Below are 1,153,433 nucleotides of genomic sequence, written 5' to 3'. Positions count from 1 at the left end.
GGGAGTGGGTATCTGTTATTCCCGCAGGTCCGAGGCTTGCTTAAAATGTTCTAAGCTCGGTAAATTCATGAATTCATAAATTCAAATATAGTAGAGGATTTAAAATATCATATGTGTGTGAATTGTGTTAAATTACTCCAGACCATAACACAAGCAAGATTATATTACAAACTCACAGAATATAAAACAGAAATTCAAGCAAGAAAAATACTTCAGTGTATACATGATCACAGAGGAATACCTAATAGTGGTCCATACATATTAAGACAAGCTAGATGACGTATTCAAAGTCACATGCTCTGCTATATTGCTTGGCTTTCTTGGCTGAGTTTGCTGCCTCATAATTCCTTTTACAGTATCGGAAATAAAAGATAAATATTTGACATTGAGGGGGCTATAGCCCCTTCCCCCACTTCTAGGTGTGCCACTGTTTACGCTGGTAAATCCAGCAGACAGTAGAATTATTGTTTGGATATTGTGAAATTATTATGCAACTAATACTGAGACTTCAAGAGAGTGACTCACCAGAAGAGTTCTGTTTATGTGAGACCACAAAATTTCATTCAATGAACCTTTCCAAGCAAGACATCAGCATAAGTCAATCGAGGCTAATTTTATTTTATTCAGGCTTATTAGGTATCACAGGCATATTCAATAGGTTGGGCATGTAGGTGGTTCAGATAAATGGAGAACAGTAATCTGATTCACGGATGTAAACTCACCATTCCTACCAGTGTCTCCATTGTACTGATCGAACAGCTCGAATAGTATGATGAACCAATGTGTGAACCTGAGGAATGGCAAGATGACAAAGAAAATTATACAACTCCCCAGCTACTCCCCATCAATATTCACTCAGTGAAGCAACTTCCCTATGTGACGTGTCGTGAAGACGCCTGCTCACAGCCAACTTAGGGGCAGAAAATACATTCAAATATCGGGATCGGTAATCTTTCTACTATGATAAAAATTTACGAGGCATGAAAGATTAGAATTTACTATTTCTCCTCTCTTTGTCATAAGAATTCTTCAGTGAAATTAACATTAACAACAGTAGGACACAGAAAAGCCTCTGTGGCTCAGGCAGCAGCATGCCGGCCTCTCACTGCTGGATACCGTGGTTCAAATCCTGGCACTCCATGCGAGATTTGTGCTGAACAAAGTGGAGATAGGACAGGTTTTTCTCTGGGTACTCCGGTTTTCCCTGTCATCTTTCATTCCAGCAACACTCTCCATTAATATCTCATTTCATTTGTCAGTCATTTATCATTGTCCCAGGGGAGTGTGACAGGCTTCGGCAGCTGGCACATTTCCTATCCTCGTCGCTAGATGGGGGCTTCATTTATTCCGTTCCTGACCTGGTCCAATGACTGGAAACAGGCTGTGGATTTTCATTTCAACAGTAGGACACAGGGAATAAATTATAAAATCATAAATAATTCCCTTATTATTCACTGTAGGATTAATTTGAACAGTGCATAAAATCAAAAATAAATATTTTCTACAACTTTTTTATGTAGCATTTATCAATAGGGCCGGTATTAACATAGATATTTGAGAATTAAATTTTAGACTTTCCCTTAAACTACAATTTAAACCAGCGTGAATAAAATTGTTTATATCCTAAATTGTAGTGCATTCTCTTCTGACCTTAAAGACCAATTTTCATTAAATTCTATTCAGCTGTTTTCTTGTGACAAATATACATTCTATACCAACAGACATGACAGAAATTTAAAATTTATTTTCCTTGTTATTTTGGACATGATCAGCAGACACAAATTTCATTTTTAAATTCTGACAAAATTACATTACATATTTTATTTTTATATAGATTTATCATATGGCAGTCCCCAGCATTGGTGTACCTGTCCGTCAAGTGAGTCAAGTCATCAGTCTGGGGGCTCAGATAATAACACTGAAGGTTATGTAGTTATATGGAAACTTCAAAAACTGATGGCAACACTATAATGAGGTGTACTTTTTTCTTCCTTCAATTTGCTTTACGTCGCACCGACATAGATAGGTCTTATGGCGATGATGGGACAGGAAAGGGCTAGGAGTGGGAAGGAATTGGCCATGGCCTTAATTAAGGTACAGCCTCAGCATTTGCCAGGTGTGAAAATGGGAAACCACGGAACACCATCTTCAGGGCTGCCAACAGTGGGGCTCGAACCCATTATCTCCCGGATGCAAGCTCACAGCTGCGTGCCCCTAACTGCATAGCCAGCTCCCCTGGTAATGAGGTGTACTAGACAAGATGAAGAGTTAGGTAGTTTGCCATTGCTTTCCTCACTAAGCTGGAAAAATGCTCTTGCAACACAACAGACCCTGTAAGAAGCAACGTTCACAGCATTCAGAAGGACTAGATGGGCTCTTAATGTCTCTTTCCTTTGAATTGTAAAGTATTATATACCAAAAGGAAGATAAAAACATACAATTTCTTGTTCATATATCAAATTTAATGATATTTTGAATATATCATCTTAGCCTGTGATAATGCCGCTTGGTAATTGGATACTTCTTGTGGTTCCCTTAGTTTTTTGATATGCATCACTTGATTACAACAAAATTGTCATCTAGTGATTTGACTTGACTTTTAAAAAAATCAGTGCATTGTAGAATATGGCACCTTTTAACACATTTTACTGCTGATCTAAGTACAAGATTATATTCTTTCAAAAACCATGTCGCGTGTTATATTGATTTTATTAATCTTCTTTCACAAATGAATACAATTTTCCATTTAAGTAGAACAATAGCTTTTAAACATTGGGAATACACCATAAATTGCTCATATAAAAAGTTCCAAAACAATATTCTACATAATAACAGCATTCAACATGAAATAACGTAATTCAGGCTAAGAAATTGTGGTTAGTTGTTACTTAGAATTACAACTAAAAGACCCGTATTAAAATTAGTTCATGCATGAAAATTCATTGTATAATGAAAATTATGGGTATATGTCTTCACTTTTTCAGACTCACAGTACTTACTTCTTTGGATATCCTGTAATAAGTGTTAACATAAGCAGCTCCCCCGAGAGTCCCTTCCCATAGGACTATAACAAACACCACCCAGATAGATGGTATGTAGAAGTATAGTACCTCAAAGACGAAAAGCAGCACATTAACAAACTGAAAGAAAAGAAACAAACACTCAAAAGGTACAAATGTCTATGAAACTCAACACAAAGTAAGAGTGGTAACTGCACATGCATCTACACAGTACAAGTAACACAGACGGTAGAAAAGGAAGTAAGTTGAACTCCTAAAATTGGTATTGATAAAAATGTGCAAAAAGCACATTAAAACAGAATGATAAGACATTCAAAACAGAAAATTGAGCACGGTGATATTTTCATGTCTTAAAATATGGAATTATAATCATTATAAAATATCAAAGCCATTTCTTAGTAACAGTGCTGATGTACTTATTTTTTATTATTATTATTATTATTATTATTATTATTATTATTATTATTGTACCGGGAGGTACACCCCAACGCCACGCATTTAAAGCTTGTGCCTAAAAGAACTCCTCTACAGGAGAAACAGTGAATTTGAAACTAGACCTACTTAAACCTTTACTCAGAAGATGTCACTACAGTAATTTGACGTAATGCTGGTATTGTAAAGTTTCCAGTACTGTGTGAATTTCTACTTGTTTTGTTTGCCCTTCATCAAGAAGTTTGGACTTTCTTCAACAGATATCACTACAAAAACTATGATCATGCACCCTGGTGCGAAGTGGATGGACTTTGATTTAAAGAAGTTTTGTATTCATAAGTTTTTTTAACTAATTAATGTTCCTTATTTTTGGGTTGGCAATATTTACCTTTTCTTTCTGCCAGTTTTGAATTTAGCCAATCATGAATTTCTGTAATTAATTTTCCGCCTATCACAGTCTTCTTCCTCAATTTTGAGTGTAACTTTTAAATTCACCAAATAAGGGACAGGGCGTGGCTGGTTTATTCATGAAAGGTCTCGAACTTTCCCCGAGGGTTTATAAACCGCGGATTTTCACGTCTCTTGGCCAACTGATCGTCGTCTGAACTAGCGTGTGTGTCAAGCAGGAGGCACCTCTTTCATCAGGCAGCAGTACACCGACAAGGTAATGGCCAATTAACATCTTTATTTCTTGCTAGCTCTGCAGTTTAACCCGAGGGAGAGGTCCAAAACTTTCACTATGTAACCTACTTCTCTGAAAATGTAACTTCTGCCGGCTTATGTAATAACTTCGTAAAATCTTTAACTGTGAATCTGGGATAGAGAGTGATGTACCCTCTCGAGCTCCCCTTCATATTGGTTTGAGGTGACTACGTTTTGTAACTGGTTTACTTCCTTTCCGTAAAGTCTTAATTTATTCTTATATGAGTCACCTCCATAGTTTGGGAATAGCCCCTGTTTCATCGGCCTAGTGCCCTTTAGGTTTTAAGAATTCACATCTAGGAGCGCAAGCATTCGCCTCCTTTCATTTTGTGTTCGGGCCATTTATCTAACTGCTATTTCTTTTTACACGAAGGCCCTACAGGTTGGGTACGAGATACCCCTGTTTCAATTGTAGGCTGGGCCATGGAAGGCCAAAAGATGTAAGATATTTCTGGTGTTGCCTTGAGTAGGCTTGAAAACTGAGAGCCTGTTAGCTCTTTTTCAAAGTAAGATTACTGAATGCCTTTTGAAGGCTGGATATTATATGTTGGGAGCAAGTGCTCCAGGTATTGAGGGATTTCTGCCCTTGTGTAAATTTGTGTCTTTTGTAAATTTGAGCTAGGAGCTCAGGAATTGTAAAGTGACGGCTTGAAGCCCAAGATCTGTTTATAACACCAATCTTGTATTTCCTAGACTTATTTATTGCTACTGGTACCTGTTACATTGTTATTTGTTGATTTTTGTAATTCTCAAAAAATATAACCTTTGTTAAAGTTTTAAATCATTTCGTGACACTGTAGTTAGACCCATTCACCCCAGCACCTTCTTTCACCTCTGCTGGTCCACGGGTAACTCAGTAACAAGTGGTAGCAGAGCATGGTTGAATGGGTATCAATTAAACCCCTTTTGACGGCTAAACATTGCATTCGGATCGAACTCTAAGTATTTTCTCAGTCGCTGGAAATTTTTTTTTCTCTTTTCCAAATTTATAAATTTCTGTCATCATGTCCGGCCCTCGCAAAGTCCTCCATCCCGGCTACTTGCGCAAGGAGGAATTGATTTACAAATGATCTATTAGAGATGTTCAATCTGGAGGCACAGTTGCAGCAGATACAACCAAACTGAAAAAGTCATTAGAGTTACCAATTGGTATCCCAACCTTGGGAGAGAAGGAAATTGATGAGGCTCTATCCACTATCACAGACAACACCACTGAGCTAGCATCCGTAGTTAGTTTTTTTGAAGTGAGTGATCCTTTTGCTAACCAACTTAAGAGAGTACAGGCAAGATTGTTCCACTTCTATAACAGTGTGAGCGATCTATTGTCTCCAAAATTAAAGGAAGATCATGCGAAGGAGGCGAGTAATTTAATTGATCATCTATCAAAAATGTCCAATAAAGTTAGCCAATTGTTAACTGGGGCAGCTGCTCCCAAAACTGACCAGTCCCCTGTGGTAAACATCGTAAGTGAGAGGATTCTTCCTAGGGTGAAGAAGGTAGAAAATCGGTAGCTACTCAACAAACTTCTGCCCCATCAGGAAATTAACCAGACCATCGTAAATCCATTCCCCCATTCTTTTTAAATAATGCTGTGTCTGAAGCTTCTTCACCTAGGCCGTTACCTACTATGTCACCTGGGTTTAGTAGTTTGCCTCACCCTTTGGCTATGTTGCTTAGGGGAATTTCTAAGTTTTCTATCAATTCTACTAATGATGTCATTTCATTTTTAAGATTTTTAGTTGAATTTCAAGATCACGCTCTAGTGTTTTCTCTTTCCCCTTCTCAAATTCTTCAGATTATTTACCCTTACTCCATTGGTGTCCTCTCGGACTAGATAGTCAGAGCAATAGCTGAACAATCGTCTATAGAAGACTTCCACGCCCATCTGCTAGCTAATTTCATCCCGGCTCGAGCCATGTCTTCCCTAATTCAAAGGTATTATTACAGAGTACAGCGACTGGATGAGAATCTCGCCGACTTCATCCAGGACATTAAGTTTTATACAAGGGTATTTGCTCTTCATTTCCCAGAGGATCAAATTGTTCAGACCATTGTGGAAGGCATTTCCCCACCCTACAGGTCATACTTGTTTTTCGCGTCACGTCCTCAAACTTTTGCTGAAATAGAGGCTATGGCTGTCTCAGCCGAAGGAGTCGCTAAGGAGCCCCTCCGTCTTCGAGTAACTTTCGGCCTCAACCTCGCCGAACCTTCACCACCTGTAAATGCTATGCGTGTGGGTCGACGGAACATCTCCATAACAAGTGCCCTTTGATTAAATCCAATGGGACAAAGAATGGAGCAGGGTCATCACAAGGATGTTTCAAGTGTGGCTCATTTAATCACCTCACCAAGAACTGCCCTAATGCCAATAGCACCCCCTCCTGTTCAACTTCTGGTGCAACCCCCACCAATTCCAATGATAGGAAATGACTAGTATTTCCGGCTGAGTAAGTGTGTTCATCTTTTCAAGTCTCAGCCCCTATTAAACCGTCCGAAAGCTCAGGCTCGGAACAAGGTAGAAGTTCTTCTAACTCCGCACTTGAATGCCCCAAAGAATGCCTTAGGATTGCGGCGGAGACCCCCACACTTGTACCTTTTCTGAAAGTGGAATTGAATAATGAACCCGTTACCACTCTATTAGACTCAGGGAGTGTTTGTGTCATTATTTCGGCTGAATGGTGTTCTAAATTAAAGTCGGTCTGTAAATTTTCTGGCTATCGTTCATCTTTGGTCCAATGCATTTCAGCCAATTCCTCTCCTTTAGAAATTTTAGGTTTTATCTTTGCCAAAATATGAATTTCTAAATTTACTTGGAAAGTAAAATTGTTTGTGGCTAAGAACTTGTCTTGCCCGGTAATATTGGGAGCAGATTTCATGTCTCATACTGGTCTAGTGCTCGACCTTCAGCATGTCATGCACCTTCAAATTTGCTAGTAACTGTAAAATTCCCTTGCTTAAATGTAATTCTGCATCATGTTCATCTGTTTCGCCTACCCAGGATGAGATGTTGTTAGACCTTAGACATCTACCTGTGGAGCAGGCTGATAGTATTCGTCAATTGTGTCAGTCATTTCCAGATGTATTTTCCAATACTCTTGGTGTTACTAACTTTACTGAATACAAGATTGAGGTTACAGATACGATCCCGTTAGGTTTCCACCTTATAGGCTATCTTCTCCTAAAGTGAAGGCTCTCAAGGAGATCATCGATCAAATGCTAAAGGATGGTATTATTCGACCCTCTAAGTCGGCGTATTCATCGCCTATTTTCCTGGTTCCGAAACCCCAAGGTAGCTTCAGGCCTGTGATTGACTATAGAGCTTTAAATCGGAAGGTGGTGTTACAATCTGTGCCTCTTCCCGACCTACACTCTTGTTTTTCATGGTTTCGGAAAGCTAAGTTCTTCACCATCTTAGACCTTAATCAAGCGTATAATCAGATCCCTCTAGCCGAGGAATCAAAACATCTAACAGCTTTTGCCACGGATTGGAACTTGTATGAGTACAACCATGTGCCTTTCTGGCTCCACACGGGGGCAGCTGTGCTCACCAGACTGCTAGATAGGGTCTTCTCTGACATCAGGTTTGAATACTTATACCATTATCTTGATGATGTCGTATTTTCTGAGACCTTTGAAGAACACCTTGTTCATCTGAAAGAGGTCCTTAATAGCCTTCGTAAGGCAGGGTTAACTGTGAAGTTATATAAGGTAGCTTTCGCTAAGCCTTCCATGTCATTTCTAGGACATATCGTGTTGCCCGATGGTGTTTCGATTGATCATTCTAGAACACAGGCCATCCATGATTTCAAACCTCCTAAGGACATCAAAGGTATTGCCAGATTCATCGGCATGGTGAATTTCTTCAGGAAATTTATTCCCAACTTCGCTAACAGAGCAGCGCCCTTGAACTTACTACATAGGAAAGGCGTCAAATTCGAGTGGGGACCGTCTCAACAAGCCGCTTTTGAAGACCTGAAATTGGCTTTTTGTAACGCCCCCATCCTTGCTATGCCTGATTTCTCGAAGAAATTCATCGTTCAAATCAACGCCTCGTCATCGGCGGTGGCTGCTGTGCTTCTTCAAGAAACTGAACTCGGAAGGCATCTAGGACACTATCGGCTCAAGAAGCCAAGTACTCCATCTATGAACTTGAGGGTTTGGCAGTCTTATTTGCATTAGAGAAGTTCCGCCTCTATCTGGAACATGTTAAGTTCAACCTAGAAACTGATAACCAAGCCTTAAGTTGGGTCTTAGCTAGGCCGCGTCGTACGGGTCGTATAGCCCGATGGGCCATCAGGATTTCTGCCTTCCAGTTTGACGTTAGGCATATAAGAGGATCTGAAAATGTTGTGGCGGATGGACTACGCCGTATGTTCGCTCATGATGTAGAGACCTCCGAACTGGAAGATCGTTCTTCCCTCCCCACACCATACCTTCGGGCATTAATGCCATTCTAACTGATGCCCCCATGTTATTTAGAGATATTGAAAAATATCAACATGAAGATCCTGCGCTGGTGCCTATTATGGAAACCCCTTCTTCTGGGGAACATTTCGTCCCTTATGTGTTGAGGAATGGGGTTTTATGTTGCCCGTCGAGGCACGATCAAAAAATGAAAGTTGTGGTTCCAGCTGTTCTTGTACCTATGATCTTCAAGTACTACCATGAGACCCCATTAGGGGGGCATTAGAAATCTTCAAAACTCGAGAGAAAAGATCCGAGAGATGTTTATCTGGAAAGGTATGGACGGTGAAATTCAAGAATTAGTAAAAGCTTGTAAATCTTGCTTGCTTAGTACACCCACCTTGTCCAATAAGCTAGGTCTATTATCCTCTCATCAAGCATCGCGCCCCATGGAACGCCTCTATATCGACTGCGTAGGACCCTTCCCCCAATCAAAGGGGAATGCCAACAAATTCATTCTTGTGTGTGTAGATGGTTTCACAAGATTTTCCTGGTTATTTCCGACTAAGCTGGCTACCGCTCAGTCCACCATTTCTTGTTTAAATTCCATCTTTGCTTCGTTTGGTCCGTGTCAATATTTAGTTTCTAATAATGCTAAAGCCTTTACCTCCAATCTCTTCCATAAATTCTGTTTTGATCTGTCCATCTCTCATGTAACTACTTCAGCATATTATCCTCAACCAACTCTGGCTGAGCGGGTCAATCGTAATCTGGGATCGGCACTTATCACCTTTCATCATGAAGATCATTCCAGGTGGGATATGTCCCTGCATTGATTGGCCTTTGCTTTGAATTCGGCAGTTCACGAGTCTCATAAGTTCACTCCTACTCCTCTGATGTTTAAATTTGTGCCTAACACACCGCTCTCTAACCTTTGGTCACTTAATGATATTCTACCAGAGACAATAGATCCTGATAATATTAGAAATCTATGGAAGAAAGCTAACGCCAATCTTAAAGCTTCTCATGAAAAGGTTAGGGAAAGGTATGATTGTGGACGGAGGCCCACCAATTTAAAAGTAGGAGACCAAGTCATGGTTAGAAACTTTGTTCCCGCAGGCAAGCTTGCCCCCAGATTTCATGGGCCATGCATCATCTTGGATTTTCTGACCCCCCATTATTGGTGAGCAATCCGCCACGGAGAGGATCTTTAGAGTGCACCTCTCACAAGCAAACCTGTTTAATGGCAGTACTTTGTTGCCACTAAAATTTAGCAGGAGCTTAAAGGTTATATATTTTTTTATTTAAGGCCTTCTGCCCTATGGTTTCATTTCCTTATGTGTATGATTTGGATGTACGATCTTCCCCTCTGGTTTTTCTGCTGTCAATTCCTGAGTGGCCATTACCAAGCCCCCGCCTCCTACATATCCACACCATTGGCAAAAGCCTTCCACGCTGCATGCCCCTCAGCATCACCAATAAAGATCGTACCCTCTATTCTCAAGTCACCAACAACACTTTTCTGTTGCTGGGATCTTACTGTTTCAGTGCCCCCGCAGCCGTTCGTACGGGTATGGGCCCACTCCACTCCCGTGATGTCTACCTGTGTACTGCGCGCCGGAGTCCATCTCCCGTCAAACGCTGAAGTGCGGTGCCCCTCCCGCCAATTCATCTGGGGACTGGAGATATAATTCTAATCTGCGGCGTCCTTCACCATGACTACATCTCTAATAGTAGCGGGAGAGGTGTACCTGAGGGTACTCGAGGGGTCCGAGCAACCTCAATTGGATATCGGCAGCAGTGGCAGTACTTGCCGTCAAAATTATCAACATGTTTTCACATTCTACGGCAACAAAGACACTCTAAAGCTGGAGTTAACCTACCTCCCACCTTTCTACTTAAAAAAAAACTTAGAAAATTTTCTGCAATGGAAAATATATTTTTTCTAAATTCTTCTGTATCACCCCTTGGAAGGACATTTGTGGGGGGAGGTCTGTACCGAGAGGTACACCCCAACGCCGCGCATTTAAATCTTGTGCCTAAAAGAACTCCTCTACAGGAGAAACAGTGAACTTGAAACTAGACCTACTTAAACCTTTACTCAGAAGATGTCACTACAGTAATTTTACGTAAATCTGGTATTGTGAAGTTTCCAGTACTGTGTGAATTTCTACTTGTTTTGTTTTCCCTTCATCAAGAAGTATGGACTTTCTTCAACAGATGTCACTACCCTGGTGCGAAGTGGATGGACTTTGATTTAAAGAAGTTTTGTATTCATAAGTTTTTTTAAAACTAATTAATGTGACTAACTTAGGAATTATTATGACTGAGACCCTAAGTTGGACTCAACAGGTGATAAGCACATGTAATAAAGTACACAAATGCTTATATCCTCTGAAGCGATTCTGCAATGCATTCTCGGTTCGACTTAAAGTACAACTAATTCACTCTCTTATACTACCTATACTTGACTATTGTAACACTGTGTTGACTGAAATTACCTGCGACAGTAACAAGAAACTCGACCGGAGCCTCAACAGCTACGTAAGATATATATTCAATCTGCGATATGATGCTCACATATCACCATATTATAAGGAATTGTCGTGGCTTCGAGTGCACCAGCGCCGTGAATTTCACATGTTATCACTTCTGCACAAAATACTTTCCACTAATACTCCCAACTATCTTTCTTCACCTTTTTCTTACCTCTCTTCATATCATGACCACAATACGAGATCTGGCTCCTCTCTTACCATACCTGTAAACCGCACTGCTGCTTACAACCGCTCCTTTATAATCTCTGCGTCCAGGGCATGGAATTTGCTACCTGCGAACATTAGGGACAATCCCTCTCATCGCAAGTTTAAAGTGGCGTGCCGCGAGTATTTGTTGAGTAGATCCTGCTGACTTGCTTGATAATTGTTGAGTGATTGAAAGAATGAATGGGATGAATGAACGGATTATTGCAGTGGATTTTACTTTGTGTATTTTAAAATTAAGGATTCTTTTGTTGTCATTTTTAATATTATTACTATTGTTTTTGCTATTAATATTATTTGTTTTATTTGTATTTGTAAGTACTGTATAAGTTATGTACATGTATACTCGTCTAGTGGTTAAGTGTAAGAGAGGGCCTTGAGCCCTAACTTCGCCACCAATAAAGGCATTATCTATCTATCTATCTATCTATCTTATTTCTGGGTTGGCAATATTACCTTTTCTTTCCGCCAGTTTTGAATTTAGCCAATCACGAATTTCTGTAATTAATTTTCCGCCTATCACAGTCTTCTTCCTCGATTTTGAGTACAATTTTTAAATTCATCAATTAAGGGAGAGGGCCTGGCTAGTTTATTCATGAAAGGTCTCAAACTTTTCCTGAGGGTTTATAAACTGCGGATTTTCACGTCTCTTGGCCAACTGATCGTCGTCTGAACTAGTGTGTGTGTCAAGCAGGAGGCGGGAGGCACCTCTTTCATCAGGCAGCAGTACACAGACAAGGTAATGGCCAATTAACATCTTTATTTCTTGCTAGCTCTGCAGTTTAACCTGAGGGAGAGTTCCGAAACTTTCACTATGTAACCTACTTCTCTGAAAATGTAACTTCTGCCAGCTTATGTAATAACTTCATAAAATCTTTAACTGTGCATCTGGGATAGAGAGTGATGTACCCTCTCGAGCTCCCCTTCATATTGGTTTGAGGTGACTACGTTTTGTAACTGGTTTTCTTCCTTTCCGTAAAGTCTTAATTTATTCTTATACGAGTCACCTCCATAGTTTTGGAATAGCCCCTGTTTCATCGACCTAGTGCCCTTTAGGTTTAAAGAATTCATATCTAGGAGTGCAAGCATTCGCCTCCTTTCATTTTGTGTTCGGGCCATTTATCTAACTGCTATTTCTTTTTACACGAAGGCCCTACAGGTTGGGTACGAGATACCCCTGTTTCAATTTGTAAGCCGGGCCATGGAAGGCCAAAAGATGTAAGATATTTTTGGTGTTGCCTTGAGTAGGCTTGAAAACTGAGAGCCTGTTAGCTCTTTTTCAAAGTAAGATTACTGAATGCCTTTTGAAGGCTGGATATTATATGTTGGGAGCAAGCGCTCCAGGTATTGAGGGATTTCTGCCCTTGTGTAAATTTGTGTTTTTTGTAAATTTGAGCTAGGAGCTCAGGAACTGTAAAGTGATGGCTTGAAGCCCAAGATCTGTTTATACCACCAATCTTGTATTTCCTAGACTTGTTTATTGCTACTGGTACCTGTTAAAGTTGTTAAAGTTTTAAAACAATTCGTGACATTGTAGTTAGACCCATTCACCCCGGCATTTTCTTTCACCTTTGCTGGTCCACGGGTAACTCCGTAACAATTATTATTATTATTATTATTATTATTATTATTATTATTATTATTATTATTAATCATATAAAGTCATATCGGCACACTATTTTTCAATTTTCAAATATGGATGCAATATGGTAGCACTCGCATAGTAAAACTAGCCTTGTGAATGTCTTGTAGTCAGTAGGATCAACATCTTTTTGAGTTGTAACCTGTTTTATGTGTTTTCAGATCTATGAAAAAAAAAAACCACAGCTGCTGAATTCTCTTCCACTGAGCAGATTTTCAAAATATTCCTTTGAATCATCCAGCATTTCCGTTAGATCTTCCATGAATTCACCTGACAAAACCATCATGCTGTTCATTTCCTCTTGTCTGTTATGTGTGTCACCATTCACATTATGAGTCTCTTTGAACGAATCACAAACTTTCATGATACAATACTTGCAGCTAGCATCATATATCCATCTGCCTCTACACACTTCTTTCTAAGAATTAGAGATAGAGTGTATTTCAGGGGCAGGTTTCCACCTGATTTTACAACACAATATTTTTGCTTTTATTTCTTTCTGTCCATCTTCACTTCTAACACTCTCCCTTTCCTTATCTTCTGAGAAATTTCACTTCTGCACCATGTGTGTGTTGGGTTATCTTTGTTCCATAGTAACATGTAACACAATGAGCAAAATATTATGCCACTGAGGGAAGAGAGAGCAATGGAAAGAGACAAGGACAAACGTGAAAACATAAAAGGACGATGACAATCTCACACCCTTCTATCTTCATACAAATACGCTTTCTCTCCATCAATCCCAGTTCTGCATTCATCCCTTCAAAGCCCTAGATGAGCTCATTTCATTTCTGCTTTCCAGCTTCATCAGGAAGAAAGGCATCAATGTTTATTGTGGGGGCTTCCTTGACAGATCTTCAGTCTTGATGCAGGGAAGTGTAGGATAAGAAAAAAAGGTTGACGAAAACAGGAAAATGGAAGAAACATAAGGTATAGATGAATACAGGTGGTAAATGGATTAGGGTCATAGGACAAACACAAAAGGAAAAATGGACCCAATCAGGATACTTACATTATCCCATTGTGATCCATTTCTCCAAAAAGTTTTTTTTTTTTTTTTTTTACAGGTATGTTATAGTAAGTGTTATATTTCATGTTTTGACAGACTGGAAAATCGTAAAAGTAATATTAACTGAGTCAACACTGAAAAGGATTGTCTTCCTTTTTAACAAACTGCACTAATTAAGACAAATACTAATTATGATCACACATCACATACAATGTGAACAATTTATTGCGATCCAATATGTGAAGTACAGATGCCTGGCTACTGTTCAGATCATGTGCTGTGGCTCAGCTGGTGTGTGGGTTGTTCTCAGTTTCATTATGCACAGCTTCTTTGTATCATCATATGTCACTGGCCCATCCCAAACAGGTCCCTTCCAAACCAAACTGTTTCACACAGCTGTCTTTAACCCCTTTGAAATGTATCCAAAGCTGGCAGTCTTCAACCAGAAAATTGTTCTTCATACAAGAATCATGTTTCTCATGCATTAAGTCTTGCTTATCCTTAAAGAAATATCATATTCACGCACTCATCATCTTACACACAGAAGTTGCATGCACAAGAACGATATGTACTATCCTATCCCATCCTTCCATCGCCGAAAACCTTTGATGTGTAAGTGAGACATTAAACCACTAGCAAAAATAAAATAAAATGTATAGACAGATTTGCCTCGTTGCGACATGTTAAGTCCTGATAGTGGTAACCATTCCCAATGCTTGCTTGATGCTTGTTGTTTTAAGGGGCCTAACATCGAAGGTTATCGGCCCCCATTCCCAATGAGTGGAGTATATACTTACTGAATGTGCCCAACATAATACTGACAGTGGTATAAACAATGTGTTTGTCCATAGTTTGTGTTTAGGTTGCATATGGATTATGTCTATTTCATTTATTACAATTTTGTTTTACTGATATCTAACACTTCAGTAATATCAAATCTTTATAAATGATGCCTATCCTGGTACAAAATGAAAATGAAAAAGTCACAAATAAAGGAGAATTCGAACCCTCACTACTCTGAGAAGCTATGTTCATCTTATAATAATGTTATTGGTTTTACATCCCATTAACTAATTTTATGGTTTTCAGAGATGCAGATGTGCCAGAATTTTGTCCCATAGGAGTTCTTTCACACATCAGTAAATCTATCAACATGAGGCTGGTGTATTTAAGCACCTGTAAATACCAATGGACTGAGCCAGGATCGAACCTGCCAACTTGGAGTCAGAAGGCCAGCACTCTACCATCTGAGCTATTCAGCCTGGTCTAGGTATCATCCGCAAAACTTTTAGTGATACTTTGTTTTATGGGGATGAGGCGTAAGGAGGGAGTTACCCGGTTCTGGTAATACTGCCAACTGAATGGAAAATGAAATCTGAATGGAATCGATAGTATGATCGATCGATATGAATTTCCCAAACCTTTATTATCTTAAGCCAACAACTCTGTCACATACACACACATTATATAATATTTTCTCGATGCAAATCTTGTTCCTAGCATGATTTCTCAGAAATATCACTTTCACAATCGTCACTGCTATCTGCAGAACTATTAATTACAATTTCGTCCATGGCTATTTCCATGACACCGTCATGCCTCCAGTATTCCTCTTCTGGTTCTTTCACCTTTCTGCAATACCCCTCCCAATCTGTGGCAGTTACTGAATGGAATGCCTCGATTGTCAGTCGTCGTAAGTTAGCTGCTCACATGTCTCCCATAAAATTTCCCTCACTCATGTTCAATCCTAACCTATATTTTGGCTTTGCTGTGTTAACAACAACAGTACATAAAGTGTTACAATTATACCACCAGATGTCTCACAGTAATGCATAATCGATTCATAGTTTTTGTGTCAAAGGCTGCAAATACGAATCTCGAAGATAACCAAGGTCTACCGATTTAGCACTAGGGAGCCGAAATATCACTAAACGTTTTGCGGATAATATACAGGTTCTCTCATATAAACTAAGATCATCGAACTGGCATTTTTAATCTCCCATATGTAAGCTCCAGTATCGAAGGCACGCACATAGTTCTTGAACTTGCAAGTAGCCTGCACGTGTTCGACCTGGCAAACATCAGTCGCCGGTCTGAATCTCAGCTGTTAACATGGCGGGACAGTTATCATTGAAACACCGTACTTTCGTATGTAAGAGTTCTGATTTCATCTTAATGGTCGTGTGAACAGTCATATTTCTCACTAATGGTGTGCAGAAAATCCTAACGGTGTTTATGAAGTCCCTCATTATGACAGGAACATGTTTGGTGTGCTTGAGCCTATTGAGCCTATTTTTTTTTTCGAGATGATAGTAAATGCAGAGAGGTAACAAGATGACATTTTGACACTATTCTTCCATCAGTTAACGGAAGAAGAAAAACTGCATGGGTGGTTTCAACAAGATTCAGGCCCTGCTCATACAGCAGAAGATTCTGTTCTTACAATCTCAGAAGTGTTTGCAGATGGAGTGATCAGCGCTGGTCTATTTTCCCCTCATTGTCTAGCTCTAACAGTGTCTGATTTTTACATGTGGGGTAAACTGAAAGAAAAAGTGTATCGAACAAATCCTCACACATTGAAGGAACTGAACGAAAATATTACGAATGAAATAAGGAACATTACAGTGGCAAAACTCACTCGCGCCAGCCAGAATGTGGTTACCAGATACAAGCCTGTATAACCCAGGAAGGACGACACTTCCAGCATCTTTTATACGGTAATATTTCAAATAACATTGTATACATGCTTAAAGCAGGGCAGCCGTGTGCAACATAAGTTCAACTGAGGTAACTGCTGTAGCGCAGAGTACAAACACCGTGCGTTCGGTCCTAGTTTATATGAGAAACCCTGTATCTACCATGCATAATTCCACAAAGCTATTTAAAGCATGCAGGTTTATGCATCATAACCCTGTATTCATTAGGTGACTGGAATTTTCCACTTTGAAAAAACTGCTAATGTGTTACAGCATTATGGCCCTGTTTTAAGCCTTTATTGATTGCTTTAACGGTAGTAATTACATTGCATAAGCTATCACGTCTGTTGTATACCACTTACATTCATGAGTTTATACCATAATTTGGAAAAAACAACCTACTTTTCTATAAATTGCAGTGAGGCAAGTGTCCAGTATGGTAGTGAATAGGCATGTCTAAAATTGAAGTTTATTATATGCAGTATCAGAAATTAGTCGCAACTTATCACGTCTTTTATGATACGGTTCTGCCATTTCCTTTCAAAAATAGAAATAGCTGCTTGGGCCAATCAGATATGCAATTCTCCAGCAACATCTACAGGTATGGATATAGTTTGTACAGTACAAAGACATTTCATAAATATGATTAGAGAAGTGGAATCCACTCTACATAAAAGGATTCAGTGTTTTTATGCTGGGCTTCACTTACTGCCTCTTGTAAAGTTTGTGCATTGTAAAGGGATGCCTACATCAGGCTATACGTACACAAAATTGCTGAGAGATGTTGTGCAAGATATGATTAAGATAGATTAAATACAGTGGACTTTTTTTTTATTCGAACTCCAAAGTGAGTCTCAAAAAAAAATTATTAACCAAAATTCGAATTAACCAAGAATGACTATTTTAATGAAAATATAATACAATAGAGTATAAATGCATAAAATAAATTAATTGTTGTGAATAATTATTAGAGTATTATGCATTCTACTGTACCTTAATAGCTGCATGTTGTACTGCACTGTAGATGAAAATTTTCACAGGAAAATATACTGTTTCAACACTAGTGAATAAAGTGAGTAACAGTTTAGCAGACATAACAGTACACTATTCCACTGCTCACTTAAAAAAGTTAGTGATTTTTTTGGGGGGAGGGGGGGGGGGGGGTTGTTTAGTTTTACAGGATATACAAAATCTTCAATTTCATTTAAAGTTTGTAACATGTTGTTATAAACATTCGACTGAGCTTGAAAAAATCTTAAACTTTCTACCATTTTTGAAAGCTTCAGACATTGTCGGTACAGGCTCTTCCATGAAATCATGAATGCTCTCCTCTTCATCATCGGATGAATTGGAAATTTGTAGCACTTCTTGCAGAATCTCGTCTCCTGTCAGATCTCCATGTATTGCAACTTCGGTATCAACGGCTAAATACTCGTCATAATTGACATCAGTAACTACTTCTTGCCATCGCTCAGGTTCCACGTGCATTTCTAGTTCTTCTGGAACAATTTCTACGTTGGTTTCTTTATTTTTGAAACCTGCTTTATGGAAACAGTTTGCAAATGCTTGCTCCATGATTTGCTTCCAAGCTTTGCTTAACATTTGAGTAGCATATAACAGATCTATTTTAGTTTGTTTGTGTCATTGTCCAGGATTTTAATAATAACCTGCCGTTGATAAAAATGTTTTAAATTATGTATTACTCTTTGATCCATCAGCTGCACAACTGACATCATATTGGGAGGAAAGTAGACTATCCTAATGCTCTTGAGTTTAGGAATCTTGTTATGAGATGTGCAGTTATCAATAAAGAACAACATTTTTCAGTTAGCCCCATATATTTTTTTATCTAGTGCTACAAGCCAATTTTCAAAAAGTTCTCTAGTCATCCAGGCTTTTTCATTAGCTTTGTACTGTAATGGAAAACTTTTAACAGCTTTAGAACATCTTGGTTTTGCTGATTTCCCTATCATTAGCAATGGTAAATTTTCAGAGCCATCCATATTTTTCCCAATTAGAACTGTTACTCCTTCCTGTTTTCCCCACCACTACATTTTTCTTCTTTACATGTAAATGTTCTACCTGGCATGCACTTCATAAAAGGAACTATTTCATCCACGTTGAAGATGCCTTTCAGTTCATAATCTGCGATGAGTTCAGACAATCCATTTAACCACTTGTTGGCCATTTCTTCATTAACCAAAGATCTTTCACCACATACATTCTTTAAAAAAGCCATTTTTTTCTTTAAACCCAGTAAACCAATCTGAGCTTTCTAAATTTTAGGCAAATTTTTCTGCCTTAACATGCAGTAATGCACCACTTAATGGAACATTATGATCACGGGACAGTCTGAACCACTTTAAAACACACTCGTCAATATCAGAAAATTCATCACCTCTCATTCTTTTTCTCTTTTCTCCATTTTGTAAAACCTACCTTTCCATGATTTTGTCTTTTTTTTTTAAATGTACACAAATGTTAATAATAAAAAAATAATAAAAAATAAAAATAAAAACACCTTGAAAGACTAGAGATAGGAAGTTCATATTCACATAACATGTTCATTATTATGTTCTGCAGAAATGATTAGCATTTCAGTCACCTAGTTTCAGCATGTGTCCTATTGTCTAGCAGGCACTGGGTCCTCCATGGGCACTGATAGCTTGTTCCATGTGTGATGGCATGGACGTGTATAAGGCACGAATGGCATCCTGGGGTATAGCCATCCATGCTGCATTCACCTGGTTCCACAGTTCATCTTTGGAGGTTGGCAGTGTGTCACAGCGCTGCACCCGTCGTTTCACCATATCCCACACGTTTTCGATTTGCGACAAGTCCAGTGATCGGGCGGGTCAGGGTAACAGTCTGACATCCTGTGACAACAAAAAGGCACGTGTTCATGCAGCAACATGTGGTCGTGCCTTGTCCTGTTGAAATAAGGTGTCTGGCGTGTCGTGCAGAAAGGGTATGGCTACGGGTAATAGGATGTCATTCACGTAGGTCAAATTGGTTACAGTACCCTGGACACGCACCAACTGTGATTTGTGGTTGTACCCAATAGCACCCCACACCATAAGGCTTTGAGTTGGTGCTGTACGTCTTGTGCGAATGCAGTCAATGTGATGCCTTTCCCCCTATCTGCGGTGAACCAAAAAGCGCCCATCATTTTCAAACAAACAGGACCTGGATTTGTCAAAAAACACTATCTGCTAGCATCCTGTCCCCAGTGATGTCGTTCCATACACCACTGCAATCTGGCATGTTCATAAACGTTAGTCAAAGGTAGGCAGAGAAGTGGACAACGCGCCGGTAACCCAGACCATAATAAACAGTGACGGACTGTCACTCCTGGTAGTGTACGATGTGTTACACTGTTACACTGTTCCAGTGTTGCGCCAAAGCCGAGGAGGACGCAGATCTGTCCTGCATGCCATTCGGATGAGGTGTCGATCTTCTCAGGAGGTGGTCTGGGTGGTGCGACCAGACCCATCTCGCCGTGTTTTACGGCCTCCTGTGAACCATTCTGTACACACCTGTTGCACTGCCGACACACTTCGTCCCACACGAGCAGCAATTTCCCGGATGGATGCATCACGTTCTCTCATGCCAATAATGCGCCCTCTTTCAAACTCACTCATTTGACGGCATGGTTCTCACATGTCTGCGAGGTATCCTGCACATCTGCTCAAGTTACACTGATCCATTACCTTCGGTTTATAGCGACAACGAGAATCGCAGACACATTTTACCAGTCGATGATGCACCGAGATATTGATGCGAACCTTGAACCTGAGGGCCGACGTGGTTCAAATGCTAATCATTTCTTCAGAACATACTAATGCACACGTCTTGTGAATATGAACTTCCTACCTCTAATCTTTCAAGGTGTTCTGGTTTTTATGAACATGAGTATATGTTGAAAACATGTTATGCAAGATTCCGTACTCTTTGGTGATTCCAGTCTTCTTTACTTCTCTTTCCACTTCTCTTAGCACTTCAATGGGTTTTTTTTTTATACAAGTGTTGAACTACTGTACTGTATGCATCATGATTTGACCTTTTGAACACACTGAGAGATCAAAGGTTCACATTCTATGGGATGGAGGAAGGGGAAGATTACCGGTGGCCAACTGCAGATGCCCGCAGACACGGGATGGTCAAGGCCATGCCGATCCTACACTCATTGACAGTCGCAGAGATAAGGGTTACGTCTGTTAACAATAGTGACTAGCTGACCATAACTAGGAAGCTAGAATAAAAATAGAGAATTCTTGGGAATTGTTCGAAGGCTTCAATTCGTGGAACCAGTATGAAATTAATTTGTGATAAAATCCTGACTTCGAATTATCCAAATTTAAGGTTTGAAAATTCAAATTAATTAAGATTTTTTGCATTGATTAGTATAGGAATTTGAAGGGGAATTAACTTTTATTCGAATCATGCATTTTTTTTTTATTATCCAGTGCTGAATTGACCACAGTCCACTGTACATAGCTAGTTGCATATTGACAGCTTACTTCAAAAACCCCATATGTCACAATGCTCTTCCTATCCATGATTCTCCTCAAGACTGGTCACATCCATCAGAAGAATTTTCTTTCTTTTTTTTTCCCCTTTTATTTTTACAAGTTGCTTTACGTTGCACCGACACAGATACTATAGGTCTTATGGCGATGATGGGGCAGGAAAGGGCTAGGAGTGGGACGGAAGCGGCCATGGCCTTAATTAAGGTACAGCCTCAGCATTTGCCTGGTGTGAAAATGGGAAACCAGGGCTGCCGACAATGGGGTTCATACCCACTATCTCCTGAATACTGGATACTGGCTAACACCTCGACCGATGACGTGACGTTACTAAGGTCGACCGATGTTGAGTTAAGGAATATAATGGGTAGGAGGAGCATTGTGACATATGAGGTTTTAGAAGTAAGCCATCGATATGTTGAAGAAAAAATAGGCGCAGGTGTTTCACCCGGTATATGGTTTGATATGACACTTGTTTTTTCCTTTCCAATACTCTGCTCCATAGTGTATTACATAGCCTATTATTGAAAAGACTTTTGAGCTGAATCCTCCAACCAATTTCTACATCCAGTCTTGAATTTTCCTTTAAATTACTTTCCTTCCCAAATATTAGATGTTTGCAACCACTTTGACATCTTTGCCCCCACTTATTATTACTTGTTCAGACTATATTTTACACTTGTTTATCCTTTTCCAGTACTCTGTTTCATAATATATTCCATACTCTGTCACTGAAAAGACTTCCAAGTTAATTAGTGTGATTAGGATAGGAATTCATAGTATACCGGGCGAGTTGGCCATGTGGTTAGGAGCGCGCAGCTGTGAGCTTGCATCCAGGAGATAGTGGGTTCGAATCCCACTGTTGGCAGCCCTGAAGATGATTTTCCATGGTTTCCCATTTTCACACCAGGCTGTACCTTAATTAAGGCCACGGCCACTTCCTTCCCATTCCTAGGCCTTCCCTGTCCTATCATCGCCATAAGACCTATCTGTGTCGGTGCGACGTAAAGCAAATAGCAAAAAAATAATCATAGTATGAAAAACGAATACAAGGGCGTTAACTGAACGTGGGAGTCTCAATCGAGCAATACAGGTGTACTACAGGCAGGTGCAGTACAGGTAGAAAATTAAATTCATACAAACGGTGAAAAATAGATTTAATATTAAGCAAATGGCATTAACATCAGTTGTGACAATGGTGCTATTGGAGATTGGTGTCGCTGAGCTCAAACCGTGGCCCTGGTTTGTCTTGGGAAGATATGGAGATGCTCAAGGAGGTTATGAAAATAATGTCAAGTGGATAAGACTAGGGAAATATTAATGGACCAAAAATAAAAGGTATTTAATGATTTGAAGACCTTCTTACAAAGAGAACTCTATGACATCCAGGACAGCCCATTGCAGAATAAGCTCGAGTTGGATGAAATGAAGAATAAATTCCTGGATTTTGAAGAAAAGCTAAGGAAAATCACGCTAAAGGAAGGGACACAAAAGAAGGAAGATAGGAAGAGAAACATAATAATCTATGAATTGGTAGTTTCAAAGAGAATTTTAATGATATGTTGGACAGAGAACTTTCCTTAATCAGGGAGAAACTAAATGGTGAGTGTAATGAGAGTAACATTGATTGTGCCTATAGAATAGGGAACTCCAACTGATTTCTACATACAGTCTTGAATTTGCCATTTATTTACTCTCCTTCATAAATATTACATGTTTGTCACTACTTTGAAATCCTTGATCCCAACTTGGCAGGTTCGATCCTGGCTCAGTCCGGTGGTATTTGAAGGTGCTCAAATACGTCAGCCTCGTGTCGATATACAGCATTTACTGGCACATAAAAGAACTCCTGTGGGACTAAATTCCGGCACCTCGCCGTCTCCGAAAGCCATAAAAGTAGTTAGTGGGACTTAAAGCAAATAACATTATTATTATTATTATTATTATTATTATTATTATTATTATTATTATTATTATTATTATTATTATTATTATTATTATTATTATTATCTTTGAGACCTTTGTCCCCACTTATTAGTACTTGTTATTCTCTCTTTCCTCCTGTCATCATTATGCTTTTCACTCATAGTTTTCCCAAACCATAATGATATCAGCAAAGAGCATTTTTTCATCCTTGTACATCCATATGCTACTTCTGTTGCCCTCATATCAGCCATAACAAGTGAAGGCATCCATATACTTCTCTGCCTTGGTTCATTTTCAGAGCATCCCATTTTGCCTAGTAGTCATGACACAACTGCGGTATTTAATATACATTCTTATTATCGGTATTTACTTTTGAACACCTTTCTGTAACAGACCTCCCAAACTAACGCTCTGGGAAAATGCAAAAACTCTCATAGGTCTTTTCCTAATCAATAAATTTAATTATCATATCCTTCCCACATTCGCAATGATATTGTATATTTTATCTCAGTTGCAATGCAGCCAGCAAGGTGAAAAGATGTAGAGTGCTGAAAAAGTGATAAGTGTATGATATATGAATACGAGGGCATTAACTGAACGTGGGAGTCTCAATCGAGCAATACAGGTGTACTATAGGCAGGTGCAGTACAGGCAGAAAATTAAATTCATACAAACGGTGAAAAATATATTTAGTATTATGCAAATGGCATTAACATCAGTTGTAACAATGGTGCTATTGGTGATTGGTGTTGCTGAGTTCAAACCCAGGTCCTGGACTGTCTTGGGAAGATATGGAGAAGCTCAAGGAGGTTAGGAAAATAATGTCAAGTGGATACGACTAGGGAAATATTAATGGACCAAAAATAAAAGGTATTTAATGATTTGAAGACCTTCTTACAAAGAGAACTCTATGACATCCAGGACAGCCCATTACAGAATAAGCTTGAGTTGGATGAAATGAAGAATAAAGTCCTAGATTTTGAAGAAAAGCTAAGGAAAATCAAGCTTAAGGAAGGGAAACAAGAAAAGGAAGATAGGAAGAGAAACATAATAATTTATGGATTGGTTGATTCAAAGACAATTTTAATGATATGTTGGACAGAGAACTTTCCTTACTCAGGGAGAAACTGAATGGTGAGTGTAATGAGAGTGACATTCATAGTGCCTGTAGAATAGGGAAAAATATGGGAAGAAGACCTGAGAAAGTATGTATGGTATCAAGATTGAAGGTGTGAAAATTTTTGAATAGTGCAGAGAAGCTGAAAGGAGCAAAAATATGGATTTAGAAAGAACTAGATCAAGAAGAAATGGAAAATATGAGAATATTACATTTTCATCAAGGTAAAGCTTGTCATTCGGGCTTAAAACATTTATCCATGGAAACAGACTCATGGTAGCAAGCGATTCATGGAGTAAGCAGTAGACTGGTAACCACATACGGGAGATGGAGCAATGCCCTGATGTGTCAGCTATGCGGAAGGTCAGCAGCATGGCGAGTGACCACGGTAGAGCTGAGTCACTGGCAGTGTGTGTAACTCAACAAAGCGTTACTAGAGGCCATAATGACTATGCGATGAATTTGAGACATTCCACTCCAGTCAAGCAGCTCAAGAAGAAGAGGTGGTTCAGGAGGGAAGACGGAACAGAGAAAAAAGGAAAAAGGAAACGCAAGCCAGCATTAAATTTGAAGGATATTTGGGCTAAGAAAAGGATTAATGAGGACTGATGAAGCCAGATGTTTGGAAGAGGAAATAATTAGTTTCCAAAGTGGATCTATTGTACATTTAGGAAAATCATGAAGTAAAGTACACGGAGTACGGCTATGCCTTCAGTAGATATATGCACAAACAAATAACTAGACTGGGTCATGGAGGGTATTTTGAGTAAACTGTGAAACGATGAAGTCAGGGATTTAATGCAGGGTAATGAGATTATGGGGATGGTCAAAACACTGTTGTCTGCAGGATATGAATTACAATTACCAGATTATAAGGTTTGGAGTAAAACAAAAGATAAAAAGAGCCCGAAAGGGTGCTACCCGGGAGGGATATCAGAGATTATGGAAAATGAAATATATAATCAGTTAGAGCTATGGGAACAGGAATTGATGAAATGATTTGGGTGAAAATAGCTAAATGAAGTCAGAGAGAGAGAGATAAATTTTCATAGGTTTTTGCTACAACCATCCATCGGAGTTTCTTTTTGAGAAAAACAAAACGTCTTTGATGATCTTATTGAATTAGTAAATCAGATTAAATTAAAGAATGAAGAAGCAGGAATATTTATAATGGGGGATTTCAATGCATGTGTGGATGAAAAGAATCCAATGTACGATACAGAAATTTATGAAATATCAATAGAATGAAGGAGAAGTAAAGATGAAGAATGCAACAAGAATGGAGAGGAATTATTGGTAATGTATGCAGTAGAAGAATTATACATTTTGAATGGTGGGTGTTTAACGTACATAGTCAATTCAGGAGGGAATACAATAGATTTAGCGTTAGCATCTTGGGAGGCTCTGACTTATATCAAAGACATTCAGATAATGAACTGTGCAGCTTCTCACCATTTCCTAGTTGCTATTTGATTGCTGAGAGGTGAACGAAAATCAAAAAGAAAAACGAAATATTAACTGTGTACAGAGGAAATTGGTAAGGTATAGATGGAGTGAGGAAGATAGAGATGGATTTAGGGATTATTACAGGGGGAAAACTTTTGAAATTATGAAGTTAGGTATTGAGAATATGATAGAGAATAATAACATAGATGAAGAAAAAAGAATGACTGAAAGATCAATAGCAATAGCTGGGTTGTAAGAAAGAGAAGGGAAAATAAACAAAACTTGTGGTATAATGAGTGTATGAAAAAGAAAAATGAAGTGATAAAGGCATTAAAAGTGTACAGAAATGAGGGATCTCAGGACTTACAGTAAAAAGATTTATAGAGTGAAGATAAAAAGAACTGGCAGCCAAGAAGTACAATTATTAAATAGGTATTGTAAAAAAAACAGAACTAAGAAAGTACAGAATAGAATAAGTATAATCTGTAAAGAATTAAAAACTGTAAACAAGCAAGTATAACCAATGAGTAGTGGCTAGTGTATTTCAAGGGGTTGCTAGAGAGGTAAAGATACACTGGAAATGAATAAAACTGAGACTGGCATACTTAGAGATGTAGAGATCACTCTGCCTGTACTAGATGATCCAATAACTATGGATAAAGTATTAGATGGAATGGAGAAAGGTAAGGGGGAAATCTGGTGCTGTCGGTGGAATTATGTATGAAATCTGGAAAAAGTTTGGAAATAACAGTCAGATGTTCGAAATAATATATATATATATATATATATATATATATATATAATTTTTAACAAAATATTTAATGATAGGAAAATCCCAAGTTTTGGCAAGGAGTAATATGTCTGATATACAAAAAGAAGGGGGAAGATCAAATTCAAATAATTATAGGGGTACTACCTTGTTGGATACACTCAGTAAGATTTATAGCAGGATTTTGGCAAAAAGAATTATAAAATGGGCGGAAGACTACTCCACACTTTCAGTGTACCAGTAAATGAAATGGCGTATGGCTTTTAGTGCCGGGATGTGTCCGAGGACTTCGGCTCGCCAGGTGCAGGTATTTTGATCTGTCGCCCGTAGGCAACCTGTGCGTCGTGATGAGGATGAAATGATGAGGAAGACGAAACATACACCCAGTCCCCGTGCCAGGGGAATTAACCAATTATGGTTAAAATTCCTGACCCTGTCGGGAATCGAACCTGGGACACCTGTAACCAAAGGCCAGCACGCTAACCATTTAGCCATGGAGCCGGACAGTGTACCAGTCACGATTAGGATAGGAATGAAAACCACAGATAATATATATTGAAACTGTACAGTGCCCTGTACATATCACTGACACCATCTGCATCTTTCCATCCCATTAAAATCATTTCAGAAAAATCACGTTATTTGGAGCACGTTGGGCAAAAGGAACATCCCAGTTTTCAATCGGCATGTGGTCAGAACCAGACCCGCGAAATATAGCCCAGCAAGCAATGGAAAGGTGTGGCTGAAACCAAGCCCCGCGAGAAAAGTGCTCTCAAGTGTAAGACAAAGTAGAAGATAAGACGCGACGTAACAAACAGTCTAACACGCTCAGAGGTGTGGCCTATTTACAGGGCTCCACACTAACAGAAGAAACTTCCTGCTTTTCCTGCATGTTTCACATGTGCTGACATCAAATTTTGGTGCGCAAAATTATGTGATATTCTGAACCAGACATAGGAAAAATATGTGGGCCACCTCAATGAATAGAGCTGAATTTTCTGTGTATCCCAGACTGGAAATATGGAATTCTTTATTTACAGGGTAAGTTGAGGTCACCAGATGTCCATCAGTAATGTATTGTGAACACGTGTGAATATACCGCTTCCCCCAAGCCGCGAATTGCGACCACATTTAACTCCTCCCATGAAGGGATACGACTGCCCTAATTAGAGGTGGGAGCTTGATTACTTAAAAACTGCCAATTGAATTGTGATCGCACTTGGCTCGAATGAAAAAGGGAATTGAGGTCTACAATACGTACTCTTTAAATGTCATGAATTCCAGTTATTAACAGAGACGATTTCCTTAATTCAGCGTGAAGGAGTCTCCCACCCCAAGGACCAGCGAGTTGTCAATATAAGGCCAGTCCCGGCCCTCGCTGAGCAGAGTCTCTTGACCACTTACAAAAGACGAAGTTATTGTGCCTGTCACAACCGTAAACTTTATAACCCGGGAGAGCATTTTGTGAACTCTGTATTAGGGACCTGAACAATAGCCAATAGAGCCTAGCCAAGTGTCTCAGTGCTGTGCATAAATTAAGTAGGCCACTAGGGAAATTTGTATAAATGAATAGGGGGAGTTGGCTATAAACAATGCCAGCATAAATTAGTTATCGCTGTCAGTCAATTAGTGGTATACAATTCAGAGCAGTAAAATTCAGCAGTAGAATAGCGTCACAATCCACTATTCGGAGTAGGGGTTTCTCAAGCATTATGAGTCACCCTACTCACTGTGTTAATGCGTGCCACCATTGACTAGAGTGACCTGCCTCCATAAGGGAAACTCTTGCCTAAATTCTGTGTATGTGTCGTTGTAGACAAAGGGAACGTGTGACAAGTGCTGGAGCTCATACCAATTGGATTACTTCAAGATTTGTAGCAGTTGAATGAGGCGATCAGGATGATGGACTGTTGCAGACCAGGTTCGAAGGCCGATACTGTCGTCTACAGCGCCAAGAGGATGAACGAGTAGAACTCTACCATGGGTTTCCCATGGAAGGAGAAACGACCACCAAACAGATGAGTTGGTAATTTTATTTCTTAGCATGATAAAGTATAATCGGGATGATATAATGTAGGGTTTTCTTTTGTTTAACTCTTTCCCGCGGGTTGTGTAGTAAAGCGTACTGGAGTCGCACACTGTCTCCTGCGAGTTGCGTAGTAGAGCGTACTCGACTTTCAAACCGACTTCCTCTGACATCTGACTGCTAAACATATAACTTCTTGGAACCAGAGAATTCCCTACGCTTCCAAGATACAACTCACATGCACGGAATGCTAAAATGAAGTGTTTTTTAATACGCTTACTTAGGTAGAAAAGACAGCTGACTGAATGTAAGCACAATGCAATAACATGGATGCACATAACCAGTTGAGTAAAGAGGATATTTGTTACAAATTAAATTAATATGTTGACGGATGCAATGGTAGTGAGTTTGAAGTTGTAGGTATAATAACAAAAATGGTGTGGGAAGCAGTTGGGACAGAAGATGAACCTGAGGGAAATTGAAATATGGTATATTGCACAGGACAGGAAATGCTCATTCAGGTACCATCACCTGTTAAAACATTAGGCCTACTTGAACAAAATATAATTATCAATTTTAATCATCCAGTTAATTCTGTTTCAGACTATGGGCCTCTACATAATTACATAATATTCCAACTAATGTCAATTTATCTTCCAATCCAATTCAATGAAAAATAATGAATAATGTATATGTCCGAGAGGCTATCTAAATATCTTTATCCAACAAATCCCGGAAATGAAATAAATTGGGGGATTCAGGGAGGAGACCTGCGTTATCTCCACTACCAAGAAAGTAAGAGCACCATCAGGCCGAGCAATTCAAACTGACTTTAAGAACAAGCAATTTAACATTAACTTGCACCATGTTGGGTGCTTCTTGATGTATCGTTCTGAACTCGGAGGTTCCTGCATGTCATTAGGTGATCTCATTGTATCATTTTAGAATTAGTATTTGTGTTTTCCTTTGAAACTGATATCTTAAGTGTTTTTTACAGAACAAATTTTTTAGTGAAGGTACTCCATAACTATACATGACAAGCAAATTATCACTCTAGCTTTCGCCAGACAGTGAGTCAAAGATAGTCCGTGGGAAAGGGTTAATACATAAATGCTGTAAATAATGCATGCCCTAATATGGAATTTGAGTTTTCCTTTCTCATGTTAGTGTAAAATTAAGAAAGCTAAACTTTCCGGACAAACCACATTTTTCTTTCTGATAAGTATTTTTGTGAGGAGTAGTTTGTTGTTAGTAGTAATATGCTAGTGAGTATGGGAAACAAAGATAGAATAGCATTCTGAGTTACCCTAAAACAGATGGAAACAGTAGGGAGTGATGAATGAGGGATACCATGTCCAAGAACTTGCTATTAATGTTCAATATGGTTGTCGTAGAGATATAGCCGGGGAGCTCACGGGTCATTCAGACAATGAATGCCTAGCTGATATGTACTTTAAGGTATCACATCAAAAGTGAAGAGTTCTGACTGAGATAGATACAACATTGTATTATTTAGGTAGATAATGTTAGGGACAATATACAAATTTCCCTTGATTTTTGGTGTTTACTGGAATCTGTCTGGAGTGTTCTTTTTTGTGCGAAACCAGTGTAAAGTGCTGTGGTACTGGATGCTTGAGAGAGGGGTCAGAATGTTTACGGTGAGCGAAGCGAAATATGAAGGGTTGAGAAAGGAATAATGATAGCCCTAGGCCCAAGGAACTAGGATACGCGACATGAGAAGTAATGAGAAGGCCGAACGCCCACAAGAGTCTCCGATGAGATATGAAAGGAGGAATTTGAAATGTTACAATTCCCCAAGATAACAGATGAGGATAATGAGAGAACAGAGAGTAAAGGAATAGTATTTCTTGGGAACTCTGCGGTGATATGAAATAAATGGAATAAATACATGAATTGCGGCGATAATAAGTGTATCCTAGGAAGGGAAATTGTGGCTGTAATTAGAAGGTTATGGTCCGTCTTGGCCCGTGAATGGAAAGGGTGATGAGTGACCATTATCCCGGCGTGACAAAGGAGCATTTTTTTGCTCCGGTCCCCTTCACGCAGACTTGCTGTGTATTGAAGTTAAAAGCTATGGACCCTTGGATTTCAGAGTGTGTTTTCTTTCAATAGTTCAGTTTAAGAACACTTGTATTAAATGATAATATAATGATAATTTAGATGGTAATTAATATATTGTAATGGTTATAGCGTCCACCACGCTAACTGGCAGCGGGCCGAGCTCGTCACCCATCGCCCCACCCCCCTTACGCTCGACAGCACCAATCGCGAGCAACGGTAAAGTGTTGGGCCGGCCCTTCTCTCTTCTATCTGTGGTCGCGCCGCAGAGGACTACGGAAATGACTGGAAGATTAATCTGGAGTCTTCTATTTTGCGAGGTTCCTGGATCCATCGAACATCCGGACTATTTCAGAAGGGCTGGCGCAGATATATAAGAGCAGTTACTTGCCTGCAGTCAGTCAGTCAGTCAGTCAGTCAGTCAGTCAGTCAGTCAGTCAGTCAGTCAGTCAGTCAGTCAGTCAGTGAGAGTTAGACGGAGTTAGTGAGTAAGAGTGAGTGAGAGCGAGATCGAGTTCGCTGGAGCGCAGTCAGTGATGGCCTGGGAGAGTGCAGCCTGATGAATTATCTACCTGTTGGAGCCGATGACTCGTTCCTGTTCCCCTGATGTTGTGTGTGTGTGCGCGTCCCTTGTGGCTGGCTGCTGGAGAAGAACCTTGGGTGTTCTGGAGCGGCGAAGAAGGGAACACTGTGTGACGACGTGTGTAGACTGCGAACGGGGTTCGATGGATTGAGTGAACAGCGGATACTATCCCGACCTGCGAGACTGACGTGTAGGCTGTGGACCGTAACAGCGCAAACGAGTGTGACTGAGTGAGTGTAGTGTACATAATCGATGCCTCTGTGCGTGTGTGTGTGTGTGTGTGTGTCATTGTAGATGGAACATAAGAGAAACTAAGAGAGAGAGTGCGAACCGTGTGAGTGTACTTGCGTAAGTTGGAATCTCGGCTATCGTCTGTGTGTGTGTGTGTGTGTGTGTGTGTGTGTGTGTGTGTGTAAACCTGTAATTGTAGTGCTAAGTTAATAAATCTTAGAAATTGGTTGCTATCAGGTTCTGTACTCATTTATTCATTTATTTACTCCACCAACACGTTAACAACTGGTGTCAGAAGTGGGATGGACAAGTGTGATAAACTCTGACATAAAAACTGGTGTCAGAATCGAGTACCTGGTAGCTTATTTTGTAGACGGCAGAAATTTCTTCGAGTGAAATGAATTCCGAACAGCTCCAGATTTTCTAAGTAAGTTTAGTGAACTTGAAAATAAAATTTTATCTGGTTATTGCGAACTCATTAGTGAACTGTGATCTGAGCGGAGGTCAAACCGGACTAGTTGAAAACAGACTCAAGTGAACGGAAGAGCGAACAGTTAAAGTCGAAAAATGAAGTGCGCTCTCTCGAAAAAGAGGTCGACAATGACGATGTGCGGGACGACAATGAACTCGACGAGAAGCGGTCCAAAGAGATGCTCACGGCTGTGGAGTCCGGAGTTCGAGGCCCAGAGGTGGAAGTAAGTGCCCTGCGTGCGGAAACGATGGCTGTGGAGACGTGAATTAATCCTGCTAGCAGCGATAGCAGCTCGACCATCGTGAAGTTGGAAACCCTACGGGACGACGGGATTACTCCCAAGAGAACATGCCGGACACAGTTCGAGACCCGATAGACGTCGAGGAGTGCCGAATATCCGATCGCCGGACTACGTGTACAGAGGATGACAGTACAATGCAGCCCCCAGCCAAGTTTGACATACTAGGAGGTTGTGGGAGTGCTCGACGTGCGCTGCAGTGTCCAGCAACCGAGAGCTACCTACCGAGTCCAGCTGCAGGAGAGGACTCAGTGCACCACTATAACGCCATGGGAATTTGACGCCGAGATCGAATGACCAGGAGACGTGATTATGGAAGAGTTATCCCGATGTGAAACCAAACCCGAGGCGGCTGACGCATGTGATCAACTACGTGGCATTGAGATCCATCCAGGGAGGGCCATCGTCAGGAAACAAAACTACGAAGAAGCTCTGACGATGGCCCATGAGACAGAGGCAGCGATTGCAATGGCATGGCTGGAGGGACCCCTAATAGGTGATGGAGCAGCAATGGAAGATGAACCGATGACCAACGAACGAGGATGCCATCTGACCAGGAGACTTGTTCCGGCACAAAGCTGCGTGCTGGTACGAGCATCAAATTTCGCACCCCAGAAGAAAAGGAAATTCAGCAGGGCTAAATCTGGGACGAGCAAACCAGTCCCGGTCATCACACCAGAGGACTACGAAGGCGCTCAAGCCCTGAAAGTGGACGCGGGTGTGGAGGAAAGGAAAACCACCGAAGTTCCTGCTGCCACGTGAAGACTTGCTGATCGTTTTCAATGGGAACGAGGACACCGTCGACCGAACCCAGCGGATCCCCCATGGGAAGGTGGTGGCCAACTGAACAAACCGTCTTGCAGAGTGTCATGGAGCAGCTCGGGACGAGCAGCCTTAAGGAGGGGGCAATGTAATGGTTATAGCGTCCACCATGCTAACTGGCAGCGGGCCGAGCTCGTCACCCATCGCCCCACCCCCCTTACGCTCGAGAGCACCAATCGCGAGCAACGTTTAAGTGTTGGGCCGGCCCTTCTCTCTTCTATCTGTGGTCGCGCCACAGAGGACTTCTATTTCGCGAAGTTCCAGGATCCATCGAACATCCGGTCTATTCCAGAAGGGCTGGTGCAGGCATATAAGAGCAGTTACTTGCCTGCAGTCAGTCAGTCAGTGAGAGTTAGACGGAGTTAGTCAGTAAGAGTGAGTGAGAGCGAGATTGAGTTCGCTGGAGCGCAGTCAGTGATGGCCTGGGAGAGTGCAGCCTGATGAATTATCTGCCTGTTGGAGCCGAGGACTCGTTCCTGTTCCCCCGACGTCGTGTGTGTGTGCGTGTCCCTTGTGGCTGGCTGCTGGAGTAGAACCTTAGGTGTTCTGGAGCGGCGAAGAAGGGAACACTGTGTGACGACGTGTGTAGACTGCGAACAGGGTTCGATGGATTGAGTGAACAGCGGATACTATCCCGACCTGCGAGACTGACGTGTAGGCTGTGGAGCATGACAGCGCTAACAAGTGTGACTGAGTGAGTGTAGTGTACATAATCGATGACTCGGTGTGTGTGTGTGTGTGTGTGTCATTGTAGATGGAACATAAGAGAAACTAAGAGAGAGAGCACGAACCGTGTGAATGTACTTGCGTAAGTTGAAAGTGAGAGAGAGAGAGAGAGAGAGAGAGAGAGCGTGTGTGTGTGTGTGTGCGTGCGCGCGCGCGCGCGCGTGTGTGTGTGTAATTGTGGTGCTAAGTTAATAAATCTTAGAAATTGGTTGCTACCAGGTTCTGTACTCATTTATTCATTTATTTACCCCGCCAACACATTACAATATATAAATATATATATGTACAGTAGTACGACGCAACATATAGCTAGGGAGTTTCAGCTGTGTATCTCTGTCAGAAAGAGTCCGAACCCAGATGACAGCCAGGATGAGCCGGCATGCGCAAACTTGCATCAAGCTGTCGCTGGGGGCAGAAGAAAGTGATATCCATGTTTTTCTTACAGGAAGGGCCCCATTTGTACATAAAGTGTACATATGATTTTGTTCAGTGTATTGTTTTATTTCTTCATCGTTGTTTGTCTTGGTGTCAGGGTTTTATGGGGAGTCCGGGGAATTTCGCTCATTGTTGTGTGTTTCCTTAATGTAAATATTTTTCTTATGTGTTAACTATGTAGTGTAGGGACTGCTTAATTACGTGCTAAGAATAGAGTGTATTATGTAGGGGATTTCTTCTCACGGTGATTGACTGAAAGAAATAACATAAAGATAGATGATGTTTAATTGCCAGACTTCGATTATACTTCATTGCCAAATGAAGCCTGTGCTGAGTGAGATTATTGAACGCCCTTCAGGGGAGTCAATTTAACTCACGCACTGTTTTTTCCTTTCCTCCTTGTGTGCAGATTTTATTGTGATAGTGTTTTTTCCTTCCTTATGTCACAATTCAGGAATAAATTGATATTCATGACCCCATTATATGATTCTTGTCATTTCTAGCAGTGCTAAGCCGTATCCAGTAAACTGTTCAACCCAGAAATCCTACTTTCACATTAGATAAGTCTCCATCTTATGTATTCTTTTGTCATTTACTTTTTTCCCGAATGTTACCATCCCCCAAGTGCTCGAGTATCCCGAGGTTAGCACAGAAAGTAGGAGGAGGGCGGTTTGAAGCCTTTGTTGGCAACGTAAGATAGGAAACTTAAAAGGGTCCACCTTTTCAATACAAATAAATGTTATAGTTTATTTACAACATATATTTACACTTGGAACTAGTTTCGACGCTCTTTGGCATCATCTTCAGCCAAAATGTGGCAAATAGGCATAAGCATGCAGACATTTATATTATACAAGATGTTAAATCAGTGTGATTAAATGAGAGACATCAAATCGTGAAGTACAATGTCAGTTTCAAAATGGTCATGAAGGGTGAGTCAAAACTGTATAAACAAGAGATAGGGCTCAAAAACATAATCACTTAAAAAACATATAAAATGTAACAAAACCACACGGAAGTTCGAGATGATTGGTATTGGAGATTCAAATTATTTCAGACACTCTTCCATTGAATGTTGCCTGCCGCGAGTGTAGTACAAAACATAGGTTAGATTTCAATAAACACAATCGTCTCAAAAATGCACATAACATTTTAAAATTTTTTTTGGGTTGAGATGAAATTTGGCAGTTAGGGATTGAAATCACTTATTCACTAAGCATCAATTCAAAACCAGCTGTGAAGGGTGAGACAAAATTGCACAAGCGTGAGTTTGGACTCGATAAATGCAAATGCAACACACTCGAAACTGTAGGTTCGTCATGGATTTGGCACATAAAGGTCTGCGTTCACTCATTCATTGAATGGCACTGGTGCGAGTGTAGTTCAAGTATGAGTTAGGATTTAACAGAATCAAGCCTCTTAGAATTGCACGTGACATCTGAACTCATGGTGCGAGATGAACTTGGCAGTAAAGGTTCGAATTTGTAGATATTCAGTAATGCCACTTCAAAACAGTCCATGAAGGGTGAAACAAAAGCTATAACTCACACGAGTTAGGACTCATTAAATACTACTTCCAAATACAAATAACATATTCAAATTTTTCGTAGTACAAGGTGAAATTGGCAGTTAAAGAATTAAAATTTGTAGACACTTCTTTGTCAGATGCGATATAGGTCAAGCGCAGCATAAGTAAGAGACAGGGCTCAATGTATCCAAACTTGTACAAATGCATATAACATATCTAAATCCAAGTGTGAGATGAACATGGTAGTTAAAGAATCACATTTGTTGAGGGTGTAGTAAACATATTCAGCTCGAAAAGAATACAAAATTCGAATTGAGGAAGACGTTCCTCTGAGAGCTTAGAAGTTGACTGTGCTAATATTTGTGGTCTATTGTTGCAACATTACGTGTAGGGTGGGAGCAGTTTCTATGATGTTTATTGTGGGACTTAAGGCGGTAAAGCAATGGCGCGAGATGAAGAGGAACAGAGCACGGTGGATAGTTTAGGTCTGGGGAACGGCCATTGTTGGATTAGGAGGGGAGAGGGAAGGAGCGGTAGGGGTGGAGGAGTGGAAGGGGGGGTGGGGGAATCTGGAGGGTGATGCGGTGAAAGTGTGTGGCGTGACAAAGTATTATGCATAATGTGAAAGACAGATCGGTTTTTCGGAATATTAATATTTTTGAAAAATTCCATGAGAAAGTCGAATAGGATCTTTGGTTTCTCTGAGATATCATTTAAGTTTAGGTTTGGATTGAAATATTGATCTAAATGAATATAGAGGTTTTTAGTGACGTCTAGTAAAGAACCTTTGTTTAGAATTTCTAATACCTCAAGATCTTGATTTATTTCAGTAAAGTTGTGCTTAAATTCTTTTATATGTAGGCCGACCATGGAAAAACGATTGTGTTTTATGGCATTGACATGTTCTGCATATCTGATTTTAAAACTGCGTCCTGTTTGCCCTAGGTAAGAGCTTTTGCAATCTTGGCAAAAAACCTATATACACCTGATTTTGAAAAAGGACTACTTTTATTTATTAATGAAGAGTTATGCAGGATCTCTGTGCTTCTATTGTTAGTACAAAAGGCTATTTTAACGTTGTGTTTTTTAAAAACGTTAGTGACGTTGTAAATTTCTTTATTAAAGGTAAATGTAGAAAACGTGGCAGTGCTAGTATTGTCTTTTCTTAGCGTGGTTTTTGGGCGGTGTCTGAATTTATTGATTATTCTTTCAATAAAGGTTTCACTATATCCATTAAATTTTGGTATAGAGCGAATGGTGTTCAGTTCTTTATTTAAGTTTTTTCTAGACATCGGAATCTTGAATGCTCGATCTACTAAGCTATTATATGTAGCCGCTTTATGTGTTTGGGGATGTAGTGAATCATTTCTTATAGTATTGGCCGTTTGAGTGGGCTTTCTATAAATACTATATGTGAACAAAGAGGGGTGCCTATTGATTGTTAGGTCTAGAAAGTTGATGGAGTTGTTTATCTCTGATTCTAAGGTAAATTTAATGTCATGATCAATGTTATTAAGGTTTTTGAGTGTGGATGGCGCGTCTATGGAGCATTCATCTAGGATTATAAATGTGTCATCCACATACCTAGCCCAGAATTGGATATTAGCAAATTTGGTGTTATTGTCGATGGCGGTGTGCTCTAGGAAATCAAGGTAGAACTCTGGTAAAATTCCTGAGGCTGGTGAACCCATTGCCAAACCATCTTGTTTGTAAATGATCTTATCAAATGTGAAATAATTATTGTTAATTAGTAATCTTAATATAGTCAATCAATCAATCAATCAATACTGATCTGCATTTAGGGCAGTCGCCCAGGTGGCAGATTCCCTATCTGTTGCTTTCCTAGCCTTTTCCTAAATGATTTCAAAGAAATTGGAAATTTATTGAACATCTCCCTTAGTAAGTTATTCCAATCCCTGACTCCCCTTCCTATAAATGAATATTTGCCCCAGTTTGTCCTCTTGAATTCCAACTTTATCTTCATATTGTGATCTTTCCTACTTTTATAAATGCCATTCAAACTTATTCGTCTACTAATGTCATTCCACGCCAACTCTCCGCTGACAGCTCGGAACATACCACTTAGTCGAGCAGCTCTTCTTCTTTCTCTCAATTCTTCCCAACCCAAACATTGCAACATTTTTGTAATGCTACTCTTTTGTCAGAAATCACCCAGAACAAATCAAGCCGCTTTTGGGATTTTTTCCAGTTCTTGAATCAGGTAATCCTGGTGAGGGTCCCATATACTGGAACCATACTCTAGTTGGGGTCTTACCAGAGACTTATATGCTCTCTCCTTTACATCCTTACTACAACCCCTAAAAACCCTCATAACCATGTGCAGAGATCTGTACCCTTTATTTACAATCCCATTTATGTGATTACCCCAATGAAGATCTGTCTTATATTAACACCTAGATACTTACAATGATCCCCAAAAGGAACTTTCACCCCATCAACGCAGTAATTAAAACTAAGAGGTCTCTTCCTATTTGTGAAACTCACAACCTGACTTTTAACCCCGTTAATCATCATACCAATGCCTGCTGTCCATCTCACAACATTTTCGAGGTCATGCTGCAGTTGCTCACAATCTTGTAACTTATTTATCACTCTATAGAGAATAACATCATCCGCAAAAAGCCTTACCTCCGATTCCACTCCTTTACTCATATCATTTATATATATAAGAAAACATAAAGGTCCGATAATACTGCCTTGAGAAATTCCCCTCTTAATTACTACAGGGTCAGATAAAGCTTCACCTACTCTAATTCTCTGAGATCTATTTTCTAGAAATATAGCAAACCATTCAGTCACTCTTTTGTCTAGTCCAATTGCACTCATTTTTGCCAGTAGTCTCCCATGATCCACCCTATCAAATGCTTTAGACAGGTCAATCACGATACAGTCCATTTGACCTCCAGAATCCAAGATATCTGCTATATCTTGCTGGAATCCTACAAGTTGAGCTTCAGTGGAATAACCTTTCCTAAAACCGAATTGCCTTCTATCGAACCAGTTATTAATTTCGCAAACATGTCTAATATAATCAGAAAGAATGCCTTCCCAAAGCTTACATACAATGCATGTCAAACTTACTGGCCTGTAATTTTCAGCTTTATGTCTATCACCCCTTCCTTTATACACAGGGGCTACGATAGCAACTCTCCATTCATCTGGTATAGCTCCTCCGACCAAACAATAATCAAATAAGTACTTCAGATATGGTACTATATCCCAACCCATTGTCTTTAGTAAATCCCCAGAAATCTGATCAATTCCAGCCGCTTTTCTATTTTCAACTTTTGTATCTTATTGTAAATGTCATTGTTATCATATGTAAATTTTATTACTTCTTTGGCCTTAGTCTCCTCCTCTATCTCGACATTTTCTTTGTAACCAACAATCTTTACATACTGCTGGCTGAATACTTCTGCCTTTTGAAGATCCTCACAAACACACTCCCCTTGTTCATTAATTATTCCTGGAATGTCCTTCTTGGAACCTGTTTCTGCCTTAAAATACCTATACATACCCTTCCATTTTTCACTAAAATTCGTATGACTGCCAATTATGCTTGCCATCATGTTATCCTTAGCTGCCTTCTTTGCTAGATTCAATTTTCTAGTAAGTTCCTTCAATTTCTCCTTACTTCCACAGCCATTTCTAACTCTTATTTCTTTCCAGTCTGCACCTCCTTCTTAGTCTCTTTATTTCTCTATTATAATAAGGTGGGTCTTTAGCATTCCTTACCACCCTTAATGGTACAAACCTGTTTTCGCATTCCTCAACAATTTCTTTAAACCCATCCCAGAGCCTGTTTACATTTTTATTTACCGTTTTCCACCGATCATAATTACTTTTTAGAAACTGCCTTGAACTTCTTGAACTTCAAGTTTACTTAATTGGTTGTTAGCAAGTAAGTTCTTTTCGATGATCGGGAATAATGAGTTGGTTTTTATACTGGGATACATGTTGCCTATATCAAAGGAGTGCATTGAATGATATGGTTGAAGATTGAAACTGTTTAGTTTGTTCACTAGTTCTACAGTGTTCCTGATGGATTTATTCGATGAGAATTTATAATGTTTATTAAGAAATTGTTGGATAAATTGAGATAATTTATAGAAGGGGCTTGGTCTGTAGTTTATTCTGGGTCAAATAGGGACACCCGTTTTGTGGATTTTGGGTAGTGCTTTAGCTGTTGGTAGACCTGGGTTCATAGTGACTAACTTTTGTTTTTCTTGCTCAGTGAGGAGAAAAGATGTGTTTTTAAAAATTTGTTTCAATTGCCTTTGAATTGATTGTGTTGGGACCTTCTTAACTATCGAAAAGGAGTCATTGTCTAAGAAATTTTTGGTTTTTTGAATGTAATCTGTTTTATCCATAACGACTGTTGTATTGCCTTTGTTGGCCTTTGTAATAATGAGTTGGTTGTCTTTGACTTCATTTTTAAGGTTGAGAATTTGTTTTCTTTCAGTAAGGGAATCTTTGTTGATTTTGGGTCGCGGTGCAATTTTTTGAGAAAAAACTTTTGTTTAATTGTTTTTTTACGTCCATTCTGAGTTCGTCTTATAGGTCATATGGCATTTTGCTGATAGCAACTTCTGATTCAACTACGAGTTTGGAGGTTGTAAGGGCCGAGTTGAAGCAAGGCCAGTTGTGCTTTGGACCTTTCGAAAGAATTCTTATATCGTCCTCAATCAATACTGATCTGCATTTAGGGCAGTCGCCCAGGTGGCAGATTCCCTATCTGTTGCTTTCAAAGAAATTGGAAATTTATTGAACGTCTCCCTATCTAAGTTGGTGGTGGAAAGATTAATTACTGGTGGGTGGAATTGTTGTAAAGTATCATTAGTGAGTTTAGGCTTGCTGTTAGGTTTTGGAGGGGAATTACTGTGATTTGCTTTATTTTTAACTGCTTCAAGTTTTCTCTCTAGTGTTATCTGTTTTTTGGACAAAATATTGAACAACTTGATCTGGACTTCGTCTTGAAAAAGATTCCACTGAGCTCTTGTGAGTAAGGTGGCTGCCTCTAGGTGAGTTTCATATAAGCGATGATTTAAAAATGACTTTTTCTTATAGAGAAATTTTAGCTCATTTTCTAACCAAAGTTTATTTGTCCTAACCAGAACATCATGTTGATGGGGAGGAACAAAACGTTGTTTCGTGACGCTTTTCAAAAAATTAGGGGTTAAGTTCTGTGTAATGCACTGTTTGATAAATGCTATATCCTTGCCTATTTTCCCAATTTTGATTTTTAAGCCCAAGTAATGATAGGCTACCGATTTTGCCTGGTTGGCTGCTTCATTTAAATCTAAGAATTTCATTTTTTGTCCGTATTGAACTGAGAATGTAAGATAGTGTACCCAATGCATTTCTTGGACGTGTTCCAAAATGGCGCCTACGGAAGGTAGAGACCATCCAAGACACAGGAATATATAGCAAGATATCGACATTCAAGCATATTAGAAGGCCATGGCTGATTCGGAACTACGATGTTACGCAGGCAATGCGCGACAGAGTAGAATCGACTGAATTGTTTTTTAATAAAATAAGAAGAATCGAAGGGATTATTAGAAAAACTGACTTGAAAATTTAATCTCGCAAGGACAAGAGGTGATTGATAGTGCTCTGAAGAATTGAGAAGATTGAACAATTTCTAACGCGGATATTAAGCTGAAGCGACATTAATATCGAAGAGCGTATTAATATATAAAATACAGTGAGGAGGATAAGAACCCGGCGAATTTTGAAAACTTCGTTCCGATATATATGCTGATCATCTGAAAGCATAAGATCTGGTGATACACGAGAGCAGAAACTGGAACTGCAACTGGAGAAAATAATAGCGGAGATATTATAAATAGAGAAACAATCATTCCCAAAATCAAATAAGCTAACTCCGTATATTTCAAAGAGACGAAGCGATTTACCATATACGCAGACCTCAAGAATTAAGAAATTATTCTACAGAAGAAAGCTAGAATATATAGATATCAACCGAAATTTTAAGATATCAGAAATCCAAAATTAATATGTATTTTTCAGAAATATTCGATATTGTCTACAGTACTTCTGAGGAAATGATGGCTTACTAAACCGTCATGGACCAACCTGGAGAGAGATGTCATCCTGGCAGTTAAGACAGCCCGACACGAGAGATGGAGGTCACGGAACCAGAGCCACTTGAGATGAAGGATCCGACCACTCGTCGAACCATGACCTAAGATCCAGCCATGGAGCAGACGAAGAGGAGCAACTAAGGCCCGAGATGTCGAATGACGAGCTAAGTGGTAGTAATAAGTAGAATAGTTCTTTATTTAACGTATTCATGGTATGTGCTGTAGAACTGAATAGCCCAAGCATGAAATAATTAAGTGTGCAAATGATATAAGGAAGTGAAGTGCGATATACACTGACTGACAGAGCAAATGCAACACCAAGAAGGAGTGGTTCGAAAGGGATGAAAGTTGGGGAAAAAATAGAGACGGCACGGACGAATAATTGATGTTTATTTCAAACCGATATGCAGGTTACACAATGCGCACGGCATCGACTCAGTAGGATGTAGGACCACCGCGAGCGGCGATGCACGCAGAAACACGTCGAGGTACAGAGTCAATAAGAGTGCGGATGGTGTCCTGAGGGATGGTTCTCCATTCTCTGTCAACCATTTGCCACAGTTGGTCGTCCGTACGAGGCTGGGGTAGAGTTTGCAAACGGCGTCCAATGAGATCCCACACGTGTTCGATTGGTGAGAGATCCGGAGAGTACGCTGGCCACGGAAGCATCTGTACACCTCGTAGAGCCTGTTGGGAGATGCGAGCAGTGTGTGGGCGGGCATTATCCTGCTGAAACAGAGCGTTGGGCAGCCCCTGAAGGTACGGGAGTGCCACCGGCCGCAGCACATGCTGCACGTAGCGGTGGGCATTTAACGTGCCTTGAATACGCACTAGAGGTGACGTGGAATCATACGCAATAGCGCCCCAAACCATGATGCCGCGTTGTCTAGCGGTAGGGCGCTCCACAGTTACTGCCGGATTTGACCTTTCCCCACGCCGACGCCACACTCGTCTGCGGTGACTATCACTGACAGAACAGAAGCGTGACTCATCGGAGAACACGACGTTCCGCCATTCCCTCATCCAAGTCGCTCTAGCCCGGCACCATGCCAGGCGTGCACGTCTATGCTGTGGAGTCAATGGTAGTCTTCTGAGCGGACGCCGGGAGTGCAGGCCTCCTTCAACCAATCGACGGGAAATTGTTCTGGTCGATATTGGAACAGCCAGGGTGTCTTGCACATGCTGAAGAATGGCGGTTGACGTGGCGTGCGGGGCTGCCACCGCTTGGCGGCGGATGCGCCGATCCTCGCGTGCTGACGTCACTCGGGCTGCGCCTGGACCCCTCGCACGTGCCACATGTCCCTGCGCCAACCATCTTCGCCACAGGCGCTGCACCGTGGACACATCCCTATGGGTATCGGCTGCGATTTGACGAAGCGACCAACCTGCCCTTCTCAGCCCGATCACCATACCCCTCGTAAAGTCGTCTGTCTGCTGGAAATGCCTCCGTTGACGGCGGCCTGGCATTCTTAGCTATACACGTGTCCTGTGGCACACGACAACACGTTCTACAATGACTGTCGGCTGAGAAATCACGGTACGAAGTGGGCCATTCGCCAACGCCGTGTCCCATTTATCGTTCGCTACGTGCGCAGCACAGCGGCGCATTTCACATCATGAGCATACCTCAGTGATGTCAGTCTACCCTGCAATTGACATAAAGTTCTGACCACTCCTTCTTGGTGTTGCATTTGCTCTCTCAGTCAGTGTATTTAAGATGAAATGAAATGTCGTATGGCTTTTAATGCCGGGATATCCCAGGATGGGTTCGGCTCGCCAGGTGCAGGTCCTTCTATTTGACCCCGTAGGCGACTTGCGCGTCGTGATGAGGATGAAATGATGATGAAGACAGCACATACACCCAGCCCCCGGGCCATTGGAATTCACCAATTGAGGTTAAAATCTCCGACCCGGCCGGGAATCGAACCCGGGACCCTCTGAACCGGAGGCCAGTACGCTGACCGTTTCTGCCAACGAGTCGGACATATTTAAGATGCTATTAATATATTAAGTCAATGTGGAATTAAGACGATATCTCATGATATACTGGATAAGTATTATGATATAATTTCAATCAATGAGTGAGCATACGATTAAAAAGGGACATAGTAAAACAGCTGATTTCAAAGAGTGCCAGTTAGTTTAAAAGATCTATGAATGACATGGTGCTATCCAAACCTAGATTACGTCATAGTAGGACACGTATTTGGAAGTGTAGTCAACATATCCTTTGCTGTATGGTAATGTATGAAAAATAGATACCGTATGTGGGGTTATGAGTCGTATTTACGATAAGTTGAGTATTAAGAAAGGAATTCTGCGTGAAATGAACGTGATGTCTCAATGTATTAGATGATTATTGGAGGCTATATGCATTATATATGAATGTTAAGTGAGTTGAATATGAGTTGAAATGAAAGTTATTGAGGATGATATGGAAGTGTTTGTTATGATTTAATTGAAATATTGCGCAGAATGGTAAGTAATGAGACATGTGTGAAATGAATAATACGAGATATATGGATGGAAACAAAGCAATTACTGAAAGGAAACATACCCCAGGGAAAACTTATAGCAAGGTATGGATGGTTCAGTTATATGTATTTAGCTGAGTATTCAGAATGATTTGGCAGTAGTAATAACTGGTAATGGATAGATTTATGTGTGTTGTGTCGTATTCTCCATGAATAGAGATCGTGTAAAAGTCAAGATTATTATATAACCAGAGTGATAATACAATATTGAGATATCATACGGCAGGTACTTGCACACATGTTTATATGGCGGAAGCTAATCGGCTATGTGCACATTGAACTGTGTTACATTAAAAAAGGAGTTATATAGCTAGAATAGGGAAATAATATGATAATAATATTATATATATATATATATATATTGTACCATTACGTTACATTAGCGGCCGTATATGTCATGGAAACAGTGGACAAATATGGCGCACAGTAGCTTCAGGTGCAAGTACACAGAGTAGAGATCTAATAAATCGATATCGGCCGGCCGCAAGGAAAAAGAATCTCAAGAATTAAATAATGATGGACTAGAAAAATTTGAATGAGAACGATTCTTGTCTACCTTGAGAAGAAAGAGTTACAAGTTGAAGGGAAGCAGCACGGCTTACAGAAAGATTTAAAAAGGATCAACGCAACGTTAAATACGAAAGTATTAATATATTAACAGCAGAGAAGACTATATCTGCAAGAACATAAGGCAGAAAAGGAGTAAATTTGAAGGAAATACTCGTTACTGTAACACTTAGACTCAGAAACGAAAGGAAACTTCAGCCGAGTTATACATTGCCGAAATTAGTACCATAGCAGCATAATTAATTGTTTCCAGGAGGGAGACAATATCTGTTTAAGCGAAAGATATAGCAAGAAGTAGGCCGAATTAGAGAAATTTATAAATTTAAAGGAAAGAATATTCTCGTCCAATACGAGTTTCCGAAAACAAATATTACGAATTGAATAGCCTATTATTCACCAGTACACTATGAATTCTACCCTGGTGACAAGATGGACTCAGCTTAAACAGATGGAAATGTTCGCTCAAGACTAAATAGCTCAAGCCAAGACCCCAGCCGGAGCCGCAGATGACGTAATCTTCGGATCGCAGTGGTTGCCTACTCCAAGATGCCGTAGTCCAGCAGAGATCCAGCAGCAAAATCCCGTTACGAGATAAGTATTATGAGTTGCATCGTAATGAATTTCAAATCAATTGATGAAAAATATTTATAGGTGTACAGGAGTGCTAGATGTAAGAGATGAAGTGCCCATGAAAGGATATATGATAAATGCCAATTATTAGCCGATGAAATGTGCCATTTTATGCTATATAAGTACAGTGCGAATGTGATAATTTTAAGGTTATTGGAAACTAGATCTGATTGAGTATTTGTGCATGTTTAGTGCCAATCCATTCGTGTAGACCGTGAAGCGTTTAACCAGTTGTGGTAGTAGAAAATATAAGCGAGATATAAGATGTAACCTAAAACTTCAGGTCAATATGTGTACCAATCATGGCCAGTACGATAATAGCATTGCAAGGAAGTGTTTGTAATATTACGAAGTTGCAGTGTATTAGAGAATAATCAGGTTATTAAGTATTGCTACCGTAACACAGAGGTTATTTTAGTGGAGTTGAATGATAATATTTTTAAATATGGAGGTATATATATATATGAAGGAAATGGAATGTTAATATGGCAAGTTGTAATGAGAGTGAAGAGATATGTTTCTGTTCGTTGTTTAAGAATGGGATAGATGATTGAATTGCGAATTCCTGTGTTACATATTATATTTATATTTGGATTACCGCTGCAAGTAAAGGATATAGGCCATGTTGAGTTGAATGTATGTCTCGAATCAAGCATAATGTGTCTCGTTGTAACTTTCTGCGGAAGATATGGAGAGGTTACGTATTTGTTACACATTACGTAATATATATATATTTAGGAATAGAATGGAGTCTCGCACATTTACGTATTTGAAGGTCAGCACGTTAACGCTTATATGAAGTACGGTTTACGTTAACAAAACTATGGCACAGCGAAGAAATATTTGAGAATATGTAAATATATTGGCACATGACTAGGACTGCATGGCACCAATCTTCGCAGGTTAGATTGACGTACTATCAAATCTATGGCACTCTGTACTAAAATTATTTGGTTTATTTTGTACATATGGTGATGTACTGATTTAATTTATTCATTTTGGGTTATGATAGGAATATTAATATCGGCATGGGTGTTTTGAACCCATATTTAAACATGGAAATGCTTATCTCGTAACGTGGTGAGTCACAAACAAGAATCCAAACAACAATCCAAACATGTATCCAAGTAAAGTTTGGTCAAACGGACCGAAAAGCAAAATGAAACTTAAGTGATGCCCCAAAGAAAATCCCAAACAAGATTAAATGAAAGATATTCCACTCCTCCTTGGTTTAATAAAGTTGTGGTCTCTATTTTTCCCCTTGTATCAATTTAAACATGGAAGATATGGTATATTTTGATACTTAACGAGAATGTAAGCAAATATGTTGATGATTTAAAGATCTTTCAAATATGTTTATCTCGGAAACCAAGCATTTTGAGAATGATATTTGTAATTTCATGATTTTCCTTTCTTTATTGCCAATGAAAGCATATTATTCAATTTTATTATACATTAGCATGCTAATAAATTAGATATAGATTTGATTTCGCATTTCAATTCCTTAAGTAACGTGTAGTATATAGTAGTATGATAATATACGGATCTACTGAGTTAGTTTACGCTAAATATTAGGTGATGATCAGATAATTTCCTTGACATAAGGATATGGTATGACTGTTTCAACGGACGGATACTCTTCAACGGAATCCGCGATTTATTTAAAGCATATGGGAACAATGACGCGAATTTTACCCTGAGAAGCGATTATGCACCATGTTGTTGGAGCTCATGTTCATAAATTATATTCCAGTTTAGAGTCTAGGTATGACTTTCGACCCGATGCTTTAAATTTTGTAGCCGGAACAATATTTAAACACATGTATGTTCAGTAAATGCTCCAACGCGGCGTAATAGTTGGAGATGCCGCGGGAACATTTATAAACGAAAGGTGCAATATATATATTGTCCCCTTCAAAAGCGGTAAAAATCATTTACTGGAGAATATTTTATTTCTACTGTAAATTGGAACATTATTTCGTGAACCAGGAAGGGAGTTTTAGCACGTCGAGTCGACTAGAACCAGTCACCAGGTGTACGGAAATCCCAGCCAAGGGCGAGCAAGAGGGAGCGAGCAGATACCGCTAGCCAAGTAACCTTCAAATCAGCCGTGAATACCACGTGATCAGGCGAAATGTGTGTCAAGTGCTCGATCGATATTAGTAAAGGTATATGACGTCTGACTATGGCAGCCAATCAAGTGATCAATTTGGTGTGAAGTTAATGAAGTGACCAATCGCTTATAATGAAAAGACGCACCCCTGTCTTAAGCCGGTGAATTATGGATTTTCCTAAGGAAACTTTACTCTAGAATTTTCTACCTCTGAACGCGACGAGTGGGGAATTATTCTGACTTCAACTACAGACGTGAGAAGACGCACATTGCTTACTGGGGAACTTCGTCTTATTTAGAGCTTCCAACTTGTCGCAGATAGCAGTTCAGACATTCACGGATTCTACTTACAATTCACTGAAGATATTAAAAGATAAGTTGCTTTTCCATCTCGTCAAACAGCGGTGTGTGTTTTGGGTTTGTCTCAGACTTAATTTTCAGTTTCAGCTTTCGCAAGAATTTCTACAGAGGAGATTATTGGTTCGAGTGCAAGTCAGGATGCCTGTCTTCCTACGAGATGAATGGTATGGGTTCCAGCGCGCCAGCATGTCCTCAATGAACGAGTAGAACGTAAAGCAGCTCAGACGGGCGAGACCAGGATCGATGGTGCGTAACGTGGTAATGCACTAGGTCATCAGCCCGAGTTCTACGATCGACAGTCACCACCAAGTAATATTTAAACATTGTTATTCCTTCTTCCTATATGTAAATGTAAAGTGTAATGATATAGCCTCTACTTATTTGCTTAGAAGAATTTCTATTAGTTAGAATTTTTTCCACCTCTTCTTTCTTGGTGAAGGTAGTTTGGGAATGAGTGTGTGTATTTTGAACCTATTAGCTTGTTTGAGTGAATGTCATCGAGAAATGTTTCAACTGTTCCGAGTTCATTGTGGCAGGAGAAATAAAAGTAATACGACCTCAACGTTAAACTAGGACTATTTGAATAATTTTTATACTTGGATTGAGATCAAATGGGACAGTAATTTCGTGGATTCCATTATATCAGAGTTCATTCCTCGATTATACGACGTATGGTTGGTTTCCGAGTGCGATAGAGTCATCTGAGATATTGTTGTGCAGTAGCTTCCGCATGTATGATATTGCGCGGCCAGGGATAATAATAATAATAATAATAATAATAATAATAATAATAATAATAATAATAAAAATAAATCGACCTAATTATCGCGTAAAGGAACACCTAAGGTCATGAGCATAATAATAATTATTATTGAATAAGGTTGATGTGCGCTCATTTATATTAATTTAGGCCTGGGAAATGGCAGTATCTGACCGATACATTTATATATATTTTTGCTGTGCTATTATAATTAGTTGACTGGTAGATGGATATTATTGAATTTAGCAGATAAGTTGTGCATCCATTATTGAGTCAATTTAAGAAGAAAATATGTTACCTGACGTAATTTCTTCGTTGTGAGCGCAGATTAATTGAGAGCCACAATTATGGTGGAGAGGTAAAAATAAATATCGCAGCTCATGAACCGCGTGCGCGGAATGTTAATTCTGACCTGTGTTTAAGCAATTTTGTCGATGATTTCGGATGATTTTTGCTCGTAAATTTTTCCTGAACATCGTCGTATGACTGAGTTCTTCAATAAAGTGATAATCATTGCTCTATCACATCTCAAGTTGATGAGAGGAAGTCCCCACGATATTGTCATCATGAGAATATTTTCCCTGACTTTGACTAAACATGAAAATAATAATCAAGGGCTAGCATTCGTGTAAATATGTATATAATATTTCCGTGTATCTTTGTGTGAATGTAGTGTGTGTGTGTGATTTATCTGTATTTTGCTTATTGTAATTTTACAGTCCATATTTGTGATGATGCTCTTCGCTGTTTCGTGGATTTTTGGTCAATTTTATGCCAGCTTTAGTGGTTCACTATTTGACAGAATTTAAACCTTTAGTGAATTTTATTCGTTTTTAAGGAAGAATAGGGTCTTAACTAGCGAATACATATAAATAAGTATAGGCCATGTCAGTGGATTGAACTCACAAAATCAAAGTTGTAAGCGTAATATAACTAATTATTTTCAATCAATGGGTAAATGTAGGTTGACATGATGTCAAATTCCAAATTATTGTGTGAAGATCAACTACTGAATAATTATGAAAGAGAATTTATTAACTAATTTAAAGGTCAAGGAAGACGATTCAACCATAATTTCATGGGAGAAATGTTTTTATTTAATTTTCAGAAAGGAGTGAAAATGATCATTTTCAAACTCGATTTAAGTTAAGTCCATTGAGGAAGGAAATTTTATTTTCAAATCATTTAATTATTAATGGAAGAGATAATCTCAAATTAATTATTATTAATCATTTAATTAATTTTCGACTAAAAATCTAAATATTATATTTACAGATTCAGGCATTTGCTGTTCCATTTATCGATGGAGTGTCCATGTTGGTAACGACATAAAAGAAGACAAGTCATATGAAAATTCCTAGATTTTGTAAATTATTGTAGAATTTGAGAAGAGCAGTAGTTGTAATAAATGTGTGAAACCTATTTAGCTTTCTCTCATTTGCCACTAGTTCATCATCTATCCCTGCACTTTAAAATTTTCGCACAGCCGATAAGCGAACGATCTACCCCCTGGAGATCCTCGCTCGCCGGCCGAGCTGAGCCCGGCATGACGGGTGCAATATATATATATATATATATATATATATATATATATATATATATATATATATGAAATATCGTTTATATTTTTCTTAAATTGAAACACTATAAAAGTGAATAATAAGCTAGGAGTCGTAATTTGAATGGCAGTAGGACCAAGTAACTCAGCACGTCAGTCGATTTCTTGTTTTCTTTATTTTATCCGATACCAACGAATTCAGATCACTATTATCAGAACTCAGATAATACAGACTATGCAGATTGTTTTTGATTTAGGTCATTTTTATTATAATTCAAGTCATTATTATTATAATATGATTACTGTTATCGTTGTGATTATTATGACAGTGAATTTTTGACGTCGCAAATGATATAACTACTTGGTAAAACCATGAACTTTGACAATAATCAGATAATTAAGCTATATTTGTGCACGCAAGTAGCACGGTTTAATTTTTGCATGGGAGATTTAGAAAACTTTGATTTCACTTCAGAAATATCCAGTTAAAAATGTTGTAATAAGCAAACATAAGCTATATATAAGCCAGCGCTGACTTAAAGAATTAATTCACGTATGAGAATCTTTGTTTTTGAGATATTAATGGGAAGTTCATGAACATATTTAGGTACTTTACCATTTCTATCGCGATTTTATTAATTTAGTAAATAAGCTTCTTAATAATTTTTATAATTCAGTGAGTTATTATTCGTAGTATTTGATTATAGTCATACTTAGCATATAAGATCCTTTCTGAGCGGATTTGCGTTGGAAGTCGTTGATCGAAGTTTGTATTTGCGGACTTTGCGATTTGATAAAAATACATACGAATTTCAGAACGGCATTTTGGAACTAGTATCTTTCTCTGAACTTACGTAAAATTGAACTTATAGAAAAATTAAACTTTTTTCTTAAAATATGGATACCCTGAGACGAAATCTGACTAGCTGGAGAAATAACTGTAGTTCACCTTAACCCGAAGGATGCAGTTATTTATTGCCGCTCCAACGTGGGATGATTAAAGAGAAAGATACCGGAGAAAGGAAAGTAAAGGACCGCCAATAAGCCAGTTATTAATTGCCATTCCAAAGTGAGACCCGAAGAGAAAGATACCGGAGGTAGAAAAGAGAAAACGGACTCCCAGTATAGTTATTTTTGATCATTCCAACCTGGAGCCCGAAGAGATAGATACCGTGGAAACACCAGAAGCTTGTTGAGGAGAGAGATGTCGGAGACAGAAAAATATGGACCTCCGATAAGCCAGTTATTTTTTATATTCTAACCTGAGGTCAGAAGAGAGAGACATCCCGGAACATTGAGAAACAGAGCCCAGCATCAAATTGGAGGAAGCAGACACCTGGAGGCTTATCAGGAAAAGAGATTAGGCTCGAGTGAGAAATTAATATTTAAATATATATATAAAAAATGATGGTGTTTGAAAATGGCTATGGTTCGGAAGTTGATTTTCAGATAACTTTGTTAGGAGGATATTTTTTTTCTTGAAATAAGTTAGGATATTTCCTTTTTCATTCTTTATTTTAAGGTATTACTGAATTTATTCTTGATATTAGGATTAATGATTAGCATATAAGTGAATGATGAATACCATATAAATAATAATTACTTATTTTTGGAGAATTCATTCTGAAGTGAACTCAAAAAAAATAATCTGAATTCGTTGGTACGTTGCTCGTAGTCTGACTGGTAGGATGATGTCGATCTTCAGGAAATTCCATACATTAACCCATTTGAAAAACCAAGTTAATATTTAGTATATAAGATTTAAATACTAATTTTAACATATTTTACATATTTATTGATGTTTTGTGACATTAGAGGACTTTGAAAATTAGAGTTTGGCAGGAAATTAGAGAAACTATTACAAATATAACTGAATTTGACGAAATCATGGCAACTCAAGGTAGAGCACAGACTAAGAAGGAACAGGAGGAGGAATTTAAGAGGGTAGATGAGAGATCTAGGAATAATGAGGAAGTGATTAAGTCAATGAAAGAGATATTCCTGGAATTTATGAGAAAACAGGAAGAAGAGAGACAGAAAAAAGAACGTGAAGAAAAGGAGAAGAAGCAGGAAGAAGGAAGACAGAAGGAGAAAAAACGAGAAGAAAAGGAGAAGAAACAGGAAGAAGAGAGACAGAAAGGAAAAAAGAACGTGAAGAAAAGGAGAAGAAGCAGGAAGAAGAAAGACAGAAGGAGAAAAAAGAACGTGAAGAAAAAGAGAAGAAGCAGGAAGAAGAGAAAAAGAAAGAGAAAGAAGAGAAGGATAAGAGACGAGCAGAAAAAGAACAGAAACAACAAGAGTTCTTAAAGGAATTCAGTAAGGAACAAGAAAAGAAACAGGAAGAGTGGCAACAGAAGCAACGCGAGGAAACGAAAAAAGGAACACCAAGAATTGTTGCAAGAGTTGGATAGAAAGCAAGAGGATAAACAGAAAGTACTAACTGAAGAACTTAAAAAGAAACAAGAGGAATGGCAACAGAAACAGCAAGAATTGTTGCAGGAGTTGGATAGGAAGCAAAAGGATAAACAGGAAGAGATAAAGGAAGACAATGCGAAAACTCGATCGGAAATATCGGGAATTAAGAGCGAAATACAGAGTATGCGGGCTGAAATGACCGAAAAAATGGAAACTAAGAACAAGGAGATACATGAAGAAATTGACAAGCTAAAAGAGCAAGTAGCAGAAAGTCGAAGTCTAATTCAGAATCAAATGGATGAAGAAATTAGTAAACTGACCAGCAATTTGCAAGAATTAAAGGTCAGTAATGAGAAGAAATGGGAGGAAATAAATAAAATGAATGAAAAAGTAACGGAAAGCCAGGAAATCGTCAAGAAATTAAAGGATGAGGAGATGAGTGAAATAACAAACGACATGGAAGGATTGAATATCAGACATCAAGAGTTGGAGGAGAAATTCAATCAGGCTGCAGACCAGGTGGCCGGTAAAATTAACGAATTAAAGGAGAACATTGAGAGCGATAAAAATGAAACAGACCAGAATATGGAGAAGACGGAAAAAGAATTAAGACAGATTAGGAAGGAGATGCAAGAAATCAATATGGAAAATCAGACGACAAAATCTGTCATTTCGAACTATAGCGAAAGGCAAAAAGCGGTAGAAATTCAAATTAATGAAAGGGAAACTACACCATCAGGAACAGTGGATCCAAATAGGCAGAGCATCGATTTAATAAACGGAAGTAATCAAAGTGATAGTCCAACTATAATAAACGTTATAAAAACTTATGACGATCGTCCGAAGCATTTCGACAACACATCCAGAATAGAACCTAAGCAATTTCTTAGACATATTGAGGAGCATTTTCGGGAAAATAGGGTGCAAGAGGATAAGAAGCTGCGCGTGATAGAAAAACATTCAGACGAAAATCCGAATATCTGGTTCCAAGCTTTTAAATATAGTTTCCACAGTTACGAGGAGTTTAAGGCAGCATTCTTCAGAAACTTTTGGAGCCCGGAAATTCAGCAACAGTTAAGAATCGAGCTCTACTCAAGAAAACTTGCGTCAACAGGCCAGACAAGATATAGCGACTATTTCTCATATCAGTTTCACAGATTTCAGGACTTAGACTCAGCACCAAGCGAGCTAGAGGCCATAAAAACTATTCAAAGGCAATTTCCGCCAGAGGTGCAGAGGTTATTAGCAGCCTCAGATGTAGAAACTGCAATCGGCATGGAGAAAAAGCTGAGGCAAATTGATATGACATCGTCATGTCCATTGAATAGGAATCTACGGAATACAACCCAAGAGGAAGCGATAAACACCATTGTTCCCGAGCAAAACAAACTATAGAGAGAACAACAAGTCAAGGAATAGGCGAGAGAATAATGATGGACAAAAAGAAAGGGGTAAAAAGAGATGTTGTCAATGCAGTGGGAAATCTAATGAAGGATATGAGCAGAATATCAGTGGACACGATCCATATTATAGGAATAATCCACGATTCAGAGGAAATAGGAACCAGCAATGTTACAGAAACAGGACATGGTTTAACAACAGAAAAGGACAGAATAATTATCAAAGGAATGATATATTCAACAATTACGAGAAGAGAGGCGAAATAAAAGCCGATGGGAGGAGGCAATAAGAGAAAGACATTAACGGAGATATCGAGGGAGCAGAGAGCCTCGAATTGCAGTCTTACAAGCGAAGAAAATCAGAAGAGGGAAGATTGAACCCAGATACTCCGGAATTTGCAGGAAATTCGGAGCCGCCTGAAAGAAAAAAACGCCAATCTCGAACTGAGGAACGAAGAGATGTTGAATAGCGAAAGGAATGATAAAGTTGACAAAATTCGTAGTTGGATAGTCGCGCAAGTAGACCACTGGGATATTCAACCCGATGATCTGCTTGAGGAAAATATTTATGGCAAAGAAAGAGCAAAATTCAGGTTACCCGTAAATATAGTAACAGTGGCCGAGATAAAGTTGCATTGCTTGGTGGATTCCGGAGCCAGTATCAGTGTGATGGCATCAGTGCTTTTCCAAAAGCTCAGAAAGAGAGTACATATACCAACAATACCCGTATCAGGAGTTAAAATAAGGGGAATAATCCAAGATAAATCTGTTGGCTGCAAAATGCAAGTATATGTTACGATCATGATAGGAAGGCATTAGTTTGAGCATCCATTCATGATTATGAAGAAAATAAAATACAATGTCATTTTTGGAATAGACTTCATGCTAACATCCTGGATGACCATTGATATGGAGAAACGAGAAGTTCGGTTTCCAATAACAGAAAGTAGTGGAATACAGTCTATAGAAACAATACAACTGAGTAACGATACAGATGAAAATGAACACTTGAAGATTATGGTGGAGAAAATTGATGCCGGAATCGAGGAAAACCAAGATTAAAATAGGGATGAGTGTGATCAAGAAATAGATTTGGAACTAATTGAAAGGATTGAGGGAATATTAACTATCGAAGAGGAGGAAGAAGAGAAAACAGAAATTTGGAAAACTATGGTCGAATCCACAATATCATCTACGGAAAAACGGAAGTTATATAAAGTTTTAAGAAATATATTGAGGTTTTCGATAATAAACCAGGACAAATACCCAACTTTAAATATAAAGTGGTAGTCAACGACTGGACACCATATAAGGGAAAGATATACGATGTACCAGAGAAGTATTCCGCAGAAGTAAAGAAAATTATTCATGAAATGGTAGCTGATGGGATAATAATGAAAACAGTAACACCTTATTTAATTCCCCTCGTAATCGTAAAGAAAAGTAATGGGAAACTGAGGCCGTGTTTGGATGCCAGGGGGCTCAATGAGGAGCTTGTCCCAGAATACAATCAAGTACCCAGAATTAAAGACATAATAAAGAAATTTAGAGACCTGCGATATTCTCGAGCTTGGACTGTACCTCATCGTTCCATCATATCGTACTGGAAGAAAAATGGAGGTTACCGACAGGGTTTATGTTTGATAATCAAACGTACGCCTACTGCAGATTACCCTTTGGTTTGAAGAACAGTTGTGCTGTTTTGATAAGGGCCTTAGATAGGAACTTAACGGATGAAGTAAAGGGATTTGTCAACTGTTATGTCGATGACCTGGTATTTGGCAGTGTGACTTTCGAGGAACACTGTGAAAAATTGGAAAAATTGTTGAGTAACCTGCAGAGAACCGGATTTAAAATTAACCTAGCAAAATCAAAATTATGCCAAAATCAAGTGCTGTTCCTTGGACATATAATAGACGGCGAAGGAGTCAAGCCAAACCCAGTGAAAATAAAAGCAATTTGTGAATTCCCACGTCCTTCTAAAATAAAGCATGTAAGACAATTCCTAGGTATGACTGGATTCTTTTCCAACCATTGTAGGGGTTATACCGAAATAGCTCCACCGCTACAGGAACTATTGAAGGCAAATAATCGCTGGAAATGGAACGAAGAGACTGAAAATGCATTTATAAAAATGAAAGAATTGCTAAGGCAAAGCATCAAGTTAGGGTACCCTGATTACGAGAAAGAGTTCATCATCCAGGCGGATGCGTCGAATATTGGCGTAGGAACATGTTTATACCAGGAGGCAGAGGAAGATAAGAAGCGAACGTACTTAGCATTCACAAGCAGAAAGTTGCGAAAACACCAGCTACATTACACAACAACTGAGCTCGAACTCCTTGCCATCGTACATGTACTACAGCAATGGAGACAGATTATTTATGGATACCCGGTGATCATCAGAACGGATCATACAGCGCTAACTTTTGGGTTAAAAGCAATGATGGTTAGTGAAAGGGTAACTAGATGGATGTTTTTCACACAGCAATTCAACATCAAGATTGAACATTGCAGCGGGAAAGAAAATGTATTAGCAGATGCATTAAGTAGAAATCCAGCAAACCATGAAGAAAATGTTTTGCAAATAACATTAGATAATCAAGATGAGGAACTATTAAGAAAGTTGGAAAACCTTGGAGAATATCAGAAAATGGATGAAAAATTAAAGGTCATCATTGATAAGTTAATGGCTGATGAGGAAGAATCATTGCTAAAAAAATAAATACAAAATACTGAATGGTACATTAACAAACCATATATAACCATATATAAGAAGAGGATAATCATACCACGAGCGCTACAACGTGAATTAATTTGGCATGTGCATAAAGTGACAGGACATGCAGGAATTGATAAAGTCATAGGAACACTGTCAGAGAAATTCACATGGACAGGTCTAAGGAGATCAGTCAGAAACACTGTTAGAACATGTGACATATGCCAGCGCGTTAAACATAACAATTTCAATACTAGTAACCAGCCTATCACCATAATACCAGCTAAGTCAGAGAAATCTATGCGATCGATATTTTCAGAAAGCTACCGACAGCCAAAAAGGGAAAGAAATATATATTGGTGGTAATCGACGTCTTTTCAAAGTATATCTTCACTACAGCCGATTCAACGAGCAAATCCGAAGCAAGTCTTACACAGCTTAGTGAAAAAGGTGTTTCCTCAAATGGGCAAGCCCGAAAGAATATTATCAGACAGGGGAACTCAATTTACTTCTATGTTATTCCGAGAACAGATGAAAAGTATGGGCATAAAACACGTATTGTGCTCAGTATGACATCCATCGGCAAATCCAGCAGAAAGATATATGAAAGAGATCGCAAAATTCTGTAGGATCTACTGTAATCATTGTCACTGGAAATGGATTGACGTAATAGAAATCATAGAGGAATGCCTAAATAATACCATCAACGAATCAATTGCTCAGATCCCAAATCTAGTACATCATAATAAACAATCACGCAGAACATGGGACAATATAATAAACATGCCACTTGAACAGAAACCAGACATCCAAGAGGTTATTAAAATGGTCCAGGGAAGGTTAAAACAACAGTCTGAGAAGAGACTTAAAAAGACTACGGAATAAAAGATTTCGCGCACCATTCAAGGAAAACGACCTCGTGTTAATTAAAAAGGCACCAGTAACAAATGTACCAGCTAAGATGTGTGCTAAGTTTAACCATTTATATGAGGGACCATACAGAATTGAACAACATTTAATGGAAGAGTGTCTGAAATAATTTGAATCTCCAATACCAATCATCTTGAACTTCCGTGTGGTTTTGTTACAGTTTTTATGTTTTTTAAGTGATTATGTTTTTGAGCCCTATCTCATGTTTATACAATTTTGACTCACCCTTCATGACCATTTTGAAACTGACATTGTACTTCACTATTTCATGTCTCTCATTTAATCACACTGATTTAACATCTTGTATAATATAAATGTCTGCATGCTTACGCCTATGCCTATTTCCCACATTTTGGCTGAAGATGACGCCAAACAGCGTCGAAACTAGTTCCAAGTGTAAATATATGTTGTAAATAAACTATAACATTTATTTGTATTGAAAAGGTGGACCCTTTTAAGTTTCCTATCTTACGTTCTCAGTTCAATACGGACAAAAAATGAAATTCTTAGATTTAAACTTTGTTGGCAATTCGGGCCGCTCTTCGATATAGTCTCATCTGTGGTTGTTCGCCAGGTTACACGGACGCTTTATTATGCTTGGGTCTCCTAGTCAAGCCCAGGAAGGGTGTAACATATATAATTAAAACAATAATAGATAAATACTAAAAGAGAAAAGGTGGTTGATTATATATTGCGGCTATAGACCTTCAAAAAGCTCTTAATTTGGTGAGCAGGCAGGCTGTTGTTGTGAAGCTGGCTAGAATAGGGATGTCAAATAAAATGATTAAGGCCATACAAGAACTATATGCAGAAGTAATATGCTCCATTAAAGTAAAGGAAGACTTAATGGTAGGAAAGAATACATTCAAATATTGGAATTAAGCAGGAATGTAAATTATCAGCAATATTGTTCATACTTTTATCAACAATGTAATGGATTGTCACGGTAAATAGGATACGATAAAGCCCATGTTTGAACAATAAAGAAATTCCTGACCAGATTTTTGCAGACATCATCATTCTGCTCTCTCTAACATCAGTCGGTATGCAAAGCAGTCTAAAAAAAACTGCTGAATATTGCAGAGTATCAAATTTGAAAATTAATATCAGGAAAACAAAAGAAATGATATGTAATAGAAGAAATACATTAAAGGGGGGGAAAAGTGCTGGTTGTTAGAAGGTGTAGAACTAGAAGTTGTCAATAAAATAGAATATTTTGAAATTATAACATCGAATGGGATGTGGACTGAGCAAATAAGATATGCTTAAATTAAAGAGTTGGCCATTTTGTCAAGCTTAAGGTCTTTAGAGAGGATGATGCCAAATACTGAGTACAAGTTACATAAAAATATTTTAAATGTGTTAGTGATATCAAGAGTATAGTATGGAGCGGAAATATGGGGTATTGAAATAGACAGAAAAGAATCGGATGCAATAAGAAATAAATTATGTAAAATAATAATAATGGGTCTTCCAGAATGTACAGCAAATAGCGGAGTAAGAAGTCTATGTGAAGATATCAGAATTCAAGCAGATATACATAGCTAGGAAAGTAGTTAAATACTGGTTAGGATTCAGAAGGGGAGACAGGAAAGGAATATTGAATTTAGCATACCAACACCAGATTAAACATTTAAATGATGATTATTGGCTAACGAAAGTGAGAAGCATGCTTGACAGAATAGGAATGGAAGACTACTGGGATAGAGAGATTCAGAACAATGACAAGAAATTCAGCAAGAAAGTATCTATTAGTGAAGGATATTGAGAAGCAGATGATTTTGACAGAATTTAAGACTAAAAGAACATTATTGGAATTTTGTGAAATTATCCAAAATATCTCAATAAGGAAGGAAAGGCTTTCAAATACAGAATGGCTAATGGGGATATATAAAAATAAGGGTCTGAGAAACATAATGAATATCATTGTTTATTTTTTGGAGAAATAATGGAGGAGTCGCATCTGTTGAGAGTATGTAGGGGAACTGACAAACTTAGAGTTAAATATTTGGGTGATGAACAAAAATAAAAAGAGAGAAAGAATTCTATATAATTGTTACATTATTAAACAAAGAATGGATTACACTGGAAGAATGGCAAAATTTTTTGTATTAAAAAAAATATGGCAAAAGGAAATGAAAAAGAAAAGCACCAACTAAAAGAATCAAAGGTAGGATTCATGTTTGTCCTTGAATATGTAGAATTGTATTACATCTAGGACGAAAAGAAAGCTAAAAGAAAAGAAAAAATGGATGATAATCTGTGGAATGGATATAAACATTATTAGCTTTAAAAAAAATATTTAATGTAGTAATAATCAAATAATTGTAAGAAGGTTAATTTAATGCCTGTATCAAATAAATGAATGCTCTCTCTTCCCAAATTCAGGTAATCCGGAACTAGGGGATGGGAGCATTCTATTCTATATTTTATTTCACTGTTAAACAACAACAACGCTAAAAGTAAAATTCAAAGTAGCCATTGACATAAATGGAGCATGATGTAACAGAATAGTAAGGAGAGAGGATGCACTACTGGAGAACTTCACGTTCTAACTTTCAAGTATTAAAGGGTATAAACATAATTTAAACATAAAAGTTTCTATATTTCTAAACCATTTTCATCAGTTTTTAAAAAAAGTGTGATTTGATAGAATCTGATGATGTTTTCCCAAGAACAAAACATGTCATTCTTTGTTTAACAGTGTGTTTTTTTACAAGTATGTTATACTGCTACAGGATATAACTGGTGTTCGACAGACTGAAAAGCTTTAAAGTTACAGTTCCACCTCTGCCAAAACAATCTGTTCCAAATTCTCATATTTGTTAGGTATTCTCCTTTGTTTTATTACTGCATGTTCTTAAATTTAACTAATCATGAAAATATTCTTCTCTTTGCTTGTAATATCTGTTGATGTTGAGCAGATTACTCACTGCTTAGCCTTTAGAAATCTAGTGTTAAGACCCACCCACCTTCCCTCCTTCCTTCCCTCCTTCCTTCCTTCCTTCTCACTAATCTGTGATCACTATCATAAATTTTCAGTGTCACTGCTGTAACATTCATCAGTTCTCTACAACTTGTTTCTTCCATCTGTGTGTAGTTAATCAAAATCATAGTTTTTCTGTCCACCCATCCACATTTGGTCATATTATATTATTCTTCCTATATCATCTGTTCAATATAATCAGCTGTTTCCTCTGGCAAAAATCAATTAACAAGACATCTTCTTGGTTCTCACTTCCATATTCATTAAGCCTCCTGATCTCTTCAAGCTTGCCATTTCAGTTTTTAAACTCCTGATTTGGCAAAAAGGTCTTTTTGCATTTGCTAATATTGTTTGATCTAAAGGCCAAAAAATGTCATTTTCATACCAAATACAAAAAAACAAATAAATGTAGTTGGATGCAATCAGCATTTAGCCTTCAGAGAGCATGTATATAACACACACCATTACATAGACATCAACACATATCTAAAAATTGTATATATCAAAAAATAAAAGGAAATCATTAAACATTTAGGAAGCAATAGAAATTTACATCACAAGAAAAGCTAAACAAACCAACCTTAACAATCACACACGTTTGAAGAATTTCCCCTCTTTGCACTACTAAATTCATTTTTGGAATAATATTTCACAAGTTTTCATCAGCACTGACGGGAGGCTACTCTTATGCTAAACGTCTGGAATGTGGGTTATGATATTCTTATCTGTACTAAATTCTATGGATATAGACAGCTTTTTTGCCACTCTAGACATTTTATTAGGTTATTATTTATCACTAAAAAGAATATCATATAAGTTACCCCTTTTCACTACTACATTTTTATTTAACTCAAAGTCATTATAATGCATTCACACACTACCACACATCAAAACAAAAATATATAATATAACCACATAACACTGCCTCTCCCCTCTTCACCGAACAAAGTTAATACTTTCTACCATCCCCTCAGCCCTACATAGCAAACCAAGGCCATGACAATATTTCACACTATTTATCTTTAGCACTTAATGAATCCCAAAGGAGGCTACCATGATGCTACACATCTAGAATGTGGGTTAGGTTATTTTTATCTGTATTAAATTCCTTGAATTTAGGCAGCATTTTAATAGGTTACTAATTATCACTAAAAATAATCTCTTACTAGGTACCCCATAAATTCCTTTTTTTTTTTTTGCTTTTTTTTTCTTTTCATTTTTCTTCAAAAATCACTTTCATAATAAAATATAACCCAATAATATAGCAAAGCAGCACTTCCCCTCCCCTCTCCGCCGAACAGAGTTACTGTCTACTGCCTTTAACTCACCCTACTACATTGCAAACGTCGACTGGAGCAGCCACTACCGGATGAGTTGGCCATGCGGTTAGGGCTGCGCAGCTGTGAGCTTGCATCCAGGAGATAGTGGGTTCGAACCTTACTGTTGTCAGCCTTGAAGATGGTTTTCCATGGTTTCCCATTTTCATACCAGGCAAGTTGCTTTACGTCGCACTGACTCAGAGAGATCTTACGGCGATGGAGGGATAGGAAAGGGCTAGGACTGGGAAGGAAATGGCCGTCGGTGCAACGTAAAGCAAATTGAAAAAACAAAAACAAAAAAAACATAGCCACTGGAGGTAACAGACATAAACTTATCATCAATCAATCAATCAATCAATCAATCAATCAATCAATCAATCAATCAATCAATCAATCAATCAATCAATAGTGATCTGCATTTAGGGCAGTCGCCTAGGTGGCATATTCCGTATCTGTTGTTTTCCTAGCCTTTTCTTAAATGATTTCAAAGAAATTGGAAATTTATTGAACACCTTCTTTGGTAAGTTATTCCAATCCCTAACTCCCCTTCCTATAAATGAACATTTGCCTCAATTTGTCCTCTTGAATTCCAATTGTATCTTCATATTGTGATCTTTCCTACTTTTAAAGACGGCACTCAAACTTCATCGTCTACTAATGTTATTCCACGCCATCTCTCCGCTGACAGCTCGGAACGTACCACTTATCTCACTTAGTTTACAACAGGAGTATATTTATTACCCCACCTATTCAATACAATTAGTACCACGTTACGTGGTTAATTAAACATAGAAAATCTAAATATTATGGGGACATGTTTCGCCCTTCTTTTATTGGGCATCATCAGCCATATTAATTTAATCTTAAAACAAACATTGATTAGAGGACAATGACATTTATAATTTGTAAAAATTGAACTGTTATTTCTTATGATATTAACATTACAGAATAGTACTTATAAAATATGATGTTGGGACATGACCTATAAAACACATGTTAAAATCATTATAAACAAATTTAAAATCTTGTCCAAAAGAAAATTTGTGTCATATAAAATTCTAAAAACGGCACATTGAAAACTTATGTTGACAACTGCCCCAGCAAGTATATGCTGAATTTTCTTACGAAGAGGATCCACTTCAGTACCAGACACGTGCCCTTCATAATTTGTCTCACTTGCACTTAACTTCACCAGTTCATAATCACTGACATGTTTATGCAACATAAACAATAATGTACATATATTCAAATGGTTAAAAGTGATCTGGTAGAATCTGAAGATGTTCTTGTAGGAAAAAACATCATTCTTTGTTTATTAGTGTGTTATTTTTTACAAGTATATCATAGTGTTATATGTTAACAATGTTTTGACAGACTGAAAAGTATATTGTAGTGTAGTTATTTTACTAGAAATTAGCATGTTTATTTTATTATTTCAAAATATTTGTGTAGTAGGAGAAATATCTCTCTAGAGACTTAGCTCTTACTAGAATTCTATTGTTGAATTGAGGATAGGATTAACTGCAGTTTAGAATAGTGCAATTCTTGTGTATTCCTTTCAATACTCAGCAATTAATGGCAATTTTCATTCTGTTAGGATATTTTAGGATAAAAATGTAATTATATAATAAGACTAAGTAGTATTTTAGTATAGTTAGTATATTAACTACCTTATTGTCATTGGATCTTTGTGTACTATCCTAGACAAATAATTCTTTCCTTTGATTTTTTCTTTTTTGCAAAGTATAAGTTATTTTATCTTTGCTCATTTTTCATTATTACATAAAGAAGAGTAAAGATTGGCTAAGGAATGCAGGCATAGGAGCTGTGGGTGTGGCCAGGCATTAAGGAGTATGAGGCAGGAATTGAAGAGCTTGAGGGAGATAATTAGGATTACCTCAGAGGACAGGAAGGAAGGTAGGCCTCCCTCAAACAAGAGGGATGGGAAGGAAAGGGAAGAGTTAGGAGACAGGTGGTCTAATGTTTCAAGGGGAAGGAAATTGCACGCTAAGGGCTCTATTTTGGAGTAGAATTAAAGACAGGTGTTGTTGAAAAATTAGTATAAGTCACTGCAGGTAGAACAGCAGAGGGAAAATGAGGAAAAGAGAAATGTAGCAGAGTAGAGGATAGGGAAAGAAAGGTAGAACAGAGTGATGGGAGGGAGAAAAGGGAGAAGGCAGTCATTTCTGCAGCCTTCAGGAACAAGGAGACCTGGATGGGAGGGAATCAAATGAGGTGGGTAGTCTTGAGGCTCTGGTCATGGGGCATTCCACTGTTAGGCATGAGGGGAAGTGTGTGGAAGAAAGGGAACCAGGGTAGAGTGTTATCCAGGAATTAGGTAAGGCACATGTTGAGGAAAAAAGAAGAGGAGGAAGGAAAGGAGAAGGTGGTAGATTTCATGCTGGTACCAACAACGTAAGGCATGCGGGTAGAAGTACGAACATAGCTGGGGTTGTATGGGATCTGTGGGTGAAGTTTAAGGAAGCAGACATTGTTATCAGTGGAATACTGTGTAGGAGGGATACTGACCAGAAGGTGATTGGGGTTTTAAATGAGTTTATGGAGTGGGTATGTGGGAAACTGGGGTGAGATTGCTAGATCCTAATAGGGGGTAGGAGATAGGGATCTGTACTCAAATGGCCTTCACTTGAAGATAGCAAGTTCATTTAGAAAGGTTACAGGGAGGTACATTCATGAAAATGGGGTGGTCTAGGGAGCGGTGATAAGGGTAGAGGGATCTGGAAGTCAAGTAGGGATGACTAGGGAGAGCTTTTTTTTTTCCTATTGGCTTAACGTCGCACCGACACAGATATGTCTTATGGCGACGATGGGAGAAGAAAGGGCTAGGACTGGGAAGGAAATGGCCGTGGCCTTAATTAAGGTACAGCCCCAGCATCTGCCTGGTGTGAAAATGGGAAACCATGGAAAACCATCTTCAGGGCTGCCAACAGTGGGGTTCGAACCTACTATCTCCCGAATACTGGATACTGGCTGCACTTAAGTGACTGCAGCTATCGAGCTCGGTGGAGAGTTTGCCAGATATTGTAATAAGAGTTAAATCATGGCTGAGAAATGATATAATGGATGCAGAAATCTTCCCACAGAACTGGAGTGTGTATCGTAGAGATAGGATGGGAATGGTAGGAGGGGGAGTATTCATTCTGGTGAGAGAAGAATTTGTAAGCTACGAAAAAAGTTAAAGATGACAAACATGAAATTCTAGGTGAAAGGCTCATCTCTAAAGATAATAGGTAACTTGATGTCTTTGGAATGTACAGACCGGGAAAGGGTAGCACTGACGCTGATTCAAAATTATTTTATAAGATAACCAGCTATGTGGGAAACGTTATGGAAAGGAATGTGATTGTAGCGGGAGATCTCAATTTACCAAATGTCAATTGGGAAGGTAATGAGAACGACAGGAAACATTAGCAACAAATGGCAAATGAGTTAATCTAGGAAGGACAGCCGACTGAGAAAGTGATGGAACCAACTAGTGGGACGAATATTCTGGACATGGTGCTGATAAAACCAGATGAGCTCTATAGAGAAACTGAAGTAATAGATGGTATTATTGATCACGTAGCTGTTTTCATCATAGTTAAAAATAAACCGGATAAAAAGGAAAGATATAAATGTAGGACTATTAGGTGGCACCATATGACTGGTAAGACAGGCATGAGAGACTTTAAAAGAAAATTAATTATGATCTGTGGAAAATAAACAGAGAAATAAAGAGACTAAGAATGATGTGCAGATTGGGAAAAAGTAGAGTTAGAAATGGCTGTGGAAGTAAGGAGAAATTGAAGGAACTTACTAGGAAATTGAATCTAGCAAAGAAGTCAGCTAAGGATAACATGATGGCAAGCATAATTGGCAGTCATACAAATTTTTGTGAGTTCGAATCCCACTATCGACAGCCCTGAAAATGGTTTTCCGTGGTTTCCCATTTTCACACCAGGCAAATGCTGGGGCTGTACCTTAATTAAGGCCACAGCCGCTTCCTTCCAACTCCTAAGCCTTTCCTATCCCATCGTCGCCATAAGACCTATCTGTGTCGGTGCGACGTAAAGCCCCTAGCAAAAAAAAAAAAAAAAAATTGTGAAAAATGGAAGGGTATGTATAGGTACTTTAAGGCAGAAACAGGTTCTAAGAAGGACATTTCAGGAATCATTAATGAACAAGGGGAGTGTGCATGTAAGGTTCTACAGAAGACAGAGGTGTTCAGTCAGCAGTACATAAAGATTTTTGGTTACAAGCGTAACATCCAGATAGAGGAGGTGACTAATACTAACAAAGTATTGAAATTTACCTAGAATAAAAAAAGATATTTACAATAAGACACAAAATTTGAAATCTAGAAAAGCAGTTAGAACCAATAAGATTTCTGGGGATATACTGAAGACATGCCTTTGCTGGCGAGATGGAGTGTTTAGAGTGCACTATGTCTTCTGGTATGGGCTATATCAAATTTGTTACTTTCATTGACCTGTCTCAGTCTCATCCTTGGCTTTGACAATATGAAAGTGACTGAGGTATGAGTGATGCTAGTAATACCATTCCTTATGCAGCCAGTCCCTGTTAAGAATGGTGTGAAAATATCGCTCATAGGGTCGGTTGGTGCATGCATTTCAGTGGGCTTGGCAGACTGTTATGTAATAGCAACGGCTGGCTTGGCGAGGAAAGCAACGGGAAACTACCTCACTCCTCATTTCCCTAGTACGTCTCTTCAGTGATGCCTAGGCTATTTATGACAGCTGTTGGTGGAGCTGCAGAGGATCAAACCAGCCTTCGGGCTGAATACCCAACAAACATACATCTATATATATAAAATAAGAGTTTTGTCTGTACATTGCTCAGAATTTGAAAAGAATGGTATTTCTGTATCGGTCATGTCCACAGTAACAAGAAAATGCATAATTTACTTTTCCGTAATTTCTGTCTGTCTGTCTGTCTGTATGTATGTATGTACACGCATCACAAGAAAATGGCTGAAGAGAATTTAATGAAAATCGGAATGTAAAGTCGGGTGATGAACCGCTACAATCCAGGCTATAAATTATTTTAATCACGCTGAGTGAAATGGTAGTTTCGGGGAAGGCCTGAAAGTTAATTCTCAAATATTTATGTTATTAGTGGTCGTGTCTTAATGAAAATCGCTAGACAAAGATGGGAAATAAGTCGCTACAATATAGGCTATACAGGCTGAGAAAAATGGTAGTTTAGGGGAAGGCCTAAAATTTAATTGTCAAATATTTATTTTATTAGTGGTCGTGTCTTAATGAAAATCGCTAGACAAAGATGGGAAATAAGTCGCTACAATATAGACTATACAGGCTGAGAAAAATGGTAGTTTAGGGGAAGGCCTAAAATTTAATTGTCAAATATTTATTTCATTAGTGGTCATATCTTCATGAAAATTGGTATCCAAAGTCGGAGAATAGATCGCTATAATATAGGCTATCAATAATGTTATTCACACTGAATGAAATGGTAGTTTAGGGAAAGGACTGAAATGTAATCTATATATAAAATAAGTGTTTTGCCTGTACATTGCTCAGAATTTGAAATGAATGGTATTTCTGTATCGGCCATGTCCACAGTAACAAGGAAATGCATTTTTTACTTTTCCGTAATTTCTGTCTGTCTGTCTGTCTGTCTGTCTGTCTGTCTGTCTGTGTGATTGTACACGCATCAATAGAAAACGGCTGAAGAGAATTTAATGAAAATCGGTATGTAATGTCGGGTGATGAACCACTACAAGCTCGGCTATAAATTATTTTATTCACGCTGAGTGAAATGGTAGTTTAGGGGAAGGCCTGAAATGTAATTCTCAAATAAGTTATTTATGTTATTAGTGGTCGTATCGATAAATCTATATATATATAATAAGAGTTTTGTCTGTACATTACTCAGAATTGGAAAAGAATGGTATTTCTGTATCGGTCATGTCCACAGTAACAACGAAATGCATAATTTACTTTTCCGTAATTTCTGTCTGTCTGTCTGTCTGTCTGTCTGTCTGTCTGTCTGTATGTATGTATGTACACGCATCACAAGAAAATGGCTGAAGAGAATTTAATGAAAATCGGAATGTAAAGTCGGGTGATGAACCGCTACAATCCAGGCTATAAATTATTTTAATCACGCTGAGTGAAATGGTAGTTTAGGGGAAGGCCTGAAAGTTAATTCTCAAATATTTATGTTATTAGTGGTCGTGTCTTAATGAAAATCGCTAGACAAAGATGGGAAATAAGTTGCTACAATATAGGCTATACAGGCTGAGAAAAATGGTAGTTTAGGGGAAGGCCTAAAATTTAATTGTCAAATATTTATTTTATTAGTGGTCATGTCTTAATGAAAATCGCTAGACAAAGATGGGAAATAAGTCGCTACAATATAGACTATACAGGCTGAGAAAAATGGTAGTTTAGGGGAAGGCCTAAAATTTAATTGTCAAATATTTATTTCATTAGTGGTCATATCTTCATGAAAATTGGTATCCAAAGTCGGAGAATAGGTCGCTATAATATAGGCTATCAATAATGTTATTCACACTGAATGAAATGGTAGTTTAGGGAAAGGACTGAAATGTAATCTATATATAAAATAAGTGTTTTGCCTGTACATTGCTCAGAATTTGAAATGAATGGTATTTCTGTATCGGCCATGTCCACAGTAACAAGGAAATGCATTTTTTACTTTTCCGTAATTTCTGTCTGTCTGTCTGTCTGTCTGTCTGTCTGTCTGTCTGTCTGTCTGTCTGTCTGTCTGTCTGTCTGTCTGTCTGTCTGTCTGTCTGTCTGTGTGTATGTATGATTGTACACGCATCAATAGAAAACGGCTGAAGAGAATTTAATGAAAATCGGTATGTAATGTCGGGTGATGAACCACTACAAGCTCGGCTATAAATTATTTTATTCACGCTGAGTGAAATGGTAGTTTAGGGGAAGGCCTGAAATGTAATTCTCAAATAAGTTATTTATGTTATTAGTGGTCGTATCGATAAATCTATATATATATATATATAATAAGAGTTTCGTCTGTATATTACTCAGAATTGGAAAAGAATGGTATTTCTGTATCGGTCATGTCCACAGTAACAACGAAATGCATAATTTACTTTTCCGTAATTTCTGTCTGTCTGTCTGTCTGTCTGTCTGTCTGTCTGTCTGTATGTATGTATGTACACGCATCACAAGAAAATGGCTGAAGAGAATTTAATGAAAATCGGAATGTAAAGTCGGGTGATGAACCGCTACAATCCAGGCTATAAATTATTTTAATCACGCTGAGTGAAATGGTAGTTTCGGGGAAGGCCTGAAAGTTAATTCTCAAATATTTATGTTATTAGTGGTCGTGTCTTAATGAAAATCGCTAGACAAAGATGGGAAATAAGTCGCTACAATATAGGCTATACAGGCTGAGAAAAATGGTAGTTTAGGGGAAGGCCTAAAATTTAATTGTCAAATATTTATTTTATTAGTGGTTGTGTCTTAATGAAAATCGCTAGACAAAGATGGGAAATAAGTCGCTACAATATAGACTATACAGGCTGAGAAAAATGGTAGTTTAGGGGAAGGCCTAAAATTTAATTGTCAAATATTTATTTCATTAGTGGTCATATCTTCATGAAAATTGGTATCCAAAGTCGGAGAATAGGTCGCTATAATATAGGCTATCAATAATGTTATTCACACTGAATGAAATGGTAGTTTAGGGAAAGGACTGAAATGTAATCTATATATAAAATAAGTGTTTTGCCTGTACATTGCTCAGAATTTGAAATGAATGGTATTTCTGTATCGGCCATGTCCACAGTAACAAGGAAATGCATTTTTTACTTTTCCGTAATTTCTGTCTGTCTGTCTGTCTGTCTGTCTGTCTGTCTGTCTGTCTGTCTGTCTGTATGATTGTACACGCATCAATAGAAAACGGCTGAAGAGAATTTAATGAAAATCGGTATGTAATGTCGGGTGATGAACCACTACAAGCTCGGCTATAAATTATTTTATTCACACTGAGTGAAATGGTAGTTTAGGGGAAGGCCTGAAATGTAATTCTCAAATAAGTTATTTATGTTATTAGTGGTCGTATCGATAAATCTATATATATATATATATATATATATATATATAATAAGAGTTTTGTCTGTACATTATTCAGAATTGGAAAAGAATGGTATTTCTGTATCGGTCATGTCCACAGTAACAACGAAATGCATAATTTACTTTTCCGTAATTTCTGTCTGTCTGTCTGTCTGTCTGTCTGTCTGTCTGTATGTATGTATGTATGTATGTATGTATGTATGTATGTATGTATGTATGTATGTATGTATGTATGTATGTATGTATGTACACGCATCACGATACAACGGCTGAAGAGAATTTGATGAAAATCGGTATGTAATGTCAGGTGATGAACCACTGCAATCTAGGCTATAAATTATTTTAATCACGCTGAGTGAAATGGTAGTTTAGGGGAAGGTCTGAAATGTAATTCTCAAATAAGTTATTTATGTTATTAGTGGTCGTATCGATACTACATAACTAACATGACTTTAGTTATGTCGTAAGTTAGTAGTAGTTATGTAAGAAGTTATTAAATTTCTGATCACTAATGTCTTAAACATTGTTACGTGTCGCATATAATCGGAGATATTCATGAATTTGGATTTTTGTTACTAAGTCCAAATCAGCGCCGAGTCATGAGAAAATGGGTAAACAGAATTTAGTGAAAATCGGTATGTAAAGTCTGAGAATAAGGAACTACAGTCTACGATATAAATAATTTTGTAAGACACCCTAATATCACAGAGTCGAAAGAAAACTAATGTGAAGGCCTGCAATATAGAAAGCTCATAAACTTTATCAACAATAACATTACATTGACCATTGTTTGTTGTGATGTGCTTTTTGTCTTCTGTTTCCTCTCATCCCCGATAGATATGATTACTGCAGCGTACCGAGGTTTTTTAAAAATTTTTTGACGTCGCAACGACACAGGTAGGTCTGATGGCGACGATGGGATAGGAAATGAATAGTGGTGTGAAGGAAGCGGCCTTGGCTTTAAGGTACAGCCTGGTGTGACTGGTGTGAAAATGGGAAACCTCGGAATAACATTTTTTTTCTTTGCTTAACGTCGCACCGACACAGATATGTCTTATGGCGACGATGGGATAGGATAGGATAGGTCTAGGAAGTGGAAGGCAGCGGCCGTGGCTTTAATTAAGGTACAGTCCCGGCATTTGCCCGGTGTGAAAACTGGAAACCACGGAAAACCATCGTCAGGGCTATCGACAGTGGGGCTCGAAGCCACTATCTTCCAAATACCGTCTTCAGGGTTGCCGGCAGTGGGGTTCGAATCCACTATCTCCCGGATGCAAGCTCACAGCTGCGCGCCCCTAACCACACGGCCAACTCGCCTGGTCATACCGACTGTAATAGCCTGCCTGTATATTGGTGGGAAGTAGCTGGGGTGTAAGATAACTTTCTTCTTTAGCATGCCATTCCTCTGGTTCATACATTTTCTGATATATCTGGTACGTAACACACTGGTTCATCATAGTATTCGAGCTATACAATCCCTACTCTGAGCCACTGATTGGAATGAGTAGTGTGCATATTTAACGGAATAATGACAAAGGAGTGTTCACGGCAGTCTGCGACCTGGTGGTTATTCTAGCTCTGGAACTTTGGATTTTTAGATCGGCACCGTAGTACTGTTCGTTGAAAGTGAGAAAGTGTGCGGGTTTTTTTTTTTCCATTTGAACGAGTATTTTATATGATAACATTCCTTTCAATCGCTACATTCCTACTGACGTTTTTGTAATGACCTATGTTGAATTCAGTTAGGAAAACCACCAAGTCAATCTTTCTGAGAATCCCGTTGCGAAGCACGGGTACATCAGCTAGTATATACTGAAGACATGCCTTTGCTGGCGAGATGTAGTGTTTACAGTGTGTTGAACGCTATGTGTATGTTTTTCCATCAGAGGGCAGCACTAATCAGACAGCTACATCCCCCGTGGAAGGGGAGACTGGGTGACGCAACTCACCGGCGTCAGGGAGTTACGAGACTTGAACTACCATGGGTAGATGTGTTGAGTTTGGTGTGCTACATCATGGACCACAACGTCCTGTGTGCATGTTTTGAACAGTGTAATTAGTAAATTAATTAGGTATGTAATGTACATTATGTTGGCCTTTCCTTTGCACTTAATGATGATAATGAAATACATTTCGTGGACTGTGGAAAGGGCTAGGTCTCGTTCGACGTGAGTGATCCACTTGAACACGAGAACAAACACAGTGCACTATGTCTTCTCGTATGGACTACAATATATTTACTTTCATTGACCTGTCTCAGTCTCATCCTTGGCTTTAACAATATGAAAGTGACTGAGGTATGAGTGATGCTAGTAATACCATTCCTTATGCAGCCAGTCCCTGTTACGAATGGTGTAAAAATATCGCTCATAGGGTCATTTTGTGCATGCATTTCAGTGGGCTTGGCAGACTGATATGTAATAGCAACTTCTGGCTTGGTGAGGAAAGCAACGGGAAACTACCTCACTCCTCATTTCCCTAGTACGCCTTTTCAATGATGCCTAGGCTATTTATGACAGCTGTTGGCAGAGTTGTGGAGGATCAAACCAGCCTTCGGGCTGAATACCGAATGTACGTACATACATACATACATACATACATACATACATACATACTAAAAAACAATGGGTTGATATATATTACCATATCTGAAGTACTTATTTGATTACTGTTTGCATGAAGGAGCTATACCAAATGAATGGAGAGTTGCTATAGTAGCCTCTGTATATACAGGAAAGGGTGGTAAACATAAAACCAGAAATTACAGGCTAGTCAATTTGACATGTGTTGCATGTAAGCTTTGGGAAAGCATTCTTTCTGATTATGTTAGACATAATATAACTGGTTTGAAAGAAGGCAGTTTGAGTTTAGGAAAGGTTATTCAACTAAAGCTCAACTTGTAGGATTCCAGCAAGATACAGCAGATATCTTACATTCAGGACATCAAATGGACTGTATTGCGATTGACCTATCTAAAGAATTCAATAGGATAGATCATGGGAAACTACTGGCAAAAATGAATGCAACTGCACTAGACAAAAGAGTGACTCAAAGGGTGGCTATATTTCTAGAAAACAGAACGCAGAGAATTAGATTACGCAAAACATTATCTGACCCTGTAATCATTAAGGCGGGGATTTCCTCAAGAAAGGATTTTTGGACCTTTATGTTTTTTTATATACTGTATATAAGTGTTGGAACTTGAAAATAGGTGCAATGAGTATGGTATGAAAATTAGCCTCTCGAAGACTAAATTGATGTCAGTAGGTAAGAAATCCAACAGAATTGAATGTCAGATTGGTGATACAAAGCTAGAACAGGTCGATAATTTCAAGTATTTAGGTTGTGTGTTTTCCCAGGATGGTAATATAGTAAGTGAGATTGAATCACGGTGTAGTAAAGCTAATGCAGTGAGCTCGCAGTTGCGATCAGCAGTATTCTGTAAGAAGGAAGTCAGCTCCCAGACGAAACTGTCTTTACATCGGTCTGTTTTCAGACCAACTTTGCTTTATGGGAGCGAAAGCTGGGTGGACTCAGGATATCTTATTCAGAAGTTAGAAGTAACAGACATGAAAGTAGCAAGAATGATTGCTGGTACAAACAGGTGGGAACAATGGCAGGAGGGAACTCGGAATGAGGAGATAAAGGCTAATTTAGGAATGAACTCGATGGATGAAGCTGTACGCATAAACCGGCTTCGGTGGTGGGGTCATGTGAGGCGAATGGAGGAGGATAGGTTACCTAGGAGAATAATGGACTCTGTTATGGAGGGTAAGAGAAGTAGAGGGAGACCAAGACGACGATGGTTAGACTCTGTTTCTAACGATTTAAAGATGAGAGGTATAGAACTAAATGAGGCCACAACACTAGTTGCAAATCGAGGATTGTGGCGACGTTTAGTAAATTCTCAGAGGCTTGCAGACTGAACGCTGAAAGGCATAACAGTCTATAATGATAATGTATGTATGTATGTATATAAGTGATATGAATATAGAACTGGAATCGGAGACAAGGCTTTTTGCAAATGATGTTATACTGTACAGAGTAATAAATAAATTTTAAGATTGTGAGTGACTGCAAACAAACCTCAACAATGTTGTGAGATGGACAGCAGGCAACGGTATGAAGATAAACAGAGTGAAAAGTAAGGTTGATATTTTCACAAATAGAAGTCCTCTCAGTTTTAACTACTGCATTGGTGGGTTTAAATTTCTTAATGGGGATCACTGTAAATACCTAGGAACAGTAGCAGTCCATTATAGCGAAAATTCACAATGGCGCAAAATTTACTCGCTATAACGGATTGTGGTTACATCCAATTTTTCGTAAGTCGGAGGAAAACCCATCCACATTAAACTCCATATGAAACTGCAGTCAGTTTGTTCAAAACTTGCTTACTCGTTTGTTATTTTTCAAAATCCGATATTTCGTGAAAGTGTATGTTTCATTTTGTTCTGAAAAAATTATAGTATCACTCCACAGGCCTTCAGTTTTCTTCTTCAAACAGCGTCACCTAACCTAACCGTATATGCATCATGAAAACATATTTGAAGCGCACGTGAAGAAATTATAACCACCTTGCTAGGAATTTACATGGAAATATTCCGAATTTTAACTAGATGCGAGAAAATATAAACTATCCTCTGAAATCAGTGATGTACCCTGCCTTGAAGTGAATCACATTCTTACTTACTTTCAGTATATAACATTAAAATTAAGCGATCGCTTGCTTCAGGCTTTATTTCTAACGAGTTAACAACTGCTATCTCCCATGTCATTTACACATTTACTACAAAATCGTGTTATCCTCTTTCATTTTGAATTTCCTGTTAGAGAATGGCAGTCGACGAGTATTACCAATAGACTCCAACATCACTTTCGAATGTCAGCAAGAGAGCTTGCAAGTGTACATAGCGAGAAAACGATACTGCTCGATGATCGATTACATTTTAGATAAAGAATAGATAGACGCATACACCCAGCGTCAGTGGGTAGGGTCCGACACATCCCACTCTGACGAGTCTAGTGTCAGACCTAAGACGAAACACTGGTTAATAGAGCAAGCGCCTGAAAAGCCTTATATCTGATATGTTTTTGACAAGCTCTATTGGTGAAAAATATCTAATTTCCTCCATGGGAATATAGAATTTTCCATTCGGAATTGCTAGGCGGGCAATAATTCCATTGTGGAGATTTATCTCCCGTATGCAGTTATCAGACTGTGCCTCATATATAGGCTTCTGATAAGCTCACCTACATACACCCAGCATCAGTGGGTAGGGTCTGACACATCCCACTCTGACGAGTCTAGTTTCAGACCTAAGACGAAACGCTGGTTAATAGAGCAAGCGCCTGAAAAGCCTTACATCTGATATGTTTTAGATGACATCTCACTACAAATTTACATCGGAATAGCAGCTCCGAAATTTAACCAGACGCAAGAAAATATAAACTAACCTCTGAAATCAGTGATATGCACTGCCATGTCTTGAAGTGTATTGCATTCTTACTTAATTTCAGTGCAGAGTATTAAAATTAAGCAATAGTTTACTTAGTCTTTATTTCAAATGAGTTAACAACTGCTATCAACCACGTTATCTACGTATTTGTTACAAAAACCCATTCTCCTCTTTCATTTCTAATTTCTTTTATGGAACAGCAGGCAACGAGTATTACTAATCGACCCTGACATCACTTTCGAATGCTGATGGGAGAGCTCGTGAGTGCACATAGGGAGGAAACGATACCAAAGGTCGCAACTTGAGGCAAACGCTTCAGATTTCTTATCAAACAGCATCAGCTAACCTAACCTAACCACGTATGTACCATGAAAACATATATCAAGCGCCAGTAGAAAAGTGATAACCTTCTCGCTATAAATTTACATAGGAATAGTCTTACCGAAATTTAATCAGATGCGAGAAGATATAAACTAACCTCTGAAATCAGTGATGCGCTCTGCCATATCTTGAGGTGGATCGCATTCTTACTTAATTTCAGTGTAGAGTATTGAAATTAAGCGATCGTTTACTTAGCCTTTATTTCTAATGAGTTAACAATTGCTATCAAGGGTTATGAATAGGTGGAAACCTTTACTGTGTTACTATTCATATGTTAACAATTGCTATCGACCACATTATTCATGTATTTATTATAAAAACATGTTGTCCTCTTTCATTTCTGATTTTCTTTATGGAACGGCACTTGACGGATATTACTAATTGACTCCAACATGGCCTTCGAATGTTGATGAGAGACCTCGCAAGTGCACACAGTGAGAAACCGACACCGTACCGAAGATGATCAATCGCATTTTGTTGTGAACACTTCAGTTTTCTTATTCAAACAGCGTCGCCTGACCTAACTTAACTGTACTACATGTATCATGAAAACATATTTCGAGTGCCAGTAGAGAAATGATAACTTTCTTGCTATAAGTTTACATGATAATAGCCTTTCCGATATTTAACCTGATGTTAGAAAATACAAACTAACTTCTGAAATCAATGATGCACTCTGTCATACCTCGAGGTGTATCCCATTCTTACTTAATTGCAGTATTTAGCATTAAAATTGAGCGACCGTTTACTTCAGTATTTTTATCGATTTAACAACTGCTTTCAGACACGTTATTTATGCACTTATTACGAAAACATGTTCTTCCCTTTCATTTCCATTTTTCTTTACAGAACAGCAGTCGACGGGTATTACTGACTGACTCCGACATCGCCTTTGAATGTCGACGAGAGAGCTCCCTAGTGGACATAGCGGGGAAATGATACAGAAGATGATTGATCGCATGCAATATAATGGCTGGGTGCATAAATATTGGTACCAGAAAAAATTGTGCATGCTTAATTGCTCGTAATAACGGATGCGTCAGTTACAGGACTCTCACTGTAACCAAAGGATAATACACAGCTTAATATAGGAATTTTGAAGGGACAGAAACTATCTGGCATTATAATGGGATTCTCACTATATGTCGTACTCGTTATAGCAGACTTCAACTGTACTAATGTCAGAGAAGATCTTCATTGGAATAATCACATAAACAGGATTGTAAATAAAGGTTACAGAACTCTTCACATGGTTATGAGGGTATTTAGGAGTTGTAGTAAGGATGTAAAGCAGAGGGCATACAAGTCTCTGTTAAGACCCCAACTAGATTATGGTTCCAGTGTATGGGACCCTCACCAGGATTACTTGATTCAAGAACTGGAAAAAATCCAAAGAAAAGCAGCTTGATTCGTTCTGAGAGATTTTTGACTAAAATGTTGCTAAGTTTGGGCTGGGAAGACTTCGGAGTAGCAAGACTAAGTAGTATATTACAGGTCATTATCCTCATGGTTAATCGGCATTGAATAAATACTGTACTGTTATTAACAACAATTATAACAGTAAATAATTTATTTTCCACCCATTCAATACTATCCATCTTTAGGTGTTTACAGTTTCATACAATTATATCTCTTTATGGGACATATTTTGCTCACTTAATGAGCATCCTCAGCCTTAACTTAATCTTAAAATGATGACCTTGAAAAATGGTGAACATGTTAAAAAATCAAATGTCAGTATTAAAATTACATCATAGTCTCTAAAACTAATTTACCTTACATCTAAAAGACAGCACTAAAGACTTCTAAAAATTGTGATAACTTGACTGATTAAAATTATCAGATTGTCAATCCAAAGCCTTGTGTCTGCAACTAATAATACATGTTTAACTTATAGACAGTAGTAAGCTTTTTATAATCTCAAACAGCTCCAAGGTAAATTCCAATCTTATGGAAATGAAACTGAATACAAAACTTATATGACGTAGTGTATCTGAGATATGTGTATTAAAATAGAGTGCAATCATGATGAATTGTGAGTACACTAAAATTCATACTGCCTTAAGAGATAACAGGCAGAACGTGAAGTATGTGCGGAAGCCAAAAGTAGGACCCAGTTGAAGTTGTTGTAAAATTTATTTTCAATGTAGATAATAGGTTGTGTTATGCAGTTTACGAAGTACAAAGCTTCGTGTTTGACCTTCGACTAAGTTAAACGGATTGTGGGATCTGTAATGAAAAAAGAAAACTTAATGTTGTGGATACGTGTGAGTTCTCCTAACTGACCAAATTTTAATAGGTACTTACTTGTTATTCCAGATGTTAGGTACGTCCTACCGGTCCGAAGTTGTTAAAGTGTCTGCCAGTGTGGCTCCTAGTATTGTATCTGTGTGGCAGAGGTGGTGGGGAATCTGGAGGGAAGAGGAGGTAGGCGGAACCTTTTGCGTCATTGCCAGTAAAGAAGGGGCATTCTTACAAATGACAGGAGTATGCTTAACGTTTGGAGGAGAGGCGGAAGCCTTTGTACCTAACAACTTTCTGACCTGATTTAACTGCATTTAATAATTCGGGTGTTAATTCATGTAATGGACTTCTGAATTCCGTAACATCATTGAGGTTTTGATTCTTATTATAATTCTGGTCTAAAAATATGTACAGGCTTTCTAGTTCGTTCAAAAGCTTACCTTTCCCCATACTCCTAATTATCGTCAAATCTTTTTCTATGGAAGTAAAATGGTGTCCTGTCTCCCTCATGTGTACACTCATTGCTGAGTATTTATGCTTTTCTGCATTAAAGTGCTCCATATTCCTCGTAACAAGGCTTCTCCCAGTTTGCCATATATATGAAATTCTGCATTCTGAGCATGTTAATCAATAAACTCCTGATCCCGAGTAACGATGGTTTCCCTGATTAACTTTACCATGATTAAAAAATATACTTTGGTTCGTATTAGTTGTTCTAAAGGCTATGTTCATATCATGTTTTTTTGAAAATATTTGTAATTTGGTGAATCATCGGATTATTATACGTAAATGTGGCACATTTGGTTTTTGTGGTTCTGCCTGGTTTTAGATTTGTAGACAACTTATTTCTGATTTTGTTAATTAGTCGGTTGACCATCTCAACTTTAAATCCATTCAATTTGGCTAGACCCTTTATGTAGTTTAATTCTGCCTTCAATTTACTAGGGGAGAGCGGAATTCTCAAAGTTCTATGAATCAAACTATGGAAAGGAAAGATGCCTGTTTTTATGAAGTGGGGTGCAATGAGGAATTGTCTATGGTTATTGGAGCCTGTGTGGGTTTCCTGTATATTTGAAATTCAAAAGTGTTATTTAATCTTGTAACCATTATGTCTAAAACATTCAAAGACTTATTAGATTTGTCTTCTTTAGTAAATTTCGAGTTGGGTCAATCCTGTTTAAACTTTCTAATCTCTCATTACTATTAGTGATGTTTTTTATCAATAACAATGAACGTGTCATCTACATATCTGAACCATAAATCTATGCCTCTAATATTATCCTTTATCTTTGTGTGCTTGATCATGTCCATGTATATGTCCGCCATGATGCCAGATATAGGGTCTCCCATTGCCAGTCCTCTTTGTTGGAAAATTTTACCGTTAAGCGGAATAAAGTTGTTATTCAATACGAATTCTAATATCTTCATAAATCGTCCACCTCCAACCTGCTGAGTCTGCTGTGTTTGGAAATATTATTGTAAATGATTTCAACAATTTCTTTTAAGGGATTTTTTTTTTTGCTAGGGGCTTTACGTCGCACCAACACAGATAGGTCTTATGGCGACGATGGGACAGGAAAGGCCTAGGAGTTGGAAGGAAGCGGCCATGGCCTTAATTAAGGTACAGCCCCAGCATTTGCCTGGTGTGAAAATGGGAAACCACGGAAAACCATCTTCAGGGCTGCCGATAGTGGGATTCGAACCTACTATCTCCCGGATGCAAGCTAACAGCCGCGCGCCTCTACGCGCACGGCCAACTCGCCCGATTACGGGAATATTAGGGTATATATTGACTATATCGAATGAGCACATTACTTGACTGGGTTTCAGGCAAACTTATTTAGGATGTCGCAAAAATTGATAGAGTTCTTCAAAGATTGTTTTTTATTATTAAAAACGTAGTGTTTTCCTTAGGAAATTGTGGATATATTTAGATACCTTATAAATTGGACTATTACAAAAATTAACAATAGGGCAGATTGGGATATCTTTTTTATGTTCTTTGGGCAAGGCCCTCGCTAAGGTATGTTAGGATTCATATTGATGAGTTTTGCTGGTCCTGTTCATTAAATAAAAACGTTGATGTCTTAATTAAAGACTTTAAATTCCATTGTACTCTTATTCATTGTTCTTTTGTAACTACTGTGTAATTGTTAACATTGAAGAACTCTTTTGTTTTTTTGACGGATATATCTTTGTCCATTAATACTACAGAACCGCCTTTATCAGCCTTTGTAACCAAAATATTGTTATTTTCTATTTTTGTTTTTGTGTTCTGTATTAATTTTTGTTGATTAGAATCAAATTTAGTGTCAAGTTCCTTTGTTAGCCTATTGAATTTTTTCTTTATTTCTGATCGGATGTCATTGTGTATTTCATATGGGAGTTTAGCGATGTTCGCCTCCACCCCTGCCACTGTGTTAACAATATCTATTTCCTTCTTCTTATTAGGCCAGCTGTGTTTTGGGCCTTTATTATGGAGCTCCATTTCCCTATCTGTAAACTGTACATTAGTCAAATTTATTATCGTAGGATAGCTGGTTAGCGTTGGAGTCTTGTTAGATGTATTTGTATCCTGATCCAAGGAGCGTGATTGGGAGTTTTTAGTTGTCCTAGGTTTTTTAACTCTAAAGTCACCTGTTTTATATCTAATATCCCTATTAATTTATATACCGGGCGAGTTGGCCGTGCGCGTAGAGGCGCGCGGCTGTGAGCTTGCATCCGGGAGATAGTAGGTTCGAATCCCACTATTGGCAGCCCTGAAAATGGTTTTCCGTGGTTTCCCATTTTCACACCAGGCAAATGCTGGGGCTGTACCTTAATTAAGGCCACGGCCACTTCCTTCCAACTCCTAGGCTTTTCCTATCCCATCGTCGCCATAAGACCTATCTGTGTCGGTGCGACATAAAGCCCGTAGCAAAAAAAAAAAAATTAATTTATAGTCCATATATTGTTGGAACGAATACCATTCCAATGGGGTCAGAAATTGTCCCACTTTTAAATGGGACTTTTAAAGTTGTAAATTCAACTTTTTTTTTAATAAACCTTTTACTTCAATTCTCAACCAAATTTCATTCACCTTGTTTTGGGTTTTAATCTGATTAGAATTACTTAAATTCTTTCTTTGTGTCGACTTTAGAAATTTAGGAATTAGTTTTAGTTTGAAACCCAATCAAATAATGTGCTCATTCGATGTAGTCAATATGTACCCTAATGAAAACCTACAACCTGTTTTCCAGTTATTTACCGGGTCAGGGATGTAATGAATGAATCATATATAAGCTGTTAGTATGATGGGATCGCCACTCCCAAAGTGATTTATTAATGACTGATAGATGCTATGAAATGAGAATGGAGAGTATTGCTGGAATGAAAGATGACAGGGAAAACTGGAGTACCCGGAGAAAAACCTGTCCTGCCTCTGCTTTGTCCAGCACAAAACTCACATGGAGTGACCGGGATTTGAACCACGGTATCCAGTGGTGAGAGGCTGATGCGCTGCCGTCTGAGCCATGGAGGCTTTTATATACCCTAATATTCCCGTAAAAGAAACTGTCAAAACCATTTACAATAATATTTCCAAACATAGCGGCCTCAGCAGGTTGGAGGTGGATGAATTCATGAAGATATTATAATTTGTATTGAATAACAACTTTTTTTGTTTAACGGTAAAATTTTCCAACAAGAAGGACTGGCAATGGGAGACCCTATATCTGGCTTCATGGCTAGCATTGACGCAAGTGCGATAACAGGTATACATTGAAAACAATATTCTCTCACCCATGGGTAACTAATGTAGATATCGAGCTTGAATATTATTATTATTATTATTATTATTATTATTATTATTATTATTATTATTATTATTATTATTATTATTATTACTTGTATGTATGGCTGTGAAGTGTTACATCATGTTAGTATTTGTATTATTATTACAATACGATCGCATTGTGTGTGAGGTTATGTCATTAAGTATTAGTGTTATTATTATTTACATAGTCGAATGATTGTATTGTGTATGAGGTTATGAAACATGTATTGAACATAGACATTAATATCAGTTCCATTAATGTAAATACCTGTAAATTAATATTATAATTTATTCTTACCTGTATATATAAACTGTAATCCATAATTGTGAAACACACTGTAACTTCCAGAATGGTATAGGCACAAGAACAATTCAGAATATTTTGTACTGAAGTTAGTCATTGGTAGTTGTTGGAAGAGAGTTGTTGGTTTGACATGCCGTAAACGCAGTCTCCATATTGAAGTGACAGGCTTGTACGCAGTCATCTGTTTTATTTGTGTTCCAAGGTTGTAACCTCTATGTGCCGTGTTATACAGTTGTTTTTAATAATCCAAGCTCGATAGCTGCAGTCGCTTAAGTGCGGCCAGTATCCAGTAATCGGAAGATCGTGGGTTCAAGCCCCACTGTCGGCAGCCCTGAAGATAGTTTTCCGAGGTTTCCCATTTTCACACCAGGCAAATGCTGGGGCTGTACCTTAATTAAGGCCACGGCCGCTTCCTTCCGCTTCCTAGGCCTTTCCTATCCCATCGTCGCCATAAGACATATCTGTGTCGGTGCGACGTAAAGCAAAAAAAAAAAAAAAGTTTTAATAATGGCGGCTTGTTGATATTCTCGAAGTGAAGTGCTTGTTGTGATACTGTGATTAAGGTTATATGTGTGTGTAATTTGTAAATACGTGTAAATAAAAATAACTGTACCAACTGACAGCATCTTGTGTGCGTCTGTGTGGATTCGTTAACATATACATGGACACAATCGAGCACACAAAGATAAAGGATAATATCATCATCAGGTCTTCACATGAATTCTCCACGCTGTTCTGTCTTCAGCCATTCTCTTTGTCTCCCAATAGCTTCTATTTACCTTTACACTGTCCACTAACTGATACCTCTTCCTTCCCCTCTTCAGTTTCCCTTGTATCTTCCCTTCCAATGCTTCGGTTATTAAACAATTTCGTCGCAAGCAGTGGCCTAACCAATTTTTCTTCCGTCTTTGAATGCATTCCAATATCGTTCTCCTTCCTTAAACCACTCATTTTAATATTCCTCATTCCTTACTTTTTCCTGCCAGCTGATTTTCTCCATCTTCCACCAGATCCACATTTCAAATGCTTCTAGTCTTCTTTCTTCCTCTTTTCTCAACGTCCAAGTCTCAGCCCCAAAAAGCACTAACCTCTTCTTAAGGTCCCTATTTAGAGACCCACTAAACAGTGTCCTTTGTTTCATAAATGCTTCCTTGGCCATTGCAGTTCTAGTATTCACTTCATCCAAACAATAAAGATCACTTCTGATTATGCATCCCAAATATTTGAATTTAGACACTTTTTCTATCTACTCCCCCGAAAGTATTATTTTAGCTGTTGAGTCCTTCTTTGACCCCATGATCATTGTCTTGGTCTTTTTCCTATTAATTTTCATGCTTAACCTCTTACAGGATCTGTTCAATTTTTCCAACATAGCATTCAACATTTTCTCAGTTTCTGCTAGAACCACCCAGTCATCTGCAAATCGAATACATTCAATTCTTTTTCCTCCAACTGCCACACCTTTTTTTCCTTGAAAGCAATTTGCAATTAATTCCACCGGGTATATATTAAATAGCATTAGTGAAAGACAACAGCCTTGCCTCATCCCTCTGCCAATTCTGCTCCCTTCTGACAGATCATATCCTATTCTGATTTGGACAGTTTGGTTTATGTAAAGGTTCTTAATTAGCATTCTTTCCAGTCTACTCCATTCTTCTTCAGTATGCCCATCAATTTCTCCCATTGAACTCTGTCAAAAGCCTTTTCCAGGTCAATAAAAGTCACAAATACCAGTCTTCCTTTTTCAATGTATCTTTCTCCAATAGTTCTTAGTATCCCAATAACTTCTCTTGTACCTTTTCCCTTTCTAAATCCATACTGCTCTTCCTTAATCGATTCATCTCATTTTTTATATAACCTTCGATTCAGGACTCTCAATAGTACTTTTGCTGCATGGAAAATCAGACTTATGGTCCTGTGATCTTCAAACTTACATGCATCCTTCTTCTTTGCTATAGGGATCATTACTGTGGTTAGAAAATCTCCAGGCCACTGGCCTGTCTCATATATTCTGTTACAAAGTGATGTTAAAATTTGCGTACCCTTATTTCGTAACCCTTTTACAATTTCTATTGGTAGGTCATCAATTCCACATGCTTTTCCTCATCTCATTTCTTTAATAGCAAGTGCAAATTCATCCTCAAGTACAGAGCATCCCTTTTCATCTTCAGGCACTTTACTTTCCTCTTCTATTTGGATGTCTAGTGGCCTATCTTCAGTCATATACAAAGACTCTACATATCCTTTCCATTGTGTTAAATAAAAACTCTCATTTGAATCAGAGATTATTCCACCACTTCCTTCAATTGTTCCTCCTGTGCTACAACTTTTCCTTTAAAATGCCATCCTCTTTGCTTCTTGATACATCTGTTCATATTTCCCTTCTTTCCAAACTCACATTTCTCATTTAACCACTTTTCTCTAGTTCTGTCAATTTCTCACCTTAACTCATTATTTAGCTTTCTGCACTGCTTTTTGCCTTCTTGTGTTTTAATTGCTTTCCACTTTCTTCTTTCATCCATTTACTCCAACATCTCCTTTGTTACCCACTCTTTTCTGTTTCTTCATCCTTCTCTTATGCCAAGTGCTTGTTTTGCAGCCTCTTTCATTCCATCTCCAATTGCTATCCAGTCTTTATTTATGTTTCCTGTATCTACAGTGGTTTCCATCATTTCGGTAAAAATCCTCTCCATCTCATCATGGTTTCCTTTTTCCTTAAGCTTTTCTAGATTTAGCCTCTCTCTAACTACAGCTTTAGTGGTTTTGTTTAGTTTTACTTCCACCTCAGCTACCACTAGGTTGTGATCTAAGTTTATATCTGCTCCCAGATAAGACTTTTCATTTTTCATCCCATTTCTGTATCTCTTTTGTATTGAGCCGTACCCTAGCGGCCCATAAGAGACAATCAGATATATATTTACCATATCAAATAATTATATCGTGGTGGATTTCAGTCAGGCATTGGAAAAGTAGCAGATTACAGAACAGAACAGTTGAGACTGGAAGTCCATGGAGACGTAAAGTCACTGTATGTTGCACAAAGCTTGCTTGGAACCGTGGGAAATGTTCAGCTTTACTAGGAGTTAGCACATCTCAGCACGTGTAGAATTTGTTAGCCATGAGGAGTGTTCAGCCAATTAGGAAGCGAGGGTGTGGCCAATATGAATTCTGGACCGCGCAGAATTAAAATCCCAGGTTGACCAACATGGATATCTGTGTGATGTAGAGAAGTCAGTTCTGTTAGTTGATGGGTTTCCACAGGTCTGAGAGTGAGAAATAATAAGGAATACATTATAGCAATTATCTGAGTCGTTATTAAGTCATCAGGAGTGTGTTTGATGTTAATTTTAATAAATATCAAAGTCATTGTGGGTAACAAGCACGCTGATTGGTTGGATATTTGAATGTAATGGGGAATCCCCTAGCTACCACAGCATTGGCTATGTTACTTAAGCATCCCACTCACCGGGAGCATCCTTCTTATTGTGTGAGTTGCCGTGAAGTGAACATCGTTCCACACTGCTCTTTTATCTGTGCGCGAATGCTGCCACGTAGGCAGAAATCTAACATTGTAAGGTCTTATCGACCAAAAACAGTCCATTTATTTGTGAAGAGTGCTAAGTAAACTGGGTGCAGTGATAAATTGCCAATTGCACTATGTTGCAAATTCTTATTCTACAGAAATAGACGGTAATGTCAGCCGCAGACTGATGATTGAGTGAGAGACGCTCATCCGCATTGTATTTTCGGGTCGGTCGTGTATCACGAAGAACTTTCGTATCGAACCGTGAGCTGTTCTAAATGACTGTATTTAAACCCTAAACATTGTGTATAGTGAATATTACATGTATTTGTGCTGTTATATTAACGTTGGCATAGATTAAAGCTGACAAAGGGGGTTATTCGGCACGTACATGGAGAGCGGTGAAGAGGTATTTATTAGAAGTCTTGTGTGTTGCAGTGTACAGGAACTTACATCAAGAAGATGGCACCGCCTTTAGAAGAAAGAAGATTGTTTCCATGTGTTGAAAACATGTTGAAGATGGAGTAGAACACCACCGTAACACGGATGTGAACTGCTACCGATGTCCAGGGAGTTGCCAAGATAAGGTGCATGTTTTAATTAAATGGCATGTTATATGAATTACGATTAACACTAGTGAGGCTTAGTGTAGGGATTTTCTTTAATGTAATTTTTGGCCGGACGGCATATGTTTGTTTTACGTTTGTGATGCTGTAAATATGGATAGGAGAGGATCGTATGATTTCTCTATATTTCTTTTACTTTATGATTAGTTAGATGGGATATTGAGGCAGATGTTAGGATTTATTTTGCTTTATTGGTGTCAAGTATGCATGTTACCTAGCTTAAGGTTATTCCTATGTTTTCATATGATAGAGATAGAAGGATTAGATTGCCAAAATCATCCACTTTCCGAGTTACACACTTGCGGCATTGAGACTAAATTTAATTTTTCCATTTAGAAAGATTAGTAACAGATAGGATGCATGACGCATGAATTTCAGGAGCTGTGACACGTGTGAAGCTGTATATGCAACGTTGACTAGGAAAGATTCTTCTAATGTGGGTTGGAAACTGTTTTGTACAATGATTTGAGAGGGAATCGAACCCTGATTTATAATGAGAAAGGCTGATGAGATTATAAGATATACAAGAGAATTTAATGCATGCTGAAATATGAAGTACCGGGCGAGTTGGCCGTGCGCGTAGAGGCGCGCGTCTGTGAGCTTGCATTAGATCAACAATTAGAAGTATGGCTTTTCAGGCGTTTGCTCTATTAACCAGCGTTTCATCTTAGGTCTGACACTAGACTCTTCAGAGTGGGATGTGTTAGACCCTACCCACTGACGCTGGGTGTACGCACGTGAACTTATCAGAAGCCTATTTATGAGGCAACGAAGTTTTATCTCCTGTATGCAGTTATCAGACTGTGCCTCATGAATAGGCTTCTGATAAGTTCACCTGCATACACCCAGCGTCAGTGGGTAGGGTCTGACACATCCCACTCTGAAGAGTCTAGTGTCAGACCTAAGATGAAACGCTGGTTAATAGAGCAAACGCCTGAAAAGCCATACTTCTAATTGTTGATCTAATTTTTGATATGCTCTATTGGTGGAAAAATATCTCATTTCCTCCATGGGAACTTAGAATTTCCATTGTGAGCTTGCATCCGGGAGATAGTAGGTTCGAATCCCACTATCAGCAGCCCTGAAAATGGTTTTCTGTGGTTTCCCATTTTCACACCAGGCAAATGCTGGGGCTGTACCTTAATTAAGGCCACAGCCGCTTCCTTCCAACTCCTAGGCCTTTCTTATCCCATCGTCGCCATAAGACCTATCTGTGTCGGTGCGACGTAAAGACCCTAGCAAAAAAAAAAAAAAATGAAGTTGATTATGCAGGCAAATGGCATGTCTGATGATCTTATAAGAATTGTGTGCAGCGAGAATAGGCCTACGATTCTATTCTGAGAGATTATTGAGAATCAGAATTGAGGTGAAATTAATGTCAGGCCAGTGAATATGATGTGTGTGTGTTGAATTCAGTAGCATGCTGGCAACAAGTACGATTGTGTATGTGAATCTCCGAGTCGTTGTAGAGATACGAGCTCGCCTTACAAGTTAGCTTATCAGCCGTGGTTATACAGACAGTGCAAAGGGAGATGTTGTTTCCATAATACAATCTTGTCGAAACAGTGACCAAGACCTCAGAGCAGTATTGAGTTGTAACATTTCTTTTTAGCCCACTGCAAAGCAGGAAATATGTGACAGATGAATGGCACTATCCAGTGGGCAAATGCAGCAGAGGAACGCAATGTTGCCCATTGCTTTCCACGTGTTTATTAAAGTATATTATTTGTTTTCTCTTACAGGATGGTGTTTTGTGTAATTTCATGTTGTTTTATTGTTACATTGGGGAATAGCCCGAGTGCTGAGTGAATGTTTGTGATCAATCTAGTTCTTACTAGATCCTTTGGTGAACCGCGTTTCACGTCAAGTCAGTGTAGTATATAAGATTTCCCCTACCTAACCCAACGTAAATATTTGAGATATTTTAATTATGTTGTGATTATTGTGAATATAGCGTAGGGAAATGCCACTAGTATTTTTCATAGTTCATATCATGTCCCATTGCGTCTTAATTCTCGTTTAAAGATAACTGTTGTGGCAACTTCCCTGAATTTCAATCCATATTATGGTGATACTTAAAATCCTGCTACTCCATACGAATATGAACATGAACATGAACATGAACAATAATGTGAAGTTATTTTGAAGCTCACAAATATTTTAATGTTGTGATTTTGAACTTTCATTTTATCATTTATTTGTTCTGCGTACTTAACAATTGTGGACCATATTCATTTCAATTTTATTTCAATGCTAATATCATACTCGATTTATTATTTGGATTTTTATTTGTTATAATATTATCCGGGGTTATTTTATGGAATAAACTCATCTTACTCCATATCAACGTTTATCATTCGAGATAAAGCTCCATTATTCCTGTCATATACTTAGAGTTAAGCGATAAACTTCGACATTTAGACTTACCCTCGACAATCAACCCACTTCTCTGCCCAACCCTGAGTTAGTTGGATCTTTAATCGGGAAATAGAGGCATCGTCCTAGAGGGTTACTACCCCTGGGTACAGTACAGTATAATGATATAGTCGATCTGTTATCTTTGATCGTTCAGTGGAGATGTCCAAATATATCAGCATCTTTTGTGGTGTTCAAATAATGTATTTCCTATCGCTAACTGGTTCTCTTTACAGAAGTCAATTAGGGTCTGTCCTCTATTGTTCCTTTCTCCAAGTCCATATTTTCCAACAATTCCCTCTTCCTCACCTTCTCCAACTACAACATTTCAATCCCCCATAATAATAACACAAGGACCCTTTTGCTCCTTCTCAATTGTGTCTTCTATCATTTCATAATATTTTTCCACCTCATCTTCGGGGTGTTGACTGGTTGGCATATACACCTGTTTTAGCACCAAATCTTTTCCTTGTCCCTTTAATCTCATCATTATTATCCTGCCATCAATTGCATCTACCTTAATAACTTTCCCTCTGAGGTCGTTTTTCAGTAGAAATCCTACTACATTGCTTACATTTTCCTCTTCACCTGAGTAGTAAAAATGGTAATCACTACTTGTAACTTCACCAATTCCACCCCAACGCACCTCAGACATACCAAGGATATCCAGACGGATCTTAATCATTTCTTGCTTGGGATTTTCAAGTTTTCTACTTTGCAATAGTGTTTGTACATTCCACATTCCTATCCTGAGTCTGTTTCCTACCTTACTTTTCCTCTTCAGAACAACATGTTGCTTTACTTCCTGGTCAAGAGTTTCTCTCATTGTAGTCCTCTTACAGAGATCCGACAAGAGGATGCTTTACCTCCGGAACCTTTTACAGCGAGAATCATTTCATGCACTACCAAGGAAAAATAAATAAATGCGGTAGTTTCCTGTTTCTACCTAACATAACAAAAGACATGTAAGAAAGTTAATCTCACTAAATGTTTCAACTATCAAAAATCTGCACCACAAAAAAAACAAAAAATATAAAAACTATATACACTTCTAGTCCTTTCATATAAAGGATGTATTCCACAAGCAAAAACTGTAAAAATATGTAAGTTAAAGTAATAAATATATTTCTTAATCATTATCTCCATAAAACTGGGTCACGTTATATACCTTGCGCCAGCTTTGAGTGAAATGCAGATTATATCCTATGCAACACCATGCGAAGCGTGAAGGTTGGCCTTTTTAAAGATGGCTGTCTTAGTTAATGTCAAATGTAGTAAACAAACAATGTATACTCTGTGACCTAGGCAAGAACATGGAGAGAGTATAGAAATTCCGTCTTCATCGTGATTTCCATGAGAGCGATGGTAAATTGAAATACGATTTTGGGCACTTAGGGCAAGATTGTAAATGAATAAATCAAGTACCCTTCTTCTTAGTAATATCAGTGGACAATTATAGTCAAAATAAGATGGTTCCACATAGGGCACAAACATTTATAACAAAATATGATCCCAATATTGATTAAAAATCCATAGATTCAACAAACAATACTAACACGTAATTATAATCCAAAACAATGTCAGAACCACTTCCCTGAAAGTATAAATGAAGCGTAATTTTTCCAAACAGATCTATTTTTTTGCGCACCAAATCTACACAAGAACTTATTGCATAGTTAAAATATGTAGATGACACATTTGTTGTTATTGATAAAAACATCACTATTAGTAATGAGATATTACAAAATTTTAATAGGATTGACCTAAATTTGAAATTTACTAAAGAAGACGAATCTAATAAATCCTTAAATATTTTAGACATAACGGTTATGGGATTAAATAACACTTTTGAATTTCAAATATACAGGAAACCTATACAGACTCCATTAACTATAAACAATTCGTCACTGCACCCCACTTCACAAAAACAGGCATCTTTCCTTTCCATAGTTTGATTCATACAGCTTTGAGAATTCCGCTCTCCCCTAGTAAGTTGAAGATAGAATTAAACTACATAAGGGTCTAGACAAATTGAATGGATTTAAAGTTGAGATGGTCAACTGACTAATTAACAAAATCAGAAATAGGTTGTCTACAAATCTGACACCAGGCAGAACCACAAAAACCAAATATGCCACATTTACGTATAATAATTCAATGATTCACCAAATTACGAATATTTTCAAAGAAACATGATGTGAACATAGCCTATAGAACAACTAATATGAACCAAAGTATATTTTTTAATCATGGTAAAGTTAATCTGGGAAAACATTGTTACTCTGGGTCAGGAGTTTATTGATTAACATGCTCAGAATGCAGATGTTCATACATTGGTCAAACTGGGAGAAGCCTTTTTATGAGGTATATGGAGCACTTTAACATAGAAAAGCATAATAAACACTCAGCAATGAGTATACACATGAGGGAGACAGGACACCATTTTACTTCCATAGAAAAAGATTTGATGATAATTAGGAGTATGGGGAAAGGTAAGCTTTTGAACGATCTAGAAAGCCCGTACATATTTTAGACCAGAATTATAATAAAAATCAAAACCTCAATGACGTTATGGAAGTCAGAAGTCCATTACATGAATTAACACCCGAATTATTAAATGCAGTTAAATCAGGTCAGAAAGGAATCCAACAGATGTTTAAGTTGTTAGGTACAAACTACCGCCCCTCCTCAAAACGTTAAGCATACTCTTTGCAAGTTATGAATCTCATTCCGTATTGACGGTTGTCAGTTTACAAAAGAAAATATTTATAAAATCCTCCTATCAATACAAGTCAAGTCATCTGTAGATGAAGCAAAGTCTATACATGTTTCAGCCTAATCTCAAGGCCATCTTCAGTAGTAAAACATCGTCGCCATAAGACATGTCTGTGTCGGTGCGACGTAAAGCAACTAGCAAAAAAAAAAAAAAAAAGTAGTAAAACAATGATTACATAATATACAAACAAATTAAAAATCGTAACGATGTGAAGTGACAGTGATCATGATTAGTGAGTTAAAAACACATTGAGGTACAAAGTCCTCTCGTCTAATAGATCTTGCTGACTGTTAAATAAAAACACTATGCTGAGGAGTGTAGTGAGACCGTCAATACTACGTATAAAACGTGTATAACATCTGTAATGAGAAAAAAAAAGGAATATATGAGTGGATGAAGAACAAGTTAAAATGATGTACAAAAAGAAAACTCATATGACTTACTTGTAACTAAAAGTTGTCGTCTCGAATGGAGATGACCTTGTCGGTCTCAAGTCACATTGACAACTAAGCCTGTGTGTGGCTTACTGTGTATCTGTGTCGATGTGGTTGGGGGGGGGTAATGGAGGGGGAGGGGCAGGGAGGGAAGGACGTTGTGATTCGCAGAAGGAGGGTGTTGATGGAAGGGCGGGTCTTGTTCTAGAATGTCGGTAGTGAAACTCTTTTTTATTAATGAACTGTTCGCAGATGAGCGGGACAAAGGTTTCCAATAAAATATTTTTCTTTTCGTTGATTTCATTTAAGTTATAGACGGGATTGTTATATTGGTCGATATCTATATATATATTCTCTAATATATTAAGTAAGGGACCTTTCTGTTCATAATGCAGGATCTTTAAGTCTTGATCAATTGTTGTGTATTTATGATTTTTCTCTCTACAATGTTCGCTCATGGCTGAGTAGCGATTATACTTTAGGGCATTAAGATGTTCGGAATATATTACATTGAAACTGCGGCCTGTTTGCCCAATATACGTTGAAAGACATGATTGGCATTTTAATTTGTATATTCCAGAGTTAGAAAATTTTTTGCTGTTGACAGTATGAGAATTAAAAAACATTTTTGTATTGGTGTGAACGGTCTTGAAAGCTACTTTTAACTTGTGCTTTTTAAAGATGTTTGAAACAGGATATATATTATTATTATTAAAGGTAAATGTGGTGAACTTCTCTTTGTGGGAAGATTGTTTTTCTAAGGTGGTCTTGGATTTATTTCTAAATTTATTGAGAATTTTATTCACGAAAGCTTTACTGAAAACATTACCTTCGGCTATTGCATAAATGGTGTTGATTTCCTTTCTAAAATTCTTACGGGATAAAGGAACATTAAGAGCTCTGAAAATCATACTATTGTAAGCTGTCTTCTTCTGTGTCCCTGGGTGTAGAGAAGTTTGGTGGATTGTTTTTATTGTGTGAGTCGGCTTCCTGTAAATATTAAAAGAAATGGCTTTATTCTGATTGCGAGTAATAGTTAAATCGAGATAATTAAGGGAATTGTTGTTCTCGGATTCTATCGTAAACTTTATGTGTGGATCCAGGTTATTAAGTAATTCAAGAACGGTGTTGCTGTCAGTAATGTGAGAATCCAGGATAATAAAAGTATCATCCACATACCGAGTCCAATGTTTGATCCCATTAATTTTACCTATAATGTGAGTGTATTCGAGGAAATCTACGTAAATATCAGCGAGGATTCCCGAGGCCGGTGACCCCATAGGAAGCCCCTTCTGTTGGTATATGATGTTATTAAAAGTAAAGAAGCCATTATTTAATGTAAACTTTAGAATCTGAATAAACTCTTCTATCTCCCCTATGGTCAATTTACTGAATTTGGAAAGATTGTTTTTTACTATTTCGATGGTTTTGTTGACAGGTACATTCGCGTACATATTTACTATGTCAAAGGAGTGAAGGGTGTAATGTTTCGGTAATGTGAGATTTCTTATTCTATTGCAGAATTCCAGGGAATTTTTAACTGACGTGTTAGCTTGAAAGGAATAATGTGTTTTAAGAAAATTGTGAATAAATTGGGATATTTTGTACGTCGGACTACTTCTGAAGTTAATAACGGGCCTTATGGGTACATCCGCCTTGAGACTGACAAGGTCATCTCCATTCGAGACGACAACTTTTAGTTACAAGTAAGTCATATGAGTTTTCTTTTTGTACATCATTTTAACTTGTTCTTCATCCACTCATATATTCCTTTTTTTCTCATTACAGATGTTATACACGTTTTATTCGTAGTATTGACTACACTCCTCAGCATAGTGTTTTTATTTAACAGTCAGCAAGATCTATTAGACGAGAGGACTTTGTACCTCAATGTGTTTTTAACTCACTAATCATGATCACTGTCACTTCACATCGTTACGATTTTTAATTTGTTTGTATATTATGTAATCATGCCTTTGCTGGCGAGATGTAGTGTTTATAGTGCACTATGTCTTCTGGTATGGGCTATATCAAATTTGTTACTTTCATTGACCTGTCTCAGTCTCATCCTTGGCTTTGACAATGTGAAAGTGACTGAGGTATGAGTGATGCTAGTAATACCATTCCTTGTGCAGCCAGTCCCTGTTATGAATGGTGTGAAAATATCGCTCATAGGATTGGTTGGTGCATGCATTTCAGTGGGCTTGGCAGACTGATATGTAATAGCAACGGCTGGCTCAGTGAGGAAAGCAACGGGAAACTACCTCACTCCTCATTTCCCTAGTACCCCTCTTCAGTGACGCCTAGGCTATTTATGACAGCTCTTGGCGGAGCTGCAGAGGATCAAACCAGCCTTTGGGCTGAATACCCAACATACATACATTATGTAATCATTGTTTTACTACTGAAGATGGCCTTGAGATTAGGCTAAAACATGTATAGACTTTGCTTCATCTAACAGATGACTTGACTTGTATTGATAGGAGGATTTTATAAATATTTTCTTTTGTAAAGTAAAGCATACTCCTGTCATTCGTAAGAATGCCCCTCCTATTCTGGCAATGACACAAACAAGTCCACCTAGCTCCTCTCCCCCTCCAGATTCCCCACCACCTCTGCCACACAGATACAATACTAGAAGCCACACTGGCAAACACGTTAACAACTCCGGACCGGTAGGACGTACCTAACATCTTGAATAACAAGTAAGTACCTATTAAAATTTGGTCAGTTAGGAGAACTCAAACGTATCCACAACATTAAGTTTTCTTTTTTCATTACAGATCCACAATCCGTTTAATTTAGGCGAAGGTCAAACACAAAGCTTTATACATTGTAAACTGCACCTTTTTTTTTTTTTTTTTTTGCCAGTAGCTTTACATCGCGAAAATAAATTTGACAGCAACTTCAACCGGGTCCTACTTTTAGCTTCCGCACATATTCCACGTTCTGCCTGTTGTCTCTTAAGGCAGTATGAATTCTAGTGTATACACAATTCATCATAATTACACTCTATTTTAATACACATATCTCAGATACACTACGTCATATAAGTTTTGTATTCAGTTTCGTTTCTGTAAGATTGGAGTTTACCTTGGAGCTGTTTGAGATTATAAAAAGCTTACTACTCTCTATAACTTGAACATCTATTATGAGTTACAGACAGAAGGCTATGGACTGACAATGTGATAATTTTAATCACCCAAGTTATCACATTTTTAAGAAGTGTTTAGTGCTGTCCTTTAGATGTAATGTAAATTAGTTTTAGAGACGATGATGTAATTTTAATACTGAGAATTGATTTCTTAATATGTTCACTATTTTTCAGGGACATCATTTTAAGATTAAGTTAAGGCTGAGGATGCTCATGAAGTGAGCGAAACATGTCCCACAAAGAGATTATTGAATAGGTGGACAATAAATAATTTCTTATTATAACTGTTGTTAAGTAGTATGTTCCGAGCTGTCAGTGGAGGAATGATGATGATGATGATGATGATGATGAAGAAGATGATGATGATGATGATGATGATGATGATGATGATGATGATGATGTTTGTTGTTTTAAGGAGCCTAACATCGAAGGTCATCGGCCCCTAGTGGAGGGATGGCATGGAACAACATTAGTAGATGAATAAGTTTGAGTGGTGTTTTTAAAAGTAGGAAAAATCAGAATATGAAGATAAAATTGGAATTCAAGAGGACAAATTGGGGCAAATATTAGGAAGGGGTGTTAGGGACTGGAATAACTTACCAAGGGAGATGTTCAATAAATTTCCAATTTCTTTAAAATCATTTAAGAAAAGGCTAGGGAAACAACAGACAGGGAATCTGCCATCTGATCAACTTCCCTAAATGCAGATCAGTAGTGATTAAAAATGAACTGAAACTGAACCTAGCCTGAGAAAAGATTAGTGCTGTTGTATGGATTTGAAACAATCGGACCTACTGTATTTCACAGACAAAGGGTTTGAAATCCCAATTTTTAAGGAACTATTCTCTTCAGGCAACTTTTTTAGCAATTGAAATATATTCTATATGAGAGGAAATTAATTTATTATTTTACTATAGTCTGAAAACTAAACAAGCTGGCACAATGTTTTCCAAACTTTGAATAATTCCATAAATATGTACAAAAATGTTACATTCTTCACACAGTATGAAAAATATATAATATTACTAAAAATATGTAAAATGAAACATAGGTATAACCCTATCAGAACCACAATTCGTCAAACATTTCTCATTTTCAGTTGTCTACAAGTAAAGGAATGGAATATATAATCACATAAGAATCCACGCACTCTTAACAAACTGTGTTCTATTAGAGTAAAACTGAGCTTATATAATAGTTCTGCATTCTGTGTATTATTACTGATTATTATCTGGCATAAGGGTATTGAAGGAGAGGAAAATCAATGACATTCTGTTTACTCACAGGTTACAGAGGGAACCCGTACATTCCTAATAGATTTCCTGAATTCTAAGTCGGTTAAGATATAGTCTATTGTGGATCTGGTACCCCTGCCCTCCCATGTGTAGTGGTGAATAGCCTTATGGTTGAAGAATGTATTCTTAACTGCTAAACCCATACTAGCTCAGAAGTCCAGCAAACGCTTCCCATTCATATTAGCTTCCATATCTTCCTCACATTTACAATTACCCTTTCATATCCTTCAGTTCTATTTCCAACTCTTGCATTGAAATCACCCATTAGCACTATCCTATCCTTGCTGTTGACCCTGACTACGATGTCACTCAATGCTTCATAAAACTTGTCAACTTCATCCTCATCTGCAACCTCACATAGTGAATACACTGAGAAAATTCTCGTCCTAATTCCTCCAACTGCCAAATCTACCCACATCATTTGCTCATTTACGTGCCTAACAGAAACAATGTTGTGTGCAATAGTATTCCTGATGAACAGCCCTACCCCAGACTCTGCCCTTTCCTGTTTAACACCTGTCAAGAACGCTTTGTAATCTCCTATCTCTTCCTCGTTATCTCCCCTTACTGGAATATCACTTACTCCTAGCACATCAAGATGCATCCTCTTTGCTGACTCAGCCAGTTCTACTTTCTTTGTTCCATAAGCCCCATTAATATTGATAGCTCCCCATCGAATTCCATTTGTTTCACCAAGTTGTTTCCAAGAAGTCCCTCGCCTGTGAAATGGGAGTGGGACTCCGTTACTCCCATAGGTCCGAGGCTTGCTTAAAATGTTCTGAGCACGGTAAATTCATGAAGCAGGATGCTGCCCTACTTACACACAGTCCAAGTGAGAATCTCTCCTCTAACGGGTTAGAGACCTGCGGTGGATTGTTTAGCCCTAGCCGCCTGAGCACACGGATGCCATTTTCAGAATCAGCAGTGCCAAAATACCCAGAATCAGGTGAAAAATTCCAGGCATCACCAAAAAAAGAAAACCATTTTTGTTCCCTAGTATAATCAATCAGAAACCTATTCTGCAGTTTAAGTAAGGGGAATTAACTCCAAAAGCAGGTAAAAATGTTTTAGGCTCAACATTTTATACAAACAAAAGTTTTACATAATACAAGAAAACATACCTGAAGAAGCGCCAACAACCATATCTTCTGAATTGTAATAAAACTAGCAGAAGAGCGAGAAATGAACACTCCAATTTGATAATCCAGTTGAAGCCAACGATACTGTTCCTTGTGATCTATCCAAATGTTTGGGTAATAAACCAACTCAAACTGAAAACAAATTTGAACAGTAAATCATTATTAGAATAGAGCAACATTTCCTAACAGCTGAAGAAAGAAGTTCCTTAACTTTTCATTAGCTAAAATGTGGCAGTGGAAAAGACCCCCAGTTCTTGAACACCTGGTCAAAATCCATATTGAGCCAATGTACTGCACCAATCACATAAGTAAATGGGAAGGTGACATAAAGAACAAAAGAAATAGGAGCATCATTTATATTGTTTATTTAGATACTAATGTGGCAGGAGTGAACAGTGAAAGTTATATTGTTTATTTCTATCAAGTAAAACGGCCGTAGCCGTGTTGAAACACCGGATCCCGTGAGATCTCCGAAGTTAAGCAACGTTGGGCGTGGTCAGGAGTTGGATGGGTTGCCACGCGCTGTTGGTGGGGGGTAAGGGAATGGAGGAGCAGAAAGAAACTGGCCACCCTACCGCACGTAAACTCCGGCTCAGGATCACCTCTGTGGAGGTTCGGACCTGCCTTCGGGCAGAATAACCCTTACCTTACTATCAAGTAAAATAGGATGGAGCAGATGAATTACATGGTTTCCTTAAATAACAGTCTGGCAAGGCTATTATTATTACTTGACAGTCCGACTCGTTGGCTGAACGGTCAGCGTACTGGACTTTGGTTCAGAGGGTCCCAAGTTCGATTCCCGGCCGGGTCGGGGATTTTAACCTTAATTGGTTCATTCCAATGGCACGGGGGCTGGGTGTATGTGTTGTCATCATCATCATTTCATCCTCATCACGACACGCAGGTCACCTACGGGCATCAAATAGAAAGACCTGCACCTGGCGAGCCGAACCCATCCTGGGATATCCCGGCAATAAAAGCCATACGACATTTCATTACTTGCCAAACTGTTGTGTGTTAAAGGCGCCGTGCATGGATTTGAAAATAGTACTCCTGGTGCCGCACTGTGCCTCTATTTCCAACTAACTGCATTCATTCATCAGTTATGTGTGACATAAAAAGTACCTATGACTTCCTGCCAGTAAAGCTTGTAATATTAATGGATTTATTGTAATGGATTAATAACAGGACAAAATCTGAGTGTTAGTGAACACTGCATAACCAAAACAAAAAATTAGCCATTCTAGATGTGAGCAACATCAAAATTTTAGTAAAATGTGTGAAACTGTTATACGATGCACACACAAAATCACTCTTATTGCAGAGTTTGGTGAACTATTTTCAATTTGATTTAAAATATGGACAAATGATTTTCTTTCCTTATCTTGCTATATGACTGCTTCAATAGGAAGCAATTTTAAGAATGAACTGAAAATCAAAAATATCACTCCTGTTTAATGTCATAGTTTTGTCTCATCTGCCTTGATTTCGTTAACAATTTCATCTATAGACATGATAATAAGCTTTTGGGCTTTTGCCGTGTCAGACCAATGGTAAAGCATTCTTAAATTCATAGGTGCACTTACATCTCTCTGTGTAGTTACTTAATTCTTTGTAAATCATACGCCTATCACTTGCTGAAACATAGCTGCCCACTTTTAGAAATCAAAAATAGGAAGATTTTTTAATTCTTGGATTTCATCACGTATATTGTGCCATGGTCTAAGTGAAAAAAAGGACAGGATAAAAGGCACACATATCTACAATTACAATGTGAACTGACCTTTAAATTTAAAATCTTAAACTAAAAAAACAACATAAAATGGTTACAAGAAAATGGACCTAATGACTCTCATTTATGACACATACATACGAAGAATAATACAGCCGAACCTCGATATCTCGAACCTTCATTACTCAAATTTTCAGTATCTCGAAGCAACTTCAAATTTCCGGTCATTTGTCCTATTCTTCACGTGTATTTATTTCTCTATTACTAGAAATTCATTTACACAAATTTCTCGATTTCTCAAAGCAAACATTTCCTCCCTTGAAGCAAAAAATTCTCTGTAACTCGAATTATGTGTAACATTAACTGTGCAATGCGGCATTTGTGGTTTGTGAGGAACAGTTAACAAGTAAAGAAAGGGTTACAGTGAAGCTGGGAACTAAAATGACGGGAACTGAAAAACTCAAACTTCTAGTGATCGGAAAATCGGCAAAGCCTCGTTTCTCGGGTGTCAGTTACTTACCGGTCACGCATGAAAACAAGCCCAGAAGTCGTGGATGACAAGCTACATTTACGAAACTCGGGTGCGTGGTATTGAAGAGAAGTTTCAACATGAAGGGAGGATAGGTTAACCGCAGCAAACAGAAGAGACTAATGGATTTTTTTTCCAAAGGTGTTAACGGAGCTATATTTCTTGTCTCACTACTGTATGTACTGTATCCTATCTTCTAAAAATTTACTATAATAAGTGTTATAATTAAAGTGATGGCATAAAATAGAGTATTCTCTATATCTCGAAATTTTGATAACTCAAAATAAAATTTATCTCCCGAGGTGATTCGAGATATTGAGGTTTCACTGTATTTATACCACACCAACACATGCAAAAAAATGCATCAGTTTCCTTTATTACACTGTAAAATGAACGGAAATTTAATTTTATAGTTACCTATCTCTGAACACTTGGAAATAACGTTTCTTATGTTTTTTGGCCATAACGTGAAGAGAATATAGCAGAAAATGTCACCGACACAACTCCCTGAAATTCATTCAACTCATTAAAATTATGAAGTAAGAATGAACAAAATGCACTGAAATACGCGAAACCACAAAATACCAAACAGATCAGTATGTCTCATACATTATTAACATACGACTTTGACACGGGGAAAAGCACAGAAACGCTAGGAAAAACACGTGGCCTACAACTCCAATGGAATTACGCACAGAAACGATGTTAATGGTGTGCGAACCACACATTACGAAACTTATTCTTTCGTCCCAATTAACCGAGTCGCTAGCGCACGCTAGTCTCTCTTGCTTGTAGGACGATTGCCGTCCCGAATCCCCAGCCGCAAAGCACACATGCTGCTGTAGCAAGCAGGAAACACGATACACGAAGGTGACGGACAATACACTCGTGAAATAAAGCATCGAATAAATACGCTTGAAAATGAGGTTGGGTAAATTACACAAGCACATACGAATTTATCCTTTATCCTAGGGAAAGATTATTGACCATACTGGAGGTTATATTGGTCAAAAACAGGAAGAATTAAAAATAAATCAGAAAATTGGAAGGCTTGGCAGGTATGCTGAAGATTCACCCTGCATCAAACCTTTATCTTCACTTATTTTCTTAGAAAGCACCAATCTTAATTTCATCTGGTCGACAGCTCTTCTCTCTCTTCTTGCATGATTTCAGTTTGACATGTAATGTGTAAACAATTTATACCCACTAATTGTGTAAGAAAAAATGAAATCATGGGTGCATTTACATCTCTCTGTGTAGTGACTTACTTCTTTGTAAAACGTAGGCCTATCACTTGCTGAAGGTTCACCCTGCATCAAACTTTTATTTTCACTTTTTTTTTTCTTTTATAGGTTATTCAGCTTTCTCTGAATAGTTGGGGTGAAGCAGTTATCTGGAAAAATTTTGCACTTCTTTGTCTTCTTGTTCTTCTTCTTCTTCTTACTGAGCAAGTTGGTCATGCGGTCATGGTTGTGCAGCTGTGAGCTTGCATTCGGGAGATAATGGGTTCAAACCCCACTGTCGGCAGCCCTGAAAATGGTTTTCCATGGTTTCCCATTTTCACACCAGGCAAATGTTGGGGCTGTACTTTAATTAAGTCCACGGCTGCTGCTTTCCTACTCCTAGCCCTTTCCTGACTCTTCGTCACCATGGGACCTATCTGTGTTGGTGTGACTTAAAGCAAATTGTAAAAAAAACTTTAAAAATAAAAAAATTCCTGGCCTTTTCCCCTCTTTATTTTGGGGTCGGCATTTGGCATGGATTTTGGCACAGCTTTATGGTTGGATATCCTTCCTGATGCCATCCCTATGTGGAGGCATGCATTCACTATTCTGTGTTTCTTTGTGGTTGGTAGTGTGGTGTATTGTTTGTATATGAATGGAATTGTATTAAAACGAACATAACTACCCAGTCCCAAAGCTAGAGGAATTAACCATATGCAGCAAAAATTGTCGGCCCGGCCGGAAATTGAACACAGGGCCCTCTGAGCCGATGGCCAGGATGCAGACCCATTCAGCGTAGGAGCTGGTTTGTTCCCTATTAAATGAACAGTACGAACTCTTGATGTGGGTACTGGCTGAACTCTCAGGACTGAATATCGAAGCAATGTGTACTGATACTAGTACCCTTCTAAAGCAGACCTTTTTAGTGTTCTAATTGTGAAACCCTAAAAATTAGAGTGAAATAACAGAATCCTGTCTCATTCAAGAATTTAAAGAACACACCAATATGTAGCATATTTTCACTGGTAAATATAACTCAGGCTATCGATAAGGGAGAGCTGCATCAAACCAGTTTATAGACTGATGACCCGAACAACATCAAATTTTCATTCATACATTAATCTTTCTAATATGTCCAATAACGGAACATTTATATTGGTATTATAAATTTACTCATTCGGGACAAATATTTCAGATTCCCTATGGGAATCAACATCTATATCATCTGATGGCCAAGCAGGCATCAATTTTTGGTAGTGAGACAAAGACTCTCATAGTGCTTTGGCACTGCTGGAGGCTTCAAGTAGCTTACGCAGTGGCCTCCACGGTACGCACTAGCCATGCGTCTTGGTGGGTGTGCTAGGTACCAGCTGATGAGCCCAACCTAGCACGTGGGGGCGAAATGCTGGCAACCAGGAATGAGTTAACTCGAAAATTTATAATGTCCAATAACGGACCATTTATATTGGTATTATAAATTTACTCATTCAGGACAAATATTTCAGATTCCCAATGGAAATCAACATCTATATCATCTGATGGCCAAGCAGGCATCAATTTTTGGTAGTGAGACAAAGACTCTCATAGTGCTTTGGCACTGCTGGAGGCTTCAAGTAGCTTAAGCAGTGGCCTCCACGGTATGCACTAGCCATGCGTCTTGGTGGGTGTGCTAGGTACCAGCTGATGAGCCCAACCTAGCACGTGGGGGCGAAATGCTGGCAACCAGGAATGAGTTAACTCGAAAATTTATAATGTCCAATAACGGGCCTTTTATATTGGATCCAGATATCTCGGTAGAACCACCAACACAAGAGAGTGCACAAGCAGTGAAACAAATGAAGAGTGGCAAAGCACCAAGTGTAGATAACATTATCCCAAAAGCCCTAAAGGTAGGTCCAGATTTAACAGCGGAAATCATGGAGCCACTTCTAACACTAATATGGAACGAGACCTTTCTGAGGAGTGGAAAAAGGGTGTCCTCATCAAAATACCGAAGAAAGGTGACCTGTCAGATTGCAATAACTGGAGGGGAATAACGTTGCTCTCTTATGCTGGAAAGGTGATGTCAAGAGTCATACTGAACAGAATAAGCATAGCCGTTGACAGGAGACTACATCAAGAACAGGCAGGTTTCAGAGAAGGTCGGTCTACTGTGGATCGGATTAACACTAATCATTGAACAATTTGCTGAGTATCAGACATCTCTGTATACACTTTTCATTGATTTTGAAAAGGCCTTTGACCCTGACAACTGGAAGAAAATGTCGAATGCTATGGAAAAGTTTGGAATTCCACAAGAGATAGTCCGTTTTACGCAGGTGATGGATATACTTGTCAAGTAGAACATAAAGGGAAGCTGCCTGAACCTTTTGCTGTAAAATCTGGAGTAAGACAAGGATGTCTACTGTCGCCAATCTTCTTTATCATGACACTGGATTGTATGCTGAGAGAGGCAACGAACAGAAAGCGTGGGATTCAGTGGGGACTGAATAACCGATTGGAAGAACTGGATTATGCGGATGATCTCTGTCTTCTTGAAGAATGTTTTCGGGACATGGAAATCAAACTGAATGACTTTTAAAAAAATGGCATATGGCTTTTTTTAGTGCCGGAAGATCCCAGGATGGGTTTGGCTCGCCAGGTGCAGGTCTTTTGATTTGACACCCGTAGGCGACCTGCGGGTTGTGATGAGGATGATATGATGATGAAGACAACACATACACCCAGCCCCCGTGCCAGGGAAATTAACCAATGATGGTTAAAATTTCAGACCCTACCGGGAATCGAACCCAGGACCCCTGTGACCAAAGGCCAGAATGCTAACCATTTAGCCTTGGAGCCAGACATGACTTAAAAACAGAAGCTAAAGAAGTAGGCTTAAAGATTAATAACAAAAAGACTAAGGAAATGCGCATAAACCATCGTAACAATTGTAGCTTGACTCTAGATGGAATGGATATAGAAAGGGTAGAGGAATTTTGCTACTTAGGAAGCATGGTAAGCCAGGATTGAGGTGCTTTTAGAGATATGGTGAGTCGTATCAATAAAGCCAAAGGAGCTTTTGCACAGTTACGACCAATATGGAGATCCCCTCACATTCGTATAAAAACAAAGCTAAGGATATTCAACTCAAATGTTAAATCTGTGTTACATTATGGAAGTGAGACCTGGAAAGTGACCAAAGACATTACCACAAGGTTACAGACTTTTATAAATCGGTGTTTGAGGTACATTATGAGAATATGGTGGCCAAAGACCATCTCAAACAAAGACCTTTGGGAGGCCACAAGTCAAAGTCCCATACAGGAACAGATAATGAGAAGAAAATGGAGATGGATTGGGCACACCCTGAGAAGACCACAAGAAAGTATCACAAGGCAGGCATTGAGTTGGAATCCACAAGGCAGTCGCAGGCAAGGCAGACCGAGGATTACCTGGAAGAGAACCATAGACAAGGAGATTGCTGGAGCAAACTAGACATGGAGGGAGGTGAAAGCATTGGCGGCAGATAGAGCAAGTTGAAGAAATTTCGTCAAGGCCCTATGTTCCACCTGGAATTAAAGGAAATAAGTCAACCCTTTATTGGTATGTTGGTGTACATGTTGGTTATGTCAAAAGATATCCTCATAGTGCTGTCTGTTACTTTCAGTTTATTTAATTTTTCCTTAGTTCTATATTTTTTACCGACCTATCATTTTTAATTTTTATCTTTTCTTTTAACAATTTGCTGAGAAATTTATTTACATTGTAATATGCTCTGTTTTGGAAATTTTCTATTCGTGTGATGGGACATATGTCACTGTGTATGTTGGGGAGTGCTCTTAGTGTTGGGATTGGGGTTCGTAATTATAATTTTTTCTTTTTTCTCCTTTGGTGAGGAGTAAGTCTGTTTTCTTGAATGCTTGTTTTGGGTCGCGTCTGATCTCTTGTCTTTACTGCTGATGAATTTGTTAGCTTTTTAGAAAAATATCTACAGGAAAGCAATTCAAGATGAGAAACAGAAGAAATAATCAATCTGTTAAAAATAACATTACACCAAAACACGTTCATGTTTAACAATGAAATGTATTCACAAAACGAAAGATTAGCCATAGGTTCACCATTAGCGGGAATAATACAGAATGTATTCTTAAATAGCAGTGAGAACAAATGGGAAGATCACCTTTCTGGACATCATGATCAGTAGAAGTAAAGATAAACTATCTTACAAGATATACAGGAAACCAACTCAAACATCACACACAAAAGACAACGATTCTAACCACACTACCTCTCACAAGTTAGCAGGACTGAACACAATGATAAACAGAGCAATAACTATACCAATGTGAAAAAATGATATTTACAACGAAATACAAATAATAAAACAAATCGCGGTAGAAAACAACCATATTCCCAACACAGTAGACCCTGCTTAATTTCTGAACAAAAATTCTACACCTTTTGCATTGGTGCTTAATGAATCTCACTGAAGGTTACTTGATTTACAATGGAAAAACATAAATAAACCCCTACCCGATTATGATAAATATGTGATTCTTAATTTCATGAATAAAAATATGTACAAAATAGCTAACATATTCAAAAAGAAAGGATTTAAAATAGCATTCAGAAGAAACAACACATTACAGAAATAAATTGGTAAATGCAATCTGAATAAAGAAAACATTTTTCTAAATGCCAAGAATCAAATTATAATGCCATGTACATTGGCCAGACAAAACATAAATTGCACACCAGGTACGAAGAATATAAAAACACAATTAGATACAATGGACACTCAGTATTTGGTGAACACATATATGACAGCTTATACCACCTCACAAACATCAACACAGATCCAAAAATTTTACACATCAATAATAAAAGCAAATCAATGAATGTTAAAGAAGGTATCAAAATTTACATTGCAAGGAAAGATAAACAAGCCAACCTGAAGTAGCCACACATTTAAAAAATTCACCCTGCTTAATTTATGAACAAAATTCCACACCTTTTGCATTAGTGCTTAATGAATCCCACTGAAGGTTACTCGATTTAAAATTCTGGAATGTGGGTTAGGATATTCTTATCTGTGTTAAATTCTCTGAATTTATGCATCATCTTGGCCACTCCAGATGTTTTAGTGGGTTATCATTTATCAATAAAAATAAAAATAAAAATAACATTTTCACACCAGGCAAATGCTGGGACTGTACCTTAATTAAGGCCATGGCCACTTCCTTTCCACCCCTAGCCTTTTCCTATCCCATCGTCTCCATAAGACCTATATGTGTTGGTGCGATGTAAAACAGATTCTAAAAATAAAATGATGGCTTACAAGATACAGATTTCAAGAAAAAAACATTGAATCCAGCAAAGTCACGTCTCGTTCAAGGATACTACGCGATGTACAAATATATGCTGAAAGCAGTAGAGCTCTTCCACAAGCAGATAGTACCTCTTGTCAAACCATTTGATCCAGATTAAGTTATCAATAACAACCAAACGGGCTGCAAATACTCTGTCCCATAAGGCTGCAAAAGAAACCATTGTTGTGGTCGGTAATATTAATAAAGTGACACATTCTTACACGGTGCAATATTATCTAACACTTTCTAGGAAATTGCTACCGAATTTTTTTATACCTACAGGGACATAGGTACCAACAAATTTGGAGTGAGAGTGGCACAATAAGTAAATCATCTCACAGAAATGTGTAAAGACCATGTTCAAAATCCGGTAAATTGACAGCCGGCATTCACAAGTTGTACCTGCAACATGTTTTGAAAATCTGTCATGGAAAAAAAAAAATTTGCTTGTTACTGGTTTCATGGGGTGGACAAACTGGTATGGCTGTATATGATTCTACATCCGTGGATGACGAAAGCCGGCCAACTTGCACGATGAAAGTTATTCTGGTGAAGTGCACACCCATGTGCCAACCATGTGATATTTATTTCTTTCGCCAGTTAAGAACTCTATTGGAAAGCTCCAAAACTGTGACACACTCTTTGAAACATACCGAGAACTTCATCATCAAGCTGATGCTGTAAAGATTCATAGCCTTGTACATAATCAGCTGTCGGTACCATTATTACAGACAATGATATCATAAACGTGGTATGTGTCGAAATTAACCGCGGATAGACGTGTCTTCATGAACATAAACCAGGTTTGCTTTCAGGAGAATACTGGCCGGGAGAAATGTGCATGCAATAAGATGGCTTTCATCCAGTGTGCTTGGTGCACAGGATTTCTTTGCTTTTGCAGATGATATTGTGGTCTGGAGAACGAACAGCAAAGAAGTACAAGAACAATCTGATGCAGTGAATGAGAAAATTGAAAAATATCGTACGAATGAAAATCAGCGCACAGAAAAGCAATATCATAGTGATATCAAGAGGAGAAAGACACGGGAAAGGCATTGTGAAAACTGGTGGTCAAAGCCCTGAAATTTTTGGCAAATTCAAATACTTAGGGAGTTAATTAATGCAGAATATAAGGCTGGACACGGAGATTAATTAGAGAGTGTAACAGGGCAATGCATTCTACCAGAGTGTAAGAAACCTTATCCGGGATAAGTGTAAAGATATAATGTACAAAATTTATTCTGCACCCACACTGGCCTATCTGGCTGAGACCTCAACACCAACAAGTGGGGAGGAGAGTAGAATTCAAGTTGTTACAATTAAATACCTAAGAAGTATGATAGGAAAGACAGACTGAGACTGAGAAACAAAGATGTGGAATGGGAAACCCAAATGAAAGAATTGATAGGAGTAAACTAAGATGGTTTGGACATGCAAAGAGGATGAAGCAAAAAGGAATACCAAAATAATGATGGAGATTAAATTTGAGGGAGACGTAGAACAAGGTACATGGATTCAATATAGAGGAGTGCAAGAAAAAGAAACTTGGACTGGGCAAAATAATGGAAGAGGAATGGTGGAAGGAGAGTGGAAGGTGGAGAGGTGTCTTAAATACCCTGAACAGCAAAAGGGGAAAGGAGGATGATGACAAATTTTATCCAAAATTCCAACTATTATCATTATTTTCTGATGTTTCAGTTAATCGAGGTGTGATGCACACTATCTAGGATAATATTAGGGTAGTACAGCAGTACAGTAGTTTTTGAGACTTTGGACATCTTTGGTCATCAGTCACAAATCTCAGATAGTCTGGTCTCTCAGAGCCAAGTTTACACACAGCTTTTTATTACATATTGAAGATGTTACTCACAGCAAAATACCTTCTTAATACTGATGGTACTATTCTATTTACACTGACTGACAGAGCAAATGCAACACCAAGAAGGAGTGGTCAGAACTTTATGCCAATTGCAGGCTAGACTGACGTCACTGAGGTATGCTCATGATGTGAAATGCGCCGCTGTGCTGCGCACGTAGCGAACGATAAATGGGACACGGCGTTGGCGAATGGCCCACTTCGTACCGTGATTTCTCAGCCGACAGTCATTGTAGAACGTGTTGTCGTGTGCCACAGGACACGTGTATAGCTAAGAATACCAGGCCGCCGTCAACGGAGGCATTTCCAGCAGACAGACGACTTTACGAGGGGTATGGTGATCGGGCTGAGAAGGGCAGGTTGGTCGCTTCGTCAAATCGCAGCCGATACCCATAGGGATGTGTCCACGGTGCAGCGCCTGTGGCGAAGATGGTTGGCGCAGGGACATGTGGCACGTGCGAGGGGTCCAGGCGCAGCCCGAGTGACGTCAGCACGCGAGGATCGGCGCATCCGCCGCCAAGCGGTGGCAGCCCCGCACGCCACGTCAACCGCCATTCTTCAGCATGTGCAAGACACCCTGGCTGTTGCAATATCGACCAGAACAATTTCCCGTCGATTGGTTGAAGGAGGCCTGCACTCCCGGCGTCCGCTCAGAAGACTACCATTGACTCCACAGCATAGACGTGCACGCCTGGCATGGTGCCGGGCTAGAGTGACTTGGATGAGGGAATGGCGGAACGTCGTGTTCTCCGATGAGTCACGCTTCTGTTCTGTCAGTGATAGTCACCGCAGACGAGTGTGGCGTCGGTGTGGAGAAAGGTCAAATCCGGCAGTAACTGTGGAGCGCCCTACCGCTAGACAACGCGGCATCATGGTTTGGGGCGCTATTGCGTATGATTCCACGTCACCTCTAGTGCATATTCAAGGCACGTTAAATGGCCACCGCTACGTGCAGCATGTGCTGCGGCCAGTGGCACTCCCGTACCTTCAGGGGCTACCCAATGCTCTGTTTCAGCAGGATAATGCCCGCCCACACACTGCTCGCATCTCCCAACAGGCTCTACGAGGTGTACAGATGCTTCCGTGGCCAGCGTACTCTCCGGATCTCTCACCAATCGAACACGTGTGGGATCTCATTGGACGCTGTTTGCAAACTCTGCCCCAGCCTCGTACGGACGACCAACTGTGGCAAATGGTTGACAGAGAATGGAGAACCATCCCTCAGGACACCATCCGCACTCTTATTGACTCTGTACCTCGACGTGTTTCTGCGTGCATCGCCGCTCGCGGTGGTCCTACATCCTACTGAGTCGATGCCGTGCGCATTGTGTAACCTGCATATCGGTTTGAAACAAACATCAATTACTCATCCGTGCCGTCTCTGTTTTTTCCCCAACTTTCATCCCTTTCGAACCACTCCTTCTTGGTGTTGCATTTGCTCTGTCAGTCAGTGTATGCAATTAATGTTATTCCTGACTATTAGCTCTGTACTTTTTCAGATTAGTAACAGAACCAGTATATCCTATATCGGATAATTCACTTCAGTATCGGAGTATTTTCTCCACTTATCCTACATATGGCATTACAGAGAAAATTATGCAATATTTACTTACCAGGCCTTGGTTGATGAAGTACTCAAACAAGTATACAGCAGTTAAGGGTATCATATATTTAAGAAGAGGAGGAATATCACACAATTTCTCCCAAAGTATCCTAGTATATTTAATTTCACTTGAATTAGCCCCATCCTCACCACCTGTTTCATCTCTAGTCTCCACTGAAACTTCAGCTTCACACCAAAGCAATAATGTCTGGTTAGGATGTTGAAGAATACACCAAAATCTGAAATTGAATGATCGGAAGTGTTTGGAAATTAGGGGATTGTGTCTGTCAAGTAGGAAAGAGCAACAAAAGTGAGATACTTACGACACTCCCATAACGACAGGTACAACTAACATTATAAGAAGTGACTGTGATGGAGAAAGACCAAGAGCAGTGAGTCCAGCATATGAACCAGCACCAAAGATCCCAGCTCCACCTGTACCTGATGACCACATGGAAATAGCTTCCCTGAAAGCAGAATCAGAAAACGGCATTAATTTCTTTGTCATGTCACTATGAATAATTTTTCACTTTACAGAAAATGTTAACAACTTTTGAAAGTCTTTCACAGAAAGTTATTAAGCCCATTCCTCCATTAACCTAGGTATGAGATTAAAATAATAAAATCTACTGTAACTAATACACAACTAACATATTTTATATCACTTGAGATAAAGACTGAGTTTAATGTTTAGATGAATATACTATATTAGGGTACACTGTTCGGATAAGTATATGTAAACACCTTGAATATGACAGCCTTTTAGGAGAAGTGAAGAGCTACTGAAGTCACCACCACCACTAATTTTAGGTATACTCCCTTTGTTCAAAGACTCATTAATATATCAGGAGTCCATTCAAATGTAAAGCAAGCTTTGCCAATCAGTAAACCATTCTCACTGTAACACAAACTTGTACATAACTCCTCAATAGAACTTTACAGCCCTATTCCTTCACATCAGCAGGAGCCATTTATGGGTTGAATCCTGACATGACAATAAGGGAATGTATATTATGCATTCTAAATAAAAGTTATCAGATAATACCACAAACCATCACAAGAACTCCCCAGGCATTATAATGCCAACCTCTGGTGAAACACAGATATTTTGTTTTAAGAGAACTGATCTGGGAGACTGTAATAATTACTCCCTACATTCATCAAGGGTCCTTTGCAGAAGCACCAGTAGGTACTTCATGTTACAGGATGGCACAAGGTTGTCACATTTAAGTACTCTTAAAATGCCATCAAAATACCTACAGCTTGACTAGCAAACTGTAAACTATCTGAAAAATTCCAAATGATAGTCGTCAACTACCACACATTCAGATGATATTTCCATAACCAACAAAGACTCCACAATATAACCAGTCTAGGGACAATGCCTACTGTCAAAGGGTACCTACAGGCTTGTGCACAGTAAGAACTATAGACTATTTTGTGAATTAAAAAATGTTCACACCTTGTTCTTCACACCAATATTTTACGAGTAACAGATTCACATGCACACTACATTGATCTTATCAAAAACAGACTAAAAATGCAATAAACAAGCATTTGGGATTACATTTTATGATACAAGGTTCTTATTCATCAAGAAACCAAAACCACACAAACTTGAAACTTTTCATACCTATGATCCTTTCAACATTCACAACAGCTCCTTCTCTTAATTGCAGCTCAGAAGTGCAAGTAAGGAGACTGTCCACAGTACAACCACTATGTACTGGATTTAGGAGTAAGCACTTGCAGGCTTATCCTGGAACCACCATGGATTTCAATGCTCTATGGAAAATATTACAGGCATATAAATTTTGAATACCAGTGGGCTGCCAGTAGAGGCAGAAATATCCATTGCGTGTAAATAACTCACAACATATAAGGGGATAATTATATGAAATAAGCTTCTATAAATTCATATTTCCAAAGCTTAGTTGGATTGAAAATAATGTAAAATAACTTTTAATTAAACCATGAAGTTGCTGAAGTTCCAAAATATATAATATCTATCATATATAATATAACGAGTATCTTAACTGTTTACCTTTCTAGTTCTACACCTTAAACATGCAGTGGTCTACCTACTTCTAGAATATATGTTCTAGATGAATACAAAGAACTATATGCTTGTACCTAAGTAAAGTACATAGCTTGGGAGTCTAATCTCCAGACTAATACCCTGTCATTACTGAGCTTAAATAATAATAATAATAATAATAATAATAATAATAATAATAATAATAATAATAATAATAATAATAATAATAATAATAATAATAATAATAACGATGATGATGATGATGATGATGATGATGATGATGATGATGATGATGATGATGATGATGATGATGATGATGTACCCAGAGAGACTGATGCACAAATTACTCACTTTCCAAGAAAAGTGAAAATCACATCCCTGCCGGCTGAAGGAGGTCCACAAAGACATGCAGGTAAATGATGTAAGACCAGAAGACATAATGGAAAGGATCAACTTTAGAAAATATGTTGCAGAGTTGAGGAATGATCCAGAGAATGAACCTGCTAAACCACAGAACATCTCAGCAAAAGAACGGATGAAAAGGAGTGTGAGTTTGAAAAACCTTTGGTTACAATGTAAACAACGAGGTGTAAGCCTAAGAAAGAGAGGCAGGTAACTTGTGTAACCGTAGTCCACAGTTGGTCGTATCGATGTAAACGAATGAACGAACGATGTTAACATTGATGCTTTCACGGCCCGTACTTGTAGACATGATATGGGCTTTTGGGCTTATGCCGTGTCAAGTAAACAAGGTGAAATTCTTTATGTTTTGCAGATAAATTTGCTCCGTGTCTTTAGAAGAAAATCTTGACTGTTCACGAGGAAGACTTCCACAATAATGAGGGTCTGAATTTAAGAATGATTTACTGTTAGAGCTGTAGTGGTATACTCGTTCGTCACCAGGTGGCTCGCTGTATGCTGGCACAGCGCTCCAAGCGGGAGCTGATGACAATTAAGCTCCAATTAAGATTTTCTATCACATCGTGTGTGCGTGTGTATGATTCAATGCAGTGTATCAATTCATTCAAGTGTTCGAGTGAATCAATTCACAGGAACGGCAAGCTCATGGCACAAGATTCAACTGACTCGCAGCAGACAGTGATAAGTGGCGCACTCACGGATCAGTGAGACACAATACATACCCGGCTCACTACCGAGACACTGGACATTGGCAGTGAGCCGAACTTCCGCTGCAGCGAAACGTACAGAGCCATAGCACACTGAAAGAATCGGACAGAGTCACGGATCAGTGGGACACAACACACACATGGTTCATTATCGGTACACTGGACATATTCACAACTAGGTATTTTTTATTTTCCACCTTGTCGATACACTAAATTGTTTAAGACGATATATATAGAGCTATGGCACACTGAAAGAATCGTACACCATAACGGAGTCTCATGCTCAGCTCATTTGAAAATAATACCCACATGTATTCACTGTTCTCTTCTTACAGGGAGGTTTAAATAATAGACGGATTTATTTGCAGTGTTAAAAAGGTAGTCAAAACATAATTCCAAAGTAACTAGCTTGTAAGTAGGTAGGCTATTAGGTTATTCTATTTACCATATTTGTTTAATCAATCAGTATTTTTATAACTAGTTGCGCTGGCCTTCTGACCCCAAACTGGCAGGTTCAATCCTGGCTCAGTCCGATGGTATTTGAAGGTGCTCAAATATTAGCCTCGTGTCGATAGATTTACTGGCACGTAAAAGAACCCCTACGGGACTACTGTAAATTCCGGCATCTCGGCGTCTCCGAAAACCGTAAAAATAGTTAGTGGGACGTAAAGCCAATAACATTATTATTATCTAGCCTACCCTATAAGTCATGCTCATGGCCACTCAAAATTGTCTATTTTATATTGGGAAGAACTACTCGGTTTTCTCTCAGTTCGTATGTCGCATCATTGCACAATATTTCAATAATCCATTCACGAGATCACCAGTGTACATGGACAGCGAGTAAGTCAGTGGACTGATGCAATAGCTTAAATAAAAAGATGTTAATCAGAAAACCAGCGGGCATTACATGTTGGGTAGCCTATACAAAATATGACGATTTAAGAAAATCCTCTGCTGATAGAAAAAGACATTTTCAAAGATGACCAAGCTAGATGGCCATACATTTAGGGTTGCGTAACTATGAGCTTGCATTCAAAGGATGGTGGGTTCGAATCCTACCATCGTCAACTGTTAAGATGGTTTTCTGTGGTTTCCCGTTTTCACACCAGGCAAATGCTGGTGCTGCACCTTAATTAAGGCCACAGCCGCTTCCTTCCCACTTCTAGCCCTTTCCTATCTCATTGTCACCATAAGACCAATCTGTGTCGGTGCAACGTCAAGCCGTAAAGCAAATTATTTCATTTATATTTAATATGTAGGCTACTTATTGTGCACACAGGTATGTTTAAATCTAATTCTGTATAAATAATAGAGTTGTGACTTTCAGAGAACTGTAGAAAATGATAAGGTAGTGTATAACATTTGAGTTGTTTTATTATTATTATTATTATTATTATTATTATTATTATTATTATTATTATTATTATTATTATTATTATTATTAACTACATAAGTTTTGTGCTGTAATAAGCATGTATAGTACTGTACAAGTACCTATTTTTCCTGCATTTTGATTTTTAAGATATGTATTTTGTATCATGTACTTACCAAGAATATAATGAAATTTCCAAGTCCTTTGAAATCAATTAAGAAAAGACTAGGCAAACAATTGATAGGGAATCGTCTACCTGTGTGACAGCTCTTGTGCGTACAAATATTTTTCATCTAACTCTATATACTTAGTTAATGGAGTTGTCACTGTGGGCGAAAGGCTTAGTAACATCAAAACTTGATGTGAAGAAGTGGCTACAGGAGAAACATGAATCTGAAAGCTAGATGATGCATAGAAAAGCAGTTCATAGAATGAAGACAATATGGCAGTAGCAAGCGATGAATGTTGTTGCTGCTGTCTTATCAGTACACAGATGCAATAGGGTCTAATGAGCCATGATTTGTCTCACTGTATTGATTCACTAACGTGAATGGAATCAAATGAATCATGTCAGTAACATAAATCGAATATCCCATCACTTGTTAGAAATGACAGAGAGGACATCAGATGAATCAGGTATGAATGTGGTAAAAGAAATTAATAGAAACGAATAACCATTGTATATACACTGACTGACAGAGCAAATGCAACACCAAGAAGGAGTGGTCAGAACTTTATGCCAATTGCAGGGTAGACTGACGTCACTGAGGTATGCTCATGATGTGAAATGCGCCGCTGTGCTGCGCACGTAGCGAACGATAAATGTGACACGGCGTTGGCGAATGGCCCACTTCGTACCGTGATTTCTCAGCCGACAGTCATTGTAGAACGTGTTGTCGTGTGCCACAGGACACGTGTATAGCTAAGAATGCCAGGCCGCCGTCAACGGAGGCATTTCCAGCAGACAGACGACTTTACGAGGGGTATGGTGATCGGGCTGAGAAGGGCAGGTTGGTCGCTTCGTCAAATCGCAGCCGATACCCATAGGGATGTGTCCACGGTGCAGCGCCTGTGGCGAAGATGGTTGGCGCAGGGACATGTGGCACATGCGAGGGGTCCAGGTGCAGCCCGAGTGATGTCAGCACGCGAGGATCGGCGCATCCGCCGCCAAGCGGTGGCAGCTCCGCACGCCACGTCAACCGCCATTCTTCAGCATGTGCAAGACACCCTGGCTGTTCCAATATCGACCAGAACAATTTCCCGTCGATTGGTTGAAGGAGGCCTGCACTCCCGGCGTCCGCTCAGAAGACTACCATTGACTCCACAGCATAGACGTGCACGCCTGGCATGGTGGCAGGCTAGAGCGACTTGGATGAGGGAATGGTGAAACGTCGTGTTCTCCGATGAGTCACGCTTCTGTTCTGTCAGTGATAGTCACCGCAGACGAGTGTGGCGTCGGCGTGGAGAGGTCAAATCCGGCAGTAACTGTGGAGCGCCCTACCGCTAGACAACGCGGCATCATGGTTTGGGGCGCTATTGCGTATGATTCCACGTCACCTCTAGTGCGTATTCAAGGCACGTTAAATGGCCACCGTTACGTGCAGCATGTTCTGCGGCCGGTGGCACTCCCGTACCTTCAGGGGCTGCCCAATGCTCTGTTTCACCAGGATAATGCCCGCCCACACACTGCTCGCATCTCCCAACAGGCTCTACGAGGTGTACAGATGCTTCCGTGGCCAGTGTACTCTCCGGATCTCTCACCAATTGAACACGTGTGGGATCTCATTGGACGCCGTTTGCAAACTCTGCCCCAGCCTCGTACGGACGACCAACTGTGGCAAATGGTTGACCGAGAATGGAGAACCATCCCTCAGGACACCATCTGCACTCTTATTGACTCTGTACCTCGACGTGTTTCTGCGTGCATCGCCGCTCGCGGTGGTCCTACATCCTACTGAGTCGATGCCGTGCGCATTGTGTAACCTGCATATCGGTTTGAAATAAACATCAATTATTCGTCCGTGCCGTCTCTGTTTTTTCCCCAACTTTCATCCCTTTCGAACCACTCCTTCTTGGTGTTGCATTTGCTCTGTCAGTCAGTGTACGTTATGAAAGTATGACACATAACACATAGCTTGGAATGAACCATCTGGTGATGATGAATGTATGAATTTTGAAAATACCAAAACGAAATAACAATATAGAAAGGGCAGGGAAGAGAACTATCTACGTAAATGCTTAATGGCTGGCAACCACGTATTACTTAATCAATAGTCACTGTCCCTGTTGAAACTCTTAGGATTTATTTGTATTTCCACAGCCTCCTGTATAATCCTAGACCTGTAGTGTTTAGTGTGGGTATGAGCTCGAACGTCTTGGAACATAACATCATGACCAGATAGCTATTGCTGACTTGTCTGGCTGGTTGAGATGCATATTTCTTTGATGTCCCTTGATGCAAGTCCCAACGGACCAGCATGTTTGGCCAATTTATACCTTGCCGCAAGTACAGGGAATTTTGCACACCCAAGGGTATAATTGTGGGGACAATTTGTCCTTGCTTTTACCTAAACTGTGAGCAATTTTAGTGACGGTGCCAAACACGGTTTTTATGTTGCGCTTGTGAGATCTTTGGCAATTCGGTCTGTGGTATTGTGAATGTAAGGCAGGTAGGCAGTTCCCTTCACTACTTCTTTCTGTGAGCTTTGCTTAGTTGTCCCTCCGGGATGCAGGTCTCTATAAATCTGTACATCATTGTAACCATTAACCTTGAACGTGACCGTGTGTACCCATCTCCTCCTGGATATTTGATGGTTCACAAATTCCTGTCGCTCTCATGGTGAGTGTCGTGAGAATGTACTGTTTTTGCACTGGATGATGTGAGAATCTGCATGGAGATAGCGATTTGTGTGGATAGGCTTACGATAGACTGTATGTCCTAAGGAGCCGTCCGGTTTCTTTCTTACCAGGACGTCCAAGAAAGGAAGGCATCCTTCCGACTCCATCTCCACAGTGAATTTAATTGAAGGATGTTGCTGGTTTAAGTGGTTTAAATAATACATGAAGTTTCTCAGGACCTTCTGTCCATACCACAAATGTGTCATCAACATACCTCCACCAAATCATAGGTTTGATGGGCGCCAAAGCAATAGCTTCCTTCTCAAAATGCTCCATAAAGAAATTATCCACTACCAGTGAGAGTTGGACTTCCCATAGCCACCCCATCCGTCTGTTTGTAAAATTGCCCACCCCACACAAAATAGCTTGAAGTCATGCACTGGTGAAATATCTTAGCAATGTCCTCAGGGAAAATATGTTCAATGAGAGACATGACCGAGTCAATCGGCACTTTAGTGAACAAGGACTTACCATCAAAGCTCACCAGAAGTGCATTGAGTTATGGTTGACAACTTGTTGACAAAATACAGAGAGTCCCTAACGTATGATTCAGTATGTCCTATATGTGGCTGAAGCAACTTGCTTAGGTATTTAGCCAGAGCATATGTAGGAAAACCTATTGCACTAACATTTAGTCTGAGGGGAATGTCTTCTTTATGGATTTTAAGAAGTCCATATAATCTAGGTGGCACTGCATCCCCCGGAGTCAGGTATTTAGCCTCCTCTTTCAAAACTGAGGATTGCCTTAAGAGCTTCACAGTGCTGTTGGACACGAGTGGTAGTGTCATGTGAGCTCAGTCTGTAAACAGGCTCTGACAACATAGCCGAGACCTTGTTCTTATACACGTCCGTGTCCATTACCACCATAGCATTACCTTTATCAGCTGAGGGAACGGTCAGTTCAGGGTCATTACAAGTAATGAAAATCATTTTCTCCGTATTGAAAGAATCTTAATATAATAAAAGAAAATTTATTTTAACTTCAACCTATTCAATACAGTACAAGATGTTAATGTATTAGTTAAACATCGTTACCATAGTTGAGACATGTTTCGCCCCTTCTGTGGGGCATCATCAGTCATATCAATACCTCAATACCTGTACATATGACGGCCTTGTTTTAAGTGAAAATTAACCAACGTGTTCACTAGTGTAACATTTTTTAACCAATTTGATATTTTGTTAATGATAAGACCTTGTAAATATTTTTTAATGTATTCACTCATGCAACATATTTTTACAATTTTCAACCAGACGTCTGGTAGAATTTTGAGGTATTGATGTGACTGATGATGCCCCACAGAAGGGGCGAAACATGTCTCAACTATTTTAACGATGTTTAACTAATACGTTAACATCTTGTACTGTATTGAATAGGTTGAAGTTAAAATAAATTTTCTTTTATTATATTCAGTTCAGGGTCTCCTTAAAGTTCCTTCAGAGCTCTTCTCTCGCCTCTTGTTAAATTAGGCGTGGGTACAGCAGCAGCCCTTATCAGTCTCACACATTTCTGTCGTACTTCCTCAGCCTCATCCATAGGTAGTTTGTGGATGGCTGCCTCAATGGAATTAATTACCTCCTCAGTGGGAATTTTAGAGGGAGCGACAGTGAAATTAAGTCCCTTAGCTAGAACTGCTGTTTGGTTCTTGTCCAAGGATTACTTGGAAAGATTGACGACAATTTTGCTAGCATCTGGGTTAGTGCGAGAGACTGCCTGTTTTTGAGTCAATCAGAGGAACTTAGATTTCTGTCTGAATGACACCTGATTCAATTTTCGTTCAGCCTGTATAGCAATAATGCGATCGACAGATAACCATAACCAGATAACCAGATAACCAGATAACAAGAGCCTTGCCAGTATGCTGAGTTTTACCTTGATTTCTTGACACAGCATAAGCCCAAAAGCCCATATCAGGTCGGTAATAATAATTTTGTATGACTATTTCTAGCCTGCTGCAGCCCTTGTAAGGTAGACCACCAGACGAGGGTGCGCGACATCTGCAATGTTAGGAAACTATATGTTATTGTGGTGGAGGATAGTGTCGTGTGTGGTGTATGAGTTGCAGGGATGTTGCGGACATCACCACCCAGTTCCCAGGCCAAGGGAATTAATTATTTAAGATTAAATTCCTTGACCCAGGCAGGAATCTAACCCAGGGCCCTTCGAACCAAAGACCTGCGCTGACTGTTCAACCAAGGAGCAGATCAATCACCTGGAGAGATTAATCACACTCTGTAATGACTTAGTTTTCAATAGAAGATTAATGATCTGGAAGGCTGAATGACAATCCACCACTTCGAGTAATGTAAGTAGATTCTGCCTTGGAGTTAGAAAAGCAAGCAAGCTTGTAGTTCTACATGACCATTGATATTGTGATCGTAGCCAAGGGACAACCAGTTTTATGTGGAATCAGAACCACTGGGACATAGTTTTACATTCTTTTAAACCCCACATGCCTTGGCCAGGATTCGAACTGCAGCCACCTTGGTGAGAAGCCAGTGTCTGCTACTAAGCTATCATGCCCCTCTTGGAGTAAGCAATAGCCATTTACACACTCACCAAGTTACAATTTCCATTCATCAGAGAATATTAACCTACACCAAGTATTTCCAGATTATCATGCAACCCATTCTTCTGTCATTGATACAGGAGATGTTAATCACACGCTTTCAACAAACTCTTCAAAGTATATTTTAATTTCAGTTGATTTTTAGCACACACACATTAAGCCTGCATGACAGAGGATTAGAACACACAAATGTCATTACATCTCTGAAACTAACAACAACTTTGAATCAACTGAATTATCAGAAGAAATGTACATGAAACTATTTTGGTAAAGATGACAATGATTATATTTCTCTCGCTATAAAGTCATTCTAAGGGAATGCATAGCCGCAGATAATCATCATCTAAATGACAACAATAGTGACAGTGTAAAAATTATGAAACATAATAGATCAATAAAAATATAAGGTGCTTTTATTAATTCTCATTGTTGTCCAATAGTGAGCACCAGTTGTGCGATGTCGACTGGGCCAAAAGTGACTCATGCTGCGCATGTAAGTACTGTCAGTAGGCTGTAAGAGGTGACACGTGATTGATGATGATGATGCTGGTTGTATAAAGGGGCCTAACATCTAGGTCATCAGCCCCTAATGGTACAAAATGAGACAAAATGTAATGACAATTTAAAAGTGCAAAATCATCCACTGACAGGAATTCAAAACGTGATGAAGATTGAATGGATAAATATGGATTTAAAACAATCAGTGGATCTGACCCGCAATGCCACACGTTCCCAGAAACTAGCATTAAACAATAGTAGTACTGATCAAGGGAATGCTTCTATAGCACAATACTGAATCGATGATGCTTGTAGTCTAAAGGGGTCCAAAATCCAGGCCATCGCCCCTCATAATGGTACTTATCGCTAGTAAAGTAGAACCATGGTATTTGTCATGTTGCGGTACTATTCAAAAGTAGCGTAGACTCATGGTATTCCACACATTATGGTACTACTCACAAGTAAGGTAATACGCACATTTAGCACAGAACTATGGTGTTTCTCGCATTGCGGCACCATTTACAGGCAACGCAAACCTATGGTGTTCCTCACGTAAGTGTACTAATCACAGGGACTCGTACCACCCATGGTGCTCCTCACATAGTGGGTACTAATCACAGGCAAGGCAAACCAATGGTGTCGCTCACCCATGGTGTTGCTCATATAGTGTTACTAACCACAGGTACTGTAAAACCCACCCTGATTCTCACACTGTCGCTACTAATCACAAACCTATTGTGTACCTAACATAGTGGTACTATGCGCAAGTAAAGGCGACCCATGGTGATCCCCGCTTGGTGGTACTAATTACAAGTAGTCTCATGGTTCAAATTCGATCATCCCTTGGTCTCCCCTTTTAGTCGCCTCTTAAGGCAGGCAGGGAATACCGTGGGTGTATTCTTTGCCTGCATCCCCCACCCACAGGCGGTTGTGTGTTTGGTCCGCAAGAGCTATTTTATTTCACTCAAGTCCGCCGGCAAGCTGGTTAAGACCCCACTATCCGCCACCTGGGACACGCCACGTGGGAGTATCACCTCTCCCCCTGCTACGCCAGCACAGTAGGTTTGTGTACATGTGATTGGAATGCAAACAACATGACGATGACAGGACTGCCCCATAATAACCTGTATTTTTATACTGTAGAATCCATATTTTACCTGAACAGTTGAAAAAGGTTGTAGCTTCCAAATCTCTCTATATTGGATGATGCATCATGTATCATTCTTTTGCAATAAAGCTTTTATCACACTGAAAATGCTGGGTTTCAATACCAAATAATGATCATTTGAGGGAAGCATCACTGCTCTGCATTCATCTCAAGAAATCTGCTGCTGGAAGTCATTGTTTGCTAGTAGAGGTCTATGGAGAGAATGCTCTGTTGGAAACAACTTACAGAGATTGGGTTTTGATGCTTCAAAGAAAACTATTTTGACATAAAGGGCAAAGAGAGCCCTGGGCAGTCACTACTGGAAGATGATTCATGCCAGAGACTCAAAGAGTTGTTAGAAACACTACATGTCAACAAGCCAACTGTTATCAAATCTTTGAAAGCAGTGGGAATGATCCCAAAGCTCAGAAAATGGGTTCCTTTCTTTTTTTCTTTTGCTTTATATCATACCGACACAGATAGGTCTACATAAAATTAGCTTCATGGTCCGTATCGCACTTCAATAGATTCACAACTTATTTATTTATTTTCCACCTAGTCGATACAATGATTGGCTAAGGCAGTTTAATGGTTAAAAGTGGTACATGTTTCATATATTATCAACATGTTCAGTCACATAACACTGTTTAGATGAAAAATACATACATTGACAAAGTAATGCTTTAGAGGAAGTGTCCTTAAAATTAACATAAGATTGACAACATTAAAACAAACAAACATCTCAAGAGATTAAAACAAACAAAAATCTCAAGAGATTTCTGTTTGTTTTAATGTTGTCAATCTTATGTTAATTTTAAGGACACTTCCTCTAAAGCATTACTTTGTCAGTTTATGTATTTTTCATCTAAACAGTGTTATGTGGCTGAAGATGTTGATAATATATGAAACATGTACCACTTTTAACCATTAAATTGCCTTAGGCAATCATTGTATCGACTAGGTGGAAAATAAATAAATACTTAGTTGTGAATCAACAGATAGGTCTTACGGTGATGGTGGGATAAGAAAGGGCTACGAGTTGGAAGGAAGCAGCCACAGCCTTAAGGTACAGCCACAGCATTTGCCTGGTGTGAAAATGGAACACAATCTTCAGGGGTGCCGACAGTGGGACTTGAACCCACTATCTCCTGAATGTGAAAATAGGTTCCAACTTAAGGAAAGAGACCTTGTAATAGATTATTATTATTTTTTGCATGGAATAGTAAATGACGATGAAAACAGGATTACTTACGAATATCACAAGTGCAAGAAATCATGGTGCGTCTTGGTGAACCATCAACCTCAACCCAAAGTTGGTGTGAGATAATATGAGCTGCTGCAACCAGGTAAAACCAACAATGCCGAACAGTATCAATGGCAATTACTCAAGCTGAAACATGTATTCACCGACAAATGCCTGCAATATGCCACAAGATATGAAAAGGTCACCCATCTCCAGGATAACACCACACTGCATTATCGCCAACCCAGTGAAAGAAATCTCGAGGACATTCAGATGAGATGTAAAACACCCATCCTATTCTCTGGACATTGCTCCATCAGTTTACCATTTGTTTCAGTTGCTACTACATGGCCTTTCCGAGTAGCACTACCGTACTTTTGCGGATATCAAAAAAAAAATTGCTCAATGACTGGATTACTTCATAAGAACCTCTATTTTTCTACTGCAGAATCCATATTTTACCTGACAGTGGGATAGGGGTGTAGTTTCCAAAGCACACTATTTCAAATAACATATCATGTACCATACTTTTGGAATAAACATGAATTTAGGTGGCAAAAATCAGCCATTATTATTTCATGCACCCTTTGAGCTATTGTAAGCTACAAAGTACAATGAAATCTTAATATTATACAAAATATTTTAAACATTTCTCAGCATAAGATTTATCACCAAGTCTATATGAATTATATCAAAATTATCCTTAAAAACTGAATTATGATATTTAAGATCTGTAATAAATGTATTTAGCAGCAAAATATTGTGAAAGAAACAACATTTATGTGATCTTGCATAATGCAGGCAGCAGTCACTTTTATGAGATAATACTGCAAGTAGAAGAGGAGGAGGGAAAGGAGAAGGTGGTAGTGTTTCACGTTGGTACCAACAACGTAAGGCAAGCAGATATAAGAACCAATGTAGTTAGGGATGTGTGGGATCTGGTAAATGCAGCACGGCTGAAGCTTAAGGAAGCAGAGATTGTTATCAGTGGAATACTGTGTAGGAGGGATACTGACTGCAAGGTGATAAGAGATTTAAATGAGACTATGGAGTGGGTATATGGGAAAAACTGGGAGTGAGATTTCAAGATCCTAATGAGTGGATAGGAGATAGGGATCTGCGTTCAGATGGCCTTCACTTAAATCGCAGTGGTCCGTATAAGTTAGGAAATATGTTTAGAAGGATTATAGGGAGGTACATTCAGGGAACGGGGTGGTCTAGGGGGCAGTGATAAGGGTACAGGAATCTGGAAGTCAAGTAGGAATGACATGAAAATGTTAGTGTTGAACTGTAAAGTACTGTAAAGAAAGAAATAGAATTAATTTAAGAGATATATACTTACCAGATATTGTAATAGGAGAAATGACATAATGTAATGAATGCAGAAATTTTCTCACGGAACTGGAGTGTTTATCATAGAGATAGAATAGGAATGGTAGGAGGCGAGTACTAATTCTGGTGAAAGAAGAATTTGTAAGCTACGAAAAAGTTAAAGACGACAAACATTAAATTCTAAGTGTAAGGCTCATCTCCAAGCAGCTTGATGTCTTTGGAGTGTACAGACTTCGAAAGGGTAGCGCTGATGCTGATTCAGAATTATTTGATGAGATAATCAGCTATGTGGGAAACGATACGGAAAGGAACGTGATTGAAGCGGGTGATCTCAATTTACCAAATGACAATTGGGAAGGTAATGCCAATGACAGGAAGCATGACCAAAAAATGGCAAATAAGTTAATATGGGAAGGAGAGCTGATTCAGAAAGTTATGGAACCAACAAGAGGGAAGAATATTCTGGACAGGGTGCTGGTAAAACCAGATGAGCTCTATAGGGAAAGAAGTAATAGATGGTATTAGTGATCACGAAGCTGTTTTTGTCACAGTTGAAAATAAATGTGATAGAAAGGAAGGTCTTAAATGTAGGACTATTAGACAGTACCATATGGCTGATAAAACAGGCATGAAGTAGTTTCTAAAAAGTAACTATGTTGAGTGGAATACGGTAAATAAAAATGTAAACATACTCTGGGATGGGTTTAAAGCAAACGTTGAGGAATATGAAAACAAGTTTGTATCTAGTAAAGATTGGTAAAGACCCACTACATTATAACAGAGATGTAAAGAGACTAAGAAGGAGGTGCAGGTTGGAAAGAAACAGAGTTAAAAATTACTGTAGAAGTAAAGAGAAACTGAAGGAACTTGCTAGGAAATTGAATCTAGCAAAAAATGTCAGTTAAGAATAATATGATGGCAAGCATAATTGGCAGTCATACAAAGTTTAGTGAAAAATGGAAGGGTATGTATAGGTACTTTAAGGCGGAAAAGTTCCAAGAAGGACATCCAGGAATCATTAATGAATAGGGGGGTGGGTGTATGTGAGGATCTTCAAAAGATAGAAGTATTCAGTCAGCAATATGTAAAGATTGTTTGTTACAGGGATAATGTCCAAAGAGAGGAAGTGACTATATACACTGGTGGGAAAAAATATCCAAACGCCAAGAAGGGGCTGTGTTGGATTAATGAACATTGGTAGGCATGTTTATACATCTGAAAGATGAAGTTGATTCAAATTTCCCACAAATTGTATTAGCGTGGTGCTAGCAGCGGTCCCATTATGTTGCTCATCAGGCTTGTTTTAAATGGGGGCTGTACTGTGTGAGAGAGTTAGTTACCTGTGAGATTGGATGAAGTGACTGTGAGTGTGTCAAGAATGCCTTTACGATGATGAAGGGGCCAGAATCAACAACTCACTGCTGTTGAACGAGGCTGTATAATAGGGCTACGTGAAGGTGAACTTATCTTCCATGTTATTGCAGAACGACTTGGCAGGAATGTCTCCACTGTGCATGCGTGCTGGCAGCAGTGGTCACGAGAAGCGACGCTCGCAAGGAGACCAGGTTCCGGACGTCCCCATAGCACCACCGAGAAGGACCGCCGTATTCGGCATGTGGCTGTGATGAAGTGCAGCAGCAATTCGAGTAGCAGTTGGCACCACAGTGATGCAAGCAACTGTTCAAAATCAGTTACTTGCAGGACAGCTCTGAGCCACACATCCTGCGGCATGCAGTCCATTTACCCCAAACCACTGCCGTCAACAACTTCAGCGGTGTCAAGCGAGAGCTCACTGAAGTATGGAATGGAGGTGCTTTGTGTTTTCCCGATGAAAGCTGGTTCTGCCTTGTGCCAGTGATGGCCGTGTGTTGGTTAGGAGGAGGCTAGGTGAGTGCCTGAATTCCACCAGTCTGCGGCATCGACACATTGGACTTACACCAGGAGTTCTCGTCTGGGAGCAATTTCCTATGACAGCAGGAGCATTCTCGGAGTTATCTCATGCACCCTGACTGCAGATGTGTACATCCGTCTGGTGATTCAACCTGTTGTGCTGCCATTCATGAACAGCATTCCTGGGGGTTTTCCCAACAGGATAATGCACTCCTTCATGCAGCTGTTGTAACCCAACGTGCTCTACAGAATGTTGACATGTTGGCTTGGCCTTCTTGATCCCCCAATCTGTCCCCAACCAAGCACGTACGGGATATCATTGCACGACAATTCCAGCGGCATCCACAACCGGCATTAACCGTCCCTTTATAAACCGACCAAGTGCAACAGGCATGGAACTCCATGCAAAAGCTGACACCCGGCACCTGTACGACACAGTGCATGGATGTTTGCATACTTGCAGTCAATAGTCAGGCGATTACACCGGTTATTAATATTTGTGATGGCTTTTCTCGCATGGATATTAACCTGTTGTTTTGTACCTTTAATCAATTAAATATGTTACGTTGACAAATATATTGCCAAAATTTCCTTATTCTACATTCCTTATTTCATAGTGTTTGGATATTTTTTTTTGCCAGTGTACTAAAGAAGTATTAAAATTTACCTAGGATAACAACGATATTTACAATAAATACAAAAATAGAAAACTAGAAAACCAGCTGGAATTGATAAGATATCTGGGGATGTACTAAGGACAATGGGTTGGGATATAGTACCATATCTGAAGTACTTATTTGATTATTGTTTGTATAAAGGAGCTATACCAATGGAACTGAAAGTTGTTATAGTAGCCCCTGTGCATAAAGGAAAGGATAACAGACATACAGCTGAAAATTACAGGCCAGTCAGTTTGACATGAATTGCACGTAAGCTTTGGGAAAACATTCTTTGTGATTATATTACACATGTTTGCAAAATTAATAACTGGTTTGAAAGAAGGCAGTTTGGGTTTATAAAAGATTATTCCATTGAAGCTCAACTTGTAGGATTCCAGCAAGATATAGCAGATATCTTGGATTCAGGAGCTCAAGTGGACTCTATTACGATTGGCCTATTTAAGGCATTTGATAGGGTAGATCATGGGAGATTACTGGCAAAAATGAGTACAATTGGACTAGACAAAAGAGTAACTGAAAGGGTGGCTATGTTTCTAGAAAATAGACCTCAGAAAATTGATGATGATGATGATGATGATGATGCTTGTAGTTTTAAGGGGCCTAACATCTAGGTCACTGGCCCCTAATGGTATGAAATAAGATGAAATGTAATGACAATTTAAAAGTCCAAAATCCTCCACTGACCACAATTCAAAACGTGAGGACGAAGAATGAATGGGTGGATATGAATTTAAAACAATCAGTGGATCCGACCCGCAATGCCCACATTCCCAGAACCTAGCGTTAAATAATAGTACTACTGACTAACGGACTGCTTGTAGAGCACAATACTGAACTGATGGTACTTGTAGTCTATAGGGGTCCAAAATCCAGGTCATCGGCCCCTTATAATGATACTTATTGCTAGGAAAGTAGAACCATGGTATTTGTCATGTTGCGGTACTAATCAAAAGTAATGTAGATGCACAGTATTACACACTTTATGGTACTACTCACAGGTAATGTAATGCACACATGTAACCAGACCTATGGTGTTTCTCACATTGTGGCGCCACCTACAGGCAACTCAAACCTATGGTGTTCTGCACATAAGTGTACTAACCACAGGGACTCGTACTATCCTGTGGTGTTCCTCACATAGTGGGTACTAATCATAGGCAAGGCAGACCCATTGTGTCGCTCACCCATGGTGTCGCTTACCCATGGTGTCGTTCATATAGTGGTACTAATCACAGGTACTGTAAAACCCAGCCGGAAGCACACACTGTTGCTACTAATCTCAAACCTATTGTGTACCTAACATAGTGGTACTACACGCAAATATAAGTGACCCATGGTGTTCCCTGATGATGGTACTAATTACAAGTAGTCTCATGGTTGTAATTCGATCATCCCTTGGTTGCCCCTTTTAGTTGCGTCTTACGACAGGCAGGGGATACCGTAGGTGCATTCTTTGTCTGCGTTCCCCACCCACAGCGGGTTGTGTGTTTGGTCCGTGAGAGCTATTTTATTTCGCTCAAGTCCACCGGCACGTCGGTTAGGATGCCCCTATCCGCCACCTGGGATGCGACACGTGGAGTATCACCTCTCCCCCTGCTACGCCAGCGTAGTAGGTTTGTGGAACTCAGAGAATTTTTTTTTTCTTCTACAATTGGCTTTACGTTGCACCAACACAGATAGGTCTTGTGGAGATAAAGGGATAGGAAAGGTCTAGGAGTGGGGAGGAAGCAGCCGTGGCTTAATTAAGGTAAAGCCCCAGCATTTGCCTGGTGTGAAAATGGGAAACCACAGAAAACTATCTTCAGTGCTACCCCGGTAGGGTTCGAACCCACTATCTCCCGGGTGCAAGCTCATAGCCGTGGGCCCCTAACCGCACGGCCAACTTGCGCGGTACTCAGAGAATTAGAGTAGGAGAAGGTTTATCTGATCCTGTAATCATTAAGAGGGGAATTCCTCAAGGCAGTATTATTAAACCTTTATGTTTTCTTATACATATATAAATGATGTGAGTAAAGAATTGGAATCAGAGATAAGGCTTTTTGCGGATGATGTTATTCTGCATAGAGTAATAAATAACTTACAAGATTGTGAGCAACTGTAAAATGACCTCGATAATGTTGTGGGATGGACAGTAGGTAATGGTATGATGATAAAAGGGGTTAAAAGTCAGGTTGTGAGTTTCACAAATAGGAAAAGTCCTTTCAGTTTTAATGACTGTATTGATGGGATGAAAATTCCTTTTGGGGATCATTGTAAGTATCTAGGTGTTAATATAAGGAAAGATCTTCAATGGGGTAATCACATAAATGGAATTGTAAATAAAGGGTACAGATCTCTGCACATGGTTATGAGGGTATTTAGGGGTTGCAGTAAGGATGTAAAGGAGAGGGCATATAAGCCTCTGGTAAGACTCCAACTAGAATATGGTTCCAGTGTATGGGATTCTCACCAGGTTTACTTGATTCAAGAAATGGAATAATCCAGAGTAAAGCAGCTCAATTTGTTTTGGTTGATTTCTGAGAAAAGAGTGGCGTTACAAATATATTGCAAAGTTTGAGCTGGAAAGACTTGGGAAGAGCGTCAGTGGTGAGATGGCATGGAATGATATTAGTAGACAAAATAAGTTTGAGTGGTGTATTTAAAAGTAGGAAAGATCACAATATGAAGATAAAGTTGAAATTCAAGAGGCCAAATTGGGGCAAATGTTCGTTTAGAGGAGGGCTAGTTCGGGATTGGAATAACTTACCAAAGGAGATGTTCAATACATTTCCTATTTCTTTGCAATCATTTATTTATTATGAAAAGGCTAGGAAAACAACAGATAGGGAATCCGCCACCTAAGCGACTGCGTTAAATGCAGATCAGTATTGACATTGATTTGTATATCTCAAATTCTCTCTCCCTTGAATGTATCATGGTTACTGTACATCTATTTTGATAGCTGGGCTGAGTGACTCAGATGGTTGAGCCTTCTTATCCCAACTTGGCAGGTTCGATGGTAGTATCTGAAGGTGTTCAGATACCTCAGCTTCGTGTCGGTAGATTTACTGGCACGTAACAGAACTCCTGTGGGACTGAATTCCAGCAACTCAGCATCTCCGAAAACCGTAAAGGTAGTCAGTGGGACATAAAGCCAAGAGCATTATTATTATTGTCTATTTTGATAACATTGTGGATAACAGTTGACTCAGGGTCTCTCACATTACCAGTGTCAAAGGGATTCTAAAATCCATAACAATGCTTCTCTCCACAACATCAAATTAGTTCCCAGGGAAAAAAAAAAAAAAAAAAAAATTGGAAATGACCATACAAATGAAAACTGCTGAAAGTTACCACTCACCTTGAAGGACAGCGATGTACTATGCACAAATGTACTGTCAAGATATATCTCTGAGGTTAAAAATGTGATCAATTAGATAATCTCTTCCTATATATATATGCCCTGGGATAATGATTAACTGAGTGACCAAAATGGTGTGTAGTAACAATTAATATATTATATCTGTAGGAAACTGCAGCAAAAATTTGGCAGATGGATAATACTATACAGAGACCTATAAAATGATCCATCAGATTTTAAATCTCCATACATATTGAGTTAGAAATGCTAGAGTGAGAGATACAAGATAAGAGATAACTCATAAAATTCCTAATCATACTTTATATACACCAGTAAATGGTCTATGTGATCTCTACTGTATTAGTAACCAAAACAACATTTCCTTCCACACACTGACCAACATGTGGGTTGTCACAAGGTGGGTTAATTTGATACATACACAGCATTTTTAACATAACCCTGACAGGCCAATGATAAAGCACTAATTCATGGAGCACTAACGCCTCATCTTGTTGCAAAATGTATTTATAGGCATTGTTATTCAGCTGGAGATATAACCAGTTATGTAACACACATACCAGTAACTGCATATTCCATGAAGAAGAAAAAGAGCAAGTTTGCAGTTTAGTCATGTGATCATAATTCTTGGGACCTACACATTGTGAGGTGACCAAAGAGGTAACCTTTCCTTTAAAAAATCTATCATTCACCAAGTTTTAACCCTTCATAAAGAAAACAAGGGCTATATACCTTTATGTCAGAAATTTTACAGAAAATGGCAAACACAGGCAAGTCACACTCGTGGTCATTGCTGAATATAGATTTTCCATAGATGAATATAGTGCTGATTCACATAAGCACATAAATGAAATACCGCTTAAGGAAAGTTGTCATCCAAGCTATCAGATGTCTCATTTTGTGCGGTCAAGGGCATGCGACTGTGAGCTTGCATTCGGGAGATAGTGGGTTCGAATCTCACTGTCGGCAGCCCTGAAGATGGTTTTTCGTGGTTTCCCATTTTCAAACCAGGCAAATGCTGGGTCTGTACCTTAATTAAGGCCACGGCCGCTTCCTTCCAACTCCTAGGCCTTTCCTATCCCATTGTCGCCATAAGACCTATCTGTATTGGTGCGACATAGAGCAACTAGCAAAAACAAAAGGTGTCTCATTTTGACAAGTATCAATGTTTTACCTTCAATGGAGGCTTATAGATTCTGGAAACTTGATACCATGACCGAGAAACTTTTCTTTTTCAAGTACCGAGAGCTGAGGTGCCTCCGTGGCTCAGGTGGCAACGTGCCGGCATCTCACCGCTGGGTTCCGTGGTCCAAATCCTGGTCACTCCATGTGAGATTTGTGCTGGACAAAGTGGAGGCGGGGCAGGTTTTTCTCCAGGTACTCTGGTTTATCCTGTTATCTTTCATTCCAGCAACACTCTCCAATATCATTTCATTCCATCTGTCATTCATTAATCATTGCCCCTGAGGAGTCCGACAGGCTTCAGCAGCCAGCGCAATTCCTATCCTTCGTCGCCATAAGACCTATCTGTGTCGGTGCGACGTAAAGCCCATAGCAAAAAAAAATTCCTATCCTTGCCGCTAGATGGGGGCTTCATCAGCTAAACTTGGTAATAAAGAAAGTGTGCTCGACTGTTAAATCAGTGAAATTGTTTTTCATCAATATATCAGGCTTTTCATAATTTTTTCTGTTTCTTCCAAGCGCACCAATTTATTAAGAACTGTCTGTGGTAGTGCATTTCCAAAAACTATAGAAACGCACTGGAATTTTCATAGCAGAGATGTTAATACTGTGTCCAACAATAAGGATGCTCTTCTTGAGTGTATTGACACCATTCAAAATGACGATGGTTGGGATGACATTGCAGTTAGAGAGGCAAGAGGACTACCTAAACTTCTGAATGATGAGGAATTCCTATATTTTCTCTCAATTTTTAATTTCGTTCTAATACACGTTGACATTCTGTATAACACACTGCAGAAAACACCAACCAATACCCTAAATGTTCGTACTGCAATTCAGCATTTTGAAACTGCAATAAATGACATCAGAAGGAATTTACCTGAATTGAACAAAATTCTGAACACCCAACAAAATGTGCGCGGAAAGAAGTGAACGTAAGTGCCGATAACAAAGAAGCGTGTGACATATATTGTGATAAAACACCGTTCCGAAGAAGCGCAGCACACACAATGCTTTTCTTTAACTGATCCACAATTTTTCATAGAACATAAAGTTGCTTTTCCTAGGGTACTTGTAACCAGTGCAATGAAATATTATCCCATGCTTAGGAAGGATAAGTTAGAAAGTGAAATAACTGTGCTTTATAGGAGTGTTTATTTGTGAGTGTAACAAGTTTACTTTCTCTTTGGACCATAATGAAGGAAAGCAATCTGGAAACAGCCTTATTAGAAGTACACAAACTAACAGAAATAGTACAGTACTTACAAACCCAATTTCAACCGTGGAATCAGAACTTTGTTTCAGTACTCTAAAACGAGTTAAAACTTATTTAAGGAACTCAATGGGACAAGAACTTTTAAAAGCATTAGCTGTGCTTAGTATTCATAAGGATGTCATTGCAGAGATTCCGGAATTCAGCCGAAAAGTGATTGATTTGTTTGCATCGCAGAAGAATTGACAAGCGCGGTTCCTTTATAAATGAGGTAACTTTTAAAGTATTTTACTAACGAAGAATTGTCTACAGTCTGTATAAAAATCAGTCTGCAGTGATAAGAATCGAGGGCTTTGAAAAAGAAGCAGCAGTCCAGAAAGGAATGAGGCAAGGCTGCAGTTGTCCCCCTTCCTTTTCAATGTTTACATTGAACAGGCAGTAAAGGAAATCAAAGAGGAATTTGGAAAGGGAATCACAGTCCAAGGAGAGAAAATCAAAACCTTGAGATTTGCTGATGATATTGTTATTTTATCTGAGACTGCAGAAGATCTCAAGAGGCTGCTGAATGGTATTGACGAAGTCTTGGGTAAGGAGTACAAGATGAAAATAAATAAGTCCAAAACAAAAGTAATGGAGTGCAGTCGAACGAAGGCAGGTGATGGAGGAAATATTAAATTAGGAAATGAAGTCTTAAAGGAAGTAGATGAACATTGTTACTTGGGTAGTAAAATAACTAACGATGGCAGAAGTAAGGAGGACATAAAATGCAGATTAGCTCAAGCAAGGAAGAGCTTTCTTAAGAAAAAAAATTTGCTTACTTCAAACATTGATATAGGAATTAGAAAGATGTTTCTGAAGATATTCGTGTGGAGCGTGGCATTGTATGGAAGTGAAACATGGACGATAACTAGCTCAGAAAGAAAGAGAATAGAAGCTTTTGAAATATGGTGTTACAGAAGAATGCTGAAGGTGAGATGGATAGATTGAATCATAAATGAAGAGATACTGAGTCGAATTGGTGAGAGGAGATCGATTTGGCTAAATTTGACGAGAAGAAGAGATAGAATGATAGGACACATCTTAAGACACCCAGGACTTGTTCAGTTGGTTTTTGAAGGAAGTGTAGGTGGTAAGAACGGTAGGGGTAGACCAAGGTATGAATATGACAAGCAGAATAGAGCAGATGTAGGATGCGGTAGTTACGTAGAAATGAAAAGGTTAGCACAGGATAGGGTGGCATGGAGGTCTGCATCAAACCAGTCTATGGACTGATGACTCAAACAACAACAACAACAACACACTATTAGCATGAATTAGAATAAAGCATGCTTAACTGTACAGCAGATACTGCCAATAAAAATGTACTGACAACGTTTAATATGCGAGTATAAACCACAGCAGAAGCAAAAAAAAAAAAAATAAATAATAATAATAATAATGTCCGCCTCTGTGGTGTAGTGGTTAGCATGATTAGCTGCCACCCCCGGGGGCCTGGGTTCGATTCCTAGCTATGCCACAAAATTTGAAAAAGTGTACGAGGGCTGGAACGGGCTCAAATCAACTGAGTAGAGGTGGGTTCGATTCCCACCTCAGCCATCCTTGAAGTGGTTTTCTGAGGTTTCCCCACTTCTCGTCCAGGCAAATGCCAGGATGGTACCCAACTTAAGGCTATGGCCGCTTCCTTCCCTCTTCCTTGTCTATCCCTTCCAATATCCCCCCCCCCCCCCCACACACAAGGCCCCTGTTCAGCATAGCAGGTGAGGCCGCCTGGGCGAGGTACTGGTCCTCATTCCCAGTTGTATCCCCGACCCAAAGTCTCAGGCTCCAGGGCACTGGAGGTGGTAGAGGTGGGATCCTTCACTGAGTCCGAGGGAAAACCTAACCCTGGAGGATAAACAGATTAAGAAAGAAAGAAATAATAATAATAATAATAATAATAATAATAATAATAATAATAATAATAATAATAATAATAATAATTGCACCGAAGGTACACTTACTCCGTAGATTCAAACTGAGCACCTTTTAGAAGGCCATCTGTTATTCAATCAGTGAAATGTCTAGCTGAAGATGTTTCAAACTTTATCTTCAAGTGTCTCTACTATCGACTTATGGTCCCCCCCTCTGGTGGGAGGATGAACAATTAATTTTCAAGAGAATGTTGGTATTTATAAGTTTTCTAAACTGATTTTGGGTATTTATTAAATTGACCAATAAGAAGTGTGGGTGTGTACAGAGAGTTCTGGAACCTCCCTCTCCACTATAAAAGCTGGGACCTTTTGGGCCATGTTGTCTTTCCATCGCTCCAGTCAAGAGGATTAGAGTGTGTTGAGGACGCAGGGGGCAAGCCTTTCCCATCCTCAGAAGGCCCACTAGCTCAAGGTAATGGCAGACATCTTTTAATCATGTAACAGTTTCAGAAAGTTAACTTGAGGGGAAGGTTTCAAAATTCTTTCTTAATGTAAAACTCAATCTTTCAATGTAAATTTTCAAACAAGTCTAAAGACCTTATTCCAACTTAGGGAATAAAGAGTGTGAACCCTCTTTTATTCCCATTCAAATTAGTATTGGGGTGACTATGATTTTGTAAACTTTAAAATTTATCTCCTCTTTTTGGAATTAAAATTTTTCTCTCCATCTAGTCACCTCTGTAGTATAGGATTAGCCTCTGTAATTTTGAGCCATAAGCCCACATAGGGTTTTTAAGAATTTTCAAGTGAATTTAAAAGGAGTGCAAGTGTTCGCCGCCCAACATTTTGGTTTACAACCAATATATTAAATTTCCTTTTTCACTAAGGCCATGTAGAACGGGCACTTGTTGCCCCTGTTAAAGTTTAACTTTCCTATTTAAATGTAACTTAGGCTGTCGAGGGTATAAGACAGTGAAAACTGTTTATATTTAATCTCGTGTAAAAATTTAGATTGCGCCTTCGAGAGGCTTGATTGTAGTAAGTTTTGGAGAGTAATCTCCTAGAGAGTTAATTGTGTGGAGCAAAGATGCTCTTTTGAAAATTTGTAATTTGTAATTTGAAAATTTGTAATTTGTAATTTGGGAGATTCAAGCTCATTCTGTACCTGATTGTTCTAGGGTTTTCTAATACTGTTACTAGAGCTGACAAGCTAACCTTTATCTATCCAATTATTTTTTGGTGTTGTTCATCAACGTCAACTCAGAAAAATAAAAGGAAATCAATAACATTTCAAATTGTAGAGTTTTAAATTACACTTTGATATTTTCTCTGTCTACCCATTCATGCCCACATCTTCTTATACCTCTGTAAACCACGGATAGTATGTAACAACAACAACAATAATAATAATTAATAATAATACCCACATCAGCCCCACCTGCCATTTGAACCACGAGCTGCTACTGAGTAGTTCGATTTCCTCTGCACGGGTCTTAGCTTAGGTGGAGGAGTAATGCTCCTTCATATAATCATAAATTATGCAGCAAAATCAATATTCTCAGGCTCCTGCATGAAACAGTAAAAGTTTGCTATTTTGCTATTTGTTTTACGTCGCACCGACACAGATAGGTCTTATGGCGACGATGGGATAGGAAAGGCCTAGGAATTGGAAGGAAGCGGCCGTGGCCTTAATTAAGGTACAGCCCGGCATTTGCCTGGTGTGAAAATGGGAAACCACAGAAAACCATCTTCAGGGCTGCCGATTGCTGGATGCTGGCCGCACTTAACACAATGCTGTCCGCTCACGTATCAATACGTGTTTGCAAGCATGGTGCTCTGCAGCCGATCACGTATGAATACGTGTTGGTGCAAGTCTGTCTTCTGGTGCCATCTAACGGTTATTGAGGAACTATTTCGAGATTATCGTTGATGTACCTAAATGGTAGAAAATCTCCGCTTCTTTTAGTACTGGTTTTGCCCGTTTTAGTCCGTCAGTGGCATTTGTTTTTGCCTTCGAATATCTTCCGTGTATCCATCAATGCTAGTAAACAAAAGTGGCAGTGCCGGTAAACAAAACCAATGGACTGACTCCTGGGGATATTATACATGAATTATACCCTGATAATTTGTCATATGTTTCCCGTGATTGTGAGAAGAGTGAATATGAATTGTCTAATGATAATTCTAGTGCCAGAGAACGTGATGTGGTGAATGACACGTTTCTTGCACCATGTGAACAATGACCTGTTCCTTCAGATTGCAGAGATGGTCTAGATATAAATACTATTGATAATATTCTCCCTATTTCTGGCAGTGAGTGGCCTAACGGGATATTATACTGTTTTTGTAGTCTTTCTCGTGGACGCCTGGCGTTAAAATTTCACCGAGTGAACCTGAAAATATAGCTAGGTTATGATGTCAAGTTGTTCATTTGTAATGATTTATTGGCGTATATGGTGGAGGAATCAAACAGATATCATTACCAGAATGAACCGAAATATAAAATCTCACCAAAAACATTAAAGTCGACAGATATAACTGTAAATGAACCCAAAATTATTAAATTATGATACCCTGCAATAACTCCATGTCTCTGCCAAAACCTTCCGGCCACAGGGGCCAGTTATACGTCAGATGGGCCGGACAGCAATGTGTTAAGTGACTGCAGCTTCCTTGCTTTATCTCATACTGTGTTCTCAACACATGGAAATCATCCAGTATTTGAAACTTCATAAGCAAGCTTGGTGGTGATTATTGTTTTAGGGCGAAGTATAACTAGGTCCCCTCTTAACTCCAATCAAGAGAAAACAGAAGGGGTCTGACCTTTAAAAGAATGAAGGTACTGGCAAAAGAAAGACAAGGACCACAAATCAAGTAGAAATGGAAGACTCCCTAGGCTTTGCAAACTTAATACCAGCAGAACTGGAAGGGAGCAACAAGGTCAGACTGGAAATATGAAATTACTGAGCGAAGTAGAAAAAATTCTGGTCTCAGGCAGAGCCCTGTGCTTGTCAACTTACATTCCCCAAATGAGAGACCTGGGGGGCACCTCTTTTAGTTACCTGTATTCCATGTCCTCATCACAGAATACAATGAATTGTTGTCTAGGACTTTTCCAGTTGGTGATACACATAGTAGGTTGATTTACACACAAACGTTGAAAACAAACCGTGATCCTTCCATCATCATCCTTTGACATGGCTGTTCATCCTGTTTTTTACACAAGCATCCTGAAGTTTCAAATAGTTCCATATAATAGACTAAATTCTCTCTGAATTGTTATCACCATTCATTGTTAGAAAACTGGTTCACACAGAATAACTTGAGATATCTGGTTGTCATTTACCTTTACAATGTATGCAGGTAGAGTATGCTGCAGCTGTGAGTACAGCATCAGTGGTGACTGGCATCCTATATGAAATTTTATGAGTCATCATTTACTATAATTGCCACTCACGAGTTGGCCGTGCGCGTAGAGGCGCGCGGCTGTGAGCTTGCATCCGGGAGATAGTAGGTTCGAATCCCACTATCGGCAGCCCTGAAGATGGTTTTCCGTGGTTTCCCATTTTCACACCAGGCAAATGCTGGGGCTGTACCTTAATTAAGGCCACGGCCGCTTCCTTCCAACTCCTAGACCTTTCCTATCCCATCGTCGCCATAAGACCTATCTGTGTCGGTGCGACGTAAAGCCCCTAGCAAAAAAAAAAAAAAAAAAAAAAAATTGCCACTCAGACGCTATGTGACAATTCAAAATGGTATTATATTATATTATATTATATTATATTATATTATATTATATTATATTATATTATATTATATTATATGAATCGTGTAGTTTCAAAACCCCCTATCTCCAATTTTCACGAAAATGGAGATAAAGATTGATTTGATTTTGCTCTGGGCATGTCCACCGCTGTATACTATTAGTACGCATCAAAACCCGCTCTAACAGTTCGAAATTCAGTGTCAAAGTACGGGGTTATTTTCATATTCCGCCATCTCCAACGCCTTGCGCTCGGCGATAGATAACATAACCCGCCATCTCCTCCGGCCAATAGGAAGGCAATACGTAACCATGTGTTACGCGCGTGAGGAGCTCTTGGCGCGACAGTGAGGAAGCATTTGTGTTGACACAGTGTTGTGTATTGTCTATTACTAATGGATTCACCTCATAAATGTATTGAGAAGTGTAGCCCTGGCAAGGGCAGGAAGAAATTACGGAACGAACAGCAGTGGAAATGCAAGGAAGCAAAAATATCAAGGTATATTTTCTTATAGTAACATTATGTTATTACGTTCCTCTCTTGTGAGCATAATTGTAGAACTGTATCAGAAACTGCACTTTTAGAATAAGCTTTAGAAAACATGTATTGCTGCATGAAGTCGGCGCGCGGTGTTGTGCCGGATCGGTCGTTCTCCTGTCACAAAAATGGCCGCAGTTCGAATCTCGGCCAGTGCACGTTCGATTCCTGAAAGCCCGTACCATTGTGGCTTTGTGCAGCTTCTGATATTACATTCTATGGTCACGTTGAGAAGCGAACTTCCCTTTCATTTTCGATGCAGGCCATTCATAAATACCTGTGATATTTGAGTAAACATACATATTCTCGTAAGTGAAAAGGGTGTTTATTACACAGGTACTCGTCGGCTGGACCTCCTGTCACACCAATGTGCGGCCATAAATCCAAGGCCTACCAGTGCGGAGATATTTCTTTGTTGGATGTGAAGAAGTTTCATTCGGTATTCTACCCTACAGCATCAAAACTGCAGCAGGATAGTTTCATTATCAGGCATGTTTCTTGAAAACCAGTGGCGAGACGCAAGCCGGGTAACAGTATCAGGTCCGGAAAAGCTCACACATTCAAGTACACTATTCGGAAACGGGATGGAACGATGGCACCAGTTTGCCGAGAAGCATTTATGGGAGCTCTCCTATTGAAGAAGGACAGAATTCAAGGGGTACTAAAGCGTCATTTTGAATCTGGGGGAATGCCTGTGGAGAGAAGAGGGGGAGACAGAAGAAACTATGCCAGTAAACCAAAACGTGAGCCCATCTGTAAATTTATTGAATCGTTTCGTGCTAAAGAGCCGCACTACTGCCGTACCAAGTCAGCGGCACGTATGTACCTGGCATGTGAACTAAATATCAAAGAAATGTTGAGACAATAAAATACCACTGTTGAACCTGAATTGCAGGCAAACACGCCTTCTTCAGGAAGATCTTGAATCATAACTATAATATTGGTTTCGGAAGTCCGAAGACTGATGTTTGCTCAACTTGCTCACAACTAGACGAGGAACTAAAAAATTGCACAACAGAACATGCAAAAGTGAAGGATGTGTGCAGATTGGTTGACAAACATTATGGGGCTAGATGGAGGGAGCTTGCAGATCTCCAGTTTTATGTTTCGCTGGAAACACGACAGGCTGAACATCGTTGCAGTATGACAGAAGAGCAAGAGGAAGAAGAATACTGTGAACCAAGAGATGATTCCGTATCCTTGTTGTATTAGATTGCAATAATATGATTATGTTTTTATTCTTCAGAGACAAAACCATTCCATCTCAATGAACATTTAAACATTTAAACATTTTAAACTGTATTTCATGTTTTCAATTCGTTTTCCATCTCAGTGTGCTACATAGATGTTAGTAAGTGAAGTAAACAAAGTTTCTTTGAGCATTAGACAGTAAGGGTATGTTTGCAATATCCATGTTTACTTTCAAACCCCGCCATGTCCACCTGTGACTTTCAAAACCCCCTATGTTCTAGATAAATATTGCCCTAGTACAAAAATGTAGAGATGAAATTGCATACATTTTGTGTATTTTGTTCAATATGAGCTAATTAAAGCAAAAGTAAAGAAAATGTTAAAAAGGAGTGTAAAATGCAGTCATGGCAGTTTTTTGCCCTTCCTGAAAAATTTATTTTCTTGGAGATAGGGGTTTTTGAAACTACACGACTCATATTATACAAATATGAAATATTATAATTAGTTATCCTTATCAGGAGAGTATGTTTCTTCTGTTTACTGTATTGGATTATTGTTTATATTTACTGAATTTTAATAATACATTTCCGATGAAAACAATATTTGTAAATAAACAGTTTTACTTTTTTTGTGTAAGATGATTTTGTGCCTCTAGAGACATTATTTTGCTCGTGTTTAACTTTTGTAAATTCTGTGACTTCATTCTTGCAATCTCTTTTATTTGCATTATCTTCTCCTATACCAACTGTCAAATACAACAGGATGTTTTACTCCCTTTTTTTGTCTTTATCTTTTATTTCCTTTATCAGTTTCTGTCTAATTACATCTTTTCAACTACTGGCCATATTTTCCAAATCTTTTGATAACATCTTCATCCAAGCTTTCAAAAAGTCCTTATCATTGAAGCAAATACTATGCAGCACTTGAGATATGATAGCTGTAGCTATCAATGACTGAAGAGCCATAATAGCATTTCAGTTGTGCTATTTTGCTGTCCCAGGTATAAAACTCAATCAAGTTGAGATGAAAGCGATTACCGGTAACAAAATTAAACACAATGTGTAAATTCAATAAAATTTCAAGGAGATATGGTATAATGTGACGTCGAAATGGTCAAGATCATAACAGCAGTGGCAAAGACAAAATATGAAGTCGAATTGTTAAAGCTAGATATACATCTTAAAACTATTGAAATAAAAATGAGTCTATGAAAGAAAGAAGACTTATAGCATTTATTTATCAAATAATGCATAAAATATAATAATAATTTAATATATGCATTATATAAATTGAAAACTGCAAGAATTGATTAACAAAAAATTGAAGACGGCAAAGACAAGGCTTTGACCCTAAGAGAAAGAATTCAATATAACAAAACATCAACATATTAAGTCATTAAACAATCCTGTATGACATAAAAAGCTAATAGCAGACATATTGGGAATATGATAAAGATTGGAACGATACAAAGCAATCTAAAATTGATTCTCATTGATAAAATTATGTTAGAAGGCTTTGATAGCAACAAAATGTTACAGCTGATTTCATATAAGTACTGTATTTTTATCTTTTAATTGCACAAGACAAGACTGCTATGGACTTCTAAGAAGACCTTGGGGCAGACTATCCGGATGATACCGAGCTGAGATGACGGCAGAGAGGAACCACAATCCCAGATGACATTTTGATGCCCAGCAGAGTAGGATGATCATCAACCAGAGCTGCAGATGACGAACGAAAGATAATATAATCCCGGAAGCAGAAGGAAAAAGATCAGTTTTGTAAATATATATATATACACAGTATATACAATTGCTAAATAAAATGAAATGTAGACCATTTGTAGTTGAAAAGTAGATGTTAGGTCGCCACTATCTTCAAAATATCTTAAGTTGTGTTCGATTCTCGCCGAGTGATTTATTTATTGTGTCAATACGTATGAGGAGATAGGTAGTCTTCCTAAGAAACAAGATTAACTCCAGTTAGGGAATGTGAGATAATAGTGTGGCAATATCATTTCAATAAAACCAAAGAATCCCAACAGATTATGCCATGTAATGTGTGAAGTGCTTAGGAGTAGAATATTTTAGGATCTTTGATAAAATACTGAATAATGTGTTATTATATGCAGGTTATACGTTGCCATAAGAAATCAGAATAAGGTTAGATATGGATATAACGGCGAACGGAAGACATGTTGATGTTAACTATGAAGATATTGATCCAATGACATGAATAATTGAGAATGAAGTTATTTTTACGTCAGACTAAGTTATAATTGAAGAAGATTTGAAAGAATTGGAAGAGATATGATACGAAATGGGAAGTGAAGAAAATGTTACGATGTTATATGAAAGTAATGAGGAATGAATTGAAAGAATATATATATTGCTACGATGATATAACAGAAGTAAATAGTATATTTGAAGAGTAAGATGATAGTACTGACGCAGGCTAGAATCAAATATGTTTATGATACAGTGACATTGTTTCTTTAATCGAGAATCCATATCCTAGGATACCGACAACGTATTGCAACATTTATAAAATGTTATTGCAGGATTAGATCATCAAAATGAATCCTTATGAGGAGAGTTGTTTGTTCATTTTTAACTTAGTATTTCTAGTGTAAAGTCATATTTCTTAAATGTTAATTATGGCATACGTTAGTTGACATGGATAGACATTACTATTTTCTACAGATAATTTCAAATGAATAGATGAATAGCTGTCACATAATATCTTAAAGAATGATGTTCCCTACATATTTAATTAAATCACACGAGGTCACATAGTGAATTTCAGACACATTTGCAAATCTAGTTGGTTGTTTACATTTTAAGATTGATTTAGGTTGGAAATTAACTTATCATATGATATAATGTTGGTTGATATTATGATTTAAAATGAATTTGAGGTGTTATTTATAATTTCAATAGTAACATAAGGCAAATTAGAATTAAGGTGTTAGATAATTGATATTCTTGCACCCCAACGATATGCCAGATGGAGACGTCCATCATTATTAATGACAGATAAGATATTTATTAGCGTATCGTCATTACCTTGGATCCCACATTTAAAAAAAATATATTAACAAACCTGAGAAACTGGTCAGATTTCTTTTGTGTGGCCCATCCTGGATGCAGGAAGGGCATACAATTAATGATACTTTCTTAACACCAAGAAGCAAATCTAATAGAATCAATTCCTTCTAAAAATCTTGTGTATAACTTCTTCCTCAACTAAGTGATGGAGAGGTAATGAAGAACAGGATGGTAGACATTCCAAGTATAATCCGGATTCAACAACATTATAAATTTGTCTTGAGTTCTAATGTTCTTTTCTATTTCTGCAGCTTATATGTCAGTACAAAGTTTTTGCCATGAGCTGCAATATTTCCCTTATCCTATATTTTTAATTGTATAAGAAGCTGAATTATGTTACCAAATCCCCTTGCATGTTTAGTGCAATGTCAAAAATATTTGTCCTTGTTCAGCACATATTGAATGTGTTACCTTGTTAGTTTCTGGTGAAATTGCTGCAACATGGCCTTACTTAGGCTATCATAATTTTATGTTCTTCTTGACTTTCTGGCTGTTAAATTATCACATTTAGTGAAAAACTTAATAAGTAGTGGAAAAACACAAATTCTAAAATTCTTGAATTGGTCCACCAGTTCGAATTTTATATATTCTACTTGTGATCATTCTTCTTAGATTTCTTCCCAACCAAGATTAGTAGGCTACACTCTTACAGGAATCCTGACTTTCACATCATACTCGCAGCATTTCTTTCCAAGTTTCAAGATATAGTCAAACCTCAATTTCTCCAAATGTTAGGGCACATTACAACTTATCGAAAATTTGCACATCATAATGCTCATACAATATATAGGCCTGCAGTACATACATGTTCTATTTTCTAAATATATAAAATATGTAAAATGAAAAGTGAATGTTCTCACTAATGAAACATGTATTATGATATGTAGCCTAAAATGAATACTGTACTATTTTACTTTATTGTTACAAAGTCTTATTTTGAAAAGTTTGTCACCTTCCTCTCTCTCATTCCTTGTACTTGAGATTCACTCAAAAATTTCTCATTGATGTGAACACAGGCTCATTGTCCTAAAATGTACATACTCAGAACTTTCAAGGCCTTCAATGTCCGATACGATGACGGTGGCACAGTTGCAATGTCTTCGGCATTTTTCACTTTGTCACTCAAACTTAACATGTTTCATTTTCTTTTTTGTTTCTCAATCTTACAACAAACTGACATTGCAGAATAAACTCACACTACTGAACATACAATGAACAATAGTTACCATGGAAGGAAATTGCTGCTCTGTCGAAAAATGTGACATATACAATGAAGTCATGTCAATGTTACTGACAAGGAAGAAACAAATTAGGCTACGCTGCAACTAAATTTTACTGGCAAAATTAAGCTGTTAGTAATATTGCTTCATATAAAACTGAGCACACTATTCCAGATATAGAATAAATTTAGTAACTAGGGACATAAATTTATCGTGGTCTAGAAAGCCAAGAATATGGCCAAGAGAAAACATCATACTAACCACATGGCACCTCATAATCTGCAGGCCTTTGGGCTAAGCAGTGGTCACCTAGTAGGCCAAGGCCCTTCAGGGCTGTTGCGCCATGGGGTTTGGTTTGGTTTGGTTTGGTTTGAACAAAATTCACACTTTGTGATACAAAAAAAGTTAAAGTGATACAGATTCAATTTTGCAGCGACAGATACATATAAAAAGAGGAAGGTTGTTCAGAAAATAAAAATTACACTCAGTTAACGAAGATTTGAATAACAGTGGTTCGACTAATTGAGGCTCTACCATAATATAAAGAAATCTGGTCATTTTTTTTTATATGTTCAAACCTCCAAGTAATGCATATACTGGCTGGTTCACCAGCCCCTTATTTTTCCAGAGATAGGCAACCCAAATAATGCGTATACCGAAAGATCCTTATAATTCAGTTTTATGAACACCAAATAACCTGAATTTTCTCCTTATAGTCAATAGGGCTCTCTGCTACCTGTGTGTCATCACTGTAAATTGATCCATGGACCTATTATAATCTATCAGTTTCATGTCCGTATTGATACTTGGTACTCACAATCACAAAGAATGGGTACCGTCCATCTAATCAATACTTTATTATGTCTTGTTACTATGCAGTATCGGTTTCGACCTTCACAGAGGTCATCCTCAGCTGGTCATGAGATCTAAAGTTAACTTAATATATCATTTTAAAACATTACTAAATCTAATGAAGAATGTCACATGATATGAGTGATAATATTAAAATATACAATATATATAATATACATTGATATGATGTGTCTTCTGGTTTAAAAAACAAGCGTCGGTATTCTATGACATGTATATTTTACATAAAATTCTGGTGTACTGTTCGTGAGTAATATACAATTTGGTGAAATACAATTTCTACACTTAAAATGTTTATAGCCTTCTTGAGGTACACTTTGAAGCTTAGTTCATATTGGTGAATCGTTGCATACGTTCATTGGTATGTTTGTACTAAGCATTCTAGAACATTCTAGGATATGGATGTGATGAAAACTAATAACATATAATACATTAAAATACGATAAAATGTTCACTGTATTCTTGCGGTATGCTTTGAAATTATATTAATTTTGGTAAAGCATTATGTACGTTCACAGGTATGTTTGTACCAAGCGTTCTGGAATGTTCAACGACGTGCTCCCTAACTGTAAACAGTCGACCAGTCAACAGTACTATGCATGTCCAACAACAAAACTACAAAGAGGGAACATCTGCACCTACTCAATATCTTTTAACGAGATTAGTACCAAGGAAATGTAAATCATCCAACATTCTTAACTATATGAACTTACAAGATAAACAATACACATCGTTGAACATTCTTTTTTTTTTTTTTTTGCTAGGGGCTTTACGTCGCACCGACACAGATAGGTCTTATGGCGACGATGGGATAGGAAAGGCCTAGGAGTTGGAAGGAAGCGGCCGTGGCCTTAATTAAGGTATAGCCCCAGCATTTGCCTGGTGTGAAAATGGGAAACCACGGAAAACCATCTTCAGGGCTGCCGATAGTGGGATTCGAACCTACTATCTCCCGGATGCAAGCTCACAGCCGCGCGCCTCTACGCGCACGGCCAACTCGCCCGGTGTTGAACATTCTAGAATGCTTGGTACAAACATGCCTGTGAACGTACATAATGCTTTACCAACATTAATATAACTTCAAAGCATACTGCAAGAATACAGTGAACATCTTATCATATTTTAATGTATTATATGTTATTAGTTTTTATCACATCCATATCCTAGAATGTTCTAGAATGCTTAGTACAAACATTCCACCGAGCTCGATACCTGCAGTCGCTTAAGTGCGGCCAGTATCCAGTAATCGGAAGATAGTGGGTTCGAACCCCACTGTCAGCAGCCCTGAAGATGGTTCCGTGGTTTCCCATTTTCGCACCAGGCAAATGCTGGGGCTGTACCTTAATAAGGCCATGGCCGATTCCTTCCCATTCCTAGGCCTTTCCTATCCCATAGTCGCCATAAGACATAACTGTGTCGGTGTGACGTAAAGCAAATAGCAAAAAAAAAAAAACATACCAATGAACGTATGCAACGATTCACAAATATGAACTAAACTTCAAAGTGTACCTCAAGAATGCTATAAACATTTTAAGCGTAGAAATTGTATTTCACCAAATTATCTATTACTCACGAACAGTACACCAGAATTTTAAGTAACATATACATGTCATAGAATACCGACGCTTGTTTTTTAAACCAGAAGACACATCATAAAAATGTATATTTTATATATTGTATATTTTAATATTATCACTCATATCATGTGACATTCTTCATTAGATTTAGTAATGTTTTAAAATTATATATTAAGTTAACTTTAGATCTCATGGCCAGCTGAGGATGACCTCTGTGAAGGTCGAAACCGGTACTGCATAGTAACAAGACATAACAAAGAATTGATTAGGTGGACAGTACCCATTCTTTATGATTGTGAAATCCATGGACCTAGCAAAGGAAAAACTGCCGTGCACAATTCCGCCAAATACTAAGGACCATTCTGCAAACATGTGATTTATTGCGCCTTGAAATAAAAAAGATACCTGTAATACGATCGAATTAATATGTTATGTCACGTGTTCTGTAATGTAAAGAAGTTAAATGAACACTGTAAAACATCACTGAAGACTTTGACATGGATATTAACTTTCGAGGTGGAATGGCTACACTTAAGTACTAAACCTCTAGCAAGTATGTTTGACTTCGTGACCAAATCGGATAAGGGCTGGAGCATAAGGTGTGTAAGTATCAGCAGCGTAGTGGTTTAAATCAAGCATAAAGAAAATTTTTTGAATGACAGAGGTTCACCATTTTACCATTTTAGCGGGAATACAGTAATCTTTTTTTTCCCTATTGGTTTTAAGGTATGCCCTCTAATTTCACGTCTTTCCCTTAAGGATGGGTGGGGGAAGGATTAGGAAGGAAATCAGTCTTGGTATTTTACTAAGGTACTGCCCCACCATTTGCCTGGTGGTGAAAATGGGAAACCGAGGAAAACCATTTTCAGGATGGCCACCATGGGATTCGTATCCGCACAAATAATAATCCACACCTACGAGGTCACATCACAGCACTTATTCATTTCCTCGTGGTGTATTCCTTTGAAGAGTATGTTGAGATGTTACTAATTTATGGAGAAAGTACAGTCAAATTAATATGTATGCCATGTGCCCCGTAATGGTATAAAGGTAAATGAACAGTCTACACTAAAGCATTATTGAAGGCTTTGACATGGATATTAACTTTTGATGTCGAACGGCCATACTTAAGTAAAAATCCTTGTATTCTGTATTTGTAGCTGAGTCAGTTAAAGGCCGGTGACACAAGGTGTCTGAATACTGGTAATGCAATGGTTCAATCCCAACCTTATGCATATTTTGTTTATTTTTGACTGACAGATCGTGCCCCATTTTAACAGACACACAATGTTTATGCACACTTACCAGGTCTCATCACAGCATGTATTAATTCACTCACAATGTATTCCAGTGACGAGTACATTGATATGTTGCTCATTTATAGGGAAGCAAGGCAGTCCAGTCGCAATGTCTCTATCACAAGCGTTTTTCTTACAGAAGACTACTGACTACCAATATGTCCCAAAACCTTGAACGAAGATTGCGGTCAACTGGGATGCATGGAAGGGTAACTTCTGTTAGAGACGCTCCTATAACTTCTGGTACAAATGAAGAGGCCATTTTGGATGCTGTCCACAATAACCCTCATGTTAGTACTCGGACACTTGCAAAACAGACTAGCATCTGCCAGTCATCAGTCATGCATATACTGCATAACAATAAATTTCATCCATACCATCTGCAGTTATACCAGCAGCTCCACGGACGTGATTTCAATGCTAGAGTAACATTTTGTAATGGGCATTATGCAGGTTGACCAATACTGCATGCCACAAATGAATCAATGAGAGCTTTTCTGCAAATTTTTGTTGTGCACAAATGCATGAAATTAAAAAATGTGTGACAATGATCAGTTTATTCCATTTTGCGGTATAAGTTAAAACATTCTGAAGAAAATTAGTAAGTAACCAACAATTTTGTTCAAAGGGGCCTAATTTCTAAGGTCATCGGCCCGCTTGTATCACCCGTGTTCTCTGACTACGGGGTCCAACTCTCGACTGACTTGCTGCCGCAGTCGAGACGCAAGACTCCGTAACACTAAAATCAGACAGTTCAACTTCAATAATGCTTTTGTATATCAACCCATGTTGGAACACAACAATTAAGCCAACAGTATACAGGTACCAGTTGAACCACACCACAGGACAACAAAAGCATTGAAACAGAGAGACCTCCAGCTCAAGACTGTTTTAACAATCAACATTTCACAGTTTTTAATCTTTCATCATGCTTTTTCAAAAACATTTAAACTAACATTTCATTTTGTGTGTTTCCTGTTTTTAATTCATCATACATGTCTTTCTGAGGATGACCCAAAGCCGGGTCGAAACATGTCTATTTATGTGTGAAGTTTCGTCGTAATTGGATGTAAAATATATAGCACTGACTAGGAGGATTAAAATAGCTTTTGTGCAATTTTGTAAGAAGTAACTAGCGTCTGGTCATAGTGCCAGAAGAGAAGAGAAGAGAAGAGAAGAGAAGAGAAGAGAAGAGAAGAGAAGAGAAGAGAAGAGAAGAGAAGAGAAGAGAAGAGAAGAGAAGAGAAGAGAAGAGTGTCAAATATCTATGACAAGGAAAGAGTGGGAAAAGATTGGAATGATTTTAAATATGCCAGGTAAATTAAACTATAAATCAACCATGGTTATGAACATAAACAATATTGCCTTTAATACAAATTACTATTTTTGCTGTACATCCTATTATTGTGGTTGAATTAAGATTATTATCCTTCGTAACATTTTGCCGAGATGAAAACTTGTGTTCGGCATTACATCTGACCTTTATGAAAGTACTTAAATCATTTATGAAATTTACATTTTAATACCAGAACAATATTCTTATACAGGACACAACCATCTCCAAAGTACTTCACCTAACTTGGAAATTTCTTCACTTTACCAGTCATTAACCACACAGCAGAATGAGAGTTTTCCATTCTAAGCAGAGTAAAAATACTAAAAGAAGTCCTTCGGGATGGTGAAATGAATGCACTAGTGTTAAGTTCTCGGAGGTTACCAACAGACTTGCTCAGGCTACAACAAGGTGTAAATTTGGTGTAAATTGTAAGTGTCTGAGTTCATGAGCTTGCACAGAATGACAGCTAAGTTCACAATTAGAGAATCTAATGTGTGTGTCGGAGCCTGAGTGAGATTGGGGATGTGTAGAGTACAGCATCGGGGCTCGACTGGAATGAAGGAATGGGAAATTGGAGCAGTGACCTGAGGTGAAACCTCATACTACCAGAATTCAGTCCACCTGGTCGAGACACATTTTTAAGGGGAGTAGCCTCCGTGTTCGACGTACAGTGTATTCTGGAGCAGGGCACTGGGGAGAATCCTGGAGAATCCTGGTGAGTGACAGACAGGGAGCTCCTTTTATACTGCACTCGACGTTACAGGCACATGCACTGAAGACTGCGCGTCGAGTCTCGAAATATCCATGCTTGCGTGCGTGCGGCTGGCTGGCGCTGAGCAGAGAGAGCGGAGGACATACAACAGTTTTAGTCCTCTTCCCAGATATGGCCTCAAAAGGTAAGGTTTTAGAGGGTAGGCTTCATCTCCACCAGGTACCAGTGGCACTTTGACATCCGAGTTCATTAGTTCCAAAAACAGTGAGGATAATACAGGACAGTCTGAGAGATATCGAGGGACTGCGTTTTGAGCTCCATCTAGTGGTGTGACCTGGAGGTACCTACCTTGTCATAAGAGTGTTTGCATTAGCTGGTGAAGTTTTTGCTTTTATTTAAATGTGTTTGGAGTAAGTTAAATTTAGTAGTACATAAAATTGTGGGTGCCATTCATTTATATCTCCTTCCAACATGAGTGGAAAGATATGTGCTGGGTTCGGCTGCAACAATTATATAGTAGAGAAGAATTCTAGGTCTTTCTTCTGTTTCCCTCATGATAAGAATGTGGACATAGATATTGTGTTTGCATATATTCTTACAGTGACAATGATACGTTTGTAGTACTTTTTAAACTTTGAGCTATGCAACTCATATTTTAACTGGCTTAAAACATAATATGCTTGTTTTATTTTATAGTACAACAATTAAACTTCAATAGCGATGTGGTGTTTGAGTAGGTGTGATCTGTGGGTTCTGAAATTTCAGAAAAATGACTTGGGCAAGAAAGTGTACAAGAAAGAAAAAACATTACGCTTATCTTATGAACTATATGGTATGTTCAGATCATTTCAAAGTCAGTGACTTCAGAAATCCTCGATTGTACAGAAAATGTGTTTTCTGTAATTCAAAGTGAAATGAAAATCCACAGCCTGTTTCCAGTCATTCGACCAGATCAGGAATGGAATGAATGAAGCCCCCATTCAGCGGCGAGGATAGGAATTGTGCTGGATGCCGAAGCCTGTCGCACTCCTCTAGGGCAATGATTAAGGATTGACAGATGAAATGAAATGATATTGGAGAGTGTTGCTGGAATGAAAGATGACAGGGAAAACCGGAGTACCCGGAGAAAAACCTGTCCCGCCTCCGCTTTGTCCAGCACAAATTTCACATGGAGTGACCAGGACAAATGTGACAAATGTGTTCATTCAAAGGTGGTTATGATCACCTATGTTGTAAGTACACAACTACAAAACCGGAACCGTGCTGTAATGTCGATCTTGTTGGGCTTGGATATCCCATTAGGAAGAAGCGTGGTTGGATGGTATTATTTTCAAGGTTGAAAACGTGTATGTTGGAACATGTTGTCAATATCATTCATTAGTCAGGTGCTCATCTGATAAAATTTTTCTTGGAATTTTGTGCCATTCTTGTCGGATTAATGTTCCCGTTGGTACATTGTTCTACCCTTGGGACTAACATCTGACTGGACAATTACAGACAATACTCAAAAATCCTCCCACTACGACACGGTAGTATTTTTAAATGGAGACCTCATTACTCACGAAACATTTCTGGGTTGTTTGAATTTGCTTGACAGCAACATTAAAATCACTATGGAGAAAGAAATCGATAAAAAGTTAAATTTCTTGGAACTCGCATTAACAAAAACCAACAATAGGATAGATTTTGATATTTTTAGGAAACCCACACAGGCCATCACCACCATCAATAAAAATTACAACCACCCAGGAACTCACAAACAAGCAGCTTACAACAGCTATATTAATAGATTATTAAAACTTCCCCTGAGTAATGAAAACAAACTGAAAGAAATTAGAATAATAAAACAAATTGATAAAGCAAATGGCTACAACCCAGAAATGATAGACAATATTATACGTAAGAAAGAAAACGGAGAAAAAAAGGAAAACCATGAGAAAAGAAAGAAAATCCATGAACGTAATCAATTAGTAACATTTACATATTTTGGAAGTCAAGTTTTTAAAATTGCAAATATATTTAAGAAATTTCAACTTAAAACAGCTTTTCAAACCAGAAATAAAATATCAGAACATATACAGAGTGGCCCACTTAAACTTTTCACCGCAGATATATCTAGAACAACAAAAGATATTGAAAAATGACTTTCACAGTCACGAAGGCACAGAAGGGGCTAATTAAAGTAAATACTATGGGCCAGTCAAAAACGTAGAAAATTGTACTTTCAACATCAACTTCTATTTTTTTAATGGACACCCTGTATTATTTCATGCGCAATCGTTAACATGAAAAATCACATAATTAATGGCGTTTGTTTCATCGCAATAGGTCAATTAAATCCCGAGATATTGCAACTTGAAGTTGACGCTTGAGATAAACGAAACGCGCAGCAGTTGCACATCCCGAGATTCCAGCGCGAACCTCACAGTCCTCTTACTCGCGATATGATTGCTGTACTACGATGCAACAGGCGCTGTACGTAATGTTATTTGCACTGTTATTAAGAGGGATGAAAATAAGAGAAGGGTTTCCTGCCACAGCAAAAGGATATGTAAATAACGGTTTATCTCTTGCGTGTTTTATTTACCTACACAGTACAGTGCAGTACTCTGTCTTGCACTACTTCAGAATGTACAGAATTCGTACAGCAAAGTTACTGTAACGAAATTCTCTTATTATCATCCCTCTTGATAGCAGTGCAAATAGCATTAAGTACAGCGCCTGTCGCATCGTAGTACGGCAATCATATCGCGAGTAAGAGGACTGTAAGGTTCGCACTGGAATCTCGGGATGTGCAACTGCTGCGCGTTTCGTTTATCTCAAGCGTCAAATTCACGTTGCAATATCTCGGGATGTAATCGACCTATTGCGATGAAACAAACGCCATTACTTATGTGATTTTTCATGTTAATGATTGCGCACAAAATAATACAGTGTTCATTTAAAAAAACGTAAGTTGATGTTGAAAATACTATTTTCCTACGTTTTTGACTGGCTCATAGTATTTACTTTAATTAGCCCCTTCCCTGCCTTCATGCCCATGAAAGTCATTTTTCAATATCTCTTGTTGTTCCAGATATATCTGCGGTGAAAGGTTTAAGTGGGCCACCCTGTATATAATGCACATAGTGTCAATAAAAAAGATATATATACCAATTCAGGAGTATACAGGCTCACTTGTAATGACTGTAAAATGTTTTATATAGGAAGAACTGGGCGAACCTTAAATCAAAGATATCAAGAACATTTCAAAGCAGTAAAGTACAACAGATATTCAGCTTTTGCGGAACACATTTACAACAATAACCACTGCTTTTTAGGGATCAAAAAGGACATGAAGTTAATCTTTAAGGGTAATTATGGATTTGAATTAAATACACGTGAAAACACTGAGATATTTTTGGCGCAGACAAGGGAATCAGATAAAATTTTAAATGAAACAGTCGCAAGCAACATTTTGTTTACAATCTTGAGTTGACGTAACATCAGGTGCTTCCAACGAAACCTTGAGGTGACGTAACATCATGTGATTGCAGCGCGGTTCCGTACTTAAAGCTGAACGTTTGTCAGTACTCGACCAACAGCCTGAGCACGAGGAAAAGCCAGCCCTTCCTATGGTATATCCATACCTTGTACAACAACATTGTAAATTTAAATGTATTATTTTCATATTTTTACTTTTTTTTTCTTATTTTACAGTTGATGTCAACAGGGCTACATTTTAAACTCATTTTAACCAATTTTGACGACACACTTATGTGAAATTAAATTTAAATTTTAACACTGATGATGGACCTTAGTGTTCGAAAACCGGTTATATTTTAATAAAGTGTGTGCTGATACGACTGTATATAATTAATAATAATAATAATAATTTTAAAAAAACATAGGTGATCATAACCACCTTTGAATTTGATTCACCCATACAGTTGGAGAAGTTCCAATTTATGCTTTGGTCAATTTCTAGTCAATGTGAACACATTTGTATACACTATCAACCTAATGATTCATCCATACAGTTGGAGAAGTTCCAATTTACGCTTTGGACAATTTCTAGTCATTGTATGATAATTTTAATTGCTTCCTTGTCATAAATTCTGGGTTTTAATTAATGTACACATTTTAAATCTATGTAAATATCACCTAAAGCACAACTTTTTGTAAAAAAAAAAATTTAAGCATAAGACCATTGTATTTAGTTTTAAGTTCTAATGTTTAATTGGTTTAAGGACTTGACCTTAAGATTATTACTAGGCTGAAGATGCCCAAAATTAGGGCGAAACATGTAGCAAATTAGTATATGTAATTCATGTAGGATTTAATCACTACAGAATATAATTGGATTGAATAGGTGGACACAGTAAATTTTATTCTTGAAAGAATTTTACTTAATGTTATCTTCAATACGGAACAAATATGAGATTAATTACTTGTAACAGTATCCGGTATTCAGGAGATAGTGGGTTCGAACCCCACTGTTGGCAGCCCTGAAGATGGTTTTCCATAGTTTCCCATTTTCATACCAGGCAAATGCTGGGGCTGTACCTTAACTAAGGCCACGGCCGCTTCCTTCCAATTCCTAACCCTTTCCTGTCCCATCATCGCCACAAGACCTATCTGTGTCAGTGCGACGTAAAGCAACTTGCAAAAAAATTATATAATTTATGTATCTATTTCTGTATATGAATTTCCATTGATATTCGAATTAGGCACGAGTTTCCAGGTCACACCACTACAAGGGCCACTTGCGAATTGTCTCCCATTTTAACATGGTAAAATCAGGAAGTGTCCTGTATCGTCTATACTGTATTTGTTAGTTCATTATCACTAGTCACATTGAAATTATTTGTTTCCAAAAAATTGAAAAGAGTAGAAGTTGTGAAAATACGTCCATCACTCTGTTTTCCTCTTGAACCCACTTCAATATTAAAAATGCAAATTTGTGTCCTCATCCCGAGGTGGTGCAGCTCTTTCCAGGCACACCCCCAATGGAGGTTAGCTGCATGTACCATTCAACCATATACCAGCCCTCCTGCCATTCTTAAATTTCTAAAAGTACCAGGAATCGAACCCAGGCCCTGAGGACGGCAACTAATAACACTAACCATTACGCTCTGGAGGTGGACACTTCAATAGTTAAAACTCTTTTGTCTGCATCGGCAATACCTTGTATTAGTACGGAGAAATATTTGAGATAATTAAAATAGCCAGAGATGGAATTAAAGAGAGTACTTCGTCTGACAGTCTTCCAGTCAATTGCACCAAAGCAATTAGGAAATAATCAGCGTTCATAGAGTCAGTGGCTACTTTGTTTAGTTTTTCTTCAGTTGGTTGTAACATGAATTCTTCAAACAGTTCATTCCAGATGTCCTCACAGGTTTCTCTACTACCACACTGACCATAGATTTTCCTACCCTGAAGGAAAATGCCAGTGACCGAAATGATACCTCTGTCGCTAGAAACCTAGAAAATAGAAACAGTGTTAGAAATTCTCTTAGAGTATTTATTATTTTAAGCCATTAGAGCTAATATCAGATTACATTAATTACCACGTAGAGTATTTATTGAATATTTATTATTGTATTCTACCTCAGGAGACGTGGCAAAAAACAAGTGGAAGAACTTGAAAGACAAGTTTTTTGGAAGGAACTCCAGAAGCTTCCAAAGACAAACAGCAGTTCTGAAGCAAAAACTGTAATATCATCTTGGATATTTTTCGACGCCATGATGTCGACGTCATTCTTCCTGACAGAAATGAGTAAAACCCTCTACCTACAAGAGCTGCCATCGACATCAAGCACCCCTCACATGGGCGGAATTGAAAATAATATTGGTAGCGATGATGAGGTTTCACAGCAGACAAATGCATCCTCGGATACTACAACCCCAAAGACAAGAGCCCAGAAGTGTAAACTTAATCCATTCGATGAGAAGATGTTGGAACTCGAGAAGAAAAAGGTGGACATACTGTTAAAAGAACAGCAGCAGAGAGAGGATTTCAGTGATCCCAATTACCGTTTTTTAATGTCTCTTCTGCTGCATATGAAGAATTTAAGCATGGTGGAAAAATTAACATTGCAAAGTACACTCTTGCTTGAAGCTTTAAATGCAGTAGAAAGGCATGAAGCAAGTGAAAAAAGACTGAAACCCTTGTAATGTTCTAATTTTCTAATATTGAAAAATAAATTTTAGGTATAGTCTAAATTGCATTTTTCTTTCTTTTTATTGCCATGTAGGATGTAGCTCTCGTATTTATATTGAATGAATGCAACTTAATTTCTTCCACACAAATTTACAGAGATATAGAACTAATCAATTTAATTTATATATAAAATCACACAATTACTTATAGAATGTAAGAACTTGTACTTTAAATTTTAAAATGTCCTTACCTCATTAAAGTGATTAGTCTTTCTGCAGGACTGATGGGTCTCTGGAAGTTGGTGACTTGCTTCTATAGTTGAGTCTTAAGTCTGTTTAGTAAGAAGTCAAAAGTTTGAATAGACATACGAGTATATTCGAAAAATCTATACGGAAATCTCCTTAGTTCTTCATATAAATAATGAAAATCTCCATACAGTTCACGTTGTTTATTAACTGGGTGAACACCAAGTTCTCTCCTAATCCCACTTCAAACTCTTTTTAGACAAACATTTTCTAAAAGCAAAGACAAATGAGAAAACTTTGAAACAACCATTAATCTAATCACCACGTGCCAGGGACATGCCACGCCTCTTAGTGACTTTCACTAGATGTCCACACCAACACACTCTCCTCCCCACTCCTCAAATTTTTTATAGTGGCAACACTCTGCTCACCGCCTGCACTTAAGTACTGGAAATCATCTGAAAATGTCACTACTGAGAATGTCATTGATCAGTATGTTTATGCTATAATTTATGGTTTACTTTAATACTGTTCCAAATTTGATCACATACTTTCTCTATTACAGTTTAAGTGATCTTCAAAAGTTCTAAAGCATTGTCCTTAAGCCCCGGAATAGCCAGTGTTACAAATATTATAATTCTCTAGCATCAGAATATCAATGTGGTGCTGTCAAAAGTAACACGTTTCACATAAACAAAATAATAATTAAAGTAATTAGCTAAACAAATAGTAAAATAAAAATACTGTACATTCAGTAATCTTGAACTAAATCTAGAATGAAAATCACAGGTTCTACACACCTATCAAATCCACTTGAGTAGGCCAGAATTGTTAACTCTCCGAGTCCTGATGCTATTGAAGTAGCAACTACACCAAGAATTGTTATCCATTCTACTGTAGAAAGGGCTACCAAGAGAAACCCACAACATGACAACAAGATTACAGCCAATAGCCGAAAGCTGAAAGAAAGAGAATAGTGTAAATATATCTTCTATTTACGATTCAGAGCAATTGGAATTAACAATCAGTTCAAGCATCAAAGTAATGACTTTTTATATTCTAATTGAAATAAAACTATGAGTGTGGACAGTTATTTGTTTATGTGATACAGCCAATATTTTTTTAAATTTATTAAATGTGTTTTTGCAATATGAATAAGTAACTTATTCTACTTTCTACACTTGAACGATAGACGATATATTTTACACATATGTTAGAAGAGAACAGAACCAAATATAGTTCCTCTCTTTGGTTTAAAACTTCAGCAGTGGTGAAAAGTTTAATTCCTCTTAGACAGTCATAATCAGAAGTCAAGATGATGTCCAGTGTGTTGTTATGAATTTTTTATTTTAATATTCAGAGGCAGTGGATATATTCTTGGTTGGGGTGAGATTAACTCAGTGGCTTAGGTGCTGGCTTCCAATCCAGAAGGCCGAGGTCTGAATCCTGGTCGATCCTGGTTGAGATTTTTCATTGAAAAAATCACGTGGCGCCTGGAATAGCATCTGGCCTTAAACCCTTGGCTAAAACTAAAATGAACCAGGGTGGCTCCAGCGACTCCAGAAATAGCTGGGATAAGCAGAAGAATAAATCTGGCCACAAGGAAGATCAAACACGCTATAAATTACTGCAGCTATGACGGAAGTGAAAAGCATCTGCCAAGAGCCATGTGTACGTAAAAGTGTGTTGCAAGAAACAAAACTGCAGTGCAGTACCGGTATCTATAGGATTGGGCTCACAATTTGCTCTGTAATAATACATTTTCTCTCTCTTGGAAAGGATATGGGAGAAACCAATGAGGTTCCTGTTGCTTTTGTTTTGTCTATATTACACAGTCCAGGGACAGTCATTCTTTCTACAGCAATGGGCAAGTGATCAAAAAGGGAGAGATTTGTTAACTCAGTGAGGCAAGAAGCTTATCTGATTCAGAAGCAGACCAAATTTATGGTATTCTACAAAACAAAGCAATATACTGTAACATTGTCGACTCACCTTCGCCGCATTCATCATTTTCCAAAGTTTTGACATCTGCACAAGGCCACAGCTACGGAACTACTGTCAGCCGATTATGCGCGGCAAACCTGCATGATATCATAGACTCTATACTCGTCACAGACGTTCTTGGCATTTCTCATACCATGTGTCATAATTTCCCCTGTACCTCTCCTCTCCAACTGGCCCTATATAAGCAGCCCTCTTTGTCTGCTACCTCGAGGCACTCTTCGGCTGTTGGAGAGAGGCCAACATTTTTGTGTTACGCTGATGTAAATTTTCACACCTGAATGGGACTTATTCTTTGACCATGAGGTATTCTGAACTTCGCATGACTATCTTCTCGAGTGGTTGTACTCGATTATGTATCCATAAGGGAGCAGCTGGATGTCTAATTCCTTCATTTGGAATATTTTAAGTTATGTGACTATGAACTCTCTGTGTGTCCAATACTCTCAAAAATTTCTGGTACTTCAAATTAGTTTACATTCTTCTACTATGTATGTCTTGCCTAGAACTTGTTTACATTTATCCTGTTGGGCTAAATGCATCAGTGTTTTCTAGAACTCGATATTGAAATAGCACACTACTTTCTACTCAGGTAAATTGTTCTAGTATGCCCAGATACTGTAATTTTAAAATGCTGATTTTTAATTCATTCACCTATTTTTATTGTCTTTCCTATCTTCCCTCTCTTAATAGTCTTTGTACAATTGGTTGGGAAACATCTGTTCTGTTTAAAGAATGTAATTGTATATGTTATTCAGATGGTATTCACTGAGCTTTGCAATATTTCCTTTGTGGCTTGTTGTGAAAAGTGTTCTAATCTTTCAATATTTTGGTGCTGTACTATTCATAACTTGTTGTGTCTTGTGTGTTTCAATACATCTATTTATTGTTCATCTGAACTTGCCAATTCTTGTTTATCCCCTAGTGTCCTTGTATTTTCCTGTCTGCTTGTGAATTGCTATTTTCCCTCTTTGTACCATCCACAGTTCATCCTCTCTTTGCCCAGCACTTGAATATGTCACTTCCACAATCCCTTTTTAATCTTTCGTAAATCCTAATAATATAATAGTAATAGTAACCACCATATCTACCCACCTGCCACAATACTGGATTAGTTAGTTAAAGAAAATGAAAGATGTAACTCGTTGCATGACTAGAGTTCATATAATAGAGTGTTGTCCACTGATGAAGATGAATGTTTGGTTCCCATGGTTCATTTGATACCTTTAAAGAAGGCCATGCAACTATAGAAGGCCACATTTTTTTTTCTGTCAGCCTTAGAAAGTACCCAAGTGTCTAAATTAGGCAGGTTTGAAATCTCGGCATGCTGCTAAGAAATGAAGGCTCACTGTTGAGCAACAAGTATATCAACTTGCATTTGATGAGGATAATGTGAACCATGATTGGTCAGATGTTATCTTTTCCACTGAGTGTAAATTTTCCTCAGTAAATGATGGGTCGTCCGCCTCTGTGGTGCAGTGGTTAGTGTGATTAGCTGCCACCCCCGGAGGCCCGGGTTCGATTCCCGGCTCTGCCACAAAATTTTTGAAAAGTGGTATGAGGGCTGGAACGGGGTCCACTCAGCCTCAGGAGGTCAACTGAGTAGAGGTGGGTTCGATTCCCACCTCAGCCATCCTGGAAGTGGCTTTCCGTGGTTTCCCACTTCTCCTCCAGGCGAATGCCGGGATGGTACCTAACATAAGGCCACGGCCGCTTCCTTCCCTCTTCCTTGCCTATCCCTTCCAATCTTCCCATCCCTCCACAAGGCCCCTGTTCAGCATAGCAGGTGAGGCCGCCTGGGCGAGGTACTGGTCATTCTCCCCAGTTGTATCCCCGACCAAGAGTCTGAAGCTCCAGGACACTGCCCTTGAGGCGGTAGAGGTGGGATCCCTCGCTGTGTCCGAGGGAAAAACCGACCCTGGAGGGTAAACAGATGATGATGATGATGAAATGATGGGTCAATATGCGTATTTCAATCTTCTAACAATAGCCACTATCAGGAATATGTGACTGAAAGTTGGTTCTCCAGTTGTACAGCATCTGTTCCTTGTTGAGAAAACATGGGAAGGAAATGTTGCACAGAATCAAACAAGATCCACATGGATTCACTTTGTACATATACTACTAAACACTATGGTTGCCTCCATTGTGGGATTTGATAACTGAGTGACAATGTCATTGGCTTGTCACCAAAGCAGTACAAATCCTTATATCAACAATCACGTAAAGCAGCATGTTTGCTCTTTTTTTTTCTCATTTCTATCACAACAGTGTTATTCATTTCCAGTAACACCAGTCTCCCTAATCCACAAGTCCCAGTTAGTTCAAGAATGGTTCGTAAGGTACAACCAAGTCAAGCTTCTTGTGGTGCACCATTATGGGGCAGACTTAAACCTGACTGAGGATGTTTGGGCAGAAGCAAAATGGACAGTGTGCAAGAATTGGCCCCTCTTGCGCCTCCAAAAGGCCCCACGGGTCGTCAACATATAGAATGACTGGGATAAGATGGCAAGTGGTGAATGTTATACCTCTGCTCTTGTCTGATCTCAATTCTAATATCTGCTCCACCAATTGATGGATCAAAATGGCCCTTCTCAAAGACAAGCACATTTAATAAGTACACAATAAAAAAAATTAAATCATGCTACTAAAATTTAAAGTCAAAGTAAAACTACATATAAGCTACTAGGCAAGACACAAACTTCAGATATCACAGCAAGTCTCATGATCCATGATAGGCTAATCCACCCAATGTGGAAGTTGGGACTAGCAAAGGCAATTCATCTACACTATGTGATGAAATGTATCCGGACACCTGGCTGAACATGACGTACAAGTTCGTGGTGCCCTTCATCGGTAATGATGGAATTCAGTATGGTGTTGGCCTACCCTTAGCATTGATGACAGCTTCCACTCTCGCACGCATATGTTCAATCAGGTGGTAGAAGGTTGCTTGGGGAATGGCAGCCCATTTTTCATGGAGCGCTGCACTGAGGAGAGGTAGCAATGTCGGTCGGTGAGGCCTGGCACGAAGTCGGCGTTCCAAAACATCCCAAAGGTGTTCTATAGGATTCAGGTCAGGACTCTGTGCAGCCCAGGCCATTACAGGGATGTTATTTTCTTGTAACCACTCCGCCATAGGTACTCGATCATGTTGAAAGATGCAATCGCCATCCCTGAAGTGCTCTTTAACAGTGGGAAGCAAGAAGGTGCTTAAAACATCAAGGTAGGTCTGTGCTGTGATAGTGCCACGTAAAACAATAAGGGGTGCAAGCACCCTCCATGAAAAGCACGACCACACCATAACACCACCGCCTCTGAATTTTACTGTTGGCACTACACAAGCTGGCAGATGACGTTCACCGGGCATTCGCCAAACCCACACCCTGCCATCGGATCACCACACTGTGTACTGTGATTCGTCACTCCACACAATGTTTTTCCACTGTTCAATCGTCCAATGTTTACGCTCCTTACACCAAGCGAGGCGTCGTTTGGCATTGACCTGCGCGATGTGTGGCTTATGGGCAGCCGCTCAACCATGAAATCCAAGTTTTCTCACCTCCCGCCGAACTGTCATAGTACATGGAGTGGATCCTGATGCAGTTTGGAATACCTGTGTGATGGTCTGGATAGATGCCTACCTATTACACTTGATGACCCTCATCAACTGTAGGCGGTCTCTGTCAGTCACAGACGAGGTCGGCCTGTACGCTTTCGTGCTGTACGTGTCCCTTCATGTTTCCACTTCACTATCACATCAGAAACAGTGGACCTAGGGATGTTTAGGAGTGTGGAAATCTCGCATACAGACTGCTGACACAAGTGACACCCAATCACCTGACCACGTTCGAAGTCCCTGAGTTCCACGAAGCGCCCCATTCTGCTCTCTCACAATGTTGAATGACCACTGAGGTCGCTGCTATGGAGTACCTGGCAGTAGGTGGTAGCTCAATGCACCTAAGATGAAAAACATATGTTTTTGGGGGTGTCCGGATACTTTTGATCACATCTATATATATATAAAATAACTTGTCCTGACTGACTGATTCATCATCGCTGAGCCAAAACTACTAAACTAGACATAAAGAAATGAAATTTCGGGTATACATTCATATTAACATGTAGGTGCTCGCTACCAGAGGATTTTTTGGATATTCCTTCGCTAAGGGGACGAAAAGGGGGGTTAATTTTTAAAATGAGGATATCTATATCTCAAAAACCTAAAAGTTTATAGACGTAAAAATAAGTATTTGGAATCTCCTTTAAAATTAAAGAAACATGTATTTTTTTGTTGTGGGAAAATCCCATTAAGGGGAGTGAAAAAAGGGGGGAAAACTGGTTGAACACTTTTTATGAAGAGACTTATATCTCAAAAACTGAAGACATCACAGGCATGAAAATCGAAATTTGGAATCTCCTTTGAAAATAAAGAAACACGTATTTTTGCACTTTTGGATAATCTGATGAATAGGGGGTGAACAGGAGTGACAAATGGGGTGAATTTAAAAAAAGACTATCTGCAAATTATCTCCAACACGTAACATATTACAGATTTGAAAACTGGTATTTGGAATTTCCTGTAAAAATAAAGAAACATAATTTTTTTTTTTCTTTCGGAAAATCCAGTTAAGGGGAACTGAAAAAGAAGGTGAATTTTTAAAATTAGCATATGTACAGTATATCTCAGAAACTTAACATTTTGCAGACGTGAACATTGGTATTTGGAATCTCCTTTAAAAATAAGGAAACACAGATTCTTTGGTTTTCTGAAAATACCCTTAATGGGGGGCAGGAATTGAAAAATTAGTTGAAATATTTGTATGAGAATGTATATATAGGCCTACACCAAGAAAATCTAAAGGTGTTACAAACATGAAAACTGGTATTTGGAATCTCCTTTAACAATTTAAAAAACATGCATCTGGTTCGGGAATCAACTTGGCAGGGGAGGGATGAAAATGGAGTTGAATTCCTTTTACGAGGATATATATCTCTCAAAAACTGAAGATGTTACAGTCGTGATAATTGATATTTGGAAGCTCTTTTAAAGAAATGGTTACTGTTTGTTTTTGGAAAATTCACTTGAGTGGGGAGTGTGAAAGGAAGTAAAAAAATTGAATTCTTTTCTTTTTCTGGAGAAACTTATATCTCAAAAATGAATGTTACAGATATGGAAATTGTTATTTGGAATCTAGTTTAAAGATAAAGAAACACACATATTTTGGGTGGGGTTAAAGATGTGGGAATGGGTATTTGGAATCTCCTATAAAAATAAAGATACATGTATTTATTTTTTCGACTTGAGAGAAGACATGTACAGTTCTATGTCGCATGGTCGTCTTAGCCTCAAAAGGTAATACCACAAACATGGTTTAAAAAGAATTTCTGGGGTAAATGTAACTCAATTTTTTGGTGAGTTTTTATACTTAAGGAATTTTCAGATAATGTCTTAGTACAATGCCGAGGAACAATTACTTTGATCAAATTATGAAATCCACACGAGCGAAGCCGTGGATAATAGCTAGTAGTGTATATACAGTATATAAAATAACATGTTCTGACCGACCGACTGACTGACAGATTCATCACCGCCAAGCCAAAACTACTGGACATAAAGAAATTAAATTTTGGTGAAACATTTATATTAGGATGTAGGTGCTCACTAACGGAGGATTTTTTATATTTTGGCACTACGAAGGTGAAAAGGGGGGTGAAGTTTTAAAATGAGGATGTCTATATCTCTAAAACTTAAAAGTTTACAGATGTAAAAAATGGTATTTGGAATCTCCTTTAAAAATAAAGACGTATTTTTTAATTTTTGGAAAATCCCATCAAGGGGGCCGAAAAATGGGGGAAAAGTGGTTGAACACCATTTATGAGGAGACTTACATCTCAAAAACTGAAGATGTTACAGACATGAAAATTGGTATTTGGAATCTCCTTTGAAAATAAAGAAACACGTATTTTTGTGTTTTTGGATAATCTGATGAATAGGGGGTGTACAGGAGTGACAAAAGGGGTGAATTTTAAAAAAGATTACATCTGCAAATTATCTCAGACAGGTAACATTTTACAGATTTGAAAACTGGTATTTGGATTTTCCTGTAAAAGTTAAGAAACATAAAAATATTTTTCAGAAAATCCACTTAAGGGGAACTGAAAAGGGGGTGAATTTTTATAATTAGCATATCTACAGTATATCTCAAAAACTTGACATCTTGCAGACGTGAAAAATTGGTATTTGGAATCTCCTTTAAAAATAAGGAAACACGTATTCTTTTGTTTTGGGGAAAACCCTTCATGGGGAGGGGGGAAGCGGGTTGAAAAAAATGAAAAAACTGAAAAAATTAGTTGAATTATTTGCATGAATATATGTACCAAAAATTCTAAAGATGTTACAAACGTGAAAACTGGTATTTGGAATCTCCTTTAAAAATAATGAAAACGGAGATGAATTCCTTTTAGGAGGATACATATATCTCAAAAACTGAAGATGTTACAGTCGTGATCATTTGTATTTGGAAGCTCTTTTAAAGAAACAGGTACTGTTTATTTTTAGAAAATTCACATAAGTGGGGAGTAGGAAAGGAAGTGAAAAAATTGAATTCTTTTTTGGAGAAACTTATATATCAAAACTGAAGGTTACAGACGTGGAAATTGGTATTTGGAATCTCCTTGAAAAATGAAGAAACGCGCTTTTTTTTTTTTTTTTTTTTTTTTTTTAGGAGGGATGAAACCAACTTAACGGGCAGGGGTGGAGTGAAAGAGTTGAATTCTTTTCATGAGGATACTTATATCTCTGAAACTGAAGATGTTACAGACATGAAAATTTGAATTTGGAATTTTCTTTCAAAGTAAAGAAACACGTGTTCTTTTGTCTTAGGAAAATCCACTAAAGGGGGGTGAATGAATTGAAAGATTAGTTGAATTCTTTGCATGAGGATACTTATATCTCAAAAAGTATAGATGTTAAAGACGTGAAAACTGATATTTGGAATCTCCTTTAAAAATAAAGAAACACACTTTTGGGAAGGGGGAATCAACTTAACGGGTAGGAATGGGGGGGGTGGGTGAAAATCGAGTTGAATTACATTTGTGAGGATACTTATATCTCAAACAATGAAGATGTTCCAGACGTGAAAATTAGTATTTGGAATCTTCTTTAAAAATAAAGAAACACGCATTTGTTTCTTGGGAAAATCAATGTAAGGGGTGTGGGGTTGAAAATAAGTAAATAAGGAGTTGAAATATGTTTATGAGGATACTTTATCTTAAAAACTGAATCTGTTACAGACGTGAAAGCTGGTATTCTGAATCTCCTTTCAAAATAAAGAAACATGTATTTTTTTTTGTTGGAAAGGCCACTTAAGGCGGGAGAAGGGTGGAAAGAAGAAGGAGAAGAGGAAGAAGAATAAGAATAAGAAGAAGTTGAATTATTTTTTACGAGTATACATTTATCTCAAAAACTGAAGGTGTTACAGACGTACAGACATGAAAACTGGTATTTGGAATCTCCTTTAAAAATAATGAAACACGTATTTTTTGTTTCCGGAAAATCCAGTTAAGGGGCTGAAAGGAATTGGAAAAGCGGGTGAATTTTTAAATAAGTACTGGTATATCTACATTATATATGTCAGAAACTTAACATGTTAGAGACAAGAAACTTGGTACCTTTTTCGTTTTCGGAGAAGGCACTTAATGGGGGGGGGTGAAAAGAAGTGAAAAATAGTTTAATTATTTTTTATGAGGATACTTATATCTTAAAAACTGAAGATGTTACAGATATGGAAATTGGTATTTGGAATCTCCTTTAAAAATAAAGAAACGTGTATTTTTGTTTTAGGAAAATACACTTAAATGGGGGTGGGTGTGGGAAGGACTGATCAAGGGGTTGAATTCTTTTTATGGGGGATACTTATGTATATCTCAAAAACTGAAGATGTTACAGATGTGGAAATGGGTGTTTGGAATCTCCTCTAAAAATAAAGAAACATGTATTTATTTTTCGACTTGAGAGAAAACTGTTTCTCACATGTACAGTTCTATGTCGCATGGTCGTCTTAGCCGCAAAAGTACTATGCAGTGAAATATGTTGTCAGCCTTTTAGAGGGCACATTAAGGCTGTGTTGAGAAGAGTACATTGCTGGTCTAGTGCATTGCCCACAGAAAATGTTAACCTCCATAGCAAAGTACCAATAATATACAATTTAACATCAATGAGACATTAAATTACTATAGGCCACGGCCGCCAACCCCCTCACCTTCCCCGAGCATCTCCTTCACCGTAACAAATCTCCTGGCCTGAGAGATGGCGTCACCATCTAAGAGGCCCACCTCCCTCTTTAGGGGAGGAATGAAAACATTTTGGTAGTAGTAGTATTAAATTACTACACAGTGGGGTAGGTCATAACAATAGCTCATTGAATTCAGAGTAATAAACATTAAATTACTTTTTTCAGATCTTCTCAATTCAACACTTATGTTGAAACTCTAATCAATATGATTGAATATGTATAACTAGGTGCTTCCAGGTGCTCCTGGAAAAGAAAACATGTGACAGTCTGGTTTAAATATTCCCTATCAGGGAAGCTTTATATTTCAGTTATCTTCATGCTTCTGACACTGCAGGGAGTTAGTATAATTCTCATTATTATTTCAAAATATATTTCATTTAATATTCTAGTCTCCAAAACATAAGACAAGTTTGCTAATTACATTGAAGAAGTCCACTTACATATCCAATAGAAAGATTTACAATAATGTAAAAATTTAGAAAGTATGAAAACTGATAATATCATGAATATTTGGAAAGGATATTATCATTTATGAACTTGTCTGGTTGGTTACCCAGCTATGGTAATGAGTAGACCATTCAGCCAACATCTCAACTTCTAGTGTCAGGCAGTGGTAAATAACATGATACCCTAAAATGACCAATGGTTTTGGACAGATGAGTTTCCTTAGATGGGGTGATGATCCCCTCAGTGTAGGAAATGGCACTGAAACCCATCGAGTAACATCTAACCCCAGCTTAGGGGTGGCTGCAAAAGGCATCTGTACTCCATGTTACGAGCAGCCTGATCACTTGCTGGCAGCAGCTCCAAAATGCCTTTGGGAAATGCACCCCGTTGTAATAACAGCCTAAAATGAAAAAGGCACTTCTAAATCAGCCTTGGAACAGACTACATAGTTCCCTGGAAGTGCTGTACAGTTCTAATGTTGGTGGAACTGTGAGAAGTGGGCGACCGGTAGAGAACATTATGAAGGTGGTAATAATCAACCTCATGTCACTGACCTGAAAGTCGAAAGAGGTGATTGATTTCATGAAGAAGGAGAATATAGCTATGATGGGATGGAGTGATCTTAAGTGGAGAGGAAAAGGAAAGCAGTTGAGGAAGGCACATTCTACTGGAGTGGAGGACGTAAGGCAAAGAATGGTGTAGGGGATAATAATCAACAAGTTCTTAGATGAGTATGTAAATAACATAAGTGACAGAAAACTAAAGTTTCAGTTAAGCACTTTTGGGCTAAATTTGTCATTTTTAATTTTTAACTCCATATGCAAGCCTGAACTTTGTACTTTCAGGAAATGTATGGTTCATATGGCTAGGGTGACTAGAAATGCATTTAAATTGGTTTTAGATGGAGCAGTGCATGCCTCTTTATGACAAGGAGAGGGCATGGCCTCAGTTCATACTAGTTTACTGATTCCCGTATTGCAGACAACTGGTTTATAGTATAAAATGTCATTCACAGATGGCTGTGTTATTACAGAAATAGTATGTTTTAGAATAGTGATGTGTTCTCAGTCTTTTATTCATTAAATTTGGTAAACAATAAATGCAGTTTCCTTGGAAACTTGATTGGGTGAAATATATCGCTTTATTTCGTGTTTGTGGGAGTGATTCATTTGATCATGGGTAGCAATAACAGTCTCTTGATACTGGTAAAGTGCTTGACATTGAAACCATGTAAAAGAACTGTATAGATTGCATGAAGCACTCACATGATGATAAAGAATCTGCATCTTATTTAGCAAAACATGGAGCCATATAGTGCACCCGCTCACCTCCTGGGTCCCAGACTAGCCTTAATCTCAGGGGAGATCAGTTCGTAAAAGATGTTAAAAATTTTAATCAATAACAAAAAGAATATATATAGGCGCACCAAATGAACACAGGGATGAACGGGGCATGCAAATTAAGGTAAAGGGGGACGGCTCATTCATAGATACTAATTATAAACTCCACAATAGGACTGGGAAGTGTCAACTTAGATTTCATGAGCATACTGGACTAACTACAATAAAAAGATATGAAAACTGTTTCCTATTGAAATTGCAATAAGGAGCAATTTATTGACTTATTTTGCGAACTGCACATGATGACAATTATTACATTTAGAAATTTCCTTCCTGAAAAAGAATACATACATTTGAATTTACCTCACTACTCTGGTAGTGTGAAATATTTGGTGAATTCGCCCCATGGGTTACTGGGGATTGAATCCACATCCATATGAGTGGATGTTTCACCGCTGGAGATCTTCTTTTGGAGACATGGGCATGAGAGTAACTATTTACTGTCATCTCCACGTTCTGTTGGACATGAGTCACTTCCGGTATGTACATTCTAGTAGGCCGGATCCCCACCGTGGAAATTTTATCGTATCTAAAACGGGAATTTATTGTATGGACAAACTCTAGCCTATATTTCCAGATTCACAAACATGCCAGATGTAGCTCGTTAACTCAAAGCTTATCTCAATATTTATATTTGTCAATACGACAAGACGTACGGAAAGGTTCATTACTATGCTCGCACAATGAAGACATGTTCCGTCCGTGGGTTATTCCGCACATACCGCCAACAATCTCCCACGTGGAAAACCAACATCTGGTTCTGACCAATTCGACACATGACGACAGTCCCTATCATATCTCCCTATGATTATTAAATAATTATCATTATCATTCTTTATCTGATCATTATCATATTTTGTGATTACCATCAATTATTTTATTATTATCATTAATTTCAATTATCATCCTATATTTGATTATTATCATTAATCATCCGGGATGATTATATGATAACCTTTGCCAACGTTTCAAATGAAGGGTCGTTTTTCCTCGTAATTCATCCACACAAATTAATGATCAGTTTCATAATGAATTATTATTATTATTATTATTATTATTATTATTATTATTATTAGAGATTATCATTCGTAACACTGAATCATCGTCCATTAAATATTATAATTTCCTTTCATCATCATTATTGTTATTTTCAAAATTAATACTGCAAGTTTTCTTCTTCTTCTTCAAATTATTATTATTATTATTATTATTATTATTATTATTAAAGATTATCATATTCGTATCACTTATTTATCGTGGACTTAATAACATTGATCTCACCATAATTATTCTCTAATTAATCTAACAAATTCTTCCTTTATTCCTCCTCAAATTATTATAATTATAACTTAATTTTACATGATACACTACCGTTAGCGATATTTATGGTTAATGCATAAGCTTTTACAATTTCGGTCTAGTTTGTACTAAGCAATTGATTTAAGATAAGATTCACTCGGATTATTATTATTATTATTATTATTATCATTATTATTAAAACGGAAAGTTTTATATTTTTATTTCCACTCTCTAGAATTTAGTCAGATATGTTGAATCCCATTAGGAACCACCAAGATCCGATTTACATCGATCGGGACACCACGGTATTCGGAACCGCAACCTTCATTTCCGTACTGCCGTTAATTTTATGGGGACACCATGTCCTCCCAAGACACATCTCAAATCCCATGGCACATCACGACTGGGCAACTTCATCCAATGCCTGCGATTGCTAACTTATTCCTTCCTTTTCATTTAAAGTCCATTTATTCCACTAGAACTCTTCAAACATGTAATTTAATAATTTATCCTCGGTGCAATATTATTATTATTATTATTATTATTATTATTATTATTATTATTATTATTATTATTATTATTATTATTATCATTATTATTATATGACCTTCTGTACGCAAACAAAAATTTTACACACCCTGGCACTTTCATAATCTGGTTGTCTGGTAACAAATATGCCTAAGGGACAAATAATCACCATGGTGATTGAAAAATTTAAAAAAACTGGGTTAGCATAAAAGAAAAATCTAACACTTGAAATGAATTTAAATCCAAGTATTCACAAACAGCATGCATTAATTGAAAGAAATATCCCATATTTACATTATATACAACAAACAAATATTCAATTAGTCTAACCCATAATTATGTTAATGTAAATTAGTTTGTCTGTCTATCTTAAATAAATCATGGATTCGGGAAGTGATCCATGTGTTACGTTAAGTAACCATGATTAATTTACCCTGAGTCCCGTTTTATCGCGATAACATCCCCAAATATATCAAATTTGTGTACTCATGCCTGTGTAGAATTCCATTGTCTCGTGGCAAAGGAGAAGCCTCATGGCCCCATATTTGTTTACTCGTGCATCATGTCGCACTTTATAATATTAACAAAACAAAACACTTCTGGGCGATTACCCATTATTAACACCTTACTAAAGAATTTACAATGATTTATACAAAAACAACACTTATAGGTGCCTAAAGGCCCATTACACTTTCACCATTACATTTTTCACTTGAGCCCGAACCACAAGTCATGACACTTATGACGATGTGTCTTTTTATTCGACCCAGCGCGTATCGCGTTAGTCAACTGGCACCTCCTGACGTATTTCTAGGCCATCTTGTGATCGCTTCGCTCCTACAGTTCCCTGCTCGGATAATTATTCACCGTCTATCTTGAAATATTTACTTCAGGCTCCGCACACTGACTTCAAAAAGTACTATCGGCGTTCCGTTGATCATTAAATTTCAATCACATGAAATTTTATAAATGTATTAATTTCACCATACTGATATATTGATTATTAACACTCCGTACTATGAATAATCTCACTGTTCATCTTCACTTTCATAACACTCACGTACTTTCAGCTCTAACTGACTTCGAATGCGTCCCGAGGTACTGACTTACAGAGTCAACGTGTCAGAGTCTCAACTACTTCATACGACTGATACGACTGGTACCACTGGTGCGACTGGTGTGACTGACACGACTGGTGCGACTAGTTATTTATGGACGATATGGTTTCCCGTCTGGGTCATCCACGGTCATACCAGAGGGAGGGGGGTTAGTTATCCTAAATCGGCACTTGCAGGTGGATTTGGATCTCTGAATTTATCCCACTGAATAAACTGGCGATACACATTCACATGTATTCTAATCTCATATCGTTCGGCGATCACGGAGATATTACTTGATTCCTGTCCTCCACTTTTCGCGCGCTAAGTCGGTGTCTATGCTGGTGCGATATCACTGACCAATAGGAATACAGCGTGGGCCTTTTCCTAGAATTCTTTATTTTAATTCATGAAGATTACAATTAATCAACACGGGAATGATATCACAAAAGTCCCATCTGTTCAATTCGGTGGTTGAAATATTTTTTTAATTATTATTATTATTATTATTACTGGAGACAACTGCAATTCATATTGACTTTGGTTATGTTGGCGCATCTGCGAGTCCTTTACTAATTTTGTCATTGGCTAACAATGCAGCGATTCGTTTAAATATCTCCCTCTGAAAACTTAACAACAAGATGCCTCGAGGCGTGGGAAACTCTATTGTGACATATTCTCTATATTTGTGACACACTGGCTGCACCTTGTTCAGAAATAAACACTCTCTCACTTCCTTGTTGCAATTAGGACTGTTGTTCTGAGTTCTCGATTTAATCCTCTTAGCCTTTGACAAGGAAATTTACTATCTATTATGACAAGCTTAACACTTGGCGACTGATTGTCGGGAGCACGCCTGACAATGTTGAAATCTCGTGGTCTACACCATAATGACAATGTGTATATTTCAAAACTCTCATATGCCTTAATATATTTTATAATATCTAATCATGATACCTATGGGCTATCTCATCCGGGTACAATAGAGCTAAACAAATTTTTGCTTGTTCACAGGAAACCAGAGGGATAGACTATGCTGATTTCTATGGAGATGGGGACTCCAAAAGCTACAAGTGTGTAGTTGAATCTGATCCATATAATGGAAAAACAATAAATAAGCTGGAATGTGTTGAGCACTATAAAAAGTGTTTAGGCACAACCCTCTGTAAACTAGCTCAGAAAAAGAAATTGGGAGGGAAAGGGAAACTCACTCGAGCCCTGATTGATAACTGTCAAAACTACTTTGGCATAGACCTGTGTTCTGCTACAAGCAACATACAAGAGATGAGGAATGCCACATGGGCAACACTTTATAATTTGACAGCCACTAAAGAGAGGCCAGCACATCACAGGGGTCCCCAAGGGAAGGACAGGTGGTGTTAATACCAGCGAACCAAAGGCAATAATCAGCTTGACAACTACAAATATAAACCTGGTATACCATTAGAAGTTCTCCATGCTGTGAAACCCATATATGGAGACTTTGTGGCCCAAACATTCTGTCCAAACGTCTCTATGGTTCGACACAAAACAACAACGAATCATTCAATGGATCGATATGGCGATCATGTATAACCCTTTCAGACCGTGTACGCACAATTGTGCGGGTTCGTATTTTAGTTATCCCTGACCGTATTTGATGTTTTTTCGGCGCTAGACCGGACTGCAGTGATTGTGCGGGACACGTGGCGTGTATTTCAATTGCTTTTAGTATGCGCTTGACCGCCAGGGCGAAGGAAGAAGAGTTTAAAAAGCACAGTTGATCGGCGAGATGGCGGGAAGCAGTAGTGCCAGAAGTAAGTATTTATTTATTGCGTTTATATTAATCTAGAAGCTTTACTGAATACCGGAATATATTCAATGAAGTGTGTACATTGGTTAGTGAACGTAAATTTTGAAGATACGTCATCGTATGTGATACAACAAGGCTTTGAATTTTGATACACACAATTGTGTGGGTCCTGTTTTTCGGATGTTAGTTTTTATTTTGTAAAATAAACTATCAATATGTGTATTGAGGAGAATTTTAGTCAGTTTTTGACAAACAAACAAAAATTCACACCTCCAGTTTTCTTTCAGGTCTGAAAGGGATAAAGGAGACATGTCGGGCTTGCTACACTGAAATTAGGCATTATAGAAGCTGTTTTGCACTTCAACTGTAGCAACAAAGTAGAACTAGAGGTCCTGAAAAGAATAAATATTGCACCTAGAAAATATACTGTGAGCAGATGAGCTCCGTCTACATAGGAGTAAAACCAGACTACACCCGAACAAAAACAGCGCAGAAGGTACCTAAGGGGAAGGAGAAAGTTTCAAGAGGATAAAAAACTTGAAAAGGAGGGCCTAACCTATAGAGTACGGGAATTCTAAGATTTAAAGTTGAACAGGGACTTAACAATCTTATTACCAACTTTCAACCCTTGTTTTCCCAGATTAAAGAAATTAATGCAACTTCCTACATTTAAAATCAAATAACGGCAGCATAAATTGAGCTAGGAAGTCCGTTTGTGTGTGAAATGAAACATCATAATCTAGGGCATGTTGTGAATCTTCGTTGTTGAAATGTATGTTAAAAACAGAGAAGGTAGAAGTGATTGAAAAATACACTGACTGACAGAGCAAATGCAACACCAAGAAGGAGTGGTTTGAAAGGGATGAAAGTTGGGGAAAAAACAGAGACGGCACGGACGAATAATTGATGTTTATTTCAAACCGATATGCAGGTTACACAATGCGCACGGCATCGACTCAGTAGGATGTAGGACCACCGCGAGCGGCGATGCACGCAGAAACACGTCGAGGTACAGAGTCAATAAGAGTGCGGATGGTGTCCTGAGGGATGGTTCTCCATTCTCTGTCAACCATTTGCCACAGTTGGTCGTCCGTACGAGGCTGGGGTAGAGTTTGCAAACGGCGTCCAATGAGATCCCACACGTGTTCGATTGGTGAGAGATCCGGAGAGTACGCTGGCCACGGAAGCATCTGTACACCTCGTAGAGCCTGTTGGGAGATGCGAGCAGTGTGTGGGCGGGCATTATCCTGCTGAAACAGAGCATTGGGCAGCCCCTGAAGGTACGGGAGTGCCACCGGCCGCAGCACATACTGCACGTAGCGGTGGGCATTTAACGTGCCTTGAATACGCACTAGAGGTGACGTGGAATCATACGCAATAGTGCCCCAAACCATGATGCCGCGTTGTCTAGCGGTAGGGCGCTCCACAGTTACTGCCGGATTTGACCTTTCTCCACGCCGACGCCACACTCGTCTGCGGTGACTATCACTGACAGAACAGAAGCGTGACTCATCGGAGAACGTGACGTTCCGCCATTCCCTCATCCAAGTCGCTCTAGCCCGGCACCATGCCAGGTGTGCACGTCTATGCAGTGGAGTCAATGGTAGTCTTCTGAGCGGACGCCGGGAGTCCAGGCCTCCTTCAACCAATCGACGGGAAACTGTTCTGGTCGATATTGGAACAGCCAGGGTGTCTTGCACATGCTGAAGAATGGCGGTTGACGTGGCGTGCGGGGCTGCCACCGCTTGGCGGCAGATGCGCCGATCCTCGCATGCTGACGTCACTCGGGCTGCGCCTGGACCCCTCGCACGTGCCACATGTCCCTGCGCCAACCATCTTCGCCACAGGCGCTGCACCGTGGACACATCCCTATGGGTATCGGCTGCGATTTGACGAAGCGACCAACCTGCCTTTCTCAGCCCGATCACCATACCCCTCGTAAAGTCGTCTGTCTGCTGGAAATGCCTCCGTTGACGGCGGCCTGGCATTCTTAGCTATACACGTGTCCTGTGGCACACGACAACACGTTCTACAATGACTGTCGGCTGAGAAATCACGGTACGAAATGGGCCATTCGCCAACGCCGTGTCACATTTATCGTTCGCTACGTGCGCAGCACAGCGGCGCATTTCACATCATGAGCACACCTCAGTGACATCAGTCTACCCTGCAATTGGCATAAAGTTCTGACCACTCCTTCTTGGTGTTGCATTTGCTCTGTCAGTCAGTGTAATATACTGTAAAAAATGTACTTCTTTTTTGGGAAACCTTAGCTCAGTTACTTCAAAAAAGTAAGTAAGAAGAACGATTCTGCTCCATAACGTTATGTACAGAAGTATTGACAAACTGCTGCAGGAATCATCAAAATCCATTAATATTTGAGACTTCTAGGAGGTTTAAAAATTGTATGCATTTTTACATTTTAAAGAATATTCTACAAGTGTGTAAACATAAATTGAGGAATTTACAACTGTTAATCCTTTAGTACAATAGTATCAGAACTGTGGAAAAAACTTCAGCTACTCAGGCTCAAAACTGTGGATTTTTTTATCTAAACATATATAGAATGGTGTGGGAATAATAACCAACAAGGTCTTAGATGAGTATATAAATAACATAAGTGTAGAAAAACTAAAGATACAGTTAAGAACAGAGAAATGGTAAAGTGTATACATTCCAGACTGGATGCAAAGAAGAAGATATGGATAAATTCCTGGAGACACTGGAGGGAGAAATAAAAGATGGGGAAGTAACTGTCTTGGGAGACATTAATGCAATGGTGGGATGTGACTGAAAAGGAAATGAAGAAGTAATTCACCCTTTGGATATGGAAAGAGGAATGGAAATGTAGAAAAGTTGGTGGAATTTTGTGTGAGAAATGGATTAAATGCAGGCAATATGTAGTTCAGGAAGAAGAATAGAAGTAAGATTACAAGATACAGATCAGGAAGCAGGACAAAGACAGTAATTGATTATTTCTTGGTGGAAAGGGCACATTTTAGACAGTGTTAGATGTAAGAGCATTGCCAGAGTAGCCTTTGATGGAGACATTAGCATAGGTAGTAACGTATATAAAACTAGGGTAAATAGTGAAAATGGAAGAAACAAGAGAGAGGAAAATAAAAGTATGGAAATTAAATTAACAGATGTGGAAGTAAAAGAAAAATTGGAATATAAATTTAAACAACATATACCCAGAACTAGCATTGTCAAACTTTGGAAAACAAATGTTGGAAAAATTCTTGATCACAACATTTTTACAGCAAAATTAGGGTAAATTAACTGAGGAAGCAAAGACATAATACCAGAAGAAAGTAAAAGCATAGTAGATACTATAAATCCTTTACTAAATTTTCACACATCATGCAACATTAATGATCTGCACACAGATTTTACTTCTTTCAGGAACATTTTGTTATTCTGAATATGCATAAAAAATTCTTTGCTATTCATATTGAAGTTAACTGTGATGTGACACACTGCACAGACACACACTGGACCTATTTCTGCAATCTGTCCACTTTACAGTCAACATGGGCATTGGAGCCTGGAATGCTAAATAAAAAAGTTACCAACTTTGAACTGTTTATAATTTCCTGTGGTTTTGCAAGTTCAATTAGTACCACACGGTGATTACCAGCATTGAGTTCCGCTTTTAAATTTGTGCCCTCCTGAGTAAGAAAATGTTTCAGAGTGAAAAATTCCTAAATTTTATCTAAATTTAAGATGATGTCTATTTTAAACACCTCAGCAGCATATTTAAGGTCTTCATACTGCAATGATGATGACTGGAGACTAAGTTTAGGCACCCCATTTAGATCATCTTAATTAAAATCAATACACTTGTCAAGATAATGTAATGTATTTTTGTAGAAGCTCAGAAATTCATTGAGCATATTGCATTATTTCTCAGCAGGCTGCAACGGCTTGCTCAAAATGCTGCTTGTCCTTAAACCAACAAATTCATCCTCAATCCTTTGCTTGAGATTTGAACACAGACTTTTAGGCTATAAGCATGTATCACAGATAATGAGACTTTGAGATTGACTGTAGCAGACTGTCAATATACTCAACAAGAAAAGACAAAAGCTAGATATGGCAAAGTAATTCACTCGCTTTCTGAATCATCAATAATTTTGAATATGGATCAAATCCTTGAGGAGATCCGGCGTGGTGTCGTCTTGGGTACCTTGGCGGTACTGAACCCGCGGCCAGACTGCAATCGTAGTCATTATCCGGCCAGGACCCATTTCCAGCACGGTCCGCACATTTTGACGACGGTCCAGACAATTAACATTATTATTATTATTATCGATGTTCTGGACCCCACAGCAAGATGCAAGACTGCTACTTGGCGGTAAATTACATCTGCTGCCATTCTCATTGCTGACAATGTGACCAGCACCATCGTCGTGCGTAGGCAAGTGCGCGAGATTTCTGGTGACACAAATGATATACTTCCGTGCATTATTGACCTTATTATAGAGGTGAACAATTGCACGGTCAATATAATTTCTATCGTTTATTTCAAATGTGTTTAAATTTTTATTTAAATGCCAGGAGAATCTACTGTAATCTAACTTTATGTTCTACAAAGGAAAAGATGGCTCTTGAAAACGAACCCAGGAAAGATTAAAAATGATCATTTTACGATCAGAATAAGTACATTATGAACAGTAAAATGAATTGGTTTCAACTGCTTTTTTACCCCACCACCATTAAGTTGATTTACCCCCTCCCCAAAAAAAGAAGGCGTGTTTCTTTATGTTTAGAGGAGATTCCAAATACCAATGTTCAAGTCTGTTACCTTCAGTTCTGAGATATAAGTATCCCCATATAGAGAATTAACTTTTTTTCCCTTTCTTTCACCCCCCCCCCCCTACATGAATTTTCTGGCAAAAAATACTTGTTTCTTTAATAGTAAAGGATCTCCTAAATAACAATTATCATGATTCTAACATCTTCAGTTTTTGAGATATGTATCCTCATAAAAGGAATTCAACTCCTTTTCACCCCCGGTCCCCAAGATGATTTCCCCCCAAAAACGCTTTTTTCTTTTGTTTTTAAAGGAGATCCAAATACCAATTTTCACGTCTGTAACAACTTTAGTTTTTATTAGATGTAAGTATCCTCATACAATTAATTCAATTCATTTTTCAATTCCTTCACCTCCATTCAATGGATTTTCCAAGAATACGTGTTTCTTTAATTTTAAAGCAGATTCCATACAACAATTTTCACGTCTGAGATAATAGTATCCTCATACAAATAATTCAACTAATTTTTCAATTTCCCCCCCCCCCCTTAGGTGGATTTCCAAAAAAAAAAAATACATATCTCTTTATTTTTAAAGGAAATTCCAAATACCAGATTTCACGTCTGTAACATCTTCAGCTTTTGAGATATCAGTATCCCAATTAAAAGAATTCATCACCATTTTCCGTCACTTTTACCCCTCCACCCAAGTGGTTTTTCAGAAAACAAAAAAATACATGTTTCTTTCTTTAATAGAGATACAAAAATACTATTTTTCTCTTCGGTAACATGTTAAGTTTTTGAGATATACTGTAGAAATGCTCATTTTAAAATTTCACCCCCTTCTTAGTGCCCCTTAAGTGGAGTTACCAAAAACAAATCACCTATGTTTGTTTACTTTTACAGGAGATTCCAAACACCAATTTTTACGTCTGTAACATTCAATGTTTCTGAGATATACTGTAGATATAGTCTTTCTAAAAATTCACCCCAATTTGTCATTTCTGTTTAACCCCCATTAATTGGATTTTCCAAAAACAAAAACAAAAAAAATGTTTTTCTTTATTTTCAAAGAAGATCCCAAATACCAATTTTCAGGTCTGTAATATATTACTTTTCTGTTTATAAGTATCCTCATTTAAGGCATTCAACCCCTTTTTCGCCCTTTTTCACCCCCTCCTATTGGGATTTTCCAAAAACAAAAAAATATACGTTTCTTTATTTTTAAAGGGGATTCTAAATACCAATTTTTACATCTGCAAACTTTAAAAGTTTTGAGATATTGAACCCATGTCCTTTGTGCCCTAAGAATTTTAAGTATGAAAGTTACTACATGAGGCCCCATGTCAATTGTGATGAGGAGCTTGAACATTTTGAATGTGGCAAGGAGGTAGCTACTTTCCGTCCCACGCTCTGAGATGTGACATCACCCGCACGTGTCGGCAGTGGAAGGATGCGGAAGAAAGTTTATGTTGGATAAATATAATTAAATGAAAGAATTAGTGGTGAATGCAATATAATGAGGGTCCTGTATTTATCTATAGGACAATTGGTCTTTAGTAAGACAGATTTGAGACTGCTAAGCCATTTCTGTGTATTATTTCAGATGGACGCGCGTGTCTAGCTTACCCACGCTAAGTTGAGAAAAAAATAGTGCCTATCAAATGAGGTCATTTAACCAGTTAATTTAATAGGAATAAATTTTAAATGCCCAGGAACACTACTGTTAGCAATGTAGCAAGTATGTGGTTACATCAAAAACTCTTTTAAATACAGTTCATTTAAGTCGAAAAAGTTACGCAAATTTTCTTGGCGGCATAGGGAAAATGCCTGGAGAGAGAGGTTACTGTCTATAAATATAGAACGGACGCCATGTTGAAACCCCTGCATTTTGTATCGTGATGCTGAAGACAGAGGGTTGAACTGCTCTGTAAAGCGATCGACAAGTAGACTAAGTCCAACCAACAGATTTTAGCCGATGCGGCTGGGGTCTTGACTCCATGTGGAGACAGTTTTTCTTTGAGCAGAAGTAACTGTATAAAAAGGACGGTGAAGATACCGAAGAATTATTTATAAATTTGTGTGTGGTAAGGAAAGTAATTTGTGTGCGGGTAATAAATACTTTCAGTCGAGTGCGATCAACAAGATCAACAAGTGAAGGGCATTTCTTTTTTTTTTTAATGCTTTATTTCCAGGAAAAGGAAGAAAAATGCAATGTACAGCCAAAAATGTAAAAATGGCTAAATAAATGAAAAAGGGTCGCAGGTGAGAACAAAGATGAACGCTGGCGTGACTTAAGGTAGGTGACATGCCATCTTAATGCCTACTATATCTTGTTTCATGATGTCAAACTTATATGTATTTGAAGTGGGTATTTATGACGCAGTTGGTCACTCATATTGTTTCTTTGAGAATGTCAGAATATGACGAAAAAGGTCATCTGTTTTGTTTTCTGCTTGGATAAATTTTTAAAGTATTGCGAGTGCCGTGTAATGTTGTATAAGTTACTAATGAGGGTTTCAAAGTGATATCACGTCCAAAGTAGACCGTCATTTTCCTGTATTTTATTGCTCATATTTTGTGATGTCAAATTAAGATGTTTATTCGACGTAAAATTTTCAGTTGGAATTTTGATGGAATTGGTGCAAAAGGAATCTGTGGTTACCCATTTTCAATCGGATGGAAGCGCTGTACGTAGTGTTGAGTAATGCCGATCGGTGAATTTGTCACGAAGTGTAACGTATTCTATGTCCGTTCAAACCGTGTCTGAGTGACAATAATAACAGTAAATTTGTCAGTCATTTTCATGAAAATCCAGTTTTAAAATATATCATTTTATGCGAAGTTGTTCATTATTAAAGTATTGTGAGTTATTAGGTGTCGTGGATTCTAGTAAGGATTTTTAAAATTCCTGTCCTTTTGTCAGTGAAAGTCGTCGAGTTTGAGAAACAGATGTTAGATTTATCATATGAGTTGAGATAGGATTTGCGAATCAGGTGATTGGAAACCTGTAGATGATGCCGGGACTTGTGGGAGCCCAAGGAAGATTTTATAATGTTTGGGATGGAAAGATGAGTACGAGAATCTGCGCCGGTATTAATTTACGATGTGTACAATTATTGTGGGACATTTAAAAGTAAATCTATCTGCATATTTATCATATTTTGTTCTATTTTGCGAAATCAAAGGGGTTCATTCTTTGAAGCCAGACATGTATGACGGCAGATGTATGTTTCATGTCGAAACTGACAGCGAGGGTGGTTTGTGTCCAGGGCCACCCGATGATCGGAGTTCACCGCTCGAAGTAACGGGGATGGGCGCGTGCTACGTGTTAAAAATGAAATTGCATTCTTGGAGACGGAGATAAATAACTACGGAATCTAGTTGAAATTTTCATCCGGGAATAACGTGTAGGTTGTTGTGAATTTGTTTAATTGAGATTGTAATGTATATCTGAAACCCTAAAGTTAGAGTATAATGAGCGAGGTTAGCCGATTTCAGGGTTGTCCAAAATATAGAGTGGTGGTAGTGATGGTTGTTTTGTTTGTGAGGGTGCACAAACTTTATGATATGTTATGACAAGATATGACATCGTAATCGGCTTACATTATACGGCAAGTTACTTTTGGTTTGTACTAGATTATTAGGGTTATCCAAGTATTAATAATGGCTAGGCTTAGGTTAGATTTAAAGTGTGATGTCATGAAACAAGATAAAATACTGGAAATGAATGTTGTAAATTTTTTCCAGCTGCAACATAATGCCAGATGATAAACATTAAACATGAATTGAATATAACTGTGTCAAACGTTGAGTAGGGACTTGTGAAAGAAACCATTCGTCTGTGGAGATAGAATTTGTCGGTCGGTCGGTACATGTTATTTTATATATATAGATTAGTGACCATATTGTCCGACTCATTGGCTGAAAGGTCAGCGTACTGGCCTTCGGTTCAGAGTCGGTAGGTCGTTCGGTCGGTACATGTTATTTTATATATATAGATTAGTGACCATATTGTCCGACTCATTGGCTGAATGGTCAGCGTACTGGCGTTTGGTTCAGAGTGTCCCGGGTTCGATTCCTGGCCGGGTCAGAGATTTTAACCCTCATTGGTTAATTCCACTGGCCTGGGGCCTGGGTGTTTGTGGTGTCTCCAACATCCCTGCAACTCACACACCATACACAACACTATCCTCCACCGCAATAACATGCAGTTACCTACACATGGCAGATGCCGTCCACCCTCATCGGAAGGTCTGCCTTACAAGGGCTGCACTCGGCTAGAAATAGCCACACGAAATTATTATTATTATTATCAGAGAAAGGTAGGAAAGATCAGCTAGGCAAAGTGAAAATTTATTGAATGAAAGTCAATTCATCGTAAAGGATTATGCTTCACTCTCGTTAAAAGTTTTCACGGTGAAATATTCTTATTTCATATCAACATTATAACATAGTTATTAGAAGATTAGTTTACTAACACCGGAGTACTAAATATCAATACTGAATAGTAAAACTGTATAAGTCTTTAGTGTGATATAAATCCAATAATATACAGGTAATTATTATGTAAATATCATTTTTGTTTCTATAAATGAGCACAAGCTTTGCATTAAGAAAGCCCAGTGAAGGGAATGTATAATGGAATGAAGGACTTCACTATCCAACCTTATATAAAATATCAAGTTTCAGAATTCATATAAAATATACTACTCTTATAAATGACAGTGAATGTTAATGCAAATCTATCAGTTTGAGAAAATGCCTTAAATTGGTATTGATAATATTATTGTACAGTTAAAGTGAAAATTTAATACAATTATAAAAATAAAGGAAATGATATGGAGTATGGGAGGGTATTGCCTCCTACCCTAAGCAGGCTGACACACTCAGGCTGCAGCTGAAAGTTTTGGATTTGTGTGTCTCTATCTTCATGTGCTTACATGGTAAGTCGCTGCTCTCCATCTGTTTGCTGTGCGTATATATTTTGCTCTTGTTAGCTTACCTACTTGGGCATTAATACTCTTAATAAATCCGTCATGATATTGATTTGAACAAAAAAAAATATTTCAATGAGAGCAAACCAGTGTTTGATAGCCATTATGTGATGAACAAATAATTACTCAATACAGTTTCCTTTGAAATAAATCCTGAAATTTAACAGAGTAAACCGAAACTTGAATTAATTTTTAAGGAAGAGAATAGTCTTTTCAAAAATGGATAAGAGTTCATCACTGTATCTCAACCACTCAACAATACCATTCCATTTACAAATTAAATGACACAATAAATAGGAACTTGAAGTTTTAGAATTGCTCAGTCTGCTAACAGTTTCAAGGAAAGACTTTGCTTAACTACTCTGATTTTAAGAAAATCAATGAAATGAGTAATTTGGATGGAAATTCCTAAATTTGAAATCCAGAGCAAATGCAGCAGAAGAAATATTAAAATATATATATATGAGTAACAAAATGATGTCCTTCATTTTTCACCACTATATATGAGATTTTTACATATTTTGATATTACTGGAAATATAAAATTCATTTTTAATGCGTAGGGATTTCGAAATCTGCACCTTTTGTAATGTCTAAAAATGCCTAGTTCATAGGTTAGTAGATATTTCCATGGCAAAGCACATTTGTAAATTTATAAGCACGGTATCTACCGGGCGAGTTGGCCGTGCGGTTAGGAGCGCGCAGCTGTGAGCTTGCATCTGGGAGATAGTGGGTTTGAACCCCACTGTTGGCAGCCCTGAAGATGGTTTTCCGTGGTTTCCCATCTTCACACCAGGCAAATGCTGGGGCTGTACCTTAATTAACGCCACAGTCGCTTCCTTCCTATTCCTAGGCCCTTCCTATCCATCGTCGCCGTAAGACCAATCTGTGTCAGAGCGACGTAAAACAAATAGAAAAAGTACGGTATCTATAATTTGAAACACATATTCAACAATAGTGAAATTTAACAGAAGAAACTGAAACTTGAATTCATTCTCAGAGAAGACAGTTAGATTTTGAAAAACACGTAAAAGTGTACTGTAGCACTTTTGCTGTTAGCTCATGTTCTGAAAAAATACACCGTGTTTACAGCAAGTTATTGGCCAACTCAAGATTAATCAAAATGCAAAAGGAATAGTTTCTGGCAACTGTTTTTAAGATTTTTTCCTTAATTAATTTTTAATTCTCAATCAACGTAACTTGAGAAAACAGGGTGTTCAGTGTTTTCAAAAAAAAAAATTTGCTTTACATCGCACTGACTCAGATAGGTCTTATTGTAGAATAGGCTATAAAATTCATGCTGATTGGTCCGTACTGAACTTTGATCACAATGATATTTAAATAAATTATTAACAGTTCCACCTTTTCAATACAATGTTTTATGCAATGTGAGTAACATTACTAGTTACTTTTAAAAATGGTACTAGTTTCGACCAAGGTCAAGGTCATCATCAGCCAATAACTCAAACTATACAAAAGCATCAAATAGTCCAAAAAACAATGTACAAATGTACAATGTACTGTACCAGAAATGCTGGTCCAAAACACAGTTCTCGATGTTTAAAGTCAAGTTCCGCGCCATCCGCCAACACCCATTCAGCTACAAGCACGTCAGGTGCGAGCAGCGTAGAGCGTGTGACGTCACGTCTTGCATCTCAGTCAAGGCCAAGTTACGTCAGCTGGGAGAACATTCTAAATGTTATATCATTAATAACTCTTTTTTTTTTTTTTGATTAGAGTATGATTCAATGAACAATGTCATGGTGTCGACCAAATTTTCGCCATCATCGTCCTTAAGTTTGAAGGAAATCCAACGGTTTAAGGGAGGTATTTAATAAGATAGAATAGCCTCAATTCTCTAGAATCTTGTATAAAAGGGGAACATATTTGCATGTCAAGTTAGTCAACTATGTGCCACAGTCGAGACCGGACGGTCGGCTGGTGGTTATACACCGCCGTGATGTGAGTTACGAGTTTGATTCTCGTTGAGTGTTTGAAAAGTCTGCGTGATAAAAACTTTAACTTTACGTCGCTTGTATCAGACTTAGAAATTTCAACACCGAGCCGTGTGATACAGAAGTTCCACTGCGAATTAAGACATGTTAATTTTACGTGTATTCCAAGTGATTAACTATTTAGTGACCAACTCAAGTATAATGAAAACTTGTATTTATTTCTCTCACGAGTGCAACATTTTCCCAAGTGACTGAATATAACTCAGTGTACAAATCCAAAGGTGATAGGAATTTTTCTGACAGTAAATTTCAAACTGTTCATCTATTTCTTTTCCAAGTGATTGACATGTTTACCCGAGTGAAAATTTACGATCGAACTTACAATTTCTCAAGTGACTAGCATTCTAAGTAGGACTTTGTCACGACTTGTGATTCCTTAAACTCGTGTTTTACGTACCGGTAACATAGACATTTTTCGCATTCTTAAGATAGAACTTGTAGATCAAGGATTGTTCTCGAACAGACTATGCTTGCATTAACCATTTCTGTTTATAATCAAGTAAAGTGAACGGGACTAAATCCACGACTTGTGTTTTACGCACAAAAGATATTTCTCGCATTCTTGTACCTGTAAATAGATCGAACCAAGGACTGTTCTCGAATAGACTATGCTTGCATTACAATATTTCCGTTTATAATCAAGTGAAGTGAACGGGACTAAATTCACAAGATGAAAGCTTTATTTACAATTTATTACAGTGATTAATTCCAATTACAAACTGTGTAAACTTACAAATAATCACGAGGGGAGTACTTTATTTTACGTTATTCTTCAGTCGATTTTGAAAACTCTTGATAGTGAAAAGTGACATACTTTCTGTTCTTTCCTAAGTGGCTGATTGCATCACAAGTTGAATTCTATTTTGCATTACGAGTTCAATCACATTACACATTTGATGAAATGCATTTGTGTGTCCAACTTTAATAACTTTTTTTTTTTTTTTTGCTATTTTGCTTCATGCCGCACCGACACAGATAGGTCTTATGGCGACGATGGGACGGGAAAGGTGTAGGAATGGGAAGGAAGCGGCCGTGGCCTTAATTAAGGTACAGCCCCAGCATTTGCTTGGTGTGAAAATGGAAAACCACGGAAAACCATCTTCAGGGCTGCCGACAGTGGGGTTCTCCTGGATGCAAGCTCACAGCTGCGCGCTCCTAACTGCATGGCCAACTCGCCCGGTAACTTTAATAACATTTACTCTAAAAGTTTTTAAGTGCGATCAGATTTTAGTGACATTCTGTTGTAGCTAGTGATTTATTCTGAAACCATTACTACTGATAACTATGTCTGTGCAGAGGTCAAACGAGTACATTTCGGGCATAAGTGCATTGCCGTGTTCTATTTCCCCATCTACAAGAGCTTCTGGACCTTCTAGAATTTCAAGAACTTCAAGATCTTCTAGAATTTTGAGAACTTCCAGACCTCCATCCGAAGGTGATGCAGGGGTGAACGAGCAATATCAGAACTGCAGTGTACAGTATCAGCCCAGACCAAAGAGGACACTCACAAAAGCTTCTGTACTGAGGTGATGTGGAATTTAACATTTATTTTGTGAACAAACTCTTCAGCCATTTAAAGAGATTCCATTATACTTATTTCATGCCAACCTCTCCGCTCTGTAATGCTTCAGATAGGAACCGGACACACCCTGTGTCAGTCTTATGCCTAGCTAGCCGACTTGAACAATATTTCCGGTTACAGTACATATGAATGGATGAAAACCATAACAGTATAAGTAGCATTTTGGCCATTCAGAGTAAAAGGCATTTAAACATCGTCACCACTCATATAAAGCATGCTATTTGTAGTTATACCACCCATCACTAGAGCACAGAATATTACCGCTATCATTTGTATCTCCTTGCTGGTGAAAGGATACATCCTCCTGGAGTTACATCCTGCACTTAACTCATTTTTTTTTTTTTTAAATGTCGCTTATACCGTTATGGTTTTCATCCATTCGTATGTACAAATGTACAAATATCTGATGCTTTAGTATGATTTGAGTTATTGGATGATGATGATCTAGACCTAGGTCGAAACTAGTATCATTTTTAAAAGTAACTTGTAATGTAACTAACATTGCATAAAATGTTGATAGGTCTTATGGCAACGATGGGATAGGAAATGTCTAGGAATGGGAAGGAAGAGGCTGTGGCCTTAATTTAGGTACAGCCCCAACATTTGCCTGGTGTGAACATGGGAAAATGGGAAATCACAGAAAACCATCTTCAGAGCTACCTACAGTGGGGTTCGAACCCACTATCTCCCAGATGCAAGCTCACAGCTGCGTGCCCCTAACCGCATGGCCAACTCGCCTGGTGTGTTTTGTGATTAATTTGCAATAAAAGAGGACATCCTTCTTATGTATAATAAATAGTACATAGGCCTACATAGGCTCTTTAAGAAAAATGTATACCTCAGCCTAGTACAGGAAATAATGTACTATATTATAAAATATTGTCTCTAATATTCATTAAAAATACACGTCCGACTCGTTGGCTGAATGGTCAGCGTACTGGCCTTCGGTTCAGAGGGTCCTGGGTTCGATTGCTGGCCGGGTCGGGGATTTTAACCTTCATTTGTTAATTCCAATGGCCCGGGGGCTGGGTGTTCGTGCTGTCCCCAACATCCCTGCAACTCACACACCACACATAACACTATCCTCCACCACAATAACACGCAGTGCCCTACAAATGGCAGATGCCGCCCACCCTCATCGAAGGGTCTGCCTTACAAGGGCTGCACTCAGCTAGAAATAGCCACACAAATTTTTTAAAAAAATTAAAAATACACCAGCAATCTGAACACAAACCACATGCAGTATAAAATCCTTAAAAGAAGGAGGACAACACCATACCGGATAAGTAGATGTTAGTGCCATACTCACTGAACAAAAAGTGGAAGGAATGGTGCAACTAGTTTAACAAGCAGAGATGGCAGAATATCAGCAAGTAAAATAGCTCCTGTAGACAGTGGATTGCAATCACGTGTGGAATTCTTCACTGTATGAGTAGTATTTTGCCCCTCTGTCTGAAATACAATAGACAAGATGAGGATTAACAGCTAGTTCAAATTCAGTTGAGGAATTGAATCATGTGGAAAAACTTGAAAAATGAAATTTAAATTCATAAAAAAAAAAAAAAAAAAAAAAATAAAGAACAAATTGAATTTTCACTTTTCATATTAAGATTTCAATGTAGCTTAGGCATAAAAGAAAACTGCAGATAGCTAAAGTATGGAATATATGTTGTGGTGGTAGTAATTAGAGCATTAAGTGAAATTTCTACAGTTTACATACTCTGTTACAACACTACAGCACAAAAAGGAATATCAAACTGAAGCTGGGAAATATAAATACTCCCAGAAACCCATCAATTATGCGGTACTCACAAAAAAAATCTGAGGGACACTAACTATATCAATTTATCTCGTAAATTATCTCTGCACCAAGCTTGATAGCTGCAGTCGCTTAACTGCGGCCAGTATCCAGTATTTAGGAGATAGTAGGTTCAAACCCCACTGTCAGCAGCCCTGAAGATGGTTTTCCGTGGTTTCCCATTTTCACACCAGGCAAATGTTGGGGCTGTGCCTTAATTAAGGCCACGGCCGCTTCCTTCACACTCCTGGTCCTTTCCTGTCCCATCGTCACCATGAGACCGATCTGTGTCGGTGCGACGTAAAGCAACTTACAAAAAAATTATCTCTGCACAAGGGAAACTTGGTACTTCACAAGTAACAAAGAATGAGACCACAATAATTCTCATTAAATAATTTTAGTACTTTAATTTCCATACACAAGTGTGAAAATGTCAATATTTTATTCCTTTATACTAGGTATTCTCCAGTTACAAGGCTGTCTTATATGCCTAGTGTTAAACTGAGAAAACATATCCAGGGCCAGTGGTAGGGCTTGAATCACAATCATTAAATACACGCTTATTATGCAACACATACTATGTGGCCAACTCCATCACTGCTACATGCTCCAGTAGACAGGAATGTGTTATTGTCTGTTCCACATGAAACACTCAGGTACCTGATAACAAAATTTGTTGTTATACAGTAGTAATTTTCATCAGATTTACCTGTTTCCATTTATGTTCTCAAGTAATTCTCATGCTTCTACACTAACAGAGACCTGTCCTTCACTCCCAATTTAGTGGAAATATACACTAATTTCAATTATATTTGATGTGAAAGTCCTTCATTTCATGTTATTCATACCAAATTTACAGCACTATTTTAATATTTCAAACACGTACAACATACCTAGTGAAAATTAGTATATATTTTGAATTGTCCAGTTCATAATTCAATCAAAGACTGTAGGCTTCAGCAACCAAATTTTAGATTGATTATGTGTTAGATCATTTCACACATCCGAACATGTGAGAACCCAGTATGTCCAGTATACATGTTTCAAAACCTGTGTCACACTCTACTAAATGCCACCAACTGATGGTGGCTGTGTGAACTGGTAACTAATTTACAACACACCAAAAAGTTAGTGTGGTACTGGTTGTGCTCTGAGATGGATATGTAAGTAAAGCAGAACAGCAGCCATACGCAAAAGCTGCAGTTCTCTGCGGCAGAAATGCACACCAGCATCAAGCAGAGCTAAAAGAAGCACTGGGTAATAGTGCTTTTGCCATATCAAACTGATGAGGCCTTCAAACATAGACAGATAGCAACTATTGAACTGTCACAGTGTGGATGCCCCATATCTGCTCACACAGAGGGACCCGTGGTTGTTTCAAAATGTGCTTATCACCGGGCGAGTTGGCCGTGCAGTTAGGGGTGCACAGCTGTGAGCTTGCATTCTGGAGATAGTGGGTTCGAGTCCCAGTGTCAGCAACCCTGAAGATGGTTTTCCATGGTTACCCATTTTCACACCAAGCAAATGCTGGGGGGCTGTACCTTAATTAAGGCCATGGTCGCTTCCTTCCCACTCATAGGGCTTTCATATCCCATCGTCGCCATAAGACCTACTTGTGTCGGTTCAACGTAAAACAAATTGTAAAAAAAAAAAAATATAAAAAAATGTGCTTATCAGAAGACAGGCATTGGACTCAGCACAAATTTTGTACACAAAACCGGATGTGTTGATAGTGTTCCAAATTTTACAACACAACTTGCAGATGAACAAAATTTTTATATACTTATCTTTCGTTTGTCACTTACCATTAGCTTCTCAGCCCAAACTCAATCTGGTGCTAGCATTAACAAGGACATTTCAGTGACCTTCAAATGCATACAGTGGATTTATATTACTGCTGCCTTACTGCTGCTTTATTGGAAGATATGAAATGACCCTCAAATACAACTCTTATGCAGGTTTACAGTATTTCATTCCAAACTTTCCATAAGTTACAAGATATTAAGCTTATTCTACTAGCACCTCAAAAAATGACTTACATAATTTGTTTCTGTACTAAGGACATCATGAGCTGCACTCAGCATAACAACATAGCCATAATTGTTACATAGGCCCAACAACCAAAATGCTATTAAGTTTCGCCAGCACCTTTGTCCACCAACATCACGCAACGAAGAATGCTCGGTGAGTTCAGGAGACAATGGAGACATACTATTCATAGCAAATTCTGAAAATGAAAAGATCATACAAAATATTAACAACAAGAGATCAAAGTAAAATGTTTCCAAGTAAACTATAAAAATAAAAAATGCTACAATTATTACTGATAGCTTTAACCTAAATTATGATAACTTAATTTCAATTTAACTTTCTTTTATTATATAATTTGTGTGTAGTAATATCTTATACAATTATCTTTTGACATTCCTACGGTTGGAGAGAATAGAAGAACAATGTAGTGACTTTTTAATTAGGATGACAAAAGTGTCTTCATGGAGGTGGTGTAAATGTTTGGTGATAGGCGAGCTAAAGGTATGCTGATAATCTGTGTAAACATTTGCATTACTGAAGCATATTTTGGGATCTATGTTACTGACTATGATACGATATGGTAATATGGACAGGATTTGAAAGTGTAAATGAATCATCATAAAGTGGACCATTTACCCGTGAACACTGAAGGTTTATGATGATTCATTACAAACTAAGGACCAGTTTTCTCTAAAGATGACTTTCATGACCAAATGGCAGGTATCAGTATCTGATGGTATTAGTAGGAAAATGTACGGACCATAATATGGACCATAATGAAATTTATAACTTATGATTCATAACTTAAGACTGAACTGTGTACAAACAATCCTGTATCCTTTATCAAATTTTCACACACCAAATACTCTCCTCTATCTTCAGTCATTAAAAAAAAAAAAAAAAAAAAAAAAAGACTACAAGAGGCTCTACATATTGCATGTCCTACCACCTGAACCTTTCTACAGCTTTTCACATACAGTACTTCAGTTAATTGGATTATTATACCAATCTTTCTCCACACAACACATCCGACAACACATCCAAAATTTAAACTTAATAAATGTTTTAAATTCAGATTTTAAATTGAGACATATCAGATTTAAGGTTCTGAAGGTGATTGGGATCAGATACCAAGAATGAAGAATCATCTATAATCTGTAAAAAAATCAGTCTGCAGTGATAAGAATTGAGGGCTTTGAAAAAGAAGCAGCAATCCAGAAAGGAGTGAGGCAAGGCTGCAGTTTGCCCCTCCCTCCTTTTTAATGTTTACATAGAACAGGCAGTAAAGGAAATCAAATAGGAATTTGGAAAAGGTATCACAATCCAAGGAGAGGAAATCAAAACCTTGAGATTTGCCAATGATATTGTTATTTTATCTGAGACTGCAGAAGATCTCGAGAAGCTGCTGAATGGTATGGACGAAGTCTTGGGTAAGGAGTACAAGATGAAAATAAATAAGTCCAAAACAAAAGTAAAGGAGTGCAGTTGAACGAAGGCAGGTGATGCAGGAAATATTAGATTAGGAAATGAAGTCTTAAGGTAGTAAAATAACTAACGATGGCAGAAGTGAGGAGGACATAAAATGCAGACTAGCACAAGCAAGGAAGAGCTTTCTTAAGAAAATAAATTTGCTCACTTCAAACATTGATACAGGAATTAGAATGATGTTTTTGAAGACTTTTGTGTGGAGCGTGGCATTGTATGGAAGTGAAATGTAGACAGTAACTAGCTCAGAAAGAAAGAAAATAGAAGCTTTTGAAATGTGGTGTTACAGAAGGATAGATTGAATCACGAATGAAGAGATACTGAATCGAATTGGTGAGAGGAGATCGATTTGGCTAAATTTTACACGTAACTAATCTCATGATTAGGCCCGTATTGAAATTTGCTATAAATGCTTACAATATAGTAACTATTTCAATCCACCTATTCAATACAAATAGGTTTTATGTTGCTAGTTTATAATTCATGTTGTAATATTATAAACTAGCAACATAAAACCTATTTGTATTGAATAGGTGGATTGAAATAGTTACTATATTATAAGCATTTGGCTAAATTTGACAAGAAGAAGAGATAGAATGATAGGACACATCTTAAAACACCCAGGACTTGTTCAGTTTGTTTTTGAAGGAAGTGTAGATGGTAAGAACGGTAGGGGTGGACCTAGGTATGAATATGACAAGCAGATTAGAGCAGATGTAGGATGCAATAGTTACGTAGAAATGAAAAGGTTAGCACAGAATATGGTGGCATGGAGAGCTACATCAAACCAGTCTATGGACTGATGACTCAAACAACAACACCAGAATTTTTTTTTTTTATTATTGGTTGTACATGAGCATATGTTTCCCAACAGGATCATGGCTGAAGATGACCCAATGTATGTGGGGTCGAAACTAATTCCAGTTATGTAGGACACTACAAGCTAATGGTATTGAATAGGTGGACCCTTCTCTACCCTTTGATAGCAGATACAGTACAGTCAGTTTTATTATTGTATATACAGGTGGACTGGGGATGGCTAGGGTTAGGATTTGATGAACTAAAAAGGTGGCGATAAAAATGACAGCAGAGATATAATGTCTTGCTATGGAGGGTAGCATAGATATGCTGGTATGAAATTCAAGGTAAGGAAATAGTGTGAGGGCATCTGAGGTGGTTTGATTAGGGGGAGATGCAGGCACAGTACATCTTATGCATTCTCAGGTTCACTGAACCCCCTGTTTGTTCCTTTCTAATACTTATATGAACCCCTTATAAAATTTTCCAAATTGGTACCAACAACGTAAGGCAAGCAGAAATAAGTAGTAATATAGTCAGGGGTGTGTGGCATCTGTTTACGGCAGCACTGGAGAAGTTACATGTAATTAATCTCATAATAGAACCGTATTGAGGACAATATATTAAAATTATAAAATCCTTTTAATAACAACCACCTACTCAATACGTTATATTACTCATTGAATTATAAAATAATCATGAGGTGTCTTAAATAAAGGAACATGTTTCGTTCGACATAGCGAACATCATCAGCCTTAATTTACAAAGATTAGGTCAGGGCCCTGAACTGAATGATAAAAATTGTTAAAAGAGTGACAAAGCCATAATAAAAAGTAAAATGATAACATTAGACATGAAATTATAACAATATGTACAGATTAACAGCAAGTATGTAGAGGAATACTTTGAACGATGGTAGTCTATAAAGTTAAAACAAACATGAGGTTGTTAAAGTAAAAAGATATAGATATAGTGCATCTTAAAATATATGTCAATGCGTGAAGCGTGGATTAATTATTGACTATGGAGTTCTTAAATTGAGCAAAACAAAAATTGAAATAGAGTTTATTGAATAGTACGAGTCAAACTGAGTCAGTTAAAAGGCGCATGGCGACGAAACTAAGGTTAAAATGACGTGAACTTCAGTAGTTAGGAATTCTGTAGGAGAGCCAACACAATGCCAGAAGGAAATACCAGTTGAACTAGTCCGTATTTACACGCTAGCAGTAGAATTAATCTTATACAACGTAGGACGTATTTCCTTCTGGCATTGTGTTGGCTCTCCTACAGAATTCCTTACTACTGAAGTTCACGTCATTTTAACCTTAGTTTCGTCGCCATGCGCCTTTTAACTGACTCAGTTTGACTCGTACTATTCAATAAACTCTATTTCAACTTTTGTTTTGCTCAATTTAAGAACTCCATAGTCAATAATTAATCCACGCTTCACGCATTGACATATATTTTAAGATGCACTATATCTATATCTTTTTACTTTAACAACCTCATGTTTGTTTTAACTTTATAGACTACCATCGTTCAAAGTATTCCTCTACATACTTGCTGTTAATCTGTACATATTGTTATAATTTCATGTCTAATGTTATCATTTTACTTTTTATTATGGCTTTGTCACTCTTTTAACAATTTTTATCATTCAGTTCAGGGCCCTGACCTAATCTTTGTAAATTAAGGCTGATGATGTTCGCTATGTCGAACGAAACATGTTCCTTTATTTAAGACACCTCATGATTATTTTATAATTCAATGAGTAATATAATGTATTGAGTAGGTGGTTGTTATTAAAAGGATTTTATAATTTTAATAAGCACTGGAGAAGTTTAAGGAAGCTGTGACTGTAGGGTGATTGGGAATTTAAATGAGAATATCCAGTGGGTATGTGGGAAATATGGAGTGAGATTTGTAGATCCCAATGGGTAGGTAGGAGATCGGATCTATGTTCGAATGTCCTTCACATGAACCACAATAATACATATAAGCAATTCAATCAATCAGTGGTAGAGTGTCAGTCTCCGGATCCCAAAATAGCGGGTTCAAACCTGGCAGAAGTAGTTGGAGTTTTGAATGGCAGGAAAAAGTCTATTCGACACTCCGTGACGTACGATGTCGGCATGTAAAAGATCTCTGGTTACATATTTGGTGTTTACCTGACAAAATTAATTAAATCTCAGCCATAGATGCCCAAGAGAGTTTCAGTTTACCCGGTCTGCCATCTAGTAGGCCTAGAGTGAAACGGAACGTCAAAATTGACGAGCAAACAGCCAGATTGCATCTAATCGAAATATCTGCACAGGGTAGCTGAGGCCATATTATTATTATTATTATTATTATTATTATTATTATTATTATTATTATTATTATTATTATTATTATTATTATTATTATTTCAAGCTGTGGTTATTTTTGTTCACCATTCTTGAATATTCCTACCTGTTCAGTTACTATCTATCATTTTATTTTTGTACTTTAATTTACAACTTACTTAATACCTATACAGAGTGCTGTAAGGTTTTCTTGTTAGTTGCTTTTTGTAGTACACCAACCATCATACTTAACACACAGTGAAAATATACCAGGTGATCCACCAGCCCTTTAGTCCTGGGTTTGTTCCTTGGTATCAATCAATCAATACTGATCTGCATTTAGGGCAGTCGCCCAGGTGGCAGATTCCCTATTTGTTGTTTTCCTCGCCTTTTTCTAAATGATTTCAAAGAAATTGGAAATTCATTGAACGTCTCCCTTGGTAAGTTATTCCAATCCCTAACTCCCCTTCCTATAAATGAATATTTGCCCCAGTTTGTCCTCTTGAATTCCAACTTTATCTTCATATTGTGATCTTTCCTACTTTTATAAACGCCACTCAAACTTATTCGTCTACTAATGTCATTCCACGCCATCTCTTCTCTGGTGACAGCTTGGAACATACCACTTATAATACCAATATAAATGGTCCGTTATTGGACATTATAAATTTTCCAGCTAACTCACTCCTGGCTGCCAGCGTTTCGCCCCCATGTGCTAGGCTGGGCTCATCTGTTGGTACCTAGCACACCTACCAAGACGCTGGATAGTGCATACCGTGGAGGCCACTGCGTAGGCTAATTGTAGCCACCGGCAGTGCCAATGCACTATGAGAGACATGGTCTCATTATAAAAAATTGATGCCTGCTTGGCCATCAGATGATGTAGATATTGATTCCCATAGGGAATCAGAAATAATTGTTCCGAATGAGTAAATTTATAATACCAATACAAATGGTCCGTTATAAATTTATAATGTCCAATAACGGACCATTTATATTGGTATTATAAATTTACTCATTCGGAACAATTATTTCTGATTCCCTATGGGAATCAATATCTACATCATCTGATGGCCAAGCAGGCATCAATTTTTTATAATGAGACCATGTCTCTCATAGTGCATTGGCACTGCCGGTGGCTACAATTAGCCTACGCAGTGGCCTCCACGGTATGCACTACCCAGCGTCTTGGTAGGTGTGCTAGGTACCAACTGATGAGCCCAGCCTAGCACACGGGGGCGAAACGCTGGCAGCCAGGAGTGAGTTAGCTGGAAAATTTATAATGTCCAATAACGGACCATTTATATTGGTATTATAAATTTACTCATTCGGAACAATTATTTCTGATTCCCTATGGGAATCAACATCTACAACATACCACTTAGTCAAGCAGCTCTTCTTCTTTCTCTCAATTCTTCCCAACCCAAACGTTGCAACATTTTTGTAACGCTACTCTTTTGTTGGAAATCACCCAGAACAAATCGAGCTGCTTTTCTTTGGATTTTTTCCAGTTCTTGAATCAGGTAATCCTGGTGAGGGTCCCATACACTGGAACCATACTCTAGTTGGGGTCTTACCAGAGACTTATATGCACTCTCCTTTACATCCTTACTAAAACCCCTAAAGACCCTGATAACCATGTGCAGAGATCTGTACCCTTTATTTACAATCCCATTTATGTGATTACCCCCATGAAGGTCTTTCCTTATATTAACACCTAGATACTTACAATGATCCCCAACAGGAACTTTCACCCCCATCAATGCAGTAATTAAAACTGAGAGGACTTTTTCTATTTGTGAAACTCACAACCTGACTTTTAACCCCGTTTATCAACATACCATTGCCTGCTGTCCATCTCACAACATTATCGAGGTCACGTTGCAGTTGCTCAGAATCATGTAAATTATTTATTACTCTATACAGAATAACATCATCCGCAAAAAGCCTTACCTCCGATTCCACTCCTATACTCATATCATTTATATATATAAGAAAACATAAAGGTCCGATAATACTGCCTTGAGGAATTCCCCTCTTAATTATTACAGGGTCAGATAAAGCTTCACCTACTCTAATTCTCAGAGATCTATTTTCTAGATATATAGCAACCCATTCAGTCACTCATTTATCTAATCCAATTGCACTCATTTTTGCCAGTAATCTCCTATGATCCACCCTATCAAATGCTTTAGACAGGTCAATCGCGATACAGTCCATTTGACCTCCAGAATCCAAGATATCTGCTATATCTTGCTGGAATCCTACAAGTTGAGCTTCAGTGGAATAACCTTTCCTAAAACCGAATTGTCTTCTATCGAACCAGTTATTAATTTCACAAATATGGCTAATATAATCAGAAAGAATGCCTTCCCAAAGCTTACATACAATGCATGTCAAACTTACTGGCCTGTAATTTTCAGCTTTATGTCTATCACCCTTTCCTTTATACACAGGGGCTACAATAGCAACTCTCCATTCATCTGGTATAGCTCCTCCGACCAAACAATAATCAAATAAGTACCTCAGATATGGTACTACATCCCAACCCATTATCTTTAGTATATCCCCAGAAATCTGATCAATTCCAGCTGCTTTTCTAGTTTTCAACTTTTGTATCTTATTGTAAATGTCATTGTTATCATATGTAAATTTTAATACTTCACTGGCCTTAGTCTCCTCCTCTATCTCGACATTATCCTTGTAACCAACAATCTTTACATACTGCTGACTGGATACTTCTGCCTTTTGAAGATCCTCACATACACACTCCCCTTGTTCATTAATTATTCCTGGAATGTCCTTTTTGGAACCGGTTTCTGCCTTAAAATACCTATACATACCCTTCCATTTTTCACTAAAATTCGTATGACTGCGAATTATGCTTGTCATCATGTTATCCTTAGCTGCCTTCTTTGCTAGATTCAATTTTCTAGTAAGTTCCTTCAATTTCTCCTTACTTCCACAGCCATTTCTAACTCTATTTCTTTCCAGTCTGCACCTCCTTCTTAGTCTCTCTATTTCTCTATTATAATAAGGTGGGTCTTAGTTTCCCTAGAGCTCATCTGGTTTTATCAGCACCACATCCAGGATATTTTTCCCTCTGGTTGGAGTCTGATTAGAAGAGTTATAGGGAAGTACATTTGGAGAACAGGGGTGGAATATGGAGCGGTGATCACAGTATAGGAAGCAAGAAGTCAAGTAAGGATGACATAAAATTGTTAGTGTTTAACTGTGGAAGTGTTATAAAAAATAGAATTAATTAATTGTTGTATATTTACCAGATATTGTAATAGGTATTGAATCATGGCTGAGAACTGATATAATGGATGCAGAAATTTTCTCACAGAACTGGAATATTTATCATAGAGACAAGTTAAGAAAGATAGGAGGGGAAATATTCATACTGTGCTAACTGTATCCAGCTTAGTGCACAACTATATTACCATACCACCATTTGTACCCGTTCTTTGCACGGAAATTTGCAGTGAATTACACGTTTCCTCCAGGAATTTATGTGAAGTAACATGGCTCTATTCACACATTTAATGCGACATATTAAAATATATTCGTATGAAAGTGCATGGCATTAACGTGAAATATGATGAATCTGAACAAAGTCGAGAGAGAATGATGACAATTTCCTAATTTATTGTACGGTACTGTTCCTGGTCCGAAGTTATATAAAATTGTCTATGATTCCCAGGTTGCATATTGTATCTCTCACCACTGGCGTGGCGCTCTGACAATGATGATACCTCCCTTAATCTCTGTCCTACTGAAAAGAGTAAAATGCCTCTTTAGTTTCTTCCCACTGCCCACCTTAAAGTGACATGCACGACATGTCTCATGGGACTTGGACTAAAAATACAATTTTTTGTAATCATCTGCATTATTATCTGTCGTACGATGGAAACATACCTGACATAAAGGAACTGAAACAACATACTCTTAAACGTTCATTGTATATAGTCTTTTGATAGACCTAATGTTAACGAAAATATTTGCTATAAATACCCACTCCCCGTGATTACCTTGACATCATATGCACCTGATAACACAATCCTGAGTGAGTAGAATTCAAATACGTAGTTTGGTTGAAATAAGTCCAGTAGTTTTCCACTTTTAGGAATATACAGACAGGTAGATAACCAGACAGACAGACACCAAACGGAAAAGTTCTACCTCATGTTACCTCGGTGTTCAGATACATTAGGTGAGGGTAATTTTAAAGCCGAGAGAAATATGATGGATCCATTGATTTTCTCCTGTTATGGAACCTTCAAATAACTGTAGGTCTGTGACGGTGTTTGTCTTACTGGCTGCAAAGCATGAAGCCTGCAGAAAATAGTAATTTACTCAGTCATTTCAAAAGTAAGCAAAATTATGTACCTAAGAAAAATTATTTAAAATGAAGAGATGTTTCACATATAGTCTACAGATTTTACACATCATCAATAATGTAAGAAATTGAAAAAAACTCTTCTAGTCAGTGATTTTTAAACGATATGCATATTGAAACATGCTCCTGGATGAGTAGACTCTAAATATGAAGTTTGGTCAAGATGTAATCAACAGTGTAAGAGAAAATGGGAAAAAAATCTCTGCTGGTCTTCGTATAAACCCCAGTCTATACAGTGATTTTTAAATGATATGCATATAGAAACCTTCTCCTGGATGAGTTGATTCTAAATATGAAGTTTGGTGGAGATATAGTCAATAGTGTCAGAGAAAAAGGAAAAAAAAGAACCTTATCTTGTCTTTGTATAAACCCCCAGTCTATTCAGCGATTTTTAAATTATATGCGAAATCTGCTCCTGGATGAGTAGACTCTTAATATGAAGTTTGGTGGAGATATAATCAACAGTGTCACAGAAAAGGAAAAAACTTGTCTGGTCTTCATATAAACCCCAGTCCATTCAGTGATTTTTAAATGACATGCATATCGTCAAAACCTGCACTTGGATGAGTAGACTCTAAATATGCAGTTTGGTCAAGAGATAATCAACAGTGTAAAAGAAAAACGGAAGAAAAAACACTTTCCTACTATAGGCCACAATCACCAACCCCCTCACCTTCTCAGAACATCTCCTTCACTGAAATAAATCTCCATGGCCTAAGAGAGGTGTTACCATCTAGGAGGCCCACTGTTCGCTTCCGGGACAGATTGAAAATATTTGTAGTAATAGTAGAGAAGTGACATCCTCAGTCATCAGTGCAGTGTATGAACGACGAATAATCTATCGGTGATCTACAATTCATCTTAACAAGGAATTCTGCAGGAAACTATGAACCGGGCGAGTTGGCTGTGCAGTTAGGAGCGCTCAGCTCTGAGCTCGCATCCGGGAGATAGTGGGTTCGAACCCCACTGTCGGCAGCCCTGAAGATGGTTTTCCGTGGTTTCCCATTTTCACACCAGGCAAATGGTGGGACTGTACCTTAATTAAGGCCACGGCCGCTTTCTTCCCATTCCTAACCCTTTCCTGTCCCATTGTCGCCATAAGACCTATCTGTGTAGGTGCGGCGTAAAACAAATAGCAATAAATAATAGGAAACTACAACATCATCAGCGAGTCTTTTCAAACACTGGTGTTGTCTGCTAAAAGGAATCAATAATAAATTCCTAAATTGTAAAATTCCTATGTATTGAATAGGTGACAAAACAAACCTTTTAGCATCCTACATCAGTATCTTCAATACGGATAACAATGATTTTCATCACTTGCAACCGGTGTTGTCACCAATTCGATCTCCCAACAGGTCGTCAACACCTAATGTGGACATGGAATATGAGCAATTGAAGCAAATTAGGTGGCGCACTGTTTCTGAGTCATCCAGGCTTGATGGGGGACGAAAGGATCAACTATCTGATGCAACAACAGGCTCCACTTACACCTCGCCTAACTCCATTCTTGAATAGCCAGTATCATCTGTACTACTTCACAAGGGATTGGAATATCTCTGCTTGGTGACTTTACTGCATTTCAACTTCGACAGCCAATTCCGTACATGCCAGTGAATGAGCGGAGCTATGCTCAAGCGGCCTTGAATCTGGCGATCCCACCAAACATTCGACAGAGGAACATCACAGGCATGTCATACCACACCACATCACAGCCTACATTTTATCTCATCAAACTAACCAACATTGACCCAGCTAAGGCAAACATACAGACCATGTACCAGCTTATAACACGATTCACACCTAGCTTGAGGTCCAGAAAACTAAAGCCATTCTATCATCATTTCAGAAATAATTTTGGAGCACATAAACTGGGGCCTCATGCTAGAGCCACCAACGTCAACAATCAACACCCAGCTAGACGACCCGAACCATCCACCCACCCAGCACCCATCTTATTGGTGGTCGCCTAGGGAGTGGACCAAGAGTACACCGATAACAAAGTGGCCACCCAACTTCAGCTGGAAGGCCACCAAATCTACCGGGACATTCATACTCGGAATGCCCAAGGACCAAATTCTCTCGTCCGTATCCTGTCGTGGGATGAAACGACCCTGGATGCTCTGCTGAGAGATGGCACCATGATCTATGCCTGGCACTACAGGGTGGAACCACCCTAGTCTTCTCCACCGCAGAAGATTCAGTGTCCAAGGTGCCAGAGTTTTGATCACCATCCAGGAGCAGCATGTATACAATTTGAGGTATGTGGCATATGTTCAAAGCCAGGAACATCCTACTCAGGTGTGCCCAAATGAAACCTTCCCAAATGTGTTAACCCAATTGCATCATTTGACGACCCTAGCTCATCATAATTACTCGTGGCATATGAATCAAATGACGTGCTCTGCTCACGGCGATGCACAGCTGTACATCAATCCATATAGTTCAGTCACTAACCCACAGATGCCACTTCTATGCATTCTGAGCTGAAGTTTACACATGTGGCTTTGGTTTTTTCTCTTTCACCAGGTTCTCGCACACTTCCAGAACAAGAGATAAGAGAATCTTTATTCACATAATTTCGCTCTTGTCAGCTGCCATCATGGCGTCAAGCAGATATGCTGGTGTTGATGAAGAAGGAATACGGAAGCTAATAGATAGTGTTCTGGAGAGTGATATTGAAGGCAGTGATGTTTGTGACGACGAAATAGACCCTGAAGTCCTTAGTTCGAGTACTAGCGATGCGTATAGTAGTTCTGATGACACGGAAAGTGAAGCAAATAACGACGGTGTGCCGAGTCTTTCGAAACGAGCTCGTACCTCGGCACAGACTAACTTGACTGACTGGAACTGGACAAAAAGTGACAATAAACCTGTTGTACATAAGTTTAGTGAATACAGTGGGGTTAGCGAAAATTTATTGAAAAAGTTTGATACGCAGCCACTATCTGAACTCTCAGTTTTTTGTGAATACATGAACCCTTTGTTTGACAAAATATCTGCCGAGACAAATTCATATGCAGCAAAACAGTTGAGCAATCCTGACAGAAAAAAGTTGAAAGACGATGACAAATGGTTTGAGACTACACCCGACGAAATTAGGGCATATTTTGCATTAGTTATACTAATGTCACAAGTGCGAAAGTCAAGAATACAGTTATACTGGAGTAAAAACAGGTGTATAAACACTCCTATTTTTTGTGAAACCATGAGCAGGGTAAGATTTATTATTATTTCACGATTTTTACATTTTGTTGACGATGAACAAGTCGATAGTAGTGACAAACTCAGAAAGATTAGGCCTATAATACAACATTTCTGCTCCAAATTTTCAGAATTATATTTACCTTCACAAGACATTGCTCTAGATGAAAGTCTAATGAAATTCAGAGGCCGCCTTTCATATGTCCAGTGTAATAGGTCTAAACATTCTAGGTTTGGAATAAAAATTTACAAAATTTGTGAATCAAGTTATGTAGGTGATGATGTAACGGATCGAAATCTGCCAGCAAGTACAAACGTTGTTCTCAACATGTGTGAACACTTGTTAGGCCGAGGACATACATTGTTTTTAGATAACTGGTATTCTTCCCCAGATTTATTCAAAAGGCTACACGACAAGCAGATGAATGTAATTGGAATTGTTAGACAGAACCGAAAAGACATGCCTCGCGATATCAGTAAGACTAAAACGTGGAGAGTATGAGACGTGGGCTGCCAACAAATGTTGTGTGTGAAGTGGAAAGATAACAAGGATGTTTGCTTTCTCACCACTAAACACAAATCAGCTGACATGACAGGGACAGGCAAACTCAGACGAAAGAGAGGACAAACCCCAAGGGAAGAAGTGATAAAGCCCAAGTGTGGCCTTGAATATCAGAAGGGGATGGGTGGTGTTGACCTTCCGGATCAGGTTACAGCTCTGCTCCCCGTCATGCGACGCACAGTGAAAGGATATAGGAAAATATTCTTTTACCTCCTGGATATGTGTATTTTCAATTCCTTCACTGTGTATCACAAGATCGCTGCTAACAGAAAGACGAGCTACACGGACTTCCGAACTAGCATTGCGCAGCAGCTACTAGAGACGGTTCAGTTGCCGGAGTACTCGGTTCGAGGTCGACCTTCAGCGAGCACCACCCCAACCAGATTACAAGCTAAATCACGGGCCCACTTTCCCATGCGTATTTCCCCTACAGAGAAGAAATCAAAAGTCACAAGAAGGTGTGTTGTGTGCTACAGCCGGGGTAAAAGAAGCGAAAGTTGCTGGCAGTGCAAAAAGTGTGGCGTAGCTCTTCACTTAGAAGAATGTTTTGAGGTGTACCACACCAAGCAGACGTACTAAAATAGCGGCATTGGTAAGTTCATTACTTCTTTATTATGCATGCAAATTTTCAGAAAGGAATATTTACTGGTTGGTTTTGTATGATTTTCTAAATAATCGTGTGATGACGACGGCCGTAGAGCGGTATTTAAATGTGATTTCTTAGTGAACTCCTATGGTATTTAAATGTGAGGCGAATGGGTTAATTGCAACCTGAACCATCCTGTATTTAACTATAAATTCAAATCCAAACTTATACCCAAACCTAACAAACCAGAAACAGTAATCCCAATCCAGTCTCAAGACCTCCCCACCTCTGACTCTTCCTCCTCCCTCCCAATACCAAATTCTGGGAACTACATTGGTTTTATTATGGTGGTGTTGCAGAAAATCCTCCCATTTCATCACCCTTAAATCCTTTCCCAGATCCAGTTTGCAGTCCGATTAGTACTAAACACTCACACTGATACTGCGTTCTTTCCCCTAAGTACTGCAAACCTTATGCGTTAAAATGTCTAAGATTATTATATAAATATCAGATTTGTGTATGTCAATCAGTCAAATCTGGAAACTTCCCTCCCACAGAATGACCCAGACATTTTTGTACTAAATGAGACCTTTCTGATCGCCCCAATCAAGGTCAAGGCAGTGTTGCCATAGGCTCAGAAAAGACCTCACAGTCATTCAACATCAATATCCAAATAATTTATGGAATATCTCATTTAAGAAATTATTAAACCTTTCAAAATAATCACCATAGCAATGCTTTATTTATCTTCAAGGAAACTAGTCCCATAAGTTTATTGACTCTAAAATTGTCTGACTATATCCTATTAGCTGATATAAATATAATTTCATACTATGAGAATCAACTCTCAGAATTTAATGATCTACGTGAGAATCTCCTGGGCATACACTATCCCTTCCCTTTCTACACCTTACCATCAATCCACCTGATATCCATATCCCTATAACCCTCCCTAGCAACTTACCCGATCTTCCAAATGTTTGTTTCTATAGGTAATGGCCAGACCCCTGCGCTTATCACCATCCCTGGAATACTTCCCCAGAAAAGACAACACTCCTACAGACATCCTCCCACCTGATGTTTCTCCTAGACTAATTGGAATAAGTACAGGAATACCATAAGAGAACTGCTCCATATTCAACTCCTACATCCATACCTACCCTTTTTTCTGAAATAACTAAAATAGAGCGAGCTATCCTTCATATTCCCCGCTTCTCCTATCACCTAATGAAACCCCCAATCCCTCGTAAAGCATTACGACTACTTCAGCTAGCACATGACTATTACTAAGCATATAAATGTACAAAAGGCCCTACCAACCTACAACAACAGAGATGAACATGTCGTGATGCCCGTTCATATATAAAACTCATTAAACACAAACTTTGGACAGACAAATGTAATAACCTAGTTGATTACCTAGAAAATTCTGGACAACTTTACAACAACTAACTAAAACCAACAAAACCTTCCCTACATAAACTATGTTGAATACCCCCAATCATCCCTGCAAAGGCAAAGCCGACCTATTTGCAGACTGTTACAGACTGTTTTGCCCATCTTGATATACCACCCTGACATACCTGAACTCCAATCTTCTTTTCTCCATTTTGCTAATGTAGACTACTCCCACCCTCTAAACATCCCCATCACACACAATTCTTGAAACATAGGAAAAGCACCTTCCCCGGCTCCAATCATATCTCAAACCGACACATACAAGAAGCACTACCAGTCCTTATAGATCTCCTTAGTTTCATTTAGATATCAATCCTTTACAATGGCACTTTTCCTGATCACTGGGGTAAGGCCAACATTCTGGTACTCCCAAAACCACATAAATTACCATATGATATTAGATATTATATAGACCAATTTCCTTGTTCCTCGTCTGGCTCCATGGCTAAATAGTTAGCGTGCTGGCCTTTGGTCGCAGGGGACCCGTGTTCGATTCCCGGCAGGGTCGGGAATTTTAACCATAATTGGTTAATTTCGCTGGCACGGGGGCAGGGTGTATGTGTTGTCTTCATCATCATTTCATCCTCATCACGACGCGCAGGCCGCCTACGGGTGTCAAATCAAAAGACCTGCATCTGGCGAGCTGAACATGTCCTCAGACACTCCCGGCACTAAAAGCCATATGCCATTTCATTTTCCTTGTTCCTCGTCCTATCCAAGATCCTAGAAGGAATTTTGAGTAGGAGGATGTCCTAAAACCTCAACTGCCTAGGTCTCATTCCACCATTCTGAGCAGGCATCCATCCCCATCATTCCACTCACAACCACTTATTCCACATCTCAGCATCTCTCAATTCCTACCTTTGTCCTAGAAAAGCCACTGCCTTAGTGTACCTGAATGTGGACAGGGCTTTTGACTCTGTCTGGTATCCAGGACTACTATTTTATCTTCGTCATCTTCCCCTCCTCATCACTACCATCAACATATTTTTTAACTCTCTCAAACACCACACAACACAAAAAAATAATCCACAGAACCTGCTCTTAGCCCTTCCACATGACTGCAGGCAAAGTCCAAGGCTCATCTCTTTCTCCCATTTTATATATTTTATACAGCCTCTTCAGTGATGCCTAGGCCATCTATGACAGCTGATGATGGAACTGTTGAGGATCCAACCAGCCTTCGGGCTGAGGACTATACATACATACATACATACATACATACATACATACATACATACATACATACATACATACATACATACATACATACATACATACATACATACATGCATGCATGCATGCATGCATGCATACATACATACATACATACATACATACATACATACATACATACATACATACATACATACATACATACATACATACATACATACATACATACATACATACATACATACACACACACCCAAGATATTCTTCACCCTGACTCCCCACTTCAACTATATCAATATGCACATGATGTAGCCGTTCTTGCATTAGTTCCTACCACTATTAAATTAACCAGAAACCTTCAGAACTATCTCTCCATCCTAGAAACATGGCTAAATTCCCGGCATACCGCCATCAACCCATCTAAAACGCGATTCATTGTCTTTTGTAGGAATCCCACCTTTTTAAACCTAGAAACCCTGTTCCCGTAGCTATGTATAACACCTCTCATTAACAGAAACTAACGTACTTACTTACCTTGGAATTAAATTCCAAAATAACGTACAGTGAAACCATCACCTCACCCAAGAGCCATTCAACTCTACTGAGCCCTGCATATGCTTATGGGCATCTCAAAACCTTCTCAAGTCCTCAATGTGTACAAATCCTTCATCGTCCAATCGTAGCCTATAGTTCACTGACCTGGTTAACAGCTAACAGCCACTCACAACTGCTCAAACTGGACAGGCATGCTATGCGTATTGCATATCACCTTCGCCTTGACACCCCATCTGCTGATTTCCAATCTATCTACTCCTTCCCTAGTTTTTTAAATATATTTTTTTACTATTTGCTTTATATCGCACTGACAAAGATAGTCTTATGGCGGCGATGGGATAGGAGTGGAAAAGAAGTGGCCGTGGCCTTAATTAAAGTGCAACCTGGTGTGAAAATGGAAAACCATGGAAAACTGTCTTCAGGGCTGCCGAGAGTGAGGTTCAAACCCGCTATCTCCCAAATGCATGCTCACAGCTGCGCGGCCTACTCGCTCGGTCCTTCCCTAGTATCCTAATGCATACCTAAAACCTCCATTTATAATATCATAAACCGGACAAGGTAACAACAACCACACACTCGCCCTCTCCCACACTGGTACATTCATCCTTAATAACGATCGTCCACAGGAACCTTCCATCTCTTTCCTCCACCAATCATGGAGCTTCCCTTTCCTGCCATCACTGCTCCCATATAAATTGAAAACTATGGAATCTTTCCAATATCATGATGTTTGTGGCTGCAATGATGCAGAAAGCTGTATATCAGAGTTTTCTGAGCATCAGCTGTGCCATCACCGTCCATCATCATTTACTACAATTCTCATTGTAACCTCATACACTTTTTTCTCATAATAATTCATTTTAAGTTACTCATCATCAAGAAATTATTCCCCAAGTTAACTTCACAGATATTTACTTATCAATACCCTAATTTATCATTATCATTATTATTTTGTAAGTATTAATGTTGTTATTATTGTTAACAGTGTCTGGCTCCATGGCTAAATGGTTAGCATGCTGGCCTTTGGTTACAGGGGTCCCGCGTTCGATTCCCGGCAGGGTCGGAAATTTTAACCTTCATTGGTTAATTTCCCTGGCATGGGTGCTGGGTGTATGTGTTGTCTTCATCATCATTTCATCCTTTCATCATGACGCGCAGGTCGCCTACGGGAGTCAAATCAAAAGACCTGCATCTGGCGAGCCGAACATGTCCTGGGATCTCCCGACACTAAAAGCCATACACCATTTCATTGTTAACAGTAGTAGTAGTAAATTTGCTAATGGATTGTTTTAGGTATCACAAGTGCCCAGATTACTTGCTACATACAGCATTTACCTATATATTTCTTGTATTGTATTCAAGCTTACGTCATCAATCTTGGTATCTACTTATTTTAAGTGCTGAAATGTTGGCTAGCAAATGTTACGTTCAAGACTCTATGTGGATATCTGATGAGACATATTGCTGTTACATCAATTTATTTTTATATTTATTATCACCATTAGTACTGCTAAAATGTTATCATATATTGTAATAGTGTCAAGAGAAAATGGTACTGATAAGTTCTTTACAGTATTTTCAAACACCTATTTTAACCAAGCAAATGTTTGATTCTGACTGTAATATTTTATTTATGCTTGTTTCATATGTATATTATTATTAATATTCTTATTATTATTACTATTAGTGCAATATTTTTCATTTCATTCCTCAATATCGCTGAGGATCAGGTGCAAGAACAATTTATTTTGCCACATATTCAACAATGAAGCAATGTTATTAAGTACTTTATAAATGTGAATAAGGGCATACAATTTAATGTGTCAAAGAACGGCAAGTGTAAGGACTCATAACGTAAAACAAATATCTGTAAAATGTATATATCTTACTATTGCTGAAAATTAAAAGGGGATAGTAGGGTTGACACTTGCGGGTGTGGTGTACGCTCACTCTGAGGTCCGCAGTGTATGGTATCCTCTGTGCAAATGGGATGGATTTTGTACTCATAGAAGTACAAAACATACCCCTATAATTAAAAATACTAAATAAATATTCATTTTCACATGGCTCAAGAGCTATGTGTTTGGCTGATGGCCCACCTGCCCTCCAAAGAGGGATAGGAATGAAATAACTCCTTGGTTGTTTGTTTGTGTTTGTTTTTGTTTTTGTTTGGAGAAGTGAATCATCAAGAATTCAGTTTTTTATAAATAGCATACCTCATGGGTATATGTACAGTCCTCATGTTGGTATTGTAAAGTCCGGAATTTGTGAGGAGAATTATACCATGCCACTGCTCGTCTCTCTCCAACGGTTGAAGCACGTCACAATTATAAGCTGGAATAAGCCAGTTTATATAGACATGCTTGGAGAGAGAAAGAGAGAGAGAGGAAGATGGGTGGTGAAAACGCACTTCCAACAAACCAATGACCTGCAAATCGAACACACAAGAACACTCGAGGCTACAGTGAAAAGGTAGTAAACGATGATCTCAGCCAGAACTTGACATACAGAGTCCACTGTTCAGTTCAGATGCTGCCAGCGAGGAATGCAGTTCATAGTCATTGTCAATAATGATGAAAAATGATGTGGTGATGTACTACGGTGGTTGGTGGATAATTACTGAGTCCATAACATTACAACATCTGGCAGCTCCTGGAAAAAAAATATTCCAACAGATTTTCCTCTTTTGTAGTCCAGAACATATGAGGGTGATAAGTTGAAAGAGGCATCAGAGAGGAACTGGAGCCCAAAAGGCTTGCAGATTTCAAGGTGTCAAGTGGTCAGCACAATGAAATTAATAGTAATATTTAGTCAAAATATACATTATGCTGTAGGTGTTATGCGTCTGTCAGTTAAGCGCCAGACAAGGGCGTTTACACTTGATGCTTATTACTTTAGCATATTTTGATATGCATAATGCAGCTAAGCACCATCTGAGCATTCAGGCCTACTTTGCATTATTAATATTTTACAGGGATCCTATCTGATACAGCATTTGACAAAGATAAGCATCTTACATGCAATAAAAGCTTTTTCAAAAATAACATATTTAATAGCACATAAATATAACACAAAACAATTTGTACTCATATAATACTACAAAGGATTTACAAAATCAAACTTAAAACAAGTTAACTTTTGTTCTTTCATTTTGAAGTATAATTCCATCATTGCTGTTGAAGGATGTAACTGCCCAGGGTTTATTCCTATTGAGCTCAATTTCCTGGGTTTTGAGCCAACTTACAGAGTTTCTGTTAGTATCTATTTTTCTGTTAGTAATTTTCTTTTCCAGACTATCTGTACCTACAAAATCATCTTTTTCCATCATGACAACAGTCAATTTATCTTTTGTGTGGCATTTTTCATTACTTTAATGTAGTCTTGATGGGTATACACTCTTGACTGCAGCTTTAATGTATGTTCAATGCCTCTGAAATCATCATCGTTTGGCAGAAAACTATGACCAGGAACAAGAAACTTCATTTGTATTGTTGCTAGGATGTGATTTCAATATGGCTTTCAACATTAGGGCCTGGCCTCCATGAGAATCCTACCATAATATTAAATGTTTTTTCCAACCTCAATATTTTCATCTATGTGCCGCAGGAGACAAGTGCCTACTTCCAGTGTACCATGACCTGCCTGACCTACCTTCAACCCATAAATGACAGAATGCTTTATTTGAGCCACCATCATGGATTCTGCAGTTGTAAAGCCATAACAGACACATACAAAATATAACATTGGTAGGGATATGCAGAAGAGATAGAGTTCTTCGCATATCAAAGGACATACCTGCTAAAACCACTTCCTGACTTGCACGGCACATGTCCCTTCTCATTTCACTGCAAGCCCTTTCTGCTTCTTTTTGGTGTGTAACTAATGAAATGACTGGTCCTGAATCAGTTCAGTTCAGGAGAGAAATTTCTGGATTTATTTTGAAACTAAGACAATTCTATAATGTAAAATTTAAATACTGTTCACTAGTTCTCCCTGGCTCTGCCCTTTGCTGATTCTCATTTCTAATCTGAGAATATTTAGAACTAATGGTTGTGAAAAAGGAATGCATTCATATAATATAGTTACATACCTGCAATGAGTGCGAAATTTCCTTTTCAGTAGAAGTCCTGTTTCCTAAAGACTGATTTATGATCATGTCTATAACTTTTGGGCTCTGCTTGTCATTCTGAATAAGATGTTTGTATAGAAAACACACAAGTAACAATATAATGCTTTGACACAATATTGGATACACAATTTAGATCACAGTGTTAAGCAGCAACTGCAATGAAATTCCTGAAAATAATAGCCTTTTCTTTGATTGCAAGCTAAGCATACACAATATACGAGTGGAAATATGTCACCCATTTGATGCAGAACTAAGCTTGGTGTTTACAAAGATCTATGCTCATAGCCATTTGATGCAAAATACAAATCTTGGAATCAGACAATGATGCTTATGTTATTCTACATTACTAAAGCTATTATTAATGAAAATGCACCCAAATCTCATTTCTTTTAAATTGGCACTTAGCTGGTTGATGCAAAACATGTCCAGGTAAAGACTTTATTAGCCCAAGCCCACATTTTACAATTACCCGTTTCTCACTACCATTCGAAGTACACATGGATGCTACTGTTGCTGGAGTTTTAATTCGAGTTAAAGATGGTATGGTATGTACCATTGCATATTTCAGTCAACTTCTATTTCCTACTCGACGCAATTATCCTACATTTGAACGGGAAGCTTCAGCTCTCCTACTCACTTTAGAACACTTTTCTGAATATCTGGAATATAAGGAATTCACAGTGAAAACCAATAATCAGGCCTTATTATGGCTACTTCATAATGCACCTAAGAGTGGTCCTACAGGACGGTGGCTTCTTCGATTGTCCAGATTTAAATTTGCTCTTTCTCTTGTTTCTGGTAATGATAATCTGGTTGCTCAGGCTTTATCAAGATTGATCGATCTATCCTTTTCTTCTAATATGTCTTAGATTGACTCTTCATCTCCCATAACTTCCAATATCCAACATTAATGCAATTTCTTCTTTGGTCAAATTCCCTTTATCTTTCACCTCTTTCCGGAGTAATCAATATGCTGACCCCTATTGTAAAAGTATTATTCAATCCTTCTCTGATACCAGCTACAAGGTTCTGTTTAAAATTAACTAAAAAATCTTTCGATATATATAAGCCAAGGTCAAAGTCCACTCCTAAGGGTGTATTACCTAAAATACTTCGTCCTATGATACTACATACTATCATAGCTCCTCCACTGTAGGCCATTTGGGTATTTCTAAAACATATGCTACGATATTTTCTCAATTTTACTAGCCAAAAATTGTGCCAACATATCTATCATGTTAAGAATTGTGAATCCTATCAAAAAACTAAGCGTAGTAATACTCTTCCACCTGGTATTTATACTGCTTTGCATCCCACCGAAGATCGATGTTGTAGGTCCCATTACCCATTCATCTTGTGGTAATACCTACATTTTCATGATATTACATGGTTTCTCAAAATTTCTAATTCTTCATCCATTATGGAAATTAACTTTCAATATTACTGTCAATCTCTCACATTTCCAAATATTTCAGTGTGATTTGATAGAATCTGATAATGTTCTTTCAAGAACAAAACATGTCATTCTATTTTAATTAAAATGTTTTTTTTTTTTTTTTTTTTTTCAAATACAAAACTGTTACATTATCCCTTTACATTTCATAGGAACTTCTCTTTTCCACAGCAGGCTCCTTACATTCTGGTAGAATGTATTTCGTATTTCCCACTTGTACCCTTTTGGTAATCTCCTTATCCAACCTTGCATCTTGCATTATTTCACTTCCCAAATATCTGAAGTATTCAACAACCTCAACATTTTGTCCCCTGATACTAACAATTAATTTTCCTTCTCTTTCTCCTCTTGTCATCAACTTTGCTCTTCTCCACACTGATTCTCATACCATATTTCTCAATATTTTCATTTAAAGCCTGTAGTTGGATTTGCACTTCTGTATTGTTATACATTCAAAGTCCCGATTCACATCGTATGAAATCTATAAAAAATGTAACTCACTTATAGAGTGACAAACGGGGTGGAATTTGAAAAAAATATATCTAGATCTACAATATATCTCAGACACTTAACATGTTACAGAGTTGAAAACTGGTACTTGGAATCTCCTGTAAAGGTAAAGAAACACTGATAATTTGTTTTTGGAAAATCCACTTAACTCTCTTGGTGCCAGGCGGTAGTGCGAGCATCCGCCCTTTAAATTGCCAGAGCCGATCTGGTCAGCCGTTAACAATCCAGTCGAAAGTTGCCAGAGCCGATTACATCGGCCGGCTTAAAATTCTATGATATACGTAATTTTGAGGCAACCTATAGTGACGTGCATACTTTTGTTACAACTTGTAGTAAAGGGGCTGCACGTTATTGTGTGCCTGGCCTTGCTTTGGCAGTTCTAAGAGGGTGTTATACCTTTCACAAGAGTCGTTTCCTGTGTTTACAAATACCGCTAACCGGTCAGTAATAGATTGCTCCTTGCAGTGAGTGGATTTGTGACAGGAAAATGACATGTTGTTCAAGTGATAATTTTTCAGCAGGTATTGATGACAATAAATTAATGCAGTATTTAGAACAGTGCGAAGTTAACGCTGATGATTTATCGGATAGCGATAGGGAATTTAGTTCAGAGAGTAGCGACAAAATTATACCGGACACGTCCGTGGAATCACCGCAGCTAAAGAAGAGACGTTTAATTGTGTCTAACGGCACTAAAGCTACTCTGAATATGGTGATAGATGAAACTAGTGATAACGAATATGATGATGATATCTCTGGAGAACATTTTGTGAAAATTTGTCCCAATGAACCCGACAACATTCCTCAACCTCCTGTCTCCTTGAATGACTTAAACATGCCCTACCGTCTGATGCTCCGCCCATATCACACTTCAATTTACTTTTCACTTACTCTCTGCTAAACCTTATAGTCACATATAGTCCTCTATCATTACCTAAATGCCGGTCTCCACGGGCCAAGTGTAGCGTGCCTGCCTCTCACCCGGAGGTCATGGGTTCGATTCCCGCCCAGGTCAAGAATTTTCGCCTGGTCCTGAGGGTTGGTTCGAGGTTCACTCAATCTAAGTGACCCTAAGTGATTGCAATTGAGGAGATATCTGAGGGTGAGAGGGCGACTCTGGTCTGGAAAACCAAGAATAATTACTGAGAGGATCTGTCTCACTGACCGTGATTCACCTCGTAAACTGCAGGTACCAAACTGAGCAGCGGGGCTTAGTAGGACAAAGCGAATCACGGCTTTAGTGCCATACATTTCTTAATTTTGTAAATTCTGTTGTATTGTAAAATTATTTTTCTAATATATACTACAACCGAAAACGAGAAACTACTTTTTCTGAAAACAAAAACTATAATATCAACTACTATTTTCTACTTATTTAATAATTCGGCATTATTTTAATACTGTGTTGTCCGCACTTAGAAAATTTGTTGTCAGTATTTGCCAAACATCGATACATACACTCGAATTTTATCGGTGAGTAAAATTGTCTTTATTAGTGACATATGTTTGAGTTTTTATTTTTTATGTTTTTATTTTTCTCGTTCAAATTAGTTATTCTATAGAATTGTATTTAGAAATACATTATACATAATTATGTATATTCTTTTATATCGTAAATTATCTTTTCAAAGTAGATATTGAGAGAGAAAGTGAGAAAATATTTTTCTCTTCCTAAAAATAAACGTTTTCGACAACTATAAATTAACAATAAAATGATTTTGACTCTTTACAGCTCTCCAAACTAGTTTCTTATTCTACGTAGTCGATATGTAGAAAATTTCATGCCGGTATTTGCTATACACCGGTAGATATACGCGAATTTTAAAATACATGTATTTCCACTGAAAACGGCCTGGCACCTTACAGTAGTAGAGTGGAGGCGGAACTCTGGCCTCTTCCAGCTGATGGGGAGCGGCCGACTAGATCGGCTCTTGGCTCCAAGAGGGTTAAGGGAAACTGAAAAACGGGGTGAATTTTTAAAATGGGTATATCTAAGGACATCTCAAAAACTTAACATGTTAAAGATGTGAAAATTGGTATTTTTAATCTTTTAAAAATAAAGAAACATGTATTTTTTGTTTTCGGAAGAAACCACATAGGGGGTGGGGGTAAAAAGGACTGAAAAGGGCGTGAACTTTTTATTAGGATAGTGATATCTCAAAAACTGAAGATGTTACAGACGTGAAAAATTGGTAGGTATTTGGAGTCTTCATTAAAAATAAAGAAATACGTATTTCTTTTTCTCGGAAAATCCACTTAAAGGGGGTGAAGGAATTGAAAAATGAGTTGAATTCTTTGTATGAGGATGCTTATATCTCAAAAACTAAAGATGTTGTAGAAGTGAAAATTGGTATTTGGAAGATCCTTTAAAAATAAACACGGATTCTTTTGTTTTCGGAAAATCTACTTAAGGGGGTGAAAGAATTGAAAAATTAATTGAATTATTTGTATGAGGATACTTACATCTAAAAAATCTAACCCTCTACTGCATGAATTATTTTTCATTTCCGTTTGGTGAAGAAAATTTCAAGCTTTAATGTTCAACATACGCTCAGTGTTTTAGATATACCAGCAATTCTTAAATGGGCCTAATAGCTTAACACTCGTATGTGATGTGGATTGCCATATTGGAATATATATACGATTTTTCACGATTTTACGCTAAGCTTTTAACATTCAAAGACCAAACATTACTGCCTACTGGCCATGGGTACGTATTGCAAGGCGCAAGTATACTTGCACGATGTTAGAGTTGTGATAAATGGTATTTGGAAGATCCTTTATAAATAAAAAAACACGTAGTTTTTATTTTCGGAAAATTCACTTAAGGGAGAAATGAGAAAGGAAGTGAAAAACGTGGAATTCCTTTTATGGAGAAACTTATATCTCAAAAACTGAAGGTTACAGATGTGAAAATTGCTATTTGGAATCTCCTTTAAAAATAAAGGTCGGTAATGTCTTTGAGGTTGAGCCAGAGGTACTCCTGAAGCCTGTGGTAATGTGATGGGGAGGGCCCACGTAAAATAAACGGTGGTTGGTTCGCGTGGATGTTGACGGGGTGGAAGGAGTACCTTTGGCTATAGGGCTGTTTTGTCTCATGTTATGTAAAAAAAAAGAAAAAAAAGGCATCACTGGGATATGTGTTTAATTGACTGTACAGTTGAAGGTGTGCTGTAAAACTACCTCTGTCTATAATATTTATCCATTTACACAGCTGAAAAGTTATTTGTTGCCTAATGGCAACAGTATGCAGTAGAGGGCTAAAGATATTGCTGACGTTAAAACAGGTAAGTTGAATATCTTTTAAAAGTAAAGACATGAAAAATTGGTAGGTATTTGGAGTCTTTGTTAAAAATAAAGGAATACGTATTTCTTTTTCTCGGAAAATCCACTTAAAGGGGGCGAAGGAATTGAAAAGTGAGTTGAATTCTTTGTATGAGGATGCTTATATCTCAAAAACTAAAGATGTTGTAGAAGTGATAAATGGTATTTGGAAGATCCTTTATAAATAAAGAAACGTGTAGTTTTTGTTTTCGGAAAATTCACTTAAGGGGGAAATGAGAAAGGAAGTGAAAAACGTGGAATTCCTTTAATGGATAAACTTATATCTCAAAAACTGAAGGTTACAGATGTGAAAATTGCTATTTGGAATCTCCTTTAAAAATAAAGAAACACGTATTTTTGGGGGTGGGGTGAAAAATGAATTGTATTCTTTTTACAAGGATACTTATATCTTAAAAACTAAAGATGTTATAGACGTGAAAACTGGTATTTGGAATCTTCTTTAAAAATAAAGAAGTACCTATTATTTTGTCTTTGGAAAAACCACTTACGGGAGAGGGCGTGAATGAATTGAAACATTAGTTGATTTCTTTGTATGAGGATAATTATATCTCAAAACTAACAATGTTACAGATGTGAACAATGGTTTTGGAATCTCTTTTTAAAAATAAAGAAACATTTTTGTTTTTGTTTTTGGAAAATCGACTTAAGGGAATTTGAAAATAAGTAAAGAAGGCGTTGAATTCCATGCATGAGGATACTTATATCTTAAAAACTGAAGCAGTCACAGACGTGATATTTGGTATTTTGTATTTCCTTTCAAAATAAAGAAACATGTACTTTTTGTTTTTGGAAAGTCCACTTAAGGGGGGAGAGGGGTGGAAAGAAGTGAAGACAAATTTGAATTCTTTTTATGAGAATACTTATATCTCAAAAATTGAACGTGTTATAACACAATAACATGACATACAACAACAACAAAGTGTAGGAGGTCCCTATCTCCCATAGCGACAGTCCCATTCAGGGAGTGATATCCCTGCCCTCGGCAGTCCCAGGTCCCTCCGGCGTGGAGGTTAGCACCTTGAAAGGGCGGGGCAGATAGGGCTCCTTAGCCATAGAAAATGCAACTGTCTTCGGGAAGGAAAACCCTGAAATGAAACCACCTTTGCAGTGTCTGACCCACAGCAGGTGGCTGCAAACAGCATCTGTACCCCATGTAAGGGGCAGCTGAAATATCAGCCCTGGCTGTAGGTATAAGAAGCATACCCATCAAAGATGGAGACAGGAAGTAGTAAAGTTTACTGCCTGGAGAGCACATCTGTAGCAGGAGCTAGATGTGACAGCAGGCGAGCCATTGGTGGTCAAGAGCTGAACAGGCAGGCCTTGATCGGGTAAAATTCTGAAAAACCTACAGCCCTCATGAGTCTGAGCAGTCCTCCCGCAACTGCACAGACTGCACCAGCTACACGTTTCATTTACGGTTGTTAGTTGTTGTTCTTTTCTGGTTGACCAGGTATTGTTCTGTCACAATTTTGCAAAGATGGGAATACAGTCTAGTGAACAACAGACAAAATCTTTTACTTCCACATTGGTAGACCGAGAGAAACAATGCATTAAATGTTCATTAATTTTTCTAGTTCACTTGCTGGGCTGAGTAGCTCAGACAGTAGAGCACTGGCCTTCTGACTCCAAGTTGGCAGGTTAGAATCTGGCTCAGTCCTGTAGTATTTGAAAATGCTCAAATACTGTACACCAGCCTTGTATCTTTGGATTTACCAGCACGTAAAAGAATCCAGTGGGACAAAATTCTGGCACATTGGCATCCCTGAAAACCATAAAAGTAGCTTGTGGGATGTGAAAGCAATAACATTATTACAAACAGTCCACTTTATGCATGCCTTACATTACCTGTATGAGTGGTCAAAATACTCACCAGCATGATGAGGTAGCAAAAATTGAGTGCCAAGAGCTAGGAATCAAGTCCAGAATTATGGATGAGAAAATATATATTGCCCCCCATTATTGCCAAGCTAAGCCCAGCCAGTGAGCGAGAGATCCCGGGGTGGACCGTTCGTTACTGGCTTTCTATTTTTTAGAGGCATTTAAGGGAAAAGGGGTGACGACCAAGCAAAAAAAGAAATTAAAAAAACAACACAAAGCATCAAAAAAACAAAAATATTCTTCCTGGGATTTAATTACAATGAGCTTTCATAATGTCTGGTCTTCCTGTAGCAATTAACACCCAAAATGCAATCCTCATCCTCCAGTTTTACTGTTCTGGAATGAAAATTAACAAAAGATTAGGCCTTCACTGCCTTCAAAAATTACAATATTTAAATGAAAGTATCCTGAGGTTTCAATGAGAATTTACACAAAATTAGTAGGCAGCTATCTCGCTTATTATTCCATAATAAAATTAACTTAATGCTCCATTATTCTACTGCAATCTCAACACGTGGTCCATGTTAAATTCTAATGAATTTCTATAACTAAAGTGTATAACGTCCATTAATAACACTAACAGAAATTCTGATGAAAAATCAAAATTGAATCCAGGATTTATAATTGATTTATTATTATTATTATTATTATTATTATTATTATTATTATTATTATTATTATTATTATTATTATTATTATTATTATTATTATTATTATTAATCTCTAACCTTATCTGTGTAGCATTTTACTTTTATCATCACACGATCGTGTTTACAAATTAGTGTATTTTACTAAATAATTCTCATGGTAATTATAACACACATGTTCCTAATTAATTAGCCTTCCAATTAATTATGATTATCATTACTCGTTAGCACCTAAATTCAAGCTGATTATGCCGTTTGTGAACATTAAATTTATACTTGCATGGCATTTAGAGTTTCAAGTCAGTTTGAAAATATTTTGGAATTTCAATATAAATGCATTGAAAATTTTCTCATATCCACGTGTGAGTTAGTTAAATATTAATTTATAAATCGCTCGCCTTTGCTGAAAAATAACAAGACAATCTTTCGTCTAAATCTTTGGTAAGTGCAAATTTAATCCTAGCCTGGTCTTACTCGACACTAATTTCATCAAATTGTTCCTCAAGGTGTGCTAAACAAGTCATCATGGTGGCAAAACAACATTGAACACAATCCGTGCCATTGCGATAAACGCACGACCAGATTAAATTACACTAACAATCGAAAACATGGAAATATTCATAATTACAACACACACACACCACATTCACACAAGGTAGCTCATACCTTTTATATATACAATGTTTACAACGAATCCTGCCATTATAAATTAATTCATTATTTTTTGCATGGTCACGTCAGTAATATCCGGAGGATGAATTCGTGTCTGGAAATATTCTCACTCCAATAGTGGCTAGTGATCAAAATTCGTGGTATCACTTGAAATGAAATGCTCATTAAACAGCAACGGAGATTCATCTAAATTTCTGAAATTAATTTGAAGATCCTAACAGAATTCCATAATCATCACCATCACATGGGTAACAAGTCACAAATGTAGCATTCGTGAGCCTTAATCACATTATGTATTCAACGTGTGCTCCACTTATAATAAATCACATTGTGCTCCCAAAGACACAAGCAACAAGTCATTCACTAATAAATTATCCAATTAATAAATTATTCAAATAATATCCTGCAGGACTGCCATTATTCCAGGCGCATTATGAACTGAGCACATTAAATCTCACATATAAGGAATCTAAGGTAAATTATAGCTCACGACCGTTTAATTCCATTCTTAACCCAATCTTTATTTAAATTTATTATTATTTTAAGTGATTATTAGATCTGTCAGTCCTCCTGAAATGACATGAAATTAGATGACTCGAACCTAAAGAATGCAAGTGATCTTAAAATGACACTAAATTCGACCCTATCTCACAAATTTTACACGTAACTCCAATCCAGATTATTTCCAATATCACAGGTAAACAAATGAGGTTTATCGCATGGTCAGTGATTTTTAAATCTGTCTAAATCCTACATATGAGAACTCATTCAAAGACAGACTACACAGCTAATCTCATAGATTTCATATTTCAGTCACACACACGTAACTTGACTACCATGACACCTCAAGAAATGGAAAATGAAGTAACTAAATCTACAACAAGAACTAATAGAGCTACGATTTAGAGAAGAAAGATCCTCTAGTTTTACAAAGATGAGAAAGAAAATCAATAGTTAAAATGGTACTCAAATTTAGCTGAGGTTCAATTCCAGGTTGAAGTCTGTCATTCCGGCATTTTCCCGTCAGTCACCCTCTCCGACCAGAAGTGCCTTACATGTTTAGAAGGTCATGGAGACATGGCAGTAGATGTCCCACGATGAAATTAAGATGCACATTGTAGAGGAAGAATCCATCTTGACGTACACGGTGATTCACTGGGATGAATTCCGCCACGTTCCAGAAGTGTAAGCTGTAACTAATGCAACAAATATTTTTTTTTTTTGCTAGGGGCTTTACGTCGCACCGACACAGATAGGTCTTATGGCGACGATGGGATAGGAAAGGCCTAGGAGTTGGAAGGAAGCGGCCATGGCCTGAATTAAGGTACAGCCCCAGCATTTGCCTGGTGTGAAAATGGGAAACCACGGAAAACCATTTTCAGGGCTGCCGATAGTGGGATTCGAACCTACTATCTCCCGGATGCAAGCTCACAGCCGCGCGCCTCTACACGCACGGCCAACTCTCCCGGTGCAACAAATATTAGAATGTGTACACACACTCTGGAATACTTTATGTTCTCACACAGTCACACACACGTAACTCGACTACCATGACTACCATGACAAGTTCGTGGCGCCCTCCATCGGTAATGCTGGAATTCATGGTGTTAGCCCACCCTTAGCCTTGATGACAGCTTCCACTCTCGCACGCATACGTTCAATCAGGTGCTGGAAGGTTGCTTGGGGAATGGCAGCCCATTCTTGGAGCACTGCACTGAGGAGAGGTAGCGATGTCAGTCGGTGAGGCCTGGCACGAAGTCGGGATTCCAAAACATTCCAAAAGGCTAGGAAAACAACAGATAGGGAATCTGCCACCTGGGCGACTGCCCTAAATGCAGATCAGTAGTAGTGATTCTCGTGGAGAAATAAACTTAACTTGGATCACTAATGTTGAGGTTCACTCTATAAGATTTTATAGTAAACTGCACTAATTTTAGCAGAGCGGTTGTCTGCTTGCACGGCTGAATTTTTCTCCCACGTGGTTCCGATAAAGGAGTGGCATTGACCAGAGTAGATTAGAGCAGCAGCTGAGCAGAGTAGAGTAGAGAGTGATTTACTGCGAATATGACGTTTTATAGTCTTTGCTCGGGAGGTGTGCGCTTTTTAGAGATGATCATTGGTTCACGGGGTCTCTTGTAATTGGTTGTGACTGTTTCTAGAAGCTTGCCTGCTCGCAGCGCAGGTTGTCGGGCGCGTGCCTCGCCTGGGAACACTGGCTTGTCACGTGATCTACCCTGCATTCAGTCGAACACAGATCAATACATTGTCTCTCTGAACGACAGAAAAAAACCAGTTTGTTGCTCACACACAGCTTTCCAAATGATGAATACAACTCCCAGTGAACAATAAAACTTTTAATGTCGACCTGTCGTAAATAATCTAATGATAGCCAAATTTGAAGGGGACAATATTATGAGTACAGACCATCTGATGTTGCCAAAAGTGAAAGGTACAAGCTGTTCTCGAATCGGAATGGATCTCTGCACACAGACAGGACCGTAAGATCAAACAAGCCCGATACTGTCCTTATTGATAAACATCTCAGGAAGACTGATCTGCTAAATGTGACAGTCCCTTCAGATAACACTGTCCACCATGCTTATGTCCAGAAGATTGAAAAGTAAGTACAATGACCTCGCAGCAGAAGTTTGAAAAATGTGGGAAATGGACCTAACAACAGTGAGGCCTTTAGTGACCTCTGCCACACGACTTGTGCACAATAAGCTGCCACAACACCTGCAGGATCTGGACATACACTTCCACAAATCCAGAAGGCTGTCATTCTGAACACCTGCCATATGACAAGAACCTTCTTACCACATTAGTAGAGGTCAGGAGAACTTAACAACAGTCCGTGTCTAGATCAGCAAACCGCCACGGCAAGAGAAATGTGAATAATAATGTCTGAAGTAGTATTTACAATAAACCTATTATTATTTTGGAGGTATAAGAAAGTAATTTACAAAATAGGGGCAGAGAGATTTTTTAATTTCTTTTATGATACACCAGCACACATACACTATGTGATCAAAAGTATCCGGACACCTGGCTGAACATGACGTACAAGTTCGTGGCGCCCTCCATCGGTAATGCTGGAATTCATGGTGTTGCCCACCCTTAGCCTTGATGACAGCTTCCACTCTCGAACGCATGCATTCAATCAGGTGCTGGAAGGTTGCTTGGGGAATGGCAGCCCATTCTTGGAGCGCTGCACTGAGGAGAGGTAGCGATGTTAGTTGGTGAGGCCTGGCACGAAGTCGGCATTCCAAAACATCCCAAAGGTGTTCTATAGGATTCAGGTTGGGACTCTGTGCAGGTCAGTTCATGACAGGGATGTTATTTTCATGTAACCACTCCTCCACAGGCCGTGCGTTATGAACAGGTGCTCGATCGTGTTGAAAGATGCAATCGCCATCCCTGAAGTGCTCTTCAACAGTGGGAAGCAAGAAGGTGCTTAAAACATCAATGTAGGCCTGTGCTGTGATTGTGCCACTACACATGCTGGCAGATCACGTTCACCGGGCATTCACCATACCCACACCCTGTCATCGGATCGCCACACTGTGTACCGTGATTCATCACTCCACACAACGTTTTTCCACTGTTCAATCGTCCAGTGTTTACGCTCTTTACACCAAGCGAGGCGTCGTTTGGCATTGACCTGCATGATGTGTGGCTTATGGACAGCCGCTCGACCATGAAATCCAAGTTTTCTCACCTCCTGCTGAACTGTCATAGTACTTGGAGTGGATCCTGATGCAGTTTGGAATTCATGTGTGATGGTCTGGATAGATGCCTGCCTATTACACTTTACGACCCTCTTCAACTGTCGGCGGCCTCTATCAGTTAACAGACGAGGTTGGCCTGTATGCTTTCATGCTGTACGTGTCCCTTCACGTTTCCACTTCACTATCGCATCAGAAACAGTGGACTCAGGGATGTTTAGGAGTGTGGAAATCTCGAGTACAGACTTCTGACACAAGTGACACTCAATCACCTCACCACGTTCAAAGTCCGTGAGTCCCGCGGAGCACTCCATTCTGCTCTCTCACGATGTCTAATGACTACTGAGGTTGCTGCTATGGAGTACCTAGCAGTAGGTGGCAGCACAATGCACCTAAGATGAAAAACGTATGGTTTTGGGGGTGTCCGGATACTTTTGATCACATAGTGTAGGTATTGTGGTGGCAATGGGATAAGAAAGTGGTATGGCTGGGAAGGAAGTGACCGTGGTCTTAAGGTACAGGTGCGAAAATGGGAAACCACGGAAAAACGTCTTCAGGACTGCCGATAATGGGATTCGAACCCAACATCTTCCGAATGCAAGCTTAGAGCCACATGACTCAAACCAGACAGGTAACTTGCTTGGTAAAGCAGCGAAAGAATGAAAGAGAATCACCATACCACACAAAACTTCAACACCAATAAATATGATCTTAGGGAAAGAAGAAATAAAGTTTACTAATAATTTAGTTTTTAGTAAGCTCTATTTATAAATTTGTAGGTAAGCTAGAAAGTGCATCAGAATGATTTACAAGCTGAAGCCTTCAATAGCAGTACATAGTGAGTCAGGAAGAAAACTCGCACCTAGCAAATACTCCCATATTGGCACCAACAATGACAGAAAATATCATGCACCAAGAACCACACAAAAAATAAGAAAAAAATCCTTAAGGCCAAAAACAGTGAGTTAGACCAAAATGCCAAAATACAGAAAGAGAACAGGACCCTCAACCTGAAACTGAGAACTATAGAAGCATATATAAAGAAGTAGCTTGATTGCAGAATATTACAGTAGACACCACATCTTGTATAAATATAATCTGACTTACGAACGGAATGCTCCTCCGGCATTTCTGTGCTGTTACTCATCTAAAACAAAAACCAAGTCACTTTCCCACTTACTGGAACAAATCTCACTAGACAAGTGATAGTGCACTGATAACAGATAACATACTGAAAAGAAACAAAACATAGGTTTCTCCAGAATCTCACAGTGCTAAAGTGATAACTAAGTAAAATAATAAACAAACTATTACCAACAGCTACAGAGATAAGTAGGACCATTACCACAAATAAAATTTCACAATTCTATTGTAACACATGCAGTCATAACAGGGCAGTTTCCACACAAGTTTAATAGTAATTTCCTTTAAAATGGACTGTGACTGAATGGGTGGCTACATTTCTAGCAAATAGAACTCAGAGAATTAGAGTAGGCGAAGCTTTATCTGAACCTATAATAATTAAGAGGGGAATTCCTCAAGGCAGTATTATTGGACATTTATGTTTTCTTATACATATCAATGAAAGAAGTAAAGAAGTGGAATCTGAGATAAGGCTTTTTGCAGATGATGTTATTCTGTACAGCGTAATAAATAAGTTACAAGATTGAGAGGAACTGCAAAATGACCTCGATAATGTTGTGAGATGGACAGTAGACTATGGTATGATGATAAACAGGGTTACAAGTCAGGTTGTGAGTTTCACAAATAGGAAAAGGCCTCTCAGTTTCAATTACTGCATTGATGGGGTGAACGTTCCCTTTGGGGATCAATGTAAATACCTAGGTCTTGTATGTATGTTGGGTATTCAGTCCAAAGGCTGGTTTGATCCTCTGCAACTCCGCCAACAGCTGTCATAAATAGCCTAGGCGTCACTGAAGAGGCATACTAGGGAAATGCAGAGTGAGGTAGTTTCCCGTTGCTTTCCTCACCAAGCCAGCTGTTGCTATTACATATCAGTCTGCCAAGCCCACTGAAATGCATACACCAACCAACCCTATGAGCGATATTTTCACACCATTCATAACAGGGACTGGCTGCATAAGGAATGGCATTACTAGAATCACTCATACCTCAGTCACTTTCATACTGTCAAAGCCAAGGATGAGACTGAGACAGGTCAATGAAAGTAACAAATTTGATATAGCCCATACTAGAAGACATAGTGCACTGTAAACACTACATCTCGCCAGCAAAGGCATACCTAGGTCTTAATATAAGGAAAGATCTTCATTGGGGTAATCACATAAATATGATTGTAAATAAAGGGTACAGATATCTGCACATGATTATGAGAGTATTTAGGAATTGTAGTAAGGATGTAAAGGAGAGGGCATATAAGTCTTTGGTAAGACCCCAAATAGAGTATCGTTCCAGTGTATGGGACCCTCACCAGGATTACTTGATTGAGGAACTGAACAAAATCCAAAGAAAAGCAGCTCGATTTGTTCTGGGTGATTTCTGACAAAAGAGTAACGTTAAAAAAATGTTGCAAAATTTGGGCTGGGAAGACTTGGGAGAAAGAAGACGAGCTGCTCGACTAAGTGGTATGTAATACCAATATACTTGGTCCCTTATTGGACATCATAAATTTTCCAGCTAACTGATTCCTGGCTGCCAGCATTTCGCCCCAGTGCGCTAAGTTGGGCTCATCAGTTGGCAAATGGCACACCGAGCAATGCAATACTTCATTTCAACTGATATGAAATATATTATACAGTATGGATCTTTCACTCTAACAAACATGAAAAAAAAACCAAGTTCTATCACATTCATTCCACTACTTAAAATATCTGCTGTCAGCTAAACATTTTCACTAACTATTTTAACAACTGAGAAGTTGAGAAAAATAGTGGTGTAAGTCAGCAAAACTGAAAAATTGACTTATGGTATGATTTGGCATTAGAACAACGCTTTGTTTAGATTCATAGCAAAGTAAGCCCAGATACCATCAATTACCACTATTGATTGTCAAGGAAACTGATTAATTTGCAGAATCATAGTGGCATAAGTCACAGTTAAGCCACTATGATTGTTACGCATTGCATGGAAAGATTTTTGTAGGTTTGTCTTCGTGCTAACTATTTGCAGCATGGTATCGTTAAGTATAAACGTGAATAAATTGCTGGAACTACCAAGCTTCTGATCATACCGACAGTGCATCTGAAGGATCAGGTAAGTAAATAACTCGTTGCTGCCAATGTGCTTCCTTACTTTACTGTTATTAAAAATTTAATGTATGTTTAATTAGGAAATTTGATACAGAGACATGCAGCATAGTAGGTACTGGTACTAAGTTTTCAAGCAACTTTAATAAAAATTATCTAGCTGTATAAAGCTTTTCATTTGTGCAGGTCAATAGGTACTGTTCTTATAACTTATTACAATATTATTTGGCCTATTATTTAGATAAAAGTGTTCTGTTAGGTGTGCTATTATATTTCCTTAATGAATACATTCCTACAATACACGGTACTCAGTCTTGCTTTTAGGAGCATTGAAAGGTGTCTTATCAACTAAAGAGAAGGAAATCCATATGGCAACAATAAAAGCCATCATGGAAACCAAGAAAGTAATCACAGGTGTAACCAGGCTAAATCCCCCAAAACATGGAATAGAAAAAGGCACCCATCAAAACGATATATTGCAAAGAGCCTATATAATTTGGGTAAGGCATATGTAAACATAAAAGGAACTCTGGCAGAGGAAAGAACTTTCCAAAACACCAACTGCGGCTTTCAAAAAGATGTGTTGAATCGTTATCTGGAGATGAAAGAAGAAAACTCTTTGAAAGATTCCACAAGGTAGAATGCTTAGCTGTGTGGATTAGTATACCAGATAGCAATTAAACAAAGGTGGCCTGTAGATGGCAGTATGAGTAATTCCAGACAAGCCACGAACGTGTATCGTCTAAAAAAAAAAATTGACTTGTACAAGTACACATAAAGTTTATTTCTACAGACATTTCTAATGTCTGAGGGAAGGGTTGATAAAGTTATAGCAAAGGAATGAGAAGGAAAGTTTCCTGGTGAGGATCCATGGGGCAAACATAAGGCTGCCCAGAAAAATTATGACGAGCAAAAACTCTGGTGCAAGGAACAATGCTGTTTCCAGCATTTCAGGGCCACTACTCCCGAAGCGACAATGCTGAGAGAAAGTATCTCAATCCCGATTTAAACTTGAGGCAGATGTATGCCCTATATTGGGAATGGTGCAGACAGTGAGGCCATGAACCTGTTAAGGAGTAATTGTAACACTACTCTATTGTCAGAAATCACCCAGAACAAATCATGCTGCTTTCCTTTGGATTTTTCCCAGTTCTCGAATCAGGTAATCCTAGTGAGGGTCCCATACGAATCACATAATCCTAATGAGGGTCCCATACAATAGAACCATATCCAAATTGGTGTCTTATCAGCGACTTACAGTATATGCGCTCTAATTTACATTCTTACTACAACCCCTAAATAACCTCATAACCATATGAAGAGATTTAACCTCATTAATGTGAATATCCCAGTAAGGATCTTTCCTTATATTAACACCTAGGTACTTACACCAGTCCCCATGCAGTACATTCATTCCATCAAAACTGAGGAGACTATTCCGCTTGGTGAAACTTACAACCTGACTTTTCACCCCGTTTATCAGCATACCATTGCGTGCTGTCCATCACACAATTTCATCAAGGTCTTTTTGCAGTTGTTCCCAATCCTGTAACTTATTTATTACTCTATCCAGGATACATCATCCACCAAAAGGCTTACATGTAATTACAGTTCTTTACTCATATAATTTACATATACAAAAGAACATACAAGGCCAATAATACTGTCTTGTGAAATGATCCACTTAATCATTACAGTATGAGAAAATGTTTCACCTACTATAATTCTCTGAGTCCCATTTTCTAGAAATGTAGCTACCCATTCAGTCAGTCTTTTGTCTAGTCCCATAGCCCTCTTTTTAGTCAGCAGTCTCCCATTATTTATCCTATCACAAGCCTTGCAGAGGTCAATAGAGTTACAGCACACTTGACCTCCTGGATCTTAAATATCTGCTATAAGTTGCTGAAATCTCACAAGTTGACCATCACTAGAATAGCCTTTCCTAAAAATGATCTGCTGTCTGTCAAACCAGTTGGTATTTTTGCGAACATGTCTAAAATAACACTAGCAACATGATTTTGCGGTAAAATAGAAAATATGTAATTCTTATGGAAATCGCTGCCCTGATTCCGAAAATGATGCTATTTTTTTCTATCATGTCCAGTTCTGACGCAATTTGGTTTTTTAGTATCTGCATGAATTCGGAAGATGTAATGTTGAGAGATGTTCTCGCGCAACTTTTTTTAGAATACAATTATGTGATTTGATTTGTTATTGTTTGCATTTTATTATAGGTTTATTGCTGTCTAAATTTTCATTCTGTAGTTGGGGGTTTCCTGGTAAATTCATAACAAACCCCCCCAGATACGCAATAGACCGCAAGGTATGTAGGATTGAAGGTAAGACAGTTGAGTGTTTGTCTTCCATCTTAGACCACTTGAATAAACAGACGTGTTAAAAGCCCCAGCCCTTATGCAATGTTTACGATGGACTGATAAAGCAGTTTCCTTTCAAAGATAACAGTCCGAAAGTATTATACTCAAGAAGAAGAACTTGTATTTTGTACGGATGTTTCAAATCTTCTATGTCAATAGGGAGAAAAAGAGTATGATCCTAGTTACTGGCGTGTTTTTATTGACTCTTCCAAAAGACGTTTAAAGGCTGTTTTGCTTCATAATACAAATGTTCTGGCATCCGTACCACTTGCACACTCCACAAAAATGTCTGAAACATACGAAACCTTAAAGTTGGTGCTTGAAAAAATTAAATATCACGAGCATGGGTGGCAAATTTGCAGTGATTTGAAGATCACTGGATTGTTGCTGGGACAACAAAAAGACTATACAAAATTTCCCTGTTTCCTATGCGAATGGGATAGCAGGGCACAGGATAAACATTGGGATACAGTGAATTGGCCAGAAAGGAAACAACTACAACCAGGATCTAAAAGTGTCTTGAATGCAAGTCTTACTGACCGTGAAAAAATTCTACTTCCACCCTTGCACATCAAATTAGGATTGATGAAACAGTATGTCAAGGCATTAGATAAAAGTAGCCTATGCTTCCAATATTTATCCACTAAATTTCCCTCAATATCAGATGCAAAAATCAAAGAAGGCATATTTGATGGACCACAGATTCGTAAACTGATGAAGGATAAAAATTTCAGACATGATGACCAAAATTGAGAAAGAGGCATGGAACGCATTCAAAGATGTAGTGACCAAATTCCTTGGCAACATTAAGGACCCTCAATACAAAGAAATTGTAAGGAAAATGTTGGTAAAGTTTAAGGAACTCGGTTGTAATATAAGCCTTAAGCTTCATTTCTTAGCTTCGCATCTGGATTATTTCCCTCCAAATTTAGGAGCTGTCAGTGAAGAACAAGGTGAAAGGTTTCACCAGGATCTCAAAGATGCAGAAAGACGCTATCAGGGACGTTGGGATGTGAATATGATGGCCGATTACTGTTGGTCGATTGTACAAGATGACCCTTCTAGAGATCATTCAAGAACTTACAAAACCCGGAAAGTCCACGGAAAACAGGAAAAGACAGAGGTGTGAATCTAACCTGCACATAATGTAAGTAACAAAACTATGTATGTTTAACCATGTAATTTTTATTCAAGGTATGGTTATATTAATTTAAAAGCAACTGTACAGCTGAAACTAAATAGGCGCTTTATGCTTCAGTTTCACAAATTTCAATATACATTAAAAATATAATACAAACCATCTACTTGCTTACAAAGCAGCATTTACGTGTATTTAATGCATGCAAAATATGATTATGTTTTGCAAGCTGAAATTTACATTAATACATCAAATTTAATCAATACTAAGTATCAACAATTTTACGTAAGAACAAAATAACATTTTGTAAAATTGCCACTAAACCAGACATGATACGCCAAAACTAATTTTTTTCTCGAATTCAGCATTAAGAAATTCATAAAACCCACCTATTTTCGTTTTTACCGCACAAAAAAAAGTTTTATTTTTGCAGGCTAGTGTAATCAGAAAAAATTGTTTTTCGTGGCTTACATGCAACACATATCAAGCTGATTGGCCTGTAATTGTCTGCTTTATGTTTATAACCCTTTCCTTTGTACACTGGGGATACTATAGGAACTCACAATTCATTTCCTATAGCTTCTTCATGCGAACATATTACAAATAAGTACGGTACTTCAGATATCATACTATACCCAACACATTGCATTTAGCAGGCCTATATCCCCAGAAATCTTATCAATGCCAGCTACCTTTTTAGCTTTTAACTTCTGTATCATTTTGTTAACATTATAATAAGGTAATGGTTCATTATATGGGTTATTGTAGTCATGTCCTAGTTCATGAACCATGGGCCACAGCTCAGTGGCCTAGTAAGTGGTCTTGAGAATCAGAACACCAGTTGCTGTGGTATAGGAGTGGACATCTCGGGACACAATCTGAGTGTTGGCTCTCCTTGTGCTCAGGCAGCTAGGACTATTCAATCCACTGATGGTCCCTAAACCATTAGAGGAGAAATCGTCACTGGGACTGTGTATAAGTACATTAGAATCCTGTTTCACAGAATTTCTGAGCTCAGAATATTTTAAGCAAGCCTCGAGCCCATGGGAGTAACGGAGTCCCACTTACATTTGACAGACAAGGGTCTCCTTGGAAACAAATAGGAAAACAAAATGGAATCTGATGGGGAGATATCAATATTGATGATGATGATGATGATGATGATGATGATGGTGATGATGATGATGATGATGATGATTGGTGTTTAAAGGGGCTTAACATCTAAATCATCAGCCCCACTATCAATATTAATGGGGCTTATGGAAGAAATATCGTACTGGCTGAGTCTGCAAAAGGATGTGTTTGGATGTGCTACGAATTAATGATATTTGGGCAAAAGGAGATAACGAAGAAGAGATTAGAGAGTATCCTTAACAGGTGTTGTAAAGGGACGGGCAGAATGTTGGGTAGGACTCCTCATCAGGACTACTATTGCACGCAATATAGTTTCTGTTAGGCACGTAAATGAGTGAATGATGTGGGCAGATTTAGCCGATGGAGGAATTAGGATGAGAATTGACTCACTTTACTCACCATGTGAGGGTGCAGATGAGGACGAAGTTGACAATATTTATGAAGCACTGAATGACTTTGTAGTCAGGGCCACCAGAAAGGAGAGGATAATGATAATTGGGGATTTCAATGTGAGAACTAGAAATAGAACTGAAGGATGATAAAAGACGATGGGTAAATGTTGGGAAGATATGGAACCTAATAGGAATAGTTTACTAGACGTCTGTGCTAGGATGAGATTAGCAGTTACGAATACATTCTTCAAGCATAAGACTATTCATCACTACATACAGGAGGGTAGGGGTGTCATGACCGTGGGTCATGACGCACACTTCCTTCTTTTCTTATGGAGAGAACCGACTTCAGTGAGTGTCGAATCCGCAAACTCCAAGAGAGAGGGATATTGAAAAAATGTATTAAAATTTAAGAGAATGACCAGCGTCAAGAAGTAACAGTGCTTTGAATGTTAAGTAATACAAGCAAGTGAGTGATAATTCTATTTGTGTGTAACTCACATACTGATGCAAAAAATTCAGTATAAAAGTAAAGCATACAGTAGTGAAAACAGAAGAGAGTGGAATGCGGTGTAATATTGTGTCAGCGCCTAGCTGTCGCCAAACTTTAGGCAGGGCCGTGTACGTCACATATAAACAGCAAAGGTAAAAACGCAGCACTATGATGCGATAGAAAAATATATTGTTCCACTAACTTCCAGAGGCCTCGCATAGACAACACCCTTAAAGTGGTAGGAGGGTCATGAGAGCCAATCAGCTCACAACACATCAGGGTTATGAAGTAGTAGGGATTGATATTTGGGAAGAATGCTGGTAACTTAGTGAAAGTAGACATTAAGATATTGTCAAAGGGAACTGAAAGACATTTAAATTCAATCATTAAAATTGTGGATAGGAAGTTCCAGAAACAAGCAGAAAAAAAAAACACATTTTTGTATATTTTGTACATAAGATTTATCAATACATAACATTTTTGGTGATAGGTATTGGTGTTGTGTATTGCTCCTAGAATTGAACCCAAGTCCCCAGCCTGTTCAGTCCTTAGGATCACGACACGTGGATTTACAATTTTTGGTGTCAGATTAAGGGGTTCAAGTATACGTGAGGTGTGATTATTTCACTTAAGATCACTGAAGTACACCACTTGGTGATGTAGTGTATTATGCTGATGACTGATTACTCTAAATTGTTGTTGCAGGAAAATGAGTCGTAATTCGAGAATTGTACAGAAGGTGATGGGAAAGGAAGAAATTTATCACTATTACTAAGAGGCAAGCTCCAGTCGAGCAGTATTGCTGAATTGGGCCCAGTTCCAGAGTCCGGTGTTCATCAGATAGGGTCAGTTGAATCTAAGTTCATTATGGAAGGTTCATCTAAGGTCCAATAGCCCAGTTCCTAGTCATGTTGAGAAGCATGGTAAAATAATGCATACAGATCATTATTTATCTGTGACAGAGGCTCTTAGATGGGTTGAGTATTCAGAAATATCATAAGAAGGCTGATGTGCGTGTGATACGTTATAATTGTAACCACGAGGGACATGTATCTCATGATTGTAGCGCTATGAAGGCTCGCAAAAAGAAACCTCTGTTATGGAGACACTGTAATAAAACAAGTCATACTGAAAATGAATGTAGGATCAAACACAGAGAAAAAGCAAAAGATAGGTCCTGTGAGGTTAGATTCTGTGTTATACTCCCATGTTACAACTGTAACAGGATACGGCACAAACAATCCGAATGTTGGGAAGGACAAAAACAGATTGGAGAAAGAAAGTGTTCGGTCTGCAGCCGTAAGGGCCACCTACAGGGAACCTGTTGGTTCAATAAGAAGGGAAGCACAAATGAGTAATTACTGAGACCATAGGAAGAAGGTTCCACAAACTAATAAGCAAAGACAAGACCAGAGAGGAAAGAAAACACCTAATAAAAGGTTAAACGAAATAAGGACCGTCAAGTTGGACCAGAAAGCGAGTCCCATGAAACAAACGGCTCACATGAAAGTGCAACTCAAAGGGAAATGGGAAAGTTGCACTTTACGCTGCAACGGCACGATGATAATAATAATAATAATTATGAGCAATCAGAGAAGAACAGATATCAATCGCAGAAAGAGCATGACCGAACTGGTTCAATCATGGTGCACACTAAAGAACGAAGCAAACCTTATAATTTTTTTATTGAGACAGGGGCTGATGTAAGTCTCATACAAGAAAAAAGTATGCCTAAGAGGAAGATTTATTATCGTAAACCAATATTATAACTCTCAGGGGTAACGAGACAAACTTCCTGCAGCAGGGGATGTGTCACCCTGCATGTAGGAGATTCCTTCTCCAAATTCATGTCGTAGAGGACGAGTTCAGATTGTTGGTAGATGGCCTTATAGGGAGAGACCTTTCACAAGAGAGCATAATTAATTACAGAGATGACTATGTGGAAATTTTTGGGCAGAGATTCTCAGCGAGATTGAATGTTCGGGAAGCGTGTAGGATAAACGTCACCAATAGAGATTACTCAAGTGAATTAGAGGGTACAGTAGAAATCGGGATGCGAGGTCAGAAGAACCCACTTTGATTTCTGCTGGGTCCCAGAAGTGAAGAATCCTTCTTAAGAAGACAGTTGGTGTCACATGAGGCAATGATTATTTGGGAACCTACCCCAAAATTGAGGGATATAGGTTCAGAGAAAACTGAAATTAGAGGCACGGTAAGGCTCCCAATTGGAGGATTGAACTCTGATTTTCACATAGCGGGCAAAGATATACAGCTCAATTATGATAGGATCATAAGAAGAAATATCCTCAAGGATAGCATATTAAATGTTAAAGAGGGTTATGCCATACTAAAAGGGGAACAACATTATATGACTATGAGGACAGCTAGCGTCCACAGAATCCATCTCAAACCAAGGACAGAGACGATTGTCAAGGTGAGAACGGACAAGGGAGTAGCAGAAGGTGTGATTGAGAAGAAAGGAGATTCAGCCATGAGTATATGTAGCAAGTTGTTTAACAAAAGCACGTGATCATAAGGCAGAAGTGAGCGTGCTTAACACAAGAGATACTGAAGTAGAATTTGAAACCCCACTACTCAGTATTCAAGAAGTAGAACCTGTAATGTTCCCTGGACAAACAGACCTAAACGTTGTAAATCAAGTAACTCGAGCAGAAAAACAAAGGTAACATCCCTCTCCAGCCCAAATCTGCCTCACTACACTCCACATGCTACCACGTTAGTCCGCACCTCCGTTTCACAGGTCAAACATCTCAGCACGCTGTCCAAGGTGAGTCACATACACCATTAGCTTGTCCAGGCCCACTTTAAAACTTATTCCTCTTTTGCTTTGGTTTCTCTTCAGACTTCTTTAAATCTTCCCGATTGGACTGAGAAATTTTAGATCACCTATATTATGCCCAAAGAGAAGAATGGAAGGACAAACTATTACCGTATTTAGACGACACCATTTTATACTAAACAATATTATATATATGTCTCAGTGTAAATTTTAAAAAGTGTAACAAGCCTTTCAAAGACAACGTGCTTTATGAGATATACAAACATATAGTCCCACAAGGTCCATCACACGAGCAATGTGTTATCGACTAAATTTCTGTTCTTACTTGGACGACATTTGAATAACAAATGGTTTTAATGAATTGACAAATAATCACTAAAGATTTTAATAGCAGTTGCAAAATGACATTGTGATGATTTGGGTATTTGTATGTATACAGATCAGTAAGATCAGATTGTTATGTATTTGCTATGAATGTATCACTTTAGTCTTAACACACAGTAAAAAGAAACTTCTAAAGACTTTCACACATTCAGAGCGTAAAAATAAAAAGGTTGAAGGTACAGCTAAGCATGTTAAAACTTTTAATCAGTGTATTTATTTGGTGAAAAATAATGTATGAAGGTGTGTATCCCTATATGTCACCACGGCAATTTTAATTAATATGTACTTGCTCAATTTGTGTGATTTGTGTGATTTAGGCTGATGATGACATTTGTATATGTCGAAACCGGTACCACTATTGAATAAATGTTGTAGATAACATTTTATACAACTTGTAATTTGTATTGAAAAGATTGAACCTTACTAAAACTTATCTCTGTAATCTCAGTTTAATATGGAAAAGCAACGAAGTTTACATCTTTGAATGTCTAATCGCTCGTAAAAATCAAATTCAGAACGGTGTGGTATTAAAACAAAGTGCACGAAAATTGTGATGTTCTGAACAAGGTATAACTGTGTGTGTCTGTTTCCCACTAACCAGAATTCAGAACACGTAAGACTCGACACTGTAAATCAACGGTGGAGCGTCCAGATGCTGAATCAAGACTACGAGATCCAACGCCGGAGAAATTCAGTGCTAAACTCATCACGATGAACTCCCCGGACCTAGAATGGAGACTTGGGATAGGCTGAATACCTAATTTACTTATTACTACATGGTCATGTCACATGAGGATTTTAATCATGTAAATATTAAATGATAGGACTAGATTTTAAAGGTGCCTGGAAATTATGACATCGTAGTAATGTTAGAGCGGACTGAATAGTTATATTTTCTTAATTCAATGTAAATATACATGCATATTTTGTTTTTTGGAATATAAATGATTATTTTTCTTTGAGGTAGATTTTTATCTGTAATTTAATTATGTTACGTGTGGTTTTATTATTGTGAATGCCTGCAGTTTGTAGGAAAGATTGAATGTAGTCATGTTAGTATTAGTATCGTATGATTGTAACTGGGAGGTGACACTGATATTGTTGTATTTATGGGAGTGTCGTTTGTTAGGGCATATTTGTGTTTTTCTTGCAATCTGGGAATTAGAATCGACATTCGAGTTTGAAGTACCGTATAATTAACATGTGCATGTTGTGTCGTAATAATAAGTCTACAAGTAAGCACGACAGGAAGAACAGAAGATGACAACGAGGTCTGACAAAGGTCCCCATTTAGTTAGGTGAGAGACAAAAATAATGTGTTCAAATCATTCATAAGATTAAGGGCTGTAAGTTGGGAATGTGATAAATTTATTTCAACACCCGTGAATATTCATTTGTAAATGAAGTAAAGTTTAAATGCTGAGGATAATGTTTGGAAGACAGGACTCCAGTGTGGAGAGATTGAGTGCATGCTATGTCGCGAAATATGAGGTGAAATGACTCATGAATTACGTGAATCTATGGACTGAATTTAAGTATCCGATGGAGGATGAACTAAAAGCCGCGAAGTTAGAACAAGAAGTTATTGAGATAAATACATTTGAGCCATATGTGGCCAAGATGTTAGCAGCTCCAAGAAGAGGCAGGGTGATTCATTGTGACAGGTCACACCCATGAGCCGGGATAGTCTCCAGACAGTTAGGCAGTGAATGTGTTTATTGTGTGTGCATTTTGGCGAGACATAGCAGATGATTATTTACAAGGAGACTGACTTCCAAACAAATTACCTTGGTAAATTATTCCAATCATTAACTCCTCTTCTTATAAAAGAACATTTGCCCCAATTTGTTGTCTCGAATTCCAACTTTATCTTCATCTTCATACTGTGATCTTTTCTTACTTTTAAAAACAAAACTCCAACTCATTATTCTACTAATGACATTCCATGCCATCTCTCCAATGACAGCTCGGAATATACCACACAGTCGAGCAGCTTGTCTCCTTTCCCCAAGTTTTCCAGCCCAAACTTTGCAACATTTTCGTAACGCTTTTTTTTCGCTCGAAATCACCAGCCAAATCAAGCTGCTTTCCTTAGGATTTTTTCCAGTTATCGAATCACGTAATCTTGGTGGAGTCCCATACACTGGAACCATACTCTAGTTGGGGTTTTACCAGAGACTTATATGCCCTCTCCTTTACATCCTTACATCAACCACTAAATACTCTCATAACCATGTGCAGTGATTTGTACCCATTATTTTACAGTCCTGCTTATGTGATTATTCCAATGAAGGTACTTACAGGGATCACCATAAGGAACTTTCACCCCATGAATACAGTAACTGAAACTGAGGACTTTTCCTATTAGTGAAACTCAAAACCTGACATTCAACCCCGTTTATTATCATACCATTGCCTGCTGTCCATCTCACAACATTGTCGAGGTCCTTTTGCAGTTGCTTACAATCTTGTAACTTATTTATGCCCTGCTAAGTAAGTTAAACCTGTTCGGTTTCTCGAAACAACTGTTGCATTTTTTCAGTTCATATCTGGGTGATAGGAAGCAGTTCGTTTCTTTCCAGAGACATTCTTCTAGGGAATATCCTGTAAATTCAGGAATAATTCAAGGGTCAAATTTAGGCCCTTTAGTTTTTCTCGCATTCATCAATGACTTGCCTGAACAAGTGAAATATTCCAGCTGTCTGCTATACTCCGACGATTTCAAAGTGTTCAAAACCATTGAAAACATGAACGACTGTAAACAGCTTCAACTAGACTTGAAAAGTGTATTGGAGTAGGCGACTGAAAATAAACTGTACTTAAATGCAGAAAAATGTGTATCGATGTCGTTCACCAGACTCCCGTCCACTACATGTACAAGCTAGGTGACAGTGATTTACGATCGGTTTGTGAGATGAAAGACCTCGGGGTTTTATTCGACCGCGAGCTTACATTCAATTCGCATATACTGAAAGTGGTAGCTGAATCGTACAAGACCCTGGGATTCATTATCAGGAATATAAAACCCTTCAAAAACCCACAAACTTGCATTAATCTGTTCAATAGCATAGTAAGACCAAAAGTAGAATATGCCAGCATCGTTTGGAGCCCTAGGTGTCAATCATATGTCGGCATGTAAAAGATCTCTGGAGACACGTTTGGTGTTCACCCAACTAATATTCATTAAATCTCAGCCATAGACACCCAAGAGAGTTTCGGTTTACTCGGTCTGCCATCTAGTGGGCCTAGAGTAAAACGGAACGTCGAAATTGACGAGCAGGTAGCCAGATGGCATCAAATTGAAATGTCTGCACACGGTAGCTGAAGCCATATTATTATTATTATTATTATTATTAGGAATAACATTAGTTAGGTTATTTATTTCAAGACATACTATATATCTATTTGGTAAGATACATTTACACTGTTGTATTTTTATCACAGAACGTAAATATCTATGTCCTCACTCATGATGAAACTCCTCTCCATTATCATTGGATGCCTGATAAGTTTTAAATACTACCTTCAGAAATTCAGTCAACAGAGAAAGTCACATAACACTACAACGCTGTGCAAAATCAAGCAGTAAACTTGTTGGATTATGTAAATATACTACATTTTACTGAATGAATAACAGGAATTTTACTCCAAGGAAATGTAAATCGTACCTTGTACACTTAAAAACTGTACCTTTGTAAACTGTAACACAAAAATAATGTATCAGTTTTTTAATGTATAAATATAAGAAAATAAAATTGACTCTTTATATCGAGCGCAGTATAAATATCTTGTGATAGGTCAATTTTCTTGCGATTATAGCATTTTTTTAAAATACTGTACACCAATCAACAATCCCTGAGTAGTGGAGAAGAGCTTCACAGTCACAATTGAACATCCTTGTTTCACTTTCCTGCAGTGTGTATTCGCTCTCTAGCTTCACTGTGACATATGCTTGCTACATAAGCTGACCGCACTTACTTCAGGCCGCACTGGGCTAGCCTCGAAGGGCGCCCAGCTGAGCACCTCTGCTCTATACAGTATAATATCATCCAGGGAAAGTCTTATCTCTTACTCATATCATTTATATATATGAAAACACTAGCAAGATACCCGTGCTTTGCTACGGTATTATAATGAAATTTATAATTGAATGCTTAACATTTTATATATAATCTGCCGAAATTCGCGATCTGACTCGTTTTCTGAGAGAATCCGCCAAAATTTGTGATTTGACTCGTTTTCTGAGAGATTACAGCAATGTTCCTCCAATTTTTCAATCTTTCTTTCCAGCAATCGATTTCGTACTTCCCGGGCTAGGTCCAGTTATTCCACCCAGTCAGGTGGGTCCCTAAATCTTTGCCATCTTTTCCTATAAGCATTTTTAATTTGGATTAAATCCTTGAGGAGATCCGGCGTGGTGTCATCTTGGGTGCCTTGGAGGTACTGAACCCGCGGCCGGACTGCAATCGTAGTCATTACCCGGACAGGACCCATTTCCAGTGTGGTCCGCACATTTTGACGACGATCCAGAATATTATTATTATTGATGTTCTGGATCCCACAGCAAGATGCAAGACAGCTACTTGGCGGCAAATCACATCTGCTGCCATTGTCATTGCTGACAATTTGACCAGTACCATCATCGCGCGTAGGCAAGTGCGCAAGATTTCTGGCGACACGAATGATATACTTTCATGCATTATTTATTTATTATTATGCCTTTGTAGGTGACGAAGTTAGGGCTCTTGGCCCTCTCTTACACTTAACCACTGTAGTGATACATCATTGAGAACAGAGTTTGAGTACATAATATTATATAGTAAATAATAATCCACACAAAAATACATTACACTTTTCTAACTCACATTCATTCAATCTTCCAGTCACACAAGTTAGTCAGCTGCATTCAGCAGGTAGTCTCGGCAAGCAGTCTTAAATTTAAGTAATGAGGTGGAATTTCTGACACTCACAGGCAGGGAATTCCAAAGTCTAGAACCTGCCACACAAAGGAATTGTTGTACATAGAGGATCAGTGAACAGGAATAGAAAGGGAGGAACCAGAGCGGGTATTACTGCTGTGAAAGGAGGAAAAATACTTAAGCTGGGATGAAATGTATAATGGTCTGTCTTCAGAGAGCAGTCTGTATATCTGTATAAGTATGTGATACGTTCGTCGTTTGTCAGGTTTCAGCCATGAAATAGTGTGTTAGTATGAGGTGACATGTGTATCATAACTCAGACTGTATATAAATCTAAGGCAACAATTAAGTGCTCGCTGAAGTTTCGAAGTCTGCTCTTTTGTTGCGTCTACCAGAATGATGTCACAGTAGTCGAAGACGGGAAGCACTAGCGTTTGTATGAGTTTGACTCTCACATTACAAGGTAAAATATCGCTGTTTTTTTTAACTGAATGAAGTATCGAAAATATTTTTCCACACATTCTTAATATATTCAGACCAATTTAAAGTTTCGTTCATTGTCACTCCAAGATTTCTCACAGTTTGGCTGAATGGAATAACTCTACCATTCAGTATACCTGGAGGAATATTTTTGTATCTTAGTGTGGCCAACAATTTTTGAGAGCCAATAATGATTGCTTGTGTCTTGGAGGGGTTAAGAAAGAGGGAATTTTTCTAGAAGTAAGCATTAAGTTACTGAAGGTCAGCATTGATGCCTGTTATGGCATGAGGCAAATCCAAGGTCTTACAGTGACAGTAAATTTGTAAATCGTCCGCATAAAGATGGTAGCTACAATTCTTTAAATTAGATGAAATGTCGTTTATATTCAAGATAAAGAGCAATGGGCCTGAAACACTACCCTGTGGTGTGCCTTCCTTCCTGGTTAGCCAGTGAGAGGTTTCATCACAGGTTATAAATTGTTCCGCACGATTTTTGAGGTACGATGAAAAGAAATTAATAGTTCGTTGATCGAAGTAGTAAGATTGCATCTTGTTTAATAGAGTCTGGATGTTTATAGTGTCAAATGCGCTACTGAAATCGAGGAGAGTAAGTATTGTCACCAGTTCTTGGTCTATTGCATGCCGTATGTCATCAGTCACTTTGAGCAGGGCAGTTGCTGTGCTGTGTCCCTTCTTGAAGCCAGATTGCAATGGGTCTAGGAGAGAATGGTTGTTTAAGTATTCCAACACCTGCTCATGAACCACTGAATCGCTGGTAAGATAGAAATTAGTCTGTAGTTGGATGGTAGGGAGGGGTCAGGTTTCTTAGGCACAGGAACAACATTAGCTAGTTTCCATAGTGAAGGAAAGGTTCCGTTTTTAAGGCAGTAGTTGAAAATGTGGGTAATAATTGGTAAAACAGCACCAGTAATGTTGTGTCAGAAAGTTATAGGGATATCATCCACTCCTCTGGCTTTTGATTTGATAGAATATAATACTTTTTTAACTTTATTAGCAGTAACAGGGTGGAATGTAAAATGTTGTTGGTCAGGTAAAAGGTTAATAACAGAGTTGGGAACTGAGTTTGGGGAATTTAGTACATTAGGTGGTGTTCTTTCTTCAGTAAAAAACTCATTTAACTTATCGAGTGGTACGTCTGGCACATGAGTTGTTGCCGAGGTTTCCCTATGCCTAAGGAATGAAGCGTGTTCCAAGCACTGCTCGAATTCATGTTTGCAGTCACGTGTTGCAAGTAAGTAAATTCACGGTTTCTAACGAGCTGTTTAACTCTATTTCTAAGGACCCGATAATTTTCGAAGTCACTTTGGTCACAAGTTTGTTTAAAGCGTCGGTAAAGTGTATCGTGGTGGGCCATCATGTTTTTAATTTCATTATTTAGCCAGGGACAAGATGGGCGAGTAACTTTTATTTGTCGCTTAGGGGCGTGTTTATCGTACAGAGTGATTACAAGGGAGTTAAACTTGTCTACTTTCGCATCTATATCGTCCAATGGGAGTATATCATTCCAGGGTAGATTGTAAGCATCATGTCTTAACTCGTCCATATCCATGCCTGTTGTGTTTCTGGAAATAACATACCTAGGTTTATATTTTGGCATTCGGAGGGAGTAGGATAGGTAGATAAGGTCAAGAGTGGAGATGGCTGGGACTGGAATCTGGGAGGTGAACAATTGCACAGTCAATTATAATTCCTACCGTTTATTTCAAATGTGTTTATATTTTTATTTATATGCCAGGAGAATCTACTGTAATCTAACTTAATGTTCTACAAAGGAAAAGATGGCTCTTGAAAACGAACCCAGGAAAGATTAAAAATGATCATTTTATGATCAGAATAAGTACATTATGAACAGTAAAATCAATTGGTCTCAACTCATTTTTTACCCTACCGCCGTTAAGTTGATTTACGCGCCCCCCTCCTGACCCCAAAAAAAAAGAAGGTGTGTTTCTTTATGCTTAGAGGAGATTCCAAATACCAATGTTCATGTCTGTTACCTTCAGTTCTGAGATATAAGTATCCCCATAAAAAGAATTAACTTTTTTCACTTCCTTTCAAACTCCCCCGCCCCTTAAGAGAATTTTCCAGCAAAAAATCCTTGTTTCTTTAATAGTAAAGGATATTTTAAATACCAATCATCATGACTCTAACATCTTCAGTTTTTGAGATATGTGTCCTCATGAAAGGAATTCAACTCCTTTTCAGCCCCGTCCCCCAAGATGATTTCCCCCCAAAAACGCTTTTTTCTTCGTTTTTAAAGGAGATCCAAATACCAATTTTTGCGTCTGTAACAACTTTAGTTTTTATTAGATGTAAGTATCCTCATACAATTAATTCAATTTATTTTTCAATTCTTTCACCTCCCCACCCCTTCAATGGATTTTCTGAGAGTACATGTTTCTTTGATTTTAAAGCAGAATTCATATACCAATTTTCACGTCTGAGATAATAGTATCCTCATACAAATAACTCAAATAATTTTTCAATTCCCCCCCTAGGTGGATTTTCAAAAACAAATAACACGTATTTCTTTATTTTTAAAGGAGATTCCAAATACCAAATTTCACGTCTGTAACATCTTCAGCTTTTGAGATATCAGTATCCTAATTAAAATAATTCAACCCCATTTTCAGTCACTTTTACCCCTCCACCCAAGTGGTTTTCCAGAAAACAAAAAGTACATGTTTCTTTATTTTTAATAGAGATAAAAAATACTATTTTTCACTTCGGTAACATGTTAAGTTTTTGAGATATACTGTAGAAATGCTAATTTTAAAATTTCACCCCCTTTTTTATTCTCCTTAAGTGGAGTTTCCAAAAACAAATCACCTATGTTTCTTTACATTTACAGGAGATTCCAAATGCCAATTTTTTACGTCTGTAACATTTTATGTTTCTGAGATATACTGCAGATATAGTCTTTCTAAAAATTCACTACAATTTGTCACTTCTGTTTAACCCCCATTAATTGGATTTTCCAAAAACAAAAACAAAAAGTGTTTCTTTATTTTCAAAGAAGATCCCAAATACCAATTTTCAGGTCTGTAATATCTTCTGCTTCTGAGATATAAGTATAGTCATTAAGGCATTCAACCCCTTTTTCACTCTTGTTCACCCCCCCTATTAGAATTTTCCAAAATCAAAAAAATATGTTTCTTTAATTTTAAAGGGGATTCTAAATACCAACTTTTACATCTGTAAACATTAAAAGATTTGAGATATAGATACACTCATTTTAAAAATTCACCCCCCTTTTCACCCCCCCCCCCCCCATTAATTGGATTTTCCAAAAACAAAAAATGCATGTTTCTTTATTTTTAAGGAGATCCCAAATACCAATTTTCAGGTCTGTAATATCTTCAGTTTCTGAGATATAAGTATCCTCATTTAAGGCATTCAACCCCCTTTTCACTCTTTTTCACCCCTCCTATTGGGATTTTCCAAAAACAAAAAAGTATGTTTTGCTTTATTTTTAAAGGAGATTCTAAATACCAATTTTTACATCTGCAAACTTTTAAAGTTTTGAGATATAGATACATTCATTTTAAAAATTCACCCCCCCTTTTCACCCTCCCATTAAATGGATTTTCCAAAAACAAAAAAATACGTGTTTTTTTATTTTCAAAGAAGATCCCAAATACCAATTTTCAGGTCTGTAATATCTTCTGTTTCTGAGATATAAGTATCCTCATTTAGCATTCAACCCCTTTTTCACCCCTCCTATTGGAATATTCCGAAAACAAAAAAAATATGTTTATTTTTAAAGGGGATTCTAAATACCAATTTTTACATCTGTAAACTTTAAAAGTTTTGAGATATAAATACACTCATTTTAAAATTGAATCATGCCCGGAAAAAGGGGTTAACACACTAAATTAAAATATTTGAGTTATGCACTACCATCTATTGTTGGATACGAGAGCTATCATTTGTAATATAGGGCTATTCTCCAGGGATCATATTAGGTTAAATACAAAAGGCGAATGTTCTTGCGTTTCTGGATTTGCTCTATCTGTAATGTCAAGAACGGGCTAACCCACTGTTGCAACTGACAACTTCGGTATATGCAGTGGGCAAATGTCTCGAGTAATTCAACAGAAAAAAAATACGATTATCCTGAGGTAAGCTTGCATGTTTTACTTTTATTATGTACCATTAGGTAAAGCAGTAAATTTACATTAATGAAAATTTTGTAGTGTTTTACAATACAACCCAAGTTTTTTATTAAATACCACATTTTACTTAATAAAGGTGGACAAAAGAGGACGCCTCAACAATCGCCCAAGTAAATGCAGCGATGAAGACCTGGAATTTGCTCGAGCTCACACCAACAGTTTTCTTGTTCAGTCCAGTCATTATTTGGTACCCAGACATACGTTTTTACCATGTGATTTTTTTAAGAATTTCTTTTATGTCGCACCAACACAGATAGGTCTTATGGTGACGATGGGATAGGAAAGGGCTAAGAGTGGGAAGGAAACGGCCATGGCCTTAATTAAGGTACAGCCCCAGCATTTGCTTGGGCAACCACAGGAAACCATGTTCAGGCCTGCCGACAGTGGGGTTTGAACCTAATATCTCCCGGATGCAAGCTCACAGCTGTGCATCCCTAACTGCACTGCCAACTTGCCCGGTTTTACCATGTGACCGGGATTTCGGTCTTATTGAGAAAAAAGAGGCAAGTGTTTTATATTTATCTTCCTGATCAATTGATTGAGCTAGATAAGAAAACTTAGAGTTAAAAATATTTTCAGTGTTGTCAACAGGTATGTTTATCACAGCAATACCTCTTCTCGATAAAGTCCAGATAAAAATAGTGTCAGAATCTGTCAGAAGATTACTTTGTTTGAAAGTAACTAATAACCAATCTTCTAAGTTCTTTTTTAAGTATAGCTATGGTGAAACTGAGAGTTATGATTCTGTGGACGTTAGAAAAAAAAACATTACCTGATAGACCATCACTTAGTTGTGAGATATTTCACCTCAAATACCATGGTCCAAGAGCTATAAATCCTGTAAAACTGAAATATTCACAGGAACTGATGGAATATATTCCACCAGTTTATCATGAATACTACCAAAACCTTAAATCTGTTCCAGAATCTGAGACTATTTCTGATGAACCATTTTTGACCATAGTACTGATCATTGTTAAATAACATCTTTAATCATAAATTTTTGGGATAAGATACTGTTATACTATTTTGGAAATGCAATTAGACAAAGTATAACATGTTAAAAAGAGGGTAAATGAAAGATGTAATGATTACTTTCGAGATATTAAAAAATATATCTATTTTCAATACCATCTGTGATAGGTATGTAAAGGATTGAAGAAGTTTAATGTAAAGTTTCTCTTTGTTTACTGACAATATAAATACTGTTAAATAACACCTTTAACCATAAATTTCCGGGATAAGATACTGTTATACTATTTTGGAAATGCAATAGACAAAGTAGGCCTATAACATGTTAAAAAGGGGGTAAATGAAAGATGTAATGATTACTTTCGAGATATTAAAAATATATATCTATTTTGAATACCATCTGTGATAGGTATGTAAAGGATTGAAGAAGGTTAATGTAAAGTTTCTCTTTGTTTATTGACAATGTCTTGTTTTGGGTAGTACAATATGAAAAATTTTACTGTCTGTTTGGACCTTACGTTTACAAAAATGAATGAAGATAATGTCTTATATTTTTTTCAGCCTCATTCACAAACCTCAAAAGTTTCTCCATTTCAAATAAGTGTGGGTTAACCTGTTTTTCCGGGCATGTCTTCAATTTCACCCTCCCATTAATTGGATTTTCCAAAAACAAAAAAAAATACGTGTTTCTTTATTTTTAAAGAAGATTCGCATACCAATTTTCAGGTCTGTAATATCTTCTGTTTCTGAGATATAAGTATCCTCATTAAAGGCATTCGACCCCTTTTTCACCCCTCCTATTGGGATTTTTCGAAAACGAAAAAATATATTTTCCTTATTTTTAAAGGAGATTCTAAATAACTTACCAATGTTCACATATGTAAACTTTTAAAGTTTTGAGATATAGATACACTCATTTTAAATTTTCACCCCCCTAGTGATGGAATATCCAAAAATCCTCCCTTAGCAAGTCAGTCAGTCAGTCAGTCAGTCAGTCAGGACATGTTATTTTATATATATACATTAACCAACCAAAAATACTGCCTTGAGAAATTTCCTTCATTATGATTACAGGATCAGACAATGCTTCACCTACTCTTCATTCACTGCATTCCATTTTCTAGAAACATAGCCAACCATTCAGTCACCCTTTTGTCTAGTCCAACTGCACTCATTTTTGCCAGTAGTCTCCCATGATCCATCCTATCAAATGCCTTAGATAGGTCAATCGCAATAAGTCCATTTGACCTTCTGAATCTAAGATATCTGCTATATATTGCTAGAACCCTACAAGCTGAGCTTCAGTGGAATAACCATTCTTAAACACAAACTGCCTTCTGTCAACCCATTTATTAATTTTGCAAACATGTCTATATAATAAGAAATAATGCTCTTTGAAAAGCTTACATGCAACATACGTCAAAGTCACTGGCCCAAAATTTTCAGCTTTATGTTTATCACCCTTTCTTTTATGCACAAGGGCTGCTATTTATCAAACAGATTTAAAGGCTTTAATTGCTTATTCTTCGGTTTCTCATAGTAACTCTTTATTTATATGGTATAGCTCCTTCATTCAAAAAGTAATCAAATAAGTACTTCAGATATGGTACTATATCCCAACTCGTTGTCTTTAGCATATCCCCAGAAATCTCATCAGTTTCAGCTGTTTTTCTAATTTTCAAATTTTGTATCTTGTAAATGTCTTTGTTATCACAGGTAAATTTCAATACTTCTTCAGTCACCTCCTCTATCTGAGCATTATCCTTGTAACCAACAATAGTTATATAATGCTGACTGAATACTTCTGCCCTCTGTATAACCTCACATACACACTCCCCTTGTTCATAAATGATTCCTGGAATGTCTTTCTTGGAAAATGTTTCTGCCTTAAAGTACATATATACCCTTCCATTTTTCACTTAAATTTGTATCACTGCCAATTATGCTTGCCATCATGTTATCCTTGGCTGAATTCACTTGATTCCATTTCCTAGTAAGTTCCTTCAATTTTTCCTTACTTCCACAACCATTTCTAACTCTGCTTCTTTCCAAATTGCACCTCCTTCTTAGTCTCTTTACTCCTCTGTATAATACAGCGGATCTTTACCATTCCGTACCACCTTTAAAGTTATGTACCTGTTATCACATTCCTCAGCAATCGCTTTAAACCCATCCCACAGTCTGTTTACATTTTTATTTACCATTTTCCACCTATCATAATTACCTCTTAATTACACCCTCATGCTTCTCTTATCAGTAGAGACGGGAATTTGCCTATTTTATTCCTGTGTTCAAAAACGAAGGCTTTTGAGATATAAATCCGTTTTAGGGTCCTTTAAGCTAGATCTCGTTGGTTTTATTGTGCCTATAAATGCCTATTTCAGAGGTTTGTGCCTATTTGGAGTATAATTGCCTATTTGATGCCTTTTGAATCTATTTTCAAGAAGCCGATTTTCTTCCAGTGCATTATATTGTAACTGATGTGCTCGACAGTATTACCTTCTCATTTCTCAAGACCTGTTTACCCTACGAACAAAAATGGGAATTCTCGGAAATCACCAGAAATAGTTCTTGCGAAATTTCCGTCAGGAGAAACAAGGAACAATTTGACCTAGAAGCCTTCAACCCCTCCAACCTTATATGACATATGCGAGAACTAATCAACATCGAACTACATTGAACAACCCATATCCCTTATACCTCTTTCTCGATGTGAACTGTTGTACGCGTACGCTTTATCTTCAGGACGTGTTGTGATTTATTGTGAAGAAGAAGTGTGTCTGTGGCAATGCCCAAAGAAAAATTACTGGGCGAGTTGGCTGTGCGCTTAGGGGCGTGCAGCTATGAGCTTGCATCCAGGAGATAGAGGGTTCGAGCCTCACTGTCGGCAGCCCTGAAGATGGTTTACCGTGGTTTCCCATTTTCACACCAGGCAAATGCTAGCGCTGTACCCTAATTAAGGCCGTGGTTGCTTCCTTCCTACCTTCCTACTCCTAAGCCTTTTCCATCGCATCGTCACCATAAGGCCTATTTGTGTCGACGTGACGTAAAAAAAATTGTAATTGCAAAGAAAAATCATCGTCAAACTGGCTGACGCGGATGGAAGCAGGGGATCCCAGTTTCACTACGGATGGAAGGGTAGTCTTCTGCCAAGCTTGCTGTAAGGAGATAAGTTTGTTTGTTCCTTTTATCTTTTTTTTTTTTGACTGAAGCACGATCGCAAATCATTGTAGCACATATAGGCCTATTAATTTACGTATCGTGGAAAGTTGTTTTGTTGCAATGCTGTATTAGACGTGAACTTTCAATAATTTTATTGCTAAAATGTAAATAATCATTTAATTACTGAATGAGGAGTTAGATCGCCGGTGGTCTCTTGTCACAGAGTGGATGATAATTTAAAATTTGGTATTTTGAACTCTGATTCATTTCCTGTGAAAATAGAGATTTACACCTGAAATATTTTCTTTTTTTCTTTCTTTCTTAATCTGTTTACTCCTCGGGGTAGGTTTTTCCCTCGGACTCAGCGAAGGATCCCTCCTCCACCGTCTCAAGGGCAGTGTCCTGGACTTTGGATATACAACTGGGGAGGAGGACCAGTACCTCGCCGAGACAGCGTCGCCTTCTATGCTGAAAAGGGGCCTTGTGAAGGCATGGGAAGGTTGCAAGGAACAGGTAAAGCAGAGGGAAGGAAGTGGCCACATCCGTAAGTTAGGTACCATCCTGGCATTTTGCTGGAGGAGAAATGGAAAACCACAGAAAAACACTTTGAGGATGGCTGAGGTGGGAATCGAACCCACCTCTACTCTGTTGACCTCCCAAGGCTGAGTGGACCCCGTTCCAACCCTCGCGCCACTTTTCAAATTTAAGGCAGAGCCGGGAATCGAACCCGGGCCTCTGTGGGTGGCAGCTAATTACGCTAACTACTACACCACAGAAGCGGACTACAGCTGAAATGTTAATTTTAAAAAATCGTGAGTAACTTTCACCAGCGCTACGTGTAGGCTCTAGTGAACTCTATTACGCTTCCGCTAAGACTTCGCGAAACATAGGTTGAAGATCAAATGTGGTGCAGCTAGGACGATGTCACAACTCGTTTTGCAAGGCTGCAAAGACTACAAGACCAGGTCAGTTAAAAGACCGTTTGTCTGGATTGGTGAGGTCCGGTTAGTAACCGTTGTGCTTGAGGGGGGGGGGGGGGGGGGGTCAAGCAAAGAGTCTGGCTGGGGTCGTAAGCTCTAGCATCCATCTAGAATCTTGCTAAATTGTAACAAAAGGCAAGGTTATGGGTGCATGTCACAACAATTTCAAATCACGCGGTTTTCTAATTTTCAACGAAGGTGGCAGCCTAGAGGACACACATGATGCAGGATCTACTGCAGGCAACAGAAAATAGTTTTCATGACAGCTGACCTGGCAGACCAACGCCTGTGAATAGTAACATATGAAACGTTCACAAATCTGAGATTTATAGTGCCACCATTTTAAATCTTCTAAATAAGTAGGAATACTGCTAGTGGGGAGCTTGGCGAGTCCCTGGCAAGAATATAGGAAAGATCTCTCCTCTACGCTACTCAGGTATCGTTTCACGTAATTTTTTTTTTTTTTTTCACCCGGTGAACTTGACAGGAAACTGCCAGATTACAACTGAACATTTTTGAGGACATATTTCCATGTAAATTACGAATTCTCTTGTTCCTACTTTAAAGTTTTGTACTTCTAGGAACATCACCTCTAATAGTCTTGTTTTTTTTATGAAACAAATGCACGTTATATAATAAGCAGTATTGCCAATTAACCCAGCTGTAGAAATTTAAGATATAGGAACACTGTAATTTAAGTAAATTTTATTATTTTTCCAATCAAATGTGAAAAGATACCATATAGATCAACATAGAAATACCGCGATGCATTTGACACAAGTAGAGAAAGCATTGTCATCGCAGCTTTTCTACCAGTCCACTGTGAACAGCAACCAACAACAATTTTCTATAGACCTGTGTACTGCAATGGTGGGAGCTAATATCCCCCTGCATAAACCGGAGCATGTTCAAACTTCAACAAGCTGCCGGGAGCAATCACCGAGTTGGATAAGAGTGGCTTTCCCTGGTGGAGTCATTTAGGGTTGTGGAAGAAGTCAGGAGAAGTTTTGACCAAACCTCTGGGAAGGTAGCCGCTGTCAGCAAAAAGTTGCATAAGAGTGCTGGAGCAGAACCCACTATGAAAAGCGACGGTAAAAGTAGCCAGGTTGCTACGAGGTGAGGTAGATGAAGCAGTTGAACTAAAACCAGATGAAGTGGCTTCATTGAAGTTTTGTGCAATCACTTTCTGTGATGTTGAGAGATCTTTCTCTATGTACAAAACATTCTGCCCGATAGGAGAACAAGATTATTATCGGAAAACACTGAAAAGTTGCTTGTTGTAAATTCCTCAGTGTGTTATTAAATTATAAGTATTTTTTAAATGCCTATTTTGTTGCCTATTTTAAACATTAGTGCCTATTTACATGCCTATTTTGGCTAATTTAAGACCTTCCTTTCTATCACAATTATTTTAAACTACAACAAAAACAGCTTTGTGATCACTAATACTATCTATTACTTTAGTTTCTCTATAGAGCTCATCTGGTTTTACCAGCACCACATCCAGAATATTCTTCCCTCTAGTTGGTTCCATCACTTTCCGATTCAGATGTTCTTCCTAGATTAACTTATTAGCCATCTTTTGACCATGCTTCCAGACATTTGCATTACCTTCCCAATTGACATTTGGTAAACTGAGATGACCTGCTACAATGATGTTCCTTTCAGTATCATTTCCCACATAGCTGATTATTTTAACAAATAATCCTGAATCAGCATCTGCGTCACACTTTCCGGGTCTATACACTCCAAAAACATCAAATTGCCCATGAAATGAAATGAAATGTCGTATGGCTTTTAGTGCCGGGATATCCCAGGACGGGTTCGGCTCGCCAGGTGCAGGTCTTTCTATTTGACACCCGTAGGTGACCTGCGCATCGTGATGAGGATGAAATGATGATGAAGACTACACATACACCCAGCCCCCATGCCATTGTAATTAACCAATTAAGGTTAAAATCCCCGACCCGGCCGGGAATCGAACCCGGGACCCTCTGAACCGAAGGCCAGTACGCTGACCATTCAGCCAACGAGTCAGACAAATTGCCCATTATCTTTAGAGATTACGAGTACACCTAGAATTTCATGTTTGTCATCTTTAACTTTTTCATAGCTTACAAATTCTTCTTTCACCAGAATGAATACTCCCCCTCCTAGCATTCCTATCCTGTCTCTATACTAAATACTCCAGTTCTGTAAGAAAATGTCTGCATCCATTATATATATCTCACCCATGATTCAACTCCTATTACAATATCTGGTAAATACATACCGTATTTTTTCACATAATTAATGCCCTTGCATAATTTACACATCCCAATATTTTTGGGTCCAAAGTGGAGAAAAAGAAAGGTTCACGTATTTGACGCACCCACTTCTTCAAATATCCATCACGCAGCTCCGGATGCGTTTCGAAGCAAAGATGTCAACTACTCAAGTAGCAGCCTTCATATTGCAAAATTCGGCATTCCAAATACTGGGCAACGTGCTGTTATCAGTCGATAGTAAATACCACTGCACTAATTCATTGAGAGAATCAGTGTAGAAGTGACTACTGACACTATATTTCAGTCTGGTACAAACATATTTTACGAGTGTTTCGGGTACAGGACATGGGTTTTCTGTCATCTCAAATTTGTTTGTTAGTCCACAGTGAGCAAGAAGTTGAGTAATACTGCATGATATAAACTCGCGGTGATCAGTTACACCGAAACATACGGGAACAGGGCAGTGAGCGGCAAGTATTCAATGTCTGAATGCAACGTGCGCTACCGCGGTAACAGAGAAGTGCACTTCAAGCGACCAACAAGTCTCGCAAAGCATTTCACGGGAAAAAAAAGTGGCACGTTTGCGCAAATAGAGGAGGATCTGCTTAAATATATGATTTCATTACGCAACGTTGGATATGCCCTTTCTTGCAAATTGCTGTATTTTAAAGGACGAGAAATAGCTGCTGCACATGGAGTCAGTGTCTAGGATTTGAAGGTTAGCCATGGCTGGATGATTAATTTTATGAGAAGAGATGGACTTTCTCTTCGACGAAGAACAATATTATGCCAAAAAATGCCGAATGATTTCAAACCAAAAAGTAATTGATTTTCATCACTTTGTGATTGAGAAGCGTAAAGTAAGAGTTTGATCTCCCAAATAGGAACCGCAGGTGAGACGCCTATCAGTTTCCACATGCCACAAAGTCGAACAATCAATAAGAAAGGGACATCGAGTGTTATCGTACACGCTAACGGAAGCGAAAAATAACAATGTACAGCAATGCTTGCTGTCACGGCTGAAGTGAAAGAAATTACAAGTGTTAAATTAAAGTGATTTATTTCACAATAAGGAGAAAATATTTTTTCCACTGATGTGAAAATATTATTCTGCATGGTCTGTAATTTTCAGTGGGAGCCTCTTAATGACGGGCTCTGGGATGGATCCCTCGCGATGTCTGGATGTGCACCACACAGAAAATAAGAGAATTTTTTTTTTGCTAGTTTTACGTCGCACCGACACAGATAGGTCTTACGGCGACGATGGGACAGGAAAGGGCTAGGAGTGGGAAGGAAGCGGCCGTGGCCTTAATTAAGGTACAGCCCCAGCATTTGCCTGGTGTGAAAATGGGAAACCACGGAAAACCATTTTCAGGGCTGCCGACAGTGGGGTTCGAACCTACTATCTCCCAAATACTGGATACTGGCCGCACTTAAGCGACTGCAGCTATCGAGCTCGGTAGAGAGAATTAATTTAGTGATGGTTCACATATATATAAGGAGTGCCCAAATTAATCTGAGACTTTGGTACGAGTTCCATTATTCGAAGAAACAGAACACTGCACATGCGTCTGTGGATGGTTACTATGTCTGGAAGAAATCTGGTATCGTCGGAAAGCATTAGTGTGCTATTTGTACACATGGAAGCAAAATGACTAGGTATGGTTTTGCCATGAATTAGTACAGATTTGTTTTATCATTTTTAGGGACAGATCATTCTTTGGCAATTTAAGGTCATTTTGAACATTTTTTGTAGTTTTCCGGATGGCAATGGCATTTTTATTGAGATATAATATTTAACATTTCAACTTGTTCTACCGGGCAAGTTGGCCGTGCGCGTAGAGGTGCGCGGCTGTGAAGCTTGCATCCGGGAGATAGTAGGTTCGAATCCCACTATCGGCAGCCCTGAAAATGGTTTTCCGTGGTTTCCCATTTTAACACCAGGCAAATGCTGGGGCTGTACCTTAATTAAGGCCACGGCCGCTTCCTTCCAACTCCTAGGCCTTTCCTATCCCATCGTCGCCATAAGACCTATCTGTGTCGGTGCGACGTAAAGCCCATAGCAAATAAATAAAATCAACTTGTTCTGCTTGCCCTCATACAAGCCAACACATTTTTCAGGAAATAAGTAGACCTACAGCAACAACACCAACACCTATGTTTCAAGGAATGTGCATAATAAGCTCTCCTACACTTGGCACTCAATAGGAGAAACATGACCGAGACTGCTATTGTGTGACTCTGCATTTGGTTTATGGTAACAGATGGTATCAGCAGACCAATACTTACAATTGTGTGAAGGATGAATTAGGGAATGTGTGTGTATCATGCTGTATAATGTTCATATTGTCCCTTAAGAATGAATACTGTGTAACTGACATTTCTGGTGAAAATGACCTTTTGGTACTGTTGGCATCCTTAATGAGTCCCTCATCTGTTTCATCAGTGGGAATTTCCAAGTTACGCATTGTTGTCCAAAAATCTGCGGTGAAACAATACCATGTAAATACAGCGACTCATATATTTTTGAAACACCGTGTAACTGCACTGTTAGGAAAAACTTAAAACGGTCCACCTTTTCAATACAAAATGTTATATTTATTTATAACATGTATTTGCACTTGGAACTAGTTTCGACGCTGTGTTTGCGTCATCATCAGCCAAAATGTGGGAAATAGGCAAGATGTAGGCATTTATATTACACAAAGCGTTACATTAAACAATACACATCTTATAAGGAGATAAAAACAGGGACGAATATAGAAACAAATGAATCGTTGAGAAAACAAAAATTATACATATTAAAAATAACCTTAACCACATATCTTGCAGTGTGAAAGTGTTCTTCTTGAATGATTCCTGAATATAAAAAAACACACGCGCACACATTTCTGGAGAGCCAGCAGGCAGGACGAAGTAAAGTGAAACCTTAAGAGTTCTTCTGAGAAGAGTTCCTCATTTTTTCGTTCCGACTAACTAATGAAGTCTCCCTTGAGTTCCTGATAAACATACATAACAGGAAATTTTTTTTATATTCAGGAATCATTCAAGAAGAACACTTTCGCACTGCAAGATATGTGGTTAAGGTTATTTTTAATATGTATAATTTTTGTTTTCTCAACGATTCATTTGTTTCTATATTCGTCCCTGTTTTTATCTCCTTATAAGATGTGTATTGTTTAATGTAACGCCTTGTGTAATATAAATGCCTACATCTTGCCTATTTCCCACATTTTGGCTGATGATGACGCAAACACAGCGTCGAAACTAGTTCCAAGTGCAAATACATGTTATAAATAAATATAACATTTTTGTATTGAAAAGGTGGACCGTTTTAAGTTTTTCCTAACATCCTTTCTCAGTTCAATACGGACAAAATGAAATTCCTATGTTTAAATAACTGCGCTGTCTCGTTTGGCGGGGTTTTGTGAATCAAGAGGATTTCCCTCGCATTTTTATAACTCCCGCTAATCGATGCATAGTGAATTGAAAGTAGCACAGTATTGTTGCCGACAGCCAACACTGCGACTGTCAACCAGTAGCCTAGGTCTAAAATAATCGCACTTCGATGAGAGAAGTTTGTCTCAAGTTCCTTACAGTATTTGTGTTAAAGCAATAATAATGCTTGTTTTAAAGTAATTGTGGCTGTTATTATCCAGAAAAATCAGAATTTAAGCCACTACTTTACATGGCTTCAGAAGGAAAACAGGAAAATTACTGTCCCACTCTCAGTTATGAGATGTGTTTCGCTGACGAGGACATATTACTTGAGAACTCCAACGATGTTGATGATAAAACATTCTCGGAATATGAAATAATAGCACAACTTGGATTCTTGTTTACAAATACTTCAATTCCCAAAAGAAATGGAAAATCAAGTACGTTTGTTTTCAGCACATAAATTATTACATAATGTAGTTTTGAAAGAAATACTGATTTATTAGTAGGTCTGTTCGTTATGTAAATTTATCGCTTTATGTGATATTATAACAGAGACTAAATATTTTTATTAACATTCTAGATCCCACTACTCTGCAGTTATCTACCCCTGTAACTACAGATGCAATTTCCAAATCATATGATTAACGTAAGTCAGTATTTGTTATTTCACACACAAACTCTAAATTACGCTTACAGGGCCGATGACCTAGATGTTATACCCCTTTAAACAGCAAGCATCATCATCAATTAAGTTTACGACTGTATACCATAAAACGTTCTCTTTCTTTACATTTTGCTTTAATTGCCTATTTTAATAGGTATTCGTGATGGAAGCTGTGAGAATGGTGCTCCGAAATTCCAGCCAAATAAGAAATCTACACCTAGGTCTTCAAGCATCTTTATGGACAATGAAAGTATGCATGTTGCATTGCACTGCTTTTCAGTAACTTACAGGATTATCTAATTGCATGCTAATACTCTCATAATATTACTTCAACATTTTATAGATGTATAATATTTTGCTTTTTAGGTCCACCCATCCTTCCTCCTGCCAACAAAGAATCCAAAGAGAATTATTCTGATTATACCCCTGAAACATTGGCTGAGCTACTCAGTGCACCAGATGGTGAAGTAGTTTGTGACTGAGATGAAGAATTCTTTGGAAATTTAAGTGAATCAAGAAAAAGGAAGTAGGAAAGTATGAAAGATACACGGAAATAACACAAAAATGAGAAATTAAGAATAAAAGGCAAACCATACCTAGGTTACAGAAGGACAAAAGAAGGGAAATTAATACTAGATGTCAAGAGTAATGAAAGAAAGCAGGAACCCTACATGAACTTCAATTATGTGTGAGAAGTCCAAATTGAGGGAGTGTAACAACTTTAAAGACGAAGAAAGAAAAGATGTATTTCAGGAATTTTGAAAGACCATATCTTGGGAGCAGCGTAAACTGTACATTACTTGGCTCATGGATTTCATCCCCAGAAAACTACCATGTACAGGGGAATCAAGACACAGTGGTACATTGGTCTATTACATTCTAATCAACCACCAGAAGAAACAAGTATCCAAAAAAATGTTTTTAAACACATTTGGAATTAATAAGTGGACTGGTAGATACTGGAAAGGTCAAGCTTCGGAGAGTGGAAGCATTCCTCGTGCAATCATCCAACTACTACAGGAGAAAGTCAACACAAGTATACCTGAGCCTGTAATTCAGTCAGTAAGTCATCTGTACGAACTGTACAAAGAGAGTTGCAAAGGAACGAATAATGAGACCACGAGTAGATATACCTTTGATACTATTCTCTCTGACTTAAACATAGGATTGTTCAGACCAAGAAAAGATGAATGTGATCTGTGTGTTGGCTACAGAGATGGCAATATAAATGAGTATGAGTATATAAAACATATCACCATGGACCTTCAGGCAGCAAATACATTACAATACAAAGCTTGCAGTACATAACTTTACTGCATATAACTTAGAAACCCAAGATGTAACATGCTATTGCTTCGATGAAAGTCAAACTGAGCTGGTAGCTTCAGTCTTTGCCTCTTAAGTAATCAATACAATAAGCAAACAGTTGGAAAATCCTGAGTTCCTATCACCTTGTATTCTGACGGGTGTACCTATTAAAATCCGAACGTAGTGATATCCAATTCTTTGTTGAAGCTAGCCAAGAAACCTGGAGTTGCAATTTTCCAGAAATTCCTAGAAGAGAGTCACACCCAAATGGAAAGTGACTTAGTCAACAGTGCAATTGAATGCAAGTTAACGAAACATGAAGTCACGCTTCTCAGCCAATATGCATAAGTTTTGAAAGAAGCACAAGGAAAACCCTAAAACCCCAACCATACAATGCTGTTTATATCAAGTACTCACTCTTTACCAATTATGCTGTAAAAGATTAATGGATTTAGGACTCCATTCGTCCCATACGAAAAGCTTATGACCCAAATGTTACGGACCTTAAAGTTATAAAATATGATCCAACAGCAGTCACTTTCTACAAATTAGATTTTGAGGATGATTTTGTGCAGATGCCCAGGAGACCTAGACCAGTAGGTGAACAAGAGCTTCCAAACCTTTACCAAGAGCGCTTAAAGATCTAGAATACAAAATGGGATCATCTTCAGCAACTTAAAAGTGTAATTTCTAAAGACTGTCTGTCCTACTACAACAACATTCCACACCTGTTTTTTTTTTTTTTTTTTTGCTAGTTGCTTTACGTCGCAGAGATATGTCTTATGGCGACGATATTCCACACCTGTAAGAAAGAATACAACCCATTAATTCTGTATCATGATCATAGTTGATGACTCATTTTATGAGGCCTAATTTGGGTGCTATAAAAAAAAAATCCAAGGATGTTGGACTATTGCCTTTTAAGGTTATATTTTAAATTTAATGTTAAATCTTCTCTATCAGTAAAAATTGGAGTAAAAATAATGTAAACAGATTTTATCACTATTAGTATGGAATCCAATACCGAGTAACTCAAGGTTTTCTGAAAATTTAACCGATTCAATACTGCGTAACTGACGCCACGGATTAAAAAAGAAAATAATAATTTACCTTGCCTAACAATTGCTAACAGAGACATTGTTAGAAAAGAATAATCACAGGCAAGGAAGGAAGACATGAAACACAGTACACACGTAACAGAGGTGGAGTGGTATATTGATAATGGAAAATGATACAAAGTTCACCTCCTGGGAAAGCAGGGTAACAGACATGAAGAAATCAATAAATAATGTTCCTGTTTAAAACACTTCAGATTCACAAAAGAAAGGTCGATATCAGTCTCTCAGTAAGGAATATGCTCTCCTCGGACACTAATGCAACATTTTTCACCTGTTATTCATGCTGTCTACTAAACTGTTGAGGAGTCCTTGGGGAAAATTGTTCCACTCCTCTCTAAAGGCGGCTTTCAGTTCCTACTCGGTTTGTGGAGGGGGAGTTTGTTGAGAAACACATCTGCCAAGAGCATCCCAGGTGCGCTCTATAGGATTTAAGTCCGGGGAGTACGCAGGTCATTCCGTATGTTCAATATTTTTCACTTTCCAGCGTGTCCGATACAGCAGTGGTGCTGTGTGTGCGGGCATTGTCGTCCATAAACACAAAGTCGGGACCTACTGCACCCCTAGAAAGATGAACATGGTCCAGAATAATCTCTCTGCAATATCACTGTGCAGTAACGATACCTTGCTCTCAGATATGCAGCGGTGTTCGGCCACTATGCATAATACCTGCCCACACCATAACCCCTAGGCCATACCGATGACGCTCATGAACATTCTGTGATGTGGAACGTGTTTCCCTCTCTCTCCACACTAACTGGTGGCCAGAATCACTTGTCGCAGTGAAGCAAGATTTGTCGGAGAACATCACTCTGGACCACTGTTGCCGAACCCAACCAATATGTTTCTTACACCAACAAACTCTTTCTCGATAATGGCATGGTTGAAGTGGGCTGCATTTAGCAGGCTTCCAAGAACACAAACCAGCCTGATTTAATCACCACAAAATGGTTCTGGCAGATACACGTGTACGGTAGCAGTTGCAAGGTCTGCAGCTATCTGACGAGAGTGAGATGTCTGTTCCTTTTCGCCACTAAGGCTACATATTGATCCTCTTGCGGTGTGGTAGTCCTTCTACGATCACAGACATGCTTTCGCGTACCATTTCCACCTTCAGTGGCCTTTTTTAATGGCAAGATGACACTTTTGAATACACCCATTACTCTGGCCACAGTAGTGACACTTTGACCGACTTTGAGCCATCCAACTGCTCGTCCACAATCGTATGCAGTGAAATTACGTCTTGCAACCATTCCCTTTGCAGTTAATGCACCTGTTTCCGTACCGTATGGACTTTCGCACAAATATGTTTAACAACCACCTTCGTCAAACACCATATTGCATGAACTGTTGAATGAATACAGAGCTTTTGAGCACTGACTTTGCTGCAGATAACACGACCCGCCCTCTCCATTGCCTTTCAGTCTCAATGGTCGGTTGTTCCTGAGCAATTGTCAGTTGTTCCTTAGCAATTGTCAAGCTGTGTAATAGCACTATCTGAGTATCTAGTGAGGCGTTTACATCACAATATAAAAAATAACTAAATTACCTCATATTATTTTGAAAATACTGTAGATTGTTTTTTCTCTCTCCTGTAAACTTTGAGTTTTGTCAATTACACAGTATTAATTCCTAAGGGACAATATGGTGTTGGGAATTTCATAATCGATGAGTAAGGACGTGCAAAAGCCACGTCAGGCACAGGAGAAAATGCGAGAGAAATTGAAATATGCCGGTTCTCAAGCAATGGTAAGCCCAAGACCCCATTGAAGAATAGTTCCGCTGTCAACAATGGATGTTGCTCACTTGGGGTATCCTTCAACAAGTGGACTGCTGGACACTTGTTTGAACAAACAAGGCGACTATATTTAGGCCGATATATTACCCATAAATCAGTCATTTACATATTCCAAAAAATAAACCATTACAGAAAACAGCAAAAATCTCAGTTTTGCTTGAATAGCCCTTACAAAATTTATCAGTGCATAGCTGAGTAGGATAATATGAGTAATATGAATATTATTCCATTGAGATCCTCTTCTTCTTTTGTGTTTGTCCTGTCTTCCTAATCTTTTACCACCTGACTTAACTTTGCTTATTTATATTTCTTCCATTTTCCTGTACTTAAGAAGCGGCTTTCTTCTTATCCCTACATTTCCCGCATCAAGACTGAAGATTTGTCAAGATGTCCCCTCAATTAGTGCTGATGGTCTGCCCTCCTAATGAAGCAGGGAAGCAGAAACAAGCTTGTCGGAAGTTGAGAAGAGATGAGTGTTGAAGAACTGGGTTTGATGAGGAGAGAGCCTATTTCTTTGTTTGAAGATATAGAGATTGCCCTTGTCCTTTTATGTTTTCTTGTGTGTCCCTGTCTGCAATTTCTTTTTTTTCCTTTTTCACAAGTTGCTTTATGTCGCACTGACACAAATAGGTCTTATGGCAATGATGGGATAGGAAAGGGCAATTAGTGGCAAGGAAGCAGCCGTGGCCTTAACTAAGTTACAGCCCCAGCATTTGCCTGGTGTGAAAATAGGAAAACAACAGAAAACCATTTTCAGGGCTGCCAACAGTGGAGTTCGAACCAACTATCTCCAGGATGCAAGCCCCTAACCGCATGGCCAACTCACTCAGTCTCTCCTCTTTCAGTTGTTCCCCCTTCACACACTGACCTGTCTTTATATTTGTTCTATTTTGTGTTCCTTTTTTGTTCCGCCTATCTATTTGTCTATATATATATGACTTGAGTAGTATAATAGTTACGTATATCACCTTTTATAGTCGGCTTTTGACAATTCCTATTCATAACAATGGTTGCTGAATAAAAATATTCCCACATCCCCACTGGTAATCGTAGACTCTATTTCACTCTCTTCTCTTTCTCGTATTACTAACTTCTGTGAAGTCCTATGTAGATGTCAGCTGCATCACACTAGACAGTGTTTAGGGCTCCGAGCATAAAGCCTGTAAATAAAATCTCCCATGTTTGTTGTCTGTGGGGAGCGAATGTTTGGGTGAAAGTAGTCTGTTAACTTCAGGTGGTTATACAGGTGAAAGGGAATTTGAGCAGAGCCCATGGATGTGATGTCCATAGTACAACAATGTATCCCCGATTTTGCAGTGATAAATAGAGCTTATTACTACTAATTCCTAGATTTAATTGCTGTGAAGTAATAGAATATACCGGGTGGTCCACCAGCCCCTTGCAATCCAGTTTTATGCATGCCTTCACATCTACTACAATTCTGAAAGACATTGGTCCCTCTCCCTGAACCAGGGTATTATAACAAGATGTATGTTTATGGGCTAGAAGACAGCAAGAATCGTGAGCGCCACTATTAATTCATTATGGGTACTTCGAATGAACCCGTAAAACGAGTACAGATACAGAAAACACGAACTTTAAAACAGGAGGTGGATGCACAGGCCGGGAGCACGGTACTGTAGGCTGGGAAGTGGGCGCCATAGGTCAAGTGTCGCAGTAGCTCACATGGCAAGCGGACGGGGAGATATGTGATAGTGGACAGTGCTCGAAGTAGGAGGTTCGAATCACACATAAGAAAATTTTTTTAACAGCCAGTTGCCTGGGATGTGGTAAGGTTGCAGACTTGATAGCTTATAAGGACTGATTTGTTTGTTTGACCCTGTAAAAAACCATATGCATTGTTGCATTGGGTATGGTGATGGGTCGGATGAGGATGAGGAGATGAAGGTCTGTGGCCAGTTAGACACGTCGTACATGTTTCAAGCTTCATAAACCACAGGTAGGGCAAAGTATACACCATTGGAACAATAACGACATGCGATGACAAGTAAGTACGTAGCTGCGCAAACTCCCCTCTGTTGTATGTCCTCCGCTCTCTTCGCTCAGCGCTAGCCAGCCGCAGCACGCAAGCGTGGATCATTTGAGACTCGATGCGCAGTCTTCAGTGCGCGTGTCTGTTACGTCGTGTGCAGTATATAAGGAGCTCCCTGTCTGTCACTCATGAGGATTCTCCCCAGTGTCCTGTTCCAGAATACACTGAACGTCGAACACGGAGGCTACTCCTCTTAAAAATGTGTCTCGACCAGGTGGACGGAATTCGGGTAGTATAAGGTTTCACCTCAGGTCACTACTCCACTTTCCCCTTCCTTCATCCATGTCGAGCCCCGGTGTTGTATGCCACACATCCCCAAGCTCACTCAAGCTCCGACACACACATTAGATTCTCTAATTGTGAACATAGCTTTCATTTAGTACAAGCTTATGAACTCAGACACTTCAAGTTAGAAGGAACTCTCTTAGCTAATCTATGCTAGTGCAAATGATAGTTTTCAACTATCATGAACTATATCTTTCCCAAGAACTATCTTTTCAAGATAGCAGTGAGTGTAAATACATTCAGAGTATACATAGTGTATAGAAACAGAAACTCTCTCAAGATTAATCATCTACTTTGCTTCAAGACAATTTTATGTTTTATTCCTGTACATATTATAGAATTCTGTGTGAAGCAAATAAATAAGTTGTATTCTTGTAAACCTTATCTTGTTTACAACACAACTCATTGGCGACGAGGTAAAAAAAAAAAAAAAAAAAACTACGTGCAATCTGCCACCAACACATTGGCGACGAAGTCAAACAGTGGTCAGCGTGTCGCCCACTCAATCGAAACGAGGTACAAAACTGATTACATTCTGTCGTCCACTCATTTGTGACAGGGCAACAAACTCTTACAGGATATCGTCCACTCATTGGCACAGTGACACTATACTCCGTAACTATCACCACTCCACATTGGAACCTGTACGGCTTCTACCAGCAGTTAGCCTTTTCTACAGTGCAACTATTAGCCTCCTTCGAACTACGGACAGTCAGCCGACATTCCAAGGCTCTCTCTCGCTCGCAGCATCTGTTCGGCACGCTTCAGCTTGCTTGCTTTCTCACACACTCCCAGCTGCTCCGGTGAAGGTCTCGCCTACAGCCAGCTTAGTACATGCTGCTAGCCAAGTTCTTTTCTCTCACGCATCTCAACATGGCTACAGCAGAGCAGCTAGCTGCCGTATTGCAAGCTCTACAGCACCAACAACAGCAATTCATGCAGCAACAACAAGCGGCATTGCTCACAGCTATGCAAACTCTTTCTGTTTCTACACAGCCCTCAGCAATTCCTCCATTCTCTGCTTTTGATCCGGCTAAGGAAGAATGGTCAGTCTATTTCGCCCGCCTACAGCAACATTTCATATGCCATTCCGTCACGGATGACAAGCGCCAACGTGCACTATTTCTCAGTTCGGTTGGCAATGCTACGTGCGAATTACTACAAAAATTAAGTCCAGAGGAGCAACTCTCTGGCGTGCCGTTTGCACAGCTCTTGGCCCGTATCACTGAACACTATGCTAAAGCCCCGCACATAGTGGCCGCTCACTACAAATTTTTTCAGAGCAGGAAACAACTGCATCAGACTCATGCTGAATGGATAGCGGAATTGCGAGGTCTAGCTAAACCCTGCCAGTTTATATGTTCCAAGGACGGTTGTGGTACGCCCTATACCGATTCCCTCATTCGGGATATGGTCATTCTGCATACTCCTGAGGACAAAGTTCGTTTTGACGCTGTCAAGAAGAGTAACCCTTCTTTAGAAGACGTCCAGCGTATTGCTACGGTATATGAACTTACTACCAAGACTGCGGCAGAAATAGCTTCTAAACACGAAGTCGCTCAAGTCTCTACTCCAGCCCGCCAGTCCTCTGCTACCTTGAACCGCGCAGCCAAGTCGCTCTCTGCCAAGCATTCTCGCCCAGTTCCCTCTCGTTCTTCTCCAAGGAAGCCCACTTCTAAGAGCAAGTCGCAACTCCTGCCTTCCTGCAGAGGATGTTTCAAACATCATGAACGTCGTGCCTGTCGTTTTTTCAAAGCCACTTGTGAACGATGTAATAAAGTAGGACACATCAAGACTGTATGTCAGAGTTCGCTCCGCCCTGCTAAGACTCCTGCAGCGCGCCCGAAGCATATACAGCCCCGACAGGACATGGAAGTTGATCAGATAATTCTTATTCTTCCCACCAAGAATTCTCACAAGATCATCGTTCCTCTATCATTCTCTGATCGCTCTGTCGATTTTCAGTTAGACACTGGATCACCTGTCTCTATCATTAACCTGGCTACATATCACAACTCAGGTTCACCTTCATGCTCTCCAGCTGACATCCAGCTTGTTACATTTAACAAACGGAAGATTGACATTAAAGGCCAAATCACGCTTCCCGCCAGTTATAAAGGAATTCGGAAGGTCATTCCACTACTCGTAGTCAACAACTACACCGCATCGAACATTATGGGCATGGATCTCTTTAATTTATTCGGCTTCCAGATTCATGACAACATCAACGTAGTATCTACGTTGCAACCTACTTCTGATATTGCGGCTCTCCTCGAGCAGTTTCCTGAAGTCTTCGACTCTACGCTCTGAACCGCCAAAAACTATACAGCTCACATACAGCTGAAATCGGGAGCTAAGCCGCGCTTTTTCAAAGCACGTCCAGTACCCTTGGCACTTCAAGACCAGGTCACTAAGGAGTTAGAAAGATGGGTAGAAGCTGGAATAGTGGTACCAGTCAATTCCAGTCAGTGGGCCACTCCACTAGTTGTAATCAAGAAACCTGATGGCAATGTACGACTTTGTGGTGATTTCCGATCTACGATCAACGCACAAATCGACACAGATATATTTCCAATTCCCCGTCCAGAGGACTTATTCCATCGTCTAGCTGGCGGACAATTCTTCTCTAGAGTGGATCTTAAAGAAGCCTATCTACAGCTACTTTTAGACGAAGAATCCAAGCAATTTCTCACACTCAACATTCCTATCGGACTGCTCCAGCTCCAGCGTCTCCCGTTCGGCGTCTCTTCCTCAGCTGCTATTTTTCAGCGCTATTTAGCTCAACTCACCGCCTCCATTCCCGGTTGTGCCAACTACCTTGATGATATTATTGTGACCGGCGCAGATCATCAAGAACATCTCCATAATCTGCGCCTCCTTCTCATGAAGTTGAAAGACAATGGCCTACGAGCGAATCTCGCTAAATGCAGTTTCTTTCAGCCGCAAGTTCACTACCTGGGACACATCCTCGATAAAAACGGCATTCAACCTAGTGAACGGAATGTCTCGGCAATTGTAAACATGCCTGTACCACAGAACATCAAGCAGCTCCAATCCTTTCTAGGCAAAGCGAACTACTATAACAAGTTCATTCCCCGCTTCGCTTCAGTTGCAGCTCCATTAAATGCCTTACGCAAAAAAGGTGTTAAATTTCAGTGGTCTCTGCAATGCCAACAGGCCTGGCAAACGATCAACAAAGCCCTTGTTCAAGCTGTTAAACTCACTCATTTTCAGCCTGGCAAGCTCATCACGCTAGCTACTGACGCATCAGATTACGGCGTCGGCGCCGGTCTCTCCCAGAAGGATCGTCACGGACAAGAACGCCCCATCGCCTTTGCTTCGAAGACACTTAATGAGCATCAACGTCGGTACTCCCAGATAGAAAAAGAAGCTTTAGCAATCATCTTTGGTATTCGCCGTTTCAATGAATATCTCTATGGCAACCATTTCCTGATCATTACTGATCACAAGCCTCTAGTACACTTATTCCATCCTGGTAATAAGATCCCTGAGCATTCCCTCAGAAAGCTTCAAAGATGGTCCATGTTCCTTTCCTATTATTCCTATCAGATCGCCTATCGTGCCACATCGCAGCATTGTAATGCTGATGCCCTCTCTCGCTTACCAGTCTGTCCTGATACCGCCTTCGATTCTCAAGAATCCGAATGTCTTCAGTTAGACATAGAACTCGAAGACACCGTATCCACCTTTCCTATTGACGCTACCTGCATTGCTAAAGCTACGGATAAGGACAGTACACTGGCTACGGTATGTACTTACATCCGCAATGGTTGGCCCCTTCAGAACAAACTTCCTGCCCACCTTGCGCCTTATCATCGTATTCAGCATCGTCTTACGACTCGTGCCGGAGTTATACTCCTCGAAACCAGCACCACCTTCCGAGTGGTTATCCCACCTAGTCTACAGACACAAGTTCTCGACTTGTTACACCAAAGTCATTGGGGTATCTCCCGCACTAAGCAACTGGCACGTCAACACTGCTACTGGCCTGGTATTGATGCCACCATCGAAAAGCTCATCCGCCATTGTGAACAATGTCAAATTAATCAGAACGCCCCGTCTTCTGATCTAGCTTCATGGCCTCCTGCTACTTCTCCATGGGAACGAGTTCACATCGATTTCGCAGATCCTTTCCTCAATTCCATGTGGCTCATCGTCATAGATTCTCTATCGAACTTTCCCTATGTAGTGGATATGCATTCGACTATTACTACAGAAGCTACCATTCATGCTCTTCAGAAAATATTTACAACTGAAGGCTTACCTCAAGTCCTAATTTCTGACAATGGACCGCAATTTACAGCTACTGCTTTTAAGAACTTCTGTACATATAATGGCATTCGCCATATCCTAGCACCGCCTTTTCACCCTCAATCTAATGGTGAAGCTGAACGCTTTGTACAAACTTTTAAGAAATGTATGAAAAAAGCTGTCTCTTCAGGCTTAACTAAAGACCAAGCATTGTTACAACTCTTAAGCAACTACAGAACTCTGCCCGGCGCTGATAATGTCACTCCCGCACAAAAGCTCCATGGACGACCTCACAGAACTTTACTTTCTCTGTTGCAGCCTCTTCCGGCCCAGCCTAAGACCTCGCCAACAAAGTTCACGTCAATGACAGGGTCTACATAAGGACATTCAAGTCAAACCCGCTCTGGTTACCTGGTGTCATCCGCAGATCTTTGGGCCATCGTCTCTACGAGATTCAGACTGCTGAGAAACGCATTTGCCGCCACCAGGACCAGATACTCCTGCGCTATCGTCCATATCCGGCTATTGATTCTCTTGTTAAGCCAGATAAATCTATTGCTGAACGAGCTTTAGACCATTTAATAACCATGGGTTCCTTTCAGGACGATGCAGCGCCACTCCGCCCAGTCACAGCTCCGGACAATACAACAGAGACGTCAGAAGCTCCTGCCCAGCATCGTAGCCGCTGCTTCACGCCGTGTCAGCGTATTTAGGAGGGGAGGGTGTTGTATGTCCTCCGCTCTCTTCGCTCAGCGCCAGCCAGCCGCACGCACGCAAGCGTGGATCATTCGAGACTCGATGCGCAGTCTTCAGTGCGCGTGTCTGTTACGTCGTGTGCAGTATATAAGGAGCTCCCTGTCTGTCACTCATGAGGATTCTCCCCAGTGTCCTGCTCCAGAATACACTGAACGTCGAACACGGAGGCTACTCCTCTTAAAAATGTGTCTCGACCAGGTGGACGGAATTCTGGTAGTATGAGGTTTCACCTCAGGTCACTACTCCACTTTCCCGTTCCTTCATCCATGTCGAGCCCCGATGTTGTATGCGACACATCCCCAAGCTCACTCAAGCTCCGACACACACATTAGATTCTCTAATTGTGAACATAGCTTTCATTTAGTACAAGCTTATGAACTCAGACACTTCAAGTTAGAAGGAACTCTCTTAGCTAATCTATGCTAGTGCAAATGATAGTTTTCAACTATCACAAACTATATCTTTCCCAAGAACTATCTTTTCAAGATAGCAGTGAGTGTAATTACATCCAGAGTATACATAGTGTATAGAAACAGAAACTCTCTCAAGATTAATCATCTACTTTGCTTCAAGACAATTTTATGTTTTATTCCTGTACATACTGTAGAATTCTGTGTGAAGCAAATAAATAAGTTGTGTTCTTGTAAACCTTATCTTGTTTACAACACCCTCCTTCGAAGCAATTCACAACACAAAGTTTATTCACTGCCTCGAGATGTATTCCAGCAATGAGTATGTGGATATGTTACTTATCTATGGAGAAGCTAGACAGAGTGCATACCAGGCACAACGCCTGTACCAAGAATGCTATCTGGATAGACGACCAACCGACGGGCATGACATTTTGGAGTGTGGAAAGACACCTGCGGGGTACTGCATCCCTGGGAAGGACACAGCCTGTTCGAGATCATCCCAGGACATCTGCTAACAATGAAGCGGTCGTGTTTGATGCTATCCGGCGTAACCCTCATACTAGCAAATGCACAGGAGACGAACATCAGCCGAGCATCTGTTATGCGAATATTGCATTCCAACTGGTTTCACCCATAACATCTCCACTTACACCAGTAGCTCCATCGTCATGATTTCGATGCCCGGGTGGCATTCTGTCAATGGATCCTACAGCATGTGGACACCGATCCTGCTTTTCTAGTGACTCTCTTATTTACGGAACTACCACCGTTTTTGGAACATGCTCCACTCCTTGACCTCTGCAGGATGGGGTTTCAACATGACGGAGCTCCACCGCACGTGGCAGTGGTCATCAAGAACCATGTCCATGCAACGTATCCTGATAAATCGATAGGAAGGGGAGGACCTGTCCCCTGGTCTGCCAGATCGCCTGATCTTATGCTCCTGGATTTTTTTCTGTGGGGCCATGTAAAACAACTGGTGTATGCACAGGAGCCAGCCAGTCCTTGTCACCTTAGACAGTTCATCACCGAGGCATGCCGATCCGTTTCGCCGGAGATGTTGCAACAGGCCAGACAGTCCTTACAACATTACGTGCAGCTCTGTATCAACCACGAAGATCATCAGTTCGAGCAAGTGCTGTGTTAAATGACGTGGATAACTGAAATCCTGTCACATGTTCCCCAGCCTCTATCAACCCAGCTCCATACCAAAGGCCCTTTTTCAGGGCCAAATAAATAAAATCAGTCAGTGAAAAATACCAGTATTAAGCATACAACCTTGCCACATCCCAGGCAACTGGCTTTAAAAAAATACTTGAACCTTCTAACCCTGAAGCACTGTCAAATATCACACATCCTACTGCATGCTAGCCATATGAGCTACTGCGACACTTGACCGACGGCGCTCACTTCCCAGCCTATACGGGCCACAGGCCATCATCTCCATATCCTCGTCCAACCCAGCACCATACCCGCTGCAACGATACGTATGGTCTTTCACAGGGTCAAATATACGAATCAATCCGTGGAAGCTATCAAGTATGCAACCTTACCACATCCCAGGCAACTGGCTGTTTAAAAAAAGTCTTATGTGTGATTCGAACCTCCTACCTTGAGCACACTCCACTATCACATATCTCCCCGCTCGCTTGCCTTGTGAGCTACTGCGACACTTGACCTATGGCGGCCACTTACCAGCCTATACAGTACAAGTACCGTGCTCCCGGGCTGTGCGTCCACCTCCTGTTTTAAAGTATGTGTTCTGCATATCTGTACTCGTTTTACGGGTTCATTCGAGATACCCATTATGATACCAATATAAATGGTTCGTTATTGGACATTATAAATTTTCCACCTAACTCATTCCTGGCTGACAGCGTTTCGCCCCCATGTACTAGGCTGGGCTCATCAGTTGGTACCTAGCACACCTACCAAGATGCATGGCCAGTGCATACTGTGGAGGCCACTGCGTAGGCTAATTGTAGCCACCGGCAGTGCCAATGCACTATGAGAGACTTTGTCTCATTACCAAAACTTGGTGCCTGCTTGGCCATCAGATGATACAGATGTTGATTCCCATAGGGAATCCGAAATATTTGTTCCGAATGAGTAAATTTATAATACCAATATAAATGGTCCGTTATTAAACGTTATAAATTTTCCAGCTAACTCATTCCTGGCTGCCAGCGTTTTGCCCCCATCATGAATTAAGGGTGGCGCTCACGATTCCTGCTGTCTTCTAGCCTGTAAATACAAACCTCATTATATTACCCCGGTTTACATAGAAGGACCAATCTCTTTCAGAATTGTATTAAATGTGAAAGGATGCATAAAACTGGATCACAAGGGGCAGGTGGACCACCCAGTATTGTGGAAGGCAAAGTGTATACCTTAGGACACAGCTGCTCCCTTCCCACCCTTCTTCATACCTCAACGCACTGCAACACAACTCCTGGCCTGAGAGAGGGCATCACCCTCTAGGAGGACTGTCGTATCCCATCAGGGAATGGAATGAAAACTAAAATAAATAAAAATAAATAACTTCAAGTAACAGAGAGAATCAGACTTTTCAAAGTAGATCAGAAATGAACAGGCTGTCACCTCCATGACCCAATTTAAACATGACTCAAGAACAAAAAATGGGTACACAAAAAACTTTAACCCTTCCCTTTATAAGTATGCTGATTGGTTATATGGGTGTGATATAAGGAAGACATTATTTTGCTACCCATATTTTGTAATACTAGTCAGCCTGCATTTACTCTGGACAGCATTTCAGAAGTAAAGCACCCCAGTGAGAAAGTTTAAAAAACATAGTGCGAGTGAAAGGCACATAAATAGTGATACAGCAATGAATTTGTAAATATTGTAAAAGTGGATGCAAGGTATCAGATTCTGCATACAGACTTAGAATAAGAGAACTGAATGAGGAAGTGACAAAAAATTGCTGCATTTTAGTAAACCGATGGACATTATGAAGTTTTGCAAGAAACTGAACTTGTGCTCAGGGGGCACGAAACAGAGATATTGGAAATCCAGAGATATTTTGTGGTTTAATTAACTCAGGCTATCTTATTCATAAGTTAGATGTAATAGCCATGAGTGCAGCAAGAATGATTGCTGGTACAAACAGGTGGGAACAAGGCAGGAGTGTTCTCAAAATGAGGATAGATGAATAAGCTGGGAATTAACTTGATGGATGAAGCTGTATGTATGAAGCGGCTTCATTGGTTGGGTGTCTGACTCGTTGGCTGAATGGTCAGTACTGAACTTTGGTTCAGAGAGTCCCGGGTTCGATTCCCAGCCGGATCGAGGATTTTAACCTTAATTGGTTAATTCCAGTGGTCCGGGGGCTGGCTGTCTGTGCTGTCCCCAAAATCCCTGCAACTCACACACCACACATAACACTATCCTCCACCACAATAACATGCAGTTACCTACACATGGCAGATGCCACCCACCCTCATCGGAGGGTCTGCCTTACAAGGGCTGCACTCGGCTAGAAATAGCCACACGAAATTATTATTGGTTGGGTCACATGAGATGAATGGAGGAGGATAGGTAACCTAAGAAAATAATGGACACAGGCTTGGAGGGTAACAGAAGTAGAGGGAGACCAATGCGACAATGTTTGGACTTAGTTTTGAATGATTTCTTAATAAGGAAAATGTGTGTAAATACTGTAAATCCAGTTCCCACTGCCTAAACATGTGTGTGTATTGTGTTTTTAATTTGTGTTTTGTTTCCCAATAGGGAAAATGTATATAAATATTGCAAACCTATGTCCCACATTCTGTACCGATTTTGCTTATAATAAGGCCATTTACACTTAATGCCGTTCAGTACAATCCCATTTATAAGCAAATAGATCATTGGAATGATAAAGATAATGATGATGTATGAATGAACTAAATGAGCCCACAAAGCTAGTTACAAAAAGAGGATTGTGGAGCTGTTTAGTTAATTCACAGAGGCTTGCAAGTTGAACGCTGGAAGGCATATCAGTCTATAATGACTTCTAAAACAATACAAATGACTTGTTAAAGTAACTATTGTCCTCTTCTAACTTCAATGAATTTGTAATCTACCACTTCCCAGAACAGCATAAGAGAATGGACTTCATCTACAAACAAATATATTAAGATTTTTGTAATGAATATAAATTTATTCCTCTCATCTTATTTTTTATTATTTGTTATTTTGTTGTTATTTAACTGTCAGTTCTTCATTGGATAAACATGACAGATGAGGTAGAGGTTAATAGTGTTTAAAGCCCCCTCCAATCAGAGAATGCAACAGTGAGTGGTGCTGAAAAAAATGTTTAAGGTAGAACAACATATTTGGCAAGAAAAACATAAACATACTCTGCAGCAATCTCAAGATAAAGCTAACAGCAGATGATTCTGGGGGGTAATTCATTCAATATTTTCACCATTTTGCAAGAAATCATGCGCTGCTTTCCCTCCAAAACAAATTGAATCTTCCCAAGCTGCACAGTTTCTGAGAAAAGGAGACTGGGAAATTAATTCCAGGTCCATGAACACTGACCACAAGATATAAATTTCATGGTTTCTGTATTGACAGCTATGCTTAGTTGTATAACAATTTATTACATAGTTTTTCTCCTATTCAATACAGTAAAAGTGTAAAATTTAAAAACTATACCATTTCATCCCCAATTTGGGCCATCTTCAGTCAAAATTATTATTAAAACATAGTAATGATTAAAATGAATTAGGCAGGCGGAGTGACTCACACAGTTGAGGCGCTGGCCTTCGGACCCCAACTTGGCAGGTTTGATCCTGACTTAGTCCGGTGGTATTTGAAGGTGTTCAAATACGACAGCCTCATGTCGGTAGACTTTCTGGCACGTAAAAGAACTCCTGCGGGACTAAACTCCGGCATCTCAGTGTCTCCAAAGACCGTAAAAAATGTAGTTAGTGGGATGGAAAGTAAATAATATTATATATTCTATAACATTACTATTTATTATTAAAATCAATTAAAATTATGTTGATGGATGGTATGTGTGTCTAGAACATAACACACTATTTTTATCTTGAAGATAGACTTCATGGTCCAAGTGGATGATAATAAGATACAAAAGTTTCAATTTATCAAGTTCACCCTAGTGAAAACATAATGAACTTGATAAATTGAAACTTTCCATCTTTTTTTCAAAGATGACAAAGAAGTCTATCTTCAAGACAAAAACAGTGTATTATAAGCCAGTCACACATATCACCCATCAATATTATTTTAACTGATTTTAATTATTGCTATGTTTTAATAATAATTCTACTGAAGATGGTCCAAATTAGGGCTAAAACAAGTATAGACTTTAAATTTTTCGTGTCAAAGACACTTTTACTGTATACTGAATAGGAGAAAAACTTGGTAACAAATACAGAGTTGAAACTACGTTGGCTCGTGCTGTTACAAAACCTTGCAAGAAATAAGGAAAAGAGTTGGAAAAAAAATATATAGGTTTCTAGTTTTCCACAGATGAGACAACAGATGTTATTGTTGAAATTCTGGAAGCAAAGAGTGCTGTAGAACAATTCCTACTACATTATGAACAGTTGGACAAATTTAACCACTCAATGATCAGCAGAGTTTTTTACCAATCATTGATAACTTTGTGGCCCGACACAGTCGGAATGATAATACATTACTGCTAATAACAGGTGTAGCAACCTACATAGTGAAAGCTGCTAATTCTTTAAGAGCAGTCCATACAAAATTGATGCATGTGACATGCATAGCACTCTTACACTGAACTGTGGAAAAGTTTTGTGTTAATTTTATAAAAGTTCACATCTTAATTGGATGCATAAAGAAAGTATTCTTGAAAGACCCTCCTGAATGCTAGCATTCAAAACAGAAGCTCCAAAAATCCAATTAAACTTTTCACCTGTTTTGACAAGAAGGGAAACATGGATCAAGTCTTGCAGTTAATGCCAGAATGTTGATGTAGTGAAGAGGTAATTGAATCTTTGACGTCAGCATAAATCAAAAGTGTGCAAGAACTGTTGGTCAATAAACAAAATGCAGGTACACTTTCCAATATTATGACTAATTTTTGTGTCATTCCTGATGCTGTAACAGTTCTGGAAAAATCCCAAGTGCCACTACTAGAGCAGCTACAAGTTGTGGCAAAGCAGCAAATAATCTTAGCTGTGTGTGTAGTCAAGTTAGTATAATATATAATTTCGTGCGGCTATTTCTAGCCGGGTGCAGCCTTTGTAAGGCAGATCCTGCGAAGAGGGTGGACGCCATCTGCCATGTGTAAGTAACTGCGTGTTATTGTGGTGGGGGATAGTGTTATGTGTGGTGTGTGAGTTGCAGGGATGTTGGGGACAGCACAAACACCCAGCCCCCGGACCACTGGAATTAACCAATGAAAGTTAAAATCCCCGACCCAGCCGGGAATCGAACCTGGGACCCGCTGAACCAAAGGCCAGTATGCTGAACATTCAGACAACAAGTCAGACAGTCAAGTTAGTGAAGCAGTATCAGTGAAAATGTAGGTGTTAGATTAGAACAGTGGCTAAAAATCATTGTGTTTCACTGACAAAGCTTTGTCAGATGAAATGAAATTCAGGAGATATAGCTTGCTTTCAGTATGCACCAATAGTTTCAATTGGCAAAACGTTGATTGAATGGATTTTTTATTTATTTTACACTTTATATTACGTTGCATCGACACAGATAGGTCTTGTGGAGACGATGGGATAGGAAAGGCTTAGGAGTGGGAAGGAAGCAGCCGTGTACAGCCCCAGCATTAGCCTGGTGTGAAAATGGGAAACCACGGAAAACCATCTTCAGGCCTGCTGACAGTGGAGCTCGAACCCACTATCTCCTGGATGCAAGCTCACAGCTGCGCGCCTCTAACCGCACGGCCAACTCGCCCGGTCGGATACTGTGTAGGAGGTATACTGACAGGAGGGTGATCGGGGACTTATACGAGACTACGGAGTGGATATGTGGGATATTGAAATGAGATTTGTGGATCCTAAGGAGAAAGGGGAAGGTGATAGGGATCTACGCTCAGAGGGCCTTCACTTACAACGCAATGGTACATATGTTAGAGGGTCTATTTTGAAGACTTACACGGAAGTACATTTAGGAAAATGGGGAGGACTAGGGAGCAGTAATCAGACTATAGAGAGCTGGATGTCAAGTAAGGATGACATCAAGTTGTTAGTGTTAAATTTAGGAGTACTGTAAAGAAAGGAACTGAATTAAGAACTTTCACAGACACATATTTACCAGAAGTGATATTATCGATGCGGAGGTTTTTTCATGGAACTGGAGTGTTTATCGAACAGGCAGGAAAAGAACAGCATGAGGGGGAGTATTCCTTCTGGTAAAAGAAGTTGTAAGCTACAAAAAAGGATGAGAAACATGAAATTCTAGGTATAAGGCTCAACAATAAAGATAATAAGCAAGTTGATATTTTTGGGGTGTAAAGACTTGGAAAGAGTGGCGCTGATGCAGAATTATTTTATAAGTTAATCAGCCATGTAGGAAAAAACATAGAAAGGAGCATTATTTTAGCGAGTGATCTTAATTTATAAATGTTACTGGGAAGGTAATGCGAATGACAGAAAGCATAAACAACAAATGGTAAATAAGTAAATCTGGGAAGGACAGCTGAATTACAAATTGGTGAAACTAACTAGAAGGAAGGCTTTTGCTGGAGGGACCTAGTGTTTACAGTGCACTATTTCTTCTGGTATAGGCTAGAGCAATTTTGATACTTTCATGGACTTGTCTCAGTCTTATCCTTGGCTTTGACAATGTGAAAGTGACTGAGGTATGAGCGATGCTAGTAATGCCATTCCTTATGCAGCCAGTCCCTGCTATGAATGGTGTGAAAATGTTGCTCATAGGGTCGGTTGATGCATGCATTTCGACTGATATGTAATAGCAACTTCTGGCTCGGTGAGATAAGCAACGGGCAACTACCTCACTCCTTATTTCCCTACTACACCTCTTCAGTGGTGCTTAGGCCATCTATGACAGCTGATGGCAGAGCTGTTGAGGATCCAACCAGCCTTAGCCCTGAGGATTGAACATACATACAACTACAAAGAAAAATATTCTAAATGTAGTGCTGATAAAACCAGATTAGCTGTATAGAGAAACTGAAGTGATTACAAAGCTGTTTCTGTCATCGTTAAAAATAAATACAATAGGAGGGAAGGTTGTATAAGAAAGACTATTATACAATACCATATAAAAGAGGCATAGGGGAGATTTAAAAAAAGTACACTCATGTTCATAAAAACCAGAACACCTTGAAAGACTAGAGATAGGAAGTTCATATTCACAGGACATATGCATGATTATGTTCTGAAGAAATGATTAGCATTTGAACCATGTCGGCCCTCAGGTTCAAGGTCCACATCGATATCTCGGTGCACCACCATCGACTGGTAAAATGTGCCTGCGGCTCTTGTTGTCACTATAAACCAAAGGTAATGGATCAGTCTGACTTGAGCAGACATGCTAGATGCCTCGCAGATGTATGCGAGAACCGTACTGCCAAATGAGTGAGTTTGAAAGAGGGCGCATTATTGGCATGAGAGGACGTGATGCATCCATCCGGGAAATTGCTGCTCGTGTGGGACGAAGTGTGTCAGCAGTGCAACGGGTGTGTACAGAATGGTTCACAGAAGGCCGTAGAACACGACGAGATGGGTCTGGTTGCACCACCCAGACCACCCCCTGAGAAGATCGACACCTCATCTGAATGGCATTGCAGGACAGATCTGCGTCCTCCTTGGCTCTGGCGCAACAATGGAACAGTGTAACACATCGTACACCATCAGGAGTGACAGTCCGTCACCATTTATTATGGTCTGGGTTACTGGCGCGTCATCCACTTCTCTGCCTACCTTTGACTAATCTGCATAAACATGCTAGACTGCAACGGTGTATAGAATGACATCACTGGGGGCAGGAATGGCAGCAGATACTGTTTTCGGACGAATCCAGGTTCTGTTTGTTTGAAAATGATGGCCGCATTTTGGTTCAGCGCAGACAGAGGGAGAGGCTACACACTGACTGCATTCGCAGCCAACTCAAGGCCTTAAGGTGTGGGGTGCTATTGGGTACAACCACAAATCACAGTTGATACGTGTCCAGGGCACTCTGACCAGTTTGAACTACGTGAATGACATCCTGTGACCCGTAGCCATACCCTTTCTGCACGACACACCAGACACCATATTTCAACAGGAGAATGCACATCACATGTTGCTGCAAGAACACGTGCCTTTTTGTTGTCACAGGATGTCAGACTGTTGCCCTGACCCGCCCGATAACTGGACTTGTCGCAAATCGAAAACGTGTGCGATAAGGTGAGACGACGGGCGCGGCGCTGTGACACAATGCCAACCACCAAAGATGAACTGTGGAACCAGGTTAATGCAGCATGGATGGCTATACCCAGGATGTCATTCGCGCCTTATACGCGCCAATGCCATCACGCATGGAACAAGTTATCAGTGTCCATTGAGGACTCAAGACAGCTATTTTGCGCTTGAGTTAGAAAGAGAATAAATAGTATAACACATCGCAGTCCAACAGTAAATCTTTCTTCAGCTTATCCCAGATATTTCAGAGGTCACTGGAGTCATTCGAGCTCATTTTGGATTCTGGATGGGGGTTCCCGACAACACACGATTGTATTAGTGAAAATTCCAACCTGTGATTAACTGAAGATTGAATCTCGGCCACCAGGTGAAAGAACAGCCAGTAACTATGCCACTGCATAAATCATGTCCTCAACACTTTTCTGCAGTGATAGGAAAAATAAAGCCAAGTTTATTTGAAGCTAACTCGTAATTGAATTACTACCCCTGCAGTGTAGATGTAGTGTGCCTGTCTTTTACTTGGCTTTCTCGACTAGGTCTTCTGCACCGTGTTGGTATCATGAGGCTGAAGATATCATCGCACTGAACACGTGGCACTCTAGTACTTCCAGAACATTTGATTGGGTAGCGACTGTCTTGGCAGGCCAATGCTCTAATGGGGTTTTGCACCACAGGGTTTTTCATTCTACAGAACAGTAGTTCAAATAGGAACCATCAGCTGTACCCATTAAGTTATTTGCCATTAATATACAAAAGTGCTCCTATGGCCAGTCATGAATGTGAGTAATGGGTTATGTTCAAACACTCCGTGAAATTCAGCCCCCTGATCCCCTGATGTAGGTCTCTGGTGTTTTGTTTTGTATGCTGATGAAGTTTTTCAGAAGTGGAATATGAAAAATAAAAATTTCATAAGATAAGAAATGAGAAGGTTAAAGAAGCAGTGCAAGTGGAACCATTACAGGATAGGACAGAGGAATCAAGACTTAGACAGTATGGACATGCGAAGAGAATGAAGAAGAAGGAGAAGAATAGGATAGCCAGGGAGATGCATGAGATGGGAGTGGAAGGCAGGAGACCACGGGATATACGGCTGAAAGGAGAGAGATGCAGGTAAAAAAAATAAGGGATCACTGAATCAAAGTGATGATAGAGATGGTGGGATGACAGAAGACAGCCAGTGTCCATTAGGAAATGTGAAAATTAACGCTCCACGTTTCTGACCTCCCAGTACTGTATCATGTCTCAACCCTTATGGGTCTTCAGAAAGAGAGGCATCCTCCAGTGAATGTTTTCACAATTAAATCGGCCAGAAGGCACCTGGCAATTTAAGCAAGTAAGTGGAATTCCCTGCATCTCCTGAGGACTGAACTTTAAGACTATTTGCTCATACATTGACCTGTTGGTCAATGTTGCCATAAAATATGTAGTTAATTCAATATTATGTCAGTATTCATTTTAAAAATTATATCTTTTAAAAAATATTTAGCATTTGGCTGTTAGTGGCGGGAATGCACACTAGTGTACAAAAGTTAAGCATAAGTTATGAGTAAGCAGGGCAACAGGAAATAAATCACCTTGGGAGTGGCGACCCGATTGTAATAACAGCCAATATATGTTTCATTCATTACATCCCTGACCCGGTCAATGACTGGAAAACAGGTTGTAGATTTTCATTTTCAGTAATGGGAAGTGGCCATGCCATTTAGAAAGGTACCATACCGGCACTAACCTGGAGTTGATATGAGGAAACCATAGAAAACCATTTTTGGCATGGCCAACGGGGGATTCCAACTCACCTGTTTGAAAGCTAGCAGCCGCAATTGGCTTTGTCGCAATGCACTGAGTTAACCTGTCTGGTCTTGATGATTATGACGTTTGTTGTTTAAAGGGGCCTAACATCTAAGGTCATCGGCCTCTGTCTGGTATTATTCATTAAAAAAACAACTATAAATATATTCACAAATATAACCTACTTCAGTGAAAAGTGAATTTGGAGGTAATTCATTGAATCATTGTATATTATTTATGAGAATACTATAACAGTAGAAAATTGCATAGGAAATGTATATCTCTTCATTTGCAGCAACCCACCTGAACTTCTAATGAGATTTCTCATAAATCTATCATCACTTTTAACTAAAAATTATGGGACACTCCCAGGATTCTTAGTTCTAACATTTCTTACATGTTGCCATGAAATGATAAATAACTATTAGGCTATTGAGCTTGGAGAATAATGTCATTTACATTCAATTATCCTGTCTTTCCTCGTCTGGAATACTAGATATAACTGTTCCTTTTCATACTTTTCAACATTATAGAACAAGCAAATGTTGGAAAAGTTGAACCACTGATCAATCGCTTTTTGTTATTTCCTAGTATGGTGGGGACTTCAATTCTTGTGATGTTTTGCCACCCTTAAGGGCACCCAATGTAGGACTGGGTATTAGCACAATGTTCCTGAAGTTTCTTTTTCTTTGCTATTGGCTTTACGTCGCACCAACACATGTCTTAATTACTTCACAGTGTTGTAGTATTGAATAGGTGGAAACAATTACCCTCACTCCTTAATGTAAATCTGGATTCAATACGGACCAAGAATGAAGTTTTTGACATTAAACATATGTCTTATGGCGATGATGGGACATGAAAGGGCTAGGGATGGGAAGGAAGCGGCCGTGGCCTTAATTAAGGTACAGCCTCAGCATTTGCCTGGTGTGAAAATGGGAAACCACGGAAAACCATGTTCAGGGCTGCCAACAGTGGGGTTCGAACCCAATATCTCCCGAATACTGGCCGCACTTAAGTGACTGCAGCTATCGAGCTCAGTACTGAAGTTTCAGAAGCACGTTAAGTTGTCCTTTGTGTAAAGTATTCTGTACAGTACCACCTGCAAAATTGATTGTATCATATCCGTCAATACTGACTCACTCCATGGTGCTAAGGTCCCTTAAGGACATTGCCCTCCTTTAAGGAACTTAGAATATTCAATAGATAGGCCATTCTGAGCATGTATGCTTCCATTGGTCAGCGGATTGTGACGTCATTGGGAAGAACACATCTGCGGTCTGCAACATTCTCTTGCATTAAATGCTGAATGCAAAGTAATACTTACTGTTCCTTTTACGCTTTCAAGCTAAAAAGTTTTTCTTTGGTGACTTGGAACATATTTTTAAATCATATACATGTTTAATGAATAAGAGAAAAATATCGTAGTGCAAATTATAGTGCATAATGTTTGTGCCAGCCTCGTTAGCCTTACTTAGGCATGTTTTATTAATTAATAATCATATCACTATGGATAAGTTTTTCTTAAAATTATTTTAACATGTGGATGTCGCAAGGCTATCATTCCACTATTTGTAGGCTATCACGTCTTGGCAGGCTACGGCACTCAGTGTGCTGTATTTGCTACGGTATATTTGAAATATTCTTCAAAGGATGAAGTTAGCGATACTGTCACCGGCTAAAGCTTAATTTATGATGTTAAGGCAGAAAATGTAATCCATGGCTGTTAAGGAGATGCAAGCAAGAACAGGTTCTTCATTGCCTCCCATTTGGTCTTTTATTGAAATGCTGATGTGAATGAAAGTCCTTGTCCTTACATACAAGGCAATGATTTTCCCATCAATTTCAGGAAATTTCGAGTGTATATTTTATGTTAATGTTTCCATTGCTTTGAAGCACTTTGAAATACAATGTCCATGGAAGGAAGCAAAAATAACTTCAAAACTCCATTATCGTAGACAACCATGCAGGGGGAGATGAAGTGAGGCCACCTTTAGAAATAATCGAGATCCAGTCTTGTTCAGAGGATAGTTTCAGATCAAAACGACATATATCCGTTTGTGTTCCCAACAAACTGTTGATGCTTTTACTCTTGTAGACGGCGTAACCTGCCAAGTATTTTAAAGCATCGTCTGTTGCATCTTCATTAAGAATCGTTAAATTGCTCAGGTCAGTATCAAGTAGCAAGTTTTCTTCACTTGCATCACAACTTAAACCATCGGACAGGTTGTCAGTCACTTTGATGCAAAGTTCGCTGGAAAAGAAATTTTGGAATTCTACCTCAGTTTCCTTGTCAGGTGTCAGGGGGTCAGAAAATGTAGAAGGTTGACTTCTGTCCTCAGCTACATAGGCTGTGTGAGATAGAGGTATATTGTTCGCGTTCCCAGTTAGTATTAAGAGGTGCATTCTGTTCTTCACTTCGAAAAGTGTGGGTTTGTTATAAAATATACCAAGACCTCGAAGTGTAGAAAAATAAATTTCCACACAGTCTAGATTCAGTCTGGAAGTAAAATGTACTTTGCCCCAATGGTTTTCACATCTCCTCAGCTAGTATATATATATATATATTCTCGAAACATGCACTAGACGTAATGTTGAGGTGAAAGGTAAATAAAAATCAATATATAGTATTGACTAGGCGGATCATTTACCTATATATTTATTTGTAATGTTCATTTCATCAAAGCTTAGAACAGCCATTGCCTCAAATGTTTTGAACATTTGTGACCTAGCTTTGATTAAATATAACATTTCTTTAAGAATGCCCAGCCAGCATTTAAACTCTTTTGTCCACCTTTGAAGAGTTGACCGGCAGGTAAAGGGAATTTCCTTTTCCTCCGATAAGCAAACGCTTTAGGGGAAAGAGCTCTTAAAGTGAGTGCATTTGCAATATCTTCAGGGCTCCATCTGACATGTTGTTTCTTTTCCAGCAAACATCGTATTTGACCTGGTGTAAAAGACTGAGACAAAATAGCCATTATTTCTTTACTTACAGTTTCACGTCTCATTTTGTACGGCATAGGTGTTTTGGCTGATATCACGTGTTTCTTAGATTTAACTTTCCTCAGAGCAGCAATATTTTACTCCAGGAGATTCGCTTACAATGAGCTACCTATGTATTATGGAGTGCCTCATTCTTTGGGAATCGATGGTAAACTATGTCGTGAGTTTTGTAACCAATATTATTACACAGAGCAACAGCAGAGATCTATTTTTACTTAATAAGTACTTGGAACACTAAAGAAACCCATTGCCTGTTAAATGAAAACAAAGTGCTTACACCAGTAAATTAGATTTAAGAAAACACACCTCACTATTTATCACCCATAAACTCAACACAACCCAGACTTCGAAGCAAGTGGCGCGTTCAGAGCTCGCCGTATCTTCCCAGTGATGTCACGTTAGACTTGACTTGTTGGCCACCAAATGCGCAGGAAGCAGGAATACACCCCCCTGGCCCTCCTTTGTCACAGACTTCTAGTCGACTTGATCTTACGCAAGTCTACACCATCTCCTCACTCCAACAGCACTCAGGTTGGTCTCAAAACCATCCAGCTATTTCACATGTGGCCAGCTTCTCAGTCTTCTCCCACCAGGACGTCCTTTAGGTATCTTTCTCCTTCCATCAGTTGCACAAGCGCTAACCATCTTATTCTTCCCATTTTGACAGAGGTTACTATGTCAGGTTCTTTATATAAGGCTCTTATTTCTTTGTTCAAATCCTCCATGACTCTTCTTCCTTCATTGGGCCAAATATCTTCTCAACACTTTGCTTTCTTAGACATTCAGTTTCTTCTCTATAGCCTCAGTCAGTACCCATGCCTCACGGCTGTACATCAGGATTGGTTCGATCTTTCTTTTATAGAGAGTAATTTCTTGTTTAGATTTTTCCAGTCTAGAAAGCCAAGAATAACAGCCGAGAGGATTTGTCGTGCTTTTCTTTTCTTGAATGATTAAATGATTGCAAAGAAATTGGAAATTTATTGAACATCTACCTGAGTAAGTTATTCCAATCCCTAACTCACCTTCCTATAAACAAATATTTGCCCCAATTTGTCCTCTTGAATTCCAGCTTTATCTTTATATTGTGATCTTTCCTACTTATAAAGACACCACACAAACGTATTCATCTACAGATGTCATTCCACGCCATCTCTCCACTGACAGCTCGGAACATACCACTTATTACATGTTATAAATCTCATATTTGGTCCGTATTGAAAAGTTATAGTTCAAAAACAATAAATACATTAATGTATTGAATAGGTGGATTAAAGATCACCTTTATTGTTTTTGAACATACCACTTAGTCGAGCAGCTCTTCCCCTTTCTCCCAAGTCTTCCCAGCCCAAACTTTGCAACATTTTTGTAACGCTACTCTTTTGTCGGAAATCACCCAGAGCAAATCGAGCTGCTTTTCTCTGAATTTTTTCCAGTTCTTGAATGAACACGACCGCTTCCTTCCCATCCTAGGCCGTTCCTATCCCATCGTCGCCATAAGACACATCTGTGCTGGTGCGACATAAAGCAAAATAGAAGAAAAAAATAGTTGGGGACTTACCAGAGACTTATATATCCTCTCCTTTACATTCTTGCTACAACTCCACAATACCATCATAACCATGTGCAGAGATTTGTACCCTTTATTTACAATCATATTTATGTGATTACCCCAATGAAGATCTTTCTTTATATTAACACCTAGGTACTTACAATGATCTCCAAAAGGAACTTTCATGCCATCAACACAGTCATTAAAACAGAGAACATTTCCTATATTCATGTCTTCTCTAGTATCATATATACCTTGAAGATATGATCAGCAGTAGACTTTCCAGACCTGAAACCAGCCTGATACTCTCTCTGCTCTTCTACTTACTTTCTTAGTTATAGCAGCAGAGTGTATTTTGTACATAATATCCACCGATATATGCCTCTGTAGTTTTTGCACTGAAAACATGACCTCTTCTTAAGCATGGGGCAGATGGTAGCTAGAGTCAAATCAAAAGGGAAATGTGGAGCAGTGGATAGGAAAACAGGTGGAACAGGGTCATGGGAGGGAGAATAGGGAGGAGGAAGTAGATTCTGCAGCTGTCACGAAAGACAGGACTGTCCAGGAGGGGAGGGGATGAATGAAATGAGGTGGGTAGTGTTGAGGCTCTTGTCATGGGGGATTCTATTGTTAGAAATGTGGGGAAAGTGTGTGGAGGAAAGGGAACCAGAGTAGAGTGTTATCCAGAAATTAGGTTGAGGCAGATGTTGAGGAAAGTAGAAGAGAAGGAAGAGGGAAAGGAGAAGGTGGTAGTGTTTCACGTTGGTACTAACAACGTAAGACAAGCAGGTATAAGTACCAACATAGTTGAGGATGTGTGGACCTGGTAAATGCAGCACGGGTGAAGTATAAGGAAGCGGAGATTGTTATCAGTGGAATACTGTGTAGTAGGGATACTGACTGGAAGGTGATTGGGGATTTAAATGAGACTATCAGTGGAATACTGTGTAGTAGGGATACTGACTGGAAGGTGATTGGGGATTTAAATGAGACTATGGAGTGGGTATGTGGAAACTAGGAGTGAGATTTCTAGATCCTAGTGGATGGGTAGGAGATAGAGATCTGCATTCAGATGGCCTTCACTTAAACTGAAGTGGTACAAATAAGTTAGGAAAATTGTTTAGAAGGGTTATAGGGAGGTACATTCAGGGAAGCCGGGTGGCCTAGGGAGCGGTGATAAGGGTATAGGGAAATGGAACTCAAGTAGGGATGACATAAAAATGTTAGTGCTCAACTGAAGATGTATTGTAAAGAAAGGAATTAAATTAATTTAATAGATATATACTTACCACATATTGTAATAGGAGTTGAATCCTGGCTGGGAAATTATGTAATGGATGCGGAAATTTTCTCAAGGAACTGGAGTGTGTATCGTAGAGATAGGATAGCAATGGTAGGAGGGGGAGTTTTCATTCTGGTGAATTCGTAAGCTACGAAAAAGTTAAAGATGACAAACATGAAATTCTAGGTGTAAGGCACATCTCTAAAGATAATAGGCAACTTGATGTCTTTGGAGTGTACAGACCGGGAAAGGGTAGCGCTGACGAGAATTATTTGATAAGATAATCATCTATGTTTGAAATGATATGGAAAGGAATGTGACAGTAGCAGGTGATCTCAATTTACCAAGTGTTGATTGGGAAGGTAATACAAACAACAGGAAGCATGAACAACAAATGGCAAATAAATAAATATGGGAAGGGCAGCTGATTCAGAAAGTGATGTAACCAACTTGAGGGAAGAATATTCTGGATGTGGTGCTGGTAAAAACAGATGAGCTCTATAGAGAAACCAAAGTAATAGATGGTATTAGAGATCAGAAAGCAGTTTTTGTCATAGTTAAAAATAAATGTGAATGTGAAAGAAAGGAAGGTATTAAAATTAGGACTATTAGGCAGTACCATATGGCTGATAAAACACGCATGAGGGAGTTTTTAAAAAGTATTCAGTCAGCAGTATGTAAAGATTGTTGGTTACTTTTTTTTTTTTTTTTTGCTATTTGTTTTACGTCGCACCAACACAAACAGGTCTTATGGCGACGATGATTGTTGGTTACAAGGATAATGTCCAGATAGAGGAAGTAACTAATACTAAAGAAGTATTAAAATTTATTTATTTATTTATTTATTTATTTATTTATTTATTTATTTATTTATTTATGATAACAATGACATTTACAGAAAGATACAAATTTTTAAAACTAGAAAAGCGGCTGGAATTGATAAGATTTTTGGGGATATACTAAAGGCAATGGGTTGGGATATAGTACCATATCTGAAGTACTTATTTGATTATTGTTTGCATTAAGGAGCTATACCAAATTAATGGAGAGTTGTTATAGTATACCCTGTGTATAAAGGAAAGGGTGATAGACATAAAGATGACAATTACAGGCCAGTCACTTTGACATGCATTGCATGTAAGCTTTGGGTAAGCATTTTTTCTGATTATATTAGACATCTATGCAAAATTAATAACTGGTTTGACAGAAGGCAGTTTGGGTTTAGGAAAGGTTATTCCACTGAAGCTCAACTCGTAGGATTCCAGCAAGATATAGCAGATATCCTGGATTCTGGAGATCAAATGGACTATATTGCGATTTACCTTTCCAAGACATTTGATAGGGTAGATCATGGGAAACTACTGGCAAAAATGTGTAAAATTTGACTAGGAAAAAGGGTGACTGAATGGGTGGCTATATTTCTAGAAAATAGAACTCAGAGAATTACAGTAGGCGAAGCTTTATCCGACCCTGTAATAATTAAGAGGGGAATTCCTCAGGGCAGTATTATTGGACTTTTATTTTTTCTTATATATATCAATGATATGTGTAAAGAAGTGGAATCAGAGATATGGCTTTTTGCAGATGATGTTATTCTATACAGAGTAATAAATAAGTTACAAGATTGTGAGCAACTGCAAAATGACCTCGATAATGTTGTGAGATGGTCAGTAAGCAATGGTATGGTGATAAACGGGGTTAAAAATCAGGTTGTGAGTTTCACAAATAGGAAAAGTCCTCTCAGTTTTAATTACTGCGTTGATGGGGTGAAAGTTCCTTTTGGGGATCACTGTAAGTACCTAAGTGTTAATATAAGGAAAGATCTTCATTGGGGTGATCACATAAATGGGATTGTAAATAAAGGGTACAGATCTCTGCACATGGTTATGGGGGTGTTTAGCGGTTGTATTAAGGATATAAAGGAGAGGGCATATAAGTCTCTAGTAAGATCACAACTAGAGTATCGTTCCAGTGTATGGGGCCCTCTCCAGGATTACTCGATTCAAGAACAGGAAAAAATCCAAAGAAAAGCAGCTCAATTTGTTCTGGGTGATTTCCGACAAAAGAGAAGCGTTACAAAAATGTTGCAAAGTTTCGGCTGGGAAGACTTGGGAGAAAGGAGACGAGCTGCTCAATTGAGTGGTATGTTACATGTTACAAATCTCATGTTACGTGCATATTGAAATGTACTTAAATTCAATCTCGCACATTTTCCTTTCGACTTTAAATACAAGAAGCTACAACCACGTCTATTATTATTTGACTTTAAGTGGTATGTGATATAGACATTGATTCCCATAGGGAACTTGAAATATTTGTCCCGAATGAGTAAATTTATGATACCAATATAAATGGTCTGTTATTGGACATTATAAATTTTCCAGCTCACTCATTCCTGGTTGCCAGCGTTTCACCCCCGTGTGCTAAGTTGTGCTCATCAGTTGGTACATAGCACACCCACCAAGATGCATGGCTAGTGCATACCGTGGAGGCCACTGAGTAGGCTACTTGGAGCCTCCGGCAGTGCCAATGCACTATGAGGGACTTTGTCTCATTACCAAAAATTGATGCCTGCTTGGCTATCAGATGATATTAGATGTTGATTCCCATAGGGAACCTGAAATATTTGTCCCAAATGAGTAAATTTATAATACCAATATAAATGGTCCATTATTGGACATTTTTAATTTTCCAGCTAACTCATTCCTGGTTGGCAGCATTTCACCCCCGTGTGCTAATGTCCAATAACGGACCATGGCCTTCTGACCCGAAATTGGCAGGTTCAATCCTGGCTCAGTCCGGTGGAATTTGAAAGTGCTCAAATACGTCAGCCTCATGTGGGTAGATTTACCGGCATGTAAAAGAACCTCTGCGGGACTAAATTTCAGCACCTCTGTATCTCTGAAAACCAACAAAGTAGTTGGTGGGACGTAAAAACAATATCATCACTATTATTCTTTCCCTCTGTTGATCAACATACCATATTCATTCGCGTGTAATTTCCCCCTCGAGATTTTAGGACATATCGCTCATTAAATGCAATATCATAACTCAAAAACAGTTAACTTTTCAGAAGGAGCATTTGAAAGATTTAAAGGGCTGCCATTTCAAGACAAATATATTTACAAACATCATGTTTGAATATGTGACAAAATAAATGATTGCAGTAATTATGAGTGTACCAAATTTATTTTAACTGTTACCAAAAGGACAGTATGAGACTCAGAGTAGACCCCATGAACACTTATGTCATTGTTTCAACAAACATGAAGCTTAAAGTAAGACATAAATCAAAATGTGACATTCTTGACAGAAATTAGAATCAATATTGGCAATAGTTATATCACCAGCATCTCATAACATACTGAAATAGCACCATGCAGTACAACAAAACATAGGCATCTGCTGAGGGTCATCAGAAGTGAACTGAAGATGATGTCAGTGCTTTTGTATTATCACTCAGATTACCAAGACATATGAAAGTCTGTTTAAGACTTTGGGATGAACTACTTTGTCAGTAAATCTTGAAGGTCTTCTTTCTTCTTAGGAGATAGGCCTGGTTTGCAAAGAAATGCTGGTTTTAGGGGAAAGTCTTCAATTATCTTCCTTTTCTTAATTACACTTCTTGAAAATCCTCACTGTAGGACTTATTCACAAATACAGAATATGGAAAATCACTCTTAACTTTGACAACTTTCACATCTGTCAGTTTCACTGCGGTCAGATTAAGAGGACTGACCATAGAAGCAATGTGTTTCACATCAGAAAAATCCTCATGGCACAATTTGGCATTTGATCTGTTTCTCAATCAGGGAATGAGCCGAGTCTCCTTCATTCTGAGTGTGTCCTTTTATGAGATACTTGTGGGTTATGGACTTTATTCCAAGACAACGAATGGCATAAAAATACAGGCCCAACATTTTTTCTGTTTTGCTGGCCGGCACAGTTATCCGAGTATCATCAGTTGAGTTAGCTTTCTGCTTTAAATACATTAATACGCATGAATCTAATGCATTCACTCCCCGATTACCGTTTGACTCATCCCACACATAGCAATCACATGAATTTGTCTTGTGATCATAAACAGTCAAGTTTAAGACATTCCATTTTGATTTATAATAAAATGTGGAAAAATCACCTTTTGGTAACTGCATAACAGCCTGAAGGTCATATACTGCTACTATACCATTGAGGTTGTCTTTGTCATATTTCTTTGCTGCTCTAGACAAATTTTTCTCAACCAAATATTCATCACATCTCGCTTTCAGATGTTCCTTTTCTTGATAATCAGAGTTTTTGTAGGCAATGCATGTTGCACATAAATCCTTCTTAGGCATAAAAAAGATAAATTGTATTCTTGCGTGAACACAAGATGAAACACTGCATACTTTGCAGGAGGTTCAATTTTTGCTTCACAAGTATCAGCAAGTGACCTGCTTCCATCTATAAATTGCCTTGAAGTGTTAGCCCGGGTGTAATGGCTTTCAATTTTAGGTATACCTTCAATAATACCTGCATGTATACATGGATCCAGTGTTTTCTGTTTGCCATGTAGAGTCAAGTGACTTGCTTCAAGCAGAATCTCCATGACTTTATTACCTTTCGCTAGAACTGTTCTGATTTGTCGGTCCTTAATATCTAGGGTGTTCTTAAAAAAAGTTTTACAAACAAGAACTTCTTCACCATTCAGGCAAAAATAAAATGCATTATTATGTCGTCGTGGAGGTCTGCTGCCTCCAACACGAGTATAGCGATGCCTAGGAACAATAGACTTCAATGAACTGGCAATGAATTGCCGCTGAAGATCTATATCACCTAATGACTAGTAAGCCGAAAACAGTTGCAGTCAATGCTCATAATTGAACTGAACTTTAATGAGCATTGAAGCTTGCAGTTTTCCTTATATCCTGCCTTCATCTGCCTCTGGGATCATACATTTTTACTTCGTGTATGAGTTTCATATGCCTGTCCAGTATTTCTTGCTTTCTTCAAAAGGTTCCTCTTCCACTTCACAACATTTCTCTGCTGTTTAACACCTTTCATTGAAGGAGTCACTAATATGGTGGTCGATGTTTCCAGCATGCCAGCTGTTGAACCATTGTTCTTGTCAGTGGAAGAGGATGTAGTGTTTGTTACTGGAGATATTTCAGCAGGAGTATTGGTTCTTCCAGGGATTTCAGGCACACCAGAAATAGCAGTATCAGAACTCCCCTCACTATCATGTCCACCATCATCCTTGGGAGAATTTGTTTTGTCATTAAACACGTCAATGCAATCCTCAGAAGATGTGCTACTTGATGCATTTAATGATGAAGTACAGAAAGTTGAAGATCTGTTACGAGAACTTGACTACCTTGTCGAAACTTCAGATGCAGGAATTGGGCAACTCGAAGTTCCTGGATCAAAACAGAGAAAGGAATAACTGTACTACTAATTACTTTAAAAGTTTAATAATTAATAACTCTACAAGATACGAACACTACACTATAACTATGAAGATGATGCTTTTTAAGAGCAATGTATACCTGTTTCCACTAAGGACGTTGAAACGACAGGCTCATTATACATTAAACACTGCTTTGTCCCATCCGGTCCCTTCGCAAATCGGGTTGTTTTTGAGTTATAACGTTGTTGTATTTAATGAGCGATCTTATTATTCTAGCATTTTTCATGTGCCATATAATTTCCACTAGCATCTTTGGTAAGAAACTGGACACCCCTTGCACCTAAAAAGCCTGTTTCTGAATTCCGAGCATCAATAAATAACCCTGCAAATGGAAAATCCAAGGCCATTGACCATCTCTTCCTACTACAAGTTTCTCTGGCCTGCCTCCGGGCGGAACCAAAGAGATGGAAATAAATAGCTGCATTCAATCTTTTATAGCCGGGCTGAGTGGCTCAGACGGTTGAGGCGCTGGCCTTCTGACCCCAACTTGGCAGGTTCGATCCTGGCTCAGTCCGGTGGTATTTGAAGGTGCTCAAATACGTCAGCCTCATGTCGGTAGATTTTCTGGCACGTAAAAGAACTCCTGCGGGACTAAATTCCGGCACCTCGGCATCTCCGAAAACCGTAAAAGTAGTTAGTGGGACGTAAAACAAATAGCATTATTATCAATCTTTTATAGCAGCAAGACGAAGGAGATGTAAAGTGACGTGCAAAATGGGACGAAAGAAAAGTAGTTATACCGCGCACTTTAAACTTACAGTTGTTTATTTTGCAGAAGATAATGGAATCAAGTCCACGGGAAGAGTTTGGTATAGGACCAAAATTAATTCACTACTGGCAGGCTAAGAAAGCAAAATGAAAGAAAGCTAAACCCATGTATTGATCGTTTCGTGGCCCAAAGTGCAGAAAATTTCACTAGGTTGAGAAAGAATTGCTTGAATGTGTAGTGGAACTGAGAAATGACGTCACTGTTGTATCATATGAAATTATGCAGATGAAAGTGAAAGACGTAGTGAAAAAACCTGGCATTACAAGTGTACAATTTAAGGCGAGCAATCAATTAAGAAAAGGCTAGGAAACAACAGATAGTGAACCTGCCACCTGTGCGACTGCCCTACATGCAGATCAGTAGTGACTGAACGTTATCTGAACTCCCATTTAGTTTAATTTTCCAAGAAGTACAACAGTGCATACAAAGGGTACATCCAGTGTATTAATTAAAACAACAGGCGTAGAGAAATTACAGTGTACCATCATGTTAGCAGTTAGAGAAGATGGTAGAAAGCTACCACCCTTCATCAATTTCAAAAGAAAAGCTCTAATGAAGTTCAATCTTCCAGCTGGCATTGTCGTTCGAGTGCAGGAACAAGGATGGATATCAGCTGATGTAACGGAAGAATGGCTGAGAGTTGTGTGGGGTCAACACTCTGGAGCTTTACTTCATAAAATCCGTGCTTGTTCTGGACAGTTTCCATGACCATTTAGCGGAATCCATTAAAAATGAGATGTCCCATCTCAACACTGTTCCCGTCATGGGGAACTGATGGCATCTGGGTCCTTCAAACTGACAAAAAGGGGCAGCATTAAGAGACCTGGCAATGAACAGTTGTGCTCTTGGATTCTTCGAGCCTGGAATCCGATCACGGAAGACATAGCCGCAAAGAATTTCAAGAAGATCAGGATATCTAACGCGATGGATGATTTGCAGGATGATGTCATGTGGGATGATGCAATGGATACCAACAACTTCCCTGATGTCTACCCGTACGTCCTCTGAAGAAAGCTGTGGAGAGCAAAGGACGGGTATGTTGATTTTATTTACGAATTTTGATTCATGCACTTTTTATGCCTGATAATTATTATGCAATGTTTGTGCTGTCAGGGTTGATCCCAAGATCAAGTCCACCTGTATTGCCGTGCCACTTCTGAACTTGAACACGGCGTGATGTTTGAAGAAAATTCTCACAACTCTTCAAATTTTGTTTTATTTTAGTTATTTGCTTTTAAATAATAATTTGATAAATTAAGTTTTCGAAGTTGTAGATCCTATTTTTTTGGTAGTCATCATGTAATATCCATGTATCCCCCCCCCCCCACTCACAATTTCTTCCCTCTAAATTTTAAGAAAGAAAAGAGGGAAATTATGCAAGTAAATATGATAATAATGTTGTAGTTCTACCACCTCTGTTTCCTTCCACCTTATCAAATACAGTAGAGACAATACGTGACACTCAGCGAGATATTGAGGGACAGCTATTAGAGCTCTCTCTAGCGGATTGACCTGAGAACTACTGATTCTGTCATAAGAGCACGTGTATTTGTGTGTGAAGGTTTTGGTGTTATTTATGTGTTTTCAGTGAGTTGACATAATTAAATAGTAGCGTGTGTCATTCGTTGATATCTCCTCTCAACATGAGGGGAAAGGTATGTGCTGTGTTTGGCTTCAGTAACTATGAAGTAGAGAAGAATGCGTGGTCGTTCTTCCGTTACCTCGTGACAAGAAAATGTAGGTAATATTGTGTTTGCATATATGTTCTTCCAGTGACAAAGAGATTTTTATAGTACTTCATAACCTTCTGACCTGCTCGACCCATATTTTAACTGGCTTAAAATATAATACACATATTTTATTGTATAGTGCAGCAGTTAACCTTCAATACCAATGTGTTGTTGTAGGAGTGATCTGTGGGTTTGATTTAATTCAGGAAAATACATATGCATATGAGTGTGGCTGGTTGTGTTCCAAGTTAACCCATTTGGAATGCTGTAATGCGCTGTCAAGCACTGAAGAAAATATGGGTGATTTAAGAAATGTACATATTTTGTTGAAACAATATGTTAATGCAAATCTGCTTTACCCTAATGTAATGAATGGCATTATGGCAAGTATTGCTTATAGAGAAAGTTTGAATGTTTTTGAGACTAAATTTATAGATTTTCTTTCTGTTAGTAGTTGAAAGGAAAATTGTCCAGCTCTTAAATGTAAATTAATTGAATCATGTGTGTAAGGAATGTGCTGATATTTTTATTGACAAGTGTTTTAATATGATGATACAATGCTTTTAAATGAGAAAAAAGAAAAATCTAGCCGTGAACGTTCAGGCAGGAATTCTAAAGCTAAAAATGTAATGCATAAATGAAAGATCAAGCCCTTTTACAGCAGTCCATTTCACATGTTGATTATATGTCTAATTTCAGTCTTTAAATAATCACCTGTTAAATAATTCTTCATTCATTTATCCAGAATTGCTTTAGCAACTTTGAAGTTAATATCTTAGTAACACTTTCTTTCTAGATGTAATTTATTTATCCATTTCCGTATATACATTTATTTCTATTAATATTTGAATTTAGTGCGAATTTTCAGGTCAAGCCACTAGGAGCGCCACTTGCGACTTGTCTCCCATTTTAACAAGGCTAACTCCGGAAGAGTCGTGTATTGTCTCTACTGTATTTGACCTTATCGCCTTCAGTGCTACTAACTCCAATATGTACTTCACCTGCTCTTCCTCCAATTTTATGCTGGCTCAAAGCTAGAAGATACTTGTCAAATTCCATATTTTCCAATAACAAAATCTTTGCCACTTAGCACGCACAAGCTGTCGCAGGTTTAAGACAGTCTGGTTCTCTCTGTGATTAGTTTTCTGAACAATATGCTTTTCATGGGGGGAGGGGAGTACCTAAGCTACCGCTGGCATAGCTCTCAGGATCATTTGAACACGCCAGCATCACCAGCATGGCAAAGTAAGGACACCAACTGGGGGAGAGAGGCATATGTCTTAACACACATCATAAAACTCCGCTCAAGACTATAGATATGGCCTTCTGGTAATTGTATTTCATATTAATAAAGAATGAAATGTATAACACTATAATTACGTGCTGTATTATAGGTGGTTGCAGTATAGATTTACATCCATTTAGTGTAGTTAAAATATCTTCCTAAATAAGCAATGCATTAGAAACCACCCACTTTTCTTCAATTTATCCACATTTACAACATACATAATGAAATTACTGACAATTGGATATATATATTATCATATTTGGCATACATTTTAAAAATAATAGTTCCGTCCTATAATGTTGACATGCAACACGTAGAGATAATTTTACAGAACAAGAATGACTTCACCACTGTCTGATAACGGTAAATGAATAGTAGCTTCGTGGAAGTGCATTCAGCCACTTTCCGCACGAATGTTGCCAGCAACTGACTGCCGGGACAGGAACTCTTGATCTTGTGTCCGTCACTATCATTGCTGCTAGGAAGACAGCTGAACACAATGTGGCTGTATGGTACATATGATTTGAATTTGTTCACTGAGAATGTCTATACTTACAGTATAGATATAGTATATTATTATGCTTTAGAGTCCTATGAGTGTCGTGAATACAAAGATATAAACCACAAGCTGGAAAATTGCTACATCAGCCTTAAAAAAAACACACACTATCTCCATAGCACAAATATTTTCAATGAACTGCCACAGTTCAAATCACATTCACTATACAACCTCATTATACAAGACTGTCCTCCTAACCACAATGTTGACAAGAGATCAATTGTTCCTGACCTAGGATCATTTGCCGAGGAAAACCAAGTAGAAAGCGGTTAAGAGCATTCCAGTTAGGTAATACATTTAGTTCCATAATGATTTGTTGCATCTTACTTTTAGTGTAGTTAAAATATCTTCCTAAATAAGCAATACATTAGCAATCACCTACTTTTCTTCAATTTATCAACATTTACTACATACATAATGAAATTACTGACAATTGCATATATATTACATACAAAATATTTTACAATATTTCTTTACACCTTTGTATTCTTCAAACAAGTTTTCTTAGGATTACTGGATTTCTTGAATGTTATTCTATCAGCATTGCTTCTTGCAGTTTGCAGATGTTTGTCACTTTAATACTGGGCATTGGAGCCCTTGTTATTTACTGACTCTATTATTCTGAAAAGTGCAGTAACTAATAGGTGTCATAGAAAAAAACAGTCAGGTTAAAAAACCAATTATTAATTTCTGTTCCTGGAGCTCAGAATGGTAGGTGAATTGACAATAAGCTCATCATTCCTAAGCGTTTAGAGAAACAAATGGACTAAATGGGGTATATACACTTGAAGAAATGTCTGCAGCATCCGCAGTTAAACTTTTAGGTGCACTAGGGCTGTACCTCAACTAAGGCCACAACTGTTACCTTCCCAATCCTAGCCCTTTCCCATCATTCAATTGCCAAAAACCCTCTATGTGTTAGTGCGATAAACTATGAAGGAAAAAAAAAAAAAAAGAAAAGAAACATTTCTGGTGTAGAATTATCTTTGTGCAGTGGTTTCCTAACTAAAAGGGAGAGGCAGCAGCTGATAGATTTTCAAGGGAGGTACAGACAACTTACTCAAAAGAAAAAAGAAACACATGGGCTGATAAATAGAGAAACTGATATACATACCAAACTGAAACTTGTGAGAGAGAGTTATGTTGCTCTGTAGAGTTGGCAACGATTGCCTTGGAGCAGTCGCATCATCATATTCTTGCCCACTCCTGCGCAATACATCGGCCTGTGTTTACCCTTGAGCGGCTAATGTTAGGGTATTTTATGTTCGAGTATACTGTATTAGTTTTGACTTTCAAGCTGTGTTGTACTCATAGAATATTTTAGTAATTCAATTGTATTTTGTGTGAAAATGTCTGCTAAAAGAAGATTTTATAATGAAGAGTATATTAAATATAGATTCAACTTTATTGAAATAAATGGTGCCATAACATACTGAAGACAGACTCTTTGCCTTCCGTACACCTGGAGAGACATTCAACAGCACACACAATACTTAAGAACAAAGTTACGAGCTTTTTTATTGGGAAAAGAAATTATTAAATTATATGAAAGTGGACTCTATTGGGGATTACCAGCAGGAGAATGAAAAGGTACCTGAAGTTTCATATGAAATTTCTCTCTTAACAGCATGCCAATACTTAGAATTTGAAGCAGCAGCTTGATATTGACACTTTGTTGACATAGGATTATTTTAAAATACAATAGAAGTCCGCTACAGCGAGTACTCTGTTATAATGACAGCCTTTTCTGTCCCTTGAAAATTCCTATACTAAGCAGTGAGAACTCTATCACTGATGCATCCGTTATTACAATGATTAAGCGAGCATACTTTTTCCATTATCAATATTTATGCACTCTAGCGAATATATTGAATATGATCAATCATCTTCGGTATAGATTTTTCGCGATGTGCACTAGCGAACACTCTCTTCGACAATCGAACTCGAAGGCGATAGCGGAGTCGATTGGTGTTCAATAAGCAAAATTCAAAATGAAAGAACATGTTTCTGTAATAAATCCGTAAATAACATGGCCGATAGCAGTAGTTAACTCGTTAGAAATAAGGGCTGAATAAACAATCGCTTAATTTTAAAACTATGTACTGAAATTAAGCAAGAATGTGATACACCTCAAAATACGCTGCAGAGTAGATGATTGATTTTGGAGGTTAGTTTATTCAAAAACCTCGTTAGGCATTTCTGCAGGGGACAAAGAAAGATAATGTGTTAAGCGAGAAAACGTACTATTGAATACACGAATATGTAAACAATTGATATGTTTTTTTCCCAACATGCGTGCATTTTACATCATGTATGCATGGGTACAGTGAAAGATATAGCCTACCTATCTATCATTTCTAAAGATGCGATGAGAGTATTAAAAGGCGTGAATCTCAATATTATACGTTCGATAGCTAGATTAAATCTCAATATTATACGTTCAATAGCTAGAGTCAATGGCTATAATGAAACTTTCATCGATCGCATAATCAGTAAGTTCAGACATCGATCAAAATCAAATTTGAAAAAAGATAAATCTAAACCCAAGTTATTTTTGACTATCACTTTTAATAAAAACATTTACAGTGTCACTAATATATTTAAGAAGCACGTCACTCTTTCCGCACTAACAACAGTAAGACGGATATTCTTCACAATTCTAACTTAGTCAACAAATCTAACCCGTTTACAAAGTCAGGTGTGTTTACAGGTTCTGGTGCAACGACTCTAACAGTTCGTATATTGGGCAAACTGGTAGGAATTATAAGATTAGGTATGCAAAACATCTTAATGCAATCAGGTATAATAGGTTTTCTGCAGCAAGTCAGTACATTCATGACTATAAACACACGTTTAACGGAATAGGTCAGGACTTAACGATATTGGACACGTTGAGTAAGGGCCCCTTGCTTGATACCACGGAAGTCGGCTACATACATTTAGACCAATATTTCAAAATGAATTTAAACTTCAATGACATTTCCGAAAAGCCCAGAATCTTATTTGGTGTCCTTATTTCAGTTTTCAACGGTGTTAAACTTCCCAAAAACGGTTCGTTCTTTCGGATTATTAGTAACACGTTGTTGCATTATCCTTCCCTACCACGCCCGTCTGACTCCGCCCCATGCATTACCCCTCTTCCCCTCCCTCCTGACCCACCCCTTCTCCTCCTTTAACCTTGCTCCATGCTTCTAGCAAGCCCAGCACTCACTTCCTCTCTAGACTCCGTATTCACAACAGGCCGCTCGAGGTGAGTCCCCTACTAAAGCTTTTAATTTCTTACTCCCTTTTCTATCGTCTTATTCTAATTTAAAAGCTTTTCCTTTTCACACTTCAGGTCCCGCATTGGATCGAGAACTTTCTGGTTTTATAACGACTTTAATATCCATGTCTGTATCGAGATCCACTGGCTTAATTACATCACGGCTTAGTGTTTCACCTTATGAAAACTGATGCTACAAGTCACTACTAAGTTTACATATTTTGTCTTATTGTCAATGTTCTACAGAGGAACAACATTTTATGTCAGTTTTTAGAAGACAACATTCAAAATCTACAGAGGAACAACATTTTACGTCAGTTTTTAGAAGACAACATTCAAAATTATTTCCATGGTTAACAACGCCGCACTTAAGACTCAAAACTTTCAAAAGTGATCAAGACTTATTCAAATATTTGTTAATATTTTTCACCTTTGTTTTACAACTTGACCAACAAGTTTTTAACTTGTAAATATTTTAGGAATGATTTTCTCTTTAAGCACCATCACATTTTGTATTTTATCTGACCACAGTTCCACAGTTTGTACTTCAACGTGTGTATATCTTTGTTGATTTGTTCTATTTTGGCTGATGATGGTGTCCAAGGCATCGAAAACAGTACCAAATAAATAATGTTGTGATTTTGAATTAGCAACATACTTTGTATTGAAAAAGGTGGATCAATTGCACTCTTCTTTATTGTATGGCTGCGTCACTCAACAAGAATAAACTTCCAGAAAGGAATGCGAAATACTAACTCACACAGGCTTATTCGGTTATTCAGCAATATCAATGAAAACTGGAAAGCAAAACTGAACTTTCCTGAGGCTTCCTGGCTTGCTTGCTGCTGAAACTATAATTTACTAGTGAAGTAACGACAATGTGGATTTGTTTAAGTTTGTATTATAGTGTATTATTATTGAGTGTGAATGTGATTGAGTGCATGAGAAGTCGGTGCGATATCAGAGAAGATACGGAGGTAACAAGCATGTATTCTTTGTTTTCTGCTTTGTGTGCTGTGTTATGTTGCTAAACGAATCTATCCCTTATGTCAACGACCCACATTCCTTGCCTCCTCTCTTAACTCAACCCTCACCCCTCCCATACCCTGAGGCAACGGGATCCATTCTGAGGCAACAGCTGATGAATCAACAGAGAGCTCTCTCCTGTTGCCACCTAAATTCACTATCCATTGCAGCTCACCTGGAAGAACTACAGGCGATTTTCGAAAATAATAAGGTGCATTGTATTGGCATATCAGAAAGCTGGTTACCTGGAGATTTGCTGTCTTGTGCTGTAAATCTCGACGGATACTTGCTCTTACGACATGACCGCACTGACAGACGAGGTGGTGGAGTAGCCTTTCACAACAAGAATGATTTAAAATGCAAGATCATCTGCACCTCAGACCCAAGCCTTCCCCTGCGACCTGAGTATATGTTTGTTGAACTCGACTGCAATAAGAAAATATTAATAGGAATTGCATATAAACCACCTAATATTAGACAAATGGAGGACTTCGAAGCAGATTTAACTGATCTTATCTCGGTCTACGAAGATGTCCTAGTCATAGGCGACTTTAATACTGACTTGTTAAAACAAACCAGTGAATCAGATAAGTTGCGTCTTATATTCCATGCTCTGAACTGAACATGGAAATCCTACCACTTAACATTACGAACCACATCTACTACCCTGACCACTCGACTCACACATTAATTGACCTTACAATTGCAAATCAACCCCAGAAAGTCATTAAGCATGGACAGATCCCAGCTCCTGGGATTTCAACTCACGACTTATTGTACTTATCATATGTTATATTGTACTTATGTTACTCTATCCGTGGACCAAAGTGTAAAGCACGCTACGTTATTTTAAGAGACATAAAACATATTGAATTAGATGACCTACGCCCCCTTCCCCTTGGCTGATGACTGAGATAAGATCTGCTATGGCAGCCATGACCGTTGGCACAGACAATTCAGATGAACATGTGACAAAGATGACTTTCAACATAACAGGAAACTGAGAAACAAAGTTAAACAACTAATTAGAAACAGCAAATGCCACTACTTCCAACAGTTAGCAGGAAATAATAATTGAAACCAAACATGGAAGAATCTACAATCTTTGAGCGTAGGCAAAGCCGTAGAAGAGCACATTCTCACCATCTCTACATACCTTAAATGATTACTTTTCTCAACCTAAAGTAGGACCAGTTCCATTACCGGCTAATCCCACAAACTCAGCATGCCGTTCCGAGTGCGACCAGTTCTCTTTCCACACCGTTAGTGCAAATGATGTTGAATGTGTGATGTACTCTATCACTTCCGATGCGACAGGTAACGACAGTATCTCAATAAAATTAAAAACCTCATCTGGGCTGTAGTGCCAATACTGACTCACATATTCAACTACTGCCTGACCAATGGAGTATTACCTAATGTTTGGAAAGATGCACTAATAAAGCCAATCCCGAAAAACGCTACCTTATATTCTCCATCAGATTACCGCCCTGTGTCCATCCTACCACCCCTCGCAAAAGGCACTTGAACGTCTGATTCATGCACAAATCACTGTATACCTGACCCAGAATTTCCTCCTTGACCCTTTTCAATCCGGCTTTAAAAAAGGACATAGTACCGCGGCAGCATTACTGCAGGTTACGGACGATGTCAGACATGCAATAGACCAATGATATGTGACTGTAGCAACACTACTAGACCTAAGCAGGACTTTTGACACAGTTAGCCCCGGGTTACTACTGCTAAAACTCCGTAGTCTCAACTTTAATTTTTTTTTTGCTAGGGGCTTTACGTCGCACCGACACAGATAGGTCTTATGGCGACAATGGGATAGGAAAGGCCTGGGAGTTGGAAGGAAGCGGCCGTGGCCTTAATTAAGGTACAGCCCCAGCATTTGCCTGGTGTGAAAATGGGAAACCACGGAAAACCATCTTCAGGGCTGCCGATAGTGGGATTCGAACCTACTATCTCCCGGATGCAAGCTCACAGCCGCGCGCCTCTACGCGCACGGCCAACTCGCCCGGTCTCAACTTTAATGAGACATCTCTTAAATTGTTTTAAACTCCTACCTTACTGACCGTCGGTGATGAGTATCAGTGGGAACAATGTACTCAGGATGGCATAACAAGTCAATAGGTGTCCCGCAGGGGTCGGTTTTGGGCCCACTTTATTTGTTGATAATGTGAACGACATAGAGGACGCATTGAAATATAGCAAGTACCATATCTATGCAGATGATCTTCAGATTTATTATCATTCATACCCATAAGACATAGATGTAGCCATTGACAGAGTAAATTTTGACTTACGATGACTGAATGGCTATGCAAAAAATAACAGCTTGTTAATAAATCCTAACAAAACTCAGACTATTATATTTGGTACCAAAAGAAACCTCAATTTGTTAAAAAGTAGACATGTACCCCCAATTATTTTAAATAATACCGTCGTGCCCTATTGTACGTCAGTAAGAAACTTCGGTGTTACAATGACTGAGACACTAAATTGGACCGAACAAGAGACAAATACATGCCGTAAAGTGCAGAAATCTCTTTTTCCTCTCAAATGCTACACTACCATATTTCCAAAATATCTTAAAATACAACTGGTAAAATCCCTAATCTTACCAATTCTAGACTACTGCAACACTGTACTTACGGACATAACTCAAGACAGTAACAAGATGCTCGAACAGAGTTTAAACACCTGTATTCAATTTATATTTAAGCTGTGATATGATTCTCACATTTCACCTTATTATAGGGAGTTGTCATGGCTCCGTGTTCATGAGCGTCGAAGTCTCCACATGTTGTCCCTTCTGCATGGAGTTCTAAACTCAGGTGTACCAAATTATCTCTCATCAAACTTTAATTACCTTTCCTCCTATCATAACCACGATACGCAATCTGGCTCCTGTTTAACAATCTCTCTCAGTCACTCCAGAACTTACATCCGCTCCTTTGTAGTCACTGCCGCTAGGCTGTAGAATACCCTCCCTGCTACCATTCAGGATTTACGTTCTCGTAGGGGATTTAAGATCGATTGCCGAAATCACTTGCTGAATACCTCTAGCTGACTTGTTCGATGTGCGTAGTGTGAATGAGTGCGTGAATGAGCTTATTTTCATATATATTAAAATTGTATTTGCTAGTTATAGGTTTTTACGGTGTTTCTTTCTTTTATTATTTCTAGTGTTAGTTTTGAAATTATCATCATGTTCATTTATATTGTCATGTTGTACATTCTATAATTATTTCTTTTATTACTATCTCCATATTTGCTATACTATATTATTTAAAGAAAAAGATTTGTTGTATTTAAAATATATATATATGTTAATTAATTTAAATGTTGTGGTTAAGTGTAAAAGAGGGCCTTGAGCCCTAACTTCACCATGAATAAAGACGAATTACTTACTTACTCTCTAAATTGCTAGAATTGAAGGCTATTTCCCTCTTTCGCATAACTTTCCCCAACCTGCCTCTTGTGACGAGAGCTCTAATCTGTGTTGGAAATCATGTTCATTTCACAAGGGATGATAAAGAATAATTTCAGATCTGGGAAAAATGTGATCACACTGAGAGGTAATAATGAAAATTTGTGACGCGATAGATTTAATACGACGTGAATAGGGACTTTGAATTTATGACAAGCTAAGCGAGAAATCGTCTTACCGAGGAACGCACTACGAGGTTTCACTGTATTTTCTCGTGCCTGGTTAAATTTCAGAAAGGCTATTCCCGAGTAATTTATATAAAAAAGGTTACCATCACGCTACTGGTACTTGAAATGTTTTCATGATACATATGAGGTTAAGTTAAGTTAGGTGACTGTTTGAATAACAAAACTGAAACGTTTACCACAGAAGCCACTGGAGTGATACTACTCTAATTTTTCAGAATGAAATTGAACATACGCATTCACGTTGTCTCAGAAGTAGAAAAATAACTTACGAGTAAGCCGTTGTATGGAAATCTGCAAAACACAAGTTTTGAACAAACGGATTGCCATTACATACCGATTTTAAAGTGAGTGGGTTTTTCCCCAACTTTTACAAAAATCAGATATAACGACAATCTGCTATAGCAAGAAATTTTTCGCTGTTATGAATTCTTGCTATAATGGACTTCTATTGTATTTCAATTTACCACGGCAGCCATAATTCAGGTCCCAGTCAATATCAGTGAGATTTTCAAAATGAAATGTTACACCACAGCGGATCATATGTCATATGAAACTGGAGGTCCTTCAGCTTACGACTTTAAATTAATGATCTATAGTAGTTTGGTTCTTCAGTGAGTAAAATCTAATTTATGATAAAATCAATTTTATAGAAAATACCAGAAAACATTCCACAACAAATCATATCTGACAAAGAATCAAAATACTTTGTCAGGTATAATCTGTTGGGGAATGTTTTCTTTTTCAGATATTTTCTAAAAAATGTTTTTGACCATACTTTAGTTTGGACAGACTGAAGAATCTAACAGTTATAGATTGGCTGAGCCAAAACTGACAAGAAATGGCTTCAACTTTAATAAATGAAATTAACAGTCACATAAAATTCCAGGTTTACTTTTTATTTTCTTTGTATGAATTAATACATCCCTTGGCATTAACTGTTTAACATAGTTCAGATTCTAAGTAAGATTTTATCGTGGAACATCCTTAGAGTTTGAAGGACTTTTCTCTTTATTCTTGATATACCTCAGAAAATATTAATTATACTTATGATTATGGTGCTTTTGCTACTCTATGGTACAGTACCAACTTAACCGCTCAAAGAATTAAATGTATTATATAGAACAGGTGTAAAGGAAATCGAAGAGTTATTTGGAAAGAGAATCATTATATAAGGAGAGGAAATCAAAACTCTGAGATTTGATGGTGATATTGTAATTTTTTCGGAGTCAGCAGAAGTTCTGGAGGAATTGTTGAATGGTATGGGCACAGTCTTGAGGAAAGAGTACAAGTACAAGAGTACAAATCAAAACTGAAGTAGTGGAGTGCAGTCTAATGAAGTCAAGTGACGCAGGAAATACTACATTACGAAATGAAGTCTTAAATGAAGTAGATAAATAATGTTGCTTGAACATACGAGAACATTTTAAATCCAATATCACATTAGAAAGTGTTTCATCAACAAGTTTGTTCACGAACAATATTATCCTATTGACAATATAAAATTAATGCCAATACATTTGTATAAATTTTACTCCAGCAACGAGAACAAGTCAAATGTCCATAACATAGACAATTATCAACTGCAGAAAATTGCCAATATAGTTTATGAAGTTTTAACGACAATCATACAAGTTAAGCAACATGAATCTATACAATTAGCCAGATCTCAAAAGTTTTTTATTTTTTATTTTTTAAACAATTTAAAAGAAGTTCACCAGATGAGTTTCATCAATAAAATGTTAGACTGACTTAGATTTTAGACAAAAAGTTTTAACTTAAAGACATAATTTTATTGTTATATGACTTGTAAAATATTATAAGATTTGTCAATTAGTTTTATAGGAATAATCTTAACCCAAAAGAATTGTTTCATGATCTTATACAACCTTAAGTGAATAATACTTGGCTGATGATGCTCACGAAAAAGGAGCGAAACCTGTACCACATAAACATCTTAATAAATATGTAAGTTTGTACTACGTTTTTATTGTATTGAATAGGTGGTAATTAACAAAATTACAAGAATTTGTATCACATACCACTTAGTCGAGCAGCTCTTCTTCTTTCTCTCAATTCTTCCCAACCCGAACTTTGCAACATTTTTGTAACGCTACTCTTTTGTCGGAAATCACCCAGAACAAATCGAGCTGCTTTTCTTTGGATTTTTTCCAGTTCTTGAATCAGGTAATCCTGGTGAGGGTCCCATACACTGGAACCATACTCTAGTTGGGGTCTTACCAGAGACTTATATGCCCTCTCCTTTACATCCTTACTACAACCCCTAAACACCCTCATAACCATGTGCAGAGATCTGTACCCTTTATTTACAATCATATTTATGTGATTACCCCAATGAAGATCTTTCCTTATATTAACACCTAGATACTTACAATGATTCCCAAAAGGAACTTTCACCCCATCAACGCAGTAATTAAAACTGAGAGGACTTTTCCTATTTGTGAAACTCACAACCTGACTTTTAACCCCGTTTATCAACATACCATTGCCTGCTGTCCATCTCACAACATTTTCGAGGTCACATTGTAGTTGCTCACAATCTTGTAACTTATTTATCACTCCATAGAGAATAACATCATCCGCAAAAAGCCTTACCTCCGATTCGACTTCTTTACTCATATCATTTATATATATAAGAAAACATAAAGGTCTGATAATACTGCGTTGAGGAATTCCCCTCTTAATTATTACAGGGTCAGATAAAGCTTCACCTACTCTAATTCTCCGAGATCTATTTTCTAGAAATATAGCAAACCATTCAGTCACTCTTTTGTCTAGTCCAATTGCACTCATTTTTGCCGGTAGTCTCCCATGATCCACCCTATCAAATGCTTTAGACAGGTCAATCGCAACACAGTCCATCTGACCTCCAGAATCCAAGATATCTGCTATATCTTGCTGGAATCCTACAAGTTGAGCTTCAGTGGAATAACCTTTCCTAAAACCGAATTGCCTTCTATCGAACCAGTTATTAATTTCACAAACATGTCTAATATAATCTGAAAGAATGCCTTCCCAAAGCTTACATACAATGCATGTCAAACTTACTGGCCTGTAATTTTCAGCTTTATGTCTATTACCCTTTCCTTTATACACAGGGGCTACTATAGCAACTCTCTATTCATCTGGTATAGCTCCTCCGACCAAACAATAATCAAATAAGTACTTCAGATATGGTACTATATCCCAACCCATTGTCTTTAGTATATCCCCAGAAATCTTATCAATTCCAGCCGCTTTTCTAGTTTTCAACTTTTGTAACTTATTGTAAATGTCATTGCTGTCATAGGTAAATTTTAATACTTCTTTAAGATTAGTCACCTCCTTTATCTGGACATTATCCTTGTAACAAACAATCTTTACATACTGCTGACTGAATACTTCTGCCTTTTGAAGATCCTCACATACACACTCCCCTTGTTCATTAATTATTCCTGGAATGTCCTTCTTGGAACCTGTTTCTGCCTTAAAATACCTATACATACCCTTCCATTTTTCACTAAAATTTGTATGACTGCCAATTATGCTTGCCATCATGTTATCCTTAGCTGCCTTCTTTGCTAGATTCAATTTTCTAGTAAGTTCCTTCAATTTCTCCTTACTTCCACAGCCATTTCTAACTCTATTTCTTTGCAGTCTGCACCTCCTTCTTAGTCTCTTTATTTCTCTATTATAATAAGGTGGGTCTTTACCATTCCTTACCACCCTTAAAGGTACAAACCTGTTTTTGCATTCCTCAACAATTTCTTTAAACCCATCCCAGAGTCTGTATACATTTTTATTTACCATTTTCCACCGATCATAGTTACTTTTTAGAAACTGCCTCATGCCTACTTTATCAGCCATATGGTACTGCCTAATAGTCCTACTTTTAAGACCTTCCTTTCTATCACATTTATTTTTAACTATGACAAAAACAGCTTCATGATCACTAATACCATCTATTACATCAGTTTCCCTATAGAGCTCATCTGGTTTTATCAGCACCACATCCAGAATATTTTTCCCTCTGGTTGGTTCCATCACTTTCTGAATCAGCTGTCCTTCCCATATTAACTTATTTGCCATTTCAGTTGGATTGCTACTCTTTTCCAACTAGTGCACTGTTGAGACACCACTGCAAGCCTCCTATATAGGACAATATAGTGACAGTGCACTAGGGGATGCAAGTACCTCCACTTGGCGCACGAGCCGCCAGCGTCTTGGAAAGGTGTAGCAAATCCAACTGATGAGCCCACTGCTACATTGGGGCAAAACGCTGGTAATTTCATAAAAGACCTAAAGAGCTTAAATGTTTTTAAAATTTGCAATCGATGAAATTGAATTATGGTTTCCTTCTGGGAACTTAATTTTTGATGTGTATGTATGTATGTATGTATGTTGGGTATTCAGCCCGAAGGCTGGTTGGATCCTCAACAGGTTCACCATTGATAAGAATAGAAATGCTACAACTTCAAAGAACTATGATCCAGGAACACAAATTTTGTCCATTAAACACTTATTTACACAGGATTTTACTGGTCAGTCTCACTTAACAGTATTTTCATGGGATAAGAAAAAAAACACTGAGTTTGTCACACCAACAATATTATCAGAAACACAGTTGTTATAACAGATGCAATAATGTTGAAGAAATCGTTCTCTACAGGATGGGATATGTAATAAATGAAATATATTTTGATAGTTCTGTTTATTTTATATTACAACCAGTGATAATTTGGTGAGGATACATACAAGGTACAAGTTTTACAGATTCCTCAACACAAAAGATGTTTTCTTGAACCAAAAAGTCTCTGGAGAATACATCATTTCTAACACGACAGTAAAACAATCACTGTTATTTTAACCTCCCCTACGTATCGCTGATGCAATCTGATATACAATGATTTATGTTAGCAGATGTAGACATTTCATTCACTATTCACCATGGATGGGGGTCAAAAGGTAGTATGTGGTCCTATGGGTTCACTTCTTGCTGGTGGAAGTGTACTAATAAAGCACAGGAAATGCCATTTATTCCTACCAAGTCCGATACTTGCACGTCCACGCCGTGGCCCCTGGGTAATGGGTACACTGCTTGTACACAGCTAAGTCGTGTAAGGGCGAAAAAGCGAGTTCCCGATGCTTCAGAATGGGGACCCACCAGCTAAGGGAGACAACCCCAAAAGAAAACATCGGCCCTCCAAAATTGCTGGGGGTTGGCGTTGGGCTGACAACCCAATCTGTAAAAAACTCTCGTTACGAAATCTGAAGAAGAAATAGCTGGCCTGACCTTTTTACGACAACCTCGCAAACGTGTAAAGGACTTGAGAATTGGTTCGTGGAATGTTTTAAGTCTTTACCAAGCTGGAAAGCTAAGAAAGTTGCTAGATTAGCTGGATGAGTATCGACTAGATATTACTGCTATTCAAGAAGTGAGATGGATTGGTGAAGGAATGATACAGAGAAAAAAATCACATGGTATTCTATAGTTGCCCCACAAAGGATCACATGCTTGGTATGGGTTTTATTGTCAATAAGCAGATAAAACATCTTATCATGGATTTTCAGGAAAAATCGCATAGATTGTGCAGACTTAGAATTAGAGGGAAGTTCTTCAATTACAGTCTTATCTGTGCAGATGTCCGACTCGTTGGCTAAATGGTCAGCATACTGGCCTTCAGTTTAGAGGGTCCCAGGTTCAATTCCCGGCCGGGTCAGGGATTTTAACCTTCATTGGTTAATCCCCATGGCCTGGGGGCTGGGTGTTTGTACTGTCCCCAACATCCCTGCAACTCACACACCACACATAACACTATCCTCCACCACAATAACACGCAGTTACATACTCATGGCAGATGCCGCCCACCCTCATCGGAGGGTCTGCCTTATAAGGGCTGCACTAGGCTAGAAATAGCCATACGAAATTAATCTGTGCAGATGCTCCAACTGAAGAGAAGAGCGACAAAGATTAAAATTCATTTTACAATGAATTGGGAGAAATTTATAATGAGTGCCCAAGAGCAGACTGTAAAATCATCTTTGGGGATTTGAATGCGAAGATAGGAAAGGAAGACAAATATGACCTTGTATTGGAAAATACAGCTTGCATGATATTTCTAATGATAATGGAATCAGGCTTACACATTCTGCATCCTCAAGAAAGTTTCAATCACAAAGACATATATAAAATGACAAGGAAGTCTCCAGATGGAAGTACTTTTAACCAAACTGACCACCTCCTAATAGATGCAAGACACTTCTCTAACTTGATGGATGTTAGAAGTTATAGGGGGGACAATATTGACTCTGACCACTACCTTGTAGTAGCAACTATCAGAAGCCGAATATCTAATGCAAGGAAGTTCAACAGTGCTCAGCTGAAGGAGCCTGAAACTGCTTTCAGATATGCTAGCTTGCTTAATAAGACCCTGACTGATTTGCCTAATAGTGAGAGTATTGATGAAATCTGGAAGAATCTTACAGACGCACTATTAAAAACTGCAAATGAAGTTTTAGGAAGGGAAGAGAAAGTCTGGAAAAACAATTGGTTTGATGAAGAGTGTGCGCAAGCAACAACCTTAAAAAATGAAGCATACAAGAGAATGCAACAGAGGAACCACACCCGAAAAGCAGTGGAAGAGTATAGAACTTCCAGAAGAGAAGAAAAGACATTGCACAAGATGAAAAAGAGATAGTATGAGAGGAAAGAATTAGAAGAAATGGAACGGTTGCAAGGGATGAATGATGTGAGTGCTTTCTATCAGAAGTTAAATAAAAGTTGTAAGGATTTCCAGCCTAGAACAAGTTTGTATAGAGATAAAAATGGCATAATACTGGGCAGTGAGGAGGCAATACTAGAAAGATGAGCCCAATATTTTGATGAACTGTTAAATGAAAGTCCAGATGATGACCAAGAAACCTTACCTCCTGTAAATACAAAAGAATCAGACATAGACATACCGATACCTACTACTGAGGAAGTTGAGCTTGCCATTAAGAAGTTAAAGAATAACAAAGCCCTGGGAATGGATTTAATACAATCAGCGCTTGTGAAAAATGCTGGAAAAGAATTTGTTAAACACTTTCACAAACTAGTGGCCAAGATATGGGTAGCTGAAATAGTCCCTGATGAATGGAACGTAGGTATCATCTGCCCGGTACATAAGAAAGGTGATATCATGATGTGTTCTAACTATAGAAGTATCTGCTTATTATCCATTGCTATTAAATTTTTTCCTTTATTCTCTTTAGCAGATTGGTACCTTACATGGAAAATGCGGTTGGTGACTATCAATGCGGTTTTCGCCACCAAGGAAGATCTACTATTGATCAGATCTTCACAATCTGCCAGATACTTGAAAAATGTAAAGAATTTGGAAATGATACACATCATCTCTTCATTGACTTCAAATCAGCCTATGACAGCATTGATAGAAGTAATCTCTATGTAGCAATGGAAAAGTTTGAGATCCCTAAGAAATTGATCGCCCTTGTGAAAGCTACTATGGAAAATACTCTGAATCAAATTACGATCCAGAATATGTTATGAAGTGCTGTAATGACCAAGAACGGAGTTAGGCAAAGAGATTCATTATCATGCCTTTTGTTCAATATAGCTTTGGAGAAAGTTTTTAGAGATGCTAGTATCAACACAAGGGGAACCACCTTATATAAATCAGTTCAAATTTTGGCATATACAGATGATATTGATTTAATTGCAAGAACACCAAGAGCATTGAAAGGAGCTTTCACAAACCTCAAAAAAGCAGCAAGAAAGACAAATTTACAGATTAATGAAGGAAAAACTAAGTACATACTCATAACCAAGAAAGACTACCATAGAAATTGGCTCATATAAGTTTGATGTTGTGCGTAGCTTTACCTACCTTGGATCAGAAGTTAATTCAAAGAACAATGTTAGTTCTGAAATCCAAAAATGTATACTGTCTGCCAACAAGTGCTATCATAGCCTCAGAAAGCATCTGAAGTCTAAGCTGCTGTTCAGGAAAACTAAGTCCTGATGTACAAAGTTTTAGTGAAGCCTGTATTAACATATGTAGCTGAGACCTGGACACTTTCAAAAATCTGATGAAAGACAGCTTGGTATATTTGAAAGAAGGATTTTGAGGCAAATTCTGGGCTATTGAAAGAAAATGGTGTCTGGAGAAGAAGATATAATCATGAATTGTATAATTAATATAACAAACCAAACATTGTTAACTGTATAAAGTTCGGAAGGTTGGAGTGGGCAGGACATGTGCTGCATGTGCGGAATGCTAATGACAGAATGATAAAGAATATATTTAATGCAGTGCCAGAAGGAAACAGGAAAGTTGGCAGACCAAAGTTAAGGTGGGTAGAAGGGGTGAGAAAGTATGTAAAGATAATTGGAATCAAGAACTGGAGGAGCTCTGCACTTAACAGGAAAGAATGGGGAATACTTCTTCAAAAGGCCAAGGCCCACAAAAGGCTGTCACATCAGTGATGATGATGATGATGATTCACCATGGATGAAGTCAAAATACAGGGAGTAATTTAGGTAAGGATGGTCCTGAGTATGGGCAGTATACAGAATGACCCGAAGGTCCGTTAACATTTGACGAGGCAATACTTCGTGGAATACTGGAGGTAGAGAGGTAATAACTGACACACATGATTGAAATGACATGGGGTTTTATTGACACCAAAATAAAGTACACAAAATGACCAACAGATGGCACTGGACAGCAACACATCAGGTACAAATGGCCACACATAGGGTTTTACTGACACCAACAACAAGTGCACAGACAGGGCAACAGATGTCGCTGGACAACAACAACATGTCAGTAATGCCGAATAAGACCCATGTACAGTATAAAAAGAGCTATCATGAGAGAGGGTGTCAGATGCGCCTGCAATCGTGGCATGTTGTACTTGGCTTCCCCGGTCCCCCGACCTCAATTTGCGTAATTATTGGCTGAGGGGTTACCTGAAGTCGCAAGTCTACCACGATCGTCTGACCTCATTACGGATGCTAAAAGACAACAAAAGACAATTTCTATGGATATGCTGTACAGTGCTGTTCACAACTTTGTCCCTTGACTACAGGTATTATTGACAAATGACAGATGACATGCTGAGCATGTGTTATAAAAAACACCGTTTTTGCTAAACCTCAACTGTTATGCTAATTATTGCTTGTGTACCATACAAAGTGCCATCTGTTGGTCACTTTGTGTACTTTATTTTGGTGTCAATAAAATCCCATGTAGTACCAATCACGTGTGTCAATTATTACATCTTTACCTCCAATATTCCGTGAATTATTGCCTCACGAAATGTTAACAGACTTTTGGGTCACCCTGTATATCTGGTTTACATTGGAGCACTGCTTGTGGACTACTGATATATTGTGACCTGATCATTTCCAACCTTTTCACATGCCTATTCATTAGTTCAATGAACTTAACTTAATTGATTTTAGCAACACCTTGTCTAACAGACATCAAAAGTGACATATTTTAGACCATGCAAATTTTTGTACATATAAATCACGACAAGCTAAGAGTCATGTTTTTACTGTACAGTACCACTATGTACACTGTTTACCAAGTGAGTTGGGTGTGCGGTTAGGGTCGTGCAGCTGTCAGCTTGCATTTGGGCGATAGTGGTTTCAAATCCCAGTGTCGGCAGCCCTGAAGATGGTTTCCCTTTGTCCCATTTTCACACTAGGCTGAACCTTAATTAATGCCATGGCCGCTACTTTCCCAATCCTAGCCCTTTCCCATCCCTCCATCTGTGAAAACCTTTGATGTGTTAGTGCGACGTTAAACAAACAGCAATAATAATAATAATAATAATAATAATAATAATAATAATAATAATAATAATAATAATAATAATAATAATAATAATAATAATATCCACACTGGTTTGTCACCACGTCTCAGAAAAAGTTACTAGGACCAGCTCATCTGTTATAGAGACATTTTTCTTTTTTACAATTTTCGTTACATCACACTGACACAGATAGGTCTTATGGCAACAATGGCATAGGAAAGAACTAGGAGTGAGAAGAAAGTGGCCGTGGCCTTATTTAAGGTACAGCCCCAGCATGTGTCTGGTGTGAAAATGAGAAAACACGGAAAGCCTTTTTCAGGGCTGCCGAAAAGAACACATTATTTCCCAAATGCAAGCTGACATCTATGTGGATCAAACCGTGCAGCCACTCGCTCGGTGATAGAAAGAAAGAAATACATCATTCAGTGGTACATTCAAACATAAACCAAGAACAAATTTAGTTTCCTGAAGATACACTGCATATAAACAGTTGAATAACATTATTATGACAACCTGTTAGCATCCACAGTAACTGCCCTTTGCAGCATGGACAGCAGCTAGACATGTTGGCAGTGACTCAGTCAGGTGCTAATAGGTCTCCATGGGTATCTGCAACCACGCTGTCTGCAGTGCGACCCACAACTGTCGACGGGTGCATGGCGGAGGAGAGAGACAGCAAACATGATGACTGAGGTGGTCCCACAGATGTTGAATTGGATTGAGACTGGGGCTATCTGGGGGCCAGGGAAACAGTTCGAAGTCTTGATCATGCTCTTCCAACTACATACAGACACTTCCTTCTGAGGAAAGACAATCATCATGTACGTGGATGTGATAGCCGAGGATAGATTCATAACCAAATTGATCTCGAGTGCTTTCCACATGGATGATAGGACCTAGACAATACCACAAGAATATTCCCTAGGCCAAAACACTGCTCCCACCACCTTTTTGTTTGTCCAGCAATGGTTAGAGGTTGTTGGTTCTCTGGCGTTTCTCACCGGATATGCTAACGTCTATCCATTCTATGCAGCTGAAAGAGTGATTTGTCAGAGGAGACTATCTGTTACCAATCAGCAGCGGTCCAGTTGCCATACTGTCGAGCAAATTTCAGTAGTTTTTTCGATGCACCTGTGTTAGCATTGGTGCAATCAACCACCATCTACTACAGAACCCCATTTGCATAAGAGTTTGCTGTACTGTTACAGCAGAAACATGTCTGGACATCTCCTGGTTCATTTCAACGGTGAGCTGTTCCATTGTAGCCTGTCGGCTGGCCTTCAAGCACCGCTGTAGTCGACATTCACTTGGAAATCAATGCCGCATGAAGCTCTGGAATTTTCACAATGGTTACTCCCAATGGTGCCATTCTTCCACTCATGATAAACCTTTACCACACAGGCACGTTAACAGTTCACAAACATTGTTGTTTCCGAAATGCTGACACCAATGGTCCGAGCCGAATATCATCCCTTTTTTCAACTTAGTTAAATCGCTTCTCTTACCTATGACATCAGGAAGTGCAATGTGTACAGCCAGCCTGATGGTCACATTATACAGTGTGATTCAGCAGTCCCTTTCAATATCGTTTGCTGCAGCCCAACTAACATCCACATGGTTATAGAGATGCTATTCCCCTGCAGGCGTACTGTATGGTACTAATGTTCAGTGAGCACATTTTGCACACGATTCTGAACCCTAGCGAAATGTTATATCATCCATTCGTAAAACATGACGCCTTGGAATTGTGTAGCAACGTCCTTTTACCACGTAACTATGTTAACGTGTCGTGCCTCGTGATCGGGTCTAACGAAGAAGAGAATCAATTCATAAAACTAGGTAACAGTCAGTAATTAATGTCTTAAACACCGAACCAGATGGTGAATGTACTCTGCTCTCATCGTACTACCAGTACGTTTTCAGCAGTGTAGAGTAGCAGATGTGGTTAGGCGTTTGCCTAGCAATCAACAGAATGTGCCAGCGGCAGTTCGAATCCTGCATCGTTCAAATATTTTTGCAAAAGTATGATGTTTGAATACGTAAACACAGGCCCACTTTTGCCACATTCAAACAGTAGAATGACACTTATTCATCTTGTGCCCTGTGCATACTCCGCTGGTTAGGGCCTGAATGTACTGTAATCTCTGCTGTCACTCGGCATGTTTTCCACAGAGGAATACGTTGACATGCTCCTCATTTATGGGGAAGTAAGACAAAACGCATGCGAGGCACTATGTCCGTACCAGGAACGGTATCCTGTCAGGCGACACCCAGCTGTTAAGGCATTTCGCCGTGTTGAAAAACGCCTAAGGACAACAGGCGTGATTTCCAACCAGCCACCAGTCCGCGATAGGCCCGTTACATCAGGTGAAACAGAAGAGGCTGTTCTGGAGGCAGCTCGTAATAATCCACACATCAGTATAAGGGTGATTGCACGATTGGAGAACACCAGCCAGCTGTCCGTATGATGAATACTGCATGAACATAAATTTCACCCATACCATCTTGAGTGACACCAAGAGCTCCATGGGCGGGATTTCAAAGCTCAAATGGAGTTCTGTCAGTGGCTATTAGGCAGGCTGGACAATGATGCAGCATTCGTATCGCATATCTTGTTCTCGGACGAATCACGCTTCCACAATAATGGGAACGTCAATCGCCACAATGTGCACTATTGGAGTCGGGACAATCCTCACTGGGTGCGACAGGCGGCCCATCAAGTACGATGGGGAGAATGTTTGGTGTGGAATCTTGGGGGATCGCCTGATTGGACCTTATTTCTTTGAGGGCCATTGTACGTGCACAGGCTACTGCATTTTCTGCATCAGGAACTCCCACTGCTGCTGGAGGATGTGCCCTTGCACAATCGTTTGACAATGTGGTTGCAATAGGATGGAGCTCCACCACATTCGACTTTGCTCGTTCATAACCATCTGAACGAGAAACTGCCGGGGAAATGGATAGGATGAGGAGGCCCTGTTTCTTGGCCCACCAGATCACCCACCAGATTTAACGCCGTTAGACTTTTTCTTGTGGGGACATTTGAAGAACGTCGTTTACACTCAAGCACCAGAAAACCCTGAACAGCTCCGGTAACTCATCATGGACACCTGCCGAGGAATTGCAGCTGGAATGCTTCAGCGTGCAGGACGATCTATTGGACACCGGGCCCGAATGTACGTAAACCAAAATGGTCATCACATCGAGCATTTGCTGCAATAAAACATTGTCAGGGCAGTTGTGTTCCTATTATTTCCGGTCTGTATGTGTCTGGTCTGCTAACTAATCGGCCCTTCTTAGGGCCAAAAACACATTCATTCACACACAATTTGCATGAAAGCGGATACTGAACTTACAATGCGTGTGGTACGTATTAAATAAATATTTCAAAAATTTGCAATCTTTGCCCCACATTTGAACCTCCCACTTGACATGCAAGCCCGCTCCGCCACGCCTTTACCAACTACACCATGGTTCCATAATGCACACTGGGCAGCTTATAGCAAGTATTAGGTTTACTGCAGTCACAATATCTATTTATTGTTTAGCTGGCATGTCAGGTTCATATGATCTAGAAGGCACACGTATGTCTTCCAGTGTTTAATACGAGTATAGCATTACGGTGTCCTATCATGGTGAGGCGGTAAATACCAAGATATCCCGTTGTGTTGTCTGAGTATACGACAGGGCAGATGTTTTCAGGACAGAATGAATATTGTGGGTTACATAAAACTACACTGGAAGGGGTGGCTGAATCACGCTGTATATCCGCTTAACCAGCCCATGACACTGGCCATACATCATGAGCTACGCGCAGATAGCTCTCCTAGCAGGTGGTCATAATAATGTGATTCGACTGTGTATATACAAGGGCAAATGTTAATTCTTTGGAATGTCAATAAATCTCTCTAACCCACTTATGCCCAAGAAGGACCCCTTTGATCCAATGTTAAACTTCCTTTCTCTCAAACTTCTGTGTTGATAGCATCATTTAAATAGCATTCCTTGGATGACAAGACATCAACTGACATCATTAACAGACAATATGTTCCACCAGGTGGATTGATTAAGAGTAGTGCGAAAAATAATTATCATACCACAAACATCATGGCAACGAGAAATGTAAGTGCCTGAATTATAGTTTCATTTAATCACTTATCACTGTAATTGTCTAGTAAGATACTACAGTAGAGGTAATGCATATATTTGTATAGAAACGTGCCCTAGTTTCCGCATGAATAACCTTCACATTCTATGTAGTCTGAAAGCAGTCCATTAATCACTTGATTGAGAAAAGTTCGGCACACGCCGATTTTATTTCAGCAAACAATTTTTAGGCTTTACAGTGCAAATGTATAAGTACAATATTAATATAAAGGGCTATCATTACCAGTGTCTCAGACTCAAAGGTCTTACAGAAGCACAAATCTTCGAGGAACTTGAATTTTTTGACCCTCTGAGAATTCCAAATATCAAATTATTCATCTGATGATAATGGTGCAGAAACTAAAGGTGATTCAGAAGAATACTGCAGAAACCCTGATTTTCTGTTTTGCACCCACCTACATACACAGAACTACTGAGGAGCTGGAGTAACCGGACCCGATTGTCGACGCCAGTACAGTGATTTTGGAAAATTAGAGAAGCATATATGCTAATCCAGTAGTCTCCACTGTAGGCATGCACTACAGTAGTGAGTAGTGTAAGGTAGAAGTGCAGTTTGGACCAACGTAGCTCCAGCAGTTCAAAAATAATCTGTAATAACGATCGGACTGAAGGTGCACACTCCCTAGATTTCCTCCAACCTTTCCTGGGTGAAGAAAGAGGTCTTCAATGGTAGAATAGTCTACGACACAGGAAGTGAACGTCCCCTGGCAGGTATGGTTGGCCGCTACAATATAGGACCGAGGATAGGATTTGCAACATGGCCTTGCTGAGTTACATTCTATTTTGTTGTCATTATACAGTAGCAAGACATGGCTTGCTACGTCTCTGGGACAAGATATATCCGTCCAGTGGCCACGGTAGATGTAATGTACGCACTATGTTTTGTCCAGCAGTGGTGTTATAGTTTTGTAAAGTGCCTCCAAACACGCAAACGCAGTTAGCCAAGGTGGTAGTCATGCGTGCTAAATTGTGAGTTCTACAGCTCGCCTCTGGTGTCAAAAGTTCGAGTCTCGGTAGAGCAGAATTCCCACACTGACCTATATGGTGAGTCACATAACTTTGTGCTTTATCATGACATTAATGACAGTGAGTGGGCTTATTTTTGGCCCTGAAAGGGGGCATTGGGTGGTCACCACCGTTGTGCAAAACCTCTTCCACGCGCATGGCCACAGAATGTATTAGGGCAGAAGCATTCATATTGTCATCGTCTGCCACCTCGTCCCAAGCTGCCCTGACATCATCCCAGAGATCATTGCTCATATTTGGCATGGGATTGGGCCACATTTCCACACCATTACTTCATCTCAGCCCACGTCTGTGGGTCTTACGTCTGTCCCACAAGAAGGCCAGTCAGTAAGCTTGACTTGACCTTGCCATACAAACTAATCAGGACATGTGGATCGCAAACAGGTCCTGCTAAAATTGTACAACATTGGCAGGATGAAGCACCTATATGGAAGGGACCACAGCTTTCTCTAAAATGTGCGCATACTGCCCGGCAGTGAGACGTTGCTCGATTCTGTTTAACATTCCTACCTTGTGAGAGCTCATCCAACCCTAACATGCAACAATTTTTTTTTTTACAATCTGCTTTATGTCCAACAAAAAGAACTCCCAATGGGAGCTTAAGGTTCTGGCATTCTTGCCGAAATTTATACGGACCATTTAGAAAAACACAACATATTAAATAATGCTAAAGGAATTGTGCTCTGGCTGAGATATGTAGAGGACATCTTTGTAATAATAGATGACCAAATTAACCCTCGAGCACTCGCGCTGGTGCACTGAGTGCGCCATGTTTAAATAAACAGGTGTCCACTGCCGCACCAACAATCTGCTGACCTGTGTTGTTAGGTATTCCTACAGTACAATTTTAGCTATCTGTGTGAAAAGTCAAATATATTTTTCCAACAGAAGCGAATTAAACTGCGTTTTAAGTTCACCGTGTCACAACTGGCGCACTCAGTGCGCCACGTGCGTCATCATGTAAGTATATTTTTATTTACAAATTACTTCTGTATTCACTAGAATTGTCTTGCATTAGTTTTCTGTGGACTGTTTGTTGATTTCTACGTGTCTCCAATAATCGTTCCGTTTATTTAGGGCTGCATGATATATGTCAAGTCCACAGCTGAACTGGTTATTGAACGATGATCCTGATTTCGACAAAGCAGATGACTGTGAAAATGAGGAAGACAATTCTGAAATTGAAAATGAGGAAATAATTTTCAGTGAGCATAACTCAGAAAGTGAACAGGATTATGACTCGGGGACAAGTGATGAAAGTTCTGGTGAAGTTGTGTTAGCCAAAAGTAATTGATTCATAGGAAGAGACAAAGTTTGTGTATGGAAGAAACAATGTTCTATTGGATCCTCTAAGACTAAAGAAAAAAATATTGTCAAAATATTTCCAGGACCAAAGGGTGAAGCTCGGGGTGTAACAAGTGAACTGTCTCCTTACGTAAATATGAATGACAATATTGTAAACTTCACGAATTTGTACATAGCTACCAGGTTGGGATAACAATATTATATTGTAATGTAATTAGGGAGGTAAAATAAAGACTAATATTATGAAAAATATTTCAAGAATTAATTGATGAACGATAACATATAGAAAATATTTACTTAACTTCGATGAAAACATGAACATACTTAATGGAGCACTCAGTGCGCCACGCGAGTGCTCAAGTGATGAAAAAGAACGCGAGCGCTCGAGGGTTAACATTAGTACCAATTTGCTAGAACAAATTAATAATTTAGACACATACATTAAATTTACACTGGAAAATCAAAATGTCAGAGAACTCAATTTTTTAGATTAAAAATAGAAAGAAATATAAACTCTATCCTACACAATATTTAGAAAGCCAAACCAAACCTTAAATATAATACAGGAGATGATTTCCACCATCCCAAAGTGCACAATAAAAGTTCACTTTTGAGCATGATCAACAATATGCCATTATCACATAACAATAATGCATTGTCAAATAAAGATTTACAAGAAAAAAATTAACTGGATATGAATCAAACATTCGAAATAAGAGAAAAGTCCATTACACACAATTTTTCAGGAATAAAGATAAACTGTATAAAGTGATTCATTCTAATTCCTGTACATTCAAAACTAACTGAAACTGTAAAGGGTTGATTAGGCATTACGTCATACATAAACATATTAGTATTAAAAAATTATGATGACTCCAGTCGTTAAAATATATTACGGACTTGTCATGTTTTCCAAATGATACATTACTTTTAAATGATATTATCAAACAGATTGATTAAATAACCGTAAATATAATTCAGAACGATTTATTCAGGTTCAGATACAATATATTGTACAACTATTAAATTGTTTTCTGATTTTCATTCATTAATTGCTTTCTTCTTCTCCCTCAGTGGTTGGCCATACCAATATTTCTTCGAAGAAACCCAAATAGTCAAAAGGAATGTTTTTTTATAACTTTTCTGATGTCTTCCAATTTCTTTTTATTTAATGGTACTTGACCACAAGGATGTGTTGCAATTAAGTTCATTCTGGGGTGTGGAATGGCATGTGCTAGGAGATGAAATGTATGGTTTACAAGCCCATCTCTCTTTTCACATGCTGTGACTACACCTTTCAGAGATGACTTGTATTGAAAATGATGAAAGGAAGCAATACTGAATGCAACTTGCTTGTCTCTGGAGTATTTCTAGATGTATTTTAGTCAACGGCTTTAAAACTGCTTGTGATCGCTTTGGTCTTGCCATTAATGCGAAAAAAAACGAAGATACTTGCACAACCTGCCCCAGGATTAACTCTTCCTGAATTCAGTATCTCCATCTTAGACACAACACTGGACCTTTTCATATCTTGGAAGTATCTTGTCTAAACGATGTACCTGCGAACAAGACGTTGATAAAAGAACTGGGGTTGTTCATGCAGCATTCGGATGGTTAATGCACAGAGTCTTCATGAATAATGACATAAAACTGAATACCAAACTTGTGGTGTACAAAGCTGTTGTCATTTCCAAGCTGCTGTATGGCTGTGAAACTTGACACTCTATCGCCGTGATATCAAAAAACTTGAGCGTTTCCACCAACAGAAAATCTTGAATATTAAGTGGGAGGACTATGTGACCAACACAGCAGTTCTCGACAAAGCACAGCTAAATAGCATTGAGGCAACAATCATTGCTCATCAACTGAGATGGTTAGGCCATGTTCACCGCATGGGTGATACCAGGCTCCCCGCCAAATTCTTTAAGGTGAACTTTGCTCCGGCAGTAGACCTCATGGAGCACCTCTTAAGCGTTTTAAGGACCAGCTGAAACACATCATGAAGACAACTGGTATAGATTTACAGACATGGGAAGAAAGTGCTGTGGACCGTTTACTGTGGCGGAACACTACATCCACCGCTGTCAACTTGTTTGAAAGAGAACACTGCAGACATCAAGAGGCCAAGCGACAAGCAAGAAAACTCCATCAATTACAACCCCACCCTCCTCCATCCATTCGGTGTGATTTGTGTGGACGTATGTTTTATGCCAGGATTGGTCTGTTTAGTCATCGCAAATACATCCATAAACTGAGTTGAACTGGTCAATGTATGCAGGAAAAAGTTATATATACTCAGATCGAGTTACAGCCGACGACAATTTCTAGATGCTGTCTCTAGAGATAAACATGTTCTTTTATAGGAAGTTGTGGCCACCAACTCATGAAATCTAGAATTTTAGCTCCACCTACAAGAGTAACAGTAAAACAGCCTTGCGACTATCATTTCTACATACTCTCGAGTTGTGTATGTCCTGTCCCTCTTCCGCACTACTCGCTTAAAGAGTCCAGAATGTCTATCTGAGGGAAGAAATGAGTGCCCTCTTATTGGAAAGTAGTGGAATAATTTCTGGAGCCTTCCACTATCTGTTAATGACAAAAGGAATCTTACAATTGTGTGGTTATAGTTCTAACCAGGACAGGAATCAGAAAACAAATGCAGTTTCGTTACTGAAGACTATATTTTTTCTTCAATGTACTGATGCAGCAAAGTACATACTTCATTCCAACCTTTCTGCACTTGTCCTTCATGACAAAGAAACGTGAATGTCCTGTTCTCATGTTATATACATTAAGGACATTTACTCATAGCTGCCTACTGTAAAACATCACTTGTACAGGTATCATCAGGAGTGGAAGATTCTGCAAAAAGTCAAAACTTAGGGCAGCTACTTGTGCATGATCTTTGCATTTCTTTTCTAGTTCATTAACTTTTTTATAAAATTTCTAACTTGTTTTCTTACGAATTAGTAGTTTAGCATAAAATGGGTAAGTTACTTTGGTGTCTGGAAGAGGGAGTGCATTATCCTAACAGAAAGTCTTGCATATAGATAGGCGATTTCTTTCCTCCATAATGTTTCTTTTAAAGGGAAAGAGATAATATGATGTGTGGTTTTACAAGTTCCTCCCCTGGTGTAGCACGATGATTCGGAGCTTTCCCTCTCTTGTCCACAGGAGATATTCCTGCCTATTGCAGCTTGCATAGTCGTTCAACATGTTTCTCCGTCACACCATGAAAAATGATAAATGCTGCCTTATATACCTGTGTGCGTTTACCATTAAGCATGACACGGTAAATGTATGTTGCTGATCTCTGGTTGCCTCCCTTTCGAATGTGCTGCCGTTTAATTGGTAGGCATTCAATGAGGCTTTGAAGGTACACATCTTGAGCATTTTTTGATTCAAGGCTGTCTATGTAGCATAATATGCCTGCCTGTGTTATTTCACACACTCCTTCAAAGCATTTCTGGTGACAACTGTGACATGAAAGTACTATGGTACAGCATATGAATGTATATTACTATGTCATATTAGGCAATGTATTAAAAAAAAATAATAAACCTAATAGGGATATAGGAATGTGAAAATAGGTAAGGAATGGTAAAGATCCACTATATTATAACAGAAATGTAAAGTGACTAAGAAGGAGGTGCAAGTTGGAAAGAAATAGAGTAAGAAATGACTGTGGAAGTAAGGCGAAATTGAAGGAACTTACCAGGAAATTGAATCTAGCAAAGAAGTCAGCTAAGGATAACATGATGGCAAGCATAATTGGTGGTCATACAAATTTTAATGAAAAATGGAAGAGTATGTATAGGTACTTTAAGGCAGAAACAGGTTCCAAGAAGGATATTCCAGGAATCATTAATGAACAAGGGGAGTAAGTGTGCCGTGTATTTTCTTCTTCCTCTTATTATCTCCCGCCTCTTGTAGCGGTCTGCTGATATCCATATTTTGGTGCCATATTCGGTATATTTAAGACATGTAATTGAGCTGTGTTTATTAATATATTGCTTGTTAATTATGTGTGGAATATCTCTCCCACATCCCCTATGAAAGCGATTTGAACGAGATAGTTGTTTTAAATTGTGGCCTTTTGGTGCGCTTGTTTATTCTACTTGCCTCCATGGTAAAGTGCCATGCCCCTTTTATTGGCCTATTGTCGGCCGTTTCCCCCTCCCTTGAAGCCCGGCTCTCCTCGCCTTGCGGAGCGCTAGTCATGAAGGAGCTTTGACCTGACAACAGCGAGCTGGCTGGTTGCTAGCGTTTTGTACGAGCTGGCCGGACCTGCTCGGGCCTGGAACTTTCCGTACGCCCATGGAGGTAAGGTGTTCAAAGGGATAGCTTTTCACTTAGCTAGGGAATGATGGGAGAATTTTAAATACTTCCTGGTGAAGTGGATTGTACTATCTTTTAAATTACTTCAAATTAATCGTTACCTTTGATAGGTAAAAGGGAAAATGTAATTGTAATATGGCCCTATTACTGTTGATCTGGCCTTTCGCCAAGTGGGTCTTATGTACTCTGTAATCTTATATGATCGCAGTTTCACGACATCTGGGTGTTAAAATGGACTTGTATATAAAACTACTATCCTGTTTATTGATGTAAGTGTTGCCAGGTGTTAGGTCAAGCTTGCCCTAGCTCTCATAGTTAAAACTCTAGCATTATTCTGGGCTTATCTTGGTCAAAATTGAAATTTTGTATGGTTTGGGCCTTCTTGGGGCCAAGGTTATTGATCTCGCTAGTCATTACGGGATCATGCTTTGTGTTATGAATCATACGCAAGTAAGGATATCCTCAAGAATTGAATTGTAACCTTGTCCAAAATCAACTGGTGGTGGATCATGTTATTGAAATGTTAGAGGTGCATCTCATGAAATGCAAATTATTATTATTAACCTCAATGTAAAGTTTTATGCTGGTTTCGCTTGGGCACAAGCCCTTGGTTTATGTAACCTTTTTCTTACTGCTGAAGGCTGTTGAAGGTTTTGTAGAATGTTCTCTTCACCAAAATTGTATATCCTATAAAGAGAAAGAAAACCCAAGGAGGAATTCAGAGTTTGAAGAAGTATGTTATATCTCTTTGAATATGTGCTCTCATTGACCAGGTCCGGGGCCGTACGCTTTTCTTCGTCGTCCAGTTAGGTAGCGGTGCATAAGTTGGTACCTATTGGTGCAAAGTGGTAGCAGAGCATGGTTGTACGGGACTGGTCGGAGCACTTTTCGGCTTTAGGCTGTTGGGCAGGTTGGTACTCTCTGAATTCTTTTGTTTTGTTCTGCTCACAATTTAGCCATATTATGGCGACTCGAGATGTCCCTTATCCAGGGTCCCTACGAAAAGAGGAGCTGATATATGAACTGCTTATCAGGAATTTGAAACCTAAAGGAACAGTTAAGTGTGATGAAAATCTACTCAGATCTTACCTAGATAAACCTATTTCGGTCCCGGCATATACTGACAGCGAGGTCGGTGGGGTGACGTCCTTGATTCAGACAAATCTAACAGAGATTTTCTCGGTCATGGATTTTTTGGAAACCAATATTGCTTCAGTTCATCAATTAAAGAGGGTTCAAGGTCGTCTGAAACATTACCTACAAAGAATAGAAGATTTGCGCTCCTTAGAACTTAAAGATGACCTTAAGGGTCAGGTTGAGGCCTTGCAAATGGAAGCATCCGCATTATTCGAGAAGGTTGATCCATGGTTGATGACAGTTTCTGCTAAATCTAAGAACACCGTTCTTTCTCCCATTCCTGCGGAAGGTGAGTTGGATAAGGCAATTGATGGAGCCGGGCTAAACAGGCAGACTGCCCCTGTGGTTACTCCTCCATTAGGAGATAGTGATGGACCTTCACGCCAGCTTCAGCAGCCTACTTTGGTGCCTTAGAACACCGGATTTTCTAGTCTCCCTCATCCCCTGAGTCTTCTGCTAAGAAAGGCTTCTTCCTATTCGGTTAGTTCGGCTGACAAGGTTGTTTCGTTTCTTTGGTTTTTGGTCAAATACCAGGACCATGCGATAGTTTTTGGAATGTTGCATGTGCAGATCCTCCAAATAATTTATCCCTATGCTACTGATGTATTAGCTGATAAAATCGTTGCTGCTATAGCGGCTCAAACTTCCTTGCCAGAATTCCATGCGAACCTGTTAACGTATTTCATTCCGGCATGAGCTCTTAACCCTTTATTTTTGAGTGCAGCGCTTGGATGAAGGGCTGCCTGATTATATTTCTGACATTAAATTTTATGCTCGGGTGTTTGCACTTGGTTTTTCTGAAGAGCAAATGGTGTCCACGATCGTGGAGGGCATCTCCCCTATTTATCGGTCCTACTTGTGCTTTAGTGAACTTGAGGCTGTGGTTGTATCTGCCGAGGGAGTTCGGCATGCCGACTCTCTCCACGAGTCGAATGAATTGTTGTCTAACCATCTAAGTCAGACAGTTTCGTCTGGGAAACCGCTTCCTGTCAGGAAATGTTATGCTTGTGGTGCAGCTGATCATTTGCCTCGCCTATACTGAGAGTCAACTCAAGACCTTAGCGGTCCCTTTGATGTTAGTCAGACTTCTGGTCGGTGAAAAGGCTTCCGCAGCGCCAAATAGTTCCCTAGGTTTGTTACTTGTTCCTGAAGTCAGGAGCTTTCTTCAGTTTGGTTAGATATTCTGGTGAACAGACTTGACGAATTGAAAACTTTTGCCCTGTATAAAAATAGAAAATTTATCAAAAGTTGTATGTTATTCGGGTTCGTTACCAACTCTTATATTTCATATGTAGATGGCTATGAATAGTTATTGTTCTCAGTGGTGTATGTAGAAAAATAATAATTATTTAATATGATATTGATATGTTATTGCACTGTGTACTTAGTAAGCTTTGCTCGAGTTCATTCCATTGCTGATAAGTTCGCATAATATGTGCGACGTTGAAGATGGATCCAAGAAAACTGTTGGCAATACTGGCTGCAACAGCGTGTTCAGTATTCATAATGGCTGCCAGCTGTGAGCAAGACGTGTGTGATACTGTGACGCTTGAGTCTCCTGTGAAATACTTTAAAGCTAACAGAAGTGGAGAAAAATTAAGTAGGAAATCTAAACCAAATTGTTTTAAACGTTTACAGTAGCCTACGAGATTAGAATCCACTGTGGACTGTGGAAGATGTGAAAAAGACCGCGCAGCTGACCGGCATGTCTGTGTGCAGTGTTTAAGCCGCTCGCTTGGAATTTAAACTCCACGGAAAATCCAAGTCTCCAGCGAAAGGTCGATGTGTCAGCTCAGTTCAAACTATGCACTCACCGTAAATAAAACAGGAAGGGCCATAACACGGTATGGGAATAGGATCATTGGCGTATTTGATGATGATAATAATAATAATAATAATAATAATAATAATAATTTATACTTTACTTTATATTCGTAACCGCCCTCTACCTGCAGAAATGTTGTCATGAAGGGGAACATGAGTTTTTTTACCTTCCGAATGATGAGACTACAATATTTACAACATTCCTGGAAACATTACATTTTGCAATCCCACTCATGGGTGGGTTTTTCAGCTTTTTGAACTGTGAGAAACTGCCACTGACAGTCATTGCACGAGAGCAGAATCGTATACTTATGTTGTAAGTCTCCATGTGCCTCACACAAATTGCATTATGAAATAGAAATAAACCTTGCTTCTCTTGCCTCGGTATTCGTCAGTAATCTGTAGGTTTTACATAGTCAATAAAGGAATAAATAGGTATGGTACGTAATCAAAGTAGAGCTATGTGAAAGGAAGTGATTTCGTGTGATGCTTCACTATTTCACAATGAAGTACTTGTCAGACAGACGCACGGCGTTAATGATAAGCTGGTTGTGGCGGGGATGGAGAACGGAGACGGGAAGGGGGAACAGAGGACGTGCTCACATGCGGAAGGATACTTTTCCTAAGCTCTTGAGTTGAATTTCAGTATAGTGCCGGGGATGGTGAAAGGAATGAAATGGGGTTATCCGACATAGTTTGTTTCTGATGTGGATTAAGAAGACACACGGTGAAGCTGTGCCCTAAACAATCTGTAGACAGCTGACTAGGTCAGAGGTCGGCCTCTGTTCCAGCCGGCCGTTCTTCTTTTCATGTTGAGAGATGGCATTCTCATCTCCCTTTCCATTCGGTGTTGAATTGTCCGCCTGAGTGCTTGAAAATATCAAGCAATGTTATGGGCAGGAACTGGAAGGAAGGAACGGTGTTCTTAGATTTAGCAGAAACCCTCACCAATCACAGATCAGCCTTCTCTAATAATGCGGATGCTTCCGTTTGCAAGGCCTCAACCTGACCCTTAAGGTCATCTTTAAGTTCTAAGGAGCGCAAATCTTCGATTCTTTGTAGGTAATGTTTCAGACAACCTTGAACCCTCTTTAATTGATGGGCCTTCATTCCCCTTGAATTAAATAACGAACCTGTCCAAGCTTTCCTGGATTCGGGGAGTGTTTCTTCTTTTGTGAGCAAATCTTGGGTTATTTCACATAAAGCTGTCTGTAAAATTGCTGATATCCAGCCTGTCTCTTTTTCATGTATTTCGGCCAGTCTCTTGAAACTTGAGGTAATTGGTTTGGTTAAATGTAAGATTCGCATTTCCAAATTTACATAGAGGTATTCTTTTTATATGGCTAAGAATTTATCGTATCCTGTGGTTCTGAAGGCTAATTTTTTTGCTGGTGTTAGGCATTCAAAATAGTATTTGTTGGTTCAAGTTTGCTGAACAAGAAAAGATTGCCTTTTCTGTGCGTAATTCTGCTTCAGTTTCGTGTGTGGCGCCCCCTCAAGGTGAAATAGTCTCCGACCTTAGCCATTTGCCTGAGGATAAGGCTTGGTGCATTAGGGAGATATGTGATGCATTTCCTGATGTTTTTACAGAAAAATTGGGAGTTACTAACATACTTGAATACAAGATCGATGTGACTGATTCGGTTCCTGTTACGATTCCGCCTTATCGGCTTTCCCCGCCTCAGATGCAGGCGTTGAAGCACATTATTAACAAGATGCTAATAACTGTATCATTCGACCTTCCACCTCGGCATACTCTTCTCCTATTTTTCTAGTTTCCAACCCCCCAGGGGGGTTTAGGCCCATTCTCGACTACAGGGTGTTAAATAAGAAGATCGTATTAAAATCTGTTCCTCTCCCAGATTTGCACTCATGTTTTTCATGGTTCAAACGGGCAAAGTATTTTACTGTCTTGGATTGGAACCAAGTTTATTATCAGATCCCTTTGGCCGAGGAATCTCGCCATCTGACAGCCTTCACGACCGATTGGAACTTGTACGAGTTTTTCCGCGTTCCCTTCAGCATTTCCACGGGGCCTGCTGTGTTGACTAGGCTCCTCGATCACTTGTTTTCGGATATTAAATTCAGTTATTTGTATCATTATTTGGATGACGTGGTCATGTATTCCAAAACTTTTGAAGATTTTCTTAAACATCTTAAGTAAGTGCTGTCTCGCTTACGCCAAGCAGGGTTGATGGTCAAGCTGTCTAAGGTCTCCTTTGCTATGCACCAGATGTCCTTTCTTGGTCATATTGTTTCCCCTAGTGGAGTATCGGTTGACCAATCTTGCACTAAGGCCATTCATCAGTTCCGACCCCCTTCGGACGTTAAAGGTGTTGCTCGGTTTGTCGGGATGCTCAACTTCTTTCGTAAGTTCATACTTAATTTTGCTAGCCGTGCTGCCCCCCTGTAACTCGCTTCGTCGTAAGGGAGTTAAGTTTGAATGGGGTTCTTCCCAGCAGGCAGCCTTTGAGGATTTGAAAATGGCTATTTCCAATGCTCCGGTGTTGGCTATGCCAGATTTTAGTAAGCCCTTCATGGTTCAGACCGACGCCTCCTCGTCCGCTGTTACAGCGGTTTTGTTGCAGGACTTGGGGTTGGGTAGGCGCCCCATCGCCTATGCCTCTAGGACACTGTCCCCGCTCGAGTCAAAGTATTCGGTCTATGAGCCTGAGGGTTTAGTGGTTTTATTCGCCCTAGAGAAGTTCAGGATGTATTTGGAACATGTTAAGTTCCAGCTTGAAACTGATAATCAGGCGCTTAGTTGAGTTCTTGGTAAGCCTAGAAGGATGGGTCGCTTAGCTAGGTGGGCTATTCACATCTCCGCCTTCCAATTCGACGTCCGCCATATTCGATGGATGGAAAACGTTATTGCCGTTTCCTTAAGTCGAATGTTCTCTGGCTGCGATGAAAGTTGCTCTGATTCCGCTGATCCTGAACCTGTTCTTTCATTACCCCTTTTCGGTGGTATCCTATCGGACACACCTTTGCTGTTTCATCAATTGCTAAGGTTCAGAGTGAGGATCCGGTGTTGGGCCCTATTATTCGCAATCTTAAAACGGGCAGAATATTGCCCCTTATGTCCTGAGAAACAATGTTCTGTGTTGCCCATCCCGATTCAATAAGAAAATGAAAGTGGTTATCCCCTCGGTCTTGGTTCCAGTGATTTTTAAATATTATCACGAAACTCCCTTAGCTGGTCATTTAGAAGTGTTCCAGACTAGGGAGAAGATTCAGGAGGACTTGATCTGGAAAAGCTTGAATGGGGAAGTTCAGGAAATGGTTAAGGCCTGTAAGGTCTGTGCTCTTAGCAAGCCGGTTGTGAATTTGAGAGTGAGTCTTTTGTCGTCCCACCAAGCTATGCGACCTAAGGAGCGGATGTACATTGATTACGTGGGCCTCCTTCCCCATTCAAAGGGCGATGGGAACAGATTTATTCTGGTGTGTGTGGACGGGTTTACTCGTTTTCCTTGTTTTCTTCCCACCAAACTTGCTACCGCCGAAACTACTTTTAGGAGTCTCAAGTCCATTTTTTCATCCTTTGGGCCATGTCAATTTTTGGTATCCGACAATGCTAATGCATTTACCTAGAATTTGTTTCGAAGTTTTTGTTTCAATCTTCTGTTTCCCATGTGACCATTTCCCCATATTACCCCCCAGCCATCGTACGCTGAAAGGGTCAACCTTCATTTGGCCCTTAATGCCTTTCACCATCAGGACGTTTCGAGATAGGATACCTCCCTTTCTTGGCTCGCCTTCGCTTTTAACTTGGCGGTCCATGAAGCTCACAATTTTTTCTGGTTTCTTTAATGTTTTCCTTTGTCCCAAATTCTCCCATTTCTAACTTATGGAACATTAACGTGTTGCTTCCGGAGAAAACTCATTCTCCTAAACTTAGGGAGATTTGGAAGAAGGCCAAACATAACCTTAAGGTATCATATGAGCAGAAGCGGGTCTGGTACGATAAGGGCCGCCGACCCACTGATTTGTTTGTTGGTGATAAGGTATTTATTACAAAATTTGTACCGCCTGGGAAATTAACTTCTCGTTTCAGGGGCCACTGTACTATCCTTGATTTCCTCACCCCTGTCACCTTGCTGTCAGTGACCCAGACACCGAGAGAGTTTTGAGAGTCTACCTTTCCCAGGTTAAACTTGCTTAACTCTCGGCTTTTGCGATTCTTTCCTTTCGCCTTTATTTCTATTCGTTCTATCTTGTTGGGTTTTCTTTTCTCTTTTCATGGGTAGGAGTATTACTGGTGTAAATTTTCGATTAGAGTTCTTTGTAAATCCTCCTGCAATCCCCCTTTACCCCTCCACCCTTGCCTCCATGGCGTCGGTTCTACCCCTCTGGCCCCTCACTGATTCATCGCCTTGTTATCATCTCTTTCCTGTCTACGTTTGGTTGGTTGACTTGGTGCTGGCTTTCTGCTTTATTTTGCAGTTCTGAGAAGATTTCTGCCTCCGCCCTGAGCTTCGTGGGAGGGCCCCCCACTGGAGCTGCTTCTCAGCTATTCTAGTCTCCTGGAGCTGAGTCTCAACGGCTTGTTTCTGCCAATGGCCATTCAGCGGTTGTCTAGCGCCTGCTTCGTCGGCTGGGAACTATGGTGCTTGATGGAATTTCTTCCCACTCGCTGGCTGAGGCTTACCATCGTGCTGATATGCCGGCCGTTGCTAACCAGTCTTGTCCATGTTATCTTACTGGACATCATCATTCATCGTTTCGCCTTTTCTCGCCTTGTCCCGGGATACGTGTCATCGTGCATTCACTCAACTTAACATTCTCTCAAGTGTATCAAGATGTATTCACCTTGTGTATCTAGAATGATGTGTGTTAAACCTAAGAAAAAAATAATAAACAAGGGCTCTTCCCTTCCCTCGGCACAGGACAAGTTTATATTCCCCTTGGTAAGGGCTTTGGGGGCAGGGGAGATCTGTGCCATGTATTTTCTCCTTCCCCCGATTATCTCCAGCCTCTTGTAGCGGTCTGCTGATATCCATATTTTGGTGCCATATTCGGTATATTTAAGACATGTAATTTAGCTGTGTTTATTAATATATTGCTTGTTAATTATGCAGGGAATCTCTCTCCCACATCCCCTATGAAAGCGATTTAAATGAGATAGTTGTTTTAAATTGCGGCCTTTTGCTGGGCTTGTTTATTCTCCTTGCCTCCATGGTAATGTGCCACGCCCCTTTTCTTGGCCTATTGTCGGACGTTTCCCCCACCTTTGACTTGACTTGGGAACAGCGAGCTGGCTGGTTGCTAGCGTTTTGTATGAGCGGGCTGGACCTGCTCGGGCCTTGAACTTTCCGTACACCCATGGAGATTAAGGTGTTCAAAGGGATGGCTTTTCACTTAGTTAGCGGATGATGGGAGGATTTTAAATACTTCTTGGTGAAGTGGATTGTACTATCTTTTAAATTACTTCAAATTAATCGTTACCTTTGATAGGTAAAAGGGAAAATGTAATTGTAATACGGCCCTCTTACTGTTGATCTGGCCTTTCGCCAAGTGGGTCTTATGTATTCTGTAATCTTATATGATTGCAGTTTTGCAACATCTGGGTGTTAAAATGGATTTGTATATAAAACTACTATCCTGTTTATTGATGTAAGTGTTGCCAGGTGTTAGGTCAAGCTTGTCCTAGCTCTCATAGTTAAAACTCCAGCATTATTCTGGGCTTATCTTGGTCGAAATTGAAATTTTGTATGGTTTGGGCCTTCTTGGGGCCAAGGTTATTGATCTCGCTAGTCATTACGGGATCATGCTTTGTGTTATGAATCATACACAAGCAAGGATATTTTTATGAATTGAATTGTAACCTTGTCCATGATCATGTTATTGAAATGTTAGGGGAGAGGCGCAACTCATGAAATGCAAATTATGTAAAGTTTTATGCTGGTTTCCCTTGGGCACAAGCCCTTGGTTTATGTAACCTTTTTCTTACTGCTGAAGGCTGTTGAAGGTTTTGTAGAATGTTCTCTCCATCAAAATTGTATATCCTATAAAGAGAAAGAAACCCCAAGGAGGGATTCAGAGTTTGAATAAATATGTTATATCTCTTTGAATATGTGCTCTCATTGACCAGGTCCGGGGCTGTACGCTTTTCTTCCTCGTCCAGTTGTGTAGCGGGGCATAAGTTGGTACCTAATGGTGCAGTATGTATGCGAGGATCTTCAAAAGGCAGAAGTATTCACTCACCAGTATGTAAAGATTGTTGGTTACAAGGATGATGTCCAGGTAGAGGAAGTGATTAATACTAAAGAAATATTAAAGTTTACCTATGACAATGACATTTACAGTAAGATACAAAATTTGAAAACTAGAAAAGCAGCTGGAATTTATAAGGTTTCGGGGGATATACTAAAGACAATGGGTTGGGATATAGTACCATATCTGAAGTACTTATTTGATTATTGTTTGCATGAAGAAGCTATACCAAATTAATGGAGAGTTGCTATAGTAGCCCCTGTGTATAAAGGAAGGGGTGATAGACATAAAGCTGAGAATTACAGGCCAGTCAGTTTGACATGCATTGCATGTAAGCTTCGGGAGAGCATTCTTTCTGATTATATTAGACATGTTTGCAAAATTAATAACTGGTTTGATAGTAGGCAGTTTGACTTTAGGAAAGGTTATTCCACTGAAGCTCAACTTGTAGGATTCCAGCAAGATATAGGAGATATCCTGGATTCTGGAGGTCAATTGGACTGTATCACAATTGACCTACCTAAGGCATTTGATAGGGTAGAATATGGGAGACTACTGGCAAAAATGAGTGCAATTGGACTTGACAAAAGAGTGACTGAATGGGTGACTATGTTTCTAGAAAATAGAACTCAGAGAATTAGAGTAGGCGAAGCTTTACCTGTCCCTGTAATAATGAAAAGGGGAATTCCTCAAGGCAGTATTATTGGACCTTTGTTTTCTTTCAATGAAATGTGTAAAGAAGTTGAATCAGAGATAAGACTTTTTGCAGATGATGTTATTCTGTACAGATTAATAAATAAGTTACAAGATTGTGAGCAACTGCAAAATGACTCCGATAATGTTGAGAGATGGACAGTAGGCAAATGTTATGAATATTAACGGGATGAAAAGTCAGGTTGTGAGTTTCACAAATAGGAAAAGTACTCTCGGTTTTAATTACTGCATTGATGGGGTGAAAGTTCCTTTTGGGGATCATTGTAAGTACCTAGATCTTAATATAAATGTTGATCAGTAGTGATTGATTGATTGAAATATTCATCAAATTATAACATAATTTAAACAATTTCAAATCACCTAATGGTTTGTTGTCTGTGTAAGTTTTTTTATTGCACGCTTCTTTAGCTGAAGATGTCCCACATACTGGGATGAAACATGTACTAATTAGAGGTTAAGCTGAGTACAAAATTAAATGATAAGCTAACTTTATGTAATCATAGATTAGCCATTAAAAAGCATTGGAAACTGGAAACCATCTCTTAAAACCAAAGCTGAGTTTACTGCCAATATGGAACCCCACAAAGAAATTTATAAATTGTAATTTGTATCTTCTGTATTTCAAGAAATTGTAACTGTCCTCAAGTACATGCCTAGTACGTTATCACCTCAGGGCCTATCTCTCAGATTAATCACAACAGATTACTTCCTTTCCTTCTTATTCCATATCGCAGGCACCCTGCTAACAAGGAACAATCATGAAGTGCCAAACTCATAACAATATAAAATCAAACATAATGAAAAGGTCAGCTGTAATCAATGTTTACTGTAAAAAATTCCCTGCCCATAGCAGTACATTTTACGAACCTAGACAGATATTGGTTTAATCATGCATATGACACGAAACTCAGCTATAAAAAAATGATTAGTTTACTCATTTTAGCTGTCCTTATGTGTGGGTCTTGATGTAGAAATATGTGAAGCACGAATGTACACGACAATGAGCACACTGGATGAATGATACATGTGCAGCTGGGAGTTAAGCAACTCGAATCTTCAGTGTCCCAAATAACATTGTAAAAAGCATCAAAGGCATCCCATTCAACTGAAAATGTAGCTTTCTTCCAGGCATGCTTAATCTTTAACTGATTATGGATAAGCACATGAAGGTTGATGACAGCATTACGACTCAACAGGTCAATATCAATGTCGTTGAATAAAACTCACCCACAGAAACGTTTGGCGAGCTTCTTCCATCGATGAGAAAAGTATAAATCCAAAGGACTGAACATTGGAAGCTGCACCAGGTGAGATGGTTGTTACCTGTGAGTATTTATGTGGAATTATGACAAATTTTGTTGATGGAGTGAAATTGAGTCTAGAACCGGACATTTAATTATTTAGTTGATTGTAGAATGAAACATGTCATCCTTTGTGTAATAGTGTGTATTTTTTACAGGTATGTTTATAGTGTTATGATTTTTATTGAAATTTTCAGTGTTTGACAGACTGGAAAGCTTTTATGTCCTATTAGAAATTACTTTGTCCCATTGAAATCACTCTTGATAGTTCCAAGGCCCACAGTCGTAGATCTTCATTGCAAACATTCTGCTTCAACCTTCTTGGTTCTGCAAAGCGAGAAAATATTTTATACATCAATTTCCTGTGTTAAATGGGACTTACTGACATAGATTCTAATTGGTTCTTCTACAGCACAGCTGTTGTAGTGACGTCACATTATGATAAATTTTTTGAACACTGGTTAATGAAATCAGCTTTTTACTCCCATTATTTAACCATAAATTTACAGCTTTCCATTTGTAAGTAAGATCTACAGTGTGTTGCACTTTTTTCTGTGAACTGGAAGCATAGCTTGAACTGGTAGATTTGTCAGGTGACTGCGGTGTCGCTTCACTGGATTGACGGAAATCAGACCCTGGGCTCAAACTCGGATCCGTTACACCACTCATATCAAGTAATTGTGTGTTGCCTTCTCTTTCAGATAATGCATTTGAGGTGTCACTGCTTCCATTACCACTTTTACTATCACGATCTCTCTAGACACAACTCCGAAGAAAATGTTGGCACCCAGAGGATTATTTTCAATTAGTTCTATCACATCACCCCGTCTCCATTTCTTCCTTAGGAGAAACCTCCTTCACGGAAATAACATAATGCATACTCCAGAATACTGGCTGGATTCATGATTGCTCTCTCAGAGGAACATGTGTTAACTGCCTGGCTCAGAAAGCTCAAGGTAATACACTCGCTTCACCTGGTTACCAGGGTTGTCCACATCCAGCTGTATGCTAATGTGTGCAATGTTATTAGACATTTTCTTGTCAATTTCAGGAGCTTACAGCTTGAAATGGCAGCTAAATTTTGTACATAGCTTTCTGATGGTCTCCTCATCCTCTCTCCGAAATTTCAATGTCGGTTTCAACATGCACTTATCAAAAGTTCCTTTGTAAGCTACTAATGGACCAATACTATCGTATATACTGCTATACAAAAATTTGAAATGAAACTAGGAAATTATGATGAGTGTTCCCTGTTAATATTTTTAGTGTATTCAAAAAAGTGACTATGCCTTTCAGCGTTCAGTCTGCAAGCCTCTGTGAGTTTACTAAACGTCGCCACAAACCTCGATTTGCAACTAGTGTTGTGGCCTCATTTAGTTCTATACCTCTTATCTTTAAATCATTAGAAACTGAGTCTAACCATTGTCGTCTTGGTCTACCTCTACTTCTCTTACCCTCCATAACAGAGTCCATTATTCTCCTAGATAACCTATCCTCCTCCATCCGCCTCACATGACCACACCACCAAAGCCGATTTATGCGTACAGCTTCATCCATCAAGTTCATTCCTAAATTAGCCTTTATCTCCTCAATCCGAGTACCCTCCTGTCATTGTTCCCACCTGTTTGTACCAGCAATCATTATTGCTACTTTCATGTCTGCTACTTCTAACTTATGAATAAGATATCTTGAGTCCACCCAGCTTTCGCTCCTGTAAAGCAAAGTTGGTCTGAAAACAGACCGATGTAAAGATAGTTTCCTCCGGGAGCTGACTTCCTTCTTACAGAATACTGCTGATCGCAACTGCGAGCTCACTGCATTAGCTTTACTACACCTTGATTCAATCTCACTTACTATATTACCATCCTGGGAGAACACACAACCTAAATACTTGAAATTATCGACCTGTTCTAGCTTTGTATCACCAATCTGACATTCAATTCTGTTGAATTTCTTACCTACTGATATCAATTTAGTCTTCGAGAGGCTAATTTTCATACCATACTCATTGCACCTATTTTAAAGTTCCAAGATATTAGACTGCAGGCTTTCGGCACAATTTGCCTTTAAGACCAAGTCGTCAGCATAGGCCAAACTGCTTACTACATTTCCACCTAACTGAATCCCTCCCTGCCATTTTATACCTTTCAGCAGATGTAAAGTACAAACAGCAAAGGTGAAAGATTACAGCCTTGTCTAACCCCTGTAAGTACCCTGAACCAAGAACTCATTCTACCATCAATTCTCACTGAAGCCCAATTGTCAACATAGATGCCTTTGATTGATTTTAATAATCTACCTTTAATTCCAAAGTCCCCCAGTATAGTGAACATCTTTTCCCTCGGTACCCTGTCATACGCTTTCTTTAGATCTACAAAACATAAACACATATGCCTATTCCTCTCGTAGCATTTTTCAATTACCTGGCGCATACTGAAAATCTGATCCTGACAGCCTCTCTGTGGTCTGAAACCACACTGGTTTTCATCCAACTTCCTCTCAACCACTGATCGCACCCTCCCTTCCAAGATGCCAGTGAATACTTTGCTTGGTATACTAATCAATGAGATACCTCGATAGTTGTTGCACTCCTTCCTGTTCCCTTGCTTATAGATAGGTGCAATTACTGTTGTCCAATCTGAAGGTACCTTACCAACACTCCATGCTAATCTTACTACTCTATGAAGCCATTTCATCCCTGCCTTCCCACAATACTTCACCATTTCAGGTCTGATTTCATCTATTCCTGCTGCTTTATGACAATGGAGTTTATTTACCATCCTTTCCACTTCCTCAAGCGTAATTTTACCAACATTATTTTCCTCCTCCCCATGAGCTTGGCTGTTCGCAACACCACCAGGATGATTTCCTTTTACATTGAGAAGATGTTCAAAATATTCCCTCCACCTCTCCAGTGATTCCCTGGGATCTATTATGAGTTCACCTGAATTACTCAAAACAATGTTCATTTCCTTTTTCCCTCCCTTCCTAAGATTCTTTATTACGGTCCAGAAAGGTTTCCCTGCTGCTTGACCTAGCCTTTCCAGGTTATTACCAAAATCTTCCCACGACTTCTTTTTGGATTCAACAACTATTTGTTTCGCTCTGTTTCTTTCATCTACGTACAAATCCCTGTCTGCTTCAGCCCTTGTTTGGAGCCATTTCTGATAAGCCTTCTTTTTACGTTTACAAGCTGCTCTCACTTCATCGTTCCACCAAGATATTCGCCTTTTCCCATCTTTACACACAGTCGTTCCTAGGCATTCCCTTGCTGTTTCTAATACACCATCCCTGTATGCCACCCATTCTCTTTCTATATCCTGAGCCTGCTTACTGTCCACTGTTCGAAATTTCTCACTAATCATATCCATGTACTTCTGTCTAATTTCCTCATCCTGGAGATTTTCTACCCTTATTCGTTTTCAGACAGATTTCACTTTCTCTACCCTAGGCCTAGAGATACTTAGTTCACTACAGATCAGATAGTGGTCTGTATCATCGAAAAATCCCCAGAAAACTTGTACATTCCTAACAGATTTCCTGAATTCGAAGTCAGTTAAGATATAGTCTATTATGGATCTGGTACCCCTAGCCTCCCATGTGTAGCGGTGAATAGCCTTATGCTTGAAGAATGTATTCGTAACTGCTAATCCCATACTAGCACAGAAGTCCAGCAAGTGCTTCCCATTCCCATTAGCTTCCATATCTTCCCCACATTTACCAATCGCCCTTTCGTATCCTTCAGTTCTATTCCCAACTCTTGCATTGAAATCGCCCATTAGCACTATTCTATCCTTGCTGTTGACCCTGACCACGATGTCACTCAATGCTTCATAAAACTTATCAACTTCATCCTCATCTGCACCTTCACATGGTGAATACACGGAGACAATTCTAGTCCTAATTCCTCCAACTGACAAATCTACCCACATCATTCGCTCAATCACATGCCTAACAGAAACTATGTTGCGTGCAATGGTATTCCTGATAAAGAGCCCTACACCAGACTCTGCCCTTCCCTTTCTAACACCCGTCAAGTACACTTTATAATCTCCTCTCTCTTCCTCGTTATCTCCCCTTACCCGAATATCACTTACTCCTAGCACATCCAGATGAATCCTCTTTCCTGACTCAGCCAGTTCTACTTTCCTTCTTCCATAAGCCCCATTAATATTGATAGCTCCCCATCGAATTCCATTTCGTTCGCCAAGTTGTTTCCAAGGAGTCCTTCGCCTGTCAAATGGGAGTGAGACTCAGTTACTCCCATAGGTCCGAGGCTTGCTTAAAATGTTCTGAGCTCGGTAAATTCATGAAGCAGGACGCTACCCTACTTGCACATAGTCCAAGTGAGGATCTCTCCTCTAACGGGTTATGGACCACCGGTGAATTGTATAGTCCTAGCCGCCTGAGCACAAGGAGGGCCATGACTCAGAATATGTCTGAGATGCCCACTCCCATTCCATAGCAACTGGTATCCCGACTCTCAGGACCACTTACGAAGCCACTCAGCCGTTGCCCATGGTTCACGAACTAGGACGTGACTACAGTAACCCACACCATGAACCATAAATTTGAAAAAGAAAAAAAAAGGATAGCGAGCCCTGGGTAGATTTGAACTCCTACAAGTTATACCCTACTGCCCATATATCAAACCACAGAAACTTTAAATGTGTGTGCTCAAAATATCTCTAAGGGATGAACTCATAGTATAACAGTAGGACATTGTCTTCTTTTCATTTTCAGTACTGGTTAAATGCAAGACAGGGACAAGACACGTCCCTAACTTTGCTAGGCAAAATAAACCTATCTATAGCACCTCTATCAACTAAGCTACAACATCTCACTGTTGGAACAGGTCGCATAACCTCCAGTTAGCGAAGAGGTATGTTACTAATGGGTTTATTGGAAAGACAGCTGCTCTTTTACATACTAAAAACTATTTCCTGCGCTATTTGTTGTTTATGTGTTTATGCATCGGTCTAGAAATAGGATCTCAGTGATGTCCACAAGCCAGATACTATGTATGCTTCCATTTCATGGCCAGTACTGTACAGGTTTACCCTGATTGGTGGATCTCTAATGTGGCAGATCCTTTGATCTTAGCTAGCAGCCGAATTTTATGCGGTTGAGTGTACTACTTGTGGTTGATCTTGTGAAAATGAGAGAAAGATTATTAGGTTAGAATAAGATGGATAATCCTTAAAGTAGTCAGAACTAGATTTCCCCAAGATGTGATGGGAAGAGCCTGTTTTGTAGAGGTAGTAAGTAAAGCAGTATGGCAGTGAACGAAGTTGAAGATTTTTCTTATTAATTATGGTATCAAAAGAAGGTTATTCAAGAAGGTTATTCCATACAACAAATCTGCAAATAAGCACACAGCAGAACAAGTTCTTGGTAGGAATAAGTTAAAGGAGATAGCTCATAATCTGCAAGTTTTTAATGAGAGGGTTTTTAAAGTTGGGAATTGATTAGGAAGAAATCTTGTAAGTTTATTAAGTTAGCTAATGTTGATAATCTGTTCATAATGGTGGGAAGTATAAATATATTGTAATATGTTGAAATCTGCAAAGAGATTTAATAAGATATCCAAATCAAGAATTCAAAAACATTAGTGCAGTTGGTAGGCAAGAGATCTTACAACACACTGAACTGGAGCAGGAGGCCCACATCAAGCACATAAGGAGTGAAATCTCCCAAGATGGCAAAATAAAAAAATAAAATCACCCTATAACAAAAGTCAACAGAGTAAGTTCTCAACTCTGATGAGTTGTGTTGTTACATGATAGCCCCTTTTGGTACTTCCAGGAAGGGGCTGGTGACTCAGATGACCTGGAATCTCCCAGCCAGCTTGTGGGGTGGAGCCGGCCTTTCTGCGTATTGTTCTCGGCAGCTGGCTTACCTGTGAGTTTCTTGGAGATTCAACGGGAATGTTCTGCCTCTAGTGACAACACAAAATTTCTGGATCAAATCAAGCGAGCTATAAAAAGGGAGGTTAGCCGCGAACAGTCAGTCAGTGTTGGACTCCGTGTGAGACTTGATGTGTTGGGGTTCGGTGGCTGGGCTGAGGGCGACAGAGGTGTTGGCTATCGCTAGTGTCCCACCGAGATCTGAACCAGGAGCTGTTGTTGTGGTGTCAGACAGACCAGTGTCTATGTGGACTGGAGACGACAGAACGCTATTTTTTTGCTATTGGCTTTACGTCGCATCGACACAGATATGTCTTATGGCGACGATGGGACAGGAAAGGACTAGGACCGGGAAGGAAGTGGCCGTGGCCTTAATTAAGGCACAGCCCCAGCATTTGCCTGGTATGAAAATGGGAAACCACGGAAAACCATCTTCAGGGCTGCTGACAGTGGGGTGCGAACCTACTATCTCCCGAATACTGGATGCTGGATAAGTGACTGCAGCTATTGAGCTCGGTCTACATATATTTAACCAACGCATAGCCTTAGAGGAGACTGAACTGTGTGTTCGTGTATTTCTGTGGACTGAGGAAGAGCAAGTGTGAAGGTAAATGGACCGGTATTAATGTTCACTGCTGTATTGTCCTGTTGTTGAATACTGTTGAGCTGTTTAGTTGTTCACTGCATGCGACTGTGAATTACTGGACTGTCTGTGGAATCGAACCAAACAACAGTCATTGTGTGTCACATAGCCAGTGGCACTATGTTAAAATCCAGCAGTCTACACACAGCTGCTGTATGAGTTGACTGACTGGACTTGGAGAAGTGAAAGTGAGGCTTAAGCGTCCACAGGTAGGCGAGCGGGCTGAATCTCCTACTGTGCCGTAGGAAGAGGGATTTGTAAATAGACAGTAATTAGTAAGTGTAGCCATTCATAGCTGGTTAGAACTGTGTGCGTTTATATACGTGTGTGTGCATTTATTAGGTCATACTGAAATAAATTAGAGTAATGAAACAGATGGAGTTTTATTCGTAACAGTATTTTGCAATGAACAAGTTAGCATATTAAATTTAACAAGCAAGTAGTTGAAACTGCTACACAACAAAACTGGGAAGTTAAACTTTTTGAAAATACGAAGTTTAAGTCCTGACCACAACAGCAGTTCTTCTGTTGCTTCTTCTGTACTTACTCCAGAATTGCTGGGATATGATCTTATTACAAGTATAGAAGTTCCTGTCGCAATCCTTCTTTCTGTGTGAATATCTTTCTTAATACCAAAGAGACTTATATTTTCACAGTATAATTGAATTTTCCTTTGGCAGTACCTTAGTGCACATAGCTTATATTTCTGCTAGTAGAGTCAAACAATAAACTTCACTGAATACTGGTATGGTGAAATGATTGCATAAAATTAAGCAAAATCTTCTATTTATCACAATCAACTCCGCTGATACCTGCAATCAGAAACAGCAGTGAGATTGATATGTCTCACATCATGCATCAAGTAAGAATCTGCAACTTTAAAATCAAACCTCCCACAGCAGAGAGGATCCCCTTTGTCCTCCCTCTACCTCCTTAAGCCTTCCTTCCCTTCCTCACAGTATCTAAAAGCTAAATGATTTTTGCCAGCATGCTAAAATTCAGAATTTGTTACTGTGTAATAAAAAAATATACATACAAATTTCTTCCTTAATATCCAGAAGCCATGAGGATATTCAAAAAGCTAGCTGGATATTGCTTCAATAAGCAAGTATACATATTATTTTTAAAGTCCATGCAATAAAATAAGCATGCTGAATACAGTTTCTGACTAAATAAGTAAATCCAGGTTCAGGTGTGTCATAAATGGCTCCAAACAAGAAATGATGTAAAAAAGGGAACTGTACTTGGGTGAAAGAAATAAAGTGAAACTAATCACTGTAGAGTCCACAAAGAATTAATGGGAAGATATTGGTAATAACCTGCAAAGGCTTGGTCAAGCCACTGGGAAAGAAAGGGAGGGAAAATGGAAATGAAAAGTATTTTTGGATGAAATAGGTGAACAACTTGTGGCAAATTCTAGGGAACCACTGGACACATAAAAGGAATATTTTGAAAATGTTTCTCAATGTAAAATTAAGTCTTTCTGTTGTCAAACAATTGAGTTCATGGGGAGGAGAGCAACGAAGGCAATGAAATTACACTTGAGGAAATGGAAAGGATGATAAATAAACTACACTGGCATAAAGCAGCAGAAAGGGATGAAATGAGACCAGAATTGGTGAAAAATGTAATGGGAAGGCAGCCATAGCATGCCGTTATTGTGATCCTTCCGTTTCCCATGCTGAGATAGGTGCAATTACTGCTTTTGTCCAATCAGAAAGTACTTTGCTCATATCCCATTTAAATGCGCCGTGGACCCGTCTTGCATACCCACCAATATCTTGTAACCATGTTTGTATGTTTGATTAAAGAAGCACAAGAGAGGGGTGTTACACTCTTGTGGTACTCCGTAACCCCCGCTATTAATCTGGCTGATATCCCCTCCCGGGAAGTGCCTTCCTCCATGCATGCAAGCCTCCTGACTGTATAGCCCTTTCAGACCTGAAAGAAAACTGGCGGTGTGAATTTTTGTTTGTACGTCAAAACCTGACTAAAATGCTCTTAAATACATATATTTTTAGTTTATTCTACAAAATAAACATTAACATCTGAGAAAAAGCACCCACACAATTGTGCGTGTCAGGACTTAATTCACTACTTACAAAAAAGAATAATTACCTCAACGCATGTGAATATACATATGTACATGATCAAATGTTCTATTTTACAGTGGGGAATAAATGAAAACAATTAAATCTTCGTTCAGACACAAGTAAATATTACATTTTCTACACTGAGGACAAGTTTTGCTTTTACAGCCCTTTTGGCACCAGCACCTTGTTGTCAGATCTGAAAGAAAACTGGAGGTGTGAATTTTTGTTTGTATGTCAAAAATTTACTAAAATGCTCTCAAATACATGTTTTTCCAGTTTATTTTACAAAATGAGAACTTTCGGGTAAAAAACAGAACCCATACAATTGTGCATGTCAGGACTTGATTCGCTACTTACCAAAAAGAAAAAGAAATTTACAGTATTTTAAACAATTAAAATCTTATACATTACACTTTTCATGTAGAGTACGAGTTCTGCTTTCACAGTCCATTTGGTGGCAGCACCCAGCACTCTTGCATGCATTGCCTGTAGGGAAACCTAGCCCGCACACTTGTGCATATCAACATTCAAAACCTCATGGTATTACGTACGATGTTGAAAGTTCACAATTTACGTTCGCTAAACAATTTACACACTTCAATTTTGATATTCAGTAGAGCTTCTAGATTAATATGAATGCAATAAATAAATACTTATTTTAGGCATTACTGCTTCCCGCCATCTTGCTAATGAACTGTATTTTTAAACTCTTCTTCCTGCCCCCTGGTAGACAAGCGCTAAATTAAGACAACTGAAGTATATGCTACGTGTCCCGCACAAGCACTGCAGTCCGGTCTAGCGCCAAGGAAACGTCAAATAAGCTCAGACATTAACAAAATACGAACCTGCACAATTGTGCATACACGGTCTGAAAGGGATAAGTAGAGAGAGTATCAGATATAGAAAGACAGAGTTTAATAATGGAATGTAGGGAGAGAGACTCACTATCAGCATTGAACAAATTGGTGGAACAACGAACCCGAGAACCGAATTTGAGGGCAGAAGGGATAAAAGAGGTTTATTTTGGTGGGTAATGGGAGTTCTGAAAAACACGGGGTGGGTAGGACGAGAAAATAAGGATAGATGTATTTTGTGTGGGGAGGGTTAGTCGGACCTGCATATATATTTTTTTGCTATTTGTTTTACGTCGCACCGACACAGATAGGTGTTATGGCGACGATGGAATAGGAAAGGCCTAGGAATATGAAGGAAGCGGCCATGGCCTTAATTAAGGTACAGCCCCAGCATTTGCCTGGTGTGAAAATGAGAAACCACAGAAAACCATCTTCAGGGCTGCCAACAGTGGGGTTCGAACCCATTATCTCCCGAATACTGGACGCACTTAAGTGACTGCAGCTATCGAGCTCGGTCTACATATATTTAACCAATGCAGAGCCTTAGAGGAGATTAAAAAATAAAGTGCTGAATAAGAAAGAGATAGAAAAAGTAGAAAAGAGCTATAAGATGACAGCATGGTTGTGTAGAGAGTGGGAGAGAGGAACAAATATATCAAAATATTTAAATGCAGTTAGAGCCAGATTTTAAAAGAAATTGAGGGAATAACAGGTAGAATGGTGAGAGTGAAAAGGGAACAATAAAAAGAGGAGAAAGACAAGATAGGGATAAGTGGAAGGAAGGAAAGAAAGAAGGAAGAAGAAGGGAGGGCTGGAGTTATGTTTAGAAAAGGGGATAGGAGGTGAGAGAAGCAGGGGGAGATGCGAGGAAGATAGGCGAAATGGCGAGTTGAATATGGAAATGGAGGTAGTAAGATTTAGACGAATGTGTTATATTATATATAATGTAGATACAATAAGATGCATGCATTTCAGTAGGCTTGGCAGACTGATATGTAATAGCAACGTCTGGCTCGGTGAGGAAAGCAACGGGAAACTACCTCACTCCTCATTTCCCTAGTATGCCTCTTCAGTGATGCCTAGGCCATCTATGACAGCTGATGGCAGAGCTGTTGAGGATCCCACCAGCGGAATCGCTGATGGACTGAACGTATACAATAAGAAGAGATTTGTATATATTGGTAAAATAATGTATTAAGAGATGAGTAGGTAATATCTAGATAGGGGTGAGGATGGAAAACCTTGGAATAAAGAGGAATTAGGTAGGAGAAAGAAGGTTGAGAGAATAACTGTAAAGAGGTTGTATAAATATTAAGTTAAAGGAAATGTGCAATTAGTGAGTGGATTGTAGAGTATGAGACGTAAACAAGGTGGAAGAACTGTATGAAGATGGTGTGAATTAGTAGAGAAGTATGGAAACTATTGGTATGTTTATAAGGTCGGTGTTATGAACTGTGGAGAGAGGACGAGGAATGTGGGATGTGTATCTAGAGTAGTTGACTAGGAAGATGGATTGAGCAAGACCTTGATAAGGAGGTAGAGTATCTTGCCCAGAGGAATGGTGATACGCACTGAGCAAGATGATAGTCAGTAGAATGGCTGTTATATTTATACAAGGTAGATATTATAAGAAAAGGTTTGTAATATTGGTAATGGAATGGATTAAGTGTCTAGCGATAAGATTTTGAGCGGGGGGGATGTGAAAGACTTTGTAAAAGTAGAAAGTAGAAAGGAGAAGGGAGGCTGAGAGAGCAAATGTAAAAAGGTGTATAAATATTAAATTTATGGCAGAGTTTAAGAAAATGGACAATTAGTGTGTGGATTGTAGAGAACAAGATGTAAATAAGGTAGAAGAAGTGTATGATGTGAGAATGAGCAGACTGGAAGATAAGGGATGGGGAGCAGGAGCTATAAGAAGTGAAAGGGTGGGGTTGGAATGATCCACCTCAAGGTTAAAAAGATTAAACATGTCCGCACGTGGGGAAACAGGAGAAGCAAGGATGGGTGCTGGCAACGTGAAAGAAAGGCGACTCGTATACAACAGGCTGGACAGTAGATAAGAACATGACGGGTCACATGATGGATTGGCTTCCGCCTCATGTGATCTGCCATGCAAAGAATGGGAGGAAAACACATTGTCAGCTACTTGTCGGTGGGGAAGGCATCTGACCCACGAGGCATGGCTGAGAGTGGTGTCACGGGCTGGACGGGCAGTTTTCCTTACTAGGGGGATACCACGACCAGCCAGTTCTTTTAAATTAGTTTTAGGCAGTAGAATACCTAGTTAGGACGTTAGTGTAGATGTAGGGGATGCCCTAACATGTGGACTGGTCATCCGCCCATGTTGGAGGCAGCTTAGTAGATTTAGTTAGGGGCGGTGCCTTACGTGGTGTCTGGTATCTCATCCGTGTGGGGGGCCACCAAGTTAGTTGTAAGATTAGAGGGTTGTAGGGTGGGCCCTTACATGTGGACTGGTCATCCGCCCGTGAAAGGGGCCGCTTAGTATTGTAGTTAAGGTAGCATTTTACATGTAGTGCTGGAGATCCGCGTATGTGTGGGATGGTACAGAGTAGATTAAGAGAGTGTAATTTAGGCATAGAAGATTTAGATTGAATTAGTTATAGATTTAGTTATAGTTAAGCAGCTGGTCTAGCCATGTACTATTTTCTTTATTCCCTTATATCGATGGTTTGTAACTATGGTGGGGTAATAAAAATGTAATGTAATGTAAAAGTAGAGGCTTGCCCCAGGAGGAAGCAGCAGCCGAGAGAAAGCGAAGCATCAGAACGTCACTGCCGGTGCAGCTGAAACTGGTGATTGAAAGCTTAGTAACAACGGGCCATTGTTGGAAACAGTTGACTTGCCATAGGTGCGATCAATTGTGGAAAGTAAGTTGGATGAAAACCAGTGCAATTTCAGACCACAGAAGGACTGTCAGGACGAGATTCTCAGTAATACATCAAGAAACTGAAAATGCCACAAGAGGGATGGACACTTGTACTTTTTAGATCTATAGAAGGCATATGACTGGGTACCAAGGGAAAAGATGGTAGCCTTATTGAGAGACTATGGGATTAGACTGATTTCACACCAAAAGATTTTTCCTATCATGGCAAAATGCCAGATAAAAGTTTTTCCCTTTCACTTTCACATGCTAAGGCTATAAGTCATATCAAAACTGGTGATTACAATAAGTAATATAAAAAATAAGGTAGTTGTTATATTAAAAATGTAATTTATTTTAGAGAAATAATGAAAGTAACAATGAAAATCAATGCCATCGCTAATTCCTAGATAAGAAACATGCAGGCAATCCAATAATTCACAGGCTGAACATGCTAGCTAGAAAATCATAACCAAGAGAAGTCAATGCTGTCATACATTCCCGCAGAAGATATGGACACAGTGCCCAATGACTCACTGGACAAGCAGTGACTGCTCTTGCTGTTGAATATGAGGTGAAAAGTTGAGATTGTTCCCGTGAGAATCACGGAAACAGTTGCTGCTGTTGTTATTGTGAAAATTGTTGCTGTTGCAGTTGAAGCTGAAACTGGTGGCTGAAAGTTTAATAATAACAGGTCAGTGTTTTTGCTTTTCAATATTTAAAAAAAATATAATCATTTGCATTTCTTTTCAGGTACTTAAGGATCACTTCAACTTCATTATAATGATGATGATGCATGTTATTAATTAAAGGGGCCTAACATCTAGGTCATCGCCTCTAACGGTACGAAATGAGAGGAAATGCAATGACAATTTTAAAGTCCAAAATTCATCCACTAACCAAAATTCAAAACATGATGATGAAGAATGAAAGGATAAATATGTATTTAAAATAATCAACGGAGCCAACTCACAGTACTGTTGATGATGCTTGTTGTTTAAAGGGGGCTAACATCTAGGTCATCGGCCCCTAATGGTATGAAATGCAATGACAATTTAAAAGTACAAAATTCATACACTGACCAGAATTCAAAAACGTGATGATGAAGAATGAATGGATGAATATGATTTTTTAAATCAGTGGATCCGACCTGCAATGCCTTGCCTTCCCAGAAACTATATTACTGACCAAGGGACTGCTTCCAAAGCACAATCCTGAATCGATGATTCTTGTTGTCCAAAGGGGTCCAACATCCAGGTCAACGGCCCCTCATAATGGCACTTATCACTAGTAAAGTAGAACCATGGTAGTTCTCAAGTTGCAGTAATAATCAAAAGGAGTGTAAACTCACGGTGTTCCAAACATTATGGCACTACTCACAAGTACTGTACGTCATACAGGTAACACAGACCTATGGTGTTTCTCACATAATGGCGCTATTCGTAGGCAACACAAACCCATGGTGCACCTCACATATTTGTACTAATCACAGGGACTCGTATTATCCCGTGGTGTTCCTCACACAGTGGGTACAAATCTCAGGCAACGCAGACCAACAGTGTTGCTCACATAGTGGTACTAATCACAGGTACTAGAAGCCCACAGTGAACCACTCTCTGCTGCTACTAAGCACAAACATATTGTGTACCTAACATAGTGGTACTACTCGCAAGTAAAGGTGACCTATGGCTTTCCCCGCTTGATGATACTAATCACAAGTAGTTTCATGGTTCTAATTCAATCATCCCTTGGTCGCCTCTTATGACAGGCAGGGGATAATGTGGGTGCATTCTTCGTCTGCATCTCCCACCCGCAGGGCTCACCTCAACTTGTCCAGCTTCTGCCCCCTTCAAGGTTCATGGACCTTTGATGCCATAGCTGATGAACTGAGGGTTTTCTCGTCCATGGACACACCTTGGCTGCACTGGGTGCTTTCTGTTACACTGTCCTCAGACCTCGAACTCTTAATAATTTCATGATCACAAGCTGAACTGTATACACATGCTTTTGTATAGGCTTTGCACTAGCACCTGACTTCATTGTTTGTTTCTTTCTTTCTTCCTTCTAAAAACTTGATGTATGAATCTTTAGTGTTCAACCATCTTTTAATCACCCGTTTACCTTGATAAACAAACAACCACAACTATGTCCCATTATTGGAGGCACTTTCACTGATAAACACTATGTTAGGGGACTTGGAATATCTACAGTGAGTAAAATAGAGAGATCTTTATGTAGATGCACCTGGACAGTCATGAAATAAGAATACTTGTTTGCATCCAGATTAGAATAGTGGCAATCAATATCTACAATTTTCCCCATGTCTTGGGAGCTGTGGATGATAAAATTTTTACATGGTCCATTCTAAATACGAAGGTCAATCAAATATAAACAGGATTTTTGTTCCCGAACGTCAACAGTTGGTAGGACTGGCCCCGCGCTTCTGCTATGCTTAGGTGGGACCGTTAGGAGTGGGGAGAGCATGCTGTTAGATATTTCCCGCCGTTTCAACAGTAACGGTCACAATGTCGGAGAAACAGGAGCACCCCTCCACTGCGCAACGCATAATTATAAAATTTCTTGCTCGTGAAGGAGTTACAGCGGCGGAAATTTGCCAGAGGCTGACTGCACAGTTCGGTGATCAAACACTGTCAAGGATGGGTGTGTGTAAGGAGTGGCGGAGGAAAGGGGAGGCAGCACCAGTGAAAGCCAAGACTCGACTGTCAGCTGGCAAGGTTCTTGCAACTGTTTTTCTCGATCGGTGAGGAATTTTGCTGATTAATTTTTGCATGAGTGACACACAATAAATGCTGCTTACTACTGTGAGCTGTTGAACAAGGTGAGGGTTGCATATCGCCGCAAAAGACGAGACCAACCCATTCAACAATTCGCGGCCCCATACTGCAGCTCTAACCGTCTCCAAGCCATAGAAAATGCACTGGAGTACACTTGATCATTCTCCTCACAGCCCGGACTTACCGCCCTGCGATTTCCATTTGTCTGGACCGCTTAAAGAAGCTCTAGGAGGGCAACAATTTGAAGATGACGAGAGTGTGGAAGACTTCGTGCGCAACTGGCTGGTGACATGACCCTGTTCTTTTAACGATGAGGGCATCAAAAATCTGCCCATACGCTGGGACAAATGCATTTTCAAAGCAGGAAACTATGTAGAAAAATAAATTGTAATTGCCTTGTGTTTTTCAATAAATGAATTTAAATAAAAAATAAAATCCTGTTTATATTTGATACTCCACCCCCACCCCCTCGTACAATGGCCTATGTTCTTATATTACAAAGATTATCATTCTACTGTACAGATGGCTGTTGCTTATTACAGTTTTCTTTACGTAGATATTGAAGACAACCGTTGCCCAGCCAAATAGCCTGTAGATATTGGAGTGCTACGTGGTCAGTTTTAACAACATCCTGGATGATATTTCACAGAACAATTAACCTAAGAGCAGATGTTGTTGTGGACACAGTAAAAGTCCCTGTAGTTATACACAATTATGTTTGCGAGGGAGATGGCTATTCATTCAAAAACATAACAGTTGCAGGTTTGCAAGATTTGCCAAGAACTGAAACAGTACATGAAGGGGCTTGCAGCAGATAATTTAACACTTTCAACACTACCATATTTTAACATGGATCCTGACTGTGAACTGGGTCTTTTTGCTAATTTTTAACACGTTATTATGGAACAGCGAAACATATTACATGCCTGATTTTTGTACCGTATGAAGGTGTCAACCATCCATTATACTAGTCTTATGAAAAACATGAAAAAAATAGTACGGAAACATTTTTTTACATTGAGGTTATACCAATAAGCTTGCTCTAACAATAAAAAATAATCATTTAATGCGACTACTTAGGCCACAAATAAACACAAATGCAGTGGAAAAAAATATTTACCTGTTTAGGAATAGTTTGTTTTCGTATGGTAGTCCTGAAAACATTGGACTATACACAGTCCTACTTTGCACTCCTTGCACCACCATCTTTTCTGGCGCACTTACTACTTTCCTTCTTGACCCTGTCTCAGCATACCTTGCAATAACGAGTAGCACTTTATTGTTCGTTGGAGGAACCTTTTCTGGAAAATGGCAAACAAAAGTCCTGTCAACACTGGGGGAGGGAGTAGGTTCCAGCCTTGAGATGTCTCCTCCTCCTTTAGCTGCTAACCGCAAACTGATCACTCTCATGTAATCCACAAGAGATATCTTTGATTTTGAGACCTCTTTATATAGAATGAAACCATTCACAACAGACATAAGGAACAAATGGAAGAAGAACTTTTTCCACCATTTCATTGTCTTATGTGCAAATGGGTAATAACTGTTCAGTTGATCTGCTCTATCAACACCAGTTTTATTTATATTGTAATCGATGACTACGTCAGGCTTTAGTTTCTGTAGGACACCACCCTTCGATCTACCAGAAACAAGTGTAGTGGAAGCCTTATGTTTTGTTGAAAGGCATAAAATATCCCGCTTGCTCTTCCACTTCACAGCAAGAAGGTGCCCTTTCCTCAAAAATATCATCTCGTCCTTCTTCAATTTCTTTGTCTTGAACGTTGGTGGTAAACCCTTCCTGTTTTTCATGACAGTTCCAACAGCCAGAGTTTTATTTTGCAACAGCATATTCAGTAGGGAGGGGCTAGTATAGTACCTGTCCATATAAATACAGTGGCCCTTACTGAAAAACTGTGAGCATAATCTATCTACAATGCTGTTATAAACGTTCCCTGCGGATCCCGTATATATTTCACAATTCAGTACGTAGCCTGTTGCCGCATCGCAAAGTACATACATTTTCATACCGTACTTATTGGGCTTATTCTTCATTTAAACCCTAAACCCTACTCGACCACGGAAGGGACATATAGCCTCATCTATTGTTAGGTTCTCATATGGCTGAAAACTGGCAATGCATTTATGCACAAAAAAAAATCAAAGAAAGGCTTGAGTTTATGTAGTGGGTCATGATTAGGTTCCCCCTTCTTGATGAAGGTGGCATTGTCATTTACGTGCAACATAAATAAAATTCTGGAAAATCTATCACGACTCAACAATCGACTGTCAAATCCTGTCGGATAAAAGGGATCACTAGACCAATAATCACTAAGTTTGGGTAGCTTCACCACACACATATGCAAAATTGTTGCCAAAAACCAATAAATTTTGTGAAGTTTTACTGCAGACCACCGGTACCACATGGAATTTTCCTTCAGTTTGCCCTGACGTTTCATTGCCGCAATTGTCGTACCTGCATATCTGTTAGTTTCTGTTTTTATATTTTTGATCACATCGTCACTAAAAAAATTACTGAAACAATCCATTTCGTCACTCCCCATGCAAAACTGAGTAGAACCAGATGCCAACTGGAAGACAGGTAGCTGTGGTTGGTCATCTATTTCTGACCATTCATCATCAGGTTCAGATGATCTAGCAGATGTTCCCGGCGCAGGTGAATCATCAGCCTGCGTCTCTTCGTCTAAACAAAAAAAATTAACCCAAATTTCTGTAAGCAAAGTATTTCTATCGTTTGTATTCGGAGTAAAATAATACAGCTAAACACTTACGTTCCAAAGTGACGTAATAAATAAAAATCTTACCTGAACTATCGCTTGATACGTTATCCGGTTTGTAAGCAGGGTCGTCATCACTTTTATCCATCTCTGAACCCGCTTCTCCCGATAAAATATCCAAAATATCACTATCATTGAGCCGGCGTGAAGACATGTTTACACAGTAACACAGCTGACAGCGTGACAGATTTGGCGCGCGCAGCACACGGCACACCGAGTGCTTCGGTAGAACTCATGGCAAGGAGAAAGTACCCTGTTTATCGTTTCAGTTCGAAATTCCCGATAACTGCTGCATTCTAGGGGTCACTAGATGAACTATTACCTCCAACCAAGGGACGGGAACTGTACGTGATACATGCAGCTGGATATAAACAAAATCACGCCCGTATTAGATACGGGCGCCGCCCAGAAGCAGGAAAGCAGCGCGCCCGTATCCCGTACGGGCATAGTGTTGAAAGTGTTAAGAAACTTTCTAGATGATTATTTATTGACACCTGCCAAAGTACAGATGTCAGAAATACTGTATAACGTACAGTACATTGATTCTGACATTTTCTCCACGGAAGCTTCACCACCAGATGGTTTTAGTGCCCCAATCGCCACTGATGTACAACAACTGCTCACAGTAGGCTTAAATGTAACTACATAACAATAGTTACTTGTTCTCTACTTTGTACAGAGGAACTTGGATAATTCAAACTTCTATAATTCAAAATTGTCTTTAATTTTAATATTTTGCTTGGTCCCTAGCATTTTGTATGTAAACAATGTTAAAAAATCATGGCTAATTTGAATTTTATTCTGATTAATTCAAACTTTTTACCTCGATGATAAAGCACAGTATTGTATTTCACAACTCGCGTTTTCTCAACAACAGGCTAGACTGTGTTGAAACGGGCTGAAGGTAGGAAAGTTCCATATCCTTACCCCACCAGGCCACCTGTGAGGTCAGTGTCCTTTCCTCCTACACATCCCGCCCCTCCTGAACACTCTTTCACCCTTCTTTTGAACTGAATGTCGCGTCACAGAGTCAAGCGGTCGATTATGCTTAGAGATTACGGTGCTGTTATGAGAGACTGCATTGTTTGAGCATTTCTGCTTGATCTTTTTTTGAGTGTGGATCATGTGACAATGACCTTGTCAAAACCTGAAATGTACAAATCATTAACTTTAGCCAAAAATGTAGCAGTGATTAGGGAAGTGAAAAAGGGTCTAAAGAAGAAATCTGAAATTGTAAGGATTTTGGAATCCAACCCAACACGCTATCGACTTATTTGAAAAATAAAGACAAAATTTTGAGCAGTGGAACTGTCAGTGGGAAAGGCCAAAAAAGGACAAGAGAACCGGACAACCCAGATGTAGACAACTGTTTTTTGAAATTATTCAAGCAGGTGCAAGACAAAATTCTGATCAGTGGCACTATTTTACAAGGAAAGGCTGAACAGTTTGCCTTTGAATTCAAGAAACATTATTTCAAAACCAGCACAGGGTGGCTGGATGGTTTCAAGGAATGGAACAAAATTTCTTTTATACCTGTTTGTGGTGAGAACGCAGCTGTTGATCAATGTGAAGCTGAACAACGAAAGAAAAACCTGCAAGAGGTGATTGAGGACATGGAGCCTAAAAACATTTTCAATGTTGATGAGACAAATCTTTTTTTTAAGAGCACGCCAGACAAAATCCTAGCATTTAAAGACGAAAAATACCATGGTAAAGAAGGAGTTACACTGTTGGTTGGAGCAAATATGGATGGGTTGGAAAAACTGCATTTGTTGATGATCGGGAAATCTGCTAATTCTCGATGTTTAAAAAATGTAAAAAACAAGACCAGTTGAGTAAGCGTCCAGCGAAAGAGCTTGGATGACAAGCAACATTTTCGAGAAGTGGCTGTTAAAATTAGATGGAAAGTGTCGCAAAGAAAAACGGAAAATTACTCTCTTTATTGAAAACTGCACTGCTCACAACAGCATTCCGCCTTCGGACAATGTGAAGGTTATTTATATCCCACCTAATATGACACCTGTTGTTCACCCCAAGGATCAGGGTGTAATAAAAAATCTGAAACACTTCTACAGGTGATTACCGGTCAAGAATATTCACACAAAGGACTGTAATGCTCTTAAAATTGAACTTGAATTCTCCAAACCTCAAGAATGTGCAAGCAAACATGGAATAAGGTGACAGCCAAAAAAATCACGAAATGTTTCAAGAAAGCTGGTTTCTTGATAAAAGACAATGACAGTGCCGATGAGACCGTGGATAAAGCTGTGCCTTTGGTTGACGGTTGGGAAGAAATCGTGTCTGTTCCTATCTCCTATGAAAAATTTGTCAATACTAATGAAGGTGTTGTTGAGCGTGGCGAGCTCACTGACATGGACATAATCACCGAGGTAATCAGCAACTCCCACCAAACTGCAGACGGCGCACTTGGAGATAAGGATGTTGATGCTTTAGAGAATCAGGAACGACTGATCCAGAGTGTGGCCGAGCCACCCAATTATGTCCATCAACTCACGTTGTTTTTTGAAAATCAGAACAATGTGATTCTATTTTCCAGTCATTAATTCATACATCATAGGCGAGAGAATTAAATCAAGAAAGAAGCTATCATCTCAGACTTTAACAAAGAGCAAATGTGATTTCTAATACGTTAAAACTAAAGCGTATGGTATTTTCAGTACCTAATGGTACCTAATGTCAAGACTAAATACCGTACTGTATCTATAAACAGATAAAGAAGATTGTAAAACATGTATATGTCAATAATGTATTTTGTAAAATCTAATGTTGGAGTTATTTCTGTAACCTGTTTGTTTAATTCAAATTTGAGGATAATTCCAATATTTAATGGTCTCTTGGGGTTCAAATTATCCAAGTTCCACTGTATAAAGTTTGTAGTAAAGTCATAAATTTGTAACTGTATAATTTCAAAAATCAAATCAGTTTATTTGTAAATGAGGTGTCTACTTTGGTGGCAAAAGGTACACAAAAATACATTATTACCAAGCACTAAATTTTAAAATAACAAGAGAAGAAAATATTTTCCTAAAATACAATATTATACAATTTACATTAACAAATTTTTTTAACACCGAGCTCAACACGTGTAGTCGCTTAAGTGCGGCCAGTATCCAGTATTCGGGAGATAGTAGGTTCAAACCCCACTGTCGGCAGCCCTGAAAATGGTTTTCCGTGGTTTCCCATTTTCACACCAGGCACACCTTAATTAAGGCCACATCCGCTTCCTTCCCACTCCTAGCCCTTTCCTGTTCCATCGTCGCCATAAGACCTATCTGTGTCGGTGCGACGTAAAGCAACTATGTAAAAGTTTCAAATTTATTAATGAGACTCATAACATGTAAAGTAAAGCAACTAGCAAAAAAAAAATTCTAACACATAGCTCATCCTTAATAAATTTATATTATTTACAAAATTCTACTCATAATATCTTCTGTACTTACAAACATAATCAACTCATATACAGAATGTGGAATTACTTCAAATAATACTATACAACTGCTATAAGATTAAAATTTACATTGCATTTCATTTTTACCCATTTTGGAACTTAACAAGCATACCAACCTGCTGAGTCTTAACCAGAGCCCCTTTTGCCACCGCTTTTCAGAGATCCTGAAGGGCCTTCACAGCTACCGTAGCGGTCCCAGAGCCCTCAAGTCCCCAGTGTATTTCACCCCTACAGGCAGTCCCCTACTTCGGCTATCCAATATCCATAGACCAGGGGATGGAATTAATTTATTCACATCATCATCGTTGACCAACTCCAGTTTCCCAGGTGTGGTATACGAGCCCCGTCCATTTTGTTCGGTCCATGAACCATTCTTCGTTCACAATCCACTCCCAATCCTGTCCTCTCTCCTCTAGACCCTTTTTCACTAAGTCTGTCCATTTTTCTCTAGGTATGCCCACTGGTGTCTTTCCCCTTATTTCTCTTTCATGCTCCTTTCTTGCAGACCTATTGGCACTCATTCTTTTCACATGACCAAACCACTTCAGTCTTGCCTTTTGGATCTTCTGGAGTAAGGAGTCTTTTAGTCCTACGTCTTCTCTGACCTTTTCATTCCTGATTTTATCCTTCCTGGTCTTCTGGATCATTGTGCATAGGAACTTCATTTCTGCTGCTTGGAGTTTCGAGTTGTCCTTTCTTGTTAATGTAGCGGTTTCCAGGCTGTATGCGAGGATAGGGGTGTACTGTAGTATGATTTATACAGTGTCATCTTGGTTTTGAGTGGGACTTGTTTATCCCATAGTAGCTGTCTTACTTGGAGGTAAAAATGTATTGCTTTGCTGATTCGACTGTTTACTTCATATTTAGCTAAGTTATCCTCGGACATTATACTATCCAAGTACTTAAATTTTGTGACACTGTCCAGCTCAGTGCCATTTAGCATGATTTCTGGTTGACTGTCACCTTTCTGTACCTTCAACACCACCGTTTTAGCCTTGTTGCAATGTTTAATCCATATCTCTCAAACTCCTGACTCCACCCCTGCAGTCTCTCTACCACATCTTTCTCTGAGTTACCCCAAATGACTACATCATCTGCAAATACTTTTAAGTCTTGTTGCCCATTTCCTTTTAGCGCCTTTAATATGGTACCAATAAAAATGGTCCGTTATTGGACATTATAAATTTTCCAGCTAATTCATTCCTGGTTGCCAGCGTTTCGCCCCCCGTGTGCTAGGCTGGGCTCATCAGTTGGTACCTAGCACACCTACCAAGACGCATGGCTAGTGCACACCATGGAGGCCACTGCATAGGCTAATTGTAGCCACCGGCAGTGCCAATGCACTATGAGAGACTTTGTCTCACTACCAAAAATTGATGCCTGCTTGGCCATCAAATGATATAGATGTTGATTCCCATCTGTCTGTTAGGTCATCAGCCCAGAGGCTGGTTGGATCCTCAAATAGCACAACCAAAGGTTATGTGGTTATAAGGAAACCCCAAAAACCAATGGCAGCACCAAAATGAGGCGTACTAGGCAAGATGAGGAGTGAGGTAGTTTGCCATTGCTCTCCTCACTGGGTCAGAAAGTACTATTGCAGCATGACTGACTCTATGAGCAGCACCTTTCATAAAACACAGATGTACTAGTCATGCTCCAAATGTCATTACTCAGCACTACCCATACCCCAGCAACTTCCATATTGTCACAGCCATGGATGTTGACTGGGACTTCGGAGGAAGCTACACTTTACTCTGGCCTGTGCCAAGAGATGGATGCAAAAGTACTGTATCCATCAAGAAATGACAGCAGGCAGCGTTGATTCCCATAGGGAATCAGAAATATTTGTTCCGAATGAGTAAATTTGTAATACCAATAAAAATGGTCCATTATTGGACATTATAAATTTCCAGCTAACTCATTCCTGGTTGCCAGCATTTCGCCCCCGTGTGCTAGGCTGGGCTCATCAGTTGGTACCTAGCACCGCTGTGCACTAGCCATGCGTCTTGGTAGGTGTGCTAGGTACCAACTGATGAGCCCAGCCTACCACACGGGGGCGAAACGCTGGCAAACAGGAATGAATTCGCTGGAAAATTTATAATGTCCAATAATGGACCATTTTTATTGGTATTATAAATTTACTCATTCGGAACAAATATTTCTGATTCCCTATGGGAATCAACATCTATATCATTTAATATGGTATCCATTACAATGATAAATAATAGGGGCAACAAAGCACTACCTTGTTGTACTCCCCTTTTTGTCTCAAACCAGCCTGACAGTCCAGAACCGACTTGTACACAGCTTCTGGTTTTCTCGTAAAGCGCCTTAACTTTTGAAATTAGACTGTCTCAAACTTTAAGCTTTCTCAGGCACTCCCAAATAAGTTCCCTTGGTATGCTGTCATAGGCCTTTTCAATGTCAAGGAACAGTAGATATGAAGGCTTCTCTTTTTCCCAATATTTTTCCATTAGCATCCTGACAGCAAATATAAGATCTGTTGTTGATCTTCCAGGCCTAAAGCCATATTGTTCCTCTTCTAAAAGTGGTACTACAATTTCTTGTAATCTATCCTCTATAATTTTTAGTCCACGAGAGAGTAGAGTGATGCCACGGTAATTGGTACATTTCCGTCCGCTGCCTTTCTTGATTATAGGAACAATTATACCTTTCTTCCAGTCTTCTAGGATGGTATTTTGCTGCCATACAACATTTAGGAGTCTATATAGCCATTGGATTGCTGGGGTTCCTCCTGGTCTCAACATGTCCACACTTAACTCATGTATTCCAGCAGCTTTCCCTTTCTTCATACTTTTAAGGCTCTTCTCTATCTCCAGCCATGTGATTGGTGGCTCCATATTTTTGCTGGACTCTTCTTTTTTTCCAGATCCTTCTCTGTTTTGAATTACATATGATGCCTCTCCATTCAGGAGCTTGTCAAAGAAGGTCTTGAATTCTCTCCTAATTCCATCTTCCTCTTGTACTGCTGATCCATTGTCCTGCTCTATTACTTTGATGTCTTCTAGGTTATTTCACTTGCTTTTAATTACTCTGTAAAGAAGTTTCTTGTTTCCTCTGCTGTCCTCTTCCAACTTTCCTCTTCGCTGTAAGTTTTTTAGCCCTGTAGAGTTCCTGTAGTTTAGTCATTTCTTGGCCACCTGGATCTTGTGCATCTCTTTGCTTTTCTTTGTCTAGCATCTTTTTTGCCCAATTTCTCTCTTTTATAGCCAATCTGACTCTGTCATTCCACCAAGGTGTCTCTTTTTCTTTCATGGTTGATCCTGTTACTCCACATAGGTCTTTAGCTTCACCCAACAAAGTATCTTTAAACATTTTCCATTCTTCTTCTACTGTATTCATTTCCCCTTTTGGTACGTGTCTCTGTATCCTTATTTTACATTCTTCCTTCAGCTTGGCTTCTTCTAATTTCCAAGTCTTCACTTTACGTATTCTTTTTCTTTTTATCAGGGTTGTGTTAGCCACATGATTTAGGTCTGCAATCAATAATCTACGATCAATGTCCATACTCTCACTGGGGATAACTTTGACATCAGTTACATATTTCCCTCCTCCTTTGTTAGTGATGATATAGTCGATGAGAGACTTATGTTTTCCATCCCAGCTATATCTTGTTATCTTGTGGCAGTCTTGTTTTTGGAAGAAGGTATTTTTGATGATCAATCCCTTTCTTTTGCACAAATCGAGCATTTGTTAGCCTTCTGCATTTCTGTTCCCAAACCCAAAAATTCTTTGTTTACAATAACCTGCACAGGTCGAATGCCCTCTAACATTTCTTTTCTCTGTTGCTGTTAATTCTTTTCTTGAATATCTGTACAGATTTTGGAAAAGGATCAAACACTAACCCTGGTAAACCGTTCCACTCCTTCACACCCTTCCCAATGAATGAAAATTTACCCCAACCGCTTCTGCTATAATCCCTTCTAAATTTATACTTGTGGTCAGCCCTGTCGATGTAATTATTTTCCAACTGAAGCCTCTCACAGATTTCTCCCCATGCTTCCTCTCCTGTATAGGCTCTATATAATCCTGTAAGTCTAGTTTCCCCCCTTCTCTACTTATAGTTTCCCACCCAAGTTTCTCTAACATTTCTGATACACTACTTTTTCTCCTGAAATCCCGTTACAAATCTTGCTGCTTTCCTCTGCATGCCATCTATATCTTTTATCAGGTATTCCTGGTAAGGATCCCAAAATCCGATAATGGCTGGACCATACTTTTCCCTTTCAATTCTTTGTTGCATCCTTTAAGTAGCCTCATTATGACATGCAATTTATTTATTTATTCATTCATATTAGAAGCATTAATACTATAAATAAATATATACTCTTACTGAATTATATACAAAGTCACACTTATAAGAAAAAGTCTATACTACTTTTGCCCAGAAATTGGCGACATCCAGTGCACTTTCTGTTGCTTGAAGTAGATCTTGTACTGTGCATGGTTTAGGGCACTTACCACACTGCAATGATCTGTATGCTTTCCTAACAATGTCATCAACATGACCTTTCCAGAGCAAATTACTTTCAAATCTTGCACCTAAGCATTTGCACTTGCCATCTTTTGCGACAATTACCTCGTCCAACGTATATTTAAATTCAGTTTTTAAGCTCCTATTTGTAAATGTTGAAACAGTTGATTTTCCTCCATTAACCTTCGTATGATTCTCTTTAACCCATTGTTGGATACTGCCAAGGTCCTTTTGTAATTCTGAACAACTCCCCATGTTATTTATTTCCCTATAAACAATTATGTCATCTGCATACCATCTTATTTTTGACGTTATATTGTTCTAAGTCATTTGCATATATTGAGAAAAGTAATGGACCGATTGTACTACCCTGTGCAATTCCCTTCCAAACCTTCTCCTCCTATGATACATGATTTCCTAGTTTGACATTCTGAACTCTTGAATTTAGAAATGTTCTTATCCAACATATAACCCTTATGTCCAATCCTATTCCCTCCAGTTTCTTTAATGATATTCCATGTTCCACTCTCTCAAATGCTTTGGAAAGGTCTATGGCTATGCAATCCAACTAACTGGCCTCCTGAATCCAACTGATCTGATAAGTCCTGCTGAAATCCCACTAGTTGTGCCTTACAAGAAAATTTCTTTCGAAATCGATACTGGCTCCTCATGAACCAATTTTTATCTTCACATACCCCTCTGATGTACCGGTACTTTGCTATTAAACTCTCCCGTATTTTACAAACTGCACTGGTCAGGCTGACTGGTCTGTAGATCTCAGGTTTCTTTTTATCACCCTTTCCTTTATAAATTGGTATTATTATAGATTTCCTCCATCCCTTTGGTTTTACATTGTTATTTATGGCATAGAGAGAAATTTTAAATAAGGCACTATGTACTATCTCGTCTTTAATACCTCCCCAGTAATTTGATCACTCCCTGCTGCCTTTCCCTGCTGAAGCAGTTTGATTTCTCTGAAAATATCCTCATTTATGAATGAGAAGCTTCTTGTTTCCTTATGTGTCTCTCCCTCTCTATCTTCTGTTTCTGTTTCCAACTCATGACAATCTTCTACTGAATTTCTGATTTCCCTCCTGAATAGATTTGCTTTCTTAATATCTGTTAAAAAGTGTTTACATTAATGTACATGTTATGCTAGCGGAATTGTTAGTGTAATGGCTTTCAGTTCAGAGGGCCCCGGGTTTGATTCCCCTGCTGGGAATCTGGCTCCACGTATTTGTGTGAGCAGATTTTCTCTGCCCTGAAAGTATGTAAAAATAGATACAGGTCACTCTTGTCAGACGATCACTATTTCATTCACACGGTTTCACTCAGCTGCATCGTGGGATCTATTTTTTACAATTTGCTTTATGCCACACCGACACAGATAGGTCTTACAGCGACGATGGGAGACAAATGGGCTACAAGTGGGAAGGAAGCGGCTGTGGCCTTAATTAAAATACAGCCCCAGCATTTGCCTGGTGTGAAAATGGGAAACCATGCAAAACCATCTTCCAGGCTCCCAACAGTGGGACTCAAACCCATTATCTCAAAAATGCAAGTTGACAACTATGTGACTCAAACTGCACAGACCTCTGTGAAGATAACAAAAAGCCCCAATGAAGAACCTTGGAAGAATTACTGAAGAAATCAGAAAATGCTGGGTTTCATGACCCAGAAATAAAGACAATGTCCATGTATATTAAATGAGAGAAATTGGCAAGCCAAATTTATAGAGGTGATTAGTGACATCTGAAGTTTTGTTGCAGAAAAAAAATGATGAATCTCTTTCAAACAGACCCGATAGCTGATTTTGAAATTTCATTATTTAACATGGTCACTTAAGCTCAGAATCATCTTCTTGGCTAAGATAAACAACAAAAGCATTAATTAAACAAGATTTGCTTCCAAAGTCAGCTCCATGGTATAGGAGTAGCATGCCTGCCAAGAAGCCCTCAGTTCTATTCTAGGCCAATCAAGGGATTTTAATTTTTGACCGAAGGCTGGAATGGGGTTCAATCAACCTTGTAAGACAAACTGTGGAGCTGCCTGACATGACAGGTAGTGGATCTGGTCAAGAAAGTCAAGCAATACCGTTTGGGATGTAGTCACACTGCCCACATGGCACTCCAGTATGGTCAGCAGTCATCTTGGTAAGTCAAGGACCTAAAGGATTGTTTCTTAATTCTTGCTTCTTATCTTTTGGCATAAAATGGGCAAAACTTAACAAAATGCTCCCCTCCACATCACACTATTCGGAATGGTGAATCATAAATCTTAGGGAGACAATTTGCTTTACATCTCACCATCACAGATAGATCTTATAGGGGCGATAGAAAAGGAAAGATTTAGGAGTGGGAAGGGAGTGAGCAGCGCCTTAACACGCAAGAGGCGCGCCCATTTTAGAACGCAAGAGGTAGCGCGACAGAGCTCGATAGCTGCAGTCGCTTAATTGCGGCCAGTATCCAGTATTCGGGAGATAGTAGGTTCGAACCCCACCACACTTCACTGAAAGCCACCATAAGCCTCATGAATTTTACTAAGAAACTTTCTTCGAAATGCAGTCGTGTAAGAATGCACTACGTAAGGGGTCACACGATGGCAATTTGCTGTGGCAGATACGAGAGTGAAAGAAAACAAACTACTCTGGAACGCAGCAGGCAATACACTGACGATAATAAACGTCAGGCGGGAGTGAGGGAGGGAGGGGAGGGGTGAAATGAGCGCCCTAAGCCCTACAGCAGCTAGCAATGAATTTTTTTTTTTTTTGCTTTACGTCGCACCGACACAGATAGGTCTTATGGCGACAATGGGATGGGAAAGGCCTAGGAATTGGAAGGAAGTGGCCGTGGCCTTAATTAAGGTACAGCCCCGGCATTTGCCTGATATGAAAATGAGAAACCACGGAAAACCATCTTCAGGGCTGCCGACAGTGGGGCTCGTACCCACTATCTCCCGATTACTGGATACTGGCCGCACTTAAGCGACTGCAGCTATCGAGCTCGGTATGAAATTAACAAATATTTTAAAAGTTTGGCAAACTGCCGCGGGTGTGACCTCTCACGTGTTAATTAAGGTACAGCCCCAGCATTTGCCTGGTAAGAAAATGGGAAACCACAAAAAACCATCTTCAGGGCTGGCAACAGTGGGGTTCAAGTACAAGCTGATATCTATGTGACCCAAACTGCACAGCCACGTGCTTGGTATAAATCTTACCACATATGACTTCTACGAGAGGGATGTGTTCATTGCCAAGGCCAGGGACCTGCCAATCATACACAAGAAATATACTTTTATGAGTATTCTTATAACCTAGGCTAATAAATAAATCGTGTGATATTTTCCAAACCACTGGGATCAATAGCCACTGCCATCGGTTGAAATTTATGCAATGTGGTGTCACTTCCAGAATTCAACACAGATAGATGTCTTAAACTACGTCACAATAAAAACTCCCAAACCAATGGTCATAAGTACACACACACCTAAACGTACTTGCTGAAAATAAACCAATGGTGATAGATTTTCTAACCCGCTATGCCTCGCGACAACATAATCCGGTGATTTTTCTAACCTCTTCTTATATGCTAAAAACAAACCAACCACAAATAAACCAACGATGATAAACTAGCACATGCACTAGCACTTGATCCTATTAAGAAACCAATGATGAAAAATTATCAGCTCCTCACAACCTATCTAAGAATTTCCACAGATGGTAGCAGTACCTACAAACTAAGTAGTCCATGCCCCTAAAACAAACGGGAACAATTACTTCCACGGAAAAGCCACATGGTCTAGTAAGCACTTCGTTTTGTTTTACCAATTTCACTTTCCTACCACAATATCTGGACCCCAAAGTACCATCAAATGTGTCAATTTTAGCAAAATAATCACAGGAATATAAACTTACCATTTTATTTCTTTATTTTCAGGTAGGGAATATATTTCCATGGTCAAACTATTGGACTAGACCAAAGAATGCTTGAATAGGTGGCTGAATTAAAAAAAAAAAAAAAAAAATAGAACTAAGAGGTTTAAAGTGCATAAAGCATTATATGACCCTGTAATGATTCAGCGGGGATGTCCCAGAAGGCAGTAGGCCTATTATTGGAACATTATCCCCATCTTATGTACGGTATATAAATGGTATGGCTAAAGAACTGGAATCATAGAGAAGGCCTTTGGAGATTATGATGTACTGTATAAGGTAGTAAGTAAGTTACAGGTTCGTGAGCGACGGCAAAAACACCTACACAATGTAGTGACATAAAGAGCAGACAATGGTATGATGGTAAATTGGATGAAAAGTCAGGTTGTATGCAAGTTTCACAAAGAGAAGAGGTCCTATGAGTTTTAATTCATGTTGATGGGATGAAAATATCCCACGGGGATCACCATGTTTTAATATGAAAAAAAGAACGTCATTGGGGTAATCATGTTAACAAGGTTGTAAATAAAGTTTACATTAGGTTATGATATGAGGATATTTCGGGCTGTACTGAGGGTAAAGAAGAGGGCTTTTAAGTTTCTGGTAAGAACCCCCCAATTAGAGTATGGTTCCAGTAAAATGAAATGGCGTATGGCTTTTAGTGCCGGGAGTGGCTGAGGACATGTTTGGCTCGCCAGCTGCATGTCATTTGATTTTACGTCCGTACGCGACCTGCGCGTCGTGATGAGGATGAAATTATGATGAAGACGACACATACACCCAGCCCCCATGCCAGCAAAATTAACCTAGGATGGTTAAAATTTCCGACCCCGCCGGGAATCGAACCCGGGACACCTGTTGCCAAAGGCCAGCAAGTTAACCATTTAGCCATGGAGCCGTACTATGGTTCCAGTGTATGAGACCCACACCAGGATATCCAGATATGAGAACTAGAAAAGATACAAAGGAAAGCAGCACAATTTGTTCTGGGCGATTTCTAACTAACATGCTGCTAACTTTGGGCTGGAAAGACTTGGGAGACTTACCAACTGCTCGAGTAAGCGGAATTTTTCAAGCTGTCAGCGGAGAGATGGCATGGAAGCACATCAGTACACGAATAAGTTTGTGTGGTTTAAAGGTAGGAAACATCACAATATTAAGATAAATTTGGAATTCTAGAGGTCAAACTGGGGCAAATATTTAAGAAGAGAAATTAGGGATTGAAAGATGTTCGGTAGATTTGCAAGTTTCCTTAAATCATTTAAGGAAAGATTAGGTAAACAACTGACAGGGATTCGGCCACCTGGGCGAAAGGAGACAATATCTTGCTTGATGACTGATGATTACCGATTAAACTTAACCTGTCGACAAAGATTTTTGACAGAATTTATACGAACATGAGCTAGTCGGTTTTGGACAAGTGACATGCCTTACAAAGGTACAGCCACCACTTAATGTTTCTGATATAGGGTTATCGTGAGCAAAAATACCGGATTCTAGGAATTACATAAGTGAAAAATGACTACAAGAGTTTAAATTGGCAACAATAAAATAACAGGCAGGTTTAATTGAAAACTTTTTAATTCTAAGCTTACATGAACTTTAAATGAAGACGTACTGAGATAACTTACCCATACACGAAGTACAGATTACAAATAAATCTTACCACTTCGAGTAACATAAGAACTGTACCTTTTTTTTTCTTTTTCCTTGTTTGAAGAGCGATAAATCCAACCTTATTTCTGGCGAATAAGCGTACCACTCGATGCCAACAGGGCACACTACGATCAGTTCGCTTTTATTCTAAGTCGGGAAACCACAATAATGCTTCTACGGCAAAACAAGGCAGGATCATAGAGATAATATAGGAAAAAGAAATCTATATTTAACTGCTCATACAAAGTGAAGCATTAGGCGTATTCCAGTCATAACCTTCGTAACCAACTTACAGGGGGAGACACTTGGGAGACACCACATGCAAGGACCATTCAAGAGACATGTGACGATGTGACAGTGCTTCTTCTTCTTCTTCTTCTATTAACAAATACAAATAATACAAGGCCTGGAAATTGAGCCCGTAAAACGCTATAGAAGTGGTCACACTGCAGTTCATTGGCGGGCCGCTAGGATCGCTACCTTGCCCCCTGTTTACCAGTTTCGCGCCTTTAAACGTGTGTATTGAGTTGGTTATGAATGTGTGTATTCTTGTGATAATAAGCACTTCCAGGTTCAATCATGGTTTATTGCTGTGTTCCTTATTGTCATTCACGATAAATTAAAGGTAGTGGAATTTCATTTCACAAGTTTCCAGTGAATAGTGCTTTAAAAGAACGGTGGCTTGTTGCTATATCTCGCAGAGGACACAAACCGGAATCTCTCTGGGTTCCTACAGAAAAATCGAGGTGTGCAGTAAACACTTCAGAGAAGGACTTTAGTATAAGTACATCTAGAAAGACACTCCTGCCTAATAAAGTCCCTTCAGTTTTTACAGAGTTCCCCAAACACAAACAAGTCACTTTAAAATGTAGGAAAGCTCCTAAGAAAAGACAGCTTGAAAAAACGGACAGTGAAAATGAGTATATAAGAAATAAGAGAAAATGTGTGGAACAATCGGATTCTCCTGTGCCTGATAATACTGGAGAATCTGACCTAATAAATGTAGGCACCACAAACAGTTTTCTCCCGTCCTAAAATCAACTGTACCAAAATACATTACCAGGAAATTAAGGAAGGAGATCAGAAGAAATAGAAAGCACGTGACAATTATTAAGAAGTTGCGCGTAAAAATTCGTGACTTGGAAGCAGAACTTAGTAAGGTAAAGAAGGATCCCGGAAATCTTGCAAGTCGAGTTTCTAAAATTCAGAAGGAAGCTGAGGGAGGTAATATGAAAGCAAACTTTTTGTTAGAACAACTTCAGAGCTTTGGAAAAAAGAAATGTAAATACCAAGTGATTTCAAGGTCGCCAACTAGTTATCGGCTTCACAGAACACTCGATATTTTGCATCTTCCACATCCTAGAACGTTGTAATCGTATGTTGGATACTCAAAGGGGAAACGGGCATAACTTCGCTACCTAAAACCCGATTACTGGCAGAACAACTGTCGTTAGTGAACGATAACAAAAAGGTTGGTTCCCTTATAATAGATGAAATGTCCATAAAACCGAAACTTATGTATGACAGGAAATTAGATATGTTTATTGGACTGAATGACATTGACATTGACGCTCTTGGAATCGAAGATAGGTTGGCCAATAAACTACTCTGCATTTTGTTCAAGGGACTTACATATTACAGAATACCGGTGCCTTTCTATTTCACTTCATCCGTTACGGGCTCACAACTTGCAAAATTAACCTTGGATGCATTAAATGCTGTTGAAGAGTGTGGTTCCAGAGTGATCAGAATTGTGACCGACAATTCTCAGGTACCGTAAATGTTTCGATGTTCGAAACATTATGTGGAGGAAGCATTACGCATGAGATACGACATCCAGCTGATAAAACTAGACCTCTGTTCCTAAGTTTCGATCCCAGTCACATCATAAAAAACGTGCGATCCCAACATTTGTCACGAGACTTTTTTGTAAACAATGGCTATCGTGACCGGCGATCATTTCAGAGGTCTTTTCAAACTCCAGAAATCTTCAATTATGAAGCCGGTGAGGAAACTAACCAGAAAAGTAGTTTACCCTACAAATTTGGAGAAAATGAATGTAGCAAAAGCCAAAATTGTATTTTCCCCTGAAACAATCGCTGGTTTGAAGAGTATGGAGGTGGTTTGTCCCGAGAGCATTAAAGACAGGAACAGTTTAAAAGAAACAATTTCTTTCATGGAGCATTTTATGAAGTGGTTCGATGCCCATGATGTCTCAACACCTCGTATGGGACATATTCCAGGAATGAAAACAAACTGGCATTTTTTAGCATTGAAGATGAACGCCTCAGTTGGTTAATAAATGATTTCCTGTCATATATCAAGAACATTCAAACGCATCCAGAGAAAGAGAAAAGTTTCACGAGGGAAACGTATCAGGCGTTGGTCTTGACTACCCAATCCACTGTGGCCTGCGTAAAATACCTCATAAGTATAAATTTTCATTATGTCTTGACGAGGAATCTAACAAGCGATGATATCAAGCTTTTCTTTAGCCACCTAGGACGCAAAGCGGGATACAATGACACAATGGACGCAAGGTCATGCCTTAACGCAATCGAAACAACGCTCCATACAGGAATTATTGCTGCATCAAAACATGGCAATGTTGAGCTGAGGGATGAAAATAAGATCCGCAATGTGCGAACCAGTTTACTACAACCAAGAATGTGCCAGATGGATGAAAGATATAGAATGAATGAAAGTTGCGATGATGTGCAAATTCCGCAGCTTCCTGAACACGTAATGTCTATCATTACAAAACCCTTGCATGGTAAATTACATCAGATCTGTGTGAACAATACTTTTTATTTAAGTGTTCGCTAGTACATAAATATGATTAATTTGTTTCAGATTCAACAGCTACAATACCTGGTATTTCTCTAGCAATGGTAGCAGGATACTTAGTGCGTGTGGCAGAAGAACAAACAGACTATGAAGGCTGTTTAGAATATATCACTTCTCCAGCTAGTGAAAGTCCAACATTGTCTTATTCGCTTTCAAGATCGAGGAGCCCTCAGATACCCGAAATCACCGTTTGTGACTCTTCTGCAACGCATGACGAAATTTATTACCTCTGCTGTGCAGTATTTACCCCGACGACAGTTACTAAAAATGTGTACGTTTTTTCTGAAAGCCAGGTTCATCAGTGAAATTAAGTTAGAGAGTGTAAAGACGACAAATTACCTTTTTTTCTATTCCAAAATTTCTGAGACCTCTATTGGACAACATTGCTTCGAGCCACTTAAGTAGAAGTGAGAAAGTTTTGAAACTCGATAAGAAGCCCCTGAGTAGGAAAGTTTTAAAACTGTAGACACCTACCACATTCAGCTCTCTTTATTTAGGATATAATTTACTTATAGACATACACGGCCATGCGAACACTAGGGGGCAACAGCGCGATCCTAGTGGCTGAATGGTGAACTAAGATGGCACCCGTTTTCATTAGTGCATTTCTAGGCCTTGTATTATAGCGTAGGCAACGACAAGTCTTCTTCTTCTCCTTTGCTGTTGGGCTTAGTTTTAACTCCGTACCCAATAACTACACCGTTTGATAATGCATTTGTTTTCGTTGAGTTAATAACCGTAGGTTGGTAATCTTGGGAAGTGTAAGTCTTGCAATTTGGTTTTCGTGAATAAGGTTGGATCAGAGGATGTAGCTTGTGATGGTAATGGATTATTAAAGTATTAATTTAACCCTATATGAGATTGCAGTTAAACAAGGTTAGTTTCACTTATATGTGATATCAATGATAGATATGGACGTTCTTCTATATTCTGTGATCTGAGGGTTTTAACTGTCGTTTATCATGTGCAGGGTAAAGGGATAGCCAGGTTATGTATTGCAAGTGGGTGAATGTTAGTGACCTGTGTGGCAGAATAAATGAGTGGCCTTTAATGCGATTTTACATTCATCAAGGAAATGGGTGAGCATATTAACTAATGGCTCTGTAGGAGTATGAATGAGACAAGCGACACTTGTTGGGAGAGGAACTTTATGATTTATTAGTGCTTGGAAAAACGTTTTTTGGTTGGTTAGAATAATTGCAACATTGGAATACTATATGATGAATTGTGCCACATGCTTGCTGACAGGCGCAGGTATTATCCGCACACTTTAACTTGGTGTATTTGTGCACCGGGGTGAGGAGTAAGGAGAGAGCTGTCCCGGTATCGATAGTGCTGCCTGGTGCTGCCAACTGAGTGAAAATGAAATCTGAATTGAATCGAAAATATGATCGATCGATATGAAATTTCTAAACCGTTATCATCTTAAGCCAACAACTATGTCACATACTCATTATATAACATTATAAAACATTTCTCGATGCGAATCTTGTTCCTAGCATGGATTCTATACTTTGGCTTTGTTGTGTAAACAACAACAGTACTAGTACGTAAAGTGTACGCCAGATGTCGCACAACGATGCTTAAGCGATTCATAGTTTGTGTTTCAAAGGTTGCCAGTACGAATCTCGAAGATCGCCGAGGTTGACCGATTCAGCACTAGGGTGTAAATGCACCAAGATAAAGTGTGCGCATAATATCTGTGTCACTGATATGAAATCTATACTTATATGCCGGTGTGAGCGCATGATTGAATCTTAAGCGGATTATGGTAGTTATATGTCTCCTAGAATAAGTGCCCATTGTGAACCAGGGGGTTCTTTGCAGTTCCGATTGTAGTTGATAATAATCTTTACCCTTCGTTTTTGCGGAATTTTTCCAGAGAGAAGACCAGTTTTGAAGTACGTTCTGTTTGATAGTAGGGGCATAATCCGTGTGTGGAATGGCGAGGTGATAGGGTAGACCTTGACCTTCAGCTGCTGCTTTAGCTAAACGATCAACCTGAACATTACTGGGTATGCTGCAATGACTTGGTATCCAGATTAATATTATATCATGCTGATTTAAGGAAAGGTTGTATAACAATTTACGGACGTTCCATATATACCAACTAGTAGATTCCTGCGGGGTTTTGATACTTTGGAGGACACTTAATGAATCGGTACAGATGATGACATTGGGAATATTATATTGCCGTAAACATAAAAGAGTTTGTCGAATAGCAAAGATTTCAGCAGTGTATATGGAAGCGTTAGTTGGTAACGTAAATAGTTGCTGGATGTTAAGCTGGGGGATGTAATAGGCTGCTCCAGTTCCCTCTGAAGTCTTAGATCCGTCTGTAAAGCAGTTTGTATATTGTTTATGCGGACTGAGAAATGCTTGTAAAGTTTTATTAACTAGAGTGGGATTATTCTTCATATTACCCGGAAGGTGTTCGAAAGTAATAGGAATGATGGAAGGGTGGTATGTAGATAAGTTGTATTCGTGAGAGTATGCCGGTAATGATCTTGTCTGCAAAACATTATTCCTTAATGGAAAAAGTACTTCATATGCCAGCAGAATTGCCGGTATGTTGCTGGCTTTCAATTTTTGACAGATTTGGTACTCATTTAAAAGTTGTAGTTTAGGTAATATGGGATGTCGATTCAGAGCTATCTTTTTAAGTAAATATTTAGACGCTAGATATTCTCGTCTCATAGACAATGGTAGTTCTGCTGCTTCAACTAGTAAGGCATTGGTGGGTGTTGTGCGTAATGCCCCTAATATGATTCGTAAAGAGGTGAATTGTAACGTGTCTGATTTTTTTAGGGTGGTAGGTGACGCTGTTTCGAAGAAATGGCAGCCATAATCTATCCTTGCCCGGATTGAATTTTCATATAAAAGTAGTAACGTGGCCGGATCCGATCCCCAGTTTCTACGAGTTAAGGACTTAAGGATTGGGATTGTGTTTTCAATTTTGAACTTAAGTCGGGCAAAATGTGTCTTTCAATTTAACTTATTATCTATGAAAATCCCTAAATATTTGGTATAGGGACCGTGCGTAACTACAAATTTTCGACTGCAGCGCCCCTGGCGGAAGAGACGATTATTCATCGGTAGGAGCACGACCGTGGTAGGAGAAACACCAGAATAACATCAGCTGTCGTTGTTTACTTATTGAAATGTGTTGTGAATACGTATAATGTGAATAAATCAGCTGTGTCGAATGCTGTTATTCTTGTGGGATTTCAGAAAATTATGTGGAGTTCACAGTATTTTAGGAATTGTACTTTGAGGAAAGGCAGAGAGCTTAATGATAGCCATCACATATATCATGTGGAAGAAGAACTTTCAAAAGAAGTATCTGGTTTATGTTTGAGAGAGACAAATGTTAGTCAAATCCATATAAAATTAACATCAAAGTAAGAATAATTAATTTAGATAGGCTACTTTTAATATTTTATAAATTTGTAATAATCTTAGTGCATTTTCTTGCACAAGTAATTCCAACATTGAAAATGTTTTATTTTGAACAATATATATCACTACTGTATAGGCTGCATGTACAGAACAGGCTACCAATAATGTAACATAATGTTTGTATAGTTTTATTTGTGTCTATGTTTGTATTTTTATTATGGGAGTACTTAAATTTCCGAATATTCCAGCAACATGAACAATTTTGTCCACATGGGACAGTAAATCTATAGTAAATTTATTACAATGTGTTTTGTATATTTTCAGTCTCTGAATAGCTCGCTCCACATGAATACGCACTGATGCTATGTTATAAGTTGTGTCTATTTCTTCAGGAGAGAAATGAGAGTTAAATGCGAATAATGGCATCACCATTATTGCATTTTTGCTTTCTATACATGTCTATACATCTGAGGGAAACCTTAATCAGACATAACATCACTAGGCTCTATATGATCAAGCAGACCAGAATTAACTTATATAGCTACCAGTGGCTCTACCTCCATAGCATCTAGAAAGAAATAAAATAAAACCAGAAGGTGTAATTCATCATCATCATCGGTTTACCCTCCAGGTTCGGTTTTTCCCTCGGACTTAGCGAGGGATCCCACCTCTACCGCCTCAGGGGCAGTGTCCTGGAGCTTCAGACTCTCGGTCGTGGGATACAACTGGGGAGAATGACCAGTACCTCGCCCAGGCGGCCTCACCTGCTATGCTGAACAGGGGCCTTGTGGAGGGATGGGAAGATCGGATGGGATAGGCAAGGAAGGGGGAAGGAAGCGGCCGTGGCCTTTAGTTAGGTACCATCCCGGCATTCGCCTGGAGGAGAAGTGGGAAACCACGGAAAACCACTTCCAGGATGGCTGAGGTGGGAATCGAACCCACCTCTACTCAGTTGACCTCCCGAGGCTGAGTGGACCCCGTTCCAGCCCTCGTACCACTTTTCAAATTTCGTGGCAGAGGCGGGAATCGAACCCGGGCCTCCGGGGGTGGCAGCTAATCACGCTAACCACTACACCACAGAGGCGGACAAGGTGTAATTGCCACAGGAAATTTCACAGCGAAACCATTTTTGTAGAATTCTCTGTTGAGCACTCATTGGCCTCTCACATTTTATTTTAGTGCAATCAATAATGCATGTACAGTCTTCAAAATGGGCCCTGAAAGAATTAGGCATAGTCTTTCTGATACTGAACCTTTGAGGCCAGAAAATCCATCCTATTGTTTTTTTGATAGGTGTGGTGCAAAACAAACTTAAAATTAGCTGAAGCTGTGGTTCTGTGACACCTCAAAATAACTTCAATAGCAGGGAAAGTCAAGCCAAGTTCCATTTTCATTAGAAAAAGTATTAACATGTTTTGTTTGGTAAGAGTGCATTTGTGACTTATTATAGGTAACAAAGCAAAGTCACCTCCGGACAAGCCACGAAGGCCCTTGGAGGAGTGGAAGGTAAAGGCTTCCAGCATTGTCAACCTCGGCATGTGATGGGGTAGAGTGGTTAGCTCTACGCACGGCCGCCTTTGCCCCCAGGAATTAACCTGGTATTAATTTTTGGTGTAGGCTGAGTGAACCTAAGGGCCATATGCACCTCAGGAAGTGGAAATCTCGTTTCTTAAATTTCACGACTTCCTGACGGAGAATCGAACCCACGTCCTTCCGAGCGAACCGAGCACGCCTTTACCGCCTCGGCAAGGCAGCCCCTATTATAGGTAACGGGGACAACAAAAGTTGGAAGACTGCTATTTTTACACCAGCTTTGTCAAGCAAACTGTTTTCATTGTCCTCTACAGACTTGTACCCACAAAATGAATTTTTCACTTGTGTGAGGTCAACTCCAACACCACAGTCTCTCTTGAAACAAGTGTCAGTCATTACATCCTTATTAATATTAGGTACTGTTAAAATTGTGGCCGGCCCCGTGGTGTAGCGGTAGCGTGCCTGCCTCTTACCCGGAGGCCCCGGGTTCGATTCTCGGCCAGGTCAGGGATTTTTACCTGGACCTGAGGGCTGGCTCGAGGTCCACTCAGCCTACGTGACTAGAATTGAGGAGCTATCTGACGGTGAGATAGCGATCCCGGTCTAGAAAGCCAAGAATAACGACCGAGAGGATTCATCGTGCTGACCACACGACACCTCGTAATCTGCAGGCCTTAGGGATGAGCAGCGGTCGCTTGATCTGCCAAGGCACTTCAAGGGCTGTAGTGCCATGGGGTTTGGTTTGGTTTGGTTAAAATTGTGAGATTTTATGAACCACATTTTGAATTATCACTGGGCAAATATAAATTACAAAATAGTAGATTTACATTTCCCTGGTCATATGAAAACGGTAAACTATCTGTCAGAATACCTGTACTACAAACAGTTTGGAGAGATTGTGAGTCAGGAACAGAATTCATGTTTTCTTGCAATTAACTTTGTCCCCCTTTCCTCCTCTTGAATTTGGCTGTCAGTTTCCTCTATAGTTCTTCCTCATTATGTCTTCCTGGTAACATGTACAAAGTAGATTTATATCCAGGGCTATCAGGGTCTCTGGTAGGTGTTCCATTAATGAAGTGTCGGCTGCAGATTCTGGAATTACTGGCAGGAACCCACGGTTTTCCGTCAAGTGTTGAACCTTTTAAAGATGCTGTCCATGCTTCCCTCCTGATCTTACGGGCAGCTGCGACTGGAAAACGAAAAAATTTCGTTCCTGATGGGGTGTTTTCGTAGGTGTAGTTACAAACGTACACGAAACAGTTCACGTGACATTTACTGTGTTTGCTGGTACTATGAGTTTCGTTCACGCTTAGAGAATATGCTGGAAAAAAAACTAATGAAAACGTAGGCTACCTCAGGAAGCAATGTGAACAGTCAAAGACTTACAGCTAGTAAAATAAACACTATTTACTAACTCGATGATGAAAGATGCTCCTACCGCTCCTACCAGTTACTTCAGATTAAGCCGCCAGATGACAGCACTCGCTATACGCACGGTCCCTATAGGATCGAATAGCAATATGATGGTTGGCATATGGTAATGCAGATTTGTCATATGTTCGTTTTTGGGTAAATATAGCCGCGGCACTTTTGGTGTGTGTGATTTCTAAACTGTGGTCTTCCATCCACTTATGTATATGGGAGAGGGCTTGGGAGATGGAGTGTCGACATTGGTCGACGTTATCTTGTGTGGTATAGATAAGTATGTCGTCTGCAAATTGCAATATGCGTGCATGAGGCGTTACTACTCGTTCCAAATCACTTGTATATAAAGTAAAAAGTATACCACTGAATATATCCCCCTGAGGAATCCCGACAGTGGCCTGCCGTGGACAAGCGTTAAGTCTATAATTTTTCAAATTTAATGTTCGATTTAGTAAACGTTTTTTAAATATATGAATAAGGGGTAGTGGGATGGTTAACTTGTGTAATTTTTGAAACAAAATATGAAGATCAACATTATCGTAAGCTCCTTTAACATCTAGAAAAACCGCTATAGCATCTTGTTTTCTGCAGCGTGCTAATAAGAGGTCCGTTAGAAAAATATTTAAGGCGTCTGTGGTACTTCGTCCTTTGATGAAGGCAAATTGACATTTCGGTAAATCATTATGATACTCTAATTGCCATATTAATCTGCGGAGTAGGATGCGTTGAAAGGTTTTACGTAGACAGGATCCTAAGATTATACCTCTGTAATTTTGAGGTTGTAAGGGATCAGTACCAGGTTTATGTATTGGAATGATGTCAAAAGTATTCCAGTCTGATGGTATTAAGGCATCTGTTAAAATTTTATTATACCGGTTAAGAATAATGGATTTAGCCTTAATTGGTAGGGAGCTGAGCATCTTGTAGGTTATAAAATCTGGTCCTGGGGATGTAGTTTTTTATGTAGGGCGACTTCTAATTCCTGATATGTAATAGGATTCATCAAAGTTTGATATTTATTAGATGTGTATGAACCACTTAAGAGATTTTCAGGCTGAACAAAATCGGGTGTTAGATTGCAGTAGAACTTATATAATTGGGGTGGAGATAAAGCGATAGCTTGGGGTGAAAGCCTAGCGTTACTAAGAGAGCGAATTTTGGCCCAGATAATCTTGCTGGATGTAGTACTGTTAATACTCTCTACAAAGGTTTTCCATGCAATTAGACGTTTATTGTTAAATAAACATCTAATTTTTTGCACAGCTTCGTTTATATTGTATGTAATTAGTAAAAGTAAAATGTTTTCGTAAATTTTTCAGCGGGTTTCTCCGTCGTCTAATCCAGACCTCACATTCTTGATCCCACCAACGGATGTTGAGCGTCGGATTATGGTTGGTTGATGTTTTGTAAATGATTGGATGATAGATGTCGAGATACGGTTTTATACAGTATAAAAGTGAATCATATTCCGCGGATGTTGTTTTAAAGGTATGACTGAAATAATCCTGAATAAATTGCGAAAAGAGATCGTAATCCATATTATTTAGATTGCGTATAGGTATTCTAAGAAGCGTGTGATGTGGAAAGGGCTTGGGATTAGACCATGTAACGAGAATGGGAAAATGATCACTACCATGAAGATCCTTAATAGTTTGCCAAGATAATTTATGCGCTATAACCGTGGTACATATAGTAAGATCGACCGCGCTCGGAGCAAGGAGACACTGGAGTCGAGAGTGTCGGTTCTAGTGGTAGCAGCAAATACAGTAGAGATAATACGCGACACTTACGGATTTCGCCTTGCTAAAAAGGGAGACAATTCGACGGTGTCGCTCCTAGTGACTTGACCTGAACAAATAGCACTAAATTCAAATATCAATGGAAATGTATATACGGAAATGGATAAATAAATTACGTCTAGAAAGAAAGTGTTATTGAGATATTAACTTCGAAGTTGTTAAAGCAATTCTGGATAAATGAATGAAGAATTATGCAAGACTGAAATTAGACATATAAACAAGATGTGAATTGGACTGCTGTGAAATGGCTTGATCTTTCATTTATGCATTACTTTTTTACCTTTATCATTCCTGCCTGAACGCTTACGGTTGGATTTGTATTTTTCTCATTTAAAAACATTGTATCATCACATTAAGACACTTGTCAATAAAAATATCGGCACATTCCTTACACATATGATGCAATGAATTAACATTTAATAGCTGGACAACTCTTAACATGAAGCCTCCTAACAGAAAGAAAATCTATACAATCCCGGCTTTAATCTGAGAAGAGGGATAAAGAAAGGAAAGTATGGAAATGTTGTCGATAGTGATGCTTTGAGGAAAATTTACGTACAATTAGAGTAAAAATGTAACATCATTCTAAGCTTACATGAACTTTAATTGAAGACGTACTGAGATAACTCACCCATACACGAAGGATTTTTAAAGTCTCTGGCCTGGAAATGATCTGAACAGATCTTATACTTCTTATATAAGCGTAACGTCTCTTCTTTCTTGTACACCTTATCCAAATCACTTCTGTGACATTTCAAAACCCACAGATCACACCTACAACAACACATCGGTATTGAAGGTTAACTGCTGCACTATACAATAAAATGTGCGTATTACATTTTAGGCCAGTTAAAATACGGGTCGAGCAGGTCAGAAGATTATGAAGTACTATAAAGGTCTCCATCACTGGAAGAATATATTTGTAAACACAATATTACTTGCATTTTCTTGTCACCTAAAGAACGACCGCGCATTCTTCTCTACTTCATAGTTACTGCAGCCAAACACAGCACATACCTTTCCCCTCATATTGAGAGGAGATATCAAGGAATGACACACGCTACTATTTAATTATATCAACTCACTGAAAACGCATAAATAACACCAAAAACTTCACACACAAATACACGTGCTCTTATGACAGAATCAGTAGTTCTCAGGTCTACTCGCTAGAGAGAGCGCTCAGTGTCGCGTATTGTCTCTACTATATTTGCCCTTAAATACTTTTAAGGACTTTACGATTGCACATGTGACAATTATTTGACGTTCAGTCGCCTTCTCGCCGTACGGCACGACGGTTGTGTAGTAGTGATATCGTGTACGGCGTATAGGTTGCTGGTTTTCTTTTGTGTATATAGTGAGAGAATAGTGAACCATGGCTGCCTCTAGTGGGGGACCTATGTCCCTCACAGGCGATCAGTTAATTGTGGATAAAGAAATCAAAGTGCCTATGGATGACGAATCCATAGATAATGATTCTTCAGAATCTTCTACTGCAAAGTAAACCAAATCATCAACAAGGGCAACCCCCATCGAACAAGGAACGTTCTTCTGATCAACAGAATACTCAACGCAGTGCTGTAGCTCCCTCTACTACTATACCTGAGTAGTATAATAAGTTTCATTATGGTCCTTACACAGTATTCGTGGAATCAACCGCTGATAAAATTATAGGCCAATTACACCCTGTTGCTCTAGGACGAAGGTTCTATGAACAGGATTTAAATGTAAAATCACTCCAACGTAAAGGAAGAAATCGTATTCAAGTAACCTTTCACACAGCAGCCCAGGCTAATGCCTTTCTACGTAACCCTATGCTAGAGACGCTGAAGCCAAAGCATACATCCCCTCTTCTAATGTCCTCCGTGTAGGAGTCATACGCGGTGTTGATAAAAACCTCTCAGATGATGAAATCCTCCAAGAACTTGAAACACCACTGCCCATTACAGCAATACAACGACTTAACCGAAAAGTCGTACTAAACGGCACAACCGAGTATTTACCTACAGGATCAATCAAAGTCATATTTCGTGCACAAACCTTACCACAACAAGTAGCGTTATACAAAGTGTATTTAGACGTGCAGCCCTTTATTTTTACACCTATCAGCTGTCGAAAATGCCAAATATACGGATATGCGGAAAAACAATGTAAGGCACAAACTCGTAGATGTGGTAAATGCTCCCAACAGCATTCCACCAATCAATGTACAGAACAGTTCATCAAGTGTGTATATTGTGAAAGGGAACATTTGACAGGATCCTCAGAGTGTCCGAAACAAAAATATCAAGTATAATTGAAACAAATCATGAGTACAGAACATATTTCATTTGCAGAAGCGAAAGCCCAAGTTTCACTCCCTGTATATTACCCAGAACAAAACCCTACCCATTTTCCTCCATTATCTCACGAGCTTACTCCATCTTCTACTGAAAACCCTAGAAAAAGGAAATTTACACAGGTGGTAATGCAATCTCCGCCTCCTTCTCCTGCCCCAGGATATGATAAACGGGGTTATATGACCATAATTCGTAATGAAAATACTCCTATAGAACGACTTCCTTCTCAACTTACTACTTATTCAGCAAACTTGACAGTGCAACCTTCCACATCCAACTTACAAAATCGGGTTAACAGAGATATGTCGGCCTCACAGGCCCCACTGCTCCACGGTATGAAGGACCATCTTCAAAAAGTAATCCAACCGATAATTCTATTGTTAATACAGACTTTGGGAAATGAGCCCCAACTTACGTAATTTACAAATTACGTGATCATATAGCTAACATTTTAAACGTGTATGATCAACATCCTTCAATGGAATGTTAGGAGTGCAATTCCAAAATAAACATGACTTACAATTGCTTATTCAAGAATCTCAGGCCCATATTATTATGAGCCAAGAAACTTCGTTTACACCTAACTCCCATTTTACTGTACCGGGGTATAATATTCTAAGACAAGATGGTCACGGTTTCGCAGGAGTAGCTATATGTATCCACAATTCCTTTGCCTATATGCCTTTACCAATTCATAATCAGATTCCTCAAACTTACGTTGTAGGTTTCATTTATAACAATATTCATTTTGTTAATCAATACTGTCTTCCAGATGTTTATATTACAAAACGTCAATGGTCCCATTTTTTCCGCAATTTGATCGCTTTCCAAATGTTTTTGTATTCGGCGACTTCATCTGCCAGGACACAGAATGGGAAAGTATATCTGACACTCCAAAGGGTTCAAATTTTCTTTGTACATCTCACCAACATAACTTTACGATAATTAATGACGGTTCTCTCACACGTCTCTCCCCTCCTGGCTCACCTCCTAGTGCCGTGGACTTAACGTTTTGTCGTACAGCTATGGTTCCATATACTACGTGGCACACGTTAGCTGATACTCATACGAGCGACCATTTTCCAATAATTATTACTTATGGTCTTAGTAAACCCCAAACCATGAATCAAACAACAGATCAAGTTAGCAATAAACGCTCCTTCAAAAATGTTAATAATAATACATATAGTGAATACCTCAGCCATGCACTAACACGTTTACGCGGTTGTAATATTACATTTTCAACTCTTCTTACAATCTGAATCAATATTTAAATACGTATCACCCATTCAAACCAATAATCTCAACTTCACCCATACTATCTCAAACAATTAAATGGTGGGATAAGGAATGCCACGAACTCATTCACCGCCGCAAGATTTTGTATCAAACTTATCGTCAATCAATGACTCAAGCCAATTACTTACAACTAAAGCGACATATTGCCAAAACCAAACTTATTTTCAATACTAAACAGCGATATGCCTGGAAAACATTTATATCATCATTAAGTTCTCATATCCCTGCAACCCATTTATGGAACGCCATACGAATGATCACAAGAACCTTTCCACGAGACCTGCTCTATTCCTTTCTCACTCGCTCACCCCTGATTATACGATACCTTCATTTATTTCACCAGTAAATACATCTCCTTATTTCTCCACCTTAACACAATCAATAAAATTAAATGAACTACAAGCTGTTATATCATCCCCGGACCCGGACTCAATAACATACACTATGCTCAAATTACTCCCTTCTCAGGCACAACTTCTTCTCCTCAATTATTATAATGATAGCTTACACACAGTGCATATACCTACTCATTGGAATGATTTTTATTTAAAACCTATATTAAAACCGCATAAACTTCCCGATATTCCAGACCATTTTCGCGGAATAGTATTGAGCTCGTGTATACGCAAAACTTTCTGTGAAATTTTAACTTTGGCGATCAATTTGGGTCTTAGATTACTATAACCTGTTTCCCAAGTATCAATTTGCCTTTAAAAAGGACGTAATACCCAAGATCCAATTAATATACTAATTCTTGATATTCTGTTAGCCCGGTGGAGAAAACAGAGTACCATAGCCATATTTTTATACATAAAAGTTGCCTATGATTCCGTATTGTTACACTTGTTATGGGAAAAATTATCCATGAAAAGTTTTCCTTTTAAATTTGTTTCAATTCTATATCAATTATTCTCTAATCGCACATTAACAATTAAATCTGCCTACTACCACATTCCGAGTCGACAGACTACTCATGGCTTGCCTCAGGGAGCAATGTTAAGTGGCATATTATTTGTCTTATACATGAGTGATTTAGAAAAATTAATAACGCCATTTGCTAGAGTGTTAGCCTTCGCAGACGATTTTGTGATTTATGTCACACACACAAACATTGAAGACTGCCGACAAACGATTTCCACTTTTATGAGCAAAGTATTACATTGGTTCAATAATCACTGCCTACAACTTTCTATATCAAAGTATGCAGCAATGATATTCACCCATAAACGTGCATTTGACAGTAGCCCCATTTGCTTTGACGGATTTAGCATTCCCTTTACTAACCAACATACATATTTAGGTATGCGACTCGATCGCAATCTCACTTGGAAATTTCATATTCAGATCTTACGCAGAAAAGCCTAGGGTTACCTCAACATTCTAAAAACAGTTATCAGGCGTAATTGGGGAGCAGAACCCTCGACCGCATTAATCTTCTATCGGGCTACTATACGCTCATATATGGATTATAGTGCTCACAAAATAGATACAGCGTCCGAAACTACTTTATCACAACTCAAGATAATCCAACACAAAGCATTAAGACTTTTGTATTGGTGCTCTTAAAACTACCCCCACAAATGCACTTCTGGTTGAAACAAGTGAAAGCCCTCTCTTCATTAGACGCTTAATGCTTCCAAGAAAATATATCTTGAAACACCTTACTCGATCGAGTTCCATTATTATACCAAAACTACAACTCTTTATGAATATTATCACCAACGCTCTCCCAAAAACGGCAGATAGCCTGCGTTATATCAGGCTTATGCCGAGATGCACGTTCTTCGCTCCTCTTTACTACGAACATCCCATTTACCCATGAATTCCTTTCCATACGAAACCCTCAACTTTATACCTCATATTATTATACAATCCTCATCCATAACGTCTCAATCCTCACAAAGTATCCTATTAATTACGCCAATAGCAAAGAAACTTAAAATCTCATCAACCGAAAATGACGTAAATATATATATACTGTATATATACAGATGGATCGAAGTCTCAACACGCCGTAGGAGCGGCCTTTTTTGATTCCAGTACACTTACAAGCTTCCATTATCATTTACCGAATCATATAACTATCTTTAAGGCTGAACTCTTTGCAATTAGACAAGCATTATTCTATGTTCAACAACATGCTTTTCCTAAGGTAAACATTTTTACGGATTCCCAAAATGTTCTCCACGCTCTTAGTACCCCCACACAGTCCTATAATGGATATTTATACGAGATTAAATACGTACTATATCAACTCGTACATTCCGGAGTCTACATTAATTTAATATGTGTAAAAGGACATTCAACACACCCAGGAAATGATCAAGCTGATCTAGCCGCGAAAGCAGCAAGTAATTCCTTATCTGATCCTCTTCAGATAAAAATACCTCTTACAGATTATTTTCCAATTATGAAACATGATGCTCGGCAATCTTGGCAGAATTTATGGCAACATACCGGTACTGCAAGTACCAAAGGGAAATTCTATTATCAGTTGCAACCCAACATTCCAACGAAACCGTGGTATCTAAACGGCTCCGATACCCGACGACACATCATTAACATTATACGTATGCGTTTTAACCACGTATTAACGCCGGCATACAAATACCGCTTTAACATTTCTAACCTCCCATACTGTATTTGTGGACATCCAAACGGCAATAGTAATCACCTGCTCTTTCAATGCCCTCAATATTCATCCTCTCAACGTATTTTCTTTAAGCAATTAATAAAATTGCACATACCTTTACCAACAAGTGTTCATTGTTTATTATTTGAACCATCACCCAATATAATTTCACTCTTAAACCAGTTTCTTTATCATACTAAATTAACGTTGCAAACAACTGATATTCCTTGTTTATTTTTTTTTGCTAGGGGCTTTACGTCGCACCGACACAGATAGGTCTTATGGCGACGATGGGATAGGAAAGGCCTAGGAATTGGAAGGAAGCGGCCGTGGCTTTAATTAAGGTACAGCCCCAGCATTTTCCTGGTGTGAAAATGGGAAACCACGGAAAACCATTTTCAGGGCTGCCGATAGTGGGATTCGAACCTACTATCTCCCGGATGCAAGCTCACAGCCGCGCGCCTCTACACGCACGGCCAACTCGCCCGGTATTTCTTTGTTTAGTATCTATCACAGGTCTTACACTCCTACATTCTTTGAACCCCCATTCTCTAACCACTGTGCCTCGACTTTGTAATACTTCTAGATAATGATTTGTACTGACATTAACATTACAAGTACACGAGTGAATAAAATTCTATAATAAGTGATACGTGTGGACTATCTGTTTTTATCAACAAAAAGCGGGACGATAATCCCTAAATATGGTGACTGGGTAATAGTCCAAAAAACCCAAACCTCCCCATCAGCAAGAAGAAGAAGAAGAAGAAGAAGAATTATTATTTGACGTTAGTGGGCGCAAGTGGACTCATTCTATTCCAGGATCAGACTCGCTTCCTAACGATGACGAAATCTTTCTTCTTCCTGTTCTCGATAACCTAGTGGCAAGTGCAAAGAGGATAGAATAGAAGGCATAACCAAACCACAGTCTTCTTCTTCTTCTTCCTTTTCTTGAAATGTTGTGTTGGGCTCCTTGTGAGTTTCGCCCAGTCAATATTCATATGAGAGTTATGAAACATCGTATAGATATGTGTATAAATAAATAAAGAAATGGAAGCACTGCATTATACACTCGACAGAAAACACAGGGGGTTTGGAAAAAGAGGTGCGCTTTTTAGACTTGATTAACTCATAGAGCGGTAACGGTATCGTATGCAAGGGATAAGCTTCGTAAGGGTCCCATACACGCGCAGACTTCTGGAATACTTAAGGCGCGTTTTCCAAGGAGCGACTGTAGCAGCCACGGCGGCCAGAGCCGCAACGACTGGGGTCGCCATATACCTTGGCGACAGCAGCCGCAAGCGCCGAGCACGTGGGGTGTTTTCTTAGACACGATTCCAGCCACCAGTAGCGCAATCCATTCCTTCAGAAATGGACGAGAGCACGGGCGATTTCATTAGTGGCAGGGCTTCCCTTGATTTTAATGTAAGAAGAAGAAGGAATATTGTTAATGTGGTACCTCGGCCCGAAAAGAAGGAAAGTCAACAGTATATTTGCATCGCACTATGAGAATGGATGCTATAACATTTTAATTAACAGGCATCTTTTAAGTGATGAGACAAAGCTCAGGAAGTATTTCAGGCTGAGTGTTAGTTTAATTATAAACTCGAACTTATAAAAAGCGAAATTTTGAAAACCCCGTACAATCGGTACAAGAAGCCCATCAGCCCAGCTGAGAAACTTGCACTCACTCTCAGGTACTGACATTTTAATCTTATTTTAACAGTTTTTAGCTTAGCTGAATAAATGTTTTTACAGTAAGACATAACCATCAGTAAATCTATGGTCGTAATAGACTTCAAGTCTTTTGCTAGTGGCTTTATGTCGCACCGACACAGATAGGTCTACGGATCGAAATAATTAGATAGTCGGTATAGAAGATGAGTTGTTACTTGGACACGATGTTGCGCGCTCTGAACGAAGAAGACGCGCAAAAAATTCAGTTTTAATATTATTAATTGTAGGTTACCGCATTTACATTTTCTGTCGCAACTCTGAGATAGTGCTTTCGTCTCAAAGTCTCTGGCTGAATTCAAGCAGCATCAGAATGTCAGAGACTTGCCTGCAGATTTTTTGTCGGCAGACTTATCGGCCATACACTCAGGGACATGTCTGAAGAGACTGGTTTGCGCAGACTTACCTCCGACTAAGTCTGCGCGTGTATGGGACCCTATAGAGAAGGTAGTAAGCAGCTCCAGTAACAAAATTGAAGAAACAACTGAGAATGAAGGAAGTCACCACAAAAATCAAACGGTCGGGTTATATACACAAAGGAAGCCAGGAGCATACCGACAAAAGCCAAATGAAAGCGTAATATGGTATCAAGTTGTAAAGTGACGTTCGAGTCATCAAGAAAAGTGGTAATTATTGAAATTGCAGTGGGTGTCAGATTATAGACTAAACAAGAAATACTGGTAGGCAATGAAAATTTGTGTTGGACAAGGCGGTGTAAAAAACGTCGGCGGGCTGAACGATATAAAGGACACTGGAAAAAGATATGATTAGCATCTCCTTCGGGGTAACCACATTCACAAATGGGGTGAGTTGTCACATGAGATCGATATTTATAGAGCGGAGTAAGGACATGATTAAATCTTAGACGGATGATAGTAGTAATATGTCGTCTAGAGTACTGGCCCGTTATGAACCACGGTTGTAGGGGAATAAGAGTTTGCAGTTGGTAGAACACTTTGCCTCTGTACTTGGCAGTATCATGCCAATCTGATTGACATTCAGAGTGAGCATTGTTTTTGACATGTATAAAATAATCAGTGGAGAGAATGGCCATGTTAGAGGCAGGAAGCGGAAGACGTGCTGCTTGCTTTGCATAAGTATCGGCTCGTTCATTTCCAAAAATTCTAATAAGCCCTGTCACCCAGACGAAGGTGAGGTACACGGTTACGCCGTCTCTCAGGCCGGGAGATTTTTACGGTGAAGGAAATGTGTGGAGGTGATGGGGCTGGGCGGCCGTGGCCTATACTACGAACTGTCCCGACATTCGCCTTAGTGCAGGGGAATGGAAAACCACCGAAAACTAGAGTTGGGTCGTTCATGAACTAACTAGTTCATTTGAACGACTCTTTTATTTGAACTAGTACGAGTTCGTTCAAATAATCTGAACGGGTCGTTCACGCAAACATACAGCATGTTAGAGGATGAAGACCTAAGCAAGCACCATCTATTGTAAAATGTACGTACTAGCTGGCGCCTCGTTCATTTGAACGACTCCGTTCATTGAACGAAGTGGCGCGAGAGCTGATTCCATGAAGACAGCACAAATGAACTACCTCGTTCATTTGAACGACAAAATAAGCTCGCACATAAATGACCAATGGTGTGCCGTGTAAATGATCAGTGATCACATGACAGCACATCTCCTCTCACTCTCACACTTCTCAACTGGCGGTGGCGCTGTGCATTGGGTACTTGTTTTCTGTTCATGCTAGGAGCTCCGAAAGACGACAATCAAATTCCAAGTTCCCAGCATGTCGTACCGGTACTTGCCTGCTAGCTAAAAATGAGCTCGTGTTTGTTCGAGTCCGGTCATATACAAGATACGGTCCACAATACACACAATGGGGTGATAATATCGCTGGTTTACCACTTAAAACACTACGAAAAAATAAAAACGTGTTTATATTCCGGCACTTAGTACTGTAATCGTTTTATAATACACGACAGTTGTGGATATTATACACGGGCACAGGTACATAAATACTTTGTCTACACAGAAAATAATCAATGTCAACAACATGAGGTACAACGAAATCACACCCACTTGGAGTGGAGTAGAAAAATCATATTATCACATGGTAACCGAGAGGAGACTACGGTATTGTATTCAGTACGCATAGGTTACCTTAAGATGAGTGTATTGGCGTAGAAGAATAGTCAACTAAAATAACAACATATGTTAAAATTGTTCATACCACATAGAAAACCTCATAAATTTCAAAGTGCCAAAATACGACAGCCTCTTGTCAGAAGATTTACTGGCACGTAAAAGAACTCCTGCTGGATAGAATTTCGGCACCTCGACGTCCATGGAGACCGTAACAATAAATGGGGCCGTAAAACAGTTGAGATATTGTTGCTCATAAAATAATAGCTGCTCATCCCTTTTTCCTGAGAGACGATTCTTATTCTCGGTCACTATCTGTCCTGCCCCATGTGTAATGATGTCGAAAATGAGATGAATGTAGTAGTGATTAAAATTAGGTGGTGATCGACAGAAAACTGTAGTTCATAATTTCAGCCATTACTCCCCATATTACAATGTACTTTTTTCTGCTAGGTGCTTTAAGTCGCACCGACACAGATAGGTCTTATGGCGACGATGGGATAGGAAAGGCCTAGGAGTTGGAAGGAAGCGGCCGTGGCCTTAATTAAGGTACAGCCGCAGCATTTGCCTGGTGTGAACATGGGAAACCACGGAAAACAATATTCAGGGCTGCAGATAGTGGGATTCGAACCTACTATCTCCCGGATGCAAGCTCACAGCCGCGCGCCTCTACGCGCACGGCCAACTCGCCCGGTCAATGTACTATTAATGGAAATATAATGGGAATTAGATTTTACACACCAATAGAGCATATCAAATGTTAACGGGCTTCTGATAAAACATCTGCATACATCCTACCGTCAGTGGGTAGGGCCTGACACATCCCACTCTGATGAGTGTAGTGTCAGGCATATGGAAAAACACTCGTTTTATAGAGTAAATACTTGTATAGACGTATATCTAACATCGTAATATTATTTATTTAGTTATTCAGGAACTTTCCTTATTAACAGGGCGTTTTCATAGGATTCGTCTTCCCCAGCTCATTAACAGCTAAAAAGGACAATTATTATCTTACAGAAATGTTTTCCCGTGGATAAAACAGGTCAATCGCTTCTTCTTTATCAAACAGCCTATCCATACGCCCCTCGAACCGCCGAGCTTTAAATAGCTTAAGAGGTGCGGTGCAGTTGAAGGCTATATGGTTTGTCGTTCATATTAAGGGAGGAAGAAGTCCTAAGCAAGCACCATCTATCATAAAAAATCTACGTACTAACTCTCACCGATATGCTGTTGCTAAGATGCTCATAATAATCTACCTCGTTCATTTGAACGACTTCGTTCATTGAATGAAGTGCCGCGTGAGCTCTTTCAATGTAGACAGCACAAATGAATTACCTCGTTCATTTGAACGACTTCGTCCATTGAACGAGGTGCCGCAAGAGATGTTTCCATGCAGACAACACAAATGAACTACCTCGTACATTTGAACGACAAATAAGCTTGCACAAGAATTGCCAATGGCGTGACGTGTAAATGGTCACGTGACAGCACATCACCCACACTTCTCAACTGGGGAGAAGGAGTTATACAAAATTAGAAAGCTTATATGTCTCTCTGTCTCTTAGATACCATTTCTTTACTTAGACAGACAGGCGAAAGCACTGTGTAGCTGTTTTCTGTTCGTGCTCATAATAAACTAACTCGTTCATTTGAACGAAGTGCCGCGAGGGCTGTTTCTAGGCCTATATTACGTCATGAACCATCTCGTTCATTTGAACGACTCAAGGCTATGAACGAGTTCGAGCAAATGAACTAACTGGACCCATCCCTACCGAAAAAACCATTGTCAGGACAGCCGACGTTTAGGGCCAGTCGTGAGGTCCAGCCCTGTCCCGTCTCCCGAATGCAGAGGCGTAGAGCCACGGTAAAGCCGTAGCCACCTCTCCTCTGCTCGGTTGGCCGGTCAGTGTACAGAGATGTTGGACCACGGACCAGCCGTGGACACATAAGGGACGATACCCAAGGGCAAAAACTCACTCTACATCTACCGACCGTATAAATAATATGTTTTTCGTTATGTAGGTACCAATTTTATGAGAAGGAGGTAGAGGAGAGTGATTGCAATACGCCCATAGAATCGGTGTAGATGTTTGCTTTTGCATAATTATGTTGTGTAACATAAAGGAGAGCGTGGCGTACGGCAAAACTTTCAGCAGAAAAAATGGAGAAGTGATTAGGAAATCTAAATTGTTGGGTAAACTGAGGTTGAACAGCAAAAAAGGCCGCTCCAATGGCAGTCGATGACTTATAGCCATCTGTGTATATATCGACAGTACTTGTAAAGGGGTAGACAGGTAACTTTTTGTGAAGCTGTGGCTGTTTACAGTGCTGATTTGCATCGCGGCAATTGTTAGAAGCAGTAGGGGGAATATTATAAGGACGATGAATGAAACATTCATAAGGAAAATAGTAATACGGCAGTGTAGGCATATGCAAAAGAGCATCGCGATATCCATGTAAATAACTATTTGCGTGATAGAGTGTCGGCATTTTTTGAAGACGGTGACGGCGAACAGTAGCGGCGATTGAGAATTAGAAGTAGGGGGCAAAAAATGTAAAGACACAAAGTACCCGAGTTTGTAGGATATAGCGGGGGGGGGGTGTATATACGTTATACATTAAAACTAGAAAAGAAAGCTACAAAATTGAATTTCGACAGGGAGGTAAAGATTCTCAGCATAACAACTTAATTGTGTATATAATATTTATTTGAGATTTTGATTCAATACTATACAATAATACTTTCACAAGAGGAACAATATTACACATGTATTACAACTAAACAGACGTACGGCGTGATTATACTGTATAATTAAAAATCATTTAGTATTTGACTAAAAACTAAAAAAAACTAACAGACACTAAAGAGACTGCCAGATACTAAGAAAGCAAATCTATTTAGTAGAGAATTCAGAGATTCAGTAGAAGATTGTCAGGAGTTGGAAACAGTAACAGAAGATAGAGAGGGAGAGACACATAGGGAAACAAGAAGCTTCTCATTCACAAATGAAGATATTTTCAGATAAATCCAACTGCTTCAGCAAGGAAAAGCAGCAGGAAGTGATCAAATTACTGGGGAGGTATTAAAGACAATGGGGTGGTACATAGTGCCTTATTTAAAATTTCTCTTTGACTATGTCATAAATAATAGTGTAATACCAAAAGAATGGAAGGAATCTATAATAATACCAATTTATAAAGGAAAGGGTGATAAAAGGAAACCAGAGAACTTCAGACCAATCAGCCTGACCAGTATAGTTTGTAAAATACTGGAGAGTTTAATAGCAAAGAACATCAGAGGGAAATGTGATGATAAAAATTGGTTCATGAGGAGCCAGTATGGATTTAGAAAGAAATTTTCTTGTGAGGCACAACTGGTGGGATTTCAGCAGGACATATCAGATCAGTTGGATTCAGGAGGCCAGTTAGATTGCATAGCCATAGATCTTTCCATAGCCTTTGATAGAGTGGAACATGGAATATTATTAAAGAAATTGGAGGGAATACGATTGGACGTAAGGGTTATACGTTGGATAAGAACATTTCTAAATTCCAGGGTTCAGAAAGTCAAAGTAGGAAATAATATATCACAGGAAGAGAAAGTTTGGAAGGGAATTGCACAGGGTAGTATAATCGGTCCGTTACTTTTCTTAATATACACAAATGATTTAGGGAACAATATAACATCAAAAATAAGATTGTTTGCAGATGATACAATTGTTTATAGGGAAATAAATAACATTGAGGATTGTTCAGAATTACAAAGGGACCTTGAAAGTATCCAACAGTGGGTTGAAGAAAATAATATGAAGGTTAATGGAGGCAAATCAACTGTTACAACATTTACAAACAGGAGATTTAAAACTGAATTTGAATATACTTCGGATGAGGTAGTTATCCCAAAAGATGGCAACTGTAAATACTTATGTGTGAGATTTGAAAGTAATTTGCACTGGAAGGGTCATGTTGATGACATTGTTGGGAAAGCATACAGATCGTTACATATCATAATGAGGCTACTTAAAGGATGCAACAAAGAATTAAAAGAAAAAAGTTACTTAAGTATGGTTCGTCCATTATTGGTATATGCAAACAGTGTTTGGGATCCTCACCAAGAATACCTAATAAAAGAAATAGATAGTGTGCAGAGGAAAGCAGGAAGATTTGTAACAGGGGATTTCAGGAGAAACAGTAGTGTATCAGAAATGTTAAAGGAACTTTGGTGGGAAACTTTAAGTAAGAGAAGGGAGAAAAGTAGACTTATAAGATTATGTAGAGCCTATACAGGAGAAGAAGCATGGGGAGAAATCCGTGAGAGGCTTCAGTTGGAAAATAATTATATTGGCAGAACTGTCCACAAGTATAAAATTAGAAGGAATTTTAGCAGAAGCGACTGGGGTAAATTTTCATTCATAGGGAAAGGCGTGAAGGAGTGGAACAGTTTACCAGGGGTAGTGTTTGATCCTTTTCCAAAATCTGTACAGGTATTCAAGAAGAGAATAAACATTAACAGGGAAAATAAATGAAATGTTAGAGGGCATTCGACCAGTGCAGGCTATTGTAAATAAAAAATGTGTGATAAAAAAATCCATCCCCTGGTCCATGGAGTTTGGACAGCCAAAGTAGGGGACTGCCTGTAGGGGTGAAGTACAGTGGGGACTTCGAGGGCCCTGGGACCGCTAAAGTAGCTGTGAAGGCCCTTCAGGAACTCTGAAAAGTGGTGGCAAAAGGGGGCTCTGGTTAAGACGCAGCAGGTCGTTATGCTACTTAGGTTCCAAAATGGGTAAAAAAGTAAATAAAGGTAATGTAAATTTTAATCTTATACCAGTTGCATAGTATTATTTGAAGTAATTCCACATACTGTATATGAGCTGACTATGCTTGTAAGTATAGGAGATATTATAAGTAGAATTTTGTAAACAGTATAAATTCATTAAGGATGATCTGTTTGTTTAATAGAAATTTTTTAGCATAAATAGTATATTATTGTATTGTAGAAAAAATATTTCTTCTCTTTTTAATTTAAAATTTAGTGCTTGACAATAATGTATTTTAGTGTACCATTTGCCACCGAGGTAGACACCTCATTTGCAAATAAAGAGATTTTGATTGATTTGATTGACTGACTAACGAATGCGCGCGTACCCTTCCTCAGAGCACATAAAAAGTCTCCACTGGCGCTATTCAAATCGGTTAACCGCGTGGACGACTTTGTTCCCTATTTCCGCTAATAATTTCGTTATTAATTAATTAAAGCAAATAATTAGCTGAAAAAACAACAGGCCTGTCACAAATTGCTTGTTTTAATAATTCCTATAATTCCTTGTTTCATCCAGCTAAAATGGAATACAAATGCAAAGTTTTCTCCACAAAGTAGGGGGGCGACTGCCCCTCGAAAAATAGTTGTAATTTTGGTATGAGGAGAGTAGCGATGATGGCAAATTTCTTGAAGATGTATTTTGTTGTTAACATAAGTCGTATTTTAGTGGGGGATCGCCAGCTTCCACAAGTAATGCGTTAGTAGGGGCGGTGTGAATAGCACCGAGACAAATGCGGAGAGCGCTGAATTGTATCGTATTTAGATGTGCTAAAGTAGTGTTGGAAGCCATATCTAGGACATGGGCAAAATTGTCCATGTAGGAACGGAGGGTGGCCTTATATAAAGAAAGATCGGTGGGCGGGTTCGCTCTCCAAGTTCTGCGTGTAACAGTTCGGAGGACATTTAAATAAGAAATAGCTTTATTACGTAAATGTTTAATATGATGAGTCCAGGTTAGTTTATGGTCTAAATGTTGTCCAAGGTATTTATAATGGGTACGGATAGGGATAGAATACTTATCGAATAGAAGAGGGTTCCGCTCATATTTACGGCGATGGGTGAAGATCATCGTTGAGCATTTGGATATTGCAAGCTGAAGGCCATGGGAATCCAACCACGAGATAGCCTCACATAAGTTGCGACATTCGCTCGCGGCATGTATCTATGTTGATGTGAGACAGGTAAAGAACGATATCGTCAGCGTATGCTATTATGCGGGCGGAGCGCGTTACTACCCTGTCAAAATCGCGCATATAAAGAGCAAAAAAATCCCGCTAAAAATGTCTCCCTGCGGTAAGCCATTTGACATCTGCCGACTAGAAATAGGATGCTGAGACGATTTTATTATAAGATTACGATATGTAAATAATTGATGTAAAGGGGGAAATAAAATCAGGCGGGAAATTCTTAGCACAAAGACAATCCCATAACATATGTAACGGAATAGAATCATATGCGCCTTGAATAGCAAGAAATGTAGCTATGGTACTGTGGCGTCGTGCCTTGGCCAATATTAGGTCGAGTACAAAGGTGTTTATAACATCTTGAGTGCTACGGCCCTTAAGAAACGCATATTGACTTTTTGGGACCAGGTTATAATATTCGAGCACCCAAAGAAATCGCTGGAGTAGTATTTTACGAAATGTTTTCCTCGTACTCGAATTGAGAACAATTCCACCGTAACTGTGAAAATCAGAGGCTATCTTATTCGGTTTAAGGATTGGCACAAGAAAGAAGTCATTCCATTGACAGGGCACTTTAAGTGTAGATAATATGGTATTGTAGTATTTAAGAATGACTTGCTTAGCTGTGGGATGCAATAAGTGCAGCATACTGTAGGTAATGTAATCAGGGCGATGTGCTGACTGAGAGGATGTTGGGATAACTGCTTCGAAATCATATAGTGTAATAGATTGTAATAAAATGGAAGAATAACGACTGGAATCGCCTTGTGAAAAGGTACTGGCAGGGAAAACATAGTGCGGAGTGAGAGCATGAAGAAACTGCTCAAGCACATCAGTCGGGATTATCGCTCTTGCGGCATGTTGAGAAACACGAGTCTGTGTTCGAACAGTATTCCAGAGTTGCGTAACCGGTGTGGATGTTGTAAGTGATGAAATACAGCTCCCCTACGCTTCCCGGCGTTTGGCATTAAAAACTCGGCGTGAATAAGCAATATGATGTTTTAAAGCGAAATAGTCGTGAGGCGATAAGTTTTTCCGATAAAGGCGAAATAATCTTTTACGTTTTTGTATAATGTTGTGGCACTCATCATCCCACCAACGCAGACGACAAGGTTGCCGTGATTGAGGAGTTTGAACGACTTTAAAAGGGTGATAGAAATTGATGTAGCGAAAGACGATCTGCAGGAATAAACCACAGTCTAATACATACAGTCGCGAAGCTCTAATATGAGGAAGGTGTGTCGATTTGACAGCTGGCGCGACACTAGTACCTTTAGCGGCGAGGTAGAGGCAAATTGCTAACAGACAACAGGGAACGAATTACCACTCGATGCCTACGCTTTAATACAAGGCCTTGAAATGTACTAATGGAAACGAGTGCCATCTTAGTTCACCACTCAGCCACTAGGATCGCGTTCTTGCCCCTTTGTGTTCCCATGGCCGAGTATGTCTATAAGTAAATTACATCCTAAATAAAGAGAGCTGAAAGTTGTTTTGACTATTTACAGTACCTTATTTATAGAGATGTGCTTCATTGGCTTGGATCGGTCTCTAAAGATTTAAAACTTTCCTACTCAGTGTCTTCTTATCAAGTTTCAAAACTTTCTCACTTCTACTTGAGTGGCTCGAAGCAATGTTGTCTAATAGAGGTCTCAGAAATATTTGGAGTAGAAGAAGTGGTAGATTGTCTTCTTTACACTCTCTACACTTAATTTCACTGATGAACATGGCTTTCAGTAAAAAACGTACACATTTTAGTAACTGTCGTCCGGGTAAATACAGCACAGCAGAGGTGACAAATTCCTAATGTACGCAGAAGAGCCACAAACGATGATTTCGGGTATCTGAGGGCTCCTTGATCTTGAAAGCGAATAAGACACAATGTTGGACTTTCACTAGCTGGAGAAGAGATATGTTCTAAGCACCCTTCACAGTCTGTTTGTTCTTCTGCCACACGCACTAAGTATCCTGCTACCGTAACTAGATAAATACTAGGCATTGTAGCTGTTGAATCTGAAAAATTAATCATATTTATATACTAGCGAACACTTAACAATTAAGTATTGTTCACACAGATCTGATGTAATTTACCTTGCAAGTGTTTTGAAATGATAGACATTATGTGTTCAGGAAGCTGCGGAATTTGCACATTCTCGCGACTTTCATTCTTTCTATATTTTTCATTCATCTGGCACATTCTTGATTGCAGTAAACTGGTTGGTACATTGCGATCTTATATTCATGAAGTATTTTACGCAGGCCACAGTGCACTGTGTAGTCAAGACCAACGCCTGATACGTTTCCCTAGTGAATCGTTTCTCTTTCTCTAGATGCATTTGAATGTTCTTGATATATGACGGGAAATCATTTATTAACCATATGAGGCGTTCATCCTCAATGCTGAAAAATGCCACTTTGTACTAATTCCTGGAATATGTCCCATACGTGGTGTTGCAGACATCATGCGCATCGAACCACTTCATAAAATGCTCCATAAAAAAATTGTTTCTTTTAACTGTCCCTGCCTTTAACACTCTCAGGTCAAACCACCTCTACACTCGTCAAAGCAGCGTTTGTTTCAGGGGAAAATACAATATATTAATTTTCTCCAAATTTGTCTAGTAAGCTACTTTTATTGTTAGTTTCCTAACTGGCTTCATAATTGAAGATTTCTGAAGTTTGAAAAGACCTCTCAAATGACCTCCGGTCACGGTAGCATTGTTTACAAGAAAGTCTCTTGACAAATGTTGGGATATTACGATTTTTATGACGTGACTAGGACAAAAATTAGGAACAGCTGGATGTCGTATCTAATGCGTAATGCTTCCTCCGCATAAAGTTTTGAATATCGAAACATTTACCTGGGAATTGTCCGTCACAACTCTGATCACCCTGAAATCACACTCTTCAGAAGCATTTATAGCATCCAGGGTGAAATAGAAAAACAACGGTATACTGTAATATGTAGATTGCCCCTTGAACAAAATTCAGATTAGTTTATTGGCCAACCTACTGTATCTTCGATTCCAAGAGCGTCAATTTCAATGTCATTCAGTCAAATAAACATATCTAATTTCCTGTCATACATTAGTCTCGGCTTTATGGACATTTCATCTATTATAAGGGAACCAACCTTTTCGTTATCGTTCACTTACTACAGTTTTTCGGGCAGTAATCGGGCTTTAGTTAGCGAAGTTATACCCGTTTCCCCTTTTTGAGTATCCAACATACGATTTCAACGTTCTTGTATGAGGAAGATGCAAAATATCGAGTGTTCTGAGAAGCCGATAACCATTGACGACCTTGAAGATAAAATCACGCAAATTTTAACTGTAGTCTCCTAGTATTTACATTTCCTTTCCCAAAGCTCTAAAGTTGCTCTAACATAAAGGTTGCTTTCATACACTGACTGACAGAGCAAATGCAACACCAAGAAGGAGTGGTCAGAACTTTATGCCAATTGCAGGGTAGACTGACGTCACTGAGGTATGCTCATGATGTGAAATGCGCCGCTGTGTTGCGCACGTAGCGGACGATAAATGGGACACGGCGTTGGTGAATGGCCCACTTCGTACCGTGATTTCTCAGCCGACAGTCATTGTAGAACGTGTTGTCGTGTGCCACAGGACACGTGTACAGCTAAGAATGCCAGGCCGCCGTCAACGGAGGCATTTCCAGCAGACAGACGACTTCACGAGTGGTATGGTGATCGGGCTGAGAAGGGCAGGTTGGTCGCTTCGTCAAATCGCAGCCGATACCCATAGGGATGTGTCCACGGTGCAGCGCCTGTGGCGAAGATGGTTGGCGCAGGGACATGTGGCACGTGCGAGGGGTCCAGGCGCAGCCCGAGTGACGTCAGCACGCGAGGATCGGCGCATCCGCCGCCAAGCGGTAACAGCCCCGCACGCCACGTCAACCGCCATTCTTCAGCATGTGCAAGACACCCTGGCTGTTCCAATATCGACCAGAACAATTTCCCGTCGATTGGTTGAAGGAGGCCTGCACTCCCGGCGTCCGCTCAGAAGACTACCATTCACTCCACAGCATAGACGTGCACGCCTGGCATGGTGCCGGGCTAGAGCGACTTGGATGAGGGAATGGCGGAACGTCGTGTTCTCCGATGAGTCACGCTTCTGTTCTGTCAGTGATAGTCACCGCAGACGAGTGTGGCGTCGGCGTGGAGAAAGGTCAAACCCGGCAGTAACTGTGGAGCGCCCTACCGCTAGACAACGCGGCATCATGGTTTGGGGCGCTATTGCGTATGATTCCACGTCACCTCTAGTGCGTATTCAAGGCACGTTAAATGCCCACCGCTACGTGCAGCATGTGCTGCGGCCGGTGGCACTCCCGTACCTTCAGGGGCTGCCCAATGCTCTGTTTCAGCAGGATAATGCCCGCCCACACACTGCTCGCATCTCCCAACAGGCTGTACGAGGTGTACAGATGCTTCCGTGGCCAGCGTACTCTCCGGATCTCTCACCAATCGAACACGTGTGGGATCTCATTGGACGCCGTTTTCAAACTCTGCCCCAGCCTCGTACGGACGACCAACTGTGGAAAATGGTTGACAGAGAATGGAGAACCATCCCTCAGGACACCATCCGCACTCTTATTGACTCTGTACCTCGACGTGTTTCTGCGTGCATCGCCGCTCGCGGTGGTCCTACATCCTACTGAGTCGATGCCGTGCGCATTGTGTAACCTGCATATCGGTTTGAAATAAACATCAATTATTCGTCCGTGCCGTCTCTGTTTTTTCCCCAACTTTCATCCCTTTTGAACCACTCCTTCTTGGTGTTGCATTTGCTCTGTCAGTCAGTGTACTTCCTCCCTCAGCTACCTTCTGAATTTTAGAAACTCGGGTTGCAAAATTTCCGGGATTTTTCTTTACTAAGTTCTGCTTCCAGGTCACGGATTTTTACGCTCAACTTCTTAATAATGGTCACGTGCTTTCTGGTTCTTCTTATCTCCTTCCTCAATTTCCTGGTGATGTATTTTGGTACTGTTGGTTTTAGGACGGGAGAAAGCTGTGGACCTACTGTTGCGGTGCCTATATTTATCAGGTCAGATTCTCCAGTATTATCAGGAACAGGAGAATCTGATTTTCCCGCACATTTTCTCTTATTTCTTATATACTCATTTTCACTTTCCGGTTTTTCAAGCTGTCTTCTATTGGGAGCTTGACTACATTTTAAAGTGACTTGTTTGTGTTTGGGAAACTCTGTAAAAACTGAAGGGACTTTATTTGGCAGGAGTATCTTTTAGATGTACATATACTAAAGTCTTCTTCTATGAAGTGTTTACTGCACACCCTAGATTTTTCTGTAGGAACCCAGAGAGATCCCAGTTTGTCTCATCCGCGAGATATAGCAACAAGACACAGTTCTTTTAGGCCCGGTTGTATAAAACTTTTGATCTGAGTTTAAAGAGGAAAAATGGCTGCCAGTCAAGTTGAACTTCGATTTTCCGTTGTATAAACGCTAATCTCATCTCGTCTTGATCTAAGTTCAGATTTGACTGCCGAATATTCGTCGGTTAATCTCCTTGAACTTAGATCATTATCATTCATATTAAACATTGAAGTAGACCTGAAGACTTGAGAAGTGTTTCCTTGTATCGTATCTGCGTAAGAATACCGTACCTTAATAATATCGAGGTGTGTTATAAATATATTGAATATTAGTAGTTAAATAATATTGCTAAAGATCGCTCTATTTTTTCAGAAGTGAGGTTATGTGAATATAATATTAACCATAGCCTACTGCTATACCAACATGTTGTTACTTAGCTTTCTATTATGTTTCAAGTTTACAAAACAAAGCATATATATTTTATTTAGCAGGGATGTCAGATTATTCCGACTTTTCGTCTGATGAAGAAGAATTTTTACAACGAGCTCCTCGCGTCTTTCGGCACAGACTGAATCCGATTTTAGAATTGTGTGAAATGTTCAAAATAAGACTTCGTTTATCGAAAGATTTTGTGGAACGACTGGAACTAAAGTTAAGGGACACACTACAAAAACCTAGTAAAATAAATTATCCCCTGTCACCCATGTGTATGTTCCTAACAACTCTTAGGTTTTATGCTACAGTAAGTTTTCAAATGGTTGTTGGAGAGCTCTTTAACGTTGACAAATCAACGGCTTTCTCTTTCAACTTTGATGTCACCATATAGGTTCTTTTATTTTCTATTATATGTTTGTACCTTGATAGTACAATATCCACCAGATCGCCCTTTTCTTTCTGTGTGAATTTCCTTCCGTGTTTACTTCGCGAGATAACAATATTATCTTCTTCTCCTTCTTCGACAGTCACGGCAATTTCGTATTTCATTTGTTGACAGTCACGGCCAGGTCAATCACACTATTTAAGTATTATCCAACGGGCCGAGCTATTTCGTATTTCATTTGTTTTGCGGTGTTGCCACGTCCAATTTTTTGAACTCCGATTACATTTGAACTACACATGTGTAAACCGAGTTCAGTTTTATACAACGCGATGAAGTCGTAATCTCAGTTCATTTTCAGAACTAAGTTCTTAATTGATCTCCAGTCAGATGTCTTTATACAACCGGGCCTTAAAGCACTATTCACTGGAAACTTGTGAAGTTGAAATTCCTCGACCTTTAATTTCTCATGAATGACAATAAGAAACACAGCAATAAACCATGATTGGAATTGCGAGTGCTTATTATCACGAGAATACACACATACACAACCAACACACTAAACACGTTTAGAGACGCGAACCGGGTAAAAAAGGTGCAAGGAGGCGATCTTAGTGGCCCGGCATTGAACTGCAGTGTGACCACTTCGACAGCGTTTTACGGACTCTATTTCCAGGCCTTTTATTATAACGTAGGCAACGTTACCACTACAGTCTAAAATGGTCATAACTTCTGGACCATTCAAGCAAATAATGTCCTGATAAGGTTATTGTAATCCTTATGAAATAGTGGAGGTGGTCAAACAATTTATTTCGATGAAGAGTTCAAGGATATATCGAAATATTTATTTAATCTTAAGGAGTTATTTTTTACCGCGGACTCTAACATAAAATCGCTTCTAGAGGGCAACCGGTTTTAAATAGTTATATACCGTCCCGGACTTTTTGTAGAGGTTTCTATGCTCTACATTTCGTACGCTTATACTTGGGGTCTATCCACCGAGCACAGAATAACATAAAGTAGGCAATGTGCCGTCTGAGTTGAAGTCAGGGGACACAAGCGGCCGCCATATTGCTTGTACCATAACATAGTGATAGGAATATGGAATCTTTTAAACTATCTGTAGACTACCGATTGTGAAGCGTGAAGTGTTCGGTTTGAAATCGGTTATAAAGTAGTAATACACGCTTTGTACTGCAGTAGTACTAGAAACTAGTAATAAATCCCATACTACTAACTACCGAAATGTGAATTGTATTATACTACCGATTTTTATAGCGTGTTTCTTTTGTTGGTAGTGATATAAGCGGAAATATTGAGACTAGTAACAAAAGTTACACAATATTCGAAAGAATTGATTGGGAACTGAAATACGTTGGTCTATAAAATAAGATGAAATGTCCCGATTAAAGTAATTGTGGTCATTATGTTTCATTTTAAATAAAATGCATTTTTGTGTCCCTAACAACACGTTAATGAATGTAAGATCGTCTGTGCATAAAATAACAAATATTAGGCAATTTCAGACGAAGGATAGGTAAACACCTTACTGTAATGACACTACATATTAAAGTAATACGAATACAGAAAACTAAACTAAACTAAAGACAACATATTTTCCTAGGGCCATGTAATAGTGCATATATTAATTTAAACATAATTCCATTCATTTAAGGCTAATGTCAAATCATTAGAGGTTCATGGTTAGTATATGGCAAGTGTTTATAAAAACTGTAACATGATTTTCTATTGAAAATGTGCACAATAATAAAAATTGCATTTATCACTATACAACTTGGAGTCAGATCTATTCATTTATAATAAACGATTAACTTCATTCCATAACGAAAGAGGAGGCCGATTTAAGTGCTGAACTAGTGGAACCAATTTGAATTTGCGATTCGAATGAAAAAACCGAATGCAAACGGATACAATTGGTTGTAAGGGTAGTTGACAACTATCGTATAATTCGGTAGTTTTCATTCGATAGTCCAATCACTACCATAACATTGGAGACCAGTTAGTGTAAGTAACTCTACATAACTGTAACCCAATCACTTTGCTATAACATCTGCTGACGTAACGTTCTCGACCTGTAACCCGAGTGTTTCTACAAGTGTTGAACAACTCTATCCCTCATAAGTTAAACTCAGTCTGTTTCTCTTGAAGATTTGTGATAAGTGTCGTGATTGGGTAATGGCTTTTCAGCAGCGCCCAAGAAAATCCTAAGAAGGAGAAGAAGAAGAAGTGTAAGTAAGTGAGCAGTGCACCACGTGTGAAGTAAATAAAGGAAGTTTGTGTTATGATTTTTAAATGCCGACTTGTGTAGCGTATGGATACGCAAACAGAGCTTCAAAGAAAATACCAGATATAACTTTTCACAGGTAAGCAATATGTTTTTGAGAATATTCAGGGCCGAATTTTTCTCCTTGCACATGCAGTTTAGGTTAAGAGGCCCCTTTATCATTTACAGTTTTCCTAAAGATAATGAACGACAGAAGAAATGGATAAGAGCTATACGAAGGGAAAATTTGTCCCTCACACTTTTCAGCGCCATACGTTCAGCTCAATTTACTGAACGTAATTTTGATCGTACTTCATTGTGTGTCGTAAAGCTGAGGGAATGGACTGCGCCATCTGTGTTGGCTGCTTTCTAGACGTTTGATATCAGAAATATGTCGAAATACATATTTATATAGTAAGCCTACTACTTTTAAAATTTATTTTGCGGGAGAGGAGGGTCCTTAAAATCACAAAGACTGTGGAAATGCCTTCATTAGACACCTCTGCAGCAGTCCAGGAATTACCTGTTGTGGAAAAAATCTATCTGTAATAAAAGTGCAGAAAAGTGTTTAGTGCCCAAATAGATCATTTGAAAAACCAAAGAAATTGCATAAAGAAAGGAAATAACATTACTGCACCAGAAAAAGTTGCGAATGAAGGAAAAGGTAGCTGAACAAAGTACTGTTGTAGGTAGTCTTAAAAGAAGGCTCTGATAGATAATGAGTACTGCGAAATGTTAAGTGGTTTGTCAGATACCTCATTGTGTCTGTATAAACAACAAGATAAGGCTTCCTGTAACAAAGTGCAAAAGCTGTATGGTGAGAATTTAAAAGCATTTGCCATTTTTCTTAATTCCCATTCTCCAAATGCATATTCATTTGTGAGAAACACTTTTGACACTTGTCTTCCACACCCTAGAACATTATCTCGATGGTATCAAAGTGTAGATGCAAATCCTGGGTTCTGTGCTGAAGCTTTTCAAATACTTAAATCATACACAGGCACTAAGATTTGTGCACTTTAATTTGATTCCATGGCTATAAGGAAACGTGTGGAATGAGATGGCAATAAATTTCATGGGTCTGTAAAAGTTGGGATTAATAATGCAGATGACTCAACACCATTAGCTTCAGAAGCCATAGTTTTTCACTTGGTATTTGTGAATACTTCCTGGAAGATTCCTTTAGGATACTTTTTGTGCATGGCATAAAAGCTGCACAAATAAGTGCTCTTACAGAACAGTGTTTTACATTGCTGCATGATTCTGATGTGACAGTGACTTCATTGACTTGTGATGGTGCTGAAACAAATATTGCTTCAGCTGGAAGCCTGGGTTGTAACATAAAAGAAAATAACATGTTTACTCATTTTATCCATCCAGTTACCAAAGAGCCTGTTTATTTTCTTCTGGATGCTTGCCATACATTGAAATTGGTTAGGAATACTTTAGGTGACAAGAAATACTTATGTAATGGGTCAGGTGAGGTAATAGCGTGGAATTTTATTGAGATGTTAAACGAGTTGCTACAAAAGGAAGGAATTCACACATACATTATACAAAAATTAAAGATTGAGGCCAAATTAGTTGCACAAGTTTTAAGTCAGTCTGTTTGTATTGTTCAATTAAACTAATTGAAGGTTTCCATGATCGTGAGGCTACAGCAGAATTTATACCGATATTTAAAATTCTCTTTGATGTTCTAAATTCTAGGAGTATAAGGGGTAAATAGTTTAGCAAAGCTCTGAATTAAAAGAATATTTCTGAAATCAAAGATTTCCTTTTGAGAGCCAAACAGTACATTATGCAGATACAGGTGGGATTCAGTGACAAGCCCGTATAATGTACCGGTAAAAGAGCCCGACTCTCAGATTATATTTTAAAGTAAGCAAGTATATAGTTCTCAGGGCAAAAACTGGGTGAATAGTAGCTAGGGCTCGGTACAGGAGGTAGGGTCCTATCTACAAGAAAACTTTGACTTTGACTGAACATGAGTTTATTCATTTAAGACATGAAATTGCACATCACTTCCAGGTAGATACAAGTTGTCTTCCACATAGTCCTATAATATGGCTCGGATTCTCCAGTTCACCAAGCCGGGCAGGTTGGATCACGCTCCAGAAGATTCCAGGGACTCCGTACAGAAGCGGCTGGACTGTCTGGGTTGGTAGAAGGTAGAGATGCCTCGAACTTTCGAGGCCCAGGTTGAACCCCGATGATCCTGGTGATGTTGCAGATAATCATTTACTACCTCAGTCCAATGTGACTGAGAGGGTTGATGTCTCCAAGCCCACTCGCAGTACTGATAACTCTGAGTTCATAAAAACCTTGGGTGATTAACCTATTAGCGAAGTTACTGATTATTATTTGTCAAGACTTTCAAAATTTAACACTCGTAAAATGATATATCTCTGTATACGAGGATTATAAATAATTTCAGAGTTCACCACTAGCAAAAGTCTTCGTCTCTGAATAAATACTGGCAAAAAAACACAAGTCCCTTCTCATGAAACTATGACCAAATTTAAAGTTCATCACTGGCGAAGGTACAAGTCTTTGAAAATAACACGGACGAAAAACATAAGTCCATCCACATGAAAATTATAAAGTTTTGAATCAACACTGGCGAATGTACAAGTCTTTGAGAGAACATGGACGAAAAACACAAGTCCATCCATATGAATAAATTTACAGTCTGTCACTGGCGAAATGTATAAAGTTTTGAATCAACACTGACGAATGTACAAGTCTTTGAGTGAACATGGACGAAAAACACAAGTCCATCCATATGAATAAATTTACAGTCTATCACTGGTGAAATTTATAAAGTTTTTGAATCAACACTGACGAATGTACAAGTCTTTGAGTGAACATGGACGAAAAACACAAGTCCATCCACATGAATAAATTTACAGTCTATCACTGGCAAGGTATCCAAGTCTTTGAATAAACACAGGTGAAATCCGAAATTTATGTTTTAAAGACGTTGAATGAAGTTAGAGTTCATCACCGGCAAAGTTTATAAATCACAGTTTATTAGAGAAATGAGTCTCTTAACACACGCAAATATTGCAGGTTCAATTTATGAAGAATTCGTTCTTTAACACACGTAAATAATACAAGTCCAATTATGAATTTAACACACGTAAATAACACAAGTCCATTTCATGAATAATTGAAAAAATTCCAGTCTCCAACACCCGTAAATATTGTAAGTTCAATTATGAAGACTTAGAAAATGTTCTTTAACACTCGAAATATTGCAAGTCCACTTGAGAATACTTGGAAGAATTCGTTCTCCCACACTCGAAGAAAATACAAGTTCACTTTATGAATACTTAGAAAATTACAGAGTTCCTCGTCGGGACTGTCACTACACGACGATAGTAGCAGCGAGAGTATCCACGCTGACTACTCAGCTGTAACTGAGTGAACAGGCTACAGTGGGCCCTCCTTTTATTCGATCCGGGACGTCTACGTCACAATACGGCTTGACTGAATATCTCCCGAATCCCTCGACGGATTTACTTAAAACTCGAGCATTGCGACGTTCAGGTGATCCCAAACAAGATGACATATCGATCAAGCCGCTAGCATAATTATTACGGGAGTTACAAAATTTTCCCCGTCGAACATTCGGGAAGATGTGACGTGGAATCTAGAATACACTGACTGACAGAGCAAATGCAACACCAAGGAGGAGTGGTTCGAAAGGGATGAAAGTTGGGGGAAAAACAGAGTCGGCACGGAAGAATAATTGATGTTTATTTCAAACCGATATGCAGGTTACACAATGCGCACGGCATCGACTCAGTAGGATGTAGGACCACCGCGAGCGGCGATGCACGCAGAAACACGTCGAGGTACAGAGTCAATAAGAGTGCGGATGGTGTCCTGAGGGATGGTTCTCCATTCTCTGTCAACCATTTTCCACAGTTGGTCGTCCGTACGAGGCTGGGGCAGAGTTTGCAAACGGCGTCCAATGAGATCCCACACGTGTTCGATTGGTGAGAGATCCGGAGAGTACGCTGGCCACGGAAGCATCTGTACACCTCGTACAGCCTGTTGGGAGATGCGAGCAGTGTGTGGGCGGGCATTATCCTGCTGAAACAGAGCATTGGGCAGCCCCTGAAGGTACGGGAGTGCCACCGGCCGCAGCACATGCTGCACGTAGCGGTGGGCATTTAACGTGCCTTGAATACGCACTAGAGGTGACGTGGAATCATACGCAATAGCGCCCCAAACCATGATGCCGCGTTGTCTAGCGGTAGGGCGCTCCACAGTTACCGCCGGATTTGACCTTTCTCCACGCCGACGCCACACTCGTCTGCGGTGACTATCACTGACAGAACAGAAGCGTGACTCATCGGAGAACACGACGTTCCGCCATTCCCTCATCCAAGTCGCTCTAGCCCGGCACCATGCCAGGCGTGCACGTCTATGCTGTGGAGTCAATGGTAGTCTTCTGAGCGGAAGCCGCGAGTGCAGGCCTCCTTCAACCAATCGACGGGAAATTGTTCTGGTCGATATTGGAACAGCCAGGGTGTCTTGCACATACTGAAGAATGGCGGTTGACGTGGCGTGCGGGGCTGTTACCGCTTGGCGGCGGATGCGCCGATCCTCGCGTGCTGACGTCACTCGGGCTGCGCCTGGACCCCTCGCACGTGCCACATGTCCCTGCGCCAACCATCTTCGCCGCAGGCGCTACACCGTGGACACATCCCTATGGGTATCGGCTGCGATTTGACGAAGCGACCAACCTGCCCTTCTCAGCCCGATCACCATACCCCTCGTAAAGTCGTCTGTCTGCTGGAAATGCCTCCGTTGACGGCGGCCTGGCATTCTTAGCTATACACGTGTCCTGTGGCACACGACAACACGTTCTACAATGACTGTCGGCTGAGAAATCACGGTACGAAGTGGGCCATTCGCCAACGCCGTGTCCCATTTATCGTTCGCTACGTGCGCAGCACAGCGGCGCATTTCACATCATGAGCATACCTCAGTGACGTCAGTCTACCCTGCAATTGGCATAAAGTTCTGACCACTCCTTCTTGGTGTTGCATTTGCTCTGTCAGTCAGTGTATACGAGTCCTGGCTGGGAACACGTGGTGTGACGGGCGGGCGGTCTAGCTAGCCCCTGTGGCTACGTCACAGCTCACAGCTGTCCTTCACTCGCTTGCTTGCCCCGCTGACGTTAAACAAACCAGGCGTGCTCAGAATATTACGCGTGATAATTAAATGTCATTTATACTCAAAAAATACTCATGTACAGTTAGTAACCGGTACAATACTTATCCTCCAGAAAGACAGATTTTTGGGGTTTCTAATTGGTATTGAGAGCACCATTTCAATGTACGATTTCTTTGTTGCGGACTCATCAGAAAATTTCCACTGAAGTATTTTCCTCTGTATAGAGGAAGTCAAGACCATCTTGAGAGACTGTTTAGTTATATTATATCTCAGGGTGAACATAATAATAACCCCACTGTTAAGCAATTCACTGCTGCATTGAAGAAAATATTAATTAGTTCTGAGTTACATGAATCCAGAAATGGCCACTGAAAAAATCAGTATTTTGACCGCTCAGAACAAGTCTCCTGAGGATGTGATAAATGCATCATTCCCTAAAGCAAGAATGCTAGAATATTCATCTAAGGCAGGGCCTCTCAGGGTGCATGCGCGTGGTGCATGCACTGTGCACTGTGCAAAAGACTTCTCTTGGTTGACCAGAGTGCAGACCCCCCACTCCTCTTTCCCTACACCTGCCTCACCCGTTCGGCCTGTCTCCGCGGTCCTCACCTTCACTGCTGTTTCTCCCCCACAGCGAAATGTTTACGTGTGGTGAGCGGAGACGCTCAGTTGTATGGGACAAGGTTACCAGTGTTATTAAAAAACACTCTTCTTTCAGTTTGGTTCGAGGGTCCCATTTCCGACCAGGGTACTAAACAACTTTACAGGTGGTGCACGGCATGCTGGATATTTGTCGGCATATACTGTAGATTACGTTTGGTTTGAGTAGTGTTCTTCTCTAGCCCTTCTTTTCCTTTTTTCTTGCAATTATACCAGTAATGTCTGGAATAAGGGATCGGCGGACAGCAATTCTGAGAGCGTTCTTTAAATTACAAGAAATTCTAGCATACAATCTAGTTTTCGTACAAGTCAAAACAAAAAAACTATCACATATACATGTGGAACCAAACATAGAAATAATCTTAGCTGATTCTCGATGCAGCTTGGGAAAATCTTCCTTCGACAAATTCTGGTAGAATTCGGGCAAAGTCTTTGTTTGGAAAAACAGATCTTTTTGACGATCATCGTTTTACAAATCTATTAATTCAAATTGCAAATCAGGAGATACACTTTCAACTGCTACCGAAAAGGGATTTACAAAGACACCAAGCATTGGCTGCAGGTCATTAATATCCTGTAACGAGAAACACACGTTTTTAAAATAAAAGTTATGTTTTTAATATATGAAATTACTTTGGAGTACCAAAAGGGACATATTTACATAAAGAGGTATTGTGGACGAATGTTTTCTAATTGCATGTTACGCTTGTACACTTAAAATCATCTACTTTTTTACAGTTGTCGGTATACCGGTACTTTACCTGGAATCGGTCGCTAAACTCGTTTTCAGGTGATTGTAGCACCTCGACGTATTTTTCAAAGCGTGCTCCTTCCCGCTCATATGCTGTCAAACAAAACCATAGGAACGTTTTAGTAAACCACTTTGTAAAACCTAGAGTATTTATTAAATATTATATTTATGTATATATATCGCTTACCTAGCTCAGGGAAGTGTTCCATATTCTTTTCCGAAAGGTTGTGTTTGAGGAGTTGAAGTTTCTGTTGGAAAGCCTTAATCTTGCTGACCATGTCGTTGATTAGATGATTTTCTTTTTGGAGTTTCAGACTTAGATCATTTAGAAGAGCCATAATATCTGCTAAAATTCCAAAGTCAGCTGCCCATTCAGGGTCATGTAAAAGTGGCTCTGGACGTCCTTTTTCTACCAAACCTCAGCAACAGCGTGGCGTATTCGAAAAAATCGTAAAATCACCTTTCCCTTGCTTAACCACCGTATCTCTGTATGGTAGGGGATATCGGGATACTCTTCCTCAAGTGAAACCAAAAATTCTTTGAATTGGCGATGAGTGAGCCCGTGAGAACGAATACAGTTCACGATACGCACAACTACGTTCATCACGTCTTGAAGACTGATAACTTTTGCACAAGGAGCCCCTTGGTGAGCAAAACAATGAATGGATGGCAAATTCGGCATATTAAGCTTTTTCCGCAGTAAACCAGTGAACCCTTTTACTTTACCGCGCATTGCTGGCGCCCCGTCTGTTGTCACGGAAAATAGCTTTTCCCAAGTGAGTCCTATTCCTTCAGCTGCCATTTCGACCGCGTCTAAAATATCCGCACCTGTAGTAGTGTCCTTCATTGAAATCATATCTAGGAGCTCTTCCGTTACATGCAGGTCGTCGTCTACGCCACGTAAAAAATGGCTAACTGGGATGTGTCGCTAATATCCGTTGACTCATCAAGTGCAATGGAATACGCTAAAGAAGCCTTGCGTTTTGGCTGCCAATTGTTCACGCAAATTCCCTGCAATGTCGCTGATTCGTCGTGTTATTGTCATACTGGACAGTGGTATTCTGCTGTATGCTGGAGCTAATGTAGGATTCATTGTCTCTACTACGTCCAACAAAATACTCTATATTAGTGGCCCTTCCATAAACGGCTTCCCAGCTCTTGCTATACTGAGAGTCAACTTAAGACCTTAGCGGTCCCTTTGATGTTAGTCAGACTTCTGGTCGGTGAAAAGGCTTCCGCAGCGCCAAATAGTTCCCTAGGTTTGTTACTTGTTCCTGAAGTCAGGAGCTTCCTTCAGTTTGGTTAGATATTCTGGTGAACTGACTTGATGAATTAAACTTTTTGCCTGTATAAATATGGAAAATATATCACAGGTTGTATGTTATTCGGGTTCGTTACCAACTCTTATATTTCATACGTAGATGGCTGTGAATAGTTATTGTTCTCAGTGGTGTATGTAGCAAAATAATAATAATTTAATATGATATTGATATCTTATTGCACTGTGTACTTAGTAAGTTTGTTCGAGTTCATTCCACTGTTGATAAGTTCGCATAATAGGTGGGACGTTGAAGATGGATCCAAGAAAACTGTTGGCAATACTGGCTGCAACAGCGTGTTCACTGTTCAGTATTCATAATGGCTGCCAGCTGTGAGCAAGACGTGTGTGATGCTGTGATGACGCTTGAGTTCCCTGTGAAATACTTTAAAGCTAACAAAAGTAGAGGAAAATAAAGTAGAAAATCTAAACCAAATTGTTTTAAACGTTTACAGTAGCCTACGAGATTAGAATCCACTGTGGACTGTGGAAGACGTGAAAAAGTCGGCGCAGCTGATCGGCATTTCTGTGTACAGTGTTTACGCCGTTCGCTTGGAATGGAAAATCCAAGTCTCCCGGAAAAGAACGATGTGTCAGCTCAGCACTCGCCGTAAATAAAACAGGAAGGGCCTTAACACGGTATGGGAATAGGATCTTTGGCGTATTCGATGATAATAATAATAATAATAATAATAATAATAATAATAATAATAATAATAATAATATGTACTTTACTTTATATTCGCAACCGCCCTCTACCTACAGAAATGTTGTCATGAGAGGATCATGAGTTCGTTTTTACCTTCCGAATGACGAGACTACAATATTTACAACATTCCTGGAAGCATTGTATTTTGCAATCCCACTCACCGGTGGGTTTTTCAGCTTTTTTAACTGTGAGAAACTGCCACTGACAGTCGTTGCACGAGAGCGGAATCGTTTACGTATGTTGTAAGTCTCGATGTGCCTCACACAAATCGCATTATGAAACAAAAATAATTCTTGCTTCTCTTGCCTCGGAATTCGTCAGTAATCTGTAGGTTTTACATGGTCAATAAAGGAATAAATAGGTATGGTACGTAATGAAAGTACAGCTATGTGAAAGGCAGTGATTTCGTTTGATGCTTCACTATTTCAGAATGAAGTACTGTACTTGTCAGATGGACGCACGGCGTTAATGATAAGCTGGTTGTGGTGGAGATAGAGAACCATGACGAGACGGGAAGGGGGAACAGGGGACGTGCTCACATGCGGAAGGATACTTTTCCTAAGCTCTTAACTTGAATTTCAGTATAGCCGTAAAGCAACTTTATAACTAGCTCTAAGAGCAGCGTCACTACACCCTTCATCTTCCTCGCCCTAAATTAGATATATTAAAGAAGTGAATTAGAAATACAGATACATGTTTGAGAGGAATGTAAACATAATTTTAAAAAAATGTAGAACCCGTAACCAAACTGAAAACGCTACAGTACTGGAACAAACCACATTTGTGGATATAGAATGCTCTTCTTCAAGATGTTTCAACTTACTTAATTCTTTCTCTCTGGCGTCTCCTATGATTTCACAATAATTTTCTGAATGTAGTCTGTTGTAGTGTCTTTCAATAGACGATTTTCTTACGCACATAATTATCGTCCCACAGATTAAGCATTTGGGGTTATCGTCACGACAGACAAAAAAATACGAAAGTTCCCAGTTCGATTGAAATGGACTTTCGATAGTCTTTGATTTCTTCGAAACAGGTTGCTCCATTATTATGTTGTTGTCGTGCGCTTATCCATTTCACTGATAAACACGTCGTCTACCACCAAACGCTTCGTCGCTATCAGCACACGACACCATCCGAGTCAAGCCGAGTTCCGCCGATGGGGACCGATGTACAGTGCACAGAGCCTATGCACCTCGCTCTGCACGCGTGAGAGTTTCGGCGTTTGAGAGGCCCTGATCTAAGGTATTGTCCCAAACATCTCTTCAACATTGCCTTCTGGATCATGACTATATTGTATTACCTGGAAAGACAAACTACAATGAGATGACATGGGACTTCCATGAGTACATTGCAGGGTTTGTGGTCAGGAGTTTAGAAAGTAAGATTTTATGCCCAGAAAATCTCAGCATCCTTATAGACACTGGTGATAGGTTAAATGGCCTTATTTCAGTCTTAGTGGCTTAGTGAAACCATTAAGAGATGTTTGCAAAATTTGTAAATCTTGTGAAATTGTATTCAGGCAAAGTATGAGTATTAGGGATGTTAAAGTTCCTTCTGCTCAGAGATCATTTAAGGTGAAGCATCTGGTTTGTAAAGTGTTACAAGATTGCATAGGAGCTGACATTCTTGAGGATATTAAATACCATTTTCTTCACCAGGAACTTGAAACTAATCATTTCCCATTGCTAACTGAAGCAATTGCCATCCAGAAAGTTTCACCACTTTTGTAGAAACGACAATACTCGATGCATCTCTCTCAAATTCCCCAACATTTTACCAAACTGGTATTGTTTTCTGGACAGTCGCGAAAAAATGAATTCTTTGTCTACTGGTATGCGACACACATACTGAAATATATTTAATTAGAATGCATTTTGTGTGTTCTGACCAGTAAAATATTAAGCCTAGTCCTGTGTACATTATTTTATATGATGTGAATGTCATTGAAAGTGTAATATTTGTGGTTGTTGTATGTACCATACTTTATCTCACTTGAAGTCCATGTAGCCATATAGTTATTTAAGGTATGGTTATTTCATTACATTACAAAATAATCCTTGAGATGAATTAATGAATTTTATCAAGTGTACTAATGTAAAAATATTCCTTTTTTTGATATGATTTACTTGGCTCAACAATTCTATAATAATTAGGCCTATTTGCCTCATCGTTACTGCTCTTCCAGGATATATTTATTATTGACCTGTATTATTTTATTTATAGGCCTATAGACTGCGTATATTTTATTGTGTATGATATTTTGTTTGGATGTGTACTGTATATGGTATCTATATAATATTCATGGTCCATAACCTGTCTTATTTTTTCTCTAAAATAAGTATTTACGAAATTTTCCATTATTTTTAGCTGCACCTTGCAAATCGGCAATTCGTTTGAGCTAAATACAATCTGATATAATAACAGGCTATTTGAGCTCATATTTTCGAATTTTAAACTACTGGTACTGCGATTGAAACAGTGTTCTGGACTGTCCCGTGCTTATCATTATGACTAAGGCACTTTTCTACTGCATTAGATACGTTAACGAATGAAATAATGTTACAGAAATCTTTTAAAATGACAGACTCTGGTAGGAATTAACGTGACTCGGATAGGAATTAACTAGCACTACTGGTAATGCCAACATGGCGATGCGCGCAAAACTTGGCTTCAGCGAGCCAATGAATTGCAGTAGGCATTGCCATCTCTATGTTATTCTGTGATCAGTGGGTCTATCGTTGACGGTTCAGGCAGCGTAAGCCAAGAAATCAAGTGACCGACCATGGTAGATCGCTGGCCTTTTTAGCCCAACTTGGCAGGTTCGATGTCGGTTGGTCGGTCACTTGCTTTCTTGGCTTACGCTGCGTGAACCGTCAACGATAGACCCCAAGTGTAAGCGTACGAATTGTAGAGCATAGAAACCTCTACAAAAAAGTCCGGGATGGTATATACCTGTTTCCAACCGGTTGTCTTCTATAGAGCATCCAGCGTTAAGAAAAGACTACAGGCCTTATGGGCTTTTACTTCTGTTGGTGTTACCCACTTTAGTTCTACATGTATATAAATATTATAATGAATTCCTATCAAAATGTATACTTTTTCTTATGAAACAAGGATTGGTTGTGCCATACAATACTAAATAAGACGTAAAATCATTTTGATATCTTTGAGTTTATCCTTTTAAATATCGTATATGCGGTTCAGTACACGGAACAGCCGGCCATGCTTGTCGCATTGCGCGCCACATTTCAGCGTGTAGTGCGGAAGTGTGTACAGTAGACAACACGTGTAATAACTCAGCTTAACCACTGCGAATCATCATTGGTGAGGTCAGTTCGGCATGTTTCCCTTTTTGTGTGTGTCACTCATTACAATGATTGGGAGATATTCGGCAGAGTGAAGTGATCGTCTTCCTGGGGCGCATAGTGTTTTGTTATAAATACAGTATAATTTATTGTGTTTCATTTTTCGTGTATTGCATTGCTTTTGGTTGTGTGTATCGCGTATAGTTTTTGTCTGTTTAGTATTTTTTTATATAATCAGTCAGCGAGTAATACATTTAAATTATAGCTGAACATGTGAAAAGGATAAGTAGTGAAGTTGTCAGGAGAAAGGAACGGCAAATGGTGCTTAATTCATTTTCATATTTGAAAACAAAGCATCCAGGACGAAGTGTAAACTGGGTAGTAGAGAAAGCCGCAAAGTTTTTAGGAATTTCGAAGACTTCCGTCTTCAAAATAAGGAAGGAAGCCAGCGAAGGGCACTCCAGAGTCCCAGCAAGAAGCGGGAAAGGAAACAGTTAATTCGCAGTAATTCCAGACTCATTAAATACCATGATTTTGTCAGAAGTGGAATACGGCGCACTGTTCATGAATTCTATTTTAGAGATGAACCGCCAACTCTGAACACAGTCCTCACTTCCGAAAAACAGCAACTCCGAACTACCTGATTTTAAGAAATCATACGAATAGGTCATTCAGCATTCCGTATTTTATGTTGCGGAAGAATATTTAAGTTATCGTATTTTGTGATAAACATGAAGCCCTTGCATCTGTTGTCACTTACGAGTAAATTTATCTGAAATGAGCTGAAGGATACATCACCGAGACAGAGATATCTCGCCGTCAGCTTCCTGTGTTGTAACCACACAGTATATGCCTTAATAATGAAATGTTTCTGGGGGCTAATAGACTCAGCACTGCGCTCCCTTAAAGCAACAACGATCATGAAACTTTCTTAGATATAAGAAACAAGACAATCATTTCGGTTTCTGGATATGCATATTATTATTATTATTATTATTATTATTATTATTATTATTATTATTATTATTATTATTATTATTATTATTATTATTATTATTATTTAGTTCGCATCCCTGCATGTTCAAACTCTTCCTCTATTTCGAACGATACAGTCAGTGGGCTATTATCCTTAGAAACGTTATGGCAAAACGAAATTTCATTAATGACTGGAGATAATCTGGCATTTATATTATTATTAGTCTTGCAACAGCTGTACCAAGCGTTGTATAATTTTATGTCATGACTGTATTTCGCAAGAAGTGTCCGAGCCGCGCTGAGTGAGCGAGTATGGCAACAGTGGAAGGCAGCAGGCCCATAAGGCCTGTAGTCTTTTCTTAACTCTGGATGCTCTATAGAAGCGAATTTATATTATAGTCCGCGGGAAAAATAACTCCTTAAGATTAAATAAATATTTTGATATTATCTTCGAACCCCTCATAGAAATAAATTGTTTGACCTCTTCCAGCATTTCATAAGGATTACAATAACCTTGTCAGGACATTATTTGCATGAATAGTTCAGAAGTTATTCTATTTTATACTGTAGTGTAGTACGTGAACGTACAGCCCTTCCTCTACCTCGCCGCTTGGAGCACAGTAGTCGCCTCGGATGAGAAATATCATCAGAGCTTCGCGACTGTATATATTGACTGTGACCGAACAATTATACCATTATGACCAACTACGAAGCGTTGTGGACAGGACGGCTGCGATCGACGCGACATCTTGCGGTAAACTTTTCTCGACTTCTGCTATGTAATGGCGGAAAAGGGCGTGACTTTGAACAGCCATTTTCTAGCCGTGTACGTATAAAACACACCGTAACACCGGCCAAGGAAAGACAGGCCCCGAAGGGCGTGAACATGAAAGACTCCCTAGGCTTCGATAACATATCTAATACAGTCCGGGTTGGAAAAGAACAAGAGTTGACCAAAGGAGGCCAGATAGGATACAGACCAAGCTCTATAGCTGCAGATGATTAAGTGAGACTAGTGTCCATTATTCAGGAGACAGTGGGTTCGAACCCAACTGTCGAACGACCTGCAGATGGTTTTCCGTGGTTTCCCATTTTCATATCAGACAAATGTAACTTCCCGCTCCTATACATTTCCTATCCCATCGTCGCCAAAAACCTATCTGTGTCGGTGCGACGTATAACAAATTGTAAAAAAATGTGCGATAGATAAAGTGAAGAGCCTGGCACAAGTGGGTGGAAGGAAGGCCAAGATTCGGCGAAGGGGACCGTGGTCACCCAACCAAGCTACCAAGTTAAGAGCCACTGGCGCACCTTTTAATGGCTCTTACGAAAGGCAGGAGATACCGTGCGTGTTCATTCTAACGCCCCCCACACAGGTGTATTTTCCTGCAGTGTGATTATTTCAATGAATGTTATTAAACACTGTCCATTTGGATTAAATTCACGTGTTTCTGTCCAGTGTGCTGATTTTAATGAATGTCTGGCTCCATGGTTAAACAGTTAGCGCGGTGGCCTTCGGTCCACGGGTTCCCGGGTCGATTCCCGGCCGGGTTGCTGACTTTAACATTCATTGGTTATTCCGATGGTTCGGGGTGTGATGTGTGTGTGTGTGTGTGTGCGTGTGCAGTCTTGAGCATTATAATTCATGATAGGTAGGGCTCAATTCTCGCAGACACGCAGATCGCCTATCAGGCCTAAAATCTAGAGAGCTGCACCAGGCATCTCCGGAGACCACACGCCTTTTATTTATTTATTTATGTAATTTATTTATTTATTTACTTATTTATTTATATTTCAGTGGACTGTATTTTTAAATATTGTACATCTAGCTTACACGGACGTGATTCTGTAGGCCCTACAGTGTTTTTATAACAAATTTTATTAAATACTATATATAGTACACGCCCAAATGGTACCTTATGGGAACAAATGGAGATTTGGTTTAATTTGCGTCAATTTCATGCATACACACAGACCAGTTATCAGCTGATAGTCTGGCCGTCCCGTTGAGAGAAATGTGAGCCGGATCTGAGTCGAGCGGTCAAGGACACATGAGTTACGTCACAGCGGTGTACTCCAAAAACTTTAATATTACTTATCTTGACTCAGAGAACGCACTGGTGCTATGCGGAAAATTGAATACCTTCGCACATCGCCATGTTGCGGGCATTTAAGTTTTGAATGCATGGTTAACACGTGTTTTCTTTTCATGGTGATTCCTATCGGTTAGTGGATCTTGGTTATGTTATATGATAAAGTGATAATTTATAGTATTGGGAACTATTTTTAATGATAAGTGCAAACTTACATTAATCGGCGATATTAAATGAGAGTAGGCCTAAGATAAGCCGCACGTGCGGAGTGGAGAACTTTTCACGATGGTGACCTCTTGTGCAGCTTTCAATTGCACAAATCGGTATCAGAAAGGGTCAGGTATTTCTTTTCACAAGTGAGTAGAAATTGAAATGTTATAAAATTACCATAATCGAGAATGGGTTACAGAGTGGTGGATTCAGGGATGTATGGACGTGACATTCTCAATATTTAGGCTTCTTCTTCTTGGCGTTTTTCATTTCATTAAGGACAATTCTTAAGAATTAAACAGCTATTGTGAAAAAGCGCACGTTTTATTTTTACAGGCTGTGTACCCGTATTTAAATTTCGATAAACACGGGACTAGAGACCGAAAATATGATTGATAAGGCTTGGTAACCCCATCAATTATTAGGTCAAATTATGGCCTCAGATTATTAACAATTATCAGAAAAAAAGATTTATTGATACCATTATCCATGTTTTCACGTCACCTTTATAATGAAAGAATTGTTAAATATGCTGTTCCAGAGAAGTTTTACTAGGCTGACACCTACTTTGCACTATGAAACACTAATCAAACTACCTATTTAACAATTATATTCACATAGGCCTATGCTTAATATTCAAACTCCATTACCTTCTTCCCTATGTGAATCATAATGTTCCTGTAATAGAAAATTTTGAACACATTTTCAACTTTAATTTTTGCTCAGAATATCTTCTTTCAGTTCGAGTTTATCAAATAAGTAGGCCTAATATTGGTATTTAAGATGAGAATAGTATGAGAATTTAACCAACTGGTAAAAATATGTTTAATTCAGAGAAACTTAAACTCAGCTAGGTGTTCTTTTCACTGTTAGATGTATTTAAGATTATGAGGTAGAGTAGCACTAGTGTAATGAGTTTTTTTCAGGAAGTCTATTTTCAAAATGTAAAATAATGTAGTGAAATGTGAATGATTGCTGGCTCCACCACTCTGTTCTGAAATATATCACATGTGGTTCTATTTATGAAGCAGAAGAATACTGTATTTTGTGATAAATCAATGGGAGAATGTTCTTTCATTGTACCTGAATGGTTGAGAAGAAAAGGAGGAGATAGAAATATATACATTTCTTTGATTTTGAATACATGGCTATTGTTTTTTAAACTTATAGTTTACAGATTTTCATTGAATAAGCCTGAACTTCTGTCGATGTGGCTTGTTCCTGTTAAAAGAGACAAGTTTGTTTCAACTTATTCCCACAGACTGTGTTCAATTCACTTCACAGAAGCAATTTTTTGGTAACCTGAAGGGAAGGAAATTCTGAAAGATGATGCAGTGCCAACACGATTTGACTTTCCAGATCATCTAAAAGAGGTACTTGTAGGTCAAGTAATTTGAGTTAGATATTGTATTACTTCATTTTATTTTTATTCTTTTATCAATGATAAGGTTTTGCATATGGTAGACCCAATAGGCCTGTATATTTTTATTTTTCAGACTGAAAAGTCTCCCCGTAGGATTTTAAAAAGGAAGTTAGATTTTGGAGGGACAAATCAACAGAATAACACCATAGATCCCAGTCCATGTAGCAGTTCAGCCAATACTGTTACAAAGTGCATTTCATCTGAGCAGAATTATTTTATTGCAGAAAGCCCCACAAAACATATAAAAATCTCAGTAGATTTTAGATAGCTATTTCCCAAACCATATAGAAATCATTATTGAAGGTATACTCGTCCTGATATACTATTTCATATCCTGGAAATAATAAAAAAGAAAAAATATATTCAGATGGGAATTAGTAAAGTAAGTAAAGTTACCTGTGGATGTCACCGGGCATAGCTCTATTTTTTCTTACCGATTTCTGCAGTCATGTACCTTTTCAACAATCTGTTGTAGTATTGAATAATACCTGCTGTAATTACTCATCAGAAAGAAAGTATCTGCCATGTAACTTTTATAGAAACCATTCTGTTTCACAGGTTTTCTTTTTGCCAATATTACAGATTCTTGCTTTTGATACAACTATTTTTAAATACTGTAAATATTGAAAGAATTGATGGCTTATTGATGTTCTCCAGTCTCCTAAGTCACAGGTAAAAGATTGTTTTTCTCTCATGATCTGTAAATCATACCGAAGTTGTGAACTAATGAGATTTGAAAATTACTTGGTATTTTCATGAACGCTTAACTGCCGAGTCTAGGATTTAAGTGCATGTGTCTATTCCGAATATTCAAGCAAATCAGTTACAAACATGATCATTATAGTAGACCTAATGTGAGCTACATATTCTTTCTTGAAGTTTATTAATTTAATGTACTGGTATAAAATGTTTTTCTGTTTTTGGAGAGTGTTCTCTAAATTTAAGGCATGTGTTTATCTACGTAGGCATATATTTACTATCAATAGAAGTGTATTTTGAAGTCTTCTTATCCAGTTTTCTAAATGTTGTTTTATTACGTCTGATTACTTAAAAGCTAGCTATCCAAATGATTTGTGGAGATTTGTTCAATAACAATGCAAATGTGTTCAGTTTGTATTCATAAGTATCATTTTCATGTTAATAGCGTCTTGATTATTGTATATTTACTGCGTGTATTAACGTTAGTCGGTGTAGGCTGTGCCATTTATTATTAATGAATAGCTAAGTTTCCCTGATGCTTGGAATGCAACATTTCCGTACGATCTTCTGCTTCCTAAAGCTGCACCTTTTTAACATTTTATTTTGGATGTTTTAATGAACATCTTTTCTTACCGTGTTATCCTGTATCGCAGGAATAAAAATAACCTCTCGACAGGTGTTTTCATTTGTGCGTAATTGAAGTTAATGCATAAATTCCATACTACGATATCCTCGGCGAGCTGTGGAGTGCCCTCAACATGGCGATACGCGCATGGACAGTTCTTCCCCAGTCACACGCTACTGCGCAGCTAGAGGTGTAGGGCCTTGGTGTACCCGTCATGCAAGAGAAGTTTGGAGAAGGGGCAAAGGGGTGACAGATTTCTGGAATGATCCATACTCTCGCAGGGAGGGACAAATCACATTTTAGCTAAAATCTCTACAAAGAGAAACTCTAATCGGAAGACTGCGTCTCTTCACTTGTTCGTTGGTCGAGAGGTGAAAGTTAGTACGGAATGTAGTACGATATGAGTACAGAGAGAGATGAAATGTAGTACGGTGTGAGTACAGTGCGAGTATGGTATCAGTACGGTGTGAGAGACGAACAGATACATTGTTATTCTTGTTTTGTCAGGAACAGTTATATTCTTCTGCTGGTATTCTCTGAAGAAGAGAGAAGATGTCAAGGGATGAACTTTTCTTTTGAAGGAGTCTAAATGATACAACTTCGTCTGGAAGTAGATGTCTGGAAACTTCGTATACGTTTACCTAATTTTATCGACTTGGTCTGTAAATTTCACAGTGAGTTCGTGTTTTGACCTAGAATTCGAATTTCATTCGACGATTTCGTGTGAATTACTTCGTTCCAAAATACTCTTGGAACATTTCAAGTCCTCGGGAGGAAGTTATTATTTAACGAGTGAACTTGTGGAAACGTACAACATAGATTACTATAGGGCGTGGGTCGAGTGACAATTTTAAGCAGTTTACGGCATGTGGTACGCAATTTTAGGACATCTAATCAAGATATCAACGAGGAGTTAAATATGCTGGACATTATTTAATGGTGCCAGAAGAAAGAGGGCATCAACTGTTGTACATCATTGCATCAAGTGTTAGACATGTTAAGTATGATAGTGCACAACTTAGTGATGTAATACAACTTGATCAAACCTCTAATTTGAATCTCAATTTCAGCCTAACTACGAGAGCAAGATCATCAGCCATGGATCAGCGAGGGAGGATCTCTATAAGAATTCCATGAATTATCGCCACAACTTCATATTGCCTGACTGAGCAGACATGATGTACTTTTAAGCTGTAATTGTGTGAGACAGCACAATTAACTCGTAAGACCCAACGTAATCGAGAGAGGAGGCCAGTTTTCATGTCTACACAGTCCAGCTGAATCTATATGCATCGAAAACAAGAGTACCCACTAAACCATATTTTATCTTTTCTGTAGATTTTCGTAAGATTGTATTCTAGACTGATTGATTTCTCTACTATTAGTTAGATTTGAATTTTCTTTGGTGTTGGTTAAGTAGAGCATGTGTGTTGCTTGTTCATTAATGGTACATGTGTGTTACTTACGATCTTCAAACATTGTCACTGGTAAAACGAGGCATTATTATTATTATTATTATTATTATTATTATTATTATTATTATTATTATTATTATTATTATTATTATTATTATTAATTCGTAATAATAATCATAATAATAATAATAATAACACGTTTAGTAGTCGACATTATAGCGATGATTTAAATTAGAATATTTATAGAAATTAGACGTATTCTGGCTATTTAAATCTGATCGTAAAATTTATTTCATTCCTTGGCAGCCACGGGATATTTAATTTTTCGGAGTATTTCATGAGATCGAGAATAATAATCAAGGAAATAAAAGTAAAAATTTAGGACGAGATAATTATGCATGTTGTTGAGATATAAATTTTGTTGATGTGTATGTTGAAATGCCGAAAATGCCCAATTCAACTGTGATGATGTAGAATTGCATCCATACGGCGAATGTGGTGCATGTTGGCTAATTGTATTGTAATGGAGTGAATTATAACCACGTGGTGACTACTGGGGTACACGTTGGTCATAAGTTACAAAATAATATGATTAAATAAACTCAACAACAAATTAAAGATATGCTTCTTCTGATTTAGGGTTTGGTTTCATGCGTTACAGTATGCATTATATGAACTTGTCCTTGATTGTACGTGGCTGTATTTGATCAATTTCGTCTGATCGTGATCATTTGTCGTCACATTCTGTATCTATATTCATTGCTATGAGTCGTGTGTGTCGTCACTGTAGGGCTAACTACAAAATTAGAGGGCTCGTTATATGATAATAAAATTATTAATAATAAAACCTATACGACAATAAATGATTTCCGTAATTTTGAGGCGATTGTGTGGTTGTGATGTACTTTTGGATCTGTGTACTTTAATTTTTTTGTTTACTCATGTGGATTTTCAGAACTCCGTGCGTATTCACGTAGCGAGTGATTCTGTTTATTGGCGAACTCAGGACCATTGTTTTTGATAGTATGCCACATATTTCCAACTAAGTGTTTAGTATCGTAAATGTAAAATTTTATTGATAATTAATTGAATAAAATCGAGCGAGATCTCAGGAAAGAGGGAATAAACAAAATAATCTGAACACTTTTAAGCATTTGTAAATGTAAGGATCCGAAGAAATTAAGAATGTGAAAATGTATGAATCTGAAGGAATTTGAACTTTTCCTTGATTGTACGTGGCTGTATTTGATCAATTTCGTCTGATCGTGATCATTTGTCATCACATTCTGTATCTATATTCATTGCTATGAGTCGTGTGTGTCGTCACTGTAGGGCTAACTACAAAATTAGAAATGTAAGAATCTGAGAGAGAATCGGATAAAATAACAGATAACTGATTCAAGTGTAAAGTGTTGCAAATATATTGAGCTATACGGATATAATAATCATAATCCCAGTTGATTTATTAATGCGAGTAGGATAAAGGTTTCGAAATTAAAATTGATTAATACAATAAGAGTTGGGTTAAATTGTGACAAAAATTGAGAATAGGAGTAAAAGTTGCCCATAAATAGTTACGAACTAGAGATTATAACTTATGACTTAACAGAAATATAATTAAGAGGACTTATAAAGCCTAAAGTACACTGACTGACAGAGCAAATGCAACACCAAGAAGGAGTGGTCAGTACTTTATGCCAATTGCAGGGTAGACTGACGTCACTGAGGTATGCTCATGATGTGAAATGTGCCGCTGTGCTGCGCACGTAGCAAACGATAAATGGGACACTGCGTTGGCGAATGGCCCACTTCGTACCGTGATTTCTCAGCCGACAGTCATTGTAGAACGTGTTGTCGTGTGCCACAGGACACGTGTATAGCTAAGAATGCCAGGCCGCCGTCAACGGAGGCATTTCCAGCAGACAGATGACTTTACGAGGGGTATGGTGATCGGGCTGAGAAGGGCAGGTTGGTCGCTTCGTCAAATCGCAGCCGATACCCATAGGGATGTGTCCACGGTGCAGCGCCTGTGGCGAAGATGGTTGGCGCAGGGACATGTGGCACGTGCGAGGGGTCCAGGCGCAGCCCGAGTGACGTCAGCACGCGAGGATCGGCGCATCCGCTGCCAAGCGGTGGCAGCCCCGCACGCCACGTTAACCGCCATTCTTCAGCATGTGCAAGACACCCTGGCTGTTCCAATATCGACCAGAACAATTTCCCGTCGATTGGTTGAAGGAGGCCTGCACTCCCGGCGTCCGCTCAGGAGACTACCATTGACTCCACAGCATAGACGTGCACGCCTGGCATGGTGCCTAGCTAGAGCGACTTGGATGAGGGAATGGCGGAACGTCGTGTTCTCCGATGAGTCACGCTTCTGTTCTGTCAGTGATAGTCACCGCAGACGAGTGTGGCGTCGGCGTGGAGAAAGGTCAAATCCGGCAGTAACTGTGGAGCGCCCTACCGCTAGACAACGCGGCATCATGGTTTGGGGCGCTATTGCGTATGATTCCACGCCACCTCTAGTGCGTATTCAAGGCACGTTAAATGCCCACCGCTACGTGCAGCATGTGCTGCGGCCGGTGGCACTCCCGTACCTTCAGGGGCTGCCCAATGCTCTGTTTCAGCAGGATAATGCCCGCCCACACACTGCTTGCATCTCCCAACAGGCACTACGAGGTGTACAGATGCTTCCGTGGCCAGCGTACTCTTCGGATCTATCACCAATCGAACACGTGTGGGATCTCATTGGACGCCGTTTGCAAACTCTGCCCCAGCCTCGTACGGAGGAACAACTGTGGCAAATGGTTGACAGAGAATGGAGAACCATCCCTCAGGACACCATCCGCACTGTTATTGACTCTGTACCTCGACGTGTTTCTGCGTGCATCGCCGCTCGCGGTGGTCCTACATCCTACTGAGTCGATGCCGTGCGCATTGTGTAACCTGCATATCGGTTTGAAATAAACATCAATTATTCTTCCGTGCCGACTCTGTTTTTTTCCCCAACGTTCATCCCTTTCGAACCACTCCTCCTTGGTGTTGCATTTGCTCTGTCAGTCAGTGTATTTAAGTTATTGCAGATGTTATATCAAGACTTTGTGTAAATCTACAATAGTATAGGTATGATTTAGGACATGAATTAAATAATATTCTAATTTCTGAAGGATAAAACGAAAAATTAATAATAATAATGAGGAGATTGGTATGGTACTGTACATGGTTAAATGAACTACTCTGAAAGTCGGGTGCTCAATTTCTCAGGAGTAGTGAGTCATTGGAGACAAATGGATTTAATTTGAATGCAATAATTTTAATTGAGTTTTACGTACTTTCACTAATGTTGAAATTTTGATTTTACAGTTATTTGGATTCACCATCGACACCTGAAGTGGAGTAACCGATGATAATATGATTTTTATTTAAATGTAAATATTTATTTCATTCAGAGAATTGAATTTAAAGGTTTTGTTTCAAAATGATGTGCGGTTCTTTCTATGTTGTTAATAAATGTTCATTAATGGTTTGATGTGTATTTTATTGTGCCAGCTGTCACCTCTCCTGTCACAAGTGCCCTGTTATTAAAAGATGATACCCCGATATAGCGACTTAGGCTCTGCGAAATTTCCACCCGTGGGACTCTCGTGCAGCTGGCTGAGCGACCCCGGAAAGGGGGACAATATTTAGCCCACAGTGACTTTTTCTGTACAGTATGCCGATTTCAATGAATATTGTTAAATACCCTATTGCTACAACAAAGTAACATTAGGCAGTGTATTTTGTACAATCAAGTGTTTCGAACACGATTTTTATAAAATGTTATTACCGTATAAAATTTAGGCCAAATTTGATGTATAAATTAAGGAAATGTGTGATTACACGTCGTTATCACGATGAGTTTTATAAGTACACGGCTAGAAAACAGCTGTTCAAAGACACGCCCCTTTCCGCGATTCCACAGCAGATGACAAGAAAGGTTCACCGCAAGATGTCGCGTCAATCGCAGCCGTCCTATCCACACCACTTTGTTTACCAACTACAGTGTTATCAGACTAGGATGTATATATCGGTACATATCAAATTGGCCGCCACAACGGGACAAGTTTAGCCAGCGTGTAGGGCCATGTTAACATTCAGTTTGTTTAATGCTGCGTACGTGCATATTTGGCCTTGCTACAGGTGTCACAAACAAATAATACCTACCAATGGCAATAAATATGTATGGAAACGGAGCAACCCATCCCAATAATATTTGAATCAAAAGGCCAGGAACTAATATTAAATAAATGTTTCAGCTCTCTTATCTATGCCTCATGAAAAGAGAAACACAATTTGAAATTAAAAAGATTTAATAAATCAATGCATATTTACAGATCACCAATATGAAGTAAAATGAAAAGGTATTTTAAAATTAGCTGATAATCGGAATAATAACCTTTACTGAGATAACCCGTATGTTGTAATTAGCTGCTGATTAAAATAATAACAACTTGAGGTACGGTACTTCAAACGTTTACTCAAAGAAATACTAATTACAGATAACCAATAAATTCATTTAAAATAACACTTATTACTCCCAAGTGGGTTAGAACATAACATCCGGAACCCCAAAATTATCACAGATTATTTGATTAGAAGTTAATATCAGGCAAATATTAAATTACAGTCTTAAAATTCAATCAATGAGATTGCAACATATAAAGAATGAACTATTTAGTATGAAATGACAAGCTTGAAGAATCAATCTTATAGACCTCAGTTAACCATTCTTCCAATCAGTAACATCTGAAGTCTGTCATTGTTTATTAAACAAGAGAAAGGTGCAAACACAAAACATCATCAAATAAATGGCAGAACCCAGCAACAAACCAGAACAACAGGCAAGGCAAAAAACCTACAGAAAATAGGCTAATGCAGCTAATAATTTTGAGGTGTCGTTTACTTTAGAAAAGGAATATGGCGATATGTTATTATAATGTTTAGGCCAAACTTCACATTTAGAAGATCATAAATAGACCTCGAAGAAACTTTAAACAAGAAACAGAATAATACTACAGCTTCCAAATTAGCCCAGGAATGATGTTAACTGGCGAAAGGATTAAGTTTGAGCAGTTATTAAGGATTCCAAATTCAATAAGTTATGAACTGCAGGAATCATTTACCTGCCGATAAAATCGACACAGAAATCAACCAAACATGACATTTTGATGTAAATACTGCCAATAAGAATGTTTATACCATAAGGTTTCGGAATGAATACATACTTAATTAAGCGAAAATGCACAATGAAATTACACTACTTCATGGGCGTAACATAAATAAATAAATACATTTTTAAAATTAAATTTCTGCGGCTAGCGCCGATGAAAATGTTTTCTAGACCGGGAAACTAATTCCGAACTTTAGCAAGGTCAAAGTAATCTCCGCCCAGGTTAGGAAGGCCCCTAAAGTGGTGGAAGGTAAAGGCTTCCACTATCCGTAACCTCGGCACTTGGTGAGGTAGATTGGATAGCCCTACGCCCGGCCGCCTTTGCCCCCAGGATTTAGCCTGTTACTAAGTTGTGGTGTAGGCTGAGTGAACCTCAGGGCCATGTGCGACTCTGGAAGTTGAAATCTCGTTTCCTAAATTTTACGACATCCTTCCGTGTGAACCGAGGACGCCTTTCACGCTTCCTCCAGGCAGCCCCTTTGATCCTTACCCTGGATCATTATTCTCTTCTTTTGACATCCTTTATTGGTAGGAACACCAAATTCCAGCAGACGCTGGCTCCATGATAGTTAAGACTACAAAGATCATCCGTCCCTTGTCTGTAACTTGTCTCGTACATTTTACACACTAAATGGGATGGCTTCGCCATGTTGGATTCTCCTAAGGAGCTCAGAAAATCGAGGAAATGTCATAAATTCCAGATGCCTTGTTGCGGTTTATGTCTATCAACGTTCTGTCAAATTCTGATCTCAAAATTTTGTCTCCCATTTCATCAGCATGAACAGCCACTTCTTGTTCCAGAACCATGTCACCTAAGTCTTTACCTTGATACAAATGTTGGATATGTTCCTGCCATATTTCTGCCTTGTGTTCTTTCCCTAGAAGTAGTTTTTCTTCGGAGCTCTTATATACGTACAACTAGTTGTCGATTTTCCTGTATGCAGCATCTACTTTTTTCTACTAACATATAATCTTCAATATCCATGTCCTTTTCCTTCAGACATTCTCCATTAGCTATCCTGCACTTCCTATCCACTTCATACTTTAATCGCCTTTATTCCTTTTTGCCCTCTTCATTTTTTGCATTTTTGTACTTTCGTCGTTTATTAATCATTTCTTGTATCACCTGAGTTATCCATTTATTCTTAGTTGATATTTCCTTTCTTCCTAACAATTCTTCAGCAACCTTACTGATCTCCTTCTTCACAACTCTCCATTCTTCCTCTAGTGTGTTTCTGTCAGTCTTTTCATTTAGCCGTTGTTCAACATGTTCCTTCAAACAGTCCCTCACACTTTTTATTTTAGTTTGCTTAGATCCCATCTCGATGAATTCCTTCCTTTCTCCAATTTCTTCAGCTCCAGAGGACATTTCATGACCAACAAGTTGTGGTCCGAGTCCACGTCTGCTCCTGGGAAAGTTTTGCAATCCAGCACCTGGTTTCTGATTCTCTGCCTAATCATATTGAAATCTATTTTATACCTCCGAGTGTCTCCAGGTCTCCTCCACGGTTACAGCCGTCGTTTGCGGGGTTTCAACCAAGTATTAGCCAGGACTCAATTATAATCGGTGCAGAATTCTACCAGCTGACTTCCTCTTTCATTCCTTTGTCCCTATCCGAATTCTCCTACTGTATTACCTTCTCTTCCTTGGCCTAACACTGCATTCCAGTCTCCCATCACAAATTAGATTCTCGTCAACTTTCACATGTTGTATTCAATTTCCATATACACTCTTTCGATTTCTTCATCATCTGCTGTACTAGTAGGCATATAGACCTATAGTATTTTGGTGGGCATTGGTTTGGTGCCTATGTTGACAACAATATTCCTTTCACTATGTTGGTCGTAGTAGCTTACCCGCTGCCCTATTTCCTTATTCTTTATTAGATCAACAACTGCATGTCCCCTGTTTGATTTTGTGTTGATAATTCTGTAGTCACATGACCAAAAATCAATTTCTTCCTGCCAGCGTACTTCACATATACCAACTACATCTAATTTTAGTCTATCCATATTCGTTTTCAGATTCTCTAACCTACCACAACGATTCATACTTATAACGTTCCAGGCTTCGACTCGCAGAATGTCAGTATCCATCTTTCTGATGATTGTCCCCTCTCGTGTAGTTGCCCCCGGAGTTCCAAATGGGGGACTATTTTACCTCCGAATTATTTTACCCTGGAGAAAGCCATTATCAGTACATCTGTCATACAGAGAGTGAGCTGCATTTCCTAGGGAGTCAGTTACGACTGTATCTTCTTGTTGCTTTCAGTATTGTAGCAGTATCAAAACAGCTAAGCCATGTTGATTATTATTACAAGGCCATATCAGTCAATCATCTAGACTGCTGCCCTTACAACTTCCGAAAGACTGCTACGATATTTTCGATGAGCCATTTGTTTGTCTGGTATCCTTACAGATACCCATCCGACATGGTTGCACCTGTGGCCGGGCTATCTACCTCATTGGGACACGCAAGCCTCCCCACTGCGGCAAGATTACACGGTTTTCAGGGGAGGCAATAATAATTAATAAATATTACTAATAATAATAATAATAATAATAATAATAATAATAATAATAATAATAATAATAATAATAATAATAATAATAATAGTGCTTGGAAATATGAAGAGAAATATAGTAATATATGGACTGGAAGATTCCAATACGGAGTTCTATTAACCCCTCAGCGCCGACCTCTATACGTGGTATAGACCCTCTTTTCATCCGTAGCCGCCGACCTCTATACGTGGTATAGACCCATACATGGTTTCACATTTACGGCTATAGCGCGAAGAGTTTTGGAGTTACTGATATGCAAATTGTTTTGTTTCCAAGAAGACATTTCCGAGTTTATTAGTGTTGTAAATAAGAATTGAAAAATCGTTATAATGTAGTTGTTTTTGCAAGGATAATTATTTGTTAAGTAAGTCTGAGCACTAATCTCTTGCATTTTTAAAAGTCTGTTTGCTTCGTTCTTTCCCACAGAATAAAATAAAGAAATGATGATGTGAGAATTTTGTCTTTTCGTGTGATGTTCTTTGCTCTATTTGTACATTGAGAGTGCGGTATATTTAATATATTTTTCTTTATTTCTCAGCTTGTAATATTTTCGTAACTCTCCACGAGCGCTCTGTGTAGGCATCAGTTAGTGCTGCTTTCTGTCATACGATACGAGAACCAGTTGTTCATGGTATATATCTCGTTTGAAAGACGTTGTCTCGACCTTTTATCTGAAATATGTATCGAGTTGGTTTGTTTCGTCATAAATGTTATTCCCCTCATTCAGTTTCGTACTGCTGCCTTCAGTCTCGTTGCAGCTTCACCAGTCCGTGTGACGCGCCGCGCTCAGCCGTGGTATGACTGACAGAAACGTGCTTGAAATATTGTATAATTCAGATGAAAGTTTAGTCGGAAGTAGTAGTGACAGTATAAGCAGCAGTGATAATCAAATAGATGATGTAGCAGTGGTAAATGATGAGAGTGACGACGACGAGGAAACAGTACTTGGAAATTTCGTGTAAGAGACTATAGATAATTATACAAGTCAAAGAGAAGTTTTCAACGGTGAATTCTGATTGCTAAATTCTCTCATAATACTCACACAGGTCACTGAGACATATATTGAGCAATTACCTTATCGGGTTCAGTTGGTGAAAGGTTTGTTTACAAAATAAGCTCGGGAGGGAGGGGAACAAAATATTCAAGGCTGGCGCGCATCAGATAATACAGTTCCAAGGTTGCAGGAAAGTCATTTTATCAGGAAATTAGCACCCAAGAGTTGGAAATACAAACCTCAGAGACATTGTATCCTGTGTTCAAAACACGGCGAAAAGAAGACGTCAGTGTACTGCTGCCAGGAGTGTGACTTGAGTCCCTGTCTCCAAGAGTGCTTCGAACTCTATCACACGGAACTAAATTACTAAGGAAATGTGAAACTATTATGTAATTATCTGCATGTACATAGTTCTGTCATAAGGAATTCCAAATTTCGTGAAAATCGGGCTACTCTTATACTTGTAGTAACGCTTTAAGTGAATCGATGTATTTCTGTCGCGCGTAGTTGAAATCTCATCCGGCCGCGGGATAGGAAGCTATTTGAATGGCTGCGACGCTGAGGGGTTAATGAGATTATAAATAAAATGACATTGTTGATCAGGGAAAAAGTAAAAGTAGAGTACAGAGAGGGTGATAATGACAAAGCTTTTAGAATAGCAAAAACACGGGAAGGAGACCTGTAAATGTGTGTATGGTATCGAGGCTAATGGCGCGCAGTTTTTTGGAAGATGTGAAAACTTGAAAGGGAATAAAATATGGATCAGAAAAGAACTGGTTTCGGAAGAAATGGGAACGCTTCGCTTTCACTTATACAGAGCACACAATTCAAGTGTCAAAGCCTTTATTCTTGGTAACAGTCTAACGGTAAAAGAAAATTTTTGGAACAAGCTTTGGTCCATCACATAGCTAAAAGAAATGAAAGGACTTCCTGATGTGTCAGCAGCGAGTATCGAGTTCAACTTCAGGATGAGGAATACGTCGAATGATGACCTAACAGAAACAGTTCAGCAACCTGGAAGTGGCAGCATTGACATGGGTGGAGAGCTGCAAGCAGAGGTCGGTGGGAACAGGAGAGGAAGCGGAGTGCCAAATGAATGACAGCACAACAAGGAAAGAAGGAAGCAGACGTAGAGTACCATAAAACTCGAAATACTTGTGGGTAATTAGGAGACAAGGAGTGAAGGCAGAGACAGGGATACAGAGGACGAAATAATTGGCTCCCCAAGTGGAAGCATCCTATAGCTAGAAAGAACACAAGTCAGTCATAGCTAGGGCGTGAATAGGGAGGACACTCAGATAAATAATTAACTAGTATGGAGCATAGAATGAGTCACGGACATTTTGATATATAGAGACCTGCTACCAATAGTTGTGACGTCGCGCGTATATTGCCCAGTCACCGCCGTCGCGTGTAATACCTATATTGCTGATACGATACTTTTTCTTACAATGTGACAAAGGAAATGCAATAATAAGCCTATAAACACATAACATCGAAGAAACACTATCAAAAGAATATGTACGAATACACAAATATATGCACTCAATGTAGTAACTTATATTACATACCGTAAAATTTTCGACTGAAGGATACTCGTCTGGACTGTACGCAGACCATGCTTTTATGCTTGTTTGAGCACATGATTTTGTTAATTATTTATGAATAACTGTTAAAAGAAGTATTTCTCAAAATATGACAACACTCATTAATTCAGCAGCACATACTCACACATGGCACAGGTTTTTTAACTTTCATTATCAAAACCTTGAAGGAAACATCCCTACAATTTCCACTGTAACAAAATGCATCTTTGAATCAGATATCGAGGTCTGAGTTAATTTGCAGCTTTCCATAATTTGAAAAGTAATATGATGGTCACTAGGCAATCTGTTGCTGTCTCTAAAATGTAATTATATTACACTTATTTGAGCACATATTGGTATTAATTATTTATGAATAACAGTTAGAAAAAAATATTTGCTATGATATGATAGATATTGGCCACACACCCACAATTGTCACAGAATTTACCAGGTTCTTTAAATTTCGTTATGAAAACATGGAAAGAAAATCCTGCGGTTCATACTCTTCAAAAATGCACCTTTTAATCAGGTATCAAGGTCTCAGTTAACGTGTATCTCTCCACAACAAATTGAAAATAGAATAATGGTTACTAGGCAAAGTGTTGTTGTCTCTAAATGTTTTAAGTTTTTTATTTATTGGTTATAGTGTCCCAGTGAGCTAGTGGCTCAAGGAGGGACTGCCCTTTACAATCACAGCTGGACAGCTTTAAGTTTCATTTAACAGATAAGGCATAGGCCTACATATATAACAAGGAATATTTACAATTATTGATTTACATCATAATATCATTATTTTACATGGAAAAAAGAAGATATTAAAAATAAACTAAACTTAGGTGGAAGAATAGGTACACAGTGGTTATCGATTTATTCTCCAACATACTGTTCAAGGAAGTACCTGCGTACTTCTTTCTTAAATCTGTACAACTGATTGATTTGTTTTAATTTGGGAGGTAGATTGTTAAAGGCTGTGCTTGCTGAATAAGAAATGTTTTTAACACCATATTTGGTAGTGTTAGTGGAATCTTTGTAAAACTGGTTTGCTGATCTTGTGTTATGGATGTGAATGTCCTTGCTGTATCGTAGTTCTGTATTAACAGAAATCATATAATTTTTATACCTGAACATAAATAAAGCTTGAGAGTATTTAATCTGGCATTGTACTGGTAATATGTTTGTTTCCTGAAAAACTTCCACAGATGGTTTTAGAAAATCATATCCATACATAATTTTTAAAGCTCTCTTTTGGAGTACTTCTAGTCCCTTTATAGCTTCCTGTGTACAATTTCCCCATATGAAATGAAATGTCGTAGGGCTTTTAGTGCCGGGATATCCCAGGACGGGTTCGGCTCGCCAAGTGCAGGTCTTTCTATTTAACACCCGTAGGTGACCTGCGCGTCGTAATGAGGATGAAAATGATGATGAAGACAACACATACAGCCCCCGTGCCACTGGAATTAACCAATTAAGGTTAAAATCCCCGACCCGGCCGGGAATCGAACCCGGGACCCTCTGAACCGAAGGCCAGTACGCTGACCGTTCAGCCAACGAGTCGGACATTTCCCCATATTATATTCATGTACATAAGGTTTGAATGTATGAGGGAGGTATGTATGTTTCTTAAGTGTTGGTTGTTTATTCCGTGGTCTTTCAATCTTTTTAGTACTCCAATTACACTAATAATTTTTTTCCTTTCATTTAAGATATGCTCATTCCAACTTAAGTTATTGTCTAAAGCCAGGCCTAAATATGAAAACTGCTTTACTCTTTCAATGGGCTCATTGCCGATTTTTACTACATTACAGGTATTGATAATTTGTATTGGTTTATGAAATATCATGCATTTTGTTTTTGAGGTGCTTATAACTAGGTTATTGTTGTTCAGCCATGATGTTAGTATGTCCAGATCTTTTTGCATATACTCCATAATCGTTTGTTCACAACTGCTGTCATAAAATATAAATATATCATCTGCAAACAGGTATATCTTACCAGTAAACTCAAGATAACCTATATCATTAATAAATATTAGAAACAGTAATGGTCCCAGTACTGACCCTTGTGGGACACCATGTTTAACATTGTAGATGGGCCCTTTATTTTCATTGATATTAACATATTGCTTCCTATCAGTTAAGTAATTTTTAAACCACTCAAGGGCTATTCCTCTAATTCCTGCATTTGCTAGTTTATTAAGTAGTAGGATGTGGTTAACTGTGCCAAATTCCTTTGCAAGATCTATGAAAATTCCACCTGCTATTTTATTACTATCTAATGCATTCTGTATCAGGGACACTATGTCAAAAGCAACTGAAAGTGTACTATGTTTGGGTAGGAAGCCATACTGAAATTTGAAGAAGAAATGTGTTTTTGTTAGGAAATTCAAGACTTGTTTTTTTATTACTACTTCAAGTCTTTTGCTAGCGAAGATACTATACATAGTGGCCTGAAATTACTGGGGTCACATTGTGTTCCTTTCTTAAGAACTGGTACCACTTTTGTAATTTTACATTTATCTGGTATTACTCCTGTTTGCAATGACAAATTAATTATTTTGGTGAGCAAGGGGGCCAGATGATTTACACACCTCTTGAGGAGTATGTTATTTATTCCGTCATCTGTGTGGTTATTCTTGCTGGCTAGTGCTTCTATGATTTGTGTAACTTCCTTAACATCTGTTGGCCTAAAGTACACAGAGTTGCAGATCGTATGATTAGACAGCAAAGGTGGGTTATATGGACCAAGTTCCTTAACCAAGTTTTCGACTACATTAACGAAAAATGTGTTAAAATCTTTACAAATATCTTGACTAGAAGTGTGGTGAACATTTTCATACACAAGTTCTGTAACTCTTGGTTTACTCTTAGTTCTCCCAAGTATTTGGTTTACTGCCTTCCACATTTCTTTATTAGTATCCCCTTTTCTAATAACATGATTATAATATGACCCTTTTAGCAATATTTTCATTTAATTACGTCCTTGCAACATCTTGTGTACTCTTTGATTGTTTCAGTTGAAGGGTTTTTAGCTTTAGTTTTTGCATATAGGATATTTTTTCTTTTTACAACTTCTAGGAATTTTTGTGTTACTCATGGCTTATGTGTACCTTTTCGTGGTGGTTTTTGCCCAATATTTGAACTAGCTACTCTAAGTCCCTCACTAATAAAAGCACAGAGCTGGTCGTAGGCTTCATTCACCTCAGCAGATAAATTTGTACATGTATTTTTTGTGAAAAAATCATTTAGATTCGTGTAATTTATTTTCATGTGTGTTTGTATATTTGCGTCACTACTGAATGGAGAGCTCTCTTTAATTTGTGTTGTTACTTCTAGAATTAGAATATTATGATCACTAAGGTCACTTATTACATTATATACACAGTAATCAGCAGTGGCAAAGTTTGAGTGTATATGATCAATTAAAGTTGAGGATGTGGGTGTTATTCTTGTTGGAAGCCTTGTATTGCAGGGGTAAAAATTGTAACAATTCAATAAGGATATATAGTTCCTATAAATATTACTATCTTTTAGAAAATCTACATTATCGTCTCCTATCAGCAATGAGTTTGATTTTCGGGTATTGCACAAAACAAATTCAAGATCTATCATAAAGTTAGTAATATTACTCTCCTTTGGGTTGTAATATGAAATCACGTTATATCTCCGGTTTTTGCTAAATACTTCTATTTGGAGAATACTGTGATAACTGTTAATGATCTTAATGACTTTAGTTGTCCATTTTCTTGATACATACACTGACAGTCCCCCTCCAGTACCCTCTCTAGCTAGATGGTATGATTCAAAGCTAGGTAAGTTATAATAGGATGTTTCTTCATCTGATAGCCAATTTTCTGTTATAACTATAATGCCAAGTTCTGTAACCTCATCAATAATAAGCATAATATCCTCAAACTTGTTCCTAACACTTCGTGCATTGATACAGATACATTTAAATTTAGAATTTAGAGCTTGATTCTTAGTTTGTAATTTATAGTTTTCTATAGTATCACACTGGATCTCAACAGAACTTATTATTTCCTCACTGCTATAAATGTCCTGTACCATTTAAAATCAGTATAAATGCGTGTGAGTATAGTACCTGCAGCGTTTACTGTCCGAGTTTATTCTCGAGGTGTGCGATCTTTTCTTCGTTGCTGATGAGCATGCTTGGTCCATCCCTAGCTTCGCGGACGTAGATCTTGCAGTCCCTTGTCCATGTGGCAAATATTTTACCATTCTGCTTCAGTAGCCTGCACCTTCTTGTAATGTTCTCATTCCTGGGCGAAAGGTGATCATTAATGAATACTTTGCGTGATGGGCAGTTCAGTCCAATATCCTGGGTGTTCAACACTCTTTTCTGTATTCTTGCACTCACTATTTCGTCTTTCTTCCACCTGTTAGTGAATTTCACCACAATTCTTCCAACGTCCCCACCTCTTGACGGCAGACGATGAGCGACGTCAATCTCCTGAATACCCAAGTCAACCCCCAATGCCCTGGCTGTTTGTATTACCAAGTCATACACGTTTTCTTTGTCCATTTCTGGCATTCCACTGATTAACAAATTGTTCCTGCGGGTGTACGGTTTAAGGTCTTCTGACCCATCTAAAGCCTGTTTGGTATAATTGCTAACACTCGCCAGATATTTTTCTACTTCAGATGTTCTTTGCTTCAACTCACCAGTGAGAGTTTTGAACTTCTCAAACTGGTCATTTATAAATTCTGTCGCTTCCTTAATAGCACTGAGTTCAACCATGAATAAAGTTTTCAATTCTCTAACAGATAATTGTATCTTCTCGGTCACCTCCTTAACTACGTCACATTCGCTTAGGATAGGTGGCGGGTTTCAATCGTCACGTTTACATTTCCACACCTTTTCCGGATCACTTCTTACCGACTCGTAAGCCTTCTTTGACATTCGTGTGCATTCCTTGTGAAAATTACGTCCACAATCCCCTTCACAATTAACGAATTCCTCACAATTTCTCACCTTTTTTACCGCACGGAGCACAAACATTACTAGCCGCTGCCGCCATTTTGAGGGTATCGCCATTATTGTACACAACCTGTGACAATAAAGTTCGGTGAATGAAGTCAGAATGGTCGATCCGGCAACACTGGCGACATACAACGCTGCTCCTGCGTAGCAGCAGGTTTTGACCGCCTGTTTCAACGTCGTTCAGTTGAGCATCGTGTGTGTGCCGTGTAAGACCTGTTTGACACAGTGCGTGTTTAGTGCGTTGGTTCTGAACTGCGAACGGTCAAAAGATCAATGTAAAATTTTGTTTTAAGCTTAACAAGACACCGAAAGAAAAGCATGCGATGCTGGTACGTGTTTATGAAGTTCAAGAACTGTCCTTGAAGTGTGTGTACGAGCGGTTAGCCCATTTTCGAGGAGGCCGGTAAAGGGTTTCTGACAACCCCCGTAGCGGAAGACTGGCGACCGCCGTCAGTGACGAAAACATTGAGAACGTGAGGACATTAATCACGAACGATGGGCGACTAACTGTGCGCATGATAAGTGATGAACTGCAGATTAACCGTGAATCCATGCGACAAATCGTTACCCAGAAGTTAGGGAAGAGGAAAAGGTGTTCTCGTCTTGTGCCACATCACTTGGGTGACTATCAGAGGCAGGCACGTTTAGAGGCTTCATAGGATTTTGTCGAAACGGCGGATGCGACAACAAATTTCTTGAACTGGATTGTCACTGTGGATGAAGCCTGGTGTCTCAGGTACGACAATGAAACGAAACGGCAAAGCATGGAATTGGGTTTTTCGGGATCTCCTCGTCACGCATCAAAACGATGCTCATCACCATTTCCGATAGTCAAGGCATTATTCACAAGGAATTTCTACTTGAGGGAACGACGTTGAATGCTGCACGGTACATTGAAATTTTGACCCGTTTCATGAAACGTCTACGCAGGGTTCTACCCCAGTACGCACAACAAGGTTCATGGTATTTGTCCACGACAACACTCGCCCACACACAGCCAATATCGTCAAACACTTCATGGCAAAAGGGTGGTGGTGCAACTTGAAAATCCCCCATACTCGCCCGATCTCAATCCGCCCACCGTCCATCTCACAACACTATCGAGGTCACCCTGCAGCCGCGCACAAACGTTGTAACTTATTTATTACTCTGTACAGAATAACATCATCTGCAAACAGCCTTATCTCTGATTCCACTTCTTTACACATATCATTGATAAATATAAGAAAACATAAAGGTCCAATAATACTGCCTTAAGGAATTCCTCTCTTAATTATCACAGGGTCAGATGAAGCTTTGCCTACTCTAATTCTCTGAATTCTATTTTCTAGAAATATATCCACCAATTCAGTCACTTTTTTCTAGTCCAATCGCACTCATTTTTGCCAGTAGTCTTCCATGATCTACCCTATCAAATGCCTTTGATAAGTCAATGGCAATACAGTCCATTTGACCTTCTGAATCAAGGATATCTGCTATATCTTGCTGAAATTCTACAAGTTGAGCTTAAGTGCAATAACATTTCCTAAACCCAAACTTCCTTCTGTCATACCAGTTGTTAATTTCGCAAACATGTCTAATAAAATAAGAAAGAATGTTTCCCCAAAGCTTACATGCAATGCACGTCAAGCTGACTGGACTGTAATTTTCAGCTTTATGTCGATCACCATTTCCTTTATACACAGGGGCTACTATATCAACTCTCCATTCATTTGGTATACCTCCTCAAAGCCGTGAAAGATATGTTGTTACAACGCCAATACGCAACTACACTGCTCCAAACTGATCTTCCCGTCGTGAAAGCAACGACCGCAAAGACAATCGGAAACGGGAGTGTTTATATTTGAAGATGTAGCCATCTTATATTAAATACTCGTTATTTCTCGTTCCCTTTTATTCGTTTAAAATTAATAAGTACATATAACATATTCTGCAAAACAAATAAAACCATTTATAGTGCAAAAAATTTCGCAGTTTTTTCGCAGGATATTTTATAAAACGCAGGATATGTGTACAATTTTCGAGCCTCTTCACGGGCCGCAGGCTAAGGTGTTAAAAAGGAGTATCCTGCGAAAAGCAGGACATCTGGTCACCCCAGTGATACGCAGTAAATAGTGTAATGTTTAGTGTCTGGTTACGTTCACCGTTATACATTTTATAATAATTTTAGTGGGATTATTGAGCCATTTCAGGTTATTTAAAGTTAAGAACTTCATTTTGGTCCGTATTGAATCTAGATTTACACTAAAATTGATGATAATTATGTCCACCTTTTCAATACAAATACAATGTGACGTCATTAATACATCACGAATGTATTACCTTTCAAAAAATTGGGACCGGTTTCGGCATTATTTGTATGCCATTATCAGCCATAGGAAACTTTGTATCAAGGCTTAAGTACAATATTAACATGACATACAACATAAATATTACACAAAAATTGACCATATTCTTACATAACTATTAAAAAAATTTGGTGTAGTCCTTAAAACTTTAGATTAAAATTGGTAGCATATTATATGCAACATATTATGACTTATTACTTCTATACAATTTTTGACTAAAGTTAAAGCTTTGTCAGGTTATTTAAATATTACAAAATGCTGATTTAGCATCCAGATAAAAAATGTTCAATCTTTAAAAATGTTATAACTACTAGGCGTTTAAAGGTAATTGTGCATTTTGGTCAAAAATACCTAAAAATGACATGTATTAAAGTGAGTTCACCTGTTAACAAATTGGAAACCGTAACCTATTTGTACTACGTGTGGAGATACTTTACAGTATAAGTCTTTGGTAACTGAATATCTTGCGTTAATGCAGTTTGGTTATTTAACAGCAAATCGAGTAAAATGATAAGTTCGGCTGATATTATTTTAGACTTTAAAATATTATTTGTCCATTCCTTGAGTAAAGCTTTTTAATGGGCAAAACCGTTCCTTATTAAAATTGATTACAGGTTCACTCCGTTTTGGGGTTTGAATAGAATGAAATTCTTATTTCATTATATAATGTTGTTGTGCAATATTCATAAACATAATGTTCCGTCTTTGCTAGTTTTCTTAAAATATAGATCGACTTAACAGGAGTGGACTAGTGAACCGGAATTTCTTGGGGCATTACATTCAATGTCTTTTAGGTTCTAGAAATATCTCGATCCAAGACGGACCTAGAAGAAAGATATGTATATACTGCGTTGTAACAACATATCTTTCACGGCTTTGAGTATACCGTAGGCGACGGTACTGGTGATTATCCAGATGATCAGGTAGTGTGGTTTAAGCTAGCCGTGCTAATAATGCCAAAAGGTAAAGGTAAGTGTGTACAAAATGCCGAATTGCAGTTTCTCTACCCGTTCATAGTACCAGTGAAAAGCGACGTTCGCTGCACCAAATGTTCAGCTTTGTTTCAATAGAAAACGGCGGAAAAATCGAGATTGTACGACATTTGGATACTAAGAAGTACAAACTCGCTGACAGTGGTGCTGCATCCAGTTCATTTCTCACTACTTTCCTTCGAGGAGCTAAACTGGGGTAAGTTGAACAGAAATTGGCAGCTTCTGAAGGCAGCTTTGCTTTCCATACTGCTAAACATAACCAAACGTTTCGATCAGCAGGCTGCACGTGTAAATTGCTTCAGAAGTGTTACGAACTAAAATATTCGTGTGCTAAGACCAAGGTTGAAGTTATTTTCACCAATGTGATTAGTCCATTTGTGATATCTGAAGTGAAAAAGTACTTGGAATATGTGAACAATGTCACGGTCTACACAAACTCTTCAAATCATAAATCCACCAAAGTTATCCACTTCTTGTTCGCTATTTTATTTATAACAAGGGGGTACAGGTAAAATTGTTAGGTTTTGAAGAACATAAATTCGTGATGTATTAATGACGTCACATTGTATTTGTATTGAAAAGATGGACATAATTATCATCAATTTATAGTTTCATTTCAGGTTAGTTAATTGTAGTAAGTTTTTGTTTTTACATTGCATATTAAGACATAGTTATACGTATTATTGATTGTATGGATATCTTCATTATGGATCCGTTTGATGTTGGTTAGTAGGGAATAGTGTCGTGTTTGATGGGTATTATTCACGTGTAATTTTTCTAATAACTGACAGCCTCTATATCGTCATAACTGCGCTATTTTGCGTTGTTGTTATCTTCATTGTCATTTGTTGTCAGTTCCTAGTATCCTGCATATTATTAATTTGTAGATGTGTATTACTTTTCTTACGTTGATTTTCTGAACGCTGAATATTTTTTTAATTTTCTTGGTAATCCTACATCTTTGCTTTCGTTCTTCATAAATATTGACATATCCTCAAAGTAATACTGGCGTGTGATCATCAAATGCTCTGTTTTGAGATATTTAACATATTTTATATTGCGCGGAAAAACGTCGATCGTTCTTCTCTTAAACTTGCTAGCATATATCGAAACGACAACTAAAAACAAACCTAAATAAACTATACGTCACTGTGAATGCATTTAGAAACGCATGTTCATAGTGTGCTAATTCTCAAGAAGGTACACTAGCGCAGCGTAGTATAGGAATTTATCAACCAGCAAAATTCGCCATATTTCTATTTGTTCTGTCCCGACAGTTTGCTTTTATTTTTACAAATTGTGAGGCGTAATTATGCAAAATACACTAAAATGGAATTTGGACTATGAACTGTTTACGCGATATATATTTAAATTGCGTGCCTTATCGGCACAAGTCATCATCGGTGATTTATGTCTTCTGCAATTGAACTCGGCATATTTGGCCTGGTACGTGTGTATCGAGGGATGACATCGTGCCTGTTGCAGTACCATACTAAATTGGGATCTATCGCTAGTACACGAATTGTATGATTAAACGACGTATCTGTATTACACAGATAATCCTCAGTGCATGGGCGCAGGGAGCATTTTGTCTACATGTCTACTACTCATTAGATGTGTGCCTATTGTACGTTACGGCACCTAATTATACTGTAAGTTATCATCTCTGGTGTATATATTCGTACTGTGGACTCTGCTAAACGAACTACTGCGCCATCTGTGTGCGTTTATGGGAACTACAATTTGGGTTCTGACTGTACTCGCCAGAGCGAGGACCTATACTAGACTGTGTCGCTTCTCGTGGCAGATAGTGAAGTGCAGCTGTCGACGCTTGGATCTGCTTGGAAACGAACGGTTCTGCAGAAAATCGAGTGCTTAGCGGCTCCTAAAATAATGGACCTACCTTCTGGTGTAGGCTGACAGGGGATATACATATATCCCAGCAAGGGAGTCGTGTTTTGTTTAACCTTTTCATTATATTAGTGTAATGAAGATATTTCATTTTATTTTTTTACTTGTGAGTGTAGTGGTGTTAGGTCAAATACGAGGTAAGTTATCTAGGCATAAGGCCTCCTTGTAAATATGTTTTATGAATTATTTCTGTTCATTTTATTTTATTTGCGTGTATTATTTATATTCTATTTCGAGTTTTAATTTGGATGTGAATGGTATCTCAGTTTGGTGGTACGGAGTTCTTGCTTCAAGTGTGTGTCGAATGTAACGGAAGCCTATTCTCATGCTTAGATAACTTTGAATTTCACCATTGCCTTGTTTTAAATTTATTATTCCCTTAGTCTGATTCTATTTTTCTGTGTATTTGCGGGCGATTTTCTGTGATAAGTCTAGGATGCGTGTGCGGTTACCTTTTGAAATTTTAAATATTGTATATCATCTCTATCGTTGCTGTATTGTGGGCACATATTCGTGTTTATTTTTGGTTGTAATTCTCTTATATGTGATTCGTGCGTCCTTTCGTGTGCCTCGGCCTGCGCGTGCCCATGTTTGACCTAATAATATGCTTACACTTGTCTCTAACTTTTTAATTTTATTATTATTATTATTATTATTATTATTATTATTATTATTATTATTATTATTATTATTATTATCGTAAGTTTGTAAATTTTAATATCTCTTGGGGAATATTTAATTTGGATTGGAATGCTTTGTTTTCATCTCTACTGCGGGAATTTTATGAAATTATTGTCCTTATAATTCGTTTAAACCCGCGTTAATATTAACTAAACATTTCAACAATGTACTTGTAACGTCTATGATATTAATCGAGGGTTTTGGGACAGCTCTAGTGCGAGCGATATGGGGTTCTGTTCTTATCTGTTCTGCTTATTATTGTTGGTTATCTCTTCGTGCTTACGTAATTGATAATTAATTATTATTGTCTCGTCTGCGATAGTGTTAACTTGTGTGTGCCGTTGTGAATATAATAATGGATTGTTTGTGGTCTTGAGGCGTGATCGTGTGTTTACTTTCTTGTGGTTGCGTGTACTGCCTCATTCTATTATTTATATCGGGTTGTGTATTTGTTAATTTCCATGCCAATTATGGCTTAAAAAATGTAAATAATATATTATTTGCTTAATATTCTCTATTCTATTCGGGCTTGCGTAGACATCATGGTCTGTATTTGTGTAATGCTTGGTATTTAATAGGATGGGTTTGTGGACCAACGTTAATGTGGATATTGCGAGAGTGATCCTCCACTGGGTGCTGTCAAAAACCCTCTATTTGCCATCCAACCCATTTATCCTTTGTTAAATTTTACATTTCATTTAATGTAGATATATTTCAAATATGTGTGATGTTAGGGGTCTGGTGCACCAAAATTTTGTTAGTTGACGAAATAGTAAATTTTAAGAAATAATGCATTTACCTTAAAGATTTAATTTATTTATTTACAAGATTTTAAGTATACTACTAATATTTTTGTTTCACTTCGTTGTGAACCAAGATTTTAAAAGCTTCCTTTAAATTTTCATGCTATGTAAATTTCATTTAATTTTATTATGTGTTTATTTTAAAAAGTTTGAAAATGTTGGTGTTGTTTCTGGTGAGTGCCTTGATAATTCCTTGGGATCCTTACCTCTTGATTTTTTTTATTATGTGTGGGTTCCAGTACTCTTCCTTGTTTGCTTGATATATTACCGCCTGATTGTTCTGTCAGTTTGCTCTATTTTTAACTTTTCTTGCGTGCGCACTTCCCTATGACGCTCCCCTAGCCTAGCCCCATTTACTATCATTGTTAGGGGTTGTTGCAATTATTGGGGCAAATATGTAGCTGTGTACTTACAAATTAAAATTGAAGAAGGGAAATATTTCGGTAATTGTTGAAACTCAAATGTTTTCATATCCACACCTGTTGGAACATATTTAAATTTATCTTCTACAGTCTTACGCAGATCCAATATTTAAACATTGGTTATTATACGTGGAAATTGTAAAAAGTTAGTTATTTCTACATTTGATATCTGAGAATAAACACTTCTTAGGAGTCCTAAAATATAAATGTTAGAAAATGGGAAGAATGCTTTGTGCTTCACATCGTCTAATACTGTACACTTCAGAAATCTGTTTGTTGCTTGGCCACTATTGAAAGATATTTGTACACGGTTTCTAGTTTTACTATGATTTAGTTTAAATTCCGGTAGTTACTTGGCTTGTTTTTTTACCTTTTATTACCTATTGTATTACCATATGTCGTATATCCTACCATTAAGCAGTTATCAGATATCCCTTTTATTCTTTTTATTTAACATACATGTCTAATACAAAGAAGATTACACACAGAAACAAAAAAACTCTCGCTCCTACCAAAGAGACCCAAGGAGTACAATTAAAGTTCTGTGATACACGCTGGTGCGGCCACATCCTCCCACCTAATTTTCTGAAATGAAAATTACTAAACATAGTGACAAGGTATCTTCCTTCTCTACAAGTCTAAACGATGCGGCGCTTTCACCAGTCTTCCAGATCGAGTAACTTGATGTTCAATACTAAAACCTGGCGGTATCTGAACGACATTGGATGACTTAGTATGATCACAAGAATCCGAAATAAAAGCCGCAACAGGGTCCAAGACCTCTTCACCATCCTTGTTAGACTGGCCTTCGATATCCAAAGGAAACACACGTTGTAGCGGGCGAGTCATTGTTCCCTTTTCAGTTCTCAACCGAATGACTCGCATATTACCATCATGTCCCTGAATCATATTTTCTACTCGTCCAAATGGCCAATAGATTATTTTGGTATCATCTGAACCAATAGGGATGTATAGAACTAGCACCGATAGAGCGCACTGCTGTTGTACTGGGTAAGCGCAATGCGCTCTTCATTTGTCTTCTGTGTACTCATGCCGCTAAATATCCACGAATTTAAGTTGCTTAAATTGTTATTTTCGTGACTATGCCGAGCTATTGCAGTGTTCCTCTTTGAAAAAATCAGGGAAGCTCATTTTCGTTTCACCAGTTTCCACAAAATAAAGAAATGAGGAAGGAATGGTTACATGCTATTAGAAGGAAACATTTCGGTGAGAAGAATCTGACCGAAAATATTAAAGTGTGTTCCCATCATTTTCAACCCGGTGACTTTACGAAAACTTGATTGGGTAAGTGCGATTTAAGAAGGGAAATAATTCCTATTTTCTACCTACAAACTGATTAGGCATTTTGATAACAACCGCCGAATTTATGAGTTTGGATTTAAAGGTGAGAGGTCAAGATTAAAACCGGGCGCTGTTCCATCGCTTTTTCCGTGGACCACGAACAGAACAAAAACAAGGAAGAGGCCATACACCAGAAAATTGACGGAATACCACGATAAGCGTACAATATCGGAATATGCAGAAATCATCTCCGTTGAAGTACGGGAAGAAGTCGTGAAAAGAAGTGAATGTTACATTTTTGTTGCTCTCATTTTCAAAGACATCAGCACTCAAAAGATACGACAGGTAATTTGGTTATTGAGCAAACAATGCGTAATCCTGATGCCATATTGCTTTATACAGGATTTGTAGACGTCCGACATTGTAATTTGGTGTTTGCTGTTCTGGAAGAAGACAGATACAATTTACAGATATTCCCTCTTGAACTCATACTGTGTTTCTTCTTGACAGTTATGAAGCTAAGGACCAACAAATCTGACAAAGAACTAGGCCTTAACTTCGGAATCCATTATTTAATGTTTGGATCAATTTTATGTACTGCCAATTTAAAGAATTGAACATTTGGCCTGATAGAGAAAATGCCCTTGAAAACAGCCCCCTTGCTTTCGGACAGAAATACCCCTTGACTAGAGTTATAACTGGTGCAACTGAGATTATAATAGCAAAACTTGTTCCAAGGGCAAACATTCCACTTTTATAGGGCTAACTGGCCTCGACCGTTTGGTAGGGGGATACTGAAAAGTTTATACATTTTGGCTGCATGTTTTTGAACACTGAATAATACCAGTTTTGGGGAAGTGCTCTAATGCGTAGCTTACAGCAGCAAAGTGCTTATAACATGCCTTGGGGCCTGCTCCAGCAAAACGTTCACGTACCTTCCTATAATGTCACCAGGTACTCCTAAAATAAGCTTCACATTACAGGTCTTATGTTTTGTGTACTCGGATTTCACAGCACTGCATTTTAGAATTTCACCCACTGAAATTAACCTTTTATAAACAAAACAAACTTTTCACTGAAAAGTCTGTATCCAGCATAACACAATGATTTGTAGTTGGAAACAGGTGCTCCATCTATTTCCGATTTTCTAAGTACGAAATAATCCATCAAATGGAAATTTGTGGTAGTGATCTTCACCTTATGGCTGATGGTCAAATATTCAAAGGAACCGGCACTGGGAAACTCAAGAATATTCACATGCTTTTGGTGGTGGACGAAGGCTGTATCTGCAGTTTCATGTAAGCCATTAACCTTAAAAGAAATACATGAATCGAAGTTTATAAGCAAGGCGAGCAAGTGCGTGTTTAAATACCTATTTATGATTTAAATCTTGTGGATGTACATATATTTATAATGCGCAGTACTCAAAGGCATGCTGACTCCTATTCATTATTTGGATAATAAAGCGTGTTAGAATTTTCTAATTACCGCTGTACTAATTCTTCCTTCCTCCCGCTAGTTTTAGCGTTTCTGGCCCGTAGCTCATATTGTAGCTGTTTAAGGCTTAAACGCTGAAAATCGTCCGTAATATACTAGGGGATATACCTATACATTTAATTAATTTAGTCTTGGAGTAAAATTAGAGAAGATACAATCGGTTTTAGCTCAGAAAACTCGGTCACATTCTGTACATTACTCGCAGCTGGCAGGGAGAAACATGAGACGATCGCCTTGCGCTTACCCAGTAGTACACGAGCGCTATCTGGTGCGAACTTTCTCTGCCTACATCCCTATTAACACGATTCCTGTTACTGGGGGCAGACGAGTCTTCTTGCGAAGAATCCACTTCAGTGAGCTTAAGTATCCTGAACGGAATCGAGCCCTCAGCTGCTCCCTGAGTTTGTGTCGATAACGTAAACGACGCTCCAAATGGTTCTTTTCAATTTCGTCGATATCTCTGGTTCCACTATTGCGAATATCTTTGAGGAACATCTCCGGTGTCAAGGCAACAGGATCTTGATTGGTTTTCGATGAAACAGTGATTGGTGTTCAATTGACAATGCTTTCACATTCACAGAGAACGGTAAACAACTCATCCAGGTTCAATAATGCTCTCCCCAAGATTCGTCGAAGAGCCCTCTTAATATTTTGAACCATCTTATCATAGAATCCTCCCCGCCATGAGGCAGTCGGTGGGTTGAATTTCCCTTGAATCCTTTAAACTGAACAGTACAACTTTATTCTATCCCAATCAAGAGCTGCAAAGGTATTCTCAGCACCTCGAAAAGAAATTGCAATGTCAGAGTAAATCACACTCGGTCTTCCTCTACGTGCAACAAATCGCACAAGAGATAATAAAAAATAATCGGTACTTTGAGACGTGACAATCCCTAAATGTATCGCCCTGTAGACTCCACACGTGAAAAGTGCTACCCATGCTTTTTGGCCGCCTTTCAGAATGGGAGGACCAGCGTAATCTATTCCACACACCTCAAACACTGCGACATCATTTACTCGGGATGCAGGGAGCGGCGGAGAATCAGCGTCGAAATTCTTACAAGTTTGGCGACGACAGACAACGTATTTTCTCACTACTTGACGTGTTGCCTGACATCCTTTCAGTATCCACACATTTTCTTTTAAAATTGACCACAGCATAAGAGCACCAATATGCTTTTTCTTTATGTGGTGATGGAGAATAAAACGCTTCACAACCGGGTGGTCATGAGGAATCAGAACAGGAGTGACAATTGAGCAGGCATTATCCCTGTACGTCAACCGCGTCTATACACGTATCAGACCTGCTTCACCTTTGAAGGGAGAAAGGTTGCAGATCCTGTGGTCATCTATTGAATACAAAGTTTCTTCTTGTACAAGTCTTCAAACAGTACTCTCAGCGAATAGAATTTCTTCTGGTGACAATTTTCCATGCCTCTTCTCATTCCTACGAAGGGCATTATGCTTGAACTGAAAAATCCAGGTCACCATGCGAACAATTTGTTCATATTTGTTGAAGTAGCGATACAACAAGCCGTGGTCCTTGTGCGCAACAAGGAGTACACTAGTTTTCTTAAGCCTTTCACTGACCACTTCCTCCTCAACGTATGTACACGAAGACAGAGGCCAAGAATCGTGATGTTGTCTCAAACATGGGGGCCCATCCCACCCATGTGAAGCGACGAGATGCTCAATTGTACATCCTCTAGAATGTAGGTCAGCGGGATTCAGAGGTCCAGGAATGTGCTTCCACTCAACACCCTGAGTTAATTTTCATATCTCCTTGACACAATTCCTGAAAAAGACTGCCCACTCTTCTTCCCTTCGTATCCAGGCAAGCACCATGCTCGAATCACTCCATGCATGAATGGGTTTGGTTGTCCAGCCAATGGCATCTCAAACAGAATTCAGCAATCTCGCCCCGATGGTAGCTGCCATCAACTCTAATCGTGGCATCGTAAGTTTCAAAAATGGCGCAACCCTCGACTTAGACAGCACGAAATTGACCTTGACATCACCCTCTTCAGTTTCACTGCGCAAAAGTAAGCACGCAGCGTACGCCTTGTAACTTGCGTCAACGAAAATGTGCAGTGAACGATTATGAGACGTCCCAATATTTCGAGGGTTGGTTATTTCTTTGAACAGAGGAACTTCTTGAAACCAAGCTTTTAAAATTTTTTCGTTTTCATCATCTATAGGGTCGTCCCAGTCCAATTTATACTCCCATAGGTTCTGTAACAGCAGCTTCAAACTCAAAGTTGCAGCTCCACTAAAGCCAATTGTGTCGAATTTTCTCTGTGTCGTGGAGATAACGTTCCTCTTTGATGATGATGGTGATGCTTGTTGTTTTAATGGGCCTCACATCAACGGTCATCGGCCCTTTCGCTCCTCTTTGTAAGACAGCCCATCTGAGTAACTTTCTCCCACCAACTGATGTTTAGACTGAGCTTGTCAGTCTTACGATCCCATTTCAGACCTAGCATAGGAGCCGAATCTTCAGAAGAGTTACCTGAGAACTCCCACGCTCTGAGATTAAATTCTACTTTAGCCATAACACGTGTAGCAAGAGTCCGCATATACTCTGCCTCTGAAGGACTGTCTACACTAATAGCTAAATTATCGACATAGAATCCGGTCTTCAACTTGTTCAACATTGCACTATCTTCTACAGGATAACTCTGAACACATTTACTGATATGGTGATCGAGAACTGCGGCTAAGAGGAAAGGGCTACAGGTCACTACAAAAAACCCGCGGGAGTGTCTCAGTGTCAGTAACCTGTCGTCACGGTCCCACCACAGGAACTTGAGATAGACTCTATCATCAGGATGAATCGCAATCTGTAGAAAGGCTTTCTCAATGTCCGCTGAGTCACCCAAAGTTTTCTCTCGAAATTGCATCAAAATGTCGGGTAACAGTTCAATGAGATTTGGTCCTTGTTCCAAGCATTCATTAAGAGAAGGAAAACCAGAAATTTTTGTAGAGGCGTCAAGGACGGGTGCACCTTTGTGGTATTGCCAGTCTCTTTTACCACTGGACGATGGAGCAAGTAGTGTCCCTTACCATTCTCCTTCGCCTCTTCAATGATGTTACCCTTCAACCATTCACGAAATAATGAATCGCAATCTTCAAATAAATTGCTGGAACGGCGCATCTTTCTTGTTGTTCTCACCAGCCGACCCTCTGCCACTTCAAGATTAGAGCGCAATTCTGAAACAAGGGACCACGGAAGTCGAACCTGGTATCGACCGTCCTCATATTCAACACTACTCTTAAAATATTCCAAAACAGTTAATCCCTTAGCTTTTCGATCCTACTTCTCAGCTTGGTCACAGATACCAATGGCATCAAGTTTCCACAGATCAGCAACGTCCCCGTCAACTATAGTTGTCATAGTGTAGGTTGTGGCAAGATTGGTACAGCAGCTGGCAATGGGTGTCTTCTTCTCACTGCCCATTAGAGTCCAGCCAAATAAGGTTTCAACAGCCACAACACCATGAGAATGAATTACTCTGTTGCCTGGCCAAATCTTGCCCGCTATATCCGCACCTATCAGTAGATCTATGAGCCCAGACATGTCTTCAATGAGCTTGAAACCTAATTGTTGAAGCTCTGTCCATTTCCGTGCTGGGCTGGCCAACGGGATAAACGAAGCGATGTTGGCTTGGTATAGTACTGAAAACCTACAGGCAAAGTATCTATCTAACCCTCGTAGATGAGCTTTATAACATCGGTGCCTAACCAATCCGAGGATACGGCCTCCAAACAGAGAATTAATCAGACTTTCTTCACCAATGACATTATACTTCATTTCTCTCGCCAAGCTACTTATAATATAGTGGTGTGATACATTGTCTATTAAAACACGAGCCCTTCGCTGCATACCACCATTATACAGAATAGCAGCGAAGGACTCCAAGAACACTTCATTTGAGACACAAAACATCATCGATTTGCAAGATGGCCCTTCTTGGACAGGCGAAACAACAACCAACCTGAGCCAGAAGCTTCATTTTCTCATCAACGGACATGGTCATGGCCTTCTGGCAGTCAGTGGTACTGTGTTTGCCTTCAAAAAATAGGCACTGATTCGAAAGACTGAGATTGGCTAAGTCAGCTGCGGCAGCACATAGGTGAGTATCACAAGGATAATTTCCTCTATCCACCGGTTGTGAGTTAGAAGTACCGAAACGAGTATTAGCAAGGGCCACACGCTCTTCCGTCTGTACTTCTCTCTTGACAAAAGTAATTAAATTATCCATCTGTTCCTCTAAGGTCCTATCACAATCTCCATTGGTACGCTCCCACTGCTTCAACGTTTCTAGTGGCAAACATGACTCCACTAACGCGAAGAGAATGGCAGCGTAATTATCAGATTCTACCTCCAATGATTCTAATGCACGTAGTTGTGTTTCCAATCTGCCGTAAAGTACTGAGAGTTTCATGTTTCTTCTGTAGAGGAGTACTTTAAGGCGGAAATTCAAATGTGCGGCGTAGAGGTGTACCAGCCGGTGCAGACCTCCCCCCGAATGTCCTTCCCTGGGGTGACACAGAAGAAGTTTTTTTTTAACAAAATCTAATCATCAATAGAAGAAAATTTCTGCTTCTTTGCAAATAGATTGTGGAAAAATATGGAGGAGACATTAAGAATTTCCAAAGTTTGTAGAAGAATTTTGAAAAACAATTAGAGCATCAAAATTTGTTTAGTCTCCTTTGTTTTGAAGTAGATAGTTAGGAGTTTTCTCAGAAGATGTCACTACCGTAAATTTTGTGATTACGAAGTTGTCAGTACTGGTGGGGTAAGGGCCCACTCCACTCCCGTGATGTCCTTCTGCGTACGGCGCGCCGGAGGCTATCACCCGGCACAGGCTGAAGTGCGGCGCACCAACCGCAAGCTTATCTGGGGACTAAACAAACTTCGCATCTGCGGCGTCCTTCACCACGACTACACCTCTCATAGTGCGGGAGAGATATATCTCAGGGTACTTGAGGGGTCCGGAGGACCTTGACTGGACATCAGCAGCGGCTGGTCTTGCCGTCATAATTTTCATCGTGTGGTTGGGATCCTACGGCAACAAAGATACTCTCAAGCCGGAGTTCAACCAACAGATCGACGAGATAGGTAACATGCTCATGACGAAAATGACACTCGTCCTACAAGCACAACTCCAACAAGTGGACTATTTCGAAAGCAACAGGAAACAACTAATCTATGTCAGAGCAGTCCCTCAAACTCCAACAACAAGCGAAGACGTAACGAGCACACATCTAACAGTCATTCAGAACCCAATAAATTTTAAGGAATCTGAAAGAACTGAAACACCTGAAGACAAACACCACAGAAAAGGAACTAGGCTACGAAGAGATCGATCAGTCATCAGAGGGATCAGAACCGACGAGGACTTGAATTGAAAATCAAGACAAGCACGGCTATATGTATTAAGCATTCACCACAGCGCGAAAGAAGAAACTATCGCAAACTTTCTCAGGACAAATGGGATAACCAGCGACATTCAATGTGAAATGCTGGAAACAAAAGGGATACATAAGTCGATTAAACTTGGCCTTTCTTTGGGGGAACTCGACAAAGTAAAATCAAAAGTTTTCTGGCCAAAAGGAGTAATAGTCAGAAAGTTCAAATATCGCCAAGAAAGGCGAGTTGGGGTCAAACTTTGATCGGTCGATCAGTGCAGAAGATGAACCAGCAAAGGCTAAGAACACGAGTCTACATGTAATATATATTATGCTATGGAACGTAGAAGGCTTGCTAAAACTAATCCAAACAGCGCCTGATGACTTATGGAACGGACTCGATGAAATAATTACCACAGAAACAATGATCAAAGAAAATTTAGACATACCTCCCGACTACAGCAAACATGCACTAGCAACCCAAAAGTGCCGAGGAAAACCAGAAGGAGGCGTATCCTCCTTCTCTAATTATACAATAGGAGAAATCAAGAAGTCAACGTTGAAGAAAATACAACTGTTGTGAAAACAAAAACATATCATTTGTAGGAATTTATACCAGCCCAGCAGAAACAGTGGATGACGCGGTGGAACAAGTGACAATAACATATGTAACAAGGGAACAAAACATTATAAAGACAGGTGACCTGAACTGCAGGCTCGAAAATCCGAACACAAAACGGATCTCTGCTTGGAAATCTTAGCAGCTGAAGGATACAATCTGGTCAATAAAAAAGAGGAAGTTACATACATTGCACCGAATGGGACAAGCACTATCGATCTCATCTTCTACCAAGGCAAAAGTATCACCAATATAGATCACCAAGTAGCAAAACGACAGAACATCTCAGTACTCAAGAAACATTTACAAATCTATGCGACTTTCAGAATAAGAAAGAAATGCCAACACAAACAGCATCAAGAAAACTAGACTTTGATAAGTTACAGGCAAACCAAACGAAGGTAGAAATATCACCACAGCTCATTGAAACAGGCCAAACAGGTTCTGTTCTAGAAATTATCAACCACTACTTTACAAACGCCATGATACGCAAAACAAAACGGACGTCCAAAATTTAGTTTGATCACGAGTGTTACGAAGAATGAATGAAAACACTTCAACTACTGCGCCAAACCAGACAACAAACGAACAAATCAAACCTGCAAATATACGCCCATTAAATAAAACTATACAAGCATCTGTTAGCTCTCAAGAAATCTACATACGTTGAAGACCACCCAAAGACGCAAACTAAAGAATCCCTGAAAGACCACTACCTAGCCTTGAAGAAAAAATTACAAAATCAATCAACCATGGAATCTTGGGAAAACCACTTCACAACAATTCTCAATAAGAAAACATTTCCGGGGCTCTCGATATGAGAGAACAGAAAAATACAACCATATCTGCAATAATCCTTACGGAAGTAAAAGAGACCGCATTTACCATGAAAAATGGGAAGACTGCAGGATCCAACGGGATATATACTGAAATTCTACAAGACTCCTTAGATATACTAGGACCAATATGAATTGATTATTTTCACCATGTCGGTTAATCCTGTCCATATTGAATTATATTCAAATTTCTATACAACACTTTCCCGCCCTGTCAATACTTTACATATTTTGTTATACATAATTACCGTACATGTTTCGAGAGCTAACTACTCTCTTCTTTAATGATGCCAAAACATCAATAATCTTTGGACTTGGTCCATTGGTACAAATAAACTTATCAACAGAACAATTACATATAAATCTTGAAATTGTTAAAATATTTATTTGTGTTTCAACTTTTTACTTACTTACTATGTCCTTTATTACAGAAATTAAAAGAGTAATTTTCAAATGATAAATGAAAAGATCTATTAAATTATTCACTATATGCTGAAATATTAAAACTGCTCTACACTTGGAACTTACGACTTTATTTACATCTAAAATAGAAATAAAATATTTCTTTGTGTCTTAATTTACATTTACTCTGTCATTTAATAAAACACTTGAAATAAAATAGTTTTCGATTCGTAAATAAATAACTAACTAAATAAATAAATAAATCTATTAAGTTAGTCACTATGTTGAACTCAAAATATTTTCCCCTCTCTTCTTGAAAATTTTTCCTTTCCTTACGTCTGCTATATTACTGAGACCTCTCATGTATGTATGTTCAGCCTTCAGCCCTAAGGCTGGTTGGATCCTCAACAGCTCTGCCATCAGGTGTCATAGATGTCCTAGGCATCACTGAAGAGGCGTACAATGGAAATGAGGAGTGAGGTAATTTCCCGTTGCTTTCCTCAGCGAGCCAGAAGATGCTATTACATATCAGTCTGCCAAGACTACTGAAATGCATGCACCGACCGACTCTATGAGCAACATTTTCACACCATTCATAGCAGGGACTGGCTGCAGAAGGAATGGCATTACAAGCATCGCTCATACCTCAGTCACTTTCATATTGTCAAAGCCAAGGATAAGACAGAGACAGATCAATGAAAGTAACAAAATTGCTATAGCCAATACCAGAAGACATAGTGCAGTGTAAACACTAGGTTCTGTCTCATATAAATCGGTACTTACTCCTCTTAATCCGGTCCGTCCATGCCAGCCGTTTTAACCGTCCAATTCTTCAGTTTCAACTAAATTTATCCACAAATTCAAATGACATAACATTGATCTGAGCCAAGTAATAGCCTCGCTTGCTGTCAAAGTCCTTACGGGGCGAGCTGCTACTATGCTGCCGGTTACGTAATGACCGTCAAATTCGGTACTTCAGTTTTAACTAGTTACCGAATTTATCCACGAAAGAAATATTATTCCACTAGTCTGAATCAACAAACCTGTTCTTTCTCTATGCTTCTTGTCAATGACAGACCAGCGTGTACAGAATCGCCACGCGAATGTGCGCAAGGGAAAAATTATCAAAAACTGTAAAATAATAATCCGTAAAGACTCCTTTTGCTGGCCAATGCCAATCCTTCAATACGATGCCTTTACCCTTTCGCTTTCTAGCTCTCATATGATAGATGTGTGAAAACTGTCAGCCATATTTATCCCACTATGCACGGCTTTCATTTAAAATTATATCAAAGGCACACCAATACAGATATCAACATAAACTTTTTATACCTATAGAGTATACACTGACTGACAGAGCAAATGCAACACCAAGGAGGAGTGGTTCGAAAGGGATGAAAGTTGGGGAAAAACAGAGACGGCACGGACGAATAATTGATGTTTATTTCAAACCGATATGCAGGTTACACGATGCGCACGGCATCGACTCAGTAGGATTAGGACAACCACGAGCGGCGATGCACGCAGAAACACGTCGAGGTACAGAGTCAATAACAGTGCGGATGGTGTCCTGAGGGATGGTTCTCCATCCTCTGTCAACCATTTGCCACAGTTGTTCGTCCGTAAGAGGCTGGGGCAGAGTTTGCAAACGGCGTCCAATGAGATCCCACACGTGTTCGATTGGTGAGAGATCCGGAGAGTACGCTGGCCACGGAAGCATCTGTACACCTCGTAGAGCCTGTTGGGAGATGCGAGCAGTGTGTGGGCGGGCATTATCCTGCTGAAACAGAGCATTGGGCAGCCCCTGAAGGTACGGGAGTGCCACCGGCCGCAGCACATGCTGCACGTAGCGGTGGGCATTTAACGTGCCTTGAATACGCACTAGAGGTGACGTGGAATCATACGCAATAGCGCCCCAAACCATGATGCCGCGTTGTCTAGCGGTAGGGCGCTCCACATTTACGGCCGGATTTGACCTTTCTCCACGCCGACGCCACACGCGTCTGCGGTGACCATCACTGACAGAACAGAAGCGTGACTCATCGGAGAACACGACGTTCCGCAATTCCCTCATCCAAGTCGCTCTAGACCGGCACCATGCCAGGCGTGCACGTCTATGCTGTGGAGTCAATGGTAGTCTTCTGAGCGGACGCCGGGAGTGCAGGCCTCCTTCAACCAATCGACGGGAAATTGTTCTGGTCGATATTGGAACAGCCAGGGTGTCTTGCACATGCTGAAGAATGGCGGTTGACGTGGCGTGCGGAGCTGCCACCTCTTGGCGGCGGATGCGCCGATCCTCGCGTGCTGACGTCACTCGGGCTGCGCCTGGACCCCTCGCACGTGCCACATGTCCCTGAGCCAACCATCTTCGCCACAGGCGCTGCACCGTGGACACATCCCTATGGGTATCGGCTGCGATTTGACGAAGCGACCAAACTGCCCTTCTCAGCCCGATCACCATACCCCTCGTAAAGTCGTCTGTCTGCTGGAAATGCCTCCGTTGACGGCGGCCTGGCATTCTTAGCTATACACGTGTCCTGTGGCACACGACAACACGTTCTACAATGACTGTCGGCTGAGAAATCACGGTACGAAGTGGGCCATTCGCCAACGCCGTGTCCCAGTTATCGTTCGCTACGTGCGCAGCACAGCGGCGCATTTCACATCATGAGCATACCTCAGTGACGTCAGTCTACCCTGCAATTGGCATAAAGTTCTGACCACTCCTTCTTGGTGTTGCATTTGCTCTGTCAGTCGGTGTATTTTAAAGATCCTTAAAAATGCCCAGTCCAGAACGTTTGTTAGGGATACATATGCATCTCGTTTACTGAACGCACCCCAGCGCGAACCAGGTTTACTTATCGGATCTAAATTCAAAATACAACTCTCATTTTAATGTGAAATTTTCGGTAACGTATCTCGCATAAGTACACTTCTGAAGTAAGTAATTTTCAGACGAAATGCCTAACGATATAGATCTATGTTAGTTAAGTCTCTATTCAGCAAATCTTCTATTACCTTTTGTGTGCAGGAGGATTTAAGTAAATGCCCCTTCCTTTGTTTCGAGTAGAAAACCTTTTCCCACGCATTGCTTCCAGCATTCGAATGTGTTGCTTTATTTCATTTAATTCCTCCTGTGTGGCTTTCGTCTTGTTTACAACCGATGCTATGCCTGCAACTCCACTTGCAAGACCGCCCAAGCCCGACAAGGCTACAAATATCGGAAGGAGTGGAAGAAAACTACCTTTCTTTTTTACAGCATGTTGTCTTTTCTCGGTTTTGAACGTTCTCTTCCATGTTTTGATTTTCTTCTTCGTCTACCCCCACCTATTTTAGTTTTCGCTTTCATAATACCCGGAACTGCTAGTGCAACTGCTCTTCCTCACAGTGATGCGTCCTGAGAGTTTTCACGAGACCAAGCCTTAGAGGCTAGGATTTCATCTGCTTCTTTTCTTCTGTTCTGATCTTTGTATGTAGCATAAGCGATATCGTGCTCTTTACCTGCCTTATCTAATAGGTTTATTCCTTTGTCACCAAGTTTAATTCGTCTTTCTAACTTTGTCCCAGGTCCATAGAATTCATACCCAGGTATGTGCAATTCTACTATCAAATTATCTATGGCTTTATTAAGAACTTTGCCTCTTATTCCTCCTTTCCCTACTCTTTACATGGAGCTGCAACAACGAGTACATGTAATTTAAAAAACTCGTTTCCAAAACCTGACGGGTTCAACATCTCAACTACCCAGTTCACTGCCCCAGCAACATTTCGTTTTACCTAGCCTAAGGCGTTAGAGCCGCGGTCAGGATTCGCACCTAACGTGCATTCCCGCGAAAGACGTTGACCTGCTCGCTGGCCCAACGTCCGGCTTGATCTCAACTACGTAGTTCACTGCCTCGATAACATTTTGTCTTACGTAACCTGAGGGGTTAGAGCCGCGGTCAAGATTCGCACTTCACCGGCATTCCCGCGAAAGACGTTGACCTTAAACGGGCTTGGCTGCTCGCTGCACAACATCCGGCTTGATTTTGGCGACGAAGCGAACTAACTCTCTAGCATTCTGTTTCCACATATGTGTACTAGATAAAATTTTACACACAATAAACTCGCGTCTGCTAATATTACATAATATAATCTCACACCTAGAATTAAAAAATATATAACAAGCGAATTCGCCCACACTTTTAGTTAGACATCCAGAAGGGATTGGGCATGAACTCCACTGTTGCCAGGCCTAAAATAGTTCTCTGTAGTTTCCTATTTTCATACCAGGCAAATGCTAGGGGAGTTGTACATTAAGGCTACGACCGCATCACCTCTCCTATCGTCACCATAAGAACTGTCAGTGTCGGTGTGACGTAAAGCCAATTGTAATCTACCATTAAAAAGTGTGTGAATAAATAAGAAAGTATCGTCACCGTTGTCATCAGTGTGTGTTTAGAAACTGATGAAGATTATGGAATGTCAACAAGTAAAAATCGGTTTGGGGAGAAAAAGCGCAGAAATTATCATCAAACACATCTGTAAATGTGAAGTATGTATGCCGAACGTTAAGCTCCACGCGTTACGTACTATATATTTCTCACTAGTAAGTGATGCTATTTCATCCTATTACACACACGGTAGCTTACTTCGAACGCCACAACATCTAATTAAGTATTTACCATCTGGGTTTCTCTCAACGTATGCTGCTCACGACGAAGATTTTGCTTGAGAAAAACTGCCTTTTTACACAAAGGCTTTACTAGAAGTTGTCGCTTGTCGTCGTTGCCAGCGTCACTACAATCATCGTGGAGATAGTGATTATGAAGTTTCGAATCCAATGATTAAGGAATGCGAGCCGCGTAAGAAGGAATTTAGAAATGTATTTTGAACAAAAAAGTAAATAAAACAATGTGGTGTTCTACATATTATTAGACTAGCTTGAATATAATAATTCTTCTAACCTTTCATGCATACGCGTCCAGATTTTTTACCAGACAAATGCTGAGGCTGTACCTTAGCTGGAGCCCCATGGTCGCTTCCTTCCTCTGCTTTTCCTTTCGCCATAAGACCTATCAGTGTCGGCGTGACTTAAGAAACAATCTGTACAAAAATTACGTTGACAATGTAATTTTCAAACTTAAAGATTTACAGCTGGATGCCCTTCCTGACACCAACATAAAAATTGAGAGCTTATCGAGATAAAATAAACACTCATAAATGAATATAGGTACGTAGGTAGTAAAAATATGTAAATCAAGAATTGTAAGAACTGACTATTTGGTTACATTCAGTAGGGGGTTGAAGCACGGTTAGCCTGCTCGTTCTCACATTAGCCTTCAGTGAAGAATACAAAACAAGGAGCAGAACAGGTGTGGCACATTCAACACACTCATTGCCTTGCTGGCACTGACTCGACTGGGGGCCCCCGCAGGGCGAGCTGGCGATCGCAGAGGCTGTGGTGGTCGAGAATCCCCAAAACTTAACTTACTCTTGAAGCATATGTATTCTTGAAACAGCAGACCGTGCTTTCTTATGCTTTCATGTTAATGGATGATTGGAGACATTCCTTTTAGCTCCATGGGGCACGTTGATATATGTACTGAAAATATAAATTCAATTGTTAAAAAATGCAATTACGCTTCTCTTGCATTCAATTCACTTGTAGTAATCATGTTGAGAAATAATTTCTGTAAAGAATCACGGTCTGTTACTGTCTAGGCTGAGTAAAACTTTAACATAACCTCATCTAAAACAAGCAATCGTACACTTTGAATGGTACGAGTAACCATACTAGCATTATGTAATTGTTGCTGGTGTTATATACATAATACAATACATAAAATATAATCCTTTAAAAAATTAATGTAATAAAACGTAAGCTAACCAAATTTAAATTTTAACTTAACCTAAAACACGATTCAAAGTTAAACCATAATTTCTAACGAGAATGAAAATAAAAGTTGTTCAGATTAACTGCAGTGAACGATATTGATCGCAACTAACTTCACGTTCTCGTAAATTTAAATAAATCTTATTACGTATTCAATTACACCAGAGAACATAATTTTTATTTACTTACTTTCACAAACCACAGTATGCTTCATGTTCATATTTTCAACACTTAAACGATGGAAAATCTTTTGTCCATGTATCATTTAATTTTGGATGTCACTATTTTGACTTAATACAATTTTCCCAAAATATCCGTTGTTGATGATACCTTTATTACTGTTTTCCGTGATTGGTATTTTGCAAAAACACGCAAATAAACTAAAATAGATCAATATTGAAGACAGATAATATGCCGAAACTACGTCGAGCCCCGTGTAAAATATCTGCAAAGCAATAGTTAACAAAGAGGAAACATGCTGCTTCCGGGCGGAAGAAAATAGATTTAACGTAGGTAAAGCTTGTTACCATGACAACGTCCTGTACTGACATCAGACTCCACTTCAGGATGACCAACGAAGGAAATCCTTTCCCTTTCAAAAATATTTGTGCAAAATTTGAAATAACTTGCTCTGATATTTACAATTCACGACATTTAAATATTTTTAAATATTCAGTGATGACGTCGGGACACGTGCTCAAATTCAGGACAATCCCGCTTCTTCAGGACGTATACAACCCTAGTTGAACATCATAAAGTGTCTGTTTTGTTCTTCAGCAAATGTGATATTTTTCAATTTTTAGGTGGGCTCTACAGTTTTCTCTGGAACTATAAGTGCTTGTGCAACGAAACTCAGAACAGTCCGTTAAAAACTTAGTGGCTACAATAAAGACTTAAAAAATGATTATTTTCGCCAAAATATAAGTTACATGGTACAAACCATCTTCAAATTCTTTAAGGATTCCTTTTATTGACAACCTACGTACGCAAGTCAATAATTATATGCAATTTTGCTCTAATTGTCTTCAGGTTGGCTCCATGGCGTTTTGTGCTCACCATCCAATAGATGGCACCATTATCTACGTCTGTGGTAGGTTTCATCGTTACCGGATCTATACAGCTTGCGCCGTTGCGACGTAAAGATTGCCACGCCACTCTCTGTTTGCACCAAGGAATTACAGCGTTCCGCAATCCATTTTTTGTGGTCTGTGGGTGTACCAGGAGAGGAAATTCATCGAAGACTTTCAATACAATACGGGGACAATATTTTGCCACAGCGAAGTGTTTATCAGTGGATTGAACAGTTCAAAAGAGGTCGCACGATCGTGAGAAATAAGGAAAAATTCGGGCGTCGATCTGCATCCGGAACTGACGCTAACTGATCCCGAATGATAGACGAGTGACTGTTGATGACGTAGCAAACCATACGCACATTAGCCATGGTTTTACATATGATATCATGCATAACAGGCTTAACTTTTACAAAGTCTGTTCGATATTGGTTCCAAAACGACTCAACGAAAAGCATAAGTGCAATCGTGTGAGAATCTGTCAGCACCTACTGGACCCTCATGCTGACGAAGGTGAAATGTTTCTGAAACGGATTATCATTGGAGATGAAACATGGGTTGACCATTTCGAACTAAAGAGCAAACGTCAGAGCATGGAACGGAAGCATCCGCTGTGGAAAACATTGTCCCTGTAATGTTCTGAAAGGCTTCTATGAGTTTTCGTTCCTGGTACACCTTCAGACCATAAAAAACGGATTACGGAACGCTGTTCATCCTTCGTGCAAACAGAGAGGCGCGCGGCGATCTCTACGTCGCAACGGCGCAAGCTGTACTGATCTGATAATGCTGAAACCTATCATAGACGTAGACAACGGTGCCATTTGCGGCTGGTTAGCACACAACGCTATAGAGCCAAACTAAAGGCAATTAAAGCAAAATTGCTGATACGTATAGAATTGTCGTCATATTTTATTAAGGAACTATAAATATTTGGATACAATTATAAGTCATTATTTCAGCAAGTAGTGTTATTTATTTGCATAAAAAGAATTATGGCTGATAAAGTAACACTTTTTGGAAATTTTGTCTGAAGATGTATCTACATTAGAATTTATGAATTTAAATCCTTACTCTTCAGGTCCTTGTTGATGAACTATGAGAGAACATTGTTCACAGTACACATGGATGTTGTCCTAAATAGTATTAAAATGTGAGCATTGCTGGGTGGTTTACGTACAAATACCGGCATATCCTGGATATGGACTTTCAGAATGGACAATAAACATACAGGTTCACATCCAGGTCCCCTTATAGGATGAATACTTCTATGAATATTGCTAGGTTAGGTAAAAAAGTAGGTAGTTTAGCTTTCTACCTGTTGATGGCAAATTTCTGCATGTATCCTTCCTGTATTTTTATTCCTATTGTATGCAACTTACATTTTCCTACTCTGATATATTATCTACCAATTATCTCAGTGCCTCAGTTTAGGAGGAGAGAATGCAGAGGTATTCCGAAATGGGAAATGATTTTTCCAGTGGCGGCGCGTAACTCTAATCAAAGCGTTAGCTCACAAGTTTCTAGAAACATGGGTAAAATCAATGTATTTCTACTAAAGCTTAAATAGCAGCATGCCTTTTGAATGTTACAGAAATCATTCCTCCGCGTACATCTGCATGCATTACGGTACATCTTGTAAGACAGCTCTATCTGTCAGCAAAAATATGGCGTCTATAACAGAACCATGGGACACCGGATTCTTCTTACAGCATTCAGGAGGTTCTTCTCAATTGAAATTAATTACTATTTTCATAATATTTCTTGTGTTTGCGTACTTCCTAAATACGTTTATGCGCTTCATAGCCGAGAAAGGTCGTTCGAAAAAGGCACTAGTAGCAGCAACATTCAAAGTTAAAGAACAGAATTTGGTTACTGCAGGTAGTTCTCATTTAATTCTGAACATATTAAATATTTATAATTTTCTAGTATGCAGGACTTCAGAAATTCTGCTGATGCATAGAGGGCTGACAAGTCGACTTTGAGTACAGGACGTTAAAGTATTTACTAAATGATTTAACGAGGGACTCGAATGGCTGAGCAGGAAAGAGTCTTTATATGTTTCAAATAAGTCGAAATCAAAAAGAGCAAGGCACTCCAATATATTCAGTTTGGAAAACGGTTGGTTGTATGTCCAACAATTGTATCAAGCTCTTCGCCATACAGTCTGCAGTATGATTATTTTTTGTCGATTTCCAAATCACCAATTTGATGCATTTTAGCTCTAACATCATTTTCATTTGATGGAACTGATGGAATGTTCATATGTGCACTGCTTCCGGAACAAATCAAATTATTCACGCTTGTCATTCAGAAATCCCTTGAATTTATCGACCTTACGAGCACAATATCTTACATCATTAATTATGGTTTGTAAAATGTTAAACAAGGTTTTTCATTGAGAAAGATACATTCAAATCTTGTAGAACAGCAAAGAAACATCTTGAACAGATTCACGATTCACCGTCCCATTGTTCGATGTTGCTTATAACTGATTTGAAGGATATGTTCAGATCCTCTTTCACTTCTGACATTACTTCAACCCAATGCTCCGTATATATCCAGCTGGTCGAGGCAATTGATGGCAAAAACTTAGTAGTAAACGCGTCAAAATTTGATTTCCTCTTTGAAGATCTCAAAAAATAAATAATTGCGAATCCAGGTACAATTTCAAAGAATACTTTTCATTCCATAATGCTTGCAGGAGACTGTTTTAGTACAAGGTTTAGCTTGTGTGCATAGTAGTGCACAGATAAGATTAACTGATGTTTGGCAATACTATTCTGTTGTAGAATGTTATGAACTCCGGGTATAACTAAACACCCATCGTACGTTTGAGCGACTAATTTGCCACCAAATTGGAATTCATGGATAAATTGGAAACATGCCCAGCCAGAGAAATAGCGGAGCGATCAGTACTCACATCAATGCACCTAGTAAATCTCTCCTCAATATCATCATGTGAAACGTAATGAAGCACAGAAGAAAGCCGTGATATTTGTATTAAGTCCGTGATCTCATCTTCTATCACAGCTGATCACTTCTTTTATTTTATTAAACAAAATAGCTGATACTGAATCAATGAAATCGTTTTGGACATCATGGTAATTACCAAGAACCGCAGCAGCTGTATCCAAATGGTTCCGTAATCCTTCACCATAGGTGGCTTTATAATGGAGCAGTTCAATAAAATGTCCTCTATTAACTTAGTCGTTATTTTCAGTATGGTCCCTAAAAGGCAGCTCATCCTCTGGCAGGATACGAACAACATCGATTATACAAATATCTATATACCTGTTTGCATGAAGTGTTTAATGATGTTTGTTCTGATTCATTTTGAATGCAAGGCATAGGGATCCCTTTGTTCTGTTGCTACCGAACCTCAGTGAAGCTATTTTCCGAATTAACATGGTCTACAGACTGTTCATGTCCTATCCCTAATACGTAATCATTTTTAACATCACAAACTTCCTTTGTTGTCCAAACATTTGTGTCTCTTGAAAATAAAAATCAAGGCCAGCAATACAGGAAAAATGGCTTCATGTCCTGTCCGTGTACTTGGAATAATTAAAACGACGCACTTTGCCCTTTCTTTCTGTTATCATAGCTGACATAGTAGGAGTGTGTCTCCCATTCCGTATGATTTGTTTCCTAGCAGGAAAAGTTATTTAAAGAATCACACCTTTGAACCAGAAACTGTGCAGAAAATAGTTATGGTGTATGGAAAAGAAGATGCATAGCACCTTTCACAGGCATACGATTTCACCATAACAACTTCCAGAGTATAATAGTAGCAGCAGCTGTACTACTCAATATGTCGTGCCTTAATAATTAGATGAATTTACCGGTGTTCGATCCACGTATTGAAAAATCATTTCATGCTGTGTATAATGTTTCCAAAGCTAGCGAAACGCAGAATTTCCATAACTCTGTAAGAAATGCAGTTATTAATAATCATTTCAAAAATGTAAGATAAACTCAAGTTTAAGAACATTTTTTAATTTCTAAGAAGGTTATTTAATCATATACTTCATAAATACAAAAAATCACATTCTTTTTAATATATCTATCTCTAATGTAAAATTTTCCTTCACTAAATTATCTTCATTCTCATTTTGTTACACTTTCACTGCATGACCCTTCATTATAAAATCGTGTTGTTCATTCCTTTTTTCAATTGGTGTATTTTTTTTTTGGAGAAGGGTGGTTTGTAATTGGACAAGTTCCAACTTTGCTTCTGCCAGACGATCCCACTTTTCCCTGGTAATTAATCCGCCAGTAGAGTCTTCGACTTTACCTGCCAGTATAATACCACATCTTAAAATGACTGTTAATTTTACCAGAAGGTAATGTACTGTGCCGTTTCCATGTGGATCATGCGCCACAGCGAGTGAAAACAGCGAGCACAAGGTCCGGAAACATGGCGCCGGAACAGCCTAGGCGAGAAGTCAAATACAAACGTGAATACGCGAAGAGGTCGTGAAGAGAGAGAATTTGCTTTCATCTTTGAGCTGAAAGACATGTAAATACTTGTAAAAATGTTTGAATGAAGTTAAATGTAGAATGTATAAAATAAGACGAAACCAATGATCGTACATACAGAGTAATGTTATGCAATGTAAAACATCGATAGTTGATAGTAAAGACGGTGGCGACATCTAGGTATCGATAGATGTAAGTAGGTACTTAAGTTAATCTTCCACATCTAGTGTGTAATTCTGTTATTCCATGTCTTGTTTTAAAACGAAAAGAGGATATATAAAGCCTTGTCATTGTTCATTGTTGGTGTCGATGTAATGGTAATGCGAAATTGATACACGGAAGCTTAAGAAAAGTTGTTGCTAAATTAGCATATTATCAGTGTACGTACATTGAATGTGAAAAGAACTTATTAGGTGGTATGTACGCCGCAAATGAATGCAAATAGTGTGAAATAACAACGTAATACTTACAGCGTACAAGGCAAAGCCATTACAAGGAAAGCAACGCGATACATAATAGAAATTGTCGGTATCTCGAAAACATCTATGTATAATTGGAAGTATATGCATTATTGGTTCAATAGTGATTGTGTGTGTATTGAATAATCTAATATTAACCTTTTTCAGGTGTGATCAGCACGAAAATAAAATAATATCAGAAATATATCTAAGAAGTACAAGTACACAAGAGAGTATGGAGAGCTAAGCATACACAAGCATGTCCAGCTGAGATGATGGAGTGGTTACGAGGAAGGATAACTTAGGCCATGTGCTTCACAATACCCTGGCCATCCAAGTCACTTATTGCCCAATAATAATGTCTTTTGTGCATTTAATTTATGCAGCATTTATTTGCATTCTATTTTATTTACTAGTATCCTCAATGTAGATAGTAGTGTATATACAGTACATGTCCTGAAGTAGTTCGTCAAGACGTAATAATGATTTCACAATGAGCGACGTGATATTATGTTATTTGGCCTGTAGAAATTCATGTACGCGTTTGGCGACACGGTATTCGAAATGCTATGGTATCATGTGAGCGAACGACTAGTTATGTCAGCAGGCGAATTCAGCATTGTTTATATTATGTTGTGGTATCGTGATTACGGAAAGGCACGAGCTTATGTATGCATATGTAACATGCATTGGCATTAAATCAGCATATTTATTGTGAAGTTAACACAGGTAACACAGGTAAATGGATACGTGATTTAATATAAGTACGGAGACAGCGAATGTTGTAAATTCCAGGGTACGTTGTTCTTCGAATGATAATTGCAGCAGGTTTACTATAATTACGAGAATGGTTATGAAGCAACGGCATATTGAGGTATCAATGAAGATGTTCTGCAGGTAAGTGATACAAATGTAATGAAGTTACGAGTGATGATACTAATGTGAGTCGACGTGAAATTAATAATAATAATAATAATAATAATAATAATAATAATAATAATAATAATAATAATAATAATAATAATAATGTGAGTGCCAAGTGTATTAAGTGCCTGCGATGGTGATAGTTATTGTGTTGATAAATAATATTGTGTGGTGTGATATCGTGATATGCTATTGATGTGTGGGCGAGCTCACGAGAGATTTAGTGATTGAAATAGTGAAAAGTGCTGCGCCATGAGAATTATACAATAAGTTGAGATGTGATAGTGAAAATTCATCCTAAATTCGTTACGTAGAACGTGCTATTTAACTGTGTCATGTTACTTTGAAGTTAGATCATGTAAATGGAGTTGTGATGTTCATGTATAAGCTAATGCTGAGATTGCAATACCCGCGTGTAAGTGAATGTTTAGGTTGTAATATCCATACCTGAGTGAATGCTAAGACTGTAATGTTCATATGTAAGTGTAGGCCAAGATGGTGATTGCGATGCGATGTCGGCCATGGTTGTTCAATCGACTACCACGACACTTCGGATACCATATTCGGAATTTACGTTCGATCATTAGGATTTTCTGTTGGTATGATAGCGATACGCTTGCGCCGTGTAGAAAGCTTGTCACGCACATAAATACGAGGACACATGCCATGATATCGATTAGGTTAGGTTTTTTACTTCATGGACATAGTAGTTAAGATATCATGTGATGTTTTGTTGACATTTTAGTGTACATATTTCTTGTTTTTACATGTGTTGTTTCTTATTATTCATTTTATGCAGTAGTATTGAGTTAATACAATCCTCGAAGGTATGTGCGAGGGTGGGCCTGTAAATATTGTTGCGTCGAGACGAGGCTCATCAGGACAGCATAAGTTAGTTAGGATGGTGATGATTATTGATTTTAGATAGGATAGGTATCACATAAAAAAGGCATTATTATTAGCTGGACTTGGCGCAAGTAAAATTGAGCTTATCCTAATGTAAACATGGTATGAAAGCAAAACAAAAAAAGAAGGGTACCCAAAACAATGAAAGTTAAAGAAAGAATATGATCATATAGGTGATAATTCAAACAGAACAGGTTAAAAACGATATCTCGAAAATAATTATTCATTTTAAGGTTCAGGTATATTAATGAATAAATGTAAACATGTGTTCGTAATTTCGAATAGCTCTTGGAAAATGAGGATTAATCAATTCAAGATCACTGCATTATGTTGAAATAGGTCTAAATTAATTGAATTACGTCAGCAGTCTCTGTATCATTATCAATGATTCCAAATATCTAAAATTAGGCTCACGCTTTGGTTTCGTCTTAGTTAGGTAGGAACACTTAAATTAATAAATACAACTCAATCCAGAATATCTTCATCCTTTCATTATAAAATAGATGTAAGCAACCTTACCTGTAAATTTAATGGAAACCTTAAGGTCATATTGAAATATGAGTAACTTTAACCCAAAACAAAATTCACGGTCGTTACATGCATGGTACCAATTATAATAGTAGATAATGCAGACTGAACCGCGACGGATTGAAAACCTCAATGCAGAGATTCAGAAACTAGGCCCGATAGGATTCCGAATCCGGTTTTCCACCACAGATGCGACAGGTATTCATCTGAATACATTAGCTTGCTGCAGCACACATAATGACTTGCGACTCTCTGAAATAGCCCCACAACAAGAAGAACCTGTTACGACCCTGAGTGTAGAGTGCTCCCAGTGCTAATCCACGGGGCCAGCCCGTGAGGGTGCAGTACATTATTACAAAACACGAGAGTATCTTGGTTTGCACACTGTTTGGAAGCACGATCTAGAATTTTTTATCAATCTTCTGCATTTAATCATTAAAGTTCAAATAAAAATGTTCTCTTCTTATTTTGAGCCATGTGATTTACCTTTTTGACATCAGGGGATGTTGCCGTAACCCGAAAATAAATGTTTTTCATCATCCTTCAGAATTAACTTCAGTGCTTTAAAAACATTTGTTCCCAAGTTCCTAATATGAATCCTAAGCCACCAAACTTTATCGCGTGCATTGTCAGCTCATTATAGAGTCCCTTATGAATAAATTTTATAAAAATAGGTAGGATTATAAATTCAGCTTGTCACGAGTAATGCGAATTATTACATGAAAACCAACCAAACCTAATGGGCCGGGCTGAGTGGCTCAGATGGTTGAGGCGCTGACTTTATGACCCCAGTTGTTCGATACTGGCTCAGTACGGTGGAATTTGAAGGTGTTAAATCTGTCAGCCTCATGTCGGTAAATTTACTGGCACGTACAATCACTCCCGCGGGACTAAATTCCGGCACCTTTGCGTCTTCGAGAACCGTAAATGTAGTTATTGGGGCGTAAAGCTAATAATATTATTTATTGCAAACCTAATGGTAGAACTAAGTAGGCCGTTCTTAAAAAGCAGTGAACTTAAAAATACAGCAATTTACTCATTTTAAAACATTTCTATCAAAATGCAAGTGCTTTACGTGAGTAATTATTCACATTAAATTCTGCAACTGTGAAATGGTATATTATTTAAAATGTTCTTCCTTATTCGAGTGGTCATAAAAACAAAACGAAAAACTGATATTTACTTATCAGAGAAGCATGCCAAATAGGCAACTTTAAAATTCTAAAACTATTACTACGTACACAATTCTTACTATGTAAATAATATCCGCATCCGCAAATGGCTATCCGCGGATATTTTAAATATGTATCTATATTGAACCCAAGGTATTGAAACAGATATATCATTTAACAGATTACAACACGCCATACTACGGGCGTAACGAATATGATAGGGCCGGCTGCAGAAACGAAATTTCTGGCCCCCTCAAATACAATTAAGGACCTATGAATAACTAATTGAAAATGAAAATCCACAGCCTGTTTCCAGTCATTCGAACAGGTGAGGAATTAAATGAGTGAAGCTCCATCTAGCGGCGAGGATAGGAATTGTGCCGGCTGCCGAAGTCTGTCGCACTCCTCTGGTGCAATGATTAATGAATTACAGATGAAATGAAATGATATTGGAGTATTGCGGGAATGAAATATGACAGGGAAAATAGGAGTACCCGCAGAAAAACCTGTCACACCTCCGCTTTGTCCAGCACAAATCTCATATGGAATGACCGTGATATGTACCACGGAACCCAGCGGTGAGAGACCGGCGCGCTCCCGCCTGAGCCACGGAGGATCCTATGAATAACTTTATATAATTTAATTACAGCAGGCAGAAGTGGTTTTCCCCTCGGACTCAGCGAGGGATCCCACCTCTACCGCGTCAACGGCATATAACTTATTGTCAAGTTATATGAACAAACAAATTGCTTGTTATCGTAAGATAATTAAAAATAATGTTTAATACTTTAGGTTTTATTTGCTTCCGTGGTTTAACTACTAAGCTAATTAACTGCCAAGCATGAAGTTCGTACTTAACTGTAATTGGTTTCATTTTTCAGTAACTATAGAACTATACTCTGTTACCGATTCCGAAGACTCGGTTACAATATTTTTTCGATTATAACAGAGAAAGTTTAAAATAAATTTCTTCAAATAAGTTTTGAAAAATATCAAACCTCACAACTGATAAACTCATTAACTTCGCGCAAATAGATCTCGTTTGAAACTCAGTTGACTGATTGTTATACAGCTTCTTATTGACATTATACACTGTTACCGAATAAATATGTGATAAAAAGTTAAATGTTCTGCAAAATTTGTGCATAATACTGTCTCAGGCGCACTATATGTATATCGTTTCATTTCCTAAGTAAAATATTATACTTTGGTATCAATTTTCATTACTGTAATTATTTCAAAATCATTTGGTGTAGGTACTTTCTGAAGAACGTGTCGCGGTGTTGCGAGAGAATGCAATGGCAAATAATTTTTACAACCGTCTTGTGTTACACTGAACACAATATACTGCTGAAAGATGCAACCAAGTGGCAATTCCTCTACGCACAAATTGTAAAAAGGAAAATAAAAATATTTCGATTAATTCTACAAAACCGGTAGGTTCAATAATTTTAACCATACTTGGTTAATTTCGCTGGCACGTGTATGTGTCGTCTTCATCATCATTTCATCCTCATCACTACGCTCACGTCATCTACGGGCGTCAAATCAAATGGCGAGCCGAACTTGTGCTCGAACACTCCGGGCACTAAAAGCCATACGCCATTTCATTTCATTTAATCAAAGCAAACAAATCAAAAAATATAAAAATCTAAAAATAAGAAACAGACTCGTAAAAGAAATGACCACTGAACTAAAAATCTGCACAAAATGGAAAGAGCGCAATCTGTGACCTTATGTAAACGGTCCACATTTACGTTACAATTATATTTACATTAACAAGCTTCCTAACATTTACTTTAATTCGGACGTAGTCTTTCGAAACAAAAGATAATTTTACTGAAATTAAATATTAAAAACTAACATTTCCCCTTTTGCAACATTAAGACACGTTCACATTCACACAAGTACATTGAAAATTCTGTACTCATCTATTTCCTTGACTTATCGCCGCCAGCCCTTCAGGACAGCTGGCACCCCATCGTTTTAGGCAGCCATATTGAAAGTGCTGCCTTCAGTAAAGAACTGGGGCAGTCCTTGGGTCTACATTCTCCTGGCGTTGAAGTGGTGATCTTGTAGTCTCCGACACTGCTTCTTTATGTTGTTCTGAAAACATCCCCTCGTTCACGATGTAGAAAACTGGGTCAAGATTATCCCACCACTCTTTTTTCTCACCAGAGGTGGATAACACGACCGGGCAGTAGTTACAGGCGTGGCCCTTGCATGTCGAATGATTTTCCGCCCGTATAAGGAGTCACAAATTATGGTAGATTATAGAATTATTCATGCATTCATTCATAAATCAACCCATGCATTTATCGACTCACGGAATACTCTCCCCTCAGTTGTGGTTATCCGTGTCTGGGAGAGAAGTGTTTATCCATTCATGCATGCATGACAATTCAATCATGGTATCATTCATTAATTATCTCATTCATGCATTCATGTTGCCATATGCATAGTGTCTGTTGAATAAGGAGGAGAGTTCTGTAGATACTTTTGACAAATAAATAAATAAATAAATAAATAAATAAATCTGAGATTAACCCAACAGTTACTAGAATACTACAGCCGGGGTAATTCTCAATGACCGTGAAACCAGTTCCCATTCGGTCGGGGCCATCACTCGTATAGACCAATGCCTAGCCAAATTGACTGTGGCTCTATCATTTCATTGGCTCAACATATCTTGTACCCGATGCTTACTTCAAGCTGTATTTGCAACTCATGCTGACGATACAGCTCTGTCCGCGGTCTCATGGCAGGCCCCGAGAGTCGAACACCACCTTCAGACAGCGCTGACCACTATCGAGCCCTGGCTCGAGAAGTGGCGCATCAAAATTAATGTAGGCAAATGTCAGGCTACGCTCTTCACGAAGAGACGCGGCAGACTGGCGGGCGGTCTGAACTTCTTTGGTGAGGTTATCAGATGGTCCGACAGCGCCAAGTACCTGGGGGTCACCCTAGACCGCGGACTGACCTACCGTCAGCATGTAACTAACATTTCAGGCTCCGCGCATGCAAGGGTATCAAAATTATTCCCTATGATCTATGCTGAAAACAGCCTCACACCACAAAACAGGCTCCTCCTGTACACGACGATGGTTAGGCCGCTACTCGAGTATGCCTGTCCTATATGGGGCGTGGCCGCCGATTGCCTCCTGAGTAGGCTGCAGTCCGTTCAGAATCGGGCCCTGCGGCTTATTACGGGTTGCGATCGGTATACACCTATCATCCACCTCCACGACCTGTGTCAGATAGACACTGTTAGGGTGAGAATGATAAACCTAGCCAAGACAATTTACAGGAGGGCCCCACTACGTGGTAACCCTCTTATTCACAATCTAGGCTCCTACCATGACGAATATAAGAACCAAGTGTGATGACTCATCGAGTTCAGGCGCGCCCCGCCAGGCAGCGCTAGAGTTTGGTAGCTCCACAATACCTATCAGCTGGTCTTAGGAATGATGACACAGGACACGTATTACTCCGTAACTGACAAGTATATACACTGTCTTTTATTTTTTTAAATGAGAGATTACAATTAAAATACCACGACAGAGAACAATGGAAAAATACCATACACGGAAATAAGAGCTACGACATCCATCACATGTTGCGAAAAGCACAAGTTACTCGAGTGTACATTTACATAAATAACACAACTCCCAGCATATTAAAAAAACACCCATGAACCATTTAAAGGCAATACTCTACTTACCATCTCAGTTTGTCGGTTACTGGACTTTCGAAAGCTTGCGTGAAGATTTGGCGGATGTTCGAGATTGTAAATCTCGCCGGATTTCTTTCACTCTGAAGAAAAATCGGCACTTCAGATAATGATAAAAAAGTCTGGGGATTATATCCATAATATGTTTAAGACAACAGCCAGCACCTGAATAGAATCGATACAATCAAAAAATATTTCGCTCCACATCGATTTTGAGTTCAGTTTTTCAATAAATACTTTCTCGACCTGGAAAAGAATGTCAAATATACTTTTCGAAGGGAGTGTTAAAAGCACTCCATTATTGCTTGAACCGTAGTCTTATTTCGGAGAGAACTGTGTATTTCTAACCTGCTTTTCCAATACATTAATTCTCGATTTTGCTAAGTTTAGACTGGATCTAGCTAGAATTAAATTTCGATTAGTATTTTTAGGCGCCTTCTGAGCGATAATATTGTCTTTTCGGCATCAGAAAGCACACTAGAATAACCTAAATTTTGGTCAACATTAGACTGACCTTTTAATTCTCCATTTGCTGCTACACTCCCGTCTTCAATCTTCTTTCTTCTTCTCCTAGTGGTGTCTAGATTCCTTTTCCATTTGCGAGTTTCACGGGACTTAATCTCACTTGAAAGGTATTGCGGCAAATTAGGGAAAAGGTGAAGCACTGCTCCTGGACGCAATTTCCATCTGTCACGAGGCATAACCACTTTTTCACCATTCACTATACAGTTATCTGATTTTACTATCAAATTATCAGAGAAATGAACTTGACAAATTCTACTATTACGCGTTAACACAGTATCCTTTCGTGGAATAGCTCTGGGCCATTTTTCAAATTTATTTATAACCTTCGGTGGTGAAAACAATTTTATACCATTAACTACTCTACCATAGCCTGACTTACAGCCCGGCACAAAACAGTACGGCATGTTGAACTATTAATTTAATCAGGCCACATAACACACGTGCTTTAAGTGCACAACACACAATGAACTGAGTTTAGGAACTGAAAGCAAAGGAAATTCAACTTGTTGACTTGAAATATCTCGCACAATAACATTTCCCCGCACGTTGGAACACATGGTTTGCCGGTCTACTGAAGCACGTGTTGGACACCGACGTTTGCAGTGCTCCCAGTGGCGGGTCCACAAACTACCACGCTATAACAGTTGAGTCATCACACTTGGTTCTTATATTCGTCATGCTCCTACGTTACTCGCGGCCTCAAACACAAGAGACCGCTGGTACTCGTAACGTAAACTTCTCCGCGCACCTAGCGCATTTTACTTTCTCCTCTACGTGGCTAGCGCCACTACTGTACAACTCACTACGTGACACAGCGCTCACGCGCCCGGCCATACTCTGGCCAAAGATTGTCTAGATTCTCACCCTAACCCCATTCACCAGCAATATTACAGCCATGGGATCAGATATTAATGACATAGCGCTCAAGACCGGTATCGGTCGACGGGCTAAAAAGTTCTCGCATTGAGCCTACGGCGTCTAGACTCTCGCCGGGCCCCCAAAATGTTATCCGTTGGTCTGGCCGTTGGAGTTCTATTGTTTCCTTGTTTTGCTTTGTGTACGTCATGTCGAAATTCCTCCTTCTAAACTTAGCTGGCAAGAAAAAAACCGGAACTCCAAGCTCCCTGCGGAAACTGGGATATGTGCTGCTGAATGTGGATTTTCCCTGCCAGTTACTAGTACTTAATAAAATTAAATATTGTATGTACTTTGGAATAAATGACTTATTAATTTAAGGAGCACTTCAACAAGGACTCAATGTTAATGTATGAATTAGAGCAGCCCGGTGAATAATATTAAATATTCAGACACCATTAAGTTAATTTCCCAGTTTAACCTAATGAATCTCAAATGTAAACAAAAGAACTATATACAAAATGGTGCCAGTCTATGGAAAAGAAGATTTTTACTAGTTGCTTTACGTCACACCGACACAGATAGGTCTTGTGGCTACGATGGGATAGGAAAGGCCTACGACTTGGAAGGAAGCGGCCGTGGCCTTAATTAAGGTACAGCCCCAGAATTTTCCTGGTGTGAAAATGGGAAACCACGGAAAACCACGGATTCGAGCTCACAGCCGCGTGCCCCTGACTGTACTGCCAACTCACCCGTTGAAAAGAAGACTCACAATAAGGTAAGTTAGGGTGGATTGGAATACGTAGAATCACCAAATTTTTAAAATATTATTTCAAAAAGAATAGGTAAACAACTGACAGGGAATATGTTACTAGTGTGACAGCCCTAACTGCAGATCAGTAGTGAATGAATTACTTTTTTCACAAAACGATCCTAGGGTGGAGTATATAATAATTCTCTCTTACAACAAATAAAGCAGAAATGATCCAGATAGGAATTACCAGACCATGTAAGATGAAATATAGGTAATTTTTGTGAAGAAATCATTACCTAGTATACAAGGTAGAAAAATGAGCTAAAATTATATAAATGTATGGGGAGTTAGAAGAAAAAATCAAGGGATAATATCAGGGATTAGACCAAATACACTATGGAGAATACGTGCCACTTTGCGATATATCGCAGGGCATTGAATGCCAGCGCACTAAGCTGGACGGCCTTGAAACTGAGTGTAGTACCCACCAACTAATGTGTGAAATTTTGTTCTTGGACTTTTGTGGAAACTTAATTTATTCGGCGACTTAATTTTTGGACTGACAATCATACAAGCACTGAGCTATTTTTGCCTGCAATAACTTTGAATTGTTAAGTTATCAATATCTTTCCTCCACTTACCTCGAGGAAAAGCAGCGCGGACTTTCTTAACAATAGTGAATTTACTATCTGTGGAAAATGCCAGGTCTTTTTACTGTATTCAGGTTTATTCATGATTAATGTACATTAGTATTTCCTTTATCTCCCGTATATGGAGTCACAAATCGTTTAATAGTTGTCCTTGATTTTTTGTTTTATGTTGTTAAATTATTTCTTAGCTACTGAGTTGTTATTATTATTATTATTATTATTATTATTATTATTATTATTATTATTATTATTATTATTATTATTGTCCTATTGTTTGTGAATATTAAGAACTTTGTGTTAATTTGTTTTTCATGAAGAAAATAAAAAGGAATCAACGATATAAAACCAAACTTCTTCATGTTCTTTTAGCACTTTTCCCACATCTGTGTGATCGCGGGTGCGAGCTGTGTCACACATGTTGATTTCCCCTATTTACGGCCGGATGCTCTTCTAGACACTATCCTGATATGGAGGGATTTAATCATTAAACCTCGCATTTTGCGGAAAGACCTACTTTGTCCCTGAAGTGATAGCTTAAAATGAATACTTTATAGCGTTTCATGTATTTATAAGGTTAGAAACAGTGGTCTTATAGTGGCTAAAAATGCCTAATTTGACGTTAGAACCTATATTTGCCTGTATTCCTACAATTCGTATTTTTAAACCTAAATGGGTTAATAATGCCTTTAATATATCCCGAGAAAATATATTTGCTGATTCGTTTTCAGTATCTTCAAAAAATCCTAAAATCGGGAAGTGTAAATCGCACTCCACGGAAAGCTTTAAGAACATCTCGCAGAGAACACTCCCGTAGCCTGTCATGAGGCAGGATACAGTATGCTTTGGTCTGCTGGGAAGGGAGCGTCAATTTCATTCTGTGAGAACATTTCGGTATTCCCATTTGTTCAGTGTGTGAATTATGTCGATAATTTTAGGTTTCAATTCGTCTTTAATTAAAGACTGTTTACAGGAGTTTCCCCATTTCGTATCGGATGGAAAAATTTTCGTTATCACAGTCGTAAACTGAACCCCGTCAGCTCGAACTCCATTTAACTCTTTGAGTTATTCCCCAATTTGCGCTGTTAACGATGGCTTACTAGGACCACCAACTATACATCGAGCAGTCAATTTTTCGCCCGTATACTCCTTTCTGTCCGCCTCTGTGGTGTAGTGGTTAGCGTGATTAGCTGCCACCCCCGGAGGTCCGGGTTCGATTCCCGGCTCTGCCACGAAATTTGAAAAGTGGTACGAGGGCTGGAACGGGGTCCACTCAGCCTCGGGAGGTCAATTGAGTAGAGGTGGGTTCGATTCCCACCTCAGCCATCCTCGAAGTGGTTTTCCGTGGTTTCCCACTTCACCTCCAGGCGAATGCTTGGATGGTACCTAACTTAAGGCCACGGCCACTTCCTTCCCTCTTCCTTGTCTATCCCTTCCAATCTTCCCAACCCCCTACAAGGCCCCTGTTCACCATAGCAGGTGAGGCCGCCTGGGCGAGGTACTGGTCATACTCCCAGTTGTATCCCCCGATCAAGAATCTGAAGCTCCAGGACACTGCCCTTGAGGCGGTAGAGGTGGGATCCCTCGCTGAGTCCGAGGGAAAACCCGAACCTGGAGGGTAAACAGATGATGATGATGATACTCCTTTCTGATAATTATTTTCTTTTCATACTTCTTCTTTAGCACATTGACATATCTGTGCACTGCACCGATTTTGGCATTAAATCGATCCACAATTGTGTTCCATGTTTAAGATTTTGCTACTCGATATCTGATTGTTTACATTCAATTATATGCTTATAATTCTTTACAGCAAACTTCTTGCGAACTGAAGTTTGCAGTACGCTTAGAATCTCATTTTCCGTACATTTTCACAATCAAAGATTATCTTGACTGATTATGGTTATGGTTAACCTATAACAACCTACTTCAGTCGCAGGCTACGGATATAAACAAAGATGAGAATGTTCAAGCATGACTAACTTTGGAAGTTCAGCTTATCAAATATACACAAGGTTCCTCCAGTGTGAAACTCGTAGTTTTTAAACCAAAGCGTAAGCCTTCCTCAAGCTGCATACGTGGCTTACTAAAGCTTCGGCTTAAACTCAAACTGTGAAACCGGTCCTTAGATCGACGCATGGTACTTTCACAGCGCAAAATACGTTCTAGTTTCAGAGTTGCCGTTAGGCTTCATTTTGTCCTTTCACTGTTTAACACAGACGTATATGGAAACTATGAAGCAAATAGTTAATTTAGTGGGTTTTTAGGTGAGCTAAGCCTTAGAATTATTATTCTTATTATTAACCTATTATTATTATTATTATTATTATTATTATTATTATTATTATTATTATTATTATTATTATTATTATTATTATTATTATTATTATGTTCCACCAACTACTTTTAACGGTTTTCGAAGACGCCTGTGAGCCGGCATTTTGTCCCGCAGGGGTTCTTTTACCTGTCCGTATATCAACCGACACGAGCCTGACGTATTTCAGCACCTTCAAATTCACCGGACTGAGCTAGGATCGAACCTGCCAATATGGGGTCAGGAGACTCTCAACCGTTTAAGCGTTTCAGCCTGGCAAAGTTAATTACACAAGGCGTTGGTATGTGTATTCAGCTTGTGGTGATTATATATTTTCTATTTAAACAGAAAGTTAAGAACATTTTTGGTGCATGTTGATAAATGTACAATATTCCGCATTTAGGTGTAGCTTTTTTGCTTTTAGTGGAAAACTCATACATTTATGATTTATTAATCATGAATGTACTGAGATAGTTTTTATTGTAAATATCTATTCACAGGATTTTTATTGTGCATGATAAACAATGTTTTATTGCTGTGTACCAATCTGCAAAAGTAAACTTCAGAAAGGTAGTGGAATTTCTCTCCACAAGCAAATGCAGTATTACGAGAAGAATGTCTGAAAATTATATCACGTCGGGGTGACTAGATAATTAGCATGTGGCAACTTTTCTCGAAGTTTGTAGTTTGTAGTGAACATTTTAAGAGCACGTGCTCTGCTCTAACTAGCCGCATTCAATTTCAACACCTTTTTCAGAGTATCCATCGTATTTGCTTGGCAAGCATAAGCTCTGAATCCTGAAGTGTTGTAATTAAACTGTGGGTTATTTTTTACTAGGACGTGAACAGCCTGAGTCGTATGAGGTTTTCTTGAATTACTGGGTGATACATTTATGCTTCTTTATTAAACGTCAGAGAAATATCATTTTCGAAATCGCAATGTTTTAGTTTTGCAATGTGCTTGTATGTGCAAGTTATTCTCGTAATGCCAATTGCAATGGTGCTGAGAATATAAGGATAACCTGACATCTAGAGGTGCTATTTGAACTGCTGCTACTCTGTCAATTTAGAGCACAGACATATATAGTTGGGCCCACGAGAGTTGAAGTCTGACAGGTGAGCGGCGAAAGCTGTAACTACGAAGTACGCTGCGTTGTCATAGTTACCTCCATTTGCAGCCTACCACCCTTTCAGACAGGCTGAGTGTTTAATAAAACATGTAGGCCTAGGCCTAATACAATTCGTTTACCTTAACCGGTTCCTAAGCTCGTGTTAATAATTCCAGCATTTAAGACAGAACACGACATTATCGATATATATAAAAGATTTCATAATCACTAACAAAATCATCAGTTTCTGACAATAACCTCAACAAATGCACATGTTAATCACAGAATAGAACAGCACTACCCACATGGATAGTTTTTTATTATTTAACTCCGATTGTTAATGGTACCTGTACAATTCAAAAATAATCTACGGAATAATAAACACAATAGGAAGACGATACTTCATCGAGAAAAGAGATCAGTCAGAATATGAATGACAAAAGTGACTGAGAGCAAACCAACCCACGTGGTGATAGCGTCCTAAAATGTTGCAGCTCTGTTATCGTTGCCATAGCAACAGGCCATTTTCGAGCAGCGTTAGTCAACTTTTTCTCGCCGGTGGCGCTAAACGTCAGACTTCAACTCTCGTGGGCCCTACTGGCAATGAGCATCAGGATTCTGAAGCCGGAAGCGTGGGGCCGCCGACATCTTACGTCACTATACTATCCCGTTGCATTAATGTAAGATAGTAGTCGAAATGGGAATATTGGACTGGAGGTAATTACAATAATTAAAAGCACATCGAAATAATAACAACATTGATTAATTAGACCAATTAAGTCCTTCATTCTACTGTTAACAAAAGAAATTGTTATATCAATTTACAAATGCTTAAAAAATAGCCAAACCATTTTAGACCGATCTATGTCCAAATCTGTTTCCATTCAACTCTCTTACAGCGTGATTCACACGTATTTTCAGTTTTGTTTGTTTGCTTTTTGGTTGTTTGTTTGTTTGTGTGCCTGTCCAGCCTTTGTCCCGTTTATGTATGGGGTCGGATATAAAGTGAGATGAATATGTCGTGGCGAGTTTTTATGACAGGATGCCCTTTCTGACGTCAATCTCAACAGAGAAGTGAATTAAATGGAATGACGACGTGATATATGATAGTAGGAAGGGAGAGAGTGTAATCCGATGACGGCACATAGCTTCCTCATGTCGAATAGCACCAAAGGGGGCTGCTCAAGGTTTAACGTCCCCATTCGACGGACGAATCAATATCAAGAGCGTGATATGCTCTCACTCCATATGAGCACTGCGGAGAAGTTTGGAATTTAATCCAGGCTTTTGGCACTTAATCTAGTGATTAGAAATGGTATAGACCTAACACCACCTCCCGTACATTGACGGCCAACATTCTGATGGTGACATTTTTGGACCAATGGGAATCGAACCGGATAACCGCGGTGTCAGACTGTTTAGACTTCAACCTCCTGCGCCCATCCCACAACCAGGTACGACGCACGTAAAAATATCCCGGTAGCTGGTTGTCTTCTCAGGGTAAATCTTCGTGAAATAGTTTAACTTAACTTGAATTCAAAGAAGAGTCAAATTGCACGCGACATAATTCATCTTCGGATGAACATGTCCATTCTCTCGCATTTTAATCACCGTAGGTATTATAATAAACCGCATAAACTCAACTTAAAACTAAGTTAACATACACTGTAATATCTACAAATCAATTGCACATTTAAAAATATATAACAATAAAAAATTAATTAATCTAAATGAATTACTAAAGAAAAGAGAAAGGACCATTTCCTAATATTCGTCCAATATCTCATAAAATAAATTACCATTATACATGCATTCCGCTTAAGTCAGCACTGGCTTAGAAATGTTTACATACATACATACATACATACATACATACATACATACATACATACATACATACATACATACATACATACATACTGTACCGGGAATACCGCTACGACAGAAGTCCGAAGTATGTTTGTTGAACTTCGCGCGAGGTGGAAGGTATTCAGCCCGCCGAACGCAGTGACGTACCCAGCGAGTGACGTGGCCGCCGTAAGCCAGCTCTCCGCTACCATATATGGTAATGATCCAGCTCGTCCTCAAAAGTACATTTTGAGCTAATTTATCGCTATTTTGACATTGCCAACTTAAAAGCCTCTACAATGGACATCATCTCTTCAGATTTCAAGAAAATTCACCGAGTATTATAGAAGTTATAAGGGTAGATAGTACCCGAGTTCTAGACACTTCCATGCGGACGTGTATAAAAGGAAGACCACCCGACCTACGAATTCAGTGTCTGTCACTCCGCCGTCTCTGTGACACGGCTGACAGGAGAAGTCTCGTGTGTGTCGAACTTCTAGTCGACGGTCTGCGATATACAAGTTCGGCATTTCTCTAAGTGTTGTATCAGGACTTTGCCATATTCTTGAAGTGCCTGAATGGGACTTTGTTTTCTGCGAGCATCGTATTGGAACTTTGTCATATTGACACATTGGGACTTTGTTTTTTTGTCGTGTGTCGTGATTGGACTTTGTTTTTTTCTTAAAGTGCCATATAAGAACTCTGTTATTTTTCTGAAGCGTCTCATTGGAACTTAGTTATTTTCGCCGAGTGTCGCGATAAGACTTTATTATTTTCTTAAGGTGACGTACTGGAACATTGTCATCGGAACTTTATTTTCTTCGAGTGCCGTGTTGGGACTTTAACATTTCGACACGTTGGAACTTTGTTATTTCTACACATTAGAACGTTGTTTTTTTTGAAGTGCCACATAAGGACTTACTTATTCGACGACGATTGAATTTTCACGTGTGTTGTGTATCGCATTGAACTTACGCGAACTTATATTTTTGAATCAATTTCTGGAACATTGAACTTAGGGGACATTAAACATTACGTTTAATTGTGAAATATGCAATGCTTTCCAAGTGCTGCACAGGGACTTATGTTTTGATTCTTAAAGACTGTGACAATTCGGAATACGCATATCGCATTTCCCGAAAGCCTAGAACTTTCCAGTATTTTGAGTGATCCATAATTTATGAAGTCAGACTTTTTCTTTCAAATATTATTTTCTTTAATGGCTATTCACTTCGCTTATTAATGCAACAGGACAGTTTCCGAGTGCTACTTATTCAGTTCATTGCCAATATGTTTTAAACCTTCAGAACTATGCATTTAGGACTGCAGTAACAGTAATCCTCTAGAACATCCTGACTTATAGTCAGCCTGCCTTATGAACTTGCATTTCTACCAGTACTTGTTCTTCGAGTGATTATTCTAGAACGTTTTTGCAGTAATCATAATTAAAAGGTCATATCTGTTCAGACAGTGCCGTGCAGGAAATTCAGGTGTGCATTACGTCTCGAATCGAACCCAGGAACACGTACCAATCTTCGAGACATTCCAGAACGTCGGGACATTCCAGAACGTCGAGACTTCCAGAACGTCGAGACACTTCCAGAACCTCCAGACGTTCCAGAACTCCTCATCCGAGCAGGTGTGGTCCCTGCCCAGTCGATGTCCAGCACCATTCCAGGACTTGGAGGTACCAACCAGCCACGACATTTCCACGCTGCTGTATGAAGGTGATATGAACTTGCTTTTGATGATCAATAAACTCAATTTATCAAAATAATCTCTCAATTTGATAACTATACCTCTCTCTGTACCAGCTCCAATGATAAAGCCACAACTGAGATTAAGCATCATGCTCGTTCATTTAATATCAAGCGCCTTAAAGATATGAACACATTTTTACGGGTACAGAGAGGAGGTAGTATACGTGGCGCCCACCTTTAGGGGCCAGATTTCATTGGAGCTTAACATGAAAGACTTACATACAGCTCAAACTATGGTGACTAAATTCAAGCAGAATAGGAGTGTTTGCAAATTTCAGTGGACACTAACTTAACCGAAATATAAGTGCATAATTTAAGTGTTTTGGTAGAGGTGATTTGCAAAGACTTGGTTTAATTAATTTGTGTGGAAACATTGGCACTAGGACTTAAAACTTTGAACTTTTGACTGAATGCAAGTTTCGAAAATCTTTAAAAAATATTTTTTTTGAAGTGTGTCAATCATTATTTCTGTACTTGGTACTAGCGTTATATATTTTAATAAAATGGAGGAGATTATGGCAGCGATTGAAGCCCTTAGGCTCAGTATGAAAATAGCAACTGAAAACTTAGAACACCGACTTACTGAGTCCAGCTCTAATCTTGAACGTCAACTTAACGAATCCAGTTCTAACCTCGAACGCAGATTTAACGAGTCTAGCTCTAACCTTGAACAGTCTTTGAGAGAACAGAGAGAACAATTAAATGAGTCTAATTCTAATCTTGAACGTCAACTTAGGGAATCCGTAGTTCAAATTAATGCTGAAGTAGATAAGAAGTTTGTAGAAGCGAATGCCAACCTAGAACAAAGGCTTACTCAGGCTGGTGCTCGCATTGAACAAAAATTTAAAGAGTCCAACGCTAGGGTAGATGAAAAATTTTCCGAAATCAATGACCAATTGAAAAGTAACATGGAGGTCATGAAAGAAGAAATTAAAACCCAAGTTGTAGCTCTTCTTAAAGATGACTTCAAAGCCATTCTCCCCACTTCTCAGGCAATTGCTAAAGAGATGGAAGGCTTAAAAACTCAGTTACAGGAATCACATTCACAATTATCTTTAGCCCAGGTTAAAATAGCCTCTATTCAGGAGAATCTTAGAGATACGCTTAAAAATGACATTCAAAGAGTAAACAATGAAGTCAGTCTTATAAAGAGTAAACAGGGAGAGTTTGATAAAAAATTTACATCTCAATTAGATACTACACACACTCAGGTTACGCGTATGTGTCGAGACGTATCCGAATTAAAAAAGGATCTCCAAGAAGAAGTTAAGGTAGTAGAAGATACTATTAAACAACAGGTGAAGGATGTTAAAACAGAACTACAAGGACAGATAGAAACCCTTGGTAGTAAAGTCTCTAATTTAGAACTGAAGGATACTCCCTTATTTTCTTCTAGTCTATTAAAAACTAATGAAAACGCAAACTTTACCACTATCATCCGAATGACCGATGAAAAACCTGCTAAATTCTCTGGGAAGGAGGAATACACCGCTAGGGAATTTTTACTCAACATTGAAGAATATTTTCAAGAAAATAAAATCAGTCCTGATCGACAGCTTCATGTCGTTTCCAAGTTACTAGAGGGTCGCGCTCTATCATGGTATTCCGCTTTTAAATATTGCTTTAACACTTATTCTGAATTCAAGGAAGCTCTATTGAAGCGCTTTTGGAATTCAGAGACGCAACATTTAATTAAGTTGCAGTTGTATGCTAAGAAGTACAATACTTCTATAAACACATCCCGTTACTCAGATTATTTTATCGGGCAACTTAAGAAGATGCAATTTTTGGATCCACCATTGCCTGAGCAAGAGCTGATCCAGGCGATCACGTTGCAATTCCCAGCCCAAGTCCAGGAGATTTTGGTAGCTGCTAACATACAATCTTTAGAACAAATGGATGGGATACTTCGTAGATTGGACACAGCCCACGCTCAATGTTTACCGAAAGGGAGTAAGACTAAAGAAATGGCTACCAGTCCTGTCGCCATTGTGACACAAGGACGCCCAGATCCGGAAGTACCAGAGGAACGGCCTACATCACGAAACACACCTACCCGATATCGAGGGTATAAAGGACGGCCGGACCGAGGGAAAGCGCCATACCAAAATAGATTAACATGGAAAAAGCCAACAGAGGCCCAACAAGTAGAGGATAGGGTTTGTTATCGAGATGAATTGAATAGACGATGGCGAGATACTCAAGAGTACATGAAAGAACAGCGAAAGGGCGAGGATCAAGAAGGAGCCGCCTCGCTAGAATATCAGCAAGCCGCTGGTAAGAAAAACGAAACGCTTGCCCCGAACCCTAACACAACGGGTGCAAAAAAAAAACTCCAATGTTTTCTTAAGAAGATTGCCTGAAAATGGAAGGGGGGAAGAGCCGCTCTGCGTAACTCAGGTACATTATTGGCACGTAGAGGACGCGGAACTACTCCATGAAAACATGACACCGTCTAGGCCAAGAATCCAACGTAGCTTGCCAGTAATCACCATTAGGGTTGGCAATATTAAAGTTATGTCATTGGTAGATTCAGGAGCTCAAGCCTCGCTTATTTCAGCCAGACTATTAGAAGCCATAAAGGAGAGACGTGATGTACTTGTGATGCCTGTTTCCCAACTTAGGATCAAAGGGATTATTCCAGATAAGTGCATTAAATGTAAACTACAGACGTTTATGGAATTCGTCGTGGGACATGTTCAATTTGAGCATGTTTTTCTAGTAATCTCTCAGATGAAATTCAATGTTATCCTTGGATCGGATTTTCTCATCAAATATGGAGGAGTGATTGATTACACAGCAAATGTCATTACATTTTATAACGTTGACCCTGTAGAATTACAGCTGATCGAAGGAGACGACGGTCGGATACAAGGGATAGATACCCCGCAAGAAGAATTCGATGGCGGAAATAGCGATGCTGCACCAGTCGAAGATGAAGAGGGTGATCCCGAAGAAGTGGGACCCGTCGAAGATGTACTCCTAATAGATGAGATGTACGACGACGGTCCAGACTATGTCAGCTCCGTAATCAGTGTGATTGAAGACCCAGTGGCCAACAAAGATGTTGCGGATTCAGTCAAGGAAATCTTCGAAACTTATCCGGACGTGTTCAATGATAAACCCGGAGAGATCCGAGATTTTAAATATCATTTAGATGTCAAGGATACTTCCACTTATAAAAAACGTCCCTATCCTATACCGGAAAAGTATAGAGCCGAAGCGAGAGCACTCATCCAACAGATGGAGCAAGATGGGATAATATCAAAGTGCGTCACACCCTACGTTAACCCTTTGGCTATAGTCCGAAAACCCAACGGTAGTCTGCGGGTATGTTTGGATGCTAGGGCATTAAACGAGAAATTAGTCATGGAGTACGATCACCCACCTTTACTTAGAGACATTATCCGGAAATTTTATGGGAAGAAATACTTCACTCTCTTGGATATGACTTCCTCTTACTTTCACATCGTGCTGGACGATGAAAGCAAAGTATTTACAGGCTTCATTTTTGACAATATCACGTACGTCTTTAATCGGCTTCCATTTGGAATTCGAAATTCAGGAGCCGTATTAATAAGGGCGTTAGAAAGCCAACTATCTGATGAGGTGAAGTCCATAACCACCATTTATGTTGATGACATCCTGATTGCCTCTGAAACATTAGAGCAGCATCGAGAAGATGTCCAGAAAGTATTGCAAGAACTAGACGCCAAGAATTTTAAAATAAATGTGAAGAAAAGTCAGTTTTTTAAAACTGAAGTTCTGTTCCTTGGCCACGTGATTAGTGGAGATGGCATCAAGCCCAACCCAGCAAAAATTGAATGTATCTTGAACTTTCCAAAGCCAATTCGGATTAAGCAGGTTCGACAATTTTTGGGCCTATGTCAGTTCTTTTCCCAGCATTGTCCGAAGTATACGGAAACGGTAGCTGCGTTGCAACAATTGTTGCGAAAGAACAATCGATGGAAGTGGACAGAGGATTGTGAACTATCATTCCTTGCCACCAAGGAAATGCTTAGCAAGTGTGTCAAATTGTCGTATCCGAACTTTGAATGGTCTTTCAATATCGAGTGTGATGCTAGTACAATTGGAATTGGGGCAGTACTATATCAAGTTGACCCAGCTGATCCCAACTCCAGATTCTTCATTTCCTTCATGAGTAGGAAACTCAAGCCTCATGAGAAGGCATACACCGTGACGGAATTGGAGGCATTAGCAATTGTTTATTCATTACAGTACTGGCGAAAGATTGTTTTCGGATACCCAGTTACAATTTACACCGACCATAAGGCCGTCACATTCATAATGTCATCAGACCTTACAAGTGAGAGAGTGACCAGGTGGGCGCTGTTCATTCAGCAGTTTAATATTACTGTTGTACACCGACCTGGGAAAAAGAACATACTCGCGGACTCCTTAAGTCGCAATCCCGTGGAAGAAATAGCGGTCCAGCCTATTGAAGTACTGAATAATGATGATGAGGAATTTCTAAGGAAGCTTCGCTACCTTCCCCAGATGCAAGGAAGGGATAGGAAAACCCATGAGCTCATCAGATACTTTAAGGGATCCATTCCTGCCGACGATGACGAATACCCTCGCATTCGTCAACTAGCTAAGTCATTTTGCTACTACGGGGGACTCATATGCAAATATGTAGATCGGGCAAAAACTAAAAGTAGGATCTATGCCCCGCCTAAATTACGCTCTGCAATAATTTGGCACTGCCATTCTATTACAGGACATTCTGGCACGGATAAAGTCACCAGCGTTATTCAAGAGAAATTCACTTTTGAATATATGAGAAGGGATGTCCGCAAGGTCATCAGAACTTGTGACTTATGTCAGAGGATTAAGCCTAACAACCGGCTATTACGAGAGATTCCTAGACCAATCATCCCAGAGCAACCGCGAGAGGTGTTAGCCTTAGATATCTACGGCCCTTTACCAAAGGCTACTCGAGGCAATCGGCACATCGTTGTGGTAGTTGATGTTTTCTCAAAATACACGATGCTTTTGCCTATACAAAGATCCACCACTGCTAACATCCTAAGGCGGCTCAAGAGAAACATTATACCAGAGATCGGGAAACCTAAGTTCCTCTTGACTGACCACGGGAGTCAATTCACGTCCGACGAGATCCGAGTAGCAATAGAAGACATGCAAATACGACATATCATGAATTCAATACGGCATCCAGAGGCCAATCCTGCCGAGAGGGTGATGCGAGAAATCGCAAAGTTTTGCCGAATCTACTGCGGATCCCAACATTGGAAATGGATAGAGGTGCTTCCAATCATGCAGGAGATCATAAACTCTACGACGCATGAGTCAACTCGGGACATTCCACTAAGACTTCACAGAGGTATAACACCTGACCGACCATGGGACCAATGGTTACACGCTCCCCCTGAGGTGGACATTAACCAACAAACAAGGATAGGAAATGCCTTAGGCAAGCTAAGACATGCAGCTCAGCTTAGGGAGAGAAGACAACAACGTCGTGCCTTTAGACAACCATTGCAGGTCGGCGATCTTGTACTCATTCGCAAACCAGCCGTGTCGCATCCGGAAAGAAGAGTTTATGCAAAGTTTTGCCCATTGTTCATAGGACCTTATAAAATTGGAGAAAATCTCGCCAATGGCGCGTACAAAGTGGATAAATTAGATGGAACCGCCGAGGGAATATATAACGCTTCTAGCTTAAAAACATACTTCGAGAGAGAAGCCTAAAGAAAATCCTTGTTGAATTTTCTTTGCCCTAAGAGGGGGGGGGGACATGTACCGGGAATACCGCTACGACAGAAGTCCGAAGTATGTTTGTTGAACTTCGCGCGAGGTGGAAGGTAGGCAGCCCGCCGAACGCAGTGACGTACCCAGCGAGTGACGTGGCCGCCGTAAGCCAGCTCTCCGCTACCATATATGGTAATGATCCAGCTCGTCCTCAAAAGTACATTTTGAGCTAATTTATCGCTATTTTGACATTGCCAACTTAAAAGCCTCTACAATGGACATCATCTCTTCAGATTTCAAGAAAATTCACCGAGTATTATAGAAGTTATAAGGGTAGATAGTACCCGAGTTCTAGACACTTCCATGCGGACGTGTATAAAAGGAAGACCACCCGACCTACGAATTCAGTGTCTGTCACTCCGCCGTCTCTGTGACACGGGTGACAGGAGAAGTCTCGTGTGTGTCGAACTTCTAGTCGACGGTCTGCGATATCCAAGTTCGGTATTTCTCTAAGTGTTGTATCAGGACTTTGCCATATTCTTGAAGTGCCTGAATGGGACTTTGTTTTCTGCGAGCATCGTATTGGAACTTTGTCATATTGACACATTGGGACTTTGTTTTTTTGTCGTGTGTCGTGATTGGACTTTGTTTTTTTTCTTAAAGTGCCATATAAGAACTCTGTTATTTTTCTGAAGCGTCTCATTGGAACTTAGTTATTTTCGCCGAGTGTCGCGATAAGACTTTATTATTTTCTTAAGGTGACGTACTGGAACATTGTCATCGGAACTTTATTTTCTTCGAGTGCCGTGTTGGGACTTTAACATTTCGACACGTTGGAACTTTGTTATTTCTACACATTAGAACGTTGTTTTTTTTGAAGTGCCACATAAGGACTTACTTATTCGACGACGATTGAATTTTCACGTGTGTTGTGTATCGCATTGAACTTACGCGAACTTATATTTTTGAATCAATTTCTGGAACATTGAACTTAGGGGACATTAAACATTACGTTTAATTGTGAAATATGCAATGCTTTCCAAGTGCTGCACAGGGACTTATGTTTTGATTCTTAAAGACTGTGACAATTCGGAATACGCATATCGCATTTCCCGAAAGCCTAGAACTTTCCAGTATTTTGAGTGATCCATAATTTATGAAGTCAGACTTTTTCTTTCAAATATTATTTTCTTTAATGGCTATTCACTTCGCTTATTAATGCAACAGGACAGTTTCCGAGTGCTACTTATTCAGTTCATTGCCAATATGTTTTAAACCTTCAGAACTATGCATTTAGGACTGCAGTAACAGTAATCCTCTAGAACATCCTGACTTATAGTCAGCCTGCCTTATGAACTTGCATTTCTACCAGTACTTGTTCTTCGAGTGATTATTCTAGAACGTTTTTGCAGTAATCATAATTAAAAGGTCATATCTGTTCAGACAGTGCCGTGCAGGAAATTCAGGTGTGCATTACGTCTCGAATCGAACCCAGGAACACGTACCAATCTTCGAGACATTCCAGAACGTCGGGACATTCCAGAACGTCGAGACTTCCAGAACGTCGAGACACTTCCAGAACCTCCAGACGTTCCAGAACTCCTCATCCGAGCAGGTGTGGTCCCTGCCCAGTCGATGTCCAGCACCATTCCAGGACTTGGAGGTACCAACCAGCCACGACATTTCCACGCTGCTGTATGAAGGTGATATGGACTTGCTTTTGATGATCAATAAACTCAATTTATCAAAATAATCTCTCAATTTGATAACTATACCTCTCTCTGTACCAGCTCCAATGATAAAGCCACAACTGAGATTAAGCATCATGCTCGTTCATTTAATATCAAGCGCCTTAAAGATATGAACACATTTTTACGGGTACAATACATACATACATACATACATACATACATACATACATACATACATACATACATACATACTGCACCCGATCACCTCCTGAGTCCCAGACTAGCCTTAATCTCAGGGGTGATCAGTTCGTATAAGACGTTAAAATTTTACAATCAAAAACAATAAAAATATATATAGGCGCGCCAAATGAACACAGGGATAAACGGGGCATGCAAATTAAGGTAAAGGGGGACGGCTCGTTCATGGATATAAATTATAGACTCCACAATAGGATTGGGAAGTGACAACTTAAATTTCATGGGCATACTGACTAACTGTTTCGTATTGAAATTGCAATGAGGAGCAATTAATTGACTTATTTTGCAAACTGCACATGATGACAATTATAACATTGGGAAACTTCCATCCTGAAAGAGAAATGACATAATACTTGGATTCACCTCACTACGCTGGTAGTGTAAAATATTTGGTGAATTCGCCCCATTGGTTACTGGTGATCGAATCCACATCCGTATGAGTGGACGTTTCACCGCTGGAGATTTTCTTTCGGAGACGAAGGCATGAGAGTAACTATTTACTGTCATCTCCCCGTTCCGTTGGACATGAGTCACCTCCGGTATGTACATTCTAGTGGGCTGGACCCCCACCGTGGAAATGTTATCGTATTTAAAACGGGAATTTATAGTACGGACAAACTCTAGCCTATATTTCCAGATTCACAAACACGCCAGGTATAGCTCATTAACTCAAAGCTTATCTCAATATTTACTTTTGCCAATACGACAAGACGTACGGAAAGGTTCATTACTATGCTCTGACAATGAAGACATGTGCCGTCCGTGGGTTGTTTCGCACCTACCGCCAACAATCTGCCACGTGGAATCCCAACCTCTGGTTCCGAACAGTTCGACGCAGGACGACTGTCCCTTTCATATCTTCCTATGATTATTAAATAATTATAATTATCATTCTTTATCTGATCATTATCATATTCTGTGATTACCATCAATTATTTTATTATTATCATTAATTTCAGTTATAATCCTATATTTGATTATTATCATTTATCATCCGGTATGGTTATATGACAACCCTTGTCGACGTTTCAAACGAAGGGTCGTTCTTCCTCGCAATTTATCCGCACAAATTAATGATCGGTTTCCTAATAAATTATTATTATTATTATTATTATTATTATTATTATTATTATTATTATTATTATTATTATTATTATTATTATTATCCAAACCAATGCCCACCACGATAGTGCAGGTCTATATGCCTACTAGTTCAGCGGATGATGAAGAAATCGAAAAATATACGAGGAGATAGAAGATTTAATACAATATGTAAAAGGTGACGAGAATCTAATTGTGATGGGAGACTGGAATGCAGCGGTAGGCCAAGGAAGAGAAGGTAGTTCAGTAGGAGAATTTGGATTAGGACAAAGGAACGAAAGAGGAAGTCGGCTGGTTGAATTCTGCACTGATCATAATTTAGTCCTTGCCAATACTTGGTTCAAACACCACAAACGACGGCTGTATACGTGGACGAGACCTGGAGACACTGGAAGGTATCAAATGGACTTCATTATGATTAGGCAGAGGTTCAGAAACCAGGTGTTGGATTGCAAGCTTTCCCAGGAGCAGACATGGATTCTGACCGCAACTTGTTGGTCATGAAATGCCATCTGAAGTTGAAGAAATTGAAGGAAGGAAATAATGCAAAAAGATGGGTTCTAGACAAGTTGAAAGAAAGGAGTGTGAGGGATTGTTCCCAGGAACATGTTGCACAAGGACTAAATGAAAAGACTGAAGGAAGCACTATAGAGGAAGAGTGGAGAGTCATGAAAAATGAAGTCAGTAGGGCTGCTGAAGAAATGTTAGGAAGGAAGGAAAGATCAACTAAGAATCAGTGGACAACTCAGGAGATACTAGACCTGATTGATGAACGACGAAAATACAAGAATGCTAGAAATGAAGAGGGCAGAAAAGAATACAGGCCATTACAGGATGAAGTGGATAGAAAGTGCAAGGTAGCTAAGGAAGAATGGCTGAAGGAGAAGTGCAAAGATGTCGAAGGCTGTATGGTCCTGGGAAATGTAGATGCTGCATTCAGGAACGTCATGGAAACCTTTGGAGGAAGGAAACTAGGTGTATGAATATTAAGAGCTCAGATGGAAAGCCACTGCTAGGGAAAGAAGACAAAGCAGAAAGATGGCAGGAGCATATCCAACAGTTGTATCAAGGTAGAGATGTAGATAATTAGGTTCTGGAACATGAAGAGGCTGTTGATGCTGATGAAATGGGAGACCCAATTTTGAGGTCAGAGTTTGACAGAGCTGTGAGTGACCTCAATAGGATCAAGACACCTGGAATTGATGACATTCCCTCTGAATTACTGACTGCCTAAAGAGAAATCAGCATGGCAATGTTATTTCATTTAGTGTGCAAGATGTATGAGAGAGGAGAATTCCCATCCGATTTTCGGAAGAATGTTGTTATACCTATTCCCAAGAAAGCCGGTGCTGACAGGTGTGAAAACTACCGCACCATTGGTTTAGTATCTCATGCCTGCAAAATTTTAACACGTATTATTTACAGAAGAATGGAAAAACAAGTTGAAGCTGAGTTGGGAGAAGATCAATTTGGCTTCAGAAGAAATGTAGGAACACGTGAAGCAATCCTGACTTTACGTCTGATCTTAGAGTATCGAATTAAGAAGGACAAGCCCACGTACATGACACTCGTAGATCTCGAAAAGGCATTCGATAATGTTGATTGGACCAAGCTATTTATGATTCTGAAGATGATAGGGATCAGATACCGAGAACGAAGAATTATCTACAATCTGTGTAAAAATCAGTCTGCAGTGATAAGAATCGAGGGCTTTGAAAAAGAAAATAGCAATCCAGAAAGGAGTGAGGCAAGGCTGCAGTTTGTCCCCTCTCCTTTTCAATGTTTACATAGAACAGGCAGTAAAGGAAATCAAAGAGAAATTTGGAAAAGGAATCACAGTCTAAGGAGAGGAAATCAAAACCTTGAGATTTGTCGATGATATTGTTATTTTATCTGAGACTGCAGAAGATCTCGAGAAGTTGCTGAATGGTATGGATGAAGTCTTGGGTAAGGAGTTCAAGATGAAAATAAATAAGTCCGAAACAAAAGTAATGGAGTGCAGTCGAACGAAGGCAGGTGATGTAGGAAATATTAGATAAGGAAGTGAAGTCTTAAAGGAAGTAGATGATTTTTGTTACTTGGGTAGTAAAATAACTAACGATGGCAGAAGTAAGGAGGACATAAAATGCAGACTAGCACAAGCAAGGAAGAGCTTTCTTAAGAAAATAAATTTGCTCACGTCAAACATTGATATAGGAATTAGAAAGATGTTTTTGAAGACTTTCGTATGAAGCGTGGCATTGTATGGAAGTGAAACATGGACGATAACTAGCTCGGAAAGAAAGAGAATAGAAGCTCTTGAAATGTGGTGTTACAGAAGAATGCTGAAGGTGAGATGGATAGATCGAATCACGAACGAAGAGATACTGAATCGAATTGGTGAGAGGAGATCGATTTGGCTAAATTTGACGAGAAGAAGAGATAGAATGATAGGACACATCTTAAGACACCCAGGACTTGTTCAGTTGGTTTTTGAAGGAAGCGTAGGTGGTAGGAACGGTAGGGGTAGACCAAGGTATGGATATGACCAGCAGATTAGAGCAGATGTAGGATGCAATAGTTACGTAGAAATGAAAAGGTTAGCACAGGATAGGGTGGCATGGAGAGCTGCATCAAACCAGTCTATGGACTGATGATTCAAACAAAAACAACAATTATTATTATTATTATTATTATTATTATTATTATTATTATTATTATTATTATTATTATTATTATGGTAACTTAATTTCACGTGTTACACTACCGTTAGCGATATTAATGGTTAATGCATAAGCTTTTACAATTTCGGTCTACTTTGGCACTAAGCAATTGATTTAAGACAAGATTCACTTGGATTATTTTTATTATTATTAAAAATGTAAAGTTTTACATTTTCATTTCCACTCTTTAGAATTCAGTCACATATGTTAAATCCCGTTATGAACCACCAAGATCTGTTTTATATCGGTCGGGACAACACGGTATTCGGGACCGCACCTTCAGTTTCGTACTGCCGATAATTTTATGGGGACACATGACCTCCCAAGACACATCTCACAACCTATGGCCCATCGCGGCTGTGCAAATACCTCCAACGCCGGCGATTGCTAAACTATTCCTTCCAATTCATTTGAAGTCCATTTTTTTTCATTGGAACTCTTCAAACATTTAATTTATAAATTACTGCTCGGTGCGTGGATTCTGCCACTCATAACACCGGAATCGGCATTTTATATCATCTTAGGCCTTGAGATTCATCTATTTCATCATTACAAACAGTACGGCTCAATTTTACTTCATGCCGGATTTTCGTTCCTCATGGCTTCCAACTCTAAATATGGACTCAAACCACTTTGGTCTTTCAACATAACGTGACCATTCTATTCACGTGCCGCTATCGCTTTTAAACAACTTTTAATGGTTAAGATAAAGTCCAAAATCGTGAAATCAACAATTTACGTAAAAATCAAACTTACTGCCCGAATTAAAGTCTTTAACGCTGCATTTTATCTTCACATTGATTATTATTTCCGCTAGCATACTCACAAAGCATTATCATTATTACTACACATTAACTTGAAAACGCACAAAATATTTTTATTATTGCTATTATTATTATTATTATTATTATCATTATTATTATTATTACCTTCCGTATGCAACACAAATTTTACACTCTGCCACTTTCATAATCTGGCTGTCTGGTAACAAATATTCATAATAACATACAAATAACCACCGTAGTGATTGAAAATCAAATAAATGGGTTAGCACAAAAGAAATCTAACACCTGAAATGAACTTAAATCAAAGTATTCACAAACAACATGCATTAATTGAAAAAATATCCCATATTTACATTATTACAACAAACAAATACTCAATTAATTAATCTAACCCAATATTACGTTAATATAAATTAGTTAGTCCGTCTACCTCAAAAATCATGGATTCGGGAGGCGATCCATGTTAAGTAACCATGATTAATCTACACTGAATCCCGTGCTGTCGCGATAACATCTACAAATATTAAATTTGTGTAATCATTCTTATGTAAAATTCCATTGTGTCGTAACGGATGAGAAGCCTCATGGCCCCATGGTAATTTACTCGTACATCAAGTCACACTTCATACAATTAACACAACAAAACACTTCTGGGCGATTACCCATGATTAATACCTTACTGGAGAATTTACAATAATTTATACAAGAATAAAAGCACTTATAGGTGCCCCTAGACCCATTACACTTGCACAATATATTCTTCCTTGAGCCCGAACCTGAAGTCGTGACACATTACGACAAAGTGTCGTTTCATTCGAACCGGCGCGTATCGCATACTTCAAGCGGCACTTCCTGAAGTATACGATGCCGTCTTGTGATCGCCTCGCTCCTACAGCTCCCTGCTACAATAATTGTTAAACCGTCTATCATGAAATATTTATTTCAGGCTCTGAACACTGCCTTCAAAAAGTACTATCGGCATTCCGTCGATCCTTTAAATTCCAACACATGAAATGTTGAGAAATATATGATTTTCACATACAGTGATACTGATAATTTACACTCGATATTCTGAATAATTCTCACCCTTCGTCTTCCCCTTCATGGTTACTAACGTACTTTCAACTCTAACGGAATCTATAATGCGTTTTCTGGTATTGAGTTACAGAGTCACCGCGTCAGCGTATCAATTTATTTCAAACGACTCGTTGATGTGAAGCTCGACTCCGTAGTATATATGGTCGACCTGGTTTCGCGCGTGGGTTACCTGCGTTCACTCCAGAGGGAGGGGGGGTTGGTTATCCTAAATCGGCATTTGCAGGTGGATTTGGATCTCTGAATTTATCCCACTTAATAAACTGGCGATACACATTCACGTGTCGTATTCTGATCTCGTATCGTTCGGCGATCACAGAGATATTACCTGATTTCTGTGCACCATTTTTCGCGCGCTAAGTCGGCGTCCCTGATGGCGTGATCATCTTGACCAATTGCGAGATAGCGTGGGTCATTTCCTAGAATTCTTTACTTTAATATATTACAATTACAATTAATCAACATGGGAATGATATCACAAAAATCCCCTCTATTCAATTTTGTGGTTGGAATAATTTAATTAGTGTTATCGGAGAAGGTAACTGGAGTTCACATTGGTTTCTCTTATGTTGGCGCATCTGCGAGTCTCTGATGAATTTTGTTATTGGCTAACACTGCCGCGGTTAGTTTAAATATCTTTTCCTGGCAACCTGACAACAAAATGCCTCGAGGCGTTGGATATTCTCCGTATTGGTGATGCACTTGGCCTCGCCTTGTTCAGAAATAAATGCTCCTTCACTTCCTTGTAGTACTTATTTCTGTTGTGAGCGCTTGCATTTAATCCTCTTAGCTTCTGAGCAGGAAATATTCTTCCCATTATGACAGGCGAAATTTTGGCGACAGATAGTCGCGACCACGTCTGAATATGTTGAAACTCTTCCTTCCACACAAAACTGACACAGTACATAATTTAATATTCCCATATGTCTGCATTTATATTATAATATCAAATCATGATAACTAGGGCCCATCTCATCCGGGTACAATACATACATACATACATACATACATACATACATACATACATACATACATACATACATACATACATACATACATACATACATACATACATACATACATACCTTTTTACCCACCCTAGTGTACACCATCGGCTTGCAGGTAATAAAGACAAGGCGAAACACAGAACAAACAAACAATAGGCACTACATCTCTCCTAAAACTACTTAAGTAAATTATCTACCTCTACATCTACTCAGTGTCCTGCCATACGTACGCGGATAGCCAGGATACGTGTAGGAAGCACCGCACTGCAAACTACCCTATTCCCCTGCTCCTACCTACCACCTAATTTTTTTAATAGACTGGTCGCTGCGTCAGACCTGGTATGGAATACATGCCCACCAACACGTTGTCCACAGCCACCAGCCGCGCCACGTGAGAACTGATCTCATATCTCACCTACACTCGCAGACACTGTATTCCTTCCCTACCATGTGTGACAAGCCAGACCCAACACAGGCCTGCCACACACTTCCGCTATGTACGTCACACCTACTCTGTTCATTGTCAGCTCTCATTCTCCCCTCTCCTTTTTCTTCCCGTGCAGATATGCTCAAGCCTAACTTCTTTGGGGTGGGTCAAGTCCCAACCCCCCTTCTTCCCTTGATACGTCACCTTCTCCTCTCTCGCACTACTCTCGCCCACTACATCTCACCTTATTAAACTTAAGAATTAAACATCAACGAACAAACATTTTACATCCCTCATCATCGCACTTAAAACATTTTAACTTTTTTCACATCTCACACACAAACAAACAGTTTCCATTCCAAGTCCATTAGTTCAATCAGTCATCTCACTATTTTTTCTTTTTTTAGCTTCCACCTAAGCTTCATTTCAACTATCCACGATAAACCTAAACTATATACCTGCTTCTTAAATTTACACTGCCCTGAAGCCTACTCAACTTTCCCTTTTCTCAACACTTACCGAATTTTCTCAGGCTTTCACTTGTTACCAACTCTTCTCATAAACACATCTACTCTCATATTCCTCAAGTCATTAATCTATCACCTCATCCTCCCACCCTACTACTTCTCTTTCTACTTCCCAACAAATTGCCCCAGGCAGATCATCTTTCCACAGGGCAAGGTGCTCTCCCACTTTCCCCTAACACTACAGCCCCCTCTCCTGATATCATGTTTACCATGATACCCCTCCCGCATCTGCTCAGGGCGGACATCCATTCCTCTGAGCAGAATGCCTTCCCCCTTCCTCCCTCGGCAAGAACCACATTATCTGCACAACCCCTGTTACTCCCTCAATTTCTTTATAATTCTAGCTCTGGCCATATTTAAGAATTTCGCTATATTCGTTCCTTTCTCCCGCTCCCTGCATAACCAACATGTCATCTTATAGCTTTCCCCTACCATATCCAGCTCCTTCTTACTAAGTAGTTTGATCTTTATCTCCTCCAAAGCTCGGCATTTATTAAGAATATGCAGGTTCTCCCACTCCTCTCCACAAAACACACATCTATCACTATTCTCCCTACCTACCCATCCCCTGTTCCTCGGAACACCCAATACCCTTCAATACAAACCTCTCGTATCCCTTCTACCCTCAAACTCCATTTTCGGGTTTATTACTTCCACCAATTTATTTAACAGTGATAAAGAGACACTCCCTCTACACTCCCTTTATCCTTTCCCATGCCCATTTATTCCTACCTCCCAAGACCTCTCCAAATACCCCCAATCCAAATTTTGTAATAATTTTTTGCACTTATTCACTCAGTAACCACTTAGAAAATTTGAATTTCAATCCTGACATGAGCTAACATCTTGTTTCACATTTCATTTGATATGAAAAATATTCAATTAATCAATTACATCATTAAAATAATCATTAAATTGAAAAAATAATTAATCATATCTCTGATTATCATGACACTCAATTCATTTCTGAACGTTTTCTTTAAAAATCACGCAATCTGAATTATTTTACAAATATCGCTTTTTCATCGACGTTTTCGTTGAACGACATGCCAAGGTTACTACTCCCTATTGCCTTCCAAAATCTCGGCACATATCTTCTTAGTCTATTACATTTACGTATTAAAATATAATAATCATGAAACACCCTTCAAATATAAAATAATCTATATCACATTTCTAACTAAAGTAGCTCTTAATTAGCCTTATTAACTTCCTCTCAATATGCGTTTGACCTTTCACGTAGCCATATGGTCCTTGGCAAGTTTACTAAGTGACTCCTCTTTTTTTGTTAAGTTAGCTCGATACGAACTATGTTATTCAATATATAGATATACACTCATTTCATCTTTCATTATGTGCATTATCACAATGTGACAATTGCTATAATATTTTCTTACAACACAGCTGTATTTGACATAGCAGAAACCATTTATCCTCATATACGCAGATGGGTTTGCCATGCATACCTTGTCTTATGTTATTCCCTCGACGTATCTCATTCAATGTACTTGCTTCACACATTTGTTCCATATTCTGAATATAAGCATTTAGCATCCGTCATTACGTCTTCATTGCAACATATCTTCCCCTACTTCACTCCAATCGCTTCATATAATTCCATTCTCATCTATATATCGCTGAATCAATTCAATTATATCAACAACATAACCACTTTTCTTTATATCATAACCTCTTCATAAATAATACAACTATCAAGACTTTTGAAACTTCGTTGCAACTATGTTCACTTATTTGAATCATATTTCTTCTCATAGAATAATGTTTAACCTCTAGCACTTCGTAATTCCATATGATAACGTAATTCGACAAGGAATAACTCATATAAATTATAATTCCTCTCTATATCATCACATAATGATGCTAACTTAGCATGATTGGCTTCACAAAACCCATTAATGAAATCTAATGCACGCAAATACTCTCATCCTGCTGTGTATAATCTACATTCCTTCTCGCAAATAATCATATTTCATTTGCTATCATAATCCACTCAACATATGTATAGCCACTTCTTCGAGATATCGATCCTGTCACGACTTGACTTAGTGAGATATAATTCAAACTTATCACTTTACTGAGTCAATTCATTTCATAAATACTTCACACGTATTGTAAATGATATCATATAATCATATCTACCTTAATTAAGAACCAATATTTAGCAAACTTACCTTGCCATTCAGCGAGTACGGCGACTTCTGTAGTCTCCGTGTCACATCTCTGGTCCTTGGCGGGCTGTGGTCTACGAGACGGCCCCTCATCAGGCCTGGTCTGCTGGCTGGTTCATATTCATCTCCAGGTCGGTCCACCTCGAAATTAGCACGACATATCCTTCTTCATTCTTCAGCTAATGTAAAAATCAAATAATTCCAGCGAGTAAATGTTTATTTTGGAGCTTCTTAAAATTATAATCCCTCATCAGTATCCTTATATTTTCCTTATTAATCAGATCAATCAAATATTGAACACTTGTTTCAGTGTCTTCGATCTTATCTTTCCCTTTTTATAAATCTATAATTTTACGGGATAATTCTATTCTTGAAGGCTTAATAATTGCTTAATTTCTCTTCTTGGAAAATGATTCCTGAATATTTTTCCTCTTCTCTAAGATCTGTTTTTAATGAGCTTCGACGTGTCGAATTGCTTCATATCAGTCCAACTGTTGAACGTATTTGATTCAAATTTTCTTATTTCACGACACGATTCCTCTCTTCGACATTCAATAACGTGTATTACGCAGTATTTTCTTGTTTAACACGGGCAGTATTTGCGTAATTCGTCTATCTTAACAATTAGTCTTCCTTTCTGTGGCAGCTGAATTGATGTATGTCCGTTCTCTATCTCATCAGATTAGTAAGTGTAATAATATTATCTTATATTCTACTTGTTTCTCTTGAAACAATACACTTGATACTGTTCGCTTCTCTCCTCACAGCTGTTTACAACTGTATGCTTCTACTTGGTCTAGGCCTCCTGTGAACTTCTAACTTATGGTTCTTTTCTTATGATTTCGGCCTGTGTGGTCCATTGACGCCATTTTGGAACACGTCAGAAAATGCAATGGGAACACCTCCATTCTTGAAAGAAATGATTGGATAACGATTTTCTAATAATAATGTTTAATATTATTTATTTTACCTCCCACTAACTACATTTACGGTTTTCGGAGACGCCGAGGTGCCGGAATTTTGCCCCGAAGTTCTTTCACGTGTCAGTAAATCTACCGACACGAGGCTGACGTATTTGAATACCTTCACATACTACATGACTGCGCCAGGATCGAACCTGCCAATTTGGGTGCAGAAGGCTAGCGCTCAACCGTCTGAGTCACTCAGCCCAGCTAAGGATTTTATCACCGAGCTCGATAGTTGCAGTCACTTAAGTGCGGCCAGTGTCCAGTATTCGGAGATAGTGGGTTCGATCCCCACTGTCGATAACCCTCAAGGTGGTTTTCCGTTGTTTCCCATATTCACACCAGGCTGGGGCTATACCATCCCATTCCTAGCCCTTCGTCGCCATAAGACCTATCAGTGTCGGTGCAACGTAAAGCATCTTGCAAAAAATATTTTATTTTTGTAGAACAGCTTCCTTGCAAGCTTCACACTGTAGCTAATTGACTAACATTTTTACAATAAATCCTGAAGTATATTCAATAATATTCCGTGATAATAAACCTAACGCCTATTTCGATTGATGAAAGCTTACCAATCCTTCCACTCTAATTTAAGAGTAATTTTGACATTTTTACAATATATCTCTAATATAAAAGAAGGGATTGATACCACTATTATTCAGTTACTAACACCACAGATACAAAAACTTAACTTATATCTAAATGTATTCTTCTTCCTCTCTTCTTCTTCTTCTTAGGCACTAGCCGCACTTCTTCACGAGGGGGATAACGCCGACAAATATGCACCAGAAAGAAGTGAATTAAGCATCTTTAATAGTGAATTTAATTGCATTAATAAGTAGGCATCAGGTGTACACGAGCACATGTAAGCCAGTTATCTGTGTATTGAAACTCCTATTCCTTCCTTATTCTTTCTTCGTAAATAGGAAAAACCACATTCAAACACTACGCAGGTTTCAACATTCTGCCATTCAGTAGTTTACCTAAGCATTAACGTGAAATGTGCATAAAAACATAAAACACAACTGCGCGTAGCACAGTAACATCCGTAATTGCAATGGCTCTGTGGTGACGTAGAGATGTCGGCGGCTGCAAGTTTCCGGCTTCACTAGCACCCGTGCTACGAGATAGGGCGCTGCCAGTCTATTTACTGTATGTCGTTGATTTAGAGCTTGCATTTGCTTACTCGCCGTGAGGCACGACGGTCGTGTGTTAGTGACATCGTGAGCGACGTGTCAGTTGCTGGTGTTCTCTAGTGGTGTATAGTGAGTGTAAAGTGAAGGATGTCCGCCTCCAGTGGGGAGCATGGGCCCCTTACAGGTGATTTAGTTAATTGTCGGCAAAGAGGTTGAAGTGCATATGGACGATGAATCTATGGATAGTCTTTCGCCAGAATTTTCTAATCAGACGCAAACCCAATTATCACCGAGCAATCAACGCGGGAAAACTCCGCAGAATAAGGAAATTTCAACTGATCAAAAAAGTACTGAACTTAGTGCTGTCGCCCAGTCTGCAAATATGCCGGAGTACTATAATAAGTTCCGTTACGGTCCCTATATAATGTTTGTGGAATCATCCACTGACAAAAGTATTGGTCAGTTACACCCCATGGCCTTAGGACGGCGTTTCCATGAGAACGATTTAAATGTAAAATCCCTGCAACGCAAAGGGCGAAATCGCATTCTAGTGACCTTTCAAACGGCAGCACAGGCAAATGCCTTCCTACGAAATCCGATGTTTGAGGCACTTAGATTTAAAGCCTACATTCCCTCTTCTAACGTCCTTCGTGTAGGACTTATACGAGGTGTTGATAAGAACTTACCGGATGACGAAATACTCCACCAACTTGAATCATCTGTGCCTATTAAAGCCATTCAATGACTAAATCGAAAGGTCGTTCAAAACGACAAAACCGAATATGTACCCACAGGATCCATTAAAGTCATTTTTCTAGCGCAGAATTTACCTACACAAGTATTATTATATAAAGTATATTTAGATATCGAGCCATTTATCTTTGCAGCTATTAGGTGCCGAAAATGCCAGAGATACGGACATACCGAAAAACACTGTAAAGCACAAGCTTATAGATGTGGCAAATTCTCCCAACAGCACGCTACAAATGAATGCACTGAACATTCCACAAAATGTGTTTATTGTAAACGGGAACATTTGACGGGCTCTCCCGAATGTCCGGAGCACAAATACCAGTTACAATTGAAAAAAACCATGAGCACTGAACATATCTTCTTTGAAGAAGAGAAATCCAAAGTAGCACTCGCGATATATTATCCGGAACAAAACACTCAATATTTTCCCCCATTATCCCAAGATCATACCCTTCCTCCTCCTGAAAATCCCAGGAAAAGGAAATTTAAGCAAGTTATTCTGCGATTTCCTCCGTCTCCCCTGCCCCAGGATATGACAGAAGAGGGTATATGCCCATAATTGATAATGAACATATTCCTTTAGAACGACCCGTTTACCAACCTACGACGGCATCGACTGTTCAACAGTTCAACCTTCAACATCTACCTCGTAAAATGTGTATAATAGAGATATGTCGGCCCCACAAGCCCACCCGTCACACAGTTAGAAGGACCACCTTCAAAAAGAAATTCAGCAAATATTATTATTATTAATACAAACACTGGGCAATGAGCCCCAACTCATTCATGTCGTTTATAAATTACGAGACCTCATAGCAAGCATTCTAGACGTGTATGATATACATCCTACAATGGAATGCTAGGAGTGTAATTCCCAAAAACACGAACTATAATTACTTATTCAGGAAACTTTGGCTCATATTCTTATGATTCAAGAAACATGGTTTACTCCACAATCCCACTTTTCTTTCCCGGCATATACTATTGTACGACAAGATGGCCCGGGCTCTGCTGGCGTAGCGATATGTATACACAACTCCTTTTCCTATCTGCCGTTTCCAATCCGCAATCAGATCCCCGAAACTTATGTTGGTGGCATTTTACAGAATGATGTACATTTAGTTAATATTTACCGTCCCCCGGATACTTATATTTCGACAACACAATGGTCCCATTTTTTCGCAATTTGATTCTTTATCACATGTCATTGTGTTTGGTGACCTCAATTGCCAACATACAGAATGGGGAAGTATACATGACACACAGAAAGGTTCACATCTCCTTTTTGCTTCTCAACAGTATAATTTTACGATCCTTAACGGTTCTCCCATGCGAATCTCTCCTCACGGATCTCCCCCAACGCCGTAGACTTAACTTTATGTCGTACATCTTTGGTCCCAAAGATTACTTGGCACACTTTATCAGACACTCATAGGAGCGACCATTTCCCAATTATCGTTACTTATGGTATTGGTAAACCACGAACATCGATGCGATTAGTAGAACAAGCCAGTAACATACGATCTTTTAGAAATTTTAATAACGATACATACATTGCGTACTTAAATAATTCATTTACAAATGAGCACGGTCATAATCTTTCATTTTCAACTCTTCTTATAAACCTTAATAATTATCTAAATACATATCATCCATTTAAACCCATACTTTTGTCTTCCCCCAACCGCGTCAAATTATACATTGGTGGGATAAAGAGTGTCATGAACTCATTAAATAACGCAAGATTTTATTTAAAACTTATCTTCAATCATTAACACATGCAAATTATTGAAATAAAAAGCGCCATATCGCTAAAACTAAACGTATATTTAGTACGAAAAGGAGAGATGCTTGGAGAGCATTCATATCATCATTAACTTCGCATGTCCCGGCGACCCATTTGTGGAATGCTATACGAAGGATTACAAGAGCCTCTCAGCATCAATCACAACTACCTATACCGCGAGACATTCTCTGTTCTTTCTTAATTCCCTCACGCCAGATTATACGGTACCTCAAATCCCGTCCCCCTCCTACACGACGCACTCTCATTTTTCTACTTTAATAGAACCAATACAATTAAATGAACTACGAGCTGTGCTGGTATCTGCAAACAGTTCTTCCCCCGGTCCGGATTCTATAACTTACACCATGCTTCGATTACTTCCACCTCGGGCACAACTTCTACTCCTTAATTATTATAATGATATTTTACACACTGCACGAATCCCCACTCAATGGAACGGTTTTCATTTAAAAACCATACTGAAACCACATAAACTCCCCGATACCCCCAAGAATTTTTGCGGAATAGTACTGAGTTCTTGCATAAGCAAAACCTTTTGTAAAATCATACTACGGCGACTAGTATGGTTGTTAGACTATTACAATCTCTTCCCCAAATTCCAATATGCCTTCACAAAAGGTCGTAATACCCAAGATCCGATTAATATACTTCTTGATATTCTGCTATCCCGCTGGAGAAAACATAGCACTATTGCTATGTTTCTCGATATGAAAGGTGCCTATGATTCGGTACCGTTACACCTCCTACGGGAAAAACTGGCTGCGAACGGGTTTCATTTCAAATTCCTATTTATGCTGCATCAATTATTTTTGTATCGCACATTAACGATTAAATCACCACAATACCATATTCCGAGTCGACAGACATCGCATGGTTTGCCTCAAGGTGCAATATTAAGCGGCATATTATTTGCCCTATATATGAGTGACTTAGGACAGATCATAACACCGTTTGCTAGAGTTTTAGCTTTTGCTGACGACCTTCTCATCTATGTTACACATACAAGCATTGGTGAATGCAGACAAGCAACAGCAACTGTCACGAGCAAAATATTAACTTGGTTCAACACACATAACCTTCAACTTTCTATTTCAAAGTGCGTTGCAATTCCATTCACACACAAACGCTCATTTGATAATAGTCCTATTTCCTTTGATGGCTTCAGTATTCCTTTCACCACCCACCATACCTATTTAGGCATACTTCTCGATCGTAATCTAACTTGGAAACAACACATACAGACCTTACAACGAAAAGCAGATAGTTATCTCAAAATTCTAAAAACAGTAACGAGAGGTCAGTGGGGAGCAGATCCCTCAATTGCGTTGACGCTCTATCGGGCAACTATACGCTCATATTTGGACTACAGCGCTCATATTATTGATACAGCGTCGGAAACCACATTATCTCAACTCATTGTAATCCAACATCAAGCCTTAAGACGTTGCACCGTCGCCCTATAGACGCCTAATGTTTGCAAAAAATATATCCTGAAACACCTCGCCCTATCCCATTCCGCCCTCATACCGAAGCTGCAACTTCTCCACGAATACTATCGCCAACGCGCTCCAAAAACGGAAGAACTCCTGCTTTATATCTGGCTTATGTTGAGATGAATTTTCTTCGCTTCTCATTACTACGCTTTCCTCAGTTACCAATGCATTCTTTTCGTTACGATAGTTTAATCTTTATTCCCCATAATATTATCATTTCCCCATCCATTACCCAAAATCGCTCAATAAATACTTCATTATTTACTTCGTCGAATAAGAAACTCATAATCTCGTCAATCGGATGTGACGTCAACATTTATACAGATGGATCGAAATCCCAGCGAGGCGTAGGCGCGGCCTTTTTTTTTTGCCTCCAATACATTTACAAACATTCAGTATAATCTCCCGAATAATATCTCTATCTTTACAGCTGAACTCTTTGCAATTAGGCAAGCATTATTATTAGTCCAACAACATTCCTTCAAAAAAGTAAACATTTTTACCGATTCTTAAAGCGTGCTACAAGCTGTAAGTACCAATATAGGTCGTATAATGGATATTTATATGATGTTAAACACCTTCTATATCAACTCGATAGTTCGGGTATCTATCTCTCCTTAATATGGTTAAAAGGGCATTCAGCGCACCTAGGTAACGGCAAAGCTGATCTTGCCGCGAAAGACGCTAGTAACTCCCCTTCAGAACCTCTTAAGATAGACTCCCCTTACTGATTGAAAATGAAAACCTACAACCTGTTTTCCAGTCATTGACCGGGTCAGGGATGTAATGAGTGAAACATATATAGGCTGTTATTACAATGGGGTCGCCACTCCCAAGGTGATTTATTAATGAGTGATAAATGCTATGAAATGATAATGGAGAGTGTTGCTGCAATGAAAGATGACAGGGAAAACCGGAGTACCCGGAGAAAAACCTGTTCCGCCTCCGCTTTGTCCAGCACAAATCTCACATGGAGTGATTTGAACCACGGTATCCAGCGGTGAGAGGCCGACGCGCTGCCGCATGAGCCACGGAGGCTCCCCCTTATCGATTATTTTCCTATTTTAAAACGTGACGCTTTACAAACTTGGCAGAATATATGGCAACATACCTTTCGTACGAAAGGACAATTCTATTATCAGTTACAACCAAATATTCCACTGAAACCTTGGTGCCGGTATCTAAAAGCCTCATACACACGACGACATATTATGAATATTATACGATTACGTTTTATTCATGCATTAACCCCAACATATAAATACCGTTTTAACATCTTTAACCTCCCTTACTGTATATGTGGAAACCCCGAAGGCGATAGTAATCATCTGCTTTTCCAACGTCCTTATTCAAGCAATTAGTACAATTACACATACCTTTGCCAACAAGTGTTTCTTGTTTATTATTCGAATCTTCTTCCGATATACTTAAACTTATAAACCAGTTTCTTGATCACGCTAAATTAAATTAATTCTTTTGTCTCGCCCCCCCCCCCCAAGGCCTTACAATCCTGCATTCTTTTGTCAGTAACATTTTGATAACTGTTTACGATTAGGTTCATAGCTTCAGACATAAGCGTGTGGATACATGAGTTATGTAGGTAAATAAGTGAGTCGTTTAATATTGAGTGAGTTTTGTGTGGAAAGTTTTTTAAACAAAAAACTGGATAATTATATTCCTGATTTGTGATTGGGTAACAGTCTAAAAATCCAAAAAACCCAATAGGAAGGAGAAGAAGAAGAAGACGAAAAAAGATTTAGAGCTTGGACCTTAGCCTACAAGGAATACAAAGCCTGACCAATAGCCACTTATAGCTGTCCGCCCTGTGGATGCTATATTTGCCGCTAGAGGCGCTGCAATTCAACCTCACATGTACACCTCGGTTGGCGGTATTTCTACACGTTGTATGCTTAATGGTGACGTCGTATTGTTAAAATACGTCAATTATATTACGGTGGTATACTGTTGCCTACCGTTTTATAAACAAGGCTCTAGAAATAAAATTTCTGGAACTAGTTTTCATGAATTCCTTTGCCAAGAGCCAACTAGGGAATTATGGATTAAAGCAATAAGCAGACAAGGTATGGCACAGTGAATACGCAGACCATGTGACGGCAAAAATTAGGTTACTTAATTATTATTATTATTATTATTATTATTGCTCCTGTTCTGATAATAATATCTTCGATATAAATCTCCTGGCGCGAGAGACGGTGTCACGTCTAGGAAGCCCGTCTCCCTCTTCAGGGCAGGAATAAAAATATTTAGTAGTTGCATGATCCGTCAACATTAGCATATTATTTTAGAAGGTATAAGCAATGCCAGACTCCTTCGGTGTCATGGCCATCGCATTTGGCACAAATATTGGAGTAGGTACCCCAGGACTTCAACGCTCTCTCATACCTTCGTTATTTCCGTGGTATACTCTACATGAAACTCACATTGAGAATTTCCAATGTCGAAACTGTGATTTGAACCTTAGAATATTCGAAGAGTGCAGCTTCCCATTCTTATCAAGGAGCGTAAGTTAATGTGCTCGTCTATGCAGGAAGAAGAGAAGAACGTAAAGTGACATAACATATAAGTAGTTCGCTTTTAACTTTCAGTTTTTCGTGAAGAATATCCAGAAAAGGAATGAATGGTCTCCTATAAGCTTCTAAATGGTTTTCTTATTTTCGGAACTAAATAAATAAAATATATCTTTTCCAACTTTTGCAACCGTTAGTTAGTGAACACACCGCACACGCGGATGAACCGGGAGCAACGAATTCTGAGTTAGCAAGAAATATTCAAACACAGCTGGAAAGTATCCAAAAGGAAGCCGAAGGAGCACCAAGCTTTTCTACGTCGAGTGCTGCAATGGCATATATTGGAGGGTATTTGGTAAGAGTTGTCGAAGACCACATGCCATGTCAAGAGTGTGTTGATAAAATTAGCAGTATCCAGAGTCCATCTCCACTGACGTCATTAATAAAAATCAAAGACAGAGGTGGTCTCAGGTATCCGAAGCCAAGTTTTGTTTCACTGCTGATGAAACTGGGGCAAGTAACGGACGAAATGATATCGGTAACGCTAGGCAGTCCAAAAAGAGCACAAACATTAACCGAAATCCTGTTGCCACTTGTTGCTAAAAATCCTATTCTACAGTGTGGAAAAAGTGATCATCCTGACGAACTAAGCAGAATAATACCGCAGAAGTTTCTGCGCCCCTCTGTCACTAACTACGCTGATGGCATGACAGATGAGTATCGCCGAGAATACTTCTTGAGAAGAAAAACAATTTTTGAGAAAAATATCAAGGAAAATGGTTAAAGTCGTTCCTCTCTACTGAAAATCTAAGGTGCGATATTGAAAATATCTAGTGCAGACCTTATATCCTTTTAAATGCCAGACATAAATGTCGACAGTTATGTGTGTTATTTGAAATGAAAATCCACAGCTGAATTGAACTCCTAGGGGTAAAAGGTGAACATTTATTATTTTCTACTTCATTCTGCGTAGTAACGTAAATAATATACAGGAAATATAGTGTAGTGGTAAATTTGTGCTGGTTTTAACACCCGTTTGCAATGCTAGCGAGTGCTGATGTGAGGTGGTATACTAGCGCTGCAGTGGTCAAGGCGCGCACTGCCAGGAGGACACTGTTTCTAAAGGGAGCACTGCGAGTGAGCAGGCTATGTATTCCTTGTAGGCTAAGCTTGGACAGACTGCGAATGTAGAGGTCTCTGCGTATCTCGTTAGTTTCTCGTAGGCAACGATAGTACAATGCTGAAGTTTGCTGTTTATCTTTGAAGTTTGAATACAGTTTTGGATGTTATTGCTCTTTTACATATCTTTTAAAAAATGGCAGAGAAAATTTACTGCTTATGTGGACAGTTATATGATGCCAATAGATTTATGATACAATGCGACATGTGTAAGGAGTGGTTTCATGGGAGGTAAGTCATATAAACATGTTTGTTTACGTAAATGGGTGCTGTATATTATTTTTCTTGATGTACGTTAAAGTCAGATTTTTGGCTGTTTCCGTGATCTGTGTAGTTTTATTTCAAACATAGTTATCTCCAGTTATAATACATCTTCAGGGAAAAGCGTTTGGTATTAATAGATACTTCAACTTTGATCTGATTTTAACATTACTTATACATGACATAACCTATACGAAACTACATTGCCCAGTTTCATCTTACTCTGCGCATTTCTATAGGTGTAACTTTTCTGCTTCTAGTGGAAGATTACATATATTTATGATTTATTAACCACGAATTTACTGAACGAGATAGTAAATTTTGGTGAGAGAGCACAGCCGGCTGATATAATTCTGATATCCTAATTTGTATTTTAGTTGATGATACCGAAAGAAACAAAAACTTGTGATATGTGGGAACATTCTTTACTAATTAAGACTTCAGGTTTGATTTTATCACATCCCAGCTAGCACTCATACAAATGACTAGATTATAGTCTGCGCACCTTTTAGCGATATTTCTTTGTACTGGCTTGGAGGAGTAAGGTGGGAGCTCTCCCGGTTCCGGTACCGGTAATACTGCCAACTGAATGGAAATGAAATCTAAATTGAATCGATAATATGATCGATCAATATGAATTTTCTTAACATTTATGATCTTACGCCAACGACTGTATCACACATACATTATTTAACATTATATAACATTTCTCGATGCGAATCTTGTTCCTAGCATGAATTCTATAGATTGGCTTTGCTGTCTAAACAACAGTACTAGTACGTAAAGTGTACGCCAGATGTCGCAGAACGATGCGTAAGCGATTCATTGTTTGTGTTTCAAAGTTTGCCAATACGAATCTCGAAGATAACCGAGATCGACCGATTCAACACTAGGGTGTGCATGTATCACTAAAAGGTGCGCATACTGTACTTGAATACAGACAAGAGAAATATCTAGAAGTAAAGAATTGAGATTTTATATAGCTGCAGTTGACTGCGGACTGCCGGCCCATGAGTTGCCTGCCTCTTACCCGGAGGCCTCGCGTTCTGTTCAATGTCAGGTCAGGGATTTTTCCCTGGAATTGAGGCTGGCTAGAGGCCCATTCAGCCTACGTGATTACAGTTGAGGAGTTATCTGACGGTGGGATAGCGAACCTGATCTAAAAAGCCAAAAATAACGTCCGAAGGGAATGGTGGTGCCGATCACGACACCTCGTAATCTACAGGCCTTCGAGCTGAGCAGTGGTCGCTTGGTAGACCAAGACCCTTTGAGGCTGTTGTGCCATGGGGTTTGGTTTGGTTAAAGTTAGACTATCGAGCTCAGTAGCTGTAGTCGCTTAAGTGCGGCCATTGTTCGGTAAATAGTGGGTTCGAACCCTACTGTTGGCAGCCCTGAAGATGGTTTTCTGTGGTATCCCATTTTCACACCAGGCAAATGCTGGGGCTGTACCTTAATTAAGGCCACAGCCGCTTCCTTCCCAGTCTTAGCCCCGTCCCTGTCTCATCATCGCCATAAGACCTATCTGTGTCAGTGCGACTTAAAGCCAATAGCAAAACAAAAAAGTTAGACACTTGCTAGCTTGGTTATTAAATCTGATGTTTTTTAATATCCTGCGGGCACAACTGATTAGGCGGTCACGGTTTGATTCCTTCCATATACACTTGCTATTTTAGAACGGTGAAAGACACAGCCCTGTGTTTGAACTCTGTGTTTAGTTGGGGTTCAGCGACTATGATCCCATAATCAGCTGTCACGTTTTGCATTCATGCTTTACTTTTACTCGCTCTTCTGTATGTGGGTCTTGGCTGAACAATGGTAAAGTGAAGGTTCTTCAGAGTCTCAGTATCATCTGTTCTCGTAGTAGAGAGCGAGATATTCCTGCTGATCTAGAAATATTGGATACGCTGGAATTGATAGTAATAATTTAATGAAAAAATAGTAATTATAATAATCAGGCGGCCTCTGTAGTCTTGGGATAACCAGCCTGGTTCTTACCTGGATGCCCCAAGTTTTATCCCCGGTCAGGTCAGGTATTATTATTACTCGCACACTTTTTAGTGATAGATTTTTGTACGGGGTTAGGAGTAAGGAGGGAGCTCTCCTGGTTCCGGTAATACTGCCAACTGAATGGAAATGAAATCTGAATTGAATCGATAATATGATCGATTGATATGGGTTTTCTAAACCTTTATTATCTTAAGCCAACATTATATAACACATATAACATCATATAACATTTCTCCATGCGAATCTTGTTCCTAGCATGAATTTATAGTTTGGTTTTGCTGTGTAAACAACAACAGTACTAGTACGTAAAGTGAACGCCAGATGTCACACAGCGATGCATAAGTAATTCATAGTTTGTGTTTCAAAGGTTGCCAATTTGAATCTCGAAGGTAACTGGGGTCGACCGTTTCAGCACTAGGTGTCCATCTGTCAATACAAAGTGTGCGAGTAATACCTGGATCTGATTGCTGATTTGAGGTTCACTCAGCCAACACGAGAACAATTCAGGTGTTATCTGATGGCAAGATAGCAGTCCTGGTCTAGAAAACCAAGGATAACCACTGAAAATATATGTCGCGCTGACCTCACGTTGTCCTGTAATATTCACGCCTTGAGACTGAGAAGCGATCGCTTGGTTTTAGTAATAACAATGGTAATAATGCCTTGATATTAAAAGCCCAAAAGTCATTAGATAAATATGTGTCTCTTCTAGTCTGTCATCACAAGAATGGAACTTCAGAAACACCATCTGCTTAAAATGTGAATATAACATTTAATTTGTAGCTTAATTTTGTGTTTAATAAATTCATATTCTTTGAAAGGTAGAAATTCAATATGTACTACAGAAGTTCTATAGCAGTCTATTAGAGTTGAAATCATGCAAATCTTATACACCTTGTAGAGGAGAGATGTCTTCACGAAGAGAGCCATTGACCCACCCTGCAGCACCCAGACATACATTTACTTTTATATCCTAATTAAATGTAGCACGCGCCATTTCCGTTGCTCAAGCACGCACTATCATTTCCATTGGCTGAGATATGATCCGATATGACGTCGTTCCCAGCAATCAAGTCAAATACATTATCAACCCCACTGAGCAAGAGGCCACACAGCTTGGGTCACGTAGCTATCAGCTTGCATTCAGGAGATAGTGCGTTCAAATCCCACTTTCACACCAGGCAAATCCTGGGGCTGTACCTTCATTACGGCCATGGTCGCATCCTTCCCATTCCTAGACCTTTCCTATCCCATCGTTGCCATAAGTCTTAACCTGTAAACATATACAATTGTTAAGGATCCACCAATTCAATACACTACTTAACCAGATAAAAGACATCACCTGATAGCAATTATTAGTGCATGTTTCATCTGCCTAGTGAAGATCTTCAGCTTCACGAGTACTAAATTATTAGATTTAGGTTATTAAAAAGAGACAGTGGGAATTGAAATATCCATAGGGTAACTAATTCATTACCCATTAAAATTGTGGAATGAATGACCAAAAATATAATGAAATAGAAAGTACATGGTCTTGTCCAGAGAAATTGCTTCCACTATAATAAAATATAAGATATCTCGCAGAAAATTCTCACTTTTTTGCTGTATGTCCCTATTCTAAACGAATCCTTATTGTTCTTTTATGATTCCTCACACGTTTGGGGCCGATGACTTAGATGTTAGGCCCCTTTAAACAACAATAATCGTCATCATCATCATCAAGTATCATCACACCTTTCAGTTTATGTCCAATCTGGTGTTTTCCCCTAGTTTTTTCGGTCGTGTTTCCCAGTTATGGGAAACTTAATCATTCCATATTGCCCACATCACTCCGTTTAGACCCGATTTACCAACTTCTGCAGTTGCTCATTCTACTGAAAGAGTTGGCTGTGTTGTACGCATCATGCCATTGTAAGCACTTGTTCAGAGATAGTGGGTTTGAACCCCTTCTGTAGCTGCCCTAAAGATGGTTTTCCATGGTTTCCCTCTTTTCACACCTTGGCAAATGACTGGCTATAACTTAATTAAGGCCACAGCTGCTACCTGGCCAGTTGTAGCCAGCATTGTTAAAACCTGTATGAATTAGTTCAACAGCAAATTGATATTCCTTCTTTTGTTCCCTCTATAGGTTCTTCCATTTCCTTACATGTTGCAATCTTTGTTCCCTCCTGTCATTTGTTCTGGTGCATCTCGGACATTTCTGAATAATGACTAAGATCCTTGTGGTCACATCAGTCAAATTTTAATAATATGATTTTTTTAAGATGAAAGCCATTCTTTTCAGTGCTGACTTAGTTAATGTCATCTTTTAAGTTATTAGTCTGTTGAATATGAAACACAAAATTTATGAAAACACTGTAACATACCTGTATAAAGAAACAGTCCTAGCTTTTCATCCAGTTGGAACACCAAACTGAGGTAGTGAAACTGCTCACCCACTGGAAGCGACTACGCGCGATTACAAGATCAGCCGATTACGTGTGTACTAGCGTGACTGATCCCAAAGCGAATATTGTAACGGAACCGCGTCCACTGCAAGCGACCTCGAGCAGCCGACTTCACACGATAACAGGCGACAAGTGACAGATCCCACTTGAATGGGATTTGCTGCGTGTATTCGCCTGTACTCCACGGTTCCTGCAAGCATCCGGTTGTCTGTCGTCGTCATATGCAACATTATTTTTATCATTACTACCTTTGTCATAGAAAAGTTGATAACTGCGGTTTGTGAAAGAACACCACTATGGAATATGAAAGATAAACGCTATCGTTCTCGAGATATACAACACAAACTATGGTCAAAGGTTGCAGACGAAGTGGGTGTTGATAATGTTATATACTCTTATTAAATCATTATTTTTATATATATATATATAAATAATATGTTGGACTGAGTAGCTCAGAGCGCAGGCCTTCTGAGCCCAACTTGACAGGTTCGATCCTGGCTCAGTCCTGTGCTATTTCAAGGTGCTCAAATACGTCAGCCTCATGTTGGTAGATTTACTGGCATGTAAAAGAACTTGTGCAGCTCAAAATTCCCGTACCTCGGCATCTCCAAAAACCTTAAAAATGTAGTTAGCAGTACATAAAACAAATAACTTTATTATTATTTATATTACTTTATAATTTCAATACGGTAATATACGCAGTTCCTGTTGTAATAAAATATGGAAATGAAATGAAAAAAGCAAATTTAAGTGGAAAACGGTACCTAAACATTTTCAATTATTCGGTTCGTGTTCACAGAAGTGTGCTACAAATTTGTCTCTGATCACATAAGCAGTAGTAACACTTCTATTTTCGCCTAGTGAAGCAGATCTGGTGGGTGCACCACTGGTTTCTGATTGTGACTGTTGATGTAATACTGCCACAGCTTGTTGTTCACCTTCCTTATCGATTACAGTATTATGCAGCAAGCATATACACTTAACAGTCGCATCACCAAGCTCGATAGCTGCAGTCGCTTAATTGCGGCCAGTATCCAGTATTCGGGAGATAAAACGTTCGAACCCCACTGTCGAGACAGCCCTGAAAATGGTTTTCCGTGGTTTCCCATGTTCACACCAGGAAAATGCTGGGGCTGTACCTTAAGGCCACGGCCGCTTCCTTCCCACTCCTAGCCGTTTCCTGTCCCATCGTCGCCATAAGACCTATCTGTGTCAGTGCGACGTAAAGCAGCTAGCAAAAAAAAAAAAAAAAAAAAAAGTCGCATCGGCGAAATCGGGCCCAATCACAGTACATTACTATTTTTTCTTATGGATTGTGTGCTTTTCTCTCGTGTTTGTATGTTACACTGATAAATCAAATTGCATACTTAATTCATCTTTGGCTCTTCAATAAATATAAATAAATATAAAAAATAAGTATAAAATTAAAAGTAAATATTAACACTTTTTAATAACTACATGTAATAGCTTACCTTAGAGTCACAGTTAAACGTTCCAGAGGTGTTATGTCTCCCTGAAGTTGGACGTTTTAGCTATTTTTGGTTCTATTGCATTCAAAATATTGTGAAACGTTTCTGGACGCATCCGATAATCAAAGAACATCCGGGGGTCTTTGTCCAAATCATTGTGCACATGATGGAATTCTCCCACTAGCTTCCTTTTAGCTAGTATTGGGTTTATGCACCACCGACGTCTCCTTTTGCGATTTTTCTTCCGACGCCTCGTCAGGTAGGGATTTTCCAGAATGCAAACTAAATCCTCATCTTCCATCTCGCTGAATATTTAATACGTTCAATAACTTTACAACGTCTACTACGGAATCAAACACAGACCTGTATGGAGTACAGATGCCAACTGACAGCTGCGCTAATTCGCCTCCAGTGGATGACCCCAGTCACGTGTAGTCGCATAATCAAAGTCGTGTATAGTCGCCTCATCTCGTAATCACATGTAGTCGCTTCCAGTGGTCGAGCAGCCTAAAGCTTCAACAGACTGAAAAGCTTTAAAGTTACATTAACTGAGTTGATACTGAAAAGTATGGCTTCCTTCTTAAAGAAACAAACTGAGATGCAAGTCTATTGATTAATACCTTTTTCTGTTTCACTTGTATGTTTACTTAGTATAAGTTGTGACCCTATTGGTAATCTTCTGTGCTTTCTTTCTTCAGTACGAAGAAATTGCTGGAACACAGTGCCAGTTTAAATACCACCACAGCCACATTGTTATCAGGCAGACTTCTTGCTTGCTAAGCGTACAGTGCTGTAGAACACAATGACTCAAGCTCCTTTCATGAAGCAGTTCTTTCAGCCTCTAAGTGCAAGGGGTTGTTATCTTTACTGGCCAAGGAGTATGAGCAGTAGAACAATTAAAACTGGAATTGAAAGCTAAAGCTAAGGAAGAGAGGTTAGAATCCCTAGTTTTATGGAAGGAACTATGAAAAATTGATAGAGTGGCTTTGAGAAACAGCTGTTGAGCATGAAATAATCTACAAAATATATTTTTTCACAGTAGTAACAGGTGATGTGCAAATTTTGTATAATATGATATACTTTAGAACACGTTGCTGTTGATAAGGGCAAAGGACGTGTCATTATCGAGAGGAGAAGACTAAGCTCTGGATTTGACTCAAACTTTTTTGATTGGGGTTACTGATAACCCAGTTCAAAGGTTGGCACCTCTGCTGGTGTGAAAATGGGAAACCTCGGAAAACCATCTTCAGGTCTGCCGACAGTGGGGATCGAACCCACTATCTCCCGAATAAGTAGTAGAAGTTTTGGCAATACCACTCACCAGTGGGGGGGGGGAAGAGTGGTAATATGTCAATATAACAGGTTGAAGAATTTTAGGAGGGGATTTACTTGGGAGCTTATAGACGAAAATCCTTTGGACAAAGAAAGGGGGCCATGATAAGGTGACTCAGATAAAGATTGTTTAATTTGATTACAAAATTCATCAAGTTGATAGGATTGGCAAGATTGAAAGGACAACAGAAAGTCCAAGTACATATAGTGTTAACATGAGAAGGAAATTGCCAAGTCAAAGAATGAGGCAAGTAATCTTCATTAGTAATCAGTTCAAATGTAGAAGTGTGAAAGAGGCAGGCCAAAGCATCAGCTTTGCAATTATCCCCACTGGGAATAAATTTAAGGGACAATTTAAATCCAGATGATCGTCACAACCAGCTACAAATTCTACCAATTTTAGGTGCACTTCTCATAAACCATGAAGGAGCTTGCTTGTCAGTCTTTACATTAATCTCTTTGTTCTAAGTACTCAGAAAAGTGTTCCGGAGTATTTAGTAAAGCTAATGCTTTACATTCAGAAGCAGAGTAAATACATTCAGTGGGGAAAAGAAGTCTGCTGAAGTGAGCAATAGGCAATGGAGGGCCATCTACAAGTTGGTTAAGTACTCCAGAAATAGCAAGATTGGAAGCATCAGTATGGATTTTGAACTGTAAAGAAAAATCAGGAAACTGCAATATAGAAGTGCGCATTAGATGACATTTTAGTGTAAGAAAGGCTGCTGTTGATTTACCATCCAGACAAATTTAGTGTTTTTTCCCTTTAAGTAATTAAGAGTTTCAGTAATGTGAGAGAAATTAGGAATGAAACAATTGTAAAAAGAGACCATTCTAAGAAAAGTGCATAATTGTTTATGGCGTCCATTTGAACTGTATTATACAAATGATCTATAGTAGTAGGTTGAGCAAAGTGATTAATCACCTGTCGAAACACTTGAGCAGCGTAAAATCTAATCATAGAAAACATAATACTAATTTATCCCATACTACCTTATGCATTATAACATTCTGAGGAAGTAGAAATTAATGAAGTTTTACTTGGTAAGAGTGTCAGAGGAGAGATGTGTTCTTTGCGATGTCCAGGAACCTGCCGTCCCACCCCCAGAAATACGTTTACTTTTATAACTTAGAGAAGAGCAATACACACCATTTTCCTTTCCTGAATTAGCAACTTGCATTCCTATAGGCCAATATAGTCACATCTGGCACCATTTCCATCAATCATAATAACTAGATTCTGTTAACAACCTGGGCACAATAACAGCACAAACAAATAGAACATGTAGGCTAAAGAAAAGAATGTTGAATGCTGGATAGAAATAATGCTGTATGAAACTTACCTTAATGCAGTGGTGGGTACAGGCCTAATGCTTCGTGGCTTCTAATCTGGGGGGCTTACGCCCCCAGACTCACTTTGCTTCACCTCATCCAGTGGTCTTGTCCATTCCCTACCCTAACCAGTGCAGCCCAATGGTCTTGTCCAGGTCCTACCGTAACCAGTACAGACCAGTGGTGTTTCCACAGGAAACTAGAGGCCTAACGCCACTTTGCAGCTTCTAACCTGCACCCCCTTTGCTTGTCTCCATTAAAAATGGTCTTGTCCAGACCCTATCCTACTGGGCGAGTTGGCCGTGTGGTCAGGGGCACACAGCTGTGAGCTTGCATCTGGGAGATAGTGGGTTCGAATTCCACTGTCGGGAACCCTAAAGATGGTTTTCCGTGGTTTCCCATTTTCACACCAGGCAAATGCTGGGGCTGTACCTAATTAAGGCCACAGTCTCTTCCTTCCAACTCCTAAACCGTTCCTATCCCATCGTCGCCATAAGACCTATCTGTGTCGAAGCGACGTAAAGCCGCTAGCAAGAAGAAAAGAAGATGCCCCTATCCTAACCAGTACAGACCAGTGGTCTTGTCCAGGCCCTTTCCTAACCAGTACAGATCAATGGTCTTGTCCAGGTCCTTTCCCTAACCAGTACAGACCAGTGGAATTTCCACGGGAAGGTAGAGGCCTGACGGACCTTCTTTTCTTGTCCCCATATGACTGGCTTCCCAGCTCCATCCTATGGCCTTAGTTCCTAAATAGACAGGTTGGCAGCCTTGAACACCACACAACTACATTCGTCGCAAGAAGGCCGCGAGATATAAACCAAGGACAGTCGTTCCGTGCGTATGTGTATGTGGTGATAGTTTGGTAATGCTGGCGGAAGTTTTGATGAAATAATTTCTTGGGGATGCTGAGCATCTGTTAAGGTGGTGCTGGAGAATGCTCCAAAGGTGTATGGTAGTAAGATCAGTGGAAATAGATTATGTAGAAGCAGTAGAAAATGGATTCAGGGATGAAGTATCATCTGAAACAGGAAGAGGATATGTTGCAGACCAATTGTGGTAAGGATTGAAAGACACCTGAGGTATCAGATATATATGAGGGAAAAATTAGGCTACCTGAAAAATAGGCCACAGAAAAATTTCAAATTGAATACCAACTTTAGAAAAGAAACAAGATAAAATATAAATTTAAGAACAATAAATGGATGAATTTGCTGCCATACTGTAGGGATCATATGCTATCATATAGTAAGGGTGGGGTGCTATGATATTGTAATTAATTACTGCAGCTCTGTTACCGTCCTCTACTAGGTAACAGCTGATAAAGCAAAGGCAATACAGAGATGGTACTATTAGTATAGAGACTGTACAATCATAGAAAGAGCTCCACACAGTAGTCTACCATTTTACTTCAAAAAATATCCTTTTCCGTTTTTTAGAAACAAAGTACATCAAAGGCAAGCAGGAAGGTACAGGGCTCAGGACGTAAAGGCGTGGATAAGGACCATAGGTAGCAACTTGGTCATAACAAGGAAATACGGAGACATCTAATCTCATTCGAAATTTCATTATCATGGAAACTCTTGAATAAAGAAAAGACAAGGACTTGAATAATTATTTGTGCAAATTTCCAAAAACAACACCCATGTAATAATCTTCGGTCAAATAGTATATTTTCTCCCAATTTCCTTTCTTTGGTTTAGAACATTAGACATTCAGGAAACATTTGATTGTAAGCAATAAATGACAATATCGGTAAGATCTAAAGATACCTTAGAGGTGAAGCTTCCTTCCTGTGTAGAATTATTTAGTTTATTTTCCTGGTTGAACCTTGTTGTTTTTTTCTGTACATTACGTACAGTTTGCCGATGTTTTGGAATACATTGCAGTATTCTTTGTCAAGGCGACTGAAATCCCCTACTCGATCCAAGGTAATCAGTCTCCCAGGCAGCAATCACACTACAAAGAGGGGTTCCTGACCTTGGTCTGTATATCCTAGCTTTTCTGGCTGACGTAAGCCCCCTGGCTGTCTCTTGAGAATTCTGGAAGGTATGTGTCACAGTCGCTGCATAGGTGGTTTGCCCGCTCCGTTATGTAATAGGATGTTCAATCTGCGTGCTTATGTTGTGGTCTGTATGTCTTAATCTATGTATGATAGGCATCCAAGAATTACTGATTTTATATCCTTCTTCTAAATTCATATTGCTCAGATGTTTCTTGATTTCAGTAGCCTCGTGGATTTTCCTTTCCAGATTCCAAAGGATAGCTGCTAGGATCTTGGTCTTCTCAAATGATATTCCATGTCTTGTTTCGTAGGAATGTTTGGCTACCGCTGAAATATCTGTGTTTTGATTCTTGGCATGATGGATATGTTCTTTTAGGTTGGTGGAGATCAGACATTTTGTTTCACCAACATAGCACTTTCCGCTGCTACATTCAATGTGGTATACTCCAGGAGCCTGTAGTTCTATTGTGTCTTTTACTGGTGGTAGATAATGGGCTAGCTTCCGGTGTGGTTTATAGATGGTTTTTATGTCGTATATGTCTGGTATCTTGCCGATCCTGTTTGTGGTGTTTTTAATGTATGGAAGTATCACTGTTTTTTGGCAGGTCAGTTCTTGTGTCCTGTTGTTTTCTCCTACGGCGGCCTTTTCTTTGTTTTCTTCTGACTTTCTAAAGACTTGTCGGATGTTATTGAGCGAGTAGCCATTACTGCTGAGGGTTCTCGTGAGGGGTTCTTTCTCTTCTTCGAGGTGTTCTGCGTCTGATATCGCCATGGCCCTGTTAACCAGCGATGTTAGAACAGCCTGCTTTTGTGATGGGTGGTGATAAGAAGAGGTGTGCAGGTGCCTGTGTCTGTGTGTGGGTTTCCTGTATACTGTGTGACTCAGTGTCCCATTGCTGTTGCGTTTTACTAGGACATCCAGGAACGGTAGTTTTCCGTTTACTTCAATTTCTATGGTGAACTGAATATTTACGTGAATGGAGTTGAGATGGTCGAGAAATAGCTGCAGGTTGTTGCTCCCGTGAGGTCAGATCATGAACGTGTCATCCACATAACGGAGAAAACATTTTGGTTTCAGGGTGGATGTGGCTAAGGCTTTCTCTTCGAAGTGTTCCATATACTGTACATGTTTGCTATTAATGGAGAGAGCGGGGACCCCATCGTGGCCCATTCTGTCTGTTCATAGAACTCCCCATTGAAGTAGAAATAGGTGGTGTTAGGGCGTTAAGGCATTCTTTAGCTAGTATGACAGGTCTTTTGGGAGTTTCTCTATCAGTGACACCAGGCAGACTCTGGACCACCTCAACAATAAATTATTTCACTTCCACTTGGAACTTGCCAGCAACTTGTCTCTCAATGACTGGACCACATTAGACAGCATTAGCAACACACAATCCCAGTCAGCGTACACTGGAACTAGCCACTGCCAAACAAAACAAGAAATTCGACTGCCTCCTACTAAAACAGAAACCAAAACCACCTGATTCACTACAGAAGAATGTAATACTTAATCTCACAGATAAGCCACTCAGTGAGCCTACTACCTCGGCCTTGAAAAAAGGACTCAACTATGCAGTAGCTCCTTATAGGGTACCGGTGGAGGAAATAATTAGCAAAGTTGAGATTGCAATCCGACACCTCCCTACTGACTCTGCAGAAGAGATCAGACAGAATATATCATGTCTACTGAGAAACGCAAAGCCGCCGCCGTCCAATTTGACCAAATAAGAAATTCATGCCCTCAAAACACTGTGTCAAGATACGGAAACAATAATTCTACCCGCAGATAAAGGCAACACTGTGATAATCACACGCAGTGACTACACATGGAAAATAGATGATGATCAGATGCTAGGGGCTTTACGTCGCACCGACACAGATAGGTCTTATGGCGACGATGGGATGAAAAAGGCCTAGGAGTTGGAAGGAAGCGGCCGTGGCCTTAATTAAGGTACAGCCCCAGCATTTGCCTGGTGTGAAAATGGGAAATGGGAAAATAGAACAATAACTCAGCGATTCTACATACAGGAAAATAAGAAACCCTAGCCACCGCATTAAGAACAAACTCCACAGACTAGTAGAAATTCCATTATCCCAGTCGAAATAGAGAAGAAGCTTATCTCTTCGGACCCCACACCTCCTAAATTGTATGGCCTCCCTAAAATTCATAAAGAAGGCATACCTCTGCGACCTATCATGATCGCTTTAGGATCTCCAATGCACGATATCGCCTGTTACCTAGCCAGACTACTTCAGCCACATACAGGACGCACTGAAACATACGTGAAGGACTCCCGACATTTCATCCAGCTCCTCTAGGACCAATCAGTCGAACGTGCGGACTTATTAGTAGGTTTTGATCTCACGCCACTTTTCACCAAGGTGCCGCTAACAGAAGTATTTCCGCTATTAGACCAGAAACTTCCAGAAGGCTTGCCAACACTAGCTAAAGAATGCCTTAACGCCACCTATTTCTACTTCAATGGGGAGTTCTACGAACAGACATAATGGGCCGCGATGGGGTTGCCGCTCTCTCCAATAATAGCAAACATGTACAGTATATGGAACACTTCAAACAGAAAGCCACCCTGAAACCAAAATGTTTTCTCCGTTATGTGGATGACACGTTCATGATTTGGCCTCACGGGAGCAACAACCTGCAGCTATTTCTCAACCATCTCAACTCCATTCACGTAAATATTCAGTTCACCATAGAAATTGAAGTAAACGGAAAACTACCGTTCCTGGATGTCCTAGTAAAACACAACAGCAATGGGACACTGAGTCACGCAGTATACAGGAAACCCACACACACAGACAGGTACCTGCACGCCTCTTCTCATCACCACCCATCACAAAAGCAGGCTGTTCTGACATCGCTGGTTAACAGGGCCATAGCGATATCAGACGCAGAACACCTCGAAGAAGAGAAAGAATACCTCACGAGAACCCTCAGGAGTAATGGCTACTCGCTCAATAACATCCGACGAGTCTTTAGAAAGTCAGAAGAAAACAAAGAAAAGGCCGCCGTTGGAGAAAACAACGGGACACAAGAACTGATCTGCCAAAAAAGAGTGATACTTCCATACATTAAAAACACCACAGACAGGATCGGCAAGATATACGACAAAAACCATCTATAAACCACACCGGAAGCTAGCCCGTTATCTACCACCAGTAAAAGACACAATAGAACTACAGGCTCCTGGAGTATACCACATTGAATGTAGCTGGGGAAAGTGCTGGTGAAACAAAACTTCTGATCTCCACCAACCTAAAAGAACATATCAGTCACACCAAGAATCAAAACACAGATATTTCAGTGGTAGCCAAGCATTCCTACGAAACAAGACACGGAATATCATTTGAGAAGACCAAGATCCTAGCAGCTATCCCTTGGAATCTGGAAAGGAAAATCCGCGAGGCTACTGAAATTAAGAAACATCCGAACAGTATGAATTTAGAAGAAGGATATAAAATCACTAATTCTTGGATGCCTGTCCTACATAGATTAAGACATACAGACCACAACATAAACATGCTGGTTGAACATCCTATTACATAACGGAGCGGGCAAACCCCACTATGCGGCGGCTGTGACACATACCTTCCAGAATTCTCACGAGACAGCCAGGGGGCTTACGTCAGCCAGAAAAGCTAGGATATATAGACCAAGATCAGGACCACTCTTTGTAGTGTGATTGCTGCCTGGGAGACTGATTTCCTTGGATCGAGTAGGGGTATTTCAGTCGCCTTCACGAAGAATACTGCAATGTATTCGAAACGTCGGCAAACTGTACAAAATGTACAGAAAACGACGACACGGTTCAACCTGGAAAATAAACTAAATAAGATGGCACGAATTAATGGATTAATTATAGAGATACCAGGCGAGTTGGCTGTGCGATTAGGGGCATGCAGCTGTGAGCTTGCATCCGGGAGATAGTGGGCGCGAATCCCGCTGTCGGCAGCCGTGAAGATGGTTTTCCGTGGTTTCCAGTTTTCACACTAGGCAACTGCTGGGACTGTACCTTAATTAAGGCCACTGCTGCTTCCTCCCCACTCCTAGCCCTTTACTATCCCATTGTCGCCATAAGACCTCCCTGTATCAGTGCGATGTAAAGCCACTTGAAGAAAAAAACTGTTATTGCTATTTTCAAAGAGAGGGCTGTTCCAAAAACAAGTCCCTCAAAAGCAGATCAAGACAATTTTTCACGACCCGCATTTGAAATCCGGTTACTAGTTTCAATACATACACACGCTTGAAAATACTAAAAATGAGAAGTTAAAGCCAAAAGAGAAATATGGGTGGAGGTACTCTACAAAACCCTAATAATAATAATAATAATCTGTCTGTTAGGTCATCAGCCGAGAGGCTGGTTGGATCCTTAAATAGCACCACCAAAGGTTATGCGGTTATAAGGAAACCGCAAAAACCAATGGCAGCACCAAAATGAGGCGTACTAGGCAAGACGAGGAGTGAGGTAGTTTGCCATTGCTTTCCTCACTGGGTCAGAAAGTGCTATTGCAGCACGACTGACCCTACGAGCAACACCTTTCATAACACTCAAATGCACTAGTCGTGCTCTGATGTCATTACTCAGCACCACCCATACCCCAGCAGCTTCCATATTGTCACAGGCATGGATGAGACTGGAACTTCGGTGGAAGCTACACTTTACTCTGGCCTGTGCCAAGAGATGGATACAAAAGTACTGTATCCATCAAGAAATGGCAGCAGGCAAAATAATAATAATAATAATAAATTCTAAAGTGGCAGGTGCACAACCAATCACCAAACGTTACAAGACCGTTGAAAACAAGGACCAATTAGTACGTCTTTGAAAAATATACAAATGAAAACCATGAAGGTACATTAATTTTACCAAGAAATTCCCCAACAGCAATACACAAGCTTTACACAAGGGGAGAGATGAATACAATAATTTTGAAACCATCGACTAGAACAGGGCCATCCACACAGCGCTTCCCGAGCGCTAGTGCTTTGGCCGCGCTCTAAGCCGGTGCTCCAAGCGCTTTGGGGGACGGTAGTTTTGGTAGTGGTGGGGGGGAGCTTGCCTGGCTGAGTGAGCGGTCTGCCCGCCGCGCCAAAGAGAGCAGCCGATCCATCCGTCGCTAGTCTAGTCTAGTGACTCTATACATGTAGTGGTCTTTACGTGGTCTACGCACGGGGTTCCTCAGCTATGTAAATTTTAAATTGGCTGAGAGTGGTAGTACCCTAATGGCGGCGATCCAGTGCTTGATTCACCAGGAGGCAATCTGTGCAAGAGTCACCCAGCTTAAAGACGTAATGGGAACGGTTGTGCGAATGGTAAATTTTCTTCGCTCCCATGGACTCGCGCACCGTCAGTTCAAAGAGTACCGGGCGAGTTGGCTGTGCGGTTTTAGGGGCGCACATTGTGAGCTTGCAATCTGGAGATAGTGGGTTCGAACCCCACTGTCGGCAGCCCTGAAGATGGTTTTTCGTGGTTTCCCGTTTTCACACCAGGCAAATGCTGGGGCTATACCTTAATTAAGGCCACGGGCGCTTCCTTCCCATTCCTGGGCCTTTCTTGTCCCATCGTCGCCATAAGACCTATCTGTGTCGGTGTGACGTAAAGCAAATAGCAAAAAAAAAAAAAGTAATTCTAAGAGTTCATGGATGACATCAAAGTGGAGTGTCCTGATATCCCGTACTGTGCACAAGTAAGATGGCTTAGCAAGGCGAAGGTGCTTTGAGTTTTTATTTGCTTTCAGAATGCAATAGATACTGGTACCTTTTATTACATGAAAGGTCGGCCCGAAGTTCTTTTGCATGATCCTAAGTGGGTGGCGGACTTGGCCTTTTTAAGTGACTGCCCATCTGAATACTTGGAACACTTCGCTTCAGGGCGAAAACCTCAGTATCTGCGATTTGGTGGAAAAAAAATTTCAAGCGTTCAAAAGAAAATTGATTTTGTGGGAAAACCAGTTGCATGCAAGGAACACAGGACATTTTCCATTGCTTGAAACAGTGAAAGTGTCGACTTTGATGAGTACTTGCAGGTAATTTGCCAATTACAAGAAGAGTTTGAAAAGAGATTTTCAGAATTATCAGAACTCCAAGCGGTGTTAGATGTATTTGTTCAGCCATTTTCTCTTAGTGCTCGAACTGCAGTGTAATATTCGTCTTAAAGACTGCTTTCTAATGTCACGAAGTTTAGAAGAATTTTACGGCGGCTTTCCGCAATAAGAATACCTCCTTTTGTATAAACATGCATGTAAAATTTCTGCCAATGTCCGGCTCAGCGTACCTTTGTGAGTGTTTCTTTTCGATTCTTAAGCTTACCCAAAGTGAACATCGTGCAACGATGAGCGTTAGAAACTTGCGCAATTGTTTAAGAATAGCTGTGTCCAGAAATATTTTAGGCCTACTCAATTTGGAAAAGATTGTTTGCTCCAAAAGTAAAAGCTCGTAAAAACGGCTGAGCCAAAGTCACTCATGGTCTGTACTAGCTGTTCATATTGGTCAAATTTTGTTGATTTTTCCTCTCAGATATGTTCAAATTTCAGTTTTGAATAAATCGCGTTACAGTATTCTTTACTTAACACTTGATTTTGTTTCCTGCACATTCCATACATCGGAGTACCATTCGATTTGTATATGCTGTATATTTGTTATGGTAAAACAGCCCTATCAGTATGATGTCAATAAACCCACAAAAGCCGTCACACGACTGTACGTACATATCTAGTCAGCGCGGTCCGAACATCGTCCGCCTCAAGTCTCCTCGCTGCCACACTGTAGTGGTCGTAGGGGAAGGAGCGCTAATCTGACAGCCCAGTGCTCCCTGAGCGCGGACGCGCTCTCGGAGCGCAATGGCTGGATGGCCCTGGACTAGATTGTTTTGGGTACTCTTATTAAAAAAAAGGGGGGGGGGGTGTGGGGACTGAAGGCCCATACATTAGTAGTTTGAGATGAAGTAGACTGAAGGTCTACCTTAGTCTTTGCTTAAACAAAAATAAAGTTAATACTGAAAGTGAGTAATTAAAAAATAGTTTTCAATCATATGTTGTGAAAAAGAGACACCCATTCAACAGTTGGCAGTACCAGGCAATGCCTAAATCAAATTTAGGAGTTGATTTAATATCTACATTTTTACATTCCGAGCTCCATAGCTGCAGTCGCTTAAGTGCGGCCAGTATCCACTATTCGGATATAGTAGGTTCGAACCCCATTGTCGGCAGCCCTGAAAATGGTTTTCCATGGTTTCCCATTTTCACACCAGGCAAATGCTGGGGCTGTACCTTAACTAAGGCCACGGCCGCTTCCTTCCCACTCCTGGCCCTTTCCTGTCCCATCGTCGTCACAAGACATATCTGTGTCGGTGTGACGTAAAGCCACTAGGAAAAAAAAATTTACATGAATTTATCATTAACCGCAATATTCGTGATGTTTGCATAGTTTTGCCTGATATAGGAGTCCTGCTCACGAGTAAAATACATAAGCGAAGTGATGAAAACATTCATTAAATAAACAAGTGGAAGACGCAGAAACATTTGTTCCACCCTCAGTGCCCTCATTGACCGTAGCATGTAGTTCAAAATAAAATGTGTTGAAGTTTCTTTGAATACAGGGCTGTTTCTGTTGATGCACTTTGCTGGCTGTGGAGCATCTCGCAATGCTGCACTATCCCGTCAGCTGTGAAAAGAAATTTGCCTTTGAAAAAACGGAATTATCATAGAAAGCACTAGCATGAGATGAATAGACAGTCAGTTAAATTCAAAGAAATGGAGAACTGAAAATTAGAGTCCATAGTAACTTGGTAGTGACTAAGTCCTCGTTAAGAGTAATAGATAAAAGTTGGACAAAGTCCTACCTTTCTTTAGTTGGCAGGCGATGTGATGTCTCGGTCCAGTGCACACTCACAGAATGAACGATCAGCATGGTGCAAGCCTCAAGTTATATATGGTCCAGAAGGCAGCAGAAGGAGGCGTGATGTATGAAAAACCAATCAGGACTGGTTGCGTCTTTGGAAACATTGAGAGAATATATCAGGGGACCGGGGAACTTAGCACGGGTGAGAGACACATCGATAGGTGAAAAGCGAGGTTAATTGTGTTATAAGACGTAGTTGTGGGACTGGATAGCAAGTATGCAGTTCATAGTAAAACCGTAGTGAGGTGAACACACATTTTAATTTTTACAGTAGATCCCTGCAGTTGAAGTCGTTGGGCGATTTGGGTGAGTCCGTTATAAGTTTTAAATAGTGGAATGTTAGGCAAGACTATGAATATGGTAAATCCTGACATACCTGACTGAAGAATTGTTTGAAAAACTACCAGTCTATTTTCCTGGTTGTGTTTCAGCATCTGAAATCCGGCATTTGCAAGTGGCTAGACTATTGTTCAGGTATAGACAGACATCACTAGGTTGTTCATCTCTCAGCCTTTTATCATCACACTTTGATGCTTACTTTTTACACTTGTGTTTCCTTTAAGAAAAGCTTTATTATTATGGGAAATTTTGGCTCATTACATTGCTATCTTTCTCATTCAAAATATTCTGTCCTCTAGTGATTAGAAGACCTACCATACTCCTGGAATTGTGGATCTTTTTTTAGACTACCTTTGAAGTATAATTTCTCTTATATGGACTCCACTCTAAAATTCCCCACCACAGAAATAGATAGCTGGGCTGAGTGTGCTGAGGTGCTGACTTTCTGACCCCAGTTTGGCAGGTTCGATCCTGGCTCAGTTTGGTGGTATTTGATGGTGCTCAAATAAGTAAGCCCTATGAGATGTACTGGCGTGTATAAGTACTCCTGCGTGAATAAATTCCAGCACCTCGGCATATCTGAAAGTTATAAAAGTAATTAGTGGGACGTAAAACCAGGGGGAGAGGTGATACTCGCACGTAGCATGTCCCAGGTTGTGGATAGGGATGTCCTAACCGGCTTGCCGGCAGACCTGAGCGAAATAAAATACCTCTCGCGGACCACATATTAGTGACGGTTTACATGCAGAAGCCGTAGAACAGCCAGAACCCATCTTGGGGTATCCTCTAAGGCTCATCATCTTAGTTGTAACTTAGACAATTGGCGGTCTCCCCATTACCTTCAGCCTTTTAGAATGATAAAAATGTCAGCTGACAAAGAAACTACCCCAGGCCCTAGTGATTGAAATAAGTTTTCTCGGGTCATTGGTTTTCCGGGCGACCGAGAACATCATCCGGGAATGTATCGCAGTTTCGCAAACATCGAGAACGACATGCAAATCCTGAACATAAACCCCAAGGGCCCCCTGCTCAACATAACAGAATAATTTTACATAACTCTAGATCAGTATACCAATCCAAATTACAACATAAATGAAATTGCAGAAAAAGCTAACATCTTCAATACAGTTATCCCCACCCTAAATAACTGTTACCTTAAGATAATCAATAAACAGAACACGACACGCGACAGAGAAACATCGAACAACACATCTAGCTCCACCCCTACCCCCACAACAGCAACTCTCCCTTCCCCTCCTTCTCTTCCCCTCACAGCAGCTAATTTGAGCCCAAGAAGAACACGAAGTAGTACACAACAAGCTCGCATATCAAACACAACTCATCCACACCAATAACAGTAAATACATATTCAAATTAGCACACACAACGCTTAGACATTCCTCCAACATAAAATATAACTCTCAGCTCAATCTTATCTTCCACAGAAAATTGAAGATAACAATATTATAGTAACCAAGGCTGACAAGGGGGGTGCGATCGTTTTGATGGATAAAGATACATATATCAAGAAAACTGAAGAATTTTTTGATAATAACAAATACACATTAGTAACAAAAAATCCGCTAGCTAAAATTCAACGCAACTTAAAAGCCTTACTTAAAAGATCCACATCTCTCTTTACTGAACAAGAACAATTAAAACTTGTCAATATGAATCCTAGGCTCCCGGAAACTAGAGCTATGCCCAAAATACATAAAAAAGATATTCTGATTCGTCCGATTATCAATTGCCGTAATTCTCCCACGTATAAAGTCTCCAAATACATTCACAATTTTTTGAAAAGACATTACGCTTTTAATAATAAACAACCATTAAGAAATTCCATTGACTTGTGTGACATTTTGCTTGGATTTGGCGTACTTCCAAACCAGACGATGTGTTCGTATGACGTAGTGAATATTCCGACAGATAAAACTCTTAATATCATTCATGATAATATTTGTAAACACAGTAATCTTAGTAAAATGGAAGTAGAAGAATTCACTAGATTGTTAAAGTTTGTATTAGACAATAATTACTTCACATTTAACAATAATATTTATAAACAGAATGGATTAGCAATGGGTGACCCAATATCGGGCATCCTTGCCGACATATTTATGGATTCAATCGAACACAATGAAATAATAGCAAAAATTAAAGGAATAGATTTATGGTTGAGATATGTAGATGATACATTTGTAATCATAAACAAAGATGTCACTAATAGTCAAGAAATCTTAAATAAATTAAATGAAATCGAACCTAATTTGAAATTCACGAGAGAGGACGAAGTCGATAACTCATTGAATTTTCTAGATATAACAGTTACGCGTAAGGTTAACACTTTTGATTTCCAAATATTTAGAAAACCGACACAATCATCTACAACTATAAACAATTCCTCTTTACACCCGAGTTCACATAAACAAGCATCTTTTCACAGTCTAATTTATAGAGCACTTAGAATCCCTCTATCTCCCAAGAATTTGAAGAAAGAATTAAATTATATTGGATACCTCGCTAAACAAAATGGTTTCAAAATAGAAATGATCAACAAATTAATCAATAAAATTAAGAACAAATTATCTACGAATCTGATACCAGAAAAGACCAAAAAAACTGAGTATGCTACATTCACTTTTAATAATCCAGCTATACACCAGATTACTAGCGTATTCAAGAAACATAATTTTAATATAGCTTTTAGAACTACTAATACTAACCAGTCCATATTCTTTAATCATAAAAAAGTTAATTATGATAAGAATCGTTATTTAGGATCGGGAGTATACAGACTTAAATGTACTCAGTGTAATTTTTCATATGTTGGACAGACTGGGAGAAATTTTATGACAAGATACATGGAACATGTTAACGCGGAAAAACATAGGAAATACTCAGCGATGAGTTTGCATATGAGGGAGACTGGTCACAGATTTGAATCCATAGAGAAAGACTTTCTAATTCGTTCAGCATTCTTCCTTTTTGTAGACTTAGCGATAATTAGAAACATACAAAAAGGAAGAATGCTGAACGAATTAGAAAGTTTATACATCTATTTAGATTAGACGTACAATAAGCAAACGAATCTCAATGAAACTACGGACAATAAAAGTATGCTACATGAATTAATGCCGGAATTATTAAAGTCAGTTAGTTCGAATAAATTTAGGATACCTAATATATTTAATTCTTCAAACCCTAATACTCCTCCCATACCTACAGATATTAGGCCTACTTCCAGCAATGCAGTTGACTCCGCCCCTTTGTCAGCCTCGTCACATTTGACTCCACCCATCCTCTCCTCCCTTCCGCACTCCCCTATTCCTTCCTCTCCGAGTTCACTACCGCCTCTGCAGCACAGTTATAACACCAGACTCAGAGCCAACAGACGGGCAGCAACCAATTCAACAGTAGTTAACAAATAACAACTTCCACTTACATGTAAGTCCTCATCTGTTTCAAAATTATGTAAGACAGAATTCTCTCCTTACGTTCAATTTCTTATTTCTTCTTTTCCTTCTCTTACAGAAAACTTATTTCTGCATCTGTTGACATTTTCTGGCAAGGATTCAGCCATTTTATTACCTACCGGTGCTAACGGCCTCTTACAATTTTTCAATAGACGCTTCTGCCTTACTTGCTACGAATTTCATCAGCGGCCTTGAAAAGATTGTATTCATGACAATCAAGTTTATGCTTGTGTACACGCCCTCATGTCGTTGGCTTTTTATTACTACCACTTTGATTTTCCAATATTTTATATGAACTGTTTTAATTAGAATTTTAATAGAAGTTTTAGTCTCCGACAAGATTATAGTTTAATCATAAGACAGTTTTCCATTAGCATCTTTTTATTTTATCATTTTTCACATTTTTATTGTTCCGAATTTTAATAACAGATTAAACTTTTAACTTCCATTTTTTATTTTAGTTGTATTTTTGATGATTGTATTTAACTTCCACTTTTAATTTAGTTGTATTTTTGATTATTGTATTTAGGCTGAAGATGCCCTTAATTGAGGGCGAAACATGTCCCATGTAACTAAGAATTTAATTATGTAACAACTATAAGTGAAAATATAAGTATTGAATAGGTGGAATAAATTAAAACACCTTTATTATTGTTGAACTGTTAAAAAATTTTCAATACGGACCAAAAATGAGGTTTATAACATGTAAAGCAACCAGAAGGAAACCAGATATACAGATGAAAATCACTTCAAGTCAGGAAACTACCGAATATAGAAAGGTTAATCAGCAATTTGAGTCCTCAGTACACCATTGCAATTTGGCACCGGGTTTGCGGTAAGGTAGATTATCGTAAATTCAGCTATGAGTTTCACATCTCCCTCTGAAAAAATGTCAGTGCTAGCAATCAAATCTGGAAACAAAGCCTACTCACTGATCATTGCTCATGCACCTACAAATAATTACAAACAGAAAGACCCAGAAAAGGTGGAAGAATTCTCGGACCTCGTAGAAGAAACAACTGTCCAAATTCCTAATTATCATGTCAACATTTTGCTGACAGATTTCAATGCATAGGCAAAGTAAGGAAGTACAAAGCCACCATAGGACTCTACCCTGCCCATAAAAGAACCAATAAAAATGAAGGAAGATAAATCAACTTCTGTCAAACCTTTTGATCTGAAAATAATGTAAACTCATTTTCTAGCACACCTGTAGAAGAAAAACAACCGGGCGGTCTCCGAACATCCATTTAGGAGAATTTCAGGTAGACCATGTGGCTATTACAAAGAGAAACCAAAATGAGACCATGAATGTAAAAGTCAAGAAGGGTATCATCGAATCTGATTGTCACTTATCTTTTATCAGGGTGAAGTTTCAACCTAACAGACCCAAATGTAGATCACAACGAAAACCACAAATCAACCCAGAGAATCTGAAGCAAATCTCAAGCTCTTTCTTGGCCAGTTATCACTGAGCAAAATGCTACTAATTGGTCAGAACTTAAAGACGAACTTGTAAAAGCAACCAAGTGCACCAACATATCACTGAGGAAACTTAAGCACAAATGGTGGAACAATACCTGTGATAAGGCATTAAAACTCTGCATGAAAGCATGGCAAGACTGAAATTTGCAGAAAACCCACTGAGAAGTGGCATGCCTTTGTTAACCCTCCGTCGGTCGTGCTGTATCCAGACGGTGGCAGCGGTAGTTTTTTGCGGCCTGCTTCACAGCGCCTGCGTCTGGTGGACCTGCACTCACGGTATCTTCATAGCTGCCAGTGTCTTACAATACAGTTGAGAAGTTGTCATTGTTGATAACATTAGTGTTGGGATACTGAACGATGGCGCCTACCGATGCCACGCGACGTAAACCTTTCGTGTTTTTGGTATGGCCGATAACCGTCAGTTTTTCAGTTTAAACAATCCCAGTGACTTGGAATTAATGCACTGTTTACTTACTGATGATAATTTTGACGAAGAGCAATAGAATGAAGAGGACAGTGATACTGACGCTGAAGATCTTCCGGCTGAGAGCAGAGAAGACAACTCCAGTACTGAGGAAAGTGGAGCGGTAGATGAACCTCTGCTCAGGGACATCCTGTTTTATGCTGGGAAGGATGGAAACACAAAATGCGGTAAGCACCCTGAATCTAATCGTAGGAAGAAAACACCCCCACATAATTTGCTCACCAAACTGCCAGGAGTTATTGGTGATGCACATCATGTAAAAGATGAAGGTGAGCATTGGAAATTGTTTATAGGTAACAAAATGTTACATAATGTTGTTCGATATACAAATCAGTACAGTATATAGAATATGTAAGAGGATATTTTCTCAAGGGAAAGAGATGCGAAAGTGACTGATATCATTGTAATAAAGGCATTCTTAGGACTTTTATATTTGGCTTATACTTTACATGCCAACAGAATAATGCTGGAGGACTTGTGGGGCATGGACGGCAATGGAGTGGAAAAAATCCGTCTTGTTATGAATTTGAGGTGTTTTAAATTATTGCTTTGTTGCTTTCGTTTTGATCACAGGGTTACAAGAGAGGAGCGTAAGAAGTTAGACAATTTGGCAGCTATCAGGGAAGTATTTCAATAATTTTTTGACAGCTGTAAGAAGAACTATTCCCTTGGGGCATTCGTAACAATAGATGAAAAGCTTGAAGCCTTTCGTTGAAGATGCCGGTTTAAGCAGTATATCGCATCAAAACCAGCCAAATACGGGATAAAAATACATGCCCTATTGGATGCAAAAACTTTCTATTGTCATAATTTGGAAAGTTACCCAGGGAAACAGCCAGAGGGGCCATTTCATATCAGTAATACACCATCAGATGTTGTTAAGCGGTTGGCACAGCCTATCCATAGCACAGGTCGTAATATTACGGTGGATAATTGGTTCACAGACTTTAACTTGATAGTTGACTTGAAGAATAAGAGATTATCTTATGTCGGCACCATTAGAAAGAATAAAAGATATCTGCCAGCTGAGCTTACGAATGTGAAACACAGGACAGTAAAGTCATCAATGTTTGGTTTCAATGAACATGTCACTTTAGTCTCCTATGTACCTAAGAAAAACAGAATTCTCCTGCTCGTTTCCAGTCATTGTTTGGATGACGGCTGGATTGATGATGAAACTGGAGAAAATGCCAAACCTATAATTACGACATGCTACAACGGAACAAAGGGTGGAGTAGATGTCGTGGATAAAATGTGTGGAAATTGCAACATGGCCCGAAATACAACACATTGGTCACTAGTTACTTTTTTTGCTATGTTGCATGTGGCTGGCATAAATATTCAAGTAGTGGCTATTGGGAACGGAATGAGTAGATTGTTTCTGAGAACACTATCTGAGCAGTTGGTTTCAGAAGAGATTAGGTGAAGGAGCCTGAATCCAAGAGGTCTCCAATCGACACTGCATTTCCAACTTGAAAAGTACTGACCTGCAGAGCAAGACAAAGAAGCAATAGCCACTGGAACTACCCTTCCTCCACTTGCTGAAAAGAAACGATGTGACACTTGCAGGCTTGCTAAACCGAAGAGGATCCCTAGAATGACAAGACACAGCTGCAAGAAGTGTAAGAAACATTATGGAAGAATGATTTGTCATGAATGCTTCGAAAATCTGGACTTGGGAAAATAAAAGGAAAGATACAGTTCATTCTGTATTTTTTCTTTAGTTTTATACCACGTTGCATACTTTTCTGTTTTTTACATTATTATTACTTCAAATTCTGTGAATAAGGTTACGGTATATCATGCTATAGTTCTTGTTATTGGGTATATTATTGTGTGTGAAATAAATACTACCTAAGAGGTATGACACTGAGTATTCTTGTAATATTTGAAACGAGGTAAAACAACCTGCAGTTTTTATTGTTGCTGTTAACAATAGAAATAAGAGTAAAAGGAATGTCAACATTATTTATTTAACTCAATTATATCCAAACATGTCTATAGGAAAGGTATTTTTGAAACTAAGAACACAGTGGCACCTCCTACATGCTGCACGTCATCGTGTCGAAATTATCGACTGACAGAGGGTTAAAATCTAGGAGGATATATCAAAGATTATAAGGTTCCAAAAACGTCACCATGGTCAGATCAGGCTGGCAGAAATTGAGCATGTTCATGATCACTCTACGACACAAGTCCTCATTCAACCCTTGGAAGAAAGTCACAATTGCCGCTTGCAATTGCTGTACATTTTCTGGTTTATGGCGGTAGATTGTCTCCTTCAAATATCCCCACAGGAAGAGGTCGCAGGGATTGAGATCGGGGCTATGTGGTGGCCAGATTGAGCTGCTCTGAAAACGCTCGTGATATCGATGGTATATCACACGGGGCCCAAAATGTTCATTCAGGAAGTCCAGAACTACATTTGCTGTGTGCAGACGAGCTCCATCTTGCATGAACCATTGTTTGTCTATTGGTAGTTGTGATGCAAAGAGTTGTGGAAGGAAACTGTTTGTCAACATGTCCAAGTAACGCGCACTATTGACTGTGTCATTGAAAAAGTTTGGCCCAATTATTCCATGACAGGAAATTGCAGCCCACGCACACACTTTCGCACCATGACTTTCAACCTCGTGCACAAGAGCAGGCCGTTCTTTCGCCCAAAACCGGACATTCTGTTTGTTCACTACACCATTGAGATAGACGTGTGCCTCTTTGCTGAACCATCTGTTGTGCAATACGGGATCACCTTCTGCAATAGCCCACGCAGCAAACTGTACTTGCCGTTGCTCGTCAAGCGCCGTTAGTTTATGACCTATTGTCATTTTGTATGAAAACACGTCAAGGTCAGACTGCAGTATTCTCTGAATTGACCGACGAGAGATGCCCAGCCGAACACGTGCAGTTCTAGTGGATTTGGAGGGGCTCCGAGCCACAGCCGCTCTCACTGCAGCAACATTCTCTGGTGAGCGGACCGGCTTGATTCGGGGCTGTTTTCTCTCCAGTATGTTGCCTTCTGTTTCAAATTTCCTGGCCAGTCTATATACCATCTGCCGGCAAGGAGCCCACCAAGTACGGAAATGAACACGAAACCTTTCCTGTTGACAATTGGTCTTCAGTGAGAATTGATGGTAGAATGAGTTCTTGGTTCAGGGTACTTACAGGGGTTAGATAAGGCTGTAATCTTTCACCTTTGTTGTTCGTAGTTTACATGGATCATCTGCTGAAAGGTATAAAGTGGCAAGGAGGGATTCAGTTAGGTGGAAATGTAGCAAGCAGTCTGGCCTATGCTGATGACTTGGTCTTAATGGCAGATTGTGCCGGAAGTCTGCAGTCTAATATCTTACAACTTGAAAATAGGTGCAATGAGTATGGTATGAAAATTAGCCTTTTGAAGACTAAATTGATGTCAGTAGGTAAGATATTTGAGAGAATTGAATGTCAGATTGGTGATACAAAGCTGCAACAGGTAGATAATTTCAGGTATTTAGGTTGTGTGTTTTCCTATGATGGTAATATCGTAAGTGAGATTGAATCAAGGTGCAGTTAAGCTAATGCAGTGAGCACGCAGTTGCGATCAACAGTATTCTGTAAGAAGTAAGTCAGCTCCCGGACCAAATTATCTTTACATTGGTCTGTTTTCAGACCAACTTTGCTTTACAGGAGCGAAAGCTGGGTGGACTCAGGGTATCTTATAAGTTAGAAGTAACAGACATGAACGTAGCAAGAATGATTGCTGGTACAAACAGGTGGGAACAATGGCAGGAGGGTACTCTGAATGAGGAGATGAGGGCTAAGTTATGATTGAACTCGATGGATGAAGCTGTATGCATAAACTGGCTTTGGTTTTGGGATAATGTGAGGCGAATAGAGGATAGGCTACCTAGGAGAATAATAGATTCAGTTATGGAGGGTAAGAGGAGTAGAGGGAGATCACAACAATGATCGTTAGACTCAATTTCTAATGATTTAAAGATAAGAGGTATAGACCTAACTGAGGCCACAGCAATAGTTGCAAATAGAGGATTGTGGAGACATTTAGTAAATTTACAGAGGCTTGCAGACTGAACGCTGAAATGCATAACGGTCTATAATGATGATATACAGATGTATGTAATATTTATGACTTTAACAGGGTGGGGTCCGCAGAGATGTTTAAGGGCGGTCTCCGAGTATGCTAGGATGTGATCCCTAAAAATTCACTGTAATAAGTCGAAGTTAATGGTAGTCTGAAAGAACAGCGCGAGAAAGGAGAAGAGGAAATGGGTGGTCCAGGAGGAGATGATTGAAGAGGTAGATAATTTGGAATACCTAGGAGTGTTTTTAAACAAAAGAGGGGGATGGGGGGATCAAATTAAAAGGGCAAAATGCAAGGGGACGGCGGCTCTCTCAGTTGTAAAGATTTTGGAGGCTAGGTTCCCGGCTATAAAGTATAGTATTCAAAGGATGGTGTTAAAGTCATTAGTGCTGAGCAAAGTAATGTATGGAGCTGGACTACGGGGTCTAGAGGAAGGAAGAGCCATGCTAAATCAGATTATTTATAAATTCAGTAAGACGTTGATGCAACTCTCGCAATGTACTGCAAATGCAGCGGCGATATTAATTTGTGGGGAGTATATAGTTGAATGTGTGATGGGGGACTTAACTATTGGATGTGATTAAAGAGAGGGGAGGGGGTATAGTTGTACCATCAGCCTTCCGGCAACAGCTGAAAAGTATGTATGCCTGGAGCTGGCTGTCGAAGATCAAAATATATGTGGAAAGGTTGGGCATGGGATACATACAGCATGTAGTTTGGAATAAGAGGGGTAGCAGGAGTCGGAAAACGATTTTAAGGAGGGTTAAGGATATTCAGATGCAACGACAGATGGAGGAATGTAGGAAGAGAGCATCCCAGAGCATTTTAAGAAGGTACGCCATGTAACAAGGATTAATATTGGTAATGTGGATAGATCAGTGAGAGGCGATTTATTGTGGTGTGTGTTGTGCGTATACAAAAACAAGGAGTGGATTAGAAATAAAGATAATTCACTATGTATATTGTGTGGAGAAGTGAATGAGGATATGCACTTGCTAGGCCGATGTAAAGAAACAGAAAAAGTGAGAGTGAAACTTTTGAATGTAAGGCAGCAGGAACTACTAAAACAGTTACGAGCAGAAAATTATTGGGTGAGTAAAGAATGGAATAGGGTAGGAAATCTGAATTGGTATTTATGTGCTGTAAGAAAAAATGTGCTAGAAAATTAAAGGAAGTGGCTGTGTAAATTCATTTAGGGTAGGGAATCTGAATTGGTATGTGTGTAAGAATTACAAGAAGTGGCTAAAGGAAGAGACAATTGGGCATGAAATTAAATGTGTAGGACAGTGTGTGTAATATCTTGCCTTGTTTATATTGAGTACCTAAGTAGTGAATTAAAAGTAAAGAGCTCGTCGCCATAAGACCTATCTGTGTCGGTGCGACGTAAAGCCCATAGCAAAAAAAAACCAGAAAGTAAAGAGAAAGGTAGGCACGAGACTCAGCAAAGTAGAGAAATGATGTGGGTGAATCAGCAAGTCTTGTACAGTCAGGTAGATCGCGATAATGGGCCTGCAGCCTTGTCGAGAAACAAAGAAACATGACTTAGGACAAGAGCTGCTGGGCTCTTGCACGTGGAAAGGAATGTAAATAGATCAAGACTTGCTGATTCAACCAGGATTGGAGAGGAAGGTTTTTATTCTTTGTTCATTCTTTGTTTTAAATTTCACCTGTTGAAAAATTAGGTGGTTGTTTGTTTATTGTGTATTGAACATCCTTTCTCTGAATAGGAGAATGGTATTTGGTATGATTGTGGGTTTTATTTTTTGGTAGCTTGTAATTTTTTCCCTAGTTTTGCTTGGGTTTGTAAATGTTGCTATTTTTTTCCATTGTGATCAATTAGGTTTGAATACTGTAAGACCTGGAGGAAAATAAATATATTATAGTAACTTCAGTGAATGTAGCCTCCGTGGCTCAGATGGCAGTGCGTCGGCCTCTCACCGCTGGATACCGTGGTTCAAATCCCGGTCACTCTATGTGAGATTTGTGCTGGACAAAGCGGAGGCGGGACATGTTTTTCTCCTTGTACTCCGGTTTTCCCTGTCATCTTTCATTCCAGCAACTCTCTCCATTCTCATTTCATAGCATCTATCATTCATTAATAAATCACTTTGGGAGTGGCGACCCCATCGTACTAACAGCCTATATCTGCTTCATTCATTACATTCCTGACCCGGTCAATGACTGGAAAACAGGTTGTAGGTTTTCATTTTCAATAACTTCAGTGAATGGTAACAGAGACTGTCAAAATGGTATTACTGAGATTCCACAAAACCAGATTTTGAAACATATGTTACATCTGTTTTTTCTTTTCATCCAAGTGAGAGTTTTAACTTCTTTTAAAGTAGCAACTTGATGCCAAACAAACTAACAAGTTAACATCATCAACCAACAGTTTCTGAATATTTTAATAGGTGTCCAAATAACATACACTAACATTGATTCTGTAGAATGTAATGGTGTTAATGAAGTCAGTAAGGCTGGTATGTGCAACGGAACAAGATTGACTGCACTGAAATGGACAAAAATACCTTTCGTGTGTTAATTCTGACTGGCTCAGCTTTAGGGGTTGTGATATCTCATAGACTCTATCCTTGGTTGAATAATCATTTTAGTGGCCTTTTTGTTCAGAGGGCCTGGCATTCATACAGTTAATTCCTCTAGCTCAAGGACTGGATGTTTGTGTTAGTCTTAATACTCATCTTCCTATACAGATATCACTTCACACTACAAACCACTTCAAGAACACACGATAACGAATACGGTACCTCTCCTCACATAGGTTTCGCATCATGAAAGGCACCCAGCCGTAAATCTGGGCTGGATCTTAAGTGCCGACCCCAAGGAAGAGGAAGAAAGAATCTTGATATATTGTTTGTTCTTAAACAGAATGAGTTTCCTCAAATTTAACATTCTGTCACATTGTCACAGGAACAAACTTTACATAAAGTTGAGATAAATCTCTGCACTCCAAGTGTTAGCCATGAACACCTTGGTAGCTTACTCAAGAATACGCAAATCCATAGATGTCGAAGTACAACTCTCACTTGGATGAAAAGAAAAAAAAAACCAGATGTAAAATATGTTTCAAAATCTGGTTTTGTGGAATGTCAGTAATACCATTTTGACAGTCTCTGTTACCATTCACTGAAGTTACTGAAAATGAAAACCTACAACCTGTTTTCCAGTCATTGACCGGGTCAGGGATGTAATGAATGAAGCAGATATAGGATGTTAGTACGATGGGGTCGCCACTCCCAAAGTGATTTATTAATGAATGATAGATGCTATGAAATGTGAATGGAGAGTGTTGCTGGAATGAAAGATGACGGGGAAAACCGGAGTATAAGGAGAAAAACATGTCCTGCTTCCGCTGTCCAGATTTTATTCAGATGTCTTACATGTAGTATGGAAAGTGTAATTTTTATTCATAAAATATATTAACAAGTCCACTTAAAATTTCCAATTACTTCTTAAATATTAATTATGACTGTTGACTCTGTGTAATTTTTATTCACAAGATACATTAACCATGTCAATTTAAATTTTCCAATTACCTCTCACACATTCATTTCGAGTGTTGAAGACAGGCTTACGTACTAGTTCAAATATAATGAAAAATAGACTCTCCTAAAAAAAGTAATGCTCTTTTTTTGTTTTTTCTGGAGGAGCTAGCCTGTATTTTAGTGCTCAGCTTTTAGTTTTGTTATTCTTCAGTTAGAAATATGAGTTTAGGTATTTAGAGTTACAAAATTAAATATTTTGAAAAATGTTATAATTTGTTGAGCTAATTGTGCTATTATTTGTCTAGAAATTATACTGATCTCTTTGCTTACTCTTGTTCAGATTTTGTCCTGAAATTTTTCGTTTTTGCCCATTATTTGCTGTTTAAGTGTGTTCTGATCATGAGGTGGCATAACTTCTCTGTATTGTATTTTATCCTTTTGTAACTGTGATTTTGTTATTTCAAGAGTCAGGGAAATTCAAGTGTGTTGTTCATGGCAAAAATTGTCTCTTTCTGATTTATAGCTGTGTAGGTGTTCAAGAGTACCAAAGTGTCGATCTTGACAAATACCACTGTCCACGATGTGAACCAGCATATGGACCATCATTATGTAAGTTGGTAAAATATTTATTTCTATGGTTTCATTTGCTTTTGTCTACTTTTTAATTGTGTAGTCTGTCAATCAATCAGTCAATACTGATCTGCATTTAGGGCAGTCGCCCAGGTGGCAGATTCCCTATCTGTTGCTTTCCTAGCCTTTTCCTAAATGATTTCAAAGAAATTGGAAATTTATTGAACATCTCCCTTCGTAAGTTATTCCAATCCCTAACTCCCCTTCCTATAAATGAATATTTGCCCCAGTTTGTCCTCTTGAATTCCAACTTTATCTTCATATTGTGATCTTTCCTACTTTTATAAACGCCATTCAAACTTATTCGTCTACTAATGTCATTCCACGCCATCTCTCCGCTGACAGCTCGGAACATACCACTTATTATATGTAACTAATCTCATTATTAGATCCGTATTGAACTATGCTATGATATACTAACAATTTATTGGTTATTTTGATCCACCTTTTCAATACAAATTACAGTTTGTGTTGCTAAGTTGTAATGTTACAACACTAATTTACCGGGACATGTTTCACTTTTATTCACAAGCATCATCACCCTATACAATTGCCTCAAGGTTTGTCATATTTGGATTGTTGTTACAAATTTCATTACATTGAATGTAAATCTAATTTCAGTGATAACAATATTTAAAACACAAGAATAATATACACATTAAAAATTATGACTATGATTTGCAATGTTAAAATGGAGTAACTCTTAATTCTAAAACACATTGACGTCCAAAACACAGTTTTTACAATTTGAAAATTTGGCTAAAAATTGTTTGCAATGTTAAAATAAAATTGTTTCAACTATAATTTGGCATTAAAATTTGAGTCATAAATATAAATATTGGATGTTAATATATAGGAGCCATAGTTTCTGAAGTGCGTTGGTTTCTAGAATACAGTAACATTTCAGTATTGAGAATTTTAGTTCAGAATTGTGCTCTCTAAATAATGTTATTTAAAAAGACTAATTTTGCATTATGCGTGATTAGTCATGATGATAATCTAGAATTGAAGTCTTGGGTTCGTTGGAAGATGGCTTCTAGATTTGATGAGGCTTGCTGCTGCAGTTTGGCAATTTGATCAGAGGAAGTCTTGACATATTTAATTCTTGTTTGTAGCGACCAGACTCTCCGTTGGAAGTTGATTGTTTTGATGTAAGTTATGGTTATAAGGGGCTTCAATCCAAATTTTGAGTATCTGATTATGTTTCTTTCGATTTATAGAATGGAAGAAGCATCTGGAACAAATGGAAATGAACTTAAGTAATATTGTGTGTGTGTGTTGTGCTTGTAATGTGAGTGTTGATGTTGCATTATCACTTACCCCTTTGTCTGCTGCTACAGAATCTTGTGGACCTTATTGCGTTACTGTGACTATTGTCTGTTGTGGCTCTACTCCTTGTGTTGTACGTATGAAAGAGCTGTTGTGAAGGGCGGGTAGGGGGTTGAGGGGAAGAGATGTTGGGCGGGGCGTTTGCTATTGACGTGCTATGTGGTAGGGAATTCTTATCTGTTGTCGAGGTGGGGGTAGAGGACGATCCTGCAGGCGGGGGCGTTAAGCTTTGGCGTGTTATATGGAGGGGAACTTAACTAAAATTCTCAATACTGAAATGTTGCTGTATTCTAGAAACCAACGCACTTCAGAAACTATGGCTCCTATATATTAACATCCAATATTTATATTTATGACTCAAATTTTAATGCCAAATTATAGTTGAATCAATTTTATTTTAACATTGCAAACAATTTTTAGCCAAATTTTCAAATTGTAAAAACTGTGTTTTGGATGTCAATGTGTTTTAGAATTAAGAGTTACTCCATTTTAACATTGCAAATCATATTGTCATAATTTTTAATGTGTATATTATTCTTGTGTTTTAAATATTATCACTGAAATTAGATTTACATTCAATGTAATGAAATTTGTAACAACAATCCAAATATGACAAACCTTGAGGCAATTGTATAGGCTGATGATGCTTGTGAATAAAAGTGAAACATGTCCCGGTAAATTAGTGTTGTAACATTACAACTTAGCAACACAAACTGTAATTTGTATTGAAAAGGTGGATCAAAATAACCAACAAATTGTTAGTATATCACATACCACTTAGTCAAGCAGCTCTTCTTCTTTCTCTCAATTCTTCCCAACCCAAACATTGCAACATTTTTGTAACGCTACTCTTTTGTCGGAAATCACCCAGAACAAATCGAGCTGCTTTTCTTTGGATTTTTTCCAGTTCTTGAATCAGGTAATCCTGGTGAGGGTCCCCATACACAGGAACCATACTCTAGTTGGGGTCTTACCAGAGACTTATATGCACTCTCCTTTACATCCTTACTACAACCCCTAAACACCCTCATAACCATGTGCAGAGATCTGTACCCTTTATTTACAATCCCATTTATGTGATTACCCCAATGAAGATCTTTCCTTATATTAACACCTAGATACTTACAATGATCCCCAAAAGGAACTTTCACCCCATCAACGCAGTAATTAAAACTGAGAGGACTTTTCCTATTTGTGAAACTCACAACCTGACTTTTAACCCTGTTTATCAACATACCATTGCCTGCTGTCCATCTCATAACATTTTCAAGGTCACGTTGCAGTTGCTCACAATCTTGTAACTTATTTATCACTCTATAGAGAATAACATCATCCGCAAATAGCCTTACCTCCGATTTCACTCCTTTACTCATATCATTTATATATATAAGAAAACATAAAGGTCTGATAATACTGCCTTGAGGAATTCCCCTCTTAATTATTACAGGGTCAGATAAAGCTTCACCTACTCTAATTCTCTGAGATCTATTTTCTAGAAATATAGCAACCCATTCAGTCACTCTTTTGTCTAGTCCAATTGCACTCATTTTTGCCAGTAGTCTCCCATGATCCACCCTATCAAATGCTTTAGACAGGTCAATCGCGGTACAGTCCATTTGACCTCCAGAATTCAAGATATCTGCTATATCTTGCTGGAATCCTAGAAGTTGAGCTTCAGTGGAATAACCTTTCCTAAAAACGAATTGCCTTCTATCGAACCAGTTATTAATTTCACAAACATGTCTAATATAATCAGAAAGAATGCCTTCCCAAAGCTTACATACAATGCATGTCAAACTTACTGGCCTGTAATTTTCAGCTTTATGTCTATCAGCCTTTCCTTTATATACAGGGGCTACTATAGCAACTCTCCATTCAACTGGTATAGCTCCTCCGACCAAACAATAATCAAATAAGTACTTCAGATATGGTACTATATCCTAACCCATTGTCTTTAGTATATCCCCAGAAATCTGATCAATTCCAGCCGCTTTTCTAGTTTTCAACTTTTGTATCTTATTGCAAATGTCATTGTTATCTTATGTAAATTTTATTACTTCTTTGGCCTTAGTCTCCTCCTCTATCTCGACATTATCCTTGTAACCAACAATCTTTACATACTGCTGACTGAATACTTCTGCCTTTTGAAGATCCTCGCATACACACTCCCCTTGTTCATTAATTATTCCTGGAATGTCCTTCTTGGAACCTATTTCTGCCTTAAAATACCTATACATACCCTTCCATTTTTCACTAAAATTCGTATGACTGCCAATTATGCTTGCCATCATGTTATCCGTAGCTGCCTTCTTTGCTAGATTCAGTTTTCTAGTAAGTTCCTTAAATTTCTCCGTACTTCCACAGCCATTTCTAACTCTTATTTCTTTCCAGTCTGCACCTCCTTCTTAGTCTCTTTATTTCTCTATTATAATAAGGTGGGTCTTTACCATTCCTTACCACCCTTAATGGTACAAACCTGTTTTTGCATTCCTCAACAATTTCTTTAAACCCATCCCAGAGTCTGTTTACATTTTTATTTACCGTTTTCCACCGATCAGGAATTGTATGATAGATTTCCATTAATGTGATTATTTGAAAGCTGAATTTGCTAAAGAAATGAAACTGAGTATGCTACAATCACATTTTTACCTTCATACATAGGATTTAAATAAACATTGTAAAATGTTTGAATGCCAAATCTATGTAATGTTTTACATGGTCTAGGTTACTGTTATTACATATTCAAGAGGTAGTTAGAAATTACTTAGAAAAGAATGGATAGTTTCTATTGATCTGAATCATAATTTTCTGCTGCAGAGCACAGCTTTGTTTTGTAGCAGACAAGGGAACTATTGTTACGGTCATATCGAAACTCTCAATGGAATTGCACTGAGGGGATGAGCTGACCATAAATTAGTGATTTACTAAAATTTAGTTGCCATTTCGAAATGGAAGGTGTAAAAATCTTTACTCAAAATCTGTATGACATAGCAGCTACTGGACAACCCTAGCATCTTGCTGGCTGGTGTGGTGCACAGCTAGAGTTGGAGTTGTGCCGGAGTGAGAGAGAGAAAATGAACCAGCAGGTACCATGCACCAAGGTCATTTTGTTAGGGAACGAATATGCAGCATAAGTGAGGTGCATTAATCACATGATAAAACCATAAATATTTTGGCACCATGCACAACAAATATGCATACTGTTCTTCAGTTTTCCTTAGAAGGCAATATTTCACTGGCACCTCAAACTCTGGAGGTCTCTCCAGTGTGCAATTGGTTGCTAACCCCTAATATGTAATATGTCCTTGAACCATGGGGGGAAAAATTGAAAAAGAATTAAATTTGAATTTTCAATATGCTGTTTCTTTGATAACATCGAACGGAAAATTTTCACAAGCTGGCACTATGGCCCGGTTTAGTCAATCTCAGTTAAAAGAAAACTAACACACACTGTTCGTTAACATAGCATTAAAAATTTAGCAGCATGTTAATATTCTTGCGTTTATTCAAAACATTTCCTGGGAATTGTTAGTTAACATGGTGTTAACTCTCGTATGAGTCACGATCTCGTACGAGTCAGAATCTAGAAGGCAGTGGCAGAACCATACATTTGTGAGCGTGCTTCGATGCGCTTTTGTTTGAATACAGCTGTAAACCAAGGCGCGTAATGTCAACATTTATTCAGATTTTTTGTCTTGACCGTCAATTTTCTGTTGCTCTATAGACCAATATGAAAAAAATCCGAGAAGAGAATGTGTGCTTCACATTTCTCTTATTCTGTAAATTATTTCCAGGTATTTACCAAGTATTCGCTGTAGATATGTGTTAGTTTTATAACATTAATACATATTTGATGAGCAAAATTAAAATGTAAATACTTCAAAACTGTTTATTTAAGTGATAAATCTTCATTATTGTCTGCACAATTGCATCAGTTACTTCGGAGTTCAAATGTTCAGCTTGACTATCACGTATCGTGCGCAAGCATTGTTCGAATTAACATGCAGGCACTCTACAGCCACCGAGCGGTAAGTCCCAGTGTTACATGATGATGAACGAGCAGCAGAACACAAGATGTTCATAATACCGTACTCTTATGTTGTTCGTGATAACACTAAAATAGATCAATTTTACAGTTAATGTTTTCCTGCCTGATATTATTGTTAATGCCATGAGGGGAATAAACTGAAATTTGATCATATTTTTTAAATGTTGTATTTCCCGCCTGGCTGGCAAAAATTTCTGGGGAGAACACTGAATTACCTGTTATAGAAAGCAAACTAATGGATCTGTGCTCAAAGCTTTTGGCAGAAAATTTGTAGTGAATTCAATCTACATACTGATGTTAGTCAACGTACGATTAAGCAAGTGAAATAACTGCATGAAAATCATTCCTTCCGTTTGTAAATCTTTTTAGAACAGGTCTATCATATTCCAAATATTCAAGATATTCTGCACCTAATGCACCTGGCATATTTTGAACAGAGAATTTAACTGCTTGAACCTGGGCAGTTAAGTTAACCGAGAATTTAAAGGATTGTTAGTCTTAACTAGTGTTGATTAAATGCTAATTTGGTTAAGTTCACTGTTAAATTATTTTAATAGGCAGTTAAATGTTAACTGAGGTTTAATAAACTGGGCCTCTGTCTGTTAAACAGCGAAATAAAGCCTTCCAGTGTTCTCCCCAAAAATGTTTGTCAGCGGGGTGGCAGGAATGAGTAGCCGGGTGGGAGAATACTACTTCAAAAATGAATGATAAAATTTCAGTGTATTCCTCTTAGGCATTAACAGTAGTATCAGACAGGTAAACATTAACTGCAAAATTTAACTATTTCAGTGTTATCACGAACAAGAAAAAATTAGATATTTCTTTTCCTAACGTAAAAAAAAAAAATTGAAATTTTCCTTTAGCTTGACGCTTTGTGTTCATTCTTCTTTTCTTGTTTGAGGCCCAGCTGTCTGCAGCTCTTACATAATTGAATTCTGTTGAGTCTGGTCCCTCTAGTGAAATCAGCATCAAATTGTTGAGTGTGGTCTGCTTCATACGATTCCTCGAACAAGTTTTACCTCTCTTCAAAGCCGAAAATCCCCTTTCACTTTCAGCTGTGCTCACAGCAACGAGCTAGAATAACATAGAGAGGCGGAAGCGCTGCCTGGGTGAACCTAATAGAACGAACGTCCGCCATGTTTCCTGTTGTCACACAAGCAAGGGGGCATGGCCTTTTAATGATGAAAAGTGTAGAAAATGCGCATTTTAGAATCGCTGGGGGAGAATTAAAGTCTGTTGCCGAAAGCGAATACCGCCTCTTCATCATATTGCGGCACGAGGCCAACATCACGATCAGTTGATTGTAGGGTAGTTCGAAATCATCGCACAGTGACATACGAATAGGCCTCGAAATCGGAACAAGACCATTACCCTGCTTGGCTGTTGTGGTTAAGCGTAAATTAGAATAAAAATGGTGGACATAAATATTTATGACAGGAAACCTTAAAATCATAGGGACCTATAATAGGTTACAACCTCATTTTGTTCATATTTTTAAAATTATTGCATCCTCATGAGTACTGTGTTCCTTTCTTAATCTGTTTACCCTCCAGGGTTGGTTTTTCCCACGGACTCAGCGACGGATCCCACCTCTGCCACCTCAAGGGCAGTGTTCTGGAGCGTGAGACATTGGGTCGGGGGACACACCTGTGAGGGAGGGCTGCACTTGCTATGCTGAACAGGGGCCTTTGGGGGGGGGAAGGAAGCGGCCGTGGCCTTAAGTCAGGTACCATCCCGGCATTTACCTGGAGGAGAAGTGGGAAACCACGGAAAATCACTTCGAGGATGACCTCCCCAGGCTGATAGAATCCCGTTACAGCACTCGTGCCCCTTTTCAAATTTTGTGGCGGAGCTGGGAATCGAACCCGGGCTTCCAGGGGTGGCAGCTGCTCGCGCTAACCAGTGCACCACAGAAGCGGCCCATGAATACTTTACCACAATAATCGTTTAGTGTAATTATTTATTATAATATAGGCGGGATATCATGTTTCTCCCATTACCATATCATACTGGGATTACTACCTTGAAAGTTGTCCATTATGAAGTGTGGCAACAGACATCTACAATAAAGGCTGTATACATTTCAAAAATAGCAGTAAAATGCTGTATTTATCATACTTAGTGTACGTTTGAACGAAATAAGTGATTTTTTGTGGTTACGTTTTCTTGGTGGTGGGCGTTCCATTTTCTTTATTTGTAAATGTGAATGAAAAATAAATAGGGCTGGAAATGTACAGAGCATAAGCAACTGAATTGAGTGGGATACCATTTATCTCTTTTCGCCCTCGGTTAATTCCTTGTTCTTTAAACGAAATCTGAAACAAAATTCGACAAATAATTACCGTAAGCTATCCGTACTTTCGCTAAGTAAACAATAAAATGGATTTAATTACAAAAAGGAATATCGGCTATAATTCAGTAATACTTACTTAAAGTACGATATATCCTTGGTTTTATTACTCCGATTAGTACAACCATACACTGAGCTTACGGCTGGCATTCCTAAAAGCGAGAATCTATCTTTTCACTTCTTAAAACTAAGGGAATTAAATTGGCATGCACGATCTCCCTGTCACCTCAACATACGCTCTCGCGCCAATTTTCGCTTTGTTTTGACAACCGTTAACATGGCTGCCCCTTATCAACTTGCTTCAAGCAGGGAGCGCTGATGTCGGGTATACAGCCCCTCTATGTTATTCTAGCTCGTTGGCTCACAGGTATGGTCAATCCAATAGCAGCTACTTTTGCTAAATTTGGAAAAGATTCCTTAAAGACAATAAATTATTTAATATTTTGATTTTTTTTTTTTTTTTTTGCTTAAATATATTCATTCATATATGTGCTTTCGTAGTACAAAAGGATTTTGTGAAATTTGAAAGAGAAATGTAGAAAAAATATAATTAATTACTAGCCTGGAGATGAGGAGTGCAATGTATTGAACAGGTGGAAACCCTTTATCCTTAATCAACATTGTAAATTTCGATTCAATGCAGACCATAATGAAATTCTTAACATTAAATAAGTTGGCCCACCAGGCAAAAAATAATGCTCATTATTATATGGGCTTACGTATTAAAATAGGAAAATTGGGCAAGGACATTACTTTGATCAAAAAATGCATCATAAATAAATTGACTCCAAAATTCTTAAGAAACAAAAGGCACATTTTAATACACCAGAGAAAAGTGCAGGAAAAAAACTAATAAACTTTGGCTCCAAAATGAACTAAAATTTTTACATAAGAAAAAAATCTTTTCTGAACAACCGTTTGTATGAAACTCATCTCGAGGTTACCAAGTTGTTGTCAGCTGCACAATGGAACATTTTTCAAGATAAAGTTCAGAACACGTTAACTTATGTACTTTCCCAGAAACGGAGTACATTATGTAGAAAATTGCAGGCTCTTCTTAATGAATCCAACTCGGATAACAGGCCATACAGAAACGCAACCCCATACAACGCACAAACTCAGAACTTAGCCCAATTTCACCAGCCATTCGTGAATCTATCTAAAACTAAGATTTTCACGTGATGCTTTGAAATCTTGCTAGTGGTTTCTTCTAAGAGTTCCCAGAAGGCTTCCACTTTCTCTGGGTTTTTCTTATTGTCAGTGTTTGTGGGCACGTGGGCGTTGACCAAGGAGTAAGCTTTATTGCCAGATTTCACAGTAAGTACTGAGATTCTTTCAGATGGGGATGTAAAGTCAAGTACAGAACTGATGATAGTTTTTCGTACCCCAAAAGCTGTTCCAAGTTGTGTTAAGTTCCCATGGATTCTTATGGCAGGTTTACCCTTAAATATCCTGTACTCGTCAGAGTCAAAATGGTTTTCATCCTGGTAGCGTCTTTCCTGGAGTGCTATGATTTGAATATCGAACTTATCCAGGGTGTCCGTTAGCTGTTTAAGCTTGCCTGTTTTCAGTAGGGTGTTGACATTAATTGTACCTAAGAAGGTCTTTTTCTCGGGACGAAGAGATTTTGAGAAGCTCAGACTCTTCTCTGCATGATGCTCCCGATCCCCCAGAATCCGATGATCGGGAGAAAACGGACTAGGTGTGTCCAGAGCCTGGGGTAGTTGCTGTGATAACGTGTTATCCATCATGCCAATGTTGCAAGTTGAAGATACATGCAGTAGGTGATCATACTGGTATGATCACAAGGTTACAACACTGTGGTTAAGATCGAGAGGTGCGATTTACGATTAATTAGGAGTCCGTGGTTAGAACTTCGGTTGTAAGCCGAAGAGCCAGTTCTTCCGCTCTCTCAGCCGTTTGGGAAATATCCTCTTCTGCCGTCGAGACCGTTGACTGCAGTCCTTTTTGCCTCAGTTGATCCGCGGGTGCTTATTTGGCTTGGCCTTATTCACACCTGTCCTGCATATCTACAGGAACATCCCCTATCGGCCATATGGGACGCGCCGTGTCGGGGTTGCGGCCCCCCACCCCAGTGTCTTCAGAGGAGTTATGTCTAGCGCTTACTCAATTCGGTGCCAGACCCCCACGAAAGCTGACTGGGCACGGCTTCTTCCTATTATTATTATTATTATTAATAATTATTATTTGTCAAACTCATCTGAAATGTCTTAACTTTCAGGTGTTAACCGATAACTTGCTAGAACTATTGCTTTTTGTGCACCATGCGTATACCACATCAAATTGAATGCACTCCCACCTTTGTACAAAATTTGCTTGAAGCAAAAATCGCATTTGCCCTTGTCATCTCCTAAATCTGTGAAATAGTCCCAAACCTGGCTTGATTTCTTACTTCTAGGAGCCATTACTCCCAAATGAAATTTTCCAAAAAGAAAGAAAGTATTGAAACTACTTAACCTATTGAATCTGAAGATTTATCGCTAGAGCAGTGAGCAAAGCGACACCAATTGACAGATGGCCTCGATGTTCTGTCCCTTTAAACCCCAACAGCACCACCAAAATGAAACAAGGTTGAAATTAAATTTCAATTGTCCTGTTACCAGCAACACAAATACACCATGACAGACTAGAAAGCACTAAGCTGGGTTGGAGGGTAGTTTAACCTGCTTTAGGGGGTCTTGCAAATTCCCAAATACGTATCAAATGTTGACAAATATTTATGAGTAAAAAATGACAACATTGTTCATACCATTGAGTTTTAATTGCTCATAGGGTGAATTATACAACACCTACATATTCTAGATCGGTTGAAACTGGCTAAAAACTGCCAGGAGCTGAATCCGGGCCCCTTAGACCACAGAACCAAAGTATAAAAGGCATGTCCCCAAAGCAGAGAGACAATAACATAGAGCAGAGGTCAATTTAAATGAATTAGGTGTATTAACAAAAACAAGAGAGAAAAGGTTTGAAGATAGGCATAAAACAAATAAATGGAGAATACAGGGGAGTCAAATACATACATGGTTTGTAAAGATACTCCAATCACAGTCAAATCGCTTGACTATTCAATCTGAATCTTATAGAATCTGTGATAAAATTATTTTTATTTATTACCAGACAGTGGCAATTAAAACGCGATCCAAAGTATTTCTTTCTTAAGGACCATTTGGAATCATGAGGTGAAAGAAACAGCTTTCACACAATAAAATTATCACGGCTCCCCAGACAAAATCAAGGCATTTTGTCAGAAAAGAAACATGCCTCCCAACAATCTCCATAGAGACTGCATCCCCAGAAATAAAATACGCCAGTGAACCAAGGCTGTTAGAAAATTAAACAAATATGGAACACAAGGAGGTAAGAAAAGGAGTTGCCATAGTTACAGAAGCAAATAAACATGAGTCATAAAGCAAGTAAAATGAGAGCAAAATCCCAAAGTAATAGCGAGAAACAATAGCGTGATGAAATAAGAATAATGACAAAAGCAAAAATCCTTAAGATACTGAAAAGTAACATGGGTCCGATAACCATTCCACACCCACACACACTGAGAGACCAAACATGCGAAGCGCAGTGAATAAAAAAAATTAATATCAAGGCACGTTATGACAAGAATTGTAACTGCATGACATGAATCAGATAACGGCTCATGAGCTTGATCTGAAGAGCACAGATCAGATACCTGGCTCACTGCAAAGAGCCCTGGCTCATCCAGTCAAAACACATAACGTAAATAACTTACACACCGCATGTCACGTATTCATATCGCACACCAATGTGAACATGAATCGTACATTACCAGAACATAAGCTTGAGTCAAACTTCAAAGACATAGAGAAACGAAAGGTCTCCAATCAAAAAACCAGAAACAAACTCATCACACACCTTTCACTCTATGTAGGAACGATTATGTAACAAACAGACATGAGGAGAAAAGAAGGGCAGTGAAGTAAATCTGCAGCAAATTGATAAAAGAATAATACACAAAACAGGGATGTCTCAGAAAACAAACTAGCAAAATATGGCAAGCCAAGAAAGGATAAGTAGGATAAATACCTTGAGATTGAAGAAATCTTATTCATTGACGCTAAGTAGTCAGTCATTCATTGACTCTGAACTAAGAGAGCCAAATAAGATAAAGTTTGAATCTTTTTGTAGAACCATTTGTACGAGATGAAAGTCTCTATCTTTTCTTTAAACGCCATTATTGTCTGCCGATCAGAGATAACTTAAATCAAAGATAAGCTAGGAAGAAATGCTTTGGCAATCCTCCGTTACATGAGGTGCCATCTGTCTACGTAGGTGGTTTGAAAAGTTCTTGGAATGTACTAGAATTAAGTATCTTATCTCGGGGGAACTGCTTTTATTTTTCAACATAGTCTCCCTGTTGACTAATGCATTTGGTCCAGCGATGTTCCAATGCCTTGATCCCATCTCGAAAATGAGATTCATCCAGGCCTGCAAAATACTTCTCCAGTTCGGCTGTCAGTTCTTCCCTTGTAGAAAATCTCCGTCCACTGAGGAAAATTTTCAGCTTGGGGAATAGATGAAAGTCTGATGATGCCAAATCAGGTGAATAAGGTGGATGTGGCAAAAATTCGTACCCCAGTTCATGAAGTTTCGCCATGGCAATAACACTTGTGTGCGGCGGAGCGTTGTCCTGATGAAAGATGACCTTTTTCCCTGCCAAACCAGGCATTGTTTCGCATATCGTTTCCTGTAGTTGGTCTAGGAGGTTTTCATAGTATTGCCCCGAAATTGGTTGGCCAGTAAGAAGATAATCTATCAGCAGAATGTCTTTTGCATCCCAGAAAACTGAGGCCATGACCTTTCCGGCCGAACGCACTGCCTTTGCTTTCATTGGTGGTGGTGAATCAGCATGTTTCCAATGCTTTGACTGCCGTTTTGTCTCTGGGGTATAGCAGTGGACCCAAGTTTCATCTGTAGTCACAAACCGGCGCAAAAAATCTTGTTGGTTGCTCTGAAAACGGGCCAGTCTTTTCTTCGGACATTTCCAATCTGGTGCGTTGATTGTCCAATGTCAAGAGCCGCGGCACCCATCTTGCGGATAATTTTTTCATACCCAATTCTTTGGTTATAATATAATATACCCGTTCAGAAGACAGCCCTACAGCTTCAGCAATCTTCCGCACTTTCAGTCGCCGATCCTCCGTGACCATTTTATGCAATTTTGCGATTCTGGGGTCTATAATCTATCAGCTTCATTGTCTGTGTTGATGAATTAAGAATGCAAGTATGAAGAATGAGATTTCCACCTAATCAATACTTTATTACAAAATGTTTAAAGTTATCTACATTAAAACAGTACCGGTTTCGACCTGTAAAAATGTCATCATCAGCTGTTGGTGAACTTGCTTAATAGCGATTATACATAAAACATTACTAAAAACAACAACAACAGAGAGTCGTCACTTCCACACTCCTGCAGCTAGAGCACTGACGTGCCACGTGTTCAGTCACAATGGATGTGTGATTATTGCGCGGGAGCCTCGTTGCTCTAGCACTGACATCTAGCGGTGATTCCGAGAACTTTTCAAACCGCCCTCGTAATCGGGGCGAACTAAATGTCAAGTCAGGCATAGAGAACACTAAGGAGCCATAACAGATTGATCTATGACATTGTAAAGAATTCAATATCTGGTGAAGTACAAAAGTAAGATGTGAAGGTAATAAGGTGTGGCTCAATTACTAGAGTTTTGAATTGAAATGAAGGGAAATAAATTGCAGAATTATCACAGCAAGGATACAGTTTGAGACAGGAACACAAGGCCTGTTTCAAGTATATGCTCCACAAGCTGGAAATAAAGAAGAGAATTACAATAATTCCTTGAAGAAATGGAGAAATACGTTGAAGACAAGGAAGTCATTATAATGGGAAATCTGAACACACGATTGGGAAGAGATTTTGGGGCCATATTGATATGACAACAAGAATCAAAAGGGGATATGTTAATGGACTTTTGCGAAAGGAACCAAGTAATAATAGGAGAAACATGGTTTAGGAAAAAGATTGCCAGGTATGGATGGATGAGACAGAAGTACAAACACTTTGATATATTACATATTAGTGGAAAAAGGATATTGGAAAGATTTTATGGATGTTACGGCTATTCCTAAGGAAGCCTTTGGTGGGTGACCATAGAGCAGTGAGAGCAAAGTGGAAAGTCAAGGTAAAAAACTAATACCAGGGGCAGATGGTTGTCATGTTGAATAGGAATGGAATCATTTAAAGAGTGCATTTGGAAGGTGTGCCATGGCAGAATTGGGAAAGGTAAGAGAGAAAGAGACAAAATGGTGGAATGATTGAGTCAATGATAAAGTAAAGGAAAAGGAAAGCTTGGAAGGAATGGAAAAGACAGAAGACTGAAGAGAGTAGATCAAGTTACATAGAAGCAAAAGGAGTTTGCAAAAATGTTGTAGCCAAAGGAAAGTTGGGGAACTTTCACCTAGGAAGTAGAGGAATATTTGAACTATGAGAATTATTTGAATTATAAGAAACTGTAAGAATGAAACAGTGAACACAAGGTTTGTGAAGAATAAAGGAGGAGTAATACTAACAAAACCAGAAGAGATCATTAACAGATGAAAATAATATTTCAGTGAACTGCTGAACATGAGAAACTAGGCATGTGGAGAATGTGTCCTGGCAGCAGGAATAGAAGTAACACAGAAGGAATCAGACATTTCGATGACAAAGGTGGAATGGGCAGTAAAAAATATGGTCGGAAAAGCTGTGGGAATAGATGACGTAACCATAGAAATGATCGAGGCTTCAGGACAAGCGGGACTCCAGTGTACTAATAAAATACTCTAGTGTGTATGGAGAGAGAAAAATGTGCCCGAGGATTGGGAGAAGGGGTTTATAATAAAAAATGTCAAGAAAGAAGATAGGATGTGCAGTAACTACCAAGGAATCACCATCACCTTCCATTTTGCTAAGATAATGGAAAGGATATTAGAGAGAAGATTGAGAGGAAAGGTGGAAAATCAGTAACAAGAGCAACAATGTGAACAGCAGAACCTATTTTCATTCTGAGACAGATCATAGAAAGGAGGTGGGAATATTGGAAGGATATAGTAATGACCTTTATTAGAAAAGGCATACAACAGCATCCCCAGAACCAAAGTTGGGAAAAGCCTGACACACATGAGCATTGGCAAAGAGCTAATAACAATGAGAAAAGCAATTTGATAACTATTGCTGCTGTGTAAAGACAACAGTGGGTAGCGTAATTTATGAGCATCATATCCGTATTGATAATTCACACAAATGCAAAGAGGAAAAGAATTCCACCTAATCAATACTTGTTTATTATTGTTATTAAAAACAGAGGACCGGTTTCGACCCTAGCGGGTCATCCTCAGCTGGACTTACACACACATATAACACATCGTGCAATTGCAAACATTACCATATCTAAAAAGGAATATCATGTGATGGTAACATGTCAGGTTGTACTCTTGAGTAGGGCATTTGTCAGATTGGAAGTTAATCCATTTTGATTGCATTAGAGGTGTGTGTGGGTTTTCTACATAATCTCTAAGATAGGTGACTCATGTCTGGCTATGGATATGTCTAAATCGTGTAGGGTACGGTTGTTTTCTATTTATTTAGTGAATTTCGTGCAGGTCTATTGTATTCAATTGGTTCAATATGTTGGTTTCATTAGTAAATCTATTATCAGTGATAACAAAAATATCATCAGCGAACCTGCACCAGAAAAATATGTTATCTATTTTACTGATTGATTGATGCTCCAAATGATCTATGTAGATTTCGGCTAGTATGCCTGAGGCAGGAGATCCCATCGGTAGGCCTTGTTGTTGATAAATAGTGTCGTGGAACTTAAAATAGTTGTTACTGATGGCAAATTCGAGTCGTTTTATAAATTTTTCTATTTCTAAAGTGCTTAAATTACTGTAGTTTTTTTTTAAATTGGACTCAATTATTTTTATGGTTTTCTGTGTAGGTATGTTTGGATACATATTTGCTATGTCGAATGATATAAGGATATGGTATTGTTTAATCTTCAGTTCTATCGTCGCCATAAGACCTATCTGTGTCGGTGCGACGTAAAGCCGCTAGCAAAAAAAATCTTCAGTTCTTTCGTAATATTGCAAAAAATCTATTGAATTCCGTGCTTTTTTTTTTTTTTGGCTAAGAATACTTAGTGTTTTTTTTAGGAATTTCTGAATAAATTGTGAAAGTTTATAGGTTGGGCTTGATCTGTAATTTATGATGCGTCTCATTGGTATGTGTTCTTTGTGTATTTTGGGGAAAGCTTTGGCGGTTGGTAATTGTGGGTTCATTACGACAAGTTTCGTGGAATCTTCTTCCGTTAAAAGAAAATGTGTATTTTTTAGTAATGCTTTGAAATTTCTTTGTATATTAGTGGTTGTATCTTTGTGTTTGATATGAAAGGTACTATCTTGAAAACATTCTTTAGTTTTTGTTATATATTCATCCTTGTCGATGATAACAGTAGTATTACCTTTGTCGGCTTTGGTTATGAGTAGGTTGTTCTGTTTAATCTTGTCCTTGAGTTTTTTTATATATGAACTGTTGATAATGTTTTTGTTATGACTGTTGTCATGAATTCTATTCATATATTGTGGAAGTCTTTTTTTGATTTCGTATCTGGCTTCATCGCGTAAATCGAATGGGATTTTTTGTATAGCGTTTTTGGTTTCCGCGATGATGGTTGTAATGTTCTGGAAAGTTGATGTATTTCCCCAGTTATGTTTGGGTCCCTTGCTCAATATGACAGTTTCCGTTTCATCGAATTCCGTTTCTGGTAGATACTTTATAGGTGGGTGGAATCTGTGTTCATTAACGCCGTTAGGATGGGTGAGGGGATTCATCTTCGGGTGCTTCTAGTTTCCTATTCAGTGTATTTTGTTTGAGAATCACTAAGTTTTCTAATTTTTCTTTTGATATCTGATGGAAGTAGTCCCAGTAGCTGTGTGGTAGCTCATGGGATGGTTTTAGGTGTGCTTGGTATAATTCATTATTAAGATGATATTTTATATGGTATAGGAATTTAATTTCTCCTTTTAGCCAAATCTTATTTGTTCTTTTTTGTGTATTGGGTGTTTGAGTAGTATTTCTATGTTTGTTATTCTACTTCCTGAGAAATTCAGGTTTTAAATAGTTAATTAGACATTCCTTCAGAAAGGCAATGCTCTTAACTGCATTCATTAATTTAGTTTTCAAGTTTTGATATCTATAAGCGCTCCGTTTTGCCTGATTGGCTACGGTATCGTAATTTATGTGCTTCATATCCGTATCGATGATTCACACAGATGCAAAGAGGAGAAGAATTCCACCTAATCAATACTTGTTTATTATTGTTATTAAAAATATAGGACCGGTTTCGACCCTAGCGGGTCATCCTCAGCTGGACATACATATACATATAACACATCGTGCATTTGCAAATATTACCATACCTAAAAAGGAATATCATGTGACGGTAACATGTCAGGTTGTACTCATGAGTAGGGCATTCGTCAAATTGGAAGTTAAGTATATGTTATCATGCGTGAATGTGTATCTATGAGAAGTGAATATTCCTAAACTTAAAACTAACTTATAAGTATTCATAATAAAAACAACATATGCATAAAACACTTTCATGCTTGTGAACGTTTGAGTTTATGGCTTGCACCGTTTCTTAATTCTTCAGTTTGACTGCTAATATTAAGTTTAGTTGTCCACAACTGTGCATTATATTAAAAACTCAATGGCTTAAATTGTAATATGAGTTACACTTTAAAATACCAATATCTCATTTAAAAGATTATTGTCAGTATATGTACACGTAGGATAAGAAACACTTTGCATCTCTAAAAGGCAAAATATTAACGTAGTGTGGATTCAGTTGAGGCTTGGATGGAAGTGTAGAAATTGCAGCTTGCCGTATATAAAATCCAGTTGTTTACATTAAAAGATGAGTCATAATGTCCTTTGTCCTATTAAGTAATGTTGTATTGCATTAAACCAGAGTGGTGGCTCCTTCCATTTTGTAGTTGTGTGATATTGTAAGGATTATCTGTGAGAGTAAGATGTGAGTGATACTTATATATTGAAGGAATGTCTTAAGTCATGTGAGAGAATCTATATGTGTACTTACTGCTATTGTGGTCTTGAGGTTGTATATGGTTTGGGAGCACGTTTTGTACTGCTTCATGTTCGTCTCGGGCTAACGCCATTTGCTGTGAGGGGAAGGGGCGGGAGGAGTGGCTGTTGAGGGGGTAGGGGTGGAGCTGGGCGTGTCTTCCGGTGGTTCTCCGGTGCATGTCAGGTTTTGTTTATTGATTCTCTTGAAATCAGCATTTTTTAGGGAAGGAATGACTGTATTAAAGATGATATTTGTTTTTTCTGTGATTTCATTTATATTAAAATTAGGGTTGGCATATTGATCTAGAGAGATGTAAAATTCTTCTGTTATGTTCCTGGTCCTGTATTTTTATTAACAATAATAAACAAGTATTGATTAGGTGGAATTCTTCTCCTCTTTGCATTTGTGAACAGTCGGTAGATCAGAATGGTTTAGAATCGACAATGGACTAAAACAAGGCAGTGCTTTGTCACCTTTACTATTCATAATGGTCTAGGATGACATCATAAAGGCAGGAAAGGATGTTTATAGAGGGGAAAGAATGAATGTAATGATGATCGCTGATGATGATGATGATATGATCTGGTGAGAAGATGAGGGGCTACAACAACAGCTGGGTGTACTGAATAGAAGGATTGAACAGTGGGGATTGAGGGTCAACGTGGAGAAGCGCAAGACAATGGTGATGAGTAGAGGAGTAAAGGGAGTTAAAAAAAAAAAATGCAAGGGAGAAGCAACTATCAAAGTTGGAGACAAGGAACTGGGAATAGTAGAACATTTAAAGTAGTTGGGAGGTGAACTGACAGAAAATGGAAGACTGGATGTGGAAATTACTAGAACTGTAGAACTGGTGAGTACAGAGATTAGTATGGAATAACGATGCACCGGTGAAGGCTAAAGAAGTAGTGTACAAGGGATATTACTTACCTATAATGACATGCTGCAGAAATCTGGACAATGACTCAGAGGTGGGAGTAGAGTACACACAGCTGAAATGAGATTCCTAAGGAGTATGGTACAGAAGATAAGGAGAGATACAGTGAGAAATAAAGACATACGAAAAGAGTTAAATGTGCAAAAATTAAATCATAAACTGAAACAGAACAGATTGAGATGGTTTGGATTGTCAAGCAGATGAAAGAAGAAAGACAGCCAAGACAGACACTGGATAAACAGTTAACAGGAAGGGAGGACGAGGAAGACAAAGATTACAGTGGATGTACTCTGTGAAGAACAGCATAGGACAATGGAACCTCGACTGCAAAACATTGTTGGATGAGAAATGGTGTAGAGACAGAAGAAACTGGAAGGGAACCCTATTTGCCCCCAGCCGCTCTTTCAGCTGGAAAAGGGGGAAATGATTATGGTGGTGGTGGTAATGGAGTCTAAGTACAGGGTAGCCACCAGAGCGCGGTAATACCAGCAACAGCAGTAATGCTAGCACAGCGGTGACATTGTAAACAAGGACGTTTGCAAGCAGAACAATAGCACCAGCGAATTGTTGAGGCTCGTGATGAGGAAGGTTCATGAAGAAGCTGGTAGCTGATTAGTAGTGGACCTGGCACCTAGAATAATATGGAATGTGAACTACTATAATCTTCTGTGGGCCTATATAATAAATAGCGCATCTGGTATACACCAGTCAGTATTGAGTGTGTTGATCGCAAGTGAACATTAACAGACAGTTGTGAGTCTGTGGCAATTCATGCATCAGGGGTGAGTATTGTAAACGGGGGTGATTCCGATCAGGTGGTGTGAATCTGATAATTTATATTTGTCAATAATATTATATGTTGGTGTGGTACCACAACAACAGTCCTGTAGCCCTATTCTGTTTTGAGTTCTAGATGAATTGGTCTACAATAATGGTATGTTGTAGTGCACAGTACTAACAATTACTGCTGTCAACATATGTTTCTTATGTTGCTGCACTCATGAAGTAAAGGCATCAGTCAGATAACTTCTGTTGCTGACAGGCACCTCAGTTGTAGAATTGTTAAGTTACGATATTTTTACCCTGACATGAACATCTTAAATATTACTTCTCATTTTCACATCGCTGGGCTGAGAAGCTCAGACAGTTGAGGCACTGGCCTTCTGATCCCAACTTGGCAGGTTTAATCCTGACTCATTCCGATGGTATTTGAAGGTGATCAAATACGTCAGAATTGTACTGGTAGATTTACTGGCACACAAAAGAACTCCTGTGGGCCCTCCAGTGTGTCTGAAAACAGTTAAAAAGTAGTGGGTGGGATATAAAAACATTATTATTATTCATTTTGACATCCATGTTTTTCATTATTTTGACACTATCCTTATCAATTATGTTGTAATTTTCCAGGGTGAATCCAATCATATGACTTTACAGGTGGTTCTAGGACATACTCAAAAATCAATATCTTAGTACAATCTTTTGAACAATTTGTACTTTTTCTGCTGCAGGTGCATGTTCATCTTCCAGAAAGACTAAGTAAACGTTCTGTTAGCAACTTCCTTTCTCGAAAATGTTATTTCATATGCATCATCCTCAATGTTGCATGCAATAAATGTTGGCTTATGCTGAATGTTAAGCAAAATATATTTTGACCTTCCCTTCCGGACTTGTGGCGAGTGAGAATTGCCAACAATTTTTGAGGCCTGCTGGAAGGATTCTGAAGCTGAGGTGTGTAGATCAACCTACACATGATGAGATACTGAATCCAGTTGGTGAGAGGAGAGTAATGTGGGGAAATCTAACCAGAAGAAGGAGAAGAGAGGACAAGAATGGTAGGATTAGAGTAGATGTAGGATGCACTTATGTAGAAATGAATGTTGGTATGGAACGATGCATCAAACCAGTCTACAGATTGATGGATTAAACATCGTCATTTAGATATTAATATGTACTTAAATTTTACATTGAATTTCAGTTTGTTTTAAAGAGGTAATAAGGAAATTTCCATAGTGGCCATGGTCATCATTAAGGCATCAACTTCTATATGGCTTGACACATGGTTAACTGGTTCAAGTCCTGTTGGTTGAAAAAATTTCACTGTCAGAATGTAGGTCGGCAAGGTAGAAGAGGTGGTGGTGTTGTACAATTTCTGATCACTAGATTGTGTGCCAAAAGTCTGGATTCAATTCCAAACATCTCTGCAGTGTTCTTATCGAATGAGGGCGTATAATGCTGGTGATTCGTCTATCAGATGGACACGTTACAACTTGAGCAGACCCCTTGGTGCTATTCAACAGGAGCAGGCTATGTGCCGGCAGCAGTCTTCACCCTCTCCTTTCCTACTATCATATAATTATATCATGTGATTCATTTCATCTCATTAACTCCTCTGAGTTTGACGTCAGGAAGGGCATCCAGTCGTAAAGAACTTGCTACAAATATATATTCATCTCACGTCCTACCCGACCCCATACAGAAACTGGTCAAGGGTTGGGCATAAAATAAGAATTGAATTTTATACAGAAGAACATTTTGCTTTGCTTCAATGATAGTTAAAATGTTCTCTTAAATTAATTCTACCATTTCCCAATGTGACCAAGGATAAATATCTATATGGGTGTTCCTGTATTTTTTAACACACAGTTTTTGTTGGTTTGATATAATCTATCATTCATAAATAAAATATTTTTCTGTTTTCATGAATACCTGTAGGTATTGCCTTTAGGAGTAAACTGAATGATAAACTTGTCCATTACTTATGTTTCAGTTAAGATGCGGACCAATTGGCATAGGCATAATATCACCGAGCCCGATGCTGATAAAAAGGCAGTGCAGACTGGAACTGCAGTCTTCATCAAAGAGCTTAAAAGTCGTCATTTTTCAAGGTAGGCTTACTTGTTGATTAAGCTTTTTTGTTTTGTTTGTTTGTTTGTTTGTTTGTTTGTAAAACTTGTGAAGAATCCTTGCATCATTTTTTCATGAAATGTGAATCTTTGGTGTATTTCTTGTACTTCTAATGGTAGTATTTAAAATGTTCACTGTTGAAAAGATTGCCTAAGTGAGAAGCCAACCGGATGTTTGGCACGTCTTCGTGCAAAAATCATGTGTCACAGAATTACCAAATTTTAGTAATACATTTCTCTCTCCTTGTGGCACTGAAAAAATCCACAGCCTGTTTCCAGTCATCTGACCGGGTCAGGAATGGAATGAATGAAGCCCCATCTAGTGGCGAGGATAGGAAATGTGCCGGCTGCCGAAGCCTGTCGCACTCCTCCAGGGCAATGATAAATGACTGACAGATGAAATTAAATGTTAATGGAGAGTATTGCTGGAATGAAAGATGACATGGAAAACCGGAGTACCCGGAGAAAAACCTGTCCTGCCTCCGCTTTGTCCAGCACAAATCTCACGTGGAGTGACCGGGATTTGAACCACGGTATCCAGTGGTGAGAGGCCGGCGCGCTGCCGCCTGAGCCGTGGAGGCTTCTCCTTGTGGCACTAACACTTGAAAATATCATGAAGGAATGTGGAATGTATGGTGTGTAATATAGTAAAACTTGTTTTGTTTGTCAAGCTGGTGACAAAGGTGTTCATTCTAAGCACAGTATTTTACCAACATTTCTTCTGTCATTAAGTTTAAAGTTTGGCTAGAGGTAATCATTGTTTGCATGTAAATAGTATACCCTCACGATTCTTATACAGCTAGGTCTGCCCACCATTTAATCTCATGTTACGTATGTAAACAGGATCATAACCATACATGCATCATGTCTCAGGGTTGACATTAGAACCAATTCTTGGGTCTGTTAAAGGTACCGTGGCAAGTGTCTGGCTTCTTGTAACTCCATTGTAAACAGAAACATATTGGGGTGGGTATCACGCCCTTGGGTTCATCATCAGAATAAATTGTGACATATTAAAGGTGTGCAGCTAAAGGCGGGAATGGAGAGTATTTCATCGACTCTGAACACCAGGGTCTGTTTGCAGAAAAACTTCACAGCTCCAAGCTTACCTGATGCTCATTGTGGGCTGAGTGCATGGCAAAGTGCGGAAAATTTGCATAGATAATAAGATGCATGTTTATGCTCATTTCCCCTGTGGGATTTTAAAGAGTGTTGCAGAATGGAATATAACTAACGAAGATGACCGTAATGGATTGGTAAACTATATGTGATAATGTTGTCATTAATGCTTTCACAGCCCGTACGTATAGACATGATATAGGCTTTTGGGCTTATGCTGTGTTAAGAAAATAAGGTGACATTCTTTAAGTTTCGCAGAGAACTTTGCTGTGCGTCATCAGAAGAAAATCTCGACTGTCCACGAGAAAGGCTTCGTAAACAATGAGCTTTAAATTTAGACATTATAGAAATGGAAATGGTATGTTCATTCGTCACCAGATGGGTCCCCGGACGTGGTACAGCGCTAGCGTTCGAAGCGGAAGCTGACGGAACCATCAGAAACAGTTTGAGGGTCACATAACAAACTCGTACATTCCTCATTGCCATTCTATTCCATGTATTTCATGTATTATTTACAGAAGAATGGAAAGACAAGTTGAAGCTGAGTTGCGAGAAGATCTGTTTGGCTTCAGAAGAAATGTTGGAACACGAGGCAATCCTGACTTTATCTGATTTTAGATGATCATGTTAAGAAAGACAGGCCTGCGTACATGGCATTCACAAATCTAAAAAAGAAAAGAAGGTAGTTGATAGTGTTGACTGGACCAAGCTATTTGGGATTCTGAATGTGTTCGGGGTCAGATATTGTGAAAGAATTATCTACCATCTCTACGAAAATCAGTCTGCCGAATCCAAGGCTATGACAAAGCAGCAGCAGCAATCCAGAAAGGAGTGAGGCAAGTGTGCAGTTCCCCTTTCCTTTTCACTGTTTACGTAGAACAGGCAATGAAGGAAATCAAAGAGGAATTTGAAAAGGGAATCACAATCCAAGGTGAGGAAATCAAAACTGATTATATTTTTATTCTATCTCAGTCTGCAGATCTGGAGAAATTGATGAATGGTATGGGCACAGTCTTGGAGAAGTGCACAAGATGAAAATAAATCTGAAAGAAAGGTAATGGAGTGCAGTCAAATGAAGTCTGGTGATGCAAGAAATATTAGATTAGGAAATGAAGTCTGAATGGCAGTAGATGGATATTGTTACTTGGGTAATAGAATAACTAATGATGGCAGAAGTAAGGACGACATGAAATGCAGACTAGCACAAGCAAGGGAGGCCTTTCTTAGGAAAAGAAATTTGCTCACTTCGAACATTGATGTAGGAATTAGAAAGACATTTTAGAAGATTTTTCTGCAGTATGTCATTGTATGAAAGTGAAACATGAACGAAAACTAGCTCAGAAAAGAAGAAAATAGAAGCTTTTGAAATATGGTGTTACCGGAAGTTTGCTGAAGGTGAGTTTGGAAGTTTGAATCACAGATGAAGAGATAATTTAATTGGTGAGATTAGAACGATTTGGCAAAATTTGATCAGAAGAAGAGACATGATGAGAGGGTACATCTTAAGACACCCAGGTTTGTTGAGTTGGTTTTTGAAAGAAGTGTAGGCAGTAAAAACGGCAGGCTAGACTAACATATGAATATGACGAGCAGGTTAGAGTAGACGTAGGATGTAGTTACGCAGATATTGAAATGTTAGTACAGGATAGGGTGACATGGAGAGCTGCATGACCCTAACATCATCATGTACAATAGTATTTTTTTTCATAACGTATGATACACAAGTTTTAACTGAAAAGGATATCATGTAATGATTTTTTAATGTATTTTTTACACTTATGCAAATTGAGAGAGGTCACGTAGATTTTATGTTATGAAAAAGTAGTTTAAATTTTTTGTGTAGTGTTTCAGGCTTAAAATTAAATGCTTGCTGTATTTTTACTATTATCATAATACATTCATGTTTTTGAAAATTGCATCACAATGAAGGAAGGTTTGAAATGCATGGGGAACTTCTAGTAAATGTAAAGCAGGTTATGACAAGCAAATGATAAATTGGGAAATGATTTTACATTCCTGAACCCAGCTGCACCCTCTAGACTGTCATGTTAAACTTATTAATAGAGGATTGTTAAGGAGTCAAGCAATTAGTGTGTCAGTGTATTGAGGATGAATTATCAGCTTGCATGAAGGTGAATTTTTGTTATGTAACATTGCTGCTCATGTAGGGCATAATACCCCAACGCAGTACAAGTGTCGATGTAGATCGCAGGAATCAGATGCATCTGCAGTCCAGCTATGAATTGCACACTGTGACGACGTAGGTTGATAGATGTCTTATCTTGCATGGCAGTAACTGATTGTATAGCCTCGCCGCAAGTGTTAACACAATGTCACAGCACTGGAACAAGTGTGGTATTGTTTGCTTCCACTGCTTGCTGACATATCCTTCGTTGAGGACTGGTTGCTCACACTCCATTTTTGCATATTCCTTTGATCGTGCACTACCACCGTCTCAGGCTGCAAGTGCACGTGCAGTCCTTAGAGATAACCCATTAGCACAAGCAAATTATCAGTATACTGCAAAAGTTGTTAATACCATTCTCTTCTCTGCATTGATGCTGTTTGTCTGGAAATTACTTCACTTACTGATTGCAAGTGATCAAAGTTATCTCGGGCTCCCTACATGGTTTGTCAACAAGCTACCACAAGGGTATTGCTGTATAAATAATCCAATTGGCCTAAAACTGGTATTGTTATGTACCTACACACAACCATTCTGTATTTAGGTATCTTGAAAATCAACATAAATGGTCAATATTTTTCTTGAATACAGCAATTTCCATTTGAGGCCATGTAGATTCTTTCACTTAGAGACTCATGGAAATTTCTTATAATAAAGATTGTATTCACATAAACTTATGGTGCAGTAAAGCAATGTCTTACTGCTTTTTTTTTTTTTTTTTTTTACTGTGTGGGATAAGGAGGGGCCATTTCTCTATTCCTGAATGATACTTGAAAATTTTTATCTGCCTCTGTTGTGACATATATATTGTGGAGGACATAAATTATTTGCATTGCATCTTGAACATATTTTCTTCTCCATGTGGCCAAAGGATAAATGTGTAATCTATGTAATGTTGACTGTGATTGGGCTTAGAGGTCTGCCCATTACAACTCCAGCCATCAGCTCTGTGCCATGGGGAATAAGCTATACTTAGGCAGGATTGAAGAAGGTTCTGGTGTTAGTGATGGTGGTGATTATATTGTTTAGAGGAAGTACTTCACAGCCATCCTTGCTGTGGCATGAGCTGGGCATATACACGTGATGTGGGGAACAACATTATTCAGCAGCACGTTTGTGAACAGTTGACATTACATCACAGGTAATCATCATAAGCAGTTGAGCTGTCACTCCCACGAATGATACTTTCTTCAACTCTCTTGTCTGTCCAAGAGAATATATGAGACGGGGTCCCGCTTCAGCTGTTTATTATTTGCATTGCCTTGTAGGTCACAAATTAATAATAATAATAATAATAATAATAAAAAATTATGTTAGTATAGTATTGTTTTTTGTATTATTGTATTGTTTATTGTATTATTGTTTTATTTTAGTGCTAAGGTGGACTGCAGTCATCATTCCATTTTTAAATGTATAAAAATATTTCATTATGATGTCCTGTATGTTGTGAGTAACTTGAATTCTCCTTATGGTTAGGATTTGAGAATGTTTCTTAACACTTGAAATGGTACTCATTCCTATTAATTGATTTATTTTATTTAGCATATCGCTTTCAATGCCGGGAGTGTCTGAGGACGGCTCGCCTGGTGTAGGTCTTTCTGTAGCGAGGCCCCCCCCCCCAACTCTCTCTCTCTCTCTCTCTCTCTCTCTCTCTCTCTCTAGCATTGACTTTCAGCTTTCAGGCTGCAAGCCTCGGTGAATTTACTAACCATCACCAGAATCCTTTATTTGTAACTAGTTCTGTGGCCTTGCTTTGTTCTGTACCTCTTGTCTTTAAATCATTAGAGACCAGGTCTAACCATGGTCATCTTGATCTCTCTCTACTTCTCTTACCCTCCATAACTGAGTCAGTTTTTCTTCTAGGTAACCTATCCTCTTCCATTCACCTCACATGACCCCAACACAACAGCCAATTTATATGTACAGCTTCATCCATAGAGTTCTAACTTAGCCATTATCTCCTCATTCTGGGTACCCTCCAGCCATTGTTCCCACCTGTTTGTACCAGTAATCATTCTCGCTACATTCATGTCTGTTACTTCTAACTTATGAATAAGATATCCCGAGTCCACCCGGCTTTAACTCCCATAAAGCAAAGTTGATCTGAAAACAGACCAATGTAAAGATAGTTTCATCCGGGAGCTGACTTCCTTCTTACAGAATATTGTTGACCGCATCTGTTAATTCACTGCATTAGCTTTGCTGTAGCTTGATTCAACCTCACTTGTTATTCTACCATCCTGGGAGAAAACACAACCTAAACACATAAAATTATGTTCCAGCTTTGTATTCCCAACTTGATGTCCAATTCTTTTAGGTTTCTTACCTAATGATATCATCTTAATTTGGAAAATGCTAGTTTTCATATCACACTCATTGCACCAACTTTCAAGTTCTAAGATACTAGACTGCAGGCTTTCAGACCAAGTCACTGGCATAGGCCAAGCTGCTTACTACATTTTCACCTAACCGAATCGTTCCATACTACTTAATACCTATCAGTAGGTGATCCGTGTTAACTATGAACAAAACAGGTGAAAGATTACAGCCTTTTCTAATACCTCAAATCAAGAACTGATTTACCATCAATTGCCACTGCAGCCCAATTGTCAATATTATACCAAACCTCCACCCAAAATAAATCGAGTCAAACTTAATTAATTACGGTCACTTAAACAAATTCCCGGTCTCGAAAGCCAAGAATAACGGCCGAGAGGATTCGTTGTGCTGATCACACGACACCTCGTAATCTGCAAGCCTTTGAGCAGCGGTCACTTGGTAGGCCAAGGCCATTCAAGGGCTGTAGTTCCATGGGGTTTGGTTTTTTTGGTTTTAAACAGATTCACCACAGGGAGTAACAGGAATCCAACCCATATAACACTTCTCGTAGATAAGCAATAACTATTACACATAGCAGACAAGTAGAATAAATTCACAGATTTAGAATGAAGGGGGGATAACTTGGTAATCATGTTTAAAATGTCCCATGCTAATTTAAAAACAATGTTTCTGTCTTTTTCTCCCTCTCCTTTACATTTGTACACTGCTTCCCTCAGTTACTCAGTCCTTTCAAACTCTGGTCAAATGAAAAAAAATCCATTGCAGTGAATTGTGCTCTTAGCTGTATGTGGTTGGTGTGAGTCTGAGAGTCAATTCTAGGTATTACGGTACAATAGTAGGAGAGTATAGGCTTATTTCCATATAATGAGTAAAAGTGGAGGTGAAAAGTAGTGATGAATAGGGGTCTTTGACATAAAGGGATAGATGTCAATGAAGTGTTCATTTATGAGTGAAATGCTATGGAGAAAAATGTAGGACTGGATTAGGTATGGTAAGGGCTTTTTTTAAATTTACTTCTTTGTTTTTGATTTCACCAGAGTGTGCAACAGTGTTTTTAGTTTATTTCTGATTACTGCATTTTCCAATGCAACTAATACCACTGACCGAGGGAAATGACCACTTGGGTTGGGTCACATAGCTGTTAGCTTGTGATGGTGGGTTCGAACCCTACTGTCAGCAGCCCGGAAGATAGTTCTCCGTGGTTTCTCATTTTCACACCTGGCAAATGTACCATAATTAACCCTTTAACTGCTACGTTTTTCCATATGCATAAACACTTCTATGTTAGTTTTTTATGCCACCTATTCTCATTCTACCTCAAGGCCATAGGTTGATTTAACACTTTGAAGACGATGTCACCCCGTGCGGGGTGACGGACCCTCATACAAAATATAGTATGTCACCCCTCATGGGGTGACACGGTAGTGTGTCCAGGCCTGTCAACTTTAGGCTGTCGCACAAAACTAGCGCTACCATTCGCTGTTGTATTGCATTGCTTGTTCACGTAAGGTGTTCATAGAGTACAGCGTAGTGCCCATTCCGTTCTCAGCACGCTGTGCATTACGCAGCAGACAGTGGAATTTCTCTAACATTTGTCACCCCGGATGGCAAGGAAAATAATGTGGATTGGAGTTTATTATTGCTTTATTCTTACATACTGATTGAGATTTACCATTCAGATGAAATTGTAAACCGGGACTGCATGTGAATAAAAAATGTTTCTGCAAACCTGAGAATGGTCCCCAGTAATTGTCACTGGCTGGTGATTTGGTTGAATCGTCGCCCGATGCAGCAGTGGAATCGAATTCAGACTTGGAAAAGGTGGCATCACATTGCAAATCCTAAATGTCAACATCTCTTGATTCAACATTCGAACCATTTTCAAGTTGTTCTTCTATCTCTCTATCAGTAATCATGGCTTACTCGACACGGAAACACATAACAGGATTTAAATTCTTGTCACAAAACTGTAAATTACAAGGAACTCGTTGAAAGGCGCGTAAATCAACAGCTCACAACACAGAGCACAGTGTTCCACAACAACAAAGGTAAAGAGATCAGGGGTGACGAGGCGTGCGCTTTCTCTGTTGCATAGTCAACCTAATAACCATATGTCACCCCAATGGGGACACAAAAATAGTAACTTGAAACATAAACTATGTCTTTGATTATCATCTACGAATGAAATTATGAACATCTGTAGCCCACAACAACCTGAAAAATGTATTTCGCATTTCAGCAGTTTACCACAAAAAAGCAAATTTACACGTCGACGCTAAAGTGTTAACACCTCCCTCCTTTTTGTTCTATATTATACGTTAGGTTACATTTTAAACACATACACATGTATGTACATTAGTGTCCTTCACTTTTAATAACTGAGAAGTGTGTGGGTACTGCTGAAAGCAATTTTCAATGCACAACTGTGCATCACGTTCCTTATTCATGAACTTTGAGTTCTATTAATGAAACGATACATCATGTTTACTACCATGCAGTAATGCAATTGATGAATCGCTTTGGTGATGTAAAATGCAAAGTAAATGGTTTTATAGACTATCAAAAGTGTACTTCCAAATGACAGCACCTCATACAGCTCGGATGTGGATCTAGAAAGGTGCGCATGTTGGGATCAACTGTTTTATCAATAAGATACTGAAGGAAAGTAAGACAGGGTGAGAGGAGAATACTGCAGACTGTTGCTAGTTAAACATTGTCTTAATGGAAAATACAGATTAACCTTCCACAGACATATGCCAATATGTAATCGACAAGCTTCCTCAGTTGGTCGTCAATGTATAGTCGACATCTCACTTTACCGTTCTGTGCGATCTTTTGTCGATTAGCGTATATATCATAGCGGCTCTAAAGGATGCATTCAAGGAGCCATGCAGTAGCTTCTGCTACCATCTCCACTCAATATTTACAACTAATAGGAAATCTGGGAAGGGAATGATCTATGAGAACAAGCATGTTCAGTGTTTGACCACATTCTGTCGGTTGATGGGTAGAAGGAAATAAAACCTGATAACAGGAAACCTAAAGAACCCGCGTTCTGTGATAATTCTGAACCCATAAAGACGAACTTACCCCTTGATGCAGAGCTTATTGATTATTTTTTCACTTTTTTTTTTTTTTTTTTAATGAGTAGTTCGGTGCAATTGCTACGTGAAAACCTTATGCATTGTATTTAAATTGGAAACTTCCCCATTTTGGAAAATATGTAGCTTGTTACGTATAGAAGTGAGTATTTTTACTGCATATCGATTTTGTATTTGATAGAAATAATATGTAAAACTGTAACATTTTATGAACTTGCTTGTTTGCTCCAAAACATGTACATCCTGGTTGCTGAAAATTCTCGGATCCATACGACCGCAAAGGGTTAAGCAGTGTCTCATTTATGTAAAAAGCTTAAAAGCTTTGTAGCTACATTATCTAGTATGGACATTGATAGTGGTCAGTATAACTTACTAAGGCCAAGGATTGCTCATTAGGCATCCTCAGTTAGCACACTAGCTTTCCACTCCTCCACCATGATAACCTATCAAAATAATACCCAGTGTTGCTTTAACATTGGAGATCTCTCAATGCCTGACATATCAGCATGGGTGCAGTGTTGGCACATCTTCTAGTTGACTTAGTTTCCATTAAACTAAGTAATTACGACCATTTAATTTTCAGTGTCTGATCTGTTAGATGTCCCCTGTTTTTCCTATTCCAGTGCTGATGATGTTGTAAAAAAGTTGCCTGGGAAGCTGTTGACTGTTCGATACCTCCAAGAGCATGGATTTGAAAATCCAATTCTCATAGAAGATAAAGAAGGTTTGGATATGGTTGTGCCTACTGAAGATTTCTCAGTTTTGGATGTTGAAAGATATATCGGTGAGTGTTAAATTATGCCTGACTTGCTTGGTTTTGTGACATACGATCTTCTTTAGAGTTGCCAGATGGTTGGTAATTATTACATTATATCTGTTATGAAAGTTCACCTTTTGTGTTTTCATTTGTATTGAAGGAAAGTTGATTTTGCGAAGTTTTAGGAAAGTGACATGCAAGTAAAATCCATGTTGGAAAACTGATTTGGAATGAAGCAGAGTTATAAATATGTGAGGCTAATTTCAGTATAAAAATTATGCCTTGCTCGAAAGATTTTGTATGGAATGAACCTAGTTTACTGCTACCTCTTTGTCTTTACTTTGATAGTAAGTGTGAAGTTGAAACAAGCTGCTGTAATACTGTATTGGGAAGAACGTTGCTCAAAATTGGAAAATAATGGAATAGAACATTTCTTAAAGACTAATTGTCTTTCTTCCTCAGATTTTTACCTTAACCCATAACTGGTACACCTGGGAATTCTAACACATAAGGTACACGTGGGTCCTGAGGAGCCACATGGATTTTAAACTTTTCTTTGGTACAAAAGAAAATGACTGAATATAATTTAAATATCAAGTTGTTAGTACCATTTAAAAACTACATTGATTACCCCTAGTTATCCCTTATAGAAGTTATGTAAAAAGAAAGGAAAGTATGTAAAGCATAGAGTGTGAAAGACATGTATACATAAAATCCTATCTAACAGCTGTAAATATTTAGCCACAGATTGAAACTTTATATTTCAACACAAAAGAGGTTGTTCTTTAGAGCTGTAAACAAAAAAGAATTTAAACTTCAGTATAAAGATTTCTGCAGGCATATCTTACGAGAGATTAAATGTTAACATTTTCAGCCTTATGACATACATCGTTTATGAAATCAGTGAAAAAAGTAACAGTATACGGACAAAACCTTAGTTTTATATCTTTTAGTGTCTGTATCAGTCCAGTTTAGTCTTTTTACTCCTCTGAACCAGCGAAACACTTTGGACACACGGTACTGAAACATTCTAAACACAAGGGTGCTTGACATCGGCCACACTCTCGTGATGCTTTCCTGTCCTTGTTAGATGGGCTTACTGAGCACCTTTTCTGCTTTGATTTATTAGCAGAAGCTTCCTTGTGAACTTGGAATATTCCTGGAGTCTCAGAGGGAATCATTCCTAAAATATCACATATCGAAATTCTGATCTTGTTTCTTAGAAATGGGGAATCCAATCGTCCTTTCATGTAGTCACGAGTTGTGTTCCTACTTGAATGAGGAACTTTCGACAGGTCACTTCATCAGCATCTTCTTTGCCACGGTACAAAATAAAGGCATTTACTCCCGCTATATCCATTATAGCATAGAAGACCGCCATAGGCCATTGCCTTGTTCTCCTAGAAGTTGTATAATTATGAGTCTTTTCGTCAAGTGCTTCAACTGCCCCTTTGGTTTGATTATAGTCATATGTCATTTCAGCCGTATCTTCCACCTCACTTTCACGATGGTGCATTGTCGATATCATGTTGACGACCTTGTTCTTTTATGGGATGTGTGAAAGGATTGTTATATGGCCGGAGTATCCATAGATTGAAGAAGACACATTTCTACCCTTTGCTGTTGAAAAATTTGATGGTAGCTTAGCTTTGTTCTTTCTTATTGTCCCAGTGTAAGTCAACTGGCACCAATTCCACACTTGAGAACCAGTTGTCTCCAGTAACATTTCTATTACTTCCTTTAATAGGATCAACTAACCACATGACAACTGCTGTTGGTGTGAGGAGGCGCTGTAGGGTGGTAGTAGCTGATTTTCCACAATAAATTCCTACATTTAAGCAGAAATGCATTTTGTCATCAGCTGAAATTAATATTTTTATTCCATATTTTCTTGGTTTGGATGGAATCTAAATCCTGAATCCACATCTGTCATGGAATCCAACAAGTATTTCGTCCACAGTGACGAACTACCCGACTGAATAGTTTTCTTGACAACCTCTTATGATTAATGTGTATAACCAAGGGATGTGGTGAAGTTTATCTCTGAGTTTCCTAGTGTCACGGGTTGTTGATTTGTCAAAACGAAGGCAATGCAATAAAAATAATAGGTACCCGTTTCAAGGGCATAGCTGTTCTAAATGTAGGTCTGCCAGTGCCATCTGTATCATATAAGCTAGTTAGATCTTCACTGTTTGATTTGAAGGCTCCCCAGAGATAACAAAAGACCTATGAGGGCCTTCAGTTCCGATTTGTCAGTTCCTTTTGAAGAAGAATTCCTTATTGATTCAGCCAACTACGACAGAATTTTTTCATTGGTTCTAAGTACTATCTCTGAAATCATTTCATCATTGAAAAGCAGTTCCCAAAATGTTAGAGGGGTCTTTTGGTTTACCTGCCTAGCTGGGCCTCGTAATCCAGGAATATGAATCGGAGTGATGATATTGGTGTGTGGTGTTCGTCCGTGTGCAGTGGGTGTTCTTGACCACTTGAATCTGTTCCCCACGAACCTGCTACGCTGGCATAGCAGGGGGAGAGGTGATACTCCCACGTGGCGCATCCCAGGTGGCAGATACGGGGGTCCTAACCGGCTTGCCGGCAGACTTGAGGGAAATAAAATACCTCTCTTGGACCAAACATACAACCCCCTGTGGGTGGGGGATGCAGACGAAAAATACACCCACGGTATCCCCTGCCTGTCGTAAGAGGCGACTAAAAGGGGCAACCATGACACTCCTTGTGATTAGTACTACCACGCGGGGAACATCATGGGTCGCTTTTCCTTGTGCGTAGTACCACTATGTTAGGTACCAAATAGGTTCGTGATTAGTAGCAAACGAGAGCACGATGGCTTTTACAGTACCTGTGACTAGTATCACTATATGAGTGACACCATGGGATGACGGAACCCATGGTTCTGGCTTGCCTGTGATTAGTACCCACTATATGAGGAACACCACGGGATAGTACGAGTCCCTGTGGTTATTACACTTAGGTGATGAACGCCATAGGTTTGCGTTGCGTGTCAATGGCGCTGCAATGTGCGAAACACAGTAGGTCTGTAATACGTGCGAATTTCATTACCTGTGAGTAGTACCATCATGTGTGGAATACCGCGAGTCTACACTACTTTTGATTAGTACCGCAATATGGCAAATACCATGTTTCTACTTTTCTAGCGATAAATACCATTATGAGGGACTGATGACTTGGATTTTGGACACCTTTCCGCTACAAGCATCAGCGATTCAGAATCGTGCTATAGGAGCAGTCCCTTGGTCAGTAATACTATTATTTTACGCCAACCTCTGTGCTAGTGAGGCTCTGTGGGTCGGTTCCACTGATCGTTTTAAATTCATATCCATCCATTCATTCTTCGTCCTCACGTTTTGAATTGTGGTCAGTGGAGGATTTTGAGTTTTTAATTTGTCATATAATTTCATCTCATTTTGTACCATTAGGGGCCGTTCACCTAGATGTTAGGCCCCTTTAAACACCAAGCATCAATCAATCAATCTGTTCCTGCCTTAGAAATAACTAGCTGATGTACCCGTGCTTCGCTACGGAATTCTACATTGTGTACAGAATTCTAGGTTAGGTAGTGTACACGTTGTGAGCAAGATTGTATTATATTGTATAGCTCTTAACGTTATCCTAGAAACGCGACGGGGAAGTCACCAAGCGTCTTTTCTCATTTGAAGATAGGATTAGGGAATTTTCATTGTAATGGTAGACCCGCTTGCCTACCGTCAGTCACAATCAGGTTGAGAAGTTTTCATTATAATGGCAGACACTCACTCTCCACCTTTTTTTTTTTTTTTTTACATCCTCAGAAAGACTGTCATAGTGGTTTTCGTAAGTGAAATGAACATAGGTCATTACAAAGACGTCGGTAGGAATGGTGCAATTTAAAGCAATATGAAATACTCGATCAAATGAAAAACCACGCATTTTCTCACTTTTATCAAACAGTAGTACACTGCCAATCCACCAGTCCAAAGTTCCAGAGCTGGAAAGACAAAGCCGCAGACAGCCGTGATCCGTGAAAACTCTTCGCCTTTTTTCGGCGGGGGTTTGGGGGTCGAATAGTGGAGAGTCTCAGTGCAAATCTATGTCCTTTCACTAATCTGTTTCCTAGGAGTACCAGATGAGTCGGAAAAATCTCATTTCACTACACTGGTGGCGGAAAGATCTGACTTGGAGGCAAATTTTTCCTCCAAGCCAGAAGAGAAAACCCCTGTTCGCTGCTAATTTGGAATAAAATGAATGTAGAATTTAATAAAAGTGAAGAGGAAGATGCTTTTCTTAAGAAACGGCTCTTTTCAGGGTTGAATTTTGAATTATTTAGTGAATTGTAGTGCTATAATTTGGAATAGGCCTAAATTGTAATTCTAGACCAGGTCATACTACTGTTACTAAGTGAGCCTCTGCCAAATGTGCATGCTGCTCATTCAAAACACCGCGTCCTAGTAGGGATCGAATAGCTGGAATACTATGATGAACCAGTGTGTTACATACCGGCAGTATCAGACAGTGTATGATGCAAAAGAATGGCATGCTAAAGAAAAAAGTTTCCTAACCTCCCAGCTATTTCCCACCAATGTTCAATCAGGCTGTTATACTCGGTACGCAACAGTAATCCCATCAATCGGAGTTGAGTGGCAGCTTAACAAACAAAGAACATCACAACAAACAATGGTAAAGGTAATGTTATTGTTGATCAATGTTATGCGCTATCGATATTCTAGGGCTTCACATTTATTTTTCTTCCAACTCTGATATACTACTCTTATCATAGTCGGTACGGTAAAACTGAATAAAACATAAATGATTGGAAATTGTATTCTTTATAACTTTTGTTCTGTAGTACTTTTCTATAGGACCAATAACAGAGGTTGGGTATTTAAAAATTAAATTTTAGTTGCTGCCCCTAAACTACAATTTAATCCAGGGTCAGTAAAATTGTTTATAGCTTAGGCTATAGTTTCTTCTTTCTCAACTCTATATACCGATTTTCATTAAATTCTGTTCACCCATTTTCTCATGCCACGGCGTTGATGCGGTCTTGGCAACAAAAATTGAAATTCATGAATATCTCGTTTATCGTAACTGGTACGGTAAAAATGTATAAGACATAAATGGTTGGAAATTTAATTCAATGAACTTTAGTTATGTAGTATTTATCGATATGACCACTAATAATGTAAATATTTGAGAATTGAATTTTAGGCCTTCCCCTAAACTACCGTTTCACTCAGGGTGAATAAAATAATTTATAGCGTACATTGTAGTGGCTCATCCCCCGACTTTACATACCGATTTTCATGAAGTTCTCTTCTGCCGTTTTCTCGTGATGCGTGTACATACATACATACAGACAGACAGAAATTACGGAAAAGTAAAAAATGCATTTCCTTGTTACTGTGGACATGACTGATACAGAAATACCATTATTTTCAAATTCTGAGCAATGTACAGACAAAACTCTTATTTTATATATATAGATTAGTTGCGGTTTGTCCATCATCACTGCCGTCATCAGCACTTTCATCACCTTGAGTTTCAAGTTCACAGTTCTTACAATCACTGTCACTTCCGCTTATATCACTGATGTCACTGTCCTCTGGTTCATCTAGAGCGTCTGCAATCTCTTCCTCGTTCATCTTTATGCAGTGTAGTGGAAGATACGTAAACTATTCAGTGAGGTGTTAAGACAATAATTATTTCACTAAAGGTACACCTGGGTCATTGGGTCCCGATTGTCTTTATAAAAGCAAAACTAACACAGGCACACGTGCAACAACAATTTGGGCTGATCTCTGAGAGCTAGGAGAGTACAGGGAGGTGCTATCACACACCTTCCAGCACTGGAAAAGAAAGTAATTTCCCTCGGGCCCCCAGGACCCAGGTGTACCAGTTGCGGGTTAAAATGTCAGGCAGTTAGAGTATAATCAGCCATTGTCAGAGAGATATTTTATCTATGTGGAGCAGTTGCCAGATTTGGTTTAGCTAATCAACAAGAAAGCCCACCGATTTATGCTAAATCATTTTCCCTCTATCTCATGTGAAACTGTGCTAGTCTGTTTCCCCCACTGAATAATTCAATCTACAATGCTTACACCGATAAAATTTCTTAACTATCCCTCTTTGTCTCGTTGAAGAATTCCAAGATAATTTTATAGTCACACCAAGCTACTTGGGAGTTGTATCCATTGAAGAAGATAATTACCAATCTCATAAGGGTGTTGGCAATAGTATATATCGAACACCCTCTAAATATAAAGAAAGTCTAAAATCTCCACCTTATCAATACATTAGTTTATTTACTCTAAATTAGTAAATTGGTCAATACCGGTTTCAATCCCTCGGGGATCATTTTCAGTTGACACACAAAAAAAGAATTTATAAAAACATCACATATGAAAGGTTACATTTGGTGACTATTTCAATTAAATCAAGTGTTGAAAGTTGTGTCATTAAAGTACTAGTGGGTACATCTTAGTTTTTTAACGTGCTATTGTATGAGGTATATTGGCTCACTTTGTCTAAGCTTTTTGTACATATAGTGGGTTCTACACTTATTCACATCTCGTATTGATAATATTACATTCAATATGATTGATTCATATGATTAAAACATTAACTAATATCTTACTAAAATGGTAAAAAAAATATACATCATTTGTTTAAAAAGTACTTGCTGTTAGAGTCTTTTTGATCATACTACACTTGTATTACAAAATGTGGAATAAGATTTTTCACTCATACACATTAGTGATAATGAGTCCATTATAGAGTCTGAAAAGTATTTTGTTGTAGAGGTATATCACAGCTTATTGGTTATTGTGATGTCAATAAGACGTAATTTCACTTTGTATTAATGTTTGGGGTATTCCACTTTTTAAAAAAAGTCCATTGGAGTAAACATAGGAAAAGCTTAATTAAAGGGTTAATTAAAAATATATCTTTCATTACTAAAAATACTAGTATGTGATACCTTATTAAAATGGATCCTTCATTTCTAAAGTATTGATATGTGACACCTCGTGTGTTTGTTTTATCATGTATAAAATGGGGTTTATATTTCTAAACAGTAGTACTGTAGGTTGTTACCATCTATAATACATATGTAATATTACGATCTGACATAGCAGCCAACTGAAAATGTTTAAAGTATAATCTAATGGAATGGGACCAATTCCTTCTTTTTACTGTTTGTTTTTCATTTTCAACTGGTGGAGTGCATAACGTATGCGTGTTGTGTTAGATCTATATTATTGTTGAATTTGTTGCAATTTGTAAACTGCTGCTTTTGGTGAAGTATCTTAGTCTATGGATGTCATTAGGAAATTGTTGGTGTGTCATTGCTGGTTGAATGGTTACTATTGCAAAATGAAGCTTGTTCGAGGTGCCGTGCGTCTTGATGGAATTTAAATTTGCACTTCATGGTAATGGCATGAAGGCTTCTGTGTGTTGTAGATTAATTATCTGCAAGCAGAAATAGTAGGTGTGTAAGATGGTCTATAATAAAGGTGTAGAAGGTAAGTTATATGTTGTGTTACTTACGTTGAATGTTGAGACTGTATGCTTTGCGTGGCTGCCTGTCGAGATCTGTTGCGTGTTATCCTGGGACTGTAGTTAGTGGCGGCGGAGGGGAGGTTTGGAGGGATGGGTGGAGCGTTCGTGACGGAAGCGGGGTTGGAGGAGGGGAGATCTTTGAGCGGTTCATTTGTATGTGTAGGTTGTTGTTTGTTGATTCTTTTTAAATAATGATCTTTTAGGAGGGGAATAACTGTGTTGAAAAGAACATTATTTTTGTCAGTATTTTCCTTTTTTTTTTTTTTTTTTTGCTAGGGGCTTTACGTCGCTCCGACACAGATAGGTCTTATGGCGACGATGGGATGGGAAAGGCCTAGGAGTTGGAAGGAAGCGGCCGTGGCCTTAATTTAGGTACAGCCCCAGCATTTGCCTGGTGTGAAAATGGGAAACCACGGAAAACCATCTTCAGGGCTGCTGATAGTGGGATTCGAACCTACTATCTCCCGGATGCAAGCTCACAGCCGCGCGCCTCTATGCGCATGGCCAACTCGCCCGGTAGTATTTTCCTTTAAGTTGAAGTTTGGGTTTGTGTATTGGTCTAGGTTTATGTAGAATTCTTCTAGTATACTGAGCAAGGTTCTTTTTGGGTTGGTGTTGAGAATTTGCATGTCATTATTGATACTTGTAAATTTATGTTCTTGATCGTTAATGTGTTGTCTCATTGCTGAAAAGTGTCTATGCTTGACAGCATTTACGTGTTCATTGTATCGTATTGAAAAACTTCTCCCGGTAAGTCCTACATAGCTGGCTCTGCAGTCATTACATTTCAGGCGGTAGACTCCTGAATGGTTGTATTTATTTATGTTGTTGACGGATTTGGAGTTATATAGTATGTTGGTATTGTTACGTGTGGTTTTGTAGGCTATTTTTAAGCCTTGTTTTTTAAAGATGTTCGTTATAGAGTGTATATGATTGTTGTTGTTGTTGTAGGTAAAAGTTGTGTAATCTTTTTTGTCTTTGATGGTTCTAGTTAATTTAGTTTTTGATTGGTTTTTTATTTTGCTGATGATCTGGTTTATCATTTCTCTTTTATATCCGTTCTGTTTGGCTATTTCGTGAATTAGGTTCAATTCTTTGTTTAGATCTTTTTTCGTGAGTGGAATGTTGTATGCTCTGTATATCATGCTATAGTATGCGGCTTTCTTGTGAGTATGTGGGTGGTTGGAATCTAGTTTTATTGTGTTCGATGTGTGGGTAGGTTTCCTGTATATGCTGTATGTTAAATGGTTGTTGTGTCTGGTTATGGATATATCTAAGTAGTTTATAGTGTTGTTGTTTTCAGTTTCCATTGTGAATTTTATGTGAGGATCTATTTCATTTAGTTGTTCTAGGATTATATTTTCATTGGTATGCATGTTGTCTATTATAATGAATACATCGTCAACAAATCTACACCAAAAAAGAATGTTATTCAATTTTTGGATTTCTTGATCTTCGAGGTGGTCTATATATATTTCAGCTATTATACCTGATATTGGTGATCCCATGGGTAATCCTTTTTGGTGGTATATGGTATCATGGAATTTAAAGTAATTGTTGTTGATGGCAATGTGTAATAGTTTTATAAATTCATCTATTTCTAACTTGCTCAGTTTGCTATGGTTATTGAGATTGGATTCGATGATTGTTATGGCTTTTTGTGTAGGTATGTTGGGATACATGTTTGTTATGTCATATGTAGCTATTTTATGGTAATGTTCAATTTTTATATTTTTGGTGATGTTACAAAATTCTACTGAGTTTTTTATGGTTTTCTTTGCCTGGAAAACAATGTTTTTTGAGAATTTTTTGAATGAATTGTGATAGTTTTTAGGTGGGGCTTGGTCTATAGTTTATTATGGGTCTCATAGGAATGTTGTCTTTATGGATTTTAGGGTATGCTTTGGCAGTAGGTATTCCTGGCTTCATTGTGATCAATTTTGTGGTTTCTTGTTCATTTAAAAGGAAGTTAGTGTTTTTTAGTAAAGTTTTTAAATTCTTTTGAATGCTATTAGTATCATCTTTGGCCTTGATTTGGAAAGTTTCATCTTGGGAGCAAGTTTTTGTTTTTGTTATATATTCATCTTTATTTATGATAACTGTTGTGTTTCCTTTGTCTGCTTTAGTTACTATTAAGTTGTTTTGTTTGATTTTGTTTTTAAGTTCTTTGATTTGTTTGTGGTTTATGGTGTCTTGTTGGTTGATTTTTTGATTGATTTTGTTAATATATTGTGGTAGTGTTTTTTTGATTTCATATCTGATTTCATTTTGTTTTTCTTGAAAACATTACTACTATCATCACCAAAACTAAAAATGCCATAAACAAAATACCTCAGGATAACACGCAACAGATCTCGACAGGCAACCACGCAAAGCATACAGTCTCAACATTCAACGTAAGTAACACAACATATAACTTACCTTCTACACCTTTATTATAGACCAACTTACACACCTACTATTTCTGCTTGCAGATAATTAATCTACAACACACAGAAGCCTTCATGCCATTACCATGAAGTGCAAATTTAAATTCCATCAAGACGCACGGCACCTCGAACAAGCTTCATTTTGCAGTAGTCACCATTCAACCAGCAACGACACACTAACAATTTCCTAATGACATCCATAGACTAAGATACTTCACCAAAAGCAGCAGTTTACAAATTGCAACAAATTCAACAATAATATAGATCTAACACAACACGCATATGTTATGCACTCCACCAGTTGAAAATGAAAAACAAACAGTAAAAAGAAGGAATTGGTCCCATTCCATTAGATTATACTTTAAACATTTTCAGTTGGCTGCTATGTCAGATCGTAATATTACATATGTATTATAGATGGTAACAACCTACAGTACTACTGTTTAGAAATGTAAACCCCATTTTATACATGATAAAACAAACACACGAGGTATCACATATCAATACTTTAGAAATGAAGGATCCATTTTAATAAGGTATCACATACTAGTATTTTTAGTAATGAAAGATATATTTTTAATTAACCCTTTAATTAAGCTTTTCCTATGTTTATTCCAATGGACTTTTTTTAAAAAAGTGGAATACCCCAAACATTAATACAAAGTGAAATTACGTCTTATTGACATCACAATAACCAATAAGCTGTGATATACCTCTACAACAAAATACTTTTCAGACTCTATAATGGACTCATTATCACTAATGTGTATGAGTGAAAAATCTTATTCCACATTTTGTAATACAAGTGTAGTATGATCAAAAAGACTCTAACAACAAGTACTTTTTAAACAAATGATGTATATTTTTTTTACCATTTTAGTAAGATATTAGTTAATGTTTTAATCATATGAATCAATCATATTGAATGTAATATTATCAATACGAGATGTGAATAAGTGTAGAACCCACTATATGTACAAAAAGCTTAGACAAAGTGAGCCAATATACCTCATACAATAGCACGTTAAGAAACTAAGATGTACCCACTAGTACTTTAATGACACAACTTTCAACACTTGATTTAATTGAAATAGTCACCAAATGTAACCTTTCATATGTGATGTTTTTATAAATTCTTTTTTTGTGTGTCAACTGAAAATGATCCCCGAGGGATTGAAACCGGTATTGACCAATTTACTAATTTAGAGTAAATAAACTAATGTATTGATAAGGCAGAGATTTTAGACTTTCTTTATATCAGAGTACCAATCAATACGGAAATGAAGCTGATAGACTATGACACCCTCTAAATATCGAGCACATTACACTTTCTACAATAGGGATACTGATAACTTTACATAGTACTTATGTTCAGAAGGTCATCACTGAGTCAGCTGAGGAAACAATTGGTTTTGTGAGGAAAAAAGACAGGACTGGTTTGATGAAAACAATGAAAAATTAAATATCTGATCAATGCCAAACAGGAAGCCCATCTATTCTGTCGTCAAGATCCGTCTTTCAATGTGATGAAATCACATTTCCTGGAACTTAGAGGAAAATGTCAGGCACAAATTAGGGAAATCAAGAATAACTGGTGGCAACAAAAAGCTGAAGAACTGCAAAGACTATCTAATGCCTGTGACCTGCAAAACTTTCCATGCTGGCATTAAGGAGATACACGGTCCAATTCAATCTTCATTTGGGTCATTGAAAACTGCCCATTATAACTGATAATAAAGAAATTTTAGAGCATTGGAAGGAACATTTCTCTGCACTTCTAAATCATGTCTCCAATGTTGCTGAGGACTTTCTTCATAATGTCCCTCAGCAGCCCCAACAACCATGGATGGCAGTTCCACCTACAAAGAGAGACTTCACCAAAGCACTCACAATTAACTAAAACTAAGAAAGGCTCCTTTTCCTGATAACATCCCTCTGGAACTGATACAAAATGGAGATAGCCCTTGATGACTAGACTTTTCACACTCATCCTCTTGATTTGGGAAACTCGAGAAGTACCTGACGACTTGAAGAATGCTACCATCATCACTATCTGCAAGAAAGGCGATCGTAGTGTATGTGGGAACTACCGTGGTGTATCACTATTGTCAATTGCAGGTAAAATTCTAGCAAGAATTCTATTCAACCGGCTCCGAGTTATCTCAGAGAGGATTTTGTCCGAGTCTCAGTGTGGTTTCCGAACCTCCAGAGGCACAACAGATGTGATCTTCTGTGCTAGACAACTGCAGGGAAAATGCAGAGGGCAACAGCAGCCTCTGTATTTAGTTTTCTACGATCTGGAAAAAAGCCTACGATTTAGTACCAAGATCTGCTATGTGGAAAGTATTGAGACATTTTGGATGTCCTGAACGTTATGTGGAATTGGTTCAAGCTCTTCATGATGGCATGTCTGGACAGGTTTTTCATGGTAACTCAGTATCAGATTTGTTCCCAACCACCCATGGATTGAAACAAAGCTGTGTGCCTGCTCCTACACTCTTTCCACTGTATGTGGCTGCCATGCTGCATGAATTATCTGCACACAACTTAGGCATGGAGATTAAATTTCGTTTTGATGGAGGACTTTTCAGTCTGGTGAGACTTCGCTCACAAAGCCGTACTCTGGTTATCCGGGAGATAGAACTGCAGTATGCCGATGACACTGCATCTCCTGCTCTAACACTTGCAGAACTACAACAGTCGGTCAACTGCTTTGAAGCTGCAAGTGATCTTTTTGGTCTTGCCGTTTATGCGGGGGAAAAAAACGAAGGTAATTTCACAACGTGCCCCAGGATTTACTTTTCCTGAGTTCAGAATCTCCATCTTAGACACAACACTGGATCAGGCTGATCACTTTTCATATATTGGAAGCACCTTTTGTAAATGGTGTACCTGCAAACAAGACGTTGATAAAAGAATTGGGACTGCTCATGCAACATTCGTACGGATAATGCACAGAGTCTCCATGAATAACGACCTAAAACTGCATACCAAACTCATGGTGTACAAAGCTGTTGTCATTTCTACACTGCTGTATGGCTGTGAAACTTCGACACTCTATCGCCGTGATATGAAAGAACTTGAGCACTTCCACCAACAGAAAATGAGATTCATCTTGAATATTGAGTGGGACCAACATGGGAGTTCTCAACAAAGTGCAGCTAAATAGCATTGAGGCAGCAATCATCGCTCATCACCTGAGATGGTTAGGCCATGTTCGCTGCATGGGTGATACCAGGCTTCCCCGCCAAATTTTTAATTGTGAACTTTGCTCCGGCAGTAGATCTCATGGAGCCTTAATTAAGCTATTTGCATTACGTCGCACCGACGCAGAAATGTCTTATGGCGACGATGGGATAGGAAAGGCCTAGGAATGGGAAGGAAGCGGCCGTGGCCTCAATTAAGGTACAGCCCCAGCATTTGCCTGGTGTGAAAATGGGAAACCACGGAAAACCATCTTCAGGGCTGCCGACAGTGGGGTTCGAACCCACTATCTCCTGATTACTGGATACTGGCTGCACTTAAGCGACTGCAGCTGTCGAGCTCGGTCCCTAATTAAGCATTTTAAGGACCAGCTAAAACACATAATAAAGACAACTGGTATAGATATACAGACATGGGAAGAATGTGCTGTGGACCATTCACTGTGGCAGAACACTGCATCCACTGCTGTCAACTTGTTTAAAAAAGAACGCCGCCCGCAGACATCAAGAGACCAAGCGACAAGAAAGAAAACTCCGTCAGTTACAACCCCGTCCACCTTCATCCATTCAGTGTGATTTGTGTGGAGCCAGGATTGGTCTGTTTAGGCATCGCAAATACATACATAAACTGAGTAAAACTGGTGAATGTATGCAGGAAGAAGTTATATATACTCGGATTGAGTTACAGCCGACGACGATGTTTGTGAATTCACCTCTTCATACCTCACCCCCCTGTGGGTGGGGGAGGCAGACAAAGAATACACTCACGGTATCCCCTACATGTCGTAAGAAGCGATTAAAAGGAGCGACCAAGGGATGATTGAATTAGAACCATGAAACCACTTGTGATTAATACCATCATGTGGGGAACACCATGGGTCGCCTTTACTTGCGAGTAGTACCACTATGTTGGGTACACAATAGCTTTGTGATTAATAGCAGTAGAGTGTGGTTCACTGTGGGTTTACAGTACCTGTGATTAGTACCACTATATGCAGAACACCACGGGCTTATGTTGCCTGTGATTAGTACCATTATCTGAGAAACACCACAGGTCTGGGTGTTGCCTGTGATTAGTACCACTATATGAGCGACGTTGTGGGTCTGCGTTGCCTGTGGTTAGTACACACTGTGTGAGGAACACCGTGGGATAGTTCAGGTCCCTGTGATTAGTATGCCTAGATGAGGAACACCAAGGGTTTGCGTTGCCTATGAGTGGCGCCATCATGTGAGAAACATCATAGGTCTGTGTTACCTGTGCGATGCACAATACTTGTGAGTAGTACCCTGATGTGTGGAACACCGTGAGTCTACCTTACTTGTAATTAGTACTGCTACTTGAGAAATACCATGGTATAAGCAATAATGAGGGGCCGTTGACCTGGATTTTGGACCCCTTTAGGCAACATGCATCATCGATTCAGGATTGTGCTTTGGAAGCAGTCCCTTGGTCGGCAATACTATTTTTTAATGATAGTTTCTGGGAAGGTGGGGCATTGCGGGTCGGTTCCACTGATTGTGACACAGGTGTAGAATAATATATTGGAAATGGAAAGTGTTTGTAGGAGATCTTATTTGTAAATCTTGTGTTTTAGTAATATCTTCTGTATGATCTGGAGTGTGGTGCTAGAATATTTTATTTGTATTCCATGTAACTACCTAACCTGTGCTGTGTAAATATTTTTGTAACGTATTGTATTTGTAACTAGTAGATTGAAAATGAAAACCTACAACCTGTTTTCCAATCATTGACTGGGTCAGGAATGAAATGAATCATATATAGGCTATTAGTACGATGGGGTCGCCACTCCCAAAGTGATTTTATTAATGACTGATAGATGCTATGAAATGAGAATGGAGAGTGTTGCTGGAATGAAGATGACAGGGAAAACCGGAGTACCCGGAGAAAAACCTGTCCCGCCTCCGCTTTGTCCAGCACAAATCACACGTGGAGTGACCGGGATTTGAACCACGGTATCCAGCGGTGAGAGGCTGACGCGCTGCCGTCTGAGCCACGGAGGCTCCCTTGTAACTAGTAGATTACATTTCTATATTAACTGGAACAGTCCAGAAAGTTTGTGACATAAATTTTTTAACAGGGTGTGTTGGCCTTTATTAGTTATGCATTCAAGAAATATGTTCTTACTATTCTGGAAATGGAAGGATCGCAATCATTTGTGTTAGAGAAAATGGTTCAAAGGTCACGACTGCTGAAAGAGTTGTGATTGGTCAATCCAGGCAAGCTCCAGTGTTCTGATTGGCTACTCCTAGGCCAGAATTCCCTTTAAAAGGGGCTAGGCAGCATTTTGTGAGAGGTCTTAAATCTCTGAGCCGTCTTGGCTTGCCGAGCCTGCCAAAGTTTTTGACGTCGTGAACGTCTCCTCGGTAGCAGCATGAGCTGCCTTGGGGTAAGCACTGTTGTTTTCTGTCCGGTTTTAAGTTCCATTTAGTTTTCATTTGTGTATCACAGGAGTTTGCCCTAATCGCCACTCTTTTGATCAGATGTTGTGAAAAGCAAGTTTTGATTTCATTGTAACATGTATTAGTATTTTGTGCTTCCTCTTACTTGCAATATTGTATTTGTGGAGTTTGATTTGTACTGAGATGTATTTGCTTAACTCTTTGAATTTAAGGCAAAGCTCTTGTCTAAGAAAATCTAAACTGTATTTGTCAAAGAATGTCTCAAGTCGTGCGTAGTGTGTATCTAGATTTGATGTACAGCTGAATTTGTTTCTGAAGTTAATTTGTATTGCCGATTTTGTAAATAATATTTTGAAAACAGGAGATCACTATTGGCTTTTCGGAAAACCGCAACCTTCGCACCTCCATGGCCCTTGGTGAGGTTTCCCAGTCTCCTTTCCATGTTCCTGGTTTATTATCATCAAGTTTCCCTCACTGATATTTACCAGTGTTGTTTTCGGTGGAGTTCTGCGTAGTTCATCAGATGTTTTATGGTGTGTGTAGTGTCTTAGGTACCGTGCAATTGCATTAACTTTCCTCGCTTTAACTGTGTTTGGTGTAGCTGCTGAAGTACTGGTTACAGATTGCTTTAAGTTTATAGTTGTTCATCGTAGTCTTCTTGAATTCTAGTTAGTGGATTGTTTTTGGAATTATTTTTAACTTTCCATATTGTGAGTTGGATCTGCTGATTATTTTAAATTCATATTCATCCATTCATTCTTCATCATCATGTTTTGAATTCTGGTTAGTGGATGAATTTTGTACTTTGATATTGTCATTACTTTTCGTCTCATTTCATACCATTAGGGGCTGATGACCTAGATGTTAGGCCCCTTTAAACAACAAGCATCATCATCTTCAGACCTCGCTCCAAGATGAACAGTAGGTCAATTCAGTGGCAATTTTTTGAACGTGAGAAAAGACCCTTCTTTCACAGTGAACTGGAATAGAAATAGACGGAGATTGTTGCATTGTTCCGATTGTAATGTGTCCTTTAATTTACACATCATTTTAACGTCTGTTGAGGTCTATTTATCATTTATGATAAGCATTTCAGAACAATTTTATGCATCTACAGAAAAGTATGTTGGATATCTGAACCCAATTTTATAATTCATTTAGAATGTAGCCGTTTTTTTTTTTTTTTCTTTTCAGTGCGAGTCAGTTTACATATCCTTAAAAAAATTCAGTTTGATGGACACAGGTGTTCTATAGTGTTGTGTTTGTTATATTCTTGATAGATGGACTTGGAAAGCTTGTTGTTTGATTCATCAGTCCATAGAATGGTTTAATGCAGATCTCCATACCACCCTATCCTGTGCTAAACTTTTCATTTCTACATAACTACTACATCCTACATCTGCTCTAATCTGTTTGTCATATTCATACCTTGGTCTACCCTTAGGGCCGCTTCACACTAGGCGACTGGAATCGGCGACCAGCCGCGCGTGCTTGTGAAACATTGTTTTAAATGGAGCTCTTCACACTGGGCAACTCAGTAGCCGAGCTACAGAAAGAAGCTTGGCGACCGACCTTGCAGTAGCTCACTCCCGCTACTGGTCGCCGAGACAGATTTCGCAACCCGGGCTGGCGACAGCTGGTGAACCATGGTTTTGTATTGGAGTCTTCACACTAGGCGACTGTGTAGCCCAGCTACTCGTCCTCTTTGCATTCCATTCAAAACACTCTTCAGTGTCATTGGGCATTTCAAGTTCCTTCCCATTTTGTACTGCGTTTCAGAATATTACAAACTGTACTAAATAAACATGTTACATTCAGTATGAATGATTTAATTATATAAACTGAGCAGTGTCTATCTGGAACTTAAACTGGGATGAATAGGCTGTAGTAATGAAGTTGAGAATACATGGTATGAAGTAATGCCATAGTTTTTCAGCTACTTTAAAGAAAGAACATCCCAGGAAAGGATCGAGCTTTGTAATTAAAATATTACAAATATAAACGACAACACTTTTATTAAACGTTCAATATAAATGAGATTTTGCTGTATGCTCAGCACGGCGTCCTTCTGTCCAGAGGGCCCTGGTTCGAAACCCGAACGGGTCGGGGATTTCTTAAAATTTGCTTTAGGTAGCACCGACACATACGTCTAATGGCGACGAGGGTACAGGAAAGGGATACGCGTGGGAAGGAAGAGACTGTGCCCTTAATTAAAGTACAGCCCTAGCATTTGCCTGGTGTGAAAATGGGAAACCACAGATAACCTTCCTCAGGACTCCCTATAGTGGAGTTCGAACTCACTATCTCCCAAACGCAAGATGATAGCTCCGTGGCACAAACCGCATGGCCGTTTGCTCGGTCGGGAATTTTAATCTTGTATGGTGCCACTGCCTCGGGGACTGGGTGCTTTTGTTCGTCTATACACACCACACGCAATAGTAAATACATCGCTCCGTAAAATTGGGTCAGATGCAGACCTCTATTGGGAAAAAGTCCGGCAGAATAGAAAGATAATGGAGAAGATTTTGCCAATACAAGGGCAGGCAGGAAATTTTTTTATTATTAAGTTGTGGAGAGAACGATATTTAAGGCACCTTGTTGCGAGCGTTCTTGATTTTACTTTTAAAATGAAGGTTGAAGGGAATGAACCAACAATTTTCAAAATGAGGCTGTACGAACAACTATATTACCGTCTTCTCAGTAGTCTACACAGAAAAGTGAAGTACCGGTAACTATAAGAAAAACTTACGAAGCTTTCATTCTTTCTTTTCTTCAGTAATAAGAGCAGCAAGAGACACTCCTCTGCCTGAGAACTCGTTATAAAAACTGTCACTTGGCCGGGGAAGGCGGCTAAGTAGCGCGGCCGACTACCGCACGGCGACACGGAATTCACCTGAGCTACTCTGTAGCCGATTCTGGTCGCCGATTACTGTCGCTTAGTGTGAAGCGGTCCTTACCGTTCTTACTGCCTACACTTCTCTTTACCAATATAGTCACTGTTCCGCATGTTGCACAATCTTGAGCAATCTTTGCTTCTATGCGGATATGTTCAGACTCTTACCCAAATTAAAGGTTATTCATATATGATATACAGTACATGTTCCATGTACCCTACCCAAAAATTCTTCTTGAAACACTGTTCTTACATTTTAATTTAACAAACTCGCATGGTTTTTGCTACTTTATATTACACATTATTTTACAAACATTTCCTAACCTAAAATCAGGGAATCGTACTTGTGTACGGTTACAACTGGTTGTGTTACTATCCTGGCTTAAAAGAGACTCTGTGTGAGAAGTGTGGGTGAGGGGTGTGACAAATTTGTTTGTTCTTCTGTCAGGCTGCAAATGCATGTATTAAAAAAAGAAATAGTGAATCCCTTACGATTATCAAAGTGTTGTCATCTATTAATTATGATCCTGAACTCTCAGATTTAAAAACATTCTCCCTACACACGCTACTGAGGGAAATAGTATTGGAGTTCATCAGCTGAAAATCGAAAAGTGTCGTAGCAGACAGAGATGATGTGATATTATATTATGGCACAGGTCTTACCTCTGCAGGCACTCGAGCCTTCTGCAAGTTCGGATTATTGAAGTACCTGTCACATAAGTAGGCCTACTTGTTAATTTTCATAGCAGATATAGTTAATATTTTATACCAATGATAATGTGTTTCTGTTATCTCAAAAAAGTTCTGGCAAAGCCGCTATATCAGTCAATTTTCATCTATGTTCATATCGGTGTAATGTAATTTTGCACTCTACCCTTAATAGGGTACATTTAAAAAAAATTTCACATCAACATGCCGCTGTAGGTAGCTATATCATGGATGAGGAATATAATTTGAAGTGCAATTTTTAAATTTCATTTTCCCCACAAATATGAATAACTATAGTTTCGTACGGTGCGTCACATAGGAGACTCACTGTTTAAAGATAGTTCATGGAAAAAAAAAAATTACAAGATTGCGACATTTGTTTACAACCTTTGACCGTGAATGTAACATCTTTGACAAAACCTTGATTATCCGTTGCTCGATTAACCGTTTTGCGGATTATCCGTCGCCAAAAAAATCTTGATTAAAAGAAAAAAAGCAATGTACAGTCGCTTCAAAACTGAATGAGCGTACTCTTAATGTCAATAATAATAATAATAATAATAATAATAATAACATAAATAATGTTACTGGTTATCCGTCCCACTAACCACTTGGACGGTTTCCATAGATGCCGAGGTGCTGAAATTTTGTCTCGCAGAAGTTCTTTTATGTGCCAGTAAATCTTCCGACACGAGGCTGACGTATTTGAGCACCTTCAAATACCACTGTACTGAGCTAGGATCGAACTTGCCAAGTTGGGGTCACAATGCCATCGCCTCACCCGTCTGAGCCACTCAGTCCGGCTTTTGACGTCAATGTATCTTGATACACTATTCTGTTTTGGAGCGACTGTACATTTACTTTCGACTCCTGAGTCCACGATCATAACGTACAGTACACGCACATAGACGGCCCCGGGGCCTTCGGTCGCCACCGAACTCGGTCAACGCTGGGAAACAAAAGATGCAACAGAGTTATTTGGGAGGGCCTCCTGTTTACCGCATTCATCTGCAATGGTCGCTAAAGAAAGCAGACTTACCGCGCGTGCCTGCTAACTCAGATCGACTGGTTTCCCGCGTCGCAAAGTCAACCTGGAACGAAGAAAACGTGGTATTAATAAAAGGAAGTAGGGACATATGTATGCTCACACGCACGGCAAAATAAATTATACTTACCCTGGTCAGCGGCAATTGGCATTGGAGACATGACTTCATACATTTTTTTTACTACGTAATTTTATGTTTTGTAAAATTATTTAACTTTCAACTGTTACGAAAGAAGAGGGATGCTATTCAAATTCAACAGTCGCAAACTTTATTATCCATTCCATTGTTGACAAATGAGGTACTGTAATTTGCCCACTCCCGGCCCATGAGGCATAGAGTACTGTATGCTGGTCATTTCTACTTCAGAATGATGCCTACAACTTATTTGGTAGCGTGTAACATCTCTGAGTACCATTCGTAGATCTTTCATATGGTTCTCTGTCAAGGTTAAATATTTTCACCATACGCTACTGCATCGTAAATATTTCACAATGCACAGGAATTGGAAACCAGCCTAGTGGTCCGTCATACTCAACCTCCACTATTAGTAGACAGGTAGGCTACATTCTGTACTGTAGTGCAAAATAAGTAAATGTGAGAGTGACTGATAAAGTTGAGCACTTATTTTTCCGTTTTAACAGCCTTGAAATGTTGAGATTGAAATCTGCAGTAAAAAGAAAACGTGTAGTTTTAACCATACAAAATAAGGTTAGTTTTAACCATACAAAATAAGGTTAATATAATCGAACAGTTAAAGAAAGGTGAACTAGTCTCAAATTTAGTATCAGAGTTTGGTGTGGGTGTGACAACAGCGCGGGACCTAATGAAGAATAAAGACAAAGTGTTGCAGTTTGCGGCAATTTCTGACAGTTCGCATTGCATCTCTAAAAGAAAAACAATGAAATCATCATCTTTCAAATAACTGGCTGCTGCGTTATTCACGTGGTTTCAGCAAAAGAGAGGTGAAGGTGTACCTATTAGTGGTCCTATGATAACAATGCAGGCACAAATTTTTCTCGAAAAGATGAGGCTCTCAGGGTCCTCACCAACATCCAATGGTTGGCTACAGAGATTTCAGGACAGACATGGCATTCGAGAATTGAACATCGAAGGAGAAAAACTAAGTGGTAACAGCAGTGCAGCAGAAAACTTAAGATATGAGTTTAAGCGCATAATTGAGAGATACAATTTTGTTTCAAGTCAAGTGTATAATACTGATGAAACTGGACTTTATTGGAATTGCTTACCCAGTAAAACACTAGCAGCTGCTGAAGTGAAATCAGCTCCTGGTCAAAAATCTAGTAAAGAGCACGTTGCCATCTTGTGCTGTGTGAACGCTAGTGGCGACCATAAATTAAAATTAGCTGTTGTTGGTAAAGCAAAAAAACTGCGCTCTTTCAAAGAACAGTGATGAAATATTTCTCAGTAGATTATTGTCGAAACAAATCTGCATGGATGACACACAATATTTTCAGAACTTGGTTCCATAATAAGTTCGTTCCGCAGGTTTGAGATTTCTTGGCGCCCGAAGGTTTGCCATTAAAAGCCGTCCTTTTTCCTTGATAATGCACCCTCTCACCCTGTTGGTACAGCGTTGAAATCAGAGGATGGAAACATTTTTGTTTCCTATTTGCCACCTAATGTAACTTCATTAATTCATCTGATGGACCAAGGCATCATCGCAACCTTTAAGGCGCATTATAAGCGGGAATTGCTAGGCCTCTTTACTTTCCAAAGAAACATCAGTGGTTGAGTTTTGGAAAAAACTCGGTCTTAAAGAAGCGCTTCATCTTGCCCAGAAATCTAGTAACCGCTCAGAACATCACTCGATAATGGAGAAAATTTTATGTTGATGCCAAAGAGCTCGCCTGCGATTTTCACGGGTTCACTGATAAGAATGAAAATGAGGGATTGATAATCAAAGATATTGAAGACTATTGAAAATAATTCATTTTCGAGAAGTGGATGAAAGTAACATTGAGGAGTGGCTTCATACTACGATGTATTGCATGGGCGTCACACTTTAATTGATGACGAAATAGTAAATAAAAGCGCAAGCGTTAACTCGGCAGTCAAATGTGAAGTGACAAGCGAAAGTGAGGGGGGATGTTAAAGAAGAGTGCGTCACAAACAATCGCATAACCGTTCAGACCGCACTGGAGTCGGCTGAAACGTTAATGGAATTCTTGGAGCAAGAGGGCGATAAGGATTTTTCAGACATTCTTGTAATTAGAAAGCTCAGAATGGACATAAAGAAGAAAATAAGTTGTAGGAGTATGCAAAAAAAAAAAAATGTAACGGATTTTTTAAAAACAGTTTGAATGACACCTGGCAAATTAATTATTTATGGTCTGCTGGTAATTTAGGTGAATATTTAGTATGTATTGTTATAGCTTTGACTACATTTTGGTTTTAAAGAGGGTTTAATGCACTGCATTTTAAGGTTATTCAGTATGTACAAACGCATAGTTCCTCAAGGTCCATTACACGAGCAGTTTCTTACTTGGACAACATTTGAATAACAAGTGGTTTTAGTGAATTGACAAATAATCACTAAATATTTTATTAGCAATTGAAAAATGACGTGTAATTATTTGGGTATTTGTAAACAAAACAGCAAGATGAGATTGTTATGCATTTGCTATAAGTGTATCACTTCAATCTTAACACACAGTAAAAAGAAACTTCTAGACTTTCACATGTTCAGAGTGTAAAAATAAAAGTGTTGAATGTACAGCTAAGCATGTTAAAACTTTTAATCAATGTATTTATTTGGTGAAAAATAGTGTATGGTGATGTATATCCCTATATGTCACCACGGCAATTTTAATTAATATGTACTTGCTGAATTTGTGTGATTTGTATGATTTAGACTTATGATAACATTTGTATATGTCGAAACCAGTACCACTATTGAATAAAATAATGTAGATAACATCTTATACAACTTGTAATTTGTATTGAAAAGGTTGAACCTTACTAAAACTTACCTCTGTAATCTCAGTTCACTACGAAAAAACAATAAAGTTTATATCTTTGAAGTGGGACTTGAACCAGCTAACCATGATGTCAAACCATACAGACTTGACACCTTAACGATCATGGCTACCAGGTGGGCACTAGATTACAGTCCACACAAAATATTCACCCGCCGTAGATTGACTGACATGTCGACATGAATGTGTATATTTTCTGGCGCCCAGTAAATACAATTGAATGGTTACCCCTAGTAAACGTCTAACCCACAAGAAATTGAAAATTGAGCTTTCGGTGGAATAGTGATCTGTCTGAAAGCACTCATGATCTCGTGAACATAAAACAATGTAAATCTTTTTTAAAGCGGAGTTATTTAATTTTTGATGTTTGCGTCCTGGCGAATACTTATCTGTCTTCATGAAAATGGCTAATCAAGTTCTTAGCCACAACAGTGCTGAAAAACAATTTAACAAATGTAGAAAATGTAGAATTAACATATTTAAATGGAAGGATACTAAAAATAAAGCACTGAGGAATGCTGGGAAGCCCTACAAGTGCCAGGAAAATACCCATCACAACAGGTGAGTGTAATAGTGATCTACAAGGACGGTTTGAAAAGTTCTCGGAATCACTACTAGTTGTCATTGCTAGAGCAACGAGGTTCCCGCGCAGTAATCACACATCCTTTGAGTGAACACGTGGCGCGTCAGTGCTCTAGTTGCAGGAGTGTGGTAGTGACGACTCTTTGTTGTTGTTCCCGCGTAGTGATTTGTGACAGTGGAAAAAACTGAGATTCGAGCAGTGATTAAATACTTTGTAAAGAAAGGTATGAAAGCAAAGGAAATTCATGCCGACTTTCAGAACACACTGGGGGACTCTGCTCCTTCATTTTCAACTGTTGCCAAGTGGACCAGCGAGTTTAAATTTGGTCGTGAGAGCTTGGATGATGATCCGCGTAGTGGACGGCCAAAAAGTGTTACGACCCCAGAATTTATCGCAAAAGTGCATAAAATGGTCATGGAGGATCGTCGACTGAAAGTGCGAGAGATTGCTGAAACTGTAGGGATGTCTTCTGAATGGGTATATTATATTTTAACCGAAGAATTGGGTATGAAAAAATTATCTGCAAGACAATATTGGACAATAAACGCACCAGATTGGAAATGTCCGAACAAAGTCTGAACCAACAAGATTTTTTGTGCCGGTTTGTGACTACAGATGAAACTTGGGTCCACTACTATACCCCAGAGACAAAACAGCAGTCAAAGCAGTGGAAACATGCTGATTCACCACCATCGGCCGGAAAGGTCATGGCCTCAGTTTTCTGGGATGCAAAAGACATTCTGCTGATAGATTATCTTCCTACTGGCCAAACAATTACGGGGCAATACTATGCAAACCTCCTAGACCAACTACAGGAAAAGATACGCGAAACAAGGCCTGGTTTGGCAAGGGAAAAAGTCATCTTTCATCAGGACAACGCTCCGCCACACACAAGTGTTATTGCCATGGCAAAACTTCATGAACTGGGGTACGAATTGTTGCCACATCCACCTTATTCACCTGATTTGGCACCATCAGACTTTCATCTATTCCCCAAACTGAAAATTTTCTTCAGTGGACGTAGATTTTCTACAAGGGAAGAACTGACAGCCGAATTGGAGAAGTATTTTGCAGGCCTGGAGGAATCTCATTTTCGAGATGGGATCAAGGCATTGGAACATCGCTGGACCAAATGCATTAGTCTACAGGGAGACTATGTTGAAAAATAAAAGCAGTTCCACCGACGGAAGATACTTAATTCTAGTACATTTCGAGAACTTTTCAAACCACCTACGTAACTTTAAGGTGGTCTGTAAGTTGTTCACAAATTTATGTCTTATGTTCATAATCCTTTGCAATTTTCAGTGGCATATTTCAGTAAACCTTATTTAATTCAAGTTGTATTCAGTGTGCAGGGATGATGGTTTATAAAATCTATGGAATATAAAAGTATTATTATTAGGTTAATGTCTGCCCCTGCTGTTATCAATGTGGAGAGATTTTGCCAGATATGAAGAAGTCGTACAGTACTTCTATCAACTAACATATATTACGATGAATAGACCAGGATTTTAGTAGGGTGTATAACCTCGGAGGAAGTAAAACGTCAAGAAGTCAAGGAAACAGGCAGCCTTTAAATACAAACTTTGTGTGAATAGCAAAACTTGTGTAAGAGAACACTACTTCATGCTGAATGTGTATTTTTCACATTATTGTATCATTTAAATATAATTATAGGTTAGATCATTCTTCCAGTGTTTCCAGATACATAACTTTTCCACTAAATTTTGCATTTATGTATATGTATCTATTAAAAATATATTATCTCCCCTCAATGACCTACATATGCTTTATATTGCATAGAAGATTGAAAATATGAACGATTTACTTATGACACTTTTGGAAATTAAAATGAACTTTTTTTTTTTTTCCCCCTTTCCCAATAATTTTCTATTTGTGGGTTAGATCTTTATTCGGTGTAACTATTCAGTTATAACTATTCACTTTTCCATTAAGTTTGAATTTAGCCTTATCAGACCACACACTCTTCGTCACAAACTCTTCATCCTTATTTACCATATGCTGAAACCATCCTCATTTAAATGCATGCTATAGTCCAGTTACATGCCCGTTCCACTTAGTGGCTTTTAGAATCCATTGTACACTCGCACTCCTCACTGCTGTCTAATGAGCACATTGTGTAGCAGACTTCTGAGGCGATATTGCAAACTTTTCTAAGACCATCGCCAGAGAAGTATGACTTGTACCTGTACAAGGTTTTCTGACTCCCCCTTGTGCTTATCACAAATAGTATCATGCATCTCAAACTTATCTCAAAGCCTTATAATTGTCAAGCGTGTTGGAGGCTGTGTTGCAAAGTATGCCTCACACATATTGAACTTCAGGAACATTTTCAAACCTGAACCACCCGTTTTAAAATGAGCCTCCATTCCTCCTGGCCATTTTGATTCTCTATCATGTGTCACATGTTAGTCGTAAGAGTCATATGGGTATCGACATCTGTTGAGAAAAAGTCATACTATATATTCCACTGATAGTTCAGTGCTATTCTGAGGATACCATCTGTTATGAATGTATCTTAGTTACTGTATTAGATTAGATGTCCTTTATACATGTTAATGATAGTGTTCTGCTTCGTGTACATTTTTGGAGGTGCTCTTCGAGATTTTTTGTATTTCTTGGATATCTCACTGAAAAAATTTAAGTACAAACTTTATTAAATAATAACACCCCTGCTTTCTACAAGTCATTTGTCCATCCTACTCGAACTAAGTTATTTAATACATTATTCAAACGTGCCACGCTTCTTTTTAATTTGTATTACACTGACAGATTTACGATCCTAAAGATAAAGAAAATATTAATTTAATTTCAATGTGTACCAGTAGTGACTTTCACAATGTGGCAATGTAAAAGTTGGTAGTCATTTTTCATCGTGCAGCTCACGGCAGATGTCAACATGCGAGTTAAAAGATAACCTCAAGGTGTTGTATCAGCAAACAGGGTCCATTCGCTGTGTGGTTGGTGGCACAGAATGTAACCCAACAGTTAAGGTAATGATTTATAGTTATTTCCTAACTAGTAATAGGGTAGAAATAGTTAGGTTGCTACCTTAGGGACCAAGGTTACATGAAATGGTATGTATGTATGTATGGCAAAGCTGTCTCCAACAAGGTCATCGAGATTTCTGGAGGAGTGGAAGATAAAGGCTTCTCGGTATAAAGCAGTATGCGTTTCTTTGTTTCTCAACAATAAAAAGTGATTTTGTAAGAATGTAAGTACTTTTTTTAGATTAAGGGAGCTTTTGTAGGGAAACTTAAAAAGAAAATATGTTGTTACACTGTTAATATGTTGGCACCAATGTATTCCCCATTTTAGGTTTAATACAGTCTGTCCCCTCCTCTGCGAACCATGTGACCTTGCCGTGGTGGGGAGGCTTGCGTGTCCCAATGATGCAGATAGCCGAGCCGCAGGTGCAACCATATCGGATGGGTATCTGTTGAGAGACCAGACTAACGAATGGTTCATCGAAAGGGGGGTAGCAGCCTTTCGGTAGTTGCAAGTGCGGCATTCTAAATGATTGACTGATACGGCCTTGTAATAATGCTCAACATGGCTTAGCCCTTGTTGATACTGCTACACGGCTGAAAGCAACGGGAAACTACAGCCATAACTACCTCCCGAGGACATGCAGCTCTCTCTGTATGAATGAAGTACTGATGATGGCTTCCTCCCGGGTAAAATATTCCGGAGGTAAACTAGTCCCCCATTCGGATCTCCGGGTGGGGACTACACGAGAGGAGGCGATCATCAGGAAGATGGATACTGACATTCTGCGAGTCGGAGCGTGGAATGTTAGAAGTTTGAATCGTTGTGGTAGGTTAGAGAATCTGAAAAGGGAGATGGATAGGCTAAAGTTAGATTTAGTTGGTATAAGTATGTTGGCAGGAAGAACAGAATTTTTGGTTAGGCGACTACCGAATTATCAACACGAAATCAAACAGGGGAAATGCAGGAGTTGGTTTAATAATGAATAAGAAAATAGGGCAGCGGGTAAGCTGCTACGACCAGCATAGTGAAATAATTATTGTCGTCAAGATAGACACCAAACCAATGCCCACCACAATAGTGCAGGTCTATATGCCTACTAGTTCAGTGGATGATGAAGAAATTGAAAGAATATATGAGGAGATAGAAGATTTAATACAATATGTAAAAGGTGACGAGAATCTAATTGTGATGGGAGACTGCAATGCAGTGGTAGGCCAAGGAAGAGAAGGTAGTACAGTAGGAGAATTTGGATTGGGACAAAGGAACGAAAGAGGAAGTTGGCTGGTTGAATTCTGCACTGATCATAATTTAGTTCTTGCCAATACTTGGTTCAACCACCACAAACGACGGCTGTATACATGGACGAGACCTGGAGACACTGGAAGGTATCAAATAGACTTCATTATGATTAGGCAGAGATTCAGAAACCAGGTGTTGGATTGCAAAACTTTCCCAGGAGCAGACGTGGACTCTGACCACAACTTGTTGGTCATGAAATGCCATCTGAAGTTGAAGAAATTGAAGAAAGGAAAGAATGCAACAAGATAGGATCTAGACAAGTTGAAAGAAAAGAGTGTGAGGGATTGTTTCAAGGAACATGTTGCACAAGGACTAAATGAAAAGGCTGAAGGAAGCACTATAGAGGAAGAGTGGAGAGTCATGAAAAATGAAGTCAGTAGGGCTGCTGAAGAAATGTTAGGAAGGAAGAAAAGATCAACTAAGAATCAGTGGATAACTCAGGAGATACTAGACCTGATTGATGAACGACGAAAATACAAGAATGCTAGAAATAAAGAGGGCAGAAAAGAATACAAGCGATTAAAGAATCAAGTGGATAGAAAGTGCAAGGTATCTAAGGAAGAATGGCTGAAGGAAAAGAGCAAGGATGTCGAAGGCTGTATGGTCCTGGGAAAGGTAGATGCTGCAGACAGGAAAATCAAGGAAACCTTCGGAGAAAGGAAATCTAGGTGCGTGAATATTAAGAGCTCAGATGGAAAGCCACTTCTAGGGAAAGAAGACAAAGCAGAAAAATGGCAGGAGCATATCCAACAGTTGTATCAAGGTAACGATGTAGATAATTTGGTACTGGAACATGAAGGGGCTGTTTATGCTGATGAAATGGGAGACCCAATTTTGAGGTCAGAGTTTGACAGAGCTGTAAGTGACCTAAATAGGAACAAGGCACCTGGAATTGATGATATTCTCTCTGAATTACTGACTGCCTTAGGAGAAACCAGCATGGCAAGATTATTTCATTTAGTGTGCAGGATGTATGAGACAGGAGAAGTCCCATCCGATTTTCGGCAGAATGTTGTTATACCTGTTCCCAAGAAAGCCGGTGCTGACAGGTGTGAAAACTACCGCACCATTAGTTTAGTATCTCATGCCTGCAAAATTTTAACACATATTATTTACAGAAGAATGGAAAAACAAGTTGAAGCCGAGTTGGGAGAAGATCAATTTGGCTTCAGAAGAAATGTAGGAACACGTGAAGCTATCCTGACTTTACGTCTGATCTTAGAGGATCGAATCAAGAAGGACAAGCCCACGTACATGGCATTCATAGATCTAGAAAAGGCATTCGATAATGTTGATTGGACCAAGCTATTTATGATTCTGAAGATGATAGGGATCAGATACCGAGAACGAAGAATTATCTACAATCTGTATAAAAATCAGTCTGCAGTGTTAAGAATCGAGGGCTTTGAAAAAGAAGCAGCAATCCAGAAAGGAGTGAGGCAAGGCTGCAGTTTGTCCCTTCTCCTTTTCATTGTTTACATAGAACAGGCAGTAAAGGAAATCAAAGAGACATTTGGAAAGGGAATCACAGTCCAAGGAGAGGAAATCAAAACCTTGAGATTTGCCGATGATATCGTTATTTTATCTGAGACTGCAGAAGATCTCGAAGTTGCTGAATGGTATGGATGAAGTCTTGGGTAAGGAGTACAAGATGAAAATAAATAAGTCCAAAACAAAAGTAATGGAGTGCAGTCGAACGAAGGCAGGTGTTGTAGGAAATATTAGATTAGGAAACGAAGTCTTAAAGGAAGTAGATGAATATTGTTACTTGGGTGGTAAAATAACTAATGATGGCAGAAGTAAGGAGGACATAAAATGCAGACTAGCACAAGCAAGGAAGAGCTTTCTTAAGAAAAGAAATTTGCTAACTTCAAACATTGATATCGGAATTAGAAAGATGTTTTTGAAGACTTTTGTGTGGAGCGTGGCATTGTATGGAAGTGAAACATGGACGATAACTTGCTCAGAAAGAAAGAGAATAGAAGCTTTTGAAATGTGGTGTTACAGAAGAATGCTGAAGTTGAGATGGATAGATCGAATCACGAATGAAGAGATACTGAATCGAATTGGTGAGAGGAGATCGATTTGGCTAAATTTGACGAGAAGAAGAGATAGAATGATAGGACACATCTTAAGACACCCAGGACTTGTTCAGTTGGTTTTTGAAGGAAGTGTAGGTGGTAAGAACGTTACGGGTAGACCAAGGTATGAATATGACAAGCAGATTGGAGCAGATGTAGGATGCAATAATTATGTAGAAATGAAAAGGTTAGCACAGGATAGGGTGGCATGGAGAGCTGCATCAAACCAGTCTATGGACTGATGACTCAAACAACAACAACAACAGTCTGTCCAACCACCGCATGACACTAATATTACTGCTGCTGAGTGAAGTTCTCTTGCAAATGGATTTCTGTAAAGTTGAATTTATGCTTTTATTAATGGCGGCTTTACTTGTAAAACAGTTTTTTTTAATTTGTGACTACCAAAACATTTCTCTCTCTTTTGTGGCAAACATGTATGTTTTTTGTATCCAATACCCTGCCCTGCCACAACTCCTCCTTCTCCCTCTCCCCAAAGCCATAATTGTACCCGTTAAATCTCTACAAAAGAAACAACTTAGAGATTTGATAGAAGACCTATGAAGAGAGGTAAATCTCTTCCATGTTTGGTTTGTGTGCTTATCTTAGATATTCTGATGTGCTGGAAAATAATTGAAGTTTAATAATATATAAGATTAATACTTAAAAGTTTATTTAATATTGTAAAGCTGTTTAGTAAAACATCATTCAGCTTATCTCAGCCACCCTACCTAATTTTGAGTTTCGATTGAGGTTTTAAGAATGGATGCCCTTTCTGACACCACTCTATTTTTCAGATGAAAATTCCACCCTAGGATCCACTGGGATCTGAATCTCAACTATTTGGATGGAATGCTAATGACTGTTTCATGCTCCCATTATGAAAATGTAGATTTTATTTCTTATTTAATCGTGTAGCATAAATATTTCTTTAGGGTTTGCGCAGGGTTCAGTGTCTGGTAGGATGCTGGCTTTCTGTGTCCATGTTGGTGAATGTTATTCCAGTTCGGTTTGTTTGTATCTGAAGGTGCTTAAATATACCATCCTGATATCTCTGACAACCATAAAAGTAGTCAGTGGGACATAAAACCATCATCATCATTGTCGCTTAGAAATTATAAGCATTATCTATCTTTAATCAACCACTTTGATTTTGATGGCAAAAACAAATATTCAACTGAGATACTGACATTCTTAGATTTATGGACAGTTAATTTATGTACATGTCCTTGGCTACCAGACTGTACATGACACCATGAAATGCAGCAAAATATCTTTTAATTTATAGGTTAAATATTTAAAGTGAGAATTTTAGGAAACTTTTTCTTCCTATTAGTTTTAAAAATATTGTTATTCTTTTTTTTAGGTCCTGATCGTGAAGTAGATGTCATAGATGTTACTCGTCAGACTGACATTCGTATGAAATTGTGTGATTTTGTGCAGTATTTTTACAGTGGAAATCGTGACAAAATATTGAATGTCATTAGTTTGGAGTTCTCAAATACAAAGTGAGTATCAGTAACTTAATTGTCTGTAATTTTGAGTGTAGCGTTCACAAACGTGTATAGGAAGCATTGCTGTGTTTTGCAATCTGCAAGGGGCAAACTTATATTCTATCTAGTTCCTGGTATGAAAACGCACTTCCCGACGGATAAACCTAGTGGGCTCTTGTCGTGATAAATCAGCATTTAACTTCTTATGCTTCATCTCTTCCTAAGGTCTTGCATAAGAAAATATTTGCCTTAATCTTTAATATATAGTGCAGCTGTCCACTCTACACTTTGCCAATAAACTTGCATAGTTTTTTTATGGTGTATATACACAAATAATCTCCACAACCTGATCTTAATAAGGGACATCTCAAATTAAAAATTTTTTAATTTTTATTTTTGTAACTTAGTGCTTTGTTACATATGAAAATTGAAAACCATTAATACTGCACTACAATAAATGTCTGCTATCCATTACCAGTTTGCAAGAGTAAATATGAATTTCTCTGCCTCGGACTGAAAACAAATTTGTGGAAATTCACAATATTTTCTTCATAATTGGCTGAGGTATATTGTGCAATGCTGGTTTTCCTATGATAACTGAACATTTTCTGTTCCAAATCACACGAGTCATTCACGGCTTGCCTTACGACCCATAATTTTTAACTGCCTTGCATTCTCTATAGATTTCAACCAACACATTTCACTTGTGACTCCATATTCAGATTGGCTTTTCTCAGGCGCTTGTTCACATATCCTGTTTCTGATTTATGGAAACTTTGCTCTTCATCTGCAAAATGCTGGTTGGCTACTGTTTGTCCAAGATAAGCTTCATATTTTATTCCTGCAGCACTATTATCAATTTGCACTGCCTCTTCAATAATGCTGAATAGCCATGAATGACCTATAATGAGAACTCACACTGACCATCGTAAACAAGTTGTTGAGTCATCAGTCCATACACTAATTTGATGCAGGTCTCCATGCCAGCCTGTCCTGTGCTAACCTTTTGATGTCTACATAACTACTGCATCCTACATCTGCTGTAATGTGCTTGTCATATCCATACCTTGGTCTACTCCTACCATTCTTACCACCCACAGTCCCCTCAAAAAACAACTGAACAAGTCCCAGATGTCTTAAAATGTGTCCAGTTATTCTGTCTCTTCAGTCGTAATTCCATCTCACCTTCAGCATTCTTCTGTAACTCCACAAGCTTCTATTCTTGTTCTTTCTTAGCTAGTTATCGTCCATGTTCCACTTCCATACAATGCCATAAACAATGGTACTACTTAAACTGACGCCACACAAATGATGCAATATGTGCTCAGCACGCCTCTTGCTTTTGCAAGGAAGAGATTAGCCAACAGATTAGGTAAAAAAAAAATTATGCCAGCTTCCAGATTTCTATGTCAGGAGCACAGTACTGACCTTGATGCAAATAATGCCTGTACCTCAACTTTTGCCACCCAATTTTGAAGGGGAAAAGAAGTGATTTTTTGGGTGTGTACAGTATTAAAATGTGACAAGTAGCATTTAGGGCAGTTTGTATTAAATGTTATAATTTAAACTTATTCTTAAAAAAAATAATTTAAAAACACTTTTATTGGCAAAGTCTTAATAAGCCTCCGTTTATTAACTAGCCAAGAAATCTCTATACCATGATGTGTTCCGTGCTTTTGGTCATGCTTGTACTCTGGTATCTATAGTCCATTACTTTCTGTCAGAAAATCAAAACCAAGCAGCTTTCCTGGTTTTTGTTTTGCAATAGTCTGTACCCCATGTGACACACAAGAAAACTCGTCATGTGTGTGTTACATGATTCAGAGGTCAGTAAAATCTTAAACATGAATGTTTTGTGTTCCTTGAATTTCATGTATGTCTAGTCTGGCCATAAATACTGTTACATGTTAGCATTGCAATATACAGAATAGAGATTGGACAAGAAAAATACAGTTTTTCGATACTGTACATCATGTATTTATTCTAAAAATATTACTTGTATTATTTAAAATGTTCTCCTTTTTCTCAAACATAGGACATCCTAGACACACTTTTTTTTTTTTTTTAAAATGGCTGTGCATGTTAGAATGTGGTTTCTCCAAACAGTGACCACAATTTGTAAGCCAAATATTGTGATTTGGACTGCTAGATGGCCAGTTAGCAACAGAAATTAATTCAGGAACACTTGCTTGCAAGCATTCCTGGGTGGTGTTTGCCTTTTGTCTGGAGTAGAGTACTGTTGAAAACTCCAAACCTGCCCCAAGAACAATCTTGTTTCAACACCTTGACATAGAGCTCTGCATTTGACCAGCCTCCGCTTCTTCATGTTGTTAGGAAGTGCCCAGTACTGTAATAAAGTGTTTTCAGACCAAAGTCATGTCTGAGCACCTGGACAGTATTCATTTTGAGATGTTTACCTCTTCTGCCATTACCTGGTTCATAGCATTGATAAGCTGTGGTGTCCTAACAGACTTCAGATGGACTGAATATCTGAATGCTCTCAATAAAACTTTCACTTGTTTGCTTGACAAAGATTCTGCTGATGCTAAGCTTCTTGAGGATATCAAAATTATCTGCAGGCTGTCCTCCTACCTTGTGTAGAGCTATTACGGCGACACAATTTTTGTAATCGTCCCATTCCATGATTACGAGTGAATTGGATGCAAAAATTCACTTTGTAGTTTAATGCAGACTATTTAGAGGAGAGGTTCTCCTGTATGCGACCGGATGGTGTCATGGAAAAAATGGCAGAACTTGACGGGTAGTTCGTAACAGTATTTTAAAGCCATACTTGGCAATGAAGTGTGCTATGGTTTCATGGGTGTTTATATCCAAATAATAATCCTGTGTGTTTTTCTAATGTTAGTTTGAAATTAAAGTGTGTTCTTTAATTTTAATTAAAGAACACGCCCTAAATACATTCTCTAAGAATTAAAGGTAGATTATTAAAATCAATCAAAGGCATTTATGTTGACAATTGAGCTTCAGTGAGAATTGATGGTAGAATGAGTTCTTGGTTCAGGGTACTTACAGGAGTTAGACAAGGCTGTAATCTTTCACCTTTGCTGTTTGTAGTTTACATGGATCATCTGCTGAAAGGTATAAAATGGCAGGGAGGGATTCAGTTAGGTGGAAATGTAGCAAGCAGTTTGGCCTATGCTGACGACTTGGTCTTAATGGCAGACTGTGCCGAAAGCCTGCAGTCTAACATCTTGGAACTTGAAAATAGGTGCAATGAGTATGGTATGAAAATTAGCCTCTTGAAGACTAAATTCATGTCAGTAGGTAAGAAATTCAACAGAACTGAATGTCAGATTGGTGATACAAAGCTAGAACAGGAGAATAATGGACTCTGTTATGGAGGATAAGAGAAGTAGAGGGAGACCAAGACGACGATGGTTAGACTCGGTTTCTAACGATTTAAAGATAAGAGGTATAGAACTAAATGAGGCCACAACACTAGTTGCAAATCGAGGATTGTGGCGACGTTTAGTAAATTCTCAGAGGCTCGCAGACTGAACGCTGAAAGGCATAACAGTCTATAATGATAATGTATGTATGTTTGTATGTAGTTTGAAATTTGATTTTGTAAATGAAACGCTTTCTTTTCTCCCCTTAGTTTTACTATTACCGGGCGAGTTGGCCGTGCGTGTAGAGGCGCGCGGCTGTGAGCTTGCATCCGGGAGATAGTAGGTTCGAATCCCACTATCGGCAGCCCTGAAGATGGTTTTCCGTGGTTTCCCATTTTCACACCAGGCAAATGCTGGGGCTGTACCTTAATTAAGGCCACGGTCGCTTCCTTCCAACTCCTAGGCCTTTCCTATCCCATCGTCGCCATAAGACCTATCTGTGTCGGTGCGACGTAAAGCTCATAGCAGAAGTTTTACTATTGCATACACTTTGCCACAGATTCTTAGAGAATGTATTTAGGGCTCACATAGTAAAAATTGCAGATTATTTCCTCATGGCCCCAACAAACTCGTTTTTGCTTTCCACCTCCTTTGGAGAAGAGGTGTGGGGACAATGGAATCCACAATTGTAAACTTGTGCTCATGCTAGACTGCCTTTGTCTTTTACCCTTCTGTCTAGTTTTTCTATTTTATGTCTAGTTGTTACCCAAAAAGCATGCTATTTTATGTTGTTACTTCTGTTTGGAAATGGAGTTAAGAAAATTTTGATATGCCATGGAAACTGTTTACAGTGTCCTTCAAGTACTGTAGTTTTAAAAGTTATTAGCATAGTTTGGGTTTCTTATTAACAAATGATCCTGCAATAGAAAATAGTTGTAATTAAAGAAGTATGTTCTGACACAAGTTTCACAGAAAAGGAGGAGATTTAAACCCTGCTCCCACCTAGTGGAATGGAATTAATCGAGTTGAATCGAACCAAATCTGCCAAGAATCATTTTCGACTAGTAGAGTGTAATTGAACAGAATTATTAACATCCCTGCAACTTCGTAGATGATCTGGATCTTTCGAATGGCCGTATGGTGGCAAATGTGTATCATCTTCAGCTGGGAAGTCAGCTGTTTCCTGCACGCAGTCGGGAACTTTGTTTGGTAATAGTTTATTCAACTTAGTAATAATGGACACTGAGAAACTTACCAGTTTAGTTCAAAAATATAACTTCCTCTACGACAAGACCCACGAGTATTATTGCAACAACGTAAGAAAAAAGAAATAATGCCTTAGAGGAAATAAGAAAGGCTCTTTTAAAAAAAATTGTTTTACATCACATCGACACGGATAGGTCTTACGGTGATGATGGAATAGGAAAAGGCTAGGAATGGGAAGGAAGCGACCGTTTCCTTAATTACAGTACAGCCTGTCCATTTGTCTGGTGTTAACATGGGAAACCATCTTGAAGACTGCCGACAGTGGGGTTCGAACCCACTATCCCCTGAATGCAAGCTGTTAACTATGTGACCCAATATAATTATTAAATTAATGTCGTAATGGTCCACCTTTCAATACTATAATGTGCAATATTCTAAATTACATTAATTAGTATTAGTATTAGTATTTATTCTTGAACATAACAGGCGTTCAGCCCCAAATACGTGTTCACAATGAAAAGATGATAATAATAATAAATTTAATAATAATAATAATAATAATAATAATAATAATAATAATAATAATAATAATAATAGGAATAAATAATAACCAAAATGAAAAACAGTTAGCTGTAGCAGTCCCGACTCATGGTTCCCATATCACATGTTCTTGATGTGCTCATCCACTTTCGTCACTCTCATTGTACCAAAACATGGACAGTCGGCAATTACATACCAACCAGCCGCACTCCCGATCAAATACCAACCAGCCATAACACAACAAAAGGTCCCTACCTTCATGAAATCACATATCACTTGCCTAACTCCACCCGCTTAACTATGTACTCAGCACCAATACTTCCTTTTCCATTAAATTTTATCATACTATCTCCATCCGTTGCATAACATCCTATTATTAAACACTCTTCCCATAGACATACATCACTATTCCACACACATACCCTCGTGTTCACCCTCCAGCTCTCCCTCATTCATTCTGTTCTCACAAGACTTTTTTACCGCACATAAATACTTGTTCAACTCACCCCCGCTTTCCCACTGCTTTATAATCCATCTTAAAATAGATTGCTCATCCCCTCTTCCCAATAGTTTCCGATGCTCGGCACTCAGTAATTTATTTCTTATCTTTTTCATTTCTTCACAGTCACTTAATAAGTGAAAATCGTCATTCACTGCCCCGCAAAGTATACACACTGTCTTGTCCCTCCCTTGTAGATAACCCTTATTCCTATGCAATCCCATCAACCACCACATCATCCCATATCTTTTTGACCTGTCAATTATTACATTAATTAGGGACTAGTTTTGGCTGGGGCTGGCCATCTTCAGCCTTGATGTAAAATATCTAATAATTAAACAAATGTAAATTCACACAATTGATATAAGACAAATGAAACAAATATGTACAAATTGACATTGAAAACTGGGATGAAATTATGAGTAAATTTGAAAATAACTAGGTTCTAAATTCTTGCATCTTGAGTATGCTCATCATCGAGACACTTTCATGTATTAATATTCACAGACCTGTTAGTTCTAATACTGCTAATCATTACTAATTCAATTGTAAATGGGAACTGGGAAATGTTGATCCTGTAGTTCATCACCAAATCTATTTGAGTGGTGTTAGCCGTATGCAAGTCTTTGGATGCCGCTGTAAACAACCACCAGCTGACGGAGAACTGCTAGATGTTGTTTCAACATCAATCAAAGTAATAAAATGAGATGCTCTCGTGGTGCTTGTTAAATCATGCTGAAATGTTGTTGGATATTGTCAGCATATGGAAGATGTAACTCGTGACAGAACCATGAACCGGAAAACTAAGACTACTTGCGCAACTAATAAGAATAAAAGTAATAATAGCTCCTACCAGTAGTGATAACTGCTGGGTGGAGCCTGGTGCTAACCAGAAGACTAAGAAATGTTACACATCCTGTTTAGGTTGCGTAGCATGAAAAGGTAAAGATAAACTAAGGCAAACGGCTACTGCAGGCGACACCTGGCATTGACCCACATCTTCCTTGCCTGAGTTGGCTAGTCTGGTATTACAATACCACTCCTAGCAAACTCTGACAACATCACACTTTCCGCTGAGTGCACTAACTTTTCTGCTGCCTCAGGACCGTCCTTATTACCATTTAAATTCCTTTCCACTTGTGTGTTTACATACTCATTTATTGCCTCACCACCATATGCTGATCTCACTTTTCTTTCACATACAGTAGTTTCTTCGTGGCACTTACAAATACATTCAGATTACCCTTGATGTTCCATTCTTTGGAGATCCACGCAATAACTTTTAGTTTATCACCAATTCTACAAATTTCTTCTTGTTTATCAATTAGGAATTTTTTCCTTAGCTTCCCTGTTTCTACACCCTCTCCTACTAGGTGTAAGTCATCTGATCTGTTCCCGCATAGAATGCATAGTGTATTACCCTTCCTCCTGGTCCAACCCTTATTCTTGTGTAACCCCAAGAGCCACCAAGTTAAACTCTTTCTCCACCTCCTATCTCCAAATCTTATGCTAATATTGGAGACCTGGACTACCTCATAAAGTAAACTCCGAGAAGCTCTTTTCCTACATTCTTCCAACCATTTTTGCCTTTGTATATCCTTTATTCTAGCTATCAGTGCTCTCTGATTGCTGCTTCCTTTCCCTTTCCATGTCTCAAACCAGATATAATCCATTCCTACATTTTCAAGATAGTTTTTGATTTTTACCTGCCAACTCTCTATATACATATATTTTTCTTGGTGTTTATATGCCTCCTGTACCACTCTGCCACCTCCCCCCCCCCTCCTCCCCCCCCCCCCCGTTTCAGTCCCATCTAGTAGTTCAACACACTTCTGATGCACTCTATGTCTTTGTATTCTCCGCAAAATAGCAACGCCCCCATATTCGCTGTACACTGAGGTAGACACATAATAACCTTGCTAAATTTATAAATAATTTGGTTTCATGTGTCCTTTCTCTGATCGAGTCCCCATAATTCTGACCCATATCATGCTCTGCTTAACAGTAATGTCTTTAATACTAATCTCAGAATCTTATAATCTATCCCCGTGCCACTAATATTTTAACAGTAGATAGTGCTGCGACACCACTCCATTTTGCCCTCTTAATATGTTCTTCCCACCTTCCTCTTCTATTTAACAGCACTCCTAAGTACTCTGTTTTATCTACTTCTTCTTTTCTTTCCCCCTGTAGTATCCAGTTCCTCTCCTTATTTCTCCTAATAGTTATCACCTTCAACTTATTACTGTTAATTTTTAAAGCCCACTTCCCTGCGAACTCCAACTCCTTTAAACTGTTTTGTAGACACCCTCCTATTAAGGCCACAAGAATGACATCATCTGCGAATATCATTCCTGGGATCTCTATCTTTTGTACTACCAGTACTGCCCATTTTGTTCCCTCGTGCCCTTCCAAGATATAATTTATGAATAACAGAAATAACACCGGTGAAAATTTACATCCTTGTTTCAACCCAATCTGACACTCTATAGGCTCACTTTTTTCTTTCTTTTTTTTTTACCAAGCTCGATAACTGCAGTCGCTTAAGTGCGGCCAGTATCCAGTAATACCAATATAAATGGTCCGTTATTGGACATTATAAATTTTCCAGCTAACTCATTCCTGGTTGCCAGCGTTTAGCCTACGCAGTGGCCTCCACGGTATGCACTGTCCAGCGTCTTGGTAGGTGTGCTAGGTACCAACTGATGAGTCCAGCCTAGCACATGGGGGCGAAATGCTGGCAACCAGGAATGAGTTAGCTGGAAAATTTATAATGTCCAATAACGGACCATTTATATTGGTATTATAAATTTACTCATTCGGAACAATTATTTCTGATTCCCTATGGGAATCAACATCTACATCAGTATCCAGTATTCGGGAGATAGTAGGTTCGAACCCCACTGTCGGCAGCCCTGAAAATGGTTTTCCGTGGTTTCCCATCTTCACACCAGGCAAATGCTGGGGCTGTACCTTAATTAAGACCACGGCCGCTTCCTTCCCACTCCTAGCCCTTTCCTGTCCCATCGTCGCCATAAGACCTATCTGTGTCGGTGCGACGTAAAGCAACTACCAAAAAAAATTTCATTTTTTTCTATCTTGATACAACAATATACCTTTTGGTATATCGCCTCGTTCGCCCAAATCATCTTCCTAGAGACTCCGAACCTGCCTAATTTCTGAAACAATATAGTATTTGGAACAAATGGCCCATGTTCAACTCACTTCCAGAGAGCCGTTAGCCCTGGGAATAAATCTAATCTACAGTTATAAGTAATGAACAAGCTATGATAGGCATAAATGCTTTTTTCGAAATCTATGGCCGCCAAGTACACACCGCCTTTTTTGCTACTCAAGTATTTGTCTATCATCATCTTCACCATCATGATGTTTTCTGTAGTCCTCCTTCCGTTTTGAAAACATCCCTGTAACATTAATATTATTGAATGTTCTTCAGCCCAGGTCGTTAAGCTATTTGCCAAAACCCCTGTATAAAACTTTCTCAGTGAGTCAAGTAGCATCATCCCCGGTAGTTGCCCGGCAAGTATTTGTTTCTTTTCGTATGTTGGACAAATGATCCCGCCTTCCCATACTCTCTCCACCTGATTTAACATGCATTCTTTATCCATTAACTCCACTTGATCCATTGACCATGCCTTTTTCCTCTCGGCGATTTTCCTTTTATGCTCCTTTCTTAATCTACAAAAAGATTCTCTTTCATCCTTACCTTCTCTTAATCTATACTTTTTCAAGGCCTTCATTACTGCGCACCTCAATACCTCACACTCCTTATTGTACCATCCACTCCCTCTACAGTTACTTCTTTATGTCCTTGCTCTAGCCTTGCCACCCTCCTTATAGGGTATTCAATTAGGTCCAAGGCCCTGTCGATTCCTTCAGGGCTACTTCCCATCCACATCTGATTAATTCTATCTCATTCTTCATAAGGCCCTCAAGTTCTCTTTGTGAATTCTCCGCCCATCTATATTTATTATATCTCTTACCCCGTTCTACTGCCCTCGTTTTGACTCCCTCCCTTTCTTCCTCTCCACTTCTTTCAAGCCACACCCCTACCGGAGCATGGTGTTACTCGATCCAATCTTCGTTCTCCATACTTACGATTTTTCTAGCATATCTTCTGTACACAGTTGCACTTCCCCCTTGTTACAACTTTTTATTATAATTTTGGGTCCTCCTTATTCAGTACATAAAAATTGTTGCGTAGATATAATTACAACATATATTTTTCCATCAGTACTAGTTTCGACGCCCTACTGCGTAATCAGCTGATAGAAGTTTGTAGAAATTTGACAATCATATAAGTTTATCAACGTCAAATTCATTACAATTTAAAACCATATTAACAACATGAAACTCTGTTAAAAATATACTGTCTCTAAGTTAATATTTTAAACAAGTCAAAGACTTGCGAGTCTTATGCGATAAACTGATAAAATTATATGCAAACCGGTTTGCTCACTTATGATATAAAGTGGATTTAAAAAAGAACAACAAATTATAAAATAGAATAGTCTTGAAACACTATGTGCTTAATTTATCACACTTCTTAAAACTTCACGTAGTATTGTAGTAGAAATAATTCAATAAATACTACAGTGTCCCTTTAAGGGAGCAATCCTAATGATGTGGAAACGAACACTAAGTCCTTTGATATGTTATCAAGAACAACGTTCCCAGTTCAGTGCGGACCTCAAAAGGTCGCTGTCTACGCGAAGCGCAATGAAGCACAGAACTGGGACAAACAATGAAGTTTATTAATTTAACTTCCCCTTGTGCCGTAATGTATGTCAATTTACCTTCTCGCCGGGCTGAGTGGCTCAGACGGTTGAGGTGCTGGCCTTCTGACCCCAACATGGCAGGTTCCATCCTGGCTCATTCTGGTGGTATTTGAAGGTGCTCAAATATATCAAGCCTCATGTCGGTAGATTTACTGGCACGTAAAAGAACTCCTGCGGGACAAAATTCCGGGACCTCGCCGTCTCCGAAAACCGTAAAAGAGTAGTTAGTGGGACGTAAAGCAAATAGCATTATTATTAATTTACCTTCTCGGTCCCCAAATCAAAAACCATTTAGAATATAGAATTTTCCTGCCTCACAAAATTCCAGGAGACTTCCTCCATGGCTGTTTAATTCCTTATCCATGCTTTTCCCTTCTACCCTTCTGACTGTTTCATCATCTTTGCTAAACATTGGGCTTTGTATCCCTATTCTAGCATTGCAGTCACCAAGTAATATCACTCCATCCTCTTCGTACTTCCCGATTATAATACTGGTTTCTAAGGTAGCCTTCGAAGAATTTATCGTTAGCATATGGAGATCCCTTGGGGTGGCAGTATGCATATGCTATACATACCTTTCTTTCTCTACCCTTTTCCCTCCCTAAGTTCAATCTCAACCAGACAACTTTTCCCATTTCACCCCTAACTTCTTCTACTAGTTCCTCGATCTCTTCTTTGATCAGCACCACTATTCCCCCTGGCGATCGCCCATTATTACTTTTTTCTTTATTGATTTGCATTTGGCAATACAACCACCCCAGGTTACCTCTTTTCCTATTGGTAACCAAGTCTCCAATAGAGCAATGATGTAGTACTGGGGTATTTCCGTGCCTCCGACTTCACGGTATCTTTCAGGTGGCAGCCCACCGTATCCGTATCAAAGACTGACAGACTTCAGAAAATTGAAAGGAGGATTGGAAGAACCTGTATCAACAAAAAATATCAGAAAGATGGACAGTGGCGGTTAATACCTAACAAAGTCGTGTACAAAGAGCTAGAACCCATTACAGATACTATGCGTAAGAGGAGACTGGGATTCTTTGGACATATCATGAGGATGCAGGACTCGAGACTTCTGAAACAACTAGTACAACACAATCTCGTCTCAAAAAATACCACAACAGGATGTAAATGGATCAGAGAAGTAAGAGAGGATCTGAAGGAAATAGGCCTTACAACAGAAGACACCAAAAATAAGATAAAATTGAATACAAAACTCAAGAATACAAACCTCCGCTTTACCCTTACACAAAACAAACCAACAACACGCACATTTTCAACTGAGGAAAGGGCACGAAGATCGGAGCGTCTGAAGAAGTACTGGGAGGACCGCAAGGCCCGAACAATCCCTTCAAAGAGACCTGAACGACGGACTGACTAAAGTGATCCTATGTGGTCATAAAAGAAGAAGAAGAAGAAGAAGAAGAAGAAGAGCAATGATGTCGAAACTTTCGACCACCTTTATCACCTCAGTATTACTTATTTTACTTAGTAAACCTTCAATATTTACAAATCCTACCTTCAAGTCTAGTTATAACTTACCCCTTCTACCTTCCCCATTACCTTCTTTATTTTTACTACTTGTAAAACCATTTAGAACCATGATGTTTCCTCAGTATCCTCAGATGCTTGAATGTCTTAAAATTATCTCCGACATTAGGGTAGATTTTATTATTATTATTATTATTATTATTGATATATACAGTCGTATCAGCACACACGTTATTAAAACATAACCGGTTTTCGGACACTAAGGTCCATCATCAGTGTTAATATTTAAATTTAATTTCACATAAGTGTGTCGTCAAAATGGGTTAAAATGAGTTTAAATTTGTAGCCCTGTTGACATCAACTGTAAAATGAGAAAAAAGAAAACAAGTGTAAAATTTATGGACATAAGGCTGGCTTTCCTTCATGCTCAGGCTGTTGGTCGAGTACTAACAAGCGTTCAGCTTTAACTACGGAACCGCACTGCAAGCACATGATGTTGCGTCACCTCAAGGTTACGTAGGAAGCACCTGATGTTACGTCAACTCAAGATTGTAAAGAAGATGTTGCTTGCGACTGTTTCATTTAAAATTTTATCTGGTTCCCTTGTTTGCACTAAAAATATCTCAATGTTTTCACGTGTATTTAATTCAAATCCATAATTACCCTTAAAAATTAACTTCATGTCCTTTTCGATCCCTAAAAAGCTATGGTTATTGTTATAAATGTGTTCCGCAAAAGCTGAATACTTGTTGTACTTTATTGCCTTAAAATGTTCTTGATATCTTTGATTTAAGGTTCGCCCGGTTCTTCCTATATAAAACTTTTTACAGTCGTCACAAGTGAGCCTGTATACTCCCGAATTAGTGTATATATATTTTTTATTGACACTGTGTGCATTATATATATGTTCTGATATTTTATTTCTGGTTCGGAAAGCTGTTTTCAGTTGAATTTTCTTAAATATATTCGCGATTTTAAAAACTTGACTTCCAAAATATGTAAATGTCACAAATTTATTACACGTTCATGGATTTTCTTTCTTTTCTCATGGTTTTTCTTTTTTTCTCCATTTTCTTTTTTACGTATAATATTGTCTATCATTTCTGGGTTGTAGCCATTTGCTTTAGCAATTTGTTTTATTATTCTAATTTCTTTCAGTTTGTTTTCATTACTCAAGGGAAGTTTTAGTAATCTACTAATGTAGCTGTTTTAAGCTGATTGTTTGTGAGTTCCTGGGTGGTTGGAATCTTTGATGGTAGTGATGGCCTGTGTGGGTTTCCTAAAAATATCGAAATCTATCCTATTGTTGGTTTTTGTTAATGTGAGGTCCAAGAAATTTAACTTTTTATCGATTTCTTTCTCCATAGTGAATTTAATGTTGCTGTTTAATGTTTCTGCCCCAGAAAGAAATAAAATTATGGGTCCGTTTTGTTGACGACACGGTAGTATTTTTAAATGGAGACCTCATTACTCCCGAAACATTTCTGGGTTGTTTGAACGTGCTTGACAGCAACATTAAATTAAACATCACTACCATCAAAGATTCCAACCACCCAGGAACTCACAATCAGCTTAAAACAGCTACATTAGTAGATTACTAAACCTTCCCTTGAGTAATGAAAACAAACTGAAAGAAATTAGAATAATAAAACAAATTGCTAAAGCAAATGGCTACAACCCAGAAATGATAGACAATATTATACGTAAGAAAGAAAATGGAGAAAAAAAGAAAAACCATGAGAAAAGAAAGAAAATCCATGAACGTGTAATAAATTTGTGACATTTACATGTTTTGGAAGTCAAGTTTTTAAAATCGCGAATATATTTAAGAAAATTCAACTGAAAACAGCTTTCCGAACCAGAAATAAAATATCAGAACATATATATAATGCACACAGTGTCAATAAAAAAGATATATATACTAATTCGGGAGTATACAGGCTCACTTGTGACGACTGTAAAAAGTTTTATATAGGAAGAACCGGGCGAACCTTAAATCAAAGATATCAAGAACATTTTAAGGCAATAAAGTACAACAAGTATTCAGCTTTTGCGGAACACATTTATAACAATAACCATAGCTTTTTAGGGATCGAAAAGGACATGAAGTTAATTTTTAAGGGTAATTATGGATTTGAATTAAATACACGTGAAAACATTGAGATATTTTTAGTGCAAACAAGGGAACCAGATAAAATTTTAAATGAAACAGTCGCAAGCAACATCTTGTTAACAATCTTGAGTTGACATAACATCAGGTGCTTCCTACGTAACCTTGAGGTGACGCAACATCATGTGCTTGCAGTGCGGTTCCGTAGTTAAAGCTGAATGCTTGTTAGTACTCGACCAACAGCCTGAGCACGAAAGAAAGCCAGCCTTACCATGGTATGTCCATAAATTTTACAACATTGTAAGTTTACATTTATTGATTTCATAATTTTACACTTGTTTTCTTTTTTCTCATTTTACAGTTGATGTCAACAGGGCTACAAATTTAAACTCATTTTAACTCATTTTGATGACACACTTATGTGAAATTAAATTTAAATATTAACACTGATGATGGACCTTAGTGTCCGAAAACCGGTTATGTTTTAATAACGTGTGTGCTGATATGACTGTATATATCAATAATAATAATAATAATAATAATAATAATAATAATAATAATAATAATAATAATAAAATAATTACATCAGCACTGTCAAAATGGCTTTGATATTTTATAATGATTATAATTAGGGTAGATTTCAGTTGGACTTTACCTACTATTTCCACGTTGTCCGCCAACTAAAATTAATCTTAATCCTATTTTGTATGACTTCCACAACTTTATATATAGTCTCTATTTTCGTTTCTACCCCTTCTTCCTGCACCCCATATAAGAATAAACATTTTTTCATCCTCTCCTGGCCGTAGGCTACTCTCTCTCTCTCTCTCTCTCTCTCTCTCTCTCTCTCCAATCTGACCACCTCCTTTTCTAAACTTCGTATTCTCTTTCTTGGAACTGCAATTTCTTCCCCGTTATTTCTCACCTTCGCTGTTATATTGACTGCTTTTTCCTGTAGCCATTTCTTCATATCCTCGTGCTCCTTCGATTGCTCCTGCATCATATTTTTAATTTGCTCAACCTGGCCAACTTCTTCTATCACCTCTTTTACCACCTTCCTAATTACTTCCACTTCTTCCCAGCCCATGCTTCCACTGGAAATCGGCCCGGGGTTCAATTGCACACTGCCGATACATAGCAATACTAAAATCACCGCTGCTATCAGCATAATCACTACCTTCATTCCCATTTCCATCATGTTACCTGCACTTTTCACTTCTTTCCTCTTTCTCCCCTGCCATCTTCTTATAACTGTCCTTTATTGTTAAACACCAATCATCTTCCCAACACTCTTCACTTCACACTTGCACTCCCCTCCAGCACTTTTTTCTCGCACTACCTGCACGTCTGCACTTGTCGCTTGCTCAGGCTAGACTGTGGTCATGACCAGTATAAAGTATCTTCCACATGATGTGTTGAAAAATAATGTGTAAGCTCCCTCTGTTGTTCAATGGTAGAGTTTTGGCCTTTGGATCCCAAGAATGCAGATTCAAACCTGGCAGAGGTAGGTAGTTGGATTTTTGAAGGGCAGGTAAAAGTCCATTCGACACTCATTGTCAAATGATGTTGGCACAGGAAAGATCTTTGGTGACACGTTTTGTGTTTACCCGACAAAATTCATTAAAATTCGGCTGAAGACACCCAAGAGATATCCAGTTTACTCTGCCATCCAGTAGACCTAGAGTAAAACAGAATGTCAGAATCAATAAGCAGGCAGCCAAGTGATGTCAGATTAACCCCTGGGAAGTGGGAAGGTTTTGCTCGTGGGTGTAATTATTTTCTGTAAAAATATTTTTATTTTTAACACATATAAAAATGCAAATATGTAAGTACTGTCAGGTCAGCCTGTAGGTATCCATATAATCTTGAAAAAATAAATCCTTAATTGCTGATTTTGGTGCAAAAATGGCAAAAGGCACACCACAAAGTAGGCTCGATTAAGATCACTAAACGACTAACTGAGCTGTAATTCACTTTCTACCCTACTTCATAATTCACTATGACTGCTGCTATAAATATTGAACCGGCAGATTCACTAATAAACTTGTTCAGTAACAGTCTAACTAGTATTTGATACAATTTTATACACATGAGGTTGAGTCTTCCCTAACAGTTTAGAAACTTTCACTTGTGTGATACATTTCAAAGCATGTATCAGGGTGTAAGAATGGCTTTGCTGTGCAAGTTTTACAATAATAAGTAGTTTCTTTTCTTACTTTTTGGGCCTTACAGACAACACAGGCTACAGAACCCCTTTTCTCTCTGCAAGCCATGAAATGGCGTCCTTGAAGCCTCTCCTGAGGGTGTCCAACAGCTTTTCTTCTTCACCTAATCTCATCTGCAATTCTCTCCTTAACAGCAACCCTGCCGTGGACTAAAGAGAGAACAGGCTGCTTCCTAAATTTATTACTTTCTATCAAATCATGTTGATTAATCCCACCGGTGAGAACTACTTCCTCATCGTATGTGTCTGCTCTGTCACTTAGGTTATTTTCGCACTCACTTGCAACAATTTCACTTTCCTCGCTTTCCCTCTCATTATCACTCATTTCCGGGTATTCATCATCACTATTTAATAATTGTGACTCTCTTTCACTCTCGTTTTGAATATATTTCCATGACATAACATTTAGAAAAGGCAAAACACAAACTTTCACGTCAACAAACTTACATGAAGTACACCAGCATGGAAACTGCGCTTCGGAACAAACACCTTCTTTTTTTAGAATTCCAAATCCCTGTGTTTAGCCTAAATAAAGGCCCTGTCTATACGCTCCTGGCATCTATCGGCTAATACTTCAACCCTAAGAGGAAACATACGGTCGCAAAAGCGCGGAATTCAAAATTTCGGGTAAATATGCCTATCGTTCGCTGGAGTACACAGGTTCCGGATAAAGACGTGTAACGCTTGGCTAAGGTTAAAATGCCTGCATACGGTAGTTGAATACTCGTTATCATCATCATCATCATTCACTTCTGTGGATTTGAGTAGAGTACATTAACTGTGTACTTTTATATTTCATGATTTCCATTTCAGATTGGCGCCCTTGGTTGAAGCACCACTGATAGCTCGTACTCTTGATTGGGTCAACTATGTTTGGCCTAAAAGCCTGCCGGAGGATGCTGAATTCCAGAAACCTGAAGTTCAGAAATACTGTCTCATGGGAGTGCAGGACTCATACACTGATTTTCATGTGGATTTTGGTGGTTCTTCTGTTTGGTACCATATACTGAAGGTAATTCTGTAATTCTTGTTTTCAGATATTATTGTATGCTCTAATTTTAGATATTCATGTATAGCTTTCTGTGTTATAGGGTGAAAAAATATTTTACCTCATTAAACCTACGCCTGCGAACCTTTCTCTCTATCAGCGTTGGATGACCTCAAGTACACAGAGTGAAACCTTCTTTGGTGATCAGGTATACTTTTATAATAATGGCTATGTATGTTGTAAACAAGATAAGGTTTACAAGAACACAACTTATTTATTTGCTTCACACAGAATTCTACAGTATGTACAGGAATAAAACATAAAATTGTCTTGAAGCAAAGTAGATGATTAATCTTGAGAGAGTTTCTGTTTCTATACACTATGTGCACTCTGAATGTATTTACACTCACTGCTATCTTGAAAAGATAGTTCTTGGGAAAGATATAGTTCGTGATAGTTGAAAACTATCATTTGCACTAGCATAGATTAGCTAAGAGAGTTCCTTCTAACTTGAAGTGTCTGAGTTCATAAGCTTGTACTAAATGAAAGCTATGTTCACAATTAGAGAATCTAATGTGTGTGTCGGAGCTTGAGTGAGCTTGGGGATGTGTGGCATACAACATCGGGGCTCGACATGGATGAAGGAACGGGAAAGTGGAGTAGTGACCTGAGGTGAAACCTCATACTACCAGAATTCCGTCCACCTGGTCGAGACACATTTTTAAGAGGAGTAGCCTCCGTGTTCGACGTTCAGTGTATTCTGGAGCAGGACACTGGGGAGAAAACTCATGAGTGACAGACAGGGAGCTCCTTATACACTGCACACGACGTAACAGACACGCGCACTGAAGACTGCGCGTCGAGTCTCGAATGATCCACGCTTGCGTGCATGCGGCTGGCTGGTGCTGAGCGAAGAGAGCGGAGGACATACAACACCCTCCCCTCCTAAATACGCCGATACGGTGTGAAGTGGCGGCGGCGCTGGCGGCGGCTACGATGCTGGGCAGGAGCTTCTGACGTCTCTGTTGTATTGTCCGGAGCTGTGACTGGGCGGAGTGGCGCTGCATCGTCCTGAAAGGAACCCATGGTTATTAAATGGTCTAAAGCTCGTTCAGCAATAGATTTATCTGGCTTAACAAGAGAATCAATAGCCGGATATGGATGGTAGCGCAGGCGTATCTGGTCCTGGTGGCGGCAAATGCGTTTCTCAGCAGTCTGAATCTCGTAGAGACGATGGCCCAAAGATCTGCGGATGAAACCAGGTAACCAGAGCGGGTTTGACTTGAGTGTCCTTATGTAGACCCTGTCGTTGACGGTGAACTTTGTTGGCGAGGTCTTAGGCTGGGCCGGAAGAGGCTGCAACAGAGAAAGTAAAGTTCTGTGAGGTCGTCCATGGAGCTTTTGTGCGGGAGTGACATTATCAGCACCGGGCAGAGTTCTGTAGTTGCTTAAGAGTTGTAACAATGCTTGGTCTTTAGTTAAGCCTGAAGAGACAGCTTTTTTCATACTTTTCTTAAAAGTTTATACAAAGCGTTCAGCTTCACCATTAGATTGAGGGTGAAAAGGCGGTGCTAGGATATGGCGAATGCCATTATATGTACAGAAGTTCTTAAAAGCAGTAGCTGTAAATTGCGGTCCATTGTCAGAAATTAGGACTTGAGGTAAGCCTTCAGTTGTAAATATTTTCTGAAGAGCACGAATGGTAGCTTCTGTAATAGTAGTCGAATGCATATCCACTACATAGGGAAAGTTCGATAGAGAATCTATGACGATGAGCCACATGGAATTGAGGAAAGGACCTTCGAAATCGATGTGAACTCGTTCCCATGGAGAAGTAGCAGGAGGCCATGAAGCTAGATCATTGGCGGATGAGCTTTTCGATGGCGGCATCAATACCAGGCCAGTAGCAGTGTTGACGTGCCAGTTGCTTAGTGCGGGATATACCCCAATGACTTTGGTGTAACAAGTCGAGAACTTGTGTCTGTAGACTAGGTGGGATAACCACTCGGAAGGTGGTGTCGGTTTCGAGGAGTATAACTCCGGCACGAGTCGTAAGACGATGCTGAATACGATGATAAGGCGCAACGTGGGCAGGAAGTTTGTTCTAAAGGGGCCGACCATTGCGGATCTAAGTACGTACCGTAGCCAGTGTACTGTCCTTATCCGTAGCTTTAGCAATGCAGGTAGCGTCAATAGGAAAGGTGGATACGGTGTCTTCGAGTTCTATGTCTAACTGAAGACATTCGGATTCTTGAGAATCGAAGGCGGTATCAGGACCGACTGGTAAGCGAGAGAGGGCATCAGCATTACAATGCTGGGATGTGGCACGATAGGCGATCTGATAGGAATAATCAGAAAGGAACATGGACCATCTTTGAAGCTTTCTGAGGGAATGCTCAGGGATTATATTACCGGGATGGAATAAGTGTACTAGAGGCTTGTGATCAGTAATGATCAGGAAATGGTTGCCATAGAGATATTCATTGAAATGGCGAATACCAAAGATGATTGCTAAAGCTTCTTTTTCTATCTGGGAGTACCGACGTTGATGCTCATTAAGTGTCTTTGAAGCAAAGGCGATGGGGCGTTCTTGTCCGTGACGATCCTTCTGGGAGAGAACGGCGCCGACGCCGTAATCTTATGCGTCAGTAGCTAGCGTGATGAGCTTGCCAGGCTGAAAATGAGTGAGTTTAACAGCTTGAACAAGGGCTTTGTTGATCGTTTGCCAGGCCTGTTGGCATTGCGGAGACCACTGAAATTTAACGCCTTTTTTGCGTAAGGCGTTTAATGGAACTGCAACTGAAGCGAAGCGGGGAATGAACTTGTTATAGTAGTTCGCTTTGCCTAGGAAGGATTGGAGCTGCTTGATGTTCTGTGGTACAGGCATGTTTACAATCGCCGAGACATTCCGTTCACTAGGTTGATTGCCGTTTTTATCGAGGATGTGTCCCAGGTAGTGAACTTGCGGCTGAAAGAAAGTGCATTTAGCGAGATTCGCTCGTAGGCCATTGTCTTTCAACTTCGTGAGAAGGATGCACAGATTATGGAGATGTTCTTGATGATCTGCGCCGGTCACAATAATATCATCAAGGTAGTTAGCACAACCGGGAATGGAGGCGGTGAGTTGAGCTAAATAGCGCTGAAAAATAGCAGCTGAGGAAGAGACGCCGAACGGGAGATGCTGGAGCTGGAGCAGTCCGATACGAGTGTTGAGTGTGAGAAATTGCTTGGATTCTTCGTCTAAAAGTAGCTGTAGATAGGCTTCTTTAAGATCCACTCTAGAGAAGAATTGTCCGCCAGCTAGACGACGGAATAAGTCCTCTGGACGGGGAATTGGAAATATATCTGTGTCGATTTGTGCGTTGATCGTAGATCGGAAATCACCACAAAGTCGTACATTGCCATCAGGTTTCTTGATTACAACTAGTGGAGTGGCCCATTGACTGGAATTGACTGGTACCACTATTCCAGCTTCTACCCATCTTTCTAACTCCTTAGTGACCTGGTCTTGAAGTGCCAGGGGTACTGGACATGCTTTGAAAAAGCGCGGCTTAGCTCCCGATTTCAGCTGTATGTGAGCTGTATAGTTTTTGGCGGTTCCGAGCGTAGAGTCGAAGACTTCAAAAAACTGCTCGAGGAGAGCCGTAATATCAGAAGTAGGTTGCAACGTGGATACTACGTTGATGTTGTCATGAATCTGGAAGCCGAATAAATTAAAGATATCCATGCCCATAATGTTCGATGCGGTGTAGTTGTTGACTACGAGTAGTGGAATGACCTTCCGAATTCCTTTATAACTGGCGGGAAGCGTGATTTGGCCTTTAATGTCAATCTTCCGTTTGTTAAATGTAACAAGCTGGATGTCAGCTGGAGAGCATGAAGGTGAACCTAAGTCGTGATATGTAGCCAGGTTAATGATAGAGACAGGTGATCCAGTGTCTAACTGAAAATCGACAGAGCGATCAGAGAATGATAGAGGAACGATTATCTTGTGAGAATTCTTGGTGGGAAGAATAAGATTTATCTGATCAACTTCCATGTCCTGTCGGGGCTGTATATGCTTCGGGCACGCTGCAGGAGTCTTAGCAGGGCGGAGCGAACTCTGACATACAGTCTTGATGTGTCCTACTTTATTACATCGTTCACAAGTGGCTTTGAAAAAACGACAGGCACGACGTTCATGATGTTTGAAACATCCTCTGCAGGAAGGCAGGAGTTGCGGCTTGCTCTTAGAAGAGGGCTTCCTTGGAGAAGAACGAGAGGGAACCGGGCGAGAATGCTTGGCAGAGATCGACTTGGCTGCGCGGTTCAAGGTAGCAGAGGCCTGGCGGGCTGGAGTAGAGACTTGAGCGACTTCGTGTTTAGAAGCTATTTCTGCCGCAGTCTTGGTAGTAAGTTCGTATACCGTAGCAATACGCTGGACGTCTTTTAAAGAAGGGTTACTCTTCTTGACAGCGTTAAAACGAACTTTGTCCTCAGGAGTATGCAGAATGACCATATCCCGAATGAGGGAATTGGTATAGGGCGTACCACAACCGTCCTTGGAACATATAAACTGGCAGGGTTTAGCTAGACCTCGCAATTCCGCTATCCATTCAGCATGAGTCTGATGCAGTTGCTTCCTGCTCTGAAAAAATTTGTAGCGAGCGGCCACTATGTGTGGGGCTTTAGCATAGTGTTCAGTGATACGGGCCAAGAGCTGTGCGAACGGCACTTCAGAGAGTTGCTCCTCTGGACTTAATTTTTGTAGTAATTCGCACTTAGCATTGCCAACCGAACTGAGAAATAGTGCACGTTGGCGCTTGTCATCAGTGACGGAATGGCATATGAAATGTTGCTGTAGGCGGGCGAAATAGACTGACCATTCTTCCTTAGCCGGATCAAAAGCAGGGAATGGAGGAATTGCTGAGGGCTGTGTAGAAACAGAAAGAGTTTGCATAGCTGTGAGCAATGCCGCTTGTTGTTGCTGCATGAATTGTTGTTGTTGCTGCTGTAGAGCTTGCAATACGGCAGCTAGCTGCTCGGCTGTAGCCATGTTGAGATGCGTGCGAGAAAAGAACTTGGCTAGCAGCGTGTACTAAGCTGGCTGTAGGTGAGACCTTCACCGGAACAGCTGGTAGTGTGTGAGAGAGCAAGCAAGCTGAAGCGTGCCGAACAGGTGCTGCGAGCGAGAGAGAGCCTTGGAATATTGGCTGACTGTCCGTAGTTCGAAGGAGGCTAATAGTTGCACTGTAGAAAAGGCTAACTGCTGGTAGAGGCCGTACAGGTTCCAATGTGGATTGGTGATAGTTACAGAGTATAGTGTCACTGTGCCAATGAGTGGACGATATCCTGTGAGAGTTTGTTGCCCTGTCGCGAATGAGTGGACGACAGAATGTAATCAGTTTTGTACCTCGTTTCGAATGAGTGGGCGACACACTGACCACTGTTTGACTTCGTCGCCAATGTGTTGGTGGCAGATGGCACGTAGTTTTTTTTTTACCTCGTCGCCAATGAGTTGTGTTTTAAACAAGATAAGGTTTACAAGAACACAACTTATTTATTTGCTTCACACAGAATTCTACAATATGTACAGGAATAAAACATAAAATTGTCTTGTAGCAAAGTAGGTGATTAATCTTGAGAGAGTTTCTGTTTCTGTACACTATGTACACTCTGAATGTAATTACACTCACTGCTATCTTGAAAAGATAGTTCTTGGGAAAGATATAGTTCGTGATAGTTGAAAACTATCATTTGCACTAGCATAGATTAGCTAAGAGAGTTCCTTCTAACTTGAAGTGTCTGAGTTCATAAGCCTGTACTAAATGAAAGCTGTGTTCACAATTAGAGAATCTAATGTGTGTGTCAGAGCTTGAGTGAACTTGGGGATGTGTGGCATACAACATCGGGGCTCGACATGGATGAAGGAACGGGAAAGTGGAGTAGTGACCGGAGGTGAAACCTCATACTACCAGAATTTCGTCCACCTGCTCGAGACACATTTTTAAGAGGAGTAGCCTCCGTGTTCGACGTTCAGTGTATTCTGGAGCAGGACACTGGGGAGAAAACTCGTGAGTGACAGACAGGGAGCTCCTTATATACTGCACACGACATAACAGACACGCGCACTGAAGACTGCGCGTCGAGTCTCGAATGATCCACGCTTGCGTGCGTGCGGCTGGCTGGCGCTGAGCGAAGAGAGCGGAGGACATACAACAATGTATGGCCATTGTTGGATATACAGGATGTAACTGTAAGGTACGGCCAAACTTACAAGACAGATTCCTCACACATAGAAGAAAAGACATGAGTCTGGAAATGGAATTTTAAATTACGCGCCTTTGTGACCATATGTTTCCTCTTAGGGTTGAAATATTAGCCGATAGAAACCAGGAGTGTATAGACAGGGCCTTTTCTTCCATGTTAGAACTCATTTTCTACAACTCTACCTAGTATGTTTATCATGGGAAACATACAAGAATAAAACGTACCAGCAAACATTTATCAACCTGCCATGAGCACATTCGGGATTCATTGTGATAGCGTGTTGATGCATGTATCAATGCTAACGAGGGCAGTTTGAACATTTCATGTAGGAAAGAGTTTTACGTGGTATGGTGGTACGTTTTGTTCCTGTGTGTTTCCCATGATAAATGTACCGTGTAGAGTTGTAGAAAATGAGGTCTAACATGGAAATAAAACGTTTCCAGACTCCTGTCCATGTAATATATTTTCTTCTTCTACGCGTGAAGAATGTGCCCTGAAAATTTGGCCGTATCTTATTGTTACATCCTGTATAGATACATGTTGTAATTTTCCAAAACTAAGAATTTATGAAATAAATTTACTATAGCTTTTGAGTAAAGATTGAATAATTTTTTTGTCTATTGAAACAAAAACAGACTTTGATGTTACAGTTTTTATGAAATTTTAGTTTTCTGTGGTCTAGATACTATAATAAATAGAGTCCTATTCATTTCATATTCTTTAAATATAGAATTTTTAATTTTGCTATGGTACATTTCATAGATTGTTGGTTTATGTTTGATGATAAGAATGTACAGTCACTCAAAATAATAAAGGAATGCTTATTGTATCAGAAACTGTTTGAACCTATAGATATAGTGTTTGTTGATGGTATCCACAGGATTTGTATCCAAACCAGTAAGTCTGATAAAATTATAAATGCGAGAAACATAAAATACCATGTACTTTTTTCTTTTTTTGAGAGACTGTACATCTAAACTTTCAAATGCTGCTGGTCAGCATACTTCAATCATTTATACTTGATTAAGTCATGTAGAGGTGTTAAACATTTGATGTAGATTGCCAAATGTTTGACATACGAAGATATCCATTATTTATCGGTAGAAAAGGACACTTGTATACCTCTGTATTTTATACAAAACTACAGACAGTATGTCAGTGCCATTTAAAGCATTTTACTCGTACCATTGCATTGAGTATTGTGGTTCGGTATTACTCCTATATTACACTTTTCAAGAGACACGAGGTATACTGGTGTAAATGGGGGAAGTGTACTCTGAGGTAGCAGATTGTCTCTGCAGGACTTATTGATGTAATTTCATTGTAGCCATCTAATGTTAGAGATTTGTAGGTAGGACTTCCTGTTACTATGGAAATGGATTTTCAGTTTTTGAGCTTTGTACAACACTTTTTGATGTGTTGATAAAGTGTTGGACAAACAAAGACTGAAACACAGGTATTTGATGCTTTAAATTGAAATCAGGAACAATATTGATCCTTCAAAACTAAAAAAAGGAAAATGGACATCCGGGTATTTTTGGGTATTTATGTTTTGGCACTGTAACCTGGTCTTAGTTCTTAAAGTGTGTTTTTTCCTTAAACTAAAGTAAAGTATTGGATAAAACCTTTTGGTGGTTTTGTGTTTTAAATGTTTAAGAAATACCAAGATATTGAGAAGGTCGAGTTTTATTATGGTACTGGAAATGAGCAACAAAAATGTGGGAGGGAAAAGCTACTTTTGTAGTAAGAATAGGCTATATGCATATTAATTGAAATATGTGTATGCCAGAACTCAAAAGGTAACAAAATATATTCAATCAAAAGGACATTAAAAGAAAAGCTTAGTAAAAGTGCTTTATTTTTCATTCAGTTTTAAATATTAAAAAGAATAATGATATTTTAAATCATACTCTAAATAATATAAATGCATGTCAGGAATTTTGTTTAGTATGTGGGCTCCATAATGGGTAAAGATGTATGCCAGCAAGCATGTGGGTTGGCAACCCTGCTCAACTCATCCTACCCAGAATACAAACTGACACTGTACTTCCCTCCCATTTTCTATTCTTTGTTTGATGCCTATTGTACTTAACCTACTTTTTCAGTGTAGTGGAGTTGTAAGTTTATAGTAGCAACAGATTTTAATTTCAGTCTTTTATCTGAACTTGTATGAAGAGATCTTTAGCTTAAGTTGATGTTTTATGTCAAAACACTTGATATTTTTAGACATGATTCTGTATACTGTAGGCTTTTGAGCTTATGCCATGTCAAGAAAATAAGAACTATGTTCTGCGTCATCAGAAGAAATCTCGAGAAAGGCCTCTTAAACAATGACTCCTTAAATTTAGACATAATAGAAGTGGAAATGGTACGTTCATTCGCCACCAGATGGCTCCCAGGACGTGGCACAGCGCTAGCGTTCCGCAGTCCTGACACTGAAGGGGCCTTTCCCCTTTATGAAAAAGCATCTGGGTGTGAAGATTACCAAGTAGAGAAAACGTCTTTTTGCAATTCACGCAGTGGTGTGGCTTTTCTCCAGTATGTATACCTGCGTGTTGTCGGAGAATACCCTTAATTTTAAATGCTTTATTGCATTCTTTACAATAGAGAGGTCTCTCTCTGGTATGTATCATGGCGTGTTGCTTGAGAGACAGGCCTTGAATAAACATTTAATTGCATTCCTGACACTGAAATGGTCTTTCTCCATTATGAAGAAACAGGTGTTTTTGTAATTACCTCACTGAGCAAATGATATATTGCATTCCTTGCACTGGAATTGCCTCAAATCAGTGTGTATAACGTCATGTGTTCGGAGTTTACTGTTAGTTGTATACTCTTCATTGCATTCTTTACAGCGGAATGGACTGTCTCTAGTGTGAGGCATTATGTGCTTTCGGAGACTACCTCTTTCTTCACATACTTTGTTACATTCCTGACAGTGAATATCACTCGACTTATGAACACTTACATGCCTACGAGTTTATCCTTCGTTTTCCCTACAAGCTGTTTCATGTATTCCGTTATGTATGTTAGAGTTGGAGAGCTGTCAATATTATTCATTCCCACATGAACCACTACAGTATCTGGTGCTCCTTTTACATCATCAACTTGCATGTACGTTCATTAACCTGGAGCCCTGGATTACAGTACACAATTGAATTCTTCATATTCCTGACTAAAGAGTCTCCAGTTACAACAAGACAAGATTTAAGCTTAACCTCCTTTGATTTACTCTGTTTGTTAGGACTCACTTCCACATATTCAGCTGTAATATCTTCTTCTGAATTCCCAGGGATTTCAAAAATGGTTTGCTGTTGTTATGGGTGATGTATAACTGACGTCGCGTGTTATCCCTTCGCAGGCGGCGGTCATTTATGGCCGTAGGCAGCAAAGAAAATTAAAAAAAAAAAATGCATGCAAAATGTTGGGAAATTTACTGAAACCATGAAATATGCCTAAATATACCACATACCTTGTTTAGGCATGGAAATCCAAATTTGAAGCGGTTTGAAGGCAAAATAATAATCATACAATCATTTTTTCATTGGAAGAACAGCACAAGGCACACTGAACTTTATGATGTGTCAGTGGTTAACTTGAAGTACACTGTAGTCCGCTATTATGAAATATATGTACAAAAAACTACTTTCAATGATATTTTGGTATAAATTTTTGTCTTTGTCCATCAAAAAGTGAAAAAAACTGTCAGAAAATAGTCACAGCAGTTAAACCTACACTGTACACAAATAATACCCTGAATTTGTAAGTGTTAAGGTGATGGATCGTCAAAACTCCAATAAATGCCTGTATGTCACGCAGTATTGGGTGATGCCAATTTCTCATCTTGTTTTTTTTGTTTGGTGTTGCCTGTATTTTCTTTTTGTCTCCATGTAATTTAGTTTCACCGAGTATAACATCAGATATTTCATCATCAAAAAATAGATGGAAATATTCTACAGGGGGTGTATCAGTATCAAAGTGTGATGGTAATAATGACCCCTGGTCAGTATTTGTTGGCCCAGGGTCGCTATTACTCACGTCCATCAAGTCGTCCGCTCCGTGACTCTGTGTCAGCGTCACTTGTGTCGTTGCACTCAGACGAGCTGGAGAAAAAATTTTCGTCCTCGGACTTAATTCACTAAAATCAGACACTTCTTCGACTGTATCATCCAATATTGAAACTGTTTGTATTACTGGTCCGTTTTTGTGATGCCATTTTACCAGAAAACCGTGAAAATACGTAAGAAGTATGCACACGAGGAAACCGTCACGCAACGTATGTATTACGTAACTCCCACAAACAGGACACAAATTCAGCAAGATACTGCAGGGATTTCCCTCACTGGAAGAGTTTAGAGAACAGCTCCTGCCATCTCTGAGCATATTTGTGTACCTCCTCGGCTAATAAATCCGCAATTTTTGAACGGAACATATTGTAACCGGAAATATTATTCAATTCGGCTAGCTAGGCATAAGACTGACACAGGGTGTGTCCGGTCCCTATCTGAAGCGTTATAGAGAGGAGAGGTTAGCATGAAATAAGTATAATGGAATCTCTTTAAATGGCTGAAGAGTTTGTTCACAAAGTAAAAGTTAAATTCCACATCACCTTCGTACAGAAGCTTTTGTGATTGTCCTTTTTGGTCTGGGCTGATATTGTACGCTGCAGTTCTGCTATTCGTCGTTCACCCCTGCATCGTCTTCCAATGGAGGCCTGGTAGTTCTCGAAATTCTAGAAGATCTTGAAGTTCTCCAAATCCTAGAAGGTCCACAAGCTCTTGTAGATGTGGAAATAGAACGTGGTAATGCATTTGTATCCGAAATGTACTCATTTGACTTCTGCACAGACAAAGTTATCAGTAGTAACTGTTTCAAAATAAATCGCTAATTGCGACAGAATGTCACTGAAATCTGATCGCACTTGGAAACTTTTAGAGTAAATGTTATTAAAGTTGGACACACAAATGCATTTTATAGTTGAAAATGTCAGGTTGAATCGAATGTGTAATGGGACCGAACTTGTAATGCAAAATGAAATTGAAATTGTGATGCAATCAGCCACTTACGAAAGAACAGAAATTATGTAACTTTTCACTGTCAAGAGTTTTCTAAATCGACTGAAGAATAGTGTGAAAAATAAAGTACTCCAATAGTGATTACTTGTAAGTTTACACAGTTTTTAATTGGAGTTAATCACTGTAATAAATTTTAAATAAAGCTTTCATCTTGTGAATTTAGTCCCGTTCACTTCACTATAAACAGCAATGTTGTAATGTAAGCATAGTCTGTTCGAGAACAGTCCTTGGTTTGATCTATTTACGGATACAAGAACGCGAGAAATGTCTTTCGTGCGTAAAAACACACGTCGTGAATTTAGTCCCATTCACTTCACTTGATTTTAACAGTAATGTTGTAATGCAAGCATAGTCTGTTTGAGAACATTCCTTGGTTTGATCTACAAGTTCTATCTTAAGAATGCGAGAAGTATCTTTTGTACGTAAAACACAGATTTAAGAAATCGCAGCTCGTGACAAAGTCCTGCTTAGAATGCTATTCACTTGAGGAATTGTAAGTTTTGATCATAATGTTTTACTCGGTTAAACATGTCAATCACTTGGGAAAGAAATAAATGAACAGTTTGAAATTTACTGTCGGAAAAATTCCTATCACCCTTGGATTTGTACACCGAGTTATATTCACTCACTTGGGAAAACGTTGCACTCGTGAGAGAAATAAATACAAGTTCTCATTATACCTGAACTGGTCACTAAATAGTTAATCACTTGGAATACACGTAAAATTAACATGTCTTAATTCACAGTGGAACTTCTGTATCACACGCGAACGGTGTTGAAATGTCTAAGTCGGATATGAAGCATTGTAAAGTAAAATTCTTATCATGCAGACTTTCAAACACTCGACGAGAATCAAACTCGTAACTCACATCACGGCGGTATATAACCATCAGCCGACCGTCCGGTCTCGAGAGTGGCACATAGTTGACTGATTTGACGTGCAAATATGCTCCCCTTTTATACAAGATTCTGGAGATTTGAGGCTATTCTATTTTATTAAATATCTCCCTTAATGTTTGTTGGATTTCCTTCAAACTTAAGGACGATGATAGTAAAAAGTTGGTCAGCACGATGACAGTGTTCATTTATTCGTACTCGAGTCCAAACAAGTTATTAATGATAGAACATTTAGAATGTTCTCCCAGCTTATGTAATTTAGCCTTGACCGAGATGCAGGATGTGACGTCACACACTCCACGTTGCTCACAGCCGATGTACTTATAGCTGGTTGGGTGTTAGCGCATGGTGCGGAACTTGACTTTAAACATTGAGAACTCTGTTTTGGACCAGCGTTTCTGGTACAATATATATATATATATATGTTTCCGCCTGGAGCATTAGAAAAGTCGACCATATATATATGTTTCCGCCCGCGAAGATTTAACATTGAGGCTGCTTTCAATTTTTGGTACTTGCCGAACTGTCTCATATTATTCTTTCTTCTTTTCTATGATGTTTTCATGATCCCAAAGACAACGGATTTCTTCCTGTGCATTTTTAAGTCTCTTCTTACTACTCTAATAATTTAATCTTCAGTAGCAAGCTACGATTTGATTTGGCTAACGATAGCAACAATATGCTCGGCAACCACTTCATCGAAGATCCCAGGTCCATTATGTTTTGTTCTTTGGACCATGTTAGTATCACATTCTTATTATTTTTCTTGACACTGTATGCATGCATAATACCTGTATACATCAGTGACTTGCTCTTTTTACAATTGTATGTTTCCCCAGACTATCTGTATACCGGTACTGCCTTTTCCATCCTGACTTAACAGACTGCATTACAGCGTACTTCTTGTTTGAACGACTTGCAGCAATCCTCACATTGATGTACCAGACCTGTGGTCCACATGGGTTTCGTTGTCCAGGTGGTTGATTTGCAACTCGTTCTTCAAACAGGTTAGACACTCCACAGTGCTTGGGATTCTGAGTAATATCCTGTCTGTTCCAGAATACGAGAATATCCACTAAATATAATGCTGCCACATGAAATTGTCATAAAATATCTAAGTAAATACATTAGCCGAACCATTAGCTCTTGTTCCACTACGTGAAATGATTGCCTTGTTTACCTTTCATGGTGCCACTACTCCAACACGTACCAAAATAAATCACACTAAATATTATCAATATCACCAGTATTCTTTTGTCTATTTCCGTCCAGTCACTATTTGATTGATGAAGACTTAATTACGTCCGCATGAACTTCAGATTCTGGGCACCGAATTAACATTTCGAAACTACCTCTCATAGAACTCATGTTCTACTCATATTAGAACTATCGTATTGCTCCACTTTATAAGGCACTATTTAATAGCACTCCAAATGGCGAATATTCTGACTTCACAAGTCTAGCAAACATGAATCCATTGCACTGCACTTCTACTCATCATAAACTTGCACTGCTTGTATTGTCGATGCGCAATACCAGTAGTAATAATCATCCTCTGTTGGTGCTATATTCATAAAGTTTGCTGTTAAAATATGTGATATGTGGCGGGCCTTGTCTTGACTTCACTTGTACCGAGCTCGATAGCTGCAGTCGCTTAAGTGCGGTCAGTATCCAGTAATCGGGAGATCGTGGGTTCGAGCCCCACTGTCGGCAGCCCTGAGGATGGTTTTCCGTGGTTTCTCATTTTCACACCAGGCAAATGCCGGGGCTGTACCTTAATTAAGGCCACGGCCGCTTCCTTCCACTTCCTAGGCCTTTCCCATCCCATCGTCGCCATAAGACATATCTGTGTCGGTGCGACGTAAAACAAATAGCAAAAAGACTTCACTTGTGAAGTTCTAGCTCATCTCGACTTAACAACAACAATCTTGGTAGTTATTTATTTCGCCTGATCACACGTCATTGAATTTATATCAAGTCTGTAACCGTTCGCCAGTTTGACAGCAGTAGATATGTCTAAAACCCAGAGCTAACCAAAATAAACCACCTATTTTTTGGAGCAACACTCTCAGGTCGAGCAATTCACATGGCCATTTTCTGTGAAGGGACCTGTGAACTAATATCTATTAATATTGGGAAATGATTGCTGAGATTAGTATCTTTATTCGTATACTGTATGGATTTGTATGCTGGATTTTCTGAACAAATTAAAAAATATACCGCGGTATTATGATGTCCTGGTGGTGATACGCGTATGTGAGCTGTCATTTAAAATAAACATCTGGTTATCTAATACTGCCTTGAAAATATTACAACCTTTTATGGTTGTATTTACTCAGCCCCAATCAATGCGATGTCCGTTGAACCGAATTGAGTTTCAGAGAAAGGACACGTGCCTGAAATGTGTTAATAACAGAGTTTTACATAAGAAAGACAAGGAGAAGGCTCTAATGATGACAGGCATCAGAAGACAAGTTACTCTCACAGACACTAGTTCAGTAGCAAAACTAGGAAAATACGATAAAGAAACATTTATTTTATCTACAGCTCGAGCTTTCATCGAGGCAAGTATTCCAATGGAGAAAGTTGATCATCCGAAGTTGAGAGAGTGGATAAAGAAATATATACCAGGTTTGTGCAATACCTACTACACATTTTTGGTGGGGATGAGATGTGAGGTTATGTTTTTCTAATAACTTTGTGCGTTTATGCTAGTTTTCGCTCTTAATGACATTTAGACCTAGATAATGCATGCTGGATCCCTCATTTACTTCAAATTATAAACCATTTAATTCATTCAAATGATGATAAATAGCCCTCTAATATTAGGCCTATTGATTTTTTTTTTAAGGCGCTGGAGACTTGCCCACAGCTGGAATACTGCGGGGAAAGTTCTGTACCTCGAATCACCAAAGAGGAGGAGGAAAGTTTAAAAGAAGCTGTGAAAGAGTTTCAATTCTTTGTGATGAAACGACTGATAAAAGGCAATGTGTTTGTATGGTTCTGATAAAAGTGCTTAGTTGTGGTGATAGTACAGTTCAGAAGTTGCTTGTTGGGGGGAGTGAAAGTTATTGGAAATGCTAATGCTACAGAATATTCACAAGCAATTATGAGTGTTAACATTGATGCTTTCACGGCCAAAAGCATGTCCACAAATTATGAGTGTAATTCATAAACTTGAAATTCAGTATAAAATGTAGTTTCTATAACTTCAGATTCAACTCATTACGTGGGCAAGTGTATAAATGCGGTTAGGCTTTTAGTTTCAGAAGGGTTAGTACACATGCTGTGCTGGGCTCATAAACTGAATTTGGTGGGCAGTGTGTGTGCTGTGGACCTTAGTGCTTTGAACCAATGTGTTATACTTCTTCCTTAATACATGAAAGTATGCATGCATTGAATTCTTAAATTGGAAATATGAAGATGAACCCACCACAGCATTCCTGTCATCACCGGGTGGAATTCGTGGTTTTAACTTGAACTATTGAAGACGAGAGTGTTGCTGTGAATTATTTTAACCCTCCAGTACTCGCGCGGGGTAATAAATCACCCCAACCTTCGGGAAACGGCCGCCGATTTTTTTCTGTCATGTACTGTACACTGGGCTGTTGTGTACCTTTCAAGGACACTGTGTGGCGCCTCCTGAGCTGTCTGTCATAAATCTTCGTGCGTCGGTACATTTCCGGCAGTGACACAAAGTTGACTTGGGTAACATATTGCCCCACGCGAGCACTGGCAGAAGTAAATTGACAGACTCATGTTTTGTTGATTTTCATTCTTGCGTATGTGTTTATTGTGAGAACGTCTAGCTACTTTAGTACAGACGATAAATATGAGTCGTGATATAGCCGGGAACATTTACAAGGACCAGGAACGAATTCGTCAACTCCTTTCTGAATTATCTGACAAAGAATTAGTGGATTCAGAAGACAACGGTGAACAGGACAACATAGAAACATCAGAGCATGATTTACTCTCATAACAGGATGTTAGTGACTTACCTGAAGAGGACTGTGCCAATGCATTAGGGAGTGAAAATGACGACGTTTCAAACAGCCCCTGCCAAAACTACATATTTGGACGTGAGGGTGTGACTAAATGGAGCACCGTAGTGCCTTCTAAAAACATTCATACTAGTGCTCACAACAAAGTTTCATCATAATTGCCTGGATCTAGGCTGAAAACACGTGACGTTATGGATCTAATTATATTTTTAATTTTTTTTTTTATTGATGAAAGCTGAATTGCATTGGAACTTGTGAAACCTAGGATAGCCGTTAGAGCGGACCAAACAAGTTTGTCGCGCAGTATCAGAGTGAAAGCCTTGAAAATGAGTTCAAATATTAAGGAAGAAATTTCCCAGACCTCTCTGACTCCACCCTTGAAGAGAAAAACATCGGGATAATCCCTACGATGTGCTGTATGTCCTAGAATTCGGGACAGGAAAAGCGGAAACTCTTGTGTGCCGTGTGAAAAGTATGTGTACCAAGACCATTTCAGTACCGTGTGTGAGGGATGCCTCAACAAGAAAACCGATAGTGACTAAAAGAGACAAAACATCAGTGTTCATTTATAGGGCCCCTTGTCATGTGAGTCATAAAAAGAGCATAATTTAATTTTTAAGTTACAGTAAATATACAGTACATGAAGTAATGGGGTAACATTTTACCCCATGCGAGCACTGGCATGACAAAACTCCGCGAGTACTGGAGGGTTAAAGCCTTGACCCCAAATGAAGTACTGTAACAAAAATTCATTACCTAGCTATTTTTCTTGTTGAGCATTGCTCATATTAGAGAGCTCTAATATGCCATTAATTCATGTACTTACATCTAAGCTTTAGTGACCTTTCAAAGAGCTTTCAAGTACTAGAGGACTGAGCTCGATAGCTGTAGTCGCTTAAGTCCGGCCAGTATCCAGTATTCGGGAGATAGTAGGTTCGAACCCCACTGTCGGCAGCCCTGAAAATGGTTTTCCGTGGTTTCCCATTTTCACACCAGGCAAATGCTGGGGCTGTACCTTAATTAAGGCCACGGCCGCTTCCTTCCCACTCCTAGCCCTTTCCTGTCCCATTGTCGCCATAAGACCTATCTGTGTTGGTGCGACGTAAAGCAACTAGCAAGTACTAGAGGATGCAAATTATTATTATTATTATTATTATTATTTTTTTTTCTTCCCGAGACAACCTCATATGAACTTTCTGAACTATCAAAGCAAATGCAGACACATTTAACAGCTAGCTTTGTTTCAATCTCTTTCCTGAAAAAGCTGAACGAGTTAATAGTGTCTAACACAGTAAAATTGATCATGTCATCCCTCGGTAAGCTTTTTGATTCAAGAAATATAATGAAATGTGATTTAGAAAATGATGGACTCTCTCATCTAATAAAGAAAATTTCCATTCTACGAGAACTTTAAACGTCAGAATATCTTCAACCATACACAGTGTTAAGGGATCTCGTTGGCAGTTCATATAGAGCTGGTAAGGATGTTGATGTGATTGCCATTCTTCTTTCCCTGAAACCAGAATATGAGCATTTTGTGAAAACTGCAGTGAAGGTTTTATGGATCCCACTCAGTAATGTTGATAGTGAGAGGGTATTTTCAATGTATTGTAATATAATGTCCGACAGGAGAACAGCTCTCGATTCCCAGTAATATGGAACTCATGGTATCCTTGTATTTTTCAGACCGATATGTAAATTATATACGTAGGCTAGGCCCTACTTGTTAAAGTGAGAGCTGATACAGTTTTTTCAAACTTCCATGTAATATGTGTTTTAAGCAGAAGCAGAACTCTCATGTATTTATATACTTATGCAATTAATTCATTAATTCATCCGAAGTTGAGAGAGTGGATGAAGAAATATATACCAGGTTCGTTCATTTTTGTTGGGGAAGAGATGTGAGGTTAGGTTTTTCTAATAACTTTGCGTGTTTATGCTAGTTTTCTCGTTTAATGACATTTAGACCTAGATAATGCATGCTAAATCATTCATTTACTATCAACTAAGTTATTGGTTTACCTTTATTACAAATACTTGTATAGTTTTTAGAGGTTCCACCTATTGAATACAAAACAATATAGCCTGAATGTATTACAACATATTAATTTTATTAACTTTATTAACATTAACATTTTCGGGACACATTTGTATGTTTCCACCTTATCAGGTTACACTCAACAGTACAGCCAACCATAGTAAACGTCCTGCTACAGGAATCAATTTTTAGAGGATGGTACATTTTAATACATGAAAATCATAAACAAATACTAGCACAATGAGGTTTTTGGTGTAGTTAGTTTTATTAATGTAATATAGGTTCAAACTGAACAATTTAGAGTTTTAACACCAATAGATTTGAATGTATACAGTTTCAATTCAATCAGTGTATTCAACCTTGAAAGTCGGCAAAATTGAACTTCACACAAGGTGTTAATTTCTTTTTCTGCATATTGTTTTTAAGTGTGACATTTGACCCTAAAGTTTGTGAACTTTAAAAATATGAGACAACAATTTTGTATTTTATCTATGCATATATTTTAATCATACGGTCTGTAGGAGTTGGTCGTACTAAAATGTTGTTGTATATTTTATATTAATTGCCAGTTTTTAATGACTTTCATGCAGCTGATGATGGCACTAAAGAAATGCCAAAACTAGTACTGGTATATAAAGTTAATATGTTGTAATACATTCAGGCAACATTGTTTTATATTGAATAGGTGGATCCTCCATAAACTTTAGAAGTACAGTTGAACCTGCTTTATACGTAACTCTGTTCTGCGTAATTCATATTTGTACGTAATATCCTTTAGGTCCCGGCAAAATAAAATTTAGAAGCGTGTTAATTAAACCTTATTTATACGTAATTCCCTGTTATACGTATTAAGTGTCAGTGAAATATAACTGAGTTTTGCGTAAATATAATGAGCACGTGCTTTTTAAAAAGATATACTGTATTTACGAAGTTTCCTCTTTATTGGCGTAGGCGGAAGTAGAGCGGTCGTGTTTCGGTGCTGAAACAGAACAGAGAGCGTTTCGCCGAGTGACATTGTTGACCCTTACTTACTAGCAGCTTAACAAAGGCCAACTGAGAGAGTCCCCTTCGCTCTCTGCCTCGCTCCTCGTCTACCTTCGTCGTTTTTGACCTTCGCGATGGTGCTAAAGATTAAGATACATTACAAGCAAAGTGGGTGGTTTCTGTGCAGAAACAAAAGAAAATACAGTAAATGTGTTTGAATATGAGAATTTCTTTAACGGGAACAATGGAGAAGTAAAATGTCCACGGAGCCGGTATCTGGTGTTTACTGTTAAACAGTAGTTTAGTCATTCAGTTGCTTTTCATTAGCCATGGAGAACAGAAAAAAAGGAAAAATTATACCCTAGATGAAAAAGTAAAATTTATACGAGAAGTGAGCTCTAATCTTCACAAAACAAAAACTGAAATTGCTTCAGATTTAGGGATTGCCTATACCACGCTATGTACAGTCATCAATAAAAGAAACGCTATTTTCGATGAGTTCTTAAAACTGGGTTCAAAATCAGCAAAGTGCAGTCGTCAGCAACAAGGAAGGTATGTAGATTTGGGGAAAGCACTTTTTACGTGGTTCCAGCGAAAGCGGGCTTGCAGCTCTACCAATTAATGGCGACATGCTGAAGGCAAAGGCGATAGATTTATCCAAAATGATGAGTATCACTGCTGATTTCATGGCTTCATCAAGATGGTTGCAAGGATTTAAAGATCATCATGGAATCACAGAGAGAACAATTTGCGGTGACTCAAAAGCTGTGGACAACTTCACAGTGCAACACTGGATAAAAGAGGTTCTGCCGGGTATTGTAAGCGATTATCAGCCTCCAATAATCTACAATTCTGATGAGACCGGCCTATTCTACAATTTTCTTCCTAATAAAACATTAGCTGAAAAAGGTGACTCATGCCATGGAAGGAAGAAGAGTAAAATTTGTGTAACAGTACTTCACGCCACCAATGCAGATGGATCTGACAAAGAGTGCGAAAACAAAACCTACGTAATATGAATCCAACAGAAATTATTGGGTGACTATGCTTCTAATGGAACAGTGGTTCAAAAAACTGGACATTAAAATGAAAAAGAAACAGAAGAAGATCCTTCTTCTTATGGATCGATGTGCAGCACATCCACCTCAAATTGTTCTGGAGAATGTCTGAGTGGATTTTTTCCCTCCTAGCTGTACCAGTGTTCTACAAACGCTTGATTTGGGCATCATTGGAAATTTCAAAGTGAATTATAGAAAAATGCCGGTTCAACATTTAATAACACTGAGTGATGCAGGAAATAAACCTCTCTCCATTAATTTGCTACAAGCCATGGAAGCAGGTGTCATCCTCTACAATCAGCAAAAGCTGGTGTCTTACTAGGAGAGGCTGCATCTAATGATGATTATTGAGACGAAGTTTTGTCTGGCATTGAGCTAACGCTACTGGAGGATGTGGAATTCGATACTTTCGTGCATTTCGATGATAATCTGGCTGTATGTGGAGAACTACTGGATGAAGAGATTATTGCTGATGTATGCAAACAACGCGGTGGTGATGGACCAGTTACAAGCAATAGTGACAGTGATGGAGATAATGACTTGAATCGTGAAACACCTGAACTGAGTGAAGTGTTAAGTGCAATCGATGTGTGTAGGCGTTACATCAGTGCGAAAATTTGTAGTGAAAATTTTTTAAATTCCTTACTGAGTTTGCAAAAGGAGGTTTGTACTCTTAACGCAAGAAAAGTGAAACAAGCCAACTATCTGATTTCTTTAAGGCCGGACCACTTTCAAAATAATATTTTCTGTCTTAATGTATTTGTTATTTGCAAGGATTCACACATGTTGGTCTATTCCATTGGTTTTTCAGTAAATATATGATGTATTGTGTAAGTCTGATTTCTAAGTAGTTCTGAGTTACAAGTAGTTTTTTCTCTTCCCCTTGATATACGTATAAGTCAGGTTCGACTGTATTTGTGATTTTGGTTCAATATGGATGAAATAAAAGAGTAAATTTCTATGCTAAATTATCTTTTATTGCTGAAAAGCGGAAATAAAATTTAGCAGAATTTTTGATGAAATAAAATAAAAATAGCAAAAATTATACCTAAATAACTTTAAAAATGATGAAATTAGGCAAAAATTTTCACCATAAATAGGTATGTCTATTTATGTAACCTCTAATTAACTTTGTGTAACACCGGGCGAGTTGGCCGTGTGCGTAGAGGCGCGCGGCTGTGAGCTTGCATCCGGGATATAGTAGGTTCGAATCCCACTATCGGCAGCCCTGAAAATGGTTTTCTCTGGTTTCCCATTTTCACACCAGGCAAATGCTAGGGCTGTACCTTAATTAAGGCCACGGCCGCTTCCTTCCAATTCCTAAGTCTTTCCTATCCCATCGTCGCCATAAGACCTATCTGTGTCGGTGCGACGTAAAGCCCATAGCAAAAAAAAAAAAAAAAGATGTCAGGATGTAACGAGACTGTACAGATGAGACTAGGTGTAGGCCTACAGAAGAGAATGTTGCACGAATTAAATTTTAGCATAAATGTAACTTACATGGGAGGGATGAGAGTGAACAGAGAGACCACCAAAGAGCATCATTCTAGAAAACATAAAATACTCTACCATGGCATTGGTGTTTCATAAGACAACCAAGCCATGGAAGGCAGAGGCAAATGGTAGAAGAAAACTTTTTTTTTTTTTTTAATCCCAGAGGCACTGTAAATTATTGAAGTTTGTGTTGTGTTCAATGACCAATTTGTACTGAATTTAACCGTGATTAAAAAATTCAAAATCTTCGCACCTATATATACACCTTTTACCCCTAGTCTGGTTAGTAGGTAACTATTTTTCAACAAGCCATTATATGAATGAGCCCAATTTTTCTAAGCTGCTTGTTTACAGATGAAGCACAGTTCACTGCAGGTGTAACAGCCATGTTCTGGTGCTGCACAATCGAACACTGCAGCTGACATTGGTTCGTAGAGAATGTATGGTCTGGTATTACCGGCGATCATTTGGTTGAACCATACCCCCTTCCTCCACGTTTGAATGGGGTGATGTACCACACCATTTTGTTGAACCTTCTGCCGCAACTGTTAGAGGATGTGCCATTTATTGTGCAGGGTCAGTTGTGAAGGCTACTAGAGTACCTGCACACATTGTTCATGCAGTTCATGACATACTAAATCACACGTCTGGGCATTGGACCGTAAGAAGAGGTCCAGTTCAATGACCAGCTCGCTTTCCTCATTTGACACTTGTAGATTTCTTCTTGAGGGGGCATATGAAACACCTTGCGACTCCAGTGCCCAAAACAGAAACACTTCTTGCCTGGATACTGGCAGCGTCTGATGAGGTTCCTTTAGTGGGTGGTGTGTTTTGTAGAATGCACCAGTTTCCTACACCGATGTGGTGCCTGCATTGTGGTGGGCAACTCTTTGTAAAGCTTTTGTAAACATTTGGTATCCAGTGTTAGACTTCTTTGTTTGGACAAGCGACTATCACTTCATTGATTGTCAGTTATGATTCTGGAATGAAGAGAATTTTGGAACAGAATAAAATAAATTGTCCAGTGTCATTCGTGACATTCAAAGGCATGCAGTGAAGCAGGGTTTCATCATCAGTGGTAGAGTGTCAGCTTCCGGTTCCCAAGGTAGCAGGTGCAAACCCGGTAGAGGTAGTCTGATTTTTGAAAGCCGGAAAAAAGTCAATTCGACACTCCATGTCCTACGATATCGGCATGTAAAATATCTCTGGTAACACATTTGGTGTTTACCTGACAAGATTAATTAAATCTCACGAGGGGGCATTCCCTACTCACCACCACCGATTTCGTTCAGATTTATAGAACATGCAGGGCTTGGCTAGAAATGAAAGTACCCGAAGTGGGAACTCCAGATGGCCAAGTATACAGAAATTAAAAGTAAAAATAGAAATGTTGCCGCGGCTCTCGCACCGTATAAGCCACTCACGTTAGTGCATGCACGCCGAGCAGTAGTTTTTTGTAGCAGTAAGAACTCTGACTATTAATTTGATGGTCGTGGGTTCGACTCCCCGTGTGGAGACATTTTTGTTTTCTTTTCCTCTCAACTTTTATATTATTCATTTTCCAATTAAGCAACGAGGTGAATAATTCCCTTTATTTATTTATTTATTAATTTATTTCTACGCAAAAGGCATAGAAAAGGTAAAAAAATTGGGATTTCATTGTTAGATTTTTCAACAACAGATTGTAATTAAAGTGCGTACGAAGAGACTTTGTCCATGAAATTTCAAAACTTTATTCATTGACATTCCATGATTTACATGTGTCGGGATGATATTTATTGTAGAAACAGGGGAAACAATAATTATTTTTACATCTAGCACAAGTTATAAATGCCACATTTTTACAACCACATTGTTGTTTCAATGTCTCCATAGAAAAACATACTTCATTGACATTCATAAAGCATTCTCTCTCATCGCAAAGTTTAGAAGCGTACCATGCGTAACGTAACATGTTACCGAATATCGGCGTGGATAATTGATGATTAACAATCGAATGTATTTTTATGCAGTCTTCTCGGGAAGTTACTTCTTTTTCTTGCTCGATGAGATGAGAGCAATTTTGTATTTTTTAAACAAGTTTTTGACTTGACGATGAAAATATACATCACAGGGTTGCATCAGGGTTAGCTCAGGAGTCTTTCCTTATCAAGGATCTTAGACATCTTTCTGTACCGTCGACACCTCAAGCCATTGCTCAAGTTAAGCAAAAGAGAAGATATCTGGCCGGAGTTTTACGTGACGGATGCTATGACAAGTAGAGACTGGATGGGCCCAAATAAGAATATGCGCAGTGCTATCAACAGGCTGGCTGTACACGGATTTCATCATAAGCTGTGTGTAAAAGAGATGCATCACGACCCAAGCAGCGAATGCGTGTGCAAATTATTTGGGAGAATATGTGAACGATACCACTTCATTAAGCGTAGCAAAAGAGAAAAGACCTTACACGAATATAGTAAAGAGTAGATATATTTATATATGGCCATTGGCTGCAATAAAACTTTATTATTATTTAGGGGGAATTACTTTGATGCTACACGTTGGCAATCGTTCTGCATCTAGGAAGAGTTCGTCGTATAATTCGGATTTGTTTGTTTGTCCTCCCCACGAGTCAATCAGCAGAAGAAATTTGTTCTCTTGTACGTACGGCTTCATGACATCCGTAAAAAATTTAGTATACAACGCTGTTGTAAGTTGTCTTGATTTTGAAAAAGTGATGACGACATTCTTGTATTTTGCTGCGTATTCATCCACCGCTTTTTGAATCTTCGGTCTAAGAGAGCCAGTATTCTCTTGTAAGCATACGTAAACTTTTGGTAGTAGCTTTCCGGAAAGGGTCGTAGCATATTGTGCTGTATATGAATGGGTTACTTTGTTCATATCCTTTCTTTTTAGGAAAACCGTTTTTACCCCCACGTGCTCCCGGGTTCGGTTATATGTCGACTGGTACTGGCAACCTGGAAAGAGAATATACGAATGTAAATTTATTATATGCGCCGTTAAACAGAGAATTTCATTTGAGGTAGAGAAATAAGAATTCTTGACTTACCCATTTGATCAGTGTTGATAACAAAACCCTTGTCGTATTGAGGAATGAGAGCTCAAGTTTGGAGTCTGAACGTATCTGCCGCAGCAAGGATTTCCTGTTGTGTAGCTGTCTCTTTTTCCAACACATATCTTGTAATTTTCCTCTGAATCTTATGCCTTTGTTTAAAGTCGATGACCCACGCACGATTCAGATGCTTTGAGTTTTAACTCTGGAAATTGACTGGCAGCAGCAAGTGCCCATTGTTGTAAGTTTCTTGTGGTGACTTGCTAGTTACAACATCGCGCTTCTATGAAGCGATCATATGTCCACGAGTCAATTGTATTGTATTTATCCTTTCGAGTTCCACCATTTTTAATATGTTGCTGCCAAATTTTCAAATCTTGCATATGCTTCAAGCGAGATGCTCCTTTCATTTTCAGACTTTTTAACCTCCACGTTGGATGCGCTTTGGCTAGATTAACCACTATTATTCTATAGGCGTGTGGAACGTAATCTGGATCCTCTTTAATTTTTTTTTATCGGGTTCATACTCATCACTTGATGGCGATCTGGCACCCTCCAAGATTTGATATTCTTCTTCTTGGTTGATTTCTTTGCGTCAGATCAACTCTTCGTCGCATATAAACTGATACTCCAGTAAAACTTCCACTACCTTCTTGTGTATTTTATGTCCCATTTAAATGTGTTCTTCGGTTATCACTTTGGCACTTCCTGATGAGATTAGATTTTCTTTGGCCAAAAGATATAAACAAATATCCATCGCTGTCTTCAATCATTGCTTCGACGCTCCGCTGTAGATGCTATCGTTTGGATCCTGTTCATTTTCTATTGACGTCCCAGGCATATTAAAAGTTTCATCTTTGTCCGACATTGTCAATTTTTCCAAAATATTTTCCTCACAATTTCATTTCACAACAATTTCAATATCTTCCAGACTATCATTATTTGTAAGTTTCATTTCTGTATTGACTGGATGCACATTTATAGACAAGAAAAATGTTCCACCTGTCAATACATTTATTATGAGCAGATTCACATCAGTACCGATCTCGACTATTTTCAGTCATCATCAGCTGATACATTACAATATTACAACCATTAGGCATTGGTATGTGTCACAAAGATGATGTTCATTAGAGCATCCGAATGTCTAATGGGGTTGTGGATTAGATATATTTGTCAAATTGTTTATGACTATATGGGGTTAAAACTGTGCCTAAGACCAATATGGCAGTGAAAAGCTTAACTAAACTTAAAGCAAATTGTATGCATTAAACACATTGAAAACACAAGAAACATATATATATATATATATAATGCTTGGTGAGTTTAAACACATTAAAATATTAAAAACATGTATGGAAAAAACACTTGTTAAATTTAAAAGTTCATGCTTGCAAAGTTCTTTCTTCAAGTTTCCTTATTGGGTTCTTGTACATCTATGTTTAATGTTGTTTGGTTTCGAAAACAATTCTTGAAGATGCCCTATTTGACTAAGTATATATCATATATGTTCGTAGCGAAACCCAAGTCGTAGGATGGTCAAGTATTGTTGTAGCTCAGCTGTTGATGTATTTTAATTAATTTTGAAGCAGATTGTAGTGTCTTGAATTTTAAATTCGGTGAATATAAGTTGTTGGTGGCGACCTCCCTCTTGTCTGTATTCGTGTTTAGGAGCTGCTAGTACAGTGTGATTTTGAAGGAATGCCTGAAGTTGTGTGTGGAAGTGAACAGGTACTTACTTCTGTTGTTGTTGTTGTGGTCGGGCGGCATTATGTTTAAGATCTTGTTGTGCACTGCTGCGTGTACGTCTGGGATTTGTGTTCGCTGTAGTGAGCGGTATGGTTGGAGGGGTAAGGGGAGTGGCTAATGTGGGGGCAGGGGTGGGACTAGGCTTGTCATTCGTCGGTCTTCTGAGGTGTGCTGTGTTCCGGTTATTTACTGTTTTAACATAATAATTTTTTAAGGCAGGAATAGCTTTATTGAAGATGATACTGGTTTTCTCCATAATGTCATTAATATTGTAATTAGGATTGGTCCAGGGAAATGTAGAGATCTTCAGTTATGTTAAGCAGGGGGCCCTTAGAATTTATGTTTAATATTTTCATATCGTTTTCGATGTCCGTGAACCTGTGTTTGAATTCTTCTACATGCTGACCTATTGATGAACAGTGGTTATGTTTTACTGCGTTTATATGTTCGTTGTAGCGATTTGCGAAGTGTCTGCCTGTACGTCCAATATAACTTGTCTTGCAATTGTTGCATTTAATACGGTAAACTCCTGATTGGTTGTATTTATTGTTGTTGTTAACTGTCCTGGTGTTGGTGCTGTTGTGCGTGGTTTTGAATGCTGTTTTCAGGTTGTACTTAAAAACATTAGTTGTAGTATATATGTGGGTATTGTTAAAGGTGAATAAGGCATAATCTTTCTTGGGTTTGTCTATTTTTGTTGATTTACTTTTGGGTTGAAATTTAATCTTATAAATGATTTTGTTGACCATTTTTTTACTGTATCCATTGTATTTGGCTACTTCATAGATTAATTTTAGTTCATTATTTAGATCTTCTATTGTCATTGGTATGTTGAAGGTTCTGTATACCATGCTATAGTAAGCTGCTCTTTTGTGTGTGTCGGGGTGAATGGAATCTATTTTTATGGTATTTGAGGTATGTGTAGGTTTCCTATAGATCTTGTAGGATAAATGGTTGTCGTGTCTGGATATTGTCCGGTCCAAGTAATTTAAGGTGTGGTTATTTGCATTCTCTTTAGTGAATTTTATCTGGGGTCCAATGTGTTGAGTTTGTCTAATATGGTATTTGTGTCAGTGGATCTATTATCTATGATTACAAAAATGTCATCAACAAATCTGCACCAAAAGTATATATTCTCTATTTTATTGATTGATGTATATTCTAGGTGATCTATGTAAATTTCTGCTAATATGTATATTCTAGGTGATCTATGTAAATTTCTGCTAATATCCCAGAGGCAGGAGATCCCATAGGTAGGCCTTGTTGTTGGTATATGTTATCGTGGAATTTAAAGTAATTATTATTTATGGCAAATTCAAGTAAATTAAATATGATTTCTTGTGTTTTTAATGTGTTTAATGTATACGTACAATTTGTTTTAAGTTTAGTTAAGCTTTTCACTGCCATATTGGTCTTAGACACAGTTTTAACCCCATATAGTCACAAACAATATGACAAATATATCTAATCCACAACCCCATTAGACATCCAGATTCTCTAATGATCATCATCATCTTTGTGACACATACCAATGCCTAATGGTTATAATATTGTAATGTATCAGCTGATGTTGACTGTAAACAGTCGAAACCAGTACTGATGTGAATCTGCTCATAATAAATGTATTGATAGGTATAACATTTTTCTTGTCTATATACGATCTTTCAGACTATTCTAACAGTATTCTTGCACAGTTCAAGTTACTTGGCCAAGAGCTAGCAAGCAAATGAGCTCCCTAGCTAGCGTCATGCCTAACCGTCAGGGACACCTGCGCATGAATCTATTGTTCGTGTACAGCCGCAAGGAGCAACCTTCACTTGTGAGGTGAAAACGAATCTTATTGTGAAACGACTATTCACGTTTATAGCACATTCCCCAAGGAGGGGAGATAGCCAATAAAGGAGAAAAAGAAGAATTCCTGTTTGAACACGTCAGGAAAGTTCAGAACTCCAATTTTTCTACAGTTATGTGCTCATTAAAAAATGATGTCCTATATGCCTTTTTGCATATAATTAAATAAAAAATATAATATAAAATATAATGTATATATAATACGATATATATAATATAAAATTTTATAAAAATTGAGAACTAAAAAAGGTCTCCACACGGGGAGTCGAACCCACGACCGTCGAAGTACTAGTCCGAGCTCTTACCGATACGCCAACTACTGCTCGGCGTGCGCGCTAACTTAAGTGGCTTATACGGTGCGAGAGCCGCGTCAATATTTTTATTTTTATTTTCTATACGCTTGGCCATCTGGAGTTCCCACTTCGGGTACTTTCATTTCTCGCCAAGCCCTGCATTGTCTGTAAATTTGAGCAAAATCGGTGGTGACGAGTAGGGAATGCCCCCTTTTCAGCCACAGACACCTAAGAGAGATTTGGTTTACCCTATCTGCCATCTTGTAGACCTACAGTAAAATAGAATGTCGAAATTGACTGAGCAGAAGGCAGATGGCGCCAAATTCAAATGTCTGTACGTGGCAGCATAGGTCATATTATTATTATTGTTGTTATTATCATCATGGACTGACTATACTTCGTATTCGAAAGTTCCTGATAGTTCAAGCCCTCCATAGCTCACGTCAGTTTTTGTGTAACCTTCTGGATCACCCTGTATATTTATTGGATTTTCACATGATAATGAGCTCTTCTAGTTTTATGAAGGATTAGAAAAAGACATTAGTTAAAAATAAACAGATATTAGATCTCTCTGTTCATGAAAAATTTGTCTTTAAAATGGACAGAATTCAGAATGGCCCACGAGTCATGTTAGTATTCTTTAAATATTCTTAAAGAGTTGCACCACTTTTTTCTGAGGATACAAATTTACTGGTCCACCAGTGTAGTGTAATGGTTAGCATTATTAGGTGCCGTCCTCGGGGCCCAGGTTTGATTCCTGATACTGCCAGAAATGTAAGGTTGGCAGGAGGGTTGGGTATGTGGATAAATAGGTACATGCAGCTCACCTTCATTGGGGTTGTGCCCAAGAAGAGCTGCACCACTTACAGACGAGGACATGAATTTATATTTTACATAACTTATAAAGGTAAGTTTAATCTGGAGGCTAGTAATTTAAGAATCTGCACATAGGGATCGGCAGGTCTTTTTCTATCAAATGATAATGGTATTGAAGAGTTGGACCCTTCTCTACCCTTTGATAGTGATCAGTTGACAATATGGACCATAATGAAACTCATAGGTCATTTTCTTGTTGAACTTGTAAAATCAACATCAGGGGACATGTAAAGAAATTTTAATTATTCATAAGTTAAAGTAATTGGTACGATGAGTATCTGGGTGATTAAGTTATCAGTAACCTGAAAGCATGTTCTGAAGTTTGTACAGTAATTACTGAAGCCATATTACTATATTCTGTTTCTTGTTTGTATCTTTTAGAATGATGCATTTTATTTATGCTAGACACTTACTCTTTATAGAACAACACAAAATCAGACTGTTAATATAGCAAATGAACATACAAAAGTTGCAGACTTGAATCCATTTTGCCCTTAAATTACTTTTTGTTGGAAACAATCCTTGTTTTGCTTGTGTTATGATGATGAATACTATTATTGCTCTTCAGTTAATAAAATCTACAAATTCAAATACTGAATAAGAAATGGGTTCAGATATTGGTGGTGCTTGATGTTCTTTGTAGATCTCAGTTTTCTTATTCAGAGAATTGCTGGTTGTGTGTGTTTCCTACTTCTGCAGCAATCCCACTACATGTCAGTATTTCACTTAAAGATTTGTTCTTTGTTAGTAGTTGTATTTCATACTCACTATCTCTGTAGCAGCAAGCTGTTCAGATCTATCACCGACTTCCACTTTGACTTTCTGGGTGGATTTAAATTTGAAACGAGCTTAATTGTGGTTGAGGTTAGGTATCTCTTTAGGGTTCATAGGCTGTACCAATGGCATGATTGGTGGAAGTGGATGATTTTAATGCCTTTCAGTAATTGTATACTTACCTGTTTTAGGACAATGTTAGGCTCTGTGAAAATAATATTTTTTCTCTTTCATTAAATAGTGTTACATGTTGGCTGGCTAAGTAAATAAGACAGAACCTGGTAGCATCCTATCTCTAAACATTATTAACTAAGCACTAAAACTACACACTTACACACACACGATTGCCGAGCACACAATTTACACAAGTACATAAGGCACACAATTACACAAATCGCGCTGTCTCTTTTTGTTTCTCATGTTTTATTTACAATTTACACACAGAGAGTTCGATCGCTTACACTACACTCAGCCGCTCAGTCACACTCGTTAGCGGTGTCATGGTCTGCAGTCTACACGGCAGTCTCGCAGCTCGGGTCAGTATCCTCTGTTCACTCGATTCGTCGACCTCCGCAGTCTGCACACGTCGGCACCCAGTGTTACATTCGCGCTGGTACAGAACACACACGGTTCTTCTACAGCAGCCGGCCCCAAGAGACTCACACACACGATGTTAGGGAAACAGGAAAGAGTCCTCGGCTCCAACACAGAGATACTCCAACAGACTGACACCTCAGCCCAGGCTATCACTGACTGCACTCGTCGCTAACTCACACCAGCTGAACTACGACGACTAACTCAATCTAACTAACACTCCTTAGGCCGCGCTTGACTTAAGTATCTGGACCCGCGCCATCTGGATGTTTCCAGAAGGGACACGCCTCCAGAGTTTTCCCGAATGCGAATACTCTCCGTGCGCTGTCCAGATTCCCCTATAACACCAGAGGCCTCAATACGCGAGCAGGATGATCCAGATAGCAGCGGTGGAAGTGCTGACCAATCCACAAGGGGCTGTCCTCCGCGTTGTGACCGAGTAGGGAGAGGTTGGGCCTACCTTGGTGATGAGCCTGCGGATGGGGCTTGCTAGCTTGCGCTGCTTCCTGTGGTTGTACATTGGCATGGCTGACGCAGTGGGTCACCATGCCACACTGCCCTCTCCTCAGGGCAAAGCTCCACTATATGGTGCCAGATGATTTGTTCGGTTGGCCATCACGTTCCCATGGCGGATCCGGGGTCCGGTCGACGGTGCCCTCGTTTCCGGTGATAACGGTCCTTAAGTCCTCGCATGGCAGCTGGACCTTTTTAAGTTCTTTTGTCCATGCCCGCGCCTACTTCCAGCACCTGAGTGCCTATATAGTCTTCTGGCATGATGCACAGGACTGCACAGTGGGTCAAAATCGAAATCTAGGGGGACAAAGTTATTTTTACATTTTAATCATGAATTTAGAGTGAAAGCAACATATATAATTTGTTTACTTCATAATAAACACCAATTAAGACCTTTTTGTAAGCTACATCTACGTCTACACATGCAAGAAATTGTCTATGAACTGAGCTCGACAGCTGCAGTCGCTTAAGTGCGGCCAGTATCCAGTATTCGGGAGATATTAGGTTTGAACCCCACTATCGGCAGCCCTGAAAATGGTTTTCCGTGGTTTTTCATTTTCACACCAGGCAAATGCTGGGGCTGTACCTTGATTAAGGCCATGGTCGCTTCCCACTCCTAGCCCTTTCCTGTCCCATTGTCGCAATAAGACCTATCTGTGTCGCTGCGACGTAAAGCAACTGGCAAAAGTTAATTGTCTATGACTAGGAGTTGGATAGAGCCTAAACTTCAATAGATTGTACTCAGTTTACCTTTAATTTGGAAGACTGCAATTGTGGATAATTGCAGACAGCACTTCAGTCACCATCACTAATCACTCGATGACCCTGACCTTGATGACTCATCACATGTGTCATCTGAAGCATCATCGTCATTCACTGCCTCATGCTGTTCATGATGAGCTGGTACATCTGGTTCTTTCAGGAGTAGTAATACTTCACTGGATAATGCTCTTCTCCTTTTATGTTGAATTTTTGTTTTTTGTTTTGGATCCGAAGATATCAGCAGCATATGTAATATGTCCTCATTTGTATGTTTTCGTGAGGATTTCCTAGAATGTCCAAATCTGTATTTTCCTCAAATCTTTGTTACGTGTTTCTTGGGCTTCTTCTGACAATTGCCCGATAGGTATAATACAAAAATCAATTATGTCTGCACCATGAATTAATACTTTATGCACAGTGACTGGCATATAATACCATGGATACAGATTTAGATACAATTTTGCTGTATCCTGGGTGTAGGTTTTGAAAGCGGATGTATTTATAGGGAACTGACAAGAAAGAGCACACAAAATTGTAGAAAAATTTCTGATTAGCTCTTCATTTATACCTGTAATTTTGGATGACAAGACTGGATCCTCAAAAAAAAAAAAAAAAAAAAAAAAAAAAAAACGGCGAGCAGTGTTGCCATCATTCGAATTTCCGATGCCTCCAGATCTTGGTTTGTCAACATGCAGACCCATTTCTGATCAAAATTTATTTTGTATTACTTTCTTTCTGTTTTCTATTTTTGTCTTACCTTCATCCCATCTTGCTTGCCATTTCTTAATTTCTATTTTGTAAGATATATGTTGCAGGCATTAAAAAAAAAAAAAAAAAAAAAAAAAAAATAAAACCGGATCCAACAATGGAGGGTAGATAATGCAAATTTATAGCTCTCTTCAGGACAAACTGTTTTGTGAGTGTGTTATTCATTTCTCTGGGACCAGCACCACACACACATAACACCTCTGTGCTGGTGAACCTGTAATAGAGTTGCAAACTTTTTCATCCACCATGGTCAGCAATAGAGTTTGATTCATATATATGTATTGATCATCAATTTCTATTTTACTTGGTTGGAGGGACGTTATTTCAATTTCAACTAATTGAGCCTCTCGCTTAGTCAATTTTGTCAGTCTCCTTTTCAAACAATAATTTAAGAGGTCTGCAAAATCGTGTCGAAGAAGGTCGTGGGTTCTGCCATCAAATTTTCTTTTCATTGTTGCTTTCTACATTTAAAGAATACATTTGTAATGGAACAACTGAAACTACAAAAATATCAGTGTCACTGCCGTCACCATCTGTAAATTTCTGCTTATACTGACTATGTCCGCTTGAACCTTCACACCCCCATTTAAATATAATATGAACTGTATCATTGCTAGAAATAGACTGTTTCAAAACATCTTGAACTACTGCAAGGCGCTCAATTGTATGGTCAACCAATGATTGCAAAGTTATTGTGGCTGATGTTTCTGTTATTTTTATTCATTCACTTGGTGGAAATCATTTCTGTTTTGTTTCTGTAATGATCTGGTAAGCTGGGAAAATATTACAGTTCCTATTTTTGCATTCAAGTCGCATATTCATATATTGGCTTTTGCTGTAATTGTTATCTACAAGGAATGATAGAGCCTCATCACCGGTAAGTGGTACAGGTTTCACAGCTCTTGATATATAGGATTTTTTAATTTTAGTAGCTCTATGTGGAGACTTAAGAGTTTCTTTAATCATTTTTGCAGCATCTCGTTTTCCAGACATGTGCAATGATACTTGTGTGGCATGAATAAGTTCTTGTTCTGAATGTGCAGAGAGTAACGGTTTAATTTTTCGTCTCTTTGATTTTTCAATACTTACAAGAAAAAGCTTTTTAGGCCTTCCGACTTTCGATGCGGATGGAGTAGGAGGATTTAAATTTTCTGTTAATTTAGAATCTTACACAATTTTCGAAAATGTTATCTTCTCTTTTAACCAATCAGAATATTTTGAAATGAATTTTGCTTTACTTCTATGAACCTGCTTCCACTGCCTGGTAAAATTATCAACAAAATCCTTTAAATCTCCTTGTAGGCATTCAGTTATCTCTTCAGAACAATTGTCTATCCCTAATTTACTTTTGACAAAGTCACAAAGTTCCACTTTTGACACAGTCTTTGAACCCAGTGCTTCAGACAGTTGTTAACATGTGAGAACTGGTTGCGCAGCATCTTCTAAAACGTAAAATAACTGAGTAAGTTGCAAAAAGATGCAAAAATTCTTATAACAGGTGTAAACTACAAGAATTTATCTACATTTTAACATTAAGTAGACAGTGACGCAGAGTGACGCAACATACTAAAACTCTAAAACTCTAAGTGAAAATGTAATTTTAAAAATAATAGTTAAATATTACGTGATGCAAATATAGCTAAAATTACGTAATAATTACGCCCATTAACTTCTTCAGTGGTACGCCCGAGAAATTCTCGGGTTGCGCACGCTTGCTCATAACGTCACCGCCCGAGAAATTCTCGTTTAGCTGCAGTGTTCATTTCGCGATCGCCTAATAAATTCTCGGGTACTGTAATCTCTTTGGAAAATGTTTTCCAGCATTCTCAACATATGGCGGGAGGGTTTCCAGCTGTATTCATGATGTCTCTGGCCTAAAATATGCCTTATCTTCTCTACTTTACATATATAATCTCTGGGCAGCTGACAAGGTAAACAGAAATGGCGAGCGCGAAATGGAAAAGATGTTTGTCTGAAGACAAAATAAGGAATTACATCAAAGATGAATCTCTAAGTGACATTCGTATTTCGTATTTCATTCTTCGGATGATTGCCTTCTTATTATTTATAGTGAAAGTGAAGAAGATATTACATCAGAAGCTAAGGTGATGGTAGGAGATGTTGAATATACACTCGTGTGGAAAAAGTGTGAGCCTGGGGATAATGTGCGATCTAATATAATTCCATTTACGGGAAATCCTGGTGTGAGGGTTGGATTATTACCAGAGGTGAGTGCGATTGACTGCTTTGAACTGTTTCTAAACGGATGAAATAGTTAATTTGACAGTGACCGAAAAGAAATTCGTAGGCCCTGTGCTAAAAGTAAATAAATAAACTCCGCATGCAAGGGCACAGTTTTGGAAAGAAACAAACTCTTACGAAATTTGGCAGTTTATTGCGTTATTGTTGTTGGGAATAATACAAAAGCCTGAAATAAAAATGTATTGTTCACAGGACAGTATTCTCAAAACACTAATATTTTACGAAACCATATCACAGGCCTACTGTAAAAAAAACGTGTAAATAGAGTGTAAAGTAAGTTTTTATTAACCTTGAATAATATGTGAATGTGTTCCCTTAATATTTGTTACTCATTCCTTGCTCCTGAAAATAAATAATTTCTTCCGAAAAAAACTCACTTTCCTGGCACAGGAGGTCTGCCAGAACCTGCCACTGAAGGGGTTAATAACTGAAACCCGTTACAAATGTAAAGATCATTCCTTCAGCTGCATGTTCCATCTTAAAGCATCACACTAACCTCAAAGACAACCAATCCACAGCCACTTACATTCACTCTCCAATTCAGACTGCGAGATACGCACGCACAGCGCAGGAGATAAGATAAGATTCCAGCTCAAACAGTGGTGACAGATTTGCACTAAGGTGCATTTATATCCCAGAATAGTAATAAATTTTGATTTTTTAATTATGAAAAAAAAATAATTTTGTCCTATATTTCGATTTTGACCCACTGTGGACTGGTTTGCTCGTCTCAGACTTAGCCCTGCTGAATCTCCTCTTCTTCTGGGGTGCGGAATTCGATGTTCATACTGGCATGCCCTCCCCTGCGACCCATGTGACCTTGCCGCGGTGGGGAGGCTTGCATGTCCCAATGAAGCAGATAGCCGAGCCGCAGGTGCAACCCTATCGGATGGGTATCTGTTGAGAGACCAGGCTAAGGAATGGTTTATCGAATGGGGGGTAGCAGCCTTTCGGAAGTTGCAAGGGCGGCAGTCTGGATAATTGACCTTGTAATAATACTCAACATGGCTTAGCTGTGTTGATACTACTACTCGGCTGAAAGCAGCGGGAAACTACAGCCGTAACTAACTCCCGAGGACATGCAGCTCTCTCTGAATGAATGATGAACTGATGATGGCTTCCTCCCGGGGAAAATATTCTGCAGGTAAACTAGTCCCCCATTCGGATCTCCGGGTGGGGACTGCTCGAGAGGGGGCGATCATCAGGAAGATGGATACTGACATTCTGCGAGTTGGAGCGTGGAATGTTAGAAGTTTGAATCCTTGTGGTAGATTAGAGAATCTGAAGAGGGAGATGGATAGACTAAAGTTAGATATAGTTGGTATAAATGAAGTACGTTGGCAGGAAGAACAGATTTTTGGTCAGGTGACTACCGAATTATCAACACAAAATCAAACGGGGGGGGGGAATGCAGGAGTTGGTTTAATAGTGAATAAGAAAATAGGGCAGCGGCTGAGCTACTACGACCAGCATGACTTACTTATTTCCTGTTGCTCCCTCTGGAGCATAGGGCTTTGGCGAAATTTCTCCACACAGTACGGTTCCTGGCCATTCTCTTCACTTCGCTCCAGGTCTTGTGAACCTCTGCGATTTCCTTTTCCATCGTCCTCTTCCAGGTCTTCTTTGGCCAACCTTGCTTTCTGGTGCCTTGAGGGTTCCAGTCCAGCATCGCCCTCTCAATAGCTCCATCCAGCTTCCTTAACGTGTGGCCGATTCAGGGCCATTTCCTCTCCTTGATCTGGATGTCAGTCGGCTGCTGATTGGTCATGGTCCAAAGATCTTCATTTGAGATTATGTCTGGCCACCTCACATTTGTTATGCGATGCAGACATCTATTTATGAACACCTGTAGGTGGTTATTGATCTGTTTTATAACTTTCCATGTTTCACAGCCGTATAGAAGAATCAACTTTACATTGCTGTTGAAGAGGCGAAGCTTAGTCTTCCTGGAGATGTTTCTATTCTTCCACATGGGATAGAGCTGGACAAACGCACCATTTGCCTTCCGGATACGGCTTCGAACATCTTCCTCTGCTCCCCCATACTTTGTAACTATACTTACAAGGTAGAGGAAAGATTCAACTCGCTCAATTTCCTTTCCATTTACTGTCAAGCTGGTCATGACATCCGAATTAATCCTCATCTCTTTGGTCTTGTTCGTGTTGATCATGAGACCTGCGCATTCTACTTCCTTCTGCAACCTACTCAGTTTATCTTCTATGTCCTGGTACTGCTGCGCCATAAGGCAAATTTCGTCTGCGAAGTCAAGATCTTCAAGCCTGTCTCTCATCCCCCATTGAACACCCCTCTTCTGTCCTCCTATTACCTTCTTTATCACACTATCTAGGACCAGCAGGAACAGAGTGGGAGAAAGAACACACCCCTGTCTCACTCCAGGCTTGACGTTTATCTTTTATGTTAGTTTCCCTTCATGAAGAACCTGGCACTCATACCCCTCGTACATCTCTTTCATGACGTTGATAATCTTTGATGGAATTACTACCAGGTTAGTGAAAGAATTATTGTCGTCAAGATAGACACCGAACCAATGCCCACCATAATAGTGCAGGTCTATATGCCTACTAGCTCAGCGGATGATGAGGAAATTGAAAGAACATATGAAGAGATAGAAGATATAATACAGTATGTAAAAGGAGACGAGAATCTAATTGTGATGGGAGAGTGGAATGCAGTGGTAGGCAAAGGAAGAGAACATATTACAGTAGGAGAATTTGGATTGGGGCAAAGGAACGAAAGGGGAAGTCGGCTGGTTGAATTCTGCACTGATCATAATTTAGTACTTGTCAATACTTGGTTCAAACACCACAAACGACGGCTTTATACGTGGACGAGACCTGGAGACACTGGAAGGTATCAGATAGACTTCATTGTGATTAAGCAGAGATTCAGAAACCAGGTGTTGGATTGCAAAACTTCCCCTGGAGCAGACGTGGACTCTGACCACAACTTGTTGGTCATGATTAGGGAGCGGATTTTTATGTGCTAAAAATCTGAAGAATATTTAATTTTTATGAGCTGAACAACTTTAAAATATGTGATAAAAAATTGAAATTATTTTCCTTTAAATATCACATAACTACTCGCGCTCAAGAAGTAAATAAGTATAATGTTTTGTATTAGAATATGGTGCTACCAAACATGCTCCTTACGGCAAAAATGGTGTCTGTGTATGGAAACGTGCTGTATGGTATATTAATTTTTGATATGCCAGAGTAGATATTATAAATGGTTATTTTTTTAAAGGTAATGTTTTGTTTAAATATGGCAAAAGCAATCTGTCATCTTTGAAAAAATAGTACCAGTTCGTACTCACCCATCACACGCTGGAATATTAGTTGCTAGAAGTAGTCTCAGAATTGCAGTGAACAACAAAGGTCATCTTAAAATTGTCCATCACAAATGCATGCCGATTATCTCTAAAGAACGCCTTATACTGCGAAAACGATCGCTCCACATCACAGGAAGTCAGACGAGCATAGTTAAAGAGAGGAATGTCACCAACAATAGCGTCATCAATTTCGCCAACATGAGCACCCTCTAATACATTAGAAATTTGGCACATTATTTGAAATCCTCTGTTTTTCCTGAACAAATTTTGATATTTGACCTTTAACAGTCCCTGTACCTGCGAAGCCGGGAGTGAATCTAATTTATTTTCAACAGCGCGCACTTCCTTCACTGTTTCGGACAACTGGTTAGTGGATTTTTTAAGTATGTCTACAGTTTTACACAAGAAGCTTAGATTGGCAGATATAAACGCCAAATCATTTTTCAAAGAGCTATCTTTTAGTATCTCTTGAAGAATCTCAATTGACGACGCGTCGTTTTTATCTAGCACGTTCACAACGGATGCAAAACTTTCAAAATTGTCTGCGTAGTATACCACAGCGCTAAGCCAGGTACTCCACCGCGTAACAATAGGCAGAGGAGGAAGCGCAAGATCCGGGTTTTTCTCTTTAAAGAGATCGATTCTTGAGGGTGCTTATACGAAGACTTTTTTGCCATTAGACACTAATTTATCCACTTGAGGATACTGAGCCCGCACAGTTTCACATAACCTGTGTAGAGCATGAACAACGCAAGTTACGTGTATCATTTTCGGAAAGCTCACAGAAAGGCCTTCGGCTGCCTTTTTCATGTAAGCTGCGCTGTCAGTAAGGAAAAGCAATACATGGTCGTATTTTATACATTTTGGCCAAAGTAAGTGCATGGCTTCATTGAATAACCTAGCTACAGTGACATGGTTTGCAGCAAGCATTTCTTTACACGCTAGCAAATAAGAATGTTCGCAAGCAGTTTTGTCATTCTTCAACACACCAAAATAAAACATTTCCTACTTTTCTGCCACTCGAATCAGTGGTTTCGTCAATGCTCACCCACAGTTTTTCGCTATCACATACTGCCCAAATTCTCTGTAAAGTTTCTTCGTAACAGTTTGGGAGATGGTTTTTCCTTAATGTGGATTCGTCTGGAGGCTCAAAATTAAAGTACTTTCATAGGAAATTTCTCAGTCCCGGATTATTTATTTTACCAAGAGGAATGTCGGGGCAAACAAATGCTCTGCACACATCTAAATAACACTGGGAATATTTAGATAGGCCTGCATTTGAAGTAGCTGGTTCAGCTATTAGTAATTGTCGCGAACGCACACGCGAAGGAGCCGCAGTATGCTTATTTCCAGACAAATGCTGGGTTACTTGAGAACGTTTATCTGCACGTACTGTTTTACCACAGGGTTGGCAAAATAATACTTTTCCATCGGTAGTGAAAATGCTTTTAAATTCCACTACATATTGTTGAAGACGCCACCTTGTCCTCGACTTCTCTTTTGGCATTATTTCGCAGGTTACGACACACGCATTTACGGTGAATCACTGTTTCAATAGAAAGTATAGCAGCGGACACTGAAGAAAATATTTCTTATAAATCCATACAATTTCACACGACCACGGGAATGATATATGGAACCGAACAGCTAACCTTAGGAGTGATGAAATTCCACTACCTAATGGTGGGGCAATATTCTTCCGAGTCTCCCATGTCGTAACGGAATTACACCTTATCTCTCCGTGATTGCCTTTCACTGATATTCTATAAACAAACCCGAGAGGGCTGACTCATAAAGAGTTGGAATGACATCATGCAAGGAAACATCTTGAGCAGCAAATAAAATCGCTGTCTAAATGTAACGACGTAGCCAGTGACCAGCAAGTTTTAGAACTTATGGAGGCAAGTCCATAAATAGCCGAAACATTCAGATACATTATGTTAAATACACTGTTAAAAACAATACCGTAATCGTAAAATGAAAATATGAGCATTATTTTATAACACAGAAGCATTTTAAATTTTATTGATCAACAAATATTGCCGATTTATGTGCTTATTATAGATTTTCTTAAAATATGTATTTACATTTAAAAAATGTGAAAATATGTGTTTTTATGTGAAATAAGATTCAGTTTTTACACTTGGGGATGCACAATAGGAATAATGAACTTCGTAACTTGCGTTAAAACTTACGCAAAAAAAATATGTAATTACATAAAAATCCGCTCCCTAGTCGTGATATGCCATCTGAAGCTGAAGAATTTTGAAGAAAGGAAACAATGCAAAAAGGTGGGATCTAGACAAGTTGAAAGAAAAGAGTGTGAGAGATTGTTTCAAGGAACATGTTGCAAAAGGACTAAAAGAAAAGGCTGAAGGAAACACAATAGAGGAAGAATGGGTAGTCATGAAAAATGAAGTCGGCAGGGCTGCTGAAGAAATGTTAGAAAGGAAGAAAAGATCAACTAAGAATCAGTGGATAACTCAGGAGATACTAGACCTGATTGATGAACGACAAAAATACAAGAATGTTAGAAATGAAGAGGGCAGAAAGGAATACAGGCGATTAAAGAATGAAGTGGATAGAAAGTGTAAGGTAGCTAAGGCTAAGTGCAAGGATGTCGAAGGTTGTATGGTCCTAGGAAAGGTCTGCATACAGGAAAATCAAGGAAACCTTTCGAGAAAGGAAATGAGGAAAATTGTTTCAAAACGTATTAAATGCAGTCGAGGTAAGAATATGTTTTTTTGCAGTTTCCCACCGATTATGATATGCTCCTTAACGCTGTTGAGTTAGATCGTGTCATTTCGTATTCTTTCCCATAGGAATTCAGTGCTGAAAAACATGATTCGGAACAAATCATATTATGTGCACCACGGCGAACGGTTCAAAACATATTAAGTTCACGATAATGTTTCCCAGCCTGTATTTATCCCGCTCTTTTGTTGGCTTTTCCCGCTATTTTTATATCGTACTTGACATTGTGGTATTGCTTGCATGCCCGTTTACTTTCGATCACCATGGAGAGCTACTTACCTGTAGGAGAGTGTTTCCACGGACCTGAAAGTAAAAAAGTGATTCTTCCAGAACATTTTCCGTACACAGTTCAACATTGGGTTTGGGATACCATCCACGGATGCTCGAATGCTCTTTCAGATTAAATATGAAAAATATAGTGATATAAAGAACCGTTTACTAAGCTGATGTGGGAGCACATAAAATTTGCTCACAGGCTTTTCACAAACGACCTGCTGACACAATGTCCTTCTCCTTTGTTTCGCAATAGGTACAACCGCTTCCTAAATTATCAATTGGCGAAGCGTTCTATTTGCTCCAAATAAAATTTTACGCACTGTGTGTTACCGATGTCAGTATTCAGAATCCGAAATTATATGTATGGATTGAGACTGAGGCTGAAAGAGGGCTAAACAAGGTGTCATCAGGTGTTACTTCGTTTTTAGATGAGGTACATTTTGATAAATCGATCACCTGTATCAGGCTGTTCGCAGACGGATGTGGAGGCCAAAACAAGAACATGCATATGATCCATGCTCTAGTTTATGGCTACAAACCAAAGCACCCGCTAACATTTCCATGATCGTTGTCATCGTTTCTGTCATAGAACATTATTTTTTACACGCAGACAAGGTTTTTGGTGTTGTAGAAAATTTCTTCGTAAGTGGTCTGACATCGTTACACTCGATTAATACCCAGAGATCTATCAGTCTGTGGGGACCGAAAAACATCTAGGAAGAGAATGGGTTATAAGGGACTACAAGATCCTCGCCAAGCATTTTAACTAATTGGACGGGATTACAGAAACGAAGACGGTGATTCTGAAGAAAAGCGAAAAAAGTGGTCAGTACCACGTTACGTAAAGATGGAACCGACGTACAGGTTTGATGACCCCTCAAAGCGATTCGTAACCCTTCTGAAACTAGGCATAAGGCTGGGCCAGGTACATGAACCTCCCGTAATCCATAAACCGAGAGCATTAACTGACGCTAAAAACTGGACGTCGAGAACCTGCTTAAAACCACATTTGGAGACAACTGAAAGGAGTTTCACAGTTTACAATTTTATGTTTCAGCACTAAACATCGGTTCAATGTCAGATACTGGTAGGCGGATTCATGATGACGACTGTGTCTGTTTGCATGAGGAAGAAGGATTAATTTCAAGTCTGTAAACATCTGTAACATAAACAATGTATTAATAATAACTTAATTTATTGTACATGATGCGCTGTAGCTAACAATAAAGTCAATAACAATCCTTGGAATCAAATGAACGTTACAAATTGTAGTATGTGAATAAAAGTTTGTATCAAAACGTATTTTGTTTAGCGAATTGGTTCAAACCATATTAAGTGAAATTTTATAATCAGAATGACGCCTTCATGTATTGGGAAATGATTTGAATCATGACTGATTCGGGAACATAACCTCAATACCTAGATTTTGCGCTTTAGAATTTTGACATGTCTTATTTGGTTAGGAAGTAAAACGTTTTTTTTACTTCCTGTAAAATTATAATCTGTGCACTTAATACGATTTGAAACGATGCTCCTCAAATCTAAGTGTATGAATATTAAGAGCTCAGATGGAAAGCCACTTCCAGGGAAAGAAGACAAAGTAGAAAGATGGCAGGAACATATCAAACAGTTGTATCAAGGTAAAGAAGTAGATCAAAAGGTTCTGAAACAAGAAGAGGCTGTTGAGGCTGATGAAATTGGAGACCCAATTTTGAGGTCAGTTTGACAGAGCTGTGAGCGACCTAAATAGGAACAAGGCACCTGGAATTTATAACATTCCCTCTGAATTACTGATTGCCTTAGGAAAAATCAGCATGGCAAGGTTATTCCATGTAGTGTGTAAGATGTATGAGACAGGAGAAGTCCCATCCGATTTTCGGCAGAATGTTGTTTTACCTATTCCTAAGAAAGCCTTTGCTGACAGGTGTGAAAACTATCGTGCCCTTAGTTTAGTATCTCATGCCTGCAAAATTTTAACACATTATTTACAGAAGAACGGAAAAACAAGTTGAAGCTGAGCTGGGAGAAGATCAATTTGGCTTGAAGCTGATTGGGATCAGATACCGAGAACAAAGAATTATCTACAGTCTGTATAAAAATCAGTCTGCAGTGATAAGAATCAAGGGCTTTGAACAAAGAAGCACCAATCTAGAAAGGAGTGAGGCACGGCTGCAGTTTGTCCCCCCTTCCTTTCAGTGTTGACATAGATCAGGCAGTAAAGGAAATCAAAGAGGAATTTGAAAAGGGAATCGCAATCCAAGGAGAGGAAATCAAAACCTTGAGATTTGCCAATGATACTGTTACTTTATCTGAGACTGCGGAAGATCTTGAAGCTGCTGAATGGTATGGACGAAGTCTTGGGTAAGGAGTACAAGATGAAAATAATTCCAAAACAAAAGTAATGGAGTGCAGTCGAACGAAGGCAGGTGATGCAGGAAATATTAAATTAGGGAATTAAGTCTTAAAAGAAGTAGATGAATATTGTTACTTGTGTAGTAAGATAACGGACGATGGCAGAAGTAAGGAGGACATAAAATGCAGATTAGCGCAAGCAAGGAATAGCTTTCTTAAGAAAAGAAATTTGCTCACTTCATACATTGATATAGGAATTAGAAAGATGTTTTTGAAGACTTTTGTGTGGAGTGTGGCATTGTATGGAAGTGAAACATGGAGGATAACCAGCTCAGAAAGAAAGAGAATAGAAGCTTTTGAAATGTGGTGTTACAGAAGAATGCTGAAGGTGAGATGGATAGATCGAATCACAAATGAAGAGATACTGAATCGAATTGGCGAGAGGGGATTGGTTTGGCTGAATTTGATGAGAAGAAGAGGTGGAATGATAGGACACATCGTAAGACACCCAGGAGTTGTTCAGTTGGTTTTGGAAGGAAGTGTAGGTGGTAAGAACGGTAGGGGTAGACCAAGGTATGAATATGACAAGCAGATTAGAGCAGATGTAGGATGCAGTAGTTACGTATAAATGAAAAGTTTTGCACAGGATAGGGTGGCATGGAAAGCTGCATCGAACCAGTATGGACTGATGACTCAAACAACAACACCTAGCTTGATAGCTGCAGTTGCTTAATTGCTGCCAGTATCCAGTATTCGGGAGATCGCGGGTTCGAACCCAACTGTCGGCAGCCTTGAAGATGTTTTTCCGTGGTTTCCCATTTTCACACCAGGAAAATGCTGGGGCTGTACCTTAATTAAGGCCACGGCCACTTCCTTCCCACTCTTAGCCCCTTCTTGCCTCATCGTCGCTATAAGACCTATCTGTGTCGGTGCGACGTTAAGCAAAATAACAAAAAAAAAAAAAAACAATTACAACAACAACCGGCATGCAGCTTTGTGCCGGAACAAGTGTCCTGGTCAGGTGGCATCCTCTTTCGTTGGTCATTGGTTCGTCTTCCATTTGTGCTTAGTGTCCTAGTGGGAGACCTTCCAGCCGCGCCGTTGCCAGCCCTGCCTCCATCTCCTGGGACATCATCAGAGCCTCCTCGTAGTTCCGCTCTTCGCCGATGGATGGATCACGGCTCCGCGCAACTTGTCACAGGTGTCAGCTGCTTCGAGTTTGGTTTACCTAGGGGTAACTCGCCCACAATCACGTCTCCTGGTTGCTTGATCTCAGCATTGAATACCCGCGGCGTTCTATTGGCGCGCTGAGTCCCTTTCTGCAGCTGGACTCTGTAGGCGGCTCTCGGTTGGTGGACACTGCAGCATACGTCGAATACTCCCACACCCTCCTCATAGAACGAACGAACTGCGTCGTACTGTCATCTTATGTACACGTAGTCCGGCAATTAGATATTCGGTTCTCTTCTTGTACGTCGATCCAGTCTTGAGCTCGGTCCGGCATGTTCTCCAGAAAGTGATCCCATCGTCCAGTGGGGTTTCTGTTTTCACGATGCTGGAGCCACCATCGATACTAGCAGGATTCATTCGTGTCTCCACAGCCATCGTGTTTGCACGCAGTCACTCACTTCCTCTGCTGGGCCTCGAACTCCAGACTCCGCAACCGCAAGTATCACTGTGGACTGCTTCTCGTCCAGTTCGTTGTCATTGTTGACCTCAGTTTCGAGAGAGCGCCCTTCGTTTTCCAACTTGTACTGCTCGCTCTTCCAATCACTTAAGTCTGTTTTCAGTTGGTCCGGGTTAGATCTCCATTGAGATCTCAGTTCACTGACTTCTTCATAGCCAGATAAGATTTATTTTTGAATTCACTAAACTTAGTTAGAAAAATCTGGTGCTGTTCAGAATTCATTCCACTCGTAGAAATTTCTGCCGACTTCAAAATACGCTACCAGATTCTCGATTCTGACACCAGTTTTAACGTAAGAGATTATCCACTAGTTTATCACACTTGCCACTTCTGACACCAATTGTTACTTGTTGGCGGGGGTAAATAAATAAGACAGAACCTGGTAGTGAACTATTTCTAAAATTTATTAATTAAGCACTAAAACTACACACTTACACACACACACATGATTGCCGAGCACACAATTTACACAAGTACACAAGGCACACAATTACATAGTTTGCACTGTGTCTCTTCGTTTCTCATGTTTTATCTACATTGACGCACACACAACAGAGTCTTCGATCGCTTACACTACACTCACTCAGCCACTCAGTCACACTTATTAGTGCTGTCACGGTCCGCAGTCTACACGTCAGTCTTGCAGCTTGTGATAGTATCTGCTGTTCACTCAATCCATCGAACTCCACAGTCAGCACACGTCGGTATCTAGTGTTTCCTTCATGCTGCTCCAGAACACCCAAGGTCCTTCTACAGCAGCCGGCCCCAAGGTACTCACACACACGATGTCAGAGAAGCCGGAACGAGTCCTCGGCTCCAGTAGACAGACAATCCAACAGACTGACACCTCAGCCCAGGCTATCGCTGACTCTTCACAAACTCACACCAGCTGAACTACAGCGACTAACTCTAACACTCCGTAGGCCGCGCCTGACTTAAATACCTGGTCCACGCAGTCTGGATGCTTCCAGAAGGGACACGCCTCCAGAGTCTTTCCCGGAGGCGAATACTTTCCGCGTGCCGTCCAGATTCCCCTATAATGCCGGAGGCCTCCAATACGCGAGCAGGATGATCCAGATAGTAGCGGCCGAAGCGCTGACCAATCCGCAAGGGGCTGTCATCTGCGTGGTGGCGGGAGTAGCAAGAGGGTGGGCCTACCTTGGTGAAGCGTGTGGTTGGAGCTTACTAGCTTTTGCTGCTTCTCGTGGTTGTACATTGGCATGGTGGACGCAGCGGGTCACCATACACAATAGATTTTAGTTTCGAGCCTGTCTTGACATGAGGTTATTTAATGAAGATAATTAACTTTTTTTTAAACCAAATACAAGCTTACAGTATTAACATTGTATAAGCCTCTTATCATCCAAATACTTTAGTTCTTTCAAAAGTATTATTAAATATGATTTTTGACATTTTTCAGTGTGGAATCTCAATGTTTTGTTAAGTTATATTTTAATGAAAATTTTTTCATGTTGTCCACAAGATGATGTGTTTACCCTAAAAGTGTTGCAATAAAGAAATTTACATCCTGTATTGATATGAAATGAAGCTGATATAAGTTCTTGGAAAAATGTTTTCTATGGACAGATGAAACAAACTTCAGGATTAATGACTGACTTGATGCATAGCTGTGGTTTTTAGAGAGATAGTATGTTCTCAAAATTTTGGAACAAGAAATGAGTGTACCAGTGTTTATTTATGGTGTCGTATTAGGTATGATCATCTTAAAATAAGGGGGGGGGGGGGATGGAGTTAAAGATAACAGTGTACATCATCTAATATGTATCTTTCTCTTGCAGTTATCACTTTTTGTTACTTATATAATCCTGCGTGTTCCTTGATGTGTTTCATTTCAATTTCAGCTCAGTATTGAAAAAAATTCATATAAATAATTTTATATTTTACTTTTACATAATGTGTACTTCTAATTTTTTTTACAAGAATTGAACTCTTGCCTAATGTACAGTGACCACTAAACAAGAGTTTACAGGAAACTCAAGCGAGGCACACTTAGCAAGCTGACAGGAAAGACAGGCTGTATTCCCCATTTGAGGGATGAGCAAGGAGCTACCTGGTGGGAGATAAGTTTCTTTGTCACATCCTCTGTCCTGTAAAGCTCAGTCATTAGTAGAGCTCTGTACCTGTGCTAGTGAGAATCATCATTTACTTGATGCCCTCAGTGACTGTGATTATAAAGTGCACATTAACAATTGTGCATCGTGGTTGATTACACCATTTAGCAACGAGTGTTTATTGTTGAAAAATATATTTTAAAAAAGAAATTGTATGATAGGTGTGTGTGGATGTATTGCATATGGTTTCCAGAAAAGTTCTATACCATCAAAACCGAATGTCTCTGGATTGTTTGAAAAATGGTATGCAACTGGATCCATCGTAAACCGAAAAGGGTGTGAAAAAAAGACTATCTTAACTGACGAGAATTGAAGATACACAAGCCAGACTTCAGGTTAACCCTTGTAAACCATTTAGCCACTTAGTACTAGATTGTGGTATCTTGCCCACCTCAGTGCTCAGAGGGCTTAAAATTCTGACATTAGGTTTCTGTAGTGCACAGAATAAGTGGTGCCGATCCTGTTGTTCATCTTAACTTCTGCCGGTGGGTGCTTCAATCCATGCATAATGCATGCTCTGCTACCTGTTCTAAATGGCATACCAGCTCTTAGTCTCCACAGACTGAAATCACAACATCCACCCCTTTGTGTTGTTGCTTTGAAGACGTCCACCAACTTCAGTGCTTTGGAGGAGTAGAAAGGCCGTTGGAATAACTCTTCTGACTTGCCCCTGCATAACATCTTCAGAGGAGAAAAAATTGCTAATGGATCCCAACTGCTGCGTGCAACTTGGTCCAGACTGATAAGGACAGGTCACGGAAGGTGCAGGGATTCTCTCTACAAGTGGAACTTGTGCCATCTACAGAATGTGATTGTGAAGCCCCTCACTAGACTACTGCCTACATTGTAAGCGAGTGTCAACTACGGACTTATCCAGGTAGATTGAAAGACTTCCTATTGCCAACAGCGGAAGCACTATAGTGGATTCAAAAGTTGGACATTCAGATATAACAGATAACACTAATGCCTGAAGTGGATCAATATATATTGTTATTGTGTATATATTATATATTTTGTATATAATTTCCGTGCCATATGCTAATAATAATAATAATAATAATAATAATAATAATAATAATAATAATAATAAGAAGAAGAAGAAGAAGAAGACGAAGAAGACGAAGACGACGAAGAAGAAGAAGACGAAGACGAAGAAGAAGCAGCAGCATGCTAAATGTTCACTTTTGAACATGTTTAATGAAGCTTGGTTTCACCTCAGCAGGGTACATTCATTCTCAGAATACTTGACACTGGAACACGGAAAACCTCCAAGAGATATACCAGGTACCTCTTCATGACACGAAAGTGGGTGATGGATATTGTTGTATGTACACATAACCTAACTCTTGTAAAACCTTCAATTATTATGTTTAATATATTGTAATTATCTTTCATTAAATGCTAAGTACAACTATACCCTGTAAATATGTATTGTACATTTGTATAAACTCAAATACGTATTGTGAATATGTCTAACCTCAAAATCTGTGTAGTCTTAGACTGTAGAAAGCTCTGTAATATTCGTATATTGGGTATAGTCCACTATCATTCTGATACATATGGAGGTTTCTGGAAACTTACTGTAATGATTTATTATCCAGATACATGCAGAAACATTAACAGTTTTGTAGATGTTGCCACTATGGATTCTGTATATATAATCAAACATTCGAGTTTGATCTACTCCAATCAAGAGGCCTGTCGATCTATTGTTCCTTGTATGTTTGGATGTGTTCCATTTAGAGTGTTGCAAGAATATTTTCAGAATTCAGTATTTCTATACTGTTTGTCAAACGGTATATATATCAAGCTGACAGGCCGAGGCAAGGCCAGTCAGTCAGTGAGAGACAGTGCAGTAAGAGTGTGTAGAGTGTGGGTTAGAGTGAGTGTTACAGTGAGCTGAGGAGTTGGTTGATATCTGAACCTCTCAAAATCGACTTAAGGGTAATCAGTCTTGCTTTGTGATGGTAACATGAATAATCAGTATGTGCACTGTAGATATCTGTACTTTTCAGAATCGACTGTGTGATGGTGAACTGAATAATCTGTGAATGGACAGTTATCTGTACTAGTCAGAATCGGCAGTAAATTGCTTCAGTGTGTTTCCCTTAATAGTGTTGTGTTTAATTGTGTATAACTGTGTGGTATTAAGGAATAGATGTAGCAGCAGTAAAGTGACTTTTATGCAAGGAAGTGAACGTATCTTGTGTGATATTTATTTACACCAAAATAAAACCGCATTGAAAATGAGAAATTGTTGACCAAGACAGGACTCTTGGACACTATTTGACTCAAAAATGAAGATCGACCAGATGACCGTGGCGATTTTACATAAAGCGCTGGCATCGCAAGTTTTGCTGACGATGGGAAGCAAAGCGGACTTAAAGGGGGGCTGCGCTGGGATTTGTTGGACAACGAGGAGGACCCAGATAGTTTTGACTTCGAAGACACCTCAGAGGAAGAAGCTAACAACCAGGTAAGCGCTATGTTCGCACAATTAACTCCTCTGATTCAGGCCCAGTCTCAAGAAATTAGGAACAAAATAAATTCTTTGGGCAAAGAAGCAAAGGAAGTGAGTACCGTACCTGCAGGCAGTGATGGCGGTTCTGGCACCGTGAAGATGGCAACACCAGGGACATTGGGATCACTTCCTGGGGAATATGCCGGGCCCAGTTCGAGACCAGATCAACGTCAGAAGAAGGAGCTGAATACCCGATTGCCAGACTTCGTGGGCAGGAGGTGGAAGTACGACACAGCCCCCAGCCATGTTCGTCCTGCGAGGAGGTTGTGGGAGAATTCAGTGGGAATGGCAGTGTCCACCAACCGAGAGCCAACTATAGAGTCCAGCTGCAGGAGAGGACTCAGCGCGCCGATAGAATGTAGCTATTGTTCGATGCTGAGACCGAACGATCAAGCGATGCAACGGTGGATGGGCCGTACAGCATGACACAGAGCGCAAGGCGGCCACCAGCTGCCGTAAGCTCCACGGTGCAGATCCGCCCAGGGAGGACATTTGGCGTCAAAGAGAATTACGATGAGGCTCAGACGATATCGCAGGAGATGGAGGCAACAATGCCAATGACATTGCCAGTGGTACCCACTCTAGGAGACGGAGAACCAATGGGGTCCGAACCAACATCCGACAAACGAGGGTGCCACACAACCAGGATACTTGTCCTGGCACGAAGCCATGTGCCGGTAAGAATATCGAGCCCAGCACCCTGGGAAAAGAGGAGACTCAAGAGCGCCAAGCCCAAGATGTGCGAGCCTGTCCTGTGCATCACACCAGTGGATGATGAAGACACATGGGCCCTGACAGAACACAAAAGTGAAAGTGAAGGGAAAGCCAGCAGAGTTTCAAATGCCATGCAAGGACATGTTGATCATCGCCACCGGGAATGAAGACACCGTCATCCGGACCCAGGGGATCCCCCATGGGAAGGTGGTGGCCTCCGTTAGAATCACCTGGCTGCGAAATGCGGACTGTGACAGTGCCAACTTGAGGACTGTGTGTAGCTAAACAGTGAGGACTAAGAGAGCTGTTGACTTAGATATAAGGACACCTAGATATAATTTAAGACCTAGAGTAAGGAATGTACAGGTTAGATATTGAAGGTTTTAGGGGGTTGGGGGGTAATTGTACACCATCCTACACATAACCCAGCTCTTATAAAACCTTCGATTATTAAGTTTTATATATTTTAATTATCTTTCATTAAATGCTAAGTACAACTATACCCTGTAAATATGTATTGTACATTTGTATAACCTCAAATACGTATTGTGAATATGTCTAAACTCAAAATCTGTGTAGTCGAAAACTGTAGAAAGCTCTGTGATATTTGTATATTGAGTATAATCCAGTATCATTCTGTTACATATGGAGGTGTCTGGAAATTTACTGTAATGATTTATTATCCAGATACGTGTAGAAACATTAGGAATTTTGTAGATGTTGTCACTGTAGGTTCTGTATATGTAATTGAACATTTGAGTTTGATCTACTCCAGTCGAGAGGCTGGTTGATTGATTGTTCCTTGTATGTTAGGATATTTTCCATTTAGTGTGTTGCAAGAACATTTTCAGAATTCAAAATTTCTAGACTGTTTGTCGAACGGTATATTTACCAACCTGACAGGCCGAGAGGCGAGTCAGTCAGTCAGTCAGTCAGTCAGTCAGTCAGTCAGTGAGAGAATATAGAGTCTGGGTTAGAGTGAGTATTACAGTGAGCTGAGGAGTTGGCTGATTTCTGAACCTATCAGAATCATCTTTAGTGAGAGGGTAATCAGTCTTGCCTTGTGATCGTAAAGTGAATAATCAGCGTGTGGACTGTTAATGTCTGTTCTTTTCAGAATCGACTGTGTGATGGTGAACTGAATAATCATTGAATGGACTGTTGATATCTGTACTTGTTAGAATCGGCAGTAAATTGCTTCAGTGTGCTTCCCTTAATAGTGTAGTGTTGTGTATAATTGTGTATAACTGGGTGTTGTTAAGGAATAGACGTAGCGGCAATAAAGTGATCTTATGCAAATTGAACGTACCTCGTGTGATATTTATTTACACCAAAATAAAACCCTATTGAGAATGAAAATATGCAGTTACTGGAAGAAGAAGAATTGTACCTTTTCAGTTTTTAATCAAACGCTGACCGTGGAACGATACCTGGACACTATTTTACATGCCTTCTTTAACATATTGACTGAGGAAGTGAGAGACTATGCCTACAGCCCATACTGCACATAATTCTATGGCTGCAATTAGAAATGTGTTTGGTGGCTATAGTAGGTGATTGTGCCCAGCTCATTCTCCACATCTGAGTATGTTTGACTTTTATTTGTGGGGAAATGTGGAACAGAAAGTCTGTCAGATCAATCTATGTACAAGTTGAGGCCCTGGAAAACATTATAAGAAGAGTGAAAAGTAAAATAATACACGACAGATAGACATGTAACACAATTTCCTTTGAACATACTACGCCTGCATAAATAGAAATGGAAAATCCTTTTCAGAAAGTGATATGACATTGAAGGGGAACAGAACTAAAAATTTAGGTGCCGATGACCTAGATGATAGTCCCCTTTAAACAACAAATATAATAATAATAATCATCATCATCATCATCAAGAACTAAAAATTTTACATCACCGGCTTCTGTGTTTCTAAGCAGATATTTTCTAAGAAGAGCCAATAATAATGTTATTTTTTTTACATCCCACTAACTACTTTTACGGTGTTCGGAGTCTTCGAGGTGCTGGAATTTAGTCCCGCAGGAGTTCTTTCATGTGCCAGTAAATCTACCCAAGGCTGACGTATTTGAGCACCTTCAAATACCACAGGACTGAGCCAGGATCGAACCTGCTAAGTTGAGGTCACAAGGTCAGCTCTTCAACTGTGTGAGCCATTCAGCCCGGCAGGAAGAGCCAAGAGAAATCTTTAAGCTTGGGGTATGAGTACATCACAATGCTAGCTCATGAATTCTCAATCAATAACTACTGCGGTTTGTTACAATGCATGGCCTGGGCAAATGTGGACACAGAGTACCATTTTTCAGAAGAAAATTGTGTTGGTGGTAGTAATGATGATAAGAACGAACTTAACACACACATGTGAAAGGTATAACATTGGCTGCAGTATTTGTTAGAGATTTGCTTTGATTATTTAAATTATGTCATATCTGCAATGGTCTAATGTGTAAGACCATCACAGGAAATGAAGGAGCCTACATTATTGTAAAAACACATTGTACTAATGGATATGTTTTCACATGTAGATCAGGTGATGAATCCTGTTTTGGAGGTAGTATTTCTTGAACTTTAGTTTAGTGAAAGATTTGAAAGCATGTTAAATGTAGTATTGTTTTCAGGGTCATATTTTCATAAACTTGTGAAAGAATTCTTTACCCTTTGGCTTGTGAAGAAACAAACTGTGAGGCTGCTCTGAAAGAAGATAATTTGTGTATGAGGGGGGATCAAATATAAAGAGGATTTTATTGTTTATTTAAATCCTTTTATTGATAAACACAAAGCAATTACAATTAATTTTTCCACATAGTTTCCTGCTTTGGAAATGCATTTGTCCCAGCATGTGGGCAGCTTTTTGATGCTCTCATCCTATAAGGAACAGGGTCGTGTCACTAGCCAGTTACGCACAAAATTCTTCCACACTCGTCATCTTCAAATCCTTGCCCTTCTAGAGCTTCTTTAAGTGGTCCGAACAAATGGAAATCACTGGGCGATACGTGCGTTTTGTGAGGAGGATGATCAAGTGTAGTCCAGTGCATTTCCTGTGGCTTGGAGACGGTTAGAGCTGCAGTATGGGGCTGTGAATTGTGAAATCGGTTTGTCTTGTCTGTTGTGGCTATGTGCTACCCTGGCCTCATTCAACAGCTCGCAGTAGTAAGCAGCATTGATTGTGTGTCGCTCGTGCAAAAACTCAGTCGGCAAAATTCCTCGCCGATAAAAAAAACCGCTGTTTTAAGAACCTTGCCAGCTGACTGCCTCCCCTTTCCTCTGCCAACCCTTTCTGGCTTGTTTGGATTCAGAAGTGTAGTGGTGGACTCATGTTTCGTCGCAGGTGACAACAGGCCTCTGACAGACCTCCAAATATCTCAACTTCAGATTTTCAGTCAAAACGCGAGGGACCCACCTGGAACACGCTTTACAGAACTGTAGGTTGTTTGTGACGATTACTTGTCAGCTCATATAACTGATTCCGACTTGTTCTGTCTCGTCCATCGATCGTCGTCAATAATGTCTTTAACCGCACAAATGTTTTCGCCTGTAATACAGGTTCGAGGATGGCGATCGTGTTGCTGATTTTCCACATGTTCTCGCCCTTCCTTGAACTTTTTATGCCAGGCAAACACACATGTCGTTGACAGTGTTTGATCACCGAACTGTGCAGTCAATCTCTGGCAAATTTCCGCTACTGTAACTTCTTCACGAGCAAGAAATTTTATAATTATGCGTTTCGCAGTGGAGGGATGCACCTTTTGCTCCGACGTGAGCGTTACTGATGAAACTGCGGGAAATATCTAACAGCATGTTCTCCCCAGTCCTAACGGTCCTGCGTAACCATAGCAGAAGCGTAGGGCCAGGCCGTATTTTTTTTTTTTTCTTTTCCACTACTCAGTTCTTCATGCTAACAGGAATGACATTTTTCACCTCTTTCCCAAAGATTTGCCCGAGATTGACTACACAGTTCAGTGGTCAAACATTGTCAAGGATGCATGTTTGCTTGGCATAAAAAGTTCAAGGAAGGACGAAAACGTGCGGTAAATCAGCAACAACTGTTGATGTTTAGGAGCAAAAATCCTGTGTTTGTATTTGATCGACCTTCATGTATCAGGTGGTGGAAAGTGTGATTCACCCGGTTTCTCTGCAAAGTATGTAACTTAATCTGTCATGAATCTGAAGACAGGGCCGATGACCTTCGATGTTAGGCCCCTTAAAACAACAAGCAGAATCTGAAGACAAACAAATTTTTGAATTTTTTTGATAATACAAAGAGGAAGAGTGGATGGAGAATTGAAAAAAGTGCCTCGCATAAAGAATGTTGAACTTGATGGTTGAAAAATTAACCATAAATTTGTTGTTGTTGTTGGATCAGCATACTGGAATTGGATCCCTTATGAAAACAATGTTTAAAAATACAATTAATGAATTTGATGTTTGGCATGTAGCAGAATCTTTCATGAAGGAGGTCAGTAATAGCTGTGATAAAACAACCATATTGCACGAATGGAAACTCTCATTGTACAATCTTTATGGTGGTGTGCTATTGTGAGGAAGATAGTGAACTCCTAAAAGAGAAGTTGATCTCAATTCTTAAATATGTAAGTAATATCAACTCCTGGGAAAGATGTGAAAAATGTCATTCTTGTTAGCATGAAGAGCTGAGTAGTGAAAAACAAAACAAAAAACTACTACTATGGCCTGGACAGAAAGAATTCTTAGGAACACAGAATACTGTTGGAAATAATTATGAGCAAAGGATTCGCGAGTGGCTGGGAACATGAATAATTTTTATCACACAAGCAGCCTTGAATCTTACAACAAAAGATTGAAATATATTCCAAAAGAAATGCATTTCTCTTTTCAATGAATATCAGTAAGGTCAGTGATAGCTGTAGTTGACTGATATGCACATTGTGACATCAAGGAAATTGTACGAGGTACTGTACTATTTACAAAGGCATCTAGTCGATGACTTCACAAGAAAAGTACATGATAAAGCCTGAAGAATTCTTTAATAAAATGGTATCCGACATGCCTCAAAATAAATCTGAAAAAATTGTGATTCCAGGAATAACACACACAAAGGTCATTCCAAGAAACATAGGGGTGAGGTGGTGGTTTCCCCTGGAAGAATAAGAAGATGAATAATAATAATTACTCCCCTTGATTAGGACTAAAAGTGGAGTATCAACTAGGCAGAGTCTTACTGGAAAGAATATGGATAAAAGTAAAGGATAACTACTGCGCTTTTCAATTAGTGAAAATATTCTTTGTCAAGCACAGTTCTCAACGTGGAGTAATTGGGGTTTGAACTGCCAGCGCATCAGTGAGAGGCCAACATTCTACCTCCTGTGCTACAGAGGGGCCTAAGGGCTTCTGTAATAAATATTAACTATGTTATTTAATTTTAAGAAATGCCAATTAATTGTACTTAGAGCAAGGATTGTTAATGTTGTAGTCAGATACAACCGTGTTGGCAACTTTGCAGTGCATGAATCAGTTTTGTGTTTGCGCAGCTGCAATTGCTCGAGTTCCTAGCACAGTGACATCACGGAAAAAAGGTATGTTATGCCCTATCTAATTATCATAAAGACTCCCAATTTTTGCCATTCATCTCGTAATTTTCTCTTCTCTTTATCATATGTTTATTGGATACTGTATAATTTTCAGTTCAGTTCTCCTTAAAGGTAATAAAATGAAACCCATTGCCTTCTCTTCATTTCTTTCTTTTTTATGATGAGGTTGTTTCCTAATTCCTTCTTATTGAAGAGAACAGTGGCTATCTCTAGTAGGAGGGACCAGTAGGGTTCTCTGGAAATACAGCCTGTCCTTCCTGCCATCAGCTTGCTAAGCACGCCTCCTTGAGTTTGCTGCTATTTCTTGTTTGGTAGTCACTGTATTTGGAAATGTGTTGCTTGATATTTGGCTGAAGAGCCCAAATTATTATAAGAACTCAAACGTGGTAACTCTGATAATTATGACTTCCAAAGAAATTATGTTGCTGGAAGAAGTAATTCCCATCAACTGTAAAAGATGGGAAACACTTTGTAAAAATGAATGTGAATCAAAACAAAAAATTTATAATGGAACCTATCAAATCTCTGTCAATTTGGCAGTGAATAAAGCATAAAAATTACAGCTTACATCCAGAGATCAATTAATTTTTGTGCATATTGTAGTACAGTTTATATACCCTTTCTTTTATGTCATTCTGTACTTCAATAATTATTAGTGAAAAACTAGCTGATTTATTCAGGGTATATCTATGTGCTTTACAGGTGGATGCGTGCCACAAATGTGTGATGAAACAGGGAGAGACAATGCTGATCCCAACTGGATGGATTCATGCTGTATTAACTCCTGTCGACTCCCTTGTTTTTGGAGGAAATTTCTTGCATACACTTAATATAACTATGCAGTTACAGTAAGTAGAAATATGAACCATATGTTTTTAAACTTGCACAGATATTCTATTGAATCTTGACCTAGTTTGTGATTTCTGAATTTTAAAATGTGACCATTGGTTCTGACTTTGCACACTCCATTGATATTTGTATATCAATTATGTGTATTCTTTTAGTAGTCATGAGATGTCCATTAGATTTACTGGTGGCTTTACCATATCTGCATGTGTATACTGCATCTCTTTTGTATTCCATGCATCCTGTATTATAGAATCTCATCTTGGAAAAGATCCTATAATGAATCAGTGAATTTCAGTTTATTTAATACCAGCTGTAATAGCCGTCGTTGATGGGACAGTCGCTTAGCATGTACATGATTACATATTTGTTCCCCCCTCATATTGTATTTGTTCCCCCCTCATATTGTTCCCCCAGATTTTTGACGTATTTGCAGCTTGTTGTGACGTACTCACTTCCTTGCTTTGTGTGGCACTATGCACGTTCATATTCTTTTGCATTATTGTTGAACATGATTTGATCTCTTCCTTCTGTATAAAAGAAAGCCATGCATCGGGTTAATATTCAAAAACTACTGACAGATTTACTAAGCCTTTAAAATGTTGCCAGAACAATCTCCATAACAACTCTCTTTACAGTCTGTAAAGTTAGTCGCCTGCTCTTGGACTTAAACATTCACACGACTGCCACTGGTATTTCCCTTATTCTTGGTTGTATAGAAAAAAGGTATAGAATTAAAAATCGCCATGAACTATTTTTGTATAAAACGGCGGTAAAATAGATACATCGAGTTTCATATTGTAGGCCCCTTCTGAAGCACACCCTCCTGCTGAAATTTTTTGAACGACTTATAGCTAAGATCATACTGAGCCTTATTATAAATCGAATACCTATTTACATTGAAATCCACACATCTGTTTTTTCCATGATGCTGTAATAAACACAAATATTAAACTGAATTCGACATAGGCCATTACATTCACGTCAGTATTCTTGTAACTGTCCAATAATAACAGACTGGAACGTCGCATTTAAGAACAATGTTATCGTATGAAATGCTCGGTCAAATGAAAAACGGAACAATTTCTCCCTTTTTACAAACAGACTGCTGGCATTCTAAAAGTGCCAAGTTTCAGAGTTGGAATTACCCTGTCACAGACAGCGATGAACACCGCTGTGACGTTTTCCGTTAAGTGCGCACACTGCTAATTCCTGTCAGTGCCTAATAGCAGGTATTGAATAGCTGGAATACTATGATGAACCAGTTTGTCACGTACCGGTAGTTACCAGAACATTTATGAACCAGAGGACTGGCATATAAAAAAATAAAAATAATTTTTTTTTTGAGTCCCCAGCTACTTCCCATCAATATTCAAGCAGCTATTTGTAATGCAGTTACATTAGGTTGCAAGTTAAACGAGCGTGAAAGGAAATTTACCCCCTAATAACACACAGGAACATTAAAAGAAACCCAGACAAGAGGCCTATGAGCATGAAGGCACACACTCTATCCACAAAACATGGGCAAAACAGGCACAGGGAACCAAAGCACGGCTACCAAAATAAAGAAAAATGAGAAGAAATAGAATTCATCACACACAATAGACCCAAGGAAAAGAAATAAATGAAAGCACGTTTAACCTGGTGTCAAGATTTACCAAGGTGACATCCCAACACAAAGAAGATACTGCATGGGACCTCACCAAATTGAAAATAAAGAGGAACGGCACCTAATTGTACACCCATACCCAACCCCTCAAATGAATAACTCAAAAAATACCTTTAAAATGCAAGGGAAATTTAATAAAAATAAGGAGGTATAATATTAAGTTTACAAAATTAGATCATATGTTAAGTTTAATTTATAGTTATCCACCCTGGAGTGTTTTGTTAATATAAAGTCTAGAGGAGTTAACATACAAAATTTCAATGAGAAGAGGTGAATGAATTTGTGATAACCTAGGTAAATCAACATCAAAATATTAAAAGTGAAGTGATAATTTAACCTTAACAAAATTTTACCTTCCTCCCATACTAAATTTAAATATAGCTTAGATGGAGGGACATCTTAAAGCAGAATAGTCAGTTCTTGTGAAAATCTCTGTAAATGTAAGTAATAGTTATGCTTTGTTTCAAGTCGTACAATACTTCCATTTCATATACATTACCTTACAGGTAATTTTATATACATCACTAATTCCAATTACCATATAAGGGCAAGTCAAGCATCTTCCAACCATAACTCCTTTCTCATTTACACCCAGTAGGAAGAAAACAAGCACAAGAAAATTTGCAGAATGACATCAAATAAAAAGATTGTCACACCCATATTTGCCCCAGCACATACATAACTCGAAAGTCCAAAAACAAAGGCACAAATCTCAGAAAATTAACGGTATAGTAGACGGGATTTGAACACTTGAACAATCAAACATAGACTACAGTGACCGTACAAACTAAAATGAGGAACGTTATCACATCAGATTAGATAAGGGAGATCAGGATTTGCTTAACAATGAGCAGAACAACTCAAAAGAATACTGTAGTTGCAAGATCTCAAATATTTAAATAATAATAGTAATAATAATTTTACGATTTAGGTAAAAGAAATATGGCTGATGATGCCTACTATTGATAGGCAAAACATGTACCATCCAATGTATTAATTTTATGTTAACAATTTTGATAAGGACAAAGACCTAATTTTTAAGATTGGATTGTATTGTATTGAATAGGTGGGTGAACAGTAAAAACATACTAGTGTTATTTAATACAGTATCCAGTATTCGGGAGATAGTGGGTTCGAACCCCACTGTCAGCAGCCCTGAAGATGGTTTTCCATGCTTTTCCATTTTCACACCAGGCAAATTCTGGGGCTGTACCTTAATTAAGGCCACGGCAGTTTCCTTCCCACTCCTAGTCCTTTCCTATCCAATTGTCGCCATAAGACCTATCTGTGTTGGTGCGACGTTAAGAGAATTGAAAAAAAAATTATTTTCTGTATGTTTATTCATTCCTAATTCTGGCTATCATTTCCAGATTTTTGTTACTATATGTATTTTAATGATATAATTATTCCTGCAACATTCTCTCTGTCTGGTATGTGTATGTTGGGTATTCAGCCCGAAGACTGGTTGGATCCTCAACAGGTTCACCATTAGCTGTCATAGATGGCCTAGGTGTCACTGAAGAGGCGTACTAGGGAAATGATGAGTGAGGTAGTTTCCCGTTGCTTTCCTCACCGAGCCAGAAGTTGCTATTGCAGATCAGTCTGCCAAGCCCACTGAAATGCCTGCACCAACCGACCCTATGAGCGACATTTTCACACCATTCATAGCAGGGACTGGCTGCATAAGGAATGGCATTACAAGCATCACTCATACCTCAGCCACTTTCATATTGTCAAAGCCAAGAAAGAGACTAAGACAGGACAGTGAAAGTAACAATTTATTCTAGCTCATACCAGAAGACATAGTGCACAGTAAACACTACATCTTGCCAGCAAAGGCACCTGTCTGGTATACATATGTTTTAATTATCACATAATCTGTTTAATTTTTATTTGGCTGAAGATGGCCACTAAGGGGCTGGAACTAGTCCCAACAATGATGCATTATCATTTACTTGATATATTGTATTTATTTCTTATAGAATGACTTTGGCCACCATTTTGAATCTGACAAACTTTGACCAACTCGAGTGATCGAGTTGAAACTGGAAAGTGCGAGTTTCAACATTCGTGCCAATTCTGCATACTTAAAGATGCAGATGCCGGCCTGCTTTCTGAAAGATTTAAATTTTGTCTTCATATCCATAACTAGGCTATCTCAAGACAAATATGCACCACACTAAACTATTTCCAAGGAAAGAATAAAGTAGACACAAACATTTTGTATCATTCCACATGCCTGCTTTTTACGTCAATATGAACATAAATGACAATTGACCGATGTAGACATATGAACATATTTCAGATATGGTAAGAAAAATGCATCATGACTTACTGACTTACTTGATTAATTTCCTTTAATTCCAGGTGGAACATAGGGCCTCGACGAAATTTCTCCAGCTTGTTCTGTCTGCCGCCAATGCTTTCACCTCCCTCCATGTCTTGTTAACTCCAGCAATCTCCCAGTCTAAGGTTCTCTTCCGGGTAATCATCGGTCTGCCTTGCCTGCGACTACCTTGTGGATTCCAGATCAATGCCTGCCTTGTGATACTTTCTTGTGGTCTTCTCAGGGTGTGCCCAATCCCTCTCCATTTTCTTCTCATTATCGGTTCCTTTATGGAACTTTGATTTGTGGCGTTCCAAAGGTCTTTGTTTGAGTTGGTCTTTAGTCACCATATTCTCATAATGTACCTCAAACAACGATTTATAAAAGTCTGTAACTTTGTGGTAATGTTTTTGATCACTTTCCAGGTGTCACTTCCATACTGTAACACAGATTTAATCTTTGAGATGAATATTCTTAGCTTCGTTTTTATACGAATGTGAGGGGCCATATGGAGGGAGATAAATAACAAACAGAGCTATAGCACTTGGAGGTAAATCATCATCATCATCATCATTTTACAGTTCCAGTTTCCAAGGTACTGCTGGTGAGCCTCTTCCATTCTGTCTTATTGAGATACGTTCTGTTATTAATGACATCCTCCAGTGTCCTTCCCCGATTTGCAATGTCCATCTTTACGATGTCCATCCAGTGGGTTCTTGGTCTTCCCACCATCCGTTCCCCTGCCACATGTCGCTCCAAGTTAACATACGTTGTCCTTGTTGGCTCCATCCTCATTACATGCCCAAACCACCTCAGTCTGGTCATGCTGATCCGATCTAACAATGATGTAACAATCCCAGCTTCCTTCCTAACCACGTCATTCCTCAACTTGTCCAGTTTGGTTTTTGTAATTGCCGAGCTAAGGAACTTCATTTCAGATGCTTGCAACCTTGATGAGTCTTTCTTAGTGAGGGTGCAGGTTTCAATACCATAGGTTAAGATTGGTATGAAGTACTGATTGAACATCACCAGCTTTGATTTTGTTGGTACTTTGGGATCCCAGAGCTCCTCTGTATGTACTTGCTGGTAAAAGTGAGAGATTTTCTGCACCCTATTTGCCACCTCCTTTCTGGATAGTGTATCTCGAGATATTACACTGCCGAGGTATGTAAAGCTTTCTACACTTTCTAGTGGATGGTTTCCTAGCACGATGTTCGCTGGTAACTAACTAATAATATTATTTCACAAACAGAACTGTAGCATCTCCATATTGCTCGTAACTGTGCAAAAGCTCCTTTGGCTTTATTTATACGACTCGCCCCATCTCTAAGAGCACCTCCATCCTAGCTTACCACGCTTCCTAAGCAGCAAAATTCCTGTACCCTTTCTATATCCATTGTTATGATGGTTTATGCACATTTCCTTAGCCTTTTTGCTATTAATCTTTAAGCCTACTTTTTTAGCTTCTGTTTTTAAGTCATTCAGTTTGATTTCCATGTTCGAAAAACATTCTGCAAAAAGACAGATCATCCGCATAATCCAGTTCTTCCAATTGCTCATTTAATCCCTACTGAATGCCATCCTTTCTATTCATTGCCTCTCTCAGCATTCAATCCAGTGTCATGATAAACAAGTTTGGCAACAGTAGACACCCTTGTCTTACTCCAGATTTTACAGCAAAAGGTTCAGACAGCTACTCTTTATGTTCTACTTGACAAGCATATCCATCATACATTGCCTGTGTAAGATGGACTATCTTTTGTGGAATTCCGAACTTTTCCATGGCCTTCCACATTTTCCTCCGGTTGACAGAAACAAAGGCCTTTTCAGAATCTTTGAAAAGTATATACAGAGATGTCCGATACTCAGCAAATTGTTCAATGATTAGCCTTAGCGTGTTAATCTGATCCACAGTAGACCGACCTTCTCTGAAACCTGCCTGTTCTTGACGTAGTCTCCTTTCAACAGCTCTGCTTCTTCTGTTCAGTATGACTCTTGACATAACTTTTCCCCCTTATGAGAGCAACGTTATTCCCCTCCGATTATTGCAGTCTGAGAGGTCACCCTTCTTGTGTATCTTGTTGAGGACACCCTTCTTCCATTCCTCAGGAAGATGTTCTTCATTCCATATTAGTGTTTAGAAGTGGTTCCATAATTTCCGATGTTAAATCTGGATCTACCTTTAGGGCTTTTGGGATAATGTTATCTACAACTGGTGCTTTGCCACTGTTCACATTTTTCACTGCTTGTACAATCTCTTGTTGTGTTGGTGGTTCTACTGAGATGACTGGATGCTCCAAAATGATTTCAACTTCAGTTCTTGTTTCCTCACGAAGATTATTGAGTACTTCCAATGAAGTGATGTCTTCATCTTTCCAGTTGTTGTGTCTCAGATGTCAAGGCTACTCTGCTTGCATCTCTGACTGGTTTCTCTCCTGAAAAGTTTCTCCTAAAAAGCTTTCTCATATTGGCATATACTTCTTTGCTTTTGCCAACTTTTGCTGCTTCTTCTGCTTGTATTGCCAGTAAAATGCATCATCATTGCATACCTGCCAACTTTTACAGTTTATCTGTAAAATTTACGGAAATTGCAGCATTTACTGTTTTATGGATGGACAGTGTCATTTTATGACTTCGCGGACAAAAATTTTAAACATTAACATTCGATAATCTCCCCACTTCCATACAATCAATTGTTTGCGTGGGTCGAAGGCAAGTTCACGATAGTCGATAACTCATTCTTTGATGTGATTGGTACTTTTAACTGTGTGAGGTTTGTGTCATCATTGGAATTAAATTTAACACCAGGATAACAGTTCTTCCATGTGAATCTTAGGTGTTGACAGGCTCTGCTCCACAAATTCTTTGTTCTGCTCCTTTCGCATGTTGTGATTTAATCCATACTCTTTGACCACGTGAGTGTTGTTTTTTGTTCACGAAGTTGGCGTTCCTTGAATGTTTTGGGCTTTTAAGGTTATGACTAGAGCCCAGAAGTTAGGCATTTATTTTTGGTTAAAATAGGCAGGCAAAAGGGCACTTGAAATACTGAAAATAGGCAGTACTGTAATTAAAATAGGCATTTGTTAGGAGTGAAAGCAAAGAGGAATCTCGCTCATTATTAATGAAAATATGTATTTTAAATACTCATTCATTTCTTTATTATCAATTTATCACATAATTAGCGTACTTACTCTTATTTTCGTTGGTTACAAGCAACAACAAGGTGCTTTTTCGAAGTATCAACTGTCATAGACAGACGCTTGTCAGAAAGAATGTTTTTCATCATGGGAAAGGAATGTTCTACTTCCACTGAAGTGATTGGCGTAAATTTGAAACAAGCTATTTCGGAAGGACACATGCCAGTTAAAACACAATTTTCACCTTTCAGAACATCACGAATGTTCTTCATTTTTTCAATGTCCAAATTAGCACTCAGAACACGTTTACACTTTTCACTAACACTGCTTCCTTTTTCTCCTGGTGCTTGCAGCAGTTGATTTACTGCATCTTCAAAGATCGCCCTAGATGATACCAGCGAATCATCTCTTTTCTTCAACTTCAAGATTGCTTCCGGTATCACACTATAATGTGCTGTTATAAATGCCAGATCATTGCTGAGCTCTTCATGGTCCAACAACTTTTTTACCTCGCGAACTGAAGCAACTTCGTCTACTGATACGGCATGAAGTACCTCACGTATCTTGTCCAAATTGTTGCTGTAATATATGACTGCTGAGATCCAGGTTCCCCATCTGGTGAGAACTGGCTGTGGAGGTAAAGAGAGCTCTGGTGCCACGTCCTTGAAAACCCAGCTTCGGGAGGGTGATTTTAGGAAAATTTTCTTGGTATTCGAAACTAACTTATCCACGTGAGGATACAAACTTCTTATCTCTTCAGCAATTCTGTGCAGTCTAGGCATGTGAGGTGGAGCATTTTAGGAAAGAGAACTTTCAAGGCTGTAGCTGCTTTTTTCACTTAAGGTGCCGCAACTGTAACAAAAAGTAGGACATCATCATGCCGTATTCTATCCGGCCAGAGTAACATTAATGAATTTGTGAACAACTGTGCCACTGTGCAACCATTTGCTCTCTTCATCCCTTCTCTCGTCAAAAGAAATACTAATGATAGGTCAGTTTCCTTTGCTTCCATAGTTCCAATGATGACGTTGGCCATGTAACATCCCATTGCATCCGTACTTTCATCAATAGAGATCCAGATCTTCTTTTGTGCAACTCTGCTTCAAATCCTCTGCAGGGTCTCTTCAAAGGAGATATTCAAATATGTTTTTCTTAATGTGGATTCTGATGGAACTTCTTCTTTAGTGTACTTCTGCAGAAATGTCTTGAGGGATTGATTTTCCAGTTTCCAGCACGGAATTCCGGAGTCCAAGAAAGCTTTACATAGATCCAGGGAAAACTGAGATTGCCTGCTGGATCTTGTAGCTGCTGTTAATATTTAATTGATTTTGGGGCCAACAATATTTAACCTAGACTTATGTTTCATTGTTGCAAAATGTTGAGTTATAAAGTACTTTTTTTTCTTTCGTGATTAATAGATTTTTCACGAATTTTGCAAAAGAGTATAGCTCCATCAGTAGAAAGTGTATCCGAACCAAATTCGCGAACATAGCCATGTAATTTACCACGCAACGATGAAAATTTCGGCATGATAAATAAGTCAGCGCGAACACCCGAGTTGCCTTTAACAAATTCAACAGTAGACTAACAGCTTCTTTTATGTTTGACCTGTTAGACAGAAGTGATTTCCTCCCTTCCTCTGCATTATCCTATCATTTCAAAATCGGGAAAAACAAGTAATTACGCATTGTCACAGCAAAAGTGGTGTGAGGAAGGAGAAGAGACGTACTTCCCTCATCCTCTCTCTTTCCTGGTATTCATTACGGTTGTGCATTTCTTTCACTAATGAAGGTTCTGCTATTTACATAGATTAAATGAATGGGTTGTGAAAATAAGCTTTCGAATGCCTGAAAGCAAATAAACGATTTACAGGGAACAATATTCTAAATAGATATTTGTGATGACAATATGTAATTTAATTTGTGCAACCTTTTTTGTTTTTGATGTACGGAAATTCACTATGTGCTTTTTAAAATGTGTAAATCGCAGGGAAAAAATGCATAACGATCAAAAAAGGCAAAAAAAGGCTTTAAGTATTAAAATAGGCAATGGAAGCCAAAATAGGCAAAAAAGGCAAAATGAAAATTGTCTCTACACTTCCTAAATGCATGAAAAAATATATTTATCTCTATCTGATTCTTCAATATATCCAGTCAGATAAAAAAGGCATTTTGCCTAACATCCGGGCTCTAGTTATGACATATTTTTAATGAAGTGTTCAAGTTTTTGTGTTATAACTTCGTGCTTCACAGTTTCCTGTATTCCTTGGACTAATTACATTCGTTCCACATGTGTGTGTTTTTTTTTTACCATGTGTATATTGTTGTTCACGAGGTTACCTTCATGTTCATTTAAAGGTTTAAGACTGTGTGCTTTGACTTTTTTAATGAAGTGTTTGACTGCCTTGAGTGTTTGTTATAATTTTATGTGATGTTCATTGATCCAGGTTCCTTTCGATGTTTCGGTAGATATCGAGGCATTTCTTCTCAGACATTTTCATACGCTATATTCCTATTGTAGGATTCATGAACAAATCCAAAAAGAAAAAGTACTTCCAGACATTTAAGGAATCATATTTTGTTGATTATCCGTGCATACTAAAATCAAGAAAGGGAGAAAACTTTTGCCTTTTTTCACTGTATGTGGGTGTGATATTACTATTGCACATGGTGGAAGAAACAATTTAAGTAATCGTGTAAAGTGCGGTAAACACGTAACTTCTGTTAAATGAAAAAGATAACAAGAAAATCAACACCTTTTCTGTCAAGTCTGTAAACGTTGACACTGACGTAATTAGGGCTGAGTGTCTGTTTACTTCCTTTTTGGTGGAACACAATGTGCCCTTAAGTACGGCTGATCATGCTGGTGCTTTATTTAAAAAGATGTTTCCCACAACAGAAGTTGCAAAGAAGTATAGCTGTGGCCACACGAAAACGAAATACATTGTAAATAAAATGGCAAAAAATGCGTCATTTGAAGTTGTTAAGTGCCTTCAGAACGGACCATTGTCTTTTGGCAACAGATGGAAGCAATGCTACGAATGCCATGTAGTATCCTCTTGTTGTTATATTGTATGATATTCCGCAGGAGAAAGTAGTGAGCACTGTGCTATTCATACCAGCGTTAGACAGGGACTTAACAGGGCGAAACATAGGTAACCTGATGTTATCACAGCTGAATTCTCCTAACATACCAATTGAAAACTGTGTGGCTTTCTGCTCTGAAAATGCTCCTGTATGATCAGACACAAAAATGGGGTTTCAGCAGTTGGGAAGGAAGATGAACCAGGTATTGCCATCATAGGTTACATTTGCCACCTGATTAATCTGTCAGCTGAAAAAGGTGCTGAAAGTTTACCACTTAAAGTGGATGAGATCCTGGTGTGGATATATTTTTTTTCTTAGAGAAGAGTGTCAAAAGGAAAGAACACCTTCAGAAATTTCAGAACTTGCACTATAAGGAGGCAAAGAAAATTCTGAAACATGTATGCACTAGGTGGTTATCTTTAGGCAGATGTTTGGATAGGCTACTGGACCAGTGAGATCCGCTTCTTTCTTTCTTCAAGGAGGAAATAATATTATGTACCCAAAAAATTATGCTAATACACATGGCCCTAAAAGAATAGCATATTCTTCCAAATGTGACAAACCCACCCTAAAAAGTAAAACTTCTGCCACAACACGGAGGAAAAATTGTTTATGTTCCTGTTCTCAAACTTGAACAAGGCCTTTTGAACTTTCCTTCATGTGACTATTGCTGTATTTGACAAACCTGTATGTTCAGGTGCATGTGCCTCAACTGTGTCATCCCCAGAGTGCACTTGTGCATCAGCATCACCATCAGACTTCTTCCCCACAAGCTCACTTTTTATTAAAACTTCTAATGCATTTCCTAAAGCAAGTTTGTAAAGCCCAAAAATGTCAAAAGCTCCTCATAGCTTGAAGTTGAGTACAACTGGATTCAAAATCAAGGAAGTGATGATGAGTTATTGGCATTCACACTTCGAACATAGTGAATGACCTCCAGCATACAGATAAATCTCTTCTTTTCATCAGTGAGACACTACTTTTGCACTGCCTGTGACTACATCATCAACATGTTTCCACTCGAGGATGATGTGTTAAAGCATGCTCAAGTTGCTAGGTTAGACAAAATTGGAGATTCGCAGTTTTCTTCCATTCGTTTTTTCTTGGAAAAGTTTCCCATCATGTTATGCAAGGAAGAGAATGAAACCACAGATGAGGTGGTAAATGAGCTTCAGAGGCAGCTCATAGCTCTGCAGGTAGATGACACTTTAGCTGCAAACCAAGATGCTGCAAGTGACTCCAGTTGGGCACAAATATAAAAAATTCATGTAGACGATGGAGTGCTTAAGTATAACCAAATTTCTAGAGTAATGCTGTCTATACTCACCATTCTCCATAGTAATGCAGAATGTGAATGTGTTTTCAGCCTTGTGAAGAAAAATAGAAGAATTCAGATCATTCATGTCCAATGAATCTCTGGAGTCTATTTCTATTTTGAAGACCAGGAGTTCTGGTCCCTGTTATGACAAAACACTTCCTCAAGACGTTTTGCAGGAAGCTAAAGTCGAACTAGCATGTGATTTGCAGTGTGTATTATATTATTTGTGGGGTCGCACTTATACAGGAGTTTGTCCCAACGCTCGGCCATACTTACCTTTTCCTTTGTAGGAACGTGTTATATGTAGTTGATTATGAGAGATGTGTTAGCTTGTTCATACTGGAGCGTACAAAATTAGATTCCCGATTTTAGGTTAGGAAATTTTCGCCACAAAGCTACTATGCTGGCGTAGCAGGGGAAGAGGTGATACTACCACATGGTGCGTCCCAGGTGGCAGATAGGGGGTCCTTACCGGCTTGCCGGCGGACTGGAGGGAAATAAAATACCTGTCACGGACCATACACACTACCCCCTGCGGGTGGGGGATGCTCATGTAGAATACACTCACGGTATCCCCTGCCTGTCATAAGAGGCGACTAAAAGGAGCGACCAAGGGATGATGAAATTAGAACCATGAGACTACTCGTAATTAGTACCATCACCCAGGGAACACCATGGGTCGCATTTACTTGTGCGTAGTACCATTCTGTTAGGTACGTAATAGGTTTGTGATTAGTAGTGACAGTGTGTGAATCAGGATGTGGGTCTTAGAGTACCTGAAATTTGTACCCCTATATGAGCAACACCATGGGATGAGCGACACCATGGTACTGCCTTGCCTATGCTTAGTTCCCACTATGTGAGGAATACCATGGGATAGTTCAGGTCCCTGTGGTTAGTCCACTTATGTGAGGAATGCCATAGGTTTGCGTTGCCTGTAAATAGTGCCGCAATATGCGAAACACCATAGGTCTATGTTACATGTGCGCCATTACACCACCTGTGAATAGTACCATAATGTGTGGAATACCATGAGTCTACCCTACTTTGGATTAGTACTGCCAAATGACAAATAGCATGGTTCTACTTTCCCAGCGATAAGTACCATTATGAGGGGCCGATGATCTGGATTTTGGACCCATTTCGACTACAAGCATAATCGATTCAGCATTGTGCTATAGAAGCAGTACCTTGGTCGGTAATACTATTTTATGCCAGCTTCTGTGCATGTGAGGCACTGTTGGTCAGTTCCACTGATCATTTTAAATTTATATCCATTCATTCTTTGTCCTCACGCTTTGAATTCTGGTCAGTGGAGGATTTTGGACTTTTAATTTGTCATAACATTTCGTCTCATTTCGTACCATTAGGGGCCTTTAAACAACAAGCATCATCATCAGGAAATTTTCGTGAACAGTTTTGTTATATAAAGTAGTGAAAATAATGTGAATTTGTTAAATGAGAATATAAGAGCATAATATTATACAGAGAATTTGTAGTTATGGAATATTGAATATGTATATCATTATGGTTGTATAACTTTTAATTCGGGTAATGGTCTGTACACATAGCCTAGCAATGATGGTTGTGCAACATGGAATACAGTGACTATATCGTTGAAGATGGTTTAAGTTGCAACAGGTGGCTTGGAAACCCGGAGTACAGTCAGAAAGTGTATGCTGAAGATTGTAAGTCATCATTGTAGATGAATGTGCAAGATCGCTATTTGCTCTGCACTGTAACTGTATAGGCTACTTAATCTACATCATCACTGTCCGTCTTGTTCAATAAATTGTCCAGACATCTGCACTAGTCTTATACTGCACAGTTTACTCATAATGACTTAAAGGAAAAGGAAATTCATGGCACTGCACAATTGCATAAACATTCCTTGGGTGAGATAGACAATGACTTTGTCACCTTGCGAAGCACTCCTGACGTACCCATATGGGGTCGCGCCACAACATGTATTGACGAATGAAAGGTGGACTATGCACATACATAAATAGACGGCCAACAGATGGCAGGAAGAGGATATATAGCTTTGAAACACACACTAACTGCACACCCAAGTGGGTTCTCACAGTTCTCTATTTCGAATGAATGTACGACCCCGTATGGGGACGTAAAGTTCGAAAACGTGACTACCCTCACGTACCCAAATAGGGTCGCTTGGCACTCAACGTGTTAATTTATCAAGGAAGTCCAGTTATGTATGCTCCAAAGCAATATTCACCACGCCCTCTGCTGTTTAACATGGATTTCTTCTTGATTGTTATGTTCATCTACAAATCATTGGCCTGTGACATAAGTAGATGTGATTTCATTGAAGTATCATGTTTACAGCATGAATTATTGTATTTTGTAGCCCTATTATTTTCGTCAAGCCGGGGTTCATTTTTTGTGGCACGTGAGTTTTACTGATAGCCCTTTTCAAAAGTTGGCAGGCATGTCATTGCTATAAAATATGTTTGCTGTTAAAATAAGTATGCCTTCTTGCGTGTCATTTCGTTACGTTTGATCTGGCTCCACACCATCTCTATTAGGTCTAATTTACAGTGATACCGGGGCAGTCTGAGTACAGTGTGGCCCGCTTGTTTGGCTAAGGCCTGGGTTACTCAACCTCAGTTAACGTTTAACTGCATGTTAAAATAATTTAACAGTGAACTTACCCAAATGAGCTTTTAATCAACATTGGTTAAGACTAACAATCTGTTAAACTCGGTTGACTTAACTGCCCAGGTTCAAGCAGTTAAATTCTCCGTTAGCTCAAAATATGGCAGGTGCATTCGATGCAGAACTTCTGTAATTGGAATATGATAGGCCTTTTCCAGAAAGAAAAACAGAAGAGATGATTTTCATTTTTCTTCTTCTGCTTCGTATTTTTTGGAATATCCTTGCGCACTACGTCCAGTCACTGGTTTGGTTTAAGTATTCCTAACCAACTACTGTTAGTAACAAGTATACATTTGTTTGTTACATTCATTTATCACGGGGACACGGGGTTCTACATCTTCATGCCAGTGTGATCTATCACGGCATCTTACTGCAACACACGAACATGACCAGATCACAAATAAGGTATTCTAGATATCTCATGTCGTGATATTACAATCTTGTTTCAGTTGCTTCATTGTACGTTGGCTAACATCAGCATGCACATTGAATTCACTATAAATTTTCTGCCAAACGTCACTTTTAGCTTTGACCACTGATGCGTTATTTTGCTTACTTTCTATAATAGGTGTATTCATGGAAATAGTTTCCAAAAGGAGAGAAAATTCAACCACACATTCTCTTCTCTGCTTTTTTCATATTTGTCTAGAAAGCAACAGGGAATTAACGGTCAAGGCAAAAATTATATTAAATGTTGACTTTGAACGCCATGGTGCTGTTTTTAAACAAAAGCGTATCGGAATGTGCTAAAAACTGCATGGTTCTGCCACTGCCTTCTAGATTCTCACTGATCATGACTCTTGTAAGAGTTAACACTCTGTTAGCTAACAGTTCCCAGAAAACTGCTACTAAATTTTTAACACCATGCCGAAACCGGTCCCAGTGTTTGAAAGGTAATAAATATGTGATGTGTTAATGACGTCACATTGTTTTTGTATTGAAAAGGTGGACATAACTATCCTCAATTTATAGTGTAAATCTAAATTCAGTACGGACCAAAATGAAGTTCTTAACTTTAAATAGAACAGCTTACCAAGCAAAGATTAAAGCTCAACATTATATGAGCTTAAAAATAAAAATAGGAAAGTTAGGCAAGGACATAAACTTTATTAAAAAATGTATCGTAAATAACCTGACGCCAAATTTTCTGAAGAATAACAAACGACATATTTTTCCACATCAGAAAAGAGTACACCAGAAAACTAACAAACTTTGGCTGCAAAACGAACTAAAGTTTCTATACAAGAAAAAATCTTTTTTAAACAATCGTCTATATGAAACCCACCTTGAAGTCACTGCGTTGCTGACTAATGTACAATGGAATATTTTTCAAGAAAAAGTGCACAGCAAGCTAACCACTATACTTTCTCATAAACAGCATACAATAGACCATAAATTCCAAACCCTAATCAATAAATCAAATACAGAAAACAGACCGTCCAGGAACGCTACCCCTAATAACGCACATAGCCAAATTTTAGCTCAATTTCACCCACCCCTTATTAATCTCTCCAACACTAACTTTGATGAAGAAGAAATTGCTATTCTCTCCAAAGGCCCCAAGTATAATTGGCCTAACTATAACTTAGCGAACATGACTAAACAACTAGTAATAGAAACAGAAGCGGCAATCAACAAAATACCTATTGATACTCAGAATGAGGTTAGATATGAAGCGAAGAAACAATTAAACAGTATTCTCAACGCACCAATTTACACTACTAATTCAACGCAACACGAAGACCGGAAAAAGATCCTACAGCTTAAGAATAAGATTAAAGATACAAAAACCATCATCACCAAAGCGGACAAAGGAAACACCACTGTTATAATGGACAAAACTGATTATATAACCAAAACAAAAAAACTTTTTTACTGACAGTTCGTTTACAATAATAGAAAAAGATCCAACCAAATCTATTCAAAAACAGTTAAAACAGACACTAAAAAACATAACCTTCCTGTTGACTGATAGCGAAAAAAACAAGCTGATCAACATGAATCCTGATCTCCCCACGGTCAGAGCCCAACCAAAAATTCATAAGGAAGGTGTACCTATACGTCCCATAGTAAATTTTAGACCGAGCCCTCTCTACAAGACAGTGCGATTTATACAACAGTTCCTAAGAAAACATTATACTTTTCAAGCAAACAAATCCGCGATGAACACTCTAGAATTAGTTAAAAAACTAGACAACTTTAAAATGCAACCCCATTATACGATGCATTCATTTGATATCATCAACATGTATGCAAACATAAAACCAGAAAAAATTACTACCAATAATTTCAAAAAACTTACGTACTCACAGCAAACTCAGTCAATTAGAAATAGCAGATTTTATGACCATCCTTAAACTGTTGGTTAATAGCAATTACTTTACATTCGACAAAGTGATATACAAACAAGATGGACTGGCCATGGGGTCACCAGCGTCTGGTATTTTGGCTGATATATATCTTGATTTCCTTGAACATACTAGAATAGAAAATGATAAGAAATTTAATAACATTCTCTTGTGGACAAGATTTGTTGATGATACGTTTATAGTTATGGACCAGCACATTTCAGACGCACCTACCACCCTGGCACACCTTAATAATATTGATCCAGATATTAAGTTTACAATAGAATCCGAGGACAACAGAGCCCTTAACTTCTTAGATCTAACAATCACTCGGCTCCCGCATTCCTTTAAATATAAGATCTATAGAAAACAAACACACACCGCTACAACCATTCATAAGGACTCCATACACCCACCCAGCCAAAAGCGAGCAACCTATAATAGTATGATACACCGGGCTTTTAGCATTCCCATGTCAAAATCAGACTTAAATAGAGAACTAAAAACAATACGTAGTATTGCAGCCCATAACGGCTATAATCGTAGTTTCATAGAACGAATAATTTATAAGTTCAAGCACAGACCGAAATCAAACCTACAAAAAGAAATAATTAGACCAAAAGTCTACTCAACATTCACATTTAACCCTAATGTCTATAGAATCACAAACATTTTGAAGAATAAGATCAACATCTCGTTTAAAACCAACAACAGAAATCTTGACATATTTCATAACGCAAAACTAGTCAACGCACCAAACCCATATGATAAATCGGGCGCATACAGATTTCACTGTAACAGCTGTAATAGTACATACATTGGACAAACAGGGAGATCCTTTAAGGTTAGGTACAATGAGCACGTCAACGCTATAAAATACAGGAGATTTTCAGCTATAGGACAACACATCAATGACTATAAACACAGTTTTCATGACATCAACCATGATATTGACGTCGTAGAAATAATGGAAAAAGGGCCCTTACTTGACATAACGGAACAATGTTTCATATCATTAGATCAGTATTTTAACCCGAATTATAATCTGAATGAGGTATCCGAAAAACCCACGGTATTGTTTGATACGCTCATTTCAGTGATCAACAATCTATAAAGACCAATAAATCAACCAGTACACAAAATGGTGCGCAATATGCTCATCTACCATCCCCTCCGTAATCCACGCCCTCCCAACCAATAACCTCGCATTATCGCGACCCCCCTTCCCCTACATAACATGCTCCGCCCCTCTTCTAATACTCGTAGACTGCTTTCTGCCTTTCTGGTAGACAGTTCCTCATCAGCTTCATTCTCGACAACATAGTGCTTAGGGTGAGTTTCTACTTAAACGAAAATAATGCCTATTAAACTTAGTTATTCTTACGCTAATACATAGTATATATCTCTTTCTTCTTAGGTCCGTCTTGGATCGAGATATTTCTAGAACCTCAAAGACCTTGAATGTAATGGTCCAAGAAATTTTGGTTCACCAGTCCACTTCTATCAAGTCGATCTACATTTTATGAACATTAGCATGAAAGACGGAATATTACATTACGAACATTGCTCAACGACATTACATTACGAAATAAGAAATTTATTCAATCCAAAATCCACCTAAAATAGAGTGAACCTGCAATCAATTCTAAGAGGAACTGTTTTGCTCACTATATATCTTCACTGAAAAGAGAGACCTCTACAATGGACAATTAATGTTTTAAAGTTTAAAATATCAGCCGAATTTATAATTTTATTCGACTTGTTATTAAATAACCAAACTATATTAACGCAAGTTATAGAATTACTACAGACTTATAATGTAACTTATCCCCATACCTAGTACAAATAGGTCACTGTTTTCCAATCTGACAGTAGGCGATTTCATTTTAATGCATGTCAATTTAGTATTATCGACCAAACAAATGCACTATTATCTTTAACGCCTAGTAGTTATAAAAGTTTTTTAAAGATTGAAAATTATTATCTGGATGCTCTATTAACATTTTGTAATATTTATAAAAACTGACAAAAAGCTTTAACTTTAGTCAAATAATTGTATAAAGTCATAATATGTCGCATAAAATATGCTACCAATTTTAATCTAAGGTTTTATGGTGTACACCAAAAATTTTAATAGTCATTGTAAGAATATGTTCATTTTTATATATATATATATGTATTGTTGTAAGTTATGTTAATATTGTACTTAGGCCTTGTCACTAAGTTTCCTATGGCTGATGATGGCATACAAATAATGCCGAAACCGGTCCCAGTGTTTGAAAGGTAATAAATATGTGATGTGTTAATGACGTCACATTGTTTTTGTATTGAAAAGGTGGACATAACTATCCTCAATTTATAGTGTAACACCATGTTAACAAACAGAGCATTAGTGGTATTTTAACTGAGAGGGAATAAACCGGGTGTAAGTCATCTATTGCATATTTCTTGAACCGAGGCGTGTGAGTCTTCACCAAATTACTTCAGCTTTCTTCCAGGATTTGTTTGGGATATGTTCCAACTTCATACTGTGATAAGGAGCACTATCTAACACGGTAACACTATCAGGCATCAGCTTTGGTAATATTCTTTCAAACCATGGTTTAAATACGTCACCAGTCATCTCATCATGATAGTCTCAGGTTTTTTTTTGAAGACTCAGGCACAAGATCACCACCCTCCACAAAACCGTCATCACTTTCATTATGTAACACTATCAGTCGCTTACCCCTCCCTATTGGATCTTCTAGCCTTTTGCTTAAACCTAAAAGAAATGCCTGTTTCTTAGACTTACAGTAGTGTCGTGCAATGCTTCTGATGTTGCATGCCCTTCGTTAATCCATGTCTCATCCAGATGGTATAATTTCTGCCCCTGTTGTCTAAATGATCTTATCTTGTGGAGATAACGCCTACGGCACGATATATCATCGCCTCTGTCCACTACAATGCTTTCTTGATTTTTACTGATGAACTTGAAACCTATTTCTTTCAATAGTGTGTGAAGGAAGGATTTTTTAAATCTGGCAGTTCAGAATCAGAATTTACAGCCGATAACACTTGTTAATCATAGGGGGCTCATTGTTTTTAAAAATATGTGCGCTTTCCTCTGGATAACTGAACAAATAAATTCATCGCACTCCACATCCAAAACACTTGTAATATGTGGCCTCTTTTTACCTGGTGTGGTTACACGACTGGTACTAGAAAATTCTTTGCATGTACTGTAAAAATATTGAAACAGACACACCAGTGAACTCTAATGTTAATTGCACAATATTGTCAATTGAACTGTTGGGATGTGTTTCCATAAAACTATTAAATATGTTTGAGACAATAGTCTGCTCTCCACTTTTCAGAGGTTTCCCTCGCTTATGCTTTACAACCCCAGCCATTGAAGCGGGATTGAAATGAACTGATTCAAGGTCTTGCAATTGCGCGTGTCTTTCCTTGTGGCTAACAACTACCAATACAAGATAAATTAGGATTTCCGCGAGCAGATATCGGATATTTAAGTTATTGACCAGAAGCTTAGAACAATAATGTAATTTTTAATTAATAAAGCGCTTTTGCACTCAATACTTTAAGCTTCAAACTTTCAGAAACAACTCGTATATGTACATTTAGAAAGGGACTGTTTGGTGGACAGACGAAGGAAAGAAGTTTGGAGCAGTCAAAGTTACATGGTTTAGTTTACACTTACTTTATTCTCTAGTTGGAAGGAGTTTAATCAACTACACACGATTGTGTTCTTAATACAGATGTAGGTTATCACGCAACAAATACGAGGGCAGATCAGAAAATGAGTTGCACTTCCCAGTTATGGCCATTTATTACACCACCTATACAACAGCAACACAACTATAACGACATACACTGTAACGTCACTTTTCCACATAGTTTCCAAGAGACCCCAAACATTTCTGCGAACGCACAACCAACTTGTCGATGACGGATGCATAGAAATATCCTCCAGCGTTATGCAACCACTCAGAGACAGCGGCCTTTACGTCCTTATCGGTCTGGAAACGTCGACCACCGAGCTCCGTTCTGAGCTTACCGAACATATGAAAGTCATATGGCGTTAGGTCGGGACTGTAGGGTGGATGTTGCCAGACCTCCCACTTGAAACGCTGCAGTAGTTCTCTCGTTTGGCAGGCCTTGTGAGGTGTTGCGTTATCGTGCAACAAAATCACACCGGCGCTCAATTTCCCCCGGCGCTTCTCTTTAATAGCTTTACGCAACCGGTGCAACATTTGACAATACGACGCCACGTTGATCGTCATTCCTTTCGGCATGAATTCCACGTGCAGCAAACCCTCCATGTCAAAGAACACTGTTGCCATAACCTTACCGGCTGAAGGTTGAACCTTGGCCTTCTTTCGTTGTGGTGATGAGGGGTGTACCCATTCCATTGATGTTCGCTTCGTCGACCTGCCTAACAGACGTGTGGGCAGTGTCTGTACCTTTGTCCGCTGTGCCCATGTTTGCGACAGACAACGCGCTGCTGCAGCGGCGCGTTAGTGCAACTAACTCTTTGATCCACCTACGTATTTGTTACAATTCACTTTACCAGTCAACTAAAAATAAGTTTTCAACGTCTGAATTGCATGCGAAATACAAGCACAAACAGGCTCACTGTGTTATTCAGCAATCTCACTGTTAAAACGGGCAAGATAAACTGCACCCAAAATAGTCAATGTTCCCTACTCTTGTACACTGATGATCTGAAAATCCTATGATTTACAGACTGTTCTCAATTCATGTGGTGACTGGTTTAAGATGGGATCTTCCTCCCAATGTTAAGAAGTGTAAGACGATATCTTTTTCATTGCTGAAGCAAGGAATGAACACTGCCTACACCATCCACGGAGATACATTGCAGTCGGCTTCTCAGGTAAAGAGACCTAGGTGTTGTAATAGACTGTAAACTGACCTTCTCTGCTCATATTGAGTTTTAAAAATCCCGCGCTATGCATAACCTAGGCATTGTTTGTAAGTTCACTGCAATTATTTGTATAAACGCCTTAAAATTATACTTTGTCTCCTATGTTCTCCCCATTAATGACTTTTGTTCCCCTGTTTGGTTTTCATCTGCTATCATTAACATATCTTTTTCACCTTCATTGTTAAGACTCGTAATCCTGTTTATAAGAACAAAACTAAATCTGACATTTTGAGCTACCTGGGTTACTTGACCTGAGAAGCCATTTACAGTTCTCCGATCTATGTTACCTTCATAAAATAATCCATGGCTACACCAAATACTTCCAACATACTTCCCTATATACTGTACCAGTAAAATAGCCCGACTTTATGGATTAATATTAAAGTTAGCATGAATTAGGTCTCAGGGTAATTCTGGGTGGTTTCTAGCTAGGGCTTGGTACAGGAAACAGGGTCCTATCTACAAGAAAATTTTTAAATTAATTTTTATTCAGAAAATGCATTTCAAAGTGCACATCACCTTACTGTTGATATTCGCCGTCTTCAACATCGCCTTTTGATGACCCATGCTCTCAGTTCACCAGGCTGAACGGGACTGGAACACATTCTGCAAGTTGCCAATATTACGTTGAGTTAAGGCCGGAACACCCAGGTCAGTTTGATATGGGTTGAGTCTCGAACTGTCGACGTTCTGGACGATCTCCGACGTTCTCCGACGACGACGTGGGGTAATCACTCGTCACATAACTTACATGAGTGTCCAAATTTACACGGTCCCCCGACACTTTGGTTTAACAGCACTGTTTCATTTAATATGGTTGGGATATGCAGTCGAATTCACTCTTAATCTTGTAGATAGAATTTATAAGTTCACTAAAGATGAAGATGCGGGTAGCATCGAAATTAGAAGAAAATAAAGCACAGTTCATGAATAGAAATAATGAAACTGAAAATTGTTCACGCACTTGGTACAGTTCGTTGTGATTTTCCACTAAATAAAGTAGCACTTGACGTTGAAAGAAATGTATGACTGCTCTAAAGTTTATCAAAGACACTGCTGTCAGTCATGCAATAATACTAAACACTTTGACGAAGAAATAAGGTTGAAATGAAAAGCACAGTTCGTTGTTAGGCGAACTTGACATCAAATAAAATAGGTGACTGTTCGAGAGTTTATCAGAGACACTGCTGTCAGTCACACACAAATAATATCCACACTGTTCAGAAGAAATAATACACAATTTTGTTTGAATTGAATAAAGAACACAGTTTGAGTTCGGAGTGAAACCTTGGTGTCGTAGCACACGATTATGGTAATCACTTGCGTTAACATTGATGTGAAAGTTCGAACAATTTCGTAAACACCCTTGTTTATAACTAAAATTATGCTGGCTGAGATTTAACACAATGTCATAGTTAATAGTATAACGTAGTAGTGTCACACTGAAATTAATGATATGTTTGTTCAGAGAATAAGTTCTGCTGACTGAGACTTAAAAGAAATATCACAGTCCCTAGTATATCGCAGTAGTGTCGCATTGAAATTAATATTGATTCAGAGACTAAGTTTCACACAGGTAACGCGGTAATAAACTCAGTTCTACAAACACGGAAGTAAGTTATATCGAGAAGTTTCTACATGTGCACAGAATATAAGTTCGACTTGACTGTTGTCACCGAAATCCAATATACGACTTGTCACAAACAGAGTTCCAACACACGCAAAAATTGTAAGTTCAACTTAACTGATTGACTCAATTTCCATTATAAAGACTTTGTTATACATTAGAGTTCACACGCGCACAATTTATAAGTTCGACTTGACAGTCAGAGTTTAAGTCCCACATGAAGACTTTGAATATTCGAGATAGCCTCGGTCAGCACTCCGACGAACACTGCAGCGTGGAGAGTCACGCTGGACATTCAGCTATGACTGTCTGATCGGGTCTAGTGAGCTCAGCTTATATTCAGTTTGGGGGTCCTACGTCATCATATAACGTGATCTCTTCGAGGCTGAATTATCTCGCGAATCCCTTGACGGATTTATTTGAGATTCACAATTTGAGACGTTAATGTTATCCTCTTCAAAATGACGTATCGCTCAAGTCACTGCGATTACTATTAGAGAAGTTTTGAAATTTTTTCAATCAAATGTTCTTGAAGGCGTGATGTTCATATCCGGAACATACCAGGCCATGCAGGCTACACGTGGCATCAGGCGGGTAGTCTATCCTGTCCCTGCAGTTATGTCACACACACAGCTGTCGCTGGCTCGCCCGCTCGCTCCTCCGAACATAAACAAACCAAGTTTAATCTGAACGTCTTGCGTGATGATGAAATACAATTAATAGTCAATTAATAGTCGTAACCGGTACAATACAGTACTTCCCTCCTATACTCGTCCCCCCGCCCAACACACAACTGGCATACTCATTATGTGTCCGATCCGCGCCTAATCTTACAACAATGCTCCATCTTCCACAGTCTTCACATCTTCATATATTGTACCGTCTTCACATCTTCACACACATCCATTGTTGGATGCACTTGTGTATGGTTGGCTGTTGACAGTGCTCTTGAATTATCATAGCGATAATGTAAATAAAACTTATTGGAATTGTTTAATTTTTTGTGTGTGTTGATCCGTTTAGTGCTGTTTATGTATTGGCGTTTAGTGCTTGTTGGTAGAAATTGGGAGTAGTGATATTTATTTGAATTTAACAACAAGTAGTTCAGTTGGTGTTCAGTAGATTTTGTTTTCTAGGTTAAGTAGGCTAGCTAGGTGTACTTTGTTTCGAATTTAGGTTTAGGTAATAATATTTACTTTTTAAAAATTATTTTTAAATATCTGTAGGTTCGTTGGTATAATACTTACAAAGGCAGATTATCATAAGGAGTTGTAACTTCCCCAGCTTTTCCGGTATTTTGTATAGATATCCGTTCATACTATCATGAAGGTAATAATTTATTCAGTTAAATAACATGATATGCCTGTAAAGTTCGATTTAAAAGTTAAAGAGAATACACGGTATTTCATTGGATAGTTACTCAACCGTCTTTGAATTACTGACGATTGTTTGCTGCATTCCAACGAGCAAACAAATACAAGAATCAGCTGACCATTATATTCCGATAATTTGTAGTTCTAAGTCCCTGGCATACTTTGTACTTTGCACCTTTCTTTATTCATCGAGTAAAACTTAATAATAAAATTCCTACATCCCAATAATATTACAGTTCAGTTCCCCGGCATAGTTTCGGCAGAAATTACTGTAGACAACCTCTTATTTTTCAGCATTTAAGGACACTTTATTTTATTCTCCGTCAGCGTAGTAGCGAAAATAATAGTAATCCACCTGCTGTAAAAATCATATAACCACATTTCAGTCGAGGAATTCTAGTGTAGATGCAGTATATTAGATAGTATCTTGCCTGCTATATTTGTTTGTATCTTTGTGTGTGTATCGATTAGAGCTTAGTAGGAAAAAATAGTACTAATAATAATATGTCTGTGCATTTATCTCTGTTGGTAATCTTTGAGTAGTACCGGGCGAGTTGGCCGTGCGGTTAGGGTCGTGCAGCTGTGAGCTTGCATCCGGGAGATAGTGGGTTCGAACCCAACTGTCGGCAGTGCTGAAGATGGTTTTCCGTGGTTTCCCATTTTTACACCAGGCAAATGCTGGGGCTGTACCTTAATTATAGCCACAGCTGCTTCCTTCCCACTCCTAGGCCTTTCCTGTTCCGTCGTCGAAATAAGACCTATCTTTGTCGGTGCGACGTAAAGAGAATAGCAAAAAAAAAAATCTTTGAGTAGTTCTTGGGAATTTCAAACTTGCAACTTTAATTTCTGTTTATGTTTAGTAGTAACATATTGTAATTAGGATACGTCTGAACGTAGTTTAAAATTATTGTAGTGTATTGGATTATCTTATTAGAAATTAGCAAGCTTATTGTAATATTGTAAAGTATTTGTGTAGTAGGCTTATAGTAGAAGTATCTGTAGAAAATCTCTTCTTAGAATTCTGTTGTAGTAATTAGGATCGCTTTAACTGCAGTTTAGAATTGTGTAATTCTTGTGCATTCCTTTCGGTATTCAGTAAATTATAGCTTTTTTTTAATCCTGATAGGGTGTTGTAGGATAAAAATACAGTACAACTACGTAGTATTGTAATTTAGTAGTATATTAATTACCTTATTGCCGTGTGAACTTTGTGTACTATCCTAGACAATAATTCATTCTTTTCATTTTGTTTGCACATAATAAGTTATTTTATTTTTCCTCTTCTTTTGATTTTTCCATAAAGAATGTCTAAGGAGTGCAAGTGTAGGAACTGTGGGTGTGCCAGGCATTAAGGAGTATGAGGGAGGATTTGTATAATTTGAGGGAGTTAACTAGGATTCTCTCAGAAGACAGGAAGGAATGTAAGCCTCCCTCAAATGTACAGGATAGAGTAGGTGTAAAAGAAGGATGGTAAGGAAAGGGGGGAATTGTAGAAGACAGGTGGTCTAATGTTCTAAGGGGAACGAGATTGCAGGCTAAGGGCTCTATTCAGGATCAGAATTCAGGGCAGGTGTCCATGCGCAATCGGTACGAGTCACTGCAGGTAGAACAACAGATGGAAGATGGGGAACGCGGAACTGTTGCTGATGAGTGTGGAAGTAGGAGGAAGGGAAAAGGTAGGAAAGGGAATGTAGAGTAGAGGATAGGAAAAGACAGGTGGAACAGGGTCATGGGAGGGAGAAAAGGGAGGAGGAAGTAGCTTCTGCAGCTGTCAGGAAAGATAGGGCTGACCAGGAGAGGAGGGGATGAAATGAGGTGGGTAGTGTTGAGGCTCTGGTCATGGGGGGATTCCATTGTTCGACATACAGGGTAAGTGTGCGGAGGAAAAAGAACCAGGTAGTGTTATCCGGGAAGTGGGTTGAGGCAGAGAGGGAGGAGTAAAAAGGAGAAGGTGGTAGTGTTTCACGTTGGTCGCAACAACGTAAGGCAAGCAGGTATAAGTACCAACATAGTTGGGGATATGTGGGATCTGGCAAAAGCAGAACGGGTAAAGTTTAAGGAAGCAGAGATTATCAGTGGAATACTGTGTAATGAGGGATACTTATTGGAAAGTGATTGGGGATTTAAAACAGATTATGGAGTGGGTATGTGGGAACTGAGAGTGAGATTTCTAGATCCTTATGGGTGGCTAGGAGAGGATCTGTGCTCACATGGTCTTCACATGAATCGCAGTGGTACGTATAAGTTAGGAAATTTGTTTAGAAGTGTTATACGGAGGTACATTCATGGAAACTGTGTGGTCTAGGGGCAGTGATGAGGGTACAGGGATCTAGAAATCAACTAGGGATGACATAAAAATGTTAGTGTTGAACTGTAGAAGTATTGTAAAGAAAGGTATAGAATTAAGTAATTTAATATATATATATATATATATACCAGACATTGTAATACGAGTTGAATCATGGATGAGAAATGATATAATTGTTGCATAAATTCTTGTGAAAGAAGAATTTGTAAGCTACGAAAAAGTTAAAGATGATAAACATGAAATTCCAGGTGTAAGGCTCATTTCTAAAGATAATAGGCAACTTGAGATGTCATCGGAGTGTACAGACTGGGAAAGGGTAGTGCTGACGCTGATACAGAATTATTTGATAAGATAATCAGCTATGTGCGAAACAACATGGAAAGGAATGTGATTGTAGCGGGAGATCTCAATTTACCAAATGTCAATTGTCCTGTCGTTCACATGACTAACAAATAGCAAATATGTTAATATGGGATGGACTGCTGATTCAGAAAGTAATGGAACCAACTAGAGGTAAGAATATTCTTGACATGGTTCTGGTAAAACCAGGTGAGCTCTATAAAGAAACTGAAGTAATAGATGGTATTAGTGATCACAAAGCTGTTTTTGTCGTAGTTACAAATAAATGTGATAGAAAGGAAGGTCTTAAAAATAGGACTGTTAGGCAGTTCCATATGGCTGATAAAGTATGCATGGGGGAGTTTTTAAAAAGTAACTATGATCAGTGGAGAATGGTTAAAAAATTGTAAACAGACTGTGGGATGGGTTTAAAGCAGTTGTTGAGGAATGTGAAAACAGGTTTGTACCTTTAAAGGTGGAAAGAAATGGCAAAGACCCACTTTATTATAACAGAGAAATAAAGAGACTAAGAAGGAGGTCTACATTGGAAAGAAATAGAGTTAGAAATGGCTGTGGAAGTAAGGAGAAATTGAAGGAACTTACTAGGAAATTGAATGTAGCAAAGAAGACAGCTAAGGATAACACAGTCACACAAATTTTAGTGAAAAAACTGAAGTGTATGTATAGGTACTTTAAGGCAGAAACAGGTTCGAAGACTGATATTCCAGGAATCATTAATAAACAAGTGGGGGGAGGGGGAAGAGAGAGAGAGAGAGAGGGGGGGGGGTATTCAGTCTGCAGTATGTAAAGATTGTTGGTTACAAGGATAATGTCCAGATAGAGGAGGTGACTAATGCTAAAGAAGTATTAAAATTTACCTATGATAACAATATTTACAATTAGATACACAAGTTGAAATCTAGAAATGTGGCTGGAATTCATAAGATTTCTGGGGATGTACTAAAGTCAGTGGGTTGGGATATAGTACCATATCTGAAATACTTATTTGATTATTGTTGGCATGAAGGAGCTATACCAAATGAATGGAGAGTTGCTGTAGCAGTAGTGTATAAAGGAAAGGGTGATAGACATAAAGCTGAAAATTACAGGCCAGTCAGTTTGACATGCATTGCATCTAAGCTTTTGGAAAGCATTATTTCTGATTATATTAGACATTTGCAAAATTAATAACTGGTTAGATAGAAGTCAGTTTGGGTTTAAGGAAGGTTATTCCACTGAAGCTCAACATGTGTAGGATTCCTGATACCAATATTATTGGTCCGTTATTGGACATTATAAATTTTCCAGCGAACTCATTCCTGGTTGCCAGTGTTTTGCCCCAGTGTGCAGTGTGCTAAGTTGGGCTCATTAGTTGGTAAATAGCACATCCACCAAGACGCATGGCTAGTGCATACCTTGGAGGCCGCTACGTAGGCTAATTGTAGCCACTGGCAGTGCCAATGCACTATGAGAGATTTTGTCTCATTACTAAAAATTGAGCTTCCTGGCCATCAGATGATAAAGATGTTAATTCCCATAGGGAACCTGAAATATTTGTCCCGAATGAGTAAATTTATAATACCAATATTAATGGCCTGTTATTGAACATTATAAATTATCCAGCTAACTCATTGCCAGTGTTTCGCCCCAGTGTGCTAAGTTGGGCTCATTAGTTGGTAAGTAGCACATCCACCAAGATGGCCAGGCAGGCATCAATTTTTAGCAATGAGACAAAGTCTCTCATAGTGCATTGGCACTGCTGGTGGCTCCGAGTAACATACACAGTGGCCTCCACTGTGTGCACTAGCCATGCGTCTTGGTGGGTGTGCTATTTACCAACTGGTGAGCCCAACTTAGCACACTGGGGCGAAACGCTGGCAACCAGAAATGAGTTAGCTGGAAAATTTATAATGTCCAATAACGGACCATCAATATTGGTATTATAAATTTACTCATTCGGGCCAAATATTTCAGATTCCCTATGGGAATCAACATCTATATCTATATCTTTGTAGGATTCCAGCTAGATATAGCTGATATCTTAGATTCAGGAGATGAAATGGACTGTATTGCAATTGACTTATCAAAGGCATTTGATAGGGTGGATCATGGGTGACTAATGGCAGAAATGAGTGCTATTGAACTAGATGAAAGAGTGAATATATTTGTAGAAAATAGAACTCAGGCAATTAGTCGGGAAGCTTTATCTGGCCCTGTAATAATTAAGAGGGGAATTCCTCAAGGCAGTATTATTGGACCTTTATGTTTTATTACATATGTAAATGTCATGAGTAAAGAAGTAGAATCAGAGATAAGGCTTTTTTGTGAATGTTGTTATTCTCTACAGAGTAATAAATAAGTTACAAATCAGCTGGTACTTTGGATTGCGTGCAACCACGTCCGCGCAAGCGCTAGGTAGCTATCTGGAGCTAGACACCAATATACGGGTTTGGCTAGACTGATTTTCAGCAACTTCCCGCTTTCGAGTGAGGTGCTGTCCTTTGTTAGATATATGAAGCTCATTTAGATTGTCTTATTTTTTTTTGTGCTTGCATCTGCTGATCATCACCAAAAAGCCTAATAAGGGGAGTCTTAAGAGTTATGGACAGCGATTTACGTCAAGCTTTCATGATTTTAATGTATGAGCTTCAAAATCAGTACCTAATCGGGATTAAAATCTCGAGATTACATTTTCTTACGCCAGTTATAACCTGTCATGTAAGGCAGCGTTTTTGGAAAGTATTCTCATAGTAGATTGGTCAAATCGCTTGCTCCACAATAGAAGGTATGCAGGTTCTGGAAGTTTTTCTAATTTACACTTAAATATTTATTTTTGTTCTCTGCTGTTGTTCTTAACTCTCTTTTACGCGCTTCCATATACGTATATACACACATCTTCCTTATGTACATATTGCCTTTGAGCATTCTATCTGCAGGTTTCTGTGAATTGATTAAGTATCTCCACGATCCTCTATTTGCAACTAACTCTGCGACCTCGTTTAGTTCCACATGTTCCCATTTATTGATAATGCATTTCATTCTAATGTTTAACTTTATGAAAATTAAGTTGGAAGATACTGTAAATATAAAGAACTAATCGGAGTAAATATCCATTCATAAGGAAGAGGAATTCGGGAATGGAATAGTTTCGAAGTTCTTTGAAATCATTTACGAGAAGACTATGTAAACAACTGTTAGGGAATCTGCTACCTGGGCGACAGTCCTATATGCTATCTGCTTTACTACTATAATGATGGGAATTAGGCCTAATCATAACATCACTTCCTATAAGTAGCACATATATAAAGCATTTTCCTCATAGACGTAATATTTTGATCAAACATTTTAATGAAATATATTATTAACAAAAGAACGTATGAAAGAGGGCATACAGATAAATACAACACTAATAATGAAAACAAAAATATTCAGCATAATGAAGACTCGAACCTGCATACCTCATATCAGGAGGTGAGCGTGTTAGCCATTTCGCTACAAGAATGCTGGGGGCAACTGAGATAAATATACTAACTTCTACCTGGTGCCTGAAAACTGAAAAAATAAAATTAGAAAATTAAAGCCGATTTGAGATGATTTTGAAATAGGTTTCGATTTCATATCCTTGTAGAGTTTCTTTGCGAAAGCTTGATGTATAAAATGTTTCCCTGACGCTGTTGATGCGAGGGGCTGGCGTGACCATTGCAACTCAGTGGAAGCATTTATGTTCAAAATCCTGCAATGCAATATCGATCACTGTTATGGTATCATGCTTTTATCAATATACTAAGCTAATTTAAGTTGTATGTCACTAGAAATACAGCTAATAATGTTCAGCTCTGAAAACTTGCCCTGCAGGTAAAGTCTTATCGGGCCCTCGAAGTGGCCGATAAATTATGCACTGGGTAACTATGATTTATGCTGCCGGTAGCGCTACCTGGGAGTGGTCGAATGGAAATATCCTTTTACGCGGAGGGCAAGTTACATGCTACTTTACCAGTAGGTGGTAGAACTGGCCCTAAGTGGCATGTTCGGAGCTGTCAGTGGATAGATGGCATGGAATGACATTAGTAGACGAATAATTTTGGGGGTGACTTTAGAAGTAGGAAGGACCACAATATGAAGACAAGGTTGGAATTCAAGAGGACAAATTGGGGCAAATATTCTTTTATAGGACTGGGAGTTAGGAATTGGAATAACTTATCAAGGGAGATGTTCAATAAATTTCCTATTTTTTGGTAACTCACTCCCTGATATTGACAAATTCGCTCATTCACACCTTTTGCATCCTTCAAACAGAAAATTAAAAGTTGCCTATGAAGTCCCCTCCAGGTTTCCATTTTCTTCCATCCGTCCAATGCACAAACTTTCTTCTTCGTAATTCTGTAACCGACCCTTGCCAGTTATAATTCCCATTGTTGTTACATTGTTGTTGTTAATAATTTACAGTTAATATTGTTGTTTATACCAATTGTTATCTTTTATACTTATTGAAACTTATTATTATTAGTGTAAAATGGCCCTCATATTTTGTATGTAATAATTAAATAAATAAATATGCATCCCGAGGCTAATGGCTTACTCTCCGAAGGTGCAATTTATCCTGTGATGTTTAGGTATTCAAGTCCTTTTCCTGATATCGCACAACCGTGACAAACATTTTCAGGGCTAGGGAAATTGTGATCATACTAAAGCCTGTTGCTCACAGTAAAATGTTTCGTAAAATTTGTTGTACAATAAATTTTATAAAAATTTGATGAAAACAAGTTGTGTTGCACACGGTAAAATTAATTTATAAAATCCGTGGAAACATCAGTATGGCCATCTATGAACTAACTTCTGAACTAAGAAATGTATGTGCTGCCATCTATCGATAAACTTTTAAACCAAGAATCAGCTGTTCAACTTACAGTGTGTTTGAGAGTATGACTCCAACAAACAAAGCAAAACCCAATCAATCACTACTGATCTGCATTTAGGGCAGTCGCCCAGGTGGCAGATTCCCTATCTGTTGTTTTCCTAGCCTTTTCTTAAATGATTGCAAAGAAATTGGAAATTTCTTGAACATCTCCCTTGGCAAGTTATTCCAATCCCTAACTCCACTTCCTATAAACGAATATTTGCCCCAATTTGTCCTCTTGAATTCCAACTTTATCTTCATATTGTGATCTTTCCTACTTTTAAAGACACCATCCAAACTTATTCGTCTACTGATGTCCTCCCACGCCATCTCTCCACTGACAGCTGGGAACATACCACTTAGTCGAGCAGCTCGTCTCCTTTCTCCCAAGTGTTCCCAGCCCAAACTTTGCAACATTTTTGTAACGCTACTCTTTTGTCGGAAATCGCCCAGAACAAATCGAGCTGCTTTTCTTTGGATTTTTTCCAGTTCCTGTATCAACTAATCCTGGTAAGGGTCCCATACACTGGAACCATACTCAAGTTGAGGTCTCACCAGAGACAAATATGCTCTCTCCTTTACATCCTTACTACAACCCCTAAATACTCTCATAACCATGTGCAGAGATCTGTACCCTTTATTTACAATCATATTTATGTGATTACCCCAATGAAGATCTTTCCTTATATTTATACCTAGGTACTTACAATGATCCCCAAAGGGAACTTTCACCCCATCAACGCAGTAATTAAAACTGAGAGGACTTTTCCTATTTGTGAAACTCACAACCTGACTTTTATCCCCATTTATCATCATACCATTGCCTACTGTCCATCTCACAACATTATTGAGGTCATTTTGCAGTTGCTCACAATCTTGTAACTTATTTATTACTCTGTACAGAATAACATCATCTGCAAACAGCCTTATCTCTGATTCCACTTCTTTACGCATATCATTGATACATATAAGAAAACATAAAGGTCCAATAATACTGCCTTGAGGAATTCCCCTCTTAATTTTTACAGGGACAGATAAAGCTTCACCTACTCTAATTCTCTGAGTTCTATTTTCTAGAAACAGAGCCACCCATTCAGTCACTCTTTTGTCTAGTCCAATTGCACTCATTTTTGCCAGTAGTCTCCCATGATCTACCCTATCAAATGCCTTAGACAAGTCAATCGCAATACAGCCCAATTGACCTCCTGAATCCAGGATATCTGCTATATCTTGCTGGAATCCTACAAGTTGGGCTTCAGTAGAATACCGTAACCTTTCCTAAACCCAAAATGCCTTCTGTCAAACCATTTATTAATTTTGCAAACATGTCTTATATAATCAGAAATAATGCTTTTCCAAAGCTTACATGCAATGCATGTCAAACTGACTGGCCTGTAATTTTCAGCTTTATGCCTATCACCCTTTCCTTTATATACAGGGGCCACTATAGAAACTCTCCATTCATTTGGTAAAGTTCCTTCATGCAAACAATAATCAAACAAGTACTTCAGATATGGTACTATATCCCAAGCCATTGTATTTAGTATATCCCCTGAAACCTTATCAATTCCAGGTGCTTTTCTAGTTTTCAACTTTTGTATCTTACTGTAAATGTCATTGCTGTCATAGGTAAATTTTAATACTTCTTTAGTATTAGTCACCTCCCCTATCTGGACATTATCCTTGTAACCAACAATCTTTACATACTGCTGACTGAATACTTCTGTCTTTTGAAGATCCTCGCATACACACTCCCCTTGTTCATTAATTATTCCTAGAATGTCCTTCTTGGAACCTGTTTCTGCCTTAAAGTACCTATACATACTCTTACATTTTTCACTAAAATTAGTGTGGCCACCAATTATGCTTGCCATCATGTTATCCTTAGCTGACTTCTTTGCTAGATTCAATTTCCTAGTAAGTTCCTTCAATTTCTCCTTACTTCCACAGCCATTTCTAACTAACCTGCACATCCTTCTTAGTCTCTTTACTTCCCTGTTATAATATAGTAGATCTTTACCATTCCTTACCACCTTTAAAGGTACAAACCTATTTTCACATTCCTCAACAATTGCTTTAAACCCATCCCAGAGTCTGTTTACATTTTTATTTACCGTTTTCCACCGATCATAGTTGCTTATTATAAACTCCCTCATGCCTGTTTTATCAGCCATATGGTACTGCCTAACAGTCCTAATTTTAATCTCTTCCTTTCTTTCACATTTATTTTTAATTACCACAAAAACAGCTTCGTGATCACTAATCCCATCTATTACTTGCGGCTTGAGCTGCAATTATATGTTGTACAGTGGTAAAAAGGTAGAAAAGAAATGCCAGGAAATGCTGGACTCGGGATTGGATAAAAAGAAGAGAAGAAGGTAGAGGATTGCTGTCCTTGGTTGAAAATGAGTTGAGGTTAGAATACCAGCATTCATATAGGAATTTTCTAAGAATGGAGGAAGGCAGTTTTAAAAAACTTCTGGATCTTGTTGGTCCCAAAATTATTCGACAAGACACTCACATGAGGCAAGCTATTTCTCTTGAAATGAGACTGCAAGTGACACTCCGATTTCTGGCCACTGGAGAAAGTTACACCAACTTGATGTATTCAACTAGAATACCATTTGGAACTCTAGCATGTATTATTCCTGAAACATGTAGGGAAATATTCTCTTCACTGAAGGAAAAGCACATGAAGGTAAATATTTGAATTTATTTAAACAACATAATTATTAAAAAATATTACATAAATATGTACAATATTGTCTTTTAGGCTGTATTTAGTAGGCCTAATACTTCCAACTGAGCATCCATTATTGCGTTTTGAATTTTATGTTTGGTAAGAATTTTAATTTTTGTGTCGGTAAGAGCTCTCAGTTCTGAGGCAATAAATTTGCCAAATTCATCGTCTGCATCTTCAGTATTTGACACTGAGTGAAGCACCTTTGAAGCCTGAAGGAGGACATCATCTTCAATCGACCCCTTCTTCCGTTTTTGTGATGTGCCTGGAAATAATAATAATAATAATAATAATAATAATAATAATAATAATAATAATAATAATAATAATAATAATAATAATAAGCTAACTCACAGTGATTGCATAAATAATATGCATGTTTCTGAATTAACGTCACTGCATAATATCATAATGTGAGTAATTACCCTACCACAGTATACCATTAATAAGTTCTGGAAACCATTAACTTCCTAGAAAGTCGAGAAGGAAAATTTATCACCAGAAGATTGTCAATTTTCTTTTTGAACTCAATTACCTACAGTGTATTTTAGTTGCCTCAACAAATTGTTTAAAATATTATGTTTTGATATTTCTATAAACATATATAAGCTACCTGATGTACTTGCTGCAGGCTGTGATGTACATGACTGATTGTCAGTATTTTCTTCTTCATATACAGTCAGCATCCCATTGTCATTGAATTTTACAGAGTCATCAGGCAGAGTAATCTTTAAAACAAACACAATTTTTTTCAGGTTCCAGATACTGTGACTGGATGGCTTGAGATAGCACATGAATTTGAAGAGAAATGGAATTTCTCTAATTGTTTGGGTGCATTGGATGGGAAGCATATACAGTTTGCAGCTCCTAGATCAAGTAGTTCTCACTATTATAATTAGAAGGGTACTAACAGCATTGTTTTGCTTGGTCTGGTGGATGCCCATTTTAAATTCATATACATTGATGTTGGGACCAATGGACGAGCAAGTGATGGAAGTGTCTACCAAAATAGCACCTTGTTTGCATCAGTCCAAAATAAAACACTGAACATTCCTCCCCCTCGCAAACCTCCTGAAACTGAGTGTGAAGTGCCATATGTAATGATTGCAGATGATGCTTTTTCCCCTCTCTTCCAACCTAATGAAGCCTTTTGGGTACAGAGGGCTGACAAGAGAGCAGAAAATTTTCAACTACAGATTAAGTAGGGCCAGATGTGTAGTTGAAAATGCATTTGGCATCATGGCAAATGTTTTTAGGGAATTATTGAGTAAAGGACACACTCTGTTGACAAAGTGGAATCCATTGTCCTTGCTACTTGTGTATTGCACAACCTCCTTTTGGAAGAGAACAGGGGAGTATATGCCACCTCACAGTGTGGATGAAGAAAATGTACAAGAAGGAAGTGTGCAATTAGGGGAGTGAAGAAGGGATCTCATCATGGGAGAAATCCAGAGGCAAGGCTGAAACCGAGTTTTGCAAACACCACTAAGTATCAGGAACACATTGAAAGACTACTTTAATGGTGTAGGCAAAGTATCATGGCAAGATCACTGTGTGGATAAATTTTGATTCTAGTTATTTATAACAAACATGTTAATTGTATTTCTCTGTGACTGTCATTTACAATATTGTGTTAAAATGGACCCTTCTTATAAATGTAGGTGTACAGTAGAGTTTCACATTTAAAAAAATAATTTAAGCCCATAATAGTATAGTGAATAGATACTTAGTTACCACTATTTGAGATGAAAGTTTAAATTCAATTTTCTTTCTACTTTTGAAATTGAGTTAATTTTAATTTGTAAGGGTGTCGTTTTAATTAGACAAGTATGTTTGGAATGATGTTTATCACAGTTGTTCCTCTTAAGGTAGGCCAAATATTTAGCTACTATTCTTGTAGATTAACATGTCTGTGTCTGTTAGGTCAACAGCCCAGAGGCTGGGTTGGATCCTCAAATAGCATCACCAAAGGCTATGCAGTTATAGGGAAACCACAAAAATCAATGGCAGTACCAAAATGAGGCATACTAGGCAAGATGAGGAGTGAGGTAGTTTGCCATTGCTATCCTCACTGGGTTAGACAGTGCCAATATAGCACAACTAACCCTATGAGCAACACCTTTCATGACACTCAGACACACTGATTGTGCTCTGAATGTCATTAATCATCACCACCCATACCCCAGCAGCTTCCATATTGTCACAGCCATGGATGAGACTGGGACTTCAGTGGAAGCTACACTTTGCTCTGGCCTGTGCCAAGAGATGGATGCAAAAGTACTGTAATCATCAAGAAATAACAGCAGGCAGTAGATTAACATAATTTGTAATATACCAGTATTAGCCATTGTAGAATGTTTCAACACCCTGTACTTTGCACAGCCATCGCTCAGCTTTCAAATAGTACAGTACATGACATAATAAAAGTGGTATGGAATTAAATTGAATTAGTGCAGGAATTCATATATTAACTTAAGTTATTGAGTGTTTACAGGTATTTTAATTTATGGTGCTGTCTATCATTAAATTATGATTTAAAGTAATCCACCTAAGCCTAGTTGTCTTTACTGCATTACAGCCTACATGAATGCTCAGTAATTAAATTGTGTACAGGTTCTGTATTGACTATTATGATCAAAATAAGTATCCATATGTCCACCTGTTCAATACTTTTATAATTTAATAGTATCCTTAGATTATTTCACATGGTCCATGGTTACTGGTTACCGTGTAAAATAATTTAAAGAGACTATTAAATTATGGTCCATGGCTACCATGTAAATAATCTACAGAGATCATTAAATTTTAAAAGTATTGGATAGGTGGACATATACTTCTTTTGATACAGAATATTCCTCTTACACATACTCCCTACCTTCACAGCTTATGAAGGAATACAAATTGGCTAACCCTGAATTTTACATATGCATGGACATGTCTCAGAAATATTCAGACATAACCTTGCATCCCCCATTGATAGAGTTATTGATGTTTGATTAACTCTGACTGTCAATATCCTCCATTGAAATGAATACATTTATCCCATCACCTACTAGAAGAGTCAATCATACCATGCTGGAAAATTTGTGGGTCAGGAAGACAGATAGCAAAACAAAAGGTGGAGTTTCATATTCAAAGAACATCACTCTCCTACTCACAAAAAAAATTTAACTTTCATATTTAAATTTGGTTGTTGCACAGGTCACATGTGACATGACTATCTTGTAACCTATGAAATCTAGATTTAGAAATAAGCTTTACCTGACTGTCATCACTGCTACAAGTTGTATTCATATCCAAATTTGATTTGCTGCTCCTGGTAGCAATATGTGGAATAAGGAACAGCACACGGTCATACCAAGCAAATGTTGGTTTGTATACTTCATTGCCAACCATTCCACTGTGAAAACATTTCATAACCTTATTCCTGAAAACAAACAATTGAATGTAATCTACTACAGTAAACTTGCAGATTTAAGTAAGTTAGTCACATTTTAATATACACTGAAGAACAAAAAACCTGTTTATTGGTACACAGTAGGCTGTACGTTAATAATTACTGCATTTACATTTTTGACAGGTTACCAAGTCAACTGTGAATGCATGAATAGAACTAGCTTTATTATCTGCCAGATTATAAACTTCATATCAAATTTAAAGAAAAATCAATCAATCTCAAATAATTACAATTGATCAAATTCAGTACTAACCTCTCATTAGTGAATTGAGTTCGAAGCCCGTTTATCTTCGACTTCACGTCAGCCGGGCTTGTATTCGGCCGAACTTGTGACACAATTTCGGCGATTGTTTTTTCTGCCCCTCTTTTGCATTTCTGTTGTGGTAAAGTGGCGTTTTAACCTCGTACAAACATGGATATTTCTGGTATTCGTCCAGTAAAACACTAACAGCTTCCTTAGTCCACCCGGAACCTGCCATTTTAGAAAGAAGTGTTTGTTTACAATCGAGCTTCGCAATCTTCTCACGACGTAGCGCCAGCATCATCATGTCAGCTTCGCTGATTGGTTCATTTCGTAAAATTAATTTTACGGAATAGAACATGTCCTATTTTATGAAAGTTTTGTCAAAGGTTTTATGAAACTTAAATTTGACCGTGAGCAACAGCAATTTTATGAAATTAAATTATTGTACAATAAATTTGACAGAAAATTTTACCGTGAGCAACAGGCATAAGGAGTAACAGGAAAAATTTGTTATGCGATAAGCAAGGTATTTTTATTTAGATTTACCCGTAATATGATGAGAATTGGGACTTCGAATTTACGACATGCTAAGCAGGAAAATGTGTTAATGAGGAATGCATAAACGACGTTTCACTGTAATTCACTTTTTCTATGTTTTTGTCAATGATCTGCTTGACTTACAACATTTTCATTCTTAAATGTCAGTATATCTGAAGTATGGCCTTGGGGCCTTTTGGTGCGTTGTATGCTGAGCACAACACTGTGCTCCATCAAAACAAACACTGCTACTTAAAGAGTGCCAATTTCAGTGAGGGCACTGGCAGATCTCAGAGTGTGTGTTAACCCCATATTCTACTTACGTCCAAACACTGTGAGATGTGTCCCAAAAGCCATCGTGGTGCCTACTTTGTTTTCAAAAGCAGCATCAAAATGGTATCTCACATTGATGCATTCATTCCTTTTTTACAATCTCTTTATTATTTTCACGAATGGTCAACTATTTTTATGATGATCATCCACAAGTGCTGAATATTTTTCATCTTTAAGACCATGTAAACTTAAATCCTTCCATTCCTATATTTGTACTTTGACTTTTTAAAATTATATATATATATATGGAATAATTTCTTAATTATCCTTGCTCCTGAGTACTTCCTGCATTTCCCACTTTGTGAGAAGTTAGTTTGCCATTGGTACAGATGAACCAGAAAGTACGGAAGCATAATCTGTGAACATGTGGTGCGGTTTCATTATATACAATACTTTGTGATATCCTGACTGGTCTCGCTGTCCAGAAGTAATGAGTTAAAATGACCGTCACCGGGTTTTACATTCACCAACATGTCAAGACAGTACTATTACCTCCGGAGATATTTGAAGTTTGTGACAAATTTCTCACAGTTATCTTTGTTATTATTCCTTGCTTGGTAAAGTACACAAAACTTAAAAGATCAGAAATTATATTGTGCACAACCTTTATTATGTAGTTTTGGTCCCACTAACCTATTCACTACAGGCCTTTTAAATCTCCTACTGGTGCTAGACAATTGCCCAGTAGCCCTTTTGTTTTCACTGGGGGAGAGGAGGTCATGCTGTGGTCTTTTAGACCTGGTTTGTATTGTTCAAGTCATCATTGTCATTTGCTGCGCATCCCCCTCCCCCTCCCCTTCATCTAATTGTAGCAGAAAGTTTCAACAACACATTCTCACAGTCCACCAGTCTACAGTTGCACGCTGATGTGAATTAGGCATGAATTATTTCAAACCTGGTTTTTCGACCACACGTGACCTGTCAAATTTTCCATTCCATGATGGACTCCAAAGAAGATAGAAATAGGTAGCTCTTGGAAAGTGTAGAAGAGGAGCAAAACAGAAACCAAGTGCTCAGAATTGAACAAGGCATGTACGAAGGGAATTGTTTGATGTAGAGCAAGAGGGTGCGGAGGAATTTGAGGAAAGATGAAGGTGAAGAGGACGGCTTGGATTGTAGTGAACACAATGCAGACTCAGAGGGGTCACTGGATCATCAAGATTATGGTATCCAGTTGCATAATTCAAATACGATACAACAAGCAGAAAACGTGCCACTTTTTACCCCTACCAGAATAAATGCTATTCATACTGGACCAGTATACATGGGTCAAGATGGTGTTATAACATGATGATTACATTCCTCTCAACGAAGGGGAAGGGCATGCCGGTGCGATCTAATTTCTCACCTACCTGGATCCAAAGGTGAATCTTGCAATGCTCGCTCTCTGATACAAGCTTGGAGTATTTATTTTCTGGACTCTGAAATTGAAAAAATTGTGGTCTTTACAAATATGTGGATAGCACAGAATAGAGCAAACTTTATACGTGAGTGCGATGCTCTTCCTACAGATGTTCGAGAAATGAAAGCTTTGTTTGGGCTGCTTTTCATTGCTCTTTGTTCGTCCCATGAAAACCTCGAAGACGTGGGCAACAGATGGGATAGTTGTAGAAATTTTCCAAACAACAGTGAATCTGATTTGCTTCAAATTCTTACTTAGAGCCATGAGATTCAACAACATTCATGACAGACATGCAAGAACTTGGTCAGATCATCTTTCTAAAGTCTCTGAGATATTTCAGCATAGGTGGGCAATGAGAGAGCACCGGTCCTTGAGCTTAACGGTAGTAGTGCGGAAAGAGCAGAGAGAAACTTCTAACAGTTTGTGCTGTAAAGATTAGATGGTGATGTGCTGAGTCAAGGTGCACACAAAGCCACAGCAATATACCTGCCGGAGTATATTGGTCTATCCTCAGGAGATATCATCTATATGCTACTCATCGGAATAAGATCAGCTGGCCTCAAGTCCGAATCAAACTTACATTTTCACTTTTGTAGGTATTATTTCAACTTTATTCTTATAACTTTTAAAATGTTTTAACACGTTAGCTGCCATGGGGGTCCAATCAGACCAGCATTATAGGTATTTATTAACCTTTTCCACTTGAATTATTTGTAAGGCCCTATTTCTCCCAACTTGTATTTATTTCTGTCAGCATTCTTCATATTCGTCATAAGTACTGGTTGAAACAATATATACAGGAAGGAACTAGAAAATTAATGAATGTATGGTATTTACATGACACAAAATAATATTTTTCACTTTCTTAATGGTATGTCTTGAGTGTGTGGAAGCATTCAAAGCAAATGCCTGGATGGAGCCCTGGTTGCTTCTCACAGGTTTTACAGAAGTGAACTGTCCCTCGCCTCCCTCCAACAACTTTCCTGTCACTGCAAACCTTGTAATCCTAGTTTTTCCTTCAGGATGGGGGTACAGCAAATGTAGCTTCCCATTCAGCCTCACTTCTTCATCTGTTCCTGTTCAGTATGTTCGCACATTTCCTAAAAGTTGCCTTACCTAGTTTTTCCTCAACTCAGATGGGTCATTCCTTTGTTACCTTCTTTGAAGAGTAGGAAGGCATTCACTATTGTGATCTCCAGAAGTCAGAAGAACATTTTTCTCCACCACTTCACTGACTTTACGTGTGAATGGGTATGAGCTAGCATAGTGGACAGAAAAATCAATGCTCCCCCATGTATTGATTATAAGCACATATGACTGTAGGTTTCTCTAAAATTTCCTCAGCGCCTTGACGTCTTAATCTTTGTACAGGTTGAGTGGAATTGTCATAGAAAGTGGACAGCATAGCAGTAATCCACTTGTCCTTCCAAACCAAACATGAAGTGTTATCTGTTCAGAGTGCAATAATGTCATGTTGTTTCATTCTCTTTGTTGCGGCTTTTCTCACTTGTAATGGCAGACCTCTCCTATTTACCAAAACAGTGCCTGTAATATGGACCTTTAGTTTCAGTAGCTCAGCTGCAAGGTCGTAACTAGTATAGAACCGGTCCGTAAAGACATGAAACCCACTTTCGTTGGTGACTTGCAAAACTTTTGTAACCAAATGAATAACTATCCTGCAAGTGAAGGGTAAATCGGGCCTAACAAGTAACTGTGTGGTATATGGTTCAATCGCACATACATATCCAGTACATGAGTCTGACAGTACATAAATACAGAGTCCCCATTTTATTGGTTTCTGCTTATTGTCACACTTGAACATGACACAAACCCTTTAAGCCTACAGTGCTTTCATCAACACTCGGGTTCTTTCCTGGAATGAAGTGTTCCCTGAATTTTGTGTCCAGGTACGACACGGTATTTCTGACCTTCGAACCTCTGGATTGGGGGCCTTCCTTATCAGATTCAGGAGAAGAAAGATGGAGATTCCAGAATATCTGTAGAAATCTGTCTCTAGAGAACACATCTTTGTAGAACACCTTATCCAACCAGTCTTCGCTCAAATAATCCTGCATTTCTGCCTTACTGATCATCCCCATGTTTATAATTATACCAATAAATGCCTTCAGCTCTTCTGAAGTGGAGTATTTTGCTGTATTTTCATTTCGGCAAATTTGTTTGTGCCATGGACAATAGAGGTTATTAACTCATCAGTAAAAAATAGCTGCCAGTACTCTAGTTCTATTTTAGGTCTATTGCCACAACTTATGAATCCACTGATTAACCTGTAAGGAAATTTGGGTAATCCTGCATCACCCATTCTCCACGATCTCCAAGGTATGATTGAAGTCAGCACTGTATGATTGGGACGAGTCATGATATTATCACCTCTTCCATGGTTTCTTGCGACGCTGATATCAATATCGTCACTTGAATCACTAACGGATATATCACCTTCAAAACAAGAATAATAGTTACCACCTTTCCAATACTTATCTTTCCTATATTTAGGAAATAAACATTACAACAGGCGTTGTAAGATGATGTTTCGCTTAACAGTCGTAAGCATCATCAGCCAAAAATAAATCTTTAAAGAATTAATTCCCACTTCAATATGGGTTTTGGAACCTTGAGCAGCCTGAGTGATTGGCGGACGGAGCTCCAACCAAGTTCCATGTTTATGTTTATTTTTCGGAATCAAACTACAGAACACACATAGTGTCAACTTCATATGACATTAAACTGCGCAGCATAATTTAACAGTTTACAAAAACTAAAGACATATACAAGCTGGACAAACTGCCATGGGTATACAACAAGAGAGTCATTGTCATTTTAACGGATTTTAAACTGAAATGCAACATCATCATGTACCATATTTTATTTCATATTCATCTGTGCAAGTGTTATAGTGTGTTTTAAGTTATATTTCATATTCATCCATGCAGGTGTTATAGTTTATATAAAGTTGTTTTAAGGTTATATTGTGTTTGTCCGAGGCTGATGATGGCACATAGTTTGGTGCCGAAACTAGTACCTCACGTGAACGATATATGAATCATTCACGTTAATAAATATCTTTGTATTGAATAGGAGGAACCAATTTCAATTATTGTAATCCCACTTCAATACGGATCATGAAATTTCTAAATATTAATCACTTTCATGGTCTTTGTTACGGATATTCCGTGGTTTGGCAGAGGTGAAGGAAGGTGCGGACATAAACGGATCTATCCACTACCATAAAAGGATTAATTAAAAGCTTTAAAAATCAAGGTTATATTTCTTTTGGACTTTTTTTTTTTTCAAATGAAAGATATTAACAAAACCAGCCTCTCAGCGACAGTAAAATATTTCAGGTACAGTAGTTGAATAATTTTACAAGTGTTATTTGAGCACTATTGCTCCATACACCCAAAAGTTAAGGAGACGAGTCTCCCAATTTCCTTTACGTAGAATATTTACAAGGATAGAAAGAGCATCTGTGCTCTATTAATTGTCTAGGAGACTGAGCTCCGAGCCTAATACCATTACTGCCTTATCAAGGCAACCTTCAACTACCAGAGCATCTTTGCTCACGAAAATTTACACTTTCAGGCCTCTCAAGGCACAACATCCATTTTACAATACGAACAGAATTCACTGTCTTAAACTCTCACTTACCGAACTCGATAGCTGCAGTCGCTTAAGTGCGGCCAGTATCCAGTGTTCGGGAGATAGTAGGTTCGAACCCCACTGTCGGCAGCCCTGAAAATGGTTTTCCGTGGTTTCCCATTTTCACACCAGGCAAATGCTGGGGCTGTACCTTAATTAAGGCCACGGCCTCTTCCTTCCCACTCCTAGCTCATTCCTGTCCCATCGTCGCCATAAGACCTATCTGTGTCGGTGTGGCGTAAAGCAAAAAAAAAAAAACTCTCACTTAACAGAAATAACAGGAGTATCAAATACTGATTCTACTGGGCCTTGGAGGGAAGAAAAAAAAAAACACAGGTTAAAGTTACTGGCCCAAAAATCAAAATGATGCGGAGGCAGACATTTGCTTCCCTAGAAATGTGCACACAAGATTAAAACCCTGTTTGGGCTTCTGGCCTGAAGTTTACAGAGGCTAATCCTATTCTACGGAGGTGACTAGATCGAGTAATTTAAGTTACAAGGCAACAGATAGGAAACGGTTACAAAAACATAGTCTTCTCAAATACAATTTGATAGGGAAGTCGAGAGTGTGTCGCACTCTCTATTCCTGAATTTCGGCTAAGTTTTAGGCTAGTTTGAGTTTTACATTTGAAAAAGTAGTTTACATTATTGAAGATTGGAAATTAAAGTTACATTCTTAAAAACAGGAAGTCTTCCCCTCGGGTTAACTTTCAGGGGCTATCACCTAGTTAGAACATGGCTGCCATTTCCTTATTGCACTGGACTGCTCGATGAAGGGCGAAACTCCCCCCCCCCCCCCATCCACTATTTGCACGCACTCAGTACACTCGACGATCAAGAAGACAAGGTAGTTCAAAAAATTGCCAGCTTTTATACCCGAGGGGAAGGTTCAAGAGAGATCTGGACTAATGCCCGACACCCCCCCGGATTTTTATTGGCTTTTTAAATACATACAAGAAAACCCTGATTGGTTGAAAATTAAATACCCAAAATTTCTGATTGGTTACTTTTGAAGTTGGCAGAAAAAGATTGAAGTGTTGACAACTGTGGTACACTAAAAACAAAAACACATCAACTCAGTTTAAGAAACCTTAAAATAACAAATTACTTTATCACTAATAATGACATCTGTTCACCAACGTCCAAACTTCTTGCACTAGTTGTTTCAAGTTTCAGGAGTAAGATGTCAGTTCACAGGGCACTGATTTGAATGCACGGGGCGGGTGTACCCTCACGATACAGTCACTATAATCAAAATCAGCCGAAATAGACGCAAGAATCTCGGCTTCAGTCAGACCGTGCCCTGCCATGTTGCTTCACCGTGACTGCTTTCCATTGTCAAGGAAATGGAGCAATTTTGCCGAGCAAAGAGAAACTAAAACACTCGTATTTTTTTCCTTTCAGTTTCTGGAAGGGACCAGCCCTTACCAAACGAAGTACAAAAGCCCTGGCATGCCAGGTAACCCAGCAATGAGTTACGAAACATTGTGTCAACTCAGGGTCGACACACAAGCTATAACGCTAAGCGACGTCTGTCGACCTTAGGTCGACACATGATTGAAAAGGGTTAATAACTACCCTGGTCCGACCAAGCCGACAACAGCTGGTTGCTGTGTAATGTGAAATTGAATTATTATACAAACTACATGCGTTCTAGTGCAGAATAAATTAGCCATGACATCTCAAGACTCTTCAGTAATCCGATGATGTAACACTGTCGCCGAATTCGGTCAGCTATGCAGCATAGAACGCTTACAAAATGACACAATATGTGACGTTACTGATTGGGTTGTCATATGATTTTACATAGTAATGACCGAGGTAAAATTGAGAAATTGAACGAATGAAAAGAAATGCCATATGGCCTCCGGAGAGGCTCATGCAGGTCTTTTGATTTGACACCCGTAGGTGACCTGCGCATCGTGATGAGGATGAAATGATGATGATGACAGCACATACACCCAGTCCCCGTGCCAGGGAAATTAACCAATTATGGTTAAAATTCCCGACCCTGCCGGGAATCAAACCTGGGACCCCTGTGACTAAAGGCTAGCACGCTAACTATTTTGCCATGGAGCCAGACATTTGAACGAATTATTTGACATTACAATGTATTTCAGTAGTGAGGTGCGACAATGGATGGTGGAGGGACCCATTCGCTGTGGAGCCGAGTTAGAGCCTGTGTTTTGTGGTCTAAGAAATTCTATTAGTGGTCAGTCTTGACCAGCCAGTCGAGCAAAGAAATTCTGTGCTTCGCAGGCCGCACTTGCCAGTGCTGAGGTACGACGTCCGGTTTCGGGGTCTGCAGCAGGCCAGCTCCTTGGTTGCATCTAAGTAATAGATTTTGACGTAGTGAAAGGAAGCAAACAATGTGGCTTGAACTTCCCGCGCCAAATCTCCCATGAAAGGCCAGTACCCGATCAGATGAGCAGTTTTAAGTGCTTGTAATGACCAAAAGTATGTGCCAACCCGATTCTAGTTGGCGGCGAGTCTTGGTGGGCCAACGAGTAAAGCTAGTCTGCTCCCCGCAGGCTGCAATTGTCGGCGGTGGGCTGCAATGTGCGGTTTCGGGTTGCCAGCCAGCCAATGCTCTGATTGGATCTAAGTAAATAAACTTCCAAGCACATCCCAAGAGCATTTTAAATTTGACAGTAAGGAATCCACCTTAACCCATTTTCATCATATGATGAGCTGTGGTCGTGCGCAGTGTTTTGGCGCGTTAATCAAATGTTAAGCTCAGCTCACAATGACGCAGTGCCTCGCTTATCTTTGTACATTAGGTTCCCTTTACAATATAATTTCTAACAGTACACACTGTAGGGAACTAGGGGCATGTGCTGTTGGTAAACAATGCTGTCTCTATTTCTGTGTGATACTGAAATTGATGAATAACAGTTTATTTTCATTGGTATTCAGTATTCATTATGCAGAAGAACCGGTTTCACGGTAATGTTGACGAGAGGTTGAAAGCGCTTGTAGACATTATGTTAGATGGCGCTTATGGCAGTAATGAAGTTTTGGAAATATATATACATATGTTGTACCCGTAACTGACATACACGAAGTTACGCGTGTAATGGAGCATGAGAAGTACGCAGGGCCTGTGTGGTCTTAGATCAGGAGAGTGTACAGAGAGGGAATAAACATTGTATATATGTGCCACATAAACTTCATTAATGTTAGCAAATATAAATGGATTCCCTGTGGTTTCATTAAATCACTGTCAAATTGAAATGGCATTAAAATTTGATGTTTAAAAAGCAGATAAAGTTCATTCTTGATGTTAAATTTCACTAGTGATAAATGTTTATTTGAATTAATTAGTCAGTTTGATTGACAATAAAAACAGACAAAGTTCGTTCTTGAAGTGTCTAATTCAAAATTATTGAAACTAACCAAAGTTCACTCTTAAAACAATTAATTGGTCGACATATTATGACATTAAATAAAGTTCTAATTCACTGGAAAGTCATTTTATGGAGTGGCTAATTTTCAATTGTGCTAGAAATGTTCTTCAAAGTTCCATTCATTAGCAAGTTTGTTGGTAAGACTTAATACTATATTGGCTTTATTAAATTGTAAGTTATTTGATAGATTGCAAATTACTTATGAGCTCGAAATTCATTTTTAAAGTCACTATAGGAAAAGAAATTGCTTGGAAGATTAAAAGTGACTTGTAGACTGGAAAATGAAATGAAAGTCACAGTTCATACATTTCTTAGATAACAGATGTATATCACCTTTTTGAAGTGTTGGCTCTGTTTGCCTGTGTCCTCACGGGTCCTTAGCACCATGTCTACTGGCGATCAGGAACACCATTACTGGAACACCATCGCCACGCATTCCCTGAAGCTACCACGCCACAATCGACGGAAGTTCACACGATGATGCATGTGGCGTCAAATTGCGCATGCCACTTCGAGTGATATAGCACCGTCTGTTCTTAATTAGAAAGTCTGACATTCAGAGTGATTTTGAACTAAGGTTCCACTTAATAAGGTGATCGAACCTTTATGATACACTGAATGCACTGTATTCCGACTATAAGTTTTAATGCAGTTCGAAAAGTTTAAGCAGAGTCTGTGCATTCCACTTCATACATGATGTTGTAAGACTCGGTCTATGTTCCCTTACATTAACTTAAGAAACAGTCTACTATTAATCTAGCACCATGCAGAATTAAGATTCGATTTCACAGTCTGTGTCCCATTGCGTGAACTAATAGGCATGTAACTTCAATAAACTAAGTCCTAACTAGTTGGTTACTTGCAGAAATTCAACATGTAAACTTGTCTTATCAAGTTATATGTATAATTCTTCTTCTTCTCTTCTTCTTTTATGACCACATAGGATCACTTTAGTCAGTCCTTCGTTCAGGTCTCTTTGAAGGGATCGTTCGGGCTTTGCCGTCCTCCCAGTACTTCTTCAGACGCTTCGATCTTCATGCCCTTTCTTCAGTTGAAAATATGCGTGTTGTTGGTTTGTTTTGTGTAAGGGTAAAGCGGAGGTTTGTATTCTTGAGTTTTGTATTCGATTTTTTATTTGTGGTGTCTTTTGTTGTAAGGCCTATTTCCTTCAGATCCTCTCTTACTTCTCTGATCCATTTACATCCTGTTGTGGTATTAGACGAGATTGTGTTGTACTAGTTGTTTCAGAAGTCTCGAATCCTGCATCCTCATGATATGTCCAATGAATACCAGTCTCCTCTTACGCATAGTATCTGTAATGGGTTCTAGCTCATTGTACACGACTTTGTTAGGTCTTAACCACCACTGTCCATCTTTCTGATATTTTTTGTTGATGCAGGTTCTTCCAATCCTCCTTTCAATTTTCTGAAGTCTGTCAGTCTTTGATTGTTTCTTCAGGTGAAAAAGTGTTTCTGCTTCATATGTAGCTTCTGGTTTTATAACTGTGTTGTAGTGATTTATTTTTGCATTTATTGATAGAACTAAATCGTCAGCGAAACCCAGGCAATATGTTCTGATTTTTTGGCCAATCTTTATTTTGGGGGGGACATTTCCTAAACCAGACTTTATCACGCAGTTGCTCTAGGGAGCTGGTGTTGCTTGCTCCGCTTGGGACGGCTGTCAGTCACGTGACAAGAGAGCAGCGGACAGGCGGGTTGCATACCGTGGCAGTGCTGTACTTGCCGCTCGGAAACGTTACCATATGAACAACAGCAATGAAATACATACCGGTACATAAATTAATCATTTTTGAGGAATTGTCAAACATTATTATATAAATAGAGTTGAGTAGGGTAATATGAAATGTACTTACATCCTCAAATGTGTTGTTTTTAAGTTTTTCTACTAACACTATCCTTTCCTAGCCTTCATATGTATCATACTTATTGGCGTGAAACAAGGAAAAACGGTGCTGCAGATTAACTTTTTTAATGTGATTCAATATTTTATTACATATTAAACATGTTGTGTGTTATTTTCTTGAAGTATCAAATACTCTTCTTCCCAAGAAGGTTTGAAATTTGTTGGCGTCGATGGCCTACAGTGTGCTGAACTCTCTTCCATAGTAAATGCAACATTAACCGACTAGACTTGAACATTGTGTGGTGTGAGGATAAAGGCGGGAACACACTACTGTACCTCACATGAGTTCACGCGTATCGAGTCTCAATCTAACCTGTCAAGAAAGATGTGCTATACCTTTGGGCCACTGGCCTGCAGTACGTACTACGTCATGCACTTCCCCTAATTGCTCGCTATGCTGCTCTTGTTCCTCAAGAGCGGCGAGCAAACTGGCTCCGAAGGCATTTCGCTCTCGATTGACGATGCCTGTCCTAAACCATTCCTTCATTACCATTGATTGTTCTGTAGCACACGGCATAAATTAATCATGTTCAGCATATGACACTTGTGTTTATAAGTGTGGAGCCTAAAAGCAAAAGCCTTGAAAAAGCAGCAAGAAAGATGAATTTACAGATTTTTTTTTTTTTTTTTTTTTTTTTTTTTTGCTGTTGGCTTTACGTCGCACCGACACAGATAGGTCTTATGGCGACGATGGGGCAGGAAAGGGCTAGGACTGGGAAGGAAGCGGCCGTGGCCTTAATTAAGGTACAGCCCCAGCATTTGCCTGGTGTGAAAATGGGAAACCATGGAAAACCATCTTCGGGGTTGCCGACAGTGGGATTCAAACCACTATCTCCCGGATGCAAGCTCACAGCCGCGCGCTCCTAACCGCACGGCCAACTCGCCCGGTAATTTACAGATTAATGGAGGAAAAACTAAGTACATGCGCGTAACCAAGAAAGACTACCCTAGTGGGTCTACATTAATAGAAATTGGCTCGTATAAGTTTGATGTTGTGCGTAGCTTTACCTACCTTGGATCAGATGTTAATTCCAAGAACAATGTTGGTTCTGAAATCCAAAAACGTATACTGTCTGCTAACAAGTCTATCATGGCCTCAGAAAACTTCCGAAGTCTAAGCTGCTGTTCAAGAAAACTAAGTCCTGATGTATAAAGTTTTAGTATAGCCTGTATTAACATATAGTGCTGAGACCTGGACACTCTCAAAATCTGATGAAAGACAGCTCGGTATATTTGAAGGAAGGATTTTGAGGCAAATTTTTGGGCCTGTGGAAGAAAATGGTGTCTGGAGAAGAAGATGTAATCATGAATTGTATAATTTATATAACGAACCAAACATTGTTAACTGTATAAAGATCAGAAGGTTAGAGTGGGCAGAACATGTGCTGCATGCTAATGACAGAATGATTAAGAAAATATTTAATGCAGTGCCAGAAGGAATCAGGAAAGTTGGCAGACCAAAGTTAAGGTGGGAAGAAGGGGTGAGAGAGGATCTAAAGATAATTGGAATCAAGAATTGGAGGAGCTCTGCACTTAACAGGAAAGAATGGGGAAAACTTCTTCAGAAGGCCAAGGCCCACAAAGGGCTGTCGCGCCAGTGTGATGATGTGTGTGAGTCCTAAAGTTGTGCTGGCACCTCTCCACATTAAGCTTGGCTTAATGAAACAGTTTGTGAAGGCTTTAATTAAGAAAGGAGATGTTTCAAGTACATATGTGAGAAATGTTCACTGCTATCTGAAGCAAAATTAAAAGAATGTGTATCTGATGGTCCTGATATAAGAAAACTGATGCTTAATGCAGCTTTTAAAAACACTGTGGATGTAAAGGAGAATGCAGCATGGATATCTATCTGTGAAGTTGTTTCAGCACTTCTTGGTAACAACAGAAAATCCTAATTACCACAACAATGTGGCTAACATGCATGAAGCATACAAGGAACATGGTTGTAACACGAGTTTCAAAATTCATTTTCTGCTTTCTCACCTAGATTATTTCTCTGAAAATGTGGGACTTTTAGTGAAGAGTAAGGTTAACATTTTCACAAGGATCCGCAAGGTTGCGAAAGGGGGCAGCAGGGACACTGGAGTATGAGTATGCTTGCTTATTATTGTTGAATGTTTAAGCATGAAATATCTGAAGAGAAATGTAAAAGAGGAGCAGGACTTTCTCATAAGAAGCAAGTGGATACATTATGCTAATTTATACATCAAATAGTGAAGTAAACAAGACAAAACAGTGTTTGATAACCATACACATAATTTCAGCAATTTTTTTTTTTAATATTCTTTTGGATTTGAAATATAAAAGTGAAATGAAAAAAATTGTGATGAAATTCACATAATTACAGTATATAATACATTTAAAGTGAATTTGGTGAAAAACCGTACACCTGACGTGATAGAAGTAAATTGATTAAAAATTTGGATACAGTGCATCGACATTATATAAAATCACATGATTTACCTATTTCTTTGAATTCAAGACTATCCTAAACGTAAGACGACCCTCATTTTTTCCTTCAAAAAAATTAAATCAGGTTTAAAAGGTGCTTTGTAAAACCACATGAATGTCTTTCTTGTACAATACATCCCTTTGTCTTCACGCCAATGCCGAGCATTGGCTTTAGTTATGCCGTACTTTTTTGTGGCTGCACAATTATTATAAATTTCCATGGGTTTAAACAACCATCAACTGAAAATTGGCATCATAATGTCAAAGAAAACCCATTGAAAATTTGCCAACAATACCTGTTCCACACGTCTCTACAATACGATGATCCATCAGGAAATATTCCTGCTGTCTATAAAACTGTTACGTATACTCAGGGTCAGGTACAACCGACTGCCACTTCATGCCGGGTTCGGCCGACTTCAGCGGCTAGCAATGTATAGGCCTAATAAAGACAAAAACATTGAAGGTCAATGAACGAGTTTATTGCACCTTGGTATGGCTTAAAAAAGACACTGTACAAAAAAATGCATTCAGTATTCCCCAACAAGGACGTTTTACAGAAGTCTAAGATGATATTGTGAGATATGTGCACAAAAAACGCAAGGGTGGAATGGCCATACCACGGCGCAATAAACTCGTTCATTGACCTTCAACGTTTGCGCCTTCATTAGGCCTATACATTGCTAGCCGTTGAAGTTGGCCGAACCAGGCAGATGAAACACAGACTGCAGCGGTCTCAGAGAAAGAAGCTACTTGTGACCACTGTAGTGAAATGTGAGAGGAACTAGATGGGATGAATAAATGCTTATGAAGGTGAGATAAGATATCTCTCACCTAGGAGTGACTGATATTTCTATCTCCCATAAATAAAGATAATGGCTTGGCTGCACGTTATTTTGCTCTAACATCCTTAGCGCTTTTACCCCTATCTGCTAAGAACACATCTGGTGTCCTTGGTTTTTACTATAAATATGTTAAAAATTATTTGAATAAGATGGGTTTTCATATTCCAACATACTAAAACTACACATGTTAATGTATTACAGTTTTATTAATTCTTCTCATAATATATGATAAGAAAATTTAAATTTAATAAAATGGTATGTGATAGGAACTTCGTGGCTTTGAATTTGATTTTAGCATGTTAAAAGTACCCTAAAAACATTCAAACTTTGGAGGCAGTAATTTCATTGCAGGGCATTGTTATAATTTTGTCTGTACACTTCAAATTTTTGCATCAGTATTTTTCTCAGATTAGGTGTATTAAGGTTGAAAAGAGTTTCAGTTCAATTTTTGGAGTACGTGAACGAATTGTATCCATGAAAATTCGTTATTTTTCTCCTATATGGAAGATAATAATTGGTTTTATGCAATTTAAGAGTAAAATTAGCAGTAAATTTATAAATACTGTTAATACTAGAGAAATATATACATACTTTGCTACATTACGACTATGAATTCTACCATGTCACATTGCTTCAGCATGGCTTTCGTTCCTGTAACACTTTTGTGTGTGAAGTCTGTGCTCATTTAACTTATTTGATCTTCTTTGCTTTGCTTGATGTTACTTGGTGGGGCGAGTTGTTGACTTGTGCCCATAACTCATGAATTAATTTAATTATTGGTCCAGGGATCATGCTATTTTTCTTTCAACAAAAATCATTTTTGCATTATTTTATTTACGATATACTTTTGACCTTCATTTTCTCATTTGAACTGCCCGCACTAGTCATGATGGATAAAGATATTGAGAATTCACAGACATAGCACTTCCATTCGTCGGTGCTAACCCTGCACCTCAAGAAGGAAACAAAAGACGGCACGATGAAGCGGAATGTGACAGAAAAGATTCGTGTCTACAGTGAAATAGTTGCCGTAGTTACGTATATATATTTTTCTAGTAATAATGGTATTTATTAATTTACCGCCGATTTTACTGTTGATTTGCATGAACGCAATTACTATCCTCCATTTAGGACAAAAATTACAATGAAATTTCATGGATAGGATTTGTTCACATAACCCAGTTTTTGTGTCGCTCTGTATTGACATCAAGGGAAAGCAGCTATACAGATTTCTGCAAACTTGAGATTTAAATTCTGGGATAGTTAGGGGTTACATTATGCCATATATTTTCTGATTGCTATACAGTGGAATAGCAATATTACCTCATTGCCTGTTATGGATGACAAATCGTCATCGAGCAGAAAATGCCCACTACATGTTATGGACGTAGATTTATCACAAATTATTTTGATCAAGCGTACCTGGTATTTTACTGAACAACTTGTATAAAAAAAGAACAAAAACCTTTCCCTAATATTAATAGAATATATTTGTATCATACCTCTAAATGTTGAGTTTAGTATGTTATGCCTGGAGGCAAGGGCTGAAGCACAAGGGTACATTTCTGCAGGCATTGCAAATTGTTCTTACATCTTTGCTAACAACTTTCTTTTCCTGACATAACACACATCGCTGGCTAGCATAATTCTTCTTGCCTGTGGATAGAATCTTGGAGATGAAATGTGTCTCTTTTTGCCTAAAGGGCGAAGGCTTCGTTGATTGTTTACCCCCTGTGTGAATAGGGTGGCTTTATTTCAGATAAAAAAAATACTTGGTGTACAGATGAACATTGAGTTATTTTAAGACGTATTAAAGTTTGGTAACGATCAGATCAATACTTTTAAAGCATTGAATTTTCAAAGTGAGCACTTGGTTGGAAACGGAAAAAAATACCTTGTCTTTTTTTGTTCAACCTGCGTTAAAATTTTAACTGGGTATGATAAATATTTCTATTTCACATAATTAAACGTAAAATAAAATACGCTAATTTTTGCTGTAATACCAATATAGTTGGTCCGTTTTTGGACATTACCAATTTTCGAGCTCTTTCCTGGTTGCCAGCGTTTCGCCCCAGTGTGCCAAGTCAGGCTCATCAGTTGGTAAATAGCATGCCTATCAAGACGCATGGCTAGTGCATACCGCGGAGGCCACTGCGTAGGCTACTTGGAACCACCAGCAGTGCCAATGCACTATGAGAGACTTTGTCTCATTGCTATAATTGATGCTTGCCTGGCCATCAGATGATATTTTGGTGTAGTTTGTTTCCATGTGGGACAAAGGATAAACCTTTCATTCATGTATTAACTCTGGTGTCTATACATTTTTCCACGATGGTTTTCTGTTTGAGGGGTGGTTTGTCCTGTCTTATGCATTAACACCATTTCCTTTCCCCTCTACGCCCAAACACTGCTCTGGTTAGCTAACATTCCCATGCATGCAAAGTCTGTGTGCCATTTGTTTTCATACTTAACTATTTGTATCATGTCAGGTTTTTAGTTTAAACAAGTAACATTTGTTCATTGTGTAGTGTAGGGTACAAAATACACTGGGTCGCAGCATCTATTGGAAAATACTTGTGTTGCCTGTAAACATGTGGTTATTGGTCGCTGTCAAGCAGAGTACTTTACCGCAGTACTCTTTTGTCCCAGAGGGACAATGAAGCAATTCCCATCCAAGACGCCCAGCGCAGAGAAGCGGAAAACTCCCAACTGGAGTGTGAAAGGCCTGTTCAGATGTAGGAAAAATGAACATGGGATACAAAAAGAGAACAGGTGGATGTGTGAGGTGTGTGATGTTGGTCTGTCTTTTCCCAAGTTGTTCTGAAAATTCCATTCCAGACAGGATTACTCAAACTAAAATCTAGGAATAGCATAGTTCTTGAATTTTTCTGACCATGTTGATGCCTATGACATATTGTAACCATATATTTTCCTATTTCTCATTTGAGTTATCAGTTTTCCTATACAAACTAATGATTTTTTTATTTCTAAAAAGTACACTCATAAAATACAGTGAGGAGATGCTAATATTATATGTAAAGATAAAATGCCTCAATGCAAAGAAGAAAGATGATTCATTAACACAAATAGAAGTACATGGCAGTGATTAATCTCCAGATCTGTCAGTAAAATCCTGAATATAGCCACAAAAAAAAAAAAATCTCCAACATCCTTAAACCAAGCACAACTAAAATGAGAAGTGTGGAAAGTGTTAAAAGAGGGTAATTTCTTAATAGGAATAGGTTTTAAGAGATGTTCTTCTGTATTCTGAATTAGTCTTGATGTGACTTATTCCTTCTTTCTGAATCTGCATAATGCTTGTATTTTAAAACATGTCTACTTCCATTTATTGTGGCATTCTATTTCTAGGGTATATGAAATAGAGAAGAAAATTCGTACTCCTGGAAAGTTCAGGTTTCCTGCTTTTGAAGCAACAAATTGGTATGCAGCTAAGGCCTTACTACAAGAAATGCGAACTTTAAACAATCAAGGTACAACATTGCCAAATTTTTTGCTGGTTGGAGTGAAATCGCTGATTTTTACGTTGAAGCAGTGGAATCAAGATAAGGATGTGAGTTACTGATTTTTATTGTGTACTTTTAGCATGATTTTCCTAGACATTTCATCATCACACTATACTGGAGAAACTATGTTTTAATGTGATTTATCCCTGGAACACACATGTCTGCTAACTTCCTCTAGAAAATAGAATATGAACAGCTGTTCTGTATATGTCACTTCTTAAAACAAAACTCTTTGAGGACTGGAATGCTCATTATTGGTTGTTGTGCTGTGGACCGGCTGAGAGGAGCATTGCAAGTGATGAATATCATTGTGGTTCCGTATTGAAGATTACTATACTTGTAGGATGCTAATTAATTTATTATTTAACCACCTATTCAATACGTTATAGTCTTGTACAATTAGGATTTGATCCTTAGTACCTTACGAAATGTGAGACATGTTTCTCCTTTCATGGGAGGCATCTTCAGTCATTGTACCTCCTCAAGGTTTAATCAGGCACCTGATTTATAATTAAAATATAATGATTAAGATTTAATATTGACATATTTAAAATACGAGCAGTCTAAAGGAAAATTGAAAAACAGTTTTTGGTATTGTGAATAACAACAGTATCAACCATGGGTGTTGATTAATAGTTGTGACAAAGGTTCATAGTACAATTAGTTTTGAATTTTTAAATATTACAATTGTTTGGAATGTTAGGAAAAACATTCCAGCAGTATGAGAATGTTAATTGAGGCCTTATTCAGAAGTAAAGTCGTGAAAATTTATAAACTATCTGGTTGAAGTCTTAGGTTCAAGATTTTTGGCTTGCAATAAGTAATTGATGATTTAACATTTGGCGTAAATGGACAACTTGATTGGAGTATCTTAACTTGTTTACAAACGTAAAATAGGGGAATTTGAAAAGAAAGATTGAATAAACCATTTTTGGTACTATTGTGAATAACAACAATAACAGCCGTTAGCTGTTGATAAATAGTTGTGTCAAGGGTATATAGTTCAGGGCTTACAATTAGTAACAGTGGTCTATTTTGAGTTTTTAAGTATGACATTTTTCAGAATGTTAGGAAATACATTCCCACGATATGAGAATGGTTAATTTATACCTTGTTCGGAAATAATGTTATAAAATTGAAAAAGAAAACAACAGGTTGAAGTCTTTGGCTCGTGATATTTGTCTTGTAAAAGTAATTGATGATTTAAGATTTGGTGTAGTCCATAGCGAAGAGATCAAATGTTGAAGTAAAACAACAACTTGATTGGAGTATCTTGACTTAAAATAAGCCTTCTTTAATCTTGTTAGTAAAGTGAAGAGGCCACTAAGATGTTATTTATTCGTGTTGAGTGTTGTCGGACTACTGAAGGTCTCTCTCTCTCTCTTCAAACATTGAAACTGATGTATAGTCAACTTAAGTAGTATTACTGACTGCAAAAAACGAAAAATTTCGTACGTAAGCAGCAGTCTAATGGTAGCCAAAGCTCAAAGCCTAATTGAAGTTGTAGCCGTTTGATTACTATGATTATTATTCATTAAAAAATCCTAACTTCTGTTCAGACCTACCATGTGTGCATAAATTATCCTCTAACATGTGATACATGTCAACTCAACCGTAACTGTTTTTCAAAATATTACGATAAACATTTATTCTAACATTATACATGCCTTGGATGATACTTAAATTAACTTGTAGTGTAAAAATTAGGTTGAGGACGAAAACAACCCGTAACTTAGATATTCAATATCTCATAAAACATTTAGTCACAGAAAACCAATAATTATCCCTTAACCGGTGATATATATAAACTTTTCAAAGTCTTGGGATAACTTTGAATGTTAAAAAAGCTCTGAATGATACTTTAAAATGTGTTTAGAGTAAGAAATAGTTTGCAGCCCTGAAGATGGTTTTCCGTTGTTTCCCATTTTCCCACCAGGAAAATGCTGGGGCTGTACTTTATTAAGGCCATGGCCGCTTCCTTCCCATTCTTAGGCCTTTCCTAGCCCATTGTCGCCATAAGACCTATCTGTGTCGGTGCGACGTAAAGCAACTAGCAAAAAAAATGTTTGAAGGTGAAAACAACCCTTAAATTAAAAATTCAGTACCTCCTCAACCGGTCGTTGTCGCAGAAAGCTGTTCTTGAGCTTAATATGTTTCGTTTTACTTGCTCTACATCTTCGCGTAACATTTCTGCTCTCTATCGGCATATTTGCAAACATATAGGGTACAAGCAATTAGAAAAGAACCAATGTATATTTATTCTTCGTTTATAGTAGGTTGTATCATGCCCCAACCCTCCTACCTCTACCTCAACCTCACACCCCTACTTCTACCTCAACTTCAAATTCTGCTCTACCTCGACCTCTGCCTTCACGTCTGCCTCCGCCTAAACTACTTCTGCTTCCTCTTCTTCTACTGGAAAGTCTGATTCTCAGTTGGGTTGAGGAGTAAAGTACTTTAAAAATGAAAACTCAAAGCATCTGATGATGATGATGATGATGATGATGATGCTTGTTGTTTAAAGGAGCCTAACATCTAAGATCATCGGCCCCTAAGGCAAAGCATCTAAACAAGCTTTGTTGCATACTCCCTATAAGCCCATACCTACTGCACCTCCTGGAATGATGTAAAAAAAATGAGCACTCGCACTGTCAACCTCCAGCCTATAGTACAACAGCTTAAAAAAGCCACCTGTACGATGTCTTATAGCACCCAAGAAGTACCGATCATACCCAAAAGACGTCCTGTCATGGACAACACAAGTCCCAAAAGAAGCACTATAGCATCCAAAACAGGTTCCGTAATACCCATTAAACTTGAAACGATTGGGTTAAGCTGGCGTGTAGTAAAATACAGCATCAAAACTGATGTGCAGGCAGCCTAAATGGCATCAAATTGAAAAGCTTGAACATGGTTGTTGTAAACATGTAATTATTCCTCTAAGCATTGTTAGTCATGTGTTGGTCTGTAGATTCCTAAGTTTTCAGGTTCAAACCTACTGAGAATATGTGTGTGTAGAACAAAACATTGAAACCTATGTACAGGCAGCCTAAATAACATCAAATAATTGTTGTTTTTGTTATTAATTCTCCCATCGTAAGGATAGTGTACTCTGGCGTGTAGTAAAATAGAAGATCGAAACTGATATGCAGCCAGACTGAATAGCATCAAATTGAAATGCTTGAACATCGTAGTTCAAACCGTACTATTATTATTAATTTAGGGATCGGTAGTAGAATGTCTGTTTCCAGATTACTATGTTTGCAGGTTCAAACTTGCCGGCGCGTGTGCACACGTGTGTGTGAATTATCCTCCATTAGGTGGTATATATCAACTAATATATCAACTCACCCCTGTTTCTTGTTTCTTTTTTAAATTTTAAGGAAAGAAATTACTTCTAACATTAAAAAGTCTCGGGCAAAATATATTAGGGGTAAAAGCAAGCCTTAATTAAAAATTCAATATCTCTTCAACTGTTCATTGCAGAAGACTGATTTTTATCTTAAAATTTGTTAAGAATTATCCTCTACCCGGTGATGCATATCAACTCATCCCAAACTGATTCTTTTCTAAGTTTTGAGGTAAAAATGACCTTGAACATTAAGAAAGCTTTGGATGATACTTTAAATAGTGTTCTGAGTAAAAAATAGGTTTGTGGGTGAAATGAAACGTGAATTAAAAATTCAGTATCTTCTCAACTGGTCGTCATAAAAAGCTGTTCTTGAGTTTAATGTGTTTCGTTCTACTTGCTTTACATCTTCACATAGCGTTTCTGCTCTTTATCTGTATATTTGCTGGCATGTAGGGTACAAGTGCTTAAGAAGTAACCAATTTTATATTTATTCTTCGTCTATAGGTTATATTATGTCTCAACTCTCCCATGTCTACTTTATCCTCAACTTCTGTTTTTACCTTAAACTGTGCCTTCGCATCTACCTCCTCCTCCACTTACGCATCCGCTTCCTCCTCCTTCGCCTATGCCTCTGTTTCTTCTGCCTCCTCCTCTTCTACCGGGAAGTTTGATTCTCAGTTGAGTCGAGGTATAAAGTATTTAAAATGAAAACAGAAAGCATCTAAACAAGCTTTGTTGCATCCTCCATTTAAGCCTGTAGCTACTGCAACTCACTGCATATTGTTAAAAAAAAATTTCAACTCACAGTATCAACCTCCACACAGCCTCCGTTGCTCAGGCGGCAGCGTGCCGGCCTCTCATCGCTGGGTCCCGTGGTTCAAATCCTGGTCACCCATATGAGATTTGTGCTGGACAAAGCTGAGGCAGGACAGGTTTTTCTCTGGGTACTCCGGTTTTCCCTGTCATCTTTCATGACAGCAACACTCTCCATTATCATTTCATAGCATTTATCACTCATTAATAAATCACCTTGGGAGTAGGGACCCAATTTTAATAACAGCCTATATATGTTTCATTCATTACATCCCTGAACCGGTCAAAGACTGGAAAACAGGTTGTAGGTTTTCATTTTCATTTCATTCCAGCAACTCTCTCCAGTATCATTTCATTTCATCTGTCATGCATTAATCATTGCCCCAGAGGAGTGCGACAGGCTTCGGCAGCCGGCACAATTCCTATCCTCGCCGCTAGGTGGGGGCTTCATTCATTCATTCATTCATTCATTCATTCATTCATTCATTCCATTGCTGACCCGGTCGAATGACTGGAAACAGGCTGTAGATTTTCATTTTCAGTATCAGCCTCCAACTTACAATACAAGAGCTTTTAAAAAAAAAAAAGACGATGTCTTATAGCAACCAAGATGGTCTGATCATGCCCAAAAGAAGTCCTGCCATGTACAAAAGAAGTTCAATAGCACCCTTAGCAGATTCTGTAGTACCCAAATAGTACCTTGTAGCACTAAAACAAGATTCTACAAAGTTAGCCTGGAGTGTTGAACTTGAAATAACAAGTTGTGAGCCTCCCCTAAATTAGTTGTCCCAAAATTAGCTGCTCATAACAGTAATGTGTACTCATTAGACTTACACCACTATCTACCAAAATAAAAGTGTATATTCACCATCTTGTTCCAAATTCCAAGCTCAGCTTAGAGTCCTTCATATTGACCTCCAAAATTATTCCTATATAAGCAATACATATGTATTAGGTCTTACACCACCTCTCGCACAAACCTACTACGTTGGCGTAGCAGGGGGAGAGGTGATACTCCCACGTGGCACATCCCAGGTGGCGGATAGGGGGTCCTAACCGGCTAGCCGGCAGACTTGGACGAAATTAAATGGCTCTAGCGGACCAAACACACAACCCCCTGTGGGTGGCGGACGCAGATGAAGAATACACCCACGGTATCCCCTGCCTGTCGTAAGAGGTAACTACGGGGGCGACCAAGCAATGATCGAATTAGAAACATGAGACTACTTGTAATTAGTATCACCATACGGGGAACACCATGATTCGCTTTTACTTGCGCGTAGTACCACTAAGTTGGGTACAAAATAGGTTTGTGTTTAGTAGCCACAGAGTGCGCTGTCGGCTTTTCCAGTACCTGTGATTAGTACTACTGTATGAGTGACACCATGGTTCTGACTTGCCTATGATTAGTACCCACTATACGAGGAACACCACGGGATAGTAAGAGTCCCTGTGGTTAATACACTTATGTAAAGAACACCATAGGTTTGCGTTGCCTGTGAATGGCGCTGCAATGTGCGAAAAACCATAGGTCTGTGTTACATGTGCGAATTTCATTACCTGTGAGTAGTACCATAATGTGTGGAATACCGCGAGTCTACGCTACTTTTGATTAGTACTGCAACATGACAAATGCCATGGTTCTACTTTGCTAGCAGTAAGTAAGGAGCCGATGACTTGGATTTTGGACCCCTTTAGACTACAAGCATCATCGATTCAGTATTGTGCTAAAGAAGCAGTCCCTTGGTCAGTAATACTATTGTTTTACATCAGATTCTGCGCATTTGAGGCATTGTAGGTCAGATCCACTGATTGTTTTAAATTCACATCCATCCATTCATTCTTCGTCCTCACGTTTAAATTCTGGTCAGTGGAGGATTTTGGACTTTTAATTTGTTATTTCATTTCATACCATTAGCGGTCAATGACTTAGATGTTAGGCCCCTTTACACAACAAGCATCATCATCATCATCATCATCATCATCATCATCATCACACCACTTCCTAAGTCCCGTATGACCCATATACAGTATAGTCGTCATCTTGGAGCTCAGCTCTGATTCCCTGAAGTTGCCCTTCAAGTTATTCTTTTATAAGCAACGCGTACTTATTACACTTAACACCACCTTCCTAGTCCCATATGAATCAGGTTTAGTCACCATCTTGGAGCTCAGTTTAGAGTCCTGGACATTGCCCTCCATAGTTATTTCTTTATAAGCAATACTGATGTACTAAAACATTTTTAACACACTACTACAGTTACTACAGTAACACAGGTTATCATACAAATTCTACGTACCTATGAGTACACAGGCCTGATAACCATGATGTTACAAAGCTCCGTATGAAATCAACCTAAAAGAATGGTTCCTTCGTAAGAGAGCATGAAACTTTCTATACAGGTGAAGTACAGCAGCCACCTTGGCTAATAGCCTTGCACCGGAAGCCTACAAGCTAGTGCAGGAAAGGACAGCTGGTGATGCCAGAACTGTCTCTAATTGTCCCAGTGTATATCAGCCATATTGCCCAGTAAGTCAGTTAAATCTGGAGTCTCATAAGCATTGAATTTGTCTCTCTAAGATTGGCAACCCCTCTGTCAGGTTGGCAAATAGCCACCATATCGCCTAGTTAGTTTTAGACCTGAGTCAAACCCGAGCCTGTAGAAGTCCGTATACAGCTAGCCATCTTACTTTTCAAGTTGTCTGCACCAAAATCTGTAAAGTTGGTAATCCCTCTGTCAGGTTGGCATGCCTGTAGCTACCTAGTTTTCTCGGATTCATTCACCTTGAGAGACTTTGTTTTATACTTGTCAGATTATATTCTCCCCAAAGAAATGCATCCTGCATTTGTACTCTGTGAGGATGTACCTAGTCTGGCCATAAGTACTGCTACAAACTACCTGCCATGTTCTGCCATTTTTTCCCCAACACCATATGGTGGCATATAGGAGAACCTCTTAATGTAATCAGTCAGCATTATATCCCAAGTGATTCTTTTGCGTCCAGTGTCTCCATAGTCTTGGAATGGGGTGATTTTGAAAAATCATGTCTAGGAATAGCACTGCACATGTGAGAAGACAGCTTTCAGACATCTTTGACATACATACATACATACATACATACATACATACATACATACATTATCATTATAGACTGTTATGCCTTTCAGCATTCAGTCTGCAAGCCTCTGTGAATTTACTATATGTCGCCACAATCCTCGATTTGCAACTAGTGTTGTGGCCTCATTTGGATCTATACCTCCTATCTTTAAATCGTTAGAAACTGAGTCTAACCATCGTCGTCTTGGTCTACCTCTACTTCTCCTGCCCTCCATAACAAAGTCCATTATTCTCCTAGGTAACCTATCCTCCTCCATTCGCCTCACATGACCCCACCACCGAAGCCAGTTTATGCCTACAGCTTCATCCATCGAGTTCATTCCTAAATTAGCCTTTTTCTCCTCATTCTTGCTACTTTCATGTGTGTTACTTCTAACTTACGAATAAGATATCCTGAGTCCACCCAGCTTTCGCTCCTGTAAAGCAAGGTTGGTCTGAAAACAGAGCGATGTAAAGATAGTTTCGTCTGGGAGCTGACTTCCTTCTTACAGAATACTGTTGATCGCAACTGCGAACTCACTGCATTAGCATTACGACACCTTGATTCAATCTCACTTACTATATTACCATCCTCGGTGAACACACAACCTAAATACTTGAAATTATCTACCTGTTCTAGCTTTGTATCACCAAGCTGACATTCAATTCTGTTGAATTTCTTACCTACCGACATCAATTTAGTCTTACAAGTGATGAAAATCATTTTTCGTCTGTATTGAAAGTTTCATAAACTGTATATAGGATAATATGTTTTGTTTATTTCCACCTATTCAATACATTACAAGATGTTGGCATTTACTTTAAAACATTAATCAGATGAGACATGTTTCGCCTCCTACTGTGAGGCATCCTCAGTCATTATCAAAAACATTATTTTACCAGGCATCTGGTTAAAGATATTCAAAAATGTGTTTGATGATTATACGAGTGGTAAGATTTACGTTTGTTATAAACATGTTCATGAAGTAACTAAAAATCTAATACATTGATAAAAACATATGTAGTTCTTTGTTGAATAGGACTTGTTTGATTGTACTATAGTAAATGAAGGCGGCTTGAAGCCGTAGTCATTAATAGATGTCTAATACATAGTGGAAGGCATAAAATATCAGTTCTATGAGAATATACATTACATTCAGTTGATACTAAAAACTAGTGGATTCATAGGTAGTACATATAAAATGTTCAATGAAATAACTAAAGATCTAATAAAATGATAAGAACATATGTAGTTCTTTGTTGATTAGGACGTCGTATGATTGTACGGCTTAAAGCCGTAGTCATTAATAGATGTCTAATACATAGTGGAAGGCATATGAAATCAGTTCAATGAGAATATATAATACAATCAATTGAAACATAAAAACTGGTAGATTCATAAGCAGTACATTTTAAAATGAAGGCGTCATGTGACTATAAATGACAGTTGATGGCTTAAAGCCGTAGTCAAAGTTTAAAGTATAGGTCAATAACTGCTAATATATGGTAAAAAGATATAAGTCAAAATATAAAGCTTAGTATAAAAAATATGAAGGAAAAACATTCCAATTGCTTGACAAAAGTTACTTGACGTTGGCATGCATTTGTCCGTGATATTTATTGGTCAACAGTTCGTACGTTATTTTAAATTTATTCGGCAAGATTGCGTTGACATGAAGTTCACCAGATGTTTGTAGTTGGCCTAATTTGTATTAAGTCATCAAGAAAGTTGCAGAGATGATGATGGGTGGAAATTCTCAACGGTGATTTGGTTTTTTGACATGAAGGTTGGAGAGCTGTTGTGTTCTTCTTCGATGACAATATATTTTATAAAACATTGATTTTAATAATTTATACTATTGAAGAGTATTATGGAAGTTTGATGAGGCTGTTGAATTATTGTTGTTATAGATTGGTTCTGAAATGAAGAAAAAACTGTAGTTAATTTTGACGAGAATGAAAGAAAACATGGGAAGGTTTTGTTTAAGTGTTGTTAGTGAGAAAATGTTGGTGCTTACCTATGGCGTTGTAGGCCCGTTTGACAAGCTGTGTGAGGCGCTATTAGGATAATAATGGTCACTAACGGTTTTTACTCCTTGTGTTGTACGTATGTCGTCTGGCCAGAGGGGGATGGGTAGGAGGGGGCGGAGTTGTAGGCTTGTGATTCGTGAACGGGAGGGAGTTGTGAATAGTAGGGGAAGCGGAGGGGCGTGTATCATTTATGGGTTTATGAATGGCACGTGGAGGGGAATTACGTAAGATGGGAGGCGGAGGGGGGTATGATGTATTTGTTGACGTAGGGGTGTTTGTTGATACTGTTTTGAAAATATTAAAAAGCTTTTTGTCCTGAAGGTTTACATTTTTGAATAATGTTACTATTTGGTCATATAAAGGGCTTCTATTGTCTATTGGATCATTTAAATTCTTATTAGCATTGAATTTTTGGTCCAAAAATATGTATAAATTTCCGAATTCGGTCATAAGTCTACCTTTTTTTATTGTTTTTAAAATTTGAAGGTCCTGTTCAATTGTGGTAAAGTTGTGCCCCGTTTCTTTCATGTGATTGCTCATTGCTGAGTGTTTATTATGTTTCTGAGCATTGAAATGTTCTGTGTACCTAGTTATGAAGCTTCTTCCTGTTTGTCCGATGTATGAGCTGAGGCACTCGTTACATTTTAATCTATAGATACCAGAGCCTGAGTATTTATTATTTTCTGAATTTATTGTATTATGGTTGAAGAACATTTTTTGGTTTGAATTTTGAGTTTTGAAAGCTATTTTGATCTCTTGATTTTTTAAGGTGTTGGTTACTTGGTGTATGATTGGGTTGGTGTATGTAAAGGTTGCGAACTTTGATTTTTCATTTTTTATTGGGGAGAGGTTTATGGATAGTTTCAATTTAACTTCATTAATTAGTTTGTCTATGATAGAGGGATTATATCCATTAAAAGTGGCTATTTCTTTTATTGTATTTATTTCTTTTTTTAAATTGGTTGCTGAAAGGGGAATTTTTAGAGCTCTGTACACTATACTATAAAATGAGGACTGTTTGTGTGATTGTGGATGAAGGGAACTTTGTTTAATAGTTAAAGGTGTGAATGAGGGTTTTCTGTAAATTTGGAAATCAAACTTATTGGAAGTTCTTGTTATTGTGATGTCAAGAAAATTAATTGATTTGTGGTTCATAAACCCATAAATGATACACGCCCCTCCGCTTCCCCTACTATTCACAACTCCCTCCCGTTCACGAATCACAAGCCTACAACTCCGCCCCCTCCTACCCATCCCCCTCTGGCCAGACGACATACGTACAACACAAGGAGTAAAAACCGTTAGTGACCATTATTATCCTAATAGCGCCTCACACAGCTTGTCAAACGGGCCTACAACGCCATAGGTAAGCACCAACATTTTCTCACTAACAACACTTAAACAAAACCTTCCCCTGTTTTCTTTCATTCTCGTCAAAATTAACTACAGTTTTTTCTTCATTTCAGAACCAATCTATAACAACAATAATTCAACAGCCTCATCAAACTTCCATAATACTCTTCAATAGTATAAATTATTAAAATCAACGTTTTATAAAATATATTGTCATCGAAGAAGAACACAACAGCTCTCCAACCTTCACGTCAAAAAACCAAATCACCGTTGAGAATTTCCACCCATCATCATCTCTGCAACTTTCTTGATGACTTAATACAAATTAGGCCAACTATAAACATCTGGTGAACTTCTTGTCAACGCAATCTTGCCTAATAAATTTAAAATAACCTACGAACTGTTGACCAATAAATATCACGGACAAATGCATGCCAACGTCAAGCAATTGGAATGTTTTTCTTTCATATTTTTTATACTAAGCTTTATATTTTGACTTATATCTTTTTACCATATATTAGCAGTTATTGACCTATACTTTAAACTTTGACTACGGCTTTAAGCCATCAACTGTCATTTATAGTCACATGACGCCTTCATTTTTAAATGTACTGCTTATGAATCTACCAGTTTTTATGTATCAATTGATTGTATTATATATTCTCATTGAACTGATTTCATATGCCTTCCACTATGTATTAGACATCTATTAATGACTACGGCTTTAAGCCGTACAATCATACGACGTCCTAATCAACAAAGAACTACATATGTGTTTATCATTTTATTAGATCTTTAGTTATTTCATTGAACATTTTATATGTACTACCTATGAATCCTCTAGTTTTTAGTATCAATTGAATGTAATGTATATTCTCATAGAACTGATATTTTATGCCTTCCACTATGTATTAGACATCTATTAATGACTACGGCTTCAAGCCACCTTCTTTTACTATAGTACAATCAAACAAGTCCTATTCAACAAAGAACTACATATGTTTTTATCAATATATTAGATTTTTAGTTACTTCATGAACATGTTTATAACAAACGTAAATCTTACCACTCGTATAATCATCAAACACATTTTTGAATATCTTTAACCAGATGCCTGGTAAAATAATGTTTTTGATAATGACTGAGGATGCCTCACAGTAGGAGGCGAAACATGTCTCATCTGATTAATGTTTTAAAGTAAATGCCAACATCTTGTAATGTATTGAATAGGTGGAAATAAACAAAAAATATTATCCTATATACAGTTTATGAAACTTTCAATACGGACGAAAAATGATTTTCATCACTTGTAATAATAAAGCCAACCAGGCTAATAAAAACAAGTATCTAAACCATAAAACAAAAATTAGCAATATCTCAAAAGATATTCAATTTCTAAAAGAATGTGTAAGATCCAATCTAGTGCCAAAATTTCTAAAATCGACTCAAAGGAAAAACATTCCGAAACATAAATCTAACGATATTCAAAACAAAATCAACAACCTTTGGCTCAAAAATGAGATAAAACTATTGTACAGAAAGAAATCCTTATTAAATACACAACTTTATCGCGAACATTTGATTATCGCGCAATCGTTATCACTGCTAGAAATGATTTCTTATCAACAACACATTACATATAAAATACATATTGCATTGAACAAAAAACAAGAAACACTAAATCGTAAATTGACACACTTAAAAGAAGAAAAAGCAAAATCAATAAACCGGAACAGTAATATAAAAATATCCCCCTCTCCATGGAACAATATTCCAACTACAATTAATCTATCCGACGTCACCTTCACAGATAAAGAAACACGTTTATTCAACCAAGGCTTAAAACATAATTGGCCCAACCCACATAAAGCAGAAGATATAATCGCTACAATAGCCGAAGCTGAAACAAACATAAATAAACAAATTCCAACAGACAAACAAAACGACATAAAATACGAAATTAAAAAGAAATTACCTGCCGTTGTAAAAGAAATTTTTAACAAAAATAACTCGTCCTCACTAAAACAGATCCAAGAATTAAGAAAAAAAGTGGACACTAATAACATAATAATAACTAAAGCCGACAAGGCAATACTGTAGTCTTAATGAAAAAACAAGATTACATTCATAAAACAGAGGAGTTCTTCTCTAATGAGACCTACACAATAATCTCAAAGGATCCCACTACAAAAACTCAACGTAATCTAAAAACACTTTTAAAAAACTCTTCATTTTTATTTAATGAACATGAATACCAAAGTCTCATTTATATGAACCCCAAACTACCCACCGTCAGATCACTACCGAAGGTACATAAAAAGGACGTTCCCATTCGACCAATCATAAACAGCCAAAATAGCCCGACATATAAAACCTCACAATACCTCCAGAAATTTCTCAAAAAACATTTCAAATTCCATAACACACACCCCAAAAATTCAATAGAACTATGTGAAACTCTCAAAAAATTTAACTTAAAACCTAATCACACACTGTGCTCTTTCGATGTCATTAACATGTATTCAAACATTCCCGCTAAAAAAACTATAGAAATAATAAAAAACAATCTTTCCAAACATAGCAATTTAAGCAAAATAGAAATAGAAGAATTCTTAAAAGTACTAAACTTCGTCTTACAAAACAACTTTTTCACTTTCAACAATAAAATATACAAACAGGAAGGCCTAGCCATGGGAGACCCTTTATCCGGAATACTTGCTGAAATTTATATGGAAAACCTCGAAAACAGCAAAATAATAAATAACATCAATGGATTAAATCTCTGGCTACGTTATGTTGATGACACACTAGTAATAATTGACAAAAATCTCAACAATAGTGAAAACATATTAACTTATTTAAATAATCTGGATAACAATATTAAATTCACTAAAGAGGACGAGAACCACAAATCAATTAATTTTCTTGACATCACAATAACAAGAACTTCCAATAAGTTTGATTTCCAAATTTACAGAAATCCCTCATTCACACCTTTAACTATTAAACAAAGTTCCCTTCATCCACAATCACACAAACAGTCCTCATTTTATAGTATGGTGTACAGAGCTCTAAAAATTCCCCTTTCAGCAACCAATTTTAAAAAAGAAATAGCCACTTTTAATGGATATAATCCCTCTATCATAGACAAACTAATTAATAAAGTTAAATTGAAACTATCCACAAACCTCTCCCCAATAAAAAATGAAAAATCAAAGTTCGCAACCTTTACATACACCAACCCAATCATACACCAAGTAACCAACACCTTAAAAAATCAAGAGATCAGAATAGCTTTCAAAACTCAAAATTCAAACCAAAAAATGTTCTTCAACCATAATACAATAAATTCAGAAAATAATAAATACTCAGGCTCCGGTATCTATAGATTAAAATGTAACGAGTGCCTCAGCTCATACATCGGACAAACAGGAAGAAGCTTCATAACTAGGTACACAGAACATTTCAATGCTCAGAAACATAATAAACACTCAGCAATGAGCAATCACATGAAAGAAACGGGGCACAACTTTACCACAATTGAACAGGACCTTCAAATTTTAAAAACAATAAAAAAAGGTAGACTTATGACCGAATTCGAAAATTTATACATATTTTTGGACCAAAAATTCAATGCTAATAAGAATTTAAATGATCCAATAGACAATAGAAGCCCTTTATATGACCAAATAGTAACATTATTCAATATTGTAAACATTCAGGACAAAAAGTTTTTTAATATTTTCAAAACAGTATCAACAAACACCCCTACGTCAACAAATACATCATACCCCCTCCCCCTCCTATCTTACGTAATTCCCCTCCACGCGCCATTCATAAACCCATAAATGATACACGCCCCTCCGCTTCCCCTACTATTCACAACTCCCTCCCGTTCACGAATCACAAGCCTACAACTCCGCCCCCTCCTACCCATCCCCCTCTGGCCAGACGACATACGTACAACACAAGGAGTAAAAACCGTTAGTGACCATTATTATCCTAATAGCGCCTCACACAGCTTGTCAAACGGGCCTACAACGCCATAGGTAAGCACCAACATTTTCTCACTAACAACACTTAAACAAAACCTTCCCATGTTTTCTTTCATTCTCGTCAAAATTAACTACAGTTTTTTCTTCATTTCAGAACCAATCTATAACAACAATAATTCAACAGCCTCATCAAACTTCCATAATACTCTTCAATAGTATAAATTATTAAAATCAACGTTTTATAAAATATATTGTCATCGAAGAAGAACACAACAGCTCTCCAAACTTCACGTCAAAAAACCAAATCACCGTTGAGAATTTCCACCCATCATCATCTCTGCAACTTTCTTGATGACTTAATACAAATTAGGCCAACTATAAACATCTGGTGAACTTCTTGTCAACGCAATCTTGCCGAATAAATTTAAAATAACGTACGAACTGTTGACCAATAAATATCACGGACAAATGCATGCCAACGTCAAGTAACTTTTGTCAAGCAATTGGAATGTTTTTCCTTCATATTTTTTATACTAAGCTTTATATTTTGACTTATATCTTTTTACCATATATTAGCAGTTATTGACCTATACTTTAAACTTTGACTACGGCTTTAAGCCATCAACTGTCATTTATAGTCACATGACGCCTTCATTTTAAAATGTACTGCTTATGAATCTACCAGTTTTTATGTTTCAATTGATTGTATTATATATTCTCATTGAACTGATTCCATATGCCTTCCACTATGTATTAGATATCTATTAATGACTACGGCTTTAAGCCGTACAATCATACGACGTCCTAATCAACAAAGAACTACATATGTGTTTATCATTTTATTAGATCTTTAGTTATTTCATTGAACATTTTATATGTACTACCTATGAATCCACTAGTTTTTAGTATCAACTGAATGTAATGTATATTCTCATAGAACTGATATTTTATGCCTTCCACTATGTATTAGACATCTATTAATGACTACGGCTTCAAGCCACCTTCTTTTACTGTAGTACAATCAAACAAGTCCTATTCAACAAAGAACTACATATGTTTTTATCAATATATTAGATTTTTAGTTACTTCATGAACATGTTTATAACAAACGTAAATCTTACCACTCGTATAATCATCAAACACATTTTTGAATATCTTTAACCAGATGCCTGGTAAAATAATAAGGTTTTTGATAATGACTGAGGATGCCTCACAGTAGGAGGCGAAACATGTCTCATCTGATTAATGTTTTAAAGTAAATGCCAACATCTTGTAATGTATTGAATAGGTGGAAATAAACAAAAAATATTATCCTATATACAGTTTATCAATTTAGTCTTCGAAAGGCTAATTTTCATACCATACTCATTGCACCTATTTTCAAGTTCGAAGATATTAGACTGCAGGCTTTTGGCACAATCTGCCGAAGTCATCTGCATAGGCCAAACTGCTTACTACATTGCCACCTAACTGAATCCCTCCCTGGCATTTTATACCTTTCAGCAGATGATCCATGTAAACTACGAAAAGCAAACGTGAAAGATTACAGCCTTGTCTAACCACTGTAAGTACCCTGAACCAAGAACTAATTCTATCATCAATTCTCTCTGAAGCCCAATTGTCAACATAAATGCCTTTGATTGATTTTAATAATCTACCTTTAATTCCATAGTCCCCCAGTATGGCAGACGTATTTTCCCTCAGCACCCTGTCATATGCTTTCTCTAGATCTACAAAACATAAACACGAATGCCTATTCCTCTCGTAGCATTTTTTAATTACCTGGCGCATACTGAAAATCTGATCCTGACAGCCTCTCTGTGGTCTGAAAACACACTGGTTTTCATCCAACTTCCTCTCAACGACTGATTGCACCCTCCCTTCCAAGATGCCAGTGAATACTTTGCCTGGTATACTAATCAATGATATACCTCAATAGTTGTTGCAGTCCTTCCTGTTCCCTTGCTTATGGATAGGTGCAATTACTGCTTTATCCAATCTGAAGGTACCTTACCAACATTCCATGCTAATCTTACTACTCTATGAAGCCATTTCATCCCTTCCTTCCCACTATACTTCACCATTTCAGGTCTAATTTCATCTATTCCTGCTGTTTTATGACAATGAAGTTTATTTACCATCCTTTCCACTTCCTCAAGCATAATTTCACCAACATCATTTTCCTCCTCCCCATGAGCTTGGCTGTTCGCAACACCACCAAGATGATTTCCTTTTACATTGAGAAGATGTTCAAAATATTCCCTCCACCTCTCCAGTGATTCCCTGGGATCTATTATGAGTTCACCTGAATTACTCAAAAACTGTTCATTTCCTTTATCCCTCCCTTCCTAAGATTCCTTATTATTGTCCAGAAAGGTTTCCCTGCTGCCAGACCTAGCCTTTCAAGGTTATTACCAAAATCTTCCCACGACTTCTTTTTGGACTCAACAACTATTTGTTTCGCTCTGTTTCTTTCATCTACATACAAATCCCTGTCTACCTCACCCCTTGTTTGGAGCCATTTCTGATAAGCCTTCTTTTTACGTTTACAAGCTGCTCTCACTTCATCATTCCACCGAGATGTTCGCCTTTTCTCATCTTTACACACAGTTGTTCCTAGGCATTCCCTTGCTGTTTCTACTACAGCATTTCTGTATGCCACTCATTCACTTTCTATATCCTGAACCTGCTTACTGTCTACTGTTCGGAACTTCTCACTAATCATATCCATGTACTTCTGTCTAATTTCCTCGTCCAGGAGATTTTCTACCCTTATTAGTTTGCAGACATTTCACTTTCTCTACCCTAGGCCTAGAGATACTTAGTTTACTACAGATCAGATAGTGGTCTGTTTCATCGAAAAATCCCAGAAAACTTGTACATTACAAGTAATGAAAATCATTTTTATTTTCCGTATTGAAAGAATCTCAATAATAATATAAGATAATTTATTGGACTCCAACCTATTCAATACATTACAGGATGTTAACATTTTTAGTTAAACATCGTTAAAATGGAGACATGTTTCGCCCTCCATGTGGGGCATCATCAGTCATATCAAAAACACCTCAAAATTAAACCAGACGTCTAGTTGGAAATTATGAATATAATATGTAAGAAAGAATACATTAAAAAAACACGTACAAAGTCCTATCCTAAACAAAATAACAATAGACTAGTTACACATAGTAAAATACACTAGTGGTTTCTTAATATTAAAATGAGGCCATCATATGCACAGTATAAAAATGAAAGTAATCAAAGTCTATATGATATTGAGTTCGATGGTAGTTCTACGTAGTATATACAAATGTTGGCAAAATAAAACACAATTTATAATTACTGTACACTTATTTATAATTGTTAAAATTAATGAGGTAAAACATTCCAATTTGTCTATTTGTAATTTGGCTCCAACCAAAATAATTCGCCCTAGGATTCATGAGGTAGTCAACTCCGTTGGTCACTCTGTATTTGAATGGAGTGCACAGTGCAAGTGAACAGCTTTTGTTGATTATAAAATGAGGCTGTGGTAAGACAGAGTTAAAACAACACCGCCTTCAAATGAAGATAGTTAAAAACATCATTAGGTTCTTCCTAGTTGACTAAAGGTTTGCGTATATTTTGTTGTTGAGGTGTGGGAAAGTCAGTTGTTGGTTGAATGGGCAACGGTCAAAAATGTTGTGCAGTGCAATCGGTGTTTGAGCTGTCCTACATGTGAGGGAAATCTTGAAAGCTGTTGAGCTGTTACCTAATTGTTAGGAGGTTTGTGGAGCACTGGCTGTCGCTAATGTCCTGCTCCTCGTGTTGTACGTGTGACGTCTTCTCAAATCCACTCCCCTCCCCTAAGACGTACGTGTGACGTCTTCTCAAATCCACTCCCCTCCTCTAAGACGTCACACGTACAACACGAGGAGCAGGACATTGTTAATAAACTTAACCATGATAGGTTAATATTGTGTTTGGTCCGTATTGACTGGTCTGAAGATCATAAATTTGTATAGTGTTTCTCATTCAGTTCAACCAAAATTGTATGTATTGATCATTTTTATAATATTTCATAAGTTCTCTTTACTCTTTGACATGATGTATTGGGACACAATACTCCTTCAAATTGTAAAACAAAAGATTGTGTCATATTATGTTATTCTTTGATCTAACCACTGATGAAGGGAATGGTTGAGATTTCCCGAAACATGTATGGTTTAATAAATAATGTTTCTTTCATTTAATGAGTGTATTGATCAAGGCGGATTTAAATAAACTATTATAAATAGTTATATTGTACATTCAGAGCAGGACATTAGCGACAGCCAGTGCACCACAAACCTCCTAACAATTAGGTAACAACTCAACAGCTTTCAAGATTTCCCTCACATGTAGGACAGCTCAAACACCGATTACACTGCACAACATTTTTGACTGTTGCCCATTCAACCAACAACTGACTTTCCCACACTTCAACAACAAAATATACGCAAACCTTTAGTCAACTAGGAAGAACCTAATGATGTTTTTAACTATCTTCATTTGAAGGCGGTGTTGTTTTAACTCTGTCTTACCACAGCCTCATTTTATAATCAACCAAAGCTGTTCACTTGCACTGTGCACTCCATTCAAATAGAGAGTGACCAACGGAGTTGACTACCTCATGAATCCTAGGGCGAATTATTTTGGTTGGAGCCAAATTACAAATAGACAAATTGGAATGTTTTACCTCATCAATTTTAACAATTATAAATAAGTGTACAGTAATTATAAATTATGTTTTATTTTGCCAACATTTGTATATACTACGTAGAACTACCATCGAACTCAATATCATATAGACTTTGATTACTTTCATTTTTATACTGTGCATATGATGGCCTCATTTTAATATTAAGAAACCACTAGCGTATTTTACTATGTGTAAGTAGTCTATTGTTATTTTGTTTAGGATAGGACTTTGTACGTGTTTTTTTAATGTATTCTTTCTTACATATTATATTCATAATTTCCAACCAGACGTCTGGTTTAATTTTGAGGTGTTTTTGATATGACTGATGATTCCCCACATGGAGGGCGAAACATGTCTCCATTTTAACGATGTTTAACTAAAAATGTTAACATCCTGTAATGTATTGAATAGGTTGGAGTCCAATAAATTCTCTTATATTATTATTGAAACTTGTACATTCCTAAAAGATTTCCTGAGTTTGAAGTCGGTTAAGATATAGTCTATTATGGATCTGGTACCCCTAGCCTCCCATGTGTAGCGGTGAATAGCCTTATGCTTGAAGAATGTATTCGTAACAGCTAAACCCATACTAGCACAGAAGTCCAGCAAACGCTTCCCATTCCCATTAGCTTCCATATCTTCCCCACATTTACCAATCACCCTTTCGTATCCTTCAGTTCTATTCCCAACTCTCGCATTGAATTCGCCCATTAGCACTATTCTATCCTTGCTGTTGACCCTGACCACGATGTCACTCAATGCTTCATAAAACTTGTCAACTTCATCCTCATCTGCATCCTCACATGGTGAATACACGGAGACAATTCTAGTCCTAATTGCTCCAACTGACAAATCTACCCACATCATTAGCTCATTTACGTGCATAATAGAAACTATGTGCATGCAATGGTATTCCTGATAAAGAGCCCTACCCCAGATTCTGCCCTTCCCTTTCTACCACCCATCAAGTACACTTTATAATCTCCTATCTCTTCCTCGTTATCTCCCCTTACCCAAATATCACTTACTCCTAGCACTTCCAGATGCATCCTCTTTGCTGACTCAGCCAGTTCTACTTTCTTTCTTCCATAGGCCCCATTAATATTGATAGCTCCCCATCGAATTCCATTTTGTTCGCCAAGTTGTTTCCAAGGAGTCCCTCGCCTGTCAAATGGGAGTGGGACTCCGTTACTCCCATAAGTCCGAGGCTTGCTTAGAGTGTTGAGCTCGGTAAATTAATGAAGCAGGATGCTACCCTACTTGCACATAGTCCAAGTGAGGATCTCTCCTCTAACGGGTTATGGACCACCGGTGAATTGTATAGTCCTAGCCGCCTGAGCACAAGGAGGGCCATGACTCGGAATATGTCCGAGATGCCCATTCCCATTCAAAAGCAACTGGTACCCCCGACTGTCAAGACCACTTACTAGGCCACTCAGCCGTTGCCCATGGTTCACGAACTAGGACGTGAATATGTGACTAACCATCTAATCTGGAAAGTTAACGAAAAACAAATTTTTTGTTAGAAGCAAGGCATATTTTCCAGTGTTGACTTGGATAATGTAACTTTAATAAAGCTTTTCAATATGTTGGAGACACTAATTACAACACACGTAACGTACATGTAAACAATGAACAATGAAACTTCTTAGGGCAATGAACTCTTGTATATGATTTCTATTTGCATTGAACTACAGGATGCATATTTCCCCTTATTATGATAAGCTGTCCTGGCGGAAAATTGATAAACTAAGAAACCTACATACTGCGACATTAATATTTCAACTTCTAAATGATTCTGCACCTGAATACCTATCCACTCATTTTAACTTCCTCTCGTCTATCCATGGACATAATACTAGATCGACTTCTATCCTTATGATACTGCGTTACTTCATGTTTCATGGAAGGACATTAGAAGAAAGGTAACTGGAAGCATACACTTCTAACAATGGAAAATACCCAAAGCCACTTGCATATCTTTGGATAGGAAACCATCAAATCATATACAGTACCTATATAATAGATTTGCACTAGTGCTCCATATGTGCTGAGGATGATAAAAGATGACATAGATCGTTATTAAGTAGAAGCTACACTAGCCAATGAGGAGAAATCTGAACAAAGGAATAGTAAAATGGAATATATAAGTTGGAGAGCAGTAATTAGATATGTCTCAGCTGTTTTGAAATCTACACACTCTGAGACCAGATAATGATTGTCAAACTTGTGGTATTTGGTGCTGTTGGTTGGTCATTTGTATGTATTGTGGCATGTTCAGAGTCCTTAAAACTGAGGTAGTGCTTGGAGAGGTAGCATGTTTTGCTGTCTACTAAATTTTTTAACCTGCTATTTACAGTTATTTACAAGTTTGCTCATGTTTGAGTTTTCCACGAACGAGCTTGATAGCTGCAGTCGCTTGAGTGCGGCCAGTATCCAGTAGGGGAGAAGGGGGCACATTTGAACAAATTTTGAGAAATTTTTTTTCTTACTACCCAAAATATTTTATTCATCAAAATCACAATATTCTTGAAAGAGTAACATATTATACATAGTTTCAAATGGAATGAACCACCAAATTAAGGCTCTGATGCACCCTATTAATAGAAAACGATAAGGATGTAACATGTTCATAACTACCCCACCCCTGGGGTACCTTTAAACTACACATGGGGCACTAATGAACATACATAAATCGGTACAAAATACATCAATTATGTAAGATTTGTGTTGTTTGAAGGACACTTTTCACTTCATTACATAACTTTGTCCTTGCAAAAGTTGAAGTTCACACCGAAAGTTTTCAATGCTGCACTGCGTGCAGTTCCACCTGAAGTATATGGTGGTGGAAGTTTGACAACAATATCATCTCTTTCAACTTTACTGATATCATCTATTTCCGGAAATAGAAATTTCCATGTCTCCCCGTACCTGCGCATGAATTTTATCTTATATGTAAGACTGTCGGATATTTCGATTACTTGACCTACAAACAACACCTTGTTTTTCTTTGTAGCGTATCGAATTAACAGAAAGTCACCTGTTAATATTTTTTCATTGTCTGCCATCTCAGGAGAGACCACGATTTCTTCAAATGTCTCAAAATCTGATTCATCGTGAACTGAAATATCCTCATCACTTTCACTGGACGATGAAAAAGTCAGTTGTTTCTTAGGTTTCTTCTGACTTCCTCGAAATTTGCTGTGATTGTTAGCCTCCCTGCCATATTTGTTCTTTAGAGCAGCCCTCGCTACAGTTTTCTCCTCTATGCAGTCTTTAAATGGGGTAGCTGTTAAAATACGGGATTTGGCTTTCTTTCTTTGACTTTTTTCGCAACTAGGTCCAGCTTTCGGAAAGGGTCGAACATCTTCTGGTGAAAGGTTCTCCATTTGTGATCTTTGAGTTTCCTCGCAAGGTTTTCCAGTAGGCCTAGGTGTTCCAGGCCTGGTAGCAGAAAGGGCAGAGTTCTCTGAAACAGTGACTTCCTCACTGGTAACGCATGATGGCTCAAAATCGTCATCACTGAAAGCAAGCCTAGAAAAAGGCCATATTCCTGTCTTAGAAAAAGCAGCAGGTATGTTCTTCACAGTGAAGGAAGCTTGAAAAGCAACATTCGTTAATGCTTTATTTTTTTACCAAGATTAGCAGTCATCCAGTCGTGCTGTGCGATTCGTAGCTTTCCTTTGAATGGCCCCATGACTCCTACATCTAGTGGCTGCAGCCGGTGTGTGCAGTGCGGGGGGAAAGTGACCAAAACGATACCATGCTCTCGGGCATACAGAATAGAATCTAGAGTGCAATGGGACTCGTGACTATCCATTAACAAAATGATAGGGTCTTCCTTCGAACACCTAGTCATTTTCTTGACATGCTCCAGTACCATTAAAAACAAAGGTCCTGTCATCCTGCTACTTCTAGGACTATTGACTAGGCCCAGGCTTCCAGGTGGTGCACCAAACATCAGTGAGTCAGCAAGTCTCGCCCTTGGAAAGACGAAAACAGGTGGTAAACTATTACCAAGAGCATTGATTATCATACAAACTGTTATCATTGTTCCACGCTCTCCAGAAACTACTTGCCCAAGCTGCTTCACCCCCACCTGTGCAACAACATTTGGAGACTGTACAACTGTAGATACCCCCGTTTCATCGAGATTCAAGATTCTGTCCGCACTGATCGGCACCAATTTAAGTGCTTGCTCATAATTGTCATAAAATTCCATTCCATTTGGTTTGTTGAACGCACTGGCTCTGGCGAGACTTGTATTTTCAGGCTTACGAAGAGCAAGTTTCTTATGTCGCTTCATAAATCCCTGTACCCAGTCAATTCCTGCAATGTTGTTTTCATCCCAGGTAGTTTGATATTTACAGCCTGATTTCTTAGCATAATCGTACGCGAACTGACGGATTTGCATGTAAGTCATTCCGTAACTAATTTGAGAACACTTAACAATGTAATCTTGTAGCATTAGCTCTTGATTTTCACTGAACACTTGCCGACTTGCATACCGCGAAGAAAACACACGAGATTTGTTTAGGTCATTCTTCTCCTTTTTAACTCTGTAGTACAATGCAGTGTGAGTCATTCCATATTTTGAAGCAGCCTCCCTCAACGAAAGACTTCTCTCCATGACAGCTCTTACAGCCTCCCTTATAACTTCCTCCGGGACATCCGGTTTGTTTCTCTTCTTAATGTACGTACGAACCATAGTTTTCCTCAGTTCTAAAATAAATTCTAACTAATCAGTAGGAGTTTTTTGTTATATTTTGCTTCATAAACATGTGTACTTACAGTGGGGCACATTTGAACAGTGTTCAAATGTGCCCCCAAAGGCAGTGTTCAAATCTACCCCGCATGCAGCCATTAACCATAACCTTAAATTCTGCTGAAAAGCAAGACCTTGCAACAGCTTTGTTCTACTGGCACGCTTCACAACCCATTAATATGTAGTACTGCAGAAACAAACTTACCTTTTATGGAACAACACAGTCACAAACACCTTACAATGTTCACTTGGCAAATTTACTTCCAATGCAGCGTAATACTTGTTCATTCACCCACACCAAACACAGCAAATGAACGGCGGGAAAACAAATGTCAGCTGAAGAGCAGGAGTGCCACTCTCAAATAATGAAATTAGATATTAGGACTTTCAATTGTTTGGTGGATTATTCAAATTGTTCAAATGTGCCCCATGTTCAAATGTGCCCCCTTCTCCCCTAATCGGGAGATAGTGGGTTCGAACCCCACTGTCAGCAGCCCTGAAGATGAATTTCTGTGGATTACCATTTTCAGGCCACGGCTGCTTCCTTCCCATTCCTAGGCCTTTCCTATCCCATCGTCGCCACAAGACTTCTCTGTGTTGATGCGACATAAAGCAAATAGCAAAAGTAGAGTTTTCCACTCAACACAAATTTTGCTCATTGTTGTGATCGAACACACTGCTCACCGGTGCATTGAACTGTAGTTGTCCAGCGCAGCTTCCCACAGTGCAGTGTCATTCCAGAACAGTTCACCTCAAAGCTCATCGTACACCAGACAATCAAGATTATCTTGATTCACCACAGTATTGACTGACACACAGGACTTGCGATTGTCTCATGAGTTGTTCATAATTGATGCATCACTGATTTACTCTGGTCCAACTGCAGACTAACTCGGTTTTGCCGAGTTCACTCTTTATATAGGCCCACAGAAGATTTTCGTAGTTTCCAATTCCAGATCATTCTGGGCTCATTCTTCATTGTTAATCAGCTTCAAACTTCTTTTAGGAGTCAAGTCTCAACATTTTGCTAATACTATTGGTTTGCTCACTGCTGACACGTCCGGCTCCATGGCTAAATGGTTAGCATGCTGGCCTTTTGTCACAGGGGTCCCGGGTTCGATTCCCGGCAGGGTTGGGAATTTTAACCATAATTGGTTAATTCCGCTGTAGCGGGGGCTTGGTGTATGTGTCGTCTTCATCATTTCATTCTCATCATGATGCGCAGGTCACATATGAGCGTGAAATCAAAAGACCTGCGTCTGGCGAGCCTAACTTGTCTTCGGACACTCCTGGCACTAAAAGCCATACGCCATTTCTTTTCATTTCACTGCTGACATCGTCCACATTGTTTCTGGTCACCAGAATTATTGTGTTCCTCTGTCCCCTGCACTCATAACGTGTCAAAAAGAATTGGGGCCATTGCGATTCAGTGGAGTGGGCTCTTTATTGCTGCATCTCCAACAACTGCACTGTCCTTGTAAGTCAACAAAGAACCTGCAGTTCTAGAGAAGAATGATGATGAGTTTGGTTAGCTTGGTATCTTTGATCAGATTGTAGGCTTTAACTAGTAGGAGGTGATAGTTAACAGTGCTGTATACTGTTCATAAATTGGACATTTATGGAATGTGTGAAAAGCAGTAGAATACAGTTTAAAATAAGTTTGTAGGATGACACAGAAGTACAACTAGTGTAAAAGCTTTTGAATAGTTTCCTTCATAGCCAAATTTCAAGAGGGATGGATCACACTGTTTTTCTACCATAACAATACCTTTAGAATTTTACATTTTCATTTAGTTGTGTAAGAGTTGCAGAATTCATTCCTTAGTTTTCAACTTGAAGTTCTTTATGTGTTCTGATGGGATCACATTCAAGTCCACTGATTTTCCAATTTTACTCTGTGTAATACCTTCATCTAACAGTTCTAGCATATTGACTGGTTCAGTAAGGTAATTTGTTTCTTTTTGATCTTCTTTTTGTAGCTTAGCCATTCTAGCTTTTGTGCATTACCTTCATGTTCAAAAGCAACCGATATGTAAAGTGGTTTACGGTAATAATGATAGCGTGTGGTCTCTGGAGAGGCCTGGTGCAGGGCTTTCAAGTTAATGCCTGTGGGTGACCTGCATGTCTGTGAGGATGGGGCCCTGCCTTGGATGAAATTTTATGTTGAAGCCAGCACATACACCCAGATTCCAAGCCAGCAGAAATAACTGCTGAAGGTTAAAATCCCTGACCTGGCTTGGATTCAGCGCCAGTACCCTTTGGACCATAGGCCAACATGCTAACTGTTTAAGTAACAGAGGTGGACTGATTTACGTTGCTGTTAGCGTGTTCTATAGGTTTTATGTGGACATCCATTAAGGAACCTCAATAGCCTCTGTGCTTCATTACGAATGAGTTGGCTATGAGGTTTGGGTCACGTAATTGTCATCTTCCGTTCAGAAGATATGTGTTTGAACCCCACTGTCAGCAGGTCTGGAAAAGGTTTTCTGTGGCTTCCCCTTTCCACACCAGGCAAACGCTAGGGCTGTACCTTAATTAAGGCCATTGTCGCTTCGTTCCCTGTTCTAGTCCTTTCCTGACCCTTCATCGCCATAAAATCTGTCTGTGTCAGTGTTATGTGAAACTAAAAAAATCTATGCTTTATAGCTGTCTCTCGCCAGATTTATCTTGTATGGCCTTAATCCAGTGATCCCTTGTTGGTGCATTTAGCGATGAAAGAAGTTGGTTTTCAGCTTTCACTGCCTCTGCACCCAAGGTATTTTCTTCACTTGTATTCTGTAAGCTGGGCAGCTTGGTCTGAGGTGAGACCTGGGATTGGTTGTGTCTGCTGGCAGTCATAAGGAATGTATCTTATGGAACATCTCTTAATGGCTGTGATGAACGTGCTTTAAAATTCTGGTGTTGGTTCTATATTAAGTACATTAGAATCAAACGTCTTTGCAAACTTTGACAAGTATGGCTGTTTGTTATTGTACCTTGTAACAAGCGGACCTCCCTGAGGTCTTATGCCAACATATATATGGCACATTCTTGATCTCAGCTGTGTGTTCGGTATTGTGATGCAGACGGTCTTCATGCATGGTTGACAGTACTGCTGTTAGATTTCAGGTCAGGTTTAAACTTAATCATCCACCTACCATTGTTAAATGATGCAGGTAGTTTTGATTCTCAAGTAAAAGCTAGCTGTTTATCATGGCAACACAAATACCCCTACTCGATCCAAGGTAATCAGTCTCCCAGGCAGCAGTCATAATACAAGAGTGGCCCTGACCGTGGTCTTTTATATCCTTGCCTTTCTGGCTGACGTAAGCCCCCTGACTGTCTCGTGAGAATTCTGGAAGGTATGTGTTACAGCCAGGTAGTGGAGGCTTGCCCGCGCTGTTATGTAATTGGAGTTTCGGCCTGCGTGTTTATGTTGTGGTCTGTATGTCTTAAACTATGAATGATAGGCATCCAAGAATTACTGATTTTATATCCTTCTTCTAAATTAATATTGTTTGGATGTTTCTTGCTTTCGATAGCCTCGTGGGTTTTCCTTTCCAGATTCCAAGGGATAGCTGCTAGGATCTTGGTCTTGTCAAATGATATTCCGTGCCTTGTTTCGTAGGAATGCTTGGCTGCTGCTGAAATATCTGTGTTATGGTTCTTGGTGTGACGAATATGTTATTTTAGGCGGGTGGAGATCAGATGTTTTGTTTCACCAACATAACACGCTCTGCAGATACATTCAATGTGATATACACTGACTGAGCAAATGTCATGGGATAGCGGAGCACTGATGCGCAGGTGTGTTGTCTGCGCACCGCACGCCCCCTGTGCCAGCGGCAGTTGTATAGGAGACCTTGTGAGCAGTGGCTGTGCATGTGACAGGTGTAACATGGAACGTCGTCGTGACCTGACACCGTTTGAAAGGGGTATGGGAAGTGCGATTTCAGAAATGGTGCGGGAATTCGGCTTCACACCATCAACCGTGTCCAGGGTGTATCGTGAATGGTTGAATGCGGGTGTCGCCGTCCATAACAGACGAACGACCGGCCGTCCAGCCACCCTCTATGACCGTGACCGGCGACATCTGAGACGGATTGTCAATAATGACAGACGGGTAACCGTGCAAGAAATCACGGCTCAATTCAACACAGGCCGTGCTAGACACATCTCCCAGTGGACAATCCATAAGAATATGGGTTCTATGGGGTATGGGAGCCGGCGCCGCACACGGGTGCCACTGTTAACCCAACGTCATCGGGCCCAACGATGCGCATTTGTCTCCAGTCACCAGGGATGGACACTGGAACAATGGCGTAACATGATATGGTCGGACGAACAACGATTTCAACTGCTCCATGCCGATGGGAGGCACCGTGTATGGCGCAGACCACATGAAGCGATGGATCCTGCCTGCCTCGAAGGTGTGGTCCAGGGCGCTGGTGTCTCTGTTATGATCTGGGGTGCATTTTCCTGTTATGGAATGACCCCCCTAGTTGTTCTGGATGAGACTTTGAATGGTACGCGGTATGTTGAGCTGCTCGGAGACCATCTCCACCCATTTTTGGCCTTCCAGCGCCCAGGCGGTTCTGCGGTGTTTCAAGATAACGCGCCGCCACATCGCTCCCACATTGCCCGGGAATGGTTCCAAGAACATGCAGCGAGGTCCAACGACTTCCATGGCCACCCAAGAGCCCCGATATGAACCCTATCGAGCATATCTGGAATGTCCATGCCATGGATACTGCACCCATGAACAGACCAGCATTGGCGGCCGCTCTGCAAACGATTTGGTGTCAGCCGCGTCCACAGGACTACCAGGGACTTGTCGACTCACTTCCACGGTGTCTCACTGCAATTCGCAGGGCCAGAGGGGGCCCCACACGCTATTAGGTGACTATCCCATGACATTGGCTAAATCAGTGTACTCCAGGAGCCTTTAATTCTATTTTGTCCTTTACTGGTGGCAGATAACGGGATAGCTTCCAGTGTGGTTTATAGATGGTTTTTATGTCTTATTTGTCCAGTATCTTGCTGATCCTGTCTGTAGTGTTTTTAATGTATGGCAGTATCGGTGTTTCCGGGCGGGTCAATGCTCCTCTCCCGTTGTTTTCTCCTACAGCGGCCTTTTCTTTGTTCTCTTCTGATTTTCTGAAAACTCATCAGTGTTATTGAGCGAGTAGCCATTGTTCCTGGGGGTTCTCGTGAGGTGTTCTTTCTCTTCCTCGAGGTGCTCTGCGTCTGATATTGCTATGGTCCTGTTAACCAGTGATGTTAGGACAGCCTGCTTTGTGATGGGTGATAATGAGACGAGGCGTCCAGGTACCTGTTTGCTTTTGTGGGTTTCCTGTATACTGCGTGACTCAGAGTCCCATTGATGTTCTGTTTTACTAGAACATCCAGGAACGGTAGTTTTCCGTCTACTTCGATTTCCATGGTGAACTGAATATTTACGTCAATAGAGTTCAGATGGTCGAGAAATAGCTGCGGGTTACTGCTCCCGTGAGGCCAGATTACAAATGTGTCATCGACATAATGGAGAAAACATTTCGGTTTCAGGGTAAGGCTTTCTCATACCTGCCAAGTATTCCGTTTTTTACGTAAAATGTACTGATTTTGAGTGTGTTTTACGGTTATACGGATGAACAACGTTATTATACGGATTTTGAATATCCACGCTTGGATTCGCTTTTTGACTGTAGTTGGTGTTTGAAATTCGACCGGTAAATGTATCGATTATCACTGGTGCTTTTGTCTCCTTTTCTACCTCATCTGCTACCCCATTCAATGAGATGTTCCCAAACAAATAGCAAGCTGCGATTTTGAAGAAAAAGCTGTGAAAAGTAGAAGGCTGTGAATTTATATAAAACAACTTTAGTAACTGCGTCGTGCTTCGTAGCAACTGAAAGGCTTTGTTTGTGTGCGTGTGTAACATTGGCGGTAGTTCTGAAACTTGTGGAATTGCGTGACGAATTTCTAAGCTATTTAGTATTTTTAGTAGTTTTCTTAATGATTTCAACTAAGAAACAATATTATCAGTCTTTTCGGGAGGAATATTCTACTTAATTTCCTTGTTTTTTACGATCACGGAAAGTGTTCCCAGTGTTAAGTGAAAACAGATGAGCACTCATCAAGATGTAACTGTGTGTATTTAATTTCAGAGGTGATCATAACATATACAGTAAAACCTTGATGCATCGTTTTTCGGGGGCAGGGGGAAAATGACGACAGATGCGGGAAAACTAAATGTGGGCTACATGAAAAATAGGGGAAAACAAAATAATAACATACGGGTACTGTATTGGGATATTTTTGTTTTGTAAATATGTTATAATTATAATTATTATTATTATTATTATTATTATTATTATTATTATTATTATTATTATTATTATTATTATTATAAGAACAATAATGTTGCCTGGCTTTCGGAGCCGGGTGCAAGTCCTTCGCGTGATAAGCGATCTACGCACATATGAAAATGCAGCCCTTCCTAAGATGATTCTGATGTTTAATTCGGCAGACAGCCCCCGAACCGTTGGAATTAACCAAGGAAATTTAAATTCCTTGACCCAATCGAGACCCCTTGAACCAAAGGCCAACACGTGCTAACCATTCAGCTTATACTATACATACCGGTATGAATATGTTGCGGCCATGATATAGACTTACGATATGAAAATAAAAAGCGTAACTTTTACGTTTTTTCGTTTCACATTTTGTAATAATTGACAACCTTTAAGGTCAGTTCTTTTATTGCAAATTAAAGATATGCAGTTATCAGACTGTGCCTCTTATAATGGGCCTCTGATAAGTTCACCTGCATACACCCCAGCGTCAGTGGGTAGGGTCTGACACATCCCACTCTGATGAGTCTAGTGTCAGACCTAAGACGAAACGCTGGTTAATAGAGCAAACGCCTGAAAAGCCTTAAATCTGATCTGTTTTTGACATGCTCTATTGGTGAAAAATATCTAATTCCCTCCATGGGAACTTAGAATTTTCCACACGTGGATATTACGGCGATAACCTGTATTTAGGAAAAGATTCCATAGACCTTTTGCGAACGATAGGTTAGATACCCAACATGTCGCGGCTCCCGCAGCTCAGCTCAGACGATGTCATAGAGGTTATAAATTCAACACGGCGCATCTCAAACGATGTCGCAGCGGCTTGTTCGAAGCTGCCAACTTAGGAACTAGTTACAAGACTAGGCTTTGAGAGAAGGTCTGGCTTGGATAGGTGCGGCTTGTAATGAGACATTGGGCAGAGGGCAACAAAGCGGTCAACAGGCCTCTAGCATATCCCACACTCCCCACACCTTGTGACGCAATTAATCACCCTGTGACTAATTAAAACTTATCTGGCCCACTGCGCGATTTTCCCTTATTTTCAACGAAGTCGGCAGCCCTAGCCAGCCTATACTAACACAGAATATGGTGGCAAATTTGGGTTTTATGCTGTCTACGTTTTAATTCTTGTAAACAAGAATACTTCTAGGGGTCGGTTAGTGGGCCGAGGAAAAGCATTGGCACCAGGAGGCTCGTAGTGAGGTTACGCGTGAATAACCTGCGCATAGCATTCCAGCCTACAAGATCCTTGTTCAAGACTACTAACTCCGAATCGCATGTACCCTCGCGCATAACAGGTCGCCGCTATTATATGCTGAGAGTATTGAGCAGTCCCTCTAAATTTAAAAAACTTGCGTATATTTTTCTTACGCACGATCGATCAATGCGGGAAAATTGTGACCGAGGACAAATAATTTTTCGAGGATCGATGCAATAAAATGATAGTTCGAGAAACGATAGATGCGGGGAAATTTAACATTGGTTTATATGGAACATTTTTAGTGCCGAATAAATTCAACGATGAATACGGGAAAACGACAGTTCTGGGAACGATGCATCGAGGTTCTACTATATTTGACTTGTATTAGTATTGTTTATAATCTGAGCCACACCCCCCCACCCCCTGCCGTCCTTTTTCATTTTGTCCCAAGACTGTTACGCATGCACGTGTTAAAAAAGTTCCGCTTAAGGATCTTCTGGATTTCTCTTTTTGAAAGTTGGCAGGTATGTTTTCTGTTCAAAGTGTTCCATATACAGAAAGCATTAGCCACATCTACCCTGAAACCAAAATATTTCCTCTGTTATGTCGATGACACATTTGTAATCTGGCCTCACGGGAGCAGTAACCTGCAGCTATTTCTCGACCATCTCAACTCTATTCACGTAAATATTCAGTTCACCGTGGAAATTGAAGTAAACGGAAAACTACCGTTCCTGGATGTCCTAGTAAAATGCAACATCAATGGAACTCTGAGTCACGCAGTATACAGGAAACCCACACGCACAGACAGGTATCTGCACGCCTCATCTTATCATCACCCATCACAAAAGTAGGCTGTCCTAACATCACTGGTTAACAGGGCCGTAACGATATCAGACGCAGAGCACCTCGGGGAAGAGAGAGAACACCTCACGAGAACCCTCAGGAAAAATGGCTACTCGCTCAATAACATCTGACGAGTTTTTAGAGAATCAGAAGAGAACAGAGAAAAGGCCACCATAGGAGAAAACGACGGGAAAGGAGTAATGACCCGCCTGAAAACAGCGATACTGCCATACATTAAAAACACTACAGACAGGATCGGCAAGATACTGGAAAAATACGATATAAAAACCATCTATAAACCACACCGGAAGCTAGCCCGTTGTATGTCAGCGGTAGCCAAGCATTCCTACGAAACAAGGCACGGAATATCATTTGACAAGACCAAGATCCTAGCAGCTATCCCTTGGAATCGGGAAAGGAAAATCCGCGAGGCTATCGAAAGCAAGAAACATCCAATCAATATTAATTTAGAAGAAGGATATAAAATCAGTAATTCTTGGATGTTTATCATTCATAGTTTGACATACAGACCACAACATAAACACGCAGGCCGAAACTCCAATTACATAACAGCGCGGGCAAGCCCCCTCTACTTGGCTGTAACACATACCTTCCAGAATTCTCACGAGACAATCAGGGTCTTACGTCAGCCAGAAAGGCTGGGATATAAAAGACCAAGGTCAGGGCCACTCTTGTATTGTGACTGCTGCCTGGGAGACTGACTACCTTGGATCGAGTAGGGTTATTTCATGATATAGATGTTGATTCCCATAGGGAATCTGAAATATTTGTCCTGAATGTGCTAGGTACCAACTGATGAGCCCACCCTAGCACACGAGGGCGAAACGCTGGCAACCAAGAATGAGCTAACTGGAAAATTTGTAATGTCCAATAACGGACCATTTATATTGGTATTATAGGGTTATTTCAGTCGCCTTGACAAAGAATACTGCAATGTATTCGAAACGTCGGCAAACTGTACGTGATATACAGACAACAACAACAACACAGTTCAACCAGGAAAATAAACTAAATAATTCTTCACACCGTGGAAGCTTCACCTCTAAGATAAAAGCTAGCTGATTGATTTCTGCCCATTGTTTCACTGATTCTGAAAATTGGTTGATTTCTTGATAGTGATTTCAGCGCCTAGTGGTTTATACCGGGATGAGATTCTGCAGGCATTTCTATAATAACCACTTCAGTTATACTTCTGTGAATGCTCTGGGTAGAATCTCTGTCAGGTTGGACAATGGCTCTACCATATTTCTAATGAGGTCTTTCAACAGCTAGATATATTTCATTCCTTATGGTCTGTGTATTTCTCTGCTTTTGTGTATCTCATGAGTGTACAGTATGTAACATTTGTATCGACTGGATAGATTTTTGCAGTTTCTATTTTGGCTGATGGTGTGGCTTCTACATTGACAGAGTTAATAACTGTTGTCCTGAAAAGGACTGTAATGATGTTGTTTCTGTTGTGAAAGTTTCAGGCATTGTTCTGCTGTTGCCCCAGGAAATGCCAGATTGCTTATAAAGCAACTAGCAAATCACAATCTTTAGGAAGGCACATTTCATATTTCCCCAATAAAATTAATCATCCTATGTGATCTGACTTGACAAGGGAACTATTGATAAGGTCATATCGAAACCAACGTTGCAATTTCGCTGAGAGGATGATGAGACCATAAAATAACTATGTACAAAAATATAGCTGCCATTTCAAACTCGAAGGTGTTGAAATCTTGATTCAAAAACCGTGTGGCAATGTAGCTACTGGACAACCCTTGCATCTTGCAGGCACAGGGCACAGAGTTGCAGTTGTGCTGGAGAGAGATACAATGAACTGGCAGGTTAACGTATGCCAAAGTCACTTCAGTGTTACTGAACAAATGTGAAACCTAAATGAGGTGTGTTAATCACATGATAGAAACAAATATTTTTTGCACCACACACAATGAATATGCACTTTAGCCCATCAAGCGTGACATTGTAAACTGCATGCTGCACCCACAGCGTGCTTTATTTCTAGCCTACTCCCAATGCTGAGCGCGGCGTCTAATGAATTGCGCTAAAATTTTCAAACAGGCGGACGAAAAATTATCAAAGAAACACACAATAACAATAACACATTACACTATAATATAAATAAGCTAACCTGGTTATCCTTGGACAGCTGGACATCAATACTGACACTTTGTGTGATAGATTTCAAAGCAGAGAAAATAGCTCCTCCGACATGACATTATGAATGAAAGGTGTTTCAATGAGATGTATTCTATTGAAATAAAGCTTTATGCTAGACTTCTGAACAATGCCCATCAATATACGAAGTGCACGATACATCCTTACCTCCTTGGCATTAGTGGGCGTCCAGTTCGACAGCCGGGATTTCATCGGTAATTGGAGGCGTAACTGATGTTGCTGCAAGTATTTATCAGCGTACGCATTGGTTTCACAAACGATTAGATCTATCAAAACATTTTCTACAAACATTTCGTGAAAGCCAAGTGATGTTCCTTTAGCTGGGTCCATTTTATTTCCACACGCACAGTCACACTCGAAAGGTATTGGTGGGTTTATGATATCACATTCACCCCATGTGTTCACATTTCTCGGCGTATTATCATGAATTACATCGTCAGTATCACCATCTTTGCTGGACATTATCGCGAACTCATCCTCTAAATCACTGTCACACTCTGAATTCCTTTCACTGCCACTATTAACCAGTATATTAATTATTTCTGCATCATAAATCACTCTGCTTGAACCTGCCATGTTTACAAACAAATTCGCAGTCCTTTAGTGCGAAACACGTGTGCAGAGCTCTGCGAACTGATAAGATATGCAACATCTCTCGGGAATAATTATTAGCTCTGAGTGTAGCGAAAAGCTGCCTCTTCCTGTCATCTTCCGACGAAGAAGATAATTGTTACGAAATCCACGTAGCAGGCGTTTCAAATGTCACGGCGCACCATTGCGCCGTACACGCTGTGAGCGTAGCATACCAGTGGGCGCACCATTGCGCCGCACACGCTAGGGGGGTTAGGCCACATTATTCTTCAGCTTTCCTTACTTGTTTGAACGCAATATTTTGCAGGCATTTTGAACTCGGAATGTTTCTCCGTTGTGTAATTGGTTGTAAACCATTAAGGATTGCATTTCCATTATGCTGTTTCACTGATAAACATCAAATCGTAAGTCTTCACAAGCTGGCATGATGTCTGTTAAATGGCGAAAAACTTATACAAGGGCTCTGTTTTCTGTGTAGTGCCAAGAGGAATCTGGAGAATTTCTATATTTTCGCCAGGAGGAATGTTTTCAAGGCAGCATTTATCACTATAAGTAGGCCAGGAATCTTAACAGTAGCAAACAATTGTCTTCTGCAAATGGGAAGACGACTTCTTTAAACCAGTACTTTGATACTTTTTCTTCATTTTCACCAATATTGTGGCTGTTACAATTAAATTTTCAGTATGAAACATTTCTTTGAAAGCTCTCGGACCATAAGTTCCAGTTGCCTCCTGTGGAACAGTGAATAATTTCAGGGAAAGAGTAACGGCCATGCTAATAGTAGGCATAATTGTGTACGAATTAGTGAATGCACTAACAGATTGAGAAACTGCTTCTGAATGTTTCACACCAACAAACGATAGTCCTTTTTGGTTTTAGTTCCTGCACTCAAGCACTCTGATCTGTATTGTATATTGGAGAAGGGGTGTAATCTAAAAATCACTCTGTAGCTATTTCCACAAATTTCTTTGAGACTGTTTTTCGCTCTCCTTCTTGCATATATGCAGTGTTCAAATTTTGTGATTTTGCAACTTTTGATTTCTTGAAGCAACTCAACCGACCAGTAGATGCACTGAAATTACTGTGTGCCATTGAAATCTCTCTTGAAATGTCGAAGACTCACAGTCGCAAGTCTTCATCGCAAACATTGTGCTTCAACCTTCTTGCTTCTGCAAAGCAAGAAAATAACTTTTTTATACATCAATTTCCTGTGTTCAATGACACTTACTGACATAGATACTAATTGGTTCTTCCACGTGTACATTTGTCATAGTTACTTCATCATACAATTTTTGCGAACGGTGGTTAATGAAAGCCACTTCTTAACCTGCTTATTTAACCAGAAATATATAGCTTTCGTCTTGTACACAAGATCTACAGTGTGTTTCGTTTTCTTCTGCGGACTAGAAGCATAGCTTGAACTGGTCGATATGTCAGGTGATTGTGGTGTTGTTTCACTGGATTGACGGGAATCAGATCCGTAACACCTCTCGTAACTGGCAATGGTTTGGTGCATTCTTTTACAGATTATGCAGATGTGGTGCTGCTGCTTCGACTGTCACTTTCGCTATCGCTGTTTCTCTCCAGACATGCACAACTCAGAGACGGTGCTGGCACCTGTGGGATGATTTTCAATTAGTTCGATCACATGTCGACCTATCTCCCCTTCTTCCGAAGTTATTTCATGGGAAGGTAGGAAACCTTTTTTATGCAAATAACGTAATGCATACTCTAGAAAATTCACCGGATTCATGGGTGCATTCTCGAAGGAACCTGTGTTTACTGCCTGTCACAGAAAGCTCAAGGTAAAATGCTCACCTCAGCTGATCACCGGGGCTCTCCACGTCCAGCTATATGCTAACGCATGCAATCTGATTAGACATTTCCGTGTCGATTTCAGGATGTTACAGCTTGGAATGGCTGTTAAATTCTTGTACATTGCTTTCTTATGGGTCCCCTCATCCTTTCAGCGAAATTTCATAGTGGGTTTCAATATGACTGTATTGATAGTTCTCTTGTGAGATAGATTCCTCTGAAGTGAATCTGACCCTCAAGGGATACCAGAATGGACAATACTGTTGGTAATTATCTGTCTTGCTAATGTATTATGTTAATATATCTCTACCAAGATCCATGCACTTTGTTTTTCACTAGTATTATCATCTGTGAGAAAGTAACAGATTGATACTGTCCAATGCATATGAATGAAATGATCATTAAAGCATAAACTTTCTTAGTTTTTTATATTTTTAATCCTTCACTGAATTAGTGGCTGTGCTGTTAGGGTCATGTGGCTATCAACTTATATTCTGGAGATAGTGGGTTTGAACCCCACTGTCGGTAGCCCTGAAGATGGTTTTCTTGGTTTCCCATTTTCATATCAGTCAAATGCTGGGGCTGTACCTTAATTAAAGACACAGTTGTTTCCTTCCAACTCCTAGCCCTTCCCTATCCCATCATTGCCATAATACCTATCTGTATTGATGTGACATAAAACAGAATGTATTAAAAAAATAAAAGCTTCCAAATCATATTTCTTCCTTGTGTTTCAACCTTGTGTACTACATGAATAATATTTTGAATGTAGGAGAAGGCATAATATCTTGACTCATAAATATCGTAAATGGAAACATTTATTTCTAGTGAAAAAAGAAGTGATGTAGAAATAATAACTTAATGTACCAAAGGTAAACTTCTTAAGATAATGGTAGGAAATGGAAAGGATTAAAGTAGAACTTCGATAATTTGAAATCGGTTAATTCAAAATCCCGCCTAATTCAAAGAAGCTCTCGTTCCCGGAAACATGCGATACAGTTTTGCATGTTATTTAAATTGTTTAATTCGAAATACGGATAATTCATAATTTGAAGTACAATGTCGGCTCCATTACTGAAATTCAGACTTTTAATTTGAAACTGCCTTTACATTTTAAAACAATAGTATGTTACAGAGTAATTTCAACTCGAAATTCATCTGTCTCATAACAGAAGGCGTGTTCCGGAACGTGGAGGCATAGCTTTCCGCACTTACACTGACATCAGTGGGTCTACAGCGTGCTTTATGATTGCTAAGTTGAATGAAATTGGAATTATTTTGTATTCAACCTTTTTTTAAGGAATACCTTAATATCACGCAACGGGCAGTGTGCGGAAAAAAGAATCCGCGAACAGCAACGATGCCGACAGTTGACGAAAGAACGTGACTCATATAATAAAATTCATAGGCACCGAGCAATATTGTCATTGCCGATGAAACTGCATTGCCTTATTTTAATGCGAGCACAAACGGTCTTATGGTTTTAAAGGAGAAAGTGCCAGCCGGAGAATCTTACAAGGGTGGGGGATGTGGGTCATTGTAGTGCGTTGCAATGCACATGGAAGCGAGAAACCTTATCCCCTCGTCATAGGAAAGTTCGATAAGCCACAATGTTTTAAGGGCGTTGGGCACTTTCCATGCCAGTACAAAGCATCTAAAAATGCATACAGTAGAGAAATCCAAAATATAATGCATTTGCACAGGGGAACCAGCATAATTTATCCTCGTCTTTGAATCATGCTTTTTTTTCTTTCTTTCTTTCTTTCTTTCTTTCTTTCTTTCTTTCTTTCTTTCTTTCGTTGCTTGAGGTTATGTTTGCCAGTGAGATATCAAAGTGCATTATTTGAATACTGTAAATGCACCTTCTTGGATACATTTTGGAAATAGTTCTTTTTTCATGGCATTTGAAAGGTATAAACTGTGAATCAGGGTTAACTGCATTCAGTAACGGGCGTTAGAATATTTTGTAACGCGGTATGGTTTGGTACTTCAGAATTGTGAATTGGCGGTTAATTCGAAATCACTTAATTCGAAGTCCGATTTTTGAGTCCCAATGACTTCGAATTAACAAGGTTTTACTGTATTATATTTTTGTGCTGTAAATTTCATCTACTGAACCTCAGTGGCACAGTCAATGAGTTAATGTAAGAAATGGAAGGATTACTGTGTCCTAAATTACTTCTTGCTAACCTCACTGCCACAGTCAATTAGTTGTCATCCCCAAGGAGACATCTAAGCATGGTTAAATGTAACTGTTCTGTGTCGTCGGCTTCCAACTCATTGAAGATATCCTGCGGCATAAAATTCTAGAATTGAGGGAATGTTAAACAAACATTATTTTAATTGTTCTTGTATTACATCTGTATCTTAACAATGGTACTTTGAGGAGTGCAGTATATTTTTCTCTCTTTTAAGTATAGAAAATGTTGTGCAAGTAGCTGGTATACCTGAATGTATGTTGTATTCTGGGCAACATTGTATTGTATAAACAGACTGAAATGCTTTTCAATAGCATTAATTAAAAGTGAAAATGGAACCTATTTGTCTTTTGCTTTATGTTTTAAAACTATCCCACATGCACCAAAATGATATGTGATTAAATGTTCTTATCATGAAGATCTACAGTCGTATACCTTCACACTCACTCTGTTGTACTCCTTTTTTTACAGTACAATAAGTCTCGACGTGAAGAAATTCCAGACGATGTTGAAAGTCAGAAATTGTTGAAGGAATTGAGTAAAGAAGTTCGACATGCAGAACGCTATCTCAATTCATTGTATCCACCAAAACCCGAGCGTGAATCGAAGCGCAAGAAGAAAAAGCCTGTCAATAAAGATTTTGTTGACTATTCTGAACCTCAAAATTCATTGGATGGTGTAAGTAATTTTCCCATTTTTTATTAACACTTCATTGTTGAGATCAAAAAGTACTGTTACAAATATGAAACTCCATCCGTATGATTACTCTTATTTATTTCAGGATGGCCTAATAAATGCACACACACATAATTAAACACAAACTATTCTAACCAGTTATGAATGGCCACACACTAATTACCAAATTACCAGGCTATTTACAAATCTCTCTTCTGTACACACACCCGGGAATCCCGGCCAGTTGCTACCTGGGAACGTCTATAATCCTTTCAATTTCCCCCAAGTCCAGTCACCTCCTAGAGCCTGTGTGCGTAGACAGCTGGATTTGAACACAGTGCCACTGGCTATACAACACATGACGACTGTTCGTTGGTTCGAACTTCAATGATAGTCCGGTACTTCACACAGTCAAATGAAGTGTCAGTAATCAGCAACAGCTCAACAGTATCGAACAACAGGACGATACTCACGACAGTGAATATTACCCCATGTCCAATTATACTCACACTCACGATAACGGCTTTAATCACTGATCCATGAACCTGCTACGCTGGCGTAGCAGCGGGAGAGGTGATACTCCCACGTGGTGCGTCCCAGGTGGCGGATAGTGGGGTCCTAACCGGCTTGCTGGCGGACTTTAGGGAAATAAAATACCTCTCGTGGACTGAACACACAACCCCCTGTGGGTGTGGAACGAGATGAAGAATGCACTAATGGTATCCCCTGCTTGTCGTAAGAGGCGACTAAAAGGGGCGACCAAGGGATGATTATATTAAAACCATGAAACTCCTTGTGATTAGTACCACCATGCGGGAACACCATAGGTTGCTTTTACTTGCGCGTAGTACCACTATGTTAGGTACCAAATAGGTTCGTGATTAGTAGCAAACAAGAGCGTGACGGCTTTTACAGTACCTGTATCACTATATGAGCGACACCATGGTATGGCGGAACCCATGATTCTGGCTTGCCTATGATTAGTACCCACTATATCAGGAACACCACGGGATAGTACGAGTCCCCGTGGTTAGTACACTTGGGGATGAACACCATAGGTTTGCACTGCCTGTAAATGGCACCGCAATGTGCGAAACAGAGTAGGTCTATAATACATGTGCGAATTTCATTACCTGTGAGTAGTACCATAATGTGTGGAATACCGCGAGTGTATGCTACTCTTGATTAGTACCGCAACATGATAAATACCATGGTTCTACTTTTCTAGCGATAAGTATTATTATGAGGGGCCGATGAAGTACTTAGGTACAATTTGTATAAATTTTTGCGAATGTCTTGTTTTTTAAAATGTGGTAACAAGTGGTTAGTTAGAAGTTTAAAAATAATACTTAAAACTGCGCTGAATTAAAATTTGGTAAAATATGATGTCTTATGCTGGAGATGGCATAAGTAGCTTATAATAGCTTAATAAATTAGGAATAAAAAACACTCTTAGTGGTAGTAAGTTGTTGAAGTGCTTAGGAGCGAAGACAGGTTAGCTGGTAGATAAAATTGCTGCGCTGAAATAAAATTTGGTAAAATATGGTGCCTTATTCTGAAGATGGCAAAAGTAGCTTATAATAGCTTAATAAATTAGTAATAAAAGTTACTCTTAGTGGTAGTAAGGAGCGATGACAGGTATTCGTCGGAAAACGTAGCTATATTTATAATAAAATTAGCTGGTAGATGTGGTTGTAGCTTCTTGTATTAAAAGTCAAAAGGAAACTATATGAGGTTGCATAGAGCTTGAGGCGTTATGTCCGAAATAAGAAGAGAATGAAATGTTAAGGAATAATATTAAAGGAGGAGAGAAAAAAGAAAAAGATATGTGTGAAAATTACTTACTCCTTTGACAGTTGTGATGTTAATTTTGTAATGTGAGTTGAAGAAAATAAGTAGTGTGTGAATTTCATTTATCTTTTAACTGTTGTAATGTTAAATAGTTGCCCTGGTAGCATTTGAACTTCTATTTTATCTTGTTAACTATTGTAATGCTAATTAGTTGCCATGGAAGCATTTGAATGAGAAATATTTGTGCTTCTAGTGTTATACCGATGTGAGATTGTTGGGGGAGGGTGCGGAGGTGGGGGTGGGTTGGGAGGGGCGTTAAGTTTAAGTGTCATTGGATGTGGTTGGCCCATGGGGGTGGAAGGGGAGGGAGCTGTGCCTCCCAAAGTGGGATGCGTCTTAGAAGAAGATAATTTTAGATTGTTTATTAAGTTATTATGTTTATAGTTTATAGATTGCAACAATTTTGGTAAAATTTCGTATAATGGGTTTTTGACTTCAATAATGTCATAGACAAGAAAAATGTTCCACCGATCAATACATTTATTGTGGATGAACTACTACACTAGTACCGGTTTCGACCTATCTTGGCCATCATCAGCTAGGAGACAAATTGACAGTCATGGGATAAATTACAAAGAAGTTATTTAAGAGCATCCGGATGTCTGATAAATTTGTGTGCTAGCTGTTGATGGCCAAGATAGGTCGAAACCGGTACTAGTGTAGTAGTTCATCCACAATAAATGTATTGATCGGTGGAACATTTTTCTTGTCTATTACATTGAATCCAATCAATACAGAATATGAAACTTATAAATAATAATTCAATAATGTCGTTAAGGTTTGAATTTTTGTTGTAATATTGGTCTAAAAATATATAGATGTTTTCTAATTCATTCATTAATTTTCCTTTACCTACATTTTTAATGATAGTGAGGTGTTGATCTATAGTAGTGAAATGATGACCTGCTTCTTCCATATGAGAGCTCATAGCTGAAAATTTGTTGTGTTTGGAGGCGGCATAATGTTCTAAGTATCTAGTTTGAAAGCTGCGGCCAGTTTGTCCAATGTACGAGACGCCACATTGTGTGCAAGAGAGTCTGTAAATGCCTGAACCTGAGTAAGTGTTATTATTTGAAGTGACAGTGTTTTGATTGAAAAATAATTTTTGGTTGGTGTTATTTGTTCTAAAGGCTATGCAAGTGTTTTCGTTTTTTAGGGGGTTCGAAATTTGGTAAATGTCTGGATTGTTGTAAGTAAAAGTAAAAAGATTAGATTTTTTGGGTCTGTCAGGAATGAGGTTAGTTGTTAATTTGAGTTTTATTTTGTTTATTAAATTATTAATAGTTCCTAGTTTATATCCATTAATTTTTGCCAAATCTTTTATATAATTGAGTTCATTTTTTAGGTTTTTAGGTGATAGAGGGATTTTTAAGGCTCTGTAAATTAAACTATGGAAGGTAGCTAGTTTATGGGATTTTGGATGTAATGAAGTATTTTTTTTATTGTTATTGCGGTGTGGGTTGGTTTTCTATAAATTTGGAAGTCAAAATTATCATTTTTACGTGTTACTGTGATATCTAGGAAATTTAATGATTTATTGATTTCATCTTCCTTGGTGAATTTTATATTTTTGTCTAGGTTGTTTAGGAAAGTTAAAATATTGTCGCTGTTGTTGAGCTCTTTGTCAATAATTACAAAAGTGTCGTCAACGTATCTGAGCCAAAGGCTTACGCCTTTTATATTTGTTGAAATTTTATGATGTTCTAAGAAATCTAAGTATATGTCAGCTAAGATGCCAGATAAGGGGTCTCCCATAGCCAGACCATCCTGATGGTAAATTTTATCATTAAAAGTAAAATAATTATTTTTTAACACAAAGTTTAGGATTCTTAAGAAATCTTCTATTTCAAGCTTGCTAAGTTTGCTATGTTTACTGAGGTTGTCTTTGATGATGTTTACTGTTTCTTTGGTTAGTACGTTAGAGTACATATTTGTAATGTCAAAAGAGCACATAATGTGGTTAGCAGGGATTGAAACCAATATTTCAAAACTCCCTTTGGAATCACAAAATGACACTAGATACGGCATAAAAAAGAAACTACCAATATTAACTGAAGGATTAAACAAAAATTCTGATTTCAACAACACTAAACTTATTAAAGATACAAAAAACAAAATAAATATTAACAACATAATAGTAACTAAAGCTGATAAAGGAGGAACTACGGTTTTATTAAATAAAGAAGACTATATTAAAAAACAGAGGATTTTTTTACAAATGAAAAATACACAATAGTCAAAAAAGACCCCACAGCAAAAATCCAGCGAAATTTAAAAACACTTTAAAAATTCTACATTTTTACTCAATGAGCAAGAACAACAAAATCTAATCCTTATGAACCCCCTTATTCCTACAGCCAGAGCATTACCAAAATTACACAAAAAAGATACTCCCATACGTCCAATAATCAATTGTAAAAACAGCCCAACTTATAAAACATCTAAATTTATCCACAAATTTCTCAAAAAACATTACATTTTTAATAAACAATCCCCTTTAATGAATTCAGTAGACTTTTGCGATATTCTAACAAAATTCTCCTTACAACCTAACCACATTATGTGCTCTTTTACATTACAAATATGTACTCTAACGTACCAACCAAAGAAACAGTAAACATCATCAAAGACAACCTCAGTAAACAAAGCAAACTTAGCAAGCTTGAAATAGAAGATTTCTTAAGAATCCTAAACTTTGTGTTAAAAAATAATTATTTTACTTTTAATGATAAAATTTACCATCAGGATGGTCTGGCTATGGGAGACCCCTTATCTGGCATCTTAGCCGACATATACTTAGATTTCTTAGAACATCATAAAATTTCAACAAATATAAAAGGCGTAAGCCTTTGGCTCAGATACGTTGACGACACTTTTGTAATTATTGACAAAGAGCTCAACAACAGTGACAATATTTTAACTTTCCTAAACAACCTAGACAAAAATATAAAATTCACCAAGGAAGATGAAATCAATAAATCCTTAAATTTCCTAGATATCACAGTAACACGTAATAATGATAATTTTGACTTCCAAATTTATAGAAAACCAACCCACACTGCAATAACAATAAAAAAATACTTCATTACTTCCAAAATCCCATAAACTAGCTACCTTCCATAGTTTAATTTACAGAGCCTTAAAAATCCCTCTATCACCTAAAAACCTAAAAAATGAACTCAATTATATAAAAGATTTGGCAAAAATTAATGGATATAAACCAGGAACTATTAATAATTTAATAAACAAAATAAAACTCAAATTAACAACTAACCTCATTCCTGACAGACCCAAAAAATCTAATCTTTTACTTACAACAATCCAGACATTTACCAAATTTCGAACCCCCTAAAAAACGAAAACACTTGCATAGCCTTTAGAACAAATAACGCCAACCAAAAATTATTTTTCAATCCCAACACTGTCACTTCAAATAATAACACTTACTCAGGTTCAGGCATTTACAGACTCTCTTGCACACAATGTGGCATCTTGTACATTGGACAAACTGGCCGCAGCTTTCAAACTAGATACTTAGAACATTATGCCGCCTCCAAACACAACAAATTTTCAGCTATGAGCTCTCATATGGAAGAAGCAGGTCATCATTTCACTACTATAGATCAAGACCTCACTATCATTAAAAAAGTAGGTAAAGGAAAAGTAATGAACGAATTAGAAAACATCTATATATTTTTAGACCAATATTACAACAAAAATTCAAACCTTGACGACATTATTGAAGTTAAAAACCCATTATACGAAATTTTACCAAAATTGTTGCAATCTATAAACTATAAACATAATAACTTAATAAACAATCTAAAATTATCTTCTTCCAAGACGCATCCCACTTTAGGAGGCACAGCTCCCTCCCCTTCCACCCCCATGGGCCAACCACATCCAATGACACTTAAACTTAACGCCCCTCCCAACCCACCCCCACCTCTGCACCCTCCCCCAACAATCTCACATCGGTATAACACTAGAAGCACAAATATTTCTCATTCAAATGCTTCCATGGCAACTAATTAGCATTACAATAGTTAACAAGATAAAATAGAAGTTCAAATGCTACCAGGGCAACTATTTAACATACAACAGTTAAAAGATAAATGAAATTCACACACTACATATTTTCTTCAACTCACATTACAAAATTAACATCACAACTGTCAAAGGGGTAAGTAATTTTCACACATATCTTTTTCTTTTTTCTCTCCTCCTTTAATATTATTCCTTAACATTTCATTCTCTTCTTATTTCAGACATAACACCTTAAGCTCTACGCAACCTCATATAGTTTCCTTTTGACTTTTAATACAAAAAGCTACAACCACATCTACCAGCTAATTTTATTATAAATATAGCTACGTTTTCCGACGAATAACTGTAATCGCTCCTTACTACCACTAAGAGTAACTTTTATTCCTAATTTATTAAGCTATTATAAGCTACTTTTGCCATCTCCAGAATAAGGCACCATATTTTACCAAATTTTATTTCAGCCCAGCAATTTTATCTACCAGCTAACCTGATTTCGCTCCTAAGCACTTCAACAACTTACTACCACTAAGAGTATTTTTTATTCCTAATTTATTAAGCTATTATAAGCTACTTATGCCATCTCCAGCACAAGGCATCATATTTTACCAAATTTTAATTCAGCGCAGTTTTAAGTATTATTTTTAAACTTCTAACTAACCACTTGTTACCACATTTTAAAAAACAAGACATTCGCAAAAATCTGTACAAATTGTACCTAAGTACTTAAGTAATTGTACCTAAGTATAAAAACAATCAGGATCCTGATCTTTCTTTTAGGTTTGAGATTGTTAGGCTGATGATGCCCTCAACATGGGTGAAACATGTCCCTGTATGTAATATCTTAAGAACTATATCTTAAATTTAAATAAAAAACACTTATGTATTGAACAGGTGGAATTTTTAATCTAATATTATTATTTGATTTTACGTGAGAAAGCAGTCGGAACTCTGAATGAAATACACACCCAAAAAATCATGTCTAAATTTTCTTTTTAGGATAAGAATCTTTTCATTCATTCTGAAATACACCCGTCACAATTACACTGTCAGTACATGTGTTTACAAATGTCACAATGTAATTTTCACCAATTAAAAATATACTTGCACAGTTGAAGAAACATTCGTCAGTACTCTATTCATGTACACAGTATACAAGTGGAACACGAAAATAATAATTAACTCATACAAGCGAAATGAAGATAAAAATTAAACACTATATACAAATACTAAAAATTAAACTATGCAAGCAGAATATGAAAATAAAATTTAAACACAATATTCACGCAGAACACGAAAATAAAAACTGTGGGATGTTTAAGTTTGAAATGTCTTGTCATTGTGCCGGTTGAAGATCCCTTTGCAGACAAAATAGAACATAAATTGCATTTCACTCTGTCTGGTTTCTTCTAGTAAAAAAATCCTGATCAGGACTCCGATGCAACATTATGCAAAGTTTACCGTCTTTCGTACGGTTTAATTACTTTCGTGCTGTATGCTCTTTGCACTTCGAATTCCTTCCCTCTCAACTTCCATTTACCTTCTTTAATATATCGAAAATTTCCCTCAACACTTTTGGGGTTTGATATTAAAAATTAATTTGGACTTTAAGGAAACTTTTAAGCCCAAGATGAATATATTTGTCATCGCTTTGGAATTAAAGATATAACTGGATGAAAAAATGTTTACACTCCAGCACAGGGCGGCACAAAGCCAGTGTCGACATTCAGACACAGCCAAGGCCAACTAGTCTATCTAGTGCGGCCTTCAACACAGCACGTTCGGTACAGGCACATTCCAGCTGACACAGAGCATGTCATGTTGCATCTCGAAGTTCTCTCTACTACGCAGTTACAGTCGCGTATCCCATGTGCCGGCACTCTGTACCAAAACACTCCGCCTCAAGCTCCTAAGGTTGCGGAACAACTGACTGTTCCGGTCTGCCCAACCCTAGTCAGTAATACTATTGTTTTACGCCAGCTTCTGTACATGTGAGGCACTGTGGGTCGGTTCCACTGATCGCTTTAAATTCATATCTATCCAACCATTCATTCTTCGTGCTCGCATTTTAAATTGTGGTCAGTGGAGGATTTGGGGTTTTTAATTTGTCATTTCATTTTGTCTCATTTCGTATCATTAGGGGCCGATGACCTAGATGTTAGGCCCCTTTAAACAACAAGCATCAATCATCAATCGCTGATTCATAGCAGTCCTCAATCCACAGAAGTACACACACACAGTATGCTAAGGCAGTACACAGTCTTCCGTCCCGTACACCATCTCTCATGAAGCTACTCACTGGACACTTCAACACCACAACAACAGCTCCTACTTCAGACCTTGGATGGACACTAGCGACAGCCAACACCTCTATCGCCCTCAGCCCAGCCACCATACCTGAACTTACTAAGTGTCACACTGGCTCCACCTTGGAGCCCAACTGTCGCTTACTCTAACACTGACTCCCACACGGAGTCCAAATCTGACCGACTCTCCGGGGCTCGTCTCCCATTTTATACCTCGCATAATTTGATTGAGAAATTTCACGATGTCACTGGAGGCAGAACATTCCCGTTGAATCCCGAAGAAACTTGCAGGTAAACCGGCCGCCGAAAACAATACACGGGAAGGCTGACCCCACCCCACAGGCCGGCGGGGTGATTCCAGGTCGTCTGAGTCACCAGCCCTTTCCTGGAAATACCTAAAGGAGCTACCAGGGGGCTTACACGTAACAGTATATTGAATGATCTTGTTTCCAGTCGTTCGAGAATAGGTAGAGAATGGTCATAATTAAACTTTCGTCTACTTAACTTACTCTCTATAGAGGCAACAATAGCCAAGTAGCATAGTCCTTGCTTCCCACCAAGGTGGCCACAGTTCGAATCCCTGCCAATGCGTGTGGAAATTTTGAAGTGAAATGTTACGTCTCTGTGGTTGGAATTCTACGTAAAACGGAAGGTCTGATAGCTGTGATAGTGATATCAACAGTCATGTAAGTGATTTTGATGATCAGGCATAGGCATAAGAGCAATAAAATTACTTCAAATGATTATTATTATTATTATTATTATTATTATTATTATTATTATTATTATTATTATTATTATTATTATTATTATTATTATTATTATTATTATTGCTGCTGCTACTACTACTACTAAAATGCTAGGATGTGGGAGAAAAGGAAACCTGCCCCATAAAGGTAACAAACACTGCTGCAGAGTGTTTTTCATATGGTTCTTTAGAAGAGTATATTTCTGTTGGTCCAAATGCTCAGTGCTGCAGCTATATTTAACCCTCTTGCCAGGGCCAGTTGCTCACAGTATGCCAAGAGTGCCAGAGAGATTTAGAGCATTTTGCAGGTTCTCACTCTCTGGACTATATAGTTCACAAATATTATAACTATGACTTGAAATTTTTATTAAATGTTAACAGGAAAACATTCTTACTGCACTAAAATGCTCTTGGGTAGTTTGAAAAAAATATTTTCCAAACAATTTTAAGACACCAAAAGTTAAAAATCAAAAACAAAACAGAAAATTCAACTCAACGGTAAATATAGATGACATCTTTGAAATGTCCTATTTTAGATGAATGAACGTGTAAAGTTTTACATTTTTATCTTCAGTAGTTTAAGAGTTATGTACAATGGTATCGCAATATACAATTGGCATGTTCAACAATGGGATCGAACCTGGCACATGGTTTGTAGTCAGGGTGACCAGATGGTGATACATTATCATTGTTCACAAGATGAAAGAATCTCAAGATCAATTGGAATCTGTTTCTTGAGAACATATTTCCAAACCATGGAATATAACGGGAGTTTTTGACCCAATAAGAATATATGCTCGGCCTTCTAGTTATACCCATTTCCAATAAAACAGCAATGAAAGCCTTCATTTCTGTCAGTGTAACCGGGCGCCCCTGCTGTGCTCTGGCATATGGTGACAAGATATGATGTCTCGTATCTGCTTGTCTCTGTAATTATGAGATTCAATAATTGACCCGTGAAAAATAACATAAAAATACGCCATAGGTTTGCGACTGACGAAGGGGCGTGTCTCTGGCCAGGAGTATCATAATAATCAGGTTAGGGTTAGTATTTTGCATCTTGACCTAATTGAATTTCACAGAAAACAGGAAATTGTTGCTGTTGGATATTGTTACAGCCGTTATCATCATCGTACTGTCACTCAGACGGTCATTACCACTTTCACTGTTTACACTTGGACAATGAGCACGTGGTTGAGTGCTTACAGAAAACTCGCCGTTATCACTCCCAATAACACTTTCACTTCCCCCTTCCTCACTTGTTGGAGGAATGAATTCCTCATCAGAATCTTCATCATCCTCTTCTTCACTAAAAATTATTAAGATATCAAGCCAGTTCTTCATCGTTAACAAAATAACTTCTCCCGCTAGTCGCCATTTTACTCACGCGGCATGGAGATCATACGTCATAGATGAACACGGACTTTAGAAGTTCAATGCATAACAACTAATGAATGTACGCACTATCTAGCGGCGTAGTTAAAATCTAATGCCTATTCTCTATGGACTCAACACATAAGATGTTGCAATCTGACGGCCCAAGTTGTACTAAGTAATATAGGATTGTGCGCTATCCAAACGGCGATATATTGTGGTTGGCACTTTACGCGTATATACGAAACAATGATATATCGTTGTCTGGCTCTCTACAGGTTAAACCAGGTTTTAGGAAGAATTTTAAACACTGATTATGCTAAACAGGACTCATGCACTTGACCATTAATGTGTCAATACTGATCTCTTTCCATTAATGAAGTTTCTGTGTCCACATATTTTCAGAAATTTTAAGAAGTCCTTCCATTTATACTACCTGAAGATGAACCATAAAAAGTTGAAACATAGTTGAAACATAGGTTTACTAGTTTTATGAGTGTATATACCATTTAATTTTAAATGGCTTGTATCAACATTGCATTAAACAGTTGGACCAACAGAAATATATTTTTCTAAAGAACCATATGAAAAACACTCTGCAGCGATGTTTGTTACCATCATGGGGCAGGTTTCCTTTTCTCCCACACCATGGTATTTTAATAATAATAATAATAATAATAATAATAATAATAATAATAATAATAATAATAATAATAATCTATATACATATATAAAATAACATGTCCTGACTGACTGATGACCGACTGACCATTGCCGAGCCAAAACTACTGGACATAAGGAAATGAAATTTTGGGGATACATTTATATTAGGGTGTAGGTGCTCACTAAGGGAGGATTTCTGGATACTTCTTGGCTAAGGGGGTGAATTTTTAAAAATGAGGATATTTATACCACAAAAACTTAAAAGTTTACAGACGTAAAAATTGGTATTTGGAATCTCCTTTGAAAGTAAAGAAACGCGTATTTTTGTGTTTTGGGATAACTCGATGAATAGGGGGTGAACAGGAGTGACAAACGGGGTGAATTTTTAAAAAGACTGTATCTGCAAATTATCTCAGACATGTAACATATTTAGATTTGAAAAATGGTATTTAGAATTTCCTGTAAAAGTAAAGAAACATAAATACTTCTTTTGGAAAATCCACGTAAGGGGAACTGAAAAAGGGCGTGAATTATTAAAATTAACATATCTATAGTATATCTCGAAAACTTAACATGTTGCAGACCTGAAAATTGGTATTTGGAATCTCCTTTAAGAATAAGGAAACCTGTATATATTTATTATTTTTTTCGGAATGTCCACTTAAGAGGGGAGAGGTGTGTAAAGAAGTGAAGAAGTTGAATTATTTTTATGAAGATACTTACATCTCAAAAACTGAAGATTTTACAGATGTGAAAACTGGTATTTGGAATCTCCCTTAAAAATAAAATGTATTTTTTTGTTTTCAGAAAATCTGCTTAAGGGGGTGAAAAGAATTGAAAAAGCAGGTGAATTTTTAAAATGAGTACCGGTATTTGTACAGTATATGTCAAAAACTTAACATCTTACAGACGTGAAATTTGGTGTTTGGAAAGTCCTTTAAAAATACAGGAACATGTTATTTTATTGGAGAAGGCATGTAACGGGAATGAAAGGAAGTGAAAGTAGTTTAATTATTTTTTATGACGATACTTATATCCCCAAAATTGAAGATGTTACAGACGTCAAGATGGGTATTTGGAATCTCCTTTAAAAGTAAAGAAGCATGTATTATTTTGTTTTCGGAAAATCCACTTAGGTGGGGGTAGGAGAAGGATTGATAAAGGGGTTGGATTCTTTTTATTCATTCTACTTTTATCTCAAAAAATGAAGATGTTACAGGCATGGAAATAGGTAAAGTATTTGGAATAGCCTGTGAAAATAAACATTTTTTTAAATTTATATTTTTCGACTTGAGACAAGACTGTTTCTCACATGTACTTTTTTCTATCTCGCATGGTCATCTTTTCCCCAAAAGGCAATACCACAAACGTGGTTTACAGAGTTTCTGGAGTAAATTAAACTCAATTTTTCAGCGAGTTTTTATACTCTAGGGATTTTCAGATAATGTCTTAGTACAGCACCGAAGAACCATTACTTTTATCAAATTATGAAATCCACGAGAGCGAAGCCACGGGTGACTGCTAGTAGTATAATAATAATAATGATAATAATAATAATAATAATAATGATAATAATAATAATAATAATAATAATAATTTAAAATAATTGTATTGCCCTTATGCCTTATCATGAAAATCATGTAATTGTTGATATCACAATCACAGTCATCATACCTTCAGTTTTACGTGGAATTCCAACCACAATTCTAATTTCTTTGAAAACATTAAAGAAAAGGCTAGGAAAACAACAGATAGGGAATCTGCCACCTGGATGACTGCCCTAAATGCAGATCTTGATTGATTGATCGATTGATTAATTGATTGATTGATTGATTGATTGATTGATTGATTGATTGATTGATTGATTGATTGGGATGTGACATTTCACTTCAAAATTCCACAAGCATTGGCCGGGATTCGAACTATGGCCACCTTGGTGGGAAGCAAGGACTATGCTACTTGGCTATCATGCACTCTGTAGAGAGTAAGTTAATTAGACTGAATAACTTTAACTGACGATAATCAGAAATTTGAATGATAATCAGGAATGGTGAATGATTATCGTCGGTTAAAGTTACTCAGTCAAGTTATTAGTTACCTTACCCAAAAAACAAAAAGTTCTTCTGGAAACGGTGCAAAATAACTAGAGCCCTGCACTGATGTGAATTTCCGCAAAGTTAGTGTCTTGGTGGATGCAAACTCTATGGCAGTTTAGATAATTGTGATGATAATTTCTAAAAGATGTTTACTAATTTTCACTCAGGTCATAATCATCTTCATTTCCCATTTCCAGCTTCCCGGGTCAGTTTGCGAATCAAGGACCTCCATCGCTGCCTGTCTCTCCACCACTCTTCTCTTTTTTAAGTACATCTTCTGGTTTTCCTCCCGTCTTCTCTGTGCACTCCCACACTGAATCTGTCCACCGCTTTCAGGATCTTCCTCGTGGTCTCTTTTGTGTTAACTTCTCTGAAAAAGCTTTTTTTGGCACCCTCTCTTCTCACATTCTCATCATATTCCCATACCACTTTAGCTTTGTTTCTATCCTGTCTTGAAGTTTCAAGATTCCTGTCCTTTTCCGTATCTCTTCATTCCTAATTCTGTCCTTTCTGGTCTTGCCCTCGATACCTCTTAGGAATTTCATCTCCACTGCCTGTATACTACTCTCCTCTTGTTTCGTTGTAGTCCACGATCCATCTGCATAGGTTATTATGGGTTCATAATAGGTTGAATATAATACTTTCTTACATTTCTTTGGGACATCTTGGTTCCACAAAATACCACTTACACTCTGATAGAAGCTGTTTGCTTGTTGTATTCTTTTCCCAATTTCTTCGGTTATCTTTCCATCTTCTGTGATCACACTTCCCAAGTACTTGAAACTTTTAACCACTTCCAGAATTTTACCACTCAGTTTTATCTTTCCTCTTCCTTGCTTCCTTCCTTACCAAGCTCGATAGCTGCAGTCGCTTATGTGCGGCCAGTATCCAGTATTCGGGAGATAGTGGGTTCGAACCCCACTGCCGGCAGCCCTGAAGATGGTTTTCCGTGGTTTCCCATTTTCACATCAGGCAAATACTGGGGCTGTACCTTAATTAAGGCCACAGCCACTTCCTTCCCAGTCCTAGCCCTTTCCTCTCCCGTCGTCGCCATAAGACCTATCTGTGTCAGTGTGATGTAAAACAAATAGCATATGTAGAGTCTCGTTAATCCGAACTAATTGGGACCGGAGTCTGTTCGGATTACGAAATTTTTGGATTAACCTGAAAATATTTTCTATTAATAATGTTATTGTTTTTACGTCCGGCTAACTACTCTTACGGTTTCTGGAGATGCCTAGGTGCTGGAATTTTCTCCCGCAGGTGTTCTTTTACGTGCCAGCAAATCTACTTACACGAGGCTGACATATTTGAGCACCTTCAAATACCACAAGACTGAGCCCGGATCGAACCTGCCAAGTTGGGGTCAGAAGGTCAGCGCCTCAACCGTCTGAGGAAAATTAGTTTCTACAATACAGTACATACTGTAATTTGAAATCCCCATTATTTAGCAGTTACATTAATAAAATACTGTATAAAATTACAATAAGGTATTCAAGAACCCGTAGAGGAGAAATGACTAAAACTAGGTTAAAACTTGTCTCCTAAAACTGCTAAAATACGGTAACGGTTTACACTAGTCTCATATGCAGATGCCGCGGCCGCCTAGAACTTGCCGTAAACTATGTCGAGCAACACTCCGCTACTACGCCCATTGATGTGATGTTTATGAGATTCTGGTTTAACATTGCATCTTCGAGTAGGTCCCAATCACTACGGTAAAAGAAACAAACAGACTTTATAAAGATGAAACCCAGTGATTGATGGTTTATGGTGTGTAATTATATTTACATTAAGTTATTCTAGAAAAATATGACTAATAAAGTGCAAGTAAGTCTTCATTCTATAATATGTTCTTTCATTTCAATAAGGAGAACTTTTAAAAAAAAATTGAATATTTCAGTTCGGATTAACCAGACTTTTGGATTAACGGGGTTCGGAATAACGGGACTCTAGTGTAGTTGCTTCCTTCCTTCCTTCCTTCCTTCCTTCCCTCCGCTTGTCATCATTATTGTTCTACTTTTCTCTGTGCTTACTTTCATCTAAAAATTTTCTATCTCTGGATTCCTTACATCCACTTGTTTTTGCAATTCCGTTTCATCCTCACCTCATATTACTGTATCATCTGCAAATAACATGGCTTTTGTTGCCTGTCTTCCCAATCTCTGTTTAATGTTCTTATGAATTTCGTCCATGACTATGATGAACAGTATGGGGGATAGTACATTTCCCTGTCTTGTCGGAGGCCACTTTCAACTTAAAACCATTTTGTTTTTCCTATACTAGTCTTCACACTACTAACACAATTTTTGTACATAACTTTTATCATTTGCACTTCTACTCATTTAACTTGTTATTTTTCCTTAATGTGTCCCATACCAACTGCCAGGGCACACTGTCATAAGCTTTCTCAATGTCGGTAAATGTCATCACTATGTCTTTTCCGAACTCCCATCTTTTCTCCATCATATGTCTTAATGTAAAGATCGGGTCAAATGTTGATCTATCTTTCCTAAAACCATACTGTTCTTCTTCCATTTCTCCTTCTAGCTTCCTCCTCAATCTTCCTTCCGATACTTTCTCAAATATCTTAGCTACGTGGGCAATAAGGGTGATCCCTCTCTAGTTATTACATTCCTTTTTATTGCCTTTTTTAAATATCGGGATAATTAAACCCTTTCTGCACTCTTCTGGGATCTGTTTCTTCCTCCAGATTATTCTAAATAATCTATACAGCCACTGTAGCCCTCTTGGTCCTCCTGCTTTTATCATTTCCATAGTTACCTCATCCACTCCTGCTGCTTTACCGCTCTTCATCTTTTGTATGGCTTCCACTATTTTTAACATCGATATTTCATTTTCTTGTTCTTCTTCTTTCCCCATTGTTTCTTCTTGCTCCTTCTCATCTACTAGTTCACTGTATTTAATATTTAGCAATTCTGAGAAGTATTCTTCCCATCTTTTTAGTATGTCATATCTTTGCGTCAATATCTGCCCTGTTTCAGTTTTTACACATTTTGTATTTTCCCTATTTCGTCAACTATTCTTCACCAAACCATACAAAACCTTTTTACTTCCCTTTATATCCTCCTGTAAAGTTTCTTTGAAACTTTCCCAGCTCTTCTGTTTCTCTTCTTGTACTATTTTCTTCCATACCATTTTGGCTTCTTTATATTTCTGCCAATTCTCTGTACTATTGCTGCCTATCCACTTCCATTTGTTTCTCTTTAACTGCTTCCTTTACCCTGCTGTTCCTCAAAGGAGTCTCCTTTTCCTTTTTCCTCCCTGATAGTATTCCACAGGTGTATACTGTACACTTGACAAAACCATTTCTGAAACGTATCCATTCCTCTTCCACACTGTTCAAGTCATCTGGGAATTTCTTTCTTCAGATCCTCTTGAAACTTTTCCCTTACTTCTTTCTCTTTTAACTTCCATCCCTTTGTTTTTCTTTCCCTTTTTTCCTGTCAACTTTGTTATTTTACCAAGTCTTAATTTGGCTACCACCACTTTATGGTCTCCTTCGAAATCTGCTCTTGGTATTGCTGTCACATCTTCCAGTTGTCTACGTTTCCCCTTCTCCATCAGAATAAGATCAATCATTGTCTTTCTATCTCCCCAACCATATCTAGTTATTTTTTGTAAGTTCTTTTTTTCAAAAACCACATATTGCCAACAATTAATCCATTCCTTCTACAAGAATTTATTACCAAATCTCCTTTTTCATCTTGGTTTCCTTAACTATGGGGTCCAGTTATCTCTTCTTTTCCCTGTCTCTCTGTTCCAACATGTGCGTTCATGCCCCCCATTATTATAACCTCTTTGTCTTCAATACAACTATCCAGTTCTTCTAGAATCTCTTCTAAGCATTCATGTGCATTCCCCGACTGGGGTGCGTAAACCTGTATAAAATCCTTGATTCCACTCTCAAGTCCAAGTCTAACTTTAATTATCCTGGCACTGATGTGGTCAATTTTGTCGACATATTGCGCAAGGTCTTCTCTCAGTATAACACCAATGCCATTTTTACAAAAGAAAATATTTAGCAATCCTCCTTATCAATACAAACCAACTCATCTGTCGGATGAAGCAAAGTCTAAACATGTTTCAGCCTAATCTCAAGGCCATCTTCAGTAGCAGAACAGTAATTACATAATACACAAACAAGTTAAAAATCGTAATGAAGTGAAGTGACAATGATCATGATTATACCTCAATATGTTTTTTAATTCACTAAAGTCCTCTCGTCTAATAGATCGTTCTTGAATTGTCAATTAAAACTGCTGACTGTTAAAATGAAGACACTGTGCTGAGGAGTGTAGTGCGACCGTCAATACTGTGGGTTAAAACGTGTGTAACATATGTAACAAAAGTTGTCGTCTCGAATGGAGATGACCTTGTCAGTCTCAAGTCACATTGCCTCCAACGCCATTTGTTGCCATCTTTCCACCACTCCAATATAATGTACACCCTTTCTTCAATTCTTTGTGACCTTTTCCCTTCCATTTTGTCTCGCTCATTCCCATCATTGCTGTCTTTCTTCTCCATATACTCTATCAGTTCTACCTTGCCGATTCTTATGATATCTGGTAGCCCACTTCACACAGTTCCTCCAAAGCACGGGGAACTGCGCGTCACTTCAGGGCGACACCCTAGCATTTTCTGAGGCCTCGATTCACTCGCACTCATTTTTTAGGCTGTTTGTACAACGGGTCGCCACTCCCAGAGGCATTTTATTACCTTCTGCCAGGTTCAAATTAGGCCGCCCCCAACACCCCAACATGGAATCAGAGACATCTTTTGTAGCCACTCCTCTGGAGTACAGGCACCATCTCCACTGTACCGAAATCTTCTCTGCCGTAGATGCCGTTGAGGTCTTCACCCAAAACCCAGGGCAAGGGCTCTCCATATTTATGACTCCCCTAGAGAGCTTGTCCCAGTAATTTAAAGCCCCCAGGAATTGGGCTACATGTTGGTCCATGGGTTGTATTGGGTATTTCAACCTGCCCTACGTACTGTATGGAACCCCTATCCTCCACCTGTGGACCGCAAGTATTAAAAAGTTGATGACCTCGCATCTGTGTTGGTTACCTTCTATGCCCCTTGTATTAAGAAATAAATCAAATACTGATCTGTTACTGGGACGTAAAATCAATAATATTAACAAATAAGGAACTCGTAATACAATCAAACTAGAGGGTCCGCATTTTTAAGGTGTCTACTACCATAAATTTCACACTTGGGCCTGTAGCATAATGGTTATCTTCGTCGTCTTCCAATTAAAGGCCATGAGTTTCGAATCCAGTCGGCCTTTTTTTCTTTTCTTTTACAGTAAGAAAATTATTACAGTGCGTTATTGGCATAGGCCTGAGTACCAGTCCAACCAATTTAATATGTATGATAATTCTTCATGCATAAAGTTGTGAAAGGGACTTTAGGAAATTTTGAACACTTCTTCCTTGTTAGAAACATTGTGGTTCACTCATGTTACCCCAATATGTATTATGTACTGTATATACAGTATTGTGTATTTCTGTCTTTAGAGATAAAACAGAAAATTCTAAGTATAACAAAAGTGAGATAGCAGCGTGAGGTGAGTTCCCCTGTTTAGTTCGGGAAGATCGGCCGTACCGAAGGAGAAGAACAAGAACAACAACAAAATAATGGACAAAAACTCCTGTTCAGTAATTACAGCTTATATTTCCCGAAGTCTTAATAAAGCATGAATGTTATCTGCCCCCCTCCCCAGCGCTTTGGCTGAATGGTCAGCTCTTCATGCCCTTCACTTTCTTTTGTTGACAGTACCTTCATTCTTCAAAGTTTTGGACCTCTTCATTTTTCTTCTGATTAGTGTTTAATAGAGGATGGTTAGCCAGTTGTACTTCCCCTTAAAACAGTAATCACCAACAGGGAATGGTTGGCATACTGGCCTACGGTTCAGAGGATCATCCCGGGTATGATTCCCCGCTGAGTCGGAGGTTTTAATTGCATCTGTTAATTCCTGTAGGACGGGGCCACGGGTTTGTGTTCATATTCATATACTTCTCCAAATACATACAGCACATTGCTTGACAAACAACCACAGACACATGCAATAGCGAATATATCCCTCCACATAGGGTTGGTGTTGGCAGAGGCATCCGGCCGCAAAACTAGTCTAAGTCCATACAGAGTGCTGCACCGGGTGACTGAGGAAAAGCCAGAAAGAAGAGGAGAGATTAGTTGTTAGTATTCCTCCCAGAGGCTGAGAGTGGATCCTCAAACGAATTCTGCTTTTTAAGACATAGTGAAAAGTACTGCTGGCATAATGCCTGTTTGGATGTTCATAAAGGAGGTATTTCATATTTTAATACTTTATTCTTAATTATTATGATTGTCCAATTATTTTAACAAATATATCCAATGAGTGAAGACTCATTCCTCTCAGCTGTAGCATAGGCAAGTATGCAGTTCCTGGGCTTGTCACACCTACACGCTAGTTGTCATCACCGTCGCTGTTCGCCCTCCAGTCAGTGCTGTTGAGATAGAGCTGTCTGGTATTGGTATACTAAAGTATTTGACGTAACTTACAATCATCGAGGGGTGAAGTGGCTGTGTCACGGCGGCTGAACATAACAGGGTCCAGTACTCGCAAGGTGCTTTAGACCATTCTGAAGTGGTATCCGTACTAGCTGCGTAGTGTTTAACAGCCTACACCTTATAACAGCAGTATGTTAACCTTGGACTATTCTATGGACTGTGGAGCACGTTTCACTTGTTGGTGGCATGTATATTCCGGTTTTGAGACATAGGATTTATTGTCTCCAAATGGGTACATGAAGTTCTCTGTATAGTGAATGATCCACTATTTGGTATGGCTTCACAGGAATTTCTATGATTTTTATTTTTATTTTATTTTAAGAAATCCCTGCGCAATAATCAAGAATAGGCACTGTGACTGACCAACAATCCTATGATAGTCCATGAATCCTGAGCATTGGATGTGTGACCTGGTATTGGTCCTGAGATTTGAGATGCTGGTTACTATGGTGTAGAATAGAGCGTCTCCTACATATTCTGGGTGGTGACCCTCCTTTATCTGACATTATTAGGGCTAGTCAATACACTGTCTAAACCATTAGTGACGATCTCCCTGGGGTTATGTGTAACTTAGGCCAGCAGCATGCTTCAAGGATATTTCTTGAGCGTGCTTGTAGTGATTCTAATGGGCCCAGGATATATGGAAATGGTCGGATCCCACTTCCATCTGACAGGTCAGAGATTCCTTGGGAATACCTTTTCAAACAAAATGCAGTTTGATAGGGTGCTATCCAAGGTTCTTAAACACTACTAAAGGTTGGGCCCAACGCGAGACGAGCTGCTATTGGTTAACGAAATGACGTCACAGTAGGAGCAAACCAGCCGAGCCCAGAGCGCGCAGATCAGTAGGAATCTCATAATACCAGCAAACATTACAGTTTCTCAGAACTAACTGCAGACCAGACAAAGTTTACTGCTGTAATAAGATTGAGAGAGAGTACAGCATAGTAAGTTTTCATTATTTCTATTACGAATAAGGCGTAAATGTGACGAGACGGCACACTGACCAACGCTTGAAATTTATTAACAGATCCAAGTTCCTTTATTTAGTTTGAGGAAGGTTCTCTCAAATCTGTCAATATAAATATTTAGAGATATGAAATGTCTGTAATATTAAATGTTGATAGCAGAACTTCCGTAAATGAACTACCGTATGTTAACATACGATATACTGACTCATTTCCGCAGGTGTCGAGTTAAAAGCTTAACACATTATAACAGCAGCAGAAGTAAGTTCATATTCGAAACCATGCATAGATATTCCTACTTTTTAAAATTAAAGAATAAGAAAGAACAGGAAAAACACTTAATTAGAATACAGTCCTACCTGTGAGATCAGATGTCATGAAGTGGTTGCTGTTGAAGATAAAATCCACTGCCGTGCCTTTCGCCGATGAGCTGCTATGGATCTTTCAGTCCTTGCCCGAATGTTCATTTGTCGTATACGTATAAATGTTCTCGTTCTAACATACATTTTTACTATTTCTGGTGGTACAGCGGGGAATTTAATGCTAATTATTTGACACACTGTGCGTATAATATTAGGTATGCGTGACAGTTCAGCACGTCCGTGAGTGTCCGTGGTCTGTTCTTCTCCATTTTTTGCTCCGAAGACTGTGGAACTGACGAATTTCTCAGGAATAATTGTGCACTTACTGGGCTACTACTGTAAATGCTACCGAGAAGCTTCTCTGTAGGTACTGCATCTTTTTTCAAGATCTTCTTGGGAGGTAAATGCAGTAATCCTGCTCTTAAATCGGGAACATAACTGGCGTCAGTAAAATGCCGCGAGCACACAGTAGAAGTAGCCACATTGAAGAAATCCCTCCTTTTATATTTTTGTATCAAAATTGTTGCAGGTCTGAAGCTTTAGGAAATGAATGATACGCGATATCTGTTCCTTTCGTCTTTCTGCTGTATGACAGACAGCCAGTTACTGCACATCCAGGCATTGTTGTCAGTTATTTTGAACAGATATCATCTGCTTTAGCCTAACAAATTTAAGAAATGTTATTCACACTCGAAATTTCGCAAAATGACACGCAAATGGCACGAGGGCTGAAACGGCGTCCACTCAGCCTCGGGAGGTTAACTGAGTAGAGGTGGGTTCGATTCCCACCTCAGCCATCTTGGAAGTGGTTTTCCGTGGTTTCCCACTTCTCCTCCAGGCAAATGCTGGGATGGTACCTTACTTAAGGTCACGGCCGCTTCCTTCCCTCTTCCTTGTCTATCCCTTCCGATCTTCCCATCCGTCCACAAGACTTTTTGTTCAGCATAGTAGGTGAGGCCGCCTGGGTGAGGTACTGGCCATCCTCCCCAGTTGTATCCCCCGACCCAGAGTCTGAAGCTCCAGGACACTGCCCTTGAGGCGGTAGAGGTGGGATCCCTCGCTGAGTCCCAGAGAGAAACCAACCCTGGAGGGTAACCAGATTACGAAGAAGAAAGAAATATATACACTACAGTGATGCTGTGAACACAGAAATTTCATTCCAGCTACTATTACACTCTTCACGCAACTAACGAAAAGAAAACAAGTGCACTGCCTCACTGCACGAAACACTGCAACTTAACAGAGATCTCACAGAAACGAACTACGACACACACACTACGCAAAATACAGTAGGCCACTGTATAAACCAATAGCAATATACGGAAAGAAACTACGTATAGATATTACGTGGAAATCCTTTCTTTATAAGACAGACAGCGATCAACAATGAAATAAGATACAAGTGCGGTTGTATGCTACACAGTCACGGTGCTCCTGTGATGACGTCACGAGCAGGACGAGAGAAAACGTAACATCTACTGCGCAGCCAATCTGGGCCACCCGTGGGTGCTATCAGTATCAGTTCAATTTTGAGGGGAAGGAGGGAAGTAGTACATAGAACTGGCTGAGTAAGCAAACTGAATGTGATTGGATGAGGACTAAGAGGCAGAAGTTTGTAAGATGTAGAAACGGAGATGCTTGCCTGTTCTGAAATCCAGATTCACACAAAAAGAATCCAACCTTTTCTGGAGAAGCTCTTAAAAGAGGGCAAAATATACATGAATACTAGACTAAACATTTCATGCAAAAAGTATTGACTGACTGATTAATTTAGGTGCCTTGATCATCACAAATTGCCACACCAAATGAACATTCTGTTCATTAGACACATAAGTGATTGAGTGATGTGGGTAGATTTCTATTCAGGAAGGAGCAGGAAAGGATCAGGTAGACTAGTGTTGAAACACTGAGTGCTATAGCAGTCACATTTAACAGCAATGGGATCTTAATACAAGAATTGGAAGAGGAACCAAAAGTTATGAGACCGTAATGAATGGTAATGGTTAAAATTAGGGAAGATACATACTAAGTAGAAGGATTGGAAAATACTTGTTGGATTTTTGTTCTGGTTTGGGAAATTGCATAGACTCGGAGAGGTCTTATGTTGACATTGGGATAAGACAGGATTAAGATTAAGAGGGAAGTGACCATGGCCATAATTATGGTTCAGCCCCAGCGTTTGCCTAGTGTGAAATGGAAAAATATGGAAACCCATCTTCAGAGCTACTGATAGTGATGTTTGAACCCACTATCTCCGAATGCAGATTAACAGCTTTACCCTTGGAAATGTGTAGCCAGCTCACTTGGTCTTGAGATTAGTTATTAATGTTCAGTCCTAAATCTCTTCATTCTTACATATGGCTGATGAAAGTATCATCACTTTCTTATCATTAGGACCAGATGTTTTTGACCTAAAAAATCACAGAAAATGATCAATAAAATACCCTTAAATTTACATGGAAATGATCTAAAATAAGTAAAGATTGACTTTAAAATATATGACCTAGCTGAATTCTGATGACACACTAACAGTTTTATAAGTAATATATCCCTGTCCTATTCACTGCACAACTCTTGCTTTTACAAAAATAATTGTCTCCTAATTTACTTGGAAGTGCATATAAATATGAGCATAATGATTTGCTGGGTGTAGTGCTAGCACTTTGCCCCTCCCTCCTAAAGAACCTGGAACACTTGTTCTTTGCACTTGTTACAGCTTTAGGACTTTTTTTTTTTTTTTTTTTCCTTTTGTTTATTGTACTGTTGTACAAAAAACTTCCTTTCCACTCTCACTTTAACACTGCACAATTTACAAAATATAACACACCCATCTGTGAACAAGTCTTTTCCAAATTCATCAACTAGCTTAATTAAAAATACACTTGGTGATACCAAGAAGTGGCTGCCCAGTTTGGGTCATGTAGCTGTTAGCTTGCATTTGGAAGATAGTGGGTTCTAACCCCACTCTCCCAATCTAGGACACTGTAAAATTAACAGAGTAATATCCCGAGCTCAATAGCTGCTGTCGCCTAAGTGCGGTCAGTATCCAGTATTTGGGAAATAGTGGGTTCGAATCCCACTGTCGGCAGCCCCGAAGATGGTTTTCCGTGGTTTCCCATTTTCACACCAGGCAAATACTGGGGCTGTACCTTAATTAAGGCCACGGACGCTTCCTTCCCACTCCTAGCCCTTTCCTATCCCATCGTCGCCATAAGACCTATCTGTGTCGGTGCGACGTGAAGCAGCTTGCAAAAAATAAATGTAAAAAACAGAGTAATAACAGAGGAAGTTCTACACATGCCTTCTAATCATATGATACCAAAGTACGAGTTTGAAAAAACGTTTGAGACCCAGATAATAATAATAAAAAAATGAAGACTTGGATATCAACAAATGGAATGCTGAAAAAGAAGATATAGTTTGGTGGAATGATGGCTCAAAGACAGGAGGAGTGATCAACGGGGGAAGACCTGAGAGATCAGTCCAGATGATCCTGGGCAAACACACTACAGTCTTTCAAGCTGAAGTGATAGCTATTACAACACGTCTTGAAGAAAAGCTGAAAATGAACTGTATAGGAATAAGAACATTTTCATTTTTATGGACAGCCAAGCGGCCATTAAGACACTAGAAGCAGTCCAGATAATATCCAGAATTGTCTGGTATTGCCAATTCACTTCTTCTGAAGCTCTCAAAGTACAACATTGTCAAAATAATATGGGTACCAGGGCATGCAGGTATAGAAGCAAATGAAAAAGCAGATAAACTGGCCAGGAAAGGGGCAGAAATATATTTTGTAGGCCCGGAACCTGTATGCGGGATTTCCCATGTACAAGCCCGACACTACATTGGAAAATAGGTACCAAAGAAGCAAATGGCGAACTGGAAAAATACTCCAGGATGCAGGCTTGCAAAGGAACTGATAAAAGGACCAAACAAGAAGCATTCTAAAGAACTGTTGAAACTCAGCAGAGGAAATATAAGATGGGTAGTAGGACTGTTGACAGGACACTGCCATCTGAAAAAAACACCTACATAAAATTGGAGTAATAAGAGACAATATATGTAGGAAATGCAATGAAGCAGAGGAATCAGCTGAACACATACTTTTCGAATGTGAGGCGCTGGGTAGAATCTGACTCTCCACTCTAGGACTACCAGGTGAAGAGAGAGAAAAAATCCAAGAAGACCCAATAAGAACAATCTGCAGCTTTGTGAAGGGAGTGGGTATATCTAGGTGGGAATGAAGGGAAAACATGATAGCAAAATATCTTGGAGGTCGACGCTAATTAGGAACTAATATTTAGAGGCCTCATGATGATGATGATGAAGAAGAAGAACCCCACTCTCCGCAGCTCTGGAGACGGTTTTCCGTGGTTTCCCATTTTCTCTCCTAGCCCTTTCCTGTAGCATCGTTGCCGTAAGACCTATTTGTGTCGGTATGATGTAAAGCAAATTGTAAGAAAACACTTTGTGATGGTTTCACTTTTGACATTTTTGTTCTTGCACAGATCTACTTGGGAGGATAATTCTGTACTGAAGTGGAAAGTTTCATAACTATTGTTTCTAATCCCTTCTCGTTTCCATTTATTCCTGGCCTGAGGTACACTGGGGTAAAAAACTGACTGTGGGGGCAGGTGCGAATGCCGATGCATTCCTGGTGCTTTAGACACGTTAGGAAACGAAAAAGAAAACCTACAACCTGTTTCCCAGTCATTGGCAAGGTCAGGGATGTAATGAGTGAAACAGGTGCAGGCTATTAGTACGATGGGGTCGCCACTCCCAAAGTGATTAATTAATGACTGATAGATGCTATGAAATGAGAATGGAGAGCGTTGCTGGAATGAAAGATGACAGGGAAAACCGAAGTACCTGGAGAAAAACCTGTCCCACCTCCACTTTGTCCAGCACAAATTTCACATGGAGTGACCGGGATTTGAACCACGGTATCTAGACGCGCTGCCGTCTGAGCCACGGAGGCTTCCATGTTAGGAAATATTTTTTTGTAATTATCAGAATTCTGTATTGTGTTCCTGCACATATCTTGGAAACACAAGACTCACTGGTATAAATCCTTTCCTTGCCATTTATTAGTCACCAGTAACTAACTGCTGTCAGTTTGCTCGGTCATGAGAGATATTTAGCAGATTTAACCATATTTAAGAAAAGTTGATAATTTTTTATGTTGTCACTTGTGGACTTTTATCATACATGCCTAAATTTAAAAAGAACATTTTAAAATTATCTAAATATTCTCCAAAATGGAGTTCTGAAACCTTGTAGAAAGTTGAAATAATGATTGATCGTCCCATATTGCCAAAAAATGCAAAATAAAGCAAAATCAAAACGTGTTATCATTTGTTATATTGCTGAGTGAATTTCTATACTACTGAGCAATGTTGTAATTCAAAGGGAAAATGGATTACATTTCATCTCCATCTGCTCCCTACTGATCATGATAAGACATCTCTAAATCAATCAGTCAGTCAATCAATCAATCAATCAATCAAGACTGATCTGCATTTAGGGCAGTTGCCCAGGTGGCAGATTCCCTCCCTATATGTTGTTTTCCTAGACTCTCTTCAACGATTTCAAAGAAATTGGAAATTTATTGAACATCTCCCTTGGTAAGTTATTCCAATCCCTAACTCCCCTTCCTATAAATGAATATTTGCCCCAATTTGTTCCTTGAATTCCAACTTTATCTTCATATTGTGATCTTTTAAAAATGCTACTCAAACTTATTCTTCTACTAATGTCATTCCACGGCATCTCTCCGCTGACAGCTCGGAACATACCACTTATTATTACATGTAATTAAAAAACACAAGATTTTTTCTCCCATAAAACCTACACAATAATCAATAAAGATCCCATAGTAAAAACACAACGCAATCTAAAAACACTCCTTAAAAATTCAATATTCCTACTAAATGAACAAGACTATAAAAAAATGGTCACTATGAATCCGAAATTACCTACAACAAGATCATTACCTAAAATACACAAGAAAGGTACCCCCATCAGACCAATAATCAATAGCAGAAACAGTCCCACTTATAAAACTTCTCAGTTCCTCCACAAGTTCTTAAAAAACATTTTAAATTTCACAGTGCAAATTCCATCAACAATTCTGTCGAACTTTGCAAACTGTAAACAAATTCAATTTACAACCATATCACGCTTTATGTTCGTATGACATCGTGAATATCTACTCAAATATACCCGTCAATGAAACTATCACCATACCGGTAATAAAAAAAAAAAAAAAAAAAAAAACCTCTCTAAACACAGCACACTAAGCAAAATTGAAATAGACAAATTCATAAAGTTACTAAGTTTTGTTTTACAAAATAATTACTTTACTTTCAACAACAAAATATATCAACAAGAAGGCTTAGCTATGGGAGACCCAATCTCCGGCATTTTAGCAGACATCTACATGGACAATATAGAATACAACAAAATAGTAAAAAACATTAACGGACTTGGTTTATGGCTCCAATATGTCAACGACACATTAGCAGTTATCGATAATCAACTTAACAGTAGTGATATCATCCTAACGTTTCTAAATAATTTCGACAATAATATAAAGTTCACGAAGGAAAACGAAAACAACAATTCAGTCAATTTTCTAGACATCAAAATCACGCGAGTTGTAGACAAATTTGATTTCCAAATTCATTTACTCCAATAACTATAAAAAACGAATCTTGCACCTGAATTCCCATAAAAAAGCCACTTATTACAGTTTAGTATACAGGGCATTAAAAATCCCTCTTTTACCAAATAATCTAAAAAATGAATTAGATTTCATAAAAAGAAATAGCCAGATTCAATGGGTTCAATCCAGATATGATCAACAAAATCATTAATAAAGTTAGACTAAAATTAACCACAAACCTTTCTCCAATAAAACCCAACAAACCAAAATTTGCGAAGTTAGCATTTACCAACCCAAAAATCCATCAAATTACCAATCCTTTAAAAAAACACGTGGTAAAAATAGCTTACGCAACGCAGAATACAAATCAAAATTTATTTTTTAATCATAACTCAGTCAATTCAACTAATAATAAATATTCAAGCTCAGGTATATATAGACTCATATGCTCAGTATGTCATTTTTCTTATTTGGCCAAACTGGCTGCTGTTTCTCAACTAGATATGCAGAACATTATGATGCCCAAAAACATAGTAAGTTCTTGGCGATGAGTAACCACATGAAGGAAACGGGTCACAAATTTACTACAATAGAACAGGATTTACAAATCTTAAAAAGAATGGAAAAAGGTAAGCTCATGACAGAATATATAAATTTATACATCTTCCTAGAACAGCATTTTAACAGAGACAAAAACTTAAATGATATAATAGATAACAAAAGTCCTCTTTATGAACAGATTCCAATTCTATTAAAAAAAACCCATTCCTTTTGAAATGTAATTTTTATAAAATATTTAGCACCAAATCAGTAAACACTCCCATCAATCCAACACATAGACCCCCCCCTCGCCCCTTCTCCCGCTGCCGGCAACTGCTCCTTACGCGCAGCAAATGGGCCCTTAGCCATGCCATCTCAAGCTCAACCCCCTCCACCAAGACCTCACAAATACAACATGCGAAGTAAGAGCTCGGCGACTGCCAGTTGCTCTAAAGCCCTCAACATAAGTTAACATCTCAGCGGTCAAAATAGTAAGTGTCAACACTTTCCATTTAACGTCCACTATTCAGGCCCTTAATCTTTAATTACAGAATTTCATCGCATACTTGGCTACCCATCGATTGAAAACCAAGAGTTCCCTTTCGACTAGTACGCTCACCTCAACACGTTCAACAACAAAGAGCCACACTTATCACAAACTCTTCCTACAAATACTACGTCAAAGAAGATGGCCTAATGACGTCTACACAAACTTCAATATAGCCTACGGCACCAGCATTCCAACTAATATTATCTTAAAAAGAGCCAGGCCATGTGAAAATTCTTCAAAATTTATAAGCATATAAATAAAAATCAATACCAATTAACTTCAAGAATCAACGACCATTACCAATGCTCAACTTTCCTCAAGTTTTTAACAACATGCCATTTTACAATTAAGTGGAATGTGCTTTGTGATTTTTATCTTTATTGTAATATCTTTTAATATCAAGAATCAACCGCCTATGTTGTAATCTTCAAATGATTATCATGTTTTTAGACTCAAATATTGCCAGGCTGAGTGGCTCAGACGGTTAACACGCTGGCCTTCTGACCCCAACTTGGCAGGTTCGATCCTGGCTCAGTCCGGTGGTATTTGAAGGTGCTCAAATGCGCCAGCCTCGTGTCGGTAGATTTACTGGCATGTAAAAGAACTCCTGCGGGACTAAATTCCGACACCTCGGCGTCTCCGAAGACCGTAAAAGAGTAGTTAGTGGGACGTAAAACAAATAACATTAATTATTAGACTCAAATATTAACACAATGTTGTTAAGTAATAGTATCATCATCATCACTGGCATGACAGCCCTTTGTGGGCCTTGGCCTTCTGAAGTAGTTTTCCCCATTCTTTCCTGTTAAGTGCAGAGCTCATTCCACGAACCAATTCTCAAATGGTCAGGCCGGCTATTTCTTCTTCAGAATTTGTAACAAGAGTTTTTCTTACATATTGGGTTGTCAGCCCAACGTCATCCCCCAGTAATCCTGGAGGGCCGATGTTTTCTTTCGGGGTTGTCTCCCTTAGATGGTGGGGTCCCCATTATGAAGCATCGGGAACTCGCATTTTGCCCTTACGTGACTTAGCCGTGTACATGCAATGTAGTCATTTCCCAGGGGCCATGGCGTTGACATGCATGTAGGTAGGACATGCTGGGTAGGAATGTATGGCATTTCCTGTGCTTTATTAGTACACTTTCAGCAGCAAGAAGTGAACCCACAGGACCGCATACTACCCCTTCGGCCCCCTAAGTAATTGTATACCACATTTTATTTTGTAATAGTTGTTTACCGATCTCCAATCCATTTTACAAGACATAGTTTTTAACAGTATTCATAAGTCATTCCCAATCAGGTACCTGATCTATTCCTAAGGTAAAAAATGGCTGATGATGCCTACTACTGATAGGCAAAACATGTACCATTCAATGTATTAATTTTATGTTAACATTTTGATAAGGACAAAGTCCTAACTTTTAAGATTGTATTGTATTGAATAGGCGGGAGAACAATAAAAACATACTAGTGTTATTCAATACATACCACTTAGTCGAGCAGCTCACCTTCTTTCTTCCAATTCTTTCCAGTCCAAACTTTGCAATATTTTTGTAACGCTACTCTTTTGTCGGAAATCACCCAGAACAAATCGAGCTGCTTTTCTTTGGATTTTTTCCAGTTCTTGAATCAAGTAATCCTGATGAGGGTCCCATATGCTGGAACCATACTCTAGGTGGGGTCTTACCAGAGACTTAAATGCCCTCTCCTTTACATCCTTACTACAACCCCTAAACACCCTCATAACCATGTGCAGAGATCTGTACCCTTTATTTACAATCCCATTTATGTGATTACCCCAAATGAAGATCTTTCCTTATATTAACACCTAGATACTTACAATGATATCCAAAAGGAACTTTCACCCCATCAACGCAGTAATTAAAACTGAGAGGACTTTTCCTGTTTGTGAAACTCACAACCTTACTTTAATACCACCTTTAAAGGTACAAACCTGTTTTCACATTCCTCAACAATTGCTTTAAACCCATCCCAGAGTTTGTTTACATTTTTATTTACCGTTATCCACCTGTCATAGTTACTTTGTAGAAACTGCCTCATGCCTGCTTTATAAGCCATATGGTACTGCCTAATAGTCCTACTTTTAAGACCTTCCTTTCTATCACATTTATTTTTAACTACGACAAAAACTGCTTCATGATCACTAATACCATCTATTACTTCGGTTTCTCTATAGAGCTCATCTGGTTTTATCAGCACCACATCCAGGATATTTTTCCCTCTAGTTGGTTCCATCACTTTCTGAATCATATGTCCTACCCATATTAACTTATTTGCCATTTGTTGGTCATGCTTCCTGTCGTTAGCATTTCCTTCCCAATTGACATCTGGCAAGTTCAGATCTCCCGCTACAATCACATTCCTTTCCATGTCCTTTCCCACATAGCTGATTGTCTTATCAAATAATTCTGAATCCGTGTCAGCGCTACCCTTTCCCGGTCTGTGCACTCCAAATATATCAAGTTGCCTATTATCTTTAGAAATGAGCCTTACACCCATAATTTCATGTTTTTCGTCTTTAACTTTTTTGTAGCTTACAAATTCTTCTTTCACCAGAATGAATATAACTTTTTTGTAGCTTACAAATTCTTCTTTCACCAGAATGAATACTCCCCCTCCCACCATTTCTATTCTCTCTCTAAGATACACACTCCAGTTCCATGAGAAAATTTCTGCATCCATTATATCATTTCTCAGTGATTCCACTCCTATTACAATATCTGGTAAATATATACCTATTAAATTACTTAATTCTATTCCTTTCTTTACAATACTTCTACAGTATCTCCGCTTCCTAGGCCACCCTGTTTCCATGAATGTAACTCCCTATGACCCTTCCAAACAAATTTCCTCACTTATATATACCACTGTGGTTTAAGTGAAGGCCATTCGAGCACAGATCCCTATCTTCTACCCGCCCATTAGGATGTAGAAATTTCACTCCCAGTTTCCCACAGACCCACTCCATAGTCTCATTTAAATCCCCAATCACCCTCCAGTTAGTATCCCTCCTACACAGTATTCCACTAATAACAATCTCCTCTTCCTTAAACTTCATCTGTGCTGCATTTACCAGATCCCACACATCTCCAACTATGTTGGTACTTATATCAGCTTGCCTTACGTTGTTGGTACCAACATGAAACACTACCAGTTTCTCCTTTCCCTCCTCCCTCTCTTCTACTCTCCTCAACATCTGCCTCAACCTAATTCCTGGATAACACTCTACCCTGGTTCCCTTTGCTCCACACACTTTCCCCACATGTCTAACGATGGAATCCCCCATGACCGGTGAATCAAAAAGTAATGCACAATAAATGTTTTTCTTCTTTCTGGAATACTATTTGGGTCTCAATGTCAAAAGCTTGCAAATAGTAAGTTTGATATAATCGTGTGTTACACAGACAGAAATGACTCGATCAACTGCTGCCTGGGCAAAGTTGTATCGAGCCCTTTGAAGCAAACTCATTAACAGTGATACTGAGAATGTCAGAATTCTTCATGGCAATGCTCGTCCCGATGCTGAGGCTTCTGTTCACGCAAAATTTGAGAAGTATGGCTGGGAGGTACTCAAGTCAATCATTATTCAGTCCTGATGTTGCACCGTTTAATTTTCACCTCTTCGGACCACTGAAGAAATTCTTAAGAGGTCAGCGCTTCAGTTCATATGGAGAAGTGTAATCTGTCATGCACAGAAAACCAAAAAAAACCAAACCCCACTGCACTTAACGCCCTTGAAATGGCCTTGGCCTGCCCAGCGACCGCTGCTCAGCCCGAAGGCTTGCAGATTACAAGGGGTCGTGTGGTCATCACGACGCATCCTCTCGGCCGTTATTCTGGGCTTTTGAGACCGGGGCCGCCATCTCACCATCAGATAGCTCCTCAATTCTAATCACGTAGGCTGATTGGACCTCAAACCAGCCCTCAGGTCGAGAGAAAAATCCCTGACCTGGCCGGGAATCGAACCCGGGGCCTCCGGGCGAGAGGCAGGTACGCTACCCCTACCCCACGGGGCCGGTATGCACAGGAAACAGAGTTCTACAAACAAAGCATATTGAAGTTGATGTAACGGTGGGAGAAATGTCTTGAGAGAATTAGTACATAAGTTGAAGGAATACTGGGTGAGTTGGCTGTGCAGTTAGAGGCATGCAGCTGTGAGCTTGCGTCCGGGAAATAGTGGGTTCGAACCCTACTGTTGGCAGCCCTGAGGATGGTTGTCCGTGGTTTCCCATTTTCACACCAGGCCAATACTGGCTGGGGTTGTACCTTAATTAAGGCCACGGCCGCTTCCTTCCCACTCCTAGCCCTTTCCTATCCCATCATTGCCATAAGACTTTTCTGTGTTGGTGCATCTTAAAGCGAATAATAATAAATAAAATAAGTTGAAGGAATGGGTAAAACCTGTAGTTCTTTGTGCATTTTGCTACACTAATTATTTTGTTTTAGGGGCTGCCTGGCCAAGGCGGTTAAGGCGTGCTCGGTTCACCCGGAAGGACGTGGGTTCAAATCCCCGCCAGGAAGTCGTAAAATTTAAGAAACGAGATTTCCACTTCCGGAGGTTCATATGCCCCTGAGGTTCACTCAGCCTATACCAAAAATGAGTACCGGGTTAATTCCTGGAGGCAAAGGCGGCCGGGCGTAGAGCTAACCTCTCTACGCCATCACGTGCCGCGGTTAACAATGATGGAAGCCTTTACCTTCGAGATCTCAAAGCTGCTGTCAGTAACTATGCATCCTTATCTATCCTGATAAATTATGCAGGTATTTGTAATTTAATCACACTGTTTTTAAATATTAATTTGTACTGTAACTTTCTTTCCTCCAGGAACTGATGAGTCCCTTGAAACTTACCATCAGAGCAGTACCCAAGAATTCTCGTAAGTTGAATCCAGTATCAGCAAGCCCAGTTGTCCGGCCACCACTTAAACTTACTCTCCCAAAGCCTGCAATGTACCCCTACAGTACAAATTCTTTTTCTAATGACCTGCATAGTGAACCCTCACATTTGACGTTGGATATAAACCATGAAAGTGCTGTTTTAACAGAGAACATTGACAAGATGAGTCGTAAACCATGGACAACGATAGGAGACACACATCCTCATGTGAAATATAAATCAGAAGGAGAATTGAAAATTAAATTGGCAAAAAAGCAGTATTTATATCCGAAAGGTGAAGAACTGGAGCATAAGAGTACTTCTGGCATCGGTTCAAAATTCAGGTGAGCTTACAAACTATAGTATGTATATAAAATGTTGCCATCAATTTGCAGACTATTGCTGTGAAAACTGATGAATTGATTTGTTCCCAAAAACCTAAAAATGTTTGGACAAGTCACCATATTTCTTCAGTTCTGACATCCAGCTGGTTGGGGATAATAACAGTTCGTAGAATTAAACAACTTTTTACTACATTTGCAGTGGTAAATGAATCACTTCCAACCACTTGCTGCGTAACCTTTCTTAGAAACTCTCTCTGGAACTGGAATGTTTGATGTTTTATGTCCGTTACCAACATTACAGTTAGAAAGTCAATTTTGTAAGTGGTCATATTAGTGTATGATATTTGAATTGTGCCATTGAAAATGTTGGTGCTTTGTTATATTGTGTGTTCGTGTTAGGAGTGCGTCTTTTAGGGCTGATGTGGAGAATTTATGTGCTTGTGTTGATGTCTGTATATTTGTGGCCTTTGTCTGGTAAACAATCTGCTAATGCAGATTACTTGTATTTGAGATGTCTGATGTGCTCCTGTGCTTTACATTTTAAAACACAACAACTCACACAACAAGTTTTCTGCATCAGCCCTAAGAGACACGCTCTAACAATATGAAACAACACGAAATGTATGAATACACTATATCTAAAACACCATTATTCTAAATGAACTGACACAATTCAAATTAATGGCGTTGTATGACCACATAATTTCTCACTATAGTGTTGATCATGGATATAATACCTCAAGTGTCTCTGTTGATTAGTCAGTTAAATAATGTAATTGGTAACTCTGTTTGCCAGAAAATGTATAGCAGGGCCTCTCAGGATGCATGCGCCTGGTGCATGCACTGTGCACGGTGCAAAAGACGACCACTGGGTTGCCCAGAGTGCAGACCCCCACTCCTTGATTTGGAACAATAGCACTGTCTCTCTCTTTCCCCACGCCTGTCTCGTTTGCTCCCCCTGTCTCCCTCTTCCTCACTTGCTCCATAGCGCTCCAAATCTGAGCCAAGCTTAGCCGAGTAGCCCAGAGACGAAGCGTTGGTTCGAGCCGAGCCGAGTGGAACCGATGCACGGTGCACAGGAGCTCTGCGCCGCTGTTTGCACGCGTGAGATTTTGGGCTTTGAGAGGCCCTGATCTATAGTGAAGTTATCTTTTCCACAGGTTTAGATTGATGCCTTTCATATCTTTCCGTGTGTCAAGAAAACAAGTTGAAATACTTTGTTTTGCAGAAAACTTTGTTCCGCATCTTCAGAAGAAAATGTCTTCTGAAGACACGGAGCATTGTTCACTGCGATATGTAAAGAATTTCCCCTTGTTTTCTTGACTCAGAAAAGGCCCAAAAGCTATATTATCATGTCTCCACAGGTTATTTCTTAGAATTATTGGATAAAAGTCTGAGTAGTTAGTTGTAAATGTTTGATGTGTAGCTGCAATTACCTTCTCTTACTTATGAAAACTCTTGGTACTAACATCAATGAATTCTACTTTTTTTTTTTTTTTTTTTTTTTTTTTTTTTTTTTTTTTTTTTTTTTTTTTTTTTTGTGTAAGTTATGACAAATACAAAAAGCTTTTCTTCTTTGTATGGGCAAATAGATGGTGTATGAATCATGGGCTTATCTGCCATAGCAATAAGATGCAATTCTTGCATTTTACTTTAACCTTAACACTTGATACCCTACCTCAGTCAAGTGATCATACTTTGAGTGCTTCATAATAGAAATATTTTGTTGAGCAAATCTTAGAAAATCACTATTACTGCTGAATGTCTGCTTATTGATGTTAAGCCGTTAAGCGTTATTGATGGCTTAATATTGTAACACATTGTTAGTGTTCAATGAAAGCTATGTTTGTTAATTCATTTGAATGTTTTAACAGTTCTTTTTCAATTTCTGTATACTGGCCTAATTTTGGTCCCCAGAATAATAAGGCTATTTTCTTGCCACACTGGAACAGTCCTTTTTATTTATTCTAGTAGTGTATATGGGATGCTTTACACAAAACTCACGTGCTGAAGCATGGCTGCCATTATTTTCTGTGAATGTGATTACTGTTAATTTAGACTGTGCATTGTAACTCCTGTTTTCTTCACTTATCACTAACCACAATTCACTTACATATATGCCCACCTGGTGTCCATGATAATTAGAGCATCAAACCTTTAATGGTCTCATACCATGGAAAAAAATTTCACCACCAGGATGTTGGCCAGCAGGGTGGGAGAGCTGGTGGTATATGCTTTCCATACCTGCCAACCCTTCCGATTTACCCAGAAACTTTCCGGTTTTTAACTTGTCTTCCGATTTTCCGATTTATTTTTACTTCTTCCTATTTTTGACCAATATAACTTCTAGTACGGCCAATACTCTTCCCCTACTATAAATTCTTATGTGTTTGTGTAATTTACGAAACCTCATTTTCAAGAGTATTTATTTGATGCTTTATTTCGTGAGTATTTCGTCCTGCGCCTTCGTGTATCGTGTTTCCCGCTCACCACAGCAGCGTGTCCGCTTTATACAGCTGGGGATTCGGGGCGGCAATTGTCCTGCAAGCAAGACAGGCTGGCGCGCGCTGGCGACTCAGTTAATCGGGATGAAAGAATGAGTTTATTATTGTTGTTCGCGCGCTGTTAACATCGTTTCTGTGTGTAGTTTCGTCGGAGTTTTAGGCCCCTTTTTTTCTTGCATTTGTATGCTTTCCCCCACAGCCAAAGTCGTATGTTAATAATGTATTGGACATATAGAATTGTTTTGTATGTGGTAGTTTCGCGTATTTAAGTGCATCATTTTAATGAGTTGAACGTTTTTAAGTGGGTTGTGTCGGTGACAGTTTCAGGTAGTTCATTTTCTCGTTAAGGCCAAAAATATAACAAACGTTATCTCCAAAGTGTTCAGAGATACCTATAAATTTCCGTTCATTTTACCGTCTGATAAAGAAACCACCATATTCTTTCGCGTAATTAACGCCCTTGCATAATTTACGCATCCCAATATTTTTGGGTCCAAAGTGGACAAAAAACAAATGTTCACGTATTTGACGCCCCCACAACTTCGAACATCCATCACGCAGCTCCGGATGCTTTTCAAAATAAAGATGTCAACTACTCAAGTAGCAGGCTTCCTATTGCGAAAGCGGGCATTCCAGATATAGGGCAACGTGCCTTTATTAGTCGGCAGGAAATCCCACTGCACTAGTTTTACGAGTGTTTCGGGTACGGGACATTCTGTGATCTCAAAATTGTTTGTCAGTCCACAGTATTCGAGTAATACTGCATCATACTAACTCGCGGTGATCAGTTACACCGAAACATACGGGAAGAGGGCAGCGAGTATTCAGTGCCCAAATGAAACGTGCGCTACCGCGGTAACAGAAGTGCATGTCAAGCGGCCAACATGTCTCGCAAAGCATTTCGCGGACCAAAAAGTGGCAAGTTTCCGCAAGTAGAGAAGGATCTGCTTAAATATATGATTTTGTGACGCAACGTTGGATAAGCAATTTCTCACGAAATGCAGTATTTTAAAGAATGTGAAATAACCGCTGCACATGGAATCAGTGTCTCGGATTTGAAGGTTAGCCGAGTCTTGATTAATTTTATGAAGAGAAATGGACTTCCTCTTCAGTAAAGAACATCATCATGCCAAAAAATGACGAATGATTTAAACCATTTTCATAGTTTTGTGATTGAGAAGCGTAAAGTGAGGAATATTTGATCTCCCTTATAGAAACCGCAGATCAGACGCCAATCATTTTCCATATGCCACAAAGTCGAACAATCGATAAGAAAGGATCATACAGTGTTATCGTACGCGCTACCGGAAGCAAAAAACAACGATGTACTGCAATGCTTGCTATAACAGCTGATCTCGGAAAGCTTACACCTTACATTGATCTAAAACGAAAAACAATGCCCAAAGTCAAATTTCCGCGAGTGATCCACGTTCGTATTCAAGAAGAAGAAGGATGGATGGACACGTCACTCGTACAAGATTGGATACAAATGGTTTGGGGTAATGTAGCAGGGTCCCTCCTTCGATGCCCGGCCCTTCTCGTGTTGGACAGTTTTTTGCCGGTATGTCATTGTTATGGCGTTACATGAATTGTACTTTTATTAGTTCATGTTTTCACTCCAGGTCGTATTGTCAGCTCGTAATGGGAAGAATATTTTCCAGTCGGTACTTCAATCCCACGTGTCTAACTTACCTGATGTACCCTATTTGAATTTTCAGGAAAAATCTCACTCCGGAATTTTACGCCAAATGACGATAACCGCAAACGAGTTGAACCAGTTGTGTTTTTATATTATATTTGATGCGTCTTTTAAATGTAAATGAATTGTAAATATCTTAATTCCTTGAATAATTTACGCATCCGAAGTTTTCGCCTGTATTTTTCGTCAAAAAGTGCGTTAATTACGCGAGAAAATACGATATTATGCATTTTATTGCGTGTGTCGGTGTGACATAAATATTATTATTCGTTTAAGTGTCATAAATGATAATGATAAGGTACATTTTCTTGTAACCATTTTTATTTTTTGGTAGTTTAAGATTTGAAATTTAACGGTCAATTCGCATTGTAACTGTAGATATGCATGCCTTTTATCTTGACCTTTTTTCACCTAGACCGTGGTAGAATATATGTGATGAAATCCAGGAATAAAAAAAATCTTCCTATTTTTGGTTTCTAAAAGTTGGCAGGTATGGCTTTCTAATCACTAGATTGTGTGCCTAAAGCCTGGATTCACTTCCAAACTTCTCTGCATTGTTCATATGGAGTGAACTTAGAATTTTCCATTTGGAATTGCTAAGCGGGCAATAATTCCATTGTGGAGATTTATCTCCCGTATGCAGCTATCAGACTGTGCCTCTTATAATGGGCTTCTGATAAGTTCACCTGCATACACCCCAGCGTCAGTGGGTAGGGTCTGACACATCCCACTCTGATGAGTCTAGTGTCCGACCTAAGACGAAACTCTGGTTAACAGAGCAAACTCCTGAAAAGCCTTACATCTGATCTTTTTTTGACAGGCTCTGTTGGTGAAAAATATCTTAATTCCCTCCATGGGAACTTAGAATTTTCCATTTAAAATGTTACGAACTTGCCTGTTCATTATGACGCTCAATCAAATGCATGGATGACTGCCACCCTATTCAAAGACTGGTTCTTTCATCATCTTGTGCCACAAGTTAAAGATAGCTTCAAAAACCTTGGTCTACCAGAAGACAGAAAAGCCATCCTTCATTTGGACAACTGGAAAGCACATCCACCAGTAGCTGAGTTAGTTTCTGGAAATATATTTGCTACACTTCTGCTGCCTAATGTTACGTCACAGATTCAGCCTATGGATCAAGGGGTAATCCAGAACTTTATATGTTTGCATAGGAGTTCTTTAGTTCACAGCCAGTTAAACGCTGAGTATGATGTAACTGAATTTCAAAAAATTTTAATGTACAAGATGCCATCTCTGTGGCTCAAGTAAAAAAAAGTTACTTTACAACGGTGCTGGGGAAAACTTTGGCGAACTGCGGATCCTACATTTGATTCAACACCACAGACTGTTGAGTAGGAACAACATACCGAATCAGTGTCTGAAGTTTTGGATGTTGTAAGAAGTGTAACCTACAACAAGTCTTTGGATAACGTATCTGAAGAGGAACTCGCAGAGTGGATTCAAATGGATAAGAATGAACCTACTGAGCAGGAGCTAACCGATGAGAACATTATCCAAAGTGTATTAAACCCTGAATCTATACACAATCTTGAAGAGAGTGACTCAGATGAGGAAACCGAAGGAAAGGAGAGAATCAGCTGGCAGAATCCGCAGAGTCCCTAAATAAATTCATCACTTTTGCCGAGTGTAATAATTATAATGCCACTGAACTTATTGATTTACATATCATCTTGAAATAACTTTTATGCCAAGCGACAACGATCTTGAAAACAAAAAAATATTTGAGATTTTTTAAGTCACACTAAAATATTGTACAGTACATATATGTAAACTGAATGTGTCGAATGAAAATTTTGTGCTGCCCTAATTTTGAGCTAAAGTTATTGAACTAATGATTCTACTGATCAACATTTTACTGCAAAACGCCGTGTTACAGCTGTTTTCACTGTACACCTTAACCTATATCATTGTAAGAGGTACCATCCGATAGTCCGACATTTCCTGTAATCTGGCACCGGGCCGGTCCCGAACGTGCCGAACTATCGAACTTCTACTGTATGTTAATTTAATTACCTAGCATTTTTATGATAAACGGTTTCCTGTGGTGGATCTGTGTGTTCCAAGAACAAAACATATAGGAATAAATACCTCATCTGGCTTACAAAGGTTTTTGAGGTTAAGAGAAATTACTTAAAAAGAAAAATTATAAACATTACTTGTCTAGAAACATTCCCCCTTATATGTTTTAATGTTTTTATTATATGCTTTAATGATTTTCTTCAGTTTTATTATAGAAGCTGAGATTTTTCCTAGAATTGTGCAAATTTATCGAGGTCACTCTGATATAGAATTTTTAAAATTAAAACCTTGTAAATAAGATTTTTTCTGTATTTGAAGATCTCGTATGTCAAGCTGCTCAGTGGCAGAAAATGGAAAAACTGAATTATATTGCCCTCCAGCAACCAGTTAGTAAACCATGTGTATCGTAGTAGGCAGAATTTAGTTTGTAATAGTCGTTGGCCATTGATAATGATTAAACATTTTAGTTTTAGTTGTCTATGAAAATGCTTATTTAATCAAATAAAACAACTAATGAATGGATCAGGTTGTCAAGTTACCTGCTGCAGTCACTCAATAATAATGTCAAGTAAAAATGAAATTATTTCAACATTCCATGCAATATGAGTTATGCTACTCTAGTCTCTGGAAAGTATGGAAATATAATGAAAACCTTGTAACTCTCAACTATGAAAGTAGAAAAACTGAACTATACTGCCCTCCAGCAACCAAGTTTCTAAGATGTTATGCAATGTAATTATCAGTAAATCTATTGAAAGAGACTTAGAAATCTAAAAAAGAAGTGCTTTTGGCTTATCTTGTGAAATTAGTCCAGTTGGACATGCAAGGTTTTCATTGGATGTTAATATGTAAAACTGGAGACAAAAAAACTAGTCTGTAATTATGTAGACATGTTGCAATTTATTTTTAAAAGCAAAGCAAAATCATTCCATACAGTCCATAAGGACCCTTGGAGGAGCAGAATGTAAATGCTTCCACTATCCGTAACTTTGGCACTTGGTCTGGGAGAGTGGTTAGCTGCACGCCTGGCCGCCTTTGGTCCAAGGAATTAACCTGGTACTCATTTTTGGTGAAGGCTGAGTGAACCCCAGGGCCACGTATACCTCCAGAGGATACCTGCATGAACTCTCCATACTCCATTCTGCGGTCAAAGTCTTCTGGTGTCAGCTGCTGCACATGATGGGGTTTCCGTGGGCAGAAATACAATTCTTCTTGTAATACCTTCCATGCAGGGATTAATTTATACCCACTTACTTTCCATCCACCCTGTAGATTTGATTCAGATTGAAACAGCTGTTCTATGGATATTTATGAGACACTGTTGGATTTTGATTGCATATTATTTGCTATTGGCTGCTTTGACTATCCGCCAAATCTAATTTTCTCAGGTGAGTTATTCATCGTGTAAAGTTTAATCAAATTTAAAGTATCTCAATACACCGGCCCTGCAGTATAAGGGTAGCAAGCCTGCATCTTACCCGTAGACCCCGGGTTTGATTCCCAGTCAGGTTAAGGATTTTTACCTCAATCTGAGGGCTGGTTTGAGGTCCACCCTGTCTATATGGGAACAGTTGAGGAGCAGTGAGATACCGGCTAATAGCCGAGAGGATTTGTCTGCTAAACATGCATCACCTTTTAATCTACAGGCCTCCGGGCTGAGCAATGGTTGCTTGGTAGATAAAGACCCTACAGGACTGTAGCACCATATTTTTTTATATACAGTAGGGTCTCGATTATCCAACCTAAATGGAACCTGGAGTGTGTCGGATCACCGAAAATGTCTGATAATACAGAATAGCTTTGAAAATGAACTAAAACAAACAGGAAGGCTGTACTGTATTACTAAAACAATGACATGTTTTACGGTTCTCTTTCAATTCAATTGTACAGTACATGCAGTATTGAACGAAAACATTCCAAATGTCTTACAAAATGAAACTTGTCGACAATGCCTGCTTGCCTGCTGATACAAGTTTTCTTGCTGCGAGATCCCACCATCGACAAAAAATTAACACCTCCGTTGCGCTTGATTCTGGCTGTTGCTGAACGTAGGTTAATTGCATTTTCATTGCACTTAATCCTTCACTGTGAGTCATTGTTTTCTCCTTTTGTTCTGCAATGCCTCGTTCTTCTTCTTCATCATCATCATCCTCTTCATTTTTGTTAACGTTCACAAAATCGATAACATCAGGGTCAGTTGGTTCAAACAGCTGATCTTGTGCTCACCAATTACATCTTGAATCATAGCATTCTCACAGCCAGGAATGAAATTCAAGAATCAAGAATCTTTATTTGCCATTGACCATATACAATGAAATAGGCTTCGTCAACTGATAATAATTTAGGGAACAATGTTTACCATGTCTTCTTGTACCTACCACCTCCTCTCAATGCTCAACCTCACTCAACAATATGTTCCAAGAGAAATTAGCGTTTGACAGCTGCTAGAGTAGGTGGGGTAATCCTTTTGAGCCTCATGATAAAGGGCCGGGCGTGTTATCCCTGGAAGGGTGGCTCATTTTCTCACTAGGGCATCGGGCAGTGGTTGTAGGGGTGGCCCTTACATGTAGGCTGGTTTTCACCCCGGGTAAGGTGTCACAAGTTAAGTTAGATTACAGAGTTAAGTTAGATGTATGAGTGGGCTTACATGAGGCCGGCTTTCCACCCATGTAAGAGCCCGCTCAATAGTGTTAGTTTGTTAGTGTTTGTATTCTGGTTTATATTGTTCAGTTTATTGGGTTTGGGAATATGTAATTTGGGCAAAAGGCCTCTAATGTTCGATGTTAAATAAATAAATAAATAAATAAATATGTTCAAGACTTTTCTAATGTCGTTGTTTCAACTTCTTCTCAAGACTGCGCTATCCAGTATGCCACGTCTTTTATGTTGATTCGTTTTAACTTTTCTGTCGTGTCGTTGCCATTGTCCATTTCGTCTTATCAAAGATGAAAGGAGTTTCTGCCGATATTTCCTCTTCAGTGTTTCCAGCACAACCTTGTCTATTGACTGGCATAATGACGTCACATTAGGAGGGAGGAACATGACTTTGATGTCACCGCTTCTAATTTGCTCTTCATTTGGGTGTGTTGGAGCACTGTCTAGTAGAAGAAGAGCTTTTCTAGGGAGGTTGTTTGAAGTTAGAAATTTTCGTACATATACGCTGTATAAAAACCAATCTTTAAAGATGTCAGCAGACATCCGGATAGCCTTCTGATTCATGTAATGGACTGGAAGAGCATTAACAGAAATGTTTTTAAATGCCCTAGGCTTCTGTGCTTTACCGATTATGAGCAATTTTGCTTTTAAATTCCTGATAACATTACTACAGGTAAGAACGGTAACTCTTTCCGTACTATGCTTGTGGCCAGGTGCAGACATCTTTGCTTGGGCTGCGAGAGTTTTTGATGACAGCATCTTGAAATTTAGCCCAGTCTCATCACATTTAAAAATCTGATCACCAGTTAATCCTTCAGCAAGAATTATTTTTTGAAATTCCTTATAAAATTTCACAACTTCATCGGATTTAACTGACAGTTTTTCTCCACAGATATTAAGCTGCCTAATGCCGTACTGTTTTTTTCCACTGATCAAGCCACCCAGCACTGGCATTAAAATTAGGGTCCCCTTCATTAAACTCCTTCTGGAAATACACTGCCTTTTCTTGCAGAATGCGGCCAGAGTGAACCAAAGAAGTACTGCTTCACTTACATTTTTATACTCACATTTTTTCATTGCTTTTCTAATTTTCAGTGCATCACTTGTTGCTCTGGTAGAAGCACCACTTTTCAATTTCTTCCCTCCTTTTTTTCCAGTCTCCCTATGTAAAACGTCCAGCAACATAATCTGAAGCCACTTTTTGAAGATTTTTCCCTTTGTCCAGTCTCTATAAAGCACTCAACGTGTCTTCCATAGAAACAATCACTTTCTTTCCTTTACTCGCCATACTCAGAGGACATAAAAACTGTAACATCCTCACCCAACCAATACTTCACTGAACAATGACTGAAGACTCGCTGCACCTGTCCTTGAGGAAAAAACCGGTCGTACCACCAGCAGTCAGGCCAGTGTTTGTCCCACGGTTGCACCCTCCACACTGGGTGTCCCAGAATTTAGTCTCCACCAAAAGTTCAAATTAAGTCTGCCAGTGTCGGATAACACGGAATGTCGGTAAGCGAAGGTCGGTTGAGCAAGACTCTACTGTATACCTTTTTTTTTTAATTTCTCCTCAAAAGTTGATGGAAGGTTGGGCAGAGAGAGAGAGAGAGATACAACCTATATTCTTACAGTCTCAGAATGTGGAAAATGGGCTAAACATTTTAAGGATCGGGCAGGTTGTTTTCAGAACTTGCTTGAATTATTCAGTTATTTTTATCTTTGTGAATAGTATCCTGCTGAACATCAAAAGGGTAATAACTCCTGTTGCCTGTTATTTTCTGTCTTGCAAGGACAAGTCTGTTCAAAAGTGCGTCTTTCAAATTCAGGGCAAAATAATTAGGATAACTTATAAAATATTGCTTGTTCGTGTAGTACACGGAAAGCTAATAGTGACATTTTAGGGATTTAAAAGATGGCTGGTATGGAAGATGTCTACACAGGACAGGCCCTTGATCAAAGATTAAATTAATTTGGCTAATAACAACTAAAACAATGTACAGTAGAGTCTCGCTCAACCGACCTTCGCTTATCCGACATTCCGTGTTATCCGACATTGATAGGCTGAATTTGAACTTTAGGTGGAGGCATTTCTGGGACACCCGATGTGGAGGATGCGACCGTGGGACAAGCACTGGCAGTCATGCGGTAGGACCAGGTTTTACTCAAGGACAGGTGCAGTGAGTCTTCAGTCATTGTTCAGTGTAGTATTGGTTGGGTGCGGATGTTATAGTTTTCATCTCCTCTGTGAGTATGGCGAGTAAAGGGAAGAAAGTGATTGTTTCTGTGGAAGTTGAGTGGGTTAAAGAGACTGGACAAAGCGGAAACCCTTCAAAAATGGCTTCAGATTACGGTGTTGGACGTGTTATAGTGGGAGACTGGAAACATAAGAGAGAAGAAATTGAAAGGTGGTGCTCTACCAGAGCAACAAGCGATGCACTGAAAATTAGAAAAACAATGAAAAATGTGAGTACGAAAAATTAAGTGAAACACTATTTCTTTGGTTCACTCAAAACCGAGAAAAAGGCCTGTCAATATCTGGACCCATTCTGCAATAAATGGCTTTGTATTTCCAGAAGGAGTTTAATGAAGGGGACCCTAATTTTACTGCCAGTACTGGGTGGCTCGATCGGTGGGAAAAACGGTCCGGCATTAGGCAGCTTAATATCTGTGTAGAAAAATAGTCAGCTAAATCCGATGAGGTTGTGAAATTTAAAAGGGAATTTCAAGAAATAAATCTTGCTGTGAGATAAACAGGTGATCAGATTTTTAATTGTGATGAGACTGGGCTGAATTTCAAGATGCTGCCATCAAAACTCTCGCAGCCCAAGCCAAGATGTCTGCACCTGGCTACAAGCGTAGTAAGGAAAGAATTACTGTTCTTGCCTGTAGTAATATTACTGGGAACTTAAAAAGAAAAATTGCTTATGATCGGCAAAGCGAAGAAGCCTAGGACATTTTAAAACATTTCTGTTAATGTTCCTGTTCCTCCCTCCTAACGTGACTTCATTATGCCAGCCAATGGACCAAGGTGTGCTGGAAACATTGAAGAGGAAATATCGGCAGAAACTCCTTTCATTCCTGATAGAGAAAATGGACAATGGCAACGACATGATAGAAAAGTTAAAACGAAACATGAAAGACGTGGCATATTGGATAGCGCAGTCATGGGAAGAAGTTGGAACAATGACATTAGAAAGTCTTGGAACATAATTTTGAGTGAGGATGAACATCGAGAGGAGGTGGTACAAAAAGATATGGAAAACATTGTTCCCTTACTGAATTGCATTCCTGGCTGTGAGGATGCTACGACTCAAGATGTGAGTAAGTGGTGTGCACAAGATCAGCTGTTTGAACTAACTGACCCTGATTGTATTGATTTTATGAATGCTAAAGAAAATGAGGATGATGAAGAAGAAGAAAGAGGCATTGCAGAACAAAAGGAGAAAACGATGACTCACAGTGAAGGATTATCGTCGATGGCGGGATCTCTCACCAAGAAAACGTGAATCAGCAGGCAAGCAGACATTGTTGACAAGTTTCTTTTCGTAAGACATTTGGAATGTTTTCGTTCAGTACTGCATGTACTGTACAATTGAATTGGTAAGTCAATAAATAGAGTACCGTAAAACATAGTAATACAGTATAGCCTTCGTGTTCGTTTTAGTTCATTTTCAAAGTTATTCTGTACTATCCGACATTTTCGGTGATCCGACGTATTCCAGGTCCCGTTTAGGTCGGATAATTGAGACTCTACTGTAGTAGGATGAGCAAAGTTTATTTAACTGTGAGGATGGATCACATGAAAACTTTTTGTGATATGGGAAGCCATCTTGTTTCACTTTAGTCATTTAATTTTATAACTGTTAGGTTCTGCAGTCTGCCGAAACTGATTTTGAATAAATACATTTATGAACTATCTGAAAAAGGAAACGTGGTAGCAGAATTATACCTGAAAAAGAAACAACTTAATTAAAGTAGAATGACATGTTTTGTTCTTGAAAGAACATAATCAGATTCTATCAAATCACACTCAAATGTAATTATAAATGTATAAACATGTTTATTTGTATTAAATTGAATTTGCAAACTTACCTTAATGAAGTCCTCACTGCTCTCCACTCTGGCGTAGAATGCAAGCTGTAACAATACCATTACTCTGTCATTGGCATGTTTACAGATGGCTAGTCATACCATTGACCTTCCACCATGCCACCCTCTGCTCTGGCTACGACAATGACACACCGTAGTTTACTTTCACATGTTTTAATGACGGTTGTTATCATTATATTACAATTGTTTTGTAAACTATGCAAGGGTTCTTAATCGGCATTTAATTGGCTGCCTATTATACCGGTCATTTTTGTTATGTTATTTTTTGCTTACGTCAACTCTTTTAGAACTGTAATTACAGTTCTATCATTATTATTATTATTATTATTATTATTATTATTGTAAATTTACTTTACTATTATTGTAAATTACTTTTTTTATATGGTGTGGAAATTTAGTTTTGCTTGGCCTAAGTATATGGTGTTGCTGTCTGTTACATGATATTTGAGTTCGTTCTGATCATGCTACCATTTTATTTGTTATTATTGTTATATTACTATTGTAATGTAATTTGTTTTTGAAAGGTACTTAGGGGTTGTCTAATGAGCTTTTAATGGGCTGGCTAGTATTTTTAAATTTAACATATCATTTTTGTTTCTGTGAACGCCTTTCATGGAACTATGTTTGTAGTTTTATTATTGCTGTTGTTATTGTGTATTTGTTAATGATTTGATTGGGAAAATTATGAACTGAAACATACGTTGTAGGACACTATTTTTATTGATAAATGATAACCTACTACGAACATCTCGAGTGGCTAAGACACTGCATGAACACAGAGAATTTACTACAGATAAGAATATCCTAACCCACATTTCAGAACTTTAAGTTAGGGTAACCTTCTGTGGGATTCATTAAACACTAATGCAGAAAGTGTTCATTTTTTATCATTTATGTAGTGTGAATATGAGTGAATTTTTTAAATGTGTGTGGTCAATGAGGTTGGCTTAGCTTTTTTGTGCAATGTAAATTTCGATACCTTCTTTAATATTCAATGATTTGCTTTAATTTTCAATGTGTAAAATTTTAGATCCGTGTTGATGTCTGTGAAGTGGTGGTAGTTGTCATATATGAGTTCGCCGAATGGTGAGTGTGTGTTGTATCCAGAAGTGTTTTTGTGTTCTTTTTCTTGAGTGTGGAAATTATGCTTTGGCTGGCCAATGTACGTGGCATTTCAATTTGGTTCTTGGCATTTTAGTTTATAATGATGACAATGATAATGATGATGATAATAATAATTAAATAATAATAATAATTACGTAGTCAAACACCACAACACCTACGATAACGGCAGTAAGAAGGAAAACTAGCAGTATGACAAATGAGCTAGTTCATAAAGAAAAACAGGAAGCGTAATCAGACACCCTCAAAACATCACCAGAATAAACAAGAAGGGAAACTTACCTGAAATGATGGAAAGGTGTCTCAGTAAACCCGTGGATAAATAACAGTACCTGGTATCAAAATACTAACTTTTAAAAGAAAAACAACATGTCTTTTCTTTAAGGAAAATATAACAGGATTTATTTCAAAAGGAAACAAAATTTGAAATTGGTAACAGGAAAAATGTCCACGCAGGAAAATTAAAAGAGAAACATTCATAAATTAAGTTAAGTTAGGATACCAAAGGAAAAGTTAACATGACAAATCGTGGTTGACCAACGTCAACAAAAAGGAAAATGAACTAGTCATAACTTAAGCTAATATCTTGGAGGCCTCAACATACCAGAGGAATAGGGTAAATAAAATAATCATTTTGTTTATTATTATTATTCTTTAAAATATTTCTTCCTTAACCATGGAGTTCTCACCAACAGGAACGGCTACCGGCAGTCGAGATAAAATTATCACGACTGCTTCACACGGAGAATTAAACAGATATTTGAAATTTAATAGCTAATATCTTAGAGGCCTCAACATACCAGAGGAATAGGGTAAATAAAATAATCATTTTGTTTATTATTATTATTCTTTAAAATATTTCTTCCTTAACCATGGAGTTCTCACCAACAGGAACGGCTACCGGCAGTCGAGATAAAATTATCACGACTGCTTCACACGGAGAATTAAACAGATATTTAAAATTTAATAGCTCAAATGCATGCTCAAAATTCCATAAGAGCAAGGGGAAATGATCCAATAAATAGAATCGTCACACAAGATAGCAAGTCTCCGAGAAAGCAGAAATATCATCATTCCTTTTTTTAATCAACAATTACAATAATGACCGGTCGTCATAGCAACCCACGCACGCCATGTAGCAAAGCCATTACCAAAAGTTACAATGGTAACAATGGCCCAAACTACGAAAGAGCAAAACATAATTTTACACATTAAAATCAAATGAGGAACGAAGAAAATAAAATAAAGGTCAGAGTGAATTAAATTACATTTCCGTCCTCTTGGTTAGAACTTAAATGGTTCAAAACTTTACCTAGTGGGGTGATTTGGTAGCAAACATAATTAAAAATAGTTCGGTAACTTTTCATTTTTTTTCTTTTATAATTTAGATAATGATTCAGCTTCACCCCAGATCAATATCACAGTAGCTTCAGTACACGATCAATACCATGGTCACTTCTATTACAACGAACCCGGATTATATTTAAAATACAATTATTTAACAAAAGTTAAGCCGAGAGGAGGAGACTGAAAGCAATTTAGAGTCCCACACGCCACACGTAGCGTAATAGTTTTTCAAAATTGATGAATGCCGAAAGGTGACCATTTTCATGAAGGCACGGAAAAAATTCCGCTGAGCCAGAGATGATGCCATAACGTCACTAGCATACTCACGTTGATGAGATGTTTCCAACTAACAAGGGAACATCGGCAATGGGTAAGTCGCTGATCGCGATGAAACTTGGATAACACATTGAGGTACACGTAAAAATGATGTCGGCATCAATTTTGGGTGCCAACAGTCATTAGGGCATTAACCACGGGGCCTAAAAGTTGCGCCTTTTCAAATTCCGCGCGATCAGCGATGAATACCTGCTGGCCAATGCTAAGCTGGCACACTGCATATCTGGAGACATGCCTCTGCACCTCCTCCCCTCCCCGCTCTAATTGGTTCGCCACCGCACGTTCCCCTTCTCCCCGCGCTTGCCGGCTGCTTAGCTATTCAACGGGACCGACTGCTTCTTTTTGTACTGTAATTATTGAAATCCTTTAAATTGCATTCCGTTTCACACATAATGATAATAAATAACCTACACTAATATACCCATATTTTATTCAAATGTTATATTTTCATTCCTGCTAATTCCGTTGAGTTGTCACATTCGTGGGTACAACTCCGAGTTAAGTACCACGGAAACGTGGGATGGGGTACCACATCCTACCTACGCTTAAATTATTATTTACTTCTAAAACGCCTTAAAGCTGTCGATAGTGTCCTTTAGAGTGGACATACATATGGAATTAATTAAATTAAATCACCCACCACTAAATAAATCTCCCACCTTTAAACAACGTTAAATACCTTTTCATGTAAAGAAATTACGTGCCCGGGTAGAGGATCTCAATGAATGTAATGAGATTCGGTACCTCGGGATATCAAAACCTGGTTATAGGTCCAGATCTTCTTTTTATGACCCCTTCCCCCCACCCATTTTGTGTACGCTACCAGTTGTGTCATAACGAAACGACATCGTGGACGACAACAACAATTATAAACTCCGATTTTTATTGAAACTACTGGTATTTTCCGTATTGCGTACTCTGGTATGAGGAATAGGCCTATAGGTAGAATGTTTTTATTTGTGCTTGTACTGAACGATGTTTTGCAGTGACAGGCACAACACATTTCAATTGCAGCAATGGTTGTCGAATATAAATTAATTTAATGCATAGGTAACTTCGATATGAGTATGACATGGAATGTAGTAAAGTTTGACGTAATAAGAAAAGCCTTAAAACATAAAAAAGATGTGCACTTATATATGCAATAGATATACAGTAATCACAGGCAGACCTGTAGTCTTACTATACCGGTACTTTTGCGTTATAGCTAACGAAGGTCTATGTATTCAACAAGTACCGATATTAAAGTATCACACTACAGTCTTCTGGGTATAATGGCGGTTACATGCGCAAAAAGTTAAATGGGTATTGTACGAACTGGTACAACAAAAAACAATTACAAGGCAACACAATAAATGACTCCGTAACAATTACATCGTGCAAAATCCCCGTCAGTAACTGATAGTAAACAAAAACAATCTTCAGTCTATTCGAAACATTAAAAAATAGTGAAAAGAAAACCGAAACAAATCACAATTAACAACAGGCACCGTACTTTTTTTGCTAATTGCTTTACGTTGCACGAACACAGATAGGTCTTATGGCGATGATGGGATAGGAAAGGCCTAGGAGTTGGAAGGAACCAGCCGTGGCCTTAATTAAGGTACAACCCCAGCATTTGCCTGGTGTGAAAATGGGAAACCACGGAAAATCATCTTCAGGGCTGCCGACAGTGGGATTCGAACCCGCTATCCCCCGGTTGCAAGCTCACAGCCGCGCGCCTCTAACCGCAAGGCCAACTCGCCCAGTGTAAAAGTTTTCATAAACATTTCAGAAAACGTAAACTGACTAATACAACGTGGAAATTACAAAGGAGAGATATGAGGAAGGCTGATAGAGTACGCAAAGTGTAGCACCGGTTCTCTTCGACAGCTAAGCGGCCGGCAAGTGCGGGGAGAAGGGGAACGTGCGGCGGCGAACCAATTGGAGCGGGGAGGGGAGGAGGTGCAGAGGTGTGTTTCCAGATACGCAGTGTGCCATCTTGGCATTGGCCAGCAGGTATTCATCGCTGATCGCGCGGAATTTGAAATGTCGCAACTTTTAGGCCCTGTAGTTAACGCCCTAATGAATGTTGGCACCCAAAATTGATGCCGACATCATTTTTACGTGTACCTCAATGTGTTTTCCAAGTTTCATCGCGATCGGCGATTTACCCATTGCCGATGTTTCCTTGTAAGAAAAATAATTAACTCGTACAGTCTCGGGACGTTTCCATGTTGAAGTAGAACACTAAAACAATACTGAGGGAGAGAGAGAGAGAGAGAGATAGAGCCCTCTCACTAATATTACTTATCCGTAATCCATCTCACAGGCTTGAAACTGCTCTTGCACGAGACACGAGGTACCCTGACGATGCATCTTCTTCAATTCACAATGCCTTAATGGCTGCTCTCGCGCACGGCAATCATGAGCGAGAAAGAGCTTCCAACGCAGAGTGCTCTAATTGGTTTAGGGGTGGAGCATCGCAGTACGAATTTTCAGTAGAGAGAGCAGCACAAACAAGGAACTTTACTTTCCGCAAGTTCAAACCAAGTCTATGAGCACTATGCTCAGAGTAGTAGTGAAATAAAGAAAGCTTGAAGTAGTAAGGAAAAAAAAAAAGAAGATACTTTGAGGAAAATCAAGGCTATAAGACACAAATTTCAATGGCGATTAGCCCAGAACTAAAACGTTTGGGGGGGGGGGGGGGAGATGAATAAATATGACACCTCAGTGGCAATTTGCTTTTACTTTCAATGTGTAAAATTTTAGATCCTTGTTGATGTCTGTGAAGTGTTGGTAGTTGTCAAATATGAGTTCGCCGAATGCTGAGTGTGTGTTGTATCCAGAAGTGTTTTTGTGTTCTTTTTCTTGGGTATGGAAATTATGCTTTGGCTGGCCAATGTACAAGGCATTTCAATTTGGTTCTTGGCATTTTAGTTTATAATGATGACAATGATGATGATGATGATGATAATAATAATAATTTAAAAACTGCAAGTGCAGTTCCAAGAGAGTTGATGTAAGCAGAAAATGACATAACGAAAATTACTGGTTTAATAGGCGGCCCATTAATTGCTCATTAATAACCCTTGCATTGTTTACAAATCGGGAATTTATGAACTCATGCTAAGGACCAAATTGTAATGCTTTGTATATCGGCTAGACGATATGCAATTTCCACATCAGATACAAAGCACACAAAATATCAATTAGATATAACAGACTTTCACCACTCGGCAAACCCGTATATGACAACTTGCACCACTTCACACACCACATCAGCAGAGATAATAATTTTACACATGAAAAATAAAAGCAAATCATTGAATATTAAAGAATGCATCGAAATTTGCATTGGAAAACAAGCTAACCAAGCTAACCTCAATAAACACACACATTTAAAAAATTCACCCCTATTTGCGCTACATAATTTATGAGAAACATTCCACTCTTTTTTATTGCATTAGCGCTTAATGAATCCCACAAGAGTTTACTCTGGTTTAACAAATACATGACAGCAGCAACAACAATAGTAATAGTACTAATAAAACAGTAATAAAACTAAGACTATAATTCTATGAAAGGCATTAATGTAAACAAAAATGAATCAAGAAAGAAAGAAAGAAAGAAAGAAAGAAAGAAAGAAAGAAAGAAAACTACCCAGCTCATTAGACAACCCCAAAATGGCTTCCAAAAACAACTTGAATTGCAATATTAACAGAACAAGAACAATAACAAATAAAATGTGGTAGCGTAATTTGAATGAACTCAAATATCAAGTAATGTGCTGCAATGCCATATATATTTAGGCCAAGCAAAACTAAATTTCCATACCAGATAAAAACGTAGTAGTAATAATAATAATAATAATAATAATAATAATAATAATAATAATAATAATTCTGGATTTTCCATGGCTCGCAGAGTGATAAGAAGCACCTGGGGTGAATGGGCGTACAAGGAATTAACTAGAGCAAGACTTAACACAACAAATTTTGACATTTTATTTCTTTCCTTTTTTTTTTCTCACCTTTAAAAATGGATAAATAGAAAATCTGAATAAATAATAAGCACATGATGAGCTCATCAGCTCCAACAATTGCAAGGACTTAAAGTCAGAAAATCAGGTACAAAATTTACAATAGTTAACAGTTTGTTTGATTTACAGAGAAAAGAGCGTTATTGCTCTTGGTAGGTACAATATTTTACAAAGAGGATGTTTTGCTCTTGGAAGGTACACTTGTAGAAATCTGCGCTACAACTATATCATAGTCCAGCCTCGCAGAGGCATCAATTTCTAATTGTGCACTTCCAACCTGTCAGTTGTCCTTAATTAAGGTATTTACCCACCTTTGCCCTGATGTGGGCTTATCTATTGCTCAGCAGTTTGTAACACAGTTTTCCAAAATGGAACTAACACCAGAAACAATTACCAAATAAATAGGGACAATGAGTGCCCACACTATAAATGGCCCTAATGTAAGAAGAAAAGGTTGAACATGACTGGCCACAAACAAAAGGCTAGAGGGCAAAACACTTGCCCTCCTTATAGAAATAAACCCTAAGTGATGATACAGAGGCTAAGCCTATTCTACACTGGGGTGACTAAATGAGAAATATTAAATACCAAATAAATATTAAGAATTTTAGAGCTTTAGAAACTTTAGTCACCCCATTTCAAGTTGAAAGGGAACCAACTGAGGATAATCACTCTTTGTTCGCTTACATTACATATTTCCCAGTAGTCATCAGACTTGCCAAAAATTCTACATTTAAACCACCAAATTCAGAAATTTTGCATGAAATAAAAGAGGTTGAAACCTTCCCCTCAACCTTTCTGCAGGAGCTTTCACATGTTATGAAAATTCTGCCATTACCTTGTGTAGCTGGGCCTTCTGACAACCGCCTGTGGCCCCTGCATCTCTTAGTACGCGCCGCACTTAAATAACTGGAGTAATCAAGATAATATTACCTTAAAGCGCCCAGATTTTATAGTATTTTTGAAGAGAAGTTTCCAGAACTCTTTACTAGGCTGGATTCCTGTGCATACCCCAAATTTTAATTGGCTAGATAAAATATTTACAAAATTCTGATAGGTTGACTGCTGTTGAAGAAGGATCCAGCAGAAGTGTTGACAATTTTGATACATGAACAAAACAATCTTCAAAACTTAAAGTTTGCCAACTGTAAAAATGAAAGTTTCTTTTGAGAATTAATTATCGTTGATCCCACAAGAGGGGGCACTTAGACCAATGAGAGACATCCAGAAAAACCAAACCAAACCCCATGGCACTGCAGCCCTTGAAGGACCTTGGCCTACCAAGCGACCGCTGCTCAGCCCGAAGGCCTGCAGATTACGAGGTGTCATGTGGTCAGCACGCCGAATCCCCTCGGCCGTTATTCTTGGCTTTCTAGACCGGGGCCGCTATCTCACAGTCAGATAGCTCCTCAATTCTAATCATATTGGCTGAGTGGACCTCTAACCAGCCCTCAGGTCCAGGTAAAAATCCCTGACCTGGCCAGGAATCGAACCCGGGGCCTCCGGGTAAGAGGCAAACACGCTACCCCTACACCACAGGGCCGGCAATGAGAGACATCCAACAGTTGAAAACCAAAATATCTTGTAATCCACCAGTTCAGTTTAGATTACCTAGGTGGCCTTACGGAAGGCACTCAGTTTAACTGGCCGGGGAAGGTGTACACCCGGTACAATAATAATAATAATAATAATAATAATAATAATACGTGGAGCACTAAAAATAAAACACCTAAAAGTAAACTACAGCGTGTCATTGACCTAGCCAGGGCAGGGTCATGGCATTGTGGGAGGTGAACGGACTGACTAGCCAGCTGGAAGCATGCTAACGACGGAGTAATGGTATTGCAACAGCCTGCATTCTATGCTAGAGTGAAGAGCAGTGAGGACTTCATGAAGATAAGTTCCAAAATTCAAGTTTTTAAGGACTTAAATAGAAATAAACATAAATGTTCATCAATTTCTAAATCAATCATTGATTGGATAGAATGTGATGATCTTTCAAGTACAAAACATGTCAGTGTATTTTAATTAAGATGTTTCTTTTTCAGTTATAATTCTGTTACTATATATCTTTTTCTGATAGTTTATAAATTTATTTATTCAAAATTAGTTTTATCAGACAGAATAGCCCAACAGTTATATATCATATGAAAACAGAATAGGGGCCACGAAATGAAAGAGACAAGGTTTATTTCAAGAGTGATCTTGAAAGTTACACTAGCACTTGTCACACTGTTTAACAAGTTTTGAATACTTAGAACTCCTTTCTCTGTGAATGGAATGGGTTGTGAACATTGTCCATTACTGCATTGCCTGAATAGAAGCACCAGCATTTTAAAACTGTTTTCAACATATCAGTGATATGGAATTGTATACTATAAATATTTGAGTCCTATTCAATACATTATGTACTTCATCTATGAAGATGTTGTTTCAACATTATCAGCCATGTTTTGACCCCAATTTTGGGTCTTTTTCAGTGGATTGAATGTTAAAGGAACATAATCTACAGTTCAGTAATTTCCTTATACAGGGTGGGGCAGAGTGGACTCCCTAGTTTCAATAAATCACTGAAGAGCGTGCACGTGAGTAAGCGGAGTGGGAGTAGTAGCATTTGGTGGGGGGAAAGACGCCATTTTAGTAGTCACCATGCCGTGGACTGGCGAGCATTGTGGTTTTGTAGTCGAAACGTTTTTTAAAAATAACGATAGTGTGGTGGCGACGCAGAGAGCATTTCGTAGGCGGTTTGGTTTGAATCGTCATGACAGTGTTCCTGATGCTAAAACCATAAGGATATGGATTACAAGTGTACGGGCGACAGGATCTGCACTTCCTAGAAAACCAGTCGGACAACCAAGAAGTGTGAGGACACCTGAGAACATCATGGCGGTGAGAGTGTCTATTGAACAATCCCCATCGCGCTCTGCGCAGAAATATGCTGCTGCTCTTGGAATATCGCCCAGAACGGTAAGGCGAATTTTACACTGTGATCTTCATTTACACCCCTATAAGATGATGGTTGTTCAAGAATTGAGGCCAGAAGACTTTGTTAAACGTACAGATGCTTGCAATGCAATGTTAGCTTCTTTACAACCCGGTGCTATTCTGTGGTCTAGTGATAAGGCCCATTTTCACCTCTTGGTCACAGTAAATAAGCAAAATTTTCGTTACTGGGCAGCTGAAAACCCACGCAATCTTCACCAAAGACCTCTTCATTCACCAAAAGTGACTGTGTGGTGTGGTGTGCTGTGTCCTCCATAGGCATTATTGGCCCCTACTTTTTTGAATCGGAAGATGCAACCGTTACTGTGAATGCTGTGTGCTGTTGTGAGATGTTGGAGAACTTTTTCTTCCCCAAAATGGAAGAGTATGGTGAGGAAATGGAAGCCTTTTGGTTTCAACTGGATGGTGTCACGGCTCATACTGCCCGTCGCTCTCGCCAACTTCTGCAAGAACAGTTTCCCGGCCGCGTGATCTCATTACGAGGGGATGTTTCATGGCCCCCTCGATCCCCCGATTTAAGCCCATGCGATTATTTTCTTTTGGGGTTACCTCAAATCTGAGGTTTATAAAGTTCGACTAAGGACCGTGGAAGCCCTTAAGGAAGCAATTGCTGATGTCATCGCTGGAATAACGCCAGATATGCTGCGCAGAGTTTTTGAAAACTTTATTGAACTGCTGAATATGTGCGTCGCTCGTCAAGGTCGTCACCTGGACGATATCATTTTTAGAACCAAATGAAAAAAATGGCATTGTATGTAGATTTCAGAAATAAAAAGCTTTTTTTTTTTCTTTCTTTGCGTTTAGGCCATCTGTGGACCACGGTGCTTGTGTTCTAGCTGTGTTTTTGTCTTCGTCTGCCCCTTTTAGCATACTGGATTGTGTTCTTAGTGGCCTCTTGAGCTTTCCTGTTGGCCCAGTATTCCTTCATTTTCTCGCTGAATTCTTTCCTGCGCTCCTCCGACCAATTCCCGGCTCCTTTGTGGCTAGCTGATGTAAGGGATGTTAGGAAAGGTTTAGTTTTGACCATTAAACGGTATGCATTTCTGTCAGTAATTGCGGCTTGATTAATATTAAGCTCTGCAAGATCTTTGTCCACTTGTTTGGTCCAGGGGAATCCAGTAGCTTTGCCTTTGTTAGCAACCTTGAAGATCTTATGGGATAATCTATTAGGATCCATTCTGTATAGGTGTCCATAGAAAGTCAGACGTTTTCTCGTGATGGCATCTGTGAGGTTTTCTTGATGCTGGTAGAGCTCATTGTTGGGTTTGTACCATTGCCTTCCATCTGGTAGGATCCTTGGCCCTATTATTCTTCTCAGGAATTTCCGTTCTTGCACTTCCAGGGCTCTCAGTGGGGTTTTTTTTAGTTAGGGATAGGCATTCTGCTGCCTAGAGGACTGATGGTCTGACTACTGCATTATAGTGTCTCAGTTTTACATTCTTTGATAAATGCTTTGAGGCATACAGTTTTCTGCAGGCATGGTAGGCCTTGTCTAATTTGATTCTCCTTTGTTCAAGAGCCATCGTTTCATGTAGGTCCTCCGATACCCACTCTCCGAGGTACTTCACATTTTTAGCTCTCTTGATGTGTTTTGTATCACTGACACCCATTGTTGTAGGGGCATCTTTGATGTTGGTCATAAACTCGGTCTTTCCAATGTTGATCATGAGGCCCGCTTTAGCTGCAATAGAGTGCAGTGTTTGAAGCTGCATAGTGGCCTCATGCATGTCGTTTGCTAATAAAGTAAGGTCATCAGCAAAGGCCAGGCATGGAATCCTCAGGTTGTCTGATTTAAACCCCATTCTTAATCCAGTGTTCTCAGGTAATGACCTGGTCCATTCTCTTATGATCTTTTCCAGGACACAGTTAAGTAATATGCATGAGATACCATCTCCTTGCCTCACCCCTGTTTTGATTGTGAAGCTCTCTGATAATTGACCTCTAAACTTAACTTTGGAAGTGGTGTTGTGCAGGGTGGCTTGCACCAACCTATTAATTTTTTCGTTTAGTCCCAGTTCTCTTAAGGTGTTGAAGAGTGTTATCCTATCCACGGAGTCGTATGCCTTCTGGAAGTCGACAAAGATAGCTACCCACTGTCGGCATCTTTTTTTGCTATATTGAAGGATGGTCTTCAGATTTTGTATCTGTTCAGCACAAGACCTTGCAGTTCTGAACCCTGCTTGATATTCTCCTAATTCTTTATCCATTTGTCTTGTTATGTGCTGTTCCAGAATCTTGGAAAAGACTTTATACGATACTGAAAGGAGTGATATTCTTCTATAGTTGCTGGGATCTGTTTTGCTTCCCTTCTTGTGGATTGGATGGATAACAGCTGATGTCCAATCATCTGGGAGCCTTTCCTTAGCCCATATGTCCAGGATTACTTTGTGTATGTGCCTGAATGTTTGCTCACCAGCTTGTTTCAACATTTCTGCCACTATTCCGTCTTCTCCAGGAGCTTTGTTGTTCTTGAGAAGTTGAATGGTCTCTCTTACTTCTTCATAGGTGGGAGGAGGGATGTCTTTGGTGTCCGGGTTAGCTGGTTCTCTAACTGGGAGGCGCTGCGCAGGTTCTTCAGCATTCAAAAGTCCTTGGAAATAATCAGCTAGGGTCTTGATGCAGTCATCATCATTGAAGCACAATGATCCGTCTGTTCTCTGGAAGTGTAAAGTTTGGAGTGTGAACTGGGTCGTCTGTTGTTTTAGACCTTCGTATAAGTCTCTGGAGTTGTTTTTTCCAAAATCCTCCTCGGCTTGCTTAGTCAGTTCTTTGTTGTATTTTCTTTTCGCCCCTCTTATGATGCTGGAGGTGTTCTTTCTTTGTGTAATAAAGGCTTGTAGGTTGGTTTCGTTTTTATGATGGTTCCATTTGAGCCATGCTAGTCGCCTGGATTCTATAGCCTCATCGCATTCGTTTGACCACCATGGGTGCTTGTTTCCTTTAGGTCTGTTGGGGATCGTCTTCTGAGCCGCGTCTGTTATAGCATCCCGAAGTGGGTCCCAATTTGTAGTGGTGTTAATCCTATTGATGTGTTGGTTCAGACTCTCTTGGTAACTTGCATTGTCTTCTTTAAGTTCGGTGATATCAAACCTAGGAATCTTCTTTTTCTTCATAAGCATAGCCTTGGTCTTATACAGTGGTTTCAGATTCATCTTAACCATGGACAGGTAATGATCGGAGTCTATGTTAGCTCCTCGTAAAACCTTCACGTTCATAATGTCGCAGTGGTGCTTCTTATCTGTTGCTACGTGGTCAATTTGGAACTCACCCATCATGCTGTTTGGGCTGCGCCACGTCATGGCCTTCCTAGGGAGGCATTTAAAAGCCGTAGACTTCAAGAGTAATCCATACTTGGTGCACAGACTGATTAGCCGTTCCCCATTCTTGTTGGTTCTCTTATGGGCGGGGTATCTTCCTACAATCTTCCGGTATTTCTGTTCTCTCCCAATCTGAGCATTGAAATCTCCCAGCAGTATTGTCGTATGATGATGTGGGATGTGGTCTAGGGTTTCCTCAAGGGTGTCCCAATACTTATTTGTAGTCTCTGGGTTTTTCCTGTTAGAGTCATTGGTAGGAGCATGGAAGTTAACCAAAGAGTATCCCCTATTGCTAGACCTGAAGGATATTACTGAAGTTCTATCATTGGGCGAAGAGAAGCCAAGTATGTTAGCAACTAGTTTGTGGTGTACTGCGAACCCTGTCCCCAGGAAGGGTACATTCATCATGACTCTCTTACCAGGCTTTCCCTTATATATTCTATATTCTTGAGACTCCATGGCATCTTCATCTGGGAACCGTGTCTCTTGTAAGGCTGCAGTGCTGATGTTCTTGTCTTTCAGGATTTCAAAGGTATGTTTAAGTTTCCCGGTCTTGATCAGCGAGTTAATATTGATCGTAGCTAGGTATGTGATGTTCCTTTTTCTTTTAGTTCTGACTGGGTCACATGAAGGCATAGGTCCCCCAGAATCCGATGACCTATATGCCCCGTCATGAACGGGGGTTGATTGGTTACCACCTGGGGATTTATCATTATTGTTTTCGTACTTCATGTTTGATACAGTCTATCACACAAGTGTGTATAGTTGGTCACCCGAAAGTGACGAGTTGTTGACTATCAAGGTTGTAAGCCTTGAAGCCCCCAGCACTGATCGGTTCACTGACCCAGTTTCCCGCTGGGATTGGTTACCCAACCTTCCACTGGGTTGCTCAGCTTAACAGGGACACCTCTTGTAGGTTACGTGCTGGAGTTGGAGTGAAATAGGCTAGTTGGATTCTCTTGCTGAATCCAATATTTTATGTTGCAGATACCCGGCAACAACGCATTTCACTCCCATTTGCCCGGAGTCACAAGGACTCCTCCCAGGTTAATTCCTGGGACCTAAAAAGCTTTTGTAATAATCTTGTACGGTTTTTATACAGTTAACCGATCAAATCAGGGAGCCCACTCTGCCCCACCCTGTAAAAGTTCATGAACACTGGTACAATTGGTCTCACTAGAATCTTTATTATGTACATGTAAAAATATAGCTAAAAAAGGGCTTGGGATGTGATCTCTTGTCTTAAAACTATGAAATCATGTTGTGTGCTAAAATCTCTAAATCTTCTCTTTTGATCTGAACTTGTTCCTAAAACTCTGTTAACCGGGCGAGTTGGCCGTGCGGTTAGGTGCGCGCAGCTGTATACTCGCACCCGGGAGATAGTGGGTTCGAACTCCACTATCGGCACCCCTGAAGATGGTTTTCTGTGGTTTCCCATTTTCACACCAGGCAAATGCTGGAGCCACGGCCGCTTCCTTCCCATTTCTAGACCTTTCCTGTCCAGTCGTCTCAATAAGACCTATTTATGTTGGTGCGACGTAAAGCAAATAGCAAAACTCCGTTATAGTCGTCAAATGCAGTGATATAAGTAGATATGTGGTTTGTTACATTCTCTCATGTGCATGATATTTAGTACTGTCAATAGAATGTCCCAGTGACCTGCAGATAGAATTATAAACCTATGTAAGTATATGAAGGTAAAGGAGTCTTGTGTTTTATGTGTGGTTAAACTGATATTCAAAACTTGCATGTTCCACTATCTGTCTGTAATCTGTTGGTTATGGAGTCTTCCTATCACAGAACCTGTTTTGATGGACAAGCTGCTGCTACTGGTGTCCGTGCGTGTTGGTATTGTAGGGATAGGCGGGGCATGTTGGGGAAATGGGTGGGGAGTAGGGCCGGGAGGGGATTCGTTCACGGGAGGTGGTGCCAATCTTCTTTGTTATGGGCGGAGTTTATTTTGGTTTTGTTTACAAATAACTGGGATAAAGGTATCTAGTAATATGTTTCTCTTGTCATTAATCTTGTTCAAATTATGGGATGGATTCTTCAATTGATCATTGTTGATGCAGATGTGCTCTAGAATATTCAGTAGTGGGCCTTTTGTTCAATTCGCAAAATTGTTAGATCCTGTTCTATAGTGGTATATTTGTGGTTCATACTCATGGTGTTTGCTCATTGCTGAGAAGTGCTTATGTTTGTTGGCTTTATAATGCTCCGTTTATCTCATAATGAAGCCTTTCCCAGTTTGTCCAATATAGGAAGAATTGCACATTGCATTCAAGTTTTGAAAATCAGCTTAGCATTAGTGTTATTAGTTTTAAATTTTACGTTCAGATATGTTTCTTAAAAAGATTAGTTACCTGATATAAGTTATCATTAAATGTAAAGGTGGCAAATTTCTCTTTGGACTTAGATACGGGTATGTGTTGTCTTTGGTTTACTACTGTGTTTGTTAATAATTGTTTTAATGATTGTATTAATGAATCCATTTGTTTGCTATGTTGTGAATAGTTCTGATTTCTTTTTTGAAATTTTGAGCAGCATTCACAATTCGACCAGGGTCCAGGAACTCGAGGAGAAAAGTTCCTTTGCGATTAAAAAAAAAAAAAATTGTCGGCATCACCTTGCAACTACCATACACTATCTTGGAGTTCGTTGGTGTCGTGGAGCTCATATGTTTCCGCTGTTGCTTTATAATTTGCTTTCATGTTGGAAGTAGTGGCACAAAAATTAATCACCTGCCACTGCCTTTTCCACGAAATTGTCCTCGGCAAGATATCTCAGAAGAGGCTTCAAAGGCAATCGCATATGGAGTCTCTTCTGATCATCCATGAGATGATGTGGCATCCAATGTGCACTCTCTTTTATGTATTGAAGTCTGTCCCTAATGACGGTATGAACGCAATCAGAACTCATTCGCACATGCTTGCTGATGTCCCTGAAGGTGACTCGTCTGTTTGCGCCAATTATTCGATCGACTTGTTCTACCAGAGCATTCATGATGACAGCGCAATCTTGACCAGGTTGCTCTTCATCTTTCACATATTCTTGTCGCTTGCAAGCATGCTTTTGCCAGTCATGCACACAAATCAGTTGTGGACTATGTTCTCCATAGATTGCCTTCGTTCGCCAATGCACTCCTTCTTCCAGAAAAAATAAATAACTCCACGTTGCTCTCCTTTACTGGCTAACATTCCGCGACCACAAGTGAAAACTGACTGCCTGCTTGCTTGCCTTCCCGGACGATACTGCTGCCTGACTACCAATTTGTTCTGTACTCCACTTTTTTAACATACAGAGAAATCTATGTTACATAATGATGTTTTGTTATAGGCCTAGTACTTATAAGCATTCGAGTTTTCAAATTGTTTCAGTGTATAAATTTCATTGTTATTTTTGATAATGTATAATTCATATATAAACAAAACATTTATGGACGTGCCACTGCTGGCATTCTGTAGAAGAAACTGGTGCATTTCCAATTGCTGTTATCATACATTGTGTTTAGTATGTTGCTTACATTCTTTCTATCCTGCATGGAATTAATTCATCTATCACGAGTTTTTGAGGAAGAGGAATTGAACCTACGGAGCAGCACATTCTAATAGTCCAGTTCATTTAAACATCATATTTCAGTAAGTTTGGACAATAGGAAAGCACTGTTTCCAAACTAAATTAACTAGTACCATCCTTGCAATAGAAGCAGTCTCCGAATCCAACCTCATGTATGCAAAATAACATCCTGTGATATTGGAATTGAAAAGTACTTTGCATTACTTTTGAAATACTAATAATAATTTACTGAATGATGTGAATTATCCCTTAGTGAAAAGTGGATGTGGTGGAGGTCGTGAACAGTTGCCCAGTAGTATTATATGAGGAAGATCCTAAATTTAGAGAAGTAAAGAAAACTCGGTTGGTTTGGTTGAAATGAGTTTCTAATCTTAAGGAATGTCTGCATAGAATTTAACAAGTTGAAATTGTGGTGAATATTGAAGTTACAGTCCTTCATGGTGTAACAGTTATTCAAAATCTTAGGACTACACTTTTGCTTTTGAAGGAAACATGTTGGCAATGAAGGTGAATTTTATACGACTTAGTCTTATTCTTCATTGAGCCATGACAGATGGGGTCACAGTTTGATAGAAAAAATGTTCTTGCTCTATTACAGGCTGGAGAATTCCAAAAATGGGATGCTTCACCTTGATATGGGATCCACTTTTTCTTCACAGAGGTGAATTTTGGTATGAATAAAACAGATGCGGTTGGAAGTCTTTCTGCACTGGTATAGTTCCAGTTGCCGGTATAATGGCATCTATTTAGCGAAGGCTTGGTGACCGTACCTTGAAAGACCAAGCTCGATAGCTGCAGTCGCTTAAGTGCGGCCAGTATCCAGTATTCGGGAGATAGTAGGTTCGAACCCCACTGTCGGCAGCCCTGAAATTGGTTTTCCGTGGTTTCCCATTTTCACACCAGGCAAATGCTGGGCTGTACCTTAATTAAGGCCACGGCCACTTCCTTCCAACTCCTAGCCATTTCCCGTCCCATCGTCGCCATAAGACCTATCTGTGTCAGTGCGACGTAAAGCAGTTAGCAAAAAAAAAAAAAAAAAGTACCTTGAAAGTGGTATAGCTTCAATGGACCATCCATTATAAATATGGGGCATGGAAGAGCAATTGAAAGATGAAAGTGTCTTAATTGAATCATAGAAGTTAGTATTGCGAGTTCAGGATTTTTAATAAGGCAACAGCAAATTTTCATCGAAGACATCAAGTACAGGGCTGTAATACCTCATGAAACATAAAACTAAACTGAAAAGAATTAAGACCTACGTCAGAATGTAAGTGGTTTATTACTATCTTGGGCTTAACCTCGTCAAGAGTCCAGTTGGTTGTGGAGCAGCTCTATTGGAACCATATCTAAAAAGAAATCTTTTGAGATGCCTTTTTTTTTGACAATATATGATGTTATTTTACAGTTTAAACATTTTTCTGCGACAATGAAGCCGCAACCCAGGAACAAGTCATCAGATGTGATACCAGTAAGCTATAAGAGTTTCTGCATGCTATACAAAAGTAAAGTCTGATATCTTAAATTTCATCCTGGAGACAAATAAATAAATAAATAAATAAATAAATAAATAAATAAATAAATAAATAACTTTCTTCACTGTTGTTTGGGATAACCTTTTGATTTTGTTCATACTTCTCATACTTTGTTCCTACAGCTGTATTTTGTATGGACTTTGATGTAAGAAACATTAAGAATATATACAGGTTGTCCTGGGAGGAATGATCAGTTTTCATGTATATGACAGGAGCACTTGTTTGAAGCAAAATGCTTCATTTGGAAATATGCCCTGTTCTGAGTGGTTTCAGAGATAAACACATTTAATGTACATTGTTATTTATTTTCCTTACACATGTACAAATGAACAACACAGTTAGAAAACATTACATCATGCATGTTACAAAGCATCAATTTTATTGAAAAATACATATTTTTAACACATTCGCCTCTAAGCATTATCATACAAGTTACATTACAGCTCTTGTACAGTTCACTATAAATGTTCGAATACCCTACTGTCAACTTCAATGCATTTTTGGACTCTCGGAGGACATGTGTTGGTTGTCTGAGTGCCTCTGCACTTTCCCTAATGCGGGCAGCAGCGTCCATGATGCGACCAAGCATTTCATCTTGCGTATTCACCTTTCGTTTGTTCACCTTGGACTTCATCCAACCCCATTAACAAAAATCTAATGGCGTAATGTCTGGCGATCTGGGTGGCCAGTTAATTCTACTGCCATGATCAATCCAGCGATTAGGTTAAGTGCGGTTGAGACATTCCCTCACACGTCTAGTAAAATGTGGAGGGGCTCCGTCTTGCTGGAAGTACATTGCAGTCCTTGGCCAAAGTAATGTCCTCAAGGTGTTCAACAAACAAACAAACAAAAAAAAAAAACCAAAATATGCACATCATTTTTTACAGTCATTCACTCTTCTAAAATAACTGGACCTTTAAACATGTTACCGATCATGCTGCACAAAACCTTGATAGAAAAACGAACTTGGAAATTGGTTTCCACTGTAGCGTGTTGATTTTCCTACGACCATCGATGATTATTATATGCAGATGTGCCAGGTCTCCCGGTTTAATCGGGAGACTCTCGATTTTTCATCGTTCTTCCAGATCTCCCGATCGCCGGAACCGATCTCCCGATTTTCAGAGCAGTATCGGTAATTTTCGTATTGTTTTAAACTTTACATGTAACCAATCTCATGATTAGACCCGTATTGAATTTGCTATAATATGCTTACAATATTGTGATTTTTTTATTTCCCACCTTTTCAATACAATTGGCTTTTATGTTGTTAGATCATAATGCTACAACACTGTTTTATAGGGACATGTTTCACTTGAATTTCAAGCATCCTCAGCCTACATAATCATCTCATCGTATTTGATTAGTTTTGACAAATTTGTGCTTAATTATAATTCTAACAATAAAGTAATAAAATATATAAACATAGGAATTTATGAACACATTAATAGTTTAACAATATGAATGACCATACTAAAATTGGAATAACCGTTAATTCTAAAGATATTGACATCCAAAACACAGTGTCTTCAAATGTTGAAAATTTGGCTAAAATTGTTTTCTCAAAGTTCTAGTTTATTAAAAGCAATTGTAATTTGACTTCTATGTTAAAACTTGAGTTGTAGTTAGTTAAAACTATTGGTGTCTTAAAATTAAAATCTTGGATCCGTTTGGAGTTCAGCTTCTTGTTTTATGTTTGCGGCTTGCTACAGTAATTTAATAGTTTTGGAAAGTAAAATATTGAATTAGTTAGTTTCATTGAACTAGTCTTGTTTTTATGATCAGATTTTCTGTTGGTAGTAGTTTGTATTTATGAATTATTTAGTCAAAAGGGACGTCAATCCAAAATCTTGAGGAGTTGATTAGTTTCATTCATAATATTTGAATGATGGTGCGTCTGTAACAAGGAAATTTACGTGTATAATGTTGTGTGTTATTGTGCATTTACAGTGATCTGATGGTATGTATTCACTTACCCCTTTGACTGCTACTATGAAACCTTGTGAACACGGTGACTATTATCTATTGTGGTTCTACTCCTTGTGTTATACGTATGGAAAAGCTGTTGTGGAGGACGGGTAGGGGATTTAGGGGAAGAAATATTAGGCGGGGCGTTAGACATTGGCGTGTATGTATATTTGGACCAATCTTTTAATAAGGAAAAAAACCTGAATGACGCGATCGATATAAAAAGTCTGTTAATAGAGCAATTGCCAATATTATTACAAACATTCAAATCAGATAATAGTAAATTCTTTAAGATATTTAATCTGAAAACTCCCACCACAGAAACTACTTTGACAACACATACAGATTCCCCTCCATACAACATTGCAAGGCCCAACGCCCCGCCTACAGTCTCCTCCCCTACCCCCACCCCAACAACAGATAAGGACTCCTCACCACATGATACGCCAATGTCTAACGCCCCGCCTAATATTTCTTCCCCTAAATCCCCTACCCATCCTGCACAACAGCTTCTCCATACGTATAACACAAGGAGTAGAATCACAACAAATAATAGTCACCATAATGTAACAAAGTCCACAAGGTTTCATAGTAGCAGTCAAAGAGGTAAGTGAATACATACCACCAGATCACTGTAAAAGCACAATAACACACAACATTATTCACGTAAATTTCCTTTGTTACAGACGCACCATCATTCAAATATTATGAATGAAACTAATCAACTCCTCAAGATTTTGGATTGACGTCCCTTTTGACTAAATACCTCATAAATACAAACTACTACCAACGGTAAATCTGATCATAAAAACAAGAGTAGGTCAATGAAACTAACTAATTCACTATTTTACTGTCCAAAACTATTAAATTACTGTAGCAAGCCTCAAAATTAAAACAAGAAGCTGAATTCCAAACGGATCCAAGATTTTAATTTTAAGACACCAATAGTTTTAACTATAACTACGACTCAAGTTTTAACATAGAAGTCAAATTACAATTGCTTTAATAAACTAGAACTTTGAGAAAACAATTTTAGCCAAATTTTCAACATTTGAAGACACTTTTTTGGATGTCAATATCTTTAGAATTAACGGTTATTCCAATTTTAGTATAGTCATTCATATTGTTAAACTATTAATGTGTTCATAAATTCCTATGTTTATATATTTTATTACTTTATTGTTAGAATTATAATTAAGCACAAATTGTCAAAACTAATCAAATACGATGAGATGATTATATAGGCTGAGGATGCTTGAAATTCAAGTGAAACATGTCCCTATAAAACAGTGTTGTAGCATTATGATCTAACAACATAAAACCAATTGTATTGAAAAGGTGGGAAATAAAAATCACAATATTGTAAGCATATTATTTTAAACTCTCGCGCGTTTCCTTGTTCTATCGATAAATGGCTGAGTATGGCTGGTCGATCGTAGTTCTAATAATGAAACCAGATGGCAGTATGGGGCATGGTGGCCAGTCATTTGCTCCTCTTTGGTTTATAATACAGTCAAATACTCATTCTCTTTGGACAAATACTCAAATAGCTTAATAGGAAGTGGAAGTCGCAAGTGAGTAACCTAACCTCAGAAGTAGCACGCCATAGACGTCTACCACGCCAGGACTTGCATAAGTGCTCGTGTTGTATGTCTAAATGTTTGTTTTGTCCAAAATGTCAAAAATATATGATGCAGTGTTTAAAAATGCTTATAGGGAAGAGTTTCCGTGTGTCAGTGAATCCAGGAAGGGACCAACGTTCACATTCTGTACTACATTTAGGTGTGATTTTTCATTTGCGCATGGCAGGGAGTGCTAAACACTCAAACATATGCAAACAAAAAAAACACAAGGAGAGTGTCCAGTGTGTAGAAAGAAACCAGCAACTGAACTTTTCATGTAAAAACCAAGATGTAAATCCTCTTACGAATGCCAAGGCTTTATTTAGGTCATTTATCGTAGAACATAACCTGCCTGTAAACTGTGCCGACCACGTGGGGTCTTTGTTTCACTAACTGTTTCCTGATTCGGAAATCGCTAAATGATTATGGGTGTGCGAGAATGAAAACAGCTGCTATCATTACATGAATGTGCATGGAAGAAAGGGCGAAAATTATAATACATTTGCAGGTGAATGCGTTTTCTGTTGCTGCTGATGGTAGCAATAAAAGCAACTTGAAACTATATCCTATTGTTGTAACATTTTTTAGGCCTGAACCCAATGAAATTAAGAGTTGCCTACTCGCTGTGCCTAATTTAGAAGTGAATGCTACTGGAGCTAACATTGCCAATCTTTTGCTCTCAACTTTTCAGGAATTGTGTATTCCATTAAAAAACTGCCTAGCTCTTGGTGCTGGTAATGCTCCAGTAATGGTAGGATTAAAGAATGGTGTGGTAGGATGTTTGAAGCGGGAAGATAGTAACATAATCATCGTAGGCTGTTCTTGTCACCTAATTATTCTTGCTGCAGAGAAGGGTGCAGCGTGCTTGCCCGTAAATGTAGATGAAGGTATAATTAATATATTTTATTATCTGGAAAGGAGTGCAAAGAGGAAAGAAAAGTTCAGAGAATTTCGGACTTTACACAACACGGGTATCAGGAAAATTCTGAAGCATGTGCCTACTCTATGGTTATCACTAAAAACTTGTTTAGATAGGATTTTGCTGCAGTGGGACCCTTTGGTTAATTTATTCGGGAGGAAAATTGTGAGTAAGGATTCTCAGATGGGAATTTTGAAGACTTACAAAATTCCTAAGCACAGTCTCAGTGCAGGTGTGTCTTGTTTGTCCGAAAAGGTGAAGCATTGTCATAACATTTCACCACACTCCGCAGTTAAAAGGAAAACCCAGTCATCAGTTTCACTAAAAAAATTGAACTACTGATGACACTATAAGAGCAAGTGTTGTCATGTGAAAAAAGACTGTTGATGTTCCTTTCATCAAATTTACATAAATCTTTTTGCCTTTTTCTTTCTTATAGATATCTTTGAGAATCCAAATGTAGCTCTTCAGTCAAGTATGCCGCACATCCACTTATTTAGGTCAGTTTTGGAGGAACTATTGAAGAATGTAATGAATGGCAACGTTTGTGAAACCACACATTATTAAAAGCTCCTCCTCTCTCCTAAATGTAGATTATCATACTCCAGCAAATCAAAAGGATGATTGTGATTTGATAATAGGGAACTCTGCATTTGTTTTAGTGAACACTGTGAAGTCTGAGGAAAAGTGCATATTCTCTAAGTCTGTTGGAAAGTGTTTCTCTTCATTTTGTGACTACATGGTACAAAAGCTTCCTTTCGAAGATATTTTAATTAATGCAGAAATTGCAAATATTTCTGCTGTAAGTAAGGTATAATTTTCTAGGCTTAGATTTTTCATTAACAACTTCCCGAACATTCTGACTATTGAAACGGAACATTTAGATAAAGAAACTGATATTCTGCACTCCCAGTTCTGTAACTTTCAGCTCGAAGAAACAGACCTGGCAAAAGGAAGAATTGATGTTCAATGGGCATTGGTCAGTCAGATGAAATCAGCTGATGGTGTACTTAAATATGACAGATTCTTTAAGGTGATGTTTGCTAATTTATCAATTCCACATAGCAATGCAGAATGTGGAAGGATTTTTAGCAGAGTCACAAAGACAAAAACACAGTTCAGGTCCTTGCTGTCTGAACAAACTTTGGAGAAACTTTTAACCTTAAAATCAGTTCAGCTAGGCAAGTGCTTTGAGCGAAAATTTAGCTCCGAGTTTCTGAAGAGGGCTAAGTCATCTGCGGGTGTGTTGAACAACAATTAGTCGTAATGTGATCAGCAGGTTGAAGGATGAAAAGTCGCATGTTCCTACAGTTTAGGTATGTCCAATATTTAGTATTCACATACAAATAATGAAAAAAAAAAAAATGTATGTAGGTCAAATAGAGTTGTTAATGTATTGAATTATAATGAATTAGTACATGTTCTGCCATCAGTGATGTCATAATACGTCACGATTCGCTGCCAAATTTCTCCTGATTGTTTACTTTTGAAAGTTGGCATGTCTGTATGTGTGTTGTTGATACCATTCCGTGTAAACCTGGCTTCATTAGTGAATAGTATTTATGGAAGCAAATGACTGTTGTCATTTAACCAGTGACAAAATTCAAGTCGTGTGGCATTGTCGCCAATGTGAAGATTGTGGACATGCTGTATGTGAAATGGGTACAAGTTTTCGCATATAATGTTCACCATACACGTGTTCATTGGGCATTGATATGTGCAGAAAGTTTGCCATGTGCTAGTAGTAGTACTATGCTGCACCATTTCAACGTGTTGCTGTTCCTGCACAGGTTGTTGAAGTACACATTCAGAAGAACTTGGAAGAATACCTGTTGTACACATAGTGCTGAAAACTCTGGTAAACACTCTACAGTCTGGAATTCAGTGTGTCTGAAAGCGCTGGCATTATTCCTCAACAGCAGCAGGAGCACTACCATCGCAGAAGCCATAAACATACACCATCACTGCATGTTCTTCATTAGTGTAGATGTGTGGCATTTTAGCCAGTTCTTGTACAAACACAGTAACCTATGTTTCTTTCCAATACACTCTCAATCCCTCGCATTACTTCACTCACAACACACACAGGACATCTGAACATTTAATGGGTTAGTTTAATGGCAGAAAGACATCCTCAGCAAAGAGGTTGAAAGCAATGGGGTAGGTTGGGCTAGAATAATACATCAAAGAGATTGGGTGGGTAAGACACATACATGTGCGCTACTAGCCAAAAAAACAAATGTGCGTTAAATGTGTTCCATCTCAGAAACCATTCGGAATAGGGCATATGTCTATGAAGTTTTTTGTTTCAGATGATCATTCCTGTCATATTACCTGAATATTGACCATTCCTCCTGAGACATCCTGTATGTAAGGTATTCGCCATGTAAGGCTATACACTAGAAGATAAATATCGCCGCCTTTTTCTCTTTTTTTTTTTTTTAATGGCTCATCACTGTTGCCAGCTTGACTAGTTACAAATTAAAATCACCAGACATAACCATAACAAACTAACCTCAACGTAAGCATCGATAATGGACGTTCCCGTACCCAAGTAAATGATAGAAGTTAAGATAAGATCAAATAAAATCAAGATATTCATAATTAAGTCTGTTTCCATGCTCAATGAGGAATTAAGGGAATAAACACACTTTGTTACCTTTACTCAATTTACTGTTATATATTTCTGCCTTTATTTTGATATACGTATTACTATAACCGTATTCTTGGAAAGAGGGATTTCTTAAATAATGCAGTTTATTTAATAAGTCTTTGCAGTATGATTTTGAAAGTTCCAGAAATTACTTAATGTCTTTCCTTTCTTTTGCACAAATGTTTTCTTCCCTGTTCAATAACCAGTAAAGGTGAGAGATTGTTTGGCATATTTTCAGTTGTTAAGGTAGATAAGTTTCATATCCTGTATTGATGATAGATAACTGTGGTATGGGGTTATATCCACCTAATCAATACAACTTAGTTTACTGAATCACTGTATTATATTGTAATGGTTATAGCGTCTGCCATGCCAACTTGCTACAGGCTGGGGAAGTCACCGTATCTGCCCACCCCCTTACGCTCGAACGCGCCAATCACGAACAAGACTTAACTGCTAGATTGGCCCCCTCTCGCTTCCGTCCGTGGTAGTCAGCAGAGGGCTATGGAAATTACTCGACGATTAATCTGGAGTCTTCCATCTCGCAAGGTTCCTGGACACATCTAGCATCCGGACTGTTCTGGAAGGGCTGGCGCAAATATACAGGGTGAACTTTAATAAAACCGACAAACTGCAGGGACGTATTCCTGACTGGAAATGGAGGAAAAAATGTCCTATGTCCGGAAATGCATCGTTGCGACGAGAGATGGCACTGATGAATGAAATTTTCTCTGACTACTTGCAGTGTGTTTCTTCTGTTGCAGATAGTGTGATTGAAGCAGCTTACTGTCGGAAGCAGAATGGTCCGGTATTCATGTCAGGAACAAGCCGAGATGGTGTTTGTGTACGTCTAAGCCAATGGAAACAGTCGAGAGGCAGCACGGCTATACTAAAACAAGTATCCTCACAGACACCAACCACATCACACAACGTTTCAAGCCTTTTTTGGGCGTTTGTGTGATCATGGGTCCTTTCAGACAGACGAATGTGCAGGGAGGCGGTGGACTGTGCGTACACCAGATCTGGAGGAACAGATTCTACAGGACATTGAGACGAACCCTAGTACAAGCTCCAGGCAACTGGCCCGCCAACATGATGTAAGCCAGACTACGATTGTCTATCCTGCATGACAACCGCTATTATCCCTATCACCTGCAACGAGTGCAAGGATTATCAGCAGCAGATTTCCCTCTAAGGGAAGGATTTTGTTGATGGTTTTTGCACCAGGCCATCACAGTTATGGGATTTCTGTCGTCAGTCCTCTTTACCGATGAAGTAGCCTTTACCAGAAATGGCATCGTCAATCTGCATAATCTTCATCTGTGGGCTATAGAAAATCCCCGGGGAATGGTTGAAGTGTCTCACCAGCATCGGTTCAGCATCAATGTTTGGGCAGGGATTCTTGGTGACCACATACTTGGACCAGTTATTATTCCACAATGCCTCAATGGAGGAACATACCTGGACTTCCTGCAGAATACTTTGCCTGGATTGCTTGAGAATGTGCCTTTGGTAATAAGACAGGTTATGTGGTTTCTGCATGGTGGAACACCACCCCACTTCCGCATTACAGTTCACCAACACTTCAACATCATCTTCCCCAGGTGCTGGATAGGACACGGAGACCCTGTTGCATGGCCTCCTAGATCACCGGACTTAAACCCCCTTGGTTTTTACCTCTGGGGATATCTGGAAAGTGTTGTGTTCCTGATGTGCAGGCCCTTCAACAGCGTGTTCGTGACTCCTGTGACGCTATTCGGCGAGAGGCCAGAACGTGCAAAAGAGTGAGGCAATCCATGATACGACGTCTGAACGCATGCATTACAGCTCATGAAGGCCACTTTGAACATCTGCTGTGACGTGGATATGATTCAGCTATGTACTGTGTTCTGGGACTATTTGTTGTCGTTGCATGTACACCGTCCATTTCTGGACACATGTTTGTAGGACATTTTTCCCTCCATTTCCAGTCAGGAATCAGTCCCTGCAATTCATTGGTATAAGAGAGGCTTGACTTCCCCGGGGGTTGGTGTGGTTCAGTCGTGAGGTAAAAATCCAGGGGGTTTAAGTCCGGTGATCTAGGAGGCTGTGATTGTCGGCTTATCACTGCTGCCAACTTCACTAGTTACATATTAAAATCATCAGACATAACCATAACAAACTAACTTCAACGTAAGCATCAATAATGGATGTTCCCTTACCCAAGTAAAGGATAAAAGTTAAGATCAAATAAATCAACATCAAGATTACAGGAGAACAAGTGAGTAAGGGGGGAGAGAGAGAGCGCGCAAACTGTATCCTTCGTCAAAGTCGTTCAGTCCAGTAATATTCTTTGTGCGCATTCTGTTTTTGTTTGGTGTTTCAAACAGACTATCCATAGGTTTTCCTAACTCTGTCGCTTTTCGTGTTTCGCTCTTAATCCATGCCACAGAAATTTCTGACACTCCAACAGCTTCAGTTTCTCTTTCCTGCACTTTCTTATAATCTATCACGAACTTATCTTCCATTGCCTCCCTTTCTATGAAGTGTATAACGTTCAAGATTTCTGCAAGAGTCTGACTCTTTAGCGCCTTGCGATTCAGACTAATTTTAACGCCTTCCATACTGTCACAGATAGGGCTAACATACACCAACACTAACCACAGTTACTACACAGTGAGAAATTAGAAAGCAGCGCGCGACAGCTGAGTGTAAAATTATGCACTGCACTGCAGGAGCTCTCTTCGGAGGGGATGCACTACGCGGGATAATACAAAGTGCGCATGCGCTCCCAGATGTCTTCCTAGCTGGCCCGATCTATACCAGGTTCTGTACTAATTTCTTTACCCCACCAACGCGTTACAGCTGGCATCAGGAGTGGGATAGATAAACTAGTGGATTACCTCTTATGTTAAAACTTGTGTCAGAATGGAGTACCTGGTAGCGTATTTTGTAGTTGGCAGAAATTTCTTCGAGTGGAATTAATTCACAACAGCTCCAGATTTTTCTAAGTAAGTTTAGTGAAAATCTTATCTGACTATGATGAACTCATTAGTGAACTGAGATCTGAACGGAGATCCAACTCGGACCAACTGAAAACAGACTTAAGTGAACGGAAGAGCGAGCAGTTAAAGGATGAAGACGAAGTGCAATCTCTCGAAACAGAGGTTGACATTGACGACGTTCAGGACGACAACGAACTGGTCAAGAAGCGATCTGAAGAGATGCTCGAGGTTGTAGAGTCCAGAGTTCGAGGCCCAGCGGTGGAAGTGAGTGCCCTGCATGCGAACACGATGGCTGTGGAGACACGAGTGAATCCTGCTAGCAGCGATGGTGGCTCCACCATCGTGAAGGTGGAAACCCCGTGGGACGACGGGCCGGACGCGGTTCGAGACCAGATTGTCGTCCAAGAAGAGAGCCGAATATCCGATTGCCGGACTACGTGTACAGAAGATGACAATACAACGCAGCCCCCAGCCATGTTCGACCTATGAGGAGGTTGTGGGAGTGTTTGGCGGGTGCTGCGGTGTCCACCAACGGAGAGCCGCCTACCAAGTCCAGCTGCAGGAGACGACTCTATGCGCTGATAGAACGCCACGGGTATTCGACGCAGAGACCGAGCGAACAGGAGAGAGAATTGTGGGTGAGTTACCCCGAGATAACACCTAACTCGAGGCGGCCAACACCAGTGGTAAGCACAATTGGAATTGAGGAAACCTTTTCCTCAATTCCAATTGTGAATCTCAGTTCAGTACGGAAAAGTGTTTTTAACTTATAATACCTGTGATAAGTTGCGCGGCGCTGAGTTCCGTCCAGGGAGGATGATCGGCAGGAAGCAGAACTACAAGGAGGCTTTGACGATGTCCGAGGAGATGGTGGCAGCGATGGCAACGACGCGGCTGGAAGGAGACGGAGAACCCATGGAAGACGGACCGATGACCAACGAACGAGGATGCCACCCGACCAGGACACTCGTTCTGGCACAAAGCTGCGTGCCGGTACGCACATCGAATTACGCACCCCGGAAGAAGAGGAAATTCAGCAGGGTTAAATCTGGGATGAGCAAACCAGTCCTGTGCATCACACCGGAGGACTACGAAGACGATCAAGCCCTGAAAGTAGACGCAGGTGTGGACGAAAGGAAAACAACCTAAGTTCCGGTTCCGGCTGCCACGCGAGGACTTGTGGATCGTTATCAACAGGAACGAGGACACCGTCGACCGAACCCAGCAGATCCCCCATGGGAAGGTGGTGGCAAACCGTACAAACCGCCTGGCACCGTATCGCGGAGCAGTTCGGGACGAGGAGTCTTAAAGATGGGGCAGTGTAGTGGTTATAATGTCCGCCATGCCAACTTGCTACGGACCAGGGGCATCACCGTATTGGCAAAGCCCCTTATGCTCGACCGCGCCAATCACGAACAATACTCAAGTGCTAGATTGGCCCCCTCTCGCTTCTGCCCATAGCAGCCAGCAGAGGACTATGGAAATTACTCGATGATTAATCTGGAGTCTTCCATCTTGCGAGGTTCCTGGATACATCTAGCATCCGGACTGTTCTGGAAGGGCTGGCGCAGATATATAAGAGAGGGGTGACTTCCCTGTGGGTTGGTGTGGTTCAGTTGTGAGCAACTGCCAGTGATGTGAAATGTGTGAACTGCCATGATTGTCGGACTAGCGTGCTACAGTGCGGACTGACGGCGAAGGAGAGAATGTGAAGCTGTGCAACGTGGAAACTTGTGTGTGAATATAAAACTGTGGAGTGTGAGAACAAGTGAGTAAGGGGGAGAGAGAGAGCGCGAACTGTGTACGGGTGTGTTATGAGCGAAAGTTGTGTGTAGTCCTGTGTACTTTAGTGCTTAGGTAATAAATCTTAGAATTATGACGCTACCAGGTTCTGTACTCATTCACATACCCCGCCAACACATTACAATATATATACATACATAGATATAGGACTAGTTACGAGCTGAGTTGGGGTCTTCATTAGCCTTGTACGTTAATATAGAAATCAAATTGGTATAATACATAATAAGATGTATTTATATTCTGATGTTTAGTGTTGGCCAACTTTGAACATGCTAGCATATCCAAAATATAGTAATACCAGGACGAATAGAAAAACATAGTGTGACGACTTCTGTTGTTTGATATGTTCGTACACTACGCAGCGCTGGTGTTGGTAAATAGTGATCAGCTGTCCTTGAACATGTGATTTTAAATGACATCTTATGTGACTTAATTCAGAATTTATCGTTTAAATAAATTATTTAAAATCGTGTGTTTATCCCACTGTCGGCAGCCCTGAAGATGGTTTTCCTTGGTTTCCCATTTTCACATGAGGCAAATGCTGGGGGGCTGTACCTTAATTAAGGCCACAGCTGCTTCCTTCCAACTCTTAGGCCTTTCCTATCCCATCATCGCCATAAGACCTATCTGTGCCGGTGTGACGTAAAGCCACTAGCAAAAAAAAAAAAAAAAAAAGAGAGAGAAAAAAGAAAACCATATTATTGTTATGTTTCAGGAATGTACATTCTCTTTACTGACCGATGACTGTGTTTATGTGCGATCTGTGTTTTGAGCAAATTAAGATAGTGTTTCTTGTTTTGAAAGTAATATGTGACAAATTTGTAGGAAATATTTTACATTTAGTAATGATCTAATGACATTACTTCTGAAATTGGTTCGTCAGTGTCTTAACGAATATCTAAAATGGGTATGTGTGTATAGAGCTAAGTCATACTGTATTTTATTAATTCACCACAAAATCAAACTCAGTTGCAATTATCTATTATAGCCTATAAAAAAAACATGTTCAACTGTTAGTGTACATGCTACGTAATGTAAACATATTAAAACTCTGCAGGCACCCACATGATGTTACATACGGGTATGTCATACATATGTAATTCCTATGTAACTACTTAAATTAAATTATATATTAAAATGCTCAGCTTAATGAATCTTACCAGCGCTTCACCCCATCAGTCAGTTAACTGGACACCTTGGATATTTTCCCGGGTATGTTTTGCGGTCGTATAAGCTTGCATCTCTTTCCATACTTCTTTTATTTGGAAATAAAATCGGCATCGTATGTAATGAAAAATTAATTTTGGTACCAAGTCCTGAGCATGTTCAGTACAGCACCCAAGTCTATGAGAACAGTAATTGAAGGTAAACTATCCAGGCATTCTATTAATATATTCCACCCTATAATTCTTCTTGTACACTAATATTTCTCACAACAACTTCCTCTACATGAGAAAACATCAATAATAATTCACTCGATGGGTAAATGAGATAGTTGGATGAGTTACAATATTCCTGTAGACTTGTTAAGGCTGAAAACAGGCTGCCTTTTGCCTCCTCTGTATTGTTTTACAGAGACCCAATACATGCTGTAGAGTCTGTTACTTTGCTTACATGTTTAACAATATATCCACAGAAGTGATGAATAACATTCATTTTTGAACTGGTGAAAGGAACTATTTGTTCATCTTCCCAACTTGATATCGGTGGCTGATCAAAGGTAAGCTTGCTGTAAATTTTCTCCTGAGCTGTACTTATGATTTGGCATTATCTTTGGCAACAGCTTTTGCCATGGCTATAATCTGACTGAAAAATGATGTTTAGGCTGGCAATTACCTCCTATAGGTAGAGCATTGCTTAGTGGGACATACACTGATTGTAACGTGCAGATGCAAAAAGTCCACTGTAGAAGGGTGATCATCACAGCTTATGGATCGTAGGATACTAGAGTGCCTTTCCAAGGGGTATTGGTTGAATTTGCCTGTAAGCCCATAAGAAAAACCACGGCTACACAAATTCTGTGTAAGTTCTATTGTGCTTTTAAGTGTCACACACATGGACTCAAGAGTTCTCTCTGAGGCAGATGTATTGTTTGGTGCTTTTACGATCTCAGTCATTTCACACAAATGATAAAATTTCTCACTATCAGGAAATAATGCTTTGTTAGGAGTTTTGGCATTCATTGCATCAAAAACATCATTGAGGTCCCTTGTTAAAATTTCTGTGGCTTCATTTCCTTCAAAATCATTGGTGTGACTGTCTCTGACTCCCATCGTACACAAATCCAACAATGTGAATCCCACCATTTTCCAGTTGAATAATAACTTGTATTATTATTCTCAACAGTATGTCACCCGGTGTGGAATTGCGACTTGTAAGTTATCAAGTTATCAAGTTTTGGTAGTGAGACGAGGTCTCTCATGGTGCATTGGCACTGCCGGTGGCTCCAGGTAGCCTACGCAATGGCCTCCACATTATGCACTGGCCATGCGTCTTGGTGGGTGTGCTAGGAGCCAACTGATGAGTCCAACTTGGCACACGGGGGCAAGATGCTGGCAGCCAGGAATAAGTTGGCTGGAAGATTTATAATGTCCAATAACGGACCATTTATATTGGTATTACTTCTACCATTGGGCGACCTACTTACCCGTATGTAAGAACATTATGTATCTTATGTATCTTGTGTATCTTATATATCTTAAAAAAAAGGTACCTCCCTAGGTCATAGCAATAACAACATGCAATGAAATAAATGAATACAATGAGATAAGCATAATTTATTATATTAAATATTAGTCTATTTAAGGAATAATAATAATAATAATAATAATAACAGTATGCAATAAAGAAATAAATATAATTTATACATCAAGAGCCATTCCATGCTCACTAAATTACAGAGCAGGGGCTGTGAATAAACAAATATAATAAACATGAGTACTAGTATTTAAAAAGCAAATACATCTCTGTACAAGCCATGAAGGCCATTGGGGGTGTGTAAGGTAAAGGCTTCCAGTATCCATAAACTTGGCACTTGATGGGGTAGAGTGGTTAGCTCTACGCCCAGCTGCCTTTGCCCCAAAGAGTTAACCTGGTACTGGACATACACTGATCCAGGTGGAGATTGTCAAATACAGAACGAACCTATCGAATGGGCCTACAATACAAGAAATTTACTTATACCAATATCCAGTAATATTACATGAAAATATTCTGGAGAAGTTATAAATGAAGTATATCTCTAAAGTTAATCGTTGGCCTAAGGTGAATACCTACAGGTCTTTTGAATAACAAAGAGACCCCTTTACATTGGAGAAGTCAAAGTCAAAAACCACTGATAAAACCCAGTGAAAGTATGTTATAATGCCACTTCCTATATCGTGCCAGCCGATTTCAATCAATCACCACTGATCTACATTTAGGACAGTTGCCCAGGTGGCAGATGATGTTTACCTACTCTTTTCTTCAATAATTGCAAAGAATTTGGAAATTTATTGAACATCTCCCTTAGCAAATTATTCCAATCTTTAACTGCTCTTCATATAAGCAAATATTTGCCCCAATTTTTCCTCTTAAATTCCAACTTTATCTTCATATTGTGATCCTTCCTACTTTTAAAACACCACTCGGACTCGTTAGTCTACTAATGTCATTCCACCCCATCTCTCCACTAATAGCTCAGAACATACCACTAAGTTGAGCAGCTCACCTCCTTTCCCCCAAGTCTTCCCAACCCTAACTTTACAACATTTTCATAACGCTACTATTTTGTCAGAAATCATACACTGTTAGATCTGGAGGACAAGGGGGAAATAGACCAACACTGATCACTGTCTGTGGACACTTCCAAGATTGTAAGAAAAGAAACTTCTTCTGTATGAGCAGGGGCTAAATCTTGTTGAAACCACCCACACTATTTTTCTTCTTCCGATAACTGACGGAAAAACGGCATCAATGTCATCTTGGTACTTCTCTGCATTCACTGCCGTCTCTAAAAAAATAGGCTTAATTATTCATCTTTCACCAACAGCACACCAAACACCAGTCTTCCTATCATAATGACAGACTGCATAAACTTCACTAGGATTTTCCGTACACCAATAGCGAGAGTTATGACTGTTCACACGACCATTAAGATGAAACCAGAACATTCACATACAAAACTACGGTGTTGCAAAGATAACTATCTCACCATGTTAACAGCTGAGATTCAGACTGGTGACTGATGCTTGCTGGGTCTAACGTGTAGGGTGCTTGCAAGGTCAAGAACTATGTGCGCGCCTCCCATACTGCAGCTTACAGATCGCAGGGTAAACACGCCGCTTCAACGGTCTTAGTTTATATGAGAGACCCTGTAATAGCAGTAATATATTTGACGAGCCTTATCCTGCCGAGACTGCACATCGTCTTCCTGTTGCAGGAATTGCAGCAGGAAAGGTTGAACATTGCCCTGGTTGTAGCTCATATCACTCCACACACTATGATGCCAGGAGTTGGGCCCATATCAAGAGGTGAATAAACTTTATAAGATGACGCTCACCAGGTCAGAGTCACACACGAAAACTGCCATCAATTGCATGAAGGTAGACCCAGCTCTCGTCTCTGAACATAACACAGTGCCATTCCATTCTGCAGGCAATCCTTGCTCGACACCAGAAGACATTCATTACTGTTTCGTGACAGAAGAGGAAGCTGGACCCAAGGCAGACAGGCTCATAGTCCTGTTGCGAGTCGATGATTCCCAGTGGTCTGGATGCATTCCTGTCTGCCGGTGATTCCCTAACAATACGCTGATCTTGACATACGTCTGCACTATGCGGCTGTCTCAAACCTTTTCACCGTGCAAGTTGGCCGTGCGGTTAGTGGCGCACGGCTGTGAGCTAGCATCCGTGAGATAGTGGGTTCGAACCCCACTCTCGGCAGCCCTGAAGATGGTTTTCTGTGGTTTTCCGTTTTCACACCAGGCAAATGCTGGGGCTGTACCTTAATTAAGGCTACGGCCGCTTCCTTCCCAATCCTAGGCCTTTCCTGTCCCATCATCACCATAAGATCTATCTGTGTTGGTGCGACGTGAAGCAAAAAAAAAAAACTAGTCCTTGGCTATGGGCCTGTTCAATGGACTGCTGTTGATAATGTCACCACACACTGGATGCATCATGACCGAAGTATGCTGCATCCTATTGGAAGACTTAGAAGCTTCTCACCACAATCATGGTATTCATCTCTTTGTGGAAACAGTAGCAACAGAACGGGCTGGAGATTCCACACGAGAAAAAATTAATAAATATTGCGGTGTGTGCTAAAGGAAGACTAATAAAAATGGAGTGTGAGCAGCTGCCAGTACTGTAAACATTGCCCAGAAAAAAAATTCTTGTGCAAACCTCATTTGAATTAGCTCACAAATGATTTGAAGTTTGAGAGAACTGTTATCCTTTGATTTCGTTTATATTTTGTCCTAAAGTTCAATGATTAATGTATTAAATATACATGTGTGTTGTTTTCTTTGTCAGTTTTATTTTCCATAGAGCAGTGGAGTACTACAGGCCTAATTAGTTTGCATGATTTTCCTTGCCACTAATAACAGTTCTGATAGTCACGTATGTCACACCAAATAATCATAATCATCATCTCTCCTCATTGAATTCCTGCTGGGTCGGGACAGTTACGGCACTTCTCCGCCTTCCTCTTTCCTTCCACTATTCTTCCTCCATAATTTTGTCCCATTCCAGGTTTCCTCTTGCTGTGCTCTTGATTGAATCAATCCACCCTGTTCTAGGTCTCCCTCTCGCTCTCTCTCCCTCAGTCATCATCTCCATCATCTGTTTTTGTATTCTTTCCTCCTCCATCACCTTTACATGCCCAGATTGTTATTTCAATTTTCTCATTTAGGTTTTGCCATTCCGACCTCCTTTCTCACATCTTCGTTTCTCGATCTGTCTTTCCTGTCATACTTCTCAGGTATTTCATTTAGCTGGCTTGAATTCTACTATCCTCCCTACTTGTCATTGTCCAGGTCTCAGTCACATAAGTCAATATGGGTGCTTAATAAATTTTCTACATTCTCTCTCTAATCTTCTTTAGTACTTCCTTATTCCAGACAAGTTCTCTTACACTCTGGTAGAATGTATTGCTCTGTTGCACCCTCTTACTAATCTCTGTGTTCAGCCTTGTATTCTGCATTAATTCACTCCCTAGGTTAACAATTTCATGGCTTTGACCACCACTTTTCGCTATGCCTTTCCCTTGTCTTTCTCCTCTTGATATCACCATCGTCTTGCTGTTTTTTGTTTTTGTTTTCTTTACGTCGCACTGACACAGATACGTCTTATGGCGATGATGGGATAGGCCTAGGGATGGGAAGGAAGCGGCCGTGGCCTTAACCTTTACATTGCTGCACTCACAATATTGCGAGCGTGGAGAGTGACCGCTGCTCTGCTGCGCCCGTAATATTGCGAGCGTGACATTCTTCTGACTTTATCAATGCAATACTCCCAATGTTGACATAAGAAGTCATTCAAACTCCATGGGCAGATACATGCATCTCTCTGCAGTAGATAGGAGCTGACGAAATGACAATCTGTTGATTCATTCATGAGTTATTGAGATAAATACGACACTCTGCTTTACGAGCTGCTCTGCGGTATGCCCGGCATGCAAGCTAGCAGTGAGGCCCGCGTCAAGGATGAGTAAGCTACAGTATGTCGACCGCCAGTAAAGCGTGCGATCTTACCGAATCCGAGGTTGTAAGAGTGCTATCCACATTAGAATTGGAAGATGAATATTCCGATTTTAGTGATTTCGAGAATAATGATGATAGTGATGACACCGATTATAATGAAAGTACAGAAGTTGTCCAACCAGGCGGGGACAAACCGCTTAGACTGGCAGACATTTTCCTTCCCCCGTACCACCCACCCCGAAGAAGAGATTTCCTGCCAGGTGCTGCCATGTGTGTTCAAACACCACGCTTGATGATTAAAAGAGGAAAGAAAGTAGATATATGTGTGAAAAATGCGACTTTGGACTCTGTGTACACCCCTGTTTCGGAAACTACCATTCCCTAGTAAGGTACTGAAGGAGATGAACTTGTTTCGTGTGAATGAACACTTCCCAAGAAGACATGCGATTTGAAAAAAATGTAGGCTACCAACAGTTTTGGAATTGCCAGTTTTGTACAACCCTTGATTAACTGGTCTGGACCATTTTTTATTTTGATATCAATCCAAGATGTATAGGAATTTTTAATGCATTCTCAGTGTTTTATCTTGAATAATATTTTAGCGTAAAATTTAGATACATTTTTTACTCATTTTAGACACCCCTGAAGTTATTGTCTTCAGTTTAGTTATATATCGGTGCTTGGAAGTGGACAGCTAGGACCACCTGTAGCCACTGAAACATGTAAGTTGAGCTTTTTACTGTTATTTTTAATTATTAGTTCGATTTTTTGTTCAATTGTTGGCCTTTTATGTTGGACAACCTTGAATTTCCTGCAAAACATATAGCTAATTTTGTGTTAGAAAAATCAGTTTAGGACCTTCCATATTTAGTATAAAAATATATGACAAGCAGGCAGGAACCCTCTGGTTTTCCCCATCTTATTTCCGACTCTTATGTATTGAAGTTAATTATTAAAAATAATTCAGCACAGGGCTTTTACAAAAGAGAATTTGTCCCAGCAATGAAAAGACTAATTAAGGTACAGCCCCAGCATTTGCCTGGTGTGAAAATGGGAACCACAAAAACCATCTTCAGGGTCAGTGCATCAAGTTCTTGTACTTGTATACACATACCTCGCCCATATTTTGAATGTGCCCTGAGTAACAACAGTATGATGTACAGCTTTTAAGAGTTACAAAACTTTTGTTTCATTGACGTTGAATCTGAGACGAGATAATACAGTGAAATTGTAATACTTCAAGTTCTTTATTGTCCTCATGAGTACATAGTACATGAAATGAAATCAACAACTTCAAAATCCAATGACTGACATGGTTGTTGGAAGAAAAGAATGCAAAAATGAATAGAGACTGTTATCGTTGAGCTCTTTGGTCCTCCTTAAAGGCAATATATAAGATTGATTTACTTATAACAGGCAGTGGTCGAGTTGAGAATAAATTACCGCTGGTATGCTAGTATACATCGCTCTTTAGACAATATGGTTCAGGTTGTCTTTTTTTTTTAGGAGCATTCCTTCATTCTCACCGTTTTCAACCACATTCATCGTGCAAGGAAATATACAGTTGCTCAAAAAGTGGTTGAGGTGTATGTGTTGTTTATCAACCAGGCACAAGTCACGCAGCATGCCCTCTACTTCAGAGCAAGGGGCGTATCGCATTCTCTACAATGCCTGCACATATGAAACCCTTTTATATATCCAAAAGTATTCATAGGTTTTGCAGAATAAGCACGTCACTGAACTTGTCGCTCAATTTTTAATTGTTCTATTTAGGTAAAATTAGCTTCATCCCATTTAACAAAACATAGGTTCTACTTGTTTCTGGGTAATTATGTATGTGATGGAGACAAATTGGACTGTGTTTTACGAGCTTTGTAATACATTTAAACCGAGCGCGTTGGCCGTGCGCGTGGAGGCGCGCGGCTGTGAGCTTGCATCCGGGAGATCGTAGATTCGAGCCCCACTGTCTGCAGCCCTGAAGATGGTTTTCCATTGTTTCCCATTTTCACACCAGGCAAATGCTGGGACTGTACCTTAATTAAGGCCACGGCCGCTTCCTTCCAACTCCTAGGCCTTTCCTATCCCGTCGTCGCCGTAAGCCCTATCTGTGTCGGTGCGACGTAAAGCAACTAGCAAAATAATACAATTAAACAATTTAAACAGAATGCCTATATCTTTAACAGATCAGAAGATATTTGAGGTGGACAACTCAGCTGAATAACCCTGTATAGAATGGAAAATTCTAAGTTCCCATGAAGGGAATTAGATATTCTTCACCAATAGAGCTGTTTCTTAACCCTGTATATGCGTATGATTTTAAAGTGATTTGATAGAAACTGAGGATGTTTGTATTGAACGAAACACTTCATTCTTAGTTTAACTCTTTGCCGTTTTGCATTTAAAGGCATATGCCCAGCCGTAATTACCGTGTTTTCTGACAGAGTCCGTTAAATCCCAATAGGCTCAGCACCATAAATACCACCCTTTCAAAGAAAATAACTAGAAGTCAAACGAATAATGATATAAATGTATTTTCTTTCACATTTTGTTCCTAAATGATTATGCATATAAATGTGTACTAACCCTGATTCTGAATATCCACATTTCGTTCCTGATGTTATTCCAAAAAGCACCCCATCCTGCACAGTGGTAGATCGCACTGCTTACATTTGAGTGTTGTTTGTTTGCCTCTCCCAGAAGCTGCCCTTTTTTTGATTTGTAAACACAAAGCACACACTTTAGCATGACCAGGGATCTTCACAAGAGAATTAGTGACAGCTTGCTGAGTCAAGGGAATAGAGTATGGTTTCACAAGAACCTTCAATATTTCTCTCAACACACTTCTAATGAATGTGAGTATGATGAGCGTTTTGGACCGTTAAGCATGGCAGGCAGGTGATAATATTCTAGCGCTCTGGAGCGTTCGGGACGGCAAAGAGTTCCAGTGGAACCTCGGATTGCGAGTAACTTGGTCTATGAGTGTTTTGCAAGACGAGCAGATATTTTAAATAAATTGTAACTTGATAAGCGAGTGAGGTTTCACAATACGAGCGTCACGTGTACGTACGTTTCCACCTCCCCTGTGCCTTTGTTTTCCCCTCCCCCTGCCACTCTCTTCCTGGGAAAGTGTGTGTAATCATTTCCCGTGCTGGACTTCAGTTGGCGTGCCTCGCTCGCATAGTCAACACCGTACGAGTGTACATGTTTTGTTTCTATCATCTGTGATATAACTGTTCTGAAACGATGGGCCCTGTGAATGAAAAGAAGGCTAAAAAGGAATTCGGTCAGAAGAAGGAAATGATTGCAGTGGATGAATCTGTTCAATGACAATGCAATGTCACATTTTCGTGAAATCCTCAAAAAGAGGCAAAAGCAACAGTCATTGGACAGGTTCCTCGTTAAAGTTGCACGAAAAGAAAACACTTCCAATGAGCCAACCGATAGCAGTGATTCCGTTAGTGAAATTTGTGCTACACAGTAACTCTTCTCATGCCATCTCTCGTCTCCCTCACACCAACGATTCTGTTGTAAGGTAAAGTGCAGTGTAATTGTTTTACGTTATATTTTGTTTTAGAAATGTTATGCAAATAAATGTTTTTTTGTTGTGGACGAATCATCCGTGTTTCAGTAGTTTCTTATGGGAAAATTTGCTTTGATATACGAGCGATTTGGATTACGAGCATGTTGCCGGAAGGAATTATGCTCGCAATCCAAGGTTCCACTGTAATAGTATTTTTTTACAGGTATGTTATAGTATTATACTGGGCGAATTGGCCGTGCGCAGTTGTGAGCTTGCCTTTGTGCAAAAAGGTGGAAAATGAATAGGGTGAGAGGAAAAGATATCAGAGAAGATTCTGGGTGCATGAAATGAATTTAACAAGAGAGCCAAAAAGAGATTATGCAACTTTATTTGAACATTTATTGCACAGTGAAGCTAAGTTTGGGCAGTTCTTCAGAACTATTGTGTTGAAATTTCAACAACTATTTCAATAGCAGAGCCATAATTTCACCAAATGGTTCACAAGATTTTTTGCACCAGTAGTACCTTCTCTGAGAATGACAGTCTGCTTGAGGCAAGTTGCAATAATCTTAAACTAAAACCGGAAAAGAAAAAGGAAAAAAAACAAAACAAAGTAGCATACAATCTATATTGTTATATAGCAAAGAGTAGAGTAATGACAATTATGTAGGTATATTTAAAAACTTCATTATAAACCCTGTTGTTTCCAACAAGTGAGCATGTTGTGGGCAAGTTTTATTACAAATTATTGACAAAATTGCTGGAAGGTGCTATGGAGAATATTCATTTCTCCATAGCAGTACCGATATTTAATGTCAACTCGAACGTGAAGTATAACCAGTCGTCAGCTGACTGAGAAATTTGATAGCAATAGAAGTAAATAAAAGCAATAATTGTAATATAATTACTGCAGTAGGAATGCAAACCAGCTCCATTACTTCACCCTCATCACAATCATCTCTACCGGTACATGTGGAATTTTTACCGGACAGAGTGAGTTGGGATAATCGTGCTGTTATAATCTTACTTATTTGATCCATTCCCTGTCCAGTAAGAGTTGTGTGAAGTTAGAATGCTACTCAGTGCGAACTTATAAGAAAAATGACCTATCCTTCTCTGTATATTTGTTATTAATGGGGAATGGCTATAAATATGCTTTTCTGGTACATTCAATCTTTGAGTTTTAGGCCTACCAGGTGTATGCATAAGTTTTTTCCACTTTTTATGGTAAATAAAACACACAATTTTCAAGGGTAATTCATTTTTTCTTTATTCAAGATATTAGCCATGGGCTTCTACACACTTCACCCATCTTTCAGATGAGTTATGAATACCATGCCAGAAAAACTGCTTGTCTTTTGCGGCAAACCATTCGTCGAGGCATTTTCCAACTTCTTCAAAATTGCTGAAGTGCTGTTCAGCGAGCGCGTGCCCCATTGATGCCAAGAGGTGATAGTCAGATGGCTCCAGGTCAGGGAGTATGGCGGGTGTGGAAGGATGTCCCATCCAAGCAATTTCAAGGTGTCTTTCACTGGTTTTGCTGTGTGAGATGGGGCATTGTCGTGTAACAAAATCACTTTGCCGTGTCTTCAGGCCCATTCTGCTGTCTTTCAATCAATGCGTGATTTAAATTAATCCTTTCTTGGCGATAGCGTTGTGCATTAACGGTTTTGCAGGACTTAAAGAGTTCATAATGCACAATACCGCTCTTGTCCCACCAGACACAAAGCATGGTCTTCTTGCCGAAGCAATTTGGCCTTGGTGTTGAAGGACCATGACAGCCATGATTTTCTCTGCTTGGGTTTCCAAAATAAATCCATTTTTCACCATCCGTCACAATTCGGTACAGAAACGATGTTATTTTATGGCGTTGAAGCAGCATTTTCCCGTTCATTCATAGTGTGTGGGATCCATTTACTGAGTTTACTGATCTTTCCCCATTGCTTGCAAATATCTGCTGATTGTTTCTTGTGACACATTTATTGCTTGTGCCAGTTGCTGTTGAGTTTGAGTTGTGTCATCATCCAGTAATGTCTGCAATTGCTTGTCTTCACACTTTTGTGGTCCACCAGAGCACATTGAAATCACCACGATTAAATTGTCAAAACCATGTTTCACATGTTCTAATCGATGGGACGTGTTCACCATATGTTTCTACCAGCAAATGATGACTTTCCACAGCCTTTTTCTTTTGATTAAATAAGAAAAGAAATGTGTGCCGCAAATGTTCTTTTTCAGGCACAAAGGTAGACATGATTACTGAACGATACAAGACAGACTCTAGTGTTTCGTGGACTTGACTTGTGTCTGTTGGTAGGTTAATGTCGGCCAAACAAACTGCTGTGTGAAATTCATAGCTGTGTGCTGTTCGCTGGCGCCATATCTTAGTGAAACCGGAAAAGACTTCTGCATACACCTGGTAAATTCTAATTACAGTCCATATTACAATAAAATCTTGATCATGATCTTTTAGAGCTACTGACAACCTATGCTATTGTGTTTGCCTTTTGAGTATCCACAGGACAGCAAATTTAAGTCAGATTAGTGCTTTCCAAGTATTGATAGGCTATTATGTTTCCTAAAATTAGGCCTGTAGATCGTAAGAATGGAACTTGAACTCTAATAAAAATATCAAAAGAGGTATGTTCAAACTTCAAAATAGAAAGGATATTACTCCTTGAGGAACGTAAAATACTTTCAATGTCAACAACTGAATTACCTCGCATAAGAAAGTTTCTCTAAAATATCAGAAAAAAGTTTAATGAGAGAAAACTGTTCATTTCATATATTTGTATATAGAAAGGCTTAGTCCTATGCAGAATCTTGATCCTCATTAGAATAATAATTTGTATCAGAATGATCCTTGAAGTGTATAGCATTAGGCTTGACAGCAGCTTTATTTAATATTAAGTAAAAAGGAACCGAGATCGATAGCTGCAGTCGCTTAAGTGCGGCCCGTATCCAGTAATCGGGAGATAGTGGGTTCGAACCCCACTGTCGGCAGCCCTGAAGATGGTTTTCCGTGGTTTCCCATTTTCACACCAGGCAAATGCTGGGGCTGTACCTTAATTAAAGCCATGGCCGCTTCCTTCCCATTCCTAGGCCTTTCCCATCCCATTGCCGCCATAAGAGCTATCTTTGTGAAGTAAAGCAAATAGCAAAAAAAAAAGTAATAAGGATGTAAACTTCCACTCAATAACTAGGCCTACTAATTTTTAATTGCACTCTGGTTGGACCCAATTATGAAGGTGACCCAATTTCTTATTTGAAGCACAACACTGTAGTAAGTGGGCAAAATCTGTTATATTGCATGATTTGGAACAAATTTTTATTTTATTTGTAGTTCTTGTATGAGGTTGTGTCCAATAAGTTGATCTGCTATTTGTTAACCTAATTTGAATGGTAGCTGTACCAGTGGTATGACATGGTTCTAATTTCCTAACTTCATCATTCATTGGTACCAGATTATATAGTGTTATAGGAAGCAGCTTGAATTAACTTAGTAACCTGTAAGAGGTCAAAGGTAGCCCTAATTCATTTTTCGTTGGAGATACCACTAAAAAAAGGATTAAATTTATCTAAATCCATTGATAATTATACCATTGCTTTTTTATAGTTATTTTAATTCTTGTTTGATGATTCAGTTTGCATGTACAGTACATATAGTTAACTGGTTATCAGCTTCATGAAAAAGTTTTCTAGTATGCTCTGTGCAGATTCTTAAAATGAATCTTAACAAGTAGCATTCAATGATAACACATGTGACATAAAGGAAGGTTTCTTGGAATAAATCATATGAGGGACTCGTGTAAGGAGAACAGGAAAAAAAAAAAAAAAGGACGCAGTTTTCCCAGTTTGAAATTTCTGAGAATAATTGCTTGAGGTAAGCTGTAATAATTTTAAACTTAATAAAAACTGTAATCATACCTGCCAAGTATTAGAGTTTTTCCATAAAATGTACGGATTTTGAAGGTGTTTTATGGTTGTATGGATGAACGTTATTTTACCGGTTTTGAATATCCGTGCTTGTTTTCACTTTCTGCATCCAAATTTGATTTGTTTGACTTTCGATAGTGGCTGAAATTCGACCGGTAAATGTACCGATAATCACATTATCACCGTGCTTTTGTCACCTGTTCGATCTCAGCTGCTACTTCATTCACCAAGATGTTCCCAAACAAGTAGCGGGCTGTGAATTTATATATAACGACTTTAGTAACTGCATCGTGCTTCGTAGCAGTTGAAAGGCTTTGTTTGTATGAGGTTATGAGTAACATTGGCGGTTGTTCTGAGTCTCGTGGAATTGTGTGACGAATTTGTAAGCGATTTAGTACTTTTAGTGGTGTTCGTATTGAGTTCAACTAAGAAACTATATTATCAATCCTTTAGGGAGACATATTCTGCTGAATTTCCTTGTTTTGTATGATCACGGAAACGCAAAGCATTCACATTCTGTTCCATATGCTCATGTGGTATAAACGTTTCTCACAGAGGTAGAACAGACTTAGTATATCACATTAAATCTGTTAAACACGTCTCCGATACAAAATTTAAGGATGGCAGTCAGAAGATTAATTCGTTTTTTACCTCTTCTGGAGCCGACCTTGATACAGTTAGAGCGGAATGCTTGTTGACTTCATTTTTAATTGAACCTAATATCCCAGTAGCTGCTGCTGATCGTGCTGGTGCTCTGTTTAGGAAAATATTTCCAGGTTGAGAAATCACAAAAAAATATGGCTGTGGTCGTACGAAAACTACACACAGTTTGAAAGAAATAGCTACAGATTCAAGAAGTGAACTCGTTGGTTACATGCAACGTGAACCATTTTCTTTAGCTACAGATGGGAACAATAATAGTAATGCCAAGCTTTACCCTATTGTCACCTGTTTTGTGGCAAAACAGGAAAAGGTAGTTAGCTCAGTGTTGTCGGTCCCAGTCGGTGGGTGATTCAACGGGATGCAATATTGGTAATTTGGTAATTTCACGGTTAGAGTGTACAAAATACCAATTCTAATTGTGTAGTATTCTGTTCCAACAATGTTCCATCATGATTGGAAAGAATAATGGAGTTGCTGCTGTTTTAAGGGAAGCACAGTAATCTGTCTTTGTACTGGTTTGCTCATGCCATTTGATTAACTTGGCTGCTGAGAAAGGTGCAAGCAGGTATCGTGGTAAAGTTGATGAATTATTAGTCGACATCTTCTATTATTTAGAAAAGAGTTGTAAGAGAAAGGAACGCCTTAAGAAATTCCAAGGGCCTCACAACAAAGAAACGAAGAAGATACTGAAACATGTTTGCATGAGATGCCTATCATTAGGAAGGTGTCTGCAGAGGCTGTTAGAGTAATGGGATCTATTTCTGGGTTTCTTTAAAGATAAGGTGCTCGTTAATGCTCAGTGTGCATCAACTACTAGCTTATCATTTACGATCCCAAAAGCCGAGCCTGGTAGTTCCAAAGACCATGAAAATAGGAAAGCTACCGTGTCGTCAGAATTGGTCGCTCCCAAAAGATTTGCATGTATCTCAAAATCTGACACTCATGTGCTAAAAAATAAGAACATTAGGTATTCAAAATTGTGAAGAGAAACTTTTTATGGTTCTGTCATCAGGCATAAATAAGGCATACTGTGCCTTCCTGTATGCTGTCATTCCTTTATGTGAGAATCTCAATTCTACACTTCAGAGTGCTTCCTCTTGCATTCATAAACTACTAGAACTAATGACGAACCTGTTAAAGCAGCTGCTTTCCAGATTTGTTAAAACAAAAGTGATCAAAAGTTCCCTTTTATTAAAAGTGCCATACCATTGTATTGAGAATCAGAGAGACAATGATGAGGAGCTAGTCATTGGCGTTGAGACAATGAACTTGGTGAAGAAAATGATAGAGATAAATCAGCATTCTTTTCATCTACCAGGGGTTACTTCTGCACAGCACGTGATTATATTATTAACAAGTTCCCTCTCAGTGAAGAAGTACTGAAATATGCAAAGTTTGCAGATGTTTCAAAAATGGAAGATGCCCTGTTTTCTTCTGTACATTTCTTTATAGACATATTTCCATCAGTGCTGCCGAGGAAGGACAATGAGGATGCAATGAATGTGCTTCAGAACCAATTTGTAGCTCTTCAGATTGATGACTGCTACTGTTGAGAGTGAGAATCTTGACAGATGACACCAAATGGCTCACTTGATGAACATTCATGGAGCTGATGGTGTTCCTCAGTATGATAGGTTATCCAGGCTAATGCTTTCTGTTCTGACTCTACTGCACAGCAATGCTGAGTGTGAACATGTGTTCAGCTTGGTGAAAAAGAACCAGAATCAGTTTAGGTCCTCAGTGTCAAATGAAATTCTGGATTCTATTTCTGTTTCGAAAACCAGAAGTACTGGTCCATGTTACTCGAGTAGTTTTTCTCCAGAATTTCTGAAGAAAGCAAAGAAGGCAACTCATCACCATCTGTCCTCTCCAACCTGTGATGGATAATAGCCTGCATACTGTGAACTTGACAGAATTTTGTAAATATTTAGTTTAATTTTAAGGTGACATTCATATTGTGACCCGCAAGTTTAAAGTGCAGAAAAACACTGTTTTGTGTACTGTGTGAACTGTTCCCAGTGTTAAGTGATAACAGATGAGCACTCATCAAGATGTAACTTTGTGTAAGTATTTAATTTCAGATGTGATCATAACATGTATTTGACTTGTATTAGTATTGTTTGTGATCTCCCCCGTTGAAGACTTTGCGAAACATGCACGCGATGCTAAAAATTTTCCGCTTTAGGATCTTCTGGATTTCTGTTTTCGAAAGTTGGCAGGTATGTGTAATTGAATCTTAACATAATCTATTTTATTGCAAGTTATAGCAGTGAACAGAACAACGCAATAATGTATGTTTTGTACACTTCATTAATAATCCTGTCAGGTATTGCTTCCATCTTGGCATCTGTCATAGCTTCTAGTACCCTTCTCTTTCTAGCAATCTGAAGGTCCAGAGGCGAGGATTTTTCAGTTTCTGCCATACTTGAAGTGGATTATTGAATCAGTTTTTTGTTTCCAGAGGGTTTACTTTTTCCAAATAGTTGAGTAAAACAGTAACTACAGATGTGGGTAGAGATGTCTGTGATAGTTTCCTTTTAATACAGGAATGCACTGTTTTTGTTGATGGTGAGATTTTTTGCCTGTAAATTAGATTAGATTGGATTTCTTGTGTGAACTGGTTAGGATCTGCAACACAAGTTCCTTCAGTGAATTCTGGTTCAATGTACACTATAGTCTCGGGTGTTACAGGTTAGGTTGTCACAATGGTGTCACTGTTGTTCAGAAGGAAATATTGGGACGGTTCTGTAATTAAATCATGGGATGTTAGATATTAGATGACTTTTGGGAAATTGGAGTGAGGTATTGCTTCAAGAATGACATCCCATTCTGAAATTTCCAGTCTTTTTTTTTTTTTCCTGACTTCCACTCTTTTCTTTCTTTATCAGAGTTTTCATGTAGGATTCCCTCAAACGCTTCCAGCATTCTTTATATTCGGTCGCTGGAAAATAAAATATGCCAGTGAGTACCATAATTGAAATTTGTAACATAAATGCAATATAAGGCAAAATATAGTGAACTGTCCTCTATTTTGTTTCAGGTTCCTTGCTATAGAGGACAACTTAACAAACAGTTTCGTTCAGCTACAGGTTAGGACACTCCACTGTCGTCAGAATCGTTAATGTAACATGTGAAATTTTATCGAACATACTTCATCCTATGTACATACCCAATCTGACTGAAGAAAATGGAAAAGTGTTGAGAAGGGATTACAAGAACAATGGCAGTTCCCAAACTGTGTAGGTTGCATCGATGGAAAGCGTGTCACCATACAGGCACCAAATAAAAGTGGTTCTTTGTTCTGTAATTACAAGGGCACATATTCTATTGTTCTTTTGGCATTGGTAGACTCAAATTATAAACTCATAGCCGTGGATATTGGAGCATATGGTTTTAATAATGATGGAGGAATTTTTCAAAATTCAATTTGGGAAAAGCTCTGGAAACAAAAACTTTGAATATTCCAGAAAAGTAGAATCGACCGGGTACAGTTATCCATTTATCACATGTTATTGTAGGAGATGAAGCATTCCCTTTAAAGAGTTATTTGATGCAAACTTAATCCAAAGCCCAATTAAATGGCAATAAGGAAAAGAGGATATTTAATTACAGGCTCAGCAGAGTATGAAATGTAGAAATGTGGAAAACACATTTGGAATAATGGCTCAAACATTTAGACTCCATCAAGGACATCTGCAGCAAATACCTGAACATGTAAAGAACATAGTCTTTGCAACTTGTGTACTGTACAATTTCTTGAGAGATGATGCAATTTTGTTCATTGAAAAGGAATCCTTAAATGCAACTTCAGCAGCTCTGTAGAATTTGCATTTTACCAGAGGAAATGCTACTTCTGATGCAGTGGGAGTCCATGATCAATTCAAAATTTATTTTAATGCAGTACGTTGTGTACTGTGGCAGGATGATATCATAAAGTGAGGTAGGCTCAACATAAATTAAAATCTGTGAAGTGTTTGTTGCCTGCAGCAGAGCAGTTTCGTATACAGTACTGTTTATTTGGAACACATGTATGACTGTTGCACATGTAGCACCTACGAAAATTTCACTGTAAATATATACATTTTTATTGTAAATACATATATTTTTACTGTAAATATAATGAATACTTACGGATGCATCCCAAGTGAAGTCAGTTATCATACTAGCATACTATATGTGTACTCCAGCGTGATATGATTTTGTATTAAGGTGAACACAATTATGAAATAAATTATGTATAACCTATCACAAAGCTGAATATTCTGACCTGTTAGATTTTTTATTGCCTTGCTTATTTTCTCCCAGGCGTTGTCTCTTATGTTGTTGTTGTTGCTGCTGTTGTTGTTGTTGTTGTTGTTACAATAGAACCTGTAAGATTTCTTGTAGAGCAAATCATATTTCTGAACTAAACTAATCAGCCTTTCTGTGTCCATTATTATGAATGAAGTTAATAAACTATCATAAAACAAAAACGTCTTGACTATGTGCAGGAAACAGCTGACTTCCAGCTGATGCACATTTGCTGTCAAATCACCGTCCGAAAGATCCTGATTGTTTACAAAGTAAAATGAATTTTGATAATTCTGTTCGATTCCACTCTGCTGGTCGAAAAATGTTGGCAGGGAATCCTATTCCGTTCGGTTTGGTTCGATTTCACTCCATTCCAGTAGGTTGGAGCAGACCTTTGGTCTTCTAGCTGATTTCTGACCTGTCTGTGAAACCTGGGTTTAACATGGTAAATATGACCTGTTGCAGCGATCCTAGTGATTCTCTGCGCATCCTTTGGCTCATCCTCACTGATTGTAGCACCTAGGTATTTGGAGTTCTGTACTTGTTCTGTTTGCCGTTCAAGGTAATGGTAAGTTGGACAGGCTTCCTTGATATCACCATTGACTTTGTCTTCTCTATGCTAATGACCATCCTTTTCTTACCATATCCTGGTTTCAAATATTAATGTTGTTACGGTCTTTGTACTTGATAATGTCTTTGCTTACTATCAACTTGCTAGAAATAGCGTAATTGAGATTTGCTTTTAAGAAAGTGCCCTTGATCGGGACACTAGACAACAAGATATCAAAGTACCCAGAACTGACAGTACACAACCGCGCAGGGTGCCGAGAAGCGTGCAACATGAGAATATAACAGTTCAATACATCGTGTCAACATTACCGTAAACAGTGCAATTTAGGGCTCCATACATGTGCATAAATAAGTTAAAGGGCCGCTACCCAAGAGAATTGCCGTAGTAGGTACCAGTGAAAGTAATAGGGGAAAGGAACTCGTGAAAGAGAATTTTGGAAAACAAGTTTGAAAATAACAAATATATTATACCAATCTTAAAGGGGTAACAAATTATATTTACATCAGAACAAATAGTATGAAGCAGCATATGGCATAATAAAAGCGTTAAGTTCGATTTTAAGACACGTAGGTGATACAAATTTTAATTACATCGTCATAATCGAATTCCTAAGCACCAATCACTACAATCTTTGGACATATGTTCCGACACTGCAATTAGGGGAAAAAGAAAAAGAATGGGGGGGGGGGAAACCCATAGATTCTGAAATCAGTTTCTTTGCATTATATTACACAATACACTAGAAGGGAGGTACATCAAATAAAGTTTTCAGGCTCGTGCCAGTAGAATACAAAGTTGCAAGATAAGCTCACAAATTGATACAATATTTACAATATGACATTGTAATGTAACCTCATGCCAAACAATTCAAGAGATTCAGAATTGAAATAAACCAATCTCCAGTTTCAGGGACTGATCCTTTTGGTAGATTAGAAAGAGAAAAAAGGAATTCTAACAAATGATCCCAGAAGGGATTAAAACACACACGCATGCGCAGAAGCGATAATAAAATAGAAGCTAACCGATGAACATACAAATTAAATTAGCAGACCACATCTTTTGAGCAAGCGCCATTTTTACGCAAAATTAACAGATAGATGGGATAAGGAAAGAAATAAAGATAGATAGAAGATAAAGGATAGAATAAGGAAATAAGAAATGGAGGAATGGGATAGGATAAGGATCAAGCCGCCAAGTCCCCAGCACTAACAGACGCGATGCAAAAGTTCATCTCAAAAGTAAGGAATGTTTATGGACTAGAATATTAGATCAGCTGTCCAGTACACCATTTACACCACATTTTAGGAATATGAATGTCAAAAAGGCAGAACATTTGCGCTGCATGAATACTCAGATGTATCCTGAAGGGAGCAAAGTTCAATTTTCGTTACTACGGCGAAGCCCAAGTATAGGAAGGTAGGGCACGTTAAATGATAGAAAGACACAGTGTCTGCTCACCCTTGACAGAAGTCCAGTACGAAGTTTACAAGTAAAATGGACACGGTCCAGCCGTGTGGAGAGTTCCAGCTCCCACTGTCTTCAACAAGGTTATACCACAACTGACCTGCCGAATGATCGACAGAAGGCCATATATATATGCCAGCGGGGTAGATCGAGAACATACTATAGGCGTGACGTCAGAGTGGATGCGCCATACAGGCAAGCAGTGACAGCAGTAATACAAGCAGCCGGGAAGCAGACAGTTCGTAACCGCAGACGGAAAAAAGAGCACCAATTCGAAGGGGAGAAATTTTTTTTTTTTAAGGTAAGCACAAACAGCTCGCAACAATGTTGTGCTGGAAGCTGCCCTGTGACTTAGCGATTATGGCAATACCATTAGCAAATGCAAGTTCAGGAAACATGACCGGTCCTATCATCTAGTATCCCAACATAAAGAGATGGGTGCGCATTTTACAATCTTCGATGATGTTATCCACAATAATGATGAACAAGTAGGAATACAAAATGTCTCCCTGCCGCACACCCCATATTGTAAGGAAATCTTTACTGTCAGATTTTTTATTATGGACACTCGAGTTTAGGCTTTAATTACAAATGAACCGATTGGCTTATTGCAATGTGAGTCATACCAGTATTTTCCTTGTTTAATACTGCATTAGGGTATATGAGACACATTGTTTTTGAAGTTCATTAAATATTTTTTATTTGCAGTTGTAGTAAATATTGTCCAGGTTTTTGGCTTCTTCTATAGGAAGCACTCACAGGGAAAACTACTTGTCTGATAGTAATGAAATTTTTATATGTTATAACCACATATATTTGTAGTGTAATACTCAAGTTACAATTTTTTTTTTCAAAGATCCCCAAAAAAGTTTTTATTTTCCTAAAACAACTCTTTCTCAGCCCAGGATAAATGTACAGCAGGAAACTTGGGCTTGTTTTGAAGCACTTAGTCATGGTTATCAGAAACTACAACCATTGGAACCATACAGTGTGGAACCGAATTTATGAAGAATAATATTGAAGAGAGGTTTTGTGCACGCCGGACCGTGCGATTAACAGCAGACGGGGTGGAGAAATTGGGCGCCGTGTTGACGTGAATGCTCGCCCCGAACAGTTATGAAACAGAATGCCCGTGACCTTGGTTTGTCTTCAAGCTATTTTCAGTCGTCGTATGTTTTGCATGTTGGCCACGTCACTTCAAGATGCCTCCGAGATCGCCGTTACCAGAGGGTGAATTTGCAATGATTTTGAGTGCTATTTGTTTCTTTTAAAGTGAGGGGGGGGGGGGGGGGGGGAAGTAAGAGACTAGAGGTTCCCTATTTACCAGAAAGTGGCAGATTGTCTTGGATTTTCGCTGCCGTCCGTGAAGAGAGTGGAGCCACTTCAAAGGAAAATGATGGAAATACGTCATCCAGGTCAAGGAAGAAGCAGTGTGTGAGACCGGGGCATCTGTATATCCATCTTGATCATTTTAATTTTGGCACAATACGAAGAAATACACACAAATTTTGTATGAATAAGGTATTTCCCAAATTAAAAGCCTCCGCACGAAAATATGGCTGATTTTCCTGATACAGTAAAGTCTCGCTCAACTGACCTTCGCTTATCCGACACTCAGTGTTATCCGACACTAGTAGGCTTAATTTGAACTTTAGGTGGATGCAATTCTGGGACACGGGGTGTGGAGGGTGCGACTGTGGGACAAGCACTAGCAGTCATGCGGTAGGATTTTGCAATGTAGTATTGGTTGGGTGCGGATGTTATAGTTTTTATATCCTCTGTGAGTATGGCGAGTAAACGTAAGAAAGTGATTATTTCTGTGGAAGACAAGTGGAGTGGGTTAAAGAGACTGGACAAAGGGGAAACTCTCCAAAAAATGGCTTCAGATTATGGTGTTGGACGTGTTACAGTGGGAGACTGGAAACATACGAGGGAATAAATTGAAAAGTGGTGCTCTACCAGAGCAGCAAGTGATGCACTGAAAATTAGAAAGAAAAAAAAAACAATGAAAAATGTGAGTACGAAAAAGTAAGTGAAGCACTATTTCTTTGGTTCACTAAAAACCAGGAAAAGGGCTTGTCAATATCTGGCCCCATTCAGCAAGAAATGGTGGTGTATATCCAGAAGGAGTTTAATAAAGGGACCCTGATTTTACTGCTATTGCTGGGTGGCTTGATCGGTGGGAAAAACGGTACGGCATTGGGCAGCTTAATATCTGTGGATAAGAACTGTCAGCTAAATCCGATGAGGTTGTGAAATTTAAAAGACAATTTCAAGAAATAATTCTTGCTGAAGGATTAACCGGTGATCAGATTTTTAATTGTGATGAGACTGGGCTGAATTTCAAGATGCTGACATCAAAACTCTTGCAGCCCAAGCCAAGACGTCTGCACCTGACTACAGGCATAGTAAGAAAAGAGTACTGCATCTTCTGTACAATTTAATTAATAAGACAATAAATAGAGTCCCGTAAAATATAGTACGTAATACAGTATAGTCTTCCTGTTTGTTTTAGTTCTTTTTCAAAGTTATTCTGTATTATCCGACATTTTCGGTGATCCGACGTACTCCAGGTCCCGTTTAGGTCGGATAATCGAGACTCTACTGTATATCAATTTCTACACTACGATTCAAAAAATTAAAAAGAAAACCAGTGCTAATGGAATCTGTGACAGCTGTCATACCTACCTGACAAATTAGAGACTTAAGAGTACAGGGTTACAAGATCTTTCTTACAGGCGAGACGTGGTGCGGATAGAACAATATTGTGAAAAATGGGCAGCGAGAAAACGTGGTTGGAAACAAATTTGACAACTATAATCTGTACAGAGGGTGCATTCAGAAAATTTATGGATGGCGTGAAGGGTTCAAAGTACCATCTGGAGCTGGAAAACGCATCATAATTTTACACATCGGAAGTGAACAAGAATTTCTTGACGGAGCGGAACTTTGTTTTATTGGCAAGGAAGGGAGTAGTGATTAGCACAATGAGATGAACTCTACTCATTATGAAGAATGGTTCACGAAAGTGCTGAGTTCATTTCCTCAAAGGTTGGCTGTCATTACAGATCAAGCTACATATCATACGATGGTCGATCCTTCAACTAAAAACCCGAACATGTCATGGCTGAAACCTGAAATTATATCTTGGATAACGTCAAAGAATATTTCACTACCACCTGGAGTTGACAATTATAAAAAAAATTAACTGAATCAGAGCTGATTTTCCTTGCCAGGCCTTATTTTCAAGCACCGGTAAAGAAGTAGGAACAACTGACTAAACGACTTCGACCAGATGTACAGCTTGTTTGGTTAGCAATGGCCCATTGCAAGCTTAATCCAGGCAAGCTTATTTGGGCTTACGTAAAAGGGGAAATAGTAAAAACAAATATGGCTAACACATTAGAAAATGGTAAAGGTATAGAAGCTATTAACGCTTTATGCCGAGAAGTCTTACGTACCGTGACCCATAAACTCTGGAAATGTATTAAACACGCTAAGGAAACTGAAGACCAATACTGGGAGAAAGATGGACTGTCTGAAAATGTCTCTTATTTCGAGCCAGTCATAATCAACATGAATGACAGCAGCATCGATTCATCGGAACACGGAGATTTTTCAGACGAAGAAAATAGACAGAATTAAATATTGTAAATATATGTAAATAATAATGTAAATAACCCTTGTAAAAATTGTACAGTGTGATATTTCTAAATTAGGAGGCTAACCATTTTTAAACCTGCCATTGAAGGTCCAAAGCCCTTATGGGAGGGGGAATTTATAAGAGCAAATAAAATTCAAGGTTGAAAGTAAACAAAAGGCTGTGTTCATTGCGCGCGTGATTACTACTGAACGCGGCAACACCACCCAATTTCACCGCCCGGCCTGCTGTTAATCGCACGGTCCGGCGTGCACAAAACCTCCCTTCAGTATTACTCTTCATCAATTCAGTACCACACTATTTGGTTACAGTGGTTGTAGTTTCTGATAACCATGATATTGAGTGCTTCAAAACAAGCTCAAGTTTCTTGTTGTATGTTTATCCTGGGCTGAGAAAGAGTTGCTTTAGAAAAATTGGAACATTTTTTGGGGTGGTTGAAAAAAATTATAACTTGAGTATTACACTACAAATATATGTGGTTATGACAGATAAAAAATTTGTTACCATCAGACAAGTAGCTTTCCCTGTATATATTTCTAAGTGAGCGCTTTCTAGAGAAGAAGCCAAAAACACGGACAATATTTACTACGACCGCAAATTAAAAATATTTAATGAACTTCAAAAACAAAATGTATCTCATATACCCTAATGCAGAATTAAACAAAGGAAATATTGATATAACTCATTTTGCAATGGGCTTATCGATTTGTTTGTAATTAAAGCCTAAACTCGAGTGTTCATAGTAAAAAATCCTGACAGTAGGCTCCTGGTTTCCAGTTCTCTAGTAGTTTCTGCAGTTCTTGTAGACCCTCATAATGGTTTGAATTAAGGTGTGGCCGACTTTCTTCTTCTCCAGTACCTTCCATACATCACACCATGGAAACTTATCAAAGGTTTTTACCAGATGTATGTAGCATACATGCACCTCATAATCTCAGTCGGCAGTCTTCTCAGTTAACTGTCCGAGTGTGAAAATCAGATCGTAGTATACTTCTTCCCTGTTGGAAACCACTTTGTTCTTCCAGCTGTCCATCAACTTCTCTTCTGAGTCTTATTTCGATGTTTCGTGAGTAGATTTTCCCTGGTACACTCAATAGCGAAATGCCTTGATGGTTATGGCACACCCAGTTATCACCCTTCTTGAAGATAGACATACCGGGCAAGTTGGCCGTGCGGTCAGGGTACGCGGCTGTGAGCTTGCATCCGGGAGATAGTGGGTTCGAATCCCACTGTCGGCAGCCCTGAAGATCCTTTTCCGTGGTTTCCCATTTTCACACCAGGCAAATGCTGGAGCTGTACCTTAATTAAGGCCACGGCCGCTTCCTTCCAACTCCTAGGCCTTTCCTATCCTATCGTCGCCATAAGACCTAACTGTGTCTGTGCGACGTAAAGCAAATAACAAAAGAAAGAAAAAAGAAGATAGGAACGATGATTGAGATGCCCCAGTCTGCAGGTATTTTCTTGTGTTTTCATGCTAGTTGAACTATGTGAAACAGGAGATCTTCACCAACTTTTCCCACCAGATTGGTCTTGAAATTCACCAAGGCTTCCTCCAGATCTTCTGCTGTTCGATTCTAGTCTTTTAGCTTCTTGGGCTATAGAATTTGGAGACTGGGTCCTGGTATCTGGATCCTTTAGTTTATACAATTTGATCTTGTCCTTTCTCTTTTGTTTCTTCTTCTTTCATTTCTGTGAAGTAATCAGTACTATTGCCAATAAGAGATGATCACTCTGTGGATCAGTGGTAGAGTGTTGGTGTCTGGATCCCAAGATAGTGGGTTCAAATGCGACAGAGGTGGTCGGATTTTTGAAGGGCGGAAAAAACCGTCCATTTGACACTCCATGTCGTACGATGTCGGCATGTGAAAGATCTCTGGTGACACATTTGGTGTTTACCTGACAAAATTCATTAAACATCAGCCATAGACGCCCAAAAGTATTTCGGTTTACTCGGTCTACCATCTAGTGGGCCTAAAGTAAAAGGGAATGTCAAAATTGACGAGCAGACAGTCAGATGGCGTCAAATTGAAATGTCTGCACACAGTAGCTGAGGCCATACGATTATTATTATTATTGTTATTATTATTATTATTATTATTATTATTATTATTATTATTATTATTATTATTATTATTATACATAGTTTCAGGAACCCTTCTGACCCTAGCATCTTACACAGATTTCATCTGGTTTTTCTGTACTATAATATAGTCAATGATAGATCTCTCATCTTTAAATGGCTTGACTCTGGTGTATTTGTGAATGTCTTTGCGGTTGAACTTAGTTTTAGCAATGACCAAGTCATTCACTGTACATAAGTGAAGGAGGAGCTCTCCGTTACTGTTACGAACATCCTCTCCTTTTTCTGTCACGTGCTCCCACCTTTTTGGTTTGTTACTAACATGTCCGTTCAGATCACCAAGGATTATCCTTCTCTCAACATTTGTTTCATCCATTATCTGCTGCAACAGTTCAAAGTACAGGGTGGCACACGAAATGTCATGCACTGGAAATTGTTTACCGAATTTCATACACTGGCAGAAGAAAAATATCCAAACACCAAGAAGGGGTTGTGCTAGATTAATGAACATTGTGAGGTGTGTTTATACATCTGAAAGATGATGATGATTCAAATTTCCTGCAAATCGCATTAGCGTGGTGCTAGTAGCGGCCCAATGACATTGCACATCAGGTTTGCTTTAATATGGGCTGTACTGTCCAAGAGCATTAGTTACCTGTGAAATTGGAAGGAGTGACTGTGAGTGGGTCAAGAATGCCTTTATGACAATGAACAGACCAGTATCAACAGCTCATTGCAATTGAATGAGGCCATATAATAGGGCTACGTGAAGTTGGATTTTCCTTCCACGCTATTGCAGAGCGACTTGGCAGGAATGTCTCCACTGTGCATGCATGCTGGCAGCAGTGGTCATGAGAAGGTACGCTCGCAAGGAGATCGGGCTCTGGACGTTCCCGTGGCACTACTGAGAGGGAGGACCGCTGTGTTCGGCGTATGGCCGTGGCGCAGCGAACTGTGTCTGCAGCAGCAATTTGAGTGGCAGTTGGCACCACAGTGACGCAACAAACTTTTCGAAATCTGTTACTTCAAGGACAGCTCCAAGCCACATGCCCTGCGGCGTCCATTCCACTTACTCCAAACCACCGCCGCCTGCGACTTCAGTGGTGTCAAGCGAGAGCTCATTTGAGGATGGAGTGGAGGTCTGTTGTGTTTTCCAATGAAAGCCTGTTTTCCTTGGTTAGATGGAGGCCAGGTGAGCGCCTGCATTCCACTTATCTGCGGCGTCGACATACTGGACCTACACCGGGAGTTCTGGTCTGGGGAACAATTTCCTATGACAGCAGGAGCACTCTTGTGGTTATCCCACGCACCCTGACTGCAAATGTGTATGTCCGTCTGGTGATTCGACCTGTTGTGCTGACATTCATGAACAGTATTCCTGGGGTTGTTCTCATTTCCAAAGGATAATGCATGCCCGCATGCCGCTGTTAAAACCCAGCGTGCTCTACAGAGTGTCAGCATATTGCCTTGGCCTGCTCGATCCCCCGAACCAATCGAGTACGTATGGGACATCACTTGACGACGCTCTAGTGTCATCCACAACCGGCATTAACCATCCCTGAATTGACCGACCAAATACAACAGGCGTGGAACACATCCCACAAGCTGACATCTGCCACCTGGATGACACAATGTGTGCACGTTTGCATGCCCGCATTCAACAGTCAGGCGATTACACCGGTTATTAATTTACCAGCATGGCACATTTGCAATGGCTTTTCTCGCGTGGATATTAACCTGTAGTCTTGTACCTTTAATCAATTAAATATGTTACCTCGACAAACATATTGTCAAAATTTCCGTGTTCTGCATTCCTTATTTCTTGGGGTTTGATTTTTGTTCTGCCAGTGTTTTAATAAAAACACTCACTGAAATGTGCATGATCAGTCAGTATGCAGGACATGTTCAATATGCCCCCTTCTCGGCGCACAACAGCTTTGAGATGAACTTGCATGTTCGCGACCTCTATATGACATGTCCTCACTCTCGGGAAAATGTCAAAATGGCCACTGCAGTTGCTGTACATTTTCTAGTTTCTGGCTGAAGATTACTCCTTCAAATATCCCCACAGGAATAAGTTGTAGGGATTAAGCTCAGGGCTATATGGCGGCCTGACTGACCACACTGGAAACGTTCAGGATATGGATGAGCCATCACACGCGGTCCAAAATCGTCACGCAGGAAGTCCAGAACAACATTTGCTTTGTGCGGATGAGCTCCATCCTGCATGAACCATTGTGCTGTATTGGTAGTTTTGTTACAAGGAGGTGTGGAAGGAAATTGTTTTGCAACGTGTCCATGTGATGCACTGTATTATTGAAAAAAAAAAATTGGCTCAACAATTCCATGACTGGAGATTGCAGCTCACACACACACTGTCATACCATGATTTTCAATCTCGTGCACTACATCAGGTCGTTCTTTTGCCCACGACTGGACATTCTGTTTATTCACAACACCATTAAGATAAACGTATGCCTCATCACAGAACCATGTTTTGTGCAGTACGGGATCACCTTCTGCAATAGCCCTTGCAACAAACTATATTTGGGTTTAGTTTATGGGCTGTTGTCATTTTGTATGGGAAAAGCTCATGCTCAGGCTGAATTGAATGATGAGAGATGCCCGGATGAACACAGGCAGTTCTAGTGTATTTGGAGGTACTCTAAACAATAACTGTTCTCACAGCAACACTATTCTGTGGTGAGTGGACTGGCTTGAGGCGGGACAGTTTTCTCTCCATGATATTGCCTTCGATTTCAGATATGCTGGCCAGTTTATACACTGTCTGTCGGCAGAGTGCCTACTGGGTACCAAAATAAACACAGAACCTTTCCTGAATCAGAGCTACACTCGTTGCGTTCACATTAAACAACACATTCTTCTCCTTCTGTTCACATGTCGACCTCCTTTTGTCCTCCATGCTGCATAACTAGAAACCGGTATGCATGCATGATATGTGCTGCCATTTGTCGAATCACTCGTGAAATAAGATTTCTGTTCACGAAAGGACATGGTGCGGAGTACAGCTTTACAAATTTTATAAACCATTTTTTAATGCATAACATTTTGTGCACCATTCTGTACTTCTTATTCACATTTTCATCTTAGTTTGGTGTAAACATTATGATGAGTGCCATCTTTAACAGGTCTTCTTTGATTTTCACGGCCATAATCCTCTCATTGACAAACTTCCGTTCTTTTATTGTATCTTGATAATCCTTGGGGTCATCACACAACCTTATTCCTGCTTGTATTCGCACATAGGTACCCATAGGTTCACCACTGTACAGAAAAGTACTTCCTACTTCAGGATTTCACTAACCAATTCAACTTCCCTTCCATTTATGTATCGAACATTCCATGTACCAAAATTCGTAGCCGGTAATTCATGTCAGTTTCGTCATCATCATAGAATCTGTCCGTTATTTCTTGCATGGCATTTTCTAGTTACTTGGTGCCTCCTGAAAATCTAATCCTGGCAGCTCGTTTGTGGTCTGGAACTGCACTGGGTTTCATCCACATTATCCTGCAGTAGTGATCACACTCATTCCTCTAAAATACCTGTAAACTCTTCGATGTACTGCTCAAAGAAATACTGTAATAGTTCTTAGAAACCATTTTTCTCTAATCAGTAAGGTACCTTACCTATATCCTATGCTATTACTGTGCATTTATGCCAACCTCAGTAGCACAGTTGGTAAGCTGTTGTCTTTTTTTTTTCGGAAGGGAGCAGGCTCGACCTTGTCTGAGATTATAGGTGACAACTCCATATTGTTGGCTTCCAGCACTTTTAAGAATTCCTACATGACATAATTCCATTTTCAGAATTCCTACATGACATAATTCCAGCATGTTAAAATCTATAGCAATTGTTGGGATTTTAATCAAAAACACAATTATTATTTGTTTTGGGGCCAATTTTGTCCCTGCCTTTTCCCTATACTTACATGCTGATCAAATTTTGTCCACTCCACCTGGATTATGGTACTTCAGAGTATTTGTCATTCTTTCTACTTCCTCACCTTTGATTTCACTCTCATCTTTCCTTTCTGATGAGTTTTATTGTTCAAAGCATTATCAGAAATATTTCATTTTACATCAAGTAGATTTTCAGAATATTTCTTCCCTATGTCCAGCAATTTCCTAGATTCTGCACTGAATTCATCTGGTTCATTTCTTCATTTTTAGGAATCATTATGACATTCCAGAAAAGTTTTTCTGTCATGTGGTCTGGGTGTAGTTCTCCTGATACTCAATCCCACTCTCTTGTCTGCCTTTTTAAAATTTTATTTTACACCTTTTAGAACCACACCTTCTCTAGATCTTCAAAGCATAAATACATCTCTTATTTCTTGCATGGCATTTTTTTTAGTTACATGGTGCCTGCTGAAAATCTGATCCTGACAGCCCATTTGTGGTCTGAACTGCATTGCATTTCATCCGTATTATCGTCCAGTAGAGATCACATTCATTCCTCTAAAATGCTTGTAAACTCATTGATTTTCTGACCTAAGAAATACCTTACTAGTTATTAGAATCCATCTTATTCCCTGCCTCTTACTATTTCTTCTTTATATTAATACCCAACTCATGCTGTTGATCTTTCCATCATCCATTCCCTTTTTCAAATTCTTTCTGGGTAGGGTAGTGTACCAAACCCTTCCACCTTACTCGATCTTTCCACCATTCCTCTTCTAGTACTTTATTGCTATCGACTCCTCTATTTGCAATACAGTCCACAACAGAGCTCCTCTATCTCATTCTAGGACGTCCCTTAGGCCTCTTTCCAGTCTCTGTATCCATGAATGTTCTCTTTGGAATTCTCTCTCCTGGCATTCTCATCATGTGTCTAAACCATTTTAGCTTTGCTATATCAGTCTCTTCTTGAAGTTTACACACTCCCACTCTTCTCCTTATTTCCTCATTTCGTATTCTATCTCATCTTGTCTTTCCCTGTATGCTCCATAAGAACCTCATTTCGGCTGCTTGTATCTTTCTTTGGTTCTACTTAGTTAATGTCCAGGCTGCTGAAGCATAGGTCAGTATAGGTTTATAATAGAATAAGTATAAAACCTTCTTGCACTTAATTGGCTCATCTTTGTTCCATACAATGTCTTTCACACACTGGTAGAAACTTGCAGACTGCTGTATTCTTAAATCAATTTCTCCATTTTAATTTCCATCTTGTGATATCATGCTGCCCAAATATTAAAAAAATGTCACTACTTCAAGAGGTTCATTTCCTATTTTTATCACTCCCCTGGATTTTCTGTTACCTCTTGTCATTATCAAAGTCTTACTTTTCGCAGTACTAATCTTCATTCCAAAATTTCTTATCTCCTCATTCCATAAATCAACTTGTGTGTGTACTTCCTCTTCATTATCTCCCCAAACTACAATGTCTTCAGCATAGAGCAGAGACTTTACTTACTTGCCCATCGTCTTATCCTTGATATTATGTAGAATTCTATCCATGATGATAATGAAGAGTAAGGGAGACAGTACACTTCCCTGTCTTAAGCCTGTCTCAACTCTGAACCAATCAGTTTGACCCACTTTGGTTCTAACACAGCTTTTGCAATTTTGATACAATGCTATTACCATCTCCATTGTTTCATTCCTAGTCTGTGCCTCTGTCAATGTTTTCCATACCAAATTCCTTGGGACACTGTAATATGCCTTTTCAATATCTAGAAACGTTACTACCATGTCCTTTCCATATTCCCAATACCGTTCCATCATTTGATGCAATGTAAATTTGGGTCAAATGTGGACCTGCTTCTTCTGAATCCATACTGGTGTTCTGCCAATTTTCCCTCTACTCTGTCGCTTATTCGTCTATCCAAGATTCTTTCAAGATCTTAGCTCTATGAGGTATTAGTGTCACTCCTCTGTAATTTTCACATTGCTTCCTGTCTCCTTTCTTGAAAATTGGTATAATGACCCCTTTCGTCCACTCTTTTTGATGAACAGTCTTTTCTCTCCATATCACTCTGAAGAGTCTATACAACAACTGTAGACCAACTATTCCTGCTACTGTTATCATTTATATGGTGACCTCGTCAATTCCTGCTTCCTTGCCTCGTTTCCTTCTTTTAGTGGCCCATTCAATCTGCCATGGCCACCTCATTATCCTTATCTTCCATATGCACTAAATCTGGTTCTTTGATTTCTCCTTGTACCGAGATATTTTGCACATTGTAATGCTGTTAAAAGTATTTTCCCCACCTCTGCAATATATCATGCTTCTGTGCCATCACTTAGCACCTTCTCCTGGGTTCTTCTTCTTTTTAACACACTGGAATAAGATCTTTTTGTTTCCGGTTGTATCTTACTGCAGAGATTCAGTGAATTTTTGCCAGCATTTCTTTTTCCCTTCTTGAACCACCTTGGAGCACTCCTTCTTGCAGTGCCTGTATTCTGTTTTGCAGTCTATTGTTGTGTTTCTCAGCCATCTTTTCCAAGCTTGTTTCTTCCTTTTAACTATATCTTTTACCCTGTCATTCCACCAGGGTGTTTCTTGATCTTTCCTCCTGCCTGATACTCTTCCACAGGTCTTTTCTGCAGACTCAACCATGACTGTTCTAAAATATGCCCATTCTTCTTCGACCCTTCTGATTTCTTCCTTAGGTATACTTGTTTTAATGTGTGTCTGAAACTCTTCATTTATTTCCTTCTGCAATTTCCACACCCTAAGCTTTCTCTGCCTAATCTCAGTCATCGTTTGTATCTTTCCCATCGTTAACTTGGCTATCACAACTCTGTGATCTCCTTTGAAAGATTCACTTTGGAAGGCTGTTACGTCTACCAACATTTTCCTGTTACATTTCTCGACCAAAATGTAATCTATCACAGTTTTGATTTTGTTGTCCCAGCTATATCTTGTTATCTTGTGACAGTTTTTCTTTCGAAACCATGTGTTACCAATGATTAGCTCATTTCTTCTATAAAATTCTACCAGAATATCTCCAGCCTTGTTTCTCTTCCCATATCCAAATGGACCTGTAATCTCCTCATCTCCTTTTCTTTCCTGACCTACTTGGGCATTCATGTCTCGTATGATCACATGTTTGTCCTGTATAGGGTCTTCCAGATATTCAAGGTATTCCTCTAGATCCGTATCTGTATTTCCTGTTTGTGGAGCATAGCCTTGAATTATATCTGTAACACCAGTTTCAAGTCTCAATCTGACCTTAATCAATCTGTCATTTATGTTATCCACCAATTCTAGGTATTCCTTTAGGTCTTTTCTAATTAAGAGACCTACACCATTTTTGGCTTCTCTTCCTCCACTATAGTGTAAGGTGTATCCTTTCTTTGGTTTCCTGTCACCTTTTCCTTTCCATTTGGTCTCACTGATTCCTAGCAAACCGGGCGAGTTGGTTGTGCGCGTAGAGGCACACGGCTGTGAGCTTGCATCCGGGAGATAGTAGGTTTGAATCCCACTATCGGCAGCCCTGAAGATGGTTTTCCGTGGTTTCCCATTTTCACACCAGGCAAATGCTGGGGCTGTACCTTAATTAAGGCCACGGCCGCTTCCTTCCAACTCCTAGGCCTTTCCTATCCCATCATCGCCATAAGACCTATCTGTATCGGTGCGACATAAAGCCCCTAGCAAAAAAAAAAAAAAAAATTCCCAGCAATGCTATATCTTTGTCAACCATAAAATCTACAATTTCTTCCACTTTCCCTGTTAGTGTCACTACATTGATGGTCGCTATCTTGATATATTTGGTTGCCCATTTCTCACACTTCTCCCAGCTTCACAAGAATTGCATGTCGCTTGTGGGGAACGCCCTAGCATTTTGCATGTTGCTTGTGGGGAGCACCCTAGCATTTCCTGAGGCTTCAGTACACTTGTCATCATATATTGTTACGATGGGTTCGCCACTCCCAAAGGCATTCTACCGGGTGTCCACCCGTATGGAAAACCTGGAAAACAGGGAAATGTCAGGGAATTCGATAAATAACAGGAAAACCTGGAAATGTCAGGGAATTCAGGAAAAATTCTGGAAATTCATTCTTCTGCCAGATAAAATTGATATACCGTATTTATCCATGTAATATAATCACATTTTTCAGTTTTTATAACGTTAAGGGCGTGTCTTTTGTGCCAGGAATAAATTGTAATGAAAAGTTAATAAAGTGTGATCTCGAATGTAAAGTAACCAATAATATATATATATATGATTGATTGATCGAATTTTCAATGTTTTGATCTGCTTACTATTGAATATTCTGTGTTGTTGAGGAATGGCGAGTTTTATGAATTTGGCCTATATTGAGTGCTCTGTTTTTCTAATCACTTAAATGCATGGCTTCCACAACAATATATGCATATAGACTAAATTCCACAACCCACAACCCACCGGATGACTGTGTTTGTTTACTATGTAATGACTTGTGCGATAGTTACTACCTCGTAAAATGTAAAAACAGACACAAAACACTGACTGAATGCAGAAAAGTGTGAAATTCTCTTAAACTTAATACTCATTCGAGTGCTCATGATCATTATTATTATTATTAAATGCGCTGACGTAGGTAAGCCTTGTGTAAATGTGTAGTGCATCGTAACACATTTGGGCTGCGCCATGTTGAGTTTCCAACCTATCTTTCGTGTCAGGGGTTCGGACGTTTTGAGGCACGACTAGTAGCTTGTAATATCGTGTGTAATTTTGTGAATACAGAACAAGATTTAAAATAGTGACATCACATTGTAAGATGAAGGTTACCGGGCGAGTTGGCCGTGCGGTTAGGAGCGCGCAGCTGTGAGCTCGCATTCAGGAGATAGTGGGTTCGAATCCCACTGTTGGCAGCCCTGAAGATGGTTTTCCGTGGTTTCTCATTTTCACTCCAGGCAAATGCTGGGGCTGTACCTTAATTAAGACCACAGCCGCTTCCTTCCCATTCCTAGGCCTTTCCTGTCCCATCGTCGCCATAAGACCTATCTGTGTCGGTGAGACGTAAAAAAAAAGGATGAAGGTTGTTTGTTGGTTAGGAGATTTTGAGTTTGTGAAGTATGTTTGGATGTATTCGGTCTTGATCCAGCCAATCCCAAGCTGCCATTCATATCGATTTATATTGGTTGAGTGCAATTTCAAAACCTAGCTGACAATTGTATTGTCTACATCACCATGTGGTTAAGCTACCTCACTCCGTTTGTGTGGTATAGGTTTAATAGTGTTCAGTGTAGATGAAATTTTATTTACATCCATGTGTTGGTTAGTATATAGTTAGTCTGTGTATCATACCTCAGTATAGTTCATGAAAAACAAGTGGCAAGAATGTGACTCGGCAAAAATTGGCACCGTGGTCTCGATCAGCCATATAACATCCTTCCTATGCCAGTCATTAGTCGCGAATAATTTATTTCTTTTATTCTTATTAATAATGTACCTATTTTTGTTAGCGTCGGATGTTGTTAGAAGTGCATGCACTATCTTAGAAGGATTTGCGAATTTGTTTTCACTTGTGATTCGCGTGTGATTTTTGTAGTACAGTATTACATTTTACGAGGGCTGTGTGGCGCAGTTATATTGCATCAGCTGTTATTGAAGCAGTAGAGTGCTGGCAGCATAGATAAGGCAATGCTCACAGGTTTTACGAACTGTCAGTTTAGGAGAAAGCTGTGCAGAATTTAGGACTATTTAAAAGATTTTTACAATATCCTTATCTTTCTTCCTTTTTCAGCTAACAATATCTTCATCAAAGCCAAGGAAAACTTTGTTTAATGAAAGGTGGCTGCTTGATGGTACTTTCAGAACATGGTTGAAACCCATGCCTCAAGACAAATTTTCAGCATATTGCATAATATTGTAATCTGCATAATATGTAAAACATCATTTACTGTTAGCAACATGGGGAAGCAGGCATTAAAAAGTTACATGGGAGGAAAGATGCATGCCAGTAGTGTCAAGTTCAGCCAGTTCTCGTCATCCCTTTCAAGTTATTTTAAAAAGGAACATTCGAATAGTGAAGTAACAAGAGACTTAAACTCAGTGGATAATACCTGGCCTGTGCCTGCCACAGCTACCACAACGAAATTTATCACACATGACTCCACTTCTTCTTCTTCCGTTAAAGAAGGTTCACCAGAGACGAGATGTCTACAGAATTATCTTTCAAGAGAGCAAGTAACCAAAGCTGAGATTAGGCCTATATGGTGCATGCATACTGTCATGCAGCACCATTCTTTACGTGCCAGTGAAGCTAGTGTACCTTTGTTTCCAGACTCTGAAACAACTTCGAAAGTTCAACTGCACAGAACAAAAGTTGTGTATAGAATCACTCATGGTTTAGTTGTTTATTTCCATAAACAAGTTCTTGGGTAAGTGCACACATTTCACAGTTGGGTTTGACGAGTCACTGAATAAAGTTTCTCAGATTGGCCAAATGGATCTTGTAGTTCATTGTTTCAATCCTGATACTAATGAAGTATGCACTTCTTATTTTGATTCCATGTTTCTTGGTCACTCTACCTCCTCAGATTTGTTAAATGGTTTTTTGCAAGCACACAGCAAGGACTCTATCTAAAATAAACTACAAATTTCAATGGATGGTCCAAATGTTAATAAAAAGTTCCTTCAGAATTTTGGTAATTTATTGATGATCTAGATGCCCCTATTTTGTTGAACATTGGATATTGTGGCTTCCATACTGTGCACAATTCATATAAAATGGCAGTAAAAGAAATCCTAAAAGTTTCAGACAGATCTTCCCTTTGCATCAGTCCTTTATGAATCTTTTATTGATGATAAATGTCATGACAAGGTTTGTTAAGTCTGAGTTGCTGCAGTCTTCAGAAAATGTCCTAAAACGAATTTAGACAGTAAAGAAAATCTTCTGCCTGCATCTAAAATTGACATAGGTTCTGCTGCTAAAGCAGCACTTCATGGCACTCCTGGATTAAATGATAGACATATGTTAGTGTTTCGCACAGATTGTCTAAGAGGAATGGTAGCTTTATGCAAGAAGTTACTGCAAAGGTCACCGCTGGCATATCAGTGTCATCATCTGCAGTTTCCAGCTGTTGGCCGGGTCTGCTCACCGCTGGCATATAAACTGACTAAATTAATTTCTTGTTTCGATCTAAGTGTAGCCAAGTAGCCTCTAAGCAGCAGGCTGCTAAGGATAGCTTTAAATGCCTTTGTTGAAAACAAATGGATCTCAGGTAATGAAGCCGATCATGTACTTTTAGAAGAATAAGTATATTTTCTTTTTATTTATTTTTTGAAAGTTCACTTCTGTTTGTGAGAATGATACTTTGAAAGAAGTGAATTATTTGACTTCTAAAGACGAGAGGTTAGATCACTTTTGGCTTCGCACTGTTTTTCCAACAGTAAATTCGAAAACAGAAAAGTTGGCTTCATTTCTCAAAATGATACTAATATTGTTTCATGGAAATGTTTCACTTGAACATGGTTTTCCTTTTAATAAAGAAATTATAGTCAAGAACATGCTACAAGTATCCCTTGTAGCACAAAGAATAATATATGACGCTATCCCAAACCCTGGTGGAATTGAAAAGGTCTCCATTAATAAGAACATGCTCCAAGCTGCAAGGAGTGCTCATGCTTTGTATGTCCAAAATCTAAAGGAGAAACGTGAAGCATTGGAAGTAGAAGATTCTTTGCAAAAAAAGAAAAAGAAAAAAAAAAAGAGAGAGAGAAAGGCCACTTTGTTGCTGAAATAATTAGAAGAAAAGAAGCGGAGGGTGTGGCAGAAGCTCGACAGTCGTTGGTGGTTATGAAGAAATTTCTTCGCTGAAGTAGTAATGGTAGTACATTTTAAAAAAAATTAAAAGTGAATTTAATTAGACTAAATTAAACTTCCAAGTTTTGAAATTTAATATGCACATTAATTGCTTTTTAAAAAATGTATTTTAATATTACCCATACTTCCTTTATAATTTTGTTTTTGTCATTTTGTGTCAGGGAAAAAAGTGGTTTTTATGTCTCGAAAACAGGGAAATGTCAGGGAATTTTAAAATCTGGATTTGGTGGACACCCTGTTTTAGAGCTACTGCCAGCCGAAACTTGTAGGCCACTCCTCTTGAGTACAGACCCTACAGCTAATATGGGGTTTCAGTGGCATTTCCTCCACTGAGGGCCCATTTCCCTTCTATAAGGACTCTTCTGCACTTAGCCGTTGGTCCTTATAGTGGGTCAGGCTATTTACCGCCACCCAACACTTGGCATGGAGACACTGGCTGTATGGTTTACTCCATTAACATAGCAGATTAACTGGCCAGACACCATTAACTGAACAGATCCTGAGTTATTAAAAAATTAAAAAACAGTTGATGATATAGTTTTTATTTTCACGGAAAACGTGTTGATCAATTCAGCCAATTCTAGGTTCTTTCTTTCTTTCTTTCTTTCTTTCTTTCTTTCTTTCTTTCATAAGCTTCTAAGGACCACCAGTAGTCTGCCTCAGGTTAAACATTCTCTGCTAGTGCCATCATAGCCCAATTTCTATTTTGTCATGTCTGACTAACTAAGAATCTCGAAGATCTTCAACCTGATAATTTGTTACCATACCTGCCAACTTACACAGTTTATCCGTAAAATTTGCGGAAATTGCAGCATTTTACAGATGGATGGTCTCATTTTACGACTTCGCGGACAAAAATTTGAAACACCGGGTGAGTTGGCCATGCGGTTAGAGGCACGCGGCTGTCAGGTTACATCCGGGAGATAGTGAATTCGAATCCCACTATCAGCAGCCCTGAAGATGGTTTTCTGTGGTTTCCCATTTTAACGCCAGACAAATGCCTGGGCTGTACCTTAATTAAGGCCGCGGCCACTTCCTTCCAGCTCCTAGGCCTTTCCTATCCCATCGTCACCATAAGACAATCGATTGTTGAAGGCAAGTCCACGATAGTCGATAACTCATTCTTTGATATGATTGGTACTTTTAACCGTGTGATGTTTGTGTTATTGGAATTGAATTTAAAGCCGGGATACCAATTCTTCCGTGTGAATCTTAGGTGGCGACAGGCTCTGCTTCACAAATTCTTTGTTCTGCTCCGTTGGCTTGTTGTGATTTAACCCTCTTGGAGCCAGGAGCCGATCTGGTCGGCCGCTCACCATCAGCTGGAAGAGGCCAGAGCTCCGCCTCTACTCTACTACTGTAAAGTGCCAGGCCTTTTTTAGTGGAAATACATGCATTTTAAAATTTGCGGAAATTGCAGCATTTTACAGATGGATGGTGTCATTTTACGAATTTGGCAAATACCGGCAAGAAATTTTCTACATGTCGACTACATGAAATAAACAACTGATTCAGAGTGATATAAAGAATCAAAAACTTCTTATTGTTGATATTACGGTTGTCAATAATGTTTACTTTTGGGAAGAGAAACACATTTTTGCACTTTCTCTCTCAATATCTACTTTGAAAAATCATTTATGATATAAAAGAATATACGTAATGATGTATAATGTATTTCTAAATATAATTCTATAAAATAGTTACTTTGAACGAGAAAAATAAGAACATGAAAAATAAAAATTTAAACATATGTCACTAGTAAAAACAAGACAATTTTTCTCACTGATAAAATTTGTGTATAAATCGATGTATGGCAAATACTGACAAGACATTTTCTACATGCAGACTACATGGTATAAAAAATAATCCTGAGTTTTTATTTTCATGGAAAACCTTTTCTCGTTTTCGGTTCCAGTGTCTATTTGAAAAAATTTACAATATGACAGAATATGCATAATTAAAAAATCTGTGGTGCTAAAGCTCTGATGGGCCTTGGTCTACCAAGCGACTGCTGCTCAGTCTGAAGACCTGCAGTTTACGAGGTGACGCATGGTCAGTGAGACAAATTCTCTCGGTCACTGTTCTTGGTTTTCTAGACCGAGGTCGCCCTCCCACCCTCAGATATCTCCTCAGTTGTAATCACTTAGGGTCACTTAGTTGAGTAGACCTCGAACCAACCCTTAGGCCCAGGTAAAAATCCTTGCCCTGGCCGGGAATTAAACCCATGACTTCTGGGTGAGAGGCAGGCAGGCTACACTTGGCCTGTGGTGATCACCATTTACGTAACGATAGAGAATTTATTTCTGAACAGAATTCTATAAAATAATTACTCTGAACAAGAAAAAGAAAAACAAGAAAAATACAAATTAAAATATAGTATGTCACTAATAAAAAAAAAGGAAAAACAAGATAAATTTACTCACCGAAAATTGTTGAGATGAAGACTTATCACCACATATATAATGTTCAAAGTTTGAGACCACTGTTGAAGCACTTAGGGGTATAGTCATATATTTACAATAATGCTAATCACTTATCACTAACACTAAGAGGAACAATAAAGACAATAAAAATATTAATGCCTAATGCAACTCCATAAAAAAATCTGTGTGTTTTGTTGAAATAGAACTTTAAATATATTTTGTTTATTTAGGGCACTTGTGAAGAGCTGCACATTTAGTATGCTGGCCTTTCTCGCACTTGACGCAGACAGTTTGTGACCTCTTCCTCTGTTGTGGAGAGCTACATACAACACACCGTCTTTCTAATTTACCTGATGACAAAAGTTTTACGCTGCACACAGGAATATTTGTGATAACTTTTTATCTATTCTCCAGCCATTCAGCACTCTGAGATTCAATTATACTGGAGTAGAACTGGAGCCTAGTCATTTTCTTTCTATTGCAGTTTTCTAAATACAAGAAATAGGCATTTAAGACCATTCTCGAAATTATATTGAATGCAACTTTTTTCCAGAATTTCGAAGTTCTACGTTCATCTAAATAAAAATACACCATCATGTCATTTATATCAATGCCTCCCATATAACAATTATAGTCTAAGATCACATTAGGTTTCCTCTTCGATGGATTACTGTTTCTAGCAGTTGCAGGCACTTCTCTTTCTATTGCAGCTCTGTGTGTACTTATAACCACCACCTAATTTTTCTGAGATTTTTTCTGTTTGTATCCCACTAGTAAAATTGGTCTCTGTCTGAAATATTTATTACAAACTAATTTAAATGCCTTTGTCACAGCATCTGGTAGTCCCTTCTTGTTTCTTTGTATAGTGCTGGTAATAAATGTTCCAACTGAATATAAATGTTTTGCAAGGGGGATTTACATAAAATAATTATCTGCATAAACATGAAAACCTTTCATAAAATAATTCCCTAGAAACAGAAGTTTCGTCACTCCAGTGTAGGCCAGTCCATTTATTCTGATTTTGTTTTTGTCTTCAATGTATCTTGCTCCTTGGTACGTATAAAAATCAACACAATACTTACTAACTGCGTCACACAACATCCAAAATTTTATCCTTCACTTGTGATGGTGCTTATTCGGCATATATTGGAGTAGTTATGTATGGCATTTAGTTCCAACTAAACTTTCCTCTATCAATAGTTGCTCATGAGGAGTATAATGATGTCTAAATAGCCTATTGGCATGATCTACAAGAGGCTGGAATTGAGCACAGGGATCATAGTTTGGAGAGCCAGGACGAGAAAGTTTACTGTTGTCAACTAAATGAAAATATTTTAAAAGAAGCTGAAATCTATTCCTTGAGAACAATTCACCAAAGCAAGGGGTAATGAAATGGTCTACAGTACTCCAGTACGAAACAATGGTAGGTTTTCTTATCTGTCCCATATTCAGGATGACAGCAATAAACACCCTTATTTCATCAACTGTGGTGCATCTCCAACATCGAGAGCGAGAATTGGGTGACAGTTCATTACAAGTAAGGAGTTGGTCACCGTAGTGATTGGTCTTTGTGTCTATAGGATTTAGCAGAAAGAAACCTGTGTGATATGGGGGAAGAATCACACAGAGGGGCATGTTTAGGTCCAGGAAGTTCCATGAAGGAGATAGGAGGCTGAAGAACGTTGTCAGGTTCATTGGGAGAAATTTCCACAAAATTTTCTTCAGAGACATCATCTTTGTCATTACTAGTTTCATCTAACACCACATTCACAGTAGCTTTAGTGCCATTAGAAACAAATAAACGCCTCTTCTTTAGCTGCGGTGATCCCGGGGGCATGTCCGGTATAATTTCGTCACTACTCTCTGAACTAAATTTACTATCGCTATCTGGTAAATCACCTGCGTTAACTTTGCATTGTTCCAGTTACTCCATTAATTTATCGTCATCAATACCTGCTGAAAAAATATCACGTGAACCACTTGCCATTTTGCTGTCACAAATCAACTTACTGCAAGGAGCAATCTCGTACTGACTGGTGAGTGGTATTTCTGAACACAGGAAACGACTCTTGTGAAAGCTAGAACACTCTCTTAGAACTGCCAAAGCAAGCTCAGGCATAGAATAATTTATAGCCCCTTTACTATAGGTTGTCACAAAAGTATGCACATGACTGTAGTTTGCAACAAAATTATGTAGGCCTATATCACAGAATTTTTAGCCAGCCGATGTAATCGGCTCTGGCAACTTACGACTGGATTTTTAAAGACGGACCTAATCGGCTCTGGCAATTTATAAGGTGGGTGCTTACAGTACTGTTTGGTGCCAGGAGGGTTAACCCGTATTCTTTGACCACGTGAGTGTTTTGTTTTTTGTTTACGAAGTTGGTGTTACTTGAATGTTTTGGCCTTTTAAGCTTATGACATATTCTAGTGAAGTGTTCAAATATTTGTTATAATGTCGCGCTTCACAGTTTCCTGTATTCCTTGGACTTATTACATTTGTTCCACGTGTGTGCGTGTTTTTTACCATGTGGATATTCTTTGTTCATGAGGTTGGCGTTGTGTTACTTTAATGGTTTAAGACTTTGTGTGCTTTGACATGTTTTAATGAAGTGTTTGACTGCCGTGAGTGTTTATGTTATAATTTTATGTGACGTTCAATGATCCAGGTTCCTTTCGATGTTTCAGTAGATCAATTTAAGATTATTAAAATTTTATTAGTCAACCTATTCAATACAAATGATATTTGCAAAGTTAGAACTTGCATCCTATTAAACTAAGGTCTAACGGGACATGTTTCGCCCAATAAAAGGGCATCATCAGCCTTTTTACACTCATGCTAAAGATAAAAATCAGGATCCTGATTGTCGATATAAGAAAAAAATATAAAATGAGAATAAAAATTAGAATGAATATTATACAATATGTGCAATCATGAGTTCTTAAATGACAATTGACAATTAAAATATAATTTAAAATGTTTGCGAAGAAATGGGAGTTGGTTCGATAATTACATCAGCAATCTTAAAATGATCTTGTAAAACTGAACAAACTAGGCCTTAACCAAATAAATAATAAGAAAGTCTATGGCTGAAGTTGCTGTATCAAGGTTCGTGAAATTCGGCTGGAAGCAACGTGATTTTAAATGTAGAGCAAATGGTTAATAGAATCCAATAGCCACTCAAGACAACATAAAACCTCTCTCGTTGAAAAGTCGTAATGAAACTGTAGTATGGCACATGTAGATTATAAAGTTGTGTCCAATCAATCCATTAATTTCATATTTTACGAAGTGAGATCGCGGTCTCAGTATTTTTGTTGAAGGAGCTGTGAGAAGTTAACTAATAAGTGCCGCTGTACAGATTTTGTCGGCTCGTATACCGATGGTTAAATGGGAACATTCTAATTTTTATTCTCATTTTATATTTTTTTCTTATATCGACAATCAGGATCCTGATTTTTATCTTTAGCATGAGTGTAAAAAGGCTGATGATGCCCTTTTAAAGGGCAAAACATGTCCCTTTAGACCTTAGTTTAATAGGATGTAAGTCCTAACTTTGCAAATATCATTTGTATTGAATAGGTTGACTAATAAAATTTTAATAATCTTAAAATATGTACATTTTCAGTACGGACCAAATATGAAGTTTGTAACATGTAATGTTTCAGTAGATATCGAGACATTTGTTCTCGGACATTTTCATACCCTATACTCCTATTGCAGTATTCATGAATAAATCCACCAAGAAAGAGTACTTCCAGGCATTTAAAGAATGACATTCTGTTGATTTTCCGTGCATACTAAAATCAAGAAAGGGAGAAAAATTTGCCTTTTGCGGGGTATATGGATGTGATATTAATATTGCACATGGTGGAAGAAATGATTTAAGTAATCATGTGAAGTAGCATGCGATTTGCAGTGTGTATTATATCTTGCCTGTGTTACGTTAAACAAGTTTTATTGTGTAAAGCCTTTTTCCATTGTCACATATCTGGTTTATTTATCAAGGAAGTCCTGTTATATATGCTCCAAACCAATATTCACCATACCTGTTGTTGTTTAACATGGATTTCTTCTTGATTGTTATGTTCATCTACAAATCATTCGCCTAGGATGTAATTAGATATGATTTCATTCAAGTATCCTGTTTAGAGCATGAATTATTGTATTTTGTAGTCCAGAATTATTATTTTGTCAAGCTGGGGTATGTTAAAAATCATTAGATTTTTTGCTGCACGTGAGTTTTACTGATAGCCCTTTTCAAAAGTTGGCAGGTATGAATAACACTACATGTTTTATTACTTTATAGTTACTTTAACATTATGTCCCAGTTTCTTCAACAGATGTTAAGTGTTAACACTCCTGTTAAGGAGACTTAGCACATAATTTAACAAAATGGCCATCTCTTCAAGAACTGTTAAGCTTAACCATTGCCTACGAGATATACAAGGCAGGGACATAGCTACTAATGTTCACGGTATGGCTGCTAGATGTCAGGTTTCTGTTCTGCTCTTGGCGGACTTTAACATTGTGATGTATGGAGTAATTGTGATGTTGTGTTGATTTTACACAATTTATTATGAGTATTGTTTCTGTCGGTGAGTGTCCGTGAAGTTGAAAATCATGGTGCACTGTTGTGTACTTCTATACTTCAGATACCGCTAAAAAGCAAGAAAATGTGGCGTTCCATAATTTTACTTCGGAGTGCGGTTTAAGAGAGAAATGCAGGCAAGCTATTTCGAGGCACGAGTATGTAGCTTGCATTTTAATACGTCAGATTTGTGTAAGGATATCAGTCAAGTGAATTCTCCCCAACCAAGTTCCTTCTGTTTTTAGTGTATGTCCTGCTCACAACAGAAAAGTGTCAAACTCAGGCAGGCTCCAGCTCCAAGAAATGACGTATTGCCATCAAAATTTAGCAAAATTTCTGATTCAGATAACGATGAACATACCCTATCATCAGCATATAACTGATCTGCGTCACTCACAAACAAAAAAGAAGTACCTACAAGTCTCGTTTCTATGTCAAGGAAAGGCTACGAGTATCTCTGTTAAATATAAATATTTTTGAGATTTCAAATGCCAGATTATGGAAAACAGTCTTTATATTGAGAAGCAGGATACGGTAATGAAATCAGAAAAATTATTTAAGGTATCTGAACTTGACCAAAAGTAAACCAAATAGAAACAATAATGGTACAAATGATCACTTAGGAGCTTTATTCCTGTTAGAACAGACTGAACCTTACGGTAAGAAAAAGTGAAATACGGAGAGACAACGCTAAAAATTTGCGTCCTCTAGCATAGGAAAGCACATACCGGCTACAGATTTGAGATCCTTGAACTGTCTAACTGTACCACATCAGAAGATGCTGAAACATTAGGCCTATCTAGAATGTTCTTATGGCGAAACGGGCATAACATCGCTCTCCAAACAGCGGCTTCAATACGAATGTAGCAACATCAGATGTGGGGGGGGAGGTAGGATAGCTGATAATTTATAAGATGGTGATTAAACCCAAAGTTATTCATGACCGCAATCTTGATCAGTTTATCGGATACACTGAGACAGAATTAGAGAAAACGGGAAGAAGTGACAAACTCGCTCATAGACTTCTATGCTTCTTTCGTGAATTACTTATTTCTTTTAAGCAAAGTGTAAGAAATATGTTTTAGAAAATAAGTCATACAACTACTCTTGGTCTATATTTTTATCTCACATCCTGTTTGGTGTCTTCTGAAATTGCTAGTTTTAATGAAATTTTATTCGTTTTCATCCTGGAACGTGTTGCAATGAGCGAGCGAGACAGCTCAGTAAAATGAACTCTAGCGGCGCTTGTCGGAAGTATCTCGAGACCGAGTCTAGTGTGCTGTATTTCCTGGCCTTGTGTATCTCGTAGGCAATGGCTTAACAAATTGTTAATGCTTTTGTTAAATTAACATGGCAAGAGCCCTGTGTTAAACCTCTTAACAGTTTTTAAAATTTCATTATGGTAGCATGTAGAACTTATAGTTACGAATTTCTCATTCAGTTTCTTTCTTCTGTGTTCAATTGAGTTGTTGTATTTCTCAGAATTACACATTGCATTTTGTTTCCTGGACAATGGTAAGAACCTACCTTCCTCCCCTATTTCTGTGGAATTCACAATATGGACTTTACCCTTGTGCATGTAGAAGACATAAGTTTGAAGCTTTACTGCTGTATGAAGACTGTTTATAAACTGAAGAAGGCAAAGGACGACCCATACTAAGAAATAACAACTTTTTAGAGTTGTCGGAAGAAAGTTTTCCAGAAAGATATCTAATTACCAAAGCCATAATGAACAAGATACTAGAAGAAACTGAAAATAGGTTAGAGTTCCCTCAGATGGAAACATGTTAGTAGGGCTAGGATTTTCTTGATGGAGCATATATTTTTTGGTACGTCTGATAAGTTCCTTAAATATATATAAATGCTTGTTATGAAAAAAGTAATTGAATGATAGTACTTTGTTAAGTCATATTTATGCATAAATGATCATTTCTATGTAATAGAGCATATTTCAGATAGTAAATGGTCATATTTGTCATATTTTTACACTTTCAGTTAGTAAAGACCTTTTCTCATTCAGTTTCTTTCTTCCGTGTTCAATTGAGTTGTTGTATTTCTCAGAATTGTACATTGCATTTTGTTTCCTGGAAAATGGTAAGAACCTACCTTCCTCCCCTATTTCTGTGGAATTCACAATATGGACTTTACCCGTGTGCAACAGTGAGCAGGTGGCTACTTAAGCCTATCCTTCATAATCTGGTGTGTCTCAGACAGAGGTTATTGAATCTTGTTGAAGTCAGAGTTCAAAAAAAATGCCTAAAGTGAAGCAGAGTATTCGAGTTAAATTACAACAATTCATGTCTCAGTATGGTGAGAAAGTGTTTGGAAGTGATGGTAAAATACTGTATTGTAAACTGTGCAATGTAAGAGTAACTGCGGAGAAGTCATTTAACATTTAGCAGCATGTGGCAACAGAAAAACAGAAACGTGGAGTACAACGAATCGAAAATGGAAAGACACTACAGCAAATGCTCCTAGCAGAATCTCTCCAGTCTTATTCACCATTTTGTGAAGAACTTTGTACAACCCTTCTTTGGCCCAACATTCCCGTAAGTAAGCTGAATCATCCAAAATTTCGTGAATTCTTAGAAAAATTCACTGGCAAATCTCTTTCTGATCCTTCCACTTTAAGAAACGACTACATCAGCCCAAGCTACAAAAAAAAAAAAAAAAAAAAAAAAAAAAAAAAAAAAAAAAAAAACTATGCAAGAAATCAGACAACGGGTTGCAAATAAGAAAATATAGGTATCAATTGATCAAACTACAGACTCTATAGGAAGATACATTGCGAATGTCATTGTGGGGACTTCGGGAGAAGATGGTCCAGGTGAAACGTTTCTAATAACTCTGAGCATTTAGAAAAAGTCAATTTATCTACCATTACTAAACTGACAGATCTATGCGTGCCATATGGACCGAAGGCGTTCAGCATGACAATGTACTGCTCTTTGTAATGGATTCTGCGTCATATATGATGAAAATTGCCAAGTCACTAAAAGCATTTTATAGTAAAATGGTGCATGTGACTTGTTTAGTTTGCACCTTACACAGAGTTGCAGAAGAGATTCGTAGTCAATTTAGTGAGGTTGATAAATTGATTGGGTGTGTCAAGAAGGTCTTCTTGAAAGCCCGTTCACGTGTTTCATCATTTAAGTTGCCAGCTCCAGACATTCCCTTGCCGCCTTCTCCCATTTTGACAAGATGGGGATCCTGGATTGAATCCCGCAACTATTACTGCCAGAACTTCAACATTGTGAAAAGTATCATTGATTCATTTGATAGCAGTGAAGCTGCTTCAATTGGACTAGCCCAGAAATTAATGTCTAATTCAGACATTTCAGGTCAACTTTCATACGTCATATCAAATTTTGGTTTTCTTCCTGCTACTGTAACTGCTTTGCAGCAATTAGAAGTGCCACTAGTGAAGCAGATAGAACTAGTGAAAATAGCTGTGGATAAATTTAATGTTGTATGAAGGGTATCCAAGGCCGCACTAGATAGACAGGCCACAAGACTCGGGCCGTGACGTCACGCGAGTGGCTGGCGTTCAGCATGGTAGTATACGGCCCGCTCTCACTGTCTCCATGATATTATTAATTTATTGAACCTTAACGATATAACTGAACATGCCTTCAATTGTGGTTTTATTTAGGCTTGTGCACTACATGAGTTTTATGCGGGGGAAAACTAGCGGAACAGTTTATGTACATTTATTTATGTAAAATTAAGCTGACATCTGTCATTTGTAACGGAACACGGTTTCATGCTAAAGATTAAAACCCATAATACGTATAAAATAGTTTTAATGTTACTATGCAAATACATGATAGCAATTCACAACAATAGTCTGGAACCTTTCTTAGAAATTAGGCTTCAATTTAAAACTTATCTAGCAATTCTTAAGGTTTCAGTTTATCTTTTTTTTTTTTTTGCCGATTTATGGCTATCCTTACTTGAGGATTTCTTCTTCTTAGCCACGAGTTTGTCTGCGATAACTTTTCTATAGTTATTCAATAATATATTTAAAAAGATGTATATACATTTGTCAATGTAATCTTTAAAACTACTTTTACAATCACTGCGTGTTTCAAACATGACTTTTTCATTTTCCAGAACTTTGTTGACAAGCAAAGTCAGAATGTTTCTTTGAGAATCACCATGTAAAAACCTCGATTCAAATTTATCTCTTATAAGTACACTAAATAATTTAAACTGTGTGATCAAAATGTTAACAATAAAATCTGATGGATATTTCAAAGCTCCCCTGTCAATTATATTGAAATAAAAATTGTCCTCCGGCTTTAAAACATCTTGACAATTTATACATGTACAATTTTTCATAATTATTTTACAAATATATCCACCAATATAAACTAGACCTAACAAAATATTTTCAGATACAATAACATCATTTAACTCAACTACCACATTTTCAAAATGTGAAATGTCTGTTGGTTTGAAGCTTTTACAATCTGAGCTCTTGCAATCCACAAACTTACTTAATGAAATATCACTAATAGGGATGGCTGCATGTTTAGCAGAGTATGCATTTATTACCGTCAGGGCTTTCAATTTTCGTTCTGACTCAAGGATTTGCTTCACTGAAATATGGTAGCAGGCACCACTCATTTCCCTGTACTGCCCAAATCTTGCTTCCAATTCGTCAGTTTGAAATTTCCCTAACAATACATACTTGAATCCTAAACTTGTTTTCAAGAAATTTATTAACTCTAAAATAGTTTTGTAGTGTGAACTAAGGCTGTTTCAGTTTCATTAGTAAGTTTTCCATGACGACTCTCTGTTTGTTTGTTTGTTTGTTTGTTTTTATTGTTTTGTTTTTTTTTTGTATTTTTTTTGTAATCTCCTCTTGAGAGATCTAATTAAACATGTTAAAAACTTGCGCAGAAATAAAACATTGTCGTCATGAATTGAAAATATTGCATTACAATGAGGGTCGTTAAATCTGTCGCCTTTGAAAGCATGCTTAACATTAACAATCTTCCACCACTGAAGAATTATTTCTAAGAATACAGCTGTGCTTTTAAAACCATGTCCATTTTTTATTTTATCAAAGTGTTTTAAAGCGGCGACATTTTTCTCATCGAAGAGCTTAGAACAAAGGTTTACATTTTGTCACTCTAAAGAAGTTGGGTACAACACTTTTTGGTTCAGGGCAGGAGCAAGCGTAACTACATCATTCTCTTCTCCTCTGTGGAGCTGTTTAAGGTGACCAACACTAGCAATACATTTTTTGTCTGACTCAGGGTTGTCAAAGTCAAGAAACACGAAAGTTTGTAAGTTATCGGCTTGATTAAGCCAGTTATTTCTTAAGCTTGTAAATAAATGAACAGTATCGAACATTACAAAAATATTTTGCGTTTCGTCAAATGGATTTTGAAAAGTGGTTTGTAAATTGCTTTTGCACAGCTTTTCAAACATTTTTCTATTAACACTGTTATTATCAGAAATTATGCATACTACCTTATAACCTATATCTTTAAGGACTTGCAAAGTTAGTTCTTCTAAGAAATGTGACGTTAGGTTCTTACATGGAAACAAACCAACAACGTCTTTATTTTTTTTTTAAGAATGGATGACAACATAAAGGTTTGTACAGTTGTAGCTAATGTTGCGTTATTTTCTCCACTTTTACTACTAAAAGCAACTCCCTCTACCTTTCCTCCTTTATAGTTAAGCTCAGGTTTTACATAGACTTCATCCAACAAGAAGTTACAAAATCGTTCATGTTCATTTAACAATTTTACTTTCTTTTTCAAGTAATTCCAATGTGAATCATCTATACCCGAATTTCACGTGCCTAGTTTTGAGGTAAAAGACTGCAAATACACAGGGTGAGGCATTGTAAGGATTGTTGACTTTCTTATCTTCTTATACGCCCCAGGAAATGCAAAAAATATTGAAGCGAACCATGTTATTAGTATACAGGAGTAAGACACTTTCTTTGCAAAGGCTAAATTTAACTGTTCTTTGCAAAATTCTAATTTATCAGTAATGATACTGTCATCAACTTCACTTTCAATTTCATCGATTATTTTGTTCACAGTTTCTATTTTGTCGTGGACAGTCACATTTGAATCACAAGCAAGACTAAACAGGAAGTTACAGATACTTTCCAAATTTGACCATTTTAATATCTTGCCCCCGTTACCTAATGCTCGTATATCAGGGTTATCATTCATGAAAATACCATGTTTTATGGCTTTAAAATCAAGAGCCTCGTTTAATGTTAAAGAAGTACCCATTTTCGGAATATTTTCCTCAGTCATATAAATTTTGAAAATACATAGTCTTTGGCTGTCGAAATTGACAAAAACTTTGTCAAAATCTAATTTGCATTTAGTAGTGAAATTACCTTTAATGTCATCGAAGTCCTTGATCCTGTCATCTTCTTCCCATTTTTCAATTTCTTCTTGTCTTCAAATAGGAGTTTTCCTCGGTCTTGGAAGATTTTTAGACAGATAGGCAGGCACATTTTCAAACTTAGTAGGAATAGCGTCATTTAAGAGTTTTGAATGGTTACGTTTTACTGTTAAAATAGACTCATCAGGTCTTTTAACAGAATCCTCCCTAATTACGAAACATTCGTCGAAGTGTTTTATGCACACAACTGAGCTTGCTGAAGGGACAAATTCTGTTCGATGGATGGCTAAGATCCACTTTTGTTTCCGAACCAAGTCAGTAGGAAATTTAAAAATTGAAATATTGGGCTCTTCTGAACTATAGTTGCTTCTACAACCAGGTTCACAACACGACGTAGGGATAATTCACAATGTTTACACAAGTTTAAGTCATTCAACACCATTGATAGCCTCACTGCTGCGAGGTTCATATCAGCTTACAAGTCACTGGCGAAAAATTAAGCGGATGGCTATTCGTGTGACGTAGCGCTGGAAGTGGAGGGGGAGCCTTATTGCCTGTATATCTAGTTGGCCTTGGGGTATTGCACATTGTGTTCCATTTCAGTGATTTTGTTGGGCGAAAAGTTCTCTCTTAATCATTTAGAATTAGATTCAAATGATATTGTCCATTTCAAATATGCTCCTATTGTGTCAGCTGAAGTGGAATGAAGTTTTACAAAGTACAAGGCTTTGTTGGCTGAAAATAGGATATCTTTTTATTTGAAAATTTGCACAAGGTATTCATTGTATATTGCAACTCAGGGCTCATAAACTGAAGATGCAGATATAATCGCAGCATGCGTTAACTAGGTACTGACAACTGTAATAAAATAAGAAGCACACTACAATATCAAATTGCTTAGTTTAACTTCTCTTGTGCATTTTATTCATAAATAAATGGTCCGTTGTTATAAACTGACTTATTGATTTTACAACTGGAATTTTACCTCAAATATAATACTGTTAGATCATATTTTTTATGTTATTGTGCATATTTTGGTAAATTTTTGGTCATAAGAGTGTCTCCAGTGCAGCAGTTGCTTATAGTTCTTATATATTATGCTTAAGACTCTCTCCATGTAATTGTTGTTGGCGACTTTGTTCCTGAGTGCAAGACAAGAGTGTGTAGAAATCTGCAATGAATTCCTGCTGTCATTGTAACATTAACAAGGCATTGAATTCGGTCAGTAATCAATCGATCAATGATCTGCATTTAGGGCTGTCGCCCAGATGGCAGATTCCCTATCAGTTGTTTACCTAGCCTTTTCTTAAATATTTTCAAAGAACTTGGGAAATGTATCAAACATTTCTCTTACCTGTAATAAATTTCATCTTCGGTTCCATATTTACTTAAATATATTTAAAAATTCTTAGTAAGAATCCACATAGATATACCATTTGCCCGTTCAATAAAATACAATGTTACATTATTTTCCCCGCAGTAAAAGCATTCCTAGAAACCATTCAAGACATATCAATTATCATATTTTCCCGATGATGTAAGAGCCTTATATTGCACTTTATAAGAATACATTGAATGTTGTGATGTTAGAGTCTGTTCTTTCTGTTTTCAAGCACACTTGCATACTTTCAAATTAAATCTATAACAATGTGTGTCTGGCATTCATCATAATAACGCTTTTGTTGCCTCCTACTTGGCATGTTAACATCTTGGTGGTATCCACTAACCGTAGTCTATAATAATGTCAACCCTGTGTGACAAAATACTATTTCGCCGGGCTGATTGGCTCAGACAGTTGAGGCGCTGGCCTTCTGACCCCAACCTGGCAGGTTCGATCCTGGCTCAGTCCGGTGGTATTTGAAGGTGCTCAGATACGCCAGCCTCGTGTCGGTAGATTTACTAGCGCGTAAAAGAACTCTTGCGAGACTAAATTCCGGCACCTCGGCGTCTCCAAAAACCGTAAAAGAGTAGTTAGTGGGACATAAAACAAATTATTATTATTATTATTATTATTATTATTATTATTATTATTATTATTATTATTATTATTTAAAATACTATTTCAACACACCTCTAGGAGCGCTTTATGTAAAGGAACAAAAGACGCTCACTGCCAAACGCGTTAAGAAATCTCGCGGAAATCTGTTCATTTGTCTTTTACGATTGTTTTGTAACAAATCTTGGAAATGTGTTTGTGAAACAGAGTAATTTTAACCAATGTACTAAATTAATAACAATTGTTAGTTAACATTTCAGTAAAATTTAACACAGAGTGGAAGAAACCAGGCCCATCTATAGAACCTAAGGTGATATTTGCTGATATGAGTCTCAGAGGTAAACATGCTAGGTTAGCACTGATTTAATTGATTCTCTCTTTTACAGTTTTATAGATCTACATTGAGCATTTAACCCATGGACTTGAATTATTTATCACTTTTTTAGTCACTTGTCTTTATGGTCTTCTTCTTCTTCCTCTTCGTCTTCTCGATCTTTTTCCAGTTACCTGGGGTTGGCACTTGTATGGATGTAGCCCACTTTTACAGCCAGGTGCATTGTTTTACACCAACCCTGTATGAAGGGTTGTATGTTTCTTTGGTAGTTTGTAGTGTGATGTGTTGATGTAATGAAGATGTGTATTGCGACAAACACAAATGCCCAGCCCCCGAGCTGGAGGAATTAACCACACGAAAGTTAAAATCCCCTATCCAGCCGGGAATCAAAGCTCGGGGCCTCTGAACCGAAGGCCACTGTGCTGACCATTCAGCCAAGGAGCCAGACCTAGGACTAACTTTGCAAAATGTTTTAATAAAATCATAAAATCATAATTAAACTATTATTTGAACAGATAGTTTACTTTTCCAGTAGGGGCTCTAAAGGTGTGCTCGGTTCACTTGGAAGGACTTGGATTCTATTCTCCATTGTTTGTTTGTCCAACCCTTGTCCCGTTTCCCTACGGGGTCGGGTATGGGGTGAGATGAATTTGTCGTGGCGGTTTTTTATGACCGGATGCCCTTCCTGACGTCAACCTCATCAGAGGAGTTAATGGGAGATGAAATGAATGACGTGATATATGATAGTAGGAAGAGGGTGAAACCCGGTGCCGGCACATAGCCTACTCCTGTCGAATAGCACCAAGGGGTCTGCTCAAGGCTTAACGTCCCCATCCGACGGACGAATCACCATCAACAGCGTCATATGCCCTCAGGTTCATTCAGCCTACACCGAAAATGAGTGGCAGGTTAATTTCTAGGACATAGAGCTTACCACTTTACCCCACCAAGTTCTAATGTAGTGGAAGCCTTTACTTCGCACCCCTCCAGAGAGCCTTCATGGCCATGGCCTGTACAGAAATGATTTTGCTTTTGCTGTTTGCTATTCCAATGCCTAACCAGTTTGTAATAGATTGCTAACTCTTCCAGATGGATTGGAGGAGAATGATAAAACAGGAAACAGCTGTGTTCTGTGAAAAGGCAAATACAATTAATCTGTGTCCTGTTGATTGCATGCTGTATTAACCAGGAGCAAGAGCTTTCTAGATAAATCCTTGCATTTAGTGAACTAGCTACCAGCTGTTTCTTCTCCTATATCTCTTGTTCAGAAGTGTTAGAGAGGTGGTTGTTGTTTTTTTTTTTTTTTTTTTTCTTTCTCCATTATAGACAGAGTTTTCTTTGTGGACTTTCTGTTGTATTAGTAAAATTAAATGTATGTATTACTGTTATTGAGACTAGTACCTCTTAATAAGCAGCAAGTAACTTTCCCAAGAATGACAAGGCACTTGATTATAACCAGTTACTGTATATACTTGAGATAATTTTCTTGGCATTCTCTTGTGTAAAATACCCTCCTAAACTCGTACAGGCATACAGTGATAAACTACAAATAATGATGTTGCTACCTGGCCAGGTGATGTTAATTCCACATTTGACAGCCAAGTTATGAACAAGATATGACACTTTTTCTGTCATTGATGATCTTGGAAAAAAAACTTTTTCCCTCAGGAACTAGTCAATATTTTCTTGTATTTTACCTGTTCAGCAATAAATTCATGATGTTGACACATAGGAACTGATCTGTGTTGTTAATTTCTTATATAAATCAAGATTTTTATGGTTATTAGATATTTGAAATGTGATATGTCTGTACTTAACCAATATAGCTGAACAACTTTCACTTATTAGTGAGAATATTACATTAAGTTCTATTCAAAAACCTTCATTTCTATAAAAGCATATTTGAAAAGAAGCCAAGAATATGGTATGTTACTTAAATAAAAAATTTCACGTAATTCATCCTTGAAATTCTTAAACTTGTTAAATTATAAATTAAATTCCTATATTGCCAATTTTAGTTCAACTGATGTAAAAATAAATTGGACAGCTCTGTTCAACTGCAGTGTAAGTTAACTTATGAAACCTCTTTGAATATATTTACCTGTGCTAAGTTTTCTCTAACTTTTTTTAAATTCTATTATTTCAGTTTGAAAAGTACAGAAAAGTCCTCCCCCAGTGATTCCATTTATGACTTCCATGAAGAGAGTGATGACGACAAAAACATTGTTGAAAAAAATGAAGATGACAGCAATGCTGACGACGAGGATGAAGAAGACCAGTTGCTAATTGCTGAAAAGTCTCGGAAAAAGAAAAATTTGATTCCTCCATTTAGGATGAAACTTCTCCACCCAGGTACGAAATACATGATATTTCAACTTCAATTCTGTTAGGAATTCTTTACCTATGATATAATCATTAGCTGGAAGTTTATTTCAGTATATTTAATGGAATTGGCCTTATCAGTGAATTTGGCATGACCGGTTATCTGATAATGAATGCTAAGATATTTTTATTTGAATATAACTCATTTCCAAATCTGTCAGGAATTACAGTATTTTCTACTGACATTAAAAGCTGCTTGTTTCTTTTCCTTAAATGCATAATGGTTTTGATGATTAAATTTTGCTGATTCTGTTTTTCTTCCCTAGAATACCACTTATGTTCTCCTGGGGAGATGTTTCAAACTATGCTAAGATGTCCATTAATGTAATAGGTAGGTTTTGATGTTCCTTCTAGGACAGTTTATTTAGTATTTCCTCTTCTATTAACCCAGTCACCTCAGGTTTAATGGTTCTGCACGCTCACTTAGAAATCAGTTTTAAATTGCCCTCAACTCAAGTAAGCTACCCAGTCAGAACTACTATGCACTGCTAAGAAATGCCATAAATATAACAGCAGCCAGAATTTTCATACACAGTTGTCAGTGACACATTCAAAATAATTCCAGTCAACCAATAATGATGTCAGAATGAAGATTTTATGTGGTAAATCTTGAAACTTTCGCATATATTTAGTGGCACTTCACACCTTTTGGGGTCTCGGTACATTTCATCTATGCTCCAATATAATTGGATGCGAGGCTTACGAACCTGTGATATCAGAATGCAGCGGGCAAACTAGGCCTTAATTTCATCCTCACTAGTGTCAAACCATTTGCCATCGTTTGTTCTTTCTTTTGTATCTGAGTCCGATAATTGTTCCATAGCATAAATATTTTCTTCCCACGCAATGTAGGAAAACAGCGGGTCCATAAACTCCAAAAATACAGACAACTCTGATGCAGAATTATCTAAATATTTGTCTCTGTTCTTTTGACAACCCTGGTAAGCCTTGGAAACCCACTCCCAGTCACTTATGTTTTGCTTTAGGTACGATTTCAGTCATTCGTATGAGTTGAACTGAAAATCTCTTTTTCGGTATTAAATAACCACCATCACTGTCCTCCGAATCCCTGTTTAAACACTTTGAATTAACTCAGCAATAGCATTGCTGTCAGTGGCCTTTACTGTGCCCGGAGCCATGGCTAGGAGACTGACTGACACCTGATGAAATGTTTGTGCTTTCACTGGCTACAATTGGGCAGAAAATTACAGTACAAAAATTTGCAAGGCTGGTCAACATAAGAGCTAGGGCATACAACTCGGTGTGGTACGTGAATGTCTCGTAATTTGAGTTGAAGGCCTAGCCAAGATCCACGTGAACGTCACGTCAAGGGAGTCTAGTGGGTTAATGTCCATGTAGCAGAACAACAAGAAAGATGTACATCATCCTCAAAATGTTATGATACGTACATGCAGGTTTTTAGTGCATTGTCCTTTGAAAGCCAGCTCCATGGTGTAGGGGTAGTGTGCTTATCTCTTATCCAGAGGCCCCAGGTTCAATTTCTAGTCACTGTAGGGACTGTTAATTGTGGGCTGAGAGCTGGAACAGGTTCACTCGCCCTTGTGTGACCAGCTGATTAGCTGCTTAAATGAGAGGCAGCGAACCTAATCACAAAAGCCATGTAATGCAGTTGATGTCGTCCTGCTGACCATATGATACTCCAATATCTGCAGGCCATTTGGCTGGACAGCAGTTGTCTTGGAACCCAGGGACCTAAGAAATTCTCTCTATGTGCCATGCTATTTTAAAACCTAGCGCACACATACACACACCATGCGCGCGCACACACTCACACTCTCTCTCTTCCAAAGCATCGATAGTAAGTTTCTACAGAAATATTACTGTGAGTTTACCAGAAAGCAAAACTAAATAACTTTTAAACAGAAAAATACTTAGTTGTAATTTTGCCCACTAGCATATTAGGAACTAGAGGTGGTAAAAAAAAAAAAATGACTGACTTTGAGCAAGATTTGGAGCTATGGTCTGTTATACCACGTGTAGTTAGTAATAGGCTAAAATCATGCACATGAGAACCCAAGACTAATTCATAAAACTCCAATCCACAAAACAAAACTTGCTGTTTGTTGCGCTTTTATAGCAATAAAAAAAATTTATACTATTTATTTCGACCAATCCACGGAATTTGCCAACCCTGCAGACTATGGGTAGCAAGCTTGCCTCTTATTGTGAAGCCTGAAGTTCAACTCCTGGCCAAGTCAGAAATGTTTTCCTGGGTCTGAGGGCTGGCTCAAGATCCACTCAGCCTACATGAGAACAATTGAGGAGTCGTCTGATGTGACCCCAATCTAGAAAATCAAGAATAATACCAGAGAGGATTTATCACCTCTTAAACTGCAGGCCTTCGGGATGAGCACCTGGCACTTGTTAGGCCAAGGCCCATTAGGACTAGAGTGCCATGCGGTTTGATTTTCCGTTCTTTCCTCAATACATTTAATTACCTCTTAATGTGTCTGTTTCAATAGCGTAGCGCTATTTGCCACTGTCATCAGTGGCATGGGTTCGATTTCCCGTACTGCCAGAGATTGAAGTATGGCAGGAAGGCTAGTGTGTGGTCAAAAAAGGTACTTGCAGCTCACCTCCATTGAGGGTGTGCCTGAAAAGAGCTGCACCACCTCATGATGAAGAAATTAGTTTACTTACTTTACCTCATAGCCCCCTCTGGGTGGGGGATGCAGATGAAGAATACACCAATGGTATCCCCTGCCTGTCGTAGAGGTGACTGAAAGGGGCCCCAGGGGCTGTCAACTTGGGAGTATGGCTTGGCAACCAGGAGGCCCTTAGATGAGTCCTGGCATTGCTTCCACTTACTTGTGCTAGGCTCGTCACTTTCATCTATCCTGTCTGACCTCCCTTGGTCATCTCTATTTCTTTTCTGACTCCACTGGTATTAGAGCATTCGAGGCCTAGGTAGTCTTCATGCTCTTAGTGGCCCTTGCTTTTCGTCCGTTACTTCATTTTTCTTTTATTCTCTCTCTCTCTCTCTCTACCCCATGTGCGTGGAGGATGCAGACGAAGAATACACCCACAGTATACTCCGCCTGTCGTAAGAGGTGATTGAAAGGGGCGACTAAGGGATGATTGTATTAGAACCATGAAACTACTTGTGATTAGTACCATCACGCGGGGAACACCATGGATTGCCTTTACTTGCGAGTAATAGCACTATGTTAGATACACAAGAGGTTTGTGAATAGTAGCAGCAGAGAGCAGTTCACTGTGGGTTTACAGTTCCTGTGATTAGTACCACTATATGCGGAACACTGCGGGCTAACGTTGCCTGTGATTAGTACCATTATGTGAGAGAAACACCACGGGTCTGGGCATTGCCTGTGATTAGTACCACTATATAAGCGACGCCATGGGTCTGCGTTGCCTGTGATTAGTACCAACTGTGTGAGGAACACCACGGCAGTACCGGCGCCCGTGATTAGTACACCTAGGTGAAGAACGCCATGGGTTTACGTTGCATATAAGTGACGCCATTATGTGAGAAACACCATAGGTCTGTGTTACCTGTGCGACGTACAATACTTGTGAGTACTGCCGTAATGTGTGGCACACTGTGAGTCTACGCTACTTTTGATTAGTACCGCAACATGAGGAATACCATGGTTCTACTTTCCTAGCAATAAGTACCATTATGAGGGGCCATGGACCTGGATTTTGGACCCCTTTAGTCAACAAGTATCATCGATTCAGGGTAGTGCTTTAGAAGAAGTCCCTTGGTCAGTAATACTATTGTTATAAGATAATTTCTTGGAAGATGGGGCATTGCAGGTTGGATCCACTGATTGTTTTAAATTCATATTCATCCATTCATTTTTCAACATCATGTTTTCAGTTCTAGTCGGTGGGTTATTTTGGACTTCTAAATTGTCATTACATTTTGTCTAGATGACCTGGACCCCTTTGAACAACAAGCATCATCATCATCATCACTTTACCTCTTAATACGAGTTTTTCCCACTACTGACTGACTAGGAAAGGGCACTTCAATGTTTCTGACAAAATGAAGCTACAGCACATACTGCTCATAATTAAATGAGTGAAGTGCCTAATGTTTTCAGAGACTGAAAAATTAGTGTAGCTCATTCTCATCATTAAACACTTTGTTGCTTTTATTTGTCAAGTGGTTTAAGACAGTGTACAGATGTAACCTTACTCAGTAGAACTGAAAAATGCCATTCACCATAAAATTCTGAAAATACTTGAGGCCAGATTGCAGATGGTAACGTGGAATATGATCTCGCACTACATTGTTTGTCTACAGGTTAATTTCAGTATTCTGTAATTTAGCAACTTGTATTATTTCTTTGCAATTAAATCACTCATAATAGTTAAAGGCTTTTTGCCCTACCCCTGTGGATGGGGGACGCAGATGAATAATACACCCACGGTATCCCCTGCCTGTCGTAAGAGGTGACCCAGTGATGATTGTATTAGAACCATGAAACTACTTGTGATTAGTACCATCATGCAGGGAACACCATGGGTCACCTTTACTTGCGAGTAATACCACTATGTTAGGTACACAATAGGTTTGTGATTAATAGCATCAGAGCATGAATCAGTATGGGTGAATCAGTACCCATGATTAGTACCATTGTGAGAAACACCATGGGTCTGGGCGTTGCCTGTGATTAGTACCACTATATGAGCGAGACCGTGGATCTGCGTTGCCTATGATTAGTACCCACTGTGTGAGGAACACCATGGGTTTGCTTTACCCATGAGTGGTGCTATTATGTGAGAAACACCATAGGTCTGCGTTGTGCGACGTACAATACTTGCTAGTAGTACCATAATGTGTGAAACACCGTGAGCCCACGCTACTTTTGATTTGTACCGCAACGTGACAAATACCATGGTTCTATTTTACTAGCGATAAGTACCATTATGAGAGGTTGTTGACCTGGATTTTGGACCCCTTTAGACAAAAAGTATCCTTGATGCAGGAATGTGCTTTAGAATAGGTTTGTGATTAATAGCATCAGAGCGTGAATCAGAATGGGTGAATCAGTACCCGTGATTAGTACCATTGTGATAGGTTCTGGGAAAGTGGGGCATTGCAGGTCAGATCCTCTGATTGTTTTAAATTCATATCCATCCATTCATTCTTCATCATCACGTGTTTTTATTCTGCTCAGTGGATGATTTTGAACTTTTAAATTGTCATTACATTTAGTCTCATTTCATACCATTAGGGGCCGATGACCTAGATGTTAGGCCCCTTTAAACAACAAGCATCATCATCATCATCATCGTCGCTTTTTGCCCTGAGCATGTGCTCTGTTGTTTTTGGGTAGAATGTTCTGTTTCTAGCACCACTCAGCATGTGGGAAGAGTGGAGTTTATTCGACTATTCACCCTGTAGTTGTGTTTACTGGTCACAGTACCTCCTTTCAGTATCTGAAGATCAGATTATTCTTCCAGCTTAACTCTCTCACGTGCACAAATCCTCACGTGTGTCTTCGTCAGTGTACTGTTTGGTACTTCTCTTTAAGAATACGTGCAAAATAATGACACCACACTCCACTTTAGACCTCATGTGAAATGTGTTACTAGTTCCATTTTAATTGGAGAGATGGAAGCAGGAAACGTGGTGGCCTCTCGAACTGTTATTGTACTAGTGTCACACATGCTAAGTTACTGAAGTTAATTAATATGTCAATATAAAATAACTATAATCATTGAATAAAAATGATCTTCTATAGTAGAAATGTATATTCTTTCCAATGATACAACTACTTTTGCCATACATAAAATATATATATACTGTACATTATTTTATCAAAAAATGAAGCCCTAACAATTTTCAAAAAAAATGGATCTGTAATTTTTTTTTTGGAAAATGTGATTGTACCTTGTAAGCTTTCAGTGAAAAAGAGAGAACTGAATTATTTTCACTTCAATACGAAAGTCTGTGTGAAAGAGAATTTATTCTTTCCAAGATAAGCACACGTTAATTGCCATATGAATTTGTTTCTGTGAGGTTTACAATGTAGTACCACATTTCAACCTCTCGTCATAGTTACTGATGTCTAGAATTACTTCAGAGACTAAATCTGCTCTTGTTGATTAACAGTACCTTGCTATTCTATTCAGTGCATATATTCACCACTCTACATTAGGTAGTATCTCTGATAGGGAGATGTTAATAAGAGACATGCTGATCTTCGTACAGATTGCCTTGTAGTCCTGTGTCCTTGCTGTTTCACGTCAGTCCCTCTTGGTCTTCATTCTGCATGGCTTCTTGTGTGGACAACCCCCAATAATTAGCTGTACGTGTATTTCTGAAAGCTGTCGTTACAGTATGATTTTTAGGCAATATCAAACTCTTAGGCCACATTACTTCACTCCTCCCTTCCTTCAGTCACCCAGAAATAATAATAATAATAATAATAATAATAATAGTAATTATAATAATAATAATTTGGCTTTTGGCTTGAACCCCTCTGTCGGCAGGCCTGAAGATGGTTTTCCATTGTTTCCCATTTTCATACCAGGCAAATGCTGGGCCTATACCATAATTAAGGCCACGGTCATTTCATTCCTACTCCCAGCCCTCTCCTTTCCCATCGTCGCCATAAGACCTATCCGTCTTAGTGCAACATAAAGCAGATTATCATAATTTATGAGTTTCATGATCTCTATTGATGTAATTTGTTAACGAATGTAGTATAAGTGGTTGTACCTCCTAATCAAAACAGTTTAAATTGGTACACAGTTATATATTAAAATATTAAATACACACATGGTACTACTTATAGTTCTTATCTTCTTCTTCTTCTGGTCCTTATACGTTCCGGATGTCGGCAACTATCTTGGCTATGTCTTCTCTGTTGTGAGCTGCCTGGTGTAACTCTGCCTTTGTACAGTTATTATACTCAACAACAATCAAGGAGTGTCATTAACATGATGAACAATACTGTAACCAGCTTACATCAGTTTTAAAACAATTTTAACATGTGCAAGTTACCATATTTAATTTTGTATTAGAACCCCCTTGGCTTTTCGAGTCCAAAAAATGAAGAAAAAAAATCTTGCATACAAGACCCCCCCAGCATAATTCGCCAGAGAAGAACAACGATTCTGCTTCGAAGCGACTACAAGCCTTGTGCAGATCTAATGGCATTACACAAATTTGTGAATAGTTTCGTCTGTACGACCCATGCAGTGAAAATGTGAAGTCATGCGGTACATCTGTGTTTCGTAGTTAAGAAATTACCGCTTCTGTAGCGTAGGCCTACTGCAGCACTGATGACGTCGCACAAATAGGTGAATAGTTTTGTGCCCGACCTGCGCATTGCAAGCACACATCAGTCATATATATATATATGTCTGTGTTTTGTAGTTAAGAATGTCCACCAGCGTAATGGTTAGCACAATTAGCTCCCATTCTCGGGAGCCTGAGATCGATTCGAGGTACCGTATTGCCGGAGATTTATGAATGGCAGGAAGGTTGATTTGCAGTAAAAATGGTACACGCAACTCCCTTCCACTGGGGGGCCTGTTTAAAAAAGAGCTGCACTACCTCGGGATGAGGAAACGAGTTTACTTCAGTTAAGAAATATTCACGGTTGTTGCTAGGTCTATTAATATAGGCAGGCAAGATCATTAACAAAGTGATCATTTAATATCTCGTAACTCGGGCCAGTGTAGGGTTTTTTGGGGGGGGAGAAGTAGGTTTAAAATGTGATAAAAACAATCCAATCACAATTGCTTTACTCGCCAACGTACCTAACAAATAATAATAATAATAATAATAATAATAATAATAATGATTTTTTATGTCCCCACGTACTTTCAACTATTTTTGGAGGCTCCAAACGAAACGTACTAGGTTATGCGATAATAAAAAATGGGAGACAACGAATGTATGAAATTAAACATTATGAAAATAAAACGCATTACCACCACACCTGTAGATATCCATAAATGCAGCAAACCTTCCTTTTATTTATTTTTATTCTTTCCGTCGTGGAACTTTCGACACTATCCGGGCGATAGCACACCTAAATTAAACAATGCGGTCTCTCTTATTTCATTTACAGCTGTTAGGTAAACCTCGATGTGATAAATGTAGAGAACAAGCATGAAATATACTTTAAAATAAGGGCCTGGCTTTCAACAGCTGCAGTTATCAAAATAATGCTTCCAGTCACTATGTATTACTTTCGGAAATACAACTCATAACGTATGCTAGTTATCAGCTGGTGGTTTGGCACACTTTCAACTACACGGCTTTATTCAGAAGGAGTGGCTCCTGCTACACATACTCCAGCTGAGAATATCAGAGAGCATCTCCAAACCATTTGGGAATAGCTTCACACAGTTTGGATTCTGTAGTCGGGAACAAAAGTATTTTTAAAAGGTTCAGAAAGACGGGACCTGGAATACTCTCGGTCTCGATTGCAATGCATGGCTGACGAGATGGCGGTGAAGATGACGTCACTTGGAATGACGACACATCGGTAGCAGGGAAGTTAGTGGTGCAAGACAGTTAAAATGAAAGTAGTGATCAGGTTTACTGTGCAGTAGGTCTACTGCTCAACTGACAGTCAAATGACTGGCCATTGAGTTATTTTGTATCAATATTGCATAATATGATAATACTCTAATGGTTATAGCATCCGCCATGCCAACTTGCTACTGGCCGAGCTCGTCACCCATCGCCCCACCCCCCTTACGCTCGACCGCGCCAATCGCGAGCAACACTTAAGCGCTGGGCCGGCCACATGGGACAACGGAAATTACTCGACTATTAATCTGGAGTGTTCCATCTTGCGAGGTTCCTGGATTCATCGAACATCCGGACGATTCTAGAAGGGCCAGCGCAGGTATATAAGAGAGGAACGACCTGCCTGCAGTCGGTGAGAGTTAGTGAGTGAGAGCGAGATTGAGTTCGCTGGTGTGAGTTAGCGAAGAGCGCAGTCAGTGATAGCCTGGGCTGAGGTGTCAGCCTGATGGAGTATCTGCCTGTTGGAGCCGAGGACTCGTTCCTGTTTCGTTGACGTTGTGCGTGTGTATCTCTTGGGGCCAGCTGCTGGAGAAGAACCTTGAGTGTTCTGCAGTAGCGCGAAGGGAACACTGGGTGCCGACGTGTGAAGACTGCGGAGTTCGACGGAGTGAGTGAACAGCGGAAACTGTCCCGACCTGCGAGACTGATGTGTAGGCTGTGGACCGTAACAGCGCTAATGAGTGTGACTGAGTGGCTGAGAGAGTGTACTGTAAATAATCGACGACTCTCTCTCTCTCTCTCTCTCTCTCTCTCTCTCTCTGGGGGGGGGGGGGGGGGGGCATGAGAAACTAAGAGAGAGAGCGCGAACCGTGTAAGTGTGTAACCGTGTGCTTGTGTAAGTTGTGGCTCGGCTATCATCGGTTGTGCGTGTGTGTGTGCGTGCGTGTGTGTCATTGTAGTGCTTAGTTAATAAATCTTAGAAATAGGTTGCTACCAGGTTCTGTACGCATTTATTTACTTATTTACCCCGCCAACATGTTACAGTATGATACCCTTATCCCTTTTTTCTCTACGGGGTTGAGTATCAAGTGAGACGAATCTTCGTAGCGAGTTTTTACGACTGTATCTCCTTCCTGATGTCGACCTCATCAGAGAAATTAATGAGATGAAATGAATGACGTGATATAAGCAACTAAAACAGGTTATATTTACTTTATATGTAGGCCTAAAAGTTGTGTTCACCATTTGTTGACTTTTTACATTTAGAAATACTGCCTTCCAACAAAAATAGCCAGTATAACTCAAATACATTCATAGGTTTGTTAAAGAACAGTGTAGAATCGAAAGCGACTTTCATCCTATTAGGTCGTGTTACGTACATTTAGTACGTGTTGAAGAGATGTTAAGAACAGAACAAAAATGGCCAACCAGACACCAGTGGGATCGGAACCCACAACCTCCCGATTTCGCGTCGGTTGCTCTACCAATTGAGCTATGGTGGCCTAGGCCATCTTTGTTCTGTTGGAAAGGATCTAAGCTACAGATCTGGTACTACTACCATTACACTGTAGAGTGCATTTAAGTTTGCCATTTTGGTTCTGTACTTAACATCTCTTCAACACGTACTAAATGTACGTAACACGACCTAATAGGTTGGAAGTCGCTTTCGATTACAATGTGGTCGTGAAAATTCAGTGTTCATTAACAGTGTAGAATGTTTACATGTACAATTTGCAGCTTTTTATAGCCTAGAAGTCATATGTTCACTGCACAAAATTTGAGGTTATTGCATATTGGACCCCCTTTACAATTTTTAGCTTTAAAAATGGGGAAAAAAGGGGTCTAATACATGAGTGAATATGGTATTTTAATATATCAAGTATAGACTTATGTTTAGTTAAATGTGCATCAATACAGTCAACGAGCATTTGACAAAATGATTATGTGTATAATTTGTAAGACATTTGTATTACCCCCCTGTGGGTGGGGGCGGTAGAATAACACCCACGGTATCCCCTGCCTGTCGTAAGAGGCGACTAAAAGGGGCCTCAGGGGCTCCGAACTTTGGAGCGTGGGTCGGCGACCACGGGGCCCTCAGCTGAGCCCTGGCATTGCTTCCACTTACTTGTGTCAGGCTCATCACTTTCTTCTATCCTATCCGACCTCTCCTGGTCAACTCTTGTTCTTTTCCAACCCCGACGCTATTAGGTTTGCGAGGGCTAGGGAGTCATTCATTTTCACGCCCTTCATGGCCCTTGTCTTCCTTTGGCCGATATCTTCATTTTTCGATGTGTCGGATCCCTTCCATTTTTTTCTCTGATTAGTGTTATATAGAGGATGGTTGCCTAGTTGTACTTCCTCTTAAAACAATAATCACCACCACCACATTTGTATTAGCTAATTAGGTTTTAATATTATTTTGGTTGTATGGCTAAAGATGGCCCAAGATTTCAGGGCCGAAACTTGCACTATGTGTATATTTACAGTCTTACTAATAAACAGTATATAACTTTTATACAAGGTTTATACACCGTTTATGTGCAATTCGTTACTAATAAACCGTGTATAAGGCTCCTGTGTATACATCTGTTATAGTTATTCACTGAATTGCTTATACAGACCAGGACCCTTGTATAAGCATTGTATAGCAGCGAGTGAGAAAAAAAGAAATGAGTGAGCGGTTTATTTTTGTGGTATTTACTGTCTGCAGTAATATAATCATGGTGAAATATCTGACTTGAACATTGAACACACATACACACTCATGACGACTATTAATCTGGAGTGTTCCGTCTTGCGAGGTTCCTGGATCCATCGAACATCCGGATGATTCTAGAAGGGCCAGCGCAGATATATAAGAGAGGAACGACCTGCCTTCGTAAAATAAAACACGGAATGACCCATTCCTCCTGGATGAAGAAAGTTTTAAAATTAAATATCGATTTACAAAGGAGTATGCTCGAATTGTTATTAACATAGTCCGAAATGACTTAACGAAAATTCATGCGAACTTCAAGTTCTTACAGCACTTTGTACATGGGCGTGGAATTAACGTTGATGATTTCCACGACATTTTAAACATAAGACATAGACCATCTAGACCAGGGCCGTCCAGTCATTGCGCTCTGAGAGCGCGCCCGTGCTCGGGGAGCGCTGGGCAGTCAGACTAGCGCTCCTTCCCCTACCACCACTACAGTGTGGCAGCGAAGAGAGCTGGGACAGACCGACTATGTTCAAACCGCGCTGACTAGATACGTCCGTACAGACGTGCTGTCGACGGCTTTTGTGGGTTTGTTGACATCATACTGATACGGCTGTTTTGCCATCTACCGCATATATAAATCGGAAGGTACTCCAATTATGGAATATGCAGGAAACGAAATCAAGTGTTAAGTAAAGAATAATGTAATTTTTCAAATCTGAAATTAGACCATATCTGAAAGGAAAATTCAACAAAATTTTACAAATCTGAACAGATAGTACAGACCTTGAGTGACTTTTGCTGTCGTTTTTACAAACTTTTAGTTTTGGAGCAAATAATCTTCTCCAAATTGAGTATAATATTTCTGGACACAGCTATTCTTAAACAATTGCGAATGTTTCTATTGCTCATCGTTGCACAATGTTACTTTTGGTAAGCTTAAGAACCGAAAAGAAACGCTCACAAATGTACGTTGAGCCGAACATTGACAGAACTTTACATGCACGTTGATACAAAAGGGGATATTCTTCTTGCAGAAAGCCGCTGTTTAAAATTCTTCTATACTTCGTGACATTAGAAAGCGGTCTTTAAGACGAACATTGCACTGCAGTTCAATCAACTATTAAGTGTGGAGCACTGTCTGCTCTAAGAGAAAATGGTCGAACAAATACATCCAACATCGCTTGGAGTTCTGATAATCCTGAAAATCTCTTTTCATACTCTTCTTGTAATTGGCGAATTACCTGCGAGTACTCATCAAAGTCGACACCTTCTTTCACTGTTTCAAGCTATAGAAAATGTCCTGTGTTCCTGGCACACATCTGGTTTTCCCACAAAATCAATTTTCTTTCGAACGGATGAATTCTTTCCACCAAATCGCAGATATTGTGCTTTTCGCCCTGAAGCGAAGTGTTCAAAGTATTCAGATGGGCAGTAATGTCACTTAAAATGCCAAGTCTGCCACTCACTTAGGATCACACAAAAGAACTTCGGGCCGCCCTTTCATGTCACAAAAGGTATCTATTGCGTTCCGCAAAAAGCATGTGAAGCACTTTCGCCTTGCTCAGATATCTTACTTCTGCATGGTACGGGATATCCAGATACTCCGCTTCGATATCATCCAAGAACTCTTTGAATTGATGGTGCGTGACTCAATGGGTGCGAAGAAAATTTACCATTCGCACAACTATTCCCATTACGTCTTCAAGCTTGGCGACTTCTGCATAGATTGCCTCCTGCTGTATCAGCAATGGATCGCCGCCATTAGGTTACTACCGCTCTCAGCCATTTTTACTTTTACGTAGCTGAGGAACCTCCGAGCGTAGACCATATAAAGCAGGACCTCCCATTTTAATCCCATTGACTCAAAAACACCCTCCACAGCTTGGAAAATTTTGAAACCGGTAGTGGTGTCTATGAGAGCTACCTAGTCCAGGAAATCCTTGGTGACCCGAAGATCGTCATCCACCCCTCGAATGAAAATAACGAGCGGAGCTGTGTCTGCATTGTCGGTTGATTTGTCGAGTGCGATGGAAAATGATACTAAATTTTCTGCCTTCTCCATTAATTGCTGTTCCATGTCAATGGCCATATTGTCTATTCTGCGAGCCACAGTTTGAGGAGAAAGTGAAATTTTGTCAAATTTCTCAACTACCTCCTCAGGACAAATACATGCTGCCGCGTCCATTAGGCACTCCTTGATTAAATTCCCTTCCATGAAGGGTTCCCCAGCTTTGGAAATTCGCAGCGAACATTTATAGCTTGCTCGTAAAATGGGTCACCAACCTCACTCTCCTCAATCTCCTGTCAAAAAAAAAAAATAGGCAAGTCACAATTTTAGTGTTCTTCAGATAATTCAAACATTTCATCATTCCCGTTTGTAAACAATCATTTTAAAATTAAATAATACTTATAGAATAGTGCTGCTTGACATTTTCTTTCAATTCTTCCAACTTCGATTGGCGACTGGCGTCTGTGAAATCACCATAATCATCCCTGTGGTTGGCACTGTAGTGCCATTCCAAATTGTATTTATTTTAAACACACTAAATCTCGGTGGCACACTAAACATTTGGCATGGCCTTTATAAGCAGTACAGAAAAATGAAATTTCCATTCTGCTTTATGATGTTCAGTCATGACAGCTGTGTCCGGCTCCATGGCTAAATGGTTAGCATGCTGACCTTTGGTCACAGGAGTCCCGGGTTCGATTTCCGGCAGGATCGCGGATTTTAACCATAATTGGTTGATTTCGCTGGCAGGGGGACTGGATGTATGTGTCATCTTCATCATCATTCCACCCTTATCCCGACGTGCAGGTCGCCTACGGGCGTCAAATCGAAAGACCTACATCTGGCGAGCCAAACTTGTCCTCGGACACTCCCGGCACTAAAAGCCATACGCCATTTCATTTTTATGACAGCTGCGAAACTGATTTAATTACACTCTGTTAACAAAGCGCATAGGACTAGACTAGCGACTGATGGATCGGCTGCTCACTCAGCCAGCCAAGCTCCTCCCATCACTACCGAAGCTACCTGCCCCCAAAGCGCTTGAGGAGCGCTGTGTGGATGGCCCTGATCTAGAGTTTATGGAGGCTAGAAACCTTCATAAAATAAAACACGGAATGACCTATTCCTCCTGGATGATGAAAGTTTTTAAATTAAATATCGATTTACAAAGGAGTATGCTCGAATTGATATTAACGTAGTCCGAAATGACTTAACGAAAATTCATGCGAACTTCAAGTTCTTACAGCACTTCGTACATGGGCACGGAATTAAGTCAATAATTATTATTAGTTACCTCATTACTACTAATGAAAATAATATACCGTGGAAATATTTGTATTGTTATTCTATTCTTGTTCATTTGAACATTCTACTGTAACTTTCCTTTCTTTCCTTCTTTCGTTCGTTCTTTCTTTCTTTGTCAAGAGATACAAGATGATTCGGCTGACCTTCACGGCCATTTCGATATGCTAACTTTATTCATTTTCGGAATGTTTTGCTCGTGGGTAACCAGCAAAAGTGATCATAAAGGCGGAAACTTCATCACTGAATTGCACGAAGAGATTCCTATGGCTTGGAATGAGTGTCAACGTGCAGTATAGTAATACAATACGTATACCACGTTTATTAGTAAGATAAATATGCAGCACTTATAGAGGATTTATTCCATGTATAACTATACAAGTGTTAAACAGCTGTATAAGGACCTTTTATTAGTAAGACAGTTAATATATAACCGTGTACCAATTTGAATTGCATTGATTAGGAGGAACAACCGCTTATGCTATATTTGTTAACAAATTACATCATCAGTACGGATCATGAAGCTCATAAATTATGATATTCATGCCAACCATACATAAAAAAGGGCATATAATTAGCTTAATTTAAAAATTAAATTAGCTATCATAAATAAGAACATAGCATTCTTGAAAACATGCATATCACAAAATTTTACTCAACTTTTTAAGAGGTTACAATAAAAAACATAGAAAAACTTACTAGACACACTTAAACCAATATAGGACTAATAAAATTTGGTTGCGGGAATTAAAAGAACTTCTTGAATTTGAAAATGTATAAGAAGCTGCTCAATGTGTACCAGCTTTATACTGGACTAATTTTTTAGTTCAAACTTACCAAGAACTAGAAAACATAACAATTTAAAAAGGAGCACAATGTGGACATTATACTAAAGTCAGACAGGCACACAGTAATCATAACAATCAGATTTATCAGAACATAAGAAATAAAAGTGATCATAATAAGGTCAAATCACATAATAAACCTAAACAGTTCAATTCCCCAGTAAGAAAATCTCTCCAACATCGAATTTAATGAGGTAGCACTCTGTATGTTGTGCAGAGGACCTAACAAGGGAACTATCCGTATGGTCATATTGAAACTGACAATGAAATTTCACAGGGAGGATGAGGGGTCCATTAGAAAGCAATGAACAAAACTTTAGCTACCATTTCTAGCTGTAAGATCCTGAAATCAACACAGAAATGTGTATTAGGATTGCATGCATTAGCATATAGCTCGATGTGGACAGCCCTGGTGACCAGCTGAAGCAAGGTCGTTACCTAGAGCTTTCTGTGCCAGGCAGTTAACACATGAGATAGCAGTCATGAATCTGGCTAATGTTCTGAAGTATGCATTAAGTTATTTCTGTGAAAAAGGTTTCTCCTCTTTCCGTGAAATAACTTTGGAGAAAAGAGAGATGGGTCGACGTGTGATCAAACTAATTGAAAATCATCCCATGGGGATGCCAGCATCGTCTAGGAGTTGTGTCTGGAGAGAAAAAGTGACAGTGAAAGTGATAGTGGAAGCAGCGATTATTTGAAAGAGAAGGCAGCACACCATTGCCAGGTACGAGAGGTGTTACGGATCCGAGTTCGAGTCCCGTCAATCCGGTGAAGAAACACTGCAGTCGCCTAACAAAACTACCAGTTGAAGCTGTGTTTCCAGTGCATAGACGAAAGGGAAACAAACTGTAGATTATACGTACAAGATGAAAGTTGTAACTTTATGGTTAAATGAGGGGGTAAGAAGCGGCTTTCATTAACCACTGTTCACAAAAGTTGTCATAAGATGATGTCACTACGACAACTGTACAGGTAGAAGAACCCGTTAGAATCTACATCAGTAAGTTCTGTTGAACACAGGAAATTGATGCGTACAGAATTATTTTCTCACTGCAGAAGCAAGAAGGCTGAAGCGGAATATATGCAATGAAGACCTACGACTGTGGGCCTTGGAAATTTCAAGAGAGATTTCAATGGGGCTAACTAATTTCATCTCATCTGCTGGTTGGTTGAGTCGTTTCAAGAAAAAATACAGAATAAACATAGAAAAATCACAAAATTAATATCCCGTGCATATCTTCAAGAAGACGAAAAAGATAAAGTTGCAAAGAAATTTGTGGAAGCAGTTACAGGGCGATTTTTAGACCACACCCCTGTTTCAATATAAAATACAGATCAGTGTGGTTTCATGCGCGAAATGAAAGCGAAAAGGACTCTACCGTTTGTTGGTGAGAAACGTACAGAAATGGTTGCTCAATCAGTTGGTGCATTCACCCATTCGTGCACAATTATGCCTACAGTTAGTATGGCCGCTACTCTTTTCCAAAAATTATTCATTGTACTACAATAGGCAACTGGAACTTTTGGTCTGAGAGTTTTCAAAGAAATGTTTGATGCCAGGAATATAATTGTGACAGCCACAAAATCAGGAAAAATGAATTAAAATCTTGGTTTAAGGAGGCCTTCTTTCCATTTGCCAAAGAGAATTGTTTCCTACCGTTAGATTCCTGGACTACTTATAATGATAAAGGCTGTCTTGAAGATATTCCTCTAGGTAATAGTACAGAAATTCTCCAGATTCCTCCTGGCACTATAGGGAAAGCACAGCCCTTGGATAAGTTTTTCTTCCAGCAATGGAAAGCCATTAAACAGACATTGTGCTGGTTTCTGAAGACTTTCAGTTTAATGTTTATCAGAGGAACAGCATACTAAAAATGCAATCCTTCATTCATTTTCAATTTTCTTCCCCATGGTTCAAGGACATGATTAAGTATTTGTAGTTTGCAACCAATTGTACAACGGAGAGACCTCCGGAGTTCAAAGTGCCTGCAAAATCTGTGCCTTCAAACAAGTAACACCGAATAACAATGTGGCCTTAAAGTGCATATTCATTGTGTATCATGCCAAAAATATTTCAATTTGTGTTTTTATCGTGCGATTAACGCACCTCGCTTATGTTTTATATTCGTTCCCTAACAGTAAAGTGACCTTGGCCCGTGATCTGCTGCCAGTTCATTCTGCCTCTCTCCAGCACCATTCCGTTGTGTGCCGAGCAAGCCAGCAGGATTCAAGGGTTGTCCACAAGCTGCATTGTCTCACAGATTTTGTATCAAGATTTCAACACCTACCTGTTCGAAATGGCAGCTAAAATTTTGTACATCACTATTTTATGGTCTCTCCATTCTCTTTGCCAAATTTCTTTGTCGATTTGGAGTCGTAAAGAGATTACCTAATTACATCAAGAATTTGAAAATCAAACGTACTCATGTAACATTAGTAGTATCAACAATAAACAATTAGTAAATTTAAAAAATAAAATGATAACCAACAACCCTATCATACCCAAAGCCGACAAAGGCAATACGACTGTTATTATGGATAAATCTGACTATATTAATAAGACCACACAATTTTTCATCGACGACGCCTTCAGAACTATTAAAAAGGACACTACCGGAATTCAAAAAGAATTCAAAACATTACTGGAAAATATTAGCTTTCTCTTTAGTGATAAAGAATCTAGTAAAATGATAATTATGAATCTGAAAATCCCAACAGGAAAAGCATTTCCCAAAATACATAAAGATAATATACCTATGAGACCCATTATGAACTTACAGACCTAGTACTACATACAAAGTAGCCAAGTTTGTACAAAATTCCTGAAAATCCACTATACTTTTAAGGCTAATAAAACCATCAAAAACACAATAGAATTCTGCAAAAACTCATAATCTTTAAAGATCCAACCATATCATAATTATACTATCATATGATATCACAAATATGTACCTAAGTATACCAACTACAATAGCTAAAGAAAGACATTAGGTGTCGCGCAGCTGGCCAGGAGCGTGTGACATTAGCGGTCTCATGTCTGCCAGATGCTGTAACTTATGCAAATCAGTGTGGCGAGCGCCCCACTTATCTTCCTTATCACAAACATATTTACCTTGTAATATAATATTTTCACATGAAAACTGCTGAAAACTATTTTTTATTATTTTGTTTGTGTCCTTTCATAAATATTGCAGACCTACTTTAAAAGCCAGTATAGTAAGACCTGTTCCTAGCATGTTTAAAAATCATTTTTAAATGTTCCAGTATCCCGGAAATGTTAGTATTTAAGGTTCCCAATTACTTGGAATTTAAAATAGGTACCCTATACACGTACAGATTAAATAAATCAAAGCTTAGCAATCAGGAAGTAATATTAACAGATAAAGTCTAAATAAAATACACAAGATTAAATACTGCATGTTGTTATTTTTCCTGAAAGTAGTAAGTACTCTGCTAACATTAGTTTTAACTGATTACTATAAAAAATCTATAATAATAATAATAATAATAATAATAATAATAATAATAATAATAATAATACATACCAAAAATAACATTAGTATTAAATCAGGCCTACCTTTCAGGACTTTATTTTGCTCTTTGATTTTTTTCCGTGCAGTGTCAGCATGCGCATCTGTAGTCCGGTTTTCATTCACCCACCTGTAGAGTGATCTCTTTTTATTCAGTTCTTTCATTCTAATAAATGAAGGAATTCTCACAAAATACATAACAGCAAAGTCGACGACTTCACTTTACTTAGGTCTGATGACGGCTTATTAGTTCCTTCATCACTCTTGTACACTTCTTTTGACCATTTCCGTGGAACCTTTGAAAATCTTTTTTCTAGTTCGCTAACAGTGTCGAACCACTCGGGAGTTGGATTCATTAGGCCTCCTCAGACAAAGCTGAGATCCAGTCAGCGTTCCTAATACTAACGCATTTTCCAGTTTTTCCTCCGTAGATGAAGCTAGTGGTGTTTCCTTTTTCGTAACTCGATATGCAATATAACCCATCAACATTTTCAATAAGTCCTTATTTTCATTATGGAGGCAATCTTCAAGATTGTGCTGCTCAGTAAACTGATGTATTAGTGAGTCAACTATACAATTAAAGTCTTCATACTCTGAATCAAAAATTTCTAAGTTAGTTTTGACTGGGTCTATGATGTCATTAGTAACAGCACAGTGTGCTCGATCCAGGACATCTATAATTAATGTTTCATCTTCTTCCCTGTTGCAGTTTCCAGTTTTAATTATGTCATATGCGCTTTTACTCAGTAATAAGGACTTTATTCTCTGGGTAACTGTTGTGGGCAGGGGGTGGTCATAAAATCGACCTAAGCCCCTGATCATAGAAAAATATGACTCTGGGCCAATGACCTAAGATGTTAGGCCCCTTTAAACAACAAGCATCATCAACAAGCAAAATATGACACTAAAACATCTTGATTACATTTTGATGCTAGTAGATACCAATCCAAAAAGAAGTCGTGGGAAGATTTTGGTAATAACTTGGAAAGGCTAGGTCAAGCAGCAGGGAAACCTTTCTGGACAGTAATAAAGAATCTTAGGAAGGGAGGGAAAAAGGAAATGATAGTGTTTTCAGTAATTCAGGTAATCTCTGGAGAGGTGGAGGGAATATTTTGAATATCTTCTCAACATAAAAGGAGATCTTCCTGGTGGTGTTGCGAACGGCCAAGCTCATGGGGAGGAGGAAAATGATGATGGTAAAATTACGCTTGAAGAAGTGGAAAGGATGGTAAAAAAACTCCATTGTCATAAAGCAGCAGGAATAGATGAAATCAGACCTGAAATGGTGAAGTATAGTGGGAAGGCAGGGATGAAATGGCTTCATAGAGTAGTAAGATTAGTATGGAGTGTTGGTAAGGTACCTTCAGATTGGACAAAATCAGTAATTGCACCTATCCATAAGCAGGGGAACAGGAAGGATTGCAACAACTATCGAGGTATCTCATTGATTAGTATACCAGGCAAGGTATTCACTAGCATCTTGGAACGGAGGGTGCGATCAGTCGTTGAGAGGAAGTTGGATGAAAACCAGTGTGGTTTCAGACCACAATGGGGCTGTCAGGATCAGATTTTCAGTATGCGCCAGGTAATTAAAAAATGCTACGAGACGAATAGGCAGTTGTGTTTATGTTTCGTAGATCTAGAGAAAGCATATGACGGGGTACCGAGGGAAAAGATGTTTGCCATACTGGAAGACTATGGAATTAAATGTAGATTACTAAAATCAATCAAAGGCATTTATGTTGACAACTGCGCTTGATTGAGTATTGATGGCAGAATGAGTTCTTGGTTCAGGGTACTTACAGGAGTTAGACAAGGCTGTAATCTTTCACCTCTGCTGTTCGTAGTTTACATGGATCATCTGCTGAAAGGTATCAAGTGGAACGAAGGGATTCAATTAGGTGGAAATGTAGTAAGCAGTCTAGCCTATGCTGACGACTTGGTCTTAATGGCAGATTGTGCCAAAAGCCTGCAGTCTAATATCATGGAACTTGAAAATAGGTGCAATGAGTATGGTATGAAAATTAGCCTTTCGAAGACTAAATTGATGTCAGTAGGTAAGAAATTCAACGGAATTGAATGTCAGATTAGCGATACAAAACTAGAACAGGTCGATAATTTCAAGTATTTAGGTTGTGTGTTCTCCCAGGATGGTAATATAGTAAGTGAGATTGAATCAAGGTGTAGTAAAGCTAATGCAGTGAGCTCGCAGTTGTGATCAGCAGTATTCTGTAAGAAGGAAGTCAGCTCCCAGGCGAAACTATCTTTACATCGGTCTGTTTTCAGACCAACTTTGCTTTACGGAAACGAAAGCTGGGTGGACTCAGGATATCTTATAAGTTAGAAATAACAGACATGAAAGTAGCGAGAATGATAGCTGGTACAAACAGGTGGGAACAGTGGCGGGAGGGTACTCGAAATGAGGAGATTAAGGCTAATTTAGGAATGAACTCGATGGATGAAGCTGTACGCATAAACCGACCTAGGTGGTGGGGTCACGTGAGGCAAATGGAGGAGGATAGGTTTGTTAGGAGAATAATTGACTCTGTTATGGAGGGTAAGAGAAGTAGAGGGAGACCAAGACGACAATGGTTAGAGTAATTTTCTAACGATTTAAGTATAAGAGGTAAAGAACTAAATGAGGCCACAGCACTAGTTGCAAATAGAAGATTGTGGCGACGTATTATAGTAAATTCTCTGAGGCTTGCAGACTGAACGCTGAAAGGCATACCAGTCTTTAATAATAATGTATGTATGTATGTATGTATGTATGTATGTATGTATGTATGTATGTATGTAGATATCAATATCCTTCAGATTTTAGATTTCAAAATAATCCCTGCAAACTACGGATGGAAACCATACAACCTACCTGAAAAGGCAGCAAGTCAGTCTTTCCAATAGCTATTGCTGATGAAAAGAGGTCGAACATTTTACTCAAGATAACATCCTGTTCCTCTAAACTTGTTCCAGAAGCACTTTTGAACTCCTTTGTTGGATGATAAGGGATTCTGTTATTAAGAAAATGAAATCCATCATTAACAGTTTCAACAAACTGTACTACATGTTCATTCCCAGGAAAAATATACCCAGTCTATCCATAAATACTGTTACAACTTAAAAAGTGAAAAATGCAAATATTATGAGAAGTATTTTAATTTGCTGTGTTGTATGTTGTTCTTACGGGCATTCTTTACACAAATCACCATACAGGCTCTGAGTCCTTGTGGCCACTCGTCTATGGCAGAACGGAGGACATCCAGGGGGAAATCCGCCACTGCTGACAATAAGGAGTGCTTTAAACTTCCAATGGTGGGGTGTCTTTTCTTGCAGACAATGCCCTCAAGCACTGACCACAGTCAGTAGTCCAAAGAGTTCAGGTCCGGATTGCTACTGAGCCAATCTTTAGGTGAAATTAAGTGGGGGACATGACGCTGAAGCCACACTTGAATTGACCTAGCCTTGTGGGCTGGAGCAGAATCCTGCTGGAAAGTCCAGGGTTGGTTTTGAAACAATGTGCCACTTAAGTTCTTCTCAATAGGCTCCAAAACGTTGTTTTCGTACACTATGGCACTGGTTTTAACACCCTTTTCACAGAAATGCGGCTGGGTGGTGTCAGAATAAGTCAACCCCCACCACACCATCACAGAGGAGGGATGATAGGACCTCTGAACTTTCGGAACCTGTTTACTGGCTTCCTGAAATGATGATGATGATGATGATGATGATGATGATGATGATGCATAAACCCTGTCGTTTTGCACATTGAACGATTCTTCAATAGTGAATACCTTTTCATCGGTGAAGAGGATGTTTCGATGACCATTTTGTGCGTAACGCTGCAGGAGACATTGACATTTAAACACTCTCAGCTTCTTTAGGTGCGCGTCAAGGTAATGTCCTGTCGGCGATAAGCCCATAGTCCAAGGTCGTCTGACAGAAGCCTTGACATTGACCTTTTTGAAATGTTCATTTCACGGGCCATAATAGCCTGCTTCCACACCCCATTTCTCCGAATACGAGCCACCACTGCCTTTTTTGCTGCTGGAGTCCTGACAGTCCGTGGGCGACCCTCCGTCGAACTATCCTTTACAGTCCCGGTTGCAGTGAATTGCTCTTGCAGCGTCTTGAAAATGTCACTTCGAGATTTTCGAACTTTATGTAATGCTATTACTGCTACACGATTTTCATAATCACCCCATTCCATGTTGGAACCTGGAGCTAGATGCTTCCTCTTTCACAGACAAGTTAACAGTGGTTCAAGGTTAACGTGTGCACACTGGTAGTTCTTTACCTGCCAAACCGGTTGTACAGTGTGTGTCAAAAATTTGTAACAGTATTTATGGCTAGACTAGGCATGATACAGCCTTAGCCACAGTGCCAGAGAGAAGTTCAGCAGCTTCTCTTACGTTTCGTCGTTCACTACCAGTTACTAGCAAATGTTGTTTTGTTATTTGGAGTGAATTTCAAGTCCCTAATTTTCTAGTATTGTACTAAGTCTACAAAGATGTCTTTTGTAACAGTTTTTCCAGATGCAAGCATGTATACTTAGTCTAACCGATAGTTTCTTACTAACTTAATGCGCCAATCCGAGTCCAAATCTCACAGCATTCAAGAAAAATTCACAGCTAGTGTCGGTGAACATCTCGGGGATTACAGCAAATATAAACTTTTTTTTTTTTTACGTGAAATCAAATGAGAGTTATTGAATGCAACACGTCCATTTATGCCAGACAAGTTCTACGGACATTTCAGAATTATATCAACCGCAGAATCAGCAAATATTTATTAGCTATGCCATAATATTAATTTATGCACTAATATTTTAATCTATAAATAATAATAGTGAATTAAATCTTAATAACTATTATTTATTCAAAAATATAAAATATGATGGATAAAATAAATCTATCTGAGTCTCGAATATTTATCAATATTTACAATAATATTCCTTTAAAAGCATTGGTTGAATATCGTCCTCTTCATATTAATTGTCGTAGCATTCAACAAAAAAATATTAATCTCAGCTTATAATTCATCTCATATAAGTCTTCATAGATTGGAATTTAAATAAAATTATCCTATCTTAAATTATTTTTCACGTCTTCGAGGATTAAGCTTCTTATTAAAGTATTAAACATTCAAGAGCTTGTTGTGTCAAAAGTAGATTATTTGAATAAATTGTTTGAAATGTTTACAATCTCATGATATAGGAAATAAAATATTTTTGATATTAAGAACAATTATTTTGTTTTTTTTTTTTTTTTAATGAATAGCCTCCGTGGCTCAGACGGCAGCGCGTCGGCCTTTCACCACTGGATACCCTGGTTCAAATCCCGGTCACTCCATGTGAGATTTGTGCTGGACAAAGCGGAGGCGGGACAGGTTTTTCTCCGGGTACTCCGGTTTTCCCTGTCATCTTTCATTCCAGCAACACTCTCCATTCTCATTTCATAGCGTCTATCATTCATTAATAAATCACTTTGGGAGTGGCGACCCCATCGTACTAACAGCCTATATCTGCTTCATTCATTACATCCCTGACCCGGTAAATGACTGGAAAACAGGTTGTAGGTTTTCATTTTTTAAAATATCAGACGTATATAATTAGATGTAAGTTTACACAATCAGGCGTACACACAGAATGAGATCAGTTTCAAATATTTAGCTTCCAATGGCTACCTACCATAATATATATTTTTTAAAATAACTAATCGTAAACAATTTTATTTGAAATATCTTCTCTGGAAATAGGTGAAATTGCCCTAAATAGATTCAGTAGTTTCATTGTCAGGTTGCAATTACGTCTTACCACCTCATAAAATTCAATCATTTTTATTACAAGTTAATAAGCAATACCATGGATGAAATTTCTAACTCCACATTAGTGATAAACTGTCATAAAGAAGACTCAAAGATCGTATATCCTATTAACATCCTGTTAATTTAGCTTAAATCAGTTTAGACCATATACATAATATGTAATTCTCTTCAAAATTGCCATATGAGTGTTGATTATAGATTATTGAAATTATTTTTGATGACCCATATCCGTTATTAACTCGCAAGTTTATTACCAAGTTGCCATTTACTATATGATATGGATTATTCGATGTTTAAATATCATTACTACCACTCAATCTAACTTTAATCCATATTTGCGTTACTTAACTACTCATTATTTAATTACATAATTATGAAAACCCTTCCTCATACGTCTTCACATTTATCATAACTAATCAACTACCTTCTTTTATTCAGCATTATTCCATCATTTCATATTCCCTTTCTCATATTCTCTTCATATATTTATACTGCACCATATGCCAGTATTACTTGTTTCTACGTAACGCACAAGTCAATTCACTTTTCATATAATCAAATTATCAATTCATGGATCAACAACTAAATCATATCTCTAGCAATATGCATCTTGCTTATCCATATATATTCATATTTAACCTGTACTGGCTTATACTTGGCAATAAGTGGTCAATATTTACGAACTTGGTAACCTACGACTTAATATTAACATGTATCACACTTCATTCTCATCAAAACTTCCTGTCTTTGGCATGGTTTATTGAAAATTAACTGAAATATCACTAATGTAACATTTCACTGACTTATGTTCACTTCCCTACCTTACAATGTACTTAAATCATACTGAAGACTATCTATGACCTTCCTTAATACATCACTGTTGAATCACTCGCGTAGAAACTACATGTTATTAAACATATCACGAAGATATAAAGACCTATTTCTTCTGAAAATAATCAACAACTATCTTTTACAAAGAAAAACATAAAAAGAACTTAAAATAAATTGTGAAACTTATCTTATTCTGCGTCTGCTGCCGGGATTGCTGTTCGTTCTGCTACATCATCCTCTGTACAGGTTCTCCCTTGGTTAACGGCTCAGTCATCTGGGATTCTCGGGAAGAGAGCTCGTATCTGCGGGTGATGTCGACTGGAGTCCATCAGTCGCCAATCCCGTGCTTGATTTAATGAACCATCACGTCGATCTCTTGCACATGCATGAAAAATACATTCAAAGATAATATTAACATCTTCCTGTTAGTTGCAAAGCCTTCTTTTACTATTATTTTGTTTTATACTCTTAAATATAACGTCAACTCGTATGCTATATACATATTACCAATATGTCTGTCATAGCTTATGATCGTCTAATTCAATTGTAATTTATCTCAAATGCTAGCGTGTTTTTAACTGCGTTTCCTAATGAAACCTTTGCTTTTCTTCTATGAAATTCCAAGGTGAATCCTATTGTATTTTATCTTCTTCTTTGTATTTCATCTTAAATTTCTTAAATATTACACACACGGAAATATATTTCCGTGATGACTTCGATTTTTACTGACAAATTTTATATTTTAACTTCAAAATAGGTTACTTCTTCTACAGAATTACTTTTCCGATCTTCACGCACCTGTCTTTTTCAAAATCAGTTCTCTCTTGTTCTCTCTGTTGATTCTAACAATTTCCGATGGTACATTTTATCTCGGTCTCGGCCACTATGATTCCAATTGCTTGTATCATTTGACTTGTATTTTCTGACATTTAACATACAAACTTTTTAACGTTATTCACGGCAAATTTTGACTTTTAAATTCCATATTTTGACAATTAGGACATTGGAATGGTACATTGAGGATGTGAGGAACCTTACAAAACGCCGAAATCACACGTTCATCAGTACATGGATTTTTTAATGGAAATCTTCTCTGGACTTATTCCCAGGTCAATGCTTAACTTTCGGTTGGAACCACCCATATCACTCACAAAAGCCCTTAGGCGAAATCCTGTCTCCTCAACATGTTTTACTTTTCATAAAATAAATCAGTAGTGACGGTCTAGTCTCTGCGTCTCGCCCGGAGGCCCCCGGTTCGATTCCAGCCATGTCAGGGATTTTTCTCTCAGCCTTAGGGCTGGTTGAGGTTCACTCAGCCTACGTAATTAGAATTGAAGAGCTATCCGACAGTGAGATGGCAGCCCCGGTCTCGAAAGCCCAGAATAACGGCCGAGAGGGTGCATTGTGCTGACCACATGACCCCTGGTAATCTGCAGGCCTCTGGGCTGAGCAGCGGTCGCTGGGCAGGCCAAGGCTCTTTCGAGAGCGTTAAGTACCGTGGGGGGGGGGGGGGGGAGACAGTCTGGTCGAAATGATAGTCAACAGACTCTTTCCATTTACCAGTCAGACTTCTTATTATGAAGACCTGCACATTTACATGGGGCCCTCTAAATACATCTTCGACACTATCGTAGCATATACAGTATCAGATTTAACTTTCATCTCGTCAAAGCTTATCACTACATCTCTGTTAAAATTATCATTCGTAATATTTGCTTGACACTTCAGTAGGTTAAAACTGATATCCAAAAACCCAGGTGGAGTTGAAAATTGTGACAACCGCCTTGTTATTGTTTCATTAGGAAGGGGATATTTTCGAGTTTCCCTAACATATAACAAAGCTTTTTTGAGATAAACCGAATTGTAACTGCTTTGGCTACATCTTCAGGTGACCAGTTTGTACACTTTCCCTTTAGTAAACCTTGTTTTTGGCATTTATAAAAAAATCCTCATAGTGTTTTAAAATTTCCTTCAAATTCATTGTTTTGGTTTGGGTTCTTTTTAGATCCTCAGTAAGTAATTTGGTTCTTTCTTTAATTCTTCATTTTCGACCATCGCACCAGCTAGTTCACACTTCAAAGGCAAGTTGTCTTTAGTTTGGTGTAATAGTTTATTTGTCCTTCCTGAGAAAGTTCATCAATCGCAGTTGATTTCTCTACTGATTTGCTTATTAGCGATTCTAGAACTTTCTTACAATCCCACCTTTTAGCGCGTGTGTTTCTTCCTGAATTGTCTATTGATGCAGAAAATGTGGGAATGTTTTGGGAAGGAACTGTTCCTTTTTTCTAACAAATGCTTAGGGGGAAGGCCTAACAGTTCAGATTGTAAATCACTTTCAAAATCAGAGGACATAAAATGTTCGGAGCATATACGTGTCATTTTAGAAACTTCTTTTCTTTTACAAAAATGTGCCCATTGTTTTGCAGATTTGGGTCTTTGAGGAGTCTATAAAAGGACAACTTACGATTCTTTGCATTGTTGGAATGGTTTGTACGGCCTAGAACCACACAGTACAGCATTTTAACAGCACAAACACGATATATAGCCTGCACTGGAATTCACTTCGTTCACGAATGACACGCACAAGTTCACGACTTTCAAAACATTCGCAAACCTCAAAAGTAATTAAATCATTAAAGAAACAATGTACAGACTGCAGATGAACAGTAATGCACCAAACTTCACTGATTGGAATGAAAACAGTGACACCAAAGAATATATAGACTGATATTAACGCGCCAAACAATGCGCAGTGTAATGGGAGGGTCGGTCCAGTGACGTCACAACCATGGCAGTCTGCTGCGCATCCATCTTGAGATACCTACCATCTCTCTTCTAGCTACCGTGATACCAACTAAAGAAAACATTCTGTTAATAGAGAATAATCTCAAATCACATAGTCAACTTAGTAGAAATGAAGTAGACGAATTCATCACCATCCTTCAGTTCATCCTCAATAATAATTACTTTAAATGCAACGAAAACCTCTACCAACAAAAAGGATTGCCAATGGGTTCCCTAACGTCAGGCATATTAGCTGAAATATACCTAGATCATCTTGAACACACAAAAATGAGTAATATTCATAACATTCATATCTGGACAAGATATGTCAAGGCTTTTGCAAATTTAGACACACATTATACCAATAACTATCAAATACTGGAATAACTAAATACTTTGGATCCGCATATCAACTTACAGAAACTAACCATTCACTCAATTTCTTGGAATTAACAGTTACCAAGGTAAACAGTCATTTAGAATACGCCTATAGGAAACTGACAGAAACAACAAATGCTACAAGGCAGCATATTACAGTATGTTATATAGGGCATATAACATACCATTATCTAAAGTTAATCTGCATAAGGAAATGAACACTATTCAAGCTATAGCAAACAAAAATGGCTTTGCCAAGGGATTTGTCTACAAATCAATGTCTAAAAGTTTAAACAAACCTCAATCAAAATTAATTAAGGAACCTAAAAGTAAGAACGGATTTTCAACTTTTATCTTCAACTGCAAAAATATACACCATATAACTAATTTGCTCAAGAAACATGAAGTAAAAATAATTTTTAAAACTACTAATAACAACACCCATCTATTTCATAATTCCGATACCATCAACCGCACTAATAAATTTCACATCTCAGGTATTTACAGACTGGAATGTAAGGATTGTAAGCCAAGTTACATGGGACAGACAGGAAGGAACTTTGTAATACGTTACATAGAACATACCAATGCCACAAACATATCATGACAGACCTCAAACATAATTTTAATGAGATAAACAAGATTTACGTATCTTAAAAATTTTACGAAAAGGGATCACTGCTTAACATCACAGAGCAATTTTTCATTCAAATCGACCAGTAGGCCTACATCAATGCAAATTTTAATTTAAATGAACTAACAGGAAAAGTAAATATTTTGTATGATTCTCTCATTCCATTGATTGCTAACACGTATGTTAAAATGTTCTCCATCCCACACAATGTACATCAGTCCGTACTGCGACTTCAAGCCCCTTCTTCGATTCCGCCTACCACACCTCCCTCTCCCCTCCCTTACAACCTCTCATCCGTAAGAAGTCTCGAACAAAAGACAGTAGACATTGTAACGGAGACGTGATATTAAGATGGTCTACACGAACTAGAAGGAGTAAATACGTTACTTGAACGTATCCATTTCACACCCTCAGTTTTCTTCACTTATTTTCACTTAGTCTTTTCTACATTTACAAATATTCAATACTCCCTATCCAGATACTCATACAGATACTGCTGTGTTCTCAATATGTTTTGTCAAGAACCTAATGAAATAGTACTGAGCGGATGTTCATTCAAAAACAATTAACTGTTTGACTTCACTTGTTATAATAACCCACTACATAACATCAGTAACATAATATTATTTATCAAGTGTCACACATGCTATTTAAACATTGTGAAGTTAACAAACCCAATTTTACTTCTTATGGACAACAGCACCGGGCAGGTTAGCCATACGGTTAGGGGCGCACGGCTGTGAGCTTGTATCCGGGAGATAGTGGGTTCGAATCCCACTGTCGGCAGCCCTGAAGATGGTTTTCCGTAGTTTCCCATTTTCACACCAGGCAAATGCTGGGGCTGTACCTTAATTAAGGCCATGGCCGCTTCCTTCCAACTCCTAGGCCTTTCCTATCCCATCGTCGCCATAAGACCTATCTGTGTCGGTGCGACGTAAAGCCACGAGCAACATAACACAGCAATTGTTTTTTATTTAAGTTTTATAAAACTTTAACAGGCATAAATTATTTTAATAATATAAAGTACAGACTTACACAACACGCAATATGTATTAATGCAACAGACTGACAGGATATTTTGTGATATCGAGAAACTTGTATTTGTATGGTAAAATCCACCAAACCCATCTTACCAATAGATATAGTTCTTACAGACAATAATGATCAAGGAGTGTCATTAACATGATGTAGGGTAACGTAACCAACTTACATTAGTTTTATAACAATTTTAACTTCTGCAAGTTTTTTTGATACATCAAGTTTAGACTCATGTGCATCAATCAAGAAACAATTGACAAAATGATTTGTAAGATATTTGTGTAAGCTAATTAGTTTTTAATATTATTATGGCTGTAGGGCTAAAAATAGCTCAAGATTTGAGGGCCGAATCTAGTACCATATGTACATTTAACATTGTACTGTGTATCAATTTGAATTGTATTGATTAGGAGGAACAGCCATTTATGTTATGTTCGTAAAGCTAATTGTAAAAATATATATTGACTTTATATCCCACTGAGTTAGTCTACAGTTTTAGGAGATGCCGAAGTGCCATAATTTTGTCCTGCAGACATTTTTTACATGCCATTAAATCCGCTGACACGAGGTTGGCGTGTTAGATCACTGAGCCGGGATCAAACTCGCTAACTTGAGTTCAGCACTCTACTGTCTGAGCTACTCAGCCTGGCTCCAGTAATTCTGCCTGTAGTAGAATGATCCTATTGTTCTTTATGGCAGTTTATTCCTGTGTATACCACTTCCATGAGCGTTGCAGATGACTTAATCTGAGACAAGAAATTTTCACTATTCATTATCATCAACAGATACTTTTAGACCATTTTAGCATATAATATTCTCACATCCTGTGCTTTTTTTTTTTTTTTCATGTAGGTTTATATATGGTTGTAACTGTTCTTCATGGATGTTATTCGTGCTTGATTATCTGTACGTAAGCATTTGATGCCATCACTCCCTGCTAAAAGTATAGTTAAACTGGCTCAGAGACATTGTTTTGTTCAATCATTCCCTCAGTTTATCTCTCTCCCTTGTTCTCTTTTATTTTCTATTTAATTATTCAGTTAATTAAATGATATCTCATCTTATTAATTATGGTGTCAGAGGAAACTGTTTCAACATTGTATGGAAGAGGGCTTATAATATAACTGAAATTGCAGAGTTATCATACAGGAATGCAAATTTTAATTATTCTGTGTCTGTTGTTCTAAACTGTCGTATGATAAACTTGAATGTAAAATTCTTAAGAAAACATATTTTCAAAATGCTCCTTCACCTGCTGAGTTGTTTTCTATATATTACTCTGTCATTTTAGGTACCTACCAAGAAGAACTTTAGGATTATTTTCAGCTTATATTATAAAATAGTCAATGGTCTAATTGCAGGTGGGCATTTTCCTAATGGCAAATTACCTGCAGTTAACGAAATGGATGTAGCTGGGGAAGTGGATGTTGTTTCCGATGCTCCAAAAAATGGAATCGATGAACTTCTTAAAGCATCAGGATACACCGTTGAACCAGCTGAACACAATCTAAGGTTGGCTGATATCGAGTAAGTACACGCATACCCACCCCACTTTGTTCAGTCTACTCAAAGGGTTTCTGAATTGAACCTTACCTATTCCTGTGTTGGTACTCTTTATGTGTCAGTTTTATCTTCTTCATGCTGGGCTCTCTCTCATAATACCCCTGCATCTTAATCATGGCCATCCTGTCTGTTGTAATTTGTATATTTTGTTGGTATTCTCAGCATGCTCATTTCATTTAAGTTTGTGCACATTTGTTTCTCTAAGCCGCCTACGTACACGACACAAATTCTATTTTTATTTTTATTTTTTCTAAACTTTGCTCTGTCTTTTCTTGACTGTAATAGTGTTTCGGTCATACCTCTTCTTGGCTGCCTGAACCACCCTACTTTGCATTGTCACTGCTTCTTTCCAAGAGGTCGTGGTTTTCACTTTACGAAGGAAAAAAATTAAATGTATCCTCCTTTTCAATACATAATTCCATCATTAGATGGAGTTATAAAATTCAAACATGTTTAGACTGGTTTGAGCCATCTTCAGTGAAATAAGGGGGGTTAAAGTAATTTACATAATACAAGCTAAAAATGTGCTAAAAACATACTGAATTAACAAATGAAAGACAAAAGAGACATGAGGGAAATAAAAACAATACAGTATACAATATTTCCATCATTAGATGGAGCAATAATTCGTTGAGACAAATTCAGTGAAAAAAGGTTAATATAAAACAATTGAACCTAGAAAGTTTGTTAAACCTAAGATGAAAAGAACTGAAAAGGTTTAACACACTTATTGGGTTCAATTATGTTTTAACCTTTTCTTACTGAATTTGTCTAAATATTGTATATTGTATTGTTTTTATTTGTCATGTCTCTTTTGTTTTCATTTGTTCATTCATTATGTTTTTTAGCACAGTTTTAGCTTGTGTTACGTATATTACTTTAACCCCCCTTATTTCACTGAAGATGGCTCAAACAAGTCGAATCATGTTTGAATTTTATTACTTCATCTAATGATGGAATTATGTATTGGAAAGGAGGATACATTAAATTTTTTTCTTTGTAAAGTGAAAATGTCAATACGGAATGATTCTAATATCTCGTAATAAGTGGACATAGTTCAAATCCTGGTCAGTGATCAAATGTATCAGCCTCGTTTCAGCAGATTTTCTGGCCCAGCACTTCTGTCGTCTGAGCACTTCAGCCTGGCTCATCTACCTTAACCAATTAAATTCCAGAACTTTTTTTTTCTTCATAAACAGCTGAAATGCTTCATGGTGGCTCATTAGAATTAGAAAATAATACACAATAATATTTTACTATGTTCCCGTGCACACAAGGCTAGAGGAAGTATGTTGCAAAAACCCATCACCAGTAACAAAGGGCCAATGAAATTAGAAAAGAATTCTTGTTATTATACTAATTTATTGTCCACTTCTATTGTCTACTTCTATTTACATTGTACACTACTTATTACAAAATACTGCTCGCAATTGTTGGTGTATCGTTTGATTGTCTAGTTATAACACAACAGAAATTATCACACTAGCTAAAGATCACTGTCCTTATTTTCATATGTGAAATTTGAAGGAACACTTGTCATTCAGGGCTACAGAGCATTTAGGCTTATCTTATATTCATCTGAGATCTACAGAGGGCATATTGTGTTCGTTTGTCATGGTTCACAACAACATGCCCTCTTTCATCAAACTGGATATCTGACGAGACTCTTCTTGCACATGCAGTTGCCTGTTCTAGCTTTTAAGTGTTCCATACTTCCCAATGAGATTCTGCGCAACTTTCTGCAAAAACTCAGGAAGTCCATTATTTCACCATTCGCAGCTTCTGCAGACTTCTTGTGTAGCCCCCATGCTAACAGGCCACCACCACTTTGTTGATCGCACATTTATTCGATAACTGCTGATGTTCTTATCCATTTTGTCTGTTCCACCTACATGAATGTTGTACATTTTCACTATATTGGGCTGGTGAATGATGATTTTCTTCTTCAAGGACGATGAATACCTTTGAGTGTTGAATGGGCTTCAGTGCCTTCACAATCTGAAACAACAGTAATTATTTAATTTTCATTCCACTGACAAAGAAGTATTGTCAAAACCCGTTGGGGCGTTTTTGTGGGGACCAAAAAAAGTAACGTCATAAAGAGAGAACGTGCTAAAAAAATTAAAAGCAATTTCGCTGTTAAATTTTAGGTTAGGTTTGAACATAAAAATAATTACAACGAAAACAAAGAAACAAGTGTTCACAATTATAATTGATGATGATGATGATGTTGCTTGTTGTTTAAAAGTGCCTAACATTGAGGTCATCGGCCCCTAATGGTACGAAATGAGATGAAATGGAATGACAAATTAAAAGTCCAAAATCCTCCACTGACCAGAATTCAGAATGTGAGGACAAAAAATGAATGGATGGATATGAATTTAAAACAATGAGTGAATCTGACCCGCAATGTCTCGCATTCACAGAAATTGACGTGAAACAATAGTGTTACTGACCAAGGGACTGCGTCTATAGCATAATGGTACCAATTGGTAGGAAAGTAGACCCATGGTGTTTGTCATGGTGCGGTACTGCTCACAGGTAATGAAATTCGCACATCGAATACAGACCTATGGGGTTTTGGACATTGCGGCGCCATTTACAGGCAATGCAAACCTATGGTGTTCATCACATACGTGTACTAACCACAGGGACCCACACTATCCCATGGTGTTCCTCATATAGTGGGTACTAATCATAGGCAAGCAGGAACCATGGTGTCGCTCCTAAAGTGGTACGAATCACAGGTACTGTAGAAGCCGGCAGTGCACTCTGTTGCTACTAATCACAAACCTATTTGGTACCTAACATAGTGGTACTACGCGCAAGTAAAAGCGACCCATGGTGTTTCCTGCGTGCTGGTACGAATCACAAGTAGTTTCATGGTTCTAATACAATCATCCCTTGGTTGCCCCTTTTAGTTGCCTCTTATGACAGGCAGGGGATACCTTGGGTGTATTCTTCATCTGCGTCCCCCACCCACAGGGGATACAATTATAATTAATGAAATAAATAAATAAATCATACATTTTAGAACACCAACAGAGTAAAACATCAAGGAAAATTGTTCCTAGAAACGTGAACTATGCAAGTCACTTATGTTTAAAGTTGTTCTAGGAAAGTGTAACATCTGGGGGATTTGCGCACTTTTGATGTGTGGATTAGCATCCACTTTCTAATAAACTTTATTAATTTTTCATCATCTGTAAACTGTCTAAGCTTTCTTCTCCATAGCTGTGTGTTCTAAAGCTCCCACCACCTCACCAAATGTTAGGCCTGCCCATCCTGCTCCCAACAGCCCTCTAACGACAACACCTGTGCGCAAGGATCCGCCCACCCTTTCCCCCCCTCCGTGTCCTTCACCGCACCAGCCACACCGGTATAATACTAGAAGTAGAAAAGTCAGTCAAGCTAGCGTTGCTGGAACAGCCCGACGTACTTAACACGCACCGTACAAGTAAGTACCGCCTTAGGCATTTTTGACGTACGGGAAGTCTCGTGCACAATACTATTTAAGTAACTCTTTTCAACATTTTTTTCGGGTAAAACTCTATCATTTCTTCGAACAAATGTTTCAACAGGGTTAATAACACCCACTTGACCGTCTTTTGGATCCAATTGATTACCGTACTAACATAACTAAACACTGACATCAGCTAGTTTTGACACAACATTTTATCATTAGCAACGTCTCCACAAGAAGTCCCATCTTCTTTTCTATGACTTTCTGATAAATAAACCGTACATATTTTAACACATTTGATACGTTCGCACTTCTATTTTAAATAACTGACATTGATTTTACTATCTTGAACTCATGCTATGGGAATGGAGCAAACATCCCCCTTGGATGATTGTGCTTCTACACTCAAGGCCGTCACAGTCCTAATGATGTATAAGAAGAGGATCCATTTTGGTTTTAAACGCTCAAATATTCGTTATAATCTTCAAAAACTGTTAATTCATATTATTTTTAACATACTTTCTGTGCAATATCCCTATTTTAGATGTTACAGTATAACATTTTATGAGATCATTGTCCAACATTTTACTCTATAGTTTATAAGATCAGAAAGATCCCATAGCCAGTAATTTTTAAAATTGATATACAGGTAAGCTGATGATGCCCGTAAAAAAAAAAGGGGGGGGTGAAACATGTACCTATGACTTTTATGTATTATGTATAAATTTTAACCACATGAAATAGTGGATTGTATTGTATTGTATTGAACAGGTGGATCTATAAATATTATAATAATATTTGTGATATAAGTGGTATGTTTCGAGCTGTCAGCGGAGAGATGGCATGGAATGACGTTAGTAGACGAATATGTTTGTGTGTTGTCTTTAAGAGTAGGAAAGATCACAATATGAAGATAAAGTTGGCATTCAAGAGGACAAATTCAGGCAAATATTCATTTATAGGAAGGGGAGTTTAGGGTTTAGAATAACTTACCAAGGGAGATGTTCAATAAATTTCCAATTCCTTTGAAATCATTTAAGAAAAGGCTAGGAAAACAACAGATAGAGAATCTGCCACCTGAGCAACTGCCCTAAATTCAGAACAGTATTGATTGATTGATTGTATTATTTGTTAGGTTATGTCATGAAACCTTGCTGTATATTGAACCCTTTAAGGTCCTTCATAGGATACCTACCTTCCTTACCTATTAGCAAATCGGCATGATTCTTTCTCTTAGGTCATCTACAGGTTCTTCATCATTTGCTTAGGTAAGAGACAGGTTTCAGTAATTGAAACTATCTACTAAATGAGAGGAGTCAAGTCAAAGAAATTGATATTTATTCATTATTGATGATGAGGTCGAAGAAACTTGTGACATTATTATCATTCCTAAAGAGTGAACTCAATCTTGTACAGTTAAAAGAAACAAAACACTAATAACGATGATGAGACATACTGGCTTTGGAGACCTTAACTCAACTGCCTGAGGGGCATCCTTACTAGAAGCCACTGTCTTGATTTAAGAATGAAATAAAGTAAGTCTGGAGATCCCTAAGATTGGCTTCCATGTGCGACTGCATGTACCATCATAATGATTCGTGATGATCCAGCCCCCGTAGCATGAGCTCTGGACCGTTGGTTTAATTAAGGCAGTCCAGTCGGTATGTCCCACAGAGTGGTTGTACAGCATGGACCATTAATTGAATCGATGTGACCTGCGACTATGTCATAGACTGACATCTAACTTTGTAATTTACATTAAAGTCGTTGTGAATGATGACCGCAAGGTAAATAATGCTATAATGGCAGATGGCCTAATCTAAGTCACTGAGGTTGATGACCCCACGACCATCCAAATTTCTAAGCTGAAGGCAGAACACAATTAAGTTACAGTAGTAAATGACCAAGGTTTCCACATTAATAAATCCCCAGCACATCGGATACTCAACAAATCAAAATAAAAAATGATAACAACAAACACTCACAACACGTATGGCAGTAAAGTCCCTTTGCCATCGGACATGTCCCCTCAATCATTATGTTAATAAGTTGAGATTTCCCAGCAAATAAAACTAAGATTTCCAGAATACATTTTTCAAGATAGTCACTTGGTTTCAAGCTAATTCTCAAAATACGATTTCACTTAATTAAATAAATTAATAAATAAAGTAATGTCATAATCCTAATTAACAACAAATTTTATCTACCCCAGACGAACGGTTTCTTTAGTATCCCTAATTATTTAATTACAATATTGTTTTATACTCATACTTTTCTTCATTGCCGCTGAAAATGGGATACATTGTCATAATTACCAGTACAATTTATTTATTTCATGACATCAAAATGTGGGGAAGATATGGAAGCTAATGGGAATGGGAAGCGTTTGCTGGACTTCTGTGCTAGTATGGGTTTAGCTGTTACGAATACATTCTTCAAGCATAAGGCTATTCACCGCTACACGTGGGAGGCAAGGGGTACCAGATTCATAATAGACTATATCTTAACAGACTTTGAATTCAGGAAATCTGTTAGGAATGTACGAGTTCTTCGCGGATTTTTCGATGATACAGACCACTATCTGATCTGTAGTGAACTAAGTATCTCTAGGCCTAGGGTAGAGAAAGTGAAATCTGTCTGCAAACGAATAAGGGTAGAAAATCTCCAGGACGAGGAAATTAGACAGAAGTACATGGATATGATTAGTGAGAAGTTTCGAACGGTAGACAGTAAGCAGGTTCAGGATATAGAAAGTGAATGGGTGGCATACAAGGGATACTGTAGTAGAAACAGCAAGGGAATGCCTAGGAACAACGGTGTGTAAAGATTGGAAAAGGCAAACATCTTGGTGGAATGATGAAGTGAGAGCAGCCTGTAAACGTAAAAAGAAGGCTTATCAGAAATGGCTCCAAACAAGGGCCGAGGCAGACAGGGATTGGTACGTAGATGAAAGAAACAGAGTGAAACAAATAGTTGTTGAATCCAAAAAGAAGTCATGGAAAGGCTAGGTCACGCAGCAGGGAAACCTTTCTGGACAGTAATAAAGAATCTTAGGAAGGGAGGGAAAAAGGAAATGAACAGTGTTTTGAGTAATTCAGGTGAACTCATAATAGATCCCAGGGAATCACTGGAGAGATGGAGGGAATATTTTGAACATCTTCTCAGTGTAAAAGGAAATCATCCTGGTGGTGTTGCAAATAGCCAAGCTCATGGGGAGGAGGAAAATGATGTTGGTGAAATTATGCTTGAGGAAGTGGAAAGGATAGTAAATAAACTCCATTGTCATAAGGCAGCAGGAATAGATGAAATTAGACCTGAAATGGTGAAGTATAGTGGGAAGGCAGGGATGAAATGGCTTCATAGAGTAGTAAAATTAGCGTGGAGTGTTGGTAAGGTACCTTCAGATTGGACAAAAGCAGTAATTGCACCTATCTATAAGCAAGGGAACAGGAAGGATTGCAACAACTATCGAGGTATCTCATTGATTAGTATACCAGGCAAAATATTCACTGGCATCTTGGAAGGGAGGGTGCGATCAGTCGTTGAGAGGAAGTTGGATGAAAACCAGTGTGGTTTCAGAGGCTGTCAGGATCAGATTTTCAGTATGCGCCAGGTAATTGAAAAATGCTACGAGAGGAATAGGCAGTTGTGTTTATGTTTCGTAGATCTAGAGAAAGCATATGACAGGGTACCGAGGGAAAAGATGTTTGCCATACTGGGGGACTATGGAATTAAAGGTAGATTATTAAAATCAATCAGAGGCATTTATGTTGACAATTGGGCTTCAGTGAGAATTGATGGTAGAATGAGTTCTTGGTTCAGGGTACTTACAGGGGTTAGACAAGGCTGTAATCTTTCACCTTTGCTGTTCGTAGTTTACATGGATCATATGCTGAAAGGTATAAAATGGCAGGGAGGGATTCAGTTAGGTGGGGATGTAGTAAGCAGTTTGGCCTATGCTGACGACTTGGTCTTAATGGCAGACTGTGCCGAAAGCCTGCAGTCTAATATCTTGGAACTTGAAAATAGGTGCAATGAGTATGGTATGAAAATTAGCCTGTCGAAGACTAAATTGATGTCAGTCGGTAAGGAATTCAACAGAATTGAATGTCAGATTGGTGATACAAAGCTAGAACAGGTCGATAATTTCAAGTATTTAGGTTGTGTGTTCTCCCAGGATGGTAATATAGTAAGTGAGATTGAATCAAGGTGTAGTAAAGCTAATGCAGTGAGCTCGCAGTTGCGATCAGCAGTATTCTGTAAGAAGGAAGTCAGCTCCCAGACGAAACTATCTTTACATCGGTCTGTTTTCAGACCAACTTTGCTTTACGGGAGCGAAAGCTGGGTGGACTCAGGATATCTTATTTATAAGTTAGAAGTAACAGACATGAAAGTAGCAAGAATGATTGTTGGTACAAACAGGTGGGAACAATGGCAGGAGGGTACTCGGAATGAGGAGATAAAGGCTAATTTAGGAATGAACTCGATGGATGAAGCTGTATGCATAAACCGTCTTCGGTGGTGGGGTCATGTGAGGCGAATGGAGGAGGATAGGTTACCTAGGAGAATAATGGACTCTGTTATGGAGGGTAAGAGAAGTAGAGGGAGACCAAGACGATGATGGTTAGACTCGGTTTCTAACGATTTAAAGATACGAGGTATAGAACTAAATGAGGCCACAACACTAGTTGCAAATCGAGGATTATGGCGACGTTTAATCAATTCTCAGAGGCTTGCAGACTGAACGCTGAAAGGCATAACAGTCTATAATGATAATGTAAGTATGTATGTATCAATCAACAAGCTTACATTATTACACTAACAATCATTAAGAAACTGTCCGATTCGTTGTCTGAATGGTCAACGTACTGGCCTTCGGTTCAGAGGGTCCTGGGTTCAATTCGCGGCCAGGTTGGGGATTTTAACCCTAATTCTTTAATTCCAATGGCTCGGGGGCTGGGTGTATGTGGTGAATTGAACATTAGAAATCATCCCAGGTAGGGCCCTCATCTGCACAGACATGCAGGTCGCCTAATAGGCCGTCTACTAGAAAAAGACCTGCACCAGGCCTCTCCGGAGTTCATACGCCATTATTATCTTATTAAGAAACTAGCTTGGATAATCCTAACATTTAATCCTACAATCTGCATAAATTTACGCACAACGCAAAATAAACAATCCATGTCACATCACTTACATCGCCTACGGTTAGCCCCTGGACCAATTCCGGTACCTCCTTCGGTATGGTTTCAGGTCAGTGAGACTGAAATGTCGTAATTCAGCTCCCCCAACTCTGGGATGGATCGACTACTGCACACCATGTTCTCCACAAGCATGACCTCATATCACAAGAACCTACATTTGTGCCTTGGGAACTAACAACAACGCAACACTTTCATTCATCACAAACCGTATGGATTGACAGCTATCGTGACATTCAAACAAAACTTTGTACAACCCTCAAATAATAATATCAGACGACACCGCTACCGATTCTTAAATTTTGACATCCCTGAAAATGGTTATTTCCAACATATCATACCATTGTCTCATTTTGTCGCTTGGAAAATGAATTCAAGTTTCTACTAAAACGAGTCTCTTCTAAATAATGAAATCTAATTCCAAACATTTTACTACAAATGACGAATCTTTTTTGCTTATCGTCGCACCGACACAGATATGTCTTATGGCGACGATGGTATAGGAAAGGTCTAGGAGGTGGAAGGAAGCGGCCGTGGCCTTAATTAAGGTACAGTCCCGGCATTTGCCTGGTATGAAAATGGGGAAACCAAGGAAAACCATCTTTGGGGCGGCCGACAGTGGGGCTCGAACCCACTATCTGCCGATTACTGGATACTGGCCACACTTAAGCGACTTCAGCTTTCGAGCTCGGTATATGACGAATCTCACTTACAGTTTCTTTCTAACAGTGAGCTGGCTCGACCACCTAACAGCTGGCTGGAATAACGGGAACATGAGCTCCCCCCTCTCCCCCACATATCTCTAAACAAACACACATGTTATTTTAACTTGCATTAAACGAAAACCTCGCCTCGCTTGCAATTCACATGAAATATAATTCTTGACCCACATAGATTATGCAAAGAGATTTAATTTAAAACATCACACAAATATTATTATCCATCATGGTCCTACGGTTTCACGTGAAATCCTAACTATGGACTGACCCATATTCCCATCTCGATAAATTACACAAAATAACTCCCCGGGTTTCCTACGCTGAAAATCCTGCATCAACATAACAGGATTTCAACAACCTGATCGACATTCCTTCCCATTTTTGCAAAATTTGAAACACTCGCTATCACGAATTCTGTACACGATAAAAATATGGAATATCATTCTTGGGTTTTCCACAATGCTGTTACATAAAACACTCTGTGACAACTAACCACCTGCCCTAACATATGTGAGCTAATATTTCCAAACTGAAACTCACAAATTGACTTACAATATTTTTACCGTTATTTTCCTCTCATGAATTCTACACAGATTTCAACAGACTTTGAAATAGCAGTCCCTTATAACAAATTTTACCGCTCTCGCCTCGTAACTTTCCCTGACAAAAATTACGTCTCCGAACACAACGGTGTGCCTTCTGCGCCAGCTCTATATGAATAACCACGATTAGGCTTGCATGAATTTCATCTCTACACCGAACAGAAATTTATGATAAATTAACGTCTTGACTTTGGCATACCACAAATATAGAAAATAAACGTACGGAAATGATACTTTGCTTAGACATATTCGCTTCTCAACCATCAAATCTACTACTATACACCACTTCACACGCTAGTCTCGCGACTTTCCCGTTTATCCAAGTAATCCGCCAGCGCAGTAATACAACCATACTACTGATTAGCAACAAATGCACCGGCCAGTACTACCCTTAAACCGGTGGAAAAGCAACAAGGAAAAACAAAGTTAGAAAAATCAACCACAAAGGTAAGAACAAACACATAACTGGAACTTACCAAACAATAGGCCCATTAAAAACCCAGAGGAAGTGGAGAAAGTTTACTTGCTTCAGCGTTGAATTATGCAAGAGTATGAAAAAAAACTCGTGTTTCAATGAAAATAAGTTTTTAATCCAAGAAAGGGAAAAAATTAATCATGAAAACCCAAAATGAACATCGTCCCATTTAAGAAAACAATAACTGAATTAAGTGAACTGAAAACAATAAGTTAATAGTTGAAAAACATGGGCCCATCTACTTGACTTACTGAAATAAATTAAAATGAAAGGTTTTAAACCTTGGGATTAACCATTCCTAAACAATATTCCAGTGAAAATTTTTGGTAAGTGAGCATTCGCAAGAGTATTGAATTCTAGTCCAACAAATTAATTACAGGGGCTCAAATAATTTCCAAGTTACTGGAAGACACTTAGGATAAACAGAAAATATATAAATATGAGAGATTGAAAAGAACTGGGAAATGTTTCACAAGATCCAAATTTATGAAGAGTCATAGGTCACACAACCAACTCATGAAAACAACAGGGCTACACCCACCTCAGTAAAAAAAAAAAAAAAAGAAGTCATTGCCATAGCAACAAATACACACACAAGCTAACAAGCTAAACAACGAATAACGGACCAAGACCACCACAAAGGTCAGAAACATGAAATAAACAACAGTAAATCAAATCCACCCAAAGCTTTAAATTGCTAGAAAAAACAGAGTTAAAGGAAAGTTTAAAAGACCAAATAAATTAAAGGAAACTAGAATTTTTATGCCCCTGCAGAACCTCACATAGTTTTTAAACCACAGTATACGAAAATATGATTTAAATTTACATCATGAATTACAGACTTTTGACTGGTGAAAAATGACAGATAGAAAATTAACACATTTCTTATTTCAAAGAAATAACATGTCTATCAGTTTGGCATATTTCTTTAATAAATCTCACGACAATCAGTTACTACCTTAAAATATTATTAAACATTCAATAGCCGCCACGTGAAGAAAGATAATTCAAAACACTTTTGATCGCACGTATTTTCTTGTAGTTAAATTTCCAAATGAATTTTCAGTTTCATGATCAAAGAAGATAAGTTTGAAGCTCTTACGTGGGCAAATCCAATCCTCAGCCATGATGAGTCAGGTCATCGAATACTTACAAATGAATTGGTTTTCCCAGGTCACCATTAAATAGAAACATCACACTAGTAGGACGTTTCCAAATGAAAATAGGGTTTATAACCCATGATTCAAAACCCTCATCCTAGGTCTATATTCCAATAGAACGTTGGCATCTGGAGAGACCACCAAACACATCCACACACCATGGCTTCCTCAGGCCAAGTCAACTCACATCATGGCTATGCTGGCTCTCCCATTATTACAGGCTCACCGTGCTCCCATTGGTCGAAGACTCGTAGGATAGGCGACCTGTTTAGATAGCTAGCGCAAGATCGCAGCACTCTGCAGAAGGCGTATGAAACAACCAGTTCAATTAATACAAATATGTAAGAATCCTAGGAGTTTGCTATGAGTCCACAATCAGAAAAATAACTAATGTGAGACAAGTATTTCTAAAATCACAGTGTAGTACAGGAGAAATCACACATCTAGGTGCATTGAATGACAAGTATTTCTACAGCGATTGCCAGTTCAAAATAGTTTTCTGGAGAAGGATTTAAACGCGTTACTCCGTAACACAAGAAACAGTAAAAAATGACCTTTTGTCATATTCCTCTGACATTTTCACGAAGTGAAAGGGTGACCATACTGTGTCACAAATACACACAAAAAAATTGAGGACATCATGAAATAAATAAAAGCACTGTATAAATGTGGTAATTCACATACCTGTAGTTGTACGTCATCTCCCATCATTACAGGCTCACCAGCCTCTCTCATTCTTTATTTAGCCATCTTGACAGATAGTGGCTTTACAAGACGTATTTTTCCTTTCTCAGTCTTTTTTTTTAATCATTCACCTGAAAATAATGACATTAAACAAAAAAAATGCCCTTCACACGTTCTCTTCTGAATCAAACATGATTGTCAAGACACGAATCCGCATAGGCAAACAAAGTTAAATAAATAATATGGATTAATTCAGTTGCAGGACTTTGTCATTACAATGACCGTCTGTTGCCTTGTTATTAATTTACATGACGGTTCCACATGGGAATACCATAATCTTGACTGACATTCTTTCTCCACTTGGAGATGATATATAGCCACCTTTGGCCAAACTACCCTCTTGTATGGACTTAGTCTAAACAGCCAATTTTTACTGTTCTTCTGAGTAGTATGCAGTTGCTTCAAATTCTCTGAACACGATACGCAATAGGGAACATGCATGATCCGGGGTTTTAATTAAAAATATGCTAATCTGATTCAAAATTTCATGCAGAATTCAAAAGTGTGACCAGAATGTACAAATAATAACTCCAAACATGATAAAAATCTACGAAAATGTCACGTCACGCAAGTACGCGATCTCATTGGTCTGACGTCATCGTACAGGTTGACTGAATTAGCAGACGAAATAACACATAGTGTGCTGTGAGAAGCAGGATACACTTCGCGTATTTCTACTTTACGTTAGTGTCTTAGTACGGTTAAATTCGAGGTCTATACATTGGATAATAATCTGAGTGGTATATTTTAGACTTAAAATGAATCCTGCGCAGACAGTGAGGCAGAAAACTTGTAAATGGTGTAGAGATCCGATGTGCAATAGCACATCGCATACCATACCAAACAAATTGTTTATACATGTTTCAAAGACGCTAAAACTAGGGAGAAATGGATTTTGGCGAGCCGGAGAAATGCTGGTGATATATCGGAAAAGTCTACAGTTTACTTTTTTGAAGATTTTAACGTAAGATGAATTTGTTTGAATTTTCAAATCACTTTTCCATGTCAGCTGTTCTAGTGGTAAAACTTTAAATTTTAATGTATGATGCTTTATTTAAATGCTTCAATTACATCTTGGAATATGAAAGTAATAAACAGTGCATTAAATAAAGTATTCTCCAAACCTAACCTATGTTTTGGGTGATCCATGTCAAGATAATAAATCAAAGGGGTTATGAACCATTTTGACAGCTCTAATTCTACCAATATATCTTGGCATGGGACAGTTATATCTTTATTGAAGAGCTTAATTGGTAAATTTAGGCTATATCTAAATACTCTATAATGTAACAAAGAATAGGACCGGGCGAGTTGGCCGTGCGTGTAGAGGCGCGCGGCTGTGAGCTTGCATCCGGGAGATAGTAGGTTCGAATCCCACTATCGGCAGCCCTGAAAATGGTTTTCCGTGGTTTCCCATTTTCACACCAGGCAAATGCTGGGGCTGTACCTTAATTAAGGCCACGGCCGCTTCCTTCCAACTCCTAGGCCTTTCCTATCCCATCGTCGCCATAAGACCTATCTGTGTCGGTGCGACGTAAAGCCCCTAGCAAAAAAAAAAAAAAAAAACAAAGAATAGGCGTGTACATCATGAAAGGAAACAACGTGAATTTAACAAATGTATAACTCTACACAAAACCAATGCTTGTCTGTTGGGGTCTTATAAGTTAACAATGCTCAATTATAATAATTATCATAATATTAATGAAATAAATAACATAACTGCACACAGGTGAAAATAGTGATGTAGGTGTTTAAAATATTATCCAACTTAGCCTAAGTTTTAGGTTATACAAGCCAAGTTAATAAACAGAAGGGTAAAAATACCGCGCGAGTTGGCCGTGCGGTTAGGAGCGCGCAGCTGTGAGCTCGCATCCGGGAGATAGAAGGTTTTGAACCCCACTGCCGGCAGCTCTGAAGATGGTTTTCCGTGGTTTCCCATTTTCACACCAGGCAAATGCTGAGGCTATACCTAAGGCCACGGCCGCTTTGTTCCCATTCCTAGGCCTTTCCTCTCCCATCGTCGCCATAAGACATATATGTGACGGTGTGACGTAAAGCAAAAAAAAAAAAAAAAAACTAAATGTCACAGCACCCAGAGACATTCCAAGACATTCCTGTATTGAGCGACTAAAATGTCACCAGGGCACTTTTCTTTCCTGATATGCTCAGCTTGTTAAAAGCCAAATGTAATTAATGTTATTGGCTTCATGCCCCGCTAACTACTTCTACGATTTTCGGCGACGCCGATGTGCAGGAATTTAGTCCTGCAGGAGTTCTTTTACGTGCCAGTAAATCTACCGACACGAGGCTGACGTATTTGAGCACCTTCAACTACCACCGGACTGAACCAGGATCGAACCTGCCAAGTTCGGGTCAGAAGGCCAGCACCTCAACCGTCTGAACCACTCAGCCCAACTTGTGAAAACTAGATGAAGTCATATTTATCTTTATCATGTTTAACTTTTTCCCTCCACAAAGATATTTAATTCTCTTTCATGGGCCCCGGAAGTGGGTAGGCCAGTTGCCCCAACCATAAATATATATATATTTTTTTCAGAAATGATAGGTTATAGACCTACAGTACTATGATCTTTCTTTCTTTCTTAATCAGTTTATCCTTCAGGGTTGGTTTTCTCTCGGACTCAGCGAAGGATTTCACCTCTACCACTTCAAGGGCAGTGTCCTGGAACGTGAGACTTTGAGTATGGTGATGCAACTGGTGAGGAGGGCCATTACCTCGCCCAGGCGGCCTCACCTGTTATGCTCAACAGGGGCCTTGTGGGAGGATGGGAGGATCGGAAGGGATAGACAAGGAAGAGGGAAGGAAACGGCCGTGGCCTTAGGTGCCTGGAGGAGAAGTAGGAAAATACGAAAAACCACTTCGAGGATGGCTGAGGTGGGATTCGAAACCCTTCTACTCAGTTGACCTCCCGAGGCTGAGTAGACCCCGTTCCAGCCCTCGTACTATTTGTTTTCAACTTTCATGGCAGAGCCGGGAATCGAAACCGGGCCTCGGGGAGTGGCACACATTAACCACTACACCACAGAAGCGGACTAGTACTATAATGCTACCTATATGTTTATGTTAGTGCTGAAATCCGATTTCTTACTTTACTAATGCTGAAAGCCCGAAAATGTAATGTTATTCTTTAATAGGGGATCAGTCTAGAAGGAAATGTTGAAAGTGATGTGATATCTATCCAGGTTCTTTGTTATCCTAATACTATGGTTTACAGTACATTGCACGTATATAAAGGACGCCACTTACAAACTTGCTTGTTGTCCGCTAATTTCTGCGGCCACAAAAGTCACATTTTTCAAGAATGATGACATCTACACATGGTAGATTGTCTGACTGTGCTGTTTTGAACCTTTCTTCTGTCATTTCGAAGTTATTCGCGATCATGAATAATAAACAATCAGCTTTTAGCAACGCCTGATGCACAACGGCTGGCAGAGCTCCATGCGGTACTGGATCGTGACGTCACAGCGCGCCGCTTACGTCAGAGGCCGTTTCACTCGCCTTGCGGAAAGGCACTATTAAATATTTTTTTAATGGTAGAAAACAAGGCAACATACCACAATGTAATGCGTTTACGTACTATTTCATTGGTGTACTTTTCAAAAAAAATATTTTTGAAAATGATGCATGTTCCCAATTGCAAAACGGCGCACCATTCTTTTATAACATTTATAGACATTTTTTCTACCCCATAAAAATGTACTGATGGCAGATCATGACGTAACATATAGTTGTTTAGTTTAGTAGCGGTGTTGCTGATAAGCATTTAATTATTTCTCTTTACCAACTGAATTGTTAAATTACCTCATAAGATAGGCACTATATTTGGTCGACGTAACAAAGTTCAAATGAACAGGCGCGTCTGTCGACAAATTTTCTTCTGGAGCTGTTTAGTGGTCTAAAATCTTTACCATAAATGACCAAAACTTTTCACTTACAATTTCCTGATGTTTGCTATGGCAGTACCGTTGCCAGCTCTTCTTAAAATGTACTTTGTATCAGAAAAAGTAGTCCGGACATATCCCTTCTCATTCTACACATGCAAGTGACGTAATTTCTTTAGCATAAGAATGAGAACCACCACCTGTTCCTCCATGTGCCGTCTCTGATCAGAGATAAAAAATGTAGTTACAGCTCATGCCTTTTAATTTATATGGGACCTCATGTAATGACTTTAGGACTCGGGTTCCTTATGACACAAAGGTTATGGGTTCAATATATAAGTTTCGTTAATGTAAAAATCTGTAATTAATAGTATGTAATTTATTATTACGTATATATATATGATGTGTAATCCGCTACAGTATTGTATAACACATTGTAATATCCAGAATGGCACTAAGTAAGACAAGAACTATGTATAATATTCTTTACATTATGTCTGGGCTTTAAGCACTCCAGAATTTACGAAGTGGTCTGTTGTGGCACATCTTTCTAGAAGCCTGGCCGCTGCACATATATAGGAGGTGATCTTGATGGTGTAGACGAGTTTAGTTGGCGTTATGGTTTAACACGAGATGTTCTTATGAACTCTTGTTGTATTTATGCCGACATGTTAGTACTGTCAGCAGTCAACTGTTTCAAGGTTGCAGTCTACATGTGTTTAGTGATAGGCAGTTGTTGAAAATGGTGGTTTTGTTAATGCGAGTGTTTTGTTTGCGATGGCATTTAATTAGGTTATGTGTGTGATTAATGTGAAAATACTTTCTAAATAAATAAGTGTATCAACTGACAGCATTTTTTGTTCTTCTTTGTGGCTACAACAACAGTTGTTCCTAGGCATTCCCTTGCTGTTGCTACTACAGCATCCCTGTATGCCACCCATTCTCTTCCTATATCCTGAACCTGCTTACTGTCCACTGTTCGGAACTTCTCACAAATTATACCCATGTACTTTTGTCTAATTTCCTCGTCCAGGAGATTTTCTACCCTTATTCGTTTGTAGATAGTGGTCTGTTTCATCAAAAATTCCCCTAAATACCCGCACATTCCTAACAGATTTCCTGAATTCGAAGTCTGCTTTGATATAGTCTATTATGTCGGTATCAGTGCTATAATCAATTATTAAACAACTGTATTGCACGGCAGTAGTGGTAATGTACATACGATACTGATATAATATAGTATAGAATTAGTAAATATGTATAGCTTAAGCAAAAAGGTTGTAGAAAAAGAGGCACAGATAATAATAATTGAACGATGGAAACGCGCATTAAGAAGGAGCTAGACCAAGAAATGAAAGAATATAGGAACAAGAGAAAACCAAATATTAACAATATAAATAAGATATATTTAACAATAAACAAATATGTAATGAAACATTTTGCAACAGGAAAATAATTCGAAGATAAAAGTTTGATAAATAGTGAATAATATAGAGGAAACCTGAGAAGATAAGAAAAATGTGCCACATTTACAATAAGGATTATAAGAAATGTATCAAAAAAACTTTATGACCAAATACAAAGCGTACAATTAAGAATATATAAAGCTGAATTTAAAAAAAGGAGCAAAACCTGAAAGAAAAGAAATGCGAAAGGAAGGGAAAGGGGAAGTGGGGTAAGGATCGAACTGGGGAAAGGATTTTCTTCGCCGGGTGTGTCTATGCAGTGGGATCTGTTATAATGTTATTTACAATACAAAGTAGCATACGTCCTAGGAGGCGGATGATGAGATTACAATATTTACATTGTCCGTAGCGCAGTTCGGGATTGAAAGGTTTTTGCAGAAATAAAGTCTTGCATATGTGATTTGAAATTACAAATTTAAGCTGGTGGAAGAAAAGTTCAGCTGTGGCAGATGGCCCAATAGAAAATTTAATGTCCAAATAACATAATGATAAGTCTTGCTCACCAAATTACTTGAAGAAATAACAGTGCAGATTGAAGTGACATAATACAACGTAGCACAGTTATTTTGGTGCTCCACCACTCCGAGACGAAGGCAGACTCCATTTTTCGAGCAGCGGAGTGGCAATATATAGCAGTACAGATAGATCGAGAAAAGTAAAGAGGCTGAAAGCCAGCAAGTTCCAGAAGCGTCATTATCACTTGTCCCATAGGTAAGCACCAGCACACATGACAGAGAAGGCGAAGCGTGGAGAGAATGACGTCAGAGTCACGTGATGAATGGAGTAGCCAGACCACAGGTGAGCAGAGTAATTGAATGCTTGGAGCAGCGGCGACGTGATCGGAGAAAAAGCAGCGTGCAAGGTAGGGAATATACGTAGTATAAGCGGAGATTGTAACAATTATGGATTTGGTACCCCTACCCTCCCATGTGTAGCAGTGAATAGCCTTATCTGTGAAGAATGTATTTGTAAGTGCTAAACCCATACTAGCACAGAAGTCCAGCAGATGCTTCCCATTCCAATTACCTTCCATATTTTCCCCACATTTACCGATCACCGTTTTGTATCCTTCAGTTCTGTTTCCAACTCTCACGTTGAAATCGCCCTTTAGTACTATCCTATTCTTGATGCTTCATAAAACTTGTCAATTTCATCCTCATCTGCACCCACACATAATGAATACACTAAGACAGTTCTTGTCCTACTTTCTCCAACTGCCAAATCTACCCACATCATTCGCTCGTTTACGTGCCTAACAGAAGCTATGTTGCATGCAGTAGTATTCCTGATGAACAGCCCTTCCCTTTAACACCCGTCAAGTGCACTTAGTAATCTCCTATCTCTTCCTCGTTATCTCCCCTTACCCGAATATCACGTACACCTAGCACATCCAGATGCATCCTCTTTGCTGACTCACCCAGTTCTACCTTCTTTCTTCCATAAGCCCCATTAATATTGATAGCTACCGGGCGAGTTGGCCGTGCGTGTAGAGGCGCGCGGCCGTGAGCTTGCATCCGGGAGATAGTAGGTTCGAATCCCACTATCGGCAGCCCTGAAAATGGTTTTCCGTGGTTTCCCATTTTCACACCAGGCAAATGCTGGGGCTGTACCTTAATTAAGGCCACGGCCGCTTCCTTCCAACTCCTAGGCCTTTCCTATCCCATCGTCGCCATAAGACCTATCTGTGTCGGTGCGACGTAAAGCCCCTAGCAAAAAAAAAAAAAAAAAAAAAAATATTGATAGCTCTCCATCGAATTCCATTTTGTTCCACAAGTTGTTTCCAAGGAGTCCCTCGCCTGTCAAATGTGAGTGAGACTCTTTTACTCACATAGGTCTGAGGCTTGCTTAAAATGTTCTGAGCTTGGTTAATTCATGAAGCAGGCTGCTATCCTACGTACACAAAGTCCAGGAAAGGATCTCTCCTTTAACTGGTTAGGGACCACTAGTGGATTGTATGGCACCTAGCAGCCTGAGCAAAGGGAATATGTCCGAGGTGCCCACTCCTTTTCCGTAGCAACTGATATCCCGACTCTCAGGGCCACTTACTAGGCCACTCAGCCGTTGCTCATGGTTCCCAAAGTAGGATGTGACTACAGTAACCCACACCATGAATTATTATTATTATTATTATTATTATTATTATTATTATTATTATTATTATTATTTATTTGTGTTATTTGTATTTGTAATTATAAGTTATGTAGATGTATACTCTTCTAGTTGTTAAGTGTAAGAGAGGGCCTTAAACCCTAACTTTGCCACAATATGCCTAGGATAGAGTAAGTGAAATCTGTCTCCGGATGAATAAGGGTAGAAAATCCTAAGATGAGGAAATTAGACAGAAGTACCAATATAAGGATATGATTAGTGAAAAGTTCCAAACATTGGACAATAAGCAGGTTCAGGGTATAGAAAAAGAATGGGTGGCATACAGGAACGCTGTAATAGAAACATCAAGGGAATGCGTAAGAACAACCCTGTGTAAAGATGGAGGAAAAACAAACATCTTGGTGGAATGATAAAATGAGGGCAGTTTGTAAACATAAAAAGGTGTATCAGAAATGGCTCCAAAGAAGGACTGATGCAGACAGGGAATTTTATGTAGATAAAAAGAACAGAGCGGAAAAAAATGTTGTTGAAACCAAGAAGTCACGGGAAGATTTTGGTTACAACCTGCATGGCTAGGTCAAGTAGCAGGGAAATTTTTCAGTACAGTAGTCAAGAATTTAGGAAGGCAGGGGAAAAGGAAAAAAACGGTGATTTGGGTAAACCAGGTGAACTCATAATACTGTAGATCTCAGAGAATCACTGAACAGGTGGAAGGAATATTTTGAAGATCTTCTCAGCGTAAAAGGAAATCTTGCTGATGACATCATGAACAACTAAGCTGATGGGGAGGAAGACAATGATGTTGATGAAATGATGCCCGAGCAAGTGGAAGGGATGGTAAATAAACTCTGTTGTCATAAAGCAGAAGGAATAGATTAAATCAGACCTTAAATGGTGTAGTGTATTGGGAAGGCAGGTATGAAATGGCTTCATAGAGTAATAAGATTAGCATGGAGTATTAGTAAAGTACCTTCTGATTGGGCAAACGCAGTAATTGCACCTATCTATAAGCAAGAGAACAGGAAGGATTGCAACAACTATCGAGGTATCTCATTGATTAGTATGCCATGCAAAATGTTCACTGGCATCTTGGAAGCGAGGGTGTGATCAGTTGATGAGCGGAAGTTTGATGGAAACCAGTGTGATTTCAGACCACAGAGCAGATGTCAGGATCATATTTTCAATATGTGCCAGGTAACTGAAAAATGCTACAAAAGGAATAGACAGTTATGTTTTGTAGATCTAGAGAAGGCATATGAGAGAGTACCGAGGTAGAAAATGTTTGCCGTACTGAGATACAATTTGATTAAAGGTACATTACTAGAATCGATCAAAAGCATTTATGTTTACAATTGGGCTGCAGTGAGAATTGATGTTAGAATGAGTTCTTGGTTCAAGGTACATACAGAGGTTAGACAAGGCTGTTTGCCTTTTGCCTTTGTTGTTCATAGTTCACATGGATCATCTGCTGAAAGGTATCAAGTGGAACGAAGGGATTCAATTAGGTGAAAATATAATAAGCAGTCTGGTCTATACTGACGATTTGGTCTTAATGACAGGTTGTGCCAAAAGCCTGCAGCCTGTATCTTGGAATTTGAAAATAGGTACAATGATTATAGTATGAAAATTAGCCTTTCAAAGACTAAATCAATGTCAGTGGGTAAGAAATCTAAGAGAATGGAATGTAGATTGGGGATATAGAGCTGAGACCAGTAGATAATTTCAAGTATTTAGGATGTGTGTTTTCCTAGGATGGTAGTGTAGTTAATGAGATTGAATCAAGTTGTGGTAAAGCTAATGTTGTGAGTTAGCAGTTGTGATCAACAGTATTTTGGAAGAAGGAAGTCAGCTCCCAGACGAAACTATCTTTACATCGGTCTGTTTTCAGTCCAACCTTGCTTAACAGGAGTGAAAGCTGGTTGGACTGAGGATATCTTATTCATAAGTAAGAGGTAACGGACATGAGTGTAGCAAAAATGATTGCTGGTACAAACAGGTGGGAACAATAACAGGGGGAGTAGCAAAAATGATTGCTGGTACAAACAAGTGGGAACAATGGCAGGGGGTGGGTACTCTGAATGAGGAGATAAAGATTGTTAGGAATGAACTGTATGGATGAAGCTGTACTCATAAACAGGCTTCAGTGGTGTCATGTGAGGTGAATGGAGGAGGTTAGGTTACCTAGGAGAATAATGGACTCTGTTGTTGAGGGTATGATAAGTGGAGGGAGTCCAAGACGGTGATGGTTAGATTCTGTTTCTAACGTGCACTCCCGATAATTCGCGTGCGGATAATTCGCTTTGAGGTTAATTCGCGGGTCTCGGAGTGTTATATTTTAAAGTATTAATTCTTACACCCGCTAATCATCATGCTGAGTAAAATTATCTCTGCCTAGTTTAAAAGAATTTTAATGCGATGCGTGGAGACTAGACTTTGTTTCTCTGCGATGTAGCAGTAGGCCTATATGCACACTGCTGCCAGAATGCTGCAAACTTGGAAACATTCGAGCATGTTGCTGCGCGTGGTACAGCACAGATTACCGTAATCTTGGAAGCAGAGACAGTGAAAGAGGAATGCACTCAGAATTTACCCTCTCTTTCCCCACAGCCCAAGGTCGCTGAACTGTAAGCCAAGTGAAGCGTAGGTGCGCCGGCAGTGAGTGTATTGTAGGCTACTGTACTTGAGAAGTGTGAACAGAGTGCGGAAGTCTTTTCGAAGTTTCGAATAAGTCAGTAGTAAGAGTTTTCAATACGAGTGGTCGAAAAATGGAATATAAAAGGTTAACCGTCAGTGGAAAACTGAAAATTATAGAAAGACTGGAGAAAGGCGAGGCGTCATCAAAGTTAGCCTGCGAGTTGGGAGTGGGTGGCTTAGACGGTTGAGGCGCTGGCCTTCTGACCCCAACTTGGCAGGTTCGATCCTGGCTCATTCCGGTGGTATTTGAAGGTGCTCAAATACGCCAGCCTTGTGTCGGTAGATTTACTGGCACATAAAAGAACTCCTGCGGGACTAAATTCCGGCACCTCGGCGTCTCCGAAAACCGTAAAAGGAGTTAGTGGGACGTAAAGCAAATAACATTGTTGTTGTTGTTATTATTATTATTATTATTATTATTATTATTATTATTATTATTAAACAACAGTGAGAGACATGAATAAGCAAATGGACACCCTCCTCACATTTTCTGCTAATTGTGATCATTCATTGTCCCGGAAATCAATGAGAACATCGGACTATGCAAATCTAGACGAAGCCATGATATGGTGGTTTAATAAAAAACGAGCGGAAGGTATTCCTGTGTCCGGCCCAATGTGTAATGAGCAAGCAAAACATTTTCACGATGCTCTTGGCTTAGAAGGCGATTTTAAAGCATCTTCTGGCTGGCTTACGTTGTTTAAGAAACGCTACGGATTACGAGAAATTGCTATTCACGGAGAGCTTCTCAGCACAGACACGGGTGCTGCTGAATAGTTCACACAGGAATTTCAATCATTCATTGAAAAAGAACAGCTTGACCTTAGAAAACTTTACAATGCAGACAAAACAGGGTTGTATTGGAAATATTTACCGTCCCGAACATTAGTGATGCAACAAGAACAGCAAGCCTCATGTCGCAAAACATCCAAGGAAAGAATAACCATTATGGTGTGTTCTAACGCAAGTGGTGATCATAAATTAAAATTATTAGCGATAGGGAAATCCAGAAAACCCCATTGTTTTAAATGAGAAAATGTAAATTTTTTCACTACTACTATCAAAAGGCAGCGTGGATGGACACACAGATATTTAAGGACTTGTTTTACAATCATTTTTTTTAAACAAGTGACGGCCTACCTAATTAAGCTGTCACTGCCAATCAAAGCACTGCTCTTGATTGTCAGTGCACCTTCTCATCCACGCGAAAGTGAACAGAGAGAAGGTGATATTTACATGAAATACCTCCCCCCCTAATTTAACTTCTATTCTCCAACCTATGGACCAAGGCGTTATTGCTGCTTTAAAGAAGAACTACAGGTCATCTCTGTTACAGCAATTGGTTGAGGAAGGCATCGTTATTCCAACATTTTGGAAGGACTGCAATTTGTTGGATGCTCTTCATGCAGTCAATAAGCCATGGGACAAAATTACCACTACTTTGCTCGCACAATCATGGAAATCTGTTCTAGGTGAAGAGCAAGCATTTGCCAGCTTCAGTGACGATATTTCGAACGGCCAACGTAGTCTCGCTACGATGATATCATTACTGAAAACCTGGATAAATGCCAAGATGCAGAAGAAAGTGACATTATTGAGTAGTTAGATGTCGATAAGGATGATTATGGTTTCAGACATGAAAGTGGGGAGGATATTGTACGGAATTTGACGGTTGGTGAGGAAGACGGAGATTCAGATGATATCGAGTGCGGTAGTTATGCAACGGAAACTCCGAAAGTTTTCCACAGCCAAGCTAGTGTCTCTATAGACACACTTATCTCTTACATAGAAAATAGAGATGAATTTTCATTTTCAGATATTGTTTTCTTGAGAAATGTACAATCCAAATTTAGAAAAATGAACAATCTTCTAAGAAACAAAAAGTGATGACCGATTTTTTTCCGTTAGATACGAATGGTGGCATAATCCATATGGCATTTTGTAATTTTTCTGAAGTGCGTCTTACAATACAATGTGAAGTGTTATAATTATTTTCTGCTTGTTCATAAAATATCCAGTAATCGGTAGATAGTAGGTTCAAACCCCACTGTCGGCAGCCCTGAAAATGGTTTTCCGTGGTTTCCCATTTTCACACTAGGCAAATGCTGGGCTGTACCTTAATTAAGGCCACGGCCGCTTCCTTCCCTGTCCCATCGTCCCCGTAAGACCTATCTGTGTCGGTGCGACGTAAAGCAACTAGCAAAAAATATATACATATATTTCATTATTTTAACCTAGGGTTTTGTTTTTACCAGGCTTAAAAATGACAGGGGATAATTCACGGTTTTCGATAATTCGCGGTTTTCGATAATTCGCGGAAGTGTGTGCATTAATTACCGTGAATTATCGGGATTGCACTGTCTTTAAAGATAAGAGAGATAAAACTATGTGAGGCCACATAACTAGTTACACATAGAGCATTGTGGCGGTGATTAGTAAATTCACAGAGGCTTGCAGACTGAATGCTGAAAGGCATAACAGTCTAAAATGAAAATGTATGTATGTATTTATGTATGTATGTGCATTATCATGATTTCTGCTGTGAATATTGTAAGACATCATCTTCCCTTCTTATTTTGAATACTTCTCCTTGCACAAATTTATGAATCACATTACGACTTGTAACTGAAGCACCTGGGGAATCTCTCTTTAAGTAATTTCCTAAGAATATGAGTGGACTGCATATAGACATACAAATTGTAAATTGTTACTGGTGGAATTGAATAAATGATTATTATTTGCTATTATTACTATTATTTGCCATTTTGTACTCAGCTTACTTTACAGCACTTTAGTAGTAGACTCATGTTGTCTTTTCCACGAGGTTACAAGTCATCATTAGCAGTGTGGTAAACTCCTGCTGCATAACTGGCAGTTGGCCTTCAACAAACTCTTACTGACAGGTGCAGTCCCTCAGTCGTCAGGTAATTGAATGACTGGGTACTTAACTTTTATACGCGCAAGATAAATGAATGATTAATTTTTAGTTTGAATGAAAGGTATATTTTATTGCACTGCTTTTTATATATGATTGAATCTGACCAGAAAGAAATGAATTAATAGTACTTAAGTATTGGCTGATTAAGATGCACCATGTCCTTCCGGTTTAACTTGCTCTTAGCTTTGTAGATTTTCAGATTTACAAATGCTTGGTAGAATTTCTAAAATTTGTGTCTTCTGTCAATGAAATAAGTTACTTTTTCCCAGTAAGTTACTTCAGGAGTACATTTCTTTCCAGATCGGTTCAAGCATCTCCTTCCACTAAAGAAGCTATAGCTGGAATGCTGTCCATTAGTCAACAGTCCTATGTAGGGAGTACAAATAGTTCTGAAGATGAATCTGTCTCTCCGAGATTGAGACGTGGACGACTACATTTTTCAGATGACTATGGAGAGAACATTGATAAGGTTCATCAAGACGACGACTACAGTAAGCCATTTACCACACAATTTTGAGTGTCAAAATTTAAAAACATTTCCATTAACCTTTTAAATTACATCTAGTTTTTTACGTTAACTGACCTGAAATTTCGTACACTAAAGAACATTCCTTTGTATATTCTTTTCTAATTATACTTTTTTATTATTATTATATTTAATTTATCTGATAATAATAATAATAATAATGTTACGGGGATACCGTGGAGCATAGAGGTGTAAGAAGGTGCGGGCATGAATGGGTTGATAGAGAGAAAATAAAATTTTAATTTAAAACTTTAAAATTTGGAACTTTTTTTTTTTTTTTTTTTTTTTTCAGACTTTAAACCTTAAACAATAACAAATAACAGTAGTACAAAGGTTAGCTCGTGAGCTCGAGAAACAATTTTCAGAAAGGTCTAGAACAACAACGATTTACAAAATTAGCTTGAAGCTTCCAAGTTGCAAGTTTACAAGAGCACCACTGCTCCCTTCAATAAATCCTCAAGGAGACCGAGCTCCAAAATTTACCACATTTAAGTAGGAGACTATTCTCCAAAATTTACAAGTTTCAAGCCTCTCCAAGGCACAAACTAACTTTTACCAAAAAAAAAACAGTATTCACTGTCTTATCCTCAACAGTCGAATTTACATAGGAAATAGAATAATTGTAGTTAACTTTAACAGGAGTAATAAGTATCCATTCTACATGGCCTTAGTGAAAAAGAAAAGGTTAACATTATTGACCGAAAATCAAAATGTTACAAGGCAAACAGTTGCACTCCTTTGATATTCACCAGAACATAATTGAAAACCCTATGTGGGCTTATGGCCCAACATTACAGAGGCTACGGTGGTGACTTGATGGAGAGAAAATTAAATTACAAAGGAAAGATAAAGTTTAAATTTCACGATATTGTAGTCACCTCAATACCAAGTTGAAGGTGTTTAAAAGAGAACAACAACGATTTACAAAATAAGCTTGAAGCTCCCAAGTTACACAGGGCGGAAGGCCTCCCTAACTCAGACTAAGATCTTTACACTGTTTAAAGTTTTACATGGACAGAGTTATATTAAGAACGGATTTTGAAACCTTCCCCTCAAACTAGCTTTCTGAGACTATTACATGATTAAAAGATGTCTACCATTACCTTGAGCTGGTGGACCTTCCGGAGCTGGATGAGGCAAGCCCTCCCCTGTCTCCTCTACAAACACACTGTACTGATGGACTGGAGCTATCGAAAGACAATATGGCCCGAAAGGTCCCAGCTATTATAGCGGAGAGGAAGGTTCCAGAAACCTCTGGGCCGAAGCCCTGGACACACCCACAATTCTTATTGGTAAATTAAATAAATTTCAAAAATTCCGTATTGGTTGATTTTTAAAGGTGGTGGGAAGAGATAGAAGTGCTAGAAACCTGAGAACGCCAAAAACAATCTACAAACAATTCAGTTTAGGAAACCTTGACACACAAAATTACTTCAAAAATTGATTGTTCATTTCGCACCAGAGGGCGCAGATACAGTAAGTCGACAGTATAGGCATATTATAGATGGCGTTCTAACAGGCACTTAGTTTGAATGTACAGAGTTGGTCAGTTGGTGTACCTCCGGTACAGACCTCCACCCCCTAAAGTTTGAAATTTTTACATGTTGAAATTGATCAAAGTCAAAAGAAAATTCTTGATTTAAAGTTTCTTTCACCAGCTATTTTGAGGAAAATCATTCCTGAAGTGGTTAATAAGTTGTAGAAGTCCAGTAAGTAATGTCCAAGTTTGATGGCAAGAGTGGCTGCCACGGCTGATGCCAGGGTAGGGTCCCTCGGACCCCGCAAGTACCCTCAGATACGTCTCTCCCACTACCTTGAGAGAGGTAGCCATGGTGATGGTCACCACGGACCAACTATTGAAGTTCTGCGCAATGATGTAGTGGGCGGTTGTGGAACCGAACCTCGGCACTTGCCACTAATGATGGTGCTCAAGTTTGCCGTTGTGATGGAGACTGGACCATAGTGGGGTGGGCCCTTACGCCGCGCCAGCATCTCTCACCAGTTTTTGTGACACGGCCTCATATGAAAATTAGGGCACTGAAACAATAATATTCTGGGCAACAGTGACTGTTTTATGGGAGATAGTTTGTATTATTTTTGTTCGTTGGTGGAGTTAAGGTGGGCGGCATCGAGGACAAGTGTGTGGAATCCAGGTACAGGCTTGGAGGCGGGAGCAAGGTAATTGCAGACAGGAAACGGAAGAAAAAAGAAAATCTTTCTAGAGGGGACGATTTGTTCAAAAGTTGCCACAGCAAAACAAAAAAATATATATATATCTTTGGTCTATTTTTACAGATTTAACAGGGCAGAAGACCTTCTCTTTTAACTTACATACAAAAATTTAAGATTTTAAGCTCTTAAGGAAAGAAATATAATTACATTCTCAATGCCATGACGTGGTGGCCTACACTAAAAAAAACAGAGATATCATACAGGTTTTACTTGGGAGAAATGAACAATACATAGAATCTAGGGGCAAGCTTGCCTGCAGGAACAAAATTTTTTACCATGACCTGATCCCCAACCTTTAAATTGGTGGGTCTCCATCCACAATCATATCTTTCTTTAACTTTCTCATGAGAAACTTTAAGATTACTTTTGGCCTTCTTCCACAGATCCCTGATATAATCGGGATCTATTATCTCTGGCAAAATGTTATTGCTGGACTATAGATTAGACAACAGCGTGTTTAGGAACAAATTTGAACATGAGAGAAGCAGGAGTAAACTTGTGTGGCTCGTGAACAGCCTAATTTAACGCAGAAGATAACCAATGTAGAGAAGTAATCCCACCTAGAATAGTCTTCATGATGAAAGATGATCAAAGCGGATTGAAGATTACGGTTAACCCACTCAGCAAGAGATGGTTGTAGGTAATAAGCAGATGTTGTGATATGTGAGATGGATAAGTCAAAACAAAATTTTCGGAATAAATTAGAAGGGAATGCCTTGGCATTATCAGAGACTATGTATTGACGAGGACCAAAGAAGCAAAAATAGTATTAAGATAAGATATTGTAGACTGAGTGGTGGCTAGCTTAGTCGGAAATAGCCACGAAAACCTGGTGAAACCATCTACACCCACGAGGATGAATTTGTTCCCGTTCCCCTTACATTGAGGAAGGGTCCGATGTAATCTGTATACAAATGCTCCATAGGGCAAGATGCATGATGAGATGCTGGACAAGGTGGGCTTACTATGCAAGCAAGATTTACAGGCTTTGACCATTTTGCAGATTTTGCCATACATACTCTTCCAGATGAACATTTCTCTGATTTTTTCTGAGGTTTTGATGATGCCTAAATGTCCCCCTAATGGGGTCTCATAATAATACTTGAAGATCATGGGCACAAGAACAGCTGTAACTAACTACTTTCATCTTCTGATCATGCCTCGGGGGCAATACAGAACCTAATTCCTCAGAACATAATGTTCAACATGTTCCCCAGAAGAAAGGTTTTCCATAATGGGAGCCAGCACTGGATCTTCCCGTTGATATTTCTCAGTGTCACAGAATAACATACGGGCATCAGTCAAAATAGCACTAACACACACAAGAAGGTATGGCAATTGAAGGAGAAAAACTTTCGTCCTGCTCAATGGAATCGTCACCAGATAACATGGGGCTTAACCCACCTGCAACCACATTCTCTGATACCCGAATGTGTCACACGTCAAATTGGAAAGCTGAAATACAGATAGCCCACTGGGCTAGCCGAACGGGGCCTAGCCGAAACCCAACTTAGAGCCTGATTGTCAGTATCTGACTCAAACTTAACATGTTCCAAATACAGGCGGAACTTCTCCAAGGCAAATAGGACTGTAAGTCCTCGTAATCCCTAAATGGAGTACTTGGTTCCTTGAGCCGATAAGGTTCTAGACACATAGGCAATAGGTCGCCTTCCGAGTTCTGTATCTTGGAGAACAGCCGCGACTGCAGATGAAGAGGTGTCGGTTTGAACTATGAATTTCTTAGAGAAATCTGGCATAGCTAAGACTCGGGCATTACAGAGAGCTTACTTAAGGTCTTCTAATGTAGCTTGCTGCGATGGCCCCCATTCAAACTTGACACTTTTCCTACGAAGTAGCTTTAGGCGCGCTGCCCTATTAGCGAAATTGGGAAAAAATTCCTGAAGAAAATCACCATGCCAATGAATCCTTTAACATCTTTAGGAGTCTAGAACTCATGAATAGCCTGCATTCTAGAGTGATCTATTGAAACTCCATCGGGCGACACAATATGCTCTAAGGACATCAAAGGCTTAGCAAAAGATACCTCTGATAATTTTACTGGAAATCTGTTAGGAATATGCACTTATTCCGGGGATTTTTAAGAAAATGAAATAGACCCCTATCGGATCTGTAGTGAACTAAGTATCTCTAGACCTCGGACATGAAACAGTCTGCAGATGAATAAGGGTAGAACATCTCCAGGACAACGACGGTTAGGGGCGCGCAGCTGTGAACTTTCATCCGGGATATGGTGGGTTCGAATCCCACTTTTGGCAGCCCTGAAGATGGTTTTCCGTGGTTTCCCATTTGCACACCAGGCAAATGCTGGGGCTGTACCTTAATTAAGGCCACGGCCAATTCCTTCCCATTCCTAGGCCTTTCCTGTCCCATCGTCGCCATAAGACCTATCTGTGTCCATGTGACATAAAACAAATAGCAATAAAATCTGTGGATGTTCTTGTAGAATGAAACATGTCATTCTGTTATTGAAGTGTTTTGTTTTTTACAGGTATGTTATAGTGTTCTAAGTATTTTGTGCTTTGACTGACTGAAAAGTTAAAGATTATAAATATGTGAGAGTCACTTAACTATTATTCATGGTGGCATCAGTGATGTAAACTTACAATACCATTTCTCCATTAGGGTATATACTCATTTAATTTTCATAAAACATAGTATCTTTCATAATACAGCCAACCATCTTTTAGTTCAAGTGTATTACACATGAAGAATTTCAAATACAAAAAATTGTCATTTCCCCAATTTTTGTTGCAGTATTAACACTGTATTCTCTTTTTATGAAAAATATCTGGCAGCGCTAGTTGGAATGTTGCTTAACTTGCAGACCATGACTGCTTTTCATCAATCCTTTTTGCAGTTATTTACAAATCTTCACATCTTTACTGACGCATGGATTATCAGAATCATTTTACACACATTGGGTACAGTACATGGAGCTGTTGATCTCCTCGTTTGAAGACCCTGTTTGTCAGGTTGAATATTGTACTGTGATATATGCCCGCTTGTAGTTTTACAGTTGACTTCATAATCATAGCCATAGGACCTTCAGTTTTACGTGGAATCTGAACCATGGAGACGTTATTTCTCATATAAAAATTCCCACATGCATTGGAGGGATTTTACTGTGGTCACCTTCGTGAGAAGCGAGTGACTGTGGCCACTCAGCTATCATATCTCCCTCCCTCCCCCCCCCCCCCCCCCCCTCCTGCTGTATTTGGAGGGATGGTCTAAGTGTGACAAATAACTGATGACATTTGCTGCTTGCATGTTTAGTGCCAAGAGCAGAATTTAGAAGAGGTGACATTACGGCATGGAGTATGGTTTTACTCTATCATAGTAACACACGGAAATCTAAATGCCGAAGGAACATGAACATTTTATCTCTGGTTGAAGACCTGTTCTCTGTTAACTCTGATCTCTATCAGCAAGTTTGTTTTTGTAGATAGTAAAGCTTCAAAATTGGGCTGACCAGACCAGAGCCCTGACCTTAATCCCATAGAGCACATTAGAATGTCAACTTCTCTCTGGATCCTAATGATCAACATTACAAACAGCTTACAGCTGTTCAGAAAGGAAGTCTTTTCTGCAGAGATAATCCTGTCAGAGAGAGAGTGAGCGGGGGAGGGAGTTATATCAGATTGTTTGCCGACTGCTGTGGGTGTTTCAGATGGCACATGTGGAAGGGAAGAAATTAGCAGTTACAAAAAGGTTAAATTTAATCAGAAATTGCATTGGTGTCTTAGCGATGTATAAAAAAAGCAATATTGAGTTACTGTGAAATATACAATGGCATATTTGTTAACTAATTGATATATTAAATGAAAATTTTGATTTGTAAGCTGTGTAGCTATCATTGTTTTTATAAAATTGTATTTATTTTATTATCTCTCTACTGAGAACAAATGTGGTGGTTTTTTACAAAATGTTCCACAAATGTCTATACCTTATGAGTAAAATAATTTCATAATGCTGTTAGTATGTTATTGCAAATTCCTTTTGTGACAGCTATGAAGTTATTTCATTTTTTGATTTAACTCATTTACATCACTTTACTTAGTTCCAATTCATAAACTTTATCATATTGTAATACTTTAAACTTTTTCATAAAATGTTTCATTTTTCTTGTGTAGTCTATCCAACATTAGATGCATCGGATGATGATGACCTTATATTCAAGCCACGTGGTAGGCGTAAATTAGATGAGGCCTGGAGTCCTAAAGCTCGTGTAGGACCCCTCATTCCAAAAACTGATCGTCCGATGAGGGAAGGAACAAAGAAGCAGTCGGTTGAAAAGGGACTGGAGGCTGCTGCTGCGAAAAGAGCAGGAATGCCGGTATGTAAAGTTCTTATGGATCTCTTGTCTTTTTGTAATGTTTATTCAGAATTTTTTTTTTTTTTTTTTTTTTTCTGTTACTAAGAAATGTAATGATAATTTATTTTCTACTGTACAAGTAAATATCCTGGCTAAAGTATTTCACATTAAAGCATTCTCAAAATGCCAATCAACTTTGCCAAGAATTTCACCAATGTAGAGAATGGAAAACAAGCTAATAACAAACTACACTGACTGGCAAAAGAAGTGGAACATTTTAATTTCTTATATAAAATCTTAATTCACTCCATTAAAATGCATCAGTTTTCCAATTTTAATTTAACTTTTACAAAAGCTAGATGCTTGGCTATAGAAAATACCAAAACATGTTTTACAGCTTGCATTAACTCACAATTTTCCTTACATTTTGCAATTCTTTAATTTTTAATTTCTTTATACACTGTCTGACAAGAAATTTGAAGGAAACAAAATGAAACTTCACTTGTCGTAAGAGTATGTGATGTTATTTCAGTGATTACAAAATTGAGTCAAATTTACAAAGAGCTTGGCACTCTGTGCCAGGCTTACCAGTACGACATTGCACCCCTACTGGCCTGGGTGTATGCGCTTATTTGGTTGGGGAGGGTGTCATAAAGCCGCTGTATCCTTTCCTGAGGCACTCTGGCTCAACAACAGTTTTAACTGGTCCTTGATATCCTGGATACTGGCTCTGGGACAGAGATGACGTCCGAATGGTCCCACAGATGTTCTATCATAGACAGATCTCGGGATCTTACTGGTCCCGGGAGTACCTCAACATCATGCAGCCAGTTCATTGAGAAACATGCCGAGTTTGGACGAGCATTGTCCTGTTGAAAAATGGCACCACGATACTGTCGCATGACAGGTAATACTTGAGGACGCAGGATGTCGGTAACGTACCGTTGTGCCATTACAGTTCCCTCAGTCACTACGAGCCATGACCTGATATCATACCCGATGACTCCCCACACCTTGACACCGCTGTGCCTCTCCAAAACATTGTTAGAATGGGATCTCTCCCCAGGTCACTACCATACTCGCAGATGGTACTAACCCAGAGTAGTGCAGAATCGCTATTCATCGCTGAACACAATGCAATGCCATTCATCTGCAGTCCATGTTTTTGGTCACGGCACCACTCCAAATGCAGCCGTTTGTGTTGTGGTATTAACAACAGCCTACACATGGGACGGCAATTACCTAGTCCTGATGCTGCTATTCTTTCACCAATGGTGCGGGATGACACAGAATGCTGCAGGGAGTTCATTACTTGTTCTCGGATGGCAGGCGCAGATGGGAAGGTGTTACGATGTGCTTGGTGCACTATATAGTGATCCTGCCTTGTAGTGGTCAGATGTGGTTGACAGGAACCTTGACGACAAGTATGCCTGCCCTCGCGTTCCTGTGCAGTCCAACATCGGGCCACTATCAACATCCAAATGCTCCACAAATCTGGATATTGCAAGATTCGACCCGCCGGGCCAAATGGAGACCCACAACGAGGCCCTTTCCAAATTCTGGTCAGTTGCTGATCAGTGTTGCCAACTTAAATTTTCAAGATCTGCTAAATACTACTAAAAATCTGCTAAAATTCCGCCAAGAAATCCAATCTCAAATAATGAGCAATGAATAATAATAATAATAATAATAATAATAATAATAATAATAATAATAATAATAATAATAATAATAACACTTTCAGCCCCATGGGTATGGAAAGCACATTCCCTCCCAGCCCACGATGTTTTAATTAACACGTGCTCAGCCCCGTGTGAATCATTCTGATACACACCAGGTTAGGCGTTCAGCCCCATGTGCATCATATTGACACACATGACAGGGCCTTGTTCTTCAAAGTGTGAGGCTTTCAGATTCACACGTACATTGAAATATCATAGCGTCTTCTTCTCCCTGGGGCTGTAGGACCACAGGACAGTGCTGGGTCGTATATTGCTGGAGGGTTGGCAGCACTGCATAGCCTTTTCTTGTCTGCCAGTCTTGCCTCCAAATAATATTGTTTACTTCCAGTGCTGGTGTTTTATTGCATGAATATGGATTCTGATTAGATAAGAGACGAAATAAGAAATGTATTCAGACAGTAGTGGTAGTGAACTTAGTATTTTTAGAAATATGAGATCCGACAGTGCACTTGTCAGACCTTGATTTCGACAGTAGTGATAGTGATAATGACATTTTAGATCTGTTGATGAATGAAACTAATAGGTATGCTGAGCAAAGTATTGTTGATGCCATATTAAAAAAAAGGTTCTGTTTTAGAAAAATGGTATGATGTTACAAGGGATGGCATGCTAACTTTTTTAGGTTTAGTGTTATGGATGGGTCTAGATAAAAAACTAAAACTAAGGAACTATTGGTCAAAAAATGCAATTTACAAGAGTACATTAACCAAAGCTATTAGTTGTAATAGATTTGAAATGATTCTTAGTTACTTACACATTTCCAACAACGAGATCGCCCTACCAAATTGACCAATTGGCAAAAATAAGACCGCTGGTCAGTACACTAAATGTTAAATTTCAAAATGCTATGAACCCACAGGACGAAATATGTATTGATAAGTCAATGATTCCGTTTTGTGGTAAGGTCAAATTTCGCCAATACATCCCAAACAAAAGGCATCGGTATGGGATGACGTTATACTAGTTACGTCTGAAAGGTGGATACACCTGACACTGAAAGTATATGCTGGAAAAGAAAACATCCCACGCAGTCAGTTAGCTTCTGCTAATACATTTATGGAATTAGTGCGTCCACTGTTAGAAGAAGGACGTACTTTGTACACTGACAATTTTTATACAAGTGTCCCACTGGCCCACCAGCTACGTGATAAACAGACACATCTAGTTGGAACCCTTCGTAAAAACTGAAAAATGAACTCTAAAGTAGAAGAGAAAAGTACACTTCACAGAGGTCCGATGATTGTCAAGGAAAGCAACATAGGAGTAATAATGGAAAAATGGAAAGACAAAAGGGATGTGATGTTCTTAACAACAAAACATGTTCCTGAACTGGCTGAAACTACTACCAAATAAGCTGTTACAAAGAAACCATACACAATTTTGCAATACAATGGAGGAAAATCATTCATTGATGTTTCAGATCAGCTAGCATCTTATGGTACATCTGTACATTGAGGTGTAAAATGGTACAGAAAAATTATCTTTGAGCTCTTGACTAATACAGCTGTTGTTAATGCACATGCAGTTTACAAGTTAGTCTACTGTTTTTGCACCAAAGGACATTGTATCATTCTGAGAAGAACTTGTAACTTAACTGCTTTTGGAACGTCTTCACAACAGTGAGAAAGACAACCTACTGAAGAACCACAAACTCAGAACCATTGAAGATAGGCCCAGAGGTAGATGCACTTCTTGCTACCAACTTTTATCAGCACGTGAGGGGAGGAAACTAGCTGCTAAGAAATGCTGTCAAGTAAGAACAATGTGCTTTGGTTGCCAAGAATTCAAGTACATGTTTATGGACTGTGTTTGCAAGAAACATAGATATGAAATGAAGTAGCACAAAGTAAAATGTTGCTTTTAGTAAAATGTAAAAGAAATCAGTTGAAGTAATCTACTGAGTATTGTATGTATTTACGCCTAATGCTGATTCATGTGTCCATTTTCTAAATTTCAAATTCATGTCATCTAATCTAACCAAGCCTATTCCATCGTAACTTAACCTAACATAAAACAATGCCCAAATCTGTATGGAAGTGTTTGAAATAACAAGAAATTAGCAAATAATATTTTGAAACGTATTTTTGTGTATGTATCCAAATGACGCACACGAAAAGTGTATACATAACTTACTCATAGCCCATGTGCATCTTATTGACTCACGCCTTACTTAGGAGAGTTGAAGATGGGAAAATGTTTTTATTTGTTTTAAAACACCCGTAGGCCACCAGAATAACGAGTTCATGCTATAGTAAGCCTTGGGCTGTGGGTGAATTTACCAACTTTCTGGCTGGATTTAACGGTGTATCAATTTGATACACATGGGGTTGAGCTCATGACTTACCATGTATCAAATTGATTCACGTGGGGCTGAAAGTGTTAATAATAATACAAGTAAATGTCTGCACTCACCTGATCTGTGAGTTTCACTGGGATTAGCCCCTGCCTCGAAGCCGGCGAGGTAAAACTTGTAGGCGTTTTACTGCCGGGTGCAAACTAGGTGAATCCCCTACTTCAAGGGCCACACACAGAACATGCCAGTTCATTTAACGATCTCCCTTCATAGCTTAAAATAAATGCTACTCTCTCACAGTTTCATTATCTGTCGTCATTCGTCAACTAAGAGATAAGTAACCTTTCCTCATGCATTACAAATTTGATACCATGATCTCATAACATCAGATCCAAATAACATGTTTTCCTCATATGACTGCTAGCTCTTGACAAGAAATACCGATAGCTCGGAGACAGACTGTAATACAAATATAAAAAAACGTAAAATGGATATAACACTAAATTTCGCTATAATAAATGTAGAATTCCGCCAAAAAATCCACTGTCCGCTAAATGATATATTTCTCCGCCGAAAGTCTTCTTATTCCGCCAAATTTAGCTGAAAATCCGCTAAGTTGGCAACACTCTTGCTGATACTCTGCCTCGTATGAGTATGCATCTCCTGTGTGTTGTTCACAGTGGTCACCCAAGATCTGATGCTGTTCACACCTGTTATCTAACCTACTAGGCCTGGTAACAACACTAAACACAAACAGCACTAATGCACTCTGGTCACAGAGAATTGCTACTCTAGTCATTTATATAACCGCCAGTGGTGTGTACGTGTACAAAGTTACATCAGCATCTGACCATTTCGTATGGGTGCTTCAATTTTTTTGTAGGCAGTGTTTTTATGGCCAAACAAAACTAAGTTAATGTTTGTATTGCACTTCTTGAGGACACTGGTCACTAAGAACAGGTGTTTCCACCCCCTAGCATCTGTGATGGCCTGTAAGCACTTGGGCATACTGTTCACAAGTTGTTGGATGGCCTCTGCCTGGATGGGATCCTACTCCTCCAGCAATGATGATCTCAGTTGTGCCAAAGTGTGGTTGTCATGGTGTCTGGCTTTCCGGCTTTCCTTCCAAGTGTATCCCATACGTGTTCCAAGGAGTTTATGTCAGGAATATGTGCTGGCCAGTCCAGGGTTTGAATCCTAACTTCCTGCAGATTGGCATACCACAGAAGTCCAGGCAAGAAATCGACTGGAAAAGTGCCAGACACATGAAAGTGAATGAGCGAACAATAAGGAGGAGGTTGTAAGAAGCTTTCCCTTCATCCAGGAAACCTGAATGTGGATCTGTACTTGAACGACAACAAGGTGAATTGTATCTTTGTTTTACGAGACAGCATCTGGAATGGACCTTCTTCACTGACAAGAGTCGCTTTAATCTCAGGTCTCCTCATGGAAGAGAGAGAGTGTGGAGAAGGTCTGGAGAGGGGTACATTGCCATGGTTTTCTCCTCGAGGACTTTGTTTGAAAGCGGCTTGGTGATGGTGTGGGGTGGTATCAACAATTTGGTCCACATTGAGTTGTTAATAATAATAATGTTATTTGTTTACGTCCCACTAACTACTTTCACACTTTTCGGAGACGCCGAGGTGCCAAAATTTCGCCCACAGGAGTTCTTTTACATGCCAGTAAATCTACCGACACGAGGCTGACGTATTTGTGCACCTTTAAATACCACTGGACTAAGCCAGGATCGAACCTGCCAATTTGGAGTCGGAAGGCCAGCGCCTCAACCGTCTGAACCACTCACCCCGGCCGCATTGAGTTGTTCATCGATCACAGGACCCTCAGTGCTCAGTTATGCCAAAGAGATCCTGGTGGACCATGTGATGCCGTTTGCACCTTTCATTGGCCAGAATTTCATGCTGATGCATGATAATGCTCGTCCCCATACATCTCACTGTATTGTGCAGTATATTGCAGAAAGATGGGGTTTGAACCCTGGACTGACAAGCATGTAATCCTGATTTAAACCCCATTGAACATGTATGGGATACACTTGGAAGGAACGTCAGACAATATGACAACTCCACCTTGGCACAATTGAGAACATCATTATGCTGGAGGAGTGGGATTGCATCCTGGCAGAGACCATCCAATAACTTGTGAATGGTATACCTAAGCATTTACAGGCTTTGCTAGACACTAGGAGTGGAAATGCCCATTTTTAGAGCCCATTGTCCTCGTAAAGTGCAATACAAACTTTTTTTTTTTTTTTTTTTTTTTTTTTGCCGTGAATTTAATAGCAATTGACAGAAACTAACTGAAAAGAAAACTATTGAAACAACTGGAAAATTTCAAGAACTGCAGAATGTAAGGAAAATATTGTTAGTTAAAGCATGTTGTAAAACATGGTTTGGTGGTTTATATAGCCAAATATCTAGCTTTTGTTAAGTTTTATGTATATGAGTTTTAATGGGATAAATTAAGATTTTATATAAGAAATTAAGGTGTTCCACTTTTTTTTAGCTCATGTCTGATGATATGGTATCTCTAATATGTTTTACTAAATATTTGGGTCTAAATTTGGGATAGTTGCACCCTGACTATTCCTAATTTTTGTGGAGTGAGTGTAAATGTTCATAACAGGGTGCATTATTTTAAGAAAGCTCTACATTTTACATTATATGAGCTTAAAATCTTGTTTCTCTAGGTCAGTTAGCTATTGCTGTTCATTAAGTACACACCACCTCTGGTGTAGTGGTGGTGATCATTATGTTATGGGGAAATAATGTGCCTCTCTTGCTCAATATTGTGGAAATCAAATCCCAATTTGAAATTGTTTAAATGCAGGAAACTGGTCGTCAGTCATCCAGGAATCCTTCTTCGGCACACAATTTTGGCACTCCCCTTCTGTTGTTGAACAGACTTCTAACATTGTTGCTGTTGTTGTCACTGTCACTGGTGTTGATGTTCATAAATCAATTTCTTGGCCAGTTACAAATTATTTAACTGACTAAACCTTCACAGCTGGCATTACACTGATAATAGGAGTTTAATGTAATGGTAGGATGTGTCATGGTCCGGCGAGGTTTCAGGCTTCTTGCAGTTCATCGCAAGCTGTATTCAGCATTTTCAAGAGTCTGATGTCTCTAGTGTCTGCACAGATCAGTAATGAACTGGTGTTACACTTATTGGTCACCACTCTATGTAACAGTAGCAACAGCTTCATCTACAAGTTGCAGCAAAGAAATTGTGTGTACCGATTGTTCTGCAATGGTGACTGGAGATTCTCTTCTGTCCTGGCTCTTCCAATGTATGTAAGGTCATCCGACATAGAGTGCTCAGAAACAGATAACTTCTGTCTCCAAGCCAGCTAGGTTTTTCCTGTAGTCTGGTGACATTACTATGTTTGGTACCACAGCAAACCTGGCCATAGTTGCACAGGATCCTTGTCTTTAGCAAACTGAGCAAGCTGGTCATGCTGTTATGGTCGTGCAGCTGTGAACTTGTATTCAGGAGATAGTGGGTTCGAACCTCCACTGTCGGCAGCCCTGAAGATGGTTTTCCTTGGTTTTCCAATTTTACACCAGGAAAATGCTGGGGCTGTACCTTAATTAAGACCATGACTGCTTGCTTTCCACTCCTAGTCCTTTCCTGTCCTATTGTCACCATAAGACCTATCTGTGTTGGTGCGATGTAAAGCCAATAAAAATACTGTTTTTAGCAAATCCCGCTAGGTCTGTGGAGTACTCGAGAGAGATGAGACTCCAACAAATTTATAGCCTCCTACCACCATGGTAGATAAAACAGCTCAGAGTTCCTCTTTGTTGAGAAATTGAGGACTGCACACTAAAACCAAAGCCCATGACACTACAGCCCTTGAAAGGCCTTGGCCTACCAAGCGACCACTGCTCAGCCCGAAGGCCTGCAGGTTACGAGGTGTTGTGTGGTCAGCACAACGAATCCTCTCGGCCGTTATTCTTGGCTATCTAGACCGGCGCCACTATGTCAACATCAGATAGCTCCTCAATTCTAATCACGTTGGCAGAGTGGACCTTGAACCAGCCCTCAGGTCCAGGTAAAAATCCTTGGCTTGGCCGGGAATCGAACCCGGGGCCTCTGGGTAAGAGGCAGGCACGCTACCCTTACACCATGGGGCCAGCTTTGCGGACACACTGCTTGTATTATTTATATGGGTGGCAGACAGGTACAACTCCAATCCAGTATTGAGAGCAGACGATTGAAAATGATTAACACTATGTTTGGTGAAACATCGGGAGCTTCAGACCAGCCCACAGAACAAAGACATACAAACCCTGAGGACTTCTGTTATGAGAATCAAGTACTTTTATGTCATTACCACCAAGGGCGGTATTTTTGTATCTTGCTGTAATGTGTTGTTACATATATGTAGTTTTGTGTTGTAGTGGAGCGTGCGTAGTTTTGAGATCGGTTATAGCAATGCACAGATGCCTTTGGCCTTGTTAATCCTGTTATGATGTTCTCTGCTGCTTCCCCGTCAGTTGTCATGATGGTCCCCAGGTATCAGAACGTACCTACTTTTTTGATCTCCTGGTTGTCCAAGGGAAATGATGTGTTATTAATAGAGCTCAGATGTTTAGGAAAAGTCATATTTTTTTCTTTGTCTCTATTTTCTTGTCTGATTGGATTTTGGTGCAAATCAGGTAATTATAATCACAATTAAGTGATTTTAATTTGTCATATAAATGCATATTTTGGCTATTTGTTGCCATAAGGTCTATTTTGAGTTATTTTAGTAGAAACTTCATATTTCGGTCATATTTTGGCGGTTTGAGGGCCACCGTAGGTGTGTAAAATCATCTTCACCTTACCAAATGCGAACTAGTGTTCATAAAACTGTTTCTCGGTATCACGCTGTTAATCATTGCATAAAATGAATTTCATTATAAAGCCCGTATTGTCGTACGTATACTTTAAAGGTATGGTCAAATGTTCCACTTTTACAATACTAAAAGTTTTTTTATTTAATTATTTAACTAACATTTTTAAAAATATAACGGTACATGTTTCATCTATCTTGTAGACATCATCAACCGAAGAAGTTTTAAGATTAAGCGCAAAGGACAAGGACAAAAAAAACCACATTAAAATAATTTGGACTGCCGAATGCGTCAGTTAAAATGGTGAAGAATGTGCTGGAATATTCTGAGCATAACACTTGAATACTGTTAAAAATGAAATTAAAAAATTGTACACATGAGATGATTCAATAAAATTGGTACTTGAGTCCTCTTGACTTGATGGTGCTATGTTGACACAGTATACCGATGTGTCGGTAAAAACTTGATGATAAGGAGCACAATGTTTAGTTCCAGTAGAATAAAGACGATCGATAAACATGTGATAAACATGAGTAAGGATTCGAGTAAAAAGATATTGAGGTCGTCTTATTGGCGTAATGATATTGACAATTCTTGTTAAGAAATTAGGCAGAATATCTGATCGTAATATCGTATGTAGAATGTGCAGTGGAATAGCCGTCATTCTCGTTCTAGGGCCCTCCACTGCACATTCTACATACGATATTGTGATCAGATATTCTGCCTAATTTCTTAACAAGAATTGTCAACATCATCACGCCAATAAGACGATCTCAGTATCTCTTTACTCAAATCCTCACTCATGTTTATCACATGTTTATCGATCGTCTTTGTTCTACTGGAACTAAACATTGTGCTCCTTATCATCAAGTTTTTTACCAACACATCGGAATAGTGTATGTCAACATAGCACCATCAAGTCAAGAGGACTCAAATACCAATTTTATTGAATCATCTCATGTGTACAATTTTTTAATTTCACTTTTAACAGTATTCAAGTGTTATGCTCAGAACATTCCAGCACATTGTTCACCATTTTAATTGGCGCATTTGGCAGTCCGAATTATTTTAATGTGTTTTTTTGTCCGTGTCCTTTTTGCTTAATCTTAAAACTTTTTTGGCTGATGATGTCTACAAGATAGATGAAACATGTTCCGTTATATTTTTTAAAATCTTATTTAAATAATTAAATTAAAGAACTTCTAGTATTGTAAAGGTGGAACATTTGACCATACCTTTAAAGTCACGCTGTTAATACAGGTGGAATACCCTTTTGTATACAATGAAGGTAATAGACGTCACCCTACCCAACCCGCTGTACTCGGCAACCCGGTCTCCCAGGTAGAGACAGAAATAATCTGGAAAATCCCATCCCAGCAGTGAGCTAATTACTTCTGGTAATCGCTCACTTGTATTTGTTCAAATATTAGAACCTCAACCTCCTTTCACTTACACAAGTGTCAGTTCACAGTAAATCGTATCCCAGCACACATTCCAGTATGGCTAAGGGAAGGTCTTCTACTAGTGTTAAGTTACGAAGCTTTGTTAAGGAATTTGGAGAATAATATTTCTGTACAGACGGTTTAGTTCTATTTTGCAGGTTGTGTGAAGTGAAAGTCGTGGCTGAAAAATGTTTTTATGTGCAACAACATTGTAACACGACAAAACACAGGAGCGATGTCAAACAACAACACGTCGATAAGAAGAGGCAGCAATTGATATTCGATAAGGCTGTTACATTTTCAGCGATGGATAGATGTTTGGATTTTTCAGAGGAACTTTGTGAGATGATGGTGTCTGCAAACATACCTCTAAAAAAAGGTGAACAATTCCTATTTCAAGAATTTCGTGAAGAAATACATTTGAAAATCTGTTCTTACAGAATCAACACTGCAAAGAAACTATTTATCGCATTGCTATGAAGATACTCTAAATCAAATACGACATAGTGTAGCAGACAATAAGATTTGGATATCTATTGATGAGAAGACGGACACTGCAGGTAGATAGTATAAAGGGAATGTAATTATTGGAACATTCTGTGCTGATGGCCCTGGGGACATTTTTCTACTAACCTCAGAAATTTTAGAGGGAGAGCAAATCATTCAACCATTGCAATTCTTTTTGATAATGCACTAAAAATTTCGTGGAAGGATGAAATTATTACATGTAACTAATCTCATGATTAGACCCGTATTGAACTATGCTATGATATACTAACAATTTGTTGGTTGTTTTGATCCACCTTTTCAATACAAATTAGTTTGTGTTGCTAGGTTCTAATGTTACAACACTAATTTACCGGGACATGTTTCGCTTTATTCACAAGCATCATCAGCCTATACAATTGTCTCAAGGTTTGTCATATTTGGATTGTTGTTACAAATTTCATTACATTGAATGTAAATCTAATTTCAGTGATAATATTTAAAACATAGGAATAATATACACATTAAAAATTATGACAATATGATTCGCAATGTTAAAATGGAGTAACTCACATTGACGTCCAAAACACAGTTTGTACAATTTGAAAATTTGGCTCAAATTTTAATGCCAAATTATAAGTTAGTTGAATCAATTTTATTTTAACATTGCAAACACTTTTTAGCCAAATTTTCAAATTGTAAAAACTGTGTTTTGGATGTCAATGTGTTTTAGTATTAAGAGTTACTCCATTTTAACATTGCAAATCATATTGTCATAATTTTTAATGTGTATATTATTCCTATGTTTTAAATATTATCACTGAAATTAGATTTACATTCAATGTAATGAAATTTGTAACAACAATCCAAATATGACAAACCTTGAGACAATTGTATAGGCTGATGATGCTTGTGAATAAAGCGAAACATGTCCCGGTAAATTAGTGTTGTAACATTACAACCTATCAACACAAACTAATTCGTATTGAAAAGGTGGATCAAAACCCAACAAATTGTTAGTATATCAAAGGATGAAATTAAGCGGCAAAACGTTCTTCTCTTTGTTGCTGATGCTGCTCCGTGTATGGTGAAAGCTTCTCTTTGTTACTGATGCAGCTTCGTACATGGGGAAAGCTGCTGAAGGCCCCAAGCTATTTTATCCAAGAGTGATTCACGTCACTTGCCTTGTGCACGCTCTGCATAGGGTGGCAGAAGAAATCTGTGGAAATTTTCCTGAAGTCGATAAATTAATATCTAACATCAACAAATTTTTTTTTAAAGCACCACTGCGGGTTGCGACTTTCAAGGAATTGGCTCCTTCAACACCACACCCTCCACAGCCAGTTCTTACAAGGTGGGGTACTTGACTCGATGCTGCCACGTATTATTGCAAAAATGACTCCACTATCAAAAACATTGTTAACGTCTTCAACAAGGATGATGCTTCTTCTATCATGATTGTGCAGGAATTGTTTTCCAACAATTTGTCAGAAAGTTTGGCATATATTAAGTCGAACTTTGGAATTATATCGAGTGCAATTACTCGTTCAGAATCTGCTAGCTTAAAAATTCATGCAAGTATTGACATTGTGGCCGGCCCCATGGTGTAGGGGTAACGTGCTTGCCTCTAGGCCCCGGGTTCGACTCCTGGCCAGGTCAGGGATTTTTACCTGGACCTGAGGGGTGGTTCAAGGTCCACTCAACCTATATGATTACAATTGAGGAGCTATCTGACGGTGATATGGCGGCCCCCTTCTAGAAAGCCAAGAGTAACGGCCAAGATGATTCGTCGTGCTGACCACACGACACCTCGTAATCTGCAAGCCTTCGGGCTGATCAGCAGTCGCTTGGTAGGCTAAGGCCCTTCAAGGGCTGTCGTGCCATGGGGTTTGGTTTGGTTTTTATTGACATTGTGAGAAGTGTTGAACTTTCAGTAACTTACAACAATCACATGGAATAGTTGGCGACAGTGTAAAACGGAAACTTCAAAAGATACCAGTATACTTCAAGATGAGTGCATACTCGACAGCAGTGATTTAACCTTATTTAAATATGCATCAATAACATCTTGTGATGTAAAAAGGAGCTTCTCTTCTTACAAGAATGTATTAAGTGATAATCGGAGGCCTTTCGCACCTGATGCTTCTACTTAATTCATTTTGTAGTGATCAGTTTAAACTTTAACGCATTTGAATAATGTTAACGAAATCTGGGCTTAAACGTTCCAAAATACTTTTTTTTTTAAATAGATTGATTTCTAGTTTTCTCGTACTTCAAACCATCAGTGCAGGGTGTAAACATGTTTTGATTTTTAAAATGTTGAGTAATCTGATAATCTTAGCGAAGTTAGTACTCTATAGGTATGTATTCACAAAAGTTTGATAAGTGAATCAAGGATAATAGACTGTAAATAATTGTTGCACATATATATTCAGAAAACTAATATTAAAGTAAGAATAAAGAATTTAGTTAACAAATATGTATGAGAGGAATTGTAGTTTCAATTTATAATTTATTTTAAAATGGCCATATTTTGATTAATCATTTTCGGGTCATATTTTGTAATTTTTACGTCATATTTCCCCAACCATATCTAGTTACTTTTTGTGAGTATAGAAAAAAGAACTCAAAAAAAAAAACCTAGATATGGTTGGGGAGATAGAAAGACAAAGACAATGGTTGATTGTATTCTGGTGGAGAAGGAGAAACGTAGACAACTGGAAGATGTGACAGCAGTGCCAAGAGCAGATTTTGAAGGAGACCATAAAGTGGTGGTAGCCAAATTAAGACTGGGTAAAATAACAAAGTTAATAGAAAAAAGGCAGAGAAAAATAAAGGGATGGAAGTTAAAAGAGAAAGAAATAAGGAAAAAGTTCCAAGAAGATCTGAAGAAAGAAATTCCCAAGGATGACTTGAACAGTGTGGAAGATTAATGGACACGTTTCAGAAATGGTTTTGTAAATTGTGCAGTAAACACCTGTGGAAAAGTATTAGGGAGGAAAAAGGAAAAGGAGACTCCTTGGTGGAAACAGGAGGGTAAAGGAAGCAGTTAAAGAGAAACAAATGGCTTGGAGGAAGTGGATAGGCAGCAATAGTACAGAGAATTGGCAGAAATATAAAGAAGCCAAAAAGGTATGTAAGAAAATAGTACAAGAAGAGAAATGGAAGAGCTGGGGAAAGTTTCACAGAAACTTTACAGTAGGATATAAAGGGAAGTAAAAAGGTGTTGTATGGCTTGGTGAAGAATAGTTTACAAAATAGGGAAGATATGAAATTTGTAAAAACTGAAACAGGGCAGATATTGACACACCGAGATGACATACTAAATAGATGGGAAGAATACTTCTCAGAATTGCTAAATATTAAATACAGTAAACTGGTAGATGAGAAGGAGCAAGAAGAAACAATGGGGAAAGAAGAAGAACAAAAAAAGGAGATACCGATGTTAGAAATAGAGGAAGCCATACAAAAGATGATGAGCGGTAAAGCAGCAGGAGTGGATGAGGTAACTACGGAAATGATAAAAGCAGCAGGACCAATAGGGCTACAGTGGCTGTATAGATTATTTGGGTTAATCTGGAGGAGGAAAGAGATCCCAGAAAAGTGAGGAAAGGGTTTAATTATCCCGATATTTAAAAAGGCGATAAAAAGGAATGCAATAACTACAGAGGGATCACCCTTATTGCCTATATATCTAAGATATTTGAGAGAGTATTGGAAGTAAGACTGAGGAGGAAGCTAGAAGGAGAAATGGAAGAAGAGTATGGTTTTGGGAAAGACAGATCAACGTTTGACCTGATCTTTTCATTAAGACATATGATGGAGAAATATTGGGAGTTTGGAAAAGACATAGTGATGACATTTATTGAAATTGAGAAGGCTTATGACAGTGTGCCCAGACAGATGATACGGGACACATTAAGGAAAAAAAACAAGTTAATAGGGTGGAAGTGCAAATGATAAAAGCTATGTAAAAAATTGTGTTAGTAGTGTGAAGACTAGTATAGGAAAAATAAAATGGTTTAAAGTTGAAACTGGTCGCCGACAGGGAAGTGTACTATCTCCCAGACTATTCATCATAGTCATGGATGAAATTCATAAGAACATTAAACAGAGATTGGGAAGACAGGCAACAAAAGCCATGTTGTTTGCAGATGATGTAATGATATGGGGTGATAATGAGGTGGAAGTGCAAAAATAAGTGGATGTATGGAATCAAGAGATAGAAAAATTTGTGATGAAAGTAAGCACAGGGAAAAGTAAAACAATAGTGATGATAAGGGGAAGGAAGGAACAGGAAAGATAAAACTCAATGTTAAAATTCTGGAAGTGGTTAAAAGTACATGGGAAGTGTGATCACAGAAGATGGAAAGAATACTGAGAAAATTGGGAAAAGAATACAACAAGCAAACTGCTTCTACCAGAGTGTAAGGGGTATTTTGTGGAACCAAGATGTCCCGAAGAAATGTAAGAAAGTATTATATTCAACCTGTTATGAACCCATACTAACCTATGCAGCTGGATCGTGGATTACAACAAACCGAGAGGAGAGTAGAATACAGGCAGTGGAGATGAGAGGTATCGAGGGCAAGACCAGAAAGGATAGAATTAGAAATGAAGAGATAAGGAAAAGGACAGGAATCTTGAAACTTCAAGACAGGATAGAAAAAACAAAGCTAAAGTTGTATGGGCATATGATGAGAATGGGAGAAGAGTGTGTGCCAAAAAAAGCTTTTTCAGAGAAATTAACAGGAAAGAGACCACGAGAAATATCGCGAAAGAGGTGGACAGGTTCAGTGTGGGAGTGCATAGAGAAGTGGGGAGGAAAACCAGAAGATGTACTTAAAAAAAAGAGAAGTGGTGGAGAGACAGGCAGAGATGGAGATCCTTGATTTACAATTAATATTTAGAAATTTCATGATCCGTATTAAAATGGGATTACAGTATTTGAAATTAAGAGGGTTCCTCCTATTCAATACAAAGATGTTTATTAACGTGAAAGAATCGCGTATCGTTCACATGAGGTACTAGTTTCGGCACCAAATATGTGCCATCATCAGCCACAAAGTCAAATCGGACAAACACAAAACCTTAAAACAACTTTAAACACACTATAACACCTACATGGATGAATATGAAATATGACTTTAAAACAACTTTAAAAACACACTATAACACTTGCACAGATGAATATAAAATAAAATATGGTACATGATGATGTTGCATTTCATTTTAAAATCCGTTAAAATGATGACTCCGTTGTTGCATACCCGTGGTGGTTTGTCCAGCTTGTATATATCTTTAGTTTTCTAAAACTGTTAAATTATGCTGCGGAGTTTGATGTCATATGAAGTTGACACTATGTGTGTTCTGTAGTTCGGTACCGAAAAATAAATGTAAACATGAACTTGGTTAGATCCAAAGAATTAATTTCCACTTCAATATGGGTTAAGGAACCTGGGAAAAAATTAAAAGTCGAATTAGGCAAAAGGTAGGAAGGAAAGATCAAAAAGAAAGGTCTTAAAAAAAAAAAAAAAAAAAAAAAAAAAAAAAAAAAAAAAAAAAAAAAAAAAAAACGAGAGAATACTAGAAAACGAGCTCACCTTGAGCAGCCTGAGTGATCGGCGGATGGAGTTGGACTGATAGATGCGATTATAAGGTTAAGGGGTGAGGCGGAAGAGGGGAGAGGTAGAGGCAGAGCAACTGTCACGGAGCTAAGGTGGAGCGGAAGGATGTGGTAGTGGGGGTAAATGATGTGGATATGTACTGCGTATGGTTTGAAAGATCGAATTGTTTTTAGGTGGTCTAATATTTCTTAACCATTTAATTAAGAGATCATAAAGAATATTAGATTTCTTGGAAATTTCATTTAAATTATAGTTAGGGTTGAAATATTGATCGCGATGAATGAAACAATTTTCGACAATGTTCATAATTGGCCCTTTGTTTGCTATTTGAAGTATCTCAAAATCATGTTCTGTATCAGTAAACTTATGATTAGAGTCGTGAATGTGTTGGCCTATAGCAGAAAACTTGTTATATCTTACTGCGTTGACATGCTCTGAATATCTGGTTGTGAAGTTGCGTCCTGTTTGTCCCACGTAGGAGGCGCTGCAGTCTATACACTTGAATGTATAGATTCCAGATTTGGAAAATCTGTTAGAGGTGTGGACTGATGTTGAATTATGTATAATTTCTGAGGTCCTGTTATTAGTTCTGAAGAATATTTTTACGTTATGTTTTCGAAAAACATTGGTAATTTGATGGATACCGTCGTTGAATGTAAAAGTAGATGAAACGTTAGTTATAGGTTTTTCTTTTGTGAGAGTGGTCTTGGGCCGGTGTCTAAATTTATTGATTATCTGTTCTATAAATGATCTGCTGTAACCGTTGAATTTGACGATTGCTCTTATAGTGTTGAGTTCGCTATTGAGGTCTTTTTTAGACATAGGTATCGTGAATGCATGATGAACCATGCTATTATATGCTGCACGTTTGTGTGTTTGAGGGTGTATTGAATCTTGACGAATAGTATTGGCAGTTTGTGTCTGTTTTCTGAAGATTCTATATGAAAGAGCAGATGGATTTCTGAAAATAGTTAAATCCAGAAAATTAATTACTTTATTATTTTCGGACTCAAGCGTAAATTTGATGTGGGGGTCAATGTTGTTTAGTTCTTGCAGGGTAGAGGTCGCATTCTTGATTTCTTCATCCATTATAACAAATGTGTCGTCAACATATCTGGCCCTCATGAGGATGTTTGGAAAAGTATTGCTATTTATTTTTGTATATTCCAGAAAATCTAAATAAATGTCCTCTAGAATTCCCGATGCGGGTGATCCCATGGCCAGTCCATTTTGTTGATAGATGGTTTCATCGAATTTAAAGAAATTATTGTTGATGACCAGTTTCAGAAGAGAAATAAAATCTTGTATTTCTAATTTGCTGAGAGAGCTCTGTTTAAGTTATCTTCAATAATGGAGAAAAGTTTGGTTGTGGGTATGCTTGGATACATATTTACTATGTCAAAAGAATGAAGGGTATGGTTGGGTTGTACATTAAATGACTTCATTTTTTCAATTAGTTTGGTAGTGTTCTTGGTGGATTTTTTAGAGAGAAATTGATAGTTTTTAGTTAAAAATCGTTGAACAAATTGTGCAATTTAATATAGGGGGCTGGGTTTATAGTTAATAATAGGCCGGATAGGAATGTCAATTTTATGTATTTTAGGAAAAGATATATTCTTTAATGTTTGTTTTAATTGTCCCTGTATTTTCTGTCTTTATGGATTATTGTAAACGTGCTGTTGTTAAAAAATTCTTTGGTTTTAGATATGTAATTAGTTTTGTCCATGATAACTGTAGTATTTCCTTTATCCGCTTTTGTGACAATTAGATCGTTATTTTTAATTTTCTTTTTGAGTTCTGCGATTTGTTTGTTGGGAAGTAAAATTATTGGCGTTAGAATTGATAGGGGGATTTCTTTTATTTATGTTATTAGAACTGAACATCTTATCTAGTTTTCTTTTTACTTCAAATCTAATTTTGTCTTTATCTTCTAGCGGCATTTTATTGGTTGTAGCTTCCGACTCTATAATTAAGTTAGTGACTGCGTTTATTTTGTTCATATTGGGCCAATTATGCTTCGGACCCTTCGCTAAAATGGCGGTTTCTTCCGTGGTTAAAATTACGTTCGAAAGATTGACTACAGGAGGATGGAAATTCTCGATTAAGTTTCTTTGGGCTGAGTTTTTGATGCATTTCTGTTCATTTTTAATGCAGCTAATTTCTTCTCTAACGTAAACTGCTTTTGTGAGAGTATGTCAAACATTTTATTATTAACCTGATTTAGAAATAAATTCCATTGAATGCCAGGAAGCAGATTGGCTGCTTCAAGTGAGTCTCGTAAAGTTTATTGTTTAAAAACGATTTTTCTTATATAAAAACCAGAGTTATTTTGTTCGGTTTTTGTTGGACTTGGACGGAATGTGGTGCAGAACGATGTTTTTTTAGCGTTCCTTTCAGAAAGTTCGGTGTTAAATCGTGTACAATACATTGCTTCAAGAAGCTAATATCTTTGCCCAATTTGGCGACTTTAATTTTTAAACCCTTATATTGATAGGCTTTTCTTTTTGCCTGGTAGGCATTTTTATTAATATTTAGAAATTTCATTATCCGTATTGAAGTGGGATTACAATATTTGAAATTAAGAGGGTTCCTCCTATTCAGTACAAAGATGTTTATTAACGTGAAAGAATCGCGTATCGTTCACATGAGGTACTATTTTCAGCACCAAATATGTGCCATCATCGGCCACAAAGTCAAATCGGACAAACACAATAAAACCTTAAAACAACTTTAAACACACTATAACACCTGCATAGATGAAGCTGGACCCGGGAAGCTGGAAACGGGAAATGAAGATGAAGATGATGATGATTTTGTCGCTTTAGAGGTCATATTTTGTCATTTTTGAGGTAATATTTGCTTGCTAATTTGGGCTATTTTCAGGTCTCAAACATCTGAACCCTAGTTATTAATTAGTTGCTTCTAATCCACAAGATGCCCACATATTGATTCATAGCTCTGCTCATCACCAGGTCTTGCACAGTGTGAACCAGGATTTGTGATAACAAACAGCCCTGCTTAATCCCGGAGTTGACTGGGATAATATCAGACATTGGTGCTGAACCTGACAGTTATAGTTGATGTACATGCCCCAAACAGCCATAACAATACATTCACTGTACTTGTCACAGTAATTTCCCTCTTTTTCTTTATATTCAACTTCTGCATTTTTCTCATTTGATTTTGTGTTAATTATTGGGTAGTCTCTTTACCAGAAATCTTGCTCGTCTTGTTAACATGCCATTTACATCTAGATACAGTTTTCTGACATTCCATGCATCAACTCTCGGAATACTCCTCCATTGAGTAGTTCCCAGCTGGAGATCTGAATAAGATACTGTTTTACCTCCAGAATATTTTACTCTGAAGGGAGCCATATATCATACAATCACATTGAAAGAGTTACATGTCCTTGGGAGTTACAGCTATAGTTTCTCATTGCTTTCAGCTGTGCAGAATTATCTACTCCTTCATGTATCCTTAACCATGTCGGTTTAATATTAGAAGGCCATTTCAGTTAGCTACTGATCCATTTCAGGAATTGTTTGCTGGTCTGCTCTCTTAACAGATAATCATCCAGTTCAATTGCATATAAGGTTTAGCTCCCTGCCTTACTGAGATACCGGGTGGTTCACCAGCACTTTGCGATATAGTTTTATGCATCCTGCCACCTTTAATACAATTCTGAAATACATCGTTCCCTCTCCCTAAACTAGGGTAATATTTACGTGAATAATCGCCGCATATTTTAAAAAAAATTGAGGCACAAAATTGGGGGGGTGGTTTTACTTGCGTCAAGGTTGGCAGCACGCTCCTGGCTCACCTAGTTTTCGATGTTGGGTGTACAGTTATGCTTTGTGTAACCGCAGATGGAAAAAAACTGTCTCCATATGTCATATTTAAATGGTAAACAATTCAGACTTTTAATTCTAAATTGCCTTTAAAATTTAAAATAGTATTTTACAGAGTAATTTAAATTCCAAATTTTTCCGCGTCAGGATAGAACAAGTCTTCTGAAACATGCAGGGGTAGCTTTCCGCACTTTCACTCACTTTGGTGTGTGTGTTTTTCATAGTTGCTAAGTTTGAGTGAAATCTTAATTCTTTTGTATTCTGCATTTTAAGGAACTCCAGAATATCACGTAGCAGGCATTGTGCGGAGGAGAAGAATCCGCGAACACTGGAGATGCCGAAAGTTGGTGAAAAAGTGTGGCTCATAATTATAATCAACTTGTACGCATCGAACAATATTTTCAATGCCGATGAAACTGCTGTGTTTTGTTTTCTTAATGCCGAGCCCAAACGAACTTGTGGTACTGTACTGTGCTGCATTGCAGACAGAAGTGAAAGACTTCCTCCCTTTGTCATAGGGAATTTCGACACGCCACGATGTTTTAAGGGCGTCAGACACTTTCCATGCGAGTATAAGGCATCTAAAAATGCAAACAATATAGTAAACTAAAAAATGAAGCACTTGCACAGGGGAGCCAGCATAATATGTCCTCGTCTTTGATTCGTGTTTTTTCTCTTGTTGCGTGAGGTCATGTTTGCCAGTGAATTATCCAAGTGCATTATTTTAATACTGTAAATGCAACTTTTTGGATACATTTCAAAAATACAGTAATTTTTTTCATGGCATTTGAAAGGTTTAAACTGTGAATCAAGGGGATTGCGTGCATTAATGGATCTTAGAATACTTTGTTACATGGCAAGTATTGGCATTTCTGAATTACAAGAGGTGCCATGGCAGGAAATCGTACAAGGAGAGTTACTGTCCTGTGGAGCAATGGAGACTGAATCGAGAGACTTCCTACTTCTTCCCCCTCGTTATAGGAAAGTTTGATATATCATGATGTTTTAAGGGTATCGAATACTTTCCGTGCAAGTACAAGGCATCTAAAATGCATACAGTACAGTAATCCAATGAATAAAGCCAGCATAGATTTCTCCTTGCTTTGAATAATTCTTATTCTCTCATTGCGTGAGATTATGTTTGCCAGTGAATTATCCAAGTGCATTATTTGAATACTGTAAATGCACCTTTTTGGATACATTTTGAAAATAGTTTTTTTCATGGCATTTTTAAGTTCTAAGCTGTGAATCAATGTTAATTGCATGCAGTAATGGGTATTAGAATATTTTGTGACATGGCGAGGGTTGGCATTTTTTAATTACAAGTTGGCAGTTAATTCAAAATCACATCATTCGAAGTCCGATTTTTGCATCCCAAAGACTTCAAATTAACAAGGTTTTACTGTATCGCAAGACTAACATCTGAATTCGCCGGTGTGTCTGTTTCAAGTGTTTATGTTGCACGAAAAGAATTATCCACCACCAGTCGTGTTACTATCTGAGCAAACGAGACCGTGTGTGAGATGTGTTTTAGACATGGAGTGTGACGAATTTGTAAGTAATTTAGGAGAGGATTCTATTGATGAAAGAGACGACGAATCTTCCGATCTAGAGGGAATTGAACCTATTGCAAGTTCAGATCAATGAAATACCTGTTATGTAAGTAGACCTACTTGTTAATTTTCATAGCATATATATTTCATAGCAGTGATAATGTATTTTTATCATGTAGGCAAAGCACCTATATCCGTAAATTTATGTTCATATTTACATGGACCTCGTGGAGTGATATGAAATGTTTGTTTATGCTTGCGTTACTCTTTCAATGGAAGGAAGAATATGTGGCGCCACTATGGATCAGGGTCAGGAGGGGGAGGAAATGAAAAAGGAAGTAGGTTCAGCAGCCATCTGGGTGGGGGTCCAATGAAATGGGTAGGGTTGAGGCTCTGGCCATGGGGGAATCCATTGTTAGGCATCCTGGGAAAGTGTGTGGAGGAAAGGGAACCAGGGTTGAATGTTATTCAGGAATTAGGTTAAGATAGATTTTGAGGAAAAAGGAGGGCAAGGACAAGATGGTAGTCATTCATATTCGTACCAACATAGTTGGGGATATGTGGAATTTAATTTTGGCAGCACGGGTTTAAAGGAGTGGATATTATCATTGGGTTACTGTGTAGAAAAGATACTGAATAGAGGGTGATTGAGAACTTAAATGAGATTATATTTTATTTATTTGCTAGTTGCTTTACGTCGCGCCGACACAGTTAGGTCTTATGGCGACGATGGGACAGGGAAGGGCTAGGAGTGGGAAGGAAGCGGCCGTGGCCTTAAGGTACAGCCCCAGCATTTGCCTGGTGTGAAAATGGGAAACCACGGAAAACCATCTTCAGGGCTGCCGACGGTGGGGTTCGAACCTACTATCTCCCGAATACTGGATACTGACCGCACTTAAGCGACTGCAGCTATCGAGAATCAGATCAAAAATTAGATGTATGGTTTTTCAGGCGTTTGCTCTATTAACCAGCATTTCGTCTTAGGTCTGACACTAGACTCGTCAGAGTAGGATGTGTCAGACCCTACCCACTTATGCTGGGGTGTATGCAGGTGAACTTATCAGAAGCCTCTTATGTGGCACAGTCTGATAACTGCATACGGGAGATAAAACTCCACAATGGAATTAATGCCTGCCTAGCAATTTTTTATATGCTCTATTGGTGAAAAATATCTAATTCCCTCCATGGGAATTTAGAATTACCATTAGAATTAGAATTACCCACCTTTCAATACTTATTTGCTCTTTATGGCTAGTCTATGTAATCACAAACATATTCCAGCTTAAAATGAAGTTAAATTATTAATAAAGTGCATGTTTCATTCCTGTTTAGGAACACCTTCAGCTAAAAAACATGTGTAAACATACAAAAATTGGCATATATAAAGTAAAAAACACTTACGATAATGATGAGATAAAATGTTCCTGCATGTTGAGGTAAAACACTCTACATTTCACTGTTCAAATTTATGATAAAATCTGTATGTAAATGATTCTAGAAGGTTATCTTCTTTCTTCAAAATGCTGGAGAAGTTGTTATAGTATTCTTGTAGTTAAGGATAGACTTAAATTTTAAAAATACAATGACCGGGGGGGTGTCGACTCCTTAAGAATAACTGAAGTTGAGGTTAAATCTTGATATACATTTTATACATTTTAATAATAATGTTATTTGTTTTACGTCCCACTAACTACTCTTTTACGGTTTTCGGAGACGCCGAGGTGCCGGAATTTAGTCCCGCAGGAGATCTTTTATGTGCCAGTAAATCTACCGACACGAGGCTGACGTATTTGAGCACCTTCAAATACCACCGGACTGAGCCAGGATCGAACCTGCCAAGTTGGGGCCAGAAGGCCAGCGCCTTAACCGTCTGAGCCACTCAGCCCGGCTTTTATACATTTTTATGGGGAATTCACTTCTCCTTTAGCAGGTTAGCAATCCCTATGTGCTAACGTGGCAGGACCATGCAGTTGGTCTGCCACTGCTAAGCAGAGTCTTGGAGGGGCATGCCAATCCAACTGATGAGCCAAAATGGCATGTCTGGACGAAACTCTGCAAATTAACATGGCCTAACCACCCCAAAACTGGTTCTATTCCCGAGATTTTAAGATCTGCGGCCATGAAAGCCATTTGTGCAAATTGTACCTCCATGGAGAGTACATACTTTTGAAAACGGGGAATTCACTTCTCTTTTTTTGCTAGTGGCTTTATATCGCACCGACTCAGATAAATCTTATGGCGATGATGGGATAGGAAAGGCCTAGGAGTTGGAAGGAAGTGGCCGTGGTCTTAATTAAGGTATAGCCCCAGCATTTGCCTGGTGTGAAAATGGGAAAACACGGAAAACCATCTTCAGGGCTGCCGGCAGTGGGATTTAAACCCACTCTCTCCCGGATGCAAGTTCACAGCTGCGGCCCCTATCCGCATGGCCAACTCACCCGGTCACTTCTCCTTTAGCAGGTTAGCAATCCCTATTTGCTAATGTGGCGGGACCACGCAGTTGGTGTGCCACTGCTAAGCAGAGTTTTGGAGGGATGTGCCAATCCAACTGATGAGCACAAATGGCACATCTGGGCGAAACTCTGCAAATGCACATGGCCTAACTACCCAAAAACTGGTTCGTTTCCTGAAATTTTAAAATCTGAGACCTTAAAAGCCATTTTTGCAATTGTATCTCCATGGGGAATATATATTTTTGAAAATAGGGAATTTGTTTCTCTTTTAGCAGGTTAGCAATCCCTATTTGCTAACGCGGCGGGACCGCGCAATTGGTCTGCCACTGCTAAGCGGAGTCTTGGAGGAGCGTGCCAATCCACCTTATGAGATCAAATGGCACATCTGGGCAAAACTCTGCAAAGGCTCACGGCCTAACCACCCAAATTCTGGTTCTCTTCCTGAGATTTTATGATCTGTGGCTGTGAAAGCCATTTTTGCAATAATAACCTTACTTAAGTTATGAAATTCATTTAGGCCCAAAATAGTACAAAATAGATAATATGTATAATACAATTAATTTTAATTAAAAAATCAAAGGCAGTAATATGTTTCCTAGCAATAATTATACAAAAACCGTCTAATTTTAATGTCACGTGAGAATTCACTGAAGATAGGAGCCAGATGCCTGAAATAAATTAGAATACTGTATTATTGTAACAATCTGTGACATTGCTTACACTAATATATATTTCACTTCAGTGAAATAGGCTTACCATGTCATTCGTTGCTTTCTTACGAAGTCGTCTGCGATGAATCACTCCCATTCTCTTCCATCTCCCAGATGCAGTAATCTTCAGTTCCTTCTAGTTCATTGGAAATGCCAGTTTTCTTGAAACTTTTCACAATAATGTCTTGTGAAATCAGTCCTCATGTGCGAACAATCCACTCCCACATTAATTCTAGTAAAGGCATCTAGATCTTCCTGGTAGTCAGAGTATAATAATAATAATAATAATAATAATAATAATAATAATAATAATAATAATAATAATAATAATATGTTTGATTTATTCTGGTGAAGTTAGGGATGTACTCTATTTCTTACACTTAACCAGTCTTAACCTAGAATACTGTTAATAATAACTACTGACGACAATAATATGATAACAATATTAACAATAATAACAGTAATAGTATTAATAGAAGTAATCACATGTTTAAAAAAATCATATCTTCTATATAAGACACATCGTTCACAGATTACCTTAAAAATATATGTATAATGAGTACTATAACTACTACTTAAGAGAAAGTTTAGAAAATATATACATTTCTACAGTATACAGAGATATCGTCTTCCGTTGAGAGGTGAAGAGAAGGATTAGTAAGAAGAAGATGAAGGCCGAGCTCGATAGCTGCAGTCACTTAAGTGTGGCCAGTGTCCAGTATTTGGGAGATAGTGGGTTCGAACCCCACTGTCGGCAGCCCTGAAGATGGTTTTCCGTGGTTTCCTATTTTCACACCAGGCAAATGCTGGGACTGTACCTTAATTAAGGCCACGGTCGTTTCCTTCCCACTCCTAGCCCTTTCTTATCCCATCGTTGCCACAAACCTATCTGTGTCGGTATGATGTAAAACAACTTGTTAAAAAAAAAAAATCTGTGAAAAGAAGAGGGAAATAATGATGAAGAGGTGTTTTCAGGTCATAACTTGATGATTCATGCATGTTTACAGAGTATTTCAACACAGGCGTATTTAAAAGCCGAGCTGCTGGACGTGCTTCTGATGTCCACTGGTAAGAGATTCCATTGTCCGGCTGAGGTAACAGTGAATGATTTAGTGTACATTGCTGCTCTGTGTGCAGGAAGAGATAAACAAACGGTGCTGCAGGATCGGGTATTTTTTTTATGGTCTGTGGAGAGGAGCTTGATGCGATCACGGAGATAGGCTGGTTGAGAAATTTTTAAGAATATTATGCAAAAAGCAAAGAGTATGAGTGCGCATCGTTCTTGCAGGCGAAGCCACGTGGGCCATATGTAAAATCATGTGACATGGTCAGCGTAACTAATTCTACAGATAGATCTCACACAACCATTCTGAGCACAGTATAATTTCCTTCCCTAGTCTACTCCTAGGTTGTTGTAAACTGTATCGCAATAATCAAAATGAGGTAATGTGAGTGATTCAACAAGAAGTTTCCTTAGTTTAAAAGGGAAAGTGACGCCATCCATTCAGAATATACCAGTTGCACGTTGTCTTCAACTGGCTTGTTGACACTTACGTCAAGAAGCTGCAAAGCTGACGTCAAGCCACCAGGAACTATTGCAGCATCAGTCTTCTGGTTGACCCTTTCTTGGCGAACATCATCAACAAGATGGCTACGGAAACTGTCCAAAACCAGGTGAGACCCGTGGTTTAAGAGATGGCCAGGCCATCTTCCCCACACAACACGTAACAAATCCTTCATGAATCCATCACCATCCATCCTTTCTCCTGGACACGAATGTGCACACCGCAAGGAAATTTCCCTTTAGGAATTGTTTTTCGCTTGAAAATTACATAGGCAGGAAGTTTTCGCCCGTTCACAGTAACGGCCAACATAACTGTGCAGTGCAGATTCTCTGTCCCAGTAGTCTTCGTGACTACGCTGGATGCTCCCTTTTCAATAATTGTATTTTTCTCGGCATAGCAAAGAAATTACAAGTTTATAAGAATCATTGTGAAAACCGTATTGAAAATAGATACATACATACATACATACATACATACATACATACATACATTATCATTATAGACTGTTATGCCTTTCAGCGTTCAGTCTGCAAGCCTCTTGAGAATTTACTAAACGTCGCCACAGTCCTCGATTTTTAACTAGTGTTGTGGCCTCATTTAGTTCTATACCTCTTATCTTTAAATTGTTAGAAACCGAGTCTAACCATCGTTGTCTTGGTCTCCCTCTCCTTCTCTTACCCTCCATAGCAGAGTCCATTATTCTCCTAGGTAACCTATCCTCCTCCATTCGCCTCACATGACCCCACCACCAAAGCCGGTTTATGCATACAGCTTCATCCATCGAGTTCATTCCTAAACTAGCCTTTATCTCCTCATTCTGAGTACGCTCCTGCCATTGTTCCCACCTGTTTGTACCAGCAATCATTCTTGCTACTTTCATGTGTGTTACTTCTAACTTATTAATAAGATAATATGCTGAGTCCACCCAGCTTTTGTTCCCGTAAAGCAAAGTTGGTCTGAAAACAGACCAATGTAAAGATAGTTTCGTCTGGGAGCTGACTTCCTTCTTACAGAATACTGCTGATCGCAACTGCGAGCTCACTGCATTAGCTTTACTACACCTTGATTCAATCTCACTTACTATATTACCATCCTGGGAGAGCACACAACCTAAATACTTGAAATTATCGACCTGTTCTAGCATAGTATCACCAATCTGACATTCAATTCTGTTGAATTTCTTATCTACTGACATCAATTTAGTCTTCGAGAGACTAATTTTCATACCATACTCATCGCACCTATTTTCAAGTTCCAAGATATTAGACTGCAGGCTTTAGGCACAGTTTGCCATTGAGATCAAGTCGTCAGCATAGGCCAAACTGCTTACTACATTTCCACCTAACTGAATCCCTCCCTGCCATTTTATACCTTTCAGCAGATGATCCATGTAAACTACGAACAGCAAAGGTGAAAGATTACAGCCTTGTCTAACCCCTGTAAGTATCCTGAACCAAGAACTCATTCTAACATCAATTCTCACTGAAGCCCAATTGTCACCACAAATGCCTTTGATTGATTTTAATAATCTACCTTTAATTCCATAGTCTTCCAGTATAGTGAACATCTTTTCCCTTGGTACCCTGTCATATGCTTTCTCTACATCTACGAAACATAAACACAACTGCCTATTCCTCTCGTAGCATTTTTCAATTACCTGGCGCATACTAAAAATCTGATCCTGACAGCCTCTCTGTGGTCTGAAACCACACTGGTTTTCATCCAACTTCCTCTCAAAGATTGATTGCACCCTCCCTTCCAAGATGCTAGTGAATACTTTGCCTGGTATACTAATCAGTGAGAGACCTCGATAGTTGTTGCAATCCTTCCAGTTCCCTTGCTTCTCGATAGGTGCAATTACTGCTTTTGTCCAATCTGAAGGTACCTTACCAACCCTCCACGCTAACTTTACTACTCTATGAAGCCATTTCATCCCTGCCTTCCCACTATACTTCACTATTTGAGGTCTAATTTCATCTATCCCTGCTGCCTTATGACAGTGGAGTTTTTTTACCATCCTTTCCACTTCCTCAAGCATAATTTCACCAACATTATTTTCCTCCTCCCCATAAGCTTGGCTGTTTGCAACACCACCAGGATGATTTCCTTTTAAATTGAGATGATGTTCAAAATATTCCCTCCACCTCTCCAGTGATTCCCTGGGATCTATTATGAGTTCACCTGAATTATTCAAAACACTGTTCATTTCATTTTTCCCTCCCTTCCTAAGATTCTCTATTACTGTCCAGAAAGGTTTCCCTGCTGCTTGACCTAGCCTTTTCAGGTTATTACCAAAATCTTCCCATGACTTCCTTTTGGATTCAACAACTATTTGTTTCGCTCTGTTTCTTTCATCTACGTACAAATCCCTGTCTGCCTCGGCCCTTGTTTGGAGCCATTTCTGATAAGCCTTCTTTTTACGTTTACAAGCTGCTCTCACTTCATCATTCCACCAAGATATTCGCCTTGTCCCATCTTTACACACCTTTGTTCCTAGGCATTCCCTTGCTGTTTCTACTACCGCATCCCTGTATGCCACCCATTCACCTTCTATATCCTGAACCTGCTTACTGTCTACTGTTCGAAACTTCTCACCAATCATATCCATGTACTTCTGTCTAATTTCCTCGTCCTAGAGATTTTCGTTTGGAGACAGATTTCACTTTCTCTACCCTAGGCCTAGAGATTCTTATTTCACTATAGATCATATAGTGGTCTGTATTATCGAAAATCTGCGAAACACTCGTACATTCCTAACAGATTTCCTGAATTCAAAGTCTGTTAAGATATAGTCTATTACGGATCTGGTACCACTAGCCTCCCATGTGTAGCGGTGAATAGCCTTATGCTTGAAGAATGTATTCGTAACAGCTGAGCCCATACTTGCACAGAAGTCCAGCAAATGCTTCCCATTCCCATTAGCTTCCATATCTTCCCCACATTTACCAATCACCCTTTCATATCCTTAAATTCTATTCCCAACTCTCACGTTAAAATCGCCCATTAGCGCTATTCTATCCTTGCTGTTGACCCTGACCACAACGTCACTCAATGCTTCATAAAACTTGTCAACTTCATCCTCATCTGCACCCTCATATGGTGAATACACGGACACAATTCTTGTCCTAATTCTTCCAACTGACAAATCTACCCGCATCATTCGCTCATTTACATGCCTAACAGAAACTATGTTGCGTGCAATGATATTCCTGATAAAGAGCCCTACCCCAGACTCTGCCCTTCCCTTTCTAACACCCGCCAAGTACACTTTATAATCTCCTGTCTCTTCCTCATTATCTCCCCTTACCCGAACATCACTTACTCCTTGCACATCCAGATGCGTCCTCTTTGCTGAATCAGCCTGTTCTACCTTCTTTCTTCCATAAGCCCCATTAATATTGATAGCTCCCCATCGAATTCCGTTTCGTTCGCCAAGTTGTTTCAAAAGTAATTGAAAGTAATTTATATAAAATAGTATAAAATTGATTTTTCTTCCACCTATTCAATACAACCAATCAATCATAAAATCAAGTTTTAACTCTTTCCGGTCTAACTGTGAGCATAGCTTGCAGCGGCCAAAATTACGTTCAGGCCACGCTGCGGGCATAGCCCTTAGTAAAGTTTGACAATTCACAAAAAATCGAGAACGAGCTACGCATGCATTCTGGTGGTTACATCATGTTTCTAAGACCCGGTTTCTTGCGTCAAACATGTGCTTGACGAAAGAGATATTTTCAATGTTTTATGTGACGATAATGGCTCGGAGGGTGATGTTAGGGAAGATACTCGGAGTGAAGATGATAATGAAGGTATGTAATTATAAGTTTATGTGCAAATGAACATATTATTGACATATGAATTTGAAACAACTTCTTATATTTCATTATGATTGGAGTTCGTTTTACGGCCTACCGCATGTTTCCACGTATTTCATATTTGTGTGAATACGTAAGATAGTCTACATATTAGTAAAGTTGTCTGTTTTTTTTTTTTTTTTTCTCTTTTCTTCCTAGATATGAGGGATTACAATGTCGGAGGTGACTTTGAATACAACGCTGTGAATAATGACAGCAGTGCCAGTGATTGGAGGTAAGCATAACTAAAATATGTCAAGGGACAGCAATATTTTTGCCATACATTTTGTTTATGTTATGAAATGTGACAACCTTCAATATTATAACTCCTTTTTATGCTTCAGAAAATGCACCTGCCTATGAAATACCCCCAGAACCAGAACAATCTAAGAAAAGAAGGCATCTTAAAGCTCCAGTGACAGACGCTGACTTGGGATGGGATGATGTAAGAAGAAACAAGATTTATGCAGAGATTCCGAGAGTCGCTGTTGAACTGGATAATTTTTCCAGTGAGTACGACTGCTTCCGGTATAATTTCACTAAGGATATGATCAAGAATATAAAGTAAGAAACCAGCAGGTATGCCGCAAACACAATCTCAAAACTCAGACTGGCAAATAAATTGAAAGAACATAGTATGTTGCAGCGATGGGTTCCAGTTACATTATCTTAACTGTACAAATTTTTTGCCATAATCCTGCATATGTGCTTGGTTGTAAAAAGTAGTCTGAAGGATTATTGGCCGACATCCCCTATTTTGCAGACAACATTTGCTGGCAAGCTACTGTCACGTGACGGATTCAAAATGATCATGTCTATGCTGCATTTGAACAACGACACTAACATACCTCTTGATCAACCAGGTCATGATCCTCTCCACAAAGTTAGGCCATATTTCGATTCTCTGGTGAAACAGTTTTGTGATGGAATTGTCCCATCCGAAAATCTGACCGTCGATGTGGGAATTTGTACCTTTCTTGGTAGAATACACTTTAGTGTGTACATGAAGAACAAACCAGAGAAGTATGGAATAAAGTTGTTTCTTGTGCTTGGAATATTGAAGTGTACTCTGGTTATGGAAATGACTATTCAATTGTTTCTCTGTTCGAAAGGTGGTTGTCCGATTATTTTCGCAAAGGCCCTGGTGTTTATATGGACAGATTTTACACTAGTCCAACTGCTGTGCAATATTTATGGGTTTGAGATACTTTAGGTATTGGGACTGTAATGTTCAACAGGAAAGAGATGCCTAACGGTTTAGCCGCTGCTAAATTGAAGATGGGAGAGTTGACTTTCCATCATAGATCCAACATGATGGTCTGCAAATGGAAAGACACAAGAGATGTCGCTGTTCTATCTTCAAAACATGGATGTACAGCTTCTGAAGTGACAGTGAGGGCAAAGGGCAGTAAAGGAAAGGTTATGGTGAAGCCAGATGCTATATTGGACTATAATGCAAATAATCCTGGAGTGGACCGTAACGACCAGCTTGTAGCCTACTATCCATTCAAGAGGAAAACGATGAAGTGGTGAAAGAAGCGTTTTTTTTTTTTAATTTTTTTTATTTTTTTTTATTTTATTTATTTATTCGAGGCATCGTGAATAGCTACATACTATTCAAGAAAATTGGAAGAAACCGACCATACACTTCCCTTGATAAATTCATGTGTGTCGTCGGTGAGACACTGCCTTTGGTAGCAGGGGAAGAATTTGTTGCCATGGACGTTGGAACAACAATAGACCGACTCACCGGAAGCATTTTGGGAGAAAAATCCCACCAGCTGAGAACAAGTCTAGACCATGTAGAAGCTGCAAAGTGTGTGGGGACAGAAGCAAGAAGGCAAACGGTAAATGGGCCAGGAAGGAGACAACATATTATTGCCCACTGTGTGATGTAGGACTTTGCATGCCGGATTGTTTCGAAATTTACCACACAAAGGCAAATTATGTTTAGAAGATGTATTTTCTCTTGCTCAGAAGTCTTTTGTGGAAAATGGAACAATAATTTTACATTTGAGTAACTTTTGAAAAAACTTACCAATTAAAATAAAATTTCATAAGAGCTCCCATTTTCATTATTGTAATTATTACCATCATTATTGAAAAATTATTATTTTTATATTGTACTCATTATTGTTGTTGTTTTGTAATTGCAATGCACATTTTATATTATCAAAGTAGGGTTAATATAACGGTATTTCAGAAAACTGCACTTGCTTAGTTATCCGTCAGACTTTTTTTCCATTTTCAAAATATGGTATAATATATAAACAATTTTAAAATCTTAAGTGACAGTTGACATGATACAGACAGCGTTTTTCAAAACTAGATGCTCAAACAAGCACAAAGAAAAAAGAATCATGCAAATATCTCCTATAGGTACAGAGATATAATGTTTTAAACATCCTTAAAAATGCCCAGTCCAGAATGTCTGTCAGGAATATTAAGGCCCAGACTGGAAGGGGTAAATCCTCATTATAATATGAAATGGTACTTGTTTCGCCCATTTTAAAGGGCATCATCAGCCATATCATATCCTCAAAACCGAACCAGGTACCCTGATTAAAATTTAACCTATGACTGTTAAAAGAATTGTTAGGAACATTTAAGAATTTAACTTAATATGTAGGCGTTATGTAAGAAATCTAATCTAGTTTCTTAAAATTCTTAAATGTTACTAACAATCTTTTAAAGGGGCTAAACATGTACCATTTCATATTTTAATGAGGATTAAACCTTGATTTTATGATTGTTTGTATTGAATAGGTGGAAGAAAAATAAATTTTATACTATTTTATAGGAATATCAAAGAAAATTGGAGTTCGATCTGCATTTCCAATTTGTTATAGCAGGTAATTTTACTTGTGCCACTTCCGAATTACAAATCTATTTAATATAATTTAATGCAGCCTGTTACGGAGATTTCCGTGGTCGACAGAGGTGAAAGAAAGTCAGGGCATGAGGTTGATATAAGACAGTCAGAAGATTAATTTAAAACTCTAAAATTAGAGCTATATTTCTTTCTCTGCTATCGTTCGGTATCTTTTCAAAATCTAAACTTTACAATTCAGGTACAAAGGTTCATAAGATTGGATAACAATTTTAGAAAATTGAATAATAACCAATAAACAGCTTTGAGCTTGAAACTCCCTAATTATACATTCTCCATGAGCGCTATGGCTCCTTTCAACAACAGTCAAGGAGATGGATCTCCCAATTTCTTTTACATCAATAGTAAGAACATAGTATCCAAAATATACCTTTGCTCCACAAAATTATCTAGGAGACTACTCTCCGAACATTATAACATTACAGCCTTCCAAAGGCACCAGTCAACCTTTACATTAATAGAAAGAGCGTCTTTGCTCTCTAAATTTACACTTAGGAACCTATTTTCAGAAATGTCCTGGCCTATCAAAGGCACAACCTACATTTTACAAAGTCAAACAATATTCACTGTCTTGAATGCTCAACAATGTGATATCTTTAACAAGAAAAGGAGTGACATTGATTGTAACAGGGGTAGCATGTACCCATTCTACAAGGCGTTTGGTAAAAACAAAAGGTTAACTTACTGGCCCAAAAACCAAAATGGAAAGAAGGCGATCACTTGCACTCCTAGAAATTTAAAACAGAATGCATAAAATCCTATTCGAGCTTATGGCCCAATGTTACAGAGGCTAAGCCTATACTACTGAAGTGACTAAGTGGAGAGATTATTTAGTTGCAGAAATTACAAGATAGAAAATGTTACAAAATCATAGTCTGCTCAAAAGCTAGTTGAAAGGGAATTTGAGAGGGTACCTCACTCTCTATCCCCTGATTTCGGCTAAGTTCTTTCGACTTGTTTGAAATTTACATTTAGAGTTTGAAATTTACATTTAAAGAAAATGAAGTTACATTAGTAAAGGCTTGAAACCTACCCCTCTAGCTCATTTTGAAAGACCATAAGATTTTAATCAGGATCTGCCATTACCTTCAGCTTGTGGTCCTTGTGGTTTGCGCACGCGCACACACATGCACGCTCTCTCTCTCTCTCTCTCTCTCTCTCTCTCTCTCTCTCTCTCAAGACAACCTGGTTTGAAAATGTGCCAGCTTTTATATTCAAGGGGAAACTTCCAGAAAGCCCTGGGCTAAGGCCTGACACACCCCAAATTCTAATTGGATGATCAAATAAATACCAGAAACTTTTGATTGGATGAAAAATAAATGTACCAAATTTTCTATTAGCCAACATCTTAAGATGACGGGAAGAGATAGAAGTGTTGTAAACTTTAACACAGCAAAAACAAAGAATAACCATTTCAGTTTAGTAAACCTTTACGTACAAAATTACATTAGGATTTTAATAGTTCATCTTCACACCAGAAGGCATAACATAAGTTTATAGTAGCGACATCTGTCGAGAAATGTTCAAACTTCTTGCACTAATTGTTGCAAGTTTTAGATTTTAGATGACAATCTCCAAGGCGCTTCATTTAAATGTACGGGGCAGGTGTACCTCCGGTTCACAGCCAATGGCCATGAAATAGATATATACATAAATACGTGGATAAATGTTCTCTTTGAATACAATGTGTAGTTCTCTGTGTTAATCACTACAAAATTTGGTCAGAGACACCATTATTTTTCCACATTCCTGCAGGTGATAGGATACCTGCCAACCCTTCCGATTTACCTGGAAACTCAGTTTTTTAACTCATTTTCCGATTTATTTTTACATGAAATTCTTGATGTTAAATTATTTTTACTTCCTATTTTTTACCAATATAACCTCCAGTACGGTCAATACTCTTCCCATAGGATAAAGGATAAATTCTTATGTGCTTCTGTAATTTATGCAACCTCATTTTCAAGCGTGTTTGTCTGATGCTTTATTTCGCAACTGTTGTCTGTCGCCTTCGTGTATTGTGTGTACTTTACAGCTGGGGTTTCGGGGTGGTAATTGTCCTACAAGGGCGAGAGGCTAGCGCGTACTAGCGACTCAGTTTATTGGGACGAAATAATTAGTTTGTTATTGTGAGGTTCTCGTGCTGTTAACATTGTTTCTGTGCGCAGTTTTGTTGGAGTTGTAGGCCATGTCCTTTTTCTTGCGGCTCTGTGCTTTTCCCCCTGTCAAAGTCTTACGTTAATTATATATGACCAGGCGAGTTGGCCGTGCGGTTAGGGGCGCACAGCTGTGAGCTTGCATCTGGATTCGAACCCCACTGTCAGCAGCCCTGAGGATGGTTTTCCGTGGTTTCCCATTTTCACACCAGGCAAATGCTGGGACTGTACCTCAACTAAGGCCACGGTCGCTTCCTTCCCACTCCTAGCCCTTGCCTATCCCATCGTCTCCATTTGTTGGTGTGACGTAAAGCAAATTCTAGAATAAAAAAGTGTATGAGACATTGTATTTGGTAGTATCGCATATTTCAGTGCATTTGTGTTCATTCTTACGTCATAAGTTTAATGATTTGAATGTATTTCAGGGAGCTGTATCGATGACAGTTTCTGGTATTTTCTCTTCACGTTATGGCCACAAGATATAACAAACGTTATCTCCAAGTGTTCAGAGATACCTGTAAAATTATATTTCCATTCATTTTACAGTCTAATAAACTAAACTATTGTGCATTTTGCCTGCTGTCATTTCTTGATGGATACAGTACTTTTGTATCCATCTCTTGGCACAGGCCAGAGTAAAGTGTAGCTTTCACAGAAGTCCCAGTTTCATCCATGGCTGTGACAATATGGAAGCTGCTGGGGTATGGGTGGTGCTGAGTAATGACATTCAGAGCACGAATAGTGCATCTGAGTGTTATGAAAGGTGTTGCTCATAGAGTCGGTCGTGCTGCAGTAGCACTTTCTGACCCAGTGAGGAAGCAATGGCAAACTACCTCACTCCTCGTCTTGCCTAGTACGCCTCATTTTAGTGCTGCCATTGGTGTTTGCGGTTCCCTTATAACCGCATAACTTTTGGTGGTGCTATTTGAGGATCCAACCAGCCTCTGGGCTGATGACCTAACAAACAGACATTGTGCATTATGTTGTGTGTGCCTGTGTGATATAAATATTATTATTCGTATGTATGTGTCATAAATGAGAATGATTAGGTACATCTTCTTGTAATTATTTTTATGTTTCCTTAGTTCAAGATTTGAAATTTAATGTCAGTTTGCACTGTAACTGTAGATATGTAGGCTTATGTCCCTTTTTCACCTAGACCGTGGTGCAATATATGTGATGAGATCCAAGAATTAAAAAGTCTTCCTATTTTTTATTTCTAAAAGTTGCCAGGTATGTGATACCCATTACAACAATTCTTGCACAGCTGACACATACAATCTTCCTGCGGATCATGATTTTTCCTATTGTCACATAATCTGTGATGGAAGCCATGTACCACAAATCGTGTCATGACATGTCGTAGCTCATAATTTGAACGTTTCCAGTCTTGAGTCATCCGTGTTATAAAACTTGCTCCATATTTCCTTCTTCTTTGAATAAAGTTCTTGTAGAACACTGTCGTAGGCAGGTGTAGAATGTAGTAGCACCCACTCTCATAGGTCCTCTATGAAGAACCTTTCTCTTACTTGTTCATATACCAATCGTGAGGGAGTAAATTTCGATAGGCTTAGAACTCTCTTTAGATAAACAGCTTTTTTTTTTTCTCTAAATCTTTTAAATTACTCTTGGTAAGATGGTCCCATCTTAGTTGTAGCCCGTAACTCACTATTGGTGAGCTTCATCGTTGTATCCACTGAGAGACTTCGCAGATGCTTGATTTCGTTCATGGCTATTACCACAGCAGCAACCTTGTCTTAGGATGCGGGCATCAATAATCTCTCATTCTTGTAATAAATTGTGTCTTTCAATCCAATTTTCCCTCCTCGTCTGAATGTCAAAACTACTGTTTTACTTGCATTCAGCTGTAAATCATTTCTACCTGCCCATTCCACTAATCTGTCAAAAGCTGCTTGTAGATCTTCACTTGACGAAAACACAATTGCCATATCATCCGCATAGACATAAATTTTTACATTCTTCCCACTTACTCTCCTGATTGCATCCATGGTTGCTATGTTGAAGAGGATTGGGCACAACGGTTCCTTCTGAAGCAGTCCTGTTGTTTGTTCTGTTGGAAAGGATGTTGTCAAATTGTCATCAATTTGTACGTAGTTCTCTGCAAGTATATTTCATATCAGAACAAATAGGGCATTATCACTTCCAATAAGCAGCTCAAGTTTTCCTATCAGTAATGCTCTGTTGACCAAGTCAAAGGCCTTTGAGAAGTCGATGAAAGCAACATGTAGTTTCTGTTTCTGTCTCCCTGTTGTTTCTAGTATGTCATTTTGTAAGCACTGAACAGTCTGTAGAGTAGATCTGCCCCTTCGTAACCCAAATTGCTCTTCTGGTATCACACGGTCCACAAGTTCTGTTAGTCTTTTTTCAAAGAGCTTAGTCAGTATTTTAAATGGAATGCATTCTAATGCAGTACCCCTGTAAACGTGCGGATCCTCACGATTTCCTTTCGCCTTGTATAGTACCTTTGGTGTGGCATATCTCCATCTGTCTGGAGTGGATCCTCTTATGAGGCATTGATTCATGACTGATGTCCAGGCTGCGTTTAGCTCTGTAATGCTCTGTTTCAAGTGTTCTTTGCTTTTCCGGATTGCCTCCTCTACCTCGTCTTCTGTGAACAGCCCAGGAATGGTAATGTTGTTATTGTCGTTCTTCTTGGATGGTCTGGTGTCCTTGGCCTGAAGTGATGTCCATATTTCCATTTCCATGTGCCCTGCGAATTTTTGATGCTTTGGTCGCAGATCCCTGTAGGGATTTTGTTCCACTTCTTCTATCAATTTAATTTCAGCTAAATGCTGGGATGCTTCCTTGGCTTCTTTAATCACTTTGTTGTAAAGCCTCTTCAGTGTTGAGTATTTTTCTTTCTGTTTGAAATCTGGTCACTTTATGTAGAGCATCTAATGCATTCTTCCTTGCCTGGTAGCAAGCAGCATTGAACCATGGTATAGCTCTACGTTTGTTGGATCATTCTGTTACCTTTGAGTTTTCCAGCATATTTTCTATGATATGTACTGCTTCATTAAGATTTGCCAAACGTATCATCTCTAAGAGGTCCGGTGTTCTTGCTAATTCCTCAGCTAGGAAGGCGCCATTAGTCATCCTCAAATTCATCTCTTGTCATGAGTGTAGGACCCCGTCGTATCCTCTGTCTATGATGAAGGTCGTCTCTACTGGTAATTGCTTCCTGACAATTATGTCTTCAAGAACTATCTGTTTCTTGAGATTGAGTCCTTTCATGTTTGAGAAGATGAAATTGATTGTACTGCTCCTGTTATATGAAAATTATGTCTTCTTCTCTGGATTATTAACTCTTTCCGGTCTAACTGCGAGCATAGCTCGCAGCGACCGAAATTACGTTCAGGACGCGCTGCGGGCATAGCCCGTAGTAAGGTTTGACAATTCGCTAAAAATCGAGAACGAGCTATGCACGCATTTTGGTGGTTACATCGTGTTTCCTAATGTATTAGTTACGAGAGTATTTAAGCAGATGGCAGTATTATATGTCTAAGTCAGAGAATTTACGATATATTTGAACAACATGCATCAGTAGATGTTGTCACTCAGTGAGCTGTAAGACAAGGCTTCTCGCGGCAAACATGTGCTTGACGAAAGTGATATTTTCGATATTTTATGATATATTATAAGTTTATGCGCAAATGAACATATTATTGACATATGAATTCGAAACAACTTCTTGCATTTCATTATGATTGAGTTCGTTTTACGGCGTAGCTCATATTACCGCGTATTTCATATTTGCATGAATACGTAAGATTGTCTACATATTCGTAAAGTTGTCTGTTTAGAAGATTGTATTTTCTCCTTCTCAGAAGTCTTTTGTGGTAAATGGAACAATATTTTTACATTTGAGTAACTTTAAAAAAATTTATCAATTTAAAAAAAATTTCGTAAGAGCACCCATTTCCATTATTGTAATGATTACTATTATTATTATTGAAAAATTATTATTTTTATATCGTACTTATTATCGTCATTGTTTTGTAATTGCAATGCACATTTTATATTCGCGAAATAGGCTAAATATTACTGTATTTCAGAAAAATGTACTTGCTCCGTTATCCGTCAGACCTTTCCTCCATTCGTAAAACATGGTATAATATGTAAACAATTTTAAAATCTCAAGTGATAGTTGACATGATACAAAGAGCGCTTTTGAAAATTAGATGCTCAAACAAGCACAAAGAAAAAAGAATCGTGTCACAATCTCCTACAGGTACAGAGATATAATACACTGACAGACAGAGCAAATGCAACACCAAGAAGGAGTGGTTCGAAAGGGATGAAAGTTGGGGAAAAAACAGAGACGGCACGGACGAATAATTGATGTTTATTTCAAACCGATATGCAGGTTACACAATGCGCACGGCATCGACTCAGTAGGATGTAGGACCACCGCGAGCGGCGATGCACGCAGAAACACGTCGAGGTACAGAGTCAATAAGAGTGCGGATGGTGTCCTGAGGGATGGTTCTCCATTCTCTGTCAACCATTTGCCACAGTTGGTCGTCCGTACGAGGCTGGGGCAGAGTTTGCAAACGGCGTCCAATGAGATCCCACACGTGTTCGATTGGTGAGAGATCCGGAGAGTACGCTGGCCACGGAAGCATCTGTACACCTCGTAGAGCCTGTTGGGAGATGCGAGCAGTGTGTGGGCGGGCATTATCCTGCTGAAACAGAGCATTGGGCAGCCCCTGAAGGTACGGGAGTGCCACCGGCCGCAGCACATGCTGCACGTAGCGGTGGGCATTTAACGTGCCTTGAATACGCACTAGAGGTGACGTGGAATCATACGCAATAGCGCCCCAAACCATGATGCCGCGTTGTCTAGCGGTAGGGCGCTCCACAGTTACTGCCGGATTTGACCTTTCTCCACGCCGACGCCACACTCGTCTGCGGTGACTATCACTGACAGAACAGAAGCGTGACTCATCGGAGAACACGACGTTCCGCCATTCACTCATCCAAGTCGCTCTAGCCCGGCACCATGCCAGGCGTGCACGTCTATGCTGTGGAGTCAATGGTAGTCTTCTGAGCGGACGCCGGGAGTGCAGGCCTCCTTCAACCAATCGACGGGAAATTGTTCTGGTCGATATTGGAACAGCCAGGGTTTCTTGCACATGCTGAAGAATGGCGGTTGACGTGGCGTGCGGGGCTGCCACTGCTTGGCGGCAGATGCGCCGATCCTCGCGTGCTGACGTCACTCGGGCTGCGCCTGGACCCCTCGCACGTGCCACATGTCCCTGCGCCAACCATCTTCGCCACAGCCGCTGCACCGTGGACACATCCCTATGGGTATCGGCTGCGATTTGACGAAGCGACCAACCTGCCCTTCTCAGCCCGATCACCATACCCCTCGTAAAGTCGTCTGTCTGCTGGAAATGCCTCCGTTGACGGCGGCCTGGCATTCTTAGCTATACACGTGTCCTGTGGCACACGACAACACGTTCTACAATGACTGTCGGCTGAGAAATCACGGTACGAAGTGGGCCATTCGCCAACGCCGTGTCCCATTTATCGTTTGCTACGTGCGCAGCACAGCGGCGCATTTCACATCATGACCATACCTCAGTGACGTCAGTCTACCCTGCAATTGGCATAAAGTTCTGACCACTCCTTCTTGGTGTTGCATTTGCTCTGTCAGTCAGTGTATTTTAAAGATCCTTAAAAATGCCCAGTCCAGAACGTTTGTTAGGGATATTAAGGCCCAGACTGGAATGGGTTAAGAAAGTTCAAACCCTCTATTTCTAGGAAATCTAGAACGAGTTTTTTCTTAGTAGTCTGATAATCTATTCTACAGTTCAAATCACTAGTCATCATGCGGGGCTCATTCTTGTTTATGTTACTGAAGGCTGTGCTACATTCCTCTATTATGATACTTTCATGGGTGTATGGTGAGAAGTATACATCCATTATGGTGCACATTGTAGTTTTTACAACTAAGACGTTCTCCTTTTTAAGAATCAGTTCAAAAGGTGATAGACTTGGACTTAAGCATGAAATACTCCCTTTAAGGTGCCCTTTCGGCCCCTGCGTTGCTAGTACATGGACCGCGTACTGATTTGGTGGAGTCCATTCCTCTGTTAAAAAGTTTTCTAATAAGATCACGATATCATAGCTTTCTGATATATCTCGACTTAATGAGCTATAAGCGTTCTTTAGTCCTTCTATATTCGAAGTTATGCATCGGAGCGTCTTGTATGGTGTAAAATTCCTATCACTCTTCTCTCTTAGTCCATTACAGTCATTATTGGTGGAATCGTGCACCGTCTTATGTGTTCCTTCGAAAGGGACGAATGAACAGTCTCACTGTCACTCCTTTTGGCCAGTACTGTGGTTGGCTGACTACATCCAATATCTCTAATGGGATTCCTACTTTAAATGCCTTGTTGTTGCCCTGTGTCGCACTCAATCTTTCCTTCAACTACGCCATTCTCCTTTAGGTACGATATTATACTTTTCTTATCTATGGAACTTCATGACCTTCTTACTGTAGTTCTTCGGAAGTCACTGGCATAGATATGTCCTGCTTCGAAGAGAAAGATTGATCCTTTTCATGAACCGACTAAGCCATCTTCTGCTTGCTTTAAAATCAGAAATTTTCAAGGTTTTGGCTACTTCTACAGCCTTTAACTCGAGCATCTCGTGGGAAACTGAAAAGCTATTTCTCAATTGATTTACATAAGAAACAACTTCTTTGTGAATTTCTGGATGCTTCCCGGGCTTTTGGTTCCTGAAATGATAAAGTTGTTTTCTTGGTACGCTGTAATTCTTCTTTCTGCTTCTGCCAGTAACACGTATGTAGTTCTACAGAAAATTCACAAGATGCAGCACGATTGCCTTTATTTTCGACAAATTCTATTACAGACAATTTCAATTGTACATTGTAACTACTGCTTTTCTTTTCCATCATGTCACTAACAAACACTTCGCACAACAGTTCACATGTAAGAACACTGTTGAAAGCGATTACTGTACGCATGCAAGTCACAGCTGATAACAAGGGCAAGTTATGGCTAGCAGTCACAGGTGCATTCTGGCCCCAGGCGCTGGAATGTTGAGTAATTAGACACTTACTCCTCTCCTAGCATGGGAAACATGAACTGGAATTTCCGAACTAGTTCCCGATTTCCGTACATCAGCATGAATCACAAAGACGAGATAAGTCCATGGTTCACAACTATTGGAAACCGTAGATAAAACGGGGGGGAATGCGATTTATTTTTTTCTTTCCAAATTTTCGTTCTAAAAATCAGGGAGGGAAAATTATGTGAGTAAATGTGGTAGCCTGAATTATTAGTCCAGACTTAGTCACCATAGCGATAAGGCTTTGATGAGGAATGATATGTGATTTTAAAAACTTTGTTTCCAGAACGAGTAAAGATAGAATCCCATAGGAATGATATGATATAGTTCATTAAAAAGTCATACATAGCTCGATAGCTGCAGTCGCTTAAGTGTGGCCAGTATTCAGTATTCAGGAGATAGTGGGTTCGAATCCCACTGTCAGCAGCCCTGAAGATGGTTTTCTGTGGTTTCCCGTTTTCACACCAGGCAAATGCTGGGGCTGTACCTTAATTAAGGTCATGGTCGTTTTCATCCCACTCATACCCCTTTCCTGTTTCATCATCACCATAAGACCTATTTGTGTCAGTGCGACGTAAAGCAATTTGTAAAAAAAAAAATTGTTTTTTAAATTAAAAAAAATGTCATAACTCATGGCCTCTTTCTTACAACAATAATCCTGGCACTCAAACATAATAAAACTGAGACAAAATGCCACAGAAGTCCTCCCTCTCCAACAGACTAAAGATTGTCTCTGTAGACACCAGTTCAAGGCTAAAATGTAGTTGGACACGGGGGGGTGGGGGGTGACCAAGAATGCAGTTTTCCAACCATCTCCAGCCAGGAAAACGTCATCTTACAAAATAATAACTTTTTTCTTTGAAAACATTAAATTCTGAAATTTATAAACAAAATATACCAACGTGTATTGTGTTAAAATTTTGGATTTTCTGTATTCCTATTGGTTATTCCATAAACTACCTCGAGTACACCTAATATTTTGATCGACAGCAGGTCTTAACAAAAGGAAAGATCTTCATTTGTATAATCATATTAACAAGATTGTAAATAATATATATAAATATCTATATGGGTATAAGGGAATTGGGGGTTGTTTTAAGGACTAGAGGAGAGGGTGAATAAGTCACTGGTAAGACCCATTATAGTATGATTCCAGTGTATGGGACCCTCACCTGTTTCGGTCCCCCATTTTATGTCACTTTTCATTTTTGTTATTAGGACGTTTAGATCAATGAGATATTTTGTTCCTGTGACCTCTTTTGTTTGGATTTTTTGGTCCCTTTATGTTTGTGGTCATTGTTAATTTGGGTCGTATGGTTTCAATTGCATATAACATGTCCTAGCAACTACAAAAATCATTTTGGAAATTATAACAACATTTATGAGTGAAAGTAAAAGCACCAGTAATATACCAAACCAAAAAACCAAACCCCATGGCACTACAGCCCTTGAAGGGCCTTGGCCTACCAAGCGACCGCTGCTTAGCCCGAAGGCCTGCAGATTGCGAGGTGTCGTGTGGTCAGCACGACGAATCCTCTCGGCCGTTATTCTTGGCATTCTAGACCGTCAGATAGCTCCTCAATTGTAATCAAGTAGGCTGAGTGGACCTCGAACCAGCCCTCAGGTCCAGGTAAAAATCCCTGACCTGGCCGGGAATCGAACCCGGGGCCTCCGGGTAAGAGGCAGGCACGCTACCCCTACACCACGGGGCCGGCTACCGGTAATATAACATGGCTAAAATGATTTACTCCATTAAAATTGAGGCTATGCTGGTTTTGAATGTATTTTTCTATCATTTTTTAAAATTTAACAAGGAGAGAGCATGTCATCGTTGGAGGTGTGAGAGCAGAGAATCATGCACAGTGAGATGCACAAGTGGAGGTGATCTTGTCGACTTAGAGATGGTACCGACCAACACAGCCATTTTGCTGGTATGAATGCCAGTTTGTTTAGAATACACAGTGCTCTAAAACAACATGCTGCAGACCAAGTAAATGAATCTCCAAACGAAACTGTTCTTCATACCGTATCACATGTCATGGAGGAGGAAATTGTCATATTGCCAGAGAAAATACCTTAGAACAGCAGGTCAATACAATTCAGAACCAAGACAGACCACTGAATCCTCGACAGCTTGCAGATGTAGCAGTAAATGGACAGTAAGTTATGCGCTTACACATACAATTTTCTGTTACAGGACTACAAGACCAGAGGACAGTTGGATGTTTATTTAAGGGCAGTGGCCTACAAACTGAAGATCATTACCATGAGCGTGTGGCTGAGTGTGGTAGTGAAGAAGAAAAGAAATGAAACAGTAGCTGATACTATAAATTTGTGTGTAGTTATGTCACAATAAAAATAATTGTTCCTTCCCTTTCATTTTATTTTTAGACTATAATACCCAACGTTGGCATAGAATTCTCCATAAAGTCGTTACCAATATGTAGTAACCCAAGATATCAGAGGCCGAAGAAGTGTGACCCAAGTGTCCAGTATGTCTGTGACCTACGTATCTTTTCACAAAAAACGTGGGACCAAAATCTTCGCCAATCCCCTTGCCAGGATTGCTTGATTCAAGAACTGGAAAATATCTAAAGGAAAGCAATATGATGTGTTCTGGGTGATTTCTGACAAAAGAGTATTATTACCAAAATATTGCAAACATCGAACTGGGAAGACTTGAGAGTAATGAGATAAACTGCTCCACTAAGGGCCGGTTCTACCATCTGCTGGTAAAGTGGCTGGCAGCTGCCCGGGAGGTAAACTACCTGGGGGTGTAAAGCAGCTGGTACTTTGTGTTGCGTGCAACCACCTCCACGTAAGCGCTGGGTAGCTACCAGGAGCTAGACACCGATATACGGAGTTGGCTAGACTGATTTTCAGCGACTTCTCGCTTTCGAGGGTGCTGCTATCTATCGTCAGATGTATGAAGCTCATTTCGATGGTCTTATTTCCCTGTGCTTGCATCTGTTGATTATCTTCAAAAAGCCTAATAAGGGGAGTCTTAAGAGTTATGGACAACTATTTATGTCAAGCTTTCGTGATTTTAATCTATGAGCTTCAAAATCAATACCTAATTGGGATTAAAATCTCGAGATTACATTTTCTTATGCCAGGCTGTCATGTCAGGCAGCGTTTTTGGAAAGTATTCCCGTAGTAGATTGGTCAAATCGCTCGCTGCGTAATAGAAGGTACGCAGGTTTTCATCGTATTTCTAATTTACATTAACAAATATTTTCGTTCCCTGCCGTTGTTCGTAACTCTTTCACGTGCTTCCATATACGTATATACACCTAACATCTTCCTTACCTTTGAGCATCCTATCTGCAGGCTTCTGTGAATTGATTAAGTATCTCCACGATGCTCTATTTGCAACTAGCTCTGTGACCTCGTTTAGTTCCACATGCTTCCATTTATTTATAATGCATTTCATTCTAATGTTTATGAAGATAAAGTTGGAAGGTACCGTACTGTTAAAGAACTAAGCGGGGTAAATATCCATCATAGGAAGTGGAATTAGGGAATGGAATAGTTTCCAATTTCTTCGAAATAATTTACAAGAAGACTATGTAAATATCGGATAGGGAACCTGCTACCTGGGCGACAGTCCTATACGGTATGCTATATTAATCGTATCATCACTATCTATAAGTAGCACGCATATAAAGCATTTTCCTAGTAGACATAATATTGTGATTAAACATTTCAATGAAATATGTTATTAACAAAAGAACGTATGAAAAGAGGCATACAGATTAATACAACGCTAATAATGAGGAAAAAAAGGATTCGTCATAATGAAGACTCGAACCTGAAAACCTCGTATTATGAACTGAGCGCGTTAGCCACTACGCTACGAGGTAGCTTGAGGTAATATGACTACATAGCAAGAACTTATGCTTGGAGTTTGAAAACTGAAAAAGTATAACGTTAAATCTCATTTGAAATTATTTCCAAATAGGTTTCTTTTTTATATCCTTTTAGAGTTTATTTTTGAAAGCTTGACGTGTAAAATGTGTTCCCTACGCTATCAATGCGAGAGGCTGGTGTGACCGTTGCAACTCTAAGGAAGCATTAATGTTCAAAATCCTGCAATACAATATCGATCACTGTTACAGTATAATGCTTTTTTTCAGTATACTAAGCTAATTTCAGTTGTATGTCACCAGAAATACAGCTAATAATGTTCAGCTCTCAAAACTTGCCCGGCAGGTAAAGTCTTATCGGGTCCTCGAAGTGGCCAATAAATTACGCGCCGGGTAACGACGATTTATGCTGCCGATATCGCTACCTGGGAGTGGTCGAACGGAAACAGCCTTTTACGCGGAGGGCAAATTACGCGCTACTTTACCAGTAGGTGGTAGAACCGGCCCTAAGAGGTATGTTTTGAGCTCTCAGTGGAGAGGTGACGTGGAATGACATTAGTAGATGAATAAGCTTGAATGGAGTTTTTGAAAGTAGCAAAAATCAAAATACGAAGATGAATTTGGAATTCAAGAAAATAAATTGAGGCAAATACTCATTTATAGGAAAAGGAATTAGGGATTGAAGTAATTTACTGAAGGAGATATTCAATAGATTTGCAGCTTTTGTGAAGTCACTTACAAAAAGATTAGGTAAACAATTGATTGGGCCAACCTTGCAATAGCCCTAAATTTATTTATGAATGAATGAATGAATGTGTTAAGAATATCACAACCCACCAGCCCCTGACCTAAAGAAATTGACCAGATGCAGTTAAAATCTCTAGGCAGCCGGAAACTGAACCCAAGGCCCTTTGAACCAAACTCCGTTACGCTGACCATTCAGCCAAGGAGTGTACAAATGGTTCATTTACTGAGTGGTATAAAATGGCAGAAAAGGGTGCAGTTTGACTGGAATGTAGTAGTCAGTTTGGCCTATTCCAACAACTTGGTTAATGGCAGATATGTATCAGTGTAATATCTTGCAGCTTGTAAGGAGGCACAGAAGTTCACTTGACCTCCACCTTCACATTTTCATCTAGATTTTCTTAATCATCCTCCTCCTCCTCCTTTCCCCTTATCCAACTCCTGCCTGATCGGGGCATTTATGGCACCTCCCCACTCTCTTCTCTCCTTCCACCATTCCTCTTCCATCATTTTGCCCCAGTCCAGGTTTCTCCTTCTTGTACTCCTCTTTATTGAATCTATCCTCCTTGTTCTAGGTCTCCCTCATGCTCTCTTTCTCTCAAACTTCATCTCCATCTGTTTTGGTGTTCTTCCCTCCTCCATCTTTACATGCCCAAACCATTTTAGTTTACTCTTATCAATTCTCTCATTTAGGTTTTCCATTCTGACCTCCTTTTTCACATCTTCGTTTCTCAATTTGTCATTCCTTGTCTTTCTTGTCATACTTCTTACGTGTTTCATTTCATTGGCTTGAATTCTACTCTCCTCCCTACTTCTCGTTGTCCAGGTCTCAGCTGCATACGTCAATATGGGTACATAATACATTATGTACATTATCTCTTTACACTTCCTTGGTACTTCCTTATTCCTGACAAGGTTTTTTTATACTCTGCCCTGTTGTACCCTCTTGCTAGTCTCCATTATCCAGCCTTGTATTCTGCATTAATTCGTTCCCTAGGTATTCCAAACTGTCTACAATTTCAAGGCTTTGATCACCAATTTTCACAATGCCTTTTCCTGGTCTTTTTCCTCTTGATATCACCATGGTCTTGCTTATCTCTGCGCTGATTTTCATACCATACTTATCAATTTCCTTGTTCGGTGCATCAAGTTGTTCTTGTACCTCTTTGCTGTTTGTTTCCTGGACAATATTGTTTGCAAGTGGTAATAACTTCATCTCTCAATTCCCATATGCTTCCTTTTTCTCCTTTACAGTTTCGTCATAACCATTAGATACAAAAAAAGGCGACAGCACATTCCCCTGTCGTAGTCCAGTTTCATTTCTAAACCATTCTCTCTTTCGAAACGGAGTCTGAACACTGCTAACACAGTTTTTGTACATTGCTTGCATCATTTCTACAGTTTGTTTACCCAGTCTCTTTTCGACCATGATTTCCCATACCTTCTCCTTGGGAACACTCGTATGCCTTTGTTGGATCTATGGATGTCATGACCAGATCCTTTCTATATTCCCAACTCTTTCCCGTTAATTGATACAGATTTTGTTAATAATTAATATTATTGGATTTATGTCCCACTAACTACTTTTACATTTTCAGAGACAGAGGTGCCAGAATTTTGTCACGCAAGAGTTCTTTTACGTGCCCGTAAATCTACTGACTTCAGGCTGTCATATTTGAGCACCTTCAAATACCACCGGACTAAGCCAGGTTCAAACCTGGCAACTTGGAGTCAGAAGGCCAGCGCTCTACCGTCTGAGCTACTCGGCACGGCCTAGATTTTCTTGTTTTTATTTAAGACCATAATTACATTTCACTTTAAATGTTGCAAACTTTTGTATTGAAGACAGATTTAATAGCTTTTTAATACTATTACAATGTAGCACGCTTGTCATTTTTCAAAATTATGCGGCACAGGCTCATTGCAAAAATCGTACTGCCCTGTTGCACCGTTACTATTCGAAGGGACAGTTTAGTGTTGTCATCCTTTGATCTCCCTTAGAAAAGAGGCATTCATCATCTGCATCTTTCCCTGTTTGTTGTTAGAAAGAATGGTAGGGGTTTTTAAATATCTTGTAATCCTAAGAATTTTCACAAATACTGGCCTGAATGGTTTTTTTTTTCTTGTGCTCTGTAATGAAGGACAGCGGTAAAATTCCTACAAAAATGCACTTTCAGTTTGCCTTCAACATCCATGAAAGCTGGTATTTTTGCTAGTGGTTCAGCAATGTTCAGTAGTTTTACCTTAATATTTACAGGATAGCTACTCCATCATGCTTCATAAAAGAGCAACTCTCATCTCTCTGTTCACAGTATCCAAACGTGATAGACTTATAATTGAATAGTACTGTACTAATTTTTAAGGGTTTAAATTAAAATTTACATTTAATTATAGTACTTACTTTAAATGACTATTTAAAATACTTTGAATGCCTATGATAGTGCATATTTTCAAGAGTTTGGTGCCTTTTTGCTTGTTTATTTTGCTATGTTTTAGTGCCTAACGTCAAGTTTCAACTCATTAGGATACTTCAAATTGATTAAATATAGTATTATGATTGTTTCCATAACAGAAGTAATGATTTAATGATACTTTTTATCAAGACTTTGTTATGTAGGGGACCAAAGAATGTCACCCTTGTTTGGAGACTGTGTTACTGAAAAATCAAACCTTAATTCAAAGTAAATTGTTATGGGACTTTTGCAGAGGCCACGGACTCTTACTATTTTATGATATTGTTATTCAGTGACTGAACTGTGCAGTGGGAATTGTCAGTTGGATATTCAAGGTCCTAAACCAACTGTAAATGTTAGCTAATTTACAGAGTGGTCTTAGGATCATTAACTATAGATTTTTGAATGAAACCTTCCCAACTTTTTCCCCTGAGGGTATGGGGGAATGATTACTGCACCAACGTACAATGTGCTCGTCTTTTGATTGTTGTATGTTTGACATACTGTAAGATTTGTTTTCTGGGCATACCCTCCAATCCTGATAGTGGTGACACAGTGCAGTGATCTATATATAGCTCAGTTGAAGTTAAAAGTAGTTCTCCCCTCTATTGGTGGGGGCATGGAATTAGACAATGGTGCCCCCTGCCTGTTATAAGAGGTGACTTAAAGGGATGACCATGGCAAGATACTGGTTTGTGATTTGAATCCTCTGTGGACTGGAGCACCATGAACCTTGGCAGTGGTATCGACCTTGAAAAACAAGTGTGTGTACAGCAGAATGCCTGAGCTAGAACCCCCTCTATGTAACCTGTGGAGTACTTGTGTATATATCGGGCGAGTTGGCCGTGCGGTTAGGGGTGCACAGCTGTGAGTTTGCATCCGGGAGATGGTGGGTTTGAACCCCACTGTCAGCAGTCCTGAAGATGGTTTTCCGTGGTTTCCCATTTTCACACAAAGCAAATGCTGGGGTTGTACCTTAATGAAAGCCACGGCTGCTTCCTTCCCAATCCTAGCCCTTTCCTATCCCATGTCGCCAAAAGATCTATCTGCGTCGGTGTGGCATAAATCAACTATTAAAAAAAAATATGTGTATATGCATGGCGTACTCTGTTAGAGGTGGGAGTGTTTCCCCCACTCCACACTACTCTCACTGACGTCAGTTGGCCGGCTGTGGCAAGATGAGGCATTGCATTTCGTTGACTACACAAGTTTATTTTGCAATAAATGGAGCTGTGATGCACTTCAGCACTTCCAAAATTTATTAGGGAGAGTTTTGTTCATTGTTTCTAAAGATAATTGACTATTTCTGGTAAAAAATAATCCCTTATTAACAGCTTCAATTACACGTTTGTACATTTTTGTCAGTTAAATGTGATTAAACCCTGGCATCATGATTTAACTTGTCATAAAAGCTCATAACAATGTAAAAAATCAGTAACACTGAAATGGACAGCTATTAAAGAGGTACATACCATAAAAAGACATACATGTATATTCAGTAATATACACAAATGCTATTATTTCAGGGTTTATTATAGAAGTTTGTCCTTTAATAGGGTTTATTATAGAAGTTTGTCCTTTAATATGTGATAGGAAATCGTTGGGCCTTTCCTTGTGGTTTGAAAGCAAAATGTTGCATATAATACTAACAATTCTGTTTGTAATTTCCAAGATAGGAATTCCCCAATATAGGTTTTCTGTAAAGTTTCACTCAGTTCTATGTCTGAATTTTTAAACTATTAATCTACACAACACTTTTTACTGTTTGTGTCACAGTCTCGAAGAAATAATGTCTCGTACTTGCTGGAAATGAGCGTGTTCATAGTCTGGAATCTGATCTTATATACATTCATTACTTCATCAGTTGGAACTGTTAACTCCCCTCTGTTAATATCCTTTAAATACCCATCACTCATACATTTTCCAGCCACCAACTGAACACTGTATTTATATGCCACCCTTGCAGATACTCTGAAAGCAGCAAAGCCACAAACGTAAAGATATGCCGAACTATGAATTCTTTCTTCATTCCCCATGCTGCAAGGAATGTCTTGACATTGTTCTTCCTATTCTCTGGCTGGGCAATGAAGACTTTCTTCACTTGAGCCTTCAGCTATCAAATTCAGAGATTGAAAATTCATCTCAAGTACATTTTTCGTTCTAATTTTTCTTTGTGCATTCATTATCTGAGTGACACTAATTTTACATTCTCAATTGTCATACAAAGCTGTATAACCCTCATAAGCGTTATTGTACTTCTGATGAGGGCTTTTCCCATGTCAGAGGTTGAAGAACCGCCTTCCAAACTTGTCCCTATCTAAGTCCAATTCTGAACCCTAATAACGATCATTTCGAGGAAGTGAAACCTAAAATCTGAAAGAGCAGAAAATGGTTGACCATTTTTATTCATTCTATGAACACCATTTTTACTACTCTTTCAATTTACAATGGACAACCGTTTCCATATTATAGCAATGTATTCTGCCATGTCTTCCTAGCCATGTGCAATCAAAAAGGCTTTGGTGCTCTCGTTGAAAACATTTAAGGCAAGTTACACTTGTTGCCTCTCTAGATTGCTAGGATACAAAGTTTTAAATTTCAGCTTGTATCCTTTCTTCAAAATATTCTTTCTTTCATTCTCATACACATTTCTCAGGCTACTAAATTTGGTTCTTATCTCCACTGTTGTCTCCTGTTTCAAATTCAAAGGCAGGGAGCATGAAAGTTTCGGAAGATCCTTTTTGATTATCCAATTGTCTCTAATGTTCTTCAGAACATGAACAGTGTCATACATATAGTATACTGGATGGTCTATTTTGGGGATGCAAAATGCACATTCGCTATCGGGGCCTTCATTCAACAAATGAAGCATATTCTTATTGACCTTATTATTATTATCATTGATGCATAGAACCTTGAAGTTACAATCCTCTAAAAGATGCATAACTTTCTTGGTTACATCTGCCGAGATTGTCCTCACTGGATGTAAGGTAACGACGTGTTTGAAAGAATAAAATACTGATAATACCAGATAAGCAAGAACAGTTTCTGCTTTGGTAGGATGATTGTGGTTTTCTGCAAAACCTACAGTCTTTCCTGACCTGTAGTATATTCCCTCTTTGACATATTCTTCATCCAATTGCAAAATAACCCACTTTTCTATTCCACTCACTTTACCCTGACCACTTTCATAAAATGGTCGTTTTCATTCACCTGATTTTGTGAAATATGTAAAGAAGCAGTCAGTTGCTGCAGATACTTGGGATGTGGCAGAGTAAGGATTTTGTTGGCACTAATTGACTCATAACACTTTTTTGATTGTATGTAAACAAGGAATGCTGTCAGAATCATCCTCAGCGAGTAACTTTCTTTCGAAGTGAAAATTAAGGAAATTTGTTCGAAGAAAAAGTTAACCTGGTCAGCAATCATTTCATCATTTTTAATAATGCATCATTTAAGTCCTGAATCTTAGATTTCACACTCTCAACTAATAGATTAACAGATGGAAGTCTGTGGCTTAGATTACTAAATTGATTAATTAATTGTTACAGCCAGCTCCACTTATGTAACAATAGCTATGGCCCAAGAATTTTACTTAGCACTTGATAACTCACTTGATTGTCATTGAAATATGCAGAAATTTTCAAGTTCCTGTCCATATTTATATAAAATTCAATATTCGTGGAATAAAATTTTATTGCTTAGACAACTGGTTTATCATTAAACAGTTTAAAACTAAGCCCCTTGTTTTCAATTTGAATATCTGTTAGCTTACCAGAATTTCCAGCACACATTGTTGAAAGTCACTGATTTTGTCATTTGCAGCTGCCTTTTCTTAATGTCTCTTCCTCAACATCTTTTCTTCTTTGTTCAATCTTCAAGGCCCTATCATCTGGATGCTTTCTTTTAACTAACTTTTTTGGGGGGGTTCAAATACGCAGGCAATCCATCGAAAATAGTTGGTAAAGAAGCAGCTTTCAATTTTGGACTGCCATACACAAACACCCTTTCCTCACCTTTGGCATCCTTATACTAAACTTCACGCTGTAAACATTCCGACACAAAATGCTTAGTACATGACACTGGAGTACGAAGGCACCCAGTCTTTTCTTGGAATGAATATTCTGCACCCACTGTTAATGTAACACTTGTTCTTAAGGGAAACTGAAAATCAATATATACTCATTTACAACACCTTTTACGGCATAATTACTTCTGCAGCCTTGTACACAACATTTTACCGGCATTTTAGTTCCCAAAAAAATGCATATGCTAAAGCCACGGCACATTGCCAAAACTCATTCTGACAAGCAGCTTTCAGTGCGTAAGTAGAAAGTGGCTAGGCCTAATGATGTCATAACCCCCTCCACCAACATTCCTGCCTCTAATATAGTGCGCCCTGGTGTATGGCATCGTTCGACATCATTTGACATTGGACCCCATGCAATACATTCCAAGCCAGGTATGGCAGGTATGGAGATAGCCTAACACCCAAGTCTTTAACATTCCATTCCTTCATGGAGCAACCTCCCAGGTAACAAGCACAGCCGGAAACTTTGCGATCCAACTTCCATACGTTTGTGGTTGCTATCAGGAATTATGAGAATGACTTCAAGCTGGTGAAGTCTTTCTGATCTTCATCGTGTAGATCCGTTTTGATACATTTAAAACTAAGAAACAGTGTTAGGTTTTGGTCCACCCAATCAATACACCTCATTTTACAAGTGAAAACTATTTAATTAAAAAACATATTAAGTATATTTAGGGGCATGTTTCGTCTCTATTTGAGACTTCATTGGCCACGAAATCATGTGGTAGATTACAAAACTCATAATTCATAAATTGAAAAAAAATGGAAGAACCCAATTTTGATCGTTTGCAAGAAGTGTTAAAACTACCTCATTGAGTATGTGTATATTTGTTCTCCAATGTTTTCTCAACACTTCATGAAGGAACTTCCGTTTTAAATACGGACAGGACAGCAACAATGAACATTGTATTCCGTACGAGACATTATGGCAGCCTTGTCATATTTCAAGTTAGTTATATTTCATTTCTAACATTGAAGACAACAAAGTTTTTCAGGAAGTGAGGTCAGTTTGTAATAATAATAATGTATATATATTTATATCTTTTACATTTCTCAAATAGTCCTTAAAAAGGCATTGGGTTCATCCATTCTTTTCAGTTTCTGAATTATGAGTTTTGTAATCTACCACGTGATTTTATGGCTGATGAAGTCTCAAATAAAGACGAAACATGTCCCTAAATATATTTAATATGGTTTTTAATTAAATAGTTTATTCGGGAGATAGTGGGTTCGAACCCCACTGTAGGCAGCCCTGAAGATGGTTTTCCGTGGTTTCCCATTTTCACACCTTAATTAATGCCACGGCTGCTTCCTTCTCAATCCTAGCCCTTTCCTGTCCCATCGTCGCAATAAGACCTATCTATGTCAGTGCGACGTAAAGCAACTTGCAAAAAAAAAAAAAAAAAAAGTTTTCACTTGTAAAGTGAGGTGTATTGATTGGGTGGACCAAAACCTAACATTGTGTCTTGGTTTTTCTTACACAATACTGTCCTTGTTTCTCTTATTGAATCCTGCTACTTTACACAGGCAAAGGTAATAGTCGCTGCTACAGTCCTGGGCTTCGTGCCAAATCATCCCTATCCCAAATAAAAGGACCTTACGTTTCCCAATATTCCACTGTCATAGGTTTTCAAGGCACCTCTTACAAATTACGTGGGGAGCCCATGACTTTGCAGTTCTCCTAATTTTACCTTAAAATATGCATAATATAAACGTTTCACTGATGCAGTTATTCACCTGCTCTGTCCCTTCATAATATTATATCCACACACATAACAGAATGAGTCTGGCTTATTCACACATCTTCTAATTCCTGACACACTTGTCATTTTCACAACACAACCCAGTATTTAAAAAAAGGTCAGACTTCTGCCACACTCGCAACACAACTGACTATCACAGGATTTCATCGCATTGCAGCTAACACAAGCTAAAAATAGACTCTGTTATCAGACAAATTCAATGGCGGGGCAAAGTAGATGGAGGTTTGGATTGAAAAACACACACAACAATAACAAAGCAAACTGTAATAATTTTATTTGCTTTATGTCCCACTAACTACTTGTACGGTTTTCGGAGACACCAAGGTGCTGGAATTTAGTCCCGCAGGAGTCCTTTTACGTGCCAGTAAATCTACCAATACGAGGCTGACGTATTTGAACACCTTCAAATACCACCAGACTGGGCCAGGATCGAACCTGCCAAGTTGGGGTCAGAAGGCCAGCGCCTCAACCGTCTGAGCCACTCAGCCCGGCAACAAAGCAAACTGCGGCCACACTAACAACAGCCGATTCACTATTATCTCAAAGCAGCCCTGAGCTGCAATGATGCATTTTTGGACAGTAAATGGCAATTAACACAAAAATTAGATGTGTTACAAAAGAAGCAATGACATTTCTGATATCAGGAAACCTTATTTAGTTAAATTCACTTATCATATGCTCTGCTGCAAAAATCATGCTGGGTTGTGTTATTCATTCTGCTGCTGAGGAATCCATTCCATCTATTTCCGGGATTCCTCAACACAAATTTGTTCCTTGGTGAAGCAAAGAGGTTGTAGCAGCTCTGAAAGACAGGCGTCACACCTATAAATGCTATGAAAGGCAGCGCTGTACGGCCATTTTAGTAACATTTAAGAAACTCTGCTCCAAGGCGTGAGTTCTTATTCAACAGAGTAAGAAAGTTTCATGGTATAGGTATGTGTCATCCATTATCGCTACCGGAACTGTTGGGTAAGACTTCAAGCTGGTTAAATTTATTCTTATCAGTCGACATATCAAAGGTGTATACATCGAACTTCAGAATATGAAGAGAATGTGCAATGGTCGTTTGCTCCTCAAAATGAGCACTGCTCTCCAAGCATATCAGTTGCTCAAGTGCGACCAGTTCGGCAGAATTCCCATCGAAGTGGAGGACCAAAAAACGTTCAGTCTGGTTCCTTCAAGCTGTCAGTGTTGGACTTAACTATGCCACATTTCGGAATTACGAGTATCATCTATTGTACCAGGAAGTTCTATTGCTAATTATCTAGCTAGTTATTTTGCGGGTGCGTCTGGTTGCAGGAATCACCATCCTGAACTTTTTGCTCTAAAGCATGAGGCAGAATGCCGTTGTCTTGGTTGTGTTGTTGGTTTTTTTTTTTTTAATGTCGCACTGACACAGATAGGTCTTATGGCGAGGGAACAAATACAGTGTGAAAGTTTGAGACCCAGCTTGCCTAGGTTCCTGGTCGCTACTGGAACTGTTGGGTAAGACTTCAAGCTGGTTAAATTTATTCTTATCAGTCGACATATCAAAGGTGTATACATTGAACTTGAGAATATGAAGAGAATGTGCAATGGTCGTTTGCTCCTCAAAATGAGCACTGCTCTCCAAGCATATCAGTTGCTCAAGTGCGACCAGTTCGGCAGAATTCCCATCGAAGTGGAAGACCAAAAAACTTTCAGTCTGGTTCCTTCAAGCTAGTGTTACCAGAAAAAATCTTGGTAACAGCCTGCCGTTGTGATGTGAGATCGTACAGCCCGCCTCCAATGCGGTGCTGTCAATATCAAAGTTTTGGACACATGGTATCTTCCACCGTGACATGGTCCTGAACATTAATGATGAGCTGATGGCAGACATGAAGAACCGTGGCGGGACACACATCCATCACATAACGCACAAAGTCAACAGTGAAGACGTTGGCATCAGTGTTTTCATCACCTCCTTCAAGCTGTCAGTGTTACTAGAGAAAGTCAAGGCAACAGCCTGCCATTGGGTTGTGATGCCATACGGATGCCTCCAATGCGGTGCTATCAATATCAAAGGTTCGGACACATGGTATCTCGTTCGAATCAATCTTTGTGTGGTACGTGTGGAAAAGAAGTTCATGACTCAGGACAGTGCATACCTCCCAACAAATGCACTAACTGCCCTGGTCTTCATTCTCCTAGAGATAGAAATTGTCCAGTCTGTCTCAGTGAGAATATCCAGGAGATCAACTCACTGAATGGTCTTTCATATCAGGAATTGCACCGTTAGTTTAATTCCATGAATGCACCTGCAAACACACTAGATATCACTGCTTTCAGAGCTTACCAGGTTAGTCCCTTCTAGCCACACTTTCTGAGAAGATCACTGCACCCAAGGCAGTAGTTGCTCCTGTGAGCAATGCCGCAAAGAATTAGTCTTGAAGGTGGGGTCTTCCCCACCTTCGACCACAAACAAGTCTGTGCCTGCTTGGGTAAGCCATCACAACAGGGGGAAGGCCAATTCTCCCTCCCCCAAGAGGTTGGCAGAGGCTGATCCCAGGCCAGTGGAGGCAGCATTGTGCACTGGGGCTGGGAATCCATCTTCCAGCCTGTCTAAACAAGAAAAGCAGGCAGGGAAGAGAGATGCCCTTACTAGGGGGGAACATGCCTTCCCTCTGGCGCGTCTGTGTTATCGCCAGTAGGTACACCTGCTGGAAATCCTGCGCGCTCGTCTCATAGAAGGAAACCCTGACCCCGGGAAAAGTCAAAGAAACTCAAGGCGTACATCTGTCTCCATCTTCAGATGGTGATGTGAATGTAGGTTAAGTAGCATCACGCCGCTTAAAACGTAATTCCTTTTTAAGAAGCCCACACTATCTCACTGTTACAGTGGAATTGTAACTGTTATGATAGGCATCTTACTGAACTGCACCAGCTTATCAGTCAGTTTACGGCATGTACAGTCTATATTCAAGAAACCAATCTCGGACCAGGTCAGCATATGTTCCTGAGGAAGTTTAGACTATACTCAGCAGAATGGTATTATGCTAACTGAGCTTACGGGGAAGTTAGTATTTCTACCTATTCTGATACCTACAGTGAAGAGGTTCCTCTAAGAACCCAGCTGGAGGCAGTGGTGGTACGTGTTTTTTTTCTTGTCTGTCATAGCTACATTTTGTAATATTTATTTCCTACTAGGCCAGCCTCTTATTATCAGTGATGTAATTGATCTTATAGATCAGGGATTTCCAATTTGTATGGGCTCAAGGGCCATTTTGGAAACCTTAGTCATATTCGCGGGCTGCACTTCAATAGGCAAATTTTCATAAAATTCTGCAAATAGTACAGAAGCACCACTATGAAATAATAAGCATAGTTCAATTGAAATGAGGGTTTGATCATTTTAATTGCTTAAAACATTATTTTAAAATTGCATAAAAGGGTGAAATTTGGAGCCGAGCTGAGTGGCTGAGACGGTTGAGGCGCTGGCGTTCTGACCCCAACTTGGCAGGTTCGATTCTGGCTGAGTCTGGTGGTATTTGAAGATGCTCAAATACGTCAGCCTCATGTCTGTAGATTTACTGGCACGTAAAACAACACCCATGGGACAAAATTTCGACACCTCTGCGTCACTAAAAGCATAAAAAATTGTCATTCGAATGCAAAAATAATAAGATTATTACTTAGGAATTTGGATTTTAAATGCTTTAAAATCAAATATAATCTGTTGAGAACAAGTGAATACTTGAAAAGAGGAACTAGTATTAAAGAATACTTAGTTCTGACTTGGGTCCATACATATATACATACATAATCATTATAGACTGTTATGCCTTTCAGCGTTCAGTCTGCAAGCCTCTGTGAATTTACTAAACGTCGCAACAATCCTCAATTTGCAACTAGTGTTGTGGCCTCATTTACCTCTATATCTCTTATCTTTAAATCGTTAGAAACCGAGTCTAACCATCGTCGTCGTGGTCTACCTCTACTTCTCTTACCCTCCATAACAGAGTCCATTATTCTCCTAGGTAACCTATCCTCCTTCATTCGCCTCACATGACCCCACCACCGAAGCCAGTTTATGCGTGCGGCTTCATCCATCAAGTTCATTCCTAAATGACCCTTTATCTCCTCATTTCGAGCACCCTCCTCCCATTGTTCCCACCTATTTGCACCAGCAATCATTCTTGCTACTTTTATGTCTGTTACTTCTAACTTACGAATAAGATATCCTGAGTCCACCCAACTGTCGCTCCCGTAAAGCAAAGTTGGTCTGAAAACAGACCAATGTAAAGATAGTTTCGTCTGGGAGCTGACTTCCTTCTTACAGAATACTGTTGATCGCAACTGCGAGCTCACAGCATTAGCGTTACGACACCTTGATTCAATCTCACTTACTATATTACCATCCTGGGAGAAAACACAACCTAAATACTTGAAATTATCGACCTGTTCTAGCATTGTATCACCAATCTGACGTTCAGTTCTGTTGAATTTCCTATCCACTGACATCAATTTAGTCTTCGAGAGGCTAATTTTCATACCATACTCCTTGCATCTATTTTCAAGTTCCAAGATATTAGACTGCAGGCTTTCGGCACAATCTGCCATTAAGACCAAGTCGTCACCATAAGCCAGACTACTTACTACATTTCCACCTGACTGAATCCCTCCCTGCCTTTTTATACAATTCAGCATATGATCCATGTAAACTACGAACAGCAAAGGTGAAAGATTACCGCCTTGTCTAACCCCTGTAAACACCCTGAACCAAGAACTCATTCTACCATCAATTCTCACTGAAGCCCAATTGTCAACATAAATTCCTTTGATTGATTTTAATAATCTACCTTTAATTCCATAGTCCCCCAATATAGCGAACATCTTTTCCCTCGGTATCCTGTCATATGCTTTCTATAGATCTACGAAACATAAACGCAACTGCCTATTCCTCTCGTAGTGTTTTTCAGTTACCTGGCCCATACTGAAAATCTGATCCTGACAGCCCCTCTGTGGTCTGAAACCACACTGGTTTTCATCCAACTTCCTTTCAACGACTGATCGCACCCTCCCTTCCAAGATGCCAGTGAATACTTTGCCTGGTATACTAATCAATGACCGAGCTCGATAGCTGCAGTCGCTTAATTGCGGCCAGTATCCAGTAATCGGGAGATAGTGGGTTCGAGCCCCACTGTCGGCAGCCCTGAAAATGGTTTTCCGTGGTTTCCCATTTTCACACCAGGCAAATGCCGGGGCTGTACCTTAATTAAGGCCACGGCCGCTTCCTTCCACTTCCTAGGCCTTTCCTATCCCATCGTCGCCAAAAGACCTATCTGTGTCGGTGCGACGTAAAACAAATAGCAAAAAAAAAAAAAAACTAATCAATGAGTTACCTCGATAGTTGTTGCAGTCCTTCCTGTTCCATTGCTTATAAATAGGTGCAATTACTGCTTTTGTCCAATCTGAAGGTACCTTACCAACACTCTGTGCTAATTTTACTACTCTGTGAAGCCATTTCATCCCTGCCTTCCCACTATACTTCACCATTTCAGGACTGATTTCATCTGTTCCTGCTGCTTTATGACAATGGAATTTATTTACCATCCTTTCCACTTTCTCAATCGTAATTTCACCAACATCATTTTCCTCCTTCCCATGAGCTTGGCTGTTTGCAATACCACCAGGATGATTTCCTTTTACATTGAGGAGATGTTCAAAATATTCCCTCCACCTCTCCAGTGATTCCCTGGGATCTATTATGAGTTCACCTGAATTACTCAAAACACTGTTCATTTCATTTTTCCCTCCCTTCCTAAGATTCTTTATTACTGTCCAGATAGGTTTCCCTGCTGCTTGACCTAGACTTTCCAGGTTATTACCAAAATCTTCCCACGACTTCTTTTTGAGTTCAACAACTATTTATTTCGCTCTGTTTCTTTCATCTATGTACAAATCGCTGTCTGCCTCGGCCCTTGTTTGGAGCCATTTCTGATAAGCCTCCTTTTTACGTTTACAAGCTGCTCTCACTTCATCATTCCACCAAGATGTTCGCCTTTTCCCACCTTTACACACCGTTGTTCCTAGGCATTCCCTTGCTGTTTCTACTACAGCATCCCTGTATGCCACCCATTCACTTTCTATATCCTGAACCTGCTTACTGTCCACTGTTCGAAATTTCTCACTAATCATATCCATGTACTTCTGTCTAATTTCCTCATCCTGGAGATTTTCTACCCTTATTCATTTGCAGACAGATTTCACTTTCTCTACCCTAGGCCTAGAGATACTAGTTCACTACAGATCAGATAGTGGTCTGTATCATTGAAGAATCCCCGGAAAACGCGTTCATTCCTAACAGATTCCCTGAATTCGAAGTCTGTTAAGATATAGTCTATTATGGATCTGTGTATAAAAATTAATACATTTTTGAACAAGCTTAATATATATATTTGTGACTTTTCTTTACATTATTTCTTACAGTGCACTCGCGGGCTGCAAAAATGCTTTTGCGGGCCGCCATTTGGAAACCCCTGTTATAGATCAACTCCCACCTCCTTTCCCCTGATCGGGTGATTTGAACACTCATACCCATTATGGGACTTTTAAATTACTTACCTCAAAGGAAGGTAATTGGAACAGTTAATAGGAGGACTAGATTTATGCATTTTGTTTACAGGGGCACCAGCACATTTCAGCATAGCGCATGGTACCTTCTCCCGCATTGACATTAGTCTGTGCAGCCATGTGCTCATTCCCCTGCTTTGGTGGGATGTATAGGATGACCTCTATGACAGTGACCATTTCCCCATTATTCTTACTTTGTTGAAGCAGAAATCCATCAAGTCTCCTCCCTGATAGATTCTTAAATCTACTGATTGCATCTCTTGTTATGGCCATAACCTTGGAGAAGCCAGGTTGACTCACACGGGACAGGACGCCAGTGGGTTACTTGTGCAGTACTCCACCAACAACTATGCAGTCCTAGTCAAATGTTCCATATTTCTGAACTACTCAGTCTATCAACATCAATTATGTTCAGCGTTACAGACAGACTCCTCAAGATTTTCACCACGGTCACTTACATCTGATTTTTAACGACAAAACTTCATACGTCACTTTTATCTATCTATTAGTGAACGTGTTTTTCCTTGTGCATGTACTAATGTACTAATATCCATGTGACGACCTTTACAAGGGTTTTTTATTCTTGTGTCGACTGATGATGTCCCGCTAGTGATGAAACATCGATTGATTTTAATGTAGTCTATTAATTAATGACGCAAATTGTATTGTAAAGGTGGAATGCGTGATAAGGATTGCTAAAGTGACAAATTCTACACATCCATATAAACCTATGCAACATTTTGCACCACCTTTGGGGGACAGCCAACAATTTTTTATTTTTTTTACACGAATCGTTAAAGAAAGGAGCAATCAGGAAACAAAATTTCTTTGACAATAAAATACAGTATATAGCCTACCGAACTCGATAGCTGCATTCGCTTGACTGCAGCCAGTGTCCAGTATTTGGAAGATAGTGGGTTCGAACCCCACTATCGGCAGCCCTGAAGATGGTTTTCCGTGGTTTCCCATTCTCACACCAGGCAAATGCTGGGGCTGTACCTTAATTAAGTCCACGGCCGCTTCCTTCCCAGCCCTAGCCCTTCCCTGTCCCATCGTCGCCATAAGACATATCTGTGTCTATGTGACGTAAAGCCAATAGCAAAAAAAAAAAAAAAAAAAAAAAAACCAATATAGCCTAATCAACAAACAGCAAAAAACAGAAAATGATGACAACAACTGGCTAATATTCACCCTAGATTAATTAATCGACCAAACACTACCTTTCCAAAGAAAAAAAGAAATCTGCTAGAGAAGGCATTCAGGTTCAACTGCCATGAACGTCATACCGAAAACAGCATAAAACAGCTGATCACGAACGGAGAGATTGTTTACGACAACATACGCATAAAACAAAGAGAAGTAATAAAAAACGTAGCCATCAACGAAGCCCTAAAAATAGTCGCACAAGAAGATTCCACCAAACAACCAAATTGTGCAGATCAATATTCGACATTGAATGTGGTTAAGAACAGAATAAACCTAATTGTGACCAAAGCAGATAAAATGAACACAAGAGTCATGATGAAGAGAAAAAAAAGTACGTAGAGAAAACAATAGAATTCATCAACAGCAATGGAATTCAAGAATTACAGCACAACCCAACAAATAAATCTCAAAACAAAATAAAACAAGCGATCAAGCAAACAGAGTTTATTCTCACAAAACAAGAAAAGGAAAGTATTACAATCAAAAATCAAATAAAAAATCCCAAACTTCCCACACTATGAGCCCTCCCCAAAATACACATTCACTCTTGTCCCATTTGACCAATAGTAAATTTCAAAGATGCGCCAAGTTAGAATTTAAGCAAACAACTTTGCCAAATCCTAAAAGAAAAAAATCTCACTTAACACTCACACTACCAGACCATATTCATGTATATGTCCCTGAAAGCCAGGCTTTTTCTGCAATATTTAAATTTATTTTTTCTTGTAATTATGCTACAAACTTTATTGAAACTTATATCATTTCAAAGGTGTGTTCTTCTACATTAACATATAAATAAACACAATTATTTTCAATAAATCTCAAATTTTACAGGGGTTTTTTCAACTATGTAAATTGTAACAAGACAGTCCAAGAAAGGATCACTGATCATATAATTGTATCGCTTTCTTTTCTTTTCATTTATGGTGAACATAACAGGTCATGAGTCCCAATTACAGTGTTCAGGGTAATTGTTGCTTAGGCCTTAAAAATACAAATAAAAGAAGACAATATATAGCCAGAATAATCTTAAAAATTAATTCCAATCACACACAAATCACATTACTAGGAAAAAAATCATTAACGACGATATGTAACTAATATTACATTGCAGTACTAATTAATTCTAATTAAGATTAGAGTAATACTTAAAACAATTATTTTAACAGGATTTTTACTTGGAATCAAATACATTTAATAATATGATTTATGACATTTATACTGGTTTTCCTTTAAATTTTTTCATAATCTATTAAATTATACTCAGAAGTACAGTGTTACGTACAAAGTGAATGTAGCTCCGGTCATACTAAAAATATAGGGATGAATATTATTGTAGAGTCTCATTGCTCTGTTAATTGGGGAGTTCTTATGGATTTAAGTCTTAGCCTTAATGTGTTCGCAAAGACGCACACAAAATGCTGTCACTTGTGTACACTGTTTTATTTACAAGTTATTTACACATATTCACACGCACTAATAAACTTCCATCTTGAAACAGAACACTACTACAAAGAATAAGGAGAGACTGCAACGGTTGCATGTTAACTACCAACCCAACAAAACCAATTCACATACTTGACTTCAAACACTTCAACACGACTTCCACACAAGACTCATCAAAACAACTCAACTCTATCCTCAAGACTGCCTCTTTATATACGTTGCCTGGCCAGGCTTCTTGAAGAATAAGACATAACATGTTTTCTCGTAAACTCCAATAGCCTATTTACAACGTAAAGAATTTTCTGTACAATTCTAGTCGCACCATGCATTGTTCTGGACTTATTACAGTCTGTTGCACAATATTGCAGTGGATTATACATCATATGTACAGGTAATAATAAATTATATACTATTAATTACATGTTCTTGCATTAAATAAACTCATATTAATATATACAGCAGATGTTTCATGACATAACCTCACAACAATATTATCATGATTTATACCAAATAAATTCTGGGCATAACTACATAAATAATAATACTAATAAATGTAAACAACTTCATAGCCACACCTCATAAGTCATAAATAATCATAATAATCGATATTTGCATTATTTACCCATGGGTTAGAGAATATTGTTTCAAAATTATATTAGTCTGTTACACTTGCGTCAGCCTTTGCTAGAAAGGAGTTTCTAGGATGACTTAATTTATATGGTGCATAGAACGTTATTGATTTCAATATATTTGAGTCATCAAGTATATAATTAATTATTCAAATCTTTGCAACTTCGTATGTGGCACAAGCAATTCACACCCTGTTCCTTCAGTAGATCTGAATAATTTATGAAGGTTGGGTAATTTCACGTGATTTTATAAATCATAGATTTTGAAAACTTGTTTTGAGCACTCTCAGAAAGATTGATATACCATGTGGTCATTGGGTTCCAGACAGTTGAGCCATACTCAAATCTGGACCTTACATATGAGTTCAACAAAATTAAGAGTGTCTTTGGACGAAATAATAAATTCCATATAATAAACCCTAACATTTTCAGATCATTATTCATAATTTTTAAATATGGTCGTTAAATCTTAAATCTTCCTTGAATGTTATTCCTAAATCCATTTTCGTCTTGACACAAGTTAATATGTCAGTATCCATTGCATAGTTTTACTTAATCTTCTGTTTCGTCCAAATAAATTTCATGCACACATTTATTTATATTAAAATTTAACTTATTCTGTTTGCTCCAGTCTACAAGAGAATCTAAATCATTTTGAAGTTGTTGACAATCAGATACTGTTTTAATAGATTTGTATATTTTAATATTATAAGAAATAGCAATGACCCCAAGTTAGAACCTTGAGGAAATCCAGAATTCACATCAAACTTGGAAGATATATGACCTTTGTAACTTACAATCTCAGTTCTATCCTTTAAATAGGATACCAATAAGTTTTGTAATGTAGTTGAAAATCCAAAGAAAGGTAATTTATTTATTATGCAATCAGGATTAACCTTGTCAAAAGCTTTTTGAAAATCCATATTCATCTAAACTGGCAGATACATATTCAGTAAAGTTGCAAAGATTTGTTACTGTGGATCTTCTCACCATGAATCCATGTTCACTTATTATCACCAAACCCATCTTGTTGTGGGTAAAATCTTTAATTTCTAAAAACCTCTCTGATGGCAGGTAAAATAGATGTTTGTAGCATACACCTCACCAGTTACGGTACCTTCAAAGAAGAATGGCCAATTAAACCACACGATGACGAACCACACCACACATGAACACCAGGTAGATTAACATATTTGTCTATGTAAATGTGAGGATTTTCAGGAGCCCAGTACACGCAGTTGTGGCAGTTTACAGTACCGTTCAGTTTGAGTTGTGCCTCGTCAGACCTTTTCTTATGCACATCCTGAACAATACCGTCGGCTTCAAATTTATCCCAAATACGATAAACTGTTGTACGTGTTGGTGCCTGATTTCCATATGTTACGCCATTGCCATTGTATTTCCATCATATTTCATACTTCCAGTACCGCTTCAGTACGGCCTTGCGTTGCTCGAACTTCATTCATTGCTGCACTGTCATCTGCTGGAAAACGTGCTAAGATTGTCGCGCCATTCACATGAGCCTTATCATCTGTTAAGAAAAGAGTGGTCTATGCTACCGTGCAAGAATTGCAACGATATATCATTTTGTTCCAAAGATATTAACTATCAAAGAGTGTCTACATTTATCTAGACCCCTCTGTATAGCTTGTCCGTAAAACTCTTAAATCGTGCGGTTAGGGCGCGCGACTGTGAGTTTGCATCCAAGAGATAGTGGGTTTGAATCCCACTGTAGGCAGCGCTGAAGATGGTTTTCTGTGGTTTTCCATTTTCATACCAGGCAAATGCTGGGGCTGTACCTTAATTAAGGCCACAGGCCGCTTCCTTCCAACTCCTAGGCCTTTACTATCCCATCGTCGCCATAAGACCTATCTGTGTCGGTGCCAATAGCAAAAAACTCTTAAATCTATTTACTGAAGCCATACTACTTCTTGCATCATTAAAAGATATTTCCAAACGATGATTGGCACATTGCCACACAGTAACATTCTGGAATCTGTCTTGAAGTAATTTTCTAACACCATTACGTGCAAAAAACATCACTGCAGCTCCAGCACAAGTGACAGACAAAACTTAATCATTTAAGTACTCTTCTGACATGGTAAGGCTTCCAGGTCAACATTAACATGTTTACAGCTTATAAGGTTCAGTTTGGGTTCTGTATTGATGTATAATGTTGATGAGACTTGGTTCTTTAAAAAAGAATTAATTAAACAGTTCATACTGTTCAATACTCGATCCTAATGATTATCTAGGACATGTTTCGACCCTTTTGTGGCCATCTTCAATTAACCCATTCAAGTACCATTTGTTGGAATAAATATGTGACCTGGAATACCATTTTTAAAATGCAATTCCAACAGCTATATACAGTTAACTGAAACATATATTTACAACAAAAAACAACAGGAAATGGGTACCCATTCTCAGGTTTACTTTGAGAAGTCCTTAGCTGTATGAAATACCATAAAACAGTTCTCCACATGTTGGGCCACCCTGCATGTATGGCATTCAGAACCAGCTTTTGGGCGGTTAGGCCGTTTGCGTTTGCGATTGCTGGTTCTGTTCCTGTGATCGTAAGATCTGCGGCCATGAAAGCCATTTTTGGTATTGTATCTCCATGGGGAGAACAGATTTTTGAAAACAGAGAATTCACTTCTCCTTTAGCAGGTTAGCAATCCCTATTTGCTAACATGGCAGGACCACGCAGTTGGTCTGCCACTGTAAGCAGAGTTTTGGAGGGGCGTGCCAATCCATCTGATGAGGCCGAATGGCACGTCTGGGTGAAACTCTGCAAACGCACAGGGCCTAACCACCCAAAAGCTGATTCTGTTCCTGTGATCATAAGATCTGCGGCCGTGAAAGCCATTTTTGGTATTGCATAAGTCTTGTTATCCAGCAGATGTCTAAAAAGTTTGGGAGAAGTATACCAGTTATCCATGTACAGAATTCTCCAACTACTTTAAAGTTCTCTGCACATTTTCATTACTACTTTCTCACTTGCAAGTTATTGGGACTTAGTTCCAGACACATCAACATCACTAACCTTCCCAGTATAAACATTGAATCTCCAGCAGTAACCATTGTCTGATGAACAAACCTTGTAGATTTTTATGCCAGATCTAGCTCTCTTTGATGGATTGTATTGTATGCAAGATAATCTACCTTTGAACTTCATCCAACTCTCATCCATGCAAACTTTTTTACTGAGCATGTACACTCTCTGAAACCTCTCTAAAAGTAATTCCATTACAGGTCTAATTTTCCTGAGTGTATCACTCTCTGTACTAGGAGAATCAGTGGAGAAGTGGAGGAATTTATTGATGGATTTGTATCTCTTGAATGACATAGTTTCCCCAAATATTGGGGTCTCTCGTACCCTGCGTTTGGACCAATTATTCTGTAATGAAGGCTTCCTATTCTGAGATGTCAAAATACAAAGGACAAGATGTGCCTTCATTTCATTTCATCAGCAGTAACAGGAAACCAGTGCTTTTCTTCATAAGAATTATTCAGTCCAGCATCCTTGGCAGCAGATTCCAAAAATAAATTAGCACAAGCATTAGTTTCCCTGGTTACTTGTTCCCAAAAACTGTTCATTCAGGAATACATACACTACTTCTAATTCACTAGGAGCTTTTCGTAACTGTCTCTGAATTACAGCATTAATTTTGCCAATAACACTGCAAATATTATTCTTTGGAGAATTACTTACATGCTCCCATTGCCACATATTGCTGGTGATACACTGCTGGCAAGCCTGACATACAGTAGCAGTCTTGCCGGTAAAAGAGCATTTTGTTCATTGTCTCTGACAAAGTCATCACTCACACGAATTACTGTCATTTCCAACCCAATCTTAATCACTTATGTCGAGTTCTGTGTCACTTTCTTCTAAAAATTTGAGTATCTCTTCTTCGTTGTTTAGCTTTGAAGCTGCCACCTTGACACACATGCGTCAAAGCCACGGATGCTTAGATACGAAATATTCAAATCGCTTGCATTATTTTCACAGCGAATATTCCAAGGAAATCTTATATGTTAAATATTCTGTCATGTATGGAGAAGCTCTCGTACTAATACGAAGTTGATAAACAAAAGACAGCAGTCAAGACAGCGTTCATAAACGTGCGCGGTACCAGGACGGATCTCTCCGTCTTAGTACAAGAAGACACGGCATTGCTTGGATGGAGAGATTTGTCTTTGGGAATGGATTAAAATCAAAATTGTTTGGTCACTTAGAAAAGTGATACATTATGAACAAAGTACACAAATTAAAATGCAGTGCCACTTTTAAGACGACATTTGATTCTTGTTGGCTTGAAAATGTTCTGATATAGTCTTTGTTGAAATAAAATGAAGTGGTGTGAAGACGCCACTGTTTGTTTATGACTTGTTGTGGTGAATGCTTGTCAGAAAGTACTGGAAAAATTGCACTTATTTAAAATGCTGTCATTCTTGTGTATGACAATGTAAGTTATTCTGTTGTCAGTATGTAGTATAATATAGTATAATTAACGCTACATTTGATGACCCCCCCAGTTACGTGCCATTTTAATGAAAGATGTTTTCTCCTTTTTTTCTACTTAATTGTGCATGTGTACTGGTAATTAACCATAAACAAGGCAAAAATGTAAATATTCAAGTTCCCAGGTCGGCACATTTACGTTAGGTCATTAAAAGCCCTTAAAATAAAACTGCCAACCTGATCGGGTACTGGCCTTTGTTTAGCCTTTCACGGGAGATTTGGCATGGGAACTTCAAGCCACATTGTTTGTTTACACTACATCAAATTCTAAGCCTCCGTGGCTCAGGCAGCAGCGCGTCGGCCTCTCACCGCTGGATTCCGTGGTTCAAATCCTGGTCACTCCATGTGAGATTTGTGCTGGACAAAGTGGAGGCAGGACAGGTTTTTCTCTGGGTACTCTTGTTTTCCGTCATCTTTCATTCCAGCAACACTCTCCACTATCATTTTATTTCATCTCTCAGTGATTAATCATTGCCCCCGAGGAGTGCGACAGGCTTCAGCGGCTGGCACAATTCCTATCCTTGCCACAAGATGGGGGCTTCATTTATTCCATCCCTGACCCGGTCACTGACTGGAAAACAGGTTGTAGGTTTTCATTCACAAAGTCTATTGTGTGTTAGTGTCTGTGAAAATGAGTGATTACATAGATGCAACCAGGGAGCTGCCTTGCTGTAGAAGCTAAACTGAACGTCGTAGCCCGCCACTGATGAGTGCAGCCTGTGGAGCACAGATTTGCTTTGCTCCATTAAGCAGGGAGCACATTGCATCCGTCCCGCTTGGTTCAGTTCAGTTCAATTTCCTGCGTATCAGTTCGCATCAGTTGGTCTGCCGCACATACCTTCCGTCTCTTTCGGAAGCTGTCAGTGAACCCGGCTTGGAACAGCGCCTGCAGTAATGTCAACTCTTTGTCCGAAGACAGAGAAATTATAGACTACGAAGAAGAATAAGAAGAAGAGAGATGATTTTGTATACATGAAATACATTTTAAAAGGGAACACTGTGATGAATATTACCTTCACTCTCTGGACTTGCTACTTGATGAGTACAACTTCTTTAAATATTTCAGAATATTACTCTCTCAAGTTTTTGAGTTGCTAAGCGTTTTACCTTTTAAAAAAATCTAATTTCAGAAAACCAATTTCACCTTTTGAGCGACTCGCAGTAACAGTGAAATAACTATTGATTCCCTTTCATATTTTATTTAACAATACTACATGGTCAAAGTAATTAGAATTGTGTAATACTACAAGTCAGTGTACAGTCTGTCATATTCTGTCACTAAAGCAGTTATTTTAGATTTAAATTCAATTTGTAGCAGAGGACTAAAATATCTCGCTGTTTATTCCACGGTTTCATAAAACTTTTTGTCGGCAATCCGCGGGCTTTCTATCCACTTTTGCATATTTTTGCATTTCATTACCAATGTGATGAATTGTATTAATGCACAAATGAAGAATGTGGCCCATATGTACACCATTAAGCCACTGAAGATTTATTTCGTCTTCAAAGTTGATGAGTGATTAGTTCTTTTTTGCCACTTTATAAGCTATTCAAAGCAACATAGCAGTAATTTTTTTTTTTTTCGTGAGAGAGAGCTTTCAAACGCACTTTTCCAAAAACTTTGTGTTTAGCTTGTTTAATTTTCAAATCTGATGTGTGGGCTGCACTTTCTTTATGGTCTTCAATCTTTCCCATCAAGGCTGGAATTGCTTTGCTCTTGAATTGCAGTAAAGCTACCAGTACTTGCAAAGTTTTCTTCACATTCCTTGATTTACTGTTTGCAGATTCAGGAGATACTTCAAAAGCATTGCCATCCATTCTCTTATTACATACAGGTACAAAACAGTTACGTATATATTCAGTTAACTTCTCTAGCTTGTGAACCACGTACACCCCTTGCTTCTACTAACCATGAACTCACCTCGGGAGCACAAACCAAGGGTTTTATCGTTTTTCAGATTACATAAAAACAATTAATGCAATTAAATTTAAACATACACTAATCTCAGATTAACTATGACGGTTAGCTAATTACTACTTATTTTTTCTACATTGGCATGTATGGCATCTGGTGCAATACATATACCGTTAGATTGTCTTTGACAATAACATTTATTTTGCTGAAGTATGATGAAACTTCTATTCTATCGTATTCCAGTAGCCAAAAGTGTGGAAGGACAAAAAAGAGTAAGACAAAGACTATCTTTAACTCCGAACTGATGACACAAAGCGGTTAAGAAGTAAAACAGGAGAATTTTAGAGCAGCAGTTTACAGAAACTTTGATCATGTACTCATATACAGTACATTATGTGTATAGAAAGCAGACAGGCTTGATTTTAAGCTGTAAGCCATCACCTTAAAGAATTTGTGATGGGAACATTCCAAACAGTATCGAATTGATTTATTTTTTCAAAAAAATAGGTACCAATAATGCATACTGTTCACGTACTGCCACAAAAAAAAGCACCGCACTACACAATTCGGTCTGTGGTATAGTGAATATAAGGGAAGTAGGCAGTTCCCTTCACTTCTAAATTCTGTGTTGGTCACTTATTCTTTTACTGGAATTCAAGGTTCTATAAATGTGTACATTATTGTATTCATTACCCTTGGTTTTTTGTGTGTTGATCTCTGTCTGGATAGTTGATGATTTTAAAATCCACTTTCCTTCTCGGGGGAGAATATCTTGTTTTGGAACTGCTTGGTGGTGAGAATCTTTGTTTTTTTTAACTATTCTGTAATTCAAAAATAAATGTTTATTTCTAGGCACCAAAACGACCGTACAACAGGAAGAAAGTTCGTGTACCCGAAGTTTCGTTACCAACGTCGTCATCTCAGGAATTCACTCCAGTAAAGAAAATAGATCCGAAAGGTGAGTTGATTTTTTTTAATCCTGTAAGAAAATCTTGTCCTCATGAATGAATGCTGATGAGATCTAATTCCCTGCCTGCTATTTGCTCTTTCCCATTTGTAGAATAATTCCTTAGATCGGAATGTTGAAAAAAAATCAGTTAGGTACAGTGAAAGTTGCCTTTAAAGACCAGTCATTCTTTCGAAAAATGGCCATTAGTACAGGTGACAACTGATTAAGGTTACAAAATTTTGGTATCGGGGAAGAAGTCATTTCATCACCAGATTAGCTACAATAGGACTTACAGTTTATTAAAAGTAGCATGTACCACATACATAGAGTGAGTTATTTTAAATGTATTTTAGAATGACAGTTTCTTAATTCACATCATTTAAAACTAATTACCTCGGTGTAATGGATTACGATTTATATATACAGGTAAGAATAAATTACATAATATTAATTTATAGGTACAGTGAAACTCGGTTAAGAAGTTCCCGCATAAGAAGTTTTCCCGCCTAAGAAGTGTGATTTTTGATCCCTTGATCAGTTGCATTAAGATATATATTTTTACCGTTTAAAGTGTTCTGTTGTAAATATATTTCATGGTTAAACAGTTCAGATTTTAGAGCCCTTTGAGATAGAAAACGTCCGCTCAAAGCAGCCCATGGTTAGAACCTTCCAGTCTCCGCGCAAGTTGCACCCTGTGTTAGACCGTTCGCGCGCTCACGGTGTGTCTCTGGTGTCGCGGAACCTGTGCGGGCTTGCCAAGGCCATACGACGTCATGCTATGACAACACGGACACCAGATGCTCACTCTCACCTTGTGGAATCGAATCGAACCCATCAGTCGAAATTTTCACTCCACCGTTCCATCTAGCGGAATAGAATCGAACGGGATTCTACGTGGGAAACATAAAGCACACAGTGGATGGTTTGATAAAACTTTTATGCAGTCATTTGCAGGCCGCGACAGGGTGGAAGTCGTTAATCGAGGTGGCCTAAACATTAATTAAAAACTGTAAAGTGTTTTTGTCCACAACATTACTGTTAATCTACCACAAAATTGAATATTCTAACCTGTTTGATTTTTCATTTCCTTGCTTATTTCCTTCCAAGCATTCTCTCTTACGTTGTTGCAATAATACTTATGGGTCTTGTTGTAGAGGAAATTACGTTTTTGAACTAAACTGATAGGATTTTCCGTGCCCATTATTAGTGAGGTGAACAAAAACAACTTCCCGACTCTATGCAGGAAACAGCCGACTTGCCAGCAGCCAGCTGATACACATGCCGCCAAACAGCCGGCCGAAAGATCCCGATTGTCTACGAAGTTGAACGAATGTTGATAGCCAACTGGGCGTTGGTGGTAGGCACACAGAGGCATTGCAATACCACGTGTTGGCATAAAATTGAAAGTTATTTTTAATTTTACCTTTATACAAGCTAAACGTTGTATTATCATGTCACTCGTAATTATTACATCGCATTATTAGAACATAGCACAAGGATGTGGAAAAATTAGTCAGAGAATAGTCAAGGCAATTGAACCCATGCTCCACACAAATAAAAATATTCTACAGGTTGTGTTTCAGTATCAAAGTTTGATGGCAACATTGGCTTTTGACCAATATTACGAATGGCGAGGGCTGTAAATAAAGTAGTGGCAATATTAATAGTACACAATATTTAATGAACTAACAAGTACAGTTGCATTACATTCCTTCAGTGTAGTCATCCGCAATGTCTATTGCCTTTGCCAAATGTTGGGAAGCCATTAGGGACTGTTGACGACGGAGCGCCATACTGTGTGGAGTACAGATGCCATGTCAGGAAATCGGTGGCCTCGGAGGGATTCTTTCCACTTCAGAAACGAGTTGAAGTCACAAGAACTCATGTCTGGTGAGAACGGAGGGTGTTCCAAGACCTCCCAGTGCTACCGTTGCAATAACAGCTTGACATTGTTTGCGAGATGATGTGTGTTGTCATGGAACACAGTTTGTGCTCCATAGCCAGACGCACATGTCGCTCCAGATATTCACAACAGTATCTTGATTAATAAATTTCATTTTGTTCCGTATTGATAATTACCAAATGTCATGAAAGAAAAAAAAGTTCCACCTAATCAATACACATTTATTATATATAACAGGACCGGTTTCGACCTCTTATAAGGTCATCTTCAGCCTCATTAGAATCTTACATTATTTGCATCTTTTATATTCTGCCTCACCAATTAAAGTAATAGACCCCAAAAGTTAAAATCATTGTAGTTGTGCTTATGCTTTGCTTAAGAATGTTTAAATTCTATAGCTTATCTATAAACAGTTGAATGTATAAACAATTTAAAATGCTCAAAATACATGATAAAATATGACACAATATACATATATCTTGTTATGAAATTAGCAAACAAGTATAATTGAACGAGTTCATCATCTATCTTATATCTTATGCGTACAAAGAGTATGCTTGAGCTCAGCTTTGTGATAGTTGCGATAGGCGTTGTGCCTTGTCAGTTAAAAAAGAGTGTTGTATTAACACGTAGATGTTTGGGTCTTGTATGAGATATGCTTAGTTGGCACATATATAGTAGCTAATATTACATTCGTATTGACACTAATTATATCAGATGATATGAAATATGTGTTCAACTATTTGTTAAAATTATATAAACCATTAAAACATTAACAAACATTGTAAAATGCACTTAAAATGCAAATGTCTGATGACAGTCTAAAGTAACACATCGGTATGTTCTTGCGTTGTTTTTACAGAACATTTCATATGAGGATTATCAGCTTGAGTTTGAGACATTATGCCAATACGCTTAGTAAATGGTTCAACCACTTCTTCTTAATATTCTAATTGCGTTGATCATGCAAAATTTGAGAGTAAATGTGTTGAGTTGACATTGCTGATACTCTGATGATCGTTAAATGCAGTTCACTTTGAGTGTTAAGGTGGCTCTTTCCCTTCCTTTGAATGTTGGCAAGTATCTGTAAGTCGAAATGAATAAAAATTAGAGATTCTTATTTAAATTTAAATTTATGTTCAATTGCCTATTTGTGTATGTATTCTGTGATATTTACTTACTGCTGTTGAGTGGTTGCGAAGCATGCAGCTTGCCTGTCTGGCGCGTATTGTACCTCGTACTTCTAGTGTTGGTGTCGGCCGTTGTAAGGGGAATGGAGGGATGAGTGGGGGAAGCTTGCGTATGGGCGGAGTCGGGCATGTCCGCTGTCTGCGCTATGGCTTGCGTATGACGTTGTTTGTGTACTATTCTGAAGTAGTGACTTTTTACAATAGGAATAGTTTTGTTAAACAAAATGTTGGTTTTTCCTGTTATTTTGTTAATATTATAATTGGGGTTTGTGTATTGATCCAAGGTTATGTATAATTCTTCATTTATGTTAAGCAATGGGCCGTTGGGGTTCGTATTCAATATTTTCAAGTCGTTATCTATATCAGTAAAGTTATGCTTGTAATCGTTCATGTGTTGACCTATTGCCAAAAAATGATTATGTTTGATAGCATTGATGTGTTCATTGTATCTAATTGTGAAATTTCTACCAGTATGTCCTACATAACTTGTTAAACAATTGTTACAGCTGATAAGGTATACTCCCGATCGAAGGTATTTGTTGTTATTATTAATTGTCTTGGTATTATGTATTATGCTCCTGCTATTATGCATGGTTCTGAAAGCTATTTCGAGATTGTTTCTTAAAGATGTTAGTTAGAGAGTATACGCATGTGTTATTGAAGGTAAAAGTTGCATAGTCCTTCTTAGGTTTATCCAATTTCAAAAGTCTAGTTTTGGGTCGGGATTTGATCTTTTGATTAATGGAATTAATCATTTCCTTCTTATAACCATTTTTTCTGGCTATTTCATAAATTAACTGTATCTCTTCATTAAAATCGGTTTTCGATAACGGTATATTAAATGCCCTGTAAATCACGCTGCTTTTTTATGGGAACTAGGGTGAATGGAGTCTGCTTTTATAGTGTTTATTGTATGAGTGTGTTTACGGTAAAATTTGAAGGTCAGGTGTTTTTCATGTCTAGTAATAGTCAGATCAAGAAAATTTATTTTGCAATTGTTCTTGGATTCTTTTGTGAACTGTATATGTGTATCTATGGCATTTATACTGTGTAAAATAGCATTTTCATTAGTTAATCTATTATCGATGATGACAAAAACGTCATCTACAAATCTGCACCAAATAAATATTCCAACCATTTTGCTAATTGAGGTGTATTCTAAGTGGTCTACATATATTTCAGCTAGTATACTGGAGGCGGGGGACCCCATCGGTAATCCTATTTGTTGATAAATTGTGTTGTGAAACCTAAAAAAGTTATTAATAGCAAATTCAAAACTCTTAAATTCAGGCTCGTAGGCTCGTGCCCGTGTCTCATCAGTGGCGACAATACACTGCAGACATGCGTCTCCTTCGTTGTATTATCTGTCCAGGTGGATGCCGGCCAGTGCATACCGGTGCCATTTCTGTATGTCGGTAAGTTGATGTGGAGCACAACAAGGTGCAATTTTCCTCGCATTAAAACATTTTCTCGGTATGTGCCACACCTTTTGGTGACTGAGACCAACCTCTAGGTATAATTCTCGGGCAATCCATCGTTCGTCTACAGAAACAAGACCACTCACAATGTTAATCTGATCTTGAGGAATGGTCGACTGACCTGTGCGGTGCAAATCCACAGTCTCATTGCGACCTGCACGAAGCGCTTTGGTCCATCGTGGAACCATCCTATATAGTACTGCATTCTCACCACAGGTTTCACATAATCATCGATAACATTCAGATGCTTTTTTGCCACAGGCAACCTCGATATTAATCCACAAAAGCTGATCTCCTTTTGAAAACATGCTTTAGAGCAGGCAAATTGACACTCTTCACTTCGTCACACAGCAACACCACTCCCAACTGGATGCCCATCAAATGAACACTACACTTTGACAACAGCGTCACCTGATTGCTCCTATATCCTATTTGCACATGCCAAATCTCCTGCGAGTGTCTGGACAATGTTGCCACTGCTTTATTTACAGCCCTCATAGTCATAGTTGCAGGACTGTTATTACTTATGTCCCATCCACTCGATCACTGCCGATGTCACTTATGTGCTTGTTCCTCTCGGATGAGATAGAGAAAGAATTTTTGCCTTACACTAAAATCTGACACTTCTTTGTATTGTCTAATATTGATATTATATGGGTATCACTAAGCTGTTTTTATGACGCCATTTCACCAGAAAACTGCGAAAACTTTTAATAAGTACGTACAGAAAAACTGCATCATGCAGCGTGTGTATTTCATAACTCCCACTAACAGGGAAAAAAATATTGCAAGATGTTGAGGGGATTTCACTCATCAGTAGAGCTGAAGGAACAATTTCTGCCATTTATGAGCATATTTGTGTACCTCCTTAGCTAGTAAAGCTGTGAAATTCGAGCAGAACATGTATACAGGATGTAAGGGGTATACATGCAGATATTTCTTGTAGCAAGAGAGAACGATGTAACAAACCACTATATATGAAACTTTTAGTAATCCTCGGAAGTTATTTTCAAGAGCAAAGGGATACAGTGTTTTTAGAATAGGTAATACTCCTTGTTCTTGTGAATGAATAGCTTTCCTTCGATAACAGGCAAGTTACGCGCCATCCGTGCCAAACGGGTTTATGTTTAAGAGCACATGTACTACTGTAACAGCTGACCGCTACCGATGCAATGCCACGAGATGTTACATAACATACTTGCTAAACTGGTTCTGTGTTTAAGAGCAACTGAACTACGATAACAGCTGAAGGCTGCTACTACGGTATGCCATGTTACGTAACATTCTCGCCGGACTGGTTTTGTGGTTGTTAGTATTTGGTTTCCATCTTAGGGGCTTCAGACAACCCTGGTCATCGGTTTTGTACCCTGGAGGTGTATCGAATTGTCATTGTTAATAATGGTTCTTTTGCTGTTACGTCCTTCAAGGGATTGGGATATTTGTGGTCATCAGCTCCATGGTCTATTGAGTATGGAAATGACCTGAAAACCTGTGTCGGTTCGGGATCTGTATGAGCGTATGGTATAATTATTGGAGCGTAAGGTTGTGATAGGTGCGCCGGGACGTGAAATACGCTACGATCCCCGTTGTGCATAGCGTAAAGGTAGAAGCAAAATCGTGTTGACGTGTATGTAAACACAGTTCTTTAAGTCAACAAAAGCATGCATGGGATCGGATGTCCAAATGAGTAGTATTGAAACTGAATTATCGACGCACATTGAACATTTTGCTTTAAACAAGTAATGGACATGTTATACAAATAAATTAAACGTACCTACATTTCATGCTTCCTGCCGGGCTGAGTGGCTCAGATGGTTCAGGTGCTGGCCTTTTGACTCCAACTTCGCAGGTTCGAACCTTACCCAGTCCGGTGGTATTTGAAGGTGCTCAAATACATCAGCCTCGTGTTGGTATGTGTACTGGCACGTAAAAAGAACTCCTGCGGGACTAAATTCCGGCAACTCAGCATCTCCAAAAACCGTAAAAGTAATTAGTGGGGCGTAAAGCAAATAACATTATTATTATTATTATTATTATTATTATTATTATTATTATTATTGACTACTTGCCAATAATGTCTGCCCAGAAAATACTTCTCATTGTTTATAACTATGGATCTCGACAGTTGTATAATGTCCTAAATATAATGAAATTTTATAATTGGCTTTACGTCACACCGACACAGATAGGTCTTACAGTGACGATGGGACAGAAAACAGATAGAAGTTGGAAGGAAGCATTCATCGCCTTAATAAAGGTACAGCCCCAGCATTTTCCTGGTGTGAAAATGGGAAACCACGGAAAACCATCTTCAGGGCTGCAGACAGTGGAATTCAAACCCACTATCTCCCTAATGCAAGCTCACAATTGTGCACCCCTAACCCCACAACCAACTTACTCTAAGCTCTAATGCCGAGCTGAGCAACTTGGAGGATAGAGCGCTGGTCTTCTGATGCCATCTTGGCAGGTTCGATGGAGGCTCAGTTCGGTGGTATTTCAAGGTGCTGAAATACGCCAGTGTCATGTCTGTAGATTTACTTGCATTAAAAAGGTTCTGCGGTACAAAAACCACCAAAGTAGTTAGTGGGATGTAAAAAAAGTAACATTACTATTTCGTGCTTGCAAATGAAAAGCATATGTGCGATAGTAAAATAAAGCATTATAACTTGCTGCTGCCTTTGCATTGGTTAATAAAAGTCAAATGGCGTATGGCTTTTAGTGCCTGGAGTGTCCGAAGACATGTTCGGCCCGCCAGGTGTAGATCTCTTGATTTGACGCCTGTAGGTGACCTGCGCATCATGAGGAGGATGAAATGATGATGAACACGACACATACACCCAGCCCTCGTGCCAGCAAAATTAACCAATGATGGTTAAAAGTCCCGACACAGCCAGGAATCGAACCCTGGACCCCTGTAACCAAAGGCCATAACGCTAACCATTTAGCCATGGAGCCGGACAGTGGTTAATAAATGTATCAAAATGAGAGTTGCCAGTCTGAGTTGTTCAGACAGTTAAAGCACTGGTTGCTTGGTCCCGACTTAGCAGGCTCGATCCTGGCCCAGTCCGGTGATATTTCAAGGTGCACAAATACGTCAGCCTCGTGTTGGTAGATTTACTGGCATGTAAAAGAACTCCTGCGAGACAAAATTCCTGCACCTCGGTGTCTCCAAAAACTGTCAAACTAGTTAGTGGAATGTAAAAAAAAATTTTTTTTGTGCTTCCAAACGAAAAGCATATGTGTAATGGTAAAATAAAGCATTATAAGTTCCTGCTTCTTTTTCAGTGCTTATTAAACAAAGTTGCCAGTCTGAGTTGTTCAGAGGGTTAAAGCCCTGGTTTCTTGGTCCCAGCTTAGCAGGCTCGATCCTGGCTCAGTCCGGTGGTATTTGAAGTTGCTAAAATACATCAGCCTCGTGACGGTAGATTTACTGGCACGTGAAAAGAACTGTGGGACTAAATTACGGCACCTCAGCGTCTCCAAAAACCGTAAGAGTAGTTAGTGGGACGTAAAGCAAATGACATTACTGGTATGCGTAAGACCGGAACCCGGTCTCTTGGGGATGAATCAGCTGTAACCTCATATTGTGGTTACCATGAGAGGACGAAGTGTGACAAACAGGTTTTGTGTATAAACATCAAACGTACACATCAACAAACACACACACACGTAATGAACCCAAACCACTTGCAGGGTAGGATTGAAGAACTGCATTCAAGGTCAATGTCTAGCGTTTTAACAAGCAGGTCTTCCATGTGTTGTGTTCAGCTTTCGCCATGTACAAGGCAATTGCACACTGAAACTCTCGATTTATAATTTTTGTTACCAGTACTACAGTTTTTCTGCTCGGATTTATGAGAATATCGAACTGTGAAGACTCAGATTACTACATCGATTCAGTACTTTACTCCCAAGTCAGTACGCTGCAGAAATGGTGTAACATCTGACATACCAAAGTCTAACTCGTAGCAGTTGATCAAATTGACCACTCAGGGCTTCTATGCACACTTCACTTCTCCAAATCCAGTTGCGACACATTCGAGCCAAGAAACCACTGTTGTTCCGAATATCCTCTGCTGCTTAAAAAATACGTTCTTGGAGGTCATCTGAAGTGGTTACTTTTCGATATACTTCGTTTTTATGTCTCCCCAAACATAAATATCCATTGGATTAAAGTCTGGAGCTGGCGGGCCAATTGATGGGTCCACGTCATCCTATCCACCATTGACCAAATGTCTGATCCAAATGATCACGCGGTAAGCGGCTTATATCAGGGTGGTGCACCATCGTGTAAAAACCACATGGTTCTGCGTAGTTGAAGTGGCGCGTCCTCTGAAAGCTCCAGTAACGTACCTATGAGGAACTCCAGGTAAGATACACTGATGAACCATGCAGGTAAGATGATGATAATAATAATAATAATAATAATGTTATTGGCTTTACGTCCCACTAACTACTTTTAACGGTTTTTGGAGACGCCGAGGTGCCGGAATTGAGTCCCGCAGGAGTTCTTTTATGTGCGAGTAAATCTTCTGACACGAGGCTGACGTATTTGAGCACCTTCAAATTCCACTGGACTGAGCCAGGATCGAACCTGCCAAGATGGGCTCAGAAGGCCAGCGCCTCAACCGCCTGAGCTACTCACCCCGGCAAGGTGATTGGTGTCGCGCTGCATAAGGTGCTGGCCTTCTGATCCCATGTTGGGAAGTTTGGTCTTGGCTCAGTCCACTGGTATTTGAAGGTGCTCAAATACGTCAGCCTTGTGTCAGTAGATTCAGTGGCACATAAAAGAACTCTAGTGGGACTAAATTCCGGCACTTTGGCGTCTGTAAGAAGTAGTTAGTAGAATGTAAAAACCATTATTATTATTATTATTATTATTATTATTATTATTATTATTATTATTATTATTATTATTATGGAATTAAACGGGTCAGTTAGTCATCATTTTACCTTTCGGCACTTCCTGGCCAATAATAAGCCTTCTATTACAAATACCCTGCGGCATTTTTAATACTAATGTTAGTTTCTTTATGTCCCACTAACTACTTTTATGGTTTTCGGAGACACTGAGGTGCCAGAATTTTCTCCCCCAAGAGTTCTTTTTCTTGACAGTAAATCTACCTATACCTCCTGTGGACAGGGGATGTAGACAGAGAATACATCTACGGTATTTCCTGCCTGTCGTAAGAGGCAACTAAAAGGGGCGACGATGTAATGAAGGAACTGGAACCATGAGATTACATGTGATTAGTACCATTAAGCGAGGAACACCATGGTTCGTGGTTACTTGCGATTAGAGCCGTTATGTGAGGAACACCATTGCTTTAGGCATTTCCTATGATTAGTACCATCGTGTGCATTCCACCGAGGCGGGAGCGCGGCATCACGGACTGGCATCCGTCTGGGAGGAGCTGCCGTGTGCAATGCTGAATTGCGTTATCTATAAGTTTTACCACTATATGAGGAGCACCATGGATCTGTATTGCCTATGATGATTATTACCACTATGTGAGCAACACCATGAGTATACGTGGCCTGTGATTAATTCCACTACATGAGGAACACCACGGGAATACCGGTGCCAATGATAAGTCCCAATAAATAGGGAACATTGTATGTGACATACCATTAGTCTACATTACCTGTGATTTGTACCACCATGTGAGTAACACCATTGATCTGCTTCACCAGTGATTAGTGCAATTATGAGGGGCTGGTGACCTAAATTTTGGACTGCTGTGGACAACAAGTGCTGGCCCTGCGGTGTAGGGATAGCGTGCCTGCCTCTCACCCGGAGGCCCCGGGTTCGATTCCCGGCCAGGTCAGGGACTTTAACCTGCATCTGAGGGCTGGTACGAGGTCCACTCAGCCTAGGTGATTACAATTGAGGAGCTATCTGATGGTGAGATAGCGGGCCCAGTCTAGAAAGCCAAGAATAATGGCCGAGAGGATCCGTCGTGTTGACCACATGACACCTTGTAACCTGTAAGCCTCGGGCTGACCAGCGTTCACTTGGTAGGCTATGGTCCTTCGAGGCTGTTGCACCATGGGGTTTGAATTTTGGTTTTGGTGGACAACAAGTATCATCTCAAAATATGAGTCATTATGATTTGGATCCACTGATGGTTTTGCATTCATGGTCATTTTGTCATCATCATTTTAGATTTTAGTTAGTGGATACATTCTGAAGTTTTAATTGTTGTTTCATTTCGTTGCACCACGTACCGTTAGGGGCCGATGAGCTAGCTGTTAGGCCCCCGTAAACAACAACAATCATCATCATCATCAAATCTACAGATGCAGGACTGAGCAACTTCATATACCACCAGACTGAGCCAGCATCGAACCTGTCAAGTTCGGGACAGAAGGCCAATGCCTTAACCGTCTGAGTCACTCAGCTCGGCGCGGCACTCTCATAGTAGCTCCTTAGCCTTCGAGCAATTTTCAAAAGCATGGATGCAACTACGCTCTTTGAAATTTGTGGCATGAATAACAATTTCATTGAATCTACGGATAGCATTTTCCTCAGTATGCACCGTTCTTTCATTGACCTGAAAATAGTATTAAAATAGTATATACAACTCGCATTGTCTGTTATCAAAAATTCAACATAGACTGACACAGTAATAGCACTGAAATCGTGCACCTACTCGTTAACTGTTTCCCTTCATTTTTGTCAGCTTGGATCACTGACATCTTATAAATCACACGCCACTGCACACAACAGTTAATTCACATGTATGCACTGGTACGGATACTCCGCGTCACATACTGTTTTAATTGTTGTAGCCGTTAATAAAGAGTGAATTTCTACCGGACATAGTCCTGCAGCTTTACAATTTTAAAATGAATTAACCTTACGTATTATTTATGAATTATGTTATAAGCCAGCCCAGTTCCTGGGGGCTTTATAATACTGGGACACCCTTTCTCCAGGGGTAATAAGTATGGACTTTAGGAATAATCTACGCAATAATAGCAATTGGGCTCCTCGGATTCGTTGTATGGGCACACCATATATTTACTGTAGGAATAGATGTAGACACACGGGCTTATTTCACATCCGCCACTATAATTATTGCTGTTGCTACAGGAATTAAAATTTTTAGTTGATTAGCTACACTTCACGGAACCCAATTAACTTATAGCCCAGCTTTACTTTGAGTATTAGGATTTGTCTTCCTCTTCACTATTGGAGGAGAAGACCTCAACGGTTGACTTGGCAGAGAAGAAGTTTTTCGGTATGGTAAGTGAGCCGGAAGGGGCAATGAACCACAAATCCAGCTATGGTGTCTGTTCCCGCATCGGGCGGCTTGCTGGTCAGCGTCTGTTATCCCATGTTAGGGGCGGCTGTTAATGGAAGCTCTGGGACTTACAATCTCAGTTCTAGCAAGAATTGCTTCGCCACGTCTAATGATCAGACAGTTAACGCGTTATGGACTACCAGTGCATTGATGAAACTACTCCAGGTGGCAGCCCAAAAGGGAAATCCATCGCCACGATAAGTGGCGCAAGCAGGCCAAAGGGTTCTGGAGAGCCTGCACCACAACGCGAGGGGAAGTCGGAGTCCCCTGGGAACCACAGACTCAAGATGAAACGCTAGTTCTGGCTAGGAACTCTGAATGTAAACTCACTACTTAAGGTCGGAAAATTGAAAGAACTAACAAAGACAATGGAAGAAAGGGAAATAAGAGTTTTGGCTGTTCAAGAAACAAGATACAGAGATGAGGACTTACTCGATACTGGAAAGTTTAGGATATTTAAAGGAAAACCAGCCATCATAGTGGACCACACTAAATCTCTCCCACTATTCGGAACAGCATTCATTGTAGACAAGTGTTTAATAGACTCCGTTGTAGGTTTCGAGAGTTTCTCTGAACGCCTATCATTTCTGCATTTAGGATGTGGAAACAAAACGTACACATTAATCAATGCCCACGCCCCGACCAATGAAGACAACCGCAAAAAAGCAGACAAAGTTGATAGTTTTTGGGAGGAATTGGAAGATCAGATCTCCCGGATTCCCGAAAGAAATGTGAAGGTATTAATGGGGGACTTCAATGCTCAGATAGGAAGAGAGAAAAAGTTCAGCAAAATAGTAGGGGAATATCCGGCACACAGGCGGACAAACAGGAATGGAGAGAGGCTTATTGAGTTGTGCCAAGCCTTTAATCTACAACTCATGTCAACTAAATTCAGACACTTGCCAAGAAAACAAAAAAACGTGGAGATCTCCCAATCCGATTCTGGGTGAATTCCAAATTGACCATGTGGCGATCTCTAAACAAGCGCAAAAAGAAATCATGAACGTGAAAGTATTACGAGGTGCCCAAGTTGATTCTGATCATTATTTAACCAAAATAAAGATGAGACTTCTCCCAGTCAGGAAAAGACGAAAGGGGAAAAGAGTACCAAGATACGATGTGGGAAGATTAAAACTTAGTGAGGAAATAAAGCATCAATACCAAAAAGAGCTGGAAAACATTAATTCAGTAAACTGGGATGACATTCGAGACAATATTAAACATGCTGCAAGTAAAACCATTCTCTTGGCGAAACGAAAGAAACGTGAATGGTGGAATGAAACATGTGAAGATGTACTCTTGCGCAGAATGGAGGCATGGAAGAAATGGAGTTCCACCAGAAGGAACTGTGACTTGATTGCCTTCAGAGATCAAAGAAAATTGACAGCACAAACTTTCAGGCAAGCGAAAAGACAATATGAAACAGATCAGCTGAAGACCTCAGAAGATTTCCAGAAAAATAACACCAGAAATTTATATCAGACCTTTAAGTCACGGTTAAAACTATATCAGTCACCTGGTCTATGTTTTGAGGATGAAGAGGGTAAACTAGGAATGAACAATAAGGAAAACTGTGAAATTCTCGCCAGATATTTCAAAAGATTACTGAATTGCGACGGTCCACAAGAAAGACTGGCAATTAAACGACCGCAGGTAACAATGCCAGATTCAAAGCCACCTGACGAACGTGAGGTATTCAAAATCATCCAGGAGCTAAAAAATAACAAGGCAGCAGGTAAAGACGGTATTGTGGCAGAACTGCTCAAAATGGGAAATGCAGAATTAATCTCATCATTGACCCATTTATTTAAAATTATTTGGGAAACGGAAAGAATTCCAGAAGACTGGCTAACTGCTTTCATACATCCATTACACAAAAAAGGGAACAAGAAGGATGTCAATAATTATAGAGGAATTTTGCTGCTTTCGGTCCCATATAAAATGCTGTCTAAAGCCCTTCAAACCAGGGTTGAAGAAAGACTCGATGAAGAACTGGGCGAGTACCAAGCTGGATTCCAGAAAGGCAGATCATGCGCTGAGCAGATTTTTAATCTCAAGAACATCATAAAGTACAAGATGCTGGGACGAAGCAAATATGTTGTACTCTTCGTGGATTTTAAGAAGGCCTACGATTCGGTAGATAGAGAGACGTTATTCGGAATACTGGAAGAATTTGGTGTGGACAGTAAAACAAGGAATATCATCAAACAGACACTTACCAACACCAAGTCAAAGGTCAAGTTCATGGGTGAAATATCGGAGTCCTTTGAAGTCAAGACTGGTGTGAGACAAGGGGATGGACTCTCACCAATTCTCTTTAACTGTATCTTGGAAAAGGTGATAAGGAAGTGGAAAGAAGGAATCCCAGACAAAGAAGCATTCCGTATTGGAAGAGGGGCAGGTGCTATACGGATAGACTGCCTGGCATATGCTGATGATATCGCAGTCTTTGCCAGTGACATAGAAATAGCAAAGAAAAGAGTGGAACAACTCCATAGCATAGCAGAAATGACTGGACTGCAAATATCATACAGTAAGACTGAATTTATGACCAACATCAAAGAGGCTCCCCAAATGTTAAAGTGGAAAGAGGGGAAAGTCAAAAGAGTAAAGAGCTTCAAGTATCTTGGAGAAATAGTTCAAGAGAATGGATCAGAGAAGCTAGCTCTGATAGAACGAGCGAGAAAAATGGAAACAGCGTATCGGCTCACTAGACACACCTACAACAAGAAAGCTTTGTCATATGGAGCCAAATTAAGACATCTGGACACAGTCATCAGACCTGAATGCTTATACGCAGCAGAAACATTGGACATGATTGGAAAGGGAGATCTAGAGAACATCAGAAAGAAAGAGAGGAAAATGCTCCGGAAGATCTTGGGCCCGAAAATGAAAGGTGGGGAGAGGAGACTTAGACCCAACAAAGAACTATACTAGAAGACAGAGGAAGTCGTCATATTGATGAAAAAGCGAAGGCTTCAATTTTATGGACATCTACAGAGAATGGGCACCAACCGACTGACAAAAAGGATTTTCAGCTTCTTCAGCCTAAGGAAGACGGAACCAAAATGGTTTTGGGAAGTAAGGACCGACCTGGCCAGGATAGGAGTAGAAAAAGAGGACGTAATGGACAGAAACATAGACAAAAAGTGAAGGAGTTCAAGGGTTTCCAGGAGACTGAGGAAGAACTTGTGAAGAAGAAGAAGAAGAGAACCTACACAGAAGAACAGAAGAAAGAAGTCAGTGCAAGGATGAAGAAGTACTGGCAGAATGTGAAGTCAGGACTGGTGAAAAATAACGTAAAGACTGTAAAACGTGGTCCATAGATGGCCGGAACGATAATAAATAAATATGTTATAAGCTCAGTTACATTTCAACCAACGAATATGTCCGTACATATCCAAATAACACAATAATTTAATTTATAGAAAACGGTTTGCACGAGTACAAAATAGCCCTCTGCGCCAACATAAGAAGGTACAAGAGTGGTTACGTGGGTAAGGATTACGTGTACTTCTCACAGAGTACCCTAGACCGGTTTTCGAGTACAGGAAGTGATCTGACATAGTCTTCTACCACCCCTACGTGCCGAGCGACTAGGGGGAGGCACAGCAACATGTGTTGGCTTTTGATTACAAAGAGGTTCAACAACCCCTGTACTCTGCTACTGTACTCTACTACACAAGGGCAGTATGACATAACCGGCGTTTCCTACTACGACCGTTCAAAACACATTAGGTCTTGAAATATTCAGCTCATCTATGGGGAAACTAACAGGACAAGGTAAAAAGTACATAGCATATGTTCTGAAATGTATTTTTCTTTACCGACTAGCTAAATATCTGCACGTTTACCCCTAACACTCTGTATATGTTTCCGCCCGCAGAGAAGGAAAAGTAGAGTATATATGTGTTTCTGCCGATGGGAGAGTTAAGAACAGCAGTTCCCGGAAGTAGTTCCTGAAAAATTTTATGGTACCAGATCACTGTTGTTTATGATGGCAGTGGCTTAGGGTGATATCTGGTCTGAAACATATATTCATATTATGGCTTTGTTGTTAGTGACCACTACAAGGGCCTTGAAATTTTTTGGTTGTTTTGTTTTTCATTTTCTGGTGTCAACAAACTCAACAGGATGTTTTGTGGATATCATATTGAATTATCTTCTTTTAAGACATTTTGTCATCATGATTTCCCTTGCATTCTCAGGCCATTTCACCTCTTTTAAACTTTTTAGCAAGCAGTTCCTGGGGCAAACCTCTTCGGTTCATTCTTACTGTGCCAACAAGGTGGGTGTTTCTTGACAGCAGTTGATTTACTAGTTCCGTAGAGGTGTAACAGTTGCCTACATACAGCGCATGGTCCTTGGTCCTTGTCTAAATAATCATTCATCAGTTTCATACCCATGGATGTTGCAGTAATTTTCCCCATATAAAACCTTTACACTATAGGTATATCCACTTGCATCACAAACTTTGAATATCTTGTTTCCATACTTATGTGCCTTATTGGGAATATGCTGTTTGTAAACTTTTTTTCCTCTAAATGGTGTCATGCTCTTGTCTATAACCAGACTTTGTTCAGGGCTTTTTAGAGTTGGAAATAGTTCATTCAGCTTAAAAACGAGGGGTGATATTTTTGCAAGACCCCCTTTGCATGTCATATTTTCATCATCATTGAAGTGCCAAAACCAGGGCAATAACTGAAATCTGTTCCTACTCATCATCCTGATGGCCATACTGAAAATACAAGAAGCAGTGCAATTTCAGTGGGCAAAACATTTTAGTTGTTAGGATGCAGTCACACTGGTTTGGTCGATACTGATGAGCAATGTAGACAGTCTGCACTGATCTGTGAAAATTCTGTGGTGGAGGCTGTACAGCAGTTCAAAAGAATTTGCACTGTTTGTTCAAATTTCAGTGTCCAACTTAATTATCACAAATTGCACTCAAGATATGTTCCTCATTGATACACCAACATAGAGGGGAAGGACTTCTACCAGCTTTATACTTCCTCCTAGATCTAGTGAAGATGATGGTGTGTTCCTTAAAACTTATTTCTGCTTGAATCTTCTATATAATTATATAAAAATGAAAAGTCCAAGTTCTGTCCTCATGGCACAGGGGGTGAGAAGGTGAGAAAATGTTGCAAATTACAGAGATTACGGGTGAATGTGTGTATGTTTCAGCATAGCTCCCAATCAAATTTGATACTCATATAACTTACTATCTGGAAAAATTACTGTAGGGGCAAGAAACCCCTAGCACCCCTAAAGGAAGGGGGTGAAACTTAAATATCCGAAAATGACTATATTAATGACGAATTTATAGTCTTTGGGGTAGCTGAGATGAACTGTGACACTCTGAATGTCGTTTAAGTCAAAGTTCGTTCCCAATCGGTGTGGTAAACATATTATGACTTACTGTTTGGGAAAGAAAACTGTAGGGTAAGAGACACATACAGTTGGGATCGTACAACTGAAGATGTTACAGATGTTAAAATTGGTATTTGGAATTTTCTTTAAAAGTAAACACATTTTTTATTTTTGGAAAATCCAGTTTAATAGGGGTGAACAGCATTGACAAAGGGGGTGAGTTTTTTAAAATATTATATATGTATATATACAGTATTTCTCAGAAAGGTACTTTTACGAGGATACTTGCATCTCAAACACTGAAGATGTTATAAATGTGAAAATTGGTATTTGGAATCTCCTTTAAAAATAAAGAAATATGTAATATTTTTGTTTTCGTAAAATCTACTTAGGTAGATTGGGGGTGGTGGTAGGACTGATAAAGGGGTTGAATTTTTTTTTATGGGGATACTTATATCTCAGAAAGTGAAGATGTTACTGACGTGGAAATAGGTATTTGGAATCTCCTTTAAAAATAAACACTTTTTTTACTTGAAAGAAGACTATTTCTCACACCTACAGTTCTAAGTCGCATCTTAGAACCCAAAAGGCAATAGAACAAACGTGGTTTACAAAGACTTTCTGGGGTAAATGAAATTCAGTTCTTCGGTGAGTTTTTATATTTTAGGGATTTTCAGATAATGTCTTAGTACAGTACCAAAGAAAGATTACTTTTTATCAGATGACGAAATCCACGCTAGCGAAGCCACGGGTAACTGCTAGTATTTTATAGAAGAAATTATTATGTTAGCTGCATAGTCCTGCAAAATATATTGTAGGCTCAATCTTTCACACGTATGGAACGGAAACACCCACCACAGCACGAGATGGTTTGTTCTAGTACTTTTGAAGGCAGACATAGTAGTACTATACAACATTTTCAGTCTTGTGATATCCACATTACTGGCAAGCTGCTAGAAAGTCTAATTGGATGTCATTTTGTGAAATGAGCTAGTAAAAACTGCAGGTATATTGTGGCTCTATGAATGAAGTACTCACATCATTAACATAAAATTGTCCCTTGTAACTGAAGAACTCCTTTTTGTACCCACATGAGTTTTAGACTCAAGTAAATTTAGGATGCCATTGAACTGGGCCTCAAAATGTCAAATCTTGGACAGTTTTTAGTGAGATAAGTACTTGCAGTTGTTGGTCAAAAATACCTGAAGTTTAGAATGTGAATCAACAATAAAGAATGTAATTGATCTCCAAGATTTTAAATAAAGTATAATCCTAGCATTTGTTTCAAGTAAGTATAGTGTAAATAATTGGGAAATCCACCATCAAGATAGTTACCAAAATGTACCAGGACTTAATTTCAAACCACTTTATTTTGATTTTCCTTTTTCAATACATTGTTACATGTTTTAAGAAAATATTATGTTTACACACTTTCTATAGGAAAATATTTAACAATTTGCTTTTGCATTTAGTATTGTGGGCTGAATATTTCAATTAAAATAATCTGCATTTCTTTCTCATGTTGCTTCTTAATTTGTTGCAGCTCGAAAACCAAGGAAAGGAATGGCAACTCCAAAACAGCGTCTAGGCAGAATTTTGAAGATTCACAAGTTGAAGTTTTAATTATGTGTGAAAATTGCCTATTTTATGCCCGAGAGGAATGACAGGAATTGCTTATCATTGTTGTTAGGTCCTCTGATTTTAGGGAATTAAACATTTATTAAATTTTAATAGTTGAAAATACCCCTTATTAAATTTTGTTATTTGAATTTTGGGAACCTGACTTTATGATGGGTATCTGATTGATATCTTTAATTAAAATTGATACATTGAAATCTCTTATTGAAATTATGTATTTCTTAAAAAATTTAAAGATCATATCGTGAAGTTTTTTACTTTTTGAAAGATATATTCTGTATCTTCTTGACCTGACAGCATTGACAGTAACTTCAATTCAGTGCCTGGAAAGTGTTTAGAAACTTTGAAAGCTTGGCATTCTGATTGGTTTTATTGTGATTCCATATAAATTTAACCAATAAGACTTACATCGCAGTACTATTTAATATCCTCAAAGCAGTTAGAAACTGCAAGTTTTGAGAAGATTATGATGTAGGTTACATAATGAGACTTCTGTCTGAAGAAAAGTTGAACATTGCCAAAATATAAAATATATAATTAAAAGCTTGTTGTCGTCAAATAGTTGGTGATACATCATTTACTAAACATCACCTGATTTGATGTCCTTTTTTACTTAACATTATCAATAATGGCTGTGATTATATCAAAGGTTTTTGTTGTTGTTGCTGTTGTTGTTGATGTTGTTCTTGTTGTTGTTCTTGTTTTTGTTGATTTAGTCCTTATTTTCTATATATATATATTTATTTTTTTTGTTGCTATTTTGCTGTACGTCGCACCAACACAGATAGGTCTTATGGCGATGATGGGACAGAGAAGGCGTAGGAGTGTGAAGGAAAGGGCCATGGCCTTAATTAATGTACAGCCCCGGCATTCGTCTGGTGTGAAAATGGGAAACCACGGAAAACCATCTTCAGGCTGCCAAACCCACTATCTTCCGGATGCAAGCTCACAGCTGCGCGACTCTTAACCGCACGGCCAACTCGCCCAGTATTTTCTATATTTATGTTATTCATAATAATATGCATCAATATCAGCTTTTTGTTTAACATAATCTGCTTCATAATATTAACTGTTGGATTTTCCATTTCAATATGACTCCATTTTCCACATTTCATAGTTCCAGATTTCTTCCATCTACACTACCTGACAAGAAACAAAAAGTTGAAGCACTCTGAAAGAGAAGGAAAAACTAAATGAAACTTCATGTGTTGAGAGGGTGTGTGATGTTATTTCAGTGATTGCAAAATAGAGTCAAATTCACAAAGAACTTGGCACTCCGAGCCCACTTATCAGCATGATGTTGCATCCCTTCTGGCCTGGATGTATGCGCTGATTTGGTTGGAAAGGGTGTCATAAAGCTGCTGTATCCTTTCCTGAGGCAAGCTGGCTCACAACTGTTTTAACTGGTCCTTCATATCCTGGATGTTGGCACTGGGACAGATATGACATCCAAGCTGGTCCCACAGATTTTCTATCAGAGACAGATCTGGGGATCTTGGTGGTCACGGGAGTACCTCAACATCATGTAGTCATTTCATTGAGACAGATGCCGAGTTTGGGCGAGCATTGTCCTGTTGAAAAATGGCACCACGATACTGTCGCATGAGAGGTAATACTTGAAGATGCATGATGTCCATGACGTACCATTGTGCCATTAGAGTTCCGTCAATCCCTACTAGCCGTGACCTGAAGTCATACTAGATGGCTCCCCACACCATGATGCCAGGAGTAACACCGCTGTGCATTACCAAATCATTGGAAGAATTGGACCTCTCCCCAGTCAGTGCCATGTACGCAGACGACGATCATCTGGGGTAGTGCAGAACTGCTTTTCATTGCTGAACGCAATGCAATGCCATTTATCAGCAGTCCATCATCACATGGCTGTTTATGTTGTGGTATTGACAGCAGCCCATACATTGGGCGGTAATTCCCTAGTCCGGCTGCTGCTAATCTCACACAAATTTTGCGGGATGACAAAGAATTTTGCAGGGAGTCCAATACTTGTTCTCGGAGGGCAGGCGCAGAGGCGAAGGGGTTAGGATGTACTTGGTGCGCAATACGGCAAGTCCTTCCTTGTGGTGGTCAGACGTGCTCTACTGGAAACTTGGTGACTAGTATGCCTGCAGTCCAGCATAGGGCTACTGTCGCATCCAAATGCCCCACAAATTTGGATAATGCACAATTCTACCAGCCGGCCAAATGGAGGCGCACAATGAGGCCACTTTCAAACTCTATCAAGTGCCGATAACACTGTCTCACACGAGTACACGGCATCTCCGGGTCCTTCACAGTGATCACTAAACATGTGATGTTGTTCACACCTCTTATATACCCTACCAGGTGTGGTACAAACACTTAAGACAAACAACACTAATGCACTCTGGTGACTTCTACCTGTCACAGAGAATTGCATCTCTTAATCATTTACATACCCGCCGATGGTGTGTATGTGTACGAAGTTACACTGACATCTGACCATTTCTTCATGTTTTTTTTTTTTTTTTTTTCATTGTTTAAGGCCAATGATATATACAAAAAGATGTCAATTGTCATGAATGAGCAGCTCAGTTTTAATTGATTCTCTCATTTTTTAAATTTTCAAATCAAATGATGATCTTGTTGTTGTTGTATAGTTACTGGAGCCTCTGGGAATGGCGATCCTATCATAATAGTAGTCTAAATGAATATGGTACTTCTAAACTTGACTCAGAAAGGATTTAGGCATGCCCTGCAAGTTATGCGAAGTTCCTTGAGTGCTGGGGGAACTGTGAAAAATGGGCTACCAGTAGCCAACACCATGTAGGTGGCTATAATCATCGTTATCACCCTGACAGGAAAGGCAGAAGAAGTGGTTGATACTGTGGAGAATGCAGGTATAGAAATGATGGGGTTGAGCAAAGATAAATGTAAGGAGAAAGGAAAGATTTTTTGTTGTTTGTTACCCCCTGTGGGTGGGGGATGCAAATGAAGAATATACCCACGGTATCCCCTGCCTGTCCTAGGAGGCGACTAAAAGGGGCCCCAGGGGCTGTCAACTTGGGGACATGGGTTGGCAAACCACGGGGCCCTTAGCTGAATCCTGGCATTGCTTCCACTTACTTGTGCCAGGCTCCTCACTTTCATCTATCCTTTCCGACCTCCCTTGGTCAACTCTTGTTCTTTTCTGACGCCAGCGGTATTAGAGCATTCGAAGCCTAGGGAGTCTTTCATTTTCACACCCTCCGTGGCCCTTGCCTTTCTTCGTCCATTACATCATTTTTCAAAGTGACAGATCCCTACTTTTTTCTTCTCTTTGCTCTTTGTCTACCCCCCTGTGGTTGGGGGACGCTGACAAAGAATACACCCACGGTATCATCTGCCTGTCGTAAGAGGTGACTAAAAGGGGCGACCGGTGGATGACTGTATTAGAACCATGAAACTACTTTTGATTAATACCACCTCGCGGGGAACACCAAGGGTCGCCTTTACTTGCGGATAGTACTGCTATATTAGGTACACCAGAGGTTTGTGGTTAGTAGTAGCAGAGAGTGGTTCACTGTGGGTTTCCAGTACCCGTGATTAGTATCATTGTGAGAAACACCACAGGTCTGGGCGTTGCCTGTGATTAGTACCCACTATATGACGAACACCACGGGAATACCGGCGTCCGTGATTGGTACGTGTAGGTGAGGAACACCATTGGTTTGCGTTGCCTCTGAGTGACACCATTATGTGAGAAATACCAGAGGTCTGCATTACCTGTGCGACGTACAATACTTGTGAGTTGTACCATCGTGTGTGGAATACTGTGAGTCTACGCTACTTTTGATTAGTACCCCAACATGACAAATACCATGGTTCTATTTTACTAGTGATAACTACTATTATGAGGGGCCGTTGACCTGGATTTTAGAACCCTTTAGCCAACAGGCCCCCTCAATTCAGGATTGTGCATTAGAAGTGATCCCTTGGTCAGTAATACTATTTTTTATGTTAGTTTTTGGGTCGCATCCACTGAATTTAAATTCATATCCCTCCATTCATTCTTAATGACATTTTTTATTTTAGTCAGTGGATGATTTTGAACTTTTAATTTGTCATTACATTTTGTACCATTAGGGGCTGATGACCTAGATGTTAGGCCCCTTTAAACAACAAGCATCATCATCATTGTTTAAATAGGCCTAACAGCTAGGTCATCAGGCAAGGAAAGGAAAGAAGAGAATGAGGAAAGTATATACACTACACTGGAGCAGTGGCCGAGAGGAGAATAATGAAGTTGGCCTGATAATTTCAAAACAGCTGGAGGAGTATATGGAAATGGTAGAGTACATCAGCAACAGGATAATGAAAATTAGACTGAGAATCCGGAACGATGTGAAGGACTTCACAATCACAAGTGTACGCACCACAGACAGGGAACAAAGAGGAGGAGGATATTGATTTGGCAGTAAAAGAATGCTGTATGGAAATATATGAAGTAATAGGAAAGAAAGAGTTTATACAAAGCTGATGAATGAGGAAGATGGAGTGTTGATAACACATTGAGAAGAAATAAAGAGAAGATGGAAGGAGTATTTTGATAAACTGCTGAATGTGTGAAATTGTGTAGAGGAGTCGGGGAACATACCAGGGATGTATAAAATTAGTGTGGAAATGATAAAGGCTGTTGGACTACAATGGGCGTACAGATTGTTAATGAGCATATACAAGAAGCAGAAATGTGTACCAGAAGACTGGGGAAAGGGAATAATAATACCAGTGTTTAAGAAGGGGGGGACAAAAAAGTGTGTGATAACTATAGAGGAATCTCACATTTATCACAGGTGGCAAAAATACTGGAAAGGATATTAGAGAAGAAGAAAGGTAGAAGGAGCATTGCAGAAGGAACAGTATAGCTCTAGAAGTGGAGGATTTACAGCTGACCCAATCTTCAGCATGATGTAATTATTGGAAAAGAAATGGTAATATGGATCGGATCCAGTCATGACATGCATACATCTAATAAAGGCTTTCTTAGTGTTCCCAGGAGAAGGTTTGGGAAACCATGGTCAATAGGAGACTGGGTACACAAACTGTACAAATGGTACAAGCAATTTACAGCAGTGTACAGACTACGTTTGTGAAGATGGAATGATTTGCAAATGAAACTGGACTAAGGCAGAGGAGTGTGCTGTGACATCTTTTGTTTCTAATGGTTATGGACGAAATTGTAAAGAAGACAGTGGAAACGTGTGGGAATAGGGAGATCAAGGTATTACTGTTTAAAAACGATAGTGTGGTCTGGGAAACAGACAGCAAAGAAGTACAAAATCAACTTGACGCACTGAACTAGAAAATGGAAAAGTTTGGTATGAAAATTGGCACAGAGAAAAGCAAGACCATGGTGATATCAAGAGGAGAAAGACAAGGGAAAGGCACTGTGAAAATTGGTGATCAAAGCCTTGAAATTGTTGACAGTTTCAAATACCAAGGGAGTGAATTAATGCAGAATACAAGGCTGGACATGGAGATTAGGAAAAGGATGCAACAGGGCAATGCATTCTACCTGAGTGTAGGAAACCTTGTCTGGAATAAGGAAGTACCAAGGAAATGTAAAGAGATAAATGTACAAAATGCATTATGCACCCAGATTGATTTGTGCAGCTGAGACATGGACAATGGTATGTAGGGAGGAGAGTGGAATTCAAGCCAGCAAAATGAAATACCAAAGAAGTATGATAGGAAAGACAAGTGAAGACAGACTGAGAAACAAAGATGTGAGAAAAGAGGTCGAAATGGAAAACATAAAAGACAGAATCGATAGAAGTAAACTAACATGGTTTGGAAATGTAAAGAGGATGGAGGAGAAATAATACACTAAATCAGATGATGGAGATGAAGTTTGAGGGAAAGAGAGCAAGTGGGAGACTTAGAACATGTTGGATCAATTCAATAATGAGCAATCCAAGTAGAAACCTGGACTGGGACAAAATGGTCGACTCTAGTTCTCTTTGCATTTTCAATTAATTTAAATTTTTTCACAAAGGGATGTCGAAAAATGAAGAATTTGCTACTTACAGTCTGAGTATTCAGGTTTCGGACAAGATAAAGCCAGAATACGATTTAGAAAGTTATTTTCGTTCCTGTTTCTTGCATTGTAACAGAAAGCTGTCACAGGAATGAAATATCAGAGTAAGAACGTGATGATTTTGAGGCAGGAGACAAATTCATGGGTTTCTCTTGATGCTTGATATTCATTGCACATAAACATATATGTTGCTATATTCTGAGGATTGTCATCATCATCATCATCATCATCAATGTCCCGCTCCAGTCCCCCGGGTGTGGTTTCTGAGTATTGTGTACTCAAGTAAGTAGATGCGTAATAAGCTTTAGAACAGTGGTGTTGGAAGCATTTCTTGCAGGCAAAAGCTGACTCCAACGAGATTTGAATTCCTCTTAGCTAGCTCACTAGTATTGTGTTTCTCTGTGTTATCTGCTTCTTCATGTTATTTTTTTTATTTTTCTGTAATTATTTCAGGTGATGTATGTGTTAATGAGTACTCTTTGAAAACTTTGTGTTCATGAATCTCAAGGTACCGGGCAAGTTGGCTGTGTGGTTAGGAGTGCGCAGCTGTGAGCTCGCATCCAGGAGATAGTGGGTTCGAACCCCACAGTCGGCAGCCCTGAAGATGGTTTTCCGTAGTTTCCTATTTTCACACCAGTCAAATGCTGGGGCTGTACCTTAATTTTTCCTGTCCCATGGTCGCCATAAGACCTATCTGTGTCAGTGTGACGTACAGCAACTAACAAAAAGAGTAAGAAATTAAAAAATCTCAAGGTAAAGGAAGTAGGTTTCTTATATCTAAACTCAGATTCAAGTATTTTCAATCAGTAGTTTGGTGATGTGTTGCTAGTGTATCAGCAAAAGTAATGTGTTCTCTCACAAATCCATAGACTTCTCAGGAATTTAGCTCCATAGCATTTTCTGACCCCTTTCCTATTTCTTAATTTATCCCACTATCGTCTATATTTTCTTCGTGTTAATATCTTTAATTCAGATTAAATAGTTAATCAAACATTTTGTTGAAAACAACTTTATATGTTAATGACGTGCAAGCTCATCTGTGCAAGAAATGAATTTCCTACAAAGTAACTGCCTTATCCCTGGGTGAATCACACTCATTCAGAGATAAATTCTTTTAAAAGTTTATAATTTGTGGTTCTGAACCTCTCTCTGGAGTTACCTAAAATTTGTTATACATATTTCCAAGATGACATCAGTCACAAATTGAGAGTGACCACAGAAATTATGAGTACTAATATGGTAACCTAATTATTAACTACAGTAGAAGTCCACTATAGCGAGTGCGGCATATAACGAGAACCTCGTTATAACGACAATTTTTTGCTGCCCCTTCAAAATTACGATATTAAACTGTGTATTATCCTCCGGTAACAGCGAGAGCCCTATCACTGATGTAGCCGTTATTACGCGCTATTTTTCCCGGAACAGTATTTATGCACTCCAGCGATTAAGTTGCATGCAATCAATTACCTTCAATATCATCACTCATTTCAGAGGATAGTTCATATTTTCTCATGTCTAGGTACATTTCGGAAAGTCTATTCACATGAAAATTTTTGGCACATGCATTTCAAATATGTTTCATAATACATATACGGTTTGCCAGAGAAGGCTCTGTATGATATCGTATTTCTCCGAATCCAAGACTTTTTTTTCTCTCAGAATTTCATGCAAAAAATCAAGGGTTGTCTTGCATTCGCAGCCTAACAGTAACGAATACCACTTGCAACTACTGTGGTAACCACACTGTTTCTTTTCACCCCCTCACGCGCATGTACACACAAAACTCGTTGACAATAAACGACCTCCTCTTCATTATACATCACCCCCTGTGGATGGGGGACGCCGACGAAGAATACACCCACGGTCTCCCGTGCCTGTCGTGAGAGGTGACTAAAAGGGGCAACCAAGGGATGATTGTCTTGGAACCATGAAACTACTTGTGATTAGTACCACCACGCGGAGACCATCATGGGTCGCTTTTACTTGCGCGTAGTACCACTATATTGGGTACCAAATAGGTTTGTAATTAGTAGCACACAGGAGCACCGTGCGATCGGCTTTTGAAGTACCTGTGATTAGTACCACCATATGAGCAGGACCATGGGATGATAGCTACCGTGGTTCTGCCTTGCCTGTGATTAGTACCCACTATAAGAGGAACACCACAGGATAGGGGAAGGTCCCTGGTACACCATAGGTTTGCGTTGCCTGTAAATGGCGCCGCAAAGTGAGAAAAAACACAGGTCTGTATTTTATGTCGAATTTCATAACCTCTCGAGTAGTACAATAATGTGTGGAATACCGCAAGGCTCTGCTACTTTTGATTAGTACCGCAACAGGAGAAATACCATGGTTCTACTTTCCTAGCGATCAGTACCGTTATGAGGGGCCAATAACTTGGATTTTGGACCCCCTTTAGACTTCAAGCATCATCATTTCAGTCTTATGCTATAGCAGCAGTCCCTTGGTCAGTAATCCTATTCTTTTACGTCAGTTTGTGTAAATGTAAAGCATTGCGGTTCGCATCCACTGATTGTTTTAAATTCATGTCCATCCATTCATTCTTCGTTCTCACGCTTTGAATTCTGATCAGTGGAGAATGTTAGACTTTAAATTTGTCATTCCATTTCATCTCATTTTGTACCATTAGGGGCCGATGACCTCGATATTAGGCCCCTTTAAACAACAATCATCATCATTATACATCGCTAGGCGCGGCAACCGGTTTACATTGCCTGTGTGTAACGTCACTGGATCTTGGGAAATAGCGAAGAGTGAATTCCGCTCTATTAGCCTCTACAAAAACGTTTCTCAAATCTGCAGAATGGCATCAAAACATGGGAGCCTTCGAATCCTTAGAAAGGCCACGGCTACTCAGTGACAGAGTTACAAGACGTCTACTGTACTTGACGCTTGGAAAAAATTTTATAGTTTTATAGACAGCAGGAACATTTTCGTGATGGGTAGTTGTTTTGTAAGGATACGCGGAATAGGTATTGCCGGCAAATTAACAACGGGTTCTCGTCGATATTATGATGCCAATTTTAAGTTAATGGTTATTGAACACTCGGAAATGTAGAATAATTGTGCATAGGCCTAACTAAAGCAACATTTGATGTTAGCATGAAGACAAAGATAGCTAAAAAATGCGTACTGTACAAAAAATGCATTCAGTGGTCCGCGACAAGGACACTTTAACACTTTAGCGTCGACGTGTACATTTGCTTTTATCGTGGTAAAGTGCGGAAATCGATATACATTTTTCAGGTTGTTTTGGGCTATGGATGTTCGTAATTTCATTCGTAGATGACAATCAAAGACATAATTTATGTTCAAAGTTACTATTGGGGTGACATATGGTTATTAGGTTGACTATGCAACAGAGAAAGCGCATGTCACCCCTGACGGCCTTTTTACCTTTGTTGTTGTGGAACACTGTGCTCTGTGTTGTGAGCTTTTGGTTTACATGCCTTTCAACGAGTTCCTTGTAATTTACAGTTTTGTGACAAGAATTTAATTCATGTTATGTGTTTCTGTGTTGAGTAAGCCATGATTACTGATAAGAGAGATAGAAGAACAACTTGAAAAGGGTTCGAGTGTTGAATCAAGAGACGTTTATATTTAGGATTTGCAATGTGATAGCACCTTTTCCGAGTCGGAATTCGACAGTAGTTTGTGTATTGAGGACACTAGCAAAGATTCTGGTGCTGCATCGGGCGATGATTCGACCAAATCACCAGCCAGTGACACTTCTCAGGTTTGCAGAAACATTTTTTATTCACATGTAACCCCGGTTTACAATTTCATCTGAGTGCTAAATCTCAACCAGTATGTAAGAATAAAGCAATAATTGACTCCAACCCACATTATTTCCCTTTGCTATTAATAATTGAATTCTGATGGTTGCGTATGTCACCCCATTATGGGGTGACAAATGTCAGAGAAATTCCACTGTCTGTTGCGGAATGCACAGCATGCTGAGGAAGGAATGGGCACTGAGCTGCACTCGATGAACACCATTCGTGTTCTTGCTAGCGAATGGTAGCGCTAGTTTCGTGCGACAGCCTAAAGTTGACAGGTCCGGACACACTACCGTGTCACCCAATGAGGGATGACATACTATATTTTGTATGAGCGTCCGTCACCCCACATAGGGTGACATTGTCTTCAACATGTTAAGGAAGTCGAAGATGAAATTGTGAGGTATGTGCACGAAAAACTCAAGGGCGGAATGGCCATACTGTGGCGCAATAAACTTGTTCGTTGATCTTCAGCGTCCGCGATTAGGCCTATAGATCGCTAGCTGCTGAAGTTGGCCGAACCCGGCAAGCAAGACTTGCGCATAGCGGTAGCCGGTTATATCTGACACTGAGTAAAGGTAACAGTTTTATATGCAGCAAGAATATTTTCCTTATGGATCGTCATATTGTAGAGACGCATGGAATAGGTATTGCCGGCAACTTTTCAATGGGTTCTCTTCGGCATTACGATGCCAATTTTAAGTTAATGGTCGTTAAACCCGTGGAAATAAAGAATAATTGTGCAGCCGCAAAAAAATACAGCATAACGAAAGCCATTGTTCGGCGTCTAAAATGTGTACTGTACAACAAAGGCATTCAAATGATTTTACAAAGCACTTTTTGAGCATGATTTTAATTTTTGAAGGAGAAATTGGGGTTTGTCTTGGATTCGGAGAAATACGGTACTGTAATTTTTTCAGAATGAAATTAAACACACACTTTCATGAAAAATAACAAACAAGTAAGCCATAGTGTGGATGTCATCTGTGGAAACGCAAGTTTTGAACAAAGCGATTGCCTTTTCATACCGATTTTAGTGTGTATGGGATTTTCCCAACTTTTATACAAAAATCGGGTATAACGACAATCCGCTATGGCGAGTAAATTTTTCGCTGTTATGAATTTTCGCTATAATGGACTTCTACTCTATATCGTAAAAAGCACAGATCAGAATATGTAAAATACGGTGACTTAGGTGTGATAGAGGTGGTGATTTAACATGCTGACTGATTCTTTTACAATTTTTAATGTGGCATTCTCTAACGTAAGGTGATTAATACCCAACCCTGTCAGGAGACTCCATGTATACTTAATTGCTCTGCCCCTGCCACCAAACAACAAGCCTATTACTACAGACCCTCTCTCAGGACAGATGTTGTAGTGCTCACTGAGGTATGGGATGCACGGTTCATAGATGTTCTTCTTTCCAGCATTGACCTTGCTGGCTTGTTTAATGTTCATCTCAAAGCGGACAATTATATCTACCACCATGGTTCGATGTGACTGACCATGAATTGCAATGTTGTCTGCTCTTCTTTTAGAGCCAGTAAGTAGTAGATAAGAGTGAACTTTCTCATGGACTTCGCAAGTGTTCCTTTAAAGTTCTCCCTTAAGACAGAATCTAAACACATCTCTTCGAGTTTCGATCTGCCCGCGATCTGGATGACAGCGGTGAGTTGTGCCTGAGCATTTCTGCGGACTGCTCAAACTGCCGAAACATTGCAGGATATTTTCAGGGCATTTGTTCATTCAGTGTTTGATATTTCAGTTCGATTGCTTTCCTTTTTGGAGAAGTTTTTGCAGATTATTCTTGCTTCTTATACATCTTACGTGAATTCTATACCAACGAAATGGAAAAAATAAGATCGAACTAATTAAATGCTGCATTCATCATTTAACACCAACTATGTTACTAAATGCATTATTCAAACATGCCACAATTCTACTTAAATAGTATTACCCATATATATTTAAAATCCTATGAAAAAGAAAACATGCTCTACTTACTCCCGCAAATGTAACACTAGTGATTTTTCACAACATGGCAGTGGCAGTACCGTATAATCTCGCAAGTCAAAAAAATCATGACTACATAGTCCCAACCTGCATGATTAACAGTAACTGTAAGACGTCATATCGGAAGTAGGGTATCTAAACTGTATGGTTAGACACACTGAATTGAAGCCAACAGTTAGAAAATAACCATAAATCACTACTTTCAGTATCAACGGGGAGAAGGAGAAAGGTTGTACACTTGGTGTATAAGCTTATGTGTCAGGGACTATATAAATATGGTTTTAACTATGCTTTTTTGTATTCTTCTACCTGTCATTGAATGTCTATTAAGTCTTCAGCCCAAGAGCTCATTGAATCGTCATATAGCACCACCCATGTTTATGCAGTTTAAACTGCAAAAACCGATGGTGGTACTACAGCAAGTTGTACTAGGCATGATGAGTGAATTAGTGTGCCACTGGTTTCCTCATCATTGAATAAAGATTATAATTATGTTGATTTACAATCCTTCTGAGTTCATTAATTGTGAAATTGTTGTTTTAGTTTATAATGAAAGAACACTCTAAAAACTATATTTGCGCCTGTTGGATCACCTCATATCCTAACTTCCCTTCTTTTAATCATGTATTCATTAAGTTTAGCAAGGTTGTGTGAAAATGAAATGTGTGGTTTAGTTCTATGCTGCACCACCTTGTTACACTTTAAAATTATTTTATTATTCCCTCATTGTAAAGAGAAATTGTATGATCTATCAAAATATCATTGTTAGAAGTACTTAGCCTAGATAAAGTTGAACTTTTCATTGTAATTCAGTCATTTGGGAGCTGGAGATCTTAAGAGATTCAGGATTTGAGCATTGTACTTCATGTGTGCAATGAAGACTGCTTAGGAACCTGGTAACTGTTTCAGTAAAAAGTTTAGTCATAACTGACAGTGGTAGTGCATGTAAGATGCTGATGTAATAACTTCGTTTTAGAAGTTCCTTCAGATTCATAGGACACCTCTGTCTCCCAGCTGAACTATCTTTGAAAGTCTTCACTTAATTTTAATTATGATTGGTTGAATTTATATGGGATCATCGTGTGTAACGTTTATTTATTGACATAATGACTAAGGGTAAAGAGTCAAAAGCATCGCTTAGAGGAGTAAGAAATGAATTTGTAAAGTAAGTTTTAATACTGTACATAAAATTGATCCTTGTTGACTCCTGTTAAATCTGTAAATGTTGCTGAAACTGTAAATATATATATGAAAATTTTTATAAACGAGTTTTAAAATCTGCTTTTTATTTTATTTACTTCATGTACCTACAAAGATATACACAGATATATTTTCAGTGGTATATTTTTTCTCTTCAAATTAAGTCATAAGAATTGAATAGAAAAGTGGATGGTGCATGAGGCAGCTTTATAATCTAAGAATATCTTTTCCAAGCATATTGACATTTAGTAGAAGTCCATTCATCTTCCACATCTGTGGGTTGTTATAGTAACTTCCTGCTCACATGGGCTAGATCGATTCCTGGCTCTGCTCTGATGTGATTAAAACAAGGTGCATTCACCCTGTGGAAACACCACTGAGAAGAGCATTCCTGTTGTCTCTGTACAGAGTGATATGACATCTGTGAGCAGAGATGGAAGGGAAAGATGATGATCAGCAGAATTTGCAACACGGAGGAGGAGGAGAGAGTGTAGTGCTCATAGGTATATTACCATGTAAGTGAAGAATTGGTGGTGCTCAAGTCTAAAGCCAGAGCAGTTCAAACAGGAACTAGAAGAGGGGAAAAATTCATTCTCTAGAGAAATGCTAACATCGCCAATGACTGCATGTGTTCGGTGTGAAAGATACTCCTCATGAAAATACAGACAGCATAATAATGGATATTGCCTCAGAAATTGGTGTCAACCTACAGCTAGAGGATGTCGATAGAAGTCACTGGGTGGGTCCAGTGATATTGAACAAGCCATATCCATATGATCAGTTCACAAACCAAATCGAAGCAAAACACAAGTCACACTGTTCCATCTTCACAACCATACTGCAGACCATAAACTGAATATCTGTTGGGAAGGAAGACAACTTGATTTCTCAGCCATCTAGTACCTTGCGATTCAACTCCATAATTTACTCACATTTAAGGGACATTGCCATTCTGTCGGCATGAAGGTTAGAGCAAGGAACAGCTCCCTTAGGATGTTAACAGCATGTTACAAATGTTGGGGAGCACATCCAGCAACTTTGCAGAACTACAGCTTTGGTACACACTTTCTGTGCAGTTGAGTATACTTGTCGTGTATGGGCCAAGTCTGTGCATTTCAAGAAAGTGGATACTGCCTTGAATGAAACATGTCTTATCATCCGGTGGTATTTGAATGTGCTAAGATACATCAGCCCATTGTTGGTAGATTTACTGGTATGCTAAAGAACTCCTATGGGACTGCAACCTGCAGCAGTTACATGAACATGATGAACAAGAATAATAATAATACTTCATGAAATTTGAACACCTTTAAATTAAATAAAACACACACCAGATTTGTACTCTAGAATCTGCATTGAGAAATAATCATCAGATTGACCAACATGAGAACTATAAGAAAGTATGTAGGAAGCAGGCAGGAAACACTACAACGTCCATGAGAAAGTATGCGTTACGGTTAAAAAGAACTTGGCGATTATCGCTTGAGCTAAGTAAAATTAATGGAAAAATAAAGTTACAGACCAAAATTCAACAATCAATTAAAATAAAGTTTTATTTATTCATGTCAGTAGCACAATATAGATTACAGATTCAAATTAGATAAAATATATGAAATTACAATATTTACATAAAATTAAACAGTTATTTACAAAATATCGGCCCAGAATTTGGCCACGTTAACAGCACTGATACTGGCCTGTGCCAGATCAAGTTCTGTGCATTTAACAGGGTATAGAGGGCAATTAATAAGGTGCCTTGTCGTTTGTACCATGCCGCATTCACATAGGGTCTGATTCCCCTTCAGGAGACCCCATTTCTTCATGTTGTCCTTTGATCTTCCAACGCCTGCTCTTAGTCTGTTTAGTGCCTTCCATGTAGTCCAGATTTCTTTATGACCAGGGCTTTTCCTCCAATTTTTGGCATTCTGGATGAAAAGGGATCTTCTGATTCCAGAGTAGAAGTCAGGTCTTCCTTGCATCTGAACAAGCAGGGGATGAGGAGTGCATAAACCTGTTCCTGGACTTCAATCGAGTTGGTGGTAGTTTGTGTCCATGTAGGGGGTGGGCTGAGCTGGTAGAAGCCCTTCTTCTCCATATTTGCAGCTACTTCGCATCTGATCTCAGGAGGGGCTATTCCTGCAAGGGAGTACAGTTTGTCTGTTGGTGTTGGTTTCAGACATCCTGTAATGTCTGCATGTTTCATTCAGGGCGACATCGACCTTTCTAGCATGTGTAGATTTATACCAAACGGGACTATCATACTCCCCTGCTGAGTAACAATGTGCTAAGGCTGTTGTCCTTACCATATGAGGGTGCGCGTCCCACTTTGAACCTGTCACTTTACGGAGCAGGGAGTTCTGAGAGGAGACCTTTGCTTTGATGTTTGAACAGTGCTCCCTGCAAATTAGAGAATGATCCAAAGTAACACCCAAGTATTTTTGTGTGTAATTATGTTCTAGAACTTTGTCCTTCCAGTTCACTTGCAGCTTCCTTGAAGCTTGTTTGTTCTTCAGATGAAAAGCACATACTTGAGTTTTTGATGGGTTTGGTTTGAGATTATTGGTCTCGTAGTAGTGAGACAAAATATCCAATGCTGAAGTGAGATTGTTTTCTACTCTTTCAAAGCATTCACTCTGAGTAGCCAAGGCCAGATCATCAGCGTAAAGGAAGCTTTTAGTATGAGGTGGATGTGGCTGGTCGTTGGTATTGTACCAGGAATGCCTGTGGCCTGGCACATTATACTTCATTATTTATTCAAGAACTGCTATGCTTTAGCATTGGAAACAGCCTGATGAATGAATGTTCTCGACTCTGCTGCTTGCTGCAGGAGTGAGAGAGACAGCACGATGTTACGGAGCGAGGAACCGTCTGCGTGACGTAATCGCCACATGTTGTAGACCCACTCCCTATGTAATGGTCTAGAAACATTTTAATAACTAATAAACGGCTTAAGTTATGGAAATATGAGCTACACCAGCGTGAAGCCTGCATTTATAAAGGATAGTAGCCAAAATTTGAAGCCGATGTTAGACGAGGAAGGAGCCACCACAATAGCCTAATATCAAGAAAAATACACGAATGACGAAGACCATATCATCTGCTTCCAAACTCAAGGAATACGACTCCACTCACAGCTGCACATACTTACCTCTGTCTATATAATCGGATTTTGTTAACAACAAAAGCAGTTTATCATATATACATGTGAAGACATCATTTAAGTAAACAATAAGACTTCTTAAGAGAACTACAACATTACCGACGATCGCAAGCACCAGATTATGTACCGCTCAACTGTGGACTCTAAAGACGGGAATGAAGATATACTCTAGACACGCACTATCAAGTCCATGAAATGTTTTAAACTCATTATTTTAATGTATTTTAATATGTTCTGTATATTTTAATGTGTTTATTGTATTAGTATATATAACTTAGATTTAAGCTTAGGATAGATTTTACAGTCAAATTTCTAGCCCTGAAGAAGATAGCTGTATACCCATACACATAACTCACAATCAAATACAGTGTTTCCATACGGCATCCTCCTTTAGACAGAGTAATGTCAATTATTGTTTGATACATATGTAAAGGTATTTATGTTCAGCTGATGATGACAATTAGGGTCAAAACCAGTACTGTAAGCTAATTCTTATAATAAACAGTATTGATAGGGTGGAAATCCTTTCTTATGTGTACACATGGACACTGAGGTAGAACTCGCACTCACCAAGTACATTTTACATTTAAAGTTCAAAAGGAGAAATAGCGCTTACCACAGAGACTGGTCCCATCATGGGATAAACGACTACCGCATCTACACCCGAAGCAGTTGAGCAGAAAAAGACCTAGACAGTTTGCTTCACTCTCACGAGGAGCCCGAAGCCGGAAATCGTGCGATCACATGTGACCAATCAGGTCACGGAATTTCTCACTCGACATCCATATTCACCAATCCTACCAATAAGAACGTTTTTTGAGACCATTCTATCTGATGAAGCCGGAAACAACTAGAACAGTTAAAATCGGCATGTGCAGGTACATGCCACGAAAATTTCACAAATGTACATACATCAAAAACTTCACATAATAATTCTTTATAGTTCCAGAAAAAGATTTTCAATATAAATTGTTCATTACAGTTCGTGATATCCTACAATATAAGTCAACATTTCTTTGAACATAATTCTTGCAATGTTCATTTATAATTCCAAATAATAAATATTTTCTTCTTTGCCAGTCCAAACAATAATATCAAATGCCACACAAATAATTTTACACACAACTATTTTTCCAGTTCAAAAGGTCCAATTCTCAAATAAACAAATGAATACCTTACACACTCAACTCAAGTCACATCCCCCCCCCACTTAAATGCGAGCTATGCTCGCAAATAATAGATTTTATTCTTTAAATTAACTGGAGGTTTAGGTCACACCACATATCTGACACACAATAGCCCTGATATGTTGATATTCTCGGCAGGAACGTCCATTACTGATCAAAGTGTTCCAACTTTACCACTGATTTTCTCTGATTAAGTGGCTGCTGACACGGCCGTTTGCCAACAACCTCCATACACATTCAGTCCAACCATGGCAATTTGGAAACTTTCTGCCCAGCTCACCCAAATAGTGAACTGACTGGAAACAAACAGTGTCGTATGGCGCAGCATAGCACAACTGCCGCCCTCCAAAACATTTGGCCACTGGACCCCAGTGTCGGCTGGTAGCGACCAGGAGATTCACTGTCCCCTCCAAACCGGCATGGTAGGTTACACATTGGATGGACCCAGTTATTGCAGCCACTGGAACATAAACATATCCGCAGCAGAAAAACGAATTTATGAGGCAAGGCCATCGTCCAGCACTTAGAAAATCTTGAAGAAAGAACAGAAGAGTTCAAGGGAAGTTTTTGTTTTCATTTTCTTTACTTTAAACTAATAACGAAAGCAGTCACCCAACCAGTGGCTCGACCAATTCCATTCCCCTCCTACAATATGGATTTGGGATACCTCAGCCCCCAGAGCAAGCACTGTTCATAATTTTCAAAAAGGGTGAAAGATTAAAAAGAGGAAAATCTACCAGAGTTTGCCCTCAAGCCTGAAATGTTACAGTAATAAATTCCAATTTGTGACCTTAAAACTAAACTTATCTTATTTATCTACCCTATTCATCATACAAAATCCATTGCATTTAAAGTAACAAATATATAAGGAGGATACCTAATATAGTCACTTACAATTCCTATTGCTTAAACTACTAACAATGATCATAGCTAAATACAGGGACGACCTAAGTAGCGGCTGGCCAGCCTAAACTTCGAAGGTGCTTACAACTAAAACATAAATGGTCACAAATAAAGGAACTTACATAACACCAGTACTTAACACACTTTTACCTGTGATAGATGCACTCTACTGAATGTCTTCTTTTCAGGATCACTTACCAATAAAGACACTGGGGTGAGAAATTTTAAGATTGTGCAGGGACCTCGAAATCTGGGGGCTAACTTACTAATGACATAGTCCGCAGCACTACTGACAAGAAGAGTCTTAACAAAAACCTGGTCACCCACAGGCAGATTGTGTGGTCTTTGCCCGTGATTGTAGTTAAGTTGAACTTTAGCGTAATAAACTTTCAAATTTTTACGCGCACAATGCCAAGTAACACGGTTCGTTTCTGCATTGGCGATGTCAGGAAGAAGATCATTAATGGACCTTAGATTTGAAAGTGGAGAATTAGGAGTAGAAGCTAGCATTAATGAAGCAGGCGTCTGCTTATGACTCTCATAGATGGCAGTATTGAACGCAAATGACAACCAATTGAGCAATGAATCCCACTTAGAGAGATCAGCAGAGTGATAGGCAATAAGAGGAGATCTAAGATTTTGATTCACTCTTTTGGCATAATTTGGCTTTAGATAATATGGGGTCGTGGTTACATGAGAAATTGACGAATCAAAGCAGAAATTATGGAATTGCACAGAGGTAGAGGCTCTGGCATTGTCACTCACTAAAAATTGATAGGGTCCAAAGGAAGCAAAGATCTGTTTCAAAGAAGATATAGTAGTGTTAGCATTAGCTATCCGAGTGGGGAACAGCCACATAAAATGCAAAAAGGCATCAACACACACAAGTATGAAATGATGGCCGGTCCGTGACCTCAGGAAAGGACCAATGTAATAATCTATGAATAACCTCTCCATAGGACGAGAAGCTTGCTCAGATGACAACAGACCTAGGCGAGTATTAGCTGCAGGTCTACTAATGTTGCAAGATTTGACAAGGTACGGATTTCACCGTCCATGGATTTCCAGATAAAGTGCTTACGGATTTTCTCTCTAGTTTTGAAAACCCCAACTGGAGATTTGTGTAAATATTTGAAAAGGGCAGGAACTAGGTTAGATGGAATTACAATTTTTGGGTCCATTCTACCATGAGCAGGACAACACAGAATACCATTCTTAAGAACATAAGGTTTAACATGTTCACCAGATTTAATCCTGTTACTAATAGCCTTTAATTCTGCATCATCCTCCTGATGTTTAGTGATATCTTTGAAAAGAAAAGAAAAGAAAAGGAGAGTTACTGAGAACTACATTCACAAAGGCCAGAACTTGTTCAGGAGAGGGATCTGTAGGCTCTGATTGAGGATCAGAACTGCCTGGATAGAACATTCTACTAAGGCTATCAGCCACAACGTTTTCAGTGCCACAAATGTGACAAGGTAAGATGCGTACTGCCTAACGCGCAAGACGACCGGTCCTTCTTGGCATGGCCAGTACCAACTCAATGCTTGATTATCAGTTTCAAGATTGAAAAGGAGATGTTCAAGGTACATTCTAAACTGTTCTAAAGAAAATGCAACAGCTAAGGCTTCCAGTTCATAAATGGAGTAGTTTTGCTCAGCAGGCTTTAAACTACGTGAAACATAAGAAATGGGACGACATCACTCTTCAAATTCCTGAAGGAGAACACCAGATATACCTGTCGAAGAGGCATCAGTTTGAAGAATGAAATGTTTAGAAAAATTTGGCATAGGCAAAACAGGAGCGTTACATAAAGCACACTTCAAGTCATAAAAGGCTTCCAAGTTGGGCATCACCTCACACAAATTTAGCATCCTTTCTTCTCAAAGCGTTTAACGGAGCTGCTCCTTCAGCAAAATTGGGGATGAATTTATGAAAGAAATTGATCATGCCAACGAATCTGGCAACAGCTTTGACATCATTAGGTGTAAGAAAATTTTGGAAGGCAGCAGTACGAGATTGATCAATAGACACCTTTCTCAGAAACAGTATGCCCTAAGAAGGACATATGGGGTTGTGCAAAGGTAACCTTGCTAGCCTTAAGGGTTAGGCCTGCTTTGCGCAGTCTCTCAAGGACTTCATTGAGATGGACAAGGTGCTCTTCAAATGTATCACTGAAAATTACCAAATCGTCAAGATAATTGTACACAAACTAGAATTTAATGTCTGACAAAACATCTAGTAACCGTGTAAAGACAGCTCGCCCATACTGAGACCAAACGGCACCCTCTCGAATTCATAGAGATTCCAATCAGTGGCAAAAGCAGTGAGGTGCTTAGATTCCTCAGCAAAAGGTATCTGATGATATGCCTGATTCTTATCAAAAGTAGTGAAAATGTTGGCATTAGCAAACCAAGAAAAACAAGAGTGCAGGTCAGGAAGGAGAACCGATTGAAGGACAACTCTCTTGTTCAACATCCGATAATCGACAGGCCGAAAACCACCCTGCGGTTTAGGGACAAGAAACATGGGAGAAGAATAAGCAGATTCAAAAGGATGTATTACACCATCAGCAAGCATTTGGTCGGTAATAGCCTTAAGGGCTTTCACTTTGGGAGGCGACATGCGATACGGAGGACAGTGAACCGGGACGTTATCAGTGACTTTAATTTTGTACTCCAAAACATTAGTTACACCTAACTTGTTGGTAAATAATCCGGAAATTTATTGCAGAGATTCTTAAGTTGGTTGGCCTGATCATCAGGCAAATGATCAAAATCAAAAGCTTTGGGTTCACCCATATCTTCAGGAACCACATTGACACGACAAGGAAGAATAGGGGAGTGATTACACAACTTAAACTGAGCTTGATAGCTGCAGTCGCTTAAGTGCGGCCAGTATTCGGGAGATAGTGGGTTCGAACCCCACTGTCGCCAGTCCTGAAGATGGTTTTCCGTGGTTTCCCATTTTCACACCAGGCAAATGCTGGGGCTGTACCTTAATTAAGGCCACAGATGCTTCCTTCCCAGTCCTAGCCCTTTCCTGTCCCATCGTCGCCGTAAGACCTATCAGTGTCGATGTGACATAAAGCCAATAACAAAAAACAAAAACCAACTTAAAATTTCTTATGGAAAATTTAAAATGGAATTCATTGAATTGCTGGTCAAAATCATATCAGTTTTGGCAATAAAATGTGCACCCAAAATGAAAGGTTAAGATAAATCTTTCACAACTACTACTGTCATTTTCCATATAAAGTCACGGATTCTGATTTTGACATTTAGAGATCCTACTATATTCAAAGAGTTAGAATTAGCAGTATGGCAAGTTAAAGAGACTGACTTCAATGGAGGTAACCTGCAAAGTTATCATTGAGTTATACCAGTTCTCATTCATCAATGTGATGCTACTTCCTGAGTCTACCAATGCACAGACAGGTTATTTATTTACCTCTGAACATATGTAAGGTATTTTACAAGGGGGGATAGCAGGAATGCCACAAGATTGCAGCAAATTTACACTAGGTTCAGACTGGGACCCATTATCACTCAGAATTAGGTGAATAATCCTTTTATATACAGTTATAACAGACAAAAAATGAAGCTACCCTTTGAGGTTTATCACAAGAGTTGGCAGTTAGTCATCTAGAATTACTATTGCCAGGATGCCCAGTCCCAGAAGAATTATGTGGGCACTGTCTAGAAAAATGCCTATTCGACCCACAGTATTGACAAGAGTTGTTGGTGGAAGAGACTCCACCCACAGCAGGTTTTGAATTGCCTTAAGGCCCAATCTTAGGACAATTGCTCTGGAAATGTTCTGTGGAACCACAACTAAAACGTGCACCTAAATTACGTGGCTTTGAAGAAAGGGAAGGAGCGGCTTTAATAACCTGAGGAAGAGACATGCTCATAGGAGGGGGAGCTAACGCAATGTGTAGCTGGTTGGCATATCTAATACCTTTGGCAGAAACAGTAATAGCTTCCAATTGAGTAAAAGTTGATGGTTGCAGTGAAAGAGCAAGATACGACTGATAGTTAGGGGCAAGACCCTCAACAAAGCTGGCAACCATTTGAGAACCAGAGTAGTTAAGCATAAAAATTCTAGCATAGAATTTAATATCCTGAATATACTCGGACAACGATTTGTTCAAATGCTGCACTCTGAAATAGTGTTTCTGCACTAATGAAGACAAGGCACGAGAAGGAATGAAGAATTCAAGTACATGTTCATGAAACTGATCCACCATCCATTTTTCAGAAATGGCTCTAATGATATGCTCAGTAATAGCTCCAGATACATGTGGATATAAGACTTTTAAAATGTGGTCGCTACTTAAATTGTACACAATGGCTTGATCCTTAAATTCGATTAAAAATCCAAGGAAGGAAATAACCTCGTCAATAAAATTAGCAAAAAATTTAGATACCCCCTTGAATATATTAGTCAATGGGTGAGGTAAATTGGAAAAAATCCGTGAGAAGGCAGGTGTAGGAGGTACCTGGGAAGAACTATAGTGGTCCTGAGAAGGAATTACAGTAGCATAGTAACCATGATTTGAGCGCCCTTGAGAAAAGGATGGGGTACTGAAAGTGAGGTTGGGACTACCATTAGACTATAATGTAACAGGTGCAGATATCCTCATGTGCGAAACATTTTCACAAATTTGAGAAATCATCGGAGCATTGAACACTTGTTTAGGGGTAGTACAACCTAAAGGAACACTTGGTACAGGTGGCACTTGGATAGGAACATAGTTTTCCACAATCGCATGAGAAACAGGTTGCGTCACAAAAGTAGGCTGACACTGAGACACGGTAGAGTTACAACGTCCTATAGCAAGTTTCTGACCATTAATGCTATAGCAATGTTAGCTGGCATTCCAACATGCACAGAAGACACGTTACGTGAATAATTTACAGGCACCAAAGCACTTGAAAAGGTAGCAGAAGAACTCTGAGGAACATGACCCACATTAGATTCCTCAATAACATTAGTACTAGTGACCACAGTACAAGCTTGAGAAGCTAGAGATATAGAACCTGGATTAACACTTTCACTAGTTACAATCACTTTCACATGATTCAGAAGAGGTAGACCCTTGAACATCAGAACTTGAATTAGGCAACTCATGTCCTTCAAGCAAGTTTATAATATCAGAAAATAACTTGAAATATGACGCTAAAAATAATTCACACTTCTGCCGCTCACTTGCTTGCAAATTCAGAGTCAGCAAATCTCGAATCTGATGCGTGTAATGTAGTAGCTGCCCTCTAACATGCACTCATTTATTTTCTGAGGGGTCAGAAGGACAGAAAGACACAAGAATGGCATTAAACTCCGGCAATCTATCTCTAATCTCTAATCAATGCCAAAGGCTCACATGTTTATGTTAATGCACAAAGCTTATTTCCACATTTTTAAGAGAGTTCTTTGACTTAAGTGACACTGTGGAAACATGGCTTAAGCCATCATTAGCAGGTCTCTTTCTGAAATAAAAGATTACTCGCTGATCAGGAGTGGCAGTGGGAGGGGGTGTAACTACCTGAGGTACAAAGTAATTTATCAAACAAGTAGTGAATACTGTCCTAGGCCAGAATTCATGTCTGTGGAACTGGAACTTCTTGGTGAAAAGTGTTTACAAAATGTTGTGTACTACACACCAAAGACTGGATAAATAACAGACCTTGAAGACAACCTGTTGCCCAGGTTTGTGCATGTGTTGTTATTAGGTGACCTTAATGCAGACTTTCTGAAAGAGACAACAACTGAGACTAGACAACTGACAAATATATATAAATCATGTATTATGATTGTACTATCTATTCAATCAATATTCATTTATAGGAAGGGGAGTTAGGGATTGGAATAACTTACCAAGGGAGATGTTCAATAAATTTCCAATTTCATTGAAATCATTTAAGAAAAGGCTAGGAAAACAACAAATAGGGAATCTGCCACCTGGGTGACTGCCCTAAATGCAGATCAGTATTGATTGATTGATCGACACATTACACAGCTACATCGCACATGTTTCTGAACTTATGGTTACCAACAGTGCCAGTGAAGTATCAAATCATGATTTAATCTATATAGCTAAAATTTTACATTCCTAGACTTGAAGAATAAAGACAATGAAGACACTGCTATTTCACATCACCCAACATGCTGCTCTTCAATGACATAAACGATAAGGTAGCATTATTCAACAAACAGTGTCCAGCCCTTTCTGAATATTCGCGCCCCAAAATGTGCTGCTTGCATAACCCAACCTGCTGCCCCGTGGTTGATATCAGATGAATGAGACACGACGACTGAGAAAAATAAGGCCTATAAACAATTCCAACAAGGTGAAACTCAGAACAATTTCAATAAATACCAAATATTGCCCAATAGAACTTCCCAAGTTATTAGAAATGGTAAAATTAGACATTCACACAACACTTTAGGAACCACCAATGCATCATGAATATGAAAAATGGTGACGAGGATGGGCTTAAGTAACAAAACATGTAAATACTAATGACATTCGTATACCTATGGATGTTTTGAATCAATATTCCGTGACTATTGGTATACCACAGGGATCCACGACCAGACCTCTTAATTATGGTCTAAACATCAATATTGTGAAAAACCAAGTTCATGGTATTTAGCAGAAGCAACCATGAAGGTGCCTCCATTTCATTAAATAATCAAAACATAGAATGAGTAAGTCAATTCACATACCTTGGGAGCACTGTAACAGACATTGTGGATCCTGAAAAAGAGATCAGACACTGTATTAAGATTTCTAGATCATCTTTTCAAAAGGTGTCATTATTCTTTTGTAATGATAATCTAAAGCTTAAAGACAGGTAAAGCTGAATAAACGTTACACTTGGTCAATGCTGCTTTATAGAGTAGAGACCTAGACTGCCAAGGCTTCTTCCATGAACAGATTAGAGGCTTTTGAAATGTGGTTACATAAGAGAATGCTCAGAATACCCTAGACAGATTTTATAACAAAGAATGTAATGTTAAGGAGAGCAAGAGCTGGCAAACATCATTAAAGCCAGGAAAACAGCTCATTTAGGCCATATTCTATGAGGCAGAAGCACCAATTAGGGTTCAGAACACATCACAGTACAACAATAGCAGTGCGTAAAGTTACAAACAACATTGGTGTGGCTCTGATAAAGGGCAAGTGACTGTGACTGCCTTAACTGTATTAGATCTCGGTAAGACCTTTGCCTGTGTTGACACAGATATTCTACTAACTGAATTGTACAACCTCCCAGATATAATACGTCTCAGATCGCCAACAATTTCTCTTCATAGTGAACTGTCGAGGCTGGAATACCGTAGAATCTGTGCTACGAACTCTCTTAATTTTGTTCTTTTGTCATGAGATTACTTCAGTGGTAAGACACAGCAACTATCACTTGTGTGCAGATGACCAACATACAAATCTATAGATATGCTCGTCCTTGAGACCTACATACAGTTATAAATTATATGAACGAAGATTTGAGACACATATAGCAATGGACTGATGACCATACATTTAAAGTGAATTCATTGAAATCACAATGCATTCTGATAAGTACCCAAAAATCTCACGCACAGAGTAATGGAATCCCTATTTAGCCAACAGTTCTCAATGAAGTTCACGGCGATTTAAAGGGACAGTCAAAAACCTAGGAATTCTTGTGGATGAACATATCAGTTGGAGTAAGTATATTGTAAATATATGTCAGTGGGTGTTTTACTCCATACATTCTACGAAAGAACTCAGAAAATTCCACCATCAATCACCCCTGATCTGCATTTAGGGCAGTCATCCAGGTGGCAGGATTCCCTATCAGTTTTTTACCTAGTCATTTTGTAAATAATGTCGAAGAAGTTGGAAATTTATCAAACCTATCTCTCGGTATTTCATTCCAATCCCTAATTCCTCTTTGTATAAACAAATATTTGCCCCAAATCATCTTCTTGAATTCCAGTTTTATCTGTGATCTTTTCTCCTTTTAAGAACACTACTCAACCTTATTCCGTTACTAAGGTCATTCCATACCATCTCTCCCCTGACAGGTGGGAACATGCTGCTTATTCGAGCAGCCCGTCTCCTTACTCCACAGTCTTCCTAGTCCAAAGTTCGCAACAATTTTTTAACACTGCTCTCTTGTTGGATATCACCCAGAATAAATCATGCTGCTTTCCCTTGGATTTTTTTTTTTTTCGTTTCTCAAATCCTGGTGAGGGTCCCATACCATACCCTGGAACCATACTCTAACTGTGGTCTTACAGTGACTTATATGCCCTCTCCTTTATATCATTACTACAACCCTTGAATACTCTAATAACCATATGAAGAGATCTGTAACCTTTATTTACAATCCTGTTTATGTGATTACTGCAATGAAGGTTTTTCCTTATATTAACACCTTGGTACCTACAGTGATGTCCGACTCGTTGGCTGAATGGTCAGCGTACTGGCCTTTGGTTCAGAGGGTCCCGGGTTCAATTCCCAGCCGGGTCGGGGACTTTAGCCTTCATTGGTTAATTCCAGTGGCCCGGGGGCTGGGTGTTTGTGCTGTCCCCAACATCCCTGCAACTCATACACAACACATAACGCCATCCTCCACCACAATAACACACAGTTACCTACACATGGCAGATCCCACCCACCCTCATCGGAAGGTCTACCATACAAGGGCTGCACTTGGCTAGAAATAGCCACACAAAATTATTATTACCTACAGTGATCCCTATTAGGTACTTTCACCCCACTGACATAGAATTTAAACTGAGAGGACTTCTCCTATTAGTGAAACTCTCAACCTGACTTCCCACCCAGTTTACCACCATACCATTATTTCCATTAAAAGTAAGGAAATTATTAGTACAAAGTCTTATATTGCTCATCTTTGATTAATGTGACATAGTTTACAACAACCTAAACATCACTTTCCACCAAACTTCAACAAGCTGATAATGCATGTGTTAGATTTATTCTTGATGTACCATTGTTGAGTCATATCTCTCCAGAGCTCTCCAAATTTGAATGGTTACATTTAAAAGAGCGACAGAATCTTCACTCTGTCACCATCTTGTATCACATAATGTGTCATAATAATAATAATGTTATTTGCTTTAAATACTTGAAACGGTTTTTGGAGATGCCAAGGTGCCGGAATTTAGTCCCGCAGGAGTTCTTTTACGTGCCTCTAAATCTACCTACACGAGGCTGACGTATTTAAGCACCTTCAAATATCACCGGACTGTGCCAGGATCGAACCTGCCAAGTTAGATTCAGAAGGCCAGCACCTCAACCGTCTGAGCCACTCGGCCCGGCACATAATGTGTCAAACTACCTCAGCATACCTTGCTTCGGAACACAACTACAACACACGCAGTAGCAACAATGGACATTGATTCCGTACGAGACATTATGGCAGGCTTGTCATATTTCAAGTTATTATTTCATTTTTTTTAACATTGAAGACAACAAAAGTTTTTGCAAGAAGTGAGGTCAGTTTGTGTAAATAATGTATTTATATTTATATCTTTTGCGTTTCTCAAAAAATCCTTAAAAATTCATTGGGTTCTTCCTTTTTTTTTTTTTTTTTCAGTTTCTGAATTTTGAGTTTGTAATCTACCACGTGATTTTATGGCTGATGAAGCCTCAAATAGAGACGAAACATGTCCCTAAATATATTTAATTTGTTTTTTAATTAAATAGTTCACTTTTCACAAGTGATGTGTATTGATTGGGTGGACCAAAACCTAACATTGTTTCTTAGTTTTAACTGTATCAATACGGATCTATACGATGAAGTTCGTAAATTGTACATCTTGACCCGTCCTATACAGTAATGCATTTTTGCCACAGGCTTCACGTAATCCTGTATAACATTGTGATGCATTTTCCCACGGCAATCTCAATTTTAATCCTCGAACACTGATCACATTTTAGAGCAGTGAAATCGACACTCTTCACTTCAACACCACATAGCAACAACACTTCCAACTGGATGCCTGTCAGATGCACACTACACATCGACAGCAGCATCACCTGATCGCTCCCATATCCTATTTGCACATGCCCGATCTCCTGCGAGTGTCTGGACTACGTTGCCACTGCTTTATTTACAGGCCTCGTATTACGCGAGTTGGCCGAGTGCTGTTCGTTGTCCTTAGGGTTATTTCTGTCATCAAAATTTTATTCAGTAGTTACATGTGGTTTTTTTTGGTGTGTTTTGATCATCTGTACCTTGGTTGAAGTCTACTTGAGTGTGGCATCACATGGCACGATCCTGGTCAGATGTAGGATCTCGTCACTCTGGGTCATTATGTGAATTTTATATTGTGCTAGGAAGATTTTCTTCAAATACCTTTTTTTTTTTTCTTGTTATATGCTGAGCTATTTACTTATTAACAGAACTTTCATTAAATTCTGTTTTTCATACTCAAACTCTTCATTTCCTTGGTAATTTTCAAGGTGATATGGTCTTTCCTTAAAAGTCTTCAGTTTCACGATTTGTCAGTCTAATTGTATGTGTTTCTTAATTTCCATACCTTCAAATGTAATTGCTCAGATAGATTATGGGGTCTTTGTCATAGAATTGTTACCGAGACTTCTCATCCTTGTCCATCCATGCCATTGTTATATATATTTAAGTATGTGTCAGTTGTATTTGTGTTTGTTTTTGGGGCCTTGCTTAGGCATGGAATTTGAGACCAGGATTTCAGGTGCTGAGAGTTTATCGCTCTCCTGGGATCACAATATTGATAATTAAAGATAGCCTCATTTGGTGAGGTAATAATAATAATAATAATAATAATAATAATAATAATAATAATAATAATGTTATTTTGCTTTATGTCCCACTAACTACTCCTATGATTTTTGGAGACGCCAAAAAGCCAGAATTTAGTCCTGCAGGAGTTCTTTTACGTGCCAGTAAATCTACCAACACGAGGCTGATGTATTTGAGCACCTTCAAATACCACCGGACTGAGCCAGGATTAACCTGCCAAGTTGGGGTCAGAAGGCCAGCGCCTCAACCATCTAAGCCACTCGGCCCGGCATTGGTGAAGTAAAGAAAGTGGTATTGACGGTTATATTGCCCCTTTTATTCATTTGGTACTTATTTATCTTGGATTATCTCGCAGCATTGTTTGTTGTGTGTTCAGCGTTGGTAATTTTGTTTAAATATTTGATGGATCGTGGATATACATTGTGCTCATGTTTTGTTGTTCTGAGGTCTGATATCTCACCTGTATGAGTGTTTCTTATTCCCTTTTCTTTCTTTTATTAGCAAGTTAGGTTTTGGATATGTGCACTTCTGTACTATTCTAGGAATATTTCCCATTTTGATATTTCATCTGGCTGTTAATTTTGTTAACATTATCTTCCTTGATTTCTGTTCTCTTCATGGAAATTTGCTTCTTCCCTGTGGTTATGACACAGGTGTGGCAATTTATCAGTAAATGTTGTAATTAAGTACATGTTGGTACAATGTAAATGTGATGTGAAAAGCGACCACCTATCCTCAAAGGTTGTTAAGTTCCTTGTTTCAATATGTTATACGAACAGCAGTGCCAGCTGAATTTAATGATGTAATGCAATTTTACCATGTGTTGGGAATACTTGAACTGTTTAAATTTGTTTTTTCCTGCATTATTTATTATATTTGGAAATTAAAGTGGTATGTAAAAGTTGGATAAAACATTGATGCAGGTCAGGCAGCTTGAAGGGGGATATAAATTGTTCTGTGCATTGATATTGTGTTTTGTGGAGGGTTGCAAGCCCTTCAAAAGGGTGAAGGTCATGTTTTTGTAATCATTTACCTGTAGGGTACTGTTCTTCTTTTACACTGACCTGTCATGCGTATGTTGTGATGTGGTGCATCTCTGGTATGAGAAGGCATGATATGTATTTTAGGGGTTATGTATTCAGTGTGTGATTGTAGTTTTGAGTAGTGTGCTCTAATGTCTTCTTTGTCATTGTGTTGTGTGATATCCCCACAAGTACTTTTTATATCTGATGTATAAATTTTGAATAAGTTTGTAAAGTCAGCTGTTTTAATTTCTAAATTTTTTGTAAGGTCAGGTATTGATTTTATGTTTTCCAGTAGATGACATTTGTAGAATTTACAATCTGTGAGCGGTTTTAAAATTACAGTTACAGGGTCTCTCACGGTGTTTGTACTCTGCACTGCGGCAGCTGTGTCAGTCGAACTTACGTCATGCGCGGTCGCCCCGCTTTAACCGTGTTTACAATCTTATATGAAATATTACCGTATAAAAGATCCTGGAAGTGTCGTCCTTCCTGGGTTATTCAGGCATTGTATCTGGTAACCACATTCTGGCTGACACAAGTTAGTTCTGCCACTGTAATGTTTCTGATTTCATTTGTAATGTTTTATTTCAGTTCCTCCAATGTGTGAGGATTGTTCAATACACTTTTTCTTTCAGTTCAACCCACAAGTAAAAATCACACACTGTTATATCTGGAGAACAAGGGGAGAAATAGACCAGCACTGATCACTCTATCCATGAACACTTCCCAGATTGTAAGAAGGGAATCTTCTGCTGTTTGAGCAGGGACTGAATCATGTTGAAACCACCCATGCGATTTCTCTTCTTCCATTAACTGATGGAAGAAGGGCATCAAAATATCATATTGGTGTCTCTACATTTACTGTCATCTCAATAAAAATAGGCCCAATTATTCGTTTTGCACTAACAGCACACCAAACACCAATATTCCTATCATATTGAGAGACTTTATAAACACCATTAGGATTTTCTGCACACCAATAGTGAGAGTTATGACTGTTCACACGGCCATTAAGATGAAACTGGAACTTTTACATACGAAAAAATGGTATTGCAATGATAACTGTCTCACCATGTTAACAGCTGAGATTCAGACTGGCGAACCAAGTCGAACATGTGCAGGCTGCTTGCAACGTGCATGCACCTGCCATAGCCCAGAGTACAAACACCGTGCGTTCGATCTGGGTTTATACGAGAGACCCTGTATGTGAAGTTCTTGTGTAATGATATATCATTAGTTCAGGTTGATTCACTATAGATATTTTGTTCTGTATGCAAGAAAGGCTGTACCCAGGAATTCCTGTACTTTTCTTTTTAGGACTAAATTTAAATAATGTTTTCAGTTACCTTATCCCATGGTGCGGCTGGACTCCCCTGGAGCAAAGCTAAGCTCCGTTGCAGCAATGGATTTCTCCAGTCCTGTGATAGGATATACGTTATCAAGTAGAAGGCCTAGTTCCTTCTCAAAACTTATAGTCATATTTCATCTAGTACAAAAAATTTGAATATGCTCCATAACTAGGAGTAACATTTTCAAACCCTTTCATCGCTGTACAAACATTCTCTAAGGAAATAATATTCCCTAACACAGTTTTCTGGATGAAAACCTGATCTCGCCCCTGTAGCATGTATCAGAAAAAGTTGCTGTTGCCATTGCGTTTCAGCCCTTGGGAGCAGTACCATCCTGCTGAACGAGGAAAATCCTGCAGTGTAGTTGGGCAACTCTGGTGTTGGAGTGTAAGTGGAACTGAAAAATGATGTGGGAGCATTGGTGGCAGTGGCAAGGTCAGCAACACTGGATCCAACACGGATTGGATTCCAAGTAACAATGTGCAAGTATTTTTTGGTTTCATCTCAGGAAGACTTTGCATCACGAGAAGCATCAAGCCTGTAGTGTGGTCATCCCCTCATCCCCCCTCCTGCCCCTATTTTTTGTGTGTGTGTGTTGTTTTATATCTGATACAAAGGGCACTAGGAAAGTTTTCCAATGTGAGTGAACACTTTAGACTTTTTCAAAATAATTTCCACCACACTCAATACACTTCTCCATATGTCGAAACCAGTCACTGAACCAACTCTGCCACTTTTCTTCGGTTACATATTCACACTCTTGATCCCATACTGCCAGAAGATCCTCGTTGGATGCAAAACGCTGCCTTATCAGTTTCAGCTTCACTTCTGGGATGAGTGCAAAGTCACATGGGGCAAGATCAGGACTGTATGGAGGGTGATCAAGCACAGTCAACCCTGATCTGGCAAGAAAATCCATTGTTACAATAGCACGATGTGCTGGAGCATTGTCATGATGCAAGAGCCAAGTGTTGAGCCCTGACCTTGGACGGAGCTGCTCGAGAGCCTGGATGACCTGAGGAAGACAAGTCTCACTTTACCATGTTGCAGTAACTGTCCTTTGTGTTTCTAGCACAACCCGAGTCAGGATGCCCTGTTTAGTGAAGAATACTGCAATCATCCTTTTCTTCACTGACTTTGACTTTCGCACAATCACAGGAGTACCCTCCTTTTCAAACAGCCACACCTTGTTCTGGGATTCTGTTGGGATGTCGAAATAAGAGAGCCAAGTTTTGTCACCCATAACGATGCTATTGATGTTATGTGAAGTCTCATTTTCAAACTGTTTTAGCATTTTTTGGCACCATTTCACTTGATGTGCCCTTTGTTCCTCTGAAAGTGAATGGGGCACCCAAACCTTTCTAACATGGAGATGGTCATGTAGAATTGAATGAATAGCTGGTGCAGGGATGTGGAGGGTCTCTTCTACCTGCCGATATGTCAACCACCTCTCTTGCTGCAATATTTTCATCACAGCTTCAATGTTTTCCCCAGTCACTGATTCAGATGGTCGCCTAGAACGAGGATCGTCTTCAACCCCAAAATTTCCCCTCTGGAACTCCTTGTACCAGCGGAAAATTGTTGTCTGATGTGGACAGTCTTTCCCCAGCATGGGAGTCATTTCCTCCAGACACTGGTCAACAGTTAATCCACGAACAGAATTGTAGCGGATAATTGCGCGATATTCACCTTTAGACCACACTGACATCTTATCTTGCTTTCAATCCCACCTTGCTGTCTTCTAGACCAGTTTTCACCCCTCTTTTCATCCCTCACCATAACAGGGATGTCCAGCCAACTGTTTTTGCGTATTGCAAAACTTTCCTAGTGCCCTTTGTATATCAAGCCGGGGAGGAGGATGTGCCTTTTTTATACAGTCCATATAAAATTATCTTTGGGGTTACATGTGTGTCAATTGGGAATCTTTGTTCTGTGCAGTAAAATGGGGAAAGGAACTGTTTCCACATACTGTGGCAGATCTGGCTATTTCTTTCTCACAACTTTCTGATGCCAGGAAGGACCCTTGTTTAGAGTGATCTGGTCAGTATCAGAGATTGTGGGAATGATGCCAGAAAGGACCCTTATTGCTGGTGTTCTGGTCTATATCAAAGAGTGTGAGAATGTTCCACCCGCATCTAAGAAGATGTGAAGGCTGCTCTGGTTGAGTTCTTCATGTAATTGGTTGATTGATTCCCTTGTTCTGGAAGGGTGACGTCTACAAACTGGTGGGGTTATATCCTAACACGCGAAGTTAGCATCTCTAATTCTCATCTTGGTTCTCTGTCAAGGCGGACATGGCCATTCTGAGCTCTCTCTCCACTGGGGAGTTCTGGCCTAGGTTATGGGGTGATGTAAATTTTATTTTCGTTATTATGTCTTAAATGGTTCATGGTGTGGGTTACTGTAGTCACGTCCTAGTTCGTGAACCATGGGCAACAGCTGAGTGGCCTAGTACGTGGTCCTGAGAGTTGGGATACCAGTTGCTATGGATTGGGAGTGGGCATCTCGGACATATTCTGAGTCACGGCCCTCCTTGTGCTCAGGCGGCTAGGACTATACAATTCACCGGTGGTCCATAACCCGCTAGAGGAGAGATCCTCACTTGGACTATGTGCAAGTAGGGTAGCATCCTGCTTCATGAATTTACCGAGCTCAGAACATTTTAAGCAACCCTCGGACCTATGGGAGTAACGGAGTCCCACTCCCATTTGACAGGCGAGGGACTCCTTGGAAACAACTTGGCGAGCGAAATGGAATTCGATGGGGAGCGATCAACATTAATGGGGCTCATGGAAGAAAGAAAGAAAGAAAGTAGAACTGGCTGAGTCAGCAAAGAGGATGCATCTGGATGTGCTAGGAGTAAGTGATATTCGGGTAAGGTGAGATAACGAGGAAGAGATAGGATATTATAAAGTTTACTTGACGGGTGTTAGAAAGGGAAGGGCAGAGTCTGGGGTAGGGCTCTTTATCAGGAATACCATTGCACACAACATAGTTTCCGTTAGGCACATAAATGAGCGAATGATGTGGGTAGATTTGTCAGTTGGAGGAATTAAGACTAGAATTGTCTCCGTGTATTCACCACGTGAGGGTGCAGATGAGGATGAAGTAGACAAGTTTTATGAAGCATTGAGTGACATCGTGGTCAGGGTCAACAACAAGGATAGAATAGTGCTAATGGGCGATTTCAATGCGAGAGTTGGGAATAGAACTGAAGGATACGAAAGGGCGATTGGTAAATGTGGGGAAGATATGGAAGCTAATGGGAATGGGAAGCATTTGCTGAACTTCTGTGCTAGTATGTGTTTAGCAGTTACGAATACATTCTTCAAGCATAAGGCTATTCACCGCTATACATGGGAGGCTAGGGGTACCAGATCCATAATAGACTATATCTTAACTGACTTCAAATTCAGGAAATCTGTTAGAAACATACGAGTTTTCCGGGGATTTTTGGATGATACAGACCATTGTCTGATCTGTAGTGAACTAAGTATCTCTAGGCCTAGGGTAGAGAAAGTGAAATCTCTCTGCAAACGAATAAGGGTAGAAAATCTCCAGGACGAGGAAATTAGACAGAAGTACATGGATATGATTAGTGAGAAGTTTCGAACAGTAGACAGTAAGCAGGTTCAGGATATAGAAAGTGAATGGGTGGCATACAAGGGATACTGTAGTAGAAACAGCAAGGGAATGCCTAGGAACAACGGTGTGTAAAGATGGGAAAAGGAGAACATCTTGGTGGAATGATGAAGTGAGAGCAGCTTGTAAACGTAAAAAGAAGGCTCATCAGAAATGGTTCCAAACAAGGGCCGAGGCAGACAGGGATTTGTACGTAGATGAAAGAAACAGAGCGAAACAAATAGTTGATGAATCCAAAAAGAAGTCGTGGAAAGAGTTTGGTAATAATCTGGAAAGGCTATGTCAAGCAGCAGGGAAACCTTTCTGGACAGTAATAAATAATCTTAGGAAGGGAGGGAAAAAGGAAATGAACAGTGTTTTGAGATATTCAGGTGAACTCATAATAGATCTCAGGGAATCATTGTAGAGGAGGAGGGAATATTTTGAACATCTTCTCAATGTAAAAGGAAATCATCCTGGTGGTGTTGCGAACAGCCAAGCTCATGGGGAGGAGGAAAATGATGTTGGTGAAATTACGCTAGAGGAAGTGGAAAGTATGGTAAATAAACTCCATTGTCATAAAGCAGCAGGAATAGATGAAATCAGTCCTGAAATGGTGAAGTATAGTGGGAAGGCAGGGATGAAATGGCTTCATAGAGTAGTAAGATTAGCATGGACTGTTGGTAAGGTACCTTCAGATTGGACAAAAGCAGTAATTGCAGCTATCTATAAGCAAGGGAACAGGAAGGATTGCAACAACTATCGAGGTATCTCATTGATTAGTATACCAGGCAAAGTATTCACTGGCATCTTGGAAGGGAGGGTGCGATCAGACGTTGAGAGGAAGTTGGATGAAAACCCGTGTGGTTTCAGACCACAGAGAGGGTGTCAAGATCAGATTTTCAGTATGCGCCAGGTAATTGAAAAATGCTACGAGAGGAATAGGCAGTTGTGTTTATGTTTCGTAGATCTAGAGAAAGCATATGACAGGGTACCAAGGGAAAAGATGTTCACTATTCTGGGGGACTATGGAATTAAAGGTAGATTATTAAAATCAATCAAAGGCATTTATGTTGACAATTTTGCTTCAGCGAGAATTGATGGTAGAATGAGTTCTTGGTTCAAGGTACTTACAGGGGTTAGAAAAGGCTGTAATCTTTCACTTTTGCTGTTCGTAGTTTACATGGATCATCTGTTGAAAGGTATAAAATGGCAGGGAGGGATTCAGTTAGGTGGAAATGTAGTAAGCAGTTTGGCCTATGCTGATGACTTGGTCTTTATGGCAGATTGTGCTGAAAGCCTGCAGTCTAATATCTTGGAACTTGAAAATAGGTGCGAGGAGTATGGTATGAAAATTAGCCTCTCGAAGACTAAATTGATGTCAGTAGGTAAGAAATTCAACAGAATTGAATGTCAGATTGGTGATACAAAGCTAGAACAAGTCGATAATTTCAAGTATTTAGGTTGTGTGTTCTCCCAGGATGGTAATATAGTAAGTGAGATTGAATCAAGGTGTCGTAAAGCTAATGCTGTGAGCTCGCAGTTGCGATCAACAGTATTCTGTAAGAAGGAAGTCAGCTCCCGGACGAAACTATCTTTACATCGGTCTTCGGTGTTGGGGTCATGTGAGGCGAATGGAGGAGGATAGGTTACCTAGGAGAATAATGGACTCTGTTATGGAGGGTAAGAGAGGTAGAGGTAGACCAAGACGACAATGGTTAGCCTCGGTTTCTAACAATTTAAATATAAGAGGTATAGAACTAAATGAGGCTACAACACTAGTTGCAAATCGAGGATTGTGGCGACGTTTAGTAAATTCACAGAGGCTTGCAGACTGAACGCTGAAAGGCATAACAGTCTATAATGATAATGAATGTATGTGTTATGTCTTAGTTAACGTGTATCTTTTGCAGGAATTCTACAAGGCAGTCTCGCATCTTTGTTGATTAAGGCTCATGAAAATGGCACTTTTCAGTGCTGTGTTATAATTGTTTTGGGAGCAGCCAACCTTACCATATAGCTTGTAATTTTAAATCCATGACATTGTAATTTTTCTTTGTTTGGCTGTTTCCGGTACAATGGGACTAGCCTACTGCATAAGTACCAAAATAGACTTAGCATTGGATATGCTTCTGTCTTATGGTATGTATCCATTATATGAAAGTAATTGCATGGTCATGTTTTCAGAATCCCCTTGATGTTGTTTTAAATTAATACTTTTTGCTAAATTATCTTCCCTTCTTTAACTGTTAATTTGTTGTGATTTAAAATACCCTTCGGTGATAATATTTTAAGCCAGATGGCAATTTGTATTAGTAGGTACCTCACTCAGGTTCTGAGGGCAGGACTCTGAACCCTCACATGCCTACAAGCATGGTTGTCATTTGGATTATGTTGACTTATTAACCTCAAAAGTAAATGTGTAATATCTTTGAATCATTTTGCGGGTGTCAGAGTGCAATCAGAGTCAATTAGGCCCATTAACATCCTTAGGGTATGAACCCTTTTGTTATTATTATTAATAATAATAATAATAATAATAATAATAATAATAATAATAATAATAATAATAATAATATAATATAATATAATATAATATAATATAATATAATATAATATAATATAATATAATATAATATAATATAATATAATATAATGATAATTATTATTATTATTAATATTTATTTTTATTATTATTATTTTATTGGCTTTACATGCCACTAACTACTTGTTTGGTTATTGGAGATGGTGAGGTGCTGGAATTTTGTCCTGCAGGAGTTCTTTTATGTGCCAGTAAATCTATCGACATGAGGCCGACATATTTGAGCACCTTCAAATACCACCAAACTGAATCAGGATCGAACCTGCCAAGTTTGTGTCACAAGGCCAGTGCCTCAACCATCTCAGCCACTCAGCATGGCACTTTTTGTTATCTATTATTGAAATTTAAGTTTATTTCTAAATAAATATAAAGAACTTTATGTTTAATAAATGTTATTTGAGGAACCTGATTGTTTTGCTCTAGAGTGTATCACCAAGTTACGTTCCCAGCAGGGTTATCCAGCGCCTTCCACATTCTGTTGTCTGTCTTTTCATATTATCTTTAGTGGTCCTTCTTTTGGGTATTTTGTTTACTTTTCCTTTGTTTGTTTAGTCTTTTTTTTTTAATGTGTGTATTGTTATCACACAGTACAAATGTGAACAGTCTGCAGGATGGGTTTCAAGCAATTGTTGGGCAATATTAGAACAGGTGTGTACCTTTAAAGGTGCTGAGGGATGGTATAGACTTGCTTTATTTTAACAAAGAGATCAAGCAGAAATAGAGTTAAAAATGGTTGTGCAAGTAAGGAGAAATTGAATGAACTTACTAGGAATTTGAGTCTAACAAAGAAGTCAGCTAAGGATAACATGATGGCAAGCATAAAGGGCAGTCATACATATTTTAGTGGAAAATGGAAGAGTATACAGCGTGATTCAGCTGTCATACATATTTTAGTGAAAAATGGAAGAGTATACAGCGTGATTCAGCTGTCCTTTCCAATGTAGTTTTATGAAACCCACAATATTCATTCCATCCTGAAAACATCTGCCCTGCTGGTATGCTCAGAAAACACAACCAGATATCTTGGTATTTACCACCTCACCATGATAGGACGCCGAAATGTTATATTCGTATTAAACACTGGAAGACATGCGCTTGCCTTCTAGATCATATGAACCTGACACACTGACGAAACACTAACTTGATATTGTGACCACAGTAAACCTAATACTTGCTATAAGCTGTCCAGCATGCTGTATGGAACCATAGTGTAGTTGGTAAAGACATGGAGGAGCGGGCTTGCATGTTAGGTGGGAAGTTCGAGTCCAGGGCGAAGATTACAAATGTTTTAAATATTTATTTAATACGTACTGCACACAATGCAAGTTTAATATCTGCTTTCATGCAAATTGTGTGTGAATGAATGTGTTTGTGGCCGTAAGAAGGGCCGGTTAGCAGGCCGGACACATACAGACAGGAAATAATAGGAACACAACTGCCCCGACAATGTTATATTACAGCAAATGCTTGCTGTGATGACCGTTTTAGTTTATGCACATTCGGGCCCGGTGTCCAATAGATCGTTTTGCGCGCTGAAGCATTCCAGGTGTAATTGTTCGGCAGGCGTCCGTGATGAGATGCCGGAGCGGTTGGGGTTTTCCGGAGCTTGAGTGTAAATGACGTTCTTCAAATGTCCCCACAAGAAGAAGTCTAATGGCATTAAATCCGCTGATCTGGCGGGCCAAGAAACAGAGCCTCCTCGTCAAGAATCAAGAATCTTTATTTGCCATTGACCATATACAATGAAATAGGCTTCGTCAACTGATAATAATTTAGTACTTAATATTACTAAGGCTAAATGAACATACACCTTTTATTAAAAATTAATACTAACATTATGCATTTCTAAGAATTCAGAGGTATTATAAAATGGATTTTCTATTAACCAATCATAATTTTTCTTTTAAAATTACTTAAAGGAGTAGACCGCGCAGAACGTGGTAAGTTATTAAATAATCTTAAACAACTGATTTTATGTGAAGTGAGCAGTTTTTGACAGCCTGTGAATTGGGATGTCAATGTCTGCTTTGCCCCGAGTATCATGAAGGTGAATGATTTCTCTAGTATTGAATTCATTTATGTTGTTTTTAACATGTGTCAAAGATACAGTATATAAATATACAAAATTACAATTGTCAGTATTTTAAGCTTAATGAAGAGAGGTTGACAATAATCAATTGCACCAGCCCTATACATTGTTTGGACAACCTTTTTCTGTATTAGAATAATATTATATACGTAAGAAAAATGCCCCCATAATAACAGTCCATAAGTAATGTGTGACTGGAAGAGACCAAAATATGCCATTCTTAGGTAATCACTGCTAACTAAATCCCTCAATTTCCATATCAAATAGGCCACTCATGATATTTTTTTACAAACATGATCAATGTGCGTTTCCCAGTTCAATTTGGCATCAATATGAAAACCCAAAAGTTTGACTGGCTGACTTTCAATATCTTTGGATAATCCTAGTGTGAGAAATTGAGTTTTATCCTGATTGCAAGAGCTTCCTGCGACATCTGATGCAAACATGAGATGCTCTGGTGTTTTGTAATTAACATTGTATCGTCCGCGTGCGATATAAGAGCATGACATTTTGCGGTAAATTGTTGACTGCCAGAATGAATAAAAATGGACCGAGGACAGAGCCCTGTGGCACACCAGTTGTAACTTTCTTCAATTTTTAATTGAGACAGATTGATATCTGTTATTTAAGTATGACTTAATTATATTGAGTGAGGGATACTCAACACCATACATCTCAAGCTTTGCAAGTAAAATTTCATGATTAATACAATCAAAAGCTTTACTTAGATCACATAACAGCAAAGAGATGGCCTGCTTGTTTTCAAAAGCTGTTAATATCTGATTAACAATTTCAAGAACAGCAGTAGTAGTACATTTACCTTGTCAAAACCCAAACTGACTGACTGATAGGAGATTGTAAGTTTCCAAATAGTTTCTAAGTTGATTGTACAAAAGTGATTCAAATATTTTAGAAATTATTGGAACAATTGAGACTGCACGATAGTTCTGAAGAAATTCTTTGTCCCCACTTTTAAATACTTGAATAACTTTAGAAATTTTAAGTAAATCAGGAAAAACTCCAAACTCTAAACACTTGTTAAAAAAAAAAGCTAGAGGTTCAGAAATCAAATGTATTATTCTTTTGATGATGTAATTAGATAACCAATACCAATCCATACTCTTAGAGTTTCACAATTTTAAGCTAACTTTAATTACTTCATCAGATGTGATTTCAGCGGGGGGGGGGTGTGATTGTGAAGAAAGTCGCTCGCAGCTGTACCTGTTGCCTTAAACTGATCTCCAATTTCTTTTACAGAGTATAAGAAATAATTATTCAGTTCTTCAGGATCGAGAAATGTGTCTTGAGTAGGAGTAGGGATGTTTTCTTGTACTATAACATCCCATGCCGCCTTGCATTTGTTGGGTGCATTCTCAATATATTTTTCACAAGCTAAAGTTTTGGCATGGATAAGATTTCTTTTATATAACTTTTTACAGTTATAATAAGCTTTGTACATGCCATTCTGCTCGGTTGCTCCTTGACAAGAGTTTTTATAAATTCTATACAGCAAAAGCATTCTTTCTCTATACTGAGTCAATTCATCAGTATACCAGTTCAACTTCTTGTTTTTAAGTTTAGCATTACAACTAATTTTTGCCAGTGGTAAACATAAATGCCACAATTCAACCAATTTATCTAAAAAGTTTCCAAATACAGTTTCAATATCATTTTCTCCCATTTGAAATTCAAATACAAAGCCTCAGTTAATTTGTTTCAGATTTTCAATAAATATGTTGCTGTTAGTGAGGATTTTAACATAGAGATGGCATATTCAGATGGGCAGATTTCTAGAAATTTTCTGAATTTACTAAGAACTCTAAATTTAACTTGCACAAACAAGCTACCTACACATAATAATGCATGCTTGGATAATATTATTGTAAATTTTTCAAGAGATTTGTATAAACTTAGACTTGTTGGTGGAGATCATGACCCCTTGCTTATATCTTTATATCTTAACCACCCTGACATAATTTACGAAGACGAACTTGTTCTGATGTGGGTAAAAGGTCTTTAGAAATACATAAGCATCGGCGTTTGGAGATCTATACAAACTAAGAACTATCACATTCTGATCAACCAGCTTCACACAACTAAATTCTCCCTCTAATTCCACACAATATTGACTTAAATCAATCTTTACAAATTTAAAACACTCTCTAACTAAAATCCCAGCTCCCCCATTTTCTTGTTATTCCTACAAAATATATCTGCAACAATATATTCATGGGGCACAAAATATTCTACTTGATTTTCAGAAAGCCAATGCTCCGATACACAAATCACATCAACTTTCTCGGTTTGACAAAAGTGTTCTAATTCTAACAACTTATTTCTAATGCATTTGATATTCACTTGCAATGTCCATTTCCCGGGCAGTTCCTTGTTGAGATGGTTACAAACGGGCAAAGTCGAATGTGGTGGAGCTCCATCCTGTTGCAACCACATTGTCAAACAATCCTGCAGGGGCACATCTTCCAGCACCAGTGAGAGTTCCTGATGCTGAAAGTGCAGGTAGCGTGGGCCCATCCAATGGTCCTCAAAGAAATAAGGTGCAATCAGGTGATCCCCCAAGATTCCACACCAAACATTCGCTCCCCATCATACTTGATGGACCACCTGTCGCACCCAGTGAGGATTGTCTGGACTCCAATAGTGCATGTTGTGGCGATGTACGTTCCCATTATTGTGGAAGCACGATTCGCCGAAGAACAAGATCTGTGATACGAATGCTGCATCATTGTCCAGCCTGCCTAATAGCCACTGACATAACTCCATTCGAGCTTCGAAATCCCGCCTATGGAGCTCTTTGTGTAGCTCAAGGTGGTATGGGTGAAATGTACGTTCATGCAGTATTTGGCAGACGGACGGCTGGCTGGTGTTCGCCTGTCGTTCAGTTGCCCTTGTACTGATGTGTGAATTATTATGAGCTGTCTCCAGAATGGTCTCTTTTGTTTCACCTGATGTAATGGGCCTATCGTGAACTGGTGGCTGGTTGTAAATCACGCGTGTTGTCCTTAGGCGTCGCTCAACACGGCGGAATGTCGTAGCAGCCGGGTGTCGCCTGTAGGGATACCGTTCCTGGTACAGACGTAGTGCCTCGCACGCGTTTTGTCTTGTTTCCCCATAAGTGAGGAGCATGTCAACGTATTCTTCTGTGGAAAACATGCCGAATGACAGCAGAGATTACAGTATATCCAGGTCCTAACCAGCGGAGTATGTGCAGGGCACATGATGAATAACAGTGTCTTGCTACTGTTTGAATGTGGCAAACGTGGGCCTGTGTTTACGTATTCAAACATCATACCTATGCAAAAATATTTGAACGATGCAGGATTCGAACCGCTGCTTACACATTCCGTCGATTGCTAGGCGAACACCTAACAACATCCGCTACGCTATACTGCTGGAAACATGCTGGTAGTACAACGAGAGCACAGTGCATATGCCATCCGGTTCAGTTTTTAAGACATTGTTGTTTGCATTGATTCCCCTCATTGTTACACCAGTCAAGACGCATGACACATTAACATAGCTACTTGGTAAAAGTACGTTGCTACATATTTTCAAGGCGTCATGTTTTTTTAAATTTATTATATTTGCCTTTATTGTAGTGGCGAAGTTAGGAATCATGGTCCTCTCTTACACTTAACCACACTTTTTAGCATTGTACATATGAAAGAAATATTTATAATCTTATCTTACAAACTATAAATAACGCCGAGTGTTGGGTGGGGGGAAATAACCTTACTCCCTAAGGAGGCCAACGGCTTCGGGGGAATGAGCCCCTTTAGGTGGGGCGATGATCCTCACAGTGGAGGAAATGCCACTGGAATACATAATGCAGTGTCTGTTCTCCAGGTTAGGGGTGGCTGCACAAGACGTCTGTACTCCAGAGGAGCGGCCTCATTATCACCTCACTGGATCACATCCAAAATTGTAATTTGGGACCTAGTCACACACAGGTGACACCTTAACAGTCAACCATGGAAGGTCTTTACGGAATACTCCACCGGCTGAACCAAGATTTCAGAGAAGGCAGCATTCAGATACGGTGGGCTGCCACCTAAAAGATACCTTGAAGTCGGAGGCACGGAAATACCGCAGTACCATATACACGAACGAGACAAAATCAAGAATCAAACCAAAGCAGATAACATACTTCTCTACACACAATATAAACTCACTCATGCAAACTGGTAAACTAAAAGTGATCACCGACATCGACCAACACAAAATTCTTATCACGGGATTACAGGAATTTAGAAACACTGACCAGGATGCCTTGGAATCTCAAGGGTACAGACTTTATAAAGGTATACCCGGGAAGAGAGTGATGAAAAATGTCCCACAATTTGGAACAGGATTTTTGGTGAGCCTTAAAATAATAAACTCAGTTCAAGAATTCAAAACACAGTCTCCACAACTCTCAACGCTCACCTTAAAGGCATCTAATAAGATCTATACTATAATAAATGCCCATGCTCCGACTAATGATGAAAACAACTCCTCAAAAGACCATGAGGAAACAGAAGAATTTTGGGACCTATTGGACCAGACCATAGATAACATCCCTAAACACCATGTAAAATTATTAATAGGCGACTTCAACGCTCAACTAGGCAGAGAAAGAAAATGCCGTGACATTATCGGAAAATGGCCAGCACACAAGAAAACAAATAAAAATGGAGAGAGACTAGCTGACCTGTGTAGAAACCATAATTTAATCTCAAAATCTACATGTTTAAAGAGGAAACCTCAAGGACTCAAAACATGGAAACACCCTGACTACACTAAAGGAGAATGGCAACTGGATCACATCTGCATTGATAAATACCACCACAAAGAGATCTATAACGTCAAAGTCCTCCGAGGAATAGACACAGGTTCAGATCACTATGTAATTAAAATTAAACTCACTCCCCAGAGGAAACAGCAAAAGCAAGCCCATAAAACTAAAAGAAAAATAGATCCTACCCAACTAATCAACAACAAAAATTACCAGAAAGCAACTATGTGTTTGTGTTCGAGTCATCAGTCCATAGATTGGTTTGATGCAGCTCATCATGCCACCCTATCCTGTGCTAACCTTTTCATTTCTACGTAACTATTGCATCCTACATCTGCTCTAATCTGCCTGTCATATTCATACCTTGGTCTACCCCTACCGTTCTTACCACCTACACTTCCTTCAAAAACCAACTGAACAAATCCTGGGTGTCTTAAGGTGTGTCCTATCATTCTATCTCTTCTTCTCATCAAATTTAGCCAAATCGATCTCCTCTCACCAGTTCGATTCAGTATCTCTTCATTCGTGATCCGATATATCCATCTCACCTTCAGCATTCTTCTGTAACACCACATTTCAAAAGCTTCTATTCTCTTTCTTTCTGAGCTAGTTATCGTCCATGTTTCACTTCCATACAATGCCACGCTCCACACGAAAGTCTTCAAAAACATCTTTCTAATTCCTTTGAAGTGAGCAGATTTCTTTTCTTAAGAAAGCTCTTCCTTGCTTGTGCTAATCTGCATTTCATGTCCTACTTACTTCTGCCATCGTTAGTTATTTTACTACCCAAGTAACAATATTCATTTACTTCCTTTCAGACTTCACTTCCTAATTTAATATTTCCTGCATCACCTGCCTTAGTTCGACTGCACTCCATTACTTTTGTTTTGGACTTATTTATTTTCATCTTGTACTCCTTACCCAAGACTTCATCCATACCATTCAGCAGCTTCTCAAGATCTTCTGCAGTCTCAGATAAAATAACAATATCATCGGCAAATCTCAAGGTTTTGATTTCCTCTCCTTGGATTGTGATTTGCTTTCCAAATTCCTCTTTGATTTCCTTTACTGGCTGTTCTATGTAAACATTGAAAAGGAGGGGAGACAAACTGCAGCCTTGCCTCACTCCTTTCTGGATAGCTGCTTCTTTTTCAAAGCCCTCGATTCTTATTACTGCAGACTGCAACTGAAGAAATAAAAATCACAGATAAACTTGAAGACTTAGTACACAACCTTAAACAAATTGCAGAAGACCTGGCTCCAATTAAACCACGTACAAAACACCAATAGTGGAGCAGTGAATGTGATGAAACAGTAGAGAAAAGACATCAGGCATGGCTATTACATCAGTCCCTAAAAACAGAAATATCCTATCAAAATCTAGTAAAACAGAGGAAAGAAACTACCCAAGTCTTAAGAAGAATAAAAAGACAACATAATAAGGACACACTGCAGTTAATTGAAGAACAATTCAATAAAACTCAATCAAGGGACTACTACAAAACCTTCAGAAAGCAGCTCCACAAATATTAACCCCTGACCCTACTGATGAAAGATGAAGATTTTAAGCTGGCTCATAACAATAAAAACAATGCAGAAATTCTGGCTAAATATTTCAACAAGCTTTTAAATTGTGAGGAACCTACAGAACTCCTTCATTTGGACACCAACACCCCGATAAAAACACTACCAGTGAACATCAATCCCTCCACAATAAAGGAAGTCTACCAAGCTCTGAATAAATTAAAAAACTATAAAGCGCCAGGAGAAGATCAGACCTTTGTGGAAATCTGGAAATATGCTGGAACATCAGCAAAAATTCCCCTCCATCAACAACTTGTCTCGATCTGGATTAAAGAAGAACTACCAGAACACTGGACAACAGCCCTCATTCACCCACTGCACAAAAAAGGAGACAAAACCGACCCTAATAACTACAGGGGAATCTCGCTCCTAGACATTACATGCAAAATATTTTCAATAATCATCCTTAATAGGATAAGTTTACAACTTGAGAAAGAACTAGGAGAATATCAAGGCGGTTTCAGACCCTGGAGGAGCTGCCCTAATCAGATCATGAGTCTTAAGTTGAAAGGAGTATAGTAACTTATTAGAAATTAGAGTGCCTATTCTATAATTATGAGTAGTTTTGTGAATTTTGAACTTTAATGGTAATTTTCTTTTCTGTTTTTGCTTGGTAATAACCTGTTGTAATTATAATATGTCTGAACGTAGTTCAAAATTATTGTAGTGTATTGTAGTATCTGTACTTAGTCTGAACGTAGTTTAAAATTATTTTAGTGTATTATAGCATCTTATTAGAAAGTAGTGTGTTTATTGTATTACTGTGAAATATTTGTATAGTATAGTACTGTTTCTGTGGTATCTGTAATAACTCTCTTACTAAAAATTCTATTGTTGTAATTAGGGTAGACTTAACTGCAGTTAAGAATTGTGTAATTCTTGTGTATTATTCTCTGTTTCCAGTAATTAACAGCAGTTTTCATCGTGTTAGCATGTTGTAGGAATAAAAATAGTACAATTAAGTAGTATTGTAGTGTAGTAATAGCCTATATTAAATAACTTACTGTCGTGTGATCTTTGTGAACAAACCTACACAATATTTCTTTCCATTCATTTTTATTTTGCACAGAATAAGTTATCTTATTTTTCCTTTTCTTTTCATTATTTAGTAAAAAATGGTTAAGTATTGCGAGTGTAGGAACTGTGGGTGTGGCCAGGCATTAAGGCGTATGAGGGAGGAGTTGGAGAGCTTGAGGAGATAATTAGGATTCTCTCAGAGGACAGAAAGGAAAGTAGGCCTCCAAACAATGTACAGGATACAGTAGGTATAATAGAGGGATTGGAAGGAAAGGGGGGAATTGTGGAAGACAGGTGGTCTAATGTTTTAAGGGGGTAGGAGATTGCAGGCTAAGGGCTCCATTCAGGATCAAAATTCAGAGCAGGTGTCGGTGAGAAATCGGTATGAGTCACTGCAGGTAGAACAACTGAGGGGAGGTGAGGAACAGGGAATTGTTGCCGAGAAGTTTGGAAGTAGGAGAAAGGGAAGAGGTAGGAAAGGGATATGTGGAGTAGTGGATAGGAAATGACAGGTGGAACAGGGTCTTGGGATGGAGAAAAGTGAGGAAGAAGTAGCTTCTGCAGCTGTGAGGAAAGATAGGACTGACCAGGAAGGGAGAGGATCAAATGAGGTGGGTAGGGTTGAGGCTCTGGTCATGGGGGATTCTATTGTTAGACATGTCGGGAAAGTGTGTGGAGGAAAGGGTAACAGAGTAGAGTGTTATCCAGGAATTAGGTTAAGGCAGATGTTGAGGAAAGTAGAAGAGAAGGAGGAGGGAAAGGAGAAGGTGGTAGTGTTTCACGTTGGTACTAACGTAAGACAAGCAGGTATAAGTACCAACATAGTTCGGGATGTGTGGGATCTGCTAAATGCAGCACGGGTAGTGTTTAAGGAAGCGGAGATTGTTATTAGTGGAATACTGTGTAGGAGGGATACTGATTGGAAGGTGATTGGGGATTTAAATGAGACTATGGAGTGGGTATGTGGGAAACTGGGAGTGAAATATCTAGATCCTAATGGGTGGGTAGGAGATAGGGATCTGCGCTCAGATGGCCTTCACTTAAACCGCAGTAGTACATATAAGTTAGGAAATTTGTTTAGAAGGGTTATAGGGAGGTACATTCAGGGAAACAGGCTGGCCTAGGGAGCGGTGTTAAGGGAACAGGGAACTGGAAATCAAGTAGGGATGACATAAAACTGTTAGTGCTCAACTGTAGAAGTATTGTAAAGAAAGGAATAGAATTAAGTAATTTAATAGATATATACTTACCAGATATTGTAATAGGAGTTGAATCATGGTTGAGAAATGATATAACGGATGCAGAAATATTCTCACGGAACTGGAGGGTGTATCATAGAGATAGGATAGGAATAGTAGGAGGGGGAGTATTCATTCTCGTGAAAGAAGAATTTGTAAGCTACGAAAAAGTTAAAGATGACGAGCACAAAATTCTAGGGGTAAGGCTCATTTCTAAAGATAATAGGCAACTTGATATATTTGGAGTGTACAGACCAGGAAAGGGTAGCGCAGATGCTGATTCAGAATTATTTGATAAGATAATCAGCTATGTGGGAAACGATAAGGAAAGGAACGTGATCTTAGCGGGTGATCACAATTTACCAAATGTCAATTGGGAAGGTAATGCGAACGACAGGAAGCATGACCAACAAATGGCAAATAAGTTAATATGGGAAGGGCACCTGATTCAGAAAGTGATGGAACCAACTAGAGGGAAGAATATTCTGGATGTGGTGCTGGTAGAACCAGATGAGCTCTATAGAGAAACCAAAGTAATAGATGGTATTAGTGATCACGAAGCTGTTTTTGTGGTAATTAAAAATAAATGTGAAAGAAAGGAAGAGATTAAAATTAGGACTGTTAGGCAGTGCAATATGGCTGATAAAACAGGCAGGAGGGAGTTTTTAATAAGTAACTATGATCGGTGGAAAACGGTAAATAAAAATGTAAGCAGACTCTGGGATGGGTTTAAAGCAATTGTTGAGGAATGTGAAAATAGGTTTGTACCTTTAAAGGTGGTAAGGAATGGTAAAGATCCACTATATTATAACAGGGAAGTAAAGAGACTAAGAAGGAGGTGCAGGTTGGAAAGAAATAGAGTTAGAAATGGCTATGGAAGTAAGGAGAAATTGAAGGAACTTACTAGGCAATTGAATCTAGCAAAGAAGTCAGCTAAGGATAACATGATAGCAAGCATAATTGGTGGCCACACTAATTTTAGTGAAAAATGGAAGAGTATGTATAGGTACTTTAAGGCAGAAACAGGTCCCAAGAAGGACATTCCAGGAATCATTAATGAACAAGGGGAGTGTGTATGCGAGGATCTTCAAAAGGCAGAAGTATTCAGTCAACAGTATGTAAAGATTTTTGGTTACAAGGATAATGTCTAGATAGAGGAGGTGACTAGTACTAAAGAAGTATTAATATTTACCTATGACAGCAATGACATTTACAGTAAGATACAAAAGTTGAAAACTAGAAAAGCAGCTGGAATTGATAAGGTTTCGGGGGATATACTAAAGACAAGGGGTTGGGATATAGTACCATATCTGAAGTACTTGTTTGATTATTGTTTGCATGAAGGAACTTTACCAAATGAATGGAGAGTTGCTATAGTAGCCCCTGTATATAAAGGAAAGGGTGATAGACATAAAGCTGAAAATTACAGGCCAGAAAGTTTGACATGCATTGTATGTAAGCTTTGGGAAAGCTTTTTTTTTTTTTTTATTATTATTATTATTTTTTTTTTATAAGACATGTTTGCAAAATTAATAACTGGTTTGATAGAAGGCAGTTTTGCTTTTAGGAATCCACTGAAGCCCAACTTGTAGGATTCCAGCAAGATATTGCAGATATCATGGATTCAGGAGGTCAATTGGACTGTATCGCGATTTACCTGTCTAAGGCATTTGATAGGGTAGATCATGGGAGACTACTTGGAAAAATGAGTGCAATTGGACTTGACAAAAGAGTGACTGAATGGGTGGATCTGTTTCTAGAAAATAGAACTTACCGAGCTCGATAGCTGCAGTCGCTTAAGTGCGGCTAGTATACAGTATTCGGGAGATAGTAGATTCGAACCCCACTGTCGGCAGCCCTGAAAATGGTTTTCCGCGGTTTCCCATTTTCACACCAGGCAAATGCTGGGGCTGTACCTTAATTAAGGCCACGGCCGCTTCCTTCCCACTCCCAGTCCTTCCCTGTCCCATCGTCGCCATCAGACCTATCTGTGTCGGCGCAACGTAAAGCAAGTAACAAAAAAACAAAAAAAAGAACTCAGAGAAGGTGAAGCTTTATCTGTCCCTGTAAAAATTAAGACGGGAATTCCTCAAGGACCTTTATGTTTTCTTATATATATCAATGATATGTGTAAAGAAGTGGAATCAGAGATAAGGGTTTTCACAGATGATGTTATTCTGTACAGAGTAATAAATAAGTTACAAGATTGTGAGCAACTGCAAAATGACCTCGATAATGTTGTGAGATGGACAGTATGCAATGGTATGATGATAAACGGGGATGAAAGTCAGGTTGTGAGTTTCACAAATAGGAAGAGTCCTCTCAGTTTTAATTACTGCGTTGATGGGGTGAAAGTTCCCTTTGGAGATCATTGTAAATACCTAGGTATTAATATAAGGAAAGGGTAATCACATAAATATGATTGTAAATAAAGGGTACAGATCTCTGCACATGATTATGAGAATATTTAAGGGTTTTAGTAAGGATGTAAAGGAGAGAACATATTTGTCTCTGGTGTGACCCCAACTAGAGTATGGTTCCAGTGTATTGGACCCTTACTAGGATTACTTGATTCAGGAACTGGGAAAAATCCATAGAAAAGCAGCTTGATTTGTTCTGGGAGATTTCCGACAAAAGAGTAGCGTTACAAAAATGTTGCAAAATTTGGGCTGGGAAGACTTGGGAGAAAGGAGATTAGCTGCTCGATTAAGTGGTATGTTCCGAGCTGTCAGTGGAGAGATGGTGTGGGAGGACATCAGTAGACGAATAAGTTTGGATGGTGTCTTTAAAAGTAGGAAAGATCACAATATGAAGATAAAGTTGGAATTCAAGAGGACAAATGGGGGAAATATTCGTTTATAGGAAGGGGAGTTAGGGATTGGAATAACTTACCAAGGGAGATGTTCAATAAATTTCCAATTTCTTTTCAATCATTTAAGAAAAGTCTAGGAAAACAACAGATAGGGAATCTGCCTCCTGGGCGACTGCCCTAAATGCAGATCAGTAGTGACTGATAATGGACTATAACAGGAGAAGAAACAGAGATATGCTGATAACATTTGTAGATTTCAAGAAAGCTTATGATTGCATACATAAAGAATCTCTGTTTAAAATTTTAAGACACTTTGGACTACACCCCAAATTAATAAACATTATAAAATTGACTCTCACTAACACCAAATCGGAAGTGAAGTTTAGGGGTGAAACATCAGAGACATTTGAAATTAAAACTGGACTACAGCAGGGAGATGGGCTCTTACCACTATTATTTAATTGTGCTCTAGAAATCGTAATGAGGGAATGGTTTAGGAAATGTCCCCCTAAAATAAAGATTGCCTGAAAAATAAAAACAAATTACCTGAGTTTCGCTGACGATTTAGTATTACTAGCAGTGGACATAAAAGAAGCAAAAACCCAGATATCAAAACTTCAAAACATTGCAAATAAAATTGGCCTCAAAATATCATTTGAAAAGACAGAAATTATGCTCCAAAAACCAACACAACTAAAAGAAGTTACCATAAATGGTAATAAAATCAAAATAGTAACTCAATTTAAATATCTTGGAGAAGTAATAACACATAACCTAAATTAAAAAATCTCAATCCAAACAAGAACAAATAGATTAGCTAAAGGAAAAAAAATTAACATGGGATATCTACAAAAAGAAATGTCTATCAATAAATGCAAAAATAAAACACTACAACACAGTTATAAAACTGGAAGCTACATATGCAGCAGAAACACTTTTTCACCTGTATAAACAATCAAAGACTGACAGACTTTAGAAAATTGAAAGGAGGATTGGAAGAACCTGCATCAACAAAAAATACCAGAAAGATGGACAGTGGCGGTTAATACCTAACAAAGTCGTGTACAAAGAGCTAGAACCCATTACAGATACTATGCGTAAGAGGAGACTGGGATTCTTTGGACATATCATGAGGATGCAGGATTCGAGACTTCTGAATCAACTAGTACAACACAATCTCGTCTCAAAAAATACCACAACAGGATGTAAATGGATCAGAGAAGTAAGAGAGGATCTGAAGGAAATAGGCCTTACAACAGAATAGGATTACATTGAATACAAAACTCAAGAATACAAACCTCCGCTTTACCCTTACACAAAACAAACCAACAACATGCATATTTTCAACTGAGGAAAGGGCACGAAGATCGGAGCGTCTGAAGAAGTACTGGGAGGACCGCAAAGCCCGAACAATCCCTTCAAAGAGACCTGAACGGTGGACTGACTAAAGTGATCCTATGTCGTCATAAAAAAGGAAGAAGAAACTATAAGTATCATAACACAAATAACATAAGCAAAATAATATTCCTAATCTTATCTTAGGAACTACCATTATAACTAGAGTAACATGAGACAAAAGACGTAATATAAGAACAAAAAATATTCTTAATATTAGAAACTACACAAGCACAGTAAACGTGCATTCACTCCACAAGATTCATTCTGTCTGGACTACACATCAAGGAGATGCTCATGGGATTTAAGCTTTTTATGGCTCTAATATTGTGGGGGAGAGAGTTCCATATTCTAGCTCCATAAGCACTAAAGGAACGGTTATATGCTGCTGACCTGCTGAGAGGGATAGCATGTGTGCTGCTGGAGCGTATGTTAGGCTGGTGGAAAGAGGAAAGGAAATTTTGTTGTGAAGATAAATAGTATGGAATATTCCCATTTAATACTCGAAACATTAATACTGCCACTGTTCAAATTTTAGAAGGGAAAGTTGACGATAATAAGGGGTAACATGAACATCATAGCGTAAAGAAAAAATTAATCGAATACAAGAGTTCATAGCACGTTGTAATCGGTTTAGTTGTTCTCTCCTGGCATCAATTAGTAGTACGTCACAGTATTTATAAGCCTAATTCTCATGTGTAGTGACAGTATATTGTGATGATATTTTAGTGGGTGGAAGGAGGCGTACACTTTTCTATAGACATTGGTAGTGTGCTCTCTCCAGTTAAGGCTCTCATTTATAACAACACCTAGATTACTTACCGATTTTTCGTATGGAATAAATTTACCAGATAAAGTTAGTGAAGGAATGTTTTTGGTTTTTAGCGCACTGATTTCTTTCATCTGCCCAACAGTAATAGCTTAAGATTTTGATAGATTAATTAAAATATAGTTTTCATGAACGTATGTACAGATATTATTTAAGTCAGAATTCATATAACCTATTGCTTGATTGATGTCCAAAATTTTGGAGTGATAATAGAGTTGCAGATCATCAGCATACAAGTGGTATTTACAGTGTCTTAGCTGTGTCGGTATATCATTAATATAGATAACAAAAAAGAAGTGGTCCAAGTACTGAGTCCTGTGGCACTCCTGAATATTACATTACCCATTCAGATGACCTGTTCTGAAGAATTACGCATTGTTTTCGTTCGGTAAGATATGAGTGAAAGAAATCTAGAGAGTTCGGTCCAGGTTGAAGTGATTCAATTTAGCAACCAGTATGTTTATATTTACAGTGTCACAAAGGCACTACTAAAATCAAGAAGTGCAAGTAACATCACCTGCCATTCGTCCATCGCACGTTTCATATCATCTGTAACCTTCAGTAGGGCAGTGGCCGTACTGTGTCCCTTTTTGAAACCTGACTGTAAAGGGTCAAATAATTTGTATTTATTTAAATAGTCAGTTAATTGCACATGTGCTATGCTTTCAAGAGGCTTAGAGAGAGATGAAAGTATGCAAACACATTGATAATCTGTTGTAAGTATAGGTGAGGGAGTTTTTGGAACAGATTTTATAATTGCATTTTTCCACATTGTTGGAAAGAGTCCATTTGTGGGGCAGGTGTTGTATATATGAGTAATGACAGGAAGAATGTCAATGATGTGTTTCGTTATGAGTATTGGTATTTCATCAGGTCCTATAGCAGGTGATGTGATTGATAGTAGTTCTCGTTTCACTTCAGTCCCTCCGACTTCACGAAATTCAAAGAATGGCTTATTTGGTAGTAGTTGGTTCAGAAGAGAATTTATAGGCTTACATATTGTTTGCATTTCCAGTTTAATTTTTATTTCAGAAAAATGAGCATTTAACTTCTCCAGAGAGATGTCTGGATTACATGGCTGGGGCAAAGCTTTTCCAATTCCAATGGAACAAAGCTGTTTCCAAGTGTTTGACATATTTAATTTTCCAGCCAGGTGTTGGTAAAATGAACATTTCTTATTTCGGATTATTATTTAAACTCTATTCTGAAGTGTCTGATACTGTTCAGGCACACTGGGAGAGAGTGTGTTTGTATAGCCGGTGTAATGCGTCACGGTGAGACATCATTTGTTTGATATCCTCAGTCAGCCATGGAGAAGGAGGTTGGGAGACTTTGGCCATGTGCTTAGGTGCATGTTTGTCAAGGAGGCCAAGTATAAGTGAACTAAAAATTTCAACTTTCTTATCGATATCATTTATATTTTTTACGTCATCCCATGGACTATTCAAGGCATCAACTCTTAGATGATCTACGTTTATATGTTTAATGTCCCTGAATGTGATGTATCTTGTTTTATACTTGGGTACTTTGAACGAGTAAAACAAATTTATTAAATCATGTGTCGATATGCTGGAAGTAGGGATCTGACCATGTGATGCTATTGTCTGTGGATTGTTAGTGATCATTAAGTCAATTAGTGTATGTGAAGATGAGGTATGATTTGTCGGTTTTGTCGGTATTATCATGTCACATGTGTGGAAAATACGTAACAGTTGTTTTGTACCTCCAGCCTGTTCCAGTAAATTAGTATTGCAGTCTCCAAATATTAAAATATGTTTATAAGCAGGTAGAATGTCTTCAATGACTGAGAGGTGACCTACCCATGGTGGCCGATAAACTACTCCTATTAGGACATTAACTGTTGTCACAGTGATCTCGGCAAATATGAAGTCACCTTCAGGTCACCACAATACGCAGAAGTGCATATAATTTTACATTTAATATCATCTCTACAGAACAAGGTTACTCCTCTACCTCTTTTATCTATTCGGTTATGCCTGTAAATATTATAGCCGGTTATGTGAACCATACTACTAGGAATAGTTGCTTGTAACCAGCTCTCACTAACACAAGCTATGTGTACATTGCTGTTTTCAAGAAGAGCTGTTAGCTCCTCGTGATGGGCAGGTAGCGATTGAGAATTTAAATGAATGCAGTTCAATGCTCGTGAGTTGGCCTGAAATACTTTCACTAATGAGCTCTGGCAGTGTGGTCTCTCCAGTCTCGGATAGGAGTGGTTAGGGGTAGGGAGACAGTCAGGTCCACAGTTGGCAGTGACTATAACAGTACTCATCACACAAAGCAGAATACAAAGTAGAATACTTGCTTCTTACCTTCGAATCTCCTCCGATGTCGCACCAACTTTTCATGCACTCACTCACATTCATATCAAAAATAAAACACTATAATACAAACTTAAGCTAATTGTCACTTTCTTTTGCTGTCTGCATCTAGTCGGTTGAGGAATATGTCCAGCTCTGCGGATGTGTTTAAATAGTGTTTCTTCCCGTCATTGTCCATTATCACTATTCGACCATTCTGTGACCAGGCCCGTTTTCCCACCAGCTCACACGCCTTGTTGAGCATCCCTTTCCGAGTAACAGTGAGAGACTCCGTGACCAGGAGATCCGTCCCTTTGAGGGCACGTTTAGCCTGCCAGACCGCATTACGTTGATGATAGTGAGTAATTTTCACAATCACCGGCCTCTTCCCTGTTGTTAGAACATCAGCAGCAGTTCTTCTACGGGCCCCCAGCCTATGCCGTGGTCAGTGCTCTCCATGGTAAGGTCGATGTTTAGCTTCTGCTTCACCATATTGAGTACCTTAACTGCTATATCTTCCTCTGGGCACTCACTGATCCCGTAGATGAGGAGGCAATTTCGCCTGGAGTATTACTCCGCTTGGTCCAGTTTTCTCTCCTGCACTTTTACTGTTTGCTGCAATGAGACTAATTGCTCCTTTTATGGAGACCAATTCAGCTCCAACAGTGGCCTGGAAATCAGTGAAGTCTGAGCGGAGATCCTGGAGCATGTTGTGGGAGTTGGTAGCACTGTTAGCAGCCATGGTCGCTTGGTCGAGACGAGTTTGAAATTCTTTCATCCAGTTTTTAAACGAAGAAACCATATTTTGCACAGCGTTAAGAGTCATTTTGAACTTTGTAAACTCTTAACGGTACACTAATTAAACGGTTTTGATTACTCCTGACAACTAAATGAATCTGTAAATGAGGATTTGGCTAGATTAATACAGAGCGACTTCACAGATGAACCTCACTACGCGCCATCTTGGAGATGCACAACCGGGCAAGTTGGCCGTGTGGTTAGGGGCGCACGGCTGTGAGCTTGCATCCGGGAGATAGTGGGTTCGAATCCAACTGTCGGCAGCCCTAAAGATGGTTTTCCGTGGTTTCCCATTTTCACACCAGGCAAATGCTGGGGCTGTACCTTAATTAAGGCCATGGCCGCATCCTTCCAACTCCTAGGCCTTTCCAATCCCATCATCGCCATAAGACCTATCTGTGTCAGTGCGACGTAAAGCCACTTGCGAACGGATGATATAACATTTCGCTAGGGTTCAGAATCATGTGCAAAATGTGCTCACCGAACATTAGTACCAAACAGTATGCCTGCAGGGGAATAGCACCCCTATAACCATGTGCACGTTAGTTGCTCACCGGAAAATCAACAAAGATACATGACACTGTGTCCATTTTTTTACCAAAATGGGATTATTGACACATGCATTTGCGTTTCTTCTCCTCTACCCATAGGAATTCAACTCTTTGTCCTGCATCAAGTATTGGGAGAGTTATATGCTTTTAAAGGTACACCAAGTCCAGTTTTACTTAGAGGAATGCAACACCATCTGGAGATAGTGTTCTATACTTCTGCATAGTTTTGTGGATTTTCCATGAAACAAAGAAACAAGAGTTGCAGTCCAGTCAGTTTTATATGTGATTTGCTGTTTATCTGCAATGTTTTTATAGTAGGAGTTGAAAAGAATTAATTCAAACTCTCAGAGGTATAAAATGATGAAATTACTTCAAGGCAATAATATTACTGCCCCAATAGATAAGCTAAGTTGTTGTTTTCTACAATCATTACATTAGTGAATATTTACTCTGTTGCAAACATAACCTAAATTATTAGGCATTGGTATTTCAACATACTCAGAGGTTTCACTAAAAGACCATACCTGTATGGAGGATGACAGTGCCTTGATAGAAATGAAAAGGAAGAAACTCAATAATCTGAGCATTTTAATACCCTGGACTGGCAACAACTGGTAAGACAAACTTCCAGCATATACATTGTTTATAATATGTAACTTCAAGATTTTAAAACTTTCACCTCACTGTATGTCAAAAAAAGACTGCAATTCATAGGAAGAGTGATATTAACAAACAACAGTGTATTCTATCAAAATGTGTATAATTACAAGTGAAACTGGAAAACATGGGAGCTATGTATTTCGAAACATATTTTGATGGTGAGAACCAAGAGGTTGACTCTATTAGGTTTGGCAGACATGGACTTTCATTTCTAGTAGATTTGATACAACACGCAAATGTCCCACAGCCTATTTCCAGGGTGTGAAAAAAAAAAATCATTATTTTTATTTTTAAAATCAAAATCAGTTATATTTTTATTTAAATCAGGTTTATTTGATTTAAATCAGATTTTTTTTTAAATTTTACATTTTTACTAATCACTTGATATTATTTTCAGATACATGTAAGCATCATTGTTTATTAAGTACCTAAGATGAATAATGAAGGATCAATCTAAATTCTGTGTTTTAACAATATTTTGAATTGGGGTATGATATATTGAACCAGTATTTCTGTCTCGTGCCTTATTCTTTTAAATAAAAAACAGAAACTAGAATTTATTCTTTACACCAAGCCCATTTCTAAACTAGTTCTTTATCTTCAGTCACATTTACAGCTTTCTTATTTAAGTGCTTATACAAAAACAAAAGCTTGGAAGCTTTGTCTACATCAAGCCTGTTTCTTAACTTTGAATGAACAACACCAAACGTAGAAAACACACATTCTACACCTGTCGATGATGCTCTAGCTGTTAAGAGTTGCATAATTTTGTCTATTGCCAGCTTGTCAATGACATTTTCTTGAGATTTCCACCACTACAAAGCAGACACACCTTGCACCACTTCATCGGTGAACATCGTTGGATTGTAGGGTTGAGATTTTGCTTTATATTTCACAAGTATCGATAGAAATGAAGTTCCCCCATATTTTTGCTGGGCGAATTGAAACGCACATTCATGCTCAGATGGATGTAAAACATACTCCGAGTTGATTATTACTGAATGCTCATAAGTTATGAATTTCATTATGGTCTGTATTGACAATTGATCACTATCATAGGGTAGAGAAAGGTCCACCTATTCAGTACCATTAGATTAATATTATATCTTATATTACTGGTACTAATTTCGACTTTGCTACATTAGGTCATCTTCAGCCAATGGTCAAACTGGAAATACACGCATACATATAACCACCAATAAAAAAATTACAAATTTGTATGTCTTAAGTAAAGTCTGGATCTAAAACAGTGATGAAATCTCAGACTACACATTTAAAATTGGAATTAAAATAACACATTAAAACTTTTGTGAATGGTGTTGTTGGAGTATGCCAATGTCCTTATAATAAACAAGTATTCTTGAGTTTTGAAGTGATCTTGGAGCTGATATTCAGTGGACCTATTTGATATACAAAATTATGCCTTATTGAACAGACTATATGAGTAACAGTTTGTATAGCTTTGAAGGGGACGTTACCGAGCTCGATAGCTGCAGTCGCTTAAGTGCGGCCGGTATCCAGTATTCAGGAGATAGTGGGTTCTCACCGCACTGTCGGCAGCCCTGAAGATGGTAATCCGTGGTTTCCCATTTTCACACCAGGTAAATGCTGGGGCTGTACCTTAATTAAGGCCATGGCTGCTTCCTTCCCACTCCTAGCCCTTCCCTGTCCCATCGTGGCCATAAGACCTATCTGTGTCGATGCGACGTAAAGCAAAAAAAAAAAAAAAGGGGGGGGGGGGGGAACTTCACAACTTGAGTGAGTGGCCTTTCCATCAGATGTAATGATGTATGTTTTCAGTGTGAAGTGAATGTCCCCATGTTCCTCGTAATTTATGTGCACTCAGCATGGGCACTGATTGTCAAGAGGGAGCAGAGGCATAGGTTACAAGTCCAACTTTCAAGACTTCTTAGGAAATAGATTCAAGAGATCTGTTAGTTTTACAATTATGTCTCCCTGAATGTTCAAAGGAGCCAACACGTTGAATCGACTTTCAATTGTTTATTGCCCGTTTCTGTTTATTTTCTTTTGTAAAACTACCATGGGGGTGGGGTTCTAACCCCCGGTAACTCCACCATGGCTACGCCTCTCGTTTGTTAGTGCCTAATTTAGTAGCCAAACCCCACAGTGCAACAGTCCCAAAGGGTCATGGCCTACCAAACGACCACTGTTCAGCCCGAAGGCATGCAGATTATGACATACCTCATGTCAAAGGGTCAGACAATGTCTTGGGAGATTTCTTGAATAGAATCCCTCAGGTATCTGGTGAAGATATTTTCACCAAACAGTCAGGAGGCATTTTGAGATTTATGGCAATATTTCACAATTATAAGGAGGAGGAGATTGATGCTGAACAGTGGAAGCAGGCCTAGGGAGCAGTGTTAAGCGAACAGGGAACTGGAAATCAAGTAGGGATGACATAAAAATGTTAGTGCTCAACTGTAGAAGCATTGTAAACAAAGGAATTGAATTAAGTAATTTAATAGATATATACTTACCAGATATTGTAATAGGAGTTGAATCATGGCTGAGAAATGATATAATGGATGCAGAGATATTCGCACGGAACTGGAGTGTGTATAGTAGAGATAGGATAGGAATGGTAGGAGGGGGAGTATTCATTCTGGTGAAAGAAGAATTTGTAACCTACGAAAAAGTTAAGGATGCAAAACATGAAATTCTGGATGTAAGACTCTTCCCTACAGATAATAGGCAACTTGATGTCTTTGGAGTGTACAGACCAGGAAAGGGTAGCGCTGACGCTGATTCAGAATGATTTGATAAGATAATCAGCTATGTTGGAAATGATATGGAAAGGAATGTGATAGTAGCAGGTGATCTCAATTTACCAAATTTCAATTGGGAAGGTAATGCAAATGACAGGAAGCATGACCAACAAATGGCAAATAAGTTAATATGGGAAGGGCACCTGATTCAGAAAGTGATGGAACCAATTAGAGGGAAGAATACTTTGGATGTGGTGCTGATAAAACCAGATGAGCTCTATAGAGAAACCGAAGTAATAGATGGTATTAGTGATCACGAAGCTGTTTTTGTTGTAGTTAAAAATAAATGTGAAAGAAAGGTATTAAAATTAGGACTATTAGGCAGTACTATATGGCTGATAAAACAGGCATGAGGGAGTTTTTAACAAGTAACTATGATCGCTGGAAAATGGTAAATAAAAATGTTAACAGAATCTGGGATGGGTTTAAAGCAATTGTTGAGGAATGCGAAAACAGGTTTGTACCTTTAAGGGTGGTAAGGAATGGTAAAGACCCACCTTATTATAATAGAGAAATAAAGAGACTAAGAAGGAGGTGCAGACTGGAAAGAAATAGAGTTAGAAATGGCTGTGGAAGTAAGGAGAAATTGAAGGAACATACTAGAAAATTGAATCTAGCAAAGAAGGCAGCTAAGGATAACATGATGGCAAGCATAATTGGCAGTCATACAAATTTTAGTGAAAAATGGAAGGGTATGTATAGGTATTTTAAGGCAGAAACAGGTTCCAAGAAGGACATTCCAGGAATAATTAATGAACAAGGGGAGTGTGTATGTCAGGATCTTCAAAAGGCAGAAGTATTCAGTCAGCAGTATGTAAAGATTGTTGGTTACAAGGATAATGTTGAGATAGAGGAAGAGACTAAGGCCAAAGAAGTAATAAAATTTACATATGATAACAATGACATTTACAATAAGATACAAAAGTTGAAAACTAGAAAAGCGGCTGGAATTGATCAGATTTCTGGGGATATACTAAAGACAATGGGTTGGGATATAGTACCATATCTGAAGTACTTATTTGATTATTGTTTGGCCGAAGGAGCTATACCAGATGAATGGAGAGTTGCTATAGTAGCCCATGTGTATAAAGGAAAGGGTGATAGACATAAAGCTGAAAATTACAGGCCAGTAAGTTTGACATGCATTGTATGTAAGCTTTGGGAAGGCATTCTTTCTGATTATATTAGACATGTTTGTGAAACTGGTTCGATAGAAGGCAATTCGGTTTTAGGAAAGGTTATTCCACTGAAGCTCAACTTGTAGGATTCCAGCAAGATATAGCAGATATCTTGGATTCTGGAGGTCAAATGGACTGTATCGCGATTGACATGTCTAAAGCATTTGATAGGGTGGATCATGGGAGACTACTGGCAAAAATGAGTGCAATTGGACTAGACAAAAGAGTGACTGAATGGGTTGCTATATTTCTAGAAAATAGATCTCAGAGAGTTAGAGTAGGTGAAGCTTTGTCTGACCCTGTAATAGTTGAGAGGGGAGTTCCTCAGGGCAGTGTTATCGGACCTTTATGTTTTCTTATATATATAAATGATATGAGTAAAGGAGTGGAATCGGATGTAAGGCTTTTTGCGGATGATGTTATTCTCTATAGAGTGATAAATAAGTTACAAGATTGTGAGCAACTGCAACGTGACCTCGAAAATATTGTGAGATGGACAGCAGACAATGGTATGTTGATAAACGGGGCTAAAAGTCAGGTTGTGAGTTTCACAAATAGGAAAAGTCCTCTCAGTTTTAATTACTGCGTTGATGGGGTGAAAGTTCCTTTCGGGGATCATTGTAAGTATCTAGGTGTTAATATAAGGAAAGATCTTCACTGGGGTAATCACATAAATGGGATTGTAAATAAAGGGTACCGATCTCTGCACATGGTTATGAGGGTGTTTAGGGGTTGTAGTAAGGATGTAAAGGAGAGTGCATATAAGTCTCTGGTAAGACCCCAACTAGAGTATGGTTCCAGTGTATGGGACACTCACCAGGATTACCTGATTCAAGAACTGGAAAAAATCCAAAGAAAAGCAGCTCGATTTGTTCTGGGTGATTTCCGACAAAAGAGTAGCGTTACAAAAATGTTGCAATGTTTGGGTTGGGAAGAATTGAGAGAAAGAAGACGAGCTGCTTGACTAAGTGGTATGTTCCGAGCTGTCAGCGGAGAGATGGCGTGGGATGACATTAGTAGACGAATAGGTTTGAATGACGTCTATAAAAGTAGGAAAGATCACAATATGAAGATAAAGTTGGAATTCAAGAGGACAAACTGGGGCAAATATTCATTTATAGGAAGGGGAGTTAGGGATTGGAATAACTTACCAAGGGAGATGTTCAATAAATTTCCAATTTCTTTGAAATCATTTCGGAAAAGGCTAGGAAAGCAACAGATAGGGAATCTGCCACCTGGGCGACTGCCCTAAATGCAGATCAGTATTGATTGTATTGTATTGATTGTATAAATGAATGGAGAGTTGCTATAGTAGCCCCTGTGTATAAAGGAAAGGGTGATAGACATAAAGCGGAAAATTACAGGCCAGTCAGTTTGACATGCATTGTATGTAAGCTTTGGGAAAGCATTCTTTCTGATTATATTAGACATGTTTGCGAAATTAATAACTGGTTTGACAGAAGGCACTTTGGATTTAGGAAAGGTTATTTGACTGAAGCTCAGCTTGTAGGATTTCAGCCAGATATAGCAGAAATCCTGGATTCAGGAGGCCAAATGGACTGTATTGCGATTGACCTGTCTAAGGCATTTGATAGGGTAGATCATGGAAGACTACTTGCAAAATTGAGTGCAATTGGACTAGACAAAAGAGTGACTGAATGGGTGGTTATATTTCTAGAAAGTAGAACTCAGAGAATTAGAGTAGGGGAAGCTTTATCTGACCCTGCAATAATTAAGAGGGGAATTCCTCAAGGCAGTATTATTGGACCTTTATGTTTTCTTATATATATCAGTGATATGTGTAAAGAAGTGGAATCAGAGATAAGGCTGTTTGCAGATGATGTTATTCTGTACAGAGTAATAAATAAGTTACAAGATTGTGAGCGGCTGCAGGGCGACCTTTATAGTGTTGTGAGATGGACGGTGGACAATGGTGTGATGATAAACGGGGTTAAAAGTCAGGTTGTGTGTTTCACAAATAGGGAAAGTCCTCTCAGTTATAATTACTGTGTTGATGGGGTGAAAGTTCCTTTTGGGGATCAATGTAAGTAACTAGGTGTTAATATAAGAAAAGACCTTCATTGGGGTAATCACATAAATATGATTGTTAATAAAGGGTACAGATCTCTGCACATGGTTATGAGGGTATTTAGGGGTTGTAGTAAGGATGTAAAGGAGAGGGCATGTAAGTCTCTGGTAAGACCCCAACTAGAGTATGGTTCCAGTGTATGGGAACCTCACCAGGATTACTTGATTCAAGAACTGGAAAAAATCCAAAGAAAAGCAGCTCGATTTGTTCTGGGTGTTTTCCGACAAAAGAGTAGTGTTACAAAAATGTTGCAAAGTTTGGACTGGGAAGATTTGGGAGAAAGGAGACGAGGTGCTCGATTAAATTGTATGTTCCCAGCTGTCAGAGGAGAGATGGTGTGGGAGGACATCAGTAGACGAATAAGTTTGAGTGGTGTCTTTAAAAGTAGGAATGATCACAATATGAAGATAAAGTTGGAATTCAAGAGGACAAATTGGGGAAAATATTTGTTTATAGGAAGGGGAGTTAGGGATTGGATTAACTTACCAAGGGAAATGTTTGATAATTTTTCAATTTCTTTGCGATCGTTTAAGAAAAGGCTAGGAAAACAACAGATAGGGAATCTGCCACCTGGGCGACTGCCCTAAATGCAGTTCAGGATTGATTGATTGATTGATTGATTGATTGATTGATTGATTGATTGATTGATTGATTGATTGATTGATTGATTGATTGATTGATTGATTGATTGATCGGTCGATCGATCGATCGATCAGGACGACCTTGCTCAGAGTGTGACTTGGAGGCTAGTGAGCCTGACCACCAGATCAAGAAAGGTAATACGTTTTACCAGTTACACAATGATTCACTGGCAAGAAAGTGTCATAATTTTGTCTGGTGTGCGATTGTTCCCAGGTCTTTGATAGAAGACATTGTTTGGTTTTATCATAAGGAGTTGGGACATTTCGGACCTAAAAAGGTTTTATATGCTCTTCAGTACAATTTCATATAAAATAATATGGGAAGAGTTGTAAGGAAGATTCTAGAGACGTGTGACTTGTGTCAGCGCTGCAAGCATCCTAACAGGCGTTTGGAGGGCCCTAGACAGGTAGTTTTGCCTTAGGAGCTTGTATGCGTGTCATATGTATGCTATCCTATACATAACCTAACTCTTGTAAAACCTTTAGTTAATATGTATTAATTATTTTTATTATATGCTAAGAGTATTGTAAATTTATATAACCTCAAATACATATTGTGAATACGTCTAACCTCAAAATCTGTGTAGTCGAAAACAGCGGAAAACTCTGTAATATTCGTATATTGGGTATAATCCACTAACATTCTGATGCATATCGCGGTTGTGGAAATTGTAACTGAACATAGTGTTCTGAAACAAAAACGGATCTGTGGGGTTTTTCTTTTCCTCCTAATGAAAGCTCATCGGAAAATCATCAAAGAAATGTAAGTTCAATCGTGAGCAACTTCTGTGTCAGTCTTTGCGGTGTGTAGCCGGCTAAGCTGTCTTGCTTGATAACGTTGGGCGGTATGCTACCATAATATACCAAAGAGAATGAGTAAGAGGTGACTCTGAATGTTATTTTTAACTTCTGTACGCAACGGCTGCCGCAAAGACTGACAGGAGCTGCCGCAAAGATTGCCGGGGAATTGCACGCTAGCGCCTCTGGCCATTGGAGGCTTGAACTAAAATTATCGGGCAGGTGATTTAAATTGTTTAGCGCAGCCGGTCCCCAGGTTCTCAACCTCCCACCACTCTTAAATGTATTAAATATATTCATTTCTTTCTTTTCATTTCTTTCATGTCTTTTCTTTCATTTTCTTTTCTTTCTTTCTTTCTTTCTTTCTTTCTTTCTTTCTTTCTTTCTTTCTTTCTTTCTGTTACCTTTTCTGAAATACTTCATTCTGAACAATGATACCCCTGGAGGTTGGCCTGTGCTTTATTATTATTGTGCCGGAAGGTATACTCCAAAGCCGTGCATTCAAATTTGGCGCCCAAATGAACTCCTCTATTGGTAAAACAGTGAAACTGAAACTACAACAACTTAGAATTTTACTCAGAAGATGTCACCACAGAAATATTATGTAATTTTGTTATTGTACAGTTTCCTAACCTGAGTGAATTTCTACTTGTTTTGTTTGACATTCATCAAGAAGCTTGGACATTCTTCCACAGATAACACCACTAAACACTATGATCATGCACCCTCGGACATATTCTGAGTCGTGGCCCTCCTTGTGCTCAGGCGGCTAGGACTATACAATTCACCGGTGGTCCATAACCCGTTAGAGGAGAGATCCTCACTTGGACTATGTGCGAGTAGGGCAGCATCCTGCTTCATGAATTTACCGAGCTCAGAACACTTTAAGCAAGCCTCGGACCTATGAGAGTAATGGAGTCCCACTCCCATTTGACAGGCGAGGGACTCCTTGGAAACAACTTGGCGAATGAAATGGAATTAGATGGGGAGCAATCAATATTAATGGGGCTTATGGAAGAAAGAAGGTAGAACTGGCTGAGTCAGCAAAGAGGATGCATCTGGATGTGCTAGGAGTAAGTGATATTCGGGTAAGGGGAGATAACGAGGAAGAGATAGGAGATTATAAAGTGTACTTGACGGGTGTTAGAAAGGGAAGGGCAGAGTCTGGGGTAGGGCTCTTTATCAGGAATACCATTGCACGTAACATTGTTTCGGTTAGGCACGTAAATGAGCGAATGATGTGGGTAGATTTGTCAGTGGGAGGAATTAGGACAAGAATTGTGTCCGTGTATTCACCATGTGAAGGTGCAGATGAGGATGAAGTTGACAAGTTTTATGAAGCATTGAGTGACATCATGGTCAGGGTCAACAGCAAGGATAGAATAGTGCTAATGGGCGATTTCAATGCGAGAGTTGGGAATAGAACTGAAGGATACCAAAGGGTGATTGGTAAATGTGGGGAAGATATGGAAGCTAATGGGAATGGGAAGCGTTTGCTGGACTTCTGTGCTAGTATGGGTTTAGCTGTTACGAATACATTCTTCAAGCATAAGGCTATTCACCGCTACACATGGGAGGCTAGGGGTACCAGATCCATAATAGACTATATCATAACAGACTTTGAATTCAGGAAATCTTTTAGGAATGTACAAGTTTTTCGGGGATTTTTCGATGATACAGACCACTATCTGATCTGTAGTGAACTAAGTATCTCTAGGCCTAGGGTAGAGAAAGTGAAATCTCTCTGCAAACGAATAAGGGTAGAAAATCTCCAGGACGAGGAAATTAGACAGAAGTACATGGATATGATTAGTGAGAAGTTTCGAACAGTAGACAGTAAGCAGGTTCAGGATATAGAAAGTGAATGGGTGGCATACAAGGGATACTGTAGTAGAAACAGCAAGGGAATGCCTAGGAACAACGGTGTGTAAAGATGGGAAAAGGAGAACATCTTGGTGGAATGATGAAGTGAGAGCAGCCTGTAAACGTAAAAAGAAGGCTTATCAGAAATGGCTCCAAACAAGGGCCGAGGCAGACAGGGAATGGTACGTAGATGAAAGAAACAGAGCGAAACAAATAGTTGTTGAATCCAAAAAGAAGTCATGGGAAGATTTTGGTAATAACCTGGAAAGGCTAGGTCAAGCAGCAGGGAAACCTTTCTGGACAGTAATAAATTATCTTAGGAAGGGAGGGAAAAAGGAAATGAACAGTGTTTTGAGTAATTCAGATGAACTCATAATAGATCCCAGGGAATCACTGGAGAGGTGGAGGGAATATTTTGAACATCTTCTCAATGTAAAAGGAAATCATCCTGGTGGTGTTGCAAACAGCCAAGCTCATGGGGAGGAGGAAAATGATGTTGGTGAAATTATGCTTGAGGAAGTGGAAAGGATAGTAAATAAACTCCATTGTCATAAGGCAGCAGGAATAATTGAAATTAGACCTGAAATGGTGAAGTATAGTGGGAAGGCAGGGATGAAATGGCTTCATAGAGTAGTAAAATTAGCGTGGAGTGTTGGTAAGGTACCTTCAGATTGGACAAAAGCAGTAATTGCAGCTATCTATAAGCAAGGGAACAGGAAGGATTGCAACAACTATCGAGGTATCTCATTGATTAGTATACCAGGCAAAGTATTCACTGGCATCTTGGAAGGGAGGGTGCGATCAGTCATTGAGAGGAAGTTGGATGAAAACCAGTGTGGTTTCAGACCATAGAGAGGCTGTCAGGATCAGATTTTCAGTATACGCCAGGTAATTGAAAAATGCTATGAGAGGAATAGGCAGTTGTGTTTATGTTTCGTAGATCTAGAGAAAGCATATGACAGGGTACTGAGGGAAAAGATGTTCGCTATACTGGGGGACTATGGAATTAAAGGTAGATTATTAAAATCAATCAAAGGCATTTATGTTGACAATTGGGCTTCAGTGAGAATTGATGGTAGAATGAGTTCTTGGTTCAGGGTACTTACAGGAGTTAGACAAGGCTGTAATCTTTCACCTTTGCTGTTTGTAGTTTACATGGATCATATGCTGAAAGGTATAAAATGGCAGGGAGGGATTCAGTTAGGTGGAAATATAGTAAGCAGTCTGGCCTATGCTGACGACCTGGTCTTAATGGCAGACTGTGCCGAAAGCCTGCAGTGTAATATCTTGGAACTGGAAAATAGGTGCAATGAGTATGGTATGAAAATTAACCTCTCGAAGACTAAATTGATGTCAGTAGGTAAGAAATTCAACAGAACTGAATGTCAGATTGGTGATACAAAGCTAGAACAGGTTGATAATTTCAAGTATTTAGGTTGTGTGTTTTCTCAGGATGGTAATATAGTAAGTGAGATTGAATCAAGGTGTAGTAAAGCTAATGCAGTGAGCTCGCAGTTGCGATCAGCAGTATTCTGTAAGAAGGAGGTCAGCTCCCAGACGAAACTATCTTTACATCGGTCTGTTTTCAGACCAACTTTGCTTTACGGGAGCGAAAGCTGGGTGGACTCAGGATATCTTATTCATAAGTTAGAAGTAACAGACATGAAAGTAGCAAGAATGATTGCTGGTACAAACAGGTGGGAACAATGGCAGGAGGGAACTCGGAATGAGGAGATAAAGGCTAATTTAGGAATGAACTCGATGGATGAAGCTGTAGGCATAAACCGGCTTCGGTGGTGGGGTCATGTGAGGCGAATGGAGGAGGATAGGTTACCTAGGAGAATAATGGACTCTGTTATGGAGGGTAAGAGAAGTAGAGGGAGACCAAGATGACGATGGTTAGACTCTGTTTCTAACGATTTAAAGATAAGAGGTATAGAACTAAATGAGGCCACAACACTAGTTGCAAATCGAGGATTGTGGCGACGTTTAGTAAATTCTCAGAGGCTTGCAGACTGAACGCTGAAAGGCATAACAGTCTATAATGATAATGTATGTATGTATGATGTTGTATTTCTAGGTTTTTGTAACTGAATGATGTTCATTTATTTTTGGGTTGGCTATTCTTCCTTTTATTTCCGCCAGTTTTGAATCTGCCAATCCCTAATTTTTTAAATTAATTTCCAACCATTCCTGTATTTCTTCTTCACCTTGTGTTTAACCAATAAAATCAAGAGGGCATGTCCTGATTCATCTTGAATGATCTCGAACCTTCCCTGAGGGTTTATAAACTGCGGCTTTTCTCGCCTCTTGACCAATTGATCGTCATCTTACTAAGTGTGTGTGTCAAAGCAGGAGTGCATCTACAAGATAATGGCCACATAACATCTTTCTTTCTTGCTAACTCCACAGTTTAACCCAAGGGAAAGGTCCGAATCGTTAACTATGTAACCTACTTTTCTAAAAACGTAACTTTCTGCCGGCTAATGTAAAAACTTCATAAAATCTTTAACTGTAAATCGGGGATAGAGAGTGAATTACCCTCTCGAGCTCCCCTTCATCTTGGTTTGAGGTGACTACGTTTTTCTCTAACTGTTTTTCCTACTGTAATGTGTTAATGTAATTTCTATACGAGTCACCTCAGTAGTTTGGGAATAGCCCCTGTTTCATTGGCCTAGAGCCCCTTTGTTTCTTTGTGTTCATATCTAGGAGTGCAAGTATACGCCTCCATTCATTTTGTGTTCGGGCCATTATTTTGACCTGTTATTCCACGAAGGCCCAGTAGGTTGGGTATTTAATACCCCTGTAAAAGTAAGTTCAATTTTGTAAATGGTGATTTGAGAGACCAGAGCGTGATGTAATGTTGCCTTGAGTAGGCAGTAAGAAACTGAGAGACTGTTAGCGCTTTTTCAAATTTTGTGATTGTAACGAGTGCCTCTGGAAGGCTAGATATTGTATTTTGGGAGCAAGTGCTCCATGAATTAGAGGATTTCTGCCCTTGAATAAATTTGTGCTCTTTGTAAATTTGAGCTTGTAGCTCAGGAAATGTAAAGCTAGGGGCTTAAAGCCCGAAGTGTTAAGGTTCTGAATCTTGGATTTTTCCCAATCTGGTTTAATGATTGCTACTTGTACCTGTAATATTGGCATGAAAAAATTGTTAAGTTTAAAGTTCTGAAAATATAACCTTCAGTTTAAGTTTTAAATTCTATTCTTGACATAGTTAGACCCATTCACCCCGGCACCTTCTTTCACCTCTGTGTTCCACGGGAAACCCCGTAACTATTATTATTAATATTATTATTATTATTATTATTATTATTATTATTATTATTATTATTATTATTATTATTATTATTATCACCGAGCTTGATAGCTGCAGTTGCTTAAGTGCGGCCATAATCCAGTATTTGGGAGATAGTAGTTTCGAACCCCACTGTCGGCAGTCCTGAAGATGGATTTCCATGGTTTCTCATTTTCACACCAGGCAAATGCTGGGGCTGCCACAGCTGCTTCCTTCCCAGTCCCAGCTCTTTCCTGTCCCATCATCGCCATAAGACCTGTCCATGTCGGTGAGACGTAAAGCCAATAGCAAAAAAAATATTATTATTATTATTATTATTATTATTATTATTATTATTATTAATAATAATAAATTTTTTCCTGGAGAAAAGAAGCTTACCAGCCTGTGCTGCTTATTATACTGTAACTTTATTTTTACTAATTCACAAAGCCATGAAGGAAGGGAGTGACCGGCCTGGCCTATGCTACTTTTTTAAAGAAGCTAACTCACAAAGGGAGGAAGGAAGGAAGGAAGGAAGGAAGGAAGGAAGGAAGGAAGGAAGGAAGTGACTAGAAGGTGACTGGGATTGGTGATCCTTATCTCGGATTAAGAACTACGACAGAAATAGACACTAACATCACCTCGTACATCAGTCCTCTTTAACACTGTCTAAGCCTTCCTCAACAGTCAATAGTATCAAGATATGCCACTTATGCAGGAAATGAAATATAAATACAATGAAAGAAAGCCATACACAGGAACCAAAATGATTAAAGGAAGCTCATATGCTAAAGAGGGAGTTTGTAGGATTCAAACGTAAATTGTAATGAAACATGATCTTTTGATTTATGGAGCTATATTCTACCTACTATCCACAGTATTACAGGTATAAAAATTGTGTAGACATTTTCACAAAAGTTTTCCTGCTCATAGTATATCATAATTTCATGACATTACATTCAGCAATGTTAATCATCAATTAATATTCATCAGCCAGAAAACAATACAACACAAATACAAAATCATTCATTTATGAAAAAATGACTTGAACTGACAAGTTACAACTTGATATTTTTCTCTCTTTTTGCAGTTTAACATTGCACTGACATGTCAAAAGTTTTTGGCAACACCATTTGTATTTTCTCAAGGAACTTACTATATGATACATCTTTCAGTCTGTCAAATGAGGCACCTAGGGCCACACACTGAGAAATATTGAGATTTGTACTTCTTTTGCATCTGCTAGAGGATGGCAAGTCTCTGGCAGAGTAGTGTTTAAAGAAAGCAAGACATGATAGCATGTACTCTGTTCCTACATATTGCACAGAAACACAACATATCATTCAATCAATCATCTGCATTTAGATGATAAAAAATGTCAAGCTGCAGAATTGTATGCAGCCCTTGTACTTATTGTCCTGCACTATTTACAGTATTTAAAAATGTTCTATTTCATGTGACAGTGGGATATATCTAAATTTCTCTGCTACACGGAAAAGGATAGAATCATGAATATGTTTGTGGGCTTTAAAGACAAGAGAGCGATTACAGATTCTGTGATTGTTCCCGCTTACAACATGCAGGAGGTACAAATAATGCTTCCTTTCAGTCCATCCGCAGGAGAGGAGTTCCAATAAATTGAAAGAAATATGTAGCATCAGAATCTATGTACAATAATACGGCAGCTGATCCAGCACAAAACATTCCTATGCTACGTCACACGATAGCTCCACCTATTAAGATCTACGTCCAAGGTATTGGTCGCTAATTTACGTACAGTATTATGAACAATATGCTGGTACCTTCCGTGATATTACTGGGTGCAAGGGAGTTTGCTGTGAAGTGAAACCATCTTCAAGGTTGCCGACAGTGGGGTTCGAACCCACCACTGCCTGAGTGCAATCTCACAGATACATGACCACACTGTGTAGCCTATTTTCTGGGTGTTTTGTAATACAAAATTAAATACATTAATACCCAATCATTAGGATTTTACAAACTGAAATTGTTGAATTTGAAGTCTTCAACAATATTTAACACATACACAGTGTTCTCCCTAGGACCTTTCACTGACCACCCAGCTATCATAACCTAGATATGTGCTAGTTACATAATATTTCAAGTTACTTTACGTCGCACAGACACAGATAGGTCTTATGGCAATGATGGGATAGGAAAGTGCTAGGAGTGGGAAGAAAGCGGCCATGGCCTTAATTAAGGTACAGCCCCAGCATTTACCTGGTGTAAAAATGGGAAACCATGGAAACCACCATCAGTGCTGCCGACAGTGAGGTTTGAACCCACTATTTCCCGAATGCAAGCTCACATCTGCACGCTCCTAACTCACTCGGTTTACATAATATTAATACATATTTCAGTCCATTACAAGATATTAGAATCATTCCGTATTGACGGTTTTCACTTTACAATGGCGAAAAATGAAAGTATCCTCCAAATCAATACATCATATATTCCGTCATTAGACGGAGTAAACAAGATCAGATATGTTTCGGCTCGTTTGAGCCATCTTGGAATAATTTACATAATATGAGTTGAAAAAATGCTAAAAAACATAATGAAACCGCAAATGAAAAAACAAACAAAAGAGAGCCTATACGGAAACAAAATTAGCACAAATATACAATATTTACATCAATATGCAGAGCAAAAAACAACTTATTGTGACAAAATTCAGTGAAACAGGTGTTAATTTGAAATAACAATAGATACTAAAAACTGCGTTAACCTAAGAAACAAGGGAATGAGAAAACAAATGATGTAGATGGAAATGAATGATAGTAGCACATGGTGAGGTTGTGGACCTCATAGTTTACAAACTATTGGTTTATAAAAATCACAAAACAGTTTGAAATCGCTGTCAAAATCATCTTAGTGGAAATCCATCACATCAAACTGGTCAGGAGGAGAGCAGGAGCAAACATTTTGAGAGAAACCAAGCCTGAATTAACCTGCAGGCGAAAAGCCTGTGATAAGGAGAAAAAAACACCATGAAATTTAAGGCTTTAGAAATAGCAGCATTCTCAATATCTTCTCAATCTAGCGGTCCCTTTCTTCATTATTGTTTCATAATGTTGGCTGGTGTTTTGCCTTATTATAGAGGGGTCGGAAGAGCCGCATATAAAAATATGAGAAGCTGTGTTAGGTGGAAGACAGATGCATAGTAAATTGTAGTAATCTAGTGGAAACCGTCAATGAAGTTCTAATCTGTAATGGAAAAAAATGAGGTTGTATGAGAAACATGGGTTGATAAGTAAAAAGTGTGGAATGGTTGTGAAGAATGCTTAAACTTACGGTGTGCAGTAGGTGGCCTGGCTTTCTCAAAGTAACGGTCTCGTTCGCGTGATCGAGTCTATTGTTGGTTCGGCTGTGTTTGCTAGGATGGAAGGAGCGGAGGGGGAAGGGGAGGTGCAGGGCTGGTTTGAGGAAGGGAGGGGTGTTGAGTTGGAGAGATGGAGGTGGGTTTGTTTGGCAAATATAAGGAATGAATGTTTCAAGAGGATGTTAGTTTACTCACCGACTTCTAAAGCTCGAATGGCGTGGCCTTCTCAAAGTGACTGTCTCGGTCGCGTGATCGAGTCTATTGTTGGTTGGCTGTATTTGCTAGGTTGGAAGGAGCGGAGGGGGGGGGGGGTTGGTGTGGGGAGGGGGGGGGGGGAGTGGTGGTGAGTCGGGGAGATGGAGGTTGGGTTTGTTTGTGTTATGGAAATTCTGACAAATGTATGGGATGAATGTTTCAAGTAGAATGTTCTTTTTCTCGCTGACTTCATTTAAATTGTGAGTGGGGTTCATAAACTGATCTAAATCGATGTGGATGCTCTCGAGAATGTTGAGCAAGGTGCCTTTTTGCTCATAATGCAAGATCTTCAGGTCTTTATCTATCGAAGTGTATTTGTGGCTGGATGCTTTATGGTGTTCGCTCATAGCTGAAAAACTATTATATTTGAGAGCGTTGCGATGTTCGGCGTATCTTATGACAAAATTGCGGCCTGTTTGACCTATGTAGCTGGAATTACAGGATTGGCACTTTAATTTGTAAACTCCGGAGTTCAAATATTTGTTGTTGATGTTGCTATTGTTCTTGTTGACAGTGTGTGGATTGAAAATGAGTTTGGAGTTGGTGTGGGAGGTTCTGTAAGCTATTTTGATGCTGTGTTTCTTGAAAATGTTAGAAATTTGGTAAATGCTGCTATTATTGAAAGTGAATGTGGAAAATTTTTCTTTTGGAGCGGAATCTATAACTAGGGTAGTCTTGGGTCTGCTTTTGTATCTATTGATGATTCTGCTGATGAAGGTTCTATTGAAACCATTGTGTTCTGCAATGCTGTAGATGGTATTAATTTCTTTTTTGTAATTCTTGCGAGATAAAGGCATAGTTAATGCTCTGAGGACCATGCTATTGTAAGCTGCTTTTTTATGTATGTCTGGGTGCACAGAGGTCTGATGGATGGTATTGATGGTGTGGGTGGGTTTCCTGTATATATTGAAGGATAAAGTGTTGTTGCTGTTGCGCCTAATGGTTAAGTCCAGGTAATTAAGGGCTTTATTGTTTTCTGACTCTATGGTGAATTTTATATGTGGGTCAATAGAGTTGAGAAATCCGAGTACTGTGTTGCTGTTAGTAACGTGGGAGTCTAAAATAACAAAGGTGTCATCTACAAAGCGTGTCCAGTGTTGAATGCCATTGATCTTGCCAATGATGTGAGAATGTTCTAAATGATCAATGTAGATGTCTGCAAGGATTCCTGAAGCTGGTGACCCCATGGGAAGACCTATCTGTTGGTAAATGACATTGTTGAAAGTGAAGAAATTGTTGTTCAAAGTAAATTCAAGAATTCGAATAAATTCATCTATTTCGTCTATACTTAAATTGCTGAATTTGGAGAGATTGTTTTTGATCAATTGTACGGTGCTGTTAACGGGAACATTAGCGTACATGTTGGTAATATCAAAAGAATACAGAGTGTGGTGTTTGGATAAATTAAAGTGTTTGATCTTATTGCAGAATTCTAAGGAGTTCTTTACTGATGTGTTGGCTTGAAAACGATAGTGTGACTTGAGGAATTTGTGAATGAATCGAGATACTTCATAGGTCGGACTGTTTCTGAAATTGATAATGGGTCTTATGGGGATGTCTGTTTTATGGATCTTGGGTAGCGCTTTGGCTGTGGGAAGTTTCGGATTCATGATAATCATTTTGGATTTTTCAAGGTCATTAAACAGAAATGAAATGTTCTTGATGATGGTTTTTAGGTCTCTTTGTATTTTATTAGTTGGATCTTTTTTAGAGGTTATGAAGTTGTTGTCTGCAAAAAACGTGTGTGCTTTATTAACATAGTCACTTTTGTCCATGATTACGGTAGCATTTCCTTTGTCGGCTTTTGTTATAATTAAGTCGTTTTGTTTCACTTTTTTCTTAAGTTTGTTTACTTTAGCTACGTGCACTGTGTTGGGTTTAATGTTTTGTTGTTGATTGAGGATGGAAGATAGCTTGTGTTTGACTTCATATCAGACCTCTTCTTGTATATTTATTGGTAATTTATTAATGGCCAATTCAGATTCAGCTATGGTGGAAATTAAATTATCACGGTTAGAAGGATTACCCCAATTATGTTTAGGTCCCTTGCTCAGCACATCAAGATCATCGGCATCAAGAATGATTTTACTTAAGTTTACTACAGGTTGGTGAAAATCATTAAGCCTTGTGTTATTTGAGTTGTTATGTTTGCTAAGCATTGTTTTTGTTTTTGAGAGAGCATTCCATTTCTTGTCAAGTGTGTTTTGTTTCTTTAACAAAGTGAGGTTAAGTTTGTTGGAGACGTGTAATTGATAGGACGTCCATTCGAGGGGGCAAAGGAGAGTGGAAACTTCTAAATGAGTTTCATATAGTTTGTGGTTCAGGAGAGATTTCTTTTTATGGAGAAATTTGATTTCCTCTTTAATCCAGATTTTATCGGTTTTAAGTTGAGTCGCGCGAGTTTTTGCTGTATTTCTGTGAGTTTTCTTGGTAAACTTTAGAAAGTTGGGGGTTACGTCATTAATCAAGCATTTTTTCAAAAAACGTAAGTCTTGCCCTAATTTGGCGACCTTTATTTTGAGATTGCAATAAAGGTTAGCTTTCTTCTTTGCCTGGATGGCATTTCCATTACAAGATATTAGAATCATTCCGTATTGACGGTTTTCACTTTACAATGGCGAAAAATGAAAGTATCCTCCAAATCAATACATCATATATTCCGTCATTAGACGGAGTAAACAAGATCAGACATGTTTCGGCTCGTTTGAGCCATCTTGGAATAATTTGCATAATATGAGTTGAAAAAATGCTAAAAAACATAATGAAAGCGCAAATGAAAAAACAAACAAAAGAGAGCCTATACGGAAACAAAATTAGCACAAATATACAATATTTACATCAATATGCAGAGCAAAAAACAACTTATTGTGACAAAATTCAGTGAAACAGGTGTTAATTTGAAATAACAATAGATACTAAAAACTGCGTTAACCTAAGAAACAAGGGAATGAGAAAACAAATGATGTAGATGGAAATGAATGATAGTAGCACATGGTGAGGTTGTGGACCTCATAGTTTACAAACTATTGGTTTATAAAAATCACAAAACAGTTTGAAATCGCTGTCAAAATCATCTTAGTGGAAATCCATCACATCAAACTGGTCAGGAGGAGAGCGGGAGCAAACATTTTGAGAGAAACCAAGCCTGAATTAACCTGCAGGCGAAAAGCCTGTGATAAGGAGAAAAAAACACCATGAAATTTAAGGCTTTAGAAATAGCAGCATTCTCAATATCTGAACCCCGATATTTCAGTCATTGAAAACCTACAACCTCTTTTCCAGTCAGTGACCGGGTCAGGGATGGGATAAATGAGGCCCCGTCTTGCGACGAGGATAGGAATTGGCCGGCTGCCGAAGCCTGTTGCACTCCTCAGGGGCAATGATCAATGACTGACAGATGAAATGATAGTTGAAAGTGTTGCTGGAATTAAAGATGACAGGGAAAACCGGAGTACCAGGAGAAGAACTTGTCCCGCCTCCGCTATGTCCTGCACAAATCTCACATGGAGTGACCGGGATTTGAACCATGGAACCCAGCGGTGAGAGGCCGGCGTGCTGTCGCCTGAGCCACGGAGGCTACATACATTTCAGTCATTGTGTGTTCCAAATTAAAATGTAAACACTGTAAAACTGTTTATTGAAATTTAAAAAAACCTTAATTATTGTCAGCATAATTGTGCCAGTTACATCGGGGTTCAGCTTCTGACGTAGTGTCTTGTGCGAGCAGTGTCTGTATTAGCGTGGAATCGCATGCGAGCACTCGATTCCACGGGACGTAACAAACCCGTCTGGCTCTCCACAGCCACCGAGTGATTATGAACGAGCAGTAGAACACTAGAAGTTCAAACTACTCTGTTATGTCTTCTTCGTGATAACACTAAAATAGCTGATTGTTGCAGTTAATGTTTACCTGCCTAATATTATTGTTATTGGCCTGAGGGGAATAAGTTGAAATTTTATCATATTTACTTTTTACGTAGTATTCCCCGCCCGGCTACTCATTCCTGCCACCCAGGTAATGAAAATTTCTGGGGAGAACACTGCATACATCATGAATGAATTTGAACATTTGTAACTACTAGCTGATATACCATTGCTTCACTACGGAATTCTCAAAAAGACTGTTTTTTGTAGTTTTCTCAACTGCAGTCAACATAGGTCATTACTCATTACAGTGACTTCAGTAGGAATGTAGTGATTAAAATCAATGTTATCATATATTATACATGATCAAATGAAAGGTGCACATTTTCTCACTTTTAACAAACAGTCCTGCGGTGCCGATCTACTAGTCTATAGTTCCAGTGCTGTAATGACCAGGGCGTGAACGCTACTCTGCCATTTTTCCATTAAATGTGCACACTGCTCATTCCAATCAGTGCTTCAGAGTAGGGATTGATTAGCTGGAATGCTATGATGAACCAGTGTGATACATACCAGTAGTATCAGAAAATGTATGGTCGGGCTGAGTGGTTCAGATGATTGAGACGCTGGCCTTCTGACCCCATTATGGCAGGTTCGATCCTGGCTCAATCTGGTGGTATTTGAAGGTGCTCAAATATGTCAGCCCCGTGTCGGTAGATGTACTGGCACATAAAAGAACTCCCATGGGAGTAAATTCTGGCACCTCGGCGTCTCCGAAAACCGTAAAATTAGTTAGTGGGACGTGAAGCAAGTAACATTATTAAATTAGAAAATGCATGAACCAGAGAAATGGCATGCTAAAGAAGAGAAAGATCTAACTCCCCAGCTACTTGCCACCAATATTCAGGGAGACTGTTATACTCGGTACGCAGCAGTAATCCCATCTATCGGAGCTGAGTGGCACCATAAGAGACGAAGAACATCACAACAAACAATGGTCAATGTAATGTTACTGTTGATCAATTTTATGAGCTTTCTATATTGTAGGCCTTTACATTTAGTTTTCTTCTAACTTTGTGATATTAGGCCATTTTATAAAATTATAGCATAGACTGTAGTTCCTTATTCCCTGACTTTACATACCTTTTCATTAAATTCTGTTTACCCATTTTCTCGTGACTCGGCACTGATATGGACTTAGAACAAAAATACAAATTCATCAATATCTCTGTTATCGTAGCCAGTACGGTAAAAATGTATAAGACATAAATGATCAGAAATTTAATAATATATAACTTTATTTATGTAGTATTTATCGATAGGACCACTAATAACATAAATATTTGAGAATTACATTTTAGGCTTTCCCTTAAACTACCATTTCACTCACCGTGATTAAAATTATTTATGGTCTAGATTGTAGCGACTTATTCCCCGACTTTACATACCAATTTTCATTAAATTCTCTTGAGCCGTTTTCTCGTGATGCGCGTACATACATACAGACAGATAGACAGACAGACAGAAATTATGGAAAATTAAAAAGTGCATTTCCTTGTTACTGAGGACATGACCGATATAGAAGTACCATTCTTTTTAAATTCTGAACAATGTACAGGCAAAACTCTTATTTTATACCTATATATAGATAGGTACTGAAGTTTGTACAACTCTTTCCATCATATGATATGAATAACTTACCAACACAAAATTCAGGAACATAAATTACTTGGAAACTGGACAGATACTACTATGTAGAAGGACATGCTTACAAACTGCAAATAGAGGAAGAGAGCATAACACTTATTTCCTGGCCTCTGGCTTGGACATCCAACAATGATTCAATAGTAGCTGCTACTGCATGACTGAATACCTAGGCTCCCAATTTCACTCGCATGGCCCTATAACCTGTGGAGTGAATGTGGTCTTTTGTGAGCCTGTGACAAAAGCAGAGCATCCTTTGTGAGTCATATTCGAACAATCTGACTGGATGTTTCCATTCCGCTTTCCTCCCGGGTTCATAAAACACTCCATGGCAAAACAGGTTATTTCCAGTTGTGTTCAGAAGGTGGGGAGGATCATTGATTGTAACAACCTCCTCCTCTCCCACTATGAAGAACGGACCAGAACGGCCAGAGCGAGTCTCACAGCACAGCTCTCATATTACCCTGCAGTTTGTGGGACCCTGGTAGCACACACTTGCCACAATTTCTAAGCCAGTTTTCTGCAAAGCATGAATGACATAATTTAGCAAAACTTTCATGTTTCTCAGTGGATACAGTGCCTCTGCAGAAAAAGTAAGCAAAAGGTTGCTTCCATTTTCTGAGGAGACCTCTAACCATGAACACGAAGGCATGGTCAGCAAATCTGTTGGTACGTCCTAGGTGTCCATAGTCTTTGTACCCATCAATTTAATCCAAAGTCACATTGTAATGAAGTCCAACAGACAAAGAAACTTCATTAAGAATGAGGGACCAAATATTTTGATCACTGGTCTACTCACAGTTCTGACTCAAGATTCTAACACTTTGAAGAAAGCCTTGACAATGCCTGTAGGAAATGAAAAGTAATTAGGCATTTTGGTAAGGGTTCAGCTATACACTATTGGCAGTAGTAGTAGAAACAGCAATAATACAAGTGGTAGTAACAGTAGTAGAAGTAGCAGCAGGAGTGGAGGCGGTGGGAGCAGCAGCAGCAGAACTCGTAGCAGCTGAAGGACCTGACCGAAGACAAGACTCATATGATAAATGTAAGAAATTTCTTTCTTTTCCACCTATTCAATAGAACTCAATATGTTAAAGTTAGAGTTAAATCCTCATTAAAATAAGAATTGGTACATGTTTCACCCTTTCCTGTGGGGCATCATCAGCTGTATCATTACCTCAAACCATATCAGGTACCTGGTTAAAACTGATCTAAAATATACTACAAAATTGAATACATTAAAATACTTCCAAACCATATCAAGTGCCTGGTTAAAATTGATTTAAAATCTATTACAAAACTGAATACATTAAAAAACTTCACTTTAAAAAGCTGTCATTATATGAGTAACTTGATTTAGGTACAAGTGAAAATTACAATATTGATGGCCTTAAGCCATGGTCAAAGTTGAATATGAATGAAAGTTTTAAAATATTGTTACAAAATGATGAAAGTGAGTATAGAACAATACGAATGATTATATACAAACTAATAAGGAAATGCATTCCAACACTGTGGCATTTTTTGTAATACTGGACCGGGGCATGTGTACTTGATTTAGTCTTATTCAAAAGTAGCAAATAAGTTCTAAATTTTTTACTTTGTAACTAGCCCAGAAAGACATTATATTTATGTCGTAGTTCTACTTGAGCACCTATGTTAAACAATTTATTGACAACAACTTAATGAGGTTGTTGAAATGTCATTAGACCATCTTCTTCTGTACAAATGATTATATAAAAAGTAATAGGAAATGCATTCCAACACTGTCATTTTTCATAATATTGGACCCTGGCATGTGCACTTTATTTAGTCTTATTCAAAAGATAGCGAATAAGTTCTAAATTTTTTACTTTGTAACTAGCCCAGAAAGACATTATATTTATGTTGGAGTTCTATTTGAACACCTATGTTGAACAATTTATTAGAGAACCACTTATGAGGTTGTTGAAATGTCATTAGACCATCATCCGTTGAGCAATATTCCATGTTGATAGTGTGCCTAGTACAAAAAGACGTTGCTTTCAAATCGTAATTCTACTCGAGAACCTATGTTGATTATTTAATTAACAACTTAATGAGGACTGCTGGAGTGTTATTGATTATCTTCTTCTATTGAAACATATTCTATGTTGATGATGTGCTTCTGTTGTTAGAGTGTTCAGATGTTAATTTACTAGTTGAAAGGGGCTATCAAACTGTGGTGTAAGTTATTAATGTTAAGTTGTCCAATGTATACAAGCTCTGTAAGGAGGAGAAATCCATAATTAATTAGGTTGAAAATGAAAGCAAAAGAAAGGAGGATTTATGCATAAACTTTGAGTCTGTGGTGTTAAACCTTACCTTTAATATTGTTGGACTGTTGCCTTCTTGTGCGAAAGGTTTTTGAAATACTGGCAGTCGCTAACATTCTGCTCCTCGTATTGTGTGTCGTCTTGGTGTAGGGGAGTGGACCTGAGAAGGCGGGGCTATGGGCTTGCGGTTGGCGCATGGGAAGGAGTTGTGTGCATTCAGAGAGGAGGAGGGGCGTGGTATGTTTATCGGCTTAGTGAGAGTGCTTATTGATATTGTCTTAAAAGCTTCGAAAAAATGTTTGTCTTGAAGATTTAACTTATTAAACAAAATTATTATTTGGTCATCTAGAGGGCTTTTATTATCTATTGGATCACTTAGGTTTTTATTTATGTTGTATTTCTGGTCCAAGTAAATGTACAAATTATCGAACTCGGTCATGAGTCTGCCTTTTTCAATTCTTTTCGTAATTTGGAGATCTTGTTCGACTGTGGTGAAACTATGTCCTGTATCCTTCATATGATTACTCATTGTGAGCGTGTAAACAAACGATAGTCGTTACACGTGTGTGGAAGTCTTGTCGACCGGGCTAAAGTAATGATATACAAATTTCAACTTACTAGGTAAGGCAAGACTAGGTATGATGGGCATTACAGTAACTTTCATTATGAGAAGTGAGGTTCACCCTCATCTGCCACTGATGAATTTATCATAATTACCTCTGGAGAGCAATTTAAATGAAGCACAGAAAAATTTGATAGGCCACAGTACTGTGAACATTAATAATATTAATAATGATAATAATTACTTACTTCTAACTGGGACAGTACCTTTGATAGAGGTCCTGGATAGCTGGAGCTGCGAAAATGTCTCAAACACATAGTGCGGTTCCTCAGCTGTGAAGAAAGCTGCACCAACCTTTGGATTCCTGCAATATCAAGCCACTTTTTGCAAATATCACATCTAGGAACAGGGAAATGGGAGCTGAACACCTTCGACGTTAGGTCCCTTTAAACAACAAGCATCATCATCATCAGCAATAGGGAAATTGTGAAATAAGATAAGATTCCCTGCTGCCGGACCTCTTCCGCATCAGTGTATATCCCACAAATTTGGCACTTTCCATGCTTGGTCTGAGGCATAAAAAGAAATATAAGAAAATAATTAAAGGCACTGTCATCAGTTTATATTTTTACTGCTAATTTCAATAACATGAAAACAATAGTGGCTTATCAGAAATAATATAACATTACATCAACTGAATTTAATTAAGTTAATTAAGAATTTATTTAAGCCGAAAGACCATAACATGACATGAATATGTATGATACACATGTCATTGTTATTAATGACAACCACCATGCAAAAAAACTTTTAAGTAACAGCTATCAGTCATCAAGTTAATAACTTACATAACCTTCTCTTATATTATTGGGTTTATTATGCCCATAAATTTTCTGTGGACAAGCTGGACAGTTCACAGCAAGCGGACGTGCTTTCCTCTGAGTCACTCTCCTTGCCAGGCTGTTGTACTAGTTGGGCAACTTGTACTTATTAGTACATTTCCGAAGGAGCTTTGTCTATGGTTGTGTTCTTTTAAGTACACACTAAAGCATTATCTTGTAGTACTTCTCAGTGCTCATACTCTCTTTCAGGAGATTTATTTCAGGAGGACCAGTACGTCAACGGCAGAGAATGAGGTGGAGTGGGATGCTTAGAGGTGTGTGTGTATCCCTCCTGATGGCTTTGACACTGTTTAAAAATAGAATCAAATATCCCACAAAACATATTTTAAACAATAAAATAAATAGAATATTGAGTAGGCCAAAAAGTTGGTGTTTTTATTTATTGGAATTTCATTTACATTGGTGTGATATGCTTTTCATATTCTGGCCTCAGGAGATTAATATAGTAAGAACAATAAGGAATTCTTAACTCAAATATCTTCTACTTCTTCAAACAAGAAATTCCACTCACAATTCCACTGAAAAGCACTCGAAGAACATGAAAACGAAAATAAGCAAGAAGATAAATAAAGGTGACAAAGTAGACCGGTCTCACACGTGGTCATCAAAGCGATAATTACAAATTTATTTCAGCCAAAAGGCCATAACGTGACATAAATATGTATGATACACATGTTATTGTTATTAATAGCATAGTCGCATTTAGTGAAATTGAAATTAAAAACAGGTTGGCAAGTTCAAAACACATAATACAAACTATCAAAGCAATAAACAGTCCAATCGATGGGGAATTCTCAACTCGAAATCGACCAATAGCAATCACGAGATGTTTGTACCATTAAGAGCTCCCATATTTGTCATGTGGGGTTCGGTGAGGTGACGTGAGGTACAACAGCACGCACGGCGAGTGGAGGCCTGAAGTACTCAGTCTGAGCGGGGCGCTCGGAAGCGTAGGATCTATGCGAATGACAAACCCCTGGTAATATACTGACATGTCGCTCGCTCACATTCAACCTTGCTAGTATTGGTGGTGTAGGCTATCACTGAGCAACATCTGATCATCATGCCCGGATAATGTAGCGTCTTCATTCTCATTATTATTATTTTTTTATTATTATTATCATGCGCTAATGTATCCTGAACCGCCTGGCGTACAAAACTGGAATACTAGTAGTGAAACTCCTGCCGGCTTCGGGTGAGCACAGTGCATCGTTTTTATTAAGCATGTCGTAAACACAGTACATTTCGTGCATGTCAAATTTCACCACACTGCAAAGTAATTACTGGTATAACATACCCATGTAACATAACTTATGTAATAAAAGTAAACATTGCAAGCACATCCTGTGATATTGACAGGTATTAAAGGCTGTTTAGAACAGAGTATCCTAGAACATAGGCTAATAAAACTAAGTCCAAGGTAGATCCATATGTGATTATAGTGTTATGATAGGTGTTAATCAGAAATGTACACCACTATTAATGCCAGGTATCTTATCTTCCATTATTTAGATTTCCTGACGTAACTGGCCAGGCCTTCCCAGCTTAACTTCAGAGTTGTTAGTACATTGAGGAGATATATTTAATGATAATTGAATTCTGTTAATTGTTTATGCCTCGTACATACTGTGATCATTAATATTTTTTATTTCATTTTTGTAGTGTTTCACACGGCACAGGGCACAAACGCAAAAACATACAGGAATTGATGCTTTAAATTTCTCTTTCCCGATGCTCTGCTTGTCCATTCTCCTCCCCTACATGTGTTGAGTCACACAATGCACGCTACTGTATTGATTGTCAACTGCACAGCACATGTAAACAGCTGATACTGTGTGTTCCTTAGTCACGCACTTATATCTGTACTCTGTTCCGCTAGAAGAGGTTCTGATCATTTCTGCATACCCCATGCATTTTCCTTGGGAATTCTGAATGCTAATATTAAATACTCTTCATCGTTACGTTCTGTTGTGAATCCAGTTCACTACTTCGCAGGACATAAGAGATATGAACGAGTTATCCCTGATGATTTACTAAAGGGTTTAGGGACAAATGGATGATGGATCCTCTCTTATATTATTGGGTTTATTATGCCCATAAATTTTCTGTGGACGAGCTTTACAGTCACAGCAAGCAGACGTGCTTTCCGCTGAGTCACTCTCTTTGCCAGGCTGTTGTACTAGTCGGGCAACTTGTACTTGTTAGTACATTTCCGAAGGAGCTTTGTCTATGGTTGCGTTCTATTAAGTACACACTAAAGCATTATCTTAGGGGCAAAAGATCTCTATAGGTCGACACCCCGAACAAATAGCATTAAAAAAAAAACAACATTATCTTGTAGTACTTCTCAGTGCTCATACTCTCTTTCAGGAGATTTATTTCAGGAGGACCAGTATGTCGACGGCAGAGAACGAAGTGGAGTGGGACGCTTACAGGCACGAGTGTAACCCCCTGATGGCTTTGAGCTCCTGGCGAATAGTGTG

General features: G+C 38.9%; 2 protein-coding genes across 12 annotated transcripts in view; one reads left to right on the top strand and one right to left on the bottom strand.

Annotated features, from left to right (window-relative positions):
* The window catches only part of Cln3 (CLN3 lysosomal/endosomal transmembrane protein, battenin), a 514,530-nt gene extending 147,545 nt beyond the window's left edge, over positions 1-366,985 (bottom strand). For 2 of the 10 annotated variants that reach the window (XM_067141800.2, XM_067141802.2), the window contains exons 1-9: positions 366,915-366,977; positions 224,571-224,610; positions 190,563-190,750; positions 188,035-188,177; positions 157,317-157,475; positions 110,380-110,523; positions 110,067-110,295; positions 97,725-97,874; positions 3,000-3,140 (exon numbers count right to left, since the gene is read on the bottom strand). In XM_067141800.2, coding sequence (XP_066997901.2) covers positions 3,000-3,140; positions 97,725-97,874; positions 110,067-110,295; positions 110,380-110,523; positions 157,317-157,475; positions 188,035-188,177; positions 190,563-190,750; positions 224,571-224,610; positions 366,915-366,953 — 1,233 coding nt within the window. In that variant the 5' untranslated portion in view covers positions 366,954-366,977. Of the gene's footprint in view, positions 1-720; positions 791-2,999; positions 3,141-97,724; positions 97,875-110,066; positions 110,296-110,379; positions 110,524-157,316; positions 157,476-188,034; positions 188,178-190,562; positions 190,751-209,320; positions 209,445-211,194; positions 211,259-224,570; positions 224,611-366,596 lie in introns of those variants that run through there. The other 8 variants (XM_068226355.1, XM_067141803.2, XM_067141801.2 and 5 more) reach the window with 8 other exon arrangements.
* Positions 366,986-510,560: 143,575 nt separating this feature from the next.
* Positions 510,561-1,068,309, top strand: LOC136864592 (histone lysine demethylase PHF8). 2 transcript variants are annotated; one of them, XM_067141798.2, is made up of 17 exons: positions 510,561-510,704; positions 543,127-543,212; positions 564,825-564,942; positions 574,329-574,489; positions 606,075-606,216; positions 623,234-623,432; positions 623,512-623,616; positions 680,772-680,917; positions 737,327-737,528; positions 777,271-777,477; positions 811,068-811,462; positions 911,191-911,396; positions 943,147-943,312; positions 969,126-969,316; positions 975,735-975,937; positions 1,048,603-1,048,708; positions 1,067,494-1,068,309. In XM_067141798.2, the coding sequence occupies exons 1-17, from the start codon at positions 510,610-510,612 to the stop codon at positions 1,067,571-1,067,573; spliced, it is 2,808 nt and encodes a 935-aa protein (XP_066997899.1). In that variant the 5' UTR covers positions 510,561-510,609; the 3' UTR covers positions 1,067,574-1,068,309. The 2 variants fall into 2 exon arrangements, with proteins under 2 accessions (XP_066997899.1, XP_066997900.1); XM_067141799.2 differs by lacking the exon at positions 623,512-623,616.
* The last annotated feature ends 85,124 nt before the right edge of the window (positions 1,068,310-1,153,433 follow it).

Source organism: Anabrus simplex, chromosome 2 (assembly GCF_040414725.1).
Source record: "Anabrus simplex isolate iqAnaSimp1 chromosome 2, ASM4041472v1, whole genome shotgun sequence".
Classification (NCBI taxonomy): domain Eukaryota; kingdom Metazoa; phylum Arthropoda; class Insecta; order Orthoptera; family Tettigoniidae; genus Anabrus; species Anabrus simplex.
This window is presented reverse-complemented; position numbering and strand designations above follow the sequence as displayed.

Excerpts from the sequence above, each read along its gene's own strand:
- LOC136864592 (XM_067141798.2), top strand. The coding sequence starts at position 510,610 with ATGGCAGAGAAAATTTACTGCTTATGTGGACAGTTATATGATGCCAAT. Across the intron at positions 510,705-543,126 it reads AAGGAGTGGTTTCATGGGAG|CTGTGTAGGTGTTCAAGAGT; the intron begins GTAAGTCATATA and ends TCTGATTTATAG. Across the intron at positions 623,433-623,511 it reads TTTGGTACCATATACTGAAG|GGTGAAAAAATATTTTACCT; the intron begins GTAATTCTGTAA and ends TCTGTGTTATAG.